This window comes from Rana temporaria, chromosome 3 (genome assembly GCF_905171775.1).
Source record: "Rana temporaria chromosome 3, aRanTem1.1, whole genome shotgun sequence".
Lineage (NCBI taxonomy): Eukaryota > Metazoa > Chordata > Amphibia > Anura > Ranidae > Rana > Rana temporaria.
The window spans coordinates 243,737,270-244,890,702 of NC_053491.1; the positions used below are offsets into that span (position 1 = coordinate 243,737,270).

Consider the following 1,153,433-nt stretch of genomic DNA (forward strand, 5'->3'; position numbering starts at 1 on the left):
CGCTGCTTGTCTTTCCCCATATGCGGCGGTGAAGGCGGATTCCTGCGATCCTTGCGGTCCGTGGAGCCGAGGGACCGGGGAGCTGCGAGCAGACACGTCCTACAGCTCCATGCGTCAGGCCACGCCCCCCAACTTTGGGGATCTTTAAGCTCCGTGAGACAAGTGCGTAAAACCGTGTCAGTAAAGCAAAGGGTCTTTATTGGTGACCAAACAAAACAAAATAAAGCTTTTCTTCAGCATCCAAAACGTCCCAACAAAAGTCCTGCTTGTTTCCAGCATAAATTAGGAAAAAGTCTTTCTTCAGAAAAACAACCAAAAGAAAGGCACATACGTTTTTAGTAAGAAGTCCTCCAGACCTTCCCTGCAGACACAGCTTCACTTCCAAACTACTCAAAAGTCCTCTCTGAGCAGCTAGCAGACTTCCATCTTGTCCTCACAGGTGTACTCTCCCAACTCACTCACTCACTCCAGCATCACTTCCTGCTTTAATGGGTGGTTGTCTGTGAGATTTTAACCCCTTGTGCGCTGGCTTCCAGGGTTTAGGATTGGAGGCTCCATCCCACCCAAATAACACTTTGGAGCCTCAAATTCCAGGCCCCAAACTACTTTATTAACCACTTACCCCCCGGACCATATTGCTGCCCAAAGACCAGAGTACTTTTTGCGATTCGGGACTGCGTCGCTTTAACAGACAATTGCGCGGTCGTGCGACGTGGCTCCCAAACAAAATTGGCGTCCTTTTTTTCCCACAAATAGAGCTTTCTTTTGGTGGTATTTGATCACCTCTGCGTTTTTTATTTTTTGCGCTATAAACAAAAATAGAACGACAATTTTGAAAAAAATGAATATTTTTTACTTTTTGCTGTAATAAATATCCCCCAAAAATATATAAAAAAACATTTTTTTCCTCAGTTTAGGCCGATACGTATTCTTCTACATATTTTTCGTAAAAAAAATCGCAATAAGCGTTTATTGATTGGTTTGCGCAAAAGTTATAGCGTTTACAAAATAGGGGGTATTTTTATGGCATTTTTATTAATATTTTTTTTACTAGTAATGGCGGCGATCAGCGATTTTTTTTTCGGTATTGCGACATTATGGCGCACACTTCGGACATTTTTGACACATTTTTGGGACCATTGGCATTTTTATAGCGATCAGTGCTATAAAAATGCATTAGATTACTATAAAAATGCCACTGGCAGTGAAGGGGTTAACACTAGGGGGCGGGGAAGGGGTTAAGTATGCCTGGGTGTGTTCTTACTGTGGGGGGGGGGGGGTGGCCTCACTAGGGGAAACACTGATTTTCTGTTCATACATTGTATGAACAGAAAATCAGCATTTCCCCTGCTGACAGGAACGAGAGCTGTGTGTTTACACACACAGCTCCCGTTCCCCGCTCTGTACCGAGCGATCGCGTGTGCCCGGCGGCGATCGCGCCCGCCGGGCACACGCACGGGAGTCAGGGGCGAGCGGGGGGCGCGCGCGCGCGCCTCCGGCGGCGCGCGTGCGCCCCTAGTGGCGGCTAAAAGGTAGGACGTCCATTTACGTGGTCTCGCCTAGGAGAGCCACCTTGTGGACGTATAATGACGGTGCGGCGACGGCAAGTGGTTAAGATAGAGAAGACTGCGAGCCAGTCCTCTCTGAATTAGCGCCTGCCTGGAACTTTTCACCCACTTTTGGGTGACCCCCTGAACCTTCTACCTCTATTTAAATGGACCACAGTCCAAACAGTGGCGCCGTATAGCACCCGTCCAGGACCCACCCCCGGTGTCCTGTACAAAGGATAAAAAGATGAATATCCTTACATGGCTTAGTCAGAGCCCAGACTTAAATCCCATTGAAAAGCTGTGGAATGACTTGTAGACTGCAGCCCACAAACGGTCACCATCAAATATAACTAAACTTGAGCAGTTCGGCAAAGAAGAATGGGCAAATATTGCAAAGTCTAGATGTGCAAAGTTAGTAGAGACATATCCCAACAGAATAAAGGCTGTGATTAAAGTAAAAGGTGGTTCAACAAAATTCTGACACAAGGGGGTGATCCTTTTTTCCAACTAGTAAATGCAGATAGATAAAACAAAACGTTATTCATTTCAGGCTGCAAAGCAACAAAATGTGATTATTTTATTGTTATGAAGTGGGTGATAATTTTCTATACCCACTGAATGTAGGGCTCATTCACACCATCATTCCTTTGGAATGGCAATCCAACCTCCACAGCGCACTGTAGCACACACAATGATCTGTGCAGTGTGTTTCACTGCAAAAAAAAAAATATGCTGCCTGCGCTATTTTTGTCCATTGCATTACATAGTGTGAATGTAGAGTCTCGGCTTCTTTTATATTATGAAGAATGGAAACATGAAGACTCTAACTCAACTTTCTTTTTATTGGAAACATCCCGAGCAGACCCTGACATAAAATGTGAATATTCAGTGTCAGTCACCGCAGATGCACAAGAGGATATAGTCGAAGACAATGGGCATGATAAGAGATGGTCAGAGTTTGTAGACATAATTCAGGAGCTGGTCAGAGACTGCTGGCTTGTGAACATGCTATTGGAGTTTTTGGAGACTAGTCATACTCATACGACTGGAGACCTATTGCATGAATCTGCTAGAAATCACTGCTATAATAGGGCAATAGGGAAGCACAGATTAATGTCTGCCAGGGGCCCCTAGGGCAGCACAGAAAGTGTCAAAGTGCTGCATGTTGGGCACCAGGACTATAAATGCTGCAGAGATGTCAAAGCTTGAAGTTGGACCAGGGAGATCTCCATTAGAATATGTAAGAGAGGGTACAAAGCCTATGATTTTATACACTTTTTCTGTGCTTTTTTTCTTTATCGGTTGTGTTACATTTCCAATCATTACGTTTTTAACTCTCCCAGTATAACATCACTGGATGCAACCTCAATTCTGACATTCCAGTAAGTGTCTCCTGTAGTTGCAAAAAGCTGTTGTAAAAGTCAGTGTATATCCTTGACCACTTGGTGGCGTAAGAGTGTCATCAAAGAGTTATTTAAATTGTGAAAGGACAAGCACTTTTAAACACAAGAAAACAGTTCTGTATATTACAACAGAAGGAAAATTGAAATAAAATGTTTGGAATGTGTATCTTCCTTGAACTGGGTGTGTTATTAATGGGGGTCATAGTGTTTTACAAGGCAGAACCTCAATTACGTAGCAAAATATGTTCACTCTAGCTCTCAAATGACCAATTAATCCAGAACAGTTCATCTTTGTGCTCTGTCCCTATTGTCTCCACACAAATCTGAATGATTGACTGTAGGTCCCTTTGCACAGTCCCCTATTGTAACAAAAAAACTTTTCCATTTTTCTTGAAGAGACGGTTAACCTTTTGGCTTTCAACTAATTCAAACCTTTGTGACCCAAGACCTAGTATATATGTTCTTTCACTCCATGAAGATGAAACGTAAAATGACTTGTATATAAAAGGCACTCCTGGCTCCTCCCTACTTCCAAATGCCCCCTAGAAGCTGCTTGCTTTGGCGGCACCCGTGTGGGCTCGATCTCAAGCCAAGTTCTGTGTGTCCATTGACGCACACAGCACATCTTAGTCCTGCTCTCTCCTCACAGGCTGTGATTGACTTGACAGCAGCAGGAGCCAGTCTCTTTTGCCTCATGTCCAGTGCAGCTAGAGACAAAGTAGCTCCGCTGCTCTTGGCGCAGTGATAGATCGAGATGAGGCTCAGGTAGGTATTTATGGAAGACTGGGAGGAGCTAAACACAGAAGGTTTTTTCTTTTTAATGCAGAGATTGCATCAAAGGGGGTTGTAAAGGTTTGTCTTTTATTTTCTAAATAGGTTCCTTTAAGCTAGTGCATTGTTGGTTCACTTACCTTTTCCTTCGATTTCCCTTCTAAATGTTTTTTTTCTTTGTTTGAATTTCTCACTTCCTGTTCCTCCTCAGTAAGGTGTTCAGTAAGCTGTTGATGGTGGAAAGCTTACTGAGGAGAAACAGGAAGTGAGAAATTCAAACAAAGAAAAAAAACATTTAGAAGGGAAATCGAAGGAAAAGGTAAGTGAACCAACAATACAATAGCTTAAAGGAACCCATTTAGAAAATAAACGAACCTTTACAACCCTTTAATGTAAAAAAAACCTTCTACCTGTACAACCATTTAAAAAGCCAATGACCTAGCCTGTATTGGCCTATGTGATCTCAATCTATAAGCTATGCAACACAGTTTAACCTACACCAAAACAGCCATTAATTACTTTTGTACTAATGTAGTTGTTTACTACTCCCACTGGCAACTGACCTATTGATTTGCTTAAACATTTATTATTTATAGTTAATTATAATGGTATACCCACGCTATGGTCATGTGTTGAATTCTAACAGTGTTAACCAAATAATAAATGATAAAATGAATCAATGTGAATTATGGAGCTGCTGCTGTAGTATTAGGTTAATATAACTTTATTGGATCGATATAGAGAAAAAACAAGATGCTGCTCCTATACTAAATACATACATTTCTGTGCTCTCCCCACTCTATCAATAAATACATCAATTCAAACATATGAAATATATTACTGTGTCTGCTATTTCATAAAGTGTCTATATATGCATATAAAGTAATCAATGTGACAAGTGCCAGTGCAACAATCTTAATTCATAAAGTCCATAAGTGAAAATCAAAGTGCTGGTGCAGTTGAATCTTTCAATTTGCAGAGTCCACACCGCAGTGCTCCCTGCCTGTACTCCCCACTCACTGACAATGTCAGAATGGCTTGTTGGTATCCTATGGTTTGTATGGCTTCTCACTATACTTAACTCCCCTGGTATTAAAGTGTTACTAAACCCACAACAGTAAAATCAGTCTGTATATGCAATAACGTATGCTTGTTATACTCACTGTGGAACCTAAGGGGTTAATACTCTGCATTGTGTAAAAAGGCTGTTTGATCCTGTCTTCTCTGATCTTCTTCTCTTTCTACTGTCCCCAATATATGTCCTTATAATACAGAGTCAGGAGACAGGCTGCACATGCTCAGTGTGGTGTGTATTGCTAGAGAGTTTTTTTGTTTGTTTTTTGCCCTTGTGATCAGCACAGGGCCAATCAGTTCTGTCCAGATAGAGGGGCAAGTGTCCTGCATCCTGAAAGGCCAGTCAGTGCAGAGTAAAAACTCCTACAAGCTTTAACCAGACAGTGATAGAAGTCACAAGATTGCTATATACTGCTGATGAAAAAAGATATTTAGCAGTTTTTATTTACTAAAAGAATTGCATTTTCATATTCATATCCACTTCACCTCTCTCACAATTTTAAAATTTAAAAAAAAAGTCATACCTTGCAGGTTTTACCATCATATGCAGATAAAAGCTCTTGCCTTTTGATCTGCAGGTGAATGGAACAGGGTAGATACAAAAGTAATGACCAAAAAACACTACAGCCCTGACACTGTGCCTATCCTATAGTGATAAAATGTCATATACCAAGTAAAAAAATAAGTATTGAAAGATACTTATTCCCAGAGGCATAAGAATAAAAATGTCAATTGGTCGGAAATGGCTGACACTGTGGGGTTGGCAAGGCTGCTTTCATGTCTGGGCTGGAGATCCACAATCTGTAAAATAGGAAGGGAAGAAAGCGCCAAACTGACATAGTGTAGCACAATTTTCTTAAGTAAAATACCATATAAAACAAATAGAACTTAAAAGCGGGTGAGGGGGAGAGAGAGCATGATAGTCTGCAGTGGATTGTAATGAGCTGGAAGCTGTGTGGTAGTCCTTGGTGGAGAAGAAAGATGGCTGTGGTGGGGAGCAAGATGAGCCTTGAGTCTGTGTAGGGCAGGGGTGTCAAACTGGCGGCCCTCCAGCTGTTCCGAAACTACAAGTCCCATCATGCCTCTGCCTGTGGGAGTCATGCTTGTAACTCTTAGCCTTGCAATGCCTCATGGGACTTGTAGTTTTGCAACAGCTGGAGGGCCGCCAGTTTGACACCCCTGGTGTAGGGAGACCAGTGTCTGGCTGCCCTGTGTGGCTGTGATGGTATATCCAGAAATCTAATGTCCGCCAAAAGCTGATATGAGTCCAACCGCTGTGTGAGCCAATCAGGACGCGTTTTGGAAGCTTAACCATGCCTCCTTCATCAGCCTAGTGCTACACTATACCGGTTTGGCGCTTTCTTCCCTACTCTTTCTAGATACAAAAGTAACAATGTTACTTTGTATCTCTTTTATCTCCACCTGTAAAGTGTTTCTAAACACTGTGTCAGAAGGTCTGTTTTTGGCTGCAGCAAATGCCTCATGCACACTGGACATTTTTCGAACACATTTGCTCCTGGCAGCAGCATTTTGGCAGAAAAACGCATTTAGATGTGGCAAGCGTTTGGGGCGTTAATTCATTTTATTGGCAATAGTAGTTTTTATCTGGCCTGCAAAATTAAATCGCTCTCAAGCACTAAACACGCCCAGGTGCTAAACACGTTTAGACACGTTTATGTGTGTTTAGGCGCGTCAAGCGTTTTTCCTGCCAAAATACTACTGCTCCTGGATGTACTGGCTGTGTTTTTTTTTTTCTACCTCCTAAAGGTCCTTTCTTTCTAAATGTCTATGTGTTCATGGACACATAGGCTAATATGCAGGGGAATTTAGAGGCAAAAAAATAACCCAGATGTCCCTAATAGCCACGATAAAAACATGTGCATAGGATACATTAAGGTGAAAAAACACAAGGGTTTACAACCCCTTTTAAGCTTGTTCACTTTAGTTTTGACAATAAAACCTGGAAGCTGCTTGGTTTCTATGCAGATTCTGTGTGCACCAGTTTTAATAAATCACCACCTTGGTGTCAAAACATGTGCATCTATAATCTAAAAGAGATTGCGCTAATTTGAGCTGCATGGGATGTGTGCTATGAAGGCCTTTTTGCTGTCCAAAATGAATACATAAAAATAGGCATGACTACAGTTTGCCATTGAACGTATAGGCAAAGACCAGGCATTTGGAAACCATTTACTGTGGGCTGATGAATAAAAGATAGTGTTTGGTGTTTTTTAGGAGAAAATTCTCATACCAATTGTGAAGCATAGTGGTGGAAATGTAATCTGAAATGATGCAGAATTTATAGATGATTGCAAACTGACGAGGCCCTGAAGCAGTAAAGCAACTTCAAAGTGTGCCTGATGAGAATGGGAGGCCATCTGTCTGAAAGCTAAACCAAAATTGGATCTTTAAAAATGCTAATCATGAAAGCACAATTGCAGATGGTACTACTCAAGGTGGACTTGTGGCCTCACTGTCAAAAGGTTCTATCTAGCAATACAAAAATGTTTTTGACCTTCACTAGAGCCTTTGTTCTTTCAATAAACTTTATTCAACGTGTACAATACATTCATGGTGATGCTGTCCACTAGACCCTGCTTCTCCCTTGTATGTGTTTTACCCCAGAGGGGGCTTAAAGCATAGAGATTAAAGGGTTTGTAAAGGAACACATTTTTTTATCTTTATAGCTTCCTTTACCTTAATGCAGTGCTGTTTTCATGTCCTCATTGTTGGTTTTTGCTCTCAAGTTTCTGTAATTCTTCTCTGATCTCCACACTTCCTGGTTGTCTGTTTCCTGATGACCACAGTTCTGGGAGCTTTCTCTCTGTGGTCACTAATCAAGGAGGTGTGATTATTGTGTGTCTAGTTTTTAGTTTCGTTTTCCAAACCATCACTGCTCTGTGGCTCTGTAAGGCAGAGAGGCAGGAAACGACATGCAAAAACTACAGGTACATTATATGATTGATTTTTAATCGTTTTTAAAAGGAATCAGTTAACTATTATGTCTCTATACCCTGTAAACAGTCATTTCAGCAAAAAAAAATGTTTTATTTACAACCCCTTTAAGCCCCTTCCATGATGAAATGTCATAGGTCAGTGTCTATTATGATCTGAAGCACACTAGCAAATCGACCAGAAAAAGGCTCAAAAAGGAGGACTGGCCCTGATTTGAATCTTGAAGTGTTGACGGATTTAAAATGCATTGTTAATGTTAGAAAAAACACAAACATCCTCCAACTGAAGTAATTTTGCATGGAGGCATCTCAGGCATGGTCAAAAATGTCACTGACTTACTATCATAGACTGGTAGGCAGTTATTTTAAATGCCTACAAGAAGTAATTTCCGCCAGTCATCTTCTACCAGTCGGTCTTCCAGACCCTTCACTTTTTTCCATTTGCTCTGTCTGGAGGAACCTAGCAAGCTTACTTTTGGAGAGATATTAGCCCTCCTGTAATCCCTCGCCCTATACCAGTGGGATGTCTGCTGCTTTTTCTTTGTTGCATGGGATAGTGTCTCTTCTAGTCATGGCCATCAGTCAGTAGCATGTGGCGGTTACTGGCGGTGCAGTTGCAGATTGTGCACAATGCTTGTGCCAGGACTTCTGGGTCCTCTGTTAGCTTGATAACACTGGCCATCAGTTCCAGCCAGAGTGATGTCAGTTTCCTGGGTGCCAGGGGCTAGTGGTTCCAATCCTCTTCTTTGGCACAAGGGAAAAGGGAGATGCTTGCTTCTGATGTTTTTGTTGTGGTTTTAACTGAGCAGTGACTGGGAGAATGCCAAATATGTGTAATATGGTGGAGGATGGACCTCTCGCTGCAATCACCGACTCTGATAGAATCAGCCTCTATTACCACCAGCATTACACAAGTATAAAGGAGGTTGCTGTACTTGCGTATTTTTATGTGTATTTAGCTTGCTCATCCCTCCTTTGTCCCCTGTTGGGGTTGGGCTTAGGTTGATGGTTTTCCATTCTGGGAGTGTTGCTGCAATATCTGGTGGTATGGGTTCTGATAGAACACAACTGATTTTCTTTTTTTATTCTTTCTAATTTTTTCATACAGTGAAAAATAAACCAGTTAAAGAGAAAAAAATCCATAATAAAACCCATCAGCGTTCATTGAACATAGCTCACACATGGCAGTTAACCAACCACTGTACAAGACACATAAGAATTAAAATTCAGCATCACCCTGTAAGTACAGTACCAGTGGTCTTAAATATGGTAGTACATTTGGTCCCATTTGGTAAGGTACTTTCGGGGGTGTGGAGTTAGGTGGGTTAGACCAGATAAAATATGCCTTTGAGAGGCCATGTGGGATCACCTCCTTAGATAAGCACAGTTTTTCAAACTCAGACTCGAGTCCGGAGAGATTACACTTTTCCCCAGTTATGGCTCACAAAGTTCTGTAGTTGCATCACTTTCCACAAAGAGAGAGGGAGCTCATACATGTGCTTGAATTTTGGACAAGGATCACCAACTGCCCTCCCTGCAAAAGTGCAATACCTGAAACCGCATTCTTGTGGATTGGAAAGGAATGACCTGTTATTTAATCCTGGGGAAAAACGCAGGTGAGAAATTACAGAAGTCTGTTCCAAGGGAGTCGTATACGACAAGAATGTTTATTTAACCTCATCAGAGGTAACGTAACCTAAATAGTCGGATTGGTAAACAGGTGCACTGGGATGGGATTCCTCTATGTAAGCAGTCGGAAAAGCACTGTTCAGAGTGGGCCCCCCTTTTCCCAGTCTTCGGAGTCCACCTATCCAAAAACTGAGGCATATGCATTGCTTGGTGGTATTTGTGTACATCAGGTAAACCAATGCCACCCAAGGACTTGGGTCTTGTCAAAAATTAATGGTTAAATCTGTGAACTTTACAATCGGCATGTGAGCATCAGATTTGGACCATGGAGCAATCAAAGAAAAGATCTTTGAGTAGTTGACTTGGCCTCCAATTTCTACATATCCTCGATCCAATTGAGCACCTTTGACATGTGCTTCAAAAGCAAGTCTGATCCATGGAGGCCCCACCTTACAACTTACAGGTCTTAAAGGATCTACTGATGGCTTGGTGCCCGATACCACAGCATACTTTTAGAGGTCTAGTGGAATCCATCTTTTGATGGGTCAGGGCTGTTTTGGTGGCAAAAAGGGGACATACTCAATAATAGGTGGGCGGTCATCATGTTTTGACTTGTGTATGTCTAAAATTCTGTCAAACTTCTGATTCTTGTAGGCCTCAAAAATCCTAAAGGAAATCCACCCAAGAAAGTGTGCTGTCTGCGGATCTAAGCTGGAAATCGCATGGTCTATGCCTTTATACTGGTCTTGCATTTGAGGGCTGCATAAAGAAGAACCTTCAACAGCCTACTAACTTCAGTCAGACAGAAATTGTTGTCACCCCTAGCTCCAAAGTCAAAAGTCTCGGGGTCATCTTCGACACCTTCATGACAATGGACGCACAAATAGGGTCAGTAGTCAGCGGAGCGCACCATCTGTTGCGCCTACTACGCAGACTTATTCCATTTATCCCCAAAGAAGACGTAGCAGTCGTGGTGGGAACAATCGTGAATTCCAGACTGGACTATGCTAACGCCCTGTACCTCGGACTCCCAAAGTACCAAATCTCCCGTCTGCAAGTCGTTCAGAATACGGCCGCTAGACTGGTGACTGGGAAAAAAAAATGGGAATCAATCTCACCTTCGTTGAGAACCCTTCACTGGCTGCCAGTAAAAGACAGAATTGCATTTAAAGCACTCTGCCTGACACATAAGTGCATCCATGGGAAGGCTCCGCAATATCTTTGCGACAAGATAGAACCTCACAATTCGAATCGCGTTCTGCGATCCACCGACCAAAATCTGGTCAGGGTACCAAAAACAAATACAAGTCCAAAGGAGAAAGAAGGTTTGCTTTTCAGGGTCCTAGACTATGGAACGCTTTACCAACCAGCATTCGGTTGGAGGAAAACCACCTGACTTTCAGAAGACAGATCAAAACTCTGCTCTTTTGATGTCATGAGACACGAACAACTAGCGCCCAGAAGCGATTCAGTTCGCATGCGCCGCGCTTTATACGTTTTTCATTCATTCATTCATTCAACGTTCCACTCATTCAGATCTTTTATAGCAACATGAGACCCTCTACTTTTCCTTCATTGCCAAAGTCTCCTGATCCTGTGTCATCAACTGCAGTTTTGTAAAGGATGGCTAAGAGGAACACTCTCAGTGACCCTTCTAAATCTCAGTTGTATTTTTCTAGTAAGGAAAACAACCGGTGTGGGGGTTCTTCCAGAAATTCTAGATCTAGGTTCTCTGTAAAATGTAAAAAAAATCTCCTGAATTTGGTAATTTGGGAGGAAAAGATTCAGCTCTCTACAGAATCTCTGGAAGAACTTCTAAACCGGTTGTTTTCCTCACTAGAAAAATACAACTGAGAAATAGAATGGTCACTGAGAGTGTGCTTCTCACCCCTTCTTTACACAAGGCCTTATCTGGAGTATAACCAGAAAGGAAGCCTTTAAAAAAAAAAAAAAAAACACTAGGGGGCACGTGTGCCGCCGACGGCGCATGTACGCACCTGGCGCGTTACTGAGGACCCGGTGCCCGGCGGCCGCCGGGCACCCACGTTTGCTCAGTAACTGAGCAGGAAAGTGGATCTGTGTGTGTAAACAGGGCCGAACGTGTGTACAGGGCATAACAGTTTTTTTGGTAGCGTTTGAAGCAGTCTCTGACAATCAGGTGCTTTTTTTCTGTAAGTTTCACTAGTTGTACCAGTAAATTTAGAGGCTGCAATGTCCAATCAAAGGTACACTAGTGAAGAGGCCCTCATGTTTCTGAGCATGACAGATGAGAGTGAAGGAGAAGTCACCCATCTGTCAGATACAGGCTCAGTATTCGAACAGGTAGACAGCAGCGGCACCCTGACAGATGGCTCTGACGACTGAGTAATGGACCCTGCTAAGGTCAGGCATACCCGACCCCGTTCTTTCTTTGCTGTTGTTGAGGTACAAGAACCGCAGGGCTCTCGTATGGAGCAGACAGCCAGTACTAGTGCCACTCATCCTTCTGGTGAACTGGCAAGCACCAGCTGCCTAGTACATCCTGGTCGTACATCCAGCACTGCAGTAACACTTAGTGATGTGGCGAGTCCTATAAGTGCAGTTCAAGCTGGTGAGGTGGCTCTCACATGTAATGTCCCGATGCCACCAAGAAGACAAAGACAGGCCCATCAAGCCTAAAGTGCCCTTCCTGCTGCATTTGCCAATCTGAATTGGGAGCTCACCACTTCTGCAGCACCTGTACTTCCCCATTCACTGGCCAACCCGGAATTCAGGTGGAAACGGTTGATTTTACATCACTTGATTTTAATTAACTGTTTTTCACGGAAGATCTATATAGATCTATTGTGGACCAAAGCAATTTGTATGCTTGTCAATTCATTGCCGCTAATCCCCAGTTGGCCCTTGCCAGAGACCTATTATGTTTTCCAAATTTAAGATCTTCCTGGGCCTATCCCTCCTCATGGTCATAACTATAAAGAGTGAGTTGCGGTCATATTGGTCCACTGACCCAATTCACCATTTGCCCGTGTTCTCTGCCTCCATGACCAGGACACAATACGAGCGGTTCATGAATTTTTTTTGACAATGAACTCGGTAGTCCTCGGGGTGACCCTGAATACGATCAGCTCTACAAAATTTGGCCCCTCGTAAACCACTTCAACCAACAGTTTTCAGCCTTGTCCTGATCAAGCTGTCTGCGTTGATGAGTGCCTGATTAGGTTTTCTGGCTGTTTGTCATTCAAACAGTACCTTCTCAGCAAACGTGTCATATATGGGGTCAAAATGTATAAGCTCTGTGACAGGGCAACAGGCTATACATATATTTTTATGGTTTACAAGGAAAAAGATAGTCATGTGGAGCTGGAGAACTGCCCAATCTACATAGGGAGCGCTGGTAAGATTGTGTGGGACTTGATGTCACCCTTATTCGGAAAGGGGTACCACTTGTACGTGGACAATTACATGAGCGTGACACTTTTTGATCATGGAATTGACGCATTTGGCAACGTGTGATCTATTCGCTGGGGTTTAACCCAGCGGCTTGTAGATTCCTGTCTTAGGATGGGGGAGAGAGCCTGCTTGAGATGTAATAATTTGCTCGCAGTGAAGTGGAGGGATAATTGGAATGTTTTTGTTCTGTCCTCCCTTCACACACACACGACAGTCCAAATTCCTATGTTGACTGGTGTTGTGGAGATTTGCCCCTAACATTAGGGGCGAATTGCCCCCATGCTTTGGCATATATTTTTTTTACTCTTTTTTGGCACAGATTGTTGTTTTATTGAGTTAATGTTTTATTGTTACCATTGTTTGCTTTTCTGGTATGCCATTCTGCTGCGGCACTGATTTAATTATCTTGACAGCAACAACGTTTGCTCTCACGATACGTAAATCAGCGCCTTCAGCACTGTAGGCGGTGATTTCACCACCACAGTTAAAAAAAACTGTGCATGTATGCCCATCATTAGAAGTGGGTGGATGCAGGGCGGTATTCTAATGATGGGCATAACCACAAAAAATATTGTTTTTTTTTCGTTCAGCTCACAGGTTGCATGAAAAAAAAGAACATTACAATATATGCCCAACAAGGACCAGCGACGTACTGGTATGTTGCTGGACTTTAAGTGGTTATACCAGAATGATTCCTGCAGTTATAGATATCATCTTGGAATTGTTCTTTTCAGCCAGCGGTCGGCTTTCATGTAAAATAAATCCTAGCGGCTAATTAGCTGCTAGACTGCTTTTACAAGCAGTGGAAAGAAACGTCCCCAACTCTTCTCAATGGGAGAATGCAGCCGGTGGTTCTGCCGGCTGACCATAGAGTTGATCGAAGACCAGAATGGCTCCAATCATCTCTATGGCCTAAAAAAAACGGCAGCTATGAGCATTACATGACTTCGGTTTCGCCGGATATAAACAGTGCCATTGGGAAAGCATCTTATCACACTGATCTTATTGTGGTCAGATGCTTTGAGGGCAGAGGAGAGATCTAGAGTCTATTAGACCCCAATTTAAAAAGAGTCATCTATCTTGGTATCCAACTACCAGTGAAACTAACTGACCTATACTCCAAGAACTTCCTCTCCATCCTTAAAACTATACAACAAGATCTACACAACAGGAACAAGGGAACCTTCTTGTGGTTCGGGAGAGCAGTGATTGTAAAAATTAATATCCTCCCCAGACTCCTCTAGATTTTATAGACTATACCGATCAAACTACCTTTATCATTTTTCGCTACATACAGTTATGCCTAAAATTCATCTGGACCTCCAAACACCCACGCGTGAGCTGGGACAAGTTAGTAGCTCCTACACTGAAGGGAGGTATAGGCCTCCCTGACATGCATAAATACTATTGGTCGTGCCATCTGGCCAGAATAGTTGACACCTGCACACTAAGACTAAAGCATGGATCAGACTCGAGGAGGCATTCTCCCTACTGCCAATCCACCAGCTACCATGGATCAGCCCTCCTGGAACCCCAAATGAAAGTAGAGCCCACCCCCTAATTGGCCCTACTTTGCAGATCTTTCGGGCAATATGTAAAAGATTAAATATAGCATCATCACCCGGGCCCCTAACCCCAATCGACCGAAAACCAGACTTTTTCCCAGGGATCACAAACTCTGACACCCTAATAAGGACATCCCCTTCTTAAAATTCCTACAGATTAGGCATTTCCTATATATCTCCCAACCACACTCCAATTGGTGCAGAAACCATACACCTTTTAAAGCAATATGCACTAGATCTGAACCCCAAAGACACGTTATATTAGATGTACTGTACTGCATACTGTTTGCAGATAATAATCCCAAAGACAATGTGACTAGCCAAAAGTGGGAAAGGGAACTTGCAACAGATCTCTCACAGGAAGAGTGGGAACGTATTTTTACCCATATACACAAGGGGTCCTTAAATGTCTCCACACAGGAAAACAGATTTAAAATATACTACAGGTGGTACAGGACCCCTGATGGAATCCATAAATTCCACCCCAGCATATCTCTTCTCTCCCATATAACAACCTACACCCCAGATTTCACACCAGCCCAATATCTACTCCACCATACATCTTTACCCCAGTCTGCCTACAAAAGATCTCTGACCCTACACCTCATCAACGCAGCAAAACTTTGTATACCCATACACTGGAAGGATAGTTCTCCCCCAGCATCTCAGAATGGTTCCAAAGAATTGGGAGAATAGCCGAAATGGAAGACCTGATGCAACAGACGAGGGCATCCCCAATGGAATTCCACAAAACATGGGCCTGCTGGATTCATTTGAAGGAATCCGCAGAATACCACAAGATATCAGCCACAACTCCATAGCTTGACCTGGGGACAGATACTCTGCACCAGACAAATACGCCGGACAACTGTTTAAAGACACCCCCCACACACACACACTGTACACCTCTCTTCCTTTACCTGTCTTCCCCATAACAAAAACTAAGGTTCTCAGATGGACACATCGACTGGACTAGTTAGAAACTCACTCAAACTCCAAACCTCGACTAACAAAGGAGCATAGCCATTGTACCTAATCCCCGAGGTTGAATTTGGTTTATTTGTAGTATTCAAGACACTAGGAGTCTCAATTACCCCAACTGGAAAAAACTGCGAGACAACAGGCAGAGGCCTGGCCGGGAGCACCACCACCCACACACAGTTTGTTCCCAATAGGGGTGTGTGGGTGTCTTGGTGACCAACCTGGTTTCCCTACAAACTTCTAGTGGAGTCCCACAATTGTCTCAACAGTATTAACTGTCATGCTAACCTAGATCCAAGGACTTCTATAGTTATATGTATTAGCTGGTTTATATGACTAATGATATGGCTCTCTTTAGTCTGTATACACCTCATTGGTAAAATTGTACCTCAAATGCAAATTGTTATACTTTTCAATGTTTAATCTCATGTTCTATGCAGAAACCTCAATAAAAACATGGGAAAAAAAAGAGTACCTGTCATTACCTATTGTTATAATAGGGGAAATTTACATTCCCTGTGATAACAATAAAAATGATAAAATTATAAATGAAAGCAACAGTGTAAAAAAAATAAAAATAAAACGCAAGCGTTGCTCTCGTGTTATATGTAAACAGCACCATGCATGTGAGGTATCCTGTAAAGGCTTTTAATAATGCATGTAGTTTGTCGCCGCTACACGATTGTGCACAATTTTAACTGGTTGCCGACAAGCCGCCGTCGTTTTACGGTCGGCTCCCCCTGCACGAGACCCCGTAGCTATACGTCGGCTTTCGCGCAGACCACTAGGGGCGCGTGCGCGCCCCCTGCTTGCCCCCGACTCCCGTGCGCGTGCCCGGCGGGTGCGATTGCCGCCCGGCACACGCGATCGTTCGTTACAGAGCGAGGACCGGGAGCTGTGTGTGTAGAGAGAGAAATGCTAATCTTCTGTTCATACAATGTATAAACAGAAGATCAGTCATTTCCCCATGTCAGTCCACCCCCCCTACAGTTAGAACACACCCAGGGAACATACTTAACCCCTTCCCCGCCCCCTAGTGTTAACCCCTTCACTGCAAGTGGCATTTTTATAGTAATCCAATGCATTTTTATAGCACTGGTCGCTATAAAAATTCCAATGGTCCCAAAAATGTGTCAAAAGTGTCCGCCATAATGTCGCAGTACTGAAAAAAAATCGCTGATCACCGCCATTACTAGTAAAAAAAAAAATATTAATAAAAATGCCATAAAAATACCCCCTATTCAATAAACGCTTATTGCGATTTGTTTTTACGAAAAATATGTAGAAGAATACGTATCGGCCTAAACTGATGGAAAAAAAATAGTTTTTTTATATATATTTTCGGGGTATATTTATTATAGCAAAAAGTAAAAAATATAAATTTTTCTCAAAATTGTCGCTCTATTTTTGTTTATAGCGCAAAAACTAAAAACCGCAGAGGTGATCAAATACCACCAAAAGAAAGCTCTATTTGTGGGAAAAAAAGGACGCCAATTTTGTTTGGGAGCCACGTTGCACGACCGCGCAATTATCAGTTAAAGCGACGCAGTGCTGAATCACAAAAAGTGCTCTGGTCTTTGACCAGCAATATGGTCCGGGGGTTAAGTGGTTAAAGCATGTCATGTCTGGTATCCATGTACTCAGAATAAGATCTTCTTTTTTATTTTACCAAACATTTGGGTAATATAGTGTGTTTTAGTGCATTAAATTTCAAAAGGTGTGTTTTTTCCAAAAATAATGCATTTGAAAAATCGCTGCTCAAATACTATGTGAAAAAAAATGCAACACCCACCATTTTAATCTGTATGTTCAGAGTAATTTTCTATCAACATCAACATCTATCAACATCAACAAAGTGTCGGAAGGGCTTTGTCTTCAAGTGGTTAGAAGAGTGGGGGACGTTTTGGCAGTGTAGCCACGTACAGGACCCCGAAAACCAAGCACTGCCTTCAGGCTTTGTAATGGCATAAAATGGTGATTTCACTCCTCACTACCTATCACAGTTTCGGAGGCCCTGAGATGTCAAGATAGCACAACCCCCCCCCCCCCCTTCCATATGACCCCATTTTGGAAAGTAGACACTCCAAGGTATTTGCTCTCATTTGTGTTGGAAAATAAACAAAGGAAAGGAAACTTTGTAACAAAAAGCAAAATGTGCAAAATACTCAACATGCCTCTCAGCAAACAGCTTGGAGTGTCTACTTTCCAAAATGGGGTAATTTGAGGGGGGGTTGTGCTATCTGGCCTCCAAAACTGTGATGGGTAGTGAGGAGTGAAATCAAGAATTTACGCCCTTAGAAAGCCTGAAGGCGGTGATTGGTTTTTGGGGTCCCGTACGTGACTAGACTGCCAAAAGAGAAGAAGGGGAGAAGGAGCAGAATGTATGTTGGGGTGTAACTTAACATATAACCATTGCATGTTTGAGCAATATATCATTTAGCAAAACTTTGTAAAAACATAAAGAAAAAAATATTTTAACTTTTCAGAAACTTGTGGCATAATATAAACTATTCCATGGACTCAACATGCCCCTCAGTGCTATCTGGGCATTTCATGGCCTCAGAAACTGTGTTAAAGCGGTGGTTCACCCTCCTTAACATCATTATATCATTAAATTCGGCATCGTAGCGCAAGCTACAGTATGCCGGTCTTAAATTTTTAATCCCCGTACTCACTGTGCTATGGATCATTGAAGATTCCGACTCCCGCGGGGAATGGGCGTGCCTATGGAGAGGGAGGATGATTGACGGCCGGCTCTGGCACGTCACGCTCCCCGAAGACAGCCGGAGTAGGTCTCGGCTCTTCACGGCGCCTGCGCACAGGCTATGCGCAGGCGCCGTGAAGAGCCAAGCCTATTTCGGCTATTTCCGGAGAAGCGTGACGTGCCAGGGCCGGCCGTCAATCACCTTCTCTCACCATAGGAACGCCCATTCCCCGGAATCTTCAATGATCCATAGCACAGTGAGTACGGGGATAAAAAATATAAGACCGGCATACTGTAGCTCGCGCTACGATGCCGAATGTAATGGTAGAATAAAAAAAAAAAATTTTTTTTTTTTTTAATAGGGTGAACCCCCGCTTTAAGTAGTGAGCAGTGAAATAAAAAATGTACACCCTTAGAAAGCCTAAAGGCGATGCTTGGTTTTCGGGGCCCAGTACGTGACTAGGCTCCCAAAAAGTCACACTCATGTGGTATCCCCATACTCAGGAGAAGCAACAGAATATATGTTTGGGTGTAATTTTACATATGCCCATGGCAAGTTAGAGCAATATATAATTTTGTGATAACTTTGTGTAATTAAAAAAAAAAAAATTTAATTTTCCGAACACTTGTGACAAAAAAAGTAATATTTAATGTGCTCAACAGGCTTCTCAGCAAATTCCTTGGGGTGTCATTTGGGGGGTTTTGTACTGCCCTGCAATTTTAGCACCTCAAGAAATGAGATAGGCAGTCATAAACTAAAAGCTGCATAAATTCCAGAAAACGTACCCTAGTTTGTAGAGGCTATAACTTTTGCGCAAACCAATTGATAAACGCTTATTAAATTTTTTTTTTCTTCTACCCAAAACATGTGGCTGAATGCCTTTTGGCCTAAATTAGTTTACTGTATTTTTTTGTATAGCTAAAAGTAAAAATTGTCATTTATTTTTTCCAAAATGTTCTGTCTTTTTTCATTTACCGTATTTATCGGCGTATACCGCGCACTTTTTTGCCCTGAAAATCAGGGCAAAATCGCGGGTGCGCGATATACGCCGATACCCGCTTTCCCGCGCCGAGTTTGAATACTGCGCCGGCATATACCGAGCGCAGTACACTCATGTATAGTCGGGCAGTCTCGGCTCCTCTCTCGCTGACGTCCTGGACGTACAGGACGTGAGCGCGAGTGGAGCCGAGACTGCCCGACTATACACGAGTGTACTGCGTTCGGTATATGCCGGCGCAGTATTCAAACTCGGTGCGGGAAACGAGCGAGGAGGACGCTGCAGAAGGACACCGGACCCGACGAAGAGGACACCCGAAGCCGCAGACGGACAACGGACCCGCCGATGGACGCCGCGCAAGACACCAATCTGTAAGTACAAAAATCTTTTTTCCACAGGAATTTCGGGGCAACTTTAGGGGTGCGTGCTATACGCGGGAGCGCGCTATACCCCAATAAATACGGTATATCACAAAAAATAAAAACCGCATAGGTGATCAAATACCACCAAAAGAAAGCTCTATTTGTGGGAAAAAAGGACCCAAATTTTGTTTGGGTACAGCATTGCTTGATCACGCAATTACCAGTTAAAGCAGTGCAGTGCCAAATTTTGCTTTGATCAGGAAGGGGTTAAAACCTTCCGGGGCTGAAGTGGTTATAACAAAAGCAATGTGAGTTGTTGATACATATGTTTCTCTAACTGTAATTTAATGACCCAGTGTTTTAATCACTTTCCGCCTGTGCTATAGCCAAAAGACCGCTACAGCATGGACTCATTTTGCCGGAAGGCAGTCATATCACATCCTCATGTGATTGTTCAGTTGATCGGACTCAGTTGATCACAGATCGGGGTAAAGGGCCAATCACAGTGAACCTTTACCACATGATCAGCTGTGTCCAATGACATCTGATCACAATGTAAAACAAGCCAGTTATCGGCTTTCCTTTCCTCACGCTGACAGAGGCAATAACTGGCTTGTGTTAAAGGGGCATCTACACTGATAAGCAGGGCATTGCTTATCAGTGCAGTCCCATCTGTTTCACCTATAAGTGCAGCCCATCAGCACACATCAGTGAAGGAGAAAAATTACCTGTTTGTAAAATTTAATAACAAACTATGAAAAAATCTTGGGAGTTTTTTTTCCCCGAAATTTTGGGACGAGAGCCTTCCGATTACATACAGCGAGAATCTCCTGTTTACTCGGCAGCCTCTGTAATAGGAAGTCCTGTCTCCTGGGCCGGCATTGGACCATTGTTCTGTCTATCATAGAAGTCGGTCCTTTTGTATTAAAGAGGCCGCAGAGTAAACAAGAGATTCTCGCTGTATGTAATCGGACGGTGCTCGTCCCGCCCCCCTTCCCTTCCAAGGTGAGTCTGCAGATTGACGCTGATCAGGCTGCAGATGGGCAATGATCAAGCTGCATTGATGGGCAATTGTGAGGCTGCAGATGGGCATTGGTGAGGCTGCAGATTGGCACCGATCAAAGTGTCGTTTAAAGTTTGCCACAAGCCACCTGGGAGACACACCAAACATGTGGAAGAAGGTGCTCTGGTCAGATAAAAAAACAAAATCAAACTTTTTGGCAACAATGCAAAACTTTATGTTTGGCGTAAAAGCAACACAGCTCATCACCCTGAACACACCATCCCCACTGTCAAACATGGTGGTGGCAGCATCATGGTTTGGGCCTGCTTTTCTTCAGCAGGGACAGGGAAGATGGTTAAAATTGATGGGAAGATGGATGGAGCCAAATACAGGACCATTCTGGAAGAAAACCTGATGGAGTCTGCAAAAGACCTGAGACTGGGACGGAGATTTGTCTTCCAACAAGACAATGATCCAAAACATAAAGCAAAATCTACAATAGAATGGTTCACAAATAAACATATCCAGGTGTTAGAATGGCCAAGTCAAAGTCCAGACCTGAATCCAATCGAGAATCTGTGGAAAGAACTGAAAACTGCTGTTCACAAACGCTCTCCATCCAACCTCACTGAGCTCAAGCTGTTTTGCAAGGAGGAATGGGCAAAAATTTCAGTCTCTCGATGTGCAAAACTGATAGAGACATACCCCAAGCGACTTACAGCTGTAATCGCAGCAAAAGGTGGCGCTACAAAGTATTAACTTAAGGGGGCTGAATAATTTTGCACGCCCAATTTTTCAGTTTTTTATTTGTTAAAGTTTGAAATATCCAATAAATTTTGTTCCACTTCATGATTGTGTCCCACTTGTTGATTCTTCAAAAAAAATTACAGTTTTATATCTTTATGTTTGAAGCCTGAAATGTGGCAAAAGGTCGTAAAGTTCAAGGGGGCCGAATACTTTCGCAAGGCACTGTACATGCTATGTGTTAGAAATATCTTATACATGGACAACTTTGTGTTAAAAAAATGTGTTTACATTTTTTTCATCTTTTTCAAAAACTTGTGAAAAAAATGACATGTTCAAAAGACTCATTATGCTTTGTGCAGCTACATCTCCCTGCAGGCCATTAGTATGTCTGGAAGGACAACAAGGAGAGGAAGACAGTCATGAGCCGATAAAAGATGGCAGCAGGCTCTGCATCTAGAGGCAAGAGTGCTGGTCGTGGACACAGTGCATTCTCATCAGCATGTGGCCGTGGGACATGCTTGTCCTTTTTTTCGGCAGCTGGCCGTGTTGACCCGCAACATGCCGAAGACTTGGTAGAGTGGATGACCAAGCTGTCCTCATCCTCTCTCACCCAGGCTCAGGGTACTTTGTCTGGCAAAGCAGCTGCCAACACGGCCTCTTCCCTCTGCTCAATGGCATCAGTCACTTCTTCCCTAGCCCCACCATGTCCTCCTGAGGAGTCCCCCGAACTGTTTCACCACAGTGTTGGGTACATGCTGCAGGAGGATGCGCAGCGTTTTGAAGGCTCTGATGATGGTACCCAGCTAGAGGAGGGGAGCAACGTGAGCCCAGAGAGAGGGGGTGCCCAAGAAGGACAGCAATATGGCAGTCATGTTCCCTCAGCTGCAGCATACTGCCAGGTTTGCTCCAGTGATGAGGAAGGAGGAGATGATGAGGTCACTGACTCCACATGGGTGCCTAATAGGAGTGAGGAGGAGGCGGCAGCGGCACATCTCCAACAAGACAAGATGCCCTCCAGGGGCCAGCTTAAGGGCAGCACACAGACTGCATGACACCGCAGAGCTCCGCATGACACCGCATGTCTCTCCGCGTTTTTCCAAAAAAATTGGTGTGGGCTTTTTTGAGACGAGCGCATCAGATCGCACCGCTGCTATTTGCAACATATGTCTCAAGCATATCTCGCCTGGCCAAAACATCACCCGTTTGGGAACCACATGCTTGACCAGACATATGTCAACCTGCCATGCAGTTCATTGGCAGGCGTACCTAAAAGACCTACACCAAAGAACAAAGCGGACCTCTCCTTGCTCCTCATCAGCTGGGATTTCCAACCCCACTATACCTTCAGTCCTCTCTGAAACCTGCACTGAGAGGAATGAAGGTGTAGAATTAGGTATGTCACAGCCAAGTACTTGCGGGCAATCTGCTATCGGTACACCGTCCGATTGTACCAGGCAAATTTCCCTGCCCCAGCTGCTGCAGCGCCAAAAGAAGTTTGCTCCCAGTCTTCCACATGCCCAGCGGTTGAATGCTAGCTTGGCTAAATTGCTAGCACTTCAACTGCTGCCTTTTCAGTTGGTAGACTCTTTGAGTTTGTGGAATGTGCGGTACCTCAGTGGCAGGTTCCCGAATACCACTTTTTCTCACGGAAGGCCATTCCGGCTCTCTACCGGCATGTGGAAGGCAATGTCCATACCTCGCTGGACAGGGCGGTCAGGTGCATATTACCGCTGACTCATGGTCGAGCAGGCATGGACAGGGACGTTGCGTGACTCCGCTGGCAGCTAGGAAGGACCCAGGACAAGGTACAGTAGTGTTGGAGGTTGTTCCGCACCACGCCTCCAAAATGCTACTACTGGTGATTGTGGCAAACCTGCTTTGTCCTCGGAACCAGTGGTGCTCCGTAGGCGTTCAAGGGGCTACGCAATTACACGAAAAAATCCCATGCGGTGCTTGAGCTGGTGTGCTTGGGGGACAGGAGCCACACTGGGGCAGAGGTTCTGTCAGCTCTGCAGGGGCAGGCTCAGAGGTGGTTGACGCCACGCTAGCTTAAGCCAGGAATGGTGGTTTGCGACAATGGCACCAACCTCCTCTCCCCCCTTCCAACAGGGACAACTGACCCATGTGCCCTGTTTAGCTCACGTCCTTAACTTGGTGGTGCAGTGGTTCTTGGGCAGGATACCCGGGCTTACAGGATGTCCTGAAGCAAGCCAGGAAACTCTGTGTGCATTTCCGCCGGTCATATAATGCCAGTGCTCGGCTGGCTGACCTCCAAAAGGAATACAACCTGCCCAAGAACCGCCTAATCTGTGACCAGGTGGAACTCTACGTTGGCCATGCTGTAGTGGCTGCACACTCAGCAGAGGGCCATCAATAAGTATTTGTGCCAATATGGCACCAGGACAGGGTCAGGGGAGCTTGTTTTTTTCCCCACGCCAGTGGGTCATGATCAGGGATGCATGCACTGTCCTGTCACCATTTGAGGAGGCCACGAGGATGGTGAGCGGTGACAATGCATGCATCAGTGACACTGTCCCTCTTACCCACCTGTTGGAGCACTACCTGTGTGGAATAATGGACAGGTCACTTGAGGCAGAACAGAGGGAGGAAGAGGAGGACTTCCTTAACTCTCAAGGCCCCCTTTATCCAGACAGTGTTCCTGCTGGCCCGCCTATCACACAGGAAGAGGACGAGGAGGAAGAGGAGGATTGTCTCAGCGTGGAGGTGGAGCCTAACACTCAGCATCAGCAGCAGTCCCAAGAAACCCATGGACTTGTACGTGGCTGGGAGGAGGTAGCTGGGGATCATGTTGTCCTAAGTGACCCAGAGGGCTCCGGACCAAATGCCTCAGCAAACCTACGCTGCATGGCCTCTCTGATCCTGCAAAGCCTGCGGAAGGATCCTCGTATTCGCGGTATCAAGGAGAGGGATCATTACTGGCTGGCAACCCTCCTTGATCAACGTTACAAGGGTAAGGTTGCGGACCTTATCTTTCCGTCGCTGAGGGAGCAGAGGATGAAACATCTTCGGGAGGCCTTGCAGAAAGGTCTGTGCTAAGCGTTCCCAGAGACTGGGAGGTTACAAAATCCTGTTCCTGGACAACGTGTTGCTGAGGCTTCGGTCAGTCAAAGAAGGAGCGGTGGAGAAGGTGGCCGTCTGACCGGATGGATCACTGGTCAAAGCTTGCACAGTATGCAATTGAGCTACTGGCTTGTCCTGCATCCAGCATTCTTTCGGAACGCACATTCAGTGCTGCTGGAGGGTTTGTAACCGATCACAGGGTGCGCCTGTCCACCGACTTGGTAGATCGACTGACCTTCATAAAAATGAATCAGTCTTGGATCACCACCAGCTACCAAGCACCTGATGCTGATGTAACCAAATATTGTTTTTTTTTTAATTTAAGATCCCTTCAAGACTGCCTATATTGATGCTGAGTGACTATCCTGTTATGCTGATTGACTATCCTCGTCCTCCTCAATGATTATGCTGATAGCTTGTAATAATTTTTTTGTGGCTAAGGCCCAATTTTTCTGCCCCTGTTTAACAGGGGCGTGTAATTAAAATTTTTGATGTAGTACCTTGCAGCAGGGCTCATTCCTGCGCTCCAACTAGAGTATCTGTGAGGGGTTGCTGTGTTGTGGTACCAGTGCCTAAGGCCCAATTTTTCTGCCCCTGTTCAACAGGGGCATGTAATTACAATTCTTGATCTAATATTTCACAGCAGGGCCCATTCCTGCGCTCAGCAAGAGTAACTGTGAGGGCTTACAGTGTTGTGGCAACACCACCACCAAAGGCCCAATTTTTCTGCCCCTGTTCAACAGGTTCATGTAATTGCAATTCTTGATATTAAATTTCACAGCAGGGCCTGTTCCAGCGCCCACCAAGAGTAACTGAGGACTTAGTGTTGTGGCACCACCACCACCACCACCACCAAAGGCCCAATTTTTCTACCACTGTTCAACAATAGCATGTAATTACAATTCTTGATATAATAGTTCACAGCAGGGGGCGTTCCAGTGCCCACCAAAAATAACTGTGAGGGCTTACAGTGTTGTGGCAACACCAACACCTAAGGACCAAATTTCTGAGTATATACGGCAGGCCCCAACTTTCAAACATCCAACTTTCAAACGACTCCTACTTGCAAACAGGAGGAGACAACAGGAAATGAAAGGAAATCTACCCCTAGGAAGGGAAATTCTCTCCTGTAAGAGTTAATATGGGAAAAAGGTGTCTCCTCTCCACTGATGCTTTATCACCAATCCTTGTTTCACTAAAAAACCCAAATTTTCAAAAAAAAAATTGTAATTGGGACAGAAAGTGAGGTGCACAACAGGTGCACAGACAGCAAAACAAATGTTACAGGGGTGATAATAACCCTTCCCTATGTTTCCCAAAAATCTTAAAGTGGATGTAACAATGTAGAGAATAAGATTTCCTATCATCTGTGCCCAGTCTTGCCACACATAGTTAATCCAGCTCTGAGCAATCCACTTTTATTGTTCAGTGAAAATGAACAGACTTCCAGATAAAAACCTGTCTAAATAAAAAGTCCTTTCCGTCCCCTTGCTTCGAGTGACAGGGTTTTTACATATCTCGTGCACTAGCTTGGACACATGCACATTCCTGGATGTTTATCATAATATGGGGGGTGATCCACAGTTCATTGTGAGAGGTAATGTATGTCACTCGAAGCAAGGGGACGGAAAGGACTTTTTATTTAGACAGGTTTTTATCTGGAAGTCTGTTAATTTTCACTGAACAATAAAAGAGGATTGCTCAGAGCTGGATTAACTCTGTGTGGCAAGACTGGGCACAGATGATAGGAAATCTTATTCTCTACATTGTGACACTTTAAAAATAGATTTTTTTTTTTAGATACACTTTAAAAATGTACCAGTTCAAAATTACAAACAGATTCTACTTAACAACAAACCTACATATTTTACTTAACAAACCTACAGTCCCTGTCTTGTTTGCACCGTCTGTATACTGCTGTTCAGAGTATATAGGGTCTGGCAGTGGCGTCACTAGGGTTGGTGTCACCTGGTGCGGTAAAATATGGTGTCACCTCCCCCCCCCCCCCCCAATAACATTTTTCAAATATTTTTTACCCTACTGTTTGCTTTCTGTTCTCCTTTCTTCCCCTTTTCTCTCTCTCCCTATCCATCTTTCTTGTTCGTTCTATCCCTTCTTCTTTCTCTCCATTTTTCTTTGTCCCCTCCCCCCACCTCTCTTTCTCCAGGACCGGAATTCACATCTCGGGAGCCTATAGGCCAGGGGCGTACCTAGAGCATTTGGCACCCGGGGCGGATCCAATATCTGGCACCCCCCCCCACGTTAAAATGTAAAAACACCCCACTGTGCCCCCTGCATACCTCTGCATCCTTCAATATCTTTTTGTTACTACTGTGTACCCCCTCTCCACAACTGGACCACTTTACATTGCACAGCACCCTGCATCACTGGACCCCTTTACATTAAACAGCCCCCTGCATCACTGGAACCCTTTACATTACACAGCCCCCTGCATCACTGGACCCCTTTACATTACACAGCCCCCTGCATCACTGGACCCCTTTACATTACACAGCCCCCTGCATCACTGGACCCCTTTACATCTCACAGCCCCCTTCACCTCTGGACCCTTTTACATTACACAGCACCCTGCACCTCTGGACCTCTTTACATTACACAGCCCCCTGCATCACTGGACCCCTTTACATCACATAGCCCCCTGCACCTCTGGACCCCTTTACATTACACAGCACCCTGCACCTCTGGACCCCTTTACATTACACAGCACCCTGCATTACTGGACCCCTTTTACATTACACAGCCGCCTGCACCTCTGCACCCCTTTACATCACATAGCCCCCTGCACCTCTGGACCCTTTTACACTACACAGCCCTCTGCACCCCTTTACATTACACAGCACCCTGTATCACTGCACCCTTTTTACATTACACAGCCACCTGCACCTCTGAACCCCTGCATGTTACACAGACCCCCCTTCAGTGCAGACACCCCCCCCTTAGTGCAACCCCCCCTCAGTGCAAAGCCCCCTTAGTGAAAACCCCCTCAGTGCAAACACCCCCTTAGTACATCCCCCCCACCCCTTCAGTGAAATCCCCCCAGGTGCAAACACCCCCCCTCCCCATTCAGTACCTCGGATCATCGCAGGCAGCGCCACGGCACATGGACAGAAGGTCCCCTCGGCCTCTCCCCCTCTGTACACACAAACAGAGAGGAGGGGGCTGTGCCTGTGTGCCGACCCCCGCTAACAGCCCGTGGATGGTGCTGCAGGGTCACCCCGCAACCCCCCCTCCTCTTGTACCGCGGCGCTCATCGCTGCAGTCGCGGGGGGGGGGGGGAGCCGCCCCCCCCCCACATGTCAGCTAAAAAAATATATATATATATATATATTTATTTATTTTTTAAATCGGGATGGTGTCACCCGGGGCGGACCGCACCCCCCTAGCAACGCCTCTGGGGGCCTCATGCCTTTCCTTTTTTTTTATTTGGGTACGGGGTTCCCCTTAAAGCGGGAGTTCACCCATAAAACAATTTTTTCAAAGAATCCCCTTAGATGGATGCTCATTTTGTCTAGGGGAATCGGCTAGTTGTTTTAACCACTTCGTTACTAAGCCTGTTTTTCAGATTCAGTGTTTACGAGACTAAAACAGTTTTTTTTGCTAGAATATTACTTAAAACCCCCAAACATTATATATATATTTTTTTCTAACACCCTAGAGAATAAAATGGCAGTCATAGCAATACTTTTTGTCACACCGTATTTGCGCAGCGGTCTTACAAGCGCACTTTTTTTGGAAAAAATTCACTTTTTTAAATTAAAAAATAACACAACAATAAATTTGGCCCAATTTTTTTATATATTGTGAAAGATAATGTTACGCCGAGTAAAATGATACCCAACATGTCACGCTTAAAAATTGCGCCCGCTCGTGGCATGGCGTCAAACTTTTACCCTTAAAAATCTTGATAGGCGACGTTTAAAAAATTCTACAGGTTGCATTTTTTGAGTTACGGAGTAGGCCTAAGGCTAAAATTATTGCTCTCGCTCTAACGATCGCGGCGATACCTCACTTGTGTGGTTTGAATACCGTTTTCATATGTCGGCGCTACTCGCGTATACGTTCGCTTCTACGCGCGAGCTCGTCGGGACGGGGCGCTTTAAAAAAATTTTTTTTTGCTTTTCGCATTTATTTTTTACTTATTTTACAATTTTTAACACTGAAATAAAAAAAATAAAAAAAATTATCACTTTTATTCCTATTACAAGGAATGTAAACATCCCTTGTAATAGAAAAAAGCATGACAGGTCCTCTTAAATATGAGATCTGGGGTCAAAAAGACCTCAGATCTCATATTTGGGCTTAAATGCAAAAAAAATAAAAAAAAATTGGAAATGTCATTTTTTCAAATGACAAAAAAAAAAAAATGTCTCTTTAAGAGGCTGGGCGGGACTGACGTTTTGACGTCACTTCCGCCCAGCAGAGCTATGGGGGACGGGCGAAGGAGATTTTTCCTTCAGTCTCGTCCCCGCTCAGCTGCCGGATGGTCGCGATCACCTCCGCCGCTACCGACGGCTCCGGTAAGCGGCGGAGGGCGCGGGACAGCGGTGGGAGGGGGGGGCCCCTCTCCCGCCACCGATAACGGCGATCTTGCGGCGAATCCGCCGCGGAGACCGCCGTTATCGTGTACAGAACCGTCGGCACTAAAGATGGATACCTCAGTTGTGGCAGCAGCTGCTGCCGTTACTGAGATATCCATCTTTAAAAACAGGACGTATTTTGACAATGGGCTGGAAAGCAAGTGGTTAAAATATGAGCTGTACTTACCGTTTTCGAGATGCATCTTCTCCGTCGCTTCCGGGTATAGGTCTTCTTGATTGACAGGCTTCCGACGGTCGCATCCATCACGTCACTAGTAGCCGAAAGAAGCCGAACGTCGGTGCGGCTCAATACTGCGCCTGCGCACCGACGTTCGGCTTCTTTCGGAAAATCGTGACGCGATGGATGCGATCGTCGGAAGCCTCTCGGAAGACTGTCAATCAAAATAGGAACGCCCAGTCCCGCAGCCCATACCCGGAAGCGGCGGAGAAGATGCATCTCGTAAATGGTAAGTATAGCTCATATTTTAAAACAACTAGCCGATTCCCCTAGACAAAATGAGCATGAAGCTAAGGGAAAAAATTGTTATGTACGGGTGAACCCCCGCTTTAATATCCATACAAGGCCCAAAGGGCTGGTAATGACCTGGCATTTTTCTCAATGATTTTCAATTCATCCATATTGCAGGGACCAGACATTACATTAAAGCTGCAAGCAGTTTTACATGACTTTTTCCTATATGAATGTCAATTTGTGCAGGGACAGTTCTAAACACTGGAAACACGTGCCACTTCACAAGCATACTATAGACACCCAGCAGGTACGATATTTAAAGGAATATTTCACTTTTTTTTTTACTTTAATCATTAACTGACAATTGCGCGGTCGTGCGACGTGGCTCCCAAACAAAATTGGCGTCCTTTTTTCCCCCCACAAATAGAGCTTTCTTTTGGTGGTATTTGATCACCTCTGCGGTTTTTATTTTTTGCGCTATAATCAAAAATATAGCGACAATTTTGAAAAAAATGCAATATTTTTAACTTTTTTCTATAATAAATATCCCCCAAAAATATATAAAAAAAACTTATTTTTTTCCCTCAGTTTAGGCTGATACGTATTCTTCTACCTATTTTTGGTAAAAAAAAAATCGCAATAAGTGTTTTTTTTTTACTACTAATGGTGGCGATTAGCGATTTTTTTCATGACTGCGACATTATGGCGGACACATCGGACAATTTTGACACATTCTTGGGACCATTGTCATTTTCACAGCAAAAAAGGCTATAAAAATGCATTGTTTACTGTGAAAATGACAATTGCAGTTTGGGAGTTAACCACTAGGGGCGCTGAAGGGGTTAAGTGTGACCTCATATGTGTTTCTTTTTTTATCTTTTTTTTTTTTTTTTTAAAGTGTATTTTGTGCGTGTACTCGAGAGAGGAGCCGGACTGCAGGAGTTGGGAGTAGGCAGGCCTCCCCCAGAGGCAATCTGCCATCTTTCTCCATGCCCCGGGTGGCAATGGCGGGTGTGTGAGGGAGTCCTCCCACACAGCCCGCCCTACCTGCTCCGCTTTGAAGCCCAACGGGGCAGAGGGACTCCCTATAAGGGAGTGAGAGGATTAGCCCGCTCAACCAGCCCCATTAGTCCTTCGCCTCTCTTTTAGAGACCGCGTGGTCAAAGTGCGTGTGTTAACCCAATTTAGAGTGCGTGTGTAGGTGTGGTGGTTTTTGTGGGAGGGGGGTGGGCGTACTAAGCACAGGCTTACCTTGCATAGCGCACCCACCGGGAGCCGGGCTGAGACCACCAAACTCAATTCACATGAAGCCGAGACCGGGATCTGAACCTCTAGCTGCAGAGGTGAATGGCTTGTCAGCACAGTGCCAATCGCGTTGAGCCACCCTCATATGTGTTTCTAACGTCATTGATCGCCTTTCCCTATATCAGGGAACAGACGATCAATGACAGCGCCACAGTGAAGAACGGGGAAGCTGTGTTTACACACAGCTCTCCCCATTCTTCAGCTCCGGGGACCAATCGCGGGACTCCGGCAGCTATCTGGTCCCACGGCTGGGCACTTAAAGAGGACGTACAGGTACGTGCTTGTGCCCAGCCGTGTCATTCTGCCGACGTATATGTGCAGGAGGCGGTCCTTAAGTGGTTAAAATCACTGCTCCCGAAAAAACAGGCGTTTTTAAAACTTTTTTTTTTGCATTGATACATGTCCCCTAGGGCAGGACCCGGGTCCCCAGACCCTTTTTAGGAAAATAACTTGCATATTAGCCTTTAAAATGAGCACTTTTGATTTCGAACGTTCGAGTCCCATAGACTTTAATGGGGTTCTAAAGTTTGCGCGAACTTTCAGTCCGTTTGCAGGTTCTGGTGCCGGGGGGGTGTTCGGCTCACCCCTACCCATAACCAGCGATCCTATGACAAGAGCACACATACACTGATAATTAGGGCTCTGATCGTCAGTGCAGCCTCAATAGTTCCCATCAGATGCAGCCTCATCAGTGCCCATCAGATACAGCCTACTCAGTGCCCATCAAATGTAGCCTCAATAGTGCCCATCAAATGTAGCCTCAATAGTGCCCATCAGATGCAGCCTCAACAGTGCCCATCAGTGCAGCCTAATCAGTGTCCGTCAGTGAAGAAGAACAATTTCTTATTTTTAAAACCTTATAACATAAATGTTTTTTGTTTTATCCAATTTTTTTCTGGCTTTTTTGTTTGTTTAGCAAAAAACAAAAATAGAACAGTGGTGATTAAATAACACCATAAGAAAGCTCTATCAGTTTAAAAAAAAATATGGAAATGTTATGTGGGACAGCATTTCATGACTGCGCAACTGTCATTCAAGTTTCCACAGTGCTGAAAGCTTAAAATGGACCTGGGCAGTAATGGGATGAAAGTGCCTGGTAATGAAGTGGTTAATAAGAATTCTAATGCCGCCACCATATCAAAGGACTGGTCAGCTACCATATATTTAAGTGGAATTCCAGGCTAGAATAAACAAAACTTTAAAACTGCTCCCACTCTCCTTCTAACACCTATACCAGATTGATAGAGATCTACTTGAACAACACTGATGAAGTCAATGATCACTGGACACAGTGTTGGCGTAATTTTTTTTATCAAATATTTTTACTTGGAACAAAAATAAGTATTATAAGAGAGTGCAGGGTTTAGGAGTGTAGTATGCAGAGAATGCAGGGTTCACCAGTGCATTACGCTCAGAATGCAGGGATCAGGAGTGGGCTGCGTTCAGATAGCAGGATTTAGGAGTGCATTACGCTCAAAATGCAGGGCTTAGGAGTGCGTTGCGGTCAGAATGCAGGGATCAGGGGTATATTACACTAGCCTGTCTGTATACCCTAGCCTCGCTGTATACCCTAACTTTGCTGTATACACTAGCCTCTCTGTATTCACTAGGCTGTCTGTATCCACTAGTCTCTCTGTTTCTACTATACTGGCTGTATACCCTAGCCGTTATGTATACACTAGTCTCTCTATATACTCTAGTCTCTCTGTATCCACTATACTGGCTGTATACCCTAGCCTTTATGTATACACTAGTCTCTCTATATGACCTAGCCTCTCTGTATCCACTATACTGGCTGTATACCCTAGCCGTTATGTATACACTAGTCTCTCTATATACTCTAGCCTCTCTGTATCCACTATACTGGCTGTATACACTAGCCTGTCTGTATACACTAGTCTCTCTATATACCCTAGCCTCTCTGTATACACTAGCCTCTCTGTATATCCTAGCCAATCTGTTTATCACAATCCGCACCTGGTGGCAGCTCTCTGGGGACCCTGATGTAAGGGTGGCACTCTCTGGGGACCCTTATGTAAGAATGAGGCTCTCTGGGGATCCTTATGTTTAAGGGAGGCTCTCTGGGGACTTTGATGTAAGGGGAGGCTCTCTGGGGACCATGATGTAAGGGGGAGGCTCGCTGGGGACCCTTATGTTAGGGGAGGCTCTCTGGGGACCCTTATGTAAGGGGATGCTCTCTGAGGACCCTTATGTAGGGGGATGCTCTCTGAGGACCCTGATGTAAGGGGGAGGATCTCTGGGGACCCTGATGTAAGGGCAGCACTCTCTGGGGACCCCTATGTAAGGGGGAGCCTCTCTGGGGACCCTTATGTTAAGGGGAGGCTCTCTGGGTCCCTATTGAAAGGGGGAGGCCCTCTGGGGACCCTTATGTTAGGGGGAGGCCCTCTGGGGACCCTGGTGTAATGATACAATATAATGTAATGCATATATATGCAGGGAGAAGGGAAGGGGCCCATAGTATAGTAAAGTACCCTGCAGGGAGAAGGGAAGGGGTCCATAGTAAAATAAGTGCCCTGCAGGGAGAAGGGTAGGGGCCCATAGTATAGTAAAGTACCCTGCAGGGAGAAGGGTAGGGGCCCATAGTATAGTAAAGTACCCTGCAGGGAGAAGGGTAGGGGCCCATAGTATAGTAAGTACCCTGCAGGGAGAAGGGTAGGGGCCCATAGTATAGTAAAGTACCCTGCAGGGAGAAGGGTAGGGGCCCATAGTATAGTAAAGTACCCTGCAGGGAGAAGGGTAGGGGCCCATAGTATAGTAAAGTACCCTGCAGGGAGAAGGGTAGGGGCCCATAGTATAGTAAAGTACCCTGCAGGGAGAAGGGTAGGGGCCCATAGTATAGTAAAGTACCCTGCAGGGAGAAGGGTAGGGGCCCATAGTATAGTAAAGTACCCTGCAGGGAGAAGGGTAGGGGTCCATAGTATAGTAAGTACCCTGCAGGGAGAAGGGTAGGGGCCCATAGTATAGTAAAGTACCCTGCAGGGAGAAGTGAAGGGGCCCATAGTATAGTAAAGTACCCTGCAGGGAGATGTGAAGGGGCCCATAGTATAGTAAAGTACCCTGCAGGGAGATGTGAAGGGGCCCATAGTATAGTAAAGTACCCTGCAGGGAGATGTGAAGGGGCCCATAGTATAGTAAAGTACCCTGCAGGGAGATGTGAAGGGGCCCATAGTATAGTAAAGTACCCTGCAGGGAGAAGGGAAGGGGCCCATAGTATAGTAAAGTACCCTGCAGGGAGAAGGGAAGGGGCCCATAGTATAGTAAAGTACCCTGCAGGGAGAAGGGAAGGGGTCCATAGTATAGTAAAGTACCCTGCAGGGAGAAGGGTAGGGGTCCATAGTATAGTAAGTACCCTGCAGGGAGAAGGGTAGGGGCCCATAGTATAGTAAGTACCCTCCAGGGAGAAGGGTAGGGGCCCATAGTATAGTAAAGTACCCTGCAGTGAGAAGGGAAGGGGCCCATAGTATAGTAAAGTACCCTGCAGGGAGAAGGGAAGGGGTCCATAGTATAGTAAGTACCCTGCAGGGAGAAGGGTAGGGGCCCATAGTATAGTAAAGTACCCTGCAGGGAGAAGGGGCCCATAGTATAGTAAGTACCCTGCAGGGAGAAGGGAAGGGGCCCATAGTATAGTAAAGTACCCTACAGGAAGAAGGTTAGGGGCCCATAGTATAGTAAAGTACCCTGCAGTGAGAAGGGAAGGGGCCCATAGTATAGTAAAGTACCCTGCAGGGAGAAGGGAAGGGGTCCATAGTATAGTAAGTACCCTGCAGGGAGAAGGGAAGGGGTCCATAGTATAGTAAGTACCCTGCAGGGAGAAGGGTAGGGGCCCATAGTATAGTAAAGTACCCTGCAGGGAGAAGTGAAGGGGCCCATAGTATAGTAAAGTACCCTGCAGGGAGATGTGAAGGGGCCCATAGTATAGTAAAGTACCCTGCAGGGAGATGTGAAGGGGCCCATAGTATAGTAAAGTACCCTGCAGGGAGATGTGAAGGGGCCCATAGTATAGTAAAGTACCCTGCAGGGAGATGTGAAGGGGCCCATAGTATAGTAAAGTACCCTGCAGGGAGAAGGGAAGGGGCCCATAGTATAGTAAAGTACCCTGCAGGGAGAAGGGAAGGGGCCCATAGTATAGTAAAGTACCCTGCAGGGAGAAGGGAAGGGGTCCATAGTATAGTAAAGTACCCTGCAGGGAGAAGGGTAGGGGTCCATAGTATAGTAAGTACCCTGCAGGGAGAAGGGTAGGGGCCCATAGTATAGTAAAGTACCCTGCAGGGAGAAGGGGCCCATAGTATAGTAAAGTACCCTGCAGGGAGAAGGGAAGGGGCCCATAGTATAGTAAAGTACCCTACAGGAAGAAGGTTAGGGGCCCATAGTATAGTAAAGTACCCTGCAGTGAGAAGGGAAGGGGCCCATAGTATAGTAAAGTACCCTGCAGGGAGAAGGGAAGGGGCCCATAGTATAGTAAAGTACCCTGCAGGGAGAAGGGAAGGGGTCCATAGTATAGTAAAGTACCCTGCAGGGAGAAGGGAAGGGGTCCATAGTATAGTAAAGTACCCTGCAGGGAGATGTGAAGGGGCCCATAGTATAGTAAAGTACCCTGCAGGGAGATGTGAAGGGGCCCATAGTATAGTAAAGTACCCTGCAGGGAGATGTGAAGGGGCCCATAGTATAGTAAAGTACCCTGCAGGGAGATGTGAAGGGGCCCATAGTATAGTAAAGTACCCTGCAGGGAGAAGGGAAGGGGCCCATAGTATAGTAAAGTACCCTGCAGGGAGAAGGGAAGGGGCCCATAGTATAGTAAAGTACCCTGCAGGGAGAAGGGAAGGGGTCCATAGTATAGTAAAGTACCCTGCAGGGAGAAGGGTAGGGGTCCATAGTATAGTAAGTACCCTGCAGGGAGAAGGGTAGGGGCCCATAGTATAGTAAAGTACCCTGCAGGGAGAAGGGGCCCATAGTATAGTAAAGTACCCTGCAGGGAGAAGGGAAGGGGCCCATAGTATAGTAAAGTACCCTACAGGAAGAAGGTTAGGGGCCCATAGTATAGTAAAGTACCCTGCAGTGAGAAGGGAAGGGGCCCATAGTATAGTAAAGTACCCTGCAGTGAGAAGGGAAGGGGCCCATAGTATAGTAAAGTACCCTGCAGGGAGAAGGGAAGGGGCCCATAGTATAGTAAAGTACCCTGCAGGGAGAAGGGAAGGGGTCCATAGTATAGTAAGTACCCTGCAGGGAGAAGGGTAGGGGCCCATAGTATAGTAAAGTACCCTGCAGGGAGAAGGGGCCCATAGTATAGTAAGTACCCTGTAGGGAGAGACTTGGTTCTCTAGTGTCCTGAGGCAGAGTGTGTGGAAATGAGGAAGCCCACCATCCATAGAGGAGCACATGACACCCGCTGACTCACACACGGCTCCGTACTGTGGTGTAGTAACCGGGATGTAGCCAAGCTCCGGAGGGCCGTCCTGCTGGGAGTGGGCGGTCCTATAGAGGAGAGGGGAGGGATGAGGTGAAGTGGGAAGAAAGAAAGGCACATCAGGAGAGCAGCTGGAACTGTGATCCTGGCTCCTGTGCCGCTCTACAAGCCACTCATTATCGGGAGCAGCGCCGGGCGGACTGGAGGGTGGAAGCTTCTGGACCACACACACACAGATAGGTGTTATCTCCTGACTCGCTGTAGAAGGAGCCCGGCGGAGCCATGTCCAGGAAAAGCATCGTCCAAGTGAATGTGCAGGACGTTCAGAAGAGACGCAGCCCCAACAAGCACTATGTGAGTGTTGTCTGTATATAGGATGCTCCTAGGGGAGGGGGAGGGGGGGACTGGCCTCACCCTGCACCCCAGACAGTGCTGGAATGTGGGCTCTGCCAATCAGGACAGGCTGTGGGGGTTTGGGAAGCATGCTCCAGCCTAGACCACAGACATTTCCTGGGGAGAGCCATCAATCAATGGGGAGAGCTGAGCCAGGCATACATAGGAAGGTTGCTGTGACTGGTCAGTACTGGGTGCTTACTATAGACAGCATCCCACTCCTCACATATTACTCCCAGTCTTTGTGCTCATCCACACTGCCTGCATGCTGGATCATCTGATTTTACAGTGCAGCTGTCTGCTGAGATGCACCGTTTTCTTATTTTTTTTTTATCATATAAACTTTATTTCAGTGTCACAAAGTGACACTTCATTCATTTCTGTGTAATATACGGTGCCATGCAGGGTGCTGCAGTAGAATACCACAGTGTACCATTTCTCAAGCCCTGGCCAGGTTACCTCTGTAAACTACAGAATACCTTCCTGATAGTGTTATGGAGATCAGGAGAGGGGGATGTGTTCTGTAGTCCTGTCCTAGGGTGACAACGCTGTCCGTAGATACAGGAAATGTGCTAAAGGCAGGATCAGCAGGTAGAAAAAAGACGTACAGTATATGTAAACCCAACATTTGATATTCCCGATATGTGCCTGCTGTACCATGTACTGGTATGAAAAAGCATCCTGTTCTCTTTGTATTGCTTCCATTGCGCGAAATCCCTGGTGTTTTCCGGCCCATCTCTCTGTGTTCCTACGAAAAACTGACCACGCTAGGCATGAGCCCACAGTGTGGTCTGTTCTCTAGCTGTGCTGAAAACTCAGCCTGTTCTCCAATGATCAGACTAGTGATGCTGGCACACCTCCCCCCTGCACAGTCATTCACTGGGAGGAACAAGTGTGCTGTTGAGGAAAGCCCGTTACCAGCGATCCTGTGACAGAGCACACTTGCACTGATAATTAGGGCTCTGATCATCAGTGCAGCCTCATTAGTACAGCCTCAATAGTGTCCATCAGTGCAGCCTTAATAATGCCCATCGGTGTCCATCAGTGCAGCCTTAATAATGCCCATCAGTGCAGCCTTAATAATGCCCATCAGTGCAGCCTTAATAATGCCCATCAGTGCAGCCTTAATAATGCCCATCAGTGTCCATCAGTGCAGCCTTAATAATGCCCATCAGTGTCCATCAGTGCAGCCTCAATAGTGTCCATCAATGAAGAAGAAAAATTACCTATTTTCAAAATCTTAGAACAAAACATTAAAACTGCTCCCACTCCCCTTCTAACACCTATATCAGGGGTAGGCAACCTTAGATTGATGGAGATCTACTTGAACAACACTGATGAAGTTAAAGATCACCGGTCACAATGTGTCCCCCCACATTTTTTTTTTGATAAAATATTTTTACAAGAGAGTGCAGGGTTTAGGAGTGCGTTATGCAGGGTTCACCAGTGCATTACGCTCAGAATTCAGGGATCAGGAGTGGGCTGCATTCAGAATTCATAGATCAGGGGTGGGCTGCGCTCAGAATGCAGGGATCAGGAGTGGGCTGCGCTCAGAATGCAGGGATCAGGAGTGCGCTGCGCTCAGAATGCAGGGATCAGGAGTGCGCTGCGCTCAGAATGCAGGGATCAGGAGTGCGCTGCGCTCAGAATGCAGGGATCAGGAGTGCGCTGCGGTCAGAATGCAGGGATCAGGAGTGCGCTGCGGTCAGAATGCAGGGATCAGAAGTGCGCTGCGGTCAGAATGCAGGGATCAGGAGTGCGCTTCTGTCACAATGCAGGGGTCAGGAGTGGGCTGTGCTCAGAATGCAGAGTTTAGAAGTGCGCTGCAGTCAGAATGCAGAGTTTAGGAGTGCGTTGCGCTCAGAAAGCAGGGATCAGGAGTGCCTTGCGCTCAGAAAGCAGGGATTGGGAGTGCGTTGTGCTCAGAAAGCAGGGATCAGGAGTGGGCTGCGCTCAGAATGTAGGGATCAAGGAGTGCGTTGCGCTCAGAATGTAGGGATCAGGAGTGCGTTGCGCTCAGAATGTAGGGATCAGGAGTGCGTTGCGCTCAGAATGCTGGGATTGGGGGGAGGTGGGGGTGATGTGTAGGGTGGTATAGCAGTAACCTCTGCCACCCCATAGCACAGCGTCCTACCTGTTGCCACAGCGGAGACTGGGAGGCAGCTGTTCTGGATAGAGAGTGGTAGCTCCCATCCTGAGCTGTGCTTTCTCCCGGTCTCCGCTGTTCACTGATCACAGCAGCGGAGGAGGATAAAGGCAGGAGGGAGAGAGACCAGGACATGGTGCGGCGGAGCCATGGAGGAGGCTGGGAGGGGAGTGGACCGCGATCGACTGGTTGCCGACCCCCGACCTATACTAAGCACCCTGTTGAAGGGAGATGCTTATACTTCCATATTCTCAGGACACACTGGTCCAGTCACATGATTGGCTGGCTTTAGGGGAGAGTAAGGACAGCAAACAATGGATTCCCCATAGAATGGGCTATGTCACTGCTCAGGTAGTCCGTCGGTTGCCAGCACTCGCTCCTCTCCCCTGGAGCCGGCCACTGGGGATATCACATGACTGGAACGGAACGCCCTGGGGATTGATATGTATAAGCTTCTACAGGGTTTTTTTGGTTTATGACTCTTCGGATTGTATGCTGAGCTATACCGTGGTTATCTTGACGGCTAAGGTATTGGGAGACCAGACTTCCCACAGGCCCTATTAGACTGATGCAAAACAGTCTTTTCATCTGGTAAGCAGGCAATCTTATCCTTCCTCACGGGTGTATTGGTGACAGCTTACCTCACATCAATCAAGAGTCTTTCACATTGTCTGCACAATCCACTTCTCTTTCACAAGGAAAATTACTGGATAGAGTCATATGAACTTTGTTTCGTGGCTTTTTAAGACTTTTTCTTCATATATCCATCTGCATTTTTATGTTTTTTCCTATTCTGGCTAAATTTTCAGTTTATTCCAGAATGACTTTTTTTGTTTATTATTAATTTATATGAGCACAATATCATTCACTAGCGCTGCACTGTTTTTTTCTTCTTTTCTACAGGGTAGTCAGTATAGGAATTAGAAAGGGTGTGAGGGCTGGTTAGAGCCTAATTAGTAATATCCTTGAATTTCATTCAGTTTTTTTGCTCTTAGGTTTAGATACACTTTGTTCGATAATTTGCGTGTTATGTGAAGTTTGGCAACTAACCACCAACCAAAACAATGCCAACTATTGGTGGTAGCGGTGGTGTGATATATGGCAAACCAATGTTAGGCCTAAGTGCAGAAAGGAGATGATGAATACTCCGGCTTGTATTACTTGGTATAGATGGAGCCGTTTCCTTCCAGGCACTGGAGACACAGAAGTAGGACTGCCTGTTCTTGCCAATGTACAAAAACTCATCTTCTTAATTGCAACCTAGAACTGCGTCTGACTTGGCAAAGCGTTTTCCCTGATGTATGTGGATGTGCTCTGCTTAGCTGTAAGATAAAGGAGTGTCACCTAGTGACAGGGCAAGCATGGCAGTGCTGCTTCTTGGCCAGTCACTGAAATGTCTTTTATTGATGTGCTCAGTGCATTAGTCTGCTGCCTCTGTAACCGGCCCTAATGATTTATGTTTCAGAGAACGCCCCTTCCATTTGAATGCAGATCAATAATGTAGTAGTGCCCTGCTGGGGTGTGTTTTTCTGTATATAGTATTCAACATGTTTTTTGTTACATTCTGGATATTTGCATGTGAATATTGCTGTTTAATATATAAACAAATCCTGATCAGTGTTTATTTTCCAAAGCTGTTCTTTGCTGACCTCACTTTACATCCTTGTTACTAAAAGTTTCCTCTGAGCATTGTGGGCATTTAGCTGCTTGAGTCAGCAGATGTTTTGCTGATTTTGGAAATATTTCATTTCGTACTCAATAGTATCCTCTGCTTAGGAAACAAGGCATTGGTAGGAAAGGTCTTCATTTACTGTTCTGTGGATGTAAAGTGCATTGTTCTTGTAGTACTTGACACAGTCCATAGCTGTGCTTTTCTTTTGTTTAGAGGTTCTGTAAGGCAGTGGTCATCAACTCCTGTCCTCAGGGCCCACTAACAGGCCAGGTTTTATGTATTACCTTGTTGGAGATACAGACTAGAATGCTGAAATCACTGAGCAGCAAGTGATATCACCTGTGTTATCTTGCAAACCTGGCCTGTTCGTGGGCCCTGAGGACAGGGTTGATGATCACTGCTGTAAGGCTTCATTCAGTGTAGCAGCTTTCTGTAAGGGCCCTTTCACACTCACAGTGCGTCCGCGTCAGCACTAAATAGGGGTGCAACGGATCAAAAAAATCACGGATCGGATCGATCCTCGGATTAGGAGTCACAGATCGGATCGATCCTCGGATCAGCAAAAAAAAAAAAAAAAGACAAATCTTGTTACACCCACCTAATCACTATCCACCCCCCTCCACCCTGGTGTACAGACATGCTCCCCAGGTGAAGGTGTAGCTCCTACCTGCAGGTGCAGAGCTCACCGACGCTGTCTCCACATGTCTGCAGGCAGTTCCGGGTCTGTAGTGAGCGCGCTGAGGCGTGTCGCGCTGTGCTCTGACAAGCACACGGGGGTGGAGCAAGATGGCCGCCACTCCGGAGCTAGGCCTAACCAGGGGACTTTCCTACGGCCGAGGCTCCGGAGCGCTCCGCGGATCGGGTGGTGTGCCGATCCGAACTGGGTGACCCGTTCAGATCACGGATCGGTGACGATCCGTTGCACCCCTAGCACTAAAGCGCTGCTAGTTTTACTTTACTGTCATTTTAGAGGCACTTTTTGGCCGCTAGCAGGGAGCTTTTAACCCCAGCTAGCGGCCGAATAAAGGGTTCAAAGCACCCCAAAAATGCTGCTTGAGGGTCTTTTTTTGTATGCCCTGTCAGTACAGCGCCCCAGTGTGAAAGCACTCAGGCTTTCACACTGGCACTGCAGATGAGGCATTTTTCAGACACTTTACAGGCACTATTTTTAAAGCGCCTGAAAAATGCCTCCAGTGTGAAAGGGGTCTAGTAAAGACTGGCCACTGCTGCTCCCTCTCCTTGTGCAGGATGACTGGTCTTGTCTCCGCCCCCTCCTGTAGTTTTCTGCAGACAGCCTGTAAAGCAGTGGTTCTCAACCTTCTAGTGCCGTGACCCCTTGATAAAATTTCCCAAGTTGTGGGGTCCCCTAACAGTAAAATTATTTCATAGCATGGGTTGTCGGCACCCAAGGCAAGACAAGTAATTTGTGTCTCCGACTTTGTGACCTATGCTGAAATCAGGAGATAGGGTCTCCTCTAGCCCCTCCCACTTCATTCTTTACCAGTCAGCTGACCTCTAGTCTCTGCCCCCCAGCCATGCCATGAACTGAGTGGGTGGCTGTGAAGAGGCTGAGTGGGTGGCCGCGGGCTCCAGGGACAGCCCTGCTGGGCGGCTGCAAAAAGGCTAGGAGAGCGGTGTGGGCTTCAGGAACAGCCCAGGATTCGGTGACCCCTGGCAAATCGTCATTTGACCCCCGAGGGGGTCCCGACCCCCAGGTTGAGAACCACTGCTGTAAAGGGAGCAGCTGCTGGGCTCCTCCCACAACTGTTCTCTGCACAAGCTATGTACAGCACAGTGATGATGCCATTGTTACTTTTACAAGGTAATATTTGGGTTTTCAAAAGGAATTTGGTGCACACAAAATGGGTTTATATTGTTTGCAGCTATTAGGGAATATATTTTAACCTCTTGGCGCCCACAGCACGTGAGTATGTGGCCTCAGCAGGTGGACCTTGTCGCCAAGCGGCTGCATATATATTTGTGTGCAATATTGCCCTGCGCACTCCTGGCACAGTTATCAGCGGCTAACAGAAAGCTCCCGATCACTGCTTGCAATCGAGGGGTTTTTCCGATCATGTGACCTCCATTATGGCTGTCACATGATCATAAACCCGCCCTTCATCCTGTATCTTAAACCCCTTAAAGGGATGGGAAGCCCCGGGCCAAGGGGTTCTTTAACCTTTTTAAGAAATCTTTTGCTGAGAGAAATGAACATTTCTTGGCCAACAGAAGACTTCAGCTAGTAAAAATATGATTTCTGCAGATCCCTTGCGAGTCAATGGCTCAAAAAGTATTGATGCCTTTTGATCAGCACAACAGCCAGGCAATTCACAATTTCAAAATGAAAGCTCAGCAATGGCAACCTACATATTTTGAGTCAGGGATTCCCTCCATAAAGACCCATACACACGATCAGAAAATCGGAAAAATAATACCGCTTTCTAAGCGATTGTAAGATCATGAGCGCTAGTACATAGCTTTCGTCCAAAAAGGGACAAACATGAAAAATGTTCTCGTACGGTACCAGATTGTACGATCTTTTTTTTGTTTAATCAATACCGTTTTTGTCCAAGCATATATACAATATATACATTACATCACTTCCGAATTTTTATTTTGTCGTACAAGATTTTTCGTACTTTAGTAACCTCTTAATTAGAAAGAGGATGATAATTTGCCTGATAATCTTATCATGTGTACTAGGCTTTAGTCAGGAGAAATAATATAAAACCAACTGATAAAGAAATATAAAGTGAAAAGCTCAGTAATATAGGTTGATAAAAATCAGTCTATTGATACTGTCCCAGCGCTACTATGGGTATTGACTAATGCGATTCTGGTAAACCCCAAAAAACGCCAGTCATCAAATTAAATGTGGAGCAGTATAGCAGCTATTATATACAGAGTAAAACTTATTAAAAATATGCCTATGTCTTCAATGATCTATTACATTAAAAGTATAAACATTAACAGCGCTTGATTCAAGCTAAACTTGCTAGAATATAAATGTGTTACCACATCCTGCTCAAAATTGGTTTCTTATTGGAGTGACACTTGTATGAACCACCACTACCATGCACTTCAAAAATAAAATAAAATCCCAACCTCCAAGGGTTAAAACCCTCTCAATAGTCCTTATTAAAATTGAATTAATCGTGACAAAAACAAGATGCAAGATGAATTAAAATTAAATAGAATTGCGTCTATAGTCCTTTAAAACATGTTAGTTAATTTCACTCTGCAGCTCTTAGAACTTGCAGCAACTCTTGACAGTCCTAAATCCAAAAACCAGGCTAAATCTTTCAAAGATAATGCTGTAATGGCTGTGCTGTTGCATGCATTGACACGTAGGGATCCCCCTTAAAACCTCACTCACCAGATGGATGTCAAAACAGGCATGGAATGCTGGCTCTATGGCTGGAATGTATGATGGTTCAGCTGGATCTCTCCCCTTCCTTCTGCTGCCGTCTGGTGGGTTCAGGTAGTGCTCAGATGGATGCAATCATGAAATGACATAAAGAGACTCCACATAGTGTATAACTGTTTATTAACAAAAGGTGAAGAACTCTTCAATGTTGTGCTTACATTTAAAACTTTCAAATATGGCGCTTGTGTCACAATCTAAATGCTAGCTGGCTCTCACTCTCTGATGCTGCCTGGGGATTCCTCCTCCTGACGCCGTGAGTCCCGGGAAAGCCGCTCGCCTGATTGGACAGTCGGATCACGTGGCCACGCCCTGACGCGTTTCGTGATTGGATGTCACGTCTTCAGAGGGCGTGGCCACGTATCGTGAGTCGACTATATTTATAGCGCCGAGTGTTTCGCTTCGTCCGCCCTCCGCATGACGTCAGCTGTACTCTCGATGTATCGAAAGGGGGCTCCATGTGTCAGCTACAACCGCTGATAGGACATAGTAAATAAACTGTCCACAGCTGTTTGGTCACGCTGCACGGTCATCCATTATCTAACTGCAATGGACTCCCTGCGCCCCCTGTGGTCACATAACATAATGTTGGTGTTTGACCCCTCATCAGATATGCATTGCTACCACCAATACGAGTATAATCTCAGCAGGCTAATATTATTAGGTACCTTGTATGACCCATCAATGTACTCTAAAGCAATGCTTTATCCGATAGGGATCCTGACACCTAAGTTATCTGAATATATGTAATAAATAACAGAAACGGCAATATATGCTATTGCGCCTCTACTTATGCAAAATAAAACACATCCTTATAACATAAAGAGCATGCATAAATATGAATAAATATAACTATATCTGTATAAATACATTCTATTAGCAATCCCAAATAAATATTAAAAATAGTTAAAATGCATCCTATAAAACTATAAAATCCTGATGCTGCTATAAAAGAAGGACTTATAATGTTAGTAGCTAGATGTGGCTATGCTATCAGTACTAGCCCATTATTTATATTTATCTCTTTATGGGCTACTATACTGGTTAGTATTAGCTGTTAATCTGCCTTTATCATGTTAGTTCTCTTGCTGAGGTTATGGGGGATTATAACCTGCGTTTTAAGATGATATATAGTTAAAAGCATAATAAAATAAATATATTTTTTTAAAAAAATCTAAATTATTATCCATAATAAATGCCTAGATGCTAGAACTCTATTTCTGCTTAGTACTTAATGATTGCTTATAAAGCAGTTGAGGTCTAGTTCTATATTTAACCCTTTTGGGCTCAAAGTGTCAGTAAGAAATATCCACTTCGTTTCAGACTTGGAAATTTCCCGCACCATGTTGGCCCCTCTCCACTTACGTTGAATTTTCTCCACTCCCCAGAATTTTAAACCTATGGGATCCTGATCATGTTTTTTGAGAAAATGTAACGACACACTGTGATCCTCGTAACCGATCTTAATGTTGTAGATATGTTCCGATACTCTTTTTCCTAAGGTGCGTTTAGTGCGTCCTATGTACATGAGGCCACATGGGCACTCCAAAGCATAAACGACATGCGTGGATGCACACGTTATACATTCATTAATCTGGAACTGTCTTCCATTAGCTGTTGATGTAAAACTCGTTAGACCTCGTAAGTGGGTAGACACCTGTTGACATGCTTTGCATCGGCGGCATGCATGGAAACCCTTCTGGTCCCAGAACATCTGTAGTGGTTTTGGTTGGTCAAGTACCTTCTTCACCACCTGATCTCCAAACGAGGGAGTCTTCCTGTAAATGAAGGTAGGTGTTTCTGGTAATGTTGGTTTGAGTATCTTGTCCATGGTTAGAATGTTCCAGTGTTTCCGGAAGATGTTTTCTACTTCCTTATACTGTTCATGGTATTGGGAAATAAAGCCCCACTCATGCTTCTGATTGGGGGTTTTTTCTTTTGGTAGTAGTAACGTTTCTTGAGAACTTTTCCCTACGTCCTTTCTAATATGTTCTAATGAGTCATGGTTATAACCCTTCTCAATAAAACGCTTGGCTAAAATGGACGATTGTATCTCATAATCTTGTTCATGTGTGCAGTTACGGCGTATACGTAAAAATTGGCCTTTTGGAATATTCCTCAGCCAATGAGGATGGTGTCCACTTTGCACAGGTATATAACTATTCCTGTCTGTGCTTTTGAAGAAAGCTTTGGTGGTTAATTTTTCCTCCTCCTTCATTACCGTTACATCCAGATAGTGTATTTGTTCTGTATCCCAATTAAATTCTAATTTGATATTATTAGTGTTGGTATTAAGCCATATTGCAAATTCTTTTAAAGATTCTTCAGGCCCCTGCCACACCATGAATAAATCGTCTATATATCTCGTATAGAAAATTAGCTCCTTGCGTCTGTTTTTATATATCCATTTGTCCTCCCATTCACTCATAAAGAGGTTCGCTAGGCTGGGAGCGAACTTAGCTCCCATTGCGACACCAGTTTTTTGACTGTAAAATTCTCCTCCATACCAGAAGTAATTTTTTGATAAGCAAAATTCAAGTATCATTTTCAAAAATTTCTTTTGGATATATGGTACCTCCTCTCGTTGGCATAGAGCCCAATTGAGTGCCAGTAATGCGTCATCATGTTGAATATTTGTGTATAACGCTGAAACGTCAGCCGTTACTAAAAAGATGTCTGTATTCTTAGATATATTCACTTCTCCCAATTTTCGTATGAAACTGGTGGTATCTTTTAAGTAGGCTTGGGTGTTCTGTACACTGGTCTGTAGGAAATGGTCTAAATATTGTCCTACTCGAGAGGTAACGGATTCGATACCATTAACGATTGGCCTTGCTGGGGGAATCACTGCATTTTTGTGGATTTTTGGCACCGTATAGATTGTTGGAATACGGTTATAACTTGGACATAAAAAACTTTTTTCTTTCTGGGTTATCACTCGCATGTAGTAGCCATAATCCACTAAATTTCGTAGGCATATTCTATACTCTTTAGTGGGGTCCTTTGGAAGGTGTTTGTACGTAGTGTCATCATTAAGCATTTCTTGGAGTTGTGTGTGGTAAAAGGATTTGTCCATTATTACCACTCCGCCTCCTTTGTCCGCCGGGCGTATAATCACCTCTTTCCTGGCTTCCAACGCCTTAATACCTTCTCTTATGTACTTAGGATTAAGGCTATTCTTAATGGGTAATTCTTCCAAGTCCCTTAAAACCACTTGTTTGAAAACTTCTATCTGGTGGTTGGCTTGCTGTTGAGGATTAAAGAGGGACCTATTTTTTAATCCACTGTCTATTCCTATGGTGTCTTTGGGTTTTGTTTTATAAGGCATGCCTGTATTAGATAGAAAATATCTTTTCATGTTCATTTTTCTTATAAATTTGTGTATGTCTATATACATATCAAATTTGTTCAATGGTTTTGTAGAAGAACATTTTAGGCCTGCATTAAGTATGTTCGTTTCTTTTTGAGATAAAGTGATAGTGGAGAGATTGTATATACCACTCACTCTGTTTGTCTGGGCCTCTTTCTGGTGGACCCTTCGCCCCGATCTACATCCTCTGCGTGTTGCATGTTTGGCTGTCTGGCAGGGCTGTGATATTCTTGCCATTGGGGAGGGTTCCACCATTCCTGCGAGGTATTCTGGGTCTGTGGTTGTTGCGGGCGACCCCTCCAAGGTCTGCTGCCTCGTCCTCTGCCTCTGCCTGTACCCCTCTTGCCCCTCCCTAAAAAAGGAACCTGGCGTGGGGAAGATCCATTATTCATATTGTCCCTATTACCTTGTAGTGGATCAAATCTATTATATGTAATAGATCATTGAAGACATAGGCATATTTTTAATAAGTTTTACTCTGTATATAATAGCTGCTATACTGCTCCACATTTAATTTGATGACTGGCGTTTTTTGGGGTTTACCAGAATCGCATTAGTCAATACCCATAGTAGCGCTGGGACAGTATCAATAGACTGATTTTTATCAACCTATATTACTGAGCTTTTCACTTTATATCTTTCCATTAACCCTTAGCGAACATGGACTCTATTAATTTCCTCAGTAATCGCCTCCTTAATATGGATTCCATCTTCACCAATGATGGAGGAGGGGATGATGATGTGGATTTTAATAATTTATTGAGCACTTTAAGTAATACTCTGGAGAAACAGGTACGTACCTGGTGGGATATAGCCACATTTGAGTATTACTTGAAAGAAAACATCATTATGCGCAGTTTGAGATGGGAAGTCAGCCCTCAGGATGGCTTAGACGATGCAGACTCCACCTCAGAGTGGCTGGACTTCTTCAATGGGGTGGGTTTCAAACTGCAGCAACTGGTGTTGAGACGCAAAAAAAGAAAAATGATTTTGCTGGAAAAAAAGATCTCTGAGCTAAAAGAGAAATTAGACCCCATTAAAGGTACTACTTTAGCCACTAATTTTGATAATGAAATCAAGAAAAAATTAGAAAAGGTGGATAAAGAAACGCAAAAGAAAAAAATCAAAAAATATAGACGGGACTATAATGATTTCAATAAAGGGGAGGTTTATTTATGGCAGAGCGCCACCAACAGTTTAATCCCGGTAAATATACCCCCCACTGAACAATCACAGAGGGGGACTATCCCTTTAAACTTAAGCAGACCTTCTTTTGGGCAGCCTGAAAAACCAATAACACAAGGGATACAGAAGCAACCACCTAAACCACAAAGAGGGAGAGGAAACAACAGAACAACCCAGAGGGGTAAGGATCAAGGACTTTTGAACTATACCCAATATGGTAACCAATATGACACCCAAACTTATGGGGCATATGCAGCCAATACATATAATAGATTTGATCCACTACAAGGTAATAGGGACAATATGAATAATGGATCTTCCCCACGCCAGGTTCCTTTTTTAGGGAGGGGCAAGAGGGGTACAGGCAGAGGCAGAGGACGAGGCAGCAGACCTTGGAGGGGTCGCCCGCAACAACCACAGACCCAGAATACCTCGCAGGAATGGTGGAACCCTCCCCAATGGCAAGAATATCACAGCCCTGCCAGACAGCCAAACATGCAACACGCAGAGGATGTAGATCGGGGCGAAGGGTCCACCAGAAAGAGGCCCAGACAAACAGAGTGAGTGGTATATACAATCTCTCCACTATCACTTTATCTCAAAAAGAAACGAACATACTTAATGCAGGCCTAAAATGTTCTTCTACAAAACCATTGAACAAATTTGATATGTATATAGACATACACAAATTTATAAGAAAAATGAACATGAAAAGATATTTTCTATCTAATACAGGCATGCCTTATAAAACAAAACCCAAAGACACCATAGGAATAGACAGTGGATTAAAAAATAGGTCCCTCTTTAATCCTCAACAGCAAGCCAACCACCAGATAGAAGTTTTCAAACAAGTGGTTTTAAGGGACTTGGAAGAATTACCCATTAAGAATAGCCTTAATCCTAAGTACATAAGAGAAGGTATTAAGGCGTTGGAAGCCAGGAAAGAGGTGATTATACGCCCGGCGGACAAAGGAGGCGGAGTGGTAATAATGGACAAATCCTTTTACCACACACAACTCCAAGAAATGCTTAATGATGACACTACGTACAAACACCTTCCAAAGGACCCCACTAAAGAGTATAGAATATGCCTACGAAATTTAGTGGATTATGGCTACTACATGCGAGTGATAACCCAGAAAGAAAAAAGTTTTTTATGTCCAAGTTATAACCGTATTCCAACAATCTATACGGTGCCAAAAATCCACAAAAATGCAGTGATTCCCCCAGCAAGGCCAATCGTTAATGGTATCGAATCCGTTACCTCTCGAGTAGGACAATATTTAGACCATTTCCTACAGACCAGTGTACAGAACACCCAAGCCTACTTAAAAGATACCACCAGTTTCATACGAAAATTGGGAGAAGTGAATATATCTAAGAATACAGACATCTTTTTAGTAACGGCTGACGTTTCAGCGTTATACACAAATATTCAACATGATGACGCATTACTGGCACTCAATTGGGCTCTATGCCAACGAGAGGAGGTACCATATATCCAAAAGAAATTTTTGAAAATGATACTTGAATTTTGCTTATCAAAAAATTACTTCTGGTATGGAGGAGAATTTTACAGTCAAAAAACTGGTGTCGCAATGGGAGCTAAGTTCGCTCCCAGCCTAGCGAACCTCTTTATGAGTGAATGGGAGGACAAATGGATATATAAAAACAGACGCAAGGAGCTAATTTTCTATACGAGATATATAGACGATTTATTCATGGTGTGGCAGGGGCCTGAAGAATCTTTAAAAGAATTTGCAATATGGCTTAATACCAACACTAATAATATCAAATTAGAATTTAATTGGGATACAGAACAAATACACTATCTGGATGTAACGGTAATGAAGGAGGAGGAAAAATTAACCACCAAAGCTTTCTTCAAAAGCACAGACAGGAATAGTTATATACCTGTGCAAAGTGGACACCATCCTCATTGGCTGAGGAATATTCCAAAAGGCCAATTTTTACGTATACGCCGTAACTGCACACATGAACAAGATTATGAGATACAATCGTCCATTTTAGCCAAGCGTTTTATTGAGAAGGGTTATAACCATGACTCATTAGAACATATTAGAAAGGACGTAGGGAAAAGTTCTCAAGAAACGTTACTACTACCAAAAGAAAAAACCCCCAATCAGAAGCATGAGTGGGGCTTTATTTCCCAATACCATGAACAGTATAAGGAAGTAGAAAACATCTTCCGGAAACACTGGAACATTCTAACCATGGACAAGATACTCAAACCAACATTACCAGAAACACCTACCTTCATTTACAGGAAGACTCCCTCGTTTGGAGATCAGGTGGTGAAGAAGGTACTTGACCAACCAAAACCACTACAGATGTTCTGGGACCAGAAGGGTTTCCATGCATGCCGCCGATGCAAAGCATGTCAACAGGTGTCTACCCACTTACGAGGTCTAACGAGTTTTACATCAACAGCTAATGGAAGACAGTTCCAGATTAATGAATGTATAACGTGTGCATCCACGCATGTCGTTTATGCTTTGGAGTGCCCATGTGGCCTCATGTACATAGGACGCACTAAACGCACCTTAGGAAAAAGAGTATCGGAACATATCTACAACATTAAGATCGGTTACGAGGATCACAGTGTGTCGTTACATTTTCTCAAAAAACATGATCAGGATCCCATAGGTTTAAAATTCTGGGGAGTGGAGAAAATTCAACGTAAGTGGAGAGGGGCCAACATGGTGCGGGAAATTTCCAAGTCTGAAACGAAGTGGATATTTCTTACTGACACTTTGAGCCCAAAAGGGTTAAATATAGAACTAGACCTCAACTGCTTTATAAGCAATCATTAAGTACTAAGCAGAAATAGAGTTCTAGCATCTAGGCATTTATTATGGATAATAATTTAGATTTTTTTAAAAAAATATATTTATTTTATTATGCTTTTAACTATATATCATCTTAAAACGCAGGTTATAATCCCCCATAACCTCAGCAAGAGAACTAACATGATAAAGGCAGATTAACAGCTAATACTAACCAGTATAGTAGCCCATAAAGAGATAAATATAAATAATGGGCTAGTACTGATAGCATAGCCACATCTAGCTACTAACATTATAAGTCCTTCTTTTATAGCAGCATCAGGATTTTATAGTTTTATAGGATGCATTTTAACTATTTTTAATATTTATTTGGGATTGCTAATAGAATGTATTTATACAGATATAGTTATATTTATTCATATTTATGCATGCTCTTTATGTTATAAGGATGTGTTTTATTTTGCATAAGTAGAGGCGCAATAGCATATATTGCCGTTTCTGTTATTTATTACATATATTCAGATAACTTAGGTGTCAGGATCCCTATCGGATAAAGCATTGCTTTAGAGTACATTGATGGGTCATACAAGGTACCTAATAATATTAGCCTGCTGAGATTATACTCGTATTGGTGGTAGCAATGCATATCTGATGAGGGGTCAAACACCAACATTATGTTATGTGACCACAGGGGGCGCAGGGAGTCCATTGCAGTTAGATAATGGATGACCGTGCAGCGTGACCAAACAGCTGTGGACAGTTTATTTACTATGTCCTATCAGCGGTTGTAGCTGACACATGGAGCCCCCTTTCGATACATCGAGAGTACAGCTGACGTCATGCGGAGGGCGGACGAAGCGAAACACTCGGCGCTATAAATATAGTCGACTCACGATACGTGGCCACGCCCTCTGAAGACGTGACATCCAATCACGAAACGCGTCAGGGCGTGGCCACGTGATCCGACTGTCCAATCAGGCGAGCGGCTTTCCCGGGACTCACGGCGTCAGGAGGAGGAATCCCCAGGCAGCATCAGAGAGTGAGAGCCAGCTAGCATTTAGATTGTGACACAAGCGCCATATTTGAAAGTTTTAAATGTAAGCACAACATTGAAGAGTTCTTCACCTTTTGTTAATAAACAGTTATACACTATGTGGAGTCTCTTTATGTCATTTCATGATTGCATCCATCTGAGCACTACCTGAACCCACCAGACGGCAGCAGAAGGAAGGGGAGAGATCCAGCTGAACCATCATACATTCCAGCCATAGAGCCAGCATTCCATGCCTGTTTTGACATCCATCTGGTGAGTGAGGTTTTAAGGGGGATCCCTACGTGTCAATGCATGCAACAGCACAGCCATTACAGCATTATCTTTGAAAGATTTAGCCTGGTTTTTGGATTTAGGACTGTCAAGAGTTGCTGCAAGTTCTAAGAGCTGCAGAGTGAAATTAACTAACATGTTTTAAAGGACTATAGACGCAATTCTATTTAATTTTAATTCATCTTGCATCTTGTTTTTGTCACGATTAATTCAATTTTAATAAGGACTATTGAGAGGGTTTTAACCCTTGGAGGTTGGGATTTTATTTTATTTTTGAAGTGCATGGTAGTGGTGGTTCATACAAGTGTCACTCCAATAAGAAACCAATTTTGAGCAGGATGTGGTAACACATTTATATTCTAGCAAGTTTAGCTTGAATCAAGCGCTGTTAATGTTTATACTTTTAATGTAATAGATCATTGAAGACATAGGCATATTTTTAATATGATAAAGAAATATGTTGTCTAGAAATGCCACATTGTGTTAATCGTTTGCAGTGCTTTTTTCCTGTAACAGCTGGCCTTGAAATTCAGATGTGTAGGTCACAGAGCAAGATAACCTCTTGTAAATCCTCTACTTGGATTATATATTCAGAGAATGTCAAGCCTAAACACTTGGGGGTAGATTCAGGTAGGGAGCGCGTATTTGTGTGCGGGCGTAATGTATACTATTTACGTTACGCCTCCGCAACTTTGACAGGCAAGTGCAGTATTCTCAAAGCAAAGTTGCGGCGGCGTAGCGTAAATAGGCCGGTGTAAGCCCGCCTAATTCAAATGTGGAAGATGTGGGCGTGTTTTATGTAAATTTATTGTGACCCTACGTAAATGACGCTTTTTTCCGAACGGCGCATGCGCCGTCCGTGAAAGTATGCCAGTGTGCATGCTCCAAATTAACCCGCAAAAAGCCAATGCTTTCGACGTGAACGTAAATTACGCCCAGCCCTATTCGCGAACGACTTACGCAAATGACGTAATCAATGGAAAATTCTACGCTGACCCGACGTCCATACTTAACATTGGCTGCGCCTCAAATAGCAGGGGTAACTTTACGCCGGAAAAAGCCCAACGTAAACGGCGTATCTGTACTGCGACAGCCGGGCGTACGTTCGTGAATAGGCGTATCTAGCTGATTTACATATTCTAGGCGTAAATCAGCGTACAGGCCCCTAGCGGCCAGCGTAAATATGCATCTAAGATACGACGGCGTAGGAGACTTGCGCTGGTCGTATCTTAGACAGATTCTGGCGTATCTGATTCTTTGAATCAGGCGCCAAGATACGACGCCTCACACTCAGGCCCCGTACACACCATAGAATCTATCCGCAGATAAATCCCATCGAATGGGTTTCAGCGGATAGATTCTATGGTGTGTACACTCCGGCGGATATTTATCCGCGGATAAATCTCCCCTGGGATGGATTTCCAGCAGATGAATATTTGCTGACATACTCAACAAATCCAACTGCTGGAATCCATTCCAACGGATGGATCCGCTCGTCTTTACAGACTTACCGGATCCATCCGTCCATAGGGATTCCCCGCACGCGTCGTAATGATTTGACGCATGGGTGGAATTCCTTATATGACAGCGTCGCGCCCGTCGCCGCGTCATAATCGCGGCGACGGCGCGACACGTCATCGCCAGAGGATTTCGGCCGGATTTCAATGCGATGGTGTGTACACGCCATCGCATAGAAATCTGCTGAAATCCTCGAGAGGATTTATCCGCGGATACGGTCCGCTGGACCGTATCCGTGGATAAATCCTTTCATGTGTATGGGGCCTGAGAGATACGACGGCGTATCTGGAGATACGCCGTCGTATCTCCTACCTGAATCTGGCCCTTGGTTTTTCTTGTTGGAGTGGGGAAGCATTAGAAACCCTGACAGGTTTTACTGCTATTTGGGGCACTTTTAGGGCCCAAGATCTGGTGTATTGCATTACCATGTAATGTTGTGTTTAGCCTAATCATGTACCTGCACTTTTTTTATTTCTGACACAGTAGTGCATTACTGTATGTTGCAGTGCACTGCAATGCAAGTGCATTGTAAAAGGTGCTTTGGGCTGCCATTTAAAATGTGTATAATGTGTTACCCCAACATAATGGTGTGAATCCTGCTAACAATGTTCTTCGATCTAGACCGGAAATGAGGGGGAACTCTCAAACGGCAACACAGACAGAAATACAGTTGGTTTCCTAGTAACAGGAGGCTGGGCCCTAGATCAGATTTTTATTTCTCATTGTACCTGATCCAGAAAGTGGATATAAATCTCTTGAATGGAACTCCAGATAGCAGTAAAAATCAGAAATGGTTATAATCCTTCTTCACTCTACTAACAAAAAAGGTTTTTGCCTTGATACCTATTTTTAAGCCTTTCTCTAGGAAAAACAAAGCCCTCCCTTGCAGTGGGGCTACCCCTGCACTTCAAGGGTTAGATGCTCCATTTAGGTTTATAATTCTGGAAAAAAATTTGCCTATCTGATCCCCACTCCTCCAGCAGCCAGCGGTAGACTGTTCCTCGTCCTCCTGTCACGTGCAGGGCTATGGGTCCTGCATTGTACTTGATGATGTCAGAGGTCCTGCTACCGCCAGAGTGTAAGGCCCCTTTCACACGGACGGATAGAATGGTGCTTTTGGCTGTGGGTTTTCTAGTTTTCTACTGCAGCTAAAAGCACACAATGCTTTCCTATGGCCCCATTCACACACAGCGTTTAGCTGCGATTTAGTTGCATGCGGTTTGGTGCGAATAGAAAAAATAGAATTAAATGCATCCAGGAGCATTTAGCGCAGCTATATGCACATAACCGCAGGTAATCACAGTCTTTTGTGTTAACTGTGGATAGCAGCGTGAGAAAAAAAAAACAAAACAAAACGGAAAGCACATCATAATCAAAAAAATAAAAAGGGTTGCTATGGGAATGACTACCGCAGCTAAACGCGGCCGCACGTAAACGCAGATCATCGCAATGTACAAATGCAGCTAATCGCAGTGCCTGGAGCCTTGAATTTCACAGAACATTTACAAAACAGCCGTCCGTGTAAAAGGTGCCTAAAGGAGAAGATGCTGCAGAGACTAATCTAACATTGGGGAGGGAGCCTGCTGGAGCAGAGGATGGATAAAAGTGCCTTTTCTGGAACTCTTGATGTAAACAAACATTTAACCCTTTGTAGTATGGGGACAATCCCCAATGCATGGGAGGATTTTTGTTTTCCCCGTTCAGCGTTAGTCATTAAGCCCCCATCACACCGAAGAGTTCTGTGGTGCATTTCACTATGCCTGGCTAATCTAGATTAACTGCATGTCAATGCTTGTTAACATTTATAATCTATGGGCCAGATTCAGGTAGAGTGGCGTATGTTTAAGCGGGCGTAGCGCAGCTCATATGCGCTACGCCGACATAAAATAGAGAGGCAAGTACAGTATTCACAAAGCACTTGCTCCCTAAGTTACATCGGCGTAGCGTAAATGGGCCAGCGTAAGCCTGCCTAATTCAAAGTAGCAAGGCAGTGGGTGTGTAGTATTATAATGAAGCGTGACCCCATGTGAATGCATGGCCGAACTAACGGCGCATGCTCAGAATCACGTCGCAAATACTCCCTAAGATACGATGGCTCAATGCGTACGACGTGAACCTAACTTACGCCCAGCCCCATTCACGTACGACTTACGTAAACGACGTAAAATCCGACGGCACTTCCGACGTCCATACCCTAAACGACTTAGACCAGCTTTTTGGTAGTTTAACTTTACGCCGGAAAAACGCCTTACGTAAACGAGGTAGATTACAGCGACGGGCGCAAGTACGTTCGTGAATCTGCGTATCTAGCTCATTTACATATTCAACGCGCAAGTCAACGGAAGCGCCCCTTGCGGCCAGCGTAAATTTGCACCCAAGATTCGACGGCGTAGGAGACTTACGTCGGTCGTATCTTGGCAAAATTCAGGTGCATCTCATTTAAAAAAATCAGCGCATAGATACGACGGCGCGGTGGCTGAATGAACTGTATGTATAGCCTTTGCTCTCTACAGTGTACATGCTGTGTTTCAGCAGCCATACAGGGAATTCCCGTCCTGCTCCCGGAAGAAAATATTCCGGCTGAAGGCTGCTCAGCCCTTCACAGGGAGCTTTGTATTTTCTGAATGAATACATTAATTCCTCTAGCACAAGTGGAGATTGTGACATCATCCACCCACCTCTAAGCCTCAGCCAGTCAGAAGAAGCCTTATATTCATTTTAGGAAATGCAAAGCTTCCTGTGAAAGGCTAAACATCGCCCAGCCCAACTTAATTTTATCCCAGGAGTGGGACAGGATTTCCTTGTATCACTGCTGAAACATAGCACTGTATACTCTATGAAGATGAGGCTACTTACAGTTCATACAGCGCTAATAGCCACTGCATATGTTAGTGAAGGAAATAGTTTGTTTGGAATAGCTTGATCCAAACAAACTAAAGTTCAGTGAAAAATGGCTAAAGTACAGAGTTAAAGTTAGAGTTAGAGTTCCAACCACAATTGGCATTTTTTTAAATGTATGTCCTTTCATCCTGCGTTTTTATAATATAAATCCGGTCACTTACTATTTTACAATCCGCTGCCGATCCGCATAGATATTCAAAAAATATAGTTTATAAAACTATGTTTACACCGTTGTCATTTTGCTTGTGGGAATTGTGAAGCCTACAAGCACTTACTTCCTGGATAATTGGACAGCGCACTGCATCCTGGGAAATGACACACATTTCCCAGGAGCATTAGAAGGAGATGTCAGAATCCTAGGTGCTTTCAAAGGCAGATTTTGTGGGACCGCATAGCAACAGGCATTTCCAGATTAGTAAAAAAGCTACAGTTTAAAGCAAAATTGTTTTTTTGATGGAACCTCCACTTTAAAACACCTAGACATCTGTCAGGTTCAGATGTGTCATGTGAAAAAAATGTCCTTCCAATATTTTCTTCATTTTAGTACCTGAGGCTGTATAGAATGATGTTCCTCCTCTACTTTACATGAAAAGGCATGACAATGTAATGCATAACTGAGTAAAGCCCATATAGTTCTGGTCATGGCCCTTTTACTAATGCAGGTCATACACGGTCAAATTTTGTTCCGAAGGATTTACTTTTCAAAATCGGAACGTTCGTTTTTTTGTGATCCGATGACACCACCATTGAATTTCGAAATTCGACCGACCAAACTTTTAATTTCACCTCATGTTGCTGCAGAAAGAATTTTCGTGGCCGGGAATTTTCTTTTCTTTCACATGCACATTTTTTTTTCTATTACATTTCTTGCATGATTTATCCATCATTGATTAGAAAATCGTTTGATTTTCAAAAACATTTCCAACATGTCCGATTCCTCAAATTTGATTGCTTCACGAAAATCGGCTATTGCTGCAGCCCACTGATGCGAAATTCATACGAAAATTCTTAGATACGATTATTTTCGTATGAAAATTCTTTCGAAATTCGAACCATGTATGGCCGGCATAAGGTGGATTTTTATTGCAGGTTAGTTGAGGTCAGAGCTGTTTTGTGTTGCCTGAAGGTAAGAGTGGCAGGTGATCGAAAAGCTCAGATTATCATAAAGATAAACCTGCCTACCAGAAAGTGGCATTCCTCACTTAGTCAGACTGTGGATGACTAATGTCCCATTACTATTGATCATCCTGTGTTATTATCTGTAGACAAGTGAGGAGATCACAGACACATGACAAGGGCTATTATCATAGTATCTCCAACCATGAATGAGACCCCTGGAAGGCTCACATGAGTCAAACATAAAAGAGAACACTGTACAACTGAGAAATGTTAATGTTCTCCATCTGTGTCTGGCATTCCCTCAGGGAGTGTCTTTCCCATAGGAAATGGTTTCAGTTATCAGTTTACACTGTCCAGTGCTACCTTCTATAATGTTCAGTCATACGTGAAAGATTGTGTCCGCAGGTCAATGAATTTCCAGCTCTGGGTTTAGTAACCTGAGGCTGGCCATTAGTAGTTTAGCACACTTATACACTTATACTTCAGAAGCACAATGAGAGGGGTTAACAAAGGGAAAAACATGTTTTTTTTTATGTGTGTAAAAAGTGCAAATATTAGCACATTTTTTTTTTGGTGTGCAAAATCAACAACGCCAGTGCACAAGTTCTATTTTATATACAAGCCAAACCAAATCGCTTTAAAAGTGATATCCAGTGTCAAGTTAAAAACTGTTCTAAAATATACACCATTACTGCAGGAGGAGGGGGCAAAAAACGGGGAGAAGAGAAAGGAGAGGTGGATGCATTTAGACGGAGAGCGCACCCTCATGCAACAAATGAATAACTTAGTACGTGACACTTATTTATTTGGTGAATAACACACTAAATAGGTGTGCATATAGGTCCCCTAAAGACGCGACGCACAAAATGCGTTGCGTTAGAGAGGATTCGTCTTTCACATTTTGAATAAAGGGTCTTCATTTTTGTGCCATCCATAAATGCCTACCGGAGTCCTGGTTTCAAGAAATATGCACATGTGACCTTTGTAGTGAAGGGCAAAACAAAAGTTGAGCAGATATCTGTTAAGGGAAGGTGGAGGTGGTAAAATCTGTGAACTGCACAACACATCATTTTTACATGTATTTTGATTATTTGACCTTATCATGGACTTTGAGCCCTGGTTCACACTGACAGTGGGAATGAAATTGTGCAAATTCAGCTGAAATCGAATGATTTCAGTCCCGCACGTCAGTCCCGACTTCCCGATTTCAGGGGCGATTACAGAGACATCTGTGTGGGTTGCTGCACAGATGTCAATAAAAGTCCCACCCTGAAGTTGCCAAAAGTAATACAGAAACTACTTTTTGGAATCGGTGTGGAGCCACAATTCATTTTGATTATCTTCAATGTAATGCCAAGTTTGTTTAATAATTGAATTAATGCAGCACTCATTTACACACATTGGTGCATTTTTCTCTGTGTGCCATTCTTTGTTAACCTTCCCCATCGTGTGGGAACTTGCAGTTCTCAATTAAATTGCACTTTTTATTTTTTATGACTCTTTATTCAGTAGTATTTTTAATACCTTGCATTTTGGCAGCCCCAAATTATATTGTAAGCAGTGTCACACTAGAGTAGAGCTGCATGATTCTGGTTAAATGAGAATCACAATTTTTTTGCTAAGAATAAAGATCACGATTCTCGCGTTGTAACATCTTCTTTCACATTATACAAAACCAATTGCGTTTGAAAAACCGCTGCGCAAAAACGGTGTGACATAAAATATTGCAACAATCACCATTCTATTTTCTATCTATCTATCTATCTATCTATCTATCTATCTATCTATCTATCTAGAGCTTTAAGTTCCCATGTACACGGGACGCTGCTAAACGTACGTTCAGAGGCAGTTGGACGCTTTTTTCAACTGCCCCTGAACTCAATCAATGTTTTCCTATGTGGCCATGTACACAGTCTCGTTTATTGCCGTTTTTAGGCAGTTGCGTTTAACAGCGTTTCTTTGAAAGAAAAAAAATGGGTTCAGACGCAGAAGATTTCCACGTTTCAGACGCTAAAGGCGGTAACCCGCGTTTAGCAGGGTTTCATTTATAGGTGTTTATTTTTTTTTTGGCCATTAGAAACGCTTCTAAACGCAAACGCAAACACGGCATGTAAACGCGGAAAAACGGACGTTTTAAACGTGGGTTACTATCTGTCAAGTTTAATCATTTAGGAGCAGTTGTAAAAACGTCCCGTGTACATGGAGCCTCTCCCAGACTGCCAATGCTGCTGTCTGCTGTGAACCCTGTTCTGATTCTTCCAGAGATGTGTCTAAAACGGGTGTGTTACTGGCCAGATCACCAGGTGAAAAAGCCAAAGAAAGCTTAACCCTATCACTTATTGATTTGAAGGACTGTTTTTGATATCGTTACTTGGAGGACTTTTCTTTTCAGATGGACTTTTTCACAAGAGGATATTTCTTTGTGATTCCTCGTTTGTTTCTGTATTTTTTGTTTGTATAGTGCAACACTTTGTTTACACAAGAGAAATCGATTGATTCACCACCCACACTAGTGTGGATGAAGGAAACTTTCCTGCTGGCTGTTGTATTCTGACTGCTCCAGCAGCTGTTAGAATTCTGATTTAAATTGATTGCAAATGATCACCTTGTAAAACAAACCATTATGTTTAAAATAGAAATGAAAGGCAAAACATTTTTGTATAGATATAAAACAATATTATAAATACCCTTTTCCCCTTTTGTATAAGTGATCACATTCCATCTGTTCTCAGCTGCATAAGAGCTGGGGGGAGGAGAAGCAGCAGCACACTGAGCTTTCCAGTAAATGGCTGTGCTTCCGGGGGGGGGGGGGGGGGTTGTCAGGACAAGTCTGATAATTGGAGGAGAGTACACCAAGTTCCCAACATAGGTAGAGAACTGACCATTATGTGTTCTCCTGCTTAGTGTGGTCAGTTTGTAATAGGAAAGCAGTGGGGTTGGCAAGAGTGCCAGGGATTTCACACAAAGAAAGCAATACAAGAGAACAGGATACTTTATCATGCAAGTACATAGTACAGCAGGCACAAATCAGGAATATGAAATATATGGCTGAGAATTTTCTAAAATCCTTAAATTTTCAGACTGAGCTGGAATCGGACTAATTTCAAGCAGTGTAAGGCCAGCTTATACAGCTAAAATCACAGCTGAAATACTGTTTGCCATTGTGAACTGCGTTACCTGCCAAAATGTTTTTTTAATTTCGCATAGTCATATTTCTAATCCAGACATCCTTGTCAGACAGCAAATCCAGGATCTAACCTCCCTCTTCTGTACTGCAGTTAAAGCAATACAGATTGATCCATTTTGTGACTGGATAGTAAAGAAGCCGCAATATTCTAATTGGGGTTATCCCTGTGATCTGTTCTGTAGTCCACTCCCTGTGTATCATGCATTATAGTAAACTACCGAGTATTGTCTTGCAAATAGAGCAGAATTAAAGCTAATGGGATGTGCAGTACCACATTTGGCCAGAGGTGGTGGGACGCCGATGACACTCGGAACGGTTCGGAGCTGTTCCGAAATGCTCAGAAATACTCAGTTTCTGAGCGTTTCTGAAGGTTTCCGAGTTCAGCCGAGCTGTCCCCGAGTATTTCCGATGCTCTCCGGCGCCCCTCCACCTCTGGCCACATGTGGTTTTGCATGCAATAGAAGTCAATGCAGAACAAATTATCTACATTTCTATTGACTTCTATGGGGATACTCGCTTTGATATGCTTTGGATTATGCTTGTAATCCAAGGATCCAGTGTATAATGTTTGGGGGTTCTAAGTAATTTTCTAGGATTTTTTTTTAATTTTAGCTTGAAACCAACAAATTTTAAGTACAGTATAAGATTTTGTGTTTAAACTTTTATCATTTACACACCAAAGTGTATTCCTTTGAACTAAAGGACAAATCGTTACAATGTTTATACTTGGTTCCACTGCTAAAGAATGTTGTGATACTTGACAGAATGCCTGTTTTTTTCCCCTCTTTTTTTTGACGGCTGTCGGTTTCAGCAGAGCGCATTGAAAGATTCAGTAAATACTTTGTCAAGTTGCAAGGGGGAAAAAAAATCGCAAAAACGATTCTTAACGATTATTCGTGTAGCTCTAGATGGCAGCATTTCCAATCTGGAGAGGGGGTAATATTAGGAGCCACCAACAGATTTAGATGGAATTGACTCACAAATGAAAGCCGAACTCCAGCTAATGCTTTATAAGCATTTGAGGCAGTTTTTTTAGGATAAAGGTTTTACATAAAGGAATACAAGCTGACCATTGTAAGCGCCTCTTTAAGTGTTAAATGGTTTGTCTCAAACTCTTAACTGCTGGTTTTGCTGGACAGTTTGGTCTGTTACAGGAGGTTGAAAAAGAAGGCTTACTGGCCCAATGCTTAGAAGAAAATATGGGGGGGGGGGGGGGGGGTATGGACAATGCAGACACCACATCTAATGATTGATGAGCTGAAATATATTACAATTTTGTATTTCAATTTAACACAGGGGACATACTCTTGTATCTGAGAGTGTTTGGAATGTACAGATGGGCTGTTGGCCCTTTTGGAGTGTGCACCACACCTGTACATTGATAAAGTGAGGCAGAAATCATCCACTAATTGTAAATAGAACTGCCACTGTATAGACACCAGGAATCCAGGTTACATGCATTAAAGCTTCGCTCCAGACCAGGGGTCTCCAAACTTACTGAACAAAGACACAGTTTAAAGGGGCCACACACTGATCAGTGGGATTACAAAAATGCTGTGGTTTCAGTGAGGGTAAACAGTGCCCCATCATGTGGTTTTAGTGGAAGGAATTGTGCCCTATTCTTGGTAAAAGTGGAAGGGTTGATTGTAGTCAAGGTAGGAATGGTGCCCCGCCCTTGGTGTCTGCGGGAGGAATGGTGCCCCGCCCTTGGTGTCTGCGGGAGGAATGGTGCCCTGCCCTTGGTGTCTGTGGGAGGAATGGTGCCCCGCCCTTGGTGTCTGCAGGAGGAATGGTGCCCCGCCCTTGGTGTCTGCAGGAGGAATGGTGCCCCGCTCTTGGTGTCTGCAGGAGGAATGGTGCCCCGCCCTTGGTGTCTGCGGGAGGAATGGCGCCCCACCCTTGGTGTCTGCGGGAGGAATGGTGCCCCGCCCTTGGTGTCTGCGGGAGGAATGGTGCCCCGCCCTTGGTGTCTGCGGGAGGAATGGTGCCCCGCCCTTGGTGTCTGCAGGAGGAATGGTGCCCCACCCTTGGTGTCTGCAGGGGGAATGGTGCCCCGCCCTTGGTGTCTGCAGGGGGAATGGTGCCCCGCCCTTGGTGTCTGCGGGAGGAATGGTGCCCCGCCCTTGGTGTCTGCAGGAGGAATGGTGCCCCGCCCTTGGTGTCTGCAGGAGGAATGGTGCCCCGCTCTTGGTGTCTGCAGGAGGAATGGTGCCCCGCTCTTGGTGTCTGCGGGAGGAATGGTGCCCCACCCTTGGTGTCTGTGGGAGGAATGGTGCCCCGCCCTTGGTGTCTGCGGGAGGAATGGTGCCCCGCCCTTGGTGTCTGCGGGAGGAATGGTGCCCCGCCCTTGGTGTCTGCAGGAGGAATGGTGCCCCGCCCTTGGTGTCTGCAGGAGGAATGGTGCCCCGCTCTTGGTGTCTGCAGGAGGAATGGTGCCCCGCCCTTGGTGTCTGCGGGAGGAATGGTGCCCCGCCCTTGGTGTCTGCGGGAGGAATGGTGCCCCACCCTTGGTGTCTGCGGGAGGAATGGTGCCCCGCCCTTGGTGTCTGCGGGAGGAATGGTGCCCCGCCCTTGGTGTCTGCGGGAGGAATGGTGCCCCGCCCTTGGTGTCTGCGGGAGGAATGGTGCCCCGCCCTTGGTGTCTGCAGGAGGAATGGTGCCCCGCCCTTGGTGTCTGCAGGAGGAATGGTGCCCCGCTCTTGGTGTCTGCAGGAGGAATGGTGCCCCGCCCTTGGTGTCTGCGGGAGGTATGGTATTCCAAGGGCCCGATTAAAGCAAGCAAAGAGCCAAATCTGGCCCATGGGCCACAGTTTAGAGACCACTGCTCTAGATGTTCAGTTGAATACATGACTGACCTATATATAACGGTTTTACCTTCCAAAGTTATTTTAATTCTGTTCAGCCAGACTTATGATCCAGGCACCCCAGCCAAATCTCCCTTTTCTTTACTGCAACTGAATCTGTACAGTTGCCTACTGATTGGACAATGGAGAAAGAGCAGGACACTGATGGCTGGGGATCACTTTGGCTTTCTCTACTCCTGTGAGCATCCTTTTGTTTTAGAATGACTGTACTGTTTAAAGCACCTGGTAGTGCTCTTTCTCTTTCAGTCAAGTGCAGAGGGTTACAGAAAGCTAAATTTAAAGGGGTTGTAAAGGAATTTTTTTTTTCCATAATAAGCATCCTTTACCTGCAGACATTCCTCTTTTTACTTCCTCATTGTTCATTTTTGCTCAGAAGTTGCTCTATTTCTTCTCTGTTATGTTCACTTCCTGTCTGATTGTTACTCACCACCGTGATGGGAGGCTTTACTGCGGTGGTTAGTAATGTACTCACCCCCTCCTGGGAACTACATCTGTGTGGCAGGACGCTCTCTACGTGTTAGAGACTTCAAGGAGGTGGGAATTACTGGGCGTGCCGCAATGCATACTGGGAAATGTAGTTCTTACATGAACGAGCGCTGCAAACCAGGAAGTGAATGAGAGAACAGAATCTAGAACGTCGGAGGTGATATAGATGAAGGAATTTAATAGGTATTTACTCGATTTTCAACAGAATCATAACACTATTCTGTCTGTCTACCTTGCAGACATTAATTTTAGGCAATTTTTTTTTTCCTTTACAACTCCTTTAAAACATAACTTAGGATAATTGTGTATATAAAGATATGTTTAAAATGTTTAATCCTTTTTATCGTATACATAACTATTATAACTGTGTTTGTTTGTTTTTTAATTGTTGGCCTGTCATGATAGAGATATGGGTGCTTCAAGTTACTTTTTTTTTTTTTTAAGATTCATTTATTGGGTAGATGTTATCTAGAATACAGACATAAATATACATGTTACTCATACTGACAGGGTGCAGCTTGTGATGGGTTGCAAACATTCATTGGGACCTGGGGGCGGTTTATTTTCTATTGAAATTTCATTGAATCAAACCACTCTTACACAGATACAAGAAATAAATAAGCATTTTTGAGACTGATGCCTTTCTACATAGTTAACCATTCCGCTGGCACAATACGTGCTTGTTCAATAGCATAGCCCACACAAAGCTTACTTTTCACAGTACAAAGCAGGAATGTCTTATCTCCTGATGGACTGGCTTATTAATAAACAGCCATGCCACATTTGGTACTGTACAAAGGTTTTGGCCAGCGGGCAGTCTATGGCACTGTTATGTACTGTACATGTTTTGGGCAGCTTACTCTGTGAAAACTGGCAAACAACTTTCTGAAGAGGTGAAAAATTGAGATCAAGTGTTCCAGAAAGGAAGAGATTTCATTTGACTTCACTGAATGCTCAGAACATTACCTCTCCGTCAGTGCTGCCCACTGAAATGCTGAGCAATTACTTTTTTTTTTTTTACATATATAGTATAACCATAGTAAATAATTATGTATTTTATGTCTGTAGCAACACCAAAGTCTGCAGTGCAGGTAGAACTATGCACATATGTCCCTGCTCTAAAAAAGCCACCAAGCTAATGTCACTGCCATTCAGGCTCACTGGGGTTTTTCAGCCACCCTAGGTGCATACCGACCTAAGCGAGAATACCAATAGGTGCCCGGTCCAGGTGCAGCAAATGTCAACCTCTCATATAGTTTGATAGGCTGCCAGTAGTGGGGTTGTGTCCTTCCCCACATGTAAATGTGGGTGTCTCATACACCAGTGTAACATTCACGAAAATGTCCACATTTCTGAGTTTAGCTGCATTTTGAAGACTTTTCCTAAAGTCAGCCGGACTTGCCGAGCAATCATGTTCTTCCTGCATAATTAGCAACTTTTAGTTGTGGGCAGCTTACCTGCGTTTAGGAAAAGAAGGAAAATGCTGCATCCATTGACGACTGTCTGCAGCTAAACACACATTGGGGGTTATTTACTAATGGCAAATCCACTTTGCACTACAAGTACAAAGTGCACTTGGAAGAGCAGTCGCTGTAGATCTGAGGGGGACATGCAAGGAAAATAAAAAACAGCATTTTAGCTTGCACATGATTGGATAATAAAATCAGCAGAGCTTCCCCTCATTTCAGAACTTCCCCTCAGATTTACATCGACTGCACTTGTAGTGCAAAGTGGATTTGTCTTTTGTAAATAACCCTCATTGTGTTTAGCAGGTCTCGACAAAATCCGGGTGCCAGGTCGCAATTGCGACCAGAAATTGTGACCTGGTCCCTGGGGAAGCTTAGGGCTGCAGAAGGACGCAAAGCCGCGGCCTCAATTACCGACCGGCGTGGGGCGTGATCGCGGCGGACCCGCGCCCACCGGTAATTGAGGCCGCGGATTTTCGGCCTTCACAGAAGGAAGCTGAGGCCTGCAGAAGGCCGCAAAGCCGCGGCCTCAATTACCGGCCGGCCGTTAATTGAGGCCGTGGCTTTGCGGCCTTCGCCTGCAGAAGGAATCTTGGAGTGGCCATCTTGTGGTGGCTGTTGGCATTACAGGTTACATTACATTACAAGTAGCAAAAAACAGCAGTTCTAATGTGTTTTCACTGCCATCTCCTTCCCTCTAATTAGAACCCCCAAACATTATATATATTTTTTCTATTCTAACACCCTAGAGAATAAAATGGCGGTCGTTGCAATACTTTCTGTCACACCGTGTTTGCGCAGCGGTCTTGCAAGCGCACTTTTTTGGGGAAAAACTACACTTTTTTTAGGTAAAGTTAGCCCAATTTTTTTTATATGGTGAAAGATAATGTTACGCCGAGTAAATTGATACCCAACATGTCACGCTTCAAAATTGTGTCCGCTCGTGGAATAGCGACAAACCTTTACCCTTTAACCTTTAACATCTCTATAGGCGACGTTTAATTTTTTTTTACAGGTTGCATGTATTGAGTTACAGAGGAGGTCTAAGGCTAGAATTATTGCTCTAGCTCTACCAATCGCGGCGATACCTCACATGTGCGGTTTGAATACCGTTTACATATGCGGGCGCTACTCACGTATGCGTTCGCATCTGCGCGTGAGTTTTGGCGGGACGGGGTGTGTTTTTTGGCTTCTAACTTTTTTACATGGCTCCTAGATTCCAAGCAAATTTGTCAAACCCTGGTGTTTAGTGGCAGATAGCTGCAGTGCATTTGTAAGCAGAAAATGACACGCATTCCCTTTTCTTCTTTAAGCCCCTGTTCACACCGGTGCAGCTTTGTAATCGCAATATTTTAAAGATGCACATCGGTGTGATTTGCACTGCCAATTTCATTGCGGCTTGCAAATTCATTTAACAGAAGTCTATGCAGGTCACACTGAAATTGCTAAAAATTAGCGTAGGAACCTTTTTCATCGCTGTGACATGAGTCGTGGCAATACAAAAGGTGCCAGCAATGGGGTGCGACTTGTTATGCGATTTGGGTCTCATGACAAGTGGCACCGGTGTGAATGGGTGCTAAATGTTGGTATTCCTTCTCATGTTGATTCTCGTACATCCTCATGTTGGTATTTATTCATTCTGTGCAGGCCTGGGCCAACAATAGTTAGTAAGTTGTCAAAAGTAGACACTGATATGTAGTAAAATTTATCGCAATAGGTTCTGATTTTCTCAGATGCTCAGGGATGTACCCATCTTTGCTGCATTTGCCTCTCTGTCTGCCCCTGGGCCAATTCACACTAGAACGTTATCACTGAGTCCCCTGTGTTTCTGTTTTGTTTCTCTGTTATCAGCATGATAACTTCTGACAAGTTCTCAGAGACGGGATATAAAAGCAGCCTGAAATGTGTGTTCGGGGGGGTTGCCAAAAACAGATTAGCATAGAGCTTGCCTTGTCACAGCACAGCTCTGCAAGTCTCTGCCTTTTCCTCCAAGTGTATTAATTAGTGTATTTAAATCTGCTAGTACACTTAACAGCCCCCCCCCCAAGACTGACCATGCTTCTGTCTACTTGGCCTCTGTGCTCATCAGGTGTGTTACTGTTCAGATCACCAGGTGAAAACAGAGGGGGGGGGGCACTTTTGCAGCAACCCCATCTAAGATTTGGTAACCTACAATATATAACATTTTTGGTTTTGGCCGGACTGTGAAAAATCGCCGGTGACTACATCACTAACTAGATCTTTGTGGTTTATTGTCAGCATTAGCAATTTGCAGCAGCTAGGAATCGCTGCCAGAAAATCGCCCCTCTGACATGGCCCTCCTATATTGTTTTCACCAAGCTGATCCTTTACATATATTTCATAAACTGCATAAGAAATATTACAAAACAATATGTTCTTGTTATTAGTCTGGTAAAGTTTTACATGTGTAAGCTTTTTTTTATATATATTTTAAAATAAAGTTCTGTTAATATGTACTGGAGGGCAGTAGAGAATTATAAAAGAGAAGTGATATCTTCCCCACCTGTGGTCTCAACTTTACTTTTCTAAATCTGTATTCTCTGTTGCAAGAGTTCTTTGAAGGAGATTTTAGAGAGGAAAATCTGTCTGTGTGGGTAGGTCAAGGGGCTGCTGATGACTTGTTATCCCACACACATCTGTTGATCTTTAGTCTTCCCACACAGACAGGCCTTGACTTGAGCAACATTACTAGGTGGCCTGGCCTTTGGCTGCTGTATAGGTAATGTGGACAAGCTTTTTTTTTTTCTTGATAGATAAGTACTATTTTTTTTTTTTTTTTATATAAACGTAATAATAATGTAGGAAAAATCTATACCTGACTGGTCATGTTTTGTAGTAAGACAGGAAACTAATATGGGAGCAAATGTTACCTGTAAAATATTTCAAACTATTGCAGAACCCAAAAAGGACATTTCAGAACTCTTTGTTGCGTTTGTTTAAGCACTCCAGCCTAGGTAACTTTATTTTGATATTGGGCTGAGTTGTGGTAATGAAACTTGTTGATCTCTTTCTGGACCAATAGAAATTTGCAATGCATACAGAACTATTGCATGTTATAGGTGAAATGTTGTTGCCACTTTTTACCATTAGATGCAATTAGTACCTGGAATTGTTCTTCCTGAGCACGGATTGACAGAAGTTGGCATACATTTACCTTACTACATGGAGAGGTTGGTTACAATTACCTGCTCTTAGTTTTCAGTCTTTTATTAAGACCCTTGTGGTTAAAATGTTTGCAAAACTAAAAGCAGAACTCCTGCAAGAGCACTGCAATACTCTTTCTCCCACAAGTAGTCTTCAGTCTGATGGCCAGCATTATTAAAGCCACTTCCTCTGAGCCCAGGTTGTCCTTGGCCTGCTGAAGCCTGTGACTCGACTTTTGAAAGCAGAACCAGCATAGTGATGAGCTCATTACCTTGTCACGCTTTCTTTACCCATCTTCTGTACATGCTTCTTGGCAGCACATGAATTGATGGGCTCCATGGACTGCTTCTTGTTTTCGCATTCCAGCCCTGCTCTAGAGAGAATGCAAAAGGCTTTTAAAAATACTTGCATTAAAAAAATCCATTTAATATATTAAAGTGGAGTTTCCATCCTCAATTTTTTTTTTTTCATTATTGTGCTCATTAGACCTAAAAAAGTAAAAAAATAAATAAACATTTTTTTTTACTCATCTGGAAATGCCTGTTGCTATGCGGTCCCACGAAATCTGCCTTTGAAACCACCTAGGATTCTGACATCATCTCCCTCTAATGCTCCTGGGAAATGTGTGTCATCATTTCCCAGGATGCAGTGCGCTGTCCAATTATCACTCCCCATCCAAGACTTCCAGGAAGTAAGTGCTTGTAGGCTTCACAATGCCCACATGCAAAATGACAACGGTGTAGACATAGTTTTATAAACTATCTTTTTTGAATATCTATGCGGATCGGCGGCGGATTATAAAATAGTAAGTGACCGGATTTATACTATAAAAATGCAGGATGAAAGGACATACATTTAAAAATGCTAATTGTGGTTGGAACTCCGCTTTAAGAGTTAAAGGAGTTGTAAACGCAGAAGTTTTATCTTAATGCATTCTATACATTAAGATAAATAGCCTTCTGTGTGTAGCAGCTCCCCTAATACTTACCTGACCCCCATCTCTGTCCAGGGATGTCCACGATTACCTCGGCCGTCCGAGACTCTCCCTTCTGATTGGCTGAAACACATCAGCGGCGCCATTGGCTTTGTCAGTCAAAGTCGGTTAGCCAATCAGGAGAGAGAGGGGCGGGGCTGAATGACATCTCTGTGTCTGAATGGGCACAGGGAGCTGCGGCTCGAGCAAGCTGCTTGCTGTGGGGGCACTCAACAGGAGGGAGGGGCCAGGAGCAGCCAAGAGAGACCAGAGAAGAGGAGGATCCAGGCTGCTCTGTGCAAAACCAACTGCCCAGAGGAGGTAAGTATACATTTTTGTTATTTAAAAAAAAAAAAAAGACTTTACAGTGACTTTAAGTGGGGTACGCACTATAAGAAAATCGGGGAAATGATCGTCCGATTTTTTTTTTTTCCCCCTCGTTGCTTCACAGCAAATTGGAACAGATGAACGAAAATTTGTACGAAAATTCTGAATCGGCTGTCAAAAAGTTGTGTACACACTATACAAAAATCATACGGAAATTCTTTGGATGAAAATGTTCACCCGATTTTCTTATAGTGTGTACGAGTCTTAGGCCCCTTTCACATTACAGCGGGGGCCGCGGTGGCGGTATATCGCCGCTAAAAATAGCAGCGCTATACCGCCAGGTGCGGTATTAACCCCCGCTAGCGGCCGATAAAGGGTTAATACCGCCCGCAATGCGCCTCTATAGAGGCGCATTGCAGGCGGTATTGCCGCGGTTTCCAATTGTTTTCAATGGGAAGGAGCGGTGAAGGAGCGGTATACTCTCCACCGCTCCAAAGATGCTGCTGACAGGAGATTTATTTTGTCTCCCGCCAGCGCATCGCCTCAGTGTGAAAGCCCTCGGGCTTTCACATTGAGTCTGCAGTGAAGGAGTTTTTCAGGCGGGATAGCAGCGCTATTTTTAGCGCTGTACCGCCTGAAAAACTCCACAATGTGAAAGGGGCCTTATAGTTGTATCTTTTATATCTGTCAAAAGTTCAGCTTTAAGGGCAAAACAGAAACCCAGTCACCAAACCTAGACAAGAGTCAATTTGTATGTTATTACGAACTGTAGAGGTCAAGCATTAGCAAGATTTGAAATTCGCCATAAGATCAGACATTTTTTGTCCCTTTTGACTAAGCCAAATGCATGAATTCATTAAAAATATACCTGTAGAGAAGCCAAAGAAAATAAATTGACAAGCCATTATATACAAGCATGTGGACATGTCCCCACATGTCCCTTCAGCCATCTGTGTGTGCACCAATTACAGCATGGTCCAATACTGTGCTTGGTAGCCTTACTGATAAATACTGGTTGCAGGTGGTAGGGTTTTGGCCTGAGTCTGCTTCAGTTTCTGTTAAATTCTTGTTAAATAATCATGTTATGCTAGCTCAGGGGTGTCAAATCAACTTCATTGCGGGCTGTATCAGCAGTATGGTTGCCCTCAAAGGGCCAACTGTATCTGGGGTGTGTTATATACAGAGTGCAGGGTTCAGGGGTGCATTACGAACAGAGTTCAGGAGTGCACTATGCACAGAGTGCAGGGTTTAGGGGCACTACCTACACCATGCAGAGTTAAGGAGTCTGTTATTTACAGAGTTCAAAACTATGCCACAAGGTTTAGGAGTGTGTCTATGTAAATATTTGACCATTCTTCCAGAAGTGCATTTGTAAGGGCAGGCACTGATGTTGAACGAGAAGGCCTTGCTCACAGTCTCCTCTCTAATTCATCCCAAAGGTGTTCTATCAGGTTGAGGTCAGGGCTCTGTGCAGGCCAGTCGAGTTCCTTCACCCCAAACTCGGTAATCCATGCCTTTATGGACCTTGCTTTGTGCACTGGTGGGCAGTCATGTTGGAACAGGAAGGGGCCATCGCCAAACTGTTCCCACAAAGTTGGGAGCATGAAATTGTCCAAAATGTCTTAGTATGCTGACGTCTTAAGAGTTCCCTTCACTGGAACTAAGTCCAACCCCCTGAAAAACAACCCCACACCATAATCCCCCCCCCCCTTCCACCAAATGATTTTGAGGGGTGGCCCAATACTTTTGGCAATATAGTGTGGATGAACACATTTGGTGTGGAGACCTGACCTCAACCCGGAAGTGATGTAATTCCCGGAAGTGATGTTCTGGCTTTTGCTGACCATAATCTGTAAGTGGGAAATAAGACGTTTTCCTTTCCTAAGATGGTGCTGCGGCGGAATGGACATTCCGAGAAGTGATGCTTTTACTGACCATAATTTACCCTTTTAGCTATAAACTAGTGGATAATTCGAGTTTCTCTTTCTTAAGATGGCGCTAGGCTGGAAGTGAGATCATTCTGGGACCGGAAGTGCTGTCCCAACCTTCAAAAAGACCGTCAAACATTGCCATAGACACACTCCTAAACCTAGTGGACAGCGTTCCCAGAACAGTTGAAGCTGTTATAGCTGCAAAAGGTGGGCCAACTCAATATTGAGCCCTACGGACTAAAGCCTTGTACACACAGGCTGAACGTCGGTAGAAATAAAAACCGAAAAAAAAGAAAGAATAAAAAACTTGTAGTGTGTACCAGGCTTTAGACTGGGATGCCATTAAAGTTCATGTGCGTGTAAAGGCAGACGACCCAATACTTTTGACAATATAGTGTATGTCATGTTGACCTATTTTCCCCTTCTGTAAAAAAGCCTGTGTGCAGCTTGGCTCTTATGCGGCTGTTTTTAAAATTAGCCAGTTTTGTGAATGGATGCTTTATTACATTATGGGGAACACTTCCCCGCCCAACCATTTGTCCTAGTATGAACTATTCGCTGGTCATCATAACCCTGCCCTCCTGTTTTGCTCATACAGACTGCAGTTATATCCTTTTGCACTCCTCTCTTGCACATACTGCCCTTGTCATACCCTCCATACTCCTGTCTGTAATATACCTCCCCCTACCATGCTCTTTGCACATGATTCCTCCTGTCATACCCTCTGCCCTCCTTTCCTGCATATATTGCCTATTGTCATACTTGTTGTATTCTTCTCTTGCAAATTCTTCCCGTTGTACCTTTTCACTCCTCTCCTGCACATACTGCCTACCGTCATACCATCTGTAATGTAGATAAAAAATATTAGATTTTTGTGAAAACGTCTAAAATAACTTTTGTTGCATTCAAACTAATCAATAAGCAGTGCATATATAAGTAACTGATCTGCCTTATTACAGAGTTCCTGTGCCCACACAGAGGATCTGGAGGTAGACCTTCTTTTTTAGCAGGGAGTACAGAATTCGATTTTTTTACCAAGGTGTAGCCAAATGCCTCGGCATCGGCAGCTTGGGCTGAGGTCTCGGCAGATTCCAAGAAACTCACTAGAAAGATATCAGAAGGAGATTAGAACTTCTGGGATATACACTGTATTTCTACAGGGGTTTATGCAATAAGTAGAATTACTTGTGACATGTACTTCCCCATTGGCTGTGAGCTGCTATTTGGACACTGAAACTTCACCGCTGTGCTGCCCTGCTGTGCGCAGAACCTGGCCATTCTGCCCATATCGGATCCAGAAGCCTCCAGTGCCCTTCTGACCCTCAACAGAAGCCTCCTGTGCCCTACATATGCAGCTATTGGATCCCCCACAATGTGTGAGTGGTCCATCACTCCAAACTGTGATCACTCCCACTTGATCTGTTGCCCTGTGAACTGTTGTAGAAAAAAATATATATATAATGTTTTGGGGTTTTAAGAGAAGAAGATTGTTGGGCATTGAAAACAGGCAGGGAAGCTCCATTGGCATTGCTGGTTGTCTTGTAATTCCAACGGCCACCACAAGATGGCGCCATATTCCAGAAAGAAGCATAGGCTTGCAGAAGGCCACAAAGCCGCGGCCTTAATTACCGGTGGGGGATTGGTGCGCACGGAGACAGGTTAGCCCAGCTGTGCTGCCCCAGGCGCCAGGTCGCTAATTCTAGTCGCAATTGCGACCTGGCGCCCGGGTTTGTCGAGCCCTGGAGTACATGCTTATACTTTTCAGAAGTCCGATATTATTCTATGTACAATCCTTGTTTTATTGATTGCATGTAATATTCTAATTTTCTGAGATTGTAGATGTGGGTCTTCTTGAGCCATAATCATCACAATTATGACAAATCACGGCTTGAACTATCTTGCTTTGCATGTAATGAGTCTATCTCATATATTAGTTTCACATTTTAAGTTGCATTAGTGAAATAAATGAACTTTTGCACGATATTCAAATTTTTCGAGTTTCACCTGTATTTGCCAAAAAAATTGGTGACGTGTTCAATACTTATTTCACACGCTGTATATGAAATTTGGATGTTCTATGCGAACATATCACACTGGATATATGGTCATTATGACTAATTCACATATGGACACATTCATTTGGGTGTAATACTGGGTTCAGGATTAATTGCACTGAGCACATATCATTTAGCAACAGCGCTGCCTTTTAGTATATTAATACGCTTTAGCTAGTCTGCATGATGTAAAGGTTACCAATCCATATCATTCTCATACAGATTATGGCTAACTTTTACTAGTCAAATTCTAACGTGGTTAAAGCGGGGGTTCACCCTTAGAGGGCACTTTTCCCCCTTAGATGGATGCTTGTTATTACTAGGGGAATCGGCTATTTATTTTAAAATATGTGCAGTACTTACCCGTTTACGAGACGCATCCTCTCCGTCGCTTCCGGGTATGGGCTTCGGGAATGGGCGTTCCTTCTTGATTGACAGGTTTCCGAGAGGCTTCCGACGGTCGCATCCATCGCGTCACGATTTTCCGAAAGAAGCCGAACGTCGGTGCGCAGGCGCAGTATAGAGCCGCACCGACGTTTGGCTTCTTTCGGCTACGAGTGACGCGATGGATGCGACCGTCGGAAGCCTCTCGGAAGAATGTCAATCAAGAAGGAACGCCCGCTCCCGAAGACCCATACCCGGAAGCGACGGAAGAAGATGCAGCTCGAAAACGGGTAAGTACAGCTCATATTTTACTACAAATAGCCGATTCCCCTAGACCGAACGAGCAGGAAGCTAAGGGGAGAATTTTTTTTTTTTTTTAAATCGGTAAACTCCGGCTTTAAATAAAAATTTTCACAGCAGCATGGTTCACTAAAGGATATCACAAGCGATATTTGGGTCAGGTTACACATTTAACCCAAATATCACATGCAATATGTAAAATGTCAATTGATTACGGGCCAGTATTTACCATAAAGAAAGCTTGGTAAATACTGCATAAACCTGTCTAAAAGTCAAAAAAAATAATATTATATATACTTGTTAAAAAATAATCATGGACTAGCCACATGCTAGTTAACAAATATATGCAATTACTAGCTGGTTGTTAAGGAGCCAGCAACGGCCGGTGTCCTTAATAACCAGTGACTTCCTGCTGACAGCAGAATGCAAACAAAATAGTTAGCCCTTTGGGTCTGGTATGGATTTGGGGGGGGGGGGGGGGAGGGACTGCATGCCAAAAAAAAATGGCATGAGGTCCCCTCTAAAACGAATGCCAAACTCTTATCCGACCATGCAGCCCAGCAGGTCGGGAAAGGAGGGGATGAATGTCCACCACACATCCCCCCTACTCATTCGCCAAAAAACAATAGAATGTGCCCTAAAAATAAACTCACTGAAACATGTGACAAGTCCTTTATTTAAAAAATAAAATAAATTTAAGTTGCCCAAGCTACATCCATTGTCAATCATGATGAACGCTGCCCGCAGGAAAAGGAAAAGCTTGCCATCCACCAACAGGACTGCTCCCGACGATTGGTTCCCGCCAACTGACATGCTGTTTCTGCTTAAGTAAACAAGGGTAACAGGGTCAATTGCTTGAATGAAGAATAAAGTAAGTATATTGCCTTTTTCATAGGCAAAGTAAGCAGTTGGCTCTTGCAGTAGGGAGGGGGGGGGGGGACACACTATAATTATAAATGTTTCTCATTCCTGGAAGTCTGCTATAAAAGGGACTCTGTCACCAGAGCATTTATTTCATCAATCGCAAATATGTAAAAAGATAAAAGACCAAGTTAAAGTGGATGTAAACCCAAATTTTTTTTTTTTTTTAATGAAGACTCGTATCTGTTACAGCAGAGGATGTCATTTCATCTGTGCCCAGTCTTGCCACGAAGAGTTAATCCAGCTCTGAGCAATCCTCTTATCCATCTTCAATAAGATAAAAACAGAAACACAGAGAAATCTGTGTCTGTCCCTTCCCCCTTGCTGTGAGTGACAGCTTATTTCCTTATCTCATGCAGGAGTGCTAGAGAGTCATTCTGTGTACTTCACCCCCCCCCTCCTTTCTTCTCCAGCTCTCCCAAGTTTGGCTGCTCCACACCTCAGCATGATTGGGCATGCTGAAGTCATGTGGTGCCTTTCCTGGGTTTTGACTGGATGTTAATGATCATGGGGCATAATCCATGAGACCAGCAGAAGTTCAGTGTAAGAAATATCGATGCCTGGCCAAGGGGAGTGTAGAGGTTGCGGGGAGTCTACTGATCTCACGACTCCACCCACCGAGCCCTGGACAACTTCCCACAGAATTCGGAGTGTTGCAGGGCTCCAAACAGCTAAAGGGGAGATATTTGACAGGTAAGGATATATGCAGAGGGCATGTATATCCTTATAGAACAGCACTATGGAAGTAATTTAGAAATTATGAGAGTTTTACATCCACTTTAATGTTAGGATGAACATTGCAATAACTTAAAGAGACAATGTAATTTTTCCCATTCAGGGTGAAGTAATGTGCCTCTTAATCAGTGACGGCCCGTCCATTAGGGGTGCATGGGTGCCACCCCCCTAATCCATGCTTTTGGCCCCTAAGCTATATGCTGGGTGTCGGGTGCATGAATTTCAATATTTTTTTTTAAGTACCGGTACATGATTAGAGCCTGAGGCTCTAATTGGCTTAAAAAGGGTGGGCTTGGGGCGCAGAGCACTGTGTCCTGAGCCCACCCAGTTGTGTGACAATAGAAAATTAATATTCGCTATTGTCTTCCTGATTCTCCTCCTGACCAATCACGAAGCGGGTCTAAAGACCCGATTTGCAGAGAGGAGAAGCGATCGTATTGGCCGAGGGAAGGAGAAGTGAATCTGGAGATGCAGGGTGCTGCCGACGAGGGGGAAGGAAAAGCAGGAAGTAGCGAATCTGCTTGATGGGGTAAGTGGGGGGGAAGGACGAGCGACGGGAGCGGCAACAGGTGTCTTGTTTCCCGCCCCCAAAAATATACAGCACCAGCCGCCACTGCTCTTGATGATGGCGTCTTTTACCTAACAAGGTATACTCTCTTATCTTTGCTCCCTTGCCTCCTCCCTACTGTCTAAGCCTTAGTTCAGCAGGATTTGGCCTAAATTCAAGCTGTAGATGACTGGCTAAGGTGGACTCCTGCAGCGCAGAGGTAACTGAGTGTGGATAAAGTATACCCTGATGATGGGTATGTCCCTTCTGAATGGGTAAATTAATGAGTTAATATGCTCACTAATTTTATTTTATTTTTCCCCTTTCTCTCTAATGTAGAAACCCCATTTTGTGTGTAGTGTACACAGACCTAGTGCTACAAAAATGTGTTGACTTGAGACTGTTTAACTGCTGCAATCTATTACATGAAATGTCAGCGGGGGCCTTGCTATGAGAAGCTGTGCTTTGATTGTAATGGTATCAGCATCTAGTAGCTGAATGTTACCTTAGAAAGCTGGTAACTCTTGTCCCAGTTGGATCATGCTGATTTGCAGTAGTGAAGGAGAGTTTGTGTTTTCCTATGCAGCCTTGGACTCCTAATGTGGGACCTGGCCGAGTGCTCGTGAGGGCGTGGATAGGAGCCAGCAGCCGTCCCAGCCAAGAGGAGAAATCTCTTTGTTTCCTGGCATCTCTCCCTTGCTGTTCGTTTAGATTTTTTTTTCTCTCTCTTCTGATTTTCCATTTCTATTGTAACCCTTTTTTCTGCACTCATTGCCTGTATATCTGGTGTAACAGTATCTATTTCTAACCCTTTTATTTGTCAGATCTTTTCTTTACTTGTCTCCCACGTATCTGGCTTCTAGTACTGATCACGTCTGATCGATGTAACAGAAATATATAATTCATCTGGACAAGGTCTACCTATATAGTCTCTAAGGTAAACCTTTTTGACAAAGTGTGTAGAAATAGGAGCAACTCTACCATTGCAGTCAGACCCCATTCACACCTGAGCGTTTTGTAGCTTGAAGCTAAAGCTACAAAACGCTGGAGGGGAAAAAAATCTATTATTCTCTATGGAGATGGTTCACATGCAGTCATCGTACAAATAGGGTGTCATTATTATCTTAGTGCTGATTTGATATTAACCTGTTGCAGAAGTTTTCACATTAGATAATGAAGTCTGTCCTCTGCCTTGCTACTTTCTTGTAATATGCATGCATTCAGGCTGGGCTCAAACTTGTGCATGTGTATTTTCATGTATTTTTCATGAGCTTTTTTCATGTGGTCCTAAAGAAGTCTATGGGACCAACAGAAGCGCGGACACCTTCTTTCTAATGCCGCGTACACACGACCATTTTTAATGTCATGGAAAAAATATGTTTTTCTTGACGTGATTCTTGTCAAGCCTGCCTTGCATACACACGATCGTGGAAAAAAAAATGCTCGAGCAAAGCGCGGTGACGTACGACGGCACTATAAAGGGGATGTTCCATTCGGATGGCGCCACCCTTTGGGCTGATTTTGTGTTAGTAAAAGTTTGGTCTCTTACCAAACTTTTACTAACACAAAATCGGCAAAAGCAGCCCAAAGGGTGGCGCCATGTGCGACAACTGAAGCATGTTAAATTTAATTAGGTGTGAATGGTTGACTTGGAAAAACATTCTTATCAAAACTCTGTATTCTGTGCATTGGGGCAAAAAAAACTTTTTGCAAGCAGCTCATTTATATTTAAAGCGGAGGTCCCACGAAAAAAATGAATAAAATAAAAGCCAGCAGCTACAAATACTGCAGCTGACTTTTAATAACACTTACCTGTTATGGGTGCCTGCAATGTCGGCAGCCAAAGCCGAGCAATCGCTCGTCTCTCGGCTGCGCCACCACCATCCTCGGTGAGGGAATTTAGGAAGTGAAGCGTTGTGGCTTCACTGCCAGGTTCCATACTGCGCATTCACGAGTCACGGGGCGCATTCTCGCTGGTCCCCTCTGTCTCCTGGGACCAGTGTGTTTCCCAGAAGACAGCGGGGGGGGGGGGGGGGGGTGACGCGAAGGGACGTGACTCCCGAGGTAGTATATTCCTGGAAGTGGGTGCAAATACCTGTATTATACAGGTATCTGCACCCCACTCATCCCTGAAAGGTGCCAAATGTGACACCGGAGGGGGGTTCCAAAAAGTGGTTGTTTACTTTTTGTGTGGACCTCCGCTTTAATATTTTATTAGTGGGAATGCTCAATAGCATTCCCAGTATTGTTATTCGTTTTTTATTAGTGGGAATGCTTAACCACTTTAGCCCCGGGCCTGTTTTTCAGAGTCGGTGTTTACGAGACAAAACCCATTTTTTTTTTGCTAGAAAATTACTTAAAACCCCCAAACATTATATATTTTTTTTTCTAACACCCTAGAGAATAAAATGGAAGTCATTGCAATACTTTTTGTCACACCGTATTTGCGCAGCGGTCTTACAAGCGCACTTTTTTTGGAAAAAAATCACTTTTTTAAATGAAAAAATAAGACAACAATAAATTTGGCCCAATTTTTTTATATATTGTGAAAGATAATGTTACGCCGAGTAAAATGATACCCAACATGTCACGCTTAAAAATTGCGCCCGCTCGTGGCATGGCGTCAAACTTTTACCCTTAAAAATCTTGATAGGCGACGTTTAAAAAATTCTACAGGTTGCATTTTTTGAGTTACAGAGTAGGCCTAGGGCTAAAATTAATGCTCTCGCTCTAACGATCGCGGCGATACCTCACTTGTGTGGTTTGAATACCGTTTTCATATGTCGGCGCTACTCGCGTATACGTTCGCTTCTACGCGCGAGCTCGTCGGGACGGGGCGCTTTAAAAAAATTTTTTTTTGCTTTTCGCATTTATTTTTATTTATTTTACAATTTTTAACACTGAAAAAAAAAAAAAAAAATTATCACTTTTATTCCTATTACAAGGAATGTAAAGATCCCTTGTAATAGAAAAAAGCATGACAGGTCCTCTTAAATATGGGATCTGGGGTCAAAAAGACCTCAGATCTCATATTTAGGCTTAAATGCAAAAAAAAAAAAAAAAATTTGGAAATGTCATTTTTTCAAATGACAAAAAAAAAAATGTTTCTTTAAGACGCTGGGCGGGACTGACGTTTTGACGTCACTTCCGCCCAGCGGAGCTATGGGGACGGGCGAAGGAGATTTTTCCTTCAGTCTCGTCCCCGCTCAGCTGCCGGATGGTCGCGATCTCCTCCGCCGCTACCGACGGCTCCGGTAAGCGGCGGAGGGCGCGGAACAGCGGCGGGAGGGGGGGGCCCTCTCCCGCCACCGATAACGGCGATCTCGCCGCGGAGACCGCCATTATCGTTAACACGGCCGCCCACAGAAGAGATGAATATCTCGATTGTGGCAGCAGCTGCTACCGTTACCGAGATATTCATCTCTAAAGTGATGACGTATAACGGCGGTGGGCGGTCGGCAAGTAGTTAATAGCATTCCCAGTATTGTTGTTCGTTTTTTATTATTCTTATTAATTGTATTATTCCGTACGTTTTTTGGCTCTGCGTAACTTCTGCATACTTTCAGCTATTCAACTTTTAAAATGTTCATCTCTTTCAGATGAACATTGAAGTCAATGAGAGCATGCTTCAAATTCTTAAAATCTTCTCCGCTACCAAAAGTTTCATCTCCTTCATACTTTCACCTACAGACACCAAACGTTAAAATGTTCACAAAATAGTCAGCTATCCGGCTATACATTTTCAATTTGATATCTTTTACAGTTTTTGTGAAAAACCTGTTTAAGTTTAGTGATCATTTCAGGAAATGTTATCGATTTTAACAGTGTCTATGGCCTGGGTTCCTCAACAGCTGGAAGGCCACAGGTTGAGCACCTGTGGTCTATGGGGTTGCTTAGAGTGGATGATGTCATCGCTATAGCACCGAGCTTTAAAAAAAAAATATCTTTATTCCTTTTCTATAAATTGCTCTCACGCCCACAAGATCTATACCATGACAGCTGGGTCCTCTCCGGCGCCATCCAATAATCTGTCCATGCAATCTGCAATGTTCCGAACCCCAGCACCCGGTAAACAACATACTGTTTGGCGATAATGGTCTTTGTGACAGATTGCCCTCTGTATTCTTCCAATAACTGAATCCCCTACCACTAGTATGTGCCTATCCTTTCTGGTAACCTTGCCCCCATCTTCGTCACATGCTGGTGGAGTCTCTGTGTGAAAGTCACATGCTGGTGAATTCTTTACGCAATTGTCACATTCTGGAGGGGTCTCATTGTGAACATCACATTCTGGAGGAGGAGACTCATTGTGAATGTCACATTCTGGAGGAGGAGACTCATTGTGAATGTCACATTCTGGAGGAGGAGACTCATTGTGAATGTCACATTCTGGAGGAGGAGACTCATTGTGAATGTCACATTCTGGAGGAGCAGACTCATTGTGAATGTCACATTCTGGAGGAGCAGACTCATTGTGAATGTCACATTCTGGAGGAGCAGACTCATTGTGAATGTCACATTCTGGAGGAGCAGACTCATTGTGAATGTCACATTCTGGAGGAGCAGACTCATTGTGAATGTCACATTCTGGAGGAGCAGACTCATTGTGAATGTCACATTCTGGAGGAGCAGACTCATTGTGAATGTCACATTCTGGAGTCGTCTTGTTGTGAATGTCACATTCTGGAGTCGTCTCGTTGTGAATGTCACATTCTGGAGTCGTCTCGTTGTGAATGTCACATTCTGGAGTCTCGTTGTGAACATCACATTCTTTTTTTGAATCAAAAAGCAAGTTTATTGTATACAGATAGGAATACAATCATATAATTGTACACAGACAGATCAACATTATTTGCAGTTTACAGGGAAGAATCAGGATATAATCCTATATCCAACATATCCATAAACAGTACAATCATGAGAAAATGTTATACTTTACAGTACTGCATGTCATATGTAGCATCACCCTGGGAAACGTAATCTGACTGTGTGCAGATGCATCCGACTGCAATCTCAGGAGATAAAAGAAAGTGAAACAAACTAAAGTTGGAAGGAAAGGTAGGAGGGTAAATAAGAGAGAAGGAGGAAAAGAAAAGAGAAGAAGAGGAAAGAAAAAGAAAGAAAAAGAAAGAAAGAAAGAAAGAGAGAGAAAGCTGTGGACCTCTATCATATTCCCCGTGCCTTTTTAGGCTCTCCAATAAATGATGTAGCATGTTCCTCTCTCTCTCCCCACCCGTAGCACCATCACACTCCCATTCACTAGAGTAAGCTACTCTATCCCTGTAGCAATCTGTCTCTCACCAATTGTAAGGGACCCAGTCCCGGTACATCCAGCCATGGCTGCCACATAGAGTAAAATTTTTTTAAGGCACCCCGGTGTTGATATGTTAGTTTCTCGCGTATTAAAATACTGTTAGCCTGTTTCACCCATTGTGCACCCGTTGGTACCCTAGGGGTGATCCATAGTTTAGCAATCTCCTTGCGGGCAAGATAAAGCAGTCGTAGCACTGCAGTATGGCCATTTGGTGACAGGTCAGGTAGTTCCAAGGCACCAAGGAGGCAGACCATTGGGTCAGTAAGAACTGGTATCTGAAACACCTGAGCTATAGTATCCAGAACAAATTTCCAATACCGAAATAATTTGGGGCACTTCCACATCATGTGTAGCAGATCTCCATTTTGTGCAGTGCATTTAGGGCACAAGGGGGTGTCTCTAAAGCCCCACTTGTGTAGCCTAGCCGGGGTCCTGTACACCCTGTGTAGTAGATATAAGTGGGACAGTCTCTGGGAAGCAGAGACTGAGACTAATGGGGCAGATGTTAGACACAGCTCCCAGGTTTCCCCGTCTATAGGACCCAAGTCACGCTCCCACCCACGTCTACAAGGAAGTTTACTGGCATCATGTGTATGTTGAAGTAGCCTTGCATAGACCCGTGAAATCATGCCATTTCTATCCTCCGTGGAGAGCACATCTCTCATCAACGGGTGTGCTGTCACAACTAACGGGGAGAGTCTACTCTCGCACTGTACTGCGTGTCTCAACTGTAGATATTGATAGAATTGAGTGTTATGTAAGCCAAAGTCCTCTTTCATGGCAGCAAAAGTTTTAAAGACATTACCAGAGAACAACTGGGTGACGTAATGTATCCCAAGCATTTCCCATGAGCCGAAGCCCTTCAGAATAAAGAGTTCCCCCAGGTATTTATTTCTCCAAATTGGAGTGAACTGGCAGATTGATTTAAGGAACGTCACATTCTGGAGGAGTCTCAGTGGTAACGCCACAATCTGCTGGAGTCTTAGTGGGAATTCTGCCCGAGTCTCAACATCGTTGCACACTGAAGGAGTCTTCATGTGAATGACACGTGGTTGATTTAAAGAAATTCCCAACTTTTGGGCTATTTTCTTTGCCAACAGAGCTGCACCCTGTTCATTTAAGTGCAGTCCATCCCTGCTGTAGAGCAAGTAACCAATTGAAAAGTCAGTCCAAGTCTCCATGTAGCCAAACTCCTCCTTCCTGCACCAGTTCTTCAGCCACCTGCTAAGCTCCCTAAACTCCTGCTGCCTCCTTGGTGTGGCTCGAGGTACAGGCAGTATTTCTGAAAATACTGCCTTGGAGGTTCTTTTCTTCAGTATTGCTCCTAAGTCCCTGAAATCATTTTGTAGGGCGCTCCATTTTCTTCTAATGTTGTCGTTGGTTCCAATATGTACCATGACAGCTGGGTCCTCCCCAGCCGCATCCAACAATCCATCCATCCGATCTGCAATGTCCCGAACTCGTGCGACCGGGAAACAATATACTGTTTGTCGATCACCGTCATTCACACAGATTGCCCTCTCTGTCCCCCTAATGACAGAATCCCCTACCCCCAGGATTTGCCTATCCATTTCTGTAAGCTTGCCCTCATCTTTATGGGAGGAGATATTCCCATGGCTGTCCTGTGTTTTTTTGGTGGGTTCCCAACATGTACGTCACATTGTGCTGGAGTCTCAACATGAATGTGACATTCAGGTGGTGTCTCCATGTGAACATCACATTTTGGTGTAGTCTCTGTGTGAACTACACATGTTAGTGGAGTTTTCATGTCAACAACACATGCTGGTGAAGTTTCTGTTTGAACCTCACATGCTGGTGAAGTCTCTGTGTGAACCTTACATGCTGGTGAAGTCTCTGTGTGAACCTCACATGCTGGTGAAGTCTCTGTGTGAACCTCACATGCTGGTGAAGTCTCTGTGTGAACCTCACATGCTGGTGAAGTCTCTGTGTGAACCTCACATGCTGGTGAAGTCTCTGTGTGAACCTAACATGCTGGTGGAGCCTCAAAATGTAGCATTCATATTCTGTCTCGCTCACTAGGGCAGTCCTGTCTCTGCAGTAAATACTGCTGGTTGCCTGGCAGTTATGCCAACCCACTAAAATGAATGGAGTCAGAAAGGGAACTGGTTCTTAATTTTCATGTGCAGGGGAGTAATCTGCAGTGCTTCTCTTTCTTATTATTAAACACCCAGCCTTTATGGGGGTGGGGGGGTGGGGGGGGGGTAACCTCTAATCAATATCTTTTTCCATTCCTATACATGTGTAACTTTGGACTCCAATAAAGATGTTTTTATAACAAAAAATATTTTTTTGTGTGTTTTGGCACCATTAAAACGTTTGTTATCCCCAAAAAATAAATAAAGATCCTGTTCCTTTAACCACTTAAGGACCGGACCAATATGCTGCTAAATGACCCAAGGGGTTTTTACAATTCGGCACTGCGTCGCTTTAACAGACAATTGCGCGGTCGTGCAATGTGGCTCCTAAACAAAAATAGAGCGACATTTTTGAAAAAAAAACCATTATTTTTTACTTTTTGTTATAAGAAAAATCAAACTAAATTTTAGTCAAACATTTAGGCCAAAATGTATTCAGCCACATGTCTTTAGTAAAAAAAAACGCAATAAAAAAAAAATAGCTACCTAGCGGGAACAGCGACACTAATACAGCGATCAGAAAAATGATCGCGATACTATATAACACGCAGCGGGACGCACACGTTGATCTCCCCACCCTATGCTGATGAAGTCCCGCCTATTGGGACGTAACGTACGAAAGGGGGAGGAGCTACGTGACGTCACCCGCGCTCGCCGTCTCACATGCTGGTGTGTGAACAGATCATAGAATCGGAAGCCTGGGGGCGTGGCTGGACGAGGATGGCGCAGGACGTTCTTGAGATGAGCTCCGTCTGACCTAACAGAATCGGTAGCCATCTGACTCCTATTCTACCGATACAGTACCCCAAACCTATCATCCGGTACCCGGGACTCTCCCTGTGCGGCTCCTTACCTTTTTGGGTGTCCGGGGAGTCAGCCTTCTCTGGGGATAGAACCGAGGCCTAATCCAGCACCGGGACTCTGACGCCATCTTGAGGCCTGGGAAGCTGCGGAAGACGCCGCGATCGAGTGGGACAGGGAGGGCAGACGAATCGGTAGCTGACTCACTCCCGCCTGCTACTCTAAGCCCTGCTGAGGGTGCCCGGAGCAAACCTCCGTGAGGTGATTAGAAGAGGCGCCCGTCCTCATTACCGGGGGCCCTCTGACGCAGTGTGTAATATAATACAGCTGCTGAGGTGACACCGCCATCTTGTGGCCTGCAGGCCTATTACAGTAGGATTCATATACTGTGACATATACTGCTGGAATTGTCCTGAGTTTTAAAAAATGACATATACTGCTGGAATTGTTCTTTTTACAAATTAAATCATCCTCTGGTAAATAACATTAAGAGAGGGATATATAGAAGGCTAATTGAGTGACTGAAAATTTACAAAGGCCTGACAGTATCTCAATAGGCCTTCTCCTCACGGTCCCAAGCACATCCTGGACTCTGCAATTTCTATTTTACCTCACTCACTGTAAAAGGCGTTGAGATTATATAATGCAAGCCGCCATCTAACAGCCTGCATATTTCTTACTAATTTGAAAAATATTATAGACACTTTTCCGTGGCAAAACTACTGAGATTAACCACTTTTCTCTCTTCTTCCGCCTCAGTGATTTAAACTCATAGTGTAGTGAATTGTGACCATTATACTGTGGAATTGCTATAAGGATCTGATAGTATATGGATGAATGTTTAGCACAAGTCACCGTGACATCCTGAAACATACATAATCCACTGTATCATACTTTTTGGAGTTATTATTATATTTATTTATTCTTTTTATCTAAACTGAGGTAATTCTTAGTTCACTGGCTACCTGTCTGCAATGATTATCTAATAACAGTAGTCGAAGGTTGGTTACCGACTGAATACGATGCCCGGGGTCTGTGCTTTACAGTGTGAAATTATCCTATGATTGTCCCTGCTATGGAAACTTGCTGAGGTACTCCTACACACCGTCCGATGTTGGTTGACAAAAGCTACAAACCAATCCGCTAATATAACACCTGCATGATATGTAATTTGAGGCATTTTTATGATGCTGATCTTTTCACTATACTTACTGTAAAGGCCCAAATCTGGGCCTGATCTGTTCACATAAGTAATACCTACTGTAAGATGGTGGGTATAAGACTGTTATGCCTATAGGAACTGATATAGGAGTGAACTGTTGATTTTACGATATAGAGCAACTCTACCCCTGCTGATAAGAATTCACTATAACACTTATTATATATGAAGGGGAAACAGGGCAAAAAAAATAAGAACTCAATTATCAAGGAGAGTCTTTTTAATATGGACACACCTCCTCATACAAGTCCTCAGGTGCCTGTGGTGGATCCTAAGTTTACTGAACATTTCTCGTCTCATGTGACATCCTCCTCATCACCTCCTCCCTTAAGTTCTACTACATCTTCAGCTTTATTTTCATCTGTAGTAAGGGAGGGTATAATACCTATAATGGCTGATCACGGGATTCCTATGGTTTCTCCCTCACATGACCCTATACAAGTACCTGCTAACGTTGAAACTGCCCCAGAAGTTTCTTTCAATGTTGCTGATCTCTATAACAGGATTTCTGAAATGCTGGAAAGGGGTTTAGCTCACACGGCTGAGAAAATTACTAAAGATATTAGGGCAGACTTCCAATGTCTTGGCAACAGGATTGATTCAGTTGAGCATAAACTGGACACTAACGTTTCTAAAACTGACCAACATGATGATCATATCCATTTCCTACAAGAACAACTGGAGGCCGCTCAGGCTAAGATTGACGATTTGGAAAACGGGTCAAGAAGAGAAAACTTCAGGGTTAGGGGTCTCCCTGAATCCATTATGGACATTCATTCAGCAATACGAGATATTATGAGAATCCTCCTTCCATCTGCACCTGATATAAAATTGGAGATTGATAGGGCTCATAGATCGTTAGGCCCACTGAGAAGAGATGGTTTGCCCAGGGATGTGGTGGTCAAGCCTCATTATTTCTCCACCAAAGAAGACATTATGAAACGGTCCAGACAACAGGAGAATCTTCAATACCAAGGTACTAATATACAAATATTTTCTGACATTTCACCATACACCATTCAGAATAGAAGAGCAATGAAACCGTTATTGTCTGCCCTCCTCAACAAAGACATCAAGTATAAATGGGCTTTCCCCTTCGCCTTAAAATTCAATTATAATGGTAGAAACCATATAATACATAATTTCCAAGAAGGTGAACGACTTCTGTCTGATCTGAAAATTATATCTCTTGATCCTGTCATGGACACTAATTCGCCTCAACTTCCATCTGCCAAGAGGAACACACCTACTAGTCCGACTCAAAATCCTTGGAACAAGGTCAAGTACAGGAAAATTGGAGGTGACCAAGCACCCTGATATTGAATAGACTTACCCAAGACGTATCTCTTATTCTTTTATTCAGATGAATTTTTATCCCAGAAGCTTTCTAAAAAAAGAAGACTCCGGGATTACATGTCTAGTTTAATGCAGTTTTTCTTTAGATTATTCTCCTATTGTTTTTTGGTCATCCTATGATTCACATGCCTTTTTTCTTAAACTTGTTTTAAGATGTGATGTTTAATCTGTCAGCAACTGACGACGGTGAGGTATTGAACCTCAACTTACCTCTTGTGTCGACACTTTGTCGACCCAATGGGTAAGAATATAGTCCTTTTCCGGGACTATGCAAAAATTTTTTGTTTGAATGAGGGAAGAAGAATCATTCTCTTCCCCCATTCTGGGTCACGAATTGACCTTGCACGATCTAATAGTTTATTGTGCTATATGTTTTTTTATTTTTCTCTTCTTATCTCTCCTTTTCATTTCTTTTTCTTTCTTTTTCATACTCTCTTCGTTTCTTCAGCCTGCCTGCCATTGTTCGTATTTACGAGACTATTGATGATATCTGTACGGTCCCGCATGTTCATAGATGTCGACAAGACTTATGGCTGGATCGAATGATGTATCTAAACCCCTTAGTGTTGTTACTCACAACACTCAGGGGTTGAATTCTCCTGTTAAGAGGCGCAAAGCTTTTCAAGTATATAAGTCTCTCCGTGTAGATGTGGTTTTCCTTCAAGAAACCCACTTTCCTAAACGATACAACCCTTCCTTTATGCATGCCCACTTTCCAATGTTTTACCTAGCTAAAGCAGAAAACAAAACTAAGGGTGTGGCCATTTTGTTTTCTAGGTATTGTAATTTTAACCTGACTAAAGAATTCGGAGATCCGGAAGGTAGGTTTCTATTGTTACAAGGTACCCTTGATGGCAGACTATACACATTTATTTCTTATTATGCTCCTAACAGAGGTCAGAAAAAGTTTTTCTCTCAGATGCTTGATACCCTCCGACCATTTATGGAGGGGATCATTCTTATGGGTGGAGACTCTAACCTAGCTTTTGACACAGGATTGGATAAGTCCAAACCTTCTGTCAATGGAATCGTCAGACCGACTAAACTTAGTCTACAAGTAGCACGCATTCTACATCAGTCTAGATTAACTGACATCTGGAGGGAGTTGAACCCCAAAATTAAGGACTATACTCACTATTCTAACCCTCACCATTCTTATTCGCGTATAGATCATATATTAATCTCTAACCATCACGTCCCAGCTGCCATTAAGTCTCACATAGTTGATGTTTCTTGGTCAGATCACTCGATGGTTCTATTGTCACTGAGGAGAGAGGACACTTCTCCTAAAGTGTCTCATTGGACACTAAATAAGTCTATTTTGAAGGACCCTGCCCTACTGAAGGATATTGAGCAATCTCTTCTAGAATACTTTAAGCATAATGATACAGGAGATGTGTCCCCTGAAACTCTGTGGGCTGCCCACAAGGCTTCTATCAGAGGCAAAATTATACAAGTGGCCGCTGGCCTCAAGAAACAAAGAAACATAGACATAAGGAAGCTGGAAAACAACTATATAGAGCTCCGTAAAAAACATAAATCTGATCCTCTTAACTTTCCTACTCAGGCACTTGATGCAGCTAGATCTGCCCTAAACTTGGTACTTACCACCAAAGCTGGGGAAGATATGAAATGGACTGGAGCTAATTTCTATAAATTTAAAGATAAAATAGGCCCGATGCTAGCTCATAAACTCTCACCCAGATTTCAATCACGGTCTCTCCCTAAAATAAGGATGACTGATGGTTCTCTTACCCTGAATCCTAGGAAGATAATGGAGGCCTTTCATGATTTTTTTTCTAAGCTTTATGCATCCACTGATGATTCTTCTTCAGAGGGAATGGATGATTTTCTAGACAATTTGAATCTACCTCAATTGACTGAAGTTCATAGAGAAATGATGGAGTCTCCCATTTCAGCTGAAGAAGTATTGTTAGTAATTAAAAACCTAAAATTAGATAAAGCCCCGGGCCCTGATGGGTTTTCAAGTGCTTATTATAAAACATATTCGAGCATTTTAACACCCTACATGGTTAAATTCTTCAACCACATGACCGGTGGAGTTCCCATAGACAGGCAACTTAATTTAGCTTATATTTCGGTTATCCCAAAGCCAGAAAAAGACCATAGCCTGGTGGAAAATTATAGACCTATATCCCTCATTAACAACGATCTTAAGATACTCACTAAGGTAATGGCCAATAGAATGTCCTCTTTCATTGGCCAGTATGTTAGTAAAGATCAAGTAGGCTTCATCGCTGGAAGGCAAGGTCCTGATCAGGTTAGGAGGGCTGTGGATCTGATCTCCATTTTGAACTCGGGTTGGACTGGTGATACTAATCAAAGGGGAATGCTTCTTTCTATTGATCTACAGAAAGCATTTGACTCAGTATCATGGCCATTCATGTTAGAAGTGATGAAACGTTGGGGGTTTGGCACGAAATTTCTTGGAATCTTATCTGCACTTTACTCTCATCCTAAAGCTAATATACGCTTTCAGGGTATCTTTTCGGAACCTATTGAGATTCATAGGGGTACTAGGCAGGGTTGTCCTCTGTCTCCCCTGGTGTTTGCAATAGTTATGGAATCCTTGGCTATAGCTATTCGTGAGAACACAAACATCAGGGGAGTTAGATGTGCCAAAATGGAGCATAAATGTGCCTTGTTTGCAGATGACCTTTTACTGTTTTTGACCGCTCCAGATACATCCCTACCGGAATTATATTCTCTTTTAGACAAATTTTCTATAGTTTCAGGTCTAACTGTGAATATGGCCAAGTCTAGGGCCCTCAATGTTTCTCTCTCTGAATCCACGGTTTCTCTACTAAAGGAAAATTATGGATTCAAATGGGACACCTCTTATATCAAATACCTAGGTATCTATTTGACTCCCAACATCCAAAACTTGTATTTGGCCAATTATCCACCCATGTATAGAAAACTTGAGAAAGATTTGAGAGATTGGGGGACTCAGAATATAGGTTGGATTGGTAGAATTAACTCGGTTAAGATGACTCTTCTCCCTAGGCTTTTGTATCTTTTTAGATCATTACCCATACCGATAATTAAAAGTCATCTAAAATCCTTTCAAGGAAAGATTATCAAGTTTATTTGGAACAATAAGGGTCCACGCCTTCCATCTCGCACTCTCTATAACTTGCCTGAACAGGGGGGTCTGGGGGTACCCAACTTATTATGGTACTATCAATCAGCAAGATTGGCACAGTTATCGGAAACTTTTCTTAAACATGAACGCCCTGACTGGTTAGATATAGAAGAGCAGGCGACCCCGAATCTAACGATAGAGGAGTTAATGTGGAGTCCTACCAAGAATAGGCCTTCTATTTTATCTCCGACTCTTTCTCAAACCTTTGTTTTATGGGACTCACTTAAAAACAATCCCTCTCTAATTTCTAAAGGCAGACCTTTATCGAGTATTTTTCTAGACCCACTCTTTGTTTCTAAAATTGAAGTAGATTCGTTCAAATGGTGGCATGACAAAGGGTTGTATCGTATAGGCCGTTTTTTTTCGCGCTCGGGTCCACTTCCTGAACAACACTTCATTGACAAGCTAGGTCTTCCTGTCTCAGAAAAATTAAGATTTTCTCAACTACATGACTATGCACAAAGCCTATGGGATAGTGGCTCGATCTCTGGACTATTGACACCTTATGAAAGTAATTGTGATCAGGGTTTGATCAGGAAGGGGAATATTTCAATCATATATCAATCGCTTGCTAATAACTGCACCAAATTACCTCATATGCTGGCCTGGGAAAGGGAACTTAATAACAACTGGGATTTATCTGACTGGTGTAGTAATTATACTAGATCCATTAAAGGATATGTGAATATATCCCTTGTAGAGGCTAATGTAAAAATTTATACTAGGTGGTATTTAGTTCCCGTTAAACTGGCTTCCATGTATCCGTCAACTTCGCCCCTTTGCTTCAGAGGTTGTCAGGGATTGGGGTCTATGGTACATATATGGTGGGAATGTCCCAAAATACGTGGATACTGGAATAAGGTGTTCAACATAATAAGACGTGTCACAGGCTGTAATTTGCATCAATCCCCCACTATCGCTTTACTTAACGGGATGTTACCCCAAACCTCCAAGGTAACTAGAAAACTCATCCTATACATTCTGACAGGTGCCAGGATCACAATTGCAGCTGCGTGGAAAAAATCTACTGTCTCCATCCGGTATATGAAACAAAAGGTTACATGGATTATGGAACAAGAAAAGAGGGTCTGTTCCATGTTGGATATGTCTACTCTTTTACATGAAATATGGGAACCGTGGATGAATTTTATGGGAATATCTTTTATCCCATAAAGGCTGTGGTGATATTTATATCCTTAGGACGATGTTGTTCGTTGACGGGCAGGCTGCCATCTCTTTTTCCTTTTACTTTCCCCTGATCTTCTTTTTTTTTTCTTTTCTTCTCTTTTTTTCTCTTCTTTTCATTGATTGTTATTTGATTTGATAATTTTGTTTTTTACACGAGGATAACATCCTTGTTATTTCTCATTCTCAGAGTGTTATGTTTAGAAAAAAAAAAAGATATATATAAACATTTGTATTAGCCTATGTTTGGGTTATCAAAAGATTCCACCAAATTTTTGGGGACGTTAGGCATGTTAAGGGTTTTGAAAATATATATTTACAGATACTGGTGGGTATTGGTGATAATTATTGGAGGGAGGGAAGGGGGATTGAAAGGTTTGCTTAACCTCTTGGACACAGACTGTTCCCAGTGGGGGTGTCGGAGAGGTCATTGTTATCCAGAAATCCTGTCCTTTATTCGTTCCATGAAATTAGACCCAGTACACACATGGGATTTTTTATTGTGTGACAACAATAAGCCTAAGGAATTATATAGTATATGGAAATATCCTTTTATTTATTTAATTATAAATTATTGGTTATACCTAGCTTTTCTTTTTAACTATTACAATCTGTTATACTCTCACCGTATGGTGATAGCATATGATATGACTGTATATGATAGTCAGTTTCTATGACAAGACCATCTTCTATGTAAAACAATGCATTGGATTTATTATTTACTGTGTATTACTGAATTGTATACTGCTGTTATAGTACAAATGTATGTACTTTTATTGAAAATAAACATAAATTTGAATGAAAAAAAAAAGAAAAATGATCGCTTAGTGACACTGGCAATAGGGAGTGAAAGGGTCAACTAAGGGCGGTGATCAAGGGGTTAAAACTTTATTAGGGGGGGGTACGGGGGCTACCCTGAACCTAACACTAACTGCCTGTCACACTGACACTAAATGCAGTGATCAGTACAAATATGATCACTGCATTCAGTGACACTGTGACAGGGGGGTGGGGGGGGGGGTGATCGCAAGGGGTTAATGTGCCTATGTGTAGTGTGTGTCAGTGTAGTGTTGTGCGGACTCACTGTGTGATGTGATCTCTCCTCAGCGGCGGTTGAAAATACAGCCGAGAGGAGAGATCACATCACTTCCCTCTTCCTGTGTTTACACAGGCAGAGGAAGTGACACACGGGGGAGCACGCGGATTGGCTGAGAGCGATCCGGAGGGGGCGGACAAAACAAACAGCCGCCTCCTCATCCCGGATCGCTTGGACAGCCACGGGGACCGCCGCAGGTACCGGGGGGGGGGGTTCCCGATCCCACGTCTAGGCAGGGACTTACAGGTACGCCAATGTGCCTGTACGTGCCATTCTGCCGACGTATATGTACATGCGGCGGTCCGCAAGTGGTTAAAGGCTGTTATAGTGCTTGTGCTGTGTATGAAATATCTGCCTGATCCTACCAGTTTCTACCCTCCCTCTCTCTGCACTGACTCCCAAGTATCAGGGCTGCAGAGTTCTGACACCGGAGTCAGTACATGTCTCCATCATACACTGCTATCTGCAGCTCTCCCTGTGTCTCCTCCTCCCCCCTCCCTGTACAAGTCTCCATCATATGCTGCTATCTGCAGCTCTCTGCAGCTCTCCCTGTGTCTCCTCCTCCCCCCCTTACCCTCCATGTACATGTCTCCATCATACGCTATTATGTGCAGCTCTCCCTGTGTCTCCTCCCCCCTCACCCTCCCTGTACGTGTCTCCATCATACGCTACTATCTGCAGCTTTCCCTTTGTCTCCTCCCTCTCCTCCTCCCCCCTCACTGTACGTGTCTCCTCCCCCTCCCTGTACATGTCTCCATCATACACTGCTATCTGCAGCTTTCCCTGTGTCTCCCCCCCCCTCCTCCTCCCTGTACATGTCTCCATCATACGCTACTATCTTCATCTCTCCCTGTGTCTTCTCTCCCCTCACCCTCCCTGCCTGTCATCTTTCACTATTGCTGATCTGTTCATCCCCTCTGTCACATAAAAAGCTGCATCTTAGTGCCTGTGCTTTTCTAAACAACAAAGAAAAAAGGGACATGGCTCCTTTAATGCCCCGTACACACCATCACTTTATGTGATGAAAAAAAACGACATTTTCTGTGAAGTAAAAAATTACGTTTTTGAAACTTCAATTTTCAAAGACGAAGTTGCTTACACACCATCGTTTTTCTCACAATGTTCTAGCAAAGCGAGGTTATGTTCACCACGTTTTTCCATTGAAGCTTGCTTCATAAGTAGCTTCTGGGCATGCGTGGGTGAAAAAACGTTGTTTTAAACGACGTTTTTTGCTACACACGGTTAATTTCTGTGAAGTAAAAAATGACGTTTTGAAAAACGACACATAAAATTGAAGCATGCTTCAATTTTTTTTGGTCGTTTTTTTACAAGACATAAAACGACGTTTTCCCCCACACACGGTCATTTAAAGTGACGTTTTTAGAAACGTCATTTTTTTTCATCACATAAAGTGATGGTGTGTACGGGGCATAAGAAGATGCTATTGTGAATGAGATTTAACCCTTTCAGTTCCATGGCTGAAATAGAGATCTTTATTCTTATAACATCTTTTCATTTCTTTTATTTTCTCGTTATTACACCCCCAATTATTTCTCTATTTTTAACCCTTTCACTGCAAAATCATATATATAGAGTTGTATTCAAAATTATTCAACCCCCACTGAAATTGATTGTTTTGGCCAGTTTGACATTGATTTTGATCATTCAGTCATCCTGCTTACAATTAAATCAAAGAGGCACGTGTAGGTCAGACAAATATAACATAATAACATTTATAATGAAATAACCACAAATGTCTTTTCTGTGCTCACATCATTATCAGTTTTATTCAACCCCCAAGTGACATTCAAACTTAATACAACATCCTTTTACAGTTAGAACAGCTTTTAAACGTGAAGCATAGCTTGACACAAGTGTCTTGCAGCGATCTACGGGTATCTTCGCCCATTCGTCATGGGCAAAAGCCTCCAGTTCAGTCACATTCTTAGGCTTGCGCACTGCAACTGCTTTCTTTAAGTCCCACCAGAGGTTCTCAATCGGATTTAAGTCTGGTGACTGTGATGGCCACTCCAAAATGTTCCAGCCTTTAGTCTGCAACCATGCTCTAGTGGACTTGGAGGTATGCTTGGGATCATTGTCCTGTTGAAAGATCCAACGTCTCCCAAGCCTCAGGTTTGTGACGGACTGCATCACATTGTCATCCAATATCTCCTGGTACTGAAGAGAATTCATGGTACCTTGCACACGCTGAAGCTTCCCTGTACCTGCAGAAGCAAAACAGCCCCAAAGCATTATTGAACCACCACCATGCTTCACAGTAGGCAAGGTGTTCTTTTCATCATAGGCCTTGTTCTTCCTCCTCCAAACATAGCGTTGATCCATGGGCCCAAACAGTTGTAATTTTGTTTCATCAGTCCACAGAACACAATCCCAAAACTTCTGTGGTTTGTCCACATGACTTTTGGCATACTGCAGTCGACTTCTTATTCTTTGGAGACAGCAAGGGGGTGCGCCTGGGAGTTCTGGCATGGAGGCCTTCATTACGCAGTGTGCGCCGTATTGTCTGAGCAGAAACTTCAGTACCCACATCTGACAAATCTTTTCTCAGTTCCTCAGCAGTCACACAGGTATTTTCTCCACTCTATGCTTCAGGTAGCGCACAGCAGTCAAAGTCAGCATCTTCTTTCTGCCATGACCAGGTAGCGTTTCAACAGTGCCCTTTGCCTTGAATTTGCGAATGATGCTTCCTTGCCATTGCCCTTCCTGTGAAGAGTAATCACCTCTTCTCTTGTCTTCCTGGACCATTCTCTTGACTTCACCATGTTTGTAACCACACCAGTAAATGTCTAGAAGGAGCTTAGTATCACAGTCATTTTAAAGCTGCCTAATTGGTGCTTATTAGGCTTTATTGCTGCTCTCTGACATCCACAGGTGTTTTCAATACCATGCTGTCCGTTTTCATCAGATCGCTCCATAGGACACAGCGGTGCCCGACAAGCCCCTCCCCGCTCAGTGAGCAGAGAGAAGCTTGTCATCCGTCGGCTCTGCGGACTGATCTCCCGCTGAGCCGACGGGAGCAGGCGGACTCCGTAGCGACGGAGTCCGCCAAGTGTGAATGAGGCCTTAATGATCAAAGAGAGGCTTTATAAGTAATGAAGGAACACTGCTTGTATGTCCTAAAGATAGTGTAGTGGTTATGGTGAATGGCTTTGGTGTGGGCTCAGCTATTCAGCATTCCCACGCATTTTCTAGTTATCTTTTGATGTGACAACACTGAAGAAATGACACTTTGCTACAAGTGGTGAGTTTACAGCTTTTATAACAGTGTAAATTTGCTGTCCCCTCAAAATAACTTGGCCATTAATGTCCTAAACTGCTGGCAACAAAAGTGAGTACACCCTCAAGTGAAAAAGTCCAAATTTGGCCCAAAGTGTCAATATTTTGTGTGGCCACCATTTATTTTCCAGCACTGTCTTAACCCTCTTGGGCATGGAGTTCATCTGAGCTTCACAGGTTGCCACTGGAGTCCTCTTCCACTCCTCCACGACAACATCACGCAGATGGTGGATGTTGGAGGCCTTTCGCTCCTCCACCTTCTGTTTTGAGGACGCCCCACAGATGCTTAAAGCGGTAGTTCACCCACAATCCCATGATTTTACCATTGAGACAGGCATTGTAGCGCGAGCTACAGTATGCCTGTCCCGATTTTTTTAACCCCGTATTCACCTTGTAGTCGTCCATCGTAGATTTCGGCTCCCGCGGGGAATGGGCGTGCCTATGGAGAGGGAGGATGATTGACGGCCGGCCCTGGCACGTCACTCTCCCCGAAGACAGCCGGAGTAGGTCTCGGCTCTTCACGGCGCCTGCGCACAGGCTATGCGCACGCGTCGTGAAGACCAAGCCTATTTCGGCTATTTCCGGAGAAGCGTGACGCGCCAGAGCCGGCCGTCAATCATCCTCCGTCTCCAGAGGCACGCCCATTCCCCGGTATCTTCGATGGACGACTACAAGGTGAGTATGGGGGGAAAAAATTCGGGACAGGCATACTGTAGCTCGCGCTACAATGCCTGATTTTAAGGTAAAAAAAAAAAAAAAAAAAAATTTTCCCGTCGATAGGGTGAACCCCCGCTTTAATAGGGTTTAGGTCTGGGGACATGCTTGGCCAGTCCATCACCTTTACCCTCAGCTTCTTTAGCAAGGCAGTCTCGTCAGACCACAGGACATGGTTCCAGTAATCCATGCCCTTAGTCTGCTTGTCTTCAGAAAGCTGTTTGAAGGCTTTGTTGTGCATCATCTTTAGAAGAGGCTTCCTTCTGGGACGACAGCCATGCAGAGTAATTTGATGCAGTGTGTGGTGTATGGTCTGAGCACTGACAGGCTGCACTTATATGTATATTTTCCAAAGACAACCTCTGGATATGACGCTGAGCACATGCACCCAACTTCTTTTGGTCGACCATGGCGAGGCCTGTTCTGAGTGGAACCTGTCCTGTTAAACTGCTGTATGGTCTTGGCCACCGCGCTGCAGCTCAGTTTCAGGGTCTTTACAATCTTCTTATAGCCTAGGTCAGGGATCCTCAAACTATGGCCCTCCAGCTGTTTTAGAACTACACATCCCAAGAGGCATTGTAACACACTGACATTCACAGACATGACTAGGCATGATGGGAAGTGTCAATCCTGAACAACTGGAGGCCCGTAGTTTGAAGACCCATGGCCTAGGTAAATGCACAGATCCCGGTTCTCTCAGGGGAGAAATTACTGATTGTCTGTTTTATATAAAGTAGGAAAACCGATCTGTCATTTCCCCTAGTCAGTCCCATCCCCCTTCAGTTAGAACACAGAGAGGGAACATATTTAACCCCTTGATCGCCCCCTAGTGTTAACTCCTTCCCTGCCAGTGATATTTTTACACTAACCAGTGCATTTTTATAGTGGTACCAAAAATGTGTCAAAAGTGTCAGATTTTTACACCATAATGTCGCAGTCCTGATAAAAATCGCAGATTTTCGCCATTACTAGTAAAAAATAAATAATAAAAATGCCATAATTCTATCCCCTATTTTGTAGATGCTATAACTTTTGCAGAAACCAATCAATATACGCTTATTGCGATTTTATTTACCGTATTTATCGGCGTATAACACGCGCCGGCGTATAACACGCACCCTAATTTTAAGAGGGAAGTTTAAGGAAAAAACTTTCCACAGCCCCTCTTACATTTCAAAGCCCCCTATGCACATTACACAGACCAAAGCCCCCCCTTGCACATTACACAGACCAACCCCCCCCCCCGTACATTACACAGACCAAAGCCCCCCCCCCCCCCGTACATTACACAGATCCCTGCACATTATGTAGCTCCTCTTTACATTACACAGCATTTTCCCCCTGCACAGTACACAGCTCCTTTACATTGCACAGCCCCCTTGCACTCCCAGGAGACCCCCCAGTCTCCTGGGTCAGCACTTCCAGTGTACTCTAAAGTTTTAAAAACAATCACTGCCAGTCACTCGTACATACTGTGCCACTGTTCTTCCCAGCTGGTCACATGATCTCTCTCCTCTGTTTCATGTGACCGCTCTCCTCCTCCAATCTTAGACTACACTCGGAGGGGGAGGAGGAGCTGGAGGAGGAGAGTGGCCAGGGAGAATAAGGTATGTGCGGGCTATGACAGTGATTTGTTAATCTTTATAGTATGCCAGCGGGCTGTCCCAGGGCTAGGAGAGGCGGGACGGCCGGCTTGACACCACCGCCCAATCCCCACCCACCCTGTTTGTAAAAAAGAAAGTGATATCGGCGTATAACGCGCACCCACGATTTTCCCCTGATTTTAAGGCTACATTCACACCTGAGCGTAGCGTTTTGCAGTGTTTTTTACCGCGATTTGCCGCGACAAAACGCAACGTTTTTTACCGCAATTTGCCCCGACAAAACGCAACGTTTTTTTACAGGTCTAGGGTCACCAATGTAAAACGCCCAAATTCGAGCGACAAAAAAGGATCCAGAACTTGTTTGGGCTTCAGGCGTTCGGCGTCAGGCATTTTGTAGTGGAGATGTGAACCATCTCCATAGAGAATAATGTATTTTTTCCCCTCTAGCGTTTTGGGGCGTCGCGCTTCAGGCGACAAAACGCTCAGGTGTGAATGCAGCCTAAGGGGAATAAAGTGCGTGTTATACGCCGATAAATACGGTATTTATTTTTTTACCAAAAATATGTAGAATACATATCCGTCTAAACAGAAAAAAAAATTGGATATTTATTATAGCAAAAAATAAAAGATATTGTGTTTTTTTTTTTTTTTTTTTTATTGTCGCTGTTCCTTGTTTATAGCACAAACAAACACAAAAACAAACAAATGCTGAGGTGATCAAATACCACCAAAAGAAAGCTCTATTTGTGGGAAAAAAGGACATCCTATTTGTTTGGGTGCAGCATCGCACGACCGCACAATTGTCAGTTAAAACAACACAGTACAGAATCGCAAAAAGTGCTTTGGTCAGGAAGGGCTGAAGCGGTTAACAAGCCCCAATAGTTAAAGGGGTTGTAAAGGTACAATTTTTTTCCCCTAAATAGCTTCCTTTACCTCAGTGCAGTCCTCCTTCACTTACCTCATCCAGTAATGCGAGGCTTTCTCCCTGGTGTGGAGTGCCGTGCTCGCCCCCTCCCTTGCACTACAGGAGAGTCAGGCGCCCACTAACACACAGCTCCTTTCTCTATCTGCAACGTAGAGAGTGTCCTGACTCTGCTGTGTAGTCCAAGGGAGGGGGCGAGCACAACACTACACACCAGGGAGAAAGCCTCACATTACTGTGTGGAGTTACAGACAAAATAACAGGAAGTGAGGATTTCTCAGAAGAAATGAGGACATTTAAATGCAAAATGGAAGGATGAGGTAAGTGAAGGAGGACTGCACTGAGGTAAAGGAAGCTATTTAGGGGGAAAAAAATTGTACATTTACAACCTTTTTAAGTTTTCATTCTAACCCTTTCTTGTTGTACCCTTGCTAGTTGTAATCACATATTTTGTAAATAGGCTGGGTTATGTTAGAACCTCTACGCTGTTCTGGTAGGTTCAGAATGGTACAGCCTGGCCTGGGGGATCCATGCACGGTTATAGCATGCTTTCTGTAGGTTTCCTTTGGTGTCGTCATCCTAGATGCTCCTGTGACATCTCTGTTCATGAGAGACTACAAGACTCCGTATTTACATCAGGAATGTTATGGTAACGGATACTCAGACCTAAAGTTCTAATACTTATCGATGGCAAGGAAACATCCTGTCTTGCATGGGAACTTAGTTACTGAAAATGTGATTTGGTGGTGACAGTCTTGACAATGAGCCTATTATAGATTGTGAATTGTCTGGTGAAGTTTGCAAACACATAGGTTTTCCTATTTATAGCCCACAAGCCATTTGTGATCCCTAAAAATCAGTTTCTTACCAAAACCATGCTCTTGGTGTTTATGAAATGTTTTTCTTTTCTGAACGTTCTGCTTCCTGCAGCCTTCCTCACCACTTCATGAAACAATCAAGAGGGAAGCCAGGCACAGGGTCTGCAGGTTTCTTCTTTTTTTTTTTTTACAAATCTTGGATGGCTTGAACTGATATTGCGAAATGAATCCTCCAGTGAACCCTTTCAAACTAGCTAACTAGCCTAAATGTGTCCTAAGGAAACCTCCAAAGTAATGGATGCTTCTCCTTTTCTTCATTTGGTAATGTTTTTGCAGTGTTTTTTTATTTTTTGAGGTTTTGTGAGGAAAGATGAAAAGCAGCCCCCCCCCCCTTCTTTGAAAGTTTGGCTTTCATTCTCCTTTTCAGATTTGCTCTGCTGTAAGGCTGATCTTTCAAATATAATGAACAGGACCATGTCTGAATGAGTGCAAAACCAGGTAGTGCAGGTAAAATTACTGGGGAAAAGATGCTTGCTTCTGTGAACCACAGGAATAGCAGCCTAAATCTGGGTGTACACTGTGGTGACGTCTTTTTCCCCATTAAGCAAATAAAAAAAAAACTCCACACAAGCTATATGCATGCAGAGATCTCCCTTGCTGCGCTATTGTATTCTGACAACCCTTTCCCCTGAATACACTGATCAGCGCTGCAGCCATTGGTTTTTTTTTTTTTTTTTATTATTTTTATTGGCTGCATGCACTAGTTGAATGATTTTTCAGCAGGATTGTTTGGCAGACACCAGTCTAACGATTAATCAGCTTATGTTTAGCAGACGGGGCTACACAGAGATCGAAATTTCAATATGTGAATGCCAACCTTGTTTGTTTGTATCAATTTAAAATGAATTGACTGCAGCTGTCAGATTTTAAGTTTGAGGGGCTACCCATCTGAAAGAATGACACCAGCAGGTTGCCATTTAGTGCAGTCTCTGCCCTTATATAAGCTTACAGCACAGTGTAATGATTCTGACATGACCACACAATTAGCTCACTTAAGCTGGCCATAAGGCCCCATTCATACTTGCAAATTGGACCATTTGCATTTACCCATGGGAGTTTCAGCAGGGTTCCCTGCTATTACCTTAGATGCTGGCGCAAAGCCCCATTGAAAAAAATGGGAGGCTGACTGCTCCTGCAGCTATGTAAAGGGCAGCCTCAGCCTTCATGTCTCCACCAAATGACAGCCCCTGATGCATTTTGCCTCGTCTACTGGGGCTTAAAGCGGGAGTTCACCCAATGATGTTTTTTTTTAATCTTTTCCCCTTAGATGGATGCTCGTTTTGTCTAGGGGAATCGGCTAGTTGTTTAAAATATGAGCCGTACTTACCGTTTTCGAGATGCATCTTCTCCGTCACTTCCGGGTATGGGTCTTTGGGAGCGGGCGTTCCTTCTTCTTTCAGAAAATCGTGACGCGATGGATGCGACCGTCGGAAGCCTCTCGGAAGACTGTCAATCAAAATAGGAACGCCCAGTCCCGCAGCCCATACCCGGAAGCGGCGGAGAAGATGCATCTCGTAAATGGTAAGTACAGCTCATATTTTAAAACAACTAGCCGATTCCCCTAGACAAAACGAGCAGGAATCTAAAGGGGAAAAAGTGTTATGTGCGGGTGAACCCCCGCTTTAATCATAAAGGGCCCTATTAAACCCAGGTGGGTGGGGCAAAATGCATCAGAGTATGTGGTTTCCTGGAGACATGTAGGCTAAGCTTGCTCTTTATTGTTCACCTGGACTGGTCAGGAGTAGCGGTGTTCCTTTCCTCTTTTCATATACTGACCCCCTGGATTGGTACCAGGACAAGCCTACCCCCCATGTTCTGGGACATAGGGAAATGCTTTCACCTCAACTTTGAGTGGTGCCATAAGCAATCAAACAGCTCCTGCTATTTGTGGCTCCACAGTTGTCAAAATATCTGAACGGTGGCTGCATCTTATTTGGCTGACAGGACAACCCAACGCTCAAATTTCACTTTATGTATGGCCAGTTTAAAGGGTTGTAAAGATTTGTTTTTTATTTTCTAAATGGGTTCCTTTTAAGCTAGTGCATTGTTGGTTCACTTTCCTTTGATTTCCCTTCTAAATGTTTTTTTTTTCTTTGTCTGAATTTCTCACTTCCTGTTTCTCCTCTGTAAGCTTGCCCCCATCTTCCGAGCCGTTCTGGCTGGGGGTTAGTCAGCGTGCTAGCCCCCTCCCTTGGGACTACATCCCTGCGGGGAGACGCTGTGTTCTCGGCTGATGGGGGCAAGCTTACTGGAGAGGAATAGGAAGTGAGAAATTCAGACAAAGAAAACAAAGAAGAAACACATTTAGAAAGGAAATTGAAGGAAAAGGTAAGTGAACCAACAATGCACTAGCTTAAAGGAACATATTTAGAAAATAAACGAACCTTTACAACCCCTTTAAGTCACAGAATAAATATTCCACCAGAGCACTTTCATTTTTGGGTTGTGACATTCTCATGAGTTAGACCCCCCATTCGTATCTGGCGGTCCTCCTTTTTTTTTGGGCGACAAGCTTTGCCTGTTGTGGTTTGCCATGCAATTTATTGCACAGCAAAACCTCACTGTGTTTAGGTGCCATTAAATATCACTGGCACCCAAGTGTTTTGCCATTATTGCAGTGTGATTTGGTATTGCAGGCATAATCGCTATGATTCTGCCCGAGATCCCAAAACGCTAGATGTGAACAGAGCCTTAAGTTATGCAACAAATGAAGGGGGGAGAATTGCAGTGGAGTTTGGATATTCAATATAATAATAGTTGTAACTTTTTGCAGAACGCTGATTTTTATTGAAGACTGGCCAATGCATTACTGGTCAAACTAGTAAATGGTGATGATCATACGCAAGAATCTAAAGCTTGCAAGGCAGAATTATTAATCAGAGGGTGACTACATTGGCTAGACATTCTCTCCTTTTTAAACAAGGGACCACCAGTGGTTTTCATAGCAGTATTTTTCAAAATCTGCACTGAACTGATGATGACTGCATTATCTCGTGAGCATGGCAACAAAAAGTACTCAATCTTGTCCTGCGGCACACAGAGCTCACATATATCTTTTCTTTGCCATTTATTAAAAAGGGACAGATTGTAGCTTTCCACCCCTATGACCTGGCCTTCTGCAAGGAAGTATAGAGCAGTTACTGCTTGGCATGTTAGGTTTTAAGTGCATTTGATTGGTGAAAATATGTGGGGAAATTGTGTTTTTTTTTTTTTGTTCAGGACAGGAATAGACACTAGAAAGTAAAATATAAATCCTGTAGCCAGAATATTTTATACCATATCGGTGATTAAATTACCAAAATGCTAGCTATTGTATGATGACTACATCTTGTCTTGTCTTTGTTGAAGGGGAATAGTAAAACCCATTTATACAAGTAGGAAGTTCAATCGGGTACTGAATACTTCAGACTCTATTTGCTTTGCTTTAAATAGAACCAGTCGCAATTGGGCGTATGCAGTAAGCTGAAAAGTTGGTCTTAAATACACTAGTAGCCAAAATATGAGCAATTATTAAAACTAGGATTTTATTTATTTTTTTTGAGTGATACACTGATTACTTAAAAGGATAGAGAACATCATGTTTTCAACATATTTAATTTCAGTTGTAATTCTAAATAGTTTCATACCATTTATTTTCATATCTATTTAAACAGAATTGATGCAATGTTTTAAAGCAGTATTAAAACCCAAAGCCAAAAATGTATTGTATTACAGCTTACCAACCATGAGATGTGGTGTCTGCATTTGTTTTGTTTTCTTTGGCCTTTTCCCCCATGTGTTTTCACCTGGTAGTCTGGAACCTCCTGTATTAGTGAGACTCAATGAGCGAAGGAGGTACAGCAGACAGCGGCATTGTCAGGTTAGGGCGAGGGGAGTGTTAAATGATTTGGCAGATTTAGAACCATTAGGCCAATTTCACACTTGGACTGCAAAGTCGTAGGACAAGTCGAACCCCATGATTTCCAATGAGTACCATTCATATCTGTGCGACTTCAAAATAGTCCCTGCACTACTTTGGTTCGACGTTGATGCGAATTGAGGAGATTTTGAGCTGCTCTCTATGGAGCCAATTCACATATCTCCACAGCGGGTCCAGTGTGATTTGCACAGAAATGCTGTGTGTCTTTTGGTCCGTTTCAGGTCCGAATTTAGCCCAAAATTCAGGCTGAAATCATACCTGAAACGGTGAACCAGGATGCACCGGACTGCTGCTGTGAGGCGGGCGGTGATGATGTGAACCCAGCCTCAATGGCCATTGTTTAGCCTATCACTCCAAAAAACTGATATAGACATAGATTGATCTCGCCGGATTGCCTTATCCCAGTCTTCCAGTGTAGATGTTCTTTGGCCCACAAAACACATTTTTTCCTTTGAAATCAAATATGGCTTTGTCCTTGGTATTCTTGTTTTCAGTCCAGGCTGAAATTGCCTCCTTCCAATTGTTCTTTCACTTACTGACACACCACTAGTCTGGGGGAGTTATTTTTTTATGTCACTCTTCTGTCCTTTAAAGACAGTGTTTTTTTTTTTTTTTTTTTTTTTATTGTTCTGTCATTAAGGCCCCATTCACACCTGAGCATAGCGCCGGCAACATGGTCTTAAAGAGGCAAAGTACGGCTACGATGGCTTGCCCAGTATAACCGTGGCGGCTGGTCGGGAAGGGGTTAAAGTGGTTGTTAAGCCATTATGGGTCCTTAGTAGAATCCCCTCTGTTATAATCTGTTATATCACTCACTGCCTTTGTTTTCTAAAAATGATGCGGCGCAATACCTTATTTTGAAGGGCCATTAGCTGATGTCCCGGCGATCTCCTTCCCCGATCCGAGGACTGCACTGGAAGGGGCTGAGGTTCCCTTTGGTGGCAGCTGGGAGGAGAGGAGGAGAGCCTGTGCAGTTTTGCACAGAGCAGCCCAGATCCTCCTTTTCTCCGGTTCCTCTTTGGCTCTGCTGGCAACTCCCTCCTGTCGACTGTCACCACAGCAAGCAGCTTGCTCAGGGGGCACCCGAGCTGAGTCACACTCCCTGTGTCCATTCAGAAGCTGAGCCCCACTTGCCCCCCCCCTCCTAATTGGATAACTGGCTTTGATTGACCGCAGTGGGAGCCAATGGCGCCGTGGCTGTGTCTTAACCAATCACGGACAGCCGAGGAGGAACTTGTGGACATCACTGGAGAGAGAGAATGGGCTCGTGTAAGTATTAAGGGGGCTGAGAGAAGGTTTTTTTACCTTAATGCTTAGAATGCACTAAGATAAAAAAAAAATGACTTTACAACCCCTTTAAGTGTCCATATAATGGTCCAATCCATGTGGCAATTTCCAGCAGCGTACATCGTTATTAGTCCCAAAACTTCAAACTGTGTTCCACTCTTATTCATGCTTTTGGCAGTGCTGTAAACTGTGCTCTCCTGTGATTTAACACCTCTCCCTTCGCACACTGACACTCACAATGCTTTGACCCAAATATTATGTGGGTTAAGCTGTGCTTTGTTCAACCACTTTTTTTTTTGTAAAACCGGGACAAGGCCGCACGGGCCGACAAAAATAAACACAATAGTACGCGCAATGTATAAATTACACAACAGCAGAACATAATGTATAAAAGCCATCGCTAACCTCCCTTCAGGTACCCCCCATGGACCGCCAGCGCCTAATTGCGTCCGCGTCCCCGGGGAGCGCCCGAAGGCCGCCGCGGGCAACAAGCCCGCGACGGCTCTCAAAGAAGGGGGGGGGAGCTCCCCATCCTGTGGTAGACATCATAGCAATATGTCCGAACCGCGCAACCGGCCCCACTATTTTCTTTTTTATTCGGGAGGACCCCCAGACGGGGGTCATGTAGGAAGTTCGGGGTTAGAGAGACAGATCGGAAGTGTAACGAGGAAAGGAAAGAGATAGGAAGGGGAAAGGCGGTCAAGGATAGAGAAGGGTGGGTGAGGAATTAATCCCTCTAGTCGCATGCCCCCCCGGAGGAGGGGGGGGGAAGTTGCATGCAGACCCACCCACCGGTAGCTCCAGCAGGTTGTATCCCCTTCCTAACCAGGCCATTTTTTTGTGATACTACACTGCATTGCTTTAACTGACAATTGCGCAGTTGTGCGACACTGTACCCAAATAAAATGTATGTATTTTTCCCTCCCACAAATAGAGCTCTCTTTTGGTGATATTTGATCTCCTATGCAACTTTTATTTTTAGCGCTATAAACATTTCTTCATCAATGTTTTCTGCTACATGTTTTTGGTAAAAAAAAGAGATCCAAGTAAGCGTATATGATTGGTTTGCGCACTTTTTTATTTATTTACTGGTAAAGCAATTTGTAGCAGGACTGCGACATTGTGGCAGACAAGTCTGACACTAAGTGAAACCAATACAGTGATCAGTGCTAAAAAAATGCAATGTCACTGTACAAATGATAGGGGAGGGTTAAAGGGGTTGTAAAGGTACAATTTTTTTCCCCCCTCAATAGCTTCCTTTACCTTAGTGCAGTCCTCCTTCACTTACCTCATTCTTCGATTTCTCTTTTAAAAGTCCTTATTTCTTCTGAGAAATCCTCACTTCCTGTTCTTCTGTCTGTAACTCCACACAGTAATGTGAGGCCTTCTCCCTGGTGTGGAGTGTCGTGCTCGCCCCCTCCCTTGGACTACAGGAGAGTCAGGACGCTCTCTATGTTGCAGATAGAGAAAGGAGCTGTGTGTTAGTGGGCGTCCTGACTCTCCTGTAGTCCAAGGGAGGGGGCGAGCACGACACTCCACACCAGGGAGAAAGCCTTGCATTACTGTGTGGAGTTACAGACAGAAGAACAGGAAGTGAGGATTTCTCAGAAGAAATGAGGACATTTAAAAGCAAAATAGAAGGATGAGGTAAGTGAAGGAGGACTGCACTAAGGTAGAGGAAGCTATTTAGGAAAAAAAATTGTACCTTTACAACCCCTTTAATATAAGGGGCAATCAAAGGGTTAAATGTATTCACTGAGAGTGCTTTTTAACTGCGTGGGGGATGGTTGCACTGTAGGAAGACAGAGATCAGTGTTCCTGCTTTGCAGAAACACAAGATCTCCATCTTCCTTACTAGCAGAAGGGCACTCCGCTTTGTTTACTTAGGCAGACCACCGTCCTGCCTCTCTCCAAATGATCGCTGGGTTTCCAGCGGCCATCCAGTCCACCAGACACGCTGATTGGCTCCTGCTGTGTCCAAACACAATGTTAGCTGGGCTCCGGCAGCATTCACCGCTACCCCAGAGCCCTAGAAAGAAATCACCTACAGGTACATTATTTTGCGCTTAAGGGCCACCCTGCCATAGTAAATATACGTGGCGTGGTCCTAAGCAGTTAAACCACTTGTGTCTCCACTCTCCAATGTGCTTTCTTATCTCCAGTCAAACACTCGGCTGCAGGCATCATCCTGGTATAATAACCACATGAAGGCCAGCAAGTGGTTAAAATGCTGTGGTGGTTCTTCAGCTTAGATAATAATCTATTATATGAAGATGAAATGATATGGAGTTTTCCACGTTCTGGAAATACTTTTACCAGTAATATCTTGCGTTGTAGCCTAGGGATGAATGGGTTAACCCAAGGACAAGCCAGCAAATAAGAGACATTAGCTGTGCTGCTTTCTTTAGGATGTTGGCCAATGATGATATAATGGTGAAAACCTCTGTTCACTTTGGGATTTAAGCAGAACAAAATCGCTTGATTACATGATGTCATCTGGAAGTATTGAATGGGCTCTGCAGTGCTTCAGATTTTTAGGCTCTGAGGTTTTATGACCCACAGTTTCACTGCCTGACTTTCGAGTAGCGATCAGCATTTTTTATTGTTTTTAAATAAATGATGCAGTGAACTGTATAGATGTTAGATGTGCTCATGCCAGAGGGCTGCATATTGTTCAGTAATGTAGTGCAGTAAAAAGTTTCACAGCAATGAAAACAGCAGAAGCTCGAAACGGTCCCATCAGGTGGAATATTTATTTTTAAAAGCCAAGACTATTTTTGGATACTTTTTATCGCTGACACAGAAAGTGTATCCAACTCAGCCCTGCACAGATCTCAGAATTACTTCTGCATTGTGAATTTTCAACAACACTGGCATGTAAATTCAATTTCTTCAATTTCCTTCATATTTACCTTCAACTATGTAGTGCAAGGGCCTGACTGAGTACATACAAATCGAAAGTGTTTAGGTTTGACTTCAAATTATATGGTTTGGTAAATCAAATTATATGGTTTGGTAAAGCAAATTTATATGGTTTGGTAAATCTAATCTAATTAGAGTTTTCCCCAGAGATGACCAGTCCAATGGGGGCATCTGTTCTGGGAACAACTGAATAGGAGGGAAATTTCCGTCACTTTGGGAGATTTCCTTTAACTTCCAGTTGTGTCGCTGGGGCGGGAAGTAAAGTGAAACGTCCACAGTGGGACACGTACAGCAGTAAAATATCCTGGCTGGGGTTTTGACCTTTTCCTACTTTATGTGAGGGTAAAAAGGATGCGCTAATTAAATAAATAAATGAATTGTGAGAATGATTATATGAAAATCAGTTAATCAAAACCATACACCTAAATTAAATATATAAAAAATGGTGGGATAGAAGTGAAATATTATACAATAATGTGTAAAGATAATAAATTAGTGCTGATAGTGTCCAACAAATGTATAAGACTCCTAGGAGAGGAGATCAAACAAATATTGTGCATAAACAGTCCAAATGATAGTGAGAAAGATTTTGCAGGATAAGTCCATAAATCTGTGTAGACTTCCTCCTCCACCAAGGAATGGAAATTAATCACCGCAAACAAGTGCTCATGGATGGCACCTTACCACAAAATATTGATCTCCTTAGTCAAAAAGAGATCAAAATAAGCATGGATTCATAAATCATCAGATTCCTTAAAAGTCGATATCAGCAGATCCAGCATCCAGCCTCACATAAAATAAGCCAAAAGAAAGATCGCCATAGTATGATAACGTTTAATAAAATCAAAGATTAAAAGACAGGCAACGCCAAATGGCCCCTTACTTGCGAAGTGCCTTTACCCGGCACTGAGGCTGGTCTGCGTTGGATGATTTGGGGGAGAGGTCCACGCTGCAGGAAGAATACAACGGCGTGCGTTCCACCTCTGTGTATGCGAGGACCAGCAAAACCGAAATCGGAAGTCCGTCCGTAGGAGATTGCGTGACCAATGCGCCTCGACGTACGTTTCGAGATTGACTCGTCGTCAGGAAGTGTCACTGGTCACGCATATGGGCCATTGATATAGGCCGTCCAATCAGGTTTAAGTGGGAGGGACGAAAAGGTAATGACAGCCTCAGTCCCGCTCTATTGGTACTTTTGCATGATCTGCACCTAGTACAATAGTAAAATCCTGGGCTATCAAGAAAGGTCATAGGTCTGTCAGGTGGATCAGGGACATTTTTTGCAATTTTATTACGTAAACCAGGAGCTCTCCTGTAAATAAAAGATGGCTTAGATGGTAAAATTTTGGCCAAGTCTGTGTCCTGTAACAGGATAGGCCAGAACTTTTTGACAATCTTCTCTACTCCCTTGTATTGTCTATGGAATCCACCTGACAGACCTATGACCTTTCTTGATAGCCCAGGATTTTACTATTGTACTAGGTGCAGATCATGCAAAAGTACCAATAGAGTGGGGAAAAAACGCCTTGGTTTTGAATCTAATGTCACACATGAACAATTTATCATTGAACCGTTAATAACTTGCCATTCCAGATACGTGACTTACGTTCTGGAATGCCCTTGTAAGTTACAATATGTGGGCAGAACCACTAGAGAACTCAAGGTGCGTATCAATGAACATGTAGCGAACATTCTTAAGGGATTCCCCAACCACAGCGTATCTAGACATTTTGATGAGTGTCACAATAGAGACCCACGACTTTTAACATTTTATGGTATTGACAGGGTAATTAGCCATTGGAGAGGCACAGATCTCAAAAAGACAGTGTCCCAGAACGAAACCAAATGGTTGCATCGGCTGCGAACCATGCGACCTCTGGGTTTAAACATTGATCTTGATCTAAATTGTTTTTTAACCAATGAATAGATCAATTTAGATTATTTTAATATTCTGCCTTATTGTATTTTATTTTATTTCAATTTAATGTGATTTTTATGAATTTTATTATTATCCAACATAATTCCGATTATAGGCATTGTATATTCCTTCCATAACAATGTTTGGTAGCCTAGGATCGTTGTGATAAAACTTTATTAGTCTATATCTGTTTGTATATATAGAATTTGATTGGCCAATTTATTGCTGTATGCATCTGTTGCTTGGCGCGGGACTGAGGCTGTCATTACCTTTTCGTCCCTCCCACTTAAACCTGATTGGACGGCCTATATCAATGGCCCATATGCGTGACCAGTGACGTTTCCTGACGACGAGTCAATCTCGAAACGTACGTCGAGGCGCATTGGTCACGCAATCTCCTACGGATGGACTTCCGGTTCCGGTTTTGCTGGTCCTCGCATACACAGAGGTGGAACGCACGCCGTTGTATTCTTCCTGCAGCGTGGACCTCTCCCCCAAATCATCCAACGCAGACCAGCCTCAGTGCCGGGTAAAGGCACTTCGCAAGTAAGGGGGCATTTGGCGTTGCCTGTCTTTTAATCTTTGATTTTATTAAACGTTATCATATTATGGCGATCTTTCTTTTGGCTTATTTTATGTGAGGCTGGATGCTGGATCTGCTGATATCGACTTTTAAGGAATCTGATGATTTATGAATCCATGCTTATTTTGATCTCTTTTTGACTAAGGAGATCAATATTTTGTGGTAAGGTGCCATCCATGAGCACTTGTTTGCGGTGATTAATTTCCATTCCTTGGTGGAGGAGGAAGTCTACACAGATTTATGGACTTATCCTGCAAAATCTTTCTCACTATCATTTGGACTGTTTATGCACAATATTTGTTTGATCTCCTATCCTAGGAGTCTTATACATTTGTTGGACACTATCAGCACTAATTTATTATCTTTACACATTATTGTATAATATTTCACTTCTATCCCACCATTTTTTATATATTTAATTTAGGTGTATGGTTTTGATTAACTGATTTTCATATAATCATTCTCACAATTCATTTATTTATTTAATTAGCGCATCCTTTTTACCCTCACATATTCTTGATACTGCGGTTACCCTGCAGAATTTTTGGATTGCAGCTTTTTAGTATTCACTAGTTACACATAGGATGTAATTTAGATATTGGAGCGAAATTTTACCCCCCACTTTTCCTACTTTAGTTGAAAAAAAAAAAAAAAAAAAAACTAGTTTTGGCTATAGATGCACATTAGAAATTTCCTGACTTGAGAGAAATATGTAGGTTGCCATCTCTAACCAATCCTTCTGAAAATGCCAGTTGCCTAAATATTTTTCTGATGCTTTGGCTTAAATACTGTTTGAGTCACAACAGTTCCAGAAAAAGTAAAGTAGAGGGAATTTTAAAACCCTTATTTTCAGGCATTCTGCATACTTGGTCAGGAACCTGAGGCAAGATTTGAAAATAGTAGAGCAAGAAAGTTAGGCATATGGCAGACTACAGTACATGTTTCTGACATGACAAGTGTACGTAAAAGTCAGAAACGCTAATAGAAAGCAGGAAAAGACTATGGAAAGAGTTTTTATTTTGGAATTCCATTGTTGCTGGTCACCATGGTGAGGATCATCCAGCATAAACAATTGGTGAACTGTTGGTTCTGCCTCTTAAATTGTTAATTTCCTAGCTATAATAATGCTTTGGAATTAATGCACGTTACTAACTTTCTTTTGCTGTATGCTTTTTCAGGTCTTTTAAGCAAAAGTGTTGAAGTTGGACAAAGCCAGGCAGCAATGATGGCCTCAGTATGTGTGCTCTGATAAATTTATAGAGTGAGAATGGTAGGGTAGCTGAGGTTGTCTCATTTTGATGTCAAATAGTGTGTTTCATGATGTCGATGCGTTTAGGGTAAGGTGACCAGATTTTTAAAATGAAATCCAGGGACATATTTTTTCTTTACTAGTAACGGCAACAATCAGCGACTCTCTGCCCGTCGCCACCTGCCTCACAGCCTCTCAAGTCTCACTCTTTAGGCCCCGGCTACTACTGGATGGAGAGCTGGGGAAGATCACTCCACCAGGGAAGGCAAGGAGATAGGCAGGTGGCTGGCCAAGATTTGAGCCAAGGCAGAAGAACATGCGAGCGGAGCTGAACGGGCACCCGAAACTGAAGAAATATTTCCTCCGCTCCGACCAGCACATGATCATCAGAAATGGGCACAAATAATGGGAAAAATACAACCCCCCTTATGCTAGTAGGCACGGCGGAGCGGGGGTGTGTAATTCAATTTTTTTTTATTTTAATTCTGCACTGACTGTCTTTGAAATTGCCCTGCCCCCTATTAAATCCAATCTGGGGACAAAACCAGGGACAGACTTGGTCCGGGGACAGTGTCCTCAATCAGGGGACTGTCCCCTGAAACTGGGGATGTCTGGTCACCCTAGTTTAGGGCATCTCTTGAAGGCTAGGAATTGTTTGCAGCTGGATGATGGACAGAGTTTTTAATGCAGACAAGCAAGTTCATGCTGTTTAGAACCATTAGAAACCTGGCTGCCTGTTTTTCTCAGAATATATCTACTTATTAACCTCTCAGTGTCAGGTGAGAGTAGGCATTGTGAAACAGGCTCTGCATTGCTTGTATAGAGCCAGGGTCTTACTGGGTTACTTTAGACATGTGGGATTTCCTGAAAATAAAAGGCTGCCTAGATCTTGGTTTCCTGCCAATATGTCTGCACTCCATTGCCTGATTAGGTGAATTATCTTCCTGATAAAGGAGGGGGACTAGTGTGGATATTAAGTAAACATTTCCGGTTGCGACTTTGTTATAAGATATATGTCTTGGTATATTAGTATTTACTGGCCATACTTTGCCCATGCTTGCTTTGCCTGCCAATAAATTCTCCTCACTCTGTGCGTATTCTACAAAGCAGTGCATAAAGAAAAACTGATTTTTTTTGCAGGAAATCACTGATGTATGTATTGAAAAAGCCTAAATGATTTTGTTTGCCCTTTTCATCCCGATTTTTTTGACAAAAAAAAGGAGAGAATATGGAGTAAGACATTGCTGGCCTCTGCTTCTGGAAATGACAGTTGCTTGGTTGTCTTACTGATCTTTTGGGCTTCCATACTTTTGAGGGACTACCCTGAAAAAATGTATTTAGATTTGGAGTTCTGACTTTCTAATTTGCATGCTTATTCTTGGTTAGTAACTCAAAGTATTGAAGATGGAGGCAGAATGAGGATAGCAATGGTAGCCTCAATAACCCTTTCAGTATTCAGTTTCTGTCAACGCTATTTACATGGTTCGACAAACTCTAACAGGGCTGTCCTTCTTTTCTTTTTCTTTTTTTGAATAGAACAAGGGAGGGTTAACACCCCTGACAGATTTTTTGTTATCCATTGCTTAGATTTCACTTCCTGTCCCATAGCCAAACAGGAAGTGAGAGGAAATCCCTGCAAATAAAGGAATTCTTTGGGGATCACCAGAACTAGTGTCCCCATTAGAAAATGCCCCTTATTACTTTTCTGGGACAATCCAAAATTTGGTATTTTCTTGTACTTTCAATGATAATAGTAAACAGGACAAATGGAGTGAATTTTTTTTGCCTTTTGTTATACTTTAAGGTTTTTAATCCCAGCATCCAAACATCGCATCACAAAGGACATAGAGCAACATTTCGGAGCCATGCAGGACCCATTCGTCAGCCATGTGATGACATCACATGGCTGACAAAGGTGTCCTGCGTGGCACCGAAACATTGCAAATGTCCTCTGGGGTGTAATCATTCTTCAATAAAGATTTTGGATGTTATTTGACAATCTGTGGTGTGCTGGCAAATATGTGCATTTAAAGTAAAAAAGAGGCTAATGAAGAGGCACGCATTCTCTGAAACACGCTCCCCGCTGCACATGCTTGAGGAGTGACGTCAGGCGGAGGAGGTTTTAGTACTTGCGGCCGCGCTTCCTGGCATTGCATGTCATCCTTTGATCTTTGGTGCCTGGTTCATCACACTCTCTCCACAGCTATGTGGTGAAGGCTGGAGGTCCATTACCAAACATTTCCAGCTGCCTTATCCCTTCACAGCTATATGTACCCACCTGATTACAGTCACTTTTTGTTAGCGCATTTCTTATTTGCATTTCTTATTTGCCTAATAGTTATTTTTTAACACTATGGAGTGTTTGTACTTTGTGTCTTCCCTATTGGGAATAAAGTGACCACCTGTATGCTGTGACTAACCAGAACTGCTCTTTCCACAAGATTCAGTGTTGTATTTCCTCAGAACTATCAAGGGTAATAAAAGGTGAAATGGCTCATAGCAGCCAACCAAATAAAATTTAAAACAAAACATGATATTCAAGCGCACTCCCTGTAGATGTCTAAGGTTCACAAAAGGATAGTATTAGTTGAAATGGAAATAAGGGCCAAAATGTAAAATAAACGAAATTTAAGCTGAAAAATAAAAATAAAAATAAAAATAAATATAATATAAAAATAAAAATAAATATAAAAATGAATATAAAAATGTAAATAAAAATAAAAATAAACATAAAAATAAAAATGAGGATTAAAAATGAATGAAATGAAACTGGGATTAAAGTCCAAAAGAAACCAGTGCTATAAAGTGGATATTAAAGTCCATCAATTGTCCATGGCACTGTATAACTACTTTACTATTGCCTTGCTTTAGATGGCTGCCAGCTGACAGATGAAGTGATCTGTATAGAAGCAAAGAAAAAGAAAGCTTGCTACGCTTAGAAGGCGCTGCATTTGTTTTTTCTTAACCAAATAAAATTTTACTGTGGTCATAAGAAATTTTTAAAAAAATCTATGCTTAGCATTAGCTGCCTAAATATGCCTGAATGCATTTGATCTACCTGCTAATGAAAATCTCTATCCGTAGCTGTGTAATCAAGCAAGAACTTACTTTGGCAGCCTCAGTCTTCGTGTGTAAGCTCCTTGAGGGTAGGGACCGATGTGAATGTACAATGTATATGTAAAGCGCTGTGTAAATTGACGGCACCATGTATTGTATTTATTGGCGTATAACACTCACTCTTTTTTTTTGTAAAATTATTTTTTATTGAGTTTTCAAAACACGTATACAATAACAGGCCACATATGTGACCAACATTGACCGGTTAAAACACAGAGACCGGTGTACAAAACCCGAACATGACAAAACTAAAGGGAAGGAAGAAAAAAAAAAGGGGGGGGAGAAGGAATGGGGGGACAGAAATGCTCGCATTAAACCCCGTCAGCGTTCGCTGAACGGGCTAGGATGAATAGAAATGAGATATGGGTCAGAGCACAACCGATCCCCCCCCACATAATATACATAAGACTCTTCCTCCTACACCCAGCTCCAGTGCCAAATCAAATGACGTATGGCCCCATTCCCTCCTTAGGAGCCCATCCATAGCAATAGCTTACCCCAAGATCCTCCACAAACCTGAACTGTCACCCCTATGCGTGCGGATCATATTTCTCCACAATTCCCTCCTTCAGGATTCCCCGACCACTGTAGCTGCTAGACACTAAACTTCTCCATCAAAGTAGCTTAGTCTGACACCGTATCTGTGGAGGCCATCCAACCCCCCCACACCTTATCGAACTTGGTCAATGCCCCTCTACTCAAGTATGTGGCTTTGTAAAATGGGATGGCTTTGTTGACTAATACCTTCCAGGCTGTCACCTTCGGAGCAGAGGAACTTTTCCAAGAAAGAATAATTAGTTTCTTAGCATAGAAGAGCACAAGAATGAGAAGAGTCCTTATAGCCCTAGTCGTAGCTAGGGGTTCAACCAAAAGTAGCAAACACACCTCCACAGTCATGGGGATCGAAATAGTAGTGACCGACCGGATGCAATCCACTGCCTGCCAATATGCCTGAATCTGGGGGCATTCCCAAAAAACATGCATAAAATCTGCAGTAGGCATGGAGCACCGCCAGCAAGCCGATCCCTGACCCCTGAACATTCTAGCCAGTCTGGCAGGAGTCAGGTACACCCTATGTAGGAACTTGTAGTGTATAAGTCTGTCTCTTGTAGAGACTAAGGCCTGGAAAGCCGCCCCCCAGACATCATCCCAGTCGTCCCTGTCCAATCCCGCGGTCACCGAGTCCCAAGCACGCCTACAAGGCGACAGCAACCCGGTAGTCTCGGGGAAAAGGTCTTTATAGAGGCTGGATACCTCCTTGGGAAGTGATTCACTACGAGCCAGTGATTCCAGGTCCCCAGACTCCAGAGCCAAAGGATTCCCTCTGAACTGGGCCTGAAACGCATGGCGCAATTGTAGGTATCTAAAAAAGTATTAGGTAGGTCATGTCGCGTTTTCAAGTCGTCAAACGTCCTCAGGGTACCATTCACTACAACACTCACTTTTTTACCCTGAAAATAGAAGGTAAACTGTGCCTGCGTGTAATACGCAGGGGGCTGTGGAATGTTTTTTCCCCTGAAACTTCCCTCTTAAAGTTGGGGTGCATGTTTATACGCCAATAAAGTACCTTTAAATAATAATGTGTGGGATGTCCTATCCTGTCCACAATGACTGGGCCTTGCACCATCACTTCCCATTGAAGAATATGGCTAGGACTCAGGAATTGGAACAGGGACCTCCTCTGGGTACTTGCTGAATCTGTATGTGGTTGCTGTTTTTGTTCTTGAAGATGAATAATGCAATTGATGCTTGACTGTGCTATTTTTTTTTTTCTAGGTGTATATTATTAGTGTTAGCTGGTCAAATAGCTCAAGTGAAGTCGTCTACCGGAGATACAGCAAGTTCTTTGACCTACAGGTAAGAAAAATGCTGGAACACATTAATGCTGAATTAAATGTGACATTGTGGCTGCAATTTGGTACGAGCAGAAGGTAAGTTCTTATGATTCATTAGGCAATGAACTATATTAACATGCCAAATGTCTACATTTTGTGTCTTCATGACTTGCCATTTGTTTGTCCAATTTATAGGAAACCTTTACAGATAGAAATACCATTTATATAATGAAGCCAAAAAGGGCAGCTTCATTTTTTTTTTTTTTTTTTACACAGGTTTCCTTGCATAGTTCTCCACAGTAATTATTAGGGATGAGCTTGCATGTGTTTTGGGGCCAATCCCAAAATTCAGCTGTTATTCATGGTCCAATGAGCTGCAGTAGGGGTGTGAGCATTTTGGAACCACCCTGTTCTAGTTATTTAATCCAGTTGTTGTCAGGAAGACTGCATATGTCTTAGTTCGATTTACATGGCCAAAGGTGTGAATTGTCAAATCACTGTAAAGATGTTACAACAATATTATATGTATAAAACAGATGGTGTTGATGGCCCCTCATACAGTCCATTGAAATGCAAACAGAACTGAAGGCATACCTTATATATTGGGGGTGCAAACACAGACAATATAAAGAAAATCCTATGAATGGCATATGGGAGTATTTGAGAAAAATGTACTTTAGTGGTACTCTAGGATCTACTAGACAAAACTATTTAAATTATACAGAATTCACACAGTATGTATGTACTATATTACCAAAAGTATTGGGACACCTGCATTTACACGCACATGAACTTTAATGGCATCCCAGTCTTAGTCTGTAGGGTTCAATATTGCGTTGGCCCACCCTTTGCAGCTGTAACAGCTTCAACTCTTCTGGGAAGGCTGTCCACAAGGTTTAGGAGTGTGTCTATGGGAATGTTTTACCATTCTTCCAGAAGCGCAGGCACTGATATGGATGAGAAGGCCTGGCTCGCAGTCTCCGCTCTAATTCATCCCAAAGGTGTTCTATCGGGTTGAGGTCAGTCAAGTTCCTCCACCCCAAACTCGCTCATCCATGTCTTTTTGGACCTTGCTTTGTGCCCTGGCCCGAATCATTTGGTCGAGGGGGATTATGGTGTGGGGTTGTTTTTCAGGAGTTGGGCTTGGCCCCCCAATTCCAGTGAAGGGAACTCTTAAAGTGTCAGCATACCAAGACATTTTGCACAATTTTATGCTCCCAGCTTTGTGGGAACAGTTTGGGGATGGCCCCTTCCTGTTCCAACATGACTGCGCACCAGTGCACAAAGTTCACATCAGTGCCTGACCTCATAAATGCGATTCTGGAAGGATGGTCAAATATTCCCATACACACACTTCTAAACCTTGTGGACAGCCTTCCCAGCACAAGTACTCATGCAAATGCTCGGTATCGGCACCAATACTTGTATCGGTATTGGTGGAAACCTAGTAACAATGATGGGGTATCCAAGCCAGACCAAGTTTTTTTTCTTGTTGGCCTTTCGTTTCAAAACGATCTAATTAAAATACAAGAATAACTTCTATAGACAGAAATAGGGCTGTACTATGGTATTACCTTTATCTCCCATTGTGGCTAACCTTTACTTGGAAGAAGTGGAGAAGTGAGCCTTGAACTTATTCAAGGGCATAACACCAAGTCATTGGTTTCGATATGTGGATGATATGTAGGCAAACATTAGAAAATCATAAATAAAAGCTTATAGTGATTGGTTTACTGAAGACAAATATGATGTTTACATTGCAAGTGAAGTTGCATTCTGCAAGGGAATTTTCCCCAGAGCTTAGAGAATGTGATGAAGCCTCACTTGCAAAGAATATTTAATCATGTACAAGGAAATAAAAAAACAAAAACAAAAAATAACAAAGTATTCTTTTTGGACTGTGTGTTGCATGTCAAGGAAGGAGGTGACTTTAGGCCATTGAGGTCTACAGGAACTTGCTCCCACCACCCACTGGAACAAAACTGTTGTTTTTTAAGACTTGGAATAAGGCTGAGATGGTAGCAACAGTGTTTAAAGACAAGGCACACAGACTTCTCATGAGTGCTTTGAAAGTTTGTGACTACCCAGACTGGGCACATGGTCAAGCAAAAACACAGGACCAAACAGAGAATTGCTGGTACAGAGGTGGAGGGGGGGGGATACAGAGGAGGACATGGGGGGGGGTAAAGAGGTGACCACAGGTAGATAGGGGCAACAGAGGTGGATATGGGGGGGTACAGACAAGAACACAGGTGGATGGGGGAACTTGGGTGGAGGGGGTACAGGGGTGGACATGGGGGGGGGGCAGAGATGGACATGGGGGGGAGGGAGACAGAGGTGGAGGGGAGTACAGAGATTAACACAGAGGTGGATATGGGGGGATACAGAGGTGGACGGGGGTACAAAGGTAGACATGGGGATGTAGAGAGGTGGACGGGGGGTACAGAGGTGGATGGGGATACTACAGAGGTGGATGGGGGTACAAAGGTGGACATGGCGGAGGTACAGAGGTGGACGGAAAGATATAGAGGTGGATGGGGGGTACAGAGGTGGATGGGAGATACAGAAGTGAGCTGTGAACAGAGGGGTACAGAAGTAGACGGGGGATACAGAAGTGAGCTGTGGATGGAGGGGTACAGACGTGAACGTGGAATACAGAGGTGAGCTGTGGATGAAGGAGCAGAAGTAAGCAAAGTGATGTGCAGAGGTGACCAATAGATGGTTACATGCACATCAATTACATGCAACAGACACAGAATGTAGATTTGATTTAAAGCTGTGCAATCTTCCAGGTGAGACAATTACATGTGTACTGTTAATATAAGAGGTCTAAATTTCCCATAGTTTTGGTGTTTGTAGATTAAAATTAGCAGCACTCAGCTTGATTTTACTTGCTGCATTTAAATTTGCTTCTTATAATGTATATAGATGAGCATTAATGCAGTAAATCCAAATGTCATTGTTTTTTTATTATGGGCCTTCGTTCGTATTCAGGAAAGGTCTATTTGCTTCATATGGATTTGAGTTTTCCTAATATGCAAATTTACACAGTATGTGTGTTAATGCTCAACAGGCAACCTATTTTTAATGAGCACATACATTTTGGCTATGTCTGGTCCTCTTCCTTTACTGTGTGGGGAGTTTTGGCCTCACACTACCTCTAAATCAATCCTGTGGTCTGACCCCCACAACATCCTGTGCTGTTAGTCACTGAGCTGTAAATGTTCTATCATTTTGTGGACTTTCCAGTCTTGCTGTCACATAAATGGCCTCATCAGATGAGATGTGTGTAAGGACAGTGTCCAGCTTTTCTACTATAATTGGATTTTTCCCTTTCCTTTCCAGTAACCACAGTATCCGGTACATAGGTGGTGTCAATGTTTAATTCTTTTGCTCTGTAGGAAATTAGTATAGGTCTACATTATACTGGTCATTTATAACTAGTAGGTTATGATTTTATTCTGCTTTCTCAATAAAATTCTTATGAAATCTACTGCATTGCAAAGGTAAAGCATACACTCAAGATCATACATTTGTATTTTTTTTATTAACAAATGGAAACTGCACTCAAGATCATGCATTGTAATTTTTTGTTAATAAATGGAAACTGGATAAAAGCCATTTCCAGTGACATAGCAGTAGTATGTATTATCATTGTTATACAGGAATATGGGAATTGGTAAGTTTCATTGGGCTGGGAAGCACAGTCGAGGAGGTGGGGGGAAAAGTGGGGTAAGGAGGGGGGCAAGAGAAAAGTAAGACAATTGACAGAATTGGGGGGGGGGGGGCATGGGAAAAGATGAGTTTCAGAGTCTAAAAGAGAGGAATTTTCTACCAGTCAAACAAACAGGTAAATCGAGGGGCAGATGTGGTAACACTCCTAAGGCAGAGTAGGGCTCCCCGTATCTTTCCAAAAATTTTCATATTGGTCTTTATATATTGCCATGTAACTTTCAGGCTCCGTAATGCATGAGACCATTCTGATTTAATCACTTCTGGTTGGTTCTGGAGTCTGTATCCAAATCGGAGGGATCAAGTGTTTAGCTGCATCATAAAGGGTACAGTAAGGCACAATTTTGTGGGCAGTAGCCAAATGTACTCGAAAAGGCCCCCGTCTGACAGATCTATACCTAGAAGTCATTTTAATTGTGATCTAATGTCTTTCTAAAAAGGTAAATTTGAGGCTGGGCATAGAAAAAATAATTCCTCCATTCAGACCAGCAGGGTTGAAGGAGGAATCCGCCCGCCTGGGCAATGTATTCTGACAGCAGCTCCCACTGCTGGCAGAATTCACTGATGAACGGCTGCAGCTGCTGATCAATAACATTTTTCCAGTGTGTTTAAGGATGATTGGCTTTTGTCGAACAGGCAGGACCACACACAGATCGATTTTCACACTGTTTATTGAAGGACGGGCTTCCACAGGATTTAGCCTGAAGCAGCATTTTAAACATAAAGTATACCATCTTAAAAAAGGGAATTTGATGCTACGCATAATTGTTCAAGTGGAGTGAGGAGGTCATTGGAAGGAGAGCGGCTGCCTGGGAGTGAAGGAAACTGTAGCTGCTTTTATCCCTAGTCATCCACTGGAAAGATTCCATAACACTGCCTCAGTTTGCTCAAGGAGGCCAGTTTACAGTTGTTTTGAAATTTAAAGCAACAAGTGCCTTTCTCTGCTGCCATAACCATAAGGAAACCTCTAGCTTGGGACAGAGGGGGGAATGGGTGCGATGAGGGAGCTTTCCCTATTTATTGCATCTGTTAGCTGCATGTGTGAAGGGTGAGGCTGTGTTTGAGAGGCCACAGAGACCTGTACTAGATCCATGCATTTCTCCATGGATACCAATAACTTTTCACAAACGTGATGGTGCCAGTTTAGAATCCTCTGAAGGGTTATGACTTTATAATATAGATATACAGTATGCCAGGGGACTTTTTTTTTCCAGACAAATTGAATAAATAGGCTACTGAGCCATTGGAAAGTCATAGATAACGAACAGGAATCCTGTGTAGATGGAATAAAAGTCATGGAAGAACGTTCCCTCTTCAACATATTTATTTTGCCTGACCATCTAAAAAAAGAAAAAATTGTCCCAATCGTTGAGGTCTATCTAAATGAATTGCAGAAGAGGTTCAAAGTTTTGAGCATACTACTGGCTGCAGTGGTCAGAAAGACAAATACCCAGATGCCCCAGAAAGACTGCCTTCCAGGAGAAAATAAAAGCAATTTTTGCAAGCTATAGGCCACATTAGGGGGGATGAAAAGGGGCAGTGTTTTGTATTTATTGTAATTGTATTATGAAGTTGGAAATCCTGCCAAATTTTGTTCTAACAACAAGTATGGTAAAAGAGAGATGGGGTCTGTGACATAAAATAGGATGTCATTATGAGTTGTTTGTAGGAGTTTTGTAGATGTATGCTCTTACAGGCAGAAGAAAATACCCACCAAAGATGCCTAAGTGCCAAAAAAATGCATGAAAAAGCTTGAAAACGCAGAAAAAAAAGAAAAAAATCGCTGAGGGGAGGGTTTGTTTAAAAAAACAAAACAAAAACAAACATTATGCTCAAAGAAGCTCAATAATGCGATTGGGGGGGGGGGGCGTACTCTGTAAACCTCCATATGTCCCATACTCTCATCATTAGACTTGGTGTGGGGAGCCTAGAGGGTGCAGGAGTGCTACCCCTCCTTCCTGTGTTTGTAATTGTAGAGTACGCAGACAAAAATATTTTGGCCATTGTCAGCACCTTTAGCGCAAGAAAAGCTCAAGAGAAATGTATCCCTTTTAATTTCTATGTATGTCCTCACACTGGTCCATTGCGCTTACGTTGTGGTAAAACTAGCGTTCGTAATGGAGATGGCACATTCGTCACGCTGTAACGGACTGAAAAGGACAAGGCTGAAAAGCGTGAATCATCTCTCACCAAACTTCTACTAACACGACTGGTATTGAACTTCCCTTTAATAGTGTCGTCATACGTGTTGTACGTCACCGCGTTCTTGGCGTTTGGAATTCCCGACAACATTTGTGCGACTGTGTGTATGCAAGACAAGTTTTAGCCAACATCTGGTGGAAAAAAAATCCACAGTTTTTGTTGTCGGAATGTCCGATTGTGAGTATGCGGCATTAGACTAAAGCCCCATACACACTTTTAGATTTTCTTCAGATTTTTGTCTTCAGATTTACCAAAACCATGTAGTGCAAGGCCCAGCCTGATTGCATACAAATTTAAACTCTTAAGGTTTGACCTCATATGGTTTTGGTAAATCTGAAGACATAAGTTTGCAGAAAATCTAATAGTGTGTAAGGGGTCTAAAGCTAAATTGAAATTTGATGTCAAAATTAACACTACTCTCAGGGGACTGGGAACTAGCTTTACTAAAATAGGAATACAGGAAGTAAAATGTTTTTTTTTTGCTTCCCCTTTAGTTCCAGGCGGATATAGTAAGTTGGATGTTTTTTATTGATTGAAATGCATCTGGTCCCTGCTGAACCAGCTACATTTCAATCCATTTTTGGCCAGCTGTCCCCAGGCACTATAATCTCTGGCCTGGCGACTCACACCACCAACCAACATTTTGTTCTGTTTTAAAGGATCTTCAGTATTATCTTAATAACTGACTTGAACTGGATAAAGCAGACCAACATGCAAACATGTTGGTGGTGCCAGGTCCTATTGCCAATTAATGCTAAATGCAGTAAAATCCATAACAGCATGGGCAGCGAGAACAAGATTTAGTGTCCCATGCGCTTAGGAGGCATAAAAAATGGCAGAACTGCTTTAAAAAAAAAAAAAAAGGTTATAAGCAGCATTTTTTTTATACCCAGTGTGCATGAGGCTTTAAAGTGAACCTCTAGCTATTCTAAACATAGACCAGTATTTAAATTGCAGAGCAGACACCTCTAGTCTGTATGTCTGGTCTAGGTTGCTATAGAGTGCCTCGGGAGCCTAGAAAATCTGGGAAAAGACTGAAAAGTAAATAAATATATATATATATATATATATATATATATATATATATATATATATATATATATATATATATATATATATAAATATACACCAAAGATCTTTACAATAAACAGGCATTCATTGAGGATAGAACTGATATGGACTAATTAATTGATTTCCTGACAATCTCAGGGCTAACCCATTCCTGCCGCCTGATTCAAATTACTGAGAGCATGCAATCCAGACAAAATGATTTCACATGCTCGCCTTCCAACGGTCAACTGCCAAGAGAGCGAGCTATGGCCCCCACAGCTTTATTAAAAACATAGAATCACAAGGCATTACAGTTGATTGGTTCACATTATACAGACACACCCACTAATCCCTCCCAATCACCCACTCTACCCTCCTCCCCTGTGTGGCTTGCCCTTGGCATGAAGCTTCTCATTGGTCAGTTCATATAAGGGATGGTTTCTTCTCACAAGTCCATTCCATGCTCTTCTTGAAAATCCACGTGTCATTCAGGCATAGAAAAGTTCATTGTCAGTTTAGCAAGTTTCCTCCACAAGCTTCACACAGGGGGGGGGGGGAAGGGGTGGTTTTCCTCTTCCATACAGAGCAAGGAACGAGAAGGGGGTTTTGGAATAAAAGCCGTCTAGGAATGCAGTGGGGGGGATGAGCCGGAAGACACATTTGTAACATGAGAAACAGAAGGAGAAAATGGAAGCTGAACTCAATAATAATCCTTTGTATTTTCAATGCTGAGTTCATTACTTTAAAACAATATCTGATAAATCTTATCAAGGAAAATAAGCAGTATTGTTCATTCCCATACATACATGTGCATAATGCGTATGAAACAAATAAACAGTACGAGGAATATAGAAAAGTAATTCTAATCATAACATAAAATAAAATTTTTCATTTTAGCACGTCCACCACAGACCTGCCTGCTCTGGAGCTCACCCCTTCAAAAACAAGTTGGCAGTGGCAGCTCCCATGTTTTCAGCCTGGCAATTCCACCTATACATTTTGCTTGGCTGAGCATCATCTTTGACATACAGTGACCAAGCAGGAAAACTGCCCTTCAGTTCAGCATTTTTTCCCTTAACAATGTCTGTTTAGAAGAAACGTGTTGTGCCTGGTATGTGATGTCATCACGCATGCTGATGTAGTTTGCGGCTGTGCTAGTTCCTGTATACATGCTGTGGCCGGAGGCACTTTGAATGGGCGCGTGGAACCCAGCTTCCCTTGGAGAGGTTAGGAAACCCTTGTTTCAGATCCATATGTACCTCTTATGTGTATGTAACCCTGTGTCTATTAGGGGCTCAGGGTGACTGAGAAAGTGATGGACACTAAGGCCGCGTACACACGGTCGGACAAAACCGATGAGAATGGACCGAGGTTCAGTTTCATCGGTCCAAACCGACGGCGTGTATAGCCCATCGGTTTGTTGTCCTTCGGTACAAAATTTTAAAACCTGCTTCAAAATCGAACCGATGGCCCGCTGCCCGATCGGTCCAAACCGATGGTTAGTACAGAAAGCATCGGTTCAAAACCCGCGCATGCTCAGAATCAAGTCGACGCATGCTTGGAAGCATTGAACTTCGTTTTATTCAGCACAATGTGTGTTTGACGTCACCGCGTTCTGACCCAATCGTTTTTTGGAACGATGGTGTGTACGCACATCAGGCCACTTCAGCGGTGAACCGATGGAAATGGCCCATTGGACCATTCTCATCGGTTTGGAATGACCGTGTGTACGCGGCCTAAGGGGTTGATTTACTAAAGGCATCTAGACTGTGCACTTTGCAATGTGCAGTTGCGCTTTGAAAGTGCAATTTCTCTAGAGCTTAGTAAATGAGAAGAAGCTTCACTTTGCAAAGAATACCCCATCACATGCAAAGAAGATTAAAAAACAGCATTTTTGCTTGCACGTGATTAGATGAAGAAAGTCGGCCGAGCTTTTTCTCATTTACTAAGCTCTGGAGCAACTGCTCTTGCAAAGTGCAACTGCCTTTAGTAAATTAACCTCTAAGTGTGGTTTGGATTACTTCAAATGGAGCAGTAATATTTAGCCACAATATCTTCCAGGAAATATATAAAGACTATTCCTGGTTTGTTTGATTCTGAACTATATATGTTAATTGAAAGGGTCTAGGTGAGTCAATAACCACCCAGACAATGTTGTGATTAATCAGATATCCCCACTTTAGGTCAGACTTTCCAACCTTGATCTCACAAGTTACAATAGACATGAAGTTTAAACACAAAACACCTTTAGACAATAGCAGGAGACCCCAGTAGCAGACTGTCCGGCTCCTTCATTGAACAGAGGCCAAATGACCAGCTCTTTGAATTAACATGTATAGTTCAGAGTCAAACAAACCAGGAATAGTCTTTATATATTTCCTTGGAGATAATGTGGAGAAATATTACTGTTCCATTTGAAGTAATCCAAACAACATTCTGTTCATTAAGTAGTTGTCAGTCACTTTCTCGGTCACAGTGTGCCCCTAATAGACACAGGGTGACTTACAGATAAGAGGTACATGGGGAGTTGAAACAAGGGTTTCCCAACCTCTCCAAAGGGAAGCTGGGTTCCACGGGCCCCTCTGCCCAAAGTGACTCACGTCATATAATGTGCTTGGCTTTTTCCAAAATTTTTTACTTTGGCCCAGATTCACAAAGCACTTACGCCGACGTATAGCACGTTATGCCAACGTAAGTGCAAATGTGCGCCGGCGTATGTGTGCGGCAGACCTACGAACCAACATGCGCCTAAAATTAGGCTACACCCAGCCAGCGTATCTTGCACACGCTGGCGTAGGGTGGGCGCACATATGGGCTGGGCGCATGGTGCCGCTCCCATTGATTAGCCATTCAAACATGCAAATGAGGGAAATACGCCGATTCACGAACGTGCCTGTGCCCGGCACATGGTACGCGAGATGCGCGTAAGTTGTATGTCCGGTGTAAAGTTATTCCCCATACATGAGGTGCAACCTGGCAACAGACATGCACAGGTCTGCACCAGGGAACACAAGCCGGCGTATAGTGCGTTGGACGTGTGTCTGGCTGGGTGTACGCTATGTTCACGGCGTACATGGTGATCCGACGTAGCTTAGGCAGTTGTGCCGGCGTGGTTGTTAGCAGGCGCAGGGGGGTGCTGTGTATGCGTCCACGTCACGGCACATGCGCAGTTCCTGATACGTACCTGTCTGGCGCTCGGCCCATCATTTGCATGGGGTCACGCCCACTTCCACCTACGCCGGCGTGCACCTTCGAAACCTACGCCACTCTGGCGCAGCGTTGGGAGCACTGGCTTGCTGAATGCTATGCTTGCCTCTCTGCGCCAAGTTGGCGTGGCGTACGGTGTTTGCTCTACGGCGGCGTAATGTGCGCCTTGCTCTCTGTGAATCTGGGCCTATGTTTTTAAATACTACACTATAGGATTAATTTCTTTCTCTACATGTCTGCTATGAGTATTATCTAGGTATACTGTGTGTGTGGAGAGAGTTATTATTGTAAGACAGCCAAGCTCATTTGATTTCTGTTTGGGATGTTTGTATCAGTTAAGGAGCTTGCAAGCACTGGTGGGACAAATTTCAAGCACATATTGTATTCTGTGTGAATACCATTTTATTGTCACTTAATTGATTTACCAGTCAGTTGCAAGGATCATCTTTCACGTTGGGACCTTCTACTACTATTATGCACATTATTATTCATTTGTATAATGAATGTTCTTCTTGAAAGTTTTTTTAATTTTAAAGGGGCACTGCACTTTTATATATATATATATATATATATATATATATATATATATATATATATATATATATATATATATATATATATATATATATATATATTAAACTGCTCCCAGTACCGCCACTCTTATTGTGAGCAAAAAGCCTTCAAGAATAACTCGGACAATTTAAATACACCATTATTGGTGGAAAAACATTTTAAACCCTTCATTAAAATGTCATAGTCTAGTGAGTTTTTTGTAGAAATTGGTTAATAAGTTATGAAACTATATACAAAGAAAAATCACATGGTGTCATGGACTGCTGGGTTGGTATAGTAATGAATTCTTAAAACAAGAGTTACACACAGATGGTCTTAGAGCAACAATCAAGGATTTTACCCTTATGATTGCTGCTATACTTAAGACCCCTTTCACACTGGGGCTGCGTTGGCGCTAAAGTGTCGCTCGCTTTTGCAATACTACCACCCCATAAATGCTACTTGCGGGACTTTTCCTAACGTCCCACAAGCGCACCATCCCAGTGTGAAAAGTCACACTGAAATTAATGGGAGGCGGTTTTTTAAGGCGCTTTACAGGCGCTATCTTTAGCGCTAAAACGCCTAAAAACCACCTCAGTGTGAAAGGGGTCTTAGGGCATTGGGTGAAAAATTACATTAGAATTGCTGTTTAACTTGTAATGCTTAACTTGTAATACCAACAGCCACCACCAGATGGCGCTAGCTCACACATCTGGTGGTAATAACTTGTAATACCAACGGCTCACCACCAGATGGCGCCAGCTCAAAAAAAAATTATCATTATTATTATTTTTTTTTGCCCACCTTCCAAGCCAAGTCGCCAGGACACTATTTCTAGTCGCCATGGCGACCTGGCGACCGGGATTTGTCGAGCCCTGTTCTAGCAAAAAAAAAACTATTTTAATCTTGTAAACACAAAATCTGAAAAACAGGCAAGGTCCTTAAGTGGTTAAATCCTAATAAGAGGTAGTATACAGTACATAGACCTGAATGATCCATTATGTTTGAACTTTTTCTCTAGTTCAGGAGTCTCCAAATTTGCAAAACAAAGGGCCAGTTTATTGTCCTTCAAACTTTAGGGGTCCAGACTATAGCCAGTTGGAGTAGATAAAGGCGAGCAAAGGGCCATGTAGGTGTCAGTGGGAGAATTAGTTATATGTCTGTCAGTGGGAGGAATATTGCCCCATTGTTGGTATTAGTGGGAGGAATAGTGCTCCTTCTATGCTGTCAGTGGAAAAAAGAGTGCCCCAAGGGCTGGATAGAGGCAAGCGAAGGGCCACAGTTTGGAGGCCCATGCTAGGTGATCATTTACTCCTGCAACCAAGAATCCTACTGTTCGGTTATTTGACCACTGTTCATGTATGGGAGAGTTTATATGACTGCGATAAAGACATCAGTATGCAACACCTTTGGGAATGCATTGCTTTGAATGGTGCTGTACAGACACCAGTGCATTGTAGAGTATACCAGTAATATACTAATAAATAATTATATTAACAATAATGTGCCATGATCTTTCCTAAGAAATGTTCGAAAGTCATTCAGTTGTACTGGGGCAGTAATTTATTCAAAAGAAATAGTACTTTTATTCCTGTATTCTGAAATTCTTGTAGGCTGGATTTATTTAACTTGGAAAATCCTTTTTCATGAAATGCAAAAATCGCAAGTCATTTCCCTTTTTATGTGAATAGTGCTTCTTCTTTACAATGCGTAATGGTTTCTGCTTTGATTGTGCAATAACTGCAAATAATTAGAATTTATTCTGTTGCTCTTTTTGTTTTGCATGATATTTACATCACTCTTGTATACACATTTCATTATTGAAAATCTAATTTGGTTAGAAAGAGGGGAAAATCTAAGTAAATATGTAAGGTTTGGATTTAAACACAAAACATACCTTATTTGCCGGCGTATAAGACGACCCCCCTATTTTTCCAGGAAAAATGTTGGTCTTGGGATATACTCGCCATATAAGACGACCCCCTTCCTACTAGTCTGTCTGGGAGCTAAGGGGTAGCCAGAGCAACCGCTGACAGGAAAAAGCGCTGACAGAAACAGGCTTTTTTCAGCTTTTTTTCAAATCTCACTGTGCCATTACATTACATGCCTCACTGTGCCATTACATTACATGCCTCACTGTGCCATTACATGCCTCACTGTGCCATTACATTACATGCCTCCACTGTGCCATCGCATGCCTCCACTGTGCCATCGCATGCCTCCACTGTGCCATCACATGCCTCCACTGTGCCGGCCAAGACGATCTCCCTGTGTAAAGAGTGTAAACCGCGCTAACCTAAAAGCATGTGTGTTATGTATTGCAGCTGGATACAGGAGTCCAGCGCATACACCAAAGGTGAAATGTATCAAGCACACAAACTAATGTGAAACTTGCATAGATAGATAAAAAAGGAATGTGAATAATAAAAAATAAAGGAATAAAACGGCGCTGCATATGTGTTTAAACATAAAAAAACAAATGATGAAGGTGATTCCTGAGATAATAAAACAAGTGATCAAAGCAGGAATAACCAAAGTAGAATCTGACCCTCAGAGATCGTGGTTAGTGATCATTCAAGTCCATAAAAAGGTGGCTTAATTGAGAGGGTACTAAGGGAAACAAGGTGACAGTCCAAACAAAGTAGCCAAAAACAACCAAAACAGAAAGATGAAGTCCGTGAAGGGACTCTCTCTTTTTTTGCAACACTTCACCTGTGGCTTACTAAAAAACCCCTCTGTTGAGAGGAGACGGTGTCTGTGCACGCAGGATTCTAGTGATCCATCCTGAAGGTCCCGGGACTATAATCAAAGGCGTTCCCCGGCAGAGGAGTGGAGCCAGATGAATTACCCTGTGCTTATGTTCCGGTAAGCTGCCACCTTATCTATGTAGGAGAAGTGTCTAGTTTCTGAAGATTTGTAGCGAATATCTGCAACCTAGCCGTACCCTTAACGGACTTCATCTTTCTGTTTTGGTTGTTTTTGTCTACTTTGTTTGGACTGTCACCTTGTTTCCCTTGGTACCCTCTCAATTAAGCCACCTTTTTATGGACTAACCACGATCTCTGAGGGTCAGATTCTACTTTGGTTATTCCTGCATTGATCACTTGTTTTATTATCTCAGGAATCACCTTCATCATATGTTTTTTTATGTTTAAACACATATGAGACACACCATTTATATATCATTATTTGTTTCATTTGTTTTAATAGTCGCTGGGATATGCGATTTTAGGTTGCGCATTAACATTTATTCTTTTCACAAGATGATCTCCCTACCTTAATTTGTTTTTAGATTTTGGGTTTCAGGCTGCGGGCATCCATGATTCAAAAGCCGAGGATGAGAAGGCATCCGTGATAGGCAGAACACTGAACAGAGGCCCTGCTGGGAAAATTAGTGTTCCGCTTATCAAGGCACAGTCTGAGGAGGCGGCGCGACTTTTGAATCATGGATGCCCACCACCTGACGGGTGAGGCATTTTTTTGCATCCAAAAGGTCATCTTATACGCCGGAAAATACAGTATTCATATATAACTGTATTGGTAATAACTGATGTACTGTTTGACACTTGAATAATTTCAATAACCAAATTGAAGTTGTAAGCAGTACTGAACAGTAAAAAGAAAAAATCTTGACTGGCCAGCTAAAATGTTTACATAGTGGTCTGGGGTACCAGTAGCGATAATTTTCTCTTTTTGTACTTATTTTGTTTTTTTTAAACTCATTATGTTACTAAACATCTCAGGCCAGGGTCACACCTCTGTTTTTTTGGTGCTTTTTGCAGAAACACACTACAGTTCATTTACATGTTTTCCTGTGGGACACGTTCACATCCATGATTTTTTTTTCAGCTCTTGCGGATTTGGAAAGGGCAAAGACTTTTTAACGCAAAACGGTGCTATTTAGTTTTTTTTGGTTCAATATACTTCAATGGAGAAGCTGCAGAAAAGCATGTAATGTGTTTTTGCGGCAATTTGTGTTTTGTAATCTGCCCAACAACAAATTGGGGCAAAAAAAAAAAAAAATTAAAATGCAATTTTTTTTTTTTTAAGGCTATTATCCGATTAATCGAAACAATAATCGCCCAACTAATCGATTATGAAAATAATCGTTAGTTGCAGCCCTAATCAGAATACATTTGTGCAAAGTCTTACAGCTCATTTTCTTTAGAAAACAGCCACAGATTAAACAAGCCTGTTCCCTGGACACAGTGGCCTCCCTGCAGGGATCCTACACATTCCCCTACTGATATACATAGTTCTGAAATCGGCTCATGCTTCCATTTGATTGCAGAGCTCTGTCTTTCACTCAGCTAGAAGTGCTTTGGAACTCTGCAGCGAGACCCCTGTTTCCACACAGAGCAGGGGTCCTTTTACAGCATGCTGACAGTGGACAGGCTTTTTCTACATGGTGTGCAGCTACTTAATGAGAACAAACACTAAAGACTTTAAACGCCTTTTGTTTTGCAGCACCTAGAGCAGGGGTGCCTAATCTTTTGAAGAGCAAGGGCCACTTAAGCGACTTGGTAACTGGTCAGGGCCACAATAGAGCCTACTGTACTTTTTTTTTTGTTGGCGTTTGTAAACACCTTTAAAGTCCATTTACATCTGCCACTCCTTAGATGTGAATGGAGGGTCTGACTGACCATGTGAAAGGGGCCTAAGGCTGCTTTCACACTGATGCACTGTTTACCCTCATCACGAGTGCAGCACAGTTCAACTGTGGCTTTCCAGCATGTTAGCTGCACTATGCCATAGACTTCTATTATATCCTGTAAGTGTGGTGCACTTTCAGAAAGCTCACCAAACTCGCAGGTAATAGAAGTCTATGGCTCAGTGCAGGTAAGTTTGAAAGCAGCCTAGTAACCACTGCAGAACAGATATGCCCATATATACACACTGATTTTAGTAATAAACGTACTAAACTAAGGTGACCAGATTATTTTTTTTTTTTTTACTAGTAATGGCAGCAATCAGAGACTTTCTGCCCGTCGCCGCCCGCCTCACAGCCTGTCAAGTCTTACTCTCCAGGCCCCGGCTGCTACTGGGTGGGGAGCGGAGGAAGATCACCCGCCAGGGAAGGCAAGGAGATAAGCAGGCAGGCAGCTGGCCGGGACTTGAGCCAAGGCAGAACAACATGCGAGCGGAGCTGAATGGGCCCCCCCCCCCCCAAGCTAGTAGAGTGGGGGGTGTGTAATTCAGATTTTATTTTTTTTACTCTGCACGACTGTCTTTGAAATCGCCCCTGTTCAAATCCAATCCGGGGACAAAACCGGGGACAGACTTGGTCCAGGGACAATGTTCTCAATGTTCTCAGGAGGTCGCGGCCCACATCAGAGGGCTCTGTGGGCCACTGGTTTGGCACCCCTGACCTAGAGTGTATGAATGTAACTAATCTAAACTGAAAGTTCCCTTGAAACAAGCTACAGTCAGCAAGCACTTCCCATCTGCATTATAAAAAAAATCTGAAGAAGGCTGCCACCACTGTGGACTTCTTCTGAGAATTATGCTGACACACCAGCTTTAGTACATTGAGTTACTGACCCTAAAATAAGCAAATCAGGAAGGACAACAATTTAAAATTCCTTATTCACATAATTGTTGCTTAGTGGCTCATAGTACTGAAACAAAAAGTTTATCATGACAGCCAGGTAAGCATTATTTGCAGAATGAGATAGGGCTAATGGCGGAGGGTTTGTTATTAATATTGTGTTTTTGGCTGCTTTAATTTCCTATCCTCGATTATTAGTATTATAATGTATTAGCTAAAACAGAGGTTGGCAAGAAACTGGAATTATCCATTAGGAGCCTGCTCTTTTGGTTACATGTGGATTACATTAATATATTGAAGCTCTGCTATACATTCTCTTGAAAACATCTGTTTTCATCATCATCTACAGTGTCTTCATATTTTCTACAAGTTCTAAGTGAGGTCTGTCATGCAAGCTGTTTTGGGAAGACCTCCCTTAGAGCTGAGTGTAGACCTACAGAAATCAGATGTAAAGATCAAAGTAAAATATGGTTATGGAGCCATTGTATTCATTTATGAATAAACTTTTCCAGAATAGCTTGGACCCCATTCCTTAAATTTTCTTTTACTTGTATATTCATTTTCTGTTTGTTACTTTATTGGGAACTACTATATATCTATGAAAAAAAGAAATCGCCGCTCTAGGATACTAATCAGAAAGTCTCCTCACCTGATCCAAAGCCACGGGTGCTGGCAATGCATGGAATGATGCAAAATGAAGGAAAAACATTGTGGACAGGCGCACTCCAAAAATAAATTACTTTTATTTTAAAATCAAAAAACATGCCACAGCAGACGGGGTAAAGAGCTGACGCGTTTCACACCAAACTTTAGTGCTTATTCATAGCTTTGAATAAGAACTAAAGTTTGGTGTGAAACGCGTCAGCTCTTTACCCCGTCTGCTGTGGCATGCTTTTTGATTTTAAAATAAAAGCAATTTATTTTTGGAGTGTGGCTGTCCAGAACCTTTTTCCTTCATTTTACTATATATCTATGACGCCTCCTGTGAAGGGCAATCACGTCTTGTGCGTCATGGTACTTTTTTAATTCTGAAAATTTGGTGGTGCCTTTACCATAGAGATCAGTGAAAAGCATCCACCAGAGAATGGTATTTGTCTTGGAAATGCACAGAAATTTTAGATGCGCTTTAATATGTTTTTGAAGGTATTAATGTAGACTAAGCTTTATGCAATACATGTTGCAAAGTTCAGACATTGTCAATCGGCTTTTGATCAATTGGCTGATAAGGCTGCATTAATACTGTATGCTTGTACGCTTATAAATGTTGCACAAATATTTACATGCCTACAGCACAAATAATGCCAACATGTTTGGCAACAGACATAGCTGTCTTTTTATGCTTCTCATTGTAACGTAACATTAAGGCCCAGAAGTGGCTGGGTAGCCTTTGGACTTGTATACTGATGCATACAGATGCGTAAAAAAACTGTATGTATTTTTTTTTTATGCCCTCGTCAATGAGCCTCCTTACATTGGTTGCCCAGTGGTCAATGGAAATTATGAATTTGTTAACCTTATTGCTTTAAAATTTGAGTGGAAGATGTAAATTAAGTTTAGATGGAACTATAGGATTACACATGTAATGTGTGTGTGTGTGTGTGTGTGTATATGTGTATATGTGTATATGTGTGTATATATGTATATATATATATATATATATATATATATATATATATATATATATATATATATACACACACACACACACACACACACACATTATATATATATATATATATATATAGTGTGTGTATGTGTGTGTATATATATATATATATATATATACACACACACTAGAGCCCTGGGCTGTGGAGGGGGTGGGAGTGGCTGGCTCCGGCTCTCAGCGGCGCTCTGAGAAGCTGAGCAAGCTGCTGGCCAGGCATCTGGGTGGATCCTGACATTAGTCGGGATCTATCCATAGTCTGGACAGGCTGAGTGGCGTCTGCAACAGATTTAACTTTCTATTAAATATTTTTATTTTATTTTTAATAATACTTTGTTGCACAACCTGTATACAGTTTTTTTTCAAAGTGTGTGTTTGCGCATGCTAGGTATATATATAATTTGTCATCTTTGCACCAGATGTCATTCTTGAATGATGTTGGAGTTCAGGACCGTCTCTGTGGTTATGTAGTCTAGATTACTTGCAGCAGTACTGAAGAAGGAAGGCTGGACATATGAGAGAAGCCATGATCAGCAGACTGAAAAACCAAATCTGTTTTGGAATGGAGACTTGCTGATGTAGACTGTACTTTACACAGCCACTCAGAGTTATACTTTATCAGATGAGTGTGATTTCGGTGCTGATGCATAAGAACCATGTCGGTAATTTTGGATATGCTTATGCCAAGTTTTAGTATTTATTTCTTTATGGATTTTTTCCTGCTCAGTTTTTCTTTGGTTCCGTTTTGTGGTTTTACATTTTTGGGTTGTCATCAGCAGAACAGCTGTTCTCTGCTCTAGTACGTAGGATTTAGCATTTTTGTGTCTTTCAGAATGTGGTCCACCCACTCCTAATGCAAACCAACTGGTGTGGGTAAAGGGTCTTTTTTTTTTTCTTTTTTTTTTTTTAGCTTCAGTACAATGTGGCTGCTTAGTGCCGATACATTGTAAAAGGCTCAGGCTAGTGCCCCTTCCGTTGACTCATTGCAGCTATGATGTGGCAAAAGCAAAAGTTTTGTTTGAGGGATAGGACTTTAATGTATGATTCTTCTCTTTGGCTACACTGGGATTTATTTTTTTGCAAAAAAAGAATCCTTGAGATTTTTCGATGTATGTTATTAACTTCTCATGATTATTTTCTCTTAGAGGTACTGGTTTGAGATACAGATTAGAATTACTTTGTGACTGAGGCATAGCTTGAAACTGTATGGCTTGACTACTGCCACCCCAGTACCCCTATACTAAAAAGCTCATGATGAAACATATATCTAAGAGAATCATATGCAGCTTGACATCTAGATGATGTGCATAAAATTTAAATATATCACATTTTTGGCAAGTGCATCTGTATATTGCGTAAAAATGAAAACGCATATGTATAGACTTTAAGGCTGACCTCTAGGCAGTTGTAGAAATCTTTTTTTATTTGTATTATTATTTTTTTAGTTATGCATGTTTTCATTAAACATATTTTTACAGTTGACCAACATAAGTACCTTAATCTGATTTATCAACCTTCTATAATTCCTGCACCACAGTAATTGGACTGGGTGATTGAGGATCAGAATTCTGACTAAAAAATGGAAGTGTAATACCGCGCTGTCCCTTTAAACAATGAACAGCAGCTAGCATAGCAAATGCAGTTGCAAAAATAACATAGAAATAAAAGTGCAGCTCTAGAAACATATCTCAAAATGAACTGAGACAATGTTGTGAATCTCACAACCAATATTAAGAATTGTGTGAAACCTTAGGGCCCTTTCACACATACGGACCGTATGTCCGCATTTCCATCCGTCCGTTGCGGATGAAAACGGGACATACATGGGTCCCTATGTGATTACGGGTGTCAGCGGATGACCATCCGCTGACACCCGTAATTGTCCCCCTCCGCAAAAATCCGCATTTGCGGACGGAAGAAAATCCTATTTTTCTTCCGTCTATCGGATCGGATGAACACGGACATACGGTCAGTGTTCATCCGATCCCCCATAGGGGAGAGCGTAGGAAAGACAGGGCGGTCCCTGCACAGTGTGCGGGGACCGCTCTGTCAGCTGCCAGCTCAGCGGGGATTTTACGGAGGCCGTTTTTTTATTTAAAATTTGGCATGAAGTTCCCCCTCCTGGAGGCGACTTCAAGTTGCGTTGTAAGTCGTGCTGAAGTCGCCCCAAGTCGCTCTGTGATTAATACTCAAGTCTTGTCCAAGTTGCTTACCAAAGTCGCGCTGGAAGTCATGTTGCCCCTGTTTGAATGGGCTCTCAAGAGGATGTTATAAACATTTGGTTTTCATTCATTTAATTTTTGGACAAACTAAACTATGGGAGGTTTGTGGTGTGTGTGGGTCAAAACAACAGAATAACTTGGAGACCCGCCTTCTCTTTTTGTTGTGGTGACTATTGTCACCAGGACTGAAAATGATGACAATTTGAAATGTTTCAGTTGTTACCAAAATAGTAATAGAGGTGAAGTAATCTTAAAGTGGTTGTAAACCCTTGTTTTTTTTTGTATACAAATAACAAACATGCCTAATACTTGCCTGCTCTGTGCAATAGTTTTGCACAGAGCAGCCCCGATCCTGTTCTTTTGGGGTGCCCCGCCGACGCTCCAGGACCCTCCTCTTCATCGGTTTCCCCTGTTTCATCAGATTTGGCAACCTGTCAGAATTTGTAACGGAAGTGTTGTTTCGTTGCCGCCGTCTTGCATTTTTCCACAGTAAGGATACACTGAGAAGGGGGCAAGCGGACATCTTACACCCACCAGAGTTTTGCATTTCACACTTATTTTTATCAGTAAATGGAGCTTATATGGTGAAATACAGTATCTAGAAATCCATGTTGAATTGTGAGATCAGCAGGTTTGCGGCTGCTTTTAAAATGTAACATCTAAACAGTCAGTTGGATTTCAAAATACTGCTTTTCACCTTATGAGCTCTGTTTAGTGTTAAAAATAAGTATGAATTGCAAGACTCCAATGGGTGTAACAGTCCACTTGCTCCCTTCTCAGTGTATGCTTACTTTGGAGGAGGGCGGTGTGTAGCAAGATGGCGGCAACAAAATGTCACTTCCGTTACAAATTCTGACAGGTTGCCTAATCTGATGAAACAGACCCATGTAAAGATGTTTTCCCAGGGGGAACCCTTGTGGTCTCGCTCCTAAATCCCATTGCTGCATTCATTGACACATAGAGTGTGACTCGGCCCTGTCCCCTGCTCCTGTGTTACTGGATTTGATTGACAGCAGCAGTCTGTCCAATAAAGGAGAGAGACAGTGGCCAGAGCACATCGCTGGATCGGATCAGGCTCAGGTAAAAAAACGGGGGGGGGGGGGGAGGTCTGGGGGAAGCTGCAGCACAGAAGGATTTTCACTTTAATGCATAGAATTTATAACCACTTTAAAAGTGATAACGGACTATGAGAGGATTTTTCCCTCAAGGGAAACTACTCCAGTGTGAGACACCGCTTAAAAAAAAAAAAGGACTGGAGTTCTAACCATTATCGGCCTTTTCCAAAACTAAAAAACAAAAATTAGGTTTGCTTTAAGAGACACAATAGTTATAAGAAAGATAATTTATTTGAAATGTTGGGATGCTTTTTTCTCAAACCTCCTATCAATTGTATTTTTCCCAGATGCAGTTATTGGACAAGTTTCCAGTGGAAGGAGGTCAAAAAGATCCAAAGCAGAGAATCATCCCATTTTTACCAGGTATGTGTTCGTAGCTGATTTTTCTTGTTTCTGTATGAGCACATCGTTTTTAAAGTCATTAAAATGGTAGTAGAAGGTTACGATCACTGCAATATCGTAGCGAAACAGAGGCTTTATTAGCTCATCTACCAAAGCAGAGCCAAGTGCGGTGGTAACCCTGACATGTTAGGCATATCTTTATTTGGCGTAACATCATTTTTTACATTATGCAAACTACTAACTATACTACTAATTTGTGAGTTTTTTTTTTTTTTTTTAAAGCATGAAACAGTTTTTTCTCCCATCCAAAAAAATAACGCATTTGATAATAATTGCTGCGCAAATACTGTGCAAGATAGAAACTTGCCATTTTATTCTCTAGGACATGGGTCTTCAAACTACGGCCCTCCAGTTGTTCAGGAACCACAATTCCCATCATGCCTAGTCATGTCTGTGAATGTCAGAGTTTTACAATGCCTCATGGGATGCGTAGTTCCGCAACAGCTGGAGGGCCGTAGTTTGAGGATCCCTGCTCTAGGGTCTCTGCTAAAAAAACATATATAATGTTTGGGGGTTCTATGTAATTTTCGAGCAACAAATTATGATTTTTACATGTAGAAGAGAAATGGCTGAACTGGCCTGGTAGGCAAGTGGTTAAACAGTTCTAGTAGGCGCACGCGTGCCCGCTACACAGCAAGGGTCACGATGTGCATGGCCGGCGGCCGCGATGTCCGCTGGCCATGCGTGATGACGGACACGAGAGCCATAACAGGGATGTGTGTGTGTAAACACACACAACCCTAATCTGTCAGAAGAGGAGAGACAGATCGGCTGTTCCTACTAAGTAGGAACAGCTGATTTGTCTCCTCCTCTAGTCAGTCCCATCTCCATACAGTTAGAAACACACAGGAGGGAACACATTTAAACCCCTTGATTGCCCCCCATTGTTAATACCTTCCCTACCAGTGACATTTATACAGTAATCAGTGCATTTTTATAGCACTGGTCGCTGTATAAATGTCAGTGGTCCCAAAAATGTGTCAAAAGTGTCTGATCTGTCCGCCACAATGTTGCAGTCCCGCTAGAAATTGCAGATCACCGCCATTACTAGTAAAAATAAATAATAAAAATGCCATAAATCAATTTCCTATTTTGTTGACACTATAACTTGTGCACAGACTAATCAATATACGTCTATTGCATTTTTTTTTTTACCAAAAATATGTTGAATAATATATATCGGCCTAAACTGATGATTTTTTTTGTGGGATATTTATTATAGCAAAAAGTAAAACCTATTGATCTCTTTTAAAATTTGTTGCTCTTTTTTTGTTTATAGCGCAAAAAAAATTAAATAAAAATAAAAAAACTCGCAGAGGTGATGCCACCAAAAGAAAGCTCTATTTGTGGGTAAAAAAGGACGTCCGTTTTGTTTGGGTACATCATCGCACGACCGCGCAATTGTCAGTTAAAGCGACGCAGTGACAAATCGCAAAAAAATGGCCTGGTCATTAAGGGGGAAATTCTTTCGGTCCTTAAGTAGTTAATTAAATCTATTTTAAACTAATGTCTAGGCTTCTAATTAACTATAATCATAATATTTTATGTTGGTGAGCCTCCCTTGCAATAGATTAAAGAAAAGAGACTAAATTGAATGAAGATGCACCAGATGAGTTTTACATATCGTTTCCTGATAATAAAGCCTGCTTGCTAACGTGTCTGTTTCTAATAAAGTAAATAATATGGACAGGAATAGCCCGGTGGGCAATGTGAATATGTTATTATGATTTAATGAATTTTCTTCAGTAAGTAGTTGTTATGGCTGTGTTTCGAGAGAATTTTGAGTCAAATGATCAGCATGAATTTGATGATTGTCCTTAAGATATGTGATTCATTTGACTAAATGGGCCATAATGCAGTGCCTCCAGCATTTGCCTTCTATCAGTTTTGATTTTCTTAACCACTTAAGACCCGGACCAATTTGCAGGTAAAGGACCTGGCCCCTTTTTTGTAATTCGGCACTGCGTCGTTTTAACCACTTCAGCCCCGGACCATTTTGCTGGTCAATGACTGGGCCACTTTTTGCGAACTAACAATTGCGCGGTTGTGCGACGTGGCTCCAAAACAAAATTGGCGTCTGTTTTTCCCCATAAATAGAGCTTTCTTTTGGTTGTATTTAATCACATCTGCGCTATAAACAAAAATAGAGCGACAATTTTGAAAAAAAAAAAATGAATATTTTTTACTTTTTGCTGTAATAAATATCCCCCAAAAATATATAAAAAAAATATTTTTTCCTCAGTTTAGGCCGATACGTATTCTTCTACATATTTTTCATAAAAAAATCGCAATAAGCGTTTATTAATTGGTTTGCGCAAAAAAATTATAGCGTCTACAAAATAGAGGATAGTTTTATGGCATTTTTATTAATATTTTTTTTTTACTACTAATGGCGGCGATTAGTGATTTTATTTTTTTCGTGACTGCGACATTATGGCGGACACATCAGACACTTTTGACAGTTTTGGGACCATTGTCATTTTCACAGCAAAAAGTGCTATAAAAATGCACTGATTACTGTGAAAATGTTACTGGCAGTGAAGGGGTTAGCCAGTAGGGGGCGGTGTAGGGGTTAAGTGTGTACTAAGGGAGTGTTCTTACTGTGGGGGGGGGGGCGTGGCTGTGCGAGGAACGTCACACTAGGAAGAATGGAGAAGGTTTGTTTACACTCACCTCTCCCCGTTCTTCCTCTCTGTGACCCGATCGTGGGATACCGGCGGCGATCGGGTTCCGCAGGCGCGGTCACGGATGACAGGACCGAGTAGCGACCGCGCCGCCAGCTGCTCGTTTCACGACCCACGGCTGGGCATCTTAAAAGGGACGTACCTGTATGTTCATGTGCCCAGCCGTGCCATTCTGCCGACGTAAATAGTCGTGCGGCGGTCTTTAACCGGTTAAGGAAAGTTACCCTTTTTGTGAACAGATTTGTTACATCTGCAGTGGAGACGCACCCTGATTTGGAGACACATCCAGCCTGTCTGCAGGGAAACATAAGCAGGAGGAGCTTTGAGTCCTCTGTTTCTCGTCACATGTTAAAAAAAAAAAAAAAACAGCCTTTGGAATACAGAGTAAAAATAATAATTGTCAATAAACTGTTTTAAATTGTCATACAAATATATTTGAAATTAAATCTTTGTTATTTTTTGGCAATAACCTGGTATGGGTTGGATTTCTGCCACACCCCTCCAACCTGTGTCTTTGAATAGGAAGGAGGTGAAGCATCTGTTCATCTACATGTAATATCCCACCCCTGTTTTGTTTAGCTGGTTAGTGGGCATGGAGTAGGAGGGAGGCTCTGATTTACCACTGTGTATATGTCCACATGTGTGACTATCGTCTTATGGGCTGCTAAGATGGGTGATGGGGAAGAAATGCTCAGCATAGAAACTCACTGAAGAGTTGGCACCAGAGCTTAAAAATCCCAAGCTGAATTGGGGTCAGAAGGTGGAGATAGAGAGCAGCAGGATCAACCAGGATTTTTGCAGAATACAGAAAACAAATCTCATAGTGACTGAGCATGAACAGCATGTGGGTTTATTTTATTTTATTAATGTAGCGCCTGGCTACTTTTATGGCAGGTGCGATTGTAAATTTAAAAGGGGGTAAGAGAGTTAATTTACTCTGACCATGGTTATTTGGTTAAATTTAAGGCCTCTGTTCCAGCCCTGGCTGTGCCGTGTGCCTATCCTCCTGTCTGGGGACCTCAGTCACCCCCAGACAGTAGGGGGCAGCAGTAGATTCAGGGTCGTGTGGATACTTCTCCTCGGCAGCCAATCAGGAGGGTTGATCGCTTTGCTGTGCATGCTGGGGAGGGGTAATTAGGGGGAAGACACCATTGGTGCGGGTCGTCGTTGCCTCACGCCTTCCACCTGGGCAGTCGTCGTCCCCACCCCATGTGTGGCCCTCCTGGCCGAGGTGTGTGTGTTGCTGTGTTCCTGGCTTCAGAACCACATTGGTCCTGAGCATTAATCTACCTAGTAGGCTCAGTAAGCAGACTGAGTCTACGAACCTTCAAGTGGTCCTGTGCTGTCCGTCCAAAGTGTAGGAAGCCGGTCGATGGGGAACCTGTCTGAGGGACACCGAGCACGAGGCTGGTGTCGCAGGAGAGGCCTATCCGCTCATCGAAGGACACTTCGTACCTGAGAGGCTGGATGTTGTCGCCTGTCAGTTATTGCTGCAATTGAAGCTATTTGAAGGAGATCCGGGTGCTGAATCCAGTTGAGAGGGATTTTGGACCGTAGTTATCTCCATCTTTAGGAAGGTATGTGGCAGAAAATTTCACCTAAAGTTTCCGAGTGACACTCTTGCTGCTAGGCTGGTGAGAGAGGCCTATCCAGATGCACTGTACCAGGGCTGGACTGGGACAAAAATGTGGCCCTGGACTTCATCCAGACTGGCCCACTTTGACATGTCTCTCCCATGGCGGCCAGCCACCCCCCCCCCCCCCGGCCACCCAAGCCCCCTCTCCCCCTTCACTAGCCACTAGCCGTTCTACTTTATTAGAGTAGAACGGCTGGTACTGGTCCTCTTATAGGCAGTACCAGTGGGGAAGCTAGACATTATTTCACCTGGGGCAAAGAATCAGTTCGGTGCTCTCCCTTATGGGACAAGATTAGGCAGAAGTGAGAAACTCCCAGGCCATAGCTGTTGAGTCAGCTGTCTGTCCCCTCCCCCATGATCCTCTGTCGTCCCCCTGATTCTCTGTTCCCCCCAAGTGAGCGCTGCGGGGAGGGAGAGGAGGTGAGCTCTGCAGTAAGAGAGAGATAGAGGAGCGGCGGTCCGCTGTCACTGAAGCCGGCCCACTGAGCCATCGGCCCACCGGGAAACTCCCTGTAGTCCCTATGGCCAGCCCATCCCTGCACTGTACCCACTCTAACTACAGTGGTGAAGAGACTTATCATTGGGAGCAGGACTGTTTCCATGCCAGTTAACCCTGAATCTGCCATTTCTCAATTCTACTATCCCTTAACCCTTCTACTTTTTACCGTTTTTACTCGGCTGGGTAATAAATGCACAGAAAAGACACCTGTCGTGTGGACATTGACTTTATTACAGCTCTCATCCAGTACCCTAGACGTCGAGAAGACAAGAGGTAACATGCCACCCAAATCAAACCAGCAGCTCCTACGAGGGTAGTACTACATTTATGTTGTGGGTTTAGTGATACTTTAAAGCAGAACTTCACCCCAAAGGGGAAATTCCGCTTTGTGCTCTTCCCCGCCCCCCTCTTTTACTTTTTGGTACTTTTTAGAGGGGTGGGGGGGGGGGTAGTGGGTACTTGCGTTTGACAGGAACCCGATCCCACTTCTGGTCGGACTGCAACGGCAATTCCACTGGAAGTGCTTAGATGCACAGAAGATGCTCAGATGCTCTGTACTATTACAGTGCTGCATGGCAATTTTTCCCTTCCTTTCGCCGATTGCTACTTTAGGACTTCTAATAAAGCAGCATGCAGAAAATGTGAGTGTGTGCACATAGGATAAAGACTAGAAGGTGTCTTACCTAGGTGGATGCAGCATCGATCCCCTGGCGCCTCTAACACCACCAATCTTTTTTTCTCACAGCTCCCTAAGCAGCTCTGAAACCCCCCCCCCCCCCCCCACGCTCGCTGGAGTGCTGGACTGTGGAGGGGACAGGAGTGGCCAGTCCAGACATGTGGATGGATCCCAACTTCATCTTCAATCTTGTCCGAGCCTAGACCGGCTCTGTGACATCAGCCAACAGCAGGCTTCAGCCCGCTGTTTGCTGAAAGTGGGTCATAGGAGTGCAGAAATAAATTAAGAGTAAGAAGAAACTTGCTTAGGTTTTATATTGTGTGCTTTTGAACACCAATGAGCAAGCTGAACCTACATGTACAGCCAAACATTTTTTGAGTGGGGTTTGATGTTGGATGTGCCCATCCAAACGCTATAGGAGCATTTGTTAAGCATTAGAAATGTAGTCAAGTGTGAACTAACCCTTAGAAAAATATAATAAAACCAATGTCACTGTAAAAATATAAATCGACAATAAATTGTCTTGCACTGGACAGTGAACGAATGGGAAATGCTCTGTGATGAGCGGCTTCCTGTTTATTCACAAACCAAAGCATAGTAAATGTCTACTATGCTTACATTATGAATGGACGCAGGAGCTATCAGTACTGACCACTCACTGTGTTCATTCAGAAAAGGAATGTGTCATTTACTTGCCCCTTCCTCCACAGCAGCTGGTGAGAAATGAGAAGGGGGGGTATCAGGGAAGCACACAAAGGCTGGGCAACTGAAATAGAAGGAACAGGGATAGGAGGGGCAGTATTTACTTGTACCAATCTGCTTTTCTCCTGCAGCCGCTGAATGTTGGTGGGAGGGAGAGAAGGAGAGGCGGCTTTTAGTGGCTGCAGGAGGAAAGTGGATTGAGTACAGTAAATGCTGCCTCTCCTGTCCATGTTATAGGGTAAGAGTCGTGGTCTATCCGTCACCTACCCCTGATCGACAGGTAGATCTTGATCATTGGGTTGCTGACCACCGCTTTGACTGTTATGGTTAAATAGTTCTAATGGCTTTTTTATCTCTTGGGATCGAATGTTAGGGAATGTTACATTCACCCAGTGAAAGGCAGCAAATAGAATCTGTCATTTAACAAACATTATGTTTATTATTTGTTAAATGTACTTATTATAAGACATTCAGAAAGCAATTTTCCTATAAATTGAACCTTTATATGTACAGGTATTAAATCAAGGCAGAGTGTGCCCTGTAGGAGTGGCATTTTGAACTATGAATGTTTTTATGTCTGCTTCATATACATAGAGCCATTACTGCATTTAAATTGGCAGCAGGCATGAATATTATTGTCCGTTTCAGCATGCCTTGAGCAAGTTCAGCACAATCTTTTTTTTGAATGTTGTACATCTGTAGAAAACTCCTGTAAATGATTAAGGGCTATAAGGCCCTGTCAGCAGTTTTAGAATCTGAGACGGCAAAATAAAGGCTCTGGAAATGAAGCAGTGCACTGGTTTTTGTGCCAGATTTGAATATTTTCACTTGGAATTGCATCTCCTTCCAGATTCATTTGTTTAGATGTTAGTGTGTGTTTTAGTGTATGTGTGTGTATGCAAAAGCTGTTTGTATTGATTCACCAATATGTAATGTTCAGGTAAATTTTAGGTTGAATATATTTTTGAGTTTCAAAAAAGATGTAATAAAATGCCGGAAAATTCTAAAGTGGTAAATGACCGCTCCAGTATAACGCATGAGTTCTCTCAATCCCACAAACATAGTGTGATGTGTAAGTATTATTATTATTATCATACAGGATTTATATAGCGCCAACAGTTTGTGCAGTGCTTTACATCAGGGAAGGCGGTACAGTTGCAATACAATTCAATACAGGAGGGGTCAGTGGGCCCTGCTCATTAGAGCTTACATTTACATACAATGCAAGAGGAAACAAAAGAAACATACCGGTACTGTAGGTCTTTGGGTCCGCAGTATGTCACAAATTAGAAAATAAACTGCCAACAGCAGTAAACCTCTTAGGCCTCGTACACACGATAGGTTAACCAGAGGACAACGGTCTGATGGACCGTTTTCATCGGTCAAAACCGATTGTGTGTAGGCCCCGATATGTTATTTAACCATCGGTTAAAAAAAAGCCAACTTGCTTTAAATTTAACCGATGGATTCCTAACCGATGGGGGGAAAAAAACGATCATTAGTAGGCACAACCATTGGTTAAAAATCCACGCATGCTCAGAATCAAGTTGACGCATGCTTGGAAGCATTGAACTTCATTTTTTTCAGCAGGTCGTTGTGTTTTACGTCACCGCGTTCTGACACGATCGGTTATTTAACCGATGGTGTGTAGGCGTGACGGACCATCAGACAGCCTCATCGGTTAACCGATGACAACGGTCCATCAGACCGTTCTCATCAGATGGACTGATCGTGTGTAAGAGGCTTTACAGGTTTATTCTGGAGTCTGAGGGGTTTAATGAATAACTAAGAAAGGGAGGAAAAGTGAGAAAGGAGGAAATAAAAAAAAAGGAAGAAGGGGGACAAAAGAGTGAGCTATAGGATTGGTCCAGTTTATTCGAAGTTGAAGCTTGTAAAGCCTTGGCTATGAAGAGAAAGGGCATACAGGGGTAAGAATAAAAGGGAAAAACAGAGAAACCCTGTCCAGGGGTGTTTGGATGTTCAATAGTGCCTTACATAAGAATCCATAGAAGGTTTAACTATCTATCATTGAGGAGAGAATAAAAAAATAAAAAGGGCCGACTCCTAACACCAAGGGACCTCAGGGCATGTTAAGGTAAATTTTAATGAGTTTGCAGTATTTATGTCTTATAGTGAATTCCAATTACCCTGGCTGTTGGTTATGGTTCACTTACCTGTAATGTTTTTTTCACTGCACTACATGTCAGTGCACAAAAAAGGATTTTCCCTACTGAGAAGCCAGAGAGAGATTAAACTACTTGCCTCTTCCTCTTATTTTCAATTGCTTTCCTTTTCTTAAACCTTTGGGTGGGATGTGACTCTTACTTCTATGCCCTCGTCTTCCTCAGAAGCTTTATTTTAGGCCTGGTTCACGCTGATGCGATTTCAGATGTGACCTGGGTCTCACTCAATCTCATGACAATGGAAAGACCATTGCTTCCAATGGTGCCTGTTCACATCAATGCAGCGCAGTTGTGATGCAACTTTGAGAAAGAGTCTTGTGCTACTTGATGGGATATACAGTGCAATTTGGCCCAAAAGAATATGCAAACCACATCCAAAATGCAACCAAAGTCACATTGCAAACTGAGTCAAAATAGCATCACAGTAGTTTGAATCGAGCCTTAAGCTGGCCATAGACAGTTTGTATCTTGGCCAGTTCAACAGGAACAGGCTGGACAGACTTATTGTACCCAAAATTGATCAACTTGGGTACAACCAGCCTGTGGGATCTTTCATGCGCTTATTCCCAGCGGCTGTAGCTGCTAGCAATAATAACTATGTGTTTGGTCGGCTGGGACGGCTCCCCCTGCCAGGAAAACACAATAGCTCCGCAGGAGAGACTGACTGTGTTAATGGGGGATGCACTTTCACAGGCGCAATCTGATCAGACCCTCCATTCTCCTCTGGAGTGGCGGATGTAAGACCCCTTTCACACTTGAAAGTCGTGTGATTTTGCTGCGATTTTGCGGCTGCTATTTTGATGCAATTTTGACACTATTTCATGGAATTCCTTTGTAAACTTGAGGTCTATGGACAGCCGGTCTGTTTACTTCCCATAGAGTAGGCGGAGTGGAGACAGACCTGTCATCCACTCGCTCCGTTCAGCTCAGCAGGGACAGATTCCCTGCTGAGAAAACCGCATCCAGCCTGTGTGAAAGGGGCCTTATGGACACCTTAATGAGTCACTACTGGAGTAGAAATACAGTAGAACCACTTATTTCCCTCCTTCTCCGTTTGTCTTGTTGGTGGTTTTCACCAGGACAAAATGTATTGGGAAATCCAAAATTCTATGATTTTCACCAGAACGGAGGGTGAGGTTAAATCTTCTTCCATGTGGAGACCTGTGAGAGTGACAGCTACAGTAAGATGGGACTTCCATCTAATTTTTTTTCCCTTCCTGCTGTGTGCCCTAGACAGGAAGTGGAGGGAAATGTGTCAAATATGACAACCTGTGGGGAAAAAAAGTCGCAGCCCATTCTTTTAAATGGCACCTATTCAAATCAGTGCAAATTTGAAAAGGTGCCTGTGCTACTTCGATGCGAGTTTGATCCAGAGTTTAAAGTCGCAATCAGTCTCACTCCCAAAGTCGCACTGGAAATCTAGTGAGTTTGGATTCATGCTAGTGTGAATGTGGCCTTAAAGTGGATGTAAACTCACTCTCATCCTTTCTAAACTACTGCCATAGTGCTGATCTATAAGGATATAGATGCCTCCTGCATGTATCCTTACCTGTCAAATGTCTCCCCTCTGTCTGTTATGAGACCCGAAAAAAAACCTGCAGATTCTGTGGGTGGGTCTGTTGTCTAGAGCTCTGTGGGTGGAGTCATGATGTCAGTAGTCTCCCCGCCCACCTCTACACTCCCCTTGCCAACATGCATTTTCTCTTGTGTATTCCTTTCCTTAAATTCTGCTATGATCCCTAACATCCAGTCAAAATCCAGAAAAGTAACCACATGACTTCAGAAAAGGAGTGGGGGTGGGAATTAAAAAATAATGCCTGTCTCCAGGCTAGTGCATGAGATATGTAAATAACCTGATGTTGCAACTGTGATCAGGTGACCTCAGACACACACATTTCCTCATCGCACTGAACTGTGGATCACACCCCATGATGAGAAACATCCAGTCAAAACACAGTAAATGCAGCCAATCCTGGGAGAGGAGGAGAGAGGGATGTGAATTGTGAACTTTTTACACAGGATGTGCCTCTGTCTCAGGCTAGTGCATGAGCTTCGTAAATAACCTGTCACTCACAGCAAGGGGGCGGAACGGACTAAGGTTTTTCTCTGTAAGTCCGTTTTATTTCACTGAACAATAAAAGAGGATTTCTCAGAGCTGGATTAACTCTGTGTGGCAAGACTGGGCACAGATGATAGGAAATCGTATACTCTACATTGTGACATCAAAAAAATAAAATATAAATTTCAGGTTTAAATCCACTTTAAACATGATAGGAAAAGGTAGTTACCTTACTAATTACTAATGTTGAGAATGGTATATGCTGTTTTTTAGATGGTAAATTTGTGTAACCAAATACAGGCGGTCCCTGTTCTGTCTGTAGGATAGAGAGCTAAACCTTCCCGCTCCATAAACTTCAGATACTTTTTTTATTTTATTTTTTTATCTTAAATTTATTAGATCAAGCCAGGTAAAACTTCAAATTGATAAAACAAACATCAATCAGTACAATATTGCATATAGTAAAAAAAAACATGCTCTATAACACATAATGTGATAACAAAAACATACTTTTTAAGCTTGCTAAGAGGTGATGACGAGAGATTTGAGAAACCGCATTACTGCCTTGTTGAATATTCTTAAAATGGTGGCTAACTCACTTCCTCTAAAGAATTCTCCCAGAATGCACAGGTTCCTAACAACTTTATTAACACATTCTAAGAAATTACAATATGTACCCAATACAAACGGCTAAAGCTATACCAGAAAGGGAACAGTGGGTGGCGCCTGCGCTCTGCATTACTAGCTTGGTGTAAATCAAGAAAACCAATATGTTATTTCAAGCACATAAACATAAGTAAATTGTATAAAGGCTCGGTGGGCATAACATTCCTCGAGTTACAAACATCCGACTTACATACGACTCCTACTTACAAATGGAGGGAGGAAACGGCAAGTGAGAGGAAATCTACCCCTAGGAAGGGAAATTCACTCCTGTTCTTATGGGGAAAAGGTGTATCCTCTCCACTGATGCTTTATCACCAATCATTGTTTACACAACAACCCAAAATTTTCAAAATCCAAATGTAACAGGGACAGAAATTGAGGTGAAATCTTCTGAACAGGGACATAGACTGCAAAACAAATGCTACAGGGATATTTACCCTTTCCTATGCTATCCAAAAAGCTCAAAATAATTTTTTTGGCAGACCTACAGATCCTATTTTGTTTGTAACCCGGGGACTGCCTGTACAGCACTTTTTTTTTACTTTTTTTTTTTTCTATAATGGGTATGGACAATGAAAAACTAAATGGATATCTGCATAGAAAACTGTGGGAAAATCTGCCAAATGCCTCTGCCATTTTAATGTCGCCTCTTTGGTATGCATATAGCAAAATAGTCCTGTAGTAACTGGAAGAAAATGACCATTCTCACTGGTCCTGTGAATATCGGGTTTATTCTGAAGAATGGAGATTCTTATGTTCTGATTTAATGTCATCATTCTTTTTGGATGACTTTCATTTATTGGCCTCACCCCTGGCACTGCCACAACAAGAAGTGACTGCCTGACTGGGCTTATGAATGATGATTAATTCCCTTATAAGACATAGAGTACTAGCTTAGTTTTTCCCATGTCTCATTCCCACGTCCTAAAGGCACCTTTTAGTTCAGATGCCAAATAAAATGAAACATTGCTTGGTTAGTGCAATCTGTTTTGGATTGGTAGTTTCAAGGACAAACTAGACTGACAGACAGACTAAACCTAGGAAAGCAGCCTTCAGGGTTCTTTGTGCTTATTGTGGGGAAAAAAAAGGTTACAGCATCCTAAAGTAATGTTAACAGAATGCTAACACTTTGCGAACTGGCAGTAATCAGGTGAATGTTTTTCCCTGCTGTACATACCAACTCTGGCTAGTTCGTCACCCTGGTTACTGAACGCAAGGCATATTCACAAAGCAATGTTGGTATTTTAAAAGGGGGTGTGCAAATCTTTTTTGCTGGGACTCAAATCCAATCTTTCCGAGTTTTTCACTTAGTTGTGCCCTCTTACCTCCCCAGGAAGCATTTTTCATCATTGAGTCTTGTTTAATATCTCTATACAGGGTATGCTTTTGTGTTTCAGTATAAGCCTTGCACACCATTTTTGATCATGTTGGGTTGGGGTTTTAATTTACACCATGGGGTGGAGGTGTCACTGGGGGTGTGTTTTTGGTGCGAAGGCTTTTATGTTACCTTGGGCAAGGTTGGACCCCCCCCCCCCCACCAAAATGTCAGTGTGATTGAAAAACCTTTTGATGCCGTTTTTTCCTGTTTCAAGCCCTGTGGAGTGCTTACATATCACTTAACTGGATACATTTCCTATGTGTGATTCATTTGGCCATTACCCTACAAAGAGTGCTCTTGCTCATTGATATATATATATATATATATATATAACTTTGTGGCTCCCAAGGTCCAGAACTAAAAACAAGTAAGCTTTCCCTTGAATTTCCTCTAGCTGTACTGTGATTTGGGAGGTTCCTTCTTGAACCACCGAGAAGAAATGAAAATCATCCCAGCAAACAAATCCTCCACCTTACCAACAACCAGCTGTCACACTTTAATGCCGCGTACACACAATTGGAATTTCCGATGGAAAAAGTCTGACTGACTTTTTCCATCAGATATTCCGATCATGTGTAGCCCCACCGGAGTTTTTTAATCGAAAATTCTGATGAATTCCATTGGAGTTTAGATAAAGAACTGTCATGGTCTTACCTCTCTCCTGTCTCCTTCGTTTGACATGTGCTGGCGGCCATCTTGGTTTCTAGGTCTCTTGTAGCCTCCCACCCTGCGGCTCCTCCTTCCCACTGGGAGGAGCTGGATACCTGGCTCACATATATAGGAGGTCTGTGACTTCAGTTCCTTGCTTGGTCCTCCTGTGTGCACATGCTTCTAAGACTGCTGCTGCTTCTGGTTCTGATCCTGGCTTCGTCTGACTTCTCTGCTGGTTCCTGATCCTGGCCTCGTCTGACTTCCCTGCTGGTTCCTGATCCTGGCTTCGTCTGACTTCCCTGCTGGTTCCTGATCCTGGCTTCGTCTGACTACCCTTCTGGTTCCTGACCTCTGGTTTCACCATCCGTTGGACTTTTGCTTTACAGCTTGATTTTCAATAAAGCCTTCTTATTTTCACTTATCTCTTGTTGTACGTCTGGTTCATGGTTCCGTAACATTAGGACCAAGCCATGAATTTTGACGGTACAGAGCCATCCTCGCTACCCACGCTGGTTGCCAGACTTGTTCAGCTGGAGTCCCTGATGAGTCAGTTCGCCGTGGCGTTGCAGACCCTGCTTGAACGCACGGCTCATTTCGCTCCCGTTGCCGATGGGTCGGTCGTCGCTCCTGGGCCCGCTCCTACGGCCGATCCGACTGTTGCGCCAGAGTCTACCTCGACACCTGTTGTTGCGCCTGCGGTGTTTCGGGGTATGTCCGGTTCTGCCCCCCTTCCACAGCGATTTGGGGGAGAGCCAACTCAGTGCCGAGGTTTCCTTAACCAAGTGGGCATTTATTTCGAGTTGCTGCCACATGCCTTTCCCACTGAGAGATCAAAGGTGGGGTTCTTGATCTCGCTGCTCTCGGACAAGGCCTTGGCCTGGGCCAGTCCTTTATGGGAGAACAACAATCCGGTGGTTGCCGAGTTTTCCGGTTTTGTTGCTTCTCTTCGGAAGGTATTCGATGTGCCGGCTCGCGCCGCCTCTGCTGCGAAGCTCCTTATGTCCGTCAGACAGGGTTCACGATCCGTAGCCGAATACGCCATTGAGTTTCGTACCCTGGCAGCAGAGGTAGGTTGGAATAATGAGGCCCTGGTCGCTGCTTTCTCTCATGGTCTCTCGGATGCCTTGAAGGATGAGGTTGCAGCTAAGGATCTACCAGTGGAGCTCGAGGCTCTTATTTCTTTCCTGATTTTGATTGACACCAGACTCAGGGAGAGACCTTCCTTTAAGGTGAGCCTGCGGAGGCCTCCTAACAGTTTGGCGCCTACGTTTGCTGTCCCACCCGTGCCTCCCTCTCCTCCCACGCCTCCTGGTGTTGACTTGTCTGGGGGTGAACCCTCGCAGCTGGGGTTTGCTCGCTTGTCCGAGGGGGAGAGGGTACTCCGGAGACGCGAGGGCCGATGCATGTACTGTGGTCTCGATGGGCATTTTCGGTTGGCATGTCCGAACCGTCCGGGAAACGCTCGCACCTGAGATCCTGTCGGGGGCAGATCTTGGGTGGAGTCTCCTCGTCCCCGGTTTCCCATGTTGATAAACCACTGATCACTGTTGTCCTCTCCTGGGTCGGGGGCTCGGTGACGACCCAGGCGTTGGTGGACTCTGGTGCTGGTGGTTTTTTCATTGATAGTGAGTTCGCTGCCGCCAATTCCATTCCTCTACAGGCTCGAGGTTCCCCGCTGGCTCTAGAGGCGATAGACGGCAGACCCCTCCAACCGTCACACGTGACTCATGAGACCCTTCCAGTGGGGGTAGCCATTGGTGCCGCTCACAGAGAGTCGGTCTGCTTCCAAGTTATTTCGTCTCCACACTACTCGGTGGTCTTGGGGTACCCCTGGCTCCAGAAGCATAATCCGACTTTTGACTGGAGATCGGCCGAGATCCTCTCATGGTCACCACAGTGTGGGGCTAAGTGCATCCATGGGTCTGTCAAGTTGCTGTGTACTTCCTCGGACTCTCTGTTGCCTCCTGAATACGAGGAGTACCGGGATGTATTCGATAAGGTACGCGCAGTTGCCCTACCTCCGCACCGCCCATATGATTGTGCCATTGAGTTACAACCTGGTGCCGTTCCTCCTCGCGGCAAGGTCTATCCACTGTCGGTTGCGGAGAATGAGGCCATGGAGGAGTACGTGATGGAGGCGCTGTCCCGTGGTCACATTCGCAAATCCTCGTCCCCGGCAGGGGCTGGATTTTTCTTTGTGAAAAAGAAGGGCGGTGAGTTGAGGCCTTGTATCGATTACAGGGGTCTCAATCGCATCACGATCAAGAACGCTTACCCGATACCCTTGATTTCCGAGCTGTTCGATCGCCTTAAAGGGGCCACGGTCTTTACCAAACTCGACCTGAGGGCGGCATATAACCTGGTAAGGATCAAGGCGGGCGATGAGTGGAAGACCGCCTTTAACACCAGGACCGGTCATTATGAATCCTTGGTTATGCCCTTTGGGTTGTGCAATGCGCCCGCAGTCTTTCAGGAATTCATCAACGATGTTTTCCGTGACCTGTTGCAGCAGTGTGTGGTGGTCTATTTGGATGACATCTTGGTATATTCTGAATCCAGGGAGGCCCACATTCTGGATGTCAAACGAGTGTTGCAACGGTTACGAGAGAACAAGCTGTTCGGTAAGCTTGAGAAATGCGAATTTCACCGATCCCAGGTAACCTTCCTAGGTTACATCATTTCCGCTGAGGGGTTCTCCATGGATCCTGAGAAGGTTTCGGCTGTCTTACAGTGGCCTCAGCCCAGTGGTCTTCGTTCCTTGCAGCGTTTTTTGGGCTTCGCCAATTATTATCGGAAGTTCATCAGGGACTTCTCCATGCTGGCCAAGCCTCTCACGGATCTGACCAGGAAGGGCAGTAATTCCCAGGTCTGGCCGCTCGAGGCCATCCGGGCTTTTGAGGCCCTAAAATCCGCCTTTGTGTCAGCTCCGATTCTGTCTCATCCCAACCCTGGGTTGCCCTTTGTCCTCGAGGTGGACGCGTCCGAGACGGGAGTAGGCGCCCTTCTGTCTCAGCGTAGGACACCAGAGGGTCCGCTGCTTCCTTGTGGGTTTTACTCCCGGAAACTGTCACCCGCGGAGTGCAACTATCAGATTGGTGACAGGGAGTTATTGGCCATAGTGCAGGCTCTCAAAGAGTGGAGGCACTTGCTCGAGGGCTCGGTGGTTCCGGTTCTCATCCTGACGGACCACAAGAATCTGACCTACCTTTCTGAGGCCAAGAGATTGACACCACGTCAGGCCAGATGGGCTCTGTTCTTGTCACGTTTTAATTACGTGGTCTCCTACCTACCTGGTTCCAAGAACATCAGGGCGGATGCCTTATCACGGCAGTACTCCGAGCTGTCCAGGGAGGAATCTATACCGACTTCGGTCATACCTCCGAATCAGATCCTGGCCGCCATTCGCACCAGCCTGACCTCTCCCCTTGGTGAGCAGATTTTGGCGGCTCAGTCTGGTGCTCCCTCTGGGACACCCAACGGCAGATGTTTTGTGCCTGAGGAGTTGCGCACTCGGTTGTTGCGAACCTACCATAACTCCAAGACCGCGGGGCATCCTGGTAAGAATCAGCTGTCCTGGGCTGTTTCACGTCTGTTCTGGTGGCCTTCCCTACGTTCCGACATCGCCGCATATGTAGCGGCATGCTCCGTTTGTGCCCAAAGTAAGTCCCCTCGGCACCTTCCGTTGGGTCTGCTGCAACCCATAGCCACCGGGGAGCGCCCATGGTCACACCTGGGGATGGATTTCATTGTGGACCTCCCTGCATCCCGAGGCCATACGGTCATTCTCATGATTGTGGATCGGTTTTCCAAAATGTGCCACTGTGTTCCTCTCAAGAAGTTACCCTCTGCACAAGAGTTGGCCACGATTTTTGCTCGGGAGGTCTTCCGGTTGCACGGTTTGCCAAAGAGATAGTGTCGGATCGGGGGAGTCAGTTTGTGTCCAGGTTCTGGCGCGCCTTTTGCTCCCAGTTGGGGATTCATCTCTCCTTCTCCTCGGCCTACCACCCTCAGTCCAATGGGGCCGCAGAACGATCCAATCAGGCCTTGGAGCAATTCCTTCGTTGCTATGTCTCCGATCACCAGGACAATTGGGTTGACCTCCTGCCTTGGGCTGAGTTTGCCAGGAACACGGCTGTGAACTCTTCCTCTGGGACGTCTCCCTTCATGGCCAATTATGGGTTCCAACCTGCCGTGTTACCGGAGGCATTCTCTCCCCAGGATATTCCGGCTGTGGAGGATCACCTTTCTGCTCTACGTGCTTCTTGGGTACAGATCCAGAGGTCCCTTGAGGTCTCTGCGCAGCGCCAGAAACTCCAGGCTGATCGCAGACGAGCGCCTGCTCCTTCCTACCAGGTCGGAGACCGTGTATGGTTGTCCACTCGCAACCTCAACCTTCGAGTGCCCACTCCCAAGCTGGCTCCTCGCTTTGTTGGTCCCTTCCGAGTGCTTCGCAGGGTAAACCCGGTAGCCTATGCCCTTGCGCTTCCTCCTGGCATGCGGATCTCCAACGTATTTCATGTCTCCCTGTTGAAGCCACTGGTGTGCAATCGCTTCACTTCCTCGGTTCCTCGGCCTCGTCCGGTCCAAGTGGGCAATCATGAGGAGTATGAAGTGAGCAATATCCTGGACTCACGCCTGGTCCGCGGTCGGGTGCAGTTTTTGGTCCACTGGCATGGTTATGGTCCAGAGGAGCGTTCCTGGGTTCCCTCCGCAGATGTCCATGCTCCTGCCTTGCTCCGAGCCTTCCACGCACGCTTCCCTCAGAAACCGTTTTTTGCACCGCGGAGGAGGGGCCCTTGAGGGGGAGGTACTGTCATGGTCTTACCTCTCTCCTGTCTCCTTCGTTTGACATGTGCTGGCGGCCATCTTGGTTTCTAGGTCTCTTGTAGCCTCCCACCCTGCGGCTCCTCCTTCCCACTGGGAGGAGCTGGATACCTGGCTCACATATATAGGAGGTCTGTGACTTCAGTTCCTTGCTTGGTCCTCCTGTGTGCACATGCTTCTAAGACTGCTGCTGCTTCTGGTTCTGATCCTGGCTTCGTCTGACTTCTCTGCTGGTTCCTGATCCTGGCCTCGTCTGACTTCCCTGCTGGTTCCTGATCCTGGCTTCGTCTGACTTCCCTGCTGGTTCCTGATCCTGGCTTCGTCTGACTACCCTTCTGGTTCCTGACCTCTGGTTTCACCATCCGTTGGACTTTTGCTTTACAGCTTGATTTTCAATAAAGCCTTCTTATTTTCACTTATCTCTTGTTGTACGTCTGGTTCATGGTTCCGTAACAAGAACATGTTCTATTTTTCTCTGATAGAATTCCGTTGGAATTTCGATGTGATTTGGCCGGGCAAAAGCATGATCGTGTGTACGCGGCATTAGACACAGAATAATATGGGGGGCCCATAGATTTTAGAGGTAGACAGACCTGTATGTGTAGTCCTAATACCCTACACTATACTCCTGTGGGGTGCTGAATATTTAGTTCTGAACAAAGCTGTGATTGGTGGGTTAGAGAGGTCAACCGTGTGAACACCATCCTTCTCCCCACACTAGTGTTTGGCTACACCTCTCAAAAGGATATGAATACATAATTTGTGCACAGAAGAGAGGAGGCATGACATGCAGTACACACAGAAGAGTCAGTGGTGACAGCGATCATCTCTGGCAGAACTCTCCAACATTGCTTGTTTTCTGTCTGGTCTCTCCCCTTTAAAAAAAAAAAATGCAATTCTGCCATCTTCCAACCATATTCATCTCTTTTTGTAAAGAGCAAAAAGTCCTGGATGGCCGCACACCGATACAACACCTTTATTGTGTAAATATAAAATCCAAATCGGTCAGTCTATACAATGCAGAGGTTTAGGAGCAATAGCTAACGTGTTTCACACGGAAAGTCGGTGCTTAATCATAGCTAGTGTGGCATTGTTTGCCTGTGCATATAAATAGGGGTAAATGGCCAATCAAAAGAATTTCATCAAGACCATCCCTTCGGACAATCATATCAAGACAAGAAACACATGAAGGTGAACTCCGGAGCAGGTGCAGGCATGCGAGGCACCTTATCGAGGAAACCATCCACAGTCTGCATCCACATTGGAGAACATCTCACATAAAACCATAAATAAATAACACTTTCATAACGAAAAAAGTGAACATTTAAATTAAAGATTTCATCATATGTTTCAATGTGGCAATGCATATAAAACAATTGATATACAGATCATTAAATGAATTTGATATACAGATCATAAATCACAAGTAAAACAAAATAGCGGAGGATTGTTGTAAACATACTGCAAATAATTCATAACACCCTGACTTGTGGGAGGGGCCTCCGATAAACTCATGAATTGAAATAAGAAAGACCCTTCGTTAAGAAAGAGAAGAAGTAACCTCATACAAAGTATGTTTTTATATAATCGTTTATATATCCTCCGCTATTTTCTTGTGATTATGGGATTGAAACGAGAACAAAATTCCAACAATTATTTTTATTACATATTTTTGTTTTACTTGTGATTTATGATCTGTATATCAAATTCATTTATGATCTGTTTATCAATTGTTTTATATGTATTGTCACATTGAAACATATGAAATCTTTAACTTGATTTGATGTCATTTGATTCAAATTTTCACTTTCTTTGTTATAAAAGTATTATTTATTTATGGTTTTGTTGTTTCATGTGGGATGCTCTCTGATGGGGATGCAGACTGTGGATGGTTTCCTTGGTAAGGTGCCTTGCATGCCTGCATCGTCTCCGGAGTTCTCCATGTGTTTGTTCTCTTAATTTGATTGTGCGGAGGGGTGGTTTTGAGGAAATGTATTTGATTGGCCATATACCCCTATTTATATGCACAGACAAACAATGCCACACTAGCTATGATTGAGCACTGACCTACGGTGTGAAATGCTTTAGTTTTGTTCTTAAACCTCTGCATTGTATGGACTGACTGATTTGGATTTTATATCTACACAATAAAGGTGTTGTATTGGTCTGCGGGCATCCATGACTTTTTTGCTCTTTGATCTATTGCAGAGCCTGCACCTACTTGCCCCTACAGGGCGTGTGTTTCACAGAGCTTCTGCCTAGAGTGGCATTTTTCTTCCTTTTTGTACTCCGGAGGACAGACGGCTGAGCCCAGACTTGCCCGCCTGATATCCTGAGAAAACAAACTAGACTGCCACCTAGAGGCAAACCCCGGTACTCGCAACAGAAAATTGTATCAGTGATATTATCCTCAAAAGGTGCCACATCCAAATAATCTAGTCCCAAGGAAGTTACCCTTAAGTGGAGTTTTAAGGCACTACAATTGGAAATTACTAAAAAAGTATAATGTATTGAGTAAAAAACATGAAAAAACAATGAAAATGAAATGGTTACATATCTGTGTACAAAATCACCACATGCATAGCACTAAAATGAAATCCTCTCATTTCACCCAACATGTTTCAGAGTGTCCGTGTCTCTTTCTTCAGGGGAGTTTAGGAGGAGATCGTTGATAAATGTATATTGTGGTGGCGTCACAAGTGAAACATTCCATAGAACTATTAAAAACAAATAACATAAAAAGGACTGTGTCTCAAAGCTTTCCTGCTTAAAGGATCGCTAAAGGAATTTTTTTTTTAGCTAAATAGCTTCCTTTACCTTACTGCAGTACTGGTTTCATGTCCTTATTGTTCGTTTTTGCTTTGAAGTAGCTATAATTCTGCTGTGATCTCCACACTTCCTGGTTGCCTGTTTCCTTATAACCATGGTGCTGGGAGCTTTTCACGGGGGTCTAAGCTGTCATTACTGTGTGTCTAAAACTTAACAGAACCAATCAGATTCATTTTAAAAACAAAACACTGCCCTGGATTTGTTTGTTTTTGTTCTGTGTGTCGCTCTAGTTCACAGGAACATGAAACCAGTTTAAAAGTGAAACTAACCTGCAGGCACATTATATGATTGATTTTTATGTATTTGTAATCATTTTTAAAAGGAATCAGTTAACTGTTATGTCTCTATACCCAATAAACAGTCATTTCAGCAAAAACAATGTTTTCCTTTAGTGACCCTTTAAGTGCTCAAAGTGCCTGGTCTTATCGCTGTATATAAATGTTAAAACAGTCAACACAAACTTGCGGAGTATGCCGATGATATTCTGCTATACATAATGAACCCAACTATAACTCTCCCTAACTTGCTAAAAACTCTTAAATCATATGGGGAGGTATCAAATTTTAAAATGGATCCCTTAAAATCGGAAATACCTAATATTAGTGCGAATGTACAGGATGAATGTAGATATAAACAAGACTACCCATTTATTTGGAGAGACACAGAGTTAAAATATTTAGTCAATATCACATCATCACCTGAGTTAATTTACCTACACAATTTTATCCTACTACTGAATGATATTAAAACGGATTTAAAGAAAATCGCATCCAGACAAAGATCTATGTTAGGGAGAATAAACAGCTGCAAAATGCTAACCCTCCCTAAGATACTATATAAAATACAAATGTTACCAATTGCTCTCCCGGAAGCTTACTTCAAAACATTAAAAAAGTTATTAAGTAGGTTTATATGGTGGAATAAAAAAACGCGTATAAGCATGGATATTTTAATAAGAGACAAGGCACACGGAGGTCTGGGTGTACTGGACATTAAAGAGGAGTTCCACCCAAAAATGGAACTTCCTCTTAACCCACTCCTCTCCCCCTTGCATGCCACATTTGGCATGTAATTTTTTTTGGGGGGGAGTGGGGGCTTCAGGAGAAGGGGACTTCCTGTCCCACTTCCTCCTTCCGCCGAGGGGCTGCAAAGGCGATTAAGCTTAATCGCCTTTTGGCAGCCCCTCCCTGTAGGCGATCACCTAGGACACGTCAGGTCCTAGGCGATCGCATGTCCAATCAAACAGCGACGGGCCGCGCGCGCATGCGCAGTGGGTGCCCGGCCGTGAAGCCGAAAGCTGTCACGGCCGGGTGCCCACAGTGACAATGAAGACGCCGGCCGGGGAGGGGGGGAGAGGAGCGGACCCCCGGCCGGCGCGTCGCTGGAACGCTGGAGCAGGTAAGTGTCAGTTTATTAAAAGCCAGCAGCTACACTTTGTAGCTGCTGACTTTTAATAAACTTAAAAAATGGGTGGAAAACCCCTTTAACGGATGGACACCTAACCGATAGGTCAAAACCGATCGTTAGTATGCAAAAGCATCGGTTAAAAACCTGCGCATGCTCTGAATCAAGTCGACGCATGCTTGGAAGCATTGAACTTTGTTTTTTTCAGCACGTCGTTGTGTTTTATATCACCGCATTCTGACACGATCGGTTATTTAACCTATGGTGTGTAGGCGCGACGGACCATCAGTCAGCTTCATCGGATAATGGACTGATCGTGTGTACGAAGCTTTAGACCCCTTTCACACTGAAGCATTTTTACAGCGCTTTAGCGTTAAAAAAAGCGCTATTAAAACGCTCAAAAAAAACTCTCCATGCATCTCAATGAACCCTTTCACACTGATTCCTGCAAGCAGCATCTTTGGAGCAGCTTTTCGGCGCTGGAAAAAACGTTCCAAAAACGCCCCTCTCCATTAAAATGAATTGAAAGCTCTGTAAAAACGCCTTACCCTTTCACACTGAGGCGTTGCACTGGCGGGGCGTTGCGAAAAGTCCTGCAAGCAGCATCTTTGGAGCAGCTTTTGGGCGCTGAAAAAAACGCTCCAAAAACGCCCCTCTCCATTGAAATGAATTGAAAGCGCTGTAAAAATGCCTTACCCTTTTACACTGAGGCACTGTAAAAACACCCTAAAACGTTAGGGTTTTAGCGGTGCTTTACCAGCACATTGGGATTGCAGATGAGGCTTCGCTCGATTAATGCTCGAATAACGCTCGAATAATGCTCGAATAACGCTCAAAAAACGCCCCAGTGTGAAAGGGGCCTAAGGGTTACATCTAATAAGTCATCTCTTGCAGGATGTGCTATTTCTGCAAAAACCCAGGATGCCACAAGATACCAGATAGATTCCAACCAATTCTGATTAAGTGACATGTGAATAATTCATATATTTCTTCAATTAAATACTGTATATATTTTTGTGCTATTTTGTTATTCAGTTATTTTCACTGCAATATTAGCTTTGTGCGTAAATTTATTGTGCTGTTTATTCCCAATTCTTCCTTTTTTTTTTCCGCTTTCATAGATGTTAACACAAGATGTTATGGGTAGAATGCATTGAGAGGACATTGCTGAGCTTGTCTGGCGCCAAGGAAACTGAATGATTCAGAACACTGTTTCTTTTGTATTGTGGGACAAATGGCAGTTCATCTTCTAGGACTAGGATCTGTGCAGTAAATCATTGATATTGTGACAGTCTGGTTAGCATATAGGGTACTAAATAGCTAGGGCAGACCTCTGCAGAGGAATGGTCTTTCTTTAAGAGCAGAACTAAAAATACAGTTATGTTTTCTTTTAGACTGTAGTCTTTGATGGACTATTTCACACTATTATTAGACACCTGTTATAGTGGTCACTCTGGGAAAAAAATAGTCTCTTTAAAGGATAAGTTCACCTAAAAAAACCAAAGCATGAATGCACATTTATTTGCAGGTAAGGTTTTCTTTTGAAGTAGGTCTCTTGCAGATCTGTCAATGTATCTGTGTGCCCATATGGGCAAGCAGATACAATAACAGGAAGAATCAATAAACTAGCACTGTTGTGGTTCATTGAGAACTACAAGCCGACAGTCCTAAAGGATGTCGGGCTTGTAGGTCATTTATACATAGAGCCATAGCTGTCTTTACCGCAGGGCAAAAGGGGAAGCTGCCCAGGACCCTGTCAATCTTTAGGGGCCCAATTTAAGCAGAGCTGCCCCTTAAACCGCGGTCTGCCCGTTGCCTGACTGCACTTTCTGCGCACAGAAGCCGGCACCCGGCCGGGCCTGGCATTGGCGCACTGTGCAGTCTCTGCTGCTGAATATTTTCTCTAGCAAGGAGAGAGGAGTGGGCGGGGCCTTAAGCTCCACTGACACTCTGACCCTGCCCCTTGCAGTGAATGGTGTGTGCGCTACGCGGCAGGAGGCCTCGGGGAGGTAGGAGTCGGACTGCGCAGTGGAGCCGAAGCAGAGTACTCCTGTGAGTGAGGCAGCTCAGGCAGCCACTGATCAGAGCGAGCTGAGCTGGCCAGGACCGGACAAGGTAGGTCTTTCTCCTCCCTAGGCTCCTGCTCCCCATATAGGTAGTTAATCCAGACAGTTAGTTAGTAGATCCTGACCAGTCCAGGCTGTGGCTGTGTCCAGAAGGATTTATTTGCATGGCCTGGGCCACCACCAGACCAGACACTGCTTGATGGGCCTACTTTAGGTCTGATTCACATGTATGCAGGTTGGGGGCCACATTTTCAAAGGCACGGCATCCTATTCATTTGAATGGGCTGCTATGCCTGCGTTTCCCACAGAAAAAAAGGTGCATGCAGCATTTTAAAATTTCAGTGGCCTTGAAATCCATCCTGCTTTTGCACCATGCGACTTACCTGCAGTTCCTTCACTGGCAAGCTTGCTGCATTTTTAGGTATGTGGGCCATGCATTTAAAAACACAGTGCATTTGCGTTAACTGTGTCATGCAAACGCACTGTGGCCGTGCTGATTTAAAAAAGTGACAGCTAGTACAGGGAATTTCTCCCCGTACTACTGTTACAGGAGGGGGGATCGGGGAAAGGCTACAACATTGGGAACAAGTTACATGTTCGATCTTCCAAGAGGTGAACCTATCCTTTAATTTCTAGGCGTTTCTGGCTTGTGGGACCATAGCTCGTGTGACCATATATGTATGGTGCACATGAACTAGAACCAAAGAAAGGATGGCAATAAATCTAATGTGTTTTTTATTTTTATTTTTTTAAAGGAAACAGGGAAAGCCTATTCAGAATAAGAATATTCAAATACCACAAACAAAGATCTGCCCATGATTTTAAACTGTAATGCCGCGTACACACGATTGGTTCATCAGATGAACCGATCGTGTGTGGGCCCCATCGGTTTTTTATCCATCGGTGAAAGAACTAGGAACTTGTTTTAAAATTATCTGATGGTTAAAAAACCGATAGAAAAAAACGATCGTCTGTGGGCACGTCCATCGGTTAAAAATCCATGCATGCTCAGAATCAAGACGACGCATTCTGGGAAGCATTGAACTTAATTTTTCTCATCACGTCGTTGTGTTTTACGTCACCGCGTTCTGACACAATCGTTTTTTTAACTGATGGGTGTGTAGGCAAGACTGATGAAGGTCAGCTTCATCAGATATCTGATGAAAAAATCCATTAGACCGTTTTCATCGGATGAACCGATCGTGTGTACAGGGCATAAGAGAACCTGTGATTGGGATCTTATACTGCCTAGCAGCCCTTGTTTCTTAGAATAAGAATCTTCTTGCTTGCATCTTTAGAACATCTTTACTCTGCCCTAAATTAGAAATCGCTACAGTTTTGTAATGGCTTTAGTTAATGTTTCCTTCTGTGCTTTATTTAGCAGGATCTATTGTGCTCCTGTATCCAGAAGGGCCTTCAAATTGGTGCCTTCTATGTGGACCAGCACAATGAAAGAAGGTCCTAGTAAATTGTCAGGAAACTTGCTTGGAGTTGATTCAGCAGTCTGTATTCTTTGTGACCCTCTACTGGGGCGTCGGCGACTTTGTTCTGGGAGAATGGTGTGCTTTCTGTGACCATCTGCATGAGGTTAAGAAGATTGAGTTGGACGTATGCTCAGGAATAGCAGGGGGGGCCCTCTGCAAGGTCTTGGGCTTCGCTGTTATTTCCTGGCATCTTTGAGTTTGGAGCTGACTGTTCTAGATGGGCACCCAATTGGCTCTTTCACTGCCTTTCCAGGTAGCTTCTGTAGCACCTTCAGGACTTCTAGATAGAAGCTTCTGTAACTCCAAGATTTTTTCTGTGGTGTTAGGGGGAGTATTTCTGTTGGAAACATTCAGAAATCCCCCTTCTCTGCTCTAGTAGTATATACATGTAATAGGTCACTTAGTCTGTTTTGAAGTCCATTATAAACACTTTCTGGTCAGGAACGAGTGCTGTCACCATTTGATGGATTTGCTCTTCTGCCAGGTGTCTCCATGGTTATCAGCCACCATGCTTGACTCCAGTCAGTCGTCCTGCTCCTTACACAATTGAATTGCAGCAACGTTGGCAGTTTTCTGGCTCTATGTCTAGGTAACGTTCTTATAACAGAGAGATTCCAGATGAGAAACCCCACGTAGTGCTTCTCTCTTCTGTGCCTCAAATCTAAGAACAACCTCAGCCCCTCTGATACGCCTAGTGGATTGAAAGTTACTACAAGCATTCTTATTTCCTTCATAAAATGCTTTTTTTTCTGTTATGTTTTTTCATAATGTATCATTTACACTGTTAAACTGTGTAATTGCTATGGATATTATTAAAATTCTTTGTAAAAGAAAGTTACTACAAGCACTTATAGGAACACCAGTGCAGATACCTTTTTAACTTGGTTGTGAGTTTGTACCAGGAAATATACAGAAGACCGTTTAGTGGTAAATTAACTCCATGTATTGATAGGGGTTAGAATACATGGTGGTTTGAGCATAAATGAACACACAGAGGGTAGCTTATGACACAGTCCACTGGACTGTATAATCACTATGCCAAGATAACGTATAAAATAGTTCTGTATCACTAGACCTGAATCAACAAATCAGCAAAGTTAGCAATAAACAGTGCAAATAAGCATTAACTGCAATGTGAATAATGCTATAATTAGTCTGAAGTGCACTCTAGTAGAATGGCTGGGATATGGTGCAATGTCCCATGAGAGGCAACTCTTAGCATAAGCAATAGGTAAGGTCTCTGAGTAACAGCTGCAAAGTGGGATAGGTAGATTCACGTAGGGGCGCCTAAAATTAGGACGCCTAGCCTAGTCTTTTTAGGCTACACCGCCGTAAATTTTTTAGGCTAGTAGTGATTCTCAAACCACTTACCTTCAAATTTTCGGCGGCGTAGCCTAAAACGAGCGGGCGTAAGCGCGCCTAATTCAAATGACTGGGAGGGGGGCGTGTAGTATGGAAATGAGGCTTGACCTCACGTTTTTTGACGTTTTTTTACACTGCGCATGCGCTGGGCGACTACATTTCTCAGTGCGCATTGCGGCTAAGTAGGCCGTCCTATCTTAGATATGTTTAAGTGTATCTCTGTTAGAGAATACACTTAAACATAGGTCGGCTTAGATTCAGAGTTAGGTCGGCTTATCTGGAGGTGAATCTACCTAATAGTCTTTAGTCCCAACTCTTTAGCCAGCTAGTGTTGGGGCCCAGTTGTACCATTAGTGGACATCAGAATATTCCCATTCGAGCCTGCAGGCAGCAATAAGGCTACTAGATGGCTTATGACTAGACAGTCTCTTAAGCAACAAATAGAAAAGTCCCACAGCAGCTGCTTATCAGTCCCAGTGGTATTGCAGCTTCTCATCTGGTCACACACGAGTACTCCACTCTCTGCTCTGCACACAGGTGACTGGATGTTGGCACATCTGGGCTCAGCGCTTCATATCCTGCCTAGGCCACTGTTATGCAGCAGTGGTAATGAACACTGGACAGCGATGTGCAATCTTCGGGGCTCCCTGATGGCAAGAGGAAGCTTTGTTCTGTAAAGCTTGAGAAAATGCAACTCTTTCCCTTCCTCCTGCCAACCTCCCTCTGAGAAATGCAGTTCAAAAGCTCTTAATTGCAGGAGGGCATCTCTCTTCTAGACTGCTATTCACAACAGTGCTGCCTGACTCAGTCTATATAACTCTTCCTGCTCAGCAGATCCCCTCCTGCTGATATAATGTAGCTATTAACCAGTTCAGCACTGTGGAGCAGCAGCTACAGAGAGCAGTTGCAACCAGCGTTTCAGTCACTCTCCATTCTGAGCCAAGCATCTAGCTACATCTACAGAGCTATTGTATGTTATGCTAAAAAGGAAAGGCAAGCAAAGTGAAGCACCATTTTTTTAAATTAAAGCAATGTTGTGAGGATGCTTTTTTTTAAGACTTAAAGTTTTTTATTGATAGGTATGCTATGAAGTCAAATGTAAATACAGCAAGTACTTGGAGGTATTGTCCATTTTTTAAATGCAGATGCAGCATAAGAAAATGCTCCATAGGCATAGTTGACTCTCACATTTTAAAGTCAAATGTCCTAGTAAATGGTTAATTTGTACAATGAAGAAACTATTGTTCATTGTCCAAAAATGAACTATTAATGCATTGCTATCCTGACCTCTGACTATTCCTGTAGTGTCTGGATTGATGACATTGTTTGCCTTTGTAACAGGAGTGGAGGTGAAATTAGGACATAGCCTTTCCCATTCTCCCAAATATATATGAAAAACATCAGCTTTTCATAAAACCGCTTACAACGTTTAAAAAATCATTCTAATGCAACCATCTCTTGAGAGGCGTGATAAAAAACAGAACGTACATTCAAATTCCCACAATGCAAAAAAACATTAAATTGATATTTTATATGTCAACCAGCCCCAACAGCTTATTCCGTTAGGAATCAATTTATGTATTACATATGTGTCCAAACTTGTGATTACTGCAGATGAGAAAAAAGAGAGCCAGAGGATTGTTTAGAGAAAACTAGAACCCTATACAGTCACTGTCGGACTCTCAAAGTTTAGTTGCCATCTCTGGGTGTAATTTGATTTAAATATGCTGCTTATTTGTAGATTAAAATTTGAAAGCATATCTTTCATTTTTGTGGTGGAGCTTGCCTAATAAATGTAAAAAGGTATAGTGAAAGAATTGCACATTAGACATATATGCGCAACAGCATAGATACAGTACATGTCAAAAACATCACTGTCATTTCAGTGTCTTTAGAAGAGCTTTTCCACCAGTGCTTTTTACAGAGGAAAAACAGACATGTACAATACAATAAAGCTTTTAGCCATGGGACAGCATGTTATACCAGAAGTAAAGGAGGGGGGTGGGCAACAGTGCATACTCTACAACCCCTAAAATCGTGAGCGACCCTGTGCATCAATCCATGAAGACCAGAATTTCATATGTAAGCCTAGACAATGGCAGTACTCTATCAACACAGGCACACCAGTCAGATGAGGTAAGAATTTTGGGAGGTTTCCAACGGAGTAGGATTTCCCGACTTGCATTACAGGTTACAAAGAATAGGAACAATTTGATCTATTGACCTACAACTACATTCTCCATTATTCCATATAATAAAAAAAGAGTCAAGTTGTATGTCAGCTTCACAGATCCTGTGATTTTCACACAGACTGAATAATATATACTGGTTATTGTTTCCCCCAAAAATTTTGCAGAATCCATTTTGGCCTGAATTTCATGAAAACAATATGATTTCTTTGCAAAAAAATTCTAAAACAAATGATGATTTTTTTTGTTCAGTATTTTTTTTTTGTTTATATAGCAAAAAATAAAAACCCAGTGGTGATTAAATACCACCAAAAGAAATCTCTTTCTGTCTAGAAAAAAAAGATAAAAATGTCAGTTAGGTATCGTGTTGCATGCCTGAGTAATTATCATTCAAAGTGTAACCGTGCTGAACGCTGAAAATTGGACTGAAAGAGGGTGAAGTGTCAGTTTGAGGTGGTTAAAGTGATTGTAAAGTCTTCTTATGTTTTTGAAAAAATAAATAAAACATGTTATACTTGCCTCCTCAGTGTAGTTGGTTTTGTACACAGCAGCCCGGATCCTCCTCTTCTTGGGTCCCTCTTTGCTCTTCCTGGTCCCTCCCTGCTGTCAAGTGCCCCCACCCAGTCTGCAGCTTCCTTCGGGGGCACTGGAGCCGAGTCACAGCTTCGAGTCTGCTGGTACCTTGCTGCCTGCAGGCAGTGATTCTTGTACTGACTCCACCTTCTGAAACTCCTCCTCTCAGCACCACTGTAGTTAGGAAAGCAGGCTCTGTGAATTCTTTGACACAGCAGGGCATGGGGTATACGTGTCACAGAATGCATGGAAGTAAATGCGTGGAGAACTCCACAGAATAAGTTTACAAACTTCAGGGCTGTTCAGAATAGGGAGTAGGATAGAAATAATTGAAATACAATGCGTAAATAAATATAATTTGACCATAGATGCACCAAGAACAATTCTAGACAGGGGGTATTGCATTTTAAATAATTGCATTTCCTTGTTATGTGTACTGTAGGAGACCAGATCTAGTGAATGCAGAGTCCTGGGTTTAGTAACACTTTAATAGCTGGATTCAGGTAGCCGTGCCTAACGTTAGGCAAGTGCTGTATTCACAAAGCACTTGCGTCCTAAGTTACGGCGGCGTAGCGTAAATGTGCCGGCGTAAGCGCACCTAATTCAAATTGTGAAGAGGTGGGTGTGTTTTATGTAAATAAAGCATGACCCCACGTAAATGACGTTTTGAACGAACGGCGCTTTCGCCGTCCGTGGACGTATCCCAGTGCGCATGTTTCAAATTACGCCGCAAAGACTCATTGGTTTCGACGTGAACGTCGGACGACTTACGCAAACAACGTAAAAATTTAAAAATTCAACGCGGGTCCCACGTCCATACTTAACATTGGCTGCGCCATCTTTTTGGTGGAATATCTTTACGCCTGAAAACGCCTTACTTAACGGCGTATCTTGACTGCGACAGGCAAGCGTACGTTCGTGAATAGGCGTATCTCGCTGATTTACGCATTCTAGGCGTAAATCAGCATACACACCCCTAGCGGCCAGCGTTAACAGACAGCTAAGATACGGCGGCGCCGGCAGTCGTATCTTAGCTACAATCAGCGTACACACCCCTAGCGGCCAGCGTTAACAGACAGCTAAGATACGGCGGCGCCGGCAGTCGTATCTTAGCTACATTTAAGCGTATCTCAATTTGAGAATACACTTAGCGCAGATTCGGAGTTACGACGGCGTATCTACTGATACGCCGTCGTAACTCTACGAGAATCTGGCTATAAGTCTGGTCTCTGACTAGGCCATGCAAGGACATGTGCTTTTATTTTTCCAACCACTGTATGGTAATTTTTGTTGTGTGCTTTGAGTAGTTGTCCTGTTGGTAGGTAAAACTTCTTCCCATTGACATCTTTCTGGCAGAGGGCAACAGATTTTTGTCAAGAACTAAGAAAAACTTATTTAGTCTTCTTTTTAAAGTAAAAAAAATAACAAAATAATACAGTGCCTTGTGAAAGTATTCGCCCCCCTTGAACTTTGCGACCTTTTTCCACATTTCAGGCTTCAAACATAAAGATATAAAACTATTTTTTTTTTTTTGAAGAATCAACAACAAGTGGGACACAATCATGACGTGGAACGAAATTTATTGGATATTTCAAACTTTTAAAAAAAATAAAAAACTGAAAAATTGGGTGTGCAAAATTATTCAGCCCCCTTAAGTTAATACTTTGTAGCGCCACCTTTTGCTGCGATTACAGCTGTAAGTCGCTTGGGGTATGTCTCTATCAGTTTTGCACATCGAGAGACTGAAATTTTTGCCCATTCCTCCTTGCAAAACCGCTCAAGCTCAGTGAGATTGGATGGAGAGCGTTTGTGAACAGCAGTTTTCAGTTCTTTCCACAGATTCTCGATTGGATTCAGGTCTGGACTTTGACTTGGCCATTCTAACACCTGGATATGTTTATTTGTGAACTATTCCATTGTAGATTTTGCTTTATGTTTTGGATCATTGTCTTGTTGGAAGACAAATCTCCGTCCCAGTCTCAGGTCTTTTGCAGACTCCATCAGGTTTTCTTCCAGAATGGTCCTGTGTTTGGCTCCATCCATCTTCCCATCAATTTTAACCATCTTCCCTGTCCCTGCTGAAGAAAAGCAGGCCCAAACCATGATGCTGCCACCACCATGTTTGACAGTGGGGATGGTGTGTTCAGGGTGATGAGCTGTGTTGCTTTTACGCCAAACATAACGTTTTGCATTGTTGCCAAAAAGTTCGATTTTGGTTTCATCTGACCACAGCACCTTCTTCCACATGGTTGGTGTGTCTCCCAGGTGGCTTGTGGCAAACTTTAAATGACACTTTTTATGGATATCTTTAAGAAATGGCTTTCTTCTTGCCACTCTTCCATAAAGGCCAGATTTGTGCAGTATACGACTGATTTTTGTCCTCAGCTGTAGATCTCTGCAGTTCATCCAGAGTGATCATGGGCCTCTTGGCTGCATCTCTGATCAGTCTTCTCCTTGTATGAGCTGAAAGTTTAGAGGGACGGCCAGGTCTTCGTAGATTTGCAGTGATCTGATACTCCTTCCATTTCAATATTATCACTTGCAGAGTGCTCCTTGGGATGTTTAAAGCTTGGGAAATCTTTTTGTATCCAAATCCGGCTTTAAACTACTCCACAACAGTATCTCGGACCTGCCTGGTGTGTTCCTTGTTCTTCATGATGCTCTCTGCGCTTTAAACTGACCTCTGAGACTATCACAGTGCAGGTGCATTTATACGGTAACTTGATTACACACAGGTGGATTCTATTTATCATCATTAGTCATTTAGGTCAACATTGGATCATTCAGAGATCCTCACTGAACTTCTGGACAGAGTTTGCTGCACTGAAAGTAAAGGGGCTGAATAATTTTGCACGCCCAATTTTTCAGTTTTTTATTTTAAAAAAAAGTTTGAAATATCCAATAAATTTCATTCCACTTCATGATTGTGTCCCACTTGTTGTTGATTCTTCAAAAAAAAAAATGCGGTTTTATATCTTTATGTTTGAAGCCTGAAATGTGGCAAAAGGTCGCAAAGTTCAAGGGGGCCGAATACTTTCCCAAGGCACTGTAAGCCGAGGCACCTAATTTTACCACAAAAAAATGGGAAAACATATTGACTCGAGTATAAGCCTAGGGTGAGAATGCAGCAGCTACTGTAAGTGGAAAAGAGGGTCAACAATGCCCATTTGCAGTTTCACTGTGCTCATTTGCACACCTCACTGTGCTCATTGCATGCCTCACCTTGCTGTGCCCATTGCAGCCTGACCTTGCTGTGCCCATTGCAGCCTGACCTTGCTGTGCCCATTGCAGCCTAACCTTGCTGTGCCCATTGCAGCCTGACCTTGCTGTGCCCATTGCAGCCTGACCTCACTGTGCCGATCTGTGTACCTAATTTTCCGTGATATGCATATTCAGACGGCGGGCGTGCAGTGTTAAAAAGTCGTGCCTCCTTCTAGTCCTGTTCCGTGATAGGCGGGAAAAATTAAGTCTCGCCGCAGACACTGTGTCCTCTCGTCCTGAACACGGTGTCTGCTGGGAAACTGAGTGTTCCGCCTACCACTGAACAGGACGAGGAGGAGGTGCGACTTTTTAACACTAAACGCCCACCGTCTGAATATGCATATCACAGACTCGAGTATAAGCCGAAAAACTTGGCTCATACTTGAGTTTATACGGTATATCTGTGTGAAGAAAATTATTACAAATGTATTTGGGTATAGTATTGCATGTCCGCACAATTGTCATTGTGCGGTCATTGGAAGGGGGTGAAAGTGCCCAGTATTGAGGTGGTTAATATAGTACAGTTATTGTATGTAGATAGATTTAGTTTTGCTTGTTGCTAAGAATTTCTCTTTAAAGCGGGGGTTCACCCTATCGACGGGAAAAAAATTTTTTTTTTCTTTTACCTTAAAATCAGGCATTGTAGCGCGAGCTACAGTATGCCTGTCCCGAATTTTTTACCCCCGTACTCACCTTGTAGTCGTCGGGGAATGGGCGTGCCTATGGAGACGGAGGATGATTGACGGCCGGCTCTGGCGCGTCACGCTTCTCCGGAAATAGCCGAAATAGGCTTGGTCTTCACGACGTGTGCGCATAGCCTGTGCGCAGGTGCCGTGAAGAGCCGAGACCTACTCCGGCTGTCTTCGGGGAGAGTGACGTGCCAGGGCCGGCCGTCAATCATCCTCCCTCTCCATAGGCACGCCCATTCCCCGCGGGAGCCGAAATCTACGATGGACGACTACAAGGTGAGTACGGGGTTAAAAAAATCGGGACAGGCATACTGTAGCTCGCGCTACAATGCCTGTCTCGATGGTAAAATGTGTCGGGGGGGGGGGTTAACTACCGCTTTAAGCTTGTTTACCTGCAAATCTATAGAGATTTTCAGCACTTTCTAACATTTATTATTGTAGCCTTCCAGAACTATTAATAGCCTAAGGTTCCAAAAACAAAAGAAAGGGTTGCGCTAACAACGCAACCTAATAAATGTGCGTAAATATAGAATAAAGATAATGAATATACACACATAAATAAATAATAAGTGAATATACAGTATTATGTATATAGGTAAATGGGTTAATCATTGGGACGTGATAAAAATGTCACACAAAGATCAACAAAACATATGTTAACTAAACCAAGTGAAAAAAATTGAAAACAATCCCTTGAGGGTTAACCTGATACCATAAGGAATTACAGTCCCCAAATCAACATATATAAAAATAGTGTCCAAATCCAAAATCCTCCAAAGTAAAAAGATTGAAAAGATGAAGAAAAATCCACCACCGGTTTCAGATTGAGGATGGTTAGAGAAAAGAAGATTCTTGAAATCACACCGGAGAAAGGTAAGTATATGCTCTTACCAGATATAAGATCAAACAGGCATATCGATCCACTCGATCCAGGGATGAGGGAACTCAAGGTTAAGAACTCCCCAGCTGATCCTCGCAGGATTCGTGCAGGTGGCTCTCTCCGCAAAGGACACTCCACTTTGAACTCCAAATCCCAATGGGATCACCCAGGGGAAAAAAACGAGGGTTCGAGATGGTGAAGTACCACAAAAACTGGATTTATTTAAAACAGCGTGTAGCAATGTACACTCAACATTTAAAATTGCCGGCATAAAAAACAACAGAACAAACAAAGAAAACATACGCCCGTGCTTCGTCAGTGCGTGGCTCCGCCCTGACATGTTTCGTCATAGATGACGTTATCAAAGGGCACATAGCCTAAGGTTGCCTTAAAAAATGTATATTTTTGTTATGTTTTGTTAAATATCCAGTTATATTTGTCTTCTAATTCAAGAATTGAAACTGAATTGATAAACATGTGTGATTACAAGAACCAACCTTGGGACTTTTAGAGGCCATTCCCACCAGCTGCGGTGTTTCAATTCAGGAAGTTGGTGTGTTGCAGTGCAGGCAGTGGTATAGCGCCCAATGCAGTCCCACTGTCATGAATATGCAACAAGTCTGTCTGCTTACCTGATCTCCATGTGTTCATTAGAGGCTGACCCTGCTCTGGTTTCCCTTTTTATTACTTCCTCTTCCTGTATGGCTCCACCCTAGTCCATCCCAAGAAGCCTATATTAACCGTTGCTCTACAGGTCTGCAGTGCTGTTCACCAGTGTTCCTATGCTTAGTTCCTGTCTGCAGTATAGTTGCTAGTTCCTGTTTGCAGAGTGCTTCGTTCATCTTCCGTGTACCGTTTTGGCTGTTCCCGACTTCCTTGTCTGCCTGTGCCCCTGACTATTTGCATGTCCCACGGTTATCCTTGTCTGCCTGTTGCCCTGACCTCGGCTTGCCCATCACCACTGTTTGTCCTGCTGACTGCTTCCCCTTTCTCCCTGCGGAGTGTGACTTGAGGAATCTCGGGGATGCGACCTGGACCCAGTTGCGGCCAAGACCATCCTTACCATCAAAGGCTCTGGTGAAAACAAAACTGGGTCTTAGACTCCGCGCCCTGGGTGATCTTAGGTTCACGCTTCGTCTCTGCTAGCAGTAGTCGGCCATAGGATTCACCACCCTGTGGTGCATCCCTGACCCCAACGGGGTGCACTTGTCACCTGGCTACGGGTGACCTGACACCCACTATACCTGGTGTGAATGTACCCTCATAACAATTTTTAAACTCAACATGCAGAATTCCTAGGTGTTAACCTATATGCTGTGTGTGTATATATATATATATATATATATATATATATATATATATATATATATATATATATATATAGTTTGAGTTTAAAAATTGTTATGAGGGTACAATTACACCAGGTGTAGTGGGACTGCATTGGGCGCTATACCACTGCCTGCACTGCAACACACCAACTTCCTGAATTGAAACACCGTAGCTGGTGGGAATGGCCTCTAAAAGTCCCAAGGTTGGTTCTTATAATCACACATGTTTATCAATTCAGTTTCAATTCTTGAATTAAAAGACAAATATAAATCTATAACACCCACCCCAATAATGTATACTTACTCAGTCACCCTCCCTTGCCACCACTGCTGAAGCGTTCCCACCTGTGTAAGCTCTGGTGTTGGAGACAGAAAGGGGGGTGACATCGTTTTACCCTCATCCCAGGTCACCGTATTTGTTCTAGGGATCGGCTGCTTTTGCGCAAGTGGTATTAAATAGGAAATAATATGTTTGCCCCATGCTCAAAAGCACTACATTGTTACCAGTAAGGTAGTTCAGTAGTGCAGAAAGACTGTGAGGGGGCATTGTGGGATCAGTATACATGCCTGGGGAGACACGTGAGCTGTGTGCAGACACTGTCACCTTGCCCTAAATAGGTAGCATGAACGTGTTTCTTTAGTTAGGATGGAGAAGAGAAAGAAAAACTAAAAGAAAACTTTAAAAAAAATTGAGAAGTTTTAACCCTTATACTGTACTCTATCCAAAACCAAAAGTAGGTTCCATATTCTTTTTTTTCTTTTTGGTGCTCCAGGTGAGGCTCAAATTCAACTTTCTTGTTGAAATGTGTGTGGGAGGGATGAACACATTTAAACACATTGAATAACAGAGCAGGGCATGGGTCCAGTGAGTGGATGGAAAAGCCAACAAAAGCAGAAGAGTGCACGAGTGCTTCTCATTCAGAATTCAACTGGAAGATATGAAAGCGCTTTATTACTTAACTCTACAATAGAAACACTTGGAAAGTAATTTGAATCTCTGATTTGGAGGCCATGGTATAACGTCAAAAGAAATTGAGTAGTCTATCCAGGAGCATGGGGAAAGCTGCCTCTTTGTGGAGCTTGGGTACTTTAGGATCATATTCACTTGTGTGAAAGAAAGAAGTAATCTAAAAATAGTCCGATTGACTCAGCAGCTGCAACTTTGCCAGTGGTGGGGAAGCAGTGCTATGTTTTTAGAAAACGCTTATTGGTAATTCTGTCCTTCTGTTCTCTTTAAAGTGGTAATTAAGGGCGCAATAAAAAAATGAAATGTATGATGCAGTCAGTCACTAGCGTTAACGCTAGAGGTTTTGTTTTTCTCTACAACATAGTTTTAATGCCTTTTGATCTTGCCAGTAGATCTAGTAATTTTCTGCTTCTTGTAATAGGCAATGCTGCGACTTCGGCCTAGTCCGCGAAGCCTGGCGCCACGGACTAGGCCGAAGCCACGGCCTCACCTAAAAACCCATGCCCACAGCTCCTCAGGACCAGCGCGGTGTCCATAAAAAATAAAAAAAAAACTCTTTGCATCGTAAATCAAGTTGTTTTTATATAAAAAAAAAAAGCAGATTTTTTAAGGGGAAAAATCGCCCAGCTTTACGTTCAAGTTTTTTTCTCAAATAGCCAAAAATGAAAAATGCCTGTAAACTAACTGTGACTAGATGCAAGTTTAGTGTTTGGTGCTTGAAAACGTGTAAACTCAGCTTCTAAATGCATTTCTTGAGGTTTCAAAAAAATGCCTCTAAACTCAACTAAAAATGACTGTAAACGACCCTGTGTACATGAACAGATGATATAACATAGAGGAGCATTCAGGGGCAGTTGAAAAAAAACACCCAACTGCTCCTAAACGTCCATTTTAGCAGCAGCAGCAGCGTACATGAGCACTTACTGAAACCTGACAGCTGGACAGCTTGGCCTGTTGATGTAAGTGAATCTAATGGGAGGGTCATCAGGTAGCAAAACTATGTTAGACTGCATCATCTGTGTATTTTTTATTAGTTGAACAACTTGCCGACCGCAATAGTTATTTTTTTACCCCAGATTTCTTCATAAAGGGGACCTGTCATCCTTATTTCTGTTTTACAAGGGATGTTTACATTCCTTGCAATAGGAATAAAAGTGATTTAAAAAAAAAAGGGACAATGTAAAAATACAATTAATAAGATAAAAAATGTAAACCATCCCCTCTGTGCTCACGCGAACGCATACATAGGTTGCATATGTAATTGGTGTTCGCACCACACATGTGAGATATCGCTGTGAATGTTAGAGCGAGAACAATCATTCTAGCGCTAGACCTCCTCTGTAACTCTAAACAGGTAACCTGTAAGATCTAACTTTTCTTTGTTTACTTTAGGAAAAATTCTGTTCCGGAGAAGTCACATACGTGACGTAGCAGTGAGACGCTTGATACCCATTGATGAATATTGCAAGGTGAGTTAAATCTTTGTAAAGTGACTTTTTAAAAACTGTGAATAAAGGGAAAGTTGTGACAAGCATACAATGGAGATAGTTGTCATGAAGCATTTTGCATCTGCTTCAAAGGGAAACTATAATGTACGAGTATTTTTGGGTACACATTACTGTTTTAGAACTGTTTATTACTATGTGTATACAGTCATGATTTTATAAATAACAATTCAATACAAGATTTCGAAAACACTATGGATTATCAAGCAGCACAGCAGACGCTGCCTGTCTGATTGAAACCTTGAATGCGGCTATGGGATATGGGATGAGTCACATTTGTGTACTGTATAAATTTCAGTCTAAAGTAGTATTAAACACTTAACGTTTTTTTAGCTAAACTTATTGAACACAGAAAAGTAAATATTCCCCCAGTAAACTATTAAGATTCATATCTCAACACTTGTAACTCACAGCTCTTGCTCTGTGTTGCTTTCCTGAACTTCCAGCCCTCACAGGAAAGAATGAGACTAAATAAAATTAAGAGTTTCGCAAAACAGCTACATTCAAAGCATGCATGATAACTGTCACAAGAGCATGTGCTCTTAACTGAACCGTCAAACCATCAAATGGCTGGTTTCATAACTGTTCACACATGTAGGACAATGGCAGCTGCAGAGGAAACCGAGGCTAAGATGTCAGCTTCCTTGGCTGTAACAGAGAGGAGGGTTTAGTTCAACTTTAACACTGAATGGTGCAGTCTGAAGTCTGTTAGCTTGGAAAAAGGACTTTGGAAGAAGGACGGGAGGATCAGGGGAGTGCCTTGCTATTTTATGCTATGGAGTTGTGTGTTTCTGCTGATGCACACAGTGTAGGCCATCCTTTATCTACCAGGGTGCTATGGCACCTTTTGGGTTCTTCAAGGGTGCCTTGGCAAAATGTCTAAAAAAACTGTCAACAAGCCAGTGAATGAGTCAAGCCTGCCTTTTTGTTAAACCAAGCTACAGGTTATCATTGTGCAGCACTACAACCTTGGGCACAGTGTGGGTCAGCCATTGGCACCCTAACAGCAAATTACATATTTGGTTGACGTCAGACACCTTCACAGCATCCTTTTTGTTTGCCCCAGTCCCTTTCTAACAGCACTAGGGTCACATTAGTAGAGTGAGGGAGAAAACCGGAGGAAGTTAGTACCAGTGTGCAAAGGTGGTGGAATAAATCACTCCTAATGTTGGGTGGCCCACATGTGTGGATGCAACTGCAATATGTCAAATTATTAGTTTAGTTTCTTATATTTAAGAATAAGGTTCCTTGAGAATGTGCAAAATTTTAAAGGATGCGTTGACTGAAAAAAGGTTGAGAAACGCTGATATAGGCAGACACAACTCTAGTTGTTTCATGCAGAGGTGCCTTTATAGCATATTGCAAGAGAAAGGAGCCACCCTGAAATGTGCAACCTGGTAAGAGGTCATAGCACCATCTTATATTGGAATATAGGCAGGAATTGAAGGATTAAAATATAAACAAGTGATCAAGACAAGTAATTAAATCTGCTGCTGTAAGAGCTTACCATTGATGGCCCATCATTACAAAGATCGCTTGTTGCATTCTTCACACACGGCTTTACCATTTTCCCCTTTAAGTTCGTTGTTTGCATGAAAGCAAGTAAAGCAGCTGTCCCTTTATAGGTCATTCCACGATCCTCTAAGTCAGCGGCACCTTGCTCTGTCAGTCTCGGAATCCACTCATTGGAGGTTGTATTGTAAAGCCTGATGTTTCTGTGGGCGGGATTTGATGACGATGGGCACTGTGACGTCAGTGCATTTGATCCAATCATAGGGCTTCTTCGGGACTTCCACACATACATATTTTGATTTAATATAATAATATTCTAATATTAAGGCCCATTAATTCACCGCACATGGTTGGCTATTATATTTATTATTTAATGTGGTATATGCATTAGAGGTGGGCATTTTCACTGGTCTCACGATTCAATTCGATTACGACTATCTGGTCAACATTTCGATTCCGCAATGCATCGCCATTATTGACAATGGTTTCCATCAAAAAAATCAAGCATTTAGAAGAACTCCATTTTTTTTAATGTTATCTGCTTAAAAAGAAAAAAAAATAAGAGGACATATAGCAGGACAAGGACATGGAAGAGTCCAGGATATTAGGGAGGGGTAGGAACTGAAGGATGGAAGAATCAATGGATAAGAAGGAAGGAAGTATGGAAAATTGAAAATCCATGGATAGAGAATGGAAAGCCCGGAGGAGTCTGGAGATAGGAACTGAAATATGGAAAAGGATGGGCATGGAGGAATCCATGGATAGAGAATGGAAGGCCAGAGGAGTCTGGAAATAGGAACTGAAGGCTGGAAGAGGCTGGGGATGGGGATATCCATGGATGGGAACAGAAGGATGGAAGAGGCTGGGGATGGAGATGGGAGAAATCCATGCATAGAAACAGAAGAATGGACGAGGCTGGGGATGGAGAAGGAGGAATACATGGGTAGGAACAGAATGATTGAAGAGTTCAAAGATAAAGATGGGGGTGTTTGGGGGGGGGGACTGAAGGATGCAAGAATCAAAGTAAGGATGTTAAGATGGTCATCATGGGGTCTTGCAGGTGAGGAATATCAGAGGTAGATGATCCCCTGTGCTGTGTACATGGCAGGGTTGGGGCGTGATGTCTCCTCCTAGAGTCCAGGGTTGGGGATGTCATAGTGCTTTCTATATAAACATATTTTATTAAAGTGGCGTTCCACCCAAAGTGAAACTTCCTCTTTAAGAAGTCTTGACCCCCTTATATGCCACAACTGGCATGTCATTTTTTTGGGTGGGGGGGGGTGGGAGTGGGTACTTAGTTTTGACAGGTACCCAGCTCCCACTTCTGCTCAGGCCGCCTAGGCGGCCCCTCCCTGCAATCTTCTAGGACATGTCACAGGTCCCAGAAGTTTGCCCAGCCATTCAGGACAGCGCAGTGAGACATGTGCACCCGACTGTGAAGCTGCAAGCCGTTGCAGCCGGATGCCCACAGTAGTATTGCCAGCGCCACAGACAGGCAGAAGAGAGAATGGAGGGTTTGGGCGGCCATGACGCTGGACTGGTGAGTGTCTTTTTATTAAGTCAGCAGCTACACTTTTTGTAACTGCTGACTTTTAATAAACAAAAAAATGACTGGAACTCCTCTTTAAATTAAAAATAATCTCACTCACTCACAAATCCAGTGCACTACAGGGTACAGGCATTCATACATACTGCTGCTGGGAGGTCAGGAGAGATTAGAATCCACAGCTGATAAACAGCCCTGTGAGGTTCACTGTACTGTCTCTGTGCTGACAGTTCCTTGTCTTTCCCGTCTTCCCCGTTTGCACCTTCCAGCACACTAGGCGTTAACACAGTGGAATGTGCAAACGGGTAAGCCCAGGGAAACTCTCAGCATGGAGCCAGTACGAGAGTACGTGTTAGTAGAGTACAAACTCATATGTACTCTGCTTACTGTTGTTAAAATAACTGTCTTAATAAATCCCATGTTACAATACATTAAGTGCCCCACTGTATGTGCGTTTTAAAAAATATGGAGCTACACATATTTAAAACTAGAGCAACCTGCATCTGAAACCACCCCTATTACTAGTCTGGTGTCCCTTACAGATCCAATGACTGTTAAAACCTTCAAGCACATTTGTTACTAAGACCTGTTTTGTAAGGAAATTGGCTTATTCCTGACAAATCTTTTTGTTCCCTCTGTTACTGATAAGTATATAATATGTATAAAAAAGGTATCTGTTAAGGAAATTTTGGTGTTAAAGGCCAAGTTGACAAACCTCTGGAAACTCTTTCGAATTGCATGTTTTCCCTAGCAAGCGCTGTCCTGCAACCTGTTATCACATACCACATTTCTCAGAGTGTGTACACGCTGCTCATGTGACTGCCCAGCCCGCCTCTCTCCTATCACGTCTCTCCTGACATCAGTGGGGAATTCTCAGCTCTGCTCGCTGACTGTAGCTATCAGATCAGATAAGACTAGGCTGAGAATACCCCACTGATGTCAGGAGAGACGTGAGAGGAGAGAGGTCGGCCAGGCAGTCACATGAGCGGTGTGTACATTCTAAGAAATGCGGTAGCACATACCGTGGGGTACTTAATCGATTGTAACACATTAAGACATGGTTATTTTAAAAACTATGCACTGGGAGCGCTCTCCCAGGAGGGGCGGGGCAAGTCTGGATGACGTCACCCGCCAAACGATTTTTCCGGATGCAGCATTGATGCCACATCAGGGACAACCGAAGCTTCCGAAACGCATTCCGATTGGCTAACATGGCGGTTGGACTGACAGCTCCTCTCACTACTCCAGCTGGACAGATCGTCTTTGGGCGGACATCCGATTTCTGGATATACCATCATGGCCAAACAGGGCAGCCTGATGCCGGTCTCCCTGCACAGACTCCAGGCTCAACTTGCTCCCCACCAAGGACTACCACACAGCTCCCAGATCATTACAATCCACTGTGGACTGTCATCCTCTCTCCCATCACCTGCTTGTGATTTCTATTTGTTTTATATGGTATTTTACTTAATAAATTGTGCTACACTATGCCGGTTTGGCGCTTTCTTCCCTTCCTATTTTACAGATTGTGGATTTCCAGCCCAGACATGAAAGCAGCCTTGCCATCACCACAGTGTCAGCCATTTTCTACCAATTTACATTGTTATTCCTATACCTCTGGGAATAAGTATTTTTCAATACTTCTTTTCTAACCTAGTATGACATTTTATCACTATAGGATGGGCACAGTGTCAGCGCTGTAGTGTTTTTTGGTCATACGCAACATGTGTAGTCCTACAGTGAATGAGGCTGAGCTGCCAGACACCATTCAGCCTTTGCCTAGCGCTTGTTCTGCTCTGGCATTCTCTTATTTATTTATTTTACTAGAAATCGTCTGTGCCTTAAATTGCAGCATAAGGGATTATGATAAATCTTTCCAGATTTGTTATAGGCAGTATGCAGGAAATCCATGCAACAAGTATTTGTGATCAGAAATTATGCAAATCTACTCTACTCTACTGTGTGTGTTCGTGAAGAAACTATACAATTGGTAGTTGTTGAAATCCTTTATTGATACCAAAGCCATCTCTCGCCCTCTCTCTCCCTTTCTCGCTCTCTTCTTCCCTCTTCAAACACACACCCTTCAAACACAGGGGGTGGGGGTGTTAATACTTGTAAAAAATAAAATTTAAATCTAAGCACTGCCACTTTCCTTGCTGACAGCATTGGATTATTTTCTTAGTTAGACTAGTCCTTTATTTAAGGAAATTTCCATCATGCTGGAAATGTTAAACATTAAAATTTACAATTATGCTTTCTGTAAAACCTACCCACTGCCCAATTACTGTATGTGACACTGTTTGTATAAGTCAGTATTATGTTTGCTTTGGTAAAAAGGATATTTGAATATTTTATTCTGTGTATGAAACACAGAAAGGGACAATTTTACCCATAAGTAGTTTTCTTAATAGTTGGAGCCAGGTGGGATGAGTCAGCTCCTGGCTTCTTATACTGTATGTCTTGGATCCTCCTGCAAAGAGATCACTTTGCCATAAATTGTGACAATTGTCTAAACAACCGATCAACGCATGCTTGTTCCAGTAAAGGGGGAGGGTGGGGATGGGAGAATAGTTGCTGAGACTAAACCCGGAGCATGCCCACCCAATTGAAGTATGGACTATCTTGGTACTGATAAGACAAAATGAACAATAATAGATAAAAAATTGATTTTTTATTATAATTAAAATGTTGCAAAATTTGGACAATAATGTACATCAAAGATTGGTCGGATTCTCTACTAGTTTCACGGGTTACCCGCTTCTTCAGGAGAACCAATCTAAGGGAAATAATGCAATACAATAGTAAAATACATATAATGCAATTCAGCACTAAGGTAAATCATACATAACAAATAAAAGTAAAATAAGGGTTTACCCGATGAGTAATAAAGCAAGCGCGGCGCTGAACTGCCCAAGTGGTTGACCCCCGCGGTGGACAAGGGGGATGGTGCGTTGATCTCTAAAAATAATTCTTGTAGTTTTTGAGTCGGGTTGACTTCAGGGTTAACCGACTCATGTGTTTTGATGTGTGAGCGATATGAATGCAGCAGCTGCTTTTTATTATGGAAAACGTTGTCCGTTTTAAAAAAAAATCTGCTTAGGTGTTGGTGGTGGAATTTATATATCCATTTATTTTTTTATTTTTTTTGTATTATTACCTACTTTGTAATAATGATCCTCTTTCAAGCTGCTTAGTCAGCAGTAATTACTTTTAGGTGGGGGTTCCCAACCTTCTTTTTGTTCCTTGAATTCAGGGTTTGTACTCTTGAGTTCTCTACCAGTCTCAAGGGTGTTTTAGCTGTCCTTTTGGGATACAACATTGTGGGAATTTTGACCACCTAGGTTTTCCCATTTTCAAAATCTGTTGCCCTAGCTGGGCAACCTTGTTCTTCTCATGTAACCTTCATTTTTTTTTGATCACATCACATTGCTCTATATTTTACCTTATCGAGTTGTTTCTACCCCTCTTGGTGAGGTTTAGAAATTAACTGTCACTTGGTTCAGGCCCAGTGTTCCTTTAAGGGCAAGTTTACACTTGCTTCAAAACATGACTTCGGAAATGCTTTTTTAAAGCTCTCTGAATGCCAGTCAAAGCATCTGTCACTAAATAAAATGGTTTGCTTGCAGTCTTGTTTACACAAATTGTACCTCATGTTCCTTTAGTGGTGTATAAAAGGGTCTTCAAAGCCACCATAGAAGTCTATTACAAAGCTCCTGACCATATGGTTGTGATTTTTCCGGAGTCTGCACCCGCTTTATGCCGCCAGATGACAGCGGGCTTCTGCAGATGCACTCCTGTGATCTACAGGAGAAGTACAGCCAAACAAGCTTTGGCTGTACAGTGGAACCTCGGATTGCGAGTAACGCAGTTAACGAGCGTCTCGCAATATGAGTACTGTATTTAACAAAACGGTTTGCGAGTGTTGTCTCGCGAAACTAGCAGGATTCATGCCAAAGCAGTGTGCAGTACTGCGTTTGGCCTGAGGTGTGGTGTGCACCGGAGCCGAACTGAGCCGTTCAGAAATGCTCGGAAAGACACGGAAATAATCTGTTCCCGAGCCTTTCCGAAGTTTGCCGGGTCAGCCAAACTGTTCTCGAGCCTTTCTGGCTGTTTCCGAGGCTCTCCAGTGTTCCCTCACCTCTGGCCGCATGCCATTGAAGTCAATGCGGAACAAATTATTTTTGTTTCCATTGACTTCAATGGGGAAACTCGCTTTGATATGTGAGTACTTTGGATTACGAGCATTCTCCTGGAACGGATTATGCTCGTAATCTGAGGTTCCACTGTTCTTCTGCTTTAAAGCTTCAAAAAAGCATAATTGAAGCACCACCGAAGCATCAAAAACACATAAAAAAGTATATGTTAAAGCGGTAGGCGATTTTAATGTGCGTTGAAGTCAAAGCAAGTATAAATGAGCCCTGCCATTCCTCTTGGCAGTAATCTCTTTTGTCCTGATCTTAGGCATCAGGTTGATCCTCTGTGTTTTCCTCTTGGTCATTTTGCAATTTGCCCTGTCTTGCAGGTGGCTTCTCATTTTTGTGTACATACTTGGGCTTTGGTCTTTAAGGTAAATCTGAGTTGCAGAAATTTCTTAGTCCCTTCCCATGGGCCTGTCAGAATGGTTTTGGGCATTCTGGCTGTTTTTTAATTCCCTTGTCCCTGAATGTATAAGAGAAAAAATTAGATTTCAATTTTTTTTTTTTTTTTTTACTTGCTTTTAAAACCTTTTTCTTGGAGTACATTGAGACACCGGTCCCATCCGTATGTGTTTTCTTGCCCTTAGTAGCGATTGCTCCTAAATTTTAGGAATTCTGTTTTTGGAGAGGATATACAATTTTTCTGTTTGCTAGTGTCCCAACCTACTATAGGCAGGTTTTCTTAATGGACTCCAAGAATACATTTTCACGGTAAGCACCACACTTATCAAAGTGATATAACAAGAGCTTTTAGTGTGTTTTTTTTCTGTATATTTGATCTCTGCCACAAATATTCAGTCATTTCTTTCACTAAGATTTCACCTTTTGAAGATAAAGCTGACATATTTGTTGCATTAGTACTTCAAGGCTGCCCTCACAGTCTCTGCTTGTATAAGATGAACATAGGATATTATCTTAGCTTAGTTCACAGAAGGGGTCCAGGATATGCGATCTACCATAAACCTACACATTTCCTTTCCAGTCAGTGCTCTTTTTCTTAAAGGGACTAAATAAAGAGCCATGTGTGCTCTTAATGGAATGAGTGGAAATCTAAACTAGTTACAACATATTAGAACTGCTGGGAAAACTGCTTAGCAAGCCTGTTAATAAGGGTCTTTTTGAGGTAAAAGGATTGTCTTTTCATTAGTCATTTAACTTTTGCACCTGGTGCTTACTGTTAAAGAAAGAGGGAAAGAACAAACGAAATGTGCTACAAAAAAGACAACGGTCGAGTTTTTTGCCCAAGTTCGGTAAAGTGATTTTTCACCCTTTATTAGTAATCGTCAAATGTATTGCTTGGACTGGTAAATATAAGCTCCATCACCTTCCCAAACCTTTTAAGAAGGAATAGAGTACACATTTAGGTTCCGTGCACACTAGCGTTTTTCATAAAATCAATAAAGCTAGAAAAAATGCTGGATGAAAAACACTGATAATAGCATTTTTGTGCCAGCTTCTAGTAGCATTTTAGTAGGATTTAGAAGCATTAGCATTTTATAAAAGTTTAGCGGTTAGTAGCATTTTAGAATCATTTAGGAGCTTTCAGCTTTTTCTTCTGCTGAAAAAACTCTCCAAGAAACACTACAGAATTTTTTTCTTCTGCTCCTAGACCCTGAAGCTCAAAAAATGCTAATAGCCTAAAGTAGGGTGCATGAACACATAGGACAGTGGTTCTCAACCTGGGGGTCGGGACCCCCTCGGAGGTCAAATGACGATTTGCCAGGGGTCACCAAATCCTGGGCTGTTCCTGTGAAAGGGAGGCATTTTGTTTGTTTCATCAGTTCAGTCACGTTTTTTCAAAGAAGAAACAAATCAGTTTACCATAGTTTTTCATTAGTTTACACCACTTCAGTCCATTGGCCATTTTTTTCCATTTAAAATTTTTGGTTTACATGATTAAAAAATAATTTTAGACCTGAAGATTACTTAAAACCCCCAACCATTATACGTTTTCTGAAAACAGACACCCCCAACCTAGAGAATAAATTTGAGTTAGTTCCAATTTATTAGGCACATGATAATAGCACAACGGTTTATAAAAAAAAGCCCACACACAATCGTTTTAAATGAAATTTTTAAAAACGTAATTTTTTACAACCTGAAAAATGATTGTGTGTACGCGGCATAAGACTAAAACTAAATTGAAATTTGACTTCAAAATTAAGCCTGGTCTGTAGTGCATGTTCATACCTCAATGCCATAAATAATAACTTATTAGATTTTTTTACTCCAGCAGTATATAATGAGTTTGGAAGTTGTAGAGAAATGTTAACTAATGCATTTACAATTTAATTATACCCATTAGATTTTAGTCGACTAAAATATACTGGAGATTTAGTCGACTAAATACGACTAAAACTAAAACGACTGCAGAAGACTAAAATGGGACTAAAACTAAAATGCCATTTTAGTTCTCAGACTTATGCCGCATACACACGATTGGAATTTCCGACAGAAAAAGTTTGATGTAAGCTTTTTCTGTTGGAATTTCCGACAGCAAAAATTTGAGAGCTGGTTCTAAATTTTTAAATTTTTCCGACGGGAAAAGTTCTTGTCAAAAATTCAGATCGTCTGTATGCAATTCCGATGTGCAGAAAAAACACGCATGCTCGGAATCAATTTGACGCATGCTCATTTTTCTCGGCTCGTTGTAGTGTTGTACTGATGTCACCACGTTCTTGACGGTCTGAATTTTGTGTGACCATGTGTATGCAACACAAGTTTGAGCCAAAATTCCGTCTGAAAAAAATCCACAGTTTTCTTGTCGGAATTTCCGCTCGTGTGTACGTGGCATAAGACTAAATTGAAATTTTCTGCCAAAATTAACACTGCAACAGACTGCTTGTCCATTTGCATCCCTTTATCCTCTGTTCTGTTTTTTTAACAGGACAAAAATAAGGTTTTGATTCTTTAAACAAAAAAAAAATGTGGACGGATGCAGATGTAAAAGGATCATCATCCATTTACATCCGTTTTTCCGGATGATGGATTGATGTCTGTTTTTCATCTGTCAACGGGCGAAAAAAGGACAAACGGTTTGCATGTGTGAAAGGGGCCTTAAATTTGCTGAGGGTCACAAAGTAGGAGCCAGAAGCCAGCAGTTTGACAAGCCTAGTCCAGGGTATATAAGGTATAGTACATCATACAGAGTGCCATGGTTTGGGTTATGCAACACGTGTAACAAAGTGTAAAGTTGGAACATAGATAAGTTATTTTGTTGATGCTGCCAGACAATTTTTAGTTCTGGGTACAGTTACAGTGCTTGCCCTGCCTATAATATATTTTGTTTAGTATGTTTATAAATGCTATTTAAGCTGAAAGTCAAATTTATGTCTAATATGTAAAACACTCTTTGCACATCATACCACTTGCAGTCTTGCTAGTTTAATATGAAGCCGTTTTTTCCTGCTTTTGCAATGCCTTAGGCCAGAGTTCAAGTCTCTTGGATGTTAAACTTGTGGAAAAACAATAAAGGAATTAAGCTGTTAAATAAAACTGTCTTATTTCCTTTTGTGGTTTGAGACACAACCACCTACAAATAATGATATGCTGTCTAATATTTGAATAAGTTCATTTTCTTTTTATCATTTAGATTTATATTGAATTTTAAGTATACATAACTAAAAATATGAAAAGGTAGCAGTTGTATAAAACCATACATAAACATTTTGAGTATAAATATATTTGTGAGTTAGGGCCCTTTCACACGGGGGCGGATCAGTAATGATCCGCCTCCGTGTGTCCGTAAGCTCAGCGGGGATCGCTCCGTATATCCCCGCTGAGCCGGCGGCTGACAGGGCGGTCCCTGCATGCTGTGCAGGGACCGCACTGTCTTTTCTCCGCTCTCCCCTATGGAGCCTGGATGTGTCTTCTTCAGACATCCCGCCCACTGCTTCACCATGCAGCGTGACATCTAGCCCAGACTCAGGTAGGAGAAAACCAATACTTTCCTTTCAGAATCAACATTTTCCATGGAACACTATACTACAGAATACTCCCACAAATGCGGGCCATTGATTGATTGCAACCAAGATTTGTTGATTTGCACGCGCACACACACCTAACAAATTCATTCAAGACCATGTTGCAAAAATTAATACACCCCAAAATCCAAATTAAGAAGAATTCAAATACAGGTAAATCTAATTATTTATTAAACAGCCGACAGTTGATTATAAAAGGTCATTACTTTAATTTCATGCTGTCAGCAATGGCACCACATGTAAGAGAAATGTCACAAGCCTGAGAAAGAAAAAACATTTTTTAAGCCTCGTACACACGACCGGTTTTCCCGTCGGGAAAACTGCTATGAGAGCTTTTGGCTGGAAAAACCGGCCGTGTGTATGCTCCATCGCAGTTTTCCTGACGGGAAAAAAGAGAACCAGCTCTCTTTTTTCCTGCCGGTTTTTAACCCGGCAGTTTTCCTATGGGAAACACTGCGATGGAGCATACACACGGCCAGGGTTCCCGACCAAAGCTCTCATGGCAGTTTTCCTGTCGGGAAACCCGGTCGTGTGTAGGGGGAAAAATTTACAGAGCAGGTCCTTGGTTTTCCCCTCGGGTTTCCCGGCAGTAAAGTCAGCCAGGAAACCCGTACGTGTGTACGAGGCTTTACCCCATAAAGGTGAAGGCTACAAGAAGATCAGCAAAGCTTTACTTATCAGTCAGACTACTGTAGCAAAAGTGATACAAAAACTTGAAGTGGTTGTAAAGGCAGAAGGTTTTTTGTCTTAATGCATTCTATGCATTAAGATAAAAAGCCTTCTGTGTGCAGCAGCCCACTTAACACTTACCTGAGGTCCCTCTCTGCCAAGCAATGTCTACGAGTGTCTCAACCATCCAAGATTCTCCCTCCTGATTGGCTGAGACACAGCATCATTTACTGCTGCTGTCAATCAAAGTCAGCTAGCCAATCAGAAGAGAGAGAGAGGGGGCTGGGTCAGGGTTTGATGTCTGAATTGACTCAGGGAGCTGTGACTCAGCTTGGGTGCCCCCACAGCATGGAACAGGAAGGAGGAGCCAGGAGCACAGAAGAGGGACTCTAGAAGGAGAAGAGGAGGATCCAGGCTGCTCTGTGCAAATCAACTGCAACAGAGCAGGTAAGTATAACATGTTTGTTATTTTTAAAGGAAAAAAAAACGAGACTTTACAATCACTTTAACAAAGATAGAACTGCAAGCATCTCACAGAGATATGAAGGCTGTCCACAGAGGTTAACACCTCGACAATAGCGTCTTCGGATGAGAAGGGTTAAAGAAAATCGCCATGCAAGTTCAGTGCAGTTGCCTAAATAAGTAGAAAGCCAAACTGGGGTGATTGTTTCCCATGACCCAATATGGTGTACACTGCAGAGGAATGGCATGCATGGGTGTTGTCCTGGAAGGTAGCCTCTGCTAAAGCCCATGCACAAAAAAACCTGCCTAGAATTTGCCAGGGCCCATGCTGAAAAAGAAGAAGACTCTGTACCCTGAAGTGATGAGACCAAGATAAATGGTTTTGGAACTGATGGCTTTGCAAAGAAATTGTGGTTAATCACAGTTCGTTCATGATTCAACATGGGAGGGGGCAATTACTTTTTCACATAGGGCCAGGCAGGTTTGAACAGCTTTTTTCTCTTAAAGCGGAGGTCCTGTGTGTTTCCCAGAAGACAGTGGGGGGTGGGGAAGTGGCGTAACCCCCGCAGGGGTCTATGCCCAGAAGTGGCTGCAAATACCTGTATTATACGGGTATCTGCACCCCCCCCCCCAAAGGTGCCAAATGTGACACCGGAGGGGGGGGGGGGGAGGTTCCGAAAAGCAGAGGTTCCCTTTTTGTGTGGTCTTCCGCTTTAATTAAATAATAATTTTAAAAACTGCATCTTGGATTTACTCTGTTTATCTTTGAGTAATATTAAAATTAGTTTGATCTGAATCATTTAAGTGTGTGAGAAATATGCAAAAAAACATCAGGAAGGAGGCAAATACTTTTTCACACAACTGTATGTCTGTATTTCTTAGCATTGACCCTGACCAAATTTGCAGAAATGCAGCTCCAAACTTGCAAGGAACCTCCACCATTCTTCACTGTTGCCAGCAGACACCCATTATTGTATCGCTCTCCATGCCTTTGGCAAACAAACTGCCTCCTCCTACAGCCAAATAATTTACATTTTGACTCCTCAATCTAGAGCACCTGACATTTTTCTGTACCTTAATTCCAATATTTTCATGCATAGTATGTGGAAGCAAAGCTAAGTGACTCAGCTATGTACAAAAACATTGGAACTAGGGGCGTGGCTAGCCGGCGAGCTGAATGGACGGCTGACTCTACAGCTCCTGCACTGACCGGAGAACCGACCCGCATACAGCGCTGTTACACGCACCAAAATGCACCACCAAGACCCCCACACAGTGGGGAACCAGACCGGAACCTCCCGAAAACGAAAGGAGTACCGGGCCCCTCGGAAACTGACCGACTTCTTCTCCTCAGCATCAGGGGGACGAATCCAAGATGGCGCCCGCGACCGCTCACCGCGCGGCGAACGGGCCTACACTGACCTGCCTGACGAGGATGAAATTCTCGACCGGCCACACACGACTCCCCAGGATCCCTCCTCTACACCCGGTCCTCCATCCACCTCCAACAGTCCTGCAAAGACGCGGATGCGGCTCGACTCCGGAGCACAGGCCTATGAGGTAAGGCCTGACCAGGACACTCTCCTCATGCTACCACCAGCAACGTCTCCTATTGCGGCCTTCCCCACATCAGACCAGCCTGTGGTAGACACGCAGCTTAAGGACATGCTCATTACGCTGCACAGCTCCATACACAGTGACATATCCACTATGTTTGCGGCATTTAAACTAGAGATGGGTCACTTAGGCAGCAGGATGGGGCACATAGAAGGTCAAATGAGCGCCATGACTGAAACGGTGAATGACCTAGTGGACGCCCATGACCATGTCAGAGATGAACAACAGTGGGTGCGGGCTAAAATGGCGGACCTCGAAGACAGATCGAGACGCAATAATGTCAAGATTCGCGGTATACCTGAATCGATCGTCCCAGCCGATCTTCATACATATGCCAGGAAACTGATTTCCACCTTGCTACCTGATCTCCCTCCTGTGGAGACTATAATAGATCATATCCATCGCCTGCCAAAACCCCCCCATCTGCCTGCAGAAGTCCCCCGTGACACGCTGATGAAAATACACTTCTTTCACGCTAAGGACATGCTCCTGGCCAAAAACAGACGCCTGGAACAACTGCCGCCACCGTACTCCAAGCTGCAACTCTTTGCAGACATTTCCCAATATACCAGGCAACAACGTAGGCAGCTGCAAACCATCACCAAGCCGCTCAACAACCACAAGATACCCTACCAATGGGGATTCCCGACCAAACTACTAGTGACCAAGAATGGGGTGAAACATGCTATCCACACGGTAGAGGAGGGTTTAAGCTTGCTTAGAAAATGGAAGATCATCCCTGACGGAGAAGCAATGCCCCACAGACCAGGTGCAGAGAAACAGATGCCTCCCATGACAAATCCCCACTTCAGTGGGATCAAGTGACCATGTTTCAATGCTGTCCCATAACAAATTTTCAGTAAGCACTCCGGTCCAGTGCCTGCTTGTTGCCACTAGTCCACGAACTTTTACCCTCATACACCGCTCAGTGGTTCTACTGGTATACCACTGACCCCTGTTCGTGTTCTGTTGTTCCCCTGCCTCATTACCCTGCTTGTCCCTATTGCATTTGTGCTATCTCGCAATAACTGTTGTCCTTTTCTCCCCCCTACCTATCCTGATCCTGAAAGAGCACCTTTCTACCTCGCAACAGCATCTACTGAGGCATTCACCTCCGTGATCCTCCGAGCCTGCAGACTTCTCCTGTGACCTACCTCCACGCCACACGAACTGTGAGTACAGCCTCTTCCCTATACACACAGCACTACCTTTCACGATGCCGAAATTCCTATCGCTCAATGCGAAGGGCCTAAACCATCCGGCCAAAAGGGCCTCGCTATGGAAAACAGCCAGAGACTCTGGATGCGATATCCTCTGTGTACAAGAGACACACTTTAAGATTACAGCTGAGCCCAAATGCACAAACAAGGACTTTCCTACCCTATTTAAAGCTTCGGGGCCTGACAAAAAGAATGGCATACTAATGGCCTTCAAGACCACAGTCTCTCTAGACCTTCACAATACCCTCACCGATCCCGATGGCAGATACTTAGCACTGGACTGCTCCCTTAATGGTGTAAGATATACCATTATAACTGTGTACGCACCTAACAAAGGGCAAGTTCCTTTCTTATCCAAACTGATGAAGAAAATAGACCACTTTAAACAAGGTCGCCTTGTCATATGCGGGGACTTTAACATTGTCCCAGATAGCTCAATGGATGCTTCGTCCAGACCCAACAGACCATCATCGCCGATGGGTGCATTCATACGATCACACGACCTATACGACGTGTGGCGGTGCCACCACACTTCCGAAAGAGACTACTCTTACTTTTCCCCATGCCATAACTCCTACACACGCATTGACTACTTTTTGGTGGACAAATGGACCTTGCCCACTGCCTCTGCATCCGAGATAGGAACCATCACGTGGTCCGACCACGCGCCTGTCACCCTGGTTACCAGTGACTCTCCATCGACCTCAGTCACGAGGGTTTGGAGGGCTAATTCAGCACTCCTGAACTCACCACTTTACTCTAATTTACTTTACTTTAATTTTTTACATTAAATGCAAATTCCGTTGCCGATAACTCGGTCCTTTGGAATGCCCATAAGGCATTCATACGAGGGATTCTCATCCAGTTAGGAGCTAGGGAGAGGAGGAGGAGATCACAGCGTCTAGACTCCCTGACAACAGAAATCCAATCACTAGAAGCCCAAAACCAATCTCGCCCTGACAATACTCTCAAACACAAACTTGGTCTCCTCAGACAAGAATTGAGGTCCCATCTTTTAGACTCATATGAGAAGGCCCATACCCGCTTCGGAGCCACACATTACTCCACGGGCAACAAAGCCGGTAGGGCCATGGCCGCCAGAATCAAAGGGCATTACGCCAAAACCAAGATTGCACATCTCTACCACCCAGCCTCCAAACAAAAGGTAATGGACCCCTCGGCCATTACTATACCACTCTCTATAATTTAAAAGACGACTCATCTGTACCACAACCCTCTCCCCAGGACATTTCATCGTTTCTAGGGGAGATTAACCTTCCCAGACTGTCTAGCGACCAAATCCTAACACTAAATGCCCCGTTCACCCCCCAGGAGATCCTACAAACCATTTCAAAGTTGCCCTCTAACAAATCCCCGGGCCCTGACGGACTCACTAGTGAATACTATAAAATCTTTGGCCACACGTTAGCACCCTTCCTCTCAAATGTTTGCAATGACGCTGCCTCATCCTCCTCTCTCCCTCCAGAAATGTTGTCCGCCTTGATTATTACACTGCCAAAACCAGGCAAGGAACCCACCCACGCGCAAAATTTTCGCCCTATATCCTTACTCAACATAGACACCAAGATTTATGCCAAACTCATAGCCAATCAACTAATTGACCTGATGCCCCTACTCATTCACAAGGACCAATCTGGGTTCACAAAAGGGAGACAAACATTTGATGCTACCCGTAGAATTCTTAACATCATACACGATGCAGGATCCACGCGAACGCCTTCTCTGCTCCTATCCTTGGACGCAGAGAAGGCGTTCGATAGAGTCCATTGGGACTATATGAGAGCCGCCCTTATTAAATTTGGCTTCCAGGGCCCTATACTGTCGGCCATAATGGCGCTGTATTCTTCCCCCTCGGCTCAAGTATACACCTCTGAAATGTTATCACGCCCGTTCCCCATAACCAACGGCACCCGTCAAGGTTGCCCATTGTCCCCGCTCATATTCAACCTAGTTATGGAACCTCTTGCGGAACATGTCAGGGCTCACGCCGCTATAACGGGCTTCCGCTTAGGCACTAAAGACCACAAAATTTATTTATTCGCAGATGATGTGATATTAATGTTAACGGACCCAATATCCTCCCTGGCTTCGGTACAACTGCTGCTACAGAGATTCAGTACTGTTTCTTATTATAAGGTGAATGAACAAAAATCTCATATTCTAGACTTCGAGATTTTCCTAGCTTGTGACGGAAAATATTAATTATATGAAGACAGGAGGCGAGTATCTTATGCATTATCTTTCTTTAATAATGCCCATAGCAGAAATACAGTAAACATTTATTGTAACTTAAAAAATTCAAAGAACTACCCTTCCCAGCAGTCCCTGGGCCAGTGTAGCCCCTCCCAGACCGTAGCCTATATAAGGGACTGTCTGAGGTAACCTATTCCTCTTTCTTCATGCAAATTAGTGTAAACAGGAACCGAAAGTCCAATTAGACATCTCCGCGGCTGCCGGGAACCTTCCGACCGGAACACAACATCCGAATCTGGAGGAAACGAAGGACAAGGCCAACACGGACCAACTTCATCCGGACCAGCTTCATCCCAACGGGGACTATAGGAAACCCAAACCATTCGGAGCCGACCGGTCAGTTGTCCTCCGGAACATGGACCAACGGATTCAGTCAACGGCATCCCGACTCCGGATCTGGAACACAGTAGGAACCTCCATCTGCGGTGAACTAAACCCATGGATCGAAACGGACAGCAATCCCAACGGGAATAGTGAAAACGAACTCCCGGGGCGTACCAGCCTCCGACTTGCAGGGTGCGTGGTTCATCAGTCTAGAACGAGAGAGAGACAACCTCGTGACAGGGTTGGGTTGGGAGGGAAGATACTCGCCTCCTGTCTTCATATAATTAATATTTTCCGTCACAAGCTAGGAAAATCTCGAATTATACATCAGACAGGAGGCTCATATCTTATGCAAGTTCAAAGCTATAACAATGCATATGACCAATAACAATCAAAATAATCCACAACACTGACATAGATATGTGTACCTCCTGTTCAAAGCGGGATTGGCGGAAAAGCGGTCACTGACAACAGTCCCCCACTATAGTAAGTCACAGAGGAAACCGGGAAGAGAGGATTAACGTAGGAAACGAGGAGTTGAAAGACTTGCGAAGATCGCAGCGAGGCTGTCAAGGACATATAAGTCTGTAGACAGCGGACCACATACAGTTGTGGATGTGCGGGGAAGAACGGGTAGAAAACCGATCGAAGTACCGTCTGGTCCAACGCACGACGGAAAAAGACTTGAGTCTCTGAGGCGAGGAATGACGCCTGGATATGTCCAAAGCCTTGACGTCTGACCCACGATGATGGAAATCAGACACAAGAAGACAGTAAGCTCGAAAGACAGTAACCTCAAAACAGGGTGTCAACGTCCCCCAGCCCGAGAACATGATCATGACCTTGGAAAAATCCCAAGTGTGCTGGTACATTGGGCGATTTAAACTTAACGCCTTCAAAATTGACACACCAACGGATCCAAAGAGTCCGCCCGATAATTGGCTATTACAGACCCTGGCGCTTGAACGGGGTCGACCCGTCGTTGATCACACCAAGTAACCCAGAGTCCCCAGGTAGATCGAGATGCCGATCTAGTCCCGGGGCCCAGTCCAAGGCAGGGAATTCCTAGCTGTTCCCGAAAGGTCGTAGTCTGCGACCGGAACCCCGATACTAACCATGTGAGGAGAGGTAGGATGTGCTTCGTGAGTAGAGGGTGCAGATCCCCGTTCGGACCAGCGAGGAGGTGGGGGGAATGAGGAAACAACCTGGGGAGTTCCACCGTCATCCTCAGAAGGAGGGGAAACCATGGCTGTGTCGGCCACCACGGAGTGAACCGCACGACTGATGCCCTCCGGCTCGCTAAGTGAAGGAGGACCCTGAGGGTCACCGGGAACAGGGGAACGCATAATGTGTCCCTTGTGACCACGTTTGGTGGAGGGCGTCCACATGGTGCGCCTCCGGATCCGGCCTCCGGTTGTAAGAGCGCGGAAACTGGTGGTTGATACGGGGAACGAACAGGTCCATAGAGAAGGATCCGCGAAGTGAGCGAGGATCAGGGACCCTGACCGGAGCGGTCGCCAATCGTTGGAATCGGTCAGGTAACGAGAATCCAATCTGCCACCCTATAGGGATAGTCTGTGGCATATCCCGCAATCGGGACGATGTTGCATTCCAGGCAGAAGTGCCCGAAGTCTTACTAGATCCGCTAGGATTCTGGATCAGGGGCCCACCAAGCGATTGACGTACCGGACTGCGGGTACGTTGTCCGAACGCAATAGCACACAGCAGATGGACGTGCGTGGCAACAGACTTCCGATGGCAAAAAAGGCCGTCAGGGGTGCACGTGTTGATGTGCAGCCGAGGGTTCTCTGCGGACCACGTCCTACCGGAGGACGAGGGACTGCACCGAGCACCCCAGCCGAGGCGGCTGGTATCCGACCCTATGACGAAATCCGGTGAGGAGTTGAAAATGTCTCGCCGTTCCGTTTGACGGCATGACGTAACCACTACCGTAGGTCCCCCATGGCTTCACTTAGTTTGTATAGCGAAGCCCCTAGCGAAGATGTAGAGTCTCGAGTCTCTGGAGGGTTCGACAGTGAAGAGGGGCTGGAGAGTGGCCTGGATTGACACCGGGAACAGGCCGACTAAGCGAGTCAGTCCGCGTAAGGACACCCGCTGCTGCCCAGCATGATACTGATGTCTTTGCGGATGGCGGCTAATTGGGTATGGGTAGCCGAAGGGTCGCTCGGTTGGTGTCCACCAAGAACCCCAAAAACTCTATCTCCTGAAATGAGGAGATAATAGGTGTTCGTGATCTATGAGGAGTCCCAGATCGCGAAGCGATCCGACCATCCAGGAGGCGTGTTCGCTCGCTAGGCGAGGGGAACCAGCCATTAGAAGTAGGTCGTTCAAGTAGATGTTCAACCTCACCCTTGTTCCACAGGGCAGTAAGTTGATGAGATTTCTCAAGCTCCCACCGGACGAAAAACCGCCTTTCTTCTTCCTGATCGGGAAGATGTTGTTGAGGAAGTTCAAAGAGAGCGGGTCCATCTCTACTATCGGCTGTTTGGTCCAAGGTCTAGCAACCTGTTGTCCATTAGGACGGTGTTTAGGTTTGAAAAACCGAATGGGATGGTGAACCAGGTATACGCCTGGTAATATAACTCCATTTGTCCTACCGTCTTAAAGATATCATCAATTAGCGTGATCCCATTGTGCTAGGTCAACCGGCTTACAGAGGCGGTAGCCTGCACACTAAGGCGTAGGGTTAGGTGATAGGTCCAGAGATCTAAGACCCAGTACTGTGAGGTCCCAAAGGCCCTCTCTATTCCCTTCCTGGAATACTGAATGATTATGGGATCCACCTCTGGAGTGAGCACCACCGTATTTGGTAATGGAAGGGTGAGTATTCCACCCTCAACTTGTCCGGTTAGCGTACCGATCGATCTCCGGGTCCAGCATTCGATCTATTGGATCACCTCAGGTAGAGGTGCCCAGTCACCGGAGTGTGGGTGGCCAATCACCTCCTGATCGAAAATGGTACTCCACAAGAGTCCAATAAGGTTTTACCCTGGGACCTAGGGTTGGCGTCGTCATGGAGCGCCATGTGCCCACTGCTCACATAATCATCATCATTATCATCATCATTTTCATCCTCAGACTCAAAGGTGTTAGCCGCCTCGTACTCCGCGGACGACTCTGGAAGAGTCCACGAGGAGTCTGGCTCAGTCCGTCTAGCGGATCGCTGCCTCTGCATGTGCATCTCCCCGAGGCTCGGGGGTCGATTGGAGTCTGGGAAGGCAGTGGGTCGGCAGGCCCGGGAGGGTACTGCCTAGGGGGAAGGTTATTTACTTCCCCTGCCGGGGAGTCCGTGGGTCGGCAGTCCTGGGAAGGTACTGCCTGGGGCATGTTATGTACTTCCCCTGCCGGGGAGTCAGAGGGTCGGCAGTCCTGGGAGGGTACTGCCTGGGGTATGTTATTTACTTCCCCAGTCAGGGAGTCAATGGGTCGGCAGTCCTGGGAGGGTACTGCCTGGGGCATGTTAATTACTTCCCCTGCCGGGGAGACGGAGGCCACATTAATGTGATGGCGCATACGGGACGCCATGCCCTACTCAGGGGCGTTATATCCTTGCCGGGAGATCCGGACATAGGGGTGCATGTGGGTTGGAACAACCGATGCCCTGGTAGTCTGGACGGACCTACCGACCAGTTCAGGAACCAGTGCAGCACTGAGGTAGGTAGGGCCTTCCAGGGCTGCGTCCACCACTTCAGTGGCACCAGTAGGGAGTAAAGGACCTGTCGCCAGCCACAGGAGAAGAGTCAGCTGTCTGCGGACAGCACGGCCGTGCAGCACAGGAAGATACGGAAGTTATGTACTATAACTTGTATAGTAATTTCTATAATTCATTCAATTATTGTTATAATTTGTTTATTTATTCATATATATATATATATGTATTTAATTATTCAATTATATATAAAGTATAGTTTAATAGTTTATATTTTAAATCTGTTTATTATATATATATTTATATATTTATTTATTTATTCAATCATATAGATTGTATAAATTATTTATTTATAGACATTTATGTTCATTGATTTATTTATATTTATTTAATAAGTCAATAATTTATTCATTCGTATAATTATTTAAATTTATTATTTATTTACATGTATTAATATATTCATTATATGTAGAATAGACTACAGGGGAATAAATTCCCAGAACAAGAACTGATGTTAATGTAACTGAAGGTGAAGGAGTGACAGAAGCAGGGGAGGGGAGGAATTCCCCACCAGCTAGGTGTGAGTGACAGAAGTTAGATGAGGGGAGATATTCCCCACCACAAGGGGAGCTAGACGTGAGGCTCGGGGCCTAACGTGATTTGCATAGATCAGTGAGATCTACACAGAGTTCCAACCATACAGCCGCCCGCACCCTGGCGTGGCGGCGATGGGAAGAGACGGTCTAGCACACGGAGGATGGGGTCCCCAGGACAGGTCCGCAGCAATGGCGCCGTCGATTCGTGACAATAGCGCGATTGGTGCAGGGAGATCCTCACTGCCACGCCCCCCTCAGAGATGAGACGCTCTGAGGAGAAGGAGAAGAAGGGAGGTAGGAAAAAAGGCGCCGAGATGTTAAAATGGCGCCGTCCTACCTCCAGTCAGAAAACGAGCAGTGTGCAGAGCGCACCGGGGGGAAACAAAAGAAGCAAAGCAGCGGTATATTGTAAAATAAACAAATAAAGAAGCCCAATGACTGTAAGATGTACACATCAGAGGAAACCGCGTTCTCTACAAAACGGGTGGCACAGATAGCAAAGTGGAAAAAGCATACAGCAAAAACTTTTATCATTTTTAGAAATATCAGTTGTGCTTCATAAGACAGAAGGTTGAGAGAACAACACACAGATGAAGGTCTGAGGGGATCAGAGGGTATATACAGATACAGGTGGAAGTTGAAGGGAATAGCGGAGGAGGGAAAAACCTCCGTAGCTGTAATAAAAGCCGGGGTGGGAGGGAGGGGGATCCCCAGCACCCTGTGGAAAGACGATGTGACATTAGGATCTACACAAATTAAAAAGGCTGCTGATAACCAAATAACAAGCAAGCCTACATAAAAATTATAAACATAGAGTAATGTACTTATCTGAGTTCTGGCTATGAGCAGAAAGAAAGAGGAATAGGTTACCTCAGACAGTCCCTTATATAGGCTACGGTCTGGGAGGGGCTACACTGGCCCAGGGACTGCTGGGAAGGGTAGTTCTTTGAATTTTTTAAGTTACAATAAATGTTTACTGTATTTCTGCTATGGGCATTATTAAAGAAAGATAATGCATAAGATATGAGCCTCCTGTCTGATGTATAATTGGGTTTAGATGCAATTACAAGTAACATACTCAGAAACACCTATCCTTACACATGGACCGAAAATGGAATAACATACCTGGGAATAACACTCTTTAAATCACTCAAAGATATCTCTAAACATAACTACACTAACATTAAGCATATCCTGATCAAGGAAACTACTGTCCTCTCCAAGCATGAATTCTCATGGGCAGGCCGCCTAGCGGCCTTCAAAATGATGTTACTCCCCAGGCTGCTGTACATTTTCCGCACGCTACCCATACCTCTCTCACGCTCATATCTCCAATCTATACAATCCATCTTAACACAATTTGTATGGCAGGGGAAAAGATCTCGATGTAGTCACTCCAAGCTCATTAAACACAGGTCAGTGGGCTGGATGGGGCACGTAGACATTAGGGACTATTATTTAGCTTCTATCCTCTCCCAGATGAGAGACTGGTTCTCCATATCACCTTCTACACTATGGGGAGACATAGAAAACACCGTGACACCGGGACCTAACTTATCTAGATGGTTGTTTAGTATGACCGCAAAGAACACACCATTGACTACCTACTCACCTACCATCCAAGCCTCTGTTAAAGCTTGGAGGATCCTCCACAACACCCACTGGACGAAACATCTGACCAAACCCGTACCCGTCCCCCTAGAGACACTGGAATTACTATCACCCGACCTGACCATCCCGACCTGGCTTTCAGACCGTGTATTCTCCACCTCTGACCTTCGCTCCCTTGCGTCCACTACCTCTTTTCTGCAACTACAACAACAGTTCAACGCTCCGGCCACAGACTATTATACATACTATAGGCTGCAAAAGTGCCTAACGGCAAACCCTTCCTTAGAATGCTCCTTGCCCATTCATGTCTGGAACTACTTCTTGAACACTGTTGGCAAACCTAGAGGCACATCCATAATGTACTCCACTTTGGAAGACAAGACCCTCTTCCACAAATCCAAACCCCTGACTGACTGGGAATCTGATGTTCAGACTCACTTTACTGACGAACAGTGGCAGGCGGCTATCAAATCGATCTACAAGTACACATCCTGTACCTCCCTGTGGGAGCTCACCCAAAAAATACTCATGAGATGGTACATGACACCTCACAAAATAGCCAAATTCTATACACACACATCTAACATGTGCTGGAGAGAATGCACCCTGCCTGGCACTCTCTTTCATATCTTTTGGACTTGCCCACGTATAAGACAACTTTGGGCTGCAGTAGAGAAGACTATGCGGGAAATCTTTCATTCCCCCATACTCTTGTCCTCCCACCTGGCCATCCTTAACCTAACTATCGACGACCTGCCACCAAACCATAGACTGGTGACCACGCACATTCTCCTAGCGACAAAGCTACTGATTGCCAGGAAATGGAAAACAAAAGACACCCCCACACTCACGGAAGTGATTAACTTAGTACAAACACACCATACGTATGAAACTATCTTGGCTCGGGGGAAACCCACTTACTCAAAACTGCTCGCCCTTTGGAACCCTTGGACCCTTTGGTACACGACCACATACACCAAATGATACAACTGTGCTCTATACTAAAATCCTTACTGGTGCTCTCCCTACCCCTCCCTCCCCCCCACCCCCCCCTTCTTAGCATGCTCTCTCCCACTCCCTGTCCCCTGCTTCCCCTCCCCTTGTGTTATGCTACAGACACAACACACACTAGGTTCACCCCTAGACCTTCTGCTTGGTTTGGTTTTTGTTACTACCTATACTCCTATAGTTATACCGTATGAAACCGGACGCACCTTTTAGTGTACACTCAATACTTGGATAATGTCATTGTAGGTACGTTACCACTTTAATGACATGTTTCACACTTGTTATTGTACCTGTAACACTGTACTTTGAAATTTCAATAAAAACTATTTGAAGTAAAAACATTGGAACTATGGTGTGGAAAAAGAGCCGTGGAGCCCTAATCTGAACATCATTGCGTCTGTCTGGGATTACATGAAGAGACAAAAGGGTGTGTGGCAGCCTACATCCACATATGATATGTGGTTAATTCTCCAAGATGTTTGGAACGACCTACCTGACGTTCCTTCAAAAATTGTGTGTAATGCCTCGTACACGCGGCTGGACTTTCCGAGGGAAAAAAAGTCAGACGGGCACATCTGTATGGTTTTCTTATCTCTCTCCAAAGCACTGCGTCCCGTGGCTTTCTCCTGCTCAGTAGCTCTGTTATCAGCCTGATAACTTCTGACAGATATACATTTGCAGTTCTGTGCTTATATTTTTAATGTTTGACTGTTTCTTTACAGATCTCCCAGCTAGCTGTACTACTCAGAAACTAACACTGTTATATCTTGTATTCAGGCTCTCATCCGGCTGCCTGCGTATATCTCCCAGTGTGATGAAGTCCTGCAGTTTTTTGAGGCTAGGTTGGAAGACTTCAACACACCCAAAGAGTAAGTAGCATCCAGTAAAACATGTGACTATGTACAGGTTGTGATTATAGTTATAAGAAAAAACCTATCATCTGAATGCTAAAGAACCACAAAATGCAACATATTTTTTTAAATGTATTTTTTTAATGGTATCTTAGCACCCAGGCAGATCTGTTTTAGTCAATGTTTAACAGTCTAGCCCTATATACACTTCTTTAGGGAACAGTTTACAATGCACTTGTAGCGTGAGACAGCACTGGACCATATTTTATCATGAAAAATCTTCATGGTGGCTGATCCAGGGCTGGGGGGATTTATGCTGGGAGGGGGAGATGGGGAAGGATTTGTGCTGGGAAAGGGGAGGTTAAGGAAAGGGTTTGTGCCGAGAAGGGGGATTTTCACTGGAAGGGGTTATATGAGGGTGAGGATTTGTGCTGAAAGGGAGTATTTTTGCTGCTAGGGGGAAGATGGAGGGGACGGGGGTCTGGAAGGGGTGTGATTTACAGATGATAGGGTGGGTCTTAAATAGGAAGGGGTGTGGCTTTGACAGGAAGGGTGGGTCGTATTTAAATTACGGGGTGCATGAATTTAGTCAGGCCTAGGGCAGCACAAAACCTAAATACACCACTGGGCTGATCCCTTCATTGATTGAGGTGTGCTTGAGCTATGGCCAATACTAAATTTAAGGTACATTCACTATATAGGGATTACATACTGTAATGCACACGTGCCTAATGTGTCTGAAATGGTCTAATGGAAATATAAGTCGGCCTGCTCTAAGTAGCAAACTTTTTTGGTACAATTGAATAAGCAATGTGCAACTTGCTCGGGCTAGCTTTGTATTGACTGGTGAAGAGAGCAGTATTTAAGGGGTATATTGTTTCACCTTAGTAATCTTTATAGAGATTGTTGTTTTTATAATTTTCTACACATACAATTTTAACCCTTTCCTCACAAATCTGAAAGAAAGACATGCTCATTGTGATTAAACCACTTCAGCCCCGGAAGATTTTGCTGCTCAATGACCTGGCCATTTTTTGCAATACGGCACTGCATCGCTTTATGTGACAATTGCGCGGTCGTGCGACGATGTACCCGAACAAAATTTACGTCCTTTTTTTTCCCACAAATAGAGCTTTCTTTTGGTGGTATTTGATTACCTCTGTGGTTTTTATTTTTCTGTGCTATAAAAAAAAGAAGAGCCACAATTTTGAAAAAATACAATATCTTTTACTTACAATACAATAAATATCCCCATGTTTAAAAAAACAAAAACAATTTTTTTGCTCAGTTTAGGCTGATATGTATTTTTCTACATATTTTTGGTAAAACAAATCACAAAAGCTCAAAAGTTACAGCATCTACAAAATATGGGATAGATTTCTGAAATTCTTCTTCTTATTATTATTATTATTATTTTTTACTAGTAATGGCGGAGATCAGCGATTTTTATCGGGACTGCGATATTGCGGTGGACAAATCTGATACCTTTGACACTGTTTTGAGACCAGTGACATTTATACAGCGATCAGTGATAAAAAAAGGAACTGATTACTGTATAAATGACACTGGCAGGGAAGGGGTTAACACTAGGGGGCGCTCAAGGTGTTAAATGTGTTCCCTAATGTGTGTTCTAACTGAGCCTAACTGAGGGGGAATGGGACGTACCAGGGGAAGAGAGAGATGAACACACGATCAGTCTCCTCGCCCCTGAGAGAATTGGGATTTGTGTGGTTACACACACACATCCCCGTTCTCGTTCTGAAATGAGCTATCGCGGGTGCCCCGGGCACTCGCATCGGCTCCGGGGACACAATTCGGGCACGTGTGCGCTGCCGGAGGCGTCTTAAAGAGCCAACGTACAGCTACGACAGCTCATGCAGGGGAGCCATCCTGCCGCAGTATAACTGCAGTGGCTGGTCCGGAAGCGGTTAAAAAACTTTTTCTTTCATGTTATTTCAATAGAACTGTGGCCGGGCTATGGATTTTAAAATATTTCCATCACATCTTCAAGCAGTAAATAAGCTTTAAAACAAGCTTTCACTGGCCTTCTGTAGCTATAGTTACAGATGAACAGTAGCTGGTGGGAATCCGTACATTCGTGCCCTTCTAAACGCTCATGCACACACTGGAGGAGATTTACTAAAACTAGTGCACATTTAATCTGGTGCAGCTGTGCAGAGTAACCAATCAGCTTTCATATTCAGCTTGTTCAATTAAACTTTGATCGCCGCCATTACTATTAAAAGTGCCAGAAGCTTAAACTTCACCTTGGCAGGAGGGGGGTATATGTGCCCAGTAAGCAAGTGGTTAATTGTGACAGCGGCAGTGAGGGAGAAAAATCCCCACCAGCTGTCACAATCACTTTATTTTTATGATGATTATTGTTGGATGACTAGGATAGTAAAGTAGTATCATGCTCTTTAAATATCTGATACTAATCGGAAAATCATTGAAGGTAAAATCAAGAAGATCTGCTCTTCCACACAGAGGGAAGTTAGAGAGGTTTGACTTCAAGAATCTGATTAGAGAGGCAGAAAGATGGTCTAACCACACTGGAACTTCCTTTTAGCATCTATTTATAACTGAGTTTTGAACGCTTTCTTTTACTGAGAAGTCTGAGTGTCATTGTGTACAGGTTTGCAGCTTTTCCCAACTTCATGTACTCTAAGAAAGGAAAATTAATCTAGATGGAAAGAGACGTTGCTAATTTCTCAAATGTGATTTGTAAGGAATGGGCATGAGAATATAAAAATAAATGAACTACTTAAGGTAACCATGATAATGGAAACATCGACAATAAGATATTTAAAATAAATTATTCTACATAAAGTATTGCTCCTGAGCCACCCTGCCTGTGTCTATTGACACAGACAGCTTGTCTTGGCATCCTCACAACCTCCTCACTGAATTTGATTGACAGCAGGAGGAGCCAACAGCTCCCACTGCTATCAATCTGCCCAGTGAGGAGGGAGAGAGCCTCTACTCATGCACAGCACTGGATTGAAATGGGGCTCAGGCAAGTATGGGGGGTGAGAGGGGAATCCTGTGAAGTTTTTTACCTTAATGTAGAGAATGCATGATGGTAAAATACCTTTAAAACCACTTTTAATGTTGGATAGCTTTTATGGGGAGCTTAGTTATGCAACCTCAGCTTTAGCTTAAAAAAATTAGGCATGTACACCTCCTTTTCCATACCTCGACAGTTGTCAGCAAGGTCTGATATCACATGGGACCGACCACTAGTGAGGAGCAGAGGAGAGCACAGCAGAGCTTATCCTTCTAGGATGGAGTCAAAATTTGATTAAGCTCCCTACATTTAAGAGTCCTCAGAACACTTTAGAAGCTAATGTACTTTGTACTTCTTATTGTGGGCGTTAATGTTCATAGCCCTGACAACCAGTGACCAATCAGGGTCTATACACTCCAGCACATATAACAGGATCACATGGAGTACAGTCATTATTTCAAACTGAAGCAGTATGGATATCCTGGAAGTTTTTGTTTTATTTTTGCTACATTATTTCTGGTGTCTTCTAATGCATTAATGCTCAAATATTCTACTGTGTTGAAAATATTTGGGCTTTTTATTACTTTTTTTCCTTCAGAGCTAGTAGCAGAAGAAAGAATCGTTCATATCTTACATGCGAGTCTAAAGTCAGCCATACGTGGATCGAAATTTGGCTGGTTCAGCAGGAACCGGACAAATTTTAATCCATGTATGGGCACCCTGGTTGCTCTCGCTGCTTTGCATTTTTTTGTTCAATACCGTGGACCTGCTCTAGTCACAGCTGAATACCTGATTGGATGCAAGTTCTGTTTGGCCAAGAATTTTTGGACTGCCTTCTTAAGCGTTTGGTCAGTGTAAGGCCAGCTTAATGTATAAAATAAGTAAAGAAAGGTTGGTAGTATTCGGTTATTAATAATTTTTTAGTTAGTGTTATAAAACAAGTGTTTAGCATTGCTAGTTCAACAAAAAGAATGTATATGTACTAATTGTCTAATACAGGGCTCAAAATTTCAAGCCCTGAGCTACTAGCCAGGCCTCAAGAGTTACTCGCCACCAGTTGCCCCACCTAATTCATACACTGCTCCACGCCTTATTGCGCCCCTAAACACGCCCTCGTAGATTATCTCATGGAATGACTCTGTTAAATGTTTTATGCAGAATCAAGTTACACAATTTAATATTACCAAAAACAACTTTAACAAAATGGGACAGGGCACTGGGGACAGACCAGAGGGACAGGGCACTAGAACTGGATCTCTTCCCCATTCTCTTGCTGTCTCCTCTGCAACTCCCATCCATCCATCCTCTCTCTCCCTCTCCTATTCATCTCATCATCAGGAGCCTGTGTGTGCGGCTCCACGCTTGCATGTCCCCACTTCCCCCTTTTATTCAGGCTGGCAGTGAGGAGAGGAGCTGCAGCACAGTGGGAGGGAGTACAATCCAGCGCCGAGATCCACACAACTGCACAGTCATTGATACCATAGCACAGCGCACATTGAGACCAGTCTGCTCACAGTGCTCAGGCTGAACTCCTGGACACTTACATAGAGCACAAGGAGAAGAAAACTGCACAAACTGGAAGGCTGCCACTCTCATGTCAGGGCAACTTTCAGTGAGCGCTGCACTGCCTACCTGGGACACCCAGAGTGGTAATTTTCGCAATCCTCCACCTGACTCATTACTTCCTGCTCCCTGCTCTCTGCTCTCCAGCTACATTGGTCAGGTTGGAAAAGCCAGGCTCAGAGAGGTCATACTGTTAGGTCCCATGGCTTAATGAGAATTGTAAGGAGAGTACCTGTGTACTGCTCTGCCTGTGCGCGGCTAACCAGACTACTTTTCCAGAGCATGCACCTTTCCTCTTCGACCGCCAATCGCATCGGGGCTCTAAGTGTAGGCACAGATTGAAGGGACATTGGTCATGCAGCCCTGTCATCACTCGCCCCCAGCTTAAATCCACTCGCCAAATGCTAGCAGGCGAGTGGAAATTTTGAGGGCTGGTCTAATATGTACTAAAATTCATCAAATTTAGCAAAAAAGGTTTTTGTTTTCGCTTTTGGTTTTTGGGTGTTATGAGGTAGAAAAAAGGTGCAATTTTTAGTGAGATGGTAGTGTTTTTTTCCCCTTTCTGCTGCATGTTGGTTTTTGGATTAAAGGAGTTGTAAAGGCAGAAGGATTTTTATCTTAATGCACTCTATGCATTCAGATAAAAAACCTTCTGTGTATAGCAGCCTCCCAGCACCCCTAATTACTTACCTGAGCCCCATCTCTCTCCAGCGATGTCCACGAGTGTCTGTCTGGGACTCTCCTCCTGATTGGCAGAGGCAGCCGTGCCATTGGCTCCCACGGCAGTCAATCAAAGTCGGTTAGCCAAACCAAGGAGAGGGGACGGGGTCAGGTTGGGGCTCTTTGTCTGAATGGACACATGGAGCTGTGGCTCGGGTGCCCCCATAGCAAGCTGCTTGCTGTGAAGGCAGTTGTCAGGAGGGAGGGGCCAGGAACAATGAAGAGGGACCCGAGAAGAGGAGGATCCAGGCTGCTCTGTGCAAAACCAACTGCACAGTGCAGGCAAGTATAACATGTTTGTTATTTAAAAAAAAAATGATATAAAAAAGAGACTTTACAATCAAGTTTTATATCGTATAAATCGTCAAGAGCTTAAGCCCTGGTTCACACTGACTGTGGGTTTCATACCCGCATGTCAGTCTGACTTCAGAGACATCTGTGTGGATTGCTGCACAGATGTCTATACAAATCGCCCCCCAAAGTCGCCAAAAGTAGTACAGGAACTCTTGGGATTCGGTGCGGCACCGCACTGATTATGACTGTGCCATCGCCGGCAATAGCCACCAATTTTGCATTCGATTTGACATGTCAAATCAGACCAACGTGAACCTAGGCTGACATAAGTCTTTTAAAAGCAGATACTATTTTGACTGTTCTTCCTTATAAAGAGGAATACCTTTTTATGACAATTACTACGGAAGAGATTTACTAAAACTGGGGCATGCTAAATCTGGTGCAGCTCTGCATAGAAACCAATCAGCTTTCAGGTTTTATTGTTAAAGTTTAAAGGGGTTGTAAAGGAAAAAAATGTTTTCCCTAAATAGCTTCCTTTACCTTAGTGCAGTCCACCTTCACTTACCTCATCCTTCCATTTTGCTTTTAAACAGTTCCTGTTCTTCTGTCTGTAACGCCACACAGTAATGCAAGGCTTTCTCCCTGGTGTGGAGAAAGCCTCTTGTGGGGGCAAACAGGATGCCTAATAACACACAGCTCCTTTTTTTATCTGCAAAGTAGAGAGTGTCCTGACTTGCCTGCTCGCCCCCTCCCCCCTCAAGAGGCTTTCTCCACACCAGGTGTGTAGTTACAGACAGAAGAACAGGAAGTGAGCATTTCTCAGAAGAAATAAGGACATTTAAAAGCAAAATGGAAGGATGAGGTAAGTGAAGGAGGACTGCACTAAGGTAAAGGAAGCTATTTAGGGAAAAAAAAAATCCTTTACAACCCCTTTAATTGAACAAGTTTAAGTTGGAAGCTGACTGGCACAGCTGCACCAGATTCTGATTGCTCCTGTTTTAGTAAATCTCCCTCATGTCTCTTGAATATGTGTCGAACATGAAGCTGGTTGCTATTCATTTTTTAGTATATTTATTAAATTCTATACCTAGAAGATCTGTCATATGGGGATAGAAAGCAGTGTAAGAATTCCTTTATTTCAACACTTAAAATTGGCATAGTAGGAAGCAGTCTTGATGTTCCTATTTTTTTTAAACATTCTAAGAAATACCAAATTACTTGTGACAATTGGAATTCAAGCATGCCTATTGCACAACCATGTTTTCATCTGCGTCTTGTGACATCTAACAAAAGAACAAAAACATCCATTGCAAATAACAAAGTAAGAGGGAAAAACAAAGCTAAAATTAATGTTTGTTGTCAACCTGTGGGTGACAGCTGACACTTAGTCTGATGAGAATAGGAAATATAGCATTGTGGAGGCACTGACATAGAAGTGCCATGCTATTTAACTGGGAAAATTCATTCAAATAAGAAACTCACACAGTTTATAGTACTACGGGGGTGTCTCACATATGTAAACAAAATTGTCTAATAGTTGGTGAAGGAATAGTTTTTGGTGTATCTTTTGTGAGCAGTTCCTAAAATAAAACCATCCTAATTTACAAAACACATTTTTGAAATCTAATTCTCTTCAAAGCTCTAAATTTCTTCAAGTACTGTACTTGTTTTCAGTTGTGATTTTGTATACTAAACTTGTACTGTTCATGTTTTTTTGGTTATTGTAAATCATGTACAGTTATTGTCTTTCCTGTAATGACTGTTCAGCCATTGAATTGTATGAAATAATGCATTCCTGCTTAAAGCCCTTTAATTTTCTTTAGCAAGGAACATGCACATTCTACATTAATAATGTATATTGTGCTGTATATTGCCTCCAGCATTGTTTGTTTCTACTTGCTGGAGGCTGCCATTTTTCTGAAACCCTGAGAAGCAGTACATTTTTAGGCTGTCAGCAGACCGGCCGCTACAAATTTGGCACGATGTCTAAAAATAGAAAGCAATTGAGCTGGTTAAAGTGGATGTCCGCCGAAAAAAAATATATATTAAAAGCCAGCAGCTACAAATGCTGCAGCTGCTGACTTTTAATATTAGCACACTTACCTGTCCTGGAGTTCAGCGCCGTCGGCAGCAGAGGACAAGCAATCGCTCGTCAGTCTGCTGCCCCCACCGACATCCTCGGTGAGGGAACCAGGAAGTGAAGCGCTCCGGCTTCACTGCCTGGTTCCCTTACGGCGCATGCGCGAGTCGTGTGCGCCATGCTCACTGGTCCCCGCTGTGTTCTGGGAGATGTGTGTTTCACAGAACACAAGGGGGGGGAAGGGATCTGACGTCCTGCCCGCAGTCTACCCACAGGCCGTGTGGCTGGAAGTGGGTGCAAATACCTGTTAAGCATGGGGGTAGATCAATCATGCTTTGGGGTTGTATTGCAGCCAGTGGCACAGGGAAGATTTCACGAGTAGAAGGAAAAATTGATTCAATAAAAGTTCAGCAAATTTTGGATGGTAACTTGATGCCATCTGTGAAAAAGCTGAAGTTAAAGAGAGGATGGCTTCTACAAATGGATAATGATCCTAAACACACCTCAAAATCCACGGGTAATTACATCAAGAGGCGTAAACTGAAGGTTTTGCCATGGCCTTCACAATCTCCTGACCTCAACATAATTGAAAATCTATGGATAGACCTTAAAAGAGCAGTGCGTGACAGACAGCCCAGAAATCTTAAAGAACTGGAAGACTTTTATAAGGAAGAATGGGCAAAGATACCTCAAACAAGAATTGAAAGACTCTTGGCTGGCTACAAAAAGCGTTTACAAGCTGTGATACTTGCCAAAGGGGGCAGTACAAGATATTAACTCTGCAGTGTGCCCAAACTTTTGCAGACGCCATTTTTTTGTTTTCTGTCATTTTGAAAGTGTACACGATGGAAATAAAATCTAACTTTTTTTGACATATTATAAGAATGTCTAATCTGTAATTTGATGCCTTTTGGAGATTTGTCCATCTTTCCTTGGCTTCGTTATGCACATTAATACAAATTTTTACCTGGGGTGCCCAAACTTTCGATCCCCACTGTGTGTGTGTGTATATATATATATATATATATATATATATATATATATATATATATATATAGGGCCATATTCTCAAATAATTTACGCCGGCGTATCAGCAGATACGCCGACGTAAGTCCGATCCTATGTTTAAGTGTATTCTCAAACTGAGATACACTTAAACATGCCTAAGATACGACGGCTTGCGCCGTTGTATCTTAGGCTGCAATATTTACGCTGACCGCTAGGTGGCAGTCAGCGTAGAATATGCAAATGACTAGTCACGCCGATTCTCTAACGTACGCTTGCCCGCCGTAGTGTTTTAACGTCGTTTCCGTAAGCGATACGCGGCGTAAAGATAAACATGCCCCCTAGGTGGCGTACTCAATGTTAAGTATGGCCGTCGATCCCGCGTCGAAATTTGAAAATTTAACGTCGTTTGCGTAAGTCGTCCGTGAATGGCGCTGGACGCCATTTACGTTACAGTCAAAACAAATGACGTCCGTGAGACGTCATTTAGCGCAATGCACGTCGGGTAATTTACCCGACGGAGCATGCGCATTACGATCGGCGCGGGAGCGCGCCTAATTTAAATGATCCACGCCCCCTACCAGGATCATTTGAATTAGGAGGGCTTGCGCGGGTGGACTTTACGCGACGCCGCCGCAAGTTTACAGGTAAGTGGTTTGGGAATCAGGAACTTGCCACTTAAACTTGCGGCGGCGTAACGTAAAGGACATACGTTCCGCCGCCTCAGATCTTTAAGAATATGCCCCATAGAGAGAGAGAGATCCCTTGGCCTCTGGCTACCAGGAACATTGTTGCAGATTGCAGGAGAGTCTGATATTCTCAGTTAGGCCTAGTCTGGGAGACTTGCAATTATATGAGGATCAAAAAAAAGTTTAGTTACTGTGTAGCTCTAATAAGCAGGAGTGGAGCCTGCATCTGTAACGAGCATTTATTGGATAGATAATTACAAACTATAGATAAAAGCACTAATTATTTACTGTAAGCTTGTTTTTTTTGTTTTGTTTTTTTTACACGCACTTTGTAGCTAAACAAACATTAAAGAAGGAAAAAACATTCCCCTCTGGGTGATCTATGTACATTCTAAGGCCCCTTTCACACTTGCGGACCGTATGTTCGCTTTTTCATCCATCCGTGTGCGGATGAAAAAGGGACATACATTTGGTCCCTATGAGATCGCGGGTGTCAGCGGATGAACATCCGCCGACACCCAATCTCGCCCTTTTCCGCATTCCTCCAGTTCTGCAGACGGAGGAAAATCCTATTTTTCCACCCGTCTGCGGAACGGATGAACACGGACAGACGGTCTGTGTTCATTCGATCCTCCCATAGGGGAGAGCGGAGAAAAGACAGGGTGGTCCCTGCACAGTGTGCGGGGACAACCCTGTCATGCGCCGGCTCAACAGAGCGATCCCCACTGAGCAAACGGAGCTTCATTACTGATCCGCCCCGTGTGAAAGGGCCCTAAGGATTTTAACAAAATTGTCTCAGATTCCTACCGTTTGTTTTTCTGAAGTTATTACTGTTCATCTGTATCCATGTGCAAAATGAATGGAAGGGACTTTCTATTTATTAATCATCTGTGTACAGAATTCCTTCATATTGCTTTGCATTTTACAGAAAGTTATAGCACTGCAAGTTGAAAAGGAATGGTAATTTTTAATAACATTCATTTCCAATATGACTTGTACATCCTATATTATTTTTGTATGTGTTTTATTTATTTTTTTCCCTTGAAAGTGGAGCTACTCTTTAAAATTACTACAGTCCCCCTTTACCTATACTGTATAATATATATTTTTCAAAACCAAATGATACAATATTTAAGGTGCTACTAAACAGCTGCATTAATTATATTTGTACTCTTTATTTTCACCTGGTTATAAGGCTAGTAACCCTCTGTGCTAGGATGTCTCAACTCCACACTGGAGGAGTAACTGTGAGGCCCCGTACACACGGCCGAGGAACTCTACGTGCCAAACACATCGAGTTCCTCGGCCAGTTCAGCCCTGAAGCCGCCGAGGAGCTCGGCGGGCCGAGAGCTCCCATAGAACAACGAGGAAATAGAGAACATGTTCTCTATTTCCTCGCAGAGGTCCTCGTCGGCTTCCTCGGCGAAATTGTACACATGGCCGGGTTTTTCGGCAGAATTCAGCCAGAAACTCGGTCGGAAGCTGAATTCTGCCGAGGAAACTGGTCGTGTGTACGGGGCCTGACACCTTTGCACAACAACATTTTCAGTCTGGGGAGAGGATAGCGTTGGATGCACTAGCGGATTTAGATGGACTTAAAATGAAACTTTAATTAGATTAAAATATGCAAACAGGCAGGATTGTTAATGAACTCTGACATTAAATTTAGAGGGAAGAGGGAAGCAGTTCTGATCTGGTCAACATAGGCTCTTTGTATTGTCCTGATAGGATATTCCATTCAATATTTGGCACTTGTCAGGACAAGTACACAAGTACAATGTTTCTCCTGACAGAATGCTGCTTGGAAAACAATTTTAGTGGGACAGGACAATGTCTGGGTATGTCACCCTTAACATTGTCTTTAAGAAGATCTATCATTATAATGTTTGCTATAGTTATGTCCCCTATGGAACAAGGTACATGTAGTACTTTGACCAATGTTAGCCATAATCCTGAGGTCCGACCTGTCCCCAACCCTTCCTACTGTCGATCCAACCAAAGCTATGAAGGAAATGGCCAATTCTTGATTAAAGCTTGTCTCTGCTGTGAACACTTTACACAGACCAGCAGCAGCAAGAGTAATGCAGACAGAGAGGGGATGTGTCTGACTCTGCATTCCTCTTGTTGCTGCTTGTATGTGGAAAGTGCCCACAGCCAAGACAAGCTGCACTTATGAACCAGCTGTCTCCTTCAAAGCTGCTGTCGGATTGGCAGGAAGGGAGGGAGGCAGGTCGGACCACATAGCTATGGTTAGAAAACACTTATGCCCTGTACACACGATCAGAATTTCTGTTGGGATAAACTCCGACGGATTTTTCTGACGGAGTTCCGTTCAAGCTGTCTTGCATACACACTGCCACACCAAATTCTGACCTTCAAAAACGCGGTGATGTACAACACTACGACGAGCTGAGAAAAATGAAGTTCAATGCTTCCAAGGATGCGTCGACTTGATTTTGAGCAGGCATGGTTTTTTCCCTGTCGGAGTTCCATACAGACGAACTGAATTTCTGATTAAAAATTATATTTCATCAGAAAAAAAGAGAACATGTTCTCTTTTTAAGTCCGTCGGAATTTCCGATGGAAAAACTCAGGTGTGGCACACACACGGTCAGAATATCCGATGAAAAAATTCCGTCTGACTTTTTCCATCGGAAATTCCGATCGTGTGTACAAGGCATAAGAAACACGGAACACATACTTTGTCGCATAGTGGCCAAAAGTGTAACAAACCATATAATAACATGTTCGGCCCAATAATTGCCATATATTGAGTAATGTCATCTTTATTAAATTGCAATATACACTCGGTGACCACTATACTAGGTGCACCTGCTCAATAATACAAGTAGTCATGCAGTAAATTGTGGTTAAAACTAAATACATAAAGGATGCATTGCACATGTGGTAAAATGTTCAACCAACCAGTAGAAGTTAAAAGATTTGTGATCAAAGCAACTTTGGCTGTGGAATGTGTGTTGGTGCCACATACGGCATCTAGAAAATGGCGTAACTCTTGGAATTTCATGCACTAAACCTGTGTCATTTATAGACAAGTTGAAAAACAAAAACTTATATGAACTTGATTTTTATTGATGTTTGTTTTTTTTATTGAATGTGCACATCACTAGTATGTTTTTACATTGATTATTCATAGAGAAGTTCACACGGATCATGCGTGAACATGAATTTATATACATTTGATGTTGTTCTATTTATTTATGTTAATTTTTTGATCAATTGTACATATTGATTGCACTGCTTTGCATCAATTGTACTTTACATTTGTATTGATTGCAATTTTTACACATAGTTTGTATTTTTGGTCAGTTAGCACCTTATTTGTTTGTTTGGTGACACATGAAATTTGACACATTTATAAGTTATTTTATTCTCTTAGCGCAGCACATTTCATATACAATCTTGAGGCAATCTACTCCACATTTTCACAGCTCTTACTATGAAAAAGCCTTTCAGTATATGGAGGCTAAATCTTTTTTTCTCCATACTTTAAGAGTGCCTTCTGTAATGACCTGAAAGTAGGAATGCATCGGTATATGTGCCGATACCAGACATTTGAGCGAGTATCGGTACTCGCCCAAATGTTTCCGATACAGAAACCGATCCTGTGTGTTTATAGAAGTGCCATCTAGTGGGCAGTTTAGAACTCACAAAATTCAGCAGAGGGGGCGCTGTTCCAGTAGGTAGGTAGAGACAGATTAGAACTTTAAAGCAGAAATCATTTATTGGAAAACTGGAGCTCCTGGGGGTGGACAGTGACAGTAGACAGTGAAGCCTAATGGATGTCAGATCGATGGACGTCCTCATTGGTTGCCTGCACAGTACTGTCTCCATTGTGGAGCAATTCTGCCCGCTCCTGGCATTTCCCCTGGCTGGCAAATATGGAGTCCTGACTGCAGCTGTCATTTCTGGGTGCACCGGCCGTTGACGGCTCTGTCCATTGATCCGGCATTCATTGGGCCCACTGCCTGCCCCCAGGAGCTCCAGGGTTAAAGGCAGCCATTCATTCCACCAGGCTCAGCAGAGTAAACTTGGTGCCTAAAGCTAAACTGCATATTCCAGTTGAGATCTTGCTAAGGATTTATGCAGGGGCAAAATTATGTATTTTTGCAGTCCATACCTCTCCTAATACAAGAAAGGATTTGCTAGCTTAAGAAACTGCAGCTTGGCATTGCATACTATTATTATGTCTTTGAGCTACCAGAACTCCAGGATCATTTTCCACTATTGACACTCCAGTTGTTCTCCTCCTAGAATTTATGATGCATGCATGTTTTTAGCCCCAAGTGCATAACTTCATATCAACATTAAACCTCATTTGCCACATATATGCCCAAGTAAATAATGCATTGAGGTTGGCTTGTAAATTGGAGACATCCCGTTAGTACATTATTCCACTGCATAGCTTGGTGTCATCTGCAAACAATGAAATTGTACTTTTAATCCCAGGCCCTATATCAGTGATGGTGAACCTTGGCACCCCAGATGTTTTGGAACTACATTTCCAATGATGCTCAACTACACTGGCCATTCATTTTAAGATGTTCTGAAAATATAAATTAACTGAAATAGCATTGTGTGCTGAAATGGATCAGAATACCTCCTATGTGCTGCATGTGAATTATTGTCAGCTAAAAAATGGTTGATGTTATTTTTTTCATTGGTGGCCTTGGTTGAATTGCAAAATAGCAATTTATTACTGGGTCCCAATCACAGGATAGCAGCTATCTTAAATCCTTAAAATGCCTAGGATCCTAAATTTAGCATGAAATTCTACTCTTGCGTTCAAATGCCCATTAGACATTGGCAACTTTCCTATGTATAAGCTGGAAACATGCATTTGTGATATAACATTAGAATAGAAGCCCAGGATAAGCTGATCTCCTCCTCTCTGTGATCTGTTTAACTTGCAACACATGTGTCTTATTATCATGAGTGCACTTAGGAATTCATTATCTAATAGCCGCGTTTGACAGGTTATATTTTTAAATGTCCTCTTTGCTCATGGCTTAGGAAACGACCTTTCACTCAATGTCACATCTCACTGATACCATTACATTCTCAGAGAAGGGTTTATTGAATTGCACAGATATTGCAGTTTCAGGGACAAGATCTGTAGGATAAGCCATATTCCTTTAATATAAATAGTGTTTATAAACAAATACTAATTATCAGCTTAGATAGAGATTGGACACGTTTTGGCGTGATGAGTGTCCTGCATCCATCTCTATACGTCTTTTAAATATGTGTAAGGTGAGAATGGTAGCCGTATCCCCTACTTAGCTCAAATATGAACACAAAATAAGCAGACTTTCTAGGATTGCAATTTAGACAGTAATATTGCTGAACAAAAATCTGCTCAAGGCTGTCTCCTAGAATAGGTGAAATATCCAAACACCAAGGCATTTCACATAATCTCTATTTAAGGGAAGAAAAGCCAGTGTTTAATACTGTCCTGTGACAGAGATCATAGCCAAATACTTTGGTTTTTGGTGACATAACCAGCCCCAGAAGGACCATGGTGCACTTTCTCCAAGGATTTTGAAGACAATTAATTGACATCAGTGGATGCTGAATAAGCTAGACAGGGTGCTTTGGAACATTTGTCCAGCAGTGACCACAATATGGTATGGTTAGAGTTGGCATTGAATTAAGAGATCTTTGATGCCAGGGCATTGTTTACTCCACTGGCCACAGTCTAGCCTCACCAAAAGTGAAATGTAACTCAAATGGCTTTCTATAGAACGTCTCTGTTGTGAGCTTTGAGTATATTTGAAAGTTAATTGCTTTAGGCCCTGTTTACGCCCGTGCATTTTGCTTGCTTACTGCACTTTTATCAAAACGCATGTTATGTAGATTTTATTTGTAATACCCCTAAAGCACAAATGCTAAAGCACGCTGCACAGATGTGAACCCAGACTTACAGTATATGCCCCTACAAAGGTTAGCAATGATTTGGTTTAAAGATCTTGTTTGTACTGTTTGTTATATAAATGCTTTAATATCCATAGTGCACATTAAATCAAATTTTCAAGTACATTTCCTATGTGAACAACATTTGTAGAAAAAAAATTGACACAGTAGTACCAAACTTATAAAAATAATAAGAAAAAATGTGAAAATAATGTCTAAAATATTTTATACTAATCATACAGTACAGGACAATGGGCTTGTACTCTTAGACCATGGGTTGTGTCATGTGCATCTACTTTCAGGTGATTGGACATTGGCAAACAAACTTGCTAGGGGCATAGAACGTCATGTAACCCCACCCACCTCATGATACTGCAGTTTTTTTGTTCCCTAGGCTATGTTCCTCTACAGAACTATAATTTTTTTGTTTGTCTCAAAAGTCTGTCAAGATCTAACTTCTTACTGTTCCGTGCTATTTAGCTGTTTTTTGAATCAGCTGTCCGTGGTGTGTAAGTTGGGGACCGTCCTGGACCCCCCCCCCCCGTGTGGGGCTGGCCTTCAATGTTTGCTTCCAGCACTGGATTGAGTGTTAGGTACTCACTTGTGTTGCTAGCTGCTGGGAGCTATACAGGTCCAGGGCCATTTCAATGATTCCCAGACCTAAAGACCCCTTTGAGGCTCATTGTGACAGGCGAAGCCTGCACCTCTAACAGGTCTAGCATCATGGATAAGTAAAGACAGAGTTTCCCCTGTATATTTACAGTGCTTCCTGGCTTTTATTAACACCCTCCACAGAGCTGTCCCTGATATCTGGGCTCAATCTGTAATAATAATAAGATTGGTTTAATGGATACACTGTCCTCTGCTTATGGGCCTCGGATATCACGGCCAGTCAACCCTTTGAGGTCCAATCATATTGTGCATATACAGGGAGTGCAGAATTATTAGGCAAATGAGTATTTTGACCACATCATCCTCTTTATGCATGTTGTCTTACTCCAAGCTGTATAGGCTCGAAAGCCTACTACCAATTAAGCATATTAGGTAATGTACATCTCTGTAATGAGAAGGGGTGTGGTCTAATGACATCAACACCCTATATCAGGTGTGCATAATTATTAGGCAACTTCCTTTCCTTTGGCAAAATGGGTCAAAAGAAGGACTTGACAAGCTCAGAAAAGTCAAAAATAGTGAGATATCTTGCAGAGGGATGCAGCACTCTTAAAATTGCAAAGCTTCTGAAGCGTGATCATCGAACAATCAAGCGTTTCATTCAAAATAGTCAACAGGGTCGCAAGAAGCGTGTGGAAAAACCAAGGCGCAAAATAACTGCCCATGAACTGAGAAAAGTCAAGCGTGCAGCTGCCAAGATGCCACTTGCCACCAGTTTGGCCATATTTCAGAGCTGCAACATCACTGGAGTGCCCAAAAGCACAAGGTGTGCAATACTCAGAGACATGGCCAAGGTAAGAAAGGCTGAAAGACGACCACCACTGAACAAGATACACAAGCTGAAACGTCAAGACTGGGCCAAGAAATACCTCAAGACTGATTTTTCTAAGGTTTTATGGACTGATGAAATGAGAGTGAGTCTTGATGGGCCCGTGGCTGGATTGGTAAAGGGCAGAGAGCTCCAGTCCGACTCAGACGCCAGCAAGGTGGAGGTGGAGTACTGGTTTGGGCTGGTATCATCAAAGATGAGCTTGTAGGGCCTTTTCGGGTTGAGGATGGAGTCAAGCTCAACTCCCAGTCCTACTGCCAGTTTCTGGAAGACACCTTCTTCAAGCAGTGGTACAGGAAGGAGTCTGCATCCTTCAAGAAAAACATGATTTTCATGCAGGACAATGCTCCATCACACGCGTCCAAGTACTCCACAGCGTGGCTGGCAAGAAAGGGTATAAAAGAAGAAAAACTAATGACATGGCCTCCTTGTTCACCTGATCTGAACCCCATTGAGAACCTGTGGTCCATCATCAAATGTGAGATTTACAAGGAGGGAAAACGGTACACCTCTCTGAACAGTGTCTGGGAGGCTGCGGTTGCTGCTGCACGCAATGTTGATGGTGAACAGATCAAAACACTGACAGAATCCATGGATGGCAGGCTTTTGAGTGTCCTTGCAAAGAAAGGTGGCTATATTGGTCACTGATTTGTTTTTGTTTTGTTTTTGAATGTCAGAAATGTATATTTGTGAATGTTGAGATGTTATATTGGTTTCACTGGTAAAAATAAATAATTGAAATGGGTATATATTTGTTTTTTGTTAAGTTGCCTAATAATTATGCACAGTAATAGTCACCTGCACACACAGATATCCCCCTAAAATAGCTAAAACTAAAAACAAACTAAAAACTACTTCCAAAAATATTCAGCTTTGATATTAATGAGTTTTTTGGGTTCATTGAGAACATGATTGTTGTTTAATAATAAAATTAATTCTCAAAAATACAACTTGCCTAATAATTCTGCACTCCCTGTATATATGACACCTACTTGTTATTTCAGGAGCGCCTTATCAGTGTTATGTTCTCATGTAGAAAAAGTATAGGATTTTTAGGGTGCTGAAATCCTCAGGAATGGGCAAAAGACATTCATATATTGTGAATCCATTAGACCTTGTATATTAAAAACATGGTAAACCAAATATAGTCCAGATACTGAAGATATGCATTACAGCCACATAGAGTGGTCATGTTACAAGACAGAACACCTTTTGTGTCCCTCCCACAGCAATGATATCAAAATTAACCAGCAAACCATGAACCAAGGATCTGTGTGTAAGCCGCTCAGGTTGTGTAGGAATGTAATCTTGTGCCTGCCGCTGAGAGTGCTGGCCAGGAAGGAAGCTTGAGAAGGGTTCATGAGTAATCTTCAGGGGGTGGAGTGAACCGCTTTGGGGGTGGGGCATGGTCTGATGGGAGTCCAGGCTGAGACTGCCCTTTATCACCACACAGCAAGTCTTGTCCTGATGTGTGGCTCCCGGGACACCTGATTACTTTCCAAAATGAACCAGCAACTTCGTTATAGTGTAACACATGTTGCACAAAATGGCAAATACAAATTAATTATATTATTGCTATCACACAGTTACTGGTTTATTTTGATATCGTTTGTGGGTGGGTTACACAAGGTGTTCTGTCTTGTAAAAGCCCCATACACACAATCTGACAGACTTTTTCCATCGGAAATTCCGACCGTGTGTATAGTTTAGATAGAGAACATGTTCTCTTTTTTTACCCCGTTTGGAATTCCGTCAGAATTCCGATGTTAGTTTGGCCGGGCAAAAGCCTGATCGTGTGTACGGGGCATAACATGACCACGCTATGTGGCTATTTTGCACCTTTCTGTCTTTAGACTGCCTTTAATTTACCATGCTTTTAGTATGCAAAAGCCCAACAAAATGATTTGTATTGTGTCTATTCCTGAGGTTTTCATCACCCTAAAAGTCTGAATAATTTTTTTACTCCTGTGATTTGTTTATCTTTAGGCATGTGGTGCTTTTTATACCCACCTACATTATCTCTCCGATAAATGGCATGCAAGCGCTAACAGTATGTTCTGGATGGGGGACAGTCCCTCTGTCAGAACACAATAGTTTGTCAGGGTGATCGCATAGTTAGTACAGTGAGCTCCTCATTTATTTTTCTTGGGTTCAGCCCACTAGGTTGAAAAAAAAAAAAAACTGCCAGTGTAAACTGGGCTATAGACTTTCCTCCATCTCTACCTGCTTGCCATCCTGATTTTTTTGTTGTTGTTGTTGTTTTCTGGAGAAACAGGTGAGCCCAGGGACTGAGCTTTGGGCAGGGAAACACATAAAAGTCTACTGTAGAAGCAATTGGACAGCAGTATAGTGTCTGGATTTCTTTTACAATATAGCTGGCATACTGCTCTTGAAAAGTAAACAAATCCATGGCTGCTACTGCAGCATGCCCTGGGGTGATTTTTCTGTTCTGATCCTGGCTTTACTATGTAGCAATACATGTAACAATGTAAAAATGCAGCAAAGTAAGCATTCTTTTTCTAGTTCAGTAACCCACAAAATATTCGAACTAGGATAGGATGAGTTATGGCCCTTTCAGCAATGTTGGCATCTCTATTCCATTCATTACAAGGTCTCTTCTAAACCTTACCCAAACATTTATGATGGACTATATAGGTATTTTGTTAGAACACCAGAGGAAGATGTTGGAGTAATTAAAGTGAACTGTTATGGGATTAAGGCTGAACTAGAACACAAAGAAAATCTTTAATTAACATTTGTATTCCCTTAAGTCATTCCAATTATTTTAGATCGACCTAAAATGTATTTCCTTTCCCCCCCCCCCCTAAAAATAAATAACTGAAAGGGGCATGCTTTTGTAAGCTGATTGGTAGGAGAAATTGGTGCTAATATGTGCTTACAATGAGAAATAGGATTCAAATTGGGTATCTTCAGTTTCTTTCAGATTGTTACTGTGCTGCTGGATTGTACAATGTCTGTATCTGGCTGCAGAGGCGTAGCTTGAAGCTTGTGGGCCCCGATGCAAAAGTCGACCTGTGCCCCCCTCCCCTCCCCCTGCAGATAGCAGCACGCCAAGATACTTAGATCTGGGAGGGCAAAGCCACGTGACACAGAATCTGGGGCCTGCATCCCTACAGGGGCCCCCTGAGGAAGTGTTAAGGGATTTGTTTTAGCAAATTCTGAAGGTTTCTCGGTCAGTGTTGGTAGGTGTTGGGGGAGGGTCACCTCCCGGCTGTGAGTGTATTTTCTCCAGTTGTCAGGGAAGTGGGGTAAACAAACATCCGAGGGCGCGGGGTACAGAGAATCCCAGCTGGTAACTAGAAGACACTAAGTGGTGTCTTACCTCACCAGTGACATCGGTCCCATCGTGGCTACAGGACGGCACTCTCCTCTTGCCTTGCTGAGCTTGGTTACTATTCCATGTTGCCAACGCACAGCACAGACGCTTCCCCATCCTGGGCTGTTCTCACCTTGTGCTCCTCTCCATTCAGTAAATGGCTCACAGCTTTTCCCCAGCCAATGAGAACAGAGGGGTGTGGACTGTGGAAGGCAAAGAAAAAGCCCAGTAGTGGAGTATGGCTGTGGGGCTCTAAGACAGATCGGAGCTGGACTTTGTGGAGGATAGGATAACATGACGGAGGTTGCAGGGGCCCCCTGGAGCTAGGGGCAGGGTTGCGATGGTGACTGCAACCCCTTCTGCTACGCCCATGTCTGGCTGTAGAACAGCTCCGTCATGATAGCTGAGTAGGGATCTGGCAAAAAACAAAGCCTGCCTTTCTCCACTTGCTCCAGCTCTATACAGCGCTGGCTAACTTGCCACTCGGCAATTAATGAACTGAGTAGAGGAGAGGTTTTCTCTCAACACCACAGGTTGGTGGAGAAAGACTTATCTTATGCCTAATTGCTTCTTTGCTGCATTGGAAATGGCTGTCAGTGTCTTATGTTGCTATGCTGCAGCCAGCTACAGACACTGCACACTTCAACATATATTTAGTTAAATACAACATTCAGTCTCACTTCTTTCATACACAGTACACCTCTGAGTATAATTGGTCTCTAAAAAAAAAACAAAGATTTCTTCTAAACTAAGAATCAGCACAAAGGACACATCCTACTAAATTGAGTCCCTTGTGCTGAATTTTACATATGTAATTTAGGCTAAACTTACACTTTAACTAATGGTTAGCACTGTGAAGCGTTTTTAGAACACAATTCACTTGTCTCCATCACATATCCCGAAATAATAGGATTGTTTTCCATTTCAGGATAGTGGGTGGAGGCATGCAAATCATTTTTTATATCAACTGTACCAACATGGCCAACTGTACATCCAGAACCATTGGTGTATCATACAGATACAACCTAATAATATATAGCTATTTATTCCAAACTGTATACAGCTGTTTTAGGCTTATTGGCTATCATTAGTGCCGTTCATGGAGTAGAGCTTGGAGACCAATGCAAAAGTGTACCTATGAAGTATATAGTGAGAAAGGACTAAAATAATCAGAACACTCCATGCAGGAAACAAATAACAGCAGTGATTTTTTTTATTTTTTTTTTGTAAGGTGTGAGCTGAATTTTTTATTGTTTATATAATTTTTGTGACTAGAAAATGATCATTATGAATTACAAAATTGTAAAATGTTCTAAAGTCTGAAGTATGCAATACACATTTGGCATGAGTAGTAGCTCCCAGCTGCATTGCCTAGAGCAGAATTCTGCCTAGTAATAGGCGTGTGCCAGTCTTCTAGTCTCTAGAGCTGTAAGGTGGAGTCCATTTGCATGCTACTGTATACAGTATTGCTGCAACATTAGGGTGGTGCATATCATGGTCCAGTTTAAAAATCAGTTCACATTTTACTGCAATGGGAATTGGCAGGTCCAAGATCTCAGTCATCTTTTTAATTGAGTCAGAGATTTTATTCATCATCTGCAACTGGAAATGCTGATCATAAAAGGACCTTGACTTTGTCCTTCTGGCAGAGAAAGCCATTTCCTTCCGACTGCCTTAATGTTAGAGGCTTGACAAGTGTATCACTAGTGTGAGATTTTATGGAAAATGTGTGCTTCCCTAGAATGCTACTGATGTCAGGTGTATTACTGTGATAGTCAGACTTCTGTAGAAAAATTGATTGTGCCAAGGAAACACAGGGGCATGCATACGCCATTTACTTGCCAACTTTCATACTGTAACCTGCAATTATAGTTGAAGAATGAGGTACATTCTACAACTGAGTTGACCAAAGCAAGCACCAGGGACACATATTGTTTTCTGGTGTGTCAAATCAGCATATAGCACACGCATGTTGTTGTCATAGAACTTTGCTATTCACACTGATATCAATAAAAATGCAAGTGCTTGCATGGACATTCAATTGTCCCAAAACTTTCCAGCAAGCAGAAGCTACAACTTGATAGGGGGATGCTTTAGTAAAGCGGTTGTAAACTGTCGATGTTCGAAAAAAATGTAAATAAAAACCTGCAAGGCAATGGCATAATGTGCTAGTATGCATCGCAGAACGAAAGTGGTTCACATACCAGAAGATTGTATGTCTCCTGCGCACGCGCACTTTGTGAGCATCCCATACATATTGACATAACAGCAATGTAAGCCGGACCTTCAGAGCCGATGATGTCATCAGCTGCATGCACTATGAATATCTTCTATACTGTGCACGTTTCAGAGATAGGCTTACCTGTAGGTACAAGTGGTAGTTTAGAGTTTACTACCATTTTAATGGTAGGGGAGTTTTGAATATTGTTCTCTACTTACAGCAAAGTGTTCATTCAGCAAGAAAATTAAATTGCAACTTACATCTACTATTGTGGGCAGAGTGATACATGCAGTAAACAATGTGTGAGGAAAATATACAGTGCCTTGAAAAAGTATCCATGACCCTTGAAATTTTCCACTTTTCCTCACGTTACAACCAAAATCTTAAATGTATTTTATTGGGATTTTATGTAATAGACCAGCACAAAGTGGCATATCATTTTGAAGTGGAAGGAAAATGATAAATGGTTTTCAATTATTTTTTTCACAAATATCTGAAAAGTATGGCATGCATTTGTATTTAGCCCCCCCCCCCCCCCTAGAACCACCTTTCACTGCAGTTACAGCTGCAAATCTTTTTGGGTATGTCTCTACCAGCTTTGAACATCTCAGGCTCCATACACACTATCAGTTTTTCTGCAGGTTTTTCTCTTCAGGTTTACCAAAACCATCTAATATGAGGTCAAACCTTAATGCCGCGTACACACGGTCATTTTTGTGATGAAATAAAACAACATTTTTTTATCATGAAACAAAACGACGTTTTTCAAACTTCATTTTAAAAAACGACGTTGCCTACACACCATCATTTTTTTAAAATGCTCTAGAAAAGCGCGGTTACGTTCAGCACGTACGATGGCACTCTGTTCCATTCAAGCTCGCGTCATAACTTTCTTCTGAGCATGCGCGGGTTTAAAAACATTGTTTTAAACGTCGTTTTACCCACACACTATCATTTTAAATGACACAAAAAACGACGTTTTGAAAAACGACATAAAAAATTGAAGCATATTCAAAAAAAAATGTTTTAGTTTTTCAGAAGACATAAAACAATGTTTTCCCCACACACGGTCATTTTAAATGACGTTTTTTAAAATGTCGTTTTTTTTTCATCACAAAAAACGACCATTAGAGTTTAAATTTGTATGCAATCAGGCAGGCCCTTGCACTATATAGAAAAATGTTTCAATCATAGAGGACTGAAAACTAGCGGGACTATTATGAATACACTGACTAAATGGTTAATCCAAAAATAAAGCTTTTATTTAATGAGGTAACACATGATATGAGGAAACTGTGGTTTGACAGGGGGGCTAAAAACAGTTATAGTGAGATCTGGGCCAGTGGGGCTTTTGGTCAGATCAATGCACAGACATACACATTCAAGACGACAAACGTGACAAAGAACATTTAAAAGGCTGTCCGGACGTCAGTTAGCAAAAAGGTAAATGTCTATCTCACAAGGGGAAATCCCCAGTGCGTGAATTAACAATAATTATATTAAATAATGGAGATAGGCTATCACTCTTGGCCTCCTGAATGCTCGAGCAATAGTGTACAAGAGAAAATCAGGGATAGGAGAGAGAAAGAGAAGGATAAATATAAGCTGGGCTGCAGCCGTAATAAAGAGATTATTCCTTAAAGAGGCCCTTGCACTACATGAGTTTAGTAAACCTGAAGAGAAAAACCTGCAGGAAAACGGATAGTGTGTATGGGGCTTAAAGTGAAAGTTTTGCCCATTCTTCTGTGCAAAATAGCTCTGTCAGATTGGATGGAGAGCATCTGTGAACGGCAATTTTCAAGTCTTGCCACAGATTCTTATAGGAGACATATGGGTTTGGGTTCCCACTTCCCATTATACTTAGGTGGATGTAGCATTGGTCCGATGCATCTGTCCCCGCCGTCTCTGCACTGAGAGCCAAGCCATCGAACACTGCTGAGCAGAAAGCTTCTATCAATCAGCAGATCTCCTGCACTGCTCCTCCACACTCACTGAAGTGCTGAGCTGTGGAGGGGCAGGAGCTGAAAGGCTGAAACAGCCTTCAGTCCAGGCACCTGGTGGATCCAGACTTCCAGAGTCAGGATGACGCGGTGTCTGGACTGATCTGTGTGAGGTCAGCAGAGAGCAGACTTCAGACCTCTGCTGAAAACAGGTCACAGGGAACGAATTTCACTCCTGTGATCCATAGGAGAAGTCCAGCCAAATAAGCTCAGGCTGGACTTGTCCTTTAATTGGATTTAGATCTGGACTTTGACTGGACGATTTTAACACAAATATGCTTTGATCTAAACCATTCCATTGTAGATCTTTTGCAAAGTCTAACAGGTTTTCTTCTAAGACTGCCCTGTATTTGGCTCCATCCATCTTCCCAGCTTCCCTGTCCCTGCTGAAGAAAAGCATCCCCACAACATGATGCTGTCACCATCATGTTTCACGGTGGGTATGGTGTGTTCAGGGTGATGTGCAGTGTTCGTTTTCCACCACACATAGCTTCTTTTTTTTCTTTTTTTTTTGGCCAAAATGTTAAATTTTGGTCTCCTCTGACCAGAGCACCTTCTTCCATATGTTTGCTGTGTCTCCCACATGGCTTCTTGCAAACTGCAAATGGAAATTCTTATGGCTTTCTTTCAACAATGGCTTTCTTCTTGCCACCCTTCCATAAAGGCCAGATTTGTAGATTGCAGGACTAATAGTTGTCCGGTAGACAGATTCTTCCACCGGAGGTGTGGATCTTTGCAACTCCTCCAGAGTTACCATGGTCCTCTTGACTGCTTCTCTGAATAATGCTCTCCTTGCCTGGCCTGTCAGTTTAGGTGGACAGCCATGTCTTGGTAGGCTTGCAGTTGTGCCACACTCTTTCTGTTTTCGGATCATGGATAACAGTATTCCGTGAGATATTCAAAGCTTGGGATATTTTTTAATAACCCTGCTTTAAACTTCTCCACAACTTTCTCCCTGACTTGTCCGGTATGTTAATTGGTTTTCATGATGCTGTTTGTTCACTAAGGTTCTCTAACAAACCTCTGAGGGCTTTACAGAACAGCTGTATTTATACTGAGATTAATATACACACAGGTGGACTCCATTTACCAATTAGGTGACTTCTGAAGGCAACTGGTTCCATGCTCGTGTCTTTCTTTCATTGTCTTTGCTGTGAGGGTCTGCTGCTGGGTTATAAGGCTGACTCCTGACAGATAACCAAAAAACGGAACTGCCTTTTTTTTTGGGGGGGGGGGGGGGTTAGTCCGGAATTTATCTAGGTTTGTTACTGTTCAAAGCCCTCCTGCATTGAACCTGTGTTTGCCACAATGCTGAACAAAAGCAAGACAAACCTGCTTGAACTGTTCCTGGGTATCCTTGTCTTGGGCATGGCTTACCACTATTGGCAACTAAGCTAGAGCCCCTTATACCTTGTATACTTAGAACATTATTTCTAGTTGACTGGACTTGGTCTTTAAAACGCAAAACCCCTGCTAAGTTTATTTTCCTTTAACCCTGCTGCTATAGCACAATACAATGTTTTGACTGTTAAAAAGCAATATTGTCTCAGCTAACCAATCTCAAATAGGCTTTTTTCTGCAGGTTACCTCAAATGTTTTTTAAAACCTCTAACTAGAATTTCCAATTCTTTGTAAAAAAAAAATTGGCGAGATTAAAAAACATTTGTTTGCAGAAGGATTGTTATGTCAATTAATACACTCATTTAGGACTAAGTATGTATCCTATATAGATTGCAGGTGATCACCCAGGTGACTCAGTCTGCGAGACAAGTCTATTGAAAAGGTTATTCTTGTGACAACATGCACATTGTGATAGGGGACACACTCTGTTTGTAGCCCCGTGGCAGTAAAGCACCATATGATGCAGTTTCTTTTAGGGGGTACTTGGCTCATCCTTCCGGTGTCCACACAAAACAGGTTCACATCAGCGTATAGCAAAATTAAAAGTCCTGCTTGCTTTAGTATTTGTCAGAGTCCATGCCTCCCATAGGATAAAATGTCTAACAACAACAATTTATTAGGTTAAGAAAGACTCTTACATCAATAACAGTAAAACACGCATGTAATCTGGTGTATACGCAGCATTTGGTTGCCAGTAAAAGACAGAATTGTTTTTAAAGCACTCTGTCTAACGCATAGATGTATCCATGGGAAGGCCCCCCTTTATCTATGCAAAAAAATAAAAGCTCACAACTCCAATCGCGCTCTGCGATCCACCAACCAAAATCTGCTTCAGATACCGAAAGCCAGATACAAGTCCAAGGGAGAAAGAAGATTTGCGGTTCAGGGTCCCAGACTATGGAACGCTTTACCAACCAGCATTCGGTTGGAGGAAAATCACTTAGCGTTCAGGAGAAAGATCAAAACTCATCTCTTTTGATATCAAAGGAGACAGGAACAACGAGCGCCCAGAGGCGATTTGGTTCGCATGTGCCACGCTATATAAGTTTTTCATTCATTCATTCATTCATTCATTCATTTGCATTGTATCTCGCATCACCTCTGCTTTCTGGTCCCTACACATTGCGTCACGCCCACGTGATTTCATTTTGTTTTAACGTGTTGCTGAGCGGATTAAGGCCGTTTTGGTTGACAAAGGCGGTCCAAAACCATATTGGGTAACCATTTTTGTTCTTTTTACCATACTTTTTTCCATAATTTTGACCAACCCCTGTAGTTTGTCCATGATTTGTGATGTTCGTGAATTGCTCTAACAATTTTTCTGCATCAGTATAGTAAAATGTGTTATTGTACTCGTAGGAACTGTAAATATATACTTAGGATAATTTCTATTGACATGCTGTCAGTTTATTCAACTTTCTGTATTCCAGTTACTTAAATTGGTATTACCCCAATTTTTTGGACAACTTCACATAGGGAGAGTTCTACGGTAAAATCTTGTAGACTGTGAAGACCAGCTGCAATAATCAAACACTATGTTGTTCCAGTTAATGAGTGCATAAGAATGTGCACTCCAGCACAGCATCTGTCATCATTCAGTGTATTTATGCTTTCAGTCCAAGCACTTTCACACATTTTACATAGCAATGAAAATGCATAGAAATGGATAGACATTTGTGAAGTGTATTAAATACAAGGCATTTGGCTGTTATTCAGGATTTCCTACTTGATGATCTACACTACTAGGAAAATATTCAGCTGTCTCCAGTGACACAGCTGCAAATCAGGGGAAACCGGTGACCTACTATGTTTTTTTTTTTGGGGATGGGATGCTTTTCTTTGGCTGAAATGCTTAACTTTGTAGGAAATATTGTACTTTGCTGCAGAGATGCTTTAACTAAACCTTACCCTGCAGCAATTACAGAAGAAATACAGTATTTACAGTTACTTTTTTTTTATATATTTTTGTTTAGTAAGCAAGAATGTATTTATCTTATTTACATTTCCATGGCCATGACATTTGGCCAAAGCAAATGACAAAACGGAGGGAAAATCAGGATAAATCCACTTATGTAAAATAGGCCCAATTCACTCACCTGGTTCACACCGGTGCAGCTTAGAAATCGCGTTACTTCAGCGTGATTTCAAAACCGCACATCAGTGCGATTTAGCACTGCCAATTTCATTGCGGCTGGAAATTAAATTTTACAGAAGTCTATGCAAATCACAACAAAATTGGTAAAACGTAGTGAAGGAACCTTTTTCATAATCACTGCAACATGAGTCGCGGGAACATGAATGCCAGAAATGGGGTGCGATTTGTCATGTGATTTGCAAGTGTCAAATCACATGACAAGCGCACTAGTGTGAACGGGGGCTAAGAGTTCATTACTACATTGATATTTGATTTAAAATAATAAACTATTCAACTTGGGAATGTGCAATTCACAAAAAAAGCACATTAATGGAAAAGTACAGCCAAAGCTTGTTTGGCTATACTTCTCCTGTGGATTACAGGGGTACTGTGCGTTTTGCACTCCTGTGACCCGTTGTCAGCAGAGAGCGGGCTGAAGTACGCTCTCTACTGACGTCACAGTGTTGGTACATGCTCAGACATCATCACGACCATAGAGTCGCGATCCGCCCAGATCCCTGTACCGGCACCCGGCTCAGCCTCTCAGCGAGCCGTTGAGAGTCTGAGCCGGCCGCTCCCGCCCCCTCCACAGTCCAGTGCTTCAGTGAGCACGGGGAGGTGGGGCAGAGCAGAGAACAGCTGACTGACAGTCTGCGGCTGTCTGCTCATTGAGCTGTGAGAACTGAACAATCGACAGTGTTTGTAAGTATGAATCTAAAAAAAAAACTATATATCTCTTTAACTATAATTATTTATTTATTTATTTGCCGTATTAAACATGCATTTTTGCACATTATTTTACTGCAAACAGGCTGCAGCAAGAACTGAAACATTTAGTATTCTTACCACTGCCAAATGTGATAGTTCAGCTCAGGACTGCTGATTGTTAAAGAGCTGGCACCCACTGGCTTCCTTTCCACCCTGACACATTCTTGCTGTCAGCGGTTATTCCCCACTGATATCAGAATGTAAACAAAACAAAAAAAATGCATGCAGTTTGTACCCCACCCCCAATCTATACTAGATCCTTCAGGGATTTCACACTGAATATAAGGGTGGGTTGCCCCCATATTAATAAGTACAAGGCCCTCTTCCCCAAAACCCTGGCATAGTGGTTGTGGGGGTGGCAGGGGGTGACTTATTGGAATATGGAACCCCACGTGGCCCCCAGATCTCAGCCTCCCCTGCCCAACCAATGTTCCCCAATGCACATGCCTCCTCAATCACAATGAACGCTGCCTGCACATAACAAAAACCCTGCCAATAAGACTGTTGCCTACGCTTGGCTCCTGCCGACTGACACACTGTTTCCCCCACTGCATTAGTAAACAAGGGGGCGGAGTCAATGTCACAAGGGGCAGGCCCACCTTGGCAAAGCACCTTGCCACCATGTTAAGGACAAGGGCCTCTTCACTAAAACCATGGCCCAGTGGTTGTGGGAGTGCCAGCGGGTGACTTAACGGAATCTGGAAGCCCACATTAACAAGGGGCCTCCCAGATCCCAGCCTCCACCGCCTCGCCAATGTTCCCCAATGTACATCTATTGTCAATCACAATGAACGCCGCCTGCATGAATTAAAAAAAAAACACCAACACTACTGCTGACTGACACACTGTTTCCCCCGCTGAATTCGTTAACAAGGGTATGAGGTCAATGTCACAAGGGGCAGGGCCACACGGTGAAGTCATTTACCATACATGGCACAGCCGCTGGTTGTTAAGGATGCAGTGGGTGCTGGCTCCTTACCGACCAGCTATTCACTGGTTGTTAAGGATACTGGCAGGTGCCAGCTCCTTGGCAACCGGCCAGCATTGTTAAATAGTGTGTGACTACACCACAGCTTTGAAAAGTATGACTTTTTTGTGTAGTTGATTACTACTAAGAACCATCTTGAAAACCACCTAAAAATCAGGGATGGTTTTCAACTATTACACTAGATCCACAGCACCCTTGATGTTTGATATCAGTCCTTGTCTGATTAGTTTATTCTGACGAATTAATTGCAGCTAAATCATTGTGTTCGGGGAAAGAAAATATTTACATGTCATTGGTATTTTTTTTTTTTTTTTTTTTTAAATGAAAAAAAGGTTTATTTACACAAGTTAAATAACATAAAATAAGCTTGTTTCTTGCCATTACACAAATCATTGGTATTTTTAGCTAGTGCTAATAACTGTTTTTTTATTTCTTTTTCAGAGAACACATTGGAAGAAGGAAATTCGGTAAGAACATGGTTGGTTTGCTAAGCCTTGTGCAGCACATTTTGTAGTGGAATTATCTTGCCCTCAAATGGAAGGTTATGGTATCTTGTCAAATCTGAGAGCCATTTGATTTTGGCTCGTATATCAGATTTTGAAGCTAGTCATATGCAGTTTGAGGTAATTTTGCTTTTGAGTTATTTTATAGCTCTTTTAGTTGCTCATGGATTTGCTTTGGGCTTTTTTAAGATTCTGTTCCTACCACGTGTGCTGTATGAGTAGGAAAAGTATCTCAAACGCTAAATGAAACTCATGTACATGTGCCTTTGGAGCCTTATTTAAGTTTTAAGGTCCCATATAGAAACATTTATTTTGAACCACTGATCTAGATCATTTTTATGGTGCGTGAAAGTGTGTGGCCACATGAATCCAGGGTCATATCAAAATTGGCCTGTTGGGACTGGATACAGTCCCTAGTAATACTTTGACCTCCCAGCCCCTCTCTTGATGTTTATCCATATGTTGTAAATGTATAAATCCTTTTTCGAGGACCAGCTCTCTGAGCACCATATCTGAGGTGCTTGAAATACTTATTTTCATAGCGTTTTCTTTGCAAATTGTTTTAGGTTGTAGGTTGCCAGGTCTTTTTTTTTTGCTTGAGAATGGCATGTTATAACACATATGGAAAGCCAATTTTGTACAACCATACTAGAGACAGTTTAGACAAGGAGCCAATTCTACCAGTAATGCCTCGTACACACGACCGTTTTTAATTTCATGGAAAAATCAAAGTTTTTTTCGACGTGATTCTTGTCAAGCTTGCCTTGCATACACACGATCGTGAAAAAAAAAATGCTCTAGCAAAGCGCGGTGACGTACAACACGTACGACGATACTATAAAGGGGAAGTTTCATTCGAATGGCGCCACCCTTTAGGCTGATTATGCAAATTTCCCTTCTCATAACTTGCGTCTGAGCATGCATGTTTTTTTCCCCGTCGTTAAAGCCTTCACACGACCGTTTTTCACGACAAGAAAAACAACGACTTGAAAAACAACGAAAAAAATAGAGCAGGTTCTAAATTTTTAATGCCCATTTTTCTCCGGAGCCTACACGCGATCGTTTTTAATGACCAGTTTCAAAAATGCAATTTTTCTCGTCATGAAAAACGGTCGCGTGTACGCGGCATTAGTCTTGTGTGGGAAGGAACCCATGCGAACACAGGAAGAACATGCAAACTCATATAGTGTGCCTTAGAAGCTGCAGCAAGTCAGGCAGAGCCCGCCTCAATTCCTGGCTGATGTCAGGAAGATATCCAGCATCATACAGTGCTTTGTTCCACAGCCTTACAGTCCATGGTCTGCCCCCTTCATTCACTGGATTTTAGTTCTTTCAGACATGGATACTCTGTGTCATAAGTGGGCATTACCAAGGGTGGTCTGCATGCAATTGCAGCCTACCTAAGTACTCCCACTCCTATTTTTCTTTCTGCTTTAAGTTGAAAAGAGAGGAGAGATAATGGGGTTGATTTACTTTGCAAGGGCATTCGCTCCAGAGCTTAGTAAATGAGGTAACGATTTACTTTGCAAAGAATGCCCAATCACTTGCGGGGACAAAAAAAGAAACGCATTTTTGCTTGCACATGATTGGATGATGGAAGTCAGCAGATCTTTTCACTATTTACTAAGCTGTGGAACATATGCCCTTTCAGAGTGCAGAGTCTATTTGACTTTAGTAAATCAACCTCAATGAGTATGTTTTTTTGTTTTGTTTTTTTTAAGACATGGATTAGAAAACACCAATTATTATAGCCATGTATTCCTTAAAACTAATATTTTTATTACATAAATCCCTCCCTGAATTTGTCCTGATATCAGATATATGTAATTCTCTAAACCAGCCCTCAAAATTTCCACTCGCCTACTAGCATTTGGCGAGTGGATTTAAGCTGGGGGCGAGTGATGACAGGGCTGCATGACCAATCTTCCTCCAATCTGTGCCTACACTTAGAGTCCCGATGAGATTGTCGGCCGAAGAAAAAGTAGTCTGGTGAGCTGCGCACAGGCAGAGCAGTACACAGGTGCTCTCCTTACAATTCTCATTAAGCCATGGGACCTAACAGTATGACCTCTCTGAGCCTGCCCCCCTCCCCCCGACCAATGTAGCTGGAGAGCAGAAAGTAATGAGTGAGGTGGAGGATTGCAAAAATTACCACTCCGGTGCAGCGCTCACTGAAAGTTGCCCTGACATGAGAGTGGCAGCCTTCCAGTTTGTGCAGTTTTCTTCTCCTTGTGCTCTATGTAAGTGTCCAACAGTTTAGCCTGAGCACTGTGAACAGACTGGTCTCAATGTGTGCTGTGCGGTGTCAGTGTGCGCTGTGCTATGGTGTCAATGACTGTGCAGTTATGTGGATCTCGGCGCTGGATTGTACTCCCTCCCACTGTGCTGCAGCTCCTCTCCTCTCTGCCAGCCTGAATAAAAGGGGGAAGTGGGGACATGCAAGCGTGGAGCCGCACACACAGGCTCCTGATGATGAGATGAATGGGAGAGAGAGGATGGATGGGAGTTGCAGAGGAGACAGCAAGAGAATGGGGAAGAGACCCAGTTCCAGTGCCCTGTCCCTCTGGTCTGCCCCCAGTGCCCTGTCCCTCTGGTCTGCCCCCAGTGCCCTGTCCCTCTGGTCTGCCCCCAGTGCCCTGACCCTCTGGTCTGCCCCCAGTGCCCTGTCCCATTTTTTTAAAGTTGTTGTTGGTAATATTGAATTTTGTAACTTGATTCTGCATACAACATTGTCATTCCATGAGATAATCTACGAGGGCGTGTTTACAGGTGCAATTAGGTGCAGGGCAGTGTATGAATTAGGTGGGGCAACTGGTGGCGAGTAACTCTTGAGGCCTGGCTAGTAGCTCAGGACTTGAAATTTTGAGCCCTGCTCTAAACCATCAGTCAATCAGGACTTTGGGCTCTATATCTGAACATACGAGAGAGCAAATTATGGACTCATCGGTGTGCTTTTGCTCCTTTGCTAGGGAGCCACAGGATAGAGCAGATTGCTGTCTATGGATGAGCAAACTGACAAAGTTAGATTCATGAAAATTGGGGGAAATTGGGAGTTGAATTGCAGCGGGCTACATGAACTGAGAAACTGTATAACCCAATAAGTGAAGTCCCTGGGAAGGTGTGGAAGAAGTGAATGGAGCTGTAGAGTATTTGTTAACTTATATATTTTTTAACTACCAGTACATATTCCTTTAACCACTTAAGCCCCAGACCATATTGCTGGTCAAAGACCAGAGCACTTTTTGCGATTCGGCACTGCGTCGCTTTAACTGACAATTGCACAGTCGTGCGACGTGGCTCCCAAACAAAATTGGAGTCCTTTTTTCCCCACAAATAGAGCTTTCTTTTGGTGGTATTTGATCACCTCTGCGGTTTTTAGTTTTTGCACTATAAACAAAATTAGAGCGACAATTTTGAAAAAAATGTATATATTTTACTTTTTACCATAATAAATTTCCCCCAAAAATATATAAAAAAACTATTTTTTCCTCAGTTTAGGCCGATACGTATTCTTCTACATATTTTTCGTAAAAAAAACGCAATAAGCGTTTGGTTTGCGCAAAAGTTATAGCGTTTACAAGATAGGGGGTAGTTTTATGGCATTTTTATTAATATTTTTTTTTTTTTACTAGTAATGGCGGCGATCAGTGATTTTTTTTTTCGGTACTGCGACATTATGGCGGACAGTTCGGACACTTTTGACACATTTTTGGGACCATTGGCATTTTTATAGCGATCAGTGCTATAAAAATGCATTGATTACTATAAAAATGCCACTGGCAGGAAAGGGGTTAACACTAGGGGGCTGGGAAGGGGTTAAGTATGTTCCCTGGGTGTGTTCTAACTGTAGGGGGGGTGGACTTACTAGGGGAAATGACTAATCGCTGTTCATATATTGTATGAACAGACGGTCAGGCATTTCTCCCCTGACAGGACCAGGAGCTGTGTGTAGACCGCCGGGCACGCACGCGCGCGGGAGTCAGGAGCGAGCGGGGGTGCGCGCGTGCCCCTAGTGGCTGCTAGGAGAGCCGACGTTATACTACGTGCTCTCGCGCAGGAGAGCCAACCTGCCGCCGTAGAGCTGCGGTGGCTGGTCGTTATGTAGTTAAACAGGGTCAGAGGTTAATATTTGAGTTTATACGGGCACATAAACATCCCCGGATACAAACGGAGGCAATTAATGCTCACTAAGGCACAGGGAGGCTTAGCAGTACCGGATGTTTGGAAATATTATCAAGCAGTCCATTTAAACAGAGTTATTGACTGGAACAGACATATAGACACCAAATTATGGGTTCAAATTGACAAGCCCAATCACGGGTCCCCCTGAGTGGAGCACCGTGGTGTTGTACTGCACTGCCTAGAGAGGTGAGGGAGCACCCTGTGGTGGGCAACACGGTCAGGCTTTGCTCGGCACTGTTTCCCACTTTAGGGATAGTTCCCACGACCTCCCCCCTATATCCGGTACTAGGCAACCCCCTATTCCAACCAGGATGTGAAGAAAATGCCTTTCGGCATTTAGTCAACATGGGATGCACTTATGCATCCAGTTTTATCCACACTGGGGCATGGCTGACAATAAGGGAACTGACTGAACAAGGGAATAGATTTAGGCTTACATTTTGGAATGCACTTCAGATTACCCACTTTCTCAGCGCCCTCCCAGAACGAGGACGGTTTATTAGACCCCTCACTACTTTTGCTGTATACAAAAATCACTCATGGGGCCAAAACAGCAACGTATTAATAATCTTTAGACTACAATACTGTATTGTAGTCTAAAGATTATTAATAAGTTGCTGTTTTGGCCCCATGACTGATTTTTGTATACAGCAAATTTTATACTCCAGAAATTAGTAATTTTTTCAAATGTCCACTAAATGTAGACCATATGTTTACCTTAAGAGGAAGGCACAGCTAAAACTTTCATAATGGCTTAGAATTTCAATTATACTCATAGCCAATGGTGGCCTCTCTAGCTGCAATTTACTTCTAAAAAAAATTTTTTGCCTTGATTTTAATATTTTTCCTAAAACACCCACATTTATTTACATAGGTACTCATCTACTTCAGTGGTAGGCAGCACCAGGACTGCATGGGAGCCTTATAGACCTTCTAGTGGTCCTTTGGTCATGTTTATGACAATAAGCAAGCTCATCTTTCTAGTTTCAGGCCATAGCTGTGCAGAACTGTTTTCACTACAGTTTAACTTACAAGACTTCAAGAGTGTTTATCAGAAAAGCACTAAACGGTTTACTCCAACCCAATTACATTTGCGCAATGAACAGACATTTAAAGAGAACCAGTCACAATTCAGGTTATGCAAAAATCAAAACCTGTATTCTTAATTTATTGTAACTATGCAGATATTGAGCCAGACAAGGACAGAAGGCACCCTAAATTGGGTGCGGCAGTGGTGAGAGTAAAGCGGGTGTCTTAGTCTCTCCTACCTCTGCCTCTCCCTGGCTATCTCCGGCACTCTTTGCAGGCTGTCCAAAAAAAAAAACCTGCAGAATTTACTTAGAAAGAAGATCTCTTAGTGTAATCCACACAGCTGCTAGTATGACCACCATCTTTGTTCTGTGTCAGGAACTCCTGATACACAGAATGTAGTGGACTGGGTGTCAAAGTGGCAGTAGAGCACTGCTTGTTACATCCTTAATTAAAGGAGTTGTAAAGGAAAATGTTTTTTCACCTTCATGCAATCTATGCATTAAGGTGAAAAAACATCTGCTGCTGCCGCACCCCCCCCCCCCCCCCGAGCCCCGTTATACTTACCTGACCCCTCAAAAGTCCCGCGCGGTCCCGATAATCTCTTCGTCGCTCAGCCTGGCCGCTGATTGGCTAGAGCGGATGGATTGAGAGCAGCGCAGCCATTTGCTGGCGCTGCTGTCAATCAGATCCAGTGATGCGGCACGCAGAGGGGCGGGGCCGAGTGGTACAGTGATGCTATTGCCGCTCGCTGTATCACGGGAGCGCACCCGCAATTAGTGACCACCATGCAAGCTCTCGCATTACTGTGGTGACTTATTGCGGGGAGGACCAAAGACAGCCGCCGAGGGACCCCAGAAGACATGGATTGGGGGCACTCTGTGCAAAACGAACTGCACAGTGGAGGTAAGTATAACATATTTGTTATTTGTTCATGTCCTTTAGTGACCCTTTAACCCCAATAAAAAATGCCTTAAATCAGTTGAATGATACAGTGCAGCCTGCATAGCTTAGTAGCCACAAAATGTATGCACCCTGTCGGCTGCCTTTGCAGCTTAAGGGAACCGTGGGGGTGGTAAAAGCACAGCTCAACAGGTCAGTTTTTTTTTGGGGGGGGGGGTGGGGGCTGTGGAGAATAGATGTCTTTTAAGTTGAAAAATTGTAAATAACCAGAAAAGTGCCCTATTAGTGTAGCGGAGTGGATGAAGGGTGGATAGGAGGGAACTTTCATTTCAAGGTAAAGATCGGCTTTGAAGTTTACTTTATTTCCTAGATGGAAGAACACATTTTGTTTATAATAATGGTAATGAAAGCTTAGCTTTGTTTCACTGTGCTCCTTATGACTAAGGCCGGGTTCACACCTATGCGAATTGGTTGCGGCTTAAGACCCGGACCAAAATGCAGCTAAAGGACCTTGCCCCTTTTTGCGATTCGGCACTGCGTCGCTTTAACTGACGATTGCGCGGTCGTGCGACGTGACTCCCAAACAAAATTGGCGACTTTTTTTTCCCCACAAATAGAGCTTTCTTTTGGTGGTATTTGATCACCTCTGCGGCTTTTATTTTTTGCGCTATAACTAAAAATAGAGCGACAATTTTGAAAAAAATTCTATATTTTTTACTTTTTTCTATAATAAATATCCCCCAAAAATATATAAAACATTATTTTTTTTCCTCAGGTTAGGCCGATACGTATTCTTCTACCTATGTTTGGCAAAAAAAAATCGCAATAAGCGTTTATCGGTTGGTTTGCGCAAAATTTATAGCGTTTACAAAATAGGGGATAGTTTTATTGCATTTTCATAATTTTTTTTTTTTTTTTACTACTAATGGCGGCGGTCAGCGGTTTTTTTTTTTGTGACTGTGACATTATGGTGGACACTTCGGACAATTTTTACACATTTTTGGGACCATTGTCATTTTCACAGCAAAAAATGCATTGTTTACTGTGAAAATGACAGTTGCAGTTTGGGAGTTAACCACAGGGGGTGCTGATGGGGTTATGTGTGACCTCAAGTGTGTTTGCAACTGTAGGGGGGTGTGGCTGTAGGTGTGACGTCATCGATTGTGTATCCCTATAAAAGGGATCACGCAATCGATGATGCCGCCACAGTGAAGAACGGGGAAGCTGTGTTTACATACAGCTCTCCCTGTTCTTCAGCTCTGGGGACCGATCGCGGGACTCCAGCGGTGATCGGGTCCGCGAGTCCCGCGGCCGTGGTCACGGAGCTTTCGGACCGACTCGCGGGAGCGCACCGGCGGCGTGCGCGACCCTGCGGCTGGGCTTAAAGAGCCACGTACATCCCGCTGTAATGCCGGTTGCACGGTGCGCAACGATTTATATAGGCATGGGGCGTGGTCACCGGGTGATGCCACCCGGTGTCCACGCCCCAGTATGACCTCACAATCCCGGGGAATGATGGGACTGTGAGAGGTCATACAGGGGCGTGGTCACCGGGTGGCATCACATGTGACCATGCCTCATGCCTATATAAATCGTTGTGCACCGTGCAACCGGCATTACAGCGGGACGGAGCGTTGAGTCAACATCTCAAAAAGAGAAGAGGGAAGAAGGCGACGAGGAAGACCGGGCCCCGCTAGAAAAAGAGCTGCAAGAAGAAAGCGGTGGTGCCCAGCAGAAGGAAGAAAGCACCGGAGAGCGGGAGGGGAACCGGAGAGCGCATTGTAAAAAAGTTTATAAAAGATTTAGATTTTTTTTAGCTTTTTTTATTTTGAACAGAATGTTTGGAGTTGAGAGTAATGGGTGAAAGGTCCTGTGAATTCTGATGGCTGTTGCCCTCTCGACTGCCTAAACAATACATGCCAATTTTCCTGCTCTTAATTAACCATAACTGCACATGCCGGTGGATTTTGTTTTAAAAAAATCAGTTACATGGGAGATTCTAACTTTACTCTGATCACAATCAATACAATTAACATTGGAACCCCTGAGACCCCTTTATGCATGCAGGTATCTCTCGTGGAAGAAACTCCCAGTACAGTAAATGGAAGAACATGCAGGGACCTCTATGCTACATTTCATATAATTGTCTTCAACCTCCGGCTTCAGGGTGTCTTCCGGGAGAGATATTAAGCCAATAACAGAAGCAGGGGGATGGGAATACTGGAAAATCAGTCCACCAGTGGATTATGGGTTCCAGTTAAACAGTATGACCTCATGCACACGGAACATTTTAAACACCACTTTTTAGGGGCACAAGCCCCCCCCCCCCATGATTAGCCTATGTATTAATGCACACATTGGTATTTTCAGGAGTTTAGAGGCAGAAAAAAAAAACTGTTAGCGCGTTCAGGAGCATCAGTGTTTTCCTGCCTGTAAACACCCCTCAGGGTTGGCTTATGTGATCATGCACACATAGGCGTTTTACAGGAGTTTGGAGGCAGAAAAATAAATGCACAAGGAGGAGCCACATCTTCGCAGAAAACACACTGATGCGCCTAAATGCGCTCAAGCGCTTGAACATTCATTAATTTCAATGGCCAGAATAAATATACTGGCCAATGATTCAAAAAAGCATGTGTTTTTGATGGATGCTTTACTTCTGAAGTTTAGAAGAGCTGAGCAAATGCCCAGTGTGCATGAGGCCTAAAGAGAAATTTTCATTTGTGCCAGTTAGTTTATACTGTGCATTCATAAACTTTATTGGGTTGAGTGGGGCCCAAAATTGTGCACTAAGGGAAACGGCTCTCACAGTGTTTATAAGGCTTCACATCAGTTTTTTTCTGTACAGTGTTTGCATTATGATACCGCATTGTTACACAGGAACAACTGTGGGAAGAAAGGCAACCTGAACAAGGTTCTAGATGTTTGGGCACTCTTGTAAAAATAATAAGGCTTGCTGCAGATTTTAATACAAAGGTTTGTATTGTATTTATGACATCGGTTTTTACCAAAATTGGGGTTTCCATTAACCATTACGACTTAATCTGCGAGAGAAAGAAAAAAATACTAAAACTACTGTACTGCAATCTTCAGGGAAATCCAAAGCAGTTAGGTCTTAGTACTTGTTGTTCAATGGTGCCCTCTAGCAGTGTCTAAACGAAACTGCACATACATGGACATTCTAAGCGATAACAGATTAGGGATAAATTATCACATACAATTAATCTGTGTGTCATTTCTATTCTTATTTATAGCATTATTTTATTCTACCAGAGAAATGCAATTCCATGTATGTTGTGAAGGCAATGTTAATGTATCTTCTATCATGCTTGGGGCTGGTCGTCTAATTTGTATTTGATTATTACACAGCCTTTGAGCAGGATTAAACTCCTAAATTTTCCGCAATATTTTTTTTTTTTTGGGGGGGGGGGTTCCCTCAAGAGCCATTAGCTATAATTTGCTAGTATAATGTCGGCATATTGACACATTATGACAGACTTACCTCGCTTACCCTTCAGTGTTGTGCTGTCAATATTGCACCTTTTCACAATATTCAAATTTTCTAAGATTGTGGATTTGGGGTTTTCATGAGCTGTAAGCCATAATCATCACATGCTTTGCATGTAATGAGTCTATGGCCTCATTCACACAGGCTTCATTCTATGGCCTCATTCACGGGCCGTTCAGGTCAGGTCCGTCTTGGCATTCCTATGGAGCGTCGGATGTCAGCGGAGACATGTCCGCTGACATCCGACCCGATCCGCTGAAAACAGACGTATGGGGGCCACGTCCCCATCCGTTCATGCGGATCGGATCGGGTAAGATCTGATGAAAACAGACACGCTGTCCGTTTTCATCAGATCGCTCCATAGGACACAGCGGTGCCCGACAAGCACCTCCACGCTCAGTGAGCAGAGAGAAGCTTGTCATCCGTCGGCTCAGCGGAGATCTGCGGACTGATCTCCCGCTGAGCAGGCAGACTCTGTAGCGACGGAGTCCGCCAAGTGTGAATGAGGCCTATCTCATATATTGGCTTCATCTTTTAAGTTGCATCAGTGAAATAAATGATCATTTGCACGATATTCTAATTGTTCGAGTTTCACCTGTACTTTGATTTTTCAATTGAGGGACGTCAGATAGGTTCATCAGGTAAATTGATGCAAGTATATCCGACTTTAGTGCTGTTGACCTATCTCATCACACATTTTGGCTGTTGCTTCATGTGCTTTTTTTTTCTGTTGGGGCAGGTGCAGACTCGGCATCAGCTGATCCTTTGGTCTTTGACCAGTATGTAGTGGTAGCTCCATATGACGAACAAGAAAGCTCAGAAATCAGCCTTCAAGTTGGACAAGTGGTGGATATCATTGAGAAAAATGAGTCTGGTAAGGCACAAGTTTCTATATTCCGTACCAGCAGAAACCTGTTTCTTGTCTTTAAAGTGGAACCTCACTCTCTCGATCAACGTTGACAATTTGTAATCCTCATTCTGCTAGCATTAGATAGGAACGTATATCATATTTACTTGTTTTCAACTTCTTCAGTTACTGCCTGGTTTCTGGCCTAGGCAAATTATGTCCTACATCCCAGTAGTCTTTAGGAGGGCAGGAGGGGGGCTTTTTCAGCTAAGCACAACCTCATGTCTGCATGCCTGAGCTAAGGACAGAGGAATTTCAGGAAGTAAATGTTACATGAATCATCTGCCCTTACTCAAGATGGCCACAGCCAGAAGTTCTAGGGTTTTTTTTCAAAGTGATTTCTCCGAAAATAAAACATGGAGACATGGATGGATGGGGGAGTTTGCTTTGAATATTAAAAAATGAATTAAATACCATTTTTGGTTTGTGGTGCTCGGATGCAGTGAATATTGAATATTTTAGATGAAAAGTTGCCGCCTTATGGGGAGGATGCATATGCAGAAAGGATATATGGGAAACTGTGTTGAACCTGCAAGTTACTTGTTTCCTGTTTATCTTTTTTTAACAAGTGTGATCAGGAGATCATTTAAGAGGGTAAACCAGAGGCCTTGAGCAGTATTGCCCTTACTTAAAGAGGAACTTCACTCTAGAAAAAAATAAGTCAGTAGCTACAAATACTGCAGCTGCTGAATTTTAATAAACCTGCACATACCAGTCCAAGGATCCAGTGCTGTGCTCCCCTGGGCCGGTTCTTTGCTGGCCTTTAGGTCCCCAGCGCCACCACCTTGGATGTGATAAGCTGGCTGTGTCTTTCTTCGGCTTCACAGCTCACTTCCCAAGTTGGACCAACTTGGGAAGTGAGAGCAGGTACCTGTCAAAACTAGGTATCCGCTCCCTGAAATAAAAACCTTCAATATAGGCAGAGGAGAGGGGGGAGGGGGAGGAGGAGGAGGAAAAGCAGAATTTCCCTTTTAAATTGAAGTTGCACTCTAACTTAGGTTTGGTGGCTCTGCAGCATGGAATTGGATAAACTGACCATTTTTGTGTTATGGCAAAGCATTAACGTGATAGTATATATTAATATTTATTGGTTTTAGGCTGGTGGTTCGTTAGCACGGCAGATGAGCAGGGCTGGGTACCTGCAACTTGCCTAGAGGCTCAAGATGGGGGACAAGATGACTTCACCATTCAGCCTGAAGAGGGTAAGCTGGCCTCTTCATTGTTCCATTCCATCTAACACATACCACAGAGAAAAGAAATAGAGCATGTATAAGCCAGAAATATGTCTATTCCATGCTAATATCTCGTATCTAATTAGCTTTTATCACATATGAACAAACCAGTAAATATTTGTCACTAAAATACTAAACTTTCCCATCACAGCTTTGTACATTGTTATCTATTTCTGTCACGTGTTATACATTTCATTAAGTGTCTTACTACTTTATGTAGTGTATGTGCTGTATGGTTTGTGTGTTTTTTTGTTGTTGTTTTTTTTTTTATTATTATTTTTATAAATCCGTGATGAACTATTTTGGATATTGGATATGTGAAACATTGAAGCTGGAGTCTATTTTGAGTTTCTGCCCACTGAAAAAGTATCCAGTCAAAATCTTCTGTAATTTTAATGAGATGTCTACACTTTTCTACAGGTCACACTGCTTACTGCAAGTTGCAATTGCAATATTAAAAAAAGATACAATATTCAAATCAACTTTCTCTGCCTATAATCTCCCAGATCCCCTACAGTCCACATCCCTGTATTTCTAGGCATGGGAAGCTGAATGGATTTTGTGTATTCTCCATGTGTGTGAGCAGTTTAGTTCATTGGTTTCCAGCCAAATAGCCCTAGTATGTGTGTCTATAAGACTATGGCTTAATCATTAAGTCTTCGTCTTAGTGCTTAGGACAGGGACTTGTGACTGGTATACATACTAGTACATTTATTGATTAATTAGTAGGATAGGATCATATAATATTGAGTACATAGAGCACAGGTTGTAGTAACCACACTGCTCTGTGACTAAAGCTTTTTCTACGGGATCGCTGGGCCCACAAGGCATAGGAACACAGATGCCAGTGCTTCAGTAATTATGTGGTTCTTTTTTTTAGTAAAGAAGCATATTATTGCATTTATTACATACGTTTCTCACATCTAGAAGTGCTTTAGATTAAAGGGGTTGTAAAGGTTTGATTTTTTTTTTTTTTTAATCAAAGTAACAAACATGTCATACTTACCTGCTTTGTGCAAGGGTTTTGCACAGAGCAACCCCGATCGTCCTCTTCTGGGGTGCCCAACTGGCACTCCTGGCTCTTCCCCTTCATCGGTTGGCACCACGGAGAGACTTTTCATGGGGCACCCATGCAGTCACGCTCCCAAGTCCCACTGCTGCATCCATTGACACTCAGCCCCTCCCCCCTGCTCCCGTTTCACTGGATTTCATTGACAGCGGTGGGAGCCTATCAATCTTTCCAGTAAGGACAGACAGCAGCTGGAGCCACTTGGCTTGTGCACATCGCTGGAACAGATGGGCTTAGGTAAGAAAAATGGGGGGCTCTGGGGGCAGCAAAGAAGGTTTTTCACCTTAATGCGTAGAATGCATTAAGGTGAAAAACCATGAGACTTTACAATCCCTTTAACGGCTAAAAATCCACTATGGGATTGATTTACTAAAACTGGAGAGTGCACAATCTGGTGCAGCATGGTAGCCAATCGGCTTTTATTTTTTTTGTCAAAGCTTAATTGAACAAGCTGAAGTTGGAAGCTGATTGGTTTCTATGCAGAGCTGCACCAGATTTTGCACTCTCCAGTTTTAGTAAATCAACCCCAATATGACCAAAAGTGATCTCAACTCTGTTGCACATTTTTGGGAGTAAATTGAAAACCTGATCTTGTGCCAGGTCTTCTCATCTCCACATCAGTGCCTAATCTCACAAATGCTTTTTCAGATAAATAGGTACTAATTACCACAAATACACACCAAAATATTGTGGAAAGCCAGCTTTAATAGCTAGAATTGGGGGGCACTGGCAAGGGTTTAGGAATGGGGTGCCCAACAAGCTCATAAAGGTGTGGTGGGCATGTGTCCACAAACTTCTGGTCATATACTGTATATTCCATTATGGTCCACTATCTCTTTGACTGGCATTATACATTATATACATACATATATAATATAATGTGTAAGGGTTGGGGTAGGCGTGAAACAAAGCCCCAGAGTATGTATGATTGAAATTCAAAAAGGGAGAGTGGAGTGGGACTTTATTTGTGCCTCAGTGGAGTACGAACAAAAAATAAAAATACCACAATTATAAGAAAATAGAAAAAGTTTTATTTGCCAACCATGGGCAGAGACTTCTTAAAATCTATTACAGTTTAAAACAAAATCCAGTTTACTATATCATGTGTCCAGGATGTCTGTCTTCTGTCATCTCTCATCAGGACCTGCACATCCTAGACACACGATATAGTAAACTGGATTTTGTTTTAAACTGTAATAGATTTTAAGAAGTCTCTGCCCATGGCTGGCAAATAAAACTTTTTCTATTTTATTATAATTGTGGTATTAATTTTTTTTGTTCGTACTCCACTGAGGCACAATTAAAGTCCCATTCCACCCTCCCTTTTTGAATTTCAATCATACATGTATAATATAATATAATACAATACATACATACATTATACATGATATAAGGGAACCTGCTGCAATGAATATTGGGCATGATGTCTCTTACCACTACATGTAAGTATATAGGTTATATTCCACATATGTGTGCAATATTTTCCTTTTTTTATTATTTTTTTGTAATACCAACAAACTGGGTTCCTAAATTTATCCCATAAAGAACGACTTATTGGGAAAATAATGATGGCTCCTCATTTCCTTTTTTGTCACTTCCTGCTTCCCAACATGCTCCCAGCCCCATGGAGATACTGGTCCTTGCCTAGGCACGTGGGCCGCCGACGGACTCTTGGGGATTTGTACACCAGTGGATGGGGTCCAGGTGCAGAGAGGCTTGTTTTTTTGTCTGTGTTTACTGTTTGCTTGTGCTTTGACCATTGGTGTCTGCATGACTTGCACGGAATGTTTCACTTTGCTAGCCAGTGAAATGTTTTTCTGCATGCCTGAGGCATGAATCTTATTGTAAACTATATTCATAGAGTTATTTGAGATGTGATTTGTTTTGACATGCCATTGGTATATGGATTCTTAAGAAGTGCATTGCAAAAAATAAAAATAAAATGCTGTTTTATTAATTTTTAATCGCACTTATTTTTGTGCAGCAGCCAGTTTTCAGTTTGCCTGGTGTGATTTTCTGAAAAATAAAATAAATTATGTAATGTTAAAAGCAATGATAAACATTAATTTGTTTACTTGGCATCCAGTTACACTTTAAGCTGAGCTTTTACTTCGCTTGAAATTATATTATGGGAGCTTTAAATGACAGTGTCAGTTGGGTAGGTGCCGGGGTTGGTGATTAAATAAAATTCATTAATTAGTCTGTTCTCTCTAAACTTGTTGTTTTTGTAAAGGCTACTTTCACACTGAGGCACTTTACAGGTGCTATAGCACTAAAAGTAGCGCCTTGAAAGAGCCCCTCCTTTCACTCCAATTTGAAAGCCTGAGTGCTTTCACACTGGAGCGGTGCACTGACAGGACGGTAAAAAAAGTCCTGCTAGCCGCATCTTTGATGCGCTGTAGGAGCAGTAAAATCAATGGGCAGCAGCGCCGAACCAACGGCAAAGTATCTCTGCAGCAGCGCGTTGCGGGCAGTATTAACCCTTTTTCGGCCACTAGCTGGGGCAAAAGCGCCCCGCTAGCGGCCGAATAGAGCCGCAAAAATTACGGTAAAGCTCCGCTAAAAAAAGTGGTGCTTTACCACCGATGCCCAGCGCTGCTCAGTGTGAAAGCAGCCTAAGGGTTACTAAACCCCAATATACTAAATGATTCTGTTACTGCTCGTATGACTTGGCCTTTACTTTGAGAACAAAATGATTGTGACCTTATATCTGGGATCTGGGCTTTGTTGTTTTATGTAGTTGTTCTACTTTAGGATGACGATAATTATTACTATTTCTGGGCTACATTGATAATTGCACCAAAACACTTTATATGAATGTAGGTAATATTTTAGCTTGCTGAACTTACCAGTTATTAGATACAGTTTAGCTAATTATATACATGTTGTAAAAAAACATTTTTCACTTTTGATAACAGATGAGAAATACAGTGTGATCTACCCATATATTGCAAGAGATCAAGATGAAATCACGCTAGATAAAGGAGTCATTGTTGAAGTCATCCAGAAGAATTTAGAGGGCTGGTGGAAAATAAGGTAATATTTATAATTCAAAGGAAGTTTGAACTGTTATATTGTGATTATGTTTCCTTAGGGCCATGTCACACAGGCAATGCCAGCCATTTGCAGCAATTTGTAAATAGCTACATAAGAGCTATAGTAGCTGATGATTTCGCTCCTTAGAATTATGTTTTTCCGCAACTACTGATCAAACCTGTGCTACATTATTATGTTAGCGTTTGATACTACCAATTTATTTTCTTTGGGAATTTGTAGCCAAGCCATAGCCCTTAGAACTATTTTTAAACTAGAGATGCTGCACAACTATTAAAGCCAATATTCTGAACCATAAATAAAACTTTAAATATATGGTACATCTCACACCTTGGCAGAGTGATGGAAACGCTACTGTAGCATCCCACAGCCATTATTGGACCTGGAACAGAATGGTGGCCTGTTCTCTGTCTTGTTAAACTGCTAACATTACTATGTTTGTCATTCTGCCTTTTTTCAGAAGTTCAGAAATGCTTTGAGTATACACAAGTTATTAGTAAGCAGTGGTTAGTGGCGTTATTCTACTTAGGATTGCTACCTTCTCATATTTTTTTATTTGTACCACTTACACCAGGGGTGCCCAACCTTTTGAAGGCCGAGGGCCACTTAAGCGACTTGGTAACCAATCGCGGGCCACAATGAGCAGAGTGGGCAGATGACAGGTCTGTGTCCAGTCTGCATATACAAAGCAGACACAGACACAGCCCAATCTACTCTATGTGCCCTCTGATCCAATCAGATAGAAGGGGGAAGATCCACTTCTGTTTTTTTAGCAGATCAGATTGGAGGTAGGCAGGTGTAAACGGACAAAAGTCTGTTTACATCTGCCGCTCCATACAGGTGAATGGAGGGTCTGATTGGGTCGGACCGATCATGTAAATGGGGCCTAAGGCTGCTTTTACACTGATGGTCTGCGGTCTATTGTGGCGCAGTGTACCTGTGGTTTTCCTGCCGTTTAGCTGCCTTTTGCCATAGACGTCTATTATATCCTGCAGGTGTGGTGCACTTTCTGAAAATTTGCTTGCTTCCTCTACCGCCAGCTTCATTTACAACACTGATGCTCTCGGATGGCAGGTTGGCAACCTGCATTTTGGGCTTGCCAACCAGCTATCCCAGAGCAGGAGGTCGCGGGCCACATCAGAGGGCTCAGGGCCACTGGTTGGGCACCCCTGACTTACACAAATGTACATTTTTTTTAGATGTGGAAATCCTGAGGTGGACAGAAGGAACCAGGTTTATTCACTAAAACAATATAATGAGCAAAATGCAATGCAAAAAAGTAAAATCCATCTCGTAGTGGTTTGACTTGGTGACCTTTCAAGTGAAAAAATTACCAAGGCCCGCTCCGCTCTTTATTAATCTGTATCTCTGTTCCACCAGCAGCCTCTCTAATACTCTACGATATTGGACACTACTAGAAGTTTTGGATACCTGAGTCTCCCACCACACACCATAAGTTCCTCTTCTGACTCCTATGTCACTACGGGGGAAACAGTAATATAGGAGTTTAAAGATGGAGCCTCAGCACACAGTGAAGATTGGTTTCTGTAGTTAGGTTATCCATTAAGAAGTACATGCCCTGCCCACTCAGTTTATGCTGAGAACAAGTACATTTTAATTTAATTAGCAGTGAGTAAAGTTGTTTTTCTTGGACAAAACTTTTATAGACCTTAAAGTTGTGAGTTAAGGATTTGTAGTTTCTGTGAAGATAACAATATTTCTCTTTTCCAGGTACAAGGGTGCAGAGGGCTGGGCCCCAGCTTCCTACCTGAAGAAGATTAGTGGGGATTTGTTGGCTCAAAAACTGGCTTCAGGATCAAGTGCCAATTCAAGTGCTCTAGACCTGGATGGGCTCTCTAGACAACAAAACTTTACAAGTCGTGATAGGGATGTTCCTGGGCGCCAGGCGCATGTTACAGACTTCAAAAGAAGTGAGAAAAGAATGAATGACATTGGCATTCAGTCATACTTTGTCTGACTTTTATAATTTACCATTTTAATGTTCTGTTCACAATCCTGTCTTCCTAAATTGCTGTCTCTATTTCTAAAGATGTTGCTTCTTTTAAGATTTTTATGGGCCTATTCAATATGACAGTAATCTAATTGTGAGTACTAAATGGCACTGTGAGTACTGAGGACATGAGTACCAGGAGGCACTGTGAGTATTACGAGAGCAGTGTTGATATTGAGATGGCATTATGCATACTGAGGGGGCAGGGAGGTGCTGAAGAGTCACAATGAGTGGTACAGGCCACTGTGAGTTCTGAAGGGGCACAGTGAGTACAGATGGGGCACTGTGAGTGCTGGTTGGGCAGTGTCAGTGCTGAGGAAGCACTGACAGTGCTAAGAGGGTCACTGGGATCAGGTTCAGCACATGCAGTGGATAGACAGATTGTTGGGAAGGGCTGAGAAGGACCCAGCTGTCATGGTACATATTGATACAAATGACAAAGTTAGAGGTAGATGTAGGTCAGACTCACCAATAGCATGCAGTGCCAAGCTGCAGCAAGCAAGACCAGCAGACTATTAGCATGCATTATAAGTAGGGATGTCCCGATACTGACACTAGTATCGGTACCGATACCGAGCATTTTCCCAGGTACTTGTATTCGGAGAAATGCTCCGATGCTTCACCCGATACCTGGGCAGTCAGGGTGATCGGTGCGGCAGGGGAGTTGCAAGCACTGATCTGCCTCCTTTTCAGCTGCTTTAGTTAAAGTTATACAGCAGTGATTGGTGCTTTTAACTCCCCCCAAAGCCACACCGATCACCGCTGACTGTCCCTGTATCTTCCTTCGTGCTGCTCTCCCCCTCCGGGTTCGTGTCCCCCTCCGTGCTGTGTGTCCCCCTCTGGGTCCTTGTCCCCCTCCTTGCTGCAGTCCGTGGTCTGTGTCCCCCTCCGTGCTGCTCTCCCCCCTCAATGTCCTCCTCCACCCCCTCAATCTGTCAGGATGGAGAGTGGAGGTAGGAGCCTCTAAATTCGGCTCCTACATTTTCCGAATGAAGAGTCAGTGAACACTGACTCTGTCCATTCACATAACTGAGCATCGTAACCTGTGTTTACGATGCTTCAGTTTATGAATGGAGAGGAGCTTCTCTCCGTTCATTTTAGCTGAGGCTGCAGAGAAAGGGACTGGGGAATCTGTGTCCTTAGTCCCTTTCTGTCTCAAAGGGGAGATGTCAGGGGTCTGTTAAGACCCCTGATATCTCACCAAAGACCCCCCAACAGGGCTGATAAAAAAAGAAAAAAATTTAAATAAATAAATAACGAATTTTAAAAAATAATAAAAATGTAAATAAACACACTGACAATTCACTCCACCCCCGCCCCCTAAAAAAAAAGAAGAAAGCACTGTAAAAAAAGAAATTGTAAAAAATAAAAATTGTAAAAAAATAAAAAATACTGCCACTACCACATGACATTAAAAAAAAGTATCGGTATTGGCGAGTACTTGATAAAAAGTATCGGTATTTTTACTCGGTCTCAAAAAAGTGGTATCAGGACAATCCTAATTAAGAGATAACATTATAATTCTACCACTTTACAAAACCCTGGTTTGACCACAGCTTTGGTATGTTTTCCAGTTGTGGTCACCCAATCCTCAGGAAGGATGAGCTGTAGAGAGTCCAGAGAAGGGCTAATAAGGGAGATGGAGGGCCTCAGTTACAAGGAACGACTACAAACATTATTTTCCTTGGAGAGACATTTAAGAGGGGATATAAACGCATTATAAAAATATTTAAATGCCGACTTCAGCATTGGGAGGAAACTATTTACCCAAGGTCAAAAAAAAAAAAACATGCGGTCACACATTGCAGTTGGATGAGAAGCAGTTCAATCTCCAACTGCGTAAGGTTTTTTTTTTTACTGGTAGAGCAGTAAGGATGTGGGACTCCCTTCCACAGTTGTCAGCAGTGTAGATAAAATAAAAAAAGATTTGGACAAGTGTCTTAGCATGAGCAATGTACAGCAATATGGAAAATTATAATAACTGGGTTGACTGGTGTCTTTAATTAACCTTACCATCTGAATGTCATTTTTGTTGTATACTTTGCACATGGTTGTTGTGGGTTCTGCTCTCTAGAGAAGTACAGAAATTGAAATTTAGACAATATGCATATTGCTTATTCAGGGCAGTACAACAGGTTTATTCAAATGTTCTTCTTCCCAGCAACATATACCTTAGCTTTCCTTTATGTTCTTACTGGAAGTGAGGAAAATACCTAATACATTAAGTTTAATGCCCAACTCTAAGATAAAAGTAAAGCTGGACCATAGATGGATCAAAATTTGGCCGGCAGAATTTTGATCCATCTATTGCTGTTACCATTCATGAGAAGTCGATCTGATGATCATCTTCCCATGAACGGGCTTGTGGAAAGTTTTGCTTTGGTTAACTTGTACCGCCAATTTGCTGCAGTGCTGATCTGTGTATTCTGACGACAGGGGAGTTCAGTTGTCGGAATATAAAACAATGAGGAGGATTCCCACATCCACCTTGAATGTGTGGATGGAGGTTCAAAGAGAAGTTTGGACATCTGAAAAAAACAGTTCTCTTTTTTCCCACCGGGAAAACCGGCAGGCTTTTGCCCAGCGTTTTTTCGAAGTTCTCCTATGGGAAAAACTGTGATGGAGCATACACACAGCCGGGAAAGCTTTTTCCTGTCGGGAAAACCGGCCTTGTGTAGGGGGAAAGACTGACCGAGCAGGTTCTCGGCTTTCCCCTCGGGATTTCCAACAGGAACTTTTCCCGTCGGAAATCCTGCATGTGTGTACGGGGCATAAAGCTCTTTTCCACCATTTCCTATTGGCTATTTTTAACACAAAATGTCTGCTACTTTGAGTGAGTAGTAAAGTATGGCTATTTAAATAATTTTCCCTATTCCTGCAGAATCTCCAATACTGAGACAGAGGCCTCCTCCTCGACGGGATCTTACTATTGTAAGTTTTTTTTTTCTGTACACCCCTTAGACATATCTTTTTTCTTGCAGCTCTGGTTTGGAGCTGTGGGATTTCAAAGCTTATGTGTGTGTCTATAAAATATATATCTAAGTGAAACTCAATAGACAATGGAATAGAATGTGCAATCAAGAACGATTGGGTCACTCCTGAAAGCATTTTCACTACCCCACAAATCTTTTGCTGGACTCTATCCAGTAGTAAAAGAGTTTGCAAAAAAGTAGACTATTCCTGTGGTTAATTCTGCCTTATTTGTCCTAAACAAACCTCCCATTGTACCTATTGAAGATGTTCCCTTTTTCAAGGATTCTGGTGATAGAAAATCGAAAATCCTCATAAAAGCTGGCAAGCCCAGCCCTATACCAGCTCTCACTGCTATTTATGTATGTCAAATTGCATCTAACTAGACTAAGGCAATGAATAACCAGCATGACACTGTACTTCAGGACTGTGGTGTTGCAGAATAATTACAACAGTTGCCTTCTGCACTTCTTTTGTGTAGATGCCTTGAAACACCTCATAAGACAAATATCCAAAATGGCTCTCATTTCCAATCATATGGGCAAAATCTTATGGGTAAAGGCTTGGGAAACGAAAGCTGCCTGTAAGACGCCTCACAACGTTGCCTTTCCAAGGAGGATGTGTGTTTGGTGAGGCACCTGACCAATTTATCAAAGAAATTACTGGTTTGTTACCCTCCTTTCTCAGAGAATAGCAACAGTGGTTCTGGCCAGCTCAGTAGATTGCTTTAAGAAAGACCTGGATTATTTCCTAAATGTACATAATATAACTGGGTACTGACATTTAGAGGTAGTTGATCTGGGGAAAATCCGATTGCCTCTCGGGGGGATCAGGAAGGAACGTTTTCCCCTGCTGTAGCAAATTGGATCATCCTCTGCTGGGGTTTTTCGCCTTCCTCTGGATCAACTGTGGATATATAGAATTGGGTATATGGGATTGTATGATATTATATATTTTTTTATTTGTATGGTTGAACTGGAAGAACTTGTGTCTTTTTTCAACCTGACTAACTATGTAACTATACTGTCACCAGTGGAGGGGGGTGGGTTGACCAAGCCATGACTGATCCGGAGCAGCTTACACAGGGCCACTGTAACTAAATTACATGAATCTGTGTTTAATACCTCTAGCACCCGGTAAGTGCCTAGTGAGAATGTGAAGTAACCTCTAACAACCCAATCAGTGAGCAATACATGTGTACAATAACCTTTTAACACCCCAATCTGTTAACAGTAATAATGTACAACCATCTCTAACATCCCAAACAATAACCAACAACGGTGTACAACAAACCACAAACACCCCCAATCAGTGATCAATAGTTATATTCAATAATCTACAGTAACTCAATCAGTAAAATGAAAAAGTGTATATTAATCTCTAACCACCCCAGCAATACCTTATAATATCCCAATCAGTGAACATAAACTGTGCCTGTTTTAAAATATTACACCCGCACCTTTCAGGGTCATGTGACCATCCCCCCAGTGCAAAGTGATTATTGTTATAGTCTCTAACACCCCACTCTGTGGGCAGTAATAATGTGCATTAATCTCTATTAATTCAATCTATGAACTGTGATGTCTCATTCAATGAACAGTAATGTTGTGCAGTAATAAATTAACCACCCAGTCAGTGCAAGTGATGATGTAATATCCAGTATTCTCTTGTATCCCAATCAATGAGCTACCACAAGATGTATCAGCCTCCAGCAGCCCAATCAACCAGCGACACCATATGTAGTATCCTCTAGTACCCCAATCAGCTAACTATAGTATTGCACAAACCCCCCCCCCCCCCCCCCAACACCCCAATAAATAAACAGGGATACATTGTCGCAGCCCACAGAAACCAACCAACGATCACGAGTAACTCACCCAATCCCCCTAAATATCCGATGGAATATCCAGAACATATATAATCTGTTAGGTGTCCTTCGGAGAAGTATGGGTCATTCCTGTAACCTCCCACCGCCACTTAATAAAGAAGAGCTAGCAGCTATTTCACCTGTTTTCAAATCAAGACATGCCCTTTTTTAGTAAAAAGGGCATGTCTTGCCCTTGCCATTAACTAAACTCCAAACAACATCGGGCACACAGTCCTGCGCTCCCCAACTCAACTCCTATAGTTTGCCCATTTAGCGGCTCCCCCTATACTTATATAATGTTAAAGCTTATTATAATTACAATAAGAAAAATTAGAGAGAGCATTCAGTAAAGAGCACCCGTTTAACCTGAGAAATTCTCAGACAAAGGTACAAGGATAATATACTAGGTATAGGGTAGTAAGTGGTGACCCCCTTTTACATATAAAAATTAAACCTCCCTATCTTCTGGAGCCTGCCTGCCCACCCAACCGATTGTGTGATCGTCCTGAACTGTATCTCCTCCATTGTTGTCTGCTGCTGAGGGCCCCATTCCGCTACCAATGGAAGATCTATTCAGTTGGGAATTTCAAAAACCTCTGATCCCAGAAAATGAAAAAAGTCTGGCAATTGAGCAGGATCATGTAGGGTATAGCTACGGACATCCTTTTTAATGAACAAAGACAGTGGATAGCCCCACCGATGCGTAGATCCCATGGAGCGCAGGTGATCCAATAACGGTTTCAGCAAACTGAGTCTATACTTTGTCTGGCGACATAAATCGGGATACAGCTGTATCTCTGCCCCATTAAAGTCCAATGGTCCCTTCAGCCATGCTGCCCTGAGTATATCCTCTTTTAACCTAAAAAAATGTACACAACACAAAACATCTCTAGGGTCAGTCTGTGCAGGGTTATGAATAGTAGGGACCCTATGCACATGGTCTAGTTCAATCAGAGCGTCTGGGGATTTCTCCAACAGCTGGTTACAAATGGCAGACACTTTGTCTCTCAGACCGGGCCCCCCAACTGTCTCTGGAATCCCCCAAATCCGGATATTTATTCCTTCTGCTTCTATTTTCTGAATATTCTGCTTGCAATTGTAACCCGATCAGTCTCTGAAGTTGGATTTGCAGCTTTTTCGCCATAGCCTTAAAGGAATTTTTTTTTTTTTTTAGCTAAATAGCTTCCTTTACCTTACTGCAGTACTGGTTTCATGTCCTTATTGTTCGTTTTTGCTTTGAAGTTGCTGTAATGCTGCTCTGATCTCCACACTTCCTGGTTGTCTGTTTACTTATAACCACAGTACTGGGAGATTTTCACGGTGGTCTAAGCTGTCATTACTGTGTGTCTAAAACTTAACAGAACCAATCAGATTCATTGTAAAAACAAAACACTGCCCTGGATTTGTTTGTTTTTGTTCTGTGTGTCTCTCTAGTTCACAGGAACATGAAACCAGTTTAAAAGTGAAACTAACCTGCAGGCACATTATAGGATTGATTTTTATCTATTTGTAATCATTTTTAAAAGGAATCAGTTAACTTTTATGTCTTTATACCCTGTAAACAGTCATTTCAGCAAAAAAAATGTTTTCCTTTAGTGACCCTTTAATACGTACATCAGATGCAGATTGCTGAGTTTCTAAATGGAGCAGTTTATGGTCCACTGCTCCTGTTTTATAGCGAACCTCTTCTATCTCCTCCCATAGAGTACCAGTCAGACTGCCCAGCAATTTCTGTATGTCCTCTCTAGTGGGGAGAGCTTGAATAAGCTGCCGGGTGTCTGGCTCAGCAATGTCCTCCTGGCTGTATGGGCTCGGTAAGGATAGCTGTGAGTTTATACCAGGAGTCATTGATATAGGTATTAGAGACTCCAGCCCTGCTATTGCAGGCCATTCAGCAGCTGCTGCATCCGCCGGCGATATGGAGCTATCCTGTGTTTGCTGAGATATCTCAGACTATGGTTTCCATAATGGCGCCATATTAGGAGCAACAGACTGTCCATCTCTTCTTAGCGTCAGGTAATATAGGAATGACAAGGAGTATAAGGGCACTCCTGTAGCATTTCCCCGTCATGGGCTTGGGCTATAGAGCTTGTATTATCGACGGTCTCCTGGGGAATGCACATCGGTATCACCGATCTCAAATTCCGGACATCCTCACTCCGCCATGCCATGCCCCCCCCCCCCCTTGCTCTCCTTCTAGCCTTAGCTATTATTATTTTATTTTGTTACTTTTTTTCAGCATTACATAAGAAAATATTCCTAGTGCCATAAGGAAAAAACAATCTCTATAGCTTTTTAGTGAGCTCACTTACCTGTAATGAAGGATGGATCCTGTGGAAATCTTCACTGCAGAGATGCCCTGTCCTCTTCCTGCTGCTGAACTTTTGGTGCCAAGTTCCCAAACGAGGACCTGCTACCTCCTCGAGAAATGTTCTTTTTAGTGCTTCCATGATTTTTAAATGGAGGAAAGTCTGATGAATCACAGGCATTTCTCCCCCATTTACAGATCATGTTACAGACAGTGAACGCAATGAAAGAACATTTGGAAGAGGGGTAAGTGGGTCCTCATAGAGAACTTTTTACAGCAGCTTTAAATAAGACCCACAGCTATTAACCATCTCAGCGTTGAAGGTTCAGGAACAAGAGGAAGACTTCCTGAAGTGGAAGAAGATTTATACAGGATCCAGCTGCCTGAATGACATGGGACATCCTTCATTATAGGTGTTGGCTCACTAAAGCGAGAGAGAGGGGGGTTGTTTCTATGGCTGACTAAATTCCTCTTTAACACATATTCTTTTTTGCCTAGGAGCCCCTGAGCTTGGAACCCTTAACAAGTAGACCTGAACTTGATCTCAAAAATTGGGGCTGTGCACACTATTATCTCATAATGCAGTAAGCACATCTCTATGTGCCCCTTTTGGGAGGAGAGGGCCAGGGGCAAGTTCTGACTTTGAGTTCAAGTGGACATCTAACTTGCTAAGTATGGTGAGATTGGGGTGCCTTGTGTATGTGGTGAAGTTCGGTTGGAAGTAGAGCAGTAACCTGAGGTGTTCTGTAACGAAGATACATTGAGATATTGTTCTAATTTGTTTCCACAGCCCCGGGGATTAAATCTCCCTAAACCTCCAACTCCACCACATGTTGAAGAAGAGTATTACACCATTGCAGATTTCCAGACCACCATACCTGATGGCATCAGTTTCCAGGCTGGACTGAAAGTTGAGGTGAGGTTTTAACCTTAAAATGTTGCTGAGCTATAATGAGATCCAGACAGTTGCTAGGAATTCTCTCATTTGCCATTGTCTCCGTTAATGTTGATTACCCCCACCCTCCCAGCTTTGTAGATATACTCTTGCCCACTTGCCTTTTGAAAGGGAACAAATTAGGACAATAGTTACCTATCACAGTTGAGCCTTCCATCCAACATACAGGGCTGCCTTTGCCTGACCCCTGGAACTGTTTCTAGTTTTGTGGTAGACATGGTATTGTGCAGCACATTTCACATGTGTTCCATAACGATTTCAGGACTGGAGCCATGGCACCCTGTAGTGCTGGATAGAAACCTTGGGTGAGCCACATAATGGCCATCCTAAAAGGTTTCCTTGAACCTTGAGTGATTTATTTTAACCACTTGCTGACCACCCTATAGCAGTTTTACTGCTACAGGGTGGCAGTTGTGCACTGGATCACGCATTTATTCGTGATCCTGCATTTCCGCCTGCAGGGGACTCACACGCCGCCGGCCCACTTCTGCTGTGATTATTCACAGCAGAAACTGATCTGTGGATGCCGGACACTATGTGCCTGCCAGCACCCACCAATCGTTGGGAAGAAACTCAGAAAATATCTCTGTAAACAAGGCAGAGTTCTGTTCGGACAGGGGGGGGGGGAGGAATATATTCTGTGTTCTCTTTCCCTAGTAAAAGCAATATACATGGTAAATGCAAACACTGGCTAGGCACACAGTTAACTCTTTGCCCTTTTTTCCTAGATGTTTAACCCCTTCCCAATCAGTGTCATTACTACAGTGACGGTGCATATTTTTAGCACTGATCACTGTATTCGTGTCACTGGTTCCCGCAAATGGTCAAAAGTGTCAGTTAGCGTCCCATTGTCCACCTGCAATATTGCAGTCCAGCTATAAGTCGCTGACCGCGCAATTGTCAGTTAAAGTAGCGCAGTGCTGTATTGGCCTGGTCATGAAGTGGGGTTAATCTTCCAAAGGTTAAGTGACTAAATTAACCTGTACTATTACGTTTATATAGGCTAAACTTTTCTTTTCCTTTTTTCGTTTTGTTAATGCTAGTTGACTGGCTCTTATGCTAATCCATTGTATTTTGCCACCAAACTGAAACAAGTATGCAGATCAGAAGCTCAGGGCTTTATGCTTGTTTTGGATCAGTGATTCTAAAGTATTGAAGGTAGAGACAGCAGCCAGGGTAATAGTTTTCAGAAGGCACTCAGCACTAGAAGCTCTCAGTATAGGATACACATTTTGGAAAGTGGAAAATGTACACAATTGTGTTAATGTATTCAGGCCACGTCGCCTTCCCCAAGACATATTTAACTTAAATTTAAATGCATTTAGTATCTCAGGTTGTGCAATTTTTTATTGATGGGTATTATAAAAATTGTTATTTCAGATTGCAGTGTTGATTACTAGAGTTAAACTTACATTTCTTCCAAGATTGTTGGATATAGCTTCTTTTATAATCTGTTATCGATTTCATTTTAGGTTGTTGAAAAGAACCATAGTGGTTGGTGGTATATACAGATTGATGATAAAGAGGGCTGGGCTCCTGCCACCTTTATTGACAAGTACAAAAAAACTAGCAATGCTCTAAGGCCCAATTTTCTGGCACCTTTACCAAATGAGATGGCCCAGCTGTGCTTGTCTAATGCTTCTACAGAAAACACCTCTGTGGAGGAAGCATCTGGGCCATGTAGGCCTCTGCCTGAACCACCACAAAATGGTACAGACCCTGTGTCCAAATGGTCAAAAGAATTGAAGAACAAAGACCCAGGTTTCAAAAGTTCTCCCTTGGATGGCAAAGAACACTTTTCAAATAGTGTGTATGATGAGGCAGCTGTTGATGATGGGGAGGAGAAGCCAAGTCTACCTCCGAGAAGGGAATCCATGCTGAAAACTGAAGAGGTATCTGAGCGGCCAAGCATGCCACAGCATAGAGCTCCCCCTCCAAAACCTTTAACCAGCATGATGGCATCAAGTCCTCAAAAGCAACTTCCTTCAAAGGAAGTCAAGAAACCCGAGATAAAAAATGACAAGAGCAAAATGTTTCAGTTGAAAAATGAAATGGGTCTCGAGTGTGGACACAAAGTATCACCCAAAGAGCTAAAAAAGCCAATGCTTAAGCCTGTTGCCAACAAACCTAAGCCTGAGATATCATCAGAGAAACCTGAATTAATGGTTCCAAACCCTTTTCTCAAAGCTAAACCACAGGTCAAACCCAAACCAGTCGCCACAACCAAAACTGAGGGTAGTTCAGAAGATAAGGTTGACATTTCAAATCTGAGAAGCAGACTTAAACCCTCTGGGAAATCGTTAGATAAAGGTAATGAGCAAGAGCCTTGTGCAAGTAGTGGGGTGAGCGACACTAAAGTTTACAACTGTATAGGGGCTGCTGGCAGACCCTTTGATAAACCTGATCAAAAACATCTGTACAAGCAGAACAATAGTATTCCTGGTGAACCACCTTCCAAAGCGCTTCCAGTACCACTTAGGACTGTTGACACTGAACCAAAGGCTGCAAGAGATCTACCCCAGAGGCCTGTAATTCCACCAAGGAGACCACCTCCTCCCAAAAAAGTTTCCATGTCATGTGAAACAAATGAAGGCAGGGCAACACAGATAAAAGAAAGTTCTGATTTTACAGTTGCTCATATGGCTAATCGACCCATAATGGTTCCTCCTAAATCCAAGCCGCTAATTTCTTTACCAGGTAGCGATGATACTAAAGTGAAAAATAGCTTTGTTCCCAAGATGCCGGCATCTAGACTAGCAGATAAATCAGAAACAAAAGAGAAGCCTGTATCCAGTACTCCACCTTCTCAGTACGTGGCTGTTGCTGACTTTGATGGAGATGAGGATACTAGTAGCTTTAAAGAAGGAACAATATTTGAGGTTCAGGAGAAGAGTTCTAATGGCTGGTGGTTCTGTAGGGTTCTTAGTGGGGGCCCCACTTGGGAGGGCTGGATACCTTCCAATTATCTAAGGAAGAAGCCATAATGGCTTGCCTAGTTTACACAGTTACCTAGCCTCTTACTTTCACTCCTATTTAATTAGTCCATTAATTTATAGTTTTTACTTCAAGCCTGATTCTTATAAAAAAAAAAAATACATTCCAGTTTTATTCACACCTCGCCTAAAGAGAACAGCTTGCTATGTGGACAGCATGTAGAGAAAAATGTGGGCATCTCCTGACTGAACTGCAACTCCCAGCATGCTCTAATGCTAAAGGCAACATAACTGACCTGAAAACGGCTGTATGATGATTCCACCATGGAGAAGATGACTGCTGAAATTGTTCTTCCCTGGATTATGGAATTGTGAACAGAGATGGCATAAACAAAGCCAAATTGTCCTGTCTTCTCCATATTTGGCCATCACTAACCGAGCCAATATTTCTGGCCAAGTCATACTTAAGCCACTGTTGACAGTGGCTTAATGGGACTGTACAGTTTAAGACTTTATTTTATGTTTTCTATTTCATGTTCAGAGCAGTGATATCACAAGCTCAACAGCACACTTAAATATTTTCTGATACATTTACATTGCAGCCTGGCATGTTTCCGTTTATAAAATCCCTACTGTGCTAAAAGGGCAACTAAATGATGGTGTGATTTTGCAAGTTATATTTTTTTTCTATAAATACTAAATGAATATATTTTTCATTTTTTTACATTGTTTTTGTGAATGCTTCTAGCATTGGAAAGGGTAATGATATTGTAAGGCCAATAGAGGGCAGCAATATCCAGTAAAACGTGGACAAAACCGCAAGCATGTTTTTTTTTCCCTTATAACCCAATCCACCAATTCTTTCATATTAAAAAAAATAATAATAATTGGGCAAAATAAAAACAATGGATTAAAGATTAAAAACAAGACAGACACAACCTGTGCAATAGCACATCTTTGCGAGTGTGCATAGGTCAGACCAATGGCAGGAATAGGGTATGCATAGTAATTTAATTTACTGTACTCTTCATATAAAAATTTCAGAAGCTGATTAACAACCTGGAAACGTTATATTTGGTTATTTAAAAAAAACTCAAAAGGACTATTGATCATCTAGATTGTTTTACAACTGGAAATTGTCTTGATTAGCAGCCTATATGTGTAATCTTCATTTAGCAGCTGCATTTGTATCATGCTCATCGCAACCTGGTAGAGAAGTGAGGCAAGAGCAGAATCACAAATCCAACCCTATTACCCCAGAAAAGGTTTGTGCCCTTCTCCTGGAATTATTAAGGACCAAATGTGGCCATTGTTTTGCCTTCATTTAATTGTATATCCCTTCAGGCGCCTGTGCTACTTATTTGATATCTATCAAAGAGCTTGTATGTATAAAATGTTTTCTGAGAAGGCTATATTTAAAGTGCATTTATTATGTTTTCCAAACTCCTTTGGTACAGGAGCAGTGCTCCATATCCAGCCATTGTCTTTCTTTGCTCTGGAACTGTGATGAGAGGTAGAGATGAACATACCTTCTTAGTGTTTTGTTTTTTTTGGAAAGGCTAAGGTGGCTTTTCAGGGGTGGGGCTTAAATAATAAATCTAGTTTTACTCATATAAGGGACAGATTAAGAATGAGGCTTAAAGTTGTCCCAGTTTGTGAGTATGGTAAACTGGGAATTATGGTGTTATATCCATATAGCGTATCTCTTGTTTACTTTGACAGATGTTGTTAAACATCAGCAAGGCAAAAACCTATGCGCACATTGCACATTGTTTCTTAGTATTTTATTGTATCCTTGCAGTATTATGTATTCTGATCTGTTTCTTTACAACAGAGGAGGTTATTATCCTTTGCTGCATATTACCTTTGTCTATATGTATGTATCCCATATACTTCATTTTTTGCATTCCCATTCATGTTTGCCATAAAATGTCATCAGTATTGAATCTTTTTTTTATCCACAGAACAAATGTCAATGTATACCAATGAATTACCCCCTGTATTCTGCTGCCAAATCTTTCCTTATAGTTGGTAATTATCGCTGATGGTGCCTTTCTGATTGCCTTGTTTTGAATGTGCCGTCATCAAACCACCATCCCATGGGCTTCCTTGCTCATACCTAATGCATATTTTGTGATGGAGCCCAAGTGACCTTTCCTAGTGTCCATTACTGTGCCTTCATAACGCATGCTTAGTTTGTAACAATATGCTCTTACCTCTCATTATGTCTCCCATTTGGTGCCACGATGGAAACACACCAAAGACATACAAGTTTTTTTTTTTTTTTTATAGTTAAGGGGTCATCTAGTGTAATTTCTTTGTATACATTACCAATGTGTCAGTTAAATAGAACTGATTTACCTTTCATACATCTTGACTTCATTCTGACCATCAAATCTCAAAAAAAAAAAAAAAAATCTCCTATTAGTGTTTTGTCTCCTGTACTAGGGCAATAAAGCTTTTTTATTAAGTTGCTTTTGCGTTTTTTTTCCTTGTCTTGTTAAACATCAGTCATGGGGGAAGCAGTGTTGCTGTTTTACCACTAGGTGGCTGCAAAGTGTTATATATTTGTAGTTGAATTAAAAGTGTGGCGACAAGGACTGAACCATTTTAGCAGTAGTCTAGCAAGGTCTTTTGCATAAAAGATTCTCTATCTATATGGAAATTAAAGTTATTTTTTGGTGTCAATAAACAGAGTTCTGGAAACAGAACCCTTTAGCCAACTAAACCTTTTGCTTTGTCACAGGTTTGGCTAATAACTTGTGAATTCTTTACCGATTATAATATTAGATGATTATTTATGAGGACTCTTGTTCATTAAAGTAGCATTCACCAGCATCTGTTCCTAAATACAAAGAGATGCATATTGTAATTTTCTTCCCTTCTTATAACTTGATAAATGTCACATACTCTGAACATTTGCCAGACATTCAGTTTGCACACTGCCAAGCCCAGGTATTGGATCCAAGCAATGAGTCTGGATGGAGATCTGGGGTCCATACTGCATTATTGGAAGGATCTTCTTTTTTTTTTTTTTTCTCATTTTAAAAGTTGAAGGAACACTAAAGATAATAATAATAAAAAATAACAAACATGTTATACTTGCCTCCACTGTGCAGCTCATTTTGCACAGAGTGGCCCAGAACCTGGTCTTCTGGGGTCCCTCAGCGGCTGTCTTGGCTCCTCCCTGCAAGAACTAACCACCTTCATGCGAGCAAGCTCGCATGGTGGTTAGTTCTTGCGGGCACGCTCCAGTGATACAGCCAGCGGCTATAGCCGCTCACTGTATCACTCGGACCCGCCCCCCGGCACGCCGCGTCATTGGATGTAAATTGACAGCAGCGTGAGCCAATGGCTGCGCTGCTTTCAATCAACCAATGAATGAGCCGAGAAGTCTGCGTGTTTATGGGGCGGGACTTTCGAGGGGTCAGGTAAGTAATCAGGGGACCGCTAATCCACAAATGTTTTTTTTCACCTTAATGCAGAGAATGCATTAAAGAGGGGGTTCACCCTATATTTTTTTTTTTTTCTAGCATTAAATTAAGCATAGTAGCGCGAGCTACAGTATGCCTGTATTTATTTCTTTTGCCCCGTACTCACTGTGCAATCCTATAGTGAAGATTCCAACTCCCCCGCGGGGAATGGGCGTTCCTATCCAGAGGGAAGATGATTGACGGCCGCCTCTGGCGCGTCACACTTCTCCGGAAACAGCCGAAATAGGACTTGGCTCTTCACGGCCCCTGCGCATAGTCTGTGCGCAGGCGCCGTAAAGAGCCGAGACCTACTCCGGCTATCTTCGGGGAGCGTGACGTGCCATAGCCGGCCGTCAATCATCTTCCGTCTGGATAGGAATGCCCATTCCCTGCGGGGAGTCGGAATCTTCACTATAGGATTGCACAGTGAGTACGGGGCAAAAAAAAAATACAGGCATACTGTAGCTCGCGCTACTATGCTTAATTTAATGCTAAAATGTTGTTATTGTGGGTGAACCACCGCTTTAAGGTGAAAAAACTTTTACCTGTACAACCCCCTTAAAGCGACCAGCAGTAGCCTGGCACTAGGGATAAGCCAAACATCCCCCCCCGGCTCGGTTTGCAGCAGAACATGCGAACAGGCAAAAGAGTTGTTCAAACACCGTTAAAGTCCATGGGACACAAACATGAAAAATCAAAGTGCTCATTTTAAAGGTAATTATGCAAATTATTGTCATAAAAAGTGTTTGGGGACCTGGGTCCTGCCCCAGGGGACATGAATCAATACAAAACAAGTTTTAAAAGCAGCTGTTTTTTTCAGGAGCAGTGATTTTAATAATGCTTAAAGTGAAACAATAAAAGTGAAATATTCCTTTAAATTTCGTACCTGGGTGGTGTCTGTAGTATGCCTGTAAGGTAATGTATGTTTCTCGTGTTTATAATGGTCACTGCACAAAATTAAATTTCTAAAAGAAAAAAAAAAGCCAAATTTAAAAAAAAAAATCCATACCAGACCCTTTTCCGAGCACGCAACCTGGCAGGCCGCAGGAAAAGGGGGGGGGGAGCTGAACCGTAACAGGCCACATGCCTTCAACTTAGAGAGGATGTCCCCATGTTGATGGGGACAAGGGCCTCATCCCCACAAACCCTGCCTGGTGGTTGTGGGGTCTGCGAGGGCTTATCGGAATCTGGAAGCCCCCTTTAACAAAGGGGAACTCCAGATCCCGCTCCCCCCCCTGTGAATTGGTAAGGGGTACATTGTACCCCTACCATTTCACAAAAAAAAAAGTGTGGAAATGTTAAAAATGACGACATGAGACTGCTTGGGACAAGGCCTTTATTAAAAAAAACAATTCTAGCAATGTAATCCATTCTCGATGTCCAGCGATGATCCATTCTCCAGCGAGGAATGACGGACGATCCTGCCTCCCCCGGAGGCACCCGGCTGAATGTCACGCAAGCTGTTTGACAGCTCTTTTATAACAGAGAGCGGGGCCACCCGTGATGTGTGATCCCGCCCCCTCTGACAAGTCACGGGAAACTAGCTTGTGCGCCATTCGGCCGGGTGCCTCAGGTGGAAGCAGGATCGTGCGTCGTTCGCTGGAGAATGGATTATCGCTGGACATCGAGACTGGATTACATCTCTGGAATAGTTTTTTTATTTTTAATAAAGGACTTGTCCCAAGCCGTCTCATATTTAACATGTTCACACTTTTTCCTGTGAAATGGTAGGGGTACAATGTACAATTCACATAGGGGGGCGGGATCTGGAGTTCTCCTTTGTTAAAGGGGGCCCCCGCCCGCAGACCCCCACAACCACTGGGCAAGGGTTGTGGGGATGAGGCCCTTGTCCCCATTAACATCTTCCCCATGTTGAGGGCATGTGGCCTGGTACGGTTTAGGTGGGGAAGAGGTGCTCTCTTGTCCCGTCCCACCCTCTTTTTCTGTGGCCTGCTAGGTTGTGTGCTCGGATAAGGGTCTGGTATGGATTTTTAGGGGGAACCCCACACAATTTTTTTTTCATTTGGCATAGGGTTCCCCTTAATATCCATACCAGGCCTGAAGGGCCTGGTAATGGAATTTGGGGGGACCACCACACATTTTTATTTTTCAATTACTTTTATCTGTTTTAAATTACTTTTTTTCCTTTAGAAATGTCATTTTGTGCAGAGACTGTTATAAACATGCGCTACTTTACAGGCATACTATAGACACCCACCAGGTACGAAATTTAAAGTAATATTTCACTTTTATTGTTTCACTTTAAGCATTATTAAAATCACTGCTCCCGAAAAAACGTAAAAAAAAAAAAACTTTTTGCATTGATATATGTTCCCTGGGGCAGGACCTGGGTCCCCAAACACTTTTTATGACAATAACTTGCATATTAACCTTTAAAATTAGCACTTAGATTTCTCTCATAGACTTTTAAAGGGTGTTCCGCAGCTTTTCAGATTTGCCACGAACACCACCAATTTGTTCGCTGTTCGGCAAACAGCCAATGTTCAAGTTAAACTCATGTTCGACTCGAACATAAAGCTCATCCCTACATGGCACTTCAGCCTTAAGAGCAGTATCACTATCCCTAGGGCAGGGGGGAAATCAGTCTGCAATATACCGTTTGTTAGCCTATGATGAAGGAATTATGACTAATATTTTTTGTGTGTGTGCTTAGGAGGAATTCTGGGGCCATCACTAGTATTAACACTGTTTTTAGTAAAATTACATATATAGTGAGTGATGTTAAACTAGTGTGTTCTCAGACATTAATGTGCAAGAACTTTTAAACATCTTTTTTATAATGGAAAAAGGTGTTATATACAGTATACACGTTCAGCTACTTATTCAAGTTCAGAAGGATCTTATGTAAAGCATACCAAAGGCAAATCCACTTTGCATTGCAAGTGCAGTCGCTGTAGATCTGAGGGGGACATACAAAAAAAAATTTAAAACGGCATCTTTGCTTGCACATGATTGGATGATAAAATAAGCAGAGCTTCCCCTCAGATCTACAGCAACTGCACTTGCAGTGCAGAGTGGATTTCCCTTTAGTAAATCAACCCCTATGCATCCATGCGGTTTAAACACTGCCATTCAGCACTATGGGAATGACATTTTACCTGCTTCTCTCCACTAGGCTCAGCACTAGTATGCTAGCAGACATATATGATAGGAAAGTGCATGTAATCTCCTCTTTGCATCATTTTGTTTGCTCAAACCTATAGATGCACCTAAAAACTAGACTTTTTGGGTTAGAAATAATATTTGCCACTAATTACTTGAAGGTGCCAGCTCCAGGTCCACATTCTTATCTTTCCTTCACCATTGTTAGTAAAGGATGGCTGCACAATAACCAGCTGTAGCTCCCATAAAACAAAGATTTGTAAAGGGCATTAGCACCCTAAATGTACCCAGGTGCAAAAAAGCAGGACATTGGTGCCACTGCCAAAAAAAAGGCAAGGAATGATAAATGAATGAAAAAGAGTCTTTTAGTGCTTGAGAAAAGTCCATAAAAAAAACAAAGTTAATATTATGGCAGTGTCAGTAGTCTCCATTCCAAGCAGGATCTGGGGAGGCTCCCACCAGCAAACCATGTATAAGAAGAAGAAAAAAAAAGTGTAGCATTTATTAAAAACGAAAAACAGACACTCAAGTTTGAAAGACATTAAAAAGCGTATCAATAAGTCTACAGCAGGTGGCAACATTTTAGGTGGTCAATGGTGAGCAAGTCCCTCCATATGGATGTGATGCAAGGTGCTTGGAACCAGGGGAACACGAGGAAGAGCAGGCAAAAAGCATTAGCCTGTGTGTACATCACATGGATGGGGACTGTGCCACAAAATACATAAACCATGCCCATTTAAATCACACATGAAATCATCACAGCCATCTTGGTTCTCATCCATGTGATACACACACTCGGTATGCTGCTTTTGCTGGCTCTTCCTAGTGTTCCCCTGGTCAACTTCCTGGTTCCAACATGCACCTTCCATCACATCCACGCAGAGAAACGTGCTCACCATTGACCACCTGGAAGGAGACTTACTGATACGCCTTTTAAATGTTGAGTGCATCGTTTTTTTTTTTTTTACCAACGTGTTAATAAATACTACGCTTAGGTAGTGCCGCTTTTCTCTTTTTATTTATATATATATATATATATATATATATATATATATATATATATATATATATATATATATATATATATATATATATATATATATATATATATATATATATATATATATATATATATATATATATATATTATATATATATATATATATTATATATATATATATATACACACACACACACACACACAATATACATATACAATATATTTTCCTTATGAAATCAACCAAACCAAACTTATGGGAGAAAACAGGCTGCAATTGCAGTGATTTTTCTTTTTAAATGCTAGTTGTCTGGCTATCCTACTTTTTATACATCTGCAGACTTTTTCCCCTATACTACTTGTTCTGGTGCATGGCTCAAAGTATTGAAGCCAGTGTCTGGGGTCAGCATTTTTCATCAGGATGAACAGCTCTCATGCCCAGTATAGTTTTATGACACCTAGTAGTGAAAAGTAAACAGTTTATAGTAAGAAGACGAATATCCTGTTGATGTGCAGGAGACAAATGATGTCCTCAAAAATAAAACCGCAGAATGGATCAGTGTTGTATGAGCCATATTTTATTTGTTTTTGAACATAAATCCATAATGGATGTAGAACAGATAAAAATGTACAATAACAAAACAAAAGCACAACACAAAAAATGGAAAGTGCAAAATAAACAACTGATATTAAGTCTCTTATACAGACTAATAGATACGTTTACAATGCAATACAGGTATCACAGTAAAGAACCATCATCTGTGTAGGTATTTCCCAAACCACAAAAGTTACAGATTTGGGGCATTAAAGGTGAAGCATACAACATTCACTGTATTATCAAAACAAACAAAAGTCATAACCGGTGGTAATTTTTCTTTAATATAAAACTAACACGAAGGTGTTTAAATTTGTAATTTAAGTATTATTATAACATGGAGTCAGAATATAAAAAAAGTGCACAAACAAGCTCAATAAGGCACATACATATTCTATACAAATGAATAACCATTGAAAGTTACAAATCAATAACATTAGTTGTACGACGATTGTCTTCCTGGAGAGTGAGGTGAAAGGGAGAGAAGTACAGCTCAGACAGAAACCAATTACCAGAGAAACACTGTGCAGTTTATTTTGGCATGTTAATTGTGAAGTGGAGGCACAACCTGGGGAACAGGATCTGGACTCTGAGGCCCCGTACACACGACAGAGTTTCTCGGCAGAAATCACAGAGAAACTCGGTCAAAACCCGGATTCTGCCGAGAAACTCTGTCGTCTGTACAGTTTTGGCTCGATGGAGCCGCCGAGGAGCTCGACGAGAAAATAGAGAACATGTTCTCTATTTTCTCGTTGTTCTATATGAGAAGGCGGCCCGCCGAGCTCCTCGGCGGCTTCATCCCAAAACTCGACGAGGAACTCGACGTGCTTTGCACGTCGAGTTCCTCGGCCGTGTGTACGGGGCCTCAGACTTGCTTTCAAGAGAAACAAAATGCTCTGAATTTTGGGATTTTTTGTTTGTTTTAATGTGAAACCAAATGCACTCTCATAGCTTGTGCCAGATTTGTTGCAAATAATCCTGAGATTGTTAGTGGAAAGCTTTATTAAAATACAGTTGATTGACCCTGATTAGTCAAAACTATAGCATTGTAGTCATCTAGAAAGTGCATTCATTAGAAGTTGTTTGGCTGTCATTGTGATCCAGTAATTCAGGCTTTTAAGTCAGTGACCCCCAGGTCAAGTATTCATCTCATGAGTTCCGACTTTTCTGGTCTGAATGCTTGGTCCAGGTCAACGACTCAAAGCACTGAAGCCAGGGACAGCTAGCATTTTCATAAGGCAGTCAGCAATGTCAATATACAGGTTTCCTTTTCACAATGGTGGATTGTAATTATATATAGTGGTACAGCTTTAGGTGACTAGCTCATGGCAGTGTTTAAAGGCTGGTTTGGCAATACTGGCTTTATCTGGCACCTATATTGGGTGTTATAGCCATCTCGTCCTATGAAAAATACATAGGCTGTTACGCACAGTACCTGGTTGTCATAATGACTTCAGTACTTTGTTACCAATGGTGAACAAATAGGGAGATTAGGACTGCTGCCTTTATTTTTGTTACAGGTGACTTGAAGTCAGAAGATCAGTATTTTCAAGCCTTGTACACATACGGGATTCCTGGCGGTAAAAAGTCCGCCGGAAAAACTGAGAACCTCCTCAGTAACTTTTTCCGCCTACACACGACAGAGTTTCCCAACAGGAAAACTGCCATGAGTTGGGGAATTCTGGCCATGTGTATGCTCCATCGCAGTGTTTCCCATAGGAAAACTGGCAGGTTAAAGACCGGCAGCAGTTTTCCCGTCAGCAAAACTGCGAATGAGCATACACACAGACGGTTTTCCCGGGCAAAAGCTCTCATGGCAGTTTTTCCGACAGGAAAACCGTCCGTGTACGAGGCTTTAGAGGTCAGCAATACCAGATTTCACTTAGTACAGGAATCCCTTAGGGCCCATTTACATTTGTGCAATGTACTAATGCACAAAAACATCCCAATTATCAAAACATATCACAAAAATGTTGATTTATATAAAATGTGTTGCAGCAACGCATTAATGTAAATCCGCCCTAAAAGAAGACACACAAAACAATGTTGCGTTTTAGATGGAGGGTAATGCATTTGTGGTCTGTGTGTAACAATCTATTGAAGTTCCATAGCACAGTAGAGATCCTACATGCATTCAGTTGTGACAGCGCAGCAAGGGGGACGTCATCGTACATGGGCTGCTAAAGGGACTTTTTTTTACGCAAACCTATCAGATGCAGTCACGGCTCAACAGCACCAGTATATTCAGATAGCTGTGGCTGTTGAATATAATAACAAGCAGTGCCAATTGCGCCATCTACAGCAGTGGTTCTCAACCCCTGTCCTCAGGACCCACTAACAGGCCAGATTTGCAGGATAACTGAAATACATCACAGGTGATATCATTTGCTGCTCAGTGATTGCAGTATTTTTAGTCTGCATCTCCCCAGGGTAATACATAAAATCTGGCCCGTTAGTGGGTCCTGAGGACAGGAGTTGAGAACCACCGATCTACAGGGTTTAGGGTGGATGACGGTATCAACTGATTCTTTAGTTCAGCCCACAGGCTTGCTGCGGGCTAACCCGAGGCTACACCAACGTTTAAATATCTTTGCCAAAGAGATTTAAATACTTGCTGGTAGAATTGTATTAATTTGAGTGTAATGCAAATGAAGTGATTCATTAAAAAAATGTCTAAAGCAGTTAATTTCTGTCAGTAGCAAAGTTTTATTCTCTCATGTAGCCCAAAATAATTGAAACTGTGGTGCAGCACTGAAGACACACTGTGGGGTTTATTTACTAAAGCTGGAGAGTGCAAAACCAGGCTCTCTTCTGCAAAGAAACCAATCCGCTTCAAACCTCAGCTTGTTCAATTAAGCTTTGGCAATAAGGCTGGATTCACACCTATGCAGTTTTAGTGCTTATTGCATTTTGCAGATTTGCACTACAGCCCATTTAACATGGTTTCCTATGTAACACATTCTGTAGCGCAAATCTGCAAAAAGCACCAAAAATGCATAGGTGTGAATCCAGCCTAAGACATGGAAGCTGATTGGTTTCTATGCAGAATTGAGCCTGATTTTACAATCTCCAGCTTTAGTAAATAAACCCCAGTGCCCGACTTCTAGAAGCAGTGCTTGTCCTTAGCCAGAGGGGGCCTCTTTCAGCCATTTTCCAGGTTTCCTGCTGATAGGAACCCAGAGATGTGTTTTTTCCACCATTAATTAACCTTTGTTAACAGAACATTTAGGGTCTTTGGCTGAAATATAAATGTATTTATTTTTGTTCCAGATTAAAATAGAACTAACTTTGGGCCCACTGAGCAAATGTGCCAAACAAAGGAAGGTGAACATTTAATGGCCACTTTCAGCCCCCTGAAGATACAATAGCTTTATTTACCATCTATGACTAACAACGTACATTTAAAGCAGACTCCAATATTACATTTTGCACTTCATATTGCCAGTAAGGACACCTAACCCTGCGCCAAATCACATATGTGTTTTCATTCTGCCTTTATAATTTTCCAGGTCTAAAAACGGTGAGTCCTGTATTTTAGGTATCTCTTCTTACACTTTATTTCAATGTGTGCATTGAGATCTTTTCAGTCCACTTTGCCGAGTTGTTCTAACAAGAGTTAGCAGTGTGTTACACACATTATGCATACCTATGAACATAGCAGCAGCAGGACGCATTAGGTAGCTGCATAAAGACACTGGCAGAGTCAGAAAGTGGGCAGAACTGCCTTGGAGGTTAGGATAAGACTCTATGGCAGGGATATGCAATTAGCGGACCTTCAGCTGTTGCACAACTACAAGTCCCATGAGGTATAGCAAGACTCTGACAGCTACAAGCATAACACCCAGAGGCAGAAGCATGATGGGATTTGTAGTTTAGTAACAGCTGTAGGTCCGCTAATTGCATATCACTGCTCTATAGGGTCGCTTTACTAATGCTGGAAAGTGCAAAATCTGGTACAGCTCTGCTTAAAAAAAAAAAAAACACAATCAGCTTCCATTTGTTTTTGTCAAACTTAATTGAATAAGCTGAAGTTAGAAGCCGATTGACTACTTTGCAGAGCTGCAGCAGATTTTGCACTCTCCAGCTTTAGTAAATCAACCCCTCTATTTGTTGTTGGACAAATATAACATTAAGCTTTACCAAGGGCTAGTTCTGCTTCTAAGAAACCTGGATGCTTCCATTGTTGGTCTTTTACTGGAATGCTATTTGCCTGGCATGTGGATTCTCTAACTTTAATACACGCTGAGCCTCTATCCTGGATAAAGGCAGTGAAAACACCACCTCTAATCTGCATCCAGCCCAGTATATCTCTGAAGGAGCCAAAGACATTGGACCAACATGCCAACCAGACCAATAGCATTTGGAGGAGTCGTGAATAAGAAAACCCATGTTCTCAAAGTACAGGAGGTATGTCCACCATCACTGCCAAATTTGTGTTTGCGATTTATCATAATCTAACTAACATACCTAAATCCAGAATGTTACCTTCTCTACACTTGCCGTACCTTCAGGGAAAACCATCCCCTCCCTGCCTCTACACCCAAATGTTAACATCTCTAAACTAATCTCAAGGTAACCTTGATACCAACGTTAGCAACTACCATCACACACAAGGGACACAACACTGCCTACATTGCCTGCTGTGCCATCATGGCTCACTGCAGGGTGTCTACATCAAAAGGGGTCCACACTGTATTTGCTGGTTTGGGTATGCCTTACCTGTTTGTGATGCTTTTAGAAATTCTTTGGAATTGTAGAAATATAAATACAGTAAGCGCAACTAGTTTATATGGTTCAAAACCAAACTATTGATTGAATGATGAGGAAGATATTTGCCCCCCCACCAGATGCTTATATAGTTGGGGCCTCTGCCCTACAGGCAATATGTTTCCCAATGAAGAAGAATCTCGAACATCAAGATATATACTGCACATCACATACAGCTACTGTCACACCAAAACAGTTTCATTTTGGATAACTACTTGTTAAGCACATTATACACAGATTGTGCTAAAATCTGTCACTCATGTACACAGCAGAAGCCAGCATTTAGTACACCATCTATAGGAACCAGCAGTATCACAAGGCACAGTGTATGGAGATGTCAGACATTCCTAGAGAAGTAACTCTAGCTTCTGCCTTGTGAACATGATCACTGCACCCAAAGCTATGTTCACCCCTCTGTCAGAAGTGCAGTACATTTAAAATGTGTTGACCATACATCCTATCCAAGAAACCTCACCAAGGATGTAGCAAGCCAGGGATTTTTTTTATGTACTGCACCCGCAACGCATAGGAGTAAACCTACACAAAACAAAACGGGTTTTCATATAATACTAGGCAGGAACTTACTGTGAAACATCAAAACACAGAATAAGCTGAAGATCAGCTGTCCAGTAATCACAATATGATTAGAAAATACATGGGCTAAAGTTACCTGAAAGGATCGGATTCTGCTGAACTTAGCACATAGTGTTTGTGCTAACAGCAATCTGCTTGAATACAAAAGAAAAAGCATGAGCACACAAACTTGCACCAAACAGCAGCACTACAAGGACACATGAGGAGTATCAGAGTAGATCTACACATAGCGGGATATAGGATTTAGAAAAAAATGGGGAGAGCTCAGGTCATCTGCTCTCCAGACGCCCTAGACGCTCCCTCATATACAATGTGTAGAAAGCAGCAAAACCAGATCTGTTAGGCTACTGAAAAGTCAGTTCAGATGCTGAAATGTGTGTCTTTGATTCCAGTTGACTACAGCAATAAGGCACCAGACTAGGTGTGTGCTGGGATAAGCCTCATGCGCTTGGGCAAGATGGGTAAACAAAAAAAAATATGCAGAATAAACCTAGCGTGCTGCCAGGTGTACTACTGAGGTGTCTTCCCAGATTTGGTTATTCTGACTTTTTTTTTAAAACAACGAGGGTGCCTGCCTCCCAAATCTTAAAGTCGATTTCCAGGATAAGCAAATTTTGTCTAAATACAAGAGGTATTTACTTACTTCAATAATAGTGCCCCATATATGGTGTCAGTAGGGAAATGGTGCCTTAAGGGCCACAGTTTGGAGACCACTAGTCTAGATCAATGGCATGCAAACTGTGGCCCTCCAGCAAAACGACAAGTCTCAGGAAACATTGCAAGAGTCAGTCAAGCACAAACAGAGGCCTCATGGGACTCGTGGTCCAGATGGTAATCTCGGCAGAGGTCCCTGTACAAATGCATTATTGGGCCAGCAGTGAACAGAATCAAAATGAGGCATGGGCTGCATCTGTTCCATTGCGGAAAATTATAATCTGGGGTTTTCATGTAGATGAGTTCAGGAGCTAGGGGAGGGTTTACTGTAGTTTACATATAGTAGCTGTCCTTTAGAGGTATAGTTTATATTCCCCAAAAAGCAAATGACAAATTTGCAATTTGTTTTTGCATTTGTCTGTTGTTATCAGATTTGCTTGTATGCACAAGCCCAGCTTACCCCTATACATTGCACTTCTGAAGAAGTCATTTGAATTACTATAGGATTCATAGAGCAATGATGGCGTGCAGAGTACAGTAACTGTTGTCAGATTGTCTTCACGGGTTTGTCTCTGGTACACAGAAATCTGATTAAACGATGCAGGCCAGTGTTTCTCAGCTTTAGTCCTGAAGGCTTCACAGGACAAGTTTCTTTCATCGGGGATGGCTCTGGACAAGGTGCAGGAGATCCCAAAACAAATGACAACCAGCGCCAATGGCAATAATCTGGAAAAGGTCGCCCTACACAAGAGCAATTTTTGGGGCTGCCAATTCTTTGCTGCCCAAGTACAGTTATTTTCTATAATAGGTAGCCCAAGGCTGGCCAAACATTATATCATTTTCTTGCACAAGTTTCCTTTAGGCTGGGTTCACATTATGCATTTTTAGTGCAGTTTGCAGATTTGCACTACAGAACGTGTTCCATAGAAAACCATGTTAAATGGACTGTAGTACAAATCTGCAAAAAGCACAAAAAATGCATAGGTGTGAATCCAGCCTGAGATTTACCAAAACCATATAATATCAGGTCAAACCCAAAGACTTTCAATATGTATGCAATCAGGCAGGCCCTTGTACTACATCAGGGGGGCCACATGTGGCCCTCGGAGCCCTTTGATGTGGCCGCGACCTCCTGCTCTGGGATGGAATAGAATAGAATACTGTTATTAAAGGGAAGTTTATTACTAAAATCACAGAGTGTATATATGGGCATATCTGTTCTGCAGTGGTTACTGGGCTGCTTCCAAACTGATCCACATGTGCAGTGCACCTGTGATTTACCTGCACTGAGCCATAGACTTCTATTACCTGCAAGTTTGGTGTGCTTTCTGAAAGTGCACCACACCTACAGGATATAATAGAAGTCTATGGCAAAGTGCAACTAACCTGCAGGAGAGCCACAGATGAGCTGTGCTGCACTTGCGGTGCGGGTAAACAACAGTATTCCAGTGTGAAAGCAGCTGTAGGCCCCTTTCACACAGTCAGTCCTACCCAATCGGACCCTACATTCACCTCTAAGGAGTGGCAGATGTAAATGGAATATGTCGCCTACCTCGAATCCGATCCGCAAAAAAAAAAAAATGTAAAGTGGGTTCTATAGAGTAGAGTGGGCTGCCACCCACCTGCTCCCTGTGGCCCGCGACCGGTTACCAAGTCGCTTAAGTGGCCCTCCCTCTTCAAAAGGTTGGACACCTCTGTACTACAAGGTAAATCTCAAAGAAATGAAATAAGAAAATTATATAATGGATGGCCAGCTTTACTGTCCAACATCACCTAGAATTATAAACCAGGAGAACAGTTCAGCCATTATGTAGATTACCTCCCACTTCTCACTAAAAGTGAGCAGTACCATGTCAAAATGACAGCAACAAAGGGGTCTCAGCACTTGCCAGGTCCACGTATAATGCAATTTGGCCCATTAACCCCCGAGGGCCGCGGTCTGCACAAATAGTATGTTCAGCCCCTGACCTGAGCGGAGAAACACCAACTGTTTGCAAATTTGTCACTGTTCCAGAATAATACAGCAGTTACCGTAATGTCTAATCGTTTACATCAATAGGAGGATAGATATAAATGAATCTTTCAAATTACCATTTAAGGCACATCAGACATTTCACAAAAGCCAATATATTGTTATTACATGGTAACACATTCCCTTGCAAAAATAGAGATGATGAATGTTTCACATTGATCTGGGGGCACTCGTACTATTACGTGTTTCTGTGTGATGCAACGGTTACAACAGCTGTACATTTCCTTGTTGCTCTGCCCATACATCTGTTACACCTCACTAATAGTGATAAAGGAGAACAGGTTATATTGCTGGGTGGTAAAAACAATAGGTTTTCATATTATTGTAAGAAAGTAATCCTATGGCTGTGTTGAGCTCTGTGAACTCTTTTGTACCACTGTAACATAGGGTAGCCCCCTTGATAAGATCTGTGCCCCAGTATCAATGCACTGGGGAAAAACATTGCTGAAGTATGGGGTTTTCTTGTGGAACTGGAGGCAAAAAGAGATAGTTGCCAAAAATAAGCAACTACCGAGGATTTACGTTTGACTTTGACCACAGTAGTGAATGTGATTGGCTGCTATGGGCAAAAACTCCAGTTTTCATACATCAGCCCTGTAGTATGTCCTGATGGAAATCTGCCTTCAAATGACTGATTAAGGACACTGAAAGGCACTACTACTATTTGCACTGATAAACAATTATTCGCGGAAAATGGGCCCTGGGCGGTGATATTCTAGTGTAGTGGACACTCCTGAGTAAAGGCACCTCTCCAGCCAATGATGTCGGTGAGCTGGATGGCTCAGTAAGTGCACCCTGAACAATTGTTTTACAACCTTGTGCTGGAGGTATCCCTTTATCAGCTGGCCATGTAAGGACACTGGCACATATTGTGCTACACCACCCTCATATGTTTAACCTCGGCGCCAACACATAAAGCATGGATTCCTTTAAGGGATAATCCCTGATTTCACTCTATATTCAAATAAGTCCACACACCAAACATCCCTGTAAAAAGGTCACACTCATTTAAGGACGGTATGTTTTGATGACATCTTTTATCACCCTTCGGCAGATGGGGCAACAGGCATTGACCTGTCTCTTCAGCTTCATTCCACAACTACTACACAGACACATGTGGCCGCAGGTGTAAATGACGGTTTCAACTTCATTGTCGAAGCAAACGGCGCATTCCCCATCTTTGCTTCCTTGAGGTTCTGGTGCAAACACAGGCGACACAGGAGGACTTAGCGGGGAACTAGGAGCCGTCACTGTAAAATAAAAGGAAACCATATTTCAGAGACTGACTTTAATACAGTACACCGTAACAAAAGAAACTGCAATTTACAAATGGTGGGGATGATTTACTAAAATTGGAGAGTGCAAAATCTGGTGCAGCTCTGCATGGTAGCCAATCAACTTCTAACTTCTACTTGTTCAATTAAGCTTTGACAATAAAACCTGGAGGCGGATTGGTTTCTATGCAGAGCTGTGCCAGATTTGGACTCTCCAGTTGTGTCAACAGGAAGGCTAATACTCTGCTGTAACAGCTGAATGCCAGGCCGTTATGACAGCCAGAGCTTTGGCTTCTACCCATAGCATTGGTCATATACCTCCTTGCACATTCCTATTGGCCAGTGAGGCTATATAAGTAAAAATAAAGATATATACCAGGGCCCAAGTGGGAATCAAGGGCACCACATGCCTTTAAAATGTGTACCAATATTTTCAGAATGAAATGGGATTTTTAAAGGTGCCAACAAAAAACAACATGTGTCAAATATAAAAAGCACATTGTTTTATTCAAAAATAACATTAAAAACATCCAAAGTTTAAAACTATACTCGCATACATACATACACACACATTATATATATTTATTTATTTGTTTGCTGTAGTCAATACATCTCTACATGTTTCACCATTGGATACGGCTTCTTCAGGAGGATTTTGTACTACTATGCCTTTCATCTTATTCTATTATTAATCAATCAGCTGTAAAATAACAACAATGCTCTTGTACTTAAAGCGGGAGTTCACCCAAAAATCAAGTTTCTGCAGTTAGATCCAGCATACTACTGACATCTGCAGTATGCTGATCTTTTTTTTATTTTTTTGGTAGTTATCGTTATAGCAGTATTTTTTCTATGGCTCCGAGCGGGGATTACTTCCTGGTATAGGCGTTCCCTTCAAGACAAGCAAGTTGATTGACAGCCTCCGATAGCGCGTCACGGCTTCCGAAGATACACGAGTGACGCTCGGCAATTTACGGCGCCTGCGCAGTCAGCTCTACACGGCAGGCGCCGTAAACAGCCAAGTGTCATCTCGGCTGTTTTCGGAAGCCGTGACGCGCTATCGAAGGCCGTCAATCAACTTGCTTGCCTTCCGGAACGCCCATTCCCCGAAGGATTCCCCGCTCGGAGCCATAGAAAAAATACTGCTATAACGATAAGTATCAAAATAAAAAAAAAAGACCAGCATACTGCAGCTGTCAGCAGTATGCTGGATCTAACTGCAGAAACTTGATTTTTGGGTGAACTCCCGCTTTAATATGATTTTCTAGGTTTCATCTTAGTTTGTGATCTTGTAGTACAAAAATGTTCTAAAGAAGACATATCCAATGATGAAACACTTAGAGATGGACTGCCTACAGCAAACAACTGTATGTTATTGTGTTTGAAAATATTGAGACTATATAAGAAGTGAAGATAAGGATCGGTACTCTTTGGCATCAAATTATCTTGAATGCATTATGGTCGGCAATTCTATAAAATTGCCCTCAAATATTTGCTGAAAATACTTCATCTTCTAATTCAGTACATCAATCCCAAAACAGCCTCTTTTTTTACCATCAATAATGATTGGCACACATTGCGATGGACCACTGCCTTGGTAGCACACAGTGGAAACATGGTAGCTGAAACGTGACCGACACCACGTCCACTTCATACATACCCAAAGACGACTCTGAGGCTGAAGAGGAACGGTTCACGCTGAAGGCCATATCTGAGTCACTGTCATACTGGGAGCCGCTAGGAGAACCGGATGGGGAGAGAACATTGGACTGTACAGTGCCTGGTGATAAGAAGACAATATGAATGAACATCACACCAGTAACAAAACAGAACACAATTTTATGACAGCCATGTCACAGACACAGAATACATAAGTGAAACCCCAGCTTTGTTTAAATGATAAATGTCCAAAAATACTTAGAATGTTAGAAGATTTTAGAAAGAAAAAAAAATTCACATATGTGCGAATTTCACCACGCGATTCTCCACAAAAAACGGAAGTACACACTTTTTTTTACATTATGATTTCATTGGCTAGAATATTAAATCACAGCTATGTCCCACTCCTGAAATTCGCGTTAAAATTGTGGTAAATTCGCACCTCAGAATGGACAAAAATTCCAACCAAATTCACAGCACATCAGTGTGAACCGGGCCTAAGGCTTTGTTCACATAGGTGTACTTAGACATACACCCATGTGTTCCGTGCATCCCCATTCAGGTCTATTGGGATGCAGTAGCTGCATGGAAACAGCTGCTACTCCCAAGTTGACTTGCGTGTAGGTGTGCATGTCCCCGAGTTCACAATGACTGCATTCGGGGACACACATCTGCACCCACACGGATGTCAATTTGGTAACAGCGTCTGTGTCTGTGCAGCTTCTATGTTCCAATAGACATGAATGGGACTGCCTGAAACTTGGCTTTTACATGGGTGTACATTTAAAGGTTCATGTTTTTTCACCTCAATTCCATTCTATGCATTAAGGTAAAAAAACATCTGATGATGAGCGCCTTGATATACAAGCGATGTCTTGATATAAGAGTAGCGTCATGTCACAACTGAGTATAAAAAAGAAGAGAGGAGCCTCTAAGTGTAGTAATATGGTTATATTTAATGAAGGTACAAAATTTAGCAACTTATTGCTACACTTAGGCGGCGTACACACGGTCGAACATGTCCGCGGAAACTGGTCCGCGGACCAGTTTCCGCGGACATGTCCGACCGTGTGTACGGCCTAGCGGACAGGTTTCCAGCGGACAAAAGTTTCTTAGCAAGCTAAGAAACTTGTCCGCTGGAAACATGTCCGTCGGACATGTCCGATGGTTAGTACACCTAATCGGACATGTCCGCTGGTTATGACGTGTAACCAGCATCCCGAAATCCCGCGCATGCGTCAAATTGATTCGACGCATGTGTGGAAGCATTGCACTTCCGTGTTTGAGAACGTTGGTGTCTTCTACGTCACCGCGTTCTCTGTCCGCGGGGATTTTGGTCTGATGGTGTGTACACACATCAGACCAAAAGCTCCCAGGAGACATGTCCGATGAAAGTTTCATTTTTTTTATTTTTATTTTCAGTATTTTTATTTCAAAACTTTCTACATTCCCTTTAAAAAAGGGGGGGGGGGTGTCAGTTCCCATAGAATATATTTAGCCTGTGTGTATTCCTTACATGGAATAAGCTGGACACACACACACCCCGAAGCACTGATATCATGACGGTTCCCACACTCTCTCTAAACCACAAGTCTCCTCTACACGCCTGTAGGAGACAACATCTGTCCAACGCACTATGCTACATCCCACACATAGAAATAGCTGTCAAGGCAGGATGCTAGACCAAACACGGAGCACGGGAACTGCATCTAGGTCTTGGGAAAAGAAGTTCATCTCAGGCAGAAAACTAATTCCTGCTGTGCGCTGCCCTTTCCACCAAGACGTATGTGTCTTCATATCCTGCAATCACATGTATCCACAGACATAAAAGCCCCTTAAAAACACCCAATTCTCACTGGCACCCGGTGTGTGCTGTATATGTTTGTATGTATAGGATGCCGGCCGTCCTTCCGTGGTCAGAATTGTGTCTCGGGCTCCCCTGGTGGTAATGAGATGGTAACCAGTCGTATGGGACCACAAAATTCACAACTACATGGACTTTTGTGGTTTACGATTGGTTGGTAGTTCTCTCCAATTGATGGTTGCTTTTGTCACCACTCTAGTAGAGAGACTTCTTTCTCAGGCACCCTTTATTATTCTCCTTCACATTGCCTGAAGAGGAACCCGCCAGAAATGTCACCTCAATAAACTCGCAATAATAAGTAGCAGATAGGACAGCTATTGTCCCGTTACTAGTGTAAGCTTACTGCTAATTATTGCGAGTTTATTGAGGTGACATTTCTGGTGGGTTCCTCTCCTTCTAGAGTGGTGACAAAAGCAACCATCAAATAATTGGAAAGAACCATCAACTAATCAAACAACAAAACCGCAAAAGTCCATGTAATTGTGAATGTAGAGGTCCCACACTACTGGCAATATATCTCACCAACAGGCAGGGCTGCCATCAGGGGGGTACAGGCATTACACTAGTAAAGGGCCCTAATGTACCCAGGGGCCCGCAGAAGAGAGGCGAACCCCAACTTTCAGATTTTCGGCAGCCCCTCCCATGCCTAAAACTGTGTAAGGGCCCCTATTTGTGATGGCTGCCCTGCTAACAGGGGAACCCGAGCCACACGTCTGACCACGGAAGGGGGACTGTCGGTATCCTATACATACATACATACATACATACATACATACATATGCTGTACACACCAGGTGCCAGGTCAAATCGGCATTTAAGTGAGTGTATTTTAAACCTTTTATTTAACTGAGAGGTTTTATGCTAGGAGTTCTCTTCTAGTCATCATTCCCCTCTGAGTGGGATTAGCGGGCTACAAAGTTTTGAGCTGAACGAATTCAAGAGGAGTCGGAATTCATAGGGGACATGCCCCACAAGTGCAACTGACCACACTAACAATAGGTGGTCATGTCCACAATGTGGGGCACTTTATGCACAAGTGGAATAAAGAACCAGAGTTCTACGTTTAAAAGAGCACCAGCATTTTATTCACCTGGGAAGATTTTTATGGGACTTTGAATTTCATATAAAGTGTTTTGCATTTAGTTTTTTTGATTTTGAAGCACATTCATTGTTTAAGTTATCCTTTTTCACTACTCCATTTCATTTAAGAATTAGTGGTGATTAATGTGACAAACGCGGTTTATTGTAAATTATTTTATCTACTGTACTGTGGTTGTGGTCATTGTTAGTTGTGGTCATGTTAACTGCTCTATGCACACTACACATCCTATAGTGTCTAGTCCATCCCGGGAGCAAGCAGAAGAGGGTGACTACATTCCTACATACAGTGGGACCATTCCTGATATGTGTCTGCTGTACTATGTACTTGCATGAGAAAGAATCCTTTTCTCTTTGTATTGCTTCCTTTGTGTGAAATCCCTGTTCCTGCTAGTCCCTCTGCTTTTCTGTTAAAAGCTAACCACACTAAGCAGGAGATCTCACCGTGGTCAGTTCTCTAGCTGTGCCTGTTCTCCTCCAATAATTAGACTTGTCCTAAAACACCCCCTCCCCCCCACACACAGCCATCACTGGAAAGCTCAGTGTACTGTTGGTTCTCCTCCCCCAGCTCTTATACAGCTGAGAACAGAGGAAAGACAGACAGATCACTTATTAATTAAAAGGGAATAAAATGCATTTACGGTACATTTTTTACAATGTAAATGGCAGGTAAAATCAAGCCTATCATTTAGACTGTATTAAGGCTTTTGCCTGAGGTTCTGCTTTATTCCTGCACAGGGGCTCTCCACTTTGTCCACCATTTCAACTGAACCCGATTTTATCAAGCAACCAAATTATACTAAAGTGCCATACTTTCAATTTCAATAACTAAGATACAAAAAGCAGGAATTGTCAGTCAAGAGGCGCATGAGGAAAACCATACAACAGCAGACTACCATGTGAAGATAGCTACTCACCCATAATTCTCAGCTGATTGACAATCCCATGGATGGAAAAGAATACCCAAAGGGGCTGTGAGGAGTCCACACACATGAGCATGCCACGACTGTTTCCGTTGATGCCATGGTGGACCTCCCCGATGGGCGTAAATGAAAAGCTATGGATATCCCCATTGCCCATTGTGAACAAGCCTTGATGTACGACCCAGTACTCCTTTCTGTCCAATAGGTACTCTGGGTTAGATGGCAGATCGTATGTCCGTAATGTGCTTGGATCGCAGGAGGTGATGCCAAATGATAACGAGCCATAATAAGGCAGTGGCAGCTGACCCGTCTCCACGAACAGGGTCTCGCCATTGTGCACTGGCCGCTCAGTAAACACTATCGTCCTGTTGCTTTCCTGCCAGTTAGTATATGCCACTGTTCGGTCTGGAGACAGGGTGATGTCAGCACCGCGGGTCAGATGAAAATGAAGCTCAGTGTCCAATATGGTGGGCATGGCCTGTGAACGCTGCTGCCTGTTTTGACAACAAGGGATGGCATGGTTGTCCGTTTGCGGAGGCATCCTGCTTAAGTTCAAGTTGGCAATTTTGGCCACCACCTGATTATTCTCCAGTTCATTATTGTTGAAGTTTGCAGAGTCATGGCTACTTTGGGGCAGACAGGTGCTCAGTCGGGGACTGCTCAGACGTCCTGGAGGCATGGTCTCTGCAAATGTGCTATCTGTGGGGGGCAAATAGAACAAAATAATCATTAGGGACAAATCATAAGGTTATGTTCTAAATGACAGCAGTATGAACCCTGACTGGAATATATAGAGGTCCCTCCATTCGAAAAGGCTATGAGAAGAGATGAAACAAAGAACAGCAAGAACTATTGTTATATGTTTTTCTATTAGGCAAAAGAAAAGAAAAAAAAAAGTTTGGGTTTATCTCTCATCTTTGAGAATTCCCCATCCTCTTAACCAGAGGTCTCCAAACTGTGGCCTGAGGGCCAGATGTGGCCCTTTGCTAGCCTTTATCCGGCCTGTGGGGCACAATTGCTCTCACTGATATGAGGCACTATTCATCCCACTGACAACAATGGGGCACTATATCTTCCACTGATACCAATGATGGGATACTATTCCTCCTACTAATAGGGGGAATAATCCTCCTATTGACCACCAACCCTTAGGCCCCTTTCACACGGGGCGGATCAGCAATGATTGCTCAGTTGATCCCCGCTGAGCCGGCGGATGACAGGGCGGTCCCCACACACTGTGCAGGGACCGCCCTGTCTTTTCTCCGCTCTCCCCTATGGGGGATTGGATGAACATGGACCGTCGTTCCGTGTTCACCCGATCCGATCTGCCAGACGGATGGAAAAGTAGGTTTTTCCTCCTTCACACTTTGGCGGATCTGAGCGGGTCGGATGTCAGCGGGCATGTCACCGCTGACATCCGCTGCTCCATAGAAGAGCATGGAGCGCCCGTTCAGGTCCGCCTAAAAAACTGGCAGGCGGACCTGAATGGGCCGCCCGTGTGAAAGAGGCCTTAGGCCATATTTATTCTCACGGATGCTGAGCTTGTGACATTTTCTGCCCCTGCTGGCCCCAATCCGGCCCTCCTAAAGTCTGAAGGACAATAAAGTGGCCCTTTGTTTGAAAAGTTTGGAGACCCCTGCTCTAAACAAACTCTTTGGAAACATTTCATTTTTTTTTTTTAACTGCATCTCTCAAAATTGCAAGAAAACGGTCTGCCAAGTAAGAAATGTTGAAATGACGACATTCTCGAAAATGCAGCTGGAGCAAATAACCAGGACGTGGTAGAATATCATTTTTAAGGACTGCCTCATGTAAGGAAATTCCATTTATTTTTTTAGGAAAGAAAAATGCCAGCTTCTGTTCCATGTACATACAAAATAGATTTCAATATTATCTCAGGCCTCAAACTTGATCCTGAGGCCCATCATACAGGAACACATATTCCTGGCATGCTTGGCCTGCAACCTGTGACTTTCCATTTGTAGCTGAATGATGACTTCTAGCATGCTGAAGGGCATTATATGCTGAAAGCCGAGCACCAGCTGGAGAGCTGCTATTTGCCTACTTCTGGCTTAGAGTGTTTGTCGTCTCAGCCAGGGACAGAAAACACAATACAAACGCCCATCCATCCTATTGTGGTAAATGTGTGGGTGGCAGATGCAATGCAGCTGCCTCCTGTCACACGATAAGGTTGTGAAACCTTCTTTCCAGCCTGTAGCTACACCAGTTGAATATTTAGAATTAATTGAAGTGGAAATAGGTAATATTAAAACACATTGTGCATTCAGCTCTGCAAGATGATCAGGGTTGCTGTTAGAAAGCATGGGACCTTATACAGCCTTCCTGACGCCCCCCCCCCCCCCCCAACCTACATCACCCTCCCAGGGGGTACAATGGCAGTGACTTTATCTGCCTACGCTCCAAAAATAAAATAAAAAAGTCCCTCTTCTGCTCCCACCTCCTGAGTCCCTCTGTTGACCTGAAGGGGCGCCCAGGGAAATAAAATTTAAAGCGGAACTGTAATTTTTTCATCTATTAAATCTTCTGCCCTGGTTGTTTTAACTTTGGATAGTAAAACATTTTTTTTCTGCCAGTAAATACCTTATATAGCCCACTTCCTGTCTAATAAAAAGCCTAGGCTTATGACCTCATGCCAGGAAGGAAGGGGGATGAGTCATAAGAAGGCCAATGAGGGCTGCAGAGCTGGAGGTGGGTAAAGCCAGGAAGTGAACAGAAAGCAGCTTCAGCTGCCCACAGTTAAAATAGCTGCAGCCAGACTCAGTGGAGGGAGATTTCTGCAGCATATTTGGCAAGTACAGTAAAACCTTGGTTTGAGAGTAACTTGGTTTGAGAGCGTTTTGCAAGACAAGCAAAATGTTTTAATAAATGTTGCCTTGATATACAAGCGATGTCTTGATATAAGAGTAGCGTCATGTCACAACGGAGTATAAAAAAGAAGAGAGGAGCCTCTAAGTGTAGCAATATGGTTACATTTAATGAAGGTACAACATTTAGCAACTGATTGCTACACTTAGAGGTGCCTCTCCTCTCTTTTATACCCTGTAAAGAAAATGCTTTGATATACAAGTGCTTTGGATTACAAGCATGTTTCTGGAACTAATTATGCTCACAAACCAAGGTTTTACTGTATTTATAAAATAATATGCAAAGTGGTTGGAGGGAAGCTTCAAAATGGCAAAGATGCTTTTACTACAAATTATGTGAGCAGACAGCAGTTCCTCTTTAGGCTCTAGTAAGCTTTTCCTGCGGTTTTCTGCGGCCCTGGTGATGTAGCCAGTGCCTCACAGCTGCCGCGCCTGGGAAGGCTACATCACCAGTGCTTCCTAGGGAGAGCTTGAGCATGCACTGCATTAAATCTGGAGCAGACGCTCATTGAACAATAACAAGCAGGGCAAGATCTAGCCTGGTGCATACACTGTATTAAGTCTTATGAAGAATAATTGAGCCAGATCTAGTACAGTATGATCAGGCAAGACGTCATCAGTGGGTGAGCACAAAATAAAAATGAAGACGCTGGCTGCCAATTCATTTTTTTTTTTTTTTATGGTGGCGTGGGTTTTCTATTGGCAAGGATGACAGAACAGCCTAACAGAAAGAGGCAAGTAACTATTGCTAATTGCATTGGACTTTAACATTTAATTGCGTTTGATTAAGGGAGGGGGGGGGGGGGGGTCTGCTTCAACATTTCTCACACCAGATCATTTTCTATGGAAGGTATGAAGGTTTTGATTCTTAAAAGGGATCTTCAAAAATAAACCTTTGATCTACAAATGATAATTCAGTTTGACACTAAAGGGAATTGGACTGAATGTGGTCCTCACATTTTGTAAATCCCGATCAAACAGTGATTTATTGATCATTCCCCCCTCCCCCTTCCATAGTCCCCTGTTCTCTGTATCTCACTTTTTCATTGTATTACTCTTGGGTGTGTATGCATTTTGTTTAAGTGTGGTTCTTAACATTTTGCTAAAGCTTTGTGTTGAAGCAATGCTTGGACCGTAAACGAAGGGGGCAGACACTGAAAATTGAAATTCACATAAATTAAAAATTGATTATGAACAGCACTCAACTGTGTTACTGCACCGCAAGAAATCCACGTAATTATTCGTGGCGAGCTGCTTTTTCTGGTGTGTTGGCAGCTCATTCTACATGAATGGGTAGCTTTATGCAGAACACTGTAACAGTGGGAATTCAGGCTTCATCAGAGCTGAACTGCCTCCTCTTGGGCTTACATGCTTGTGCCACAAATGCAGTTAGGACACACATACATAAAGCTACTGTGTGTGACGTTAGGGGGTTAACATATAAAACAAATCTCATACACCAGGTACGTGATTGTATAATGCCCAGCCGCGGGTCGCGGGACTCATGGACCCGATTGCCGCTGGAGTTCCGCAATCGCTCCCCGGAGCTGAAGAATGGGGAGAGCTGTATGTAAACACAGCTTCCCCGTTCTTCACTGTGGCATCGATCGTGTGATCCCTTTTATAGTGATTCACAATCGATGACATCACACCTACAGCCACACACCCCCTACAGTTGTAAACACACATGAGGTCACACATAACCCCATCAGCGCCCCCTAGTGGTTAACTCCCAAACTGCAATTGTCATTTTCACAGAAAACAATGCATTTTAAATGGTCCCAAAAATGTGTCAAAATTGTCCGAAGTGTCCGCCATAATGTCGCAGTCACGAAAAAAAAATCGCTGATCGCCGCTATTAGTAGTAAAAAAATAATTAATAAAAATGCAATAAAACTATCCCCTATTTTGTAAACGCTATAAATTTTGCGCAAACCAATCAATAAACGCTAATTGCGATTTTTTTTACCAAAAATAGGTAGAAGAATACGTATCGGCCTAAACTGAGGAAAAAAATAGTTTTTTTTATATATTTTTGGGGGTATTTATTATAGCAACAAGTAAAAAATATTTAATTTTTTTCAAAATTGTCGCTCTATTTTTTGTTTATAGCGCAAAAAACTAAAAACCGCAGAGGTGATCAAATACCACCAAAAGAAAGCTCTATTTGTGGGAAAAAAAGGACGCCAATTATATTTGGGAGCCACGTCGCACAACCGTGCAATTGTCAGTTAAAGCGACGCAGTGCCGAATCGCAAAAAGGGGCCTGGTCCTTTAGCTGCATTTTGGTCCGAGTCTTAAGTGGTTAATTCCTATGATCATCAGCGCCATCTAATGGCCAAAATGTTGTATATTTTCTCCATCAGGTATTTGAGAAAATGATACTGTGTTTTGGCCACTAGATGGTGCTGACGATCATATAAAATGAATCTATTACAGAAATTGCAGCCAAAATTCACGCAGCTTGTACAAATGTGTGCGTGATATTCGTCTAACTAATGTTTCCTAAATAGACCCCTAGGTGTCTACATACAAGCCAGAGATGGAATATAAGGTACAGGAACATCATTTAGGTAGAACTCTAAAGTAATTTTTATTATGAATATCGTACATAAAAATCTGCCCATCAATCTTTCATCATTTGGAATGCATGCAAAATTTTTGAACCTAAATATATTTGGTACCTTATAACATCATAGTGTCTCATCTTTTATGTTTTATGTTTATTGGGGAATGTAGAGACCATATTGAGTTTGTGTGAAAAAAGAACAAATATTTTATATAGGAATAAACATTTGCATACATTTTTCATTTCTCTGTTTTACATTGATGGAAACACCTAGCTATTTTTTGATTCTATCTCCAATGTTGGGGATGACCTATAACTAGAACAGCGAGACAAAAAAAGTTTCTACGCAGCCTAAACTTTGAAGCCTGTTGCTGAAACTTCAGTTAGGCATTATGTCCAGGGCCATCTTTAACACAGGGCAAAAGGGGCAGCTCTGCCGGGCCCAGTCATTGTTGTGGGGCTCAAGGCAGCTTCCCCTTGAGACCGAGCTGCCCGCAAATACTTGGTAAGTGGATTAGGAAGGGGCCAAGAAATTTTTGTCCAGGGTCCAATATTGAAGACGGCCCAAATTGGGTCAAGTGTGCCAAAACTAAAGCCTACAGGCCACATCTAGCCCCCAGCTAGGGTCAGTGGTGTAGTCTCAACATGCAATAAGAGGATTAAAGTCAGCAGAGGCTGCCTATGGTCTCTTCTTCTGACTCCAATAGGGACCGTAATGTAAGGGGGGATTCTGACAAGAATTTTTTTTCTTTTAACCAGCAGATATATGCATAGCTCTGTCCCTGATTTGGAACAGTCTCCCTTTCCTCCTTATTTGTCCCCCATTTTGGAGACCCCTATTTTATTCTATTGCATTCTGTAAATAAGGGACTTTTAACAACAGACCAGTTAAGAATAGGCAGATCAATATGTGAAAGGAGCTTAGGGCCCTGCCTGTTGGCTTTTGCAAATCATTTTTTCATATTTGCTAAAAACTAAAAAGTTTTGATCCATAATATATTACCAAAAATATAAACTGTACATTCTTTTTAAGATATTTAAACTGATGTTCATAAAATCCCGGAATTCTTAACACATTCATTGATTAATTTCCGTGTCCATAAAAACTTAGTGAGAATTCGGGATGCAGACAATTCTTATAGAACATATATTATATCAGTCCTCAAAATTTCCACTCGCCTACTAGCATTTGGCGAGTGGATTTAAGCTGGGGGCGAGTGATGATTGGGCTGCATGACCAATCTTCCTCCAATCTGTGCCTACACTTAGAGTCCCGATGCGATTGGCGGCCGAAGAGGAAAGGTGCATGCTCAGGAAAAGTAGTCTGGTGAGCCGCGCACAGGCAGAGCAGTACACAGGTGCTCTCCTTACAATTCTCATTAAGCCATGGGACCTAACAGTATGACCTCTCTGAGCCTGCCCCCCTCCCCGGGCCCCAACCAATGTAGCTGGAGAGCAGAAAGTAATGAGTGAGGTGGAGGATTGCAAAACTTACCACTCCGGTGCAGCGCTCACTGAAAGTTGCCCTGACATGACAGCGGCAGCCTTCTAGTTTGTGCAGTTTTCTTCTCCTTGTGCTCTATGTAAGTGTCCAGCAGTTCAGCCTGAGCACTGTGAACAGACTGGTCTCAATGTGTGCTGTGCGCTGTCAGTGTGCGCTGTGCTATGGTGTCAACGGCTGTGCAGTTGTGTGCATCTCAGCGCTGGATTGTACTCCCTCCCACTGTGCTGCAGCTCCTCTCCTCTCTGCCAGCCTGAATAAAAGGGGGAAGTGGGGACATGCAAGCGTGGAGCCGCACACACAGGCTCCTGATGATGAGATGAATGGGAGAGAGAGAGAGGATGGATGGGAGTTGCAGAGGAGACAGCAAGAGAATGGGGAAGAGACCCAGTTCTAGTGCCCTGTCCCTCTGGTCTGCCCCCAGTGCCCTGTCCCTCTGGTCTGCCCCCAGTGCCCTGTCCCTCTGGTCTGCCCCCAGTGCCCTGTCCCATTTTGTTAAAGTTGTTGTTGGTAATATTTAATTTTGTAACTTGATTCTGCATAAAACATTGTCATTCCATGAGATAATCTACGAGGGCGTGTTTACGGGTGCAATTAGGCGCAGGGCAGTGTATGAATTAGGTGGGGCAACTGGTGGCGAGTAACTCTTGAGGCCTGGCTAGTAGCTCAGGACTTGAAATTTTGAGCCCTGTATTTTATATATATATATATATATATATATATATATATATATATATATGAAGAAGATGATCTTATCTTGCTAAAAGCCTCTTGCCCTACACAGCAGACTCTCTTTATAACCGTTTATACTCGAGTATAAGCCAAGTTTTTCAGCAATTTTTTTGTGCTGAAAATGCCCCACTCTTCCTCTACAAGTGTGCTAAGTTTGTTGTCCGGGCAACCTACAGCCGTGGAGCACCGATTTTTCAAAGCCGGGCATCCCTTCCATAGTCTCCCATCTTAAACGCTAGTCTAGTCATGGGCACAGTGAGGCATGCACATGGACAAAGTGAGGCACACACATGGGCAAAGTGAGGCACAGTGAGGCATGCAGATGGACACCCTAGGCTTATACTCGAGTCAATACGTTTTCCCAATTTTTTGTGGCAAAATTAGGTGCCTGGGCTTATACTTGAGTATATACAGTATCTAAATGGTATAAAACACCATAATGCCTCTAGTTACTACGGACCATGTGATAGGCCAGTTAGTGGAAAGTTTTTTTTAATCATGGTGAGAAAGATAGGACTTTTAAAAATAATAATTAGAACAATAGGATGGTTTGGTAATACCGACATGTCCTACTGGTTCATGTGAAGCGTGAATTTTAGCAGCAAGTCCACTATAAAGCCTTTTAAAGACAAGGCATTGCTTAGTGTTTACAGAAGTCTTCCCATCTTAGAATTCTGAGAATTGGAAATGTACAAGGAGATCAGCTACTTCATAACCAAATACCAAACGAATAATGTCACAAAAGCAACAAAGTGTATAAGATTACAGCGCGCCGCTAATAAAATGCTGCGCTCCATCCCAAAGAGTGAGTGTATGCAGAAAATCTTCTGTGTGAATAAACAGGGATGTCACACTAGCTGTCCTGCTGTGTTTTATATCCTGTGAAAGATCACCGAAATCCTGTGAACTTTGGTGTGCAAAGCTCTGTTCTTTATCAATGTCGTCTTTTAAATACAACGCACTTTTGTTAACCTTCCCTAAACCTGCAAGAAAAAGAAATATGGGAGCTACAATGGCTGACTTGTTTTTATTGGTGCAGGCTCCAGAGCTCTCATTCTGACACTTGATTCGCTTCCTACTAAATCACTGAGCTGGAACAAGCATAATGCCAAGAAAGTCTTAACCGCCATTCTGCATACTTGCGCCATGTAAGGGATTGACTGGGCACTGAAGCAGGAATCTGAATGGCAGCCCTGGAGCTTGCATTGTCGCAATAGCGGTTCCTACATTTTTACAACCACAGGTTCTCTTTAAAGTGAAGCACACTTTCTCAAAATGCAAGTTGTCTGACTGCAATATGTCTAAGGCCCCGTACACAAGGTCGGTTTGGTCCGATGAGAATGAACCAAAGTTAATTTTTTATCGGACCAAACCGACCGTGTGTATAGGCTATCGGTCTGTTTTCCTTCGGTCCAAAATTTTAAAACATGCTTCAAAACCGAACCGATGGACCGCTGCCCCATTGGACCAAACCGATGGTTAGTACAGAAAAGCATCGGTTCAAAACCCGCGCATGCTCAGAATCAAGTCGACGCATGCTTGGAAGCATTGAACTTCGTTTTTTTCAGCACGTCGTGTGTTTGACGTGACCGCGTTCTGACCCGATCGGATTTTGAACTGATGGTGTGTACGCACATGAGACCATCAGGCCACTTCAGCGGTGAACCGATGAAAACGGTCCGTCGGACCATTCTCATCGGTTTTGTCCGACCGTGTGTACGGGGCCTAAGGCTGGCCATACATTTTATAAATGTACAATTTTCCTTTGGATTTACCAAAACTATGTAATAGGAGGTGATCAAATATCCAGGGTCTCAGTCCTTATTCTCTCCCGTGATGTTATAGATTGACGTATAGTGTTGTACTATGTGCTTCTGTATCTTAATTGCATTAATTCTGTGAATTTGGTCTCTCGATTAAATACAATTTTTGAAAATAAAATAAAAAAAACCTAAACCTAAACACTTTCAATTTGTATGCAATCAGGCAGGGCCTTGTACTACATAGAAGGTAAATCTAAAGGAAATTGAATAAGAAAATTGTATAACGTGTGACCAGCTTTAGTCAGTACGACAACAATTGTGGAAGAAAATGAAAGCCGGGGTAAAGTTGGACTACCTCATTCTTTATCCTTGTTGCAGGTCAGCAACATGCAAAGCAATTAAAGCCAAAATTAGAACAGCCAGAACAAGAGTTTTGCCACATAAGTAAGATCACACCTTTGCGTTGTGGTAATGTGCAGTATTGCACCACGCATTCATTTTAAATGGCATTCCATAACACCTTTGCTGAAGTGTGCTGCAATACATGGCAATGCACTGCTCTAAGGCGAGTGCGGTGCAGTTTTGGCCTCAGTAGAAACAACGAAAAAAAGCCCCCCCTGTGCAAAAAGTGTGATATCCCAGTGGAAGGTATTGAGAATGACTCCACAACATGATGGTAATATAAGCCTCCAGCCCTTCTGCCCTCTTGGACTGGGGGTGTCTCAAAGCTGCTCCAAAGAAACTCACAATCCTATGGATTAAAAATATATCGCTACTCATCCGTAGCTCTATAGTCTTAGGTACAACTCCAGAGTACAGTGGGACCTCACCAAGGTCCTTACTGGCTGACTTGTTTTGAAGGAAACCCTGATGAGGTCCTCCTGTAGGCTGGAGTCTGTTGAACTTAAAGAGGAGGTCCACCCACCCCTGCAAAAAAGCCTGCAGGTACACATACTGCAGCTGCTGACTTTTAATAATAGGACACTTACCTGTCCTGGAAACCAGCGGTGTCGGCACCGCAGCTGATTTTTCCATCAGCCGTCGGGTGCTGCCCCCGCCATTGTGGGTAAGGGAACCCAGCAGTATAGCATCACGGCTTCACGCCGGGTCCCTATTGGCTCGACGGCGGGGGAAGGAGGAGGAAGCCGAGCTGCTGATGTAATGTGCCTTAGTCTGGACTCCCAGAACTGGGGACAGACTACCTTTCAAAGACAGGTATCCGTTCCTCCCAAAAGGTGCCAAATGTGGCACTGGATGGGAGGAAGAGACAGATGAGCGGAAGTTCCACTTTTGGGTGAAACTCCGCTTTAGGACTATAGGGCTACATGCGAGTAGCTTGATGAGCGATTTTCATCAATATATTTGTGATTATAATTGATGATGATTATTTCTAATTAGATATTGTGGGATAATGCACTCGGCTGTTGCGCCCTCTTGTGGTTTTAATTTTTTTTTTTTCAGTTTTGGCCTTGTTGGGGTATGTTATGGCAATGAATGGGCTACCATAATGTAATGCCTGTTATCATGCGTGCATTACTACCCTTAAAAATAAAAATAAATCCTGCATGCAATACGAAAGTGAATTTTGGTGCATCTGGATCCGCTACTAACCCACGTGTCAGACCTGAACTGGCAAAGGGGCAGTTTGGGCACCAGTATCCGAGTAATACTGTATGGATGGAAAGCTTGTCAGTTCTATTTAAACAGAACAGCTGCCTCCTTGGCTTGTAATGATGGCTCATTCACTTTATGTACTTACCCTAGCTGCATGCATGGAACGGTTTTAACAAAAAAAGAATCTGTATTAAAATGGTGGTTTTTAGTTTTTCTTTTTAACGTGTGTTGGTAACAATGTGCTGATGATAAAATTCAGATAGTATTGTTATTTTACATACTTCCAGACAACAGTGCAAAAACAATGACATTTTTTTTATGCTCGGTTAGTATATTATGTAAAAAAAAATAAAAAATAAAAAAAAAGCTAGTAATAAATTATATATATATATATATATATATATATATATATATATATATATATATATATATAATAAATAAATATACAAACATACACATATTTTATATATATATATATATATATATATATATATATATATATATATATATATATATATATATATATATATAATTCCTGCACATTACAGCAGTAATAAAAACAGTCAGTATGTAAAGCCCCAAAGAAGGTCAATACATATTTGGAAGAAGATGCTGAATTCACAAGTCTTGAATTACTCTGTGGCAGCCATGTACTGGGTGCTGCTTAACATGTCAGGTCACAGGTCAATGGTCATTTGTCACAGAGCACACATGGCCACAAACGTCAACCTGCAGACAGGAGGAGGCCGGGGACATGTTACCATAAGAGGTAATCCAGATGAGCTAATGCTGGTTCAGAATACACGATAGGAGACTAGGAATGCCTTCTGTAATCTTAATGACGGTACTGCCAGGGCTCTGGAAGGCCCAAACTATCAGCACATGACAATAAAGACACCAGGACGAGGTGGGCAATTTGGCTTTTTCACCCGATCCTTAAGGACAATGCGACACTCCAGTGAGAAGTCACGTAGATAGAATCAGCAGGTTTAATGTGTCTATTTTCAGCACCTTGCGTGAACGGTCGCTGAAACTTAAAACTGTAAATCTCCAGACGCATAGGTTTTCCGTGACTATAGCTCAGCAAGCCATAGACAAACTATGGAAAGTACTATAAAAAAAAAAGGCCACCGGGCTTCGGCTGACATTTTGAGAACTGTTTAAAGTGTCGGTCTAGTGAAGAACAGAAGCAATATAGACAACAAAAAGAATTTATCGTCATTCCAAATACCTTTAAAAGGTCAGAAGGCTATAAAAATGTACAGCTTTGCGGTATGTTCATCTTAATAGAACGCTTAAATGACTGGTTCCTTAGATACACCAAGTAAATGTTATATTTGTCATAGTGTCATATTTAAAGAGGAACTTCATCCTACCTAGGTAAAGCTAGATTTCAACTCTTTCATATTTATCCCTGTATGATAAGAAAAACAAACAAAAAAAAAAAAAAACATACTTACTAGTCCCTGCGGTCCAGCATGGTCTTCCATTTAGCCAAAGTTCTCCTTGCACCACCATTTTAAAACTCATGTTTAGGGAGATTTTTCACATGCACAGATATGGCCAGGGGTCTCTGCGAGGTGCCAAATACCAGATACGCTGCAAGTCTTCACCAGGACCCCCAGTGGCGGTTCGTCCATAGAGGGCGCTGGAGCGCCGCCCCCTCTGGCTCTCACCGCCACGGAGTCTAATAACATAGATTCATGCATTGCACGAATCTATGTTATTATCCCGCTGCCGCTGTTCTATTCAGATGGTCGGCGCTCATGTCCGGCCATCTGAATAATAGCAGCTGGTTGGCTGTACGGAAGTCACCACTGTGCCAACGGCTCTGATAGGCTTTTCCGAGTACAGCCCTCGGGTCCCGGAAGCTTATACAAGGAACGCACTAGGGATGCGCTCCTTGTATAAGACTGACAGGCATCTCAGCTAATCAGGTTGGCCGGTTCTGGCTACCGGTAACCTGATTGGCTGAGACGCCTGTCAGTCATCGAGGGCGGTAGAAGACATTGAGGGACGTGGATGGCTGACTCCAGTAGGTAAGTGCCGGGCAGGGGGGGGGAGGGGGAAGGGGCACTTTACAGGGCACAGCGGCGACATCAATGGACACAGTGGCGACAATAGGCATAGTGGGGACAATGGGCACAGTGGGGACAATTAAATTGCACAGCGGCGACAATTAAAGGGCACAGCGGTGACAATTGATAGCACAGTGGCTGTGTTTGATGGCATGGCACAGTGGCTGCGTTTAATGGCATGGCACAGTGGCTGCGAATTGATGGCACAGTGGCTGCGTTTGATGGCATGGCACAGTGGTGACAATTGATGGCACAGTGGCTGCATTTGATGGCATGGCACAGTGGTGACAATTAATGGCACAGTGGCTGCATTTGATGGCATGGCACAGTGGTGACAATCGATGGCATAGTGGCTGCATTTGATGGGCACAGTGAGGCTGCAATTTTTTTTTTCGTTTGCGCCCCCCAAAAATGTTGAGCACCAGCCGCCACTGCATATAACTGGCAGAAACTGCACATGTGCGAGACCTTGTGCATGCGCAGACATGCTGAAGGGCTCTGCAAGCGATATGGGACTATGGGGCATGTCTGAACATGTGCTAGTGGCCCCCTGGGATGCACGTTGTAGGCATGCCAAAAGGCAGTGAGTGGACAACCCTAGGTCATCTTGTTCCAGGCAAGGAATCAGGAAATAAGACCAGGTGGAGATGGAAGCGCCTTTCATGGTGACAGCGCACCACTGGTGGGCTTCGTTTTTAGGTAAATACTTAGGTTAGTATTCAATGCATACTAGCACATTATGACAAACTGACCAGGGACCTTTTTTTTTATGCCGTTATCTGCTTTAAAGACAATGAAAGATACTTACTTTACCCAAGCTTAAAAGTATATATATCTGCTATTCTGTAAGAGGAAGGGGAGAAGAGTCAGATGAGAGAAAGCTAATTTTTAATATGTAAAGAACCACTTTAAGAAGAAACGGCTGCCAATTTAAAAAAAGAAACTGAACAATTGTACAGCTGATCGGATGCCAGTGTGGCCTGTGAACTTTGTGAGGGTCTTCAAACAGCCCACACATTCCAGTTCAGCCACAGCTGAGCCTCACTTCATTATAGGAACAGCTGAACAGCCGATTGAAGAGTGCAAGCTACAGAGAAAATATTGGCCGATGGGCAAGGATTTCAGGAGGCCTCTTGGCCAACGATAGTAACCAGGAGTAGTGCAATCTGTGGTCTTTTTTTTTTTTTTTACACAGCATTTAGAAAATACACCATTGCACATGCAAAAAATTCAAAAGGATATTATTCACAAATAATTCATATAATAATGAATGTATGCATTATATGAAGTCAGCTATAGTCAGTAAATACAGAAAACAACACATACCAATATCTAGAGTACCAGTGTGTTTATACAAGTACCGATACTTCTCCCCCCCCCCCCCCAAAAAAAAAAAAGTCGCCAATACCGATTCTTTTTTTAATGTCATGTGACTTTGGCACCAATATGCAGCACTGATGACGTGTGGACTGTGTCAGTCGTTTTTTATTTATTTTTATTTTTTTAATTATAGTTTACAAATTTTGTTTTGTTATTATTTTTTTTAGGGGAGGGGGGGAGTGGACGGTGTCAGTGTGATATGTTTTTTATTATTTTTTACATATTTTAAATAAATATTAATTACAATTATTATTATTTTTATTTTATTTTTATCAGCCCTGTTGGGGGGGCTTTGGTGAGGTATGAGACATGAAAAAGGACTGAGGTTAGAGATTCCCCAGTTCCTTTTTTGAAAGCCTCAGCTTCACTGAAGGTGAATGGAGAGGAGACAGAGGCTCCTCTATTCATAAAATGAAGCATCGTAAACACAGATTACGATGCCCAGCTATGAATAAACAGTTCATTCGGAAAAGGAAGGAGCTGGTAAATGACAGATTTGGGAACGAAGCATGCAGGGGGTCCGAGGAACACAAGGGGGGAGTGGAGGAGCACAGAGAGGGGAGAGGAGGAGGACAGAGAGGGGAGAGGAGGAGGACACAGGTGGACTGGAGGAGGATGCGGAAACAGTCAGGGGTGATCGGTGCGGTGGTGGGGGGAGTTATAGGCACCGAACCCCCTGTATAGATTTGAGTATAGCAGCTGAAAGCCGCAGGAGAGGAAGAGACCTGGCTTCCAGCTGCTATAATAAAATCCATACAGGGGGATCGGTGCTTGCAACTCCCCCTCACCACCGCACCGATCATCCCTGACTGCCCAAGTATTGGATCAAGCATCGGGAGCATTTGCACGAGTACAAGTACTTGCGCAAATGCTCGGTATCGGTATTAGGACAACCCCAGCTTGAAGTATAAAACTTAAGTGAATGAGAAAAAAAAATTCCAGCATGAAGGAGGTGATAACGATCAACTTGTGCCAAACAGGTATGGCTGTACACCGATTAGAATTCAGCCAGTTCCTGCTGAACTGGCTGAACTTTAACTAGTGTATGGCCAATCTAAAACAGAATTTCACTCTCCCAATCAACATTGAATATTTTTAATCTTTATGCTGCCCAGCATGAGAAAATGGATAGGAAAATAAATCATATTCGCTTTTTTTAAACTTTTGTTTTCACATTTCTTCAATTACTTCCTGATTTCCCTATGCAAATGATGTCATACATGCCAGGAGTCTTCAGTAGAGGAGGAGGGGCTTTCTCAGCTAAGTACACCCTCGCCTGTTTGTGTGCCTGAGCTAAGGCCAGATGGCTTGCAGAAAGTAAATGCTACATGAATCTCATCTGCCCTTACTGAAAATAACCACGGTTAGAAATGCTTGGGGGAGTTTTTCAAAGTGATTGCTCAGCAAAATTAAGCATGGAGACATGGATGGATGGAGTTTGCTTTTAATATTAAAAATGAATTAAATAGCATTTTGGTTTGTGGTGCACAGATGAAGTGTTGTTTCACTTTCAAGCAGAGTTCCACCCACACTTTAAACTTTTCGCCCCTGTGCTCATAACTATTGGACGATTTATAATTTTTCCAGCAATATATTTACCTTATATCACCGGGCAATGCTCCGCTTCCGTGGTTCCTCACTGCAACGAGGTAGGTCACTTCCGGCCGGCGGCTGCGCATTGGCTCCTGGAGTTTCATCAATCCCAGGAGCCAATGGTCATCCTCCACCATCGATATACGCGTGCACTGCGCTTTCTACGATATGTGCGAGTGCAGTACCCCCGAAGAAGCAAATGAGTGGGCTTCAGATGCCCACACTTAAGATGGGCTCACAGTGAAGACCAAAGTATGTTTTTTTAACCAGAAAAAGACTACAAAAACATACATTACTCATACCGATTTATATATGTGTAGGTGCGACCATCACATGGGTCTTAAAAAAAAACACACACAACAGCTGGAACTCCACTTTAAGTATAAAATTGCCAAAATGGGTTTACAAAACGGCAGTAAAAACCTGAGAAGTTCTAATCCTTCCTCATTCTATCCAAAATGTAACGTTTAGGATGAGGTTCCACTTAAATCAGCTTTAAACAGCATGTCTAGACTAATCGATGGTCCTTTTTTAATAAGACAGTGCAGCATCCAGTCACATTTCAGTTTATGGTAGCATGATAAGCTAAGGAAGACTTCTAACTGGCAGCTATGGGTCATAAATGATAACTCATCGTTCACTGAACCGATAATATTATAGTCATTTCATTTATTATGTTTTTCTGCACTTTGTACACCATCACTGCTTCAATTTAGGCAGAATGTCTCATGCATGCTGTCCAACATACCCAGATCAAAGCTGAACTACATCATCCACTTGTCTAAAATGAGGTAATTTGTTGATCTGTTATTTTAATGGTTCTAAGTTTCCAAGATCTTAAAAAGCGAATTGGAACACTCCTGTGCGAAGTGATAACAATGGTAGCTGGAGTTTCTCGTGCAGGGTCAAGTGTTGGACTTTCTAAAAACCCTGTCCGATAACAGAGGAATGCAGAGTAAGAGGCCCTAAAGAGTCTCTTATGGGACATACAAGATATACAGTATGCAGGGCCATTGATGGCTACAAGTGAGCAACTCAATATACAGCAGGACTGTGCTGAGAGCACATCGCACAAGATAAAAGACTAATTCACTTTACTCTATACACCCCCCATCACTGAAGACCGAAAACAATTAAGTCAGTGGTCTTAACCAAAGAAGCGGATTCAGGGTCTCTTAAAATAGTACCGATTCGTTTATCAACCAGACGTCATCCTTTAAGAATTAGGTGTGCAAACTACTGGCTAGGACCCCAAATGGGGTCACGTGACTACCAAATATAATTTTCCATTTTACACATTCATAGTGGCAATTCACATTTTAGGGATCCGTGAAGATCTCATGCTGACCTCAATTACCCAACATAAAAATTGCTGAGGTTTATTGTTTTATAAAGACAAAAACTACTAGTATAGTCATACAAATTCTTGGAGAATTATCTAAAATAATTAACCAAATACTATAAATTGTATAAAAAATATCTGGGATTTGTTTAAGAACCTTTGAGGCATGAACCTAAATCGGGAAGGTCAAGCTGTTCCAAGAAAAGCAGTCAACGTTGCACGTGTACAGTATGAAATTCCTTCTAAAGCTGTAATTATAAATAGGTACAGCCAAATTAAACTGGATCTAAAGACACATGACTTTTTTTAGTTCTGGATTGGGGGGGGGTTAGAATCCCTATCATGTTCTTACTGCCGTTAGTGTCTTCCTGCTAGGGAAATTCACCCCATCCTGGTAACCACTTTCGCCAGACTTAAACTAAGGGAAATGCTGAGTTTTCATTAGACAAGAGAAATTTCTGAACTTAACTACTATGCGCACAATTTGAGGAAGAGTGTGCAGGATTGAGCAAAGTTTTTTTTACTGTAGATTCTACACCTACCCTTTTAACAAAATACAAATAAGAACGAAAAATGAAATTGTACCTAGTATCTGTACTTCTTGGGTAATGCCATAGACATCGATCAAGGCCCAGAGAGGGCTAGAGACTTTAACTCCACAATGAAATAATATGGGTTCCTCATCATTGATGCTGTAGAAAATTCTTCCATGGCGATCAACCCAAAATGCTAAAATATTGTCCCTCTGTGCAAATCTCTCTGGTAAAGCTTTTGCCCAGTACCCAGGTCGGGTAACCAGATCAGGGCATGCATACTTGGGTATGTCTTCAGTCTTCATTTGCGCCGGATCGTGAATTGTGAATCCAAAACGTAGAGCTCCGCTCCAACCATGGTGGACGGACACAAGCTTCAGACGGACCTTCTCATACAGGTGAATGGGGCGACTAGTAAAGGTAATTCCATTACAAAAGCTATTACGACGGATGGCTTTTCTTCCATGAGTATCAAGTCGGATATTCTTGCCCTTAGTTTGGCAATGAAACCGTGGAGACTCAGTTCTGGAGAGGACAAGTCTTCTGTCCTGACCACAGTGGAGAAACGTGTAGCATGGTCTATTGGCCACTGGACGACTGTGATGGCTTGTATCTAAAGAAGGTAAAAAAAAAAAAAATTATAAAAGATCAGTCTTGCATGTCATGAAATATGTATACAGTTTTTTTAAAACCAAAATCCCATTAAAAAGCTCCCTGTTTGGGGGAGGAACCTTCCTCCTGCTTTGACACCCCCCTCCTCTCCTGCCAAGAAGCTCACCTGGTACGGACTCACACAAGTCCTCTGGACTGACGCATTTCAACTTTAAGAGTTTTTTCTTATAATTAACCTTTGTGAAAGGCATCAATAGAAATAGGACTAAAGCAGGGGGGTGTTTGTAACTTTCTGAGCAATAAATTGACTTTTAATTGCTGGATCAGGTATGCAACCATTACTCCTATCTGGTGGAAACAAGCTCATGAGCAAGGTCAATACCAGTGAATGAAAGCAGCAGTTGGACATGGCTTAGAGCAGTCTCAGTCTGTTTTCATTTAAGAATTTCAGTGATGTATGAGTGGAGGATCAATGTGTACTTGAACCTCTTGTTGCCATGGTTGCCATGTGACTCCCCACCTCGTTTCCTATGCCACGATGTCTATATATGTACAGGGCAAGGATCACGGATGTCATCAATGGAAAGCAGTTCTTATTTCAGCAGTTTAAAGGAGTCTAATAAAATATGTATTCTTAATATGTACTATGGGTTATTGCGTTTTTCATTGTACCTTTGGCATTAACGAACAGGCCAAACTTTTATAAGCAAGAAACATACAGAAATATATGAAAAATTGTCAAATGCATAGTAATGACAATCCTGTCAGTCCCCAATCCACTGGGGCTCACTAGAAACTTAAGACAGAAATGCAAAGGATGCCATTGCTAAGCTACTTCTGAAAGAGTCAGCTGCTTTGCTCATCCTCAGGTTCCTACACATTCTAAATCACCTACGCAGAACACACAAAGGCAGAAGCTGGCCATACGTTATACAATTTTCTTGCTCAATTTCCTTTAGATTTACCTTCAACTATGTAGTACAAGGGCCTCCCTGACTGCATACGAATAGAAAGTGTTTAGGTTTGACCTCATATTATATGGTTTTGGTAAACCTAAAGCAAAATTTGTACAGGAAAATTGTAAATTGTATAGTGTATGGCCAGCCTAAAATACTTCTATTAGGTCAATCACCTAAACCACATGTTGTCAAACACAAGGCCCGTGGGCCAGATCTGGCCCTCCAGGCCATTTTATGTGGTCCCCCCACCTCTTCTGCAGCACCTCCCATCATTTCTAGCTCCACCTTTTTTCAGCAGTCGTCAACAGAAATACTTTTTCATGCAGTTGTGGAGAGGCTCGTCTCTGTCCCCCCACCATTCACCACCTCATCAGTTGGCAGCAGAGAGGAGGACAAAACCCATCCAACAAATCCTGCATATCTTTGTGCAGCCACAGCACCCCCTCATCTCCTCCTCCCCTAGTCTCAGCATTCAGCAGACACCAGCAGCTGAATCCAGCCCTCTTCTGGTCCTCCTCCATACCTTGCGCTTTCTGCTTACCAACTTCCACCCAGCTCTTCCCAGCAGCAGCACAAGGAGGTGCACTGTGATGTAAGGGATGGTGGGGGAGTCTTGACATCTGATGTAAGGGGGAGTGGGATGCTCTAGACCAGGGATCCTCAAACTATGGCCCTCCAGCAGTTGTAGAACTACACATCCCATGAGGCATTGTAACACACTGACATTTATAGACATGACTAGGCATGATGGGAATTGTAGTTCCTGAACAACTGGAGGGCCGTAGTTTTGAAGACCCATGCTCTAGACGACTAGTCCGAAAGATACAACGGGCCCTTTGAGGGCAACCACAATGCTGATGCAGCCCACAATAAAATTGATTTTGACACCCCTGACTCTATGTCCACAGAACCAGAACACTCGTTTCAAGAGAAGTTCAGCAATGGCAGTTGATGTACCAGTATTTCTTGCAACTTATTCTTTAACTACCAGTTTGTATTGGATTGTGGAACATTTTGTAGCATGTTAAAGAAAAAAAAAAAAGAAAAGCCAGGAAAACCTGGTGGGAGTTAGCCCTAGGACACCAGCCCTGAAAAGTAGAGTGCTACTCATAATGCAACTGCTCATTGAATACTACACACCTGCCAGTCAAATGTACATCCGTACAAAACATGGACCATCCCATAAACATCTGTTAAAATGAAAAATACTAAACAGCCCTTTCAGCTACAGCATACCATATATTTGAGCCATTAGTAAACAGTGGCATTCCTCTCTGCAAGCTGCTTCGACCATGCACTATAACACGTACACCAAGATGGCTCTTCGCTTAGGCCCTATGCTGTATGGGTATTCTAAAAAACCTGAAAAGGAGGAAATAAATGGTCCCTCCGAGGATAAACGGTTCGGAAGCCTGTATACCTTCCTGTCTGTTTCCCCACGAGATCACAGCAGTTGTTCTGCAGTGGAAATATGCAGTAACCATTTCCCTTATTATATATGAATTTGTTTCCAATCACCGGGCCCAGTGTTTGCATGAAACGCAGAAGACGACAGGTAATGTAAATTCATCCCATTGGAAGTTATGTGCTGTTCCCCAGCCTTTCCTTCCTTCCTGGGGCCTTTGTGTTGGAAAGGTTTAACCCCTTCGCCCTGGCTGTCATCAGCAGCCGGGTTACAACATACAATGAGGACAATGTCATTTATTAGACCATGGATATGGGTCCATGCACACTGGGCATAAAAAATGCTGCTTATACAGGCTTTTGCCATTTCTTTTTCCTTCTACCTGTAAAATCAGCTCTATGTTGGTCTATTTGTCCATTCACATTAGGGAGTTTACAGGCATATTTGCAAAAAAGCGTTTTTCAGGCAGAAAAAAAAACAAAACAAAAAAAAACACACAGATCAGAATCGTGTTTTTGGGAGGAGCTTTCAGGCAAAAAGAACCCTTGATGCACATAAACATGGCGTTTTATGAGCATTTGGTATTTTCAAGTGTACATTGATTATAGTAATCAAGGTTATGGCTTTTTTTTTCAGCTGCCTAGTGTGCATGGACCCTATAAATGCATTGTGATTGCCCAATTTCTGGCTTTCATGACAGCCATAAAAAAATTTCTTGTCATACACTAGGTTACATATTTACATAAAAAAAAAAAAAAAAGTTCATCCAGTTCAACCAATAGAAAAAAAATTTGAATAAATTAATAGAAAACCTCTATTTATAGAACCTTATACCTATAGATGATCCATTAAAAAACAAAACAAATGTATAAAAGCGTGGACCAATTTGCTCCAGTGGGGTATTTTTTTTTTTGCATTTAAGAATGCATTCGGTTCGTTTTTAGCAATGAAAAACACATTTCATATTAAAAATCAATGCTTCTGAATGGCTTCAAAGCAGTCATAAACTTAGAGCAAGCAGGGGATGAAAGTCAGAGGGAAGCCAAGACTCCCGATTTACATACAGGTCAGTGAATAGGAAAGTACTGAAGATACCCGATCAGAAAGACACACAAGCATCATTTCAGTAGGAGAGGCCAGTAATGGCAAGCTCCATGTTTCTTCAATACAGAATTACTTTAAAGCAAAATTCCACCCTAAAAATGAACTATTAACAGCTTGCCTTTAACGTTAAAAAAATATATTTTTTTTAACTCACTTCCATCTGGCTGTTACTAGGCATATTTCATATTCTGCCTAGTTCCTGATCCTAGGTGGTTTAACTTCCTGTCCTAAGACCCCATTGCCTCCTGGGAAATTACAATTATTTCCCAGAGGCAATGGGCATTACTGTGCCTAAAAATCGCCCAGCATGCACCTCTCTCTGAAAACCAGGAAGAAAAAGGAACTGGGCTTCACATGCCCACACAAATGATGGATATGGCCACAACATGAGCTGGAAGATACAAGGCAAGCGTTTGCAATGATTTCTGGAAGGATTGGGGAGCTATTAATATGTTTTAGGGACTATTTAATGGGATTCATTTTAGCTTGCAACAAAAAAAAAAATTATGCCCAAAACCCCGCTTTAAACCAATACCAAGTTTTTGCCTAAGAAGCCTTCCCTATGTATTTATCAGGAGACCAATGCCTCTTCTGTCACGTTGTCCTCTTGCAGAGTTCCAGTGGCTCTACAAAGCAGCAGCTGAGTACGATCAGTTGTTGGTCGTCATGGTATATTTAGCTCTCAATGCTTCTAAAAATGTCTGCACAAGCTCAGGTGGAGCTCAACCAGACCAGTATCTTCACACGACACAAATCGGATACAGTTTGTTACAACAACATACCAACTAAACACCAACAACACTATCTTGTTTTCTTCTATGTTTTTTACTCCCAACCTCTGTTAGTAAATTTCAAGAAAGACTTAGAACCATCGTAGAAGCAAATCATTTACACCTACATTATTACTTCTAAATTTTTAATCTTGTTATCTGTAAAGACGGTAAGAATTTGGGGATAGCTATTTATTCGTAAAGACACTGCTGTGGATGTGAAACATAGAAAGGTAAAGGGAGGGTAAAAAAATAAATAATCCCTAGTATATACCAACCCTACTAGCCCCATCACTCCCATGGCCTGTTCAGCCAAGCAATTAATACAATCCCTTACAACCCATAGCATTCCAATAGTATAAGAAATGTTGGGTGCAGACAGAGAATCGTGGCCATATTGAAAGCATGATCTTAGCCACAGATAGTGATCACCATAATTTTCCAGGACTACCCCTTTAATGCCAGCTCCACCGGCTTCTTAAACTTGCTGCTCCAATTGACTCGTGGAGGAGATGACATATCTGGTTCTTCTGGGTATAGAGAAAGCATGCGACTCTCTCCTTTTCTTTTCCATGTGACAGTTAGGGTGCTTGCTGATTGGCCGCTTAGGCACCCACCCCTGTTTTTAGCCCTCTGTATGCTCCAAGTTGCACCCTGAAGCTTACACAGAGCTTTTTTGTTGGTCAACAGTGGTTAATTGGAAGTTTAGGCAAATACAGGGCCAACAGTAACGTAAACCCTCAAGGGCAAAGCGCAGATCAACATTAAAAGCGGTAGTAAAGCCCGCTTTGTGATTTTTACCTACAGGTTTAGCTTACCTGTAGGTAAAAGGAATATTTCCTAAATGTGCAACGTTTTAGGATATTCAACCCGGATGCAGCCAGTGACGTCACCAGTGCATGCGCCCTGAAGGTCCAGCATACCAGAGCTTCGTGCTGGAACAGAGGGCTCCAGTGGGAGTGACGTCATCGTGGCTCTGGCCACTCACACTACCAGAGCCCGAGAACCTGGATGAAAGAGCGGGGGAAGATGTCAGCCCTCTCAGCAGTGACAGCGCGTTGCCGGAGGGCTTTGTTCTAATGTAACTATTTTGTAATGTGCTAGTATGCACGTTATGCAATTGCCTTGTAGGGTTTTTTTTTTCAAACTGCCGTGGTTTACTACTGCTTTAAGGGCTGTGCTCAAGGGCCAAAAAATTTTAAAACGTAAACACTAATGCAAAATATTTTTTTTTACCCAAAACCATAGGTGCAAACAAGTATGCTCTTGCTCCATGTACACATGAGGAAGCTCTATATATTCCACCAGGGGCATACTATCTAAATGTATTGTAGGGTAGGGAGGTAGGATGTGATTGGCAGAGTAGTGAAAGGGGGGGGGGGTAGGGAAGATGTATGTAGGGCATCCCCTTTAGCTCTCCATCTTAATGAACCAAGTCTGTTTAATAGAAAAAAAATAGACTCTCTGCAGTCTCTAATGACTTGAAAACACACACATTGTACCTCGTAACTCTGTCATGCCTGGCCATATTTTTTTTATGAGATGTATGTATTTTAAATGATAGACCTACGGTGCATTTACCAACAGGAAAAAAAAAAAACCGTAATAAGTCAACATGAGAACTGACATTCATTAATTACAGTATTACGCGTATAAAAATAATGGCATTGTGTTCACATTCCCAGCACATAATGAATGAAAGGAAACAAGCCTGTGCTTGTTCGGCTATCGGCCACATGACTGATTTTATTTCACTGATAAGGTAATAACTACACACAAGCAGGTGCTATGGCACTCCCTATACCGGATAGCAACGTTACTATGGAAAGACACTGGATACATTTGCACAATGTATTGTTTACCCATTTATTTTATTTAATGGTCAAACAGGTCATAAACAAGATAACGGATTAAGCTCTTTTACAAGAGATAAAATTCCCACATAACACAGCTACTGCTTTCTTGCTGCGCTCACAGGAGTCACACAGGGAAAGCTTTCTAGCCAAAAGTAGCATAGAGGAATTTTTATGGGATTTTTTAGGTGCAAAAAAATACACAAGAAAAAAAAAACTATATAAATGTAATAAATTAAAATGCCATTCAGAAGATGATCTTAATATACAAACAGAAGGTCCAAACTGATTAGATCTAACCAGTTTGCACCTTCTGTTTGTATATCAAGATCATCTTCTGAATGTACCTTTTGTAATCATATAAAAAGATTTTTTTAACTTATTAAATTTATATACTTTTCTATTTCTTTTTGTACCTAAAAAAATCCAATAAAAATTCCCCTCCATGTGCTATTTACCTAGGGATGTGGTGTTAATTTGTCGGTTGCCCAGTTAATAATACTTTCTCTTCATTTCTAGCCAAAAGGTTTACAACTCTACAACTGGGCATGGGCATTGGGCGATAGTTGGTCATCTCCGAAAGCAATCTCACTTTGAGGAAGCAGAAAGCAGCTGTGGACCAACTACTACAAGAAAGATCGTTTGGACAGGTTTAACTACTTTAGTCCCCAGGCCTTTCTCCCCGTAAAGCTGGCCATACAAGCAAGTATCCACAAGTAATTTTCCAAATTTTAGGCCTCATACATACACATACACACACACACACACACAGATGTTTTAACAGCGGCTTTTTTGAGCTTTTTTTGCTGCTTAAAGCGGGGGTTCACCCTATCGACGGGAAAAATTTTTTTTTTTTTCTTTTACCCTAAAATCAGGCATTGTAGCGCGAGCTACAGTATGCCTGTCCCGAATTTTTTACCCCCGTACTCACCTTGTAGTCGTCCATCGAAGATACCGGGGAATGGGCGTGCCTATGGAGACGGAGGATGATTGACGGCCGGCTCTGGCGCGTCACGCTTCTCCGGAAATAGCCGAAATAGGCTTGGTCTTCACGACGCGTGCGCATAGCCTGTGCGCAGGCGCCGTGAAGAGCCGAGACCTACTCCGGCTGTCTTCGGGGAGAGTGACGTGCCAGGGCCGGCCGTCAATCATCCTCCCTCTCCATAGGCACGCCCATTCCCCGCGGGAGCCGAAATCTACGATGGACGACTACAAGGTGAGTACGGGGTTAAAAAAATCGGGACAGGCATACTGTAGCTCGCGCTACAATGCCTGTCTCGATGGTAAAATGTGTCGGGGGGGGTGAACTACCGCTTTAAGAACGCCACTCCATGTTATTCAATGGGCTCATACACACCATGGCGTTTTTGAGCTGTAACGGGCATGGTCGTTTTTAAGCTCCAAAATAAAAAAAACAAGGACCAGCGCGTTCTGAGGCTCCAGCACTAGAGCTGTTTTGACGCCGACTTCGGAAAAAGCTCAAAAACGTGAATTAGAGATATACCAAAGTTTTTTTTAGCATCAGCGTTTTTAAGCTGTAAAATGTTTAATTATGTGATATCGCACGTTGTTTTATACTTTTCTTTGGCATTGTGGGTAATTTACGAGTGGAAAATAGCAGAGGGATTTTTTTGGGAAAAAACACGCCTTAGCGATAACGCTTACAAACGACGTTTAACGCGCATTGACGCCAAAAATCGAGTTTTGAACGCCGCTTTTTTACAGGCGTTGTTTGTTACTAGCTTTACAGCCCGTTTTGTGTGTAAGAGGCCTTACGGTCGTGAGTTGAGGTAGCGCGACTCCAGTCCTGATCAGGGGAGGGCAGACCCACAACTCATTGTATGCGGCCATGATGTGCCAGGAAAAGGGCTTCAACTTTTAGGCCCCTTTCACACTAGGGCGTTATTCGAGCGTTGCCTCATCTGCAATCCCAATGTGCTGGTAAAGCACCGCTAAGACCCTAACGTTTTAGGGCGTTTTTGCAGTGCCTCAGTGTGAATGGGTAAGGCGTTTTTACAGCGCTTTCAATTCATTTCAATGGAGAGGGGCGTTTTTGGAACGTTTTTTTCAGCGGTCAAAAGCTGCTCCAAAGATGCTGCTTGCCAGTGCAACGCCTCAGTGTGAAAGGGTAAGGCGTTTTTACAGCGCTTTCAATTCATTTCAATGGAGAGGGGCGTTTTTTTCAGCACCCAAAAGCTGCCCCAAAGATGCTGCTTGCAGGACTGTTCAACGCCCTGCCAGTGCAACGCCTCAGTGTGAAAGGGTAAGGCGTTTTTACAGCGCTTTCAATTCATTTCAATGGAGAGGGGCGTTTTTTTCAGCACCCAAAAGCTGCCCCAAAGATGCTGCTTGCAGGACTCAGTGTGAAAGGGTCCATTGAGATGCATGTAGAGCGTTTGAGCATTTTAATATCGCTATTTTTAATGCTAAAACGCTGTAAAACGCTTCAGTGTGAAAGGGGTCTTAAGCAAACTGAGATCCATATAATTTTAATTTCTTAGATTTTTTTTATAAAAAATACATTTGATAATTTGCACTTTGTACATATATGTACCACAAATATTATCAAAGTCTGAATAAGATTTTAGGACATGGGTGCGACTTTTATGCAACATAGCTGAATGGTAAATGATCAAAGTGAAAATGTGAATTTTACTTTAGGCAAGTTTTATTCCGCCCAGGTTCACACTGGGCTGCGAGAATGAAGCCTTGCGAGTTCGGCTTGCGAATTCCCGCCGGTCAGTCCCGATTTCGGCCGCAATTTCAGAGACATCTGTGCAGGTTTCTGCACAGACGTCAATTTAAATCGTTGCCCGAAATTGCAAAAAGTAGTACAGGAACTACCTTTTGAAAATCGGTGCAGCGCCACAGATGCGGTGTTGCACCGATTAGGACGGTGCTATTGCTGTCAAATCCCGCCGATTTGGCATGTCAAAACGCACCAGTGTGAACCAGAGCTTACTGTTGAATGCTACGTTGTGTCCCAACTAAGCTGGGTTGCAAAAGGGCAAAAATTAGCACGACAGCGTTTTTACAGCAAATAGAAATTTGACTACCATTCAGTGTGTGCACTTATTTTAATTGTAGAAAGAAATGTTTGGACAGCCGCACTCTGGAAAAACCTTCTTGGTTGCCTTTTATTGGTAAAAGTATTCAAACACCACACATCACAGCAAAGACAGGGGCATACAGATGACGTTTCGCACTACAATCAGTGCTTACTCATAGCTCATGCACTCATTTTAAGTGAGAATTAAGGTAAATGTCATCTATATCATTCAATGTCATTGTTGCAACCTGAGGATTACATTTTGGAAGGAAATATCTCAATATTCATTTTGAAGGAGACTATAATAATAAAAAAAGCCATGAGATCTGTATCAGTATGTGTTGCATCTCTACTCCCACATGCACCTTTTGCTCCTCTATCCAGAAAAGATCAGGACAGGCTGTCCTAACAGCTACATAACAGTTACCACTGTTCATCCACCTAAGACGAGGCGGCTGCTATTTCTAATGCTGTGTTCTCCGCTTGATCAAGCTGGCTGTTACAAAATACATAAAAATACAAGACACTCCTTCAATTAAGAGATGACTAGTCACGTAACACATCTGAGCTTTTTATAGTCTGACTGTGAAGCTGAAGCAGGCTATGTTCTGTTCTGCACTGCTAACAAGTCAAGGCAACCCATTATTATCAACATCGATGAGCAAACCACTCGGCATGGACTTGTGTGAAACATAGTCCATACTGAGGGCTGATACGGATACCTGGTTCTCCAAAGGACCTCCCATGAGGCTACCAGCATGGCACACAACCCTATAGATAACCACATAGAAAGCAGGTCGCTCTAATTCAGGGGTGTCAAACTGGCGGCCCTCCAGCTGTTCCAAAACTACAAGTCCCATCATGCCTCTGCCTGTGAGAGTCATGCTTATAACTGTTAAGCCTTGCAATGCCTCATGGGACTTGTAGTTTTGCAACAGCTGGAGGGCCGCCAGTTTGACACCCCTGCTCTAATTCAAACACCAGCCTGGTACCAAAAGGTACCTGCCACTTTTAAATTTCTGATGTTCCAGAAGGAAGTGTTGGATGGTGTGGGGATCATGTGGAACCTATCCTTAGGAGCAGGGCTCAAGTCCTGCGGGAACGCGTGGGAACAAAGTTCCTGCACTTTTTTCACAGCAGGAACGCAGTTCCCTTTGCAGGACTAGAGCAGCAGAGAGCAGCCAAGCCGCCCGAGCCAATCCTTAACTAAGCGGCGATGCCCAGCTCAAGTCACTGTCAGGGGCAGGCGAACCTTAGTCTGCAGAAAGTTATCACAGGATTTAGAAAGAACTTGCTTAACACTTCCTGATGAATCCATATACAGGAAGCGGCCAGTAACATAAAGGATTACTAAGGTACAGTGGATTGAAAAAAAACATGCGGTTTTGTAATTATGCATATGAGCGTATCATTTATTTTTTTTGGTAGGAGAGGGGATCTTGGGGGATCTTTTTTCCCCAGGACTTGACCCCTGCTTAGGAGGCATAATTGTAAAATAGTCCACTGGATAATCCAAAAATGTCCAGTACTACCTCCAATATTTTCCACTCTCCCATCACCAAAAAAAAAAAATTGTGGTAGCAATAAAAATTTATGTTTTAAGCATGGCCTTGAGAGTTCTATGAGGTTCTTCCATAAATAATTCATTGAAAGCAGGCGATGCGAGGAGGGAGCCACATGGTCAATGAGTCAGTCCCAGTTAACTAGCAGTTACTACAGTAATAAACCATACAGTATGTACCTGCTGCCAGTCAGAGGAAAACAAACCCTGCCCTTACATTGTGACACATAGGATATGTGCTGGGCGAGGGTTTCTAGGGGTGACCACATTTCTTTTGTTCTGGGGCCCTTCTTGAAACACTTGTCTCATGGCAACAGGTTCACAGGTTAATGTTCGTACGGCAAAAGGCCCAGATTGCTTGCGTGTCTGTTGCTATGGGGATACCATCTTATATGCTAGGCTGGTAACACTGGAGGGCTTGGTTATTAAAGAAAAAGATGTACAAAAGAGATTGTGTGAGGATTTGGACAATCTAACAGGGGAATGTCATTTTCAATCAAGGTAAAAATATTTTTCCTACCTCTATTTATTTTAGGAACTCGTATAGCGTCAATTTTATGCAGCGCTTTACATACATTGCACATTCACTGCCCTCAAGGAGCTTACAATCTAAGGTCCCTAACTCATACATACACATACTAGGGTCAATTTAGACAGGAGCCAATTAACCTACCAGCATGTCTTTTTTTTTTTTTCACAAGAAAAACCAGCATGTCTTTCAAGTGTGGTAGGAAGTGTGGTAGGAAACCGGAGTACCCAGAGGAAACCCACGCAGGCACAGGAAGAAGATGGAAACTTCAGGCAGGTAGTGTCGTGGCTGGGATTTGAACAGACACCCCTAGTGCTGCCAGGTGGAAGCGCTATCAACTGTTCTGCTGCCTAAGCTATAGTCCATACTGAGGGGTGATATGAATGTCTGGTTCTCCATAGCACCTGTATTGTACTTTGGTGGTGTGATGATGGGGGAATCAAATTATTTTCTTTTGCAGGAAAAAAAAAAAAAAAATGCACCATCTATGGCCAGCTTTAGTACGTGCAAATGCCGGACACCCAACTGAGTACTGCCTATCCTTCTGTCACTATGTGCGGCTATACAGGGAAATACAAGAAGCTATAATGAAGTAAATTCGGGTACTTGAGGTGGAAAATATATGTAGTCTTTTCTAATAACATACCTGCTTTCATCGGTCCTTAATATCTGTCTAGAGTTCATCTTTAAATAAACATCTGTATTTAAGCCAATAGAAGGAACTCCATATTTGACTTGGACTAAATCACCACCCTACTTAACCACTTCAATACAGGGCACTTTCACCCCCTTCTTGCCCAGGTAAATTTTCAGCTTTCAGTGCTTTCACACTTTGAATGACAACTGCGCGGTCATGCAACACTGTACCATAGGAAATGTTATCTTTTCTTTCACACAAATTGAGCTTCCCCTTTGGTGGTATTTAATCACCACTGTTTTTTTTTTTTGCTAAAATAAACAAAAAAACATCCAAAATCTTGAAACATTTCTGTTATACATTTTTGATATTTACCTTTCTTCATAAATGTAGGTCAAAATGTATTCTCCCACATTCCTTGGTGAAAATCAGAGTTTCTTATTTAGTTTGTAGGAAAATTATAGAGTCCACAAATTATGGTATATATCTGAAAATCGATCAATCCTCATGTACTGATGGCCTATCATTTCTTGAGGCCCAAAAATGCCATGATAATACTAATATGCCCCAAATAACCATTTTTTGGAAAGTAGACAGTCCAAGGTATTTAGTGAGAGGCATTTTTTTAAAGTTATTTTTTTGTCACAATTTTTGGAAAAATTAAGAAATATTTTAAATTGTTTTACATACTCTCACCAGTGCAGTACAGTGTTCTCAAATAATTAGTGTGGCAGTGATCAGGGACACAGACTTGTGACAGTATGTAAAAAAAAATAAAAAAAAATAAATAATGTTTAATCATTCTTTCAATTTTTTCTATTCCATTTGTTATTTATTTTACATTTTTTAAACACACCGTTACCAGAGCAAAAGTAACACTGTACTACTCTAGGGAAGTGATAGAGATTTTTTAATTTTTACACATTATGATTTCTTATACCAATAAATTTCATTGGTAGAAGCAACAATTTTTACTGAATTAAACTGATTAATTCTGTGTCTTTTTGCGATTAGCTGTGAATGGCAAAAGCTAAATCACATGGTACAGATGGGCTGTTATTGGCCCTGTCTGTACCATGTGATCACTGTCACCAATCACAGCTAGCAACCCAATTTTATACAATGGATGGCATGAAAACGAAGCCATTCATTGTTTACAAAATTGGCATGTGATCTGCTGTGACTGGTCACAGAGATCACATGATACAGGCATCGGGCCAGTATAGTGATCAGACTTTGGCTGTGTCTTGGGGACACAGCCAGTGACAGATCACGCCCCTGAGCGGACGTCATCTGAGACCGGCAAAAGGCCCGCCCAGCCAATTTATTATAGGCCGGGTGGGAAGGTGTTAAATGATGAAGGCAATGCACTCCCACCTAGAATTTTTTTTTCATATTTAAAACAGTGGTAAGAGATTGGTTTGTCATTATATATACACACACAAACACTATATATAAACCTACTGAAAAAAACACTATTCATATGTTTTGAGGGAAGAAAAAAAAGCTGTATTCATTTTGAATGCTCAAGTTGACGCATTGCCAAACAAGGAAAACGACAGCTATACATGGTTTCATATGTGCCTCATGCAGCATATGTTTGCAGTTAGCTAGCTACTAAGTACATACTTGCACTGAAATATGGTTTTGTAATTGGAAATAAAATGTGTTTATGCTTTATCACCTTTTTCATATTAAATTACAGGCAATCAAACCCTCCCTAGTGCGGGCTCCTCTGAGGCCTCCCAAGTATAGCGGGGAGCCGTGTGGAAAAGGAAGGAATGAGTAAGTGAATATTTGTGCTCCATCCCAACTAATCAGCCAAAAGCCCCTGAAGACACACACAAACAAAGCCCAGTATTGTTTAACACAAGATACATGCAAATTGAAAAGTATAAAAGGCAAAGAAATAATTATTCCGTCACAGTATTATGTGTTTCACATGGCTTGACTCTATTTGATACAATGAAACTTCATTATACTGGGTGATGGGAGGAGAATGTTTGGCACACTAATCTCATGAGAGCATACAGAAAACCAACCAACATTGAGCTACAAATTCATACAGAGAAGTTACCCAAAGCACCCACCCAAACCCAAGATAGCCAATGCACAAAGAAAAACTATATTTTCTATATTTTTTCTTCATTAAAATGAAACTTTAGTCAGAAAATGAAGTCCTAGTATATCCCTTCAGGCTGGCCCCTTTTGCAGGTATAGATAAGTAAAACATTAAAAAAGGCGCTAATATGGTTTAAAATTCAGTAATACATTGTCTATTCTGCTCTGCACATGCTCAGTTGCTTTCTATTTGTAGGCACTGTGCCGAATTTGTAGAGGTCGATCTGCTGACAGCCTAAAGATTCAGGGGCTCTGGGCTTCAGCAAAATGGCAGCCACCAGCAAGAAGAAACAGGAGCAACACTGGAGGCAATCTACAGCACACACTAATTTTGGTAACATAATTATTACTGTGGAATGTATGTTCCTTGCTAAAGAACATTATTTTTATCAAGTTGTTATGGGTAAAGTTCCACTTTAAATAGACGTCGAGACAGAAAATCTTCTTTCCATTCTAGACTTTATTTTAAATGTGAAAGCTCTAGAGTCGACATTCTCTTCACCACTTTACCACTTAGTGTGCCAATGAACTGCAATAAAGAAATACATACACAGCCAGTACAACCTCCCTATATTTTAACTTCTCTGAGGTCGTTGTCACTATACAAAATGTTTTAAAGCAAGCCATACTTGTAAAAGACAGGACATGCTTAGTTTTTCTGCTGCCAGTGCCACCGAAGGAGGTTCTAGTCCTAAGAAATCTGTTAAAGTCCACACTGAAACTGCCACTTCTGGGAGTTTTTATCTAATGGGTCCTCTGGAGTTGTCACAGATTCCTTCTGTGATCTTCACCCATTACAAGATTGTTGGCTTCCCTGTGGACTTCAGCAGATTTCAGCAGATTTCGCTGGAATAAAGCAGTGTTTGGCAGGGTGGGCAGCAGGAAAGGCATTTACACAATTTTTTCCCATAGGTAGGTCTTGCTTTAAAACATTTTGTATAGCAAGAGGGTCACGTTAAACAATTATTAGAATACCACCAGCATCTGCACCTTCAAATGCATATTTATTCTGACAGGTATGTGTTACATTGTCCATCAGTATTTTGGCCCAATTTCCATAATGGCCCCACTCCATGTTAAAAGGCAAGTAGCCAATGTGCATAAACATACAGGGGGGTACCTAATTTTTTTGCGCTTTTATTCCAATGTAGACAAGCTTCCTGTGTTGTCAAAAATGCTCATTGGCTTAATGTCCACTATTAATATAATGGCATTCTGTACTACTCTTCATTTTACCAGGCAAGTGCTATGGGTCAACATAGGTGGAGGACCCGATATTAATTGAGCAGGCACCTTACCCAAAAATATAAGTGTCATTCAAATGCAACAATGAGACAAGGGGATTTATATGTGCCACCATATTAGAAAAAAAAATAAAAATAAAAAAATAAAAAAGTATTTTTTGTATAATACATTAAAATCTATACGATATTAAAACCACATACCATCCAAACAAGTAAGGGATGCAAATATGATTGAACATATGAAGGAAGACAAGTAGATCAACACATTTTGCTTGACAGAAGGCTTCTCGAGGATGAATATTCTTGTCTTCAATGTGATATATGGTAGCTCCAAGATAATCGTCGAGTACCAATAGTCGAATACAAAATGATGAAGATTGAAAATTTATGCCAAAAAAAGGACAAACTTCAACAGTTCAAATGTATTACTCGCACCAATCCTAGCATATGGTATCTCTAAAGCACTGACCCCCCCAAAAGGGATGACATTGCATGTCAGATGGAAAACAAATCATCATTAAGATCATACGGAGACATCACACCAGGTAGAGGCAAACCTATATATACTAAGCCCACTGGATAAGGTTGCAGGCTCTGGATATTATTATTTAAGCAGCATATGTAAGTGCCGGTTCACACTACAGCGACATGAAAGTTGGCACGACTTTGCGAGGCAACTTCGAGGCTCCTCCAGGACAGGCAACTTTGCCAGTAGCCAATAAATCAATAATCCGCTCTGTGGGAAAGAGGGGTTTGCCTGAGAAAACCATTTTGTCTTCCTGTAAAGTTGCTTCAGTTAAGACACTGATCCGACTTTGGAGGCGACTCCCATTGAAATCAATGGGTACACGTCGTCTTGAAGTAGTACAGAAACCTTTTCTGAAGTTGGAGCGACTTCAGTAGTGTACATTAAGGCGGCTCTCATTCATTTTAATGTAATTTCTCATGTCGCGCAACTTGGGGCGACACAATTCGGATCCCAAGTCGCGCTAGTGTGAACGGACACGAACGTAATACGTCTAGAAAAACATGCAGGCTTAATAACCAATGGGAAAGATAGCTGCCACATCTCAGCATGCTGCCCAAAGGACAGCACCTCCATAATAAAATGTCACTATGGGTCCAGAGGCTCAGAGGCCAAGTAGAATTCAACAACTAATGCCTAATCATTTGGCCAGTATTTGGATACAAAATTATGCAGATCAAAGTCAGTCACTCAATCCGACGGACTTAAAGGCGCAAAAGTCACAGTAGTGTGTGGGACCGCTAAGGAAACCTTTTCTGAGAAAATTGCATAGGCAGCCATTATTAAATGTTGGTTGATTCGCTCTCCCTAGCTTCAATACATTCTGAGTCCTTCACCTAGAACAAGAGTGATCTGCAAACCTGTCCCTTTGGTGATTCAAAAGTTTTTGAACCTACTGGTTCAGAGGACTACCAGAAAATCCATCATCTTTAGAAGGAAGGTCAACATATAGACCCTATATTTCTCTAAGTACAGGTACCCATTAGGATATAAAGTGAAATATTGTCACCAATGTGGCTTCAGGTCTGTGACTTGGTGGGAATGATAGCCTCGTTATTTTTTGTCCTCCCAGGTTTACTGAAAATAGGAGATTCTTCTAAGCATCTCTCTGTGTGTCCAGGGCACCGTGATCAGAAAATATCTTTAAAGCCAAAACTTAAAAAGGGAAAGAAGCCATGTACAGGTGGAAAGCATCAGCAATCGGCCAAAATGTCTCCAAAAGTTCTTTTTCTTTAACTAATGATTATTTTCCACTGTTTACAGGCATACCACTGAGGGGAAGATTGATATTCTTGTGTAGCGATTCATTAAAACACATACATTTACAAAAAAATCTTTTTTTTTTTAACATTTCAGATCAGCAAATTTGACACATTTGTTTTCCATTAATGTGAAGTAACTCGTATGCATAAAAAATAAAAAAAGATACCAAAACATAATTTGGCCTTTTTTAGAGCAGTCAAATAAACTTGTCATGATAAAAACATTGGAGTCTTCTTGTGCTGGCAACTTCCTCAGAAAATTCTAGTGAGATGGTCTTTCAATCACTGGCTAAAAACACATATACAGAGAAGAAAGTGACTTTCTCTGCATGTATACCTTTGCCCAGGTCAGCGACTCAAAATACGGAATCCAGAGGGAATAAGCCTTACAACCAGGCATCTACTCTTTTCAAAGGTAATCAGAAACCATAGCCCCTATATTTCATTAATAAATAAAGGTTTACTTGTAAAGGAGAACTCCACTTTCATAAAAAAAAAAAAAAAAATTATACAGCATATAAAATTGCTACACCGGCCATTTTGTAATTTAAAGAGACACTAAATGATCTCCTTATTCTCCAAAAACAATCCATGTACATTAAGTACTTCATGGCTTTGCAATCTATTTTTCACAAAATTATTTCTTACTAAATTTTTCTGCCACCAAGTAGTGTCCTTTGCGAGATCCCAAACCTCTACTTCTTTGCCCAACTTCTGTTTTTTGGGAACAAGCATTACACATCCCACAGTCCATGGTTCCTAGACCATCTCGGGAGCCAGCAAGAAATGGTGGCTACATACATACATACATACATACATACAGTGGCACCATGGGGAATAAACCTCTAACAGGAATTCGGATCACAGCAGCAAAAACAAAATAAATATGTGAATAAATAGGGATTCTAAGAGCAATAGAAAGTACTTTTTTAATTTAATATTACATACGTGAATATATTTTTTAAAACCAACATTAAAAAATATGTTTAATTAAATGTAACTAACTTTAGTTTTATTAAAAATTACTTTTTCATTTCACTTTGATGCTCCATCATTTAAAAAAAAACAAACAACATCAACCTAGAGGAGTTTATTTTTCCATCTTGCTGCAAAACAATTGCAAGCATCCAAACAGCATGAACAAAATCAAACATAAAATAAATCCTAGCCTCTATGGGCGTCTACCTTCCACACAGGAACTAAGGAGTCTGGCTCAGCCTAGCGCTGGGCAGACAATGCTGGTCATACAGCACAAACAGTAGTCTTTTGACATTTATAACACAGGAAAAAGTCAATGGTCTCCTCACCTCATCAGGAGACTTTCTGGCACTGCTCTCCTACTCACACAGCCTTAGGAGTGATGCAGCCAATTAGTGGTTATCCTCTGGGCTACTTTATAGAGGCCTTTAATTGCCTCACTCTGAACAGCTGGAGTCTTCCAACGGCCCTTAGCCTTCCTGGCTATTTCTGGCAGCCGACGCCTAATAATGATTGGTGTATTGTCTAACAAGTCAGAAATGTATGTCCCGACTGTGACAACACCCATAGATTTACCTGACTTCCTGTCACACCTGCTTTGGCTCAATGGATTTCATCGGAAGTCTGCACAAGAAAGCGTTTAGGCACTCTACAATAGTATCTCACCAAAACTGAAGTTAAAGTGATTGCTACCCTAAAAAGAAAATGAAAAAAAAAAAAAAAAAAAAAGAAAGAAAATGGATCCTGTTGCTTTAAAGCATGATCAACAGCACAGTGCTTGTGCTGTGTAATTTGTCCTTTTTTATCATCTAAAATACCTGGCTGATCCTGCCTGGTGTGGTCCTACCCTCTGTAAATTGACCATGGTTTATCATGGCTGCTGAGCCCAATACCGTGATCGGTTTACATGTCTCGGTCATCCACCGTCTCTCCTCTGTCCTTTCTCTCCCCCTCCTCTGCCTGTCAGCTCATGTCAGTGTCCGCCCCTCCCCTTCCCTCCTACTGATAAAATTACTTGTCAATTTTCATACAATCCTCTGTTTGATGTTATGTGCCCAGTGTATGTGCTTTATTAAAAAAAAAAAAAATGCCCCTTTACCCTTATTTCAGAGTGCTGCTTGCCACGTGACTCTCTCCTCCCGGCTGACGTCAGCAGGGGATTCTAAGGCTAACCCCCCGTAGCTGTTAGCTCAAGAGAGGTGGGCAGTCACATGAGCACCGAGCAGTGCTCTGAAATAAGGTATATAAAACTTTTTTTTTTTAAATAAAGCACATAAACTGGGCACATAACATAATCAAACACCGGGATTTCTATGAGGAGAACACAGTGGCTTTACAACCACTTAAACTCCACTGCAACATTCCTCATTAAAACAGTGCACCGGGATGTGATGATGAACAGAGCCTCCCCTTCAGGAATCAGTCTGGAAAGGACATGGTGAAACACAGAGCCATTTACACACACACAATATATATATATATATATATATATATATATATATATATATATATATATATATATATATATATATATATATATATATATATATATATATATATATATATATATATATACACACACATACATACATACACACACATACATGTACATATATATAAAAAAGTAGGGCTCTGCTACAACGGTCTCCTTTGTGATCACCCACAAAGGAGACCGTTTCCTCCTCCCCCCCCCCCTTTTACAAAAGTGAAGTTACACTATAGGCCAAGTTCACTTTTGTTCACTTTTTTTTCTTTATTCCTGTTCCCCTATGTACCAATATAGCATTAATGTACTACTTTTGCAATAATAAAACAGCTTTTCATTAATTCTACACTGTTTTACCCAACTCTCTTCATAGCCATTTGAACACACTGCTCGATTACTTCTGCCTTACTTCCTAGTCAGACTTTAGGTCATGGAAGGAATTGACCAGCTGAAAAGTAGATGATGCAGGGTGTGTGCTAATGAGATCAGCTGACCAACTCCTTCCTGTGTCATAACCTAAAGTCAGACCAGGAAGTAAGGCAGAAGTAATCGAGCAGGTTCCTACCTTCTAGTGGCCCTGTTCCTAGTGATCACCTTTATTGCAGTTGGTGCATCTTACAGAAAGATGGTGCATTTTTAAAAATGTGATGCAAAAATGTAATGCATACATTCGTTGTGCAGTTCCAAAATGCAAAAATACAGACAGAATCAATTTTTGTGTTCAGGTGTGCTGCAACCTGTTTATTTTAGGTTGTCTGTCTACTCCAATGTCCGTGCACTGCGCTATAGTGTAAATGGACCCTTAAATTTCAACTAGGAAGAGCTTCTTTTTTTAGGATTTACATGGGATCATTCATGGGTTTAACTTGTGAAAAGAAATCAGGTAAACAAAAAACCAGCTGTAAAAGGAAAAAGTATTTTTCTCAACTATCACATAACATAATCATCCATTTTCTCTGTTTTCCTGCAGAGTGTAATTGGGCAGGTTGGGCCTGCGACATTCAGGCTCACAGAGAGGCATGTAATTGGCCCTGACCCAATTCACCCAATGTCTGGGGATATTAAAGATAAAAATGGCTGTGTGGTATCTTGGGCCAGTTTAAACCTCTCAAAACAGGGTTATGGGTACACATACACCTTACAATTTACAATTGGAAAAAAGGAGCAGATATCCTTCTATCTGGAAAGTCCAAGTGGGTTTGGCCACCAAAAATGCGCCTTTGTGTCCCTGTGATGATCAGAACCGCTGGAAGAAAAGGAAAAGCATAGATCTTTTGTTGCACTGAATAAAAGAGCATGCCCGCTTAGGATAAGAATCACATCAAACATTCATGCTGCTTGGATATCAGCCAAGCCTACTGTTGATTAGCATCATTAGAATAGTAATGTTTCAATGAAACCGATGGTTAAAAAAGGAATGCAATATGTGGATTACAGATAGTAGGAACATGCTTGTTCCAGTTTTACAATTCCATAATCATGACGTTAGGATTATGAAACACAGCTTTGTTTTACTGTACCCATGTTGCATAACCTCAAAGCGATATATCACAATTAAATTGTAAATTGTGTATAAATGCCATCACCTTTTCTATATGTTTATCCACCCCTGAAACACTGTCTCCATTTGTTACCTCAAATCTGTGCTATACAGGATGACTAAAGCAGAACCTTCCAAAACCTAACTCCCAAAAAGGAGCTTGTTCTTGTTTTAACATGCCCCCAAAAATGCAGATATAGAATATATATATATATATATATATATTTTTTTTTTTTTATTGCACCACCCCCTGCCGCTATTCTGGCCTTGGCATTCAGGTCCTGCAGCCTCCTGGGATACTTATCACAATTCCCATGGAGCTGCAGGACCGATGACCGGCCATACAGAGAGATCAGGTGTGGGGAGGAGTGAGGGGCTGGCGCATCACCAGAAAAGTCAGCCAGCTAAGGAGGATCAAGATGGCGGTGTAGGATAGCCGTTGACATCTATCGCTCCCAATGGATGGCCAATCAAGTCTGACTAAAAAACTGACAGGCAGCCCCGAACGGTCCACTCATGTGTAAGGGGCCCAAATATCATATACTAAATTTCATACAATTACTCTTATTACATTATTTAATCCACAATATTTCAGTATATATATATATATATATATATATATATATATATATATATATATATATATATATATATATATATATACTGAAATATTGTGGATTAAATAATGTAATAAGAGTGATTGTATAAAATTTAGTATATGATTTCAGCACAGAAAGAATGCAATGCACGGCAACCCACCTAAATAGCCCTTTCACACGGGGCCGCCTGTGCGTTAGCGATAAAGTGACACTCGCTTTGGAGGTGCTTTTCAGCCGTTAGCGGGGCGCTTTTAACACCAAAAAAGGGGTTAAAACGCCTGTGTTGCGTGGCTTCGGAAGCGCTGCCCATTCATTGCACTGGGCATGGGCCTTTTGGGAGCACTCCCAAACCACCCCAAAGATGCCGCTTGCAGGACTTTTTCTAAAATTCCGCAAGCGCACCGCCTCAATGTGAAAGCACTCTGGGAGGCAGTTTTCAGGCACTTCAGAGGCACCATTTCTAATGCTAAAACATCTGAAAACTGCCTCAGTGTAAAAGGGGTCAAATGCATCATTGTGGCCTGAATAGGACCTATAGAAAACGACCGTATTACATATAGTTTGGTCTTTCTTGTAGTTTTTTTCTTCTAGAATGGGCTGCTTGCCCTACTGAATTCCAAGTTCATTTTTTTGAGCTCCAGTAGACTGGAAACAGTTTACAGCACACATTTCAAGTCGTTTACATTGTCTGTATGTTTATTTTATAGCATTTGTGTATTTATCTAAAAGCTCAGATAAACGGCTTCTGGGGGGCATCCATATTTTAATAGGAGTTTACAGTGTCAATATTATTTCCCTGGGAAAATGTCTTTATTTCATTGTGCATGTATGGGTAAGTCTTTTTAAAAGTGCATTAAGTGTATTTAAATCTGCTAGTATATTTAACACTGCCCCTACCCCCAGACTGACAATGCTACCATTTGCTGTGCCCCCTGTGTTCATTCATCCGAAGTAGAGGTACACTAATACAGGAGATGTATTACTGGCCAGATCACCAGGTAAAGACAGAAGGGAAAAAGTAAAAAAAAAATAATAATAATAATAATAAAAAAATTAAAAATTAGAAAAGCAAATGCAGCCACCACATTTAATGATTGGTAAGCTGCAATATATAACATTTTGGGTTTACTACTGCTTCAATGAAAAATAGATTACAGGGACAAAAATTTGTGGATGTGCATGGATTATTTTGGAGAATAGAGATTTAGTGTCACTTTAATCTAAGGACAGCACTGAGCCAAAAGCAACAGACATCATCCAGCTAGGCAAATTTTTGCTTGTTTCTCTAAATAGTGTTATGCCATGCTACTGAATTTTAACCACATTACCATTATAATTCTAATCATTGTCGCCAACTATACAGGACAAACCCAGGATAGAGATCCATTCCACAGTCCATCCAGGTCCATGTATAAAACGTTAGCTATGCTCTGTATAGAAAACAGGATGGCATGTATCCCAAAGTCATTTGCGGGCTGGACTTTTTCAAACAGCTCTGAAAACTCTGGCACAGTCCTACTTCTAACACAGCTCTGCATCAGGGTGGCCTCTGTCATTTACCCTCAATCCTGCTCTTTTTTCTATCTATCCCTCTCCCAACTCTCAGCTGCCTTGGTTTGCACAGACGCCAAGACAGTTGCAGTCCTAAATCCTTAATCCAGAAGCAAAAGACTTATTCCAAAAGGCTGTTCAAAGGAATATGCAGTAACCTAAAGTGACCAATCAAAAAATGTCAGTGAATTTAAATACAGAAATCTGGGTCACAGCTCTCTGCACATCATTGCTGCTCTTTGCATTGCCGTATAAAATGTTTTGCTACTGAAACATGTGGATGTAAAGTGGTTCTCTAAGTAGTCACAGAGAAATAATACATCCTAAAAAAAAAAAAAAAAAAAAAAAAGGTACTAAACTGCCTTGAATGACAACCATTACAGTTACTAGTGCACTTATGTTAACCCTAAATTGAACAGTCAAGCCATCAAATGGCTGATAGCTCACATGTGCAGCAAGAGAGGTACTGAAATCCAAACATAGGCCACGATGGTAGTTTACTTGGCTGTAAAGGATAGGATTTTAGTTCCGCTTTAAAAAAGTTTTGTAACTGCTTTTAACTGTGCTGGGGGGGAAAAAAACACATATGGATGTAGCACCCTCTTAGGTAGGTGCTAGAAGAGAGTATTGTTTTTTTTTTTTTTCTTTCTGCTTACCAGGAAGATGGTCAGGTAAAATGTTGAGTCCTCAATGTAGTCAGGTGCAGCTCAACTTGTTCTGACTGTCCCCCGCCGATCCAATAGGGTGGCATATTGGACAGTGGGAGGGGATCTGACAAGTGAGCGCACAGGATTTGTTACAGCCCTGGCAATTGGCAGAAGGAAAGTGCTGCATTGTGGCATACTGTATATAAGGCCAGAGTACATGTGCTCAGAGTTAAGTTGAGCCAGAGAACAGAGCCCAGGAGGGAGAGGGGCGGCTGCCCTCCACTCTGCGGAGGCGGTTTAGTGGCCCTGGGTGGTTGACCCAAGGGCCGAGAGAAAAAGAGAAAGAGAAAAAAAAAAAAAAAGAGAAAAAGAGAGAGAGAGAGAAGCTGAAACCAGAGGTCCTGCAGAGCTGACTGGAAGGAAGACACCAGGAAGGATTTGATTCTGCCTACTGCGAGTACAGAACTGTGTCTTTGGGGCCTGTCGAGTGAGGGCCGCCCCTTCATGTAGAAGGGTCTGTGGACAGGAGACAGTAAAAAAGGATGCTAGACAGTGTCCTGAAGATAATGAAGTTCATCAAGTCTGCTGCTAGTGAGAGCAAGATGACTTAATTCTTCCATACAGGTGGCTTCATGGTTAAAGCAGTGTGTCTGCTTCCACAGATAATCCGGTGAGGTCAAGAGAGAGATGTCCTTATCTATTGTGAATAGTTCCAGTTGGAGTATCCCACTCATCCCATTTCCCATCCAAGTTCCAAATAAAATACAAAAACACAAATACCCTGGACTGGTTATTGAGCAAGCGAGAGTAAGGATGGGACAAGTGGGAACTCCTAGAAACCAAGCAGGAACCCCTAGCACCAAAGTGGGAAAACCCCCAGCAACCAGGCAGGGAGCCACAGCAACTGAGTGGGGACTATTAAAGCGGTAGTTCACCCTCACTGGCTTGATTTTACCATCGAGACAGGCATTGTAGCGCGAACTACAGTATGCCTGTCCCGATTTTTTTAACCCCGGACTCACCTTGTAATCGGAGATCGTAGATTTTCGGCTCCCGCGGGGAATGGGCGTGCCTATGGAGAGGGAGGATGATTGACGGCCGGCCCTGGCACGTCACTCTCCCCGAAGACAGCCGGAGTAGGTCTCGGCTCTTCACGGCGCCTGTGCACAGGCTATGCGCAGGCGTCGTGAAGAGCCAAGCCTATTTCGGCTATTTCCGTAGAAGCGTGACGCGCCAGAGCCGGCCGTCAATCATCCTCCGTCTCCATAGGCACGCCCATTCCCCGGTATCTTCGATCTACGCGTACAAGGTGAGTACGGGGGTAAAAAATTCGGGACAGGCATACTGTAGCTCGCGCTACAATGCCTGTCTCGATGGTAAAAGAAAATTTTTTTTTTTTTTTTCGTTGATAGGGTGAACCCCCGCTTTAACAACCAGCTGCAGGTAACCAGAGAGAGACCTATGAAGTCGACACTCAGCAGGCCCTACGGGGAAAGTGCTACATAAAAAAAATATTTTCTCTAGGTCAAGTTGTAGGGGTTTATCCATTCACATCTCTACATTTTTATTATCATTCAGCTCTATAATAAAAAGTAAAATAGAGCTAAAATGTTCTCTTAAAAAAAAAAAAGGAAACCTTGCTACCACTGCACCCTTACCACTCCTGATGTTACACCATACCTTTTGGACCCAAAAACAACATTTCATACATATGGCCTAAAGCAGGGGTGTTCAACAGCTATGGATATGGCTAGTGCTGCGTGATGCTGGATAAAATGAGAATCGCAATTTTTGCTTAGAATAAGGATCACGATTCTCTCGCGATTCTCAGAGTAACAACATCTTTCACATTATATAAAAAAAATTGGGCTAACTTTACTATTTAGTTTTCTTTTTTATTAATTGAAGTGTATTTTTTCCCCAAAAATTGCACAAATACAGCATGACATAAAATGTTGCAATGACCATTTTCTAGGGGCTCTGCTAAAATATATATGTTTAGGGGTTCCAAATACTGATACTGATTTTAACTTGTAAGCAACAAGTGTCAGAAAAACCCTATGTTATAATTTTCTGCCAGCCCCTCTCTTTTATTTCATTTCACCACCCTGCACTGTGTAATTATATTCTATTAAAATCAAAGCCTCTAAATACCCTTTTGTGAAGTATCTTCAGGTCATGTAACTCCGTTCAACTCCTCCTGCTGTAGACCTGGATTGGAGTATCAGAGCAGAGAGGAGAGCTGCGAATGAGGCACGTAAACTGACCACAGTGTCAGGGCTCAGCAGCCATGATATACCATGGTCAGCTTACAGGGGGAGGGCAGAAACTGACAGGACCAGCAAGATTTTTTACAGCTTCCAGAGGGGCAGGTTAGACAACACAAGCACTATGCTGTGCTATAAGGGTTACAAACAGAAACACTTTAAGGGCTTAAACTGACTTCATTTGTAGACCAAAGTTTATCCTTTTGATCTGTAAATTAACAGAAAGACATGTTTCTTTTTAACTCTTTCGGCACTGACCAATGTTATTGATAAACATTGCTGTTTTTTTTTTTTTACAGCTGTGACCAGGGAACTGCTCTGCACTTGTTAGATAAATCATGGAAATGCTGGATTGAGATTGTGTGGGGAGTTGAATCGAGATTTTTTTAATGATTGTGCAGCTCTAGATGAGGCCCAACACAAAATCGTAAACTTACTTTTTGGCGAAAATGTGTTTACACTTGGCAAAACACATGCGGCCAAAGTAACACTTAACTGTCTCTATAATGGACTTTTATACATTTTATCTGCCCAAAGAAAAATCTCCCACTCTTCACAATCAAGCCTTATTCACGTCATCAGTTTTCAGCAGCACCTATATTTGTGAACAACATTTTCAAGGATGAAGCACACAAAGGGCAACATTTTAACCGAAATAGCTGATGAGCACCTTGAGAATTCATTAAGTATTGCTGCTACATCCATTAAACAAAATTGATGAATTAGTTTATCAAAGACAGTGTCAGATATCGCACGTGTTATATATTGCCAAAAAATGACGTTTTATTAGATTGGTAAATTATCTAGATCCATGTTTTTCATGTGACTCAAGACAATTCCTCTTCTTTCAACGTGGCCTATGAAGGTCAAAAGGTTGGACAACCCTGGCCTAAAGGATCTTACTAAAAACGTCACCAGTCTTTGTGAGAGTCAATTAGTCCATGCAAGAGTTATTCTGACGAATGTATTGCTGCGCCTCTCTGCAAAATCTGCCTTCCAGGAATCCCGAAAATCTGGACTGGTCACAAGAACTGAAAAAACAAGCCGTCTATAAATTTGAATAAATTCAACAATGGGCTACCTGGAAAAGAAATCTGATCCATCGTAATACCATATGCATTGGAATGTGTCCAGTGAAAAGCAGAGATGTGTATCACTAATGTCTCATAGCAACATACTTTGGCACATAGTAATTTTGCAAGAGCAGATGCATACATTGCATTTAACTGAGAATCAAAGCAAAATGACACTAGTAAAGGGAAAACAATTTAAGGTTTCTCCCTGCGGACTACAATTAGGTGCATCAAGAGTATCATTAATTTCTTTGTGGCGTTTCACAAGGCTGATTCATAAACCCAGACGCAATAGTGTATTTGTCATTAGGCACAGTAGGCCATAGTCCAAAGTTTTATTCTTTAATATCATTCCTACAGTAATTTTCTCACCTCTATTGGCTTATGTTTTAAGATCTGCACTTTCCCAGTGCCAGAAAAACAAACCTTTGCTCCCACCTCTGGCTTTTGAATGATAACCAGTAAAAGTCAATCAGAATCAGAGGGCGGCTACTCAAGTTATTTATGAACGAGGAGAGCATATAGACTTGTTGAATTAACAGTTTTGTCTTGGCTATACTTTTAAATTAAATGAATGGCACCTTGATAAAAAGAAAAAAAAATATATACAAAATGTTTTTAAAAAATCTAAATAAATTTCTTAGTGGTTGCAAATCTGTCGTGAAAAGATGCATGAATCTGTTGCATGGAGAGTGGCACAGAGGCTGGAGTGTCCATATTGGTGCACGTATAGCCCCTTGTTGGCATATTTGGACAATGATGTCAGCCAGAAGCTTAATGTGGTCACAATAATGATCACTTCCCAGAACTGTGAGCACCGACGTCTCTCTGTACACCTATTCAGAGTTGGTCTTAATTACTGCCAGTTTGCTTATCTGCCAACTTTTCGAATCTGTCGCAGCCATAGCAACAGATTATAAAAGTGAAGTTAGTAATAACTACCTGAATCTGGTGCACATGTCGGCACTGCTAACAAAACTGGTGGAAAGCTTTCGTGCATTAGGCACAGGCCATGTTGAAGGGTAATACTGCCAGAAAAGTGTCTCTTTTGCTTTACATGGATTCCCTCCTATGTGCCAAAACACTGATGGAAAGTGTGTGTGGTCCATATTATAAAAGTCCTATTTCTACATACAATAGAAGATGGAAAGGGATTAGAGCATCATAACAGGAGGAGGTTAGGTTTATCTAGTTGACTATACAATATATGTGTGAGGTAACCCTTTGTGTAGGGAGGCAAGCAGGCTCTGCATTTTTTTTTTTATCATATGACCAATTCAATTTCCCCAGGGTTGTCCTTGGTTAGAAGAAGACATATGTGCACTTGAAACCCTATTTTCAGAGTTTATATAGTGCAGAAATGTAATGATTGTCACAGATCTGCAGCTTTGCCTCCTCTATTTCCAAACACCAGCAGGCATGCTGGTACATGTAGTTCAAAGACTTTCATTTGTAGGGTTCGGTTACCTGTTACCCTATAAGACTTTTCTTCCAACACTGTTAAACCCCCTGCTGTTGATTCAATTAGCTACACACCCAGTCCAACAATCTCCCTTTGTATATAGGCTACGCTCATTCCCTCATACATTTCCGGAGCAATAGCTAATGTTCCTAGTGCTACGTCCCCCAGTAATTCTGTATTTCCTAGTGTCCCCAGTGTTTCCCAATGGAAAAGTTTCCTAGTGTTCCTGGCTTCCTGAAAATATTCCACATGACCAAGACCCCTAGTGTTCCTGGCTTTCTAAAAGAAAATACAAATGATCCCTGTATTCCTAGTGTTTCACACTCTGAAAGACTGCTGAATTTGCCCAACCTTGCACCAACAATCAGTATGGACTATCTTTCACCCATGTAGTTGACGCTACCTCCTTAGTCTTTTTGGACTTAGAATTAGGCTCCTCTGGATCTATCCATTCCAGTAGTTGCCACCACCCTACGTGGAAACATAATATCCCTAAAAACAATTTCCATCGACTCCACAGGAACTGTAGTTTGGATACTGATTATATAGACCAGGGCAAAATACTGTAAGTGACGGTTCAAACTACAGCGACTTGGGATCCTACTTGTGTCGCGCAACATGAGAAATTCCACTGAAGTGAATGAGAACAGTCATGCCGAAAGCCGCCTGAAAAAAAGGGTCCGGGACTTGTTTTGAGCTTCAGGCGTTTCGGCGGAGATGTGAACCATCTCCATAGCCGACAATGTTAATCACCCCTCCAGCGTATTTCAGCGCCGGGCGTAAAAACGCCCAGGTGTGAATGCAGCCTTAATGTACACTACTGAAGTCGCTCCGACTTCAGAAAAGGTCCCTGTACTACTTCAAGGCGACTTCTAGCGGATCTCTGACTTACTGAAGCAACTTTACAGGAAAAGAAAATAGTTTACTCAGGAAAACCCATCCCTCCCACAGAGCTGATTATTCTGTGATTGGCCACAGCCAAATTCGTCTGTCCTGGAGGCAACTTTAAGTAGTGTTGTAAGTTGCTCTGAGTCGCGCTGAAGTCGCTTTGCAAAGTCGCGCTGCAAGTCGGGTTGCCCCTGTGTGATCCGGCACTAACAAAAATTTTATGAAAAAAAAAATGTATCCATTACACACTATTGATAAAGGGCTCTCTTTCACACATGCAGACCGTATGTCCGCTTTTCATCCATCCGTTTACGGATGAAAAAGGGACATACATTGATCCCTATAAGGTTTCAGGTGTCAGCGGATGAACATCCGCTGACACCCGATCTCATCCGGGTCCGCAATTCTCCGATTCTGCAGACGGAGGCAAACCCTATTTTTTCATCCGTCTGCGAATCGGATGAACACGGACAGACAGTCCGTGTTCATCTGATCCCCCCATAGGGGAGAGCGGAGATCTGACAGGGCGGTCCCTGCACAGTGTGCGGGGACGGCCCTGTCCTCCGCCGCCTCAACGGAGCGATACTTGCTGAGCAAGCGGAGGTTCACAGGGCAGATCATCACGGATCCGTCCCGTATAAAAGAGCCCAAAGCCTTTATATTAATCTCCTCCAACTAAGGCGGAGACTACTATGGAAAATGCTGACCCATCTATCAGCTTAATTACCAAATTCCATATAACCACAAAAAGATGGAAAAGATTTTCATCAAGCGTTGAGGCATTTTATTACAAGATCCACTAGGACTAGGACTGGTAGTTCCCTCTCCCAAACCTAAGTTGACAATATGTGAACTTATAGTATTAAAAGGTAAAAGCCGTCATGTTTATTTGTGGATCCTCTCCGGTGTGGGGTGGTCTGGGGTGTCCCCACCCATCTGCACAGTGAGTTCCCTTTGGGGTGCTAGTGGTTGGGGATCCTCCGGTTACCCTACTATCTGGAGCCTATGATGACGGAGTTAGGGTCTCTTATGAGGCTTCCTGAGACGGGGGGTGGTCAGATGTCCTCCTCTCCTTTGAATAGTAGTGGTTGATCTCCGGGGGTTTTTGCATCTTTATTGTTTGTACTCTTCTTGCAACCCCTTCATTCCTGGTTCAGGTCTGCCCTTGGTTTTAACTTGAGACTCACCCAGTAGTCAACCATATGCCTGTATCTCCTGTATCTCTACTATTTTGTTTTCTATTTTTGATATCTGTCGGAATGGCTGTTTTTTGTATTGTATCTTCCTTTTTATTTATTTTTTTTGAAAATAAAAATCTTTGAAAGTAAAAGGTAAAAGCCTGTTTGGGTCCAGGTAATCTGTTCGGTAATCCGATAGGCATGTTTCAGCGCCACAAGAGAAAATGCCTTACTTGTCAGTTTGTTGGCTGGACCATTAGGACATTCATAGCAAGATTTGGGGAACATCAGCATGCTATCAAATAGGGCAGCACCAAATAAAGTGTTCCAAGATGTTAAGGAAGTACATGGGCAAGCTGAAAGATTCCAAAAGCTCTGAGCGGGAGACTTTTTGGATATTACCCTTAAATACTTCAAAAGCATAAACATTGTTTTAAATGCTGACCACCTGTGCTTGGCCACTACAAAACTGCTCTGTCAGTTGGGTGATGTAAGAGAAGGCGTAGTTGTGTAGTAGCTGTGGACTCCAAGCATGCACAGATCCGCATATGTTAAAACAAGGAGATATATATAGATGTTCTTAATAAACACTACACCTCAGTACTGTTTAAACTGAAAACGGGATTGTAGGTACACCTACAATTTCAGGCCTTGATGCTCTGTGTCTACAGTCTCTAAAGCTATAAATCTGGCCCTGCCTGAAATACAAGTGTTACAGAAAAATTGGTTCCAGATATGCAATGAAATAAACAATGGAACTCTGTGTTTTCATTGTGCAATGGAGTAAAGGCTATCAACCTGAAACAGATGTAATCATGAGCATAATTTAATGTGTTAACACATGCAGCTTCCAAAGCATACTATCTGAACAAATCTTAAAGGTTTAGATTGAATGTTTTAGAGATAGTATATTTGCCATTTAAAGGTTTTTTTTTTGTTGTGAAGGAACTGAACAGTAGAATCAAGGTCCCAGGTGCCCTCCAATTTCTTGCGGTGGACCACACTTAAAATTTTTCATTCCTATTATTTTATATAATCAATAAGTAAAACCAATGACTGGAGGTATTAATGTAATCAAGGAAACAATGCTATTGCCAGAAAGTTGACACAATTTACCCCTCTATAGTTCAGTGTCACTGGGAGAGTACTTTCTGTATAAGTTCCTATATTTCCATGTCTGTTATATCACTTGTCATTTTTTTTTTTTTTTAATAGGGCACTGTGGGGTTGAAGCCCGCTGTTGGCTGACATCAGAGGCGGTCAAGGCTGAGGCAAGATTGTGACAATATTGTCAGGATCTGCCCAAATGCCCAGACAGGCTTAGCCTCTCAACCTGAGCCGGTCGTATCCTGTCCCCTGCACAGCCCAGCGCTCCAGTGAGGGGGGAGCAAAGCAGAGAGCAAGTGACTGATAGTCACCAGCTCTCTGCTCATGGAGCACTGACAACCGAGTGATCAGCGGTGCTTGATCGCTCAGTTCTTAGCCTTAGAGTCAGCGGGGGTACAGATGCAGCATCGGACCAATGCTGCATCTGTCTAGGTAAGTAGGATTCAAAAATGTAAAAAAAATCCCATACTTTTTTAATTTAATCTTCAATTAGCAAAGAGCAATTTGCACACAATATATAAAAATGTTGAGCATCACCAAGTATAAGAATAGGTCTGACGTGTTTACCATGGGAAAATGCTCTCAGGATCTATATCAGCAGTGACATAGACGTATTTGAGTCAGCTGTCACTTAGCAAAAACAAGTAAAACAACTCGTACTAAAATCCCATTGCATGCCATTAAACAAAGATTTGTTTAGTTGTAAAAAAATAAATTAAAAAAATCTGACATTCTAAATGTTTATCTGGTGACAAGATCTTGTTATTCAAATTACAAGTGTATTAGAGAAGCTCACTAAAAAAAATTACATTCTGATATTTAGATTGCCATAAATAAAAAAAATAAAAAAAAACACAGAAGCAGGAGGTCTAATTATGTGTATGACCTAATAGTCAGACTAGTTTATACAGCATAGTCTGACATATGTGTGAGCTCAGTATTCCCAAGGGGGGGGGGAGAGGGAAAATATTTGATGATTCATAAACATACATTTGCATATAGAAGTTGGTTCAGGACAGTTACGGTTTTACTAATTGTATTTTAAGAGAAAAAGGAAGGAGAAAGGAGGAGAAAGAAAGGAGGAGAAAGAAAGGAGGGGAAAGAAAGGAGGGGAAAGAAAGGAGGGGAAAGAAAGGAGGGGAAAGAAAGGAGGAGAAAGAAAGGAGGAGAAAGAAAGGAGGAGAAAGAAAGGAGGAGAAAGAAAGGAGAAGAAAGAAAGGAGAAGAAAGAAAGGAGAAGAAAGAAAGGAGAAGAAAGAAAGGAGAAGAAAGAAAGGAGAAGAAAGAAAGGAGAAGAAAGAAAGGAGAAGAAAGAAGAAGGAGAAAAAAGGAGGAGAAAGAAGAAGGAGAAGAAAGAAGAAGAAGGAGAAGAAATAAGGAGGAGAAAGAAGGAGGAGAAAGAAGGAGAAGAAAGAAGGAGAAGAAAGAAGGAGAAGAAAGAAGGAGAAGAAAGAAGGAGGAGAAAGAAGGAGGAGAAAGAAGGAGGAGAAAGAAAGAGAAAGAAGACAGCATTATGACCAGGGACAATTTAATGCGCCCAGTAACACAGCAGTGTGGCTGGCCTACAGGTCAGGGTCTGACTGTTCACTGGTATCTGTCACATATTGTGTGGCGGGTACTTGGGTACATTCAGCCGGCCCATACAGGATTCGAACCTCAACCGGTCCCTGCTGAACCAGCCGAGATTCGAACCATCTATGACCAGCTTTTTTTCAATGGCCAGATCCACCAGCGGTATCTTTTTGCATACGACCTCCCTAGGCACAACCTGGGGAGCATTAAAAATGTTTTATATAGCTTAATTCAATGATTATCCCTGTGCAGGACGTTATGTGACCACAAATACTAACTAAATAACTAAAAATCTTGGTGCAACCATTTCTTTTTCTGGGTGGTGAGGGGAATAAACCCATCATCGTGCATGCGCCACATAAGACAGCAGCCAAGTTGGTCAGGGTGGAGTCAGAGATGTTAGTGAGGATGAACAGATGTGTCCTCTTTTTTTTTTTTTGTTCTCAGTGAGACATCTATCAGTCTATAGGATGCTCCCCTTGAATGAACAGAAAAAAAGTAATTTTCATTGAACTGTAACTTTCAAGACCTATCAAGGTCAAAATATTGTTCAGCACAGCTGAAGCAGAAGTTGCATCTACCTTTGTGCCATTTAACTAAACCTATTCATATGAGGAATAATAAAAAGGAATTAATAAAATACTGTTCAGGATGTTGACAGCTTTTTTCCCCTTTATCCCAACAGGCGTTTTGGAAAATTTGTTTGGTGCCAAGTGTAAAAACAGGAAGGCCTCTCCCACCTCATACTGATTTACAAGTAACATCTATCTGGTATTCAGAAGCTGCTTCTCCACCCCTACAGATTGTGCACACATCACACTCCTACACTGAGGTAGGCTATGCCGCTTCAATGCTTATGTTACGCAAATCTAATTTCAGTCAAATTGAAGATAACTGGCAGCATTCAAAAAGCATGCTGCCACAGATGAGAGGGCACTGATGATTTATCATCTTGCTCATCTGTTACGTGTCACGACTGAGCAAGTGCTAAACTAGGAAGACAAAATGTCAAATAATGCAACTTGACTAAGTGTTGAAAAAAAAAACAGGAATGGGCCGCAAAAGGTTTCCACCCCCCCCCCCCCCATTATTCATAGGCATAGTAATCTTATAACGATTGCTTTTCATCAAGGTTTTTCTTGTCGTCAATAGAGTTCCTTAAGAGGGCATTTTTTTCCCTACATATACATGCCATATACTGTATATGAGGTACATAAAACACTTTTTCCCCTGTTGTACAGCAGGAAAGTGTTGGTGAGCTATATAGGCATGTTAGGTGAGATTTTAGCCAAAAGGATTCAACAACCATGTGATCACTTTAGCGTGCAGCCCTGATGGGTAGGCACCAAAACAGAAGCTGGGTGGTGATACCCTAAACCAAGGGTCTCAAACTGGTGGCCCTCCAACTGTTGCAAAACTACAAGTCCCATGAGGCATTGCAAGGCTGATAGTTACAAGCACGACTCATATAGGCAGAGGCATGATGGGACTTGTAGTTTCACAACAGCTGGAGGGTAGACAGTTTGAGACCCCTGCCCTAAACAGTGCCTCAATGCTTACCAAATCATTAGTTCTGTCCTACCTAAACTGATATGCCACCACAGATATACCCAAGGGGAAAAAAAAAAAAAAAAACACAAATCAGAATATACAATTACAAGCCCAAATATCCCCCAAAATACAACTTTTGGTTTCCACCTTTTTAGACTATTTATATACTGCCCAAAACTGCTCTTTTAGTCCAAAATCAGTTTCACCAGACTGGTGTCAGAAATTGAAGGAATACTGACAACACTGTACCAACCAAGCAAAGGGAGCTGAAGTTGCACAGTATAGAACAAGGTGTGTGAATTACTGTAACACCACAACCTTCTCATTCCCCAATTAGCCAACTGAAAAGCCTCTCTCACTTGGTCAATTCTTCAAAAAATTGATATTTTAGCTTTAAAACAATGCTATGAGCTTGCTCCAACCAACTGCTTTGTATACCTCAGAGTTATTTTGGAGACTAATGCCCTGTACACACGATTGGAAATTCCGCCAGCAAAAGTCCGATGTGAGCTTTTAGCCGGAAATTCCGACCGTGTGTATGCTCCATCGGACTTTTGCTGGAGGAATTTCCGCCAGCAAAAAAGATTAAGAGCGGTTTCTGAATTTTCCCGACGTAAAAAAAAATCCTATCGGAAAACTCGATCGTCTGTAGCAATTCTGATGCGCAAAATTCCGATGCATGCCCGGAAACAATTCAACGCATGCTCGGAAGCATTGAACTTAATTTTCTCGGATCGTCATATTGTTGTACGTCACTGTGTTCTTGAGGGAAAAAAGTTCAGAGACCTTGTGACCGTGTGTATGCAAGCCAAGCTTGAGTGGAATTCCGTCGGAAAAACCATCCAAGGTTTTTCCGACGGAAAATCTGATCGTGTGTACGGGGCATTAGATGTCAGATCACTATGTGTATGATTTTATCTGTATAGTCATTGTAAACAAATAACAATCCCAGTTAATTGTTTTCATTTACATAATTAAAAGGTCAGAGATATTCCAGCCACAACAGAAGGGGCGAGAGTCTATGGCAGAGATACGCAGTTCTAAGCACTGCAGCAGGGTTAGTTGGCCTCCATAGTCCCCAAGAGACCAAAAGAAGCCAGTATGAGATTTAGTTGACCAGCATACACCCAAAAGGTTGGCGTGGCCTTTACCATCTGGTTGTTGTCCTTTACTTTCTGAATACCACATGCACAGATAAGAGATTCCATACATGTAAAACACAATTGCTACTATTTTTTTCTTTTCAGATCTATTTTAAATTTTGCTTCTACATTGACCTTCTATTATATTCTATGTTTACAACAACAATTGCAAAATTTCCTCCTATTTCTATGACTATTGTGAGCAAACTACTGTTTACTATTCACATATCTGTAAAACAGTGAAGGCATGCAATTTAGTATATTTCAGATTGTCGCATTAGTAGTACAAGTCACGTACAGCTAAATAAAATATTTTAACCAATGCCAACTACCAACCTAGAAAAGGGTTTGCTTTTTTTGTGGCTACACTAGAATCCTGGCCAAACACTGTATGCATTTTAATTTCCTAACTGCTTTACTAAATAATAATAATAATAATAATAGTTAGAGTGAAAAGAAAAAAGTATCATACATTTTTTTTTATTTTCTATAAGTACTTGCAACACTCTGGTCACTTGAGGTTGGTTCCGAATTTAATACGATGTTAAATTTGGACAGACATTCCGGCAGTGATACTTTTGGTGGTTTAGATTTCCAATTGACTGCAGAGAAAAGGGGACCAAGGACAACTTTAAATGCTGTTTCTGCCTCAAATTCCTTCTGCCATTGCCTGAGCACCTTTAGTTTGACTGCCAGTGCCAGCGGATATCACCCCTCTTAGTATCCCTAGTAGAATTTTTAAAGCAAGGGGCTCATGTTTTATGTTCACATCATCTTGCCTGTAACAGCTACCATTAATTTTTCAAACCATTTTGCACAATTGTGCATCATTTGCTGTTCTATAAAAATACTTTTTTTTTTTGAGCCTAGCTAGGATTGTATTGACTTCAATAGAACGTCCGGTTTGTAAATTGCAAATTTCACAGATCTGCAAATTTTTAAAACCATTCAACTTTGTATTGTCAAAGTACCCCTGTGGTATTAAAAATTACGGGCCCAGCATTGGTGAGAATAAATATGGCCTTATAGTTTGCGATCAGTAGGATAAGGAGTAGTGCCCCTATTAGTAGGAGTAATTGTATCTCATCATTGGTATCAGTGGAAGAAAAAGGTGCCCCCTTGTTGGAGTCAGTGGGAAGAATAGTGCCTCATATCAGTGGGAGGAATAAAGCCCTGAGGGCCGGATAAAGGCTAGTAAAGGGCCGCATCTGGCCCTCGGGCCGCAGTTTGGAGACCCCTGGTGTAACCTATTGGTACTCCCAGTAAAGGGTTACTCGTCCACTTGCCTGTCCAAAAACGTAAAATGTCCTGTATTTGCTCTATCAATAAGTAACTTTCTGAAAGCTTGCCACAAAAAGAAACAGAATGTTACAAAGAAAGCCAGGCTGCAACTCGTCTGACTTCTTAATGTAGCTCGATCCATTGTGCTGAGCATTACGCGCTCTTAGAATTCCACAGCGTAAAAGAACTGCTGGACTCGCTCAGTGCTTTCCTAATTCATCACCCTGATAAGACAAAACTAGTTCTGGCACGGCAGGCTGGAGAGTGTCTGCGCTTCCAGAAACATGTATTAGTACACTTGAATGGTCAACTCTGGCGCCAATTTTATTAAGTGTACCACCCTACACCAACACCACCATGGTTTCTTTATAAAACCTAATCACTAAGAGACTTGTATCTTGCCTCCTGGCCATTGTTCTGTGACGCGTACAGAAATTAAAGGGGCATGTCTTTTTGTCTCTGTATATTACGTAGAATTGTGTGTGTTGCAAAATAATACAGCAAAAATAAAAAATAAACTATTAAGGCTTTCTTCCAAGCCATCTTTGCCATGTGCCAAGTCGATGCAAGTCCAACATGTAGAAAAATAATGCAAATACTGACAGCCTAATAGACATAAGTGGTTGTTCAATGCACTAGCCGGGCCTATTTTCTAGCAAATAACCACAGGGTGTCCAAACATCTTTTCCAATTAAATGTACAGCTTCATTTCAAATTGATTTGCTCTTTGGCAGTCAAGTGATCCATGCCATCTCCCGCCTTGGGAAGAGGAAAGAATTTCTGCTAATTAACTTGGGGATGTTTACAAAGTAATACTTCAGCAAAGGCATTTTATGATAAGTCCCTTGGCAAAGGCTCTTATGTATTTTTTGTCTTTCAATCTTCAGACTTGGCTACTGGATAGAAAGAAAAAAAACTGTATACAAGCTGTAATGTGCTGATGAGTGACCAGCACAATCTGCACTGAAAAATATTTCTGGGAATAGCATACTGCTTATTACATTGTTACATAGTTAGTCAAGTAAAAAAAAACAAAAAAAAGGACACAAAAGTCCATCTAGTTCAACCAATACAAAAAGGGAAAAAAAAATAAAGAAACGCACCCACAAACAATGCCATATACACAATCGTATACCCACAGTTGATGGAGAAAAAGTCAGAAAACCCCAAGCAAAGCATGATCCAATTTTCTCCAGCAGGGGGAAAAATTCCTTCCTCGTCCCCCCAAGAGGCAATCGGATATTCTCTGGATCAACTTGATCAATAAATGTTAGTTAGTATCTAGGTATATTATGTAATGTAACTGTAAATCCAGTTTTTGCTTAAAAAAAATAAAAATAAAATAAAAAAATCTACTGAGCTGGCCAGAACCAGCTCTTGAGGGAGTCCATTTCAAATTTTCACAGCTTATGCTGAAAAAACCTTTCCGTATTTGGAAATTAAATATTTTTTCCTATAAAATGTAAGGGAGTACCCCCTTGTCCTCTGTGATGACCTTAACCACTTGCCGACCACCCGCCGCATATGTACTGCGGCAAGGTGGCTCTGCTGCCCAAATCGCCGTAGCAGTACGGCGATCTGTGCACTATCTTCCGTGGGCTCCGATTGGCCAGCAGGGGAGCCAATCAGCGGGTCCGGCAGACTCGATGTCTGCCCCTGATCGATCACAAAAGACAGACTGGGGATCTGCGGAAGTAAACAAGGCAGATCTCCGTTCTGTCAGGGGATGACACCGAGATCTGTCTTCCTGTTAAGCAGATCGGATCTGTGTGTTTCCTCGATCACACAGTCCCCCATACAGTTAGAAAACACAAACAGGGAACACATCTAATCCCTAGATCACCCCTGATGTGAACCCCTTCCAGGCCAGTCATTAGAACAATGTCAGTGCATATTTTTAGCACTGATCACCGAAATAAGGTCACCGTTTAACCACAATGTTGCAGTCCTGCTAAAAATCACTGCTCGCCGCCATTACTAGTAAAAATAAAAATACCATAAATCTATGTCCTATTTTGTAGACACTATAACTTATGTGCAAACCAATCAATATAACCTTATTTTTTTTACCCAAAAATATGTAGAAGAATACATATTGGCCTAAACTGATGAATACATAAAAAGACGTAAATTTGGTTTGGCTACAACGTAACGCAGTGCTGCATCACAAAAAAATGACCCGTCATTAAGGGGGTAAATCCTTCTGGGGCTGAAGTAAACAACAACAAGTTCACTATATGGACCCCTAATGTTTTTGTACATGTTGATCAACCCCCCCCCCCCCTAATCTCGTCTTCTCAAGAGAGAATAAATTCAGTTCCTCTAATCTTTCCTCATAGTGGAGTTCCTTCATGCCCTTCTCTGCACTTTCTCCAGTTTCCCAATATCCTTTTTGTGAACTGGTGCCCATATTATCCCTCACTAAATAAAACTCACTGTCTTTTCGAAAAAGACTATCTATAAAGTTCAAAGCTTTTTTTTTTTTACATTTTTGACTTCTCATGATGTCAGATCTAGTAAAGAAAATTAGGATATCAATGAAGGACTGGATATATCATAGACAAGCTGTTGCTAGTACATGTCTGTTTCAAAACTTAAAGTAAATAATGCGTAATTGTCCGTTCAATTAAGGTTTTTATTATTTGTGCTTAATGTGGGTGTAGGTGAGCTTTAACATTCTCATTGACACATTAGAAAAACAAAAGGATTTAAAAGAACTCCCAAGCGTTAACAAATAGGTGTTCTGTTTATGAAATAGCCTGGCACGCCCTATCCACCATGGTCATTCATCGCAGTTAAAATAAGCTTGATCTGAGAGCAAATAATTATAAAATTCCCTGACCAATTATTCAGGTAAAAGCTATTCCAGATATACAATGAAGATGGATCACATCACAGAGTATATGGCTGCTGTGTTATCCTATTCATAGTATTTAGTGGGTTCAAAAACCCACATTGGCACACAGTAGATTAAAACATGGTTTCATAAATAGACAATTACATGACACCGTTTGTGTTACAAAATGTGAATATACTATATGTGGAGAGGTGGTTTTGTGTAAATGGATAGCCAAGAAAACTACACCATTTCTTTTTTATTTATGCTCAATAAGTTCTTAAAATGTTGGACTAACAAAATGGCACAACACATAAAAGAAATTTAAAATATAGTTACTTAAAAAGATAAAAAAAAATCCCAGGCAATTTTTTTATTGAAATAAACAGGTTTTTAGTACATATATTTTTAATATTTAAAAAAAAATCTTATTATTTAAAATATCTTCCCATCCTTGAGTCTGCCACACTGCAGATAAGCAAATCAGCCCACAAATGGCGAAACTTTTTTTTTTTCCTGTGAGAAATTGGGATCCAATCTGTTACACAACAGATGTACCAACAAGCTGGGAAATGTGTGTGCAGTAATGAGTACTTTCAAATGTTGGCTATAAATTGATCCTTATTGCACCCTTAAGGAAGGCCTTGATCATTGCTTTCTCACTGCACAGGTATATTAAATTGATGCAGAACTGTGCCATTTATTCCCCTTCACATCAGGTTTTCTTTGTGCAGTATTATTAAAAGTTAAATGTTATAAAGTTAAAAAGATCATAAAAAAAAAAAAAATCCTCTGGGTATCTCAGTTTCCAATTTATGGGTGCCCCGAATACCAGGGTCCTCTTTTGAGCACAATATTATACATGCATTATAAAGAATATATCAAAACATTATCAAGGACAGTTTTTATAATACTAGCTTAAAAGGTTCTTGGGCCACTGCCACATAGTACAATACCAATAATCTTTATCAGTCTGTAAGGGGGCATTTTTCATCCTGATCACCAGTGTAAAGGCCCGTACACACGGTCAGACTTTTTGCCAACAAACTTCAAAATCCGGTAAGTTTTCAAATTAGTCCGACCGCATGTACGCTCCATCGGACAAACTTTTTCGGGTTTCATTGGACAAAAAGTTCGGTCTGCAAACGGACAAACTTTTCGGCAACAAAAGTCCGATGGTGCCTAGTCCGACCGTGTATACAGCAAGCCATCGGACTTTTGTACAAAGTGCAAATACGCATGCTCAGAACCAATGTTAAAATCAACCAACAATAGCAGACGTTAACCAAAGGGTGGCGGTAAAGAGCAGAAAAACCATCTGATGTTGGGAAAGTTTTAGAAAAGTTGGCAGAAAAGTCCGAGCTTGTGTATGCTATGGGTGTGACCGGACAACTCCCTTCGGACAAAAATCCAAGGGAAAGTTTGTTTGATGTCCGACCGTGTGTACGAGGCTTAAGGTGCATTTTTTCCCCACTTACACTCAATATTTTAGCAGGGGTTTCCTTGGAACAGAAAGTGATTTCAAGGGTTCCCCTAGGATAAAAAGACTAGCTTATATGACTACCTTTACATGTTCAAACAACAATAGATTTAAATAATTATTGCAAAAATTTGTAGTATATTGCCCTAGAAACCAACATTGTGTGATCAATACTGTATAACAGCGATACAAAAAAATGTAAGCTCTAAAATATGTTTGTCTTGGAAAAATATATAAAAAGGCAAGTCACCAAAGTAGGTAGGAGTACAACTCTGCCTATATTAGGTGCTTAGTAATGATATTATGGATATAATATATAATGATATAATTATAGCACCAGAATCTTGAGCACTAGGTATAAAATTACTCTTCCAAACAGTCAACACAAACGTATCCAAGAAGACAAAAGCCAACTCTTCAGATAGACTTCACTAGCTACGTCATGCAAATCATTTGCGACTATACCAAACACCCACCTATTTTGCAATCATGTAATCATGACTCATTTGTTTATGAAAAGATGAATATGCTTGCATGACAATAGCATACATGAATCAATTAAACAATCTTTCTACTGTTTTGCACACAAACCCAAAAAAATCACCAGGATCACAGAATAATACAGGGGTAATATTATCAAGGCTTTGAGGGTGGATTTACTAAAACTGGAGAGTACAAAATCTATTGCAGCTGTGCATGGTAGCCAATCAGGTTCTAACTTGAGTTTGTTCAATTAGGCTTTGACAATAAAACCTGGAAGCCGGTACCTGGTTTCTATGCAGGGCTGCTCCAGATTTTGAACTCTCCAGTTTTAGGAAATCAACCCCAATGTTTTCATACCCCTCTGGTGTCTTTCCGACTTGAGAAAGGTCAATAGGGTGGTCTGCTGCTAATACAGGCATGAGAAATGCTTATGTTTGCGGACGACAAAAACACCACTCAAACAATACAGTGAATAAACTTGTGTCACCCACGCAGGGGACATAACTTTAAAACACACGGTCTTCAGATAGATGGGCTAAAGGGCATTGAGAGCCCTGATCCGCTATCTGAGAAATACAATTAATTTTGTATTTAGTCCACACAACAAGCTCTGGTAGCATAAAGAAGTGAAGTAGGGAGGGGTTCTTTCAGAGATGTGCATTGGGTGACACCACGGTGCCAGTGTATTTTTCACTAGTCAGTCCATCACTCCAGGCTCTGATAGTCCTCCTGCACATAGATGGAGTTAGAAAAATACGGAGCCTTGTGGTCACAAAATATAAGCGCTTGCAGAGCTTCCAGGGATCCAGCAATGGCCATCTTCAGCATAGTAGATCAGTTGGTCTGGTACGGGGAGAGCCACCAGGCGGAAGTAACCAACTGAGTAGCCATAAAATATTTATGGGAGTCTAGGAGGTCTCATAAGTGTAGATAATTTGTATCTTGGATGGTGAGTGCCCCATGAAGTAGAGAAATTTGATTCAGGCGGGTAAAAAAAGATTTAGCGATCCAGGAAAGTGGAAGTAGTAAGTTAATTTGGGTAGCTTTTCATATTCAGTAAATTGATCCGCCCCAATAGGGAGAGTGGCAGAGATTCCCACGCATTCAACTGATGCCTAGTATCATGTATAATCAGGGGTTAGGTTTAAGGAGATATACTCTGAGGCCTGCCAAGAAGACCACACTCTAAGGTATTTAAAGTGATCCACTGACTGGAGTGGGAGAATTGGAGGAGCGGAGGCCTAGCTCTCGTGATCAATGGGGAATAGTAAGGACTTGGTCCAGTTAACTTTAAACCCTGTGAGGGTGGAATAGGAGTTTAATACATGTAATGTTTCTTGTATGGAAGTCCCTGCATCATTCAGGAACAATATATCATCAGTGTACAGGGCTATTCTCTCCTCCAACCAGCCCACACAAAGGTCCTTAATGTGTAGAGAAGTGCAAAGCGCCTCCGCCTCTGGTTCAATGTTTGCAGACATTTTTAACTGTTAGAATGGTCAGATCTTTCAAACCATGGTCTTCCATAATTTGAACACGATTTAGGTCTATGACTAAACTGGTCTGTAAAATTGTGAAAAGGTGAAATTTAAATTTCCTAGGAAATGTAAACATAGTGGCACCTTTATAATCCAATCAATTTCTCATGATCTACAACCTATACGGAGGCTGCTCTTGATATTCAAAGGTTGACTTTTTGTCCTTTTCTATATCTGTAATCACTCTCGAAGTATGCAGAGTGCAGAAAAGGTACAGGTAATCTTTGATATGCTGGTTGTGGCAAAAAGTTTTGCTTCACCTTCCCTATGCTGTACAGCAGGCAAGATGGTGGCATCCAGCAGGGGAATAACTGGGTTTTAAGGCAGGCCAAACCCCGGAGGGGGGGGGGTTCCCCCATCCCCAAACACAGTGATTATTGCTAGCAGCTATACCAGCAGGCTGGTTGTACCCTAATCGATCAACTTGGTACATTCAGTTTGCCTATACATGGTTCGAATCACAGCCAGTTCCTGCTGAATCGGCCGTGATTCAAACCATCTATGGCCGGCCCAAGGGGCAAGCTAAAGCAAGTTTCTCTCCATGGATTATAAACCAGTAAATTATTTATAAACTGAATATTTCTTAGCTTTCAGCAATTTCTGTAAACCCTGGCAAAGCAAAGGGTTGCTTTAACAAGAATATTTGTATACTATTCCAGTAACATTTTCATGAGGCAAATTTCAAGGGAAAAACAGTGGGCAGGATCTTCCTTTACTACACATATATATATATATATATATATATACACATATATATATATATATATATATATATATATATATATATATATATATATATATATATATATATATATATATATTTTAAAGGATCGGGAAAAAGTTTATAAACCTTAGGAAAATGAACATTGGGGGGTTGACTGTACATCATAAAAGAACACATCTGTATGTAGGAGATGTGGAACAGGACAGGAGTAAGAATATTGAGACCAAAGCCTTTTGGGGTTAGGTCAGATTATCTTCAGAACTCACACACGTAAATCACAAACACACTTGAAAGAACCAGAGGAATTTTCATGGCATGTACACTTCTCCATTTTTATATAAGGTTTTGCACAACGACAAACCGAGGAATTTCAGAGTACATGAACCCAAATTATTCTTAGAGGGAACTGCTCCATCATTCTTTATTCTAAAAAACACATCTGAGTATATTCAGCGCTTCAACTAGAGAAAATATTTGATACATCTTTCTTATGAGCAGTGGAAGGAAAGTAAAAAAGGAAAGCAGTTTCGCAGAGCGACCAGATTTACCTTTACAATGAAGGCTGTAGAGTGACAGATCATGCACGCTGGTTCCAGGCTACATTCCTCTTCAATTTTCATAAATGATTCGCAAATAGTCTCATCAGTCAAATGCATTCTTGCCAAAAGCCTTTAGTATTTTTCATTCCATACTTTTAGCACAGGAGACATGCTGCACGTCTTCTCATCCTTAGCCTGGAAATTCGAAGGAATTCAGTTCCTTATCCATCTACACTACCACAGCAAGTGCAGTCTAGACTGGTAGGACGACCAAAAACAGACAGGCATGCCCGATGAAATTGGTAGGGCCTGAACTGGATTATGGTTTGGAGGAGTAAGGTTCACAGCTTCTTTCTTCTTGCATTAAGAACTGAACGTTTGAACCCCAAGGCTGCATTCACACCCAAGCGTAGCATCTTTGAGCATTTTTCTTGCAGGTTTTTTTTTTCTTAGCCAATACAGAAAACTATCATCTGTTGAATCATTTGTTGCTAGGTATATCACCTTTTCTATTAGTTTCTATTTTTATTATTATTGGAGTTAAGGTTAGGTTAGAATTTTTTTTTTTTTTTTGTTAGGGAGTTGATAATACCAATAATTGAATAAATAAAAATGTAAAATAAATACACAAATAAATAGAAATAATAAATTAAATAAATGAATACTAAAGTAATAATATTTAACCCTTATAAAACTAAATAATAATAATAAATAAAAACGCCCTAACAGAAAATAACTAAATTAAATATTAGTATTATTAATAGTATTTTTTTGCTCAGATTTGGGCGTTTATTATTATTATCAACAATTTAATATTGTCTAGGTTAGGGGTAATTGTTATGTATGCATTATTACATATTAAAGCAGAGGTCTGCTCAAAAAAATAAATAAAATAAGTACCTTACTTACAAACAAGATTGATTTGCATGCAATGAAACCAACATGGAGCAGTTGTCCATATCAACCAATCAGGCCTTTTTCCCCAATTTTGGCAGCCAGAGCCAACGTATTTACCACCAGGTCAGAGATTTGTCTCAAATTCAAAAACTCTAATGAAATGCTCCAAAATTAAGCCAGTGTAATATTAAAAAGAGAATGCCATAAAATAGCCTAAACACCAAAAAGTAAGAAGCCTTCCTAATACACCTGCTACTGCACTGCTCTGCAAAAACATCATGTGTGCGCCATTTTGGGTGACTAGAATTGCAACCAACCTTTAGAGATAACCATTCAAATATTTACATATTCTTAACCAGCCGTAAATTAAACGTTAAAAGTGGTTGTAGAGGCTTAAGGTTTTTTTACCTTCATGCATTCTATGCATGGAGTAGAGCTGCACATTTCTGGCTAAAAGGAGAATCACAATTTATTTGCATAGAATAAAGATCACGATTCTCGTGGTGCAACAAAAAAAAAATAGCTATTTCGATTTTTGATGATTAATCGTGCAGCTCTAGCATCGAGGTAAAAAAAAAAAAAAAAATAACTCTGTGCAGCTCCCCCCTAATAATTACCTGAGCCTCATCCAGCGATGTGCATGAGAGCCTCAGCTCTCCGGGAAATCTCCCTCATTGGCGGAGACAGCAGCCAGTGAGCCAATGAGTAGAAAGAGGGCCCGAACCAAGGGGGCGGCCTTAATGTGAGTGAATGTACAAACCAACTATACCATGCACGCGCTACAATGAAAATCCCAGAGGCAGTGCTATTAGAAAAGAAAAAATGGGTACATTTCCAGCAACCCAGAGCGGGCAATTAAAGCTAAACTCTGGGCTGGTGTAAAATGTACCCATGCACAATGGAAAAAAAACAAGTGGCTCTCTCTATGACATAGCAGTTCACAGTGAGCAAAAGCCATGCTATGTATCCTTTTATTTCCCACCTTCATTCATCATCACCATTTTTGCACATTCAGAAACATTATACCATGCACAAGGCAAAGACTTTCAGGGCACAGATTAACTTAATTAATGTCTCTTGGCAGAAGCGTGTGGCAGATCATAAAATCCTGAAAGGGAAGCCAACATGTAAACACTGTCCTGTTATGCAGACATGAAAAGCCCAAGTAAATGACTCCAAGAATGCTGGACACATGGCATTTTTAAATGTTCTACTCTATAAAACCAGCTTTGAATCCATGAGAATGCCACAAATAGATTGCAAGCAGCTGGGCAACCCACATGAGTACTACAAAAGCAACTGAAAGGGCAAAGTGGTCAAACCTAAAAAAACTATAAAATTACCGATACCACTAAATCTTGCCTTTTTTTTGTTTGTTTTTTCTTTAAATCATTTTATGTTTAGGCAGTTAAATTCTAAAGTTTCTGAATAACATTTAGGCTGAAATATTTGTTTAATATTTGGCCATGTTACATTTAAAAATTAAGTATTTAATTTTTTACCCTTGTTAGAATATAATAGAAATAAACAAAACTACAGCTGATGCTTCCCATGAAAAAAAGAGAGAAGATAGAATATTACTTTTGGCCTTTATTAATAACCCCGCTGAGGCGGCCGACATCGTTCCCCAGTCTTCCTTCCGTGTTCGCACGGTGACATCACTCCCACGCATGCGTGCGGGAGCCACCATTTCTGGCACTGTGAGACGGACCTTCAGAGCACATGTGTCGGTCATGTCATCGACTGCATGCACACTGAATCTCTTAAACTGTGTTATGGAGATATTTACAGTACCTACAGGTGCCTGTAGGTAGAAGTGGTAGTACAAAGTTTACTACCACTTTAAAGAAGCAGTCTTCCCATATTTATCACAGGTTCTTCTAGTTCTCCATGGCACAAAGTGCATTTGGCACCGTTTAGTTTTCAACTGGTGCTGTGGATGCTGAGCTAGCATGGTCCCTCCTCCCCCCACTGCTGTCCGATTACACTGACCTGTAGGAAATTTATATTGAGGGGAATTTATCAAAGTCGGAGCAGCCAGAATCTACTGCAGCTGTGCATGGCAACCAATCGGCTTCCACCTTTCTTATAGCAAACTAAAGATAAGCTTATTGGTTGCAATGCACCACTGTTCCAGATAAAAAAATAAAATAAAAATTGTCTCTTTAAGAGCTATGGGTGGAAGTGACGTTTTGACGTCGCTTCAGCCCTGCAATGGTATGTAGCCAGGTGGGGGCCATCTTCCCTCTCTTGGCCTTATACCACAGAGGGGAAAGGACCGATCGCCTCCGCCAGCTCCTCCGGTAAGCGGCAGAGGGCACTGGAGCGTGGTGGGAGGGGGCCCTCTGCCGCCACCAATAAAAGTGATCTCTTGGCGAATCTGCTGCAGAGACCACTTTTATCTGAACCCGGACCATTTACTGAAGAAGAGGATGCCAGGGTTATGGCAGCTAGCTGCTGCCATGATGATATTCCTCTTCAAAGTGCCGACGTATATCGTCGTGAGATGGTCCTGAAGTGGTTAAATAGGTATATTCTTCCATGGACATACCTGCCTGGAGTTTGTGTGTGCTTAGCACTGCTACCTAGCGGCACTGGTTCAAATTCCAACCACGACACTATCTGCCTGGGGTTTGCATGTTCTACCTGTGCCTGCGTGGGTTTCCTTTGGGTATTCCAGTTTCCTCCCCCCACTCCAAAGACATGCTGGTAGGGTAATTGGCTCCCGTCTAACTAGTGCCCTAGTAAGTGTATGAATGCGAGAGTTAGGAACGTTAGATTGTAAGCTCCTTGAGGGCAGGGCATATGTAAAGCACTGCATAAGCTGACAGCGATATATAAGTACTTGAAATAAAATAAATACACATGCCATGCCTACACCCCAGTCTTGCCAGGAAAGACTGACAGCAGAAGGATGAGAAGCAGCTGGAATAAGGAGAAGAGAACTGACTGCAGGAGAAGAGATGTATAAGCGCTGGGGAAAAAAAAAAACTGCAAGAGATAATCGACAATAAGGCATGGGAGAATGAGAGTGGCATTGGGTGGACATAGGGGGGTCAGTAGCTACTTAGCTCTCCGGAAACACTGCCCACAAATTGGGCTTCATATGGGGTGGAGCTCACAGCCAAAAATACAGCAAAAAACAATGCAATTTTCCTGAAAATGGCTGTCTGTGCTATTTATTTTTGAAGTGCAGTTTTTTTGGACCAGCAGGTAAGATTGTATTCTGACTCAGAGGCCTTCTTTAAGAGAAGAAATAATACCTTATGACTTTTACAGAAAGGGGAATGGAAGTCTTTGCAAGGTTTCTTAGATGTGAAAGCCATACAATGTAAACAGTATTCCACTTTGTGATAATGTATTAAAAACCTTGTATAATCTATAATCATCTATATACATGGAGCCAGCTTCATTGATTTTTTTTTTCTCCTCGCTGCTGATTGAAAACAATACATACTCTGTCGTAAAGAATGGTAGCAAGAGACCATGTGGTCAGGGGCGGACTGACAACTCATGGGGCCCCCGGGCAATAGAAGACTATGGGGCCCCTGGGCTTACAGATGGCCACCACGCCAGGAGGCAGTGCAGAGGCAGGGCAGCTAAAATCTCTGGATTTTCGCATCAGAAGCATGTCGGTTTCAGACATATCAGGGACAGATGTAAAAAAAACATAGATTTTTATGGTTTTACTGAGCCTGGCAACCCTGATGGGGCCCCCTAGTGACATGGGGCCCTCGGGCAGTGCCCGACTCAATGGTCAGTCCGCCCCTGCATGTGGTCTAAGCTGGGTAAAGAGTTGGAGCTTTTTTTTTTTAAATAATTGCAATAAGGTGGTGCTTTCATATCCATTAGTTAGTGGTGTCATTCATTTTCTCGTTCCGATTTATGCAAAGCATGAGTTTTAAGGATTGGTGAAGTAAAAAAATAAAAAAGGAAACTTCCTAAAAAGGTAACTTTGTAGCAATCCTGTTTGAATAACGTCCCAGATTAAACGTCCTTTGTAAACACATGAACCTCCAATGTGCATACTTGGAAATAGTTCAGGTAAGTTCAACAAACATCTACCTGCCAGAGACCTTTAAATGTATTCCGAATCCATGAAATGATCGGAGTTAAAGCACAAGGGCTTTCAATGGCGGGGGCACAGCCTCTAAGATTTATCTGGAAGGCCAGCTGACAAGCTCACAATTTCCCGACACACAAACCATCTGCCGGGGGCCCTTCATTGTCCGTCTGCTTTTGGCTTTTCAAAGAAAATGTCTGATTCTTTCATGCAGAAATACACATTTTTGTAACAAAAATACATGAGCAGCTTGGATCTACCAACATAAACAGCCCACATGTGAAAACACATACTTTATATAAATTGCCGGTTAGTTCTGGTCTGTATGCAATCTTGACATTTTAACAAGCAACATATCAACAGACACGTTACAGATGAAGCAACTAGGATGTTTACAGGCCTTTTATATCTAAGCAAGGGTAACAAAAAAAAAAAAAGAAGAGAACATATACAAATCATTTTTTAACTGTGTACAAAATCAACGGATACAATTTAAAAAGTACATGTGCATACAAAACATTCTACAACTATAATAGTGATCAATGGAGGATTGAATTGGGTGGTATGAAATGAAGAAGCCGTGTCATAAATAGGGCGATCTTCATTAGCCCATGGTAGGGTTGAGCTGACGACCAGCGTCGTAGCGGTACGTCGTTGATTTTTAAGTGGTTATACCAGGATGATGCCTGTAGCTGCAGGCATCATCCCAGTATCGTTTACACCATGGATGCTCAACCTGTGGCCCTCCAGTCCCATCATGCCTCTGCCTTTGGGAGTCATGCTTGTAATTATCAGCCTTGCAATGCCTCATGGGACTTGTGGTCCTGCAACAGCTGGAGAGCCACAGGTTGAGCACCCCTGGTTTACAAAGTACTGAGCCAACAATCTCTTCTCTTGTAAAAAGCAATCTTATGGGCCAACTAGCTGCTGGATAGCTTTTACAAGCAGCGAGAGGAGATGTGCTCCCCCCCCCCACCTTCCACGGCTTTTTCAGGCTGTCCATTCCCACCGGAACACCTGATTTACCAGCCAGCTGATCATAGAGGCAAACAGAGACTGGAACCACTCTGTTCGCCTCTATGATATAGGAAACCGGAAGCGATAAGCAAAAAAAAAAAAAAAAAAACACTTCCTTTTTCCCTGGATGTACACAGCACCATTTTTAAAAACGAACAGCATTTGATCACACAGATCTTGGTGTGATCAAATGCTTTTAAGGGCAGAGGAGGGATCTGGGGACTAATAGACCCCAGATCTCTCCATAAACAGTACCTGTCACATGCCTATTGCTGTCACAAGGGATGTTTACAGTCCTTGAGACAGCAATAGAACCGATTAAATATTTTTTTTTTATGTAAAAACGACAGTGTAAATAAAATTAAAGTGCCCCTGTCCTCACAAGCAAAAGGCGAATGCATGCGTCAGTCCCACATGCACGCAAACTGCGATCATCCCACACATGTAAGGTATCACTGCAAATGTCCAGTGTCATTTTAGCAGCAGACCTCCTGTGTATATCTAAAGTGGTAACCTGTGAAGGATTTTAAAGCAATGCCTATAGTAAAACTTGGTGTAACATCATCTTTTAAATTTTACCAAAATATTGTGTTTTTGTGCAATAAAAAAAAAATAGAATAAATGTGTTTGAAAGACAGCTGCGCAAATACTATGTGACATAAATGATAAGAATGTAAATAAAGTTGCAACGCCCACCAATTTATTCTCTAGGGCATTGATTTTAAAATGATCGATTATATATATATATATATATATATATATATATATATATATATATATATATATATATACACACACACACACACACACACACATTATATATATATATATATATATATATATATATATATATATATATATATATAAATAAATATAAATGTTTAGGGGGTCTAATAAATTTTCTAGGACAAAATCCTGATTGTTGCATGTAAACAAAAAGTGCCAGAAAAGGCGTGATCTTCAAGTGGTGAAGGAGAGGGTTAAACAGACAAGTCATTAGCGGGGGTCTAATTCTGCCCAGAACAGGCTCAATGCTTGGATGTCATTTCTCCGGTTTAATTTTGGCATCTCAGCTGTTTTTTGTTCCTTTGTAGCATGTGTGGGACAATGGCAGCCGCGTCCTCGTGGCATCTGTCCCCTCTCAAGTTATATGGGCACATGGCTAATCCCTGCTGAGGAATAATAGCTAGCTCCTGCAGAAGTCTACCACCTTCACGTACAATACAAAGAAGGGTGAATCAGTAACTAAGGACAGCCTAACAAATCTTTAATAATTCCACTATTAATAATAAATAAATACAACTATTTATCATTCTTATAAATGATCCTGTAACTGCAATACACAGCTTTTCTTGTATCCCATTTTCAGTCCATTATAGGTTCAGTAACATTGAAACACTCCGATCTCCCGGAAAAAAAAAAAAAAAAAAAACAGCTCAGGAAAACATTTAACCCAGAACAGCGTCGCCCAAGACTTGAGGAGAAGAAAGGGTTAATGACGATCTACCATGATCTGGTTACGCGAAACTGCTAATCTTTCTAATCCCTGCTTACACATTCGCCTATATGAATTATAGGCCTCTTTATTTCAAGGGGAAACCCACCGAGGTATCGCAACCACGATCGGGAAAGATCTTACCACAATATAACCGGCAGCCTGGCTGTGCAGTTACGGGATAATAACATATTCCAAACAGAAGATGGAATAAAAAGAACAAAGGTGACCAAAAAGGAGCCAATGTGGAAGTTCCAGCACAGGCTGCCGAGTGTGGAGTCCTGAGTCTATGGCGCAAGAAAGGCGAGAGAGGACTCCGCCAAGTGCCAGATGATCCATGGCATTACCTCAATACATCCAATGAGTATTGCAGCTCAGGAAGAGAGTTACGTATAGACGGCGAATGGATATTAATAGAAATGGGATTGAAATAGATTTCTTGCCCACTGGAAAGCACCAATGATGATAATAACGTTCATGGGGATGTGCTCTCAAATACCAGCATGGGAAGCAATACATGTGGATGTGGGAACCTTTACCAGCTTACTATACTGTAGTGCTGGATGAGAACATTTCTGTATGGAGCCAAAATTTCCTAAAACCAATGGTTGAATCCAAACGTGAAGACTAGTATTTATTTCACTGCCCCGGCGCTACTCACGTATGCGTTCGCTTCTGCACGCAAGCTCGATGGGAGCTTTAAAAATATTTGTTTTTTCTTATTTATTTTACTTTATTTTTTATTTTTACACTGTTCTTTATATAAAAATGTAATTATCACTTTAATTCCTATTACAAGGAATGTAAACATCCCTTGTAATACACAAAAAGCATGACAGGACCTCTAAAATATGAGATCTGGGTCAAAAAGTCTGCAGATCTCATTTACAAAAATAACAAACATGTCAAATTTAACTGCACTGTACAAGGGTTTTGCACAGAGCAGCCCCGATCCTCCTTTTCTGGGGTGTCCCGGCGGTGCTCCTGGCTCCCCCTCTTCATCAGGTGCCCCCACGGAGAGCTTCTTTCCAAGGGGGCACTCGTGTCCTGCTGCTGCTGCGTCCATGCACACAGCCCCCCTGGCTCCCGTTTCACTGGATTTGAGTGACAGCAGCGGGAGCCAATGGCCATCAATTGACCTAACGATCTATCCAACGAGGACCCGACACAGCAGCTGGAGCTGCTGGGCTCATATTCGTCGCTTGAATGATCAGGTTCAGGTAAATAAAAGTGGATTGAGGGAAGCTACTGCGCAGGAGGTTTTTTCACGTTAATGCATAGAATTCATTTAGGCTGCATTCACACCTGAGCGACAAAACGCCTGAAGCGCGACGCTCAGATACGCTGGAGGGGAGAAATAACATTAATCTCTATGGAGATGGTTCACATCTCCACGCCGAACGCCGATCGCGTGAAGCTCAAACAAGTCCCGGACCCTTTTTTGTTGCGCGTATTCAGGCGGCTTCGGCGTTCGGCATAGCCGACAATGACCTGTTAAAAAACCGCGGTTAAAAACGCTGCGTTTTTTTGCGGCAAATCGTGGTACAAAACGCCACAATTTGACGTGGCAAATCAAAGTACAAAACACTGCGCTAAGGTGTGAATGCAGCCTAAAGGAGTTGTAAAGTAAAAAAAAAATTCACCTTAAAAAACATCGGATGCTGTCGCCCCCCCCCCCCCCCCCCCCGAGTCCCCGTTATACTTACCTGACCCCTCGAACGTCCTGCGCGGTCCCGAGATCCTCTTCGCCGCTCAGCCTGGCCGCTGATTGGCTAGAGCAGATGGATTGAGAGCAGAGCACTGTTGTCAATCACATCCAGTGACGCGGCGCGCCGAGGGGCGGGGCCAAGTGATACAGCGAGCGGCTATGGCCACTCGCTGTATCACGGGAGCGCACCCTGCAATTACTCACCACCATGCGAGCTCTCTCGCATGACTGTGGTCAGTACTTGCGGGGAGGACCAGAGACAGCCGCCGAGGAACCAGAGAAGACATGGATCGGGGACACAAGTATAACATGTTTGTTATTTTAAAGAAAAAAATGTTTTACTTTACTAACCCTTTAAGGCGAAAAACCTTGAGGGTTTACAACCCCTTTAAAGAGTATTTATCTTACACTACTCAGAGGGTTAACGTAAAGAGTACCTGTCTTATACTACTCTTTAGAGGGTTAACCTAAAGACTTATGCTGGCCATACACTATACAAACCCATTTTCGAAATACGAACATTTGGCCATGAGCGCAAATGACCGATAAATCATTCAGAAAGACATAAAAAAAAAATTGGGTTTTTTTTTTTTACATTTACCGAGTGAAGACAATTCAGATGGGAAACACATTAACCTTTCAATTTATCGTTCGTTCGGCAGAAAATTTCCAAACTTGTCCTTCGTTTTTTCGGTTCAAAAACGTCTAAACGATTATTGATTTTGTTCCCGTTAACTGTCCGAAAAACTGTCTAAATGACCGAATTTCGGCCGATTTTTCATCTAGTGTATGGCCAGCATTACTCTATTTATCATAGGGTCAACTTAAGGAGCACCTGTTGTACACTATTCATCATACGAGACCGCCTGTCTTACACTATTAACCACAGGGTCAACTTAAAGTGAGCCTATCTTACAATATTCATCAAAAACAGATCTTCATGGTATCGGAGCACCACAAAGCAAATTCCCCCATCCATTCCTTGTCTCCATGCTTTATTTTATTGATCACTTTAAAAAAACACAACCCTCTAGCATTTCTGGCCGTTGCCATCTTGAGTAGGGGAAATTATTCATGTAGAAAAGGCATTTTCAAACTACGGCTGTTGTGGAACTACATATCCCATGAGGCATTGTAAAACTCTGACATTCACAGACATGACTAGGCATGATGGGAATTGTAGTTCCTGAACAACTGGAGGGCCGTAGTTTGAAGACCCCTGATGTAGAGTTTACTTCCTGGAATCCATCTGCCCTTAGCTCGAGCATGCACGCAGCATGGGTACAGCTGGGTCCTGACCATAGGATGGCCTGGGGCATTTAAAGTCCCCTATGTCTAGTGTGATTGTGGGGGACATTATAGCCACATCGGTCTCAAAAAACAGAAGGAAACAGACTTGTGAAGGATAGTACAAGGCTGCCTTGTGTAGATATGGATTGCTGAACTTCATACAAATCACTGTGTCCTCCCACACCAGGGAATGGAGACACAGCGCACCATCAATGGAGCCATTCTCCCAGGATCACATGGGGGCACCTGTCTGGGCATCCCTCCTGGCTACTTGCTAACCAGCACCAGCATTGCAAACTGGCACAGCCGTTGAGATTTAAAATCCTCAAAACACACACTTCACCTAGGAAGCTTCACATCGGCCCCGCCCACTCATATTACATTCTATCACCTCCATACATCGCTGCTGATAGTTACTACAGGCTTCTATAGAGACAGGCTGGAGATCGGTGATCGCTAAGCACTTCCATATATTCTTACTTGGTACTTATACACACACACACACACAGGCAGGAGATCGGTGATCACTGCTCACCTCCATCATACATTGCTAAATATCATATACACAGTCAGGCAGGAGATCGGTGATCACTGCTCACCTCCACCATACATTGCTATATAGCATATACACAGTCAGGCAGGAGATCGGTGATCACCCCCATACATTGCTATATAGCATATACACAGCCAGGCAGGAGATCGGAGGTCGCTGCTCAACCCCCCATACATTGCTAAATAGTATTTACACAACCAGGCAGGAGATCGGTTTTCACCCCCATACATTGCTGCCCAGTATATACAGAGATAGGCAGGAGATCGGTGATCATTGCTCACCTCCACCATACATTGCTGTATATATACAGCCAGGCGAGAGATTAGTAATCACTACTCACCTCCATACATTTCTATATGGTATATACGGAAACAGGCAGGAGATCAATGTTCACCTCCATACATTGCTACATAGACAGTCTGGAGATCGGTGATTGCTACTCACCTCCATACATTGCTACATAGTATATACAGTGACAGACAGGGGATCGGTAATTGCTACTCACCTCCATACATTTCTACATTGTATAGACAGTGACAGACAGGGGATCGGTATATCGGCTCACCTCCATACATTGCTACATTGTATATAGAGTGACAGACAGGGGATCGGTATATCTACTCACCTCCATACAATGCTACATAGTATATACAGTGGCAGACAGGAGATCGATGATTGCTATTCACCTCCACACATTGCTACATTGTATATAGAGTGACAGACAGGAGATCGGTATATCTGCTCACCTCCATACATTGCTACATTGTATATACAGTGGCAGACAGGGGATCGGTATATCTGCTCACCTCCATACATTGTATATACAGTGGCAGACAGGAGATCGGTATATCTGCTCACCTCCATACATTGCTACATTGTATATACAGTGGCAGACAGGGGATCGGTATATCTGCTCACCTCCATACATTGTATATACAGTGGCAGACAGGAGATCGGTATATCTGCTCACCTCCATACATTGCTACATTGTATATACAGTGGCAGACAGGAGATCGGTATATCTGCTCACCTCCATACATTGCTACATTGTATATACAGTGGCAGACAGGGGATCGGTATATCTGCTCACCTCCATACATTATAGTATGTACAGAACCAGATCGGTGATCCCTGCTCATCCCCATACATGACTGATCTATACAGGCCAGACAGGTCACCTCCATACATCTTATACACAGAGCATTGCCCCCTCCATGTCCGTCTGTCTATACAGAGCCAGACATCAGATCGGTATCACTGATCATTTCTCTTTTTTTAAAAATAAACATCCTTCCGGTTCCCCGGTCCGCTCTATCCTATGGGTGGAGGAGATCCCCTCATTGATCCCATTCTGTGGATTCCTCATAGACATGCAATAAGAGGAGCCCGTCCATGTATGACAGGCTGGGGGTCACATGGAGGATGGACATGACACCATAGATCACCGAGGACTGCTCCCAGGATGCCGAATGCTGGCTCACCTGGCAGGGTTTTGTGCACCGTGTTCCCCATAGCGGTAGGTGTAGCAGCGGCAAGAGATCACTGTGCCCTGTCCGGGCCACTGAAGGTCCATTTAATCCGTGTCTTCCGGTAAATGAGATCGGGGTGTCGGTCCTCCCGGGTCTATGGACTCCTCCGCCGGCCGTCACCGTGCACAGCTTACAGCCGGAGCCGAGTGACTACATCTCCAGCCACAGGCGCTCCATCACCGAGAGGGGCGGGGCCGCACTGACAGCCAAGACACGCCCCTCCCTCCCCTCAGCCTCTGAATTGATGAGGCTCAGCGGGGGGCACAGATCGGGCGACCAATACATCACACAGTCATTGCTGAGCCCTATTGTTTACTTTCTTATTAGAAGAGGATCCACGTATTATACAGGATTTATACAGTGCCAACAGTTTGCTCAGCGCTTTACAACATGAAGGCAGACCGCAGTACAAAGTGTTACAATACAATTCTATACAGGAGGACCCTGCTCCTTAGAGCTTACAATCTAAAATATGTCACCTTCCTGATTACTAAGGACGAGCTCAGGCATGTTCGCACCCCCACGCACGCCAGGAAGCTGACACTCCGCAACGCTAATCACAGGTAGTGGGACATTTCCCGGTCTGTGCAGCCGCGGATCAGGAAATGTCTCGCTGCCTGTGATTAGCGCTGAAGAGTGCAGCTTCCGGGCACGTGGAGTTGCGAACGCGCTTGAGCGCATCCTTACAATTACCACAATCGATCAGATATGAATGGCAGTTCATCATCACAGGAGATCAGTGATCACTTCTATTATACACAACATTTCATGTCTTCTCGGTCCTAGAAAGTTATCACCGTGTCTTGGTATGAGATGAGGAGTTCTATTTATTGATGGCAGAGAAAAGCTGCCTCTGGTGACTATAGACACATGCCTACTGTGCCCAATTGTAAAGCTACACAGTGACTGCAAAAGGGCTATTATTTTCCACCCAGCTAAAGCCGTTGTTCTATCAGATTACCGCTACCAATCAGATTGTGCAACGGAAGTGACGCTCCGACCAAAAAATACTAACTGCGCATGTGCTATGCGTTCCACAGCGCTATGCTTTCCAACATGCGTTCCATGGCGCTATGCATTCCACAGCGCTATGCTTTCCAACATGCGTTCCATGGCGCTATGCGTTCCACAGTGCTATGCTTTCCAACATGCGTTCCAATAGCGCTTTGCGTTCCACAGCGCTATGCTTTCCAACATGCGTTCCATGGCGCTATGCGTTCCACAGCGCTATGCTTTCCAACATGCGTTCCATGGCGCTATGCGTTCCACAGCGCTATGCTTTCCAACATGCGTTCCATGGCGATATGCGTTCCACAGCGCTATGCTTTCCAACATGCGTTCCATGGCGTTATGCGTTCCACAGCGCTATGCTTTCCAACATGCGGGAGCGCCACCTAGCGGCCAGCGTGAGAATGCACCCTAAGATACGTCGGCGTAAGAGACTTATGCCAGTCGTATCTTAGGCTAATGTCAGCGTATCCAGCTTTCTGAATACAGAAAGTAGATACGCCGTGTAAATTCAAATCTGCGCCGGCGTATCTATGGATACGCCGGCGTAAATTCTATCTGAATCTACCCCATTGTTTTTAACTTTATCCAATTAAAATGTAAATCATTTTTTACATAAGTCTATGTGTGTGCCCATGAAGTCAATAGCCCAGATTCTCAAACAAGATACGACGGAGTATCTCCAGATACGCCGTCGTATCTCTAAGTTGCGCGGTCGTATCTATGCACCTGATTCTTAGAATCAGTTACGCATTTATTTCCCGTAGATCCGACTGGCGTAACTGTGTTACACCGTCATATCGTAAGTGCATATTTACGCTGGCCGCTAGGTGGCGCTTCCGTCGAATTCCGCGTCGAGTATGCAAATTAGCTAGTTACGCGAATTCCCGAACGTACGCCCGGCCGTCGCAGTACATTTACACCATTTACGTTAGTCTTTTCCCGGCGTATAGTTACCCCTGCTATATGGTGGCGTAAGTGTTAAGGCACTGCACTTAAAGTGATTGTAAACGATGAAAGGTAAAACATTAGTGTATAGATATAAAAATACATTATAAATAGCCATTTCCCTTTTTATATGTGATCACATTCCCTCTGTTCTCAGCTGCATAAGAGCTGGGGGGAGGAGAAGCAGCACATCCCTTCCCAGTGAATGTCTGTGCAGCGGGGGGGCATGTCAGGACAAGTCTGATCATTGGAGGAGAGCAGGCTGATTTCCCAGTACATCTAGAGAACTGACCACGTTGTGCTCTCCTGCTATGGCCCCTTTCACACTTATACGACTTGTCCCACGATTTTGGACTGCAAAATCGCTTGACTGCCATTCATATTTTTATATATTTTTTAAAACCGTTATGGGTTCTCCCTTCATGAGCATACCAGGCCTTTTGGTCTGGTATGAATTTTTAAGGGGAACCCCCACTCCGAAAAACGGCGTGGGGGTCCGCCCAAAATCCTTACCAGACCCTCATTTGAGAATGCAGTCCGGCCGGTCAGGAAAGGGTGTGGGGAAGAGCGAACTGGGATATGAGTGAGGGCAAGATGGTCCCCACCCGTCCCCATAGCATAGCAGGGTGGAAGCGGCGTCAAAAAAGTCACTTCCGCCCATGCTTCTTAAAGACATATTTTCTTGTTGTCATTTCTTTAAATGACAATTTTTTTTTAAAATTCTAAATATGGGTTCTGAGGTCTTTTTGAGTGTAAAAAAAAAAAAATGAATAAATAAGAAAACTATTTTAAAGCGCCCCGTCCTGACGAGCTCGCGTGCAGAAGCGAACGCATACGTGAGCAGCGCCCGCATATGAAAACAGTGTTCAAACCACACATGTGAGGTATCACCGCAATCGTTAAAGCAAGAGCAATAATTCTAGCCCTAGACCTCCTCTGTAACTTAAAAGATGCAACCTATAGTATTTTTTATAGTCGCCTATGGAGATTTTTTAAGGGTAAAAGTTTATTGCCATTCCACGAGCGGGCGCAATTTTGAAGCGTGACATGTTGGGTATCATTTTACTCGGCGTAACATTATCTTTCACAATATAAAAAAAAATTGGGCTAACTTTACTGTTGTCTTATTTTTTAATTAAAAAAAGTATTTTTTTCAAAAAAAGTGCGCTTGTAAGACCGCTGCGCAAATACAGTGTGACAAAATTATTGCAATGATCGCCATTTTATTCTCTAGGGTTTTAGAAAAAATATATCATGTTTGGGGGTTCTAAATAATTTTCTAGCAAAAAAAACTGTTTTAATCTTGTAAACACCAACAAGTCTGAAAAACAGGCAAGGTCCTTAAGTGGTTAATAAGTGGGCCCTCAGATCCTGGCACCCCACGCTAAGTGAATGAGTATGGGGTAAATCGTATCCCTACACATTCACCTGGGGGGGGGGGGTGTAAAAAATAAAACACACTACACAGGTTTTTAATGCAGCTCCGGGGGTAGGAGGTAGGAGAAAAAAATGTCTTGGCGTCGGTAACAATGCCCCATTATTGGTGTCAGTGAGAGGAATAGTGCCCCATTATTGGTGTCAGTGAGAGTAATAGTGCCCCATAGTTGGTGTCAGTGAGAGAAATAGTGTCCCATCATTGGTGTCAGTGGGAGGAATAGTGTCCCATCATTGGTGTCAGTGGGAGGAATAGTGTCCCATCATTGGTGTCAGTGAGAGGAATAGTGTCCCACCATTGGTGTCAGTGGGGGGAATAGTGTCCCATCATTGGTGTCAGTGGGAGGAATAGTGTCCCATCATTGGTGTCAGTGAGAGGAATAGTGTCCCATCATTGGTGTCGGTGAGAGGAATAGTGCCCCATAGTTGGTGTCAGTGGGAGGAATAGTGACCCATTATCAGGGTCAGTCGGAGGAATAGTGTCCCATCATTGGTGTCAGTTGTAGGAATAGTGTCCCATCATTGGTGTCAGTGAGAGGAATAGTGCCCCATAGTTGGTGTCAGTGGGAGGAATAGTGACCCATCATTGGGGTCAGTGAGAGGAATAGTGTCCCATTATTGGGGTCAGTGGGAGGAATAGTGTCCCATCATTGGGGTCATTGAGAGGAATAGTGTCCCATCATTGGGGTCAGTGAGAGGAATAGTGTCCCATCATTGCTGTCAGTGGGAGGAATAGTGTCCCATCATTGGGGTCAGTGAGAGAAATAGTGTCCCATCATTGGGGTCAGTGAGAGGAATAGTGTCCCATCATTGGTGTCAGTGAGAGGAATAGTGTCCCATCATTGGTGTCAGTGGGAGGAATAGTGTCCCATCATTGGTGTCAGTTGGAGGAATAGTGTCCCATTATTGGTGTCAGTGAGAGGAATAGTGCCCCATAGTTGGTGTCAGTGGGAGGAATAGTGCCCCATCATTGGGGTCATTGAGAGGAATAGTGTCCCATCATTGCTGTCAGTGAGAGGAATAGTGTCCCATCATTGGGGTCAGTGAGAGGAATAGTGTCCCATCATTGCTGTCAGTGAGAGGAATAGTGTCCCATCATTGGTGTCAGTGGGAGGAATAGTGTCCCATCATTGGGATCAGTGAGAGGAATAGTGCCCCAAAGGCCGGACAAAGGCAAGCAAAGGGCCACAGTTTGGAGACCATTGTATTAGATGCTTCAGCCTGACTAATAGACGATCCCTCTGATGCCATTGCCCTGCACTTATTTGCTTCTACACAGCTCAAATGTTTGTATCTGACCCTGCTGAAAGGACAAGTCCTGGATAAGAGACGTTTGTCACCAGACTATGCCCTGTTTGTCACCAGACAGGGCATAGTGTCTTCCAAACCAGGCTCTTCCTCTTATATCAATGAAATACTTGCTTTTCCTAGAAATACTGCTAGTAGCACATGGTGGGCAGCGGGCACCGCAGCCTCTACAGAAAACAATAAAGACATTGTTCACATGTGCATTTTTAGATGTGATTTCATGCAGCTTGACCTTTAAGAAACTACTTTCGTTTTAAGCTAAATAAAATCGCCATTGTAGCTTTGGAGCATTAGGGTCATTTCATCTATAGCACCAAAAATAAAGCTCAACAGCAGGCAAACAGATAAATATACAAATATTTACAATATACACAAAGAATCTGCGTTTCTGTCCATTCTGTCTTGACATTTACACAGCTCTGCCACATAGCACAACCATATATGGCAGAGCAGAAGTGTATGTCATTTTTTCCTCACAAATAGAGCTTTCTTTTGGTGGTATTTGATCACCTCTGCGGTTTTTATTTTTTGGACTATAAACAAAAAAAGAGTTTTGGGGGAAAAAAAGCAATATATTTTACTTTTGGCTATAATAAATATCCCCCAGAAAATAAATAAAAAACAAACTTCTCCCTCAGTTTAGGCCAATATATATTCTTCTACATATTTTTGGTAAAAAAAAAAAAAAAAAAAAAATCACAATCAGCGAATATTGATTGGTTTGTGCAAAAGTTATAGCGTCTACAAAATAGGGGATAGATTAAGGGCATTTTTATTATTTTTTGTTATTTTTTTTACTAGTAATGAAGGTGATCAGAGATTTTTAGCGGGACTGCAACATTGCAGTGGACAGATTGGACACTTTTTTTTCAGTGCTATTAAAAATAATGAATTACTGTATAAATGACACTGGCAGGGAAGGGGTTAATACCAGGGGGTGATCAAGGAGTTAAATGTGTTCCCTGGGAGGTGTTTCTAACTGTGGGGGGAGGGGACTGACTGGAGGAGGGGAAAGATTGCTGTTTCTGATCACTAGGAACAGACAATTTCTCTCTACTCCCCTGTCAGAATGGAGATCTGTTTGTTTACATTGACAAATCCCCGTTCTGGCTCTTTGAGAAATGATCATGGGTGGCAGGCAGACATTGTGGGCCGGGCGCGTTCCCACTGTATCCATTTTCACGAACCGATATACAGCTACGCCGATTTACGCAATACAGCCAACCTGCCGCAGTATAATGATGGCGGCTGGTCGCCAAGTGGTTAAAATAAGTGTTACCAGGCATACTTACATCATCCAGAACAAGTGATTCTTGCTTGTGTGTCAGCACAAGTCTGATAATTGGAATAGAGCAAGCTGAGTTCCTAGCACAGCTCTCATGACTAGTGTGGTCAGTTTTTTTACTAGGAAAGCAGAAGGACTGGAAGGAACACCAGAGATTTCACACAAAGGAAACAATACAAAGAGAACAGGATACTTTCTCACATACAAGTACATAGTACAGCAGACACATTTTAGAAATAAGCAGGGCCGATCCGCCCTATAGGCTCACTATACAAGCAAGGGCGGATCCAGAGTCTAGTCTTGGGAGGGGCACTGCCAGAAAATAAGGTGTTGCTTACAGAACTCAATTAGGTGTCCGGTGTGTCCGCTGCAATGTTGCAGTACCGCTATAAAATCAATGATCGCCGCCATTACTAGTAAAAAATATTTAAATATAAATGCCATAAATCTATCCTATAGTTTGTAAACGATTGTCAGGGACTGCAGACGTGGTACAAGAGATGGTCAGAGACTGCAGACATGGTACAAGGGATGGTCAGAGACTGCAGACATGGTACAAGAGATGGTCAGAGATTGCAGACATGGTACAAGAGATGGTCAGAGACTGCAGACGTGGTACAAAAGATGGTCAGAGACTGCAGACATGGTACAAGAGATGGTCAGAGATTGCAGACATGGTGCAAGAGATGGTCAGTGACTGCAGACATGGTACAAGGGATGGTCAGAGATTGCAGACGTGGTACAAGGGATGGTCATGGTACAAGGGATGGTCAGAGACTGGAGACATGGTACAAGAGATGGTCAGAGACTGAAGACATGGTACAAGAGATCAATGCAGCCTCATCAGTGCCCATCATTGCAGCCTCACTGTACATTTGAATGCAGCCCCACTGTATATATGAACGCAGCCCCACTTTTGTATATAAATGCAGCCCCACTTTTGTATATAAATTCAGTCCCACTTTTGTATATAAATGCAGTCCCACTTTTGTATATAAATGCAGTCCCACTTTTGTATATAAATTCAGTCCCACTTTTGTATATGAATGCAGCCCCACTTTTGTATATAAATGCAGTCCCACTCTTGTATATAAATGCAGTCCCACTTTTGTATATAAATACAGCCCCACTTTTTCATATAAATACAGCCCCACTTTTGTATATAAATGCCGTCCCATTTTTGTATATAAATGCAGTCCCACTTTTGTATATAAATGCAGTCCCACTTTTGTATATGAATGCAGTCCCACTTTTGTATATGAATGCAGTCCCACTTTTGTATATGAATGCAGCCCCACTGTGTATATAAATACAGCCCCACTTTTGTATATAAATTCAGTCCCATTTTTGTATATAAATTCAGTCCCATTTTTGTATATAAATTCAGTCCCATTTTTGTATATAAATTCAGTCCCACTTTTGTAAATAAATGCAGCCCCACTGTATATATAAATACAGCCCCACTTTTCTATATGAATGCAGTCCCACTTTTGTATATAAATTCAGTCCCACTTTTGTATATGAATGCAGCCCCGCTGTATATATAAATACAGTCCCACTTTTGTATATGAATACAGTCCCACTTTTGTATATAAATTCAGTCCCACTTTTGTATATAAATGCAGCCCCACTTTTGTATATAAATGCAGCTCCACTTTTGTATATAAATGCAGCTCCACTTTTGTATATAAATGCAGCTCCACTTTTGTATATAAATGCAGTCCCACTTTTGTATATAAATGCAGTCCCACTTTTGTATATAAATGCAGCCCCACTTTTGTATATGAATGCAGTCCCACTTTTGTCTATGAATGCAGCCCCACTTTTGTCTATGAATGCAGTCCCACTTTTGTCTATGAATGCAGTCCCACTTTTGTATATTAATGCAGCCCCACTTTTGTCTATGAATGCAGTCCCACTTTTGTCTATGAATGCAGTCCCACTTTTGTAAATTAATGCAGCCCCACTTTGTATATGAATGCAGCCCCACTTTGTATATGAATGCAGCCCCACTTGTATATTAATGCAGCCCCACTTTTGTCCAGCGGATATCCTCTGGTGTGTAGCAATAACTTGCTAAATGTTGTACCTTCATTAAATGTAACCATATTGCTACACTTAGAGGCTCCTCTCTTCTTTTTTATACCCAGTTGTGACATGACGCTAATATCAAGACATCGTTTGCATATCAAGGCAACATTTATTAAAACATTCTGCTTGTCTTGCAAAACGCTCTTAAACCAAGTTACTCTCAAACCAAGGTTTTACTGTAATGATTTTCAGCTAGACCGTCTGTTGTTATGGAGTCTTATAGAGACTACGCTATGCAGCCACCTGTTATCCTGATTGAATGACAGGGACATTGCTTGAGAGTCCATGTTTGTGCAGCTTTTATAATCTATTTTATTTTAGGCGTTTTGCCATCCTGACCCTGTTTTGTATCATTCCTTCTTCTTTGCACCCGTTTAGAAATCCACAAGTTAGAGATACTCTCTGGGCTAGATTCAAATAGATCAGCGTATCTTTAGATCCGCGTGATCTATGTGATTTAAGATACGCTGCCGCAAGTTTGAGAGGCAAGTGGGTAATTCACAAACCACTTACCTCCAAACTTGCAGCGGCGGATCGTAAAACCCCCGGCGGAATTCAAATTCCGCGGCTAGGGGGAGTGTACTATTTAAATCAGGCGCGTCCCCGCGCCGATTTAAATGAGCATGCGCAGTCCGTGAATTTTCCCGGCGTGCATTGCTCCCACTGACGTCGCTAGGACGTCAGTGGTTTCGACGCTTACGTAAACGATGTCCATCCGTATTCGAGAACGACTTACGCAAACGACGTAAAAAAATTCAAAATCAACGCAGGAACAACGGCTATACTTAACATTGGCTGCGCCTCATAGAAGCAGGGGTAAGTATACGCCGGGAAAACCGCTACGAAAACATCGTAACAACACTGCATCGGGTCCGCGTACGTTCGTGAATTGGCGTATCTCGCTGATTTACATATTTCTCAGTGTAAATCAGCAGGAACGCCCCCCCCCGCACCATTTTTAAATTGCAGATAAGATCCGACGGTGTAACACAGTTACACCTGTCGGATCTTAGGCATATCTATGCGTAACTGATTCTATGAATCAGGCGCATAGATACGACCAGTGTAAGTCAGAGATACGACGGAGTATCTGGAGATACACCGTCGTATCTCTTTTGTGAATCTGGCCCTCTGTGTCTGATTATTCAGCCAATTACCAATTCTACTAAAGTTCAAAAAATAAGAACACAACACATTGTAATGAAAATAACATATGCATCAAGCTTTAGCGATCAGTATTGGCCTTGTTTTAAAATGATTTATTAAACACGTCTAGCTTTACTAATGTTCATAAAGCCCAGTTTCCATGTGGCAAGTTAGATATTTGTAACCAGCAAAATACATGAATCCCTATGAGCAGTTCAGCAAAACTCCCCGAACGAAATGTACGGGGAGCAAAATCATCTCTACCAGACACTGGTTTCATAGGTTGCCAGGCAACAGTCCAACTAGCAATGTCAAAATATCAAAAATAAAAAAGCATTGACAAAAAAAAATAAAAAATATAGAAGCATCCGTTTGCGAAGTGGAACAGATTTCCGAGAGCGATCTTAACCTTGCAGTATGTTTGGAAAAAACAATCTAAAACTCAATTTACATTATACTATTCTACAAGTATGTTTTGATTCAATTAGTCATGCCTTTATTTTACAGCATTTCACACAGATTTTCCTTCAAATACAATTACATTTCAAGTTAGTGAGTTTCTTTGCATTTTACTGTGCTGTTGCTTGGCAACTGATAAACTTTGGGCCGATGTATACATATATAGAGTAAAAAGGCAGAGCTCTCAAGTTTCCTTCTTTGCAATGCCAAAGGGCAGGTGCTAGTGGCTGTACAGCACAAATCTTCCTTCATAACCAGTACAATTAAATAAATTAGTGTAATACTAATAGTGGCTTTTTGACTTTTGTAAAAAAATAAAAAATAAAATGTGTATGTATATATATATATATATATATATATATATATATATATATATATATATATATATATTGTGACAGGAAGTCAGGTAAATCTGTGGGTGTTGTCACAGACGGAACATACCTTTTTGCCTTGTTTAGACAATACACCAATCGTTATTAGGCGTCGGCTGGAAAATGTAGCCAGGAAGGCTAAGGGCCGTTGGAAGACTCCAGCTGTTCAGAGTGAGGCAATTAAGGCCTCTATAAGAAGTCCAAAGGATTACCACTAATTGGCTGCATCACTGCTAAGGCTGTGTGAGTAGGAGAGCAGTGCCAGAAGGTCTTCTGTGGAGGTGAGGAGAGGATTGATTTTTTCTGTGTGAAACAAAATCAAAAGACTATTATTTTGTGCTGTATGACCAGCACTGTCTACCCAGCAGTAGGCTGTGTTAGACTTCATAGATAGGTTCCTGTGTGGAAGGTAGACGCCCAAAGTGGCTAGGAGTTATTTATGTTTGATTTTGTTTATGCTGTTTGGATGCTTGCAATTGTTTTCCAGCAAGATGGAAAAATAAACCCAAAACTTTGTTTTCAACCGTCTTTGACTGCCAGTCTGTATAAATTCAGTGTGTGTGAACCCATCCAAGGGGCCCCACATCAAGCAAGTTGCAGTAAAAAATTGCTTTTGCTTGCTGAAGCCTGCTAATTTCAGTACTGGTTCACACTGATGCAGTGCGGAAAACCGCATGTGATTCGGATAGGAATCACACCGAATTCCTGTTCAACTTGCATGCGATTCATTGCAGTGCAATTTGAGCCCATTCATTTTTTATGTCTCAAATTGCGCCTTTTTTCTTGCTGCACTGGAATCAGATCGCATGGGTGTTGCACCCATGCAATCCGATTCAGCCAATCTCACTGCGATTTGCAACATGTTTTTGCACCTGTTTAGAAATCCGCAAGAAAAGCCCTGTACACACGATCGGTTTGTCCGATGAAAACAGACCGTTTTCATCGGACAAACCGATCGTGTGTGGGCCCCATCGGTTTGTTTTCCAAAAATTTTCCTATGGATAAAAAACCGATAGAAAGAAAAATGATTGTGTGGAAGTCCATCAGTAAAAAATCCACGCATGCTCAGAATCAAGTCGACGCATTCATTTTTCTCAGCACGTCGTAGTGTTTTACGTCACCGCGTTGGACGCGGTCGGATTTTTGACTGATGGTGTGTAGGCAAGACTGATGAAAGTCAGCTTCATCGGATATCCAACAAAAAAATACATCGGATTAGATTCCATCAGATATCCGATCGTGTTTAGGCTTTAGAGATACTCTCTGGGGGTTATTTACAAAATAAAATAGGTGTCGATGACGTAAAGTGAAGCTCCTCCCAAAAGGGGTAGCTCCGCTTGTTTGTACTCTCCCCCCCTCCACCGCCACATTTGACACTTTTTGGGTGGGAAAAGGGAACGGGTACCTGGTTTTGACAGGTACCCGCTCCCACTTCTGGGTAAGATCACCGCACAGCGATCTACGACATTTACGGCCCCTCCTCCTTTCAACAGCTGCCTTCTGGGACAGAGGTCCCAGAAGATGGCGGGACCAATTAAAAAAGTGCAGGCATGACTGGTGCATGCGCAATAGGAGACAGGTTGTGAAGCCGCAAGGCTGCACTTTCTATGTCCCTTACTACAGATGCCAGCGCCTGCACCCAAAGCCGATTGAGGAATCTGCTAGGGGTATCGATATCGTGGGATCCCTGGACAGGTAAGTATCCTTATATTAAAAGTCAGCAGTGACAGTATTTGTAGCTGCTGACTTTAATTTTTTTTGTGGTTTGCATGAATTACGGTATGTGTGATTGTGATCGCTGCAAATACCATACCGCATCAGTGTGAAACGAGACTTAAGGAAGCCCACAGTGTCAAGAATACAAAGTTTGCATCTGATTAACTTTCTAGATGTCTATCTCTTTCATCTCTACTTTCTGAAACACTGACCCGAAACAATCGCGCAGATCCGGAAAGTCAAACTAAAGTCAGAGCACCTAATTTGTAATCTTGTTTCAGGTCAGTGGCAAAAAAATTACTGAAACTTTTTGTAATAGAATAAGAGTGAAAGCCAGAGAATGAGCATTTTCAGAAGCATTGGTCAGCCATGGCATCTTTCTTTTAAAGAAACAGGTATATATTTTGTGTTATTATTGTCATTTTTTATTTATTTTTATTAATATGTAACATAACTTTCCAGCAATTACTTGTCAGCTAGATTGTTTTCATTACTGTATAACATAACGGATATGTTATTTTCACATATTTGTCTTTTCTGTTAGTTCCTTTAACCACTTAAGACCCGGACCAATATGCAGGTAAAGGACCAGGCCTCTTTTTGCGATTCGGCACTGAGTCGCTTTAACTGACAATTGTGCAGTTGTGCGACGTGGCTCCCAAATAAAATTGCGTCTTTTTTTCCCACAAGTAGAGCTTTCTTTTGGTAGTATTTGATCACCTCTGCGGTTTTTATTTTTTGCGCTATAAACAAAAATAGAGCAACATTTTCGAAAAAAAATCAATATTTTTCACTTTTTTGCTGTAATAAATATCCCCAAAAAAGATATAAAAAAACGTTTTTTTTCTCCTCAGTTTAGGCCGATACGTATTCTTCTACCTATTTTTGGTAAACAAAAATGGCAATAAGCGTTTAACAATTGGTTTGCGCAAAATTTATAGCGTTTACAAAATAGGGGATAGTTTTATGGCATTTTTATTAATAATTTTTTTTTTTACTACTAATGGCGGCGATCAGCGATTTTTTTTTCATGACTGCGACATTATGGAGGACACATCGGACAATTTTGACACATTTTTGGGACCATTGTCATTTTCACAGCAAAAAGTGCTATAAAAATGCATTGTTTATTGTGAAAATGACAATTGCAGTATAGGAGTTAACCACTAGGGGGCGCTGTAGGGGTTAAGTGTGACCTCATATGTGTTTCTAACTGTAGGGGTGCGGGGCTGGACTTGTGACGTCACTGATCGATTTTCCCTATATCAGAGAACACACGATCAGTGACACTGCCACTGTGAAGAACGGGGAAGGTGTGTTTACACACACCTCCCCCCGTTCTCTAGCTCCTGTGACTGATCGAGGGACTCCGGCGATCATCGGTCCGCGGGTTTTTAACCACTTAAGGACCGCCTAACGCCGATATACATCAGCAGAATGGCACGGCTGGGCACAATCACGTACCAGTACGTCCTCTTTAAAGTGGAGGTTCACCCTATAAAAAATTTCTAAGACTACATCCAGCCCAGTCCTGCATATAAAATGACACTGACCTTTTTTTTTTCTTTGCCGTAGATAGCGCTTAACCGTGGAATTCACCGCGGCTTCCGGGTAGGGAATCCCGCGGGAGTGGGCGTTCCTATTGTCATGCCAATTGATTGACATGCTAAACGACGGCGCACACAGCGCGTCACGACTTCCCGAAGGAAGCTCGGGTCGGCGCTGGTGCGCAGGCGCCGAATAGAGCCGAGCCGACCCGAGCTTCCTTCGGGAAGTCGTGACACGCTGTGTGCGCCGTCGTTTAGCATGTCAATCAATTGGCATGACAATAGGAACGCCCACTCCCGCGGGATTCCCTACCCGGAAGCCGCTGTGAATTCCACGGCTAAACGCTATCTATGGCAAAGAAAAAAAAAAGGTCAGTGTCATTTTATATGCAGGACTGGGCTGGATGTAGCCTTAGAAATTTTTTATAGGGTGAACCTCCACTTTAAGTGCCCAGCCGTGCCATTGTGCCGACGTATATCGGCGTTAGGCGGTCCTTAAGTGGTTAAAAAGTTTAAATACATTTTCTTTTTTTTTTTTAAAGAAACTTGGGTGCTGCCATTGCTGACCTTTTTTCTGAAGATACTATTTATATGGCTATTTTTAAACTGACCTCCGGGCCATCAGTATTGTCTGTGGTCTCCATGCAACTGTTATTTTCCCCATTACTGACTAACCATGCCGCTTTCTACTCTGTGTCTCTGTGTTGAGGTGATAGATGCAGGGCTCTGCTTCTTGATACTGTATACAATATATCTGAGCCTCTAGCAAGCAGTGACATCACCTTATCTCCCGAAACTAACAGTCAGAGGCAGAGAGTGCTTCAAGTCAAACCCCAACACTTTAGCAGCGCACAGCTATTTTTTACTTTCTGCTATAATAAATATCCCAAAAGTTTAGGCTGATGTATTCTTCTACATATTTTTGGTAAAAAAAACGCAATAAGCGTATATTGATTGGTTTGTGCAAAAGTTATAGCGTCTACAAAATAGGGAATAGATTTATGGTATTTTTTTTACTAGCAATGGCGGTGCTTTGCAATTTTTAGCGGGACTGTGACATTGCGGCGGATTTGACACTTTTGACTATTGTGGGACCACTGACATTCATACAGCGTTCAGAGCTAAAAATAGCCACTGATTACTGTATGTCATTGGCAGGGAAGGAGTTAACACTAACGGATGATCAAGGGGTTAAATGCGTGTCCTAGGGAGTGTTTCTAACTGTGGGTAGATGTGACTGCCTGAAGGAGGAGACCGATCGCTGTTCATAACAGTATAAATAGCAGATCTGTTTCCTCTCCCCTGACAGAATGGAGATCGGTCTGTTTTCATTGGCAGACCTCTGTTCTGTCTCTCTCAAGAGCGATCGCGGACATCGTGTCTGCCAGGCACGTGCATCAGCTCCTACGTCACACGGGTGTCAAAACCTGCTTCCTGATTGGCCAGGAGGAGGATCAGTGTTTACAATAGCGAATATTCATTCACTGTTGTAACACACCTGGGTGGGCTGTAAACGGATTCTCTGCACCTCAAACCCACCCAGCCTCTGGCTCTAATCAGTGATTAAAAAAGAACACCCACCCCGCATTGGAATCCAACGTCCTTAAAGAGGTCGGACACATGGATAGGGGGAGGCAGCGATGTATGTGTCGGTGGCGTCCTTGCGCCCTTAATGGACGGGACGCCCCAGTATAAATCTGCTAGTACAGTACATTTAATACTCCCCTTCCCCCAGATTAACAATGTTTCTGTTCAAAGGTGTTGCACCTTCATAGAGAGTGTAGGCAGCCTAATACAAAAGTTGTGTTACTGGCTGAATCACCAGGTGAAAACAGAGAGTTTTGGGGTCAATACCACTTTAACCCTTGTTAGGAAAAACATCTAGTTTACTAATGATAATGAGATCTGTCAGCACGGTGTACAAAGAGATAACTATGATAAACATAACGCCCCATTTCCTCCTTACTTTACTTCCTTTAATTTTTACAAATAAAAAGGTAAGCAGCATTTTTGTAACCACTTCCCGACGGCCGTACAACTATATACGGCCGCAGGGTGGTTCTACTTCTCTGGGACGCCGTCTTTTTATGGCCGCCCCTTTCCTCGTTCCCCGTGCGCGCTCCCGAGCGCGCAGCGGGGAACTTCTGTGATGGACACAGCCAATCACAGATCGCCGTGAACGGCCAATCGGAGTAGCCGTTTGGTAGGCGATCTGTGCGGCCAATGAGAGATGATCTCATATGTAAACATATGAGATCATTTCTCATTGCCGGCTCTCACAATGACAGCGTCCTGTCAGGGAGAGAGGAGACCGAGCTGTGTCTCTTGTACATAGGGACACAGATCAGTGACCTCCCCCAGTCACCCCCCTTCCCCCACAGTTAGAACACTATATAGGGAATACATTTAACCCCTTCCTCACCCCCTAGTGTTAACCCCTTCACTGCCAGTCACATGTATACAGTAATTAGTGCATATTTATAGCACTGATCGCAGTATAAATGTGAATGGTGCCAAAAATGTGTCAAAAGTGTCCGATGTGTCCGCCATAATGTCGCAGTCCCAATAAAAATCGCAGATCACCGCCATTACTAGTAAAAAAAAAAATAATAAAAAATAATAATTCTGTCCCCTATTTTGTAGGCGCTATAACTTTTGCGCAAACCAGTCGCTTATTGCGTTTTATTTTACCAAAAATATGTAGAAAAATACGTATCGGCCTAAACTGAGAAAAAAAAATATATTTTTTCAAAAAATTGGGCTATTTATTATAGCAACAAGTAAAAAATATTGTATTCTTTTTTCAAAATTGTCGTTCTTTTTTGTTTATAGCGCAAAAAATAAAAACCGCAGAGGTGATCAAATACCACCAAAAGAAAGCTCTACTTATGGGGAAAAAAGGACGTCAATTTTGTTTGGGAGCCATGTTGCACAACCGCGCAATTGTCAGTTAAAGCGACGCAGTGCCGGAAGCTGAAATTTCACCTGGGCAGGAGGGGGGTATATGTGCCCAGTAAGCAAGTGGTTAAAGGTATGATATGTAAATGTGAACATGAATCAAATAAAAAGAAGATTGTATTTCAATTTGGCTGCAAAAGTGGAAATAAACTTTTACTTTAAAGACGAGAACCAGTATGGTCTGGTGAGAGACAGTGTATGAGATAGAAAAAATCGGGGGTAAAAAAAAAAATATTCTTTCTTGGTCAGTGGTATTATAACAGTCCATTTCACCAACAATGTTTAAATAAATAATAAAAAAAAAGATATACAAATACATGAAAACTGATTAGAACCTATATCAGTTTTCCCAGTGAAAACAGATGAATTCTTCCTTCACATTACATTCTCTTACTGGAAAAATGTTTTCTCTAATTACTAATTAACCCAACTCAGATTAGCACCGGAAAATAATCAGGGAGATGTCTGAATTTGAATATCTAACTCTTACTGTCCTTCAGGATTTAATGGAAGGCCACAGATTAGAATGTGCTAAAGATCTTATCCCTATCTGTATTATTGATGTAATAATAGTGGAGGTGAGCTGTTACTTTAGCACAAGGGTGTAGCACAGTGTGGTGAATACATTAAAGCGTTTGTTAACTAAAAAAAAAAATGTATCCTGCTCTTTTAAAGCATGTAATATGACACAGTCCTGTGTCATTTGGCCCTCTGTAACACCTAAAAAAAAACTGGCTGATCCTGCCAGTTTCTCCCCAAACTGACCACAGTGTATTATGGCTGCTGAGCCCTGACACCGTGGTCAGTTTACATGCCTATGACATCCGCAGCCTGCTATCTGCTCTCCTGAGTCCCCCTCCCCCTTGCTGTCTGTGTGTGAGCTTCCCCCTCCCACCTCCTGCTGCTCTCATAACACTAACCTGTATACACCATCAGCACTTCCTCGTATTGCAGTGTCCCCCTCTGTGAATGATTTATAAATATAAATGCTGTAAATACCTAATTTAAGAGCCAAGATTGTGAACACGTGACCAGCCAGTCATGTGATCACAATCTCGGCAGTGAAATTAGGTATTTGCAGCATTTATTTTTATAAATCATACACAGAGGGGAATACTACATTAGGAGGCAATGCTGATGATGTATACAGGTTAGAGTGGCTTAACAACCACTTTAAAGCCTCGTACACACAGGCTGAATGTTGGGCGACATTGGTCGGTTCAATGGAAACGGGCCGATAATCTGCCTGTGCTAGCTGGAGTTGGCCCGACAGAGGCCGGCTTCTGTCCAAGGGGCATGACCGAAAAAGGTCTGCCAAATGACTCCCGTTCAGCGCTCTCAGAACACAATAGAAGAGCAAGGGGAGACTGCTGTACTAACATTGCATAGTTAGTACATCAGCTCCGACATGAGCTGTCAGGTTTTTTACTTTCAGCCTTGCTGGGTTGAAAAAAAGAACTAGCAGTGTGTACTAGGCTTAAATGTTGCTACACACGTTTTAAAGGAGTTTGCTGAAGTTGGATATGCTTTGTTAAGAAAGTTGAAAATGTTGAACACTTGGACCCCTTTTACACTGGGGCGTTTTTCAGGCGCTCTAGCGTTAAAAAAACATCTGTAAAGCGCCTGAAAGAAGCTGCATCTGCAATCCCAATGTGAAAGCCCGAGTGCTTTCACACTGAGGCACTGCGCTGGCAGAGCGTCAAAAAAAGTCCTGCAAGCAGCTTCTTTGCAGCGCTTTAGGAGCGTTGAATACACCACTCCTAAAAGAAACTCCCTCAATGGGAAGGGGGCTTTAACGCCAAAGTGCCTGGAAAACGCCCCAGTGTGAAAGGGGTCTTAGAGACAATACTGAAACATACTGCCAGTACTGGAGACACGGAACAATTTTTTAAAATTTATTGCAGTTATCAGTCACATTGCTCATAGGTTTTTTGCACCTTATTTTGCAGCACTGGAACATTGGTTCGGTCCTCCTCTGGTTGTTCTGAGGCCATAAAAACAATGGGAGGAATCAGTTGTGACGTGAGAATACCAGGAGGTTTCTGGAGCAAGCATTTAAGTGGACCTTGACTTTGTTCTTTCCCTTTGAGGGCACTCCCATTATAATTGACATTCTTCAACTAATATGAATTGCCTTTGAGTATGGGACTACATTGAGGTGTCTCATTCTCGGAAATAGTGAATATTAGTGCACCACAGCAGCCCCTCGTGTTAATGCAGCAAACTGTAGCAGCCAGGGCAGATATTAGGCACCGTGTTGTTCTCCTGCCATTTTTTAAAATGTTACCGATATAATTTAGAATCCAAGAACAATTATTTAAAGCACTGCCTGCCTGGTTCTGTGTCTCATGGTGTAACGTAAGTGGGCAATGTAAAACCTGCTACACACAATCGGATTTTCCGCAGACAAAGGGTAGGACTTTTGTCTGAAGGGCGTTGGCCATGAACTTGTCTTGCATACAAACGGCAAATAATTGTTGGCCAACAAACACAAAACTACGTGGTTCTTCAGCTCTTAAGCGCCACCATTTGGACAACTTCTGCTAATGTTGTGTTATGGTTAGCATTGCTTCTGAGCATGCGTGTTTGTACTTTGGAGTTTTGTCCGATGGACTTCTGTATACACAATTGGATAATCCGACAACACACATTTGTTGGCAGAAAATCTTAAAGCATGCTATCCAACATTTGTTGGCGGAAAATCCAACAATTGTCCGATGGAGAATACAAAACGGTCTGATTTTTCGACAACAGCCTGTCATCACACAATTCTCGTCGGAAAATCCAATTGTGTGTACGGCCCTTTAGGCCTCATATACACTGCTGCTGGTAAACTGATGTTTAGGAGCAGTTGGGCATTTTTTTCAACTGCTCCTCTATGTTAATTTACCAGTACATGTACACAGGGTCATTTATAGTCGTTTCTAGGTAGTTGAGTTTACAGGCTTTTTCTGGAACCCAAAAAAATGCATTCAGAAGCTGTGTTTATAGGCATTTCAAGTGCCAAACGCGGCAAAACGCGGCAACTTGCATTTAGCAGCGTTTTGTTTACAGACGTTTTTCACTTTAACAAAAAAATACATATTTTCTAAACGCTTCTAGACGCAAATGCGGCTAAACGTGGCATGTAAACGCGGCTAAATGGCCGTTTTTAGACGCCGGTTTCTAGCTGTCAAGTTAAATTGTTTAGGAGAGGTTGAACAATGTCCCATGTACATGATGCCTTAGGCTGCAGCACAACCTTCTATACAAAATGGGGGATGGACAGAGGAAATGCAACCGGCACAGGGCAGGAGTGGTGGCAGTCAGGTGACTTCTGGTCGCTTAGGGGCACCAGCAGACAATTGTGTCGCGGACAATGGTCTGTTGTCAGATTTTCCTATCGTGTGTACACAAGTCCGTCAGAGAAAAGTTCAAAGCACAAACACGCATGCTCGGAATCAATGCTCACCAAACAGGACATTAGCAAAAGGTGCCCAAAGGGTGGCGCTCAAGAGCTGAAATTCCACGTAGTACTTAACTACCTTTGTGTTTGTTGGCCAACAATTGTGTGCCGTTTGTATGCAAGACAAGTTTTTGGCCATCACTCCTTCGGACAAAAGTCTGCCGTTTTGTCTGTGGAAAATCTGATCGTGTGTATGAGGCTTAAGTCTGTCCCAAGGATTATGGCAAACACAGCTCCCCAGCCCCACTCATAAAACACACACACAGACATAAAAAATAGAACAAAGTACATAGTTAGTAATGCAGTTACATAGTCAGGTTGAAAAAAAGACACAAGTCCATCCAGTTCAACCATAAAAAAAAAAAAAGTATGATTTTTCAATGCCGGAGTTATCAAAAAAAGAACTTCTGATATGGTAAGCAGCAATTTTTAAATAGTGTATATATATATATATATATATATATATATATATATATATATATATATATATATTTTTAAGTTATGCAATGTGAATGAGAATAAGTAACAAATACCGTGTTTCCCCGAAAATAAGCCCTGGTCTTATATTAATTTTGGCAACAAAAGACACAGTAGGGCTTATTTTCGGGGTAGGTCTTACCATGTAATGTGCTGTCTTCTCTCACCCTCTCTCTCTCTGCCTGACAGGAATCCCCAGTGTGAACTGAGTTAAAATGCTTGTAAAATCCTATAATACACCCAATTGCAGTATTATATAATGTACAATGTGTGTGTTTCTGTAATATAATTGTGCCAAATACCTTCGTTAGCGCCGTTCGGCGCTTCTGTGACCCGCCGGAGCTCTCTTCCCCGCAATTATATTACAGAAACACACACATTGAACATTATATGCTACTGTAATAGAGTGGCTTATAGGATGTTACAAACATTTTAAACTAGGGCTTATTTTCGGGGTAGGGCTTATATTGCAGCCCTCCTGGAAAATAACGCTAGGTCTTATTTTCAGGGTAGGTCTTATTTTTGGGGAAACACGGTATAAAGTAGGTGTTATCCCATTTTTGCTACAAAACTGCAAACACACTTTGACCCATATTCCCACTTATATGATATTGTAATCGCACGGTCTTCATACGATCTACTGCAAGTGTCAATGTTAAATTAAGGAAACCCATGCAATGTGATTCAAGTGTGGGGACAAAAAAGGGTCCTGCATCATTTTGGTGCGGATGAGATATGAGCAATACAAAATATATGGCTCAAATCGCACCACACAGACATCACGTTATATGCACAGGAATGCTGTGCGATTCCTGTGCAGATCACATGATGTGTTTTCCACACACCGGTGTAAACCTGGGCTAAGGCTCGGTTCACACCTATGCATTTTCTAATGCTTTTTGCAGAGATACTAATGTTATGCTGAACCATTCTTTTCCAGTCGGCAAGGGGACAGCTAAAGCCAAGTGAGTGTAGCATCCTCTAGTTAGGTAGGTGCTAGAGCTAGACAGGTAAATTTGTTTGTTTTCATTCTGGGCTGAAAGTGGCTCAGGGTAGCAGCTGGTGACTCACAGGCAGCATCACTGAGACCTCCCTCTTCTTTCAAGAAGATTCTGCAAAGAGAGGAGGAGAGGAGAGGTGGAGCTGCCTGGGGTATTCTAAGGAGCCTTGACCAATCCCAAACTTGAATTGGCAGGGGGCAGGCCTCCTTAAATACACAGGGGCGGCGCAGATGGGGAGGAGTTGTCAGGTAGAAGATCTGGAAAAGAGAGTGTGGAGACTATCAGGGCCTTTGAGGGAGCTCCCCAGTCTGGGGGGGGGGGGTGACCTTGGGCCTGGGATCGGGTGCAGGCAGGATCACCTTCAAGAATGTGAGATACTGGACCAGAGGCACAAGAGAGAGCAAAGAGATTACAGTGGGAGAAAACACTACTAAGGGACTCCAGGGAGGACAAACGGCCGCAGCCAAGAGGGCTGGTGAGTGAGGCACAGTCAGGAGGACTGGAGAGGCACACCTGAGAGGACTGGGAGCATGCACTCTGAGAAGGGTGCAGAACCAGAAGAGTGGACTGTTGGAAATGGGGCAGTGGAGAGACCCAACTGCTGGCAGGGCCTGAAGATGACTTACTGGGCTCAGTAGCTGCATGTAGGACAGCTAGTACCAGAGACTTTCAATTTGCTACACTATAGGGTCCCTTGGTCCCTGCCTGCAAAGGGCAATTGCTAAAGGCCTGGCTGAGCCAGTGTCAGGCCTAACCACTTTGTACTAGCTGTGCCTGGAGTTTAGAGATGAAGCAATGTGCTGGAGGAAAAAGACCTGTAGATTAGAGAGGAATGGAGTGTATATACTGGATTGTATATAGTGGTCCCAAGCGAGTTCTACCAATTAACCTGGGCACCCCATATGTCCCTTACCCCATCCTCAATAAAAAAAACAAAAAAAAAACAAAGCATGTGGACTGTTCTATGTCTCTGAGTGTTTGAGAAGTGAATGCCCGGCTGGGCAGGGTGACAGACCATCGAACATTTCAGCAGCCCCTATGGGGGTACCACTACACAAGCCTATAGACTTCTATGCAGAGCTCTGAGAATTCTGGGAGCTGCTAGCAGCTTGTTTAAAGTGGTAATCAGCACCCTGATTAGGATCTGTGTTCAACATTTAAAAAAAGGAGCTAATGGTACTTTAAAGAGGAGTTCCAGCCTTTTAGTGTTTATTAAAAGTCAGCAGCTACAAAAAGTGTAGCTGCTGACTTTTAATAAACAGACACTTCGGCCGCCCGAAGCTCCGCTCCCCCCCCTCTCCGGCCGGCTCCTCCATTCATAGTGTGGGCACACGGTCGTGACAGCTTTCGGCTTCATGGCCGAGCACTCACTGCGCATGCGCGAGTCGCGTTGCGCTCTATGAGTGGACAGGCGATCTCCTGGGACCTGTCACGTGACCCTGTAAATCGCCTAGAGGGAGGGGCCGCCTAAGGCGATAAGAGAAGTCGCCGAGGCGGTCCCTGGGCGGAAGGAGGAAGTGGAACAGGAAGTCCCACTCCTACCGAAGCCCCCACTTCCCCCCTAAAAAAATGACATGCCAAATGTGGCATGTAAGGGGGCGAGGAGTGCTTAAACCGGAAGTTCCACTTTTGGGAGGGAACTACGCTTTAAAAGCTTTAACAAACCTTGCATAAAGCTATAAAAACACTTTGTCAAAGCTTGTTGTTCACACTGCTCTTATACAAGCTGAAGTCAGTGTGAAACAGGCCTAACAGGCTGCCAGCAGTGAGGTTGTGTGACACACCTGTCCCCCTTGTCCTCACTTAAATGCCAGTGGCTTATGGACGGGGAATCAAGAGTGCATTGGGGCCTTATAAAGTAAAGCCAGAAAGTCAATAAACATTGCTTAGGCAAAAAGCTAAGTGCAAAGCACCATAGTCTGTCACATCTCATATAATTCACATTACTGGAGACAGACCAGTACAGCTAGGATGGCGATTGGTTGCTAAGAATATGACACTGTGCACGTAGCACTTTAGTCCAGTGGTCCCCAACCTTTTTGGCACCGGGGACCGGCTGCGTGGACAAAATTTTGCCAAGGCCCGGTTGGGGGGAGGTTGGGAATGGCATGCGGGGGGTAAGCGATTTTTCGCGGGCAATTTGTCAGTGCATTATTTCTATTACATTGTAGTAATAAATAATGCACCATAATGCAGAATCAGTGGCAGCCTACCCCCCACATTACATTCCCAACCTCCACTTTAATATCCTCAGCCCCCCTCATATGAAAGTTCTTGGTCACCCCAATTTAACTTCTTCAGGCCCCCCCACATTACAGTCCTCAGTCCCCACATTACAGTCTCGTTCCCCCCACCCCTCTCCACACTCCAGTGCTCAGCTCCTCTTTAATGTCCTCAGCCCCTCCCCCCCACATCACAGCAATCCTGAGGCTCGGATTTCCCCCCCCACCACCCCCCCACATTCAGATATTAGCGCTTTACTTCACCCCCTCACCAGTGCTGGGACTAGGTCATCCAGCGCCCAGGGCGAAGATGGCAAAGTGCGCTCCTCCGGTTCGAACTTGAGCCCCTTTCACACGGGCTTTCCGATCAGGTCTGTCTGTCAGTTTTTCAGGCGGACCTGATCGGAACCTCCATTCACTCCTATGAAGCGGCACAATTTTGTGCATGATCCTGACTGCGCGTGAACCTAGCCTTATAGCGGTTTCACACTGGTGCGCTGTGGTTTGACCACGGTGCGATTTGTATGTGTGATTTACTTGCAGTTTTAGGTGTGCTCCTGTTGAATTCTAGTGGACTGTGTGTTTTCTGATTGCACATCAAGGATGCAGCATGCAAGTCTGAGATTTGCTTTCATGAAAACAGTCTAATAGAATTGAATGGGAGCGCACCCAAAACTGTGGGTAAACTGCATATACAATCGCACTGTGGCCAGACCACAGCACACCAGTGTGAATCTACTATTGGCCCCCGTTCACATTGACTGTGGCTTTGAAATTGTGCGACCTAACCTGAAAATGGCACAATTTTAGAGCCGCATCTCAGTGTGACTTTTGGGTTGCAACTTTGAAGACATCTGTGTGGCTTCATTCACAGATGTCTATTGAAGTCGCACCCTAAATCGCATGTACTACTTTTTCAAATTGATGCAGCGACTCAAAGTTGGCGTTGCATTGATCTGAACACTGCCTTGCTGGCAATAGGATGTGACAAATTGCTTCAATGTGAGGGGGGCTAGGAGATTAGAAAAGAGAGAATTGGTGAGGAGGTTGGGGTGGTAAAAGTATGTGCTAATGTCTTAGTCATTAGTGACAGAATGTGCTAGGCTGCATGGTGAGTACAGGACAATTATGAGAGCTAAGAGCAAACTGGGATGGAAAGGGTGTAAGATCTCTGTCTGGAATGCTGAGCTGAGACGGCAGGCAGCATGGTGAAGATTTATGGAGGGACAGCAGATAAAAGACCACGGAGAAGGGGAAAAAATGAACTAAGCAGGGGAGCGAGGAGGATAGGTGCCGAGTGACTTACTGTGTGATCGTGCAGATAAGGCAGAGAGAAGTGTAGACGGGGAGGAGCGGAGATGAGCTGCTGACCACAGAGAAAGTAACAGGGAAGAAGGTGAAGTTACCCGGGAAGGAGAGCAAGTTGAGGGCGGAAGTGCAGCTTGCTTGAGAAGAGTTAGCAGCAGTAAACAGAGAATAGTGGAGTTGGCTGATTGGCTTCTAGGATGAAGGACAGTCCTAGCAGCCAATCGCCTGTGTGATAATCTCGGGCAGCTCCGCCTTCCACCCAGAATTGTTCCGCCTCCTGCTGTCGGCTCTGTGAGGATTACAGAGCAACGGCAGGAGGAAGAAAAGTGTAATGCCGCCTGCTAGCACCCGCGGCCCGGCTGCAGAAGGGCTGCGGCCCGGTAGTGGGCCGCGGACCGGGGGTTGACGACCACTGCTTTAGTCCATACACCTCTTTACTGAATAAACCTTTATGCCCCTTGGCACATTAGGTCCTTTGTTTTCCATTCCAAACCACAAAGGGTTAATAGGTCTTCTTAACTAGAGAATGACACACTGTACATTATCATATTCTAGATGGTTCTATAACTGCTGGGTATATTTACTTTACATGCAATCCAGTGAAACAGGACTTTCTTGTTATCCGACTAAAAAAAATAGGTAACCAGATCTAAGAGTGAGCAAGTATTTATACATATGATACCACATGTAATCTAGAGAGGCACTACCTTAATGTTTCTCCCTGGAGACCTGCCCATGTGCGGAGAGGAAACACAACCATTTCTGTACTACACTATAATCCCTTTAAAGAGAAAATTAAGCAGTAAAACCCAAAGGAAAGCCAACTGTCATTCTGTAAAGAGTACAGTGCAAATGATAATATTACGAAACCTGAAGATTGTTTCAATCATTAACAAGCAGCCATCTTGCACATCAAAGAAGCACCACAGGCTATGAGATCAGCTTCATTCTGAGGTGATTACAACACAAGCCATGGGAAACGTCCATTATAGTTGTAAAAGATTTAAAAGAGTTGCTTTTCAGTAAAGTAAACTTTTTTTTTTATAAATTACCACCCCGTTTCTTGGGATCTTGACTACCTTTCCTCTATCATTTCTAATTGTATTTTTTTTTGGCATATGGTCTTATTACTTAATAGGAGATGCACAGTATGTTTGCTGACTGCTGTTTAGAAAGGGCCCTAGATATATTTTTTTTCTGAGAGGGTTCTGTCTTGGGCACCTATAGGAGAGTAATGAGGCAGCTGCAAAGTGCTCTAGAGCTAATGTTTGGCATGACAACAGCAGCATGGGTGCGAACACTGCTGTGCCACAGATGGATGCTTTGGGTGGTTTGGACCCCCATATCCCCCCCTTATCTACACCCCTAGTAGACTGATATTGCCGATCTTTCTTTCAGAAAATGCTGGTGACCTGTCATGTAGAACCCATATTATCAATACTTTCCAAATTCTTCAACCACAACAAGAGTGCAATTAAAGAGTTTTCACATTACTTGTTATTAATATACAAAACACTGCGCTATACACATAAATAAACAATAGCAGACAGCACTACAATCTTAAAAAAAATTGTTTGAATAAATAAAATGAAAACAGTCCAGCACTAGGACTTCCAACTGACTTTTCCGTGGATTTTGCTCCAAATGGGCGTTGGACGTGAACTTGGTATGCATACACACGGCAGGACTTTTTCAGACAACTTTCACCAAATCACGTTGTTTTTTCAGCTCTTTACCGCCACCCTTTGGGCAACTTCTGCTATTGTTGGCTGATCTTTAGCATTGGTTCTGAGCATGCGTGTTTGTACTTTGGACTTTAGTCCGATGGACTTGTGTACACATGATCTAATTAGCCGACTTAGGACATTTTTTGCTGGACAGTTTGTCTGTTTTCACAGCGAACATTTGTCCGATGAAAATGCGAAAAAGTTTGTCCGATGGAGCGCACACACGGTAGGATTGTCTAATCAAACAGGTCTGTCGGACGTTTGTTGTCAAAAAGTCAGATCGTGTGTATAGGCCTTTAGTATCAAATGTTGAGTATTGACATAGCAACACACGACATACAAAATAATTTGTGATTAGCATATACAAAAAAAACTATCATCTAAATCAGGGGTCTCCAAACTGTGGCCCGAGGGCCAGATGTGGCCCTTTGCAGGGCCAGATTAAGAACATCATGGGCCTGGTGCTGAGGATTTTGGTGGGGCCTTTTAGGCTGCATTCACACCTCCGCGACAAGTAACGCCGCGTACGCAGCGTATTTTGCCGCGAATAGTGTAACTTTTTTTTTACAAATCCTTCCTATTGCTTTGTATGGCCAAACGCCAATGCCGCCTGAAAAAAAGGGTCCGGGACTTTTTTTCATGCCGCAGGTGTACGGCGTCTATGAGATGTGAACCATCTCATAGACAGCAATGGGAATTCTCCCCTCCAGCGGCACGAGCAGCCGGCGTCGGGCGTTTTGTCGCGGAGGTGTGAATGGGGTGTAATAAATAATAAATAAATGCGTGGGAATGACATGAACGCAGCCCGGCCAAGGCAAGTGACCAAAGGCACAGAACCCAGAAGGAAGACCGGGTGAAGATGGAAGTGTCCAGGCTCCGCCTGATTCATCGCAGCACTGGAGGGCTCAGTCTGAAAATGTAAGTGTACACTAATGTGCTAATATGCTGTGCATACTTGTACGTTGTGGCATAACCTACCCCAGGGCCTCTAAAAAGTAGTAATGTCAGGAAAGTTTACTACCGCTTTATTATCACAGGATCCCAGGAGCCTCTCATGGGGCCCCCTACTGACCCGGTGGACGGTGGCCCTTGGGCAGTGCCTAAGTGCACAGTTGCCAACATTTAAAAAATATTTTCAGGGCCACTTTTTTATATAAGTGCTATATTTAGAGTAGCTGAGATCCCCGATGTTCCTCTATACATCATAGTAGTAATCACAAAATTAAATGAGTACTAATAATGGGGCAGAACAAATATGAGAACTGAGATTTCCTTTAGTTGAACTAACAAAAGTGTGTCCATTCTAGAGCTGGTAACATTGAGGATATTCAGTATAATTTTAAAGAACTGTTTTTGTGGGTAAGCGACATAGGGGAGGAGTATAGACGGTATATAAGTGGGAAGTATCTGCAGGTGAGGGAGAGGAATGTGGAGGGTCTAACAGTGGGCACTATGTACAGGAGAGGAGTACAAAGGGTACGGAAAAAAGCACTATGTACAGGAGAGGAGTGTGAAGGGTATGACAATGGGCAGTATGTACAGGAAGAGTGAGGGGGTATGACAGAGGGTAGTACGTACCAGAGAGAAGTGTGGAGGGTATGATGGGGCAGTATGTACAGGAGAGGAGTGTGGAGGGTATGACAGTGGGCAGTATGTACAGGAGAGGAATGTAGACGGTATGATAGTGGGCTCTATGTATAGGAGAGGAGTGTGGAGGGTATGACAGTGAACACTATGTATAGGAGAGGAGTGTGGAGGGTATGACAGTGTGCACTATGTATAGGAGAGGAGTGTGGAGGGTATGACAGTGAGCAGTATGTACAGGAGAGGAGTGTGGAGGGTGCGACAGTGGGCACTTAGTACAGGAGAGAAGTGTATGACAGCAGGCACTATGTACAGGAGAGGAGTGTGAAGGGTATGACAGTGGGCGCTATGTATAGGAGAGGAGTGTGGAGGGTATGACAGTGGGCACTATGTACGAGAGGAGTGTGTAGGGTATGAAAGTGGGTACTATGTATAGGAGAGGAGTGTGGAGAGTATGACAGTGAGCACTATGTACAGGAGTGGAAGGATATTTAGGGACTGAGTAGTGGTTAAGCGGGTCATACATGGATTGAAATTACGCCAATTATTCAGAGACCAGCCATAGTCAATGTATGGGCTAGCTGGTTTTACACAAGTCAATCTATTAATCAACTTGAGTACAACCAGCCTGTTTTTTTTTTCTTAAAACAATCAGTGCTGCCAGCTAAAGTTAGCAACACTGATCATTGTACGCACTGGCAGAACACAATAACACTGCAGGAGTGATTCCCCCATCCACAGGTCAGCAGGTGAGAGGGTGTGTGGGGACAGGCTGGGGAGAGATACTAGTCAGTGGCTGGGTAGGCACTGGTAGTATCAGAGCCAGATACACACAGGTTACATACGCCACGATTGTTAGAGCGAGAACAATAATTCTAGTACTAGACCTCCTCTGTAACTCTAAACATGTAACCTAAAAAAAATGTAAAGCATCGCTTAGGATACCAAAAAAAATTGTGCTAACTTAACTAACTAACTGTTTTTTTAATGAATGAAACATTTTTTTCCAAAAAAACATGTTTGAAAAATTGCTGCGCAAATACCGTGCTAGAGCTGCACAATTAATCGTTAAAAAAATCGTGATCTCGATTCAACCCCCCTGACAATCTTCAATGCAGAGTTTGCCGATTCTTGAATATAACAAGTGGAGAGACTTTCAGCTGTCAAAAGAAAATATCTGGGCAGTCTGCCAAGTTTTTAACAGGAAACATTGTAACTGACGCTTCCTTCTTAGATCAAAGGGATACACTTATGTGTGTAAAGAACAAATCTGGGCAGTCTGCGAAGTTTGTAAACAAAATGAAACATTGTAACTAACTAACATTGTAACTAAATTTAACCACTTAAAGTCCAACACTTGTTTCTTAAGTTAGAAAGCAATATTATTTGCTAGAAAATTACTTGGAACTGCCAAACATTATATATATTTTAGCAGAGACCCTAGGGAATAAAATGGCAATTGCTGCAATATTTTATGTCACACTGCATTTGCCCACTTCAATGAATAATAAAAACCATAAAAACAAAACAGTGAAGTTAGCCCATTTTTTTTTTTTTTTTTAATGTGAAAGATGATGTTACGCCGCAACAATCGTGAGAGAATCGTGATCTATCTTCTAAGCAAAAAAATTGCAATTCTCATTTTAGCCAGAAACGTGCAGCTCTGTACCCTGCAACATAAAAAGTGCAAAGACCACCATAGAGTAATTTTCTAGCAAAAACAAATGATGATTTTTATATGTAGTAGAGAAGTGTCAGAATTGGCCTGGGTGGCAAGGGGTTAATTACCATGAGTAATATACAAATAATTATTATAAGCACTGTGATCCTATCAGTCTGCTGTAGTGTGTCAGCTTGTATTTATATTGGCCGCTCTGAATGTAGCTTCTGACAGGCTGTGCAAGCAGGCCCGTATCTCCGGAACCATAAATGATAGCTGTCCCATATTTTAACCAGTTGTGGGGTAGCTCTTCCCATGCCTACCCCCAAATGTGGGGTTTCTGTGACCTCTGGTCATCGAGCTACAACCCCCCAAATTCGATCTTAGAAAAAAAAAATTCTTAAAAAAAAAAAAAAAAAAAAAAAAAAATGTTTTTTTTTTCTTTGGGCAAATGGGCCTATCTTGAGAAAGGGGCCTGGAGCTGCAGCTCCATCAGCCCCATTGTTAATCCGGCCCTGGCCCTTTGCTAGCCTTTATGCGGCCCTTGGGGCACTATTCCTCCAACTGATATGGGGCATTATTGCTCCGACTGATATGGGGCACTATTCCTCCAACTGATATGGGGCACTATTTCTCCAACGGATATGGGGCACTATTCCTCCAACTGATATGAGGCACTATTCCTTCAACTGATATGAGGCACTATTCCTTCAACTGAAAAGGGGTACTATTTCTCCAACTGATATGGGGCACTATTCCTCCAACGGATATGGGGCACTATTCCTCCAACTGATATGAGGCACTATTCCTCCAACGGATATGGGGCACTATTCCTCCAACTGATATGAGGCACTATTCCTCCAACTGAAAAGGGGTACTATTTCTCCAACTGATATGGGGCACTATTCCTCTAACGGATATGAGTCACTATTCCTCCAACCGATATGAGGCCCTATTCCTCCAACTGATATGAGGCACTATTCCTCCAACTGATATGAGGCACTATTCCTCCAACTGATATGAGGCACTATTCCTCCAACTGAAAAGGGGTACTATTTCTCCAACTGATATGGGGCACTATTCCTCCAACGGATATGGGGCCCTATTCCTCCAACTGATATGAGGCCCTATTCCTCCAACTGATATGGGGTACTATTGCTCCAACTGTTATGAGGCACTATTCTGCCAACTGATATGAGGCACTATTTCTCCAACTGATATGGGGCACTATTCTGCCAACTGATATGGGGCACTAATCCTCCAACTGATATGGGGAACTATTCCTCCAACTGATATGGGGCACTATTCCTCCAACTGATATAGGGCACTATTCCTCCAACTGATATGGGGCACTATTCCTCCAACTGATATGGGGCACTATTCCTCCAACTGATATGGGGCACTATTCCTCCAACTGATATGGGGAACTATTCCTCCAACTGATATGGGGCACTATTCCTCCAACTGATATGGGGCACTATTCCTCCAACTGATATGAGGCACTATTCCTCCAACTGATATGGGGTACTATTGCTCCAACTGATATGAGGCCCTATTCCTCCAACTGATATGGGGTACTATTGCTCTAACTTATATGAGGCACTATTCCTCCAACTGATATGGGGCACTATTCCTCCAACTGATATGGGGTACTATTGCTCCAACTGATATGAGGCACTATTCCTCCAACTGATATGAGGCACGATTTCTTCTACTAATATCAATGATGGTAAAAATCCTTCTTCCACCACAGAACCGTTTGGTAGGTTTATGGTTAACAGTATCCATTAACCACTTAGGGACCGCCTCCTGCACATATACTTCAGCAGAATGGCACGGCTGGGCACATCCACGTACAGGTACGTCCTGTACTAGTACCCAGCCGTGGGTCGCAGGCGCGCGCCCGCGACGCGCTCCCGCAACCCGTTCCGAAGCGGACCCGATCGCCGCTGGAGTCCCGCGATCGGTCCTCGGAGCTGAAGAACGGGGAGAGCCGTGTGTAAACACGGCTTCCCCGTTCTTCACTGTGGCGGCAGCATCGATCGTGTCATCCCTTTTATAGGGGGACACAATCGATGACGTCACACCTACAGCCACACCCCCCCCTACAGTTGTAAACACACTTCAGGTCACACATAACCCCATCAGCTCCCCCTGTGGTTAACTCCCAAACTGCAACTGTCATTTTCACAATAAACAATGCATTTTAAATGCATTTTTTGCTGTGAAAATGACAATGGTCCCAAAAATGTGTCAAAATTGTCCGAAGTGTCCGCCATAATGTCGCAGTCATGAAAAAAATCGCTGATCGCCGCCATTAGTAGTAAAACATTTTTTTTTATAAAAATGCAATAAGACTATCCCCTATTTTATAAACGCTATAAATTTTGCGCAAACCAACCGATAAACGCTTATTGTGATTTTTTTTACCACATAGTGAAAAATCATATGGTTACGGGTTTATTCTGAATAAAAAAGGCTTTACATAGATTCTAAGATGTATTGCATCAAGTAAAAATTTTCCTCTGTGATCACAAAAGCATAAAATTCAAAAAGGACCCAGGGTTTGAGGAGTCCTTTCCATGGATGCTGTTAACCATAAACCTACCAAACGGTTCTGTGTGGAAGGAGGTATTTTACCATCTGGGAAATTGCCATCCTGATCCATATTCTCACATGCTGAGTCGAGGTTGTCTGAAGTGGCTCAGCTGAGGAGGACAAATTGCACCACTCTGTATCCAGAGCTTTGATATCACATGCCCGATTGATGCTACCTTCTAGTCGTATTTAATCTTCTCCCCTGGGTGGTGGATGCACACACAGCAGTGCCTCCTTAAGTCCTATACTCCTGAATTCCTTTCCATCAACATATACTAATGCATGGGTGCTCAACCTGTGGCTCTCCAGCTGTTGCAGAACTTCAAGTCCCATCATGCCTCTGCCTTTGGGAGTCATGCTTGTAACAGTCAGTAGCTTGCAATGCCTCATGGGACTTGAAGTTCTGCAACAGCTGGAGAGCCACAGGTTGAGCACCCATGCACTAATGGATTCAGGTTACTTGTTTCATGCTTGTTCTGAGTCAGTGATTCAGGAGAACTGTGGCCCTTTGCTTGCTTTTATCTGGCCATTGGGGCACTATTTTTATCCACTGTCACCAACAATGGGACATAATTCCCCCCACTGACACCAAAGAAGGGACACAATTCCTCCCAATGACACAAAAGATGGGGCACAATTCCCCCCAATGACGCCAACAATGGGGCCCAATGACACCAATGTAGGGGCACAATTCCTCCTAATGACACCAACAATGAGGTCCAATGACACCAATGATGTGTCACAATTCCTCCCAATGACACCAAAGATGGGGCACAATTCATCCCAATCACACCAACAATGGGGCCCAATGACACCAATGATGTGGCACAATTCCTCCCAATGATGTGGCATAATTCCTCCCAATGACACCAAAGATGGGGCACAATTCCTTCTATTACAATTATGGGGCAATTTTCCTCCTACTCAGGGCCGGATTTGCTCTCCCTGCCGCCCCAAGGCCAGGTTCCGCAATGCATCCCCTCCCCGCCAACCGAACCACCCCCCCAAATCAACGGAGAATGGCAACCGGTTAGTTCAAATATTTTTTGTTTCTTTTTTATCACTTTTTTATTTTGTAGCTTGTCATTTACTTTTTTTTATGTTTGTATAATTTTCTTATTTATTTTAATATAATTTTTCTTATTCTATACTTCATAATTACTTTTTTATTTTAATAATTTAATTATTATTTCTTATTTTTTTTATTTTATCAATTTGTTTTCACTTAACTTTATTGCTATCACACAGGAGAAAGCAATTCCCTGTGTGATAGCAATTGGAGGTGACAGGTTCTCTTTATTGACCCTGTCACCTCCAAAACAGGAGTCCTAGCACTGTGCTAGAACTCCTGTCACAGCTGAGATGGGAAGAGCACAGCTCACCCCTCTCACTGTGTACATCGGCGGCAGGGAGAGTCACAGGAGACAAACTCGGCGGCCTGGGGGAGGACGGAGTCCCGAAGGCAGAGCCAGTAGAGAGAGGTATGTGGGGGGGGGGGGGGGGAGGACGGACGGCAACACACATTTTACAAGTGATTTTGGCGACATCGCGGCAATCACTTGTTAACGAGCGAGCGGATTCCAGAGAGCAACTTACCGCCCTTAAAGCGGGGGTTCACCCTTAGAGGGCACTTTTTCCCCTTAGATTCCTGCTCGTTTCCTCTAGGGGAATCGGCTATTTGTTTTAAAATATGTGCAGTACTTACCCGTTTACGAGATGCATCCTCTCCGTCGCTTCCGGGTATGGGCTTCGGGAATGGGCGTTCCTTCTTGATTGACAGTCTTCCGAGAGGCTTCCGACGGTCGCATCCATCGCGTCACGATTTTCCGAAAGAGGCCGAACGTCGGTGCGCAGGCGCAGTATAGAGCCGCACCGACGTTCGGCTTCTTTCGGCTACGAGTGACGCGATGGATGCGACCGTCGGAAGCCTCTCGGAAGAATGTCAATCAAGAAGGAACGCCCGCTCCCGAAGACCCATACCCGGAAGCGACGGAAGAAGATGCAGCTCGAAAACGGGTAAGTACTGCTCATATTTTAATACAAATAGCCGATTCCCCTAGACCGAACGAGCAGGAATCTAAGGGGAGAAAACATTTTTTTTAACAAATGGGTGAACTCCCGCTTTAACTAGCTGTCGGGGGACTCCATGCCGCTGCCGCCCCTCTGCGCCATGCCGCCCGAGGCCCGGCCTTGGTGGCCTTGCGGGAAATCTGGGCCTGCTCCTACTGACACCAAATATGTTTTTTCTCAATGGTCACAGTCCAGCCCCCCTTAAGTCTGAATGACAGTAAACTGGCCCTTTGTTTAGAAACGTTGGAGATCCCTGGAACAACCAAGAAATCCTTAGAACAGGTTTCAGCAAATCTAAATCTTTCTGATTTATCTCTTATGTTAGCTTTTTGCACAGTGCCTACTACTCTGTATTATAAAGCTCCTTAGCTAGATAGAACGCTTTCTGATTTTATTTTTTGGTAGGCTGTGCTGATTTCCTAGGTCTCCATTAGTCCAGTTCTGTTGAACAGATATAAACTGTGATGAGTGGCATTTTACAGCACAGTTGGCAGTGAGCTGCTAAATGTTACCTTTTGCAAAAGATTTTCTCTAGCAGCTGTAGGATTTCTCTGACATCTAGTCAACTTTCCCCTGAAAACAGCTGCAAGTAATTCCTTGAAACTATTTTTATTGGCTTTTGTCTTTACCCCTCTTTCTAATTTTGGTGGGGCCTAAAACTGAGCAGAAAAAGCAAGTTAGGTTAGTCAGTGAAAAGAAACCAACCTGTTTTGTTGATCCCTTTTATTGTTTTGGATGCAATTTTCCATTTGTCTTCACTTTTTGATTGTCGTACCCTATGCACTGCCAGACTTTTGCACAGTTAAGGTAGGTAGTTAAGGTAGTGTAGCACCCTGGAGTTTAGGCAGGGTTGCTCCTAAATTTACCTGCCAGGAGTAACTACCTTGGCTAATTGTTAGGGATCAATTAATTTCACGCTAAGTCTGTGTGGCATTAGATACGAGAAAGAAGGGCAATGCAAGGTCAGATTATGGGTATATGGGGCATTTCAGCCAATGGGAGCAGGAGTTTTCTTGAATCCCTTGGCATGCTGGGAGAACCTATATATTTGGGTGGAGTCAGGTGGTCTATGTTTTGTGCCACCTGCACGGCTGTCTGGGTGGATGTGTGTTATATTGCCCAAGCTGCTAGGCCGGAGATTGGGCCTATCCCGAGCACATCCGGCTGCTAGGCTGTCTGAGGGCCTATCCAGTAGCAAGAGAGTAGTGTAGGGTTGGGACTACGGCTTGCAGTTCAACTATAAGTGAGGGTTCTGCTGGCTGGAGAACCTGTCGTGGTCGGAGGTAGAAGGAAAGCTGTCGCCGCTAAGGGACCAACCACCTTATTATCAGGGACCACAGTAAGTAGCTGTGAAGGAAGTATTCTCACCAATCGAGAACTGTGAAGAATCTGGAAACTTCAGCGGGTATCAAGCCAGGCACCCAGTCAGCGGAGTTGTGTCAGTAAATTTCAATCTGGTAGGTTGGCAACACTGGTGTGGACACACAGAGTGCAGCTTGTAATCGTGCCCATACGGGTGCCCCCATAGAAAGCAGCTTGCATTGAAGGCACTCGGCAGGAGGGAGGAGCACCAGCAAGGGGCCCCAGAAGAGCAAGGGACCCCAGAAAACGACTGCACAGAAATATAACACATGTGTAGCACTACCCCCGAAGGAGCCGCTGGTTGATTTGGGATCGGCCTATTAAGTTACCCTGGCATTGTCTAGGGGTGCAATTGTAGAGACAAACAGTGAGCGAAGGTCCAGACAGTGAATAAAGGTTTTTCCAATGCTTTATTTTCCAGGACAACACTGCCAACATCAATTGGGAAGGACAAAGTTGATGAATAGAGAGAGAGGAAGAACCTTGCAGTATCAGGCCTGGATATTAAATAGAGCAGTCAGTACTTCTCTGCATAGTACCAATTTGTAACTCGTCGCCACTCCAACTGAGTGGGTAAAGTGCCCCCGGACAGACCCTTTTTTAGAGGCCTGGCAGCCGAGATGTCACTTAGGATTTCTGGGAGGAACAGGCCTCTCTCACAGACCCGGCTCGGGCCTCTGCCACAGGCCAATTACAATAACTGAGCTAGATAGATAGATGGAGCGAATCCAGTGGATTTCTGCATCGGTCACCAGATGACAGCAAACATACCTGTCAGTACTCTGGTCACCGGATCCCCAATTGGTTTGTTCAGGCTCTGTTGGACGACCTGCCTCCGGGTCCTCCTCAAACCGACTCCCCAATCGAACGGCACCCAGCCTGGGATCCTTTCAATAGAATCGGGAACTCAGCCAAAATTTACTGGGGTCCCCTTGTACCTCCGGATAAGGTTCCAAGTACTCTGCAACTATGGCCAGGTGGGCCACGCCGGCCGGGTCCATGGATGCGCGCACCTTGAAGGTGGATGCAGCACCTGGAACGGGGACCCCGCAAAGATTTTAGAACACATGACACCTGTCACAGATATACTCCTCTCCAGCACGCCCCACAAGGGAAAAGCTCCTCTGATTGGCTGCTGGAGAAACGTACTCTGCCAGAACCCCTCTGGCGCCAACTGCTGACCAGGGATGACATTGCATCCCTGGACCACAGACTGACCCAGTGGACATTTCTGGAATGACAAAAGTCCCACAATTTGAACAAATAGTGAATGGGAGCAAGGTAACTCTCCCATTCCCCACTAACTTTAGCGTAGTGCCCATACTGAAAGTAAGGGGGCGCTACACATGTTATTATTATTTTTTTAAATGAGGTTTAAATTCACTTTAAGGCTACTTTCACACTGTTTTGGGTTTTTACAGCATTGTTTCTGCATTTATACTGTGTTTGTGGTGCATTTTTTTAAAGGACATGTGGCCCAACCTCACCAAAAAACGCATCGCGGGTGAATTTTTTATGTGTTTTTGACACATTTTCCAGTGATTTCAATGGGGAGGTGCATTTTTGGTGCTTTTTTTTTACTGACCAAACATGCACCAAAACTGCGACAAGCAAGATTTTTTACACCGCAACGGAAGCACAACGGACCAGCAGTAGTGATGAATAAAGTAAACATTTCACCCTATTACTTTACCCCCCCCCCTTCTAAAATGTGCATTTAACCCTTGTGGTTGGGGACCACTGCAAGGAAAATGTTTTCTGCTCCCCAAAGTTGGGTAAACACAACAAATCACAAAATGGTAAGTAAAAGGAGGAGTGTCTTGAAAACGGAGATTCGTAGGAAAATATGTTGGAATAGTGGACTGATCTAGAATATTTGCAACTATTCCCCTTTCATGTAATCTTGGCCACCATGTTGTCCTAGAAATCATAGTTGGCAGCGCTTCACACGCTATCTTTCCCCATGAAATAAAAGATGACAAGCTCAGGAGATAGCTCTGGCGCTCTGCTGTGTGTCACCTGCACAAGCCATCCACACCTCATCTCATAAACATCAGTGACAAGGAACTGCTACAGAGGACAAGCTACACGCTTAAAGGGGAACAACTGTAACAACTCATGCTTCGAATGCAGAATTTTTCAACACTTATATTTTCATGTGAAAAATCATGGAAAATCCCAGTAACTGGTAGCCACCAGATATCAGTTAAAATAAACTGCTCAGTGACATTCTTTTTGCCGTAAATTAATTGTAAAGCAAACCTGTCTTGAGGTAGCTATGGAGGCCACCACTGTTGGCTCTTCTGAAAATTCTAGCTGCCTGGATGTAATGCTGATGCTTTGGCTTTAGTACTTCCTTGGCAGCTGATTCAGGACATATATAGATATCTTATTTTGACTTACTCTGATCAGTATGGAAACCAAACCAGTTGCCTTGAGCAAGTCTGGACCTCAGGTAGGTTGCTGTGCCTCTGAGGAGGCGGCGACTACCTCCCAGTTGCCCTCAACTCCTTTATTGGGTGTTCAGTAAATAAGTATTTACTCTCAAAGTATTCTGGGCTTGTTCTATTAGAGATTTATGTGTAATTGCTATTGTCAGGTATATAGCAGTGAACACATCTCTTGATATTCTCCACATATACAGTACAGTATACTGTATTGTAGCATTGCACCGATACCGGTATTTGTATTCACACAAATGCTCCAATACTAAAAACCAATACCTTCAGGCTAGGTTCACATATATGGGATGTAAAATAGTACAGTTTTGTGGTGCCATTCAGCTATGCGATTCATCAACACACATTAGGAAGGAGCTGTGTTGAGAGATGAATCGTTTAAAGCACCACCAAAGGCCTCTGAAAGACACAGACACCACCGGCCAGCAACAGCTTAACTTTTCATTAGTCTGAAAATAAACCTGTCACATGATACGAAAAATAGGTAACAGGCCTGCAATGCCAAGCTGCGGCTTCCAAAAGCAAGCAAAGTCCTTTCTTGTAATAAGAGAGGTATGGACTGCAGAGACAGAGATATAATTTTGCCCCTATACAAATCATTAGTCAGACCTCATCTGGAATATGCAGTTCAGTTTTGGGCTCCAGTTCTCAAAAAGGATATCGGGGAACTGGAGAAAGTGCAGAGAAGGGCAACCAAACTGATAAGAGGCATGGGGGAGCTCAGCTATGAGGAAAGATTAGAGGAACTGAATGTATTCACTCTTGAGAAGAGTCTAAGGCCGCGTACACACGGTCGGTCCAAACCAATGAAAACGGACTGAAGGACCTTTTCATCGGTCCAAACCGATCGTGTGTGGGCCCCATCAGTCAGTTATCTTTCGGTCAAAATTTTTAGAACTTGCTTTAAAATTGAACCGATGGACGCCTAACCGATAGGTCAAAACCGATGGTTAGTATGCAAAAGCATCGGTTAAAAACCTGTGCATGCTCAGAATCAAGTCGACGCATGCTTGGAAGCATTGAACTTAATTTTTCTCTGCACATCGTTGTGTTTTACGTCACCGCGTTGGACGCGATCGTTTTTTTAACTGATGGTGTGTAGGCACATCAGACCATCAGTCAGCTTCATCGGTTAACCGATGACAACGGTCCTTCGGACCATTCTCACCGGATGGACCGACCGTGTGTACACGACCTAAGGGGGATATGATCAACATGTACAAATACATAAGTGGTCCATATAATGAACTTGGTGTTGAGTTATTCACTTTAAGGTCATCACAGAGGACAAGGGGGCGCTCTTTACGTTTAGAGGAAAAAATATTTCATTTCCAAATACGAAAAAGTTTGTTTACAGTAAGAGCTATGCAAATGTGGAATAGACTCCCTCCAGAGGTGGTTCTGGCCAGCTCAGTAGATTGCTTTAAAAAAGGTCTGGATTCTTTCCTAAATGTACATAATATAACTGGGTACTAACATTTATAGGTAAAGTTGATCCAGAGAAAATCTGATTGCATCTCGGGGGAAAGGATTTTTTCCCCTGCTGTAGCAAATTCAATCATGCTTTGCTGTTTTTTTTTGCCTTCCTCTGGATCAACTGTGGGTGACGGATTGTGTATATGGGATTGTGTTTATTTTGGAACTTGATGTGTCTTTTTTCAATCTGACTATGTAACTATGTATCGGTAATTGGTATTTGTGAGTACTTGAGAAAAAGTATTGATACTCGTACTGGTTCTTAAAAAAATGGTATCGGTGCATTCCTACTATATATGCTTTGCTTTCCTGTGCTTGGACAGTGGCAGCTGGTGTTTTTTTCTGTGGGGGCACCCAGACCCTCCGAACAGCACCCCCCCCCCCGCTGTTTGCACTTACCCAAACAGTGGCGGCGGTGGGTGGCAGGCAGCATGGTGCAGCAGCTCCGTTTCCTCTCCTCCATCGCGTCTTCTAGCTCCTCCCCTCCTCCTCCTAGGTGTCCAATAGGATCGCCTGTCCTTTCAGCCAAGGACCGGTTTTGACCGGTGTCAAAGCTGGCTTCCTGATTGGCCAGCAGGAGGATCAGTGTTACAACAGTGAATATTAATTCACTGTTGTAACACACCTGGGTGGGATCAGAGCGCACCCTATATTGAAACCTCATAGAGCCTCTTGCTCTAATCGGTGCTTAAAAAACCAGCCCCTTGCATTGGAATCCATGCGCCGGTGTCCTGAAAGGGGGCATACGCATGGACGGTGGGCGGCCATGGAGGGGGGCTCTTAATCAATGGGCTGCCCCAATGGACACAGGAGACATCCTTGCTGCATCAAAGCTATCTAACAGAATTAGAGTAACATGGCTCTAGCCACAGCCCATCAACTTTAATATCTAAGATTGTATAAACTTAATCTGCTATGGGATTATTTGGGGTCAATGCAGTACAGTGGCTGGCTCATGTGGGTTTTCAATAGTGGGGACACACTCACTTATGACATCAGTCTATTTGTGGTAAAACAATCCTAATTAGTAAATTTAGTAAGAATATAGCACACGACTGAGTCTTCTAAGGCAATGTTTCTCAACTCTAGTCCTCAAGTACCCCCAACAGGGCATGTTTTCAGGATTTCCCTCAGATGAAAAAGCTGTGGTAAATACTAAGGCTGGGTTCACACTACTACACTACTTTCATCCTACTTTGCTCTGCTACATCGGTCCTACATTTATCCTACATTGGTCCGACATCCATCCTACTTTCATGAACAGGATACTACTTTGGTCCGACTTCAATGATATTCAATGGGCCTGAAGTAGGATCAATGTAGGACCAAAAGTAGTACAGGGAGCATTTTCAAAGTCGGACCGACTTGTGTAGGACACTACAAGACGCTCTCATAGGGAAACATTGAACACAGAGCAAAGTAGGATGAAAGTAGTGTAGTAGTGTGAACCCAGCCTAAGGCAGTGAAACTGATCAAATCACCTGTGGAAAATAATGGAAAGCCTGAAAACATGACCTGTTGGGGGTACTTGAGGACTGGAGTTGAGAAACGTGGATCTAAGTTACCATTTTTTTCTCTTAAACAGTAAGTACTGTAAGGCCCCTTTTACACTTGTGCGACTTGTCCCATGACTTGGGACTGCAAAGGCTCATGACAAGTCGTTCCCCATGATTTCCAATGACAACCATTCATATTAGTACAGCTCCACGTCGTGCCGACTTCAAAGTATTCCGTGCACTACTTTGGTCTGAATTTGATGCAAGTTCAGGTTCATAGACCTCAAGTCTCCCTGAAATTGCGTCAAAATCGCGGCCGCAAAATCACACGACTTTGAAGTCGCAGTAGTGTGAAAGGTGCCTAAAGGGATTTGCAGTTACAGTAAAACATTACAGTTGGTTCTTAAAGCGGAACTATCTGGTTTTCTTTGTGTTTTTGGGAATTGGGTACCCGGTTTTGATATGAACTCTCTTTGCATGTGCAAAGCCAGCTGTGAAGCTGAAAAGAGTCACGGTCGGCTGCCCATACTAGACATAGAGGAAGCGGGGACCCAAAAAACCTGTGCATAACCAGCCAGGGTGATGACAGAGCTGAATCTCTGGGCTTGTAAGTGTCCTTATATTAAAAGTCAGCAGCTACAATATTTGTAGCTGCTGACTTTTATTTATTTTTATTTTTGTGGAGGGGTACTAAAGATCCTCTTTAATTCCTTAGTTAGGATAACTGATATGATTCTTTCCATGGTCTCTGTTTAACCAATTTCTGTTGCTTGCATTACTTATGGACTAAAGACTGTTTGACCAGATATATCAGAGCACAAAATAATCTATATCTAATTGGATTGGCCAGGATATCAGGTCCACCAGGAGGTGATACTGTATGTAACTCGGACTGTGAGAGCACCATCACTGTACTTTGGGTGAAATCACTGGGAAAAAATGCAATGCTTCCAATTTGACCAAAACTGGGCTCACCCCCTACAGCTGAATAAATAGTAGGGATGATCTCGGGCATGCTTGGATTCTAGTCCAAATCAATCTGAGAGATCCTGCCAGGAAGCTGTCACTGTACTTGGTCAGCCATAAGTGGCTGAGGCATTCCCGCCCACCTCAGCCGCTTATAACAGGCACAAATGAGAGCTTCCTGGCAGGATGGCTTAGGTGGCTTCAGACAAGGCCAAACGGTTGGCTTCTGTCAGACCGACTGCAGTATATACGGGTTGAATGTGGGCTGGTTTCTATTGAACCGGCCAATGCCATCTGACGTTTGGCCCATGTGTACTAGGCTTAAGGAAATGAGACTGTTTCTAATGTGGAATGCTGTTCACATAAAATACGAGAACTTGTGGAGGTGGAATTTTGCCTGTTTAGTTTGGAGGAGTTGGTTTATACAATTAATAATAAAGGTAGTGTTATTCAGGGAGTGTCATCCCCAAGTATTTACATGTAAATAAAACAAACCTACATGCAATTACTTCAGACAACTGATTCACCACAAACACTAGGTAAAGTGTGTAAGCACTGTCAGAAGTTAAAAATATCACCAGAAACGACCTTGTAAGTGATAGCGCAAAGCAGACTTCAAATGTCTATTTACCTTACCAAATTTCCAGTGTATAGGTGTGACCTTTTAAGTAAATTGAAGCTGAACACCAGTCAGAACATAATATAACAAATAAATCCAGGAATTTGTGGAAATGAATGATTTCCGTGTGTTCGATGAGCCTTTTAGGACCAGTTTACATCTGCGTGGTGCGCTTTAGGTGTGTTGTATTTTAGGTGCATTACCACTGAAATATATATATAACATGTGCTTTAACCACTAAAGCGCATCAAAGATGGAATGAAAACGATTAGGAGTCTAAAGCTGGCTTCACATTATACAATTTTTTTTTGTCCAATTTCCTTTAAATTTATCTTCAACTATGTAATGCAAGGGCCTGCCTGATTGCATACAAATTGAAAGTGTTTAGGTTTGACCTCATATTATATGTTTTTTACAAATCTAAAGGAAAATTGTACAAAAAAATTGTATAATGTGTAGCCAGCTTTAAACACAGGTAAAACTTACCACACAGATGTGAACCAACCCTAAGACCAAAACCTTAGCATTATCACATCCAACACGGGGCTCTGTACCCTGCACTCTTGACATCATACATCAAAGGAACCTGCAACTGCCAGGGAAAAGAGGCTGAAGCAGTGCTCCCTGGTGTGCCTTATTGGCTTGTTCGGGGTGCTAAGCTAAGTTTTGTCTGGTCATTTCGCACAGCTTCAGACATTTTCATAGTGCAGTTCGGCCAGCCGCCAGCACCATAAAAACACATGACACTAATTCAGGACCGGTGACATTTGAGAGCATCCTTGACATTCAAGAGGGGAAAGAAGTCTACCTCTTTCTATCTTGCCCTGCTTGCCTGCTGCCATAGCTGCTCTGTGGTGAGGATTGGGAGGTTGGACTCTTGTGAAAAGTGGGGGAGGGGGGTCTTAGGACGAGAAAGAGAAGGGCTCCCTATGAGGGCGGGAGAGTGAGGACTCTTATCTCTGATGTGAAGGTAGAGGAGAGCTGGGCAAGGACTCTGATGCGAAAGAGGGATGTCCATTTTAGACTGGGGTGTCCAAAGATTTTGCATATTGTCAAAGGGCACCATGAATGAAATATAAGTTTAGAAAAAAACACCAGGGTGCAGAGACCAGTCTAGGAAAGCCAAGGGAACTTGTAGGAGTGGGGAATCAAGTAGGTTTCAGGTACCTTAAACCTAAACAAGCATTTAGCCCCTAAAGTGCAAAGTGTGTGTGTGTGGGGGGGGGGGGGGGGGGGGGGTTATTGGGGTATTGCAAAGGTAGATTTGGTGTAATTTCCAGAGTTGGGTTTCAAAATATTTTGTTTGTCCAATACTGACAACTAGTTTTATTTAGTCTGCTTTACTATGCATGGAATGCAAATGTCATTTGGTTGCATTAATGTTTCTGTGTATTACAAATGTTGCATATCTGCGGTTACTTAATACTATATTTCCGTCATGTTCTGCATATTTCCTGGAAGTTAAAATCAGGTGCCTACAATTTCAGAAACAAAGGTCTGGTGATAAAGTAACGTTAATAGACAATATTAGGATCAAGACATTAAAATGAATAAAGCATGTATCAATACCAGTTGCTGTGGTTTTCAGCATATGTTGCTATGCACTTTTGCTTTGCATATTACACATCCATGAGCGCTGATGTAAGCTTTCACGTGATTTTAATGTAAAATGCATTAGGAAAAAAAACATAAAGCTGTGTTTCCAGCCAAAATTGTTATTCCTTTGTACTTGGAGTTCAAACAGTGCCATATTTAAAGCATTCCGCGTCATAAAGATGCCTAGGATACACATAGGGGTTGATTTACTAAAACAGAAGAGTGCGAAATCTGGTGCAGCTCTACATAGAAACCAATAGAAACCAATCAGCTTTCAAGTTTTTTCCAAAAACTTATTTGAACAAGCTGAAGTTAAAAGCTGATCGGCGTCACATTTTGTTCCCTCATGTGACGTCAGTTCACTGGCGCCGCTGTATGCGGGCTTTCTTTCCAACCCAGCCGGCTCGAGCTGGAGGCGGTGGCGCTAGTTATGGGCGCTTCGAATCACCGCCAGGGCTGCGGCCCCGCCCATTGCACGACCTGGCCGATGTGACGTCGGTGGTGAGCTCCGACACGTGTGGGATGCATTTCAGGCGTCCTTCCGGATCCGGCGCCCATCTCCATTTACACCTACAGACGCCACAGCTTTTGATAAGCTTCTGCCTTCAGCACACTCAAGGTAATACTTGTGATCTCAGTACTAAGGTCACCGTTTACACTTATTCCCATTACTTTGGCGAATCCTAATTGGACCTACTCTCCTTCTCCTAGTTACCCACTTACCACGTTAAGTACTTTTGGCTGCTATATGTGTAGCTTGTGCTCCGGGGATGATGCCAATGTGCTTTCGCACTGTGCTGGATTTCTCACCCCCCCATCTCCTGGGGGGAATATATCCCCCCTGGCCCTCTTTTCCATGCTGTATCCTGATGTGATATATACTGTAAGTACCCAGATTAGACATTTTGTCTTTTCTGATGCACTTAGTCAATATTTTGATGCAATTATATCTTAACATTTCAGATATCCCCAGCATCTGCCCCTTAGGAAGTGTTTTTTACAACAAAAAAACACAGAAACGCGTCGGACAGTAAGTATTCTGAATCGGCTACAAAGGCTATGAATGTATTTTTCAGTAGCACATGGAGCTCATTGCCCTGAAGAGATTATCCATCCCAAATCACCTTTCCAGATAGCTTACTCAGTCACAACTCACATGAAAGAAGATCTGGCGATGTTTATTCGTCGTATGATCCGTAGAATGCAAGTTACAACAGGTAAAAGAACGATTCTTACATGCAGGTAGAAGAAACATACAGGTCACATGAAGTACAGCATTGAAATGACTGATACAGAAAAGAGGGGGAGGAGACTGAGCAGCATGCAAACTAAGGAATGCCACAAGAGTCAAACTAGATAGGGATTAAAGAGACAGTACATAATAAAAATAATATCATGTAACATGACACTCCCCGCCTGAAATCTTTAGATTTCAAAGTCTATTACATATATAAAGATAAGTCCAACTTGAACCTGTAGGGGAAGAAACGTTAAAGGTAAAACTGGTGTGTAAACCATAGATACGAGATACCCGCAAACACAAGAAGGTACGCAGTAAATGAACAATGAAACATGACGTCCAAAAAACAGATGGCTTGAGCCCTGCAGTCTATCGTTTGTAATCGTGGGACTTCAACAGTAGCACAGTCAATAGTGATAGTGATATTCTCCCCGCCATAGCAGGTATAGCCGGTACTCCTGCCTAAGTCACTCACTTGGGAGAAGAAGCACCAATTCCGTGATTGGTCGTGAGAAAGTCCGAGCAGAACCTCCTTTAGTTATCTTAATTTCAACCTTTCGAACCTTTCCGTCATCGCTGGGCATTACGCTTGTTACAAGACCCATAGGCCACTCATTGCGACGGACTTCTCTATCTTTCAGAAGAACAAGGTCTCCTACTTTGAGGTTGGGCTTGGGTGTTTGCCATTTGGAACGGCTTTGAAGGGTATGCAGGTACTCCTTTCTCCAGCGGTGCCAAAACACATTGGCTAGGTGTTGCACCCGTTTCCATTGACGCCTATAGATATCCTTCGGGTCAATCTCGGCAGAAGATATCACGGTAGTTCCAACCTTCTGAGTAAGGAGTGTGGCTGGGGTAAGGATCATTGGAGCATCAGGATCGGAAGATACTGGTACTAGAGGCCTTGCATTAATGATGGCGGATACTTCTGAGAGAAAGGTACTCAAAGTCTCGTGAGTCAATAGTGAAGACTTGTGGTCCTGCAACATGGAATCGAGAATTCTTCGAGCGATTCCAATCATTCGCTCCCAGGATCCTCCCATATGCGAAGAATGTGGTGAATTAAACAGCCAAGTACATCCATTGTTTGCTAAGAAATTGTCTAGTTGAAGTTCTTTACAGGCTCCAACGAAGTTGGTACCACAGTCGGATCTTAGCTGTTTGACAGGTCCTCGGATGGAGAAGAATCTTCGTAAAGCGTTGATGAAACAAGACGAATCCATTGACTCGATCACCTCGATATGTATAGCTCGTACGCTGAGACAGGTAAACAACACAGCCCACCTCTTGCTATTGGCTGCTCCACCGCGAGTCCTACGAGTTACCACAGTCCACGGACCAAATACATCAACTCCAACGTAGGTGAAGGGTGGATCTGTACTTAGGCGATCAAATGGCAGGCTTGCCATTTGTTGTAGTTGGTGTCTACCTCTTAACTTGCGACACTTGACACATTTAAAAAGCAGGGAAGAAACACATCTCTTCATTCCAACAATCCACAAGCCAGCTGACCTGATAGCGCCTTCTGTAAATTGTCGGCCTTGGTGCTGTATTAGTTCGTGATGGTGCCGTATTAGAAGAGTGGCAATGTGGTGCTGACCTGGTATGATGACGGGGTTTTGTTCCTTGCTGCACAGGTCAGATTTCTCTATTCGACCTCCAACTCGTAGCAACTGATTGTCATCGACTACAGGGTTCAGATTAAATAGTGAACTACCCTTTGATAGAGGTATTCCACCTTTGAATCTGTGCAACTCTTCCATGTACACTTCATGTTGTACACAGCGAATGATAACCCTTTCCGCCTGCTCAATTTCCGTTGCAGTAGGGAGGTTGGTACAGATATGCCAGCCATGACATTCTGAAGTTGAGCTCCTTTTAAAACAATGGGCAATGTGTATCAAATAAGCAACGGCCCTAACAGCTGATGACCAGGTTGAGAAACGTTCAAAACGATGCGACTTTAGTTTTTGTTCTGAACTCGCAGAGGTACACAGTGTGGTGTACATAGACCTGATTTCTTTATCATCGTCAGGATGTACCAGTTCATAGGTAGTGTCCGTGGAAATTGAGTAGGAGTTTTCAGAAAGAAATCTTGGAGGCGACAGCCACAAGCAGTCGAGGAGAGCTACTGGAGATATAGCTCTTGTCCCACAATCGGCAGGATTAAGGTCAGTGGGAATATGGTGCCACTGCTTTGGCAAGGAGAACCTTCTGATACGTTCTACTCTATTGCTGACGTACACGTAAAATTGTTTAGTTTGGTTGTAAATGTAACCAAGCACTATCTTGCTGTCTGTGTAAAATGTGAAGGAATCAATGTTAATGTCCATTTCACTCTTTATGACTTCAGCTATTTCCACTGCTAGCACAGCTGCACAAAGTTCAAGTCTGGGTATGGTATGTGCGGGTTTTGGTGTTAGCTTTGTCTTGCCTAGAACAAAGTTGCAGTGTATGTCTCCATTAACTCCTGAGGTCTTCAAATAGGCCACTGCAGCTATAGCTTCAACTGATGCATCAGAGAAAATATGGATTTCCCTCTGGACAGCGGCTGAGATGGAGACTGGGGCATAGCAACGTGGAATTTGGAGCTGTTCTAATGTCTTCAGAGAACCTCTCCATTTCTCCCATCTTTGTTGTTTCTCAATAGGTAACGGAGTGTCCCAATCTAGGTTATCAGTAGTAAGCTGTCTTAATAACATCTTACCTTGGATGGTGACTGGGGCTATAAATCCCAGTGGGTCGTAGATGCTGTTCACTACGGACAAGACTCCTCTCTTGGTGAAGGGTTTGTCACAGGTTGACACCTGGAAGGTGAATGTGTCTGCCTTGATGTTCCACAGCAGACCTAGACTTCTCTGTATGGGGGGTGTGTCTGACCCAAGGTCAAGGTCTTTCACACTGGCAGCATAGTCCTCAGGGTGAAATGCATTCATTAGCTCTTGGCTGTTAGATATAATTTTGTGAAGTCTCAAGTTTGCTACAGCTAGCATCTCCTTTGTTCTGGTAAGAAGATTAATTGCTTCTTTAGCAGTAGGAAAGGATTTGAGCCCGTCGTCTACGTAAAAGTTCCTTTCAACAAATTGACGAGCATCGGATCCATACTCAGCTTCTCCAAGCTGAGCTGTCTTTTTTAGTCCATAGATTGCTACAGCTGGGGAAGGGCTGTTCCCAAAGACATGTACCCTCATTCGGTAATCAATTACCTCTTTGTTGATGTCGTTGTCCTTGTGCCATAGAAACCTGAGGTAATTCCTGTTATCTTCCTTGACGATGAAGCAGTGGAACATTTGTTGAATGTCGGCCATCACCGCTACAGGTTCTTGACGAAAGCGAATTAGGACTCCAATGAGGTTGTTGTTCAAGTTGGGCCCTGTGAGGAGCATGTCGTTAAGTGAGAAGCCTTCATGTTGGGCACTGGAGTCAAAGACAACTCTGATTTGGTCTGGCTTTCGTGGGTGATACACACCGAAGGAAGGGAGGTACCAGCATTCTTCTCCTTCTTTCAATGGGGGTGCGGGTTCGGCATGACCCCTGTCAAAGATATTCTGTATGAAGTCCACAAAATGTCTTTCCATCTCTGGCTTCCTGCTTAAGGTACGCTTTAAGGAGGAGAATCTTTTGACTGCTTGATGTAGATTGTTTGGTAGCTTCTCTCTCGGGAGGCGAAAGGGTAGGGGTGCTACCCAGCTATTGGAATCTTCCTGAAAGAACTCATTGTCCATTACTTTAAGGAATTCTTTGTCTTCTGCCGAAGGAGCCAACTTGTCGTCTTCACTGCTTACGTTGAAAACTGTAGAACCAAAGCTGTCATCGTAGGTGCGGGAAAGGTTTGCGTTGCAATGTCGCAACTTGCAGCTAGTTACCTTCTCCTTTACCCAGTAGTGATGTGGGCATGGCTCAAAGTGAGTATTACGACCATTTGGCAATACATTTGTCTTGAATGAAGAAATGTTAGTAGGCCTTTTCATTTTGCCTATACAGACGTTGCCTATGATGACCCAGCCTAAGTCCAGGTACTGGGCGAATGGGGCCTCTGGAGGTCCGCTGACCTGCCTGTGTACCTTGTGGATCCTTAGAATATCTCTTCCCAGCAGAAGAAGGATTTTAGCATCTTTGTCAAGTGGTGGGATTTCACTGGCTATTGACCTTAGATGAGGGTGGTAGAAGGCAACTTCTGGTGTAGGTATTTCTTCTTTGTTGGCTGGTATCTGGTTACACTCTACAAGTGTAGGTAAGGGTAATTGTAGGTTATTTTCTAGGGAGGACACAATAAATCCATGAGCCCTTCTTCCAAAAACCTCTGTAGTTCCACTACAAGTGCCTAATGTGTAAGGGTGAACCTCTCCTTTTGTGCAAAATAGATCGAACAGTTCGGATCGTGCAAGCGATCGATTGCTTTGATCGTCTAAGATAGCATACACCCTTAAAGTCTTTTCTGGCTGATCCTTGTGATGAATATTCACTAGGCATATTTTAGCGCAAGATTTGTCACAGTGGTCTTCCCCACAGACTTCAGTGCACGAAGAAAATACCATGGTGGAATTAGATACGTGATCTGTACTCTTCCCGCTGTGGTTCTGCCCAGGAGGAAGGTCTGCATGTTGTGAAGGATTGGACTCAAGGGGATGGAGTGCTTGCACATGGTCCTCGGAACCGCACTCTATGCACTTGATAGGAGTTTTACATTCCTTGGCAAAGTGATCGGTGGAAGCACAGCATCTATAACATACCCCAAAAGTCTTTAGGAGTTCCTTTCGTTCTTGTAGGGGCTTCTTTCTGAAACCGATACATTTTTTGAGGGGATGAGGCTTCTTGTGGATGGGACATAATCGGTTTGGGTTTTCGATCTTGCCGCTCTTGTTTGGGGCGGGAGTGGGAATAATGTCTGTCTTCCTAACAGACACGGGACCTCTGCGGTTCCTGTAGCTAGTATGTAGGTTGTCACCTTTAGGTGAGGGAGTATTGAACTCGCTGAATGCAAAACTAGGATCGTTCTTGGTGTCAGCAATGTTCCTGACGAAGTTGCAGAAGTAGGAGAACGGGGGAAAGGAAACCTTGTTTTCCCGTTTGTATGATGACCCAACTTGGATCCACTTTTCTTGTAGGCCATGCGGAAGCTTGCAAACGATAGGGTTAACTCCTCGAGCAGTGTCCAGGTAACTGAGGCCAGGTAGCTTAGGGTCAGTTTTGGCAAGCTGGACTTCGAGAAGAAGGTCGCTGAGTCTCTGGAACTCTATATTGTCCTTACCAGATATCCTTGGGAAATTTTCCAATCGTTTGAGCAATGCATTCTCTATGGCTTCAGGACTACCGTAAGTCTGTTCTAGACGCTCCCATGCTGCGGTGAGACCTGCAGTTGGATTGTCGATGTAAACTGACCTGAGGCTCTTGACACGTTCTGTTGACTGTGGGCCAAGCAACCCGATCAGCAGATCCAGCTCACGATCGGCAGTAAAACCGATACCGCCTAATGTAGTTTTGAAAGCGGCTTTCCAGCTTCTATAATTTTCAGGATGGTCGTCGAAGTTTACTAGGCCTGACTTGGCGAGCTCATGTCGAAGTAAGTACTTTACTACCTCTGTTGCCTCTGACTTTACATAGGAGGTTGCTGGTTGATTGTTGTGGATAGCATTGTTTATGGTATCGTTGCAAAGAGACGTGGGAAGATATGGTGCAGCAAGGGCATTCAGCTGAATTGTTGGGTGAAGGTCTGGAACAGTACTGTTAGCAGGAGGCTGGCGACTTGCTTGCGGATTAGTGTGCCGTTTTGTGACATATGCGGGATCAGCATGACAGTCGGGAGCTGCACTGGGGTGGGTTTGCATGTAGGAAGTGGCTGGAACAGCTTTTACCTGATGATGTGGTGAAGTCCTTGCGTTGCCGTGAAACGTGGAGGTAATTGAGTGTTCACTGCTGTGGTTTAGAACATAGTTCTTAGTGCGTTCAAAAGGATCTTCTACATCTGCCTTGACGCTGACCCTTTCGCTAGCATCTTCATCTGCACCGATAGCTTGTTCCAAAACCTTTAGTTTTGCTGCAGCTGCCTCGTAGTTGCTCTGTTCCTTTAAAGCTTCAATTGCTGCCCTTTGACGTGCCGTTTGAGCTTCTATTGCTGCCTTTTGATGTGCTGCCTCGGTTTCCATTACTGCCTTTTGATGCGCTGCCTCGGTTTCCATTTCTGCTCTCTTTTTTGCATATGCGGCCCGTACCTTGATAGCCTCTGCTTCGGCGCGGGCATTTATTAGCTGTTCACTAAGCGTTGAGTGCCTTGAACTTCGGGATCTAGAGGAACCTTTAGAACGTCTGGTGGATACAGATTTGTGAGATACAGTGTCCCGTGGCAGCATTAATTTTGCTTCTGCCTTTGCTTTAGTTCGCTGGATAAAGCTTTCTCTTTCCTCATTAAGAAGCTGGGCATTGTTAAGTTGCTCTAAGGACTCCTCAGTGTTGATGCTTTGCAGAATAGTTTTATATTTCTTGCTTGTAGTCTGGTACAGTTCGTATGAGGCAGAGAGATGCTTTATGGCGCCCTCTAGTTGCAGTACCTCATGGCTGGGACATGAAATCACATCAATGTGGGTGAGGATTTTATCCCAAATCTGCTTCAAACTGGTTGCTAGTTCAGTTCTCATGGATTCATAGTTCTCTTTAACCTTCCAAGTGGGTTTCACAGAGCGTTTGGTCAATGCAGTGGACTCTGGGTCCTCATCCTGGCTTTCTCTGTGTGAAGCATGCTGTGGTGTTTCATCACACACTGAGCCCTTTCCACTCATGATGGCCTGCAGTACACAGGCTTGACTGTAGCAGTGAAGAGAGTCTGTATACTGTGAGGAGCTGTAACAAGCTGTGCTGGGGTTGTATGCAGAATTCTCATGCAATACACACAGTTACACTTCACTATGATCTGTTCTGTGACGCAGTTATCTCTGTGCAGGCTGCTGGATACGTTCTTTTACTATTCTGAATCGGCTACAAAGGCTATGAATGTATTTTTCAGTAGCACATGGAGCTCATTGCCCTGAAGAGATTATCCATCCCAAATCACCTTTCCAGATAGCTTACTCAGTCACAACTCACATGAAAGAAGATCTGGCGATGTTTATTCGTCGTATGATCCGTAGAATGCAAGTTACAACAGGTAAAAGAACGATTCTTACATGCAGGTAGAAGAAACATACAGGTCACATGAAGTACAGCATTGAAATGACTGATACAGAAAAGAGGGGGAGGAGACTGAGCAGCATGCAAACTAAGGAATGCCACAAGAGTCAAACTAGATAGGGATTAAAGAGACAGTACATAATAAAAATAATATCATGTAACATGACAGTAAGGATGCAGTTACCTACCTCAACAAGATGATACTCATCTAAACTTGTTACGATTTATACTTTTATATCATGTTATGTGCTGCTGAATTTACACCTGTATTTAATTCATGATTATAATCTTTTCTACGGTTTAATGAATTATGTTTATTATTACTATATGTATATGTTTATGTAGGTTTTATCATGTGCACTGACACATGTCACCTTCCATATATCAGTACATTAATGTTTTATATACACATTAAACTTGATTATTTTCATTTTTACTCCCCACCTGTGAACTGCTTCATTTAACCACTTCAGATCCGCGTTATTGCCAAAAGACGTCTGACGAGCCGACGCTGAAGAGCCGATGCGTGTACCTGGCGGCCGCGATGTCCGCCGGGTACACGCGATCGTCGGTAACACAGCAGGGACGTGGAGCTCTGTGTGTAAACACAGAGCCCCACGTGCTGTCAGAGGAGAGGAGACCGATCTGTGTCCCTTGTACATAGGGACACAGCATCGGTCACCTCCCCCAGTCACCCCTCCCCCCACATAGTTAGAACACACCCAGGATACACATTTAACCCCTTCCTCACGCCCTAGTGTTAACCCCTTCCCTGACAGTCACATTTATACAGTAATTAGTGCATTTTTATAGCACTGATCGCTGTATAAATGTGAATGGTCCCAAATTTGTGTCAAAAGTGTCCGATACGTCCACCGCAATATCGCAGTCCCAATAAAAATCGCAGATCGCCGCCATTACTAGTAAAAAAAATAAAATAAAATAAATCATAATTTTGTTCCCCATTTTGTAGGCGCTATTACTTTTGCACAAACCAGTCGCTTATTGCGATTTTTTTTTTACAAAAATACGTCGAAAAATACGCATCGGCCTTAACTGAGAAAAAAAATATTTTTTTTAAAAAAAAATTGGGATATTTATTATAGCAAGAAGTAAAAAATATATATATATTTTTTTAAATTGTTGTTCTATTTTTGTTTATAGCGCAAAAAATAAAAACCGCAGAGGTGATCAAATACCACCAAAAAAAAGCTCTATTAGTGGGGAAAAAAGGGCGTCAATTTTGTTTGGGAGCCATGTCGCACCACCGCGCAATTGTCAGTTAAAGTGACGCAGTGCCGGAAGCTGAAATTTCGCCTGGGCACGAAGGGGGTTTATGTGCCCAGTAAGCAAGTGGTTAAAGTCCCACTGTCCTTCCTATGTTCTGATTGGCTACTATGCACAGCTGCACCAGATTTTGCACACTCCAGTTTTAGTAACTCAACCCCATAGAGTTTAAACACATGACAGTAGGTTTCAGAATGCAAAGTCACTTTTTCCTTCTAAGTAATGTTTGCCTTGGAGAAGAGCGTTTCATGCATGAGAGGGCACAAAGAAATGCTTAACATCTTAAAATCAGGTTTTGCTTTCTCCTTTTAGAGTTTTTCGGTTGTCACATTTCTCATGCAGTAGAGCAAGATAAGTGACATAATGTAGATGCCAGCATGCTGGCCCTTATTCATCCAAATGTCTAATAGCTACAGCCAAGAGAAGCATAAAAGCTGCCTTTGAAATAGAAGAATAGAAGATTTGATTTTGAGTGACTGTGTGGGACATCAAAGGCATTATTTATCTCAGACAGTTTGATAAATCCTAGCCAATAAATAAAAAAAACACACACTGAAGCTTTTGCACTAACCACATCATTGACAATCGTGTAAGAATAGGTTACAGTCACAGTGCATTTATGTGAAAAATGGTCATGGTTGAAAAGCATCTTCAAATACGAATAAAGAAGAAGCCCATCTACCTCATTTCTCCATAGAATCTACAGATAATATTCTTCATCTTGTTTATTTTCCAGGGAATGAATTATAGCTGCAGATAACTGAAGAAGCTGAGGTTTCAGGTCTCCTTGTTAACCCAAGGATTAAATTCATGCTGGAGCAAGAGTGGGCGAAAGTATCGCCTACTGGTAAGCATTGTATCCATCAGTCAGATAACAAGTTAAAGCGGAGTTCCAGGCTAAAATGAAACTAGGCCTAGAACAAATCGAACAATCCGTCCTTCCTCATCCTGGCGAGGTACGTCATTTCCGCATTTGCATCGGTGGTCCCTCCTTCTCCCCCTCTGCCTTTTGGGATCTGCCTGTGTCCCAGAAGATGATGGGACCATTCATAAACTGCAGTGTGACTGACACATAAACAGTAGGAAACCAACTGTGAAGCCTGAAGGCTTTACTGCTGGTTTCCCTTAGTTGCAATGCCGGCGCCTGCACCCGAGACGATGGAAAAAAATCAACTTCAGGGGGCCGACGTCACAGGATCCCTGTATAGGTAAGTGTCCTTTTATTAAAAGTCAGTATCTAGATTATTTTTAGTTGCTGACTTTTACATTTTTGTTTTTAGAGGCTGGAACTCTGCTTTAAGGATTGGTGTTATAAAAGACGCACCCTCCTAGATGGGTGCTAGGATTAGGTACATTTAGTACCTAATCCTAGCAGTTCTTGTCAGGTTGTCAGGGAATCCCTGTAAGGCGACTGGCACATGATTGTGCGCAAGAGCATAAAGTTTGCCATGGAATAGCGAACAGGCGCGCACAGGCTTAATGCCTCCTGGCGTCAGACGGCCTAATTAAAGGGCGTCCTGTCTCCTATACTTTGCTGACTGATCTTCAGCTGTATTCCTGAATCCTGCTCTGATCCTGTGTGCCCTCCCAGTTCGAAGACCCAGTTTGCTCTTGACCTTGGCTCTGTTGTTCTGTTCCTGTACTGCCGCCCATCTCTGACATGGCTCCATTCCTGACTCTGGGTCTGTCTACGTTTTGGTACCTCACTGCCCACCTGCTGATGAACCTGGCTATCCCTGAGACCCTGCACATGCCTATGTTCCTGGCTACTGTTAACTCTCGGTTACCTGCCTGATGGTTTCCTGTTCCTGCTCTGCACATCGCAGTTTACTCCAGACCACTGAACCCTGACAAGCAGTTCACCTGGGACCTTCCTCTTCAGGCACTTGTGTCCCTCTTGTCCTTCGGCTTCCTCTGTCTCACCTTCAGCGGAGCCAGGACTGGAGATATAAGAGAGGCTGACCTTGTCAATTCAGTCTCCCACCTGTTCCCTGACACAGGTATATTTAGAGTTGACTCACTCTAATTAGTGTGGCTGTGTTGATTGTTATGGTCTGTTCTATGTCTTACTGGCTAAAGGACAGACTGCTTCCCCCTGGCTGGTTCAGAAATGTTCTGGAAGTTTCATTAACAGCACCCCTTTTCTTCTCAATCTTTTTTTCTTTTTCACACCTGTTGCTCCATTCTAATGGATTTATATATCTATTTCAGACATTCACTCACTACCCTTACCAATCACTTGGTTACACCATGGAGATGGCAACCTGTGATCTGGGGATGACACCTCTGCACCCTTCCCCGTACTGGACATTTAATCACATCAGCTCCCGAACGGAACAGCCTTTTCGGTCCAGCCCCCACGCATACCATTGTTCACATTTTTTCGTGAGTACCCAGAATCTGCATTTTTGTCCTTTTTTGATTATACTTAGTCAACCATTTGACTGCATATTTTTCTGTTATTACAGATACCCTATGGCATCCCCCGAGGAAGTGTTTTTTACACGAAACACGTCGGGCATCAAGGATGTAGCTTTATGCCAAATAGGATTCTATTCAGACATATCCAATCATTTTTGACTCATACAATTTTACATCTATTTCTCAATAGTTTGCTCTGTGCTGCCCAGTCTATATGTGTACATTATTATCCATACCGTTTGACAATTTTATTGCATTATGTTGTGCTAATGACCTGTTACTATGTTCATGTTTAAATGTTGGTTTCTATTATGTGCGGTTGTACATGCCACCCACAAATATGTGATACTATGTGCAGTTGCACATGCCACCCTCATACATGTTATTATGCACCCATGCAAATAAAATGTGATTATTTTGTACCCAACCCTAATCGGTCAGCTGCTTCATTTAAAGTCCCAAATTTCCCCTTTTTTTCATTACCATTACCCGGGATGGAAGCACTTTTCCCATGTGCTTCATTTAAAGTCCCTAACCTTCCTCATTTTTGACAATCTCAGGATAAGGAGCAGCACAGCATATTTTAATGACTGAATCCAAGAAGTACAACACATTTACATTTCAAGCATTGCAAGGCATTCTGGATTTCTTATTATTGTACTACTAAAACGTGTCAGCCAGAGAAGTATGTAGGAGCAATAGAGGACTCATGAATTATGCTGCATTTCAAACACTCCTAGAGTCATGTGGACCCAAGAAACACTGAAGCCGCGTACACACGGTCGTTCCAAACCGATGAGAATGGTCCTACGGGCCATTTCCATCGGTTCACCGCTGAAGTGGCCTGATGGTCTGATGTGCGTACACACCATTGTTCCAAAAACCGATCGGGTCAGAACGCGGTGACGTCAAACACACGATGTGCTGAATAAAACAAAGTTCAATGCTTCCAAGCATGCGTCGACTTGATTCTGAGCATGCGCGGGTTTTGAACCGATGCTTTCTGTACCAACCATCGGTTTGGACCGATCGGGCAGCGGGCCATCGGTTCGATTTTAAAGCATGTTTTAACATTTTGGACCGAAGGAAAACAGACCGATGGGCTATACACACGGTCGGTTTGGACCGATGAAACTGAACCTCGGTCCATTCTCATCGGTTTTGTCCGACCGTGTGTACGCGGCCTAAGGGGCCTATATATAGCAAAGAGCGGATACAAATGTCCTCTCCAACGGACACTGTAGTGTGTACATACTGCGCGTGCATTTTACAAGTTATTTATATAATGCAGGCCACAGGGTGCAACCTGTGGTGTGCCATAGAGTTCTCTTTGCATTACATAGATACAGGGCCGGACTTACCATTGGCCTTGACTGGGCTCAAGCCCAGGGGCCCCACCCAATAGGGGGCCCCCTTTAAAAAAAAAAACATTTTTTTTTTTAGGGGTCCGGAGGTCCCCAGGGGCCCGGAGGCCCCCAGGGCCCCGGACGGCAACCCCCCTTTTTTTTATTTATTTTTTGTAAAAAAATGTTTTTTTTATATATTTTTTATTTTTATATATATAATATAATATATATATATATATATATATTTTTTATTATTATTATTAAAGGGCCCAGGGGTCTCCAGGGCCCCGGACGGGAACCCCCCTTTTTTTTATTTATTTTTTGTAAAAAAATGTTTTTTTTATATATTTATTTTTATATATATATATATATATATATATATATATATATTTTATTATTATTATTATTATTAAAGGGCCCAGGGGTCTCCAGAGCCCCCGGATGGCAACCCACCTCTTTTATTTTTTTATAAAAAAAATTACATTTTTTTTATATATATATATATATATATATATATTTTTTTTTTTTTTTTAAAGGGCTCAGAGGTCCCCAGGGCCCCATGTGGCAACCCCCCCCCCTTTTTTTCTTTTTTTTATAAATGTTTATTTTTTTATTTTTTTTATAAATGTTTATTTTTTTATTTTTGTTTATTTTTTTATTTTTTATTAAAAGGCCCCACAGGTTCCCAGGGGCCCAGAGGTCCCCAGGGCCCCCGGGTTTGGCAACCTCCCTTTTTTTATGTATTTTTTTATAAATGTTTTTTTTTATTATTATTAAAGGGCCCAGAGGTTTATTTTTTCTTTTTATTAAAAGGCCCAGAGGTCCCCAGGGCCCCCGGGTTTGGCAACCTCCCTTTTTTTATGTATTTTTTTATAAATGTTTTTTTTTTTTATTATTAAAGGGCCCAGAGGTTTATTTTTTCTTTTTATTAAAAGGCCCAGAGGTCCCCAGGGCCCCGGATGGCTACATATATTTATATATATTTGTTTTCTTCTTTATTTCTTCTTTTTTTTGTAAAGGCCCCCCCGCTTCTCAATTTGCGGCAGCCCCCACGCTTCTCAATTTGCGGCAGCCCCCACGCTTCTCAATTTCAGGCGGCAGGACCCCCACCCCCCCCTAGGTTCTCTGCTTCAGGGGGCCCATGCCTTAAGCTGTGCAAGGGGCCCCAAAATTCCTGATGGCGGCCCTGCGCATACCTCCCAACACGCACGGATTCTGTGGGACTTTCCCGCACAGACAGCTTCTTCCCGCAGTCCCGCAAAAGGGTTAATTTTCCCGCACTGCAAGAGGAGGAGGCAGCACGGAAGCAGGAGGAACCGGAGTGGTGTGTGGAGGACTGTGGCTGCTGAAGGGAAGAAAGCCGACAGCCGGGCTAATGACAGTCTGTGGCCCCGGCTGTTGGCACAGGTGAGAGGCACTCCCCCCCCTCAACAACTGCAAAATCCCCCCCCGCTCAACAACTTTAATGCGCTCCCCCCCGCTCAACAACTTCAATTCGCCCCCCCCGCTCAACAACTTCGATCCCCCCCAATTCTCGGCTCCAGGGGGCCCCTTCAACACTCAAGCCCAGGGGCCCCCACCACCCTAAGTCCTGCCCTGCATAGATATATCAGTTACATAGTAATCTATCCAGTTAGTCTATCCTGTTCAACTAACAGTGAAAAGATAACCTTCATATCCACTATCCTATACCCAGAGTTGATCCAGAGAAAGGCAAAAAAAACACACAAAAAAACGCAATAAAGCATGATCCAATTTGCTCCTGACCCCCCAATAGGCAATTGAATTATCACCTGATCAACTTTACCTGTAAATATTAGTATCCAGTTATATTATGTGTGTGTGACGAACGCGGGTAGCAGATCCCTCCTCACTAACTGGCGAAAAGTGGGGGATGGGCTATTTTTAGGTTTAGCTATTAAAGTGGTTCTAAAGCCAGAAGTTTTTTTTTATCTTAATGCATTCTATGAATTAAGGAAAACAATCTTCTGGGCGCAGCTCCCACTCCCAGCCCCACTTATACTTACTTGAGCCCCCCTCTCAATCCAGCGATGTGCATGAGAACAGTGGCTCTCCTGGGTCTCTCTCTCCTCAAAGACTTACACAGCAGTGGGAGCCATTGGCTCCTGCTGCTGTCAATCACAACCAGCGAGCCAATGAGAAGAGAGCGAGGGCGTGGCCAAACCACGCTCTATCTGTGAATAGACAATGTGCTATTGGGGGAACTTGGCGGGGGGGGGGGGCCAGGACCGCCAGCAGGGGACCCAAAAAGAAGAGGATCAGGGCTACTCTGTGCAAAACCATTGCTCAGAGCAGGTATGTATACAATGCTTGTTATTTAAAAAAAAAAACACCTTTAGAATTACTTTAACCCTCTTCACGCCGGCTGTATGCATATATGCAGCCTCTCTGCAGATGGGCCTTATAGTGATACTAAAGTCTCCTTTTTTTAATAAAAAATAAAAAACATGTTATACTTACCTGCTCTGTTGCAGTGGATTTGCACAGAGTAGCCCAAATCCTCCTCTTCTTGGGTCCCTCTTCCGTGTCCCCACAGCAAGCAGCTTGCTACTATAACTATTTAGTAAGAGTCATGGTTAGTTTTTTGAAGTTGTATTCTTTTCCAAAAATTAGGAGGGTACCCCTTTAAATGGCAACAACAAACTGGGCCCTGGGCGGTGCCATGGCAAGCATTTTGCCTACTTAACTCCAGTCCAGGAAGTGATGTCAAATATGTCACTTCCCAATCTGTGTACAGGAGAGTGGACGGAGGTCCGCTGAGCTCCCGCAGCTTTTCGTGGCGCCACCCACCATGACAGAACCAGGCCTACAGGTGGGACAGTGGAGCCCGGTAAACATGATGGGGGTGGGAGGCGTTACATTGCGGCAGTGGTGTAAGTGATAGGTGGCTTTACAGCCGCTTGTATTACTTCCACATGAAAGCTGACAGTCGGCTTTAATAAAGTACACATACCATCAGCCGCCTGGAGCGTCTGAGAGTGTGTTAAAAAAAAACACATGCAGCACTGTAACAATCAGAATCCACAGCAAGTGGCTGGGGATTCAGAAAATATACCCCCCCCCTCCCAATCCTGGCGTCCTAAAGCGGCTGCTAAGCTTCTCCTATGGGGTTGTGCTACATACAGTATCTCACAAAAATGTACACCCCTCACATTTTTTAAAATATTTTGCTATATCTTTTCATTTGACAACACTGAAGAAATGACACTTTGCTACAATGTAAAGTAGTGAGTGTACAGCTTGTATAAAGGTGTACATTTGCTGTCCCCTAAAATAACTCAACACATAGCCATTAATGCCTAAACTGCTGGCAAAAAAAGTGAGTACACCCCTAAGTGAAAATGTCCAAATTGGGCCCAATTTGCCATTTTCCCTCCCCGTTGTCATGTGACTCGTTAGTGTTACAAGGTTTCAGATTTAATAGGTTAAATTTGGTGTTATCGCTCTCACTCTCTCAAACTGGTCACTGGAAGTTCAACATGGCATTTTATGGCAAAGAACTCTCTGAGGATCTGAAAAAAAAAAAGAATTGTGGTTCTACATAAAGATGGCCTAGGCTTTAAGACGATTGGCAAGTCCCTGAAACGGAGCTGCAGAACAGTGGCCAAGACCATACAGCGTTTTAACAGGACAGGTTCCACTCAGAAAAGGCCTCGCCATGGTTGACCAAAGAAGTTACGTGCACATTCTCAGTGTCATATCCAGAGGTTGTCTATGGGAAATAGACAAATAAGTGCTGACAGCATTGCTGCAGAGGTTGAAGGGGTGGGGGGCCGGCCTGTCAGTGTGGAGACCATACGCCCCACACTGCATTAAATTGGTCTGCATGGCTGTTGTCCCAGAAGGAAGCCTCTTCTAAAGATAATGCACAAGAAAGCCTGCAAACAGTTTGCTGAAGACAAGCAGACAAAGGTCATGGATTCCTGGAACCATATCCTGTGGTCTGATGAGACCAAGATAAACTTATTTGGTTCAGATGGTGTCAAGTGTGTGTGGCGGCAACTAGGTGAGGAGTACAAAGACAAGTGTGTCTTGCCTACAGTCAAGCATGGTGGTGAGAGTGCATGAGTGCTGTTTGGGACTGCATGAGTGCTGCCGACACTGAGGGAACCATGTATGCCAACATGTCCTGTGACATACTGAAGCTGAGCATGATCCCCTCCCCTCAGAGACTGGGCTGCAGGGCAGTATTCCAACATGATAACAACCCCAAACACCTCCAAAACAACCAATGCCTTTCTAAAGAAGCTGAGGGTAAAGGTGATAGACTGGCCAAGCTTGTCTCCAGACCTAAACCCTATTGGGGCATCCTCAAATGGAAGGTGGAAGAGAACAAGTAGGTGGATTCAGAAAGACTTAGGCTGGCGTATCAGTAGATACGCCAGCCTAAGTCTGAATGGGCGCCGGCGCTAATTTAAGCGTATTCTGGAAACCAGATACGCTTAAATTAGGCTCCGATACGAGCGGCGTAAGTGTCTTACACCGTCGTATCCTAAAGTGTCATTTTTAGGCTGACCGCTAGGTGGCGCTTCCATTGCGGTCGGCGTAGAATATGTAAATCACTAGATACGCCTATTCACGAACGTACGCCCAGCCGACGCAGTACAGATACACCGTTTACGTAACGCATTATCAAGCCTAAAGTTATTCCATCAAATAGCTGGAATAGTAATGTTAAGTATGGCTGTCGTTCCCGCGTCGAAATTTGAAAATGTTTACGTAGTTTGAGTAAGTCGTCCGTGAATAGGGAATTTACGTAATTTACGTCCACGTCGAAACCAATAGGACCGTGCGGCGTACTTTGCCGCAATGCACACTGGGATATGTAGGCGGACGGCGCATGCGCCGCTCGTAAAATACGTCAATCACGTAAGGTCACCCCCAATTACCATAAAACACGCCCCCTCAGCTAAATTTGAATTAGGGGCCATTACGCCCGCCCGATTTACGCCACGCCGCCGTAACTTAGCAGGCAAGTACTTTGTGAATACAGTACTTGCGTTGCAAACTTACGGCGGCGTAGTGTAAATGCCATACGCTACGCCGCCACAACTATGCGCCCGCCTACCTGAATCCACCTAAAGGTCTCTAACATCCACCAGCTCCGTGATGTCTTCATGGAGGAGTGGAAGAGGACTCCAGTGGCCACCTTTGAAGCTCTGGTGAGCTCCATGCCCAAAGGGATAAGGCAGTGCTGGGAAATAATGGTGGCCACACAAAATATTGACACTTTGGGCCCAATTTGGAAATTTTCACTTAGGGGTGTACTCACTTTTGTTGCCAGCGGTTTAGAAATGAATGGCTGTGTTTTTAGTTATTTTATGGGAAAGCTAATTTATACTTTTATACAAGCTGTACACTCACTCCTTTACATTGTAACAAAGTGTAATTTCTTCAGTGTTGTAACATTAAAAGATCTAATAAAATATTTACAAAACTGTGAGGGGTGTACTCACTTTTGTGATATACTGTATATACAGTATATGCTGAATATACATTCATACACACACATGTAGATTACATAAAGGAGAGCGTGCTGTATTTTTCTTTGCACACACAGAAGTTGACAGTTCCAATAAATTCACACAATATCATACAATGCGCAGATAAGGATTATTTTTCTGAAAGCGATAAATCTTCTTGTTACAACACAGCAAGTGCACCAATACAGCTACAATCACTTTCTAGCCACTAATACATGTTATCATAGAGCAAGTGGCAAACAACCAAAATATATTTGCAGAACAAATTACATAAAACATTAAAAAGTTAATTATAGTTACTGAATAGAACTACTATAGCACTACTTCCTTACAAGAGCTGGTTGCAAACTCTTCTAGTATAGATTACAGACACTTCCTCCGGTCATAAATCATGTGTTGGTGCTTCTATGTGTAAAATCAATGGCAGGCTACAAATGTCACATCATTACTGCAGTCAAATGTCGGTGCACTTCTGACATCTGTGGGCACATATAAGCACACGCATTGCATTTACAAAATGATTTATATCTTGGACGTACATGTCCATGGAAAATAGGTGACATTCCCAGCTGATGGAAGAAATATTTATTAATGGAAACCATTATATGTAGTAGAGGCAATGGGTTTAAATGTGGCTAAAAAGTGAGACTCTGATGCCGCGTACACATGATCATTTTTTGGCATGAATTAAAACAACATTTTTAAAAACGTAATTTAACCATTTAAGACCCGGACCTTTAGGCAGCTAAAGGACCTGGCCAGTTTTTGCGATTCGGCACTGCGTCGCTTTAACTGACAATTGCGCGGTCGTGCGACGTGGCTCCCAAACAAAATTGGCGTCCTTTTATTCCCACAAATATAACTTTCTTTTGGTGGTATTTGATCACCTCTGCGGTTTTTATTTTTTGCGCTATAAACAAAAATAAAGTGACAATTTTGAAAAAAAATCTATATTTTTAACTTTTTGCTATAATAAATATCCCCCAAAAATGTATATAATTTTTTTTTGTTCCTCAGTTTAGACCGATACGTATTCTTCTACCTATTTTTGGTTAAAAAAATCGCAATAAGCGTTTATGGTTTGCGCAAAATTTATAGCATTTACAAAATAGGGGATAGTTTTATTGCATTTTTATATTTTTTTTGTTTTACTACTAATGGCGGCGATCAGCGATTTTTTTCGTGACTGCGACATTATGGCAGACACTTCGGACAATTTTGACACATTTTTGGGACCATTGTCATTTTCACAGCAAAAAATGCACTACTTATTGTGCACTACTGTGCACAATAAAATCAAAACACGTAAGAGGACAGCCAAGTAAGGTTTCCTTACATACAAATGTAAAGATGTAATATTGAAATACACATAGATAACATGGCTTATTTCCCCAGGGCTTCTGTTATTCAGCCTGACACTGTTTGTTTCATCAGGTCGGACCGCTGTCACTGACAAGAGACAATAGGATCACCTAATCCTGACAAGGCCTCACATTCTCAATTTCACTCCTTCCTCCAGCCAAACCTTCATACTACAAAAAGGACATACAGAAATGTGATTCTTAAAAAAGAGGGGACACCATCATGGGCGTCCGCTCTATAGGGCAAGGGGGGGCAATTGACCCCCCCCTGGAAAATCAGGAAGGTGTTGAAGAGTTTTGCGGCTGCGGGCTGTCTGAGCGATCCCGGGCTGCATGTCACACAGGCACAGTGAGCAGAGTGAAGCCACCCCCCCTCCAGTGTTTATGTGTACACAGGGGGAGGGAACATGCTGTGCCTGTGCCGCGGTGATGGCTGATCTGAGGTACTGAATGGGATGGGGGAGGGGGGTCCATCTGTGCTTAAGGGGGGTTTGTGTTGAAAGGGGGATCTGTACATTCTCTAGGCTATATTTATATGGGCATGGAGTGAAGATGAATTATCTCAAGAGCTATTTCAAACTGCCAGCTGGCCGCGTTATCGGTAAAGCGCCGCTAAAAAGTGACGCGTTACCATTGTTTTAGCTGTGCTATTCCCCGCTAGCGTTTGAAGAAAGGGTTAAATGCGACTGTGTATCGCCGCTGCCAAAGTGCCCCTCCCTGAAAAAATTTCAGCGGATGCCCATGGACACCATTAGTAGCTAGACACTGAAATCTGCAGGTGTTCTGCTTGATCAAACTCAGAGATCATGATAAATTACCTTAATGTTTTATCTAATTTGCCTTCTCTGGTTCCTCCTTTCCCTCCTCTCCCTCCTCATCAACATGCCATTTTACCTATGATTCTTTATTTATAGATTTCAACTATAGCATACAGACAAGTTGCTATTTTATCCAACCATACTGCGAAAGAGGGTATTCGTCCATTGGATAGGCAATCTAAACATTGATCACTTTTCAGAGGCCACTGCACATGTGAACAAGGCCCTATGGTGACATTGAGGCTGGTGTGGTGGTGGATGGGGACACTGTGACTGACTACACTGGTCTGGTGACACTGTACTGCTGTGAGGGTGATCATTAGGGATGCTGTGAGAGTGATCATTAGGGATGAGCCGAACACCCCCGGTTCGGTTCGCAGCAGAACGTGCGAACAGGCAAACAAATTGTAGTAAGCAGTCTATTTAATCTCACAGCCAATTGCTGTGAGAGGAAATGGCTCAAAGGCTGCAATCATGCAGCTTTTGTTTGCAAGTGTGATTGCTCACAGCAATCACATGATACAGGGCCAATTTTATTAGAGTAGAGCATAGCAATGTGGCAAGCTGTAGTGCCATTTACTGGGGCGCCATTTACTGAAGTGCACCAATGCACATAACAGGCGTTACTGCAAAACAATAATGTGAAACCAGCCTAATGATATTTTAATGTACACATAAGTACATCAGATTGTGTGTTTTTATATCTACCTGTATTTATGCTTTAAACTACATTTTTGTGCATTTTATAAATTGGTATTAGCTAATATTAAATAGAGATGACCTTGTACATTCTCTAAACGTATCTGAACATCAATATTGCACTTTTTTTTACTTCGTCCTGCCTTTTTGCTTACATGTGATGAGAAGTGGGCATGGGGTGACCTAGGCTGCAGTTGAGAGGAGTAAAAAAAAAAAGCATGATTTTATGCCGAATAGAGATGAGTTCAGGGGACGCCTCTCTATTATTACCGTAAATATTAATTTTGAGATCAACCCTCTCAAGAGCAGAGCATTTAAAAAAAAAAAAAAAAATAAGCATTTAGACAATACACTATTATGCATAAACTCCCTCGCTCTATGCCAGGGATCTCCAAACTACGGCCCTCCAGCTGTTGCGGAACTACACATCCCATGATGCATTGTAAAACTCTGACATTCACAGACATGACTAGGCATGATGGGAATTGTAGTTCCTGAACAACTGAAGGGCCATAGTTTGAAGACCCATGCTCTATGCCTTGTAATTGCACTGTTTTGTTTTGTAACTTCCTTCAGATAAAAAGAAAAAAACACCATTATTACTACTGCGTCTACTGCTAGCGCAATGATTGACAAATGCAGGTTTAAAAAAAAAAAGGTATTCCGCTTAGTAACTCAATTTAAATATTTTTTGTGTCTGGAAAAGGTTCCCTAAACATATTATTTAGCAGAGATAAATGATCAGAATAACCACTGTACGAATTGCCTTTGATAAAAAACAGCGCCAATATTTTGACAGATATGGAAGATGTGCAATATTCAAAGAAATTTGTTAGAAATACTTTTAAACCAGATTACTATAAATAAAATACTATATCATTTACTATACCATAGAGTAGAACAGTGGTGGCCGCTCCAAATAGGGCGCCGCCCCCCCTTCCATGTGTCCGGCCCCCTGATCTACATGCATTTTTTTAAAGCACGTAATTAGAGCCAGTGGCTTCAAAACCAGGTGGGCTCGAGGCGCAGAGCACTGCGTCCTGATCCCACCCAGTAGTGTGACACTAGCAAATGAATATTTGCTATTCTTCCTCATTCTCCTCCCGGCCAATCAGGAAACCCCTATTGGCCAATTGTGTCTCAGGACACACTTCCGGTTTATATTTGGCCAGAAGGAGAATGTCTCATGTGTTAGCATCCCATGCTCTTCCTTCTCCCTGCGCTAAGGCAGCCTCTTGGGTGACCGCCACCCCTGTCTCTTGTACAGGAGGGGGGGTGGATGATCGCCGCCATCTGTATCTCCTGCGGGGGTGTGGGGGAAGGATGACCCGCTGTTCATCTCCCATGGGGGGGGGTATTGGTTGTGCCACCCCCCCAAAATAGTAATGAGCACCAGCCGTCACTGGAGTACAACATATTTTATGGAAATATCTATAGGAAGAGACTGATTGTTCTCTTCTAACCCAATTTATGGACTCCAGGCAGATACTGTATATAAGACACTAATGAATGCAGCTCTGTATTCATCAATACATCATGAAATGTAACTTTTTTTAAATGCAGACAGTGTAAGTACCTGAAGTTGACTTTAAAAATGCCTCTGGAAATCCCCTGTACAGCAGACCTTAGACTGGCAGAGGGAAAAGCAGCACAAGAAGCCAATCATTTGTGCGGCAGTGTGCATGTCATAACACAGAACATACTGATTAGACAGAGAGAGCAGAGTTAGGTGAATACAATTATTGGTGCGCTACTTCTCATTTCACTGTTTAGTCACAGGCTGTAGAGAAGATAAGTGTTACTAAACTGCATAAGAGGAAAATCAGGTCTCTTGCTCTGGCAGAAAGGGTTAAACTGTGTGGTAGGACTATGTAAATCTCAGAAATTGATAGACAGAAATACTAATTATTTTACAAGTAAAACGGCTTCTATATTACCAAAAGTATTGGGACACCTGCCATTACACGCACATGAACTTTAATGGCATCCCAGTCTTAGTCAATATTGAGTTGGCCCACCCTTTCCAGCTATAACAGCTTCAAATCTTCTGGGAATGCTGTCCACAAGGTTTAGGAGCGTGTCTATGGGAATGTATGACCATTCTTCCAGAATCGCATTTGTGAGGTCAGCAGGGCCGGCCTTAGGTGTTCAGGCGCCCTGTGCGAGCTAATCCTGTGGCGCCGACGATATCTTATTATATATAACGAATCCAACTATAACCCTCCCGAATCTATTAAAAACTCTTAAATTGTATGGAGATGTATCAAATTTCAAAATCAATCCTCTAAAATCAGAAATCCTTAATATTAGCGTGAATGCACAGGACGTACGGAGATATAAGCAAGAGTTTCCATTTATTTGGAAAGATATCGAGATAAAATATTTGGGAGTTAATATCACAGCATCCCCTGAGCTAATTTACTTACAGAATTTTATCCCGTTATTAAATGATATTAAAATAGATTTAAAGAGAATTGCATCTAGACAAAGATCTCTACTAGGGAGAATAAATTGTTTTAAAATGTTTATTCTCCCTAAGATATTATATAAAATTCAAATGTTACCAATCGTATTACCGGGTGCTTACTTTAAAATATTAAAACAGTTATTAAATAGGTTTATATGGCGGAGCAAAAAACCGCGCATAAGTATGGAAATATTAATTAGAGATAAGGAACATGGTGGTTTGGGGGTACCTGATATTTACACATATTATACGGCCATTCACATGGCACGGGTGGTTGATTGGGTTAGAGATAACAATGAGAAAAGGTGGGTTAGATTAGAAAGTTGTTCAAACAAGTCACTGTTAGGAAAAGAGATTTGGATACCGCCACATTTCAGACAACAAAATACGCACATGCACACGATCACATTGGCATCCATGTCCATATGGGATAGGATACACAAAAAGCACAGATGGGGCTTTAACTCCCCATTAATCCCTCTATTTGACACAATTTTTTTTGCACCAGGGAAAATAGGCCTGTTTGGTAACTGGATTAAAAAAACAGATGCACAATTAAAAGATATATTAAAAGACGGCAAAATTCTTACCTACCAGGAATTAAGTAAAAAAAAAGAATTGTTTGAGCTGAACAGGTGGCGATATATGCAGCTGACGCATTTTGTAGATTCCTTTCCCTCCCCCCCGAGGTCAGATAGAAATCTGCTCCCTTTGGAGCGTTTGTGTTTGGCACCAAAAGGAAGGGGCGGGATCTCCTCAATTTACAAAATTTTGATGGGATTGAGGGATCCCGGTTTCCCTCCTTATATTAATAAATGGGAAGAGGAATTGGAAACGGGTAAAACCGAGTTAGAGGTCAGGAAAATATTAAAAAAGACGCATACTAGTTCAACTAATTGTGCATTGATCGAAATGAACTTCAAATGTTTAGCACGGTGGTATATAACCCCGGCCATAGCACACCGTTATCGAGATGATACCTCCAAATATTGTTGGAGGGGCTGTCTCGAAGTGGGTACTATGTCACATATATGGTGGACCTGCCCAAAAATTAAAACATACTGGAATAACGTATTATTAGTAATTGAGGAGATAACCGGAATTAAAATACCTCCTGATCCATGGGTCTGTCTGTTCCACGGGACAGAAATGTCAACCAAACAGTACATGAGAACTTTACTTCCCCACGTACTAGATGCAGCAAAGAGTCTGATCCCCAAACAATGGAAGGACCCTATGAGCCCAACAGAGAGGAGCTGGTTTTGCAAAATCAATGATATATATTATGCTGAACAGCTCAGATTCATGGGAGAGGAAGGAGAAGGAGGATTTAAATTAAAATGGCAGGACTGGGTTAATTTTAAACTTTCACCAAGGTATATAGATAGGATGATATAGTGTAAGAAGTATAACGGGCAAAGAGAGATACAATATGAGACAGAATTTCGGAGATAGGGGAGGGCGGGAGGGTGGGGTTAAGGGATGGGGGTGGAATGAGGGTGGGATGAGGGTCTGTTCGGCTAGGGGAAATTAATGTATTCATTCACGTATTTAAGTATTTTTTTCTCTCTTGTATATTTATCGACATATATTTAAATGCACTTTTGCAATAACAAAATAACCAAAAAAAAAAAAAGTTTCCCACCATGATGTGAACTAAGGAGACTGCGAATGAACGCAAATTGATTAAGTCTCCTGATAGTTCTCTGAGGCGGAAAAGAAAAAAAAAAAAAAAAAAAAAATCCTGTGGCGCCCCCACCCCCCCGATCTTCACCCCTCGCCCCCTGGTCACCTAAACATACAAAAAGAGGAAAAAAATATTTGTAACAAATAATTTGTTTTAATTTCATTTTACATTACACAGCACCCTGCATCTCTGGATCCCTTTACATTACACAGCCCCCTGCACCCCTTTAAATTACACAGCACCCTGCATCTCTGGACCCCTTTACATTACACAGCACCCTGCGCCTCTGGACCCTTTTACATTACACAGCACCCTGCATCACTGGACCCCTTTCCATTACACAGAACCCTGCAGCTCTGGACCCCCTGCATGTTACACAGACCCCCCTTCAGTGCAGACCCCCCTTCAGTGTATCCACCCTTTCAATGCAGACCCCCCTTCAGAGTAGCCCCCCCTTCAGAGTTCCCTCCCGTTCCGTGCAGCCCCCCCTTCAGTGCAGCCCCCCATTCAGTGTAGCCCCCCTCGTTCAGTGCAGCCCCCCTTCAGTGTAGCCCCCTTGTTCAGTGTAGCACCCCCGTTCAGTGCAGCCCCCCTTCAGTACCTCAGATCAGCGCAGCGGCACATGCACAGCAGGTCCCCTCCCCCTGTTTACACATAAACAGAGAGAAGGGGGAGGTGGCTTCACTCGGTTGTGCCTGTGTCACATCCGGGATCGCACAGACAGGAAGCCTGTGGCCGCAAGAGGAGGGGATGGTAGGTGCATCGGTGTCACCCTGCACCCCCCACACACCGGTCTGACACCCCCCAGTATGTGGTACCCAGGGGTGGCCCCCCCCTTAGTACGCCTCTGGATGGCCGCACACCGCCCCTGTTGCCCATGGCGCCCTGTGCGGCCGCACAGCTCGCACACCCCAAAGGCCGGCCCTGGAGGTCAGGCACTGATATGGACGAGAAGGCTAGGTAATAAAGAGCTGCTCCTCTCCGAGGCTGGCTGGTGGGCTGTCTGGCTGGCCGCCATTACAGTTCGGCCGTCGGACTGGAGGGCGGAGACTTCAGGTCACGTTACCTGTGACTGTGAGGAGGAAGGGGATCTACATGAGACGCGGCCGCCGGTGTTCATGTGAGTGTCTCTATGTGTGCGCCTGGATAGGAGAAGCCGCTGCAGAGCCCTAGAGCCCTAGTGCTCTCCACCCCCCATGCTCTTCACCTCCTCTGCTCTCTGGCCCCCTTAGTGCTCTCCACACTCCCCCGTGTTCTCCACCCCCCCACATTCTTCACCCCCCTTCCCATGCTCTCTGTGCCTCCCGGTAAATTAGCCATGGGCTGCTCAGTCTAAAATGCCCGGGCCTAATTTTTCTCCCAGTCCGGGCCTGGTTTTAAGGTAAGTCTGACAGCAGTTTGTGCCATGCTTTTTCCTGTTTACAAGCAGGTTTGTATTTAGGTTAGAATTAGAATAAAACATTAGAATTGTAATGTAAAAAAAATGCAACACGGGGCGTGGCCGGGATGTGAAAGGGAGCAGACGTGCGTTAGCTGAGCTCCGCTCTTACCCTTATCCTGACCAACTTTCAGCGCAGATTCCTACACCCAGCACCCGTTCCGCAGGCACCCTGGGGCGGAAGAAGACACCCAATACCCCGAGAGCCCCTCCGCTGTCGCCGGGCAAGCTCCGTTCGTCCTCGACGCCTGGAGCCCGGGCCGCGACGGCCATCTTGCCCACGAGGCTCTCAGCCCTGGAGATGTCCGTTGATTTTCCACCCCTGCCTAATCCGTCGGCATCCCAAGCCGCCTCTCATGCTGAACTCCTGGCAGCGATCAAGGAGGGAAGGGACTCAGTGATGGTGAAGATCGACCATCTAGTGGCGGATGTAAGCCTTATTAGGCATGATATGGACAAATTCAGGGCCCGGTTCGCTGAGGCGGAGGGCCGCATCTCTCAGCTTGAGGATTCTACCAGGGCCGACTCCAGGGATCTCCATGCCCTACAGATGCAGGTCAGAGCCCTGCAGGAGAAATCCATAGACACGGAGAATAGGCTCAGGAGGAACAACATCAGGATCCTGGGCCTCCCGGAGCGGGCGGAGGGCCCTAAGCCTGCGGAGTTCACTGAAACCTTCCTCATCTCCCTGCTGGGCCTACCAGCTATGCCACCCACGTTTGTGGTCGAGCGGGCACACAGGGTCCCTCCTAAACCTCCAATCCCAGGGGCCCCTCCGCGGCCTTTCCTGCTTCGCCTACTTAACTACCGGGACAGGGATCGCATCCTGGCGGCTGCCAGGGAAAAGAGGGATCTGATGTTTGAGGGAGCCAGGATCATGCTGTTCCCGGACTACTCTCCAGAGGTGCAACGCCAGCGTCGCTCTTTCACCGAGGTGCGCAGAAGTCTGAGAGACCAAGGCCTCAAATTCAGCCTGCTTTACCCTAGCAAGTTGCGGGTGATAGATGGGGATCGCACGCGCTTTTTCACAGATCCGGAGGCGGCTATGTCGTGGCTGGAGGCCCGCGGATGACGCATACCTCGTGGCAAGTATGGCGACCAGTTTCTTCTCTCCCCCGGGCAACCCCTTCCCCCCCCCCCCCCCGAAGTGGTGGGGATCTATCACTGGTTTTTTTGGGGTAGCAGAATGTGGTCTCATGGATCTCGATGGAGATTGTTTTCCTCCCCTCCATCGTCCTCATGAACTGATATGTGTCCCTCCTGTGTTCCACTGTGTCACAAATATCTGATGTCTGCTGGATGATACTCCCCTTGATCCCTGATCCTGTCGCTGCGGGGAGATGACATACATTTTATTTACATTTTGCATCTTATTTTTTTATTTTTCCTTTTTTTTTTTCTCATCCTACGGTGCTGCCTTTGCTCCCTTACCGCGGCTTTTCTTTCCGGGTGCCACTACCCCCCGAGCTCTGGCCCTTATACCCTGTTCAGGCCGGGAATCTGCACATACTACTGCATGGAGTTTGGTTGCTCAGCGCGCCGACATGAAGGCGCATTACTCAGGACTCCAAGGACTGAGACACGCGAAGCCGCCAACTCCCCCCCCCCCCCCACCTGTACTTGTGTTCTGTCCAAGATCTATATCTTTTTTTTTCTTTTTTTTGTTGTTTTGGAATTTTTTGCTCTATTTTTGCGCCCAATTTTACTTGGGCTTTGTGTCCATGAACATTGACCGCAGGCCTCTGCTGCATGAGAGCAGCCTCGCGGATGTCGTGTAGAGCCCCAGTTTAAGGGCTAATCTACACCCTATGTTTTTGACTGTTCCTGTTTGGGGAAAAACTATTCCCACCCCCCCAGCAGTTGCTGGAGAGGTGGGACATAGTCGGATAGGCACCCGGTGCCTGGGAAGTTTGTTAATCTATGTGTTCACTGTTTATGTTAAGCTCAATGTCTTTTGCTCTGTAAGGATGGTGCTCTGCGCAAGTTTTGCTGTCATGATTTGTACTGTGCTCGAGGTCCTGCTGCTCCTGGGGTGTCTCGAGATGCTCCTAATCTGGTACCCTGCCCTCCCTCCACCCCCCCTGCCAGATGGCTGACCGCCCGCCTGACACCTTCTCCATTCTCTCTTGGAATGTCAGGGGTCTTAATTCCAAGTTTAAACGGGCCACCCTATTCCAGTATTTGAAGTCCCGCCCTGTACAACTTATCTTACTCCAAGAGACTCACCTCATGGGCAGCAAGATCCTGACCCTTAAAAAACCCTGGGTTCAGCGAGCGATACATGCTACATATTCCACGTATGCTAGGGGGGTGACGGTCCTTATCCATAAGAATTTTCCCTGTGTAATTGAAGAAGTCCGTACAGACCCCCTAGGTAAATATGTGGTCCTCGTTTTTACATTATGGTCGCAGAGGTACATTGTTGTCAATTTGTACATTCCCCCCCCCTTCTCCTCTGCCCTATTGTATGATGTTTTAGATAAGATTGCACCGTTCTGCCCGGGGAAGGTCATAATGATGGGAGACTTTAATGCCATCCTGTCCCAAGAACTAGATAGACCCACTCCGCCAAAATCCCGGTCCTCCGACCTACTGGCCTGGGCTCAGGCGGTGGGCCTGGAGGAGGTCTGGAGGTGGAAGCACCCGGATGTGCGTGCATATTCCTGCTACTCTGCTTCCTACAAGACCGCGTCCCGGATAGATCTGGCCTTCTCCAACCCCGCACTGTTAGCGGATGTGTTGGAGGCGGACTATCTCCCCAGCGGTCTGTCGGATCATAGCCCGTTACTAGTAGTGCTTCGCTCTCCGGCCTCACGTTGTGCCGCACTCTGGAGGCTGGGCGCCCAATGGGTGAATCATCCAGACATAGCTGAAGTTGTATCCCCCCTGCTGACTGACTTTTGGGAGCGTAATGCTGGTACGGCCTCCCCGGACGTAGTTTGGGACACTTTCAAGGCGTATACAAGGGGACAGTACATCTCAGCTATAGCTAGTGTAAAAAAACAACACTCGGCGCAGTTGGTGGACTTGGAGCAGCGGGTCGCGGACCGCACTGACTCATATAATACTGACCCTTCCTCAGATCGTTTTGATCTGATGATGGCGGCCCAGCGCGACTTACACTTGCACATAACGGAAGCGACACGCCTGGAAATGCATAAGGGAAAACAGAGGGCATTTGAACAGGGTGACCGAAATGGCCGGTTCCTGGCCATGATGGCCCAACACGACCAACCTCTCACAACCATATCTCTCCTCCAGACCCCGGAAGGGGGGACTGTGTCCTCTCCTCAAGACATACTGCAGACCTTTAACGACTTCTACAGGACCCTCTACTCCTCTGGGTTACCCGCGGGCTTCCGGCCTGAGACACTTGACGACCTGCTTGACCCCCTGGCGCTGGGTTGGCTCTCTGACCAGGAGAGGGAGGCCCTAGTAAAACCATTTACGGCCCTTGAAGTTCAGGTTGCCATCCAGTCCTTCCCACCTGGCAAGGCGCCAGGACCTGATGGACTCCCACTCGATTTCTACAAAGCCCATGTGGGCCTCCTGGCCCCCATGTTGGCTCAGCTTTACACTACGTGTTTGGCTGAGGGCGGCCTCCCTGCCTCTATGTATCATGCCCACTTGACACTAATATATAAACCTCCCAAGGACCCTACTTCCTGTGCCTCCTACCGCCCTATTGCACTGCTAAACACCGACTTTAAGGTACTTACCAAACTACTCGCTCTGCGACTGTACCCCATGTTGCCTACTGTAATAGACTCCGACCAGACAGGGTTTATGCCCAGGAGGTCTACAGATGTTAATCTCAGGCGACTCTTTACCAACATTCATACCCGACCCGTAAATGCAGGAACAAGGACTGTGGCCTCACTGGATGTAGAAAAGGCCTTTGACACAGTCGAGTGGCCTTTCCTATGGGAGACTTTGAGACGAATGGGATTTCCCTTACTATTCATAAAGTGGCTGCAGGTCATATACAAGGCCCCCACCTCGTCGGTGCGCTTGGGCGGTACGGTTTCGGCCCCCTTTCAACTTTCTCGAGGCACTAGGCAGGGCTGTCCCCTTTCCCCGGCCCTCTTCGCCCTCGCCATTGAGCCAGTGGCGGAGGCGCTGCGTACATCTCGTCACGTCAAGGGGCTCAGAGTGGGTCTGCTGGAGGAGAGGGTGGCCCTATACGCCGACGATATGCTGCTTTTTCTGAATGATGCCGGCCCCTCCCTGCAGGGTGCCTTGTTGGTGCTAGACACATTTGCTCCGGTCACTGGACTCAGAGTGAACTGGTCCAAATCTCTCCTGTTCCCGATAGACCAGGCGGCCAAATCTACCTCCCCCCCAGATAGCCCCCTCTGCTGGGTGGATACTTTCAAATATTTGGGGGTGCTTGTCTCAACTTCGGCCTCTGACTTTATTCCCCTGAATCTCTCCCCGGTTTTGGCAGACGCCCAATCAAAATTTAAGGCATGGGGTAACCTCCCTCTGTCGGTATGGGGGAGGGTGAATCTTCTCAAAATGAAAATAGTCCCCAAACTCCTTTATCTCTTCCGCCACTCGCCGCAGTGGATACCTAAGTCCTTTTTTGTTAAACTAAATAGACTTTTCTCCTCCTTTATCTGGGGGCACTCCCCACCGAGGTATAAGCTATCTACCCTAATGAGACCCCGAACGCAGGGTGGGATGGCATTTCCGGACTGTTACAAATATTATCTCGCCGCCCAGCTGGTCACGGCAGCTTGGTGGCTGCGGCCGGATGGTACGAACACCTCCACTGCCCTTGAGGCGTCGGTGGTGGGCTCGTTAGAGGCCCTTAGGTGTCTGCTGTTTCGAGGCCCCCGCGCGCCTTACCCTCTGACCCCCTCTATGCTCACCACCCTGCGGGCGTGGCGGACTGGCCTGGCCATTGAAAAATGTAAGCCCACCGAAATCTCACCAAATGCCCCGATCTGGAATAACCCTACCTTAGATCAAATATACAAACTGACGGATCCCCTTGCGTGGACAAAGTACGGCGTGAAATTAATCTCCCATATAGTTTCGCAAAATGCGCTGAGGCCCTTTACTGAGCTATCGTCCGACTTTAATCTGCCCGTTCACTATCATTTCAGGTACCACCAACTGTCCCATGCATTCTCGGCGCAGTTTCCTTTGTCCTCCTGTATTGTGGCCCAGTCGGAGTTGGAGAGGACACTCAGATTCCACTGTGATGTGAAACCCACTTCGCACTTATACTCTTACCTACTCTTTGTGTCCCTCCCTCCCCTTGACGGGCTGCGGGCCAGGTGGCAAATTGACATTCCCACACTAGACGCAGACGATTGGGATGACATTTGGGACCTACCCTTCACTACGCTTGTGTCGGTTCGTGACAGACTGGTGCAATACAAAATAGTACACAGGGCATACTTCACCCCCTACAGGTTACACAAAATGAACCCCTCACATTCACAGGAGTGTTGGCGATGTGGCGACTCCCCAGGGGACTTTCCGCACATTTTCTGGCTATGCCCTGAGGTGATACACTACTGGGAGGCGGTCCTAGAACTGACTAACAGAATTGCGGGGACTCACTTGCCTCTAACTATGGAGATATGCCTTTTGGGCATAATTGAAAACCTGGTTCGGACCTCAGCAAAACGCACTTTAGTTAGCCTATTACTCTTCTACGCCCACAAGAACGTGGCCATGCATTGGAAAAAACCCTCGCCCCCATCCCTGGTGCAGTGGCGACGCCTGGTGAATACCAGTCTTCCCCTATATAAAGACACATACGCCAACCGTGGGTGTCCGCAAAAATATGAAAAGGTTTGGCGGGTCTGGGTGGAGGAACCAGAAACCGCTGGTTAAAACACGGTCTCGGAGGTGACACCTCCCCATATCTTCCGGTCTCCCTCCCCCCCACTCTGCTTGTATATGTCAGTCACCGCAGATATCAACCAGACCTCGTATTTGCATTGCAGAAGTTGCTATCCTTGATGTATCAGCTTTTTCTCCTGAAGTGTTTAGGACGTTGAGCTGTTTTCTGTCTAGTTCTGTCTAATTGTACTATGTACTGTGTTTGAAAATTTTTTCAATAAAAATATTTTTCAAAAAAAAAAAAAAAAAAAATGCAACACTATCTTACAACCATAGACTCTCAATAAATGAAAAGGGGAAAATATCGGCCACAATAGTCTATACAAGATATGCAATAAAAACTTTCACTGGAAGGCACCTTAGATGGGTGAAAAAATGCCACACAGTATAGTGCCAAGAAAGGAAATACATTTTCCACCTTCACCATAGCACACAGAGCCTCTTGCCCCAAGCAATTGAGCACCTAGAAACAAGCGGTCAAACAGTGCTAAAATGAAAAGGCAACTCCAGACCCCAAACATATCCTATGATGCATATGTTTAGACTGCAGGTGCTCTTCCCCCACAATGGATCGCTCCAGGTCAAGGTTCAAACTATACAAATCAAAAGGAGAAACAAAGTCGCCTCATGGTGCAGTAGCAAAGTCCTTAAACATTTATTAAAAACACCATGCACTCACATTGTTCACAATACATCAAGCATGTCATCAGCATTGAAAAGTTTCAAACCAGCAACATGGCCGCGGTCTTCGTATGCAATGACATTGCACGCTGAAGCCCCACCCAACGCGTTTCATTGCCATAAGACGTCATAAGGGTTGTAGCCAGCATTTGTAACTGTGCTATATATAGTATAGGATCAGGAAGAACACCTACACACTGTGCCAACTGCACTTTAAATGTCTGAATTATCACGCACCGCTTGGAACTAAAAGTAATGCATCCCAGACCAGATCTAATGCAACCAAAAAGGTAATACTGGGGCAAAAAAGATTTCCACGACCAAATAAAAGTAGAAATAGCTCTAAAAGTATACCAGCAAAATAGTATAATCAAAATACCACAGCTTAACATAATTTAAAATAAATGTATTTTTGTTTATTTTGAATAAAGGTTATAGTTCTGTGTTTTTATGATAATACTTTGCTGGTTTAGTGACGTGCTCTCCCACCCTATCAAATTAAATATACAGTATATACAGTACTGTGCAAACGTTTAAAAATGTGTGAAAAAATGCTTTAAATTAAGAAAATGTTAATTGCTTTCAGATATAGAAGTGTTAATAGTTTATTTTTGATCCATTACCAAAATGTAAAGTAAATTAACAAAAGAGGAATCCAAATCAAATCAGTATTTGGTGTGACCACCGTTTGCCATTAAAACAGCATTAATTCTCCTAGGTACACTTGCACACAGTATTTGAAGGAACTCCAACATCTTGAACAACAGAACTAACCACAGATCTTCTGTGGATGTAGGCTGCTTCAAATCCTTTTGTCTTCTCATGTAATTCCTGACAGACTTGATATTGAGATGTTTTGGGTTGTTGTCCTACTGCAGAATATATTTGGGGCCAATCACACTCCTCCCTGATGGTACCGCATAATGGATAAGTATCTACCTGTATTTATCAGCATTGAGGACACCATTAATCCTGACCAAATCTCCAACTCCATTTGCAGAAATGCAGCTCCAAACTTGCAAGGGACCTCCACCTCCACATCACAGAGTGTCTGCAGGCTTCACTGTTGCCTGCAGACACTCATTTTTGTACTTCTCTCCAGCTCTATAGCAAACCATCTCCTTCCCTCCTTCTACAGTGAAATATTTTGAATTTTGAATCATTAGTTCAGTTCAGGGGCGGACTGACCATTTGGGCACTCGGGCACTGCCCGAGGGCCCCATGCCACTAGGGGGCCCCATCAGGTTTGCCAGCCTCAGTAAAACCAGGGACAGTATGTAAAAATCTGTGTTTTTTTACATCTGTCCCTGAAATGTCCCTTACCGACATCCTTTTGGTCTAAAAATCCCAAGATTATAGCTGCCCCGCCTCTCCAGTACCTTCTCAGTGTGTGTATGTATACTGTGTGTGTATGTACAGTACTATGTGGCCCCATCATCTATTGCCTGGGGGCCCCATAATCTCCTATTGTCCAGGGGCCCCATAATCTCCTATTGCCTGGGGGCCCTATAATCTCCTATTGCCCGGGGGCCCCATAATCTCCTATTGCCCGGGGGCCCCATAATCTCCTATTGCCCGAGGGCCCCATAATCTCCTATTGCCCGAGGGCCCCATAAATTGTCAGTCAGCCCCTGGTTCAGAGCACCTGCTGACATTTTTCTTCACCCCAGTACCTATGTTTTTGTGATTAGTTGAGTCTTTTAGCCTTGTTCTCACATCAGAGGTATGACTTTTGGCCACAATTCTCCTATGAAGACCACCCCTGTCCAGACTTCTCCAGACAGTAGATACAGTAGGCGTATCTGATGGCATTGCTGATGTCAAAGGAAAGCAAGCACGATGGGTTTTTAATGTGCTGTATTAAGTTTCCTTGGTTGACCCCTGCATCTACCATCCTCAATATAGCCCCATCAATGGTGTGCTCAATGCTAAGAAATACAGGCAGATACTTATCCATCATGCCATTACAATTTGGCCCTAAAGTTATTTTGAAGCAGGACATCAACTCCAAACATACAGCCTGGCATTAAGAACTAGGAGTCCTGGAAGTGATGGTTTGGTCAAGACAGAGCCCTGATCTCAACAACCATCGAATCTGTCTAGGATTACATGAAGATACAAAAGGATTTGAGACAGCCTACATCCACAGAAGAACTGTGGTTATTTCTCCAAGATGTTTGGAACAATCTACCTGCTGAGTTTCTCCAAAAACTGTGTGCAAGTGTACCTAGAAGAATTGATGCTGGATTGATGCCAAATAGTGGTAACACCAAATATTGATTCGATTTAGATTTTTCTTCTGTTCACTTTTACATTTTTTAAATTGATAAATCTAAACAATTCAAATAAATATTTTTGAAAGCATTCTTATGGCGCCTACACACGATCGGAAATTCTGACAACAAAACCGTGGATTTTTTTCTGACGGAATGTTGGCTCAAACTTGTCTTGCATACACACAGTCTCACAAATGTTGTAGGAAATTCTGACCGTCAAGAACGCGGTGACGTCTGATGTTAAACCTTTCCTGTTTTGGAGGGTGTTGTTGCCCATCTAGTACACCTGTTAGTTTCATTAAAACCAAAGCAGCTGAAACAGATTAACAACCCCCTCTGCTACTTAACTCTGTGTTTCTCAACTCCAGTCCTCAAGGTGCCCCAACAGGTCATGTTTTCAGGCTTTCCATTATTTTTGCACTGGTGATTTAATAGGTTTCACCACCTTAGTAATTACCACAGTCGTTTCATCCGAGGGAAATTCTGAAAACATGACCTGTTGGTGCGCCTTGAGGACTGGAGTTGAAAGACACTAACTTAACTGACCAGATCAATATTCCAGGAGTTTAATTGACTTGATGCTATGCTCTGATTAAAAAGTGTTCCTTTATATTTTTTGAGCAGTGTGTGTGTATATATATATATATATATATATATATATGTATATATACAGTATGTATATATGTATATATATATATGTATATATATATATATATATATATATATATATATATAATGGGGATTGAGAACGTCAGATGTGACAAAACACGTCTGGGAGGCATGCAGTGACATCACCACGCCATTCGTAGAGAAGGGGCCTCTGTACTTGCCAGCCGGCTAATTTTTATGCTTTTAAAACGTCATGTTATTGTAAGTACAATACTTTTATTACAATTAAACAAGTTTAGATGTTATTACCCTATGGTCCCTCTCATTCCTTTTACGCTGGTCCAAACGCAATACGGAGCTCGTGCTGCGGCAAAGGAGTGTGTGATACGCTGGAGAAGTGTCCTGGGTGTCTGTTTTGTGTCCTGTTATCTTACTCTGCATGCAAGCTAAAGGCCGCGGCTGAGTTATAGCCAAATGCCGTCTTTTTCTAAACTGTAATGCCGCGTTCACACAGAGCATTTTTCTCGACGTGAAAAATGGGCATTAAAAATGTAGAACATGCTCTATTTTTTCTTGTCGTTTTTCACGTCGTGTGTAGGCTTTAATGATGAGGGAAAAAACGTGCATGCTCAGAAGCAGGTTATGAGAAGGGAAATTTGCATAATCAGCCCAAAGGGTGTCACCAATCGAATGGAACTTCTCCTTTATAGTGCCGTCGTACGTGTTGTTCGTCACCGCGCTTTGCTCAAGCATTTTTTTTTCACGATCGTGTGTATGCAAGGCAGGCTTGACAAGAATCACATCGAGAAAAACGTTGTTTTTTCCATGACATTAAAAACTGTCGTGTGTACGCGGCATTATATGCAAAATCTGTCTAGGAAAGAAGACAGCAGGAATACAATGTTTTAGAACTTTAAAAAAAGGTTAAAGTAGTCTGTTCTTTTAGAGCAAAGTGTCCTGTGGTTTGCAAGCACTGAGTAGGTTAACTATCATCGTTTGCATGGGAAGCCTCTTTCTGCACAACAGAATAAATATGCATAGAACACAATTTGCCACCCACATGCTCTTTCAACATCATGTTTTCTTTGATTTTAAAATGCAGCAAGTGCAACACTCCCTGTGATGAATTTTTCAGGGAAAACACCGGATGCTCCAGGTCTAGGTTAGGAAAGGCACCAATGCTTTCAACAAGAGGAAGCAAGATGTACTTGAAGTGAACAGCCTAAGAAAAGACCAGTGAACTGGCCTTGACTGGTGAGGAATCTGAGCGGTTTCCTGCATTGTTTTCCCCTTCTTGTTTCTTTTGGTTTCATATTGCTAACAATCAGTTGCCAATGACATATTTTATCAATGCTTGAAGAACCTCCTTCAAAATGAGTTAAGGAAATCACAAAGGATAACGACCCAATAAAAAGGCACATGACATCATGGGTAGTCATCTTTTTCTACATATTTATGTTTAATATATTTTGTTCAGTGTCAGTCTATCATGAAGCACATAGATCCATTCACATATTTCTCTGCCTATGTAAGGCGCTTACAGTGAAAAACCTCTATCATACTCCTATCATTACACCCTGCAACGCGTTTGAACTCGTATCAATTTACCTACCAAAAATGTACCAGGTTGTAGGACAAAACCAAAACAAACATGGCAAGGATATACAAAGCCACTGCAGATATTGTTACTGGGGTTAGTTCATACTAACAACTTCACACCAACAACAGCCACAATGCTGTCAAGTGGTGTTACTTGGATACAACTGCTACAATAGCACCAAGCCTTACAGTATATGTACAATTCATATAAACATGAGGTTAATAATAATAACGATGACTACAATTTAAAGACCCAAGTTTTAAACAGTACATGGAACATCTATGAAGCCATTTCAGAGCCTGTTGCAATTAGTCTGCTGTCCAAAAACATTTCTCTCTCCAAAAACAGAGAAATAATTTTTTAGCAATATGATTTTACTAGATCTGAAATTGAACAACACATACTGACTACATAGCTTCCAACCGTCCTTGTTTTGGAGGGCTAGATAGTCTTTAACCACTTCAATACACTTCCTGCCCAGGACAATTTTCAGCTTTCAGCACTGTCACACTTTGAATGACAATTGCGCGGTCATACAACACTGTACCCAAACCCATTTTCTTCCCACAAATAGAGCTTTCTTTTGGTGGTATTAGATCACCACTGGGTTTTTAAACAAACTAAAAAAGACCAAAAAAAACAGAAGAAGTATTTTTTCATTTCTGTGGTGATGAGGCACCACTGATAAGGTGGCACTGATGAGGAGGCACTAATATGTAGAATTGATGAGCACTAATAGGCGGCACTGATAGTCTACACCGATATGCAGCACTGATGGGCACTGATAGGCTACACTGATGTGCAGCACTGGTGGGCACTAATAAGCGGCACTGATGGACACTAATAGGTGGCACTGATAGGCACTGATAAACAGCACCGATGGGCACGAATAGATGGCACTGATGGGAAGCACTGTCGAGGATGTACTAAAAGGCATTACTGATGGGCAAGGATTGGCATCTGTGAAGGGCACTGGCAGGCGTTACTGATGGGCACTGATTGGCACTTTTATGGGCACTCAGGATTTGGGTGGGCACTGATTGGCACTGTGGTGTGCACTTTTGAGGCCTGCACTGATAATCAATGTGCTGATTATCAGTGCACACCTCCCTCTGACAGAGATGCGGTGTGTCAGCGCGACACACCACCGATCGCCGCGCTGCACGCCCCCGCGGGCCCGTGCTGACTTGTCATCCTGCTTGACATCACATGACGCCCAGTCAGGATAACTAAACCACTTCCTGGCCGTCATTCTGCTATAGGCCAGGCGGGAAGTGGTTAAAAGACAAATTCCCCTGTTCTTCCTGATATACATGATTGTATAAAAAAATACAATTTAAGCTCCATAATTAAAAAATTTAAAATAATACACTCAAGAAGTTGAGAGGGCTGAGTCTGCTTTTATTGACTCCCCCTCTGAACAAACTGAGAGAGCATGGCATGAAGCTCAGAATATTGCCAAACACGTGGTGCTGACGAGGGCGGAAAATAAACGTCTTTTTCTCCAACAGAAATACTTTGAGGAGGGAGAGGGCACTGGTCACATGTTGGCCATTATGGTGAGATCAAAGAAGGGCTCTACCCACATAGAGGCAATTACTACTTCATCGGGGGCTCTGGTATCCTCTCATACGGATATTTTATCCACTTTCAGTGATTTCTATGCTGATGTGTATTCCTCTAAAGTGTCGCCTACAGTGGGGGAGATTGCCTCTTTTTTGGACCTGTGTCCCATCCCGCATCTCTCGACCCTGGATGTGGAGCAATTGAATGCCCCGCTCACGGCTGACGAGATGTTGGAGGCGCTGGCGCTTTCCTCTCCGGGTAAGTCTCCGGGCTCGGATGGCTTGCCGGCGGAGGTATACACCTGCCACAGACAGCGCCTTCTGTGGTCCTCCTTAGGAAGTTATGGTCCATGGTGAGGTGTAGCTTGCGCATCTCGGGATTTATTGCGGATACACTGCTTTGGGACAATCACAATTTAGTGGAAGTGTCTAAGTTAGACGGCTTCCTATCCTGGAGACTGGCCAGCATCCATAATATTGTGATGTCATATTGTTAATAAAGGAAGCCGTACAGGCTCCACCTCTTCTTGAGGTTGGACGCTAGAATGTGAGGATGTAGTTTGTTTCTCAGCTCTCTGCATGTCTCACTATTATGATTTGGGTCAAACGGCAGAAATGGGGTTAATCCTGAGGTTGTATCAGGGATCAATCATTATCAGAGTAACTTTCATTACATAGTGAAGCTGAATAATCTCTTACAGAACACATATCTTTCCACTGGAAATATATATGTGTTCTGTAAGAGATAATTCAGCGTCACTTTGTATTGGAAATTACTCAGACCAGGTGTACCATGCCCATATAAATATAGCCTAGCGAATGTACATCTTTTTATATTGCATGGGTGACCTTAAAATGATGCCCCCCCCCCCTGAAAAAGTTCTGCGGACGCCCATGCTCTCCTCAAAAAAGCTCCACTCTCTTGGCCTGCAAGACTCTGCTCTCTCCTGGTTCTCCTCCTACCTATCACAGCACTCCTACGTTGTTATCTATAGCTCTGCCTCCTCATCTCCACTTCCTCTTTCTGCCCCCCAAGGTTCTGTCCTCAGACCCTTCCCCTTCTCCATCTACATCTCCTGCCTTGGTCACTTGGTAAACTCCAGTACCCTCTCTATGCTGATGACACACAAATCTAACTCTCTACTCCTCATCTAGCTCCTTCAGTTTCCTCTCTCATTAATAACTTACGAACTGACAGATCAGAATGGATGTCACACCACTTCATCAAACCCAATCTTTCTAAAACTGAGCTCATAATATCCCCCCTGCCTGTGCCCCCTCCCATGACCTCTCCATCAAGATCAATATTACAGCCATCCGTCCCTCTCCTTATGCCAGGGTGCTAGGTGTAACCCTGGACTCTGGCCTGTCCTTTCAGCCCCAAATCCAATCGCTGTCTAAATCTTGTAGACTTCACCTCTGTAAACTCTTCAAAATATGCCCTTTTTTAACCGTTGAAACCACTAAGCAACTTATTCACTCCCTTTTTTATCTCTCGCCTTGACTAATGTAACTCCCTCCTCATTGGCCTACCTCTCTGCAGGCTATCCCCTCCTCAGTCTATCATGAATGCTGCTGCCAGACTCACCCACCCACCCACCTTACTAACTGTTCAGTGTATGCCACCCCTCTGCCAAATCCTCCACTGGCTTCCCATTGCCCAACAAATAAAATTCAAGACACTAACAATAACATTTAAAGCCATCTATAACTCTGCCCCAAGCTGCATCATCAGTCTTGTCTCCACATATCACCTACACCAGTGGTCTCAAAGTACCGGCCCGCGGGCCATTTGCGGCCCGCGGACTGGTTGAAAATGGCCCGCAGGCAGGGCGGGGGGTGCCGCGGAAGTGGGGGGAGTAGATTTCCTTCACATGCAGAGTAGCGCAGGAAGCGTCTCTGTCATAAGTTCACTTCTCAGTCTCACGCTGCGGCTGCTCCCCTGCCCCCCGGCGTCCCCCCTCTCTTCTTATCCAATCACATTTGCTTGTGATATCACCTGGGATGGACGAGAAGAGAGGGGGGGGCGAGGAGCAGCCGCAGCGTGAGACTGAGAAGTGAACTTATGACAGACGCTTCCTGCGCTACTCTGCATGTGAAGAAAAAAACAGTAAAAAAAAAGTAAACGCTGACATGTGCCCTGATTGTGCCCCATGTACCCAGAATGTGCACTGATTGGGCCCCCATGTACCCTGATTGTGCCCCCATGTACCCCGATTGTGCCTCCATGTGCCCAAGGTACCCCAATTGTGCCCCCATGTAACCCGATTGTGCCCCATGTACCCTGATTGCGCCCCATGTACCCTGATTGTGCCCCATGTACCCTGATTGTGCCCCGTGTACCCTGATTGTGCCCCCATGTGCCCCATGTACCCTGATTGTGCCCCCATGTGCCCCAATTGTGCCCCATGTACCCCGATTGTGCCCCATGTACCCTGATTGTGCCCCGTGTACCCTGATTGTGCCCCCATGTGCCCCATGTACCCTGATTGTGCCCCCATGTGCCCCAATTGTGCCCCATGTACCCCGATTGTGCCCCATGTACCCCGATTGTGAAGTCATGTGCCCCATGTACCCTGCTTGTGCCCTCATATGTCCCATGTACCCTGATGTGCCCCATGTACCGTGAATGTGCCCCATTTATCGTGGATGTGCCCCATGCACCCTGATGTGCCTTAATGTGCCCCATGCACCCTGATGTGCCTTAATGTGCCCCATGTACCCTGATGTGCCTTAATGCGCCCCATGTACCCTGATGTGCCCCATGTGCTCTGATGCGCCCCATGTACCCTGATGTGCCCCATGTACCTTGATGCACCGCATGTACCCTGATGTGCCCCATGTGCTCTGATGTGCCCCATGTACCCTGATGTGGCTGATGTGCCGCATGTACCCTGATGTGCCCCCGATTGTGCCCCATGTGCTCTGATGTGCCCCATGTACCCTGATGTGCCCCATGTACCCTGATGTGCTGGGCTCTGTACCCTGATGTGCTGGGCTCTGTACCCTGATGTGCTGTGTCCTGTGCCCTGTACACTGATGTGCTATGCCCTGATATGCCATGTGCCTTGTCCTGATGTGCCATGCCCTGTACCCTGATGTGGCCTGATGTGCTGTGCCCTGTACCCTGATGTGCACTGTGCCCTGTACCCTGATGTGCGCTGTGCCCTGTACCCTGATGTCCTGGGCTCTGTACCCTGATGTGCGCTGTGCCCTGATGTGCTGGGCTCTGTGCCCTGATGTGCTGGGCTCTGTGCCCTGATGTGCTGGGCTCTGTGCCCTGATGTGCTGTGCCCTGTACCCTGATGTGCGCTGTGTGTAGTGTAGTGGTCAGTGTGTAGTGTAGGGGTCAGTGTGTATTGTTCAGTGGTCAGTGTGTATTGTTCAGTGGTCAGTGTGTAGTGTGCAGTGGTCAGTGTGTAGTGTGCAGTGTAGTGGTCAGTGTGTAGTGTGCAGTGTAGTGGTCAGTGTGTAGTGTGCAGTGTAGTGGTCAGGGTTAATAATGCATCCACTGACACCAGTGCTGGGGGTTAATAATGCGTTCGCTGACACCAGTACTGTTGTTTTTAAAGTTTGTATGCGGCCCCCCATGGGATATGAAAACTTGTCTTGTGGCCCTCAGGTAATTTGAGTTTGAGACCCCTGACCTACACTGTCCTCTCTGCTCCTCTCAAGACTTTCTGCTCTCTAGCTCCCTTGTCTCCTGCTCCCATGCTTGTCTCCATCACTTCTCCAGAGCCTCTTCCATCTTCTGGAACTGACTACCCCAATCTGTCTGGCTCTCTCCTACTTTGTCCACTTTTAGGTGATCCCTAAAAACTCTTCTCTTTGGGGAAGCCTGTCCTGTCTTCAGCTAATAACCGCATCTTCTATTTCATCCCTCACAGTTATTACCTTTTGTTCCACCAGCCCCTGCCTATTAGATTGTTAGCTTGCAGGAGTAGGGTCCTCTAACCCTCTTTTATTGAATTGTATTGTTTTATTGTTTCCCTTTATATTGTAAAGTGCTGCACAAACTGTTGGCCCTATATAAATCCTATATAATAATATTAATAGAACCAAGCGCTAAATGCTGCATCTTCAGGTCAGGATTTCTTGTGATGTGATAAGTAGGCACAGTGACGTCACACGCCAAGCCACGCCCCCACACAGTAATAATCACTCCCTTAGGGCACACTTAACCACTTTAGCGCCCCCTACAGGTTAACCCCTTCACTGCCAGTGTCATTTTCACAGTAGTCAGTGCATTTTTATAGCACTGATCGCTGTAAAAATGACAATGGTGCCAAAATAGTGTCAAAAGTGTCCGATGTGTCTGCCATAATGTCGCAGTCACGATAAAAATCGCTGATTGCCACCATTACTAGTAAAAAAAAATAATAATAAAAATGCCATAAAACTATCCCCTATTTTGTAGATGCTATAACTTTTGCGCAAACCAATCAATAAACGCTTATTGCAATTTTTTTTTACCAAAAATATGTAGAAGAATACGTATCGGCCTAAACTGAGGAAAAAAACATTTTTTTATATATATTTTTGGGGGATATTTTTTATAGTAAAAAGTATAAAATATTGCATTATTTTTGTTTATAGTGCAAAAAATAAAATCCGCAGAGGTGATCAAATACCACCAAAGCAAAGCTCTATTTGTAGGAAAAAAAGGACGTCAATTTTGTTTGGGAGTCATGTCGCACGACCGCGCAATTGTCAGTTAAATCGACGCAGTGCCGAATTGCAAAAACTGGCCAGGTCCTTTACCTGCATTTTGGTCTGGGTCTTACGTGGTTAATACAACTTTAAAGATGCATTGCTTCTTGCATTTTGTACTCCAGCAAAGCCTGCTAAAGTAACTAACCGTCATGGTAACACATTATTGCTTCTTACGATTCATGACCTACAGTGTCATTAATGGTGAATCACAATCTTGGAATAATGAGGTAAGTGCTTTCCAATAGGTGTACTCTCAGTTGGTTAGGTGTGGGCTGGCTAGTTAGTTCAGTAAACTGTGCAGCACATGAAAAGTATAAAAGATGCTTCCGGAGCCCAGAACACATTGGATACAATCCTGTAGATCAGTTTGAAGTGACATAGGGAAACAGTTTAAATTTCAAAACTGAACATGTGTTTTTTTGACCTACAGGGAATCTTTGATTGCCAACAAATGAATAAAACTTCCAACATTTCATTCACACTGCTTCGCTCAGAGAAGAGCATCCAACAGAGTGTTGAACAGCTAGTATCCTGCCCATGGCTGGACTGTGTTCCTAGCGGGGTGTTGCAAAGAAGAAGTCATAAAATATAATAAGCAGCCATGACATATAAGCAGAGGTACACTCTTTTACATGCATGTTGCAGGGAGCCTGGCTGGGGTCAGGACCACTCCGCAAGCAAGTGTAAGCGCACAATGTACACAAAACAAATGAGCCAATTTTTAGCCTTATTTAATTCACATTTGACCACTGAGTTGTTCAGTGTTATACGCTGTAATTATAAAGCATATGTGTTTCTTGTATATTTTCTGGATTGAGTTGAAATTGTCTCCATTCGCCACATGCCTGTATTTTAAGTTCTGCAAAGGGTAATCTAGATTTCAGTAATTATAAATAAGATTACAGGGGGTCCCCGACTTCCGAACAAGTTTAGGGACTTTAGGTTTGTTCTTAAGTCGAAAATGTTCATAAGTCGAAAACCGCATGCGCAGAACGGCAATTACGTAATTTTCCGATGTTTTCCGATGTTCCGTCGAATGGCCGCTCATACGCAGAACGGGAGATACGTAGTTTTCCAATGTTTTCCGATGTTTCATCGAATGTGCTAGCCGTCGAAAATGGCCATTCGTAAGTAGGAGTTGTTCGGAAGTCGGGGACCCCCTGTAATGTTACAGCCATCGGGTCTGATCCTCTGCTTGGCATTAACCACTTAGAGAGAAAAAATTGTAGCATACAGTATGTGTGTAGTACCCTCCTCTAGTTAGGCTGCCAAGCTAAATTTTGTTTTTGGCTTTACCGCAGTCATTATTATTTGTTGTCTGGTCAGGGTTTTCTAAGCTAGGTATTGGATTCCTCTCACCTGCTTCTAAAAGAAGCTTCCAGATTATAGGATAGAGAAAGTCAAATCTCCAGTATGAAAATGTATCATGCCTGGAAGAAGGCATCTAAAAAGTGGCTGGAGAGATGATAAATGTTTGGGAGGCCTTTCTTGGAGGTTCTTTCCTCTCCAGAATGTGTTCCATTTCGCCCACTGAGACAAAAATGGCTGTCTGAGCCTCAGCTGGAGCAGGGATGTTGGTCTGGAGGAGATTGCTAATGGCTTTTTACTGGAGATTGCTAATTGATTTTTTTCTGGAGGGCACTGTCCTTAAATACTGATCTGAAGAAGAGCTACCTGTGGATGTTGGGTGGGAGACAGTTTTTGGGACATTGTGAATAAAGTCCTTGCTGTGGTCTCTTGGGTGTGAAAGTGCTAGAAGGAAACAAAGTGCCAGAGGATGCTATATTGACTAGGACTGTTTTTATAAAGTCCTGAATGTAGTGGTCATCCCCAGTTACCTCCAGGAAAGGCTGTTTATGCCTAGTACACACGACCGTATTCCCGGCAGTAAAAAGTCTGCCAGGAATCCCGAGGGGAAAACCGAGAACCTGCTCGATAACTTTCCCCCTGTACACACAAGAGGTTTTCCCGTTGCGGTGAGAGCTTTGGCCTGGAATACCGGCCGTGTGTATGCTCCATTGCAGTTTTACCCATAGGAAAACTGCCGGGAAAACTGCGATGGAGCATACGCATGCTCGGGATTCCCAGCCAAAAGCTCTAATGGCAGTTTTCCTGCCGGGAAAACCGGTCGTGTGTACGAGGTATTAGAGAAGATTAGTGAGAAGTTCTGCCCTAGACCAGTGATGGTGAACCTTGGCACCCCAGATGTTTTGGAACTACATTTCCCATAATGCTCATGCACTCTTCAGTGTAGTTGAGCATCACAGAAAATGTAGTTTCAAAACATCTGGAGTGCCAAGGTTTGCTCTCACTGCCCTAGACAGAGCCATTATTGTCGGTGTGTTTGACTGGCAGCCTCTGTGCTAGTGTGGGAGACCGAGGCATATTCTCAGAGACCCTGCTATAGGTAAGCGCTACATGGGTTTCTTGCACAGTAATTGGAGTCACTTTTGGCCCCATAACCATACATCTGCATTTTCAGTTGTTCAAGAGGAAGTCCAAGTGTCAGTAATTATAAATAAGATACATGTCACAGCTGATCTTTTGCTTGGCATCTGCTACTTGGAAAGAGCAAATCATTGATTTTATCAATCAGTTTAAGCAAATGATTTTAGAATTCCGCATTGATACCACACCGACAGCTGCACACATACACTAGTCAGTTTAAACTTTGGACAATACATTTTCTATTCATTGAGTCTGAATTGAGTGTCAAGAGAGAGAAAGGAAAAACATGTATAAATATTGCAAAGTGAACTGTTTGCTTTGCTCTACAGGGGAAGAAGAAAGGTTAATTTTAAGAAAAAAAAGCACCTGTACTGTAATAATGTACATGTTCGGAAAGACAGGGCATAGACAAGCTGTGCTTAGCCCATTCAATGATTGAGGACATTTTTTATTTATTTTTTCATATTCATACTGTTTGGCTGTTACCATGGAAATGCAGAAAGAATTATTTATAGATTTAAAAGCTTCAAGTAATTTTTTGCTTGGAAGCAATCATTCAGCGCAGCAAAGAAAAACATCTATGTAGTTCAATTCAACTTGATTATCCACCAGGATAAATCCTTCTATTTTTAACTAAAATTAGTATCAACCGCACCACCCATTTGGTGCAGCCAATTTCTGAAAGATACAATTCTTTAATAAAAAGGAAAGCCCTTGGTCACTTATTTTCCCAGTAACAGTAGTCAAGACATAAGTGATCTCACTAATAGGAGGCCCTATAAAAAAAAAAATGTTTTAATAGAGTGAGGAAGGATTCAAATCTGTCAAGTTTGTATTGCGGTGTGTTGGTAGTCAATAAAACCCTAAAAGAGATCCTAACTGTGCAGACATTTTGGCTGGGATTTTAAAAGGACCCAGTAATCAAGTAAAAAAAAAAAAGCACAGAAAGATCAAGTATTTTACATGCTTACTTGCATTTATTTTTTATTTTTTATTCACTTGCAATGTGCCAGAAAATCTAACTAATCAATACATTGGCACAGCCCCCTTGCATTTAATAGCCCATCCTTCTTCTAGGAGTGACCAATTACTCCCTGTGCTGGCCAAGCTCCTTCACCCCTCCCCTAAGCTTATTACATAATTGTTTATGTAGCTGTTGGTGGAGCAGAATAGGGAATACTAGAGTGTCACTTGACTGGCAGCTCTGAGGCAGCTGACCTCATATCCAGCAGCAGTCTCAGTATTTTGGATGTCTACGCAAGGGAGATTTTTACATGAAAATAAACATGAATAAATATGTTAAATGTGCATAAAATATTATGGGAATATTTTAAAAGGAATAGTCTGACAGGGTATCTAAGATCTAGAGCAGAAGAAAAACACTAGCTTTCCAAAGTAACTAAAAACCCTATATTACACTATTTGTAATACATTTTTTAAAAAGGTGGTCCCTATATTCCCCACACTCACATTATAAAGCACATCATTTCCTATAGATGCCCCTTAACCCTCCTATTGTGTTAGGGTCAGAACCGATCCGTTTTCAGGTTTTGAATGTCTATAAGTATCACATAAATTTGTTTATTGCATCAAGATTTTTTTACTTTGTCAGGAACCTCTATTTAAACAATGTAATAGAAAAAGAATCCTTTTCACTAAATTATAAAATACTGTGGTGAAAATTACGACGTTTATGGTGTTAGGGTCAATTCTGACCCAGTTATAATATAGGATTAAATTATAGGACCCTAATAAGTGCCAAAACTGAAATCATAAACACTCTCTCTGCTTAGTAACACTGACAGCCAATCATCTCTCAACCCTGTGAGCTGTAGATAGGGAGGGGCCAATCTCTTTGCCTGCTTGTCTGCTTCTCTAAATAAAGTAAAGAAACATAAGATCAATTTATAATATTCTATTGAGGTTCATTTTACCATTTTTTAAATTTGAAAAAGAAAGGTCTAAGGGGTCACACCAAAAATATTAAAACCAATCTTTTCAAGGATAAAGAAGCCTAACAAGGTAACCAAGAGGTAAGAAACAAATTGGATGATAAATAACTGTTCAGAGGGTATTTTATGGCTGATTTAAGACACGGGTCAAAACCGACCCGTTAACATCATGGATAGTAACAGAAAGCTAACATAAGAGGAGGGTTAAAGTCCATGCTAAGGCAAAAAAATATATATATAGTATGCTCCTACCTTTATCATTGACATGACAACACATGTGTGACAACACATGCGCGCGGGAGATTTCAATCCGGCATGGGTCTGCGGGGCCGGCCCTTCAGCCGAGGATCCCCCCTGCGCATGCGCCGCTGCAATCAGCGGCGCATTGCGAGGGGAATATCTCCTAAACCGTACAGGTTTACAACCACTTTAATTTCTGATGCCTTTCCTCATCTCCATAACCCCTCATAAACCAGGGGAATTGAAATAAATTTTATGGAAGTCCGATCAGCCAAATTTACTGCCAGCAGAGGTTCGAATCGCACGTCTGTGCGAAGACTCCTTCACATCACCCACCCCCTTCACATCACAAATCCCCCCCACACACAGTAGTGTGCTCTGTCCCTTCACATCATCTGCCCCCCTTCACATCATCTGCCCAACCCCCCCTCCATATCACCCTCCACCCACAGCACTGCCCCCTTCACATGACCTGCCCACACCCCCTCCACATCACCCCTCCCCCACAGCACTGCCTCTCTTCACATCAACCCCCCACATCACCACCCCCCTTCACATCAACCCCCTCACACACCCCTTCCCTTTACTCCTCCCCACAGCACTGCCTCTCACCTCAAAAATCCCCCCACACGAGTGTGATCTGCTCTCTTCACCTTCCCTCGTTACATCACCCTTACATCACAAATCTCCAGTCTCCCAGTAATCTGCTCTGCCCTCTTCACTCCCCTACAGCGTCTCAAATCACAACACTCCCTACCTTCACAGCCCCCCACAGCACTAACCCCTCTCCCCCTTTACCCCCCACAGTAGTGTACTCTGCCCTCTGAATATCCAGCCAGCCTCCCCCCTCCAGCACTCCCTCCTCTCACATGACCCCCTCTCCTGTAGTGTCCTCTACCCTTCACTCTCCTACCTTAGATCTAGCAGATGTCGGGGGCCACCGTGGTAACATCCCGGGTGCAGGAGGCACAGCTCTGCATTGGGGGTGGGTAATCAGCTGAATGCTGGTATTAAATGGACTTTGGGAGACACGGCTCTGCATTGGGCTGGAACGAGAGCTGCCGGCTGCTTTTCATATTAATTGGTGATTGGTGGCTAGAATGCAGGGCGGTCCAGGCTGGGGAACAGAAGTGTCTCCAAAATGACGCGACAGCGGGTCCGAATGGGACGGTGGCTTGGTCCGGATCTGGCCCGCCATTTAGTGATGGGGGAAAGAAAATAGCTTGGTTTCATATTCAATGCAGTGAATATATTCCTTGCCGAAAAAAAACACAATGATTTACACAGGAAGATATTAGCTCACAAGATTTCTGATCAGAGGTATGTTGCACTTATTGAACAGTTACAACAAAAATGTTATATTGAACAGACCAAAAGGGAACAAATAAAATAAGTTCATTGTTAAGCTTTACATACATTTTAAGTCAGTGGTGGCCTTTATTGTAATTTTTTTTTACACTTCAACTTATCTTTTTATAGCTAAGGCATTAGATGTGACCTTTTAAAGCTGCCATCTGATGCTTGCATGTGATAACATAGCAAAGCATTTCCTATGAGCAGATTGCTCTCTTATTATTTTGGGTTATTGTGCACAGAATTCTACCCACCCAACACCCACCATACACATAACTGATGCTGTTTTCTCAGCCAGCTATTAAAAAAAAAAAAAAAACAATGCCAGAATCACATACTTTATAACCACTAACTGTGCTTACATAATAACTGCATAAAATTAGCAATCAAAGCCCACATTATTTTGGACAGTAAGAGTAGGATAAAACCGGAGAAGGCATAAATAAAATAAAGCAAAATAAAGCATTAGGGTATTTCAACAAAAATAAAACCAGTGAACTGAAATTGGTTTCTTCAAGGTTCTTCATTTGTGTTGCTTTTGTTACCAATATTTCGGTAAGGACAGACATACAGTAAGTCAGCTGGCTAACCTAAAAAACAGTAGAAAGAAAAATGCACGTCTTGCATTCTCACTTGCATCACTGCATTTACAACTTCTGGCCTAAGTGCCGGTAGTAAAAACTAGCAAGATAGAGTGTGGGATGGTAGTCCAGAAGACTAAGCATTGTTAAAGAGTAACTCCACTTTTGTTGAGAAAAAAACATTCCCCTCTCAGTGAACATTACAAGGAATTTGACAAACTTTGTTACAGATTCCTATCTTTTGTTATTCTGAAGAAAAAATCACTGTGTGTTTGTCTGTGTCCATGTGCAAAAGTGAGTCTAATGGGAGTGGTTTCTTAATGATCAACTAGCTGCTGCACCTGCAGGGCTCCAATGAGGGAAATTGCCAGGCCTGTATTACCTTAGACATGATTTCCTATTAGGAGCATCTCACCAAAAATGTATTTTTTGTTGCAGGGGATGCCTGAAATCTGACTTCTTGGAAAATCAGTGAGCCAATCACAGAAGCAGGAAATTACATATCTGTGTACAGAACACCTCCAGGTTGACATATTGCATTGCATTTCACAAAAAATTACAGAGCTACAGATTGAAAGGGAAAGGTAATTTTTAATAACATTGAATTACAATATGACTTGTGTCGCAATTGTATATGCTATATTATTTTTATTTGCTATCCCCCCCCCCCCCCAAAGTATAAATATAATATGAAATCTCTAAAACTGTTTCTGCTCTTTCACATGGATGTGGGAAGAGAGTCCTGAGCTGACTAGAACGAGTCTAAGCTTACACAGGGCAGAGCTGTGATACATTGTATCATTATACTTATGGGAGTTTGGCAGTGAACCTAGCAGCAAGTACGGTAAATAAGACACAGTTTACACTTGTCGTTGGAGGGGGGGAGTCAGATGACAGTAAACACATGGCGTTGTGCCGCTCTGTGAAAAGTGATCCACCACAGATCTCTCTTCAAAGAGCGACGCAGTTGTAATGAAGCTCTAAGTGTGGGAGCTTGGCACAGATATATAGTATACAGTTGTGCTCATAAATTTACATACCCTGGCAGAATTTATGAGTTCTTTGCCATTTTTCAGAGAATATCAATGTTAACTCAGACATTTCTTTCACTCATGGTTAGTGTTTGGCTGGCTAGAAAATTAATCATAACCCCCAAACATTATATATTTTTTTTTTAGCAGACACCCTAGGGAATAAAATGGCAGTCATTGCAACTTTTTTTCTCGCACAGTATTTGCGCAATAATTTTTCAAACGCCTTTTTGGGGGAAAAAACGGTTTCATGAATTAAAAAATAACAAAACAGTAAAGTTAGCCCAATTTTTTTGTATAATGTGAAAGATGATGTTACGCCGAGTAAAAAGATACCTAACATGTCACGCTTTAAAATTGCGCACACTCATGGAATGGCACCAAACTTCGGGACTTAAAAATCTCCATAGGCGACGCTTTAACATTTTTTACAGGTTACTATTTTCGAGTTACAGAGGAGGTCTAGTGCTAGAATTGTTGCACACGCTCTAACACACGTGATGATACCTCACATGTGGGGTTTGAACGATGTTTACATATGTGAGCAGGACTTGCATGCGTGTTCGCTTCTACGCGCGAGATAACGAGGACAGGGGTGTTTAAAATAAATAAATAATAATTTTAGTTTTATTTTACTTAATTTTTTATATTTTTACACTTTTTTTTTCATTTTTTTTTTGATCACCTTTATTCCTATGTAAACATCTCTTGTAATAGGAATCAGTGTGACAGGTCCTCTTTATAGAGAGATGTGGGGTCAATAAGACTCCACATCTCTCCTCCAGGCTTACAAGCATAAAATCTGTGAAAATAAATCATCGATCACATGCCGACAGCCGCCATTGCGGCTTTGTTTACTTACGGGTACTGGGTGTGACGTCATAACGTCGCGCCCGGGCCTCCGACAGGCATAAAGATGACTGGTGACCATCTGGTCACCAGTCATCTCTATGCTTTCCAGGCAGCGCCGACTGATTCGCTCTCCGGGCCCCCGATGGCACAGGAGAGCCCGGAGAAACACCGTCCCAGGGACGTCCTCGGTTGTCAAGAGGTTAAAGGTAACCAACCTCACCTGTGATCTGTTTGCTTGTAATTAGTGTGTGTGCGTGTGTGTATGTGTGTATAAAATGTCAGTGAGTTTATGGACTCCTGACAGACCCTTGCATTTTTTTTATTTTTTTATTTGGTTTGTTAGAATTAAAGGGGTTGTAAAGGTAAATGTTTTTTCACTTTAATGTATCCTATGCATTAAGGTAAAAAAACATCCGACGGTACCGGCTCCCCCCGAACCTCCGTTTTACTTACCTCATCCCTTAAAAGTCCTGTGCGCGTCCTCATGATCCTCTTTGGTTCCCAGCCTGGCCGTTGATTGGCTAGGCTGGACGGATTGATAGCTGCGCAGCCATTGGCTGGCGCTGCTGTCAATCACATCTGATGATGCGGCACGCCGGGGGCAGGACCGAGTGATACAGTTGATGGCTATGCCCGCCGCTGTATCACGGGAGCGTGCCCGCAAAAGCTTTCCACCATGCTCGCTCGCATGAAGGTGGAAAACTTTTGCGAGGAGGAGCCGAGACAGCCGCTGAGGGACCCCAGAAGACAGGATTCGGGGACACTCTGTGCAAAACGAGCTGCACAGTGGATGTAAGTATAACATGTTTCTTATTTAAAAAAAAAAAATTGCCTTTAGTGTTCCTTTAATACCCTTAAGATGGATATACTCCCTCGCCTCTTATATTTGTTTCAAACGATTCCAATCCATCTCCCGGCCTTGTACTTCCGTAAAATTCACCGGCTATTTTCCAAGTTTATATGGAATTCAGCCCAGCCTAGAATTAGCCTTGGGACACTATCCCTTCTGAAAAACCAAGGTGGGGTAGGGGTACCAGATATTTCTATCTATCATAAAGCAACCAAATTACCACATATTATTGATTGGTTTCACCACTCCTCATCTAAGCTATGGGTACAATTGGAAGGTTACATAAATCCTATAGATCTCTGTGCCCTTCCGTGGACTTCGTCTATTCTACAAAAAGGTCTCTCAATTCCAGCAGATCTTACTAGGCAAACACTACACATATGGGATCGCATGATACCCATCTATAGTATATCAAAACAATTGAGCCCCCAGGCCCCCCTTTTTGGAACACCGGATTTTCTACCAGCCTTACACTCAACTGTGTTTGGCCCTTGGTATAAACAGGAACATAGAAGAATTGCTCAAGTCCTTAAGTCGGATCCATTATTAACGGTAGCCTCTGCATCTTTGCTCTTGCGAGAGGGGCTGCATTATACTCTATTATTTTGTTATCAACCCATTCAGATCTTCCCCCGTATACACGGAAATGGGAAAAGACCTCCAACAGACTTTAACTACATTGGATTGGCAAAAAAGCTTTATTTTGACTCATAAAATGTCAATAGCTACAAGAACTCAAGAGAAGGCATATCAATTGGTGAGTAGATGGTACAGGTGCCCCTCTACCCTCCATCAATTTAACCAGGATATATCTGTTGGCGTTGTCATGATTCAAAGGGAAATATGATCCATATCTGGTGGGACCGTCCCCCCGGTAAAAAGGATTTGGAAACATATTTTTGATCTATATGGAAAACTAGTGGATACAACTATCCACGCATCACCCAGAGTGGCTCTCTTAACTATGATTCCAGGATCTTTAAAGAAAGCAAAGGAGGATGTGCTTAGACACTTCCTCGCTGCAGCTAGAGCAGTCATTCCACGACACTGGAAATCAACGACAGTACCCTCCCTGGGGGAATGGGCAATTGAAATGGACTATATTAGAGATCTAGAAGGTCTGTTGGCACGGGAAATGGGAAGAGAAGAACAGTTCTCTCATACTTGGTCCGTTTGGTCCAAGTTCCAACAGTCATCTGAGTTTGCAAATTGGGTTAAGGGAAATTCTACCACTATTTAGCTACATTAGAGTGAATATAATTGTTATTGTTTTCATAACTTCCCCCCCTTTTTCTTTTTATCTCTTCCTTCTTTCTTGGAATAATATCCGATCGGTTCTATAAGCTAAAGTGGAGCACCTTTTTTTTTTTTTTAGATAGGGAAAATATGTACTGAAGATATGTAAGAATATATACTGTATTCTGAAAGTATAAGTAGATGGTCTCCATATATATATATATATATATATATATATATATATATATATATATATATATATACCTGTTTTGTATAGGGTAAATCCCTGTAATACTTCAGTACAAAACATTTGTTTGAGATACTGTACATACATATTTATACATGCTTCACATTACATAGACTTTAAAGTACACACTTTACCCATTTCCCTCCCTCCCCTCACCCCCATCGAAACCTTTTATTCTTCACATTCAAGTTCTACCTTCACTACAGCATTTTTCCCCCTTTTCCTTTCCTTCCTTTCTCCTTTCTCTTTTTTTATCCTGTTTACTATCCAGTAAGATTAAATTGCTTTATTTATTGGCTACAGCTCACTATCTCTCTCTGCTCCCTTTGTCACATCGAGCTAATTTCTGGTTGTTAGTTTCATCTCTTCACCCCTCTCTAGGGTGGGCAACCCATTCTACTCAACCAGGGCTCCCACAGTGTTTTAAATTTGTTAAAATGACCATCTCTAGTCATAACTGCTTTCTCCTTCCACACTGTCGTGTTCATTACATTGACCCATTCTGCCGCTGTCAGCGCTTTCTGTGACTGCCAGTTTTGTGCTATAAATTTTTTGGCCTGAAACAGGCACCTCAATACCGCTACCGTGATGCCCTTTTGCTCATGCCTCTCCTCTATACAGCCCCTTGCATCTTTCATCCAGTGCTGTACTGACGTTTCTGGATTCTGAGTCAAGGTGAAAGCAAAAGAATTGTCAAAAGATCTGCGGGAAAAGGTTGTTGAACTGTTTAAAACAGGAAAGCAATATAAAAAGATATCCAAGGAATTAAGAATGCCAATCAGCAGTGTTACAACTCTAATCAAGAAGTGGAAATGAGGGATTCTGTTGAAACCAAACCACGGTCAGGTAGACCAACTCAAATTTCAGCCACAATTGCCAGAAAAATTGCTCGGGATGCAAAGAAAAACCCACAAATAACTTCAGGTGAAATACAGGAATCTCTGAATACATGTGGTGTGGCTGTTTCAAGATGCACAATAAGGAGACACTTGAAGAAAGGTGGGCTGCATGGTGGAGTCGCCATAAGAAAGCCATTACTACACAAATGCCACAAAGTATCCCGCTTACAATACGCCAAACAGCACAGAGACGAGCCTCAAACCTTCTGGCACAAAGTCATTTTTAGTGATGAGATCAAAATTTTGCTTTTTGGCCACAACCATAAACGCTACATTTGGAGAGAAGTCAACAAGGTCCATGATGAAAGGTGCAACATTCCTACTGTGAAACACAGAGCTGTATCACTGATGTTTGGGGGATGTGTGAGCTACAAAGGCACAGGAAATTTGGTCAAAATAAAATGTCAAGATGAATGCAGTATGTTATCAAAAAATACTGGAGGAACATTTGCATTCATCAGCCAGGAAGCTGCGCATGGGACGTACTTGGACTTTTCCAACATGACAATGATCCAAAACACAAGGCCAAGTTGACCTGTCATTGGCTACAGCAGAATAAGGTGAAGGTTCTGGAGTGGCCATCTCAGTCTCCTGACCTCAATATCATTGATCCACTCTGGGGAGATCTCAAACGTGCAGTTCATGCAAGACAGCCCAAGAATTTACAGGAACTGGAGGCTTTTTACCAAGAGGAATGGGCAGCTTTACCATCTAAAATAAAGAGCCGCATCCACAAACACCTCAAAAGACTTCAAGCTGTCATTGATGTTAAAGGGGGCAATACACGGTATTAAAGCGGTTGTAAACCCTCTGGAAACATCCAAACTCTTTACATATTCTCAAAGACCTTGTATTTCTACATCGATTGATCCCTATACAATATATCACATTACTAGTCTTACTGTATTAATCACCGATTTTGTGACATGTCATTTCTGTAGTAAGCCTGCGCCATCTCTAATGTGGTCTTCCGCGTCTTTCACATGCAGAATTTCCGCCCACAGTTCCTTCCTGATTCATAAATCCTGCGTGTGTGCACTGCGATCACAATATGCAAGCCTAGGTCACGTGATGACCATCATGCTCTAGGTGAGAATCAGGCCGAAGCATCGCGGGATGTCAGGGCTGACGTCTGCATGAGGAAATGACGCAGCCCCAACATAAGCAAAGAATTTGTACAGCCTGAGACTCAGCTTGCCGGATCCGGCGCATGCGCGGTACAAGTCCCCACTCGAGAATGCAGCAATAAGTCAAGAAGTATACAGGTAAAAAAAAAAAAGGCTACTTGCAAACTTTTTAAAAAAATGACATGGACTTATAAATAGAAAGTGACATTTTTGAGTATACAACCACTTTAAGAACTGGGGTATGTAAACATTTGATCAGGGTAATTTGGGTAGTTTCTGTTTTCATTATGATGTAAAAAGAGTAAATACAGTTGTATGATAATAAATGGCTTCAGCCAAACACTAACCATGAGTGAAAGAAAAGTTTTTGTGTTATTCATATTCTCTGAAAAACGGCCAAGAAATAAATTCTGCCAGGGTATGTAAACTTATGAGCACAGCTGTATTGCTCCAGGAAAAGCATAGATTTTTAAGAACTTGTGTATATGAAATAATGAGAGACAACAGAGCTGCATTAGGAGGAACAAGGACAAGGGTGTAGATCCGGAGACAATTACTAGTAGAAGAGTGACAGAGTAACCCACATAATTTTTAAGACAAATATTAACTGTTATTAGTAATGGTGGTTTTCAAACAATGCCAAGGGCATCTTGGTGATGCACAAACTGTCAAAGTATGGTAAACACTGAATCCTGAGAAATTGCTATATGCTGTCTAAGCTACATCATTTTGTTTCATAAGTCCATAGGATTTTCCACATAAGGAGTCATAGTTCTTACCCAAGGATCTCCTTCCATTTTTCAATTTAAAAGGGATTGTTCAAAAGGGTCAATGAGTGTTCAATATATTCATAAAATAAGACCTTTTTAAAGGGTCTATTCATAAAAAAAAAAGCTTTTTAAGGGTATGGGCTCACTAAAAGTAAGATTTCTCTGTTCATAAACTGGCATACTAGTGAATCTAGAGGTAGCTGGAATTTTTTTTACGAGGCATTCCATACTTTTGCTGAATGGTGGAGAAGGTAAAGAAACTTCTAGTTAAAGGGCTGTCTATTTTTCCTAATTTAAACAGGGCACAAGCCTCCCAGGGTTGAACAATGTGTGAGGATATATTGTCAGGGATAAGAGGGGTGGAGAGGAATGTTTGTTGAATTTTTGGTGGGAAGATGGTATTTGCTTCAAATAAGTCTCCAAATATGTTTTGAAAATTGCATGGGAGATAAAAGCTGGGAATCATAAGCAAGGTGCTCCACAGCTAGGATGAGTTGGGACAATTAATATTTTTAATTCACATACAGCACTGTGCAAAAGTTTTAGGCAGATGTGAAGAAATGCTATAAAGTAAGAATGCTAAAAAAAACAAATGTATAGTTGTTTTTATTAATTTACCAAATGCAAAGTGAATGAACAGTAGAATAATCTAAATCCGTGGAATTTTGTCCAAAGGGCGTTGGCCTTGAATTTTTTCTGCATACAGATGGCAGAACTTTTTTAGCCAACATACACAAAACTACGTTGTTTTTCAGCTCTTTAGCGCCACCCTTTGGGCAACTTCTGCTAATGTTGTCTTATGGTTAGCATTGGTTCGGAGAATGCGTGTTTGTACGTTGGATTTTAGTCCGACGGACTTGTGTACACGTGATCGGATAATCCAACGGAACACATTTGTTGTCGGACAATTTGAGAGCATGGCTATCCAACATTTGTTGTCGGAAATTCCGACAACAGACGGTTGGATTATCCGACAAAACCCTTCCATCACACAATTGTCGGAATATCCGATCGTGTGTACAGGCCTTTACACTTACACACGATCAGGGATTTTGTAGGATTAGAGTCAGGTGTATGATTAATCAATTATACCAAAGAGGTGCTAATGGATCATCAATTTGATATGTAGGTTAAAACAGTCATTAACTAAAACCGAAACACCTGTGTAGGAGGCTTAAAATTGAATGAGGAACAGCAAAACTCTGCTACTAAGGTGAGGTTGTGGAAGACAGTTTCATATGACAGGTCATACACTATGGAAAGACTGAGCACACAAGGTAGTTATACTGCAACAGCAAGGTCTCTTCCAGACAAAGCAAACTGGGGTTTCGTGAAGCACAAAGAAGCACAAAGAAGCGGGCAACATTGAGGACCATAGATGCAGCGGTCGGCCAAGAAAACTTAATGCAGCAGATGAAAGACACATTATGCTTACTTCCCTTTGACATTGGAATATGTCAATCAGTGCCATCAGCACAGAACTGTCAGAAACTAGTGGGACCCAGGTATAACTATCTACCGTCTGGCCAGAACTTCAGTGGTCTTCATGGAAGAATTGCAGGCAAAAAGCCATACCTCTGGCATGGAAACAAGGCTAAAGCCTCGTACACACGACCGAGTTTCTTGGCAAAAACCAGCAAGAAACTTGCTGGTATTTTTTTTTTTGCCGAGGAAACCGGTCGTGTGTACATTTTTCGACAAGGAAACTGTCGAGGATCTCGTCGAGCCAAAAAGAGAGCATGTCTTCTTTTTCCTCGACGGGAATGGAGAAATTTGGCTCGCCGAGATCCTCGACAGCCTAACAAGGAACTCGACGAGCAAAACGATGTGTTTCGCCTGTCGAGTTTCTCGGTCGTGTGTACGAGGCTTTAGAGACTCAACTATGCATGAAAACATAAGAACTGGGGTTCAAAAAAGGTGTTCTGGACTGATGAGTCAAAAAATGTAATAATTGGCTGTAACAAGAGGCAGTTTGTGAGATTGGCCACAAATTTATTCTGCAGCAAGACCACGACCCCAAACACACAGCTAATATAATTGAGAGCCATCTTCAGCGTAAAGAACAAGGAGCCCTAAAAGCGATGGTTTGACCCCTCAAAAACTGTGTGCAAGTGTACCTAGAAGAATTGATGCTGGTTTGAAGGCAAATGGTGGTCACACCAAATATTGATTTGATTTGGATTTTTGCTCTGCTCGTTTACTTTCCATTTTGTTAATTGATAAAAAAAAACAATTAACACTTCTATTTCTCAAAGCAATTAATTTACAGCATTTTTCACACCTGCCTAAAACTTTTGCACAGTACTGTATGTCTACATATTATAGGACTAAAGGTTGGACCATGCCAGAAGTTTATGCCAGCTAGGTAACATTTCTCTATCTGGGATTCCCAGTTCATTCTGTGATTTGATTGAGCAGAGAACATTATCTCGTAATCTGAGATGTTTGTATCCCCAAATAAAGTTCAGAAAGTTGGTTTGGAGCTTCTTAAAGTCTTTTTATGATTGTAATTGGCAATGTTTTATTTACCGTGCCTTGCAAAAGTATTCACTCCCCTTGGCTTTTTACCTATTTTGTTACATTACAGTTTAATGTTTTTTTAATCTGAATTATATGTGATAGATCAGAACACAAAAGTCTAAGTTGGTTAAGAAAAATTAGAAAAATATATACATAAAGTCCGGGTTAGGTTATAAAAAAAAATATCCAAATGATGATCCCTAGGAGCACCATAAAATCTATCATAACCAAATGGAAAGAACATGGCACAACAGCAAGCCTGCCAAGAGACGGCCGCACACCAAAACTCATGAAGCCTCCTACACAGGTGTTTCGGTTTTAGTTAATGACTGTTTTAACCTACATATCAAATTGATGATCCATTAGCACCTCTTTGGTATAATTGATTAATCATACACCTGACTCTAATCCTACAAAATCCCTGATCGTGTGTAAGTGTAAAGGCCTGTACACACGATCGGATATTCCGACAATTGTGTGATGGAAGGGTTTTGTCGGATAATCCAACCGTCTGTTGTCGGAATTTCCGACAACAAATGTTGGATAGCCATGCTCTCAAATTGTCCGACAACAAATGTGTTCCGTTGGATTATCCGATCACGTGTACACAAGTCCGTCGGACTAAAATCCAACGTACAAACACGCATTCTCCGAACCAATGCTAACCATAAGACAACATTAGCAGAAGTTGCCCAAAGGGTGGCGCTAAAGAGCTGAAAAACAACGTAGTTTTGTGTATGTTGGCTAAAAAAGTTCTGCCATCTGTATGCAGAAAAAATTCAAGGCCAACGCCCTTTGGACAAAATTCCACGGATTTAGATTATTCTACTGTTCATTTCAGGGCTCCTTGTTCTTTACGCTGAAGATGGCTCTCAATTATATTAGCTGTGTGTTTGGGGTCGTGGTCCTGCTGCAGAATAAATTTGTGGCCAATCTCACAAACTGCCTCTTGTTACAGCCAATTATTAAAAATTTTGACTCATCAGTCCAGAACACCTTTTTTGAACCCCAGTTCCTATGTTTTCATGCATAGTTGAGTCTCTAAAGCCTCGTACACACGACCGAGAAACTCGACAGGCGAAACACATCGTTTTGCTCGTCAAGTTCCTTGTTAGGCTGTCGAGGATCTCGGCGAGCCAAATTTCTCCATTGCCGTCGAGGAAAAATAAGATATGCTCTGTTTTTGGCTCGACGAGATCCTCGACAGTTTCCTCGTCGAAAAGTGTACACACGACCGGTTTCCTCGTGTGTACGAGGCTTAACACAAGCTGGCAGATAATCAGTAGTTGCAGAGAGAGACATATAACAAAATAAAATATTAGCCAAGTTTTATTTAGTAGTTTGGCTTGAAATTCTGAGGAATTGAGGAAGAAAAAAAAACTAAGCAAAACATGTTAATGCTGATTTGTATCTCTTAGCATAACAGTAGATAGAGGGTTTCCCAAGAACTTGCAATGGGAACAGGAAAAGTGGAGTGATAGGAGACGCTGTTATTTGAGCTTTCATTCCTGCTCATTATCACTTTTAAACTATGTTAGGAAATCTTCTTTCTTCACGTATTGTTGAACATCCAGCACAAGACTCCATTTTACAATGTATATCAGTAAAACAACAAAAAAAAGTCATAGTGGTGTTTTTAATAATTTTGAAACTCTCATTTAACATGTTGCTGTATTTAAATATTATTTTCATTGAACAGTGGAGTACATACTATAAAGCTAGCCTTGCACTGCCTACATTTCAATAGCTATGGGTCAAGTTTGAGCATTGCTAGAGACAATATAGTAGTGCAGAACAGAGTTTATCTAACAGTGGTACATGTAACCCTAGAGGTACTTTTGACAAATTTAAGAGATTAACAGAAACAATATCTTTGTTTAAAGAAATGACAGCTAGAATGAGAGCTTCTGTACAGAGGATGAAGTCAGAACAAAGCTAGTTAAAGTGGAGGTCCACATAAAAAAAAAAAAAATACACCAAAATCCTGCAAAAAATAAAATAAAAAAAATTGATATATTTTTTTTTACTTACCAGAAATGGCGGTTGCTATGCAGATCTTCCTAATCTGCCTCTTCCCATACCGCGGCAGGTCTTCTTCCTCGTTCTCCTTGCGTTGTCTTCTGGGTAATGGGGCGCGCTGCCTTCTGGGAACTGTGGGCCAAATCCACAAAGAAATTGCGGATCTTAGTTTTAGGCAGAAAAGTTACACTGGCGCAATTTTAGTATTTTAGGTAGCGATCCACAGAGCACTTACCTCTAAAATTGCGCCAGTGTAGCTGATCTCCTTGCATCTTAAGCGATCCCTAATTAAAATGGGCGATTCCCATTTAAATTAGGGCGCGCTCCCGCGCTGGACGGACTGCGCATGCGTGTGACGTCATTTTTCCCGACGTGCATCGCGCATACGTAGTTTGTGGATAGCGACGGGTTCGTAAAGTTGCGACGGGGAAAAAAAAAGTTACGCGACGGAAAAAAAAAATCAAATTTAAAAAAAAAACGCGGCGATCGAAAAAAAGGTATGGTTTTGCATGGTCTACTAAAGTTAGTCCATATAAAACCAACCTTAGTTTTGCGCAAGCAAATTCGTAACTTACGCAAATCACACAATGCCTAAAGCTTTGTGGATCTCCGTAAGTACTAATTTGCATACGCAAGGAGGGATTTCGACTCAAAATGCCCCCAGCGGCGGATGCGGTACTGCATCCGAAGATTCAACAGCGTAACTAAATTACGGATGTCTGATCTTCTGCCTAACTTGGGAAAAATCCTTTTGAGGATCGCTCCCAAAGTTAGGCACAGAGATACGCAGGCGGAACAGCAGTTCCGCCTGCGTATCTCTTTTGTGGATTTGGCCCTGTGTGTATCCCAGAAAGCAGCCGCCCATTCACAAAGCGCCGCGAGACTCAAGGCTCCACTGCCTGTTTCCCTTAGTGAGGATAGCGGCGCCGGGAGCTGCCAGGATCGGAGGATCGGCCTCGAGGGGCCAACATCGCGGTCACCTAGGACAGGGAAGTGTCCTTATTAAAAGTCAGCAGCTACAGTGTTTGTAGCTGCTGACTTAAAAAAATGTAAATACCGGTGGAACCCCGCTTTAAAGCAGACCTAAAGACCTAAGAGCCAGTTCACATATGTCAATGTGATTTTTAACCACTTAACCCCCGGACCATATTGCTGGTCAAAGACCAGAGCACTTTTTGCGATTCGGCACTGCGTCGCTTTAACTGACAATTGCGCGGTCGTGCGACGTGGCTCCCAAACAAAATTGGCGTCCTTTTTTTTCCCCACAAATAGAGCTTTCTTTTGGTGGTATTTGATCACCTCTGCGGTTTTTAGTTTTTGCTATAATAAATATCCCCCAAAAATATATATAAAAAAATATGTTTTCCTCAGTTTAGGCCAATGCGTATTCTTCTACATATTTTTCGAAAAAAAAATCGCAATAATTGTTTATTGATTGGTTTGCGCAAAAGTTATAGCGTTTACAAAATAGGGGGTCGTTTTATGGCATTTTTATTAATTTTTGTTTTTACTAGTATTGGTGGCGATCAGCGATTTTTTTTTGGTACTGCGACATTATGGCGGACACTTTGGACACTTTTAAAACATTTTTGGGACCATTGGCATTTTTATAGTGATCAGTGCTATAAAAATGCATTGGATTACTATAAAAATGCCACTGGCAGGGAAGGGGTTAACACTAGGGGGCGGGGAAGGGGTTAAGTATGTTCCCTGGGTGTGTTCTAACTGTAGGGGGGGTGGGACTGACTAGGGGAAATGACTGATCGCTGTTCATACATTGTATACATTGTATGAACAGACGGTCAGGCATTTCTCCCCTGACAGGACCGGGTGCTGTTTGTTTACACACACAGCTCCCGGTCCTCGCTTTGTAACGAGCAATCGCCGGGCACGCGCACGGGAGTCAGGGACGAGCGCCTAGTGGCCGTTTCAAGAGCCCGATGTATAGCTACGGCTCTCGCTCTCGCGCAGGGGAGCTGACCAGCAAGTAGTTAAAAGGAGTCTGGTGCAGTTTTGTTCACCGGTTCAGATGCGGTAAAGGTGCAAATTTGTACTTGAAATCGCACCTGAACCGGACTGAAAAACATAAGGGACTCTTTTTTTAAAATAGACTGTGGCTGGTCCGGACAAAGAAGTGTGATTCGGTTCACATGTCATGTGAATTGGATCTAATAAATAATTAAAGTTTTACTAAACCCTGAACCCTGCGTTCACTATATCTGGTCTCCCACAGTACACAGCACATGGAAATGCAATTATTTTATTAAATATAAATGGCAAAATACCTTTTCTCATCAGCAGTTGGAGCAGTCTTGTGTGACTTCTATCAGTATCTGGTTAAAGCTTGTAGGAGGATTTTTCATTCTCCTCTGACTGTCCTATGAGGCTGCAGGACCACTGGCTCTCTGTCTGGGCAGTGCTAATTGGCCCTATGCCAATCACATGCACCCTTCCAAGAAAAATCAAAAGCTCTCTAGCAATACACACCAAACTGAGCATGTGCAGAGTGCCCCCCAGGCTCTGTAATGTCAGGAAATTATTGAGGACTGTAGAAGGGAAGGATCTGAGATGTTGGGAGCAAACATACTTTTTATACAATGCGCAGGATTAACCCCTTAGGTTCCCCAGTGAGTATAACAAGCATGCTTTACTGCAGGTACAGACTGATTTTACTGTTGTGGGTTTAGTAACACTTTAATTAGATCTAATTAGGTTTAATTATGCTTCTAACCTTCACCCCCTGCACCTGCTGTCTTTTAATTGAAACTGCTAATAAGACCTCTGTAATACTTAACTCTTTAATACTTATCTGACTGCCAGTCAATGAATACAGCTTCGGCAGTGGATCACACGGTCTTTGCCTGTCTCTGCCTCAACATCATCAATTGACAGCCCTTGTGATGCTTAAAGTTTGGACAGCGTTTTTTTTTTATTTGGCATTTAGAATGACAGTTGGCATATGGGTAAATTGAAAATTATGATGTAGCAATGTGGACTACATTTATAAAGTACAGTGATCCTCCAGTATTTCTTTGCAACGCATGTCCCTCTAGTGCCCAGGGTTATCAACTGACAACATGTCCTTGATCCAAACTAAAGGGATTGTGGGATGAGTAGTTCCCCAGTCTGAAAATTGCTTTGCATGACTCTGCAACGTGGACTACCTATCCCAGGGATCTTTGGTACCATCAGAGAGACTGTGAAGAGGAACTATAAAAGAAGCAAAAGCTCCATCCGGCGCTCTCTTCCTCTTGGGTCTGACATGAGACGAACCTCTCCGTACATGGAGAGAGAGAAGTCGTGGCCTACCATGCGGTGTACAACATTCTAACTCGGATGAAAGGGGCCTAGCACTGCTTGATGTTCGTCTGACATCCATCCAGCACCACTTCGGTCGCCTGCCAACCTGTTTTCTAAGCTTTGCATCGGGAGACTGAAACTGCGGATCTACTGCACGCGTGTCGCTACAGGGCTGCGGTACCGGGGGCATTAAATCGTCCTGGTCGTTGGTGAGAGGGCAATCGCTCACCTTTACAAATCCTTTCTCACAGTTTCACCGGGACACTTTGCACAGACATCTTTACCTTGGGAATACTTTACTGAATATTGAACACTGTGCATAGACACCTTTAGCTACTACCATTTCAAGAAATCTTATTGCTTATTATTACACCTTATTGGATACAATTAATGAGCTCCTACATGCCGGTGAAGATTATCAGATCTGCAACATGGACATTGCTGTCATTATTGCAACAAGGGTCCTTATACCATTTCTGGTAAGTCTGAACTCTCATTAGGGTTAAAGGTTTATAGGCTGGCCAAAGTTTCCCCTCTAGAAGTTTGTCAGTATAACCAGCTAACTTTGTTTATCCTTTCAGGTGCAAGCAGACCTGCACTGTACATGTGTATATAATAGACAGTTTTACCTGCTAATATTTTGTCTTGTGTTATTCAGAGGAATTCCTTTGCTGAGTTGGCACTATTGCCCAAAACTCAGCAGCTATATTACCTCAGCTTTGTGACAATATCTTCTTTGAACTGTTCTACATGTTCAAACATTATCAGAATATAAACGCACAGATTTGTCTGACTTATTGCTTTAAGGTGATGCAAAGATTTCTGAACCCAGAGTGTCAGGCAGTTTGGAATGTTCATCAGGTCATGGCAGTACAGAGGAGCAGGTAAATCTAAGCAGCCCCTTAGAGGGCCGTTCTACGATACTAATATTATTATTATTATTATACAGGATTTATATAGCGCCAACAGTTTGCGCAGCGCTTTACATCAGGGAAGAATATACAAATATCTAATTTTCTGTTGAACTTTTTGAGTTGTACCAGGTCACTTTTGCCGTTATCCATATCCCTGTGAATAACAGCTTAAAAGGAAAGATGCAATGAAGTACAGAGACAAGCTTTAAGATTAAAATTGAAACACATTCATTTTAAAAATGGAAGTGTAGGGCTCTGGCGGATCGGATCGGGTGAACACGGACAGACGGTCAGCGGGGATCAACGGAGCGATCCCCGCTGAGCAAGCGGAGGTTCACAGGGCGGATCATTACTGATCCGCCCCGTGTGAAAGGGGCCTAAATCAGGCTTTTAAACAGCACATCCAAACCTAACTAATACAAACTATCTAGTCATGTCCACTCTTCAACACTATGTACAGTTTTGTTTGAGTATCCTGTACAAAGACAAGTGTATAACGAACACACCACACTGCCTTGTCTTTTGAATTTTGGACACTTGACCATCTCAGTAGTCCCATATCCCAGCCTCCACATCCCTTTGGCCTGCCATGCCAGGACAGAAAGGACAGTAGACAGGTAAGAGCACAACCAGCCATAAGAAAATGACTATATCCATAAGTGTTTGCATTTTTGGGTTTAAAGCGGAGGTTCACCCTAAAAACATTCTTCTAACATTACATTGTGCTCACTTCCAACATTGACAGTACGCTGATTTTTTTTTTTTTTTTTGCTGTACATACCGTCGTATAGCTATCCCCCCCCCCCCGCTTCCGGGTAGTGGGCGTTCCTATGCAGAGGCTAAGTGATTGACATGATGACAAAAACTTCCCCCCCCGGCGCATAAGGCGCGTCACCAGTTTCCGAAAGAAGCCGAACGTCGGTGCGCAGGCGCCGTATAGCGCCGTATAGAGCCGACTCGCAGTTTGGATTCTTTCGGAAACTCGTGACGTGCCTTATGCGCCGGGGGGAAGTTTTTGTCAGCACGTCAATCACTTAGCCTCTGCATAGGAACACCCACTCCCGCGGGAGCGACTACCCGGAAGCCGGGGGGAAAATAGCTATACGATGGTATGTACAGCAAAAAAAAATCAGCATACTGTCAATGTTGGAAGCGAGCACAATGTAATGTTAGAAAAATGTTTTTAGGGTGAACCTTCGCTTTAAGAACGTGATTGTAGCTGTATTAGTGCAATTGTGACAGGGAAAATTGAGTACTGACCATGATACTTTTTTTATTTGCACTAACATATCATTTTTCAGGACAGGCTTTTGGGGTATGTCCCCTTCTTCAAGGTCCAAGGAGTACTACTGGGACCTTGAAGAAGGGGACATACCCCGAAAGCTTGTCCTGAAAAACTGTATGTTAGTGGGTTTAAGAAAAAGTCATTTCAGAGGGAAACTATAATGGTTTTGGGTGGATGTTGTTTATTAAGTTTATGAGTTTTTAACTGCTCAAGCTTTTCTTATGGAAAGAACAGTATTTACATTTAAACTAGGACATATAATTCCTAGTTATATATAGTATGAATAGTTTTTTTTTTTAAGAGCACAGAAGTTGTTTTTCTCTTTTAAGCTCACTCTCTCCAACAGAACTCATGAAACATGAAATCTGATTGAATGTTATTAGTCAATGCTTTTTCTCCACCTTTGTAAATATGCCAATGTGTGCACACACCTCAGTTTATTAGAAAACATCTTATTAAATATGTAGACTTATAGCTATACTTTTGTAAGGTATTTATAAAACAGGTCCTTTCATCTGTCAGCTATGTCCAAGTTGCTCAGTTGTTTTACTGCTTCTCCAAACACACAGTGATAGTTGACGTTATGCACCAGCTCCGTGCACAGATACCTCTTTGCTTGTCACTGATGTTTATGAGATGAGGTGTGGATGGCTTGTGCAGGTGACACACAGCAGAGCACCAGAGATATCTCCTGAGCTTGTCATCTTTTATTTCATGCAGAAGGCATGTCCTAGATTGCGTGTGAAGTGCTGCCAACTTAATTTCTAGGACAACATGTTGCCTAGGAAAAAATAGGTATGTATAAAAAAGGGACCAGAAACGTGCATCATCTTCAAACATGCAAATGCACATATTGTATATATTGGACATTATATAATGTATACACCACTGAGAAATATGTGGCTAACCTACTGTATAAGTGTGACAAATGCTTTCACTTTTGTCAAACTCCTTTTGCCTGCAGCAAGGTTTTGATTGTTTGTTGTATAATACAAGGCCTATTTACCACATACCGGGTGAATACACAATTCAGAGAACACTTTCATATATCAATGCCTCCCCATCTTTCCTGCCTAAATAGGACAACCCTGTTCATAAGCTCCATTCACACTTGTATGACTCCAAAGTGGATTGGCGCAATTTGTTGTCCTTCTGCAAAGTTGGACCCACTGTTGCACCACTGCTGCATGTAAAACATTCAGGTACGACTTTCAGGCAACTTATGTTGGGGTGGACAGGTCCTCTTCATGATTATGTTGTTTACTTTTTGATTTATCTGCATATATTTTCTTCATAGAACCTATGTCTGCATAAAAACATTGGCTCCCTGAAGAAGACCGCTACTACGAAGGTCGAAACGCGTAGGGGCTTTTTCGCACATAGTGCTTATATGCATATAGTATTGTTCACATTTGAATTATCATTGTTACCATGTTGTGATGTATTTCTTTGCCTTTCTGCTCCTTTGGATTGATTTTATCAAAGCTCATATCCTGAGTTCCCTTTTTTGTCTAGGGGCTCTTTTTTGATACCCTATCGATAAATTTATACTTTTTTTACCTACTTGTACATTATTTATACCGTGCACAAAGCCCCTAGGGGTAAATTTTCTTTTCTTCATCTTTCTCATGGTGGGTTTAATGATGGTGACCATAAAGAAACATGCCAGTGCAATGTGAGGACATGTTCAATGTCTTCATAGAGTGTGTAAAGGTTGACAATGCAGGAAAGCAATTAAGAAAGAGAGGAAGCTTTACCCATGCAGGGCAAAACAAAAGGTTTGCAATAAAGGTTACCTCACCAGCAGCACATATATTCCCTTCAATCTTTGGCTATTTTATTTGTGAAATCCAAATAAGGTTAAATATGTGTTACTTCTAGGTATATATGTAGCCTGGTTACTTCAAAGTATCAGTGCTATTTAAATTTAGAGATCAGTGTGTAGTTAAACTCTGATCTGGTTAAAATGTTCAAATTGGGTCTCTGTCTCAGCTTGCCTGTGCTTTGGGCTCATTCTGTTGTGTTGGGGTGTTCTTCCCACCCCAGTGCAGTAGATGGCAGCAGTGGAGTCAAGGTTTGGGTGCTTGGGGGAGGGTATTTATGGGGCAGACGCCATTAGTTCTGGGTCTTCTTCTTCAAGTGCGGCATCCACCTTTGGGGTGTCTGCACCACGCCGCCCCGGTGTTATGGCCTACCGGGTCGGGGCGTGCGTGCAGAGTTCCTGGTTCCGGGCTGGTCCGGAGCATTTGAGTCGCGGCAGGGAGCCCAGTGGTCGACTGTGTTCCCAAATCTGAAGATCCCAAGCGGTAAAGCTGTCCGGTGGGCAGTCCATCTGAGGAGAGCCAATGAGAGGCTGCCGATCCAATAGGGTCTCGACAATCCCCCGGGGATCGAGGTATCCGGACACTGAGAGGCTGATCACCTGTCAGTCGGTACCTGAAGGCAACTTGAAGGAGATCCAGGCGTAATTTCACCAAGGAAGTTATCTCCACAACCACAATCAGGAGGGCCTGTGGCAGAGGTTTCTCACTGAATCCATTCCAGGAGAGTCTGTGGCAGAGACTTCTCCCAAAAGTTTCCGGTTCATTCCAGGAGGGTCTGTGGCAGAGACTTTTCCTCAAGGATTCAAGCGATACTCTGGCTGCCAGGTCAGTGAGAGGGGCCTGTCCGGGTACGCTGTTCCCACTCAAGCAGGAGTGGCGCAAGAAGTGTTACACGTGGGAGCAGGACTGTTTCCCTATTGCTGCGCCTGAATTTGCTATTCCCATTTTTCCTTCAACTCTACCTTCTTCACCACAAGTTTTATTGTTTTTACCCGGCTGGGCAATAAAGAGCACAGCAAAAGACACTTGCTGCGGACATTCCTTTACTTCTGCTATATGCACCATTCACCCCTAGGAATTCGGAGAGCCACGAGGTAAATGTGCCACCCAAAACAAACCAGCAGCTCCGGGTTAGTGCTACATATGGATTAGGTGGCTTACTACAGGTTTACTGCAGAAAACTAGCAGAGGTAGCAGATACAAGACCAGTTACTCTGATCAAGTAGAGAGCAGCAGTGACTGGACTTTATTGCAAGAAAATCAAGCACAGAGGAACAGTTTCATGCTAGATTACTGCACAGATCTTAAAATACACAAAGTACGTCAATATTCATGCAAGAAGACACATGCCTTTTTAATTCTCCTAGTAAAACCCAAGCATGTGCTTTTTGTCTGTACCAACATTTGGACTTCTGTGCCATCTGCAGTCTTGTAATTCATGTAGTAAATTAACTGCCTGTACTCTTTTTCTTTATTACATTTCAGGTAATTCTCCTTAATTAAAAATATCCTGCTACTGGACAACTTTAAACTACTGTATCATCTTATCTGTTAAAAAAAAAAACTGTATCATCACTGGTTCCTTAATTCTTTATGAAAGTTTAAAAATTCCATGGACCTTTCTAGCGATGGTGTCACGTACCTTGGTTAGAGGTCGAAGTGACAAGAAGGCTTCCCTTGCAGCTCTGGTCCGAGCACCCCCGAGTATAGAGACAAGTGTGCAAGGCATAAAGTAGCATGAGTGCCGGTGGGTCAGGTGGCTGACAGCTGTTAGTGCAGTAGACCAGCAAGAGCTGTATCAGGGCTGTAGCAAGACACTCTCCAGGAAGAACCATGGTCGGCAATCTATATGCCTGCAGTGGTGTAGGGTGGAACCTATGAGGAGGATCTTGAATGCAGTAGTATGGAGACTGTGGGGTAGATTCACATAGATTGGCGTAACTTTGTGCGGGCGTAACGTATCGTATTTACGTTACGCCTCCGCAACTTTTACAGGCAAGTGCCGTATTCTCCAAAAAAAGTTGCGGCGGCGTAGCGTAAATAGGCCGGCGTAAGCCCACCTAATTCAAATTGTGAAGAGGTGGGCATGTGTTATGTAAATCAGGCTTGACCCGACGTGATTGACGTTTTTCCCGAACGGCGCATGCGCCGTCCGTGGAATTTCCCAGTGTGCATTGCTCCAAAGTACGCCGCAAGGACGTCATTGGTTTCGACGTGAACGTAAATGACGTCCAGCCCCATTCACGGACGACTTACGCAAACGACATAACTTTTTCAAATTTCGACGCAGGAACGACGGCCATACTTAACATTGGTACGCCGCACTTACGCCACCATATAGCAGGGGTAACTATACGCCGGGAAAAGCCTAGCGCAAACGGCTTAACTGTACTGCGTCGGCCGGGTGTACGTTCCTGAATTTGCGTATCTAGCTGATTTACATATTTCGACGCGTAAATCAGCGTACACGCCCCTAGCGGCCAGCGTAAATATGCAGTTACGATCCGACGGCGTAAGAGACTTACGCCTGTCGGATGTAATAGATATCTATGCGTAACTGATTCTAAGAATCAGGCGCATAGATACGACCGGCCGGACTCAGAGATACGACGGCGTATCTGGAGATACGCCGTCGTATCTCCTCTGAGAATCTGGCCCTATATCTCTGGAGGAAGAGCACAGAAGTTGGTGCCCTTGGCAATTTTTTTATGGACTTCTGTTCTAACACCCTAAAATGTATCCAGGCATAAAAAAAAGGTCACTAGTGCGACAGCATAAAAAACGAGGATTAGCATAAAATGATAAATTACATAAAAGAAAGCGTATTGAGCCCTTTAAAAAAGTCCATGTAAAGACACTGTGACATGAAGTTCACATTATGGCAATGTCATCAATCTCTCTTCCAAGCAGGATCTGGGGAGGCTTCCACCAGCAAAAAAGAGAGAAGAGGGCCGCTACCTAGCATTTTTTTTAAAGATTACATCAAACGAAAAAAATAATACATTTTGCACTAACGTAAAATGTATAAAAAAGCATATCCATAGGTCTCTGACAGATGGCAGCCTTCTGGGTGAAATGTGAGCAAGCCCCTCTGCATGGATATGATGTAAGCTGCTTGGAATCAGGAAGTCAACCAAGCAGCAGACTTTATGTATGATAACCACTGTGGACAGCAAATATTGGTATTAAGCCAGTCAATTATCAGTTTTCATTAGATCATTGAAATCTAAAGCCCCTTTACATTGGTGGTCAGTGAAAAAAATGTACTGTTACATTGGATTTTGGTGAGAATGTTGTGTTACATTGGTGGTTGGTGGAAAGAATACCACCCATACAGACATCTAAAAAAGGTAATCTATTGCCTTGTTTCCACTGAACGGAATGGTTCGGGTCAGTAGGTTTGGAACGGTTTAGAACGGACTGGTCTATTCTCGTAAGCGTTTCCACTGCAAATCGGACCGTCGGGACCATACAGGATTTAGAAAAAATGCCTAGAACGTCCACCAATCAGTGGAATGTATTGCATCTCCGCCCTAATGGAACCGTTCCATTTTCTATGGCCCCACATCTGAAGCAGGACCCAGAATGGTCCGGTACGGTTCGGTTTCATGGCACACTTTCATAATGGAAACACCCAAAATAGCGTACCAACCGAACCGTACCGTACCGATCCGCTCAGTGGAAACAAGGCATATGTTGATGGTTATTTTTTTGAGACACAGAGATGTTGATTTATTAAAGGCAAATAGACTGTGCACTTTGCAAGTGCAGTTGTTCCAAAGCTTAGTAAGGGAGGGGAAGCTCTGCTGACTTCCATCTTCCAAGCATGTGCAAGAAAAAATATTTTTTTTTTACATTTTCCTTGTATTTGATTGGGTATTATTTGCAAATATGAAGCTTCACCTCATTTACTAACCTCTGGACAAACTGCACTTGCAAAAGGGCCAGTCTATTTGACTTTGACCGGCCAGCACTTCTCAAATTCTAGCAGCATTAGCAAGTGTTTGGTAAGTATTTATGGTGCATTTGGCTCTATGCTGTTTGTTGAGATTCAGCTCTCTTTAAAGACATGGGGGGTTATTTACTAAATACAACTCCACTTTGCCTTTAGTAAACTTTCAAGTGCAGTCGCTGTAGATCTGAGGGGGACATGCAAGGAAAATAGAAAACATTTTTGCTTGCATATGACTGGATGATAAAATCAGCAGAGCTTCCCCTTATTTCAGAGCTTCCCCTCAGATCCACAGCGACTGCACTTACAAGTGCAAAGTGGATTTGCCTTTAGCAAATAAACCCCATGGATTCCCTTTCAATCATATTTATCACTGTAGCTGAGCAAAGTAGAGTCATAAAAATGTTTGAGCTCACCTACATGCATGGGCGTCTGCAGGTAGGGGCAAGGGGGGTCAAGTGCCCCCCCCCCCCCCCGGCAAGGCTGGTGCTACCTATAGGCAAGTGTGCATGTCAATCGGAGGCATCGCACTGCATGTCCCAGGGCCGTCACATATACAACATGGAGTGTGTGTTAGGAGTGATGGTGTTTGCAGCCCCTGGGCTGGGGGGGGAGGCAGGAAATAAAAAGCTTTGCCGCAGCTGCCTGTTACCTTTCACATGCCGCAGACAGCGTCTGCTAATGCTCAGCCCAACCAGATCACTAACGATTTATCTTTTCTCCTCCTCGGCTTAGACTGCCGGCTGTGTGTGCTCAGCCTAGACATGTGTGAGAGGCCCAGCGCTCCCTTCTAGATAGGGGCCCTGAGAACACCCACCGAATGGGGCCCCAGCCTCATATGAGCTGCTTTGCATGTGCAGCAGTTGTGGGAGTATTCCATCTGCCCTTTTTTAGGTTAGTAATCTATTTAATTCTCTCTAGTGTCGTCTGAAGCTTGCCAAATAGAAATAGGTTGGAGTGGAGTTCTACATTGCTAATGATTGTGTGTGTATAGGGGGTGTAATTTGTCTGTGTGTATGGGGGGGGGGGGGGGTGTAATGTATCTGTGTGTACTGTTTTGGGATGTAATGTATCTGGGTGTATGCAGTAGTGTATTTAGGTTTTGTGCTGCCCTAGGCCTGACTAAACTCATCCAACCCCTAATTTAAATATGACCCACCCCTTTCTGTCAAGGCCATATCCCTTGCTGTTTAAGACCCACCCTGAAATTTTCAAGTGTGAACATTAGTTCTGAGGGCCTGGGGGGGGGGGGGGGGGCAATGAATATCCCTAATTTGCATAGATTTCCTCTCACTTCCTGTTTGGCTATGGGGCAGAAAGTGAAGGTAAATCTCTGCAATGGGACCGGGATGGTAAAAAATAAACTAACAGGGGCTATAACCCTCCCTTACTCCAAAATGAAAAAAAAAAGTGTTGCTTATAATTCTACTTTAAAGCGGAGGTTCACCCTATTAGGTCACTTTGTTTAATATAATACTCCCCCCGCTGTACCTGACGATTTGGCGGTTCAAAAAAAATATAAAAATCTACATACCCCCTTTGCAGCATCTCGAGCAGGCACATCCGGGTTGTAGGGGTTCGGGAATGGGCGTGTCGGTTAGCTCCGCAAAGGATTTTGGGAGCTAACACGTGTGTCTCTGGACGGTGACGAGACACAGCAGCCAGAGGAGCAATCTCGCGATATTTCGAATGTCACCTGACTGCACCCGGTCATGTGACGGTCATTTATATGCTAGGCACAGCGGGGAGTGTCCTTTTCAGGACGCTGCCGGCCGTTGTCCTAGCAACTCTGCAGTGTTGACGGCGCGCCTCGCCGTCACACTGCGCATGCGCGGGATAGAGCGGTGAATGCTGGGACAGCATTCACCGCATCCCGGAAGATACTGCAGGAGGGCTTCAGAGTGCCCTGACTAAATATGGCAATGTCCATGAGAATATTTTATAACTCATCTTTCGGAGGGATATCGCCATGCCTGCGGCTATGAGGATTAGACTGGTGAGTACTAATTACTTTGTACCACCAGCGTTTCAAAATGCTCTTTAAAAAAAACTGTTTTGCCGCGGAACTCCCGCTTTAAGCACAAATTTCTGATAATTTTATGGAGAGGACTAGGAAGATATAACCATGCCAAGGGTGAAGCAGAAAACATATCACAGTGAGGAAGGTTTGTGGTCCAGGATGATAGAACAGTCAAATTAGAAGCCCCCCCCCCCCCCCCACAGTTGTGGAATGTCAGCCGCCTGCATACCAGAAGCAGTGCGGCTGCTTTATGGGGGCACTAGACTAATTTGCCTCTCAGCCCAGTCCGCCCCATAAGACCGGCTCTACACTAACAGTGTAGCGCAAGCCGGCGGGGACTCTTATGCCGCATACACACCATCACTTTATGTGATGAAAAAAAACGACACTTTCTGTGAAGTAAAAAATGACGTTTTTGAAACTTCAATTTTCAAAGACGAAGTTGCCTACACACCATCGTTTTCTCACAATGTTCTTGCAAAGTGAGGTTACGTTCCACCACGTTTTACCATTGAAGCTTGCTTCATAAGTAGCTTCTGGGCATGCGTGGATGAAAAAACGTCTTAGAAAACAACGTTTTTTGCTACACACGGTCAATTTCTGTGAAGTAAAAAGTGCACTTTTGAAAAACGACACATAAAATTGAAGCATGCTTCAATTTTTTTTGGTCGTTTTTTACAAGACATAAAACGACGTTTTCCCCCACACACAGTCAATTAAAGTGACGTTTTTAAAAACGTCATTTTTTTTCATCACATAAAGTGATGGTGTGTACACGGCATTACCGTACTGCCCCCCTGCAAAGTGCTGCCCTAGGCCAGTATACAGCGTTGAGTGTATGGGGGTGTAATGTATATGTACTTTGTCCACAGTCTCTGACCATTTCCTGAACTACATCTGCAGTCTCTGACCATAATGACGTTGTTGAAAAGGGGCGGAGCATGGGTGACCTTAAAACTATACCCCCCTGAAAAAAGTTCTGTGAACGCCCATGCCTACATGGTTCATTGTGGGACAGTTTGACATAGAAAACATTCTCTAGTAGATAGAAAGACCAGTCTGTAAGGGTCCCTCTCATTGGTTAATGGTTCGGGCCATGCTGACTCTGGGCCTGCCCTGTTTTTTTTTGGATGGCATAGTCTCCTAACTAATGTTTAGAGATACTCTACCATACTGTGTCACACTTCTTTGCCAAAAGTCCACTTCTTCACATACCTGGCCTAAGGCCTATTACACAGAATAAAGGAATGTCCAGTCCAAAAGGCTTTTTCAATGCTTTACTCCATACTGTCACTCCAGCATAATTCTTAACCCCTTTGAGCCAGCTCCTCCCGGCCCTTTAAGAGGTTTGGGATGCCGGGAGGCTGGGGGGGTTTATGATCATGTGACTGCCATGATTGGCTGTCATGGTGGTCACATGATCGGAAAACTTCCGATTGCAAGTAGCGGTCCTGAGCTTTCCGTTAGCCGCCAGGAGCACGCGGGACTGGGGTGCCTCAAGATATTGTATATTCTCAAAGTGTGCCACGAATAGAAAAATCTTGAGAAACACTGGTCTAGATTGCATTGCCTGGCCTGGCCCAAAATGTAAAACGGTATCCTGATAAGTTTTAAAGGCAAGTAAATCAATTTTAGGAATCTACATTCAAAACTCATTTCTAATTTCACAAAAAGCAAATTGCAAAGTAAAGTATGACAAGTTGATTGTTCTGTACTAGGAACGAATAAAATATATAAAGTGATTTAAAGGTCAGCTTTATAAAAAAAAAATTCAAAGATGTACACAGCAAAAACACAAACGTACTATGTACATGCAATTTCAACAGGAAAACCCCCCCCAAAAAATAAATAAATATTTTATAGGTTGTTTTGTAGTCCCAAATGCCATTTACTAGTAGTGTGTTGCAAGAGAGAAGAAAAGCTGCTACTATTCAGCAAGATACAATATGAGAATTAATTTCTGGTTTTGTTTCTAGATGTAATTATTTGATAGAAGCACACACTTTACCCAAACCACTATCTGCATACAACAATGTATCAAGTATGTTGTATACAAATACTATATGCCGCTATCGCTCTGTACAGCTCATGATCAGATGCTCTCTCAATAATAACTTCTGCTTTTCCCAGGCAGGAAACAATCAACAGGTTAAAGTGGAGCTCCACCCAAAAGTGGAACTTCCGCACATCGGATTCCTCCCCCCCTCCGGTGTCACCATTGGCACCTTTCGGGGGGAGGGGGACAGGATATCTATCTTTGACAGGTATCCTTTTCCACTTCTGGGAGTCCGGGCCGTAGCCCATGACATCAGCGCGGGGCTCCCTTCTCCCCCCTCCTTCGCCGCCAGGCCAGTAGGAGAGAGGAGCAGGCCTCGCGCATGCGCAGTAGGGTTTCCGGCGTGAAGCTGAAAGGCTACACTGCCGGGTACCCTTACCCGCAATGGCGGCTGCAGCAACATCAGATGCGGGTATCGACATCGCTGGACTCCAGGACAGGTAAGTGTCCATTTATTAAAAGCCCGCTACTGCAGTATCTGTAGCTGCTGGTTTTAAAAAAAAAAATTGGGGCAGAATACCGTTTTAACCACTTCAGCCCCAGACCATTTTGCTGGTCAATGACTGGGTCACTTTTTGCGATTCGGCACTGCGTCGCTTTAACTGACAATTGCGCGGTCGTGCGACGTGGCTCCCAAACAAAATTGGCGTCCTTTTTTTCCCACAAATAGAGCTTTGTTTTGGTGGTATTTGATCACCTCTGCGGTTTAAATTTTTTGCGCTATAAACAAAAATCGAATATTTTTTACTTTTTGCTATAATAAATATCCCCCAAAAATATATAAAAAAACTATTTTTTCCTCAGTTTAGGCCGATATGTATTCTTCTACATATTTTTCGTTAAAAAAATCGCAATAAGCGTTTATTGATTGGTTTGCGCAAAAATTATAGCATCTACAAAATAGGTACTAGTAATGGCGGCGATCAGCGATTTTTATCAGTACTGTGACCTTATGGCGGACACTTCGGACACATTTTTGGGACCATTGGCATTTTTATAGCGATCAGTGCTATAAAAATGCATTGATTACTGTAAAAATGCCACTGGCATGGGAGGGGTTAACACTAGGGGGCGAGGAAGGGGTTAATTATGTTCCCTAGGTGTGTTCTAACTGAAGGGGGGGTGGGACTGACTAGGGGAAATGACAGATCGCTGTTCATACATTGTATGAACAGACGATCAGTCATTTCTCCCCCTGACAGGCCCGGAAGCTGTGTGTTTACACGGGTGCCCGGCTGTGATCGCACCCGCTGGGCACACGCACAGGCACCAGGGGCGAGCTGGCGGCGCGCACGCTCCTCTAATGTCTGGAATGCAAAATGACGTATAGCTACGTGATCTCGTGCAGCCGAGCCGACCTGCCGCCGTATAACTGTGGTGGCTGGTCGGGTAGTGGTTTACTTTAGTGGTGGCACCACCAGCTACTTATACATATCATGTTCTCACTCCACGGCCACTCCATTCAGCTGCTGGGAGCGAAAAGCAGAATCCCTGTGTTATGTAGGCTCCAAGTCCAGGATTCTCTTCCACCCCTATGTGACAACTCTAAGTGCCTGAGCAGCTACTCACCAAGCACCAGATGTGTCACGCGGGAAAAAAGTGTAGTGGGTGTCCCCACAGCTCTGCTCACTGCAAAGTAAGGATGTCGCTGCAAATTTTACTGTTGTGCATACAAAGTGGATTTATATGCTTTGTGGCAATGTTTTTGTGCCCAGGGTAAAGTGGTACTAAACACACACTGTTTAATTTACATTGTCCCTTCTTTTTCTGTATTTGGATGATGGCAATGTAATTATTTTAATAAAAAAAAATATCTAAGTAATATTTTTCCTAATAGATATACAGCTGTCACGTGACCCAGCTCTTTCCCAGCTTGTCTGCAGTGAAACATAAACAGGAGGAGCTTCTAGTCTTCTGCTGCTTGTGTTTAGAAATAAACAAAAACAGCCTTTGAAATAAAGAGTAAAAATATATATATCTTTTTTTAAATATAAACTGTTTTAAATCGACTTACGAATATATATTTTGAATTAAATTCTTATTATTTTATGGAAATAACACGGTGTGGGCATATTTCTGCCAGTCACAGGCTGTGTCACGCCCCTCCAACCTGTGTCTTAGAATAAGAGGGAGTGAAGCCACCAATAATCTACATGTGATACCCCACCCCCATTGTGTTTAGCTGGTTAGTGGACATGGAGGATGAGGGAGGGAGTGGGCTGTCATATACCATAGTGTATCTGCCCACATGTGTGACTCTATAGTCACATGGGCTGCTCAGAGGTGATAGGGAGTTATTATTTTATTTTATTAAAAGCCAGCAGCTACACTTTTTGTAGCTGCTGACTTTTAATAAACATACAAATTGGCTGGAACTCCCCTTTAAGCCCTGTTTGTACTCCTGCAAATGCTCTGATACTAAAATCTGCTACCTTCAGTCTAGTTTGCACTGGTTTGGTGTGGGGAACTGCATGTGATTCAGACAGGAATTACACTGCATTCATGTTCAAATCACATGTGATGTTTTTGCAGTGCAATTTGAGCCCATTCATTTTGTATGGTTTAAAGCACACCGAACCCGCACAAAAAAAGTGCATGCTGCTTTTTTTTGCTGGAATCCGATCCATTTCTGACAATCGCACTGCATTATCCAAGCAGTTTAAAAAAGCTGTCACATGACACTAAAAATAGGTATCGGCGAGTACTTGAGAAAAAGTATCGGTACCTGTACTCGTCTAAAAAAACTGGTATCGGAGAACCCCTAAGGCTGGCCATACATGGTTTGAATCTTCAGCAGGAACCAGCCTAGATTTGAACCGTTAATGGGCAGGCTGAATGTACCAAGTTAATCAATGTATCAACTTGGGTACCACCAGCCTGCTGGATTCGCTGCTATAGCCCACTAGCGATTATCACTTCCCCCACCCGCCAGCAGAAGACAACTGCTGGTTACCCTGTCAGCATTGTCTGTGTTGATGGGGGAATCACGCTAATTTATTTCCTGCAACCAATTGTTGCAGGAAAGAAATTCGCACCATGTATGAGTGGCCTGATAAAAACATGACTAAAGTCAACCTTTACACTGCTAAAAGAGAAGGAGATCCTTGGATACTCCTCTAATCATGGAGACTAGAGCAAAGTCAGAAACTGTTTTAAGATTATCTTTATTTATAGCAACCCTTACTTATGCCAAGATGGCCTGACCTTTTAGGAACATGAGTTCATAAGGAATCCCTTTCTTATCTTTATTACTTCACTCTGATAAAAGAAGACAGCATGCTATCTTTAGGAGTTCCCAATGGTACACAAGTCACTCCGGGAAAATGGATTTGATATATACTGTACTGTATACTTACAGTATATTATATAAAGCATATGGACTTTTAGCTAGCATGCCGTAAAATACACAAAAGTACCAGCTTTTGCCCATCAGAAAAAGAACATGAAATAAAGGCATTCACCCCTTTAATAACATGCTTTTTGAAACAACTATTCCACAGAGAATAGATGTCTTCTGCAATATTTCCATTGTATTTAAAGGTCTATTGGTCAGTTTCACAAAGTACAACCTTCAGCAGTAATGACAAATTCTTCAGAGCTCAATGACTGGAGCTGACCTTTTCTGGGCCATCTTATGCCCCGTACACACAATCGGAATTTCCGTCAGGATAAACTCCGATGCATTTTTCTGACGGAATTCTGTTCAAGCTGTCTTGCATACACACTGTCACACCAAATTCCGACTGTCCAAAACGCGGTGACGTAAAACAGTACGACGAGCCGATAAAAATGAAGTTCAATGCTTCCGAGCATGAGTTGACTTGATTCTGAGCATGCATGTTTTTTTCTCCGTCGGAGTTCCGTACAGACGAATGGAATTTCCGATAGAAATAGTTTTCATCGAAAAAAAAGAGAACATGTTCTCTTTCTAAGGCCTCGTACACACGATAGGATAGCCAGAGGACAACGGTCTGAAGGACCGTTGTCTTAGGTTAACCGATGAAGCTGACTGATGGTCCGTCATGCCTACACACCATAGGTTAAATAACCGATTGTGTCAGAACGCAGTGACGTAAAACACAACGACGTTCTGGAAAAAACGAAGTTCAATGCTTCCAAGCATGCGTCGACTTGATTCTGAGCATGTGCGGGTTTTTAACCGATGCTTTTGCATACTAACGATCGGTTTTGACCTATCGGTTAGGCGTCCATCGGTTCAATTTTAAAGCAAGTTCATATTTTTTTAACCAAAGGTTAACTAACCTATGGGGCCCACACACGATCGGTTTGGACCGATGAAAATGGTCCTTCAGACTGTTGTCCTCTGGCTATCCTATCGTGTGTACGAGGCCTAGGTCGGTCGGAATTTCCGATGGAAAAACTCAGATGGGGGACACACACAGTCGAAATATCCGATGAAAAAATTCCGTCTGACTTTTTCCTTAGGAAATTCCGAACATGTGTACAAGGCATTAAAGATCCATAAACACCTGAGCGATCTGCAGCAACAGCTGCTATAGCTAGTTTTCTTTCGTTTTGTTAGTGGCACGTTTTTGGAGCGGCACCATTCATTTAAATGGGCTCCCTCCTCTCCAAAAAAAATTCCAAAAATCTCATGTACCAAATTTTCTCACAGAGTCAAGAGCATTGCAGTTTACAATTCTTTTCAGCATGATTTGATGCTCGACAATTAAGACATAATGGCACCGCAAATACATTACACGTTTTAGAACTGTAGAACTTATAGAACTAGAACGTGTAGAACTTTTGGTAGTCAAAAAGTTAATTTTTAACGGGGGCCGGAGGTCCTGCTACTATGTACTGTATATAAGCAGTACTGCTCAATCACACGTATGTAGGCACTAATAATCATCTAATAACAATGTTGTGCATATACCAATATTCAAATGTGCTGTGCTCTAATACGAAATGTGTTGACAAACAAGAAAATATTTTGAACATAAAATAAAAATAAAATATAAAATATTAGAGTGAAGAACAATTGAATATTAGTATATACATTTTATAGGGGTCTTTACATAAAGACGAGAGACAGTGACAATTGTGGAGAACGAGGACAGAGGGATTTGGTTCTAAAAGAGGGACTGCCCCTCCAAATAAGGTACAGTTAGAAGCCTTTAACTTTGTATGAAATCACTATTATTGGTTATTTATTTCTTCATAATTTCCATAATTTATTTTATTGGCATTGTATTTACTAAATAATTGTGTGTTATCATAATGGTCTTAGACTACACAAGCAATTTTTACCCTTTAGTGCCATCTGCTTACTTTTGATTGTACTCTAAATTGCATTATATATTTTTTATTTTGTACCTTTTTGTTTTTATTTTGTGCATATTTTGCAAAAGGTCTGTTTCTTTAAGTCTAGCTTTAAGGTAAATGTAAATTATTGACATATATAGAAAGACAAAAAATAAAATAAAAATTAAAAGCACTTAAATTAGAACTAAAGGCAAAAAATGTTTTTGTTGTTGTTTTGGAAAGAGAGGAGAGGGAATACAACACCTGTCAGGTTTTTATTGTCCCCTGTGCTCCTGTTAAGGAGAATCACCCTCTCTATTTCTCTTGCTTTGCTTTAACATCAAATGTGAAAGTAAAGAAAAATCCCACATTTTGGGTTTTCCCCAGAACACCAATAGAGGGTAAATCTTCCAAAGGGGGCGCTGTTTCTGGTGAACTGGGGATAAGCAGGGATTCCCTCACTTTGGATGGACTTCCTCCCACTTCCTGTTTTGGCTATGGGATAGGAAGTGAAGACAAATCTCCACCATCGGAAGCAAAATAAAAAAAAATGACTGGGGTTATAACCCTCCCTTATGCTATTCAAAATGAAAATTTAAAAAACGTTGCCTTTAAATTCTACTTTAAGAAAAGTAGCAACCATTTCCTTTTGTAAATACTGTGTAAATGTGAAATAAATAGAGAGATCAACTACTATGGACAATTCCCTCCTGCAAGAGAAAAGAGGATCTGTGGAGTGCATTTTGCGTTTTTCAATACATGCTGTTCATCCATTGAAGTGTATGGAACCAAAAACCATAAAAAAAAGTCCCGGGCCATTTCCATAAAATGCACAGATGTGAACTACATCTATAGGAAAACATGTTAAGTGGATTGTAGTGTGTTTCTGCAAAACTGAAAAAGCACAAAAAAAATGGATAGGTGTGAACCAGGCCTTAGAATTGGTAAGATGCAATATAATAAATGTTTGTTTTTTGGGTTTAATACCACTTTAGGCTCGATTCACATCTATGCTTGTTGCTTTTGAGTGTTTCTGCAGTGCTTTTGGGGTTACAGCGATTGTGTTGCTTTTTGCGGGTTTTTTAACACTGTATATAGCTGGTTGCTAAGAAGGGGGTCGGGAAGCCAGCCACCGTGTCCTTAACCACCAATGCGTCATCAGTTGTCAGCAGTCAGCTGAATGTAAGAAAAAAAGAATTGCCAGCTAAAAAGAAATTGAGAAAAAACAGCTTGGGGTCCCCCCCAGGTCCATACCAGGCTCTTATCCGAGCATGCAGCCCGGCAGGCCAGGAAAGGGAGGGGACAAGCGAGCGGTCCCCCCTTCTGAACCATACCAGGCCGCATGCCCTCAACATGGGGGGATGGGTGCTTAGGAACGGGGGGGCGCAAGCACCTTCCCCCCATGTTTTTTTTACCCGGAATTTTTTTTTACATTGACCGGGAAGCCAGCTGACAGCTGATGACTCATCGATTGTTAAGGACGCGGCGGCCGGCTTCCCGGTCTGCCCTCCTTAGCAACCAGCTATATACAGTGTAAAAAAAAAAGAAATAAAAAAAAAGCAAATCACATCAAAATCGCGGTAAAAACGCGGTACTTGCATTTTGGATGCGGGTCCACTGAATTCTATTACATGCTGAATTTTGCGGGGAAAAAAATCCCGACCCTTTCCAAAAACGTAGAGGCACAAATGCATTGATGTGAAAATGTTCCATAGTGTAAAATTATAAAAAATTTAATAAAGTTTCCAAAATTCACACTGGTGACAGGAACAAGTATCAAAAAATCTTAAAACCACACGTGAAAAGCAAATCACACAGCAACTCTCCACCTTGGATGAATGGACAGATGTAATCCAAAAATTGTGCAGTGGGGAAGTGTTAATAATAATACATTTTTTTAAATTTTACACTATGAGGAGCTTTTTTTCTTTTCCTCCTTCTTCCCCCTGGAATTGATTGGGCACTACTACGGTGCTACAATGGTGCTTATCTACTTACCGGAGTGAAATTTACAAGTGCATCTTGAATACATCAAACATCAACTACGCCTAGGACAACCATCCTGACGGTGATTGGAGAGGGAAATCGGCCCACACAAGCCTTTGAGACCCCCCCACCGTATGGTGAGTTGAGGGTCCACGTCATCCGGGAATGGTACCTAATTCATACCTATTTATAACAACTGTGGATTGCATCTGGGAATATGCATCTTGTCCAGATCGACTAGAGGGGAACATACTCATATTACTGTCACGGTGTATGGACTAATTTCTCACCTCGTTTGGGACTTTTGTTATAGAATTTTACAGTTGGCATTATAAGATTTATCATATCTGTATGTATGATTTATCACCACACATTGGTTTACACCAATAGTGTCACCCAGATAGTTTTTTATGAACACTCATTTTTTGATTGACTTTAGATCAATGTGTTATTACCACTGTATCACTGTATGGGGTTAGTTTTTCCTGGTGTGTAAGGACACTACGGGGGAAGCACCACTATGTATATAGGTATTCAGTGCCAAACTAGGGGTGCTCAAGCAGTCCTTTTTTGATGGTATCTGATTGACCTATTTGTTTATATATTAGTTTGGTGGTGTTGATTCACCAACTATTTACAGCCAGTATTGCTGCTACTGTACTTACCTACAGTGGATGCAGTTTAATATTGCAATATTGTCACTCAAGGTCTGTGATTACCTTGTCACTAGGCCTGTAGTGGATCTGCCACATAGGTGGTCCTCTCATTGGCGCTACACTTTATTTTTCACGTTGTTCACAATTATCCTTTTGTTGTGTTGGCTGCCTATAGTTTTGTTTTGTTTTGGTTTAGCGCAATGTATTTATATTTTTATGCATTTTTTAAACCCCTTTCACACTGGGGCGCTTTTTTAGCGCCAAAAATGGCACCTGTACAGTGCCTGAAAAGCGCCTCTTAAGCCTCCCCAGTGTGAAAGTCCAAGTGCTTTCACACTGGGGTGGTGCACTTGCAAGCAGCATCTTTGGGACGGTGTACACACCGCTCCTCCACTGCCCCTTCCCATTGAAATTAATGGGCAGCGCTGCTGAAGCGCCTGCAAAGCCTGCTACATGGGTGATATTAACCCTTTCCTCTGCCGCTATCACGGGTTAAAAGCGCCGCTAATGCCAGTGTGCAAGGGGTCTTACTGCATTTTAATTTTTGCAGAAACACATTACAGTCCATTTAACATGGTTTTCTATGGATGTAGTTCACATCTGTGCATTTTATGGAAAGATCCAAGGACTTTTTTCTGGTTTTTGGTTCCAAAGACTTCAATGGATAAAAACCTATATTCAAAAATGCAAAAGGTAACCTGAATAGGTGTGAATCAGGCCTAACTCCTTCATGCAGGAGGATAGAACAGATCTTAATGCCCGAAGTCAGTTTTGCAATTTTTCACACGTGTTAGTAAACTGTACATATTGTTAAAACGACTGTGTATCCAGGTGGACTTATTATAATTATATTTTTTTAAGGACAAATAGGGTATTAATTTGGTGGTAAATACTAATGGACATATTTTTTTTTTATTTCAAAGAAAAACTAGCACAAAATAGTTAAAATTGTATTTATTTTTTTAATTAATCTTTATATATATTTTTGCTATACAGTACCGTGATCTAGAACCAAGCAACAACCCAAAACAAATTCTCCTGCTCCTGGCAATCATAGCAATACCACACATGTGTATATTATTTGTTATCTGTACTTGTACAGTAGTAACGCATAGAAACAATAGTGCACATTTTTCATATTTTTCATCCTACCTTAATACATTGACACTGTCACGGATTTAAAAACATTTTATTTTCTCTTCTTCTCCTTCCTCTCTTTCTTCCTTCTTTTCTACTCTTACACTCACCTTTTCATGATGTGTCTCTATTTCTCTTTGGAAAACCATTAATACCAAAGGAACTGCAATTGCTGGTAAGTGTCACATAATATACCTACTGAATTGTTAATTTTTTTGTAATTTTGGTTGACTCCCACCCCTACACCTGTCAGCATTAGAGGTCCTGTTTATCCATCAGCTATGTCCAGAGGAGGCTCTCGGACAGACTTTGGAGGAGGGGGGATGGGCGCAACCATAGCCCAGAATAGACCCTATCCCAGAAAACACTTAGGAACAACCAACACCGGGATATCTCATGTACCTACTCATAATCATTTCCAGCCCCTCCATTACACAAATGACACCTATTGTATAGGGGAAAACACTACCCAGGGGTTTTCCTTGGAGGGGGCATGGAGACCCTTCAGGTCCTCCCAGGAGGGGGGGTGGGTTCGGGGACCCTCATTCCCGAAGGGTGGGAGAGGGGGTTACCATTGGAATCATCAGGGAGGAGGCCCACCGGCACCATTGTACCACCAAGGACCCCCCAGATTGGCAACAATGGGAAACCCCGAACTGGCAACAGAATGGGACACCAAGAGATGCCCCAGGGGATGTAGGGGAGGGCCAAAGAACCAAAGAAAGAGAGATCACTAGAACAGGGTATCTTCAATTTAAGCAATGAGATATTTACCAATAATGAAGGGTTTTAGAACTTGGTTTAAAATATGCTCACAATAAAGGTTTGTCAGGAATCTTAACATTAAGAAACATTTTGCCGAGAAACCCCCACTAGTCACTAGTATTTTTAGAGGTTTTTAAACCTGAGGCCCCCAGACTGCCGGTTATTTATCAGCTTCCCAAAATACACAAGAACAAACCATGTCCCCCATGGAGACCAATACTTAGTGGTATAGACTCCATCTTTTCCAGAGTAAAGGAATATTTGGACTAATTTTTGCAACCCATTGTCCAAAAAAGTCCCTCCTATTTAAAGGATAGTAAACATTTGATGAATTTGTTGCAAAATAAGAATAGAATTTTAGTTACCATCGACGTAGTCATTATATACGAGTTTGAAGCATCATGATGTGATTTTCACTACGAGAAGAGCACTTGACTCCCACACTACCCTAAAAACAGCACAAAATACATTTTTAATTGATATTTTGGACTTGGCCATGTCCAACATTTATTTTTGGCATTAGGGGTTCCTATTATAATCAGATCAAAGGGGTGGCTGTGGGGGCAAAGTATGCACCCATTGTTGCCAACCTCCTTAGTTAATGGGAAGCGATCACCATTTTCACTGACAATTTGCCAGAGATTTCTTTACATAAACGGTATATCGATGACATTGTCATCCTTTGGGACGGTACCAAAGAAAAATTATCCAGTTTCCTGGAAAGTTTAAATAGCAATCCTAATGGGCTGTGATTCACGGGCACCTGTGATTTATATCAATTCAGTTTTTTAGATCTAGTTCTTACTAAACATGAGGGTAATATCATCACTAAGACATTTTTATAGGGAGACAGACTGAAATGGTTACATCCCCACATCCAGCTGTCACCATCCGCAATGGTTGGGAGCTATGCCTAAAGGACAATTAATGTGCATTCAACACAATTGTGCCAACATAGAGGTCGATCAGCAGTCAGAGCTTGTGGTAAATAGATTTAGGGAAAAGGGGTACCACGATAATGTTCAGGCATCAGTTGGGAATATGGACCGACATAGTTTGTTGGTTGAAAAACCCAAGAGATCTAATAAATTTAAAGACAATGTAGCCTTTTTGACAGATTTTAATAGGGATTACAAAATGATGAAACATGTTATCAAGAAACACTGGCTGATTTTGTCAAGAGATAAAACATTGGCCAGTTTTCTTTCAAAATATCCAACATTAATTTACCGGAAGGCCCCAAGTTTGAGAAACAATATTTCTCCTAAAATCTGTACTTTCTTGGACATTACCGACTTCTATCATTGCAAAATATGTAAAGCCTGTAGAACTAATATTCGTAATAAAAGGGAGTAGCTTTTAAATCCAACAGTACTGGGAAGGAATATAAAATTGACAAATTCATCTCCTGCGATTCCACCTTTGTAACATATCACATGTGAGCTCCAACACGTGGGACATACCACGAGAAAAATAGGGATTAGAATAACGAGCATTTAAACAATACAAAAAAGGGTTCCCAAAACACAGCCTGTCCAACCATTTTAGAATTTACCACAAAAGGAATCCTAGTTTGGCTTACCTTTGTGGTATTGACAAAGGAGAGGAGGCAATATGAAACAAAAGATCTCCAAGAATGAAACTGAATAGATTTACAAATTAAATACTCTTAGGGCCAGATTCACGTAGACTAGCGGCGGCGTAACGTATCGTAGATACGTTACACCGCCGCAAGTTTTCATCGCAAGTGCCTGATTCACAAAGCACTTGCGATGAAAACTACGCCGACGGCCTCCGGCGTAAGCCCGCGTAATTTAAATGGGCGTGTGCCATTTAAATTAGGCGCGCTCCCGCGCCGGACCTACTGCGCATGCTCCGTTTCTGAATTCCCGCCGTGCTTTGCATGCAGTGACGTAATTTTTTCGAACGGCGACGCGCGTAGCGTAATTCCGTATTCCCGGACGGCTTACGCAAACGACGTTAATTTTTAAATTTCGACGCGGGAACGACGGCCATACTTTATACAGCAATACGATTGCTGTGTTAAGTTAAGGCACCAAAAACGACGACTAACTTTGCGATGGGAAACTAGACTAGCGGCGACGTAGCGAACGCAAAAATCCGTCGTGGATCGCCGTAACTCCTAATTTGCATACCCGATGCTGGTTTACGACGCAAACTCCCCCCAGCAGCGGCCGCGGTACTGCATCCTAAGATCCGACAGTGTAAAACAATTACACCTGTCGGATCTTAGGGATATCTATGCGTAACTGATTCTATGAATCAGTCACATAGATACTCTGAGAGATACGACGGAGTATCTGAGATACTCCGTCGTATCTCTGCTGTGAATCTGGCCCTTAGTCCTTTAGGTATGAATATAGACATCAATTGTAATTGCTTCATTGCAAATTATTAAATTTAGATTGTGATGGTGTTTCAATCCTCTTCTATATATATTTTATATATTTTTTAAGTTTTAAAATATTTTTTAAAAACATTTAAGATGGCATATGTTAGTTAACTATCTATGGTAATTCACCCAATTATCCACTAGAGGGAGTTTTTCCCTTTTAAACCATTTATATATAATTTTATTTAATATATTTTGATATTTAATTAATAATATTATATACTGAAATGCTTAGGTTTGTTACAATATACGGTAAGTTTTGCTTTTAATAATGTGAAAATTTTTTAGGCTACAATAATTATTAGGAATATGTCAGTAACAAAATCCCAGAAAAGATCAACAAATAACAAAGTACACAAATTTCACAGTGACTTTTGGGTTCATGACTATCTAGTAAGGTACGGAAAAGAAAAAAGGTAACAGCGCTCTCTGCAGGGACAACCCAATCCATACACCAGGTCCACTCACAGGTGCCGAAGCTCGATGTGCCCAACACACTCAAATGCAACAGTATGAAGAAGAGCCAGCTCTTCGTACTTTTATCTAGTAGGGTACAGCGTATGGCATAGTAACCTCAGAAAATCGTATTTTCCTTTTAATGCTATAGGTATATCTAGCAGTACATACTGTATGTATAGAAGATCTTAAATTGGATACAGTTTGGGAAGGCAGTGAAGATGTGTTGACAACATTATATACAAAAAAGTTTATTGAATTCCATTTTTGCATTCACATTTTTTTTTAAAACATTTAGAGATGTTACAGCTGGTGTGAGAAGAATTAAACCAATAGATACAACATGAATGACAAACTAAAAGTCCAATAAAATGAATTATTAAATGTAACTCAAGTTGTTTCTTCACCAAATACGTCCACTGATCAGGAAGGAAAGCAGAGTCTGCTGGGGCCAAATGACATAAATCCCTAAATTATGGCTGGTCTTATGCAAACATTACTGGGATTTTAGTCTAGGCTTTTGTTCTTGGATAAAATTAATGAATATGTTATAGACTACATCTGGAGCATAGCCTGAAGAAGCAAATCATATTACAGCTACAGTACAATGACTTAAAAGACCCCCATCATAAAAAATATTTTAGTCTCATAACTGTATGCAGTTAATACTTGTAATGGGGACATTTTACATATTTAATTTTTTTTTTTTTTTTACATTTGCTTATATTTTTGTTTTTACATTTACTTGCAGATGAAACTTTTCAAGCAATAAGGCAGGGACTGGGAGAAATTGTAACTCTTCCAAGGGTGCTAAAGTTCTACATTCTTGTCAATCCAGTCCCTAGATTTACACAGCCCTGAGAGATAGCAGAGTCAGCCTGGTGACCTACTTTTTCAGTACTGCAGTTAGGCTGGCCATATATGGTCGAATTTAGAAAAAAAAAATATTTTGAAAATCAGAATATTTGGGCATTTTGTGATCCGATGGCGCCACCATTGATTTCGAAATTTGACCAACCAAACCTTTAATTTCACCTCTGGTTCCTACAGACAGTGGCGTAGCATGGGTTGTCAGCACCCGGGCAAGGCAAGTAATTTGCGCCCCCCCCAACCTGCAGACTTTTAGCACTCCCAGAGTCCCTTCAAATACAATAGTAATGACCAACCTGATACCTATACTGACCACTATACTATATTGTCCACTACACTACGCTGACCACTATACTATACTGTCCACTACACTACACTGTCCACTATACTATACTGACCACTACACTACACTGTCCACTACACTATACTGTCCACTACACTACACTACACTGACCACTATACTATAATAACCACTACACCACACTAACCACTATACTATACTGTCCACTACGCTGACCACTATACTATACTATCCACTACACTACAATGACCACTATACTATACTGTCCACTACACTGACCACTATACTAACCACTACACTAACCACTCTACTATACTGTACACTACGCTGACCACTATACTATAATATTCACTACACTACAATGACCACTATACTATACTGTCCACTACACTGACCACTATACTATATTGTCCACTACACTACACTGACCACTACACTGTCCACTACACTGACCGCTATACTATACTATCCACTACACTACACTGACCACTACACTACACTGACCACTATACTGTCCACTACACTACACTGTCCACTACACTACACTGACCACTATACTATACTATCCACTACAGTACACTGACCACTATACTGTCCACTATACTATACTGACCACTATACTATACTGTCGACTACACTACACTGACCACTACACTACACTGAGAACTACACTACACTGACCACTATACTATACTGACTACTACACTGAGAACTACACTACACTAACCACTATACTGTCCTGCCTACAGTAACTCTCTCTCTGCCCATCTGTCTCTCTCTCTCTGCCCATCTGTCTCTCTCTCTCTGCCCATCTGTCTCTCTCTCTCTCTCTCTGCCCATCTGTCTCTCTCTGCCTTTGCCTCTGCCTCTGTCTCTCTCTCTCTTTGCCTCTGTCTCTCTCTCTTTGCCTCTCTTTGCCTTTGCCTCTCTCTCTGCCTATCTCTCTCTCTGCCCCCCTCTCTCTCTGCCCCCTCTCTCTCTGCCCCCCTCTCTATTTGCCTGTGTCTCTCTCTCTCTTTGCCTCTGCCTCTCTCTTTGCCTCTGTCTCTCTCTCTTTGCCTCTGTCTCTCTCTCTTTGCCTGTCTCTCTCTCCCTCTGTCTCTCTCTCTCTCTGCCTCTGTCTCTCTCTGCCTCTGTCTTTCTCTCTGCCTCTGTCTCTCTCTTTGCCTTTCTCTCTTTGCCTCTGCCTCTGTCTCTCTCCATCTCTCTCTCCGTCTCTCTCTGTCTCTCTCTCTGTCTCTCTCTCCGTCTCTCTCTGCGTCTCTCTCTCTGTCGCTCTGTCTCTCTCTGTGTGCCGCTCTGTCTCTCTCTGTGTGCCGCTCTGTCTCTCTCTGCCGCTCTCTCTCTCTCTGTGTCTCTCTCTCTCTCTGTGTCTCTCTCTGCCACTCTGTGTCTCTCTCTCTCTGCCGCTCTGTCTCTGTGTCTCTCTCTCTCTGCCGCTCTGTCTATCTCTCTCTGTGTGTCTCTCTCTGCCGCTCTGTCTCTCTCTCTGCCGCTCTGTCTCTGTGTCTCTCTCTCTGCCGCTCTGTCTCTCTCTCTCTGTGTCTCTCTCTCTCTGCCACTCTGTCTCTGTGTCTCTCTGTGTGCCGCTCTGTCTCCCTCTCTGTGCCGCTCTGTCTCCCTCTCTGTGCCGCTCTGTCTCCCTCTCTGTGCCGCTCTGTCTCCCTCTCTGTGCTGCTCTGTCTCTCTCTGCTTCTCTGTGTGTCTCTCTGCCGCTCTGCCTCTCTCCCCAGTCCGTTTTTCTCCTCACCTGCTGCTTGTCCTGCAGTCTGCATCATGACATCGGGGTCCAGAGGATAGGAGGAGGCGGCCGCCATGTTTGTTCAGTGTCCGGCGCACGCCGCACTGTGATTGGACGTATGGAGGTCATGTGCAGAGGCGGGAGTTTAGGATCACGGACAGGCCAGCCCCACGCTGCACATGACGGCGGCCGGAGCTTCGGGCGGCCGGGGACACAGAAAATGAAATTTAGGAGGACGCAGCCAGTGTGACACACACTGGCTTGAAATTGCGCCCCCTTAATATTGCGCCCGGGACCACGGCCAGCCCAGCCCCCCCACGCTATGCCACTGCCTACAGAAAATAATTTTTGTGTCCGGGAATCTTCTTTTCTTTCCGGGAATTTTCTTGCACATGCGCATTTCTTTTTTTTATTAAATTTCTCGCACGATTTTCCCTTCATCGATTAGAAAATCGCTTGTTTTTCAAAAAATGTTCAACATGTCCAATTATTAAAATTCAATGGCCGCACAAAAATCTGTGCAAAATGCAAACGAAAATTCTTAGGTAAGATTTTCGAAATTGCCTTATAGCAATATAGCTAGGTCATCTCCCTGTCCTCAGCTTGTAAATGGACAGTGAAGTACCAACATGTTGATATTATCATTGTTTCTCTCTCTTGTCTTGCTAGCATGCACTTTGTCACCATGTGTGCATGCAGGACATCTGATTGGATGGTAATGCTGCCCCTCCCTTTTCCAGTTGAGAACTGGGAAAACGGGGCATTACAATAATCTGAAATCAAGTCTAAGTCAAGAACAGAAACTAGATGAATTTAAAAATACATCTATCATATTTTACATGGTTGCATTAATGTTTATTTTTTTTTTATATTTGGATGCAGTTCAGCTGCACCACATATTAATAAAGGTGTCTGTTGTAATTACCTCGGGCAGTGTTGTTAATGGTTCTAAACCAAGTCATTGCTTCATTTTCCTATATTCAATTATCAATACTAAAATGAATGTCCTGAATGTCTCAGAACCAGTAGGCATAGCAAGAGTTTATGACTTTGGAGTTGAAATATACTTAAAGGGGTTGTAAAGGTTCGTCTTTTATTTTCTAAATTGATTCCTTTAAGCTAGTGCATTGTTGGTTCACTTACCCTTTCCTTCAATTTCCCTTCTAAATGTTTTTTTTCTTTGTTTGAATTTCTCACTTCCTGTTCCTCCTCAGTAAGCTTTCCACCATCATCCCAGCGGTGGAAAGTCATTTAGAACAGCTTACTGAACACCTTACTGAGGAGGAACAGGAAGTGAGAAATTCAGACAAAGAAAACAAAGAAAAAAAACTTTTAGAAGGGGAATTGAAGGGAAAAGGTAAGTGAACCAACAATGCACTAGCTTAAAGGAACCTATTTAGAAAATAAAAAACAAACCTTTACAACCCCTTTAAAGCGAAGTTCCAGGCTAAAATTAAAGTAGGTCTGGAACAATAGTGCACATGCCCCCACCTCCTTGTTTTTGAATATTGTTTTTTATTTTGTTTTGTACTTTTTCTTCTCCCCAGCTGGATTTCCGTCCTACCTAGCCGGGGCAAGGTACATCATATTCCGGATTGCACTTGCCCCTCCTCCTTCCCCCTGCTGCCTTCTAGGACTTGTGTGTCCCAGAAGACAACGTGACCATTCAGAATGTGCAGCATGACTCATGCATGCGCAGTAGGCAACCGGCTGTAAAGCCTGAAGGCTTCAAGCTGATGGTTTGGGGGGGGTTGACATTGTGGGATCCCTGGACAGGTAAGTGTCCTTATATTAAAAGTCAGCAGCTACAGTATTTGTAGCTCCTGACTTTTAAATTTAATTTTTTTAGAGGCTGGAACTCCTCTTTACCGTACTAAGACAGAAACAGCCAGGCAGCTAGCACTTTCATCAGGTGGTCAGCAGGGCAATGGAAGCCTGCATAAATTTCACAGTACAGGAGTCTAATAAGAGACATGACATTAGGTTTCACTTCTGGAAATGAAGCTCTAATTATTTCCCTTAACGACTGCCAAAAGAATGTACAGTATACATATCTCTTACTTTAATGGGAGATAGGGGACACCTTTCAGCACAAAGTATGTAGGTAAAGGACACAATCCTGCCATGTTCCCAGTGATGTGGGTGGACCATAAAGAATTAGTGTTTTAATAAATATTCCTGTATACAGTTTTTTTTTTTTTTTTTATGACAAATGCTAGATAAAAGATGTAGTCAAACAAGTTTGATCCTGCAGCCTTATGAGACAAGGAGAAAACTCCATCTACAAGCTTTTTCATTGCCCTAACTGCTGATGAAAAAGGATATTTATCAGTTTCTTGATCATACATCACGGGAAAAGTAAAAATGACTTAATGGGTTATGTAGTCACCACAGGTGATTTGACACTGGCAAATCCAATTAAAATTGAGTTCATACCCTATTAAACTACTCTAAATTGGAGAGTACCTCCGTTTTTCGCCAGTGTTAAGGTGGTTGGTCACGTTCAACATGTGCTAAGAAGAAAAATCCTCTTTTGATGATCTGGCTGCGGGACCTAGGAGCTATAACCGGATCCATTCCTCGGCTGATATCAAAGGCCTAAGATGGTTGGTACCCAGACCTCGTGTAAGAAGAAACAAGGTTTACCTGTTTGTTTGTTTCTATTATAAAATTATTGCATTTCCATGTTCTGTATACTGTGGCAGACCATATATAGTGAATACAGGGTCCTGGGTTTAGTAACACTTTGAGTTTTGTACTCAATTAACTGTACTAACATAAAATGTGTCCTGCAACATTAAATGCTTCAGTTAACCATTAATTTTACTCTGAATAAGGTTAAATGACGCTCAGAGAATACACATGCCACATAACAGACCCCCAACCCTTTTCACTCACAGCCTCTATGCAAGAATCCCCCATTTGGTGAAGGTAGAAGGGACATGTCCCATGTACATTGACTTTCCCACTCACAAGTCCTCCTCTAGACTAGCATTCTCTTTCCGTTTCCTTCTCTTTTTTCGCCTCCTTCCCCAACTACCTTTTTACTGAGATTTTCACACAAGCTATTTCTCCCTATCTACACTTATTTCAATTACGGTTTTTAACTTTAAGAGGGAAGTTTCTGGCAAAAAAACTTTCCACAGCCCCCTGCGTATAACACGCAGACACAGTTTACCCTCTATTTTCAGGGTTAAAAAGTGAGTTATACGCCAATAAATACAGTACTTTACAAGTTCTATTGTGTATATTTTTGTGTTCAGACTGTACCAGTTGATGTACATGGTTACTTTGCTTTTCCCTCTGTGGAAGTAGGATGGTTACACACAGATGTTCTTTCTGTTAGTTAGATGGTGCTGCATATGTCTGTATTTACAGTTGTATTTAGAAGTCCTAGGACTTGGTTGACACAATGTTCAACCTTATAATGTATGAACACTGTCTGTAAATGCATATAGCTGGTCTGACTAAAAAATAAGAAAAAAGAAAATCAGCCATATCAGAGATCTGAGTCTATGTAAGGTTGCAGGAAATGGTGCAAATAGAAAGTCATAATCAGAATGATGGTTTATGCCTCTAGCTGTGGTTTTATGGGGATCGGTCTGTAGATACAAGGGGTTGTTGGGGAAGTAACAGTCAGGGACCCATAACTAGAGATAATACAATATTCTTCAGAGTTATAAAGTAAACTGGTAACAATGATATTGATAACCAAAACTGTATTATGGTCCCTTTTGAAGTTCTTTTGTGGTGTGAAGGAAGACAGATGTACAGTTAGGGTATCCTGTGTTAGTGACAGCACAACGCACAGTCCAGCCTGTAGGGATTCATAGTTATAAATATTGTCTTCCTGTCTTTGTTTCCAATATGGATGGCTGGTCTGTTAACCATATTAAATCACACACTGAGTCAGAAGAATAGAATTTTGAAGAGTTTAAAATTAGACTTTCAGTTATTTGCTTTTAGAGATGGAGGTTGTGAATTACTAAAAATCCTGACTATGAAACAATGGCTACAAGGGAGTGTGAAATATTCCTACCATGCGTAAAGTAATTGTATTTCAATGTAGAATGTGTTTTATTTGGTCTAGTGTAAGAGAGAGAGAGAGCAGAATGCTACTGAAAATGGAATACAAATGCCCTAAATATAAAACCCACAAGCATATACCAATCTTGTCTGAGGATAACACCGTAAGCAGCATGTAAGCAGCTTTATCACCAAATGATTAAAAGTAAAAATAATGAATATAAATAAAAAAAGTAATTGAAAAGATTTATCTAAACCAGGAGAGATTTTAAAACTTCCTGCAATGCTGAACACATTATAACGTATCTCTCAATAATTGGCAAATGTAGCTGTCTATCCAAAGATTACTAGGCATGTGCATTTCGTTTCGTTCCGAATCGAAATTCGGACAAATTTTTCATTATTCAGACATTCGGATGCATACGAATTCCCGAATTGCAATATTAACGAATTTACCGAATCCGAACAAACGTTTTCGATTCCGAATTGAAAACCCACGGACGAAATTCGATCGGAATTCGAAAAAAAAATTATTATATTCGAATTGAATTCGAAAACAAATTCAATTCGAAAAGAGACTATTTGTTTTCGAATCCGATCGAAATATTTCCGATTTCTACCAGATTTTTCGAAATTTGGTTGAAAACAAACGAATTCCGAAAACAAATTTAACACATGTAACGAATCTAACTTAACGAATTTAATTAAATAGCAAATTAAAACAAAACTAAACTAAACACATTTTTCCCTTTTGCACATGCCTAAAGATTACTGTGATAAGTGGAACTTCAGTAATTTTTTCTTTGTTCCATCTATTAAATCCTCTGTCCTTGTTGTTTTAACTTTGGATAGTAAAACTTTTTTTTTCTGACAGTAAATACCTTATACAGCCCACAGTTGACCACTCCTGTGCCAGTGATGGCGAACCTTGGCACCCCAGATGTTTTGGAACTACATTTGCCATGATGCTCATGCCCTCAGCAGTGTAGTTATAGCCCATAGGCTCTGTACTATCAGGAAATTATTAGGGGATGATGGAAGAAGGGGAAGATCAGAGAAGACAGGATCAAACATCCTTTTTTACACAATGTGCAGGATTAACCCCTTAGGTTCCACAGTGAGCATAACAAGCATGCTTTACTGCATATACAGACTGATTTAACTGTTGTTGGCTTAGTGACACTTTAAGCAGAACTAAAGGGTTGTTCCTCTCATGGTTCATAGGGGCTTCTCAAGAGGTAAGCAATGGAGAATAATTCTCCTATCTAAAATAACCACCAATATGAAGTGGAACTTAATCAGTGACCACCCATGTGAGGAAATACCACAGTCTTTACAATTCAATTGTTTTTTTTTTATCAAAATGTAGGTTATTCAGGATTATTACAGAAATATATTTTGTTTTTAAGAGCAAGAAGGGTGTAAAATATTTTCTGACCTGGGTGTCAAATACAGTATTTTTGATCATAATAATCCATGCCATAAGTAAAATCATTCTTGGTAAGTGCTGTAGATATATTCATCTTTTATAAATTCAATAAAACTGGTGTTGCACTATATAATACACTCTAAATGAAAACTTAAAGCCTCGTACACACAATCAGTCCATCCGATGAGAACGGTCTGATGGACCGTTGTCATCGGTTAACCGATGAAGCTGACTGATGGTTCGTCACGCCTACACACCATCGGTTAAAAAACTGTGTCAGAACGCGGTGACGTAAAACACAACGACGTGCTGAAAAAAACGAAGTTCAATGCTTCCGAGCATGCGTCGACTTGATTCTGAGCATACGCGGGTTTTTAACTGATGGTGGTGGCCTACTAACGATCAGTTTTGTCCTATCGGTTAGGAATCCATCAGTTAAAATTTAAAGCAAGTTGGCTTTTTTTTAACCGATGGTTAAATAACCTATGGGGCCCACACACGATCGGTTTTAACCGATGAAAACGCTCCATCAGACTGTTGTCCTCTGTTAAACCTATCGTGTGTACGAGGCCTAAGACACATGTGAACCATTTACATTGCTATTATCTCTGATCCATATACAACTATATACTGTATGTGCTTAAACCAGTGTAATGATTACATAAATGTCAGAACGTGCAACATCCAAAATTATTAAATTAATAAATAAAATCATGTCAGAGCCAACCAAACGTGTTGGAAGGAGCCCCGTTTGCTACGTAATTTCTGGTACATCACTGCCAGTGAGGTAATTTTGTTTGCCGCAAGCACTTGCTCATTTTGTTAGTTGGAATATTGTTTACTATGTGGATGGATACGTGGATTGTGTTTTTTTGCACAATAAAACTCATTTAAACTGGATAATACTATTGTGAGCCCCCTTCGTTTTTATGGTGGTGTTGCCTGGGACAATCAAAGTGTAGAGCAGACAACAAAAAGGCGCATTAAGGCCCCATACACACGAGAGGATTTATCCGCGGATACGGTCCAGCGGACCGTATCCGCGGATAAATCCTCTCGAGGATTTGCGCGGATTTCCATGCGATGGAGTGTACTCACCATCGAATCAAAATCCGCAATGAAATCCTCTGACGATGACGTGTCACGCCGTCGCCGCGATTATGACGCGGCGACGTGCGCGACGCTGTCATATAAGGAATTCCACGCATGCGTCAAATCATTACGACGCATGCGGGGGATCCCTTCGGACGGATGGATCCGGTGAGTCTGTACAGACCAGCGGATCCATCCGTTGGGATGGATTCCAGCGGATAGATTTGATAGCATGTCATCAAATATTTATCTGCTGGAAATCCATCCCAGGGGATAAATATCCGCGGAAACAGATCCTCTGGAGTGTACACACCATAGGATCTATCCGCTGAAACCCATTCGCTGGGATTTTTCAGCGGATGGATTCTATCGTGTGTATGGGGCCTAAGACTCATAGCCGGGTTCTCAAAGACTTACGACGGCGTATCAGTAGATACGCCGTCGTAAGTCCGAATCCGCGCCGTCGTATCTTTAAGCATATTCTCAGTCTGAGATATGTTTCTCTGTTGCTAATATACGACCGACGCAAGTCTCCTACGCCGTCGTATCTTAGCTGCATATTTACGCTGGCCGCTAGGGGCGTGTACGTTGATTTACGCCTAGAATATGCAAATGACCAAGATACGCCGATTCACGAACGTACTTGCGCCCGACACGCTGTTTACGTAAAAGGCGTTTTTCCGATGTAAAGATGAACCACCAAAAAGATGGCGCAGCCCATGCAAGGTATAGACGACGGAACAGCTGTCGTATTTTACGTTGTTTGCGTAAGCGTACGTGAATGGGGCTGGGCTTGGTTACGTTCACGTTGAAAGCAAGGAGTATTTGCGACGTGATTCTGAGCATGCGCGTGCATGCGCCGCAACGATCTACATGGGGTCACAATTCATTACCATACAACACGCCCCCTACTTGCCTATTTTGAATTAGGCAGGGTTACGCCGGGTCATTTGCGCTACGCCGACGTAACTTTGGAGGCAAGTGCTTTGTGAATACAGTACTTGCCTCACTATCTTACATCGGCGTAGTGCTAAAGAAGCGCCGCTCTACCTGAATCCGGCTATCACAGACTTATAAAGGCGCCTATCTTTAAGGCCCCATACACACGAGAGAATATATCCGCGGATACGGTCCAGCGGACCGTTTCCACGGATAAATCCTCTCAAAGATTTCCGCAGATTTCTATGCGATGGAGTGTACACACCATCGCATTGAAATCCGCGCGGAAATCCTCTGGCGATGACGTGTCGCGCCGTCGCCGCGATTATGACGCGGCGACGGGCGCTACGCTGTCATATAAGGAATTCCACGCATGCGTCAAATCATTACGACGCGTGCGGGGAATCCCTTTGGACGGATGGATCCGGTGAGTCTGTACAGACGAGCGGATCCATCCGTTGGAATGGATTCCAGCCAGGGCCGGACTTACCATTGGCCTTGACTGGGCTCAAGCCCAGGGGCCCCACCCAATAGGGGGCCCCCTTTAAAAAAAAAAAAAAAAATTTTTTTTTTTTTTTTTTTTTTTTTTTTACTGGTCCGGAGGTCCCCAGGGGCCCGGAGGCCCCCAGGGCCCCGGACGGCAACCCCCCTTTTTTTTATTTATTTTTTTGTAAAAAAATGTTTTTTTTTTATATATTTTTTATTTTTATATATATAATATTATATATATATATATATATTTAATTATTATTATTAAAGGGCCCAGGGGTCTCCAGGGCCCTGGATGGCAACCCCCCTTTTTTTTATTTATTTTTTGTAAAAAAATGTTTTTTTTATATATTTTTTATTTTTATATATATACTATATATATATGTATATATATATATATATATATTATTATTATTATTAAAGGGCCCAGGGGTCTCCAGGGCCCCCGGATGGCAACCCACCTTTTTTATTTTTTTATAAAAAAAAATTACATTTTTTTTATATATATATATATATATATATATATATATATATATATTTTTTTTTTTTTATTAAAGGGCTCAGAGGTCCCCAGGGCCCCATGTGGCAACCCCCCCTTTTTTATTTTTTTTATAAATGTTTATTTTTTTATTTTTGTTTATTTTTTATTAAAAGGCCCAGAGGTTCCCAGGGCCCCCCGGATGGCAACCTCCCTTTTTTAATGTATTTTTTATAAATGTTTTTTTTTTTTTATTATTAAAGGGCCCAGAGGTTTATTTTTTCTTTTTATTAAAAGGCCCAGAGGTCCCCAGGGCCCCGGATGGCTACATATATTTATATATATTTGTTTTCTTCTTTATTTCTTCTTTTTTTTGTAAAGGCCCCCCCGCTTCTCAATTTGCGGCAGCCCCCACGCTTCTCAATTTCAGGCGGCAGCACCCCCACCCCCCCTAGGTTCTCTGCTTCAGGGGGCCCATGCCTTAAGCTGTGCAAGGGGCCCCAAAATTCCTGATCGCGACCCTGCGCATACCTCCCAACACGCACGGATTCTGTGGGACTTTCCCGCACAGACAGCTTCTTCCCGCAGTCCGGCAAAAGGGTTAATTTTCCCACACTGCAAGAGGAGGCAGCACGGAAGCAGGAGGAACCGGAGTGGTGTGTGGAGTGGTGTGTGGCTGCTGAAGGGAAGATAGCCGAGAGCCGGGCTAATGACAGTCTGTGGCCCCGGCTGTTGGCACAGGTGAGAGGCCCTCCCCCCCTCAACAACTGCAAAATCCCCCCCCCGCTCAACAACTTTAATGCGCTCCCCCCCGCTCAACAACTTCAATTCGCCCCCCCCGCTCAACAACTTCGATCCCCCCCAATTCTCGGCTCCAGGGGGCCCCTTCAACACTCAAGCCCAGGGGCCCCCACCACCCTAAGTCCTGCCCTGATTCCAGCAGATGGATTTGTTGTGCATGTCAGCAAATATCCGATCTGCTGGAATCCATCCCAGAGGAGATTTCTCCGCGGAAACAGATCCGCTGGCGTGTACACACCATAGGATCTATCCGCAGAAACCCATTTGCTGGGATTTATCTGCGGATGGATTCTAAGACTTTCTTATGATATAAGGGGTCCCATCAAATCTGGTGAGTGGCGCTCACTAAGGGTGGAACGTGGAGGTCATCACAGGCTATGGTATGCCTGGAAAAAGGGAGGATAAGCATCACACAAAAGACACAACAAGCACTTTATCTTTACAGTATGGGTGTACTGTGATGAACAAGCATCATACTTGTTTCTCATATCAGACCAATGAATGTCTTTATTATTGTAACTACAATGAATGGGGCATAGAGGGTTTGATTAATGGAATGACAAAAAAATATTTCCAAAGTTAGGTGCAGGTAATAGTTGGAGGCATAGTCTGTCATTCTGAGATACACAAAACCCTAGACAGTAAGAACATAGTATATGACAAAGGTAATATTACATTCATTCTATGAAGAAGAACAGAAGTAGGCTTTGCTATGTAATAATTCTGGCAATCACAACCACGTCTAAAAGCTCAAACCACTTGTTTCAACATTCTGTATACACAAATGTGCCAAGGACATTTTGTTTGTATTCTCTGAGGAGCAGCCATTCTGTGTATATAAAACCACTTTACTGTATTGTTGCACTTTTCTCAGACAACTCTAGTATATTGTTAGTAAAGAACAGCCTACATGGGGATCAAAAGCAAAACTCTCTAATAGCTCTGCAGTGGAGAACAATTTGAAGTCGGCATTATTTTTACATATTCCATAATATTTAATCTAATAAGGTTTGTACGAACTACATACTAGGGGGCAGATCCACAGAGATCTGCACCCGCGCAGCGTATCATACGCTACGTATCATACGCTACGCCACCGTACCTTACCTGGCTTTAAATCGAATCCTGGAAGGATTTGCGCCTTAAGTTACAGCGGCGTAGTGTATCGCTGGCGGCGATATTCAAATCGGCGATTGGGGGGCGTGTTTCATTTAAATGAAGCGCGTCCCCGCGCTGAATGAACTGCGCATGCGCCGTCCCTAAATTTCCCGCCGTGCATTCCGCTAAATGACGTCGCAAGGACGTCATTTTTTTTAACTTAGACGTGAATTACGTCCATCCCGATTCACGGGATGGCCGTCGTTCCCACAAAATAAACGTGGGAACGACGCCCATACTTAACATGGCAAGTCTAACTATACGCGAAAAAATACCAGCTTTAACTATACGCTGGAAAAAGACGACTAGAGACGCCATAAAAAAATGCGCCGGCCGCTCGTACGTTCGTGGATCGTCGGAAATAGCTAATTTGCATACCTGACGCGGAAAACGACGTGAACGCCACCCAGCGGACGCCGAAGAATTGCATCTTAGATCCTAAGGCGTACAAGGACGTACAGTAGGTGAACCCGATTTTGTGTCAATCTCGCTCTCTTTCTCGGCGAGATTGAGCACCTACGAGCCCCATCGCGGGAGCCAGCCCCGAGCTGGCTTGCCGCGATGGAGACAGAGCCGTCATAGAAGCGACGGGAGATCCGACTTGGATTCCCGCCAATTCTACACGTGTGCGGCGTTTGTTATGAATCCTGAGGGGGAAGTCGCCGCCGGATTTTAAATAAAAATCTGGCATGGGTCCCCCCTCAGGAGCATACCGGGCCCTTAGGTCTGTTATGGGTTGTAAGGAGAGCCCCCCTACGCCGAAAAAACGGCGTAGGGGGTCCCCCTACAATCCATACCAGACCCGTATCCAAAGCACGCTACCCGGCCAGCCAGGAAGGGAGTGGGGACAAGCGAGCGCCCCCCCCCTCCTGAGCCGTACCAGGCTGCATGCCCTCAACATGGGGGGGTTGGGTGCTCTGGGGCAGGGGGGCGCACTGCGGCCCCCCCACCTCAGAGCACCCTGTCCCCATGTTGATGAGGACAGGGCCCCTTCCCGACAACCCTGGCCGTTGGTTGTCGGGGTATGCGGGCGGGAGGCTTATCGGAATCTGGGAGCCCCCTTTAATAAGGGGGCCCCCAGATACCGGCCCCCCACCCTAAGTGAATGAGTATGGGGTACATCGTACCCCTACCCATTCACCTGCAAGAAAAGTGGTAAAAACACAAATAAACCACACAGTGTATTAAAATATTTTATTTTTCTGCTCCGGAGGCCGCCCCCTGTCTTCTTTATTAGCTCTTTTACCAGGGGGGGCTTCTTCTTTGACGTCTTCGGGTGGGTGGGGGCCGCCGTCTGGTTCTCTTCCACCGCCGGGGGGGGGTGGCTTTTAAAAAAGCCCCCACCCCCCCGGCGGGTTTCCTCCGGCGTCTTCGGCGGGGCTCTTCTTCTTCCGCTATCCCGACGGGTCTTCTCCGCTATCCGGGGGGTCTCGCCGCTCTCCGCTGTTGACTCGTCGCACCCCGGTTCTTCGTCTCGCAGTCCGGTCCCTTCTTCCGTGCTGTACGTCTTCTTCCGCGCTGTGACGTCATGTTCTTCACTTCTCTTCTTCTCCCGATGTTGACTCGCCGGTCCTCCTCGCTGAAATGACGGATGCGCGCCTTGCATCGGACCTATATAGGCCTCACAGTCCCATCATGCTCTGTACCTACCCATGTGATACCTACCGGAAGAAGACGTACAGCACGGAAGAAGGGACCGGACTGCGAGACGAAGAACCGGGGTGCGACGAGTCAACAGCGGAGAGCGGCGAGACCCCCCGGATAGCGGAGAAGACCCGTCGGGATAGCGGAAGAAGAAGAGCCCCGCCGAAGACGCCGGAGGAAACCCGCCGGGGGGGTGGGGGCTTTTTTAAAAGCCACCCCCCCGGCGGTGGAAGAGAACCAGACGGCGGCCCCCACCCACCCGAAGACGTCAAAGAAGAAGCCCCCCCTGGTAAAAGAGCTAATAAAGAAGACAGGGGGCGGCCTCCGGAGCAGAAAAATAAAATATTTTAATACACTGTGTGGTTTATTTGTGTTTTTACCACTTTTCTTGCAGGTGAATGGGTAGGGGTACGATGTACCCCATACTCATTCACTTAGGGTGGGGGGCCGGTATCTGGGGGCCCCCTTATTAAAGGGGGCTCCCAGATTCCGATAAGCCTCCCGCCCGCATACCCCGACAACCAACGGCCAGGGTTGTCGGGAAGGGGCCCTGTCCTCATCAACATGGGGACAGGGTGCTCTGAGGTGGGGGGGCCGCAGTGCGCCCCCCTGCCCCAGAGCACCCAACCCCCCCATGTTGAGGGCATGCAGCCTGGTACGGCTCAGGAGGGGGGGGGGCGCTCGCTTGTCCCCACTCCCTTCCTGGCTGGCCGGGTAGCGTGCTTTGGATACGGGTCTGGTATGGATTGTAGGGGGACCCCCTACGCCGTTTTTTCGGCGTAGGGGGGCTCTCCTTACAACCCATAACAGACCTAAGGGCCCGGTATGCTCCTGAGGGGGGACCCATGCCGGATTTTTATTTAAAATCCGGCGGGGACTTCCCCCTCAGGATTCATAAAAAACGCCGCACACGTGTAGAATTGGCGGGAATCCAAGTCGGATCTCCCGTCGCTTCTATGACGCGCTTGCTGGGATGTGCTGTCACTATTCCAGTGAGTGTGAGATGTCGGCGAGATCTCGGCACCCTGTCGCCGAGTATCAGCGCGACGCTGTCGTGCTAAAAGCACAATATCACAAACACCTACTGTACACCTGTCGGATCTAACCCAGATGCCGTCGTATCTTGGTTTGAGGATTCAAACCAAAGATACGACGTGGGTAATTTGAAAGTACGCCGGCGTATCAGAAGATACGCCGGCGTACTCGCTCTGTGGATCTGCCCCTAGGTTTCTGAGTCTATTCACCTGCCACAACACATACAGTGCCTTGAAAATGTATTCATACCCCATCACATTTTTTCAAGTTACAACCAAAAACATAAATGTATTTTATGTGATAAGCCAACACAAAGTGGCACATAATTGTGAAGTGGAAGGAAAATGATAAATGGTTTTCAAAATGTTTTACAAATAAATATCTGAAAAGTGTGGCGTGCATTTGTATTCAGCCCCTTATATTCCTATACTCCTAACTAAAGTGGTTCCAACATCTAGTGGAACCAATTGCCTTCAGAAGTCATCTCATTAATAAAGAGAGTCCACCTATGTGTAATTTGATCTCAGTATAAGTACAGCTGTTCTGTGAAGCCCTCGGAGGTTTGGTAGAGAACCTTAGTGCAAAAACAGCATCATGAAGGTCGCAAATCCGCCCATAGCATCAGTGGTAAAAATAGCAGAGTTTTACAGCCAACGCTATGAGCGGCTCAGTGTGAAAGGGGTCTAAAGCTGCAGAAATTAAAGATTGTGGGGTTAACCTAGAATGTGATTCTGCTTGCAGTGCTTTCTAGATCTTTGAGCACTGTATTCATTCCAGTGCACTCTCCAGGTCCAGAGTTAAGACACAGTTGTGGGTGTGATACAGTTTCTGAAGACTTATGCCGCGTACATAGGATCGGAATTTCCGGCAGCAAAACCGTGGATTTTTTTCAGATGGAATTTTGGCTCAAACTTGTGTTGCATATACTGTACATGGTCACACAAATGTTGTCTGAAATTTCGAACGTCAAGAACGCGGTGACGTACAACACTACGATGAGCTAAAAAAAAAAATGAAGTTCAATGATTCCGAGCATGCGTAACATTTTTGTGAGTCGGAATTGCATACATACAGAACTTTTATATTTTTATTTTTATTAAAGTACCAATTTTTTTTTTTTTTTTTTTTTTAGAGGTCCGGAGGTCCCTAGGGGCCCAGTGGCCACCTTTGCCCCGGACGGCAACACCCCCTTTTTTTTTATTTATTTTTTAGGGGTCCGGAGGTCCCCAGGGGCCCGGACATTCCCAGGGCCCTGGATGACAACCCCCTTTTTTTTTTATAAAAAAAAATCTTTTTTTTATAAATGTTTTTATTTCTTTTATATATATATATATATATATATATATATATATATATAGATATATAATTATTATTAAAGGGCCCAGAGGTCCCCAGGGCCCTGGATGGCAACCCCCCTTTTTTTTTTTTATAAATGTTTATTTTTTTCATTTATTTGCCCAGAGGTTTATTTTTTTTTATTTTTAATAAAGGGCCCAGAGGTCCCGGATGGCAACCCCCCTTTTTGGTAATTTTTTTTTATATATATATATACCTACATTTATATATATATATATTTTTTTTAATAAAGGGCCCAGAGGTCCCCAAAAAAGGGGGTTTGCCCTTTAAAAGAAAAAAATATATCTATTTTCTTTATATATATATATTATTTATTTTAGGCTTCAGGCGCCCCCCCCCCCCCCCCCCCCGGTTCTCTGCTCCAGGGGGCCCATGCCTGAAGCTGTGTAAGGGGCCCCATAATTCCTGATGGCGGCCCTGGTAACATAAGGAATACAGTAGATAATACACACAGCTGCCCTGAATTACTTAATTTCTATATCTAATTTACAGAAAGATTACCTCTATGATCTGTTACAATCAACCACAAAAAAACGCACCATAAATTATATATATATTTTTTTTAAAACATGATCTCAATAAAAAGATTCTTTAGAGGTAATTCTTTGTTCCTTTGGGAAGTCTTTGGCTCCCTTTTATTTCCTGAAAATGATCTGTTAATGATCTCAAGTCAGAATGCATCTTGCACATCGCCTGCCAAAAGACTGTACCAACCAAAAAATGGCAGAAGAATTCAATGAGAGCTGGCTGGCTGCTTTATGTTTATTAAATTGCAAAGCACACCACTGATTACGTCCTTGCTTATTTTATTTGAAGCAAAGGCTAGTGGACTGAACTGGCAGAGCATGGACCCTTGATGAAAAAAAAAATATGTTTTTTAAATGATGCTTGAATTCAAAATAAACCAATGAGCTGATATGGATTGCAAAATATGACCAACACAGATAGGCCCCTTTCACACAGGGCGGATCAATAATGATCCGCCCCGTGCACCTCCGCTTGCTCTGCGGGGATCGCTCCGTATATATCCCCGCTGAGCCGGCGGATGACAGGGCGGTCCCCGCACACTGTGCAGGGACCACCCTGTCTTTTCTCTGCTCTCCCCTATGGGGGGATCGGATGAACACGGACCATCTGTCCATGTTCACCCGATCCGATCCGCCAGATGGATGGAAAAGTAGGGTTTTCCTCCATCTCACTTTGGCGGATTGGAGCGTGTCGGATGTCAGCGGGCATGTCACCGATGACATCCGCGGCTCCATAGAGGAGCATGAAGCGCCCGTTCAGGTCTGCCTAAAAAACTGGCAGGCCGACCTGAACGGGCCGCCCATGTGAAAGAGCCCTACTCTTTTGAAGAGTTGGGCTTATTAAGGGATCTAAATACTCGGTCGTTAAGGTCACTCTGTCGCATTGGCAACTCATGGCAAGGTGAAAGATTCTCAAGAAAGAACCACTTCTGCATGCACAGAACAATACAATATTCAGTGCCCTACAGAGCTGCTCCATTGGAACAATGAGTCCTAATTGTGTGTAAGCTCTCTGCCAGATGATGTTGGAGCTTGCACATGTGTTATTGATCTCCTCCTAATCAGATGGGATTTTTCTGGCCCTACAATTGGCTACACAGGGTTAAGCACTCCTCCTCTTAGGAGAAGATTCATGTGCCTCCATACCTGTAAACACTTGGTATATACCAATGGCTACAAAGCTGCAACAGAGCTGTTGCATTCATGTGTGGGGAGTAATTCAAGTAATTTAAAATTGACCCATCAAAAATGCCCCCATAATATTGCCCCATCAAAACTGCCCCCATCATATTGCCCCATCAAAACTGCCCAATCATATTGCCCCCAAATGCCCCCCATTAAATTGCTCCCATCATACTGCCCCATCAATACTGCCCTTATCAAAACTGCCCCATAATTTTGCCCCTATCAGATTGCCCATCAAAACTGCCCCCATCAAAATGCCCCCATCAAAACTGCCCCTTGCCCCATCAAATTTCCCCCATCTAAACTACCCCATCAAAACTGCCTCATCAAAATGCCTCCATCAAAACTGCCACCATCAAAACTGCCCATATCATATTGCGCCAATCAAAACTGCCCCATCATGTTGCCCCATCAAAACTGCCCATATCATATTTCCCTAATAAAAATGTCTCTATCATATTGTCCCCATCAAAATGCCTCCATCATATTGCCCCCATAAAAACATATAAATCATTAGTAATGCTGTGGCTGTGCTGTCCCCCAGGCTCTGTATGTAATCAGAGATGAGATGCTCCAGCCGTCCCACCGCTCATCACTGTGTATAAGAAGCTTTGGTAATCATGGCAACAAAAGTCTGGTTACCCCTTAAAAATGGCACTGGACGCCACCTTGCATCACTTGCTCACACATGCCATGGGTATATGTGGAATTACATCCCAAAATATATCCTGCTGCTTCTCCTGACTATGGGGATACCTCATGTGTAAGACTTTTTTGGAGCCTAGCCACATACAGGAAACTGAAAACCAATCAGCGCCTTCAGGATTTATAAGGGTATCAATTTTTGATTTTACTCCTCACTAGTGTTTGAAGTTAGTTTAAAGTTAGTGTGGAGTTCGTGTAGAGTTAGTTTAACGTTAGTGTAGACTAATGCCCCCTACACACGATCGGTCCATCCGATGAGAACGGTCTAATGGACCGTTTTCATCAGTTAACCGATGAAGCTGACTGATGGTCAGTCGTGCCTACACACCATCAGTTAAAAAAACGATCGTGTCATAACGCGGTGACGTAAAACACAACGACGTGCTTAAAAAAATGAAGTTCAATGCTTCCAAGCATGCGTCGACTTTATTCTGAGCATGCGTGGATTTTTAACCGATGGTTGTGCCTACTAACGATCGTTTTTTTTTCTCTCGGTTAGGTATCCATCGGTTAAATTTAAAACAAGATTGCTTTTTTTTTAACCTATGGATAAATAACTGATGGGGCCCACACACGATTGGTTTGGTCAGATGAAAACGGTCCATCAGACCGCTCTCATCGGTTTGACCGATCGTGTGTACGCAGCATTAGTGTGGAGTCAGTTTGAAGTTAATTTAAGTTAGTTTAAAGTTAGTGTGGAGTTAGTTTAAAGTAAGTGTGGAATTTGTTTAAAGTTAGTGTGGAGTTAGTTTAAAGTTGGTTTAAAGTTAGAGTGGTGTTTGTTTAAAGTTAGTGTAGAGTTAGTTTAAAGCTAGTGTGGAGTTAGTTTAAAGTTAGTGCGGAGTTAGACCGGAATTTGGCACTGCGTTGAAAATTTGGGTCCTTTTTTTTCTCACAAATAGAGCTTTATTTTGGTGGTATTTGATCACCTCCGGAATTTTTATTTTTTAGTATAAAAATAAAAAAAGACCCAAAATTAAAAAAAAATGATATTTTCTAGTTTTTGTTATAAAAAAATCCAATAAACTCAATTTATTGAGTTAGTTTAAAGTTAGTGCAGAGTTAGTTTAAAGTTAGTGTAGAGTTAGTTTAAAGTTAGTGTGGAGTTAGTTGAAAGTTAGTTTAAAGTTAATGTGGAGTTAGTTTAAAGTTAGATTAAAGTTAATGTGGAGTTAGTTTAACCACTTAAGGACCGGAATTTGGCACTGCGCTGCTTTAACTGGTAATTGTTCGGTCATTCAATGCTGTACCCAAATAAAAATTTGGGTCCTTTTTTTCCCCACAAATAGAGCTTTATTATGGTGGTATTTGATAACCTCTGGGATTTTAATTTTTTTGCGATATAAACGAAAAAAAATAATAAAAATTATATTTTCTAATTTTGTTTATACAAAATCCAATAAACTCAATTGATTGAGTTAGTTTAAAGTTAGTGTGGAGTTAGTTTATATTTAGTGTGGAGTTAGTGTGGACTCAGTTTAAAGTTAGTGTGGAGTTAGTTTAAAGCTAGTGTGGAGTTAGTGTAACGACTTAAGGACTGGAATTTGGCACTGCGCTGTTTTAACTGATAATTGCACGGTCATTCAATGCTGTATCCAAATGAAATTTGGGTCCTTTTTTCCCCACAAAATAGAGCTTTATTTTGGTGGTATTTGATCACCTCTGGGATTTTTTTAGCGATATAAACGAAAAAAGACCAAACATTTAAAAAAAAAAAAAATTCACATTTTTGTTATTAAATAAATCCAATAAACTCAATTTTAGTCATACTTTTAGGCCAAAATGTATTCAGCCACATGTCTTGGGTGAAAAAAAAAAAAAAAGCGTATATTTATTGGTTTGCACAAAAGTTATAGCGTCTACAAATCGGGGGAAAATTTTTCTGGAATTAACACAACTTTTAGTTTATGACTGCCTAAATCATTTCTTGAGGTGCTAAAATGGCAGGGCAGGGTAGTACACCTCCAAATGACCCCATTTTGGAAAGTAGACACCCCAAGGAATTTGCTGAGAGGCATGTTAAGCCCATTGAATATTTTATTTTTCAGTCACAACTGATTGAAAAATGCCCAGCTGCGTACAGGACCCTGAAAACCAATCACCGCATTCAGGCTTTCTAAGGGCACAAAATGGTGATTTCACTTCCTTACTACCCATCACAGTTTTGTAGGCCATGAAATGCCAAGATAGCATAAACCCCCCCAACTGACTCAATTTCAGAAAGTAGACACTTTGCTGATAGGCATGTTGAGTCCATGGAATATTTTATAGTTTGCCACAAGTTTCGGGAAAATGACAATTAGTTTTTTGTTTTACACAAAGTTGTCACCAAATTATATATCGCTCCAACGTGCCATGGGTATATGTGGAGTTACACACCAAAATAATTCTGCTGCTTCTCCTGAGTACGGGGATAAAACATGTGTGAGACTTTTTGGGAGCCTAGCTGTGTACAGGACCTGAAAACCAAGCACCGTCTTCAGGATTTCTAAGGGCGTAAATTTTTGATTTCACTCTTCACTACCTATCACAGTTTTGGAGGCCATGAAATGCTAAGTTAGCACAAAACACCCGCAAATGACCCCACTTTGCAAAGTAGACACCCCAAGATATTTGCTGAGAGGCATGTTGAGTATTTTGCAGATCTAACTTTATTGTCATAAAGTTTTAAAATTTTAAAACATTTTTTTTTCCTTTTCTTACTTCATTTTCAAATACAAATGAGAACTACAAAATACACACCATGAAAAAAACACTCACTATGCCTCTTAGAAAATACATTGGGGTGTCTACTTTTCAAAATAGGGCCATTTGGGGGGTTTTGCACTATCTTGACATTTCAGGGCCTACAAAACGTGATAGGTAAGTGAGGAGTAAAGTCACAATTTTACGCCCTTAGAAAACCTGAAGGCGGTGATTGGTTTTTGGGGTGCTGTACGCAGCTAGGCTCCCAAAAAGTCTCACACATGTGGTATCCCCGTACTCAGGAGATGCAGCAGAATGTATTTTGGGGTTTAATTTTTACATATAGCCATGGCATATTTGAGCAAGTACTCATAAAGTCTGCAGGCATCCAGCAAAACCTGGACACAGGAATGAAGGTTGTGTCCCACTCAAGACACTTTGAAACCTTTAAGCTTAAGACCTCAATCCAGAACATTCAAACCCAGAGAAAACCTACAACACAGTTTTCTCCACTCAACATAACATGTTAGAGCTACTCAAATTGCAGCGTAATTTTTTTAAATCAATTTCCTGATTTCACACAGCGCTGTTATACTGCCATTAGGACTTTTGCTACCTGTGCTAAAACCACCCACAGAGGCTGTCTACTGCAGCAAATGGCAAAAGTAAGGTAGCTACAAATACACAAATTATAGCACATTGTGCCTGTAATTACAGCTGTACATATTTCTCATTATTCACTAGCTTATTCACTCCAGGTGGGTCCTCATGGTCATTACCCAAACTATAATCTCTTGTCAGAACTCTTAAAGCTCAAGTGAAAATAAACTGCTACATTCACCAATTCAAATGACTGGCTTCACATTTTTCAGATCTAAAATAAACCCACATGTTCAATAAATTGACTTTCTCATTCTACTTTGTCTGCCAGCATTCTGAAATATAGTCTGCGATCAGCTTTGCACTGTAGTAGGAAATCTGTAAGTGAGGACATGACATCACTGGCTTTCCCTGAAACTAGTGTGGAGTGATCAGAATTTTATTTTTTTTCACAATCCACAGAAAAATCTGTACAAGGAGATTGTTGGGAGAGTATGAGCACTCTACTATGCTACATTCCCTTGAGTAAACCTCTTTGTTCACAGCTCCATACGCCCAACGGTCATTCTTGGGACTATTTTTTTGTATCAGTAAAAACTGTACTTGTTTTCTAGTTTCTGAGCCACTCATATGCAGCCTTTGTAATTTATCAGTGTCATTTTTCTTTCATTTTACATTTCTCCAATATTATTTCTACTAGGGTTAAAAAAATGTGTTTTTGTGGATTTAGTGTTTTTGGGGTTATATACTTTTTGTTTGGATGGGGGATATTTTATTAGATTTTTTTCCCCTAGGGCCTTTATTAAGTTTAGGGTGTGCAGTATACTCCTGTTGCGGAACAGTTGTTATCACAGTGCAGTGCAGTGTGCAATGCAGTAACTATTGTGCACCTAAAGCACCACATATTTATCCCCTATCACCATAGTTATAGTAAAAGCCAAATGCTCCATTCACCCCCCCCCCCCAAAAAAAATACTACAATGAAAGTCAGGTCTAAAATGAGAAGCAGATTCTGCATGTAGAGGTAGTAGAGAGTAAGCAGGCCCTGCAGGACACGGTGGTGGTAGGACCACACAAACTAGAGGTAGGGCACAATTGCCCCCCCCCCCAAAGTTGCCAATCAATACAGCCACAGCACAGGCAGCAAAGAATTGACTGGCATGGAAATTCTTCCACATCTACAGTACATCGTCCATTTAAAAACAAACAAACAAACAAAAAAACAATTAGGCTATGCAGCGAAGTACTGCAATAAAAAAAAAATGCTAACAAATTTTTATTTTTAGCAAGCTATAACTGCTTTTTTTGCTTTTCTGTTGCGGCTGTTTCTTTCACTAGTTAAAACAGGCTTTGTAACACTTGTTAAAGCGGAGTTCCGGCCACAATTTAACTTTTTAAATATAAATACCCCTGTAATACACAAGCTTAATGTATTCTAGTAAAGTTAGTCTGTAAACTAAGGTCCATTTTGTTAGGTTGTTACAGCATTTAGACACTTTATAAAATAGAAATTGACTGGGGCCATCTTAAGTGTGGGCATCATGAAGCCAGACTGTATGACTTCCTGGATTTCAGCCTTGCAAATCTCGCACATGCTCAGTGCTGCACAAGCAGTGTCAGATCAGGTTTCAGCACCTGTGCTGTCCAAGTCACATGATTCTTTGAGACTGTGGAATGCACAGACTCCTGGAAAGTTACACCCACTACATTCCCAGGAGTCTGTGCGGTGTAGGTTAGGAAGCATTAAGCACCTAGGTGCAGGAAGTGTGAAGATTAACTATTCTGCCTAGCAACAACACTTTGATGGCATCTAAAAAAAAAAAAAAAATTTGTAAAGGACTAATGACATTTTTTTAAGACTACTGATGTAATGTTATATTTATGGGTGGAACTCCACTTTAAAAAAGAATGTGATGCTGCTAAAATAATTGTTTAAACTGCAATTAATAGGATTGGGGTGCTACTGCTGTATGTAAAACAAACTCAATGCACAAGAAAAAAATAAAATAAAAAATAAGTTACACAATCAAATATAAGCTGTCAGAGCACACTGTGACTAAAGACATCCATGAATATTGTGCTGTAAGGAATCCTTCAAAACTATCGCCTGGAAACCCCATAGAGTTGTGTTTTATCGCCAGCTACCTCAGAGAAAACCAGCTATAATACTTCACTTCCAGTTGCTTGTTTGTTGCTAACCCAAAATGACCTGACTACACTCTTGCTAGCAGTCTGCCTAGACCTCTACTTGAACCTGGCAATGTTTTTCTCTTCTCAGACCTGACTCTCATAACTGCCTTGACCCCTGACTACTCTCATGTTTGTAGCCTGGGGAACAGTCTCTTCACTGTAACCTCTCTGTTCAAGCTACCCCCTCAGTGGGCAATCCTGAAGGCTGCAACTTGGTGTTAGTTTACAGAAAAGTAAACCAGGACCACTAGGGTTCCTTGCTCATCTCCATAATCAGGAGCTGTGATGAAGACCAACTGCCGTTAAGATTCTGCCCCCTATGTGAACTTACAGCACATGCCATGGGGCAATGTAGCAAAACAATTCTCCACATTTGCAGATTAAATAAAGTGCTTATTACAGTCACTTTTGATTCACATACAGTAGTTACATATTTTATAATTTTTTAAGAAGGTTTCTGCATCAGTTCACACACTCTCTAAGGCCTTTGGTTAGTCCCAGCCCCAGTTAATGTTGCTTTTTCTTAACACCTTGGTCTGCATGATAAGGCAGGGACTGATGTGAATGTACAACATATACAGTACAGACCAAAAGTTTGGACACACCTTCTCATTCAAAGAGTTTTCTTTATTTTCATGACTATGAAAATTGTAGATTCACACTGAAGGCATCAAAACTATGAATTAACACATGTGGAATTATACAACAAAAAAGTGTGAAACAACTGAAAATATATTTCATATTCTAGGTTCTTCAAAGTAGCCACCTTTTGCAGCAGACACATCTCTAGAACTGTTAAGAAGAGACTGTGTGAATCAGGCCTTCATGGTAGAATATCTGCTAGGAAACCACTGCTAAAGAAAGGCAACAAGCAGAAGAGACTTGTTTGGGCTAAAGAACACAAGGAATGGACATTAGACCAGTGGAAATCTGTGCTTTGGTCTGATGAGTCCAAACTTGAGATCTTTGGTTCCAACCCCCGTGTCTTTGTGCGACGCAGAAAAGGTGAACGGATGGACTCTACATGCCTGGTTCCCACCGTGAAGCATGGAGAAGGAGGTGTGATGGTGTGGGGGTGCTTTGCTGGTGACACTGTTGGGGATTTATTCAAAATTGAAGGCATACTGAACCAGCATGGCTACCACAGCATCTTGCAGCGGCATGCTATTCCATCCGGTTTGCGTTTAGTTGGACCATCATTTATTTTTCAACAGGACAATGACCCCAAACACACCTCCAGGCTGTGTAAGGCTATTTGACCAAGAAGGAGATTGCGCCAGGCGACTACCTCTTGAGAATGCCAAGAGTGTGCAAAGCAGTAATCAAAGCAAAAGGTGGCTACTTTGAAGAACCTAGAATATGAAATATATTTTCAGTTGTTTCACACTTTTTTGTTATGTATAATTCCATTGTATTGTGTTCATTCATAGTTTTGATGCCTTCAGTGTGAATCTACAATTTTCATAGTCATGAAAATAAAGAAAACTCTTTGAATGAGAAGGTGTGTCCAAACTTTTGGTCTGTACTGTATGTAAAGAGCTGCGTAAATTGACAGCGCTATACAAGTACCTGTAATAAATAAATCCCTTCACTTTACTCACCTATGAAGGTAAACATATGACAAAATGACACTCATCAGTGTAATCATAATACGTTGTTCCAATTTTAATCAAGGAGCAGAAACTAAGCACTTTTATATAGCATTCATTAGCTTTCATTGGTTGCCTTTTAACTTCTTATTTTAAGCTATTTGCACTGTAAATCTGCAAATTTCGGTCAGAAACATGGGTTGTTTTAAAACTTTTAGCGATCAAATTGGTATAGAATGTTTGTTTTTTTCCATTTTAAACTTTTCCATTAACAGATATAAAAAAATAAAAAAAATATTAAAATGCTACACCACCAAAAGAAATCCTAATTTTTCCTAAAAAAGCAATACATGTATTACTTCAGTATCAAAAGACAATGACAAAGTAAACAGGATAAATAGCCCTATGGCTGAAATGTGTTCAAATCCATAAAGTGTGTACATGACTTTGATTAATCTCTCTAGCTCCTACACCTGTAAGCCCCTTATGGACTATAGCAACTTTTGGAACCCCTTCACACTGGGGCCGTGGCTGTGTTAACGCTAAAGTGCCACTCATTTTAGCTGCGCTTTAGTGATGTTTAAGCAGCGCTTTGCGGCTGCTTGTGGGGATCTTTTGACCCCAAAGAAGGGATTAAAAACTCCTGTGTTGCAGCGCTTCCAAAAACGCTTTTCAGGTGATTCGGAAGCGCTGCCCATTCATTTCAATGTGCAGGGCGTTTTGGAGGGCTAAATATAGTGCTCCCAACCTGTCCCAAAGATGCTGCTTGCAGGATATTTAGGAAACGTCCCACAAGCGCACCACCCAAATGTAATGAGTCACACTTTAATGAATGGCAGACGGTTTTCAGGCACTTAGCAGAGGCTATTTCCAGTGCTAAAGCGACTGAAAACCACCCCAGTGTGTCTAACATTTCTGCTGTGGGTCTAGTTATTTGGTAATAACTTTGCCGTGGTAAAGTAAAACTAATTTAAAATAATTTTTTGAGGGGGGGAGGGGTATGGCAAACGAGGCTTTTTGCTAAATTATCTTGCACAACTCATTTTATTGTATATGTGATCTTTTTGCAATAGTGTTTTATATTTGTTCTGATGGCTGCATGCAGGTAATACTTGCAGTAGTAGCCATCATGAATGCAGCTGCAAGACTCATCCACCTTACCAACCATTCAGTGTCCTCCACCCCTCTCTGCCAATCCCTCCACTGGCTCCCACGCAACGAATAAAGTACTAAGAATAATTTTCAAGGCCATCCACAACTCGGCCCCCAGCTACATCACTAACCTAGTCCCAAAATACCAACCAAGCCGCTCTCTTCGGTCCTCCCAAGACCTCCTGCTCCCTAGCTCCCTTGTCACCTCCTCCCATGCTCGCCTCCAGGATTTCTCCAGAGCCTATCCCCTCCTTTGGAACTCCCTACCACAATCTGTCCAACTGTCTCCTAATCTATCCATATTTAGACGATCCCTGAAAACTCTTCTCTTTAAAGAAGCCTATCCTGCTTCTAACTAACACTGTTTTACTTCCTCCATCAGCTCATCCCCCAGAGCTATTACCTTTTGTATCAATTGACCCTCCCTTTTTAAATTGTAAGCTCTAATGAGCAGGGCCCTCTGATTCCTCTTGTACCAAATTGTATTGTAACTGTAATGTCTGCCTTTATTTTGTTAAGCGATGCGCAAACAGTTGGCGCTATATAAAACCTGTATAATAATAATAATAGTAGTATTCAACATATTAGTTAATTTCATTATTTTACATATAAATATTTATTTTTTTCATTCCGCCTTTAGATAGAATATTCTGTAGCTTACAAGTAAGCATCACATGATGTGAAACATGTCAGCCACCTTTTTCCTGTTGTTCACTTCATTTTGACTGCATCGCTTTGGTTGTTTTTTAGATTTCATTTGTACAATAAAGACATTGTTTTAAGGAGTGCGGCAGTCCAGGAACGTCTTCTATCCAATGCACCTGTGTATAGCCAGCACCTTTTTGGTTTAGGGGACGCAAGCAAGGCCAAAAAGGTTTACTTTTCTAAGGCTTTTAGAAACAATGAAGGAACAAAGAACACAGGATTTAACTGTTACTTTGTATTTACAACATAAGATCATTGCCCACTTTATTCCTCCACATGTCCAAAACCAATAAAATACATTTTCTGAGAAGTTATGCATGCTTGGACTCACTTATTTAGCTCTTTGTATTTTGTCCCAGTCACATCATTGCACAAACATGCAGATACAGTCTTATAAGGTACTAGGATGTACACTGCCAAAATGTAATTGTTCCTCATTATCCACTGAATGGTTCAACCTAATTCCCGTTTCCACATTCTGCTGCTCTGTACAAGAACGTATGGAAGAGGTCCATCGTCTATTCCAGCACTTAAGTAGTTAGTTCAGATAATGTGGAGCAGGCCTTGCATAGCAGGGTACTTCCCAATCATGCCTCGGGCAGAGACGGGGAGGGGAAGAGCAGGATTGGTGACTAAGTAATCATGACACCCTGCCAGCACTTACATGTGGCTCTTCAATAACGTAATGCATATTTTCTTTTTAATAGTTGCTGTAAATTGAAATATAGAAACTAATATATTCTGAAATGAGGCACAGAAAATAGCATATTACAAAGGGCATATAAAGTTCTCCTAGACAGTTCTACCTGGACAGACATAGAGAACAGATGATTATATTCAGTATGTCTAATTTTCGCCTTATGATTCTTATGAACTAATGTTTACAGGTGCAATGAAGCTGATGTCAGGTTAGGACTTCATACACCGTGACGGTTATTAAACAGTTCAAATTGTAATGACTGCCATTGATCCGCAGTGGAGAGTTATTAACAGGAGGCTGAAAGGCAATATCTCACCTCCTCACAGCCTGTTTTAATTATGTGCAAATGCAGGGCAGTTGTGGTGGGCCCCATTCACTTGAATTGGTCACGTCCAGTGGCGGTATTTCCTGCCAAACAAAGGGTTTCATTTTTGGGAACGGCTGTGAAGCAAAGCAGTATGTGTACAGCTCTGAGTGGTTGCATGTTTTTTTATAGGTGGGCGGTCCGAAAGTGGCAAAACCGTGCCTTCACCACCTGTTTTACTGCCCCCTGGCTGCCTGAGTCAACAAGGCTTGAAAAAGTTTGATTGAAATTTTCCAAAAATTTTCAATAGAATGAACCGTTGTTCTTGATTGAACTAGATGGACTTGTGTCTTTTTTTCGACCTGACTAACTATTTAACGATGAACTGTTTATTCATTAATTATTCATTAATAGTTTATTGATTGATCCACTCATTTAGTGCAATTGATTTCTGAAACATACAGTGCATTATTTTCAATCACAATGATTGTGTTGTTTTATATTTGTCTAGCATTATGGTTAACTCAGACACACCATATGCCATGCTCCTTTTTGCATTCCCCACTATGACACCTAATTGGTGAAGTACTGTATTTTCCGGGATATAAGACAACCTTTTATACTTAAAAATATGCCTCAAAACTCGGGGGTCGTCTTATACGCCGGTACCTGTATGCAGAGTCTCAGTCAGACTGCGGACGTCCATTGTTCCAAAACCGCGCCACCTCCTTGTGCGCTTCCATGATATGCGGAACACTCAGTTTCCCAGCAGAGCCTCTGTTCAGTGTTCAGCCTATCACGGATGTCCTCTCGTTCTCTGCCTCGGACGAGAGGACATCCGTGATAGGCAGAACACTGAACAGAGGCTCTGCTGGGAAACTGAGTGTTCCGCATATCATGGAAGCGCACGACGAGGTGGCGCGGCTTTTAAACAATGGACGCCCGCAGTCTGACTGAGACTCTGCATGTCAAGGATAAGGTATGGTATAGTCGAGGTGAGGCATGTAATGGCACAGTGAGGCATGTATTGGCACAGTGAGGCATGTATTGGCACAGTGAGGCATACAATGGCACAATGAGATTTGAAAAAAGCTGAATAAAGCCTGTTCCTGTCAGCGGTTGTTCCTGTCAGGAAGAGGGTCGTCTTATACGGCGAGTATATCCCAAAACCAACCGACTCTTTAGCACATTTCAATGTTTTGCCTCATCAGCTGTTGCAAAGTTCTGTACTATGGACAACATATAGTATGTACATGTGAGATAAGGGTGCCTTCAAGAGTTAAGAAGAACAGATCAAACATCTGCCTTAATCACACAGCTGTTGCTAAACTCACAACATCTAAAAATTCCGTTTTTTTTTTTTTTTTTTAATAGCTGCACTGAAACATATGCGTTTCAGATTAAAATTATTCTGAATAATGAATAATGCTCTGTATAATATAAACACTTTTTTTTTATTTTTTTATTACTGACGGGAAAATAAATGTTAACTGCCTGTAATCTGCAGTATGTTAACACATGTTAAATACATTTGGGTCATTTTCTTACTATCCATTAGTGTACAGTAAAAAGCCCTCTGCTTGAAAATAAATGGAAAAACAATCAATAATAGCAATGTTAATAAAAAAGAACTGAATAATATACTAGGTTTGCCAACTATATTGTACTGCTCGCTTAGTCTCATGTGCTGATGTTATTGTTAAGAGATAGTGCTCAAACAGCTCCAGACTCCAAGGAGTACATACCAGCGTGTTCTTTGCTCTTCACTATCAACATTTTACCACTAGAAACAGCAGCAGAACTATTTGGTTTCAATATCTGTATAGAACCAATATATGACAAAGCACTTTGTTGTCCACATTAGTGTTTCTCAACCTTTTTTCAGTCAAGGCACCATTTAAAATATAGACAATCTCAAGGCACCCTTTAAGATTATGGACAGTCTCGAAGCTTCGGAGGCAACAGACATCATCCTTATTAACTTATGACGTCATTGCTTGTTAGGATGCCAGTGTCTAGAAAGTTGTAATAGTGCATAATGAAACAACGTGGCTTTGTGTAATTAAAAGGCAGGCTTGATCCACCTGCTGGCTTGTAGGTCCATGACTGCCTGGGCTCAGAGAAATGCCATCATTCAACCTCCAGGACTGAGGACATCTATTGGCAGTACTTTGGTGGACAGCTGCTTTATTGTTTTTATCACTGTTTTATCATTGCGCGAAAGTGTAAGTGTTTACATGAAAGGGGGAGGGGGGACTACAGAGAAGGGATGTAATGCCTGTACCCCCCTGATGGCGGTCCTGGCTACACAAGTCATGTTGTAATTTAATGTTACTAAAATTACCTTTCCTTTTCAATCTGCACACAGTTGGTGTACAGAAGTTCCCCAGAAATGTCATTTCCTGCTTGTGATTGGCTCAATGATTTTCCCAGAAGCCTGCTTTCAGATACAAGTAACATTTTAGGCATCAGCTGCAATAGGAATTATATTTTTGGTGAGATACTCCTCTCCATTGCCCCTTTCTGTGGGGGTCCCCCAAGACTCTGTTCTTGGACCCCTTCTCCTCTCTATCTACACCTCCTCCCTTGGACAATTGATAACCCCCCACGGCTTCCAATACCACTTATATGCAGTTGACACCCAAATCTGTCTGTCTACTCCTCACCTCACTCCTTCAGTCTCCTCTCACATTACTAACTGACATCTCAGCATGGATGTCGCACCACTTCCTTAAAATAAATCTCTCTAAAACTGAGTTACTAATATTCCCCCCTGCCCGTGCCCCCCTCCATGACTTTTCCATCAAAATAACAAACAATGCAAACGTCAGTCCCTCCCCACACGCCAGGTTACTAGGTAAAATCCTAGACTCTGACTTGTAATTTCAGCCTCAAGTCCAATCTTTGTCAAAAGTTTGTAAAATTCACTTCCGTAACATCTCAAAAATTCGCCCCTTTTTAAAAAATTAAACCACCAAGCTGCTCATTCACTCCCTTGTTATCTCCTGCTTTGACTACTGCAACTCCCTTCTCATTGGCCTGCCTCTCTATAGTCTTTCCCCTCTTCAGTCTATCATGAATGCTGCTGCCAGACTTATCCACCTTACCAACCACTCAGTGTCTGCCAGGCCTCTCCAATCCCTACACTGGCTCCCGATTGCCCAGCGAATTAAATTCAAAATACTAACCACAGCATACAAAGCCAGCCACAACTCTGCCCCGAGCTACATCACCAATCTTGTCTCTAAACATCACCCAAACCGTCCCCTCCGCTCTTCTCAAGACCTCCTACTCTCAAGCGCTCTCATCTTCTCCTCCCATGCTCATCTCCAGGATTTCTTCAGAGCCTCTCGCATCCTCTGAAACTCGCTACCTCAACCTGTCCGGCTATCCCCTACTCTTGCTACCTTCAGGCTATCACTGAAAACTCATCTCTTCAGGAAAGCCTATCACGTCTCCAACTAATCTTTTAACACTTCTATCAGCGCATTCCCCACAGTTACAACCTTTTGTACCACCTGCCCCACCCTATTAGATTCTAAGCTCTTCTTAGCAGGGCCCTCTTAATCCTCTTGTATTTTATTGTATTATAACTGTATTGTCTCCCTTTTATATTGTAAAGCGCTGCGTAAACTGTTGGCGCTATATAAATCCTGTATAATAATAATAATAATAATAATAATAATAGAGATTTTTTTAAGAGAAACTGGTAGGACTCTGCTACAAAGTTTGTTAAAATCCTTGCAATGTACATAAATCACCCAGTGGGGATTGTTTTTATTTTTTTTTATTTTTTTTACAAAAGTAGAGTTACTTTTTTAAAAGGTACCCCACCAGACCACATACAGTGCCTTGAAAAAGTATTCATACCCCTTGAAATTTTGCACATTTTGTCATGTTACAACCAAAAATTTAAGGGTATTATATTTTGGTTTTATGTGATAGACCAACACAAAGTGGCACATAATTGTAAAGTGAAAGAAAATGATAAACGATTTTCAATACAAATTAAAATCTGAAAAGTGTGGCGTGCATTTGTATTTAGCCCCCTTTACTCTGACACCCCTAACTAAAATCTTGTGGAACCAATTGCCTTCAGAATCACCTAATTAGTAAATAGAGTCCACCTGTGTGTAATTTAATCTCAGTATAAATACAGCTATTCTGTGAAGACCTCAGAGTTTTTTTTTAGAGAACTGTAGTAAACAAACAGCTTCATGAAGGCCAATAAACACACCAGACAGGTCAGGTATAAAGTTGTTGAGCAGTTTAAAGCAGGGTTAGGTTATAAAAAAAAGATCTCAAGCTTTAAACATCTCAAGGAGCACTGTTCAATCCATCATCCGAAAATGGAAAAAGTATGGCACAACTGCAAACCACCAGGACATGGCCGTCCATCTAAACTGAGAGGCCGGGCAACGTGAGCATTAATCAGAGAACCAGCCAAGATACTCACGGTAACTCTGGAGAAGCTGCAGAGATCCACAGCTCAGGTGGGAGAATCTGTGCACCGGACAACTATTAGTCGTACACTCCACAAATCTGGCCTTTATGGAAGAGTGGCAAGAAAAAAGCCATTGTTGAAAGAAAGCCATAAGAAGTCCTGTATGCAATTTATAAGAAGCCATGTGGGAGACACAGCAAACATGTGGAAGAAGGTGCTCTGGTCAGATGAGACCAAAATTGAACTTTTTGGCTTAAAAGCAAAACACTGTGTGGCGGAAAACTAACACTGCACATCACCCTGAACACACATTTCCTACCGTGAACCATGGTGGTGGCAGCATCATGTTGTGGAGAAGCTTTTCTTCAGCAGGGAGAGGGAAGCTGGTCAGAGTTGATGGCAAGATGGATAGAGCCAAATAAAGGGCAATCTTAGAAGAAAACGGTCTGATGAATTTTTTCATCAGATATCCGATGAAGCTGACTTTCATCAGTCTTGCCTACACACCATGAGTTAAAAAAACGATCGTGTCAGAACGCGGTGACGTAAAACACAACGTGTGAAGAAAGGGGGGAACTAATGCGCAAATCAACCTAACCACGGGAAAAATAAAGATAAAATATATATCCAATAAAAAGTCTTAAAAATACTAAGCAGCAGCCACGACTAGTAGTGCTCACGCACTGTATACAGATATAATAAAGGGGTGGGTGTTATGGCGCTTGCAAAATGACAATTCCTAATGATAAAAAATCTCCACAAAAACGAAAATAAATGACTAGGGTCAATCCGCCACTAGATGTTGGTCCAAATGTGTTCCACTCTGCATATAAACCAAGAATACCACCCAACATAAAGATATGTGGAGGGTATAAAGAGTGGTCAATAATAGATACCTAGTATAACAGGTAAACAAATGTGCCCAGATAGTGCACAATGTTAATATTTAACACCATAAAATTAACCATAAATAAATAAATACAAAGGTGAAAAATAGCACGTGATAATCAACTTCAAATCAGTGATAATCCAAAAATTGCTTCATCCATTCAAAGTGCATAGTGCAGTGCTTCTGTGAAAATAATGGTAAAGAGAATGTCCCAAAAAGATGCAAAAATAAATAATTTGATCAATAATTGTAAAAAGTTATAACATGCACAAGTGATCCTGAACAATCAAAATCTTAAAGTGAACAATAATATTAATGATGTGCCAAATGATCCACCATGGGATCAGCAAAAATCAAGTGCAATAAGTGATGAAAAAAATCTGTCCAAAAAATATTTAATCAGTGAAAAATTATTATGTGCTCCAAAGGATGTGCTCCAAGAAAATGTCCAGTAACTCCCAAACTTCGGTGCTTAATGTTAAACGTGCATGCGAGTTTATAGAAATCACCATCGGGTTTCCCACAGTGTCCGGAAGAAATAGGTGCTCCAGCCCCTTACCTCAAAAGGCTTGTATTGAAGCCTATGTATATCACTGATTTGAAGTTGATTATCACGTGCTATTTTTCACCTTTGTATTTATTTATTTATGGTTAATTTTATGGTGTTAAATATTAACATTGTGCACTATCTGGGCACATTTGTTTACCTGTTATACTAGGTATCTATTATTGACCACTCTTTATACCCTCCACATATCTTTATGTTGGGTGGTATTCTTGGTTTATATGCAGAGTGGAACACATTTGGACCAACATCTAGTGGCGGATTGACCCTAGTCATTTATTTTCGTTTTTGTGGAGATTTTTTATCATTAGGAATTGTCATTTTGCAAGCGCCATAACACCCACCCCTTTATTATATTTGTAAAACACAACGTGCTGAGAAAAATAAAGTTCAATGCTTCTGAGCATGCGTCGACTTGATTCTGAGCATGCGTTTATTTTATAACCGATGGATTTCCCCACAGACGATCGTTTTTTTCTATCAGTTTTTTAACCATCAGATAATTTTAAAACAGGTTCTAAGTTTTTTCACCGATGGGAAAAAAACTGATGGGGCCCACACACGATCGGTTCGTCTGATGAAAACGGTCCATCAGACCGTTTTCATCAGACGAACCGATCGTGTGTACGCGGCATTAGAGTGTACAAAAGACTTGAGACTGGGGTGGAGGTTCACCTTCCAGCAGGACAATGACTCTAAACATACTGCCAGAGCTACAATGGAATGGTTTTGTGTACATAATTATAATCACAAATCCCCATAGATATATTCCTTTTAACTACAGAACATTGTTCTGTTATTTGATGCTTCTATACATTCACCTAGTGCTGATAGAAAAAAAATTGAGATTGTGGCCGCTACAAAAACTGAAAAACATGAAACTGGGGATGTTGACAAATTTGGAAAATCTGAGACTGCCAGGTCTTGGAGTCAGCATATGTTCAAAGAGAATGTCTTTGAGTGTGTTATTCTCCTCCCAAGGACCTGACTGGACATTATTCATCAATATATAACTATGTTTTTTTGGATCGTTTAATTTCTTCTAATGTGATTAACTCAGTATAAGGCCATAAAAAGAACTGTAGCAACCCAAAGTAAGCTATAGCATATAAATATTGTTCTGAGGAGCATGATTGTCTGTTTACTCTGTATAATAACAAGCATACATCATCACTAATTATTGCACTAGATTTACAGTTCAACTAAATCTGCATACCATGTATGCTGCCTAATTAGTTCTTGCTAATCATTATCTTTTCAAGCAGTAATCAATGCGGCCTTATTATGTATAGGGGCTAAATAGGAACATGAATTATGCAACTTTGCTACTTTATAATGACTAGATTAAGGATCAAGCAATGTTCTCTCTAGAGAGAGTGGTAATCAGAAAAAGACAGTCAGTCAAGCACACAGTGACAACACTGACAAAGTTTAATCGCTTGCTAAACCTTGCAGCCAAGAAATCATATGCAAATAGAAATTACAATGCAAGTCCAGTAAAAATTCTAAAGAAAGAATTAGTTCTATACATTTATACTTATACTTAAGCTTTGACCAGTAAATTCCTAATAAATACTCAGTGTACTTTTTGCTGAAGATTGCCAAGGTTCATCAAACACCAGAGAAAGGTCAAGGATGCGGACAGGATCCAACCAATAAAAGTTCCTTACAAAAACATCCAGCTTTAGATTTCTCCAAAGTGCATGATCATGTCTATTATAAATCATTCAAAAACATAAAATATAGCCCAATTACACCAAGTCTGGAAATAAATGAGATAGTCTATAAGCACTGTAAGATTGGGGTTATTAGACTCCAGCAATAGATGCGTTTTCCAGTGAGTACGCCAATCCAGAACTGAGTTTTTAAGGGCCTGGTAGCCCACTTTTAATTTAAAAAAACACGAAAGTTCACAAATACAATAGTAGCCCTCACAGGGGGTTCCACTATTCCTGTATCTTGCAAAACTTAACAGTTTAGCCTCCTGGCTTTCACACACTTGCCATCCGGCTGTTTCAGGCCTTTAGCTTAGGCCCAAGTTCTGCTCCTCAGAACTACCCGTTTCCCAACAGTAAGCACACACCTAGCTTCTTCTGTTAGCGTCTTGCTGCGCAATTTCTGTCCCTCAGAACAGTTTCCTGGAGTCAAGCGCAAACCTCGCTTTCTCCAGTTCTTAATGACATCTGCCTCCTGCAAAGATGCATCCACTCTCTGACTTCTCTCAGAGAGATTTGGTAGTCACCTGACTCTCAGCACAGACCTCCTGTCTGTGGGTGGGGCCCTGAGCCATGTCATATCAGAACTATATAGCTGGACACACAGCTGTCCAATTAGTGTGTCTTTTCCTCCAGAATTTGGCGTAAACCAGCAATTTCTCACACAGCACAGGGTCCTACCCTCACAGCACCCACTTATATAGGGATTATAGCCTGTTCCAGCCCAAATCATTGTTTCCCTAGTTTGCCACCTTAAAAAACGGGTGAAACCAATTCACACGGTAATTAGCAAATATAAAATTTAGCCCAATCTCCATTAAAGTAGAACTACACTCCTATTTAGTCCCGGGACTAAATTTAGGGATACTAATATTTAGGAGAAAAACAACCCCAATCGTAGGCAGTAAGGGAGCAGAAAAGGAACAGTGTCTAGGGAAATCAGGAATAAGGAGAAAGTAGGGGGCACAACGAAGAGAAATAAAAAGTATGGGGATTATGTTGGTAGTTGGGAAATAATTAAGAGGAAAAGAGTATGCCTCCCACCTCCGATCGGTTGCCTTCAGGTCTAGCCAAGTGATTCCAAATAGATGGTTAGAGATTGAGATGGGACCCTTATACCCTGCTCATAATTGTTCTTTATTCTGGCCCCCCTCTCTCCACCAAGATTCCAGACAACTTGACCTTTTGCCTAGCTTTGATGCTGTTCACTTTGAAGATATGTCGCATAAACTCCACTAGGTTCTCTCTCTCTTCTCCATGCTCCCTTCTATCTAATGTGCTCTTTAATCCCCTTATCCTAGATAGCATGTCCACTGCCCGAATGGAACCCTGAGCTCTTGTCACATTGTTCCAGGTCCGTCACTTTGTACACCCGATCACTCGCAGACTTCTGGCCTTTAAAGACCTTCAGGCTAAATATCATATTCCTAAACATATGTTTTACTCCTATATCCAAATTAAACATTATTTTTCTGTATATTCCCCATCCCTGACACTGCCTAAGCTTACTACCTTTGAATATACATGTGCTCAGGGTCCGCACCAGTTGCACTTAATATATTCCATATATAAAATCCTCTATGAAGTACCCTCTCTCACTGAAGACTCACATAGGTACATGCGTAAAAATGGCCAACTATCCTCCAAAGTTATATTTCTCTTTCTTCTTGAGACAAGATTTGGTATTCCTCTGCTAAAGACTCTAGATGCCTGGTGCAGAGAGAGACAGCTTTTAAAATTCTGATGTTTTGGTATAGAACGCCTGAAGTGTAACACCAACAAGAGCCTTCACTGTCCCCTCTGTGTTGGTGGTATAACAAATCAATGAGTACTCATGACTACATTTTTTGGTCCTGTGTACATATAACCCCTTTCTGGGAAATGGCAGTGTCTCTTCTCCAGCGGTTGCTAGAAGTAACACTTCCACAGGACTTGATAGACTATCTCTCAGGTCTTCCCTTCTCTGATATAGGGAAATTTCAAAATAAACTGGCCTAATTTCATTTATTTTATTAGCGGCTAAGAAAACTATCATGGAAAAACAGGGAGGGAGATGCGGAATACTTGAATACTGAACATTATCCCATACCTTAGTGGGAAGTGATATGACCATAGAGGAACCTACGATAGGAGGGGGAAGCCAAAAGAGTGTCTGAGTAGAAACAGGAGATATTTAATTGACTTTCAGGCTCACCAAAAGGAAATGAGCATGAGCATGAGGGAAGGCCAATGGAGAAATCTGTGTTACTTAGAAGTAACTAACTATATGAGTATAAAAGGGACTCCAAGTCCTCCCTGTAGTTTTGGTCTGAAGAATGTTTGTCTAGCAACCCTTGGTGAAGAATTCCAAATAAAAGTAAAAAAAAATGACCTAAAAAGATTGCAGAGTATGAAAAGCTACCTGTACTGAAGTACTCTAAAGTAAAATAACAGTTTGGGTAGGATGGTCATTTTAACTGCCGTAATCCTTCAAAGCCAAGAGATAGAGTAGCCTTTCTATTCCAGCAATAGTTGGAATAAGGTGGCATATTAAAGCTGGGTAACTGGCCTGAAATAATGTTTCATAAGAATTAGTTAAATAAACACTCAAGTAAGGGAGTTTGTTGGGGGTCAGAGTAAATTTATGGTTGCCCTGAATGCCCTGGCATGGCTCAGGGAGAAGATCTTTGTTCAAAACCTTAGATCTCTCACTGTTCACTTACAGCCCCAAAATTAGGTGAAACGTTGTAAGAGGTATAACAAATTACGAAGGAATACGATTGCATTTGTAAGTAAAAGAACAACATCATCAGTGAACATGTGATTATAACCAGCTATTTCTATCCTGGTAACATCAGGCATTCAGGCAAGGAAAAGCCAAAGAGGCTTGATAGACAACACAAAATGAAGGGGAGAAAGGGGGAACCCTGTGTAGCCCCTCTTCAAATAGTGATGGTATCTAATCTGAAACCCATGTGGCCATACCATAATCTTCCTATCCGCCATACAGAGTGCTTTTCATTGTGGAAAGTGATAGTACAACTTTTATGAACACAGTAGGGGGTGGAAAGGGCAGGCATAGGAGGCATATTTGATTGATCTGTGACAAGTCCAGTGGCTTGTGTTATTTCCTACAGCACCAGAATATCACAGCTATGGGGGTATGGGAGGAGAAGAGGAATGAAGATTTAAATGAAGAGAGCAGTAACCAGATGAAAGGACACTTCTCATGCAATGTAAGCTCTGTCCCTTGTGCTGATTAAAATAAAACAAATAAATAACAATAAACTTAAGCTTTATCCTACTGAAACTGTATAAAAAGATTTCCAAAAAGAAAACAGTCCATATTTGCTCAAAAGCCAGGAAATGGTTCAACAAATTTTTTACATTTCATATTAATCATACGTATAGATGATAATTTGTCATGAAGAAGTTATTCCTGGGGATGGCAAACCTTATCCATATCTGTGAAGCCTCACATCAAGCAGGGGGCATTTGTGGATGCAAAATATATATATATATGCAAACTGCATGGTGATCAACTGAACCAAAAAAACAGTTGAAAAGCCTTTGCCAATAGGCATCCTGGTTGAGTCTGTTTTTATGGTTAATTTGCTTGATAAATTTGCCACTTTCTAATCTATCTCACTGTTTCCCTTCCCTCTAAAGTTTTGTTCAGTTTTCTTTCTTACTTAACAATATAAACACTTAAAATGCATCTTTGGGAAACCAAAAACATTAAGCCCATCGTTACCGTTTATGTCTGGTAAGGTGGCATTAGGTGTTTGAAGTGGGTATCGTAGTCGAAAATATGGCACTGTCAACTCTGGATGGATATCAAGGACCGGAGCACGATTTTCATGATCATAGATACGACAAGCCTGAGTTATTCTGCTTGTCCCTTTAGGAGTTTGCCGATGGGAACCCCAACCTGCATAAAAAATAAATAAAAAATAAGTTGGTTGAGTGAATGTTGTTCTATTGACACCCCCATTTTTTTTCTTTACATCTTCTCACAAATCTCCAAAATGGCAAGTGAAAGTTTATGCAGATATGAGAGAACTATACGAATTAGGTGTTCTGTAAAAATCTACTGCAACAGGTGCTTTTTAAACTCTTATGTTAACATACAGTTAGGTCCATATACAGTGCCTTTAAAAAGTGTTCATACTCCTTGAAATTTTCCATGTCTTGTCATGTTACAACCATAAACGTAAATGTATTTTAGTGGCACATAATTGTGAAAGTGGAAGAAAATATAAATGGTTTTCAAATTTTACAAATACATATCTGAAAAGTGTGGCATGCATTTGCATTCAGCCCCCTTTAGACCCCTTTCACACTGGGGCAGTTTGCAGGCACTATTGCGCTAAAAATTACGCCTGCAAACCGTCCTGAAACAGCGGCTGCTGGTACTCCAGTGTGAAAGCCAGAGGGAGCGGTGCGCTAGCAGGACCGTTCCAAAAGTCCTTCTAGCCGCATCCTTGGAGTGGTGAAGGAGCTCCTCCACTTCTTCTTCACATTGCAAGCAATGGGAAACCGCAGGTATTTCCCGCCGGCAATGCGCCTCTGCAGAGGCGAATTGCCGGCGGTATTAACCCTTTTTCGGCCGCTAGCGATGGGTAAAACTGCACCGCTAGCGGCAGAATACTATTGCAATTCCGACGGTAAAGCGCCGCTAAAAATAGCGACTCTTTACCCCCACCTTACACCCCAGTGTGAAAGGGGCCTAACTCCGATACCCCTAACTAAAATCTAGCAGAACCAATTGCCTTCAGAAGTCACCTAATTAATAAATAGAGTCCACCTATGTGCAATTTAGTCTCAGTATATATACAGCTGTTCTGCGAAGCCCTCAGAGGTTTGTTAGAGAACATTAGTGAAAAAACAGCATTAAGAAGGTCAAGGAACACACAAGATAGGTCAGGGATAAGGTAGTGGAGAAGTTTAAAGCAGTGTTAGGTTATAAAAAAAATATCCCAAGTTTTTAAAATCTCATGAAGCACTGTTCAATTCACGATCTAAAAATGGAAAAAGTATGGCACAACTGCAAACCTACCAAGACATGGCCATCCACTTAAAATGACAGGCCAGGCAAGGAGAGCATTATTTCAGAGAAGCAGCCGAGAGGCCCATGGTAACTCTGGAGGAGCTGCAGAGCTCAACAGTTTAGGTGGAAGAATCTGTCCACAGGACAACTATTAGTCATGCACTTCACAAAATGGCAAGAAGAAAGCCATTAAGGAAAGAAAGACAAAAGAAGTACCCTTTGCAGTTTCCAAGAAGCCATGTGGGGGACACAGCAAACATGTGTAAGAAGGTGCTTTGGTCATACGAGACCAAAATTTTACTTTTTGGCCTAAAAGCAAAACTCTATGGGCCAAATCCACAGCCAGCGGCGAAAAATAAGTTTTTCCTAACTTATGTCATTTAAGTTACGGCGCCCTAAGTTGGTGTCGTAAGTGCCGTATCCACAGCGCATTTGCGCACACAATTGCGCTTACGTAACTTAAATTCCGAGGCGTTAAGCGGGGTTATTGCAAGTGGGAAGGAAGTGGGCGTGCTTCATTGTAATGAGCCGTGACCCCATGCAAATGAAGGGCCGGCCGTACTGCGCATGCGCGCACGAATCTGCTGCTCACTGGGCATGTGCAGAACTTTGCGCAATCAGTGAGATAGGTAAAATGCCAAGCATACTTAGTTTGAGGATCGCCCTGTGTGTAAATAGCCCCAGTCAAACACACTTCCCTTGCAAAAGTATTTCCCTGTGTTCCCTTCCTAAAGCAAGTTGCTTCTGCTCTGAACGTTTGTCAGTGTTTGTTGGTGAGTTGTGTGTGATAGAGAAGTTTTGGAGGAGTATTAGATTGTAGTTGTTGTTTGTTTCTGCTAAGTGTTTTTTTTTTTTTCTGCTTGGATTTTGTGTTTGTTTTTTGGGTGTTTGTTTTTGACTTTGTAGTAGCTGTCTGCTTGTGTGTTTTGATTTTTGTTTGTTTGTTTGTTGTGTGTGTATTTTTGTTTGTTTGTTGTGTGTGTATTTTTGTTTGTTTGTCCTGTGAGTTTCTTGTTGCTGAGTGGTGTCTGTGATGGCACCCAAGCGCAGGAAGCTTAATTTTACACATGTGGAGAAGCAAATCCTTGCCAGGTATATCATCCAATATGGGCGATATTTACATGGGCCTGATAGCCGGAACACCTCCCCGGCCCAAAGGAAGAAGATCTTTAAAAAAAATTACGGATCACATAAATGCGGCGGTGGGGGGGGGGGGGGAGACGAGGACTCCCGCTGGCATCCAGAAAAAGATCAATGATCTGAGGAGCGTGGTCCGCAATAAGGTGGCAAAGCTCACTGCCCATAGGAGGGGCACTGGAGGAGGGGGACCATGCCCCATCCGGCTGACTGAGGAGGAATGGGCAGTGGCCCGGTGTTTCCAGCCAGAGCAGGTGGTGGGCCTGCGTGGCTTTGACTCTGATGTTCCTGTGAGGCCAGGTAAGTTTTTGGATTTTCTATCTGGTGATTAGCATGTGTGGGTGGAGGAAGGGAAGATGTGCCAAGTGTGTGGATCCTCAAAGCTGTGATTGTTTGGTGTCCTCCACAGATGACCAGGAGGTTGCTGGCCCATCAGGCCAGGAGGATGCTGGGCCATCAGGCCAGGCTGCTGCACCACCCCAAGGACAACAGGCTGCTGAGGAGTCCCCTTGGGGAGGGGAGTGGCCAAACCTCCCCTCATGAGGAGGATGAGGGGGTGGAAGAAGAAGATCTGCAGCTTGGCAGGGAAATCCTTCTGGCCTCTGATCTAATGACATTTGAGGATACCCCTGAGGCTACCCCAGAGCCTACCCCAGAGGCTGGCAGCAGTCAGGCCACCATCAGGGGTAGCCCCTCCCACTCCTCCCCCAACAGGCTGCAAACCACAAGGGTCACTCTCTCCCCTCCTCCAGAGCCACAAGCCTCAGGGGCAGGCAGGATGGCGACCCAGGAGACCAGGGGGGTGTTTGAGCGTCTGCAGAAGGACAATGCCCGGCAGACCCGCACTCTGGGTGAGATAAAATAAGGGTGTCACCCTCAGTTTTGGTGGAGAAGGGATCCCCAGGACCAGGGAGAAGTGATCCCAGGTTCCTGAATGGTGTATGAATGCACAGTGACATAATTGGAGCCGTGGCGTGGCGTTACTGCTCCCAAGAACCAAAGGGGGGGGGGGGTACTTGGATCTAATCCAATTCGATGTGCATGTGATATGTCTGTGCTAGGGACCACAGTGGTGTGCATTCATGCATTCTCATTGTGAAAAGAAACATTCTCATTGTGACATTATTGTGCGTTTACTGTGAAAAGAAACATTCTCATTGTGACATTATTCATGTGCGTTTACTGTGAAAAGATGCCTTCTGCGAGGTGTCTCCTGGCTGCTGTGCCCTCAGCAGACCGGGTAGAGTGGGTTAGGGGGGGATTGCCTGGGTCGGGGGTCAGGTCAGCACGTATGTCAATCTCCAGTCCCCTTCTCATGGCAAAGTTGTGCAGAATACAACATGCACCGATGATCTGGCACACAAAGTCTGGGGAATACAACAATGTACCCCCAGACTTATCCAGGCATCTGAAGCGGGACTTCAGCAGCCCAAATGTGCGTTCCACAACTGCCCGGGTGCGTATGTGAGCCTCGTTGTAGCGTTGCTCTCCTGGGGTTTGGGGGTTCCTGAATGGGGTCATCATATGTGGTCCCAGGGCATATCCAGAGTCACCTGGAAGGGAAAAGACAGGAGAATATTAGTCATGCATGTGCCCCTCGTGATGTCTGCATCATGGGGGGGACATACCTGACACCCATGTCACTCACCAATCAGCCAGCTGTCTCCATACAGGTTCAGCTCCAAATCTCTGGAGATGTTGGTCTGCCGGAATATATAGCTGTCATGGCAGGATCCAGGGAATTTTGCACAGACGTGCCAGATGAGGCCATGGGCATCTACGATTACCTGGACATTTATGGAATGCCAGTGCTTCCGATTCCGGAACAGGTGCTCTGTCTCATGGGGGGGGGCTGTAGTGCCACATGGGTACAATCAATGACCCGGATGGTCCGTGGGAATCGGGCAATGTAGTAAAAGTCCGTCATGGTTTTCAATCGCTGGTCCTCCTGGGTGGGTTTTTAAAATTGATTGGCCATGCGTCTCAGTATTGCAGGGACTTCTTGATGGACACACCTGCTCATGGAGGATTGTGCCATCCCAGCCAGACCTCCACATGTGCGTTGGAAAGTCCAAGTGGCAAGAAACTGCAGTGTTGCCATTACTTTGATGAGAGTTGGCAGGGCATGGGATCGTTGGATTGGGGTGGTGAGATCATCCTGCAGGATTCGGGTTAATTCAAGGATGGCTTCCCGGTTGAAACGGAAGTTGCCATAGACCTCAGAAGCAGGCATGCCAAAGAGATCTCGGCGTGGGCGGTATACCCTCTCCTGTGCCCTCCTCCTCCTCCTCTGTGCCCTCCTCCTTCTTTGCGCCTCTAAAGTAGCGAGTGCCGTTAGGATCATGGATGGCCCGGGCATGTTTGCAGACAGATTGAAGTCCAGCAAATATGTGTTCTCAGCTCTTCCTCAATGCTGTTGCTTCAGCAGATTAGGGCTGCTTTTATAACATGTAAATTTGCGCAGGGAAACTAACAGGTGCGCACAGGGCGTAATCTACGGCGCACACACTTAATTATGTGGATCGCCCTATCTCCCTCATTTGCATCTTTGCCTATCAAAAACAGCGGCGTGACTAGCGTAATTTGCGTCCGAGGATGCGCCGGTGTAATTAATTTAGGTAGGACGGAAAATCCGGATTTTAAGGCGTATCCCGTTTTGAGGATCGGGCGCAAAGATACACGCGGTGTAAAATTAGAAATCTCGAGTTAAGTCGGCGCATCTGCTTTGTGGATTTGGCCCTATGTGTGGCAGAAAACTAACACTGAACATCACCCTGAACACACTACCGTGAAACATGGTGGTGACAAAATCATGTTGTGGGGATTCCTTACTTTAGTAGGCACAAGAAAGCTGATCAGAGCTGATGGGAAGATGGGTGGAGACAAATACAGGGTAATCTTAGAAGAAAACCTGTTATGCCGCGTACACACAACCATTTTCCGGGTTGTAAAAAATGATGTACGACGGCACTATAAAGGGGAAGTTCCATTCGGATGGCGCCACCCTTGGGCTGCTTTTGATGATTTTGTGTTAGTAAAAGACGATTTGCGCTTTTCAGTCTGTTACAGCGTGATGAATGTGCTTACTCCATTACGAACGCTAGTTTTACCAGAAAGAGCTCCCGTCTCATAACTTGCTTCTGAGCATGCGCGTTCTTTTCATGTCGTTAAAGCCCACACACGACCATTTTTTATGACGTTAAGAACGACAACGTTAAAAACGTTGTGAAAAATTAGAGCGTGTTCTAAATTTTTAATGGACATTTTTTACATCACGAAAAATGCTCTGGAACCCACACACGATCATTTTTAATGACATTTAAAAAAAAACTTCATTTTGTACAACCCGAAAAACGGTCGTGTGTACGCGGCATGAGAGTCTGCAAAAGACTTGAGACTGGGGTGGAGGTTCACCTTCCAGCAGGACAAAGACTCTAAACATACAGCCTGAGCTACAATGAAATGATTTAGATCAGTGGTTTCCCAAGTTGTGGGGACCCCTAACAGTAAAATTATTTTGGTAGTGTAGCTTGTCAGCACCCAAGGTAAGGCAAGTAATTTGCGGCTCTAACCCACAGTCCCCTTTTCTTTGTTCCTCCCCCTCTTTTCCTCTCCCTTCCACGTATTTTCTATTTTTATTGCTTCTCTTAATCCTTGGTGGAGGGTGGGGGGGAATGGGATGAGTGGCAGTGCTGGTGGGGAGTTGGGATGAGTGACAATGCTGGTGGGAGTTCTGATCAGCCAACGTAGGTGCTCTTGATCAAGGTCATCTGCTGATCTGAGAACTGTAGTGGGGACTTTTAATGGCAACTATAATCACAGGCAGTGTTACTCACTGTGTCTCCAGCTTCACTGTGTCTCTGACTTTGTGGTGTCTCGTAGCAGTGACACCTATGTTGAAATCAGGAGATAGGGTCTCCTCCAGTCCCTCCCACTTCACATTCCTCACCAGTCAGCTGACCTCTAGTCATTGCCCCCAGCCATGCCATGAACTTAATAAGTGGTTGCGAAGAGGCTGAGTGGGTGGCTGCGGGCTCTAGGAACAGCCCAGCTGGGTGGCCACAGGATCTGGGGACAGCCCTGCTGGGCTGCAGCAAAAAGGCTGGGAGAGTGGTGCGAACTTCAGGAACAGCCCAGGATTCGGTGAACCTTGGCAAATCATCATTCGATCCCCAAGGGGGTACTGACCCTCAGGTTGAGAACCACTGATTTAGATCAAAAGTATTATTATGTGTTAGAATGGCCCAGTCAAAGTCCAGACCTAATTCCAATTGAGAATCTGTGGAAAGACTTGAAAATTGCTGTCCACAGAAGATCTCCATCCAATCTAACAGAGCTTGAGCTATTTTGCAAAGAAGAATGGGCAAACATGTCACTCTCTAGATGTGCAAAGCTGGTAGAGACATCCCCAAAAAGACTTGCAGCTGTAATTGCAGGGAAAGGTGGATCTACAAAATATTGACCCAGGTGGGGCTGAATACAAATGAACGCCACACTTTTCACATATTTATTTGTAAAGATTTCAGAAAACCATTTTTCATTTACCTTCTACTTCACAATTATGTGCCACTTTGTGTTGGTCCATCACATAAAATCCCAATAAAATACATTTAAATTTTTGGTTGTAACATGACAAAATGTGGAACATTTCAAGGGGTATGAATACTTTTTCAAGGCCCTGTATATGCCAGTGTGCAAGAATCCTATAATAAATGGCTTTTTAATATTAAGCTATAACTGTATTAAAACCAGGGGCTCTGCTTCTGCAATCAGAAAAAGGGAATAAAGAAATGCTTTGTATGGCCTCAATCCTCTACCCTAAAATAAAAAACATTACCCTTTTTTTCAGGATTTATGATGAAATGGGAAACTTGAATACCCTTTATTCTTAAAAGGCTCTGTTGTGCTTCATATTAGAGAAGAAATCTTATAGTGCATAAGAAAATTGCAATTCCCTAGTCTGTTTAGATCTGCTTGTGCCAAGTGATGTCATCCTAGTGGCACGTACACCTTAGCCTGGGGTTTGCAAATATCTGCGCAATGCACATATTTAACTTTATTGGCCTCTTCATTTATATAGAAATTATGAGCTCTTCATAGGTAATCATAATCAAGTCAATTTTTGACAGCTCACTTGCGGTATTTTAGATCTAGCTACAGATGACGTTATGCTTGCATATCACCTCTGCACTCCCAAGCATCTATTTTTATTTTCCTCTCTGACTGTACCATTGTATCATTCAAAGCATAATCTTATCTAGTATAATCACTTCAACATCCTTGATTCTTCCTCCACGTATTGACGCCTACACATGTACAGTACATGCCTTTCTGTCAGCTCTTATTAAGCAGGAAATTCATTGGAATAAATGTGAAGTAAAAGTACACCCACTTCAACGACCTTAGAAATATATTACTTCAATGCATTTGCTCCTTTTTCATAGAAAATAAATTATAACAAGCAAAAAATGAATCAATACATTTTGTTTTTGTTTCATGTTGGAAAGGCGTTGCTGCACAATGACAAGGCTGTGAACAAATATGGCAAGTATGCAGCCCGACATTTATAGAAAAATTAAAACACATTAGTACATATGCAGCGCAAACAGCTACTTGCTTACGTCTGCTTTTAACAAGAAGTAAAGCCTGTCTTAGAAAACATCCGGTTTTTGTAGACTTCAAACATATTAGCTCCTAAATACAATGCTGTATGATTTAACATTGAATTTTTGTCATCGCTTTCCATCTATCAGAGAGAGTTGCCTGGTACTATTGTGGCTTACTGCATATTTAAAGCATATCTATCCTCCAAAAAAATGTTAATGGTGGCTCCGTTAGTTTTCCCTTTCAAACTAAGAACATTTTCAGCAATTACAGAAAATACCTGTTGATCTTGCCAGTTCGCGTGAAGTCAATTTGTGTGAACTGAAAAGAAAGCAACATCCTTATCTTTGCTGTGTAGCCTGCTAAGATGAACAAAGATAGTCGTGTTTGAAGTTCAGCCTGCGAAAGCCCCCCAGGATCCAGTGGAGTGTAAAGGACAGGAAGTGTGTTATTTGCAGGAATACCAGGTAAAAATAAAGAAAAAATAATACAGAAAAAAAAGAAAACTTTAGCTGACCATAGATGGTTTAAAACGTGGTCAATTCAGCAACGACTGGCTGAATATCAATCCATCTATGGTCATTCCCGCAAGAGAGAAGTTGATCTAACACTTGGCGTCTCTCAAACAGGAATATTGGAAATTTTTCATTTGATCAGAGCATGCAACCAATCAGCACTCAGTGTATTCTGACAGCCAGTAGTGTATTTAGGTTATGTGCTGCCCTAAGCCTGACTAAACTTGTGCACCCCCTAATTTAATTATGACCCACCCCTTTCTGTTTAAGACACACCCTGACATTTTCGAGTGGGGACACTAGTTCTGAGGGCATGGGGGGCATTGGATTCCCTTCATTTGCATAGATTTCCTCTAACTTTATGTTTGGCTATGGGGCAGGAAGTGAAGGGAAATCTCTGCAATGGGACAGGGATGGTAAAAAAAAAAAAAAAAAAAAAAAAAACTATAACCCTCCCATACTCTAAATGAAAAAAAAAAGTGTTGCCTATAGTTCTGCTTTAAGCACAAATTTCTGATAATTTTATGGAGAGGACTAAGAAGATATAACCATGCCAATGGCGCAGCAGAAAACATATAGCACAGTGAGGAAGGTTTGTGGTCCAGGATGATAGGACAGTCTAAATTAGAAGCAGCTTGCGTTACACTAACAGTGTAGCACAAGCCGGCGGGGACTCTTTCCGTGCTGCCCCCCTGCAAAGTGCTGCCCTAGGCCTAGGCCAGTATACAGCGTTGCTGACAGCAGAGGAGTCCCCACTGTCAGAATACAATGACACAGTAGGGATGATTCATTTGTTGGGAGGGAATTCATTTGTTGTTGTTTTTTTTGTCATCTGGCTGGCTGATAAAAAAAAAAAAAAAAATTACCCATCTATGGCCAGCTTAATACAGATACTACATCTAAGGACTGGAAAGCTGCAATAAAAATGTTTTGCCTGTGGGCTTAGATATGCTTTCAATCGTCTAAGATTTCCCCTCCCTTCCTGTCTTTATGAAAAATAACCATCCATACAAAGACTTATACTGTATTTTCTGGAAAATATTGCACTTCTATGCACTGATGCTTAGTTATATAAACAAAACTGAAAGTACCATATGACCTGTTTAACAAGCTTTTTAATGCAAGCGATACCCTTTTTTTTAGACCATGGACCAATTTTTTTTACCAGCCTTCACTATAACAGGATTGAGGTCACTACTGGAAATCTATACTATAGTAGAAATAGATCAAACAATCATAGGCTCACATATGGTGAGCGCCAAAAGAACGGAGTGAAAAGTTGAAACAAGTGTAAATGATATACCCTGGTTTAAATTACTGAACTCATGAATAATAAAAGAAAAGGATTAGGGGTGTGGTAGGTTATTCGCATGCCTTTCTCAGAATGTATTGCATGAATACAGTTTTCTGGACTCTAAAAATTGCACAGTATTAGGCTGTGTACACACGATCAGTCCATCCGATGAGAACGGTCCGAAGGACGGTTGTCATCGGTTAACCGATGAACCTGACTGATGGTCCGTCGCGCCTACACACCATCGGTTAAAAAAACGATCGTGTCAGAACGCGGTGACGTAAAACACAACTACGTGCTGAAAAAAAACGAAGTTCAATGCTTCCAAGCATGCGTCGTCTTGATTCTGAGCATGCACAGGTTTTTAACCGATGCTTTTGCATACTAACGATCGGTTTTGACCTATCGGTTAGGCATCCATCGATTCAATTTTAAAGCAAGTTCTCATTTTTTTGACCGATGGTTAAAGAACCTATGGGGCCCACACACGATCGATTTGGACTGATGAAAACAGTCCTTCAGACCGTTCTCCTCTGGTGATCCTATCGTGTGTACGCGGCCTTAGTTTTTCAGTCTTATCAGTTAATCATATGTAATGCATTTGTATCTCAGATACAGACCCTTTTGCAAAGGTGGGAAGAACAATTGTAATTTGAAACAAGTGCATGGGCTTTGGAAAACATAGTAGAGGTTATAGCTTCTTGCAGAGTTGACCTAGTTTCAGTATGCTGAAAAGCAAATACTGGCTGTTGGTTTTATATTGTAAAGTGCACAGAAAGCCAACTAAGTGCTGGTAAAGCACCACTTTAATACCATAGCATGTACCCCCAGGTGCCTCCACATCAGTTTAGTTTTCCTGGTTTCATAAAAGTCCCAACACTTGGGCTTTGTATAACATGACCAGCTCATTTGAGTGAGGGGCTACTCTGCTCCTCCCACAATGGCCAATAGTTATGAGGAGAAGGCAGGAAGGGGCAGAGGACACTCATCATTTGCATACCACCAGGGCCGGATTCCAGACAAGGCCAACAAGGCCAGGCCTCGGGGCAGCAGTGGGTGCAGGGGCGGCACTGTGGCTAAGAGGAGAGGACACTTTCACTTTAATTTTGGGAGTTCCCCCCTGTCATACGGATGGTGAGAGGAGAAAAAACAGAGGGAAGAGGAGGTGAGATGGTTCTCGGCAGCAGCACCCCCCCATGCTCAATGTCATTTTTGGCAGCAACACCCCCCAGGTTCTCAGTGTCATTTTCGGCAGTACCAATCACATTCTCCCACCCCCCCTCCGCTTCTCAATGCATCTCAGTATCCTGCCGGAAAAGTCCCCCGGCGGATAATGTCCCCCCTGTACTGTGTAGACAAGGTTGGCATTGAAGGACCCGGCCTTGGGGCGGCAAAGGGAGTAAATCCGGGCCTGCATACCACAATAGCTCAGGTTTTCAGGACTCCTGGGAAGCCCAATAAAAAACAAACAAATTTAAGGATCCGAAGATGCCTGTAATGTAATACTAGTAACAGTCTTCCAGTAAATTACTAGTTCAATCAATACTCAGTGCTGTGCTAAGGTAAATCCACAAGAAGCCTTGACAAATGACTCATCCTATTCCTGAATCTGTCTGAAAAAATAATAGCTGACGTAATTATGTGTGCTGTTTATGGCATGCGAATGAGAGCTTTTGGTTGCATTTTCATCGAATAGTCAAAAAGAATTGCAGCAGCAGCTCAAGAGGAGGTCAAAAGCTGATCAAAAGAGCTCAGGAATCTCAGAAACATCTCAAATGCTAGATGAATACACCTGGATGTATGTCGCACTTGACCTACACAAGCCCTTATAGTTATATTGCTGATTGGATTTTTAAAGCTTTTTGACCAGGCCAACAAACCCTTTAAAACATTTAAACCAAATAAAGGGCAATAGACAGACATTTCTAATAAAGAATGAAGGTTGTTTCTTGATTTTACAGGTATTGTACAGGTGGTGTAAGAACCAACTAAACAAGAAAAATCTCTTATGCCCGCGTACACATGACCATTTTTAGTGATCTAGTAATCTGTAAGATTACAGTATACTGTATATGTATTGTGTTTTTACTTTTTTGAATTTGGCCCAGATCTCCGCCCCTGTGCATCGTAACGTCGCAGGGAACAGAGCTCGGCGGCACTCGGGCACTGTGAATCGAGCGAGGAGGACACAGCTAGCTCACACAGCGGGGAGACATCGCAGGATCCAGGGGACAAGGTAAGTAACTCTGCCTGCCTGGATACTGCAATGCGATCCCGAGTCTGGCTCGGGGATACCGCTAATGGTACTGGAATTCTACCCCAAGCTAGACTTGGGATTACCGCCAGGGAGGTTAAAAGGACAGCATACCACCTAGAAGAAGGGTCCCACCAAAAGCTAGTCAATGTTAACTAGAAAGGGCCAGGTACTTTCTGCCATCTTCAAGGGATACCTTATACACTAGGAACACATACTCTCAGCCGTTGCTGGGGTTATATATATTGGGGCAGATCCACAAAGAAATTACGCCAGCGTATCTATTGATACGCTGGCGTAATTTCAAAATTCCCGCGTAGTATCTTTGTTTTGAATCCTCAAAACAAGATACGACGGCATCGCGGCTTGATCCGACAGGCGTAAGTCTGCGTACGCCTTCGGATATTAGATGCAATTTTTCGGCGGCCGCTAGGTGGCGTTTCTGTCGAAATCCGCGTTGAGTATGCAAATTAGCTATTTACGGCGATCCACGAACGTACGTCGGCCCGGCGCATTTTTTCCGTCGTTTACGTTCGGCTTTTTCCGGCGTATAGTTAAAGCTGCTGTTCTGAGGCGTACTCAATGTTAAGTATGGCCGTCCTTCCCGCGTACAATTTTGAATTTTTTGCATCGTTTGTGTAAGTCGTTCGCGAATAGGAATTTGCGTAGAATGACGTCACCGTCGTAAGCATTAGCTGGTTCCGGTTTAATTTCGAGCATGCGCACTGGGAAAAAACTTTGTTTACGTCGGGTCACGACGTATTAACATAAAACACGCCCCCATCACTTCCATTTGAATTCCGCGCCCTTACGCCGCAACAGATACGCTATACCGCCGTAACTTACAGCGCGGATTCGTTGTGGATTCAAACAAAACAAAAGTAAGTTACAGCCGCGTAGCGTATCTTAGATACGCTGCGCCCGGCGCAGATGTATGTGGATCTGGCCCAGTGTGTGCACACATGGACCCTATTGGTATATTGAGATAGTTGACACCGTTCTAAAGACTCTAACTGCACCCGTTATGGTTCTGTCTAACCTTGCTGTAGCTCTTTTGAGTGCCATTTACTGGGCCATTGATCATTCATCCATTATAGTGCTCTAAAGTCTATATAATTATCTGTTTATTAATTTATGCCTCATTTAGTTGCATTGCCTTAATACATTTAAAGTGGTTGTAAACCTACACAAAAAAACAAAACAAAAAAAACCTGCAAGACAACGGCATAATGAGCTAGTATACTAGCATACTAGCTCATTATGAAATAGTATGCATAGCATACTAGCTATGAAACTAGTATGCATAGCATACTAGCTCAATATGAAATACTCACCTTAGATCGAAGCCCCTGCAGCGGTCCCCGTACACTGATCCGGTCAGTGATATCGATCCCGGAGTTATTTCCGGGTGTCGCGGGGTCCGGTACTGTTAACATCACTTCCTCACATGCACCTCGGAGCTGCCAGTAATGGCATGTCAGCTGAAGCAACGCCACGAACAAGCCGTTCGCTTCAGTGCGCATCTGCCGATGACGTTGGCACATGCTGATACAGGGGATATCCAGGGTAGCTACAGGCAAGCCTTATTATACTGTAAGCTTACCTGTAGTAAAATGTGGATTGTAAGGGTTTACAACCACTTTAATTAATTTACTTGCAAATTGCTTGTGGTCTATTTTTGTGCATTATTATACAGTGGTGGCTTACTAATTCTTAAATCACATAAGTGTAAACGGCTTTTAGTCTACAACCAAGAGCCGTGGTAGAACAGAGGATCCACCATAATCAGCGGCTCCTGCTGGGTAAGCGCTACATAGCCAAACCTTTCCTTTGAAACAAAAAAACATTATTTTAAAAGTAAAAATGTCCATTCTTGAAATGCGTGACCAAATTTCACTTGCTAATTTGTTCTGGACTAAATGCAATCATTTTACAATAAGGAAAGCAATATTCTCATAGCACACAATGAAAGACCCTTGGAATAGCTAAAACTCCTCTAGGTCAGCTAAGGTTTCACATTTTACAGTGAAAGGATATGTGCAAGCTATGCTGGTTAAACTATTATTTCATGTCAACAACATTTCTGTGTATACACAAATCAGCTCTGCAAAACCATGATTGAATGCACAGAAAATGTAATTTTTTGTATGGCTAGAGCAAAGATTAAATTAAGCCATTTTTCAAACTACAGCCTTTATCACATTCCCACTATAGCTGACAAAAACACTCTTATGCTTTTTATCATGTGTTGCTAATCACAAAATATAGATTACGTCATGTTCAAGTTCTAAAACTGTAACATTCACATTGATTCTTATATCCATCTAGTCCTGCATTTCCAAACACTTGGGGCCAGATTCAGGTACATTTGCGTATCTTTGCCCGGGCGTAACGTATCCGATTTACGTTACGCCTCCGCAACTTAGACGGGGCAAGTGCTGTATTCTCAAAGCACTTGCTCCGCAAGTTTCGGCGGCGTAGCGTAAATCGGCCGGCGTAAGCCCGCCTAATTCAAATTTGGATCAGGGGGGCGTGTTTTATGTAAATCTACTGTGACCCGACGTGATTGACGTTTTTCCCAGTGTGCATTGCTCCAAAGTACACCACAAGGACGTTATTGGTTTCGACGTGAACGTAAATGACGTCCAGCCCCATTCACGGACGACTTACGCAAACGACGTAACTTTTTCAAATTTCGACGCGGGAACAACGGCCATACTTAACATTGTTGCGCCGCACTTATGCCACCATATAGCAGGGGCAACATTACGCCGGGAAAAGCCTAACGTAAACGGCGTAAATGTACTGCGTCGTCCGCGCGTACATTCGGGAATTCCCGTATCTAGCTAATTTACATATTTTGACGCATAAATCAGCTTACACGCCCCTAGCGGCCAGTGGAAAATTTCAGTTATGATCCGACGGCGTAAGAGACTTACGCCTGTCGGATCTAATGGATATCTATGCGTAACTGATTCTAGGAATCAGGCGCATAGATACGACGGCCCGGATTAGGACTTACGACGCCGTACATGGCGCTGCGCCGTCGTAAGTCCTCTGAGGATCCGGGCCTTGGAATTTAAGTGCAAGGCAAAAACCATGATATTAAAATGTGCTTTGAGCTTTACAAGAAAGCCCACATGTTTGGCTATTGCCTAGAATAAAGAAATACCTGTAATTTAAGAACCTAATAATGTATATACAAACTGAAACAGTCTGGTTTTCAGAATTACAGATGATTAAAGAGAACCTGTTCCCAGGTTATGTACATTAAGGTATATACATATTGTAAACAAGCAGTAAAAGCTGTCTAAAACAAGCCCTACATAACTTCTGTAGTTGCAGGTATTGTGGAGAAATTGATCTTCAAAGTTCATTGCAGCGGCACTGAAATATTAGCTTGTTTGCTATTTTCTAATGCACCAGAATCTTGTGTGTTTTTGCATGTTTTTTTGTGTGTTTTTAGTACTAAAGTATCTTACAGGAGCCTTTTTGGGGTAAGATTGCTTTTGGCTCCATAGACCCTTATTATAAGAGTCCCTGAAAAACAAGTGTAGCAAGGTCCCTGGCCTCCTTTACTCTAATGAGAAGCTCCAGAGCCAGGGACAGCTGACATCCTTCTGTATAGAGTGGGTTGCAAGGCATAGTGGGTGTAATGTAAGGTAGATTCATGAGCGCCAGACACTTCTTGAATACAAAGAGATTTATTTTCTCTTGAACAGAATGGTGGGAGAGAAGTTTTAGGGCCAGGACACCCTTAGGTAGTTGCATTGTCAATTGTCAGACTCTGAGACTCCTACAGGTAGACAGCCATGCAGGAAAAGGCATCCAGCAAGACACCACATCTGCATGTGCAGGAGCGCTGTCTCCTATGGCAACAGTCTTAGAACAGTTCCTAACACAAATTGTAACTAACTCCTTTACTTTTTTACAATCACTTCTTCTAGATTCTCAGCCCACTGAGATCCCAGTCTCTCTCACTAGACTTGCTGATTCACTGCCACTGAATCCCTGAGCCCTTCTAATCACCTTACATTAGTATCTTCCTCAAGCGTCACCCCTGCTTCCCTACTGGGTCCCTGGCTTGGCCCTCCATATACTCCTCATGCCTCACCCCACTGGCTGGGTCCCTGACTTGGCACCTGCTGAAGGTTCCTGATTCTTTGGTGGTATCTTCTACAAGCATCACCCACTGCTTCTCTGCTGGGTCCCTAGCTTGGCACTCTAGAAACCTCTCAAGCTCCACCCATGCTGGCCTGCTCGGTCCCTAGTTTGACAACCAAGGCTGATCTGCAAGCGGCACCTCCACTGGCTGGGTCCTTGGCTTGATTTCCACTGAAGTTTCCAGATTCTTCACAGTCCCCGGTTGGTGAGAATACTGCTCTGGTACTTGCTTCAACTACTCACTGTGGTCCCTGGTAACAAGGTGGTTGGTCCCTTAGTGGTGACAGCTTCCCCTTCTACCTCTGACCACGACAGGTTCTCTGGCCGGCAGAAACTGTCAGTTCTGGTTGGACTGCAAGCCACAATCCCAACCCTGCTCTCTTGCTTCTGTATAGGCCCTCAGACAGCCTAGCAGCCAGGTGTGCCCAGGATAGGCCCAAACTCCAGCCTAGCAGCCCAGGCATCACAACACACATCCACCGGACAGCCATCCCCCGATCACCTGACTCCACTCAAATATATAGGTTCCCCCAGCAGGCCAAGGGATTTAAGAAAACTTCTGCCCATTGGCTGAGATACACCATATACTCCTAATCTGTCCTTACTTTTCCCTTGTCTTATCTAATGTCACCAGGTACCCAGCCACCTAGCGGCAGAAGAGAGAAGTGCAGCAATTCCAGACTTAAGGTAAACTCAATTGATCCCTAACAATAGGCTTAAGCAAATACACCTGGCAGGTAAATTTAGGAGGAACCCTGCCTAAATATTAGGTTGCTACACAAGTGTAACATGTTTTCTGCACATTTTTTTCGCACACCCCCATTGAGGTAAAAAATATCCCATTCTACTTCAAAAGTAGCTCCTGTAACTTATGGAGCTCCAGGTGCCTAAAAGCTCAAATGTGAAAAGGGACAATTTAAAAGCATGAGATTAGGCTTGTTGAGAGTTTTGGAGCTTTGAGCTTCAAGTAACAAAACACTGAGATATTAATGAGGGTTTAGGATTTTTAAGAATAAATTACTTCACATTACAATCAGCTAGAGAGGTCAGGCATGGATTGTTTTAAAGCTCCTTTGCCGTTTGTCAAGAATATATAAATAATTTAATGTACATAGTCTAGATAAAGGTGGACGAAGATAGCTTTAATAAAGCATGCAAAATCTATATTAGTTCACATTTGTTAGCACAGTGGTCATTTTACAGAAATGACTGAATATTTTCTAAAGGTATTATGCAGTCCATGTACATTTAATACAGACTGATTTGAACTGGGACTAAAATGTCCCCTTTTATAATGTCATGAAGTTGAGAGGAATTATGCAGTGGACACAGTTATAGGGTGACAAGCGACGTCGACTCACCCTCTAACCCATGAATGACTAGTTACAATAGACAGCATTTAGGTTTTTATCTTTCCACATAATATGTGATTCTCGATAGAAGTTCTAATTCGAATTATGCAATGCTATTACCTTTGGATAACAGGTTTCAACATTTTCAACTGTGTGTAGCACCCTGTAGTTTAGCAAGGAAGCTCCTCACAAATTTACTCGCCAGGAGTAGTTATCCTGGTTGATTGATAGAGATCTATTGATTTCTCCCTAAGTTTGGCCTTGTTGCACTTTTCTCTTCTACCACTAGGTGGCCGGGTACTTGGTGGTTATAGATTTGAGAAGGGTAATCCAAGGTCAGGTTATGGGTATGTGGGGTGTCTTAGCCAATGGGCAGGGGTATTCTTGAATCCCTTGGCCTTCTGGGAAAACCTATATATTACAATTATTACAATTACTTCACATTACAATCAGCTAGAGAGGTCAGGCATGGATTGTTTTAAAACTCCTTTGCCGTTTGTCAAGAATATATAAATAATTTAATGTACATAGTCTAGATAAAGGTGGACGAAGATAGCTTTAATAAAGCATGCAAAATCTATATTAGTTCACATTTGTTAGCACAGTGGTCATTTTACAGAAATGACTGAATATTTTCTAAAGGTATTATGCAGTCCATGTACATTTAATACAGACTGATTTAAACTGGGACTAAAATGTCCCCTTTTATAATGTCATGAAGTTGAGAGGAATTATGCAGTGGACATAGTTATAGGGTGACAAGCGACGTTGACTCACCCTCTAACCCACGAATGACTAGTTACAATAGACAGCATTTAGGTTTTTATCTTTCCACAGAATATGTGATTCTCGATAGAAGTTCTAATTCGAATTATGCAATGCTATTACCTTTGGATAACAGGTTTCAACATTTTCAACTGTGTGTAGCACCCTGTAGTTTAGCAAGGAAGCTCCTCACAAATTTTTCTCGCCAGGAGTAGTTATCCTGGTTGATTGATAGAGATCTATTGATTTCTCCCTAAGTTTGGCCTTGTTGCACTTTTCTCTTCTACCACTAGGTGGCCGGGTACTTGGTGGTTATAGATTTGAGAAGGGTAATCCAAGGTCAGGTTATGGGTATGTGGGGTGTCTTAGCCAATGGGCAGGGGTATTCTTGAATCCCTTGGCCTTCTGGGAAAACCTATATATTTGGATGGAGTCAGGTGATCTATGTTCTGTGCCACCTAGACGGCTGTCTGTGTGGATGTATGTCATATTGCCTGGGCTGCTAGGCTGGAGATTGGACCTATCCAGGGCACATCTGGATGCTAGGCTGTCTAAGGGCCTATTCAGAAGCAAGAGAGCAACGCAGGGTTGGGATTGCGGCTCGCAGCCCAACCAAAAGTGACGGTTCTGTCAGCCAGAGAACCTGCCGTGGTCGGAGGCAGAGGGGAAGCTGTCGCCAGTAAGGGACTATCCACCTTATGACTAGGGACCACAGTGAGTAACTGAAGCAAGTAGCATTCTCACCAACTGGGGACGGTGAAGAATCTGGAAACCTCAGTGGGAATCCAGCCAGGGACCCAGCCAGTGGAGGTGACGCTTGCAGAACAGCCTTGTGTATCAAGCTAGGGACCGAGCGGGCCAGCGTGGCTGAAGCTTAAGAGGTTTAACAAAAATTGCAAATTTAAAATGTATCCCCACAGGGTGACTGTGGATACACAAATAGCAGTGTGTCAATGTCCCAATAATGTTTAGAATAAGAAGATTGAAGGTAAGAGGATGGACTTTGTAGGCACACATAGTATATGTAAAATTGATTAAAGTTTTTAATTGGACAGAGTTAAAATCATTGTATACAAATACATGTTAAAACACATTATAATGTTAAAGGGACACTAAAGGTTCACTTTTAAAAAACAAAACAAAAAAAACAACAAACATGTTATACTTGCCTCCACTGTGCAGCTCGTTTTGCACACAGTGGCCCCAATCCTGGTCTTCTGGGGTCCCTTGGCGGCTGTCTTGGCTCCTCCCCGCAAGAACTAACACCCTCGATGGAAGCTCTCTCCCATGGGGGTTAGTTCTTGCGGGTGAGCTCCCGTGATACAGCTGGCGGCTAAAGCCGACGACTGTATCACTCGGCCCCACCCCCCAGCACGCTGCATCATTGGATGTGATTGACAGCAGCATGAGCAAATGGCTGCGCTGCTATCAATCCATCCAATCTAGCCAATCAACAGCCAGACTGAATTCCGTGCCTCCCCCTAATTTTAATTTCCTGTGTCCACCCGCGCCCTGGCTGCCATGTTTAGTGTGTCCGGTGCCCTGTGATTGGGCGGATAGGGGTCATGTGTGGCGGCGGGGTTGGCCTACCCACAAAAAACAGACGGTGAGTCATGTTGCTGGTCCCGGGTGATGGACGCGGTCTGGGGAAAGGGAGTAGCTGGAGAGAGAGAGAGTAGAAGAGCAGCACCATTGTAGTGTCAGTATAGAAATACTGTAGGTAGGACAGTATAGTGGTCAGTGTAGTGTAGTGGACAGTATAGTGGTCAGTGTAGTGGACAGTATATAGTATAGTGGTCAGTGTAGTGGACAGTATATAGTATAGTGGTCAGTGTAGTGGACAGTATAGTGTAGTGGTCAGTGCAGTGTAGTGGACAGTATATTATAGTGGACAGTATAGTGTAGTGGTCAGGTCAGTCAGTATAGTATAGTGGTCAGTGTAGTGGACAGTATAGTATAGTGGTCAGTGTAGTGGACAATGTAGTGTAGTGGACAGTATATAGTATAGTGGTCAGTGTAGTGGACAGTATATAGTATAGTGGTCAGTGTAGTGGACAGTATAGTGTAGTGGTCAGTGCAGTGTAGTGGACAGTATAGTATAGTGGACAGTATAGTGTAGTGGTCAGGTCAGTCAGTATAGTATAGTGGTCAGTGTAGTGGACAGTATAGTATAGTGGTCAGTGTAGTGGACAATGTAGTATAGTGGATAGTGTAATGGTCAGTGTAGTGTAGTGGACAGTATAGTGGTCAGTGTAGTGTAGTGGACAGTATAGTATTCAGTGTAGTGGACAACATAGTGTAGTGGATAGTGTAATAGTTAGTGTAGTGACAGTTTAGTGGTCAATGTAGTGTAGTGGATAGTATAGTGGTAAGTGTAGTGCAGTGCATAGTATAGTGGTCAGTGTAGTATAGTGGATAGTATAGTGGTCAATGAAGTGGACAGTATAGTGTAGGACAGTATAGTATAGTGGTCAGTGTAGTGGACAATGTAGTGTAGTGGATAGTGTAATGGTCAGTGTAGTGGACAGTATAGTGGTTAGTGTAGCGAACAGTATGGTGGTCAGTGTAGTGTATTGTATTGTATTGTAGTGGACAGTATAGTGATCCGTGTAGTGGATCGTATAGTGGTCAGTGTAGTGTAGTGGATAGTATAGTGGTCAGTGTAGTGTAGTGGACAGTATAGTGGTCAGTGTAGTGGACAGTTTAGTGCTCAGTATAGTGGTCAGTGTAGTATAGTCGACAGTGTAGTGGACAGTGTAGTATAGTGGTCAGTGTAATGGACAGTATAGTGGTCAGTGTAGTGTAGTGGACTTTATAGTATAGTGGACAGTGTAGAGTAGTGGATAGTGTAGTGTAGTGGATAGTGTAGTGGTCAGTGTAGTGTAGTGGACATTGTAGTATAGTGGTCAATGTAGTGGACAGTGTAGTGTAGTAGACAGTATAGTGATCAGTGGACAGTGTAGTGTAGTGGTCAGTATAGGAATCAGGTAGGTCAGTACTATTGTAGGAAGTGAAGGGATTCGGGGAGTACTAAAAGTCTGCAGGTTAGGGGGCACAAATTACTTGCCTTGCCCAGGGCGTTGACAACCCACGCTACGCTACACCACTGTATATATATATATATATATATATATATATATATATATATATATATATATAAAACACTGCTAAAATAAATAGTGAACTTTAACACTAGTAATCAAACTCTGCATGAGCGCCACTCCATCCCAGAGAACTGTGATCCCAGCCTGCCTGTGCCCCCTTGGGGATGTATAAAAGACAGTCTGTGGTTCAGTTACACAACAAGGCCAGGCATGGTGCTTGCTCCTCTGCATCAACTATTGGTAGAGAACTGTATATATGCTTTTCTACATGTGTTTTTTATTTTTTATTTATGTTGATTGAAGTAGATGGACTTTTTTTCCACCGGATTAACTATACAGTTGATGCTTATGCAACATAAATCAGTGAGGAGCTGGCAAGCGCTCTGTCAAGCGGAGGAGGAGGAGGCAGTGGCGACACAATATAATGTGAAAATGACAGATTTTTCTACCAAACTTCACCTGCAAAAGCACCCAGTCCAATCTGGCCTTTCTCCACTTAGGCTGGAAACCTGGCCAGTAAAAGGAGGGGAGAGCTGCACTTCCTATTACTACACTAAAAATCTGTACACACTACCTGAAAATCAGACGTTCTGTTCATGTACGACAAACATTATGTAGCTTGCACATCTTGATTTTTTCGTCCGAAAAGTCTTAATTGACTGTTGAAAGAACTGGGCCGATAATCGGACGATTAGGCGATCAGGCGTCGCACAAAAAAAGGGATTTTTAATAGAGCTTACCTGTAAAATCCTTTTCTTGGAGTACATCACGGGACACAGAGCGGCATATTCATTACTAGTGGGTTATATGGAGTACCTTCAGGTGATGGACACTGGCAATCTCAAACAGGAAGTGCCCCTCCCTATATAACCCCCTCCCATAGGAGGAGTACCTCAGTTTTGTAGCAAGCAGTATGCCTCCCAAAATGGTCCCCATAAGAGGGGTGGGAGCTCTGTGTCCCGTGATGTACTCCAAGAAAAGGATTTTACAGGTAAGCTGTATTAAAAATCCCTTTTTCTTTATCGTACATCACGGGACACAGAGCGGCATATTCATTACTAGTGGGATGTCCCAAAGCAATGCTTACAATGAGGGGAGGGAGACATCTTCCCAAGACAAAAGGATTTAATTTAGAGATATACTCAAATCATAATAAATCCAACTTAGTTGAGAAAAAATAAATTTAAATTTTAAATTTTACTCAAAAGGGAGCCCCCGGAGTCCGAGGGTCTCAAACTGCAGCCCGCAGCACTGCCTGCCCAAAGGCTGCATCAGCATTCCTTCTTACGTCCAACTGGTAGAACCTTGTAAACGTGTGGACAGAAGACCAGGTTGCCGCCTTGCAAACTTGAGCCATAGAGATCTGGTGGTGTGCTGCCCAGGAGGCGCCCATGGCCTTAGTAGAATGAGCCTTTAATGATAACGGAGGAGGCAACCCCTTCAAGCCGTAGGCCTGAGTGATTAACTGTTTAATCCACCTCGAGATGGTGGATTTTGCAGTTGCCTGCCCCTTCTTGGGCCCATCCGGTAAAATGAACAACACATCTGTTTCCCGGATTTTCTCTGTAGCTTTAAGATAGGCCTTCATGGCCCTGACAATATCCAAGGTATGCAGCAACCCTTCCTTTCTGGAAGTAGGTTTAGGAAAGAAGGATGGTAATACCAAATCCTGGTTTAGATGAAAACTGGATATAACTTTTGGTAGGAAGGAAGGATGAGGGCGGAGAACGACCTTGTCCTTATGTAAAATGAGATATGGTTCCTTACAGGATAAGGCTGCCAGTTCCGATACTCTTCTGGCGGAAACTATGGCGACCAAAAATACTAACTTCCTTGTCAGTAAAACCAAAGGAATTTCAGCCAACGGCTCAAAAGGTTGTTTCTGCAAACTTGACAGAACAAGATTTAAGTCCCACGGACAAAGCGGGGATTTAACTGGAGGATTAATACGTAAGACCCCTTGAATGAAGGTCTTAACCAGCGAGTGGGTGGCCAGCGGCCGCTGAAACCATACTGACAAAGCTGAAATCTGTCCTTTGATTGTGCTTAATGCCAGTCCTCTACCCACTCCTAGCTGGAGAAAACGTAATACTCTATCGATGGTAAACTTACGAGAAAACCATAACTTGGACTCACACCAGCCTACATAGGCCTTCCAGACCCTGTAATAAATCACCCTAGAGACCGGTTTCCTGGCTCTGATTAGGGTAGAGATTACTTTCTGAGACAGACCTCTACCCCTGAGAATCAGGGATTCAGCCTCCAGGCCGTCAAATTTAGATGCCGTAAGGCAGGGTGGAGGATCGGACCTTGCGATAGCAGTACTGGCCGTAGAGGAAGAGTCCAAGGGTCTCCCACTACCATCCTTAGGAATAGTGAATACCATGCCCTTCTGGGCCATGCTGGAGCTACCAGGAAGACTGGTATGTGCTCCACCCTGATCCTGCGCAGCAGGCGGGGTAGTAACTGGAGCGGGGAAAATGCATAAAGAAGTTTGAACTGATGCCAAGGGCAAACTAACGCATCGGTTCCGCAGGCCCTGGGATCCCTTGTGCGGGACATGAACCTGTCTAGCTTCTTGTTCAGTCTTGATGCCATGATATCCACGTCCGGCACTCCCCATTTCTGGCAGAGTGTCTGAAAGACCTGTGGATGCAGAGACCACTCCCCCGGCAACAGAGTCTGGCGACTTAAGAAGTCCGCCTGTAGGTTGCCGACTCCAGGAATGAATATAGCCGATATGCAGGGCACATGGGCTTCTGCCCACAAGAAAATCAAGCTCACTTCTTTCTGAGCGGCTTGACTCTTGGTTCCCCCTTGGTGATTTATCTATATATGCCACCGCCGTGGCATTGTCCGATTGTATTTTCACCGGGAACCCTTGTAGTTTGGACGTCCAAGCCCTGAGGGCTAGTCGAGCAGCTCTGAGCTCCAAGATATTGATGGGCAACTGCTTCTCTGCCGCTGCCCAAGAGCCCTGGCGAGTGCAACCATCCAAAATTGCTCCCCAGCCCATCAGGCTGGCGTCTGTGGTTACTATCTTCCAGGTCACAGGACTGAAAGTCTTTCCCTTCAGGAGATTCTGAGGGTTTAACCACCGCTTTAGACTTTGCCGCACTCTTGGTGAGAGTGGCCAAGGAATTTCTAAGGCCTGATGCCTCTTGCTCCAGGCTGACAGGATGGCTGCCTGCAGGATGCGAGTGTGGCTCTGAGCGCACGGAACCGCCTCGAATGTGGCCACCATCTTGCCTAGTAGCCGCATACATAGGCGAACGGTTGGCCTTCTCTTGCTTAGAACCATTTGTATTAGCTCTTTGATGGCCTTTAATAGGGGTAGAAACACCCTCTGTTCTTCTGTATCCAATCTCATGCCGAGATAATCCAGCTGCCTTGTGGGCAGGAATGCTGACTTGTCTCGATTTAGGACCCAGCCGAACCTCTCGAGGTACTGAACCGTGAGGGCCACTGCTCTTTCCAGGCCAGGAGACGAATGGTCTACGACCAAGAGGTCGTCCAGGTAAGCCAGGACCGTGACCCCCTGGATCCTTAGATTGGCTAGGATTGGGGCTAGGACCTTCGTGAATACCCGGGGGGCCGTAGCCAACCCGAAGGGGAGCGCCACAAATTGGAAATGACGCTGAGCCACCGAGAAGCATAGAAATACTTGATGTGGCTGAAAAATTGGCACATGAAGGTAAGCATCCTTTATGTCTATGGACGCCATGAAGTCGTCCTTCTGGAGCATGGCGACAGCTGACCGAATAGTTTCCATCCGGAATGAGCGGACCTTTAGATACGCATTTACTCCCTTTAAGTCCAAAATTGGCCTGACACCGCCGTTGGGCTTTGGGATGATAAACAGGTTGGAGTAGAACCCCAATCCCTGTTCCCGGACTAGTACTTCTACTATCACTTTCTGGCATGGCAGATGATTCAATGCCGCCATCAATGCGGCTCCTTTCACAGGGTCGCCTGGTACTCGACTCCTGGTAATGAGGAGGAGGGAATTTTAGAAATTCTAGCTTGTAGCCCGTGGTCACGGAAGACCGTACCCAGCAGTCGGGAATGGTGGCCTCCCAAAACCTCTGCAAAGAGACGCAGCCCTCCACCCACCATCGTGGGTGGTGGCGCCCCTTTCATAGGGCCGACTTGGGGGCTGGCTTCGCAGGCTTGTGGTACCACTGCTTCTTGCCCCCAGTGGCTTGGCCCTGCGGCTTATTGTTAATGCCTGATCTTGCAGGAGGCCGTCGATACTGTTTGGTATTAGAGGGCCCCTGCACCGGGGAGGGCTGGCGCCTAATGCGGGCCCTCAGGCCTTCTTCTTGACTGGCAAGAGAGTGCTTTTGCCGCTTGATATAGTCTGAATATATCTATCCAAGTCTTCTCTGAAGAGACGTCCTCCATGGAAGGGAACCCTACCAGGAGTTTTTTGCACGGGGGCTCAGCCTCCCAATTCTTCAACCATAAGAGCCTTCTCATATGGATTAGAAATAAGGATAAACGTGACGCCTGCTGGATGGAGTCCTTGATAGCATCCACCGTAAAGCGTATAGCCCTGGGTATATCCAAAATTCCTCTGCCTGCTGGGCAGGGATAAGTTTAAGCATTTGCTTAGTCTTATCTGATAATGCTTGGGCCACTCCAATAGCAGCCACAGCGGGCTGAACTATCGCCCCTGCTGAAGTAAAGGAGGCCTTAAGTAATGTTTCCAAGCGTTTATCAACCGGATCCTTAAACACCTGCAAGTTTTCTACAGGACAAGCTAAAGATCTGTTCACACATGAGATGGCTGCGTCCACAGTAGGGACAGCCCATCTCTTTGAAAACTCTTCCTCTAAGGGTTACCTGTCTGGCTTAGCCCAGTCCTGAAAAATCAGGTCCTTTTAACAAAGGATGTACCGGGAATACCAAATTGGCTTGGGGCGCTTTCAGGGAGCCCATCTTAAAAGCCAACCGCACCATATCCGTTAGGGACTGAACCCACAGTCTTTCTGCGTGAGAAGCTGAAAAAGGTTCCTCTATTGTAGAATCCTCAGAACCTAAATGGTCAAGGTGATCCTCCAATTCGTCAGTCGGAGAGGATATCCTCCTCCAGAGACTCAGACCTGGGAGACGGGGATCTAACCCGCTTCTTCCCTGCCAAAGATGCCGTAATTAGATCGGCCATCCTCCTTTCCATTCCACCCAAGGTGGAGGCTAACATCTCTTCCGTTACATAGGAAGGAGCTGGTTGAGTAGGGCCAGCCATAGCACCTAGCAACCCTGATGGCTCACCTAGGACAACAACTTCCGGGCATTCCGGAGTAGTAGGGGCCACTAGATTTTGGATATCCTCAGAGCCCGATGGAGAACCTTTTGGTTTTTTAACCGTTTTAGCGTTCTTAGCGCTACCTGCACCCTTAGGAGCCATAATATACAAATTCTGAGGCACTCCGCTAGTATACAACTGACTGTAATAGCTGGAGAAAATAATCATATAATCAAATAAATGTGAAACAATAGGATAGGGTAATGTTAGAGGGACTCCAAACCTCCCATAACCTATAAAAAAGGGAAAATCAATACTGAGCCCCAAGGGCTTCAACCAGAAAAAATCTTTTTTATCTGGTATTGACCCCCTAATGCTGGGCTAGGTGAGCACCCTAAGTGTTCAAAGGTGCTGCTTAGTACACAGGCTTAAATGCAAACTTTTAAGCCAGAGGCTCCTTAGTAAGGTGTACTTCCCACAACTGCCACCGGGTGTCACTGTGCCAGAAAGCTCTGTCAAACCTTCCTATGCTGTAGCCAGCATTGCTGCTCCGTGTCCCCTCACAGCCTTTACAGACTGAACAGCCCTCCAGGATTTATCCTCCCCGTGTGTAACACACAGGGGGGAGGAGCCGCCCGGCGTCAACCGCCCCCTCCCCGCGGCGTCGCCGCGCGCGCATGTGCGCAAGCGCGCGCACAGATAAGTAAAAGCGTGCGCACGCGCGCGCGTCAAACGCCGCTAGGGGAAGCAGGAAGCCATGTGGAGAGGAGACACCAGGACCCTAGACGCTGGAGCAGCAGACACAGGTAAAAGGGAAGCTTTAAACTGTCTCCCTAATGGTATGGTTCCTTCTCTGTGGAACACCCTGCCCAAAAAAAGGCCCTCCTTGTGACAGAAGCAGCAGCAGCCTACTAGCCCAGCCAGGGGAACCATACCTGGGTGTTTTGAGCCATCCCGTTTGAAAACTTTGTGGTTCTCCTTTGCCCATGCACAGAGGCATAAATAGGCTGCCCAAGAATCCCCTGTAGGAAGCCTACTGACAAACCAAGTTCCGTAGGCCCCCTGCTTACCTTTCCACGCCGCAGGGTATTGCTCTGCAAGAGGCCCAATCTTCACCCTTCACCGTGGGTATGGTCATAGACCTTCAGGGACTGGGGTCTTAAAAGAACACCACAACCTGGACCTATACAGCACCACTGGCAACAGGTATTCTCTAGGTTAGAAACCAGACCTGGAACCCAGGGTCCAGCCCTCCAAGGAGAGGCATTATAGGCAAAACCCCATCCACGAATTGGGGCCCGGGTACCGTCCACTTTGGCTATGAAGCACCTTGGACAGATCCGGTCAGCTGGCCCTGGTCCCAAGGACTACTACAGGCACAGCCTCAACGTGCACCAACACCTAAGACACTGGCGAAAAAACTGAGGTACTCCTCCTATGGGAGGGGGTTATATAGGGAGGGGCACTTCCTGTTTGAGATTGCCAGTGTCCATCACCTGAAGGTACTCCATATAACCCACTAGTAATGAATATGCCGCTCTGTGTCCCGTGATGTACGATAAAGAAATTACCATACGATTTTTGGATCGTGTGTATGGGCCCTTAAGCCCACTAATCCACTGACCTCCACTGCACTGCAATTATGCACTCACTGCTACTGCACCAATGTCCACTTCCAATGGTGGTGCAATGGTGACAAGTAATTGTCACCATTGCACCAACACACTTTCTGCCAACACACGGACACATACTTCAGCACTCACCACCACTGTCCATATTCATCCTGTTCAATGAACAGGTACACTTTTGCTAGTAACCTTGAAATGTAGGATATGAGTAGGTTTACTAAAGGCAAATAGGCTGCTCGCTTAGCAAGGGAATATGTCTTAGAGCTTAGTGAATGAGGTAAAACTCTGATGACTTCCATCCAATCATGTGCAAGAAAAAAATGCAGTTTATAAAAAAAAATCCTTGCACATGATTGGGTATTATTTGCAAAAGTGAAACCTCAACACATTCGCTAAGGTCTCTGAGAAGTCAACAGCCTATTCACCGTTAGAAAAGCAATCCCATAGCCTGTGCAGAGAGTAGGGCTTGGAGGTCAGCAGAATCACCCACTACAGCAGTGGTCTCCAAACTGTGGCCCGATGGCCGGATGTGGTCCTTTGCTTGCCTTTATCCGACCCTTGGGGCACTATCCCTCCCAATGATACGAGAAATTATTCTGCAATCTGACACCGACAATGGAGCACCATTTCTCCCACTGACACCACTAATGGGGCACAATTCCCCCTATGATACCAGCAATAGGGCACTATTCCTCCCCCAATACCAGATGTTTACTCCCACTGATGCCAGGAAAGTTTATACTCCCGCTGGCCAAAGTCCGGCCCTCCAAGAGTCTGAAAGACAATAAACCGACCCTTTGTTCAGAATGTTTGGAGACCCCTGCACTACAGATTGCATGCAGATTACTACATGGGGTAGATACAAGACTAGTCACCCCTAAGAAGAAAATAGCAGCTGTAACTCCTAAAAGGGGGCAAAGTGCAGAAATGTTTTCATGCTGGATTACGGCACAGATCTGGATGAAATATATACTGGAAACCAACGGGTAGATTCACACACAATGGCCTAACTTTAGGGCAGCCTAGCCTAGCCTTTTTAGGCTACACCGCCGTAAATTAGTTAGGCTAGTAGTGATTCACAATCTACTTACCTGCTAATCTACGGCGGTGTAGCCTAAAACGAGCGGGCGTAAGGGCGCCTAATTCAAATGACTTGGAGGGGGGCGTGTTGTACGGAAATGAGGTTTGACCTCACGTTTGACGTTTTTTGACACTGCGCATGCGCCGGGCGACTACATTTCCCAGTGCGCTAAGTAGGCCGTACAGGCCTATTGATTTCGACGTGTACGTAAACAACGTAAATCCCGATTCGCAAACAACGTAAAAAATTCGAACCTCGCGGCGGGAACGGCGGCCATACTTAACATTGTTATTCCACCTCATAGGTGGAATAACTCTAGGCGGCCTATCCCTTACGGAAACGACGTAATGCGACGGTGTAGGCCTGGCGTACGTTCGTGAATCGGCGTATCCCCTCATTTACATAATCTACGCCGGCCGCAATGGAAGTGCCATCTAGCGGCCAACAGAAACATTGCAAGCTAAGATAGAACGGCGCAAGCCGGCCTAACTTAGCTTTGTTTAAGTGTATCTCTGTTTGAGAATACACTTAAACAAACGCCGGCGTAGATTCAGAGTTAGGTCGGCTTATCTACTGATAAGCCGGCCTAACTCTTTGTGAATCTACCTACAAGTTTCAAGTACAAATACATGTGGCCCTTGTATTTAAACAATATTTATTTAGCCCGGATCTCAAAATTAAAGGGTTCCTTTAATAACTCTCTTATGTATATAGTCTGTTTGCATTTATATGATGTAAAAAAAAAAAAAACTCCAGATCTGTATTGTTACAGAAAGACTTCTTTAAACATATGCAAAGCATTATTTGATGGCACACATGGATATGTCTGGAATTTTTTTCAAAAGTTAATCAGCAATCACTGAAAAGGCATCAAAAACAGCAAATGAAAATTAGGTTATGCAGAGCTTGCTTAATCAACAATCCTGGAAAATGTGTACTGTAAGGTGAGTACAAGCATTAGAGCCAGCAATTTAACTGCAAAATGGCTTCAAGGCACATGCTTTTGCCAATAACAGTTTGAGTCTATAGTGTGTCTTGGAAAGACTTTGCGAAGAAAATCAAAACCACAGATGTACCAAAAGGGTAGTAATTTATGAAAAGAATCAGATAAAAATTGTATGATATTATTATAATTTATAGGGAACAGTAGTTTTTTCTAACAAGCAATATGTATCACAAGAGATTAAAAAAAAACAAGCATAGAGAACGAGACTCCACAATCTTTAAAGCTGAACTAAACACATATCATCTAAACGTACAGTATCTCACAAAAGTGAGTACACCCCTCACATTTTTGTAAATATATTATTCTATCTTTTCATGTGACAACACTGAGGAAATTACACTTTGCTACAATGTTGTGTAGTGAGTGTACAGCTTGTATAACAGTGTAAATTTGCTGTCCCCTCAAACTAACTCAACACACATGTCTAAACCAGGGATCCTCAAACTACGGCCCTCCAGCTGTTGCGGAACTACACATCCCTTGAGGCATTGTAAAACTCTGCCATTCACAGACATGACTGGGCATGATGGGAATTGTAGTTCCTGAACAACTGGAGGGCCATAGTTTGAAGACCCATGGTCAAAACCCTGTCAACAAAAGTAAGTACATCCCTAAGTGAAAATTTCCAAATTGTGCCCAATTAGCCATTTTCCCTCCCCTGTTTCATGTGACTTGTTAGTGTTACAAGGTCTTAGATGTGAAAGGGGAGCAGGTGTGTTAAATTTGGTGTTATCGCTCTCACACTCTCATACTGGTCACTGGAAATTTTGAATGCAGATTTGTACTAATGATATGCACTCTGTTTTGTATGATCAGATACAAGAGTAGATGGATGCGGCGCCCTGACGGCGCAAAATTGCGAAATATGTTGGCTCCCAGCATCAGTATCATCTAGTCACTTTGTAATCAGCACTTCAGCAATGGCTTAAGGGCTCTTTCACATGTCCGTTCAGTTTTTCAGATCAGTTTTTTTTTCATCAGTTGATCCGTTTTTCCATCAGTTTTTCGTCAGTTTTTCATCAGTTTTTCATCAGTTTCTGCATCAGTTTTTGCATCCGTTTTTTCATCCGTTTTTTTTTTTTTTTGGGGGGGGCTTTTTACATAGAAAAACGGATGTTAGCGGAACGGATGATAAACGGATCATCCGTTAACGTCCGTTTTTCGTCCGTTCCGTTTTTTAGACGGAAGAAAAATAGGGTTTTCTTCCGTCCAAAAAAACGGAACTGAGCGCAAACGGATGCTAACGGACGTTAGCGGATGCTCATCCGCTAACGGACGCTAGCCCATAGGGAAGCATTGCGGTCCGTTAACGGAGGTCCAAAAAACGGACGAACGGAACGGACGTGTGAAAGAGCCCTAAGTGGTTTTATGATTATGTTATTTTAATTCATTAATACATTTAGTATTTTTCTATACTTGTGTGTTGTATATGCTCACCCAATCATAGCCATACTATCTCCATAAAGTCCTATTCTGTACTGAGTAAGCAATCACTTGCCCAGTTTCCCCAATTACTGTGGATACACTGGTATAAATGTGCCAACGTCCCGATACTTTGAAATGAACACTGATTAAACTAGGAAATTGGACTTTAAATGGCACATAGATAGTTCATGTAAAAATCTAAAGGTTTTATTATAGAAATCAATAAAAATACATTCATAAATATCAGTGTAGTAGCCATCAATATATGGCCCAAAATAATGCTCTACTATCACTTCCAAAAACTATAGTAACATTGGAGAACTCAAATTACAAGAAATACATATCCAACAAACAATAATGGTTGACCGGTATGCATATGAAGTGAATAGCCTTAATCATGGGTCCAGTATGCAGAAAGGTTTTCATGCTCTGCTCTACATGTTTTGCGTATTGTAACGCTTCTTCAGGAGCATGATAGTAAACAGGTTGTTTTGAGTAATGTAACACGAGCCTGGATACCAACACACTGGCAATATATCTAAAACAGATAGTCAGTTAGGTTTGTAGAAATCATAATAAGAGAGAGCAAAGTATTGGACGAAGCACAGTCTGCTGGTAAGTAGAAAAAGAGGGTTCCCTCCAAGTATATTGGTTCCTAAATGCCAAAAGGTGCACACCGATATAAACCTAATGCGTGGGCTGGGCAGGGATCATCTGTCCAGAATATAGCCCAAGGAAGGTAGCGTAGCCAGGTTTAAGACCTGCCAACTTTGCGTAGTAACACACCTGTGGGGAGCCTTTCCTGTGAGCTCTACAAACCTAACTGGCTATCTGTTTTAGATATATTGCCAGTGTGTTGGTATCCAGGCTCGTGTTACATTACTCAATATGACCTGTTTACTATCATGCTCCTGAAGAAGCGTTACGATACGCGAAACATGTAGGGCAGAGCAAGAAAACCTTTCTGCATACTGGACCCATGATTAAGGCTATTTCCTTTATATGCATACCATTCAACCATTATTGTTTGTTGGATATGTATCTCTTGTAATTTGAGTTCTCCAATGTTACTATAGTTTTTGGAAGTGATATTAGAGCATTATTTTGGGCCATATATTGATGACTACTACACTGATATTTATGAATGTATTTTTATAGAGTTCTATAATAAAACCTTTAGATTTTTACATGAACTACCTATGTGCTGTTTAAAGTCTGGTTTCCTAGTTTAATCCGTGTTCACCTTTCCAAATTATTTGGTGGAGGGGGGAATATGGTGTGGGGTTGTTTTTCAGGGGTTGGACTTGGCCCTTTAGTCCCAGTGAAGGAAACTCTTAAAGCATACCAAGACATTTTGGACAATTTCATGCTCTCAACTTTGTGGGAACAGTTTGGGAATGGCCCCTTCCTGTTACAACATCACTGTGCACCAATCAAGGTCCACAAAGTTATGGATGAGCAAGTTTGCGGTGAAGGAACTTGACTGGTCTGCACAGTCCTGGCCTCAACAGAACACTTTTGGGATAAATTAGAGCAGAGTCTGTGAGCCAGGCCATCTTGTCCAACATCAATGCCTGACCTCACAAATGTGCTTCTGGAAGGGTGGGCCAACACAATATTGAACCCTACGACATAAGCCTGGGTTGCCATTAAAGTTTATGTGCATGTAAAGACAGGTGTCCCAATACTTTTGAGGGTATAGTGTATGTAGCTACATCAAGAAAACTGGGACCAGACCATATTATTTATATATATATATATACAGTATATATATATATATATATATATATACAGTATATATATATATATATATATATATATATATATATATATATATATATATATATATATATATACACACACACACTGTATCTTTAAAATTAGATTTACTTACAGTGAACAATAACCACACACCAACGGCACTAAGAGATTTCTTAACAGAGTCCCTAGAAAATAAAATGGTGATCCTTGCAATATTTTATGCCACACGGTATTCACACAGCAGTCTTTCACACACATTTTCTTGGGAAAAAAATACGCTTTCATGAATTAAAAATAAATAAAGTTAGTCCAATTTTTTTGTATAATGTGAAAGATGATTGTTACGCCCAGTAAATAGATACTTAATATGTCATGCATTGAAATTGCGCACACTAGTGGAATGGCGACAAATTACAGTACTTAAAAATCTCCATAGGCGACGCTTTAAAAATTTCTACAGATTACCAGTTTAGAGTTACAGAGTAGGACTTGTGCTAGAATTATTTCTCTTGCTCGAACAATCGCAGCGATACCTCACACTTGTGGCTTGAACACCGTTTACATTTGTGGACGCGACTTACCTATGTGTTAGCTTCTGCATGTTAGCAAGGAGGGATGGGGCACGTTACATTTGTTTTCTTATTTATTTAATTTTTACCACTGTCTCTTTAAATAAAACATTTTGATAATTTGTATTTCTTTCACAAGGAATGTAAACATCCCTTGTAACAGTAATAGGCAGTGACAGGTACTCTTTATGGAGGAATCTGTGGTCTAAAATACCCCAAATTCCTCCTTTGCACTTAGAAGCATTCAAAACACCAAGTTTGTCAGTTTTGAATGCTGTAATTTATTTTCAATTTGGCGCCATTAAGTCTTCAGTAAACTGGAAATGATGTCATGACATCACATCTGGGTTACTAGATCCGAGACCAGATAGAAGCCTATTCCGGCTTTGTTCGGATCTCCCACCAGCCGGTGGACCGGCAGGATGGTCGCTCGGGCCTCCTGGTGGGACGGGAGAGCCGGGCGAGTCATGGAAGGCGGAGGGAGACGTCCCCTCCCACTCCTTTGGATAACAGCCAAGCGGCTTTCAGTCACATCGGTTGTTATCCCAAGAAAGCCAACCGTTTGCTCTAAAAAACATACTCAACCAGGCCGCATATTTGTGTACGGTTAGCGTAAAGGGGTTAAAGTGTATTAAACCTCAACAATTCTTGTTTATAGCTGTGCTATAAGGGCAAAAAAAATACTATTGATTGCCAGTTGAAAGAAAAAAAGAAAGATAAAGATTACCATAACAACATACTTCGTACTGATGGGGGAATCCTCCAAAGAGTGCAATTGTGTTCTGCCGGAGGAGAGCCTTCCCTGCAGGCAGAATACAATGATCAGTGTTGTCAGTTATAGCTGAAGGCACTGATCATTTGGGAAAAACATGCCGGACTGGTTGTACACAAGCCAATCGATAGATCAACTTGTATACAACCAGCTAGCCCATACAGTACATGGTTCAAAATTCTACAGGTCCCTGCTGAACCAGACACATTTTAATTGATGAATGGCCAGCTTAATTAGCTCTCTCAGATCTTATCTTGGACTACAGATCAATTAATGCTAATGTTGGGGACATAAGAAAAAGGGGCATGATTTAGTAGTTTGGGCAGGGCTGACACAATTCGGGGTGGAGTGTATTCCTGTTACATAAACTTGTATTTTTCTGTACTTGTAGGATCTTCAATGGCATAAAACATGGGGAAATGTACATGGAAAATAGAGATGTATTACATACAGTATGTTTTTCCCTGACATACACTTATTTATTTATTTATTACTATTTGTTTGGGAAGCGCGCATATACCACCGGTCGGTGGTGCCAACGCGCTTTGTGACAAAATAGCCCGGATGTTCTGGCGAGGGGAGTATAAATAAAAGAGAAGGGAGAAAAAGACAAGAAATCAGCGAAGAAAAATTGGCCTAGGATTGAAATGCTTGGCAGAATAGCCAGGTCTTCAGGTTCTTCCTGAACGTATATAGGATCGGGAGATGCGAATGTTAAGCGGGATTTGGTTCTAGAGAGTCTCCCCCGCGGAGCCAATCCGTTTTCCTCCTATAGAAATTAGCCTGTCAGTATTGCCAATGAGTAGAGCTTTGTCGGCTGAGCGAAGACAGCGTCTAGGTCAGGGATATGCAATTAGCGGACCTCCAGCTGTTGCAAAACTACAAGTCCCATCATGCCTCTGACTCTGGTGTCATGCTTGTGGCTGTCAGAGTCTTGCTATGCCTCATGGGAATTGTAGTTCTGCAACAGCTGCAGGTCCGCTAATTGCATATTCCCGGTCTAGGTATATAGTGTGGAGTCAGATCTGATAGGAACTGTGGGCCCAGCTGATGGTAGCCCCTGTAGATCAGACTTAAATACATATAGCAATGAAAAAAGTGAAAGCAGCCTTACCTTGTTGGTAGCCAACAAGCCCATACCTTGTTTAAGGTGGCTGCCATTCTTTGCATTGTTGTATTCGGTGCAGCTTCACATTGGGGGTTTGTAGCTGCCTTAAAGTGGAACTTAACAGGATTTAAAAAAATTGCTAAGGGTTTTATTTTTTTTGCAGAATAGGCTTTACGTATCTCCTGTCCTACTATCAATTTGTAAAATACTGTACACTGCATGCTGTATGCCTCTGTAATATGCCTGGAATGCAGTCGGGTTCCAGGTATGATACACGCAGGAGTTACATCAAAAGCAGGCATGCAGTGGGGAACAGATGATCGATGTGGGAGCAGAAGATGCGGCAAAGAAGATGCGGCAAAGAAGATAAGGGTGGAAAGAGCGGTGAGGGAAAGCTTTGATCTGTCATCACTGGAGGAAGAATAGTACAGTTTTGCTAAGCAAATCTGGTATTCTAGTGTGCTGCTTTTAACCTAAATGTAATAGTCTAATTGGGTAATTTGAGCCATGGGCGTACCATAAGGGGTTGCAGGGGTCACAATCACTGTCATATTATCATATCCTCCACAAAGTCCAGCTCCGATCTCCCCAAGGGCCCCACAGCCACACTCCAGTACTGGGCTTCCACTTTGCCTTCCACAATCCACAACCCTCTGTTCTCATTGGCTGGGGACAAGCTGTGAGTCATTTCCTGAATGGAGACGAGCACAGGGTGAGAACAGCCCAGGGGCCAGGTCAACTTTTGCATCGGGGCCCACAAGCTTCAAGCTATGCCTCTGATTTGAGCTAAATGTTGCGCTAAGGGGCAGGTGTGGCTACACTTAGGGGTAGATTTACTAAACCTGAAGAGTGCAAAATCTGGTGCAGCTCTGCAGAGAAACTAATCAGCTTCCATTTTGTTTTTGTCATAGGTTAATTGAACAAGCTGAAGTTAGAAGCTGATTGGCTAGCATGCACAAATGCACCAGATTTTGCACTCTCCAGTTTTAGTACATCAGTTTCCAGTTACATTTTGGGTGGATCCATCCTATATTTGCCTCTTGTGGCACATCCCACACCCTCAAACTCATGTAATGTCATCCTATATTTGCTTTTTGAGGCACCATTCCATATTTTCACTCTCATACTCTCCACCTCTAATATATGTAAGGTTGGAGAAAGAACATTATATATGAGTGTGGTTTAATTTCGTTTTATGTCTAAATATGCCAATGGGATACCCTTATATGTGGATGATTGAGACACCTCATATCTCCCCCATGGTCTCCACAGGAGAGGAGATTTTTATCTACAAGCCTGTGATATTCAGTACACATCTGGCTTTAATGTATATAATGTAAGTTTAATTAAATTCTTCTGCCTATGTGGATAAATATATACCTAAATATAAATGCTATGTAAATTGTGCTTGTACATGGAATATTATATATTGATGATAAAATATCACATACATTACCTCTGTCTAACTGAAAAAACGTATTGCGAATCACGTCAAACTACAACACCCGCACTTCATGGATTGAAAAGATATTATGCAGTTACTTTTATATTAGATCAGTATTATGTAAGAGGACTAGTCAACCTATTTGAATATAAACAGCAATGTCTATATAGCAAGGGGTGGTGATTCAGAGGTATATTATAATTGTGCAATATGGTGTTGCAAACCTTTATTTATAGGCATGTAAAATATCATTTATTTTTGGTATACTAATAGGAAAATGTTTTTGATCTGTCCGACGTTGTTTTGGCACCTATTTGGGTCCCATTTATATGCCCATCTTTGATTTAGGCCCGGTTAACCCTGGTGCAACCCCTGCCCCCAAAGCACCCCACCATGTTAAGAAAATGTTGCCCTGTATGGGGGGGGGCGTTCGTTCACACCCCCCCTCTTTCCGGACCTGCCAGACTGCATGCTCGTATAAGTGTCTGGTATTCATTCTCCCAGCAGCTCTAAAAATGGACAATCCTTACAAGAGCACAGAGTAATAGGAAGGTTTAAGCTGAGATGGTTGTCCTAGCATGCAGGGTAAGCCTAAATCACAAGAGCGATGTTTATTCTTATATTTGCACAACTAACATCTCAGAAGACTGATCAATTTGTTTCCATCATATTAGCCTTAATTTGAGCTACTACACAAGAGATTTGCAATCATACAATGATTGCCTTCGTCCCAAGTACCAGTGACTAATCTCCACTCTTCCATAGACTTGGGAGTAGGAAATTAACTACTTACCAAGTATACATTTATAAGATGTTTGGGTGCTTTTTCCCCATTTTACCTCTTTGTAGATTAATCTCTTGAGGTTTACCTTTAAACAGTCTCCAAAACAGTTAAAGGTGCCATGCAATGAGAGAAATACAGGTCATTACTTACCTTTTTTAAAGAAAGAGTCACCTTATTCACTTTCCTACTTCCAGATACTGAATTGAAATGAACATACAGCACAAAAACATTAGTGACTTAGAAAGTCACTGGATGAGCATGATAACCAGGGAACCAGTATATTCTGAAGGAGAGCCAGAGTACAAGATTTCTTTAGAATTAACAAGTTTAACAAATTAGCCTTTTGTCTGTGGCTACGTTCCGGGCAGCGTATAGAGACTTTGGGCCAGATTCACATATACTTGCGGCGGCGTAACGTATCGTCTATACGTTACACCGCCGTAAGTTTTCAGCGCAAGTGCCTGATTCACCAAGCACTTGCGTGTAAACTTACAGCGGTGTAACGTAAAGGCGTCCGGCGCAAGCCCGCCTAATTCAAATGGGGCGTGTACCATTTAAATTAGGCGCGCTCCCGAGCCGGACGTACTGCGCATTCTCCGTTTTTGAAATTCCCGCTGTGCTTTGCGCAAAGTGACGTCATTTTTTTGAACGGCGACGTGCGTAACGTACTTTCGTATTCCCGGACGTCTTACGCAAATAAAAAAAAAAAATAGAAATTCGACCCGGGAACGATGGCCATAATTTAACATGGCTTGTCTAAAGTTAAGCCATGTTAAAGCAGGCTTAACTTAGCGACAGGAAAAAATTACTAGCGACGACGTAACGAACGCGAAAACCGTCGTGGATCGCCGTAAAACCTCATTTGCATACCCGACGCTGGAAAACGACTCAAACTCCACCCAGCGGCGGCCGAAGTATTGCATCCTAAGATCCGACAGTGTAAGTCAATTACACCTGTCGGATCTTAGGGCTATCTATGCGTAACTGATTCTATGAATCAGCCGCATAGTTACACTCAGAGATACGATGGCGTATCAGGAGATACGCCGTCGTATCTCTCTTGTGAATCTGGCCCTAGGTATGTAAGATTCTTCCCACGTCACAATACTCTAAAAAATCCCTTTTACTTTCATGTAGTTGCAACCCAACTTGCCATATTGAACACTTAATCTGTGTCCTTACTGTTTTTAGGAACCCTGAGGGGCATTGGGCCCTTTCGGTTGTTGAATAGGCCCTGCCTCCCAACTTTGTTTGGGGGGCCTTGACTTTTAAAGATGCCCTTTGTGGAGCTTCAACAAGTGTGTGAGACACTTTTCCACTCTTCAGGTGTCATATCCCCGTTCCCGAACTCAATTGGCCTCTGCAATGCTGCAGCCAATTGTTTTTTTAATCAGATGTCGTAGATGCCTATAGATACTGTATGTATACAATATATATATGGTTAGTATTTACTTTTTCCATATATGTTTTTGAATATTATGTACCGTATTTGATAAACCTGTTTATGAGAATGGAATGAAACACAATGTAACGTATATGTTTACAACTCTGTATATTTTCCTCTTGTCTTCCCTTTGATTATAGACATATCGTCACAACATAACCTGTTATCCCTGAAGAAGAGGTTAACCTTCAACAACCTCAAAACGTTGGGTTTTCTATTGTTCAACATATTACGATAGAGCTGGTTACTGTTATGTGTACAATTATACCATCACATTGCTATCTATGCATCCTGCTTAATTAGATGTTATATGTACATCTGTGATAGATTATACTTTTAATCTTCTTTTTTATTAAAATATATTTATAATACTTTGATCCTTACTATTTACTCAGAGGTGAACAGCGACCCAATTTAGAAGTCCCATTTAGAGCATACGCACTCATTGAGTGACTTGTTCTATATTGTGTCCATCAATGCAGCCTACTGTACCGGTTTCCATCAATGCACCCTACCTGTGTCCATCAATGCAGCCTACCTGTGCAGAGGAAGGGAGAGGAGAGGATTGCCGGCCGGATCATCAGAGCGCCAAGGAACATCGCTCCAACAGCTTTTATTTGAATTGCCGACTGTTCCCGCCGCTCGCCATCACATACAGTCCTGCCTCCTGGCCCAGGTACTTTGATACACGTAACGCATCCCGGCATTGGACGGGTGATCTGTCTATCAAAGTGTGTGCGACAGTGAGTGCGGGGAACGGGGAACACTAAGCAATTCTAATGAAAGCGGTTACAGTGATGTTCCTCTGCGCTCCAATGATCAGGCCTCCTCTCCTCTCTCCTCTCTCTTCCCCGGAGCGATCGATGGAAGAACAGCTCTCATTCAACCCCGCCTGCCGGCAGTGCTTGCGCCCCTCCCCCCCCCGCTCCCAGACAGCCCGCGCTCGCCAGCCCTCATTTTACACTTACAAAATGTGAGTACGCGAGTGGAAAATTTGAGGGCTGTAGTAGTACATAGCCGCTGGATGGAGATGTACGTAGGTTCCACCACATTTTTTTTACAAACTGACAGCAGAAAGAAGATGAGCTTTCAAGAGACAAACTGTAATGTGAACCTGATGTGTATGGTTTATGTATTTGAAGTTATTATTGGGTACGTTAACACAGTATTTTCCCTGGGCCAGATTCAGAAAGAGATACAACGGCGTATCTCCTCATACGCCGTCGTATCTCTGAGTGCGCTCGGTCGTATCTATGCGCCTGATTCAGAGAATCAGTTATGCACTGATATCCCTAAGATCCGACAGGTGTAAGTGTCTTACACCGTCGTATCTTAGGCTGCAATTTCAGGCTGGCCGCTAGGTGGCGCTTCTGTATTTTTACGCAAGGAATATGCAAATTACTATTTACGTTGATTCAGAAACGAACGACCGCCTGGTGCTTTTTTTTTACGTTGTTTGTGTTTGGCTTTTTCCGGCGTATAGTTACCCCTGCTATATGAGGCGTAGCTAATGTTAAGTATGGCCGTCGTTCCCGCGCCGAGTTTTGAAATTTTACGTCGTTTGCGTAAGTCGTTCGGCGAATAGGGCTGGACGTAACTTACGTTCACGCCGAAAGCAATGACGTTTTGCGGCGGATTTTCGAGCATGCGCACTGGGATGTTTTCACGAACGGCGCATGCGCCGTTAAAAAAAAAACGTAAAAAAGGGTCAAGCTAAATTTAAATAAAACACGCCCCCAACTTCCCCATTTGAATTAGGCGGGCTTACGCCGGCCCACATACGTTACGCCGCCGTAACTTAGGGTGCAAGTTCTTTATGAATACGGAACTTGCGCCCAAAGTTAGAGCGGCGTAACGTATCTAAGATACGTTACGCCGACCGGACAGATAGGCCATTGTATCTGAATCCGGCCCCCTGTCTTTAATGTAAGGTTTTGTTTCTTTGAGTTGATTCACTTTCTCTATATTTTGTAAACAATTTAAGAAAGCTACATTGTAATTTTCCTTCAAGATCAGATCAATATTATTTTGATCCATAGGCTGGTGCCTACTCTGCCTATTTGGTAATCCAGCACTGGATGGCAGGGGAGCACATGCACGTCAAGTATTGTCTGCCTACATTACCTACTGTCAAATGAACCTAGTACTATTTGTAATATTGGAAAATGCATTTCTGCCTAAAAACCAATCAGATGTCCCATTAGGACTGTACAAGATATTGCCAAATTCAACAGTGAAGACAGCATGAAGATGGTAGCCACTATAAACATACCTGTTTGATAACACTAATATAAAGTACTCTTGAACATTTTTTAGATAAAAAGGTTTACATTTGGCACACCATCCATACATTTTCTGTATGACAGTGCCTGGGTCAAGGAGTTTTGGGCTTTTGTCTTAGCATTAGTTTGACAGGTGCATTTGACCTGCATTTGAACTGCTTTAGGCAGGTTTCGCATTCCCAAAAACGTATATGGTAATGCAACACCCAGTGGCAGCTGGTGCTCAATATTTTGTTCACTCGCACCACCACAAACGGATGGGAAGGCAGTGGAGATGTTTAGCAGGCTCTCTAGCAGTGTGGCTGCTTCAGTTCTCTGTGGCGAGGTGGAGGCTGATCTGGGCTTTTGTCAGACTAAGGCAGGAGCGCTGGATACCCTGCAGCTGCGTCCTCGACCTGTCAGGCTGCGGTCGGCTGAGTTCGGCCTTGGTACTCACTCTGCTGCAGCCAACACGCCCTCCTTTCCTGGCCCAGGCTTCTGACTTGGAGGACCAACTTGAACAATCGTTGCTTCGCCTCCCATCCCACTTTCTGATTGGCTAGGAGGAGAAGCAGGAAGACAATAACGAATAACGGGGTGCACTGCACTGCTCTGCGCCCTGAGTCCACCCTTTTTTAGGCCAAGTCGAGCCTCAGGCTCTAATCACATGCTTCAAAAAAAAGGCACCCTGTATGTAGATTAGGGATCGGGTGCATGGATTAGGGGGGCGGCGCCCGTGTGGCCTATATGGATGGGCCATCACTGGCAACACCTGCTTGAACCAAAAAAAAAAGCCAGTTGACACGTGTCCTTAGGCCTCATTCACATGGGCCATTGTCATCTGCGTGGGATGCACAGATGCTTTATGTGGCCACATGCCGACGGCGTGTGTTTTGATCCACGCATTGGTCCTTTAATGATTGTACAGTCGGGATGTGCTTGGAGTTGCATCCCACAATGAAGATGGACCTTTTCATGGGTTCACAGATTGGTACACCTGGGTGAATGAAGCGTTAATGTAATTTGAGGCTTAGGACTACAGCTAAAACCCAAGAATTTGTGCACAGACTGCCAGATGTGTAATGCACTGGCATTGAAGCATCTGGCTTATTTAAAATTCAAAGTCCAAGGTACAAACTGCAAAAACCCATAGAAACCAATCCATATGCATCTTTCATTGAATTGACCCGAATAATTATAAATCATCAAATGAAAATGTAAAAACACAGGTTTTCCATAAAGTGTCTCATTCTAGCTATTATTGTCATAGGGCAGAAAGATAAACCCTTACATTTCACTTTTGCATTTTGTAACCACGCCTTTAGGCAATACAGTATATCATACAGCCACAGTTTATCCTTAGTGGTTTTTCAATAAAGAGTCTTTGAGCTTACTGTAGAAGAAGAGGAAATACTTGTAGAAGGCTTACTGTTTCAGGACTGTCCTGGGTAGCATAAAACAATTATATATAGTTGAATGTAGAATATTTTGAGGTTTATTATTTTCGGTGTGCAAAGTTACATTGCTACAAAGACCTGCGGTCATTAGTGCAGAATAGTTAAAAGAAGAGTGATTGTTTGAAGTTAGGAGAATGCATTAGACCCTTTGTTTTGCTATGTGCGCTAATTTATAGTGTGAGCTGCTAGCACCTAACACGATCCCATATACTCATGTGTACTTTAAACCATAATATGCCACGTTAGCCTAAATAGATTACTTATACCATACAACACAATAAAAATCTCATAACCATTCCTCAGGGAATCCCCCTGAGAAAGCCAAGTGAACCAGTGGCGTAATGCGTAGGGGAGGGGGAACTGACGTCACAATGCTCTGTGTTTGACCACGAGTGGTAAACAATTCTGCATAGCTGTATTGCTGATCTAGGCCATTGGCATTTGCACTTTTTTCTATATAAGTGTGGTGCTCTGTAAGCACGTTTTTAATGTGAGTGTAAATTTGATAGAGTGGGAATAAAGGAAAGTATTTTTTAACGTTATAAGCACTATTGTTTGGCAATTTTTTTTCTCAATGGAAATGGCTGATTCAAACGTGGCATGAGGACACCTATATAGTGGAGTATAGTAGAAGAAGGAAAGGTGGAGGATCCCGTTCATTTTTACATCTGTCCGAGTCCCTGAGGGACAGAAGGGCTTTTTAACCATACTTCATTGTAAGGTCACATGAATACAGGTGAGAGCACACCTAGTGGAGGGGGAGCACACTGATTACTGCATTATGAGCACTGCAAGGGGATATTAAAGTGGATGTACTGTCACAATGTACAGTATACGATTTCCTATCATCTGTGCCCAGTCTTGCCACAGAGAGTTAATCCAGCTCTGAGCAACCATCTTTTATTGTTTAGTGAAATACAACAGACTTCCAGATAAAAACCAAAGTCCTTGCTTCCGAAAAAAAGTGCACAATTCACATCCCCTCCCCTGTGTTTTGATTAATGTTTTCAAAATATGGGGTGAGTCACAGTTCAGTGCCATGAGAAAATGCAACAGCCATCAGAATATACATAAAGCTGGAGGGAAGAGGGGAGGGGGATGTGAATTGAGCACTTTTTACAGAAGCTGTTTATGTCTGCAAGCAGTGCACGAGATATGTAAATAACCTGTCACTCAAGCAAGGACTTTGGTTTTTATCTGGAAGTCTGTTTTATTTCCCTAAACAATAAAAAGAGGAATGCTCAGAGCTGGATTAACTATGTGTGGCAAGACTGGGCACAGATGATATGAAATCTTATTCTCTACATTGTGACATAAAAAAATATTGGGGGTTTACATCCACTTTAAGAGAGGTTAATGTGTGAAGAAATGTTCTATTTTTTTGGACTGCATATAATAATGTAATATTAGGATTTGAAGGACTTAATGTGTTTTGTGATTTTGGACACTTTTACTGTAGATTTTGGGCTTTAAGCCAAAAAGATACACCATCACAATTGTGTATGTATTCAATGGATGTATTACGTTTCTCATATTTTTGGGGGTTATGAGATTTTTATTGTGTTGTATGGTATAATTTGTCTATTTAGGATAGCGTGGCATATTATGGTTTAATTGATTTAAGTTAGGCTTTGCTGCTGAGCCCAGTTGCCTGTTCCTAGATGTTTCAGTATAGTCACTATTGCTCATTTGATGTTGTCATATTGTCACAATAGCTGCTTGTTGCCTGCATATCATCAGAATTTCTGGCTTGTTACCATCATATAGTCTAAATTGCTTGTTTCCCACATATGGTCTGTATAGTATATTTGTTCCCTATGTATGCTACCAATTGCTCATTTGTCCATGTGTAGTGATGTTTTTTTAGGGGATGATATTATTACATAATTTAATCCCCTGCATGCCTGTCACTAAAAAACTGCAGCACTTTTGTATGCTGTGTGCACTGCTTTTAAACCATTGACTGCTTTTCAGAAGTGAGTTGCTTTTTTAGCTATACTGTAGGTCCCATGCCTTGCCTGCCCTCCCAATTCTAAAGTTCACCAACTTTGGGAAGTTCGCAGGTCAGGCCCCATACACACCATAGAATCTATCCGCAGATAAATCCCATCAAATGGGTTTCTGCGGATAGATTCTATGGTGTGTACACTCCGTCGGATATTTATCTGCGGATAAATCTCCCCTGGGATGGATTTCCAGCAGATGGATATTTGCTGACATGCTCAACAAATCCATCTGCTGGAATCCATTCCAACGGATGGATCCGCTCGTCTGTACAGACTTACCGGATCCATCCGTCCAAAGGGATTCCCCGCACGCGTCGTAATGATTTGACGCATGCGTGGAATTCCTTATATGACAGCGTCGCACCCGTCGCCGCGTCATAATAGCGGCGACGGCGCGACACGTCATCGGCAGAGGATTTCAGCGCGGATTTCAATGCGATGGTGTGTACACGCCATCGCATAGAAATCTTCTGAAATCCTCGAGAGGATTCATCCGCGGATACGGTCCGCTGGACCGTATCTGCGGATAAATCCTCTTGTGTGTATGGGGCCTAAGACGATGTAGTTTGCCAAACAAATGTGGATTAAAATTCCTAGCAACTGAACAGTAAAGACCACAAACTTCATGTGACCATTTATGATCAACAGCGACACACATCGATAACTTACAGAAGACTCATATTTAAAGTTACTCTAAAAATATGTAATAAATTAATACAATTGCAGGAAGTTATAATGCTAATTTTTTTGCCTGTCTCAAAGCAGATGAAAATTCTGATATTATTACGGCTAGGAACAGATGCACATTGAATGCAAGTTATTAGACTGGAAGAGGTAGTAGAGGCAATAGAGGGAAAATATATTGTTTATGACAGCGGGAATCCCTAGACTATATAAAGGTTTATGCATTTTACAAGACTTTCTCCTCAAATCTTAGCCTGAATTCATCTACGTGATAAAATGCATAAAAATAAAATGCAGGAAACTCCCAGCTCCCTGGCACAGTTTAACTCTACACACACACAGTTTTTCTGAGATTTATAAAAGAGGCAGCACTAACAACATTAAAGAGACACTTCAATCAAAAAATACGGTACAGTGCCTTGCAAAAGTATTCAATCCCCTTGGCTTTTTACCTATTTTGTTACATTACAGCCTTTAGTTCAATGTTTTTTTTAATCTGAATTATATGTGATAGATCAGAACACAATTGTCGAAGTTGGTGAAGTAAAATTAGAAAAAAAAAATTTTTTGTATATATTTTTCAGAAATATAAAAATTATAATTGGCATGTGCGTATGTATTCACCCCCTTTGTTATGAAGCCCATAAAAAGCTCTGGTTCAACCAATAACCTTCAGAACTCCCATAAAATTTACTGTTTGGCGAACACCTGATTTTCGAGTCGAAATTACATACAACTTGAACATCAAGCTCATTCCTAGTGCACGTCATGTTAGAAATCTTTCTGTTTCAGCAGTGGGAGGGGAGTCTGGGCGTACACTGTGTGTGAACTGATTGGAGGAAAGACACACACCCCCACTCCACATAGGGAGAGGAACAAAGAAACCTGCAGAGCTGTACTGTGAATAGACCAGCTTTCTGCTAATCTATCTCTAAGCTCCCTCCCCGACACAAATTTACAGCTGTCTCTATCTCCTGTGTCTAATGCTGTGTACACACGATCAGTCCATCCGATGAGAACGGACCGATGAACCGATGAAGCTGACTGATGGTCCGTCGCGCCTACACACCATCGGTTAAAAAAACTATCGTGTCAGAACGCGGTGATGTAAAATACAATGACGTGCTGAAAAAAACGAAGTTCAATGCTTCCAAGCATGCATCGACTTGATTCTGAGCATGCATGGTTTTTAACCGATGGTTGTGCCTACTAACGATCGTTTTTTTCCCATCGGTTAGGAATGCATCGGTTAAATTTAAAACAAGTTGGCTTTTTTTTAACCGATGGTTAAATAACCGATGGCGCCCACACAAGATCGGTTTGGACCGATGAAAACGGTCCATCAGACCATTCTCATCGGTTTAACCGATCGTGTGTACGCGGCATGAGAACTTGTCAGAGGTTATCATACTGATAACAGAGGAATGGAGCAGCAGAGAGACACATGACTTAGAGCTTTAGAGAGAGATAAGTAAACACTACAAATATATATGTGTCCAGGACAGATTTCATGAATGGGGTTTACAACCACTTTAAGTCTGGCCCAATGTTAGGTGAGCCTGTCATTTTGCATGTCTCTTGCCAAGCCATACAGATTTTGAACCACCCTTTTCCTCGCACTATAAATATTAATGGGAGATCCTAGCTCCAATGCGTGAAAATAGTTCACACTGTTTGTCCTGCTTAGGGGTGGCACAGCTTTTACTTCTCCGGTATTCTAAAGCCGAAGATTATTGTGTTTACCCTGATCAGTAAACTATTTTCAACTATTAGATATATGATGCATATGAACATTTTTGCTGCAGAGTAGGAGGAGGGGCTGGGGGTGCTTCATGTGCCTTGTATCTCTAGGTGCAGCTAACTTTTAATATGATCAAGGAATGATAAAAAGCAAAACATCTCTAGATTGAGATAATTGTATTTGTGCAAGTAACCTTTCTGATTTCTTGTTACCTTTTGATGATAGTGGTATACTAATGAAGCACATGTGATAAATGACGACCTTTAAAAGCAATAGAATTACAAGCAGAGATTGTTTATATAGAACCAGAGAATGACAGGTAAATGTCATATATGAAGGATACAGTATATTCAGAATTTACATTTAAATGCCGGTGTTATTAGTATTACATAAAAAAATGGGAAAAAACGACTCCATTTAATATAGTTAGATAGTAGGGGAGGTGATATGTTGTGGTTTCTATGGCTTCAAAAATGCTAGAGTATCACATTGAAGAAGTGGACAGTGTTGATGTTGGTAAAATTAATATGTGTTAATATATAGTTGCCGGCTTATAGTGTTGGCATTCTGGTTAAAAACATTATCTACTCTTTCCCAGGATCAAGAAAGTACAACCCAGAGAATAGAATGGACGGTGGGTCGGCATTACTAAAGCGAATATTGGTAGTTTAGCGGTGAAGAGGTGTAGTACTTACCTTTTTGGAGGCTGAAGGTCAGATGGCCAGGGTGGAGACGCAAGGGATGCTGGATGTTCATTCTAGAAAGTTCAGGAGAAGAGGAAACTTCCCATGTCACACAGTTTTGTGTCTTTATTTAGAGAAATTAATGGACCAAAGTTGATGAATCTTTTAGTCAAGAGGAAACCGCAAACATCTTATCTGCAGCTGTCTGCTTTGGTAATCATTTTGCCACTGTCCTAATCAAAGTCAGATCTCTTAAAATAAGGGTTTGTATGGCAGGGGAATATGCACCAAACACCCAGGAGTTGGGGTCCAAAGTGAGACATTAGTGGGTACATTTAAAACACATACTGCATTTTGGTTGGTCGGTCGATCCACACACAGCAATCGCTCGCTCATTCGTCCACCCACCAACCCCACACTTACCCAATCTAGGTCGCGGGTAGCTTCGGATCCTTCCTACGTCTTCTCCTCCTTGGCAGCTTTACAGTGGCTTCCCCTGCATCTCCACCTCCTCAGCGGCCCATATGCACTATCACTGCTGAAAACACTTCCATCTTCTCCCAGTCTCCCTTTTGGGTTCGAGGCTCCGGCTGTGTGAGTGGCCAGAGACGCAATGACATAACTCCGGCACGCTGGAGTCGATGTTCACAGGCACAGGATTCTGAAAGAACGGCACAGTATGCCATTCCATCAGAGTGCATTTGCTGGTAACATCAATGGCTGCATCAAACGTAAATATCTCTTAAACAGTGCACATCTAGAAGATATTTACTGTACCTATAGGTAAACTTTACTATAGGCTTACCTAGAGGTAAAAATCATGCATGAGTGTTTAGCCCCACTTTAAGAAACTCTTATAAGGATTTGGAGTATAAAAACGTGGGAGTAGATAATCCATGCTAAATACTGAAATGCCCTTTACATTATTAAAAGTTGAACTAAGCAAATGATGTGAGAGCTATTGCAGACATGCAGTATATTATCAAGCTACTATCTTCTACAATTTTGTAATGTTTTACTGTAGTACCTGGCAACTATACCTCACATATCACCCAAAGTTAGATATCTATATGAATATCTACAAATTCAATGTAAACAATCTTACCTTTGTGTGTTAATTTGTTTTAAAAAATGTGATTTGATTTACAAATTAAATTTAAAACGTATAATTACATTAGTCACGTGTGTGCAAGAAATATTGTGGGATATGTCTCCTGTTTAGTGATGGTGTCATCTCAGCAGTCATTTGCTAAGGCTGATAATTGCCGCTCTTGAAATACAGTGGAAACTTTTTTTGCCGGGGTAAACAGAAAGTTAAAGGGATAGGTTTTAAAATAATGTCTCTACGACTTTTGAGGAGATTTCCCCTAACTTCCTGTTCTGACACCTTTATCCTGGACAGGAAATACAGGGAACCTATGCAGTTAGGAGACAGAAAACAATAAACATCTAACAGAGGTTCTACTCTTCTTCTGTTCTATAGAACTGTCAAGCCTCGTACACACGACCGGTTTTCCCGGCAGAAAAACTGCCAGGAGAGCATTTGGCTGGGAATCCCGCCGTCTTGTATGCTCCCTTGCACTTTTCCCATCAGAAAACAGCCGGGAATCCCGAAGGGAAAATAGAGAACCTGCTCTCTATTTTGTCGTCGGGTTTCCCAGCAAAGTGTTTCCTGCCGAGAGAATCAGTCGTCTGTATGCTTACCTGCAGGGCAGAAAAACTGTGCATGCTCGATAACACTTTGACGCATGCGCGGTATCATACAATGATAGTGTGGGGTGTAGCAAGATGGCGTCGAATGTGACGAGACACCGGCTCCTTGTAGTCGATGACATCACCGCATTCTTGCCATTCAAAAGAACGGCGGGTTTTTGTGTGACCGTGTGTATACATGGCTTTTTAGGGCAAGCCTGCCAGCAATCCGCTTTTTTCCTGACGGGATTCCCGGTCGGGTATACAGGGCTTACAGGGCTTCACACTGGCAAGTTTTTCCCTCATGTCCTTTACCTGTCAACATCCCCTCACTTTCTGTTCTGTTGTTGAACCAATGATACAGTGGCTCTAGCTCTTTCCCACTCAATCTATATAAAAAAAAAAAAGTAAAAAAAAAAGAGACATTTTTTATTTTTTCTTGAGTTGGTGTTTTCTGTCAGTTACCATTTCCTATTGTAAAACAAATCATTTGCTCAGTGAAATATACTATAGTTTTCTGCTAACTATCTTATCACATTGGTGTCTGAGCTTTACACAACTGTGATACTTACTCAAATAGTGATGTATGCTGGATAGTTCTTTTCCACTCTACTTAAATGAAAAATGTACCCAGCCAACATGCGTGCCCCTATAAATAAATGCATGGATTACAATGTGTGTGGCCAGCTAAGTGGTGGTTATCCAGTGGGGTAATAACATATCACACTTAATGCACACTCTGTATATTCCAGATTCATTGGAGTTGTTATATGATAAAAAGATACCACTGTACTGTACAGTAGGTGTTTATAACATATTCTCGTAACATAGGAGTTGAAAACTGTGTATAGGCCATTTAGTCTAAGATTAACTATGTAAACACTGACATGTTACTTTATCATACAGTGACATGCTATTGCATTCAGTGCTAAACATACATTTCCATAATTTTGCCCATTTTGAGTCAGGTATGTAGTATATGTTCCTGTCATGGATCTGCCACTTAAGGGTTAACAGTGCAGACTGATATCAGTGATTAACAGCAGGCTGCCCTATTTAAACACTTCAGCAGCACAGGGTCTTTGCTGCCTGATCTGCAGTTCTGACATGGATCCTATCTGAGACCTGTTTACTATCTGAAACCTGATTTGAACACTGAACTTGGCTTGTTTTGACTACTCTACCTGAAACCTGATTTGAACACCGAACCCGGCTTGTCTGACTCCTCTCATCTCTCCTATCCTGACCCGGCTCCGTTTGACCATCCGCCTGCTTGACTTCACTGCTGCCAGATCCACCTGCTTGTTTACCGACTATTCTTCAGCCATCTTTCTGCACGATCACCTGTTATGACCCGGCTTGTCTGACCCTGCTTTCCCGGTATACCTGAACTGTACTAAACTTGTGCCGCTGTAGTCGCAGCTTCTGTGCGGGTCGCTAACCCTTCCTCCGCTGAGCGTTCAGCATCTTCTTGCCAGAGGAATTCGCCCACCTGCTTCTACACTTCACCACCCGGCACTCCTACCCCTCTGTGCTCCAAGCCCGCTGTCTCATATCCAGTGGCTCGCGAACCAGAGTCGTAAGAGAGGCTACCCTGCATCAGACTCTACAAGACCAGGTACGTGACAGTATCAGGCAGCCATGACAGAGTCTGCAGGTGTAGTTCCGGCCATGGAAGAGGTGTGTAAACATCTAGCATCTCTTACCCAAGCCGTGAAAAATATGCAAGATGGCTACTTAAGGTTGGAAGGACAAGTTCAGAATTTAACAGCATCTGAATGAATGAATGAATGAAAAATTTATATAGCGCGGCACATGCGAACTGAATCGCTTCTGGGCGCTAGTTGTTAGTGTCTCATGCCTTTCAGAAAAGCAGGGTTTTGATCTGCCTTCTGAAAGACAGGTGGTTTTGCTCCAACCGAATGCTGGTTGGCAAAGCATTCCAAAGCCTGGGGCCCTGGAAAGCAAACCTTCTTTCTCCTTTGGACTTGTATTTGGATTTAGGAACCTTGACCAGATTTTGGTCGGTGGATCGCAGAATGCGGTTGCAATTGTGCGTTTTGATCTTGTCGCAAAGATATCGAGGAGCCTTCCCATGGATGCACTTATGTGTCAGGCAGAGTGCTTTGAATGCAATTCTGTCTTTCACTGGCAACCAGTGAAGGGATCTCAGCGAAGGTGAGATTGATTCCCAAGATTTTTTCCCAGTCACAAGTCTAGCGGCCGTATTCTGTACGACTTGAAGACGAGCGATTTGGTACTTGGGGAGCCCGAGGTAAAGGGCATTTGCATAGTCCAGTCTGGAATTCACGATTGTTCCCACCACGACTGCTATGTCTTCTTTGGGAATAAATGGAATAAGTCTGCGTAGAAGGCGCATCAAATGGTGCGTCCCGCTGACTACTGACCCTATTTGTGCGTCCATTGTCATGAAGGTGTCAAACGTGACTCCTAGACTTTTGACTTTGGAGCTAGGGGAGATGGTCTGACCCAGGATGGGCGAAGGTGTCCAGTTAGTTGTCGGTTGTCTCTTCCGACTGGCATTGAACATAAAGAGTTCTGTTTTAGCGCTATTGAGTTTGAGATAACTCTTAGTCATCCAGTTTTCTATTGAAGAGAGACATTTCTCTAATCTGAGATGATGATCCTTTTTTTGGCAGATGCGAAAGTACAACTGCGTGTCGTCTGCATACGAGTGATAGAGTAGTTCTTGGCTACTGATAATATCAAAGAGAGGACGAAGATAGATATTAAACAGCACCGGTGATAGGGGGGATCCTTGGGGGACCCCACATGGCACCGCGCGTTTTTCTGACGTGAAAGATCCCAGTTTCACTGTTTGTGAACGGTTTCCGAGAAAAGAGGAGAACCATGGTAAGGCATCTTCTGAGACTCCGGCGACTTCTGTTAGTCGTCTCAGTAGCAATTTATGGTCTACTGTGTCAAAGGCTGCGCTTAGGTCCAGCAGAACCAGGAGACACGATTCTCCTTCGTCTGCGGCCTCGAGCGCATCATCCCATATTTTCAGTAAGGCCGTTTCTGTCCCGTGTCCGGGACGGAACCCGGATTGAAATGGATCGAGTAGGTTGTGGGTATCTAGATGCTGTTGCAGCTGATTTACCACCACTTTCTCCATTATCTTGGACAGAGCATTTAGACCTGTTATGGGACGGCGGTGAGTTGGGTCCATAGGATCCAAATTAGGTTTTTTCAAGATCGGCAGGATTGTGCCCTCTTTCAGCAGGGAAGGCACTATGCCTTCCTTAAATGACTGATTTATAAGCTGTGTGATCGGAGGCGCCAGGATGTCGGCACATTCCTTCAGTAGCTTGGTGGGAATGATGTCATTGGGTGCTGTGCTGTTGCGCAGCGCACCAATGAATTTTTTTGTGGTATCAATGGAGATGGGTTCCAAAGTGAACTTAGTTGATTGTAGAGGCGTTCCGTCGGTGTTTTGATTGAAGAGGGGGCTGAGTGGAGTATTGTTTTGCCGAATACTTACCCGAATTTTTTCAATTTTGTTGATGAAGAAATCCGATAGTTCATTGCAGAACTCTTGGGTGTCTGAAGTGGGGACTTCAAGACATCCCGGATTCATGGTCTGGGTGACCATCCTGAAGAGTTCACGTGGGCGATTCATTGCGCTGTTAATCACCGTGGAAAAGTGAAGTTTCTTGGCTTTGAAAATTTCCTTGTGATATCGTGTAGTTACTGCTTTGTAGAAGTTGAGGCGGTCTTCTGAAGGACTTCTTATCCAGGCGGCTTCCGCCCTTCTGCGCTCTTGCTTCAATAGCGACAGCTGGTTATTGAACCAGCTGGACTTTTTTGCCCGGCTGCGGACTTTGCGCTTTGGTGCTGCTAAGTCGGCTGACTGTAGCAGAGCTGCATTTATGGCATCCAAAGTATCTGAGGCTGCTAGCTGAGGAGGAATAGCCCCAATTCGGTTTCCCAGGGTAGATCTGAAGAGTTCCGAGTGGAGCTTCCTCTGAGATCTAGCCCAGTGTATTGTCACCGGCTTGGGTACTTTCATGACTAGTGGAATTCTGGGAATTATGAAGCTAATTGCATGGTGGTCTGTCCATGGCAAAGGTTCAATACCCAGAATGTTTATTTTCAGATTTTGTCTGAAAATTAGGTCGAGAGTGTGACCTGAAGCATGCGTGGGTCCGCATATAAGTTGCTGAAGACCTAACCCTTCCAGGTGGTCGATGCAGGCGTCCGCGATGGGATCCTGTGAGGAGTTGGCCCACAAATTGAAATCCCCGAGCAGCAAAAGATGATTGCTGTTAAGGGAGTAAGTGGATATGAACTCCGTTAATGCTGAAATCAAATGCGATTTGGGCCCAGGGGGCCTATAGCAGAGGAGAATGTGAACGGTCTCCTGAGAGTGAGCTTGAAGTTGAAGCGTAAGAGTTTCCATAAAAGGTAGAGGATTTTGAAGGACCGGTTTAGTGATTGCAATATGAGACTTATGAATCACCGCCAGGCCTCCTCCTCTTTGCCCTATTCTATTTTCCGTTAGGATACGATAATTTGCTGGTACCAGTTCTCCAAGAATGGTGTTGCAATCGTCTGACAGCCAACTTTCTGTAATGAAGAGGCAGTCCAGATCGTTTTGTAGTAAGAAATCATGGATTTCTGATCGGTGTTTAACTGCTGATCTAGTGTTAAGCAGCGCACATGATATGTGCTTGAGCTGTGTTGAATGGTTGAAATTTTTGATGATCGATCGTCGATCGATTCTCAAAAGTTGATCTGATTTTAAGGCTTTTTTGGTGACGGCAGGTAATATTGTTGCGAATTGTCTCAGACCCCAAATGGTTTCCGCAGAGTATCGCAATTTAAACATTGTTGCCAGTCACCGTGGGCGGGGGTGCGGGTGATCGGTGAGAGAGGATTCGGAGAATCCTCGCTCTCAGCAGTCCTTGGTCCAGAGGAAGGCAAAAAAACCCTGGGCAAGCTGGCCAATGTGCTGCGGCAGGGAAAAAAATTCCTTCCTGATCCCTAAAGGCGATCGGCTTCAAGCCCTGGGTCAAAGACTGCTGAACTTAATGAGGGGAAAAAGAGGGGGGGGGGGATGCTGGGTGTCACTGTTGCTGGGGTGCACCAAGATGGCCGCCAGGCAAAGATACAGGACCCAGGCTGGGGGGGCAACCAGGTTGGTAAGAAAATGATTCCCCCAATCTGGTTGCTTAGCAGGTGGGTGGAGGGGACCTCTGGGGGTGCGGGGGCGATAATCAGAAAGACCCGCACTATTGGTGGCAGGCGCAGGGAGAAAACGGACGGAGCGCCGGTAGGCCGCGGCTGAAGCCGCGGACTTTCCTGAGGCGCGGCGGCCGCGGAAAGTAGCAGGCTGGCGCGGGCGTGTAAAAAACGCCGAGAAGCGCCGAGAATACACCCAGGTGGGGTGTCTAGGGGCCACCACAATCGTGGGTGGCCGTGCGAGTGGGGATGCCGAGCCCAAGAGGGGAATAGAGAGCCGCAGTGAGGGGTCTGAGTGACGGCTGCCCTGAGAAGGACGGCCGTCAGTGGTTCCCCTGGATGGTAGGCCCTGAGAGGCAGGGTCTTACCTGCGGCGAATGAAGGAGTCCACGAGGAGAGAAGAGAGCTGGATTCCTGGTTCCCAGTAGTTCCTAGTAGCTGTTCCCTGTGCAGGACAGGTAATGGTAGTCTGCCTAGTAGCTGACTGTCAGGTCTGGGTGGGAGCAGGCTCGTAACGGAAGGTCCGAAGCACCCTACTCCACCTCTGACACTGACTGACTGACTGACTGGGGACGCCACTTCAGCATCTGCTGCTAGCCCATCTACATCTTCATCCTCTTCTGGTCCGTCAGTAGTGATGTTGCCGCCCGAACCCAGGGTTCCCATGCCCGAACGATTTTCTGGAGATCGAACCAAATTCCGGGACTTTCGCAACTCCTGTCAGTTGTATTTTGCCTTGCAACCTCGCACATTTTCTTTGGAAGCCACCAAAGTAGGATTCGTTGTTTCTTTGCTTCAAGGGGAACCTTTAAATTGGGCACATCGATTGCTGGAGGAGAACAGTGTCCAAACCGAAACTTTGCCGTTTTTTTTCCAAGCCATGTCGCAACTTTACGACGACCCTCAGAGAACTGCCACAGCTGAAGCAGCTTTACTTGCTCTCCAACAGGGGCGAAGGGCAGTGAAGGACTATGTTACAGATTTCCGCCGCTGGAGTGCGGACACTCAGTGGAATAGCGCAGCCTTGCGTCATCAATTTCGTTTAGGTCTGTCCGAAGCCTTAAAAGACGAACTGGCCCGCATTGGAGTACCTGACACTCTGGATGACCTGATCGATAAGGCTGTGCAGATCGACCGACGATTAAAGGAGCGCCGAGCAGAACGTTCTTCTCAGCCAAGTCGCCCAGTCTGGGTCACTACCCGAGCTCCTCTGCCTCTCTCTCGTTATCAGCCACCAGTCTCTTCCAACTCTACTTCCTTGGATACCTCTGAACCCATGCAGTTAGGCATGATGCGACCTACCTTACCGCCAGAAGAACGCATTCGCCGCCGCCAGCTGAACTTATGCCTGTATTGCGGTGAGGCCGGGCACTACGTACACAATTGCCCTGTTAAACTACGTAAGTCCCGATCATCAGTTCCTGGTAATATTTCTGCTATCTCTACCAATACCAACCTTCTCGATATCTCCCTTTTGTTACAGCTTCCAGGAAAGACGGTGTCGGTCAAAGCCATCGTTGATTCAGGTGCGTGCAGCTGCTTCATTGACTCTTCATTTGCTGATATGCACAACATCCCTGTCCGCCCAAAGAACTTTACTCTTTCTGTTTTTTTGGCTGATGGCTCACACATCAAGTCCGGGCAAGTCACCCAGGAAACCTTTCCTTTACCTGCCATCTCTGCCTCCAATCATAAAGAACTTTTGATTTTGGACGTTATTTCGTCTCCTTTGTTCCCGGTGATCCTGGGGATACCTTGGCTCAAAGTACATAACCCTCAGATCGACTGGATATCCAAAGAAATCTCGTTTTCATCCCACTACTGTCAAGTACATTGCTTCCCCAGACACCCTAAACCATCATCTACCTTGCTGTGTCTAAACTCTGATCCGAGCCTGCTCCAATCTGTTCCGAAACCTTACCATGAATACTTGGACGTTTTCAGTAAGAAAGGGGCTGATTCTCTTCCACCTCATCGGCCATATGATTGCCCGATCGAACTTCTCCCAGGAGCCGAGATTCCATTCGGGCGAATTTTCCCTCTCTCTGAAAAAGAACAAGATGCATTAAAAATTTACCTCGATGAAAACCTGGATAAAGGATTTATCCGCCCGTCCACGTCTCCAGCAGGTGCCGGTATATTCTTTGTTTCAAAAAAGGACCAAACCCTCCGTCCCTGTATCGATTATAGGGAACTCAACAACGTCACAGTCAAAAACCGTTATCCCCTACCGTTAATACCTGAACTTTTCCAAAAATTGAGATTTGCTGTAATTTTTACTAAATTAGACCTGAGGGGAGCGTACAACTTGATACGCATCAAAGAGGGACATGAGTGGAAAACAGCATTTCGTACCCGTTATGGTCACTATGAATACTTGGTCATGCCCTTCGGGCTATGCAACGCGCCCGCCACATTCCAACATTTCGTCAATGACGTATTCAGAGATTTTTTGGACATTTTTGTTATCGTTTATTTGGACGACATATTGATTTTTTCCCGTTCTCTTGAAGAGCATCGAAGACATGTCTGTAAGGTTCTGAACCGCCTCCGCCAGCACAGTTTGTATGCAAAAGCAGAAAAGTGCGAGTTCGAACAACAAACTATCCAATTCCTAGGCCTAGTAATTTCTCCAACAGGAATTTGAAATGGATCAAAAAAAGGTATCTGCAATTTTAGATTGGCCCACGCCCTTGGACAAGAAGGGGGTTCAACGTTTTATAGGGTTTGCCAACTTCTATAGAAAATTCATTAGAGGTTTTTCTGCTATTGTGGCCCCCATCACACAACTTACGAAACAAAACCTCCGTTTTCATTGGAACCCTGAAGCTCAGAAGGCCTTTGATACCCTAAAAAGACTCTTTACGTCAGCTCCAATCCTCCGACACCCCAATCCAGCGTTACCTTTTTTTCTTGAGGTGGATGCCTCCGAAGTTGCCGTGGGAGCCGTTCTCTCTCAACGTCTGGGGGACAAGGATCTAATCCATCCAGTGGGATTCTTCTCTCGAAAACTTTCTCCTACAGAAAGAAATTACGACGTGGGAGACCGGGAATTGTTGGCCATTAAAACCGCTTTAGAGGAATGGAGGTATTTGTTAGAAGGCGCTACACATCCTGTACTGATCTACACAGATCATAAAAATTTGGAGTATCTGAAATCTGCCAGACGCCTTAAACCTCGACAAGCTCGTTGGGCTCTTTTCTTTTCTCGTTTTTGTTTTCACATTACGTACCGTCCTGGATCCAAAAACATTAAGCCAGACGCATTATCTCGAATGCACGACGATCCAAAGGACACATCTACCCCTGATACCATCCTACCGGATGGAAACTTCCTTTTATTACATGCAGATCTACTCTCCATGATCCGAGAAGCATCCTCCGACTCTTCCAAACCCTCTAACATTTCCCTAACGTCCAGAGACGGATTATTTTGGAGGGGAAGTCAAGTTTTTGTACCCGAAAACATCAGAATAGAAGTTCTGAAACTTCTGCACGACCACCCACTTGCAGGTCACTTTGGAGTCAATAAAACCCTGGAATTGGTACGACGCACCTTCTGGTGGCCCAATTTGGAGGACTTCTGCAAGTCATATATCAACTCTTGTCCAATTTGCAATCGAAATAAGACACCCGAAATCAAGTCTGGGGCTTATTAAAGCCTTTACCATTACCCAACCGACCATGGGAGATGATCGCGATGGACTTTATCGTAGAACTTCCTCGCTCCGAAGGATATTCTGCAATTTTTGTTGTTGTAGATCGGTTCACCAAAATGGCTCACTTCCTGCCCTTGAAAAACACACCCTCTGCCGCAGAAACGGCTCGCGTGTTCATCAAAGAAATTATTAGATTACATGGGGTACCTTCCAACATTGTCTCCGACGGAGGGGTACAATTTACTTCTCGATTCTGGAGAGCCCTCTGTGAAACACTTCAAATTCAGCTTTCGTTATCCTCAGCCTACCATCCTCAATCTAATGGGCAAACGGAGAGGACGAATCAAACGCTGGAACAATATATCAGATGTTTCACTACCATCTCTCAAGACGACTGGGCCTCTCTGCTACCCCTGGCAGAATTTGCATACAATAATGCCAATCACTCAGCTACCGGACAATCTCCTTTTTTCGCTAATTATGGTTTTAATTTAACATTTTTACCAGATTTCTTTTCAGATTCATCAGTTCCAGCTGTGCAGAGTACCATGGACTTTCTCAAACGCAACAATCAACTACTGCACGACGCAATAACCAAGGCTCAAGCCGACAACAAAAAATTTTTCAACAGAAAAAGAAGAGGTGACCTGGATCTAAAACCAGATGATCAGGTATGGCTGTCTACAAGTAACCTCAGATTACCTTACCCTTCTAAAAAATTGGCACCTAGGTTTTTGGGTCCTTTTCCGGTCAAGAAAAAGATAAACTTAGCTTCTTATGAACTGTCTTTACCTGATTCGTTAAAAATACATCCTGTATTTCACGTTTCTTTACTCAAGCCCGCAGTTGCTGATCCTTTTCCTAACAGAGGGTCCAGACCTCCTGAACCCATTCAGGTTGACGGCTGGGAAGAATACGTGGTGGAAGCTATTTTGGACTGTAGGAAGCGACAAGGCCAGAATCAATTCCTAGTCAAATGGAAGGGGTACGGCCCAGAGGATAATTCTTGGGAGCCAGAAGGTAATATACATGCCAAGAGGTTGTTGCGTGCTTTTTTCCTTGCTCATCCTGACAAAAAAGCCCGACTGGGCATCCGGAGGCTGCCCCTTGGGGGGGGGCAATGTCATGGATCTGCCACTTAAGGGTTAACGGTGCAGACTGATTTCAGTGATTAACAGCAGGCTGCCCTATTTAAACACTTCAGCAGCACAGGGTCTTTGCTGCCTGATCTGCAGTTCTGACATGGATCCTATCTGAGACCTGTTTACTATCTGAAACCTGATTTGAACACTGAACTTGGCTTGTTTTGACTACTCTACCTGAAACCTGATTTGAACACCGAACCCGGCTTGTCTGACTCCTATCCTGACCCGGCTCCGTTTGACCATCCGCCTGCTTGACTTCACTGCTGCCAGATCCACCTGCTTGTTTACCGACTATTCTTCAGCCATCTTTCTGCACGATCACCTGTTATGACCCGGCTTGTCTGACCCTGCTTTCCCGGTATACCTGAACTGTACTAAACTTGTGCCGCTGTAGTCGCAGCTTCTGTGCGGGTCGCTGACCCTTCCTCCGCTGAGCGTTCAGCATCTTCTTGCCAGAGGAATTCGCCCACCTGCTTCTACACTTCACCACCCGGCACTCCTACCCCTCTGTGCTCCAAGCCCGCTGTCTCATATCCAGTGGCTCGCGAACCAGAGTCGTAAGAGAGGCTACCCTGCATCAGACTCTACAAGACCAGGTACGTGACAGTTCCCCTTAGTCATTGTTAGTTACTAAATATAATAAAAAACACTCTCACACATTGTGCTTGAAAACGATACTTAGCATTTATCTCGGATTCACACTGGTGAAAAGCCGCATATTTCATTTTCATTGCGGCTTGCGACTTCATTTAACAAGTTGTAATTAAATCGGTAAAAAGTAGTGCAGGAACCTATTTCACAATCACTGCATCATGATTCGTGGCGATATGAGCGGTTCCATTGCTGGCGATGCGGTGCAACTTGTCATGCGATTTTGAACTGTCAAATCTCATGAAAAGTGGCACTGGTGTGAATGGGGGCTTAAAATAGCAGTATATTCAGAATATTGTTGAATAGGAGTATTATAAACATGAAGGCTGTAAATATAAATAATCCCCAATACATTAAGATCTTAAAGCATTACTCAGCACATATTCTTCAATAGCCACGAAAGGTATTAATCCACTTTGTGAGCACCAAATGTTTTTGAAAACCCAGATATTACTTAGCAGTGACATCCTCACTATGCTGCACATAGTCTGGACCCATCAGGCAGTCACTTTGCACAAGGAGAAACTGAGTGTTCCCCTATCACGGATGAGAACGAGGAGGAGGCGCAGCTTTTGTACACTAACTGGAATGGATGGCTGCCGTCTGACTGAATGCATAACAGCCTCGTCAGGTATGGCACAATGAGGCTACAATGGGCACAGCGATTACCCCCATATTGGGCTTATATCCGTGAATCCCTGCACCTCCTGGAGTTGCCTGCCCTTGTTCCATATTTTTTGCATTAGCGAGAGCATTGGTGTCTGTTTATTGGATTTCAGGAACATTTGCGCCTCCAGTCCCATCGGGATGGTCAAACAGCAATCACTTGCGCCGTCGAGCCCACCAGATCCTGGGACATAGACCCGATCAAATGTTGCAGCTGGGCCGCTATATAGTCACCTGTACATTAATGTGTAAAATATGGGATACAGTTAAAAAAAAATGCTTGGAGTCTCCTATCCAACCAGATATACTCTTATATGGGAAAATGAAAGACTTCCTCAAATTTTGGCTCTTATGCCCCGTACACACCATCACTTTATGTGATGAAAAAAAACAAAATTTTCTGTGAAGTAAAAAACGACGTTTTTGAAACTTCAATTTTCAAAGACGAAGTTGCCTACACACCATCGTTTTTCTCACAATGTTCTAGCAAAGCGAGGTTACGTTCCACCACGTTTTTCCATTGAAGCTCGCTTCATAAGTAGCTTCTGGGCATGCGCGGATGAAAAAACGTTGTTTTAAACTACGTTTTTGCTACACACGGTCAATTTCTGTGAAGTAAAAGTTGACGTTTTGAAAAACGACACATAAAATTGAAGCATGCTTCAATTTTTTTTGGTCGTTTTTTAGAAGACATAAAACAATGTTTTCCCCCACACACGGTCAATTAAAGTGACGTTTTTAAAAACGTAATTTTTTTTCATCACATAAAACGACCGTGTGTACGCAGCATTAGAGGCTTTCATAGATGGGGAAAATTAGGAATAACGGGCCAGATTCACAAAGGTTAGCGGATCTTTAGATCCGTGTAACCTATGTGAATTAAGATCCGCCCTCGCAAGTTTGTGAGGAAAGTGTCAAATTCACAACACACTTACCTCCAAACTTGCGACGGCGGATCCTAACTCCCCCAGCGGAATTCAAATTCCGCGCCTAGGGGAGTGTCATATTTAAATCAGGCGCGCTCCCGCGCCGATTTAAATACGCATGTGTCGTCCGGGGAATTTCCCGGCGTGCATTGCTCCCACTGACGTCAATAGGACGTCAGTGGTTGCGACGTGAGCGGGACTTGCGACGCGCGTGTTCGTGAATCGGCGTACGCAAACGACGTAGGAAATTTCAAAATCGACGCGGGAACGACGGCCATACTTAACAATACTTACCCCTGCTTTTAGAAAGGGTAAGTATACGACGGAAAACCGCTACGGAAACGACGTAAGAACACAGCGTCGGGTCCGCGTACGTTCGTGAATTTCGCGTATCTCGCTGATTTACATATTATTCAGTGTAAATCAGCGGGAACGCCCCCGGCGCCATTTTTAAATCAAAAAAAAGATCCGACAGTGTAACACAGTGTGACACTGTCGGATCTCAGCCCTATCTATGCGTAACTGATTCTATGAATCAGGTGCATAGATAGGACCAGAAAAAATCCGAGATACGATGGTGTATCTGAGATACTCCATCGTATCTCTTTTGTGAATCTGGCCCAACAACTATAGTTCAGCTATATGAGAACGGTATATTTAAATCCTTTGAAGAGCTAAGAGGAGAGTTTTCTGTACAATCTAATTGGTTCTATCAATTCCTTCAACTAAGACATGCTTTACATGCCCAATTCTCTTCTGCCAGGATATTTTTCCCCTATCTTTGTTCTTGACAAGAGGGTCTCACCTCTGCCACATATAGGGTATTGTTAGAACTTTCTGAATCGATCTAAGGCTGGTTGGGAAAAAGACATTGGTCCCATCGCTGAGGTCTGGGATGATATTCCAAGGTCCTCGCCCGGGGTTTCTCTTCCTCCATCACACAGACTGACACAGATTTTTATCCTCCACAGAGTCTATAGAACTCCCCAATTTCTGTATACATTTACACAGGTACGGTTATACATCGTTTGTGGCGTTGTCCGAAACTCCAAAGATACACGGGGCGGAGGTGATTGGTACCTTAAACGACTATTGGATATAAACATTGCAGTTGAACCGCTTATATGTCTACTGGGCTATTGCGATACGTCTATTTATACCTCCTCTGTTGGTAAAACTATAAGGCGCACACTTTTTGTTGCCCGTAGACAGATTGCTCTCTCCATACCCACTGACTGTATCTGAGTGGATCTTAGATCGCAATAGGATTATTCTTTTTGAAAAACATACATACTCCCTAAGGAATTCCATGAGTAAGTTTGATGCTACCTGGTCAAGGTGGCTCCAGTCCATGACTTCGGTATCATGGAAACCAATAGGTTCAATTAACTTTGTAATTTTAAACTCTGTTCTTTTCCCCCTTTTCTTTTTTTTTTCATATATACTCCAAGAGCAGGGTGGGGATCGGGGGTGGTTTAGGGTGTTTTTTTTTGGGCTGTTTGGTTTAATGTAATTCTGTTCGTACAATCTGTTTGTATTGTTTCAATGTTGTTTGCACATAAAAATAAAAAAAGATCCGATTTAAAAAAAAAAAAAGCTTTCCCAACACATCACAGTCCCTGGCTGATAAAGAGTCTGCTCTGGTACTCCTTCAAAACTCCATCCCTTTGACACCTGCCTTCGGCAACAAGAGTGGTTGACCCTCTGGCAACTTCTTCTCCTATGCCTCCTGGCAACAAACTGGCTCCCCTTGGGCTGAGCCTCTTTACACATGGCTAGGCCCCAGGCTTCAGGCCTACACCTCTGCTGCTGCGCCACACACACCCACCCCGCAGCCCGGTTTGAAAAGACCCCGATCACCTGACTCTCTCTAAATAGACTATCCCAGCACCCTCAACAGCTAAATAAACCCCTGCTGATTGGCTGTGAAAAGCATATTCACTCTTAACCTGAATTCACTGTAATCTATCATTCTAATGCCAAAGGCAACAGTGCCACCTATTGACAGAATAGAGAAATCATAGGTAAACTCAAGCTTAGGAGAAAACCATTTGATTAAGACTACAAATTAGCCAGGTTAGTTACCACCTAGCACTACTAAATTTACTAGCAGACCTGTTTAGGACAAGGGTGCTACACTGATCATACAAACATTCAAAGCAATACAATCTGAAAGTAACCGCAGTATTCTACAAACCAAACATTAGAAATATTTAATATTCCAAAGTTTTGCATACAAAGGGTTGTAGTGTGTGGAGGGAGCTGCAGGCATTTGACACACCCCAAAGTGCTTCAGATGAGAAGATTTTGTTGGCACCTTTGTTCTGTAAGAGAGTGAAGCTTCCAGGCATGGTAGAACAGGTATGTATAAGCAGAATTTTGCAAGCCAAAGAGGACAGCCCCAGATACATAGACACAACAAGAGAAAAACTATCACATGATGGCCCTAAATGGAAGATTGTGTATTTTAAAATGCATATTTCACATGTTAAATATGTGCTACCATTGATCCCAAACTTGAGGCAAGCCACTCAAAATGCAGAATGCAGGTTAAAAAAAAGCAGCACTCGAAAGCATACGTTGTAGGTAAAAAAAAAAATGCCACAATGACTTCCTGCACTCAGTGATTACTGGATACAACTACAATGTGCTATTTCATGCAGTTGTAAATGGAGCCCCTGACTCCGTTGCATATAGCTGAAATGCTGGGAATTTCAGAAATCCTACAGGTGAATTTTCTCAGAGATTTAAAGAGGAAGTAAACCCTCTAAAGCATTTCTTTAAAAAAAAACCTGCAAGAGAAAGGCATAATGAGCTAATACGCATAGCATACTAGCTCATTATGAATTACTTACCTGAGATCGAAGCCCCCGAAGCGACTCTCATTCCTCACCTCCGCCATTGATACCCAAGTTACTTCCAGGTATCGCGGCTCCGGCACTGTGATTGACCGGAGCCGCGATGACATCACTCCCGCACATGCGCGTGGGAGCCGTCAGTGATGGCACGATCGCCCTCACTACCCGCACGCTCAGTATGCCTGTGCTGTTGTCTACAGCGCACATGCGCCGTAGACATCGGTGCAGACTTCTCTGCAAATATCTCCTAAACCTACACGTTAGGAGATATTTGTTGCACCTACAGGTAAGCCTTAATCTAGGCTTACCTGTAGGTAAAGTGGTCTGTATGGGTTTACAACCACTTTAAGGCTATCACATTCCAGCCATCATTAAAATAGGAACTTCTCAGTGCTCTGACCATCTAAAAGACCTCTAGTCATGAACAACAATGCAGTAACAATCATATTAATAAAGATAGGGATTATTATAGTAAATACTGAATATTTCATCTACAAACAAGACTTTTTGCCATCTGATGCAGTTTGCCTTTGGAAAAGTCTAGCTAGCTTCTTTTAAACAATAGACAATGTCAAATAGATTACAAAGCATAATAAATCCATAGGTGTGGTTTATTTTTGTTTTTCTTACACCCAATTGCCTTTTCACCTGACAAGAAATTAATATAACACACACCCTCTAAGCTGCAGTCTATTACATATCACACACGATAGCTATCTGCTAATAGATATGTTTTGGATTATGACATATTTTTTGCATTCATGTCATAAGACTACAGTGTGTTTCTTTAATTACCCATGTTATTGTTCATACTCTGTAAAAAAAAAAAAAAAAAAGCAAGTCTTGAGCTGTACTCCAGAAGCCGAGGAGGAAGAACTGAAACAGATTGGATACAGTGAATTTGATTTTTATAAATATAGCGACTCATAAAAATACACCTGAGGTTACCATGGAAACTGCTTCTTCTGTATGAAAAGAACTCCACTTACTTGCCAGTTGTTGAGCCACCTGTTTTTATATATATTTATTTCAGATTTCTTTCATTATTAATATGGCTTCATAGAAAGAGGTGGCATTTGGTGTCCGCGTTTTACTATGTGAAACATAGGGTTATTGCTACAGTTTACACTGGGCACTTTGAAGTGCCTTGTACAGCAAGATTAGTGTTTTGTTCAACAGCAAGATTGGTGTGTTTAAGTTAGGGTGACCAGACATCCCCAGTTTCAGGGGACAGTCCCCTGATTGAGGAAACTGTCCCCGGACCAAGTCTTTCCCTGGTTTTGTCCCCAGATTGGATTTAATAGGGGGCAGGGGCAATTTCAAAGAGGGCAGAATTAAAATTAAAAAATTAGAATTACACACCCCCGATCCGCCGTGCCTACTAGCATAGGGGGTTGTATTTTTCCCATTATCGGTGCCCCTTTCTGATGATTATGAGCTGGTCGGAGCGGAGGTAATATTTCTTCAGTTTCGGGCGCATGCCCATTCAGCTTTGCTCGTATGTTCTTCTGCCTTGGCTCAAATCCTGGCCAGCCACCTGCCTATCTCCTTGCCTTCCCTGGCGGAGTGATCTTCCTCCGCTCCCCATCCAGTAGTAGCCTGGGCCCGAAGAATAAGACTTGAGAGGCTGTGAGGCGGGCGGCGACGGGCAGAGAGTGGCTAACTGTTGCCATTACTAGTAAACAAAAAATATGTCCCCGGATTTCATTTTAAAAATCTGGTCACCTTAGTTTAAGTGGCATGGCCAGATACTAATTGACCTTACAGCTACATTCTACATGGCACTGTACTGATATGGCAGTCTTTCCTTGATTAGTCAGCTCAGCGTTTAGGCCCCTGTTGATGTCAGATAGTGGGTAATATATGGGTTCACTAATGTAAATCCAGGGGAAAAGCCCCTATTGTAGGCCATTTTACAGTAATAAACTGCCAGCCAGAACTGACCCTTTGGATAAGCCACATAAAGCCACAGAAACCTACAGCATCTTAGATACAGTGTCAAACACCCAGCTGCTCACAACCCCTTTTCACAGTCATAGACACAAACCTGCACTAACAGTCAAGAACACCGAATTCTTAACCAATCCCCACCACCATGTATTTACCAATCTCTAGTCTGCTTCTGCAAGCACATATATGCTCCAAGGCCAGCCCTTTCTATGCTCTCCGGGGAAAACAAAAAAAACGTACATATATTTTATATGCATGACAGGGTGTTTCTAAGAACCATTAGCAACACAAGGAAATCTGCCAAAAATATTCACACCTTACTACTACAAATTGTATTTCTTATGAGTGATCCTCCCTGCTGAAAGGCTTTCGGGTGATAGCTCCAAAGTTCTTGTTGATGCCTGACTGTTATGCTGACCTACTGGTTTCAATACATTCTGAGCCACAGACTGACTGCCAAGTATGTCATTCAGGAAAGTCATACAAAAGTCAGGGCTCAGGGGTCCTTTTTCTCGATTAGATACAAACAGCGCTCAAGTGGAAAAACGGATATAATCTTGCTGCAGGGAAACTTTGGAATACGTCTTTTCCAGATAAATGTTCTCTTTTGTTGTTGTGATTGTATTACACAGTATCCATGGCTTTGCTACTTCCTCCAGACTGGGAATCTTTATAAAACACTATATTACAGACAAAGTGCCCAAGCATTATGTGACACCTTCATAAAACCTTTTAATAAAAAGAGTAAAAGCTTGTATTCATAAAGATTCTTTACAAACGTTCCCATAACATCCAGGAGGAGTTTTGCTCAACATTCTGTGAACGGAGAAATCCCTGTAGTACAGCCTGTTGGAAAGCATGCAGCTGCTGTATCTAGCGTACATCATTATTGACCAATTTCAAGGACAGACCCTCTTCATCAGAGCTCTGACAAAGTGGGTCCACCCTTACACGTGTGCTGGGGAACCAGGCCTTTGACACACCCAGAAGTGAGATAGATATTAACAAGCTGCCAGGATGCTTTAGTGTTTAAAGAAAGCCAAGTTTGTATTTGTCATCTGCTGGAGAGGTAAGTGTTTAATGTCTTCTATTACAGGAACAAGGCTTTAGATCAGTGGTTCTCAACCTGGGGGTCGAATGGAGATTTGCCAGCGGTCACTGAATCCTGGTCTGTTCCTGGACCCTGCACCACTCTCCCAGCCTTTTTTGTGGACGCCCCACCGGGCTGTTCCTGGAGCCCGCGACCGCCCACTCAGCCTCTTCGCATCTGCCCATTCAGTTAATGGCATGGCTGGGGGGCAGAGACTAGAGGTCAGCTGACTGATGAGGGATGTGAAGTGGGAGGGGCTAAAGGAGACCCCATCTCCTGATTTCGGCATAGGTGTCACTGCTAAACGACACCACAAAGTGAGGGACACAGTGAAGCCGGAAACACAGTAAGTAACACTACCTGTGATTAGAGTTGCCAATTAAAGTCCCCACTACAGTTCTCAGATCACCTTGATCAAGAGCACCTAAGTTGGTTGATCAGAACTCCCCACCAAAGAGTAAGAGAAGGAATAAAAATAGAGAATACATTGAAGGGAGAAGAAAAGAGGGGGGGGGGACAAAGAAAAAGGGAGAGGAAGAATAAGAGAAAGAACAAGAAAGGCAGCTAGAGATGGACGGGGAAAAAACAAGAACTTAGGATGGGGAGAGATAAAAGAGAAAAAAGGAGAAGAAAGAGAGAGAGTGGTACATCTTAAAATGTACCATAAGGGTTTTTAATACTGCACGTGTGGAAGGGACTCGGGGAGCGCTAAATGTGGGTTTGGGGCACCAATTACTTGCCATGCTTCGGGTGCTGACAACCCACTCTACGAATTTTTTTTTTATGGTTAAGGGTCCCCACAACTTGGGAAATTTTATCAAGGGGTCACGGCACTAGAAGGTTGAGAACCTCTGCTTTAGATGCACTAACAATTAAGAACACCACATCCTTAACCAATCCCCAGGTAACAGGGCCACTTTAAAGGTGTCATGTCCAAGATTCCTAAACTCCGTCTTTCCCCCCTTCTCCCCGTCCCCCTAACCCCAGTCCCTCCTTCTCCTTACCACATTCCCTTTATATTCTTTCTCAACAAATTTACTCCATTTTCTTATTTCTATTTAGTGTGGTGTCTATAAAAACGCCAAAATTAATAAATGTACTTCTCTGATAGCTCAGTTAAGGGTTCAAACAGGTACTGTATTATCCACTGAATGAAGAAGGACTTTTCTGCTTAGATATCCCACAAAACCATTTGACTTTCATAAATGCTTTTCATCAAGTACCTTGTGCTGGTCATGTTTACTGTTTTACTGTTAAATAGTGTTGACTCTTTTTTTGACACCTTTATCTAATTTTCAGTAGTTTTCATGACAACATTTTATACAAAGAGTTCAGGTTATTGGAATTTTACAGTAGACATACAGTGGGGAAAGTATTTATTTTATCCCCTGCAGATTTTGTAAGTTTGCCCACTTCCAAAAGAAATTAAGGGTCTATAAGGCTGGATTCACACCAATGCATTTTTAGTGCTTTCTTGCATTTTGCAGATTTGCACTACAGAACAAGTTCCATAGAAAACCATGTTAAATGGACTGTAGTGCAAATCTGCAAAATGCAAAAAGCACTAAAAATGCATAGGTGTGAATCCAGCCTAACAGTGGCGGCTAGTGTGTTTTTTGAGGGGGGGGCGGCAAACAACTATTTTTTTTCTATTGTAACACACCTGGATGGGCTTGGTTCACAGTGCTCATGTTTGGCTTGGGGATCAAATATTTATTTTACTCACTGAACTGCAACTCAATTTATGACATTTGTATCATGTGTTTCTTCTGGAATTTTGGTTGAAATTCTGTCTTTATCATTTAAAATACAACTATGATAAAAATTATAGACCATGGGTGGCCCGTCCATTAGGGGGGGGGGGGGACAGAGAGTAGAGACAGAGACTCTTATGCCGGGTACACACGAGAGGATTTATAAATCCTCTGAGGATTTCGATCCGCTGGATTGTACTCACCATCGGATCGAAATCCGAGCCAAATTCACACTGCGGTGACGTGTCACGCCGTCGCCGCGATGACGCGGCGACGTGCGCGACGCTGTCATATAAGCAATTCCACGCATGCGTCGAATCATTACGACGCATGCGAGGGATGGTTTCTGACGGATCGATCCGGTGAGTCTGTACAGACCACCGGATCGATCCGCTGGAGCCGATTCCAGCGGATAGATTTCTTAGCATGCTAAGAAATTTTTATCCGCTGGAAATCGGTCGGCCCGAGAAAAATCCGCGGAAAAATATCCGCTGGGTTGTACACACCAGCGGATCTATCCGCTGGAACTGATCCGCAGATATATTCCAGCGGATAGATCCTCTCGTGTGTACGGGGCCTAATAGGCTTCAAAATAAGGTGGGCTCAGGACGCAGAGCACTGTGAACCAAGCCCACTCAGGTGTGTTACAATAGAAAAAAAACTTGGTTGTTTGTCGCCCTTCCCCCCCAAAAAAACACACCAGTCGCCACTGTTATAGACCCTTCATTTCTTTGTAAGTGGGCAAACTTACAAACTCTGCAGGGGATCAAATAATTATTTTCCCCTCTGTATATACTGTAATTTTGAGATGCATGGGAACAATATATCAGTCAGCTCTGGGGTAGAATGAGGAGGTAAGGACTTCCCTAGATCACAACATCTGCTTTGACACTCTTAATATATTTTGGGTAGTATGAGATAGACTGAGATAAAACTTTTTTGAGTGTGAAGTGTGTTCCCATCATAGACATTCTCTAAGGAAAGGTAGATAAAGTATGGTATTTTGGGTGGAGGGGAATAATGACATTTGGGAGTACACAGGAGGTGCTGGAAACCTCAAAACGCCCTACCAAGGATGTTTTTTTGTATAAACTTTATATGTGCCTTTCATACTGTATATATTGTCTGTAGAACTTACAAATACAGTTTACCCTTTGGGGGGGACCCCAAAGACTTTAAGTAGGGGGAGAATGTAGCCCTGTTGTGATTTTCAGCCATTTAAGAGGATGTAGATATATATATATATTGCAGCAGGTGGAGCCAGAGAGCACAGATTTGGAGCCTGCAGTACAGAGCAGACATAGAGATACATTTCTACACCAAGGGGCTGGAGAACTGCATTTACCAGGAGGCTGTGAGACAGGAAGTTCCAGGAGAGAGGGGAGTCAGGAGGAAGTAGTGAGGAGAGGGAGTCTGGAACAAGGACCCAGGCAACACAGATCTGCATCACAGGGTGATTTAAGACGGTTTGTGTCAGAACTGTGTGTTTGCCACTGAGACACAGGCTCTATGCAGTAGTGCTTGGAGAGACTGATGTTCGTCTACTGAAACAGAGAGAGACTGTGTTTTGAGCGATCGAACTGAGGCCTGGTCGCAGGGCCGATCCAGCCACCGGAGTAATCCAGCTTGCCCAACTGAGTGGGTGGAGCTGAAGGAGGTTATTGCCAGATTCCCCAGACGGCCCCTAGATGATCTGAGATGTCCTGCCGGAGGCTTTAAAAGACTGCATCCATTTCACAGACGTCGGTCTGAGGAGAGAGGGACATTCGCTTCCGCAGACAATCATCCTCCTTTCCCAAAGAGACACTAGAAGTGGTAAGCGGCCTTTGGCCATTGCAACAAGTGTACTTCCTACACCAGGGCCCCAACGTTGACTAGCCTAGGACAGTACTACTGGCCAGTAGTTTAGGGTGGGGTAGATACCGCTAAGTATATATATATATATATATATATATATATATATTACTGTTCATTGCATTTAATCTAAATGTATGATCTCATCCTGTTATTAGTTGTATTATATTCGAGTGGGGAGACATTAAGGGCTTTTGCTCTATCCCACAGTTATTAAATCTGTTATAAAGCTTCACAAGGTGTGCTGGTGTGCTGTGGATTCATTGTTTGTGGTGTGTCACAGAGGTGAGACAGAAGACCCGATAATTCAGCGGCTCCTTCGGGGGTGAGCGCTACACGTGGGGTGCTCGTCCGGGATTTCTTCTGATACCTCTCGCAAAGTGATAACCGCACAAACGAGCCAGCAATGAATTCAAACACCGCAGCAGAGTGGTGCAAAGAACAAAATGGCCAATTAGGGCTGAGTATAGTAATGGACATTCCTGCTGACAAATGGACAGAGGAACAGATCCGTCAAGCAGTAACTACACTAGCACCTGACCAGAAAGTGTTTGTAATAGACACGAAAATAGATCAAAAAGTCTCCCATACCTATGCCCTACTAGAATGGAAGAAAGGAGTCCCAACCTGCTTCCAGGGTGATAGCATCCAGCTAGCCGGAGAAGTTAAAGCACGGTTATTCCCTCTACTCACCTCAGCAAGTTGTCTGGAGGGACCAAGCCAGGCCATGTCAGACACAGTGGAAGTAACTACCACTTCTGTACCAACCACTAACTACCCCTCAGCTTCCTTCTTCATGGACATAGGAAAACTGGTAGAGAGCGTTAGAAAAATGTCCTCGCCATCTGTGAACTATGGCTACAGGAAGTTGAGAATTTTTTCTGGAGTGCAGCCTGTACCTCCTGGAGAAGAAGAGTATGAAACCTGGATGGAACAGGCTATGCAAGCACTGGAAGAATGGGATGTTCCAGAGGCTCAAAAGAAACAACGCATTACTGAAAGTCTGAAAGGCGTTGCAGCAGAAGCCATCCGAAATTTGAAATTCAGTCAGGAGTCTTGTACAGCATATGACTATCTTCGCATGCTACAAGATGAGTTTGGGCGCACAGAGAAAGCTACAGATCTAATCTTCCTATTTGAACACATGTTTCAACGGGAAAATGAGCAGCTTTCCGAGTATATTCGACGACTGAACAAAATGCTATACCAGATTGTACTAAAGAAAGGAATAGAAGCCAGGGATATGGATCAAGTTAGAATGAAACAGATCCTGAGAGGCGCTCTGAGTTCCGATCCCATCTGGATCCAGTTGAAGACCTTACAAGGGGGTACCTCTTTGCAATACTCTGATCTCATTAAGATGGTAAGGGAGGAAGAGGCTATCCTAGAGGAGAAAAAGAAGGGCTCAGGATTTTCATTTGCTGCTGAGGTTCGAACGCTCAATGTGTCGAATGGGAATTCAGAAGTGGACCAATTAAAGGCTCAAGTTTCCCAGCTGATGCAAATGCTAACCCTATTGTCTGCAGGTGTCAAGTCGCCCCTTGAAAAAGTCACTTCAGAACCAGTTCCTGAATCTACTACTCAGGTGGTGCCTATCAAGAAACCGTCAAACATCTGCTATAATTGCGGAGGAGTGGGTCATTACCGAAATACCTGTCCGAGCCCATCGAATGCAAGAGGAAGTTATCGACCGGCGGGAAACTACAGAGGGCCCCAGTGAGGGAGCAAACTGGGTGCCCAACTACTGAAGACTGCTCTGATTCCCAGGATACCAATAAGAGGCCCAAGTCTTTACCCAGAGCCTCACCTGCTACGACAAAAAGATCCCCTCCCCTGGCGTCTGGTCCTGTGTCAGAGGGAGGCAAGGCACACCCACAACCTAAACACCCGGAAGAGGGCTAGAGTGCAGCCGACTGGGTCTATGCCTTCTACTACTCCGAAGAAGTTCCCTGACCAGTTGATAGGCCCTTCACCCATTATCCCAGTTCAAGTAGAAGGGGTTTACACGAAGGCTCTCCTCGATTCAGGTGCTCAAGTAACACTGATTTACCGGGACTTCTACCAGAAGCATTTGAAGCATCTACCCCTGATGGAGTTAGAGGATCTCGAAATCTGGGGTATTGGGACTCAGAAGCTTCCATATGATGGGTGTCTACAAGTGAAGCTGGAGTTCAGTTCGGCAACTGTTGGACAACCAGGGGTCTGTGACGCCTTAGCCATTGTATGTCCCCGCCCACCAGGAGCTAATCGAAGTTCTATGATTGTGGGAACAAATACTGACTTGGTGAGACGCCTTATAACTCCATTAGTGACGGAAGAGAGTTCTACTTCAGAGGAGATGCACCCGATGTTGCGGCCAATCTACCAGCGGATTATTCAAGAACAGAGGGCCCCTGCAGAAGTGGGACGGCTTTGGAGATTAGAAAGAGCAGAGAAGGTCTTACAGCCAGGCGAAATGACTAGTTTCCGGGCCTCAGTCAAGTTGAATTGGTCACAACCAGGCCCCTATGTGGTCCTGGAAACTGATCCCAGAAATATGAAGAGATCTGGAGTGGAATTGGTGCCTGAGATAATATCCACCAGAGCTCTACAGCGGGCCCGTGGGAGAGTCTCTGTAAGTGTATGCAATGTGTCAGACTCCCCAGTGACCTTGAAGGCACGGATGCCGATTGGACAAGTGGCCACTGCCACACCCCTCTCACCCACTGAATTGATAGATGGAGTAGACAGAGAGATCCCAGCTGAACGATTCTATCCTAAAGATGCCCCTATCTCGCCTGAGTGGAAGAAGCGAATTCAGTCTCAGCTCCTCAAGTGGCAAGATTTATTCTCCAAGGATGAGTTTGATGTGGGGTGTGCTAGGAGCACTCAGCACCGCGTTCGCCTCCAAGATGACAAGCCCTTTCGAGAAAGGTCACGGCGAGTCCCATTGGGAGATCTAGATGACCTAAGGGAACAGCTGGCTGAATTGAAAAGGACCAGGATAATCCAAGAATCCAGGAGTCCTTATGCCTCACCCATCGTGGTAGTTCGCAAGAAAAACGGTTCCATCCGTTTGTGCATAGACTACCGCACACTCAACCAAAGAACCATTCCCGACCAATACACTACTCCTCGAATAGAAGATGCCTTACAGTGTCTGTCAGGAGCAAAGTGGTTTAGTGTACTTGACCTGCGAAGTGGATATCACCAGATACCCATGCATCCTGAAGATAAAGAGAAGACTGCTTTCATCTGTCCACTGGGATTCTTTGAGTTTAATAGAATGCCCCAAGGCCTCACAGGAGCCCCAGCAACTTTCCAACGACTAATGGAAAAGACGGTGGGAGACATGCACCTGATCGAGGTACTAGTGTATCTAGATGACCTAATAGTTTTCGGAAGAACACTAGAAGAACATGAGCAGCGGTTGGAAAAGGTCTTGAAGTGGCTGCATGAAGAAGGATTGAAACTTTCCTTAGAGAAGTGTCAGTTCTGTCTGCCTTCAGTCACGTACCTGGGACATGTTGTTTCAGCAGAAGGCATATCAACTGATCCTAAGAAGTTGGAAGCTGTGGCTTCATGGCCGAGACCTTGTAATATTACTGAACTCCGGTCCTTCCTAGGATTCTGCTCATACTATAGGAGGTTCGTAGAGGGGTTTGCCAAGATAGCTCAGCCTCTGAACACGCTTCTAAGAATGGAAGGAGCAGAAGATGAATCAATGCCCTTTGAGCCGGGTTCATCAGCCCACGGAACTAGGAAGCCTCGTGAATCAATCCAGGAGGAATGGACCGACCAATGTGAAAGAGCTTTCCTCCAATTGAAAGGAAGTCTAACACAGGCTCCTGTCCTTGCCTACGCTGATCCTGCCAAGCCTTATGAACTACATGTGGATGCTAGCAGAGAAGGGCTAGGAGGAGTACTATACCAGGAATATGATGGCCTCCTGAGACCGGTGGCATATGTGAGTCGGGGTCTCACCCCTTCTGAGAAGAATTACCCCACTCACAAGTTGGAGTTCCTGGCCTTGAAGTGGACAGTGGTGGACAAACTAAAAGACTACCTGTACGGGGCCAATTTCGTGGTCAGAACTGACAACAACCCACTCACTTACATTCTCACTACGGCCAAACTGGATGCCACTGGGCACCGGTGGTTGGCTGCCCTGTCAGGATTCCGCTTCAGCCTCAAATATCGCCCTGGGGTCAATAACCAAGACGCGGATGCCTTATCCAGGAGACCCTATAGCACAGGGGTCCCAGAAACAGAGTGGACTCATTTGACTCCAGATGGAGTTCAAGCCCTATGCCAAGGGGTGGAGTGCCGAACCAAAGGAATGATTGGAGCAAAGGCCATAGGAGTCATGGCTGCCGGTGTCCCTAAAATGTATTGTAACCCTACACAGCTGAGGAGTGAGGGCTTGCCTACTTTCACGAAGAAGGACCTGAGAGTAGATCAGGCTGAAGATCCTTTGATCGGGTTAACTCTGAGAGCAATGAAAGCGGGTCAAAGAGGGCTCCTACTAACTGATTCACCAAAAGAGGCTCATCTGGTCCACAAAGAGTGGGAACGGTTGAAACTGCTAGACGGGGTGGTCTACCGAAGGGGCCCCTCGGATGACTTAGAAGAGAAGCAGCAGTTGTTCCTCCCAGAGAAGCATAGAGAAAATGTGCTGAAAGCTTTGCATGATGACCATGGTCACTTAGGAGCAGAGAGAACTTTTAAACTGGTCCGAGACAGATTCTATTGGCCCTGCATGAGATCCGAAGTTGAAAGCTACTGCCATTCCTGTCTAAGATGTATCCAGAGGAAAACTTTACCTTCTAGGACTGCTCCAATGAGCCATCTGCAGAGTCAAGGGCCTATGGACCTGGTGTGTATTGACTTCCTGTGCTTAGAGCCTGACACTAGTGGACAGGGAAATATCCTAGTGGTGACAGACCACTTTACCCGTTATGCTCAAGCTTTTCCAACCAAAGATCAACGTGCTCCTACTGTAGCCAAAGTCCTAGTAGAAAAGTTCTTTGTTCATTATGGTCTACCTCAGAGGATCCATTCTGATCAAGGCAGAGACTTTGAAAGTCGACTCATCAGGCAGCTCTTGGATCTATTGGGGATTCAGAAGTCAAGAACCTCCCCCTATCACCCCCAGGGTGATGCACAACCGGAGAGATTCAATCAGACTCTACTCAATATGTTGGGAACACTGTCGATCAGGGAGAAACAGCACTGGAGTCGGCATATCTCTACCATTGTGCATGCTTACAATAGCACAGAAAGTGATGTTACAGGATACTCACCGTACCGCCTCATGTTTGGAAGAGAAGCCCGATTACCAGTAGATTTAGCTTTTGGCCTCTCCCTTGACCAGACGTCTATTGCCTCTCACCAGGGTTATGTGGATAGACTGAGGAGAAACCTGGCTTCTGCATTTGAGAAGGCCCGTTTGACATCCGGGAGTAGAGAACAAAGAAACAAACGGAACTATGACTTGAGGGTTCGGGTACAGGATTTACAGCCAGGTGATCGAGTTCTATTAAGAAATTTGGGTGCTTCGGCCAGGCACAAACTAGCTGATAGATGGAGTTCTCAGATCTACATCGTCTGTAAACAATTGCCTGGCCTGCCAGTGTACCAGATTCGACCAGAGGGAAAGACCGGGCCACTGAAGAATTGGCATCGCAATCATCTCCTACCTCTGAATGAAGCTGTGCGGGTACCAGATAGAGATGAGTCTCCTTCACCCATTCCATCCACTTCCCGTCAAGCACCTGTTACTCGGTCCCAACAGCCACCTTCTACAAGAGAAAGTGAGGACGACAGCGATGAGGAAGATGTGTGTCCGAGTTGGATGTGGCCATCTGAACCTATGGATGTTCATCCAACTATTATGACTCCTGAGCCGGATTTGAGCAATCTGAGACCAGATGCCCCTGAATTTGTGCCTCAAGCAAACGAGGATAATTCTGTACCCTCTCAAGTGGAAAGTCTCTTGCCGGAAACCTCAGTGCTAGAAGATGCCCCTGTTCAGCCAGTTGAAAAGGAAACTGAATTCCCTCAGTTAACACAGCAAGTAGAAGAGGACTCAGCAGATGAAGGCCCATCCAGGTTTCTAGAATCAAGGTCCAAACGACTGGTGCGACCTCCTCAGAGACTCACTTATGACTCACCAGGGAACAGCACAGAGGAAGCTATCACTACTGTACGCAGATCACCCAAAGTGTCCACCCTAACCACAGAGGTATCAAAGGACTTGTGTCCAATCCCGACCATCAGCACACCTTGGTGGAGTGTTCCTCTGCCCCCTCCACTTGCTAGACGTTGTCATAGACTGCATCTATCTATGCGCAGTAAAGGTATTCAGATGGTCTAGTATAAACTTTATATGTGCCTTTCATACTGTATATATTGTCTGTAGAACTTACAAATACAGTTTACCCTTTGGGGGGACCCCAAAGACTTTAAGTAGGGGGAGAATGTAGCCCTGTTGTGATTTTCAGCCATTTAAGAGGATGTATATATATATATATATTGCAGCAGGTGGAGCCAGAGAGCACAGATTTGGAGCCTGCAGTACAGAGCAGACATAGAGATACATTTCTACACCAAGGGGCTGGAGAACTGCATTTCCCAGGAGGCTGTGAGACAGGAAGTTCCGGGAGAGAGGGGAGTCAGGAGGAAGTAGTGAGGAGAGGGAGTCTGGAACAAGGACCCAGGCAACACAGATCTGCATCACAGGGTGATTTAAGACGGTTTGTGTCAGAACTGTGTGTTTGCCACTGAGACACAGGCTCTATGCAGTAGTGCTTGGAGAGACTGATGTTCGTCTACTGAAACAGAGAGAGACTGTGTTTTGAGCGATCGAACTGAGGACTGGTCGCAGGGCCGATCCAGCCACCGGAGTAATCCAGCTTGCCCAACTGAGTGGGTGGAGCTGACGGAGGTTATTGCCAGATTCCCCAGACGGCCCCTAGACGATCTGAGATGTCCTGCCGGAGGCTTTAAAAGACTGCATCCATTTCACAGACGTCGGTCTGAGGAGAGAGGGACATTCGCTTCCGCAGACAATCATCCTCCTTTCCCAAAGAGACACTAGAAGTGGTAAGCGGCCTTTGGCCATTGCAACAAGTGTACTTCCTACACCAGGGCCCCAATGTTGGCTAGCCTAGGACAGTACTACTGGCCAGTAGTTTAGGGTGGGGTAGATACCGCTAAGTATATATATATATATATATATATATTACTGTTCATTGCATTTAATCTAAATGTATTATCTCATCCTGTTATTAGTTGTATTATATTAGAGTGGGGAGACATTAAGGGCTTTTGCTCTATCCCACAGTTATTAAATCTGTTATAAAGCTTCACAAGGTGTGCTGGTGTGCTGTGGATTCATTGTTTGTGGTGTGTCACAGAGGTGAGACAGAAGACCCGATAATTCAGCGGCTCCTTCGGGGGTGAGCGCTACAATAGGATGGTTAGACTCTTAGTAGAGACTGAAGTGTAAGCATGTTGTATCCATGGGATGTAACACTTATCTTTATGTATTGCTGATACTTGTTAAACTGTTCTTGAAAATCCAAATAGCATGAACGAGGAAACAATCCTACAAAACATGCTGAATACTTCCAGTTTCTTTTAATAATTTCCAACTTCCAACTCTTGATCTAAAAGGTGTGATTCTTAGCAGAATTGCTTTAGTGTTATAAAAATATAGGAACATTTGGCGCAACTGCAAATGTGTGAAATCCTAGTGGGAAGATAAAAACGTGTCCAGATATAGAATTTCTCCTTTCGTGCTTGTATTTTCTAAAATAAACTTGTCCCGAGAGAGGTCAGAATTTGCATAATAAGGCATCAAAGTTTTAGAGTTCCCACATTGCTTTTCAAGGTACGTGCTAGCAACTCTGTTCATGTTACCAGTAGGCCTAACTTTTTTTTGTTTTCCTTGGGAAGGACTGAGATTTTGTTTGGTGATACCAGGGCAAAAATTAGAGCAGTTGTCACTGACAACTGGAAAGCACAGGTAGCAATACAAATATTGCTAAGTTCTAACCCTTACCATTTTTTATATATATATTTTTCTGTGTCCCCATTGGATTACTTTCCCACAACATCCTCTCCAAATAGAAAATGTAAAGGGACACATCGCTATCATAGACAAGAATTAAAACAGACACAGGCTCTAACTCCTCCCCATTCAAAACAAAAGTATTTGGCTAGAGTTGGGCTTTTTAGGTAGCAGTACTGTCTATACGAGAATATTTGCCCACTGCAGACAGACAGCAACTATCACTCTTGGAGGCACAGACTACTAGAGAATGAAAGCTGACTTCTTTTTTGGCACTGTTTCCATAAAAAAAAAAAAATATTCTATTGTTACACCCAGGTTCACACTGGGTACGTTTTGCTTTGATTTGAGATGCGATTTCAGACGTGAAGTCGCATCTCAAATCGGCGGCATTTGCCAGCAATGTCACCGTCCTAATCGGTGCGACGCCGCACCGATTTCAAAAAGTAGTTTCTTACTACTTTTTGCGATTTCGGGCCGCAATTTACATTGACATCTGTGCAGAAACCTGCACAGATGTCTCTTAAATCGCGGCCGAAATAGGGACTGCCAGCGGGAGTGAAGCTGTGCGAGTTCAGCTGAACTCGCACGGCTTCACTCCCACAGCCCAGTGTGAACCACATACTATCAAAGCAAATACACATTTAAAAAATGTAGGCTATCATTGGCTAAGTACATGTTTCAATGTGAAATTAGGAGCACCTTAATCTCAGTCACCTCAGGTGAACCTTTTAGAGAAAAGCTATTGCAGAAATGATATAGTCCCCTTGTGCCCAACATGCAGCCTACCATTGACCAGTGTACGGCCTGCTGAGTGTTGGGCACCAGGTAAACAATGGCTCCTGTTACAAACATAGAAATGTGTAGAAAGGCTGCCATTGTGAAAGCTGCCAAACCTTCCTTACGCTCTGGCTCCTGAAGTGCTGGCAACATCCCAGCAACGGGGACAAAATATAATAATCAGTATAAGCTCAAGCCTCAAGCTCCCAGCTGTGGGGGGGCAGCCATCACCTGTGAAGCCCTAATCACAAGGACTGTCAAGAGGTGATCTGCCTGTGTAGGGCAACACACTGAAGTGCAAGGTATGTGCACTGTGGTGTGCAACAGTACAGGTGTGGTCTTCAGGCCAGGACAAGTTGCAATTCTGGTATGGCTGAATACATTTTTGTTAAGCCGTGTGACATCATCAGCGCGGGGATTCCCTTTCTTGTTAGTCTTTTTTTTTACTTTTAATCCAGTACCAATGTGCCAATTCAAATTATGGTGATATACAGAACTGTATATAGCAATAGAATTAATGGTGTACTGTGAAAAAGTAATCACACCCTTGGCCTCAGAAACTGCTATTACATCCTTTAGCAGAAATTACTTCAAGTAGACATTTTTCATGACTGCCCACCAGTTTCTGACATGGATTATGTAGAAATCTTTGATCACTCCTCCATGCAAAATTCCTTTAGTTGCAAATGTGTTCTCTTGTGTAATCTGCCCATTTAGAATCCCCACAGTATTTCAATATGATTCAAATCAGGTTTTTAACTAGGCCAATCCTCCATTTCTTCTATTTGAGTTCATTTTTGGTGGATTTGCTAGTGTATTTCTGATCACTGTGAGTTGAAAATTATTTCCAGTGCAACTTAAATGAGTTGTAAAGGCATACCGTATTTTCTGGCGTATAAGACGACTGGGCGTATAAGACGACCCCCTAATTTTCCAGCTAAAATGTTGGTTTTGGGATATACTCACCGTATAAGGACGACCCCCTTCCTACTAGTCATGCCTCCCCTCACCTCACTGTGCCATTACATGCCAGACTGTGCCACCATTACATGCCTCACTGTGCCATTACATGCCTCACTGTGCCACCGTTACATGCCTCATGGTGCCATTGTTACATGCCTCACAGTGCCATTGTTACATGCCTCACTGTGCCATTGTTACATGCCTCACTGTGCCATTGATGCATACCTCACTGTGATGTTGATACATGCCTCACTGTGCCGATGATACATGCCTCACTGTGCCATTGATACATGCCTCACTGTGCCATTGATACATGCCTCACTGTGTCACTGCATGTCTCGATCCCTTACCTTATCCCTGGACCCTGACATGCTGAATCTCAGACCGCGGCCATCCATTTTTCAAAAGCCGCGCCTCCTCCTTCTGCTGTTCCGTGATAGGCGGAACACACAGCTTCCCAGGAGACACTGTGTTCAGCGTTCCGCCTATCACGGATGCCCTCTCGTCCGAGGATGAGAGGGCATCCGTGATAGGCGGAACACTGAACACAGTGTCTCCTGGGAAGCTGTGTGTTCCGCCTATCACGGAACAGCAGAAGGAGGAGGCGCGGCTTTTAAAAAATGGATGGCCGCGGTTAGGTTACCGGCGTATAAGACGACCCCCAACTGTTAAGAAAAATTTCAGGGGTTAAAAAGTCATCTTATACGGCGGAAAATATGGTATGTTTTTTTTTATCTTAATGCATTCTATGCATTAAGATAAAATACATTTTGTGTGCAGCAGCCTCCCTAATTACTTACCCGAGCCCCATCTTTCTCCAGTGATGTCTAATCCATCCGGGACACTCCTCCTGATTGGCTGAGACACAGCAGTGGCACCATTGGCTCCCACGGCTGTCAATCAAAGTCAGTCAGCCAATCAGGGGAGAGAGGGAGCAGGGCTGAATGGAAACACAGAGCTGTGACTCAGCTCCAGTGCCCCCATAAGAAGCTGCTGACAGTGGGGGCACTCGATAGGAGGGAGGGGCCAGGAGAAGCAAAGAGGGATCCAAAAAGAGGAGGAGGAGGGGGGCTGCTCTGTGCAAAACCGACTGCACAGAGCAGGCAAGTATAACATGTTTTTTTTGTTTTCCCGTTTTTTTAAACAAGACTTTACAATCACTTGATAAACTTTTGGACATATGGCCTCACATTCTAATCAAACACATCAACATTTTGATATGATGCTTATTACTACCTCACTTACTGCAAGCTGCCAAAGCACTCAAACAGCGGAAACAACTCCAAACTATAACATTTCATCACCATGCTTTACAGCAGGGATCCTCAAACTACGGCCCTCCAGCTGTTCCGGAACTACACATCCCATGAGGCATTGTAAAACTCTGACATTCACAGACATGACTAGGCATGATGGGAATTGTAGTTCCTGAACAGCTGGAGGGCCGTAGTTTGAAGACCCATGCTTTACAGCATTAGGCTCTTCTACTGAAATGCTGTCTTTGGTTTCAGCCAAACATGCCCACTGTAACTGTAGCCAAACAACTGGTCTTTGCTTTTATGTTCAATGACAAACTGTAGCTGTGCGCTAATGTTTTTTTTTGCTGGCATACCTCTCATTCAGGTTAAATTGGCCCATCTTTGTAGATGCATGCAACATACGGAATACCCCACACTCCAAAACCCACGTGTACCCAAACACAGGGCTGGACTGGGACAAAAATGTGGCCCTGGACTTCATGCAGACTGGCCCACTTTGACAGGTCTCTCCCACAACGGCCGGACAACTCCCGCACCCCCCCTCCCCGGCCACCCAAGCCCCCTCTCCCCCTTCACTAGCCACTAGCCGTTTTACTTTATTAGTGTAGAACAGCTGGTACTGGTACTCTTATAGGCATTACCAGTGGGGAAGCTAGACATTATTTCATCCGGGGAAAATAATAAGTTTGGTGCAAGATTAGGCAGAAGTGAGAAACTCCCAGGCCGCTGTCACTGAAGCCGGCCCACTAAGCCATCGGCCCACCGGGAAACTCCCTGTAGTCCCAATGGCCAGTCCATCCCTGCCCAAACAATATGATCGCACTAAATGTAATTTATTTTACAAGTACTTTAAAAATATGTAAACCATATAGTTATCTACAATTGTTGTACCAGAAATAACATAAATTAGGTAAATGTTCACAAAACCTGTCTAATGAGCACAAAAGGAAGGCGCTTTGTGTGAACTCTGCAGTGACTACAACAATGACTCCATGACCATGTCTCTCCCCTTGTGAGAACCATAAGATGTGGCTTGTCTTCCAAATCAAAAGAAATGTAACATCAGAGAGCCAGCCTGATGTACTAAGACTGATCAAGAATGCCTACGGGCATGTAGCAAAACTCAAACTTCATTAAAGAATTCTATTTTATGATTTGTTTTTTGGGCTCAGTTTTTTGCTTGAGGAACAAAGTATATGAGGTCTTTTCAATTCCCAGCAGCAATCAGCGTCATTATTCTAACAGTGGAATTTAGACATCCTGCCAGAAGATCCTAGCTTCACAGGGGAGGGATCATCAACATTCCATCAAACATCACATGCAAAATCTGTGTAATTAACAGCTGTATTAGATAAAGACCACAATATTCAATTCTGTCATTATGTCATCTTCTTTCTGGAGACCTTTCAGGGCATTATGGGGGGTACTTATAGATTCTTAATTTAGCATTGCTATATGATAAAACCCACAACAGAACGGGTTACAGAACATACCAAGAATGAAATCAGAAATCTACAAAACGATAAAGCACATATTCTAAATGTTTTTAACCAATGACATCATTAAGTATTTGTTTCCTTAATAACAGGATAGTCAGAAAGCTGATGGGTGGAGCGGTGGCAAGTTGTCTTACCACACTGCTGGGGGGGTTGCAAGTTGTGTGACCACACTGCTCAGAAACCGGAGAACATGCATTTGGTCAAATCATTATTTTTAAATTCTACAATAATGTTATGGTGTTTTAAGATTTATGTCTATATAGTTTTTTCTTTCCATTTCTTTATTAGATTTTTTTTTTTGTTTTAGACAGAAATTCAAACACCACAAATTCAGGCGGGGGCCTAACTGCCACTTCCGGCCCCGCAAATGCAAAATAAGTACAGTCTAAAATTAATACCACCCACCCCCAAAAAAATCCCGCCCACCCAACCCCGAATCTCTCCAAATGCCAGTCTTTTGTTCTGACCCTCTCAGACTCTCTCCTCCACCCTATATATAATAATATAGTTTTTAACTAATGTAAAAATAAAGCATTGCAATGTAGTTTTAAACAGATTTGTTGTCCCCATATGTTCCTGTAAAGTCCAATTATCAGCAGAATTTTTTTTCTCTTATGGGATTCTAAAACATATACAGTATCTCTCAAAAGTGAGTACACCCCTCACATTTTTGTAAATATTTTATTATATATTTTCATGTGATGACAACACTGAAGAAATTACACTTCGCTACAATGTAAAGTAGTAAGTGTACAGCTTGTATAACAGTGTAAAGTTGCTGTCCCCTCAAAATAACTCAACACAGAGCCAGTAATATCTAAACCGCTGGCAACACAAGTGAGTACACCCCTAAGTGAAAATGTCCAAATTGGGCCCAAAGTGTCAATATTTTTTGTGGCCACCATTATTTTCCATCACTACTTTAACCCTCTTGGGCATGGAGTTCACCAGAGCTTCACAGGTTGCCACTGGAGTCCTCTTCCACTCCTCCATGATGACATCATGGAGCTGGTGGATGTCAGAGAACTTGCGCTCTTCCACCTTCCATTTGAGGATACCCCACAGATGCTCAATAGGGTTTAGGTCTGAAGACATCACCTTCACCCTCAGCTTCTTTAGCAAGGCAGTGGTCATCTTGGAGGTGTGTTTGGGGGTCATTATCATGTTGGAATACTGCCCTGCGGCCCATTCTCCGAAGGGAGGGATCATTCATGCTTCAGTATGTAACAGTACATGTTGGCATTCATGGTTCCCTTAATGAACTGTAGCTCCCCAATGCCGGTAGCACTCATGCAGCCCCAGACCATGACACTCCCACCACCATGCTTGACTGTAGGCAAGGCACACTTGTCTTTGTACTCCTCACCTGGTTGCCACCACACACGCTTGACACCATCTGAACCAAATATGTTTATCTTGGTCTCATCAGACCACAGGACATCGTTTCAGTAATCCATGTCTTTAGTCTGCTTGTCTTCAGAAAACTATTTGCGGGCTTTCTAGTGCATCATCTTTGGAAGAGGCCTCCTTCTGGAATGACAGCCATGCAGACCAATTTGATGCAGTGTGCGGCATATGGTCTTAGCACTGACAGGCTGACCCCCCCACTCCTTCAACCTCTGCAGTAATGCTGGCAGCACTCATACGTCTATGTCCCAAAGACAACCTCTGGATAGGACGCTGAGCACATGCACTCAACTTCTTTGGTCGACCATGGTGAGGCCTGTTCTGAGCGGAACCTGTGCTGTTACACCGCTGCATGATCTTGGCCACTGTGCTGTATCTCAGTTTCAGGGTCTTGGCAATCTTCTTATAGCCAAGGTCATCTTTATTTAGAGCAACAATTCATTTTTTCAGATCCTAGGAGAGTTCTTTGCCATGAGGTGTCATGTTGAACTTCCAGTGACCAGTATGAGAGAGTGAGAGCGATAACACCAAATTTAACACACCTGCTCCACATTCACACCTGAGACCTTGTAACACTAACATGTCACATGACACCGGGAAGGGAGAATGGCTAATTGGGCCCAATTGGACATTTACACTTAGGGGTGTACTTACTTTTGTTTCCAGCAGTTTAGACATTAATGGCTGTGTGTTGAGGTATTTTGAGGGGACAGCAAATTTACACTGTTATACAAGCTGTACACTCACTACTTTACATTGTAGCAAAGTGTAATTTCTTCAGTGTTGTCACATAAAAAGATATACTAAAATATTTACAAAAATGTGAAGGGTGTACTGTATATTAGATACTAAGGCTGGCCTTTTTAAAGTATAACTTCTAATGATATTTCTTCTTTAAATTATTATTATTTTTATTGCCCAATTCAATCTTTCTGCAGTTGGGCTTGAAGTGTATTTTAAATACAGTATAAGCGGATTTCTGGAACTTGTCTTGCAGATAAAACTGAGCTGTGAAAGTATAGAAGGACCTACCCAGGCCAGATATGCAGTGTGTATGGATACCTTGCTGCAGGTAATCTGAATTCCGCACACATCAGATCCTGATGCCGCGTACACACGACCGTTTTTAATGTCATGGAAAAAACAAAGTTTTTCTCAACGCGATTCTTGTCAAGCCTGCCTTGCATACACACGATCGTGAAAAAAAAATGCTCGAGCAAAAGCACAACACATACAACGACACTATAAAGGGGAAGTTCCATTCGGATGGCACCACCCTTTGGGCTGCTTTTGCTGATTTTGTGTTAGTAAAAGTTTGGTGAGAGACAATTCACGCTTTTTAGTCTGTTACAGCGTGACGAATGTGCTATCTCCATTACAAATGTAGGTTTAACAGAACGAGTGCTCCTGTCTCATAACTTGCTTCTGAGCATGCACGTTTTTTTTACCATCGTTAAAGCCTACACAAAACCTTTTTTCACGACGTGAAAAACGACAACGTGAGAAATGACGAGAAAAAATAGAGCATGTTTTAAATTTTTAATGCCCATTTTTCACGTCGAGAAAAATGCTCTGGAGCCTACACATCGTTTTTAATGACCAATTAAAAAAATGGCATGAAAAACCGTCCTGTGTACGCGGCATGATCCTACAAAATGTACAGGCTAGGCATTCTCAACTGTATTCACTGTGGGGTTCTTAAAAGAGACACGATCACCAAAATAAGAGCCTAGCAGCAATCTATATTTAGATAGTATTTTAATTGTGTTTGTAATGTTTGGAGTTTTTTTTTATTGCATTTTAGTTTTAACAAAAGTCTGTGTTTTATGATAGATCACTCAAGTAGCATAGATCACTCAAGTAACATAAAACGTGGAAACAACGTTTTCACATGAAGACCCACAGTGGGTCTTAATTTGAAAACGTTTAGCTAGATTCAGGTAGAGTTAGGCCGGCGTATCAGTAGATACGCCGACCTAACTCAGAATCTATGTTTAAGTGTATTCTCAAACAGAGATACGCTTAAACATATCTTGCGCCGTCCTATCTTAGGTTGCAATATTGAGGCTGGCCGCTAGGGGGTGCTTCCATTGCGGTCGGCGTAGAATATGTAAATGAGTAGATACGCCGATTCACGAATGTACGCCCGTCGACGCAGTACATTTACGCCATTTACGTAAAAGATAGGCCGCCTAAAGTTATTCCATCAAATAGATGGAATAGTAATGTAACCGGTAAGTATGGCCGCCGTTCCCGCGTCGAAATTCGAAAATTTTAAGTCGTTTGCATAAGTCGTCCGTGAATAGGGATTTACGTCGTTTACGTCCACGTCAAAATCAATAGGCCCGTGCGGCGGACGTAGCCGCAATGCATACTGAGAATTGTAGGCGCCCGGCGCATGCGCAGTTCGAAAAAAACGTCAATCACGCCAGGTCAAGCCTCATTACCATAAAACACGCCCCCTCAGACGAATTACGCCCGCCCACTTTAGGCTACGCCGCCATAACTTAGCAGGCAAGTACTTTGAGAATCAAGTACTTGCCTCGCTAACTTACGGCGGCGTAGCCTAAACACGCTAAGCTACGCCGCCGCAAAGTTGCGGCAATCTCTCTGAATCTACCTAGTTGTTTCGATGTTTTACAGTGCTTGGCTTTCCACCCGAATTTCCCTTTTAAAAGGTGTTGCGAAAAAGCAGTAGGACCACCATACTATATCTAGATCATGTGGTAATAAGGGCCAAACGCATATAGCCAATAGCAAGGATATTAAGAAAAGGTCTGACCAGCCTTTCTCAACCTTTTTTAGCACTGAGGGAATCTTTGCTAAAAGTTACTACAACAACAACTCATGATACATTAGTGTGATTGTCAGTGGGAAGAATATTCCTTACATTTGTGGACATTGGGAAGAGTTAGGCCTCATACGCACGATAGGTTAAACAGAGGACAGCGGTCTGAAGGACCGTTTTCATCGGTCAAAACCGATTGTGTGTGGGCCCCATAGGTTATTTAACCATAGGTTAAAAAAAAGACAACTTGCTTTAAAATTGACCTATGGATTGGTAACCGATAGGTCAAAACAGATCGTTAGTAGGCACAACCATCGGTTAAAAATCCGAGCATGCTCAGAATCAAGTCGACGCATGCTTGGAAGCATTGAACTTGTTTTTTTCAGCACGTCGTTGTGTTTTACTTCACCGCGTTCTGACACGATCGGTTATTTACCCTATGGTGTGTAGGCGTGACGGACCATCAGTCAGCTTCATTGGTTAACCTAGGACAACGGTCCTTCAGATCATTGTCCCCTGGTTAACCTATCGTGTGTACGATAGCTACAAAGATCAATGTGTCAGTGGGAACTTATCAGGGGGGCAGAAATTGTTCATTGCTCAAGGAACCCTAGCAACCTCTGGAGGAACCCTAAAGGTTCTATGGAACCCTGGTTGGGAAACCCTGGTCTAGACAAAAGGGATATCTATAAAACTTCAGCAAGGTATCAACGTGCAAACTGCAATCAAAATTCACTGAAACTTTCCTTTACACCCTTTGTAAAGTTTAAAAACATGTGACCCTATGATTTGTTTCTAGTATGAGAGACATTTCTCATACGAACGTTTCCGAGCTCTTATTTTTTTTAACAACAACATATATTTTTAGACTCCGTAAAGACGGTGCTGGCATTTATGAAACTATGCAGTGAAAAGCACATAGTCACCAGCAATTCAACTTTGGTGTATTATTTTCACTGTCAAAGAGGAGTTGGAGAGGCATTCATTTAGTGTCCTTAATCTAAATGTGTTTTTATTTTATATTTATGGTATAACTACCCTCTAGAGGAAAAAGGACAATTAAATCAACTTTGTGTTCTCAAGAAAATAGAAAAACCCTTCTACAATATTGCAGCCCCAACTCCCTAGCTGATAGATCATCTATATAATCCTTTATTGCTTATGGCATATTAGAAGTACCAATCTTGTAACGCTTGCCTCATTATTTATTTAGACTTATCATAAGCAATTCACTTTATTGTAAGCAATTTATTATTTTATACAAATGCGGTTTTGTTAAAAAAAAAAATTGTTGTCAAATCCTGGCATCCTTGTCTTTAAACTTGCAGCCTCCATGATGCGTGTTGAATAGATATGATTCAAGCAGTTTTCTAGGCTACACAGTGGGAGACCCTTTCCACTTTCCCATCATCCTGAGAAAGGAGGTAAATGCCCACTCAGTTTTACAGTATCAGAATTTAAACTGCAAGCCTGAGACAAAAGAAAGTGTATTGTACTCTGGAAATAAAAAGCGGACTATAAAGTGCATTCAGCTATGCAGAAAGGAGGAGCAGTAGGAAGTGTAGAACTTGCTTTAGGAAGCACAACATTCTTGGGAAGAGAAAAAATAAATATTACTCTAGTTTATATAACTTATTTCCCTCTAAAGATCCAATATTTTCAAATTTTGAGCAGAAGTAGGGCACTACTACCCAATGTGACCAGAAGATTGTTTAGAGCTACCTGGGTGCGGATAGGCAGTTGCACAGCTGTAGTAGCAACCATGAGAAAAGATGTTCCACAACTCCTTGCTTGCCCTTTAAAAACGTCATAATTTATTGATGCTCCAAAAAGATGTAAACGCGTTTCAGCCTTCCCTTTTATTTTGTGTAATCCACTGTTTTCTTTCATAATTAACAGATACCACAGTGCAGAATAATATTGCTAATGTTGATACGTCATTTATTGTTGACACGGTTTTATTTTTTTTATATATGTATATTAGGTGAAACACTTTTCTATTATTTTTCACTAAACAATATATTCCAATTGATGTACCTGGTAGTTAGGTAATACATGTCCCAAATGCCGGGTGTCTAGAAATTAGCAGACAAACCCCACCTTGTGGATGAATTTAGACAATCACTGCAAATATTTTGGAGAGGTGCTGAAATGCAATGTGTAAGCTGTAAGCCAAAAGCCACATAAACGTAATGATATTACATCTACACAAAGTTGTTTCTAGAACAATAGATGGAAGAATGGATGCAATTTTATTGTTGTTGCATTAAAGTGTGAAAATGTTCCAGTTACACAGAGGTAAAATACTATGGGGGGGGTGGATTTATGAAAACTAGGGCAGAGAGAATCTAAAGCAGTTGTGCAGTACAACTAATCAGGTTCAATCTTCAGCATGTTTGGTTAAGCTTTGAAAATGAAAGCTAGGAGCTGATTGGCTGCCATGCACAGCTGCTCAAGATTTTGTCTGTTCCAATTGCAATAAATTCTCCTAAATTGCAATATATGTACTTTGAATCTCAAAAAATAATGATAATTGAATCCTTAAAAATGCTAAGATTACCCCTTTTAGGATAAAAATAAAGCAAATTTCCCCAAAAATGCATTATATAATGTATTTATTGGCATATAACACTCACTTTTTTTACCCTGAAAATAGAGGGTAAACTGTGCCTGCGTGTTATACGCAGGGGGCTGTGGAAAGTGTTTTCCCAGAAACTTCCCTCTTAAAGTTAGGATGAGTGTTATACGCCTGTGCATGTTATACACCCATAAATACGGTATATATATATATATATATATATATATATATATATATATATACATACACACACACACTATATTGCCAAAAATATTGCATTCGTGAGGTCAGGCACTGATATTGGATGAGAAGGCCTGGCTCGCAGTCTTCACTCTAATTCATCCTAAAGGTGTTCTATCGGGTTGAGGTCAAGACAGTCAAGTTCCTCCACCTCAAACGTGCTCATCATTTATGGACCTTGCTTTGTGCACTGGTTCAAATCTTTAGTTGGAGGGGGATTATGGTGTGGGGTTGTTTTTCAGAGTTTGGGCTTGGCCCCTTAGTTCCAGTGAAGGGAACTCTTAAGGCGTCAGTATACCAAGACATTTTGGACAATTTCATGCTCCCAACTTTGTGGGAACAGTTTGGGGATGGACCCTTCCTGTTCCAACATGACTGTGCACAAAACAAGGTCTATAAAGACTTATGCCACGCACACACGATCGGTTCATCTGATGAAAACGGACTGTTTTCATCAGACGAACCGATCGTGTGTGGGCCCCATCGTTTTTTTCCCATCTGTGAAAAAACTTAGAACCTTTTTTAAAATTATCTGATGGTTAAAAAACGGATAGAAAAAAAAACGATCGTCTGTGGGGAAATCCATCGGTTAAAAATCAACGCATGCTCAGAATCAAGTCGACGCATGCTCGGAAGCATTGAACTTCATTTTTCTCAGACCCGGGTTCTCAAACCCGTTTTACGACAATAACTTGCATATTAGGCTTTAAAATGAGCACTTTTGAATTCGAACGTTCGAGTCCCATAGACTTCAATGTGGTTCTAAATGTTCGCGCGAACGTTCGGTCCGTTCGAAGGTTCTGGGGGGTGTTCGGCTCATCCATATTAGTTACTGTTGTAAAATTAGTTGCCATAGGAGACACGATCGGTTTTTTAACTGATGGTGTGTAGGCAAGACTGATGAAAGTCAGCTTCATCGGATATCTGATGAAAAAATCCATTAGACCACTTTCATCGGATGAACCGATCGTGTGTACAGGGCATAAGATGATCGAGTTTGGGGTGGAGGAACGTGACTGGCCAATTGAACACTTTTGGGCTGAATTAGAGCGGAGACTGCGAGCCAGGCCCTCTCATCCAACATAAATACCTGACCTCACAAATGCGCTTCTGGAAGAATGGTCAAACATTCCCATAGACACACTCTTAAACCTTGTGGGAAGCCTTCCTAGAAGAGTTTAAGTTGTTATAGCTGCAAAGGGTGGGCCAACTGAATTTTGAACCCTACAGACTAAGACTGGGATCATTAAAGTTCATGTGCGTGTAAAGGCAGGTGTCCCAATACTTTGACAATGTAGTGCAGGGATATGCAATTAGCGGACCTCCAGCTGTTGCAAAACTACAAGTCCCATCATGCCTCTGCCTTTGGGTGTCATGTTGTGGCTGTCGGAGTCTTGCTATGCCTCATGGGACTTGTAGTTCTGCAACAGCTGGAGGTCCGCTAATTGCATATCTCTCATATAGTGTATATATATACACTGTATACAGTCTATCATATACAAATAGTACACCTGCCATGTTGTAATGCAATGTTGTCAAAATCAATGCAATATTGCAATCTGGAGGACTTCTGTGCGCTGTTAGTGCACAGATCACCTCAAAATGTATAATTTCCTGCTTCTGTGATTGACTCACTGATTTTTCTAGAAGGCTACACTAAGATAAAAGTCACATTTTGGCACCCCCTACAATAGAAATGTAAGTTTTGCTGAGATACTCCCCATGGGCTAATCACTTCTAAAGTAATGCATGCACTGCATCTTTCCTCATTCGATCTCAGAAGGTGCATCAGCTGATTAGTAATGAAACAGTCACTCCAATGCAGAATGTGTATGCAATCAGTCTGGTGAAACAAAATGTTATTTCTTCACAGAAACTAAAGGTAGGAATCAAAAAGTTTGTTAAAGTCCTTGCACACCCAGAGGAGTTTTCTTTTTCATAAAAAAAAGTGGAGCTACTCTTTAAACTGTGCAAACAACAGTAACCCGTCGCCATCAAAAAGTACTTTAACTAATTCAACTATGTATGGTAAATCCTAAATATTTGCTATGGGTTCACTGCACTGCTCTACCAGGTGCCATTATAAATAAAAATCATTTTGGGGCATATTTCTTAAAGCATGAAATAATCATTTTGGATATTAAACTACATATCTGTACTTTGTTCAATAAGGAAGGATACATAGGAGATGCTTCACCCTCTTCGCACTGTTATTTCTTTAAAACTCAATACAAAAATCTAATGAACTTAAAATCAATCTGTTGAGCATTTGCTGCTTACTTGACAACACCTTACTTTTCCTATTCTTGATTTGCTGCATTTATAATATCGTAAATGATCACTTTTGTAATCATGCCCCCACCAAAAACCATCAACCACTCTCAAGAAGGTAAATCATTCATTTTTTATGATTCCCTACAAACTACAAAGCATTAGTAGATAGCTAAAATGTAAAATGAACACTGTTTATTAGATACATAGAGCAATGTATATAAAATTACTGTCACATATGCTTTCATTTGTGCTTATTATTTTCAGAATTAGATACAGATTTTCTGGTACCAGAGACATTACTGAATCCCACTCATACCGAATTTCCCTGATAAATGCAGTGATCAAAACATTTACCATATATACCAGTGTAAAAAAAAAACGGTAGTTTAAGGAAAATAAAACCTAACTAGTCCTCATGGGAATTTCGCTAAACTAATGCAGAAACGTTTACCCTAATGCACGACCACGCAGCCGACAAATTAAAAGGGACGTGTGTATACGCCCATTTGCCCAGCCGTGCCATTCTGTCAACGTAAAAAGGCGTGTCATTAAGCAAGGGCCCTGTGACCAAATGCCTTATCATTTGGTTAACTGACATCCTAGAGAAGCAGACCGAGTAGGATAGTGTATGCCATTTCAGTTTAGGTCTGCTTTATGGTTGGCCATTCAATGTTCTCCAGGTTAGGTTGGGAGGCCCCGGGGAAGTAGGATCATAGTATCAATCACAGTTTTAATGTTGCAGGGCATGCTCATTTTTAACTTTGCATAACGTATCATGAATTTAATTTAGTTTAATTACCGTATTTATCGGGGTATTGCGCGCTCCGATGTATAGCGCGCACCCCTAAAGTGGACCCGCATTCCAGTAAAAAAAAGATTTTAGTACTTACAGTTTTGGTGTCTTGCGCGGCGTCCATCGGCGGCTTCGTCGGGTCCGGCGTATGTCTGCGGCTTCGGTGGTGTCCTCCTCGTCGGGTCCGGCGTCCTTCTGCGGTGTCCTCCCCGCTCGATCCCCTGTTCCCGCGCTGAGTTTGAACTACTGCGCCGGCATATACCGAGCGCAGTACACTCGTGTATAGTCGGGCAGGCTCGGCTCCTCTCGCAGTCAAGTCCTGTGCGTCCTGTACGTCCAGGACGTGACTGCGAGAGAACCTGAGCCTGCCCGACTATACACAAGTGTACTGCGCTCGGTATATGCCGGCGCAGTAGTTCAAACTCGGCGCAGGAAGCGGGTATTGGCGTATATCGCGCACCCACGATTTTGCCCTGAATTTCAGGGCAAAAAAGTGCACGGTATACGCCGATAAATACGGTACACTGTTTGAGTTTATTGAGATATTCAACTAGCCACATTATTTCAAACACTGTGCTTGGGAGGCAATTGGTAAGCATAAAGTCCCCTAATAAAGTCTATTTGGAAAAGGCCTCAGAATGATGAACAAGGGGGCTTACTGTAGATTGATTGTTTTGACTTCAATACAATCCATTTTCTTTACCTAAAAAGGTTTTACTAATGGTGTGAAGGAAAATACCGAAGGAAAAAGTGTGGCTGCCGAGCTGCTTGTTGATGTTGGCATGCAAAGAAGAATAAAGAAAACAAATAATTGTGTGCTTTGGCTACACGATGACCCTCATAACAAACTGCCTTTACAGTAGGCCTCTTTAACAGCAGTTTCACAAAAACTGACAGCTTGAAAATGTTAACTGCGTTGCCTACAGGGATATTTTTGAACAGAGAGTTGTTGCTATATGCCAAGTGAAAGCTCTGCAGGTCTCCACTGTTACAGTCTGGGAGTGTTTACTTTCTGGGCTTTCAGAACGTTATTACATCTGTAATTGACTTGCTAATTGAATCTGCATAAGACTTGCATATTGAGATCTTCAGCTCACCTACAGCGCGTCCTGAAATGAGCCGCCAGTCAGTTTTATGCTCAATTAATTAGAGCAGACTAGCAGTACATAAATCACAAGTCAACAGAACTTCAAAGCATTTATCACACTGTACCAGTTTAATTGCAATCACATATTGGTTTGTTTGCGTATATTTTTACTTTCTGTCAGAACTGTCATATACCTCTCTGATCACTTACAGTATTTCACAAAAGTGAGTACACCCCTCATATTTTTGTAAATATTTTATTATATCTTTTCATGTGACAATACTGAAGAAATGACACTTTGCTACAATGTAAAGTAGGGAGTGTATAGCTTGTATAACAGTGTAAATTTGCTGTCCTCTCAAAATAACTCAACACACAGCCATTAATGTCTAAACAGTGAGCACACCTCTAAGTGAAAATTTCTAAATTGGGCCCAAAGTGTCAATATTTTGTGTGGCCACCATTATGTTCCAGCACTGCCTTAACCCTCTTGGACATGGAGTTCACCAGAACTTCACAGATTGCCTCTTCCACTCCTCCATGACGATCTCACAGAGCTGGTGGATGTTAGAGACCTTCCACCTTCCATTTGAGGACGCCCTACAGATGCTCAACAGGGTTTAGGTCTGGAGACATACTTGGCCAGTCCATTACCTTTACCCTGAGCTTCTTTAGCGAGGCAGTGGTCATCTTGGAGGTGTGTTTATAGTCGTTATCATGGTTCCAGTAATTCATGTCCTAAGTCTGCTTGTCTTCAACAAACTGTGGGTTTTCTTGTGTATCATCTTTAGGAGAGGCTTCCTACTGGGACAACAGCAATGCAGACCAATTTGATGCAGTGTGCGGTGTATGGTCTGAGCACTGACTTGCCGACCCCCTGGCCCTTGAACCTCTGCAGCAATGCTGGCAGCACTCATACTACTATTTTCCAAAGATAACCTCTGGATATGACGCTGAGCACTCAACTTCTTTGATCGACCATGGCGAGGCCTGTTCTGAGTGGAATCTGTCCTGTTTAACCGCTGTATGGTCTTTGCCACCGTGTTGCAGCTCAGTTTCAGGGTCTTGGCAATCCTCCTATAGCTTAGGTCATCTTTATGTAGAGCAACAATTCTTTTTCAGATCATCAGAGTTATTTGCCATGAGGTGCCATGTTGACCTTCCAGTGACCAATATGAGAGAGTAAGAGCGATAACACCAAATTTAACACACCTGAGACCTTGTAACACTAACAAATCACATGACACCGGAGAGGAAAAATGCCTAAGTGGCCCCAATTTGGACATTTTTACTTAGGGGTGTACTCACTTTTTTTGCCAGAGGTTTAGACATTAATGACTGTGTGTTGAGTTATTTTGAAGGGACAGCAAATGTATACTGTTATACAAGCTGTACACTCACTACTTTACATTGTAGCAAAGTGTAATTTCATCAGTGTTGTCACATGAAAAGATATATTAAAATATTTACAAAAATGTGAGGGGTGTACTCACTTTTGTGAGATACTGTAAATGCCAAGTATTTACAGGACTGACTTCCATGCCCAGCAGATCCTGGCTTTATAGTGAGATAGTGAGAGGGGTCTCTCAAACTATAACTCAAACAGATTATATATATATATCTATATATATATATACACACACATATATACACACACACATACATATATATATATATTATTACTACAAAACACACACACATACATATATATATATATTCTTACTACAAAACGATCTAGACTGCCTCTTTATCACAGAAAGCTGGCTTTCAGACGACTGCAACACCATTCTTGGAGAATTGGTGCCAGAAAATTATCGAATTATAACGGAAAACAGAATAGAGCAAAGAGGAGGAGGCCTGGCGGTGATCCATAAGTTTCATATTGCAATCACTAAGCCGGACCTTCAAAATCCTCTTCCATTTATGGAAACCCTTACTCTTCAACTTCAAACTAACCCCCAGGAGACTGTTCACATTCTCCTCTGCTATAGGCCACCTGGGCCAAAATCGCAGCTTCTACCATCATTAACGGAGTTCATATCCACTTATACCCTTAACAGCAAACATCTTTTGCTGCTCGGGGACTTCAATCTGTGGGCCAACTCCTCACAGGATCCCATTGCGGATGCCTGCATCGATCACCTGGAAGGATTAGGACTACAGCAACTTATATGCGGACCCACGCATGCTTCAGGTCACACACTCGACCTAATTTTCAGACAAAATCTGAAAATAAACATTTTGGGAAATGAACCTTTGCCATGGACAGACCACCATGCAATTAGTTTCATAATTTCCAAAATTCCACCAGTTATAAAAGCACCCAAGCCGGTGACAATACACTGGGCTAGATCTCAGAAGAAGCTCCATTCGGAACTCTTCAAATCTACCTTGGGAAACCGAATCGAAACTATTCATCCTCAGTTAACAGCCTCAGATACACTGGATGCCATAAATGCAGCTCTGCTACAATCAGCCGACTTAGTAGCACCGAAACGCAAAGTCCGCATCCGGGAAAAAAAGTCCGGCTGGTTCAACAACCAGCTGTCCCTACTGAAGCAAGAGCGCAGAAGGGCGGAAGCCGCCTGGAAAAGAAGCCCTTCAGAAGATCACCTCATCATCTACAAGGCAATAACAACACAATATCATAAAGAAATCTTCAAAGCCAAGAAACATAATTTTTCTATGACGATTAACAGCGCCATGAACCGCCCCCGAGAACTCTTCAAGATGGTCACCCAGACCATGAATCCAGGATGTCTTGAAGTCCCCAATTCAGACACCCAAGAGTTCTGTAATGAACTATCGGATTTCTTCATCGACAAAATCGAAAGAATCCGGGTAAGTATTCTGCAAAATAATACCCCCCTCAGGCCCCCTCTTCAATCAACCACAAAACACCAACAGAAACCTTCTACAATCAACTAAGTTCACTCTGGAACCCATCTCCATCGATACCACCAAAAATATCATTGGTGCGTTGCGGAACAGCACAGCACCCAATGACATCATTCCCACCAAGCTGCTGAAGGAATGCGCCGACATTCTGGCGCCTCCCATCACACAGCTTATAAATCAGTCATTTAAGGAAGGCATAGTGCCATCCCTGCTGAAAGAGGGCACAATCCAGCCCATTTTGAAAAAACCTAACTTGGATCCCAAGGACCCAACTCACCGCCGCCCCATAACAGGCCTAAATATTCTCTCCAAGACAATGGAGAAAATAGTGGTACAACAGCTGCAACAGCATCTGGATACCCACAATCTACTCTATCCATTTCAATCAGGTTTCCGTCCCGGACACGGGACAGAAACGGCCTTACTCAAAATATGGGACGATGCCCTCAAGGCCGCAGACGAGGGAGAATCCTGTCTCCTGGTTCTGCTGGACCTAAGCGCAGCCTTTGACACAGTAGACCACAAAATGTTACTGATGCGACTGGCCGAGGTAGCCAGAATCGCAGAAGGTGATTTACCATGGTTTTCCTCCTTTCTTGAAAACCGATCACAAACAGTGAAACTGGGATCTTTCACGTCGGAAAAACGCACGGTGCCATGTGGAGTCCCCCAAGGATCCCCCCTGTCACCGGTACTGTTCAACATCTATCTTCGCCCTCTCTTTGATATTATCAGTAGCCAAGAACTACTTTATCACTCTTATGTAGACGATACGCAATTGTATTTTCGCATCTGCAACAAAAAGGATCATCATCTCAGTTTAGAGAAATGTCTCTCTTCGATAGAAAACTGGATGACTAAGAGTTATCTTAAACTCAACAGTTCCAAAACAGAACTTCTTATGTTTCACGCCAGCCGAAAGAGTCAACTGGCAACAACCTGGACACCGCCGCCCATTCTGGGCCAAAGCATCACCCCTAGCTCCAAAGTCAAAAGTCTAGGAGTCATTTTTGACACCTTCATGACAATGGACGCACAAATAGGGTCAGTAATCAGCGGATCGCACCATTTGTTGCGCCTACTACGCAGACTTATTCAATTTATCCCCAAAGAAGACGTAGCAGTCGTGGTGGGAACAATCGTGAATTCCAGACTGGACTATGCAAATGCCCTTTACCTCGGGCTCCAAAAGTACCAAATCGCTCGTCTGCAAGTCGTACAGAATACGGCCGCCAGACTGGTGACTGGGAAAAAAACATGGGAATCAATCTCACCTTCGCTGAGAACCCTTCACTGGCTGCCAGTAAAAGACAGAATTGTATTTAAAGCACTCTGCCTGACACATAAGTGCATCTATGGGAAGGCGCCGCAATATCTTTGCGACAAGATAGAACCTCACAATTCTAATCGCGTTCTGCGATCCACTGACCAAAATCTGGTCAAGGTGCCAAAAACCAAATACAAGTCCAAAGGAGAAAGAAGGTTTGCTTTTCAAGGTCCGAGACTATGGAACGCTTTACCAACCAGCGTTCGGTTGGAGGAAAACCACCTGACTTTCAGAAGACAGATTAAAACTCTGCTCTTTTGATGTCATGAGACACGAAACATCAAGCGCCCAGAGGCGATTCAGTTCGCATGTGCCGCGCTATATAAGTTTTTCATTCATTCATTCATTCATATATAAAGAAACAGATTCTAACCTTTTTCCACTGTTAAAAAAAATGGTGATTATCAGTAGAATTTGAATAGAGGTTACTACTCCTTAATTGCAGCACAAATAAAACCAAGGTGCCTTAATTGCTGTACAGGGACATTAATGAAATATCACTTGTGTGCACTTCAAATAAAGTTTGTACAAAAAAAGGACCTGTCTGATGCTGCAAAACATGCATCGTGCTGCATTTTCCTCCCCCCTGGCTCACTGCAGCGTGGGCAGTATAAACTGGCCCTTAAAGTGTTTATAAACACTGATTTTTTTTTTTTTACCTTAACCAGTTAGCGACAACCCCACACAGATATACTGCGGCAGGGCTGCTTCTCTGTGCCAGATCATGTAGCTAGTACGTGATCTGACACTTCCGGGTTTGGGGCGTGCACGCTGCCGGCGACCTGCTTCCTCTTTGAATGGAGCCAATCAGTGGGTCTGACAGATGCGATGTCTGCCGGGACCTGACGATCGTTCAGGAGAAAGGCAGAATGGCAGTCTGCCTATGTAAACAAGGCAGACCGCCATTCTGTGAAAGAAGAATGTGCTGATACTGTGTTCCTGCTAAGTGGAAACATAGATCTTTACATTCCCCCAGTCAAAGCACATCCCCCACAGTTAGTAATCACTCCCAGAAAACACATTTAACCATTTGATCGCCCCTGATTTTAACCCCTTTCCCTGCCAGTGTCATAGTACAGTAACCGTGCATATTTTTTAGCACTGGTCCCCAAAAAGTGTCAAAAGTGTCAGTTATGTGTTCGATTTGTCCTGCAAAAATACGAAGGAAACTTGGACAGCCGCACTCCAAAAATGTTCTTTTAATTAAAATCAATCACAAAATAAACATGCCACAGCAAAAAAATTGGAACAAAAGCTAACGTTTGGCACTGTAGCTTCAGTGCTTAGTCATAGCTAGTGTGTTCGATTTGTCCGCCGCAATTTCGCAGTCCCACTAAAGGTCGCAAATCGCGACCATTACTAGTAATAAATAAAAATATATCATAGTTTGTAGCCGCTATAAAACCAATCACTATACAAGTGTTGGGATTTTTACAAATGTAGCAGAATACATATGGACCTAAATTGATGAAGAAATATGATTTTTACACCTTTTGTTGGGAATGTTTTATAGCAGAAAATAAAAAGATTGTTTTTTTTCATAATTGTCAGTCTTCTTTTGTATATAGCGCAACAAAAAGAGATGATCAAATACCACCAAAAGAAAGCTCTATTTAGGGGAATGCCCCCCCAATGGTCAGTTAAAGTAACACAGTGCCGTATCGCAAAAAATTGCCTGGTCATGAAGGGGGTAAACCTTCCGGAGCTAAAGTGGTTAAAGCGGGGGTTCACCCAAAAAAAAAAATTTTTTAACATTACACTCAGCCGAGTTGTTAGAATGACAATCGGCTGTTTTTTTTTTATTTTATCCCCGTACATACCGTATTTTCACCGCCGCTTCCGGGTACGTCTTCTGCGGGACTGGGCGTTCCTAATTGATTGACAGGCTTCCGTCTGTCGCATACTGCGCGTCACGAGTTGCCGAAAAAAGCCGAACGTCGGTGCGCAGGTGCCGTATAGAGCCGACTCGCAGTCCGGCTTCTTTCGGCAACTCGTGACGGGCTGTATGCGATGGTCGGAAGCCTGCCAATCAATTAGGAACGCCCAGTCCCGCAGAAGACATACCCGGAAGCGACGGTGAAAATACGATAAGTACGGGGATAAAATAAAAAAAAACTGCCGATTGTCATTCTGACAACTCGGCTGAATGTAATGTTAAACATTTTTTTGGGGTGAACCCCCGCTTTAATGCATTATCTGCATTAAAGTAAAAATTCTTTCAAATGTTGCTACTCCCAGCCCCTCCAAATTACTTGCCCGATCTGTGCCCAAGAGCAGCAGCACTCTCTCTCTCCCTTCTCACTGGACATGGAGGCAGTCAAATCCAGTGAGGAGGGGAGCGATGGATGGTGGTGGGGCATTCAGCAGCCTTGGGAAGGTGCCTGCAGTGTAAACCCCTGGCTTGCTATGGGGGCAGGCAGAGAAGATGAGCAGACAGTTTAAATTACAGCGGGAGTGAGCCGCTAGCGGTGATCATTTGTGTCTGCTACATGGAAGTGCAGGATCATGTATATATACGTGATCCTTTGCACAGCAGCTGCCCTCTAGCAGTATATCTGCTATAGGGTGGTCAGCAAGTGGTTAAACAATGACAAGGGAAAGAGGCACATAGAGAGCACAAGCCATATGGTTACAAGGCAGGAAGCTTTAGAAACACTTAAAGATTAAAGATTAGGAGGCATTTAGAAATATTCCATAAAATAATATATTCCGGCCACAATTTCACTTTTTAAATATAAATACCCCTGTAATACACAAGCTTAATGTATTCTAGTAAAGTTAGTCTGTAAACTAAGGTCCGTTTTGTTAGGTTGTTACAGCATTTAGACACTTTATAAAATAGAAATTGAGTGGGGCCATCTTAAGTGTGGGCATCATGAAGCCAGACTGTATGACTTCCTGGATTTCAGCCTTGCAGATCTCGCACATGCTCAGTGCTGCACAAGCCGTGTCAGATCAGGTTTCAGCACCTGTGTTGTCCAAGTCACATGATTCTTTGAGACTGGGGAATGCACAGACTCCTGGAAAGTTACACCCACTACATTCCCAGGAGTCTGTGCGGTGTAGGTTAGGAAGCATTAAGCACCTAGGTGCAGGAAGTGGGAAGATTAACTATTCTGCCTAGCAACAACACTTTGAAGGCATCTAAAAAAAAAATGTTTTCGTAAAGGACTAATGACATTTTTTTAAAACTACTGATGTAATGTTATATTTATGGGTGGAACTCCACTTTAAATGTGTATGTCTTGCAAAAGCCAGGGCCAGTGCTGCCACTAGACAAACTAGGCAGCTGCCTAGGGTGAACTGCTGCCTAGGGCCCCCGGCCTTTGGTGTTCCTACTCTCTTCACTCTGCAGCAAGCAACTAAGTCTCAGCATCAGGAGGCAGCCGCGGCTTCGGAGGCCTGTGGCTGTGTCCCGATTCCCAAATGAATGGAGGCAAGCAAACATTCATTGATGGGCACTGGTAGGCAGCATTGATGGGCACTAGTGAGGCTGCATTGATGTGCACTAGTGAGGCTGCATTGATGCGCGCTGGTGAGGCTGCATTGATGGGGGCTGGTGAGGCTGCATTAATGGGCGCTGGTGAGGCTGCATTTTAGGGGGCGCTTCATGAAAAAGGTGGGGGTATGCATGGGCAGGGAAAAGGGGGTGAAGTCAGGGGTGAAGCCAAGGAGGGGCGGAAAAATTGGGTCTTGCCTAGGGTGTCAAAAAAAACTTGCACCAGCCCTGGCAAAATTAGGTTTTGATTTAAACTCTCCTACTAAGGGCTTTTGACTGAATAGCCTGTATAATTGTAAGAGCAGAGTTAGGCTACTACAAATATTTATAGTGCAAATCCCCGAAACTGCTGTTCAAAGAGAAGAACCATCACCACATAAAGTTTTGATTGTATAGGTGCCAAATCCTGCAACTGGTTAACAGCCCTTCATAAAACTGTGTGTACAGAATACTCCAGCTTTTATCAGTTCATCCCCAGAAAACCACTGCCATTTCTATACAATGCCATTTCTGTGCCTATACAAATGGCCACTTCGTTGTGGACCATAGTTTCTACAAAAATGTATTCTGATTAATTTCTTTAGAAAAAGGGGGGTTGATAGAATTCCCAAAGAGCATTTAATATAGTGGTCATTTCTATTTTATACAACCTAAATTATCCAATTTTAAAGTGATCCTAACCTTTTCGATATTTGAATTGGCATGCAATCTGCAGAGTGTGCATTGCCCAGTCCTAATTATCAGCATGTGGTTAAAATTTCAAGAACCTGGCAGAGCACTTTAGTGCTCTTATAGAATGAGAGGAAAGTTAATTCTCTTTTAATAAAGAATAGAAGGCTGAATGTTTTTTTTTTTTTTTTTCTAAAATAGGGAGGCAAAAAAGGGAAAACAAATCACAGAACCCAATATTCTGAAAAAGAGAACACCTTCAAGCAGCAGTCACTGTGAAAAACTGGATAAACAAGAGCTTATAATCTTACTAAAAACTGTCAAACTTATTTTAAAGGTCTAATAGTATGCCAAAAATAAATAGCAGTTCCATTACATGACAGCCAGATACTATAAAACTTCCCATACTTAGGGTATTTGTACAATATGCATTTATGGTCATGGTAAGATAGGATAACCCTTAGGCCGGGTACTCACGACCAAACATGTATGGTGAAAGCGGTCCGTCGGACCGTTTTCACCATACATGTCTGCCAGAGGGCTTCTGTACGATGGTTGTACACACCATCGTACAGAAGTCCGCGCGTAAACAATACGCGGGGCGTGTCCGCGGTGTCGCCGCGTCGATGACGCGGTGTCGCCGCGACAATGACGCGGCGACGTGGGCGGCCCGCCTTTAAAATGCTACCACGCATGCGTCGAAGTCATTCGACGCATGCGAGGGACGGCGGGCGCCTGGACATGTACGGTAGGTCTGTACTGACGACCGTACATGTCCGAGCGGGCAGAATTCCAGCGGACTGTTTTAAAACAAGTCCAGGAATATTTGTCTGCTGGGAAAAGGCCCGGCGGGCAAATGTTTGCTGGAATTCGGCCCGCTCGCGCCCACACACGAGCAAACATGTCTGCTGAAACTGGCCTGCGGGCCAGTTTCAGCAGACATGTTTGCTCGTGAGTATGGGGCCTTAGCCATACTTGTTCATGTAAGTTACGCTTAGGTTAGGCAGATATAAATATTTGGGGGCAGATCCACAAAAGGATTACGCCGGCGTATCTATTGATACGCCGGTGTAATTTAAAAATTCCTGCGTCATATCTTTGTTTTGTATCTACAAAACAAGATACGACGGCATCTCGGAGGGATCCGACAGGCGTACGTCTTAGTACGCCGTCGGATCTTAAGGTGCAATATTTCGGCGGCTGCTAGGTGGCGTTACCGTCGAATTCCGCCTCGAGTATGCAAATTAGCTATTTACGGCGATCCACGAACGTACGTCCGGCGCATTTTTTTACGTCGTTTTCGTTCGGCTTTTTCCGGCGTATAGTTAAAGCTGCTATATGGTGGCGTACTCAATGTTAAGTATGGCCGTCGTTCCCGCGTCCAATTTAGAATTTTTTACGTTGTTTGCGCAAGTCGTTCGCGAATAGGGATTTGCGTAGAATGACGTCACCGTCAGAAACATTGGCTTTTCCCGGGTTAATTTCGAGCATGCGCACTGGGATACCCCCACGGACGGCGCATGCGCAGTTAAAAAAAACGTTGTTTACGTCGGGTCACGACGTATTAACATAAAATACGCCCCCATTACATCCATTTGAATCCCACGGCCTTACGCCGCCAAAGATACACTACGTCGCCGTAACTTACGGTGCGAATTCGTTGAGGATTCAAAAAAAAGTTACGGCAGCGTAGTGTATCTTAGATACGCTGCGCCCGGCGGATTCTTACGCGCAGGTACGTGGATCTGCCCCTTGATATTCACCAAAAAATACTAGTGGAAAAATGCCTATGAAAAATCATCATTCTTCGCAGAGAGACAGTTGTAATTTTGCCTTGGATACAGTCTCACACAAGCACAAAGCGATTTTCAGACTTTTGATGGTGTAGATGCAGTCAATAACATTTTTTGAGCCTACTTAAAAATGTTTTAGCTTCTGTACGATCTAGCAATATCAAATTAGCAGACCTTCCAAAACTAACAAGGCTTGGTGTACCATTCAAAAGCAAAACTTGCTTAACCCCCCTGGCGGTATTCCCTCGTCTGGCTTGGGGTGGAATTTCAGAACCAAAAGCGGGATCCCCGAGTCAGACTCGGGATCGCCTCGCAGTGTCCACAGGCATGGTTTACTTACCTTGTCCCTGGATCCTGCGATGCCTCTCTGCTGTGTGATCGAGTGGTGTCCTCGCTCGATTCACACAGTGCCTGTGTGCCGCCGAGCTCCGTTCCCTGCGACGTTACGACGCACGGGGGTGGAGAACGGCGCCAAATTAAAAAAGTAAATAAACACATTACATACAATATACTGTAATCTTACAGATTACAGTACCATATAAAATAATAACACACCCCCTTTGTCCCTAGTGGTCTGCCCAGTCTCCTGCATGTACTTTTATATTATAAAAACGTTTCTTTCTGCCTGCAAACTGTAGATTGTCCATAGCAACCAAAAACTGTCCCTTTATGTCAAAAGTGGTTTTAGAGCAGCTAGAAAACAGCGATAATAAATTATAATCACTTGCAGAATTGAGCGATAGCGATTTGTGGGGAAATTCATCATAAAAAAATAAAAGTAATGACAGCGACAATTCTGCAACTGAGCAAATTTCAGTGTTTTTGATTTGATTACATTATTGAATAATTGTTATTATAATTACATTATTATTTGTTATAATTATTTATAGTTATTTATTATATTATAATTTATGATTTTGTTTTTCAAACTTTATCATACCCGGGATGTCTACTAGACTCTTGTTTGGACAGTAAGTTATTCCTAAGAATTACAGGCCTACAATGTAAAACGCCAAATTTCCTTGCAAAATAATGGTGCCGCTTTCAGCACCTAAAACCTGAAATAATCATACCGCCAGGGAGGTTAAGAGAGCCACTATGTAGTCACGGTACATATCCACTTAAATACATGTCAGATGATGTCCCAATTGCAGTTTTAGTACTGGATCTACTTGTAGTGAAACCAGATCAAGTAGGCCAGAGTGGGTAAAGCTTAAAGCAGTTGTAAAGGCTGTTTTTATTATTATAATATATGATTTGAGGCAGCTGCCTCAAATCATCTCTTCTGGGTCCCCCACCAATGCGTAAATGTTATCAAAGGGGCTTCATATAGAAACACTCTGCAGCACGAGTACAAAAATGTATTGATGTAAAAATCTTGACCATCGCCAAAAGGACACATAAATCAGAAACCTTCACCATACCATGATTAAAACATTTGTGACAACGTTGTCAAGAAGATTAAAAACAGCCCGAGCTCTCAGACAAGCATACAATCATAGCAGGGGTCTAGCATAAATGACCAGTGAGTGAGGCTAGTTATATTGTCCATAAACATGGAACAAATTTGGGGGGGGGGTCAAGAATGGTCAGAGTCTGAGGATACAGACCAGCATGGAAGTTACACTTCAATAATGGCAGTAATTGAAGAGCGGCATCAAGTTGTATAAAATCATTTGGCGATGCAAATGCAACAGACTCAGGCTGCATTCACACCTAGGCGTACAAAATTGCGGCGTTTTGTCCAACCAATTGCGGCGACAAAACGGCGCGATTGTGAATGCAGCCTCACCCCCTCTATGGAGATGGTTCACATCTCCTATGCCGAACGCCGAAAGCCGCCTGAAAAAAAGGTCCGGGACTTTTTTTCAGGCGGCAGGCGTACGGCGTTCGGCGTGGAGATGTGAACCATCGCCATAGAGGGCAATGTGTTTTCATCCCTCCAGCGTCTCGGGGCTGCTGCGGCGTCACACTACAGGCGACAAAACGCCTAGGTGTGAATGGGGGCTCATGCAGTCATGGACACACCAACAGTTAGTCTGTATACTGCCAGGATGACATTGATAGGAGTAGCAACAGTCATTGAATCTCAAGCCATTAGCGGCACGTCACACAGCAATACTGCAGTTCAAGATATGTAGTGTTATATCTCACTGTCCCATTCAGAGATCTCACCCACAGCACAGCAAATGGTGGTTGCCATTTGTTTGAACTGTTGGTGGATTGGCAAGGGGGCACATTGGATACCTTCGCTGCCATTGTGCTATTGCTGGGTATCCAGTGCATCCCTATACCTTTAAGGTGGCATGGGCTCCCTCCGGCTCCAGGCATACCTGCCCTTAATCTATCTATTATTATAGATGTGCTCCAACTTGGGAGACTCAAAATTATAGCGTTAGGACTGTAGTACACTGGGGTGTGTTGAGGTGGCTGTCAATTTTCCAGTGATAATTATACTTTATTTCTGCACCTTTGAACCTTTTCAAATCTGGCAATACTCCAATCTAATTTCGACCAGTATATTAAAGCCCAACTCCAGCAAAATAGAAAAAAATCCATCCTAGCAATACCCCCTCTCTCCCAAAAAATGCAAGGGTTGTTGATGAATTAAACTTTTTTGAACCCTTAACCACTGCTCCTTCCCTTCTAAATTGCTTAGGTTTTTATTTTTGTCTGCATCATTACTAAGGAGATAATACTCATGTCCCAGTAATCATAGCCATTAAGGTAGGAAATGAGTACACAGACAGCAATAGAGTAAAGACCTAAAAGAGGGTCTAAACCTCTAACCTAAAAAAAAAAAAAAGAACAGTTTTGGCTGGAGTTTTAGTTTACACACAAACCATATGACAGTATTTATCAATGTGTGCACACCATATACTTACTTTAATCTTGTTAACTCAGGTAATAGATTTATTTGTTACACATGCATGAACTAAACCTGACACAACAATGAAGCAGGACAAATCTGGTTCCAGGAAAACACAGATTAAATTATGTCTATTACAGCCCAAGTTTTGTTAGGAATGTTGGAAGGTATGTTTATATCGTCATGATGCTACATATTGTTATGTTGGGAGGGCTATACTATAATTCATGTTCATGGCAGTTTAATAAAAATATGCTCCTACCTGTCCACCATAAATTTATTGACAATTTATTGTACATTTCAGTCCACCATAAATCTATTGACTCAGATTCAGAAAAAAGAAAAACTGGAGAACAGCCCAAGCTCTGAAAAATTCAAATGCTTACTACAGGGTCTATGTATAAGCACAAAAATACAGCAGGGGTGATACTTGTCTTACTGGAGGAGACTTTACCATACAGGCAGACAGGGTTGCCCGAGATATTTTAGCAGTGGATTGTTCAAACTGTAATAGCATAGGCCAGTGGTCTTCAAATTGCAGTCCTTTGCTAGCCCTAATCTGGCTCTTGGGGCTCAATTACTCTTAATGTTGTTAGGCAGTATTTCTCTCATGCGGCATCCAGGCAGTGGCATTGTTGCAGGGGGTGCGGACTGCACCCGGATGACACCGGCCAGAGGGGTGACACCAATGGCAGCCGCGGACTGACCATTTGGTGACGGGAGCAAAGCAGAAGCCAGAGGCGGCAACCTCCGATCCCGGAAGCAACTCACTTGGCAGAGCAGGTCAGAGTCCTGAGCTGTGATTGTGAAAAAGGAATTGGTGGGCTGTGGGAAGGTGAGAGCCCAGTGTAGTTTTTTTTGTGAGGCTAGTGAGGGGGAGCACTGTGGCAGGCAAGTAGTGGGGAAGTGCACTGTGGCAGGCTAGCGAGGAGGGAGGGTGACACCATGTTTTACCACACCAGGTGTCACCAACCCTAGTGACACCACTGCATCCAGGAGGTCGGTGTTAAAACCTGGGTACTGCATAAAGGTGCTCTTGTGTTTGTGCTGGGAGCATGCCACACAATGTGCTCCCAGCACAGAGACCAGGCTCTTGCCGAACCAGGTGATTCCTGTTTCCCGGTCATCAGATTGCTGTTATAGCCTCTGATTGGCTATCACAGTGATCAGTCACTGTGCAGCCCGCCCATGTGTTTTCTTTCTCCTCTGAATAGAGAGAAAGATACATTGTATCTTTCTTTCTTAGCAGAAAAGTAAGGTGTAAGCAAACAGAAATGTGTAAAAAAAACAATAATAAAAAGGTTTGATTTAGAGAAAAGAGAAAAATGGTCTGGTGTCAACCGAAAAGCATCTCCATCCCAATATATACAGAAAAACCCAAAAAGGCGCACCGGGAATTTAAATGAGGTGAATGCGATTAGTCAGTCACATGACACGTAAATACAGTATCAAAGTTTATTAAAAATTGTCATACATACATGAACAACACAAATTGCCAAGCCGGTCAGCTGATACATACAGTGTAAAACAGTGTCATTACACGTATAGCAGTATAGATGTATATAGCAATATACACAGGCACAGAAAGTGAACCTACATGTTTTGCAAGACCATGCTCGCTTCATCAAGGTTGGTGAGTGTGTATTACATCAATAGCTGGGTCAGACTACCAGATGCTGAATAACCAGAGGCGACAGAAATAAGCGTCCAGCTCGGAAGCTGAGGAGGTAAGAAAAACCCAGACCCAACAGAGCACAACCGGGGGGGGAGGCAGGCATGGCTAGGATGTGAGCGTGTGTCCCCAAGGATCTCCCAATATCCATAGAGAATATTAACTGTAGATAGTGAAGCTACCACATGTGAAATGGGATGAAAGTAGAGACCTCTTTGTTGTGAAAGGTTGCCCCGACTAGGTCATTATCAGGGTTAAGGTAAGGGTCAAAGGTAGGATTTTTAAAAAACTGCATTTTTTTTATTATTATCAGTGCTAGTGTGATTTCCGTAGGATAAGAAAAGCAAAATGCACACTATTTTTTTGGGGGGCCATACTATGGGTACAACCATCATTTGATTGGAGAGAATATTGACTTTAATTTTAAGCAAACAAGGTACTTGATTCTTTCTACATTAAAGCCTAAGTTTAGTAAAAAAAATCAGCACAAGGAGTGCTACAATCAATACAACATGTCCCCTGTGCTGCTAGAAGAGGTTTTAGTTGAATTCCTCCATCCTTTGATCCACCTATTTCCACAGCAGTAGTCTTTCTGTGCAGTGGGATTAATACGAGTTGAAGGACATGTCATATGAACTTTTCAAGTCTACTGACTATGCTTGCCCTTTCTGTCCCCCTTCTTGTTTCATAGAAGCTGTGCTGAAACTTCCATGATACCATTATACAATCCATGATACAATCTATAAATGAAGGATGAGTATCTATAAATGAAGGATGGGTAGATAAATGAAAGGTCCACCTCCTCCATTCATAGACCGTGTTTCATTCATAGAAGTTACAGTACAGCTTATACGAATGGAGGAGGGGGCAGAAAGGGCGGGCATAGTTATCACACTTGATGGGTGAATTTGAGAGGGTCTCTCGGCTTCTATTAACCACTGAAAATTTACAGCTGTGTGGGAAGGAGGGACCACAGAACTAATGATTTCAATTAAAATCTTAGCCAGAAACACAAGGGATACCTCTGACTGATTTTAATTAACATAAGGCGGTCACATCATACATCCCACATAATTCACCCCATTCCATAATTCACTTTAGTTTGCCATTTTCCATTTGCTTGGACTGTAAAAATAAAGGGCAAATCCATAAATGAATACATTGTTGAACATGTCAAAACAACTCGCACTTTGCTCAGTTTAAATTTGTTTAAATCTGAATAATTGTACATTCCCAAGATCATTCTTATTCATTTTCCTCAGGAAGCAATCTGTCAGTAGGTGCTTGTTTTATTTCCCCCTGACCTCACTAGCTGTCTTCTGTACATTTCTATTACTAACATTCCTGATATTCAGAGGTTTAGCTTCCTGCGCAGTTTGCTGTGTAGACGTAAAGAGCAACGCAATGAAACAGTCACAGGGTGCTGGTTTATCATCAATGATTTCCTAAACACTCCTGTACATTTTCCACATGGAAGGTAGGAATGGTCCCTGGGATATGAAAGCACGTCGCCTGACATCTGCATCGAAGACATTTTCTAGTAGTTAAACATTCTATTTATGTGGAGGGTATAATTTTAATGGCCCAACTTGTTTTATAGTACCTGTCTGACTGACGTTTCCCTTATTGAAGGATGAAACTATTCCAGACTCCCCAGCAGAAGTAGAGCAGGGTAAAATAAATTAGTAAAGAGCACTGAGAGACTCCCACTCTTTAAAATACACTAAATACACAGTTGGTATTTATGAAAAGCACAGTGTTAACATTGATCGTATTATCGTCAACAATTGTTAGTATTAAAAAGGCCTTGCTTTGCGTTATCTGCCACTCCAGATTAGATTGTTATTTATACAGTGTTGATTATGTAGAGCACACGGCACTATGGTTGTTCATCATGAAAGGGGAAAGTTCACTGACTACACAGACCCAGAAATTCATTGAAGACTTTGGGAATGTTTGAGAGAAACTCTGGGCTTCAGTGATCTTACTTAAAGTGGTATTAAAGTGGTTGTAAACCCACGGGGAGAAAAAAAAAAACCCTGCAAGACAAAGGCATAATGAGGTAGTATGCATAGCACCTTATATCAAAGCCTCAGCAACGGTCCCGGCACACTGATTTGGACAACGACATGTCTCCCGGAGTTACTTCTGGGCATCGTGGGCTCCGGCACTGTGATTGGCCAGAGCCGCGATGACATTACTCAAGTGCGTGCGCGCGGGAGCCACCGGTAATGGCACACTACCTGAAGAAATGAGCCATCTCTACAGTGCACATTTGTCGATGACGTCAGCCCATGCGTATACAATTGCAAATACAATTACAAGAACCCCAAGGTGCCTGCACATATTTTTACATCTTCAGGAGCTCAATGGGAGCATTGAAACTCCAGAGCTATGAAACTCCTTTGCCAACTGATTTTTGTGTTTATAAAGACAAGCACTGGGCTTTCCTTTCCTGCACCTCACTATTGGTCCAGTGTGGCTCTGCTGACCCAAAGTTTGGTATTTGAGCCAATGGAGCAAAGTCGGATTTTGCCATCAGTAGTCAGAATTCCCAAAATAGACATTACCTAATTTTGGGACTCCAAGAACACTTGTTAAAGGGGTTGTAAAGGTTTGTTTTTTATTCTCTAAATAGGTTACTTTAAGCTAGTGCATTGTTGGTTCACTTACCTTTTCCTTCTATTTCTCTTCTAAGGCCTCGTACACACGACCGAGAAACTTGACGGGCGAAACACATCGTTTTGCTCGTCGAGTTCCTTGTGAAGCTGTCGAGAAGCTCGACAAGCCAATTTTCTCCATTCCCGTCAAGGAAATAGAGAACATGCTCTCTTTTTGGCTCGTCGAGTTTTTCGACAGTTTCCTCGACGAAAGTGTACACACGACCGGTTTCCTCGGCAAAAAAATATCTCCCAGCAAGTTTCTTGCTGGTTTTTGCCGAGGAACTCGGTCGTGTGTACGAGGCCTAAATGTTTTTTTTCTTTGTTTTCTTTGTCTGAATTTCTCACTTCCTGTTCCTCCTCAGTAAGGTGTTCAGTAAGCTGTTCTAAATGACTTTCCACCACTCAGATGACAAGCTTACTGAGAAGAAACAGGAAGTGAGAAATTCAAACAAAGAAAAAAAAACAATTACAAGGGAAATCAAATCAAAGGAAAAGGTAAGTGAACCAACAATGCACTAGCTTAAAGGAACCTATTTAGAAAATAAAAGACGAACCTTTACAACCCCTTTAAGGCACATTTTTAGAGATCTGTACATATTATTCTCAGGACTAAAAACTGAAACGCACACAATGGCTGAAGTCACCTGAATTCTATGCATAATAGCAGTTATAAGAGAAGAACTTTGATGCAAGTGGAAGACATTTGCATTTCTCCAAGGTCATTCTCTTATTTGTGTTGAAACTATAGTGGAAGCCAGTGTGGCTGTTTAATGGTGTTATTAAGACAGTAGTAGGGTGTCCAAGAAAGTTGGTCTAATTAGTCCTAAAGGGGTTGCAAACGTAAATGTTTTTTCACCTTAATGGTACCGCCCCCCCCCCCCAGCCCCCGTTTTACTTACATGACCCTTCGAAAGTTCCGGGCGCGTCCATGTGATCCTCTTCGGTTCCCAGCCTGGCTGTTGATTGGCTAGGCTGGATGGATTGATAGCAGCGAAAGCCATTGGCGAACACTGCTGTTAATCACAGCGGATGACGCGGCGCGCCGGGGGCCAAGTGATACAGTCGGCGGCTATGCCCGCCACTGTATCACGGGAGCGTGCTCGCAAAAGCTTTCTACCATGCGAACTCGCTTGCATGAAGGTAGAAAGCTTTTGCGAGGAGGAGCCGAGACAGTCGCCGAGGGACCCTAGAAGAAGACAGGGTTGGGGACACTCTGTGCAAAACGAGCTGCACAGTGGTAGGTAAGTATAACATGTTTGTTATTTAAAACATTTAAAAAAATTGCCTTTAGTGACCCTTTAATTATGCTACTTGTTTGGTTACCCTTTATTGAGGAAGCAACTGCCGTCACAGATTGTCTCTTAATCCTTGTGGAAGAAACAGTCTGTGTTTTCCTGCGCAGAGCAACTTTTTTTGATGGTAGCTCTGAAAGTAAAAATCTATTATTTTGTAGAGCTGGACACAATACTAATGTTCCTATACAAGTGGGACTCAAACTGTGTAGAACGCGTTCAACAGTACGAAAATTCTTTATTTGGCAATAGAAATTCAATGAGGCTAGTTGAGAACAGTTTGAAAATTGAATTGATGTTTAAACTGAGGTCACCTACACCAGGACACAACGCAAGCAAGAATGCTATTAATATACAGTGTAAAACACATCAGAAGAAGAAAGGTTTACTTTAATTATATGTATTTGGCTGCCTTTACAAACAAAATAGCTATTGTATTTATGTCATAAGACAGAATAAAAGCAAGATGTAAAGTGTTCTTGGCAGCCAAACAAAATGCTAAATAGATGACAGTTGTATCTTAACACCAAAAGGAACAAAGCTGTCACAAAAAGCAGACTCATCCAACAAACTGTTCTAGGCTGTACTGATAGATCACATGGTTTAATGAACAAAACTGTACAATCTGCATAGAGCAGGAAACAAGAATCTACCCATTCACACAGTACTAGATTTTAGTTGTCATTATACAGTATCTCTTTGTCCAGATTTGTCTATATAAAGCATATCCAGGCATTATCTGTTGGTAAATATTTCAATGTAAATGAGCGTAAAAAAGTTGAATAGCGGCTTTTATTATTTATATATAGTAGTTAAGACACTACAGGAAGTGATAGTAAATCTAATCAGAATGACTAGAATATACTGTTTTAGAGAACTGTCAGACATAATATTTTGGAATCCCCATCACTTTCTATCTTGATGACAATGGTCACCAGAACAAATAGAGTGGGTAAATTTCCCCAGCTTGGACAAAGAAAGCACAAAAAGGTTAACAGGGGTTCTAACCCTTCCCTACTCTATAACATGGCTACAAATACACTTTAAGAATGTGTACCAAAGGAGAATATAAAAATATTATCATTACTTCAGCAAACCTTTTGGCTACTGTAAAGGAACTGTTAAAGAAATATTGAAGAGCTGCATGTCTTCCAGCTTGTCTAAGGCCCCGTACACACGATCGGAATTTCTGATAGAAAAAGTCAGATGGACTTTTCAAAAATAAATTTTCAAAAAAGTTGTCTTTTATTTTTCAAGCAGGAACATGCATAATCACCACAACCATAAACCAGGACAGCCGACTAGTTTCGCACTCTTGCTAGTGCTTAATCATGGCTCAAGTATGGTTCAAACACAATAAAATTTATACCAAACATCAAATTTAACATGTGATTTTTTTCAGCCTATGGCATCATAGAATTAATTGGAGAAGGGTACACACCCAAAATCAAGGCAAGATTTGATGTTTGGTATAAATTTTATTGTGTTTGAACCATACTTCAGCCATGATTAATCACTAGCAAGAGTGCGAAACTAGTCGGCTGTCCTGGTTTATGGTTGTGGTGATTATGCATGTTCCTGCTTGAAAAATAAAAGACAACTTTTTTGAAAAGTTATTTCGGAGTGCGGCTGTCCATCTCCTTCCTCCTATTGCTACTGTCAGAGGTTTTACCTCTTCCTTATCCTATGCAAAACTAGATATAAAATGTGTTTATGCAACAGTTCCCGGGATCTAGGAGACCCTGAGGGTTACTTACAAAAGGCAAATCCACTTTGTACTACAAGTGCAAACTACAAGTGCAAAGTGCACTTGAAATTGCACTGAAAGTTCAGGGGTAGATCTGCTGGTTCTATTATCCAATCATGTGCAAGCTAAAATGCTGTTTTTTATTTTCCTTGAATGTCTCCCTCGGATCTACAGGGACTGCACTTTCAAGTGCACTTTCAGTGAAATTTCAAGTGCACTTTGCACTTGTAGTTTTCACTTGTAGTGCAAAGTTGATTTGCCTCTAGTAAATACCCCACCCCCCCCTTCTGTAATTTTTTTTGGGGGGGTTTATTTACACATAAATATGCCTTTGCAATTCCCCGCTCCAACCTCACCCTTCCTACTGAAAGAAAACGTATGATGCAGAAACTGTAAAGTGAACGTATAATGGTCACTGCTTGATTACTATTTTTGAAAGATAATACAATTTTGTATATTATTTATAATAAACATTTCATATAGGGTACTGGGTATTATGAAAAGAACGGGGCTTTATAAAAGAAAGCCCAAAACTGACTGCATGCTTGAAGACAATAAGATTTGTCTGACAGTAAATAGTATGTAAAGAATCTTTTACATCATACTGTATTCATTTTTTGTAGCTCACAGGTGGCAAATTATGCAACACATCTATTTATAAATAAAATGTATCAAAAAAGTAATATCGAATGAGAACAAAAATGTGGTGGGACTTTACATGTACCTTGCAGGGTCTAATAAATACACACACCAAATAGGCCTAAAAAAAAAAAAAAAAAATCCATATACAAATGGTTAGCTTTAACCCTCCTGGCGGTATTCCCGAGTCTGGCTCGGGGTGGAATTTCAGAACCAAAAGCGGTAACCCCGAGCCAGACTCGGGATCGCCTCGCAGCATCCACAGGCATGGTTTACTTACCTTGTCCCTGGATCCTGCGATGCATCCCCGCTGTGTGAGCGAGCGGTGTCCTTGCTCGATTCACACAGTGCCTGTGTGCCGCCGTTACGACGCACGGGGCGGAGATCGGCGCCAAATTCAAAAAATAAATAAAACACATTACATACAGTATACTGTAATCTTATAGATTATAGTACTGTATGTAAAAAATACACACCCCCCTTGTCCCTAGTGGTCTGCCCAGTGCCCTGCATGTACTTTTATATAATAAAAACGGTTCTTTCTGCCTGCAAACTGGAGATTGTCCATAGCAACCAAAAGTGTCCATTTATGTCAAAAGTGGTTTTAGAGCAGCTAGAAAACAGCGATAATAAATTAGAATCACTTGCAGAATTGTGCGATAGCGATTTGTGGGGAAATTCGTCATAAAAAAATAAAAGTAATGACAATTCTGCAACTGAGCAAATTTCAGTGTTTTTGATTTGATTACATTATTGAATAATTTGTATTATAATTATATTATTTGTAATAATTATTTATAGTTATTTATTATATTATAATTTATGATTTTGTTTTTCAAACTTTATCATACCCGGGATGTGTACTAGACTCTTGTTTGGACAGATTTAAGTGAGTTATTCCTAAGAATTACAGGCCTACAATACAAAACGCCAAATTTCCATGCAAAATAATGGTACCGCTTTCAGCCAGGGAGGTTAAAAAAGTTGGCTACAACTGGTTAAAACCACAGTTACTGTAAGTCTATTCAGGATGTGCCGGTCCTGGCTGAAGAATCAAGAAAACTGGCCATGAAAAAAAACACATTTTATCTTTAACCCTGCCAGACGCAAGGATATGTTTGTCTTCATTATCCAGCGTGTGCAATCTCACTCCCCCTGCTAATCAAGTCTGTATAGTAATAGAAGCTGTAATCCAACCCTTCAGAATGCCGGTGCTCTTCCTTACAGCTTGCCATCTGTTGGCAATGGTGAACAAGAAATATGCAGATTCAATACTTAGTGGATTCAAAACACATTATTTTAGTCCTGAACAAAGTAAGGAGAATATTTTTTGAAAAACTATACATTTTATTTAATTCTGCAGGTTTTCAAATCTGTTTCTTTTAGTGCTTCAATTAAAATGTAGAAACAAAAAGGAAAATGACAGTAGATGTAGCAAGAATTAAGCCTCGTACACATGACCGAGGAACTCGACGGGCGAAACACATCGTTTTCCTCGTCGAGTTCCTTGTGAAGCTGTCGAGGAACTCGACAAGGCAAGTTTGTCCATTCCCGTCGAGGAAATAGAGAACTTGCTCTCTTTTTGGCTCGTTGAGTTTCTCGACAGTTTCCTCGACGAAAAATGTACACACGACCGGTTTCCTCGACAAAAAAATATCTCCCAGCAAGTTTCTTGCTGGTTTTTGCCGAGAAACTCGGTCGTGTGTACGAGGCCTGAGAGTTGGGGCTGAAAATATATACAAATCGATATGCTGGCAATATACTAGTAAAAACACAAAAATGAGAAGATAACCAAATTGCGCACCGTATGTTACTGTATATCAAAAGGCCAAGGCTGGACAAATCCTTCAGGTCACTATGAAACCCAGAAAATGTCTTCTGGTCACTCTACATGAACTTTTCCACATGGGCAAATTGCCACTCTAAGTGCACTGCCAAAAAGCAAGAAGAGTCGAGTATTAAAAAGCATGTTTTAAATGTTTGTGAATTTGTCTGCTTACAGCAGTGGTCTCCAAACTGCGGCCCAAGGCCTGGATGCGGCCATTTGCTTGCCTTTATCCGGCCCTTGGGGCACTATCCCTCCCACTGATACGAGACACTATTCTGCCATCTGACACCGACAATGGAGCACCATTTCTCCCACTGACACAACTAATAGAGCACTATTACTCCTTATGATACCGGCAATGGGGCACTATCCCCCCCCCCCAATACCAGATGTTCACTAACAATGATGCCAGGAAAATTTCTACTCCCGCTGGTCAAAGTCCGGCCCTCCAAGAGTCTGAAGGACAATAAACCGGCCCTTTGTTTAGAATGTTTGGAGACCCCTGGCTTACAGTTTAATAAAAAATACAAGTGCATATAATTTTAGTACGCAAAAGACTGACAAACGCTAAAACTACAAGTTCTGGTCAAATCGAACCCTGGTCATACAAATACAAAATAAAAGCACTTACACGGTGTTCATTGAGTAAGGGGTAGTTTACATTAGCATTAGTCCTCTAATGCCCCGTACACACGATCGGAATTTCCGAGGGAAAAAATCCAATGTGATTTCGGAATTCCAATGTGAATTTGGTCGGACAAAGGTCCGATCGTGTGTACAGGGCATTAGAAGCGCTCTGTCTTTTTCTGTCCCCCCAACTGCAAGCGCAAGTGGGCCCTATAAGTGACACTTTTATCGTAATGGTAATTTTAAGCACCAGAATGGCCCTGCTTATCTATGACTAGCAAAACGCCAGACACACATTATTTATTTCTAGATGTCAATTTTTTATAGGCTGCAACCTTTACAGTAGGATTAAAGTGAAGTGTATGCATTGCCAAACCTTTCTTTCAAGTTTAGATATGGTAGGTAAGAGAAAGTTTGTATTGCTGTATGTTGTCCTTGTGACAATTGCCAGTGAGAGAAAAAAAATTATGATAAATCCCAAATTTTGGTGTTCTCATCAGAGCCAAGGGAGAGGGAAAAACTTGGAGACACCTGCTGTGACCGCTGTTAGAAATCATGGAGCCCCATACAGCCCCACCCATGGCTCCGCCCCTGGACCCACCCACAACCCCACCTCTGGCTCTACCCCTGCCCCCACAGTGTCTGTGGGACTGGTGGCAGGAGCTGGAACATGTAACATTTACAGCACCCCACCAATCATAACTGGATCTGAATGGGAGAGATGTCAGTTTCCGCATACACCACAGACTTGTGTCTATTTACATCAGGCTACCTCTGATCTGTCACATTTAGGTCTGGAAAAATAGAAAAGGATGTTCTTTTCCTTCTTTTTTTTTACCTGAATGGACACGGAGGTAGGCGAATCTAAATGCACACATATCTGTAAACCTACAAAGAGCTTTCAATGAAGTCTTCATGAAAAACTGACAGGCGGATCTGATTGCAAAGCTTGGGTGAAAGGTTATCCACCCCCAAAGTAGAGAGGTTTGGGGGTGGTAAAAATGCATCTTGGCCATGTGTTTTTACTGTCCCTTCCCCCCATCACATATGTAATTGTAGCATCTCACTATGTGCTCATGGTCATTATCATTATGCTGATCAGAGCACAGCAGGTGCTCTATGGCTCTGCCAGTGTAACATGACTGTGTGGTGCTGACTTTGTTATGGCTGTTCTGTGTTATAGTCTATAACACACATTACAGCCATATATCAGGAAAGTCAGGACCCAACAGCACGTAACACTGACAGAGCCATACAGCATTATGATAATGACCATGAGCACACAATGAGTCTGGGGATTGCACATTTTACAATAGCCTATGTGACCTTTCATTGTGTGTATGTGCAGGGGACTGCTTGCCTGTGCACCACTGCCGCTGTCAAGATTACTCCTGCTGCTCTGTCTGTCTCAGCCGCTTCAGTGATAAGTCTCTCCCTCAGGCTGCTGCACTTACTGAGTGAAGGGAGCCGTATTACAGTAATATTCATCCGCCGGAGAAGGCATACAGTGAGCAGGCAGAATTTTAGTTTGTGATAAAAAGTTCCTCTTCTGCTTTCACCTCCTGGGCCCCTCTGGCTATATACAGTGGAACCTCGGATTACGAGCATAGTCAGTTTCAGAAGTATGCTCGTAATCCAATGTACTCGCATATCAAAGCGAGTTTCCCCATTGAAGACAATGGAAAGGAAAATAATTTCTTCCTTAATAATAAGCCCTTCCTTTTATATATTTGTAGAACTATTTAAAGCATGTGAAGTCACAGCAATATACATCAGTGGCTCAGTAATACAAGTTCTACTACTGTGTAGTCTTATTTCCTAGAAGATGTCAACAGGCCCTGAGAGCTCTGTTAAACCTGTTGATACCAGTGTAACACATATACTGTATGCAGTGTCACAATGGTGGACCTTCTTCTGCACACCAGCATTTGGGCTGAAAGTGAGCTCTGTGCTCTTCTAGCATTAGACCAAACTGTTTAGGTCTCATACTTATGGTCGGGAGCCGAGGGGATAGGCTATCACAGTGATCCCTTAGTAAAACCTGCTTCTGTATTTTCTTTCTCCTTCTGAATAGATAGAAAGATAAAATTCAGTAAAATGTATTAAAACTGGAGCAGAAAAAATCTAAAGCAGCTGTGCATGGCAAGCAATCAACTTTTTATTTTCTATCGTTTCCCTTTCAAAGCCTAACTTAAAGTGGTTGTACACCCTGTAAACCACTTTTACCTACAGGTAAGCCTAGATTAAGGCTTACCTGCAGGTGCAAGAAATATCTCCTAAACAGTTTAGGAGATATTTACAATAGAGACGAGCGTAGATGTTTACGGGGCATGCGCCGTAGGCAAAGGCACAAGTGCACTTTAGAAACAGCGATCGTACCGTTTCTAAAGGAAGGTAATGCCGTGACTGGCAGCTCTCGCGCGGATTCGAGGGAGTGACACGTCACGCAAGTTCACGGCTCCGGAAGAGGGGTGAAGTATGGACGCTTCCTGCAACAGGGGTCAACGATGACATCGCAGACAGTTTTATGTAAGTGACACATAATGGGCTACCATGCAATGCATAGTAGCCCATTGTGCTTTACCTTTCCAGGGAAGTAAAGAGGAAATGAAACCATCAGGGTTTACTTCCTCTTTAACAACAAGCTGAAGACTGAAGCTGATTGGTTGCCATGCTCCTGGGAGCTTAGTGTAAGGCCTCGTACACACAACCAAGCTTCTCGGCAAAAACCAGCAAGAAACTTGCTGGGTTTTTTATTTTGCTGAGAAAACCGGTCGTGTGTACACTTTGACGAGGAAACTGTTGGGGATCTTGTCGAGCCAAAAAGAGAGCATGGCTTCTTTTTCCTCTACGGGAATGGGGAAATTTGGCTCGCCGAGATCCTCGACAGCCTAACAAGGAACTCGACGAGCAAAACGATGTGTTTCGCCCGTCGAGTTTCTCGGTCGTGTGTACGAGGCTTCAGGCTTCTCAAGAGTCAGTGCGGAACGCCGCCCTGCGAAATTGCTTTGGTTGCCATCACAACGGGATGGGAACTTCTGACGCCAACGCCCATTGTGATGGCAACCTTCATTGTTTACGGCGTTCTGCGCCGTACACAATGAGCATGCTCGGGAACGAGCCGTGAATGCTGGGAGGTCACTGCATCCCGGAAAACAATGCTTGTGGGCTTTACATGCCCACAAGCAATATGGAACCAACCATCACTTGTTTTTATAAGTTCCTTTTGTATGCGAAAATGGACATCAGTGGAATTAGTACACCAGACAAGTGAGTGTGACATTGTGTTTAGTAAAGTGTCAGAATGGCAGAAAAAAAAAATGAATGGTCGGCTGACCTCCGCTTTAAGGTGAAAAAACATGAGGGTTTACAACACCTTTAAGTTAGTTATGTATACCTGAACATTCCAGTCCTTGACAAAGAGTTGGATATCAATTGTTTTCACAAGCAATACCATCTAAAAGGCACTATACACGTTTTTAATTTCTGAATGAAAGATTTTCTTAAAATGTATCTGTGTACCAAGGTATGGTAATTATTAGAAAACATCACATCCAGGCCGTGAAACGCACACCACCTGGGGCTTTGGAACGGGCAGCGAGCATCTTCCCCTTATACACACAAGCAGTTTACACCTGGTGCCAGTCATTGTAGGCCCTAATGCAAGTAAGTGTTCATCTGTATTTAATTTTTTATTTAAAAATCGTTTTACACCATGAGACCTTCTTTCTGTCATCCTTCTTTCTGGGTGGATCCTCACATATACAGGAGAAACTATTGGGTATGAGTAAGCTGTGACAAGTTTATAGGGGAATGCCCCACAAGGGTTCAAGCATTAATACAGGTGAAGAGAAAAGTGGTTACCATGGGTAACAAAAGTTTCTCTAGCAGCCTGCCGTACGTATGAACATGTGGCAGGTAGGATAGCCTCTTGCAGGAGGACTTGTTGTCAGTACTTTCTCCATGAGCAGATCCATTTCTCATAGCAACAGGAGCAGATCAATACCACAGAGGTCCTTGTCCATGGAAGAGAAAAAGTTCATGCTTGGAGCCCATGCTAGGTGCGCAGCGGGACCCCATTCCATTACTGGGAGTGAGGTAGCGGAATTGCACTGTGCAGGTGGAGAGGGCATTGGCTCTGCGTGTCCCTCCTAAATGCAACAGTAAACGTGATGGTGTATATTAGCATTAAGAAAGTTCATTAAAGTTCAAGTTAGCCGCACAAGTAATGTGTAAGGCAGTGACCCTATTCAAGGTGCCCAGAATAACCTAGAAAAAACCAACCCCCCCCAGTAGGCCTCCAACAGTATGTGATCCACTTTTGCCACCCAACGTGGAGGGGAGCATGGAGGATGTGACAACCACCCAACACACTACCCTGTAGCCCCCACAAGCTATGCTTCAGCAGTAAGGTAATCCTCTGAAAGAGACAACAACTTGGTGAAAATATTCAGTAGTCACTATGCATATAATGATCATGCTACATGGTTACATGATCATACAGCCTGAATGTTTCCAGATTTGACTGTAAAAATCGGGATTTCAGATGTATGGAAATGGATATATGGATGTTCCATATATATAAAACATTGGAGCTGCTACAGAAAAGTAAAATTATAAGAAGACAGTACACAGAAATGGTTCTGTGGGGGAGGATGATGAGATTTAGGCATCTCACACTTGGCTATTCTCCCATCACCCACATAACAGATGGGAATACAAATCTACATATGCATATTAGTTATGTAGAAGTATCATACCTGAATGGCATAATGTTTCATTTGTACGAATAAATACAAAAAGTAAAAGAAATGTAATGCTATAAAATACAATCCTATTAGCAAGTTCTTAAAACAGATTGAAGATAATGTATCAGGTATGCATCTATCATATCAATATATATAATAAATGACAAAATCACACCAACATAATTCAATATCAGTACCATATTTCTATGCCAAGATTTATCTAAAACTGTAATTGTAATCTCATGTTTCATGGACGCCCTATATATCAATGTCTTTGGCAGCTACAGTATGGCATTAATGTAGCAAGAGGTTGCATATAAGACAGGGGTTGACAAATTTGCTTGGAATCTAGGAGCCAGCTAAAAAAGTTAGGAGCCAGAAAACGCGCCCCGTCCCGACGAGCTTGCGCGCAGAAGCGAACACATACGTGAGCAGCGACCGCATATGTAAACAGTGTTCAAACCACACATGTGAGGTATCGCCGTGATTGGTAGAGCGAGAGCAATAATTCTAGCCCTAGACCTCCTCTTTAACTCAAAACATGCAACCTGTAGAGTTTTTTAAACGTCGCCTATGGAGATTTTAAAGGGTAAAAGTTTGACGCCATTCCACGAGCGGACGTAATTTTGAAGCGTGACATGTTGGGTATCAATTTACTCGGCGTAACATTATCTTTCATAATATAAAAAAATGGGGATAACTTTACTGTTGTCTTATTTTTTAATTAAAAAAAGTGTAATTTTTTCCCCAAAAAAGTGCGCTTGCTAGACCGCTGCGCAAATACGGCGTGACAGAAAGTATTGCAACGATCGCCATTTTATTCTCTAGGGTGTTAGGATAAAAAATATATATAATGTTTGGGTGTTCTAATTAGAGGGAAGAAGATGGCAGTGAAAATAGTGAAAAATTACATTAGAATTGCTGTTTAACTTGTAATACCAACGGCCACCACCAGATGGCGCCAGCTTACACATCTGGTGGTAATAACTTGTAATACCAACAGCTCACCACCAGATGGTGCCAGCTCACAAAAAAAAAAATATATTTTTTGCCCCCCTTCCAAGCCAAGTCGCCAGGACCCTATTTCTAGTCGCCATGGCGACCTGGCGCCCGGGATTTGTCGAGCCCTGATATAAGATATAACACAGGCATACATGTGTGTTTTGACAATCATGAGGTCCGAGGAACCCCAAAATTAGTAAAAAAGATTTGGTGGTTGTACTAAACAAGGTGTCACTTTTTTTAATTTATTTTTTTACAAACATTGATAATTCAGTGACAAGTTAAGTGGGCAGGGTTATCTAAGTGTGTCTGGCCAGTTGCTGGGCTACAGCCACAAGAGGAAGGAAACATTGCCTTTTAATCTTTTCTTCCTCTACTGAAGCCTCGTACACACGACCAAGGAACTCGACAGGCGAAACACATAGTTTTCCTCGTCGAGTTCCTTGTTAGGCTGTCGAGGAACTCGACAAGGCAAGTTTCTCCATTCCCGTTGAGGAAAAAGAAGACATGCTCTCTTTTTGGCTCGACGGGATCCTCGACAGTTTCCTCGTCTAAAAATGTACACACGACCGGTTTCCTCTGCAAAAAAAAAAATCCCAGCAAGTTTCTTGCTGGTTTTTGCCGAGAAACTCGGTCGTGTGTACGAGGCTTTAGATACTGATTTTATGTTCCCCTTGGGCCAGCAGGAAAGAGCTAAAACCAATCAAGCACATGCATTTCTATGCAGAGTGCTGAGAATCTTTGGAGTTGTAGTTTGGGACAAATAGACTGCTTACACTGGAGATCCCAATAGGCACTGTGCAGTAGGAGGAGGGGAGAGATGATTTTTATTAAACTGCCAGGGAGAGCCAGGCAGCACTACAGTTTGAGAACTGTAGACCAGAGAAGAAAGATTTCAGGGGACGAGGAAAGAGCTGTATTTTCTCAGGCTGTACAGGACACAGCTTCCTCTTGCTGTGAGGGAGACCAGAGAGAGTGCACATCGCTGCCCAGTGTCTTAAAGAGGAGTTCCACTGGCTGTTAGGTTTATTAAACGTCTGAGTTTTAATAAACAGACACTCACCTGTGCCACGTTCCAACAATGCAGCCGGGTGCGCAAATCGCTGATCGCCGCCATTACTAGTAAAAAAAAATATTAATAAAAATGCCATAAAAATACCCCCTATTTTGTAAACGCTATAACTTTTGCGCAAACCAATCAATTAACGCTTATTGCGATTTTTTTTTACGAAAAATATATAGAAGAATACGTATCGGCCTAAACTGAGGAAAAAAAATGTTTTTTTTATATATTTTTGGGGGATATTTATTATGGCAAAAAGTAAAAAATATTATTTTTTTTCAAAATTGTCGCTATATTTTTGTTTATAGCGCAAAAAATAAAAACCGCAGAGGTGATCAAATACCACCAAAAGAAAGCTCTATTTGTGGGAAAAAAAGGACGCCAATTTTGTTTGGGAGCCACGTCGCACGACCGCGCAATTGTCTGTTAAAGCGACGCAGTCCCGAATCGCAAAAAGGTCTCTGGTCTTTGGGCAGCAATATGGTCCGGGGGGGTAAGTGGTTAAAACAAGTTCCTAGTTTTTTCACCGATGGATAACAAACTGATGGGGCCCACACATGGTCGGTTCGTCTGATGAAAACGGTCCATCAGACCGTTTTCATCAGACGAACCGATCGTGTGTACGCGGCATAAGTCTTCTTCTCCTTTTGTGAACCTCGAGAGCAGGTTGGATGGTGTCATTTAATTTGCCTGGTTGAATTGAAGCACAACCTGGCTGACTCCTCAACCCTTTATGTATACTGGGACTGAAAGTTTCATGGCTATGTTGCTGTTGTATTCTCGCTATGGAGTATTTGGTACCCAACTTTGTGCTAATGTTATATGGACCACTCACTGGATTTCCCTGAATCCTCAGAAGTCTTACATTTTTTGTTTACAATTTCTCAATGTTTTATGTGCTTCACTGTTTTTGTGAATGTTCGTTTTCTATCTAGATGTGTAGTCATTTGGGGTGTGGTGACTTTTCCTTATCATTTAACTGGCATAGATGTCTCATGAAACTATACTGCTAAAGTGCTGGTTCTGAATTTTGAATACTGCTATCCAAAAGATTTTGTGAATGGACAGTCCCACCAAGGTGGGGAACAGTGTCTGCTATCCACATCCCCTCCAACAGCCATCTGAAGAATTTTAATGTTGTTTTAACTGCCTTCCTGTCCAGTTTAATAAAGAATCCCCTAACCCCAAAATGAAAAAAAAACCCTCACCAGATAAACCTCTAATATAAGTCTATAGTGGAAACTCTGTCCAATTAATATTTCACAAAAATCAATTACCGTATTTATCGGCGTATAACACGCACAGGCGTATTACACGCACCCTAACTTTAAGGGGGAAGTTTCAGGAAAAAAACATTCCACAGCCCCCTGCGTATAATACGCAGGCACAGTTTACCCTCTATTTTCAGGGTAAAAAAGTGACTGTTATACGCCAATAAATACAGTATATAGCAAGAGCTGTTAACAGAAGAAGTTCCCAAAGCTCTCAATATTAGGGCATAAGTATAGATTTTTTTATATATTGTGGTATATCAACTGGAGATACCTTGGGCCAGATTCAGAAAGAATGGCGTAACTTTCGGCGGGTGTAGCGCATCTCATATACGCTACGCCGCCATAACTTAGAGAGGCGAGTACCGTATTCAGAAAGAACTTGCGCCCTAAGTTACAGCGGCGTAGAGTAAATGGGCCGGCGTAAGCCCGCCTAATTCAAATTATCAAGGCAGTTGGCGTTTTGTATTACAATGAGCCGTGACCCCATGTAAATGAGGGGCCGAACGAACGGCGCATGCGCCGTCCATGGATGTATCCCAGTGCGCATTCTCAAAATCACGTCGGCTAGAATGCCCAAGATACATCGAACACTGCCTACGACGTAAACGTAACTTACGCACAGCCCTATTCACGTACGACTTACGTAAACTACGTAAATTTCGACGGTCGTTCCGACGTCCATACCTTAACATGACTTACCCCTGCTTTATGAGGGGTAAAGTTATGCCGGTCGTATGCCTTATGTAAACAGCGTATGTTAATACGCCAGGCACAAGTACGTTCATGAATCGGCATATCTAGGTCATTTGCATATTTATAATGGGAACGCCGAATGCGTCCAGCGTAACTATGCGCCCACGATACGCCGGCGTAGGCAAGTTACGTCGGACGGCTGAAGCCATGTTTTTGGACGTATCTCGCTTTGTGAATCGGCGCAGAGATGCGATGACGCACATTTGAAATTACGGCGGCGTGTCTGGAGATACGCCGACGTAAATGCTTTCTGAATCTGGCCCATTGGCTTTATATGTAAATGTTTGGGGGTACTGGGAGCTACTGTAAAACATGCCAATGTGCTTAAGAGCAAAATCTGAATGGGAGATTAAAGTGGATGTAAAGCCACTCTCATCCTTTCTAAACTACTGCCATAGTGCTGATCTATAAGGATATACTTGCCTCCTGCATGTATCCTCTCCTGTCAAATGTCTCCCCTCTGTCTGTTATAAGAACTGAAAAACTGCAGATTCTGTGGGTGGATCTGTTGTCTGGAGCTCGGTGGGTGGAGGCGTGATTTCAGTAGTCACCCCGCCCACCTCTACACTCCCCTTGTCAACATGCATTTTCTCCTAAGTATTCCTTACACTAAATTCTGCTATGATCACTAACATCAAGTCAAATCCAAAAAAGTAACCACATGACTTCAGAAAAGGAGTGGGGGTGGAAATAAAAAAATAATACACGTCTCAGGCTAGTGCATGAGATATTTAAATAACCTGTCATTCACAGCAAGGGGGAAGAACGGACAAAAGCTTTCTCCTGTTTGTCCATTTATCTCACTGAAAAAAGAAAAAAAGAGGATTGCTCAGAGCTGGATTAACTCTTTGTGGCAAGACTGTGCACAGATGATAGGAAATCTTACACTCTACATTATGACAGCAAAAAATTTAAATCAAAAATTTCGGGTTTACGTCCACTTTAAGAAAAAAGGTAAACATGGAATATGGTGTGTGAACATGTATATTATTTTACAATGTTCTTTGCTCCCTGACCCAATATATATATATATATATATATATATATATATATATATATATATATATGTAAAAAACAAATTAAGTAAGTTTACTAAAATGTATATGGTAGCAGAGACAATGGGGGTTATTTACGAAAGGCAAATCCACTTTGCACTACAAAAATGTAAATCTGGGGGGAAGATCTGAAATGAGGGGAAGCTGCTGATTTTATCATCCAATCATGTGCAAGCTAAAATGCTGTTTTTTATTCTCCTTGCATGTCCCCCTCGGATCTACAGCGACTGCACTTCCAAGTGCACTTTCAAGTGCAATTTGCACTTGTAGGGCTAGATTCACATAGATCAGCGGATCTTTAGATCCGCGTGACCTATGTGATTTAAGATCCGCCGCCGCAAGTTTGAGAGGCAAGTGGGTAATTCACAAAACACTTACCTCCAAACTTGCGGCGGCGGATCGTAAAACCCCCGGCGGAATTTAAATTCCACGGCTAGGGGGAGTGTACTATTTAAATCAGGCGCGTCCCTGCGCTGATTTAAATGTGCATGCGCAGTCCGCGAATTTTCCCGGCGTGCATTGCTCCCAATGACGTCGCTAGGACGTCATTGGTTTCGGCGTGAGTGTAACTTGCGTCCAGCGCGTTTGAGAATCGGCGTACGCAAACAACGTAAAAAAAACAAAATTTGACGCGGGAACGACGGCCATACTTAACATTGGCTGCGCCTCATAGAAGCAGGGGTAAGTATACGCCGGGAAAACGATTACGTAAACGTCGTAACAACACTGCGTCGGGCCCGCGTACGTTCGTGAATAGGCGTATCTCGCCGATTTACATATTTCTCAGCGTAAATCAGTGAGAACGCCCCCAGCAGCCATTTTTAAATTGCAGTTAAGATCCGAAGGTGTAACACAGTTACACCTGTCGGATCTTAGGCATATATATGCGTAACTGAGTCTATGAATCAGTCGCATAGATACGACGGCCGGACTCAGAGATACAACGGTGTATCAGGAGATACACCGTCGTATCTCTATGTGAATCTGGCCCGTAGTTTGCACTTATAGTGCAAAGTGGATTTGCCTTTCGTAAATAACCCCCAGTGTCCGAGAATAGCTATTAACAAGCACAGCAGGTCCCAGTACCTTTCATAGGATAATTAGGCAGTTGCCAAATGATTATGTGTGGGTTAACAAATCTGGGCACAGCAAGAAACTACAGTTTTCAGAAGTTACAAGTTCTGCCGTCAGAACCTCAATCATTGCATCCAAACTGTAGAGGAGGCACTTCAGTGTATGCACGAGCATCTCCAAAATAGTCTCCAAGAAATAACAATCTGTTTATTTCTCGGCACACTAAAAATAAAGAGTGCTAGTAAAGGAACTCTGTGTAAGTTGAGCTTTGTTGCTGTCAAAGAAAAGATTTCCTTTAATGGGCTATCTTTACAGCCAGGAAATGGGACTCTTCGTCTGGACTGTGTCAGTTACTTGGCGTAGGGAATCCAAATATTAGCAAATACCATAGTTTTTTTCTATGAAGCTTTCCTTTCAGATACTTAGAATTATTTCTACTCTGCGCTAAGGAACCCATATTTCACTATGATGATAGTAAATATTTGGCCAGAACAAAATACAATGACAAGTATACCTACATGACTAATTCATCTTGCTAGAACAGTTAACCTTTTATATGCTACTTATATACTTTTTATGCAGACTAAAAGATTCCATTAGAAACTCACAGGCCTCGTACACACGGCCGAGGAACTCGACGTGCCAAACACATCGAGTTCCTCGGCCAGTTCAGCACTGAAGCCGCCGAGGAGCTCGGCGGGACGAGAGCTCCCATAGAACAACGAGGAAATAGAGAACATGTTCTCTATTTCCTCGTCGAGCTCCTCGTCGGCTTCCTCGGCCGAAAGTGTACACACGACCAGTTTCCTCTGCAGAATTCAGCCAGAAACTCGGTCGGAAGCTGAATTCTGCCGAGGAAACTGGTCGTGTGTACGGGGCCACAGTCATAGAAATGTAAATCCTGCACTCCTTTCAATTCCAAAGGCTCTACCTGCAGAGAACGTGGCGATGGGGGGACCCAGAATTTGATATTTCTTGTCCAGGGTCAGCTCATTGGGTAAGTGGACAAGGTACCCATGTCTAGTGGATTGTGGGTAAAGTACAATCAAAGCTGAATTCACAAGATACTCTGTTCTGGCAATAAAAAGGCATTGAGAAAAAAATCTTATTGCTACTTTGTTTTACTGCACGTGAAGGCTTGCTACAATGTGTGTGCATGAGTGTGAATGTGGCCTAAGGACTGGCAGCAAACAACCTTAGGTCTAGGTTACTTAGATGCGGGGTGGTTTTGATTTTATTGTTTTTTTTATTTATTTCAGGTACTTATATAGCACTGTCAATTTACACAGCGCTTTACATATATATCGTACATTCACATCAGTCCCTACTCTCAAGGAGCTTACAATCTAAGGTTCCTACCTTACATTCATACGTACACATACTAGGGCAAATTTAGACAGGATCCAATTAACCACTTGCCTACTGTGCACATACACCCCCTTCCTGCCCAGACGAGATTTTAGCTTCCGGCACTGCGTTGATTTAACTGACAATTGCGCGGTCGTGCGACGTGGCTCCCAAACAAAATTTACGTCCTTTTTTTCCCCACAAATAGAGCTTTCTTTTGGTGGTATTTGATTGCCTGTGCGGTTTTTATTTTTTGGGCTATAAATAAAAAAAGCATCAATTTTGAAAAAAAACACAATTTTTTTTACTTTTTGCTATAATAAATATCCCATTTAAATAAAAAAAATAAAAATTCTCAGTTTAGGCCGATACGTATTATTCTACATATTTTTGGTAAAAAAAAAAAAAAATCGCAATAACCTGGTTTGCGCAAAAGTTATATTGCCTACAAAATAGGGGACATAATGATTTTTTTTTTATTTTTTTTTTACTAGGAATGGCGGCGATCTGCGTTTTTTTCGGGGACTGCAACATTATAGCAGACACATCGGACACTTTTGGCACATTTTTGGGACCATTCACATTTATACAGTGAACAGTGCTATAAATATGCATTGATTACTGTATAAATGTGACTGGCAGGGAAGGGGTTAACCACTAGGGGGCGGGGAAGGGGTTAAATGTGTAGCCTATTGAGTGTTCTAACTGTAGGGGGAGGGGGGTGACTGAGGGAGGTGACCGATCTGTGTCCCTATGTACAAGAGACACAGATCGGTCTCCTCTCTCCCTGACAGGACGTGGAGCTCTGTGTTTACACAGAGAGCTCCACGTCCTTGCTAAGTTACTGGGCAATCGCGGGTGCCCGGTGGCCATCGCGGCCGCCGGGCACTCGCATTGTGTTCCCAGTGACGCGACGGGTGAGCGCGCGTGCCCTAGAGGCTTTAAATGACAGGACGTCATATGACGTCCTGTCAGAACAATAGGGTATTCCACCCGCCATCATTTGACGGCGTGCGGTACTCTAGTGGTTAACCTACCAGCATATCTTTGGAGTGTGGGAGGAAACTGTGACGAGACCCTTGCTCGCTCGGTTCTGCTCTCCCGACACTCCTCTACTTCTATTGGATCAGATTGCTGATTGCAACGGCTGATGGTCCAGTCATCCAAGGTTCCGGGATCCGAACTACAGCTATGTGCCGTTCAGACCCATTAAGAACACACACCAGGCTGGCATATGTTAAAATATTATGCATCCACATGCGCACTACATGTGAGGATGTATCAATCCTTTTGATCAGGCTGTATGTATGTTCAAACAGGACTCCCTTTAATGGCAGCATTCGGCTGGTTATATACAGTTTACAAGCTTATCATCAATCAAAGAACAATGAAATCTCCACCCCCTTTTCACACACTGGGGCTTCCATACAGATTTTAGGTAGACACTCTGGTGCCGACCCTGACAAGACACATTTCTTTAGATAATGACATCAGTGAAGTTAATTACTAATTGTAACAGAATACATTATCTAGACAGCTTGGCTCCGCATATAGAAGAGGTAATTACTACCGCGTTATATAAGGTACAACGAAGCAATCAGAATAATTAACATGAGCCAATTATCTATCATTTAGCCTGACGAGGTGACTAGGCATCTTGTCTGCAATTCCCCACTATACAATACACATACAATGAACTAAAATCACATTCTAAAAGACATTTAGTTGAGGTAATTATCTCCCAGAGACGTCCTGTCTCTGACAACAGCTATTCACCTGCAGAACACAATAAAAGGTATTTCACAAGCCAGCTCCACTTAGCATTTCAATAGCCTGAGCTAAGCATTGAAGGGTCATTGTCCTATTGACCTAGTCAGGACAAAATAAACCACTTGTAATATGTCCCATCTCATGTAATACTTGAATTATGATTTATCAGCCACCCTCTCCTGTGTAACCGATGTCAATTAGAAACACTTTAGCATCCCAAGGTCCATGACAGAAACCCACCCAGACACAGGGAGAACATGCAAACTCCAGGCAGGTACTGTTGTAGGCAGGATTCGAACCAGTGACCCCATTACTGCTAGGCAAAAGTGCCAACCACTACACCACTGTGATTTAAATCTCTGTCCTGCAGCGGCTCCTCCTCTGACCTGCTGTTGACTCACTGACAGTCCCATTCACTTTAATTGGATGGCTTGTGATGCGGCAGTGACACAACAAGGTGAGGGACGTGGTGGCAGCAGGCGATTGGATGCCTGCTAACAGGCGCTGCCATGATGGATCTAAATTGACAGGTGCTCTTTAAAAAGAAGCACTTATGCCGCGTACACACGATCGGTCCATCCGATGAGAACGGTCTGATGGACCGTTTTCATCGGACCAAACCAATCGTGTGTGGGCCCCATCGGTTATTTATCCATAGTTTAAAAAAAAGCCAACTTGTTTTAAATTTAACCGATGGATTCCAAACCGATAGAAAAAAACGATCGTTGGTAGGCACGACCATCAGTTAAAAATCCAGGCATTCTCAGAATCAAGTCGACGCATGCTTGGAAGCATTGAACTTCGTTTTTTCAGCACGTCGTTGTGTTTTACGCCACCGCGTTCTGACTCGATCGTTTTTTTAACTGATGGTGTGTAGGCACGGTCCATCAGACCGTTCTCATCGGATGGACCAATCGTGTGTACGCGGCATTATTCTTGCCGGTAGTTAGAATCTTTATTATTTGCAAACAAAATTAAGGTTTCCTATTTAGAATAATAAGCTCTCAGGTTAGTAAAACAGCGATATCAGAACTGATTCAATAATACAGTTTGTAGTGTACATCGATTTGAAAAAACAATTGGATAAAGGAATATTCCTGAACAAATTACTGTGAAATTGTCTGAATGTATCAATGCAGTGCATGTTATCTCAGCTTGCAGAGCTTGGATTCATTGAATTCATTTACCAAAAATTTAAATATTGTAGAATATACAGCCTCATGCTATAGAACTAAACTCCATTTCATGCTGAATAAAATAAATTATTAATGTATCTTAAATAGAAATCTATATTTAGATAGACGTTTAGTCTAAAAGCATTTTCTTAAAATAAATTTGAAAAATAATCCAAAAAATCGAATTTAAATTAAAAATATCCGACTGAAATTTAAATCATTGATTTTTATCCATCCTGCTTGGATGTAGAAGCAACTTTGTGTCCGTTTTTATTATTGTTATTATTATATAGTATATACTTAAAAAATAAATCAATATTGTACATAAATATAAGAAACAATAATCACAGGATGTACCCATAACACTGGTATCGCACAGCATTATGGGTTTTCTAAAGCTTTTGATTTTATTCTCTCTGTCTCTAATTTAATTTTCATATGGCCCCATATAAGTAAAACAGGTAAGAGGAGGAGAAGTCACTCTTGTGGCTTACTTTGCAGTGAGGTGGTTTTTCTGGGCAGAGACTACTGTTGTGGTTGCCTGCGGAAAGAGTGTGGCTGTCCCTCATTATTTCACAGCGTGTCTAAATGTAAGATTACACTATTTCAGCACTGTAAACTGTTTATTATTTTAGCAAACCAGTTAAGATCAGCCTGGTAAATGTGGAAGAAGGCTAGAGATCCATCTACTGGAAATGTAAATATGACCCATTTATTTGCAATATTTCATCTATAGCTAATGAAAAATGTATGTTTTATATATTTTTTTATTTTAAGCTCTGAATATATATTTTTTTATTTTTATACACAAAAACACACTCAACTGTCTGTTACTGGGTCTGCGTAAACACATTTCACTGTATCTTTTTTTTTTTTTTTTAAGTTCTAGGTTTTAAATCATTAAATAGCAGTCCCTAAGCTCCCATCCAGACTTTGTCTAGCCCGAAATTAAGCTTCATTATTAACCAGACAAAGTTTTCCTACATGTGTGGCCCTGTCAGCCCCTTCACACTTGACAACTTTCAAATGAAAAATCGAAGGAGCTGGACAGAAAATGTTGGCTGAACAGCATTGAGGCAGGAAAAATACTATGGAATTTTCAATGCATGGACTCAGGCACCCCTGTATAAGAAGCCTAAAGGAAAGGCTGTGGTTAAAGCCGATCCTTACTCCAAAATGAAAGTTGCTCACATCTTCTTTCTCCCAAGCTTTATCTTAACTGCAGATTTATTTGGATGGTTGGAGTACTTGTTTCTGTCAGTACCTGCTCACACTTCCTTGTTCCTCTCCTACTGTAGGTGAGGGTGATATAACCCCACCTGCCTCCTGCCTGAAGCCTTCTGGGAAAATGTCACACATCGCAGGATGCTGCAAGACCAGTCCAATTCCAATGCTTGATCTCACACAGGTGCAGTGGGGGGACAGCTGTGTATCATTATAAAGTCACTTCTGGCACCCAAATCCAAGATGGTTGCACCAGGGATCGCCAGTGCCGAGAAGAATCAGTTGTAGGGGAAGACAGCGTTCCATGGATAAAAATCTGGAGAGGATTTAGGAGAGAACTTTTGCGTTCACTTCTTTCTTTCCAGAGCAATCTATTTGCATTTATATGTAGCGCTCACCCCCGAAGGAGCCGCTGATTAGTTTGGGATCGGCTTACTGAGTTACCTTCTTGACTTGATCTAGGGGTGATTTCTGTGAGTTTGAATAAAGAGCAAGAGTCCAGACATCAATTCAGTTTTCAATGCTTTATTTCAAGGCCCAACACGGCCAACATCAACATGGCACAAGACAGAAAAAGGTTGATGAGCTTAAGGAAACTTTAGTATCAGGCCTTGGATATGGAGAGAGAGCAAGCCTGCTCTCAGCAATGATATAGCTCAATTCGTCGCCACCCCAATCAGGGTGGGTAAAGTGCCCCCGGACAGGCGGTTATCTCAGGCCTGGCAGCTGGAGCGTCACTTGCGGATCACCTCTGCCACAGGCCGGACAACTTGGGATTTGTGAGATCAATTTGAGCAAATCCTCCCAGTTAGTTTAATCAGTGTCACCCATTGAGCATACCTGTCATATGGTGTGGTGACCGGATCCCCGATGGTTCGTCTAGGCCTCCTGGACAACCTCTAGTTATAGGTTCCCCCGAGCCGATCCCCCATCGCTTAGGATCCTCTCAACAGAAGGTTGGGACCCAGCAAGTCGCTGGGGCCCCTCTCAATATCAGGATAAGGCCCTGCATGGTGCACAACCCCAGCGAAGCAGGCCACGGTGAGAAGGTGGGTCTGTCAGAACCCCTCTAGCGCTAACTGCTGGCCAGGGGTGACAACATACCCCTAGAGCGCAGACTGACCTACAGGACCGATTCTGAAGTGGGCAGCAGCCTGAATTTCCATAAATCACGAATGGAAGTAAAAATAACCCTTCCATTCCCCACTAACTTTAGTGTAGCACCCGCACTGAAAGTAAGGGGGGCGCTACATATAAGTAAGGTTTCTTTTGTGCAATGGTTAACTCTAGAAACAAATTATTTATGGCCGATGGTCAGCAAGTCGTACGCCCACACTTGAAGTACCATCACTGCGCCTTTAGGAAAAAAAACTGACTAACCTGCTGCCACTTTAATGATGTAGAAATGTAAATGTATTTTTAACTTCTATCTAAATTCAATAGTGAAAAAATAAGTGGCGCTAATAAGGGGGTGTGGCTAAGGTGGCATGGCTAAACGCCAATCATCTGTAAGCACTTCCACGCTGTACACCAGATCAGGGAGTGACGGTTCTAGCTACAGGAGCGGGTGAGGGTGATATCCAAGCTGTATACCTTGGGTCAGCCGTGACCACACTATACAGACGTTCTAACCAAGAGCTTTTTGCTGTGATTTTACTTGCTGGCTTTGAAGTGATGTGATGTGAGTGTTATGCCCCGTACACACCATCACTTTATGTCATGAAAAAAAACGACACTTTCTGTGAAGTAAAAAATGACGTTTTTGAAACTTCAATTTTCAAAGACGAAGTTGCCTACACACCATCGTTTTCTCACAATGATCTTGCAAAGTGAGGTTACGTTCCACCACGTTTTTCCATTGAAGCTTGCTTCATAAGTAGCTTCTGGGCATGCGTGGATGAAAAAACGTCTTAGAAAATGTCGTTTTTTGCTACACACGGTCAATTTCTGTGAAGTAAAAAGTGCACTTTTGAAAAACGACACATAAAATTGAAGCATGCTTCAATTTTCTTTGGTCGTTTTTTACAAGACATAAAACGACGTTTTCCCCCACACACGGTCAATTAAAGTGACGTTTTTAAAAACGTAATTTTTTTTCATCACATAAAGTGATGGTGTGTACGCGGCATAATAGTTGAAGTTTTTTACATAGCGTTTTATTAAACTGGATTTACAATATTACACTATTTGGAGCACTTTTTATTTACATATGGAAAGATCCTATATACATGGTTGTACTTAAACACCCGCAATAAAATGCAAAGTAGTAATAATACTAAAAAAGCATATTTCAGCACAAAAATAGTGTACCAATGGTCAGCATAACTAAGACATACAAATGCTTAGCAAGATAACTTGGCTTCATCGCACATAATTCATATAACAGATTAGCGGTTTCCTGTTATGTCCCTATTGGTGGCAAAATAACTCATAAATCCCACTGGATTGTAGAAAGCTTGCCAAATGTTCTAATATGTGTAAAGTCCCCTGGCATCTATTCAAGTTTTATGCTCATATCCCCCAAGCATCTAGTGTTTTTTCCCCCCCAAAACTTTGGTATCTAATGCTTAATAAATTTAATATACAGGAGATGGCAATTGGGTGCACGTATTTGAAACAATGGCACTTCACCAACTTCCCACCAAACACATTTAGTGGTGTGTGCATTAGACCCACACACATACTACTGCTCTGCTCTAAGCTGGTGCTGCAACTCACTGGGACTAGAGTAAAGGAAGTTCCTAGTTCAGGATGTCGCTACCCATTGACAGGAACTTTTTAGCTGCTTCTTCTTCTTTAAACCATAGAAATACTGAAGGGAGTAGAAGGCTAAAAGCTGGATGAAAGCGTTCAAGATAAATGTAATTGTTGGTAAAAAAATATTTGTTTCCAGTGACCAGTACAAGAGAGTGATAACATCAAATTTAACACACCTGCTCCCCATTCACAAGCGGGAACGATGGGCATACTTTAACATGGTTGAGTAATTTTACACCATGTTAAAGCACACCTAACTTTGTGACGGGAAAAAAAGACTTGCGCCGACGTAACGACGGGAAAAACCTTTGTGGATCGCCGTAACTGCCAATTTGCATACCCGACGCTGGAATACGACGCAAACTCCCCCCCAGCGGCGGCCGAAGTATTGCATCCTAAGGTCCGACGGTGTAAGTCAATTACACCTGTCGGATCTTAGGGCTATCTATGCGGAACTGATTCTATGAATCAGCCGCATAGATACGACAGGAGATACGACGGTGTATCAGGAGATACGCCGTCGTATCTCCTCTGTGAATCTGGCCCTATATAACATGTGAGGGGTGTACTCACTTCACTATCTATCTAAATATATATATATATATATATAATCTATATATATATAATCATATACATAATCTATATATATATAATCATATACAGGTATGTATATATATATATATATATATATATGCAAATTGTCAGCATTATATACAGTAAATACCTGTAATAAATAAACACAGTTTCTTGGTAAAGAAGACACTCCAGAAAGACCAACAATAACCTACCATGGCCTTCAGCCATTCAATATGGACTACTGTTTACTAGAAATCCCAGGGTTTAAGGAGGAAACCCTTGCTTATGTTTGTACTGTGAAACTTCCAGACCAACAAAAACGTTTTTTGAATAGAAAATCAGTGTTGTAATGGGGCAGCAAGATACTGCAGACAGTTTCTCAGAGTTGTAATCTGTTTATCAAACTGTCATTGATTGTTTGGTAGCTGTGTTCAGAAGAACAATTGTACTTATTTTTACCTCTTCTCATGGATGAGGTAAAGAGATCAAAAGAACCCCTTCACCATACAATCAGGGGCAGCAGAAGCAATGGGTGCTACTGCTACCCCTGGGTTAAGAAGTGAAGTAAAATCTCTCACCTATTCCCACACCACCACCAATAATTTTCTCTAGATTCACAGGCAGCATGGTTTAGGAAAAAAAAAGTATATTATTTGGCAACACAAGACTCACCATGAGCTACCAATTCCAAATCTGAATTTTCTCAAGGCTGCAATTGTGACATTTTTGCGCAACCTCCCAAAAACGTAGACACAAGTGAGTGAAAACATCACAAACTCCGAAAAGTGGCTTATGTATGATCAGTATATAATGAATGACTTTCTTGCAAAAACAATACATAATAGAAAAGTACTTCTGCAATGTTATCGTTACAAAAATAGAATCACTAAAAGTGTCAGAAAAGTGCAATGATAAAAATAATCACCCTTGTGAAAGTCCTATATGATGCTGTAATGGTCATAACAATGGGGACAATAGTGGCAACTAGCCAGTTCCTGAGCACTGATCATTCAGTGACGTTTAAACTTGAAGATATAGAGGTATTGTTTTAAAGCAGGGGGGGCAAGTCATGCTACAATAAAAGGCCATTTATTTTTAGCTCATCTAACAGTATCGGGCAGGGTTTTTCTGGTCCCATCCATATGGTGGACTGCTCATGTTGATGAAGTTGTTTTGTTCTATCCACGCATATGTTAAATAATGCAATACAAACATGCAAACTATGTACTGTTTTGCAGTTTGTATACAGATTTCTAGCATGAGAAAAAAATCTTCGTACGTGGGCTTGTATACAACCAGCTACTGTCATGATCAGGTTATGTTTTTAAAGGAAAAAGATTATGATAGAAAGATAAAAGCTTACATTGTTATCAACTGTTTTTATTTTGGAAAAGTAGAACATGGCTGTCCAATTACACTTGTTAATTTTTACCCTAATTAGGTTTGCAGTTTTTTTCTGCTCTTCTCAAGGCTAATTTGTAAGCTTTTGTTGAAAATGGACACAAGTAGCTGAAACACGGTCAATTATATGTAAATGTAAAGTGGGTCTGCATAGGTTGGCTATAGGTGCCATGTGGACCCTGGAACCGCCTTGCTTCTTCTTGCATAGGACAGTCACCCAGCTGTTGTGTTATAGAAACTCCACCATATTGTATCTTCTTCTGCTGGCCTGTAGTCACTGACACACTTATTCCCGGCCTGAGGCCTGTTACCTGGAATAATTTAAATGTCAGTAAAGTCATCTTTCTAAAAGGCTACAGTCACTTTAGCAATAGATCTTACTCACAGCCCTTGCAGAGGGTTCTTTAGCTCAACTTCAGCACAGCACTACATCTGGGGTATCCTACTCCCATACCCCAAGTGCACTGTAACATCTAGGGTAGATGGCTTTACTGTTCCGGTAAACCTTTAAGTATTCTGCAGGTGTGACCACTACATAGCACGTTATGAGAAAGAGGAGAGTATTCTACACTGTAAACAGTCATTGGTGAGTCTGAACTGGTAATGTGCTGCAATGTGTCTGTAACTGAGGAATTGTATTGGAGTGACATCTGTGCAGTGAAGCAGTGAAAATGCAACCTGTCTGGACATTTGCTTTATCGTGATTGAAAAGCGCTGCACAAGCGGTTTGCGCTATACTGTATAAACCCTGTATAATAATTCCAGGTAATAGGCCTCAGACCAGCAATATGTGTGTAAGTTTCAGGCCAGGAGAAGAGGACACAATATGGTGGAGTTTCTCAAAACACAATAGGTGGGCGACTGTCCTATGTAAGAAGAAGCGGGGTGGGTTCAGAGTCCAGAGGATACCTATAGCCAACCACTGCAGACCTACACTACATTTTGGCATAGTCGGCAGAATAGGGCACAACACTACCTTTAAATTGTGTCAACCCTTCTGAACAGAACTCAGGGGCGGGGCGGAGAAGGAGTGTGCTCTGGACTGTGCTGGGCATGCCATTCAGACCTGGTGTGTCATTTCTGTGTAGTCATGCACTACCTGTACACTACTCTGTAGCAAAGGTGAATAAGGCCTGTTATGTGTTTGTTTACAAGGAGACCACCATGGACACTGCCTTGTAGATATATGTTGGCAGTGTGTGCCAACTGTGGAGCACTAACTTGAGAAATGCCACCTTGGGCTTGCTGCCGAGTTTGTCAGGCTTTCCTCTTTGAGGTGCTCCCCGGGAGTGAAGCAACATGTGAACGAAGAGTGCCATGGGAGAAGAACGTGATATGGGTGGCTATGGGGGGTCCCAGTGGTCCCCTTCATTAACCAGAGGATTGCCACCCAGGATCTCTGGCCCTGATGCAGTGGGAGGTGGATGTGCAGGACTGGTAGAGCACTCCCCCAAGGACAATGGAGTTGGACTCTTAAACAGTATTGTATTTAGGTTTTGTGCTGCCCTAGGCCTGACTAAACTCGTGACCCCCTCATTTGAATATGACCCAGCCCTTTCTGCCAAGGCCACACCCCTTTCTGTTTAAGATCCCCCTGAAATTTTCAAGTGGGGACACTAGTTTTTAGGGCCTGGGGGGGCAATGGATTCCCTTAATTTGCATAGATTTCCTCTCACTTCCTGTTTGGCTATGGGGCAGGAAGTGAAGGGAAATCTCTGCAATGGGTCAGGGACAGAAAAAAAACTGACTGGGGCTATAACCCTTCCTCACTCTATCCAAAATGAAAACAAGTGTTGCCTATAGTTCTACTTTAAGCACAAATTTCTGATAATTTTATGGAGAGGACTAAGAAGGTATAACCATGCCAATGGTGCAACAGAAAACATACAGCACAGTGAGGAAGGTTTGTGTTCCAGAATGATAGGACTGTCAAAATTAGAAGCAGCTTGCGTTACAATAAAGTGTAGCACAAGACGGCAGGGACTCTTGCCCCCCCTGCAAAGTGCTGCCCTAGGCCAGGATACAGCATTGCTCTTGAGAACCCAAAGAGGAGGAACAGGAGTCAGCCCTTATGATTTCTGAAGAGGAACTGGTGCCGTCCAGCAATACTGGAGGCATGTGCTGCAGTGCTGACTGTGGAGACAGTCTGAACCACCAGAGCTAGATCCTCCAAGTCTGGCAGGAGAGGAGGCTAAGCCTGCAATAGGTGTCGCAAATTTATCAAAACAGCATTGCAAGAACACATGAAAGATTTCTGTGGCAGAGTTCCACTGTGGCAGAGTTCCATCGTGTCTATAGGGAGTGGAAATGTTTGTGCCACAAACACGTGGACAAAATTGTGGTAGCCAAGCTTAAAGGGGTTGTAAAGGTACAATTTTTTTTCCTAAATAACTTCCTTTACCTTAGTGCAGTCCTCCTTCACTTACCTCATCCTTCAATTTTGCTTTTTTAATGTCCTTATTTCTTCTGAGAAATCCTCACTTCCTTTTCTTCTGTCTGTAACTCCACACAGTAATGCAAGGCTTTCTCCCTGGTGTGGAGTGTCATGCTCGCCCCCTCCCTTGGACTACAGGAGAGTCAGGACGCTCTCTACGTTGCAGATAGAGAAAGGAGCTGTGTGTTAGTGGACATTATGTTCAGTGGAAGCATACGGGAACCAGGGAATCGCGAGAGTACCCCAAACCATATTTCTACCTTCAACGTTACAGACTACTGCTGTGTACAGTTGGTAAAAATTCTTACTGTGTTTATAGTTTTAAAGTGCAAAAAATGCTAATGTTATAATGGATGTCTGAGATTTCCTATATTTGCCATTTTGTCCAGTTTAATATACACAGTATACGATGTTCGCTTGCTAATGTTCTGGTTACTAGTTGTGTGAAAAAGCTGTACTATACAAAAATTGTGACAAAAAAAAAGTAACTTCAAAAACTCAGCTCTTATTAAATACATTGGACTGTTTCCAGAAAGGGGTAATTTGGGGAATATTTGTACTGTCCTGGCGTTTTCGGGCCTCAAGAAATAAGAGTGAATCTATGCTTTTCAGTGGGTCTAAGGCTCCATTCACACCTAGTTGTTTTTACGCCTGAAGCGCTACGCTCACAAACGCCAGAGGGATGAAAATACATTATTTGCTATGGTGACTGTTCACACCTGAACGCCGAATGCCCAAACGGCTGTCGTGCGAAGCTCAAACAAGTCCCGGACCTTTTTTTGTCGCGCGAATCGCGCGACAGCAGCGTATTTGAGCGTTTCCATTTCCCATAGAAAGTAATGGAAACGCTCGATTCAAGCGACTTGTGCGACAACGGGCGTTTGCTACGGGCATTTCGTCGCTTTAAATCAATAGAACTTGTCGCCCATGCAGAAGATTAAAAAAAATCTACCAACATAGCAACAAGTGATGAAAAGATGATCATTTTTCCTATTGGCTAAAATAAAAAACGTCGAAGTACAAAAACGTCGGACAACGCTGTATGCAAACGTGCAAATAAGCATGAATACGCTCGACAAAACGCCAGAAAAAAACGCCCAAAAAAACGACCGAACGACCGACGCTCAGGTGTGAATGCAGCCTTAAACCCTTGAATAAACAACAGTGGGATGCTTACCTTGCCTTGATTTATTACCATACATTACTTCTGGAGACTGAATCCAACCACTGATATGTGATGTTTGCTTTCTTAGACTCTCTAAATCAGAAATCTAATGTAAAATCTAAAAAAGTGCTTTTTTACCCAAAAAGAGAGTCAGGCCCCATACACACGATAGAATTTATCCGCGAATACGGTCCAGCGGACCGTTTCCGCGGATAAATCCTCTCGAGGATTTCGGCGGATTTTCATGCGATGGAGTGTACACACCATCGCATTGAAATCCGCGCCGAAATCCTCTGGCGATGACGTGTCGCCGCGATTATGACGCGGCGACGTGCGTGACGCTGTCATATAAGGAATTCCACGCATGCGTCGAATCATTACGACGCATGCGGGGGATCCCTTCGGACGGATGGATCCGGTGAGTCTGTACAGACCAGCGGATCCATCCGTTGGGATGGACTCCAGCAGATAGATATGTTCTGCATGTCAGCAAATATTCGATCTGCTGGAATCCATCCCAGGGGAGATATATCCGCGGAAACAGATCCGCTGGCGTGTACACACCATAGGATCTATCCGCTGAAACCCATTTGCTGGGATTTATCTGCGGATGGATTCTATCGTGTGTACGGGGCCTAAGAAAGAGGCTTTCTAGAAAAAAATACGTTTAATATTTATTTCCTAGTTACGGACCTAGAAATTCCCCCTTTAATAGTATACATGTAATCTTTGAAAGGGCATAAAACTGAAAAGAAGCACACAACCACAATACAAAGGATTCTTAATATAGAAAGACAGAACTTTAATGGTTTGTCCTTTATGAAGAGCAGAAACTGCAGTCTGTCTTATGTGAAGCCCAGGGTGGAATGTGCACACTGTGCTTTGTTAATGGTATCTAAAAGCCTATTTCTTACAACAGTACATTGTCACGTAAATATTAAATTGTACTTTCTACAAATACATAAATGCCTTGCATTCTCTCTTGTCTTTAGTGAAACAAGTCATTCACTGAGCAAGCACAGCAGTTGTTGGCTTCTCCAATGCTGCATGCAATACATGTCTGAGGGATTTTGCTCTATAGCTAATTAAAAAAAAACAAGCCAACATTTCACAGTAAGATGTATTATATTTTCTTCACTCGTAGGAAAACCAGGGAGAAAAAGTGTCTGAATTCAGCTGTATACTTGACGTCTAGATATAAGCAGCTCACTCATGGCTGACCTATATTTCTTAAAATGTAGCATCCCCTAAAGGGATAGAACAAAGCACAAACCAGTTAAGCGTTTTTTCTTTTGAAATACAAAGTGACTTATTTCATAAGGTGGTGTATCTAGCAATGATGACTTATAACGCACATTAACTCATAATAAAATATTTCAATTTACCAAAGTCTATTAGGTTGTAGAGCTGCATAATTAATCGTTAAAAAAATCGTGATCGTTTTAACACCCTGACGATCTCCAATGCAGAGTTTGCAGAGTCTTTCATAGAACAAGTATAACAAGTGGAGAGACTTTATCTGCTCACTCAGCTGTCAAAATATCCGGGCAGTCTGCCAAGTTTTTAACAGGAAACATTGTAACTAATGCTTCCTTCTTAGATCAAAGGGATAAACTTCTGTGTGTGTGTGTGTGTAAAGAAAAAATTCGGGCAGTCTGCCAAGTTTGTAACAACATGAAACATTGTAACTAACTTCCTTCTTAGAGCAAACTTCTGTGTGTAAATGCAGGAAGTTTAACCACTTAAAGTCCTGGGGGTAGATCCATGTACCTGGGCGCATTAATACGCTGGGCGCAGCGTATCTAAGACACACTACGCCACCGCAACTTATTTTCTTTTTTTTTAATCCACAAAGAATTTGCGCCATAAGTTACGGCGGCGTAGTGTATCTCTGGTGGCGTAAGGGTGCGGAATTCAAATGGATGTAATGGGGGCGTGTTTTATGTTAATACGTCGTGACCCGACGTAAACAATGTTTTTTTTTAACTGCGCATGCGCCGTCCGTGGGGGTATCCCAGTGCGCATGCTCGAAATTAACCCAGAAAAAGCCAATGCTTCCGACGGTGACGTCATTCTACGCAAATCCCTATTCGCGAATTACTTACGCAAACGACGTAAAAATTCAAAAATTTTACGTGGGAACGACGGCCATACTTAACATTGAGTACGCCTCAAACAGCACCTTCTAACTATACGCCGGAAAAAGCCGGACGAAAACGACGTAAAAAATAGGGCCGGCCGGACGTACGTTCGTGGATCGCCGTAAATAGCTAATTTGCATACTCAACGCGGATTTCGACGGAAACGCCACCTAGCGGCCGCCGAAAAATTGCATCTAAGATCCGACGGCGTACTAAGACGTACGCCTGTCGGATCGATCCCAGATGCCGTCGTATCTTGTTTTGTGGATACAAAACAAAGATACGACGCGGGAAATTTAAAATTACGCCGCGTATCAATAGATACGCCGGCATAATCCCTTTGTGGATCTGCCTCCAAATCTTTTTCTGACACTTGTTTCTTAAATTGAAATCAATATTTTTTTGCTCAAAAATTACTTGGAACCAACAAACATATATATATGTGATTCTCATTTTAGCCAGAATCGTGCAGCTCTATTAGATTGCAGTGGTTGACTACACTTTGCTTTTTGCATTTCTCCATGATCTTTGACCCACCTCCAAGGAAAATTAACTATGGATAGGGAAATAACTATGAATATGGATATCAGATTATCACCATCCAATACTTGGGAATTGTGGGTGGACTGGATATCTACACTGTTTCAACAAATCAGTTTTTCTTGCATATATTTGCAAATACATATAAAGCCAGACTGGTGTGTCAAGGCATTACTGAGAAGTGTGGTGCCTGTGGAGCCTATGATGGACGTTTTACTCCTGTGACCTGTTTTTAGTGGACAGCGAGCCAATATCCACTGTCGGCTGACATCAGCAGGCTGAGCCAGGCTTGGGAAAGATCCAGACTTTACCATCAGGTTCCACCAAGATGCCTGGACCGGCAGCTGGCTCAGCGGTTCAGCGAGGCGCTGAGAGCCTGAGCCAGCCTCCTGCCTCCTCCGCAGCCCAGAGCAGAGCTGCTTACTGACAGTCACGGCTTTCTGCTCACTGAAGGCTGAGAGCCAAGTGACTAGCTTTATTTTATTGCTCAGTTCTCAATTATCTTTTACAATTTTCCTTTAGATTTACCAAAACCATATAATATGAGGTCAAACCTAAACACTTTCAATTTGCATGCAATCAAGCAGACCCTTGCACTACATAGTTGAAGGAAAATCTAAAGGAAATTGAATAAGAAATTTGTATAATGTATGGCCAACTTTAAAGCAGGAGGAGGGGTAAATGCAGCCTTGGATTGATGTTGCAACCATCTCTGTAAATATTAGAGCTGCACGATCAATCATTATGGGCCAGATTCACAAAAGAGATACGACGGAGTATCTCAGATACGACGGAGTATCTCAGATACGACGGAGTATCTCAGATACTCCGTCGTATCTCTCAGAGTATCTATGCGACTGATTCATAGAATCAGTTACGCATAGATAGCCAGAAGATCCAACAGGTGTAATTGTTTTACACTGTTGGATCTTAGGATGCAGTACTGCGGTCGCCGCTGGGGGGAGTTTGCGTCGTAAACCAGCGTCGGGTATGCAAATTAGGAGTTACGGCGATCCACGAAGATTTTTCCCGTCGTTACGTCATCGCAAGTGTTAGATTTCCGTCGCAAAGATAGGGCACCTTTAATATGGTGGAAAAGTACTCCACCATGTTAAAGTATGCCTGTCTTTCCCGCGTCGCTTTTTAATTTTTTTTAATTTTTTCTTTTTCCCGGCGTAAGTCATTTGATCACGTCGCAATTCACAAAACTTCGGCGCGTCGTAATTTCGCGCAAAGCACGTCGGGAAATTTGCGACGGGAGCATGCGCAGTACGTCCGGCGCGGGAGTGCGCCTAATTTAAATGGTACCCGCCCCATTTGAATTGGGCCGCCTTGCGCCGGACGTGTTTACGATACACCGCCGCAAATTTCCAGGTAAGTGCTTTGTGGATCGGGCACTAAATCGGAAAACTTGCGGCGGTGTAACGTAAACGGGTTATGTTACGCCGCGCCGCGGGTACGTGAATCTGGCCCTAAGAATCAAACTCGATCTTTTTCTCTTCCCGATCTTTAGAACAGCACGTCACGATCTTTCTAACAAGTACAGAGAGTTCTCACAGCTAGGGGGAAAAAAATCCAGGCAGCCTGCCAAGTTTTATAACATGCTATTAAGTGAAACAAAGTATCTCTTGGTTCTTTTATCAAAGGAAAGAACTCTGGCATGTAGATGAAGGAAGTTTAACCTCCCTGGCGGTATGATTCTGTCTGGAATTACGTACCAAAAAGCGGTACAATTATTTTGCAAGGAAATTTGGCGTTTTATACTGTAGGCCTGTAATTTTTAGAAATAACTCACTTAAATCTGACCAAGCAAGAGTCTTGTAGGCATCCCGGGTATGATTATTTTTTTTTTAAAACAAAATTATAAATTATAATATAATAAATAATTATAAATAATTATAACAAATAATAATATAATTATAATAAAAATTATTCAATAATGTAATCAACTCAAAATCACTGAAATTTGCTCAGTTGCAGAATTGTCGCTGTCATTTTTTTTTTTTATGACGAATTTCCCCGCAAATCGCTATCGCACATTTCTGCAAGTGATTATAATTTATTATCGCTGTTTTCTAGCTGATCAAAAACCATTTTTGACATAAAGGGACACTTTTGGACAATCTACAGTTTTTAGGCAGAAAGAACATTTTTTATTATATAAAAGTACATGTAGGACACTGGGCAGACCACTAGGGACAAGGGGGGTGTGTTTTTTTTACATACAGTACTGTGATCTATAAGATTACAGTATACTGTATGTAAAGTGTTTGTTTACTTTTTTGAATTTGGCGCCGTTCTCCGCCCCCGTGCGTCGTAACGTCGCAGGGAACGGAGATCGGCGGCACACGGGGAGACTGTGAATCGAGCGAGGAGGTCCCGCTCGCTCACACAGCGGGGTGGCATCGCTGGATCCAGGGACAAGGTAAGTAACTTGCCTGTGGATCCAGCGAAAGGTAAGCCGCGCCGCTGCACGTCCACCCCGAACGTGACTCGGGGATACCGATCTTAGCATTGAAAACCAACCCCGAGTCACGCTCGGGGATACCGCCAGGGAGGTTAACCATTTAAAGACCAAACCTTTTGTGACATTTGTTGCATACAAGTAAAAATCATTATTTTCTGCTAGAAAATTATTTGGAACACCCAAACATGATATTTTTGTTTTTAGCAGAGACCATAGAGAATATAATGGTGGTTGTTGCAATATTTTATGTCACACTGTATTAGCGCATCTGTTTTAAAGGAACACATTTTTTTTAAAATACACTTTAATGATTTTAAAAAAAAAAAATAAAGAATAAAGTTAGCCCATTTTTTTTGTATAATGTGAAAGACAATATTACACAGCGAGAATCGTGATCTTTATTCTAAGCAAAAAAAAAAATGATTCTCATTTTAGCCAGAATCGTGCAGCTCTACAGTATACATTTATTTAAAAAAAAAATACAAGCCAATACTTCTCTTTTAAAATCAAGGCAGGTTCATTAGAAGGCTTGCAAACAACTTTTTTGGCTAGTTTTAGAGTTGCTCACATGATCATCAGTAAATCTGTGTGCAACATGTGGTGAGAGCTCTGTTGATCACATGACTGATGTAATAAAAGAAAAACAAACACTCTAAATACAAATTTCATTACTGAAATAGAAACAATGCTTGCCTTCATTTATGCCCATGCACAATAATATTGTACAAAAAAAAAAACTCTGTAGTTGTCTCAACCGCCCCACGGGGCACTCCTTCACGTCACATGCAGGGCAGCTCAAGAATCTAGATTGATAGTGGAGCCTTTAATCCAATGATCATGTGTTTGTTTTTAAAATTAGAAATCTAAATGAAAATAACATTATGTGAAACAAACCCGTGAAAGCAATGCTATCATGTGTGAAAAATGGTGCTAAAGGAGCTGGAATTGTACCAGCGGAACAGTGTACGGTACAAAGAGAATATCTTCTGGGATGATGCCTGTTAATAGTATGTAGTAGCACATACCTGCCATTGCATCTCTGCATTACCGAAAACCTCAGCACCCTATATAGCACATGGACAAACTCCCCACACCCCAGTGTGCTCACAATTGTCCACACTGCTAAACATAAAGCAAACAAAAAAAGTTACAGTTCTTTCTTTTCTTTAAATTTCTCACGTATAAACATCTTGTAGGACAGATATCAGAACAGCATAGCCAGGGCTGGCTTCTATTTCTGAAGTCTACAACCTTTGGTGGCCAGAGGACCCATCTTTACCGGGATCACATAACAGAACATTTCCCTTTTTTATTGGTTCTTATTTAGCTTAGAATATTGTCACTGTGTAAATATGCTGATGTGAAAATGCTTTAATTGAATTGGTGAAGGAAAAGAATGTGTGGCTGATTTTAGGGCCGAAACAACTAATCGATTAATCGACAACTAATCGATTCATTTCATAATCGATTACTATTTTCATAATCGATTAATCGGCCAGTAACATAATGGGGTTAAAAAAACAAAAATTAGCCCTTTATAGTACAAAAAGAGCAAATAATCACTACTGTTAAAATTAATCCAAAAAATCTTTGTACATTCGCTGAATGAAAGAATGTTTGAAATTTTCTCTTGCTTTTAACATTCAGTTTTAAAATGAATGTGATTTCTGAATGAAAACCGAATAAAATGGTCTGAAAATTCCTTTCACCAATAAGTTTTCTATTTCAAAATTTTCCCATCACTGTGGTTAAAAAAGAACGTCGATTTGACACCACTAACAATTAGAAAATCTAACAAACGTTCTTAAAGTGGAGGTTCACCCTAAAAAAAAATTCTAACAAGACATTGATTACACTGCGGGTATGCTGTTTTTTTTTTTTTTCGTACATACCTCGTTATCGCCGTTTCATCCCTCGGCTTCCGGGTATGATTCTTGCGGGTCTGGGCGTTCCTAGTTGATTGACGTTCCTCCGACCGACGCATACTGAGCGTCACGACTTTCCGAAAGAAGTCGAACGTCGCTGCGCAGGCGCCGTATAGAGCCGACTCTATACGGCGCCTGCGCAATGACGTTCGGCTTCTGTCGGAAAGTTGTGACGCGCAGTATGCACCGGTCGGAGGAACGTCAATCAACTAGGAATGCCCAGTCCAGCAAGAATCATACCCGGAAGCCGAGGGATGAAACGGCGATAACGAGGTATGTACGGGAAAAAAAACCAGCATACCCGCAGTGTAATCAGTCTTCTCAATGTATTGTTAGAATTTTTTTTTAGGGTGAACCTCCACTTTAAAATTAATTGTTTGTGTAGGAAGGCATTGTTGTATGGCCAGCATAGAATATATTATGGTTCTTTTTGAAAATTTGCAAAACAGTCTAACTTTTCTTTTCTTTAACTAAAAAAATTTGATCTCTGAGTCTATTTACCAGATTCACCCTCTAATGGTATATACAGTATATCTATCTCCTCGAATAGTATATACAGTATATTTCTCTTCTGTCTGTTATGCTCAGAGTGGATTCTAGATTTTGCTCCCTAACCATATAGTTGGTTATTTGTATTTACCACTTTATAGAGATATTTAAGAATAAATAAAATGTAAAGTGTGCCCCTTGTCCTCTGCAGTGACCTTAAAGTGATTAACTCAATACTAAGCTAGGGAGCTGCGGTGGCTCAACGCGATTGGCACTGCGCTGACAAGCCATTCACCTCTGCAGCTAGAGGTTCGGATCCCGGTCTCAGCTACATGTGAATTGAGTTTGGTGGTCTCAGCCCAGCTCCCGGTGGGTGTGCTATGTGAGGTAAGCCTGCGCTTAGTACGCCCACCCCCTCCCACAAAAACCACCACACCTACACACGCACTCAGAATTGGGTTAACATGCACGCACTTTGACCACGCGGTCTCTAAAAAAAAGAGAGGCGAAGGACTAACGGGGCTGGATGAGTGGGCTAGATCCTCTCACTCCCTTATAGGGAGTCCCTCTGCCCCGTTGGGCTTCAAAGCGGAGCAGGTAGGGCGGGCTGTGTGGGAGGACCCCCTCACACACCCGCCATTGCCACCCGGGGCATGGAGAAAGGTGGCAGATTGCCTCTGGGGGAGGCCTGCCTACTCCCAACTCCTGCAGTCTGGCTCCTCTCTCTCGAGTACATGCACAAAATACACTTAAAAAAAAAAAATCAATACTAAGCTCATTATATGGACTTCTAATCTATTTGTACGTGTTGATCATCCTCCCTTAATCACCTCTTCTCAAGAGAGAATAAATTCCGTACCTCTTATCTTTCGTCAGATATCCTTTTAGAGAACTGGAGCCCAAAACTGAACTGCATATTCCAGATGAGGTCTTACTCACAATTTGTACAGGGGCAAAATGATATCTCTCTCTCTGGAGTCCATACCTCTCCCAATACAAGAAAGCACTTTGCTCGCTTTGGAAACCGCAGCTTGGCATTGCATGCCATTATTAACAACATTTTACCATTAAATTAGGCATAGTAGCTCGAGCTACAGTATGCCTGTATTGATTTTTTTATCCCCGTACTCACTGTGCAATCCTCTATAGAAGATTCCGACTCCCCGCGGGGAATGGGCGTTCCTATCAAGAGGGAGGATGATTGACGGCCGGCTATGGCACGTCACGCTCCCCGAAGATAGCCGGAACAGGTCTCGGCTCTTCACGGCGCTATACGGCGCCTGCGCACAGACTATGCGCAGGCGCCGTGAAGCGCCGAGTCCTATTTCGGCTATTTCCGGAGAAGCGTGACGTGCCATAGCCGGCCGTCAATCATCCTCCCTCTTGATAGGAACGCCCATTCCTCGTGGGGAGTCGGAATCTTCTATAGAGGATTGCACAGTGAGTACAGGGATAAAAAAATCAATACAGGCATACTGTAGCTCGCGCTACTATGCCTAATTTAATGCTATTAAAAAAAAAATGTTTCATTAGGGTGAACCACCGCTTTAAGCTTATGATCTACTAAAACCCCCAGATCCTTCTCCACTACGGATTCCCCCAGTTGTACTCCCCCTAGTATGTATGATGCATGCATATTCTTGGCCCCCAAGTGCATAACTTTACATTTATCAACATTGAACCTCATTTGCCCCAATGTTGCCCAATGAAACTGAGCTTGTAAGTTAGAGACATCCTGTAAGTACGTTATTCTACTGTCATCTGCAAAGACTTAAAATGTATTTTTAATCCCAGACCCTATATCATTTATAAAGGTATTAAAAAGTAATAAAAGTATTTCTAGAGGTCTTCAGCTCAACTGCTGAGAAACGTACATTTTGCAGCTAGATACAAATTCACCAGATTCAGTAGCCAATTATTTCAACCCCATAAGATCAGAACGCACCATCAAATTGTAGCAACATAGCCTAGCCAACTACTGCACAAACACAAGTGAGGTGGATGCAAGAATCCTCCCTGCAGTGCAATTGTATTCTGACAGCGGGACTTCTCTGCCACTTTCATGTTTGGGGAAATACATCGTACACACGTGTGACATTAATTGCTGACAGAGAAGTCATTAGTGATTCCAAGCGTACACCCATAGTGCATCGCATACTAGCTCATTATGAAATACTTACCTTAGAACGAAGCCTACCAGCAGCACCCGCATACCACGGAGACGGCTGATATCTTTCCCAGAGTTCCTTCCATGGCACTGGCTGCATGTAATGTAAATATCTCACACGGTACACGTTTAGGAGATATTTAAGCCTTGTACACACGATAGGTTAACCAGAGGACAATGGTCTGAAGGACCGTTGTCATAGGTTAACCGATGAAGCTGACTGATGGTCTGTCACGCCTACACACCATAGGTTAAATAACCGTTCGTGTCAGAACGCGGTGACGTAAAACACAACGACGTGCTGAAAAAAAGCGAAGTTCAATGCTTCCAAGCATGCGTCGACTTGATTTTGAGCATGCACGGGTTTTTAACCAATGGTCGTGCCTACTAACGATCGGTTTTGACCTATCGGTTAGGAATCCATAGGTTAATTTTAAAGCAAGTTGGCTTTTTTTAACCTATGGTTAAATAACCTATGGGGCCCACACACGATCGGTTTTGACCGATGAAAACGGTCCTTCAGACCGTTGTCCTCTGGTTAACCTATCGTGTGTACGAGGCCTAACACTACCTATAGGTAGGCCTTATTATAGGCCTACCCGTAGGTAAACATCAGCAGAGGAGGTTTACTTCCTCTTTATATTTCAGAATTTATTAACTTTTTCTTATCTGTGTCAGGGCTCATTCACACAGCCCACAAGGCGCACCTTTCTGTATCCGTTTTAAAAAAACAGAATGACAATGCCACTGAGATTATTACAATTTATAGCTTTCAGGAGTCATATGTTTTTTAGCATAGTTTTCATTGTTTTACATTTATATAATCTGTCATTTGAATATATACTTTTTAAATGATTATATTCTGCATTGCATAACAGAGACACGACAGACACCTGTCTTCTAGCTCTGAATGATTCTGTTACATATTAATTATTAATTATATGATTAAGGCCAAGACATATGCATGTTACACTAAAACTATCATGCTTATCAAATTTACACAAAGTAGATATTTGCATAACATTGACATTATCAAAGACTTAGCCCTGGTTCACACTGGGCTGCGGGAGTGAAGCCGTGCGAGTTCAGCTGAACTCGCACTATTTTACTCCCGCTGGCAGTCCCGATTTCGGCCGCGATTTAAGAGACATCTGTGCAGGTTTCTGCACAGATGTCTATGTAAATCGCGGTCCTAAATCGCAAAAAGTAGTACAGGAACTACTTTTTGAAATCGGCGCAGCGCCGCAGATGCGGCGTCGCACCGATTAGGACAGTGTCATTGCTGGCAAATGCCGCCGATTTGAGATGCGATTTCACAAGTGAAATCGCATCTCAAATCGAAGCAAATCGTACCCAGTGTGAACCTGGGCTCAAATAAACACGTTCAAATTAAAGTATGTAAACATCGATGTGCATGAGGCCTTATGCCGCGTACACACGATCATTTTTCGGCATGAAAAAAAAACTTTGTTTTTCAAAAACGTCATTTAAAATGATCGTGTGTGGGCTTCACATCATTTTTCAGGTTCTGAAAAACGACAAAAAAAAATTTGAACATGCTGCATTTTTTCTGGTTGTAAAAAATGATCGTGTGTGGGCTAAAACGACAAAAAAAAAACACGCATTCTCAGAAGCAAGTTATGAGACGGGAGCGCTCGTTCTGGTAAAACTACCGCTCTGAATGGAGTAAGCACATTCATCACGTTGTAACAGACAGAAAAGCGCGAATTGTCTTTTACTAACACAGAATCAGCTAAAGCAGCCCAAAGGCGAATGGAACTTCCCCTTTATAGTGCCGTCGTACGTGTTGTACGTCACCGCGCTTTGCTAGATCATTTTTTAAAAACTATGGTGTGTAGGCAACATCGTTTTAATGATGAAGTTGGGAAAACGTCGTTTTTTAGACATGCTGAATTACCACGTTTTTTCATGCTGAAAAATGATCGTGTGTACGCGGCTTCATCGTACATATTTACTACATACATTGTATATTCCTTGCGGAAATGAAAGAAACATCTTGTATCAAACTAAACTTGATTACCTGAAGTTCTAGAAAAAACTTGAGATGATTAGAAAATGGTGTAATATTAGAAAGAACCTCTCTACAACCCAGTGTATGTTAAATAATAAACCTTTAAGTTTTGTGCTTACCTTTGTAGGAGGTCTCCACCTCTCTCCTTAGTGACAGTGACCCCCAGAGTTGTGCAGGGAATGCCAGTGATCTCCCACCTCGCTGCATGATTTTAGTGATAAAACACAGCGAAATCCTAATTCATACCAATTGAGCATTAGATGTGTTACACACAGGTGTATGCTTCCCTACTACGAGTGTCATGTGACCTTAATGCTGGGGGAGACTGTCCTGCCCTTGGGAAATTAAACCCAGGCAAAGGAGGTTTCAGTTACAGCAGTAAACTAATAAGGTTCATGTACCATATGTGTCCTGAAAAAAACCCATCATTGGATTACAGTGTCAGTTCTTTTTCTAATTCATTTCTTTTTATTGCTTTTTTATTGTACGTGTAATTTCTTTATTCAATGACCATACGCAGTACAATAATGTGCACTTATCTATTAGCAGCCAACCTTCAGGAGTTAGAATATACGCGTTAAGATTGACTTCTGAAAGACTGCACATTGCTCGGTTTTATTAAACAAAAGCCAAATATCAGACGCATGAGAACTAAAGCTAAAGCCGTATAACACTGGTAGAGGTGTGTATATTCAGGAGTTATGATCTGCTTACTTTAGAGCTCATGTGCAATGATAAGAATCTGCATGTTCACAATCCACAACTCTGACACCTGTCAATGGAAGTAGAACAGCCTCATTCACTACTACAGTAAACAGAGCCGGTCGTACCCATGCAAGTGCTGCAATACCAGTTTGTTGAAAAAAATAATGGTTTATTCCATTGCTATACACAGGGCTGGTGCAAGGATTGTTGACACCCTAGGCGAAACCTCATTTTGCAGCCCCCTATGGCTCCACTCCCTTTTCCCTGCCCATGTAAACCCCCACCTTTTTAATAACGTGCCAATTAAATGCAGCCCACCAGCGCCCATCAAATACAGCCTCACAGCGCCCATCAATGCAGCCTCACCAACGCCCATCAAATGCAGCCTCACTAGCGCCAATCAAATGCAGCCTACCAGTGCCCATCAATGCAGCCTCACCAGCGCCCATCAAATGTAGCTCACCAGCGCCCATCAATGCAGCCTCGCCAGCGCCCATCAAATACAGCCTAACCAGCACTCATCAAATACAGCCTCACCAGCGCCCATCAAATGCAACCTACCAGCACGCATCAAATGCAGCCTCACCAGCACCCATCAAATGCAGCCTCACCAGTGCCCATCAAATGCAGCCTACCAGCACGCATTAAATGCAGCCTACCAACACCCATCAAATGTAGCCTCACCAGCGCCCATCACTGCAGCCTCACAAGTGCCCATCAAATGCAGCCTCATCAGCGCCCATCAAATGCAGCCTCATCAGCGCCCATCAAATGCAGCCTCATCAGCGCCCATCAAATGCAGCCTCATCAGCGTCCATCAAATGCAGCCTCATCAGCGTCCATCAATTAATATTTGCTTGCTTCCATTCATTTGGGAGTCGGGACACAGACACAGTCCTCCGCCGCCTCTGACACTATGTGCGAATGAAGCGGCAGCTGAGACTTAGTTGCTTGCTGCAGAGAGTAGAGAGTAGAAACTCAGTGGCTGGGTGCCCTAGGCAGCTGCCTTATTTGCCTAGTGGTAGCATGGGCCCTGGCTATACATCATGAAACACTTTGTGCCTCCACACAGCAGTGGGGCTACTAGCTCCCTATGTTCAATGTATTCAACTAAACTTTCATAGTAGCAGTAGCTACATACAGTAGCTCACAAAAGTGAGTACACTCCTCACATTTTTGTAAATATTTTATTATATCTTTTCATGTGACAACACTGAAGAAATTACACTTTGCTACAATGTAAAGTAGTGAGTGTACAGCTTGTATAATAGTGTAAATTTGCTTTCCCCTTTAAAATAACTCAACACACAGCTATTAATGTCAAAACCGCTGACAAGTATAGAAGTACACCCCTAAGTGAAAATGTCCTAATTGGGCCCAAAGTGTCAATATTTTGTGTGGCCACCATTATGTTCCAGCATTTGGGCATGGATTTTTACCAGAGCGTCAATGGTTGCCACTGGAGTTCTCTTCCACTCCTCCACGAGGACATCGCAGAGCTGGTGGATGTTAGAGACCTTGTGCTCCTCCACCTTCTGTTTGAGGACGCCCCACAAATGCGCAATAGGGTTTAGGTCTAGAGACATGCTTGGCCAGTCCATCACCTTTACCCTCAGCATCTTTAGCAAGGCAGTGGTCATCTTGGATTTGTGGTCATTATCATGAGGAACCCCAGAAGACGTGGATCAGGGCCACTTAGTGTGCGGCGTATGGTCTGAGCACTAACAGGCTTTCCCCCACCCCTTCAACCTCTGCAGCAATGCTGGCAGCACTCATAGATCTATTTCCCAAAGACAACCTCTGGATATGACGATGAGCTCGTGGACTGAACTTCTTTGGTCGACCATGGCGAGCCCTGTTCTGAGTGGAACCTGCCCTGTTTTCAACCACTGTATGGTCTTGGCCACCGCACTACAGCTCAGTTTCAGGGTCTTGGCAATGTTCTTATAGCCTAGGCTATCTTTATGTAGAGCACCAATTCTTTTTTCACATCCTAGGCCATCTTTATGTATTTTTTTCAGATCCTCAGAGAGTTCTTTACCATGAGGTGCCATGTTGAACTTCCAGTGACCAGTATGAGAGAGTGAGAGTGATAACACTAAATCGAACACACCTGCTCCCCATTCACACCTGAGACCTTGTAACACTAACGAGTCACATGACACTGGGGAAGGAAAATGGCTAATTGGGCCCAATTTGTACATTTTTACTTAGGGGTGTACTCATTTTTGTTGCCAGCAGTTTAGACATTAATGGCTGCATGTTAAGTTTTTTTGAGTTGACAGCAAATTTACACTGTTATACAAGCTGTACATGAACTACTTTATATTGTAGCAGTTTCCTTTCTTCAGTGTTGTCACATGAAAAGATATAATAAAATATTTAAACAAATGTGAGGGGTGTACTCAGTTTTGTGAGATACTTTATATTAGATACTAAGACTGGCCTTTTTAAAGTATAACTTCTAATGCTATTTCTTCATTAAATTATTTTTTATTGCCCAATTCAATCTCTCTGCAGTTAGGCTTGAAGTGTATTTTAAATACAGTATAAGCAGATTTCTGGAACTTGTCTTGCAGATAAAACTGAGCTAAATACCTCTGTTGCACATGCAGCCTCAGTTGTCCCTTTTTGGTCTGATATGTACATCTCCATACAGAATGTACTAGTTTACTAACAATGCTGCACTAAACTTTTTATCCAACCTTGCACACATTTAATTCTGATTGGCTTGGTGTTGGCACAAGTTCCCATCCCGCTTCTTTTAGAATAGAACACCAACCCACTTACTTGTAGCCTGCTACCCCGCCATATTGTGGCCATCTCCTTGCCAGAGGCATTTCCATGACATTCCTTGCCATGAGCCTTTATATTCAAAGAAAGGAATGTCCATACAAAATAAAATAAAAAAAATTAGCATTCATTATTTAACCCTTGTGGCTGGAGACTGCCTAAATTATAGATCCACATTTTCTCTTTGCGGTACAAGATCCTGTCAGAGTCTCCTCTCCTAGAGGGTAGATTAAGTTTGTAGATACCTTTACAGGTAAGTCCATCAGGTACACCATCATGGTATCTAAGAAAGTGTAGGGAAAGTGGACAGCCATCATCTTTTTTGATAATGCTTTGTATATGTTCACTTAAACAGATTTTTAGTTGGCGTTTAGTCTTGCCCACATATATCAACCCGCAAGGACAGGTAAGTTGATAGATTACCTGGGTAGTGGGGCAGTTGATGAAACTATTTATCTTAAACTGCTTAGTACCGTTGGAGTTAGTAAAGGTATCTGTTTTATCGATGAACTTGCACATAGAGCATCTACCGCACGGATACATGCCCTTTAACTGCTTGCCAACCAGCCGCCGCAGTTATACCAGTTGCCGACCAGCCACGCCCCCCGCTCGTCCCTGATCCCGGCGGGCGCGATCGCCGCCGTGCACCCGCGATCGCTCGTTACAGAGCGAGAACCGGGAGCTGTGTGTGTTAAGGTCGGCTAATTCGGAAACTTTGGTGATCCCTAAATTTCGAAAGAAAAATGCGGAGGGCGGACGAGTGCGGTCCAGGGAGCACAGTTTTGGAACTCCCTGCCTCTAAAATTAAGGCTTGAGAATGATCTTTTTAAGTTTAGGCAGCTTCTAAAAACGAAGCTTTTCAGTCAAGCCTATGGAATTACATAGGTTTTTATAGTTCTTTGATCTGCTAACCATTTTAAAATTTTGATCTGTTCCGCTGCTTGTGTGTTTTTTGGTTATCGCTGTATTGTTGTTCTCGGCGCATCGAGGCCTACGGGTAACTGACTGCGTTTTGTACCATTTTGTACTTTTAAGAATTTTAATAAATAAATAAATATAAATAAGGAATTGCCCTGATGCTCCTGTGTATACAGACGTCAGCACTCCAATCCTTGTTAATTATAAGCTTTTTGCGCCTGTTTTCCTCCGCTTGTCTCATGTCGAGTAGTTGAGCTGCAGTGGTTTCAAATGTTTACTGGAGCTAAAAATACATCTTGTTGGGCAGACTGAACTCATGACATCTAAAACTTGCAGCAAAGATGCTGTTTTTGTTTGTCTGCCTCTTTTCCAGAAGTAATACCAAAAACAGAGATGAAATTGTGAAAAGGGTAGCTTTTGTATTTTTAACCAAAACTGTTTTTTTTGCCTACTTGGATAACCCTCGAGCTCTGTTTTTACTGAAAATTATAATTGAGCTTCCTTTTGCGAAAAACAGGGATTAATTGACTAAAAACCATGATTTCCATGAAATACAACTGCATATATTGTTTTTAAGGTTTTACAATGGGCTACTTCCACAATTATTGCTGAGGTTTAGTTTGGGGGGGGGGGGGGTTATACATTACATTTGCTTATTATACATCAACAGAATAAGAGTGTAAATTGCAAAAAAAAAGGTTTATTAGCCCATCATAAAGATGTTACAACCCAGTTGTTTGTATGTTCTGTTCCCCAGTGGCACACCTGGGCAAGGGGATCTACCCCACACCATCAGGATGCCACGGCTCATCCTGGTTTAGGTGCAGCCTCTTGATAATGTGCTGCTAAGCCCACCCCTTCCTCCTTTAGTGAATGGAATGACATGCAGTGCTCCCGATGTCTCCCGGGATATGAACATCACATATCCCAGGAGGCACCAGGAGCACTGACGTCATTCTCTTAGACCAGTGGTTCTCAACCTTGCTAGCGCCATGACTCCTTGATATAATTTCCCATGTTGTGGGGACCCCTAACAGTAAAATGTTCGTAGCGTGAGTTGTCAGGCAAGACAAGTAATTTGCGCCCCTAACCCATGGACATTTAGCGCTCCCTGAGTCCCTTCCACTCATACTGTAAGAGAAGACCGTTGGTGCACACACGTGCGCATGCGCGCACTGTTAGAATGCAGCAAGTTACTCGGAATTCCGGCGTGCATGTGCGCGTACAAAGGAAACACCAGCCACTTCAGCGCGCTTCTGCGCATGCGCGGGCGCAACGGATGGCGTGCACGCGCAAACGGCGTTCCTGACTCCTCCCGTTGGCTATTTAAAGGGGGCTCTGACAGCCTGGCGGTGCTGACTGGTCTTCAGCAAGTACCCCGTTTCCTGACACCTGTTTATACTTTGGATCTTTGTTGCTGACTTGGCTTCCCTGACTCTCCTTTAGATTCTGATACTTACCTGATTGTTTGGTTCCTGATCCCGGCTTCCTATTGGACTTCTGCTGTTCCCCTGATTACCACGCCGCCCGTCTGTTACCGAACCTGGCTTCCCTCTGACCTGGCTCCTGTTTATGATTCGGTACTCCGCTGTCCGTGTGTGCTCCGACCCGGCTAGTCATCTGACCGCTGCAACCCAACAGTTCCTGCTAGTTTCCTGTCCTGTTCCTGCGAGAGAGTTGGAGTTCCTCTACACCAACTGTTCCTTCAACCTCACCGGTGTCCTGTTCCTACTGGCCCTTCAGCACCTGCAAAGTCTTCACCTGCTTCCGGCCACTAGCCTATCAACACTACGGGCACGCGTGTTCCTCCTAGCCCTAACCGCTGTCTGTCTCAACCTCAGAGGGGTTTGGGCTGGAGATACAAGAGGGGCTGACCTCGTCATACCGGACTCCTACCAGGTACATGACACATACAGTATTAAAACCACTTATGGTACATTTTAGGATGTACCACATCTCTCTTTGTTCTCCTTTCTTTCCCTTTAATCTCTCTCCATCGGCTGTGAAAAAGGCTGGGAAAGCGGTGCGGGCTTCAGGAACAGCCCATGGTTCGGTGACCCCTGGAAAATTATTCATTCAACCCCCAGGTTGAAAACTGTCTTAGACAATCAGAAAGAATGGGGGGTTGGCCGAAACCTATTTATAAAAAAAAGTAAACGAAAAAAAAAAAATAAGAATATTTCTGTGGTGGAGGGAGGGGAGGGGGTGGGATAGAAAGGAGGAAAGTTGTTTTAAAGAGTAATGATCTGCATCAATATTTGTGTAATGGAATAAGTCAGTTGTATTTGGGGCTGCATCTTTTAAAAGCAGAAATTATTTATGGTGAAGGAAGGGAGGGGGAGTGTTAAAAAAAAAAAAATGTTCCGCCCCAGGAATACGCTGGCTACACCACTGCTCCTCTCATTTCACATACGTGTGTGAGAAGTACTTTATAGCACTATTTCAGCAATAAACCCTTGGCTTTATGTGTTGGTTCTGTGGCTTGGCACAACATTCACCGATTTTCTAAGCAGTGAAGGGTAATCTTTAGATCGGAGGCCCCTTAAGGCATTTCAGAGCAGCACTGGTATTTGTCTGCGGATGGGACCAAAGAATAATAAGGAGCCAGCAAGCATTCTGCACATCCTTAAGCATTGCATAACACGCATAAGCACGTTGTGCATGGATTCAGGCAAAGTGGGACAAGTCTGCACAGCTCTGTAGAGTGGAATAGCAATATTTAATAATGAGGTATTGAAATGGTGAACGTGTGTACGTTTCATGTTTTCCATGCCCCAGTCCTAGCCCCTGCGTGGGCAGTCTAGGTGCCTCTGACATTATTGTATGTTTTTATGCTATATCTGTAATAAAAATATTTGAACCAGAAATGGTGAGCGTGTTTTAATTCTAAACTGTAATGCACACACCAGCATGATTTATACTTGAATTCAACTCCATCCATTGGTTAAAATTTACTTTTTATATGCTGACACAGTAAAGATGTTTAGATTTGGGTCAGCTTACACTTACTGTACATGCACTGTTTTCCAAGCATCTTAGAGATCATAAACAGAAACCAGGGACGTTTATATAGGGACTTTTCAGGTGCTACAATACACATTTTTATATAAAAGTATGTTGTCAGCGCTGTAGCACATGAAGAGTACCCATAGAAACTTTCCTTTGTTTGTGCTAAACAAAGGAATATTCAGCATCTCACAAAAGTGAGTACACCCCTCACATTTTTGTAAATATTTTATTATATCTTTTCATGGGACAACACTGAAAAAAAATTACACTTTACTACAATGTAATGTAGTGAGTGTACAGCTTGTATAACAGTGTCAATTTGCTGTCCCCTCAAAATAACTCAACACACAGCCATTAATGTCTAAACCACTGGCAACAAAAGTGAGTACACCTAAGTAAAAATGTCCAATTTGGGCCCAATCAGGTGTGAATGGGGAGCAGGTGTGTTCAATTTTGTGTTATCACTCTCACTCTCTCATACTCGTTTAACATGGCACCTCATGGTAAAGAACTCTATGAGGATCTGAAAAAAATACATAAAGATGGCTTAGGTTATCATAAGATTGGCAAGACCCTGAAACTGAGCTGCAGCATGGTGGACAAGACCATACAGTACTTTAAGGCCGGGTACTCACGACCAAACATGTTCGCTGGAAAATGTCCGATGGGCTGTTTCCGGCGTACAAGGCTGTTTTGTCATTTGGCCCGCTGGCTTGTACACACCAGCGGACCATATTTCCCGGCGGACCAGAACGCGTGCACGTAATCCACGTTTGACGTCACTATAAAGGGAAAGGCCAAAGTCAATGGCGACGCCCTCTGTTCCGCTTTTGCTAGTTACGGCTTTGCTCGTGTTAGTGAAGGTTTGGTTAGAGCTGATTCGCGCTTCTCGGTCTCCAGGCTTTAGCAGGTAGTATTTTCTCGTTCAGTGCGTGTGCTTGTGGGTACGTAGTTGGCATTCGGGTACAGGCGTGCAGTTCGTTCTGCTTTGCAGTTTCGTACTGTGCGATCGTATCTGTGTGTCGTGCGTTCTTTGCAGGTACCGCTGGATTTGATTGTGCTTTTTGTTGGAGTGTGTTCTTGACTGACCAGCCGGCCGGTTTGAAGCCATGATGGAGCAGCAGCGTCAATTTTCGCGAGTTGGTGCTGGTTATGGGATGGCTGCTGGATATGTTCATTATTCCAGTACTTTGGCCAGAAACAGGGGGCGGAGGCGTTTCTGGACCAAGAATTGGTTGCGCCAGCGTGACCAGTTCTCACATATGCCTCTGCTTAGGGAAATCCAGGAGAATAATCCTAATGACTATAGGAATTTTCTCCGCATGACGGACCCCGTATTCAACAGTCTGCTGGAACTTCTGTCCCCCTATATCACGAGGCAGGACACTGTGATGCGCCAAGCCATCACGGCCGAGCAGAGGCTTATTGCCACGTTGCGGTACCTGGCGACTGGGAGGAGCCTGCAGGACCTCAAGTTCTCGACAGGCATCTCTCCGCAGGCGCTTGGGGTCATCATACCGGACACGTGTGCCATCATCAAAGTTCTGCACGAGGAGTATATTAAGGTAAGTTACCTCATTTTAACCTTACAATGTGTCTTTAATAATGTTGGCAACGAACATTTTTTTTTATTTCCCAGATATGCTGTGTGTTTAACTTACGTTCCCTTTTCTCCCTATGCATGTTGATATCAGCTTTACATGTTCTTTTTATTTTGGCATACCTGCATATTTGGATCTTACCCAATATTAACCTGTCCAGCATGCTATCTTCGGGCCAACCCCCACCTTGCCACTTAATTTGAATTTTTTTTTTTTTTTTAAACAGTTTAAACACCCCCCACCCCCCCTTCAAAGTGTTTTTGTCCCCATCAGAGGGCTGTGGAGTCTCTTATTAATTAAGTGGGCCTATCTATTTGTGCCCCGAAATTCTCCCTTCATAATTTGAAAATGCTATTTAAAAAATGTAAAGTTGCACAAGGATGCTTGTAGGATTATGTTTGCTATGTTTATGTGCCAAAGTACTAAATCTCTTTTTTTGTTTGTCCCCACAGCTACCCTCCACACCACAGGAATGGCAGTCTGTGGCTTCCCAATTTGCCCAGCGGTGGGATTTTCCTAACTGCGGTGGAGCAATAGATGGGAAACACGTCCGCATTGTGCCCCCACCCCACTCGGGGTCCTACTATTATAATTACAAGGGTTATCATAGTATTGTGTTGATGGCGGTGGTGTCGGCACAGTATGAGTTTCTATATGTGGACGTGGGGAAGAACGGCCGGATGTCAGATGGGGGAGTGTTCTCACGGACTGATTTCTATGATCGTCTCCAAACTGGTGGTCTGGCATTGCCACCAGATGAAGATAATGTGGAAGGACTTCCGTTTGTGTTCCTAGCGGACGAGGCTTTCGGGCTTGGACCTCACCTAATGCGGCCTTTTCCCCAGAGGACTCTCACCTTAGAGAGGAAGGTGTTCAATTTTCGGTTGTCCAGGGCTCGGAGGGTAGTCGAGAATGCCTTTGGGATCCTCACCAACCGGTTCCGCCTGTTGCTGACATCGATACATTTGGCGGAATATAAATTGAACACCATTATATTTGCCTGCTGCATTTTGCACAATTTTCTACGCAGGCACTCCCAGACGTACCTAGCCCCCATGGGCTCTGAGGCAGGACTACCCTCAGAGAACATTCCTGGCCTGGACACTGGTCGCGCTGGCTTGGCCCCCCAATCTGCTCGTGAGGTACGCGACAAATATGTTGAGTACTTCATGGGTCGGGGGGCCATTGCTATGCCAGATCATATTTCTTTCTAATTCGGACCCCAAAAGAAAGGAATATTCTCAGAACTAATAAATAATTAGACCATTGGACTTTATACAGTTGTTTGTCATTACTGCTTTTTCTCTATTTTTCTGTCTTCCAGGTTCTCTCCAAAAATAGTGCACTTCTAGTGCAAAATTTACTTACTCAGATGTATTAACTAACCACATTTGCACATTATTCACTCATCTACAAACTGGGTATTCAGTCTAGAAATAAGAAGCCACTCATTTTTCAGCTTTTGATGTCACAAATTTTTATTTTTATTTTATTCCTTATTCCCCAAAAAATGCTTCATTTTTGGATTCAAACATTTTTTAGTAATTTTGTTGTGTAAATATTTGGTTTTCATTTTTTCATTTTTTTTCTTTATTGACAGTGATTATCAAGAATACTGATCGAAACACAATGTAATAATTATTTCAGTGAAAATATACCCCAGAATTTTCTGGCTTGTCTCCTATATATCTATCTATATATATACACACACACTTCTAAACGTATATTTTTACTACTTTTGACCAAAATTCAAGGTTTTATTTAGTTTGGTTTTCAGTAACCCAGAATAATTTATATGTTTCAAATTTTTGGTGTGTTTTTTAAAATATTTTTGGAATTTTTTTTTTCAGATTTGCTTGTTTTTTTAATGAAATTTATTTACATTTAAACATTTTTGGGTAGTGTTTTTCTACAAAACATTTTTGTGCTTATGATTTTTTCTTGTATATTTGTTATTTCTAAATTTTAACACAACCAAAATTTTTTTATTTTTTTTAAGCGAATTATTGTACTTATTTATTTAGGTGATATTTATTGTTCGTTTTGTGATCTGAAACTGTAAACATTTACAACCAAAACAAGATCAACACCACAAAAAAAAAAAATCTAAAAACAGCAGTCAGTCATGGATGGTGTGCTTTCACACTGGAACACGCCAAAATTTCAAAATGCACACATTCAGTGAAAAATCGCCAAATGTCATTGGTTAAACAGAGAAATGGCCACATGTGCTATCTGACATCATGGGTGATCAATGTCTGTGTTTTGTGGGAGCAAACCCTTCTTCCTCTCAACTACTTGAGGATCGAGGAGGGGTTTGTACCCACAAAGCACAGACAATAGATAGTCTGTGATGGCAGATAGCACATATTGGCACACTGTGTGTGCATTTTGAAATTTTGGCGTATTGTAAAGTACAAAAATTAAAAATGGTTTTGTGGGCGGGGGATGGGCGGGGGATGGGCTTCTGTGTTTCAGTCTTTGACACGGCCCATCATGTCAATGATATTTTTGAAATTCTGTTCGATGACTATCATCCTTTGGCGCATGTTGTCCATTTCCGTGCTGCACTCTGAAATGACATTTCGAACATTCTGCTCCATGACGACCATCCTTTCCCGCATGTTGTCCATTTCCGTGCTGCACTCCATTACTTGCTGTACAATTATTGAAGCACTTGCACGTGAAAAATGTGCTACTCCATCTTCATCCCCTAAAAACAAACAAATTGGCATTCAAAAAATGTAAAGAGTTTCCGGCCTATCTGCATATCTTTGGCCCTATTAATGTTGGGGTGACACTGACCTGATGGCCTGATAATTTCCACATCCACAATTTCACAATCTTCTATGACTCCTCCTTCTTCCACCACCTCAGCCTCATCCTCCACGACTCCTCCTTCTTCCACCACCTCCCCCTCATCATCCACGACTCCTCCATCTTCTTCCAGAACTCCTTCTTTATCCATCAATACCCCTTCAAAATCACGCAATTCTGCTTCGTCCAGTTCCGCCTCATCTTCACCGAATTCTAAAACCAAAGTTAAGTCTTCCTCCTCTCTTCCTTCCACATCCTCCTCTCTTCCTTCCACATCCTCCTCTCTTCCTTCCACATCCTCCTCTCTTCCTTCCACAGCCTCCTCCTCCTCCACATGTGGAGGTGTTTGATTTTGGGGGTGTCTGGCCCTCTCTGCCTCCTCCAATTGCTGGCGTCTTCTTTCCCCTATAAGAAATAATCAAAAACAAAAAGGTATACTCATCAGCACACTGATATTGTATAGCATAAATCGCACACATTGCATAGACGATACATTTATGATGATTTTTGTTTGTTTCTTCTTTCAGCAATCCTACATTTTTGGCGTAGTTCTAGGCCAAGCTCTGATCCTGCCCCTTTTTTGCAAAGAAGTGACACACATGGATGTCCCCCCAAAACATTAATTCTCGTCGACCCTCCAAATAAATATCCTTTGATTTTTGAGACACAGGTGCTTTGCATTTCCAGATGTTAAAACATCAGCTTTCTTTGCATTTTGGAGAATGAATCTTGTTTGCCTGTCACATTCACTCAATTTAATTTCTGTGATTTTGCTATTCAACAATGTTAGCAAACAAAGTTTGGGGCCAGTCAGCCATGTCCAGGTGTGTTGTTCCTGGACTAACCTCGCATTTCTGCGAAACAATGTCATATTACGCGTGTTACTATTTCACAATATTTGGGAAAGGTTGTTATTTGACATAAACACAATACAGGATCTACACGTGTTCAAAAGTACAAGCAGGCCAAGGAGGCAGATGTCAAAAACTACATGTCAAAACATTATTGCAGACATTCCCCCCCCCCCTTAAATAATATGGACTTACTTTTACGCAGAATTTTGAGGATCTTCTTCATGTGATGTGGCTCCCTCAATTTTAAATCGGACCAACGCTTCCGGAGTTGCTCCTTGGACCTGGTGACACCAAACATTCTCCTCATTCTCCTTGCCACCTTGTCCATTATGTGTGACTTTCTACGGTTCGGTGTTTTGTAGGGCCCACATTCACCATCATAATCCTTCCTCCTCATGATGTAAACCAACTCCACCATTTCTTCAAACGCCATATTAGTGGCTTTATATCTTTTAGGCCTGGATCGGGACGGTCCTGCCTCTGTCCCTTCACTTGCGCCATGAGAGCTCCGTGCCCGCTCGTGTGACATCGCCATCTTTCCTTCCCACAGATATTAGGGGCGTGGAAACGAGGAAATGTCCCGTCATGGGCGTAGATGAGGGCGGGGATTCTTGCATATGCGGAGTGTCGCGAATGCCAACAACGTATTGACGTAGGTTACGCGGAGAATATTCGCGCGATTCCAGAACCTACACAGTTAACGCCATATTTACATTTTCAATTGATTAGGGGCATGGCAAAGGTGACGAGGGCGGCGTTTCATACATACGCGGAGTGGATAAAAGGCGCATGACGTGATTACGTAGGTTACGTGTTAATTCATCGAGCGTAACAAACGAGGATTTTGAGAGAGGCAGGTAAGAAATTTAAACATGGGATCAGCAGCGGGCTATAAAATGGAGAGCCATGGGATGGGGGTTTGGTCTGTTGGTTGCACAGTTTTATTAAGCTATTATGTCTCTTGGATACCAGAATGTGATTTTCGTACCCAAATGCTTTTGTAGACATCACAAAATAATATAGATGTCAAAAATGCTGTAACTCATTACCAATTATGTAGGGTGTATTCAGATCAGGCCAAGTAAGTGTTCTGTGTTGGTTGGACAGAGGTCATTAGGAAGTGTCTTTCATGTAATCAATGCTGAGGGGCAGGATATCTACACATGCAATAGTGCCTTGATGAATGCTGTCATTTGTAATAATTGTGTATGGTTGTAGATTTCTATTATTTCCTGCAATGGAACCAAAGGGGCGGCATGTATTAAAAAAATGTTAGCTACAACCAACCAATGGGGCAGAGCTGGCCAGCATTTTGTAAACAAGAGACACTGTGTTTGTATTTCTATATAGGTCCTACTTTTTTAACAACATATTCTATCAATGTAAATGCTGAGCCTTTTTTAAATCGTGTTTTTGGTTTCTTTTTCTTTTTTTAATCTAGACTAAAATTACAACAATAAAAATTTAAAATGGATCTACTGCAGACCCAAGACATTATCCAGCACTTGCTGGATAAAATTAGAGAAATGCCCATCCTGTGGGATTCAAAGCAGGACCATTACCACAATAAGGACATACGAGCGGCAGCACTTGAACAGCTAGCAGCATACATGAGGACATGGGTGCCAGAATGCAGTGCCAACATGGTGAAGGATAAACTTGCCAACCTCAGGGGCACATATAGGAGAGCGTACAAAGCTCACCAAAAGCAGCTAAGATCTGGAGCAGCAGCAAGACCACCAAAGGAACCCAAGCTATGGTATTTCAACCAGATGTCTTTTTTGCGGGATCAACTGGAAGGCAGGCCATCTATGTCAAGTCTGACTCCCAGCCTTCCCTCCACGCTACCTTCCAGCGGGACTTCCCCAGATCACCACAGCCCTGCAGAGTCGGATGAAGAGGGCCTGGCTGACAGAGAGGCAGATCTGCGCCTCTACGATGATGAGGTATAGTAGTTTCATAACTATTTATGGAATAATATTAATTATTGTTTGATTCTTGACTTGATATTGGTTAATAAAATACAACCTGGGAAGCTAAAATCAAAAGTCGTGGGCAAACAAATAGGTGTCAGGGATGACAACTGCAGGGGTCAGAGGGTGAGTCTGTTTTCAAGTTTAAATTAGCGGCAAAAAAGAAGATTCAAGCATGAAAATGTGAGTGATTATATTTCTAAATATATTACAACATGTCCCTTTTTTTTTTTACACAGGAAGAAGAGACCAGCCAGGAGGTGGCAGATCCTCTCCTCACTGACAGCCAGGCCGAAGGGGTCAGTGGCAGCCAGGAGGAGGCTGGGCCCAGTGGCGTTCAGCAGCTCCCCAGGACAACCACCACCAGCCAGGCTCCTCCCCTCCATATTAGGCCACTAGGCCGAAAGAAGAAATTGGGGGCAGTGGAGGAAGCCAGCCTCCAAATGATTAGGGAGGCGAGTGCCATCATGAGGGCCCCCCTCAACCCCACTGAGGCCTTCAGTGCCTCCCTGGCACACGATCTAAACAAAGGCACGGAGGAGCAGAGGCAACTGGCAAAGGGCGTGATCAACCAGGCCCTTTGGTGGATGGAGAGGGAGCTGCTGACCCCAGACACTGGGCTATGTGACCCGGCCCGGCTTGCTCAACACCATACTCCTGCTGCCACATCATCCCCACCTGCAAGGGCCCAGGGAAGACCCGCTGGAAGGCAGCCTGGAAGGAAGGTTGCAAGGAAGAGGAGACGTTGATTCCCTGCCTTCCATTTGATCCCCCACAAATGGCATCTTGTTTGGACTACCACAGCTTGGGTTCCTTTGGTGTTATGTGCTGCTGCTTCAGATTTTAGTTTGTGTGCCTCCTGAGGTTGGCTAGTTTAGCCTTCACCATGTTTGACAATGCAAGTTTGCATGTATTTTGCTAGCTGTTCAAGTGCTGCAATTCTGTTTTTGTTCCTTTTTAACATTTGCTAAAATAAAAGCCTTTTTGTTTAATTTAAAAACGTGCCTATTGTTTGTAATACTGTGGGGATTATTTTAGGCATCAAACATTACAAACAAATAAAATGTTTCATCTAAAAAATTCACTAACTCATGTGGGGGGGGGGCATTTGGTGTGCCAACATAGTAGACAATTTAAACAACCTTCAAAATAATCCAGTAAAATATACAAACAAAAGCAAAATCCTAACAATTTGCTAGTAAAAAATTCTAAATGGTGACATAACTATAAACACATAAAAAAAGTGGCAAAGATAAACATTAAACCAAAAAAAAGTAAAAAATATACATGTGGAGGACCACAAAAAATATGATACGTCGGGCCAATAAAAGATTGCTAAAATCTTACTACATCCCAGGCAACAAATGTCACTTTTCAGTATGGAACAACTCAGTTGAAATAACATGAGCTAAATAACTGATTATTTCTAGCAAGAGAAGAATGAATAAAACGACGGCATCAACTGTTGTTTATTGTGTCGTTTGCTTCAGTGTTCTATTGCTAGAATTAATCTTTCTATTGACGAATGTGCCATATCCCAAACAAACGTGAGTTTTACCTGAACGAGCGCTCCCGTGGCCTCATTTAGTCTGAGCATGCGCGGGGTTTTTGTACGTTGGTTTTGTGTACTCACCACCAAACATGTCCGTTCGGACAGGATTTCAGCGGACGGTTTTAAAACAAGTTTGGAAATAAATGTCTGCTGAAAAACGGCCCGGCGGGCAAATGTACGGTGAAATTCGGTACGCTCGTAACTACACACGACCAAACATGTTTGCTGAAACTGGCCCGCGGACCAGTTTCAGCAGACATGTTTGGTCGTGTGTACGGGGCCTAAAAGGACAGGTTCCACTCAGAACAGGCCTTGTCATGGTCAGCCAAAGAAGTTGAGTACACGTGCTCAGCGTTATATCCAGAGGTTGTCTTTGAGAAATAGATGTATGAATGCTGCCAGCATTGCTGCAGAGGTTGAAGGGGCGGGGGGTCAGCCTGTCAGTGCTCAGACCATACGCCACACACTGCATCAAATTGGTCTGCATGGCTGTCATCACAGAAGGAAGCCTCTTCTAAAGATGATGCACAAGAAAGCCCCCAAACAGCTTGCTGAAGTGAGTAGACCAAGGACATGGATTACTGGAACCATATCCTGTGGTCTGATGAGACCAAGATAAACTTATTTGGTTCAGATGATGTCAAGCGTGTATGGCGGCAACCAGGTGAGGAGTACAAAAAAATGGTGGTGGGAATGTCATGATCTGGGACTGCATGCGTGCTGCCAGCACTGGGGAGCTACAGTTCATTGAGGGAACCATTCATGCCAAGGGCAGAGCAGTATTCCAATTTGATTACGACCCAAAACATCTGTGGGGCACCCTGAAATGGAGGGTGGAGGAGGGCAAGGTCTCTAACATCCACCAGCTCTGTGATGTTGTCATGGAGGAGTGAAGAGGACTCCGGTGGCAACCTGTGAAGCTCTGGTTAACTCCATGCCCAAGAGGATTAAGGCAGTGCTGGAAAATAATAGTGGCCACACAAAATATTAACACTTTGGGCTCAATTTGGACATTTTCCCTTAGGGGTGTACTCACTTTTGTTGCCAGCGGTTTAGACATTAATGGCTGTGTGTTGTTATTTTGAGGGGACAGCAAATTTACACTGTTATACAAGCTGTACACTCACTACTTTACATTGTAGAACATTTTCATTTCTTCAGTGTTGTGACATGAAAAGATATAATAAAATATTTACAAAAATGTGAGGGGTGTACTCACTTTTGTGAGATACTGTATGTTGATCTTAGGTTATGATTGAGGTTATTTGTCAGGTATACTCTTGTCTAATCATGTATTCTTATGTGACAGGTATTCTAAGGTAAAATTATTATTTTAAAGTTTGTACAAATATATTAAATTATGTCCATCAATAAAACCATAAAAAAAGGCCTCTTTGTAGCAAACAATGCATTGTCACAAAGCTCTCAACAAACTAGAGCTTAGTTCTTGGGACCAGAAGTTCTGTGTCAGTCGTTTTCAGCTGAAGGTTTCTGGCTTTGAGATCAAATGTAAAATCTGAAGCCCCCCAACCATAAACAAAAAATGTGTTATTTCTTACATTACAGTACCCCATGAACGTATATTCTTCCCCTACCTTGACTCTCACCTTCAGGAAAAAGTGCATTATATAGCAGACCTGAATCAAATATACAACCGCCACCAGCGCCTAATCTTTATTCTGTTCCCACCAACTCATATCCTAAAACAATGGACTGCTAAGCCCTAAAATGAATTATCTCATATTCTTCTACATTTTTATCTTGTTATGCTTGGGGTTTGACAGCATGCAGATCCTGTGCCAAAACAATACAACTTGAAGGAAGCTTCTCTACTAATTGGGCTGCTTTACCAGAGGCTAGGTGGAAGTTAGCCTTTTCCATGTTATTGTTTACTTAATTATTTTATGAAGGCAGCAACAAAGCTCACAATATTTGTATGATCTGCCCCATTATACTGTTAGTATATATATATATTTTTTTTTTAAATCTTTTTTATTTTTACTGTTAGTATATTTAACTGAGAAACTAGCATGTCATGTGACCGATAAACGGTCCATGTCTTTTCCTCAATATTTTAACCATTAGGCTTTAGGTTGTTCTGCGCCCACTAAGAATAGGTGTTCCTATTTTCACCTACATCCCTAAACATCAGCAAATGAGAAACACATTTACATTGTGTGTTCCTCAAACATGGTGCCAATCAGAATTCTTAAAACAGTGGGCATGTGCATAAAGTTTCCAGAAGCACTAATGGGATGGGCAGACTAGATAGATTCTGATTTGTCAGCACCATCTATGTGACAGTGATGACCAATTCAAATCTGTCTGGTCTGTACTGGCAGCACTGGATGGAATGGAGAGAAAGCAGCAGGCATTTCAAATCCCTGGACCGGTGCAGCAGCTTGCTGGAGCTTTGACAGCTCAGGATTGCAGAAGGTCAGTGCAGTGGGGACCGGTTGAGGGGGGTTGTCGTTCTGGTGTTGGGTCACCTTTAGACCCCTTTCACACTGGGGCGTTTTTCAGGCGCTTTAGCGTTGAAAACATGCCTGTAAAGCGCCTAAAAAGAATCTGAATCTGCAATCCCAATGTGAAAGCCCAAGTGAACCAACTCTTTAAGGCAGAGCTCCAGGCTTCAAATACTGTAGCTGCTGACTTTTAATATTAGGCTCTTGGGTGCTGCCGCTGCCATCTTTGGAAAGGGATCCAGGCATTGAAGCCTTGCCAGTTTACAGCCAGTTCCCTATTGTGCACGCACTAAGCATGCTGTGCTTTGTGAATGGCGTGGCGACGTGGGAGGAGGGGGGGGCCAAACTTCCAGATGACTGTGAAAATCAGGTAACCGCTCCACTTCCATTTTTGGGTGGAGCTCCACTTTGAGTACATACTTGCTCTGTAGATTAAAAAAAAAGGAAAAAATCCGATATCTAGTTTTCAGTCCAGCATGGCAAGTCAAAGGATGTATGAAAGCCTAGGGTCCCTTACATGGTCCCTTACATTTAAATCTCCATCCACTATGCTTTTGTCTAATACTATTCCATAAATTTCACAGGGGGGAAAGATACAGTGGGCCAAATTCTCAAAAGAGATACGCAGACTTAACTGCTGTTCAGCCTGCGTATCCCTGTGCCTAACTTTGGAAACGATTCTCAAAAGGCTTTTTCCAAAGTTAGGCAGAAAATCTGACATGTGTAAGACACTTACACGGTCAGATTTTAGGATGCAGTACCGCATCCGCCACTGGGGGCATTTCTCATTGAAATGCAGCTTTGCGTATGCAAATGAGGACTTAAGCAGATTTTCAAAGCATTTCAGCACTTTGATTTCTGCCTAAGTTCCGAATTTGCCGGCGCAAAACTAGGGCTGGTTTTATAATGTGGAAAGTTAGCCAAACCTTGTAAAGGCCCATTCCAGCGACGGCATTTGGTATGCATTCCTGAGGGAGAACTCCACGGCAATTTTTAAATTCAAAACCGGCATGGGTTCCCCCCCAGGAGCATACCAGGCCCTTAGGTCTGGTATGGGTTGTAAGGAGACCCCCCCACGCCGAAAAATTGACGTAGGGGGTCCCCCTACAATCCATACCAGACCCGTATCCAAAGCACGCTACCCGGCCGGTCAGGAATGGGAGTGGGGACGAGCGAGCGTCCCCCCCCCTCCTGAGCCGTGCCAGGCCGCATGCCCTCAACATGGGGGGGTTGGGTGCTCTGGGGCAGGGGGGCGCACTGCGGGCCCCCCCACCCCAGAGCACCCTGTCCCCATGTTGATGAGGACAGGACCTCTTCCCGACAACCCTTGCCATTGGTTGTCGGGGTCTGCGGGAGGGGACTTATCGGAATCTGGGAGTCCCCTTTAATAAGGGGGCCCCCAGATACCGGCCCCCCACCCTAAGTGAATGGATATGGGGTACATCATACCCCTATCCATTCACCTGGAGGCAAAAAGTAAAATTTAGTAAACACACAACACAAGGCTTTTTAAAATAATTTATTATTCTGCTCCGGATGCCCCCCCTGTCTTCGTTATTAGCTCAATTAGCAGGGGGGGCTTCTTCTTCCACTCTCCGGGGGTCTTCCGCTCTCCGGGGGTCTTCTCCGCTCTCCGGGGGGGGCTTCTCCGGACTCCGGGGGGCTTCTTCCATCTTCTCCCCTCTTCCGCTGTTGACTCGGCGAACCCCGGTTCTTCTGCAGCTCTCCGGTGCCTTCTTCTTCAGCGCTGGCTGCCTGCTATGTTTGTGTGTTAGCTCGATTTCAAACAGGCAGCCGGCGCGGTCTTCTGTGGCGTCAGGGTCTTCTGGTCTTCTCCCCTCTTCCGATGTTGCCTCGTCGCCTGTTGTCGCTGTAATGATGGAAGCGCGCCTTGCATCACATTTATATAGGCATCACCGTCCCATCATGCTCCGGTAGGTACCCACGTGGTGGGTGCCTACCCACGTGCACCCACCACGTGGGTACCTGCCGGAGCATGATGGGACGGTGATGCCTATATAAATGTGATGCAAGGCGCGCTTCCATCATTGCAGCGACAAGAGGCGACGAGGCAACATCGGAAGAAAGGAAGAGAAGACCCTGACGTCACAGAAGACCGCGCCGGCTGCCTGTTTGAAATCGAGCTAACACACAAACATAGCAGGCAGCCAGCGCTGAAGAAGAAGGCACCGGAGAGCTGCAGAAGAACCGGGGTTCGCCGAGTCAACAGCGGAAGAGGGGAGAAGATGGAAGAAGCCCCCCGGAGTCCGGAGAAGCCCCCCCCGGAGAGCGGAGAAGACCCCCGGAGAGCGGAAGACCCCCGGAGAGCGGAAGACCCCCGGAGAGTGGAAGAAGAAACCCCCCCTGCTAATTGAGCTAATAACGAAGACAGGGGGGGCATCCGGAGCAGAATAATAAATTATTTTAAAAAGCCTTGTGTTGTGTGTTTACTAAATTTTACTTTTTGCCTCCAGGTGAATGGGTAGGGGTACGATGTACCCCATATCCATTCACTTAGGGTGGGGGGCCGGTATCTGGGGGCCCCCTTATTAAAGGGGACTCCCAGATTCCGATAAGTCCCCTCCCGCAGACCCCGACAACCAATGGCAAGGGTTGTCGGGAAGAGGTCCTGTCCTCATCAACATGGGGACAGGGTGCTCTGGGGTGGGGGGGCCCACAGTGCGCCCCCCTGCCCCAGAGCACCAAACCCCCCCATGTTGAGGGCATGCGGCCTGGCACGGCTCAGGAGGGGGGGGACGCTCGCTCGTCCCCACTCCCATTCCTGACCGGCCGGGTAGCGTGCTTTGGATACGGGTCTGGTATGGATTGTAGGGGGACCCCCTACGTCAATTTTTCGGCATGGGGGGGTCTCCTTACAACCCATACCAGACCTAAGGGCCTGGTATGCTCCTGGGGGGGGAACCCATGCCATTTTTTTCTTTGAAAATTGGCATGGAGTTCTCCCTCTCAGGAATGCATGCTGAGCGACGCTGACATTTTTTTTTATAATTATTTGTTTTCCCGGCGCGTCTTTTTTTTTCACCCGTCGCAACTTTAGTGTCCCGTCGAAATTCTCAAAGCCGACCGGCGTTAATTACGTTCGCGCGCTGCACGTCGGGAAAATGACGTCACACGCATGCGCAGTACGGCCGGCGCGGGAGCGCGCCTCATTTAAATTTTAAACGCCCCCAGGAGAGGACCGCCTTACGACGGCGGCACTTAAGTTACACGGCCTGAAATTTCTACCTAAGTGCTTTGACGATCAGGCACTTAGGTAGAAATTTTAAGTCAGTGTAACTTAACTGCTGAAATTTAAGTTACGCAGACTTTTTGAGAATTTGGCCCAGTGTTCTTAATCCAAATGACCATTTGAACTGCAAGATTACACTATTAGCTGGATTCAGGTAGGCGGGCGCATCGTTGCGGCGGCGTAGCGTATCGTATTTACACTACGCCGCCGTAAGTTTGCAAGGCAAGTACTGTATTCACAAAGTACTTGCCTGCTAAGTTACGGCGGTGTAGCGTAAATGGGGCCGGCGTAAGTGCGCCTAATTCAAATGAGGATGTGGGGGGCGTGTTTTATGTATATTAACTGTGACCTGACGTGATTGACGTTTTTTACAAACGGCGCATGCGCCGTCCGTGTACATATCCCAGTGTGCATTGCGGCAAAGTACGCCGCACGGACGTATTGGTTTCGACGTGGACGTAAATTACGTCCAGCCCTATTCACGGACGACTTACGCAAAGGACGTAAAATTTTCAAATTTCGACGCGGGAACGAAGGCCATACTTAACATTACTAGTCCAGCTATTTGATGGATTAACTTTACGCCTTTACGTGTATCTGTACTGCGTCGGCCGGGCGTACGTTCGTGAATCGGCATATCTAGTCATTTACATATTCTACGCCGACCGCAATGGAAGCGCCACCTAGCAGCCAGCCTAAAAATTACGCTTTAAGGTACGACGTGTAAGACACTTACGCCGCTTGTATCTTAGCCTAATTTAAGCGTATCTGGTTACCAGAATACGCTTAAATTTGCATCGGCGCAGATTCAGACTTAGGCCAGCCGGCCTAAGTCTTTCTGAATCCACCTATTTATGCTGTACAAATATGCCAGTTACAACTTCAAACATATTTTTCAAGAAAAATTTAAATTACTGTTTACTTTGTAGCATTTTGTCTTTTTTGTTTTTGTTTTAATTTTAAAGCAGTAGTAAACCCAAAAGCAAACATTTATTATATTTTAGCATACTAATTCCTTAGATGTGATAGCTGCATTTGTTTACTTTTTTAGGCTTGCTTTCTTCTATTTTCATCTGCTGATCTTGCCAGTAAGTCTGTTGCTTTTCAAAAAATAACAAGCTCTCCTGCAGATGTATCGGGTACAGGGATGAAACAAATCTTTTTGCACTGACAGGGGTGATTGATCGGCTTTTAATAAAGCAGAGTTCCACCCAAAAATTTTACTTTCACTTTTCAGATTTCTAGCCCCCCTCCGGTGTCACATTTGGCACCTTTCAGGGGGAGAGGGGAGCAGATACCTGTGTAATCCAGGTATTTGCTCCCACTTTCGGGCATACATCGCTGTAGTAACTGTGATGATCTACACCATGCCCATGTCTATTTCCGACGGAACTCCGCTTTAATTTATTTATCCTTTCTCTCAAAAGCAACAAAAAACTGTTTGACGAATGGCTTATAAAAGCATTATCTGGAATTCAGCTTCAGTCTGCTAGTGTATTTAAATCTGCTTTTACATGTAACACTCCCCTCCCCCTTGACTGACAATACTGCTGTCCAAAGGTGCCACTTTGCTCATTCATCCAAAATGGGGCACACTCTAATAAAGGAGGTGTGTTATTGGCCAGATCACCCAGTGAAAACAAAAAAAAAGGGGGGGGGGGACATTAAAAAAGAAAACAAATGTAGCCACCACACTAAACCATTGGTAAGCAGCAACATATAAACATTTTTTTAATTTTAATACCACTTTAAGGAGTGAAATGAGGCTTCCTTATATGCCTTGCATCTTGCTACAATCACTATGCCAGGGGAGAGCTAAAGAAACAGGCACATTGTTTTCCACAAAGGTGGCGCCTAGATTCTTTAATAGAAAGCTTATCAGAGGCTAGCTGATAAAATCATGCATTAAGCAATTAGCCATGACCAACTGGTGATAACAAGCACTGTTTCCTTAGAATAGCTTACAGACAGAAGAATGGCAGTCAGTTAACTTTATAGCACATCTATGCCGTTTTTAATATGTTATATATTATTGTTCAGTAGAAAGAAAATGTATTTAAATATTGTTTTTTCTTTTTTTTTTTTTTCTCAGCCAGAGACATATGACCAATGAGTGCTTGATATTGTTAGCATTATGATAGACACTCACTGCAGGCTGAATGGGCCGCTATGTACCGCTACACTGGCAGCACAGGGTATAAGGGTCCCTAGGTGCAGAGGGGTCTGGAGGGGTATTTGGAGTTTGTTCACCTTTTCGTTTTTCCTGAAAAGATAAACTTACCCTTTAACTACTGTAGTTGATACAAAACAAGTTCTCCTTAACTAGAGACATGTCAGAAGCATGCTATATATATACAGTATGTACATTCCCGGGATACGTCACTATGGTGCTTACCAAACACAACCTAAAAGTTGCTATACATAGGCATTCCTGAATATTTTTAACAATGCATGAGTGGTCCAGCTTCTGCGCTGCTAAACAACACTGTGTCATTTAAATGAACATATATTTTTAAAGAGATGCCTTATGAATTTTTCAGGAATTTACATTGGAGATCAGCTCATTTTCATAATTCATAATATTACATCACATGTACACAGAAAACTAGTTAGGATAGTCCGTAAGACTGAAATCCCCTTGCTGAACTTCACTGACATCATGAAAAAAAAATGAACACATGGGTTCATGGGTATATTCATAGTAGAAGTATAAAGTTTTCCTATTTTTATTGTTCTCTATTTGACAGGGCCATGACAGCTCTTTGCAGGGTAAAAAAACCTAGTCACCAGGGGCGGACTGACCATTCAGGCTCTCGGGCACTGCCCGAGGGCCCCATGCCACTAGGGGGCCCCATCAGGGTTGCCAGCCTCAGTAAAACCAGGGACAGTATGTAAAAATCTTTGTTTTTTTACATCTGTCCCTGAAATGTCCCTTAATGCCCCACCTCTACAGTACCTTCTCAGTGTGTGTAGGTGTATTCTGTGTGTATGTATACTGTGTGTGTATACTGTGTATGTATACTGTATGTGTGTACACTGTGTGGCCACATAATCCATTGCCTGGGGGCCCCATAATCTCCTATTGCCTGGGGGCCCCATAATCTACTATTGCACGGGTGCCCCTTAATCTCCTATTGCCCCTGGCCCCCATGAGTTGTCAGTCCACCCCTGGTAGTCACCATAGGCGCGTGCAGAGGGCATGTCGGGTGTGCCTGGGCACAACCTAATCCCCCTGTGTGGCACAGATTCCCACTGTTTAAAACCCCTGATATTTCACTAAAGCCCCCTAACGTGGCACCTAAAAAATGTGTACCGTATTTATCGGCGTATACCGCGCACTATTTTGCCCTGAAAATCAGGGCAAAATCGTGGGTGCGCGATATACGCCGATACCCGCTTTCCCGCCACGAGTTTGAATACTGCGCCCGCATATAGCGAGCGCAGTACACTCGTGAATCTTCGGGCAGTCTCTGCGCCTCTCGTACTGACGTCTTGAGCGTACAGGACGTCAGTGCGAGAGGCGCCCGAGCCTGCCCGAAGATTCACGAGTGTACTGCGCTCGCTATATGCGGGCGCAGTATTCAAAGTCGTGGCGGGAAACGAGCGGGAGGACGCCGGACCCGCCGAAGATGGACACCGGACCCGCCGAAGATGGACGCCGGACCCGCCGAAGATGGACACCGGACCCGCCGAAGATGGACGCCCGACCCGCCAAAGATGGACGCCCGACCCGCCGAAGACGGACGCCGGACCCGCCGAAGAAGACACCCGAAGCCGCAGAAGGACGCCGGACCCGACGAGGCTGCAGATGGACGCCGCGCAAGACACCAAAACTGTAAGTACAAAAAAGCAAAAAATATTTTTTTCCCACAGGATTGGGGGCCACTTTGGGGGTGCGCGGTATACGCCAGAGCGCGTTATACCGCGATAAATACGGTATATAAAATATAAAAAAAATAAAAAAATGCTACTTCTGTAAGATAGTAGATTAATATCATTGGAAGCATATACATACCCAAGTATAGATTGTTAAACTATCTTTACTTTGCTGTAAGGTAGGCAGCCTCTCTGGGTATATTGTGTATGAGGCGATTTAGTTCGCATTTGTAGCGCTATACAAGTTACTCACTCACTCATGATTCCTATGGTGGAAAGTGATTGTTTTTTCAGTACGCTTATGTGCGTTTTACCTTGAACCTGCATTGTTTGCTTTGTTAATAATTTTTTTTTACAAAGAGATAAAAAATAAAAACTGACACCATCCACTGGCCTACTGACACCATCCACTGGCCTACTGACACCATCCACTGTCCTACTGACACCATCCACTGTCCTACTGACACCATCCACTGTCCTACTGACACCATCCACTGGCCTACTGACACCATCCACTGGCCTACTGACACCATCCACTGGCCTACTGACACCATCCACTGGCCTACTGACACCATCCACTGGCCTACTGACACCATCCACTGGCCTACTGACACCATCCACTGGCCTACTGACACCATCCACTGACCTACTGACACCATCCACTGTCCTACTGACACCATCCACTGTCCTACTGACACCATCCACTGGCCTACTGACACCATCCACTGGCCTACTGACACCATCCACTGGCCTACTGACACCATCCACTGGCCTACTGACACCATCCACTGGCCTACTGACACCATCCACTGACCTACTGACACCATCCACTGTCCTACTGACACAAATCTCTGCCCTACTGACACGTCCCTATATATACACACATGGACACACACACACGTGTGTTTGAGCTTTGAGCTGCACACCCTAATGCAATAGGATGTGCACACCTATGCTTCTCACCTGTACAAAAGGGATGTATTGGTCCCTACATAGAAATATGACTACGATTTGGGTAAACGCAGTTTAATATAAAAAAAAATCTCACTCATTTCTTTGTTGTTAAGTCCCTAAATATCCACCACAACATAGGCAAAGCAGTGCATAATCAGATAACTAAGCTGATTTACACTTTAAAGCGGACCTTCAGTCATTCTTTCATCTTTCCATCTATTAAATACTCTGCCCTTGTTTTAACTTTGAATAGTAAAACATATTTTTTTTCTGCCAGTAAATTCCTTATACAACCCACTTCCTGTTTCTTGTCTGGTAAAAAGCCTAGGATTATGACATCATACAAAGCTCTCTCTCTCTCATGAGAGTTTACCAGGAAGGGAGGGGGGGGGGGGGGTTGAGTCATAAGAGGGCCAATGAGAGCTGCAGAGTTGTAGGTGTGTCTCTGCGTGTCTGTTTAAATCCAGGAAGTGAACAGGCTTCAGCTGCCCACCGTTAAAATGGTTGCAGCCAGACTCAGTGGAGGGAGATTTCTGCAGCATATTTGGCAAGTGCAGATCCACAGTATATATAAAATAATATGCAAAGTGATTGGAGGAAAATGAGAGATGATACCGCTCTAAAAACTGCTGATCCCTTGGCTTTGCTTCCGTCCCACTAGATAGTTGGAGGGAAGCTGAAGAGAAGCTTCAAAATGGCAAAGATGTTTTTTATTACAAATTATGTGAGCCGACTGCAGTTCCTCTTTAAGGGCCTGTATTTTCCACACTGCATGGGAGTTATGCTACCCTCTTCAGATGCGCAGGGTGCGCCTAATTGGTAATGGTGTAGCAAAGTCCCGGGGCCCCTAAGGCCTAATGGTGACCTCCAGAGTTAGGGACAGCTAACATCCTTCTGTGTAGGATGGGTTACAAGGCATGGTGGGTTTAATGCAAGATGAAACGGAGGGCGCCAGATACTTTTTGAATGCAAAGAGATTTATGAAAAGATTTGGCTCATGTATGGAGGCATGAGGTTGCCAACATCCCTGTATCAATTGAAAAAGATGGATACCTCTGAGTGAGGTGAGATTTTTCGGGCAACCAAAAAGCAATTGTGACAACTAGGTCATAAAAATATAAATTTTAATACATTTGTTCAAAGCATAAACATTTCATAATGACAACATTGTTTAAAAAGATGAAAAATTTTCTAGATTGAAAAAATTGTTACTGCTAGAGGATCACCGCACACCCCAGGACTAGGCTAAGGGTATAGATGATCATTTATCCGACGCGTTTCAGATGTCTCAGTAATACATCTTTCTTCAGGGAACAAAAAGCAGTAAGAGTTTTTCCTAAAACAAAAGAAGGGTATATAATAACATACATATAAAAGATACCTGTGACCAAAAATTTGACATTTGCAGCATGTGGAAAACAAAGGGGAGAGGTGGAAAGCTCAATATATAAAAAGAAGTGGGACTCACCCCTTTCCAGACACAGAGCGCCTAAATCATCCCCATGGAGCTTGAATGTGAGCCGTAAACAGGGCGACCAAACCAGGTGATATGCTTAATGTCCATGACGATCCCCCACTCCAGAGGGCTCCATAACCATGGGGGGGTGGGATAACATAAGTCTCCACAACAAAGTCAGCAGTCATAGAACAATAAGAGGTGTCATGGCTGGGGAGAAATTTAGATAGATGTGCACAGGGAGGGTATTAGATTCTTCACTAAAAAGGTGAAGCTAGGAGTAAAATAAATAAAATCTCCCTATAATGTACTTACCACTCCCAGTGCATCAGCTCAAATAAAGATGAATGATGAACGAACACTCCAGTCATGGAAACCAAACAAGACCAGAAACCAAGATAACCTCCAACTCCAACAGGGGAAAGGAGGAAAATGAGTGCTGACAGAAACCCCCCTGACTTCCCTTTATACTTACTTTAAGGATGATGGGCCTCAGGTGTAAATGATCCACTCACTCCAGCGATACAACAGCTGTCCCTAGATTGAATGGGGTAATTGCTTGTGGGTGGAGCAATGAATAAACATTGGAGGTCAGCAAGCATAATTCCTATCCTCCAAATCCGCCGTGTTTGGCGTGCAGACAGCGCGCCCACTACTGACGTTAACGTCAGGTGGCCGAGCTCTAGTCAATCAGGGCGAAGTACCATGGCCAAGCCGCTGGTGACGCGCATCCTGCGCGTCACAAAGCACATGACCCAAGACGTCTAGTTCAGTCACAGAATCCCAGGGGTCATGTGACAGCAGCGCACCCAATCAGGTGCACGGGATGTCAGATGACTACACAGGAACACAATACACTCCTTGAAACCGCCCATTGTGCGCGTCACAACGACGCGAATCAGGGGCGCTCAATAACCGGAAAAACAAAAACAAAAAAGTGTCCGCACAAAAGGAGCGGAAATCACTGCCCACTCAGAAGAGCCGGGTAGTCCATGGGATTAAACAACAACAATAAAAATGCAATTTCGGGACATCATTGGACCAGGGGGCCAGGGGAGATAAGGAAGTCAAAAGATAAATATAGGGCAAATAGAAAAGGACCATTGGAGGAACGCTGCATGGAATGAGGGCGAGAAAGGGGGGGCCCACAGATTCCCAAACAATACCTTCCCAAGGGAAGGGAGGGGAAATAATGTTCCCAAAGGAACTCCTAAAGGCAGGGCAAGGATGTTTACTGTGCCTAAATACTTTCAAAACTGGCAGATGGGAGGTCTGACAGTTGAAAAAAGGGGAATAAAGTCACCACTGCCGGGTAAGAGAGTGCCCCCAGGGCATAGAATGCCCCTGGGGCGGGCACCAAGGTGCTACTCTCCCCCGGCAGTGGATGGAGGAGCCCTCTTGTGATAGGTGGGGTGGGATCATCACGGACACCAAAAGCACCCAGAAAGGGCCGGTCGAGAAACGGTGCCTATCACATATGGCTCCTAGTTGGAGGACCACAAGGTATGCTGCCAACAAATCGTCAATACTTGATCACAGGTTTACAATCAAAGGTTTCATGTATAAATCCAAGAAAAACTTTTTGACTCATACATTTACAAAGTCAAATCATACAATAATTTATAAATGTAAATCCTACTTATTACAAATCTCAACTTAAGGCCCCAGTGTCCCAAACGGTACAAATAGGGTCTAAATGGGAAGGGGGGGGGGGAAGACAAAGGAATAACAGTTGGTCGATTCAGGAAAGGGGGAGAGGGAAGGGGCAGGAGGATGATCTCCCAGTGGTCTGTGGGGGCTAGTCCGTTTTCCCCGAACTGAACCCCTCTAAGAAGGGCCTAAAGCTCTCCATCTCATTCAGTCCTGGAAAGATTGTAGCTTTAAGGTGTCTAATCCAGCGCATCTCGCGCTGGAGAAGTACCTTATTCCAGTCCCCCCCACGTAGAGGGATATGTATTCTGTCAAGGACGGAAAAGTTGACTTTGGGCATGTGGTACCCATGTGCTTTGGCCACGTGTCTCCCAAGGGGTAAATACAGGTTGCCAATTCTCATAGAATGCATGTGTTTTTCCACTCTTTTATGGAATGGTTGTTTGGTCTTGCCGACATAGAAGGAACCACACTGGCACTGCATGAGGTAGACCACCCCCCGTGTGGTACAGTTGGCAAAATGTTTTAGCGAGAGAGTCTCCCCATTAGGCAATACCAGTGTGGTCCTCCTACCAATGACCTCACATTGCGCGCAATGTCCACATGGGAAAGTCCCATGGGTCTTGCAGGGGTCTTTGGCAGAGTTGCCTTTGTATTCACTACGGACCAGCATGGTCCCTAGTGAGTCCGCACGTTTAAACGTAAGTTGAGGTCTATCCAAGAGTAGATTTTGGAGGATGGGGTCCTCAGTGAGTATAGGCCAAAATTTTGTTATTATCCTTCTAATTCTTGCATGCTCATTTGAGAACCCCAAAATGATCCTTGAGTTGTTTTCTTCTGACCTAACATTTTGTGATTTGGTTTTAAAAATCAACTTGCGTCTATCTAGGGCTTTAACTCTGTTAAACGCTTTCCGGAGACAAGTTTTTGTGTACCCCCTAGCGGATAGCCGGAGAGAGAGTGCATTACATTGTTCATGAAAGTCATCTTCCAAAGAACAATTTCTCCGGATTCTAAGAAACTGGCTGTAAGGTATAGACCTCTTGAGAGGTTCGGGGTGAAAGCTACCAGCATGTAATATGGTATTCCCGGCGGTCTCTTTTCTAAAGAGAGTCGAGTAAATTTTACCATCGGGATCTTTTTTGATTTTAATGTCCAAAAAACTGATTTCTGATTGGTCATGAGACATGGTAAAGAACAAATTAAATTTGTTGATATTCATAAGTCTCAGAAGTTCATCGAGGCCACTTTGCGGTCCATCCCAAATAATAAAAATGTCGTCGATGTAACGCTGCCAAATCAAAATATGAGCAGCGCACATCGACGCATTCTCTCCCAGGAGGAAATCCCGCTCCCACTCCCCCAGGTACAGGTTGGCGTAGGAAGGTGCACAGCACGTTCCCATAGCCACACCCTGTACCTGGAGGTAGTGGGAGCCCTGGAAGAGAAAGGTGTTGTGGTACAAAATAAATTCTAACATAGTAAGGATGAAGGTGTTAAACTTAAAATCAGTAGTTGGCTGCTGCTTGAGAACCTGTTCAACAGCCCTCAACCCAAATGAATGGGGAATGCTGTTGTACAGGGTCTCAACGTCGACGGAGACCAGAATGGTGTCCGTCGGTATCGTCATATCTTCAAGCATCTGTAAAAGATGTATGGTATCTTTGGTGTAAGATGGTAGGTTGAGAACGTGTGGTCTCAAATATTGGTCAATGACCTCACTAACACCTTCAGAGATTGAGCCATTACCCGATATTATGGGTCTCCCTGGAGGGTCCACAAGGTTTTTGTGGACCTTGGGGAGAGCATAGAAGGTGGGTTGTCTGGGATGTTGAACCCTTATAAAGTCCCATAAATCTTTAATTATGACCCCTCGATGAAAAAAGTCATCGATGAGGTCATAAAATTGTTTGTTGAAGCCATCAACCTGAGCTGGCGAGATTTTGAGATAGCACTGTTTATTGTTTAGGATTTTGAGACACATTCGCTCATAATTACTGTTGTTCATCAAAACCACATTTCCCCCTTTGTCAGAGGCTTTGATAGTAATATCTGGAAGATTTCTCAGAGTTTTCAAAGCTAGTTGTTGTTCGGAACTTAGATTTGAATGGACGCTGTCCTTTTTCATGGCTTCAAGCTCTTTGGCAGTTTCTCTGACAAAGTGGGAAATGGCTGGATTTTGATTAAGCATGGGAAATTTATTTGATCTTCGTTTGAATTTAGACATTGGATCCTTATTTTTGATGTTGTCCTCATTCTCCATTTCCTCCAAGACCTCATCATCCCAAGCTCCATCTAATGTCTCATTCTCCTGAAGTAGGAGATTTAGATCCCTAAGGGCTTTGAAATCTGCTGCCTTAAGGTTGGGGGCCAACTCTTTGAGTGGATCAATATGTTTTACATATAGGCTTTTGTAAAATAGCCTACGGGCAAACAAATGTATGTCTTTAACAGCATCAAATATATTCGTACCCATATTGGGACAAAAGGAAAGTCCCAATGACAGAACCTCATGCTCTACTGCTGTGAGGCTATGGGAGGAAAGATTGATGATGTTCAGACCTCCTCCTGGTTCAGATTCGATAGTGCAGGAGGTATATCCATTATTGTTAGGTTGGGGGATGCTGCTGGCATCCCCCTCTTGTCCAAAAAATTGTCCAATGCGGTACGTTGTATTTTGGGAATGGCCCCACTGTCTTTTTTGGGGAAAAGTCTGCTTCTATTGGATGGTGGATCCTTAGTATCCCCATCAATTACTTCACTCGAGGGAGTCGTTATTTTTCTAGGATTATTTGTGACCAGGGATAGTTGTGGCACTGTTGCAGCCTTTTTGTTGGCCTGTTTGACTTCCCCTTCAAGGTTTTGTTTGAAAGAGGCCCCTTTCCTTTTTGATGCTATACGCCCCGTGTTGGAGGACATGGAGGAGGAGGAGTTTGAGGGAGTGTCAGAGGAATAGTCTTTGTGTTTACCATCTATTTTGCTATTTTTCTTGGGATTTTGATTTCTAAATCTTTTAATATTGTCCCATTTGTATGCTCTCCCTTCACGGAATGCGTTTTTGTCTCTCCAATACTTTTTTTCTTTTTTAATCAAAATTGATTTACTGAAGGTTTCCAAATGCTCCTTGAGTTTTTGTTCAAGGTTGGCATATTCTTCTAAGGATTTCAAGGGAGTCAGGTTAACATAAAGGGCTTCAATTTCTTTATCCAGCACTTGAAGCTGCTGACGATACTCGTTTTGTAGCAGTTGCATTAGGTTCTTGGAACATTCATCTAGTCTGGCCTCCCAATTACTTTTAAGCTCCTTGCTAATTGTATTCAAAATCGGAAAGATCTGAATACGTAATCCAATTGGATTAATATGTTCACTAATGTATCTTTCCATGGACTGTATATGCCAATGCAAGGCAGCTTTTTTCTCTAGAACCTTGGTCAGGTTAAAGAAAAGGGATGCCAGGTCAGATGTGAGTTGTTCCTTACCTTGGTAGTTCTTTTCAATTTTGGACATGAGTTCTTCCCACTGACCACCCTTGAGATCCCCCATGATGTAGTGGCACCGTCCTAGTCACCCTTCCTAACCACAAAGAACAAAAAACAAGACCAAAAAACGAAAAACGAAAAACAAAACAAAAAGGGGGAAAGAAGGGGGGGGGGGAAAGTTTAAGCGAGAGATGTTTTAAACAAAAACAATCATAATTTCTAATCCTCCAGGGAGGAAACCCAAAAACATATATGGAAATGGGTAGTTTGGACAGGCTCTGGACCCTGTTCTCATGGAATTACCCAATAGAGTCCAGGGTAAAATATAAACCAGAGTCTGAAAAAAGAAAATTGTTGGATAGACCTCAACTTACGTTTAAACGTGCGGACTCACTAGGGACCATGCTGGTCCGTAGTGAATACAAAGGCAACTCTGCCAAAGACCCCTGCAAGACCCATGGGACTTTCCCATGTGGACATTGCGCGCAATGTGAGGTCATTGGTAGGAGGACCACACTGGTATTGCCTAATGGGGAGACTCTCTCGCTAAAACATTTTGCCAACTGTACCACACGGGGGGTGGTCTACCTCATGCAGTGCCAGTGTGGTTCCTTCTATGTCGGCAAGACCAAACAACCATTCCATAAAAGAGTGGAAAAACACATGCATTCTATGAGAATTGGCAACCTGTATTTACCCCTTGGGAGACACGTGGCCAAAGCACATGGGTACCACATGCCCAAAGTCAACTTTTCCGTCCTTGACAGAATACATATCCCTCTACGTGGGGGGGACTGGAATAAGGTACTTCTCCAGCGCGAGATGCGCTGGATTAGACACCTTAAAGCTACAATCTTTCCAGGACTGAATGAGATGGAGAGCTTTAGGCCCTTCTTAGAGGGGTTCAGTTCGGGGAAAACGGACTAGCCCCCACAGACCACTGGGAGATCATCCTCCTGCCCCTTCCCTCTCCCCCTTTCCTGAATCGACCAACTGTTATTCCTTTGTCTTTCCCCCCCCCCCCCCCCCCTAAAACCCCCCCCCCCCCTTCCCATTTAGACCCTATTTGTACCGTTTGGGACACTGGGGCCTTAAGTTGAGATTTGTAATAAGTAGGATTTACATTTATAAATTATTGTATGATTTGACTTTGTAAATGTATGAGTCAAAAAGTTTTTCTTGGATTTATACATGAAACCTTTGATTGTAAACCTGTGATCAAGTATTGACGATTTGTTGGCAGCATACCTTGTGGTCCTCCAACTAGGAGCCATATGTGATAGGCACCGTTTCTCGACCGGCCCTTTCTGGGTGCTTTTGGTGTCCGTGATGATCCCACCCCACCTATCACAAGAGGGCTCCTCCATCCACTGCCGGGGGAGAGTAGCACCTTGGTGCCCGCCCCAGGGGCATTCTATGCCCTGGGGGCACTCTCTTACCCGGCAGTGGTGACTTTATTCCCCTTTTTTCAACTGTCAGACCTCCCATCTGCCAGTTTTGAAAGTATTTAGGCACAGTAAACATCCTTGCCCTGCCTTTAGGAGTTCCTTTGGGAACATTATTTCCCCTCCCTTCCCTTGGGAAGGTATTGTTTGGGAATCTGTGGGCCCCCCCTTTCTCGCCCTCATTCCATGCAGCGTTCCTCCAATGGTCCTTTTCTATTTGCCCTATATTTATCTTTTGACTTCCTTATCTCCCCTGGCCCCCTGGTCCAATGATGTCCCGAAATTGCATTTTTATTGTTGTTGTTTAATCCCATGGACTACACGGCTCTTCTGAGTGGGCAGTGATTTCCGCTCCTTTTGTGCGGACACTTTTTTGTTTTTGTTTTTCCGGTTATTGAGCGCCCCTGATTCGCGTCGTTGTGACGCGCACAATGGGCGGTTTCAAGGAGTGTATTGTGTTCCTGTGTAGTCATCTGACATCCCGTGCACCTGATTGGGTGCGCTGCTGTCACATGACCCCTGGGATTCTGTGACTGAACTAGACGTCTTGGGTCATGTGCTTTGTGACGCGCAGGATGCGCGTCACCAGCGGCTTGGCCATGGTACTTCGCCCTGATTGACTAGAGCTCGGCCACCTGACGTTAACGTCAGTAGTGGGCGCGCTGTCTGCACGCCAAACACGGCGGATTTGGAGGATAGGAATTATGCTTGCTGACCTCCAATGTTTATTCATTGCTCCACCCACAAGCAATTACCCCATTCAATCCAGGGACAGCTGTTGTATCGCTGGAGTGAGTGGATCATTTACACCTGAGGCCCATCATCCTTAAAGTAAGTATAAAGGGAAGTCAGGGGGGTTTCTGTCAGCACTCATTTTCCTCCTTTCCCCTGTTGGAGGTTATCTTGGTTTCTGGTCTTGTTTGGTTTCCATGACTGGAGTGTTCGTTCATCATTCATCTTTATTTGAGCTGATGCACTGGGAGTGGTAAGTACATTATAGGGAGATTTTATTTATTTTACTCCTAGCTTCACCTTTTTAGTGAAGAATCTAATACCCTCCCTGTGCACATCTATCTAAATTTCTCCCCAGCCATGACACCTCTTATTGTTCTATGACTGCTGACTTTGTTGTGGAGACTTATGTTATCCCACCCCCCCATGGTTATGGAGCCCTCTGGAGTGGGGGATCGTCATGGACATTAAGCATATCACCTGGTTTGGTCGTCCTGTTTACGGCTCACATTCAAGCTCCATGGGGATGATTTAGGCGCTCTGTGTCTGGAAAGGGGTGAGTCCCACTTCTTTTTATATATTGAGCTTTCCACCTCTCCCCTTTGTTTTCCACATGCTGCAAATGTCAAATTTTTGGTCACAGGTATCTTTTATATGTATGTTATTATATACCCTTCTTTTGTTTTAGGAAAAACTCTTACTGCTTTTTGTTCCCTGAAGAAAGATGTATTACTGAGACATCTGAAACGCGTCGGATAAATGATCATCTATACCCTTAGCCTAGTCCTGGGGTGTGCGGTGATCCTCTAGCAGTAACAATTTTTTCAATCTAGAAATTTTTCATCTTTTTAAACAATGTTGTCATTATGAAATGTTTATGCTTTGAACAAATGTATTAAAATTTATATTTTTATGACCTAGTTGTCACAATTGATTTTTGGTTGCCCGAAAAATCTCACCTCACTCAGAGGTATCCATCTTTTGCAAAGAGATTTATTGTCTCTTAAACAGAACTGGGGGGGGGCTTCGGGCCAGGACACCCTTAAGTAGATGCAATGATAATTAGCAGACTTCGAGACTTCTATAGGTAGACAGATATACAGGGGAATGCCTCCATCTGGACACCACTTCTGAATAGGTAAGATCGCTATCTCCTATGGCAACAATCTTGTAGTAGTTACTAACTGTAAATGTACTATTTACAACATGAACAGTTCTCAGCTTACTCCACAACCACTCACTGTGGGTCTTCGCTCAACAAACTCCCAGTCTTTCACAAAACTTCGGATCCAATAGCCACTGGATCCCCTGAGCTCTTCCACTTCTAACACTCGGTATCTTCCTCAAGTGTCATCCCGGCTTCCCTGCTGGGTCCCTAGCTTGGCACTCACAGATACTCTTCAAGCATCACCCCCCCCCCTGACATGCTAGGTCCCTGGCTTGGCACTCACTGATGCTCGGCAATTGTCAACTCTGCTGTCCCACTTGGGTCCCTGGCTTGGCACTTGCTGAGGTTTTCCCACGTATTCACCGTCCCCGTCTGGTGAGAAGTCTGCTCTGGTACTGTCCTCAGCTTGTCCTCTAGTAAAAAGGTGGATGGTTCCTTAGTGGCGACAGCTTCCCCTTTCTACCTCTGACCACATTGGTTCCCCGTCCGGCTGAACTGCTTCAGGTTGGACCACAAGTCAGTAGTCTCAACCCTACGCTGCTCTCCTGTTTCTGAATAGGCCCAGAAGGCCTAGAAGCCAGATGTCCCTCAGGTTTATGGCCTAGCAGCCAAGGGCAGCATAATACACGTCCACCCAGACAGACTCCCAGGTGGCACAGAACCCTGATCACATGACTCCACCCAAATAAATAGGCTCTCCCAGCAGACCAAAGGGCTTAAAGAAACCTCTGCCAATTGTCTGAGACACCCATCCACTCATAATCTGTCATTGCTATGCCATTGTCTTATCTAATATCACCAGCTACAATGCCACCTACTGACAGAAGAGAGAAGAAGTGCAGCAATTCCAGAATTAGGGGAAATCAATTGATCTCCTAACAATTGGCCAAGGCAACTATCACCTGGCAACTAAAATTGAAGTAAAAAATAGGTAAACAATGCGCAACCAAAAAAAGTGTGAACAAACAAAGTGTCATGATATGGAAATGTGAAAGTAAATACAAATAAATATAAAATTGTGAACCCAATGGATAAATAGGTGCAAATGGTATTAAACCAAATTAGTGTCCACTACAGCTGGTGTTGATTTGCTGTAATCATGCAGAAAAAAGTAGTAAAAAACGTCATCCAAAATTATCATCCAAAATTTCAGCCGTTGGTACACATTTAAACAGAGGGGCCGCTTACTAGATCAGGTGGACCTCTATTACGGAGGTCTTAGAGTTTCAAAAGACCAGGGGTCACTCAAGGGGATCCTCGGTAGCTAGACACTGATGTAGTAGCATATCCGTTTTTTTCCTCCAGGCTTCCCATGGCTGTAATGGACACTATTACAGGCAGTCTCCACTTCCAATGGAATAGCGTGATGTATGGGTATATTAAAGGAAGAACCCAAAAAGCTTCATGGTGCAGTAGGATTTTAATAATCATATTATTCCAAAGGGAGGGGTTAGACCACCCAAAAAAGCAGGAGAGAAAAAAGAAAGAAAAAAATATATATACCTTATATCATAAGAAATATATGTAAAAAATATGTATAAAACATATATATAAAGTGGGTACAAATTAAAAGAATATATATATAGAAATAAATTGGTAAGGGATAGATTAATACCCCCAGGGAGAAAAGGAGATTAGGGATATCCCCGAGATGTTACATTATTCAAACTAAACTAAAGTTCTATTTAGGAGAAATCAAAATCTTAAGGATTTGGTAGACCCTCCTCCCAGAATTCGTATGTTTGGACATTTAAAGGGCTTTTTTCCTTGTAAAAGATGCAAAGTATGTTCTTCATCTGAAACAGTCAAAACTTCCACCTTTAGTTCCCATACCACATCCCGAGAATATTCCATATCAGAACTTATCAAATGTGATTCGGTGGGGGTAATCTACCTACTAAGTTGTCCTTGTAGCTTCCAGTACATTGGGAGGACCACCTGTGCCCTAAAAATCAGAATAGGGGAACACCTTTCAAATATCCGTAGGGGTTTTATGGAGCATAGTGTTTCATTACACTTCCGCCAACACCATGATCGAAATCCAGCTTTACTTAAAGTTATAGGAATTGAAAGATATATCCCCCACTGGAGAAAGGACAACTTGAAACGTCAAATATCACACAGAGAAACGTGGTGGATATTTGACATGGCATGTTATAGCCCTTTGGGCTTGAATATAGAATGGGACATAAATTGCTATATTAACAATAGTTGATGGCCCGTTTTGAGTTTAGTTTGAGTAATGTAACATCTCGGTGATATCCCTAATCTCCTTTTCTCCCTTTGGGGGTATTAATCCATCCCTTACCAATTCATTGTTATATATATTCTTTTAATTTGTACCCACTTTTTATATATGTTTTATACATATTTTTTACATATATTTCTTATGATATAAAGGTATATATTTTTTTTCTTTCTTTTTTCTCTCCCGCTTTTTTAGGTGGTCTAACCCCTCCCTTTGGAATAATATGGGTTTTGTGTTAGTGAGAGATATGTGCAGTAAATGTGAAGAAAGGGGATATACATTTAGCATTTCTTGTAGGGAATGTGTTGGTTATTTTGCCATATATATATCCAAATGTATGTCCCAATGTCTGCACTCTATTTGTATTCCTCCGATGGTTTTATCATTTTTCTCTTATTGTGCGCCATTGATACTGACACACTTGAGAAATGGGAATGCCAATATGGTGAGATGATGATGCAAAAAGTTTTTATATGAAAAATAATAATAATTTTTGTTGTACAATATGTATTGCTAGTATTTATCCCTTTGAAGAAATCTTTTGTATTAACAAGCATATTGTCGGTGAAGATCCAATTGCATGTTATATAATTATGACTGTGCCATAAAGGATTCATGTGGCAACGTGACTGTTTGCAGACATTTGGCTGGAATGTCTCCATATGGAATTTTGGGTCCTGGCGACCTGGAGACACGGCAGTGCTGCCTGTGTTTCCGGTGCCACTCTTCTGCTGTTACCTATAAATAGCGTGGTGTGTGACGTCTGGGGTATTGCCTCCTATCCCTGTTGATGCCTTGTGAGGAGAAACGCAGCGTCGGGTGGAGCAATAATACCTGACGTCACCACGCCCCAGCTGATCGGCCCGAGACGCTGCTGGATGTTTTACCTGCTTTTAACTGTTCTGCCGAACAAGCTTTTATCTGATGTCAGTAAACCCCCTTTGTCAATAAAGGGGCTTTTGATTATTTAAATCCTACTGCACCATGAAGCTTTTTTTGCTCTTCCTTTAATATACTCGTACATCACGCTATTCTATTGGAAGTGGAGACTACCTGTAATAGGATCCATTACAGCCCTGGGAAGCCTGGAGGAAAAAAAACGGGTACGCTACTACATCAGTGTCTAGCTACCGAGGATCCCCTTAAGTGACCCCTGGTCTGTTGAGCCTCTAAGACCTCCATAATAGAGGTCCACCTGATCTGGTAAGTGGCCCCTCTGTTTAAATGTGTACCAACAGGTGAAATTTTGGATGAAGTTTTTTACTACTTTTTTTTCTGTGATTACAGCAAATCAACACCAGCTGTAGTGGACACTAATTTGGTTTAATACCATTTGCACCTATTTATCCATTGGGTTCACAATTTTATATTTATTTGTATTTATTTTCACATTTCCATATCAGGACACTTTGTTTGTTCGCACTTTTTTTGGTTGTGCATTGTTTACCTATTTTTGACATGTATTTATAGCGGTTTATTCCAGCTATTTCGTATTATTGCAGCACCGGTCACTTTTTTGATTGATTTTTTCTTTTTCCCTTCGGTTATGCTGGGAAATATACATTGTATCAGTACATAACCATTGTGTGGTGGGTTATATGCAATTCTTGGGTGATACATATAGATTCATATTTGTATTAATTAGCACGGTTTACACTGATAATAATTTTTTAACTTTGTGGGGGAAGCGCAGATTGCCCACGCTTTACACAACTAAATTTGATAGCAACCCTGCCTAAACATCAGGGTGCTACATTTGCATCTGGCAAATGCAGATGCGTTTGCTTCCACCAAACCACATGATACTACGGTATCATGCGGTTTGGTGTGGCACAATTAAAAAAATTATGCCTGCCGTAAAAAAACGCCGTCGGTTGTTCATTTCTGAATCGGCGTAAATACTAATTTGCATATTCCTTGCGTAAAAATACGGAAGCGCCACCTAGCGGCCAGCCTGAAATTGCAGCCTAAGATACGATGGTGTAAGACACTTACACCTGTCGGATCTTAGGGATATCTATGCGTAACTGATTCTCTGAATCAGGCGCAGGAGATACGCCGTCGTATCTCTTTCTGAATCTGGCCCATTGCGTGCAATTGTGCACTCACCTGCAAAACCACAAGGGTGAATGCACGTGTTCTGTTGTCAACCAACCCTAATAGAAGACTAAAAAACAAGCAGGGTGCATCTATTTTTTATGTTGAGAAGGAGTCCCAGGCTACAATCACTTGCACTCAGAGAAACCTAGGCCATGCCAAGCATTTGTCTTTATGTACTGTGGACCTAATATGGCTCTACAGCATTTTTCTATTAAGACACAGCTTCTTAAGGTGTAATATCCTGTCAGCGTTATGTATCAATCCAACCAGTATGTGGGTTGTGCTGGCCTGGAAGTGAGTTGCCATTAAAGAAGAGTTCTGCCAAATTTCAATTTTTTTTAAGTCAGCAGCTACAAATACTGCAGCAGCTGACTTTTAAAATAAGGACACTTACCTGTCCAGCGTGCCCACCCGCTCGACTTTTGTGTGCTGCCTCTGCCATCTTCGGTAGGGGAATCAAGAAGGGAAGCCTTGCGGCTTCACTTCCTGTTCCCTACTGCACATGCGTGACTCATGCTGGGCGATCCCACTGGTCCCTGCTGTGTTCTGGGACTTGTGTGTCTCCCAGAAGACAGCAGGGGGGGGGGGGGGCGGAGAAGGCGCCTATAGTGGCGTAGATACCCGCGGGTGGCTCGGGTATCTATGCTGGAAGTGGGAGCAAAATACCTGTATTACACAGGTATCTGCTCCCCCTGAAAGGTGCCAAATGTGACAACAGAAATTCGATAACTCCTTGGTATTATTCTTTATTTGGCTACATACTATACACAACATTTATCCTGTGTATATGATGTAGCCAAATAAAGAATAATAACAAGGAGTTATCGAGTTGCCGGCTAAATTTCTGCTTTGGACGTTCGAACAAAGGAGTGGGGATTCCCCAGCCTGAGCACTGAATCTCAGCAAATATTTTTCAATTGTACAGTTGGGCTTGGGTATCTTCTGCTTGTAAATACGAAGGCTGTCTTGCCCAGCAAGTGCAGAGTGGCTATAGAATGCAGCCAGTCTCATCCGCTGTACACATGCACCTTTCTAAAAATCATTCAAATTTACTCTTTGACTCTGATCTTGCCTAATTCTGACCAGGCAAACTTAAAAAGACTACCCCATTTTTGGAAAATGGGCTTCTCTCCAGAGGTACAGCATGCCCCTATTAATCAGACCTACAGCTCTGCAATCAGCAAAGTTCATGCTCCATCTGACTTAGCAAAGAGCATGATGAACCTCTGCAAAGAGACCACTGCTTACACACAGAGAGCAAGGATCTTTCTGTGCAGCATGTTGGTGGGGGATGAACTTTTTGCTTAGGCTGCGGCCATGGGCACCTGCAGAACTTTTCCAGGGGGGGCATCATTTTAAGGTCACCCATGCAATATAAAAAGAGGTACATTCTCTAGGCTATATTTATTTGGGCATGAAAGTAATTTCCAATACAAAGTGACGCTGAATTCCAGTGGAAAGATATACGTGTTATATAGGAGATAATTTAGCTTCGCATTGTATTGGAAGTTACTCAGGCCAGGCGTACCATGCCCATATAGATATAGCCTAGAGAATGTACATCTTTCTATATTGCAATGTATTGCAATCCATCTGTTGTGGCCATATTTTGATCTTCATGAAAACAGCCTATACAAAGTGAAGAAGATGAATTTTCTTAACATACACGGACATATCTTTCCAGTAATAGCTGTCCAACTTTCCAGCAATATATGAATCAAAATGCTCCTCCTAACTGCTGTTACCTGTGGTTCTTCTTCTGTTGTTTGCAACTGTATATGCCACTCACTTCAGGTCAGGATTTCCTGCGATGTGATGATGAGTAGGCACTGGCAGCGTATCACTTGGCGGCTTGGCCACTGACTAAGTGGCGCCGACGCCGGCCAGATCTACACAACATGTACACAGGCAGGGAGCCAATCACTGAAGAGGAGCAGAGGAACGTCCGAGCTGCAAAGCCATCTCATTCGATGATCGAGCCGGGGGTGAGGGAGGGACATCAGATGTGTCAGGACAGAGAGCAACCGGCTGACTCAGAAAAAAGTCAGCGGCGGCCACTGCCGCTGGCAACTACAACACCTTCCTTGACAATTCCGGGGGGGGGGGGCAGTTGCCCCCCCTTGCCCCTACCTGAGGACGCCTATGGCTGTGGCTGCTTTTTTACAAAAAAAATGTTTAAAACGTTTCACACTTTTTACTCTTATGCACCTGAAATATATTTAGCTTATTAAAATTGAAAGCATTGTTGGGTTTTGAAGTGCTTGTAAAATACAGTGTGCGGTAATCTTATTACCCAATTATGGGTTTTTCCTGTATTGTGAACCACAGCAAAATTGATGTAAGTGCTGAACGTGTGAATGCAGGGAAACTTGTCCAAAACATACAATTTTGACTGATGAAATTCCTAGTCATCTTGTTGGGTCAAGTTGGCTGAATAAGCAGGTCATATCTGCATAAGTGCTTAGAGTTCAGGAACACTTTTCTTCTATGGGTATAAAAAGCATCCTGGATATACTAGAGGAGCTGGGAGGTATTTTTGTCACATGATTGACAGCCAGGAATGTTTGTTCTTTTCATTCCGTGCTTTCTTGGTGGTAAATAACTCTTTATATGCCCCCTAGTGGCTACCTGTGCAGGCTTGCTTTCCTTCGTTCTATTCGTTTTCAGTTTGGCAGTTGACAAGCAACATTGAAATTCTGTTATGTGAGTTATTTGCTTACAGATTTTGTACAAACAGACAATAAGCTGGTATGTGATGCAGTGTGTTTGAGATATTAAGATATTTATACACAAACACGTGCAATAACTGTTCAAATCTTGAGATCATATAACATGAAAATGAACATATCCTCACTCAGGCTTGACTAATTTCTCCAGAAAGTCCCTACTCTGCCTCCGTTGCATACCTGAACTGTAAAGGTACATTCATAACAAACACCTAAAGTGACAAAACTTGCTCAATGAAATATGAAAATAACTAAACAATTTGGTTATAAGGTTTATATTCCTACCATATGGTTTCTCATGGTGCTATAGCCCCCCAAAGGGTACATGTGACAATCCAGCCACAATTCTATAGCCAGTGCCAATTACCATAAGGTCACCAGATTGTAGGGGCAGGTAGTACAAAGGGGGCAGTTGATGGCGTGGGCAGGCAGTACAGAAAGAGCAGTTGAAGGTGGGGACAGGCAGTACAAAGGTGAGTAGTTGATGGGCAGCACAGAGGGGAAGGTGATGGATGGGATAGGCAGTATAGAGGGAGGAGGTTGATGGTGGGTACAGGCAGTACAGAGGGAACAGTTTCTGGTGGAGATGGGGTGTACAGAGGGAGGCAGTTAATGTTGGAGACAGTCAATAGGCCTGTCCAGTGAAATTACTAGTTTATTTCCTCCGTTTAACAGCCTGCCATGGACAGGGATGGTTGTGTACTGCTACAGTGCCTTGAAAAAGTATTCATACCCCTTGAAATTTTTCCACATGTTATCATGTTACAACCAAACACGTAAGTGTTGGGGCAGATAAGGGGGTTCAGTGGTGGGACAGAGATGAGCAGGGGGGATCAGTGTTGGGCCAGATGAGAAGGGGGTTACAGTGGTAGGAAAGATGAGCAGAGGGGGTTCGGTGTTGGGGCAGAAGAGAAGGGGGTTCAGCGGTGGGACAGAAGAGCAGGGGGTACAGCGATGGGGCACATGTGAAAGGAGGTGCATTGGTGGGACAGATGAGCAGGGGGTTTCAGTGGTTGGGCAGAGGAGCAGGGGGTACAGAGGTGGGGCAGATGTACAGGGGGGAACAGTGGTGGAGCAGAGGAGAAAGGAGGTACATTGGTGGGGCAGATGAGCAGGGGGTTACAGTGGTGGAACAGATGAGCAGGGGGGACAGTGATCTGAGGTGTGAATGTGCATAAATTGGGGGTGATCAGAATGCAGGACGTTAATTTCTCACTACTACTCAAGTCGTTTTACAGCATTTACTTTATAAAAAATCTTTTGTGATTGAGAGTGTGAAGTTGATATTTTTTGTTATAAAATCGGCACTCTCAATTTCTTTGAAAATATTTTTCGGCTCAAAAGGTTGCCTACCCCTGTGATAGACCAACACAATGTGGAGCATAATTGTGAAGTGGAAGGAAAATGATAAATGGTTTTAAATCTTTTTTACAAATCGATAAGTGTAGCATGCATTTGTATTCAGCCCCCTTACATCATGATGATACGATGGATAACTATGGATATTGACAGTGAATATGACCGGTGGCTGTGATCAATGTATGCAATAAATGTGAATCAGCAATGTTTCCTGTAACAGGATGAGCTCTCTGAGGATGAGGATGTTGCCAAGGTTGACAGATGTCCCTGGAACTATGGGCCAGATCCTCAGCCAGCGGTGCAAATTTAGTTTGTCCTAACTTATGTCATTTAAGTTACGTTGCCCTAAGTTGGTGTCGTAAGTGCCGTATCCACAGCGCATTTGCGTCTAAATTTGCGCCAGCGTAACTTAAATTCAGAGGCGTAAGGCGGGGTTTTTGCAAGTGGGAAGGAAGTGGGCGTGCTTCATTGTAATGAGCCGTGACCCCATGCAAATGAGGCGCCGGCCGTACTGCGCATGCGCGCACGAATCGGGACCTCACTTGGCATGTGCAGAACTGGTCTCGGCGCAATCAGTGAGATAGGTAAAAGGCCAAGTGTACTTAGTTTGAGGATCGCCCGGGTGTGTAAAAAGCACCACACACACTTCCCTTGCAAAAGTATATCCCATTGTTTCCCTTCCATGAGCAATTTGCTTCTGCTCTGTTTGTTTGTGTGTTGGTAAGTTGTGTTTGTGAGAAAAGTGTTGGTGGAGTTGGAGAGTCTAGTTGTTTGTTTTTGCGAAGTGTCTTTATTTAATTTGTTTGTTAGTGTTTTTGCTGATTGTTTTTTGGTGTTTGTTTTTTGTTTGTTTGTTGGTGCGTGTTTGTTTTTGAATTACTATTAGCTGTGTCTTTGTGTGTTTAGATTTTGGTTATTTTTTTGTGGTGTATATTTTTGTCTGGTTTTTGGGTGTGTATTGTAGATTGTTTGTCGGGTGTGTTTGTTGTTGCTGGGTGGTGTATGTGATGCCCCCCAAACGCAGGAAGCTTAATTTCACCCTGGGAGAGAAGCAAATTCTTGCTCGGGGCATTGTGAAATATGGGCGATTTCTGCATGGCCCTGAGAGCCAGAACACCACCCCGGCCAGGAGGAGGCAGCTTATTAAAAAAATCACCGACCAGATCAATGCGGCGGGGGGGGGGGGAGACCAGGACCCCCGCTGGCATACAGAAAAAAATAAATGATCTGAGGAGCGTCGTCCGGAATAAGATGGCAAGGATCGACGCCCATACCAGGGGCACTGGAGGAGGGGGACCCTGCCCAGTCAGACTGACGGAGGAGGAATGGGCAGTGGCCCAGTGTTTCCACCCACAGCAGGTGGTGGGCCTGCCTGGCTATACGTCAGATGTTCCTAGGAGGACAGGTACGTTTTTTTGTTTATTCTCTGTTGATTAGCATGTGTGGGTGGGGGAAGGGAAGATGTGCCAAGTGTGTGGTTCCTCAAACATGTGATTGTTTTGTGTCCTCCACAGATGGCCAGGAGGTTGCAGGCCAGGAGGTTACACGCCAGGAGGTTGCAGGCCAGGAGGTTGCAGGCCCATCGGGCCAGGCTGCAGCACCACCCCCAAGACAGGCTGATGATGAGTCCCAAGAAGGGCAGGATTCCCCAGGGGAGGGGGATTGGCCAAACCTCCACTCATGAGGAGGTTGAGGGGGAGGAGGTTGAGGGGGAGGAGGATGAGTGAGAGGAGGATGATGAGGGGGAGGAGGACGAAAATATGCAGATTGGCCGGGAAGTCCTCCTGGCCACTGATATGATGACCTTTGAGTCTTCCCCTGAGGCTACCCCTGAGGCTGGCACCAGTCAGGCCACCATCAGGGGTAGCCCCTCCCACTTCTCCCCCAACAGGCCTCCAGTCACCAGGGTCACTCTCTCCCCTCCTCCAGGCCCGCAAGACTCAGCGGCAGCCAGGGGGCCAACCCAGGAGACCGTGGCTGTGGGCGAGCATCTGTCGGCCAGTGTGGTGAAAGACAATGCCCGGCAGACCCGCACTCTTGGGAAAATACTTGAAAAAATTACGCAGATGGAGCACAGCCAGGGTGAAATGATGGAGGCACTCGGTGATGTGGCCACCAACTCAACGGCGGTCATTACATGTTTGAACGACATACAGACCACCACAACACGCGTGGCCCATGAGCTGAGGGCCCTGACCCAGGCTGTGCAGGACAATACTAGGTCTGGCCAGGCCAATGCGGCTGCCCTCACTGCCTGTCTCACTCGTATTGCAGGGGCCATGGAGGGCAGGCCAGCAGGGGCGGCTCCTCCTTCCCCAGCTCACCCCCCCCAGTAGACTCCTCCTTCCCCAGCTCACCCCCCCCAGGGGGCTCCTCCTTCCCCAGCTCACCCCCCCCCAATGGACATCCTCCGCGACGGCGTGGCCGTGCCCCTGCCCAGCCAAGGCATAGCAATCGCCGCCGCTAATTAATTTGCTGGGATACTTTTGTTTTTTTGTTTATGCATTTTTTTTTTTTATTATTTAATTTGGTCTTCTGTACTTATGATTTGATTTATGTGTGTGAATGATGTGTGAATGTGGGGGGGTGGCATTCCTGAGAAATTAAGGGTGTCACCCTCAGTTTTGGTGGAGTAGGGATCCCCAGGACCAGGGAGAAGTGCAATCCCAGGTTCCTGAATGGTGTATGAATGCACAGTGACATAATTGGAGCCGTGGCGTGGCGTTACTGCTCCCAAGTCCCAAAGGGGGGGGGACTTGGATCTAATCCAATTCGATGTGCATGTGATGTGTCTGTGCTAGGAACCACAGTGGTGTGCATTCATGCATTATCATTGTGACTTTATTGATGTGCATTTACAGGGAAAAGATACATTCTTATTGTGACATTAATCATGTACGTTTACTGGGAAAAAATGCCTTCTGCAAGGCGTCTCCTGGCTGCTGTGCCCTCAGCAGACCGGGTAGAGTTGGTTGGGGGGGTATTGCCTGGGTCAGGGGTCAGGTCATCACATAAGTCAATATGCAGTCCCCTTCTGAGGGCAAAGTTGTGGAGTATACAACATGCCCCAATTATTTGGCACACAAAGTCAGGGGAATACAGCAGTGTACCCCCAGACTTATCCAGGCATCTGAAGCGGGACTTCATAAGCCCAAATGTACGTTCAACCACTCCCCGGGTACGTATGTGCGCCTGGTTGTAGCGTTGCTCTCCTGGGGTTTGGGGGTTCCTGAATGGGGTCATCATGTGAGGTCCCAAGGCATATCCTGAGTCACCTGTAAGGGAAAAGACAGGAGGATATTAGTCATGCATGTGCCCCTTGTGATGTCAGCATCATGGGGGGGACATACCTGACACACATGTCACTCACCAATCAGCCAGCTGTCTCCATACATGTTCTGGTCCAAATCTCTGGAGATCTGTGTTTGCCTGAAAATATAGCTGTCATAGCAGGATCCCGGAAATTTAGCACAGACGTGCCAGATGAGGCCATGGGCATCTACGATCACCTGCACATTTATGGAATGCCAGCCTTTACGATTCCGGAACATGTGCTCAGTATCATGGGGTGGTTGTAGTGCCACATGGGTACAATCAATGGCCCCGATGGTGCGTGGAAATCTGGCAATGTGATAGAAGTCTGTCATGGTCTTTAAACGCTGGTCCTCCTGGGTGGGTTTTTGAAACTGATTTCCCATGCGCCGCAGGATTGCAGGGACCACTTGGTGCACACACCTGCTGATGGAGGATTGTGCCATCCCAGCCACGCCTCCACTTGTGCGTTGGAAAGAGCCAGTGGCAAGAAAATGCAAAGTTGCCAGTACTTTGGTGAGTGGCTGCAGTGCATGGGAGCGTTGTGTTGGGCTGGTAAGATCATCCTGAAGTATTGTTGTTAATTCCAGGATGGCCTCACGGGTAAATCTGTAGTTGCGGAATACTTCAGAAGCAGGCATGCCAAACAAATCTTGGCGTGGGCGGTATACCCTCACCTGTGCCCTCCTCCTCCTCCTCTGTGCCCTCCTCCTTCTTTGTGCCTCTATAGACACTAATGCAGCTAGGATCATTGATGGTCCTGGCATTTTGGCAGACAGATTTTAGTCCTGAAAGTGTGTGTGTGCTGAGCTCTTCCTCAATGGTGTTGCTTCAGCAGACATTCAGACGGCATGTGTAAAATTAGGGCTGCTTTTATAAAGTGTAAATTCCCACCGGGAAACTAACAGGTGCGCACAGGGCGTAATCTACGGCGCACACACTTAATTCTGTGGATCGCCCTATCTCCCTCATTTGCATCTTTGCCTATCAAATAAAGCGGCGTGCCTAGCGTAATTTGCGCCCGAGAATGCGCCGGTGTAATTATTTTAGGTAGGACGGAAAAGCCGGAATTTCAGGCGCTTCTCGTTTTGAGGATCGGGCGCAAAGATACGCGCCGTGTAAAATTAGAAAAATCGAGTTAAGTCGGCGTATCTCTTTTGTGGATCTGGCCCTATATCTTCAAAATAAAAGTGGTGTGTCATAAACACCCTTACCAAAAGTGTTGGACCTAACTGTAGGTAGGCAGAATATCCAAGAGATCCGGTGGAACTCCAAACGCTCTTTGTATGAATCCGAATGAGAGTAGATGAAGATGGAGACACTGGACCAAGTTGTTCAAAACCGGTGTTCAGTCTGCCACGGACTTTCAAAGGGACTCCAGGAACCAAACAGCTTGTGGGTACTCCAAACTATACTCAGTGGAAACCAAGTCTTGATAACCCCCCAGGGGTAGTAATGGATAAATAAGGAACCCAACACAACTCGAAGGCACCTGCACTCTGCTTCTCTCCAGACAGCCCAGGTATCTTATACAAGGCACTTGTCCAGTGTTTCCATCTTTGGCTACTCTCATTGGGATTCATACAGAGAGCGTTTGGAGTTTCACCGGATCTCTTGGATATTCTGCCTACCCAGCCATTGGGAACCCCTAAGCCTGGTAGATCTGCTGTCACTGACAGTTAGGTCCAACACTTTTGGTAAGAGTATTTATGACACACCACTTTTATTTTGAAGATATATTTCCAGGGATGGCTGTCAAACTCGGCAACATCCTCATCATTTGATTCTAATCATTTATGATGGACACTGTTACTTGTTTTTACTAGTTTTCTGTTTATGGACTCAGTTTTATCACTGACCTTTGTATGTGTATTTACAGCTTATTATACCCCTTTGGGTTTTACATTATTTGTGATTTATATACTTCACTGTTTTCACTTAGCGCTGCATATTAACTCTCACCTTTTTTTATGATCTACATAGGGGTGGGTGGAGAGTGGTGTTCCTCCCCCCATAATGCATGTGATATATCTGCTTTGAGAACCATTGTGGTTTGGCAAGTAAAAAAATCCATCCTATGAAAGCTTTCTACAGACAATATACTATAATAGTGGGAGTATGTTTTGCTGAAGACAAAATTTGTGGATATATTCTATGGAAACTACTGATAATCTTTGAAATTAACTGGATTACATACACAGTCACTTGGATTGTACTTTGGCTCTTCCTTGGAACTATACAATATGGAAGCATTCACTTCTAAAAATGATAACATGAATTCACCAATCTAATTTCTGACACTAATGCCTTGTACACACGATTGGAATTTCCGATGGAAAAAGTCAGAAGGAATTTTTTCATCGGATATTCCGACCGAGTGTGTGCCCCATCAGAGTTTTTCAATCGGAAATCCCGACGGACTTATGCCGCGTACACACGACCGTTTTTCGGGTTGTAAAAAAAGTATTTTTTTTAATTGTCATTAAAAACGATCGTGTGTGGGCTCCAGAGCATTTTTCATGATGTAAAAAAATGGAAATTAAAAATTTCGAACATGCTCTAAATTTTCACAACGTTTTTATCGTCGTAAAAAATGGTCGTGTGTGGGCTTTAACGACGTGGAAAAAAAAACGTGCATACTCAGAAGCAAGTTATGAGACGGGAGTGCTCATTCTGGTAAAACTAGCGTTCATAATGGAGATAGCACATTCATCACGCTGTAACAGACTGAAAAGCGTGAATCGTCTCTCACCAAACTTTTACTAACACAAAATCAGCAAAAGCAGCCCCAAGGGTGGCCCCATCCGCATTGGAACTTCCCCTTTATAGTGCCGTCATACGTGTTGTACGTCACCACGCTTTTCTAGAGCATTTTTTTTCCACAATCGTGTGTAGGCAAGGCTGTTTTAATGATCGGGTTAAAAATAAACTCGTTTTTTCTAGACCATTAAAAACGTAATTTTTTACAACCCGAAAAACGGTCGTGTGTACGCGGCATTAGAAAGAAAACATGTTCAGAAAAATCGGTCGGAGTTTATGTGTACGGGGCATTACAGGAGCCACTGAAGCATTACTGTATACATTGAGTAAAGCCCCGTACACACAATTGGAATTTCCGATGGAAAAAGTCAGACAGACTTTTTCCATTGGAAATTCTGACCGTGTGTATGCCCCATCAGATTTTTTTCCATCGGAATTCCGGAGTTTAGATAGAGAACATGTTCTCTTTTACTCCGATGGAATTCTGTCAGAATTCCGATATGATTTTGGCAGGTCAAAAGTCCGACTGTGTGTACAGGGCTAAAAGTGTCCCTGCCAAAGTTTAAATGGTCCGATACTAAAGGGACCAACCAAACTTGGAGTCTGGAAACATTTGTATATATTCGCCTATGTTCCAGGAAGGTATTAAAAATGACCTTACATTGTTGCATCTATCAACATTATAGAACTTAATAATAGTTACAAGGACCCTGTGGATAATAGAAGGAGCTATATAATGTTTTTTTTCACAATTATTGTGTATTGGAAGGAGGATATTATGTGGGAGGGCTTCTAATAGACATAGGCATACCATTGCGTTTTTAGTTTTTGTATTGTAATTGTTTATTTATTGGCTGCTCATTGTGTTTGATTTTTTTTATATATGGTATAAAGTATGTATTGTCCGTGGCAGACCACTAACAGTAGTTTTTTGTTAGTTGAATTTTTGGTTTATCTACTGACTCCCAATTATGAGGTGGTTTTGAGGCCTCTTTATCAGTGTAAAATAATAATTTCACAGGACTGAATGATTTAATTATTAATCTTCAATGACTGCATTAAAGGGGATGTAAAGGTTTGTTTTTTTATTTTCTTAATAGGTTCCTTTAAAGGGTCACTAAAGGAATTTTTTTTCTTTGCTGAAATGACTGTTTACAGGGTATAGAGACATAAAAGTTAACTGATTCCTTTTAAAAATAGATTAAATTCTATCATATAATGTGCCTCTAGTTTCACTTTCGTTTTTAAACTGGTTTCCTGTTTCTGTGAAGTAAAGAGACCCACAGAACAAAAACAAACAAATCCAGGGCAGTGTTTTGTTTTTAAAATGAATCTGATTGGTTCTGAGGAGTTTTAGACACACAGCTTGGACCACAGTGAAAAGCTGCCATGAGATTTTTCATAAGGAGCCAGACAAGCAGGGAGTGTGGAGATCAGAGCAGAATTACAGCAACTTCAAAGCAAAAACGAACAAGGAGGACATGAAACCAGTAATGCAGTAAGGTAAAGGAAGCTATTTAGCTAAAAAAAAAATATTCCTTTAGTGATCCTTTAAGTTAGTGCATTGTTGGTTCACTTACCTTTTCCTTCGATTTCCCTTCTAAATGTTTTTTTTCTTTGTCTGAATTTCTCCCTTCCTGTTTTTCCTCAGTAAGCTTGCCCCCATCATCCGAGCCGTTCTGGCTGGGGGTGAGTCAGCGTGCTCGCCCCCTCCCTTGGGACTACATCCCTGCGGACGGACGCTGTGTTCACAAGGAGACTACAAGGGATGTAGTCCCAAGGGAGGGGGCGAGCACGCTGACTAACCTTCAGCCAGATCGGCTCGGATGATGGGGGAAAGCTTACTGAGGAGAAACAGGAAGGGAGAAATTCAGACAAAGAAAAAAAAAACATTTAGAAGGGAAATCGAAGGAAAATGTAAGTGAACCAACAATGCACTAACTTAAAGGAACCTATTTAGAAAATGAAAAACTAACCTTTACAACCCCATTAAGGGAAATATGATAGACTTCTATCAGTGTGGTCCAATACATATGCTTTGTTCATGATCTTGACTTTCATAATCTGACAGCCATAGAAGATGTTGACATGGTTCAGTCACACTTTCTGAGAAATAAAGAGCTGCACATCAGTATGGTTACAGTTAGAATGGCTCAGTTTTGTGGATGTCAAGACCTCCTGATTGAAACGATTATGCCTGTAGAACCCCATTAGGGATGAATCTTCTGATTACATAGTTTACCACTCTGCTTTGCCATTATCCAATCCTCCATTTCACCCACAGCTCTTTGTGTTTTCACTTTGCATTTGGCACATTTTCGTATTAAAAACTGTTTACAAACGTCTTCCTTTCTTCAGCCACTAATTAGCAGCAGATGTTTTGTTACCATAAACAGGCCTGTTAGAGAGACCCTGTGGTTTTCAATTAATTTTGAAAAAGACAATAAAAAAATGCTAAGGATTTTTATTACTGTCTTAACAATAAAATGAATGAATTATTAAAATAATTGAAACCAGAGAATAAAAAAACACACAGGGTAGCAAAAAAGGAAAGGACATCAACTGATGGTTACTTCTAGTCCTCTTTGTGCACATTATGATGTTTCTGTAAACAGTTAGCAAGATGATCCTCAGGAGATTCTAAAAATATGGAACAGAAGCCTTAAAACATATTTAAACCCAAAATATATTATGTTGCAGCTTATCACTCCTTGGATGAGGTGGCTTAATTTAATTTCCAACTAGTGATGATGCCAGAAACACACTTCTTGACCCTGAATGGCTGAAGTCATGCCTCCATTGTATCTATGGAGGAAACCATGGTCGCTACCCAAGGTTACATGGGGGATTGGTAGTTTACAAAAAAAAGATAACCCTTTTAGTTTAGCTTGCATGAAGTGCTGTCAATATCTTTTTTTTTCTGTACCTGCTGAAAATGTTCACTGTCTGAAAAAAAAAAAAAAAAGCATTCACCACATCGAAGGACTGGTAAGCAATATATTATATTTTTGTTCTGGGACTTAGTTATAATTTTTTCCTCCTGAAGGCCATGTAACATTAGAGCTTTTTGGCAGAGAGCAAAAATGTACAGGCAAAATCAGCAGTGAAGCTTAACTGTAGCCAAGACAAAAACATCAGCACAAGGGATATAGCTTACAGTCAGTAGGATGTGCTGATGCCTCCAATAATGCAACCCCTTCCCCCGCCACCATAATCTTCTGGTTTAATGGTGGTTAATAGAACTAACTATGCCTGCCATTTCCTCCTACCTGCTCCATTCACAGAAGCCATTACTACAGCTTTAGGAATGAAACTTGATTTATATATAGAGGGGCAGATGAAACCATTAAAGTGGATAGACAAGCCAGTTGCACACTGAGTTTCCTGCAGCAATGAGAAAGAAGTGTTGGAAATCCTCAATGTAGTGGTTAGTGTATGTTTTTAGAATGACAAGGACCTCAAATAAAACGTAGCGATGGTATAGTATACATGTAGGCAGCTGAAATAATGACATTACTAAATAATCACTTTGTCCTATAGCTAGCGCTCCACATGCTCGGAAAGGTAAATCACATTTAAAAACTCAGATGCACAGAGCACATCTAGCTGCAATCACGCTTGGACATCACGGCCCGGATTCACAAAGCACTTGCGCCGACGTATCTGGAGATACGCCACGTAAGTGCAAATGTACTAAGATTACGCCTGAAAATAGGCATCATCCGACCGACGTAACTTGCCTACGCCGGCGTAGAGTGGGCGAATATTTATTCTGGACGTATTTGGCGCTCCCATTGATTTTTTATTCACATATGCAAATGAGGGAGATACGCTGATTCACGAACGTACGTACGTCCGACGCAGTGTGTGTAAAGTCATACGTCCGGCGTAAAGTTATGCCCCATAAAGGAGGTGTAACTCAGCAGCATCCATGCAGAGGGCTGCACCAGGGAACACAAGCCGACATATATTACGTAGGACGTGAATATGACTAGGCGTAGGTTACGTTCACGCCGTAGGCAGTGATCCGACGTATCTTAGGCAGTTGTTCCAACGTGATTGTGAGCATGCGCACTGAGATGCGCCCACGGGACGGCGCATGCGCAGTTGGCGATACGTATCTGTTTGGCGCTCGGCCCATCATTTGCATGGGGTCACGCCTCATTAGCATGGCTCACGCCCACTTCCTCCTGAGAAACCCAGCGCAGATTTGGGAGGAAGTGCTTTGTGAATTCAGTGCTTGCCTCTCTGCGCTGTGTCGGCGTATCGTAAAGGAGATACGCTACGGCGGCATAAATATGTGCCAGTGTCTGTGAATCCGGGCCAAACTTATTAAATAACCTAAAAATGGAAACTGCTAAAATTTGGATTTATACTGTAAACTGAGTGAGCTCCTCCAGCCATTTGAAGTTCTTTCCCTTTTATTTAGCAAACATTATAATATTCTGTATATAGAAACCTGGTCTATTTCTGTCCAGTGCATTTGTAATGAATTTTCTATGTGGTAAATTATTCTATACATAATTATTGTGTCATAAACCACATACGTAATATTAAGATAACAGTTAAACTATTTTCCGAATCAGATATAATACTGTTCTTTTGTCATAGAACTAAAAACAAATGTTGAAGGCTTCCAATAAAAAGGGAAAAAATACTAGTGTCATCTTCCCAGGACCCCGGCTTCCTGTCTTTGCCTCTTGCTCAATTGCTATTCCATATTGAAAAAAAAAGAAATCATCTTATCAAGGGGGGAGACTTTGCCAAATGTATCAAGCTTCTGCATTTCCAGTCCTACTCCTCCCAGTTACTTCTCACTCTTGAAATTCTCCATTTTCAGTTCACTGTGCATAAGCAAAGCATTAAAAATATGTAACCTCGGGTCATATTCCAACATGGACTTAATTAGCTAAGTATAATAATAGCGTCCAGTCACAACTTTCCCATAAGAAAACGTCTGGGATTCAGGGGACGAGTGACTGTACATTTGGCATCTGACAGATACCGAATTTATTGGTTCATCTTAAAAAATTCTTGAGGTCTAGAAGTTATGTGTGTAATAAGAGAGAAAACATAATAAGCCAACAGCACTAAGGGGGAATTTCCGTTTTACCATGCTTTTTTTTAAATGAAACAAAGGGGTTGTTTTTCTAAAGGCAGACCATTTCTGCACTCTGCAAGTGCAGTTGGTCCAGAACTTAGTAAATGAGGTGAAGCTTCCCTTTGAGTATTCTTTGCAATCACAGGCAAGGAAAATAAAAATAAAAAACATTTTTGCTTGTACAGGGTTGGGTGATGGAAGTCAGTAGAGCTTCCCCTTATTTATTAAGTTCTGGAGCTCTGCACTTGCAAAGTGCACAGTCTATTTACCTTCAGTAAATCAATCCCAAAGTTCCAAAACGAACAAGTTGTAATAGGTATGGTATCAATTAACTGAATTTACAACAAGATATAACATTAATTATACCGCTGGGATCCGTTTGTAATGTTAACTGCTTCTCTGGAACCAAGCCTGGTTGCTGCTGTCCAGATCTGCCCCATGTGAACTCTCTCTTCCAGCTTCTAATGCCGCGTACACACGATCATTTTTCGGCATGTAAAAAAATACATTTTTCAGCATGTAGAAAAAACGAAGTTTTTTCCAACTTCATAATTAAAAACGACGTTGCCCACATGCGGTCGTTTAAAAAAAAAGCTCTAGCAAAGCACGGTGACATACAACACGTACAACGGCACTATAAAGGGGAAGTTCCATTCGGATGACGTCAGCCTTTAGCTGATTCCGTGCCACCTCACGAACCTCTCTCTTTAAAGGATCACTTGTCTGGCTCCTTATGAAAAATCTCATGGCAGCTTTTCACTGTGGTCCAAGCTGTGTGTCTAAAACTCCTCAGAACCAATCAGATTCATTTTAAAAACAAAACACTGCCCTGGATTTGTTTGTTTTTGTTCTGTGGGTCTCTTTACTTCACAGAAACATGAAACCAGTTTAAAAACGAAAGTGAAGCTACAGGTACATTATATGATTGAATTTAATCTATTTTTAATCATTTTTAAAAGGAATCAGTTAACTTTTATGTCTCTATACCCTGTAAACAGTAATTTCAGCAAAAAATTGTTTTTTCATTAGTGACCCTTTAAGTTGCAGTTTACATTTGTCATGGATATGCAGTAATGTTTGTCTGTCAGCTTACCTATTCCATGTGCTCACCTTAGAGGCCAGCCACTCACACCTGGCTGCTTAAGTAATCTCTCCTCTAGCATGGCTCAACCCCAGGTCCTATCAGGGAACTCTATATTAACCTGTGCACTGCAAGCCAGCTGTGCTGATCAACATTGTTTGTAAAGCTATTGTGTGTTTGAGTTCCTGCTTGCCGTGTGCCACGTCTGTCTCCGTTTTACATATCTTGGCTTGTACTCGACTATCCCTGTCTGCTTGTGACCTTGACCTTTGCCATGTCCTTTGTTTATCTTTGTCTGCTAGTTGCCCCGACCTTTGGCTTATTCCCTCACGAATCTCTTGTATCCTGAGCTGCTGTTTCCCCTCTATCCTCTATAGCCTACTGTGAGCGTGAGCTGGGGGACTCTGGGGGGCCGCGACCTGGATCCAGTTGCAGCCCAGTCCATCCTCACCACTAGAGGCGCTGGTGAACACCTGCTGGATCTTAGACTCTGCGGCCTGGGGAATCTTATGCTCTAGCTCCCTTTGGGATCCCTGTAAGTGCTCCAGTGGACCTGCCTTTCCTAGCCATCCAGTGTTCCATCTGCAGCAGTCAGCCGTAGGGTCCACTACCATAGAGGTGCACTCCTGGCCCCAATGGTGTGCATCTGTCACCTGGCCGCAGGTGACCTGACAACATTCTTATTAAGTGCAGGGAGAATAACTATTTCTACACTTCCAGCGCTCTGACACTGGACTATCTGGTCTCCGCACCAACAGCTGCAGTCAAATGCAATAATTCTGCCCATTCCTCCCCTTCACTCCTCTTGCTCAATCACCGAGCACTTTGATTTATGTAAATCCATTTAAGAAATACTAAGTCTTCTTTGAATGGACAGCAGAGGGGTGGGGCAGGCAGAGCTACTCTTGTGCGAGAATGCAGGGTCTCTCCTGTCTAAGCGCGAGGACTATAACATTAGCTGTACTCTCAGTGCTCAGTAAAATTGGCAGCTCTAAATAACAGAGATAAGTCCACAAGGTGACATGCACCTCATTGCACTTAACCCATAGTAAGCCAGCACAGTTTAGAAAGTGGCTCAGTTCAGCTTTAAATTTTTTATAGGATTATAGTTATTGGGTTTACATATACTTTATTTAAGGTTCCATTACATTATTCAGAAATTATGGTACTTAAAGTGTTTGTTACCCAAAAAATAAAAATAGATCCTGTTCCCTTAAAGCATGGGTCTTCAATCTACGGCCCTCCAGTTGTTCAGGAACTACAATTCCCATCATGCCTAGTCATGTCTGTGAATGGCAGTGTGTTACAATGCCTCATGGGATGTGTAGTTCTACAACAGCTGGAGGGCCATAGTTTGAGTAAACCTGCCTTAAAGCATGTTATGCAGCACAGTGCTTGTGCTGTGTAATTTGGCCCTCTCTAACACCTGAAATACCTGAGAAACAAGTGTGTAGGTGAATGAATGACTTCCTCTCGAGCAACAGTTGCTCACAATCCCATCAAAATTATAGAAATAAAAGGGTTAGCATATATCAGGGGAAGAAAACCAATTCCTCTCCAAATATAGGGATTTTTAATGTGAGGTGTGTTGCTCTTGGTATCAAAGGTAGGCGCACAAAACACAAGGTTTTTAGTAGTATCAAAAATAGTTTAATTATATAAATATAAAATTTCAAATTTCATAAAATTATTAACATAATGAGATATACATGATCAAAACCACATTTTCATGATTAACAAAATAAAGGGAAAAAGGTTATTTTTAGAAGGAAAGTAGATGCGAGTTTGCCAACTAGTTTCGCACTAGATGTGCTTCATCAGGGCTTGCATAACATTCCTGTTCCTTTATTACATGTAGTGGTCTGTGTATGACATAGAGATTCATCATTAATACAAGTATAATGCAGTAATTTAATATCTTAAACTTTGTAAATAAGTGTATAACACATGTACATACATAGGGGGTATAATGCGCTTACCACTTCCGTTAAAAAGCTCTGAGAACCAGGCAGAAAAGAAACTGCCTAAGAATCAGCGAAGGAGAACTTGATGCAGTCAGGAGATTAGCTACTCCACTTGTAATCAGTGGAAGCCAGATCCACTTGATTTGAGCAGGTGCGGACAATGAAATGTTTGTGAGGAGTTCACCACAAGTAAAGAGGAAGAGATACAGATAACAGAACGTTGTATCTACATCTCTCCTAAAGGAAGGGGACAAAAGATTGAAGAAATAATGAAAAAATATTGAAAAAGTATATATATATATTTAATAAATATGGATAGAGTGTCAAAGGAATACTCAATGGAAATGTTACCTCAATAGCAGTGAAATTAAAATTGATGCTGCCAGTGGGGTCCAACGAAATTCCCAGTAGGTTTCCAAACAGTTCTATAAGTAAAAGGTATGTATATATATATATATATATATATATATATATATATATATATATCAATGAATTCACTTATGATTAAATAAATGAACTCAATGCCTGTGGCTAAATCGTCACAATAAGGCACCTGTCTGTTTGTAGGTAGATAGAGAAGGAAAGGGGGGTTTTTTACCTTAAGTAACCAGCGATAAAAAGCATATAATGACGTATCCTGTTGTAATGGAGGGATATAATGCCTCAGTTGTATTAAGGTTAGGGGTGATGCTGCCAAAATGGTCCAAGGACAATACTATGTATTTCCACTTCAATTCTATAGATAATTAAAAAGAATAAATGAATTGAACTAGTGCATGTGGCTAAATAGCCTAAATAGAGCACTAAATCTTAGGGAACGGACCAAAGAGTAATTACCTTTGCTGGATAATAACAGCGTAAAGATAAATGAAGCAGGGTGCTGGCTTCCCGCATGTGGTGTGTTGTCCTCCCTCAAGCCGTCCAGGTCAGCGTCTGACATGTGTATCGTCAGCGCTGACCTTAATAGCAACATTTCTACCGGAAGTGAAAAGAGTCATCGCTGACCCCTGGCATCACTTCCGGTCCACGTGTCCCAAAACGATAGCGCGCGCAGGTAATGCGCTCCAGCATGATGACGTAAGCCGGAGCGCATAAGGAAGAGACATGTCCTAACAGTCTCTAACCAGCCAGAAACGAAAAATTGTCTGGGTGTGCGCGCGCATCCCATCTGTTGATACTGATGGGAACGAGAGGCGTCGGAATGACCGCGCCCCCTGTGTTGGGACCTGTGATTGGCCACACCAAGGTTGTGTAGAGTCCAACCTCCCTTCGCATCAAGGGAGGTTGGACTCTACAGGTAGTATTGTCCTTGGACCATTTTGGCAGCATCACCCCTAACCTTAATACAACTGAGGCATTATATCCCTCCATTACAACAGGATACGTCATTATATGCTTTTTATCGCTGGTTACTTAAGGTAAAAAAAAAACCCTTTCCTTCTCTATCTACCTACAAACAGACAGGTGCCTTATTGTGACGATTTAGCCACAGGCATTGAGTTCATTTATTTAATCATAAGTGAATTCATTGATATATATATATATATATATATATATATATATATATATATATATATATATATATATATATATATATACATACCTTTTACTTATAGAACTGTTTGGAAACCTACTGGGAATTTCGTTGGACCCCACTGGCAGCATCAATTTTAATTTCACTGCTATTGAGGTAACATTTCCATTGAGTATTCCTTTGACACTCTATCCATATTTATTAAATATATAGATATCTACCCTATCTATAAAATATATATATATATATATATATATATATATATATATATATATATATATATATATATATATATATATATATATACTTTTTCAATATTTTTTCATTATTTCTTCAATCTTTTGTCCCCTTCCTTTAGGAGAGATGTAGATACAACGTTCTGTTATCTGTATCTCTTCCTCTTTACTTGTGGTGAACTCCTCACAAACATTTCATTGTCCGCACCTGCTCAAATCAAGTGGATCTGGCTTCCACTGATTACAAGTGGAGTAGCTAATCTCCTGACTGCATCAAGTTCTCCTTCGCTGATTCTTAGGCAGTTTCTTTTCTGCCTGGTTCTCAGAGCTTTTTAACGGAAGTGGTAAGCGCATTATACCCCCTTTGTATGTACATGTGTTATACACTTATTTACAAAGTTTAAGATATTAAATTACTGCATTATACTTGTATTAATGATGAATCTCTATGTCATACACAGACCACTACATGTAATAAAGGAACAGGAATGTTATGCAAGCCCTGATGAAGCACATCTAGTGCGAAACTAGTTGGCAAACTCGCATCTACTTTCCTTCTAAAAATAACCTTTTTCCCTTTATTTTGTTAATCATGAAAATGTGGTTTTGATCATGTATATCTCATTATGTTAATAATTTTATGAAATTTGAAATTTTATATAATTAAACCATTTTTGATACTACTAAAAACCTTGTGTTTTGTGCGCCTACCTTTGATACCAAGAGCAACACACCTCACATTAAAAATCCCTATATTTGGAGAGGAATTGGTTTTCTTCCCATGATATATGCTAACCCTTTTACCTGAAATACCTGGTTGATCCTGCCCTCCCCTTTTTAAACTGACCACTGTATATCATGGCTACTGAGCCCAGACAGCCGGTTAGTGTACGTGCCTCTGTCATCCGCAGCTCTCCTGTCCTCCTCTCCCCCTCCCTCCCTGCCTGTCAGCTCGTGACAGTGACACTCCAGCTGCTATAAAAATATTGTAATGTCATGCCATCCCATCTATGTCTCCCGGTACTCACGTGACTCCTCGGATCTCTCCTCCTCTCCTCCCGGCTGATGTCGGTGGGAGTTCTTGGCCCCCGCCTGCTGGGGCTGTCAGCCCAGGAGAGGAGAGAGCGGAGGAGGAGTCACATGAGCACTGGGAGATGTTCTGAAAGAAGGTAGAAATCTGCATCTTTTTTATGAAACACATAATGTGCCGCACGTCTTTATTTAACAGAGGGGGTGGCATGCTAGTACGATAGTAGCTTTAAATATATTGATAATGTCATAACATTTTTTAAATTCCATTTTAATGTTCTATTCAAACTTTACATTCAACATTTAAATTTTAAACCTCGCTTTCTCTTTCTCAGAGGTGCAGCTGGCTTGGAGGGAATTTTTCTCTGACCTCATGGTGACAGAAAAAAAAGATCTTCCAGTGGGTATGAAGGGCAGTCAGCTAGAATTGCACTTACCTACAGCTTATCTCTTTCCTCTGCTGCAATTGACCAGTTATGAACACATCTGGTTCAACACATATTTCTATTGGCCAGCATGGCAGCCCATCACAATGATGCCAATAGGAGAGCGGGAAAGCAGTGGCACTACCTGAAAATCCGCTATTCATTGGCAGTAAAGGATGAAAATGGCGTTGCAGGTATGTGCAGATTCTTCTGGTTTGGTTCCATTGCACAACTGGAAGCCAAACAGACCATCAATTCTGCAACTTTTAATCGCTTCAAAACAAGGACCCATCTTTGGTTGCATGGTATAGAGAAATAACATGTTTTTACAGTAAGCTTCAGGATAAAAGGAGACATACAAGCAACATGGCTACATTTCATTTAAATTAGTATTTGTAAAAAAAAAAAAGACGAAAGCGACACAATTCACAGGGTTGACAATAATTGAAACACTATAAACACTTGTTAAATTAAATTTTCTCGCATAAAAAAGAAGAATACCTATTAGGGTGCTCCACCAGGCCAAGAAGGCAGACACAAATTGTCAGGGGAATAGGAATGGTGGTTAGGCTGTAAATAAATTGAGTTACCTCCCGCCAATAGTCCTGAATCTGTGGGCAATCCCAGAATATATGCGTGAAGTCTGCTGAAGTATCAGAGCATCTCCAGCAGCTGGCAGACAAGGCCGAGTACATGCAATGAAGGCGTTGGGGCGTGTAGTAGATCTTGGAGGATTTTGAATTGCATCAGTTTGTCCCTAGTAGCAACCAACTGCTGGAATGGATAATCCCACATATCTTCCCAGTCTTCACTGTCCAGTTCCCGCACCTCCGCCCGCCACAAACCGCGCAGACCATCCAGTCCAACCTGGATAGGTGGTAGGAGTGCTCGATAAATTTGGGATAATGGTTTGGAGAGATCAGCATCACCTAGGAGAGTCTCCAAGTCATCAAGTTCCAGCCGAAGCTGAACTGACCCGAATTGTGAATTAAAGGCATGGCGGAGCTGCAGGAACCTGAAAAAGAAAGAGTTCGGAAGCTGAAATTTATTTTTAAGCCTGTCAAATGTAAATAACCCCAACTCATCACAGATATCCCTCAAATACTTGATGCCTTTACTGGCCCACAAACCGGGGTCCTGCAGAGAGTGGAATTCCGGCAACCTTGGATTACACCAGAGTGGTGTATTAGGGCAGTGTTTCCCAACTCCAGTCCTCAAGGCACACCAACAGGTCATGTTTTCAGGCTTTCTATTATTTTGCACAGGTGATTTGATCAGTTTCACTGCCTTAGTAATTACCACAGCCGTTTCATCTGAGGGAAATCCTGAAAACATGACCTGTTGGTGTGCCTTGAGGACTGGAGTTGGGAAACACTGTATTAGGGGACCACCTGGCCTTCGCCAAATAAGGTTTGATCACTACCATGCACCATGCCTTAATAATCGCTTTCATAGCCAGTGTCAAAGGTATCGGAGAAACCCCCTATAGAGGGCGTTACGAAGGGCCTCAAAGGATCCCAAGTGTGCTGCCTCCAGGACAACTGATGCATTGGTATCGTCCGATACCAGTCAGTTATGTGCATGGGTGAGCATAAGTAGTAGGAGTGGAAGTCTGGGCAGGCAAGTCCCCCCTGTTTTCACGACCTACGCAGGATCTTACTGAATCTAGGCGGGCGTGATTGCCACAAGAATGAAGCCACTGAGAAGTCTAGCTGCTGGAAGAGAGACTTGGGAATCCAGACCGGAGAGTGCCGCAAGATATACAAGACCGGGAGTAGCTTAATTTTAATTAAATGTATTCTCCCTATAAGAGATAATAGGAGGTTCGACCAGTCCTTCTTAAATGTGTTTTTTTTTTAAAACGTGTTTTTTTTATTGAATATTTGTCAACTAAACTTTTCTCTCAATTTCGACAATACAAATGAGTGCATACCAGAATGTCTTGCCGTAACTAAATGCAGCATAATTGCATGCTTTTGATTATTTGCTCCTTCGCTTCATTTTCTCAGAACCCCTGCCTACAATTTTTGAAAGTTTGAGTGTCTAGAATTTTTACGACGATGTCCCCATCCTAAATGTAGTAAAGAACTCTCAGTAAAGTTTTTATTAGCATTGTCGTGATTTGTTTTTCATCTCTTATTGTTTAGTCATCCAAGAACCCTGAGGCTTTTTAGGTTTTTATAGGCTGAGCACAAGTCATATTGTTAGATTTTATAAAATAGAAATGTGAAAACAAAGTGGTGGATGGCTTTTTAGGAGGGCGATTGACAGGTAACTATGAGGCAATAGTGTTTTAACACCAAGAAAGCTGAACCACATCAACACACCATGCACGCTGTTACAGGAAAGCTGCGATGTGGCCCCATCCAAGTGGGTTTGCGTGGCCCCAGACTCACAATGCTGCTGTCCAAATGTGCCCCCTGAGCGCATTTATCCAGAGTAGTGTCTTTATAATACAGGAGGTGTGTTACTGGCCGGATCAGGAAAAACAGAGGAGGGAAAAAAGCCTAAAAATAAACTAATGCAACCACCCATCTAATGATTGGTTAGCTGCAATATATTACGTTTTTGGCTTTGGGTTTAGTACCGCTTTGAGGAACATTAAAATGTCTCTCTATAGCCCTGGATTCCTATAAAATTTGATTTTACATTTTGCACAGATTTCTAGGAAAAGCATTAGGAGCATGCCCCGACGTTGTCAGGCATGCATACAAGCACATGGGGGCAATACAAACTACCGAGTACCATTTTGGGTTGCTGCAATGAAATTTTCTCAAAATGGACTAGCCTGCTGCACAATTTTTCACTTTGATTTTCAGGATGTCTTTGAATTCAGCCCTCTGTAGGTTGGTAATTTTATTTTCCTTAAAATGATGTGGCATCCTTTCATTCCTAACACATTGACCCATGAATGCCAACATGTATTGTGACATACTGAAGCAGAGCATGATCCTCTCCCTTCAGAGACTGGACCGCAGGGCAGTATTCCAACATGATAACGACCCCAAACACACCTCCAAGACGACCACTGCCTTGCTAAAGAAGCTAAGGATAAAAGTGATGGACTGGCCAAGCATGTCTCCAGACCTAAACCCTATTGAGCATCTATGGGGCATCCTCAAATGGAAGGTGGAGGAGCGCAAGGTCTCTAACATCCGCCAGCTTCGTGATGTCGTCATGGAGGAGTGGAAGAGGACTCCAGTGGCAACCTGTGAAGCTCTGGAAAACAATGATGGCCACAACAAATATTGACACTTTGAGCCCGAATTGGACATTTTGACTGAGGGGTGTACTCACTTTTGTTGCCAGCGGTTTTGACATTAATGGCTGTGTTTTTATTTTGAGGGGACAGCAAATTTACACTCTTATACAAGCTGTACACTCACTACTTTACATTGTAGCAAAGTGTAATTTCTTCACAAAATGTCACATGAAAAGATATAATAAAACATTTACAAAAATATGAGGGGTGTTCTCACTTTTGTGAGATACTGTTACATAGAAGGTGAGGCTGAAAAGTCAAGTCCAACCTATGTGTGTGCTTTTATGTCAGTATGACATTGTATATCCCTGTATGTTGTTGTCGTTCAGGTGCTCATCTAATAATTTCTTGAAGCTAATCGATGTTCCCTGTTGAAACCACTGTCCGTGGAAGAGAATTTCACATCCTTGCCGCTCTTACAGTAAAGAACCCTCTACGCAGTTTAAGGTTAAACCTCTTCTAATTTTAATGAGTGGTAACATGTCTTATTAAACTCTCTTCAGCAGTTGTGCTCATAAGTTTACATACCCTGGCAGAATTTATGATTCCTTGGCCATTTTTCTGAGAATATGAAAGATAACACAAAAACTTTTCTTTCACTCATGGTTAGTGTTTAGCTGAAGCCATTTATTATCAATCAACTTAGTTTAATCTTTTTAAATCATAATCACAACAGAAACTACCCAAATGACCCTGATCAAAAGTTTCATACTCCAGTTCTTAATACCGTGTATTGCCCCCTTTAACATCAATGACAGCTTGAAGTTTTTTGTGGTATTTGTGGATGAGGCTCTTTATCTTCTCAGATGGTAAAGTTGGCCATAACTCTTGGCAAAAAGCCTCCAGTTCCTCTAAATTCTTGGACTGTCTTGCATGAACTGCACGTTTGAGATATCCCCAGAGTAGCTCAATGATATTGAGGTCAGGAGACTGAGATGGCCACTCCAGAACCTTCACTTTATTCTGCTGTAGCCAATGACATGTTGACTTGGCCTTGTGTTTTGGATCATTGTCATGTTAGAATAATCAAGTACGTCCCATGCACAGCTTCCTAGTTGATGAATGCAAATGTTTCTTCAGTATTTTTTGATAACATACTGCATTCATCTTGCCATCGATTTTTACCACATTTCCTGTGCCTTTGTAGCTTGTACATTCCCAAATCATCAGCAATTCACCTCTGTGTTTCACAGTAGGCCATGTTGACTCCTCTCCAAATGTAGTGTTTATTGGTTGTGGCCAAAAAGCTCATGTCATCACTCCAAATGATTTTGTGCCAGAAGGTTTCAGGCTTGTCTCTGTGCTGTTTGGCATATTGCAAGCAGAATACTTTGTGGTATTTGCGTAATAATGTCTTTCTTCTGGCTACTTGACCATGCAGCCCATCTTTATTCAAGTGTCTCCTTGTTGTGCATCTTGAAACAGTCATACCACATGTTTTCAGAGAGTCTTGCATTACACTTGAAATTATTTGTGAGTTTTTCTTTGCATGCCGAACAATTTTCCTGGCAGTTGTGGCTGAAATTTTAGTTGATCTACCTGACCGTGGTTTGGTTTCAACAGAACCCCAGTGTTAACACTGTTAATTGGCATTCTCAATTCCTTGGATATCTTTTTATATCCCTTTCCTATTTTATTTGCTTTCCCCATGACTCAGAATCCAGAAACTTCAGTGTAGCACTGGATGAAAGATGCAAGGGTCTGTCAGGAGTCCAGAAACTCATTGAATATTTATACACACACTAACTACAAGCAAATACCTCACAGGTGAGGCAGGTTACCTTTAATAACCATTAAACCCATTTGTTTCAATTCGTGTGCCTTTGTATCAGGCCTAAATCACCAGCATATGTAAACTTTTAAACAGGGTCATTTGAGGAGTTTCTTTTGTAATCAGGATTTAAAAAGAGTAAACACAGTTGATTGATAATCAATGGCTTCAGCCAAACACTAACCATGAGTGAAAAAAGTTGTTGTGTTATTATTCATATTCTCTAATAAATGGCCAATAAATCATTAATTCGGCCAGGGTATGTAAACTTATAAGCACAATTGTAACAACTTTTTATTTCATTTTTTTTTCTTTTTTTAAAGGCTTAAAAACACTGTTTTCAAGATTTTTAGACAGGATTGTAATATAATATTGTGCATGACAGACTCCCTTGTCATAGACAGGTGCTATCACCAAGGCTCCAATCACACCTGGGTGTGAATGGAGCCCAAGATAATTAGTAGCAGCAGCATGCTTTTTGTATCATTTTTTGGATGTCATCCTGAATGCCAACCATCCCTTTCCTTACTCTGGTACGATGGAGGTGTCAGCAGCCTCGAGGTCTGAGCACTGTGCAAAGCTGTTATGTGGAACGGTTGTAGCACCTAGACACCCATTTTGCCTTGTTGAAAGCTGCTTGATTTCTATGCAGAGATACACCAGATTTAGCATTTTCCAGTTTTAGTAAATCAACCCGAAGTGCTTTACTGACAGGTTCATCAGGTAAAAAGAAAAGGGAACAATCCTGGAAAAAAGAAAAAGGAATGCGGCCACCAGAGCTGGACTAGATCACATTTGTATTCTTGGGTACAGATACATTTTATTAATCTGATAAATGTATATTTCCAGTACTGCACTCACTTTCAATGAAACTAGAGAGATAGCGCATTTATACAAGGTCCTCAATCAAATCTAGCAGTTCAAAGAATCAAATTCTAGACAGCATCAAGTATTAAAAAGAAAAAGTGCCAATATACAGTATGTTGATCTCACAAAAGTTTTTTTTTTTTTTTTTTACAATTCATTGTGTACGACCAACCGGGAGATATGGGCTTATCAGTCTATCCAAACCATTATGCCATCACTCTGATCACCAAGGAAGTGAACATGTTATATAATTACCTTCATAATAACATAAAAAAAACTGAAGGAAAATGCTGGTAACACTTCAGCATGAAGCAGAGTGTTCCATTAGGAAAGCCTCCTTTTAGGCACGGAGCTAAATAATGGATTGGGGTAATTACACTCCGTGTGCACAGCTTATTGAAAGGCCTATTTTTAGTTCTGTAACACAAGCAGCATGCAGGGGTGTTGCTTAGGAAACCATCAGACATCCAGCACTGGTTGCATGGATAGATTTTTTTTTTCTCTAACAATGCTACTGCCTTTGGGACAGAATAAATAAATTCATCAAGCAAAGTCTTCTAAGGGCACCCAGGGGACAAAAATCAAAACTTTTCAAGTTTAATATCAGAGAACTTTTTCTCCAGTCAACTCCTGACATACATATTACAGCCAGGAGGTCCATTGTTCAACGTAAACGTTTTATAGGTCATCAATTTTATTTCAAAAGAAAGAAGACAAAGGATTGATGCCTCATTTAAATTCTACGTAAAGCCAAAACTCTAAAGCCTGATACAAACTACAGGTTTTGTTTTCCGTGCAACCCAGTAGGTTGCACAAAAAAAAAAAACCGACAGCACCGGTCGGAGCCGCTGTACTAACCATGTGAGGTTAGTCCAGTGATCTCCCCGCTGAGCTGTTGTGTTCTGACAGGGGCACACTCCCCCGCTAGAACACTCTGATCAGCACTCTCTGCCATTGGCTGAGAGCGCTGATCAAGAGTGAATCGGATGCAGCATGCACGGCTGGCTTCTTTCCGACAGATTGACATACACATGTGCCAAATGTCGGCTGTTTTTTTTTTTTTTAAACCGGATGTTGTCTCCTGACATTTTTCCTGTTTGTACAGGGATTAGGTTTCTATTTAAAGAGTAGGGGAGGGTTAAAACCCCTATCAAGTTATTTTGCTGTTTCTGTCCCACTGGGGAGATTTCCTTCAATTGCTGTTCCAGATGTAGCGTACCCCGAAGGAGCCGCTGGCTTTGAAGGTCCCGTTTCCCCAAACGCAGTGCACACACAGCCAGACTGTATTTTTTTCTTTCTCACTGTCTCAAATGAATAGTCTATGGGTGTTTTTTCTATGTAGATTTCGTAGTTTTAGATGTTTTATTGCCGAGTTGAGCTTGGACAGTTGAGAGGGGAAGCATGGGATCCCCCAATAGCACTGAATTGACTGAGGACACTTCTCTTCACTCTATTTTGGCAGAGAGCTTCCACAAAGTGCACTACTGGGAAAATGCCTAGGACTTGCTTTTGTAGAACCTGGGAACTGCACACAGTATTTAGGGCACAGGATTTAGGTCAGTACTCGGAATTCCACAGGATCACCAGTTGCCTCCTTCTGATATCCACCTGGCCCTTTTTAGTGAGGGAAACACATACTCACAATACCACTGGACACTCTTCCCTCTAGCCTCTACCAGGCATCCTCCAGTGAGCTTCTCTAGACCATAAGGGAGAAATAGCAGACTTTAGAAATATAAGCCCCCAGCATAGATTATAGCCGAGACCTCCAAGCAGTGTCTTCCGCAGACTCCCAGGATCCAACCCATGAATCCTCTTATTTAAGGCATGCCTTTGTACTTCCTGTTTGACAGATTATTGAGCTTTCTCCAGCCAATTTATTGCCCTCGTCACTCCTGCTGCCATCCATATCATCACTATCACTTGTTACCGGCTTTTGGCTTGTCCCTCGACTACATTTCCGCTTGATTCCAATTTGCAAAACCTTGTTACCAGCCTTTGGCTTATTCCTTGGCTACGTTTCCATTTGAACACAACTTGCAACTAACTTTTGGCTTGTTTACTGACTATGCGTCTGCTTTATCTTTCTACATCAGAGTTTTTTGAGATCATTCAAAATTCACTGCAGGAGCATTTGACCTGCAGTTGAATTACATTTAAGCTGATTTAAGCTGCTTTTGTATTCACAAAGCTCATTCCATGTGGCAATATGTTAAAGGAGTTGTAAAGGAAAAAAATGTTTTTGCTGAAATGGACTGGTTACAGGGTATAGAGACATAATAGTTAACTGATTTCTTTTAAAAATGATTAAAAATAGATACAAATCAGTTTCGTTTTTTCATGTTTCCTGCTTCTCTGCTGCACAGAGCCAATACCGGGCAGTGATGTTTGGAAAACAAAACTGATTGGTGTTGAGGGGTTTTAGACACACAGTAATCACACCTCCTTGATTAGTGACCGCAGAGAGAAAGCTCCCATGACTTTTTTCATCAGGAATCAGACAGCAAGGAGGTGTTCAGAACAGAGAAGGATTACAGCAAAAAACAACAATGAGGACATGAAACCAGGACTGCAGTAAGGTAAAGGAAGCTATTTAGCTAAAAAAAAAAAAAAATCCTTTAGTGTCCCTTTAAGTTACACTATATTGCCAAAGGTATTGGAACGTCTGCCTTTACATGCACATGAACTTTAATGGCATCCCAGTCTTAGTTTGTACGGTTCAATATTGAGTTGGTCCACACTTTGCAGCTATAAAAGCTTCAACTCCTGGGAAGCCTGTCCACAAGGCTTAGGAGTGTGTAAATGAGAATGTTATTCTTCCAGAAGTGCATTTGTGAGGTCAAGCACTGATATTGGTTGAGAAGACCTGGCTTTCAGTCTCTGCTTTAATTTATCCCAAAGGGTTTTATTGGGTTGAGGTTAGTACTCTGAAAGCCAATCAAGTTCCTCCTCCCCAAACTCACTCATCAATGTCTTTATGCACCTTGCTTTGTGCACTGGTGCACAGTCATGTTGGAACAGGAAGAGCCATCCCCAAATTGTTCCCACATAGTTGGGAGCATGAAATTGGTATGCTGACACTGGAACTAAGGGGCCAAGCCCAACTCCAGAAAAACAAGCCAACACCATAATCCCCCTTCCTCCAAATGATTTGGACCAGTGCACAAAGCAAGGTTCATAAAGTTCTGCCTATTTATCACATACCAGGGATCATGGATCAGTTTGAATACATCAAAATACGCGAAGAGGTCATGTTAACTTATGTTGAGGAGAAAATGCCCTTGAAATGGGTGTCTTAACAAGACAATGACCCCAAACACACCAGTAAGTAAGCAGCATCTTGGTTCCAGGCCAACAACATTAACGTTATGGAGTGGACAGCCGAATCCTTGGACCTTAATCCAATAGAAAACTGTGGGGTGATATCAAAAATGTTATTTCTGAGGTAAAACCAAGAAATGCAGAGGAATTGTGGAATGTAGTGCAAATGCCCTGGGCTGAAATACCTGTTCAAAGGTGCCAGAAGTTGGTCAACTACATGCAACATAGATGTGAAACAGTTCTCAGAAACAATGGTTATACAACCAAGTATTAAATGCAGTCATTCAAAGGAAAGCTAAATATTCAAGCATTTTCAGTTTATATAGTAAATGTTTTTGTTTGTAAAGAAAAAGTCAGACACTGCTATTTTTTGGAAAAGTCTAATTATATTATATATATATATATATATATATATATATATATATATATATATATATATAGTGATATTGAGGTGTTTAGCTCAAGTGGATAGATGCATTATTTGTGCAGTGAGTCCACGTCAGACAGGCGTTCTAGTTAAGGGCCTGGTAGCCCACGTTTATTAAACAGAAAAGCAAAAAGGTCCATTCAGGATTCCCACACAGGGGTTTAACTTCATTTAGCAGTCCAAAAATAAGGAAAAACATACCAAGCCACCTGGCTCTCTTGTCAGCAGCTCCTCTGCTTGCTTTCACCAGAAACAATTCACAGCAGTAGCAAGCTGTTCACTCTCCACCTTCTGCTCTCACCAGCCCCTCGTTATATTGGTTGTGTGCACCTGAGCACAAACCCTGCTGGCTGTCCACAAGACCCAGACACAGGGTTGAAGATCCCATCCAAGTCTCTGTGGGATCTCCAAACTACAAAGCCCCATCTGAACTTAGCAAAGCCTGGAGAAAGCTGCCAAAACTGTTTTCTCAGTTTCAAAGCTATGCTCTGTAGTTCTGCAGTCCGCTGACATGCAGACTCTGTGTCCGTTTTTGCTCCCTTTCCACAGGGACAGGGACTCTCACTATGAGGCCGGGTTCACACTGGTCCAACAAACGCTCCGACATTGGGAGCTCATGTCGCATGATGTGTGAAAATCAATGTTTCCCTATGGGAGCCGTCTTAACTGGTCCGACACATGTCAGACTGACTTTGAAAATGCTCCCTGTACTACTTTGGTCTGACTTTGATCCTACTTCACTCCACTGAATATCATTGAAGTCGGATAAAAGTCGGAACGCCGTCTTGCATTATCCAACTTTGGCATGCGACTTGTGCTCTGCTGATCTTGAGGGGGAACTACATTCCAAATTTTAAATAAAAAAACGGCATGGGTTCCCCCTCCAGAAGCATACCAGGCCCTTGGGTCTGGTACGAATTTAAAGGGGAACCCCTACACCGAAAAAACGGCGAGGGGGTCCCACCAAAATCCACACCAGACCCTTATCTGAGCACGCAGCCTGGCCGGTCAGGAAAGGGGGTGGGGACATGCAAGCGCCCCCCCCTCTCCTGAACCGTACCAGGCTGCATGCCCTCAACATGGGGGGGCAAGTGTTTTGGGGCAGGGGCGCTCTGCGGCCCCCAACCCCAAAGCACCCTGTCCCCATGTTGATGAGGACAGGGCCTTATTCAGACAACCCTGGCTGTTGATTGTTGGGTCTGTGGGCGGGGGCTTATCGCCCCCCCCATCCTATGTGAATGAGTATGGGGTACCCCTACCCATTCACCTGGGGAAAAAGTGTCAAGGAAAAAAAAAACACACTGCACAGGTTCTTAAAGTAATTTATTAGGCGGCTCCGGGGGGTCTTCTTCTCCGACTTCGGGGGTCTTCTTCCAATTCCGGGGGTCTTTTTCCGACTCCGGGGGTCTTCTCCGATGCTTTCTGCCGGGCCCCTCCACTATCTTCTTGCAGCTCTTTTACTAGCAGGGGGGCCCGGTCTTCTCCGCCGTCTTCTTTCCTCTTTCTCCTGTCCCGATGTTGACTCAACGAGCTCTCCCGCTGTAATGCCGTGTGAGCGGTGCGCAACCATTTATATAGGCATGGGGCGTGGTCACGGGTGACTACGCCCCATGCCTATATAAATGGTTGCGTGCCGCGGAGAGTCGGAAGAGACCCCCAGAGTTTGGAAGAGACCCCCGGAGTCGGAAAAAGACCCCCAAAGTCGAAAGAAGCCCCCCAAAGTTGGAAGAAGACCCCCAAAGTTGGAAGAAGACCCCCGGAGCTGCCTAATAAATTACTTTAAAAACCTGTGTAGTGTTTTTTTTTTCTTGACACTTTTCCCCCAGGTAAATGGGTAGGGGTACGATGTACCCCATACTCATTTACATAGGGTGGGGGATCGGTATCTGGGGCCCCGCCCGCAGACCAACAACCAATAGCCACGGTTGTCGGGAAGAGGTCCTGTCCTCTTCAAAATGGGGACAGAGTGCTTTGGATTGGGGGGGTGGGGGCCGCTCGCTCATCCCCTGCGTGCTCGGATAAGGGTCTGGTGTGAATTTTGGGGGGACCCCCACACCGTTTTTTCAGCGTAGGGGTTCCCCTTTAAATTCATACCAGACCCAAGGGCCTGGTATGCTCTTATAGGGGGAACCCATGCCGTTTTTTTATTTAAAATTTGGCGTGGTGTTCCCCCTCAAGATTTATATCAAACACAGTGCCTGGTATTCGGATCCCCGTTCATTAAAAAAAGGGGTTCTAGTTAGGGATGGGAAGGCCTGAAAAAAAAACAAGCGTCTAATGTTCTTTACAATGATAAATAATCAAAAGATTTCTGAGACAAGGAAATCCTGGAATACAGTTCAAGTACCACTGTACTTCTCAAAGCAGTTCTCAAACCCAAGAAATAGGCCACTTTGGGGCATTGCAGGGTAAAGGCTGCAGTTTAGTTTGCTTGAGGGCTCTATCTTGTACCTCTTACAGCTGGGCGATTGTTGGAATACATTATTTAAAGCGCTGCACCAACTGTCGGCGCTATATAAATCCTGTATATTAATAATAATAAAGTAGATGATAGTGTCTGTCCTCTCAAGCTTTAATTGAATAATAAGAGGGCAAAATGTATCTTACAAATTTGTTTATCTTTATAACGTTAAATGATTCCCAATAATTTTCTCCACCATCACAGCATAATGTTTACCTAAAGTCTGCTTAGTAATTTTTGGCAGTTAAAATGGTGGGACTAATATCTAGAGTTTGGAAACATTTTCACAGTGCAATTTCTGCTGAGAGCAAAGCTGCAATCTTGCATTGTCAGAACATATATTATTTTCCAAATGCTACACGGATGGCAAAACACATCCTTGCATGCCAGAGGTGCCCTAAAGACATACACAATACTTTATGGAATGAAATAAGAACCATAATGAAAGCGCGAGTAGATTTTCCCTCCAGAGTTCTCATTCCAGAAACACTCTCTGCTGCTTCTGGATTATCACATCATGTTTCTTCACCAGCAGCATCTTCAAGTAAGGAAGTGTTGCAAACCACTTTTTCCCAAAAATACACAATACCTTCATTTATAGGTAAAATGACACCAGAAAATCAGGAGACCATTGATCAAGCTTATGTAAGAGCAATATATGCTTCTGGATAAGCATTTTCAATAAACTGAAAATGCATATTGGCAGGAAGCTTTTATACTATTATGAGGGAGAGGGGGTGGTTATCTGTTCTCATATATAGTTAGAATGTTCACATGTACAGTCCTTGTTATTCCATTTGTAGCAAAAAATAAAAATAAAAAAATTTAACCCATTTTCTCAATAAGCTGTACTTTTATTTCAAGCATAATACTTTTATATACACTGCATTTCACCTTCCCAGTGTAACAAAATTACTTTCATTTTGTAAAACTACTCCACACAGAATGTTTTTTTTTTTTTTTTTTCAAAAAATTTCAGGGGGACAAGTTTTTTTCCCATGGCTTCAAAATTTCCAAAGATTTTACATCTCTAGTTCTAATGGTAGCATAAACAGAATTGGGGACAATGGGCATCCCAATTTTGTACCTCACTCCATAAGGAACTGGATAAGAGCCATATTTATTCAGATTTATTTGGCAAGCATCGGTTGCAGAAGAACTTGGCATTATTGTAGGCTGTCAAGGATTTAGGATCCATGCCTCTGGATGATTCAATTGGATGACCCATTGCCAGAGGTAGGACAAGCAGTTATGAGATTTATTTGTATTTCAGGATCATTTTAGGGTGGTAGAGGAAAGTACAGAGTAAACATTATTTTTTTAGATGTAGCTTGAAATCTCATTACCCAAGTGATGTGAAACAAACTCAGAAGACGCTCAACTTAGTCCATTGTGGGCTTGCCCGTCCTCAGCCACCACTCCAGAACTCCCTAGCCTCTTCTTATTTCCTCACTGCTAGCACAAAATATGTTGTTTCTGTGTGCATGGAAGAGAATGTGACCTCTTCCCATAAGGCAGTACTTGAGCCTAGCGGCTAACCGCTAGGTCCTAGCACTGAGCCATGGAGGGGGGGGGGGTTACTAAAACTGGAGTGTACAAAATCTTGTGCAAGTCTTCAGAGATACCAATCAGCTTCCAGGTTATATCATCAAAGCTTAATTAAACAAGCCGATGTTAGAAACGGATTGGCTACCATGCACAGCTGCACCAGATTCTGAGTGCTCCACTTTTAGTAAATCTCCCCCATGGTGTCATCACTCCTTCTAGGCTTTAAAACCAGCTGACATGGGAAATTATTTTTGTAGGTACAACTGAGAAATTAGCAGTGAGGGATCGCTTGGGTGGTTGTGTGTTATAGAGCAGGCATATGCAATTAGCGGACCTCCAGCTGTTTCAGGACTACAAGTCCCATGAGGCATAGCAAGACTCCGACAGCCACAAGCATGACACCCAGAGGCATGATGAGACTTGTAGTTTTGCAACAGCTGGAGGTCCGCTAATTGCATATACCTGTTATAGAGGGTTTGGAGAGAGGAGCATTTACAATGCCAGTATCGCTTTGCCCTAAATTTATTTAAAAAAACAACATGCCAACATGCATCTTTAAAAGAAAAGTATGGGATTTTTTTTATCCTATATTTATACTTGCCTAGGTGGATGCAGAATCCACCGATGGCTCGGTTCTCTCATCTCCCCGAGCGGACTGCCAGTCAGCATCTGTCCAGCTCTGCTCCTCCACGCTCATTGGAGAGCCGAGCTGTGGAGGTGTGGGGAGCGGCCATCTCAGTGGCTCACTGAGAGGCTGAGACGCCTGGACTGATCTGTGCGACGTCAGCAGAGAGCGGACTTCAGACCGCTCTCTGCTGAAAACGGGTCACAGGAGTGCAAAACAAATCCATAGGAGAAGCCCAGCCTAATGAGCTCAGGCTGGACTTCTGCTTTAAAGGCCTACTAAATCAAAATATCAAAAGGAAATAACTGTAATTATGCACCAATTCACAAATGATACATTTCCACTGCAATAAAATTGCATAGTCATCAGAAAAACCTTTGTTTTATGTGGAACATTTACACCAACACATTGGGTGCTGCATTTATGTGTGCATTTTTGCACAAATCTAGCATACTAGAGTAAGTATACTTATTCATAAACAAAAAGTGAGTTATTTTAGAGGAGCCCAATGAAGTTTGGAAATTACAGTCATAAGGTTAAATTAGAGTGATTTTTACTTGTGTTGAAGCTTTGTGAATTGAGTCTAATATGTCTAAATTGTGTAGCAATTAAACATGCAGTAAAACATGCATTTTAGTGTAATCAAACCTTCCGTGTTCCAAAGAATATTTATTTCATTATACCATTTCAGATGTGACAATGAAAAGAAAAATCTCATTAGCAGCAATAGGCAGCAGAGATAGTTCTTTCTGACACACACACACAAACACATGAAACAACCATATGTCAAACCTTGCCTTTTTCAATTTGTACTTTAACAAAATAAAGTACTTGTAGCTAGCTGGATGAAGGAGTTTGCATGAGAATCATGCTCCACCAAGTGGTAGAACAAGTTGCTGCAAACAAGTTTTTGATCAAATGATTGCCCAAAACAAAATGGTAAATCGTAGGTCCTTACAAAAGTGGGCTTAGAGAAACTTAGATGGCCCTCCATATCCTTTGTTAGCATAACACTAGACAAGTTTCTTTGTTCTAAGCAACTTGAAGTACAGAAAATTTCTCCAAAGACTCCAACATTAATCCAGGATAGCATTTTTCCAGTTCAGGATGGGAGAAGCAGATTATAGTTTTCAGTTCCACTCGTTTTTGTGTTTATTAAAAGTCAGCAGCTACAAAAAGTGTAATAAACACACATTTACCTGTCCCACGGACCAGGGATAAGGCCGCCCGAACCCTCCCTCCTCTCCCTTTCTTCTCTGCAGCACCAGCATTACTACTCTGGGCACTCGGCTATGACAGCTTGCAGCTTCACAGCCGGGTTCATACTGCGCATGCGTGAGTCGCGCTGTTCGTCCTGAATGGCTAGGCAATCTTCTGGGACATGTGACGTTCCCAGAAGATTGCTGGGAGGGAGGAAGAGAGGAGGAGTTGCCTAGGTGGCTCAAGGTGGAAGTGGGAGCTGGGTACCTGTGAAAACTAGGTACCTGCTACCCCCCCCCCCCCTCCAAAAAAAAATGACATTAAATGTGGCATGTCAGGGTGTCAGGATTATGTAAAGCGGAAGTTCTACTTTTGGGTGGAACGCATGACCGACCACAGGCAATGTAGCCCCACTTTTTTTGTATTGTATAAATTAGCTTTTCGCTTTTGTAATCTATTCTATCAAATTATGCATTTTTTTTTGTGTCAAAAAATCTGGTATTAGATCTGAGATAAAAGATTCACATTTTAGATTTTAATAAGAGAACTGGAAAAAATGAAAAAAGATACATCATCCTGTTGTAGTTCCTAAAGCTAGGTATGATTTTGAGTTTTCAAAGTTAACTTAGCATGTCCCTCCTTTCCTTTTTTTTGCAACATAGAGGGGAATATTACAAAGTCAGAATGACTTAAACATTATTTAACCTCCCTGGCGGTATGATTCTTTCAGAAAAAAGGTGCTGAAAGCGTTACCATTATTTGCAAGGAAATTTGGTGATTTGTACCGTAGGCCTGTAATTCTTAGGAATAACTCACTTAAATCTGACCAAACAAGAGTCTTGTAGGCATCCTGGGTATGACATTTTTTTTAAAACAAAATTATAAATTATAATATAACAAATAATTATAAATAATAACAAATAATAATATAATTATAATAAAAATTATTCAATAATATAATCAACTCAAAATCACTGAAATTTGCTCAGTTGCAGAATTGTCGCTGTCATTACCTTTATTTTTTTATGACGAATTTCCCCACAAATCGCTATCGCACAATTCTGCAAGTGATTATAATTTATTATCGCGGTTTTCTAGCTGCTCTAAAACCATTTTTGACATAAAAAGACACTTTTGGTTGCTATGGACAATCTACAGTTTGCATGCAGAAAGAACAGTTTTTATTATATAAAAGTACATGTAGGACACTGGACAGACCACTAGGGACAAGGGGGGGTGTGTATTTTTTACATACAGTACTGTAATCTATAAGTGTCATGAATATGCATCATGTCTGTCTGCCTACCTGATCTCCATGTGTTCATTAGAGGCAGATCCTGTTCTGGTTTCCCTTCTTATCACTTCCTCTTCCTGTATGGCTCCACCCTAGTCCATCCCAGGAAGCCTATATTAACCTTTGCTCTACAGGTCTGCAGTGCTGTTCAACAGTGTTCCAATGCTCAGTTCCTGTCTGCAGTGTATTGCTAGTTCCTGGTTGCAGAGTGCTACGATCATCTTCCGTGTACCGTTTTGGCTTGTCCCCGACTTCCCTGTCTGCCTGTGCCCCTGACTATTTGCATGTTCCACGGTTATCCTTGTCTGCCTGTTGCCCTGACCTCGGCCTGTCCATCACCACTGTTTGTTCTGCTGGCTGCTTCCCCCTTCTCCCTGCGGAGTGTGACCTGAGGAATCCCGGGAACGCGACCTGGACCCAGTTGCGGCCAAGACCATCCCTACCACCAAGGGCTCTGGTGAATACAAAACTGGGTCTTAGACTCCGCGCCCTGGGTGATCTTGGGTCACGCTTCCTCCCTGCCAGCAGTAATCGGCTATAGGGTTCACTTCCCTGCGGTGCATCCCTGACCCCTACAGGGTGCACTTGTCACCTGGCTACAGGTGACCTGACAGTTTGAACAGCCATGAACCCGGTCGACGTGCCGCTTCCTGCAGATGACCCATTACAGGGCGTTGTTCACAGACTCGAGACGCATGAAGCTAATCAGGCTCAGGTGATGCGTTTCCTTCAGGATCTGGCTTCTCGCTTTGATCAGCTTCAGACCTCGTTGGGAGCCCCGAATCTACAACCCCAAGTACAACCAGCGGCAGCGGCTGTGCCCGTCGCACCAGTCGCAGAGTCGCATTCACTGAAGCTACCACCTCCAGTCCGTTTTTCTGGAGACTCCAAGGCCTGCAGGGGGTTTCTTAGCCAGTGCACCATCCATTTTGAACTACAGCCTCAAAACTTCTTGTCTGATCGGGCAAAGGTAGCCTATATTATTTCCCTCCTTTCCGGTGAAGCTTTAGCCTGGGCTGCCCCTATGTGGGAGAGGAATGATCCGGTAGTTTCCAGCCTGTTCAACTTCCTAAAGCTCTTTCGGAACATCTTTGAAGAGCCGGCTCGGGCCTCTTCAGCAGCCAGTGCTCTGCTACGTCTCCGCCAAGAATCTCGTTCAGTGGGTCAATATGCTCTTCAGTTCCGTATACTCTCAGCTGAATTGAGCTGGAACAATGAGGCCCTGGTCGCTACCTTTTTACATGGCCTCTCTGACCGAGTGAAGGACGAGTTAGCGGGAAGAACCATCCCCGTCGGTCTGGACGATGTCATCTCCCTGTGCAATCAGATCGATATTCGTTTTCAGGAGAGGTCCATTGAGAAAAGACACCAGCACTCCCTAGGTCGTAGTCAGTCTGTGCTTCCCTCACTTCGTCCCGTAGACCACCCCCTGCCTGCTGAGGAACCTATGCAGTTGGGCCGGACCAGACTAACACCCGAAGAACGTGCTAGACGCAGAACTCTGGGCTTGTGCCTCTATTGTGGAGGCAAGGGCCATCTTCGTGCCTCCTGCCCGCTTCGCCCGGGAAACGCTCAGGTCTAATACATTTAGAAGGTGGAGTATTGGACCCAGAAACATCACCTTCCCGTCTGCTCCTTCCGGTGTCCCTTCATGTAGGCACTTCTCCCCTATCGATCTCTGCATATCTGGATTCCGGGGCTGCCGGCAACTTTATGGACTGGAGAACTGCTTCTTCTATGAAGCTTACCCTTTCACCCCTCACTACGCCGCTGGTAGTCTCGGCAATTGATGGCACTATTCTCCCAGGGGGTCCTATTCGCTTCCAGACACTACCCATTAGGATGTCGATAGGGATTCTCCACCAGGAGTGGATATCCTTTCTCATCCTACCTAAAGCCTCCACTCCCATTGTATTGGGCCTTCCTTGGCTACAGCTCCACTCTCCCCATGTGGACTGGGCTTCTGGGCAGATTCTGGCTTGGGGTCCTTCATGTTTCTCGTCATGTCTTTCCAAGGTGACTCCTAAGGGGGAACTTCCGGTTGCTACCACATCAGTATCTTCGGATCTTCCCACTGCTTACAGCGATTACCGGGATGTGTTCTGTAAGAAATCAGCCGAGGTGCTTCCTCCCCACAGATCTTTTGACTGTGCCATTGACCTTGTTCCTGGAGCAATTCTGCCCAGGGGTCGCACATACCCTTTGTCCATCCCAGAGACCCAGGCCATGTCTGAGTATGTCGCAGAAAACCTTGACAGAGGTTTCATTCGGAAATCGTCATCGCCTGCAGGAGCAGGGTTCTTTTTTGTTGCCAAGAAGGATGGTACCTTGAGACCCTGTATTGATTATCGAGGATTAAACGCTGTTACTATTAAGAATCGTTACCCCTTATCCTTGATATCTGAATTGTTCGATAGGTTGAGGGGTGCCTCCATTTTCACTAAGTTGGATCTCAGGGGGGCGTACAACCTCATTCGAATACGAGAAGGCGATGAGTGGAAGACTGCGTTTAACACTCGAGACGGCCATTATGAGTATCTGGTCATGCCTTTCGGGTTATGTAATGCCCCAGCTGTGTTTCAAAACTTTGTCAACGAAATCTTCAGGGACCTTCTGTACCAGTTTGTTGTCATCTATCTGGATGACATTCTAATCTTTTCGGAAAATCTGCATGTCCACAGGAACCATGTTCGCACTGTACTCCAGCGCCTCAGAGAGAATAATCTCTATGCCAAACTGGAGAAATGCTCCTTTGAATGTTCTGAGGTCCTGTTTCTAGGATGCTTTGTTTCAAGCTTGGGCCTTCGTATGGATCCTGGGAAGGTCTTAGCCATTACCAATTGGCCTCTTCCTGCTAGCCTCAAGGCCACACAGCGCTTTCTTGGTTTCACAAATTATTATAGGCAGTTCATCAGGAATTATTCTTCCATTGCCGCGCCTATTATCGCTTTGACCAAGAAGGGTGCTAATGCCAAAGACTGGCCTCCCGAAGCTGTCTCTGCGTTTCACGATCTGAAACAGGCCTTCGTCTCTGGACCTCTTTTGAGGAGACCAAACCCTGAGGAGGCATTCTTTATTGAAGTGGACGCTTCTTCTGTGGGAGTGGGAGCGGTGCTTCTTCAACTTTTTGAGAAGAGACGTCAACCATGTGCGTTCTTTTCCAAAAAATTTTCTCAGGCAGAGAGAAATTATGCCATCGGTGACCGGGAACTTCTCGCAATTAAATTGGCGCTAGAAGAGTGGCGTCATCTTTTGGAGGGTTCTCCTCACTCCATAACGATCTTCACCGATCACAAGAATCTACAGTACTTACAGAATGCTAAACGTCTGAATCCCAGACAGGCCAGGTGGAGTCTCTTCTTTTCCCGTTTCAGTTTCACGATTACATACAAACCTGGTTCCTGCAACGGTCGGGCTGATGCGCTTTCTAGATCCTTTGACACCTTGGACGAAGATCTCACTCTTGAACCTGAGCCGATCATTCCAACTTCATGCATTGTTGCCCATTCTACCACCCTGGACTCAAAAATTCCTCCTGGTAAGACCTTTGTCCCCACTGAGCTAAGAGCCAAGATCCTTCGTTGGGGACATGATTCCAAGGTGGCGGGCCATGCTGGTTTCCTCCGGTCCTTCCTACTCATTAGTCATCACTATTGGTGGCCAAATCTCCGCTCAGAGGTTAAAGACTATGTCAAGGCTTGTCATGTCTGTGCTCAGTTCAAATCCTCCACACAAGCTCCTGCTGGTCTCCTCATGCCCTTGCCCATTCCCAAGGAGCCCTGGGCTCACATTGCCATGGATTTTATCACCGATCTTCCACTGTCTGACGGTAATACGGTCATTTGGGTGGTAGTCGATCGGTTCTCCAAAATGGCACATTTTGTTCCCCTTCCTGGTCTGCCTTCTGCTCCTGCTTTGGTCCCCATTTTTGTTCGAGAGATTTTCCGTCTTCATGGGGTTCCTTCTCATATTGTTTCGGACAGGGGTGTTCAATTCACGTCTCGTTTTTGGAGAGCCTTTTGCAAATCCCTCAATATTGCTTTGGATTTTTCCTCTTCTTACCATCCTCAATCCAATGGGCAGACGGAGAGGGTTAATCAGGAGTTAGAGGTTTTTCTTCGTACCTTAGTCTCCGCTCATCATGACGATTGGTCCTCTCTACTTCCATGGGCGGAATTTTCCCATAACAATCATGTGAATACCAGTTCGCAGGGAACACCCTTTTTCTCAGTTTATGGAAGACATCCTCAACTTCCACTTCCCATGACCTGTTCTCTGGATATCCCAGCTTTGGCTTCAGCTCAAGAGTCATTCAATTCCATCTGGAGCGACGTCCATGATTCCCTCCGGGCAGCTGCCGACAAATTCAAAGGCTTTGCTGACCGCCGCAGGCGTAAACCGCCTTCTCTTCAACCAGGGGACAAAGTCTGGCTCTCCACCAGAAACATCAAGCTCCGAGTTCCTTCTCTGAAGTTTGCTCCAAGATTCATTGGTCCATACACCATAATGGCTAAGCTGAATCCAGTTTGTTTCAAGCTTCAGATTCCCAAAAACCTCAAAATCTCCAACTCCTTCCATGTTTCCCTTCTGAAGCCTTTAGTCCTTAATAGGTTCTCTCGTCCTCTCCCCACCACGGCACCAGTCTCTGAGGAGAATCAGGAATATGAGGTCAGTCAAGTACTGGATTCCCGACTCTGTAGAGGCGCTCTTCAGTACCTTGTTCATTGGAAAGGCTTTGGTCCTGAGGAGAGGTCTTGGGTTCCTGCATCAGAGGTCTTTGCACCTCGTCTATTGAAGAATTTTCATCTGAAGTTTCCCTCTAAACCCGGACCCAGGCAGGGAAGGGGGAGGCCTCGTAAGAGGGAGGGTACTGTCATGAATATGCATCATGTCTGTCTGCCTACCTGATCTCCATGTGTTCATTAGAGGCAGATCCTGTTCTGGTTTCCCTTCTTATCACTTCCTCTTCCTGTATGGCTCCACCCTAGTCCATCCCAGGAAGCCTATATTAACCTTTGCTCTACAGGTCTGCAGTGCTGTTCAACAGTGTTCCAATGCTCAGTTCCTGTCTGCAGTGTATTGCTAGTTCCTGGTTGCAGAGTGCTACGATCATCTTCCGTGTACCGTTTTGGCTTGTCCCCGACTTCCCTGTCTGCCTGTGCCCCTGACTATTTGCATGTTCCACGGTTATCCTTGTCTGCCTGTTGCCCTGACCTCGGCCTGTCCATCACCACTGTTTGTTCTGCTGGCTGCTTCCCCCTTCTCCCCGCGGAGTGTGACCTGAGGAATCCCGGGAACGCGACCTGGACCCAGTTGCGGCCAAGACCATCCCTACCACCAAGGGCTCTGGTGAATACAAAACTGGGTCTTAGACTCCGCGCCCTGGGTGATCTTGGGTCACGCTTCCTCCCTGCCAGCAGTAATCGGCTATAGGGTTCACTTCCCTGCGGTGCATCCCTGACCCCTACAGGGTGCACTTGTCACCTGGCTACAGGTGACCTGACAATAAGATTACAGTATACTGTATGTAAGGTGTTTGTTTACGTTTTTGAATTTGGCGCCGTTCTCCGCTCCCGTGCGTCGTAACGTTGCAGGGAACGGAGATCGGCGGCACAGGAGGACGCTGTGTGAATCGAGCGAGGTCCCGCTCGCTCACACAGCGCGGTGGCATCGCTGGATCCAGGGACAAGGTAAGTAAATACTGTCTGTGGATCCAGCGAGGCAAGTCCGAGTCTGACTCGGGGTTACCGATCCCTAGCAGCTTGGAAGCGCCCCCTTCCAATCCTGGAACTCTGTTTTGCATGCTGCAGCAAAGAGAATGGATCCAATGTCATAGTCTTGCAACTGCCTTCTCAAGTATCCAGCACTGTATCATGCAAAAAAGAAGGAATGGATGCTCTCCATATCCTGAAAAACTAGTAGTTGATTTGCGCTGTTCGTCCCATTGACAACGTCCAATGACGAAACGCGTCTGGGAGGACGTGCGGTGACGTCATCACGTCAGGAGGAAGGGCTCCGCTTTGCATGTTCGCCGGCCGGCAACAAACTTTTTAAAAACGCTCGTTATTCTTTTAAAACATGTGAGTAATTTTCGAATTGCTTTTTATCAATACATTTTTTGCGGTACTACACTATGTCTGCTATTTTCCACTTACGAATCGTATGGTGGTGTCCGGTCACACTTGCGGGAGCTAAGGGCAGATTCGATCCAGGGAGGAGGATCCCTCCCAAAAGGCCGCGGCTGGGTCACAGCCGACTGTTGTCTAGCAACATCCCTCTGGTAAGCTGCTTTACATAAGTGGTGGCGGGCTCTCACTACAGGAGTGTGGTGTGGATTCACGTGGTGACAAGTGTATTCTGTGTAGAGCAAGATTTTGTCTAGTGGAAGGAATATAGACTTTCTTTTACCATCCAGATTCCCCATAGGACTTGTGCACCATCCACCTATTGATTTTGGACTGAGTTTTTTCTTACCATCCAGATTCCTTATAGGGCTTGTGTACCATATATCTATTGAAGTTTGGACTGAGATCACACTGAGTCCGGGTTCTATAGCGCAGCTCAACCCCCCCCCCCTTCTTTTTTCTATACATATTCCAGTGCATCCGCACATGAGCTGCAGCTTCCCCAATTTATTGTGTGTATTTATTGACATTTTTACATGTATTGACAAGCGCAATTTTTCCCTATATTTTTTAGTAGTTGATTGATGTGTGTGCTTAACAGAGGTGGGCGAAAAAATGGGTGGGATGCAGTTAAAGCGGAGTTCCACCTAAAAATGGAACTTCCGCCTAATCCACTCCTTGCCCCCTTACATGCCACATTTGGCATGTAATTTTTTTTTGGGGGGGGGGGGGAGTGGGACTTCCTGTCCCACTTCCTCCTTCCGCCGAGGGGCTGGTAAGGCGAATAGCTTAATTTGCCTTATTGCAGCCCCTCCCTGTAGGCGAGCGCCTGTCCAATCGGGCGCCGCTCGCGCATGCGTAGTGGGTGCCCGGCCGTGAAGCCGAAAGCCGTCACTGCCGGGGTGCCCACACTAGGAATGAAGACGCCAGCCGACGAGGGGGGGCGAGGAGCGGAGCCCCGGCCGGCGCGCCGCTGGAACTGTGGAGCAGGTAAGTGTCTGTTTATTAAAAGCCAGCAGCTACACTTTTTGTAGCTGCTGACTTTTTTTATAAATTTAAAATAGCCTGGAACACCCCTTTAACCACTTACCCCCCGGACCATATTGCTGCCCAAAGACCAGAGTACTTTTTGCGATTCGGGACTGCGTCGCTTTAACAGACAATTGTGCGGTCGTGCGACGTGGCTCCCAAACAAAATTGGCGTCCTTTTTTTCCCACAAATAGAGCTTTCTTTTGGTGGTATTTGATCACCTCTGCGTTTTTTATTTTTTGCGCTATAAACAAAAATAGAACGACAATTTTGAAAAAAATAAATATTTTTTACTTTTTGCTGTAATAAATATCCCCCAAAAATATATAAAAAAACATTTTTTTTCCTCAGTTTAGGCCGATACGTATTCTTCTACATATTTTTCGTAAAAAAAATCGCAATAAGCGTTTATTGATTGGTTTGCGCAAAAGTTATAGCGTTTACAAAATAGGGGGTATTTTTATGGCATTTTTATTAATATTTTTTTTTACTAGTAATGGCGGCGATCAGCGATTTTTTTTCGGTATTGCGACATTATGGCGGACACTTCGGACATTTTTGACACATTTTTGGGACCATTGGTATTTTTATAGCGATCAGTGCTATAAAAATGCATTAGATTACTATAAAAATGCCACTGGCAGTGAAGGGGTTAACACTAGGGGGCGGGGAAGGGGTTAAGTATGCCTGGGTGTGTTCTTACTGTGGGGGGGGGGTGGCCTCACTAGGGGAAACACTGATCTTCTGTTCATACAGTGTATGAACAGAAAATCAGCATTTCCCCTGCTGACAGGAACGAGAGCTGTGTGTTTACACACACAGCTCCCGTTCCCCGCTCTGTACCGAGCGATCGCGTGTGCCCGGCGGCGATCGCGCCCGCCGGGCACACGCACGGGAGTCGGGGGCGAGCGCGTGCGCCTCCGGCGGCGCGCGTGCGCCCCTAGTGGCGGCTTTTAGGCAGGACGTCATATTACGTGCTCTCGCCTAGGAGAGCCACCTTGTGGACGTATTTTGACGGTGCGGCGACGGCAAGTGGTTAAGTGAACCTGTTGCTTTGCCTTGTAAGTTCAATTTAAAATACAAAAAATAAGCACATGTGCCTAGGGTCTGTTGACTTTTCTCTGGTACATGGAGAAGAAAGAGTTTATGTAGCCATAAGGCTCAATACACAAATATTTAGGAAAAGTGCTGGCTTTGTCATGTCGAATGTGGTAAGGAGACATCCATCGTAGTGCATGATACAACCAAGCTGATATATTCCTTATTCGTCTTTCTCTGAATACAAATTTTGGGTAACTGCAGCCTTGATGTCTTGGGCTCAAATTAAGTGGGTTGGATTATGCTGAGCTTCATTCAACCTGGAAGAGGAGTATCACTGAGGAGATGAGTATAGCAGTATGTTTAACTCCAGCCAAGAACTCACATTTTTTTATTCTTGGCTTTAAAAATAGGGAGGTACATACATGTCCCCCTTCCATCATAAATCTATAAAATAAGGGATTTATATCTCATTTTAGGATAATGGGCTGAGCCATCCAAATCATTTATTTTTCCCCTGTACCAACTGTGCATCCAGAACGGTGGAAATGTAATAGTTTATTAGTAGTGTAGCTTTGTGAAGGATATAAGTACACCTGGAAGAAACTGATACAAACATGGGAAGAACATGTAGGATCTATATAGCTAGTCTGCCTGACCAACCCTGTTGCTGACATTATGAAAAGTATCTTTCAGAAGTACATATATAGACTTGTGCAAGCGTAGTATTCACCATTCCTTGTACCACAGGGAAATGGCAACTGTAAAAGCTACATTGTTTAAACAGGTCAGTTTAAAGAATAGTGGGGCCCATGCAGGTAACAGAAGACCAGTAAAAGAGTCTGCTGTAACTCAGTTTAGTCTATTGAGAAATGTTATGCTAAAGTAGTGACATCAGTTTCATGGGGCCCACCATAAGGATTTATTAAAAACTTCATTGTATATGACTATATAATCTGTAAGAAAATGGTTTTCAATTACAGAAACAAGAGTAAACGACATATACATCTATATCACTGATGTAATGGTGGACAAGCTGTTTCCAGCTGGAGGACATTAAAATAGACAGTCCTCTAAAGTTTACTACCTGAAACGAAGGCAAGTTTTTACATCTTGGAATGTCCAAGAACTACTTTTTATGTGGTTTCTCTTCAAACAGAGGTGCTCATTAAATTGTATATCAGTCAGTATAAGCATTCTGAGACTGTAAATGTCAATTTGTCATTGTTTTAAAAATGAATGTTTCTCCGTACATCCTTATTAAAAGAGGAGTAGGGCCAAAGCCATTTTGGCCCCACTTCTCCTGTGGTTCACAGGGGTGCACATAGTTCTGCACTCCTGTACCCATTTTCAGCCAACTGTTCTAGAGAGCTCGTGACTTACGGTATGTGGGGATCCACCCAAATCCCTCGATTGGAAGCTTGCTAAGCCTCTCAAAAAGCCACTGAGAGCCTGAGCCAGCCCCTCCTACCTGCCGCTCCCCCACAGCCCCGCACTCAAGGGTGGAGAGCAAGTGACTGACACAGTTAATGGCTTTCTGCTCACTGAACACCGAGAACTGAGTTATCGGCATTCTTTGTTGGCTCAGTTCTTGGTCTAGAGGCGGCGGGGACAGCTGCAGCTGGGATCGATGCTGCAGCCATCAAGATGAGTACGATTGATTGTCATTCTCGATTCCCACACAATGAACTACATGTGTTGCCTCACTTTAACTCTTTGTCCATGAGTTGCACATCTTGACCTCAGAGCAATGAGGCAAAACAGCTAACATAGGTAGCCAGGATGTATACTTACGTCACACTAGAGGTAGAAAACATGTACTGTAAATCAGCCCCTGAGAAGTCGATAAGCAGCTCTGAGCTTGTGTATGGGACTTTCTATAAGACCTTATCTGCTTTCACTGGTTAATAATCAGTTTTCAGATAAAAATGTACCTTGACTTGTCAAAGACATGTTAATGCATTCTGTAGAAAATATTAAGCAACATTAGCAGAGGTTTATTCTCCAGGCTGATGCATACAGTAATGAGAACCATGGGAAAAATGAACAGGAAGCTAGCCAAAATGGTTTAGTGACATTCTTCTGTAGTATACAGCCAATCCATGTTTTCAAAAATAAAATGTAGCTAAAAAGGATTACAAAGTGCAATTTATGAACACAGAGCCTAGGAAATTTACCCCCCCCCCACCCTCAGAGATATTTAAGGCTAAATGGAAAATCTGGCCACATGTAGACCACTGTGCCCCATTCCTTTGGTTCCTGCATTACTTGAATACTCTACAGATGCTCCTCGTTTAACAACTTACCTGTTTAATGACCACTTGGACTTACATCATTCTATTGTATAGTACAGAATTTTAGTTTGATTTCTGAACTTATGCAAATTAAAACAATGTTATTGAGCTAGAGTTTTGTGTTTTGACATTTTTTTCACAATACACAGTACAGTACAGAAGTTAAGAATGCTTAAAATATTGATTACTTGAGGCTCTTAGTTTAACAACCAATTAGTTTAATGACCCGGTCGTTGGAACAGAACATGGTCGTTAAGTGAGGAGTACCTGTATATCAAACATTCAGATCCATATAACTTGGCTATACCTATAAATTGCTAATTTTAGCATCCTCTGGGATTAGGCCCATTTGATAAAACAGGTTAGGGGCTAGTCCTGGGAGGTGGTAAACTTGTTGACCAATTAAAGTTTTTCCTGTTTAACCGTTAACCTCTTAACTTCTTGTCAAAACATTTCCTACCATATTCAATTTTGACTCCTTTTCTGATGTGCAGCTGGTAAGGACCCATTTAAAAAAATCTGGAAAGTTAAAGAAATTCAAACACGTTTAGATTCTGAAGTGGCGTTTGTTTTTATCGGTACGGTTTTTCACTGGCACAAACTCATATGCTTTCTACAGTGTTGGCAGCGGAGTGTAAACATGCTTCTTTTATTTAATGACCTTTGGCTGCAGACAAACTTATCAGAGGTGGCGTGAAAGGCAGCACCCATTCAAATACTTGTTAGAAATCTGGCACCTGAAATCGAAAGACAGGAAGGGGGCATGTAAGGGGAAAAGGCCGTGCAATACTTTATCTTAAAAGGATACAGTTATTGAGCTCTGGGAAAGCAGACGGCTTGTCTGTGTATGTCTGCTGGTATTTTAGAAAACTTCTGTTGAATAAGCATTCAAAGATTTACAGTAAGGAGATAAGAATGGACAAGATGGGCTATTTTTATCCATGAGAAAATGTTTCGCTTTAGGAAGACTAGTGTTGTGTGGAGAAAGGCAATAACGCCCGTGCAAGATGAAACAATGCTGAAAACAAACAAGTCTCTTTCTCACCTGCTATATCTTTTCCATACAAAAAGTCCATATTTCTCTAGCAAAAAAAACACCTTATTTTACGCACTACATGGAAAAATTTGCTGTTTGCTACAGTATACCTATGCTCAGACTAAAGATAATAGACTAGCAGAAAAATATTTTTTTTTAACCTTTACAAACCAAGTGTAACAAAACCTAAGAAGCTCAATTATGGAAATATCTCCAACAGTGAGGTGTGGGATGCAGGAAGGGGCATGACAGCGCTTTATTCTGCATGCTGAAGATGAAGGCTTCTTGGGTGTTTCGAGCCATGTAACGGTAAGTGCAGGCACATCAGATCCCTGGTTGTTAAAATCTGTATTTTTTGCTAGAAAATTACTTAGAAGCCCCAAACATTATATATATATATATATATATATATATATATATATATATATATATATATATATATATATATATATATATATATATATATATATATATATATATATATATATATATATTTAGCAGAGAATCTAGAATAAAATGGAGATTTTGAATATGTTATGTCACACAGTATTTGTGCAGCGGTCTTTCAAACGCAATTTTTGGGTGGAAAAGACACTTTCTTGAATAAAAAAAAAAACGAAACAGTAAAATTAGGCACATTTTTTATAATGTAAAATATGATGTTACGTCGAGTAAATTGATACCAAACATGTCACACTTTGAAATTGCGCACACACTTGTGGAATTGCGACAAACTACGGTGTAAAAAAAAACAAGAATTGGAAAACACTGCGCTAAACCATAAACAATAAAAGAAAGCGGCCAGTACTAAAAAATTGGGGATAACATTTTAGAAAATATGTTATGTGCTAGGTACAGCGCTACAATTAATGATGAAGAAACCCCAATGACGGGTTAAGGGGTTGGATAAAATGTGTGAATCAAAGCAATAAAACATATACAACAACAGCACCGTGAAGAAACATGTGTAAAAAATACAATATAGTGAAAATGAAAGGTAATACAAAATAGTAAAAAATGAAAAGTAGTTCAATAAAGTGCAATAAGTCCCAAAATCGCAAATGAATGCATGCTAATTCATGAATCCTAGAAGCGTATTCATCAGATGAATCAATCTTTGTGAAGAAGATAGAAAACTTCCTTCCACCAAAAAAGGGCGCCCAAGTGCTAGTGATGTAGTCTCCTTACCACAAAGAGTGACCACTATCACGGCGGTCTATCAAGGCAAAGGGTTTTAAAGTCTCCCTATGGACTCACAGCTGGTACTGGTATGAACAGATAAGATGGTAAGGCACTCACTGGTATCTCAGAGGGATAAAAACAAAAAAAGACTCCATAGTGTATACTGTGACGTAAGTTTTAATAAAAAAGGTTGTATTGCACTTACAAATGAGTAGTAAAACTGCGCAATGTAAAAGAGCACAGTACCTAAAAATCTCCATAGGTGACACCTTAAAAAAAAAAATAACGGTTACCAGGCTAGAGTTACAGGGGAGGTCTAGCGCTAAAATTATGCTCTTGCTCTGATGATCGCAGCGATACCCCCACGTGTGATTTGTACACCGTAGTGTTTTTTTTATCACTTTTATTGCTGTCACAAGGAATGTAAACATCCCTTGTGACAGTAATAGGTGGTGACAGGTACTTTTAATGGAGGGATCGGAGGTCTAAAAGACCTCAAATCCCTCCTTTGCACTTCAAAGTATTCAGATCAGCAAAAATAGCGACTCTGAATACTGTATTTCTTTTTAAACTGGCGCCATTGGCAGCCGATTAAACCAGAAGTGACGTCATGACGTCGCTTCCATGTTTACATACAGGAGACTGGAACAAAGCTGTTTCCGGCTTCGTGCCAGTCTGTCTCTAGGCACCAGAAGTGACACATCGCGGATCGGGTCTCCCGGTGGGAACGGGAGGCACCAGTAAGAGCGGCGGAAGGGGGGGCACTCCTCCGGTGTAACAGCCGAGCAGCTTTTAGCCGCATCGGATGTTATGCCTGGAAAGCCGACCGCCCGCTCGCTCTAAAAATGGTACATAACCCCCTAAAGCCGAGGCGGCATATATGCGAATGCTCAGCGCCAAGGCTATTTTGGCTTTACTCCTTCTGGGGATGACAGGATTGCAGTTTGTTCTACACTCCTATGACCCATTTTCAGTGGACAGCGACTAAGGCCCTCTGTTGACTGACATCACTCGGCCAGTCCAGGCTCTGAACTATGGTCTGAATCTACTCAGAAGTCAGGACTGGCACCTCTGAGAGCTTGAGCTCGCCGCTCCAACCCCCTCCACAGCCCAGTGCTCCAGTGAGCATGGGGGAGGTCAAAGCAGAGATCTGGTGACTGACAGTGCTCAGAGCAGAGGGGGAGAACTGAGCAATCAGTGGTGTTTGATAGTTCAGTTCTCAGTGCATAGCTGGCAGGGGACAGATGCAGCATTGGATCGATGCTGCATCCACCTAAGGGAGTATAAATCTTTATTTTTTTACAAAAGCCACGATTGTCTTTTAAAATGTAATATATGCTCAGTTTTCTTAAGCGCTTTCCACAGCTGAGTAAACACTTTCTGAGTAAGGTCAGCCATAGTCTATTCGAATCTCTGTGGGTTCAACAGCAACCAGCCAAGATATGAACCATGAACGGGCAGGCTGAATGTACCAAGTTGATCAATTGGTCAACTTGGGTACAGAATATGAATCATTAATCATTATTCTCAGAATACTGTCTTATCATTATTATTAATATTATTATACAGGATTTATGTAGCGCCAACAGTTTGCACAGCGCTGCACAACATGGGGCAGACAGTACAGTTACAATACAATTTAATACAGGAGGAATCTGAGGGCCCTGCTTGTTAGAGCTTACAAACTAGAAGGCAGGGTCAAGTGAAACAAAAAGGTAATAACTGTGGGATATGAGCTGATGGAAAAAATAAACATATAGTTGATGGGTGTGGGTATGATAGGCTCCTCTGAAGAGGAGAGTTTTCAGGGATCGTATAAAAGCTAATAGAGTGGGAGATAATCGGACAGATTGGGGTAAGGAGTTCCCTAGGATTGGAGAGGCTCTGGAAAAGTCCTGGAGGCGAGCATGGGAGGAGGTGACGAGGAAGCTAGAGAACAGGAGGTCTTGAGAGGAACAAAGAGAACGATTAGGTTGGTATTTTGAGACTAGGTTAGTGATGTAGCTGGGGGCTAAGTTGTGGATGGCTTTGCAAGTAGTTGTCAGTATTTTGACCATTGCCACCAGTTTGTGATGGAGGTGTGGGAAGAACAGAACACAACACACAGAGAGAGCAGGAGGGAATTTAGGGCCCCTGACCAAGGGGTTCTTTATTTTGGGGGGTAAAAATGGAGTCAGGTAACGATCGGCCACAAGGCAATAATTCCAACACCATGAGAGACATGCAAAAATATAACAGGGTGGAAGGGCACATGGCAACAAGTTTAGTCCAGCAGGGGTTTAGTTCAGGGGCACAGGGCAGCAATTTTGTACAGCAAGGACTTAGTTCAGGATCCCAGGGCACAATCCGAAACAGCAAAGTCCAGGGTCACATGACAGTAATTTAGTACAGCAGGGGTTTAGTTCAGGATCACAGGGCACAATCCGGGCACAGAGAGTAGCAGGCACCAATCCAGTCAAGCAAAGTCCAGTTTTCTATCCATTTGCAAACTGATTTTTTCAAGCCTGTAGACTTTACCTTATATATTAGCTGTGTGCAGGGAACAGAGTTAAATGCTTTGGCAAAATCCAAGTATACCACATCCATAGCCACTCCTTTGTCTAAGGTTTTACTTACCACCTCATAAAAAAGGAATCATGTTTGTTTGACAACTTCAGCCTTTCATGTATGCATCCTGGCTATGGCTTTAACCCCTTGGTGCCAGCAGCATGCAAATATGTGTCCTCTTGATAGTGGGCCTTGGCACTAGAAGCTGCATATTGCCGTGAATTAGAGTACATACAGCTGTGCCGAGAACGTGCGCCCTGCGTGCTCCAGACACAGTTACCAGCAGCTAACAGAAAGCTCCTTATCGCAAGTAGCAATCGCAAGCTTTCCAATCATGTGACCGCCTTGACAGCCAATTATGGTAGTCACATGATCATAAACCCCCGCCCTGCCTTCCGGCATCCTAAACGCCATAAAGGGACAGAGGTACCGTTTCCAAGGGGTTAAACATTGTTATCTAGTAAAAACTCTTCTATGTGGCCTTTTATTAAACTCAAAATCATCTTCCGAAGTATAGAAGTTAAACTAACCTGTCTGTAGTTAAAAGACTCTGACCCCTTTTTAAATACAGGCACTACATTGGCTTAAAGGAACACTAAAGGTTAGTTTTTATTAGATCAATTGATTGCTGTAAGCTAGAGCATTTAAATATCACTTACCTCGTTTTTCCTTTTGACCTCCAAAATACAGTAATCCAGGTTTGAAAATGCCATTTCCTGTCTCTCCTCTTCTTGCTTTCCACCAGCATCTGAGCTGTTTTGCATGGTGGAAAGCAGAATGTGCTCACCCCCTCCCTATGACTACAGCCCTGCGTGAAGATGCTCTCTTATCCCTCACAGGCATGGAGGCTAAGCCTAATGGGAACTGTAGTTCCCATTAGGCCGTGATGTAGCAAGAATGAAGCTACTGTCAGACTTTAATTTAAGAGGAAAATATTTTTGTCTTTACAACCTCACTTAATCAAGTGGTATCATGCCAGTCATTAAAGAGTTGCAGGCCTCTTCTTTTGAGAGCTGTAGGATCTGGTTGCTGTTAAGCTGCTCCACCACCACTCTTATGGGATTGCAACTGTATTTTGTTATTTTTCTGTTTTTTACTTCTCGTTGTTTTTATGTTTCCATTGAATATTTTTGTCAGCAAGGGTATATTAACAACTATATCCTAGCTATGTTAAAAAAAGTTGTGCAAAGAACACAAGTCTGTCCATTGATGTTCTATGCACAAAATGGTTGTCTCTTCCTGTCAGTTCACCATTACTCAAAGCAAGTTAGCCAAATATAGAATCCAACTCTCGTATTTCTTGGATAATGAGAGTATACAAAGAGCCAGAGGAGGTAAACACTGCAAAGACCCCATAGGGCTGGGCAATGCTTAGCAGTGTTTTGGCAAACATAAGGTACCCAGTCATATTATTGGTTTTGTAGTATTGACTGTAACTGTTTCAGGCCAACAGTGTATGACGTACATATATTTCTAGATCTTTTGCCATCACCGTCACCCTGTTTTACCCCACGCTAAATGCATTTCCAAGTAACTGCCCAATCAGTGTGTTTACATTTGCAAGCTGGAAACATCTTCTTTGGATTGTGTTACAGTACATAGCTTTGTATGATCTGCAACCATGGAAATAGTACTTTTAATTCCAAACTTTTATATCATTTATAAACAAGTTAAACAGTCGTGTTTGTTTAACAAAATCTGTCTTTCATAAATTCATGACATCATTTACAATATTTTCTATTACATATTGCTGTATGTGGTCCAATAAAAAAAAAAAAAACTCAAAAATCTTTCCTACAAAATGCAGTAAAATTAGAGATTCATAACTACCAGGTGTCTTCTGACTACATCAACAAAAACTGTGGTTTGTATGTCATTTTGCCAATATCATTGTTATTCTGACCATCAACACCATAATGTACCTTTCTATAGCACTCAATATATTTGTAGTCTTGTTGATCTTATCGAATGACACAGCAGCTTTGCAATTTTTAGGGCTGGTTAATGCATTGGGTTGCACTGGGTAGCCTTGCCCAATGCAGTCCCAATGCATAGTAAAAGGCAAAAAGTCTTAAAACAACACATCACAGTGTGACTTTTTTTCGGAACATCTGCACCACTGCCTTCACATCTCTGTAGTGCATGCTTCTGGTATTAACCAGACTTTAAGGCAGGGGTGTCAAACTGGTGGCCCTCCAGCTGTTGCGGAACTACAAATCCCATCATGCCTCTGCCCGTGGGAGTCATGCCTGTAACTGTCAGCATTGCAATGCCTCATGGGACTTGTAGTTCTGCAACAGCTGGAGGGCTGCCAGTTCAACATCTGTGCTTTAAGGGAAGCAAAATACTTAGACTTTATCTTTTGGTGCTGCTATTGTGCTACTGTATATGTCCCTTTGTGAATTGGATAACCTAGATATAATAGATGGTGTGCACAAAGCACCATTAAAGCCCAACTGAACCCTGGGTACTTATAACTGTACTATAGGGACTCTGCCCTAGGTAGTAACATCCCTAACATAAGTTTACAACCGCAGAGTTGTAGTCAGACTGAGCTCTTATTGTTAAGGTTCTGCTTTTGTTAGGTGCTATGGAAAGATTCCCCAGTGGGGCTTTTGTTAGGTTTACAGTTTTATTGTTCCTGACAATAGTGTGGGAGAATATTTATGCCACCCAGGCCAACCAGTAGGAGTTTTAATGCCAGTGGTGCATGCTGAGGAAGAATTTAAACATGTGGAGTAATGGTCTGTCAGCCTTTGTGCATCCTGCTGCCAGAATCATAGGGTGTGTTGGAGCTCAGTGCCTCCCAGGCCCCCTTCTTGGAGTGGACCTTTTCCAAATGAAAGGTTGGGTAATCTGGGACCACCTGAAATGGAGTACAGGGGTAAATCTTTACTGTTGAAGAGTGTACTGGAGAGCTGGGTAGAAGTTACAGCCAGAGAACACTGCAGGAAGTTCTGGTAGCTCACCCAGGGAATACAGTGCCTTAAAAAAGTATTCATACCCTTTGAAATGTTCCACATTTTGTCATGTTACAACTAAAAACGTAAATGTATTTTATTGGGAATTTATGTGATAGACCAACACAAAAGTGGCACATTATTGTAAAGTAGAAGGAAAATGATAAATGTTTTTCATTTTTTTTTTTTTACATAAAAATGAAAATTGTGGCAAGCATTTGTATTTAGCCCCCTTTACTCTGACTCTAAAATCTATGTGGAATCAATTGCCTTCAGAAGTCACTTAATTAGTAAATAGAGTCCATCTGTGTGCAATTTAAATACAGCTGTTCTGTTATGCCCTCAGGGGTTTGTTGGAGAACCTTCATGAACGGCATCATAAAGGCCAAGGAACACACCAGACAGGTCAGGGATAAAGTTGTGGAGAAGTTTAAAGAATGATTAGGTTATTAAAAATATCCCAAGCTTTGAACATCCAACAGAGCACTGTCCCGAAAATGGAAAAAGGAGTATGGCACAACTTCAAACCTACCAAGACATAGCTGTCCACATAAGCTGACAGGCCAGGCAAGGAGAGCATTAATCAATCAGAGAAGCAGCCAAGAGGCCCATGGTAACTCTGGAGAGATCTACAGCTCAGTTGGGAGAATCTGTTCACAGGACAACTATTAGTGTGCATACCACAAATTTGGCCTTTATAGAACAATGGTAGGAAGAAATCCATTTTTGAAGGAAAGCCATAAGAAGTGCAATTTGCAGTTTGCGAGAAGCCACATCCCCACAGCAAATACGGAAGAAGGTGCTCTGGTCAGATGAGACCAAAATGTAACTTTTTGACCTAAAAGCGAAGCGCTATCTGTGGTGGAAAACTACAACCGCACATAACCCCTGGACACACCATCTCCACCATGAAACATGGGGGTGGAAGCATCATGTTGTGGGGACATTTTTTATCAGCAGGGACAGGGAAGCTGATTGGAGCCAAATACAGCGCAATCTTAGAAGAAAAGCTGGTAGAGTCAGCAAAAGACTTAAAACTGGAGGTTCACCTTCCAGCAGGACAGTGACCCTAAACATACAGCCAGAGCTACAATGGAATGGTTTAGATCAGTGGTTCTCAACCTGGGGGTCGGGACCCCCTTGGGGGTCAAATGAGGATTTGCCAGGGGTCCCTAAAACCTGGGCTGTTCCTGAAGCCTGCGGCCGCCCACTCGGCCTCTTCACAGCGGCCCATTTAGTTCACAGCATAGCTGGGGGGCAGGGACTAGAGGTCAGCTGACTGGTGAGGAATGTGAAGTGGGAGGGGCTGGAGGAGACCCTATCTGCTGATTTCAGCATAGGTGTCACTGCTACGAGAAACCACAAAGTCGGAGACACATTAAGTAACACTACCTGTGATTAGAGTTGCCTTTAACCACTTGCCGACCTCCTCATGTACATATACGTCAGCAGAATGGCACGGATAGGCACATGTACGTACCTGTACGTGCTCTGCTTGACGTGGGTCGGGGGTCCAATCGGGACCCCCCCCCGGTACATGCGGCGGTCGGTAAGCCTCGGGGAGCGATCCGGGACGACGGCGCGGCTATTCGCCCCGTCGCGATCGCTCCCCGGAGCTGAAGAACGGGGAAAGCCGTATGTAAACACGGCTTCCCCGTGCTTCACTATGGCGGCGCATCGATCGAGTGATCCCTTTTATTAGGGAGACTCGATCGATGATGTCAGTCCTACAGCCACACCCCCCTACAGTTGTAAACACACACACAGTGAACCCTAAATGTTACAGCGCCCCCTGTGTTTAACTCCCAAACTGCAACTGTCATTTTCACAATAAAGAATGCAATTTAAATGCATTTTTTGCTGTGAAAATGACAATGGTCCCAAAAATGTGTCAGAATTGTCCGAAGTGTCCGCCATAATGTCGCAGTCACGAAAAAAAAAAAATCGCTGATCGCCGCCATTAGTAGTAAAAAAAAATTTAAAAAAATAAAAATGCAATAAAACTATCCCCTATTTTGGAAACGCTATAAATTTTGCGCAAACCAACCGATAAACGATTATTGCGATTTTTTTTACCAAAAATAGGTAGAAGAATACGTATCGGCCTAAACTGAGGGAAAAAAAAATTATATATTTTTTTGGGGGATATTTATTATAGCAAAAAGTAAAAAATATTGAATTTTTTTCATAATTGACGCTCTATTTTTGTTTATAGCGCAAAAACTAAAAACCGCAGATGTGATCAAATACCACCAAAAGAAAGCTCAATTTGTGGGGAAAAAAGGACGCCAATTTTGTTTGGGAGCCTTGATGACCTTGATCAAGAGCACCTAAGTTGGCTGGTCCCAACTCCCCACCAGCACTGCCACTGATCCCAACTCCCCGTCAGCATTGCCACTGATCCCATACTCATCACCAGGGAGTAAGAGAAGGAATAAAAATAGAGAATACATGGAAGGAAGAGGAAAAGAGGGGGAGGAACAAATAAAAAGGGAGAGAAAGAATAATAGAAAGAACAAGAAAAACACCTAGAGAGGGATGGGGATAACAAACAAGAAATTAGGATAGAGAGAGATAAAAGGTAAAGAAAGGAGAACAAAGAGAAAGAGTGGTACATCCTTAAATGTACTATAAAAGGTTTTAATATTGTACTAATGGAAGGGACTCAGGGAGCGCTAAATGTTCGTCGGTTAGGGGCGCAAATGACTTGTCTTGCCTTGGGTGCCAAAAACCCACGATAGGAAAATAATTTTACCGTTAGAGGTCCCCACAACTTGGGAAATTTTATCAAGGGGTCACGGCACTAGACAGGTTGAGGAACCACTGGTTTAGATCAAAGCATATTCTTGTGTTGGAATGGCCCAGTCAAGGTCCAGACCTAAATCCAATTGAAAATCTATAGCAAGACTTGAAAATTGCTGTTCACAGACGCTCTCCATTCAATCTGACAGAGCTTGCGCTTTTTGCAAAGAAGAATGGGCAAAAATTTTAAAGGCTCTTCTTCTGTATTGACTGAAAGTAGAGTTGGAAGTCTGCATTTTTGGTAATTTTCGGGTATCCTGTGCCCTATTCCCTCTCTTTCTCTCTGAGTTTACGGTCAAATAATAAACTCCCTAAAGTGACTGGTACTCAGTTTCTTTCACCTCACAAAGAGACCTTACAGCAATAAATAAATAATTAATGAGGGTTTAGATGGGATTTAAGGTAGAACTAAAAGACAAAACTTTTTTTTAAATTTTGTATAGAGTAAGAGAGGGCTATAACCTCTGTCAGGTTTTATTTTTGTCATATGTGTTCCATTGGGGAGATTTCTCTTTGCTTCCTGTCACATAGCCAAAATAGGACGTGAGTGAAAATCCCTCTAAAGTTATGGAATCCCTGGTTGTCACCAGAACCAATGTTCCCATTGGAAGATACACCCACTACTGTATTCCTGTTCTGGTGACAACCCAAAATGCAGGAATTCCTTTTACTTCCACTTTCTGTAATAATGGTAAACAGGACAAAAAGAGAGGATGAATATCCCTGACAGGGGCATAGACAACAATAAAAACATGATGGGGCAGATTCACAAATATCTGCCCCGGCGCAGCGTATCCGAAATATGCTACGCCGCCGTAACTTACTTTTTTTGGTTTGAAGCCTGGAAGAATTGGCGCCGTAAGTTACGGCGGCGTAGTGTATCTCTCGTGGCATAACGGCGCCTAATTCAAATTGGCGAGTAGGGGGCGTGTTTCATTTAAATGAAACGCGTCCCCGCGCTAAACGAACTGCGCATGCGCCGTCCCTAAATTTCCCGCCGTGCATTGCGCTAAATGACGTCGCAAGGACGTCATTGTTTTGACGTGGACGTAAATTACGTCCAGCCCGATTCACGGACGACTTACGCAAAGGAATTTTTTTTTTTTTTAAATAATACGCGGGAACGACGGCCATACTTAACATTGAGTACGCCAAACAGCAGCTTTAACTATACGCCGAAAAAAGCCGACTAGAGATGACGTAAAAGAATGCGACGGCCGCTCGTACGTTCGTGGATCGTCGGAAATAGCCAATTTGCATACTCAACGCGGAAAACACCCAGCGGACCCCGAAGAATTGCATCTTAGATCCGAAGGCGTACAAAGACGTACGCCTGTCGGATCTAACCCAGATGCCATTGTATCTTGTTTTGAGGATTCAAAACAAAGATACAACGCGGGAAATTTGAAAGTACGCCGGCGTATCAGTAGATACGCCGGCGTACTCGCTTTGTGGATCTGCCCCGATGTGTTCTAATTTCTCTCCACTCCATCCAAAACTATATTAAAACGTTGCAGTTTAGTTATACTTTACATCTAAATGGGCAAGCCACAATCCCAGATTTACCTGGAGGTGGTGCTGATGTCGAAACTGAGGACGTTTTCAAGCAGTTGTGAAACAACTGAATATTTTTACACAGTATTCCTGGTATGACTTTTACTTCATTTAAGGGCTTACAGTCTTACTTAGCATGCACATAGCAATGATAACAGCCAGTAATATTAGATGGAGATATGTTCTAGTTCCAGGCGGATGAAGCTGGCTTGTTCTGAATACAGAAGGTCAGTCCTGCTCCAAGCGGGAAATATAGGGGAAAGAAGGATTGTTTATAAACAGAACTAATCCTGATTTAAAGCCTGAGACACAATGTTTATGAATATCTGACTTTTTTTTTTTCACTTTTGAAATGCTTAGAGCAAAAATTGTCAAACAATGTAGATATTTGCAGAAATCAGTATAAAATAAAGGATTTAACCATAAGTTGAAATATACCAAAATAGAAATATTGTAAAGATATTTTATTTTGGCTGTAAGAATCCTTGGTTAGCATTTTTGGAACCTCTAGAGATTTATTATAAATAGGCTTAGATGAGCTATGATTTGAAAAAAAAGGATGAAAGCATATTTCACAAGATCAAAGTTATAGACGTCATTTGATAAAATGCAAAGTAAGTAGATAGCATTAAAGAACAGCTTCAGTCAGTACAAAAACACTAATGGTCTTATATAACATTAGGTTAATTGAACTTTTTATTTGACATCCATTAGAATCTCTGTTGAAAATTGAAGGGAGTGTGATCAGAAAGACGGGGAATGTGAAATAAAAGCAGAGCCATTATTAAAGTGGACCTGTTGCATATCACAGCTTTAACGAAGCAGAGACGCACTTTAAAATGTTCAAATTTTACTTAAATTAATAGCAGTGGAAAATTACAATAATATTTTTAGCAAAAAAAAAAGTACCTCTTGCTTGCCACAAATAGAAAAATCCAGTTCTACACAGCCTAGATCACATCATTCCTAGCTAATATAAACATTCTGGTATTTATTTATTCAACTAGTAGTAAGATAGGAGAATCAAGAGTCAATGTTACCCCTGCACAATTTCTGTGCAGCACCTCATTTTGTGTGCAGCTGCTTGTCCCCCTTCACATCTACCCCACCACAGCACTGCCCCCACTCACATATCATCCCCACAGGACTGCCCCTTTCATTTCCCCCACACAGCACTGTCCCCTTCACATATCACTCCTAAGCACTGCCCCCTTCATATATCCCCCCACAGCACTGCCCCCTTCATATATTCCCCCACAGCACTGCCCCCTTTTTATATCCACCATAATACTGTCCTACTTCACATATCACCCCAGAGCACTGTCCCTTTCATATATCCCCCCACAATACTGTCCCCTTCACATAACCCCCCCAAAGCACTGGTCCCTTTCACCCCCCCCCTCACAGCACCTATCCTCCTTCATATATCCCCTCGCACATTACTGTCTCCCTCATATATTCCCCCACAGCACTGCCCCCTTCATATATCCCCACACAAACCCCCCCAAAGCACTGCCCCTTTCACATCCCCCCACAGTATTGCTCCCCTCTACATGACCCGCTTGCACATAGAACTGACCCCCACTCCCCATCCTTCACATGTTCACGTCCATATCCTTCGCTCCCTTCACTCTCCTACCTTTCACAGAGCGGAGAGTAGGAGGTAGGACAACCATGAACTGCAGGCAGAGGCGCACCAGCACTGGATGGGGCGTGGGAGCTGCCGGGTAACTTTTCATATTAGCAAGCCGATGATTTGTGTAAACACCGCTCCTAAAGCGCCTCAAATAAGCTGCTTGCAGGAATTTTTTTGATGTCCTGCCAGAGCAGCACCCCAGTGTAAAAGCACTCGGGCTTTCCCACTGAGATTGCAGATGAGGCATTTTTCAGGGGCTTTTCGGGCGCCATTTTTATCGTTAAAACGTCAGAAAACTGCCTTTAGTGTGAAAGGGGTCTTAGTGAGCTCATAAAATGTAGAAGACAGACAAGAGATCCTATCATTGTATACCTCTTTATTTGATGATAACTTGTCTTATATAAAAAAAAAAAGCACAAAGAGGGAACATGATTTCCTACAAGCGCCAGTAGCTAAGAGGAAAATATTCTTAGCGTTCACAATGTCCAGACTGTGGAGAAGAATTTCCCTAGGATGTTTTGGAACAGAACATAGGGGAAAAAGAACAATATCCTGATTATGGAGGAAAGCAGGGACCAATTTAGGAGAAAGGAGGCCTTAGGCACCAAGACAACATTGTCCTTGTGCAACACCAAGAAAGGCTACTCAGGCACACCTTTTACAAAAGGTGATATGCACAACAAATACTACCTTATGAGCAAGGTCAGACAGATAAGGGAATATGTATGGTTTATGAGTTCAAATGGTGGCTTCTGAAGAGCCAAAAGAACCAGACTGAGATCCCAAGGGGACACAAGGAACAGGAAGACAAATGTGAGTCACTCTCTAGGGCTTAACTAGAGAGTGAGAGGTCAATGATCTTTAAAAAAGCACAGCCAAGGCTGAGATTTGTCCCTTAATTGTACTCAAGGCATATGCCCCATGAAGTACTTTTTAAGATGAAAGTTCTTTGACTTGCACCAAGTAGGCCTTCCAGATGGGTTGGTAGACTACACAAGAAGTTGACTTCATAGCTTATATTATTTGTATTATTATTTTATAGTGCCAACATTTTACGCAGTGCTTTACAATATAAAAAGGGAGATGGTACCGTTACAATATAATAAGATACAAGAGTGTTAACCACTAGCACTTACAGTATACCCCCTTCCTAACCGGGCCAATTTTCAGCTTTCAGTGCTCTTACACTTTAAATGACAATAAGTCATGCAACACTGTACCCATATGAAATGTTTGTCCTTTTTTTCCACACAAATAGTGCTTTCTTTTGGTGGTATTTAATCATCGATGTGTTTATTTTTTGCGCTATAAATGTAAAAAAAAAAAAAAAGACAGAAAATTTGGTTAAAAAAAAAATTGCATTTTTCTTTGTAAATTAGTAATTGTTATTCATACATTTTGGGCAAAAGTTAAACTGCTACATATCTTTGGTAAAAATAACCAAAATCAGTGGATATTATTTTGTCTTTTTTAATGTTATAGAGTCTACAAGCTATGGTGACGATCATTAAAAATTAATCACACCTGATGTACGAATGCCCAGTCTCATTTCTTGAGACACTAATGGACCGTTTTCATCAGACAAACCGATCGTGTGTGGGCCCCATTGTCTTTTTATCCATCGGTGAAAAAACTAGGAACTTGTTTTAAAATTATCTGATGGTTAAAAAACCGATAGAAAAAAAACGATCGTCTGCGGGCACGTCCATCGGTTAAAAATCCATGCATGCTCAGAATCAAGTCGACGCATGCATGGAAGCATTGAACTTAATTTTTCTCAGCACATCATTGTGTTTTACGTCACCGCGTTCTGACACGATCGTTTTTTTAACTGATGAAAGTCAGCTTCATCGGATATCTGATGAAAAAATCCATCAGGCCGGTTTCATCAGATGAACCGATCGTGTGTACAGGGCATAACAAGCCAGAAAATAAACCAAAACCCTACAAATTTTTGGAAAGTAGACAGTCCAATGTATTTAGTAAGAGGCATAGTACATTTTTTAAGTTGTAATTTTTCTCCTACAATTCTTTGCAAAATTAAGATTTTTTTTCCCCACAAATCACATTAACAGGTTATTTCTTGCACACGGCATCCAGGTACTTGCAACTACACCCCAAAACACATTCTGCTACTACTCCTGAGTATGGCAATACCACATGTGTGAGGCTTTTACACAGCCTGGCCACATACAGAGACCCAACATGCAAGGCGCACCCTCAGGTGTTCTAGGGACATAAATTACCCATAACATTTTTTGACTACCTATTACACTTTTAAAGGCCCTGGAGCACCAGTACAAAGAAAACGCCCACAAAATGACCCCATTTTGGAAAGTGTGGAAAGAAAATGAAAATGCATTTTTTTTACAACATTTTATGGCACTGGCGGGCGCTGAGGAGGATCCACTGATAGGGCGACACTGATAAGCACTCACTGATGTGGCACTTTTATGGCACTGATGGGCACTCTGATGGCACACTAAATGCAGCCGTCTCATGCAGCTGTACTGTTTCTCCCTCCTCTCCTCACACGCTGTATCAGTGTGAGGAGAGAGCTGAACCGGACATTGGATGGAGCAATCAAATGGTAAAGGGCTGCAGTGATTGACCCTTTACCCTGATCTTTGATGTGCTGGGTCCCATGGATCCAGACATCATGGACCCTTCAGGGTCTGCGCCCCAGGGGGTGCACAAAAAGCGCAAGCATGGGAGGCCGTCATCTGATGGCCTCCCAGAACTAGCTGCCTGCACTGTAGTCGTCATTCTGCTATAGCGCAGTCAGCAAGTGATTAAGAGGGCCCTGCTTATAGGAGCTTACAATCTAATAGGGTGGGGCAAGTGGTACAAACAGTGAGGGGGTGAGCTGATGAAAGTGATAAAAGATTAGTTGGAGGTATGATAGGCTTCCCTGAAGAGATGAGTTTTCAGGGAATTGCCTAAAGGCAGCCAAAGTAGGAGATAGCCAGACAGATTGAGGTAGAGGAGTTCGAGAGAATGGGAGAGGCTCTGGAGAAGTCCTGGAGACTAGCATGGGAGGAGGAGACAAGAGAGCTTTAGAGAAGGAGGTTCTTGAGAGGACGGTTTGGGTGATATTTGGAGACAAGATTGGTGATGTAGCTTGGGGCAGAGTTCTTAATGGCTTTGTATGTTTTTGTTAGTATTTTGACTTTAATTCACTGGGCAATCAGAAGCCAGTTTAGGGACTGGCAGAGAGGGGTCCCAGACATTAAGCAATTGGTAAGGTAGAGGAAGATGGCAGCAACATTCATGATAGAGTCAAGGCAAGCGATTACAAGGGAGTGAATGAGTAGCTTGGTGGTTTTGTTAGTAAAAAGAGGCACATTTTAAAGATGTTACAGAGGTGAAGTTTACAAGCTTTTGACAACAATTGGATTTGGGGCTGAAAGGACAGGTTAGAGTCTAGGATTACACCTAGTACCCTGGCAAAAGGGGAGGGATTGATTGTTGCATTCTTGATTCTTGATCTTAATGTAAAGGTCATGGAGGGGGGCATGGAGGGGGGGGGGAAATATTATCAGCTCAGTTTTAGAGATTTTTTTTTAAGGAAGTGGCGAGACATCCATGCTGATATGTCAGTTAGTAATGCAAGGGGAGACTGAAGGAGCGAGTTGAGGAGTAGAGAGAGATTTTTTGTGTCATTGACGTAGAGATAGTATGGAAATGCGTGAGAGGTTATCAAGTGACCAAGGGAGGAGGTGTAGATAGAGAAGAGAAGGGGTACAAGAACAGAGCCTTGAGGGACCCCTACAGAAAGTGGAAGTGGAGAGGAGAAGACAGGAGTTGTAGGTAACACTGAAGGTGTGATGTGATAGGTAGGAGGAGAACCAGAATAGAGCAGAATGGAGGCCAAGGAAGTGGAGTTTATTGAGAAGGAGCGGTTGGTCAACAGTATCAAAGGCGGCAGAGAGGTCTAGTAGTAATGAGTATGGAGTAGTGGCCATTGGTTTTAGCAGTTAGTAAATAGTGAGTTTTAGTAGGGCAGTTTCTGTGGAGTGCTGTAAGCGAAAGCCAGACTGTAAGGGGTCTGTAAGGGGTCAAGAAGGTTGTTTTAAGTGAGGTAGGAGCTAAGCCCTGTACAAACTATGAGAAAATCGGGCGAACAAATCGACCGGTTTTCCTCAATGTTTCACAGTAATTCAGAACCGAGGCTAGAAATAATGTATGAAAATTATCGTACAACAAATGGCTTTTTTTGTTATTTGTTGTTTCTGATCCTGCGCAGTCTTTCCTATCTGATATTTCTCATACCAAAATGGTACACATTAAAATGAAAATTGTTTGGAGTTTGTCCTTTCAAAAATTTTTGTTTGGAAGGTCGGAATCGACTGTCAAAATTTGTGTACACACTATCAGAAAATTGTATGATCTTTCCTCGAAAAATGTTCGCCCAAGTTTCTTATAGTGTGTACAGGGCTTTATGATATAGGTTTTAAGTTGATCAGGTTGGTGGGGTCCAGGGAGGGCTTTTTACGTATGGGAGTGATCTGTGCATGCTTTAGAGGGGAGGGAAAGGTACCAGAAGAGAGGGAGGGATTGAAGATGTGAGGGAGAAAAACTATAGAATAACGTTTCTTTAAATAATGGCTAGGCTATAATATAATAATGCACCTCATCCACTTATTGATAGCAGTAAAAGGAATGACTAATATGATTATAATGATGCCAAAAACAGAATCCATCAAGGTAATACAATTTACAAACTTTAATTGATACATGATGAAAACTCTGTCCGTTAACCATTAGTGTCTCCTAAAATCCCCTGAGGAGGCCATTACTGGGCGAAACATGTCAGGAGCAAACACTGCAGTACCAGCTTTTACTTAATGTACCCAAACTGACCATATCATGAACATATGTATTTGATTATTTTAAGTAATTGCCTTGTTTTTATCATGTATCAATTAAAGTTTGTAAATTGTATTACCTTGATGGATTATGTTTTTGGCACTGTTAAAATCCCATTAGTTATTCCTTTTACTATAAAAAATAGAATAAGAGGGTGACCGCAGAAGCTGCAATGGAACATTAGCAAGGCACACAGTTAACCCCTTCCCTGCCGGTGTCATTAGTACAGTGACAGTGCATATTTTTTAGCATTGATCACTGTATTAGTGTCACTGGTTCCCAAAAAAGTGTCAAAGGAGTCAGGTAGCCCCTGAGACGGGGAGTCCAGACAATCTGGAAAGGGCCCATGGAGTGTCTGCTAAGAGCTTGAGTATGTCTGAATATTATGACCTCCTGGGCCATTTCATTGCGTTGAGGAAGTAGGTGAGGGAGAATATGCAGAGGCGGGAAGGTGGAGTTCAGGTTGAATTTCTCCTATGGCATCATTCTAGTGTCCACTGCAAAGGCCCAAGGATGTTTGGACATGGTGACAACCTGTGCAGTTTGTTGTTGAATCAAATCTGGATAATCAAATCTGGATGCCAGCAGGTTCACATCCAGTGCCCCTTACCTGTTGCAAAAGGCTTGAAAGACCTCCGGGTTAACAGCCCATTCCCTCAAATCCAGATGCTGATGACTGAGAAAGCCCACATGTAAATTTTCTTCACCTGGGATGTGAATGGCTGAGAGGGCTTAGGCCTCGTACACACGGCCGAGGAACTCGACGTGCCAAACACGTCGAGTTCCTCGACGAGTTCAGCCCTGAAGCTGCCGAGGAGCTCGGCGGGCCGAGTTCTCCCATAGAACAACGAGAAAATAGAGAACATGTTCTCTATTTTCTCGACGAGTTCCTCGGCGGCTCCATCGGGCTGAAAGTGTACACACGACAGAGTTTCTCGGCAGAATCCGGCTCTGACCGAGTTTCTCGCTGAATTCTGCCGAGAAACTCTGTCGTGTGTACGAGGCCTGAGACGTGCTTCCCTTAGAGTGGTGCAACTTCTGGTGCTTGATGTAGGCCATGACAATAGCATTGTCCAAAAGGATTCTATTCAGTAACCTCGCAATAAAGTCTAGTGTTGAACAACCAGACGGCCCCAGGTTTCAGAATGTTGATTAAAAGGTAAGCTTCCCGGATGACCAAGTCCCCTGCATGGGGCAGTCCAAAGACCTTTGTCCCGGGTGGCCAGAATATTGAGTTGCAACAGTCTGGAGTAAAAAGTGCAGCCTCAGAAGAGGCAATCGTGAAACCCAAGACCCTCATACAAGCACAATCAAGAGCTTCCACATGAGTACAAAGGGAAAGAAGTTTGTCCCAGGAATATGTCCAGGATTAGACCCAGGTACGCCAATCTGTGAGCCAGCAATGTTTTTTTCAGCATGCAAGCGAAAATATGCAGAGACTGTACCATCTGTTTGATGTTAGCTGACAGAGACAGGGAGGACCAGTCATCGAGCAGATCATCCAGGTACCCAATTGAACACAGAGTAAGGCAAAAACTGTGGCAATAACTTTGGCAAAGATCCGAAAGCAATGGACAGGCCAGGAAAGGGCAAGAAATTTGTAATGCTGATTGCCTACCACAAAATGCAGATAGAGGTGATGAGAACGTAAGACAAGAAAATCGCCTGGAAGGAGGAAATGACTAACCTGGCTGCTGGACAGCAGCAAATCCACCCACTTTTATGGGAAAGCCAACAAGGCAGAATGGGAGAGGAGAGTACTCATACTTCCCATAATCTCATTGATGTAATTATCCAATGGACGACAGGAGCTTATCTTCAACCACTCAAAGCATTTCAGCTGGCCAGCATTACAACCAGAGAATTCTGTGCCTGTGGAAAGAGAGATGCCTGATCCTTGATATTTGGTAGTGTATCCGCCATGCTATTCAAGCAGTAGGTCCTATGTATCAAACACAAGGCCCGTGGGCCGAATCTGTTCCGCTAGGCCATTTCATTTGGCCCTCGCACCTCTCCGGGAACTGAGGGCAACTGTAATTCTGATGCAGCCCATGATGAAATCGAGTTTGACATCCTTGCTCTAAGTAACAGGTCTAACTGATGGTGGACAGTGGCGCCTGTAAGAACGGAACTAGGATTTTGGGCCGTAACTTAGTACAGAGAGCAATGGTCTGACAGACTGCCATAGACACCTCATGCCATGGTACAAGAATACAGCCTTAGAAAGGGCTATTAACCTCTTATCTATAGGGTCTTTGAACAATGATAATCCTTCAAAAAGGCGCCGTGAGAGTCATATTAAGGCAAGAAATGGCAAGATCTGCAACAGAAAACACAAATTACCAATAGGATTAGAGGTCGACCGATATATCGGTCGGCCGATATATCGGCCGATATTTGGCCGTTTTTAAGAAATCGGCATCGGCCGATTATTGTAAAAAAATCGGCCGATTTTCGGCTGCCGCGCTAAAACCCCGCTCCACCTACAGCAGCACGAGAAATGAATCCTTCAGCCACGCTGCTGGTAGCCTGCGCGCCGGCCCCGCCCCCCCTTACCTCGGCGGGCTGTACTGTAGCAGAAAGCAAACTTGTCACAAGCCCGAGCAGCTGCAGTACAAGTTGTCTGCGCAAAGAGATCACAAAAGCTTCCTGCATGCTGGGACGTTGGCGGGATTACTGAACATGGGCTCTAGGCTACGGCTCCAGCCGTAGCCTAGAGCCCATGTTCAGTAATCCCGCCACCGTCCCAGCATGCAGGAAGCTTTTGTGATCTCTTCGCGCAGACAACTACTGCAGCTGCTCAGGCTTGTGACAAGTTTGCTTTCTGCTACAGCCCGCCGAGGTAAGGGGGGGCGGGGCCGGCGCGCAGGCTACCAGCAGCGTGGCTGAAGGATTAATTTCTCGTGCTGCTGGAGACTGGGGTAATGTACAGTATTCCTATTACCTCTGATAGGTGCCTCGGCTCTCTAGTGATTGTACATAGTACTCCAACTCACGTGGGAGCTCACAGGTGTCATCCAATGGGCAGTGCTGGAGGGAACAGTGTGTACATGTCAGAGCACACCCCTCTCCTGTATACACACTCATTTTATATATATATATCCATCCCCACCCACGGCCAGCTCCATCCATCCACCCCCCTCTACAAAGCATCTCCCACCCACGGCCAGCTCCATCCATCCATCCCCCTTCACAATGCATCCCCCACCCACGGCCAGCTCCATCCATCCATCCCCCTTCACAATGCATCCCCCACCCACGGCCAGCTCCATCCATCCATCCCCCTTCACAATGCATCCCCCACCCACGGCCAGCTCCATCCATCCATCCATCCCCCTTCACAATACATCCCCCACCCACGGCCAGCTGCATCCATCCATCCCCCTTCACAATGAATCCCCCACCCACGGCCAGCTTCATCCATCCATCCCCCTTCACAATACATCCCCCACCCACGGCCAGCTGCATCCATCCATCCCCCTTCACAATACATCCCCCACCCACGGCCAGCTCCATCCATCCCCCTTCACAATACATCCCCCACCCACGGCCAGCTCCATCCATCCATCCATCCCCCTTCACAATGCATCCCCCACCCACGGCCAGCTGCATCCATCCATCCCCCTTCACAATACATCCCCCACCCACGGCCAGCTTCATCCATCCATCCCCCTTCACAATACATCCCCCACCCACGGCCAGCTGCATCCATCCATCCCCCTTCACAATACATCCCCCACCCACAGCCAGCTCCATCCATCCATCCCCCTTCACAATGCATCCCACGGCCAGCTGCATCCATCCATCCCCCTTCACAATACATCCCCCACCCACGGCCAGCTCCATCCATCCCCCTTCACAATGCATCCCACGGCCAGCTGCATCCATCCATCCCCCTTCACAATGCATCCCCCACCCACGGCCAGCTGCATCCATCCATCCCCCTTCACAATGCATCCCCCTTCACAATGCATCCCCCACCCACGGCCAGCTGCATCCATCCATCCCCCTTCACAATGCATCCCCCACCCACGGCCAGCTTCATCCATCCATCCCCCTTCACAATACATCCCCCACCCACGGCCAGCTGCATCCATCCATCCCCCTTCACAATACATCCCCCACCCACGGCCAGCTCCATCCATCCATCCCCCTTCACAATGCATCCCCCACCCACGGCCAGCTGCATCCATCCATCCCCCTTCACAATACATCCCCCACCCACGGCCAGCTGCATCCATCCATCCCCCTTCACAATGCATCCCCCACCCACGGCCAGCTGCATCCATCCATCCCCCTTCACAATGCATCCCCCACCCACGGCCAGCTGCATCCATCCATCCCCCTTCACAACACATCCACCGCCAGCACCATCCATCTATCCCCCTCCACAACACATCCCCCACCCACACCCAGCACCATTCATCCATCCCCCTCCACAATGCATCCCCCACGCACAGCCAGCACCATCTTTCCCCCTCCACAACGCATCTCCCACCCACGCCCAGCACCATCCATCCTCCTCCACAATGCATCCCAATCCAAAAATCGGCCCAAAATATCGGCCGCAAAAATCGGCCTCATATATCGGCCATCGGCTGCCCCGATTTCTAAATATCGGCATCGGCATCGGCCAGAGAAAAACCCATATCGGTCGACCTCTAAATAGGATACTGTTGGGTGAAACATTTTGGAATAGTAAAAATCTCCTCCAGGTGAGACCAGTATCCATAAAGCAGAGGTTCCACGAGCGAGTGGACCAGGAAAGTCTTAGCTTAGCTGGGGAGTTTAGGAGATGCTATACTGGACACCATAAGGTGAGTAAACTCTGGTTGCTCAAACGCCAAACTAGAGCTTACAGCATCAATAAGCATGTGGGTGAGTGCAGAAAGGTGCGGCATCAATACCACACACACAGTCCAGGTGCAATTAGTAAAGCTTGTATTGAAGTAAAGCCAAAACAGTTCATAACAAACCCAGTGGGAGAAGGCCCAACCGGAAAAACTCTTGTATGCCAACAGTGTGTAGCAGGGCAGCTAGCAGCTGACAGCGTCTCTCTGGAGGGGCAGAATATGGCCTGGCTATTCTGTGTCCAAAAAGGAAGATGTCCAAGGAGATTGCAGAGCCCTAAGCTTTCCCTACTCATCTGGAACCTTTCCCTGCTGCTATTACTGTCCCTACCAGATCGGTGACCTGTCCCTTCACTACCCACAGGTGTATTCATACCAAACCCAGGGTCCAGGGTCTGCCCCACCCAAGATGGCTGCCACATTCACATGGGCGACCAGCATCCAATCTAATCACTGCCTCGGTGACTCTGGAAACCATAGAGGAGCCATAACTTCCACTTCCTCTGCATTGCCATTGTGGTTGAGCATCACCTGCAGTGGAGACAACAGACTGAACCTGCTTACAAGCATAGCAAAGGTCTCATTTAGTTTGGAAGAAATCTCTGTGGCAGGCATGTCATCTTGTCCATACTCCTCTACTGGCATCTCCTCCCCAAGCACTGCATCTGAATCAAGGGTGAAATCAAAAACCAATTCAGGAGACAAGGTCAAAGGGGTACTGTGCCAATCCCCCCCCCCCCAATCTATGGCCTCAAGCAGGTATGGCTGATGAGCCAGCTAGATATCCATAAGACACAAGACTGGGGGAACCATCAGGGAAAAGGGTACTAGAGCCCTAAACAGATGTACTATCACTCCCAAGTGAGTTATGCTAGGCTGAGCTAGAAATTCCATCCAATTCCCTTTTCCTGCACCTGTGTCTGTAAATTGTCCTCAAAGGGGTACTCACAAGCTCATAGTAACCCAGGTACTGTAAGCATAGCGACTTGTAATGTGCCCTCAGAGAGAGAACCAGGAGATGCTGCCAGTCTAGACTCATGTCTGCAAATAAAAAGAGGCAAGGTGCACAGGGGGTAGTAGTAACTCCTGTGAAAAAAAGATGGCACCCATTATTGTACGCCCACTAGACACTAATTGGGTAATGAGCATGGGCACAGTAGCACTGCCCTAGCCTTGCCCAGAGAAGCCAGCCATGCATTTCCACCAGGTGGGGTCCGGGTATGGTTCTCCCAAGGCTCTACTGAGGAGTCTACTGATCTGGAAGCTGCATAAAAAGCCGCAGTGGCTATGATGCACTCAATTGATTGAGGAATCATCTTGGAAAATTATCATCAAGCGAAGGAGAGATAGAGAAAATTCCTCCCTATAAGAAGGTAAGCTTCTCTTAGTAGAGAGAGATGATATCTATCACTTAGGGAAGCCAGTAAAACAACTGAGACTATCTGGAATTGGAGAGGTTTATAGGGGAATGTCCCTGCAGTTTATTTTTCTAGTGTTCAATTACCTGAAAGTAGCTACATATACTGTAACTCTCCAAAAGTGGTTCTGTAAAATATTTACAATTTAAGTAAGTCCCAAATTACTGGACACAGCAGGAAGGTTGCACCCACCAGGATAAACTTTTACAACTTTTTTAGCAAACGCAAGACTCAAAATTGCCCAGTCCTAACTTCTCCCTTGGGGCTCAATTCAGGGTTATGGCAAACATTTGCACTCAACAAAATCTCAGGGGAGAACAATAAATGTACCTCCTGTCTCCTTCACGCAGCAATCACATGACAGACTGCCTGCATCCAGGAACCAATCACTCACCTGTGCTCACTGCATGAAATATTAGATGTGAGTGGGGGCTACTAGCTGCGGGAGCCAGCAGCCTCCCATTACTTTCAATGGGGCTAATCCTCGTAGCCAATTGCGGTAACCCCATCTGGGGTTCTCACATCTAATAGCCGAGCTGGGGGCATTTGCAAGTATGACTGCACCCCAAGGCTTCATGCACACTGGTTTAAAAAATAAAATAATCGCTGCTTCTACAAGAGTTTTGAATTTTGCCAGTAGAAGCAGATCGATGTTATCCTATGCGTTCATTAACCACAAAAAGACTAAGGCCCCTTTCACACGGTGTGGATCAGTGATGATCTGCCCCGTGAACCTCCGCTTGCTCAGCGGGGATCGTTCCGTTGATCCCCGCTGAGCTGGCAGATGACAGGGCGGTCCCCGCACACTGTGCAGGGACCGCCCTGTCTTTTTTCCGCTATCCCCTATGGGGAGGATCGGATGAACACAGACCGTCTGTCCGTGTTCACCCGATGCGATCCGCCAGACGGATAAAAGTAGGTTTTTCCTCCATCACACTTTGGCGGATCGGAGCGGGTCGGATGTCAGCAGGCATGTCACCGCTGACATCCGCGGCTCCATAGAGGAGCACGGAGCGCCCATTCAGGTCCACCTAAAAAACTGGCAGGCAGACCTGAACGGGCCGCCCGTGTGAAAGAGCCCTAAGCCTTTTTCTGACACTTGTTGCTTACAAGTTAAAATCTGTATTTTCTGCTAGAAAATTACTTAGGACCCCCAAACATTATTGCAGTATTTTATGTCACACTGTATTTATACACTTCAATTAATTAAAAAAAAAAAAGCGGTTTAACGCTAGAAATAGCGCCTGAAAACTGCCTCCCATTCTCTGCAATAGGTGCTTTCAGACCTGGGCAATGCACTTGTGGGATGTTAGAAAAAGTCCTGTAAGCAGCATTCTTAGGTCGGTTTGGGAGCACTGTATACAGCGCTTCAAAAACGCCCCTGCCCATTGGAATGAATAGGTAGTGTTTTCAAAGTGCCTGAAAAGCGATTCAGAAGCACCGCAACACAGGAGTTTTTAACCCCTTCTTTGGGGTTAAAAGCGCCCACGCTAGTGCACGAAAAGCGCCGCTTAACCACTTGCCACCCAGGTCAATTCTGACATTTCTCTCCTACATGTAAAAATCATATTTTTTTTTCTAGAAAATTACACAGAACCCGAAAACATTATATACTTAGCAGAGACCCAAGAGAAGAAGATGGCGGTCGTTGCAACTTTTTATCTCACACGGTTTTTGAGCAGCATTTTTAAAAAAAAAAAAAAAAACAGTAAAGTTAGCCCAATTCTTTTGTATACAATGTGAAATGTGTAATGTTGTATATAATGTGAAAGATTAAAAGTAAAAAAAAACACCAGTGTTGCAGACAGGAAAAAAGCAGTGTTAAAAATGCGATTGTTAGCTGCGTTTTTGAATAGCGTTTATGGGCGTTAGCGTTTTTTTGCTATATTTTTTTTAGTAAAAACACTCCCTATAATGTAAAAACGCCTAAAAACGCCAAACCTGGCTAACAGCTAACAGTTACAGGGGGCGTATATGGAGCATTTTTCATTTTTACAGCACCTGGACGCACAGGCTATAGTTTGTTTCTACTGCCCCTAAACGCTTATGCCTCCAAACGCTTCTGAAAGTTTAGTGGATTGGATCGGGTGAAAACGGACAGACGGTCCGTGTTCATCCGATCCTCCCGTAGGGGAGAGCGGAAATCTGACAGGGCGGTCCCTGCACAGTGTGTGGGGACCGCCCTGTCATCTGCCGGCTCAGCGGAGCGATCCCCGCTGAGCAAGCGGAGGTTCACGGGGCGGATCATCACGGATCCGTCCCGTGTGAAAGAGCCCTTAAGCTCAACGTTTAGAGGCAGGGAAAAAAGAAAACTTCTGATTTGCATTTCTGATTGGAGCTTTCTGGCAGAAAAAAAAAAAAAAAAAAAAAAAAAAAAAATCGCAAAACTTGCTTAACACTTGCCCACCGGGCCTATTCTGGCACTTCTCTCCATGTAAAAATCCCATTTTTTTTGCTAGAAAATTAATCAGAACCCCCAAACATTATATATTTTTTTTTAGCAGACATCCTAGGGAATAAAATGGCAGTCATTGCAATACTTTTTGTCACACCGTATTTGCGCAGCGGTCTTACAAGCGCACTTTTTTTAATTAAAAAAATAAGACAATACATTTTGCCCAATTTTTTTATATATTGTGAAAGATAAAGTTACGCCGAGTAAAATGATACCCAACATGTCACGCTTAAAAATTGCGCCCGCTCGTGGCATGGCGTCAAACTTTTACCCTTAAAAATCACGATAGGCGACGTTTAAAAAATTCTACAGGTTGCATTTTTTGAGTTACAGAGGAGGTCTAGGGCTAGAATTATTGCTCTCGCTCTAACGATCGCGGCGATACCTCACTTGTGTGGTTTGAACACAGTTTTCATATGCGGGCACTACTCGCGTATGCGTTCGCTTCTGTGCGCAAGCTCGTCGGGACGGGGCGCTTTAAAAAAAAATTTTTTGTTTTCTTATTTATTTTTATTTAGTTTAGAATTTTTTTTACACTGAAATAAAATAAAAAATTGATCACTTTTATTCCTATTACAAGGAATGTTAACATCCCTTGTAATAGAAAAAAGCATGACAGGTCCTCTTAAATATGAGATCTGGGGTCAAAAAGTCCTCAGATCTCATATTTAGACTAAAATGCAAAAAAAAAAAAAGAAAAAAAAATTGAAACTGTAATTTTTTCAAATGACAAAAAAAAAAAAATGTTTCTTTAAGACGCTGGGCGGGACTGACGTTTTGACGTCACTTCCGCCCAGCAGAGCTATGGGGACGGGTGGGGGCGATTTTTCCCTCACTCACATCCCCAGTCAGCTGCCGAACAGTCCCGATCGCCTCCGCCGCTACCGACGGCTCCAGTAAGCGGCGTAGGGCGCGGGAGAGTGGCGGGAGGGGGGGGCCTCTCCCGCCACCCATAACGGTGATCTCACGGCGAATCCGCCGCGGAGACCACCGTTATCATTAACAGAACCGCCCACTGAAGAGATGGATATCTCGGTTGTGGCAGCAGCTGCTGCCGTTACCGAGATATCCATCTTTAAAAACAGGACGTATTTTGACTATGAGGTGGTGGGCAAGTGGTTAAACTATGTGCAAAAAAAACTGTAAGTGTTTTTTTTGCCAAGGGAACTGGCGTTTTTTAAAGCCCAGCGTACATGGAGCCTTAGGCTGCTTTCACACTGAGGCGCTTTGCAGGTGCTATTGCACTAAAAATAGCGCCTGCAATGCGCCCTGAAATAGCCGCTTCTTTCTATCCAGTGTAAAAGCCTGTGGGCTTTCACACTGGAGTGTTGCACTGGCGGGACGCTAAAAAAAGTCCTGCCAGCTGCATCTTTGAGGCGCGGTAGGAGCGGTAAAAATACTGCACCTATAGAGCCCCTGCCCATTGAAATCAATGGGGTAGCGCCTCCAAAATGCTGCAAAACGCTACAAAGCGACGTTTTTGCGGGCAGGTTTAACCCCTTTTCGGCCCGCTAGCACCCAAAAATCGCGGTAAAACCACGCTAAAAATAGCGGCGCTTTACCGCCAGCGCACCAAGCGCCTCAGTGTGAAAGTACCCTTAAACTACAAGACGGAATTCAAGTTCTAAATTACTTATATCGGGCCTGAAAACCATAACGCAAGAAAACTTTTTTGGAGAACTGGCGCCATCTAGCGTTTGCAACAAATATGTTCCTTAAAAATAAAAATAAATAAAAAAAATTTACACACACACACACACACATTATATATTAATTTTAATTATCTATTTTGCTGATTATTTTTTTGGCATAACAATATAATAAACTTTAGGCCACAATATAAAATAGTAGGGTGCTGTGAAAGGTCTGCTCTGTGCTGCAAAGAGTAATAGTGAATATAAAATAAAGGAAGAACACTGAGCAGCAGCCATAAGAAAATGTATAATAATTTGACAATTTACAAATTTTAATAAAAAACAAATATAGGAAGTGCATGTTTTAAATATGTAGGACCTCTCTGGTGCAACCAGTGTGCAGTGTTTGTCTGGGTAAAGGTCTGATGCTGAATAAAGTCCACCGTCATAAATTATGCAAACATTTCAAACTGAAGGGAATTTTTTTTTTTTTTTTTACTATCTAAGGTTAGTGAAAGAGGTTGTCTTACAATGAAAGTGTAAAAGTTACCCAGATACCTTCTATACTGCTGAGTGACAGGCATCTTCCCACTTATCTAATACTTTTACTAGTCATGACCTACCTATAATTTGCAAGTGTTGTTATAAGTGATGGAGGAAGTTTCAATGCAATTTGGAAAAGCAAATTTGAGACATCGGCACAGTTGTTTTGTTGTTGTTTTGTTTTTTATTTATTTTTTAATACCAGACCCCTTTGTATTGTTTGTGCCACTTTTTTATGTTATTTAGGTTTGTTTCAGAGTGCTACTTTACACCTTAACAGCTTAAGGACCGCTGCATGACAATTTACGTCGGCAGAATGGCACGGCTGGGCACATGGACGTACAGGTACGTCCCCTTTAAGATGCCCAGCCGTGGGTCGTGGGCGGCGCGCTCGCGACCAGGGACCCGATCGCCGCCGGTGTCCCACGTTTGGGTCACAAAGAGGAGGAATGGGAGGGGTGAGTGTAAACAAACCTTCCCCGTTCTTCCTAGTGTGGCAGTCAGTGATCGTCTGTTCCCTGTGTTAGGGAAGGACGATCAGTGACGTCACACGCACAGCCGTGCCCCCCCCCCCCCCCACAGTAAGAACAATCCCTTACAACACACTTAACCCCTACAGCGCCCCCTTCTGGTTAACCCCTTCACTGCCATTTTCACAGTAATCAGTGCATTTTTATAGCACTTTTCGCTGTGAAAATGAAAATGGTCCCAAAAATGTGTCAAAAGTGTCCGATGTGTCCGCCATAATGTTGCAGTCACAAAAAAAAAAAAAAAAAAAAACCCTGAAAATGTATGTCAATGTACACCCAAACACAACTTAACGCACAAAGAAAATGCGTGTTGACATCATAATGCACCTGCCTAACACTACAAAAAAAAAAAAAAACGCACCTCTGCACACACACACAGATGTAAATGGACCCTACATTTTTTATTTTATTTTTAAAATAAAAAAAAGACAGCCCCCATCAAGCAAAGGTATTCTGAATGCTTTACTGCATACATGCCAACTGTTATACTGCATGTTAAAGTGTGTTAGGACAGCTCCAACTGTTTTCCTAAATATTAGGAAAACATTTAGGGCCTATTTACATTTATTGTTGCATTTTAACATATGCATTGCAATGTCCTAAAACATATATGTCCAACTTCCCCATAACAAAATGTTTCTCGTCCCATCTCAGTGCTGCAGTGCAAAGTGTCTTCAAAAAACATGGCAGTTTTTGTAGTAGAGGAGAGCTGGCAAGACGCATAACATTCAATACCACATATCAACCCTTGGGGGTCAACTATCGTTTTCTCGACAATATTCCAGCATTGTACACGGTTGTAATTACTGATTGTACTAATACTTTTGTACATATGGTTTATACCATATTGTTTTTTTCCATTTTCATTAACCACTTCAGCCCCGGAAGATTTGGCTGCTCAATGACCAGGCCATTTTTTGCGTCACTTTAACCAACAATTGCGCGGTCGTGCGACGTGGCTCCCAAAAAAAACACAATATTTAGTACTTTTTGGTAGAATAAATATCCCCATTTTTTTTAAAAAGTTCATTTTTTCATCAGTCTAGGCCGATATGTATTCTACTTATTTTTGGTAATAAAAATCACAGTAAGCGTATATTGTTTGGTTTTAGCAAAAGTTATAGCGTCTACAAAATAGGGGATAGATTTATGGCATTTTTAGTTTTCGTTTTTATTGGCGGCGTTCTGCCATTTTTATCAGGACTGCGACATTATGGAGGACAGATCGGAGACGTTTGACACGTTTTGGGACATTATACAGCGATCAGTGCTATAAAAATGCACTAATTACTGTGTAAATGTCACTGGCAGGGTAGAAGTTAACACTAGGGGGCGATCAAGGGGTTAACTGTGTTCCCTAGTGGGTGTTCTAACTGTGGGGGAATGGGACTGACTATGGGAGATCACAGATCCTGGCTCCCAGCTAGTAGGAACTCACGATCAGCATCTCCTCTCAGAACAGGAATATGTGTGTTTCCACACACGTCCCTGTTCTGTCTCTTGTGCCCTTGACCGCTGGGCACGAGCATTGGCCCCCCCACAGTGGGGGCGCACGCCTACTTAAAGGAGCCTACGTACAGCTACGATGGCTCGTGGGATGGTGCCAACCTGCCGCAGTATAATGACGTTGGCTGGTCGGCAAGGGGTTACATTTTATTTTTAAAATATACCTTGTCTAAGTCCTTGAGATACCGAGAGTGCAAACCTACCTTCCCCTTGCCAGGGGCACATCTCAGGTGGCCCCAGGCTCCTTTTTCTATATAATATGGATGATGGCACCCACCCCTAACTACAAAACATCTTAATTGAGGAAAAAACTCGCCATCAATCGATTTCAAGAAAAACTGTTTGATTTAATAGAAATTATTCTGATCAGTCCGGACGGAAAACCAGATTGTGGGAAACTATGTCATTCAATATGACCGTTTTGTATACGGCGCATTGGTTGATCTTTATAATCTTCTATCGTATTTTTGATTAGATCTATGGAAAACACTATATATATATATATATATATATATATATATATATATATATATATATATATATATATATATATATATATATATATATAATAGAATAATAGAAAACAGTAATATAATATAGTATATAAAATCGCTCTATTTATGTCCATAATAATAGCCAAGTGCATCAAACTCACAACAGCCAGAACTGAAGAAAAAAAGACTTTTACTGAGGATCTAAAGTAAACATACAAATCAAGCAAAAATGTATTTACATGAAAGTAGAAATGCTTACTATGTCTGTGTATGTGTTCTACGGTATGTCAGCATTGATCATTTCCATGTATTATCAAGTCTATAGGTCCTCGTGTTTACCTTGTTGTCACCTATGTACAGTACATATGTCTCATCTGCTCTAGCTGCCCTCTGCTGGCAGAAGGAGGGAACAGCGTCAGCAGTCTTACCCTTATCACAGGTGTGATGTCTTGGTCCGGGCAAGCTCTCCTCGTTCCCCATGAGTAGTGCGCGGCGGTGAGTTGCAGGTTCCGAAGGAGCTGTGGTGTCGGCCGGTCAGTTGCCAGTCTGAAGTATGGCGGGTAATACACCTGGCAGCTCTCCTGTCTCCTCATCTCCCGCCGCCGCCAGGTTTGAACTGCAGTCACGTGTCTGCCGAGTCCAGCCTTCCAGCGCTGTGTACACTTCTATGCCTGTGTGTATATATATGTATATGGTTGTGTGTGTATGGCTGTGTGTGTATATATGGCTATGTGTATATATGGCTGTGTATGTGTATATGGCTGTGTGTGTATGTGTATATATGGCCGTGGCTATGTCTGCTCAGTACACACAGTACTGGACACCCAACACTGCGCACACTACTGCACACACAATACTGTACACTAGGGTTGCCACCTCATCCCTAAAACATGAATTACACAGGTTCCGAGGTTCATTTAATGCAGGTAAGGCACTAAGTGAGATTAATTGCCACCTTAATCACCCACAGAACCTGTCTAATCAATATGTGTTCGGGTTTAAATGGATGTGGTGGCAACTCTAATGAACTCAGTGGCGAAATTATCAGGGTCGCAACAGTTACACTGGCGACTGGGCCCTGTAGTTCTCAGCCACTTCAGGGGGGCCCGCCGACCGCCCGTTCATCAGTATGACTGTGAGGGGCCCACCTGACTGTCCAGTGTGTGTGACAGTGTTCATTTGTCATCATGTGTCGGGACTAGGGTTGCCACCTCATCCCTTTAAAAAGGAACACATATTAATTACACAGGTTCTGTGGCTAATTAAGGAGGTAATTAGACTAATTTGGTGCCTTTCCTGCATTAAATTAACCTCAGAACCTGTGTAATTCATATGTGTTCCTTTTTAAAGGGATGAGGTGGCAACTCTAGTCGGGACGGTCCATGCCGCGGGGAGGGGGGCTTTTGCCCGCTGAGGGGAGAGAAAAAAGGTAGCGCTAAGACAGACTGTGTGTGCAGAGTCCGTGGCGGCCCGTCCATAGGAGGTGCCCGGGCGCCGAACCCCCCCCCCCCCCTCCTGTAGTCACGGGAAAAAAAATACAGGCCCTTTAAGAATTTTTATTTTTCTTAAAATGTCATTTTTACTCTTTACTAGCTGCAGTGATGGCGGCCGTCTATAGAGGGCGCTGCAGCGCCACACCCTCTCGCAAATAACATACATTCATGTATTGCATTGCATGAATGTATGTTATTGCCAGCTGCCGCTGGTCTATTCAGATAGCCGGATCTTGGGGCACCGGTTACCTGAATAACGGCAGCTGGTAGGCTGAGCAGAAGTGCCTATCAGAGCCAGCGGCTCTGATAGGCTTTCCGAGTACAGCCCTCGTCTCCCGGATGTCTATCCTCGGAACGCACGGGGTGTGCGTTCCTTGGATAAGACTGACTGACAGGCGCCAATCAGGTAATCTGATTCTGGTAATCAGGTTACCGATTGGCAGAAACGCCATTGAGGGCGGGACGAGGGACAGTAGAAGCACGGCTGGGCTGACCCCAGAAAAGGTACATGCCAGGGTGTAATCTACTTTTCCTAGCTGATGTTCATATGTGGAATGAATTGGATACTTGCTAGATGGTATGGACAGCAACCAGCCACGAGACCTGCGGGTCCCTCTGCTCTGCTGGGACTTGTAGTGCTGTGGTATGTTCTGGATCTGCTGGGACTTGTAGTATGTTCTGGCTCTGCTGGGACTTGTAGTGCTGTGGACATTTAGATTCTGGCTCTGCTGGGACTTGTAGCTCTGTGGACATCTATGTTCTGGGCCTTGTGGTGCTGCCAACATTACATTTTCTGAGTCTGCTGGGCCTTGTAGTGCTTCGAACATTTAGGTTCTGCTTACCACTTGTAGTGCTGTGGTCATCTATGTTCTGGCTCTTCTGGGACTTGTAGTGCTGTGGTCATCTATGTTCTGGCTCTTCTGGGACTTGTAGTGCTGCGGTATGTTCTGGCTCTGCTGGGACTTGTAGCGCTGTGGTCATCTATGTTCTGGCTCTGCTGGGACTTGTAGTGCTGTGGTCATCTATGTTCTGGCTCTGCTGGGACTTGTAGTGCTGTGGTATGTTTTGGCTCTGCTGGGACTTATAGTGCTGTGGTCATCTATGTTCTGGCTCTGCTGGGACTTGTAGCTCTGTGGACATCTGTTCTGGGCCTTGGGGTGCTGCCAACATTACATTTTCTGGCTCTTGTAGTGCTGTGGTATGTTCTGGATCTGCTGGGACTTGTAGTATGTTCTGGCTCTGCTGGGACTTGTAGCGCTGTGGTCATCTATATTCTGGCTCTGCTGGGACTTGTAGCGCTGTGGTCATCTATGTTCTGGCTCTGCTGGGACTTGTAGTGCTGTGGTATGTTCTGGCTCTGCTTGGACTTGTAGTGCTGTGGTCATCTATGTTCTGGCTCTGCTGGGACTTGTAGCGCTGTGGTCATCTATGTTCTGGCTCTGCTGGGACTTGTAGTGCTGTGGACATTTAGATTCTGGCTCTGCTGGGACTTGTAGCGCTGTGGTCATCTATATTCTGGCTCTGCTGGGACTTGTAGTGCTGTGGTCATCTATGTTCTGGCTCTGCTGGGACTTGTAGTGCTGTGGTCATCTATGTTCTGGCTTTGCTGGGACTTGTAGTGCTGTGGTATGTTCTGGATCTGCTGGGACTTGTAGTATGTTCTGGCTCTGCTGGGACTTGTAGTGCTGTGGACATTTAGATTCTGGCTCTGCTGGGACTTGTAGTGCTGTGGTCATCTATATTCTAAGTCTGCTGGGACGTGTAGTGCTGTGGTCATCTATGTTCTGGCTCTGCTGGGACTTGTAGTGCTGTGGTCATCTATGTTCTGGTTCTGCTGGGACTTGTAATGCTTTGGTATGTTTTGGCTCTGCTGGGACTTATAGTGCTGTGGTCATCTATGTTCTGGCTCTGCTGGGACTTGTAGTGCTGTGGTATGTTCTGGCTCTGCTGGGACTTGTAGTGCTGTGGTATGTTCTGGCTCTGCTAAAACTTGTAGCGCTGTGGTCATCTATGTTCTGGCTCTGCTTGGACTTGTAGTGCTGTGGTCATCTATGTTCTGGCTCTGCTGGGACTTGTAGTGCTGCGGTATGTTCTGGCTTTGCTTGGACTTGTAGTGCTGTGGTCATCTATGTTCTGGCTCTGCTGGGACTTGTAGTGCTGTGGTATGTTCTGGCTCTGCTTGGACTTGTAGTGTTGTGGTCATCTATGTTCTGGCTCTGCTGGGACTTGTAGTGCTGTGGTCATCTATGTTCTGGCTCTGCTGGGACTTGTAGTGCTGCGGTATGTTCTGGCTCTGCTTGGACTTGTAGTGCTGTGGTCATCTATGTTCTGGCTCTGCTGGGACTTGTAGTGCTGTGGTATGTTTTGGCTCTGCTGGGACTTGTAGTGCTGTGGCCATCTGTGTTCTGGCTCTGCTGGGACTTGTAGTGCTGTGGACATCTATGCTCTGGCTCTGCTGGGACTTGTAGTGCTGTGGTATGTTTCGGCTCTGCTGGGACTTGTAGTGCTGTGGTCATCTATGTTCTGGATCTACTGGGACTTGTAGTGCTGCGGTATGTTCTGGCTCTGCTGGGACTTGTAGCTCTGTGGACATCTATGTTCTGGGCCTTATGGTGCTGCCAACATTACATTTTCTGAGTCTGCTGGGCCTTGTAGTGCTTCGAACATTTAGGTTCTGCTTACCAAACCCAATAGAAAAGAAGAACTTCCAGGTGTCTGACTGGCGGATGGGCTCCATTCACACCATTCTCCTGGGTTTGCTTTATTTAGGGTACATGCCCACCAGATGGACTGGGGAGTGTTTTGTAAACACATTCCCAACACACAGCAATCAGAAAAGAATGAATACAGCTTACACCAGTGTGTTGTGTTGCTTGTGCTGTGCTGGAGGGAAAAAAAAAAGTACAGCTGGCACCACTTTTTTTTCAGCGCAACATGTGCAAACGCACTCCTACTCAAAAAGACTTATTTTAAATAAAGTTGCAAGGGTAAGTGGGTGGTGGTCCCATCCTCCATGTTTTCCTCCTCATTGGGTGCCAAGCAAGGTTTACATGACAGGCCTACCCCAGGGTTGGTTCTGGCTACACTAGGCACCTTGTACAGGGGCACTTTACTACATATGGGGTACTTTTTACTCTTCAAGCTAAATATATTAAGGGGTGGTGGCGCTGCCTTTGAGCTGAGCACATGTAAATTCCAATATACTAATGGGTGGTTCCCCTGGGGCAACTAAATAGTGTATACAGTGCTATGTGGACAATATCAAATGTCGGATGCCTCTGGTAGGTATGCTCATGTGCAAAGAAAGCCACCTTAATGTTCTCAGGAGGTAATCCCTATTATTGAATGAATGAATGAATGAAAAATTTATAGAGCGCAACACATGCGAACTGAATCGCTTCTGGGCGCTAGTTGTTTATGACTCATGACCTCAAAAGAGCAGAGTTTTGATTCGTCTTCTGAAAGTCAGGTGGTTTTCCTCCAACCGAATGCTGGTTGGTAAAGCGTTCCATAGTCTAGGACCCTGGAAAGCAAACCTTCTTTCTCCTTTGGATTTGTATTTAGTTTTTGGTACCCTGACCAGATTTTGGTCGGTGGATCGCAGAACGCGATTGGAATTGTGAGGTTCTATCTTGTCGCAAAGATATTGCGGAGCCTTCCCATGGATGCACTTATGTGTCAGGCAGAGTGCTTTAAATGCAATTCTGTCTTTTACTGGCAGCCAGTGAAGGGTTCTCAACGAAGGTGAGATTGATTCCCATTTTTTTTTTCCCAGTCACCAGTCTGGCGGCCGTATTCTGAACGACTTGCAGACGGGAGATTTGGTACTTTGGGAGTCCGAGGTACAGGGCGTTAGCATAGTCCAGTCTGGAATTCACGATTGTTCCCACCACGACTGCTACGTCTTCTTTGGGGATAAATGGAATAAGTCTGCGTAGTAGGCGCAACAGATGGTGCGCTCCGCTGACTACTGACCCTATTTGTGCGTCCATTGTCATGAAGGTGTCGAAGATGACCCCGAGACTTTTGACTTTGGAGCTAGGGTTGATGATTTGGCCCAGAATGGGCGGCGGTGTCCAAGTTGTTACCACTTCACTCTTTCGGCTGCCCTGAAACACAAGGAGTTCTGTTTTAGAACTGTTAAGTTTAAGATAACTCTTGGTCATCCAGTTGTCAATCAAAGAGAGACATTTTTCTAAACTGGGATGATGATTCTTTTTGTTGCCGATGCGCAAGTACAGTTGCGTATCGTCTGCGTAAGAGTGATAGAGTAGTTCTTGGCTACTGATAATGTCAAAGAGAGGGCGAAGATAGATGTTGAAAAGCACCGGTGACAGGGGGGATCCTTGGGGGACTCCACATGACACAGTGCGCTTTTCTGACGTGAAGGCACCCAATTTGACTGTTTGTGATCGGTTTTCCAGAAAGGAAGAAAACCATGGTAAATCTCCTTCTGCGACTCCTGCTACCGAAGCTAATCGCATCAGTAACAGTTTGTGGTCTACCGTGTCAAAGGCCGCGCTTAGGTCCAGCAGAACCAGGAGACAAGATTCTCCTTCGTCTGCGGCCTCGAGGGCGTCGTCCCATATTATTGAACCTCAGAATCCGTGTGTGGTGATTCTAATGATGTTCTATTGGTGGTGATGTGTGGATGGCACAGTGGTGACAATTGATGGCACAGTGGCTGCATTTGATGGGCACAGTGAGGCTGCAATTTTTTTTTTTTTTTTTTTTACGTTTGCGCCCCCCAAAAAATTTGAGCACCAGCCGCCACTGGTGCAGACACTGAAAAATAAAGGTCAGCAGACCAATTGAGTGAAGGCGAGGGAGGAGCTCTCCCCTTTGCGTGGAGTACCTGCTGTCCCGTCTACGATCCATCTACCCATGAGGCAAGGCATTCCTGGAGGAGGCACGGTGAAGGATTATTTTTGAGGGGGAGGGGGGGAGTGATTGATTGGTGGTAAGTCGTGATATTTTGCACTGCAATCGATCCCAACCTCCACCACCTCTGCCTCTTACTGATCCCCACCACTGATCTTATCCCTATCCCCCGCCCCATCCATCACCACTACAACAGAGGTCATGATGGGGGGGGGGGGGATAGGGATGAGATCAGTGGTGGGGATCAGTAAGAGGCAGAGGTGGCAGTGGGAAGAGGATGTCTACCACCCTCCCCTCCAGTTCCACCACCACCCCCCCCCCCCCCAAGTACCACCACCACCCCTCCAGTACCACTACTACCACCCCTCCAGTACCACTACTACCACCCCCTCCTCCAGTACCACCACCCCCTCTCCAGTACCACCACCACCCCCCCTCCAGTTGGCTACCACCCTCCCCTCCAGTTCCATCACCACCCCTCCAGTACCACCACCGCCACCCCTCCAGTACCACCGCCACCAACCCCCCTCCAGTACCACCACTAGCCCCCCTCAAGTGCCACCGCTACCACCCCCCCTCAAGTACCATCGTTGCAGCCCCCCTCAAGTACCATCGTTGCAGCTCCCCTTAAAGTTGAAATCAGAAACAGAAATGTTTTACTTTGTTGTACAATGGAAAAAAATATAGTATCAAAATCATGCCTTCATGATTTCTTGCACCGGGGCCCTAAAGTTTCTAGGTAGGCCTATGGCTGGACTGGATGACACACAGCACTGCACACACAATACTGCACACACAATACTGGACACACAACTATACACACACAGTACTGCACACACAATACTGGACCCACAATACTGAACACTACTGTTTTTGCGTATGTATATGGCTGTGTTTGTGTGTGTGTGTGTGTATATAGCTGTGGCTATGTCTGTTCAGCACACACAATGCTGCACACACAACACTGCACACAATACTAGACACACAACACTGGACACACACAATGCTGCACACAATTCTCGCACACACAACTACACACACAACCGCAATACTGGGCACACAAAACTGGGCCCACGGTACAGGACACACAATACTGGACACCCATAGAGACTTATTTCACACAGTTGGGGGGTGGTGGTAAAAACAGACCCCCTAAAATGACCCAATCCAGCCAGAGGCAGCTGTTCACGTGTTCCATCCATGGTAATTCAACTCAGCCATTCAAGTCAGTGGGGCTGTGCTTCAAATGCAAGCAAAACACTTGGCTTATAGTTACGCACATTAGTCCCATTGTCAAAAGCTGTTTAGCAAAAAAAAAAAAACAGGCATTCTTTAGGTTACAGAATCGCCTTTTGAACACTGACAGTGACTGCTTAATCGCAAACTGAAAAGTGATCCACTGCGGATGGGCTGGTGTGAAACTGGCCATACTGTCACAATATTGAAAAAAGTTCAATGGCTCATCAGTTTAGGCCAAAAAAGTCCTGCTAGCAGCTTCTTTGAGGCCCTTAATAAGAGGTATATACACCGCTCCTAAAGCGCCCCTGCCCATTGAAATCAACGGGCAGCGTCGCTTTTAACTCTTTTTAAAACGCTAGTGGGGATTAGAAGCGCCGCTAAAGCGATGGTTAAGTACCGCTAAAAATAGCGGCGCTTTACAGCTGACGCCCGGGCACTGTGAGTGTTAAAGGGCTGACAGCGTGAAGAGAAAAAAAGCAGATCACCAGCTTATGTGAAAGGGACATCGGTCCCGGAAAAGGAAGGAGGCACATCTGCCTTCTCTGTGTTGCCAGTACCCACTGCCAGGGTCACCTATCAATGCCCACAAGTGCCACCTATCAATGCCCACAAGTGCCACCTATCAATGCCCACTAGTGGTGCCAATCAGTGCCCATCACTGCCACCCATCCGTGCCCATCACTGCCAGCTATCAGTGCCACCTTTTAGTGCCACTTCTCAGTGCCCACCAGGGCCACCTATCAATGCCCTACAATGACACTCATCAGTGCCACTTCTCAGTGCCACCTCTCAGTGCCCACCAGTGCCGCCTATCAGTGCCGCCTTATCGATGCATACATCAAAGGAGGAGAAAAATTACCCGTTTGCTAAAAATTTTAAGAAAATATAAAAAAATATAATTTGTTTTTAAAACAACTGTATTTTTATTTTGTATTTTTGTATGCACCGAGTGCGGTGTGAGGAGGTACAGCCAGCGTCCTAGACCAGCGTGTGTGGCTGCCGGAGGAATGGGGATTCCAGACGCGCAAGCCACGCTGTGTACTAGGACCGCTCGGAGCCGATGGCGGGTGACGTCATTCAGGCACGGGGGCGGGTACTTCCGGGTTCGCGGCTTCCGGTTCCGGGCGCAAAACTCAAAAACGGAGCCAGGCAATGGCTGGAGGGAGCTGCATAGACGCTGTAGAGACAGCACACGCGGCGCTGGTGACACAGACATGTCGGAAGCAGAGGGGAAAGATGTTGCTCCAGCAGAGACCAGCTCCAGCCACAGCAAGGTAAGGGGAACCTAGGGTGGATTTCCCCTCTCCTAAAAAAATAGCCTACCATCCCTCTACACCCCCCAGGGTAATAGGGAGGGGGAGGTGGGTTAACCCCTCAGTGTCAGAGGGTGATTCATAGGGCCCCTAGTGTGGTAAGCCCATATGAAGACACTGCGCACCTGCCGTGAGCAGGGGGAAGGCTACGGTACTAATCATGGGGTATATATTTTCGCTTGTGTCTTTCAGAAAACTGACAAAGACAAGAATACCCACAGTACAAAGAAAAGATGTCCATCCTGTAAAGTCACACTTAGGGAGTCATGGAAAAAGGCTATTTGTAGCGACTGTATTGAGAAGTTAGTACAGGAGCACACTGCGGAACAAAGTGATTTGGCATCATCAGTGAAAGAACTTTCTAATACCTTTGGGTCATTCAAAACATTTTTTGAAAACTTCCAGATCCCGCAGCTTCAGTCAGCTCCTCCTGTACAGGCAACAACATTAGTCCCGGGAGTAAGACCTTCCACTAGTGCAGGCCCTTCAAGAGTTCCTAGTGAGGAGCTAGAAGAGGAACCTGACAGCGCAGTGTCCGGTTCACAGGAATCAGAGGAGGAGGCTCGGGAAGGTGATTCCAGGAAGCCCTCCCGCTACAAGCTCTCCTTGGAGGATGTAGACCACTTATTGGAAGCTATTTATGCCACTCTGGGTATTCAAACAGAGAAAAAACCATTATCATTGCATGACCAAATGTATGAGGGTTTAGGCGACCAGGAAAGTAAAAATTTCCCAGTCCATGATGTCTTGATCGAAGCAATTAAAAAAGAATGGCAGGAACCAGAAAGGAAACCATTCTTTTCCAAAGCTTTGAAAAGACGATTTCCATTTTCGGATGACCCATCCTCAATTTGGAATAAAACGCCAAAGCTGGATGCTGCCTTTTCTCAAGTTTCAAGGCACACAGACCTAGCTTTCGAGGACATGGGCATTCTATCCGAACCAATGGATAAGAAAATGGATTCATTACTAAAAAAGTCCTGGGACTCCACGCTGGGTAGTTAAAAACCAGCAATGGCAGTCACCGTGGTAGCCAGGAACATGGAATTTTGGCTGAACCAGATTCAGGAGCACATTGAGGAGGAGACGGCAAAAGACCAAATCCTAGCCTCATTTCCCACATTGTTGAGAGGCATAGCTTATATGGCAGACGCTTCAGCTGAACTGGTACGGATGGCAGCTAGATCGTCTGCATTAGCTAACTCAACCAGGAGGGCCTTATGGTTAAAGACGTGGCAGGGGGACTGCGCGTCTAAAACCAAATTATGCGGCATCCCATTCACAGGGGACCTGCTCTTTGGGCCGGGATTAGAAAAAGTGCTGGACCGTACAGCGGACAAGAAAAAAGCGTTTCCGCTGAAACGCAAAGCACCCTGGAGTCAGCCACAGCAGACCAAAAAGAGACAGAACAAATTTAATTGGGTACCTAAGGGCCCCCGTTTCACACCCAAGGTAGACAATCGGAAAAGACCCTGGGCCCAGAAAGGGAAAGGCAAAGCAGGAGCTAATTTTCGTGCTCCTGAACAAGCCTATGATAAGAAATGACAGATTGCTCACAGTGGGAGGAAGACTGGGGGACTTCCTCCCTCAGTGGGAAAAGGTGACTTCCAATCGATTCATATTGAGGATCATAAAGGAAGGTTATCATCTAGAATTCTCCAGAGCACCCCCAAAAAAGTTTTATTTAACAAAACTTCCGAAGGACAGAAGAAAGGCCGAAGGGTTAATGAGAGCCCTGGAGGATCTCAAGAAGCAAGAGGTAGTAGTGGAGGTCCCCAAAAAAGAAAGGGGACTTGGGTTTTACTCCCACATTTTTGGAGTACTAAAACCCACGGGGAAGGTCAGACCAATCTTAAACCTAAAACCCCTCAACCTATCCATAACCTACAAGAGGTTCAGAATGGACTCAATTTACTCAGTGAAAGCCCTACTACCTCCAAACTGTTTCCTGGTCTCCTTAGATCTAAAGGACGCCTACTTACACGTTCCAATACACAGGGACCACCAACAGTTCCTGAGATTGGCGATAGAGACGGGAAACAGAATCTTACATTTACAATTCCAGGCCTTACCCTTCGGCCTCTCTTCCTCACCCAGAATCTTCACCAAGATTCTGGCGGAAGCCCTGGCACCCTTGCGAGTCCAAGGCATTTCCATCATTGCATATCTGGACGATCTGCTGCTGTTCGCAGAAAACCCAGAGAGGTTGCAAAAGAACCTCGAGACCACACAGATCTTTTTGAAAGATCTAGGGTGGTTAATAAATGTGGAAAAATCAAATCTAAAGCCCACACAACAGATAACATACTTGGGGTACGTGATAGACTCTGTACAGCAAAGGATTTTTCTACCCAAAGAGAAGGTAGAAAAGATCCAAAAAGAAACAAAGGCAATTCAGGTGAATTCACCATGTACCATCAGACAGATCATGTCAACACTGGGGCTGCTAACATCGGCAATCCCAGCTGTTCAATGGGCAGCCTTACATTTTCGACCACTGCAAATGTTCCTTCTAGAGGTTTGGGACCACAGGCAGGAGTCCTTAGACACCCAGGTTCGAATACCGACACAGGTAAAAAGAACCCTTTGGTGGTGGAGGACGATGGAAAACTTGACCATAGGTCGGCTGTGGACACTTCCCATTTCCCAAATCCTTACCACGGACGCAAGTGGGATAGGATGGGGAGCACATCTAGGCTCCCAAGTAACCCAAGGGATTTGGAAAGGGGAAGAGAGGAGGAGATCCTCCAATTGGAAAGAGTTGAAGGCAGTGGGGCTTGCACTTCAATTCTTCCAGGGACAACTGAAGGGACATCATGTTCAAATAAGATCCGACAACGCTTCAGTTATTGCCTATGTAAACAAGCAGGGTGGAACAAGGAGCGGAACCCTGTGGGCATTAGCGAAAGAAATCCTGACATGGGGAGAAAGGAATATTCTCTCGCTATCAGCAATCCACCTAAAAGGGGATTTAAACACGGTAGCGGATTTCCTCAGCAGAACTCAGCTGAAGGAAAGCGACTGGGAACTAAATCAGGAGGTGTTCAGGCAGATCACACTAAAATGGGGAACACCTCAAGTGGATTTATTCGCATCCAAGAAGAACAAAAAGGTCAAGACCTTCTTCTCACTAAACAGAGAGGACGGAGCAATAGGAGTGGATGCTTTAGCACAAAGGTGGACTTTCAGGACATGTTATGCCTTTCCTCCACCCGTATTAATTCCACAAGTGTTACGGAAACTGCGTGCAGAGAACACCAACCTGATTCTCATAGCACCTCACTGGCCCAGGAGACCATGGTTCTCTTTACTGAAAGAGCTAGCTATAGAACCCCCCTGGTTGTTGCCAGTCCAGGAGGATCTACTCTCCCAAGGCCCAGTATACTGCCCCCAAGTGGAAAAATGGAACTTGGCCGCGTGGTTTCTGAGGAGCAACTGCTGAAAGCAAAGGGTTTCTCAAACCACTTAATTGCGACTCTACTGAAAAGTAGAAAGTTAGAGACACGCAAAATTTATGAAAAAGTATGGAAGTGCTTTGGCAAATGGTGCACAGAAAACTCCTTTAATACACAGAGTTCAGTGGCCGTCCTAGAGTTTTTACAAAAGGGAGTAGAAAAAGGACTAAGCCTTAGTACGCTAAAAGGTCAAGTATCCGCACTGTCAGTGTTCCTAGAGGAAAGGCTAGCATCTGACCCATGGATAGTCAGATTCTTCAGATCCTTGAGCCGACAGAGACCTATTCAAACCTCGGTCTTCCCGAAATGGGACCTGTCCTTGGTACTACAAGCTTTGACAGCCAAACCTTTTGAGCCTTTGGAAGATTGCAATCTAAAGACGCTGACACTAAAAGCAGTCTTTTTGGTGGCAATCACCACTGCAAGACGGGTCTGTGAGTTAGAGGCCCTATCGATCAGACCCCCCTTTTTTCAGATCTTCGCAGATCGTATAATTTTTAGATTGGATCCGGGATTCCTGCCTAAAGTAATCTCAAGGTTCCATAGAGAACAAGAAATTATATTACCTTCATTTTGTCCGAACCCTTCCAGAGAACAGGAAGTGAAATTCCATAGCTTAGACGTCAGGAGATGCGTCTTGCATTATTTAGAAGTGACTAAAACTTTAAGGAAAACGGACTCTTTATTTATTTTGCATTCTGGAGCTAGACAAGGACATAGAGCTACCAGGCGCACTATAGCTAGATGGTTAAAAGAAGCCATTGAAAAAGCTTACAGTTTAGGAGGCATACCGATCCCAGAAGGTATCAAAGCGCACTCCACAAGGTCTATGGCAGCCTCACAGGCAGAGAGAGCTGGAGCAACGCCGGAGCAGATCTGTAAAGCGGCGACATGGTCCAGTTTTGCCACCTTCGTAAGACACTATAGGGTGGATCTTTGGTCAGCTAAGGATCAAACCTTTGGACGTAAGGTCTTACAAGCTGTGGTCCCGCCCTAGGGTAAGTGCTCGGTTATCCTCTCAGGTGGCTGTCCTGAAAGACGATTAGGGGAAAAACGAAGTTACTTACTGGTAACGTTCTTTCCCGTAGTCTTTCAGGACAGCCGGGTAACCCACCCAAAGGTATGTATAAGATTTCCTTACAGGAATTGTGATATGGTTAACGATGTGTATCATGTTTTCTTGTGTCTCCCCAGCAACTGGAGGTGCTCTAAAAGAACTGAGGACCAGCAGGGGAGGAGGAAATTTATGGGCTGGCGCGGTGTTTCCAACAGAGGGGAGGAGCCAAGGTCTCTCAGGTGGCTGTCCTGAAAGACTACGGGAAAGAACGTTACCAGTAAGTAACTTCGTTTTTTTAACAAAAAAAAGCTCCACCAAAAGAAAGCTCTATTTGTGGGGAAAAATAATAAAAATTTCATTTGGGTACAGTGTTGTATGACCTCGCAATTGTCATTCAAAGTGCGTCAGCGCTGAAAGCTGAAAATTGGTCTGGGCAGGAGGGGGGTTTATGTGCCCAGTAAGCAAGTGGTTAAAGCAGTTGTGTAAATATAAAAATATTAGCATTAACCTTTGTGTCTGTTTTGTGTCTGTTTTTACCAAAGCAACAGATGTAGCACGTTCACGCAGCCAAAAAGCAACTGTACAATTTTTTTTCTCAGTCATGCTGCAACTGTTAAACTTGATTAGCAATAAATTAACCTCATAAATGTCACAGAACTTGAACACAAGCAGACATGTTCATTTTCAACCGTGTCTAATTTGTTATTCTTATTGCGTACTGGCACTAAATCTGCCCCTAACTTAAAATAACATTTTAATGCAAACAATAAGACATTTTTTTAGTTTGTTCACTAAATATCCCTGTCACTACTGTCTGTCACTGCTTCCTATGTATGTATACCATCCATTCCTCAGTATCACAACGCCTGTGATATATACATATTATAAGTATATATACATTGTTTATGTTTTTTTGACATTTCTGTATTTACTTTGTCTTGCAATTCTGCCACTATCCTGTAGAGGGAGCTCTTCATACATACTACAGATGACTGTTAACGATTTACAAGAAAAGGCCTATCAGATATAAAAGCAGCTCCTACATGATTAAAACACACAAGAAAATGTTTACAATACATACTATATATGCTACCATTTTTATCCCACCAAACTAAAAGGAGCTATTTTTTAAGTTGTTGATATCTTATAGATGAGGAATAAATAAGGTTTCCACCGTGCCTGTATTTTATTGGCCAGGGGGTCAATTTACTAAGACATAAATACTGCATGATTGCTCTATAATAAATAACTCATGCTAGATGTATCTCAAAAGTAGCCAATTCACTGAAAAACATGTTTTATTTGCCAAATGCAGTAAATATTTGTTTTGTTAAATTAAGCACTTAAATCTAATGTTGTTTTTACATTTTATTCCTTTTTTTTTTTTTTTTTTTTATCATTGACTAACACTGCAGCAGAGGGGGATTGTTCTGTGAATGAAACCATTCTTTTGTGTGCCTTCATTAACAGAACAATCTCCTTCCGGCGCAATGTTACAATGTATTTACATTCCTGAGCTCAGGGTATAACATTTCTATACTGATACATTGTTTTCTTTTACCTTAATGGCCATTGCAGAGTTCCACTCATTGTTATTTTGTACATTCCTAAAATATCAACAGACTGCACCATGAGATTAAAAATGAAAGTGTTTTTTTTGTGAATTTGCTTTATTTATCTAATTTTTTAAAGTAAGTATCTTACATTTTTATTACATTTTGTGGTATTTACCTCAAATTCAATATTTTACTTTGATGAATTGACTCCTTTATTATTTTCAGAAAGAACACAAATATTGCATGTGGTAATCGTTAGTGAATTGACCCTATTGTCTGTAAGTATAGAAAAATACCTGTTGATCCTGCCAAAAATCTACAGTAGCATCCTTCTGCATTCCCTGTGCACCGAAATTAATTCTCAAACAATGTTATCAGCTTTCCAGTTTTCTTTTGTGAACTATGGAACAATCTCCTAGGTTATGGAGATAAGCCACATTTGGCACCTTTCAATGGGGTGGGGGGGGGGTAGCTGTTTTTGACAGGTACCCTTCCCCACTTGCATGGAAGTTTGGCCCCCTCCTCCTTCCTCTGCTGCCGGGCCAGTTAGCGCAGCACGCTTCCCGCATGTGCAGTAGGGAACTGGCTGCGAAGCTGAAAGGCTTCACTGCCAGTTTCACTTAGTGGAGATGGTGATGGCAGCACCCGACAGCCGATCTGAAAATCGGCTGGGGTGCCACTATCACGGGCTCCCTGAAGAGTGTCCATATATTAAGTTAGCAGCTGCAGCATTTATAGCTATTGACTTTTAATTATTTTTTTCCCCAGGTGGAACTCCTCTTTAAAGGGTCACTAAAGGAATTTTTTTTTTTTAGCTAAATAGCTTCCTTTACCTTACTGCAGTCCTGGTTTCATGTCCTCATTGTTCGTTTTTGCTCTGGTGTTGCTTTAATTCTGCTCTGGACACTTCCTGGTTGTCTGTTTCCTTTGGACCACAGTACTGGGAGCTTCTAGTTTCGTTTTCAAACCCTCACTTCTCTATGGCTCTATACAGCACAGAGGCAGCATAACATGCAAAAACGAAACTGAAACTAAAGCTACATTTATATGATTGTTTTTTATCTATTTTTAATCGTTTTTAAAAGGAATCGGTTAACTATTATGTCTCTATACCCTGTAAACAGTCATTTGAGAAAAAAAAATGTTTTCCTGTACAACTCCTTTAAGTTATGCTTTAAGTTGCGTATACATTCACTTTTGTTTTTTCATTCAACCAGCAGGTGTGAACAAAAAAAAACTTGACAGATCCCTATTAAATAATGGGCACTGATAGGCTTCACTGGTGGCACTGATGGGCAATGATAGGTGGCACTGATGGGAACTGATCATTTTTGTCTGATCACTACCCTGCCAATCGGTGCTGTGATTGAACACCGCATGAGTTTGGCAGCAGATTTCAGCTGAAATCAGCCTATCGGCTGTGTCCAATCACACACAGATTTCTGTGTTTATAAACGCACACAACTCTATGTACATAGGAACAACGATCTGGCTATTCTCCCTGAAAAGCAGGGAGAAAAAACAGCCAGATCAGAAAGTAAAAGCACCACGCATTACACATTGTTAGGCACACAGTCAACCTCTTGATTGGCCCTAGATGTTAACCCCCTTCCCAGACAGTGTCATTAGTACAATGTCAATGTACAGTATCATCACTGATCACTGTATTAATGTCAGTAGCCACATCAGTGTCAGTTAGCAATCCTTCCAGCCAGTGTAGCAGAACACATTTTGGTCTGAATTTATGAAGAAATTTGATTTTATTGAATATGTTTTGTAACAGAAAATTTTCAGTTTGTATAATAACAAATAAAAATCCATCAGTGATCAAATACTTCCAAATGAAAGCTCTATTTTTGTGAAAAAAATTATATAAATTTCACTTGGGTACAGTGTTGCATGACTGCGCAATTACCAGTTAAAGTAGCACAGTGCTGAATAGCAAAAAATTGCTTGGTCATGAAGGGGGATGAACCTTCCAAGGGTCAAGTGGTTTAGGGTTTCCTGCTTGCCAATAGCGGCTACAAAATGATCACTAAAATTAGTGAGACACCTGCTACACACACAGAACAAACTGTGTCGGGAAAAAGCTAAAAAAAAAATTGAAATCTAAACCGCTGAGTAAAATAAAATAATTTTAACAATAGACTCCTGTGTCCTCAAATAGCCCAGGATCTCCCCACCAAAAAAATAAAAAAGAGAGCGAAGAATCCTACGCATGCTCATGAAGTGTGCAGAAAAGATCTTTTTCTTCCAAAGAGAACTTAATAAATGATCTAACTGCTAATAAAATAGCACGGAGAACAGAAAAACATGACAGAGAAGAGAATGTACGGGAGATAGGAGAAGGAAAGATGAAGTAGAAAGAAAAGAAAGTAGATAATAAAGTTGATTACCAGCTGGAAGGTTAAATATCCATAGATGGTGTCCTGATACCAGGTGAAAGGGAAACCCCTACGTATTTGGCCCAAGGTTCCCATATGGCCTCAAATAGGTTGTACGTATTTAAAATAATGCTGACCATTTTTTCCTGAGTCATGACCCAGGATATTTTTCTCTTGGCTGCCAAGATAGAAACTCTTGGATGTTTCCATGCCCCCGCCAATGTAGATTTGGCTCTGCTACACACTCTTAGGCCGCGTACAGACGAGCATACATGTACGATGAAACTAGTCCGCCGGTCCGTTTTCACCGTACATGTATGCCCGGGGATTTCTGTATGGTGGCTGTACTCACCATCATACAGAAATCCGCGCGTAAACAATACGCGGGGCGTGTCCACGCCGGCGCCGCGACGATGACACGGCGACGTGGGCGGCCCTGCCAGTTCAATGCTTCCACGCATGCGTCAAAGTCATTCGACGCATGCGAGGGATGGAGGGCGCTCGGACATGTACGGTAGGTCTGTACAGACGACCGAACAGGATTTCAGCGGGCTGTTTTAAAACAAGTCCAGAAATATTTGGCCGCTGGAAAAAAGGCCCGGCGGGCAAATGTTTGCTGGAATCCTGTCCGCTCGGGCCTACACACGATCGAACATGTCTGCTGAAACTGGTCCGCAGACCAGTTTCAGCAGACATGTTTGGCCGTCTGTACGGGGCCTTACAATTCCACTATTACTGCCCATAGTAAATTTCATCTCAGGCCACCAGAATGTCAAATGATAGTAAAGTAAATAAGATGACAATCAGATCTGTGGGCCAACCTGTGCTGTTTGTCAGCCTCAAGACAATGTCCTCTTTGTCCTTCCTCAGTGGTTGCCCTAAATTGCTAAAAGCGGCTGCTCTGGCTGTAGTAAAGTCACTTGCTATGTATAAACTTTGGATTGCTTAGAAGCCTAGGGAGCTGAAATTCCTAATAGCTAATTGTATCTAGATGTGTTGATGAAACCTTTACACTCCATGGTGCAAATTTCCCAGTGGGTTCAATAAGGTTTCACACAGTCTCTCTTTAGCAGTATCTCCTCTATCTAATAATAATAGTGCAGCGCAAAACAAACAATTTTAAACTATACATACAGAAAGTTAAAACATATGATATATGATATATAATTAAAAATTATATAATAAAGTCCATATAAAGTGCTCAAGTGCAAAAAGATGATCCAAATCGGAATATAATAGTGCAAAAATCCAAAGGGTGATATCCAGAAGGAACCTCCACCAAATAGCAGGAATGGCCTCTCACCTTACAACTTCGACCTGCAATAGGTCACAAAGCATAATCAGAGAACCACCTGTTCTCAGAGGACAGCAAGCAATGCAGCAGTAGAACCACGATATCAGTCAGACCTTATCATGGTCTGGGAGGGTGACCTGCCCTCATTACAATTATTTATGGATAAACTGAATTCTAATACCAAGAATATAGTTTTAACTTGGACAGTCTCCCATGATAAGATAAACTTCCTTGACCTTGAGATATTCAAGTCAGATAATGTGCTTGTAACCAAAAATTATTTTAAAACAGTTGATCGTAATGGATATATTCCTTTGTCAAGTTGTCACCATCGTCTGTGGCTATGCAATATCCCGCGGGGCCAGTTTGTGAGGCTCCGCAGGAATTGCACCCTGGAGTCGGATTATCTGGCCCAGTCGCAGGAATTATCTAATCGATTTGTGTCTAAAGGTTACTCTCGCCCCTTGATTATGCAAGAAATGGAAAAAGTTAGGCTGTTAGAGAGGAGTGTTATTGTAGCTGACAAACCACCCATTACTGATAAGGAGCCATCTAACTTCAAAATGGTGCTTGACTATAACATTCAGTATAAGAAATTTGAAAAAATAGTGGCCAAACACTGGCCCATCTTGAAGGGCGATGTTGTTTTGGGTCCGGCCCTTCCGGATCGGCCACAATTCATCTATAGAAAAGCCCCCTCCCTGAGGGATAGTCTAGCCCCTGGTGTAATTGACCCGCCAGTTGTTGCACAGCCAAAACTTTTTGACTTCCTATCTGGATTTTATGCTTGTGGTCGCTGTGCGACCTGCAAGCATGTCAAACAGCATATTAAGAAACGGAAGTCTTTCTGTTCCAATGTGACCCAGTTAGAGTATCCCATCAAGCAATTAATTACGTGCGATACTATCGGCGTAGTTTATATGCTTGAGTGTGAGTGCGGCTTGCAGTATGTGGGTCGCACGTCACGGGCATTGCATGTGAGAGTGGGGGAACATATCAGCAATATCAAAAGGGGTATTAGGAGTCACAGTGTATCTAAACACTTTAGGCAGTGTCACCAGAGGAATCCCAAAGGGTTAAAATTCTGGGGCATTGAAAAAGTTACAAAACATTGGCGAGGGGGACATTACATCCGCCAATTGAGTCGGCGTGAGTCTTATTGGATATATGAGACTAAAGTATCCTCGCCAGCTGGTTTAAATGTAGAGTTTGACCTTAATTGTTTTATTTCCAATAGATAATCCCCCCTTTCTTATGTATTCTTATGTATCTGTATATTTTTAAATATTTTTAAATATTTTTAATTATATTTTGTATATATTATATTTTATATATATATATATATATATATATTTTAATATTAATATTTTTATTTTTAATATTCATAACATTTATGTCCAGTATCTGTTACACGTAGTGTTCCTTTTCGAGACCTTAATGGGTTAATATATAAGGATTTACATATGTGTTTTTGATGTATTTTATGTAATTTGGGTGTGCGATCGTGGCTGACGTCATTTATATTTTTTATGTAAGATTTCTTTTTAAAGGGGTCTTTTTTGCCTTTGAGGATTTCTATCCTTATTGCATATATAACTTTTGGTATATAGGAGTCTGCCCTTTGATAGTATTCCGATCGAATGTGTTTCCTTTTTCCCATTATGATCGAATCTGTCACTTTTTTCCATCATGGTGCAGTTTGTGCCTTCCTTTGCTGACAGTCTTTTGTTGTCTAATTAGGATTGATGGGAGGGCTTGATTACTAGTGGGTGTGTCATGGCAGCCACAGGCTTCTTATACCTAGACAGCGGGACGTTTGCATGCTGCCTTTTTTCACCCCACGCTGATGAAGTCCCGCTCATAGGGACGTAACGTCGTACGAGGGGAAGGGGCCACATGAGACGTCAACCGCGATCGCCGACCTAGACTGAAACCCATGCTTTTATGGATGTTTTATGCTGTTTCGCTGCACTCGTTTGAGAGTGCTTATACAGTGAGTGTATTCGTTTTTTATTCTTAAATAAATGTATTTTGGCTTCAGAGAGCACTAGATTTCCTCTCCTTTGTTTTTTATGCCCTGATTGCCATGTCCTGATCCTGAGTCTGACTGATATCGTGGTTCTACTGCTGCATTGCTTGCTGTCCTCTGAGAACAGGTGGTTCTCTGATTATGCTTTGTGACCTATTGCAGGTCGAAGTTGTAAGGTGAGAGGCCATTCCTGCTATTTGGTGGAGGTTCCTTCTGGATATCACCCTTTGGATTTTTGCACTATTATATTCCGATTTGGATCATCTTTTTGCACTTGAGCACTTTATATGGACTTTATTATATAATTTTTAATTATATATCATATATCATATGTTTTAACTTTCTGTATGTATAGTTTAAAATTGTTTGTTTTGCGCTGCACTATTATTATTAGATGTCAATGTGAGGTGTTTTATTTGAATTTACCTTAGTGCTGGCTTGCATTTTTTAGTTTATATTTACATTCCAGCGCTGAATAATTTTTCTTTATTAGTATCTCCTCTATGACAAGGTTTTATCTCCCTGGCTTTAAAATGATTCCATGACACATGCTCACTATTTCTGAGTCTCCCTTATATCCGTGGGACCCTGATAAGCGCTTGGGCTGCTGGCCAGGACATGAAGGTCATTGTTTATTTGTCCCGTTCTGCGTAAACGGTTGTGGTATGCACCTCCAGTCGTATCAGCATAGGCCTTCAACACTTCATTTAACAAGGGTCTTGTCCCACAGGAAAGTGACTAAGGTGTTCTGGGCTGCAGTGGATATGCCTGGAGCGGCTCAGGGTATTTACAGATGAAATTAACTGGAAGATTAATATTTGCTCTGCAGAAATTAAGAAAAAATAAAGCTGACCTTGGCTACTATGTTATAGAATACACTAAACTTGAGGGTAATAGGGACCGTTTCCAGCAGTTTGTTTATATGATCACGTCCTGCCCCTCACTGGCTGTAAACAGGCAATGCAGCTTCAAGGATCTCACTGCCTGCACAGTCAGAGCCTCTACAATATCTTGGCAGGAAAAATCTTAGACAAATAAAACATTCCTGTATTTTTCCACTGAGTACAGGCTAGTGGAATCAGCCATAGGTCTTGAGGGCATGGCTGTATTTAAATAATTTCCTAATGCGTTAAATTAAAGTACTGTTTTTAATATGTGCTTTTGTTTTATTCTGTTAAAACATGGAAATTTCCAGTACTTTACTCAGGCACACTGAGAGTTCATAACTTCATAAAAGTACAGTCAGCAACCTCAGTCTGTGCTTGAGATGATTTGTAAACTGAGCTGGTAAATATATCACAAATATATCACATTTACAATCATTAGGCAACATTAAAGTTGATCTATGCTGCAATAAGGCCTCCTGCCCACCTTGCTCTCCAAAGAAACCCATAAAATGTATGTAAACCCCAACAATAAGCCACTCTTATTTGCTCTTTTTTGCTTTTTTAAATGTCTACAGGTTGTGAAGGACTAGCATCAATTGTAGAGCTTGAAGCACACCGCCATTCTCTGGTTCTTCTTTTTAAGGTCTTTGTTTGCCCGCAGGGGATTTTCACCGTCCATACAACATAATGGTAAATTCAGCCTCCTGGCTGAGGCTGGGTTCACACTACTATACTACTTTCATCCTACTTTGCTCTGTGTTCAATGTTTCCCTATGAGAGCGTCTTGTAGCGTCCTACACAAGTCGGTCCGACTTTGAAAATGCTCCCTGTACTACTTTTGGTCCTACATTGATCCTACTTCAGGCCCATTGAATATCATTGAAGTTGGACCAAAGTAGTATCCTGTTCATGAAAGTAGGATGGATGTAGGACCAATGTAGGATAAATGTAGGACCAATGTAGCAGAGCAAAGTAGGATGAAAGTAGTGTAGTAGTGTGAACCCAGCCTTAGGACGGGTTCGCACTTGTCCTACATTGGGAGCCTCATGTAGCATGATGTGTGAAAATCAATGTTTCCCTATGAGAGCTGTCTTAACTGGTCCTACACAAGTCGGTTCGACTTTGAAAATGCTCCCTGTACTACTTTTGGTCCTACATTGATCCTACTTCAACCCATTGAATAACATTGAAGTCCAACCAAAGTAGTATCCTGTTCATGAAAGTAGGATGGATGTAGGACCAATGTAGGATAAATGTAGGACCAATGTAGCAGAGGAAAGTAGGATGAAAGTAGTGTAGTAGTGTGAACCCAGCCTCAGGCTGGGTTCACACTTGTTTGACAAATGGTCCTACATTGGGAGCTCATGTAGCATGACGTGTGAAAATCAATGTTTCCCTATGGGAGCCGTCTTAACTGGTCCTACACAAGTCGGTCCGACTTTGAAAATGCTCCCTGTACTACTTTGGTCCTACATTGATCCTACTTCAGCCCATAGAATATCATTGAAGTCGGACCAAAGTAGGAGCCTTGTCCTAACCATCCGACTTTTGACATCCGACATGTGATTACAGCAGCAGTAAAAGGAATTTATCTCACTCTGGGATTGTTTTGATTGGTCAAAGAACAAGTCAGACTATCACAAAGTCGGATCAAAGTAGTATCCTGTTCATGAAAGTAGGATGGATGTAGGACCAATGTAGGGATCAGTGTAGGACCAATGTAGCACAGCAAAGTAGGATGAAAGTAGTGTAGTAGTGTGAACCCAGCCTGATACATACAGCAGTGCTGCTCAGGCCTTCCACTTCAGGCTCTCATCTGTCTCCTACAGACTATTCATTGCCAACACTGTTTGTTTAGATAGCAGCCCCTCACTGCTCTGATCCTCAGACTTGGGTCTCTGGCTTCCACTGCGCACACCCTGCACTCTATGGCTTCCCCAGTGCACACCTGCACTCGTCAGGGGGGTGGAGCCCAGAACCCTGATCCTGACTCTACTATCAGGCCCACACACACCTGAACAATTAGTGTGCCGTTGAGTCCCAAAACCCGGATCCAGGACTGGGGATTTCCTGGACCTCTAAGAAATCCCCGGGCTCCAGGTCCTAAATTGGACTTTAGTAAAAAATGAGGAAACTGAAATGCCAGTTTCCTCCCAAACAAGCAAATACACTGGAGCCCCTCCACCTGCCTGGTTGAGAATCCAGTATTCAGACACTGGTGTGGTACCACACTACCACAAGGTATTAAAGGTATTTTGTTATATCTGCTCAGTGAATACAATAATACCTATTGATTTTGCCAGAAATTTAGAAACCTTCTTGTGCTCTCTGCTTGTGTTATCAGTTAGCTTTGTTCCCAAAGACCTCTGTGGACTTCAATTCCCCCATACTATGAAGAGGAAGGGAGGGAGGTGATCTATAATTGTAACACACTTCCTGTCCAAGGGTGACAACACTGCTTTTCTGCAGATACAGTGTGAGAGCTGTCCTTGTCACCAGCTCTCCTGCCTCTATCCTGCTTCTTTTCTTTTTACGTTTTATGTACCGGTACTCTTGACAGCTTTCCTTGCACCCTTCAACTGCAACCTATTCATTCCGTTTCCACCTCACCTATCCTTTCTAACCAACCCCTAGTATGCGCTGCATATCATAACTAGGGATGAGCTTCGCGTTCGATACGAACGTATCGATCGTTCGATCGTTCGTCGAAATTCGAACAAAACGGGTCGTTCGTGCCAAATTTAAGTGACGCAAAACGTCCCATAATTCACTGCGGCGTTGAGCGCTGATGATTGGCCAAGCATGCTGTATGTCCCGCATGCTTGGCCAATCACAGCGCTCAAAAAACGAAGAGCCATAATTGGCCAAAGCCAGGGTGGCTTTGGCCAATTATGGCTCGGGGGGGTTTAGTACACGCCCCACACTATAAAAGGCAGCCTGCAAGGCGGCCTTGTGTAGTGTGTTCCGGCTTTGTTACAGAGAAGAGCAGTCAGACAGTTAGAGAGAGAGAGATAGATAGAGACACAGTGGGCCAGATTCAGGTACAATTGCAGCGGCGCAACATAACCCGTTTACGTTACACCGCCGCAAGTTTTCAGTGTTAGTGTCCGATCCACAAAGCACTTACCTGTAAACTTGCGGTGGTGTATCGTAAACACGTCCGGCGCAAGCCCGGCCAATTCAAATGGGGCGTGTACCATTTAAATTAGGCGCGCTCCCGCGCCGGACGTTCTGTGCATGCTCCGTTCGCAATTTTCCCGACGTGCTTTGAGCGTAATTACGGCGGCGCGACGTGTTTGTGAATCGTGACGTGCCTAGCGTACTTGCGCCGAAAAAAATAATAATTCAAAATCGACGCGGGAACGACAGCGGCGGCCGAGGTAGTGCATCCTATTGTCCAGTGTCTTTTCTACCAGATAGATAGATAGATAGAGCAGGAAGGCTAGTCAGTATAGTTAAATTTACAGTTTGTAGAGAATATATTCACATCCCTAGGAGTTGTAAATATATTTATAAACTGTATAGCTTAGATCAGTGTTTCTCAACTCCAGTCCTCGGGGCGCACCAACAGGTCTTGTTTTCAGGCTTTCCATTATTTTGCACAGGTGATTTTATCAGTTTCACTGCCTTAGTAATTACCACAGCAGTTTGATCTGAGGGAAATCCTGAAAACATGACCTGTTGGTGCGCCCCGAGGACTGGAGTTGAGAAACACTGGCTTAGATAGATCTGCTATTAGTATTTGTCAGGCAGGAGATTGTGCTTAATGCAGTGCTCTAACGTGTTGTATTGCCTGCATAGTCCTTAGTGTTAGTGTACGTGTGCTATTTAATTGCACATACACGCATTACCTGTTACTGCACTTGTGTGCTATTTATTTGCACAGAAACGCAGTCGCTGTTAATGCAAGTGGGCTATTGAATTGCACAGAAACGCAGTCGCTCTTACTGCGCGTGTGCTGTTTAATAGCACCTAAACACATTTGCTGTAACTGCGCGTGTGCTGTTTAATAGCACCTAAACGCAGTTGGTGTCACTGCACGTTTGCTGTTTAATAGCACCTAAACGCAGTTGGTGTCACTGCGCGTGTGCTGTTACATAGCACCTGAACGCAGTTGGTGTCACTGCGTGTGTGCTGTTACATAGCACCTGAACGCAGTTGCTGTTACATAGCACCTGAAGGCAGTTGGTGTCACTGCACGTTTGCTGTTACATAGCACCTGAAGGCAGTTGGTGTCACTGCACGTTTGCTGTTTAATAGCACCTAAACGCAGTTGGTGTCACTGCACGTTTGCTGTTTAATAGCACCTGAACGCAGTTGGTGTCACTGCACGTTTGCTGTTTAATAGCACCTGAACGCAGTTGGTGTCACTGCACGTTTGCTGTTTAATAGCACCTGAACGCAGTTGGTGTCACTGCACGTTTGCTGTTACATAGCACCTAAACGCAGTTGGTGTCACTGCACGTTTGCTGTTTAATAGCACCTAAACGCAGTTGGTGTCACTGCGCGCGTGCTGTTACATAGCACCTGAACGCAGTTGGTTTCACTGCGTGTGTGCTGTTACATAGCACCTGAACGCAGTTGGTGTCACTGCACGTTTGCTGTTACATAGCACCTAAACGCAGTTGGTGTCACTGCACGTTTGCTGTTACATAGCACCTAAACGCAGTTGGTGTCACTGCACGTTTGCTGTTTAATAGCACCTAAACGCAGTTGGTGTCACTGCGCGTGTGCTGTTACATAGCACCTGAACGCAGTTGGTGTCACTGCGTGTGTGCTGTTACATAGCACCTGAACGCAGTTGCTGTTACATAGCACCTGAAGGCAGTTGGTGTCACTGCACGTTTGCTGTTACATAGCACCTGAAGGCAGTTGGTGTCACTGCACGTTTGCTGTTTAATAGCACCTAAACGCAGTTGGTGTCACTGCACGTTTGCTGTTACATAGCACCTGAACGCAGTTGGTGTCACTGCACGTTTGCTGTTTAATAGCACCTGAACGCAGTTGGTGTCACTGCATGTGTGCTGTTACATAGCACCTGAACGCAGTTGGTGTCACTGCACGTGTGTTGTTTAATATCACCTAAACGCATTAATATGTCTGGAAGGACAACAAAGAGAGTCAGAGAGTCACAAGGGCAAGCAGGCTCTGCATCTAGAGGTAACGCTGGTGGTGGATGCGGTGCATCCTCTTCAGCACGTGGCCGCTCGTCCTTCTTTTCGGGAGCTGGCCGTGTTGAGCCTCAACATGCAGAGAAATTAGTGGAGTGGATGACCAAGCCGTCCTCATCCTCCTCATCCTCTCTCACACAGACTGATCATAGTTTGTCTGGCAAAGCAGCTGCCAAGGCCTCCTCTTCCCTCTGCACAATGGCCTCACACAATCCTTACCTAGTCCCACCATGTCCTCCTGAGGAGTCCCCCGAACTGTTTCAACACAGTGTTGGCTTTATGCTGCATGAAGATGCGCAGCGTTTTGAAGGCTCCGATGATGGAACACAGATAGAGGAAGGCATTGATGTGAGCCCAGGGAGAGGGGGTGGCCGAGAGGGACAGCAATCTGGCAGTGATGTTCCCCCAGCTGGAGCATACTGCCAGGTTTTCGACAGTGATGAGGAGAGAGGGGATGATGAGGTCACTGACTCTACCTGGGTGCCTGATAGGAGAGAGGAGGAGGAGTACGAGGCACAGGCACATCTCCAAAGAGGCAGGATGCCCTCCAGGGGTCAGGTTAAGGGCACACCAACTGCATTACAACGCACATCTACGCTTGTGCATGGCGCTGCTGTGTCTGAACGGTACAGCAAAAGTTCTTTGGTGTGGGCCTTTTTTGAAACATGTCCATCAGATCGTACCTTTGCTATTTGCAACATATGTCGCAAGCGTATCTCGCGTGGCCAAAACATCACCCGCTTGGGCACCACATGTTTGTCCAGATATATGTCGAGCTGCTCGTTGGCAAGCATACCAGAAAGACCCACACCAAAGACCAAAGCGGACCTCCCCTTGCCCTTCTGTGACCTCCAACCCCACTAGACCCCCAGTCCTCTCTGAAGCCTGCACTGAAGGTGTAGAAATAGGTGTGTCACAACCTAGTAGTGGTAGTACATGTGGGCAATCTACTGATAGTACCAGACAAATTTCCCTGCCCCAGCTGCTGCAGCGCCGAAAGAAGTACGCTCCCAGCCATCCACATGCCCATGCCCAGCGATTGAATGCTAGCTTAGCAAAATTGCTAGCACTTCAACTGCTACCTTTTCAGTTGGTAGATTCTGCCCCCTTCCGTGAGTTTGTGGAATGTGCAGTACCTCAGTGGCAAGTATCCAAACGCCACTTTTTCTCACGGAAGGCGATTCCGGCTCTCTACCGGCATGTGGAAGGCAATGTCCATGCCTCGCTGGACAGGGCGGTCAGTGGTAAGGTGCATCTTACCGCTGACTCATGGTCCAGCAGGCATGGACAGGGACGTTACCTTCTTTTACGGCCCATTGGGTGACTCTGCTGGCAGCTGGCAAGGACGCAGGGCAGGGTACAGTAGTTTTGGAGGTTGTTCTGCCACCACGCCTCCAAAACACTACAACTGGTTGTGACACACCTCTCTCTTCCACCCCTCCTCCTCTTCTTCTTCCTCTGTGGCCTCTTCCTGTGGTGATGTTTCCTCAGAACCAGCCGTGCTCCGTAGGCGTACGAGGGGCTACGCAGGAATGCAGGCCAAGAGATGCCATGCGGTGCTAGAGCTGGTGTGCTTGGGAGACAGGAGCCACACTGGGGAAGAGGTTCTTTCAGCTCTGCAGGGGCAGGCTCAGAGGTGGTTGACGCCACGCCAGCTGAAGCCTGGAATGGTGGTCAGCGATAATGGCACCAACCTCCTCTCTGCCCTGCAACAGGGCTAACAGGATGTCCTGAAGCAGGCCAGGAAAGTCTGTGTGCATTTCCGGAGGTCATATAATGCCACTGCTCGGCTCACAGACCTCCAAAGGGAATACAACCTGCCCAAGAACCGACTTATCTGTGACATGCCCACCAGATGGAACTCTACGTTGGCCATGCTGCAGCAGCTGCACACGCAGCAGAGGGCCATCAATGAGTACCTGTGCCGATATGGCAGCAGAACTGGGTCAGGGGAGCTTGTTTTTTTCCCCACGCCAGTGGGCCTTGGTCAGGGATGCATGCACTGTCCTGTCACTATTTAAGGAGGCCACGAGGATGGTGATCAGTGAGACTGTCCCTCTTATTCACATGTTGGAGCACACGCTACGTGGAATAATGGACAGGGTCCTTGAGGCAGAACAGTGGGAGGAAGAGGAAGACTTCCTTACCTCTCAAGGCCCCCTTTATCCAGACACTGTTCCTGCTTTCCCACCTAGCACACAGGAGGAGGAGGAGGAGGAGGATGATTGTATCAACAGCATGGAGGTGGAGCCTAGCACTCAGCATCAACAGCAGCAGTCTTCAAGGAATCATTTACAGTCCCAAGGAACACGTGGACTTTTACATGGCTGGGATGAGGTGGCTGCGGATCCTGTCGTCCTCAGTGACCCAGAGGACTGTGCCCCGAATGCCTCTGCAAACCTACGCTGCATGGCCTCCCTGATCCTGCAAAGCCTGCGTAAGGATCCTCGTGTACGTGCTATCAAGGAGAGGGATCATTACTGGCTGGTCTGTGCAATGCGTTCCCAGAACCGGGGGGATTACCAAAACCTGGCCCTGGACAACGTCTTGCTGAGGCTTCGATGAGTCAGAGAAGAAGCGGTGGAGAAGGTGGACGTCTGACCGATGCGTTAAGACAATTTTTTAGTCCGCAGCCCCAAGGTCTGAGCGGTTCCAGCAACCATCGCCAGCGTCTGGTTTACATGGTCCGGGAATACCTAGGGGCAAGATCCGACTTGGACACCTTCCCCACCGAAAATCCTCTGGCTTACTGGGTCTTGAGGATGGATCACTGGCCAGAGCTTGCACAGTAAGCAATTGAGCTACTGGCTTGCCCTGCATCCAGTGTTCTTTCAGAACGCACATTCAGTGCTGCTGGAGGCTTTCTGACCGATCACAGGGTGCGCCTCTCCACCGACTCTGTTGATCGACTGACCTTCATCAAAATGAATCAGGCTTGGATCAACACCAGCTACCAAGCACCTGATGCTGATGTTATTGAACAATAATTTTTTGTTGAAATGTCAGATCCCTTTGAGACTGTGTATGCTGATGCTGAGTGACTGTCCTGTTATGCTGCTGATGGAATATCCTTCTCCTCCTTACTTTTCTTGCTGATAGCTAGTAAGAAATATTGTGTTTCTGGGCTCCGCCACCAGTGCCTAAGGCCTAATTTTTCTGCCCCTGTTTAACAGGGGCGCCTAATAACAATTTTTTATGCAATACTTTGCACGTGGCTCCTTGTTGTGCTCCAATTACAGTTATTGGGAGGGGTTGTTGTGTTGTGCGTAAGGCCTAATTTTTCTGCCCCTGTTTAACAGGGGCGCCTAATAACAATTTTTGATGCAATACTTTGCACGTGGCTCCTTGTTGCGCTCCAATTACAGTTATTGGGAGGGGTTGCAGTGTTGTGTTGTGCCTAAGGCCTAATTTTTCTGCCCCTGTTTAACAGGGGCGCCTATGCTGGCTCTTGACAACGACACTTTTGATAAGTATACATTGCTATGGCTCGTCTGGCTCCACTTCTCTTCCTCTGACACCCTGGCGAACATGTTGTCCACCCAACCATGATCACCCCTGATCGCCTCCGTCTGTGTCACCTCCTTAAGATAAACTAGGTTCCCCTCCCCCCCACTTTATTTACATTGTTTCTTCCATTTGCTCCCTCGGCAACTCTCACACTCCCCCATGATGCCCCTCTGGTTTTCTTCTCTCTCTTCTCCTTTCCTTCTATTCTCTCTCTCTTCTCTCCTTCCCCCTTCCTCCCCGCCCTCTCATGCCCCTGATTCTTGCCCCCCCCCCCCCCATTTTTATTCTTATTTTTCTTGTTCTTTTTTTTATTTGCGGCCTTGGTTCTTTTTTGTCCTATGTGTCATTTTTTCTTTTGATTTTATTGTTTCCTTCCTGGAGACTCTGGTTGCAATGTTGTCACCTACTAAGAGGCCATTTTGGCCGCTCACAATTTTTGTTTCGGGTTCTTGTCATAATTGTTCCTGTTATGTTATACGTTGGTGGGAGTCCTGCTGTGGGCGATAGCCATTGGGCTGACTCTCTACCACTACGTATTTATGACTGTACCCTGATTGTGACACCTCATGCTGTTCATGTATAACATGTTAAAATTCTAATAAACATATTTTCAACTCTAACAGGGGTGCCTAATAACAATTATTGATGCAATACTTTGCACGTGGCTCTTTGTTGCGCTCCAATTACAGTATGTTTGAGGGGTGCCCTTTTTTCTACAATTTTGCTTTCACAAAAAAATAATGGCCCCCCTACCACCCCTAAAATGTTGCCACACAGCACGTGCGCAAGCAGTATTAAATTACTTTGTTCTTATAATAATTTCATGTTGTGCAGGGACATTTATAAACACGTGCCACTACTATAGACACACAGCAGGTGTGATATTTAAAGGAATTTTTCATTATTTTTTTTTTCACTTTAAGCATCATTAACCAGTTAGCAACCGCCCTATAGACGAAATACGTCTACAAGGCGGTTGCTTAACTCTAGGAGGGCGTCAATGTACGTCCTCCTAGAATTGCGCTCCCGCGCGCCCTGTGGGGCGCGCACACGGGGGTCTCCGTGACCGCCGGGTCCTCCGGACCCGGCTGATCACGGATCACGGTAAATCGCCGCTGATAGCGGCGGTTTACCACGTGATCGCTCCGTCCAATGACGGAGCGATCACTAGTAAACAAACCGGCGTCATGTGATGACGCCGGTTCCTCCCTCTCCTCTCTGTACCGAACGGTACAGTGTGAGAGAGGAGAGGGGAGAGAGCGGAAGCAGCAGCAGCTGCTGCTGCTGCTGCAGGCTGGATCTGTGACACATGCAGTCACAGATCCAGCCATCGATCCCTCCCTGTGCAATACTCTGCAGTACCAGCCATACTCTGCAATGCCCCCACACTCTGCAATGCCCCCACACTCTGCAATGCCCCCACACTCTGCAATGCCCCCACACTCTGCAATGCCCCCACACTCTGCAATACCCCAAAATACTCTGCAATGCCCCCACACTCTGCAATGCCCCCACACTGTGCAATACCCCAAAATACTCTGCAATGCCCCGCAATGCCCCGCAATGCCCCGCAATGCCCCACAATACCCCACAATGCCCCGCAATACCCCGCAATACCCCGCAATACTACGCAATACCCCGCAATACTCCGCAATACCCCACAATACTCCGCAATACCCTGCAACGTCGTCTATGGGGATGTTTAAGTAGCGAAGTTTGGCGCCATTCCACGAGCGTGTGCAATTTTGAAGGGTGACATGTTGGGTATCTATTTACTCGGCGTAACTTCATCTTTCACATTTATGCAAAAGAATGAAGAAAAAATACTAAATTTGCCAAATTTTATAACAGAAACAAAGAAAAATTATTTTTTTTTACAGAATTTTCAGTCTTTTTTCTTTTATAGCGCAAAAAATAAAAAACCCAACGGTGATTAAATACCACCAAAAGAAAGCTCTATTTGTGTGAAAAAAAGGACGAAAATTTCATTTGGGTACAGTGTTGTATGACTGAGTAATTGTCATTCAAATTGTGAGAGCACCGAAAGCTGAAAATTGGTCTGGTTATTAAGGGGGTTTACGTGCCTAGTGGTCAAGTGGTTAAAATCGCTGCTCCGTAAAAAACGGCCGTTTTCAAACGTTTTTTTTCCATTGATACATGTACCCTGGGGCAAGACCCGGGTTCTGAAAGACGTTTTCCAACATTAAATTGAATATTGGTCTTTAAAATTAGCGTTTTTTAATTCAAACGTTCGAGTCCCATAGACTTCAATGGGGTTCTAAATGTTTGCGCGAACCCGCGGTCTGTTCGAACGTTCTGGTGTGAACCGAACCTGGGTATGTTCGGCTCATCCCTAATCATAACCACATCTTCAAAAAACACAGGTTGTTCTCATACTCTCATCCTAAAGACATTCTATGCACATACCTAGTTCATGTTTACCCTTGTTTTTATTTGGGGGGGGGGGGGGGGGCGATTTCATCTTACAACACCATGGTAAATCCAGTAAATGCATAGTTAGATTGGCATGTTTATTGATACTATATTTAATCTGCACTATGACATTCTTATACTGTACATTTGTCCACAGCTATAAGATGTTATTTAAGTAGGGAAGAGATGGAGTGGTGAACTATATAAACCTGTGTGAAAAGCTAGACTACAAAGTAATTTCCTTTCATGAAAAAATAACATACCTTTGTTGTAGAATCTGCAGCTCTACGGTCTCACAGCATCCCCTCATACCAACAAATACATAGGCATTTGGTTATATTATGTCTACTGAAGGGAACAGTTGTTGCTTATGGGTCTATTGGTAAACTTTGCTCTCTCATTACACTTACTATGAATAGATTTTCTATATATTCATAAGACTAGGAATATTTTTAGAAGATCAGCAAATGCTGTTGTGTCCTGGCCTTGGAAGATCCTCCTAAAGAATATATAAAGAATCCATTCCAGAAAGGCAAACAATATAGTTCAATATGTGAGGGGCAACCGAAAAGTTCTTGGCCTGACACGGAAGCTACTCTTCCAGATGTTCAGAACTAAAAAATGGTGCATGCACGCTATACAGTTTTTCTGCACTCCTTGCAAACTACAGGTGGAGTGCCAATTGTTTGTTTGCAAGGAGCACACAAAAACCATATAGTGCACATGCGCCATTTTCAGCATCTAACATCTGGAAGACTGGCTTGGTGTGGTGACAAAGTTTCATGTCTGTGTGGTCACTCCTTCTGTGTCAGGCCGTAAACTTTTGAGACATCTCTTGTAGAACCCGAATGATAATATTAAGTATTTATGCCTATGCATTGGATGGGGAAGAATTCAGAAGCCTTATGCCGCATACACACCATCACTTTATGTGATGAAAAAAAAAACACTTTCTGTGAAGTAAAAAAATGACGTTTTTGAAACTTCAATTTTCAAAGACGAAGTTGCCTACACACCATCGTTTTCTCACAATGTTCTTGCAAAGCGAGGTTACGTTCCACCACGTTTTTCCATTGAAGCTCGCTTCATAACTAGCTTCTGGGCATGCGTGGATGAAAAAACGTCTTAAAAAACGACGTTTTTTGCTACACACGGTCAATTTCTGTGAAGTAAAAAGTGCACTTTTGAAAAACGACACATAAAATTGAAGCATGCTTCAATTTTTTTTGGTCGTTTTTTACAAGACATAAAACAACGTTTTCCCCCACACACAGTCAATTAAAGTGACGTTTTTAAAAACGTCATTTTCTTTCATCACATAAAGTGATGGTGTGTACGCGGCATTAGTGCTAAAAAAAAACGTCTATGTGCCAAAACTGTATATAATGTACAGCACACCATTTAGAGTCAAGTTATGTAGAGTATGTATTGCACTGCACAATGTATAGCAGCCTTTTTCAACCAGGGTACCTTCAGGTGTCTTCAGGGGTGCCTTGGCAAAATACCTAGAAATTGTCCAAAAACTGTATACATGTCAGTGGGTGGATCAAGCCTGCCTATTACAGAAAGACACAGGTTTTCATTGTGTACCATTACAACCTTCCAGCCGCCAGCGTCCCAACAACCAATGATGTTGTCGATTGATAAGGAGGATGTCAGGCACCTGCATATCATCTTTGTTTGCCCCACCCCACTCCTTCAGTACTGGGGTCACATTAGCTGAGTGAGGGAGAGAAACCGAGGTAGAAGAGAAACACTGGAATACAAATCAGTACCAGTGTGCAAAGGTGTATTTACTTTGGAAGGATAAATCAATAATGTTTGATGTTGCTACATCATTCAAAACTATTAGTTTAGTTCTTTACATTTTAGAATAGGGTGCCTCGAGATTGTGTGGAATTTGAAAAGGGTGTTGAGAGACACTGATGTACAGAATTGGAGCAGTCAAGAAAATGTCATGTACAACAGTTGGATGGTTCGGGACTTGTAAAATATAGTGAACATGGAGGTTTGCAGCACACATCATGCAACATTTTGTCACTTATGAGCTGGACTATCTATCTCACTTCCTTTTACTGTAATTGTATGAAAGTGTTTTCATGTTAGACTATAGTTTACGTTCAAATTGTTGAACTGTGTTGAACAACCTTTTTGTATATGTTATTAATTATTTTAGCAGTGGTGGCCTGTCCATTAGGGGTGCATGGGCGCGGCCCCCCTTATGCATACATGGATTTCCATCAGTTTTTTATTTTCTTGAAGTACATGATTAGAGCCTGAAGCTCTAATTGGCTTCAAAAAAGGATGGGCTCGGGGCGCAGAGCACTGCACCCCGAGCCCACCCACTGGTGTGACAATAGGGAATTAATATTCACTATTGTCTTCCTGATTCTCCTCCCGGTCAATCAGGAAGCAGTTCCTAAGACCCGATTGGTCAGGGAGTCTTAGGACTCCCGGCCAATAACAATCGGGTCTCAGTCAGGTGTCACTTATTGTTTCGGCCTGGAGGAGATTACAGATGAATGTACAGATGAATTAAAATAAGACATGTAATGTCTTTAGTTTTCCTTAAAAAAACAGCCTGAGACTGAGTAGAGAAGTCTGTTCATTGCCCGTAGCTGCAGAATGAATGTGAAGGGAGCTGCTTTAAGCTCCCTGAGCACATGGGGATGTTGCAGAGGGAAGGTTTGTCTCCCTCTTCCCCCACACCTGGGGTTAATAGGTTATTTGGCCTTGGTGGGCGGGGAGGGTGGCCCCTCCCCTGCACACCTGAAAGGTAATATCCCAGGTGGATTAGCCAGGGCCCAATGGATAGTTAGGAGCGGGTCACATGTCCCAGGGGAACCTTCTGGAAGGATAGAAGGTTATTTAAGCCAGGGCAACAGGCTGCAGCAGCCAGAACGCAAGGTGATCCCTACCTGTGAACTTGTTCCTGTGTTGTTGCCATGAAGAGCCTGGTCCGCCGTATCCTGGAGAGAGCTGGGGCCGAGGATGGCGAGGCGTGGATGCAGCAGTGCCTCTCTTTATCCCCAGGTACAGAGCGACGTTATCTACTGGGATCCTTCTCAGCTGAGCAGTCCGGGTCAGCTGCTGCTGCCTCTCCCCCTGAGGCAATCACAGCATCCCCCCTGGCATCACCTCAGCACACTCCCTCCTCCCCATTCATCTCTACCTGTCTATTGGAGCCTTTGTCGGCGTCTGCATGGTCGTTGGACCAGGAAGCTGCCACTCCAGCGGTGGTCGTTCCTATTGGCGGGGGGGAGGCGGTGGTGGACTTTACCATCCCAGCTCTACTTGATGTTCCGGAGCCTCTTCCGACCAAACGCAGGAGGTCGAATCGTCTCTCCCCTGCGCCCACAGGCAGCCTGCCACCGTCGGGAAGGGGGGCACAGAAGGCTGGGAGGAGCGGAGGACAGTGCGCGGGACGCGGCAGGGGGTCGGGTGCTCCCCCTAGAGGACAGCCTGCACCATCTTTTTCTTTTCTCCCACAAGTTCCAGGGCAGGTGTCGCAAGCAGCAGGTAGCAGCACAGAGGACCCCGGGCTGCCGGCCGGTCTCGGCAGCAGCGCCACCAGGCCGCAAAGTACAGCTGGAGCTAGGGGAGGCAGCCAGGGTGCTTACACCCAGTCATCCCTTCAGGCACAGCAGATACCTGTGGTGTGTTCCCAGATGACTTCTCCAGGTCCAGGTAATGAGAATTTGACTCAATTACATCTATTAACCTCATTAACTGCTTCTTTGTCCTCCCTGATTGCGGGTATGTCGCCTAATCTGTCTACAGCTAGTCAGAATGTACCTTGCTCTGTAGCTTCAGTATGGGCTAGCCCCGAGGAGGTACGGGGGGGACAAGGAATGGGGGGTAATGTAGCCCCCTCGGCTGTGTTACAAAGGGTGACTGTAAATAGTGTTGAAATTCCTAATAATGTGCCAGAAATCTGCGCCAGGGAAGCGCTGCCATGCACGCTCTCCCCTTTAGGTTACCATTTAACAGCAACTATGAAAGAAAAAATTGTCAGAGGTGAGTTTGTGGACTTACTGTCACTCTTACCTTCTGCGAAGGAGTCTTTGTTTAAAGATAAAAAGGATGAGAGAGGTGATGAGGATAGGCGCAGGCCGGTGTCCAGAAGCTTCAGTAATTGGTTACAGGCATTTTTGATATACTCTAGCATCATATGTGAGAAATGTCCTGAGAAAAGTGTGGGTCTCCTGCAGCATGTGGACATCGTGCTGGAAGCATACAAGAATTTTGGGGGGGTTGCATGGTTTGTATACAACGAATCGTTTTGTCAGAAGTTGGCAGTGCACCCCAATTTGGAGTGGGGATAAAAAGATATCGGGCTATGGCTCAATCTTTTTCTGCCACAAAGAGCGTTTAATCCAAAGCCTCAGCCCTCTGCCTCAGGTACACCAGGTGCTGCATACAAGAAAGGCATATGCTTTTCATTCAATGATGCTCAATGCAGATTCCCGGGTAGTTGTAGATACAGACATGAGTGTGCCTTTTGCGCAGGAGCACACCCTGTTACCAAGTGCTTCAAAAAAATGTCTATCGCTAACCAACCGCAGTACAGGGAATCCTTTCCAAAAAGCACTATCCCCGGTGAGCCTGAAAAGAATGCTGCCGTGGCTGCAAATTTACACAGACAGGCAAATGGCCCAGCTGCTATTTGAAGGGTTTAGGGATGGTTTTGTTCTTCCTCCCTTTGACGGTCAAGGTTGTGACATAGGTAGGAATTTAAAGTCAGCCTTAGACTTACCTGAGGTGGTTAGGGAAACAATTTTTAAGGAACTGCAAGAAGGTAAGATTGCTGGCCCCTTTTCTTACCCCCCTTTTGAGAATTTCAGAGTATCCCCTCTGGGGATCGTTCCTAAAAAAGAACAAGGATCGTACCGGATGATACATCACTTGTCATCGCCAAAAGGGGATTCTCTGAATGATCAAATCAGTGAGGAAATGTCATCAGTGAAATATTCAACTTTTGACGACGCATTGGTTAAAATTCGTTTGCTAGGTCAAGGAGCATTTCTTGCTAAGACCGACATTCAGTCAGCCTTTCGTTTGTTACCTATTAACCCTTTGTCTTTCAGTCCCTTAGGTTTTGTTTTTGATGACTGTTTTTTCTTTGATCGTTGCCTTCCAATGGGCTGCTCACTCTCCTGCAGGTATTTTGAATCATTCGCTACCTTTCTGGAATGGGTGGTGCAGAGGCACTCTGGTTCATCTTTTTTGTTACACTATCTGGATGACTTCCTTTTCTTGGGGGTCTCGTCGGCTGATTGCTCAAACGTGTTGTCTTCTTTTTTAAAAATTTGCGAGTCGTTTAACATCCCTTTGGCTCATGACAAAACGATATACCCGACAACACGGTTGTTTTTTCTAGGCATTACCATTGACACAGTAGCAATGGTGTTTGAACTTCCAGCCGAGAAGGTCTCCCAATTGAGGGAACATCTGTGCATAAGGAAAAAGAAGGTCATATTAAAAGAAATCCAAAAATGACTCGGTCTGTTGGCCTTTGCGGCCAGAATTCTGCCTGTGGGGCGGATATTTTCTAGACGCCTTTAACTAGCCATTTCAGGGTTTCAAGTCCCCCTCCTCCCATATCAGAATCTCGGCTGAGATTCGGGAGGATCTGCTTGTCTGGTCACAATTTTTGGTTAATTTCAATGGCAGAGCAATTTTTCAGTCAGTTTGTAACAGACGAAGATTTTTGTTTATACACAGACGCAGCGGGATCAGTGGGTTTGTCAGCTATATGGGGAACCCACTGGTGCGCTTCGCTATGGCATCCTTGCTGGAGGAGAAAAGGCTATCTCAAGAACATAGTAATCTTAGAACTGTTTCCCATTCTGGTCACATTAGAGATTTGGGGTAAGTACTTTGTAAATAGAAGACTACTTTTCAGCACCGACAATAAGGTGGTGCTTTTTGCTATAAATTGTTTATCATCCAAATCTCCTCCTGTCATCTCGCTGATTAGGTACCTGGTTTTCAAATGTCTGAGTCTAAATGTTTGGGTAAAGGCTTGTTATTTGCCTGGGAAACAGAATGTCATTGCGGACTCTCTCGCGCGTTTACAGATGAGGAGGTTCAAGTTGCTTTTCCCAGCTGCGGACGAGGAAGGGTTCCAGTGCCCGGCCCGTTTATGGGAACTGATCTAGATCTGGTTTGTTCAAATATTATGAAGTCTGTCGCCCCCGCTACCCTGGCAGCGTACTCATCGGCCTGGCGGATGTGGCTGGCTCACGTATTTTCTATGGGAGAGGATGAGTTGGCATTTTCCGAAGGTTTGGTTTTGTCTTTTTTTTAAACAAATTACTGGCCAGCTCTGTATCCTGGTCTCAGGTGAATAAAACTTTAGCAGGGGTTTCTTTTTTCGGGAAAAAAAAGGAACAACCACCCCCCATGCTCCTCTTTCTTTTCAGTAAAGCAGGCCCTGAAAGGCTACAGAAAAGGTGCAGGCAGCAAGGACAGCAGAATGGCGATAACCCCGGCTATCCTCGCAAAATTGTGGTCGGCAACAGAATTAGTTTGTTTTTCGCGTTATGAGGCGATCCTTTTCCGGGCGTTTTTTTTGTTAATGTTTTTCGGGGCGTTTAGGTTATCTGAGATCGTGTCTCCCAATAAGAAGGCCGAGTCCAATATGCACATGTCTCATGTTTTTCTTGAAAGTTCTCGTCTTACAAGTTTTGTCCCCAGATCAAAAACAGACCAGTTCGGGAAGGGAGCGTGGATGAAACTACAGGCTTTCCCAGACTCCTCCATTTGCCCGGTCAAGTCAGTAGGTCAGTTCCTGCAGGTAAGGGGTTCAAAAGGGGGGTCGTTCTTTATACACAACAACCGCCTTCCTTTGACCAGTTACCAATTCAATTCGGTTTTTCACAAGTGTTTAATTGTACTGGATATGGAGAGGTTGCCCCTCTCCTCGCACTCATTTCGTATTGGTGCGGCGACAGAGGCAGCTAGGTTGGGTCTTGACGTGGTTAACATCAAACAGATAGGTAGATGGCAATCTGACGCTTATAAATTGTACATTTGTCCTCATTGTTTTGTTTAATTTTCAGGTCAGGCCCTATCAGTATGTATAGTAGCGCACTCCTTCGTATTCTGGGCCGAAAGGAGAGCTCTGCGAAGAGTGTATTCCGGGAGTTTGAATTTCGACCCCAAGTTGGTGAACATTATCTGGCATGGTAGGAGGGGTATGGTATGGGCAAACCTGTTCGAAGAGTTGGGTTTATTGTTCCAGTCCATGCCTATCCCAGATGTTTTAATCATCCACCTTGGTGGGAACGATATAGGGCGTAGTAAGTCCCTGGATTTGTTGTTCCAGATTAAGGATGATCTGGGCCAGTTATGTCAGTCCTTCCCTGAGTTATGTTTGTTTTTTTCTGAAATAGTTCCGAGACTGGTATGGTCGAGGACTCCGTTTGAGAGGGTCAGAAAAAGGTTGAACAGGGCAATAGCAAAGTTCATGCCCACTATTGGGGGGTTTGTCATTTAGGCACGTAGATCTAGAAGGGGGAATTGCGTGACTTTTTAGATCAGATGGGGTTCATCTTTCTGAAATTTGGGCTCGACATTTTCAACAATGACTTTTAGAATATGGTGGAGTTGGCCGCGAGGTGGGGTGGTTGGGCCGGTCTTGTTTAGGAGGCCAGATTGGAAACAAGCCCGGCTAGTGGGGTTAGTTAATAATAAAGTGGATCCAACCTGAGTCGTAGTGACTGGGTTGATGAATGGTGGTGGTTAAGTAAATAAGTGATTTGTTATATGGTGTATATATTGAGTTGGTTAATTGTTCAATAAATATGGTCAATTTAAACTAATAAAACCAGTAATAAAGGCCTGCGGCCAAGTTTACTCCACCTCCTGCCTCTGAAGTCGTTATTTCAGGTAAAACATTCTGCATACAGTCCCATGAATGTGAAGGGAGCTGCTTTATGCTCCCTGAGCACATGGGGATGTTGCAGAGGGGAAGGTTTAAGTCTCCCTCTTCCCCCACACCTGGGGTTAATAGGTAATTTGGCCTTGGTGGGCGGGGAGGGTGGCCCCTCCCCTGCACACCTGAAAGGTGTCACGGAACCATGAACCAGACGTACAACAAGAGATGAGTGAAAATAAGAAGGCTTTATTGAAAATCAAGCTGTAAAGCAAAAGTCCAAACGGATGGTAAAACCGAATCAGAGTCTTGTGAAGCCAGAGGTCAGGAACCAGAAGGGTAGTCAGACGAAGCCAGGATCAGGAACCAGCAGGGAAGTCAGACGAAGCCAGGATCAGGAACCAGCAGGGAAGTCAGACGAAGCCAGGATCAGGAACCAGCAGGGAAGTCAGACGAAGCCAGGATCAGGAACCAGCAGGGAAGTCAGACGAAGCCGGGATCGGAACCAGCAGCAGCAGTCTTAGAAGCATGTGAACACAGGAGGACCAAGCAAGGAACTGAAGCCACAGACCTCCTATATATATATGAGCCAGGCATCCAGCTCCTCCCAGTGGGAAGGAGGAGCCGCAGGGTGGGAGGCTACAAGAGACCCAGAAACCAAGATGGCCGCCAGCACATGTCAAACGAAGGAGACAGGAGAGAGGTAAGACCATGACAAAAGGTAAAATCCCAGGTGGATTAGCCAGGGCCCAATGGATAGTTAGGAGCGGGTCACATGTCCCAGGGGAACCTTCTGGAAGGATAGAAGGTTATTTAAGCCAGGGCAACAGGCTGCAGCAGCCAGAACGCAAGGTGATCCCTACCTGTGAACTCCCTCCCCCCTCCCTTGTCGCGGCCTAATTATTACTGGTTTCTCTCTTGGTTTGTAATGAACAAGAGGGGTTAGTTAATAATAAAGTGGATCCAACCTGAGTAGTAGTGACTGGGTTGATGAATGGTGGTGGTTAAGTAAATAAGTGATGTGTTATATGGTGTGTATATATTGAGTTGGTTAATTGTTCAATAAATATGGTAAATTTAAACAAATAATACCAGTAATAAAGGCCTGCGGCCAAGTTTACTCCACCTCCTGCCTCTGAAGTCGTTATTTCAGGTAAAACATTCTGCATACAGTCCCATGCAACGTTTTGCTCTTTTGTGGATAAGCAGTGGTCTCTTTTAAGAGGTTTGACATGCCCCCCACTGAGTCAAAGCCAAAGCTCTACAATCAGTGGAGAGACATGAGTTTTGCTGATTGCAGAGCTATAGGTCTGACTCAGTAGGGGGTGTGGTGGTCTTCAGGTAGATCCCACTAACAGCAATGTTCCTTTTCTGTAGCTGCAGGCAGGGGACATTATTTCGACTCAGGCTATGGCTAATCTAGAAATAATAGGGAACTGTAAGACATTGAAGACCTTTTTGTTTTCCTATACCTGGAATGTATTTTAGCTTCTTAAAACTGAGTTTTTAATGTTCAAAGGTCCTTGTTCCCACTTTGTTAATGAAAGATGAATGCTAATAAGTTGCTGTAGGTAACAGCTCAATTCCATCTCCGTATTTTTAAATCAGTGCCACTGTTTCCCTTCTATTCTCTCTTCTTCATTTTCTGTCGCCATCTCTATTTTCTGCTTTCCTTCAGGCCTTCAGCACATCTCTCAGCTTGTTATGTCTCTGACACTCGACGGTGATCTTAAAAGCTTCAGCCACATAGATTAGAAAAGCGCTGACAGTCAAGTGCGTGGGTGGAGTGTTTGCAGCACACTGTTTGCTGTTGCTATGAAGAGTTTTGTTGGCTCGAAGAACTACCTCTTAGCTCTGACGCCAGCTCTGTAAATGTGTGGTTGATTTCCTATGCAACCCTGGCATAACAGGCTGCATGAATGAGATAGGCAGAGACAAGGACATCGGAGGGCATCTCAGGTTGTGTTCTTCCTCTAAAAGCAAAACGCAAAACTGTCATTAAATTCATTAGCAAAGAAAAAATAAACCTTCTTCATAATTGCCCCATATAAGATGAAATGTACAGCAATGCTGGCAAATCCACTCATGAAATCCTTGACTAAACGTAGGTCGGTCAACCAAACAGCACATATATTACTCTCACATACCTTGCTGCACTGTTTAGCAAGAGTGAGTAGGAGAGATAATGTAACTACAACCGCAATGCCAAAAAAGTTGGGATGCTATGTAAAATCTACATAAACGCAGAACGCAATGATTTGCAAATCTCGTAAATCCATTTTTTTAAATTTGCAATAGAAAACATTTCAAGTGTTTAAACTGATAAAATTTACCATTTTGAGGAAAAAAAAGGTAATTTTGAAATTGATGGCAGCAACATGTCTCAATAAAGTTGGGACAGGGAAACAAAAAACTGGCAAAGTAAATGGTACTAACAAGGAAGAGCTTAAAGAACATTTTGCAAATAATTAGGTTAATTATCAACAGGTTATTAGCGTGATTGGGTATAAAAAGAGCATCTTGGAGAGTCAGAGTGTCTCAAAAGTAAAGATGGGCAAAGGTTCACCAATCTGTGAAAAGCTGCATCTAACAATTGTTGATCAATTTCAGAACAATGTTTCTTGACATAAAATTTACTTTAAATATATCATCGTATACAGTACATAGTATCATCATGAAAAAATTCAGAGCATCTGAAGAAATTTCTAGGCACAAGGGAGAAGGCCAAAATGCAATATTGGATACCCGTGATCTTCGGGGCCCTCAGATGGCACTGCAATAAAAACAGGCATGATTCTGTGATGGACATCACTGTATAGGTTCAAGAATACTTTAAAAAATCGCTGTCTGTGAACACAGTTCGTTGTGCCATCCAAAAATGCAAAGTTAAGCTCTATCATGCAAAGAAGAAGCCATATCTGAACTTGATCAAGAAACGCTGCAATCTTCTCTGGGCCAAAGCTCATTTAAATGGTCTGTTGCAAAGTGGAAAATTGTTCTGTGGTCAGATCAATCTTTTTGTCACTTAAGAGGAGAGGGACCTTCTGGCTTGTTATCAGCACTCAGTTTAAAAGCCTATATCTCTGATTGTATGGGGATGCATTAGTGCATATGGAATGGGCAGCTTGCACATTTGGAAATAAATCATCAATGCTGAAAGATATAGCCAGGTTTTAGAGCAGCATATGCTCCCATCCTGATAACGTCTTTCTCTGAGACGGCCTTCAGCAGTATTTCAGCAGGTCAATGCTAAACCACATAGTACATCTACTGTATGACGGCCTGCAGTCCAGACCTTTCACCACTTTGAAAATATTTGGCGCATACTCAAATGAAAAACATGAGAAAGAAGACCCAGGGCTGCTGAGCAGTTAGAATCCTCTATCAGGCAAAAATGGGACAATATTCCTCTCCCAAAACTCCAGCTACTGGCCTCAATTCCCAGAAGTTTACAGAGTTTAGTTAAGTAAGAGGGGATGCCACACCATGGTAAATATATGGCCTGTCCCAACTTTTTTGAGATGTGTTGCTGTCATCAATTTCAAAACAAACTTATTTACTTTTTAAAATGGTACATTTTTCTCAGTTTTAATTTTTTTTATATGTTTTCTATTATCTTTTGTGAATAAAATACGGGTTTATGAGATTTGCAAATCATTGCATTCTGTTTTTATGTCGATTTTACGCAGAGTCACAACTTTTTGGGAATTAGGATTAAAACCATGTGTACAAAGTCACAAACTATCAGTTAGCAAAAGATTTTTAGCAAGTTACATTTTAATCAAAATATTCTAAACAAGGACCCAGAACGTAATAAACCAGGGGTGCCCAACCAGTAGCCCGGGGGCCACATGTGGCCCGCCGGAGCCCTCTGATGTGGCCCGAGACCTCCTGCTCTGGGATTTAATAAAAAGAATAATGTTATTAAAGATCAGTTTATTACTAAAATTACAGTGTGTATATATGGGCAGATCTTTTCTGCAGTGGTTACTGGGCTGCTTTCAAACTTTACCTTTGGGTTACCTGCACTGAGCCATAGACTTCTGTTATTACCTGCAAGTTTGGTGAGCTTTATGAAAGTGCACCAAACCTGCAGAATATAATAGAAGTCTATTGCAGAGTGCAGGATAACCAAAAGTATACTGCGTTGCACCAGTGGTGCGGGTAAACCGCAGCGCATCAGTGTGAAAGCAGCCCTGGCCCCTTTCACACAGTCAGTCTGACCAATTAGACCCTCCGTTCACCTCTAAGTAGTGGCAGACATAAACCGACTTGTGTCCTACCTCCAATATGATCCGCTCAAAAGTATTGTGGGCTGCGTCCGTGTCCGCTCTGCATATGCAGAGCAGACACGGACATGCCATCCACCTGCTCCGCTCTTTGTGGCTACCAAGTCACTTAAGTGGCCCTCGCTCTTCAAAAGGTTGGGCACCCCTGTAATAAATGCTTATGATGGTTCTAACACTTGTTCACTGTATCTTAAAGTAGAAGCTAGAGTAGAGTATAAGATTTCCTATCATCTGTGTCCAGTCTTTCCACACAGAGTTAATCCAGCTCTGAGCAATCCTCTTTTATTGTTCAGTGAAATAGAACAGACTTACAGAGAAAAACATTAGTCCGTTCTGCCCCCTTGCTGTGAGTGACAGGTTATTTACATATCTCATGCACTAGCCTGGAGACAGGCATTACTTTTTAATTCCCACCCCCACTCCTTTTCTGCAGTCATGTGGTTACTTTTCTGGATTTTGACTGGATGTTAGTGATCATAGCAGAATTTAGTGTAAGGGGAGTGTAGAGGAGGGCGGGCAGAGGCGTATCTAGTGAAAATAGCGCCTATGGCAAGCGCTGAATCTGCGCCCCTGTGGAAACATTTGAAACCCATCTTTCAGATCACCTTAACAAACAAAAAAAGCTAACAAAACTATTAATATTTATCATCCCTTGTGATACCTTGGGTAGTGATATATCCTATTGATATAGAAATTTGGGGTTTATTAGACCCCTGATCCCTCCTCTGCCCTCCAAGGCCAGGAAAATGCAGAACCAATACTGGAAGTGATGAAATCTTCATCACTTAAGGAGAGGGAGAAGCTGATGTTCCTCCTTCTTTGTGCGCTGCCAACCCGACCAGATGGTATGGGAGAGCCTGGGAGAACAGGGGAGGGCTGTGGTTGAACGCAGCAGGGATAGCGATGCCATTGTTCATTAGCAAAGGTGCTGAAAAGGAGATACTGCCTATGCTCGGGAGGAGGGAAGAAGAGACCCTCGGACCCTGGTAAGTGCCTTGCTGCCCAGCCACTCAACAGCGCCCCCTTCATATGGCGCCCATGCCCTTGCCATGGCTGCCATACCCTAGATACGCCACTGAGGGCGGGGAGTCTACTGACATCACGACTCCACCCACCAAGCTCCAGACAACAGAACCACCCACAGAATCTGCAGTTTTTCAGTTCTTATAACAGACAGAGGGGAGACATTTGGCAGGTAAGGATACATGCAGGAGGCATCTATATCCTTATAGATAACCAATATGGCAGTAGTTTAGAAAGGATGAGAGTGGGTTTACATCCACTTTAAATTACCACTTTTACCATACACTTATGAAGTAATGTTCCCTGCCCTTAGCCCCCCTTTCCCAAAGTTTCCTAGTCACCTGTTCCTGATCCAGCGAGAAACTGTCCACAAAGCTTGTCACAATCTTGTGAGCTAGACCTGCACATGTGCAGTGCACTTTCTATTTAATCCTATAGAAAGTTCATGCTCTCTGTTCTAGCATAGGATTGAATAGAGCGTGTAATGCGCATGCACAGACCCAGTTTAGAGTGGTTTAAAGTGGTTATGCAGCTTTGTGGGTGATGGCTCCCTGGATCAGGGACAGGTGAGTATAAGACTGGCAGGGGCAATACATTACAACCAAGTGTAATTGCAGTAGATTATTGTACTATGTTAGTCAATGATTATTGCAGAAAGTTTGGATTTCAGGTTATACCCTTTATTGGATTGTCATGTTACATGATATTATTTTTATTATGTACTGTCTCTTTAATGCCTATCTAGTTTGACTCTTGTGGCATTCCTTAGTTTGCATGCTGCTCAGTCTCCTCCCCCTCTTTGCTGTATCAGTCATTTTAATGCTGTAATTCATCTGACCTGTGTCTATTCTTTATACCTGCATGGAAGAATCGTTCTTTTACCTGTTGTAACTTGCATTCTACGGATCATACGACGAATAAACATCGCCAGATCTTCTTTCATGTGAGTTGTGACTGAGTAAGCTATCTGGAAAGGTGATTTGGGATGGATAATCTCTTCAGGGCAATGAGCTCCATGTGCTACTGAAAAATACATTCATAGCCTTTGCAGCCGATTCAGAATAGTAAAAGAACGTATCCAGCAGCCTGCACAGAGATAACTGCGTCACAGAACAGATCATAGTGAAGTGTAACTGTGTGTATTGCATGAGAATTCTGCATACAACCCCAGCACAGCTTGTTACAGCTCCTCACAGTATACAGACACTCTTCACTGCTACAGTCAAGCCTGTGTACTGCAGGCCATCATGAGTGGAAAGGGCTCAGTGTGTGATGAAACACCACAGCATGCTTCACACAGAGAAAGTCAGGATGAGGACCCAGAGTTCACTGCATTGACCAAACGCTCTGTGAAACCCACTTGGAAGGTTAAAGAGAACTATGAATCCATGAGAACTGAACTAGCAACCAGTTTGAAGCAGATTTGGGATAAAATCCTCACCCACATTGATGTGATTTCATGTCCCAGCCATGAGGTACTGCAACTAGAGGGCGCCATAAAGCATCTCTCTGCTTCATACGAACTGTACGAGACTACAAGCAACAAATATAAAACTATTCTGCAAAGCATCAACACTGAGGAGTCCTTAGAGCAACTTAACAATGCCCAGCTTCTTAATGAGGAAAGAGAAAGCTTTATCCAGCGAACTAAAGCAAAGGCAGAAGCAAAATTAATGCTGCCACGGGACAATGTATCTCACAAATCTGTATCCACCAGACGTTCTAAAGGTTCCTCTAGATCCCGAAGTTCAAGGCACTCAACGCTTAGTGAACAGCTAATGAATGCCCGCGCCGAAGCAGAGGCTATCAAGGTACGGGCCGCATATGCAAAAAAGAGAGCAGAAATGGAAACCGAGGCAGCGCATCAAAAGGCAGTAATGGAAACCGAGGCAGCGCATCAAAAGGCAGTAATGGAAGCCGAGGCAGCGCATCAAAAGGCAGCAATAGAAGCTCAAACGGCACGTCAAAGGGCAGCAATTGAAGCTTTAAAGGAACAGAGCAACTACGAGGCAGCTGCAGCAAAACTAAAGGTTTTGGAACAAGCTATCGGTGCAGATGAAAACGCTAGCGAAAGGGTCAGCGTCAAGGCAGATGTAGAAGATCCTTTTGAACGCACTAAGAACTATGTTCTAAACCACAGCAGTGAACACTCAATTACCTCCACGTTTCACGGCAACGCAAGGACTTCACCACATCATCAGGTAAAAGCTGTTCCAGCCACTTCCTACATGCAAACCCACCCCAGTGCAGCTCCCGACTGTCATGCTGATCCCGCATATGTCACAAAACGGCACACTAATCCGCAAGCAAGTCGCCAGCCTCCTGCTAACAGTACTGTTCCAGACCTTCACCCAACAATTCAGCTGAATGCCCTTGCTGCACCATATCTTCCCACGTCTCTTTGCAACGATACCATAAACAATGCTATCCACAACAATCAACCAGCAACCTCCTATGTAAAGTCAGAGGCAACCGATACAACAGAGGTAGTAAAGTACTTACTTCGACATGAGCTCGCCAAGTCAGGCCTAGTAAACTTCGACGACCATCCTGAAAATTATAGAAGCTGGAAAGCCGCTTTCAAAACTACATTAGGCGGTATCGGTTTTACTGCCGATCGTGAGCTGGATCTGCTGATCGGGTTGCTTGGCCCACAGTCAACAGAACGTGTCAAGAGCCTCAGGTCAGTTTACATCGACAATCCAACTGCAGGTCTCACCGCAGCATGGGAGCGTCTAGAACAGACTTACGGTAGTCCTGAAGCCATAGAGAATGCATTGCTCAAACGATTGGAAAATTTCCCAAGGATATCTGGTAAGGACAATATAGAGTTCCAGAGACTCAGCGACCTTCTTCTCGAAGTCCAGCTTGCCAAAACTGACCCTAAGCTACCTGGCCTCAGTTACCTGGACACTGCTCGAGGAGTTAACCCTATCGTTTGCAAGCTTCCGCATGGCCTACAAGAAAAGTGGATCCAAGTTGGGTCATCATACAAACGGGAAAACAAGGTTTCCTTTCCCCCGTTCTCCTACTTCTGCAATTTCGTCAGGAACATTGCTGACACCAAGAACGATCCTAGTTTTGCATTCAGCGAGTTCAATACTCCCTCACCTAAAGGTGACAACCTACATACTAGCTACAGGAACCGCAGAGGTCCCGTGTCTGTTAGGAAGACAGACATTATTCCCACTCCCGCCCCAAACAAGAGCGGCAAGATCGAAAACCCAAACCGATTATGTCCCATCCACAAGAAGCCTCATCCCCTCAAAAAATGTATCGGTTTCAGAAAGAAGCCCCTACAAGAACGAAAGGAACTCCTAAAGACTTTTGGGGTATGTTATAGATGCTGTGCTTCCACCGATCACTTTGCCAAGGAATGTAAAACTCCTATCAAGTGCATAGAGTGCGGTTCCGAGGACCATGTGCAAGCACTCCATCCCCTTGAGTCCAATCCTTCACAACATGCAGACCTTCCTCCTGGGCAGAACCACAGCGGGAAGAGTACAGATCACGTACCTAATTCCACCATGGTATTTTCTTCGTGCACTGAAGTCTGTGGGGAAGACCACTGTGACAAATCTTGCGCTAAAATATGCCTAGTGAATATTCATCACAAGGATCAGCCAGGAAAGACTTTAAGGGTGTATGCTATCTTAGACGATCAAAGCAATCGATCGCTTGCACGATCCGAACTGTTCGATCTATTTTGCACAAAAGGAGAGGTTCACCCTTACACCTTAGGCACTTGTAGTGGAACTACAGAGGTTTTTGGAAGAAGGGCTCATGGTTTTATTGTGTCCTCCCTAGAAAATAACCTACAATTACCCTTACCTACACTTGTAGAGTGTAACCAGATACCAGCCAACAAAGAAGAAATACCTACACCAGAAGTTGCCTTCTACCACCCTCATCTAAGGTCAATAGCCAGTGAAATCCCACCACTTGACAAAGATGCTAAAATCCTTCTTCTGCTGGGAAGAGATATTCTAAGGATCCACAAGGTACACAGGCAGGTCAGCGGACCTCCAGAGGCCCCATTCGCCCAGTACCTGGACTTAGGCTGGGTCATCATAGGCAACGTCTGTATAGACAAAATGAAAAGGCCTACTAACATTTCTTCATTCAAGACAAATGTATTGCCAAATGGTCGCAATACTCACTTTGAGCCATGCCCACATCACTACTGGGTAAAGGAGAAGGTAACTAGCTGCAAGTTGCGACATTGCAACACAAACCTTTCCCGCACCTACGATGACAGCTTTGGTTCTACAGTTTTCAATGTAAGCAGTGAAGACGACAAGTTGGCTCCTTCGGCAGAAGACAAAGAATTCCTTAAAGTAATGGACAATGAGTTCTTTCAGGAAGATTCCAATAGCTGGGTAGCACCCCTACCCTTTCGCCTCCCGAGAGAGAAGCTACCAAACAATCTACATCAAGCAGTCAAAAGATTCTCCTCCTTAAAGCGTACCTTAAGCAGGAAGCCAGAGATGGAAAGACATTTTGTGGACTTCATACAGAATATCTTTGACAGGGGTCATGCCGAACCCGCACCCCCATTGAAAGAAGGAGAAGAATGCTGGTACCTCCCTTCCTTCGGTGTGTATCACCCACGAAAGCCAGACCAAATCAGAGTTGTCTTTGACTCCAGTGCCCAACATGAAGGCTTCTCACTTAACGACATGCTCCTCACAGGGCCCAACTTGAACAACAACCTCATTGGAGTCCTAATTCGCTTTCGTCAAGAACCTGTAGCGGTGATGGCCGACATTCAACAAATGTTCCACTGCTTCATCGTCAAGGAAGATAACAGGAATTACCTCAGGTTTCTATGGCACAAGGACAACGACATCAACAAAGAGGTAATTGATTACCGAATGAGGGTGCATGTCTTTGGGAACAGCCCTTCCCCAGCTGTAGCAATCTATGGACTAAAAAAGACAGCTCAGCTTGGAGAAGCTGAGTATGGATCCGATGCTCGTCAATTTGTTGAAAGGAACTTTTACGTAGATGACGGGCTCAAATCCCTTCCTACTGCTAAAGAAGCAATTAATCTTCTTACCAGAACAAAAGAGATGCTAGCTGTAGCAAACTTGAGACTTCACAAAATTATATCTAACAGCCAAGAGCTAATGAATGCATTTCACCCTGAGGACTATGCTGCCAGTGTGAAAGACCTTGACCTTGGGTCAGACACACCCCCTATACAGAGAAGTCTAGGTCTGCTGTGGAACATCAAGGCAGACACATTCACCTTCCAGGTGTCAACCTGTGACAAACCCTTCACCAAGAGAGGAGTCTTGTCCGTAGTGAACAGCATCTACGACCCACTGGGATTTATAGCCCCAGTCACCATCCAAGGTAAGACGTTATTAAGACAGCTTACTACTGATAACATAGATTGGGACAATCCGTTACCTATTGAGAAACAACAAAGATGGGAGAAATGGAGAGGTTCTCTGAAGACATTAGAACAGCTCCAAATTCCACGTTGCTATGCCCCAGTCTCCATCTCAGCCGCTGTCCAGAGGGAAATCCATATTTTCTCAGATGCATCAGTTGAAGCTATAGCTGCAGTGGCCTATTTGAAGACCTCAGGAGTTAATGGAGACATACACTGCAACTTTGTTCTAGGCAAGACAAAGCTAACACCAAAACCCGCACATACCATACCCAGACTTGAACTTTGTGCAGCTGTGCTAGCAGTGGAAATAGCTGAAGTCATAAAGAGTGAAATGGACATTAACATTGATTCCTTCACATTTTACACAGACAGCAAGATAGTGCTTGGTTACATTTACAACCAAACTAAACAATTTTACGTGTACGTCAGCAATAGAGTAGAACGTATCAGAAGGTTCACCTTGCCAAAGCAATGGCATCATATTCCCACTGACCTTAATCCTGCCGATTGTGGGACAAGAGCTATATCTCCAGTAGCTCTCCTCGACTGCTTGTGGCTGTCGCCTCCAAGATTTCTTTCTGAAAACTCCCACTCAATTTCCACGGACACTACCTATGAACTGGTACATCCTGACGATGATAAAGAAATCAGGTCTATGTACACCACACTGTGTACCTCTGCGAGTTCAGAACAAAAACTAAAGTCGCATCGTTTTGAACGTTTCTCAACCTGGTCATTAGCTGTTAGGGCTGTTGCTTATTTGATACACATTGCCCATTGTTTTAAAAGGAGCTCAACTTCAGAATGTCATGGCTGGCATATCTGTACCAACCTCCCTACTGCAACGGAAATTGAGCAGGCGGAAAGGGTTATCATTCGCTGTGTACAACAAGAAGTGTACATGGAAGAGTTGCACAGATTCAAAGGTGGAATACCTCTATCAAAGGGTAGTTCACTATTTAATCTGAACCCTGTAGTCGATGACAATCAGTTGCTACGAGTTGGAGGTCGAATAGAGAAATCTGACCTGTGCAGCAAGGAACAAAACCCCGTCATCATACCAGGTCAGCACCACATTGCCACTCTTCTAATACGGCACCATCACGAACTAATACAACACCAAGGCCGACAATTTACAGAAGGCGCTATCAGGTCAGCTGGCTTGTGGATTGTTGGAATGAAGAGATGTGTTTCTTCCCTGCTTTTTAAATGTGTCAAGTGTCGCAAGTTAAGAGGTAGACACCAACTACAACAAATGGCAAGCCTGCCATTTGATCGCCTAAGTACAGATCCACCCTTCACCTACGTTGGAGTTGATGTATTTGGTCCGTGGACTGTGGTAACTCGTAGGACTCGCGGTGGAGCAGCCAATAGCAAGAGGTGGGCTGTGTTGTTTACCTGTCTCAGCGTACGAGCTGTACATATCGAGGTGATCGAGTCAATGGATTCGTCTTGTTTCATCAACGCTTTACGAAGATTCTTCTCCATCCGAGGACCTGTCAAACAGCTAAGATCCGACTGTGGTACCAACTTCGTTGGAGCCTGTAAAGAACTTCAACTAGACAATTTCTTAGCAAACAATGGATGTACTTGGCTGTTTAATTCACCACATTCTTCGCATATGGGAGGATCCTGGGAGCGAATGATTGGAATCGCTCGAAGAATTCTCGATTCCATGTTGCAGGACCACAAGTCTTCACTATTGACTCATGAGACTTTGAGTACCTTTCTCTCAGAAGTATCCGCCATCATTAATGCAAGGCCTCTAGTACCAGTATCTTCCGATCCTGATGCTCCAATGATCCTTACCCCAGCCACACTCCTTACTCAGAAGGTTGGAACTACCGTGATATCTTCTGCCGAGATTGACCCGAAGGATATCTATAGGCGTCAATGGAAACGGGTGCAACACCTAGCCAATGTGTTTTGGCACCGCTGGAGAAAGGAGTACCTGCATACCCTTCAAAGCCGTTCCAAATGGCAAACACCCAAGCCTAACCTCAAAGTAGGAGACCTTGTTCTTCTGAAAGATAGAGAAGTCTGTCGCAATGAGTGGCCTATGGGTCTTGTAACAAGCGTAATGCCCAGCGATGACGAAAGGTTCGAAAGGTTGAAATTAAGATAACTAAAGGAGGTTCTGCTCGGACTTTCTCACGACCAATCACGGAATTGGTGCTTCTTCTCCCAAGTGAGTGACTTAGGCAGGAGTACCGGCTATACCTGCTATGGCGGGGAGAATATCACTATCACTATTGACTGTGCTACTGTTGAAGTCCCACGATTATAAACGATAGACTGCAGGACTCAAGCCATCTGTTTTTTGGACGTAATGTTTCATTGTTCATTTACTGCATACCTTCTTGTGTTTGCGGATATCTCGTATCTATGGTTTACACACCAGTTTTACCTTTAACGTTTCTTCCCCTACAGGTTCAAGTTGGACTTATCTTTATATATGTAATAGACTTTGAAATCTAAAGATTTCAGGCGGGGAGTGTCATGTTACATGATATTATTTTTATTATGTACTGTCTCTTTAATGCCTATCTAGTTTGACTCTTGTGGCATTCCTTAGTTTGCATGCTGCTCAGTCTCCTCCCCCTCTTTGCTGTATCAGTCATTTTAATGCTGTAATTCATCTGACCTGTGTCTATTCTTTATACCTGCATGGAAGAATCGTTCTTTTACCTGTTGTAACTTGCATTCTACGGATCATACGACGAATAAACATCGCCAGATCTTCTTTCATGTGAGTTGTGACTGAGTAAGCTATCTGGAAAGGTGATTTGGGATGGATAATCTCTTCAGGGCAATGAGCTCCATGTGCTACTGAAAAATACATTCATAGCCTTTGCAGCCGATTCAGAATATGGATGACCAAATTAATTTACATTATCAAATTAAAATATGCAGATGAAATGCATGTAATCAAGCTGGCAAATGATCTGTAATTTTCTTTATCCTGTTCCTAGATTTGCACAGCCAGGGGGATGCCACCACTTCTTTTTTTTTTTTTTGTTACAGCTAAGGAATATAATATTGTCATCTCCCCTGCTCACAGTCTGCTGAATGGACGGTGAAAAAGCAGCACCACACTGAGGAGGTAATCCCTTTGCTTACTCTGCTATCTCCCCCTATCTGTATGCTCCTTGTCAACAAATTTGCATGCAGCACACCTGATTTTCTCCCAGTGCTGCCCCTCCCTTTTCTAGTCTGATTGCAACTGTACAGGGCAATAAAAGAGGTAGGAATCTGGTAATATACAGATACAGTACTCACTCTAGCTGTATTTAAAATACATTTAATTATTTATTGATACTGCATATACATATCTGCATTAATTGTTCTTGTCTTTTATAAAAAATATAAAAGGTAGAGTATGGAGTGGGGCTTTGAGTGTGCCAAGATGGAGTCAAACAGAATGAATACATTTCACAAGAATTTGTTTAAAAAAAATACAGTATATAGAAAAAGTTTAATTCACCATCCTTAGATGGTGCTGTTTAAAACAATGAATTCCCTAGGCTCTATTGTTTCCCCCTGGACTGTAATACCAATTGCATACTTTATAAGGTAAAGCTGATATATAATCTATCTACGCAACTATTCTATTCATTCATTTATTTATTTATTTATTTATTCATATTTTTTCTAAATGAATTTTTGAAAATATGAAACACAGCTGGGCATCATGCAAAACTTTTTGTAGTTGTACATGTTTGATTATAATAAATGATTTAATACGCTTGAAATATTGCGAATTATTTACGCCATTTTTATTATGCATTCTGTGCATCGCACAGGATGCAGTTTTTAATTTCTGTCAGGTCACCCGTAGCCAGGTGACGAGTGCACCCCGTTGGGCAGACAGACTTTGTTGCATATCCATGACAATTTCATTGTTATTTCTATCGTTGATGCATGATCATTGCAGGAACAAAACTATTACTGTATGTTTGAAAACTGATTTTTCTAAATATTGTTCTATCCATTTATCTATTCATTACTATCTATTCATTATAATTTCTCTGTGTGACAGCTCAATAGGCCCTGATGAAGCGGGGTTACCCGCAAAACGCGTAGGCCTCTTCTACGATATACCGCCAGGATCTAAACACACCCTGGACCAAAGAAATAGTAACAAACTGTAACTTGCAATTGTGACCAATTCATTGTTTTAAACAGCTCCATCTAAGGATGGTGAATTAAACTTTTTCTATATATTTTTTTTAAACAAATTCTTGTGAAATGTATTCATTCTGTTTGACTCCATCTTGGCACACTCAAAGCCCCACTGCATACTCTACCTTTTATATTTTTATACGTTGCAGGGGCGGTGCCTCCACGGAGTAATAATTATCTCATGTGTACCCCCATCCCATATATGACATTTTTGTCTTTTATAGCTTCTTGTACGTTGGCTTTAACTTTTCAGAATTGAGATAACCATGCTTTATCCATTCCTGTGAGCCCCTGCCTCCTCAAGGTGATGGGTAGTGGTGGATGCCCTATACCCTACTGTCTAGACATACATATGGGGCAGAAGCTGCAATTAACATTCCTGCCAGCAAGTCAGGGACACCAGCCAGCGAAAAGCTTTTGCTTACAGAAACGTGGGATAAAGTCTGTTTCACTGCCAAATAAGCAGATATGAACCGTTCCTAAAGGAGACTTTTTCGGAAAAAGCTATTTGTCTGGCTGCCCTGCTGGCTTCATTTATTATAGGTTTGACCCAGAAAAAATATGAAGAACAAAAGATCTTACTTAACTGTTTTAGGTGAGTAACTCGAATTGTTCAGCATAACAACCAGGTAACCAGTATTTTCAGAATTAGGATGGAGATGGCAGCATACGTTATCTCAACGCAGGTTTTCTTTTATCTATTCTGAATATTCCTTGTATCTGATCTTTTGTTTGGTGAAGGTTATGTAGGCATATTTTCCACCCTGTAGCCCCAGATGGTATGTACATCTGTCCATAGAAATTAATGGCTGTAGACACCAGTGTTTGCATAAAAATGCACATGCATACAGACGTACGCCACTTGATGCAGAAAGTCTGCATATATGCGCATATAGCCAATGATGTCTATGGGCAGCTGTACGCAGTACCTGTGGCTCCCAGGTGGAGAAATTCTTCTAAATTGCCTGTGTTGTGAACTTTAAAAGATAAAACAAATTGAATTTATTATTATTTTTGCTTTGCACCCGCAATTATGCAACCTCAGGCTCCTCCAGACTGTGTAGCTTTCTCTCCTTCCCCTGTACAGGCAGGAAGTTACTGAATGACAGGAAGAATCAATGAACTACCTTGAGCGCTCACCAGTGCACTGCTAGTTCAGTGAGAACTACAAGTGGTCAGCTGCAAAGGCTGTTGGTACTTGTAGTTAATTCATTCACAGAACATTGTGAATGAATGACTTGGCCATTTATGGGTGGAGCCACGTTCTTTTTAAATTGTGACAGCATGTGCGGGGAGAATATCCCTGACCTGCTGTCACAATTAGAAGGGGGTTCAGAGGGCAGCTGCAGGAACATGTTACATGTTCCACCCTAAAAATGGGCAAATACAATTTTCCCAGAGGTCAACTTGTCCTTTAAAGCCCAACTCCATGAAAAGCAAACATCCTCCCTTGCAGAGGAGCCTGCAGGAACACAGGATCGGGTTAGAAAAACTGCTTTACCCGTTTCCCTAGACATAAACAGGCAGGTAAGCCCTGCAGTGTGGGCGCAGCCATACAAGGAAGGACTTTTTCTGGAGTTCAGCTTTAACAACGAGCCCATCCTTATGTCGCGTACACACAATCATTTTTCGTTGTTTTTCAAAAATGTCATTTAAAATGATTGTGTGTGGGCTTCACATCATTATTCAGGTTCTGAAAAACGACAAAAAAAAATTGAACATGCTGCATTTTTTAACGTCGTTTTAAACTATGTCGTTTTTCGGGTTGTAAAAAATTATCGTGTGTGGGCTAAAACGACGTAAAAAAACTGTGCATGCTCAGAAGCAAGTTATGAGACGGGAGCGCTCGTTCTGGTAAAACTACCGTTCATAATGGAGTAAGCACATTCATCACGCTGTAACAGACAGAAAAGCGCGAATCGTCTTTTACTAACACGGAATCAGCTAAAGCAGCCCAAAGGCGAATGGAACTTCCCCTTTATAGTGCCGTCGTACGTGTTGTACGTCACCGCGCTTTGCTAGATCATTTTTTTAAAACGATGGTGTGTAGGCAACATCGTTTTAATGATGAAGTTGGGAAAACGTTGTTTTTTCGACATGCTGAAAAATGATCGCGTGTACGCGGCATTACAGATACAGCAATGAATGAGTGCATGTACAGCTTGTTAATATAATATGCATGATCTGGGCACAGGTTCAGGGTCTGGTTATTGAATTTGGGGGGACCTCCGCACATTTTTTTTTTTTTTTAACTAAAAGTCTGTGTCCCATTGACTTCAATGGGGTTCGGAGTTTGAAGGTTTCAAAATTGAAGGCATACTGAATCAGCATGGCTACCACAGCATCTTGCAGCGGCATGCTATTCCATCCGGTTTGCGTTTAGTTGGACCATCATTTATTTTTTTAACAGGACAATGACCCCAAACACACCTCCAGGCTGTGTAAGGGCTATTTGACCAAGGAGAGTGATGGGGTGCTGCGCCATGTGACTACCTCTTATAGCTCATCAAGAGAATGCCAAGAGTGTGCAAAGCAGTAATCAAAGCAAAAGGTGGCTACTTTGAAGAACCTAGAATATGAAATATATTTTCAGTTGTTTCACACTTTTTTGTTATGTATAATTCCACATGTGTTAATTTATAGTTTTGAAGCCTTCAGTGTGAATCTACAATTTTCATAGTCATGAAAATAAAGAAAACTCTTTGAATGAGAAGGTGTGTCCAAACTTTTGGTCTGTACTGTATATACACCAGCTGCATTACACTCTGCTAGATTGGCCCACATGGGATTTGACTCTGCATCCTCCTGTCCCAGATGTGGGCATACGGAAGCCGAGTACTTACACGTGTTTTGGTCTTGCCCTGCGTTAGAATATTGGAAGGACTTCTTTTTTTTTTTTTTTGACAACACTGTACATGTACCCGTACCTCATACTCCTGAAGTTGGTTTACTTGGTGTATTAAATGACCTTATCCATGGGAGACATGCTCGTACCCTTGTACGTATACTGTGATTCTATGCCAGGAAATGTATTCTGTTACAATGGAAAAGTGCTGTGGCTCCGGATATACAAACTTTTTACCGCACAGTGAATAAAGTACTGCCCATTTTCAAGCTCATTTACCATGGTAGAGCCTGCCCCCAAAAGATTTTCAAGATCTGGCAGCCATGGCTGGATATTGCTGACTCCTTTTGGAAAAACAGGTCAGTGCTCATCCTTGGAGGAAGCTCCGCCCGCCAGACAAGGGGTTCTAGCATAGAAGTTAGGAGGGAGCCATTTCAGCATGAAGCTGCAAGCACAGAGGTGCTGAGTGTAAGGTCTGGGGAGCTAGATCCAAGGCCTAAGGTGTAAGGCAGGGGTGCCCAAGCAGTGGCACCAGAGCATCAGTGCTGTGAATGAAGCCGGCGGTAGAGAAAACGAGCAGTTGCAGAGCCACATAAGCTGATGCTTCCTGTACAGCGCCAGGTCCTGTCACATCCGATACCAAATGATCTCTGTCTGGGACAGCAAAAGCCAGGGAAAACTAAATGGAAGACTGTTATTAAATGTAAGTTTATTACTGAAATCACAGTTTATACAGTATATGGGCATATCTGTTCTGCAGTGGTTACTAGGCTGCTTTCAAACTAATCCTGCACCTGCAGGTTGGCTGCACTGAGCCATAGACTTCTGTTATACCTGTGGGTTTGGTGCACTTTCAGAAAGAGTGCACTATACCATCAGGATGTGATTGAAGTCTATGGCAAAGTGCAGCTAACCTGCAGGAAAGCCACCAGGTGCATGTGGCGCATCAGTGTCAAAGCAGCCTTAGGAACCAATCAGACCCTCCATTCACCCCCGCTAAACTCCAATCCAATACGCTTAAAAAAAAAAAAACAGAAGGGTATTGGTCCCCTTTCAACTGGGCGGATTGAATTGGAGGGCCCATAGAGTAGTGCGGGCTGTGTCTATATCCGTTCTACATATGCAGTGTTGACACAGACCTGTCATCTGCCCATTCCACTTATTTTGGCCCGTTACCAAGTTGCTTTAATGGCCCTCGCTTCGCTCTTCAAAAGGTTGGGAACCCCTGGTGTAAGGCCTGGGCAGGAGTGCTGTGTTTTAGCCAAGAAGGCTGATTGCTGTTAGTTCTGAAGCATGACTGTATTGCTGAATACCCCTGTGAGTGAATCTGATGTTTGTTTTTGATCTTTGTTTCTTTTGAATAAAAGTGGGCAAAATCAGCCCTGACATGGAGAAAAGCGATTGTTGCCGTCCTTAAAGCTCTACAATTGGAGTGAACCCCTGACAGTACCTATCAAAGGATCAGAGGGGGGCCCTCAGGTAGCTGGGGAGGGGTGGCGAGGCATGTGTTAGTACGAGAGACTATTTTGGTTGTTGGTTAAATAAGTTTGAAAATTCCCCTCCTTTAAAGAACTGTGCTGTTTTACCGTGGGGTCCCACATGGTCCCTTACAAGCAATATTGTGATCTCACAATGGGGCACTTCCCCCCCATTTGGGAACTGGAGGTGCTGATTCTGATATGTTAAAATGCTGGCCACGTTGGGCCAAGAGTTCTATAACATTCAAGAGTTCTATAACATTCAAATATATTCCCAATGTACCCTTCTGGGGGACAAATGTATGTTAACATTGTTTAGTGGAAAATTCAATAAACAAATACTTTAAAAAAAATACAAACTTTCCGTTTTTAGCATAATATTGCAATATAATTTAACATTCTGTAAAGGCAAATTTTATTTTAAAATGCTTTATATACTTGAGCTTGTTAAATTAAATCTTAGACATAAATAGCCATATGTGTATTAACATAAATAGGGTGGTGGCTTTTGGTCAAATTGCCGGATGGAGTCTGCAATACTTAATGCCTCAATGTGACTGTCTCTATAAACTTGGCAGATGCTCAACAGTTGTTTGGGTTGGTCTGATAATGTTTGGGTGTGATTTGGGTGGTGACCAAAGACACTGGCACAGTACATGTGAACCTTGTAAGAGCTACGTTACCCGTGTCCCATCCACCTTCCCTAATATTGTTTTTAATTTCGTATAATTATACTTCTCCTTTTACAGTCACAGATTTGGGTGCTGATGTTTTTCTCAGCCTTATTTAATGTAATCACTAGGAAGGCCTTATCTGGTCCTTGTTATAGTACATGATCTTGGTATTCAGTGGCTGACATATGCCAAGTTTGTTTGGGGCATATTTAAAGTGATGCTTAACTCTGGCTTGAAAGAAATACGTGTAGCACCCTGGAGTTTAGTTAGGGAGCTCCTCACAAATTTACTTGCCAAGAGTAGTTATCTTGGTCGATTTGAGAGGGATCTATTGATTCCTCCCTAAGCTTGTTGCACGTTTCTCTTCTACCACTAGGTGGCCAGGTACTTGGTGGTACCAAGGTCAGGTTATGGGTATGTGGGTGTCCCAGCCAATTGTGCACAGGTTCACAGTGGGCTGTGGGAGTGAAGCCGTGCAAGTTTAGCTGAACTCGCATGATTTCACTCCCGCTGGCAGTCCCGATTTCGGCCACGATTTCAGAGACATTTGTGCCAAAAGTAGTACAGGAACTACTTTTTGAAATCGGTGCAGCGCCGCAGATGCGGCGTCGCACCGATTAGGAAGGTGCCATTGCCGGCAAATGCCGCCGATTTGAGATGCGATTTGACATCTCAAATTGCATCTCAAATCGTACCAGTGTGAACCAGGCCTTACTGTCATGGGAAAATAATGTTATCAAATAGGATGTCAGAGAAAATTTACAACAAACACAAACGGTAAATAAAATGCTCTAGCCCTCTCCTACTCTGGCAAAAAGCACTTTTATTTTTGCATTGAAGATTATTCTTCACTTCATGTGTGGTAAAACTGCTGTGACAGTGACAATGAGAGGAAACCTCTGTAACTGATCAATTTATATCTATAAATCCCCAGCAGGGATTTCTAATGCTCCTCCACTCTATCCAAAGTGGTAAAAGATTGACCAGAAATATATATATTAAAGTGGAGTTTCCATCCCAAAATGTTTTTTTCATTATTGTGCTCATTAGACCTAAAAAAGAAAAAAACATATTTTTTTTTTTACTCATCTGGAAATGCCTGTTGCTATGCAGTCCCACGAAATCTTCCTTTGGAATCACCTAGGATCCTGACATCATCTCCCTCTAATGCTCCTGGGAAATGTGTGTCATAATTTCCCAGGATGCAGTGCGCTACTCAATTATCACTCCCCATCCAAGACTTCCAGGAAGTAAGTGCTTCACAATGCCCACAAGCAAAATGACAACGGTGTGGACATAGTTTTATAAACTATCTTTTTTGAATAACTATGCGGAGCGGCGGCGGATTGTAAAATGAAAGTGACCAGATTTATATTATAAAAACGCATGATGAAAGGACATACATTTAAAAAATGCTAATTGTGGTTGGAACCCTGTCAAAGTTCGGTTATCGTTTAGGGTGCAATCACACTATAGTAGTCCGTAAAATTGTGATTTTGCACGCATTAATTAAATACAAAAATAGCAGGTGTTGCGCGTGCGGTGAACAAAATAAACGCACCACACTCAACCAAGGTGGTTCATTGGAGTTGTGAGGAGGATTGGTGCTGCGACTAAAGCTTCTGTGAGTTGTATGTAACACGTGTCTGATGAAAGCTGGCACTCCACTGCTGGACTGTACAAACCACTTTACTGTAGACAGGGTAATACATCCATATAGTGCAATTCCACTAGGATTAGGGCCTCTATTGGCTCAAATGCGTTAGCGGAGTTGCACTGTATGGATGTATTACCCTGTCTACAATAAAGTGATTTGTATAATCCAGCGGTGGAGTGCTGACTTTCATCTTACACTTGTTCAGTGGCGGCTGGTGGTATATTTGGGGGGGGGGGGGGGCATCCTCTGTCAGGTTTGCACTTACCCCATCTAGGTTTCTGTCTTCACCCTGCATCTCCTCCTTCCTCTGCTTTAAGGCAGCGCGGCTTCCCATGCGTCTCCTCCCTCCTCGGTGATCAATAGGATCGCTTCTCCTCTTGGTCCATTCCACTTCCTGAACCCGGGATTGGCCAAGAACAGAATCAGGAAGACAATAGCAAATATTGAGTGCTACATGCCCCAAGCCCACCCTTTTTTTAAGCCAATTAGAGAATCCGACTCTAATCCATGCGTCCAGCACCTGAATATAGATTAGGGGCCGGGCGTATGGACAGGCTGCCGCTGCACTTGTCACATGTGTGGTGCCATTTATTGTTAATGGCAACCCAAACATAGCAAGCAAAACGTGTTAAAGCGGGGGATCACCCTATAAAAAAAAAAAATACAGTATGCCTGTATTTATTTTTTTAGCCCCGTACTCACTGTGCAATCGTATATTGAAAATTCCGACTCCCCGCGGGGAATGGGCGTTCCTATCCAGAGGAAGGTGATTGACGGCCGGCTCTGGCACGTCACGCTTCTCCGGAAATAGCCGAAATAGGACTTGGCTCTTCACGGCGCCTGCGCATAGTCTGTGCGCAGGCGCCGTATAGCGCCGTGAAGAGCCGAGACCTACTCCGGCTGTCTTCGAGGAGCGTGACGTGCCAGAGCCGGCAGTCAATCACCTTCCCTCTGGATAGGAACGCCCATTCCCTGCGGGGAGTCGGAATATTTAATATACGATTGCACAGTGAGTACGGGGCTAAAAAAATAAATACAGGCATACTGTAGCTTGCGTTACTATGCCTAATTTAATGCTAAAATGTTGTTATAGAGGGTGTACCACCGCTTTAAAGAAAAACTTGGAAAGAATGGGCTGCCTTATGCATGAAGCGCATCAGCACAAAAAAGAACACACTTATCCACAACACCTGATGTCGTCCCAACATAGTGTGAATGGGGGTCTAAAGAGATGGTGTTCTGAATTCATGCTACTGTATGATTGATTCCAAGGTCATATTGTTTTCCTCTGTGTCCTATGCTGCAGTAATGTGCCCTTATATTGAAAAAGTATGTTTACTGTTGTGGTTTGAAAGGGCTGTCTCGTTGTATTGTTTTCATACTTTTTAGCTTTTATTCTTTAGTGAATGAACGCTTTTTTTAAAAAAAAAAACAGTGAGTTGGCCTTCCAGGGGTTACTAGCGAGCGGCGACAGTATGAATTTAGCTCTTCAAAAGAAGAATTGCATTTTATTTTCAGTAAGTACATTTTTATTTCTAATGACATTTTTAATAAAGCACAATGGTTGTGAAGCATTACAAAGCAGAATTCAGAGCCTGTGTGTGTGTGTGTGTGTGTGTGTTTGTGTGCAATACATAAATATCAATGCTCCAATTATATAAACTAGAATGCATTATACAACATTTTTTATTTGTAATATAAGTTTCTAAACTAATGTTTTCTGTAGTTAAACTGTAAACTTTGCAATAAATGCATGACAAAGGTATTAAAGGAAAAGTTGCTACTGATCATAGGAACCAGATTTGGGGCTTATTCCAATAACCAATAAGGGCTGTTTGCTGCCAAGAATCAGTATTGCGGAGGATAGCACAGGTGTTTGCGACAGCTGCAGCCAGTTGCGTGTACAAATCAATGACCGGCTAAGACCCCTTTGACACTGGAGGCATTTTTCAGGAGTTTTAGCACTAAAAATCGCGCATGTAAAGCGCCTGAAAAATGTCTCTCAATGCTCCCCAGTGTAAAAGCCAGAATGCTTTCACACTGGAGCGCTGTGCTGGAAGGAAGTTAAAGCAGTGGGGCAGTGGAGGAGCCGTGTATACACCACTGCCCATTGAAATGAATGGGTATCGCTGCCAAAGCACTTCGGCAGCAGCGCTATACGGGCGCTCTTAACCCTTTCTTTGGCTGCTAGCAGGGATTAAAAGCACCCAGCTAGTGGCCGAAAAGCGTAGCTAAAACAACGTTGAAACTAGCAGCGCTTTACAACTAACGCGGCAGGCGGGCTTAGTGTGAAAGGGTAGTCTGCAGCCAGGGCCGTCTTAATAGTATCATGGGCCCCTGGGCAAAGTAATGCTCTGGGGCCCCTACAATGGAGACAGTGCAGGTAAACAGAACTCAAGTAGGTAGGAGGTAGGGGATATCAAGGGTGTTGAGGGGTCAGAGTGCTGGGGGCATATCTGGGATGTAGAGGGGCAGTCCGGGCTCAAGGACCAGCTGCTTTGGGGAAAGGGCAGGGGCCCAGGTGTGCCCTCTCATTAAGACAGCCCTGTCTGCAGCTGTTCACACTCTACTACACATCGAGTGGTTACATGTGGTCATGGACAGATAAGCATCCCTGGATGAAAATGGTCTGTGTCCTGGGCAGTTCATCTATCTCTGTCATATATAACTGTTCCATGTGCAGTTACATGCAGCAGCCACAAAGCCTGTAATCCAGGAGTGCTCAACCTGTGGCCCGCAGAGACCTCTGATGTGGCCCTTGACCTCAAACCAGGAAAGTGCATGCTTGGGGTCAGCAACCTGTTGATCGCGATCTGGGCTTGCTGACCCACCATCCCAGGGCATCAGAGTGCATCAAGCTGGCGTCGGCAGTGGAGGAAGCTAGCAGCCATGGAGGGAGCAGGAGCCACATAAGCTGATGCTTCCTCTGTAGTGCTTGTTCCTGTTCCAGGCAGTGAGATACCAAGTGCTCTTCGCACGGGACCTTTCAAGCTGCCTGGAAACAGAGTGATGCCAGAATAGGTTGGAGAAGGAAAGGAAGGTTCAGTGTATTAAACAACTCTTACACTCCTACAACTACTATACTTTGCTTTTGCAATGGGCATATTGGCACTAGGGTGACCTTATTTCCAAACTGCCATTCAGGGACAATTTTGCCAAGGATCGGGGGGGGGGGGGGGGGGTGTGATAAATGTAGTCTCAGGGTTGTTGGATATTTCAGGGGTGAGTGATTTGTCAGGTGAATGGCTGGTTTTAGCACTCATATCATCCCAACACCATGCTTCATATGGTGTCAGGATCATAGGCGTGCGCACAGGGTGTGCCTAATCACCCTTTGTCCCGCAGATACCCCCTGTTTGGGCCCATGGTATTTCACTGAAGTCCTCTAATGATGCTCCTAAAAAAATTAAAAAATTCTGTAAAAATAATAAAAAACAAAATTTTCGTATCGCAGGTTGCCTGCTTGAGGGTGACACAATGAGCCATGAGAAAGGGACTCTGTGAGGAAGCACCCCTCCTCTGCATCGAGCACCGGCAAACAATAGATTTATTGTCTCTTAACAGAATTGGGGGAGAGAGAGTTAGGGCCTGGACACCCTTGAGTAGATGCAATGGTAATTGGCAGACTCTGAGGCTTCTATAGGTAGATAGCTATATAGTGGAAGGCCTCCAGCTGGATAACACTTCTGTATAGGGAGGACCGCTGTCTCCTATGGCAACTAATCTTGCAACAGTCACTAACGGTAGTTATACATAACCAGGGCCGGACTGGGAATAAAAACCAGCCCTGGAAATTATTTCATACCAGCCCCATAGCATTATACCAGCCCAACATCATAACATCATGCGCTTTGCCGGCAGTATAGCTGCGGTGCCTATTTATTTCAATGGGCAGGAGCGGCTCTTTCAGGGCGCTTTGCAGGCGCTATCTTTAGTGTTATAGCACCTGCAAAGCGTCTCAGTGTGAAAGGGGTCGAACTCTAATATAAAGGTGGGCACGGGTGACCAGAGACCACACTTATATCAGAGTCCACTGCATTCCCCTTTACATCAGAGTGCCCCCTTGCACTGTAAGGTTGAATCCTGCAGACTATGATGTAAAGGGAAACTCTGGGAATGTGGGGAGGACTCTGGTGACCAGAGACCACCTAACGCAAAAAGTGAACACTAAGGTAAGGGAGTTTACTGATATAAGGGGGGAACCTTTAGATCAGTGCCCCCTTACAATATTGTATTGACACCCCCCTCCTCAGACTGGCCTGGCGGTGCTGTCACTGACCTCCTTTCAGGTGCACCATGCGTGGCTCAGTCACTCGGCTCCAGCTTGGTCCCATAGTTTCCTCTCCACAGTTCATACATGTCTGACTTTTCCCGTGAACCCCCATCCTGGCAGCACTCCCACTCTCGACTCCTCTTCAGATCTGATATAAGACAAGAGATGGTCAGAGGCTGCGGATGCTACAGGGGAAATCAAAAGCTGCAGAGGGGGGGACAGGAGGTCAGAGGCTGCGGAGGGGGACAGGAGGTCAGAGGCTGCGGAGGGGGACAGGAGGTCAGAGACTGCGGAGGGGGACAGGAGGTCAGAGACTGCGGAGGGGGACAGGAGGTCAGAGACTGCGGAGGGGGACAGGAGGTCAGAGACTGCGGAGGGGGACAGGAGGTCAGAGGCTGAGGAGGGGGAGCAGGAGGTCAGAGGCTGCGGAAGGGGGAGCAGGAGGTCAGAGGCTGCAGAGGGGCAACAGGAGGTCAGAGGCTGCGCAGAGGGAGCAGGAGGTCAGAGGCTGCGCAGAGGGATCAGGAGGTCAGAGGCTGCGCAGAGGGAGCAGGAGGTCAGAGGGTGTGGGGAGGGGACAGGTCATAGGCTGCAGAGGGGGGACAGGAGGCTCAGAGGCTGCAGAGGGGGGGGGCAGGAGGTCAGAATGCTGTGGAGGGGGGAACAGGAGGTCAGAGGCTGCAGAGGGGGAACAGGAGGTCAGAGGCTGTGGAGAGGGGACAGGTCATAGGCTGCAGAGGTGGGGACAGGAGGTCAGAGGCTGCAGGGGGGGCAGGAGGTCAGAGGCTGCAGGGGGGGCAGGAGGTCAGAGGCTGCAGGGGGGGAGCAGAAGGTCAGAGGCTGCAGAGGGGCAACAGGAGGTCAGAGGCTGCAGAGGGGCAACAGGAGGTCAGAGGCTGCAGAGGGGCAACAGGAGGTCAGAGGCTGCGCAGAGGGGCAACAGGAGGTCAGAGGCTGCGCAGAGGGGCAACAGGAGGTCAGAGGCTGCGCAGAGGGGCAACAGGAGGTCAGAGGCTGCGCAGATGGGCAACAGGAGGTCAGAGGCTGCGCAGAGGGAGCAGGAGGTCAGAGGGTGTGGGGAGGGGACAGGTCAGAGGCTGCAGAGGGGGGACAGGAGGTCAGAGGCTGCAGAGGGGGGGGCAGGAGGTCAGAATGCTGTGGAGGGGGGAACAGGAGGTCAGAGGCTGCAGAGGGGGAACAGGAGGTCAGAGGCTATGGGGAGGGGACATGTCATAGGCTGCAGAGGTGGTGACAGGAGGTCAGAGGCTGTGGGGAGAGGACAGGTCATAGGCTACAGAGGGGGGACAGGAGGTCAGAGGCTGCAGAGGGGCAACAGGAGGTCAGAGGCTGCAGAGGGGCAACAGGAGGTCAGAGGCTGCGCAGAGGGAGCAGGAGGTCAGAGGCTGTGGGGAGGGGACAGGTCATAGGCTGCAGAGGGGGGCAGGAGGTCAGAATGCTGTGGAGGGGGGGGAACAGGAGGTCAGAGGCTGCAGAGGGGGAACAGGAGGTCAGAGGCTATGGGGAGGGGACAGGTCATAGGCTGCAGAGGGGGGACAGGAGGTCAGAGGCTGCAGGGGGGGCAGGAGGTCAGAGGCTGTTGAGGGGGGGAATAGGAGGTCAGAGGCTGCGGAGGGGGGGGGCAGGAGGTCAGAGGCCGCGGAGGGGGGACAGGAGGTCAGAGGTTGCAGAAGTCAGTGGCAGCGGAGGGGGGGGGGGGCAGGAGGTTAGAGGCTGCATGGAGGGGACATGCCCACATATATAGCAACAATATCCATAAAAAACGCCCATGATAGGCCATCCTAGCTGCAAAAGCAGCTGTATGCAATCACTAACCCCCCCCCCCCCCCCCCCCCCCGCATTGCGAATCACGCATGCCCATCGCGATCAGAGAATCGGGGGAGCAAAGGTACAGATCAAAACAGGCCATTCACTGGCACAGCCCAGCACACTCACCTGCGGAGGGGAAATAGAAAGAATCATCCTTCCGGGGTGACCAACAGACAGACGCGCGCGCATTTGCGCATGCGCACTGCCGCAAGCAGGGCTGGATAGGAACTAGTGTGCACCAGCCACAAACCCAGGGACACAAAACGGCGGCGCACACAGGAAGTGACACGAACACATAGGAGGGGCCAGGCTAACAGGGCAGAAATCGGCCAAATCGAAACATACAGTTGTATGTCGGCCGGCCCGGCCGCAGCCATGTTTTTTTCGGGCGCCGCTGCCCTCACACCGGCCTCCAGGAGCAGTCAGGCAGCCGGCCCACCGGGAGTTTTCACGGTCTCCCGGTGGGCCAGTCCGGCCCTGTACATAACTCTTGGTAACACAGAACAATCCAGTACTTATCTCACAATATCCCACTGTAGATCTTCACTTCTGAGTTTCCAGTTCTATACTAGACTTCCAGATCCCAGTCTTCACCGGATCTCCTAAACTCTTCCACAGCTATCCCACTGTATACTCCTCAAGCGTCACCCCTGCTTTCCTGCTGGGTCCCTGGCTTGGCACTTGCTGATGCTTTCTCACTTCTTCACTGACCCCAACTGGTGAAAAGATTTGCCTGGTACTTCAGCTTACTCACAGTAGTCTCCGGGAACAAGGTGGATGGTCCCTTAGTGGTGACAGCTCCCCCTCTACCTCCGACCCCTCTGGTTCGCGTCCGGCAGAACCTTCACTACTCGGTTGGACTTTAATCCTGCAGTCTCAACCCTGTGCTGCTTCTCCTGCTTCTGGATAGGCCTCAGGCAGCCTAGCAGCCAGGTGTCCTTGGGATAGGCCTCAGGCTTCAGGGCGACAAAACACACATCCACCTAGACAGCCGTCCAGGTGGCACAGAACCCCTGATCACCTGACTCCACCCAAATAAATAGACTCTCCCAGCAGGCCAGGGGGTTTAAAGAAACCCTTGCCTATTGGCCGAGACACCCCATTCATTCAGAAACTGTCCTTGTGCAGCGGTGCCACCCGTGGGCTCGCTGATTGTATTAGTTCCACACGTCACCCTGCTTGGCCAGGCATTCACTTCAGACATACGTTGCCAGTCAATAAACAGTCCTTTAGCTTGTTTTTTTAAACTTGGATGGGGAAAAGAGACATGGGATACCCAAATAATTGATCTGGTTGAATTGAACAAACGATTGCAAATCTATATTGGCATTCTCTAAATATCTCTATACTCCTCCAGCACATCACTTGAGTAAACGCCAATTTCTCTACTGCGCAATCATAGTTTCCTAGTACAGCTAGCACGTGTTTAGGCCCTACTCTGAATAAGTCCTAACAGTTTAATAATAGCCATTTTCTGTCAGGGGTCTGCAGTCCCCGTTGATTTAGCAACTGATAACAATGAAAAGAATACTTCTTGTGCTTGATGCAAAGCTTAGTGGACTACTGGTCCCAGACAGTCCTGTGCAAGTTCTGCCAACCCTCCTGGCTGCAGCAACTTGACTCAAACATCGGTGACATCACAACCTCTCCCTCTAGTTTCACATCCACCCCTGGCATGTCTCTCCCAGACTTCTCCACTGTGCCTGTCACTCACTGACCCCGGAATGGATCCCCACTGTCCTCTACCTGCTCTTGTTCCAGAAACCTCTCGATGACCGTGTATGGAGAGGATCCTTCCCAGCTCCCAAGCTCCCGACCCAAGTACACCCAAGAAAGAGGGTTCCCTCATGGGCCACAACATCACTAGTTCTTCCACCCGACAACTGCTCCCACAGCAGGCTGATCGTGAGTATATATAGGAGGCCTGCCCCATGCCAATCCTAGGGATTGGTCAGGGCTCCCAGATACACTCTATGCCACTCTCATTCTCTGTCCTGCCTCTTTTACAGAACCCTCTAGAAATAGAGGAGTGGTCAGAGAGATGAAGTACAGTAACCTGCTGCTATACTCAAAACCACTCCCAGCCCACAGATCAAACCAAACACGCCTAGCTCACAGCTAAGCCTACCTAAATGTACCTGCACTGGCTGTAACAAAAACACAACTATTCCAGCAACCTACCTACCTAAGGTAGAGGGTGCTACACTTGCTATTCCCTCATCTATCTAATGTCACCAGCTACAATGCCACCTAGTGACAGAAGAGAGAAGTGCAGCAATTCCAGAATTAGGGGAAAATCTGTGGATCTCCTAAAAATTAGCCAGGACAATTACTACCTGGCTAAACTAAATTGGTTAGCAACTCTGCCTAAACCAAGGGATGCTACACTTACATGGCACATTTTATGTGTTTCGTGGAAGACACAAGTAGACAAGAATTAAGGAAATATTGAACTTTTATTGAAAGATACACATAAGAAATATTGGGACTTTGTGGCTAGTTTTATTTATTTATTCAAACATATTGATATACACAGTGGTATAGTACACTTATGCTGTTTATGTTTGCTCTATGGAGTAATTGCATTATTTATTTGTAACATTGTGAATCACTGTTTGTTCCTGCACATGTGATACATATTTGCCGAAAGCACTTTCAAGCACTGACTTGTTTTTCTATACAGAGTTTAAAGTGATTTTAAACCTTCAGTTTTTTTATTAAAATAACAAAGATGTCTATGCTTACCTGCTCTGTGCAATGCTTTTGCACAGAGCAGCTCTGATCTTCCTCTTCTGGTGTCCCCTTAGCGGCACTCCAGACTCCTCCTCTTTGGCAATGCCCCCACGGAAAAACCTTAAGGCTTTGGAACTATTTTAAAACGTTAAAGTGGTTCGATAACCTTATGCCGTGTACACACGATCATTTTTCGGCATGAAAAAAAATTATGTTTTTCGGCATGTAGAAAAAACTATACGCCGGAGTATCTGCTCATACTCCGGCGTACTTTCAAATTTGCCGCGTCGTATCTTTATTTGGAATTCTCAAACAAAGATCCGACGGCATTTGGCTAAGATCCGACAGGCGTACGCCTTCGGATCTTAGGATGCAATACTTCGGCGCCCGCTGGGTGGAGTTTGCGTAGTTTTCCACGTCGGGTATGCTAATTAGCTGTTTACGGCGATCCACGAAGGTACGCGCGTTTGTCGCATTCTCTTACGTCATCGCTAGTCGGCTTTTCCCGTCGTAAAGTTGCGATTGCTATTTAGGTGGTGTAAAATTAGACAGCCCATGTTAAAGTATGGCCATCGTTCCCGCGTCGAATTTCAATTTTTTTTTTTTCCGTAAGTCGTCCGGGAATACGAAAGTAAGTAACGCACGTCGCCGTCCAAAACATTACGTCGGTGCGACGTCATTTCCCGCAAAGCACGGCGGGAAATTTGAAAACGGAGCATGCGCAGTACGTTCGGCGCGGGAACGCGCCTAATTTAAATTGTACATGCCCCATTTGAATTAGGCGGGCTTGCGCCGGGCGGCTTTACGCTACGCCGCCGCAAGTTTGCAGGCAAGTGCTTTGTGAATCAAGCACTTACGCTGAAAACTTGCAGCGGTGTGACGTAAGCGGGATACGTTACGCCGCCGTAAAAGTACATGAATCTGGCCCTATGTTTTTCCAACTTCATCATTAAAACGACATGCCCACACACCATCGTTTTAAAAAAATGCTCTAGCTAAGCGCGGTGACGTACAAAACACGTACGACGACACTCTAAAGGGGACGTTCCATGAGGATGACGCCACCCTTGGGGCTGCTTTAGCTGATTTCGTGTTAGTAAAAGACGATTCGCGCTTTTCTGTCTGTTACAGCGTGATGAATGTGCTTACTCCATTACGAATGGTAGTTTTACCAGAACGAGCGCTCCCGTCTCATAACTTGCTTCCGAGCATGCGCCGGTTTTTAACATCGTTTTAGCCCACACACGATCATTTTTTACAACCCGAAAAACGACATTGTTTAAAACGTCGTTAAAAAATGCAGCATGTTAGAATTTTTTTTTTGTCGTTTTTTCAGAACCTGAAAAATGATGTGAAGCCCACACACGATCATTTTAAATGACATTTTTTAAAAACAACGTTTTTGTCATGCCGAAAAATGATCGTGTGTACGCGGCATTAAAGTTTTTCACCTTATAGCATTAAGGTGAAAAACCTTCTGTGCTGCAGCTCCCCCCCCCCCCTTTTCCTACCTGAGCCCAATTTGATCCAGTGATGTGCAAGATGAGCAGTGGCTCCCAACACTGTCTCCATCATTAATGGGCAGATTTATAGCAGCGGGAGCCTTTGGCTCCCACTGCTGTCAATCAAATGCTGTGACACAGGAGCTGGGTCAGGTCCAAGTCCTGCTGTCTGTGTCAATGGAATGCTGAAGAGGAGGGGCCTGGAGCGCCAGCGGGGTACCCCAGAAGAGAATCGGGGGCTGCTCTGTGCAAAATAATTGCACAGAGCAGGTAAGTATAGACATGTTTGCTATTTTAATTTTAAAAAACGGAAGGTTTAATATCACTTTAACTACTCTAGAACTGATCTATCAAAAACCCTAATTATGCAGAGTATGTAAGAGTATGTAAGTTAATACAGGTAAAATATATAAAAAATATTTTTTTCAAGCAAATTTTGCCTAGGCATCTCAGCGAGCGAAATTGAGAATTGGCATTTTGATGGAATTGCCCAAAAAAATATATTATGATAAAATTATTCTGCTCATCCCAAGTAATAATATGGTGTGTGACAGAGGTGTGGTCAGATAGGTGCCAGGATATGTATCTTCCCTCTTCAGTAGCAGATGAATGATGTTCCATATCATTAAAGTATAAATGACATTTTATGTTATATGGTTCCTTTAAAGGACTGGAAAGATACCCCCATAAGAGAATTTGGCACTGGTAACATACATATGTGTATCCTGACAGGTTGTTTTTAAATGAAGTCCCATATTATGGCACTGTCTGATGCCCTCGTTCTGTGCAGTTGTTTATGTTTAAGCCGTCTCATTAGTACTATGTTTTGCTCTGGTTACTTGGCTGTTATTGGCGTTACCATGGCACTATGGTGACTAATTTTGTCCAGTGTTCTTGCTTCTGTTGCATGCGTTAGATATGTACATAGAAACAAGCCGCCAGCTGCAAAAGGAAGCCAACAAAGTTAGCAGAAGCCACAGAAAGCCCCAGTTCTGTCTTTCAGAACTGTGACTAAAATGTGCCTATTCTATCGTAGTATTTTCAAAGGGCAGTATAGCTGGACAGGTGGGAACCTGGTAAAACACATATACTGTATAAGGGAACTGTAATAGGCCTCATGTACATTGACATTTATAAACCTAAAACTCCTCAAGCATAATATCCTTGGTGCTTTCTCACACCCCAGAAGCTGCAGGTGCCACATACAGTCACCAATGCAAGTGAAGTGCTGTACGTGGCCGTACTAAGGTGAACGTTTATCCCTTCAGCATTGGTATTTACCTGCGCATGTGTGCATGTAGTATTCCCAAAAATGGTAAAGTGGTATGTTTGGGGGAAATGCTGGGGTAAACAGTGATACAGAAGCTGTCAGCATTTACCCAAGTGTGGCTACGTACAGCCATTCACTTGTATTGGCAACTGTATGTGACACCAGGTATGGGAAGGCATTGGAGATTTTATTATCTGGGGCCCTGCTAAAAGTTTATTGCACAGACTCTTGGGAACCATGACCCACCCCTTCTGCCCTATGTCGAACAACACTTACAGAACAGGCAGACTCATTTCAAATATATGATTTTAAATAATTTAATAGATTTATTAAGAAATACTGTACACAAGTGAACTACCGTATATACTTGAGTATAAGCCGAGCCGAGTATAAGCCGAGGCACCTAATTTTACCACAAAAAATATGGGAAAACTTATTGACTCGAGTATAAGCCTAGGATGAGAATGTAGCAGCTACTGCAAGCGGAAAAGAGGGTCAACAATGCCCATTTGCACACCTCACTGTGCCCATTTGCACGCCTCACTGTGCCCAACCTCACTGTGCCCATCCTCACTGTGCCCATTACAACCTCACTGTGCCCATTGCAACCTCACTGTGCCCATCCTCACTGTGCCCATTATAACCTCACTGTGCCCATTATAACCTCACTGTGCCCATTACCTCACGGTGCCCATTACCTCACTGTGCCCATTACAACCTCAATGTGCACATTGCAGTGTACCTGAAATTCTTGACAGGCTGGACGCCCAAGGTATTTTCAGTCCTAAAAAAAGGCTGAAAAACTTGGCTTATACTCGAGTATATATAGTAAATAGCTTTTCTACCCATTCAAACTATTGGCAGGAGGACTTTTCTTTGTTTACTCTCTTTTAATTTCTGCATATCTCTGGCCATTAAATGGAAGGTCGTGGTTCAATATTAGAGTTGGTGGCTTTAGTAAATCATTTTCTACCCTATTAGCCATTATGGAGGTGAGAAGGACAGAAAGGTGTGGAAAACAGTCACCATGGGAGATCTGGTCTCCCTTTCTCAAATAGAACCCCCTGAGTTTTAAGGTTCCTTTTTTAAAATGTTCTCTCCTTCTGAAAATGTTAGTTGCCTGGTTATCCTTCTTGCCTCAGTACTTTTGAGTTAGTGACCCAGAACTACGTAGGTCATTATTGTGGCCACATTATAATGGATGCAAATATACTGCCCTAGGATATACCAGGAACATAGCTGCAACCATGATCTTGCTATCAACATTTTCAGATAGTAATTGGCTTTCATGTAAAAGTGATCTGAGAGCTCTACAGGCCTGATCACTTTTACAGGGCTTGAAGACTCATCACCATTCCCAGGCTCTTCCATTCCACCAGGGAGCCCAGGACCGCTACTCACTGTTGGACTGGCTGCTGACAGAGGACAGGAAGGAAGCCAGTTCCAGTTTTGATTCTTTGTTTACTGGTCGTTACCAGCCAGTGAAGCAGCCAAAAAAAAAAAACGATTAGTTTGATAATGTGCTCTGGAGGGCAGAAGAGGTATTGGGGTCTAATAGACTACCTTTCGTTGCCCCAGTTATCACAAGGGATGTTATTCATTCCCTGTGATAGCAATAAAGTTACATTTAAACAAATGTAATGAAAAAGTGCAAAAAAATATCCTTTTAAATAAAAAAATAATTAAAAACATTTTTAAAACATCTCATCCCTCCATGGTCACACGCAAATGCAAATACACCACACAAGTCATGTATTGCCATGAAACTCAGAGTTAAAGCTCTAGCACCAGAGCTTATGTTCAACTCTAAACTGGTAACCTGGAAAGGCTTTTAACCCCTTCCTTACCGAGTCATTGTTAAATAACGTCGGCAGGAACCCTCTCTTCGGGTGGACGTCATATGACGTCCTGGGTTTCCCGGGCGGCTAGGGGGCGCGCACGCCCGCCACATGGCTCGGGACCCGCAATCACAGCAGGACCGTGGATCTGTGTTTGTAAATGTGAATGGTCCCAAAAACGTGTCAAAAGTGTCGGATATGTCCGTCGCAATGTCATGGTCACAATAAAAATCGCAGATCGCCGCCATTACTAGTAAAAAAAATAAAAAAAAATAAAGATGCCATAAATCTATCCCCTATTTTGTAGATGCTATGACTTTTTTACCAAAAATATGTAGAAGAATACGTATCGGCCAAAACTGAGTAAACCATTTTTTTTTTTTAAATTGTGATAATATTTTTTACTTTTTGATTAAAAAAAATAGTATTTTTCAAAATTGTCGCTCTTCTTTTGTTTATAGCGCAAAAAATAAAAACTGCAGAGGTGATCAAATACCACCAAACGAAAGCTCTATTTGTGGGGAAATAAAGCATAATTTAATTTGGGTACAGTGTTGCATGACTGCGCAATTGGCATTCAAAGTGCGACAGCACTGAAAACTAAAAATTGGTCTGGGCAGGAAGGGGGTGAAAATGCTCTGTATTGAAGCGGTTAAAGTGGTTGTAAACCCACGAAAAAAGAAATTGAAATTAAAAAAACCTGCAAGACAAAGACATAATGAGCTAGTAAGCATAGCATACTAGCTCATTATGAATTACTTACCTTAGATCAAAGCCACCGCATTGGTCCGGCCACACCGATGTGGCCAGCGACATGTTTCCCGGAGATATACTGAAGCTGTGATTGGCCGGAGCCGCGGTGGCCACACTCCCGCACATGTGCGCAGGAGCCGCCGGTAACGGCACAGCAGCTGAAGAAATGGCACGAGCAAGCCTAAACAGTGCAAGTTTAGGAGATATTCACGGGAACCTACAGGTAAGCCTTATTATAGGCTTACCTGTAGGTAAAAGTAGTGTGTAAGGGTTTACAACCACTGTAAAGCATCACCTATGGAGATATTTAGGTGTCAACCTTTCATGGGCATGAAATATTTTAAATCTTTACATATTTGACATCTATTTACTCGGCACAACACCCTCTTTTATATGTTTCCAATAATTTTTTTTATCATATTGTGTTTGTATGCTCTAAAATGCATTCAAAGAGGAGGTCTGCCCACCGCTGCAACAATTAAAACCCAGCAGCTGCACATACTGCAGCTGCTAACTTTTAATAATCGGACACTTACCTGTCCTGGAGTCCAGCAATGTTGGCAGCGCAGCTGATGTTTCCATCAGCTGTCGGGTGCATGCCGCCTCCATTGCAAATAAGGGAATCCGGCAGTGAAGCATTATAGCTTCACCCCTTGAACCCTACTGCACATGCGCGAGGCTTCGCTCTCCTACTGGCCCGGCGACCGGGGAAGGAGGAGGGAGCCTGGGCAGTGACGTCAATACCCGTGGCTGAGGCTCCTGGAAGTGCGAACATGATACCTGTAAAAGACAGGTATCCTGTTGTCGTCCCCCTCCCCAAAAGGTGCCAAATGTGGCACTGGAAGGGGGAGGAGTAAAACAAGCGGAAGTTCCACTTTTGGGTGGAAATCCACTTTAAGTGTATTTTTTCTTAAATATTTGCATTGGATAATTTGGCTGTGCAAATATCATGCAGCATAAGAAATTACAACAGACTCCCATTTTATTTTCTCGGGCCTCTGCTTTCACAATATTTATAATATATGGGAGTTATAAGTTTGCTTGCAGCATTATATCCTAAGCTCCAACAATTTAACAACCCATCTCCCAGCAATCGATCAGGGGGGCTATTTAAAACAAGATTTTCAGCTAACAAAAAATCATTGCTATTTCTTAAGAAACTGAGAAAGTATGGAGTATTGTTTTCTTAGGTCTACATCCCTTTAAACTGCTGTCATCCCACACAGATTTTTGCTGTTACATGCTTAGATCTTGTTGCTGTACAGTGTGTCCCTCGCTCCAGCGTTGAGTGGTATGCACATATGTACTTAATATTTTATGTCTGACAGATTTCCTCATTTAGGTAGTCATGCTCAGAATTACAGTACTTTTTTTTTTAGAACAGAACAGTACAAAACGTACAATATTTTTTCCACGTTATGTTTTTGTTTTAAAATACTGTTTTCTCACCTGAATCAAGAATACAAACCACTGACGTGAGTGGGGAATAAAGTGTGCTAAGGCTGGATTTTCTGGTTAGAAAGCTATGTAAATGCAACTAAATACGTCTATTCTATGAGCACAGCTTGTACAGCTGCTGCTACATCTAAACAACCAGAACAGATTACATAAGAGATAAACCACAAATGGCATAATAAGCATAAGTTGAGACTCCCAGATATGAGCTTTAACATATACCTAATACTTCTTACTGAAATTTTATGTAACCATTTTTTTTTTTTGCAATCCATGATTATAATGAATAAGCAATAAAGGATTTCTTTGATTAAAGGGACATTTTAGTTAAAGGCTAAGTCTACCTTTTACAAAAAAAATATAATAATTGCACATAAACCTGCAAGAAAAAAATGTGTACCGTATATACTTGAAGCGGGGGTTCACCCTAAAATTTTTTTTTTTTCTAGCATGCCATCAAGCATACTAGCGCGATCTACAGTACGCCTTTATTTTATTTTTTGGTGCCGTACTCACAGTTTACTGCCGTAGTGAGGTTTCAGACTCCCCGCGGGGAATGGGCATTCCTATGCAGAGGGAAGATGATTGACGGCCAGCTATGGCGCGTCACGCTTCCCGAAAATAGCCGGAGTAGGACTCGGCACTATACGGCGCCTGCGCACAGACATCGGAGCTGACTGCGCAGGCGCCGTGAAGAGCCAAGTCCTATTTCGGCTATTTTCGGGAAGCGTGACGCGCCATAGCCGGCCGTCAATTATCTTCCCTCTGCATAGGAACGCCCATTGCCCACGGGGAGTCTGAAACTTCACTACGGGAGTAAACTGTGAGTACGGCGCAAAAAAATAAAATAAAGGCATACTGTAGCTCACGCTACTATGCTGGATTTGATGGTAGAAACTTGTTTTTTAGGGTGAACCACCACTTTGAGTATGAGCTTTTCAACAAATTTGTGCGCTGAAAATGCCCCCCTCGGCTTATATTCAGGCCACCTTTTTGCGCCTGATCTCCTGGACTTTTGGGACCCGATACCGGCTGGCTGTAGGTCCCCTGGACCCCAAACTTGGCACACGTGTAGCCCCAGTTCTTTTCTACAAGTGTGCAAAGTTTGCTGTCTGGGGAACCTATGGCCGGGAGCACCGATTTTTCAAAGCCGGGCACCCCTTTTATATACTCCCATGTTAAACGTAAGTCTAGTCATGGACACGGTGAGGCATGGGCACAGTGAGGCATGGACACAGTGAGGCATGCAGATGGACACCCTAGGCTTATACTCGAGTCAATATGTTTTCCCAGTTTTTTGTGGTAAAATGAGGTGCCTCGGCTTATATTCGGGTCAGCTTATACTCGAGTATATACGGTATTTATTATTTTTATTTGCAAATCTGCCTGCAGAGCATTGCAACTGTCTTCCTTGGATCATAAATGCATTGCCAGGCTCCTTCAGGCTCTTCCTCTATCTCCCTGTGTGTACCAAAGTACAGGCTTTCAATTAGAAAGCTTGAAAAGGTATCCACAAACTACGAGTGTTTACAATTACCATATCCTATTGACAACTGTACTGTAATGCCTTGTACAAATACAATCGGAATTTCCGATGAAAAAAGTCAACCGGAATTTTTTTCATCGGATATTCCGACCGTGTGTGGGCCCCATCTGACTTTTTTCCGTCGGAGTTTAGAAATAGAACATGTTTTATTTTTTTCCCGATGAAAAAAATTCCTATCGGAAATTCCGATCGTCGGTGTGGAACTACAACGGAGAAAAAAAACACGGATGCTCAGAATCAAGTCGACGCATGCTCGGAAGCATTGAACTTAATTTTTCTCGGCTTGTCATAGTGTTTTACGTCACCGCGTTTTGGACGGTCGGAATTTGGTCTGACAGTGTGTATGCAAGACAGCTTGAAAACTCCATTGGATTTTATCCTATCAGAACTTCCGATCGTGTGTACAGGGCATTAGTCAGTTTGCTGCAGTAGAAAAGGGAACTTGTAGTTAGTTCATTCAAAGATCTCTGTGTGCTTGGGGTGGAGATGGGGCTCCCATTTGCACCATGTTACACCGTAAATACAGGTTTAACATGTAACATGGTACAAAAGGTGGAGTCAGCCTTTCATTTTTTGTGAGCCCTTACTGTTGAGGTATTCCTGCAATTTTTACATTAAAATAACGTGTCTCTCTTTGGTGGGTGGTGACTGTCACTCTTTCAGATGCCTGGTCTCCTGCTGCATACTGTGGTCCCATCAGCCAGTGGAATGAACTAAAGCGCACAAAAGGAGTGCAGTGATCTGGCCAGGCCCGGATTTCCCACAAGGCCACTGAGGCCAGGCCTTGGGGCGGCAGGGCGCCAAGGGGCAGCAGTGGCATGGAGTCCCCCGATGCCCGGAACATACAGTTAAGGGCGGTATGTTATGGGGGAATCCTAGGACTCCTGTTTTGGAGGTGACAGGGTCAATAAAGAGAACATGTCAGCTACAATTGCTATCATACAGGGACATAATAATTAAATTAATAAAACAAAAATGTGAAGAATAAGAAAAATAATAAGGAAAATAATAAGAAAATTATACAAAAATTAAAAAAAGTAAGCGACAAGCTACAAAAAAAAATGTGATAAAAAGTAAAAACTAACCGCGCCGCCCATTCTCTGTTGATTTGGGGGGGGGTTCGGTTGGCGGGGAGGGGGTGCATTGCGGAACTTGGCCTTGGGGCGGCAGGGAGAGCAAATCCGGCCCTGGCTCAACTGCAAGTTTTGAATATAGAAGATGTCTAAAGTGGTCCTAAAACCTTAAAGTGGAACTTTACCCATAACAACTTGGTAAAAAAAATGATGTGCTTTAGCAAGGAAGCTACATTTTATATTAATAATTATGCTACCAAAGTTAGTGTATGCTGTAAATTGCCTCCAGTATTGTTCCCTTTTCTTTTTGCTGGAGGCTGCCATTTTACTGAAGTCCAGAGCCCCTGAGCAGCAGTATATCATAAGGCTGTTAGCACATCGGCTCTAGTGGCTCTGATTTTGTGCAGAGCAAGGTGAGACAATTTATTACTGGCGCTTATTTTAATTTATTTTTTTATATCTGCAAAAGGGGCCAGTCAGAAGTGATTGACCAGGATTTCGTTTTCACTAAAGTTCCACTTTTTTTTTACCTTTTTTTTGCATTCTGTGCATTAAGATAAAAAAAAAAACCCTTCTGTGCTGCAGGAAGATTTCGACAAGTAGTTTATATAGTAAGGATATCACATGAGAGAGAGGTGACGTAGATTTACAGCATTCCTCAAAGGCTTTTAGTTCTCTGTTTAGATCCCCTGTCTTTGCAATGTGTTTTTTAAATGAAACAGCTGGAGATATTTATTATATAATTATAGCTTCTAAGGGACATCCTTCCTTGATCACTGCTCAACAGAATAAAGGTGTAATTTATCCAAATGTCAGATTTTTCTTTTTTTTTCTTAGTTTTGTAACCCCTTTACTTGCCGGGAAGAATGACTGAGTATAGCAATATGGAGTCCAATAGAATGACAAATCCTGTATTGCCGAGTAAGTTTATCCCATAATTGTTAAGTGACAGTAATAAAAGAAAGTGGTTCAAAGAATGATGATCTGTATTGAGAAAAAAAAACATGCCCATGGTAAATGTGATAAGGTGACACCTTGATATTATTTACTTACATTAGGGACACGTGTATCTAGAACACATTGCAAGAACTATGGGGGTCATTTACAAAAGGCAAATCCACTTTGCACTACAAGTGCGAAGTGCACTTGAAAGTGCACTGAAAGTGCACTTGGAAGTGCAGTCGCTGTAAATCTGAGGAGAAGATCTGAAATGAGGGGAGGCTCTGCTGATTTTATAATCCAATCATGTGCAAGCTAAAATGCTGTTTTTTATTCTCCTTGCATGTCCCCCTCGGATCTACAGCGACTGCACTTCCATGAGTACTTTCAATGCAAGTTCAAGTGCAGTTTGCACTTATAGTTTGCACTTGTAGTGCAAAGTGGATTTGCTTTTCGTACTGTAAATAACCCCCTATGTGTTTCCTATGAGTGTAATGCATACTGGGCATCAAAAATTCCTCTTTTAAAGTAATTTGATGTTTTTTTTCTGCCTCTGAATGCTAGTCTCCATATCAAATGTGAATAGGTTACTAACGTACAAAAATTCTCATACAACAGATTTTTTTTTGGAAGTGCTGTAATGTATTTGTATTGTATTTTCGCTATATAAACACAAAAAAAAAAATACCAACCATTTTGGAAAAAAAATACCTTTTTATTAGCTTCTGTTATAACATTTTGCAAATAAATAATCTTTTAGCCAGATTCAGGTAGAGATACACCGGCGTATCAGTAGATACGCCGTCGTAACTCCGAATCTGCGCCGTCGTATATTTAAGTGTATTCTCAAATTGAGATACGCTTAAATGTTTCTAAGATACGACCGCCGGCGCCGTCGTATCTTAGCTGTCTATTTACGCTGGCCGCTAGGGGCATGTACGCTGATTTACGCCTAGAATGCGTAAATCAGAGAGATACGCCTATTCACGAACGTACGCTTGCCCGTCGCAGTAAAGATACTCCGTTTACGTAAGGTGTTTTCAGGCCTAAAGATAAACCACCAAAAAGATGGCCCAGCCAATGTTAAGTATGGACGTCGGAACCGCGTCAAATTTTTTAATTTTTACGTCGTTTGCGTAAGTCGTCCATGAATGGGGCTGGCCGTAATTTACGTACACGTCAAAAGCAATGGGTCTTTGTGGCGTAATTTGGAGCATGCGCACTGGGTTACGTCCACGGACGGCGCATGCGCCGTTCGTTCAAAATGTCATTTACGTGGGGTCATGCTTAATTTACATAAAACACGCCCACTTCTTCCACATTTGAATTAGGCGCGCTTACGCCGGCACATTTACACTGTGAATACTGTACTTGCCTCTCTAACTTACGGCGGCGTAGCGTATATGAGATACGCTACGCCTGCCTAAAGTTACGCACGTCTACCTGAATCTGGCTATTTATTCATAAATTTAGGCCAAAATGTATTCTGGTACATTTCTTTGGTAAAAAAAATAATCCACATCCGTGTATATTATTTTCCCTGTTTATAGAGTCCACAAATTGATCAATCCTAACGGATTGAGGTCCTAAAATGCCAGGACCATGCAAATTCCAGCCATATAACCCCCTTTTTGGAAAGTAGACAGTCCAAGGTATTTTGAAAGATGCATGGTGAGTTTTTTTAAAAATCTTTTTAAAAAATTTTTTTTAAAAATCTTTTGGAAAATTAAGAAACTAAATATTTATTTTCCACAATTCATTTTGTTTTACATACTGTCACCAGTGTAATACAGGGTTGACATATAACTAGTGGCGGTGATCAGGGACACTGACTAGTGACAGTTGGTAAAAAAAAAAAAGTATATTTAATTTTCTTTCAATTTTTAAACTTTTTATTTACGGTATTTAGTTTTTTACATACTGTCCCCAGAATAGTACAGTGTCACCATGTTTGATTCTATGGATTAAGGTGAAAATTCTTCTGTATGCAGCTACCCTCCAGCCCCCCTTATACTTACCTGAGCCCCTTCTCAATCCAGCACTGTGGTCAAGAGCAGCTGCCCTCTCAGCTCTCTCTCTCTCTCTCTCTCACAGGGCAGACTGATAGCAGCAGTTGGGTCCTGTTGCTGTCAATCAAATCCTGTAACAAGGAAGTTGGGGGCATGGCCGAGCCACACTGTGTCAATGGACACAAACAGCGGGGCTCAGGCTTGAGTCCGCTGGTGTGCCACCAAGTGGCTTCCTATGGTGGCACACAAATAAGAGGAGAAGCCAGGAGCGCTGATGGGGGAACCAAGAAGAGGAGGATCGGGGGTGCTCTGTGCAAAACCATTGTAGAGAGCAGGTAAGTATAACATGTTTGTTGTTTTTTTTAAAACTAGGTTTACTGTCACTTTAATGTTGCAAGTCACCATGCAGAACAAGTTGTGGATTTGGCAAAACAAGTATTCCCAGCTATATATTACCAGTTCAAGATAAACAGGGCTGTTGTGGTGTAACACTAACATCTAGTTAAAATACTAATTAAAAGATTAGATAGGAAAACCATGGGAAAACACAGTAGTGTGGGAACACAGGACTCATTGTTCAATTTTTGTTTAATTATGGCAGTAATTATATGGTTTCTCCTCTTGGCATTATGTCACAACCTCACCTCCTACATTTACTTTGGACTGTATTGCATATTCCTAATCATTATCTACCTCATTTAAATTTGCAATATGTTGTAAAAACTGTACAGTTCTCTTTGTAGGTTTTGTACCTGGGTATGAAAAATTCAAATTTACACTGTGGAAATGCACAAATAAGTAATGTTTGTGACTTTACGTTATACATTATGCAAAAGCTAGCATATTACATAACCGTTTTTTTTGTTTTTTTTGTATTTTGTCTTGCCTAAAAAAAACTACTAACTACCAAACTTATATTCCAAATATATTTTTGAGTGTAATACTACTCTTTGAGGGTGTTGTAGGTCCTTGTTATCTGCTTTTGGCAAATTACATATCTGAATTTCTAGGTTGCAGGAAGGAAGACCCCTTTCACACGGTCGGGCCGTTCAGGTCCGCCTGTCAGTTTTGTCGGCGGACCTAAGCGGCCACTCCATACCGCTGACATCCGACCCGATCCGATCTGCCAAAATCAGGCGGATGGCGATACGTCCCCATCCATCCATGGTGGATCAGATCGGGTGAGATCTGATGAAAGCAGACATGCTGTCCGTTTTCATCAGATCTCTCCATAGGAGACAGCGGCGCTGCACAAGCCCCTCCCCGCTCAGTGAGCAGAGAGGGACTTGTCATCTGCCGGCTCAGCGGAGATCAGCGGGGAGATCTCCCACTGAGCCAGCGGTTGCTGGCGGAGTCCGCTTTGTGTGAAAGAAGCAGATGGTTGACCATTATTATGAACTGTATTGGAAGAACAACCAATTCTAGTTGCCTATACCAATTCATTTAATTCTCTCATACAATGGTGCATGAAGGAAAGGGGATCTGATCCGTTGCAATGGTTATCAAGAACAGGAAAAGTATTGGATGGCAGGGATAACAAAACAAAGGTCCCTTTAAATGCAGGAAGTGTCTTTTTGGAACAGTTTGATGTGGATGTGGGGCAAATGGTTTTAAAAAAATCTTTGTGTTATCAAAAGTTTTCTGGATAGAAGTGTGTGTGTGTGTGTGTGTGTGTGTGTGTGTTTATGCATGTACATTATCCCACAAAAGTGAGTACACCCCTCACATTTTTGTAAATATTTTATTATATATTTTCATGTGACAACACTGAAGAAATTACACTTTGCTACAATGTAAAGTAGTGAGTGTGCAACGTGTATAACTGTGTAAATTTGCTGTCCCCTCAAAATAACCCCTACACACAGCCATTAATGTCTAAACCGCTGGCAACAAAAGTAAGTACGCCCCTTAGGGAAAATGTCCAAATTGGGCCCAATTAGCCATTCTTTCTCCCCGGTGTCATGTGATTTGTTAGTGCTACTCAGGTGTGAATGGGGAGCAGGTGTGTTAAATTTGGTGTTATCGCTCTCACTTTCTCATACTGGTCACTGGAAGTTCAACATGGCGCTTCATAGCAAAGAACTCTCTGAGGATCTGAACAAAAAGAATTGCTCTACATAAAGATGGCCTAGGCTATAAGAAGATTGCCAAGACCCTGAAACTGACCTGCAGCAAGGTGACCAAGGCCATACAGCGGTTTAACAGGACAGATTCCACGCAGAACAGACGGTATCGCCGCTGCATCTGTGACTTTGATAAAGCGTAGTAACGCAAAACATGTCAGTCACGGACTTCCGCTCAATCTAATCCGATTGCCATCGTCCTACGCGTCTCTTGCTCTGCTGCACGATCGTCATGGAGATTCCTGCCTAGGAGCAGTAACATCTATTGGCTTCCAGCACAGGTTCAGCCTGCCAGCCTCCTGTCGTCATACCCGCAGTTACCATCTTCAGGACCCCTAAACCATGCTCCCAACTACATCTCTAGTTGAGCATCAGGGATGTTCATCACAGCAGGTACACAAGAGCCATCTTACCGCATTTTCATTTTTCTACCTGGATTTCGGAGGTTACCTTGTTGAAGTTATGACTAGCTACTCTGAGGGCTTTAGATTTGATGTTAAATCTTTCCATCTTTGACTTCCGTAGTGGCATTGGTGTTGCTTTTACAATTATCTTTTACTATTTATACCACAATTACTGCATTTAAAGTGTTTATCGCCATGTGCTACACCTATGTTATTTTACCTTTCACAAGACTATAAAGTTTTATGCCATCTTCATCGAGCGCTGCCTTTTTGTTTCTTTTGTTTTTATGTTTTCCACTCGCCATGGAAGTTGAGTACACGTGCTCAGCGTCATATCCAGAGGTTGTCTTTGGGAAATAGACATATGAGTGCTGCAGAGGGGGGTCAGCCTGTCAGTGCTCAGACCATACACCACACACTACATAAAATTGCACTGCATGCATAGGTGTGCGCAGCCTTTGGCATTAGGGTGTGCACCCCAAAGCTCAAACACACTCTACCGATCACTCACGATGTTCATTCAGAAAGGAAAGGGGCTGGTAAATGGCATACTTACTGGCCCCTTCCCCCACTCATCCTAAAACATCCACAGCAACAACCGATGGGAGAGGAGGGAAGCTGACAGTGCTGTGGGGGGGAAGGAGGGGGATCCAGGTCAGTAGGGGGAATCTGTTCTGCACAGGGTGACCCTGTGCGCACGCCTATGACTGCATGGCTGTTCTCACAGAAGGAAGCCTCTCCTAAAGATGATGCACAAGAAAGCCTGCAAACAGTTTGCTGATGACAAACAGACTAAGGACATGGATTACTGGAACCATGTCCTGTGGGCTGAGACCAAGATAAACGTATTTGGTTCAGATGGTGTCAAGTGTGTGTGGCGGCAACCTGGTGAGGAGTACAAAGACCAGCGTGCCTTGCCTACAGTCAAGCATGGTGGTGGGAGTGTCATGGTCTGGGGCTGCCATCACTGGGGAGCTACAGTTCATTGAGGGTACCATGAATGCCAGCATGTACTGTGACATACTGAAGCAGAGCATGATCCCCTCCCTTCTGAGACTGGGCCGCAAAATATTGACACTTTTGGCCCAATTTGGACATTTTCACTTAGGGGTGTACTCACTTTTGTTGCCAGCGGTTTAGAAATTAATGACTGCGTGTTGAGTTATTTTGAGGGGACAACAAAATTAGACTGTTATACAAGCTGTACACTCCCTACTTTATTTTGTAGCAAAGTGTCACTTCTTCAGTGTTGTCACATAAATAGATATAATAAAATATTTACAAAAATGTGAGGGGTGTACTCACTTTTGAGAGATACTGTGTTAATCTCTCTCTCTCTCTCTCTCTTTATATATATATATACATGATTATTATTTTTGTTATCACATAATTCTTCAGAGAACTCATTTTAGACCAGATTTTCTTCTTGTAGATGTATTGTCTTGTCAGCTGTAGGAGATATGCTATTTTATACATTGGTTGCAGTTAATTTAACCACTTGCCGCCCACCCTATTGCAAAAAGACGTCGGCAAAGTGGTTTCAATATCTGGACTGGACGTCATATGATGTCAGGATATTGAGCCGATGCACGCCCCCGGGGGTGCGCATTGCAGCGATCATTGTTGCAGGGTGTCAGTCTGACACCCCGCAACACCGATCTAGGAGACTCTTTACCACGTGATCAGCCGTGTCCAATCACGGCTGATCACGATGTAAACAAGAAGAGCCGGTTATCGGCTTTTCCTCACTCGCGTCTGTCAGACGCGGGTAGAGGAGAGCCGATCGGCTGCTCCTCTGACAGGGGGGGTTTGTGCTGATCGATTATCAGCACAGGCCCCCCGAGGATGCCCACACTAGACCACCAGGGATGCCACTAGACCACCAGGGATGCCACCAGACCACCAGGGATATTCACCACCAGGTATGCCACCCTAGACCACCAGGAATGCCAATCAGTGCCCACAATGGATGCCAATCAGTGCCCACAATGGGCATCACTGATTGGCAGGCATTGTTGTTTGGTACTGATTGGCATCCATAAGTACCATATAATACAGTAGATCCGTGCCACCTATCAGTGCCCATCCATGCCAATCTGTGCCACCTATCAGTGCCCATCTGTGCCACCTATGCGTGCCCATCCATGCCCATCCGTGCCACCTATCGGTGCCCATCCATGCTGCCTATCTGTGCCCATCCGTGTCGCCTATCTGTGCCCATCCGTGCTGCCTATCTGTGCCCATCCGTGCCGCCTATCAGTGCCACCTATCAGTGCTGCCTATCAGTGCCCCATCAGTGCTGCATATTAGTGCCCATCAGTGCCCATCAATTCCACCTCATCAGTGCCACCTCATTGGTGCCCATCAGTGCCGCCTTATCAGTGCCCGTCAGTGCAGCCCCATCAGTGCCCAATATCTACAAAGTTTTGTAACGGAAACAAAAAAAAGCATTTGTTTTTCAAAATTTTCGGTCTTTTTTTAATTTTTTTGCGGAAAATAAAAATCCCAGAGGTGATCAAATACCACCAAAATAAAGCTCTATTTGTGGGAACAAAATGAAAAAAATTTAGTTTGGGTACAGTGTAGCATGACCGCGCAATTGTCATTCAAAGTGCAACAGCGCTGAAAGCTGAAAATTGGTCTGGGCAGGAAGGTGTACAAGTGCCCTGTATGGAAGTGGTTAAGCTATCTTCGCATGTGGCTCACAGCAGGGGTCCGGTGCGTTCCTGTTCACAGTTTCAGGTCCGATTTCAGCCTGAATTTTTGGCTGAATTCTGACCTGAAACGGGCCAAATTCGCACCGCAGCGGAGATGTTGGTAAAAATCTCCTTCTATTGCAAATTGGATGCGGAGAATCCGCAAGCTATTCACAATAGTGTGAACCCAGCCTTGGGTTTTTTGACATGGAAATGTGTGCTGAGCAATGGTAATGACTTCATAAACAATATATGAAATTCAAGCCTTTTCATGTACCAAACTGTATACAAAAGTATTTTCAGATAAGATTAGATTCACAGAATAGTTTGTTCTTCCAATTCTTCCAACAATTTTTCCAGAGCACGTAGATTGTTTATCTAGACAGAATCTCTGCATGGAGAAAGTTGGAAACTATTTTCCTTCTGTACTAAAAGCTAGTGAGGCCTCAATAGGTAGATGTTACCTGCAATTGTTACAAATAGAAATCTGTAGAGCAGTGACTTGGTGGTGACCGTGTTTCTTTGTGGAACACTACAGGATATGGAATAAATTTCACACGAAACAGTCTTGAATTTGAAGCATTTTAAACTATCGTGGTTGCTTTGTTTTTTTATTATACTGTACGATGAAGACAGAGATTTAATTGTGCTTGTTGAAATGTTGATGTCCTTGACCCAAAGGCAGCAGAGTTTTTCTGAACATATATTATTGTATAGATGTAATGACACGAGGGTGGGGGAGGTATAGGATATGCTTATACTAAACCCATTTCCTAAATTTCAGGATAGAGTGTTCAAAACAACTCATTTCAGCCCTCTCCCCCTCTGTTCATCCCACCCACCCAGTTAGCTGAACGGTTGGCTGAATAGGTATGACTTAGCATGAGGCATCTCAGAATGGTGCAGAGTGACCACTTCTTCCACACAGAGAGCAAGGGTTGCTTCCATGCAGCATGCTGGCAGAGGACAGACTTTTTTAAGATTCCCTTAAGCCTCATACACAGGATCGAACTTCCATCTGACTTTTCCGTGGATTTTTGTCCCAAGGGGTGTTGGCCGTGAACTTGGTATGCATACACGTGGCAGAATATTTTCAGCCAACATTCACCAAATCACATGTTTTTTCTGCTCTTTACCGCCACCCTTTGGGCAACATCTGTTATGTTTTTTGAGGTTTAGCATTGGTTCTGAGCATGCGTGTTTGTACTTTGGATTTTTAGTCCGATGGACTTGTGTACAGCCATGGCCAAAAGTTTTGAGAATGACACAAATACTAATTTTCACAAAGTCTGCTGTCTCAGTTTTTGAGATGGGAAATTGCATATACTCCAGAATGTTATGAAGAGTGATCAGACGAATTGCAATTAATTGCAAAGTTTCTCTTTGCCATGAAAATTAACTTAATCCCATAAAAAAAAATTCCACTGCATTTGTGAAGAAGGCTTCAGGGTGCCCAAGAAAGTCCAGCAAGCGCCAGGACCGTCTCCTAAAGAGGATTCAGCTGCGGGATCGGAATGCCACCAGTGCAGAGCTTGCTCAGGAATGGCAGCAGGCAGGTGTGAGCGCATCTGCACACACAGTGAGGCGAAGACTTTTGGAAGATGGCCTGGAGTCAAGAAGGGCAGCAAAGAAGCCACTTCTCTCCAAAAAAAACCTCAGGGACAGATTGATCTTCTGCAGAAAATATGGTGAATGGACTGCTGAGGACTGGGGCAAAGTCATATTCTCCGATGAAGCCTCTTTCCGATTGTTTGGGGCATCAGGAAAAAGGCTTGTCCGGAGAAGAAAAGGTGAGCGCTACCATTAGGCCTCGTACACACGACAGAGGAACTCGACGGGCGAAACACATCATTTTGCTCGTCGAGTTCCTTGTTAGGCTGTCGAGGATCTCGGCGAGCCAAATTTCTCCATTCATGTAGAGGAAAAAGAAGATATGCTCTCTTTTTGGTTCGACGAGATCCTCGACAGTTTCCTCGTCGAAAAGTGTACACACGACCGGTTTCTTCGGCAAAAAAAAACAAAACAGCAAGTTTCTTGCTGGTTTTTGCCGAGAAACTCAGTTGTGTGTACGAGGCTTCAGTCCTGTGTCATGCCAACAGTAAAGCATCCTGAGACCATTCATGTGTGGGGTTGCTTCTCATCCAAGGGAGTGGGCTCACTCACAATTTTGCCCAAAAACACAGCCATGAATAAAGAATGGTACCAACACACCCTCCAACGACAACTTCTTCCAACAATCCAACAACAGTTTGGTGAAGAACAATGCATTTTCCAGCACGATGGAGCACCGTGCCATAAGGCAAAAGTGATAACTAAGTGGCTCGGGGACCAAAATGTTAACATTTTGGGTCCATGGCCTGGAAACTCCCCAGATCTTAATCCCATTGAGAACTTGTGGTCAATCCTCAAGAGGCGGGTGGACAAACAAAAACCCACTAATTCTGACAAACTCCAAGAAGTGATTATGAAAAAATGGGTTGCTATCAGTCAGGAATTGGCCCAGAAGTTGATTGAGAGCATGCTCAGTCGAATTGCAGAGGTCCTGAAAAAGAAGGACCAACACTGCAAATACTGACTCTTTGCATAAATGTCATGTAATTGTCGATAAAAGCCTTCAAAACGTATGAAGTGCCTGTAATTATATTTCACTACATCACAGAAACAACTAAAAACAAAGATCTAAAAGCATTTTAGCAGCAAACTTTGTGAAAACTACTATTTGTGTCATTCTCAAAACTTTTGGCCACAACTGTACACACGATTGGATGATCCGGCGTAACACATTTGTCGTCGGAAAGTTTGAGAGCATTCACAGCGAACATTTGTCTATAGAAATTCCAACAGCAATTGTCTGATGGAGCATACAGACGGTCGGCTTGTCCGATAAAACAAATCCGTCGAGCCTTGTTGTCGGAAAGTCCGATTGTCTAAATGGGCCTTTAGGCCAGGGTTTGAGGTTTTTAGCTCATTCAAACTGAAAGTTTGAATCCTATTGTTCCATATGCTACTGGACTTGACAAAATAATATGTGTGAATACAATTTTTAATATCATCAGTATAATCAGTCATTTGTGATGTAAAAGGATTTTTTTTTGCAGAAATGTGAAGTGATCACAAGAGCTCTTTGTGAAGGATCAAGGGCCAACGCTGTGATTTACTTTATGTAAGCTCCTATCCTCACTCACATTCCTAACAGTGTATTCCTAATGCTAATTAAAGCCACAAGCTGCTCATACTGAAGCCAATCCCTGGGGCATGTAATGCCTGTGGAAATGAAACATTATAAACACAAGCCCCTCAGTTTGTTCTGTTATGTGTCTGATGATCCTGCCACTCCTGGCATTCAGCTGAAGATTACTTGATCAAACAACACATGCTGTGTGTTTGAGTCACATTACTCATATGGATCTGCAGGAGCTATACTGACATTGCAATGCCACTGCTGGTTAAAGAAGGATACCATACTCTGGAATGTACTAAGAGGGTATGCTCATTTCATCAGTGCAAGCATAGTTGAAAAAGCAAGTTGCTTACATAATTAATGGCTCCTTTTCGGCAGTGATTCCTGTAAACATTGCAAAAGGAAAGGATTGCTTTACACGGACTATAGTGAACACATATAATTTTTTCACAGTAACATAAAACATGCTATATATGTGTAGCGCTACCCCTCAGGAGCCGCTGATTGTTTTGGGATCGGCCTATTAAGTTACCTCTAATCGTTGTCTAGGAGTGATGGTAGTGAGTAGAACAATAAGCGAATGTCCAATCAGCGAATAAGGTTTTTTCTGAATGCTTTATTTCTCAGCCCAACACGACCAACATCAACTCGAGGTAGATAGGAAAGGTTGATGAAGTAAAGGAACTTTGCGGTATCAGGCTTAGATAGAAGGAAAGCAATCCTGCTTTCAGCAACAGTACAGTTCGTCGCCACTCCAGCCAGAGTGGGTAAAGTGCCCCCGGACAGACCTCTGCCACAGGCCTGGCAGCCGAAGTGTCACTTTAAGATTGCTGGGAAGGAACAAGTCCCTGCCACGGACTTGGCTCTGATTATATTAAATTTAAGATGAGGCCTCTGCCACAGGCTCAATGCTGACAATGTGAACAGCAGAGGGAAATCCTCCCAACGAGTTGCGCTAAAGTCACCGGTTGACAGTGGAAGTGTACCTGTCAGTGTCCCGGTCACCAGATCCCCAATGGTTCGTTCAAGTCTCTTAGACAACCTGCCTCCGGGTTCTCCTTGAGCCGATCCCCCACCGCACAGCACGTAGCTTAGGATCTCTTCAGTAGAGCTGGGGACCCAGTAAGTCACTGGGGCCCCTGGTAGCATCAGTTGCTCCAGGCCATGAGGGCCCAGAGTCAGGAACTCCGCGTTGCGCGCGACCCCAGGCCAGGTAGGCCATAGTGGTGGGTGCCGTACCCGAACCAGGAACCCGCGAAGAACCCAGAACAACGGCTTTCGCTCCAGAAATACTCCCTCCAAGCATGCACAGCGAGGCTCAACTCCTCTCATTGGCTGCTGGGAAGAAGCGGCTCCGCCTGGACCCCTCTGGCGCCACCTGACGCTCAGGGATGGTACCGCATCCCTGAAAAAGAGAAAAGAACGGAGGGCGCACCGACATAGTGTGATACTGCTAAAATGAATTTTATTAAAATGTTAAAATCAATCATTATACTCACAATGTGGAGTTAAAAATCAGGCCTTAAAAGACAGTACAGCAGAAATCCAGCAACATCAGCAGAACCCGATAATCGCTTGAATCTACAGTTGATATTAGGGCTGACGCGTTTCAGGGGCGCACCCCTTTCTTCAGAGCCTGGTGGTCTGCAGTGTTCCTGGAACGCAGTCTGACTCACAGAACAATCCAGATTTGGCAACAGCCAAATTTAACATAATTTGGAATGAGAGCAACTTACCTCTCTCATTCCCCCACTAACTTTAGCGTAGCGCCTTTACTGAAAGTAAGGGGGCGCTACATATGTGTAAAAAATGGCAATAAAATCTCAAAGATAAAATAATATATACATACCAATAGTGCAGTAAAACTAAAAGAAAGATATATCAAAGTTTGAAAGCATGAGTAGAATAAATAGCATAAGGAGTTAATTAGATGGGCATTGCCACTCTTACTGCATCTATGATGCAACCTTTAGAGATGAATATAGCCATGGCTAGTTTACCTAAACTCTGGGAGGTGACAACTGACCAATTATTTTGATATTTGCACACAAAGTTTAATACATGCAAATCACTATTTCATATAACAACCACAAGCAGATTATTATTATTAATATTCAGGATTTATATAACACCAACAGTTTGGACTGTGCTTTACAACATGAGGGCAGACAGTATAGTTACAGTAAAATTCAATACAGGAGGAATCAGATGGCTTCGTTAGAGCTTACACCCTAGAAGGGAGGGTCAAGTTAAAGGGGTTGTAAAGGTTTTTTCTTTGTCTGAATTTCTCACTTCCTGTTTCTCCTTAGTAAGCGTGCCCCCATCATCATGGGTGATGGGGGTTAGTCAGCCAGAACAGCTTACTGAGAAGGAACAGGAAATTCAGACAAAGAAAACAAACAAAAAAAAAACATTCAGAAGGGAAATCGAAGGAAAAGGTTAGTGAACCAACAATGCACTAGCTTAAAGGAACCTATTTAGAAAATAAAAAACAAACATTAAATAAAAGGTAATATCAGTGGGGGATGAACTGATAGTGAAAATGAAAGTACAGTTGTTAGGTGTGGGTAGAATAGGCTTCTCTGAAGAGGAGGGTTTTCAGATTATCAAGTTATTGTAACCAGAGGGTGTAAAAAATGGATGTTGAACTGGTTACAATAGGTTCCTGCGCTTGGCACTACCATAATAAATCTGCCTGAATATGTCAATGAAAATCTTTCTCCCATAGCCTATTATTTCCAGTACAAAATCTGATCATAAATTAACTAACATTTCCAACTTTTCTGTGTTTTTGTGCTTGCATTACATGAATCATCCTTTCTTTTACCAACACATACATAGTTATATCAGAAGAGCCTTAAAATGTATGTAAACTCTTAAAGGGGTTGTAAAGGTTCGTTTTTTATTTTCTAAATAGGTTCCTTCGATTTCCCTTCTAAATGTTTTTTTTCTTTGTTTTCTTTGTCTGAATTTCTCACTTCCTGTTCCTCCTCAGTAAGCTGTTCAGTAAGTTGTTCTGGCTGACTAAACACGGCTCAGATGATGGTGTGAAGTTTACTGAGGAGAAACAGGAAGTGAGAAATTCAGACAAAGAAAATAAACAGTTAGAAGGGAATTCAAAGGAAAAGGTAAGTGAATCAACAATGCACTAGCTTAAAGGAACCTATTTAGAAAATAAAAAACAAACGTTTACAACTCCTTTAAGCCTTGTACACATGCACAGTTTTCTCGGCAAGAAACAGCAAGGAAACTGCTGGCAGAGCTTTCTTGCTGAGTATACCGTGCGTGTGTACGAGGCTTTCAAGTTTCTCGTCAGGAAAACTGCCCAGAATCTCGACGAGAAAAATAGAGAACCTGCTCTCTATTTTCTCGTCGTGAGATTCTCAGCAGTGTTTTCCTACCGAGAAACCCAAGCGTGTGTATACTTACCTCTTCATGGAAACCCGTGCATGCTCGAAATGACTTGGGCACATGCGCGGTAGCTTCCAAGGCATAGGTAGGGTGAAGCAAGATGGCATTGAATGTGACAAACGCATGCCCGTCGTAGTCGATGATGTCACCGCGTTCGTGCCATTCAAAAGAACGGCGGTTCTTTTGAATGGTGTGTGTGTATACTCGGCCGGCAAGAGAATCTTGCCAGGAATCTCATCAGAAAAAACTTTTTTTTTTCCTGATGAGAATCTGGGCCGTGTGTACAGGGTTTAAAGCTGGCTTTGCATGGTGGCAACGCACCATGCCACATATTCTTAATGACAACCCAACATTATTTTCCAATGCATCTGAATTTGAATGGGTTCCTCAAAGCACCAAAAAAATCCAGATTTAATAAATGTTTCAGTATTTTTGGCATCGTTTCTCGTGCACAAACTATTCTTAAAGCCGTAGTAAACCGCACCTTTAAAAAAAAAATAAAAAAACGTGTTTTGCCTAATGGGCTAGTATGCATCGCCCTTAGAAAGAATGATCTTACCTTAGAACGAAGCCCTACCAGCGGCACGCTGTCACCATTGACAGGGCTTCCATCTTCACCCAGTTTTCCTTCCGGGTTAGCGTGCTTCGGCTGTCTGATTGGCCGCCCCGTGATTACATCACTCCCGCACATACTTGCAGGAGTCACATAGCTCTGAAGGGGTGGTACGGGAATGCTGTCCCATCAGAGCGCATGCGCCGGTAACATCACCGGCATCACGCAATGTGAATATCTCCTAAACAATGAAAGTTTAGGAGATATTCACTGTACCTACAGGTAAGCCTTATGGCCCGAAGCTCCGTGACCGCGGGACCCGCGAACCCGATCGCCGCCTGAGTCCCGCGATCGGTCCCCAAAGCTGAAGAAAGGGGAGAGCTGTGTGTAAACACAGCTTCCTCGTTCTTCACTGTGGTGCTGTCATTGATCGTCTGTTCCCTGATATAGAGAAAGGCGATCAATGATGTCACACATCCAGCCCTGCCCCCTACAGTTAGAAACACACATGAGGTCACACTTAACCCCTTCAGCGCCCCCTAGTGGTTAACTCCCAAACTGCAATTGTCATTTTCACAGTAAACAATGCATTTTATAGCATTTTTTGCTGTGAAAATGACAATGGTCCCAAAAATGTGTCAGAATTGTCCGATGTATCTACCATAATGCCGCAGTCACGAAAAAAAAACGCTGATCGCCGCCATTAGTAGTAAAAAACAAAAATATTAATAAAAATGCAATAAAACTATCCCCTATTTTGTAAACGCTATAAATTTTGCGCAAACCAAACGATAAACGCTTATTATAATTTTTTTTACCAAAAATAGGTACAAGAATACGTATCGGCCTAAACTGAGGGAAAAAATATATATATCTTTTTTGGGTGTATTTATTATAGCAAAAAGTAAAAAATATAGATTTTTTTTTTCAAAATTGTCGCTATATTTTTGTTTATAGCGCAAAAAATAAAAACCGCAGAGGTGATCAAATACCACCCAAAGAAAGCTCTATTTCTGGGGAAAAAAGGACGCCAATTTTGTTTGGGAGCCACATCGCACGACCACGCAATTGTCAGTTAAAGCGACGCAGTGCCGAATCGCAAAAACTGGCCAGGTCCTTTACCTGCGTAATGGTCCGGGTCTTAAGTGGTTAAGCAAATCATATTTGTGACTGTCGCAAAGTTTCTTACCTGAGATCTTGCCAGTAACAGAATTTCATTTTGCAGGCTGACAACACTGAGCCATTGCACTTCTTATAGGAGTAGCTGCTTAGTACTGGATTAAGGGAGAAGTACAGCCAAAGCCGTTTGGCTGGGCTTCTTATATGGATCACAGGAGTGCAATTTGTTTTGCACTCCTATGACCCATTTTAGGCAGAGCGCGGACTGAAGTCTGCCCTCTGCTGACGTCACAGCCGTCTCAGCCTCTCAGCGAGCCGCTGAGAGCCTGAGCTGACTGATCCCCTGAGCTGACCGCTCCTCCACAGCTCAGCGCTCCAGTGAGCGTGGAGGGAGCAGAGAGAGGCTGATCGAGAGTCGGCAGCTCTCTGCTTGGGGAGCTCTGAGAACCAACAGAAATGTTCCATCGCTCAGTTCTCAGTGTAGAGGCGCCGGGGGAGGTAAGTATGATTATGGGGAAAAAAAAACACACTTCTCTTTTAATGCTTGCCTCCTCGCCACAACCGGAAGTAAATTACCCTTTTGTGAGGTCACTGAATCGGCTCAAATAATGTGAAAGAAACGTCTGAAAATTATTTTTACCTTGAAAACATCTAGAGGTGCTTTGGGGTGTAAAATTTCCACTAAAAGAAGTTCCGCTATAAGAAAACTGTATGCGGTAAGGGATGATGCAAATTTAGAATTAGGGCACACATACATTTTTTTTAATATATGAAAATAATAGCTGAGATATAAGAACAGTACACTATAAAAAGGAATAGTGTCACATACACATAACAATTAAAAAAACTCTGCAAATTTCACTGGAACAGCATATTTTAGTTTAGATTGTTCATTCATACTGATTTGTTTCCATAATAAATAGGAGTCTTTGAAACTGAAACTTTTAGCATATATGCATTTCACATAACAAGAATTCAGCTTTTATTTTTCATGTCTCTATCAATGTTCAAATCTGCATAGCTTTTCTGGGTATCAGTGGGATATGCTGGTACCCCCTGCATCTCTGATTGCAAGGCAGGACCCCAGTCTTAGCGGAGCCAAGTTGAGAAATGAATGGAATGTGGGAAGGAGTCTTAAGAACACAGCGTTCCTTCCTGATATGGGGGACTGACGTCATGCAATAACTGCCTGGAGCTCAGGCAGGAAGCACAGTCTGACTCCCAGCCTGCCCCTTTCTTGTCTTGACTTCTTTGTTTGGCATGAAAGGGAAAATACAGTACATTAAACATCAACATAATTGTACTCTTTTAAACCTTAAAATTGCTACGGATGAAAGCATTCAATCCTAGTTGCTCTATTTGAGCTCAAAGAATTGAAATGCATACAAAGGATTACAGACATTTATTGTGTATTATGTCGGAGCTGTCACAATGCATTAAAAAGAGAATGGGACAGAGCAGGGATTGGAACCGTTCTACTTTTATTTATCTTAATACCAGCAATGAATATTTCACCTGTATTGCTTCAACGTCTTTCTTTAGACCAGGACAACACAATTATATTCTTTCTGAAAATCCAGTCAAGATTGATTTGGTTGTCAACATACAGTATACTGAATTAGTAAAACTGACTGTACATGTTACATTCTTTGACCCTTTGTTAGCAATGAGCCAACCACTGGAAGGTAATATGGAAGGCTCTTATGACAGACACGTGATTTGTGCAATGTATGAACAGGGAACCCCTCACATCTTGTACAAAAAATTGAAAACTTTAAAACATTTTATACATATTAATTGGCACAGGCTGTTTGTCTTCAGGCTTTCTCTGTTAATTAATAGGGCCATTATTAACATAGTTAAGGGGCCCTAAATAAGAGAACCAGATCCTTTGCTAAGTGAAAAAGTGGGATTGATAATAAAGTTGGCAGTGCATCCAGGCAAGGCCCCTGTGTAAACAGATGGGACTCCCTTACAGGGAAATAAACCAATAATCTAAACAAAATAATCAGGAGCAGAAAGACTACTGCAACCAGCATATATATATATTTTGTAATTCCTTTATTTAGCCAACAGTTGCATTATATAAATGAAGATATAAGTAAGGCAGGTAACAATGACATACGTATGCTAAAAACAAATAATGAATGTCCGCTTTAACTTCAAAGGCAACTCAACAGATTCAAAGCATACTAAATGTATCAAGCTTTATGGAATGTCAAATATTTTGGACTGGGAGGTCGTGATAGTAATTGTCACCAACTTTCCACATCCATGTAAAAAAAAAACAATGTAATAATGCAATGTTGTGGGTTAAAAAAATAATAAAAAGAGCCAGGTCAAAGGGGATTCCCGGCACCCAACATAACTAAGTAAGAAAACAATTTTTTTCCTATATGGTCAAATACAAATGAACAGCAAGTAAACAACTGAGAAGAGGTCTCCAAGCTGAAGGTATACACTCAGTAGGGGGGGGGGGGGAGAACAGAAGTAAAGATAAAGGGTGGGATAAATGGAGGGAAATAGGGACTAAAAAACACATACAAGAAGAAAGGAAAAAGGGGAGCAGCAGAGAAAAGGTTAGAGTTTGGAGAGCCAGAAGAAACAACAGTCCTAGAGAAATCTGCCATGTTGCGAGACCTCCTGCAGATAGGCATTGGTGAAGACAACGTTTTGCCACGGTCTCCATGTGTCATGAAAGGACTCCTCCTGGTTATGGAAAGTGGCCATAAGGTCCTTCATGTCCCTCAGTTCATTGTTTTTAGAGAACCAAAGAGACCTTATGGGCAGATGCACAGACCTCCAGCACAGTGGAATGCATGCCTTAGCTGCAATTAAGAGCTTAATGGTAAGAGAGGCCTTGTATTTTTTGATGGGTCGCCATATGAGGTGCAGCAAGCATGCAGGATTGTCCATTAGATCAACATTAGTCAGATGCTTAATAGTGCTGGCCAACTCTCACCACCAGCATATATTTTTAACATTAACCATAAGCATATAGATGCACACCAGTAAAAAAAAAAGACACATACATCCAAGAGTACATACATCCAATGTACAAATAGGTATTACCAGAAAAGGATCTGATAGCAGTCCTGGTAGAATTGTACACATATACCTGGAGATATATACTGTGTGTATATGTATGTATGTATATATATATATATATATATATATATATATATATATACAGTTGTGCTCATAAATTTACATACCTGCCAGAATTTAAAATGCCATTTTTCAGAGAATATGAATGATAACTTTTCTTTCACTCATGGTTAGTGCTTGGCTGAAGCCATTTATAGAGTTCAAGGTAGATTAACTGTATAAAACAGGAAAGAGATATAAAAAGATATCCAAGGAATCGAGAATGCCAATCAGCAGTGTTCAAACTCTAATCAAGAAGTAGAAAATGAGGGGTTCTGTTGAAACAAAACCGCGGTCAGGTAGACCAACTAAAATTTCAGCCACAACTGCCAGGAAAATTGTTCGGGATGCAAAGAAAAACCCAAAGATTACTTCAGGTGAAATACAGGAATCTCTGAAAGAATGTGGTGTGGTTGTTTCAAGATGCACAATAAGGAGGCACATGAAGAAAGATGGGCTGCATGGTGAGTCGCCAGAAGAAATCCATTACTATGCAAATGCCACTTATAATAAGCCAAACAGCACAGAGCCAAGCCTCAAACCTCCTGGCACAAAGACATTTGGAGTGATAACACTAAAATTGAGCTTTTTGGCCATAACCATAAACGCTACATTTGGAGAGGAGTCAACAAGGCCTATGATGAAAGGTACAACATTCCCACTGTGAAACACGGAGCTGGATTGCTGATGTTTTGGAGATGTGTGAGCTACAAAGGCACAGGAAATTTGGTAAAAATGTATGGCAAGATGAATGCAGTATGTTATCAAACAATACTGGAGGAACATTTGCATTCATCACCCAGGAAGCTACTCATGGGACGTACTTGGACATTCTAACATGACAATGATCCAAAACACAAGGGCAAGTCGACCTGTCATTGGCTACAGTAGAATAAAGTAAAGGTTCTGGAGTGGCCATCTCAGTCTCCTGACCTCAATATCATTGAGCCACTCTGGGGACATCTCAAACGTGCAGTTCATGGAAGACAGCCCAAGAATTTACAGGAACTGAAGGCTTTTTTCCAAGAGGAATGGGCAGCTTTACCATCTGAGAAGATAAAGAGCCTCATCCACAAATACCACAAAAAACTACAAGCTGTCATTAATGTTAAAGGGGGCAATACACGGTATTAATAACTGGGCTATGTATACTTTTGATCAGGGTCATTTGGGTAGTTTCTGTTGTGATTATGATTTAAAAAAAGTAAACACAGTTGATGGCTTCAGCCAAACACTTACCATTAGAGCCGCTTCACACAGGGGCGACTTGGCCGCCTGACAAGTTGCGCTCCGTTCTGTACTCTCGAACCGTTCTAATAGGAGCGACTCAAGTCACTCCGACTTGGAAAAAGGTTCCTGTATGACTTTGGGACGACTTGCATTGACTTCAATACACTCTGCAAGTCGTGCTGCCCCTGTGTGAACCAGCTCTGAGTGAAAGAAAAGTTTTTTGTTATCATTCATATTCTCTGAAAAATGGCCTAGAAATCATAAATTCTATAAAGTTATGAGCACAACGGATTATATATATATATACATATACATTTCTTAGTAGAGATACCTCAATGAATATTGTAGCAAAGCCCAGTCAATGTCAGAGACCTGAAGGCAAGATCTCTGGTGATGAGGATATCCTCCAACTGTTGTATAGCAGTTGGAGGATATCCTTATTGGAACAGATGGATAGAGAATCCTTATTGGTAAAAAACAGTAGTAAGAACCCTATTCCTTCAGAAAAATTTAGGTGGTCCCTAACTACCAAATATTCAAATCAGCATTTTTCAATTAAAAAAATCTTAAAAAAGCATTGGGACATTCTTAAAAGTGATAAGATTATTGGATCACTTATCCCTGATAATCCAATCGTGATTTTTAAGGGGGCACCTGCTTTAAGGCTAAAAATTGCACCAAATGCTATAGATCCACCAAGAACTATGTCATTTTTCCAGTCCCTTAAAGGTTTTTTCCCATGTCGCAGATGTAATATCTGCAAGGTAAATTCCTTTAGGGAACGGAAATGTACTAATTTTCAATCAACAGCTACTGGTACAATTTATGACATAGATTCATTTATGACTTGCTCAACAAAATACGTTGTTTACATGATTCAATGTCCATGCTCAAAGCAATATATCGGCCGTACTAAGAGAGAACTGCATATACGTCTTAGTGAGCATGTGGGCAGGATCAAAAGCGGGTTCCCTAAACATAACCTCTCGAAACATTACGATAAATTCCATGGGAGACAATTAAAGGGGACAAGTTTTTTTGCCATAGATAACATTCGTCCTCATTGGCGTGGTACTAATATGGTTCGGGCCATATCTAGGCTCGAAACTCGCTGGATTTTTTCTATGAAATCTTTTATTCCGTTCGGACTTAACGTAGATTGGGATATAAACTGCTTTTTAAATAATTCATAATAAAATTTTTTTTTTTTTTTTTTTTTTTTTTTTTTTTTTATTAATTTTTTTATTCCAATTTTAATTATCATAATCATTATCAAAAATTTAAATTAATTTATAGATCTTCTCTAATTAAATATAGATGATTTTTATGATATAGATCTTTTCTAATTAAATATAGATTGATTTTTATGATTATGCAAATTTATGATACAATCTTTTTGCATATATTGTTAACCTCCGATCTTATTTTCATTATTCGATGCTCCGCTACCAGTTATTAAACACCCCCGCGTTCTGTACTAATATAATACGTTATGTACAACATGATTAGAACACTTTTCCATTTCTCGCTACTCAAATATTTTGCCCTCAGTCACTATGAGGACTCTCCCCGAGTTTTCCAACATGGAACCCGTGGGTATTTAAACACCTAGCGCGCTGACGTCAACATCCGGCTTACTCCCCCGTTGAAGTCCATTAGCGACGAAACGATCGTAGGGTGCCGTGACGTCATCGCGTTCCGTCCTGAACGCCGGCTGTGTTTTCCTGACCGAGTAGCGAGAAGCATCGGAACAAGAGATCGGAGACGTTTTGCTATCCATGCTGTATTTATATTGCCTAATTGTAAGTGCAATTTTTATTAAACCCTCTTCTATTTTTAAACGTTATACGCTATGAGAGGTCCTTCTTCTCTTTTTTTTTGGTTTATGACTCTTCGGATTGTATGCTGAGCTATACCGTGGTTATCTTGACGGCTAAGGTATTGGGAGACCAGACTTCCCACAGGCCCTATTAGACTGATGCAAAACAGTCTTTTCATCTGGTAAGCAGGCAATCTTATCCTTCCTCACGGGTGTATTGGTGACAGCTTACCTCACATCAATCAAGAGTCTTTCACATTGTCTGCACAATCCACTTCTCTTTCACAAGGAAAATTACTGGATAGAGTCATATGAACTTTGTTTCGTGGCTTTTTAAGACTTTTTCTTCATATATCCATCTGCATTTTTATGTTTTTTCCTATTCTGGCTAAATTTTCAGTTTATTCCAGAATGACTTTTTTTGTTTATTATTAATTTATATGAGCACAATATCATTCACTAGCGCTGCACTGTTTTTTTCTTCTTTTTTATGTTACCAAGTTGTTGTACACAATTTAGTGCTAGCAGCTATTTACATTTATAATTCAATATTTAATTTAGCGCAGCGTCAACCTTTTGGTTTTTGTTTATTTCTATTGTCCTTTGTACTTAGACGTTGCTGCTCACCATTCACTATGGACATTTTTGATTTCAGATCACAATATAATATTAACACAGAAGGAGTTTTTGATGGTAGTATTGAGCATAATGATGCTCTTGGTGGCCTGTTCCTTAGACTTAAAAATCTTTTGATCTCTGAACTGCACACTATTTGGGATATCGCATATTTAGAGCATTATGTTGATAAAAAAATGGTACCCCGCAGTCTCAGATGGGAAGTAGCCCCTCAGAAAGGGGAGACTGACCTAGAGGGCTGGCACACCTATTTTAATGATATAGGGGTTAAATTTCTCCAGTTTCTTCTAGATAAGAAACAAGATAAAATAAAATCCCTGAATGAAGAAATTGGGGGAATAAAAACTAAACTCAATCTATTCAAGGATCAGGATTTATATATATCCAAATCTGATCAACTGAGAGAAATTATAGAGAAGGAAGGTTTGGACCAAAAAAATAAGAAAAAGAAGAAATTTAACCGCGATCTGTCGGATTATTCTAACAAGGTGGTCTTTAAATGGCAGACCAATTTGGAGAATGCAGAAATCAATAAAGTTGAAAGTGGAGCCTCTTCCCGGCAACCTGCTTCCTCTATTGATAACCGACCCCCTCCCCGTGGACCAACACAGGGCCCAATAAATAACAAAAATCAGACGACTGGTAATGCTCCTTTTTCATCCAAACCTCCTAAACTAACCAAAAAGGGTTATCCACAGGGCCCTCCTCAAGGGGCTCGCCCTAAGGGACCTCCTACAGGGAGAGATCCTAACTTTAGAGACAATGTTCATAATGGCTACTATGTCCCTAGAGAATCTCAGCCACATCTGAATTCTTCAGAACAGAGGGGAGAAGTTAGAGGCACCTGGCATTTTAGACCTCATCCCTATAATTCCACCAATTCAGTTAATGATTCCAGAGACTATCATACAGATCCACGGGATCGCTGGAACCTCAAACCAGCAATACAGGGATATAGGGATCAAAGAGCTGAAGGAAGAAATCAAACTCCAGGATGCATTCCCCTCGAAAACCGCTTTGCTGCGCTCTCCAACCATCAATTGGATACATATGAAGATAATTATGTTATTACTCAGCATCCGGAATATCAAAATAGCCTCCCAGTTCAGAGAGACTACTATATTGAATCTCCACGGGAGTATGGGATTACTAGTCCTCCTCGTTTTTTTCCCATGACACGGAGTCAGAGCAAAAAGGAGTACGACGACAGAGAGGCATCAGAGGGGGGAGGCGAATTCGGGCCAAAGAGAGGAAAACCACGGACCTAGCTGGTATTTTCAATCTTAGCTCAGCCTCATTAACAGTCGGCGAGCAAAATGTTTTGAGTCACGGTCTTAAATATGCCCCCCCACATCAACTCAATAAATTTGAGACCTTTATTGATGTTAACAAATTCATCCGCAAGATGAATATTAAAAGACATTTCATTTTAAATCCAATTGGAAATGGCACTCAGGTTATCCATAGGATTCCCCCATCTTCTATTCGACGATCTGGAGTCAATTCAGACGACGTTCCACCTACCATTTGTGCTCCTATTCAACATAGCAATCTGAGGAATGCATCACTATTCAATCCACCAGGCTTTGTTGCTCCTGCGATACAAGTATTTAAAGAACTGGTTACAAAAGATCTTCTGTCTCTCAAAATTACTAAACCTAGAGGTGTTTTCCCTATTCAGACTAACATCAAGAAGATCTGTCAGCGGAATGAGATAGTAATTAGACCTGCAGACAAAGGGGGGGGGATTGTCATTTTAGACAAGTCCCAGTATGTTGAAGAAATGAATCGACAATTGTCTGATAGTTCAACATACACCCCCCTACCTTCGAATCCTACAGTAAAATATAGGAAGTTGTTATCCAATCTTGTGGATCAAGGCCTACATAAGGGGATTCTTAACAAAAAAGAACATGCCCATCTCATACCCATCACACCGCGAGTACCGGTGATATACTATTTACCTAAACTTCATAAAAGTTTAGTTAAACCCCCTGGCCGTCCAATTATAAGCGGAATAGATTCCGTCACGGCCAGGATAGGTAAATATGTAGATAGTTTTTTACAACCCTTAGTGAAATCGACTCCTGCTTTCCTTAGAGACACCACTGAAGTCTTGAATCTATTAAAAGAGGTCCAATGGAAGGATGGCTATATCCTTGCCACTGCTGATGTGGCTTCTTTATACACGGTTATCTCACATCAACATGGTCTGCAGGCAGTGGACTTTTACCTCCAGCAAGAATCTGATATACCACCCTTACAGAAGGAGTTTATTTTGGAGTTGTTAAGATTTGCAACTACACATAACTATTTTTGGTTCGGTGGTACCTTTTTTCTTCAGATCTGTGGCGTGGCGATGGGGGCTAAATTCGCCCCCAGCCTAGCCAATTTATTTATGGCTCATTGGGAACGAGAAGCTATTGATGATCAACCACCCTCACAATTACGACTTTGGAAACGCTATATAGATGACGTGTTAGTCATATGGGAGGGAGACACAACATCACTTGAGGAATTCTTTTTTAAATTAAATTCCAATACGAGGGGTATTTCTCTTCAATATGATATTAGCACCTCCCACATCCATTTTTTGGATCTAAACATTTATGTAAAAGAAGATAAACTGATTACCAACACGTTCTTCAAAGAGACAGATAGGAACGCTTTTATTCCTGTCACAAGCTGTCATCATAGCTCATGGTTAGCCGCAGTACCTAAAGGTCAATTTCAACGCATAAGGAGGAACTGCACTGATATTAAGGACTACCATGAACAAGCACACGTTCTGAAACAAAGATTTTTGACTAAAGGATATCAAGAAGTTTTGATTAACGAAACCATGAGAAAGGTGGAACAGATGGATAGAGAATCCTTATTGGTAAAAAACAGTAGTAAGAACCCTATTCCTTCAGAAAAATTTAGGTGGTCCCTAACTACCAAATATTCAAATCAGCATTTTTCAATTAAAAAAATCTTAAAAAAGCATTGGGACATTCTTAAAAGTGATAAGATTATTGGATCACTTATCCCTGATAATCCAATCGTGATTTTTAAGGGGGCACCTGCTTTAAGGCTAAAAATTGCACCAAATGCTATAGATCCACCAAGAACTATGTCATTTTTCCAGTCCCTTAAAGGTTTTTTCCCATGTCGCAGATGTAATATCTGCAAGGTAAATTCCTTTAGGGAACGGAAATGTACTAATTTTCAATCAACAGCTACTGGTACAATTTATGACATAGATTCATTTATGACTTGCTCAACAAAATACGTTGTTTACATGATTCAATGTCCATGCTCAAAGCAATATATCGGCCGTACTAAGAGAGAACTGCATATACGTCTTAGTGAGCATGTGGGCAGGATCAAAAGCGGGTTCCCTAAACATAACCTCTCGAAACATTACGATAAATTCCATGGGAGACAATTAAAGGGGACAAGTTTTTTTGCCATAGATAACATTCGTCCTCATTGGCGTGGTACTAATATGGTTCGGGCCATATCTAGGCTCGAAACTCGCTGGATTTTTTCTATGAAATCTTTTATTCCGTTCGGACTTAACGTAGATTGGGATATAAACTGCTTTTTAAATAATTCATAATAAAATTTTTTTTTTTTTTTTTTTTTTTTTTTTTTTTTTAATTTTTTTTTTCCAATTTTAATTATCATAATCATTATCAAAAATTTAAATTAATTTATAGATCTTCTCTAATTAAATATAGATGATTTTTATGATATAGATCTTTTCTAATTAAATATAGATTGATTTTTATGATTATGCAAATTTATGATACAATCTTTTTGCATATATTGTTAACCTCCGATCTTATTTTCATTATTCGATGCTCCGCTACCAGTTATTAAACACCCCCGCGTTCTGTACTAATATAATACGTTATGTACAACATGATTAGAACACTTTTCCATTTCTCGCTACTCAAATATTTTGCCCTCAGTCACTATGAGGACTCTCCCCGAGTTTTCCAACATGGAACCCGTGGGTATTTAAACACCTAGCGCGCTGACGTCAACATCCGGCTTACTCCCCCGTTGAAGTCCATTAGCGACGAAACGATCGTAGGGTGCCGTGACGTCATCGCGTTCCGTCCTGAACGCCGGCTGTGTTTTCCTGACCGAGTAGCGAGAAGCATCGGAACAAGAGATCGGAGACGTTTTGCTATCCATGCTGTATTTATATTGCCTAATTGTAAGTGCAATTTTTATTAAACCCTCTTCTATTTTTAAACGTTATACGCTATGAGAGGTCCTTCTTCTCTTTTTTTTTGGTTTATGACTCTTCGGATTGTATGCTGAGCTATACCGTGGTTATCTTGACGGCTAAGGTATTGGGAGACCAGACTTCCCACAGGCCCTATTAGACTGATGCAAAACAGTCTTTTCATCTGGTAAGCAGGCAATCTTATCCTTCCTCACGGGTGTATTGGTGACAGCTTACCTCACATCAATCAAGAGTCTTTCACATTGTCTGCACAATCCACTTCTCTTTCACAAGGAAAATTACTGGATAGAGTCATATGAACTTTGTTTCGTGGCTTTTTAAGACTTTTTCTTCATATATCCATCTGCATTTTTATGTTTTTTCCTATTCTGGCTAAATTTTCAGTTTATTCCAGAATGACTTTTTTTGTTTATTATTAATTTATATGAGCACAATATCATTCACTAGCGCTGCACTGTTTTTTTCTTCTTTTTTATGTTACCAAGTTGTTGTACACAATTTAGTGCTAGCAGCTATTTACATTTATAATTCAATATTTAATTTAGCGCAGCGTCAACCTTTTGGTTTTTGTTTATTTCTGTTGTATAGCCCACCTGAAATGTATCTGGCACTAGTCTCTCATCTGAGTTGGATGAAAATACAGTAGCAGTAGCAGCCCACTCCAGATGGTTCCTAGTATCCTCTGTCTTTTATTCTCTGTCTTGGAGTCTCTGACAGCAGCGCAGCACAGTACCTGTAATAGCTTGCGTAACAACAGAATAGTCGCTGACAGATACAGTATGGGAGCTCTCCTTGACCAACACTGAAACAGCCACAGCAACACAGTCTCTGGTGGATACAGAAGAACTAAACAGGATTTTTAAGGTGCAAAAAATACAAGGATTTATATCAAAAATAGATTTTATTATACAAAAAAAGAAAAAATATAAAAATCCATCATATAATAAACAAAGTTTCATAAATGCATACAGACAATTCTCTCGACATGTTTCGCCATTCAATTTGGCTTCCTCAGGAGTTTGTCAAGCACTACTGAAATGCAAAAATAGAAAAATCACAAAATGTATACACAGAAGAAAACAGAGATAAACATGTTTAAAAAACACAATGATGTATAAATGATGACCAGGTCACGGTCAATGTTATAATCAGAGTGGCTGCGGGTATATATAATAGAGAAGTAAAAATTAATATAAAATAAAAAATAAATAAAAATCTAAATAAATAAATATAGAAAAGAAATAAGCTTTTACCTGTAAATATTGATGGGTGCGTCTAAAGAATGTATGAATGTACATTTCCTAGGACAGCTTCTGGAAGAGATCCTTTAAGATAGAGTCATATGGTGTACCATAGAGAAGGGAAGATATTCTATGTCAAAAACACATGTACAAAGACATATGTTGGAGAATGCTGGCGATAAACTAAAGGACCAATCTGGAGGGGCATATGAAAATACACAAATAATTATGACTTTTGCCTAATCCATAAGTGGCAAGGCAAATACAAAACGATTACCTGGCCCTTCACAAAGAAGATTTAAAGGCAATGATTGGAACCATAAAGAAACAAATAACAGCAAACTCCTTTGCTCCCGTGTTTATCCCAGGAAGACCACTGTGTAGAAAAATAAGGCATTTTTAGAGATCTAACACTAAAGAAAGAAGGAACCAACCAGAAAAATCCTAACATTAAAGTAACTGCGTACCTGATAAATAAACCATCAGCGCAGTCAGAATAAGAAAAAATCCAAGACCATATATACGGCAATCAGCCGGTACATAATCTATAAAGATATAATTATAAATGCATAATGGAATATAGATAAGGAAAAAACCTCCATTTGAAAAAAACGGGAGAAAAGAGAAGAGATAGGGAATCTAGCTGCTTACATCAAAAATGGTGCCTCTCCTTCAGACGCTGGCCCTGCCGACCAAACACAAGCCGCACCCCTTATAAACCCCCCTCCTCCTTCCCATTGGATGTGCATTGGCGCCAAATCAATAAGAGGCCTTAGGTCCGCCTTCAGCTTCCATATTCGAATGACCCGGAAGTGACGATTCAAGCTTGGATAACCCAAAGAAAACCGGAAGTGCATCACTCAATGCCCCGGAAATGATACCAGACCATCCAGGAAGCTTGAAAGCAAATGCAGCTGAGGCTAAAAATGGGCAGGGCAGACCTGGCAAACATGAGGAACACCTAAGTGTAAGCCTCTACGTTTTACATCCCTAGGAGAACCGAAACCTATATGTACCATGATGGAAACCTGGTTAAAAGCCAAAATTGGCTACCATTGGGACAAAGCGATAGGTTACCTCCAGCGGGTGGCGCCAGCCCAGAACTCCAAAGGAATAGGGTATCGGGATGAATGCCCTGGGCGCCCATATGGTCACCTGACTCAGTCAGGTGCTGCTCCTGCATAAGAATTTTTTTTAGGCGAAAAAAATAAAATAATAATTTGCCTCAATGGTAGCACTATCCCAACATGGTGAGTTTTCTGGCTGTGCTGGGTGCTTAGGCTGCCTGCCTTCTAATGGCCAAAACCTGTGCTGACATGCCCCCCTTTACAGCTCTTCACTGGAAAGATCAGTATCCTGCTGTTTCTCTGCCTCCACCTGACATGCCCCCCCCCCCCCCCCCCCAGCTCTCTAAGCTCCTTATGCATCTTATAACAGATGTGATGTGATCACAAAAAACATTTTAACTTGCATTTTTATTATAACTGAATTGGTTGTTTTACAAGGTAAGGGTTTCTATATACTTGGAAGCTCAATGAAACTTTAACGTTGGGCATTAAAGTTGAACTGCAGCTGATACTTTTTAAGCAGCAACAGCAACCATTTTTTCCTTTTGGGATAAAGGTTTTACATAAATGAATAAAAGCTGACCATTATAAGCACTGCTGTCAGTGTTAAATGGTTTGTTTCAACACTCTAACTGCCATTTTTGCTGGACAGCTTGATCTGTTAAAGGAAGTTGCATCACTTCCTGGATCACCAGGAGAAAAATAAAGGAAAAAAGTCTAACAAATAACCAAAACAATTAATGCAGCCAACACATCAAATTGGTAAGCTGCCATATAATGAATATGTTTTGGGGCTTTAGGTATACAACACTTTTAGGTATGCAGCTGCCATACATTGATGTTATGTAGGTGTCTGAACGCTCTATTTTTGTTCCTGGATGGGCTTCGTATTTGTCATATCATAGTTTTTGAGTTGAAATATAATACTTTGGAAGAAGTCTTTCTTCCTAAAAGTTCCTGATGCCTAATTGGAAAACTTTTACGCTACAAATTCATTTTTTGTTATATTGTTGTTTTGAGAGCACTTATGGTTTTAAGCCTTAAATGTAATCTCAACGACTTTTCCCAAAGCATGAATTCTTGTTCCTCATTTTAGTTTGGGTAAATTTTTTTCTTTCTTAACAGTATATACATGACTAATTTTTGTTGCTCAAATTAGACAAGTTCTGTTTCGAAATGAGGTCTGGATAGTACGTGTCTGACCATGATTTTTATACTGTGTAACAGTATTCATGGGCAGCTTTTACCCATGTTAATCTTCAATGCATTATTAAAAGTTAATGTCTACATTAGTGGCTCTTAGCCTTGATTCATTTTTCACATTACCTTAGACCAGTGGTTCTCAACCTGGGGGTCGGAACCCCCTCGGGGGTCAAATGATGATTTGCCAGGGGTCCCCACATCCTGGGCTGTTCCTGAAGCCCACACCGCTCTCCTGGCCTTTTTGACTGATCAGAACTCTCCCCAGCATTGCCACTCATCCCAATTCCCCGCCATCACTGCCACTCATCCCACCCCCCCGCCCCCCCCCACCCCCCCACCAAGGAGCAAGAGAAGTAATAAAAATAGAGAATACATGGAATATAGAGGAAAAGAGCGGAATGAAAGAAAGAAAAAAGGAGAAAAAGAACAAGAAAGACGGCTGGAGAGGGATGGGGGGAAAAAAAAGTAAAAAAGAAATTTGAATAAAGAGAGATAAAAGAGAAAGAAAGGAGAACAAAGAGAAAGAGTTGTACATCCTAAAATGTACCATAAGGGGTTTTAATACTGTATGAGTGGAAGGGATTCAGGGAGTGCAAAATGTCCGTGGGTTTGGGCGTGCAAATTACTTGGCTTGCCTTGGGTGCTGACAACCCACGCTACGAAAATAATTTTACTGTTAGGGGTGCCCACAACTTGGAAAATTTTATGAAGGGGTCACGGCACTAGAAGGTTGAGAACCACTGCCTTAGACCCCTTTGTCAGTTTGCTGTTTGATTTTGAGGTCCTCAAAATATTCTCTAAAACAGAATAGAATAATACCTACATACCTCAAATGTATGAAATCCATATAGCCAGCTTCTAGATACTCAAAGCCTTTGATAAATGATTGATTTCTTTCCTGAACAATCTCTTCTGCCCCCTGCCCACAGTTCCAATAACCAGTGGGCCAGGGATGCTGGGAACAAGCCTGTGCCCTTTCAACATGTGGACAAGGTGCTTTGCCAAGGTACCACCCCATGTTGGGGGCATGTGGACTGAGCATATAGTTAAAGTGTTTGTAAACCCCATTCATGAAAGTTGAACTAAGCACATATATCTGTAGTGTTTACTTATCTCTCTCTCCAAAGCTCTATGTGTCCTTTCTCTCTGGTAATTCGTTCCTCTGTTATCAGCATGAGTCACTTCTGACAAGCTCTCTGACACGTGAGATAACAGTAGCTGAAAATTTGTGTCGGGAAGGGTGCTTAGAGGGAGATAAGCTTGGAGCTTGTCTATTCAGACTGCAGCTCTGCATGTTCCTTCGTTCCTCTGCCTATGTAGAGGGCGGGGTGTTCCTTTCCTCCAATCAGCTCTCACATAGTGTTAATCTAGTATCCCCACCCACCCCTACGTGCTTCTGAAAGAGGAAGAGAGATTTGTAACACGATCTGCACTTTCCAAAGAGTGAAGAAAGAGGAAGACAGCGGAAAAGTAAAACTTATGTAGAAGGATTTGTTTCATCTCTGTGTATCACCTGAGGCTATTCACTTCTCTGGGTATAGGTGAGAATTTACAACCACTTTAAAGTGGAGGTTCACCCTATAAAAAATTTCTAACACTACATCCAGCCCAGTTCTGCCTATAAAATGACACTGACCTTTTTTTTTTTTTTTTTCGTAGATAGCGTTTAGCCGTGGAATTCACCGCGGCTTCCGGGTAGGGAATCCCGCGGGAGTGGGCGTTCCTATTGACATGCCAATTTATTGACATGCTAAACGATGGCGCACACAGCACGTCACTACTTCCCGAAAGAAGCTCGGGTCGGCTCGGCTCTATTCGGCACCGGTGCGAAGAGCCGAGCCGTGACGCGCTGTGTGCGCCGTCGTTTAGCATGTCAATCAATTGGCATGTCAATAGGAACGCCCACTCCAGCGGGATTCCATACCCGGAAGCCGCAGTGATTTCCACTGCTAAACGCTATCTACGAAAAAAAAAAAAAAGGTCAGTGTAATTTTATAGGCAGAATTGGGCTGGATGTAGTGTTAGAAATTTTTAATAGGGTGAACCTCCACTTTAAGGTGGAACAACTAGCAAAAGGGGTAGTACCCTATGACACCAAAGGCGCATATCATAGATGCTGTTGGTAGGCGTGCATTTTGGAGAACTTATATGAGGAGTAACTGAGGCACCTTTAGGACCAGAGCACGGTGATTGCAGCTTCCTTCAGCAAAATTTGGGGAAAAAAATTATAATTCTTATAATTAATATATTTTTTTCACCTTTTGGACTCTCAAGTATATTTGGATTGTTTTTTTATTCCTTGGTTACATATTATCACATAAGTGTTAGCGCCTTTTCATTAGTTTGCTTGTCAGAGGTGGTTTGTTCACTTAAAAACACATTTTTCAGCATATTGAAGTTTTTGGTTGGCTCCAGGGCTTACTAATATTTCTTACACTGTTAGTAGCATATGTTTCCAAATTTATTTGGAAGCCACATTGCCTCATCCAGGCTCCTCTGCACAGCATGGTTCTTTAGATTCTAGAGTCTAGACCAGGCATGTCCAAAGTCCGGCCCACGTTTCGGTTTCGGACGGCCTACCTGGTCATTTTGACATGTATATCTTTCGTGGCCCCCAACGAATCCCTGAGTGCCGGGAGCTACAAAATAAATACATGCTGGCTGCCTGGAAGGAGGCAGGACAAGCGCCGTGCATACAGGAGTATTTCCTGTTTGCACGGCAACCTCTGTTAACCCTCCTAGCGGTATTCCCGAGTCTCACTCGGGGTGAGAATTTTATACCAAAAGCGGTAACCCCGAGTCAGACTCGGGCTTGCCTCGCTGCAGCAGCAGACAAAGTTACTTACCTTGTCCCTGGATCCAGCGATGCCACCGCGCTGTGTGAGTGAGCGGGACCTCGCTCGATTCACACAGTGTCCTCCTGTGCCACCGATCTCCATTCCCTGCGACGTTACGACGCACGGGAGCGGAGAACGGCGCCAAATTCAAAAACGTAAACAAACACTTTACATACAGTATACTGTAATCTTATAGATTATAGTACTGTATGTAAAAAATACACACCACCCCTTGTCCCTCGTGGTCTGCCCAGTGCCCTACATGTACTTTTATATAATAAAAACGGTTCTTTCTGCCTGCAAACTGTAGATTGTCCATAGCAACCAAAAGTGTCCCTTTATGTCAAAAGTGGTTTTAGAACAGGTAGAAAACAGTGATAATAAATTATAATCACTTGCAGAATTGTGCGATAGCGATTTGTGGGGAAATTCGTCATAAAAAAATAAAAGTAATGACAGCGACAATTCTGCAACTGAGCAAATTTCAGTGATTTTGAGTTGATTACATTATTGAATAATTTTTATTATAATTATATTATTACTTGTTATAATTATTTATTATATTATTTATAATTTTGTTTTTTAAAAAATGTCATACCCGGGATGCCTACTTGTTTGGTCAGATTAAAGTGAGTTATTCCTAAGAATTACAGACCTACAGTATAAAACGCCAAATTTCCTTGCAAATAATGGTACCGCTTTCAGCACCTTTTTTCTGAAATAATCATACCGCCAGGGAGGTTAAAGAAAGTCCCATCTCCTGCGCTGCCTTTGGACGACTGTTCTGTCCATCACAGGAGGCGGGACTTTCTATTTAAGAGGCCGCTGATACCCTGTATGTCTGTCGGCGCTCGTCCCGCCCCCTCCCTGTCTCCTCCAATGCTGCAGATGGGCATAAATCAGGCTGCAATGGTGAGTCTGCATTCATGGCAAAGGGGTACTGCATTCATGTCAAGGGGGTGCTGCATTCAGAACAAGGGGGTGCTGCATTCATGGCAAGGGGGGTGCTGCATTCATGGCAAGGGGGGTGCTGCATTCATGGCAAGGGGGGTGCTGCATTCAGGGCAACAGGGTGCTGCATTTATGGCACTTGTGAGGCTGTATTGATGGGCAGTGACCCTTATTTTGCTTCACAGTTCTTTATTTAAAATTTAAGATTTTTTAAAGTGAAAAAATACGGTAAATCCAAATAACACACCTGAGCTCATCTCTTCACCACACATCCACAAAGGCAAGATAATTCTTGATGGGCAGTTCACAGAATCTCAGGCAAAATGGTCGGGCCTCATGCATGTTCACTTTATCAAATCTGGCCCTCTTTGAAAAAAGTTTGGACACCCCTGGTCTAGACTAACAAAGCACCCATCCTGGGACATACATAGCAATATGTATATACTGTATCAAATATGCCTGGAACCAACTGGTTCCTCCTTAATGGAGCAGAGACACACCTCTGCTTTTAAGGTTGATTTGCTCAAGCAAATAGACTGTGCACTTTGCAAATGCAATTCCACAAATTTTTCATTAGTAAATGTGCTTAGTAGGAGCTTAGTAAATGTGTAGGAGCTTAGTAAATGTGGCAAATATCTGCTGATTTCCATCATCTAATCATGCGCAAGCAAAAATGCTTTTTTTTTTTTTTTTCATTTTCCTTCCACCTGATTGGGCGTTCTTTATAAAGTGAAGCTTTACCATAATTACAGTTAATGATGAAAATTAGTGTGACTGTGTGCTACGTGCACACGCTATTTGCCTTTAGTAAATCCACCCCATTTACACCAGCGGACATGTACCTTTTGGTATCTATGTTCACAAACAAACTAAACAGGTTTGTCGCCAGGACTAGGGATCCTCAAGCCTTTGCAGTTTGTGGCTTATGTGACTCCATTGGTTAAGTTCAGCCTGATCTATGTTTTTTCCCCCCTCTGAACTTCCTTCCTCTGTAGGCACCACAAAATTAAAATGGAAGACATTTCAGTGATCTTTATTTCACAAACTGGCCCAGTAGGACATGGTACCCAGACATACTCAGCAGTGGCGGCCCGTACATAAAGGGCACACAGGCACCGCCTCCCCTATCCATGCATTCGGCCCCCTGATCTACATATCAGGGCACCAGACTATGAATTCCATTGCTGGTTGGGTGTTTTTTTTAAGCACCTGATTAGAGTCAAAGGCGTTAATATGCTTCGAAAAAAGGGTGGGCTCTGAGCGCAGAGCATTGCGCTCTGAGCCCACCCAGTTGTGTGACGATAGCGAATACATTTTTGCTATTTTCACACTAAAGTTCCTCTCCGCTAATCAGGAGGCAGGTCGTGAGACCTGTTTCTCAATTGGCCAAAGCGTCAGGCGATCCTATTAGATGCCTAGCGCTTAGGTGGAAGAGAGAGGAGACACACGGCGGAGGAGCGGACACCAGAGCCGCTGCCTGCACCCTGCCGCCTGCAAGGACCGTGCTGAAGGACACCACAGCCAGCATCGGGTAAGTGATGGACCACCCGGGGGTGGTTGTTTGCCGCCCCCCCAAAAGAAAAACCTGTCACTGAAACTCAGACTTCTGGGGGAGACCCTCAATAGGTCCTCCCAGCAGGAATGAAACCCCCTGTTGCTTTTATTGAGTGATTACGCCTGCCAATCAGGCGATGGTTGTGGCGGTCTGCGGGCAGGGGGCTTATCAGAACCTACAAGCCCCCTTTAACATCAAGGCCCCCAGATCCCCCCCCCTTCCCATGTGAATGAGTATGAGCTAAAGTGCCTTGAAAAAGTATTCATACCTCTTGGAATTTTCCACATTTTGCCATGTTACACCCAAAAACGTAAATATATTTAGTTGGAATTTTATGTGATAAACCAACACAAAGTAGCACATAAAAGTAAAAGGAAAATTATAAATGTTTTTCAACATTTGTTTTAAATAAATATGTGAAAAGTGTGGTGTGGCTCGAAAATGCGCAGTGGGGCAGGTGAGTGTCTTTTTCGAAAAACTTTTACCTTTACAACCACTTTAACTGATCTAGGCTTCAGGGTGGGCAAGTTCTATCAGGCTAGCAAAATGTTTGCCTTCCTATGTAGTGAACAACAGGCAGCTAGTATTCGTAACACTTAAATATTTACATGAGTACATCATCATGTATTGCAATAGTCATGCCAGTGTTAAAGCAACATTGTAACTGATCTGAATGGTGCATTGTTTCTAGCGTGCTCTAATGTCTAAAAGTAGCTGAATTACCAACACACATAAACTGAGCCCCAGAACAATGGTGATAACATTCCCAGGCACAACGCTTACAATGCTAGGACTGTACGATCATTGTGGAACTGTTAATATTATGCAATAGGGTATTCTATTGTAGCACTACAGAAGAAGCTAATAGAGCTGCAAATATTTTCCTCTTCCCACACACTCACTTATTTCAATAAGTCAGAAAATAGGTATTCATTCTTGGTAAAAGATCTATACATACAAAGATAATGTACAAACATAATATGCAAGCTAAAATAAGAGAGGCATTGTAGACCATTTTATGCACAATGATGAAAAGAAATGTAAATGCCATTTAAAATATTAAAATGCTGGCTAGACTCAGAACATGCTGATTGTCAAAAGTATCATTTTCGGGCTTGAAAATATGTCTTTATTTTGTTATTTTTTTCCCATTTCCACAGTCAACATATTTCCCCCTCTTAGCACGAATCCTCTCCCACAAATCCCCACTTCTAGCACAAATCCTCTTCCCCAAAGACTCCCTCCTGGTTTAAATCGTCCCCCCAAATCCCCACTCCTAGCATCTTAAATCCTCCCCAATTTCCCCCTGCTAGTCCAAATCCTCTCCCTCAAATCGCCCCCAAATCCTCCTTCCTAGTAATAATCCTCCACCCACAATCCCCCCTCCTAGTACAAATCCTCTCCCCCAAATCCCCCCGCCCAGCACAAATCTCCCTTCCCCAAATCCCCCTCCTAGTACAAATCCCCCCCCCAATTCATCCTTCTAGCACAAATCCCTGCCCCCCTTCCCAATTCTCCCCTCCTAGCACAAATCTACCCCAACTCTGCCCCCCAATTCCTCCTATGTAGCAAAAATTCCCCGCCATTACTCTTCCATTCCCAGCACAAACAGCCCACTCCAATTTTACAGGGGTAGTGAGGAGGTGCTGGCTGCCTCCAGACCGGCCCCCCATGAACACCCACGCTCGCTGGAAGTCCGGATAGGAGAAATGTCAGTGAGGAAAGAGCTGGGATAACAGCACTCCTCCATACAGCAGATAACATAGGATCCTATTAGATTGGACAGTACACAACTTGATTACCTGTCCCCTACCTCCTCCAAGTACTGCTAATCTCCCAGAAATGTGGGTAGGGGGTGGGTCATCAATCTGTGCACCGTGTGATCTAAGAGGATGGAGGAGTGCTCCACTGACAGGAGCAGGGAGAGCACAGAAAGCCCACACCTCCTCCCAGCTCTCTTCTTGTTGACAATTCTGTTTGGACCTGCAGCAGGCGTGAGTACAATGTTCATGGGGGGGCAGACTGGGGGGAGCACCCCAGCTCCCCCAAAGAACCAGCACCTGCAGACAAACCCCTCTGGGAAGGGCATCTGTAGGTTAATGCCTACAGTGCCTATTAAGAAATCTAGCCCTGTTCCCAATGGTTATCACATTGGGTTTATTCCCTAAATTTATTTTAGCTTCATGCTGGTAACAATTGTTTTAAGAGTTTCATTGAGGTGCCTATTGAGGAGGGCAGCAAACGCAATAAACCCTCCCACTCCCAACTAGCCTCAGCTTTTTGCTAGTGTCCTTCGGGATGGGCCTCTTCTCTCTACTGAGTGAAGCCTACCTCTTTCCTTTAGAAGTTTTATTCTCTAAGATGGGGTTCCAGTACATGCTGCCCCTCTTGTCCAGGTTTCCCTTCCTTCTGCTGCATTGTTGATAGGGACAAGGGCCTCTTATCGACAACCGTGGGCGATGGTTGTGGGGGTCTGCAGGCAGGGGGCTTATCAGAATCTGGAAGCCCCCTTTAACAGGGGGGCCCCCAGACCCCCACTCCCCCATGTGAATGAGTATGGTGTAAAGTGCCTTTAAAAAGTATTTATACCCCTTGAAACTTTCCACATTTTGCCATGTTACACCTAAAAACCAACACAAAGTAGCACATAATTGTGAAGTGGAAGGAAAATGATTCAACATTTGTTTCAAATAAATATGTGAAAAGTGTGGCGTGCATTTGTATTCAACCCCCCTGAGTCAATACTTTGTAGAACCAGCTTTCCCTCTAATTACAGCTGCAAGTCTTTTTGAGTATGTCTCTACCAGCTTTGCACATCTAGAGAGTGGCATTTTTGAACATTCTTCTTTGCAAAATAGCTAGAGCTCTGTCTGGATGGAGAAAGTCTGTGAACAGCAATTTTCCAGTCTTGCCACAGATTTTCAATTGGATTTAGGTTTGGAGTTTGAGTGGGCCATTCTTACACATGAATACGCTTTGATCAAAACCATTCCATTGTACCTCTGGCTGTATGTTTAGGGTCATTGTCCTGCTGGAGAGTGAACCTCCACCCCAGCCTTTCTTGTCACGAGGAGTGGGGGCACAGAACCCCCCCTCCCGCCCCAAAGCACCCACGCCTCATGTTGAAGGCATGTGGCCTGGTATTGTCCAGGAGCCCTTTCTCACCCCCAACCCTTTAATGACCTGCTGAGCTGCATGCTCAGGTAAGGGCCTGAGATGGTCTTGAGGGGGGCCACACCATTTTTTTATTTTGGAGCTCCCCCTCAAAATCTATACCAGACTGAAAGGGTCTGGTATAGATATGGGGAGGGGGGCACGCTGTTTCTTTTTTGATTTTGGCATGGGGTTCCCCCTCAAGATTCGCAGAGCACAAGTTGCAAGTTTGATCAGTTAAGATGATGATCCTGACTTCTAAGTGCTCAAGTCGGACCAAGGTAGTACAGGAAGCATTTTCAAAGTCGGACCAACATAGGTCGAACCAGTTAAAACATAACATAGGGAACCATTGATTTTGACATGTAATTTTACTTGTGCTCTTGTAATCGGACCACATATTGGACCAGTGTGAACCATCCCTGAGCCTTAAAAGACAGTAACTTGACCTCACTTTGATGTTAATGGGCCAGTTTGTAATGTTGCTTTATGCACTGGATCCTTTGAGGGTGCTTACCTTGGCACATGGTTCATTACATTGTTTGAGTGATGTCAGAGTTAGCCGCAGTGTGCTATACAGTTCCAGGACTGTGCCCTGTCCCTATCAGGGGAATGCCCACTGTGGAGGAGGAAGCCAGGTTGGGGTCTCTAGCCTTGTATCCTGCCTGGAGTGCAAATACCTCTGCCGCAATACAGGTCATTCTCAAAAAAATAGCATATTGTGATAAAGTTCATTATTTTCTGTAATGTACTGATAAACATTAGACTTTCATATATTTTAGATTCATTACACACAACTGAAGTAGTTCAAGCCTTTTTATTGTTTTAATATTGATGATTTTGGCATACAGCTCATGAAAACCCAAAATTCCTATCTCCAAAAATTAGCATATTTCATCCGACCAATAAAAGAAAAGTGTTTTTAATAAAAAAAAAGTCAACCTTCAAATAATTATGTTCAGTTATGCACTCAATACTTGGTCGGGAATCCTTTTGCAGAAATGACTGCTTCAATGCGGCGTGGCATGGAGGCAATCAGCCTGTGGCACTGCTGAGGTGTTATGGAGGCCCAGGATGCTTCGGTAGCGGCCTTAAGCTCATCCAGAGTGTTGGGTCTTGCGTCTCTCAACTTTCTCTTCCCAATATCCCACAGATTCTCTATGGGGTTCAGGTCAGGAGAGTTGGCAGGTCAATTGAGCACAGTAATACCATGGTCAGTAAACCATTTACCAGTGGTTTTGGTACTGTGAGCAGGTGCCAGGTTGTGCTGAAAAAAGAAATCTTCATCTCCATAAAGCTTTTCAGCAGATGGAAGCATGAAGTGCTCCAAAATCTCCTGATAGCTAGCTGCATTCACCCTGCCCTTGATAAAACACAGTGGACCAACACCAGCAGCTGACATGGCACCCCAGACCATCACTGACTGTGGGTACTTGACACTGAACTTCAGGCATTTTGGCATTTTCCTCTCCCCAGTCTTCCTCCAGACTCTGGCACCTTGATTACCGAATGACATGCAAAATTTGCTTTCATCCGAAAAAAGTACTTTGGACCACTGAGCAACAGTCAGGCGCTTCTGCCGCTGTTTTTGGTTCAAAAGTGGCTTGACCTAGGGAATGCGGCACCTGTAGCCCATTTCCTGCACACGCCTGTACACGGTGGCTCTGGATGTTTCTACTCCAGACTCAGTCCACTGCTTCCGCAGGTCCCCCAAGGTCTGGAATCGGTCCTTCTCCACAATCTTCCTCAGGGTCCGGTCACCTCTTCTCGTTGTGCAGCGTTTTCTGCCACACTTTTTCCTTCCCACAGACTTCCCACTGAGGTGCCTTGATACAGCCCTCTGGGAACAGCCTATTCGTTCAGAAATGTCTTTCTGTGTCTTACCCTCTTGCTTGAGGGTGTCAATGATGGCCTTCTGGACAGCAGTCAGGTCGGCAGTCTTACCCATGATTGCGGTTTGGAGTAATGAACCAGGCTGGGAGTTTTTAAAAGCCTCAGGAATCTTTTGCAGGTGTTTAGAGTTAATTAGTTGATTCAGATGATTAGGTTAAGAGCTCGTTTAGAGAACCTTTTCATGATATGCTAATTTTTTGAGATAGGAATTTTGGGTTTTCATGAGCTGTATGCCAAAATCATCAATATTAAAACAATAAAAAGGCTTGAACTACTTCAGTTGTGTGTAATGAATCTAAAATATATGAAAGTCTAATGTTTATCAGTACATTACAGAAAATAATGAACTTTATCACAATATGCTAATTTTTGGAGAATGACCTGTATATGCAGGGTCTTCATCCTTTAAAGTGATACTAAACAGAAAAGTGTTAATTGCCATAATTCATTCACATAAATCATATATATCATGCCACTGTATCCTGTTTTTCTCTTAAAGTGGAAGTCCAGCCTAACACTAAAATTGCTATATCTACAGACATCTGTGATCTAACACTAATCTATCTAGCCCTGTAAAGAAGAAATCAGTATACATACCTTTTTTGATGCCGCTTCTTTCCAGTCTCCAGCAGCGGAAGCTCTGTAGAGGACACAGCCAACAACAGCTGAGAAACGAATGAGGAGTGACGTCACCCTTAGACTTACTATGGGGCTTCCGTTGTCGGCTTTCTGCTGCTGGGGGGGCAGGATCTGGACCCCAGCCGGGTATTCAGCCTAGCCCAGATCCGACCGGCACCCTGAGGGAGTCTGAGTAAGCCTTGAACAAGAGAGTACTCCAGTTGTACCTGTGAGGGATCCACTGCCCTCTTTGGGAATCTGTCTCTTATTGTCCGCAGCCTAGGGGGATCAGGTGGTGGTCAGCTCTGTAGGAATCTGGAATCTTAAAGCTGGAATCAGTGGGGAATTACTGTGATGTGATGTGATTTTCTGCCTGATAGTGATCTGTGTTCCTGGCTAGTGTCTAAATCTCAGGTGATCACTGTTACTGTAGATTATTGAGGGGTGTATATTATATAGGGGGTATCAGATCTTCTGTCTTTCACAATAAATCAGGTATAGGTGAGGTATAGGGGCATAGATAGGGCTATAGGTGGTGATACCATCCACAGATAGAGTGATGGGTCTGTGCTGTACATGATGTATACAGGGTTAATGATCAATGTCAGTGATCAATAAAGATGATATTATCAAGGTGGCACTACAGGACCATATATGAGACACCTCGGCAGTGTGTGACTCCCAGCTCAGATAGGCACACAGACTGAGCACTAATAGTAGATTGTCCTTATGTTATGGCACATTGGCTCATGGTCAGGGCCCAAAAATAGCGGGACATGTGCTCTGGGTGTCACATTGAGAGGGCCATTAGGGTTACCACCTGTCCAGGTTTTCACTGGGACCTTCCTGAAATTTGATTTAAATCCCGGTGCCCTGGCGAATTTGTGCTGAATCCTGGAGGAAGGAGTTACAGCACTGAGCTCCAGTAACTGGCCCCTTCCTTTTTTGATTGAACACTGTAAGTGAGCGGTACTGATCACTCCCTGTGTCAATTCACAACTGAAGCATGGTAACCTGTGTTTACTATGCTTCAGTTTGTGAATGAACAGCACAGGGCACTTCCTATTCATTTACTGTCCAATGCAACTGAGGCTGCAGAGAAAGTGACTGGGGAATCCGTCTTCCGTCCCTTTCTCTGTCTCAAAGGTGAAACATCAGAAGTCTGTTTAAACCCTTGATACTTCACCAAAGCCCCCCAACAGGGCTGTTAAAAAAATAAAAATAAAATAAAAAAAGAAATAGTAATAAATCATAATAAAAAACTACTGACACTGTTCACTGCCCTACTGACACTAACCTCTGCCATACTGACACTGGCCACACGCCATCCACTGCTCTACTGACTGACACTGTCTGCTTTTAACCACTTCCATACCAGGCACTTACGCAGCTTCCCGCCCAAGCCAATTTTCAGCTTTCAGCACTGTCGCACTTTGAATGGCAATTGCGCGGTCATGCTACACTGTACCCAAACAAAATTGGCGTCCTTTTTTCCCCACAAATAGAGCTTTCTTTTGGTGGTATTTGATCACCTCTGCGATTTTCTTTTTTTTGCGCAACAACTAAAAAAAGACAGAAAATTTGGAAAAAAAATATGTTTTTATTTTTTTTCTGTTAATTTTTTTGTAAATAAGTTTTCTCTTTTAATTACGGGCACTGATATGGCGGCACTAATGGGCACCGATGAGATGGCACTGATGGACATCGATGAGGTAGTACTGACGGGCACAGATGAGGTGGCACTGATTGGCGGCACTGGTATGCGACACTGATGGGCACTCATAGGCGGCACTGATGGGCACACATAGGCGGCACTGATGGGCACACATAGGCGGCACTGATGGGCACACATAGGCAGCACTGATGGGCACACATAGGCGGCACTGATGGGCACACATAGGCGGCACTAATGGGCACTCATGGGCGGCACTGGGCACTCATGGGCGGCACTTATGGGTGGCACTGATGGATACTTATGGGTGGCACAGATGGGCACTGATAGGTGGGCACTGGGCATGGATGGGCACTGTGGGGTGGCACTGATGGACACTGTGGGGTGGCACTGATGGACACTGGGGTGGCACTGATGGACACTGTGGGGCAGAACTGATTTTGCCAGGTTGCCAGTCAGTGCCCAAATGTTTAACCTTAGATTGATGCTCATTTTGTCTAGGGGAATCGGCTAGTTTTTTTAAAATCAAAGCTGTGCTTACCGTTTTAGAGAGCGATCTTCTCCGCCGCTTCCGGGTATGGGTCTTCGGGAGTGGGCGTTCCTATTTTGATTGACAGTCTTCCGACAGGCTTCCGACGGTCGCATCCATCGCGTCACGAGTAGCCGAAAGAAGCCAAACGTCGGTGCGGCTCTATACGGCGCCTGCGCACCGACGTTCGGCTACTTTCAGAAAATCGTGACGCGATGGATGCGACCGTCGGAAGCCTGTCGGAAGACTGTCAATCAAATAGGAACGCCCAGTCCCGCAGCCCATACCCGGAAGCAGCGGAGAAGATCGCTCTCTAAAACCGTAAGTACAGCTTCGATTTTAAAAAAACTACCCGATTCCCTTAGACAAAATGAGCATGAATCTAAGGTTAAAAATTAACATTTCCGGGTGAACCTCCACTTTAATCATTTTTATGGGGACAAGAATGCTTTAGTTTTATTTAACCACTTCAGCCCTGGAAGGATTTACCTCCTTCCTGACCAGGCATTTTTTTGCGATACAGCACTGCATCACTGACAATTGCACATTTGTGCAACATTGTACCCAAGCAAAATATATGTATTTTTCCCCCCACAAATAGAGCTTTCTTTTGGTGGCATTTGATCGCTTTTTTGCGCTATAAACAAAAACAAAAAATACTATTTATCGTCCATGGACAGACACAGCTCCTTAAATCTTGACAAGTGGTTATGTTCCCTGTTTACAGGAGAGGACTAGACAGAAACATGTTAGATAATTAAATACATGTTACATTAACAGAGTTGAACAGCCCCGCCCAGGGGGCGGTCCCTCCAGACATAACCCTCCTCACTGCAGCTTGCAGCCTCAGTTTTGTTCTGCCTAGCAAGGAGACGGATGTATGGCTCCCTTTGGGCCCAGCGCCCTGAGGAGAAATTGTATTTTATTTTACTTTTTCTTGAAGAATCTTCTTCCAACTGTTGGCTGAGAGACAGGCTGGATAATATAGATCCTTGTAGTCTACTCAGTCCGACCAGCAAGCGTGGGCACACCTTTGCAAAGAGGCTGGGTCTGCCACGCCATACCCCATGACTCCTGGGGTGGCCGGTGAGCTTTGCTCCGAGGTCCACATATGACTGGGCTGTGGTGTTGTCTCACTCACAGTGGCCCGGGCCGACAGCTACCTCCATTGCGGTTGTAATTCTGTCAGGAATGCGTCAGCGAGTCCTCGCTCGGATGGGTAAGTACAGTCCCTCCCGCTTTGGTGGGTTGGTACAGCTGGGCATTCCTGGGGTTCGGGGGTCCTCTTCTCCTCCCTTCCCTGCTCATTTTTCCTTGCTGCATTGCTAACATTGCCGCTGTCAGGGGGGAATTCCTGAGGCGACTGTGTTATCTGGCCTGTGTTTTTTCTTTTTTGTATGGGGCTTTCCTGTGAGGTTTTTTTTCTAAGAGGCGGAATGAGAAAAGCTGCTAAGGGCTTTTGTAGTCCCTCACCGTCGGGCGGTTCAGTGCCACTTTGAGGAGAGCCTTTTCAAAAGGTGGGCCGCTTCTCCGGTGATGGACCCTCCGGGTGTCATGTATAGGTGACCACTCTCCCTATTGCGGGAACCCCCGCTTGTATGGATCTGACTGATAGAAGATCCGAAGTACTGACCCGTTCCATGTTTACCATGCTGGGGTCTGACTTGCGGCCTATTGTGGCCACTACTCTGGGGTCTCAGTCACTCACGGAGTGAGCATTTTGCACCAGACAGTGGAGGAGCACCGACTCTCTCCTGAAGTTATTAGGCTAGCGGACCAGCTGGCCCAGGGCCTCATATAGGTCTGTGATGCTTCATTGAATGCTGCGCCCTTGTTATCCAGGGCTTCTGTTTCAGAATGGTTTTATGCGCACGGTGGTGTAGTGGTTAACTCCATTACTTGGCAGTAAGAGAGTCATTGGCGGTCACACTGACGCCGAATCTGCCTGGAGTTTGCATTGTCGCTCCCTGTGTCAGCGATCTGCGATTTTTAGCAGGACTGCGACATTGCGACGGACAAATCTGACCCTAAGTGAAACTTTTTGGGGACCAGTGACACCAATTGAGTGATCAGTGCTATACAAATTCACTGATCACTGTATAAATGGCACTGACAGGGAATGGATTAACACTAGGGGGCCATCAAGGGGTTAACTCTGTTTTGTAACTGTATGGGGGATGGGCTGCATGGGAGAAGAGAGAGATCACTAGGAACAGCTGATCTCTCTCTCCTCCCCTTTCAGAACGGGATCTGTTTGTTTACATTGACAGATCCCTGTTCTGGCTCTCTTTCCCAGTGTTCTGTGTCTATGCACGTAAATAATGGACTAAGAAGTGCGCCCGCAAGGTAACCCCCAGGGGGTTTACCAATGTGAGGAGCAGCCGCGAGTGCCGCCGAGGGACCCCAGAGGACGAGGTTCAGGGCCACACTGTGCAAAACTAACTGCACAGTGGAATTAAGTATGATATGTTTGTTATTTAAAAAAAACAAAGGTTTACAATCACTTTAACCCCCCTGGAGGTATTTCCGAGTCTGGCTCGGGGTGGAAATCCTGTACCATTAGCGGTATCCCCGAGCCAGACTCGGGATCACTCGCAGTATCCAGGCAGGCAGAGTTACTTACCTTGTCCCCTAGATCCTGCGATGCCTCCCCACTGTGTGATCGAGCTGCCGTCTCGCTCGATTCACACAGTGCCTGTGTCCCGCCGAGCTCCGTTCCCTGCGACGTTACGACGCACGGGGGCGGAGATCGGCGCCAAATTTAAAAAAGTAAATACACAGTACATATACAGTATACCGTAATCTTACAGATTACAGTACTGTATGAAAAAGATATAAACCCCATTTGTCCCTAGTGGTCTTCCAGGGGCCCTACATGTACTTTTATATAATAAACACTGTTCTTTCTGCCTGGAAACTGGAGATTGTCCATAGCAACCAAAAAGTGTCCCTTTATGTCAAAAGTGGTTTTAGACCAGCTAGAAAACAGCGATAATAAATCAAACAATAAAAATAATGACAGCGACAATTCTGCAACTGAGCAAATTTCAATGTTTTTGATTTGATTACATTTTTAATAAATTTTTTATTATAATTGTATCATTATTTGTTATAATTATTTATAGTTATTTATTAAATTATAATTTATGATTTTGTGTTTCAAACTTTATCATACCCGAGATGTCTACTAGACTCATGTTTGGTCAGATTAAAGTGAGTTATTCCTAAGAATTACAGGCCTACAATATAAAACGCCAAATTTCCATGCAAAATAATTGTACCACTTTCAGCACCTAAAACCAGAAAGAATCATACCGCCAGGGAGGTTAATAGAAATTCTTAATAGTGCATATTTGTCAAAATCATTGATTGACTTAAAACAACATATATGCGCCTCAAAAAAGTCCCCATTTTGTTTCAGCTTGTCACATAAGATAAGGTCTCCCCATTTTTTTCCACCCCCCTAAAGTTATATGCTCAGTGTTCCCTAGTGTACATGTTTGACTGAATTACAGTGAAGAGAAGAAATTAATAGCATGATTTTCAAATGTGAACAATCCTAGCAATCATTGGCTTAGCCTTACATAGGAGATTGTCGCCCAATTCATGGAAAAGTTCCAGATCTATATCTTTAACCAGTTAACAACCGCCCTATAGACGATATACGTCTACAAGGCGGTTGCTTAACTCTGGGAGGACGTCCATGGACGTCCTCCCAGAATCGCGCTCCCGCGCGCCCTCTGGGGTGCGCACACGGGAATGTCCGTGACCGCCGGGTCCTCCGGACCCGGTGCATCACGGATCACGGTAAATCGCCGCTAATAGCGGCGGTTTACCACGTGATCGCTCCGTCCAATGACGGAGCGATCACTTGTAAACAAACCGGCGTCATGTGATAACGCCGGTTCCTCCCTCCCCTCTCTGTACCGAACGGTACAGTGTGAGAGGAGAGGGGGGACAGAGCGGATGCAGCAGCAGCTGCTGTGCGCTGGATCTGTGACACATGCAGTCACAGATCCAGCAAGCCATCCATCCCTGCTCAGCCATCCCTGCCCCATACTGTGCTAAATACACAATACCCATACTGTGCAATACTCTGCAATACCCCATAATACTCTGCAATACCCCACACTACTCTGCAATACCCCACAATACTCTGCAATACCCCACAATACCCTGCAACGTCGCCTATGGGGATTTTTAAGTAGCAAAGTTTGGCGCCATTCCACGAGCGTGTGCAATTTTGAAGGGTGACATGTTGGGTATCTATTTACTCGGCGTAACTTCATCTTTCACATTTATGCAAAAGAATGAAGAAAAAATACTAAATTTGCTACATTTTATAACAGAAACAAAGAAAAATTCATTTTTTTTTACAGAATTTTCAGTCTTTTTTCTCTTATAGCGCAAAAAATAAAAAACCCAACGGTGATTAAATACCACCAAAAGAAAGCTCTATTTGCGTGAAAAAAAGGACGAAAAATTCATTTGGGTACAGTGTTGTATGACTGAGTAATTGTCATTCAAATTGTGAGAGCACCGAAAGCCGAAAATTGGTCTGGTTATTAAGGGGGTTTACGTGCCCAGTGATCAAGTGGTTAAGAGACCACTAGTGTTAAAAATATTGCATTCTGGTAACTATATGTAGCACTACCCCCAAAGGAGCTGCTGGTTTGTTTTGGGTGGCACGTTACCTCTGTATCTCCGCCGTCTAGGGTAATTGATGAGAGTCGTAGTAAAGGGAATGTCTTTTCTGTGCTTTTATTACCCAGCCTGGTAAAAACAATAAAACAGTAGAAAGGTGAAGGGATAGCAAATAGGAGACAGCAGATTCAGGTGTAACCGAATATGGGAAACAGTCCTGCTTCCAACGATACTTTACTTTGCCACTCCAGCCAGAGTGGGTTCAGCGCACCTGGACAGGCCTCTCTCACCAGCCTGGCATCCAGAGTTTCAATTGAACTTAGGATTAAGTCTCTGCCACAGACCCTCCTAAAAGATTGGAGACAATTATGGTCCGGAATCCTCTCTCAGTAGATTCAGCACCCGGACCTCCTTCAGGTAGTTTTGTGAAATTAGCAACTGACAGGCGACCAACATCCAGCCTGTCAGAACCAAGGTTTTCCCCTGATGAATGGACAGGCCCCTCCTGGAACACCAGCCTCGTGCTTGGTATCCTTCGGACAGACTCCTCATCAGTCAGCTTCCTCCAATTGGACGGACAGCTCATGACCCCCTTCAGATTGGGGACCCAGTCGATCACTGGGTCCGCACAGCAGATCAATTGCTTTGGGCCAACGTGGTCCCGGAAACACTGCGACACATGCACACCCCGGCCAGGAGGGCCATTTGCGGGGTGTCGTGGAATGGCTACCCCAATGGTGAGCGCCACACGAGGAAGAGACCTTGAGCAAATGGCGTCTGCCCCTAAATACCCCTCCCCAGAATGCACAGCGAGAGGCGGCCCAACCTCCCGATTGGCTGCTAAGGAGTGATACCTAAACGATTGACCCCACTGCTGCCACCTGCCGTCCGGGGGTGACGGGAGTCCCCGGACAAAAGGATAGCACACAGCACAGCCAAGCTAGAGCAGAGACCCTGAATTTAACAATTAAACTAGCTCAGAGCTAACTATTTCTCTGAACTTTCCCCTAAATTTAATATAGCACCGGCTCTAAAAATAGCCAGGCTCTACATGTATGTTATTAATGCTATTATGTTGTCCCCTGGAAGGTGACGTGAGCTCTCTTGAGAGGCAGCGTTTAAGCGACAGTTGGTTTTTACCAAAGATCCTGATGGTGGAGATTGGCCAGGACTTCTAGTGGTCCCTGTTTTTGTTTGTGAGAAAATTTGCACCAGGATGCAGTCTTCAACTTCACTCTACCAGAGAGAAAAGAGGTGGTACTGAGACTATTTCTCAGGGCTACAGCCAAGTGAGTGATCAGGTTAGGCAGAAGTCTTGGCAAACAGCAGGTGGGGGAATAGTGAGTTCCAGCCAGGGGTCATGGCAGGCAAGAAAGTAGTCAGCTCCAGGCAAGGATCGAGGCATGAGACAGATGAGAGCATAGTCAGGTTCAGGCAGGGATTGAGGCAGGCAATAGAGTAGTCAGGTCCAGGCATGGTTTGAGGCAGGTGGCAGGCAACAGGCAAGAGAGCAGTCAGTTCGGTTTTAAAGCAGAATTTCAGCTAAAGCCTAATTAGTCTTAAAAATGCTCTCTACCCTCTCAACTAAACACTAACTAACCTGTTTAAAAAGATGTATATACTTACCTATTTTCAGCCTGCTCCGGTCTGGTTACGTGATCCTGTGTGTCAACCAGTGGTGGCTGCAGGGGAATGGAGAGAGCGCAAGACAACGGTTGTGAAAGCGGGAGCGATAACATCACCCATAGGCGCCCATGGTGCAGCTGTTGTCAGTGGTCGCTCCTCTCCCCTGAAGCTGCTGGTGGCTGACACAGGGGAGGCAGATCATGTGACCAGACCCGAGCAGGCTGAAAATAGGTAAGTATATGCATCTTTTTTACACAGGGTGGTTAGTATATGTGTTGGGAGGGGTAAGGGCATGTTTAAGACTAGCTAGGCTCTAGCTCTAATTGTACTTTAAAGTCTTGATAGGGTTCACTCCAAGGACTTTTGTATTTCTTTGATTAAATAATGAATTTAATAGTCTTCCATGTCTACAGTGGGCATAGAAAAGAATCACTGCATTAAAATAATAACATTTTGTTGCTTTACAGCCTGAAATGAAGACACACTTTTTTTGTTTTATGCAGCTGTTTTTACTCAGTGCAACTTTATACAATGAAAGATATAACACCAACATGTCAGAAAAAAAAATTCAAATTCAAAAACAGAATCAAAAAGTTGGAAAAAAGATCACCCACTTGTGTTAGTATTTTGTTGAACCACATTTTGCTTTAATCACAGCCTTTAGTCTGTTGGGTTATGTCTCTACTAACTTTACACATCTAGATTTTGCAACATTTGCCCACTCCTCTTGGCAGAACTGCTCAAGTTCAGTTCAATTTGATGGTGACCGTTTGTGGACTACAGTCTTCAAGTCATTCCACTGATTTTCAATGGGAACATTCACCTCTTTCTCCTTTGGGTCATTGTCATGTTGAAAGGTAAACCTCCTTCCCTTTGACAACTTTTTAGTAGAGGGCATCAGATTTTTCTCAAGAATTTGATGGTATTTTGCCCCATCTATTTTTTCTTCTATCCTGACAAGTGCTCGAGTCCCTTCTGCAGAGAAACACCTCCATAACAGAATATTACCACCTCCATGCTTTACTGTAGGAATTGTGTTATTTGGATAGTGAGCAGTATTGGATTTCTGATAGACATATTATGTGGTGTTGAGGCCAAATTATTTAATTTTAGTCTGACCATAACACCTTTTTCCATGTGGCCGCAGAATCTTAAAGGTGCGTTTTGGCAAAGCTCATAGTGACTGCATATGGCCTTTCTTGAGGAGTGGCTTTTTTCTTGCATCCCTCCCATACAAGGCACATTTATGGAGAATTTGTGATATTGTTGTCACATGCACACAATGACCACTCGTTGTCATAAATTCCTACAACTGCTTTAGAGTTGCTGCAAACCTCTTCATAGCTTCTCTGACCAGTTTCCTCCTGGCTCTTTCATCCAGTTTGGAGCGACGTCCTGATACAGGGAGGGTCTGTGTTGTACCAAATACCTTCAACTTCTTAATTATAGACTTCACTGTGCTTCTAGGCATTGATATTTTTTGTATTCATCTCCTGACTTGTGCCTGTCCATAACTTGATCATGGAGATCTTTTGACAGTGGGCTAGATTCAGGTAGATGGGCGCATCCTTATTCCGGCGTAGCGTATCTCATATGCGCTACGCCGGCGTAATTTTGTGAGGTTATCATAGTATTCACCAAGCACTTGCGCGTAACGTAGCGCCGCGTACCGTAAATTTGAAGGCGCAAGCCGGCGTAAGTGTAAGTGGGTGTTCCCTTATGCAAATGATGGGCTGAACGTTGAGCAGTGGACTATGCCCGGCGTATCATAGACGGAGCATGCGCAGTCACGTGGACGTATGATCGCTTCCCTGTGCGCATGCTCAGAACTACGCCGGTCCTACTTCCTGGTATACGCCGGCCCACCGGCTTACGCCGAGCGCATAAATACGCCCAGACATGCGCCCCTGCTTTTTTCCCCCCTGAGCAAGGTAATTTTGTTTGATCGTGAGATGGCACCTCCTCAAGCAGAACAGGAGAAAAAGAGGAAGCATAACTTTAACCCAGCGGAGATGGAGGTTATGTTGGCGGCACTGACCAAGTACAGTGCTGCCCTGCATGGTGCCCAACGAAAAAATACAACCAAGGCACAGAGGAGGGAAATTTTCGAAAAGATTGCCCTGGATATTAATGCCATTGGCAATGAGACCCGGAGTTGGAATGATATTCAGAAAAAACTGAATGATATGCGTCGTCGGGTCCGGGACAAATTGGTCCTGATCAAAAAGCATGCCAGTGGCACGGGAGGAGGACCAGCCTGTGCAGTAAGATTAACACCTGAGGATGAGATTATTGCCAGGTGTCTGTCGCAGGAGCAGGTGGAGGGCGTCCCAGGATATGACTCCACTGATCGAGACTTGGGGACAGGTAAGTGTGTTTTATCTCCTATATGGTGTGTAGCATGTGTAGGGGGGGCAAGGGAACATGTGACAAGTGTGTGGGTCCACCAACATGTGGATTTTTTGGGTCATCCACAGATGTGCTGGATGAAGCTGGGCCGTCGTCGGCTGTAGTGCGACCCACACCCTCCCCGGAACATCATGTGGCCCAGTCGGCCCCCCTGGGAATCCTGGGCATGTTGGTGGAGGGGAGTGCCCATAGGTCAGCTCTCAAGGTTGTTGTGGAGGAATCCATTGACCTCCACCAGGAGGACGCCATATACCTCAAGGAGGATTCCAGTATGCCTGGACTCCCCACCACCTCCCCGACCATCCGGTCTACCCCCTCCAGGGGAACCTCCTCCAGGGGAACCCCCTCCAGGGCAACCCCCTCCAGGGGAACCCCATCCCCATCTTCACTATCTGGACGGGCCCAAGCCTCTCCTCCCAGGAAGGCTCTTCGGAAGACGAGGGGTGTACCCGGAGGCCTCCGAGAAGGGCTGCAGGAGGAGCAGGGCCGGCAGACCCACCATATCGGGGGTATGGTGGGAGACTTGCGGCGGGTGGCGGACAGCCTGGCCTCCTCTGCCAAGTCCCAGGCTGCATGCGCAGCGACATTGCAGCAGACCCTCACCCTGCATGCTGATCTGGGCAGCAAAAATACTGAGAGCCTGCAGGAAGTGAGCTCCAACAGTGTGGCAATGGTCACATGTATGGTGGAGCAGCAGTCCGCCACAGCAGTTCTCACAGCGGAGGTGAGCAGGTTGGCAGGGGCTGTAGAGGCCAACACTGCTGCTGTGCGTGAGGAGGGGAGACAAACCCGGCGGCACCAGCATCAGAATACAACCCGCCAGCTTAGGATACTGGCACAGACCAACTCCGTGCTCACCCGCCTTGCCAACGCTATGGAGGGCAGGCAGGCACCACCTGCCAGGATTGACCAAGCAGGGGATGATGCTACTCCCCCCTCTCCCCCCACCCCAGGCTCCCTCCCACCAACTGAGGAGCCAGAGCCGTGGCACCCGTGGCACCAGCCTGGGCAAACGGAAGAGCAGATGAATGCTCAATTTTTGGGGAACTTCTGTTCCGTTTTTTTTTTTTTTTATTATTATTTTGTATTATGCTCAAAGTATGAGCTTATTTTTTTATTTTGTATTATGCTCAAAGTATGAGCTTAATTTTTTATTTTGTATTATGCTCAAAGTCTGAGTTTTCTTGTTTAAGTTGTAGTCCCTACACATGGTGAGGAGTGTAAACTACAGTGTGACTGGTGTGTGAATGTGGGGGGGGGTGACACTCCTGCCGGCAAAGGGGTGTCACCCTCTGCCTTGTGAATGGTGTATGAATGTACAGTAACATAATTGGAACCTTGGCGTGGCGTGGCGTTGCTGCTCCCAAGTACCGTGCGGTGTTGATGAGGATGTGGGGTGTGTGCTAGGGACCACAGTGGTGTGCATGCGTGCATTCTCCTTGTACCATGATGAATGTGTGTGTTTAATGTGCAAAAATACGTTCCACGAGACAACTCCTAACTGCTCTTCCCTCAGTAGACCGGGTTGCGTTGGTTAGGGGGGGATTGTGTGGTTGGGGGGTTAGGTCATCACGTAGGTCAATCTCCAGGCCCTTTCTCATGGCGAAGTTGTGCAGAATGCAACATGCACCGATGATCTGGCACACAAAGTTTGGGGAATACAACAGGGTCCCCCCAGACTTATCCAGGCATCGGAAACGAGACTTCAGGAGGCCAAAGGTGCGTTCCACCACTCCACGGGTACGTGTGTGTGCATCATTGTATCTTTGCTCTCTTGGGGTTTGGGGATTCCGGAATGGAGCCATGAGATGGGGCCCAAGTGCATATGCCGCGTCACCTGGAAGGGAAAAGACAGGAGGATGTCAGTCATGCATGTGCCCCTTGTGATGTCTGCATCATGGGGGCGGACAGTCATGCCTGACACCCATGTCACTCACCAACCAGCCAGCTGTCCCCATACACGTTCTGTTCAAATTCTGTGGAGATGTGGCTTTGACGGTATATGTAGCTGTAGTGGCTGGACCCGGGGTGTTTTGCATATTGTGCCATATGAGGCATTGGGCATCAACTATCACCTGTACGTTGATGGAATGCCAATGCTTACGATTGCAGTATATGTGCTCCATGTGATGGGGGGGCCGTAGTGCCACATGTGTGCAATCAATGGCCCCCACGGTGCGTGGGAATCCTGCAATTTGATAGAAATCCGCCATTGCCTTCACCTGCAGATGCTCCTGGGTGGGTTTGATGATGTGGTGGGACATGCGTCTGAGGATTGCGGGGACAACCTGGTGCACACATCTGCTCATGGTGGATTGTGACATCCCAGCCATGACTCCACTTGTACACTGAAAAGATCCACTTGCAAGGAAATGCAGTGTTGCCAGGACCTTGACCAGTGGCTGCACTGCATGTGCACGATGTGTCTTGCTGGTGATGTCATCATGCAGGGTTCTGGCTAATTCCTGGATGGCTTCAGGGCTGAATCTGAAAATGTGATACACCTCTGAATCACTCATGCCAAAGATGTTCATGCGCGTTCGGTATATCCGCTCCCGTGCCCTCCTACGAGTCGGTTTACACTGTAGTATTGCTAGGACCATGGCTGCCCCTGGCATGTTGGCACAAAGATGTGTTGTCCAGCAAGTGTGGGTGCTCAGCTTTCTCAGCTCGTCCGTAACGCTGCTGCTGGAGCTGCTCTCCAGCTGACCTGTGGACGTCTTAACGTTTTATGAGGAGCAAGTTTGCGCTGGGCGTACAACTTGCGCCCCCCTGCGCGCAGACTGCGCCTGACACGCGCATGTTTGTGAATTGGCGTATCTCCCTCATTTGCATAGGAAAACAATGGGAGCGCAAGATGCGCCCAGCGTAAAAATGCTCATAAAATACGCCGGCGGAGAAAAGTTACGTCGGTCGGAAGAAGCCTAATTTTAGGCGTATCTATTTTTGTGGGTACGGCGCATAGTTACGACGGCGCAGATTTTGAGTTACGCGTCGCATATCGAGATACGTCGGCTTAAGTCCTACCTGAATCTACCCCAGTGTCTTGACACCCATAGTTGATTGTTTGCTTCAGTTGCACTACCAGGGACTAAAATGCTACAGGAAAGCTCTTTTCATGCTGAGCTAATCAAAATGATCATAGCTGAAAGCCAAGTGGCTTTATGTGCCATTGAGAAGGTAATTAGCTACACCTGATTGAGTTTACAATTCATTAGGAGGGGTGATCCTTTTTCCAACTCAGTGAATCTGTTTTTTATTTTTTTCTGCTGTATGTTTCACTTGAATGTTATAAGTTGTAGATACAGCTGGATAAAACAAAAACAACGTCTGTCTTAATTGCAGGCTGCAAAGCAACAAAATAAGATTATTTTAAGGGACTGATGGTATATGAATTAATCTTTTAAGGACAAATAATGCAGGGACTTATGTGTAAGGTAAACATATCTAGAGGATGCTGTGTTGTTGCTATAGAACTAGGAGAAATAATGTATCCTGTTTATGCATAGCCCCCCCTTTTCCATTGTATCCACTAGGGATGGAGGTTCTCTGACTGAGCTGGCAGTTTTCCCCTGCCAGCTATGTGGGAAGTTTTAGTTTTTAGTTTCCCCTTCTGGCCATGTACCTGATTAAGGGACCTATTTACATTTTACATCTTCACTGTGTTTGAGAGACTTGCCACGATGCGGTTCAACAAGCCGATCTGGTTAGATGCTGTTCCATTGCCGTCAGCCTCGGTATACTGTCACACACCCGGAAGCTGCGATGCGCTCTGCAAATCTCCCTCCCGGCCCCCCTCCCGCCCTCTGGGCGGGGTGGATCTTGGGGCACTGGGCGGCTTCCACAGCGCATCGACGTCACGCTCACGTGGTCCGCGTGATTGCGGTGATTCCTCCTAGCCGTTCACAGCTGATGGGGGAACACCTGTGTCGGGGGCAGACCCCTTCGGCCCCGTCATAGGCCCTCCGAGCATGTGTCCGGCTAGCGTGACGTCGGTGTGCACCAATGAGCGGCCAGCACGCTGGGATCAGGGGGTATTTATAGGCTGCGTTTATACAGCCTGTGTAACACCTATGGGATGATGCCATACCACTTAGGGACCTTCAGCAACCGGTTAATCCACACCCAGGTAAAACTCTTTTGCTATTTTTGGTTTGTCACCACCGGACTACAGTCTGGATCATGCTGTCTCACCCTATGTCTCTATATATATTTATATACAGATCCCTGGCACTCTTCCTCTGCTGACTATATGCTTGGCTCTATACCCCTGCTTGTGGCCACACGTCCACCTGATATTCTCCAGCCCTGCATCCCGGCTGCTCTTTGGCGCAGTCACCCCAGCTTCCGGGACTGACATCCCTTCCGTGGCTACGGCTTAGCACTAGGCTCTCTCCCTCGATCCACACCATCGTTTAGGTATGTAAGTCTAGGACCATCAATCATGCTCCTGATTCTATGCTTAAGTCACTGTAGACTAAAATATTATCTAACCCTCCAGATTTGGAAGCATCAGCCCCTGATGAGTGCACTACAGCACGAAACGCGTCGGGCCATTCAAGGATGCCACTCCACTCCATATCTGAGTCAATAGCCACTTTTATCTACAATTTCTACCTCAGGTCTTTTAATCGCACTGTGTCATTCAAGGAAACTGGTGTGCTCATCCCCCACTCATGGGAAGCTGTTTGTTGTTTTTCATACTGTATTGTAATCATTTTTGATGGCATTGTATGTCCCTGTGTCCATGGTTCATATGTATACCCATATGTCATGAAGTTCCTGGTTGACATCACCATGTATCTTTATTGTCCTCTACTGCTATGTTTACATGCTCAGCCCCTATGACTCTGTGAGTATATCACACTTTGTTTTGCATGTTAATAAACATGTTTTCCTTTTTGTACTCCCACCCTGTCGTGAACTTCATTTAAAGTCCCAACCTCCTTGTTCTATATGTATCCTGTTTACAACTACAGTATTGTCACTAAATAGTTTCCAGATCTACATACATTTGTGAATGAGTCAGTTCACCTTTTGTTATATGAACCTAATATGGTCTATTTCAATATTTCAATATTTAGTAGAAGCAAGACATCATATACAAAGAATTTCTAGCAAGTTCTGTGTTGCAAGACACATTTGCTTTCTTAGAGAAATGGAATGTGTTGGCTGAAATATTATGCACAAGTGCTCAGCCCTAGCCTTTTTGCCTAGAAAGCCATTATTAAATTGCTGGCACATACACATTCCCTGCTGTGTCTATTTTATTATTACTGACTTAAAGCCGCCAGACATGTGTTTCTCATTAAAGAAAATATTCCACTTTTTTTTTTTTTTATAGCTCAACAAATTCTGAGGAACAAAGGGGGCTATATTTGGAATCTAGCCTTTTTTGTACAGAAATAGCTCTGTATCGCACCTGGAAATCTCTGGCTGTATGCTCGCCACATGTGCCGCTAATACCGGATGCTGCCTGATCCTTCTGCGATTCTTCAGTACATGCATGACCATTCCTTCATGTTACACTTCAAAGGCTGGTAATAGCAGGATTCTTGAGTCATTACGTGATACCGCGAGCCTACACTCTGTCTATAAGTGTTCCGTTTTTGTTATGAAATTGTTAAAGTGGAAAAAAACCTTTTTTGTAAACTTGTAATTACAGGTACTGTGACATAGAGTTGCCCCACCAGGGTAATGATGCAGGATTCTCAACCTGGCAGGTTGAGGGGCTCCAGGGGACTTGCGTATTTGGGAGGAAACTGGCTTTTCAGTTTCCTCATTTCTTAAAAAAGTCAATTTTGGGACCTGGAGCCCAGGGATTTCTTAGAGATCTGGGTGGGATGAAATCCCCAGTCCTGGGTCCTGATTTTGAGAATCACCAGCACACTGACTGGTTAGGTGTGTGCTGGGCTATTTGTAGACACCTCACCATGGTTCTGGGCTCCACCCCGGCAGACAGAAAGTTTGGCCCAGGAGTGCTCCACGCGGGAGCCAGTGCAGCAAGAGGCTGTCAGCTGTGTTCACCAAATTGGTCGGTGAACAGTCTGTAGGACACAGACAAGGGCCAAAATGGCTGAATGTCATTTATGTTATTAATATTATTTCAGGTACCTATCTAGCACTGTCAATTTACACAGCGCTTTACATGTACATTGTACATTCACATCAGTCCCTATCCTCAAGCATCTTACAACCTAAGGTCCCTAACTCACATTCATACATACTAGGGTCAATTCAGACAGGATATGATTAACCTACCACCCTGTCTTTATCATGAGGGAGGAAACCGGAGTACCTGGAGGAAACCCATGCAGGTACAGGGAGAACATGCAAACTCCAGGCAGATGGTGTCATGGTCAAGATTTTAACCAGCGACCCTGTTTGCTGCTAGGTGAAAGTGCTAACCACTACACCACTATGATGAAGAAGAAGGAATGCTGAAAACCCCTGCGAGGGAAACCTGTGTTTTCTTTTAATAAAAATAGGCAAACAAAAACAGCGAGTGCAGTGTCCTCAAAGTTCTACAATTGGAGTGGACCCCTTACAGTACTTTGAATATATATATATTTTTTTAACAACAAGGTTGGTCTTTATTGAAAAACATGTAATCTCACAAGGCAGACATTAAAACGCTCAGACACAATTCAGGGAGAGAAAACAAACAAAAAAAACAATTGCACACACAGATGTAAAAGATAATAAGAAAAATAAATAAAAAAATAAACAAGTGCAAATCAATTAGTATACAAGCATAATATCCAATACCTGATCACGTACCCAGTGCAAACGTACAGGGCAGTGCCCTGACATAAAGATTCTTAAATAAATGAGCCGGAGGGGGGACAGCCATCCTCCCCAACGTGGAGCCCAGGTACAACTCCCCAGCTCCTCTAATACATAACCTCACAGTTGTTCAGTCCAAGGCAGCCATAGCCGATCAAACTTTTGAGGGCAACCTCTGTTTATATACGTCAGCTTGTAAAGGGGCATCACAGCATTTATGGCAGAGTCCCAAGACTCGACCTTAGGGGGAGAGGGGGAAGTCCACCTGAGAAAGATTTCTTTCTCGGCCTAAAATATGTACGACATAGGAGATAAGCATCTTGGCATATCGAGGTCGTTGATCATCATCCTGAATGCCCAGCAGGGACAATTCAGGCGATATTGGTAGAGATAGCCGCAGGCGGACATTGATACTTTCAAAAACTGCGGCCCAGTACCCAGCCAAGGAGGGACAGGTCCAAAACATGTGAAAATACGTGCTTTCAGGGGAATGACATCTGGGACAGTCCCGGGACCTCTGCGGGTAGATCTTGTGCAACCTTTGTGGTGTGTAATAGACTCGATGTACAAATTTAGCGTGTATTATATATATATATATATATATATATATATATAGTTATATATTGTTATATATATTTTAAAGTAATTTCTAACCAATTTTTGGGAAGTTCTCATGAACTAGGTATGTATATTTTTATGCATTTTTAATGTATATATTTTTATGTATTTTTTATGATTTTATGTGTTATATTCTATGTTATTAGTATATATAACATGTGGTGTCCCCTATATGTCTTTTTGCATAGTATTCTATGCGCCGTGACACGGCAGATAAATCTATAATACCCATCCTCCTATGCTATTTTGTGACCGGCTTCTTTACACTGACAAAATAATAATTGTATTTTCATTTGGCAGCCGTAGCTATCTACGTAGTGAAAAAAACAGGTACAATTAATAGCTACTAAATAACCTAAGCAGCCTCATCAAACATGGCCGGTGACAGAGTATACTGTCATTTTATTACACTGAAGTTCCGCATTACAGCACTACAACAAAATGTCTGCTAATTATATTGCAATGGGTTGTTAGTATATATCTAAGGAAGTGTAGCAAGATGGCGCTGCTCTCGATGACGTCTTGATGATGAAACACGTAGAGCGGAGCCACAAGGTCATTGCATCTCTTCCTCTTTTGTCCGTGGAAGGCATGACTTCCCATTTTCTTACTGCTAACTGATTTTAAACCAAATGTAAGTGCATACCTATACGTCTATTGCAAAAATAAATCAAGTATAAATGGTATTGCACTACGGAGTGTTATTTCTCTTTGCATGTACTGTGTGTTATCAAGATGAAGGGGCCGATAAAGGATACTATCAGCAGAGGTCTGTGTTACAATATACAGCAGTGTGGCTGTGACGGCGCAACACCCCCTATTTCTAAAGCCCTGTACTCACGATCGGATATCTGATGGAATCTAATCCGATGGATTTTTTCGTTGGATATCCGATGAAGCTGACTTTCATCAGTCTTGCCTACACACCATCGGTTAAAAATCCGACCGTGTCCAACGCAGTAACGTAAAACAGTACAACTTGCTGAGAAAAATGAAGTTCAATGCTTCCGAGCATGCGTCGACTTGATTCTGAGCATGCGTGGACTTTGGACCAATGGACTTCCACACAGACAATCATTTTTTTTTCTATCGTTTTTTTATCCATAGGATAAATTTAAAACAGGTTCTACTTTTTTTCACCAATGGAAAACAAACCGATGGGGCCCACACACAATTGGTTTGTCCGATGAAAACGGTCCATCGGTCTGTTTTCATCAGACAAACCGATCGTTTGTACAGGGCTTTAGGACTATTGAGTAGCATTAGCACTTGTCACTCTATTTTGATGGAATGGTTTACACATTTCCACAAAGCTTTTCAATTGCATATCAAGTGAATTTAAGCAATATCACTTAAATAAGAACACAATTACAACAGAGCAGAATTCCTTTATCTCCATATAGACCCTACTTAGGTGCTTGGGATAGAGACATGTACATAGTATAGAAGTAGTGCTTTGTTCACATTTCATGTCTGAGGTTTACAACCACTTACAGCCCTTAGAACATCCTCGGGTGGAAGTGGTTATACCAAGATCATGGCTGCAGTTTCCGCTTTGATTCTGGTATCAAAATTTATAGCTGGTGATGAATTTCCTGTAAAAGTAATTGAGCATCTATACAGCTGCCTGATCACTTGTACAGGGCATGGAAGGGAAAAGCTCCCCCTCCACCATGCTCTACAGTGCGATTGAAGGGTGCAGGGCTATTGCCTTCTGACAGGTCAGCTGAGTACAGAAGAGAGAAAGGTATTTCCGCACCTTTCCCTCTTCTGTGACAAATTAAACTAGAAGCAAATTGAGAAAAGCCAAATTGGCAAGAAAATCATAAATGTAATATTATCATTAAATAGTCTACAAGGTAGAACAGAATTTGAAAAAAACTCAATTAAAGACAACCAACCACATGATAAATCTTTAGGAGGCAGGACCCACGATGCTGCAACCTTTTGAATGACAGCAGTAGTATTATGAAAATAAGTTGCAGAAAATTGCTCCATTAAATGGAATGTAATGATAGGTTTATTCCCCATGCACATGGGAAAAAATAAGCTGCTGCTATGGTCATCTGACGTTTTTTTTTTTTTTATGCCCATGAACACAGCTGCATGTTATTTAATGTGGCCATGCATATGTGAGTGTTTATGGACGTATTTGTGTGCAGCGTTCAGGGGCATAAAAAATGCTCCATTTGGAATGCAGGTCATCAAATCTTGCCTCTTCTCTGAGGCATATCACCCCAGCCAGGGATTAATTATAGAGGTCCATGGCACTCAGAATTACTCTGGTCACCTCAGGTAAATATGTTTACTTAAAATAAAAGTATGGCTAAACAAGTATAGCCCAGCACTCCAGTGAGCACTGGAGGGGCAGAGCAGAGAGCCGGTGACTGACAGTCATAGGCTCTCTGCTCATTATAGACTGCAAACTGAGTGATTAGTGGTCTTTGATCCCTTAGTTCTCGGTGTAGAGCTGGCACGGGACAGCTGCAGCCATCTAGGTGAGTATGAATGCTTGTTTTTTCCGTAAACCTGCACTTCTCTTTTAATCATAAGGCAGAATTCAAATTTTATGCACAGTAGAAAATAAGGTTGCATTCTGTTTACTTACTTTTGAGTGCAGTAAATATCCATAGCCAAACTCACTTACTATTTATAACAGTCAACAGCAACATAATATCCATTTTCTTCATGCATTTTCTTGCCCCTTTTTTAAAGAATCCTCACATTACGCTCACATTACAAATAGCAGAAACCTACAAACAGGCCTCTATGTGTCTGTATATAAACTGCCTTTTCTTTCTGGCTTGATTTTTATAATATCTACAAATGGCACACATAAAAGGTTGTAATTTACTGTAATTGTATTTCCCTAGAAGTTTAGCTGTTATGTTGGTTTTGGTATGGTAATTGTATAAATGTTCTTCCAGTCAACGACACCCAGGAACAGCACACCGACTGGATAAACTGTACAGTCATCTTACATAAAACAAAGATCTTAGGGGATTAAGTATAATAAGAAATTATTAGGTTTTAGGTGTAATTCATCGTTCTGTTTTATTGTGCTTACAGCCTCGTGAGAAAATAATTCAAGATGTGAATGTATCTTTGCCTGGAGATGGGAGTAGTAATATCTATCACTGGCTTTAATACTAGAGATATTTTAATCATATGGGGACATTAAAAGCTGTACCATATAAAAACCAAAGACAAACAAAACTAGCCTTTGAACCAGTTTCCCATTTAAATGGACGACTAAGAATCTCAAATATTTAGGAGATTTCCTTTCTTCTTCATTAACATCCACATTTCAGTAAGGCTGGGTTCACACTGATGCGAATTGGATGCAGGGTTTCTCCACATTCAATTCACACAACAGGAGAGTGTGATCGACTCTCAATGGAGCCAGTGCACACAGCCCTGGGGGCCTCTGCTTCTTCTGGTCCTGTTTCAGGTGCATATTCAGCCACAAATTCGGACCTGATTTGCACCTGAAACGGTGAACAGACCCCTTGCTGTTAGCCGGGCCACAGCTAGTGTGAACCCAGCCTAAAACTTCTTCCTTGTGTCCTTTACCCTCCGCAAAGATTTTCAGAAGTGGCACCTCTCTTCATACACCTTGTCTGGTAGGAATAGTATACTAAAAATGAATATCCTCCCTTTACTGTTATACCTCTTTAAGAAGCTCCGGACTGCCATTCTCCCAAACTTTTTGCAACAAATCCAGAGAGAATTCTTGCAGTTTCTCTAGGCAGACTACCCACCAAGGATAACAGAGGACATCCTCAGCCTGTCAAAGTTTTTGGGGGGCATGTGCTTTCCGGATTCCCATCAGATTCCAACCATCCCTGTGGGGTCCTTGACTGGTGCAAACATTCTACCTCTAAAAGCTGGATGCCCATAGAGTAGGCCCTCTCCCAGTTCTCTTTACGTGGACTTCACTGGTTGCAGGGCTTGCACCCAGTTAGTATCAGAGACTATCAAATTTTGGCTGCTACCCTCAATGCTGTTCGTAAGACTTTATATACAAAAATCAGGGCATAGACACCACAACAACTAGTCACCATATAATGCACTGTGCAGTATTTAACCAGCCAAAAATCTTTAAAACAACACAGTCTAAGAATTAAAATAAAATTGTATTTGTTCCAATTAAAAACCATTACAAAACACTCACACACCTTTCCTAAATGAAAGGGACTCTCTAATGACTGGCATAGTACCACTGGATTGGCATAAGGCCAATGTGGTGCCTATATTTAAAAAAGGATCAAAGTCTTTACCAAGTAACTATAGACCTGTTAGTTTAACTTCTAGAGTCATGTTTTCCTGGAGCGTTTAATGAAAGACCACATTGATGAGTTCTTGCTAGAAAAAAATATCTGAAGTAACAGACAACATGGATTCTCGAAAGACAGAAGTTGTCAAACAAATCTGATTTCTTTTTATAAGGAGGTAAGTAAAACCTTAGACAAAGGAGTGGCTGTGGATATAGTATTGTAAAGTTTGGGGGCTATAGCTCAGCGGGATTAAGTGCATAAACCGTTTGGGGGGAAAAAAGGGCTTTTATTTACAGACAAACCAAAATAAGGCTTTGCTCAGCACACAGGGAAAAACTACAACACAAAAGTCCGCTTAGCTTCGGCATCAAATAAAAGTCTGCTTTTCTTCAGCACAAAAATAAGTCAAAACAAAAACACATGCAGTTTGTTTGTAGAGGGGTCTTCGCGCCCAAATTTCAAAAGTCCTCACTGTATTCTTAACAGCTCTCAGCAGACTCCCAGCTTATCTTCACAGGTGCAAACCCCATACTCCTTCACACACCTCTAGCACCACTTCCTGTTTTATGGGCTCTGGAAGTGTTAACTCTCTGTGTGCTGACTACCAGTGGTTAGGGGTTGAGGCTCTTTCCCACCCGAATAGCACTTTAGAGCCTCCAAAATTCCAGGCCCCAAATGACTCTAACAAGACAGAGAGGACTGCGAGCCAGTCCTCTCTGGATTAACTCTTACGCCTGGAATCCCTCACCCATTTTGGGTGACCCCCTGAACACTCTTACAGCTATTTAAAGGGACCATAGCCCAAATAGTGGTGCTGTATAGCACCCGTCCAGGACCCAACCCTGGCATCCTGTACAGTATATTTAGATTTTGCCAAAGCGTTTGACACAGTTCCCCAACACAAAGGTAAAGTCTACAGGCTTGGAAGAATCAGTTTGTAAATGGATAGAAAACTGTCTAAAAGACCAAATTCAGAGAGTAGTGGTTAATAATTATTAAGGTTCAGTGTTGGGACCCTTATTTTTTAATAGATTTATAAATGATATAGGGTCTGGGATTAAAAGTACCATTTCAGTCTTTGCAGATGAAACCAAGCTTTGCAGTGGAATAACGTCCTCACAGGATGTCTCCAACTTACAAGCCAACCACATTGTTCTGTGTAATTGGGCAACTATGTGGCAAATTAGGTTTAATGTTGATCAATGTAAATTTATGCACTTGGAGGCTAGAAATATGCATGTATCATACTTACTAGGGGGAGTACAACTGGGGGATTCAATGGCGGAGAAGGATCTTGGTGCTTTGGTAGATCATAGGCTGAATAATAGCAAGCAATGCCAAGCTGTGGTTTCCAAAGTGAGCAAAATCCTTTCTTGTATTAGGAGAGGTATGGGCTCCAGACAGAGATATCATTTTGCCCCTGTACAAATCATTAGTAAGACCTCATCTGAAATATGCAGTTCAGTTTTGGGCAACGGTTCATAAAAAGGATATTGGAGAAATATAGAAAGTGTAGAGAAGGGCAACCAAACTGATAAAAAGCATTGAGGAGCTCAGCTATAAGGAAGGATTAGATTAACTGGATTTATTCTCTTTTAAGAAGAGGAGAATAAGGGGGCATATGATCAACATGTATAAATACATAAGTCCATATAGTGAACTTGGTGTTGTTATTTACTTTAAAGTCATCATAGAGGACAAGGGAGCACACTTTATGTCTGTAGAAAAAGAGATTTAATCTCCAAATACGGAGAGGCTTCTTTATAGTAAGAGCTGTGAAAATGTGGAATAGACTCCTTCAAGAGGTGGTTCTGGCCAGCTACAGTGGGGATCGAAAGTTTGGGCACCCCAGGTAAAAATTTGTATTAATGTGCATAACGAAGCCAAGGAAAGATGGAAAAATCTCCAAAAGGCATCAAATTACAGATTAGACATTCTTATAATATGTCAAAAAAAAGTTAGATTTTATTTCCATCATTTACACTTTCAAAATTACAGAAAACAAAAAAAATGGCGTCTGCAAAAGTTTGGGCACCCTGCAGAATTTATAGCATGCACTGCCCCCTTTGCAAAGCTGAGACCTGCCAGTGTCATTGATTGTTCTCAATCATCGTCTGGGAAGACCAGGTGATGTCAATCTCAAAGGTTTTAACAGACTCATCTGACCTTGCCCCAACAATCAGCACCATGGGTTCTTCTAAGCAGTTGTCTAGAAAACTGAAACTGACCTTAAAAGAGCAGTGAGTGACAGACAGCCCAGAAATCTCAAAGAACTGGAAGACTTTTGTGAGGAAAAATGGGCAAAGATACCTCAAACAAGAATTGAAGGACTCTTGGCTGGCTACAAAAAGCATTTACAAGCTGTGATGCTTGCCAAAGGAGGCAGTACAAGATATTAACTCTGCAGGGTGCCCAAACTTTTGCAGACACCATTTTTTTGTTTTCTGTAATTTTTAAAGTGTAAATGATGGGAAAAAAATCTAACTTTTTTTGACATATTATAAGAATGTCTAATCTGTAATTTGATGCCTTTTGGAGATTTTTCCATCTTTCCTTGGCTTCGTTATGCACATTAATACAAATTTTTACCTGGGGTGCCCAAACTTTCGATCCCCACTGTAAGTAGGTTGCTTTAGGAAAGGCTTGGATTCTTTCCTAGATACACATAATATAACCATATACTATTATTTATAGGTAAAGTTGATCCAGGGAACATCTGATTGCCTCTTGAGGGATCAGGTAGGATTTTTTTCCCTTGCTGGAGTAAATTGGATCGTGATTTATTGGGGTCTTTTGCCTTCCTCTGGATTAATTGTGGGTATAGGATTGTATATATAGGATTGTATAAAGACAACATTGTCTTAGCCAGAAAATAAAATTGTCCGGACACTCAAGATAAATTATGCTTAGACCAGAATACAATGTCGATGTGTAACAAGCCTCACTTAGTAAAGTGATCATATCCAACCTACCTAGAAATGTTATTCACAAAGACTAAACTAAGATTATCTAATTGAATCATGTGGACACATCTCTCTGTGGAGTGAAGTGATTTAAATCCACTGTTCATAATGCCTCGTACACACGGTCAGACTTTTGACCACGCAAAAGTCCACCGTGAGTCCGTCGGAAAGAAAGAGAACAGGTTCTCTATCTTAGGTTCGTCGGACTTCCGACAAAAAAAGTCAGACGGATACTACACGCGGCCTGTCTGACTTTTTTCTCGGAAAGTATGACCGTGTGTACGAGGCATAAGACTTACCTTACAGCTATAGTTGCCACCTCTAACTTGTCTATGTGCTCTGCTATAGGGAACCCTGGCTATGTACCAGGGCTCTATGACGTGAGGTTTCATCCATTTATATCTGTAAATACGTTCAGGGCAGGATTTTTGGGATACCGGGGGCTGGAAAATGGTGACTGCTATTCAATTTCTGATCGACCCTGCTCTGTCTCTATGGCAAGTGTGAAGAAAAACAACTGGGATTTCATACCATGCTAAAACATTCAAGTGTATAATAATATATTGTGATAAATGTCAAGTGAAAAATGGTATAAACAAAAGTCCAAAAATCCACCACCGATTAAAAAATTCCACACAAAGTGATGGTAGATCTTCTAATTCATCAAATGTAACGATGAAAAACATAAAATACTAATATATCGAGTGTGTCTCATTCCACCAACCTCGAGGTGTATATCATACTCACCATAGCTGCTAGCCTGTGCTAGCCTGTGAAGGGACGGCGCGGCAGCTGTATAGTTGAATACTGGCCGCACTGTGTGTGTCTGAGCGCCGTGGGATACTCGCACTGCACGTAAACCCCCTCGCCAAATGCGAGGAGGCGAGCACAAATTTTGAGCCCTGTATAATGTATACAAAAATAAAGCATTTTTTTATTTTGGATTTTTTGGATTCTGGATTCTGCACGTTCGCTATCGTTTTGTTAAAACAAACACAAAAATGCATTCAGAGGATAACGAATGCACATGTCTAGTACCTACCTACAGTACTTCATTGACATCTGTTCTTAACTCTGGCCTGTTCCCTGACTCTGCTTCTGTGTGAGAATTGCCTTTACGTAACTGCATACAGCTGGACTTGTTCCACTGGTTGCTAAAATCTCAGATGCCCAGACCCTTATGCCGCAAACCGTTTTCATCAGACCAAACCGTTGGTTATTTATCCATAGGTTAAAAAAATTCAATCTTGTTTTAAATTTAACCGATGGATACCTAACTGATAGAAAAAAAAGATTGTTTGTAGGCACGTCCATCGGTTAAAAATCCAACGCACGCTCAGAATCAAGTCGACGCATGCTTGGAAGCATTGAGTTTTTTTTCAGCACGTCGTGTTTTACGTCACTGCATTCTGACACAATAATTTTTTTAACTGATGGTGTGTAGGCACGACTGACCATCAGTCAGCTTCATTGGTTAACCGATGGAAAAATCCATTAGACCGTTTTCATCGGATGGACCGATTGTGTGTATGCGGCATTAGGTGGCTTTGTTAAACATGTGCCCATAACAGTTGACTTTGACACAATTCAATTATTACTTCAAATCACTACATCTTCTAAGCAAACAATGGCTGGAGCTTGGCAGATGCCTTTTGCTTTGTCTCCTATTATATTTATATATATTTTATTAAAGGACCCAGTGGTCCCCAGGACCCCATGTGGCAACCCCCCCCTTTTTTTTTATAAATGTTTTTTTTATATATTTATATATTTGTTTTATTAAAGGGCCCAGAGGTCCCCATGGCCCCAAATGGCAACCCCCCCCCCCCCTTTTTTTTAGAAATAAAATAAAATTTTCTTTTATATATATATTCTTTTTTATTTGTATTAAAGGGCCCATGCCTGAAGCTGTGTAAGGGGCCCCAATAATTCCTGATGGTGGCCCTGCTCATCTTCATACGGTCATTGATGAGGAGTTCCTGGAGCAGAGAGGCTGGAGAGAGGCTGTCGGAAACCTATGTCCAGATAAAGTTCTCCATCATGAACTCAGGAATGAGAAGGTCGGTGAGTGTACCACAGTGGAGTGCTGGGAGTGGAGGCATGCCAGGAAGTCTGGGAGGGAACTTCATCTTTACACAGTCATGGATGAAGTCCTCATCTTTGCACAGTCATTAATGAGGAGTCCCGGAACAGAGAAGAGACTGTGGGGAATTGTGCCAAATTAATGCGGCCTGAGGGCGCAGGATTTGCAAGTTGGGCTAGCTGGGATCAGTAGTCCACCAATCAGTACAAGCTGTTAAATCACTAGGCCTCTGGGGAGAGGTACTGCAGGCCTCTGGCCTAGTAATCACACAGCAAATACAGGCAGCAAGTTGGGATTATTCAGAGTGATTCCTTTTGTCACAATGAAGATGATGGGATGAGATCTAATAGTTTTGAAGTGATATAGTAGTTCTACAGTGATATAGTAGCTGTGCAGTGGCAGCTTTGTGCAGGAGGAGGGAAGTCCTGGGAGCAACAGTCTGCAGGAGTTGAGGAAGAGGAGCAATAGTCTGAATGGTGGTATGCAGGGGAAGAGACTGTAAATAATAGAAGTACATTAGTTCTTCAAGGCTAAATCAATTTATCAATGTTAACTAAATATGATGGCAAAGCAACCTGTTCTATAGGCATCCCATATTCCCCTCACACCAACCAAGTTATATCCCCCAATAAACAAAAACAAAACAACGCAATTGACTTCATAGTCTCTGAGGTGATAGATTTACTAGTAGCAACCAAGCGCTACAGTAAATACACAAAAGTCTGCTGGCACTGGTTGGACTGATTTCGACCTCACACTACTTGTCCTGTCTTCCAGCCAGGGGTGTATTAACTACCCATGATCTCCAAGCAGGTACATGATGCCATATTACTTAGCATATCATAGAGGTCAAAAGAGGAGTTTTCCACGGCAGTTGACATTTTCTTGTTAGGAAAAATAATATTGTATTAGTTCACAATACTTAGAAAGGTAATCACTTCAGACCATTTACTTTAAAATATCTTTGTAGGTTTATTATTATTAGAAAATATATAATTTTGTGTGCTTTTTCAGACATGTTGTTCAAAGAGAAAAAAAATGATTTTTGGCTAATGTATCTCACCTCTTTGTTTCTGTACACAAAAGCTGAATATCACAATCATATGGCATTACCATCCCCCATTCTTGCCACTTGCTGGTGATATCTTACACTCCAAATTCCACACTGACATCATCCCACACGTTCTTGCTCTTGAAATATCAGCAAGTGCCTTGTTCCCTCAAGTACCTGGCATAAACATACAAGAATAACTGAACTGGGCTTTTGCTGAACGGTAAAGAGCAAAATGCCGAAAGCCAAAGCAACCAGTTGGAAATTGGTTTTCACTGACATGACATCACTAAACTGAAGTTGTCTCAATTGCTGTGGGTAACATTTCATTGCATGTCTCATACTATCTTAATACTAAAGAGAAGCATTATAGCACACACATGGATGACAAACATCAACCCCAGCTATAGTGAACAAGTAAAAAAAAACTGTCCTGATCATGTTATACACATGGTTAGAATTTCTTCAGATTGTGGCTACATTTTTTTTGTATTCTATGATTCTGTTTCCAAAGCTATTATGGTTTATCTGTCTGATTCAGTAAGGCAGAGATGGGTGTGCTGGAATGTCATTGGAGGAAGTGTGTTGTCTGCTTTATATGAAGACCAGCAAACAAAAGCAAGGAGAGATGGTTTCACATTTTCAGAACTTTAAAGAGCATCCTCTGCACACTTTTCCCCTAATGCCTCGTAAACACTGTGCAAAAGTCCGCCGTGAGTCCGTCGGAAGTCCAATGGAAAGAAAGAGAACAGGTTCTCTATCTTAGGTCCGTCTGAGTTCCGACAAAAAAAGTCTGATGGAGGCTACACACCATCGGATTTTCCGAGAAAAAAAGCCCATCTGACTTTTTTTCTCGGAAAGTCTGACCGTGTGTACGAGGCATTATAGTTCATTTTGTGAGTTTAACCACATATGTTCTAAAGGTGTCCATACTAGTCCATAAGTGTTGTTATGGTAATACAAGCCTGAGCCCCTTATAAGACTAGCTTCTGGTACATACTGTCAAATACTTCACAAAATAACAGACATTGAATGTTTGTCTAGAAAAATAAACTGGCCTCCAAGCAAAGGCTGAAAGGCATACTATTAGGGTTGCCACCTCTTTAAGATTAACCCGGACAGTCTGAGTTTTGAATTATGTGTCCAGGTTTCATACTGTCTAAGACCCGGACACATAATCCAACTTAGGCATGCCAGGGCACACCCTATTCAGCCAGTGCGGCGCAGATTCCCTCTGTTGCCCGGGTTTTACCCACATATGCTCCCCATTAACCAAGCACCACAACCACCCAGTGCATAGGTCCCCTCCCTCCCTTCTCTGTCTTGCCTCTGAGCAAGTGCGTACACTAAGGTAAGGAGGACTCGGATGTAAGGGGTGCTCTGTAGACTCTGATGTAAGGGGGAGCTTTGGGAACCCTGATTTAATGGGGTATGCTGGGAATTCTGATGTAGGTGGGCGCTTTGGTAAGCAGAAACCCCTTTACACCAGAGTTCCATTTTATACCACAATCCACAGTGTTCCCCTGTGGAAAAATAATATTTGTTGTGTGCCGCTAAAGTGTTCGGGTTTGGCTTGAAGAGAAGGTGGCAACCCTACATACTATGCACCATACAAAGAAAATGAGGACTTTCAGTTCTCTTTGCAAATCATTCCAACCTGAAACATCCTGACTTAATGAAGGAAGGGAAGTTAGGCCTTGTACTCTTGTCCACAACACCATGTCATTTCCAGATTAGTGTTACACTACACTCTGCTTTACTGTGCACTATATGTGTACTATGTTTTATCTTCTGTAATAAGTCTCATTATCTTTTGCAACTTATCACTGCTTTTGAACTATAATGAACACAAAAATTGAACAAACTACAAGTCACAGCCTAGCCACCAAAATTAAATGTATGGTTATGACTGCATACTGCTTCAGTAATTATATGGCCTGCAGCTTCGGCAATGAAAGAACAGTAATAGCCATTGAAAATTACAAGTTTCCATTTAGAGGCATGGTCACATACATTTTCAGACAGAGTAATACTAGTAAATAAAGCACTGTCTCTGCAAATCAGAAACATTTGGTTACTATACCCACCTGCACTAGACAACCATTGTTGTCCATGCTGGCACCTCTCTCCTTGGCTTGGTCATGCCCTCCCTAGGCATGCAATTTTTTCTGTTTAAACATAGGAGACTGTATGAAATTACACTGCAGAGCTTAAAAAATATATAATTAATATAACTAATATAAGCAACAGAATTAGTCAAATAAAAAAATAAAAATAAGAACACAAACAAACGTTACACCCAGGATTTGTTGATCCAAATAGGATACATACTCTGAAATTATGGAGTGGCAGTTTCAAATTCACAACAGTGCAGTAGGACAGTTTAAGAGCAAGGTACCTTATTTGCCGGCGTATAAGATGACTGGGCGTATAAGACGACCCCCTAATTTTCCAGCTAAAGTGTTGGTTTTGGGATATACTCGTCGTATAAGAGGACCCCCTTCCTACTAGTCTGTCTGGAAGCTGAGAAGTAGCTGGAACAACCGCTGACAAGAAAAAACGCTGACGGAAACATGCTTTATTCAGCTTTTTTTCCAATCTCACTGTGCCCATTACCCCATTATATGCCTCACTGTGCCATCCCATGCCTCACTGTGCCATCAACATGCCTCACTGTGCCATCAACATGCCTCACTGTGCCATCCCATGCCTCACTGTGACATATTCAAAAGCCATGCCTCCTCCTTGTGCTGTTCCGTGATAGGCGGAACACTTGTTTTCCCAGCAGCGCCTGTGTTCAGTGTTCCACCTATCACAGATGTCCTCTCGTCCGAAGCCGAGGATGAGAAGACATCCGTGATAGGCGGAACACCGAACAGAGGCTCTGCTGGGAAAACGAGTGTTCTGCCTATCACTGGACAGCACAAGGAAGAGGCGCGGCTTTTGAATAATGGATGCCCGAGGTCTGGTATAAGACGACCCCCAAATTTTAAGGCAAGTTTTTAAGCCGGAAAATATGGTACGTGTTAGTTATTGCTTCTAGTGAATGTCACCATAGTGGTAATTCTGGCTGAATGTCTTATGAAAAAAATAGATGAGCAGTATTTAAAGTGGAGTTCCACCCATAAATATAACATTACATCAGTAGTTTTAAAAAAATGTCATTAGTCCTTTACGGAAATTTTTTTTTTTTTTAGATGCCTTCAAAGTGTTGTTGTTAGGCAGAATAGTTAATCTTCCCACTTCCTGCACCTAGGTGCTTAATGCTTCCTAACCTACACCACACAGACTCCTGGGAATGTAGTGGGTGTAACTTTCCAGGAGTCTGTGCACTCCCCAGTCTCAAAGAATCATGTGACTTGGACAGCACAAGTGCTGAAACCTGATCTGGCACTGCTTGTGCAGCACTGAGCATGTGCGAGATCTGCAAGGCTGAAATCCAGGAAGTCATACAGTCTGGCTTCATGATGCCCACACTTAAGATGGCCCCAGTCAATTTCTATTTTATAAAGTGTCTAAATGCTGTAACAACCTAACAAAACGGACCTTAGTTTACAGACTAACTTTACTAGAATACATTAAGCTTGTGTATTACAGGGGTATTTATATTTAAAAAGTGAAATTGTGGCTGGAACTCCGCTTTAACTTCAGTAAAAAATAAATGTTAGAACTATCAGTCAATCCAGCAATATAGGCAGCTGAGCTATATGCAGATTTAGACTTTTCCTTTAAAGTCAAGCTTGGTCAATCCTTTTCCATCTCCTCCGCCTTTGATGTGATGGGTGAAGTTATTTAACAATAGGAAGGTTTAGGAGATCAAAATGTTCCTGACAAATGGAAATGTGCCTATACCTTTAGCTATCTCTATATCTACTAACTATTTTAATGTTTTTTTACCGAAGACAACCTATGCACATGCATTGTAAACTGCTCAGGTTCGTAAAAAGTTAACTCCACTTTCGCTAAAATAGTAATATATAGGATATCATTGCCATTTTGGAATTTAATATTATTAAAAATGATCTTTACAATTTAGTGTGCAGTACTGTGATTTATTTTAACTCACCGTTCTGTACAATGCATGTTCTTTTCCTAATGTGTGACTGGTTATTTGCTTTCCTCACATTCTTTCCTGAAAATTACAGGCAAGCTCTGCAAGAGGACCTTTATATTGGGTGAAATGCTTATTAACCCCCCTGGCGGTATCCCCGAGCGTGACTCGGGGTTGATTTTTTCTACCAAAATCGGTATCCCCGAGTCACGCTCGGGGTAGCTGTGCAGAGCCTGCAGCGTGCGCTGGCTTACCTTCTCCTGGATCCAGCGATGTCACCGCGCTGTGTGAGTGAGCGGGACCTCGCTCGATTTACACAGCGTCCTCCTGTGCCGCCGATCTCCGTTCCCTGCGACGTTACGACGCACGGGAGCGGAGATCGGCGCCAAATTCAAAAAAGTAAACAAACACAATACATACAGTATACTGTAATCTTATAGATTACAGTACTGTATGTAAAAAAAACACACCCCCCTTGTCCCTAGTGGTCTGCCCAGTGTCCTACATGTCATTTTATATAATAAAAACCTTTTTTTCTGCCTGAAAACTGTAGATTGTCCATAGCAACCAAAAGTGTCCCTTTATGTCAAAAATGGTTTTAGATCAGCTAGAAAACAGCGATAATAAATTATAATCACTTGCAGAATTGTGCGATAGCGATTTGCGGGGAAATTCGTCATAAAAAAAAAATAATAATGACAGCAACAATTCTGCAACTGAGCAAATTTCAGTGATTTTGAGTTGATTACATTATTGAATAATTTTTATTTTAATTATATTATTACTTGCTATAATTATTTATAATTATTTATTATATTATAATTTAAAATTTTGTTTTTAAAAAAATGTCATACCCGAGATGCCTATTAGATTCTTGTTTGGTCAGATTTAAGTGAGTTATTCCTAAAAATTACAGGCCTACAGTATAAAACGCCAAATTTCCTTGCAAATAATGGTACCGCTTTCAGCATGTTTTTTCAGACAGAATCATACCGCCAGGGAGGTTAAGGCACATCTGACGGCATAAAATAACTGTATCTTTTCTTATTACAATACTGAGGCTTCTCAGATTGATTGTTTTTTCCTAAAAGTAGAACTAAAGGCAAAATATTTTTTTTTCGTTTTGGATAGAGTAAGGGAGGGTTATGTAGCGCTACCCCCATAGGAGCCACTGGATAGGATTGGTCCTCTGTTCTTCGCTTTGACCTTCTCAAGAACCTCAGTCACTTTGACACACCAGGTACAAACATAGTAATGCTTAGTATAGTATCGCTCTATCAAAAAAAAAAAAAAAAAACAGGTAGTAAAGGTAAACTTAATATATTGTCACCCAAAATGGTTGGTAACTAGATGAACAGTAAATGGATTCACAGCTCTCTGGATTTGCGTCTGACAAAAAAAAGGGGGATGCTTTTTTTTCCCCACTATTTCAGTCTATGGTTGCGGGAGGTGCTTTGATTATTCTTTACATCGAGGATAAACACATGTTGGCCGTAACTAGGGTCACTAGTGCCAGTCTGATCTGTTCCTCAATCCACTCATTCCATGGCACAATAAACGCTACACACAGCTCTGGTCAACCATTTTGCTTTTGACACCATTCAACAGCTGCAGCTGGGTTTATGTTGACTTTTTCTGACTTTGGCACTCAGAACAGAGGAATACCTGGATAAGCCCACGCATGTAGCACTGCCACCATAGGAGTCACTGGATATGAGGGGTCCTCTGTTCTTTGCCTCTACCTTCTCAAGAACATCAGCCCCTCTGACACACAAGGTTGAGTGTACAAACATACAATATCATCATATTACTAAAAGTAATACTTACTACTCAATAGTAGTTCTATATCAAGAAAAAAAGGCACCAATCCAACTTATCAAAGAAAACCAAACCAGGTAGTAAACACAAACCTAACATATTGTTAACCAAAATGGTTGGTAACTAGGTAAGCATGAAATGGATTAGCAATGGTAATAACTAGAGTTGAGCGGACACCTGGATGTTCGGGTTCGGGTCCGAACCCGAACTTTAAAAAAACCCGAACCCGAACTCCGAACCCTATTGTAGTCAATGGGACACGGACTTTTAAAAAAAAAAATGCGTGGAGGTCCCCGCAAATTCAATAACCAGACCCTTTAGGTCTGGTATGGATATTAAGGGGAACCCCGCCGTCAATTAAAAAAAAAAAATGACGTGCGGTTCCCCCTAAATATCCATAACCAGACCCGTTATCCGAGTACCTTGACCTGGCCACCCGCAGAAAAGAGGGGGAGGACAGAGTGCGGCCCCCCCTCTCCTGAACCGCACCAGGCCACATGCCCTCAACATGGGGAGGATGTCCCCATATTGATGGGGACAAGGGTCTCATCCCCACAACCCTTGACTGGTCAGGATCTGGGGGTCCCCTTTGTTAAAGGGGTCTTCCAGATTCTGATAAACCTCCCACCCGCATACCCCCACAACCACCGGGCAAGGGTTGTGGGGATGAGACCCTTGTCCCCATCAACATGGGGACATCCTCCCCATGTTGAGGGCATGTGGCCTGGTTCGGTTCAGGAGAGGGGGGGCCGCACTCTGTCCCCCCCTCTTTTCTGCGGGTGGCCAGGTCAATGTGCTCGGATAACGGGTCTGGTTATGGATATTTAGGGGGAACCGCACGTCATTTTTTTTTTAAATTGACGGCGGGGTTCCCCTTAATATCCATACCAGACCTAAAGGGTCTGGTTATTGAATTTGCGGGGACCTCCGCGCATTTTTTTCCCGGACTCCGATCCCGGACCCGGACTTTTTTCAATTATTCGGGTTCAGGTCAACCCAAAGTCCGTACCGAACCCGAACTTTACAATTCGGGTTCGCTCAACCCTAGTAATAACACAATTTAGCATACAACGTGATTAACAGTAAAGACTAGACATAAGATGACATTTTGACACCCAGATCAGAAACATAGCGAGGCCACCACAAGTGCAGTAGTGAAGTTTGTTCCATCAAGTGCTGGAACTATACTGCCAGAGCATATTTATGGTGGCAGTGCTAGTCCTAAATCGACTGGGTATGCACAGTTGAAAAGAAAAGGAGGATGGTAGAAAAGGCAGGGAAACAAAGAAGGGCTTGCAAAATAATTATTACGGGGGGAATAGTTCTTTGAGATGTTCTTCTGATGGTTATCGTTGGAGCCCTTTAAGAACATCTTTGCACTTAAAGACAGTCCCAGTTAACATTCATTCAGTATAGGTACAGTATAGCTATGGTATAGTCTGAGGTGAACTCGGATTCAGCGGTGATGTGAGTGACTTGCGATGCTGCTCTCTCTGCTGCTTCTGCCGCGACCGGAGGTGGAGTCTGAGGCAGTACTGGTAAAGGCCTGTTCCCTCGGTGGGCCGCCTCCCTTTGTCCTCTCTGCATGTGACGTCACTGGTTGCTACACGCCAAGCGGGGAAGCCATAGCAACCAGTGAGTTTGGCAATATTTTATTACAGTGGCACTGTGGCAGGCTGGCAGCCAGTCCTTTTTTCATTCCGGGACAATGTATTGTCCAGGATTGAAGGTGCCCGGGACACGGGACTCAAATTTAAATTATGGGATAATCCTGGGCAGTCCGGGACATGTGGTCACCCTACTGGCTACAGTTATAACCCCTGTCAGATTGTTTTTTTATTGTTTGTTTGTTTTTTTTGCCATCTGTTTCCTATTGGGGAGATTCCCTTTACTTCCTGAGTGCAGAAAAAAATCCTCTAATGGGACTTTTGAGGGCAGAAACTCCTTAGTAATAAGAATTAGTTGTCTATAGTTAACAGAAAGCGAAAGACAGTAAGCATTCATTATTATATACTCAGTATTGAGTATTGCATCCCGGAGGGGTCTATGTCAGCAAACCTTTCCTGTGATTTTAATTGTACAGTGTATATAATAATGAATTCTTACTGTCTTTCGCTATCTGTTAATTATAGACAACTAATGTTCGTTATAGAACCACTAGTCCCTGAAGAAGAAGATTATTGTCATAAAAGCATTGAAGCATTGAAAGCCTCCTGTCTTGTCCACACATTTGACAGAGTCCAGTGGTCGCTTGTATATGCATCCATTTTGAATTTATTACCATGTTTTACCTTTATGGTTTTTAACTATTCAACTAAAATATGAATATTTTTTCAATAATGTCTGATTACTAAGGAGTTTCTGCCCTCAAATGCCCCATTAGAGGAATTTTTCTGCACTTGGTTTGATTGGGGATGCGGGCAGCAAATCCTAAGCTATAAATCATTAGCACACTTCTAAATTGACTTCCTGTCCCATAGTCAAAACAGGGAGTGAGAGGAAATCCCACCAGAACTAATGTCACCATTGGAAGATTTTTCCCTCCATTCCTGTTCTGGTGACAACCCCAATTTTTTTATTTTATTTTACTTTCACTCCTGGTATTAACCTTCACCAGGACAAATAGGAAGGTCTCACTAATGGGCCACAGACAGCAAAAAAACATTTGCTGACTGCCTAACGTAGATATAAGTCGGCAGAACACCACGGGCAGGCAAAGGAACGTACAGGTACATAGCTTTGAATCTGCCGCCTAGCGCGCGCGTGCCGCAAGCTCCATGACTGTGCCCGCGGGACCAGCGGACTCGATGTCCACTGGTGTCACACGAACGTGTCACAGAGCAGCAGAAAGGGGGGATGCCGTTGTAAACAAGGCATCTCCCTGTTCTTCCAAGTGACAGGACATGGATCTTCTGCTCCCTGTCATCGGGAGAAACGATCAGGCCCCATACACACGAGAGGATTTATCCGCAGATACGGTCCAGCGGACCGTATCCGCGGATAAATCCTCTCAAAGATTTCAGAGGATTTCTATGCGATGGCGTGTACACACCATCGCATTGAAATCCGCGCTGAAATCCTCTGCCGATGACGTGTCGCGCCGTCGCCGCTATTATGACGCGGCGACGGGCGCGACGCTGTCATATAAGGAATTCCACGCATGCGTCAAGTCATTACGACGCGTGCGGGGAATCCCTTTAGACGGATGGATCCGGTAAGTCTGTACAGACGAGCGGATCCATCCGTTGGAATGGATTCCAGCAGATGGATTTGTTGAGCATGTCAGCAAATATCCATCTGCTGGAAATCCATCCCAGGGGAGATTTATCTGCGGATAAATATCCCACGGAGTGTACACACCATAGAATCTATCCGCTGAAACCCGTTTGCACGGATTTATCTGCGGATAGATTCTATGGTGTGTATGGGGCCTCAGTGTCATGTCACATATAGCCCAGCCACCACACAGTTAGAATCACTCCCTAGGACACACTTAACCCCTTCTACTCCCCCTAGTGGTTAACCCCTTCCCTGCCAGTGTAATTTACACAGTAATCAGTGCATTTTTATAGCACTGAACACTGTATAAATGACAATGGTCACAAAATAGCATCAAAAGTGTCCGATGTGTCCACCGCAATATCACCATCATGATAAAAATCGCAGATCCCCGCCATTACTAGTAAAAAAAAAAATAATAATAAAAATGCCCTAAAACCATCCCCTTTTTTGTAGACGCTATAACGTTTGCGCAAAACAATATACGCTTCTTGCGATTTTGTTTGCCAAAAATATATGCAATACATATCGGCCTAAACTGAGAAAAAAAAATAGTTTTTTTCATATATTTTTGGAGGATATTTATTATAGCAAAAAATAAAAAATATATATACTGTATATCTTTTTTCAAAATTGTCGCTCTTTTTTATTTATAGCACAAAAAATAAAAACAAACCGTAGAGGTGATCAAATACTAACAAAAGAAAGCTCTATTTGTGGGGGAAAAAAGGACGTCAATTTTGTTTGGGATACATGACGCACAACCGCGCAATTGTCAGTTAAAGCGACGCAGTGCCGAATCACAAAAAGTGGCCCGGTCATTTGGCAGCCAAATCCTCCGGGGCGGAAGCAAGTATCCTGACTTGCAATGCTGTTAACAACCTATAATTTGTTATCTGTTTTCCTAACCTGTTAATAAATGAGCTTGTCTTCTGGTATCTAATAAGGATCCTGGTAAAAATGAATTGGTCTGGGGTTTCTGATTGTCATTTTCTTGTTACCCGACCTGCTTTGATGCTGCTGCAAATGCTATATCTAACTGTGCCTGTACCATGGTCTGTAGTTTGGATTACGCCTTTCATAATGAATGGGAATTTTGCTTGGTTTCCTGTCTGCGACATGGAGGTGGCACAAAGCCAAGTTCAACCATTCTTGCAAAGGGGCACGCTTAAATAAAGAGTCATTTTATTCAGTGTCTTAAACACTGGTGACAGAGAATATTCTACCTTTTACACGACAATTGAATTTGAACATAGTTATCGACCAAAGAATTTGATTGTTTGTCATTGCCAAAATGGTCAACTTTTTCTTTCTTGATCAACAGAAATAGTACTTGCTATTAAAGTATAGCTACTGGTAAAGCTGAAAAGTCCCTATCAAGCATTAGATTTCTAAATTGGAATTTATATTTACAAGGACCTTTTAGTTACCCATTCTGAAAGCGTACCCCAAAAGATATGGTTATAGAATGTGCAGGTGGCTTATTTAGAACAATGGGCTATGGCCCTTCTACCAACCACTATGGTAGTTTTTATTTACTTGACAGCTCCCTGATTTCTGTAAAAATAACCCTCTTTTGCATTTCTGCTTTCAGAATGTGTAACTGTTCATGGCTTACTAACTCAATAGTTCATTGACTAAACCACTCATCATCAAAAAATTCCTGTGTTGTATCAGTTCTCCGTAAGAGGATTGTGTAAAAAGATACATTCTTTTACCCTTCGCTGTCATTTGGAACCTTGTATAAACTTCTGAAATCAGCCTAGTGCCATGATACTGTATGACACTACCACCATTCAAGATTCATGGAAGAAAGTGGTAAATTGACTATTACTATTTGAATTACATTGGCCTATGTTTCAGTATCAAGCTTGAATTTAATTGCAGGTCATTTTAAAGCTCAACTCCATCGAAAGCTGTTTATTTTTAATATATGATGTAAGGGCACAAATAAAAAAACACATATTAAGAACAGTAAGGAAGGGTTATAACGTCTCAAAATGTTTTTATGCCTTTCTTACCTTGCTTCCTGTACACTCCTGCTATATCTTGGAAGGGGGTTTCACAGGAACAAGAATAGAGGGAAAATCTCCCTAATGTGGTCATAGACCAGAATAATATCCTAACAGAAATGTTATCTCTTTCCCAATGTAAACCATACAAAATATTTTTTGTTAGGGGCTGGCGTTAAAATTACCGTATATACTCGAGTATAAGCCGACCTGAGTATAACTTGAGGTACCTAATTTTACCACAAAAAATGGGAAGACTTACTGACTCGAGTATAAGCCTAGGGTGAGAATGCAGCAGCTACTGTAAGCAGAAAACAGGGTCAACAATGCCCATTTGCACGCCTCACTGTGCCCATTGCAACCTTACTGTGCCCATTGCAACCTAACTTTGCCCATTGCAACCTCACTGTGCCAACCTCAATGTGTCCAACCTCACTGTGCCCATTGCAACTTCACTGTGCCAACCTCACTGAGCCCTTCCTTACTGTGCCCATTGTAACCTCACCGTGTCAACCTCACTTTGCCCATCCTTACTGTGCCAACCTCACTGTGCCCATTGCAACCTTACTGTGCATACCTCACTGTGCCCATCCTCACTGTACCCATCCTCACTGTGCCCATTGCAGGCTCACTCTGCCCGAGTCAGTGTACTTAAATTTATTGACAGGCTGCGGGCGTCCATTGTTTAAAAGTCACGGTCTCCTCCTGGTCCCTTCCGTGATAGGCGTTTCTCAGCAGACACAGTTACGCCTATCAGGAATGTTTCTCGGACTCAGTTTCCCAGCAGACACTGTGTTCAGTGTTCCGCCAATCACGGAGGCCCTCTTGTCCGAGGATAAAAAGACGTCTGTGATTGGTGGAACACTGAACACAGTGTCTGCTGGGAAACTGAGTTCAAGGATAAGAGAACGTTCGTGATAGCTGAGAAATGCCTATCACGGAAGGGACCAAGAGGAGACTGCGACTTTTAAACAAATGACGCTCGCAGCCTGTAAATAAATTCAGGTACACTGACTCGAGTATAGGCCGAGGGGGGTATTTTCAGCCTTAAAAAAAGGGCTGAAAAACTTGGCTTATACTCGAGTATATATGGTACCTAAAATTTACCTCACCTCCATTTACTGTACTAGCACCCAACCTCATAAAAAAATTGCTAGGTAAAAGTTTAAATAATAGCAGTAGAAAGAAAGAATACCTACCCCAGTCCCCACTCAACCTTCATGTAACACCATGGTAAACCCAAGGATCCTAAATCTTGCCACAATGTGATCTATTACAGTTAGTGGGGTGGGAGGGAATAGTAAATGGAAGTAAGTTACATTTTAGTTTGAGGTTTGCTTTAAATCTGCATATTAGGTATCTGGTAAACTGTGGGGGAAAATAGAGAAACCATGTTTCATATTTTTCACAATGGTAGAATTACAATAAATACAAAAACGGAAACCTATAGTAGCATTATTGTACAAGTAATCACTTTACCATAAACTGCATAACTCAGATCTACAGATTAGAGTGACTAATCAGAGTGTATTGCACTCCTCTGCCATGCCTAAAATGGGAGAGTTTACTAATCACTGCTCTGATTCAGACTTCCTTGTAAACTGAGCAATCTCAACAAGCGGTTTAAAGCCCAACACCAGACACAGAGATAGTTTACGCATCAAAACGTACAAAAGTCTCGGGATAGTAGGGGCCTCCTGGAGCTCGACAGTGAGGCTATTCCATAATACGGCACCCTGGTAGGAAAAGGCCCGGCCACCACGCCAGATCTTCTTGGGAACTGAGATGTAGAGAAGATGTCTGCTGGTAGATCTGACAAGAGCTAGTTTATGGAAATGAGAGCAGAGATAGCTAGGGGCCAGGCCTCTCATAATCTTAAACATGATACATCCTTCCTTATAAGGTGCGATAGTGGACCGGCAGCCAATGCAAGGCGCAGAGGACATGGGTGATATGATTCCGCAGCGGGACATCCATGAGTAACCTTGCCGCAGCATTTTGAATAAGTTGAAGCTTCTGCACTAACATCTTTGGCAATCCTAGATAAAGAGAGTTGCAGTATTCTAGGAAGCTACCTATCATGGCACAGATGAGTTTTTCTGCTGATATATCCAGATATTTAAACAGCCCCCTCAGGAGTTTTAGCTGCCAGTGACATGCACTGATGACCTTTTTTACCTGAGGAGCCAGGGTTAAACCTGAAACTAGGACGAATCCCAGATCACGGACCTGGGGGGGCCACCTCTGAAGCAGGACCAAATGAGGGAGGCGAGGGTGGAATATCTGGGTCCAGGTCGAAATCCGGACTGGAATTCGTCCAAAGGATGGAAAGACTCAAGGTATGCCTGTAGCTGGATAACCGCCAGGCGCTCCATCACCTTTGCCACAAAAGGCAAGATGGAAATAGTTGCCCAATATGTCCGAGTCCAAGGACAGTTTCTTCAGCAGGGCCAAGACCACCAGCCGCTTCAGAGCGCCCGGGACGATACCTGTCCTGAAGCAGCAGTTGATTATCTCCCCAATAAAGGGGGCCAAAAGGGCAGCAGATTTTTTAACCAGCCCGGCAGGACATACATCTAATGGACAGGAAACCGGGAAATCCAGGGGCCATCACTGTGTGGCCGATGTCCTCTTGCACAGTCACTGGCCTAGGAATGTTGTCTCTAATGTCCTTAACCTTAGAGACTTCATAAAGCACTAACCTTCCTTCACAATGTGAATACAAGTCATTAAAACTGGCAATACACCATACGAATTTTGTCCGGTTTACAATAAATCAGTCAAATTCCAACCTGTTGGCTCCTTCCTGCCTGACTTTCTTTGACTAAAAATTGAAGGAGCCAGATCAAATATTTTTGGCTGAACAACAATAAGGTGCAACCGCTACCTGGGTAGTTTGACAGCCCCTGTGACAATAGGCACAGTGGGAATTTGACTATCTGTGGGAATCTGATTTCTTTTCATAATTGTATTAATTAAATGTGTTTATTTTATTTATTTATTGCATCCAGTTCACTTGCTCAGTAGGGTGTTCCAGGGTGTCAATGAAAAGTAACCCCACTAGCTTCATATCCCATTTATTAAGGCCCATTGAGACAGAACTTTTTATGTAACAATGAGGAATCAAAAACCCCAAATTATATCCATTCTGAAAAAACTGGCCAGTTATGTAATATTTGCAAATCAAGCACTGATTAGTACAATTACATAAATGCTGCAAGGCTTATTCTTGGTACAAAGATGACTTTGGTGAAAAAATTAAGCTAGACGTTTTTGGAACAAAATGGACAAGGTCAAAAATTGTCCCTTAAGGGTATTCAATTCTGGTCAAGTCCTGATTGTCCCTGTTGAACCAGCTGAGATTCAAACCATCTATGGCTGGCTTTAGTATCCAAGTGGGTATAAAGAGACAGAGGATAATTGCATGCAAAAATGCCAAGGCTTCTGCACACAGCTGAAGTGGGCATATCAACATTGGCAAGTATATTGGGTAAAGCCATAACAACAGGTGTATGAGAGGCTGGGGTTGAGAAATTTTCTTCAGCCTCTGGGTCCTCTTCATTCCCCTTAATGTGTGTGTTCTCTAGGGAAGGCATTTCAGGCAGAGATGATGGGAGTGGGCAAGGAGTTTGTCACTTTTGTGCTATTAATAGTGATGGCTATATTAAATTCATGAGTCCTGCTCTGGTGCAAGAGAAGTGGTGTCACACTGAGCAGTGAGTGTTTTTTAGGCCTTCACCAGAGCAAATGTTTGCCTGAACTTTTGCCATGCTTCCCTTGCACCTGGTTTCCTGCATTGCTACTGATGAGGGTATTCTGTGGCACATTCATGGAGTATAGTTCAGGAATGGGGTAAGCATGTCTGTGAAGGAGTACAACGCAACCCAGGTATTGAATATCCTGTAACAAAGTCCTGACGGCAAAAGTGAAGTAGAAAGTGTCTGGGTACCTTATAAAGGGCTCTAGGCGGAAGTGGTGGTAATATGTGACGTGGTGAGATGCAACACCTGGTCAACCACCTGAAACTATGATCTGAATATTGGAATTTTTGCTGCCAAGTGTTAAACGTTTAACACCACACAAGTGACTATTTTTCAAAGACAGTCCTGAGTTTTAGAGTAGACTGTTTACTATTCAGGAAACCTGTAAAATATAAGGCTACAGTAACAGTCTATCTTGGGTTGCTGGTCCGGTGGGCATAACCCCAGAGGGCTCTTCAGAGTCTGGGTTCCAAAGGAATAGACCATGCTGTTCTGTTACTGGACCTGTATAGCAGCACCCTGTGGCTAACTACACACTTTGTATTAAGTGCCAAGGTGAGTGCCCAAGCAGGATCCAATGCTTCAAGCAATCGATAGAGGCTATCCCCACAGCATGGGGGCCAGGTAAGGCTCATAAAGTGTTACTGAGGTTGCAATGATCCAGGTAAACTGCTTCTATTTCTGTAGTGGAAGGCAGTGAAAAGGTTGACTAAAGAGTTGGCTTGTTGGCGTAAGGAGACCTACTCAAAAAACCTAGATCTCTTGCAGTGGGGTAGGGTTATAGGGGTATGCCCAGGAGGCATGTCCAGCAAAGCTTTGCCAGTGTCCAATCACCTGAAACTACCAGCCTCTAACCCAGACTCTAAATATCCAGCCTGTATTGTGTACTGTAGGATTAAGATATTTATTTTACCACTGTATCAATACATTTATTCCTTATGTGCTGGATGAAGGGGTCACCTTGGTGTTTGATACATAATGACAAATAATTTACATAATGAGGTTCATGTAAAGAACTTCTCTAATAGTGTTGAAAATGTTAATAAGCCTCCATAGTCAATGCACAGTACACACAAAGACACACATGAGTTTGAAGTGTTATTAGCACTTGGGTGAGACTTTTTAAAGGAAACCTTGTCCATTGAAACAATATGCAGGCTTCCATTTCTGACCTTTGGCTGAGAACGCAGATTTCCGAGCTTTCATTTTGTCGCTCTAACATCAGTATTTTCTGAGGTGCTGTCCCAGAACAAGTAAACAGGTCAGTAGTTCTAATTTTATTCTGGCTTTAATTTCAGCTTTCTTGTTCCAGGTCAGTGATTCTGAAAGCATTAAAGCTAGACTCAGCCAAGAATACAGGTACAACTATACAAGTTTACTTTATTAAGCCACGTTTTATATTTGAAAGCCTAATTCCACTCTCCCACCTCCCACCACCCAGTATTCCCTTGAATATCTCCCCACCCGCCACCAGCATTTATTTTTTATATTTACCATTTACAGAAGGCTTCATGCTGGTCATGTGAAGTAAAGTCTTCGGCCCCGTACACACGACCGAGTTTCTCGGCAGAATTCAGCCAGAAACTCGGTTCAGAGCTGAATTCTGCCGAGAAACCCGGCCGTGTGTACACTTTCGGCCGAGGAAGCCGACGAGTTCCTCGTCGAGCCAAATCGAGAACATGTTCTCTATTTCCTCGTTGTTCAATGAGAAAAGTTGGCTCCCTGAGATCCTCGGCGGCTGCACACAGAACTCGACGAGCAAAACGATGAGTTTTGCCCGTCGAGTTCCTCGGACGTGTGTACGGGGCCTTCCTCTGGTTTTTCTCTAGTGCTGGACCTCAATCATGCAGGGAGCATGGCTGACCTAATAATGCCATTTCCTCCATCATTAATTTATATTCGAAATATTTGCTTATAAGAGCTGTGCATTTATTGAATCCCTAAAAAAGCTACTGTGTGCACAGAAACACTCTACTAGCCTTTTTAGTACTAATTTTATTTAAATAGATTAGATTTTTTGTTAACACTACCAAAAACACTAAAATAATGTTATCACAGTAGTTTAGTGGCAACATTTATTTTTATGCTGTAGTAGAATATGTCATGGAGGAGTTGAATGGAGATAGCAGATTAAAGATGGACACCCAATGTTTCCTTACATCTACACCTTCTCATTCTCTTTCTTGTAAAGCAATCCAGTGTTTGTCTGTTGTTTTCTGTAAGTAAGACAACAGACAACCACTGGAGCCAGTAATTGTAAATAACGCACTGGTTTGTCAGCTTCAGGAAGTGACATCACTGCCTTCCTCAAAGATGGGAAACTCCTTGTGGTTTGCAAGGCTAATCAGTGTCAAAGTTTTACATTTACAGAACAATCAGGAAGAGCTAAGAAAATCCTTGGAAGGATTACACGGTATACAAATGAAGTGTAATAACGTGGTCGGTTTGTAATCTTTTCTGCAATACTTGTTTGCTGACACTCTTTACCAGCATTAATTAGAGTGACAACATAAGCATTTTCAATAACCCTATAATTAGTCACATCTCTTAGCCGAGCCTGTTTTCTGTGTTGGTTTTTAAGAATAAAGATAATAAAGGTAGAAAGTCAGCCTATGACAGTTAAACCTATAGGTTCCTCTTGACTCATTGGATGCTCAGAAAATGACAAGTAGAGGAGATGAGAGGTCTTTGTTGTCTGTCGTATGCTGACACAAAATTCCATCCAAGCCATTGTCTGCCACTTGCTCACGACAGCACATATCCTGTCTGAGTCACAATTTGTTTATTATGCTGATATCATAGATCATTTTATTTTTCCTGAAATACATTTGGTATAGTATAGCGATTTACATCTTTTTAAAAGAGTTGAGATGGGTTAGAACTAATGTTGCTTTGATTTTCAAGGAAAAAATTCCAGCCTTATAAAAAAGAAAGAAAGGGTTGGGACTTTAAATGCGATGCGTCTTGATGCAAACAGTATGTATAAGTAAATAAATAAAGTAGTATAGCGTAATAACAAGGCTCAAACTTACCAACCAAATTGCAAGCCAAATTCAACTGTCTAACTTAGTATGTTAAAAGCAGAGGATTGGTTGCACACATTTGCAAATATATGGATAAGCCACAGGCCGCTTACAGGGCTCTCTGCATTCTTGTGGTCCTAACTAAACTTTTCTAGTTTCCTCAGTAGAGGCATACAAGTGCTAATGAGTAGATGGAGAGCAGGTGACTAGGGGTGTGTGTCACCAGCCAGCCCCCATCTAAAATAGGTGTAGCAATAAAGAGCACTGAGCCTTATAAAAAAAATCCCCATTAATAACATTGGTAACAAGGTCCATTTTTTACCAGGCCTGGCCATTAAAATAGAAGCCAGGGTGCAATTCTAGTTGGAACCTCTGTCAGGTTACTATGGCCAGTTGTGGAGATTTCTTTACTTTAATTTGTGTCACTGGGGCAGGAAATGGTGATGAAGTTCTACAATGGGGACAAAGACAACTTTAAATATCTGGTAGAAGTTCTTACACTTGCCTGCTATATTCCGCACCTGGAGTTGTAAAAAAAGAAAATTGTGGTACCAATTTGGCAAGGGCAGTGTCAACCACAAAGGTCAGTGAAAACAAAAACATATAGAGTGTTCTGGTTCTATAAAATGTATACAGTTGCTTGGATCTACAGGTCGAGAATTGTACTAATTCATGCTCCTGGGTTGGTTAATATGAAGTTCAAGTCTCATTGGGCAAGATTCATGTAGATTTGCGGCGGCGTATCGTATCCCGTTTACGTTACGCCGCCGCAAGTTTCCAGCGTAAGTGCTTGATTCACAAAGCACTTGCGTGTAAACTTTCGGCGGCGTAGCGTAAAGCCGTCCGGCGCAAGCCCGCCTAATTCAAATGGGGCGTGTACCATTTAAATTAGGCGCGTTCCCGCGCCGAACGTTCTGCGCATGCTCCGTTTGGAAATTTCCCGCCGTGCTTTGCGCGAAATTACGGCGTGTTTTTTTAACGGCAACGTGCGTAACGTACTTTCGTATTCCCGGACGTCTTACGCAAAAAAAAAAAATATTTTATTTGACGCGGGAACAACGGCCATACTTTAACATGGATGGTGTCATTTTACACCATCTAAATAGCACACTTAACTTTACGACGGGAAAAACCGACGTAAGATAATGCGACGATCGCCATAAACAGCTAATTTGCATACCCGACGCTGGAAAACTATGCGAACTCCACCCAGCGGCCGCCGGAGAATTACACCTACGATCCGAAGGCGTACAAAGCCTGTCGGATCTATGCCAAAAGCCATCGTATCTTGGTTTGAGGATCCAAATCAAGATACGACGCGGCAAATTTGAAAATACGCCGGCGTATCAGTAGATACGCCGGCGTATTTCTGCTGTGAATCTGGGCCATTGTTTTTAGCCTTAATGGTTAATATTTTATTTGAGTAAATCATGTTTTGAAAAAAAAAAAATAAGGGTGGTAGAGCACTGGACTTCAAGCTTGATGAAGGTTCTGAACAAATCAGATGATTGGTAACATGTGCCAACTTCTTAATGCTAGTGAAGTTAAAGGATGAGGGTGCCAAGCCATAGAGATCACCCTAGATATAATTTTATTTTCCACACAGGAAGAGTCTGTCAAAAAAATTATAGTCAATGCGTTCATTTACAGCGTTTACAGATGTTATACATAAGTCCCCTTTCATCAGAGCATAGGTTTGGTGTGCAGGTGAAATCTGGTGCAGTGGTCTTTGGGTTTAACCACTTTGGGTTTACCAGGCCATTGTTTGCGATATGGCACTGCGTTACGTTAACTAACAATTACGCAGTCGTGTGACACTGTACCCAAATAAAATGTTATGTCCCTTTTTCCCCACAAATAGAGCTTTCTTTTGGTGGTATTTGATCACTTACCTACACAGGGCTCACTTCGGTAATCTTCAGAGCCAATCGCAGCACAGCCAGGGCGTGCTCTCTAGCCTGGCCTGTGCAGGAGAGCTGCCACCTTGCCACCGTATATGTACTGTATATGGTCAGCAAGGGGTTAAAGTAGATTTAAAGTTATCTGACAGGCCTCAAGGGATACATAAGTTGTACCTGTTTATCTGCAGCCATTTATTCTGTAGATCGTTCGAAAAACACACAGATCAAAAATATTTTCTCAACTCTACTAGCAGGGGGGTAGAGGGTTCCAGCTCCCACTTCCTCCAGGAGCACTGCGGCGCCGGAAGGAAGTTCACCTCTCCCCCCTCCCTCTCGGCAATCATCTGGGAGACGTCACAGGTCCCAGATGTTTGCTCGGCCAGTCACAGTGCGCAGCGCGGCTCGCGCATGCGCAGTGCGTGCCCGGCTGTGAGGCCACAGTCGGTCGCCCACAGAGACAATGCCGGCGCCGCGGAGAGGAGTGGGGCTTCGTTCCCCATCATCGATGGACCCTTGGACAGGTAAGTGTCTGATTATTAAAAGTCAGCAACTGCAGTATTTGTAGCTGCTGACTTTTAGCCCTGGTTCACACTGGGTACGATTTGGAACGATTTGAGATGCGATTTGACATGTCAAATCGCATCTCAAATCGGCGGCAATTGTCGGCAATGGCACTGTCCTAATCAGTGCGACAACGCATCTGTGATTTCAAAAAGTAGTTCCTGTACTACTTTTTGCGATTTCGGGCCGCGATTTACATAAAATTGCGGCCGAAATCGCGGCAAAATCGCGGTAAAATCGCGCATTTTACCGCGATTTTGAATTCGCAGCAGTGTGAACCTAGGCTAAATTACATTTTTTAAAATCGGAACTCCGTTTTAAGTAAATCAATCCCATTGGTTGTCAACTATTGATAGACTGTTTTATTATAAAAAAAAAATCATATCTGGACTGATCCCTACGATTTGCAGCTCTCATTCTTCCATGCCCATTCATTCTACTGGCAAATGATGTCTGGTGTCAGTTATTTGAAACACTGATTGAATAGTTAAATTATGGTGACTGGATGTATGAACTATGGTGATATGAAACTGGAGCATGTTAAACCAAGGACTGATTCATAGCTTGACGTCAGTTTTTACAGTGATAACAGCTAGTGTCACGTGCAATAATTATTTAAGCATCAACTAGCAGCTGCTTTCTTTTCTGAAGCAACTTGAATATAAGACTTTACAAATAAAGCCCTTGAGTTCTTTATTTCTAAGCACCATACTACCCATGAATCCACATCAGCCGCAATGGGCAAATTTCCCTGCCACTCCATTGTTCTGCTGTATATCTACTTGAGGTTGATGATATCACCCCCAACACTTGAGCATTACATAATAGGAGAGCTTTAATTAAAGAGAATCTGGGTTATTTACAAAAGGCAAATCAATTTGCACTACAAGTGCACTTGGAAGTGCAGTCAGTGTATATCTGAGGGGGACATGCAAGGAAAATAAAAAATAACATTGTTAGCGTGCAAATAATTGGATGATAAAATCAGCAGAGCTTCCCCTCATTTCAGATCTTCGCCTCAGATCTACAGTGACTGCACTTCCAAGTGCACTTGTAATGCAAAGTGGAGTTGCCTTTAGTAAATCAACCCCTCTGTCACTTTACCCTGAACAGACAAAATGAGAGAGTATCTTTAAACATTTTTTGATTCTGTTTATGCTCCCTATAGAAATAGATTTGCATATAAGTGCAAGACATACATGCTGCATATGAATATGATAATAATATAAAACTGTAGCACCTACACCCATACAACACCCTACATTATAAAGCATGTGACTTGTCAGTGATATTTTGCCACAGACAACATAATATCCTGTTTATTAATCTAAATACTGTAATCTATGAAGCTTATACATGTGCTCTGCATAAAAGGTTCTAACCTTCTTTTATATTCTTAGGCCCTCGTTTTATATGTAATTTATTAGGAACTACCTACATTGTCCATTAGCTACCGTATTTGCCAGCGTATAAGGCGACTGGGCGTATAAGATGACCCCCTAATTTTCCAGTTAAAATGTTGGTTTTAGGATATACTCGCCGTATAAGATGACCCCCCTCACTGTGCCATTGTCTCACCTCACTGTGCCATTGCCTCATCTCACTTCAAAAATCTCCATACCTTATCCCTGGCAGAGTCAGTCAGACTGCGGGCATCCATTTTTTAAAAGCCATGCCTCCTCCTCGTGCTGTTTCGTGATAGGCGGAACACTCAGTTTCCCAGCAGAGCCTGTGTTCAGTGTTCCGCCTATCACAGACATCGTCTCGTCCTCGGCCTCAGATGAGAGGACGTCCGTGATAGGCGGAACACTGAACACAGGCTCTGCTGGGAAACTGAGTGTTCTGCATATCACGGAACAGCACGAGGAGGAGGCGCGGTGTGACGGTATCGGTATGATATCCCCGTCAAAGATTCCCTTCTTCCATAAGAACATCACCCCAATATTCCACTAGGAGGAATATCCCTGAGATCGCCCATTAAGCCACACATTAGTCCAGGCTTACTGCTAGAACAAGACACTTTAATGACACAAAAACTCAGCTTATATGTGGTTACAACCTGTTAGGAACGCCCCCCTCACACAGTGGGGTTTCCCATACAGATTATAGGAGACAAGTCGGAGCCGACCATGCAGACACGTTTCTTTAGATAAAGACATCAGTGGAGTTAATTAATACACTGAAGCAATCAGAATAATTAACATACTACTTCTCTAATCATTTAGCCTGATGATACAATACACATCTTTTAAGGGTAAACACAGATCTTCTTCACACAACACAATAGATCAATTAACGTTTGGAATAGTGAGGGGACATTAGCACGTCAATAACCTGTCAGAGGAATGAATCACACATGAAATTCCTTTCTACCTCTACCCATATGGCTAGCAGGGAGCAGTAAACTGAGACATATAGGCAAATGTATCACAATGGCCCCCCTTTTGCTCCCTGCTCCGGCAAACCCGGTTGGACCTTCCCTGGTCCAGTAGGGTTGACGGGTTCAGAGCTTTTAGTCCGAGGTTAACTCCGTTTGGCATGACTGACCTCCCTTGGCAACTGCTTCAGACTCAGGTATGTCACCGGGTCGTCAGATCACACGCCGGTCAGTCCCCAAGTCTTTGTGCGATCTGCAAAGTCACCAGAAGTCAGTGTGAAGCCAGCGAATGGGTCTGTGCGCCGTCGTCTAGGTGTCCCGCTATGGGAGGGGGCAGGTTATGGCTCTGAAGTGACAATCACAGGAGATTCATAAAAAGAAAAAGTTATATTTGTTGAAATGCTGTAGCACTGGTGCTCAGAGTCCGGGGGGGGGGGAATCAGAGCCCCATAAGGTCAGCCACCCCCTGCTCCCTCCGCAGCCGCCGGTTCTCCTCTTGGAGCTTCTCCAGCTCCATCTCCAGTTCATGGAGCCTGGGGGGGTCAGCCTGCTGTGACCTCAGGTGGTTGTTCTCCTCCTCCATGCGGCTTATGCATTCCTCCAGCTCTATGTACTCACGGATCAGCTCCTGCTTGCTCATGTCCTGCAGGCTCTCCACGTGGTCCTTCATCATCAGGAACTGGGTGGTGGTGTAAGGGGCCACCGGTGGGCCCTTGGTGAACATCTCGGCCCGCATCTGGGATGCCCGCTGCGACTCCCTCTCCTCCAGTCGCTTCTTCTCCTCCCAGGTCAGCTTGTTATACGGCTTCCAGGACCTCTTCTTCTTGGGGGGTAGCTGGCGGTGCCTCTTTCTGCCCAGCTCCCTCCAGGGCCCCTCCGTCTCATGGCTGTCGCCCATGACCAGCTGACAATGGTGTTCCCTGTTGTCCGTAATACCAGATTGTACCGCGAGGACTTCGTAAACGGTGTCCGATGGTTCTTCCGGACCCAGCTCCTGGAGATCCCAAGCCGAGTCTACACAATGGGCTGCTGCTGGTGGGCGGTACCCAGGTTGAGACCAATTTGACCTGGTGTTGTCGTTCATGGGGCAATTCTGCTTGAAGTGACCCAGCTGTTTGCACCGGAAGCAGCGTTGTTCGTTGTCCTCCTGGCGTGGATAGCGAGGGCTAGATGTCATCGGTCTGTTAGGTGGTTGGTATCTAGCGGCTGGTGGGTGTGAGGGCACCGTTGGTCGTGGAGGTTGTACCCGTGGTGTGACCTGGTTTGTCTTGCGAGTATCCGCATATTCATCTGCCAACTTCGCGGCCTCTGGTAGAGTCATGGGCCTGCGATCTCTCACCCAATCTTTGACATCCGTCTGGATGTGATTGTAAAATTGCTCCAGGAGCATTAGTTGCAAAATGTCCTCTGCGGTGGTGGCCTGGCTGCTGTTAACCCAGTTAGAGGCCGACAGGGACAACTGGCATGCCCATTCCGCGTAAGAGTCTTTCGTGGTTTTGCGTGAGTCCCTGAACTTCTGTCGGTGGGACTCTGGGGTTACTGCATAACGAGCCAGGAGCACTTCTTTAACCCGGGCGTAGCTATGGATATCCTGATCTGGCACGGTCCGGAAAGCATCAGAAGCTTTGCCTGACAGTTTGCCTGACAATATTGCAACCCACTCTCTTCTAGCTATTCGGTGCAGGTTACATTGTCGCTCAAAATCCGCCAGGTAGTTATCAATTTCACAGTCCTTTTCATCAAAAGCTTTAAAAGCGCTAAACGGAATCTTCCTTGCGTCTGCTGTGCTGTACTCACTGTTCGGAGAAGGTGCGGCTGCTTGTTGGACTGCTGCCAGTTTTAACTGTAGCTCTGCGTCTCTTATTTGTTTAGCCTCCTGTAGTTCTGCGTCTCTTATTTGTTTGTCTCTTATTTCTTTAGCCTCCTGTAGCTCCATCACTTTCAGCACCACATCCGGCGTTGGGTTCGGGCCGAACCAAGCTAGCTTCTCTCTCATTAGTTTGTTGGCTGGCGATTCCTCCTCCTGAATCACTGGTGTCTCCATCTCTTGTACTGCTGGCGTTGCTGCAATCCCGTCCTCCTGGTCTAGCTCCATTGATTCTGCTATGATGACCCGCTTGGTTTTGTTGCTAGCAATCCTTCCACGAACTTCCAGTAGTTCTTCCAGTGTCTGCTTGGAATCCGGGTGTGAAGGGGAATAGAAGGGAAAATCCCACTGCTACCAACCAATTGTGACGGTATCGGTATGATATCCCCGTCAAAGATTCCCTTCTTCCATAAGAACATCACCCCAATATTCCACTAGGAGGAATATCCCTGAGATCGCCCATTAAGTCACACATTAGTCCAGGCTTACTGCTAGAACAAGACACTTTAATGACACAAAAACTCAGCTTATATGTGGTTACAACCTGTTAGGAACGCCCCCCTCACACAGTGGGGTTTCCCATACAGATTATAGGAGACAAGTCGGAGCCGACCATGCAGACACGTTTCTTTAGATAAAGACATCAGTGGAGTTAATTAATACACTGAAGCAATCAGAATAATTAACATACTACTTCTCTAATCATTTAGCCTGATGATACAATACACATCTTTTAAGGGTAAACACAGATCTTCTTCACACAACACAATAGATCAATTAACGTTTGGAATAGTGAGGGGACATTAGCACGTCAATAACCTGTCAGAGGAATGAATCACACATGAAATTCCTTTCTACCTCTACCCATATGGCTAGCAGGGAGCAGTAAACTGAGACATATAGGCAAATGTATCACACGCGGCTTTTAAAAAATGGATGCCCGCAGTCTGACTGCTGTGCATCTGGCATATAAGACGACCCCCGATTTTTGAGACATATTTTCTTATCTTATACTCCTGCAACTACGGTACTAATCATAATAGATATTTCTCTTTCCTGCTGTTTTGAAATGCGTATTAGTTACTGTGACTATGGGCGAAGCATAGCCCATACTTTATATATATTGATAAGTAACTACTTCGTCACTACTGTGTCCTATAGTGACATAGAGATTGGTGGGATGAACCAGTGAGTGCAAAGGAGAAACAAGAACAAACACACCCTCCTAGCAACGGGTCGGGGTCTTTGTATTGCACGAACATAACATTTCTTTATTTCACCAAAGATGCTTTTTTAGCAGCACCAGTAATGGCCCACCCCCTTCATAAAGGCAAACTCTGGTGAAGAACATGAAAACAACATCTGTGTGCCACTTTTAAACTGAGGATGTGGGATGTTAGAGCCACGAAACACGTCTTTGGTGAAATAAAGAAATTTGATGTTCGATCAGTATGATGATCCTGACCCGTTTCTAGACACACCACACTACAAATTTCTATGGGTGCCTCTGCTGTTAGAACTACCAATGGGTTATTGTTTCTTCTCAAACAAGCTAAATGTCCCTCTGATGGTCCCTCTAAGGACCTAGGACTGGGACCACTGGGACCGACCCTATCCTGCATAGAGAAAGGAATATTCTCTATTTGTGTACTAGGTAGGCTACATGTCTTACCCAACATTATCACTATAACCTCACCAAATGTAAATGACAATTTTGAGTACTTTTACCCAAATCACTATTGTAATTATTAGTTCTACATGTATACTACACAATAAAGGCACTCTCTATTTTTTTACTAGTAATGGCGGTTATCTGCGATTTTTGTCAGGACAGCGGACACTTTTGACACATTTTTGGGACCATTCACATTTATACAGCGAACAGTGCTATGCATTGTTTACTGTATAAGTGTGACTGACAGGGAAGGGGTCAACCACTAGGGGGCGATCAAGGGGTTAATGTGTTCCCTGGGAGTGATTCTTACTGTGGGGGGAGGAGACTGACTGGTGGAGGTGACCGATGGTTGTCCTTATGTACAAGGGACACACCATCGGTCTCCTCTCCCTGACAGGTCGTGGATCTCTGTGTTTCCACAAAGAGATCCACGCCCCTGTCTCTGTAACTGCCGATGGCGGGTACCTGGTGGACACCGCGGCCGATAGGCACGCGCATCGGCATCTGAGTGATGCGGCTGGCACGCACGCGCGCCCCCCAGTGGCAAGGAGGAGCCAAGGACGTCAATAGATGGCCTCCCGACATTGTAGAGCCACCTTGTGGCCGTCATTCTACAATGGCCGGGATGGCAAGTGGTTAAATGGGTGATGGGGAGATCTGTAGTTTACAAAAAAAAGATAACATTGTTTTTATTTCAGATCTGCTCTTGGGAAGTTACAAGGACTCTGGCATTTCAGGCAAAATCAACGGGTATTTTAATTACTTGCTGAAAATTCTTCGAAACCTAAAAAAATAAAAACTAATGTGAGTCACTGCATTTAAAGTAGAATTATAATGTATCTGTGCACCACAAACCAAAAATGCTATTTAATTCACGTTTAATAATCAAAGCAAATTCACCCATCAATCCGTGTATCCATGCTTTTTTTGCTGAGAAAAACTCTGAAAAGCCAATCCAAAACTAACAGGAATAAACTACAGCCCTGACCAAATGTTTTGAGAATGACACAAATATTAATTTTCACAAAGTCTGCTGCCCCAGTTTTTATGATGGCAATTTGCACATACTCCAGAATGTTATGAAGAGTGATCAGATTAATTGCAATTAATTGCATAGTCCCTCTTTGCCATAAAAATTGACTTTACTTTTTATTTTGTTTCTTTAACAGACAAGACAATCGGCCCTGCATAGCAACTATCAGTTTAAAAATAAGAATTCAGAATAACAAAACAACAACTTAAAGGAATATAATAATTAACAAAAATGAGTAGGGGAGAGGAGAAAGCAAATATTAATCCCTCCTATCACCAATGGCCTCAAGCATTCCTTATACAGAAACACCCATATTTTGATTAATGACCCCCATCGTCGTTAGATGCCGTGTACGGTTTTTCCAGCCACTTTGCCCAGACTTTATCATACTTACTAGGGCAACCCCTATTAATATAGGTGTCTCTATAGAATGGGAGATTATTATTTATCAATTGTTTTCAGTATAAAAGTCTGGGAGATCAAGGTTTCTTCCAATGCATAGCAATGGCTTTTCTTCCGTAGAATAATGTTGTATTAGTGAACATTCGCACAGACACTGTAAGAACAATAGCTTTTACCAGACCCAGCAGGCAAACAGACATCGAGACCGGTAAAGGAGCAGAGGTAATAGTATTCAATAAATCTACCACTTCCAGAAAATAGCTATATATGGACAATCCCAAAGATATGTGTGAAATCCCCCTGACATGCTCCACACCCCCAACACTTGGAAATACACGCAGGATTTATCTTTTGAAGTCTATATGCAGGGCTCAAAATTTCAAGTCCTGAGCTACTAGCCAGGCCTCAAGGCGTACTCGCCACCAGTTGCCCCGTCCAACCCCTACCCGCCCCCAATCCTGCCCCTAGACACGCCCTCATAAATCTCATGAAATGGCACTTAAATGTTTTATGCAGAATTAAGTTATAAAAATAAATATTAACAACAACTTTATCCGTGCCCAAAAAATGCAGCCTGCCCATGTCTACCAATGCAGCATGTGTCCCCGGTGCAGCAAAATGTCCCCATTTTGCAGCCAGGAGTTCCCCCACAATAGCAGCCAGGAGTTCCCCACACAATAGCAGCCAGGAGTTCCCCCCACAATAGCAGCCAGGAGTTCCCCCCACAATAGCAGCCAGGAGTTCCCCCCACAATAGCAGCCAGGAGTTCCCCCCACAATAGCAGCCAGGAGTTCCCCCACAATAGCAGCCAGGAGTCCCCCCACAATAGCAGCCAGGAGTTCCCCCACAATAGCAGCCAGGAGTCCCCCCACAATAGCAGCCAGGAGTCCCCCCACAATAGCAGCCAGGAGTTCCCCCCACAATAGCAGCTAGGAGTTCCCCCCACAATAGCAGCCAGGAGTTCCCCCCACAATAGCAGCCAGGAGTTCCCCCCACAATAGCAGCCAGGAGTTCCCCCCACAATAGCAGCCAGGAGTTCCCCCCACAATAGCAGCCAGGAGTTCCCCCCACAATAGCAGCCAGGAGTTCCCCCCACAATAGCAGCCAGGAGTTCCCCCCACAATAGCAGCCAGGAGTTCCCCCCACAATAGCAGCCAGGTGTTCTCCCACAATAGCAGCCAGGAGTCCCCCCACAATAGCAGCCAGGAGTCCCCCCACAATAGCAGCCAGGATTCCCCCCACAATAGCAGCCAGGAGTCCCCCCACAATAGCAGCCAGGAGTCCCCCCACAATAGCAGCCAGGAGTCCCCCCACAATAGCAGCCAGGAGTTCCCCCCACAATAGCAGCCAGGAGTTCCCCCCACAATAGCAACCAGGAGTTCCCCCCACAATAGCAGCCAGGAGTCCCCCCACAATAGCAGCCAGGAGTTCCCCCCACAATAGCAGCCTACCTGTGCTGAGTAGGGTAGGAGAGGAGCCGGAGCCGCCGCGTTGTTCAAACCACGGGGAACATTACAGCTTTCAAATCAATAGCTGCCGCCGCCGCAAGCGTAATATACAACCCCTCCCCCTTGTCCGGGAAACTTTGATAGACAGATCATCCATCCAATACTGTGATCTGTCTATGAAAAAAGTGCCCGGAAAAGGGGGAGGCGCTGTATATGACACGTGCCGCGGGGAACACAGCTATTGAATTGAAAGCTGTAATGTTCCCCTGCGCTATTAACAAACAGGCGGCGACGCGACTCTCCTCTCCCTGCTCGCCCCCCCTTATCACACTCGCCAGCCCTCAAAATTTACTCGCAAAATACAAGCAGATGAGTGAAATTTTGAGGGCTGCTATATGGCATAATATATGCTCTATGTACCAATTTGAATTGAATAATGGGGTCTCTCAAATATACCAGAGATCGCAGAGGGAGATCCCACAGACCCCTCCAGTCCTCCATATCCAAATCTGGTATATCTCGCATCCACCTAGCTCTGAGACCTTCTAATGGCAAAATAGAAATTAAAGTAAGATGAGAGTACAGTCTCGAGATGGCCTTATCCAGGCACTCAACCCTGAGTACCGATTCTAAAGAGAATTGTGTAATCCTTAAACTGTCCTGTGGAAACTGCATGAAAAATATGGAGAAGCTGGAAATATCTAAATACATAAGAACTAGGTAAGTTAAAGATTGAGGTAAGCGTAGAAAAGGTAGATAATTGCCGATTAGTGACAACTTAAAGCGGATGTCCACTGAAAAAAAAAATTAAAAGTCAGCAGCTACAAATACTGCAGCTGCTGACTTTTAATATCGGCACACTTACCTGTCCTGGAGTCCAGTGCTGTCCGCAGCAGAGGACGAGCGATCGCTCGTCACTCTGCTGCCCCCCCCGCCATACTCGGTGAGGGAACCAGGAAGTGAAGCGCTCCTGCTTCACTGTCCAGTTCCCTACAACGCATGCAGAGTCGCGCTGCGCCTGCTGACTGGCTCCCGCTGTGCTCTGGGAGCCAAGTGTTCCCAGAACACAACGGGGACGGGAGGTGACGTCCTGCCCGCAGTCTGCCTGCAGACTGTGGCCGGAAGTGGGTGAAAATACCTGTCTTTAGACAGGTATCTCCACCCCCCTTTCCCCTGAAAGGTGTCAAATGTGACACCAGAGGGGGGGAGGGTTCCGATCAGCAGGAGTTCCACTTTAGGGTGGAGCTCCGCTTTAAAAGAGTAATTTAGTATTATATTTAGTCCATGCAATAGGCTCTGGTACTTAAAAAAATTGAGGGAGAGTAGGATTAAACCATAAAGAGGCATTTGGAGAAATCGCACCCTTTGGATAATACTTGCATCTAAGACCAGCCTCCCAAGCTCGAATAGTATTAAGCATTAAATCAGTCAACTGGTAGGATGCCCTATGGCCCCTAAATAAAAGTACCTTAAGAGCATCTGTATAACCTACCAATGCTGCTTCCAGCCGAGTGGAGGAGTTATATACCGTAGATCTGGGCTTAGCCACCATACGGCCGTAACCAGCTCCAAAAAATATTTATATAAATTCGGAAAAGCTAAGCCTCCCTGTTCACAAGGGCGCATCAAGGTAGTTAATTTATACCTGCGGTTCTTCGTACACCATAAAAAATACGGGATAAAAAATGATTTAGTCTTGTAAAAAAGGATACAGTGAGCCACTGAGGAGAATGTCTAAATAAGTACATAAATTATGGTATGCAAATTAACTTAATCCCCAAAAAACATTTCCACTGCATTTCAGCCCTGCCACAAAATGACCAGCTGACATCATGTCAGTGATTCTCTCATTAACATAGGTGTCATTGTTGACAAGGACAAGGCTGGAAATCACACTGTAATGCTGACTAAGTTAGAATAACAGACTGGAAGCTTTAAAAGGAGGGTGGTGCTTGAAATCATTGTTCTTTCTCTGTTAAAGCAGAGGTCCACACAAAAAGTGAACTTCCGCTTTTCGGAACCCCCCCCCCCCCTCCGGTGTCACATTTGGCACCTTTCAGGGAGGAGGGGGTGCAGATACTTGTATAATACAGGTATTTGCACCCACTGCCGAGAATAGACTCCCACTGTCTTCTGGGAAACACACTGGTCCCAGGAGACAGCGAGGACACGTAAGGACGGGCCGCGCCACTCGCGCATGCGCAGTAGGGAACCAGGCAGTGAAGCCACAAAGCTTCTCTTTCTGATTCCCTTACCTAGGGTGGCGGCGGGGGATTGCTCGGGCCTCAGCTGACGAAATCGCATGCGGCATTGGACAGGTAAGTGTCCATTTATTAAAAGTCAGCAGCTGCAGTATTTGTAGCTGCTGGCTTTTTTTTTTTTTTAAATTCGGGTGGACCTCGCTTTAACCATGGTTACCTGCAAGAAAAAAAGCGCAGTCATCATGGCTTTACACAACAAGGTAAGAATATTGCTGCTACTAAGATTGCACCTAAATCAACCATTTATCGGATCAAGAAAAGGAGAGAGGTTCAACTGTTGTGAAGAAGACTTCAGGTCACCTAAGAAAGTCCAGCAAGCGCCACGACCGTCTCCTACAGTTGATTAAGCTGTGGGGTCGGAGCACCACCAGTGCAGAGCTTGATCAGGAATGGCAGCAGGCAGGTGTGAGTGCATCTGCACACACACACACAGTAAGGCAAAGACTTTGGGAGGATAGCCTGGTGTCAAGAAGAGCAGCAAAGGAGCCACTTCTCTATCAGGAAAAACATCAGGTACAGACTGATATTCTGCAATAGGTACAGGGATTGGACTGTTGAGGACTGGGGTAAGTTATTTTGTCTGATGAATTCCCTTTCCGATTGTTTGGGGCATCCAGAAAAAACCTTGCCTGGAGAAGAAAAGGTGAGCACTACCCTCAGTCCTGTGTCATGACAACAGTAAAGCACCCTGAGACCATTCATGTGTGGGGTTGCTTATCTACCAAGGAGTGGGCTCACTCACAATTTTGCCTAAGAACAAAGCCATGAATAAATAATGGTGCAAAAACTAAGGCAAAAGTGATAACTAAGTGGCTTTGGGAACAAAACATTGAAATTTCCAAGGCCATGGCCAGGAAACTCCCCAGACCTAAATTCCATTAAGAGCTTGTGGTCAATTCTTAGGAGGCGGGTGAACATAAAAAACACAAATTCTGACAAACTCCAAGCATTGATTATGCAAGAATGGGCTGCCATCAGTCAGGATGTAGCCCAGACGTTGATTAACAGCATGCTACGGCGAATTGCATAGGTCTGGAAAAAGAAGGGTCAACACAGCAGATATTGACTTTGCATAAACTTAATGTAATTGTCAAAAAAGCCTTTGACACTTATGAAACGCTTGTAATTATACTTCAGTGTACCATAGTAACATTTGACAAAAAATATCTAAAAACAATGAAGCAGCATACTTTGTGAAAATTAATATTTGTGTCATTCTCAAAACATTTGGCCAGAGCTGTACAACTAAGGGCTTCCAGAATCCAATAGGCCTCCCTGCAAACCACAAAATCCTCTTGGGAACAGGATGCCGATCAATACTAGGCCACGTGCCTTCAACTTTAGGAAAGTACCTAGTGGGAGGTGGGGGTGATAAATCCTACCTAATGCAAGGCGCCTTGTATCCTACCCCTTGTACAAGGGCCTTATCTCCACATCCAATCCCTAATTTGATGTAGGGGGTTTGTAGGGGGAGGGAATTTATCAGAATCTGGAAGCCCCTTTAGATTAGACTGACTTACACCCCCATACACCCCCCCCCAAAGGGAAAAGATCTAAATAAATAAACAATACCCTCTAATGTATATCCAACAGTGTTAATAAATGCACTGCTGTGGTTGACAAGCATTTTGTTAGTGGCTAGAGAAGGGAAAGGAAACAAGCAGGTGAGGAACAAAGAGTTAGCCGTAGGGTCAGGTTCCTGCTTGTGGAGGAATATATGACTTTTGTGCTGCTGGACTCTGTCAAGGTATCGCCAACTTCTTTGAGAGCATTACTACTAGCTTCTCAACCATGTTGTCAGTGTCACTGCTTGTGGATACCATACCGTTTACAACTGTTACCTTAAAGCCTCATACACACGATCGGACTTTGTCGTGGATTTTGGTCTGAAGGGCTTTGGCCATGAACTTGTTCTGCATACACACAGCAGAACATTTTCAGCTAACATTCACCAAATCACATGGTTTTTCAGCTCTTTACCTCCACCCTTTTGGGCAACTTCTGCTATTGTTGTCTGATTTGTCTGTTTAGCATTGGTTCTGAGCATGCGTGTTTGTACTTTGGATTTTACTCCAATGGACTTGTGTAAACACGATCGGATAAGCCGACGTAACACATTTGTTGTCGGAAAGTTTGAGAGCATGCACAGCGAACATTTGTCCGTTAAAAAACTGACAATTGTCCAAATGGAGCATACAGATGGTCGGATTGTCTGATAAAACACGTCTGTCGGACTGTTGTTGTCGAAAAGTCTGATTGTATGTATGGGCCACATTTGCAGTAGCCATTGTACTCATGCTCCTGATTGCGGATTACAGTTATTCAGTTGAACCTACACCCCTACCCCTACAATACAAGGTGATTGAACCCTGTTCTGGACTCTGTGGGGGAGATTTGCTAAAACTGGTGCACATAGAATCTGGTGCAGCTGTACATAATACCCACTGATTCCTGACCCTCAAGCTGAAGAGTCAATCCCATACCAAAAAAATAAAATGTAGTAAGGGGATAATTATTATTATTATTATTATTATTATTATTATTATTATTAATATTATTATTACAGGTACTTATATAACAACATCAATTTATGCATCACTTTACATACAGTATATTCTACATTCACATCAGTCACTGCCCTCACGGTTCTTGCAATCTAAGATCCCTAACTTCCATTCATACATACTAGGTCCAGTTGAGTCAGGAGCCAGTTAACCTACCAGCATGTCTTGGGCAGGGGCGGACTGACCATTGAGTCACTCGGGCACTGCCCGAGGGCCCCATGCCACTAGGGGGCCCCATCAGGGTTGCCAGGCTCAGTAAAACCAGGGACAGTATGTAAAAATCTGTGTTTTTTTTAGATCTGTCCCTGATATGTCCGAAACTGACATGCTTTTAATGTGAAGATCCCAAGATTTTAGCTGCCCTGCCTCCTGGCGTGGTGGCCATCTGTAAGCCAGAGGGGCCCCATAATCTTCTATTGCCCGGGGGCCCCATGAGTTGTCAGTCCGCCCCTGGTCTTGGGAGAGTGGAAGGAAACCGGAGGACCCGGAGGAAACCCATGCAGGCACAGGAAGAACATGAAAACTCCAGGCAGGTAGTGCCATGGTTGGGATTGGAAAGGACAATGTAAATAAATCTGCTGAATTATAATAATTAAAGTGGTTCTAAAGGCTGTAGGTTTGTTACCTTCATGCATTCTATGCATGAAGGTAAAAAACCTTCTGTGTGCAGCAGCCCCCCCAATGCTTAACTGACCTCCCTCCGATCCAGCGAGGGTTACAATTAGAGTTGCCACCTCATCCCTTTAAAACAGAACACATATGAATTACACAGGTTCTGAGGCTAATTTAATGCAAATAAGGCACCAAGTGAGTTTAATTACCTCCTTAATCAGCCACAGAACCTGTGTAATTAATATATGTTCTGTTTTAAAGGGATGAGTTGGCAACCCTAGTTACAATAGCCTCGGTTGTCCTGGGATTCTTCCTTATTGGCTGAGACAGCAGCGGGAGCCCACTGCTGTCAATCACAGCCAGTGAGCCAATGAGGAGAGCGGGGCCAAGCCATGGCTCTTTGTATCTTATGGATGCTTAGAGTTGGCTCAGGAGTATGCATGCAGCGGTGCCCCCAAGGCAAATGGCTTTCTCTGGGGGCACTGTTTAAGGGGGAGAAGCCAGGAGCGCTGGCGGGGGAGCCAAAAAGAAGAGGATCGGAGCTGCTGCTCTGTGCAAAACCACTGCACAGAGCAGGTAAGTACAACATGTTTGTTATTTAACAAAAAACTAAGCTTTAATACCACTTTAACAACTGATTATGCCTAAGGCCAATGACAACTGGTTCTCTTCAATGATTAGATCTCACTGGCCACTACTAACTTTCCTGAAGATACAATTAGTTCACATAGTAAAAGTCACTGTAAACTGAGCCAGTGCATCCACAGGGATTTATTAGTCCAAACAATAAATACCAGAAGTAGAGAATGGTATTATTACATGCGTAACATGCCGGTTCTATAAAAGGCAGGGAATCCCATAGTAGCTGCAACCATTCCATCCATGGAATAAGCACTTCCACTGCCACATCAATTCTGTTTCATTTCAAATGTGATCATTCACATTCTAGAATGGTGCACACATTGATTTCTCTTCATGTCCCACTAAAAAGTCAGTTTTGTGAAAGTTTCTTTTTCATAGCCTTATAGGGAATGTCAGGCACATGCCTGAGCCCTGCACCTCACATCATTTTCATCATATTGTGTGTGCGCTTTTTATTCCTCCATGGATAGTCTGCCAAGTTGTATTTTTCCCCAGCACAGCTGCTGTGGGTTAGCAAGGTGAATTCTTGAGCTGTTTATAGAAGTGCTGAGGTTACAACATAGCAGCATTGGTGCTTGTGGGGAGGAGCAGATATGAACTATATTGCGAAAATGTTTGTTGCTCTGCCAGTATATTTCCGGAGAACCAGTGTTTTATAGCTATTTCCAGAATTTTCTGAGATAGTTTTTTTTTGTGTGTGTTTGTATTAATTAGATATTTATAGCTACTATAAACTAAAAATAATTTAACATAGGTTCAAAGTACCAAGTCTTGCATAAAAATAATGCACACATAAGCTAGTAAACTTTATATTTTTTTAATTAGCCAACTAGTAGCAAATATGTGTCCATTGCTTGATCAACTAATTTAGGCTGGAGCCCAAAGTGCAGTAATTCATAGAAACCAGAAATCATTTCCTATCTCCAGTGAGCTGGATTTAATTTGGTTATTTGGGCTACCACCTTTGCACATCTATGTTGACCTTTTTACTGTTTATAAAAATAAAAAAAAAGCCCAAAAGTGCATTAACCTCCCTGGTGGTATGATTATGTCTGGAATTTTGTACCAAAAGCGGTACAATTATTTTGCATGGAAATGTGGTGTTTTATACTGTAGGCCTGCAATTCTTAGGAACAACACACTTAAAGTGGAGTTCCACCCATTTTTTTTATGTTTGTCTGTGCTGCATGCCCTAATCTCATAGTGTTCAGAATGGACAATTTTTATTTATTTTGTTGCTTGTAAATACCTTTATTTTGTAGTCCTTCATTACTTCCTCCTCCTTATTAGCCTAGGCTATTAAGTCACAATGCTATTCGCAAGGGTTTCTGGGATAGGCATCATGTATCCCAGTAGTCCTTGCAAATAGCCAATTTGCATAGAGAAGGGGCGGCAACTTCCTCCCGTTGCTATGGAAACCTGACTGAAACCTATTACATCGCTTGTGCAGCACTGAGCATGTGCGAGATCTGCAAGGCTGAAATCCAGGAAGTCATACAGTCTGGCTTCATGATGCCAACACTTAAGATGGCCACGGTCTATTTCTAGATTATAAACTAACTAAATGCTCTAACAACCTAACAAAACGGACCTTAGTTTACAGACTAACTTTACTAGACTACATTAAGCTTGTGTATTACAGGGGTATTTATATTTAAAACGTGAAATTGTGGGTGGAACTCCCCTTTAAATCTGTCCAAACAAGAGTCTAGTAGACATCTCGGTTATGATAAAGTTTTAAAAACAAAATCATAAATTATAATATAAAAAATAACTATAAATAATTATAACAAATAATAATGTAATTATAATAAAAATTATTCAATAATGTAATCAAATCAAAAACACAAAAATTTGCGCAGTTGCAGAATTGTCTCTGTCATTATTTTTATTGTTTGATGACGAATTTCCCCACAAATCGCTATCGCTCAATTCTGCAAGTGATTCTAATTTATTATCGCTGTTTTCTAGCTGCTCTAAAACCACTTTTGACATAAAGGGACACTTTTTGGTTGCTATGGACACTCTACAGTTTGCAGGCAGAAAGAACAGTTTTTATTATATAAAAGTACATGTAGGGCACTGGGCAGACCACTAGGGACAAAGGGGGTGTGTATTTTTTTCATACAGTATACTGTATGTGTATTGTGTTTTTCACTTTTTGAATTTGGCGCCGAACTCTGTCCCCGTGCGTCGTAACGTCGCAGGAAACGGAGCTCGGCGGCCAGACTCGGGAATACCGCTAAGGAGGTTAAGGTGATTGTAAAGTCTTCTTTTTTTTTAATAACAAATATGTTATACTTACCTTCTCTGTGCAGAGCATTTACACAGAGCGGCCTCGAGCCTCCTCTTCTTGGGTACCCTGCCAGCTCTCCTGGCTCCTCCTCTTCTGCGAGTGCCCCCATAGCATAGCAAGCCACTTGCTATGTGGGCCCTCGCACAGGCTCAATCCCAAGCCACACTGCATGTGTTCATAGACACAGACAGCATTGTGACTTCTTAGTCACAAGACTTGACTGACAGCAGTGGGAGCCAATGGGTCCCACTGCCTCTCCAAAGCCTGTGAGAGTGGGAAGCAAAGACAGGGCCACTACAGATGGACACAGCCAGGGCAGCCATCACAAATTTTGGGGCCCCCTACACAGCTTTAGGCAGGACCCCCCCTGGAGCAGAGAACCTGCTGACGAAAAAAAACAAGTGTAATCTCTTCTCTCCTGACGCAAGATAATAAGCGGGGGGGGGGCCTGTGGGCCATCGAGCCCCTTACAGGTGTAATGCAAAAAAAAATGGGAGGGGGGCCAGCCCTTACAGGTGTAATGCATTAAATAAATAAATTGAAAATAAAAAATAAAAAAACGGGAGGGGGGCCAACCAGGCCTGTAAGGGGCCCTGGGGACCATCTGGCCCCTTAAAGGTTTAATGCAAAATAAAAACAGGAGGGGGGCCAGCCAGGCCTGTAAGGGGCCCTGGGGATAATCGGGCCCCTTACAGGTGTAATGCAAAAAAAATCCCCCAAAAAACGGGAGGGGGGCCAGCCGGCCTGTAGGGGCCCTGGGGACCATCGGGTCCCTTACAGGTGTAATGCAAAAAATATATTTTTTTTTTAAAAGGGGAGGGGGCCAGCCGGGCCCCTGGGGAACATCGGGCCCGTTACAGATGTAATGCCTGTACCCCCCTGATGGGAGTACATGGGAGGACTCAGGTAAGTGTGTGTGTGTATGGGGTAAAGGTGTATCGCTAATAGTTGGTAATAATAAACAAAAGTTCATGTAAAAACATTTAATAAACAATGCCAAAAAAGTTCATAGCAGAATCCACATATGAAGAGATCCAGTGAAACAAAAAGCATAGGGATCTGTCACCACACCCAATATATATAACCCTTACCGACAGTGCATAAGGGATGCACAATAAGCAGATAAATCAAAGCAGCATCCACGGTTCCTAATGTTCAATAAGCAGACAAATCCAATGGGGAGAATCTTGCTGTCAATGGCCCAACAGATAAGCTTAGATGTGACCACAGCAAACTTAGGCTACTCAAAAACTCCAGGAAATTAAAACCAGGTAGTCATATGTATGGAGGGATAAAAAGAAAAACGCTCATTGTGCAAACATCCCAAACAATAAAACATTTATTAAATGCAGACTGATTTAAAACTCACATTAATATAAAAATGACAAGCAAATAAGGAAAGCGTCCAGCGCTTCCTACCAACAAGATGATGGCTGTATCTCCGACCGCGCCAATACGTTACATGACTCTATCTCCTCCCGACGTTTCGTCACTGACGTGCATCTACAAGTGTGTGTGTGTGGGGAGGGGCATACTGCTAGCTAAAAAAAATTACCTTAATGTAGGGAATGCATCAAGATAAAAAATAAAGAAAGAATTAGGCTTTATTCACACTTATTGGACTCCAAAGTTCGACTTTGGAGTACAATATTCGTGGAACTTTGATGAAACTTTGATGTAACTTTGGATGGGTGTTACTTGGATGTAACTTGTTGTCCCTCTGCAAAGTCAGACCCAATGTTGCATGTAAGACATTCAGGTACAACTTTCATGCAACTTTTGAGGGTTAACATTGAGGTCTATGACCCTCAAGTTGCATAAAAGTTGGACCAAAGTAGTGCATGAGCTTCTTTGAAGTCGCGGCGACTTTAAATCACACATATATGAACAGTTATCATTGGAAAACATGGGGTACGACGTGTCATGCAACTTTGATGTCCAAAGTCGCATGACAAGTTGCACAAGTGTGGATGGGGTCTTAGGCTTCAAAACCACTTTAATCCACGTTTGATCTTGGAGATACTTGGGTGTTTTCTGGCCAGACAGTCTGTTTTCTATCATGGTTCACCAGATCAATATGGCTTAGAATGGTCTTGCATCATGTCTTAATTATTATTTTAGATTACTACCTAAGGAAATGGCTATGATCCCTGCAAAGGCTGAACACTGCATTCAACCATGAACATTTTTCATGGAAATTCTTCTAGGAAATATTTATTTTGCATTATCCTAGTATTTATTTTATGTAGCTTGCTGCTTCACTCACAAATTTCCTGTACTTGCCATTATGTAGGTCCGTAACTAAGGCCATAGCAAACCATGTGACCGCTATGGGACACAGAAGCTACCAAGTGATTAGATTCAGGTCGAGATTCAGAATACTTTACTAATCCCAAAGGGATTAAACTACACTACACTACATCTGAGCACCAAAACCCAAAAAAGCCAGTTAATTATTTTTTTAATATTCAAAGAAAACTCACCCATCCATTCAGATCTCCAAGCTTTATTTTTGCTGAGAAATCACTTTGAAAGATACCCTGCAGCATTTCTGGCTGTGGCCTTCTTGAGTAAGGGCAGATGATTCATGTAGCACAGGGGTGCCCAACCTTTTGAAGCACGAGGGCCACTTAAGTGACTTGGTAACTGGTCGCGGACCACAATGAACAGAGCAGGCAGATGACAGGTCTATGTCCACTCTGCATATGCAGAGCAGACAGGGGCACAGCCCACTCTACTCTATTGGCCCTCCTATACGATCTGCTCAGATGGAAGGGGACGGATCCCTCCTTCTGTTTTTTTTTTTTAAGCAGATCGAATTAGAGGTAGGTGGGTGTAAACGGCCAGAAGTCCGTTTACATCTGTGGCTCAATAAAGGTGAATGTAGGGTCCAATTAGTTCGGACTGATTGTGTCAAAGGGGCCTAAGGCTGCTTTTACCCACACCAAGGGTGCAATGCGGGTCACCTGTGGCTTTCCTGCAGGTTAGCTGCACTTAGACTTCTATTATATTGTGCAGGTGTGATGTACTTTCTGAAGTGCACCAACCCACAAGAAGTCTATGGCTTAGTGCAGGTAACCTGCAGGTTTTTTCTTGCGCTGCACCTGCGGATCAATTTGAACTCAGCCCAGTAACCACTGCAGAACAGATATGCCCATATATACACTGTGATTTTAGTATTAACCTTACCTTTAATAACAGTATTCTATTCAGTTATCACCAGCTGTTGCTGTCCCAGGCAGAGAGAATTTGGTATCACTCCACCTGTGACAGGAGTTGGCACTATACATGAAGCATTGACTTATGCCAACCGGCCATCCCAGAGCAGGAGGTCGCGGGCCACATCAGAGGGCTCTGCAAGCCACATGTGGCCCCCGGGCCACTGGTTGGGCACCCCTGATGTAGCATATACTTCCTGGAATCCATCTACTCTTAGCTCAGCCAGACAGGCAGGAGGGGGTGATTAACTGAGAAAACCCGTCCTTACCTCCTGAAGACTCCTGGGATGTATGACATCATTTGCCTAGGCCAGGAACCAGGAAGTAACTAAAGAAATGTAAAGAAATACATTTTTAAGATACAGTTACATTGAACGAAGATAACACAAAACCACAATAACAAACAGAAACAAAACAAAATAACAATAAAATTACCAATGACCGCAAATTAATTCTCTTACACAGGAAGCCATAGCATTTGATAAATGCATTTTGGATTAAATGAAGTTATATGTAGTTTGGGAACATCTGCAGAGAAAGCGATTAGGGGTCCGTTAGGGGCGATTAGAGGTCCGTTCACATTATGACTTTGCTTTTCTGCACCTGATCAATGCCAGTCACCACAAGGGCACATAGAAAACAATGGTGTTAAGTGTGGGGTTGTTAAATGCAGACATGTGGGCCCCACAGGTCACCACATTGCAATGTGCTGCTCAGCAGAGCTTATGGATGAAGTGTAAATTTGCCAAACTTTAATAAAGTAGAAAAAAAAACAGCCTGATGTAAAAAAAACTGTGCATTACACCGCCCTCAATGCCTGCAGGGCACATCAGACATGGATCCATGCGATAAAACAGAGGCCCAGATTCACAGAGGAGATACGATGGCGTATCTCCAGATACGCCATCATATCTCTGAGTTGTGCCGTCGTATCTATGCGCCTGATTCTTAGAATCAGTTACGCATAGATTTCTATTAGATCCGACCGGCGTAAGTCTCCTCACGCCGTCGGATCGTAACTGCATATTTACGCTGGCCGCTAGGGACGTGTACGCTGATTTACGCCTAGAAATATGTAAATCAGCTAGATACTCGAATTCACGAACGTAAGCCCGGCCGACGTAGTACAGATACGCCGTTTACGTTAGGCTTTTCCCGGCGTAAAGTTACCCCTGCTATATGGTGGCGTACATGCGGCGTACCAATGTTAAGTATGGACGTCGAATTTTGAATATTTTACGTTGTTTGCGTAAGTCGTCCGTGAATGGGGCTGGACGTAATTTACGTTCACGTCAAAACCAATACGTCCTTGCGGCGTATTTGGAGCAATGCACACTGGGATATGTCCACGGACGTCGCATGCGCCGTTCGTGAAAAACGTCAATCACGTCGGGTCATGGATATTTTACATAAAACACGCCCCCCTGTTCCACATTTGAATTAGGCGGGCTTACGCCGGCCGAGTTACGCTATGCCACCGCAACTTACGGAGCAAGTGCTTTGAGAATACTGCACTTGCCCGTCTAAGTTGCGGAGGCGTAACGTAAATCGGATACGTTACGCCTGTGCAAAGATACGCGGATGGACGAGAATCTGGCCCAGAGAGTTTAACATGTAACTAGTGCAAATGTATCCTAAAGAAATTGCTTTTAAAATGGGGATTAGGGGGATAGGGGATCTAAAATGGGTTTGCTATGGGGACCCACATATTTACAAATCTACCAGTATCCAAATTTTGCAGAATTTGAGGGTTGTAAAAAAATTCTGAATGAATGTTACCTGGTTCAGAGCAAAAATCTCTGTAATTTGTAGAGAAGAAACCATAACAACAGGTTGCAATCCCATCCAGAATCCCCCAAAAATGCCTGTTGAATCTAGTTCCAGTGGATGGTATAATGTAACCGTACCAAATATGTTCAAAGATTTCTAACATGTTTTATTTACATGCTCTCCTGCAGTCCTATGTTGTAAATGTTGTTCTTATCCACCCTAAATAAAGCATCACTCTTGGCTCCCGTCTGGTGGTGGGTCACATTAACTATGACTAGTCATCCCACCCTGCCTCACCTCTGCGACCTGCCTGAACCCTCGCAGTGGGCCAAGCGCGAGATCACCACCCTAAAACATGTCATAGCAAACGGTAGGATCAAGCCCTTTCAAGAGCTGAGACGACAGTACTCCCTCCCTAACTCCCTCGAGTTTAAATACTACCAGCTGAGACATGCGATGAGGGCCCAATTCCCGGACACACTGACCCTGGAACCTGACTCAATCGAGCGACTGTTGACGTCGAGCGCAATGGGGAAGACCCTTTCCACTCTGTATATGTATCTGACGGTGGGCCATGATGTTAAACTTACCCGGGTAATGGACAGATGGAGGGGGGACATTCCAGCTTTGGGGGAGGAGGAATGGGAGGAATGTGTCTCCACCTATATCCCGTCTATGATAGCAGCTAAAGACAGATTCATCCAGCTCAAGTTCCTACATAGGGCCTACTTCACCCCTCATAGACTGGCCAGCATATACCCACATCTGGATACGAACTGTCCCAGATGTGGGGTCGAGGTGGGGACCTTCTGGCACATGGTTTGGGACTGCCCGAAGCTTTGGCCGTACTGGGCGGGGGTAGCAGAGAGGCTTAGCGACATAGGAGGGACCAGGGTGCCGTTGGACCCCATGGTGCTGCTTCTGAGTCATTTGGGTGAGGTCGAGGGAGACAGATATACTAAGCTATGTATTACATTCTCACTGTTTTATGCTAGGAGGGAGATACTGCTACAGTGGAAGTCGGTGGGACCTCCCACCCTTGGTTCCTGGAGGAAGGCGGTGAACTCGGCTTTGCCCCTTTACAAACTCACGTATGAGAGTAGGCAGTGCCCTGCTAAGTACGATAAGGTCTGGTCGGCCTGGGTGGATGCTCAGGGGTGGGGGACTAGAGATGTACTCCCCTCCCGCCCGGCATGGGGGCCGTTGCCCCTCCCCTCTCTCCCGGGGCGCCACCTGATTCGATCTACTGCTGGGTTACTCACAGGTTCTGGTTGGATTTGTGAGGATTAGGCGCAGGGGCGACGGTCATTTACCCTAGTGCACTCTGGGGAGTTTGTTTATTTTATTTTTATTATTTCCCCTTTTTTTGATTTTCCTTTGTTTTAGTATCTGCAAACGCTGATAATGCTTGTTTCTGACTGTTACCGTTTCTCTGCAAACCTGATTGTCGATTAATGCATATCTTGTAATGCTGTTTTGTGAATAAAAACACCTTTCTGTGGAAAAAAAAACTATGACTAGTCATTGGTCAAATGGTGTGTGCTAAAGGAGTGAATATAATAGTAAATGACATGAAAATATAAAGAAAGTAGTAAAAGTATAGTACATCCTATTGCATAAAACAAAGCGAAGACTTGTCCCTACGGCACACATTTGCGGTAATAGGCATCTCACCAGGACAGGGTCAAATACCGGAAGGGAGTTAGGAAGAGGCCTGTATTCATTTCCATAGATCACAGGAATATTTATGTGATGGCTCCCTGCAGGCATGGAATGCTGTAATAAAGACAACAGATCTAGACAAACCGATTGACAGATTCAAGAGATCAACGCTGCTTGTCTGTTTGACAGCAAATTACTATGTGCTACCAGGTGGAATTCATGACATCATACCCCCATGTTGTGCCGGCTCTAAATAGAGTTGTGCTACTGTAAGTATATCATATGACAATATAGAATAGGGGTAAGCCACTGGTTTTACCAAGGATACTTGCAGGGATGTTTCTACAGATTACAGAGCATTTTTCTGTCATGGAGTACAATGCATAATTCACAAACTGGTTGGTGTAACATACCTTCCATATGTGGGACCCAGATGAAAGATGAGGTCATTTCAAGGCATGATTACTTCATCACTCTTCAACTATCTTTTTGACACAAAGAGGCTTTTTAAAGCTGGTTATAGATGGTTAGTTTTTCTTTCTTTCATCCTGTGGATCCCACCTTCCATACAACAGGGAATCGGCACATTTAGAACACGCTGATAAGCGGCTGCAGCTACCAATTGGCAAGAGTTTTCCAACTTGTTCACTTGGCAGAAGTCAACCTAATGCTGAAAATGCTGAATTTTGATCTATCTATATTTATTTTAAGACTCACACAATTGGATGGGTCATTAGAAGCTCTCCACAGAATTGACACCTCCAAATTCTTATTGGAGCACAGTGGGTGGATGATAATTTAAAACATATCTGGTAATCCGGCAAAAAAAAAAAAGAAAACCACTTGTTCTGTATCAAATGCCACTTTATGCATTGGCATATGTCTGTAGAACAAGTGTTTGGACAGTGTGCTCACCTTCTGACTTGGTACCATTTACAGGCAGCCTTAAAATCATGTAGCTGCTGACTTTTAAAAAAAAAGGGCATTCACCTGTCCAGGGATCCAGTGCTGTCCTCACCTGGACTGGATCTTCACTAGCCTTCAGGTTCCTGACTCTGGTATCTCAACTGTGGGCTGTACTGCTTGCAGATTCACAGCCACTGCCTACTGTGCTGTGCTTTGTGAATGGACCTGTGACATGTCCCAGAAGACTGTGGAGAGGGAGGGGGACTGGAGAACTTTGGCTGCGATCGCCTAGGCGATCGCAGCAGAAGTGGGAGCAGGTACCTGTCAAAATTAGGTACCCACTCCCCCCTCAAAAATATTACATGCCAAATCTGATGGGGAGGGGGGGGGAATAAGACTTAATGTGGAACTTCTCTTTTTGGGTAAAGTTCAGCCTTAACTCTTCAATAAGCCACAGTAGTTACATCCAACACAATTTTACTTCAGTCAATTGCAGTACAGAGGATGTTTTTCCAGTCTTCTGAAGTGTATGAAGACAATAATTTTCCTGAGACCTGTCTCTGAGAATAACTAACACTGATTGAGGGAACATGGAAGAAGAGGTTCTACTCTAGAAGAGGGTCTAGCTAGGACTAAACTAACTAGCACAAAACAGGAAGGGAAGACAGAGGAAGATACCATAATCACAGTAGTAAACAAGTTGTAGGGGCCTAAAACCACCACTAGATGTCAGTATACTACAAAACAATAACAACCTAATGCAGTTCAATACAAAACAGACAAATTACATGAAAGAGGGGGCGAACCCCTTGTCCCCCTTCAACTTAGGTGTTCATATTAGCAGCAAACAGCTTGGATAATAGAAGTTGAGTACCCCATTTTTGCTAATTGTTCATATTATAACCCCAACAGCTAGAGCGATCATGCAGGATGATGCCTGCATAGATCTTATAATTGTTAATGATTATATCTTGTACTCAGGTCCCATAGTCATTTATGCAGAATGTTTATAACTACTGGAAAGCATTTGGGTGTGCTTTAATTTCCATATATTGTTATACATGTTTGTAGTTTGTTTTTAAAAGTTCTATAAAAACTATTGAAAAAATTTACAGAAAAGTGGGGCTGAACAACACTTCCTGTCCTGGAGTGACAACATTCACTCACTGTACTGTATCTCTAGAGAAGCAGAATTGTCCTGATTTAGACTACAAACACATTCCCCTATCCTCATCTTTATTAGTCAGGGTTCACACTGGTACGACAAACCCCCCCGACATTGGGAGCTCACGTCGCATGACAGGTGAAAATCAATGTTTCCCTATGAGAACCGTCTTAACTGGTCCGACACCAGTCGATCCAACTTTGAAAATGCTCCCTGCTCTACTTTGGTCCGACTTTGACTTCAGCCCATTGAATATCACTGAAGTCGTATCAAGTCGGATCGCGCTCTTAACTAATCCGACTTTGGGATGCGACTTGTGCTCTGATGATCTTGAAGGGGAATGCCACACCAAATAAAAAAACAAAAACGACATGGGTTCCCCCTCTAAGAGCATACCAGGCCTTCAGTCTGGTATGGATTTTAAGCGGAACCCCCACGCCGAAATACGTCATGGGGTCCCCCCAAAATCCACACCGGATCCTTATCCGAGCACACAGCCTGACAGTTTAGGAAAGGGGGGGGACGAGCGAGCACCCCCCTGCTGTGCCGTACCAGGTCGCATGCCCTGAACATGGGGGGGGTGGGTACTTTGGGCCAGGGGGGGCCTTGTGCCCCTCACCCCAAAGAACCCTGTCCCCATGTTGATGAGGACAAGGGCCTCTTCCTGACAACTTTGGCTGTTGGTTGTCAGGGTCTGTGGGCAGGGGGGCTTAACGGAATCTGAACGATCCCAGCCCCCCACCCTATGTGAATGAGTATCAGTTACAGTGTACCCCTACCCATTAACCTAAAAAAAAGTAAAAAAAAACACAGTACACAGGTTTTTAAAGTAATTTATTAAGGCAGCCTCTGCTGGTTCTTCTCCCCAGTCCGGCTCTTCTCTACCTATGTCTTATAGCCCTCTCCAGTTCTTCTTCCTCTCTCCGTTGTCTTCTGCCTCTGCCGACTCTTCTCGCTCTTTTGACGGGTCTTGTCCGCTATCTTCTCCCTCTGTTCTTCTTCCGATGTTGACTTGACGCTCTCTCCCGCTCTAATGCTACTTATATTGGCATGGGGTGGGGTCACCGGGTGATGTCATCTGGAGGCCCTGCCTCTTATGACGTCACCACCCCATCATGCCCTGGGCATGACATCATAAGGGGTTGGACCTCCGGGTGACATCACACGGTGACCCCACACCATGCCAATATAAGTAGTGGCACACTGCGCACCCAGAATTAGAGTGAGGGGACAAGTGCTAACATTTGCGCGAAACACGTCTACCTCTTTGTCCCCTGCTCCATCTGTAAACCACTTGTCATATGAAGCTTCAATAAAAGGAATTTTAGAAGTGCAGCCATTTGCAATTATTTCTTAACATTACACAGCATGCAAGCTGGGCTAGCACCTGACTAGTATGTGGGGATAAACCAGAGACTCACTCACCTTGAGCAGCTTTTCTTGTTTCATGATAGTAAGCTACAGTATTACCTTTTTGTTCTTGGGTTTAGATACATCTCATCCAGTCTTGATGGCACAAAAGTGACTGCCCTTTCAGCATCACCTGTAGTCACAAAGCTGGATAAGAGAGTTTTACCATTTATCTCCATTTTGTATGTATAACAGCAGTGTTCCTTTTATACTGTATAGACTATAAATATCAATTGATTTACTTTTGTATTATGCTTAGTGAGCTTTGTTTGTTTTCTGTTTGTTTATCATTATAACTATATTGTGTAGTTTTGTTGGTGTTTGTAGCACATGATATTACGCCCCCTCATCTTGGCTGGAAAATGCACCTACTGTAAACATGTCAAACTCTTTCTCAGCATGCCAAACGTTTTAAATGCAGTAGTCGTAATTGTGTGTTTGCTTGTCACTGTGTGAGTTTGCTTGTCACTATGAGTCACTTTGGGATAACATGCAGGCTTCGGAAAACTGCTACGCAGGTTCTTTTTTTTTTCATTAGTCTGCAGGGTTTGTCTGTGTTGTGATCTGGATGAGTCTGGCTCATAGTGGATGTAGCAGGTTCCCCTTTTCAAAAGAAGAGCAGCCCTTGTCACTCAGCCCCATATTCCTGGGGAGACCGTCCTAAGAACCAAGCCTTTTCACACAAAATATGTAAAAATCCACACAATCGTTTTTTCCTGACTTTTTCTGTTTTGTTTTAGGAATGTTGTGTGTTGTTAACTTAGGGTGGTGTAATGTGTGGTAAACAGATGTTACATTTAAATTACTTTTTCTTTACTCTTTTCCTTCCTTTGCTTTGCTTTTCCTCTCTCCTTTCTACTTTGCTTTTTTCTTTATTACTTTCTGCCTTCCTTCTTCTTTTTTTTTTTTTTTACCTCTCTTTTCTTTCTTCCTCTCTTTTGTCTTTGTCTTTCTCCCTATTTTTTGCCTTTGTTTACTTTTCTTTATTCACCAGTTTTCTTTTTCCTTCTTGCTATTTATTTTCTTTATTTTTTTGTTTTATCTTCTTTCGTATTCAAATAAAGAATTATAACTTTTCTCTGATTTCAGCATGTATTATGTAATTGTTCAGAGTAATGCTACAACTGGTGGCAAAACGTACAACTATCACACAGAGCAGTGGTCTCCGCATTGCGGCCCTCTGCATACCTTTATCAGGCCCTTGGGACACTATTCCACCCACTGACACCAATGATGGTGCATTATTTCGCCCACTGACACCAATGATGGTGCACTATTCCTCCCACTGGTGCCTACAATGTGGCACTAATCCTCTTACTGACACCAATGATAGGGTACTATTCCACGCACTGACACCAATGATGGTGCAATATTTTGCCAACTGACACCAACGATGGGGCACTATTCCTCCCACTGGTGCCTACAATGTGGCACTATTCCTCTTACTGACACCAATATTTGGGCACTATTCCTCCCACTGACACCAATGATGGGGCACTATTCCTCCCACTGACACCAAGGATGGGGCACTATTCCTCCCACTGACACCAAGGATGGGGCGCTATTCCTCCCACTGACACCAAGGATGGGGCACTATTCCTCCCACTGGCACCAACAATGTGGTACTTTTCCTCTTACGGACACCAATGATGGGGCACTATTCCTCCCACTGACACCAATGATGGGGCAATATTCCTTCCACTGACACCAATAAAGGGGCACTATTCCTTCCACTGACACCAATGATAGGACACTATTCCTCCCACTTATACCAATGATGGGCCACTATTCCTTTCATTAACACCAATGATGGGGCACTATTCTTTCCACTGACACCAATTATAGGACACTATTCCTCCCACTTATACCAATGATGGGCCACTATTCATTCCATTGACACCGATAGTGGGGCACTATTCCTCCCACTGACACTAATGATGGGGCACTATTCCTCCCATTGACACTAATGATGGGGCACTATTCCTCCCACTGACACCAATGATGGGGCAATATTCCTTCCACTGACATCAATGACTTGATGGGGCACTTATAATTCCCCTACCAAAGATGGGACATTGTTTACTCCCACTGACATCGGGGCATTTTCTGCTTTCGCTGGCCACAGTCTGGTCCCCCTAAAATATGAAGCACAGTAAACTGGCCCCTTGTTTAGAAAGTTTGGAGACCCCTAACATCTATGGCTATATTTTATATGCCTGTAGACAGACAGATCTCCCATTAACACAGATGAGTGGTGAAATATCTGCTCACCATCATTTGAAACTATCACTCTCAGAATTAACTGTAGCTTTTCTTGTAAACCAGGGTGTTGCTACAGTATGGATGATACACCACAAGATTTATTGCCATTTCCATGAAGAAAATCAACAGCATTTGTTAAAAGAGTATCAGGCATTTTTCTAAAAAAATTTAAAGGGGTTGTAAAGGTACAATTTTTTTTCTCTAAATAGCTTGTCGTGCTTGCCCCCTCCTTGAGGGGGGAGGGGGCGAGCAGGAGAGTCAGGACGCCCACTAACACACAGCTCCTTTCTCTATCTGCAATGTAGTGAGGGTCCTGACTCTCCTGTATTCCAGGGGAGGAGGCGAGCACGACACTCCACACCAAGGAGAAAGCCTCACATTACTGTGTGAAGTTACAGACAGAAGAACAGGAAGTGAGGATTTCTCAGACGAAATAAGGACATTTAAAAGCAAAATGGAAGGATGAGATAAGTGAAGGAGGACTGCACTAAGGTAAAGGAAGCTATTTAGGGAAAATTGTACCTTTACAACCCCTTTAAACACTTCCAACATTAGTATTGCTCACTGTCTCTTACAAGCTACCCCTCACACTACCCAGCTGCTGCTAATGATGTTCATATTGGTTACATTACTTGCAAACATTAGGCACCAAGAAAGAGCCAGCTATATTATATGTGGCTAATAAAGGCTTAGCACACTGAGGGTCCTTTGGGAAGTAGTACAAATTTAACTTTATGAACTTGTAGACTGGAATCACTCTCAAACCTGACAGCAAAAGGCTGGTGTGGGCCCTTTCCATACATTGTATTATAATATCATGATAATTTTAGTGTCCCTTTCACACACTATACACAAGTTGAACTTCCTGAAATTGTGGACTGGAATCGCTACCAACTCTGACAGTGAACGGCTGGTGTGGGCCTTTTTCGAGTCATTGTTTCTGAATATCATGATAATTTTGGTATCCATTTAGGCACACACATGCCAAATCTTACCCTGGGCACCCTGTGGCCTGGCCTTTTCCACTCTCCTCAGCCTACTATTGAACAATGGGGTCCCTCATCAGGACAGGGTAAACTACAGGGCACCCAAGAAGAGATCATCACTGCTAGTGTAATGGAGCACTGGAAATTCTGGAGTAATTCGTCACTCTTAAAAAAAGCTAAATGTGGGTGCAAGTACTGGTACATGCCTGTACTAGCCTCCTATTGCTAGGCTTTCATAGTAATTTCAGAACACAGGTAAATGTTGTCCAGCCTCTCCAACTATAAAACTATATAACCCCTCAAAAAAAAAAAGTAAAGTTAAACCTGCCCCACAAGCACTTCAATGGCGTCACACAAGAAAAACATCAAAAACTGATTTTTGTGCTTTGCCGCCTTTTGCCATTTTGACGTCAGTTGTCTTTATTACACCCTATGTCCCTGAGCTACTACGCAAAAGGTACATCCTGCATCCAGGGCAAGGCAATAAATATGTACTTGATTTCACGAGCTGTTAACTCCCAGGTTGTGTCTACAACGCCACATATTACGTATCAGCTACATAAGCCACACTGGACAAACTTTGCTCTGCAGGCTTCATATGTCATGAATACGTAATTGTGCAAATTTGTGCAACACAATTTATGAATTCAGTAAAAAAAGCAACACTAAAGAAATGCTCTGCTGCGAGAGTTTATCAGGCTTGGCTTTTATTTAGCATATTAACTATGGAACAGGCAGTTCTATATTACATAAGGGAAGTTTTCTCTGTATATAAATAGAAATGATTTTCCCTGAAATGGACAGTACAAGATACAATCAAGGTTTCGCTGACCTTGAAGGAAGCAGCCAAATGTAGATAGATTACACTGAGCATTACAAAACATTCATATTTTTGGCAAAAGGTTAAGGAAACCTGTACTGAAAGAATATGGAGGCAAAGGAAAATTTTACTGTGTACAATGAGTGCCTTTGTAACCTACGATTAGTACCCATTATATATATATAATAACAGGTGCCTAAGAGTTTAAACAGTGGATGCTTTATCCACTTCTACCGAAAAGTGCAACTATGTATAAGATACAGTGGCGGCTGGAACTCCAATTTTTTTGAAACTGAAAAAAAAAAAAACATCAATTGCAGCCACTGTGCCCCTCAAATACAGCTACTGTGCCCATCAATTGCCGCCACTGTGCCATCAAATGCAGCCACTGTGCCCATCAAACGCAGCCACTGTGCCTATCAATTGCCGCCACTGTGCCCATCAATTGCAGCCACTGTGCCCATCAAACGCAGCCACTGTGCCATCAATTGCCACTACTGTGCCATCAAATGCAGCCACTGTACCCATAAATTGCCGCCACTGTACCATCAAACGCAGTTATTGTACCCATCAACTGCTGACACTGTGCCCATAAATTGCCGCTACTGTGCCCATCAACTGTCGCTACTGTGTCCATCAACTGCTGCCAGTGTGCCCATCAACTGCTGCCAGTGTTCTCATCAATTGTCGCTACTGTGCCCACCAATTGCTTCCAGTGTGCCCATCAATTGCCGCTACTGTGCCCATCAAATGCTGCCAGTGTGCATCCCCGCCTGCCCAGCATTACTTGTCTCGGTGGGGCAGCGGGTCACGGTCCACCATGCTCCTCCATGTCTTTTCCCATCCTCTGCTATGATTGGACACCTGATAGGTTGGCGTCCAAACACAGCGCCTGTCGTTTCAGCCAATCAGGTGACAGGTAACAGACCCGATTGGCTGAGAGGCGGTTCAGTGTTAGGAAAGCGATTCATTCGCTTTCCTAACACAACGCTGAGTGGTCAGCGAACGCACAGCATGGCGCCCGCTGTTCACCTTTTTGGACGCCTATTAGAATCTATCTATTGGTGAGAGAGAGGTCGTAAGAGAGACTGATAAAATACCTGAAATAAATTGTACCGTTGTAGTTAGATGCAGTACATCTCATAATGTTATGGAGAATATACTGTACACCTGATGAGAAAATTGGAGGAAAAATACCGCCTTCGGAGTGATCGTCCAATAATCTGATCATTCGTGCACGGCTTTCAAGAGCTGATCACAACAGTTCATGTTGAAAATATCCAAAGGGACGAGCACAAAAACGTTTCTTGTACGATAACAGAACAAACGATTTTCCTGTAATTAGTATTGTATTTGTATGAAAAAAATTGTGTGACCAAGATCACACATGCTTGGAAATAAAAGAATACATTACAATACAATACATTGCTTCCGAAGTTGTATTCTTTCATACAAGAATTTTCGTAATTTTAGTAACCTATTGGTTTTCGATGAGAAAAAAAAAAAAGGACAATCTTTCATCCGGTATTCTTATCATGTGTACGAGGCTTAAGTAATGATTACACAATGTGTATACGTGACAGGGCCCATAAAGCTACGGAGCGCAAACATATCACATGGCTATGAGGCTTGCTTAGCCTTCTTTGTAAACAGCTAGGCTTATTTCATAAGGTAGTGCAAAGTGCAGTGACTACATGGAAAGTGCATGAAACCACAGCTATCTAATCAGATTACTGTTTACTGTCTTTATAAAAAAAAACATGAATTCTGATTGCTTACTTTTGGTTGGCGTGCCGTGTACACGGTGTTGGTACATTGCACTACTTTTTACATTACTCCAAACACATAATTTACGGATAAAAAGGGGTTGATTTACTAAAACTGGAGAGTGCAAAATCTGGTGCAGCTCTGTATAGAAATCAATCAGCTTCTTAATTTTTGTTTTTTTTTGTCAAAGCTTAATTGAACAAGCTAAAGTCAGAAGCTGATTGGCTACCATGCACAACTGCACCAGATTTTGCACTCTCCAGTTTTAGTAAATCAACCCCATAGGCCCGGATTCACGTAGAATGGCGTATCTTTGTGCGGGCGTAACGTATCCTATTTACGTTACGCCTCCGCAACTTTTACAGGCAAGTGCCGTATTCTCAAACGAAAGTTGCGGCGGCGTATCATAAATAGGCCAGCGTAAGCCCGCCTAATTCAAATGTGGTAGATGTGGGCGTGTGTTATGTAAATTTTATGTGACCCCACGTAAATTACGCTTTTTACGAACGGCGCATGCGCCGTCCGTGAAAGTATCCCAGTGCGCATGCTCCAAATTAACCCGCAAGAAGCCAATGCTTTCGACGTGAACATAAATGACGCCCATCCCTATTCGCGAACGACTTACACAAACGACGTAAAAAAAATTTTATTTTACACAGGAACGACGTCCATACTTAACATTGGTACGCCTCATATAGCAGGGGTAACTTTACGCTGGGAAAAGCCTAACGTAAACGGCGTATCTGTACTGCGTCGGCCGGGCGTACGTTCGTGAATTTGCGTATCTAGCTGATTTACATATTTCTAGGCGTAAATTAGCGTACACAAGCGCCTAGCGGCCAGCGTAAATATGCAGTTAAGATACGACGGCGTAAGAGACTTACACCGGTCGGATCTAATACAAATCTATGCATAACTGATTCTAAGAATCAGGCGCATAGATACGACAGCTCAGACTCAGAGTTACGACGGCGTATCTGAAAATACGCCGGCGTAACTCGTAGGAGAATCCGGGCCATAGTGTTTATGACTGAATACCTTTCTAGTTTGTGAACTTGATATAAGATACAAATAGACAATCTTCCTTTACCGTATATACTCGAGTTTAAGCCGAGGCCCTAATTTTACCACAAAAAAATGGGAAATGTATTGACTTAAGTATAAGGCCGTGTACACACGGGCAAACATGTACGATGAAACCGGTCCGCCGGACCGTTTTCACCGTACATTTCTGCCCGGGGCTTTCTGTACGATGGCTGTACTAACCATCGTACAGAAAGCCGCGCGTAAACAATACGCGGGGCGTGTCCGCGGTGTCGCCGCGTCGATGACGCGGTGTCGCCGCGACAATGACGCGGCGACGTGGGCGGGCCTGCCAGTTAAATGCTTCCACGCATGCGTCGAAGTCATTCGACGCATGCGAAGGATGGCGGGCGCTCGGACATGTACGGTAGGTCTGTACAGACGACCGAACATGTCAGAGCGGGCAGGATTCCAGCGGACTGTTTTAAAACAAGTCCAGGAATATTTGTCCACTGGGAAAAGGCCCGGCGGGCAAATGTTTGCTGGAATCCTGCACGCTCGGGCCTACACACGACTGAACATGTCTGCTGAAACTGGCCCACAGACCAGTTTCAGCAGACATGTTTGGTCGTGTGTACGGGGCCTAAGCCTAGGGTGAGAATGTAGCAGCTACTGTAAGCAGAAAAGAGGGTCAACGATGCCCATTTGCAGCTTCACTGTGCCCATTTGCACGCCTCACTGTGCCCATTTGCAACCTTCCTGTGCCCATTCTCACTGTACCCATTGCAGCCTTACTGTGCCCATTCTGACTGTGCCCATTGTAGCCTTACTGGGCCAGATTCTCGTACTTTTGCGGCGGGCGTAGCATAAGCCATTTACACTACGCCGCCGCAACTTACTGGAGCAAGTGCCGTATTCCTCAAGCACTTGCTCCGTAGTTTGCGGCGGCGTAGTGTATAAGGCCTGGCGTATCCCCGCGTAATTCAAAGGGGGCGGCTTGTATTTAAATTAAGCGCGCCCCCGTGCCGATCGAACTGCGAATGCGCCAGGCTTAAAATAGCCCAGTGCGCATGCTCCAGTTCTCGACGGAAAACGTCAATGAACAAAAAGAAAACGATTACCCCCAGACGGGACTTTGAAGGCCAGACTCCAATAAGTATGTAAAATTTAATTTATTGGGTGTTATCACCAAAATTGGATAGACATTGATTTACAGAATAATTCTGGATGTTAGATTACAGAAATCTTCTGGAACAGTCAGCAAATATATAATAAGAATAAAAACACATATAAGGAGTGGTGATGAAGTGACACCTGGGGCACACGTCCCATGTGTGGACCCAGGAGAAATAAGAAACAGAAAAATAATCATAAAATAAAACCTTGTGACAACACAATACAAATAGATTAAAAAACACTCTGTAGAGAGCAGTGGAGAAATGCCCGACGCGTTTCTGGTCTATTGGTAGAGCAACAGACCTTCATCAGGGGCCACAGGAGTGTATGGTTACAAACTTTTTTTCTCTCGTTTGTGGTGAGCAAAGGTTTGGAAATTGACCCTCAAGGTTTCGGTCTAGGATATCTCCAGAACCGACTTATGGGGTCCCATGAGTAAGGAAAGAAAGGGGAGGGATGGCTTCGACTGACCCCAAACACACGGTGTCCCAAGTATGGGGCTTATTAAGGCAAGAGTGCAGCAGGTCAGGGGGTTCACTGAGTCCAATGCGGACAATCCTCTTATCGTTGCTCGGGGGAATCCCGAACTGGGTGTGTGAAGAGGAACCTGGTGCCAAGTGCCGTGCTTGAGGTATTGAAATACCAGCGTTACTCCCTTCAGCTCACAGGGTGACGCCGACGTGTGCGTCATTGACGTAAAGTCGTATTCAAGAACGACTTAGGAAAACGACGTACCGGACGGGAAAAGACGATGCAGACCCGACGCCATACTTAACATGGCATACGGCGGACTGGCGTAAGGTTACCCCTCATATAGCAGGGGTAACCGTACGCTTACGCAAACGACGTAAGCAACGGCTACGCGACGCAAATTAGTTCGGGAATCGGCGTATCAGGCTCATTTGCATAAACAAATGAGACCTGAACGTAAACGCCACCTAGTGGCCGGCGGCGAATTACATTTAAGATCCGACAGTGTAAGTCACTTACACCTGTCGGATCTTGGCCGTATCTATGCGAAAATGATTCCAGAAATCACTCCCATAGATACCCGGGCCAAAAAACAGAGATACGACGGTGTTTCCCGAGTTACACCGTCGTAACTCTGCTGAGAATCTGGCCCACTGTGCCCATTGCAGCTTTACTGTGCTCATTCTCACTTTGTCCATTGCAGCCTTACTGTGCCCATTGTAGCCTTAGGCCCCGTACACACGAGAGGATCCATCCGCTGGAATTGATCCGCGGACCGGCTCCAGCGGATAGATCCGCTGGTGTGTACAATCCAGCGGATCTGTTTCCGCTGATTTTTATCCCCTGGGATGGATTTCCAGCGGATAAAAATTTTAGGACATGCTTTAAAATCTATCCGCTTGAATCCATCCCAACGGATTGATCCGCTGGTCTAAACAGACTCACCGGATCAATCCGTCGGAATGAATCCCCCGCATGCGTCGTAATGATTCGACGCAGGCGTGGAATTCCTTATATGACAGCGTCGCGCACGTCGCCGCATCATCATCACGGCGACGGCGCGACACGTCATCGTGATGGGATTTCGGCACGGATTTCGATCCGATGGCGAGTACACTCCATCGGATCAAAATCCTCCGAAATCCTCGAGAGGATTTATCCGCGGAAACGGTCCGGTGGACCGTATCCACGGATAAATCCTCTTATGTGTACTAGGCCTTACTGTGCCCATTGCAGCCTTACTGTGCCCATACTCACTGTGCCTGTTCCTTCTGTGATAGTCAGTGTACTTGTCGGGTCGCGGGCGTCCATTTTTCAAAACTCGTGGCTTCCTCCTGGTCCGTGATAGGCATTTGACACTGTGTTTCGCTACCGCCTATAGCTTAACAAAGGTATTTATTAATTGACAACAGTTTGCCATGTTAGTTATTATGTGGTCACTATTCTGAATTATGTGTCTCATGCATCTAGAAATTAAAATTTTTAACGAAAAGCTTCAGCATATCTGGACAACAAGCATGCTGGGGGTTGTAGCTCTGCGAACGCTGCAGAGCAGCAAGTAAGCAAAACGTTGATATTTTTGTGTATATTATATTGAAACACATTTGGTCACTGCAGTATTTGTAAGTTATGTGGATGCATCAGCATAGCATGTAGCCCAAGTCTTTATTAGGTGGAAGCAGATCTGCTATAGTTAAGAGTGTATGATATGTCTAATCAATGATACTGGGCAATCTACAAAGAGAAGGTAAATGATACTAATAGAAAAAAATATATATATGGACCTACTCCTGTCCCCGCTATTCATGCTATGGGGCCATGCTCACTTGTGTTGGTTTCAACCACACAGCTGAAGTGTCCATGATTGCCAGCACAGGTAGCCAATTTGGAGAGAGTTGTTGGACTTTTCAGATGGTAGATGTGCATGGAGCTCAGACCTGAAAAGACAAGGAGAAAAAGACAGATTCTAGATGAAGTAATAGCAAATATATATCTAAAACATTCAGCTCTGACTTTGGAGCCAGGATATATATACTTATAATCTACAAAATCTCAACTCTGCTATACATGCATTTTTTCCCCATAAACCTTATTCACATCTCACACAGACTATGATAGTGTTATATTATCAACTAATAGTTTATAAACCATTTGTAATAATCAACGTTTTTGTAATAATAATGTTTTAATTCCTACATGTTCAGTTAAAAATCTCAGCTATGGCACTACCTGCCTGGAGTTTTCATGTTCTCCCTGTGCCTGCGTGGGTTTCCTCGGGGCACTGCGGTTTCCTCCCACTCTCCAAAGACATGCTGGTAGGTTAATTGGCTCCTGTCTAAATTGACCGTAGTATGTGTATGTATGAACCTTAGATTGTAAGCTCCTCAATGGCAGGGACTGATGTGAATGTACAATATATATGTAAAGCACTACGTAAACTGATGGCACTATATATGTACCTGTAATAAATAAAAAAAATGTATGTTATTGTTGAAGCTCCTGCATGTCCTCTGTTTGTGAAGTGCTGCAGATAGGCTCTTGCACACAACTGTTTCTGATGTGCCAAGAGATGTATGATTCTTGCTGGTGGCACAGAGGTATAAAAGATGTATGCTTGTGTTTGCCTTCTGTCTCCTCAAGTATAAACTCACATACACACACAAGGGGGGTTATTTACTAAAGCAAAATCCACTTTGCACTACAAGTGCACTGCAAGTGCACTTGTAAGTGTAGTCGCTGTATATCTGAGGGGAAGATCTGAAATGAGGGGAAGCTCTGCTGATTTTATCATCCAATCATGTGCAACCTAAAATTCTGTTTTCTTTATTCCTTGCATGTCCCCCTCAGATCTACAGCGACTGCAGTGCAGTGCACTTGTAGTGCAAAGTGGATTTAACCTTTAGTAAATAACCCCCAAGATGTATACCTGATCATGCAGGTTAGAGTATTCTTCCATATGATCATGTACACTTTGCTCAAATATGTATCCCATGCCCGGTATTTTTTGGAAGGTCTCACTGTGACTTAGTTTAGGTGCCATTAGATATTAGTTTAGGTGGCATTATGTCCTGTATTTTCTACACCTCGCACCTCCATCTACAACTTTATACAGGCTATTTACATTTAAAAAAAATTGTAATGTTAATGATTAATTTAAAGTCATGCTGGTAGGTAAACTGGCTCATGTCTAAATTGGCCCTAGTATGTATGAATGTGAGTTGGGGACCTTAGATTGTAAGCTCCTTGAGGGCAGGGACTGATGAGAATGTATAATATATATGCAAAGCGCTGTGTAAAATTGACAATTAGGGCCTAATCCACAAAAGGGATACGCCGTCGTATCCCTGTTTCTATCTATGGAACTGATCCACAGAATCAGTTTCACATAGATAGGGAGAAGATCCGACATGTGTAAGGGACTTACACTGTTGGATCTTAGGATGCAGTACCGCAGCCGCCGCTGGGGGCATTTCTCGTCGAAATGCCGCTTCGGGTATGCAAATTAGCACTTACGGAGATCCACAAAGCTTTTACGCTTCGTTTTTTCTCCGTAAGTATTAGTTTGCCGTCGCAAAATTAGGTCTGCTTTTACATGGCCTAAACTGTTTACACCTTGTAAAAGTAGACCCTTCTATCCCGCGTCGCTGTCATTTATTTATTTTTTTTCCCGCCGCAACTCGTTTTTTTTTTTTACGCCCGTCGCGATTCTCAAAACCCGGCGCAACGTAAAACCGCACAAAGCACGTCAGGAAAATTACGTCGGGAGCATGCGCAGTACGTCCAGCGCGGGAGCGCGCCTAATTTAAATGGGACTCGCCCCATTAAATTAGGAACTCCTTGCGCCGGACGGATTTAAGTTACACCGCTCAAAATTTCTAGGTAAGTGCTTTGTGGATCGGGCACTTAGGTAGAGATTTTGCGGCGGTGTAACTTAAACGGGAAAAAATATGTTGCGCCGGGTTTTTGTGGATTAGGCCCCAAGTTCCTGTAATAAGTACATTTATAAAAAAAAACTGGTACTGGCCCATAGGAAACATACTGCTGCTTCCCATAACTAAATTCACATGTAATCTGGATCACTTGACTTTGTTCTGATGTTTACAAGCAAGCTCACTGTCACTGTCGATGGCATGACATTTATCATAAATGTGGTGAATTAGTTCAGATAGCCAATAGACCATTTGGCATTTATGTCATTTTAAATCACTTTATCTGACAGCCTTTACTTCTCGTTTTATATCACACTTCCCCATTTGTTCTGTGGTAATCTTGTTTACACCAAATGAAAAAGCCTACAGTTCATTTGCATAACATTTACTGCTATGTATTTCTGAGAAGTGCTAACACAATCACCTATCTGCCTGTCATCGGTGTGAAATGTATACAGTGTTTCCACAGAGCAGACTGGCATATGTGTCAACAAAATGTAGCATATAGGGCTGGGAAAATGAATGACACATTAGCAAATGTAGGATAATGTTAAAACAAAGGAATTATGTTAAGCAGACTAGAGCTGGGTCATGTAATTGCATGTTTTATAGATTTGTGGGAAAAGAGGGGCAGAGTGAAGCCTCGTACCACATTCTTGGTATGCTCTATAAATTGTGAATAGGCAGGGCATGCATGGAGAATAATAGCTGTATGTCAGCAGCTCAATATAGGCCTCAGGATGGCCATATTGAGTATGGCCAGGCCCAGCACTAGGGTGTGTTTACTCAAAATGCTGGGAATACAGCATGGTCTAAATGACTGCTTGGCAGCAAAAGAAAATATAGGTCTGCAGATGAGGTCTGTAATTAATTTAGGCTGGGTTCATACTAGTGCGAATTGGATGCGAGTTTCTCCACATTCAATTCACATGACAGGAGATTGTGACAGGCTCTCAATGGAGTCTGTTCACACATCTCCAGGGGGACTGCAGAGCGAATTGCACAGGGATCCTGTGTGTCTTTGGCTCCGTTTTAGGTCTGAATTCGAAAAAAAAAAAAAATAAAAAAAAAAAAAACGGGCCTAAAACGGAGAACAGGGACGCACTGGACCCATGCTGTCAGCCGCATACATTTTTAGTGTGAAACCAGCCTTAAAACGTGTTTAGGAAGGCAAGGTGGTTAAACTTTAATGGCTATATTTCTCTAAATCAGGTCCAAAGTGTAATCACACTTGAACCTACTGTGCCAAAATTCATGGCTTAGTGACTTATTCAATATTTATTCTGCACTATATTCTCAGATCAGGGGTATTGCAACAACGATACATCATTTTGGGCTGTGTTTGGGAAAACTGAAGAGTGTAAGTTTTTTTGTTTTAAGTAATGCAAGACATAGAGGCAACATTAAGTACAAAGTCATAATTTATTCTATTCTGTATAAAAAAGGTCATAGTTTTGTATTAAAAAGTCTTCTCCCAGGAGAAGAAATATATTATTTTGCATCATAAATAAAATCATAGCATATATACAGTCGTCAGCAAACTCAGAAGGCTTCGGCCTAGTGCTTTTTTTTTCATCAGTGCTTTGGAAACTGAAGCTGGTCTTGAATTACAAACAGGAATTACAGTACCAAAAAAAAATACTGAGGTATTTCTCCTTTGCTTCGTTTAAAAAAAAAAAAAAAAAAAAAAAAAAAAAAAGCTGAAATCTTAGACTTCTGAAGGCAGGACGAAGCTTGTAAAATAAATAATAGGACGTACATTTTGTTTTTACAGTTTATAGGCAGCAGTCTCTCTTTCACTTTCACCAGTACAAAAAAATAAAAATAAATTCAGGAATGGAAATACTGTCGAACCTCCCTTAAACGGAGGTTATAAACAAACAAAAATCAGACGTAAAAAGGCAATGGTGACCTGTCTTTTTTGAAATCCTTAGTGGTTAGGACAGACACTCAAAGTTTTAAAATGTCAAGTCAGTTTTAAGCTATATGTGGTTTCACCAGTTCATATGCTTGCAAACACGTCACGCCTGGATGACGATGATGGCTTAAAAGTGACAAAAAAAAAAAAAAAAATTACTCATTAAGAGTTCTTAAAAATTATTGCACTTTGTATAACACAGTCCCATTTGCTTTAGCTTGTACCACCTCAGCAACTTGGTGATGTAGTGATAGGACTCTGTAGGTAGCTCAGCGAGCTTGCTGCAGGGTGAACAGGGATAGAAACTGGGAAGTTAAAGACCGTAGTAGTGGATGTTCCTCTGTCCAAAACTGATATTGTGGGACTGCCAGCCTCTGCTGAACATGAAGGTGCTAGAACTTGAGATTCAAACTGAAGGAGCTGTCCCATAAAGCTGAAGTTTGGGGAAATGATGCTTCTTCGCTGCTTGACAAACTCAAAAGCTTCGTCCAGCTTTACACGATTAGTCCTCATCAAATAAGCAAGGCAGATAGTAGCAGAACGTGAAATACCAGCTTGACAGTGCACAAACACTCTGCCACCATTTTTCTTCACAGAATCTGAAAGATAAAATAAACAGGTTATTGTAAAAATTATACTGAAACATCTTCAGTTTAAGAAAAACTGTGGAATCTAAAATATTTATCTAACAAAAAAAAAAAGAAAAAGCAAAAGCTGGCAATGTATGTTTATGGCCACTAGGGGGCAGCAACTGACTAACACTTTCTATGTGCTTTGTTTTTTATTCTTCCTGTCTATTAGAGGAAATGCTGCTTTCATACAAGAATCTGAGCACTTTCCTTACTCTTCAAACATTTTGTCATTTTTACAACAGTAGAGGATCAATTTGGCGCAAATAAATTAGCAGAGCTCCAATAAAAAAAAAAAAAAAAAAAGAGTAAAATGAATTTGAGACGCAAAATGCTAACCCTTGATAGAGGCCTACTGTTAAATAAAGGCTCTAAAAAGTACCTGATGCTTGTAATCATTATTAATCCTATGTATTCCTCATACTAGGTTTAATGTTCTGTAAAAATTTAGAGATATTTACCTATGAAGTCAATGGCTTCATTAAACCAGGAGCTGATGTCTGCTTTGTGGCTGTCCTCCACTGGGATACTCTTGTACTGGTAGTGTCCCTCAAAGTGATTAGGGCAGTTGGCAGACACGTTGATCAGGGCGGTAATGCCAAGGGTGTCCAGCATATCTTTTCTGGATGCATGATATGCACTTCCCAGGTAGAGAAAAGGCAGAATTTCCACTGGTCCTCCCTGTAAAACAATTACAACAGAAAAGTTTAATCAACTGGAAATACATTTATACATAATTCATTCATAGGTACAAAAGGGAAGGCTAGAAATATGATCAGCTGTGTTATGTGTACATCTTGTATTCAGCCACGTAGGAATAAAGTGTAAACACGGCTTATTGTCAGGGCTTGTGTTTGGGGAAGTACAATTGGCCTGGTGCTTTACAGCTCATTATTGTTTTAGTGCTTGGCTGGCTGGGAGTGGCGAGGGAGGGACAGCTTGCTTGGCAGGGGATTTTAACTCTTACAACACAAGGGGAATACTGACCTGATCGTATAATGGGGTGCCGCAGGGAGTGCAGTTGGAATCGGCGCTGCCTGGTACACTGTTGGCACTGAGGGGCAGGCTTAGTCCAGTCGGGGGAGAACATTTGCTGCAGAATTCAGGATATTCCGAGGAAAATGATTCATATCCACCTGAAAGAGAAGAACAAAATGACAGTCGTTAAATGGTATCCTTTGTGAAGCTCATTGACAGTTATCAGTAGGGGGGCTTTAAGTGGCCCCTATAGTTACAAGAGATTAATGTGTAAGAAAAGGAGGGAAGAGTTAACAAAAGGAAAGTTTAGGAAGGAAGCATCAGTGTAAGTTTATTGGCTGACATTTCTCAATGTGGGCTTAGAGATTTAGGGGCAGTTGTATGAAGAAGGGGGAGATATTAAAGTTTGAGGATGGAGGCATCTCTATACCATTATTAGCTGATATTTCTCAATGTGGGCTTAGAGATAGAAGAGATTGTGGTATAAAATAAGGAAAAGAGCTATTAAGTTTTAGCAGGGAGGCATCAATGTACTTTTGTAGTTGACATTGATAACGACCTATTGATTACTGTATAGGAAAAGGAGGAAGGGCTAACAAAGACAAGTTTGGGAGGGAAGCATGCATTTGTGATGACATTTCTCAATGGGGGGACTTAAGGGATTAGTGGGTGGGGGCGGCTATCACATGTTTTAGGTTGACATTTCTTAATGCAGGCTTTTAATGAACCCGGTGGATGCAAGGGATTATAAAAAGAGGGTAGGTTTTAGATGGGAATCATCTTCCTACTTTTATGATTGACATTTCCCAATGGCGACTTTAAGTGGACCCAATAAGGGGTGATTGTATACAAGGAGGGTGAGTTATCACAGGTTTTAGAAGGAGATCATCTTCCTACTTTTATGGTTGACCTTTCTCAAATGGGGCTTTAAGTAAACCCAATAGATGCAAGGTTGTTGTTGTTTTTTTTTTTAAGGGGGGAAAGTTAGGTTTTAGAAACAAATCATCTTCCTGCTTTTCCCAATCTGGGCTTTAATTGGATCCAAGAGATTTAAGGGATAATTGTATTGGGAAAAGAGGGAAAGCTAACAAAGGATCATGTACCTTTATTGGTTACATGTCTCGATGAGGGGTGATGGATCTAGAAGATGGAAAAGGGGGGGGGGAGACACCAAAGGCAAGTTTAGTAGGGACTGATGATGATACATACCTTTTAGGAAGAAGATCCTGCTGCCTCGGGGGTCTCTGCACAGGGCACTGACAGCCAGCATCATGGTGCTGTCCTTTCTGATGGTGTCTAGCTCGTAGGTCCTGTCATCCAGAAGTACCACAGCCTCATACAATCCAGCGATCAGCCTGGCCCTGTGCTCCTCGTTGGGGATAATGTGCTCCAAGCCCATGCTGCCTTTAGCCCTCCTCTTGACTATAGTGCTGAACCTGACATTGCTGGAGCCCAGGATGTGGGCAGAACTGAAGGAGAAGAACGATCTACAGTCCAGGATGAGCAGTTTGTGTGCTCTGTCTGCCAGCAGGGCTTTCATCGTGCTGCAATCCATGCCACTTATCTCCATATTGACCATAGCTAGGCGACACACTCTGGGGTTAGACAGCAAGTAGGAATCCGTGCTGCTTCACTGCTCGGCTTGTAACAAAATCACGTCCTCCCCTTTGCTGGTGCAGTTGCCCTTTCCAGGCTACTTTGTCTAAAAAGAAATGAACTTGATAAAAACAAAAACAAATGAAGCCTTCACGCAAAAGCCAGCCGCGTGTTTGTCTTTCTTGTGTTACTTTAGCGGTTGTTCCCTAGTTCCCGGCCGGCTGGCTTGAGCTCAATGCTGCCCCGAGCTTTGCGAGCTCCCTATTTATACAGAGCGGGGAGGAGGCTGGCTTTTTTGTGAATGGTTTGTACCACGTGGCTTCGCGGTGACATCATTCCAGCTGTAGCCGCGCCCCCCTTGTGTTCAGCCAAGAGCAATGACGTCGGCCGAAGCTGCAAAGTCAAACAGAGCAATATACACAGAGCGGGCCCCCGGCCCAGGCAGGAAATAAACTGCTGTAACCCTGAGCGAGCCGCAGCTTTGCTCTGGGGAGATCCGAGCCCGACACACGAGGCACGCAATGTTCTCCTCAGAGCGCACACACACATACACAAATGATTCAATGGAGGCTTTTTGGAGGCTTTTCAGAACATTTTCACTCAGAAAGCTGGAATGTGAATGGGAGCAACGTGAGCTCATGTGCCCCCCCCCCCCCAGCCTGGAATTTCTAGCAGCCCGCCTAAAACCTTCACAGCACACTCAGCTCTTGTCAGGATACAGGGCTGACTGCTGTATACTTCTTGTCATCTACTTCTTTCTTCACATGATGGAATTTATAACATAGTTTATCCAGAAATTCCAAATTCTATTCACACTGGGCTGTGCTGGGAAACCAGCCCTCACAAGACAGGAACACATATATACACTATATATATATACTACATATATACATATATATATATATATATTCTTCCACCATACACTAACACCACAGAAAATACCTGACAAGTTTATAATATATATATAATATACAGAGTACTTCTATTCTTCCACCATGTGCTAACACCACAGAAAATACCTGCCAAGTGTATAATATATATGTAATATACAGAGTACTTATATTCTTCCACCATACACTAACACTACAGAAAATATCTGACAAGTGTGTAATATATATAATATACAGAGTACTTATATTCTTCCACCATACACTAACACCACAGAAAATACCTGACAAGTGTATAATATATATGTAATATACAGAGTACTTTTATTCTTCCACCATACTTTAACACCACAGAAAATACCTGACAAGTGTATAATATATATGTAATATACAGAGTACTTTTATTCTTCCACCATACACTAACACCACATAAAATACCTGACAAGTGTGTAATATATATAATATACAGAGTACATCTATTCTTCCACCATACACTAACACCAAAGAAAATACCTGACAAGTGTGTAATATATTTAATATACAGAGTACTTCTATTCTTCCACCATACACTAACACCACAGAAAATACCTGACAAGTTTATAATATATATAATATACAGAGTACTTATATTCTTCCACCATACACTAACACCACAGAAAATACCTGACAAGTTTATAATATATATGTAATATACAGAGTACTTCTATTCTTCCACCATGTGCTAACACCACAGAAAATACCTGACAAGTGTATAATATATATGTAATATACAGAGTACTTCTATTCTTCCACCATACACTAACACCACAGAAAATACCTGACAATTTTATAATATTTATGTAATATACAGAGTACTGTTATTCTTCCACCATACGTTAACACCACAGAAAATACCTGACAAGTGTGTAATATATATAATATACAGAGTACTTATATTCTTCCACCATATACTAACACTACAGAAAATATCTGCCATGTGTGTAATATATATAATATACAGAGTACTTTTATTCTTCCACCATACACTAACACCACAGAAAATACCTGACAAGTGTGTAATATATATAATATACAGAGTACTTTTATTCTTCCACCATACACTAACACCACAGAAAATAGATAATATATATAATACATATGGAGTACTTCTAATATATGCACACTCACCGGCCACTTTATTAGGTACAACTGTTTAATTGCTTGGTGACACAAATTGCGAAATCAGCCAATTACATGGCATCAACTCAATGCATTTAGACATCTAGACATGGTGAAGACAAGTTGTTGAAGTTTAAACCGAGCATCAGAATGGGGAAGACAGTGGATTTAACTTGACTTTAATCGTGGCATGGTTGTTGGTCCCAGGGATCTGCCGATATGGTTCCAGCTAACGAGAAAGTTCCTTTAAGGACTGCGCAGGCGCAATCCTTGTCGACGGAAATCTCCGAACCTCGGCCAGCATTCAGGGCGACGTGGAATTTGAGGAAAGTGGCCAGTCGGCCTCACGTCTTCGCTTCGCTTGGACGGCTTGCTCCGCTCGCTTGGCCTCCTGGCTCTTTTTTTAACATCCTCCAATCCATGGGGATGTTAAAAAATTAGCCTGGATGCCAGCCGAGGTTCAGAGATTTCTGTCGGCAAGGATTGCGCCTGCGCAGTCCTTAAAGGAACTTTCTCATTAGGGGAACCTTAACGACAAGTCACCGGCTAGTCTGAGTATCTCAGAAACTGCTGATCTGCTGGGATTTTCACGCACAACCATCTCTAGATTTTACAGAGAATGGCCTGAAAAAGAGAAAATATCCAGTGAGCATAAGTTGTGTGTATAATAAAATAACAAATTTCAAGGAGTGGAAACTGCATTTATTTTCCGACCTACTCCCCTGCTACATTTATACACGTATTCCAGTGTTTAAAGTGGAGCTCCACCCAAAAGTGGACGCTTCACTTGTTCGCACCTTTCACTACCACGTTTGGCACTTTTTTTTTGGGGGGGGGGGGGGGGGGCGGCGAATACCTGTCAAAACCAGGTACCAGCTCCCACTTCCAGGTAAGATCGCCGGTAAGATTTATTTTCTTTCAGCAGCTTAGTAGATGCCCCCTACTTATTCTTATTCTTATACTTATTAGGCATCCAATCACAGCACCTGTCGTTTCAGCCAATCAGGTGACAGGTAACAGACCCGAGCACCTGATTCGCTTTCCTAACATAATGCATGGCGCCCGCTCTTCACCATTTTGGAAGCCTATTAGAGCCTATGGCTCTAATCAGGTGCTTTCAAAAAATACACCCCCCCCCGCTGTAATTCAGGTGCCCGAAAAGGGTCCGGGTACCTGAACAGGGGGTGGCAGCGCCGCACATGCGCCCCTTATGAACGCACCCGCCACTGTTGCCAGGTTAAAATAAAGGGGGAAAAAATACAATGAAAAAAATCTAAAGACTGGTAAACTGCAATACATGAATTTTTGTTCTTTAGTTTAGATACACTTTAAGCATTTGTGACCTTTAAGAGGGGTTATTTATTTCTAGTGAGTGTAAGGCCTCGTACACACGACCGAGGAACTCGTCGTAAATGAAACATCGTTTTCCTCAACGAGTTCCTTGTCAGGCTTGTCGAGAATCTTGACAAGCTTTCTTTGCCTACACACTGTCAAGACCAAATCTCCTCGTTCTCTATAAAGGGGAAGTTCAATTCCACTGGCACAACCCTTGGGGCTGCTTTTGCTAATCTCATGTTACTGCGTGCTAAGTAAAAGTTTGGTAAGAGACGATTCGCGCTTTTCAGTCTGTTACAGCGTGACGAATGTGCTATCTCCATTACGAACGCTACTTTTACCGAAGGTGCGCTCCCGTCTCATACTTTATTCTGAGCATGCGCGGGTTTCTAAGCATACACACGAACGTGTTTCTCGTCGTAAACCAGCCCGACGAGGAACACGACGAGGAAATTGAGACTCCCGGCGAGGAAAAAGAGAACTTTTTTGCTCGCCGAGTTCCACGACAACTTTCTTGACGAAAAACATACACACGACCCTTTTCCTCGCCAAAAAAGCTCTGCCACCAAGTTTCTTGATGGATTCTGTCGAGGAAAACGGTTGTGTGTACGAGGCCTATCTGTAAGCACTGCTCTCCATAGTGATGTTTCACAGAGTTATCGTGAAGATAAAAAGACACAAAAAAACATACAAACAAGATACAGTGTAACATATTCCCTGAAGAGGCTTCCTTTTATTCATGTCACTCAGGGCCAGTTCACACCAGAATGCAGTACTGGAAAAACACATGTGCATTTCCCATACCACGCTCAAAATCGCCCTTTGCCATTGTTGACGGCACCCCAAATGCAGATCACAAATGCAGTGTGTTTGCAGGCACCAAATCGCATGGTACTGCAGTACTGCAATACAAATCTCAACGCAGCAGCCTTGATTTCACGAGTAATAACATTTGGGCTGAAATCTGACCTGAAACAGTGAACGGGGACGTTCCGGACTCTTGCTGTGAGCCGCATTACGCAATAGTGTGAACCCAGCCTCAATCTGCAGCTCTATAATTTCCTGAAAATGCAATATGGCTACCTGGTGATGTTTTATACACAGAATATGTACTGAACACACCCCAGAAACATCAGATGATACAAGTCAGAGTTCAGTCATCCCCTGCAACATACTCCTCTACTCCCAATAGGAACACGTCTAAAGGGATGCTGGCCCTGCAGATTTTCTCATTAGTGCTCTGCAGCTGCACAGCTGATTGATAATTCTGAAACCACTCCCATTAGACTTACTCAGCACAGAGCACAGGGATTTCTTCAGAATAACTAAAAAGGTAGGAATCTGCAACAAAGGTTGTTATATTCCTTGCAATGTACATACATCACCCATAGGGGAATGTTTTTTTCTCAACAAAAGTAGAGTTACGCTTTAAATTTCTTATGCCCATGAAATAAACGCATATATAAAGTGTTTTATTTATTTTTATTTTTATAATGCTTACTTTTTTTTATGGATTAGGGAAAGATGAAAATGCTTGTCAGGTTTTTTATTTCATCTGTGAAATTTCCCTTCAAGTCCTGTTCAGTAGACACAATGGGAAGTGAAAGAAAATCTCTCCAAAGAGAGGGGAAATGCCCTCTTATGCCAGGTACACATAGACATTTATTTTTTTCCGTTTAATCCAGAAATCTCCCTACTGTGCTATTGTGTTCTGATGGGTGACAACCCCCCCCCTCCCAGAACACACAGCCATTGGCTGCAAGCACAGACCGGATGCCAATCAGCTGCTGGTTTTCCAGCATGCTCATTCAACAGAAGCCGATCTCATGGCAAGGACCCATACACACGGGCCGAATGTCAGTTATAATACACAGTGTCACTATACTAATCACATTGGCTGGGAGGGGGTTAATATCTAGACTGATCAAAGGGTTAACTGTGTGCCTAACAAGTGTTAATGTGTGGACTGTGTGCTGCTCTCACTAAGCAATGCAATGTTTTTTACTCACTGCCTTGCCGGGAGAACGGGAAAACTACACATCACTGCTGTCTGTAGAGAGCCCTGTGTTGTTTACCAGCACAGCGCTCTCTTCTGTCATTCGCTCAGCCGATCACCAGGTTTCAGGCCAGGAATGCAAATTACGTATATATTTATATGATCCTGAACAGCCGAGCTGCTCTAAAGTAGTAAAGCTAGAGGGGGCGGTCAGCAAGTGCTTAAAGGGTCACTAAAGGAATTTTTTTTTTTAGCTAAATAGCTTCCTTTACCTTACCGCAGTACTGGTTTCATGTCCTCATTGTTCGTTTTTGCTTTGAAGTAGCTGTAATTCTGCTGTGATCTCCACACTTCCTGGTTGCCTGTTTCCTTATAACCACAGTACTGGGAGCTTTTCACGGTGGTCTAAGCTGTCATTACTGTGTGTCTAAAACTCCTCAGAACCAATCAGATTCATTTTAAAAACAAAACACTGCCCTGGATTTGTTTGTTTTTGTTCTGTGAGTCTTCCCGACTCACCTCTCACCCGGAACTTCACGTATGTACCTTTAAAACCGAAAGTGAAACTAGAGGCACATTATATGATAGATTAAATTCAATGTTTAATCATTTTTAAAAGGAATCAGTTAACTTTTATGTCTCTATACCCAATAAACAGTCATTTCAGCAAAAAAATGTTTTTCCTTTAGTGACCCTTTAAGGCTAGGTTCACACCTATGCATTTTGCAGTACATTTTTTAGCTTTGAAGAAACGCACTACAGTCCATTTAACATGATTTACTATGGGTCAAGTTCACATCTGTGCATTTTCAACCAATGCGTTTTTTCGAAAAAGGGTCAGGGACTTTTTTTTGCCTGCGGCAGGTTGCGTTTTTAGTTCGATAGACTTCACTGCAAGCGCATCAAAAATGCGAGCACTGCGTTTTTGATGCGATTTTGCTGGTTCCTGCAAAACGCATCAACCCCAACCTGCATAGGCTTGAACCTAGCTTTAGGGTGTGGGGGTGTAGTTCCCTTGAGCCACCAAAGTTAATCTAAAATTGATACAATATACCAGGGTAAATCTTCCATAGTTCACTGCAGGCAAAATGATACTTTCAAAGATAAACTCTAATAAAAGAAACACCTTTTTAAATGATTATATATTTTTTTTTATAGTAAGGGGGGCTTTTTCTGGCAAGGAGCCTGGCCAATTGCCCCTTTTGCCCCCTTATAAATCTGGCACTGGCTGACAATCTCTGATAAAGAAACACTTTGCCCTGTACACTTCTATGCACACAAAGACTCGCGTAGCCCATTGATTGTCGTCACTTTCCCACAACCCTTGTAATCAGGCCGCGGTGACTTGTGAAAAGGGATATGGATCTGGGGCAAAGATGGTCAAATGCATTATGTCTAGAACAATGGGGGGGGGGGGACAGCTCACCCTTTCTGGGTTAATAGGCTAATAAGAAGTGCATTCAGAAAGGATGAGGCAGGGAAAGAAAACAGTTAAATTGAGGCCTCAATGGGGAAGTAGCAATACAGAAAATACAAGTTAACTATTAACAGGGCAAAAAGGAAGAACTACTTCTTTCTAGAAACATTTTAAGACCTGCCCTGTGAAATGTCACTTTTTAACAGACAAGTATTGATGCTCATAGAATAAAACCAAACAACACACCAGGGAATACATTCAATAAACGCCCAGGTTAGTTAAAGCGGAGGTCCACCCTGAAAAAAATAAATAAAAAATAGCCAAAAAGGCTACAAAAAAATAGAAAAAATATTTTTTTTTTATACTTATCAGAAGTGTCTGTTACTAGGCAGATCTACTAATTTGTCACTTTCTTGTCGGCGGTGGTCTTCTTTCTTCTCCTCCTCGTGCTGCCTCCTGGGAAATGGGGAGTGGTGTCTTCTGGGACCTTGTGTGTGTCCCGGGAGACATCCGCCCATTCACATAGCGCCGCGCGGCTCGCGCATACGCAGTAGGGAATCGGGCACTGAAGCGGCAATGCTTCACTTCCTGATTCTCTCACCGAGTATGGCGGCGGGGCAGCCGAGACCCGAGCGATTGCTCGGCTTCGTCTGCCGACATCGCGGGCACCCTGGACAGGTAAGTGTCCTTATTAAAAGTCAGCAGCTACAGTGTTTGTAGCTGCTGACTTTTAATTTTTAATTTTTTTTTTAAGCCGGACCTACGCTTTAAGGGAAATCAGTACTGAGAAAAATACAAAAGCTACTGCTGACTGGCTATCTCTGGCTTCACTACTTTTTTGATACATCGATTTTAAAAGAACAAGTAGATCAAGAAATTCAGAACTGCATATGTGTTCCAGAGCAGTGACCCAGAAAGTGCTAGAGCCATAGGTGTGTGCATGGGGTGTTCTGGGTGTGCTTGGGAACACCCTAATCACCTCATGCTCATTAGCATTATCGCTCTGTGTGCCGACGGGGAGATGGGAAATATCTCGTTCTGACCAGTTCTGCCATTAATGAAGTGCTACCATACTTCTCTTTCATTTTACTGGCACCGTGTCTGTGTATATATATATATATATATATATATATATATATATATATATATATATATATATCTTTTATCTTTCTCAGTAGTTTACCTTAATACATGAAAAGTGTAATTAATATAGAAGAGATAAGCTATGCAGCAGTTCGCAGAATGTTTGGCCAGATCTGTTAGGGTATTTAACCGCTTCCTGACCAGCTCCTGTATATATACAGCGGCAGAACGGCTCTGCTGCGCCAATCGCTGTATATATACTGCGGCTCCTTTAAGAGCCATAGCAGGCACACACGTGTGCCCACTGCACGGCGGGGGACCCGAGGCGCGTGGCTGGCGGTGCGATCCCCGCAGGCCACCTGCGATTGCGGGCAGGAAAGCAGGAATGGGGATTTGTGTGTGTAAGCACACAAATCCCTGTCCTATCAGGGGAGGAGAAACAGATTGTGTGTTCCTACTTAGTAGGAACAACGAAATGTCTCCTCCTCTAGTCAGTCCCATCTCCTCAAAGTTAGAACACTGATTGTATGAATAAAACTTTTAATACAAGTATTGAAGAGAATAAAAAAATTGACAAGTGTATAAGATATTTATTACCATTATCAAAACTCTTGTCTGGAGGGTTATAGTGTTACGTCTGCAAACATTTTGTAGTTTTGTAGAACATATTAATAAGTAAAGTCAGCTACAAATAAAAGCCTGCTACACATTGAGTTTTTTTTTTATTCAGCCCAGCAGGCTGGACCTAAAAAAAAACCCTCAAGAACTTGCAATGAGGTCTCTGTACTAACTATGCAATGTTAGTCGGCTTCTGTCGAAAAGGCTGCAATACTCGCGGGCCAAATGCCGGGCAATGTTTCAGTTGAACCGGCCCATACCGGCTGTAATTTGGCACATCTGTACCAGGCTTAAACATGGCTTGATAAATGAACAGATAAGTGAACACGGCTCAAATTTGTGGCCAATTCATTGTGATTCAACCAAAATTCAAGCCATGCACAGCCCTGCTCAACCATCTTTGATTGGGTAGTCAGGTGGAAAAAAGATGGCTGAACACTGACTGCAGCCAATCAGCTGCAGGCACTGGTCAAGTATTCTGACGCCCATGGATGTTGTGGCTGTCAGAATACAATAGCCGGCAGTGGAGATTCATTCACTCACGCTGTTTAGTATGGATGGGGAAATGAATGGTCTTGGCTAAACAAGAGAAATCTTTATGTATATCACAACCTATGTTTTGCAATTTATACTTGAAATTATTCCATACTTTCTTCACTGTCATCTTCCTCCAAAACAAAGATCCACATAATAAGGCAGCAAGACATGTGGTCACATGATGCAGTTAGAAGAGTGACAGTGCTTTTCTGTGACTCATATGTCCACAGGTCACTTTTGCACACAGTCAACAAGGGCTGCCAAAGGGCTGTAAAATGTGTCACACATACAGGTGTAACCCTTTCTGATCTTTGTCCTAGCAGTCTAGATCTGAACATTCAGTGATCTTTTTGGGTATTAATAGAGTATGAAAAGTTTCACTATTACTGAGATGTGGTTTACACAGTTGAGCACACATATTTTAGCCCAGAAACACGGTCTTGAAAGTTTCCGATGTGGTGTATCACAGCTCAGAATCACGAGTGTCACAGGAAATTATGTCAGCAACTCAGACCTTCTGTGTAGAGCAATCCTCTGTCACCAGTGCACTGTGTACTAATAACATTGTCTGGTTAAAAATGGCTTTAGTGGACTGACCATAAGATAAATGCCTAAAAAGACAATATCCTTACGTGTTAGGACACATGTAGGCAATCTAGAATTATATTTTTTTATTAAGAGTTCGAATTTAGGTTTAAGAATTAAGAATGGATCATTTATTGGAACATTTTTAATTACACTTAAAAATGTAACTACCACTACTTTTACCACTATGCAGTGGTACCCAATAAACTGGTTTGAACCCATACAGCCTTTTGTATAGTAAATTCTTAAGCCTCGTACACACGACCGGTTTTCCTGGCAGGAAAACTGCCAGGAGAGCTTTTGGCCGGGAAAACCAGACGTGTGTATGCTTCCTAGCAGTTTTCCTGTCAAGAAAACAGCTGGGAATCACGGCGGGAAAATAGAGAACCTCCTCTGAGGCAGTGCCGATGGAGCATACACACGGCCAGGATTCCCGGACAAAGCTCCATGGCAGTTTTCCTGCCGGGTTCTCGTTTTCCCCTCGGTTTTCTCGGCAGACTTTTTACCGCAGAGAAAACCGAGCGTGTGTACAGGGCTTAATAATTAAAGTGACACTAAGTTCTGGTTTAAAAACATTCTATTAGGCTGGCTGACTCTGAAACTGCTGGCTGAATACCTGAAGTGACTGACATGCTTGCCCCAGGGGCCTAGACAATACCCCTCTACTGAATGTGCCGACTGGTGCACCGGCGCGCCGAGGGAGTATGATAGGGGTGGAGGGGCGCTCTTTGCCCGGCCCCTGCCGATATTCATCTGTCAAGTGTAGCTCATAGATGAAGTCTATGATGACATGCAAATCGATTCATGTTATATGCATATGAGCTGTGTATTTGTCTATTGTCTTTTTGTTGCATTGTTTGAAAATCTGAATAAAAACAATTAAAAAAAAAAAAAAAAAAACATTTTATTAAACTATTCATAACTCAAAAAGTACCTTCTGTTGTTCTCAGACTCTGCCAAATCTCCAAACTCCTTTATTTTGCCGCTGTGATTTGACCGCCTGTTAGAGGTGGGCTACTCTACATATCAATTATTTTCTCGCCCCTGAGAAGGACTAGGAACTATGGACTATATTATTGGTGTGAATGGAAATGATTTAACATTCACATTTACGCCAGATCCTTTATTTTATTTGAATGTTTTTGAGAATGTTTAGGATAACTATGATACATTTTATATTTGAGCAAGTTCCCCTGCTTGTTGTATCCCAGGGTACTACAAGTTTAGGTTTCATAAACCCACACCAGACATTTGGGCTGACAGTTTTTCACCCTAATTCCCTTCCTTTCATCTTAGGTTGATTAAAATTCTTACATGCCCATAAAACTTACCATCACCCCAGCACATTAGGCCACCTCTCCTATACATGTTACAATCTGACCAAACAATCTTTGTACAATCAACTTTAGATTTACCAAAACTATGTAATATAAGCATCTACCTAATCTACCCAATCAATTTGTATCCAATCGGATAGGCCCTTGCACTACATGAGGGGTCTCTAAACTTTAGAAACAAAGGGTCAGTTTACTGCCCCTCAAACTTTAGAGGGACCGGACCGTGGCCAGTGGGAATAGAAAATACCCTGGCATCGGTGGGCGTAAACCATGCCATAGGCTTAGGGGTCAGTGGGAGTAAAAAAATGGCATCATTGGTGTAAGCAGGAGGAAGAGTGTTACATGTACTGGAAGTGAGAACAGGAATAGAGAGGAAATCTTCCAATGGTTACCCCTGGTACAGACAGTCACAACTAAGAGGGGATTTCTCTCAATTTGGAGAGCTTTTCCCTTCTTTCTTGATGTGTCTACAGAAAAAAAAAAATCCCCAAAATGGAACTATGATAGGGGTTTTCAAACAAAAACATTTTGGGCTAGATTCAGAAAGGAGTTACGTCGTAACTTCGAATGCGGGCCGTCCCATCTCGGCGCCTGATTCATAGAATCAGATACGCCTCAATGTTGCCTAGAAACGAGCGGCGTAAGTCTCCTACGCCGTCGTATCTTAGGGTGCATATTTACACTGGCCTCCAGGGGCGCTTCCGTAGATTTCTGCGTAGAATATGCAAATGAGATAGATACGCCGATTCAGAAACGTACGTCCGCCCGGCGCATTGATTTACGTTGTTTACATTAGGCTTTTTGCGGCGTAAAGTTACCCCTGCTATATGAGGCGTAGCCAATGTTAAGTATGGACGTCGGGCCGGTGTCAAATTTTGCGTCCTTTACGTTGTTTGCGTAAGTCGTACGCGAATAGGGCTGTGCGTAAGTTACGTTCACGTCTAAAGCAATGACTATTTGCGGCGTAATTTGGAGCATGCGCACTGGGATACTTTCACGGACGACGCATGCCCCCGCGTCAATTACGTGGGGTCACGACTATTTAGCATACAACACGCCCCCTACCAGCCTATTTTGAATTAGGCGGGCTTACGCCGGCCCATATATGCTACGCCGCCGTAACTTCGGGCGCAAGTTCTTTCTGAATACGGGACTTGCCTCTCAAAGTTACGGCGGCGTAGCGTATATGAGATACGCTACGCCTGCCTAAAGATAGGCATTTGTATCTGAATCTGGGCCTTTGTCTTTAAATATACTTTAATATAACCCTAAAACCTAACCCTCCCACCTAGCATTTACTCTTAATTTAAGATTTGGTTTTGATCTCTTAAGCATTACAGTGCAGGCTTAAAATGGCGGGAGGGTGTACATGGACGTCCTCCCATTTTCGCACTGGGACTTGGTTAATTACTGATTGAGATAAAGGGCCAATCACAGTGGGCCCTTTACCACGTGATCAGTGGTCAGCCAATGACAGCTGATCCCGGAAGTAAACAGAAGCCTGTTATCGGCTTTTTCTTCACGCTGTGTGAAGAAAAGAAGAAAGACGTTAACCAGCTTCTGTTAGAGGGACATCGGCCCCTTAGTGCCCACCAGTGCTGCTAATAAGTTCCCTCCATTACTGCTAATCAGTGCCCACCATTGCCACCTATCATCATGAGTGTCACTTATTAGTGCTGCTTATCAGTGCCACCTATCAGTGCCATCTCTCTGTGCTGCCTATCAGTGCCCATCAGTGCCCTTCATCAGTGCAGACTCATCAGTGCCGCCTCATCAGTGCCGCCTCATCAGTGCCGCCCATCAGTGAAGGAGAAAAATTACCTGTTTGCAAAATTTTATAACAAAATATGAAAAAGATTATTTTTTTCTTCAAAATGTGGTGATTAAATACCACCAAAAAAAAGCTCTATTTGTGTGAAAAAATATAAAAATGTCATATGGGTACAGTGTTGTATGACCGCGCAATTGTCATTCAAAGTGTGACAGTGCTGAAAACCGAAAATTAGCCTGGGCAGGAAGGGGGGAAAGTGCCCAGTAGGTAAGTGATTAAGGGCTCTTTCCCACGTACGGATCCCGTGAGGATCCATACCTTTCTTATCTGTTTGCTCAGCGGGGATCGCTCCGTTGATCCCCGCTGAGCCGGCAGATGACAGGGCGGTCCCTACACACTGTGCAGGGACTGCCCTGTCAGATCTCCGCTCTCCCCTATGGGGGGATCGGATGAACACGGACAGACAGTCTGTGTTCATCCGAAAATAGGATTTTCCTCCGTCTGCAGAATCGGACCATAGTGGGGACCGATGAGATCGGATGTCAGCGGATATTCATCCGCTGACACCCACTATCCCGTAGGGATACATGTATGTCCGTATTTCATCCAAAAACAGATGGATGAAATACGGACATACTGTCCGTACGTTTGAAAGGGCCCTGAAGCCTCGTACACGTGACCGAGAAACTCGACGGGCGAAACAGATCGTTTTCCTCGTCGAGTTCCTTGTTAGGTTGTCGAGGAACTCGACAAGCCAATTTTCTCCATTCCCGTCAAGAAAATAGAGAACATGCTCTCTTTTTGGCTCGTCGAGTTTCTCAACAGTTCCCCCGACGAAAATGTACACACGACCAGTTTCCTCGGCAAAAAAATATCTCCCAGCAAGTTTCTTGCTGGTTTTTGCTGAGAAACTCGGTCGTGTGTACGAGGCCTTAGGGGTTTATTTGCACAACTTTTACCCAGGATTTACAAATTTTTCCAGTTAAATCTAACAAAAGCTGTGTGAATTTTGAGTGAAAAGATTTTTAACTAGATCGTTAAGTGCACTTTTCACCTTAACCTATTTAACTCTGATACTATAACTGTCACCTGAACCACTAAAATCAATACTTTCTTTACAGGGATGAATGTTCAGCACCGGTTATACCAGTCTACAAATGAAGCCTGCACTGCCAAAAGTCTGTTTACTGTTGTTCCCTGAAGGTGACGTGAGTATTGAGGATTTCTAAACAGCACACATACATGTACTTTTTTCTGACATCACAGACCCAGTGAGGAAGTACTATACTTCCTTATTATGTTAACACTGTATAACAAAGTATATTACTTCTGTATTTAGCTACAACGTCACTACAGGCAGGAGTTCTCACTTATAACCTAAAGTACAGTGTCTTTTTTCATTCTGGCTACTGTATGTAACTATAACCCCATATGGCAGTCCTTCTCAGCTAGGGTTTGCAAGGGGTTTCTTGAGCAAGGGGCAATTTTTGCCTCTTCAATAAGTTCCCACTGACACAAATTAGCATTTTAGGTATCTAGATTCTTCCCACTGACCTTCATACTAATGTACATTCAACTGTAAATAGAATAATTATTAGCAGGGGTTCCTTGAAAAGTTATTTCAAGGGTTCCTTCATGTTAAAAAGGTTGAGAAAGGCTGATTTATGATCTTAAAAACAGGTTCATAGGAGGATACCCCAAGGGGTATCTGTATCCTGGCCTAGGTCAACAAGGCCCAGGCCTAGGGCAGCACTTTGCAGGGGGGCAGCATGGAAAGAGTGCCTGCCGGCTTGCGCTACACTATTAGAGTAGCGCAAGTCTTATGGGGCGGACTGGGCTAAAAGGCAAATTAGTCTAGCGCCCCCATAAAGCAGCCGCACTGCTTCTGGTATTCGGGCGGCCGGAATTCCGCAACTGTGGGTGTTGGGGGGTGTGGGTCCAGTTTTGACTGTCCTATCATCCTGGACCACAAACCTTCCTCACTGTGCTATGTTTTCTGCTGCACCATTGGCATGGTTATATCTTCTTAGTCCTCTCCATAAAATTATCAGAAATTTGTGCTTAAAGTAGAACTATAGGCAACACATTTTTTTTCAGTTTGGATAAAGTAAGGGAGGGTTATAGCCTCTGTCAGTTTATTTTTTACCATCCCTGTCCCATTGCAACTAGTGTCCCCATTCGAAAATTCCTGGGCGGGTCTTAAACAGAAAGGGTGTAGCCTTGACAGGAAGGGGTGTGTCATATTTAAATTAGGGGTTGCACAAGTTTAGTCAGGCCTAGGGCAGCACAAAACCTAAATACACTACTGGGACAGGGAGTGCAATTTCCTCAATTTCGCATTTGATGCCCATTGTCTCATTATCTATAAAATGGATCAAATTTTAAGGTTGCTTTCACCCACAAAAGTATTTTGATGTAATCTTTCCTTATTAAAACCATTTTTTTTTGTTATCACGACCAGCATTTTTCTTAACAGTATTCATTAATTTGTACGTATGGTTTGAAAATAAACAGTTACTTTCAGTTTTTTTCTCTCAATACATTTTTATTGGGTTTTTACAAATACAAAATAAAAAAAAAGAGTACATGACATAATAGTAGTGCAATAAACCCTGTAGTCCAAACACTACGTTGGAACTGAAGGCACTTAATACAGTAAATATTCCAGAAACAGTTTTTGCCGGTGGCAGATAGTATTAATAATAATATCATATAGACCAGGGATCTCCAAACTACGGCCCTCCAGTTGTTGCAGAACTACACGTTCCATGATGCTTTGTAAAACTCTGACATTCACAGACATGACTAGGCATGATTGGAATTTTAGTTCCTGAACAACTGGAGGACCGTAGTTTGGAGACCCCCGATATAGACCATGAAAGGGCAATGTATGAATTTGTTCCGCACTACAGTCAATGAACTCCCAAAATTAAAGAGACAGTTAAACAAAACAAACACTAACAATAGAATTTGCAGTCAGATACCATATTTGAGATTACCTGGTAAATTATTAGGGTAATAGATGAGGTCAAGAGCTAGAGAACCCTGTGTACCACTCCATCCAAGATTGCCAGATTTTATCAGTAATTGGGTGTCTACCCATACTGGACGCAAAGAGTATCTCATAGGTACCGTGAGTGTTAATCGCCTTGATAGTTTTCTTCATATTAGGGGCCGTGTGGTCTTTCCAATGCCGCACCAGGTTAAGTCAGACTGCTAGAAGGATGTGGGATATCAATGTCCTCAGAGAGGGAGGAATGGAATCCATGTATAAGGATAACAGTGCCATACCTGGTGTTGGCGGTATTTTGAGCCCTACGACCTGTGTTATGAGTTTAAATACAAGGGAGCAATATTGGGTCATACAAAGGCAAGACCACAGAAGGTGTATTAAGGTTCTGGGGCCTCCCACAATTCCTCCAGCACGAGGGGCATACTCCTGCAGCAAATTTGGATATGTGATGTGGGGTAAGATGCCAGCATAGTAAGATCTTTTGGAAGAGTTCCAATAGATTAGCACTCTTGGTGGAGGTGTATCTTGTAGCCAAATCTCTCTGCCATTGATCTTCTGAATATTCCCTACTGAAACCGCTCTCCCATGCTTGAATTGGTGGGGATTAACAGTTACTTTTCTTATAGTACAAATGCTACATCCACAAGTCAGTTTGGAACAAAAGGAAAAAGGGTCCTGCTTACAAGTCATTGTGTTCTAAATTAGATAAACAATGCAAGTACTTTGGTGGAATATTGATCCAGTCTTCGGTTGCAGCTTACCAGTTTTTAGATGGGTTGACTGCATTTCTTTATTTTTATTTTTTTGTTACCTGCTGATCCCTATAGCAACATGTTTCCTGCCCTTGGGTGACCAGTTAGTAAGACGACCAGAGGTACGGTTCCAGGTTTTTCCAGGTAAGGAGGACATTGGAGATGTAATTACAACCAGTTGCCTAACCACCCCTTGGCAGGAACCCATTTGGTGTTCCAGGGGTATGGACTGGACTAATGGACAAAAAGGACTTTTTTCGCCTATTAAGGTATGACTACCTCAAGGGTAGGTAACCTAAGCTTTATTTGTTATCTGTACTACTACTCTTAAAGCAGAGTTTGGTCCCCCTTCAAAAATTATTATGGTACTTACCTGTCCAGGCATCCAGCAGTGTCCTCACCTGAGCCGATTCTTGAATCAGCTCACAGGGGTGCTGGTGCCGCCATCTCTGCTAAGGGAAGCCGGCAGTGAAGCCGGCAGAGAAGCCTTGCAGCTTCATAGCCAGTTTTCTCCTGCGCATAAGCACTGTGAATGGGCCGGCTGTGGGGAAAAAGAGGAGGGGGCCGAACTTCTGTCTCGCTTCAGCGCTGTGAACTCAGCTGGAAGTGGGAGCAGGTACCTGTCAAAACCCTCCCCCCAAAAGGTTCCAAATGTGGCAGCAGAGGGGGGGAGGAGGCAGGCAATCAGAGCTTTCCCTTTTGGGTAGCGTTCTGCTTTAAAGTAAAAGAACCTTGTGGTTATATAACTTTTCCTGGTCTGAAGTTACTTGAGGACATTCTAAAAAGGGGTGCATGCATGTATGGCATATCACAGAACAGGGTTCACATCAGGAGATGAGACAGGGTAGAGAAGATGCGGTACATACGTCTAATATGCAATGAATCTATTTGGAGGAAACTATATTACCATTGCCAATGGCTACAGTACTAGTGTCAAGTGCATAAGCAGCCAGCCCTTCAGGAAGTGGTGGTTATTGGCTTAAGTGATGGAAGGCCCTGTAAATGAAGGAGTTTGCATGCTTAGGCTCCTTCCCTAGTGAACCCTTATACAAACATTGTGGCACAGGGCATTCTAGTGACCCAGCCTGAAAGTCTCAGAAGATAAAGTGAGGCCTTAGGAGAAAATAAGCACAGATAATGGAATAAAAGTTCAGCTTACTAGTATTCAAGTGTAACATACACATTTATGTCACTGGAATTGTGGTGAGGGGTAACTGGGCCGGTGGAGTGCAAGCTCCGTGGCACCAGGTAAGAAATGCTGCACAAGAGAGAGAAGAGTTATGAAATGTAATGAGAAACTGCTATCCATAGTGTACAGAGTGTAATGAGTTAAAGAATTGTGCTATGGATTTCAAGGAGTTGACAAGTGTCACTTTTAATTTGGAGTGCTGTCTTAATGCCAGTCTTGCTTTAAATGGCAGGCTCAGCCCACCTCTGGGGGCACTATCGAGAGCTCTCTCTGGGTCCCCATATGAGCGTAGTGAGCACCGCCTACATGGGGGGCCAGGTGGATTTGTAGTTAAAGAACATAATTTAGGAAGGTGATCACACTTCACTTTAATTATTAGCAGTTAAAAGTACACTGCATTTCTGTCAAGATAATTTTCTGTACTTGCAGAAAATGTTCTTAGCCTGAAAAAATGAAAACGAATGCAGTCACAATATCAAAGTATGGGTAAGCTGCAATAATTTAGATTTTTGGGTTAGGAATAATTTACTAATTCAACACTTCAACCCTTAGCTACAGCCATAATAAGAGCCAGTGCCCCTCACACCTTTGAAGTGAGTAGCTACAACCTTCCGGTGCTGTGTATCTTAACAGCAGACTTGTTTGGTTGTTTTCCAGATTCACGTGTGCTTATCCAGCCAGTCCAAAAGTTGCTGACCCTCCCGTCTGCTACCTGCTTGAGAAAATCCCAGCATCATCCGTGTGGCTTACAAGAGATTTAGCATAGAGCCCTGTCTGAAATCAGTGAGTCACGTTAATCGATTTTACATTAGGGTAGGCCTAGAATACATTATTTCAAATCCATCCCTGATTAGTGCGCAGATCGAGGTGCTAATACTGCACATATATTTCACACCAGATGGGCAAGCAGCTTATCTCAGAGTGACTCAGACAACCAATGAATTCAAATTGTCTTCTTTGCTCCTTAAAGAGGAAGTAAAGTCTTCTTGTTTACCGACGTCATCGGCGCATGTGCTCTGAAGAAATCCTTGCCCTTTCATCAGGACCCTGTATCGTGACTATCGACTCCCATGCGCAGGAGTGACGATTTCTCCAGCCAAACACAGCGTCGGAGCACGCAAACCCAAAAGAAGCTCTGGGGATAATGTCAGCCATCTCGAGAACAGGAGATTAAGGGGGAATTTTAAATTTTATCAACATGTACAAATACATAGGGGAAAAAAGGGGTCCATGTAGTGAACTTGGTGTTGAGTTATTCACTTTAAGGTCATCACAGAGGACAAGGGGGCGCTCTTTACATCTGGAAGAAAAGAGATTATATCTCCGAAAACTGAAAGTTTTCTTCACAGTAAGAGCAGTAAAAATGTGGAATAAGCTCACTCCAGAGGTGGCTCTGTCCAACTCAGTAGGTTGCTTTAAAAAAGGCCTGGATTCTTTCCTAAATGTACATAATATAACTGGGTACTGACATTTATAGCTAAAGTTGATCCAGTGAATATCCGATTGCTTCTCGGGGGATCAGGAAGGAATTGTTACCCCTGCTGTAGCAAATTGGATCATGCTTTGCTGTTTTTTTTTCCTCTGGATCAACTGTGGGTATAGGATTATGTATAGGGAATTTTGTGGTTTTTGTTTTTGTTTTTTTTTGGTTGAACTAGATGGGCTTGTGTCTTTTCCAACCTGACTAACTATGTAACATGGTTGAAATAAAAAGCAACACTAGTGCGGCGTACAGACGATCGGATTTTCCGATGAAAAAAGTCAGATGGACTTGTTTCATTGGAAATTCCGATCGTGTGTGGGCCCTTTCGGACTTTTTTTCCATTGGAGGAAAAAAATAGAACATGTTTTAAATTCTTCTGATGGAAAAAAATACGATGGGAAATTCCAATTGTCTGTGTGGAATTCCGTCAGAGAAAAATCCATGCATGCTCAGAATCAAGTCGACGCATGCTCGGAAGCATTGAACTTAATTTTTCTCGGCTTGTCGTAGTTTTACGTCACCAAGTTTTGGACGGTCGGAATTTAGTCTGACAGTGTGTATGCGGATGTGGAATTCCAATGAAAAAATCCTGCGGGTTTTAGACCATCGGATACTCCGATCGTGTGAGTTTATTTAGCAAAAAATAAGCCCCCCCTTATAAATGTGCGTACCACAATGTAAGATAAAACGTGCATGTAAAGTACTGTGCCTGTCTCCTTTGGATGGGTTGGTAAGAAATGGCGCTCCGGCTCTGTTTCTCAGTTCCTGATCCCTGGAGGGTACAGCGTTTGGATCGTCCGATGCTGGCCACGCCCTGACGCGTTTCGTCATTGGCTGACTTCGTCTGAGGGAGTGGCTACAACACTCGGCGACCCATTATATAGCCAGAGGTGTTCCACTCATTGATCGCCGTCATGGCGTCATACTCGCGCATGCGTGATGGTGCGCATGAGGCATCAGCCCATAGTAGGGCGGAAGTGGGAAGGCGGCGCTCTAGCAGGCATCAAATGCTGCTATGGGTGGGCGGTGCTCTATTCTCTATTCTCTGAGAAACAGAGCCGGAGCGCCATTTCTTACCAACCCATCCAAAGGAGACAGGCACAGTACTTTACATGCACGTTTTATCTTACATTGTGGTACGCACATTTATAAGGGGGGGCTTATTTTTTGCTAAATAAACTTTTTGAAAACAGTACTATACTATCAGAGTTTATTCCTTTATATGTACACGGGCAAGATCTAAACCAGCAGAGTGGTGGAGTGTGCAAGACCAATGACAAAGGCTGATTGTGTATCCCATGCTGTTGTTTATCCTCGGTCTGGTGAGTGCATCCCCATTAGGGGATAGTATCCCCCCACGTGGTGAAAATTCAACCCCCTTGGTGATAAGGAGCACATGTTATGGAAGACACTTTGCACAGCTGATGTTCATCTGCACCATTATTGAACACCTATGGTTTCATAGTATTTAATCAGAACTCACGTTTTGATCTTTCAGCGCTGCTACAGTACACATTGAACTGTTTGGACTTTTTAGTCATTTGCATTCATTCACGTTTACTGTTTTTTTATATCAATGCTTTCGACGTGAACGTAATTTATGCAAAGCCCTATTCGCGAACGTTTTACGCAAACGACGTAAACGACGGCAAATTCGACGCTCATAGAGGTGTACGCAAAAAGCCGAAAAAAGCCTTACGTAAACAACGTGAAAAAATGTGCCGGGCGGACGTACGTTTGAGGATCGGCGTATCTAGCTACTTTGCATACTCTACGCGGAAATCAACGGAAGCGCCACCTAGCGGCCAGCGTAAATATGCACCTAAGATCCGACGGTGTACTAAGACGTACATCAGTCGGATCTAGCCCACATTCAGGCATATCTTGTTTTGTGGATACAAAACAAAGATACGACGGGGCATCGTAGAACTTACGCGGCGTATCAATAGATACGCCGCCGTAAGTTCTTTGTGGATCTGGGCCTGTATGTTTGGTATAGACTGATGTAACATGTTTAAAATGTATCTAAACCCCAAAAAATAAAAATGTATTATATTGTAGTTTACCAATTCTTAGATGTGGTACCTGGATTCGTTTTCATTTTTTTCAGGCTAAGTACATTTTCTGCAAGTACAGATAAACACCCATCAATCATAAAAATCAAATGTCCTTGGAACTTTCTGTACAGTTAACGGAAACAATGGGCCAAATCCTCAAAAGGGATACGCAGGCGGAACTGCTGTTCAGCCTGCGTATCCCTGTGCCTATCTTTGGAACTGATCCTCAAAAGCAGTTTTCCAAAGATAGGCAGAAGATCCGACATCTGTAAGACACTTACACTGTCAGATCTTAGGATGCAGTACCGCATCCGCCGCTGGGGGCATTTCGAGTCGAAATGCCGCTTTGCGTGTCAAATGAGGACTTACGGAGATCCACAAAGCTTTTCAGCTTTGTGTTTTCTGCGTAAGTTTACGTTTGCATACGTAAAATTAGTTCTGCTTTTACAAAGTGTAAACTACTTACACCTTGTAAAAACAGATCTTTTTTTCGATCGCCGCGTTTTTTTTAAAATTTTGAATTTTTTTTCCCGGCGCGTAACTTTTTTTTTACCCGACGCAACTTTATTGTCCCGTCGCAATCCACAAAGCCCGACGTAACGTAATTTCGCGCGCTGCCCGTCGGGAAAATGACGTCACGAGCATGCGCAGTACGGCCGGCGCGGGAGCGCACCTCATTTAAATTGTCATCGCCCCCTGCAGAAGAGGACCGCCTTGCGCCGGAGACATTTAAGTTACACGGCCTGAAATTTCTAGGTAAGTGCTTTGTGGATCGGGCACTTAGGTAGAAATTTTAAGTCAGTGTAACTTAAATGGGAAAAGTTAAGTTAGGCAGGAATTTTGAGGATTTGGCCCCATGTTATCAGCTGTCCAAGCTATCTACTGGGAATTGCACAACCCCTCCCTATGTAAAAGAGATGAGCAGAGGGGATGATATTTGTAGTCCAAATCTAGATATCATTCTAGGGTGCCAACAATGCCCCCCTCCATAGATGCAGTACAGTGTCACCCTAGGGCAGAAAACATGTGACTGGCAGGATGACCAAGTGAATATAAGGGGGGAAAAAAGCAATAAAGAAGAAAACTAAGGCAGGTATCACATCTAGAGACTGGTGGGCTGCAATATATACATACAGTATATTTAGGTTTAGACAGAGCTTTTTTTTCTCAGAAAATAGGTGCAGGAACTCAACCACGACCCCGTTCAGATTTCAAAAACAGTATAAGGGTCTTGAAGGGGCATTAAATACCAGGATTGCATTACATGCAGAGTGCAGAGTTCAGGGGGTTACACACAGAGTGCAGAGCTGTCACTTGTAAACACAGAAACCAGACTTCTGTGTTTACAAGTGATTGTGGTGAGCAGGCACCAAAGGGTCTGAGCCAGAGGTGGTGGAACTGAGTTCCCCCAAGTTCCCCCTGAAAAAAAGCCCTGGGTTTAGATATGCTGTAAATAATTACTACAATAATTTCCCCTCGGAATTAATAAAGTATTCTAATTCTGATAAACAACAGATTTAGGGGGCATTTACTATCTATCTATCTATCTATCTATCTATCTATCTATCTATCTATCTATCTATCTATCTATCTATCTATCTATCTATCTATCCCTAACTGTATGTCCATCTATCTGTCTATATATCTGTCTGTCTGTCTATCTATCTATCTATCTATCTATCTATCTATCCCTAACTATATGTCTATCCATCTATCTATCTATCTATCTATCTATCTATCTATCTATCTATCTATCTATCTATCTATCTATCTATCTATCTATCTATCTATCCATCTATCTATCTATCCCTAACTGTATGTCTATCTATCTATCTATCTATCTATCTATCTATCTATCTATCTATCTATCCCTAACTGTATGTCTATCTATCTATCTATCTATCTATCTATCCCTAACTGTGTGTCTATCTATCTATCTATCTATCTATCTATCTATCTATCTATCTATCTATCCCTAACTGTATGTCTATCTATCTATCTATCTATCTATCTATCTATCTATCTATCTATCTATCTATCTATCTATCTATCTATCCCTAACTGTATGTCTATCTATCTATCTATCTATCTATCTATCTATCCATCCCTAACTGTATGTCTATCTATCTATCCATCCCTAACTGTATGTCTATCTATCTATCCCTAACTGTATGTCTATCTATCTATCTATCTATCTATCTATCTATCTATCTATCTATCTATCTATCTATCCCTAAGGCCTCGTACACACGGCCGAGGAACTCGACGTGCCAAACACATCGAGTTCCTCGGCCAGTTCAGTCCTGGAGCCGCGAGGACCTCGGCGGGCCGAGTTCTCCCATAGAACAACGAGGAAATAGAGAACATGTTCTCTATTTCCTCGCCGAGGTCCTCGTCGGCTTCCTCGGCCGAAAGTGTACACACGGCCGGGTTTCTCGGCAGAATTCAGCCAGAAACTCGGTCGGAAGCTGAATTCTGCCGAGGAAACTGGTCGTGTGTACGGGGCCTAACTGTATATCCATTTGTCTGTCTATCCATTAATTTGTCATCTTTTGTATTTAAGTGTATGCATACAAATTAAAACACACCTACTCAAAAATCATCCTTTCTAGTTCTTTGTTTTTCTTCTTCTATATATTTAACCCTCACCCTAAATAACATTGAGAAAACACAATTCTTGGCAGACCTAGAGTAAATATCAGTTCACAGATGGTTTATTCAAAGTTGAGCAGCTTAATATGTCTCTAAACCTTTCTGAACAGCAGGTGGCCTTATGTGTCATTCTTTTCCCGAGCCCTGATGTACACACTTAGTGAGGATCATACGGGGAGATTTCAGCTAAGACAATGGTCATGTGATTGTGACGTTTTAAGGAGAGGCTGGGAGATTCACGAACATGTCACAGTGACTTGAGAAGGTGTATTATGTGTGTGTGTTTATGTGTGTCATATTACATATCTGAGTAAGCAAGGAGGGGCAGAGGGAGACAAATATTGAATATGTCATACACTACCATTGTATTGTGTGGCCCTGTTGCAATGTATTTCAGGAAATAATGCAACATTTGAAATTTCTCAATAATAAATATATAACAACAGCATCAATGCTTACGTGTACTAGTGATAACAAAAACACTATTAAACTATTACTTTAGATCAGTGTTTACCAAACTACGAGGTGGGTACCACGGGTGGGAATCTGTGGGACCCAGGACATATGTGCAGTTAGAACATTCCTTTTTTTTAGTTACCAATGGTGGAAAGAACAGGGAGCATAGTATAAGTTTGTATGGGCTTCTATACATGATTCTGGAGGATGTGTTTAAAGGCCATGTACTAGCTGGTTGCTGGCAGTATAGGTGGACTACACATATGATAATTTTTCATAGAGGTGGCACTTAGACACCACAAGCTGTGATACTAGTACACTTCAGAAGTCCACATATCTACACAACATTTCTCAGGAATTGATTACCCTGGATCGAAAGCCTATGCTCATCTGGTCTAAACTATCACCGTTTGGGTATTTAGAATATAAGTTGTGTCCCAAGCAGTCTGCACTCCTGTTCTCTTTCATCCTTCCCTTCCCCCTCCCTTTTCTAATTTATCTGGAGTCTTTCTCCTAACTTTCCTGTACCTTTCTCCTATCAATATCCTCTTTCCTACAGACAAGATGCTGGTGTTTATACTGCAACATGACAATAATTGACTTGTCCACCTATTCCAGCCTTTTTCAACCAGGGTGCCTTGAAGCTTCTTCAGGGGTGCCTTGGCAAAATGCCTAAAAATTAGGGCTGTGGAAATTAAAGATTAATTCCTTGATACGAACGGGTCACCATATGCGGATTGGCACACCACGTGATCCGCGGAGCTCCGCTGCTGCCTTGGCCATATGAAAGGCCGCAGCTTCGGCCTAGTTCCCGGAGCGGCGGCCATCTTGGTCCACCCGGCGGCGGCCTAGGTGAGCCAAGAGCGGCACGCTGACGTCATCACCCGGCCTCAACTGCTCGTATTCGGCTGGCTTCTCTGGTAAGACTAAGCAAGCACTAATCTTCCTATACAGTGGGGGAGATGTGGACCATATTACAATGGGGAGATGTCTGTGGATTACAGTGAGGAGATGTCTGTGGATTACAGTGGGGAGATGTCTGTGGATATTACAGTGGGGGAGATGTCTGTGGATATTACAGTGGGGGTGATTGTGGATATTACAGTGGGGGTGATTGTGGATATTACAGTGGGGGAGATTGTGGATATTACAGTGGGGGTAAATGTGGATATTACAGTGGGGGAGATGTCTGTGGATATTACAGTGGGGGAGGTTGTGGATATTACAGTGGGGGGATTGTGGATATTACAGTGGGGGAGATGTCTGTGGATATTACAGTGGGGGTGATTGTGAATATTATAGTCGGGGTGATTGTGGATATTACAGTGGGGGAGATGTCTGTGAATATTACAGTGGGGGAGATGTCTGTGGATATTACAGTGGGGGAGATGTCTGTGGATATTACAGTGGGGGAGATGTCTGTGGATATTACAGTGGGGACTATATATGGTGGTGATCCGAAAAAATTTATGTGCATTTTAATGAATCGAAATTAGTAGATTAATCGATAAAAAAAAACGATTAATCGAACTCAAAAATTTTGATCAGTAACAGCACTACTAAAAAAGTCAGCAGGTGGGGGAAGCCTGTCTTTTAGCTACACAAAGCCACAGGTTTTCATTATGTACCATTACAACTTTCTAGACTCTGGCATCCTAACAACCAATGATGTCATCAGTTAATAAGGAGGATATCGTTTGCCTACACAGCATCCTCGTTTGACCCTCTGCTCCTCTCCCTCAGCACTGGGGTGACATTAGCTGACTGATGGAGAGAAATTGAGGGAAAAGAGAAACATTGCAATACAGTGCTATTCTTTACTAGTATGCAAAAGTGTATTTCTTTATCGTACACCACGGGACACAGAGCCAGTCATTACATAATGGGTTAAGGGTCACCAGCGGTGATTGGACACTGGCACAACCAATTGAAGACAGTTCCCCTCCATATAACCCCTCCCATCAGAGAAGTACCTCCGTTTTTTCGCCATTGTCTAAGGTGTTGGATGCATTAGGATATGCTAAAGGATAAAAAGAGCTATGCTTTCGGATCCATCCAAGACGCTTAGTTTTTATGCCAAAACTGGATTGGATCCGGGCCTCATGCATGAGGTGTTGCCTGTAATGTCTCTCTTCGGAAGACTGGGTTCTAGGGTCCAGCACTTTCGCTATACTACGCTAAAAGTCCTGGTAAGTGTCCTTTACAAGGCCCAGGGGAGAGGTCTCCTTTAAGTAGGCACCCATATCCATGAAGGTTGGCACACAAAACCCGCCGTGAGGGGTGAAGATTGGTTCTGTCTGGTTTCAGCAGAAAAACCTGATGCGGGGATAAGGTAAGAGGAAAGGAGTCCTAAGAATAACTTAAGGACCTTTTCCTAAAATGTTAAAGGAGTTGTAAAGGAAATATTTTTTTTTGCTGAAATGACTGTTTACAGGCTATAGAGACATAATAGTTAACTGATTCCTTTTAAAATTGATTACAAATAGATAAAAATCAATCATATAATGTACCTCTAGTTTCGTTTTTGCATCTAGTTTCGTTTTTGCATGTTATCCTGCCTCTGTGCATGTACAGAGCCATAGAGCAGTGATGGTTTTGGAAAATGAAACTAGAATCTCCCAGTACTGTGGTCATCAGGAAACAGACAACCAGGAAGTGTCCAGAACAGAGAAGAATTACAGCAACATCAGAGCAAAAACGAACAATGAGGACATGAAACCAGGACTGCAGTAAGGTAAAGGAAGCTATTTAGCTAAAAAAAATTCCTTTAGTGACCCTTTAAGTAAGTAAGTTATTTTTTGTCGCCACTGGGGGGAGTAGAGAGCTGAGTTTGCACTTACCATGCTCCATACAGTGTCAAGTTCCTCTGGACAAGCACCCTGGCCTGAACATCTCCGCTGCAGAGCTCTGCCTGATAGATGGCCACCTCTAGCTCCTCTCAGTTGGATCCCAGAGACAGGATTTTCTACCATGCCATCCAGCATACTAGCGCGAGCTACAGTATGCCTTTATTTCATTTTTTTGCGCCGTACTCACAGTTTAATCCCTTAGTTAAGTTTCAGACTCCCCGCAGGGAGTAGGCATTCCTATGCAGAGGGGAACATGATTGACGGCCGGCTATGGCGCATCAGGCTTCCACGAAAATAGCCGAAATAGGACTTGGCTCTTCACTGCGCCTGCGCAGTCAGCTCCTAGTCTGTGCGCAGGCGCCGTATAGCGCCGTGAAGAGCCGAGTCCTACTCCGGCTATTTTTGGGATGCGTGACGCGCCATAGCCGGCCGTCAATCATGTTCCCCTCTGCATAGGAACGCCTACTCCCCGCGGGGAGTCTGAAACTTAACTAAGGGATTAAACTGTGAGTACGGCGCAAAAAAATAAAATAAAGGCATACTGTAGCTCACGCTAGTATGCTGGATTTCATGGTAGAAACTTGTTTTTTAGGGTGAACCACCGCTTTAAGCGGGTCTGTATATGAGAGATGCTTCCTTCACCCCAGCGCTGCCGCCATTTTTCTTAGGTCGCGCGCACGGGGGCGCGCTTTATCGGCGGCAGGGGAGGAGGAACGGGGTCACAGGCGTGCGCGGGCACGTGCACAGGCGCGGGTACATCTGTGAAAAACGGCGCTGATCCAGAAAGCCGTTAAAAGGACTTGCATGCTGGCAAGCTCTTTTCTTGACAGTACACAGCAGCATTACGGGGGCACGTAAGACTCTATGTGGTTGGCTGAGCACTCCCAAAAGAGACACCTATACTCTATGCATGAAACTGTGTGTTAAGTTGCATACTTTATGTAGATTGCTAAACTAGCACAGTAGTATATGCGTTGTGGTACCCCGGCTTTGCTTAGTATTATGCCTTCCCGGGGAAGAAATTCAGAGAAAAAATACAAAAAAGCATTGATGCCTGAGACAGAAGGCTCTAGCCGTGCCTGCTCGGTACCTTCCTCTCCTGGTATTATCGGACGCACCTGTACAGGATGAGCTATTGCCGCTATCAGGAATAGCAGCCTCTCCTGTGGTGCCTGGTCCTGCATATGTCACTGAGGACACTTTGACTGCTGCCCTAGGCAACTTAGAAGGGAGAATCGCTTTGTTAATCGCAAAGTCCTCACAAAGGGACAAAGGATCCACAAGGTCAAGGCAAAGAAAGGGCCATCTATTCCCCTTTGCATGAGGCTGCTGGGTGGCCCCTTTGAGGCTGTCCCTTACGCCTAATTTCATTCGAGACTACTTCAAGGCAGTATCTTAGCCGCCTGGAACAGGAAGATCCAAGCTCTGGATTTATCCATAGGCCGGTCTTCACAGGTGCGCCAAAACTTCAGTTGGTGGTTAAAAACCAAGAACTTGTGGAAAGGAAAATCCTTTCTCCCAGTCACCTGCAAGGTGGTGTCTACGGATGCCAGCCTATTGGGCTGGGGAGCAGTGTTAGAAGAAGCTTCAGCCCAGGGAACCTGGGCCAAGACCGAAGAGAGCCTGCCCATCAACATACTGGAAATTTAGGCAGTATATCTAGCCCTCAGAACCTGGACACACAGATTACAAGGCCACCCTGTTCGAATTCAATGCTACTGCAGTAGCTTACATCATTTACCAAGGAGGCACCCACAGTCAGGGTGCTCAGAAGGAGGTGAATCGGATCTTGGCATGGGCAGAAGATCATGTTCCTTGTCTCTCTGCAATCTTCATTCCAGGGGTAGGAAACTGGCAAGCGGACTATCTGAGTCGCCAACAGCTATCACTAGGAGAGTTGTCTCTCCACCCCGATGTTTTTCAGGCCATATGTCAGAAATGGGGGACACCGCATGTAGACATGCTAGCTTCCAGGTTTAACAGGAAGTTGGACAACTTTGTATCCACGACGAGACATCCTCTCACCTATGGATCGGATGCTCTAATGATTCCCAGAAATCAGTTCTATGATCTATTTCCTCCGATCGCTCTCTTACAAAGGCTACTTTGCAGGATCAAGAAGGAGGGACTTCCAGTAATCCTAGTGGCCCCAAATTGGCCCAGAAGGCCCTGGTATGCCGAGATCATAAAGACGGTGGAAGGAAGACCTTGGAAGCTTCCGCTTCGTCACGACCTGCTGTCGCAGGGTCCAGTGTTCCATCCTTCCTTACAAAAGCTAAATTTGACGGTCTGGCTACTGAGACCCACATTTTGAAGAAATTAGGGATCTCGGGTCCAGTTCTTTCTACACTCATTAATGCTAGAAAGCCAGCCTCTAGGCTTATCTACTGTAGAGTCTGGAAGGCATATGTTTCCTGGTGTGAAACCAAAAAATGGAATCCTCAGAAGTATGACATAAGTAGGATTCTTGCCTTTTGCCAGTTAGGAGTGGATATGAAATTAGCCCTTAGTACCATCAAGGGTCAAATATCGGCTCTATCAGTCTTTTTTCAAAGACCGCTGGCATCTCATTCCCTAGTTCGGGCTTTCATTCAGGGGGTACTGAGGATCAATCCGCCAGTCAAGTCTCCCTTGTGCCCATGGAATTTGAATTTGGTATTGTCAGTGTTGCAAAAGCAACCTGTTGAACCTATTCGCCATATTCCTTTGATTATTTTGAGCAGGAAATTGGCCTTTTTGATGAATATCTCTTCTGCTAGGAGAGTATCAGAATTAGCAGCTCTTTCTTGTAAAGAACCTTATTTAATTTGTCACAAAGACAAGATTGTTCTACGACTCCATCCTACCTTTTTACCAAAGGTTGTGTCGGCGTTTCATTTGAATCAAGATATTGTTCTGCCTTCCTTTTTTTCTGATCCGCGGACAGCGGAGGAAAAGTTATTTCACTCTCTAGATGTAGTGAGAGCAGTAAAGGTGTATCTGCAGGCAACCGCTCAGATACGTAAAACAGATGTTTTGTTTATTTTGCCAGATGGTCCCAAGAAGGGACAAGCGGCATCAAAATCCACCATAGGAAGGTGGATTTGATAAGTAATTATTCAAGCTTATGGTTTAAAGAACAGGATTCCTCCTTTTTATGTTAAGGTGCACTCTACCAGGGCGATAAGTGCTTCATGGGTAGTGCATCACCAGGCTTCGATGGCTCAGATCTGTAAAGCTGCTACTTGGTCTTCAGTCCCTACATTTTCCAAATTCTATCAAGTGGACGTGAAAGGACATGAGGATACCGCCTTTGGGCGTAGTGTGCTGCAGGCAGCAGTATAGGGCTTCTTGTCCGTAAGCAGGCTGCTTGATCTGTGTATCCCACCCTTCATTGAACATTGCTCTGGGACATCCCATTATGTTATGACTGGCATTGTGTCCCGTTGTGTACAATAAAGAAAACAGAATTTGTATAACAGCTTACCTGTAAAATCCTTTTCTTGGAGTACACCACGGGACACAGAGCCCCCCCCCCTTCTTATGGGAACCTTACTGCTTTGCTACAAAACTGAGGTACTTCCTTGATGGGGGGGGGGGTTATATGGAGGGGAACTGTCTTCAATTGGTTGTGCCAGTGTCCAGTCACTGCTGGTGACCCTCTTAACCCATTATGTAATGACTGGCTCTGTGTCCCGTGGTGTACTCCAAGAAAAGGATTTTTCAGGTAAGCTGTTATAAAATTCCTGTTTTGCTTTGGACAAAAATTGCCACCAACATTGGGTGTCCTACATGTGTGGCTAATGCTGCATTATGTAAAACTATTTGAATAGTTTTTTATACTTTAGAAAGGGGTGCCTCGAGACTGTCCATAATTTTAAAGGGTGCCCTGACTGAGAAAAGGTTGAGAAACACTGACCACCTGGAAACAATTGTACATTGTACTGATGCAAATGAGTGTATTTTTTTCTCTGACTCTTTTTGTACACCTTTTTGCAAAAAAATTCAATAAAACATTTTTGAAAGAAGAGGTCACGTATCACAGGTTTAGAACAGTAGATAATACTACCTGTATATTGTATATAGCTTTTAAAGATGGTAGTATTTATCAGTGTGTATGAATTTTTAACCAGATATTTGCAGTGTTGGGGAACATAAAGAAGCTGGCATCACTAATGAATTTGAGGAATCATAGTATAGATGACTTTACCTAGTTTTCTAGGGATTTTAACTTAACTTCTGTCCTTGATGTCTGTGTAAATGGGGTGCAACGTGGTGCGACAGCAATAACACACACACCATAAATGCTGCCTCCCCTGTGCCCAATAATGTTTTCACCTGTTCCCAACAATGCAGCCTACTTGTTTTTTATCAATGCAGCCTACCTGTGTCCATTTATACAGCCTACCTGTGTCTATCAATGCAGCCTACCTGTGTCCATCAATGCAGCCTACCTGTGTCCATCAATGTGCCTACCTGTGTCCATCAATGTGCCTACCTGTGTCCATCAATGTGCCTACCTGTGTCCATCAATGCTGCTTCACCTGTGTCCTTCAATGCAGCCTCACATGTGTCCATCAATGCAGCCTCACCTGTGTCCATCAATGCTGCTTCACCTGTGTCCATCAATGCAGCCTCACCTGTGTCCATCAATGCAGACTCACCTGTGCCCAACAATGCAGCCTGCCTGTGTCCATTAATGCAGTCTACCTGTGCCCATCAATGTAACCTACCTGTGTCCATCAATGCAGCCTACCTGTGTAGGGGAAGAGAGGAGAGGAAGAGGATTGCTGGCCGAACCAGCAGGCAGAGGAACATCGCTGTAACAGTTTTCATATCAATTGCTGTGTGTTCCGCGGCTCGCCATCACATACAGCCCCGCCTCCTGTCTTTGAAATACGTCACACATCCCAGGATTGGATGGGTGTTCTGTCTATCAAAGTACCCGTCCCAGGAGGCGGGGCTGTATTTGACAGCGAGTGCTGGGAACACACAGCAATTAAAATGAGCAATGTTCTGCACTCTGATGATCAGCCGACTCTTTCTTCTCTCTTCCTCTGGGCCATCACTGTGAGAATCCCATTCAACCCTACCTACCAGCGGTGCTCACCCCCCCTCCACTCTCAGGTAGCCCAGGTTTACGAGCCCTAATTTTCCACTCACAAAATGTGAGTAGGCTAGTGGAAAATTTAAGGGGTGCAGCTTGACATCCAAGCAATAACTACAATAAATGCTAAAATATATATATATATATATATATATACCGTATTTTCCGGCGTATAAGACGACCTTTTACACCAGAATTTCACAGCCAAAAACCGGGGGTCGTCTTATACGCCGGGTTAAGCAGCTGCTCGCTCGATTTCAGGTGTAAGTCTGTATTCTGTATTCTGCGCCGCTTAGCCAATCCCGATGCACTCTGTTGATGACAGAGCATGCTAAGCCTGCTTGGATTGGAGTAATAACCTCTGCCAATCCGAGCAGGCTTAGCATGCTCTGTCATCAATACAGCCCCCGGCGGCGGCATTTTCGTTTTGAAAAGGCATTAAATACAGCCTTACAAAGCACCCGGTGACGGCGGTTTCATTTTTAAAAAGAATTCCATTCAGCCTTACAAAGCACCCGACGGCGGCGGCGGATCGTCTAATACGGTGAGTAGACCACAAAACCACCGTTTTTTGCAGTGTATTAGGGGGTCGTCTTATATGCCGAGTCGTCTTATAAGCCGGCAAATACGGTATATATATATATATATATATATATATATATATATATATATACACACTTTCTCCTTCCCTTATAGCCAAAGTAAAAGGAAAAATTCCTACAAAGGTAAGAACCCCATGAGGAAGCTATCCTCTCACTTTCTGTCTTAGTCACTACTACCTCTGAGACATGGGAAAAGGATAAATATCCCCTAAGGGAATGCAGAAAGAAATGCAACCTGCCAGAAACTCTAACCCTTCCCTGCTGTGCTAAAATGTAGTGTTTTTGCAGCTGCATATTCCTCCATGTTTCCTGCTGCTTTCTGTCTTAGCGAACCTATGCTACAGGACACAGACAGCAAGAAAACTTGAGGTTCTAAACATTCTCTGGTCTGTCCAAAACAAGAAAAACTAAAAACACTTTAAGTCTGCCTGTCCATCTTTCAGAGGTGGGAATAGAGGGCCTGATTCTCAAAAGAGATACGCAGACTTAACTGCTGTTCAGCCTGCGTATCCCTGTGCCTAACTTTGGAAACGATTCTCAAAAGGCTTTTTCCAAAGTTAGGCAGAAAATCTGACATGTGTAAGACACTTACACGGTCAGATTTTAGGATGCAGTACCGCATCCGCCACTGGGGGCATTTCTCATTGAAATGCAGCTTTGCGTATGCAAATGAGGACTTAAGCAGATTTTCAAAGCATTTCAGCACTGTGATTTCTGCGTAAGTTCCGAATTTGCCTGCGCAAAACTAGGGCTGGTTTTATAATGTGGAAAGTTAGTCACACATTGTAAAGGCCCGTTCCAGCGACGGCATTTGGTATGCATTCCTGAGGGAGAACTCCACGGCAATTTTTAAATTCAAAACCGGCATGGGTTCCCCCCCAGGAGCATACCAGGCCCTTAGGTCTGGTATGGGTTGTAAGGAGACCCCCCCACGCCGAAAAATTGACGTAGGGGGTCCCCCTACAATCCATACCAGACCCGTATCCAAAGCACGCTACCCGGCCGGTCAGGAATGGGAGTGGGGACGAGCGAGTGTCCCCCCCCCTCCTGAGCCGTGCCAGGCCGCATGCCCTCAACATGGGGGGGTTGGGTGCTCTGGGGCAGGGGGGCGCACTGCGGGCCCCCCCACCCCAGAGCACCCTGTCCCCATGTCGATGAGGACAGGACCTCTTCCCGACAACCCTTGCCATTGGTTGTCGGGGTCTGCGGGCGGGGGCTTATAGGAATCTGGGAGTCCCCTTTAATAAGGGGGCCCCCAGATACCGGCCCCCCACCCTAAGTGAATGGATATGGGGTACATCGTACCCCTATCCATTCACCTGGAGGCAAAAAGTAAAAGTTAGTAAACACACAACACAAGGCTTTTTAAAATAATGTATTATTCTGCTCCGGATGCCCCCCCTGTCTTCGTTATTAGCTCAATTACCAGGGGGGGCTTCTTCTTCCACTCTCCGGGGGTCTTCTCCGCTCTCCGGGGGGGGGTTTCTTCTTCCGCTCTCCGGGGGGGGCTTCTCCGGACTCCGGGGGGCTTCTTCCATCTTCTCCCCTCTTCCGCTGTTGACTCGGCGAACCCCGGTTCTTCTGCAGCTCTCCGGTGCCTTCTTCTTCAGCGCTGGCTGCCTGCTATGTTTGTGTGTTAGCTCAATTAGTAACAGGCAGCCGGCGCGGTCTTCTGTGACGTCAGGGTCTTCTGTTCTTCTCTCTTCCGATGTTGACTCGTCGCCTGTTGTCGCTGTAATGATGGAAGCGCGCCTTGCATCCCATTTATATAGGCATCACCGTCCCATCATGCTCCGGTAGGTACCCACGTGGTGGGTGCACGTGGGTAGGCACCCACCACGTGGGTACCTACCGGAGCATGATGGGATGGTGATGCCTATATAAATGGGATGCAAGGCGCGCTTCCATCATTACAGCGACAACAGGCGACGAGTCAACATCGGAAGAGAGAAGAACAGAAGACCCTGACGTCACAGAAGATCGCGCCGGCTGCCTGTTACTAATTGAGCTAACACACAAACATAGCAGGCAGCCAGCGCTGAAGAAGAAGGCACCGGAGAGCGTCAGAAGAACCGGGGTTCGCCGAGTCAACAGCGGAAGAGGGGAGAGGATGGAAGAAGCCCCCCGGAGTCCGGAGAAGCCCCCCCCGGAGAGCGGAAGAAGAAACCCCCCCCGGAGAGCGGAGAAGACCCCCGGAGAGTGGAAGAAGAAGCCCCCCCTGGTAATTGAGCTAATAACGAAGACAGGGGGGGCATCCGGAGCAGAATAATAAATTATTTTAAAAAGCCTTGTGTTGTGTGTTTACTAACTTTTACTTTTTGCCTCCAGGTGAATGGATAGGGGTACGATGTACCCCATATCCATTCACTTAGGGTGGGGGGCCGGTATCTGGGGGCCCCCTTATTAAAGGGGACTCCCAGATTCCGATAAGCCCCCGCCCGCAGACCCCGACAACCAATGGCAAGGGTTGTCGGGAAGAGGTCCTGTCCTCATCGACATGGGGACAGGGTGCTCTGGGGTGGGGGGGCCCGCAGTGCGCCCCCCTGCCCCAGAGCACCCAACCCCCCCATGTTGAGGGCATGCGGCCTGGCACGGCTCAGGAGGGGGGGGGACGCTCGCTCGTCCCCACTCCCATTCCTGACCGGCCGGGTAGCGTGCTTTGGATACGGTCTGGTATGGATTGTAGGGGGACCCCCTACGTCAATTTTTCGGCGTGGGGGGGTCTCCTTACAACCCATACCAGACCTAAGGACCTGGTATGCTCCTGGGGGGGGAACCCATGCCGTTTTTTTCTTTGAAAATTGGCATGGAGTTCTCCCTCTCAGGAATGCATGCTGAGCGACGCTGTCATTTTTTTTTATAATTATTTGTTTTCCCGGCGCGTCTTTTTTTTTCACCCGTCGCAACTTTAGTGTCCCGTCGAAATTCTCAAAGCCGCCCGGCGTTAATTACGTTCGCGCGCTGCACGTCGGGAAAATTACGTCACACGCATGCGCAGTACGGCCGGCGCGGGAGCGCGCCTCATTTAAATTTTAAACGCCCCCAGGAGAGGAGGACCGCCTTACGACGGCGGCACTTAAGTTACACGGCCTGAAATTTCTACCTAAGTGCTTTGACGATCGGGCACTTAGGTAGAAATTTTAAGTCAGTGTAACTTAACTGCTGAAATTTAAGTTACGCAGACTTTTTGAGAATTTGGCCCAGAGATCATAAAGGGCTGTACCCCTGTGACCACCTGAAGATCAATGTGGTGTGGATAGTCTTACATATCTAATGCTTTTCCACTCAGCGCAGGAGTGCCAGGAGGGTGCAGCCCAGTGAACCACGTAACACAATGTGCTTTGTCTGAGTCTTGGCACCCATGAAATCCCCTGGAGCTCTGTAACAGGAACATGAGCTGCTAGGTAATTTTTATCCACTGAATCTTATAAAGATAAATTAATACTGCAACTTGGGATGAGTGATGGGCTTCCAACATTTTGTAGTCTGTAATAATATACACTGTACTTCAGACTTTAGCATGTGTTTATATTGATTCTTAAAAAAATGTTCTCTGTTCGTGGAAAAGCATATTCCAATGAAATTAGCAGTGCCAAGGCTTACTAACGTTACAAAAAAAAAATTGGTTATTTTAGATAGTATTTTTACTCCATCATCTATTTAAAGCAGCAAATGGCTTGGTGAGATCATCTAAAAGTTGCTCATTTTTTCCACAAAAACAATTTTGGTGAAGTACCTTCAGTGACCAAATGAGTCCATAACGGATGACGAGAGTTGTTTTCACATTGACTTCTATGTTATTATATAAGTATATCCAGCTAGAATAACACTGGCCTGAGGGACAACTCACTGTAAATGTCAAGGGGAAAATCATGAGACTTTACTATTTAAGGACAACCAACCAAAAATGAACCAGGTATTAAAGGTAACTAAAAATAATCAAACGTGATTTTTCAGCTGAGTTTGGTGTCTAGATCTTAAAGCTGAAATCCGGGCAGATATAAAAATCACAAATGAATGCAGCTCTGTATTCATTAATAAATATTTATTAAAGCGGAGCTCCACCCTATTTCAAAACATTAGCTTAATACTATTGTGCACTCGAATCAAGTTAAAAACTGAGGGCCGGATTCATAAAGAGTTACGCCGGCGTATCAGTAGATACGCCGACGTAACTCGGAATCTAAGCCCGTCGTAAGTTTAAGGGCCAGATTCTTAAACAAGATACGACGGCGTATCTCCAGATACGCCGTCGTATCTCTGAGTTGCGCGGTCGTATCTATGTGCCTGATTCTTAGAATCAGTTACGCATAGATTTCCCGTAGATCCGACTGGCGTAACTGTGTTACACCGTCGTATCTTAAATGCATATTTACGCTGGCCGCTAGGTGGCGCTTCCGTCGAATTCCGCGTCGAGTATGCAAATTAGCTAGATACGCGAATTCACGAATGTACCCCCGGCCGACGCAGTACATTTACGCCGTTTACGTTAGGCTTTTCCTGGAGCAAAGTTACCCCTGCTATATGGTGGCGTAAGTGCGGCGTACCAATGTTAAGTATGGCCGTCGTTCCCGTGGCGAAATTAGAAAATTTTGCGTCGTTTGCGTAACTCGTCCGTGAATGGGGCTGGACGTAATTTACGTTCACGTCGAAACCAATGACGTCCTTGCGGCGTACTTTGGAGCAATGCACACTGGGAAATTCCACGGACGGCGCATGCGCTGTTCGGGAGAAACGTCAATCACGTCGGGTCACCAATAATTAACATAAAACACGCCCCCTCATCCTCATTTGAATTAGGCGCGCTTACGCAGGCCCCATTTACGCTACGCCACCGTAACTTAGGAGGCAAGTGCTTTGTGAATACAGCACTTGCCTCTCTGACTTACGGCGGCGTAGCATAAATACGATACGCTGCGCCGCCGTAACAATGCACGGATCTACCTGAATCCGGCCCTGAAAGTTTTTTTTTGTGCACAGTACCTTTGTTATCAGAATTTGTCACTCAGCTTCCTGTCTGTGTGATGTGCGGGTAGTAGTGTGTTATGTCCTGTACCCGCTGTACCCGCTTTTCTCATTGCTCCCAGGATTTATTGCCGAGGCTTCCTCTGAGTTATCACAGGATTTCCTAAAGTGCGACGCCGATGTCTCGTCACATCAGGCTCCCCATCACAGATTGCTCCGGAAGTGACATTCCGCCATCTTGCTACTCCCCACACTCCTGCACAGTAATGATAGAGTGAGAAGGGGGCAATGGGTGTAGCAAGATGGCGGCGTCAGGATGTCACTCCCGGAGCAATCTGTGTTAGGAGAGCCGAATGTGATGAGACACCGCTCGTTTTGATGGAAACCCGGAAGTTGACGTCCCTGCTCGCAACAAGCAAATGAGTGCTTGTGGGCTTCATAGTGCCCACAAGCAAAATGGAAACATTGTTACACTGATGATATAAGTTACAATTTCAGACGGAATCGGACAGCAGATGATTTAAAACAGCGGAATAGTGAGTACTATTTTAAAATGGCATAAACAAATTAATGACATAAAAAAATAAAAATAACGAATGGCCGCATGACATCCGCTTTAAGATCAGCTTTTACACCTGTCAATCCCTTATACATACATATTATTTTTCTTTGGCAATGTTGTCCTGCCAAAAATATTTTGTCTATTTCTATAGTCAAAAAAAGATGACAAAAAAATATGCTTGTGCTGAGTGCTGTTCTGCTGCGTGTTTATTTATAATTAAACTAAAATATGTTTCTAGTACAAAGAATGTAACATTTTTACAAATGATATAAAGGTGCTTTTTTTCAATTTTGCTAATTTATTTTAATGTTTTATAAAAAAAATAAATAGAAATGAAAAATAATCATCAAGTGGAGCAAGCATTAAGATCTAAACATAAAACATGGAGCAGATGCTGCTCCTAATTAACAAAAGGGGCCCTGATAAAAAAAAGGCCTTTTTTTCTAATTTCTTTTAATGTTACATAAAATAAAAAAGTTAATGACCGAAATGGGCGGAATTAATGAAGAGTGGAGCAAGCATGAAGCTCTAAATACAAAATATGGAGCAGATGCTGCTCCTAATTAACAAAAGAGGTGCAAATCAGTTCTCTTTTTTTGCCATGGCTGTGATAGATACAGAACCGAGAACAGAGGAATATGAGATATCTGCTGAGAGTTAAAAGGGTTGTAAAGGTTTGTTTTTTATTTTCTAAATAGGTTACTTTAAGCTAGTGCATTTTGGTTCACTTACCTTTTCCTCCGATTTCCCTTCTAAATGTTTTTTTTCTTTGTTTATCTTTGTCGGAATTTCCCACTTCATGTTCCTCCTCAGTAAGCTGTTCAGTAAGTTGTTCTGGCTGACTATCCACCGCTCGGATGATGGTGTGAAGTTTACTGAGGAGAAACAGGAAGTGAGAAATTCAGACAAAGAAAATAACAATTTAGAAGGGAAATCAAAGGAAAAGGTAAGTGAACCAACAATGCACTAGCTTAAAGGAACCTATTTAGAAAATAAAAAAAGGACCTTTACAACCCCTTTAACATCCCATCTAACATATCACACCTGGAGGGAATCTACAGAAATCTTCTATATAGAAATCTGCAGCATTCCCTCTGTTAGTAAGATTCAGACCCTTGCTAGTTTTTGTTTCACTTTGAAACAGAAACTGGTGGAGGTGGCGCAGATAGACTTGAAACGGCTCTTTCTGCTTATATAATGTGGCGCTCATCACTCCCAACATATAGGATAAGCTCAAAATGTTTAAGAGAAACAAAACGCATAATTGTCCAAATTATTTGCAAATAAAATTGAAAATGTAATGAATAAATAAGTCAGGGTTCAACCCCATTGTGTATAAAATGCTCAAAAGTTCAGATGTGTTCTACAGATATGAATTCATTTTTAAGTACTATCAGGGAAATTCAATAAATGTAATGTCACTTTTCTGGTGGCATGACCTGCACCTAATTTATAAAAGCCCTGTTAATGGTGGATGGCAGTGGGCAGATTCCATAGCCACTATTCTGTCCAATAGAGGCTTCTAAATCCACCTTTGGCCATTCACTGTCAATCACAGACAGGGTGGCCCTGATGGCAGCCTCTCTGGTCTCCACCCACCCGATAACTGAAATTTATGACCACTGGTAGTGAAGCCTGATGGGGAACTTTAAGAATAATTCTCCCATCAAGGCCACCTTGCCTGTATTGACAGCGCAAGGCAAGTGGGCAGATTCAAGAACAGCCATCGGACAGAATAGCAGCTTTGGATTTGCCCACTACGGCTGCCCATTACATTCACGCTTCTATAGTATAGGATCAAGCTCACTAGAGGGGATTTTAGAGGGGATTTTTTCCAGCAAGGATTAAATCTTTTTATTTGATAATGACTGTCTCTGACTGCAATTGGTGCTTGTTATCACCTCCTAGAACAGTGAAGGCGAACCTTGGCACCCCAGATGTTTTGGAACTACATTTCCCATGATGCTCAACTACACTGCAGAGTGCATGAGCATCATGGGAAATGTAGTCACCTGGGGTGCCAAGGTTCGCCATCACTGTCCTAGGAGTTCAGAAACCAAGGCAATACTCAAAATCAGGAAATAACTTGCCAATTATCCAGTCTTTTATATGTTTTGCATATTTTAGGATTAACTAAACCTGTTGAAGATTCAAACAGCAGATGAAAAATTAGATGTGAAGAAGAAACTGTTACTTTTTTTGGTTTGGATTAAAAAAAAAATATATATAGGCCCGGATTCAGAAAGGAGTTACGTCGTACGTCGGCATCTCGGCGCCTGATTCATAGAATCAGATACGTCTCAATGTGGCCTAGATACGAGCGGCGTAAGTCTCCTACGCCGTCGTATATTAGGGTGCAATATTTACGCTGACCGCTAGGGGCGCTTCCCAAGACTTCCGCGTTGAATATGCAAATTAGGTAGATACGCCGATTCAGAAACGTACGTCCGCCCGGGGCATTTTTTTACGTCGTTTACGTAAGGCTTTTTCCGGCATTAAGTTACCCCTGCTCTATGAGGCATAGCCAATGTTAAGTATGGACGTCGGGCCAGCGTCGAATTTTGCGCCGTTTACGTCGTTTGCGTAAGTCGTTCGCGAATAGGGCTTTGCGTAAGTTACATTCACGTCTAAAGCATTGACTATTTGCAGCGTAATTTGGAGCATGCGCACTGGGATACGTTCACGGACGGCGCATGCGCCGTTCGTTAGAAACGTCATTTACGTGGGGTCACACTTAGTTTACATAAAACACGCCCACATCTTCCATATTTGAATTAGGCGGGCTTACGCCGGCCCTTATACGTAACTTCGGGCGCATAGTCTTTCTGAATACCATACTCGCCTCTCAAAGTTACGGCGGCGTAGCGTATAGGAGATACGCTACTCCCGCCTAAAGATATACAATTGTATCTGAATCCGGGCCATAGTTATTTTGGCCCCTGGACAACACAGACCTAAGAGAGACTACATCCTCTGCACCCCCTGCAGTAATAATGTAGTCTATACTCTCAGCAGGTACCCATGACTTCAGACTTTTGTTGAAAGGTAACATTGTATTGGCCTGACAAAAATTTAATTAGCTAATAAATTATTCCCCCAGAGATAATCCTGCCCATAGTCATCCAATATTCTGTATCTTTCCACTAAAAGCGTACACAATGACTTTGCTGGAAAATGCAGCAAAATATATTACAGTGTATCTGATGGGAAAAAGCCCTAAAACTATAGTGCTCAAGCCATGAACAAATTGCTTTGGGCTTTCTGTAACGAATTAGTGGAAACAAACTCTGTATCAGTATTGTATATCTTTCGTTTTTCGCTACTAAAATGTTTATGCGCTGTACTTCATAATGCTGGAATGTGGACACATGGCTCTGTTTGCTAAAGGCTAACATCAAGAGTTATGATTCACATATCACCGGTGATCTCAGCCTGTATGGTGTGTTAACATAGGCCTATCACCATGAATTAACATTTTGTGATTCATGAAAATAGCGCTGGCCAAATCTATCACGGGGTGGGCTCCACATATGTTAAAAATAAATAGTCATGAGCCGATTCATATTATAAACCTTACGTCATATAACACAAGGTTATAATGATTCTCAGGGAACTTGAGGACAACAAATAAACTTTTGGGGTAATCTACTAAATGGAATTTTTTACTAGTATATCTACTACTAGAATATTATACTAGTACATCTACACACTAGTGATAACATAATTTAGAGCTCTGCTCAAAGAGAAGACATACAGAGACTGAAAGTATTAAGCCTTGTACACACGATCAGTCCATCCGATGAGAACGGTCTGATGGACCGTTGTCATAGGTTAACCGATGAAGCTGACTGATGGTCCGTCGTGCCTACACACCATCGGTCAAAAAACCGATCGCGTCAGAACGCGGTGACGTAAAACACAACGACGTGCTGAAAAAAATGAAGTTCAATGCTTCCAAGAAAGCGTCGATTTGATTCTGAGCATGCGTGGATTTTTAACTGATGGTTGTGCCTACTAACAATCGTTTTTTTCCCATCGGTTAGAAATCCATAGGTTAAATTTAAAGCAAGTTGTCTTTTTTTTAACCGATGGTTAAATAACCTATGGGGCCCACACACGATCGGTTTTGACCGATGAAAACGGTCCATCAGACCGTTGTCCTCTGGTTAACCTATCGTGTGTACGAGGCCTAATATTGTTACTTTACTTTTAGACACCCAAAAAGCTCTGCATCTGTACCCTCAACCACCTCTACCTAAACCTTACTGTCACCTTTACACTTACCCTGTTCCTCTAATTTACTTCAACTCCTTTTCCTACTGGGACAAGAAGTGTAACATGTTACCTTACCTTTTGATGCTCCAAACCCACAAGACAAAGAAAGCAGAGCTAAATTTCCCTTTAAGTACACCCATGTCTAACACTTTTTCCATCACCCTCACTTTTAACCTCTCCATTCTCTTAACATTTACCCGACCCTCTAAAATGAAGCCTTAGCTCTGAAACTTGACCCTTAACCAAACCCTCAAAATTAATCCTAATACTTCACCTAACCTATAGCATTTAACCCTTAGCCTAAGCTTTAAAATTAGCCACTTAACACTTAACCTAGCTCTGAAAATGAACTCCTGACCTACATACTATCTCCCCCCCAAACTTCCCCCCTTAAAATAATGCTAAATGCTGGTTTAAAAAATAAATGTATTCAAGTATGTATTCTTAACTCAAAAATGACCGTCTTTGATAAAGCACTTTTGTAGTATGAAACGTGTCAACCTTTTGCCTTCCCTGTTCGATATCTGCGGTGTTTTTAATAAAAAAATGTAACTACAATAAAGTAAATTTCATGTTTGGATATTCCGGCAATCCCGATATTTTCTATGTATATGCTACAGCGACTATCCAATCTTCAGCCTACCCAACTTGGAGCAGCGAGAGTGTGTGATAAAAATAACCTTCTATTGCTTTCAGCCTCCTCCATATTCCTTTCTTGTTTCTGCTGTGATCCAACTTCCTGTTGAGTCGCTACGTTTGTACCAAATGGCCCCACTGTATGTAGGAATGTAGCCAGCCGTCTCTTGCTTGTTCCTGAGATGGACTATGGATTATGAACTATGGGATGTGTGGTGTGCATAGAGCAGGGCAACTAACATGCACTGCTCATTCCAAACAAACAGAAATGTAGGGTAAAAAGGAGAGATACGGGAACTCACAAAGGATAGTACAAGGAGGCAGAAAAACACAGCAAGAAGCAATTTCATGAAAAATAGATCACTGGGCCATTAAGAAGTGGATGTGTATGGATTATTTTTGGAAAATAAGGATACAGTTTAGTGTTACTTTAAAACTTTAACCCTTGATGACGCAGCCTAAAGCTGGCCATAGATAATTTGTTTTTTTCTTTGTTCTGCCAATGGATTCCTCCATCCATACAACAATGTTAATAGAGGAATTCCCCCCATCCCCCCTCCCCCCGACTGTGACATTTTATTCTGACAGCAGCTGATCAAGAAAAATCTTCCAACAGGCCCCTTTCACAAAAGTTGATCTAATGATCGACTTCTGTCAAACAGGCATGGCCACACATGGATCGAAATTTGACTAGGCCCTGCTGAACTGACAAACTTTTGATTCATCTATGACCAGCTTGAGTCTAAGGCCCTATTCACACCTGTGCATTTTAGTGTGCTAAAATAAAGCCCTGCATGCTGCATCTTTTTTTCACTTTCATCAAAACATGTTATATAAAATTCAATAGTAGCACACCTAAAATGTGAGTATAAAACGCTGAAAACGCAAAGTACCAAACATGTACTGCACAGATATGAACAAGCCCTAACTTTATCTTAACCGCCCTTAACCTTGTTAAACCCTGAAAGTAAAGCATTTCCTGAACTATCAAGCCAATACTTACTTTAAGGCCTAACAAAAAAAAAAAATCTATGGGCTTGATTTACTAAAACTGGAGAGTGCAAAATCTGGCAGCCAATCAACTTCTAACTTCAGCTTTGACAGAAAAAACTGGAAGCTGAATGGTTTCTGTGCAGAGCTTTTGCACTCTCCAGTTTTAGTAAATCAACCCCAATACACATATGGCCCGCCGAAGAATGAGAATCATGCCCGGTACAATTTTCAATCTAACGTTGAATTGACATGAAGTTATGATTTCCTATTAGTTTTTGGTAAACTGTGAATCTTGTAAAATAAAAAAGCAATAATATGTGTTTATTTGGTATAACAGTTAACCATTAATTGATACAAAACAATGATCAACAGTTCATGGCAGGTCAAGTAATGATTTTTTTTTTTTAACCAGCGGCACATCATAGTGCTTTGTGCAATGAAATCTATTTGTCACATTCTTTCTAAAGTATATCTTAAGCCAAGTTGTTTTAGTGTTCAGAAGTTATAAAACCCAGGTTTTTATTCTCTATGTTTTAATCAGGACAACAAGTGATATAAAATTAGTTTCTGAAAGCCCAGATTGTACATAAGGACATCAGCCAGTTGTTATTTAGGAGGAACCGGTCACAAAGCAAATCTACTTCTGCATCAGAAGAGTAAGGCCTCATGCACACTAGGAATAAAAAATGGTGCTTATACAGACATTTGACATTTTGGGCAATTTTTATTTCAGCCTGTAGACGCAACTCTATGTTAGCCAATGTGCCCATCCACATTCGGGCGTTTACAGGCATATCTGTAGAGGGGCATTTACAGGCTGAAAAAAATCCATCACAAGTGTGTTTTTTTAGAGGAGTTTTTTTTATGCTGCTTTTTTCTACCAGAAGTTCTGGAGTTGTGGCATTTTTTCTACTGCCCAGTGTGCATGGACCCGAAGGCTAAATTCACACCAGCGATTAGTGCCAGTGCAAATTGTAGCAGCAGTTCCGGCTGTGGCTCTCAGCAGCTAGATGCGGCCACCAGCCCCGTTCACTCTAATGACAGGTTGCTGGAGGACGCAGCTATTCATGGCTCTCTGCACAGCCAATGATTACTTGCAGTGATCGCTGCTGGATGCAAACAATAACCCCATCTGCCTGTGACCTGTCAATTAGCTGTGGCCACCAGCAACCTGTCATTATTGTGAATAGGGCGGGCGACTGCTCCTAACCACTGAGAGCTACAGAAGGAATCTCTGATTCTTGCCACAACTATTTTCACCGGCTCTAATCGCGGGTGTGAATGCCAAAAGTTTAAAAGCATCAACAATGCATAAAAAAAATCATCAAGGGGCAAATATGCATCTATAAATGAGCAGTCTTAACCGGTTAACGCCCGCCGCATGTAAATATACGTCCACAGAATGGCACGTACAGGCATATGGGAGTATATGTACGTCCCCACCTTTCCGCGGGTCGGGGGTCCGATCGGGACCCCCCCCGATACATGCGGCGGTCAGTAACCCGCGGGGAGCGATCTGGGACGAGGGCGCGGCTATTCGTTTCTAGACGCCCCCTCGCGATCGCTCCCCGGAGCTGAAGAATGGGGAGAGCCGTATGTAAACACGGCTTCCCCGTGCTTCACTGTGGCGGCTGCATCGATCGAGTGATCCTTTTTATAGGGAGACTCAATCGATGACGTCAGACCTACAGCCACACCCCCCGAAAGTTGTAAACACACACTACCATGAAGGTAAACAGAGAACTAGTAAGTGACCTGCAGGTGGAAGGCAGCTTCCGCTAGAAGCTTGTGACCAGTGGCGGCCCATCTATATGGGGCATTTCTCCCCTAATCCATGCACCCAGCCCCTAATCTACATGCAAGGCGCCGGATGCATGGATTCCAATGTTTTTTTTAGTAGCACATGATTAGAGTCTGAGGCTCTAATTTGCTTTGAAAAGGGTCGGGCTCTGCACCCCAAGCCCCCCCAGTTGTGTGACAATAGTGAATTAATATTCACTATTGTCTTCCTGATTCGCCTCCCGGACAATCAGGAAGCGGGTTCTGAGGCCTGTCACCTGATTGGCCAAGAGGAGAAACGATCCTATTGGTCACCAAGGAGGAGGAGAGAGGAGACACACGGCAGAAGCTGCCATGACGCCAAAGAGGAGGAGACGCAGGGGAAGCCGCCGCCCGCAACCTAGATTGGGTAAGTGCGGAGCTGGTGACTGACGGACGGGGGGGTGGCTGTGTGCATTGTTTACCGCCCCCAAAAAAAATATACCACCAGCCGCTACTGCTTGAGACACTGGTGTTTTTGCTTTTTGACACATTCCCTTTAGGACAGTTTGACAAATAAAACCCTATGCTAGTAAAGAAATTCGTTTATCCCACTAAATGTACCTTCGTAATTTATTTGAGCATTTTCATGTTTTTTTCCACTGGAATGCAGATTATGTAGAGACCACTCACTATGCACTTCTACGTGTATTTTTATTTTAATTGTTCCCTAAGTATTTGTAACATATTGGTTTCCTGTCTAAGTGTTTATTTCCTATGCATAATATGTTATTATATTAGCGGTTTCCACCTTCTGATATTTGACCCCGATGCACTAGCCGTGAATATGGAATGAACACTGGCACTTGAACTGTCTGCTTATTATGTAAGATGAATGTTTAGTTTTTAAGGAGTTCTTTTTCCAATAATTTTTTGCTAATTTCCTTACAACCACTTACATGTTTCAGATGTAATCATGACCACACCTTCTAAACCCCTCTCTAAATATATTACATGAAATGAATAATGTTTTCCTGAATCCACTCCCTTGTTTCCTTTAAAGTTGATCTGTGTGGAAAATTGAAATCTTAAATGTTTCTCAGTAGTACTCCAAATATCGACTTTTTTCCTAAATTCTTTCTGAAAATATAGCAGTGCACTTCCTGGTGTGTGAATGTACCTAGGCATTCCTGTGGCTAAAGCCTTATAGCTGTATATCTGCAGTGTAAAGCCGGACATACAAGGATCGAAATTCGCCCGGTTTATCAGGGACCATTCAAATTTGAATCCATGTATGGGCACTCTGGTTGCATAAAGTTGATCTACCGTTTGACTGCTGTACAATTACCTTGTCGGATTTTCCCTGCTCAATCAGCGCTGCAGGCTATAGCCTGCAACGTGGATCAGTGTATTCTGATCAGTTTATCCACCCCACTTTCAGAAAACAGTAGCTCAGTGGGGAGGATTCCCTCAGTGTGTGAATGGGGGAATCAGGTTCGATTTTATCATTCAACTAGCAAAAAAACGTATCTGTGGGCGGCCTTGTGCCTGGCACATACGATAAGATTACCGGACGATCATTATTGTCCGTTTTTGTTGTTGTTGCATGCTAGTCTAATATCGAAAATGAAAAGCTTACTAAAGTTATGAAATTTCCCTTACAGCAGAATAAAAATTCACAAGTGATGTAATGTATTGTAGTGTATTGTATTTTTTGTGTACTAAAGTTCAGATTATCATACGATCGCTTAAATTATTGTATTATTTGTATGATTTTCTGATTGTGTGTACGGGCCATGAGATCTATGGACTGCTGCCTCTGACTGCTAGTCTCAGGACATGCTGAGTGAGGTTTGGAGATGTCACTACAGTGCTGCTTACTGTAAGGCCTCGTACACACGACTGTTTTCCTCGACAGAATCCATCAAGAAACTTGGTGGCAGAGCTTTTTTGCCGAGGAAAACGGTGGTGTGTGTGTTTTTCATCGAGAAAACTGTCGAGGAACTCGATGAGAAAAAAAGAGAACAAGTTCTCTTTTTCCTCGTCGGGAGTCTCAATTTCCTCGTCATGTTTCTCATCGGGCTGGTTTTCGACGAGAAACACATTCGTGTGAATGCTTAGAAACCCGCGCATGCTCAGAATATGCTCAGAATAAAGTATGAGACAGGAGCGCACCTTCGGTAAAAGTAGCATTTGTAATGGAGATAGCACATTTGTCACGCTGTAACAGACTGAAAAGTGCAAATTGTCTCTTACCAAACTTTTACTTAACATGCAGTAACATGATATAAGCAAAAGCAGCCCCAAGGGTTGTGCCAGTGGAATCGAACTTCCCCTGCCACCGTACGTGTTGAACGTCACCGCGTTTGAGAACGACGAGATTTGGTCTTGACAGTGTGTACGCAAAGAAAGCTTGTCAAGATTCTTGACAAGCCTAACAAGGAACGCGTCGAAAACGATGTTTCATTTACGACGAGTTCCTCGGTCGTGTGTACGAGGCCTTATACTTGCTGGAGGCTAGGGATGAGTTCAATGTGTTCAGACTGAACTTTAGCTATTTTTGCGCTAGGGTGGCATGCAGGGAGGAGGTTTTTTATCAAAAAGAAAAGGCATCAGGGCAAGTGACACATTCTACTGAATGTATGTCCCTTTTGCTGATTTTTTTTTTTTTTTTGGCTGCCCATACATCACTTGCCAGACGGATGAACAAAAAATAAACTGAGCTGATTTTCCCAACCACACATTCGAGGTGAATAGGGAAATCCTCCACGTTGTGTCATTGTATTGTATCCCCCGCTGCATGTACTGATTGAACAGAAATTCTCCAACAAGCCCATTTATGAAAAGTTGATCAATAGATTGACTTTTCACAAATGGGAACAGCAATACATGGATCATAATTTCGATCCATGTATGGCTAGCTTTTGGCTTTAAGGTTTTCCATACATGTCCCATTGCAGCCTAATTAGATCAGCATTTGGGAAAAATCAGGTTGTGTAGGGCTTATCTATTGGATAATTATCAATGCTTCAAAACCCTAAAATAGTATCAGTATTTCTAAGCTATTTGAAGATTTATTTACAAGTAGACATCAATTCCAGACTTCTCTTTGTAAAGAGAAAAAGAAACACAAGTGTTAAAGTGTAAATCCTTTATTACCCCTGACAAGAGACACACTTAAAGTGTAACTCCACTTTTGTTGAGGAAAAAACATTCTCCCCACCCCCCGGGTGATCTATGTACAATGCAAGGATTTTAACAAACTTTGTTGCATATTCCTACCTTTGTTATTCTGAAGAAATCCCTGTGTGTTTGTCTGTGTCCATGTGGTAAAATTTGTTTAATGGGAGTGGTTTCATAATAATCAATCAGCTGCAGCATCTGCAGGGCTCTAATGAGGAAAGCCACTGGGCCTGCATCCCTTTAGATTTGATTTCCTATTGGAAGTATCTCACCAAAAATGTAATTTTTGTTTCAGGGGATGCCTGAAATGTGACTTGTATCTTAGTGCCGTATTCTGGTAAAATCAGTGAGCCAATCACACAAGCAAGAAACTATGTTTCTGGGGGACGTCCTGTACACACTCTGTGTACAGAACTCCTCCAGGTAGCCATATTGCAATGCATTTTCAGAAAATTACATTGGCTGCAGATTGAAAGGGAAAGGTAATTTTGAATAACATTCAATTAGAATATGACTGTACAGTTCTTGACGATCTGGGGACATTATTCGGTGGTGCACCTATAGCAGGCTCCCAAGGGCTTTTTTATTTCTGAACCCACTTTTAAGTGGACTGGAAGCCTCAAGCCGGCTTTTTGCTATTCAGGGTTACCCCCTTGTTTATCGCTGTCTGGCTCAACATTATAGTCACTGCTCCTGACCAGCCCTGTGCCCCCTGATGATTTTTGCTTACCAGCATATGATCGCCCTGTCAATTGTCATCATAATTTCGTCTATATGATAATATCCCCCCTAACTGGCTAATGGTTTTCAAACTACGGCTAATGCTAGGGTAAAAAGACCGACTGTTGTCTACCTTCAACGCGGTTAACTATATCGACATCTCTATGCTCCTGAGGAAGCGTTGTTTTTAACGCGTAACATGTAGAGCGAGCTCTCCTTTTCCTCTGGACCTACCGTCTGGTTACACATCGCACAGCTAACCCTTGATCATACTCTTTTTCAATTTTTTTATGATAGAATTGTATTATGATTGTGATAACCTGTGTGGACCAGTTATTGATCAAACTTCTCTGATTTTTACGACATCTCTATAAAATAAATGTATCTAGTTTCTTATCATACTTATCGTGTGCCTTCAAAGTCCAAAACCACTAGCCTTTAGCCAAAATCCCTGGTGTTCCTGCCAATCCCTCTGCTTTCCTATTAAAACTGACCACACTAAGCAGAAGAACTCATCGTGCTCTCCTCCAATGATTAGACTTATCCTGACATGCCCCCTCCCACTGCACAGCCATTTACTGGGATTTTTTTTTTAAATATATATATATATATATATATATATATATATATATATACACACACAAATGTTTTGCCTTTTGATTACATTTTAAACTGAATGGGCTGTTTTACAAGGTGATCATTTGCAATCAATCATTAATTGTTTACAATTAACAATTAACTGTAGTTAAAACACTTGTGGTAAAAAAGTCATTTCCAAGTGTATAAATTGTAGGTTTCATGTACCATAAGAGCTCAGATTTCAAAGCACAAAGGATGTGTTAAATTTCTATAGTTGTCACCGGTGGGTGTCAATGGGACAGACAGCAACAGCAAATGTAGAAGCATCCTAATTTACTTACAGAAAGGAGGTGGGAATACTTTGTAAGTATAGTACTAAGGACCATGGCTGTGCTTATACTACATTTGTTTAAAAATAGTTTTGCTTATATACCTTTAAGTGAGTACAAACATCATTGTGCATCCTAAAAGTTGACAATTCTTGAAGGTAATTTTGTTATTTCTTTTGACTATCCTTCAGTTATCTACAAATGTACTAGGTCTACATAAGTATACAACAGTATTCCAATCTGATAAAGCCAACAATGTTGTCTAAAGTAGCCCGGACTCTATGACTAAAGCCTCGTACATACGATTAGTTTTCCCGACGGGAAAACTGTGAGGAGAGCTTTTTGCCAGGAATCCCGGCCGTGTGTATGCTCCTCGCAGTTTTTCAGACAGGAAAACTGCACAAAAAGTTCTCTTTTTTCCCGCCAGAAAAACCGGCTGACTTTTCCCTGGTGGTTTTTGGCAGCTTTCCTATGGGAAAAACTGCGATGGAGCATACACACGGCCAAGGTTCCCGACCAAAGTTGTTCCTGTCAGGAAAACCGGCCGCGTGTAGGGGGGAAAGACTGACTGAGCAGGTTCTTGGCTTTCCCCTCAGGATTTATGATGGTAACTTTTCCCGTCGGAAATCCCATACGTGTGTACGAGGCAATAGGGTGCTCATGTCACTGATGGAATTATTTAAATTTTACCTCCACAGCAGAAGGCTAGAAGCTCAATATTGTTGGACATCTCTGAACAGTCCTTTATTAGAACATTTTCCTGCCAATTCATTGAAAACTACTACCTTTCAGATTTGAAAGCTGCTAGATCTCTGGGAAAGTAGTTTCACAAACTCCTCTTTTGTAATATTTTGTGCCACATACTGGGTGGAACCATTTATGTTGTATGTCAATGTCTGTGGGCTGGGGGAAGTGAACTTGTGTTTGCTTTCAATCATAAGTTCCCGTTTTGTAAATTCCCCTGAACGTGATTGAATGCTTAAAATAACGCAGGTTTACTTTACTGCACGTCCCTTTGCTTTAGTAAATCAAGCCTTATAGACAGATTTACTTGGACCAGGTGGAACTTGTCAGGGTCCCTGTAGAATTGCCCTCAGAAGGATAGGATTTTTCCATTAAAAAATACATGTGACCTCTTCGTCACAATCTTATCTCTGGTACACAGTGTTTTCTTCCGTAACTTTCCGACAACGATTGATCAAAAGAGTGAATTATAATTTTCTTGTGTACATAAAATATAATTTGCAATAAACATTTTTTATCAGTGAAGATAAAGTCTCGCCATAAAAATCTTTTTAGTGCACTTAGTTGCCATAATAACACAGAAAATACAACAAAACATTTGCCTGTGCTTGAAGTGTGCCACACAGATAATTTTTCTATTGAGTTGAGTATGTGGATTGGAAAATACCATTGAGATCAAAATGAAGAAGAATACAATTTAGTCTGGATTAAAAAAAAATCTATCTATCTATCTATCTATCTATCTATCTATCTATCTATCTATCTATCTATCTATCTATCTATCTATCTATCTATCTATCTATCTCTCTATCTATCTATCTGTATCTATCTTTCTTCTGTATCTATCTATCTGTATCTATCTATCTATCTATCTATCTATCTATCTATCTATCTATCTATCTATCTATCTATCTATCTATCTATCTATCTGTATCTATCTTTCTTCTGTATCTATCTATCTGTATCTATCTATCTATCTATCTATCTATCTATCTATCTATCTATCTATCTATCTATCTATCTATCTATCTATCTATCTATCTATCTATATCTACTGTATCTATCTGCACTCACTAGGGGGGGGGGGTGTATAAAGAGTATCATAGACACTCTTTAGAAATATGTTTGGCTCCCGCACCACAGTTGTCGGTGCTTGTCTCTTCTCTTGCTTCTGACAGGTAATTGAATCTGCCATATCATTCCTTTCTCGTCTAATCTCAAGTGCACAGCCTATGGAAACGCCACACAAATCCATAGGAAAATAAATTGCCAGCTCACCATAGAGAGAACTTCAGATACTAAAGTAATATTTCTTATTGCATGTTTTGCCATTGAGTTGAGTCTTGCTACCATTTTTTGTTTATAGGTACATACTGTAACTCTGTCAGAGGATATCACTGAGGTTGAGATGTCCATACTATTCAGCCTAGCATTATTGGTGGCTAGGACGCTGGCAGCCTGTGCCCTAGCAACCGTTAGAGTAAATACCAGACACATAAATAAAGTTAAATACACCCCACCCCCATAACTCTGGCCTGTCTGCATTCCAGCTTTGAATTGGTACTAATTTTCTCCAGTTTTGTTATCTGATGCTATTTATTTTTTAATTTGCAGCATCCGAATCCAAAAAAGAACTACCTGAATCCGTCACACATGTTGGAACTGTTGTCAAAACTGTCACAAGGCTTTCATGAATGTGGTACAGAACATTTTAAAGGGACCCTACTACTGGGAAAGTGCAAATGCCTTATTTAACCACTTGCCGTCGCTGCACCGCCGAAATACGTCCACAAGGTGGCTCTCCTAGGCGAGACCACGTAAATGGACGTCCTGCCTATTAGCCGCCACTAGGGGCGCACGCGCGCCGCCGGAGGCGCGCGTGCGCGCCCCCCGCTCGCCCCCGACTCCCGTGCGTGTGCCCGGCGGGCGCGATCGCCGCCGGGCACACGCGATCGCTCGGTACAGAGCGGGGAACGGGAGCTGTGTGTGTAAACACACAGCTCTCGTTCCTGTCAGCAGGGGAAATGCTGATTTTCTGTTCATACAATGTATGAACAGAAAATCAGTGTTTCCCCTAGTGAGGCCACCCCCCCCCCCACAGTAAGAACACACCCAGGCATACTTAACCCCTTCCCCGCCCCCTAGTGTTAACCCCTTCACTGCCAGTGGCATATTTATAGTAATCTAATGCATTTTTATAGCACTGATCGCTATAAAAATGCCAATGGTCCCAAAAATGTGTCAAAAATGTCCGAAGTGTCCGCCATAATGTCGCAATACCGAAAAAAAAATCGCTGATCGCCGCCATTACTAGTAAAAAAAATATTAATAAAAATGCCATAAAAATACCCCCTATTTTGTAAACGCTATAACTTTTGCGCAAACCAATCAATAAACGCTTATTGCGATTTTTTTTTACGAAAAATATGTAGAAGAATACGTATCGGCCTAAACTGAGGAAAAAAAATGTTTTTCTATATATTTTTGGGGGATATTTATTACAGCAAAAAGTAAAAAATATTCATTTTTTTCAAAATTGTCGTTCTATTTTTGTTTATAGCGCAAAAAATAAAAAACGCAGAGGTGATCAAATACCACCAAAAGAAAGCTCTATTTGTGGGAAAAAAAGGACGCCAATTTTGTTTGGGAGCCACGTCGCACGACCGCGCAATTGTCTGTTAAAGCGACGCAGTCCCGAATCGCAAAAAGTACTCTGGTCTTTGGGCAGCAATATGGTCCGGGGGGTAAGTGGTTAACTCCCCCACTGTCCTAAAATGAGAAATAAACCCCTTGCCTTTTGGAATTTTAACCAATGTGATGACATGTTTCTTTCTGTTTTATGATTAGATACTGTGCTTTGCCCTTGAAGTACCACTTCACAGGGTCACGTGTTCCTGTCATGGCAGACTGCCAAAAGGCCCTTCAGGTAAGGTTTTTCTGTATATATATCTAGGTGTATGGGTGCAGGGTGTGCTAGCATTTTACAGCATTTTCTTGCGGGAAGCTAATGCCCATGGCTGGATCAATAGAGGTTGTTTAAGCCAAATCTCTGCATAGCTTCTGTGCTAATAAGTCTTCTGCTGCTCCTCATATTCTGTTACCTTACACCTGCTATCCTGATTGTTGTTTCCTAAGACCCGGTTCACACAGGGACGGCACGACTTTGGGGGCGACTTGGCAAGGCGATCTCAAGACGACTTTAAAGGAGACTTGCAAAATCACTTCTATACTGAAGTCAATGCAAGTCACCCCGAGTCACCCCCAAAGTCGTACAAGAACCTTTTTCTAAGTCGGAGCGACTTGAGTCGCTCCTATTAGAATGGTTTCATTGAACAGAGCGAAGTGCGACTTGTCAGGTGGCTAAGTCGCCTGACGAGTCGCCCCTGTGTGAACCGGCTCTTACTGACCCAGATTCTTGGTCAACCTATTCTTTCTAGCAACCAGTGCTGATTCTGACTATATTCTATATTATATTATAGTATATACTATACTATAGTCTCAACTACATATAACATATTTGTTGCCATGCTAAAGCAGTGATAATAAATACTAAATCAACTACAGCTACATATAACATGTATGTTGTTGTGCTAAAGCAGTGATAATAAATACTAAATCAACAAAAACTAGAAAAATAGAAAGTGAAAAAAATAGGAATTTGTGCAGACTTTAGAGTTCAAAGTGTGTGCCTTGGCGACAAACACCATGGATGAAATTGAACGATAGTTGTGCTTATCCATTGCTGTAATCACCACATGAACCGTCAATAATAGGCAAAATGCAATATTATCAAATTGAAATGACTCCACTACAGAGTCCAATTCGTCTGTTGTAAACATATGACATTCATCATGCCCCAGAATATGTCCTAGGGGACCAAATGGGTTGGGCCGAGTCTACGCACGCGACACTGTCACGCCACCCTGGACTTGGAATGTTTGCTGTACAGCCTGGAAATTGTGTTTTTATGTGTATATTCATTTTTACCATGTGAGTAGAACCTTTACCGTGTATGTATATTAAAGCTTTTAGCGAATTTAGACTATGTGGTTTCCTTCGCTTTGATTCCATGTGGAAGTCAGTCCGATATACTGCAACCAAGTGATGCAAACTGGATTGCCTCCTTAGTGTTTACAACCGATGAATTGGACTCTGTACCAATCTGGTAAGATTGCATTTTGCCTTATATATTGTTTAATAACATTGCATAGTTTTGTCTTGCTATTTGTTTGCCATCATCTGTTTATTTCTACATGTGTTAACACCAGAGCGGTTTCTATTTTTTGTTCTATATTCTCAACTACACGCCTGCCTGCCATTTAGCGCCTCCTTTTCTACCCGTTGTGAACTCTGGCCTGTTTCTTGACTATGCCTCTGCCCACTACATTGCTACCCAGCTGTTTGTTGCTGACCTTGTATAGTCCATTTGAGTGCATACCCATCTAGACCCAATGTTCTACTCTTGTCAACCCGCACTTGTTTCAGCACCCACTAGTTCCAGTTGATCTGCAGGCTTCCAAGGCACTTGTGTGCTTTTGAAAGAGCCATAGGCTAGAGGAGCATGAGAGGCTGTCCTTATCCCTTCAGACTCCTGACCAGGTACACTACAGTGCAAAAGTTTTAGGTAGGTGTGAAAAATGCTGTAAATTAAGAATGCTTTCAGAAATAGAACTGTTGATAGTATATTTTTTATCAATTGACAAATTGGAAAGTAAATGAACAGAAGAGAAATACAAATCAAATCAATATTTGGTGTGACCACCCTTTGCCTTCAAAACAGCATCAATTCTTCTAGGTACACTAGGACACTTGAAGGAACTTGGCAGGTAGGTTGTTCCAAACATCTTGGAGAACTAACCACTGATCTTCTGTGTATGTAGGCTAGCTCAAATCCTTCTGTTTCTTCATGTAATTCCAGACAGACTTGATGATGTTGAGATAAGGGCTCTTGCTCTTGATGCTGAAGATAGCTCTTTCTGACATTGGCTGTTTGTTTGGGGTTGTTGCCCTCCTGCAGAATACATTTGTTGCCAATTGCATGCCTCCATGATGGTATGGTATGTTGGATAAGTATCTGCCTGTATTTATTAGCATTGATAATACAATTGATCCTGACCAACTCGACATTTTTCTGCCTCCCATTGCGGAGGTCTGCCAAGAGTTATCACGGGATTTAGAAAGAACTTGCTTCTTTCTAAATCCCGCGATAACTTGCGGCAGACCTCCGCAATGTCTCCTGGGAACAATGAAAAAAGCTCCCAGCAGACATTGCGACATCGAGGAAGTGACGGAATACCCGCACACTCCCCGATTAATCCATATATAGGAAGTGGCCAGTAACATAAAGGATTACTAAGGTTCGCCTGCCCCTGACAGTGACTCGAGCTGGGCATCGCCGCTAAGTGAAGGATTGGCTCGGGCAGCTCGGCTGCTCTCGGCTGCTCTAGTCCTGCAAAAGGGAACTGAGTTCCTGCTGTGAAAAAAGTGCAGGAACTCCGTTCCCACGCGTTCCCGCAGGACTTGAGCCCTGGCATAGTTGAGTCGCTTAACCTTGTTTCCACGTCAGAGGTGTGGCTTTTTGGACACAATTCTCCCATAAAGGCTTCTGACCAAACTTCCCTGCACAGTAGATGGGTATACCTGGGTACCTCTAGTTTTTGACAGTTCTGTGCTGATGGTGCAGTTGAAAATCTTCCAAGGTTAAAGGGAAGTAAGTATGATGTGTCTTTCATCTGCTGCATTAAGTTTCCTTGGACGACCGCTGCATCTACAGCCCTCAACGTTGCCTGTTTCTTTGTGCTTCTTCAAAATAGCTTATACAGCGTATTTTGAAACCTAAGTCTGCTTTGCCAGCGAGAGACCTTGCTGATGCAGTATAACTACCTTGTGTCTTGTTGCTGTGCTCAGTCATGCCATTGTGTATGACCTATGACATGAAACTGGCTTCCACAACTTAACCTTAGTAGCAGGGTATAACTGTTCCTCACCCAGTTGTAAGCCTTGTACACAGCCGTTTCTGTTCCAGTTAATGTATTTGTAGTATAATCAAGCAATCCTGGGTGCATAGTTGGCCAAAGAGACATGAGAAAATAATTGTATAGCTCAATTCTGTATCCTGAACTAAGAAAAGTTTGCTTTGGATAGTATAAAATTCAAAGTGTACACATTTAAGTCTATTTAAAAGATTAGTATGGGATTCACTTTTTTTGTGACTCATACTTACCTAAATGGATGCAGCATCAGTTCGATGCTACATTCGTCCCTCACTGGCTCTAACACTGAGAACTGAGCCATCAAACACCGTTCTCACAGCTTCATGGGCAGAGAGCTGGTGACTGTCAGTCACCAGCTCTCTGCTTTGCCCGCCCACGCCCACTAAAGCACTGGGCTGTGGATGGGGCAGGAGTGGCTGGCTCAGGCTCTTAGTAGCTTGCTGAGAGGCCGAGTTGGGTGCTGGTCCAGGCATGTGGGCGGATCCCGACCATACGGTCGCAATCTTTCCCGAGCCTATATCGGCTCTGTGACGTCAGCTGACAGCGGGCTTCAGCCGCTGTCTGCTGAAAACGGGTCACTGGAGTGCAAAACGAACTGCACTTCTGTGATCCACAGGAGAGGTTCAGCCAAACGAGCTTTGAATTTCCTTTGAATATATGCAATATATGATATTCCTTTATATATGCACGCACACACTATTATATATAGGATGTGAAGTGTATGGTCATCATCGAAATACCCTATGTTAAAAGCATACAGTATACAACTATCGAGCTTATTTTCACCATAACAATTATGTGTTAGGTTTGCAGTTTACAATAGGTGGTTTGCAGGAAAAAGCAGAAAAAATATTCTGTTGCTAGGTAACAATCTTGAAGGAAATAGCCAAATCACAATTTATACTGGGTAAATGGTTGCATGCCGACGTATTGGTATGACATGTCAGTTAAGACTTTGATTGATGTTACTTTACATTGTTGTGTGACTTTGTTTGCCATGACATCTATTCTACACCTGACATGCTAGTTAGTAACAGCCTATCCTAATGTAATTCAATCCGCCGCAGTCACAGGGCAGGATTTATATGTTTTTCTATGCAAAGATTTGATGATGTTTATGTATATTAGTAGAAAGAGATATATTTTACCGCCGTAAGGCTAGGTTCACACAGGCAGCAGTTTCTAATGTCCTCTGAAAAACTGTCTGCGGTGGGAGTAGAGTAGTGGCTTTAGTGCCGGTTCACACAGGGGAATTCTCAGCTCTGTGGGAGGGAGGGGTTTGCCTGAGTAAACTATTTTATTTTCCTGTAAAGTTGCTTCAGTTAAGATGGAGATCCCACTTTGGAGGCAACTTCCATTGAAATCTATGGGTACAAGTTGCCTAGAAGTGGCCTTGAAGTAGTACAGGAACCTTTTCTGAAGTCGGAGCGACTTCATTAGTGTACATTAAGACGTCTCTCATTGACTAACATGGGATTACTGATGTCAAGCCTTTGGGGCAACTTGAGGTCTGACAAGTCAGATCCCAAGTCGCTGTAGTGTGAACCGGCACTTAAGATGTTGAGATATTTTTGTTTTTTATTTTTGCAAATGTGCTAAACATTTATGTCCAGTCAGCAGGCTTTTGGTTTGTTCTTGCTTTACTGCTGCAGCGCTGCTCCAACTGAGTATCAGGACCTAGTAGTGCTGTCAGATACGGGGGCCTAGATGACACTGGCTCACAGAAATACAAACCCTTTGGCAGTTAAAACTATCTTCATATACTGTAGGTATTTGTGGTTGCGGTTGATGCAGTTTTCAGTTGTGTTTTTGAACAACTCTTTTTTTGATGCGTTTTGCTTTTTTTTAACAAATTGACTGTTAAGGAGCGGACCGGGAAGCCAGGGTCCACAAACTTAACAACCGATAATTTATCAGCTGTCAGCGGGCTTCCTCGCTGACAGTTGAACGTAAAAACTTGCTTATCGGAATCTGGAAGCCCTCTTTAACAAGGGGAGCCCCAGATTCTACCCCCCACATGTGAATGAGTATTAGATACATTGTATCCCTACCCATTCATCAAAAAAGTGTAAAAAAAAATTCTTTATAAAAAAGTAAAAACGTAAAAAACTATGGGCCAGATTCAGGTACATCTACGTTGCTCCGCGGCAGCGTAACGTATCTGATTTACGTTACACCGCCGCAAGTTTACAGTGTAAGTGCCTGATTCACAAAGCTCTTATGTTGTAAACTTGCGGCGGTGTAACGTAAATCCGCCCGGCGCAAGCCCGCCTAATTCAAATGGGGCGGGCACCATTTAAATTAGGCGCGTTCCCGCGCCGAACGTACTGCGCATGCTCCGTCGGGAAAATTACCCGACGTGCATTGCGCTAAATGACGTCGCACGGACGTCATTTGTTTAGACGTTAACGGAAATGGCGTCCAGCGCCATTCACGGACGACTTACGCAAACAATGTGATTTTTTAAATTTCGACGCGGGAACGACGGCCATACTTAACATTGCTTAGAACACCTCGGAGGCAGCCCTAACTTTACGGCGCGTATCGCTACGGAAACAACGTAAATTTAGATCGACGGGCATCGCGGACGTTCGTGAATCGCCGTAACTAGTCATTTGCATATTCTACGCCGACCGCAATGGCCTCGCCACCTAGCGGCCGGCCTAGAATTGCATCCTAAGATCCGACGGTGTAAGTCAATTACACCTGACGGATCTTAGGGCTATCTATGCGTAACTGATTCTATGAATCAGCCGCATAGTTAGGACGGGCGGATCACAGAGATAGGACGGCGTATCAGGAGATACGCCATCGTATCTCTTTTGTGAATCTGGCCCTATGTCCCCAGATGTAGATCCATTGTCAATCACGACACCCACTGCACCACCGACCTGAATAAAGAAAAGTTCCACTTGTGCTGAAGGCTCCTGAATAGCTAAGGGGCCGGGCCACCTAGTGACATCACCGGGTGGCAACGGACCCTGTTACAGCTGTGGCCCAGCATGCACTGATCAATAACATCACAGGGGACAGTACCACCATGTGACATTGCAGGGTGGCTTTGCTTTTAAGAACTGTCATACGGCGGATCAAGTAGACAGAGGGAGCCTTCAAGGCGAGTGGGGCTTTTTTTTTTGGTTCCGGCGGTGCAGCAGGCATTGTGGCTGATGGATCTACACCGGAGGATATATATATATTTTTTTAATAAAGGACTTGTCAAAAACTTGTGTAGTGTCTTTATTCACTTTTTACACTTTTTTGGTGAATGGGTAGGGGTACTATGTACCTCATTCACATGGAGGGGCAGGATCTGGGGCCCCATTGTTAAAGGGGGCTTCCAGATTCCAATAAGCCCCCGTCTGCAGACCCCCACAGCTATGAGCCAGGGTTGTGGAGAAGAGGCCCTTGTCCCCCATCAACATTGGGACAAAGAACCCCCCATGTTAAGGTCATGTGGCACTTGCTCGTCCCGGTATGGATTTTGGGGGGTACCCCATGCCATTAAAAAAAAATTGGTTTTCAGTTGTGTTTCTAAACCCCGCGATAACTTGCGGCAGACCTCTGCAATGTCTCCTAGGAACAATGACAAAAGCTCCCAGGAGACATTGCTGCATTGAGGAAGTGACTGAATACCCGCACACTACCTGATGAATCCATATACAGGAAGCGGCCAGTAACATAAAGGATTACTAAGGTACAGTGGATCGAAAAAAACAAAAAAAACATGTGGTTTAGTAATTATGCATATGAGCGTATCATTTTTTTTTTTTTGGTGTGGGAGTGGATCTTGGGTGGGAGTTCCCACACTTTTTTCCTCAGGACTTGACCCCTGCTCACCAGCGCCAATCAAATGCAGCATCACCAATGCCCATCAATGCAGCCTCACCAGCGCCCATCAAATGCAGCCTACCAGCGCCCATCAATGCTGCCTCACCAGCGCCCATCAAATGCAGCCTCACCAACGCCCATCAATGCAGCCTCAACAGCGCCCATCAAATGCAGCCTACCAGTGCCCATCAATGCAGCCTCACCAGCGCCCATTAATAAATGTTTGCTTGCTTCCATTCATTCAAGCGTCGGGACACAGACACAGTCCTCTGCCAACGCTGCGCCTCTGACACACTGGGGTTGATTTACTAAAGGCAAATCCACTCTGCACTGCAAGTGCACTTGAAAGTGCAGTCGCTGTAGATCGCTGTAGATTTGAGGGGAAGCTGTGAAATTAGGGGAAGCTCTGCTGATTTTATCATCTAATCATGTGCAAGTAAAAATTCTTTTTTTTTAGTTTCCTTGCATGTCTCCCTCAGATCTACAGCGACTCTACTTCCAAGTGCACTTGCAGTGCGCCCTAGGCGGCTGCCTAGTTTGCCTAGTGGTAGCACCGGCCCTGCCTATGGTCATGTGATGGAATCCGTTCATCTGTGCGAATGTCTGTGTTCCTGCAGTAATAGATAAATGAATGTGACCCTATTATGGTGTGTGTGTTTTGTTATCTGATTGAAGAGGCCTATGAAAGCAGAGCGGTATGGTGGCCACCGTGTATACAGCTTTTAGCAGGTAAGCCATATACTCATGCATTAATGTTTGATTAGGGGAAGATTATCAAGATACCACAATGATTGAGGATGACGTGTCTGGAGACGGAAGTAAAGATACCAGAATAGATAGGAGCAAATGAAAATGTAATTGCGTTTTGCAGTCTTAGTCAGATCTGGCCGAAAGAGAACTGTTCTCTCTTAAATATCTGAAAGAGCTTTGCTGACGTTTTTCTAGCCCGACTAAATGTGCAGATCACAATCATACAAAACTACGCAGTTTGCGCTATTAGCTTAGACGTCAGTGCTCTAAGATTATTATGGGAGACAATCAAGCTGGCTAGACATAGGGGTGCTTAGTTATTTGTTTGCAAACACACACAGCTTTATGAATCTACATCCTTTGAAACAGCACCCAATATGTTATTTTTTATCATTTTCCCTACAATTGGAAAGGCCATTAATTGCAGCACCAGTATATATTTGCCTCACAAGAACAGGTCAACATCCAAATATTTCTAACTTAGAATACACATTGGTTTACTATAGCACCTAGTCTATCATGGACAACAATGTACTACACCTATAAAACCGTACTGTCTAAAAAAGGAAGCATATTTACATCCTATAATATTATTCCCTTCTGTGTCTTTGGTATAGGCAGGAACAGGGCCGCTGATAGAAATCATGGGGCCCCGTACAGCCTACCTGACGGGGCCCCCTTCAGCTCCACCCCTGGTCCCGCCTTTAGCTCCACCCCTGGCCCCGCCTTGAAACTGTCTCTGCAGCACGTTACGGGATTGGCGGCATTGGTAGGCACCTGGAGCAGAGAATCGGGGGGGGGGGGTGGGGGCTGCCATCTGAAATTGAAATTGAGAAGCGGGAGGGGGGGGGCTGCCGCGAATTGAGAAGCGGAGGGGGGCCCTTTACAAATTATTAATAAAAATGAAAAATTAAAAAAATAAAATAAAAAAATATATAAAATAAATAAATAAACATTTATAAAAAAAAAAGGGGGGGGTTGCCATTCAGGGCCCTGGGGACCTCTGGACCCTTTAATTAATTAATAATTTTTTTTTTTTTTTAAAGGGGGTTGCCATCCGGGCCCCTGCTGGCCCGGGGCCCCCTACAACAGGGCCAGTTGTACTGGCTTATCAGCGGCCCTGGGCAGGAAACAAAAAGTAAGAATGTACGTGAACACAAGCAAGAACCTGATTACATTATGTTAAAGTGGTTGTAAACCTCGGACACGAATAATGAACAAAGCATAGGCCTCTTGTGTAGGGTGACCAGACATCCCCAGTTTCCGGGGACAGTCCCCAGATTGAGGACACTGTCCCCGGACCAAGTCTGTCCCCGGTTTTGTCCCCGGATGGGATTTGAACAGGGGCTGGGGCAATTTCAAAGACAGTCAGTGTAACAGGGATCCTCAAACTACGGCCCTCCAGCTGTTCTTGAACTACACATCCCATGATGCATTGTAACACACTGACATTCACAGACATGGCTAGGCATGATAGGAATTGTAGTTCCTGAACAACTGGAGGGTCGTAGTTTGAAGACCCATGGTGTAGAATAAACAAAAAATTCTGAATTACACCCCCCCGCTCTTACTAGTTTAGGGGGGTGTATTTTTTCCATTATCTGTGCCCCTTTCTGATGATCATGTGCTGGTCGGAGTGGAGGGATCAGTTCTTCAGTTTCGATGTCCACCGGTACCTGCTGATCTTTATGTAAAAAGGCAGAACAGAGGTCTGCCTATGTAAACAAGGCAGATCGCCGTTCTGTCAGTATGGAAGACATTGATCCTGTGTTCCTGCAAAGCAGGTACAGGGATCTATGCCTATCCTTAGTAAAAGCACCTCCCCCACAGTGAAAAAACACTTTTTGGCAAACATTTAACCCTTTTATTGCCCTAGATGTTATCCCTGTCCCAGCCAGTGTCATTAGTGAAGTGACAGTACATATTTTTAGCACTGATCACTGTATTAGTGTCACCCGTTCCCACAAAGTGTCACTTAGTGTCTGATTTGTCCGCTGCAATATCGCAGTCCAGATAGGATTCGCTAATCGCCGCCATTACTACTAAAAGAAAATATATGTCCCCTGATTTAATTTTAAAAATCTGGTCACCTTACTCTTGCGCTTTACAAGTTTTTCACTCACTCACCTCCATCATCCAATCATGTGCAAGCAAAAATGCTGTCTTTTTTATTTTCCTTGCACGTGATTGGGTACTTTTTGCAAAGTGAAGCTTTACCTCATTTACTAAGCTCTGGAACAACTGCACTTTGCAAAGTGCACAGTATATTTGCCTTTAGTAAAGCATCCCCTATGGCCCCATACTCACGACCAAACATGTCTGCTGAAACTGGCCCGCAGGCCAGTTTCAGCAGACATGTTTGGTCGTGTGTGGGCGCGAGCGGGCCGAATTCCAGCAAACATTTGCCCGCCGGGCCTTTTCCCAGCAGACAAATATTCCTGGACTTGTTTTAAAACAGTCCGCTGGAATTCTGCCCGCTCGGACATGTACGGTCGTCAGTACAGACCTACCGTACATGTCCAGGCGCCCGCCGTCCCTCGCATGCGTCGAATGACTTCGACGCATGCGTGGAAGCATTTTAAAGGCGGGCCGCCCACGTCGCCGCGTCATTGTCGCGGCGACACCGCGTCATCGACGCGGCGACACCGCGGACACGCCCCGCATATTGTTTACGCGCGGACTTCTGTACGATGGTGTGTACAACCATCGTACAGAAGCCCTCTGGCAGACATGTATGGTGAAAACGGTCCGACGGACCGCTTTCACCATACATGTTTGTCCGTGTGTACCCGGCCTTAGTGTTATGTCTGTCTGCTGCTTTGTTCCTCTGCTATCATCATGAATCATTTCATGAATACATAAGTAAACATAAAAATAGGATACATTTTTAAATTGAATTTCGTTTTAATCAATTTTTCCTGACACCAAAATAAAAATGGCAACAGGGGTGGGATCTTCAGCTGACTGACAGCTCTGTTTCTGTGTGCTGTGTGTCCCTTCCCTCCAATCAGCTCTCAGAACTCTCCTCACTGACCTCTGCAGAGTGTAACTTCAGCTCTTCATCCCCTTTTTTTGACAGCTCAGACAAGCATAAAAAATTCTGGACTTTGAACGAATGTAGAGAAGAGAAGACTGCAGACAAACAGGTGCAACTGTAGGAGGATTTGTTTTATCTCTTTGTATCATCTGAAGCTGGTCACTTCACTAGGCATATGTGAGGATTTACAACCACTCTAAGAAACACTACAATTTGTCAACAACCCAAAGTAAAGACGGAGCTGGCTCTATGGTCCAATGGGTCAGTGGGCTAGCTGCCAAGAAGGTCCCTACTCACTTTGAATGTTTGCTGAGTATCAGAATTTGCAATAAATCTCCCATTGACTTCCTATAAGTGTGTTACAGTGGCAGCTGGTGTTTTTTTTTTTGGGGGGGGGGGGTTGCAAACAACCACCCCCCCCCCCCCGGCTGCTAATTGGTCCGGCAATAGGATCACAATTTACTATTGTAACACACCAGGGTGGGCTGTGAGCATATTCTCTGCGCCCTGAAACCACCCTATTTTGAAGCCTATTAGAGTCTTTGGTTCTAATTAGTGCTTCAAAAAAACACCCCCGCCATTGTAATTCATGCATCCGACGTCCGGCGCTGCCCCATGGATAGGGGGGCAGCGCCTGTGCGCCCTTAATGGACGGGCCGCCCCGTCCATTAAATGTAGCCACTTAAATGTAGCTAAGATACGACTGATTCAGGCGTAGCAATAGGGAAACAGTCCTGCTCCCACGTGTAACACTTCTTTCACCACTCCTGCCTGAGTGGGCATAAGCCTCGTACACACGATCAGTCCATCCAATGAAAACGGTCTGAGGGACAGTTGTCTTAGGTTAACCGATGAAGCTGACTGATGGTCCGTCGCGCCCACACACCATCAGTTAAAAAAACGATCGTGTCAGAACGTGGTGACGTAAAACACAACGACGTGCTGAAAAAAACAAAGTTCAATGCTTCCAAGCATGCGTCGACTTGATTCTGAGCATGCGCGGGTTTTTAACCGATGGTTTTGTATACTAACGATCGGTTTTGACCTATCGGTTAGCAATCCATCGGTTAAATTTTAACGCAAGTTTGCTTTTTTTAACCAAAGGTTAAATAACCTATGGCGCCCACACACGATCGGTTTGGACCGATGAAAACGTTTTCATCGGTTTAACCTATCGTGTGTTAGAGCCTTTAGTGTCCCTGGACAGGTTTCTCACTCGGAACTTAGGGACAAGTCTCTGCCACAGACCCTCCTTAGGATTGAATTAGTGGAGATAATCCTCCTTAATAGACTTTGTGCCTGGATCTCCTTCAGGTAGTTAGTTTGCAGGTTACCGACTGATAGGTGACCAATGTCCAGCCTCTCAGTTCCCGGTTACCTTGATCCTCGGTGGATTGTCGAGACCCTATTGGATCGCCAGCCTCTCTTGGCTCTCCTCAGGTGGACTCCCCACCGAACAGCTTCCTCTCAAACAAACAGCGCTTGGGATCTTCTCAAGATTAGGGACCCAGTCGATCAATGGGGCCCAGCCTGGGGAACCAGGAACACCGCGTGGCACGCGCACCCCGGCCGGAAGGCCATTTCGCCGGGGCGCCGTGATGTGGCCACCCTAAAAGGTGGGCGCCACACTCGAAGAAGACCCAGACCAATGGCGTCTGTCTCAGAAATACCCTGCCCCAGCAAGCACAGCGAGGAAAAACCCTCCCTGATAGGCTGCTGGGGAAAAGCACCCAAACCTCAACTCCACTGCTGCCACCTGTCATCTTGGGGTGGAATCAGCACCCCACAGCACAGCCAAGCTGAGACAGAGACCCCACTTCAAACAAATCAGAACTGGTCACGGCTGCTTAACTCTCTGACCCCCTCTAAATTTAAACTAGCAGCGGTTCTTAGAAGTAACCAGGCGCTACACAAGTTCTTGCTGCTTATGGATTCCCCATTGGAGAAAGTTACTCTCGCATGTCTAACTAACAAACAGGAAGTGAGGGAAAATCTCAGTGATAAAGACCCATGGGAACAATAAAAACCTGACAGAGGTTCTAAAACAAACCCCCTACCCCAAGCTTCTGCACATCTGATGCACCATCATATATTTCTAATTCCTGCTCAGAAAAGTTTTAGGGTAATCACAGACAGGCACATCTTTAACCAAGAACAACGAGATTAGTTCAATAGATTTGTTCTTTATCATGCTCTGGACCACACTCACCTCCGCTCTGACATACCTTCAAAATGAAATTTTGTCACATATGCAGTCAAAAGAGTTGTTACTAGGGTTGTCCCGATACCACTTTTTTAAGACCGAGTACATGTACCGATACTTTTTTCAAGTACTCGCTGATAACGATTACTGATACTTTTTTTTAAATCTCATGAGACAGTGGCACATTTTTTTTTTTTATATATATATTTTTGTATTTTTTACAATTGTTTTATTTTATTTTTTGTCTTTTTGTACAATGTTTTATTTTTTTAAGAGGGGGGGGTGGATAGTGTCAGATTTTTATTGTATTTATTTTTTACAATTCATTTTTTTATTATTTATTGCAAATCTTTTTTTTTTTATCAGTCCTGTTGGGGGGCTTTGGTGAGATATCAGGGGTCTTAACAAACCTCTGACATCTCCCCCTTGAGACAGGGAAAGGGACCAGGGACACAGATTCCCCAGTCCCTTTCTCAGCAGCCTCAGCTGTGCTGAAAATGAATGGAGAGAAGATAGCGGCTCCTCTCCATTCATAAACTGAAACATTGTAAACACAGTTTACGATGTTTCAGTTATGTGAATGGACAGAGTCAGTGATCACTGACTCTGTACATTCGGAAAAGGTAGGAGCCGGATTTACTGGCTCCGACCTCCGCTCTCCATCCTGACAGATCGAGGGGGGCAGCAGCACGGAGGGGGAGAAGACAGGGGGACAGCAGCACGGAGGGGGACACGGATCAGCATGGAGGGGGACATGGATCAGCATGGAGGGGGACACAGAGAGGGACAGCAGTAGAGCAGCAGAACAGAGGGGGACTGGAGGAGGATGTGGGGACAGTCAGCGGTGATTGTGTGTGGGAGAGTTACAAGCACCAATCACCGCTGATTTCACAAAAGCAGCTGAAAGCCAGACTTTGAAACCTATACAGGGTGATCAGTGCTTGTAACTCTCCCACCGCACTGATCACCCTGACTGCTCAGGTATCGGGTGAAGCATCTGGGCATTTGCCTGAGTACAAGTACTCGGGCAAATGCTCGGTATAGGTACAGATACTGACACTAGTATCGGTATCGGGACAACCCTAGTTGTTGCCATTTTCAACTGGAAGAGGAGAAGTCCTTGATCTGCCACATAACGCTTCTATTCGTAAACAAGGTAATAAGGGTGCCAAAAAAAATCTTAGGGCATCCAAGGCCTTTTACCAATTCCAGTATAAGAAAGGCACGGGCTAGCTGGGTTTCAGGGACCAAGTCTATCCTCCTTCATCAGGGCTACAAGAAATATAAAAATTGGAATAACAACTATGATAAGCACTGACAAGCAAAGAACAATAATATTCACCCAAAAGATGAATATCAGTAAAATGTGTCAAAGAAAACACTAAAAGTAACAAGGACTAAGATTAACCTAAAATATACATTAAAAACAAAAAAAACAAAATGCAGTTATCACATCTGATGATTGGTAAGCTGCAATATATTATATTTTTGGTTTTGGGGTTAATACCACATTAACATCAAAAGCAAATTACATTAAACTTTTGGATAATGCTAGTACTCCCATCATTTTAGTCATTATTGTCCGAGACCTCATTGGGATTTTTCCTCACTCCCTGTCCCCTTGATATTTCTATTTGGGATATAGCAATAAAAAGTTGACAGGTTCTTTCTCTATACTGTTATCACTGGGCCAGATTCAGGTAGAATTACGTTACGCCGCGTATCCCATTTACGTTACACCGCCGCAGGTTTACATCGTAAGTGTCTGATTCTCTTACCTGTAAACTTGCGGCGGTGTAACGTAAATCCGCTCGGCGCAAGCCCGCCTAATTCAAATGGGGCGGGCACCATTTAAATTAGGCGCGTTCCCGCGCCGAACGTTCTGCGCATGCTCCGTTAAGAAATTTCCCGACGTGCTTTGCGCGAAATTACGGCGCCCTGACGTTTCTTTTGAACGGCCACATGCGTTACGTCGTCTCGTATTCCCAGACGTCTTCCGCAAAAAAAAATTTGAAATTCGACGCGGGAACGACCGCCATACTTTAACATGGCTGTTCTAAAGATAAGCCATGATAAAGCAGGCCGAAGTTTTCGACGGGAAAAACCGACTAGCGACGACGTAAGAGATTGCGACGAACGCGCGTATCTTCGTGGATCGCCGTAAGTAGTCATTTGCATATTCTACGCCGACCGCAATGGAATCGCCACCTAGCGGCCAGCCTAGAATTGCATCATAAGATCCGACGGTGTAAGTCAATTACACCTGTCGGATCTTAGGGCTATCTATGCGTAACTGATTCTATGAATCAGCCGCATAGTTAGGACGGGCGGATCACAGAGATACGACGGCGTATCAGGAGATACGCTGTCGTATCTCTTTTGTGAATCTGGCCCACTGTCTGTATTAGCATTACCTGTGTCATTCTTCCCCCTCTCTTTCTGTCACCAGGACTCCTCTCAAATGGGAACTGCTGGTAAAATTTCAGCCAATTGGCTGCAGCAACGATCAGTGTATTCTGACAGTGGAGGAGCCCTGCTGTCAGAATACAATATGTCAGCAGGGAGGATTCCAGCATCCGACTCATATGTGTAGATGGGGGAATCTGTTTGTTTTTATTTATTTATTTGTTGATCACCCAGCTGGCTTATTAAAAAAAAAAAACACAAACATCCTTTAATTCTTTCCTAGAACAGGGGGCCAGATTCACAGCCGAGATACGACGGAGTATCTCAGATACTCCGTCGTATCTCTCAGAGTATCTATGCGACTGATTCATAGAATCAGTTAGGCATAGATAGCCCTTAGATCCGACAGGTGTAATTGTTTTACACTGTCGGATCTTAGGATGCAATACCGCGGCCACCGCTGGGGGGAGTTTGCGTCGTAAACCAGCGTCGGGTATGCAAATTAGTAGTTACGGCGATCCACGACGGTTTTCCGCGTTCGCTATGTCGCTGCTAGTCTAGTTTCCCGTCGCAAAGTTAGTCGTCGTTTTAGGTGCCCTAACTTTACACAGCACACGTATGTGCTGTATAAAGTATGGCGGTCGTTCCCGCGTCGAAATTAAAAAATGTTTCCTTCTTGCGTAAGACGTCCGGGAATACGGAAGTACGCTCCGCACGTCGCGTTTGAAAAAATGACGTCACTTCGCGCAAAGCACGGCGGGAAATTCAAAAGGGAGCATGTGCAGTAGGTCCGGCGCGGGAGCGCGCCTAATTTAAATGGCACACGCCCCTTTGAATTACGCGGGCTTACGCCGGAGGCCGGCGGCGGAAGTTTTCTCGCAAGTGCTTTGTGAATCAGGCACTTGCGATGAAAACTTGGGGCGGTGTAACGTATCTACGATACGATACGTTACGCCGCCGCAATTCTATGTGAATCTGGGCCAGGATATCTATCTAATGGAACACTTAAGGAAATGCAGACATTTATTTTTAAGAGTGGGGAAGGGGTTCTGGGACCTGTCAGAATGTTTTTGGGTGACTTTCAAAGTGATTTAGCATAATCTTAATATCAGGATCAGAGGGAAGTAATAAAAATAATAGATTAATGGAAAGATGACATATGCATGTACAGTAAATCTTTCTCAAAGGGCAAGGGTACACTCGGAATGTGCAAGGTCAAAGTTTCTTTAGGAATTCGTGGGTAATAATGGCTCGTATATACTGAGATTTATTACACATGTGAACTCTGTTCTGATGACGTTTCAGCAGTCACTTGTGTTACTTGAAGGCAGGGCAGTTATATAATCGTTATATAATTATATTATAAAGTTAAATGATATAAATTATTTTATTATATATATTATTATATAATATAATACATAATATATATATATATATATATATATATATATATATATATATATATATATATATATATATATATATATATATATATATATTATATTATTATTATTATTATTATTATAAAGTATACTTATAAAGTTATATAATGACTAGTTTTTAATATGTATTAATTATTCTACTATATATAAGTTTTTCCTTGTGAAAGAAATTGAAGTATAGAGTATGCCCAAAGGGAGATTTTAAAATGTTGCTTAGAGCCACTTTATCTATCCAAACAGACAGCAGTGAAGTTGCCTTTAAACAGCAGATTACAATTTCCCATATGGTCCCTTTAGGCCAGGGGTGTCCAAACTTTTTTCAAAGAGGGCCAGATTTGATTAAGTAAACATGCGTGAGGGCCGAGTATTTTGCCTGACATTCTTTGAACCATTAAAATTTGGTCTTAGTGTGTTCCTCTGAGCAACTAATACATGGCCCAACAAGAATTTTCTTGCCTTGTGTGTGGTGAAGAGATGAGCTTGGTCATGTTATTTGGATATACCGTATTTATTGGCGTATAACACACACAGGCTTACCATTGCCATGAATGCAGCCTTACCATTGCCATGAATTCAGACTTACCATTGCAGCCTTACATGTGCCATAAATGCAGCCTCACATGTGCTATGAATGCAGCCTTACCATTGCAACCAATGCAGCCTTGCATGTGCCAAAAATGCAGCCTCACATGTGCTATGAATGCAGCCTTACATGTGCCATGAATGCAGCCTTACCATTGCAACCAATGCAGCCTCACATGTGCCATAAATGCAGCCTCACATGTGCCATAATTGCAGCCTTACCATTGCAACCAATGCAGCCTTACCATTACAACCAATGCAGCCTCACATGTGCCATGAATGCAGCCTTAACATTGCCATCAGTGCAGCCTGATCGATGTCCATCTGCAGCCCCGGAGGGCAGAGGGAGAAGGGCGGGACGAGTGCCGACAGATTACAAACAGGAGAATCTCTTGTACTCTGTGGCCTCTTTAATACAAAGTCCTGCCTCCTATGTAGACAGAACAGTCGTCCAATGGCATCCCAGGACACTGACTTCCAATACAGACGCTGCTGAGTAAACAGGAGATTCTCTTCATGTAATCTGACGGCACTCGTCCTGTCCCCTTCCAAGGCAGCGCCGATAAATACGGTATATATCTTTTGTGGCCCCGGGAGCCACAAACAATGTATATATCTAAATCCCCAGGGGGGCCATATTAAATCAACAGGGGAGCCGCATTTGGACATGCCTGCTTTAGGCTGTATCAAGCGGCATTCTATAGCTGGCCATTACTGTACTCAATTGCCCATTCATGCTTACCGGCGCGAATGAATGAATCTGCAGTACCGGCTATTGTATTCTGACAGTCCACACCCACAGCTGTCATAATTCCGGAACTGTGATTGAATCTGATTGGATGCAGTTGCTGTTCAATCCAGAATTTTCCACCTGGCTTCTTTGGCAAAAGTCGATTGAAAAACTTTTGTTGAGCAGGGTGGTGCCGAGAGGGCCACCAAATGAACATATTTTGTCCAATTCTGCAGGATTTAGACCAAATTTATGTTTATTGGGCAATTCACAACCTGACCCAGCATTAACAGGTTAGAAAACCTTACCAATCATTACTGGTTTTCCCTGGTGACAGGTCTGCACATTGTTAAGCCCTGTACACACGCTCAGTTTTCTCGGCGGTAAAAAGTCAGCTGAGAAAACCGAGGGGAAAGCCGAGAACCCGGCAGGAAAACTGCCATGGAGCTTTGGCTGGGTATCCCGGCCGTGTGTATGCTCCATCGGCACTGCCTCACAGTTTTTCCCATAGGTAAGAAGTAGATCTGGCAGACAAAAAAGCCGGGAATTCCAACGGGAAAATAGAGAGCAGGTTCTCTATTTTCCCGCCGGGATTCCCGGCTGTTGTCCTGATGGGAAAACTGCGAGGGAGCATACACACGTCCGGTTTTCCCGGCCAAAAGCTCTCCTCGCAATTTTCCTGCCGGGAAAACTGGTCGTGTGTACGAGGCTTTCAGACGGTTGGCTCTGGCTTGTCTATAGCTGGATTTACCTGCAGCTGATAATGGAATGTTCTCAACGAATGCTGATTTCAAGATTGTCTTTAATAAAAATAAGTTATATTGCTCACAACCACCTTTACAATCAAACTTTTACAATGTTTTAAACTGATTGGTGGCTTTGATTTAAATGTATCTCTAGTTTTGGTTAAAGTAGAAAGTTTAAGAACCAGTGTCAAGTTTTTTTTTTTTTTTTTTTTTTACGTTATGTTCCCACATACTGCAATTGGTACTGATGGGCCGAGTCAGCTCATGGACTCTTATACAGTATCTCACAAAATTGAGTACAGCCCTCAAATTTTTGTATGTTTATTCTATGTTTTCATGTGAAAAAATGTAAGTAAAGTATTGAGCATCTGCGGCCGCAGGGCAGTATTCCAACATGATAACGAGCCTAAACACATATCCAAGACGACCACTGCCTTGCTAAATAAGATGAGGTTAAAGGTGATGGACTGGCCAAGCATGTCTCCAGACCTAAACCCTATTAAGCATCTGTGGGGCATCCTCAAACAGAAGGTGGAGGAGCGCAAGGTCTCTAACATCCACCAGCTCCGTGATGTCATCATTGAGGAGTAGAAGAGGACTCCAGTGGCAACCTCTAAGGCCCCGTACACACGACCGAGTTTCTCGGCAGAATTCAGCCAGAAACTCGGTTCAGAGCTGAATTCTGCCGAGAAACCTGGCCGTGTGTACACTTTCGGCCGAGGAAGCCGACGAGGACCTCGGCGAGGAAATAGAGAACATGTTCTCTATTTCCTTGTTGTTCTATGGGAGAACTCGGCCCGCCGAGCTCCTCGGCGGCTCCAGGACTGAACACGCCGAGGAACTCGATGTGTTTGGCACGTCGAGTTCCTCGGCCGTGTGTACGGGGCCTGAAGCTCTGGTGAACTCCATGTCCAAGAGGGTTAAGGCAGTGCTGGAAAATATTTTCACTTAGGGGTGTACTCGCTTTTGATGCCAGCGGTTTAGACATTAATGGCTGTGTGTTGAGTTATTTTGAGGGGACAGTAAATGTACACTGTTATACAAGCTGTACACTCACTACTTTACATTGTAGCAAAGTGTAATTTCTTCAGTGTTGTCACATGAAAAGATATAATAAAATATTTAAAAAAATGTGAGGGGTGTACTCACTTTTGTGAGATACTGTATGTCTTGGAGTCTACATTAACAAGGTTTCTGATTTAGGTAGAATGACTTTTTGATACAAAACCATTTTTTATTCATTGATTTCCTTTAGGCCTTATGCACACAGTACATTTCTCTCCTAGAAGCCACCAGCATTTTAGCAGAAAAAATGCCTGTCACTTGTAAATGTGTCTAAAGCTTTTACAAGCTTTTAGGAACTTTTACAGGTGTCAAACTTTTGGCTGTTAATTCATTTCATTGGCCAAAACAAATAATTTATTCTAGCCATTGAAATTAAATAATGCTAATGCCGCGTACACACGATCGGATTTTACGTCGAAAAAATCTTGGATGTTTTTTTCAACGGAATTCAGCTCTAGTTTGGCTTGCATACACACGGTCACATGAAAGTTCTCTGAACTTTCGTCCGTCAAGAACGCGGTGATGTACAACACTACGACGAGCCGAGAAAATGAAGTTCAATGCTTCCGGGCATGCGTTGAATTCAGGGGTCAAGTCCTGGGGAAAAAAGTGTGGGAACTCCCACCCAAGACCCACTCCCCCACCAAAAAAAAAATGATACGCTCATATGCATAATTACATGTTTTTTTTTTTTTTTTTCGATCCACTGAACCTTAGTAATCCTTTATGTTACTGGCCGCTTCCTGTATATGGATTCATCGGGTAGTGTGCAGGTATTCCGTCACTTCTTTGATGCCGCAATGTCTCCTGGGAGCTTTTGTCATTGTTCCCAGGAGACATTGCGGAGGTCTGCTGCGAGTTATCGCGGGATTTAGAAAGAAAAGTTCAGTGACTCGTGCTGGGCATCGCTGCCAGTGACTCGAGCTGGACATCGCCGCTTAGTAAAGCATTGGCTCGGGCGGCTCGGCTGCTCTAGTCCTGCAAAGGGAACTGAGTTCCTGCTGTGAAAAAAGTGCAGGAACTCCGTTCCCACGCGTTCCCGCAGGACTTGAGCCCTGGTTGAATTGTTTCTGAGCATGCGTCGGAATTTTCCGATAGGAATTTTTTCCGTCTGAAAATTTGAGAACCAGCTCTCAATCTTTTGTTGGTGGAAATTCTGACAGCAAAAGTCCGATGGAGCATACACACGGTTGAAATTTCCCATAAAAAGCTCACATCGGACTTTTGCTGTCGGAATTTCCGATCGTTTGTACGGGGCACAAAGCACTAGCTTTTTGGCACTTTTATACGCACTGGCAGTGTTTTTTTTTTTCTTGCCTCTAAAAGCTCCTGCCACTAAATGCTGCTAAAAGCCTATGTGTGTATGGGCAAAGTTAACATGGAGGGGCGCTTAGAGGCAGGGAAAAAAATCGCCAGACACCCCTAGGAGGAGCTGATAAAACGTCTAGTGTGCATGAGGTCTTAAACATAGACTACAAAAGTCGATGAAGTAATGCCCAGCTAAAAAACATCACATTCTATGAAATCAAATATTTAAAGCAAGCCAAGCGGATAATCAAGACAGCTGATATATTCTTATTTCTAGTATTACTCACCTATTGTTCAAAACCTGCTTTTCAACTATCCTACCATTGTTTTTTAGGTGTTACTATGCACAATCTTGAGAAAAGTTACACGGCTAGGTTCCTCACTACCAGAGCTAGACAAACTGGTTTAGTGAAGTAATGCAATGTACATTCATATTGATTATGGTTTATGTTTTGTCTGTGTATACACTTTTTTTGTGAAAGGTACATGATAATACAAGGATTAAAAGGAGTTTAGGTGTGTACTCTTGTCTATGTAGCACAAAAACGGAACTCCAGGCAGATATAAAAGTCACAAATGAATGTATCTCTTAATATATTATAATGACAATAAACATGCCGATAGAAGAGAGTAGAGTACATTATACAATTTGCTTGTACAATTTTTCATTAGATCTACCAGAACCATATATTATGAGATCAAACCTAAACACTTTTAATGTGTATGCAATCAGACAGGCCCTTGCACTACATAGTTGAAGGTAACTCTGAAGAAAATTGTATAATGTATGGCCAGCTTCAACAGAGAGAGATGACCTCCTTAATCTATTGCTGGTTGTCCACTGTTCAGTCATAAGGCTGGGGGTGGAGAGCGAATACCACTGTATTCCTCAACTGTATGTGGTATTGATTAAGAAATTAATCAGAAATTCAAATAAAGGAATAAAGGTATATAAAATAGGCCTGCTCTAAAGCTATGTTCTGCCCCAATTTTTTTTTTTAAACCAGCAGCTATACATATTGTAGCTGCTGACTTGTAATAAATGAAAATTTACCTGTCCTGGAGTCCAGCGATGTCGGCACCCGCAGCTGATGTTTCCATCAACTGTCAGGTGCTGCCACCGCCATTGCTAGTAAGGGCACCCAGCAGTGTAGCCTTTTGGCTTCACGCCGGCAACACTACTGCTCATGCACGAGGCTTGCTCCTCTCTCCTACTGGCCTGGCGGCCGGGGTAGGGAGGAGGGTGCCCGGTGCTGACGTCACGAGCCCAGACCCCCGAAAAATGGAAAGTATACCTGTCAAAGACAGGTATCATGTCCCGCCTCCCCCCGAAAGGTGCCAATTGTGGCACCGGAGGGGGGAGGAATCCGATGAGCGGAAGTTCCAATTTTGCCCAGAACTCTGCTTTAAGCAATGGTTCACTTTTTTTTTGTCATGACTTTTCCATTACGTCTTGTGGTAATTTACAGAGTAATGTGTAACTGTTTTTTTCTGTCTGGTAACATGTTATGCTGGGCATGTCAAAGTTTATCTTGCACCTGACTTATTGTAATGCATAATGTGGCTACCACCTTTAACAACCTGTTTTATCAAGTATTCTTAAAGCGTTTGTTAACCCCCCAAAAAAAAATAATGCTGTTCCTTTAAAGCATTTTAAAAAAGCACAGTGCTTGTGCTGTGTCATTTGGCCCCCTGTATCACCTGAAATAACTGGCTGATCCTGCCTTGCTATACCCTCCCCCTGTACGCTGATTCCGATATATCAGGGCTGCTGAGCCCTGACACCAGAGTCACCCATACGTGCCTTCGTCATCCTCAGTCTGCTATCTGTCTCCTTGTAACAGCTTGTAACAGTGCCTGGACCCCCCACCCTTAGTTCATGGAGGAAGGCGGTGGACTCGGCCTTGCCCCTTTATAAACACATGTATGAGAGTAGGCAGTGCCCTGCTAAATACGATAAGGTCTGGTCGGCTTGGGTGGGTGCGCATGGCTGGGGGACCGGGGGGGGGGGGTGGGGGACTGAGAGATGGATCCCCCCCCTGCCTGGCCTGGGGGCCTGTTGCCCCCTCCCCTCTCTGCCTGGGGCACGGCCTGATTTTGCAGACTGTTGAGTTAGTTTTACGGCACGACCTCTTAGGTACAAGAGGATTTAGCACGGGGGCGACGGTTGTTTACCCTAGAGTAATCGAGGGAGGGCACTAGTTGGGACTGCGCCTGGAAGTTATCGGTTGAGGTATGTCAGGGCGAAAGAGCCATGAACTCGTACCTTGTTGGCTTATTTTGTTTATTTTTTATTTGTTTTTAGTAAATGCTGGGAATGCTTAATTCTGACTGATATTGTTTCTATGTAAACCTGATTGTCGTAAATACTGCATTTCTTGTAATGCTGTTTTGTTAATAAAAACTTCTTTCTGTTAAAAAAATAAACTTCTCTGGACCTAAATTGTCAGATACACAAATCTGTCAGCATCTGGCACCTCTTTTTTAGTGAGCTCTCCCTGGCTACTGCGTCCCTCATACTGATAGGCCCATGGCCAAGGAATTTTGGAGTGCAATGGAGGGAGTTTGAAGGGGGACTGAGAGACTGGTTCCTCATCGGGCCTGCTTTATTGTTGATTGAGTGTGCATGGCAGTGGGCAGAGCCACAACTGCTATTCGATCCAATAGAGGCTTTTAAATCCACCCACAACCATCTGCTGTCAATCAAAAGTAAGGTGGACCTAATGGGGAACTAGTCTATCAGTTCCTCATCAAGCTCTGCCCATCCATGAAAACACTGCAAGAGTGAAGAATGAAAATTGACAAAAGACAGAAGAATCACAGAACATTTCTGTGTGTCTTCTGTCTTTTGACAATTTTCATTCTTCACTCTTGCAGTGTTTTAATTCTTGACCTAGTATTTGTGAAGTTGTAACACCATTGTCTTGACACTGTGAATATTTTACCGGATATTTTTTAATAAATTAATACATTTTGTATTTCTATAATTGGTCCAGAGTATGTACCCTTGTTTCCTTAGTAGCCGCTTTCTTCCCGGGTAGTCTTTACCAGGGTCCCTTTTTGTATGCCTTATTGGTTTGGCTAAGATCTCAGAAATATATATGAACAATGTAGCCTGATCTCAGAAATATATATGAACAATGTAACCTTGATCTCAGAAATATATATGGACAATGATGGCTACATTGTCCATATATATTTCTGAGATCAGGCTACATTGTCCATATATATTTCTGAGATCAAGGCTACATTGTCCATATATATTTCTGAGATCAAGGCTACATTGTCCATATATATTTCTGAGATCAGGCTACATTGTCCATATATATTTCTGAGATCAGGCTACATTGTCCATATATATTTCTGAGATCAAGGCTACATTGTCCATATATGTGGCTTTGTTGCAATAATAATCTTTGTTCCTTTAAAGCAGTTGTATGCCCGCAAAAACAAAACAAAAAAACCTGTAAGGCAAAGGTATACCAACTTATTATGAAATACTTACCTTAGAAGGAAGCGCCTGCATCACCCTTCGGTCACCGCTGAGGGAGCTGACATGTTACCTCTGCGTTTCTGCCGAGTTCGCAGCTCTGGTACTATGAGTTGGTGGAGCCGTGATAACGTCACTCCCGCGTATGTGCTCCCGAGTTCTCTTTCCGGCAAGGCGCTCTGATTTTCTGGCAGCATCCGCCGAACCTTCAGAGCACATGCGCTGCTGAAGTCAGCAACTGTATCCAAGGTTAATATCTTCATTTTTTTCATTTTACCTGCAAGTAAGCCTTATTATAGGCTTACCTGTAGGTAAAAATTTGAAAGCGGGGTATACAACTACTGTAAGCAAATCTGTGCTTTGCCCTACAGCAAGAGCCTTATAAAGCCTGGTTGCCCAGCAAAACTTCCTTTCCTCTGCCACCCTGTTGCTCTGTTCAGCCAATGAAAGATAAAAAAAATGGTACTTCCAGGTATGCAGGTGCATGTGACTCTTGTGTGGCAATTTAGTGCAAGGTAGTTTGGTAAGTGCTGTCACACAAGGGAGGAAAGACAGACAGTTTAGTGTAAGCTCTGACTAGAGATCTAAATGGGGCTTACGTGAAACTTGGAAGTGGAAGTTTTAAAGCCAATTTTATATTTTTCCTGCAACAGGTTCAGTTTAACTCATGATTATATACAGTATATTACATTTAAATACCACATTGATTGAAATAACAGCATGGTATGAAGCCAATATTTTAGGGGTTAATTCACTTAAAGGTTTTTTTTGCCTACATTTAATGGGACATATGGAGACAGGCAAGGCAGAAAATTAATCCGTTAGTAAACCGTCTCTTTTAGAATTGTCGGTTGAAATTGATGTAGCCCCTTTTCCAGAATCAGTTTAGCCTTAACATTGCTATACCCAGGGTCAAAATGTAATATTTTTACTTTAATTTGTATATCAACAGACTCGCTAAAATATTTCTTCTTAGTTTTTAAATATACTTGGGCATTTTAAAATGAATCATCTGTTTTCATTCCTTCATAGTCCATACGTGGGATGTTATGGCTTCCTCAGCACACAACTATGCTACCCCTTACATCTTTGGCACAGTAAGGAAACATATTTGTCCCTGTATAACATATGCTTTGGGACATGTAGATTGTCACGTTTGCTTTGTGCATCAACAGGTTGCAAATTATACCTGTTTCAGCCAGAAAATCAGCATTCTTTAACGATCACCTATTTTGCTTCTATTTAAAAGTAAAAAAAATGGCAGCTGAGTCACTTTATTTAAAAAAACATTGCATCGGCTAGAAGTGCATTACATAGGGCAAATTGACCCATCTTGAGAAAATTATTCATACTTGTTTTCTTCACGTATTCTAACAGAAAGCCTGTGTAATAAGTGAATAAAGAGTGATTGACTAACAAATGTTGTCATAAAATGCTGTAAATGTCACAAAGAAGGTGATTTAAAGCTAGTCATACATTTTTAGATTTCTCTTGTTTATCCCTGCAGGCTGAATGAGACAAGTCACACGGTTCCCCCATCCTAACTAAACAGTGTTTTGCTGTCTATTGCTATTGGCTCCTAACCATTTTTAAAAATCCCCCCCCCTAACCAGTGGAGTCACTAGGTGGTGGCTATTGGGGCTATAGCCCTGAATCTGGGACCCATAGCCCAGAGTCTCTCACAATCAGCGGTGGATGTGGACGCCATGCAGATAACTAACGTCTCGGACGTTTTACTTTGTTCTGTCACTGCACTGCTTGCTAGAACCGCCTGGCATCTAGCAACCAGTGATGTCACAAAACCTGTGTGACACAGTATGAGCCCAGGCACTGGTGTCGCTATGGGGGGCAAGGGGTGCATGCCGCCAGAGGGGTGACACCCGTGGGTGGCGGCACCGCTAACACCGCCCACTGCCCTACACTCACGGGTATCGTGGCTATCTCCCCCAGTGAAGTGGACCGAAGCCGCCTCTTTGCTTACATCCACACATGAGATAGATGAGCCCGAAGGACACACAGCACTGTGTACAGTATATACGTCTATGCTGTTCTGAGGTCTGTACACTTTACAGCATGTAGGTGGACATGTGCAGGAGGGCGCTATGGAAGAGAGGGGGGTGCCTATACTGATGGGGGGTCTGCACTGAGGAGAGGTGTCTATACTGATGGGGGTCTGCACTAAGGGGGTGTCTATAATGACGCGTTTCACAACAAACTTTAGTGCTTATTCATAGCTATAGCTATATATATACATATATATTTACACACACACACACACACATTTATATTATATACATGTGTATGCGTGCCCAAGCGTATGACTTTCTTTACCTTGATGCTATGGGCTCTAGCCCCAAATCCTTTGTAGACCTAGCAACGCCCCTGGTCTGGCCTCTTCTAGTCTTTACAGTTTTCTAGTAAAAGCTTAAAGCTGGCCATACATGGCTCAATTTATGTCCGATTTGACTATATTGAATGAAATTCAAGCCGTGGGTGGCCTGACAGCACCACCTGTTTTAACAAAAGTAAATAATTTTCAATTGACTTTTGGCCAGGGGATCCAGGTGGAAATTTTTTGGCGGAAAAGCAACTGAATCAAATCTGATGAAGCCACTGTTTGGCTATTTAGCAGCCATGGGTCCCACCAGCAGTTAAATACAATAGCCAGAAGGGAAGGTTCCTCCATGGGCTGAACAAGGAAAGTCTTTTTTTACACACAGCAGAAGTCGATCGGTGGGGGCAGGGTATCTGATGTCCTCTGGCAACCGCTGATCGTTAGGCAGAGAGACAGAATTGTGATCTCCCTATGTAAACAAGGCAGATCGTCGTTCTGACAGGAGGGAAAGGATGGAATTTGTGTCCCTGCAAAGCAGGGAATAAATTCCATATCTTCCCTGGGTAAAAGCACCTCACACAGTATAGTAAAACGCTGGTTAGGCACACTGTTAACCCTTTGAGCGCCCCTGATGTTAACCCCTTCCCAGTCAGTGTCATTAGTACAAAGATAGCACATATTTTTTAGCACTGATCACTGTTAGTTTTGACACAGTGTCAGAATGTCCACCGCAATAACGCAGACCCACTGTAAGTTACTAGAAAAAAAAATCCCATAGTTTGTAGATGCTATAACTTTTGCGCAAACCAATCAATATGCGCTTATTGGGATTTTTTTTACCAAAAAATGTAGTAGAATACATATTGACCTAATTTTATGAAGAAATAACATTTTTCAATTTTTTTTTATTGAATATGTGTTATAGCAGAAAGTAAAAAATATATTAATTTTTTTTCAAAATTGTCTATTTTTTTGTTAATAGCACAAAAAAAGGGTGATCAAATGCCACATAAAGAAAGCTCTATTGCATTGTCCCCTGAAATCTTTCGGTCAACGGACAACGCTGGGTCCCACACTGCCATCTTGCTTGTGATGTCATCGATATACCTGCTGGCTCTTTTCAGGTTTAGCAGGTTGGGTCTCTTGATGACCCTTCTAACCAGAGATCAAGTCCTGGGGAAAAAAGTGTGGGAACTCCCACCCAAGATCCACTCCCCCATCAAAAAAAAATGATACGCTCAAATGCATAATTACTAACCCGCAATTGCGGAGGTCTGCCGCGAGTTATGGCGGGATTTAGAAAGAACTTTAAGCAAGTTCTTTCTAAATCCCGCGATAACTTGCGGTAGACCTCTGCAATGTCTCCTGGAAACAATGACAAAAGCTCCCAGGAGACATTGCGGCATCGAGGAAGTGAAGGAATACCCGCACACTACCCGATGAATCCATATACAGGAAGCGGCCAGTAACATAAAGGATTACTAAGGTTCGCCTGCCCCTGACAGTGACTCGAGCTAGGCATCGCCGCTTAGTGAAGGATTGGCTCGGGCGGCTCGGCTGCTCTAGTCCTGCAAAGGGAACTGCGTTCCTGCTGTAAAAAAAGTGCAGGAACTCCGTTCCCACGGGTTCCCGCAGGACTTGAGCCCTGCTTCTAACATACTGAATGAAGGACTAATGGCCTCTTGGGATATGTGGCGTACATATCCTAGGATGTCCAGCGACCACTGTGAGCTCTAGGTGAATGGCGTGTATTAAAGGGGAGGTGGGCATACTGTTTGCAGAGTAAATAATAAGTAAATAATTAAAAAAAAAATACCTATCTACGTAAAGGAGGGGAGGAGGGGTGTAGAGGGGGCAACTTGACAAAAAGGGTGAAGTTCTGCTTTAAGAAGCAAGGAAGACTACTAATCTGAACCCAAATGACTCTCACATAAAACTCTCACTGTGTAAAACAATTTCTCCAATGGACTTTAATAGCCTCAACAATCTCCACTCCTTTGTTTCTTGCTGTGACTAATTCTTTGTTGATTAGATTATTGGTATAAGAATGTCAGTAAACATAGGTGAATCATTGTTACAGCTCTATAATGGACATGCGATAAAAAAAAAACTGGGAAAAGGGGCAATGGAGAGAAAAATGCTGGGGGTTAAATACAGTACACATGAGTCACCAAGGTAAACCATAGAATAGTTATGTTCCAAGAAAAGCCACAGGCATACAACAACATTAGGTCACGTGAAAGCACACTCACCTCACGGGTTGTATTATGCTCGGTGACACAAGTAGTCACAAACAGTCCATATCAACTAAGCTGAGTAGATATCATAAGACATTTGTAGTTTTATATTGGACTATTTTAGTAAGTAATTTCGTAATAAGGCCATTGTGGAAAAGTCATGGATTGTGAATGTGGCTCCATCCCTTTCCTAGTTCAAGCTAAATACACAGACTGGGAGAAACAGAAAGAAAATAGTTTGAAATGTGAAACTTTTTGTCTTTTTTGCTTTTTGGAACTCCTGTCCTATTAACTGTACCACATAAAGTTATTCTTTACAAAAAACCTTGTATGTTTAAGAAGATAATATTCTGTGCTAAGATATAATTTATTACTAAGCCACATCAAACTGAAGATGGAGGTCAGACTTGCACATACAGTTCAATCACCGTGCTATCTTTATTTTGACAAGACTGTCCTTTTAATAATCTGATTTATTAACAAGTATAAGGAATATTCAAGTGGATGTTTCCTTGAAATGGAAACATACACACTTAATAACATAACAGTAACTAAAACATAACTTTTGGCTTAGTGATGCACCTCTATTTCTGTGTTTTGTCTCCTTTGAAAATGAGAGATTGTATAGGCAGTGATGTATTTTGATTTTGTGCTGCCCTAGGTATGACTAAAACTGGGTCTCACGCCCCCCACTATCCATAGGCTACACTTTATAAGCCTTTACATGTTACCACTTCAAATTTACTGAGGGGGTCTGGTGGTAGAATTACTGGCCATGATTTGATGTTCACGTAGTACCTCACATGTGTGGAACGATTGCTGTTTGCGTGCATGTGGGGCCAACACGCGCTTTTGCCTTTGCGTACGAGTACGGGAGGACGGAAACACCTTTGTTTTTATTTATTTCTTACATTGTTGCTTTAATTTTTTTTATCACTTTTGAATGTAAACATCCTTGTGACAGCAATAGGCTTGTGACAGGTACTCTTTATGGAGACATCTGCAGTCTATAAGACCTCAAATCCCACTTATAAGCATTCAGAACACCAAGATGTGTGTTTTTGAATGCTTATAGCAGGGGTGTCAAACTCAATTTCATTGTGGGCCGCATCAGCATTATGATTGCCCTCAAAAGGGCCGGTTGTATCTGTAAGATTAGATGTCCAGCGCATTCCCTCCCCTTACATTAGTTGCCAAGAGCCCCCCACCATCAGAAGTTGAGTCCCCTATTCTCCCTTACATCACAGTGCCTTATGCTGCTGCTGGGAAGAAGCTGGATGCATTGCTTGAAAGCAGAAAGTTGGGGTCTGGAGGAAGACCAGAAGAGGGCTGGAGCTCTCCTGCAGCTGCAGGAGAGGTGCGAGGGCCATGTGAAATGGCTTGGAGGGCCGTATTTGGCCCGCAGGCCTTGTGTTTGACACCTGTGCTTTATAGTTTTAAAAACTGACGCTGATGGTTTCTGAGTAAACCAGAAGTGATGTCATCACTTCCGGTTTACTGTTACTGTTACTAACAGCCAATCAAAGCCGATCTCGGCTATGCTTGGCTGTCCGGCCAGTCATCAGATGCACCGGCTGGTCATTTGGGTCTCCTAGTGGGACAGGAGAGTCCAAGAAATCTGTGAAAGGCAGCGGGAGGTGGGGAATGTCCCCTCCCGCTGCTTGTAATAGCAATTGAGTGGCAAGTAAGCTGCTCTGATTGCTATTACAAGAGAGCCAACTGCCGGCTCTAATAAAATGATACTGGGGTGATGCCTGCAGCTGTAGGCATCATCACGGGAAAGGCACCGCCGCCCACCTTGTTGGCCTCACAGTAGATACGCCCCTGTGTATAAGTTTAGGGCTTATACTGTTTTGATGTTTTGAGCCCACTTCTACTGTTTTTTTTTCAAACTCATATATTTCCTCATACAAGAGAAGGCATGTAGTACCTTTCAGATATAAGCATGACCTAGTGGGAAACTGATAAATTGGCTATGGAAAAATGGGAAGTTTTCCTGACATCTGAGGAAAGTGGATTTTAGGAATTTGAAGCTATATCAGGAAACCCGGATTAGATTATGTAAGTCAAGGGTATACAAAATGTAATATCAACCATTTGTTTTAACAGCAGGCGATTAGGCTACAATATATTTACAAATGTAGCTGAACAAATGTGGACTTTGTTGGCAGATTGTCTTATAGGCAAAAGTTGTCATATGGCATAAGCATACTGGAGCCAGTGTTTTTGTATGAGGATCAATAATTTATTAACTGAAGAAGCATCATCTTGACTGATATGCCAAAATTTATGAGGAAGACTAGGACAGCCGCACTCCAGAAAAACGTTCCTTTTTAATAAAAATTGGTCACAAAACTGACTGATATGCCTTGTACACACGATCGGTTTTATTTACAGGAAAATAGGTTTTTGCCAGGAAAACCGACCTTGTACATGCTCCATCACACTTTTTCTGTCAGTTTTCCTGCCAAGAAAAGATTGAGAGCAGAATCTCAATTTTCCTGACAGGAAAAAATTCCATCGCGGATCGCGTTCGTCTGTATGCAATTACGATGCAAAAAAAAACGTGCATGCTCAGAATCAAACAGAAGAGCCGAACTGTTTGCTGGTAGAAACTATTTCCTTTGCATAACTGTAGCTGCTGTATGTGCTGTAATATTTTGTTGTAGCATTAACTAAATACAGTATGCAGCACTGTGTTCTGACAACAGTATGTGCGACTTCCTGTCTGCTGCTGGAACTAAATTAGAGTCAGTCTGATGCGTCTCCACAATACAAGGCTTGCTTCAATTGGTCAAAGTGGAAATCTGCTGTTGAAATTGTGATGTCATCTTCCTACCTCTCCAACTATATCAATTATAGGAAGCCTTACATTTATTGATAAAAATATAAGGCTACTACTGAATGACAGAGACACATTCAGGCTTACTATAGTTTTGGCAGCGGACGGGAAGTCACCCGAACTGCTACGGAATGCAACACCGCTTACTGCCGTGGAACACTGTTACAGCGCTCACAGGGACTGCATCAGTTTGTGAAGAAATCAGTTTCTTGGGGCCAGTTTGGCACAAAAAAAAAAACAATTTCATAATAAAGCTGGAATTCTACTTTTGGGCAAGCCAAAAACAACATCTATTCCATGACACCATGGAGTTCCCCGATCTTTTTTTTTTCAATTGAGTGGAGAAGGGTTAGATACCCTGCCAGGTTTTATTGCTGTCTTTGTCCCCACCAGGGACATTCACCTTTCTATTTGTCCTACTGACCACGGCCACTAATGCCTAGTACACACGTACGGGTTTCCTGGCGGACTGTTCACCAGCGGGAAACCCAAGGGGAAATCCAAGAACCTGCAGGTCAGTCTTTCCCCCTACATACAGCCGGGTTTCCCAACAGGAAAACTGCCATGAAAGCTTTGGTCGGGAAACCCGGCCGTGTGTATGCTCCATCGCCGTGTTTTCCATAGGAAAACTGCCGGCTTAAAAAACGGCGGGAATCCCGGCGTGAAAAAGAGACCTGGTTGTCTTTTTTTTCCCCCGGCAGTTTTCCTGTTGGGAAAACTGCGATGGAGCATACACACGGCCGGGATTGCTGGCCAAAAGCTCTCATAGCAGTTTTCCTGACGGAAAACCTGTACCTGTGTACGAAGCTTACGACAGAACGTGCTGAAAAATCCCAAATATTAGAGTTGTCAGCAGAACAAAAGGTGAGAAAAAATCTTTCAAATTGCATAGATGTTCTTATGACAACTCTCCAAAATGGGAATTCCATTCTTCTAATTTCCTGTTACGTTTCTAGCACTTCACTTCCAGGAAGTGAAGGGGAATCTCCCATTGCAGGACACACGCCTCTTAGGAATTTAACCCTTTCCTCAACATCAAAATGAGAATTGGCTTTACACACACTCTAAGAATTTTTAGGGCGTTAAAGGCGACATTTCCTCAGTAAAAAAAAGAAATGCTAACATTATTGATTTCTCAGTCTGCAAATGCTAGTTACCTGGCTGTAATCCTCTTGCTTCAATATCCTGACTTAGAGACTCAGAACAAGTATCAAGATAAGGACTTTTAACTTTAAGGGCCACACACAGGCTGAAAATCGGGCGGTATCGGACATTCTGCCCGTGTGTACTGCAGCCGATCCGACAGAAGCCGGCTGAACGTTTTGCTTCTGTCGAAAAGGCATGATGAAAAAAGGTCTGCCGATTGGCATGCAATGAAGCACATGGATATGAGCTAATTGAGGGAGCTGCTCAGACCAAAACATTCCAAACTGAATGTAAAAAATGTTAATGTTCTGCCTTGCATTGCACATAATGCAAGTAGTTCTACTATTCACTAATTATTAAGTACTGTATATTGAGTGTTGCAGATTTTATGTGCCCAAAGCGCCCAAATGCAGCCTCACCGGCACCCATCAATGCAGCCTCACCAGCGCCCATTAATGCAGCCTCACCAGCGCCCATCAATGCAGCCTTACCAGCGCCCATCAAAGCAGCCTACCAGCACCCATCAATGTAGCCTCACCAGCGCCCATTAGTGCAGCTTCACCGGCGCCCATCAATGCAGCCTACCAGCACCCATCAATGTAGCCTCACCAGTGCCCATCAAATGTAGCCTACCAGCGCCCATCAATGAATGTTTCCTTGCTTCCATTCATTCGGGAATCGGGACACAGACACAGTCCTCCGCTGCCCCTCTGATACTATGTGTGATCGGAGTGGCCACTGCCTACTGATGCTGAGACTTAGTTGGTTGCTTGCTGCAGAGAGAAGAGAGTATAAACACCAATGGCCAAGTACGCTAGGCAGCGGGGGGCCCTAGGCCTAGTTTGCCTATTGGTAGCACTGGCCCTGACCCCATGGTCCCTTTTCCTTATCGTTTAAAGTTTACATGCTAACACACTTTGGATCTTTTCAACTGTGTAGGGTATGTAGGATGTGAGCCAATGGGCAGTCCCGAGACTGGTTGATTTTAAAGACACAGAGAAAATATGATCTAATTTGGACCATTCCCTATAGCAGTGTGTATGTGCTGTTTTGTTTCATCAATACTTAGCTGTAGCCATAATCTAGCTAAAGGTAGAACTGTGGCCTCCCATATAAAAAAAATAAACAAAGAAAAAACTTTAATATAAGCGCATCTGCAAATATTTCCCTTTAAAGCCCCATAAATATTTGTTTATCCTGCCAGACAAGTCCACTTAATGCAGCTTCCTGTGGTAGGCTGGCGACTATGCTGCACTGCTCCTAAATTCAAAGCAGATTTCCCAATTTTGGGCTAGATTCAGCAAGCGTAATTTCAAATCTGCATCGGCATATCGTTACGCCGATTCTCCAAGGCAGATCCGTCCAAAAAATAGGCTTCCTCCTCCGACGTAACTTGAATGCGGCGGCGTAAAATTGTGTGCATTCTCACGCTGGCTGCTAGGGGCGCTTCCGTTGTTTTCGGCGTAGAGTATGCAAATTACCTAGTTACGCCGATTCACAAACGTACGTGTGCCCGGCGGTAGTTTTTTACGTTGTTTGCATAAGGCTTTTTCGGCGTTACGTTACGTTACGGCGTCACGCAATGTTAAGTATGGACGTCGTTCCCGCTTCGAAATTTGAATTTTTACGCTGTTTGCGTAAGTCATTCGCAGATAGGGCTGGACGTAATTTACGTTCACGTCGAAACCAATACATCGTTGCGGCGTACTTGGGAGCAATGCACACTGGGATATGTACACGGACGGCGCATGCGCCGTTCGGAAAACACGTCAATCACGGCAGGTCATCACACATTAGCATAAAACACGCCCCCCTTCCACATTTGAATTACCCGGGCTTACGCCGGCCCCATTTACGCTACGCCGCCGTAAGTTAGGAGGCAAGTGCTTTGTGAATACAGCACTTGCCTCTCAAACTTACGGCGGCGCAGCGTAAATACTATACGCTGCGCTGCCGTACGAATGGGGGCAGCTACGTGAATCTAGCCCTTTGTGTAGTCTGTGTCTGCTTGTACTACATTGGGGTGAGAAGATGTAGTAGGGGGTAACTATCAGCATTATCATTGCTTATTCTGTAGCTTATCAGTCAGCACCTGGCTACACCTAGTCTTGGTCACTAATTTCTGGATTGATAGCACTGAGTAATTGCTGAAACCCTGCTACTGTGAGCTGCAGTGTCTGGGTATGGGAAGCATTTGAGAATTTGGCTCAGAGAAGGTTTTTTTATTTTTTTTGTCATTTGACCAGCTACCACATTTTTCCAGTTTAACATTATTACAAGAAAGGTAAATAATTCTACAGAGGAACAATAATAATATCCCACTATATCTATTCACAAGTTTTGTTTTTTATATATCTCTTAGAAAGTTGCCATCCAATAAATCCCTTGTATTTTTACTTTATTTTTTTTAAATCAAAGATTGTTTATTGAACATAATTCATCCACCCAGAGTAGACAAAGCTGTACAGTCATAAATACGAAATCCTACATGTAAAGCTTACAATCGTTTACTTTTTAATGCTAACTATACCTCTAGAATAGTTAGCTTTAGAGGAATGTCGTATATCTGTTATGTATATCCAAAGAAAACATTGTGATACTGAAGCAGGTTTTCCAGGACTAGGTTACGCTTTGAAGCCACTCTCATTTAATAAGAGGTCATAAGGCAGATGACCTTTCTGAGACCTCTGCTACTACAAGGGTATCTTGCATAGCAAAGATTGTTGTTTTTAGACAGATCAAGTATATCCACAACATCACTGGCACATCTTGCAACTAAATCCACTGATATACATGGGAAAAGCATCACACATGTCACCATCCAGGCAGGGCCGTCTTAATAGCATGATGGGCCCCTGGGCAAAGTCATGCTCTGGGGCCCCTACAATGGAGACAAAAAATGGTGGTTGTGGCGCTGCAATATGGTGACACATTGGTGAAAAAAAGAGTCCGCTGTATAGGTTGTGAGTCCTTGTTGCAATAAATTAGGAAAAAATGAATTGAATGGAAAATAATATGAAAATAAAAGAAGATTAAATAATTAAATGAGACCTGGGGATGATGAGTGATGAGGGAGATGATGAAGGGAGAGACACTGATCTGTGATGAGCTGATGGTCCCAAAAAACGCTGTCCAGGGGCAGGCCTTCCAGAAGCAGGGGAGACCAGAGCAGGGACTCCAAACATGTACACAAAAAAGAAAGACAGAGGGCGCCTCCTGGTTAGACGTTATATGAAGCTTTAATTATGCACAGATTACAGTGTGAACTTACATTTTAGAAAGATAAAATCCTGTAGGAGATTCAATCAATGGGTAGTGAAGGGGATGAGACGTCTTGCCGGGCTAGATATAAGCCGATCGTGCTCCTCGGGTGAAACTCCTAGATCAGACCGTCCATTGCAGGAAGAGATAGCTGGTACGGAGGACTAGTGGAAACGAGGCCCGGAGCGCAGCGTGAGCCACGGTGACGTCACTAACATGCGACGACGTTTCAGAGCGGGCGCCTTCCAATGACCAAGCGCGCTCCTTTCTCAAGCATGTTAGTGACGTCACCGCGGCTCACGCTGCGCTCCGGGCCTCGTTTCCACTAGTCCTCCGTACCAGCTATCTCTTCCTGCAATGGACGGTCTGATCTAGGAGTTTCACCCGAGGAGCACGATCGGCTTATATCTAGCCCGGCATCCCCTTCACTACCCATTGATTGAATCTCCTACAGGATTTTATCTTTCTAAAATGTAAGTTCACACTGTAATCTGTGCATAATTAAAGCTTCATATAACGTCTAACCAGGAGGCGCCCTCTGTCTTTCTTTTTTACCTACAATGGAGACAGCGCAGGTAAAAAGACATCAAGTAGGTAGGAGGCAGACAAGCGGAGCTTCCCCTTTTGGGTGGAGCTCCGCATTAACTACATGAATAATCATTCTGTACAGCAAAGAAACAATGGGAAGATACTACATACATAAAGTAACAAAGCTGTCCTGTGCATATAATATATGTATCTGCTAAATTGATGCCCCCCCAGCACTCTGACCCCTCTACACCCCAGATATCCCCCCAGCACTCTGAACCCTCTACACCCCAGATATCCCCCCAGCACTCTGAACCCTCTACACCCCAGATATCCCCCCAGCACTCTGACCCCTCTACATCCCAGATATCTTCCCAGCACCCTGACCCCACTACATCCCAGATATCCCCCAAGCCCTCTGACCCCTCTACACCCTAGATATTCCCCCCCAGCACTGTTACCATATACCATAAAATACCCCTTGTATTGTGACCCCACTACATCCATGATACCACCTACACTGTGGCCTCTCTACATCCCGATACCTCTAGCACTATAGCCACCCAAGCTACCCCAAGCATTGCTACCCTCTATACACTCCAGATCACCCCTCAGCATTGTTTTTCCCCATACACCCTTGATATCCACCAGCACCATTATTCCATCCATGTAGTACCCCCTTTACAAGTGAAGATACAGTGCATGTAAATATTTGGCTATGTGCCCACCTCCAGCACTGGACTCACCTATACCAATCAAGCAGGCAGGAGGAGGGGTGGAGGAAGGAGCATCCCTCCGGGCATTCCAAGTCCTTCGTTGCAAACAGTGCTAGACAGATGGGCTCACCATGACACCATCCACAATGCTACTTCCGCAGGTGGGCTCCAGGTCCTACCCCACAGCCTTCGAGTTCCGAGCATTCAAGCTGCATGGGGCGGGGTCAGGGCATTACTGGCGCTCCGGTCCTACCCCTCCCTGCTGGCTGTGAAATAATAGGTATCGTTCTGCACAGCACAGCGCACCACCAGCCTGCCTCCCCTCTGTATCATCACTCTCAGTGCCATCATGGGGCCCCCAATTTTGGGGCAGCATGGGCTCAAAGACCAGCTGCTTTGGGGAAAGTGCAGGGACCCCCCATGCTGCTGGGGCCCCTGGGCAGTGCCTAAGTGTGCCCTCTCATCAAGACAGACCTGCATCCAGGTAGCAGACCTTGTATTCTTACCAATAGATGATCTAAAGCTTGTTCAGTAAGGCAAGCAGTAAAGTGCAAAGTACAGTATATCGTAGCAAACAATTACAATTCATCTTTTGCTGATTTGTAAACTGTATTTTAGACTCTTGTAAAGTATGTGTAGACCGGGTGGAATGTCAGCTCCCCAGAATTGGCCTCATTTCTCCTGAGTCCTGTATATATAAAGACTAAGCGACTGTCCAGTCAATGGGAGCTTTCAAAGTACAAGTCCACACGGCAAGGATACCAAGCCAGAACATTTGACACTCTACATTCCTACATAAGGTCACAGGACAGGCTAAAGGCAGACTCCAAAGGGTACAAATTATCTGTCTTTACTTGACACTCTCACTCTCTCTTCATTCTAGCTCAGTGGTTCTTAACCTTGTTGGAGGTACTGAACCCCACCAGTTTCATATGTGCATTTACCGAACCCTTCTTAATTGGAAAAATAAAATATGATTTTGTGTGTGATGGGCACAGTGGCTCCGTGTGATGGGCACAGTGGCTGCGTTTGATGGGAACAGTGGCTGCGTTTGATGGGCACAGTGGCTGCGTGTGCTGGGCACAGTGGCTGCGTGTGATGGGCACAGTGGCTGCATGTGATAGGCTCAGTGGCGACAATTGATGGCACAGAGGCTGCATATGATGGCATAGTGAGGCTGCAATTTATATATATATTTTTTTTTGCTAGTCAGAGAAAGCTCATTTAAAATGACACAAAAACATTTTTTTTATCTGCCATTTTATATTAATACAGTGCTGGTTGTTACCTCACCTCAGTTAGCCTCCTCCCCTCCCCCCTAATCCAGCCATTTAATTATATGCTCTTAACAGGTTCTACTTACTTTTAAACAAGTTCAGTAGTCTTTTTTTGCACACTGTCTGCTAGGTTCAAGTTCCACTAGTCAGGCAGGCTCCTCGAGACTAGTCCTTGCCTCTCTAGCTCGTCACAGGCAGCGCCGACACACAGCTCTCTGAGCAGCGCTCCGAGTCCCCCCTTCCGGCCGTGAGTGGAGTGACGTCACGCCACTGGAAGGGACCAAGAGACTCCTTCATAGGGGGAGTAAACAGGCTACAGCAGACAGTAAAGGGAGCCGGGAAGGTGACGGTCCCGGATGCAGGAGTGCACTCGGCACACAATTTGTACAGTGCCGCTGGCACCCGTCCGCCCCTGCCTTGTATCGGCGGCCCTGTGTGACCTCCGCCGAACCCCCGAGACTCACTCACCGAACCCCTGGGGTTCGATCGAACCCAGGTTAAGAACCGCTGTTCTAGCTTCTACTAACACAGAATATTCAGTGGGGGTAGTGGTAGCATTAAAATGGCTCTGTGTATAGAAAAATACTCCCGCGCTGTCAGTAGGCTAGAATACTGAGAGAAGGGGAGGGGAGACACTGCTGTAAGCACCTAGTGATCTAACCTGATAGACAAAAATATAACAAATGAAAAAAGTGATGGTGTCTGCGCTGTGTTGCAAAAGGGCAGGGGACGTGAGGAAAGAAAAGGGGAGTAATGTGATCAGAATGCACTGAATGCGTAAACGAATAATAGCCTCAGAAGACCACTAAATGGTCCAATTATAAGTAAATATGTGTCACAAATACTATGAACCTAGCAGACAGCGTATCGTCACGTCACGTGACTTCATCATGGGAAAAAGATTCACCTGATGAAGTCACATGACGTGACGATACGCGTCGGGAGCACTGGACATTGCACTTTCTGACGGTCGGCAGATGAGCCCGAAACTCATGGATGTATGTCACCGTTTTAGCTGCCAAATGTGGGTTTTTGTACATTGTTTTCACCAATACACTTGTTCCTACGGGATTATGCGATGTATTTTCCTTCTCTTCTCCATTTCCATTGCCACTCTCTGAGCCATTCTTTGCTGCAAGTGTGAACACAGGAGACTAGGAGAGAAGACAAGCAAGACTATTGCGAGCTCAGCGTTGGTGGAGATAGGTTCATTATTTTTTCACTTTGAGTGAGTGCATTTGGTGCTATATCCTGTTAGAGCCATCAGTAGGTTTACAGAGTTACGCTATATGTCTCCTTGTTGTTCCTCCACATGTGCATACCTGTTATTGGGTCCTTCAAGTGAACTCCCAGATAGATCGTGCCATCGACGCAAGTGTGGATTATTAGGCTATCAGAGGTATAGCTGTGAGGTGAGCTGCTAAGAGCCACAAGAGGTGGTTGTTGCACTTTGACGTTTTTTGCATCTTTCAACACTTGGCTTTGGGATCACCACTTAAAGACTTTGACCTATTCATCTGTGTATTCACTTTCATCAGTATATACATTCACTATACACGTGCATGTGCTTTATATTTATTTTGTTGTATATATATTTTCTATATTTTTTATATATAGATATTTATGTATTTATACCCTAACATTGGTTGCTTTTGTGGTTTATGATTCATAGTATTTGTGACACATATTCACTTATAATTGGACCATTTAGTGGTCTTCTGAGGCTATTCTTCGTTTACGCATTCAGTGCATTCTGATCACATTACTCCCCTTTTCTTTCCTCACGTCCCCTGCCCTTTTGCAACACAGCGCAGACACCATCACTTTTTTCATTAAAATGGCTCTACTTAAAGGGGTTGTAAAGGTAAAAGAAAAATCCCTAAATAGCTTCCTTTACCTTAGTGCAGTCCTCCTTCACTTACCTCATCCTTCCATTTTGTTTTCAAATGTCCTTATTTCTTCTGAGAAATCCTCACTTCCTGTTCTTCTGTCTGTAACTACACGCAGTAATGCGGGGCTTTCTCCCTGGTGTGCAGAAAGCCTCTTGAGGGGGGAGGGGGCAAGCAGGAGTGTCAGGACGCCCACTAACACACAGCTCATTTCTCTATCTGCAAAGTAGAGAGTGTCCTGACACTGGTGCAGATGTGTCCAATGATATATCTCATATACTGTAAGGTTTATATGACATATGGGTCTTTGATAGTCTGTGAATTTTTTTTCTTTTACGAGTGTTTTGTAAAGTTTAAAAAAAGTATTTTGGAAAAGTTGGAAGTTAATCAGCCGTCACCTAACACCAGTATGTATTTGTCTATGGGTGTGTCATATCATCACAGGATACATCTCTAAGCAAGCCAAGATGGATTTGTCCTTAAGCACACACAGCAGAATGCAGTGGGCCAGATTCAGGAAGCTATTGCGCCCGCGCAACCATAGGTTGCGCGGCGCAATAGCTGTTTTGCTCCCGCGTAGCGAATGCCCCTGATTCAGGAACATCGCTACGCGGACGGCAGCCTAGGATATGACAGACATAAGGCCTCCTTATGCCTTCATATCTCAGGCTGCATTCTTGCGTTGGCCGCTAGGGGGCGCGGCCATTGTGATCGGCGTATAGTATGCAAATTGCATACTACCACCGATTCACAAAAGTTGCGCGGGCCCTGCGCACGCAAGGTACGGAGTTTCCGTACGGCGACTTTAGCGCAAGGTTGCTCCTGCTGTAGCAGGGGCAGCCAATGCTAAAGTATAGCCGCCCTTCCCGCTCGTGAAATTAAAATTTCACGTCGTTTACGTAAGTGAATCGTGAATGGCGCTGGACGCCATTCACGTTCACTTAGAAGCAAATGACGTCCTTGCGACGTCATTTGCCGCAATGCACGTCGGGAAAGTTTCCCGACGGAGCATGCGCTGTTAGCTCGGCGCGGGAGCGCGCCTAATTTAAATGATTCCCGCCCCCGGCGGGATCATTTACATTAGGCGCCCTTACGCCGGGCTATTTAGCATATCGCCCGCGCAATTTACGGAGCTACTGCTCCGTGAATCGCGGGCATTTCAAAATATTTGCGTGGGCGCAGAGCAAAAATCGTTGCCCTTTGCCCACGCAAATATTGCGTGGATCTACCTGAATCTGGCCCAGTGAATTTAGCATCAATTAATGTACTGTATTTTTTGCTCCATAAGACACTTTTTACCACCCCAAAAAAGGGGGCAAAATGTCTGTGCGTCTTATGAAGCGAATACTGACCAGCCCTCACCGCCATGTTAGAATACTGGGTCGGCCATCTCCTGCGAGTGTCGGGCGATCTCCCGGCTGAGCCTGTCACCTGTTAAACGGCTGAGTCTGTAGATGACAGAAGACAGAGCAGCACAAGTGGACGAATAAAGTACGGCCGCGGCAGCCTCTCGGGCTGCTCTGTCTTCTATCTGAGTGATAGGCGGATGTGATGATGTCCTCGCTATGCACAGGTCAGACTGCATTTCATAGGCACAGGTCAGGCTGCACTTCATGGCACAGGTCAAGCTGCATTTCAAGGGAATGGCAAAGCTGCATTTCATGGGAATGGTAAGGCTGCATTTCATTGGCACAGGTCAGACTGCATTTCATGGGTACTGGTAAGGCTACATTTAATTGCCACTGATCAGGCTGCATTTAATTGGAACTGGTAAGGCTGCATTTAATTGGCACTGGTAAGGCTGCATTTAAAGTGAAACTAAAGCTTCGAACATTTAAAAAAAAAATAACAAACATGTCATACTTACCTAGACTGTGCAGTTCGTTTTGCACAGAGTGGCCCCGATCCTCGTCTTCTGGGGTCCCTCGGCGGCTGTCTCGGCCCCTTCCCTGCTTCTGATAACCCCCTCTGGGAAGCGCTCTCCCAAGGGGGTTACCTTGTGGGCGTGCTCCTTAGTCTTGTATTCGGCGTCCATAGCCGCCGACTACATTACTCGGCACGGGGCCCTCGCGTCATTGGAGTTGATTGACAGCAGCATGAGCCAATGGCTTGCGCTGCTATCAATCTATCCAATGAAGAGCCAAGAAGACCGAGCAAAGAAAGAGCACGTTCGCGATGCAGGACTTTCCAGGGCTCAGGTAAGTAAAACGGGGGGGCTGGGGGACAGCAATCATCAGATGTTTTTTCACCTTAATGCATAGGATGTACAGTATTAAGGTGAAAAAACATGAACCTTTACAACCGCTCTATTTGCCACTGGTCAGGCTGCATTCATGGGCACTGGTCAGGCTTCATTTCATGGGCACTGGTAAATATTTTAGTATACCATTTGATTAAAAATATTTTTGCTCTTGTTTTCCTCCTCTAAAACCTAGGTGCGTCTTATGGTCAGGTGCGTCTTATGGAGCGAAAAATATGGTATTTCTAAAATCAATTTTTTTTTAAATTCTGAATAAATTAAAAGAAGGTTAACCACCTCCCACCTGGCCACTGCAAATATACGGCTGGGTGGGTGCTTCCTCCTTCTGAGTGGATGTTCAGGAATGTCCCTCAAAAGGAGGGGGATTGTGCAGATGCATGGGCACATACGCATCTCCGATCGGCAGGAGGGCTCTGTGATTGGCCCTCCTGATCACATGACGGTTGTGTCCAATCAAAGCGGTCGTGTCATGTAAATAGTGAGCCAGTTGCTAGGCGATCGGAGAGGAGAGCGGATCTCTGCAGCCAGTAGGTGATCAGTGAGTACAGCTTTTTACACACTGATCACCGGCCCAGTGTCCCCACAAATGTCCCCACACAGTGTAAACACACAATGTCCCCAAAATAGTGTGCCCAAAACACTGTCACCCCCACACACATGTCCCCACACAGTAAAAACACCTGTCCCCCACATATGTAACAGTAAAATCACATGTCCCAGTGACAGGGCCGGACTGGCCTACCGGGATAGCGGGAAAATTCCCGGTAGGCCGCCTGCTGACAGTCAAATTAACCAGCTGTGCCTGTGGCTGTGGGCCGCGGCCGCCATCGCGGCCGCACTTTACAATTATACGCATGCCTGCCCTATGCTGCATTCACTCCAGTCCAGTGTCATGTCTATTACATTATGTTAATAAAGAGCAGCGGCGGGCCGGTCGCCGGCGGGTTGCGGCCGCCATGCTCGCCGCTGCACTTTCCTTCCCGCGCTGTGTGAAGTGTGCACACTGGACTGGAGCGATCATGTGTTTGAGGGAGGGGAGGAGCCGAGCAGGAGAACCGAACGTCCCATCGTCCCGTGCGGCGCCAGCACCGCTCACTATGTTTCTCCTGCAGAGCCACGTGTGAAGGCAGAGCCGCAGAGGAGAAGTGTATGGCGCCGGCCAGCCTTGGAGCAGAAGGAAAAAAAGGTAGGTGCGGGGGGGGGAGGGGTTTTTGACCATGCAATTGTGAGAGAGACTATACAGTCCAGGACTCCAGATTACAATTTGCAGGGGCAGCAAAGGTGACACAGAGAGAGGGGGGTTGCATGGTGCACCCCCTTTCTCTGTCACCTTTTCTGCCCCTGCAAATTGTAATCTGGACTGTATAGTCTCTCTCTACCCAGTCCCTGTCACCCAGTCCCTGTCACCCAGTCCCTGTCACCCAGGTCCCTGTCACCCAGTCTCTGTCACCCAGTCCCTGTCACCCAGCTCTCTGTCACCCAGTCCCTGTCACCCAGCTCTCTGTCACCCAGGTCCCTGTCACCCAGGTCCCTGTCACCCAGTCTCTGTCACCCAGGTCCCTGTCACCCAGTCTCTGTCACCCAGTCCCTGTCACCCAGTCTCTGTCACCCAGGTCCCTGTCACCCAGTCTCTGTCACCCAGTCTCTGTCACCCAGCTCTCTGTCACCCAGTCCCTGTCACCCAGTCCCTGTCACCCAGTCCCTGTCACCCAGTCTCTGTCACCCAGGTCCCTGTCACCCAGTCCCTGTCACCCAGCTCTCTGTCACCCAGTCCCTGTCACCCAGCTCTCTGTCACCCAGTCCCTGTCACCCAGCTCTCTGTCACCCAGGTCCCTGTCACCCAGTCTCTGTCACCCAGTCCCTGTCACCCAGCTCTCTGTCACCCAGTCCCTGTCACCCAGTCCCTGTCACCCAGTCCCTGTCACCCAGTCCCTGTCACCCAGTCTCTGTCACCCAGGTCCCTGTCACCCAGTCCCTGTCACCCAGCTCTCTGTCACCCAGGTCCCTGTCACCCAGTCCTCTGTCACACAGTCCCTGTCACCCAGCTCTCTGTCACCCAGCTCTCTGTCACCCAGGTCCCTGTCACCCAGGTCCCTGTCACCCAGCTCTGTCACCCAGTCCCTGTCACCCAGCTGTCTGTCACCCAGCTGTCTGTCACCCAGTCCCTGTCACCCAGCTGTCTGTCACCCAGTCCCTGTCACCCAGTCCCTGTCACCCAGCTCTCTGTCACCCAGTCCCTGTCACCCAGTCCATGTCACCCAGCTCTCTGTCACCCAGTCCTCTGTCACCCAGTCCTCTGTCACCCAGGTCCCTGTCACCCAGCTCTCTGTCACCCAGTCCCTGTCACCCAGTCCCTGTCACCCAGCTCTCTGTCACCCAGTCCCTGTCACCCAGCTCTCTGTCACCCAGCTCTCTGTCACCCAGTCCCTGTCACCCAGCTCTCTGTCACCCAGTCCCTGTCACCCAGGTCCCTGTCACCCAGCTCTCTGTCACCCAGCTCTCTGTCACCCAGTCCCTGTCACCCAGCTCTCTGTCACCCAGTCCCTGTCACCCAGTCCCTGTCACCCAGTCCCTGTCACCCAGGTCCCTGTCACCCAGTCCCTGTCACCCAGTCCCTGTCACCCAGCTCTCTGTCACCCAGTCCCTGTCACCCAGGTCCCTGTCACCCAGCTCTCTGTCACCCAGTCCCTGTCACCCAGGTCCCTGTCACCCAGCTCTCTGTCACCCAGTCCTTGTCACCCAGGTCCCTGTCACCCAGTCCCTGTCACCCAGGTCCTTGTCACCCAGCTCTCTGTCACCCAGTCTCTGTCACCCAGTCCCTGTCACCCAGCTCTCTGTCACCCAGTCCCTGTCACCCAGGTCCCTGTCACCCAGGTCCCTGTCACCCAGGTCCCTGTCACCCAGCTCTCTGTCACCCAGTCTCTGTCACCCAGCTCTCTGTCACCCAGTCTCTGTCACCCAGCTCTCTGTCACCCAGTCCCTGTCACCCAGCTCTCTGTCACCCAGCTCTCTGTCACCCAGTCCCTGTCACCCAGGTCCCTGTCACCCAGGTCCCTGTCACCCAGCTCTCTGTCACCCAGCTCTCTGTCACCCAGCTCTCTGTCACCCAGTCCCTGTCACCCAGCTCTCTGTCACCCAGCTCTCTGTCACCCAGTCCTTTGTCACCCAGTCCTCTGTCACCCAGCTCTCTGTCACCCAGCTCTCTGTCACCCAGCTCTCTGTCACCCAGCTCTCTGTCACCCAGGTCCCTGTCACCCAGTCTCTGTCACCCAGCTCTCTGTCACCCAGTCCCTGTCACCCAGCTCTCTGTCACCCAGTCCCTGTCACCCAGCTCTCTGTCACCCAGTCCCTGTCACCCAGTCCTTGTCACCCAGCTCTCTGTCACCCAGTCCCTGTCACCCAGCTCTCTGTCACCCAGTCCCTGTCACCCAGCTCTCTGTCACCCAGCTCTCTGTCACCCAGTCCCTGTCACCCAGCTCTCTGTCACCCAGCTCTCTGTCACCCAGGTCCCTGTCACCCAGTCTCTGTCACCCAGCTCTCTGTCACCCAGTCCCTGTCACCCAGTCCCTGTCACCCAGCTCTCTGTCACCCAGCTCTCTGTCACCCAGTCCCTGTCACCCAGTCCCTGTCACCCAGTCCCTGTCACCCAGCTCTCTGTCACCCAGTCCCTGTCACCCAGTCCTTGTCACCCAGGTCCCTGTCACCCAGCTCTCTGTCACCCAGTCCCTGTCACCCAGCTCTCTGTCACCCAGTCCCTGTCACCCAGCTCTCTGTCACCCAGCTCTATGTCACCCAGCTCTCTGTCACCCAGCTCTCTGTCACCCAGCTCTCTGTCACCCAGTCCCTGTCACCCAGTCCCTGTCACCCAGCTCTCTGTCACCCAGTCCCTGTCACCCAGCTCTCTGTCACCCAGCTCTCTGTCACCCAGGTCCCTGTCACCCAGTCTCTGTCACCCAGTCCCTGTCACCCAGCTCTCTGTCACCCAGTCCCTGTCACCCAGTCCCTGTCACCCAGTCCCTGTCACCCAGCTCTCTGTCACCCAGCTCCCTGTCACCCAGCTCTCTGTCACCCAGTCCCTGTCATCCAGCTCTCTGTCACCCAGGTCCCTGTCACCCAGTCCCTGTCACCCAGCTCTCTGTCACCCAGTCCCTGTCACCCAGTCCCTGTCACCCAGCTCTCTGTCACCCAGCTCTCTGTCACCCAGTCCCTGTCACCCAGTCCCTGTCACCCAGTCTCTGTCACCCAGTCTCTGTCACCCAGTCTCTGTCACCCAGTCCCTGTCACCCAGCTCTCTGTCACCCAGTCCCTGTCACCCAGCTCTCTGTCACCCAGCTCTCTGTCACCCAGGTCCCTGTCACCCAGCTCTCTGTCACCCAGCTCTCTGTCACCCAGTCCTCGTCACCCAGCTCTCTGTCACCCAGTCCCTGTCACCCAGTCCCTGTCACCCAGCTCTCTGTCACCCAGGTCCCTGTCACCCAGGTCCCTGTCACCCAGCTCTGTCACCCAGTCCCTGTCACCCAGTCCCTGTCACCCAGCTGTCTGTCACCCAGCTGTCTGTCACCCAGTCCCTGTCAACCAGCTGTCTGTCACCCAGTCCCTGTCACCCAGCTCTCTGTCACCCAGTCCCTGTCACCCAGTCCCTGTCACCCAGCTCTCTGTCACCCAGCTCTCTGTCACCCAGTCCCTGTCACCCAGCTCTCTGTCACCCAGCTCTCTGTCACCCAGCTCTCTGTCACCCAGGTCCCTGTCACCCAGTCTCTGTCACCCAGTCCCTGTCACCCAGCTCTCTGTCACCCAGTCCCTGTCACCCAGTCCTCTGTCACCCAGGTCCCTGTCACCCAGCTCTCTGTCACCCAGTCCCTGTCACCCAGTCCCTGTCACCCAGCTCTCTGTCACCCAGGTCCCTGTCACCCAGCTCTCTGTCACCCAGTCCCTGTCACCCAGTCCCTGTCACCCAGCTCTCTGTCACCCAGGTCCCTGTCACCCAGTCCCTGTCACCCAGTCTCTGTCACCCAGCTCTCTGTCACCCAGCTCTCTGTCACCCAGTCCCTGTCACCCAGCTCTCTGTCACCCAGTCCCTGTCACCCAGGTCCCTGTCACCCAGCTGTCTGTCACCCAGCTGTCTGTCACCCAGCTGTCTGTCACCCAGCTGTCTGTCACCCAGTCCCTGTCACCCAGGTCCCTGTCACCCAGTCCCTGTCACCCAGGTCCTTGTCACCCAGCTCTCTGTCACCCAGTCTCTGTCACCCAGTCCCTGTCACCCAGCTCTCTGTCACCCAGTCCCTGTCACCCAGGTCCCTGTCACCCAGTCTCTGTCACCCAGCTCTCTGTCACCCAGTCCCTGTCACCCAGTCCCTGTCACCCAGGTCCTTGTCACCCAGCTCTCTGTCACCCAGTCTCTGTCACCCAGTCCCTGTCACCCAGTCCCTGTCACCCAGCTCTCTGTCACCCAGCTCTCTGTCACCCAGCTCTCTGTCACCCAGGTCCCTGTCACCCAGTCTCTGTCACCCAGCTCTCTGTCACCCAGTCCCTGTCACCCAGTCCCTGTCACCCAGCTCTCTGTCACCCAGCTCTCTGTCACCCAGTCCCTGTCACCCAGTCCCTGTCACCCAGTCCCTGTCACCCAGCTCTCTGTCACCCAGTCCCTGTCACCCAGTCCTTGTCACCCAGGTCCCTGTCACCCAGCTCTCTGTCACCCAGTCCCTGTCACCCAGCTCTCTGTCACCCAGTCCCTGTCACCCAGCTCTCTGTCACCCAGCTCTATGTCACCCAGCTCTCTGTCACCCAGCTCTCTGTCACCCAGCCCTCTGTCACCCAGCTCTCTGTCACCCAGCCCTCTGTCACCCAGCTCTCTGTCACCCAGTCCCTGTCACCCAGTCCCTGTCACCCAGCTCTCTGTCACCCAGGTCCCTGTCACCCAGTCTCTGTCACCCAGTCCCTGTCACCCAGCTCTCTGTCACCCAGTCCCTGTCACCCAGTCCCTGTCACCCAGTCCCTGTCACCCAGCTCTCTGTCACCCAGCTCCCTGTCACCCAGCTCTCTGTCACCCAGTCCCTGTCACCCAGCTCTCTGTCACCCAGCTCTCTGTCACCCAGTCCCTGTCACCCAGTCCCTGTCACCCAGTCCCTGTCACCCAGCTCTCTGTCACCCAGGTCCCTGTCACCCAGCTCTCTGTCACCCAGGTCCTTGTCACCCAGGTCCTTGTCACCCAGTCTCTGTCACCCAGCTCTCTGTCACCCAGTCCCTGTCACCCAGGTCCCTGTCACCCAGGTCCCTGTCACCCAGCTCTCTGTCACCCAGCTCTCTGTCACCCAGTCCCTGTCACCCAGCTCTCTGTCACCCAGCTCTCTGTCACCCAGTCCCTGTCACCCAGGTCCCTGTCACCCAGCTCTCTGTCACCCAGCTCTCTGTCACCCAGTCCCTGTCACCCAGTCCCTGTCACCCAGCTCTCTGTCACCCAGCTCTCTGTCACCCAGTCCCTGTCACCCAGCTCCCTGTCACCCAGGTCTCTGTCACCCAGCTCTCTGTCACCCAGGTCCCTGTCACCCAGGTCCCTGTCACCCAGGTCCTTGTCACCCAGCTCTCTGTCACCCAGCTCTCTGTCACCCAGTCTCTGTCACCCAGCTCTCGTCACCCAGCTCTCTGTCACCCAGTCCCTGTCACCCAGCTCTCTGTCACCCAGTCCCTGTCACCCAGGTCCCTGTCACCCAGGTCCCTGTCACCCAGTCCCTGTCACCCAGCTCTCTGTCACCCAGCTCTCTGTCACCCAGCTCTCTGTCACCCAGGTCCCTGTCACCCAGGACCCTGTCACCCAGCTCTCTGTCACCCAGCTCTCTGTCACCCAGCTCTCTGTCACCCAGGTCCCTGTCACCCAGGTCCCTGTCACCCAGCTCTCTGTCACCCAGCTCTCTGTCACCCAGTCCCTGTCACCCAGCTCTCTGTCACCCAGCTCTCTCTCTACCCAGTCCCTGTCACCCAGCTCTCTGTCACCTAGCTCTCTCTCTACCCAGTCCCTGTCACCCAGCTCTCTGTCACCCAGTCTCCTGTCACCCAGCTCTCTGTCACCCAGTCTCCTGACACCCAGTCTCCTGACACCCAGTCTCCTGACACCCAGCTCTCTGTCACCCAGCTCTCTGTCACCCAGTCTCCTGTCACCCAGCTCTCTGTCACCCAACTCTCTGTCACCCAGCTCTCTGTCACCCAGTCTCCTGTCACCCAGCTCTCTGTCACCCAGCTCTCTGTCACCCAGCTCTCTGTCACCCAGTCTCCTGTCACCCAGCTCTCTGTCACCCAGCTCTCCTGTCACCCAGCTCTCCTGTCACCCAGTCTCCTGTCACCCAGCTCTCTGTCACCCAGTCTCCTGTCACCCAGCTCTCTGTCACCCAGCTCTCTGTCACCCAGTCTCCTGTCACCCAGCTCTCTGTCACCCAGTCTCCTGTCACCCAGCTCTCTGTCACCCAGTCTCCTGTCACCCAGTCTCCTGTCACCCAGTCTCCTGTCACCCAGCTCTCTGTCACCCAGTCTCCTGTCACCCAGTCTCCTGTCACCCAGCTCTCTGTCACCCAGCTCTCTGTCACCCAGTCTCCTGTTCCCCAGTCTCCTGTCACCCAGTCTCCTGTCACCCAGTCTCCTGTCACCCAGCTCTCTGTCCCCCAGTCTCCTGTCCCCCAGTCTCCTGTCCCCCAGTCTCCTGTCACCCAGCTCTCTGTCACCCAGCTCTCTGTCACCCAGCTCTCTGTCCCCCAGTCTCCTGTCCCCCAGTCTCCTGTCCCCCAGTCTCCTGTCCCCCAGTCTCCTGTCCCCCAGTCTCCTGTCACCCAGTCCTCTGTCACCCAGCTCTCTGTCACCCAGTCTCCCAGTCCTCTGTAACCCAGTCCCCTTGCTGTCGCCCAGTCCCCTTGCTGTCGCCCAGTCCCCTTGCTGTCGCCCAGTCCCCTTGCTGTCGCCCAGTCCCCTTTGCTGTCGCCCAGTCCCCTTGCTGTCAGCCAGTCCCCCTGCTGTCGCCCAGTCCAAGTGACACGCTGAATCTGGTGACGGGATGGGTGGCAAGTGACACACTAAATCTGGTGGCAGGGGAGGGATGGCAAGTGACATTTCCGAGTGTCTCCGATGCTCTCCGGCGCCCCCCACCTCTGGCCACATGCGGTATTGCATGCAATTGAAGTCAATGCGGAACAAATTATTTTCGTTTCCATTAACTTCAATGGGGAAACTCACTTTGATATGTGAGCACTTTGGATTACGGGCATTCTCCTGGAACGGATTATGCTCGTAATCTGAGGTTCCACTGTGTAATAAATATATATATATAATCTCCCTAGCCCTATGTGCTTTCATATCTGTCTTATCTTTATATAATACGCTCTTTAAATGTTTCTTTAAAATGTATGGTTTTCTCTTATATGAACAAAAAAATAATGACGTTATGATGTTGGGCTGGTATAATAATGCTATGGGGCTGGTATGAAATGTTTTCCAGGGCTGGTTTTTACTCCCAGTCCGGCCCTGCCCAGTGATCATCTGCCCAAATATGTCCGTGATCATCTGCACACATCTGTACATGATCATCTGCGTACATATGTCCGTGATCACACAAACCAATTATTATACACTTAACAGGATTTTTTTTCTACCAAAGACATGTAGTGGAATACATTTTGGCTTAAATTTATGACAAAATTCGATTTTGTTGAATTTGTTTTAAAATAGAAAGTAGAATTTTTATTTTTTTTTCAAAATTTTCGCTCTTTTTTATGCTTATATCGCAAAAAATAAAAAACTGATTTGTTAATAAAAACCTCCAAAAGAAAGCTCTATTTGTGTTAAACAACAGGGTGGCCCTGTCATCTGCCGGCTCATCTGGGATCAACGGAGCGATCCCCGCTGAGCAAGTGGATATTTAACCACTTGCCGCCCGCCAATGACAGATTGACGTCGGCAAAGTGGTTGTAGAATCCTGACTGGACGTCATATGACGTCCTCAGGATTCTGAGACGCTGTGCGCCCCCGGGGGCGCGCATCGCAGCGATCGTTGTTGCAGGGTGTCACTCTGACACCCCACAACACCAATCCAGGTAAAGAGTCTCTCACTGAGACTCTTTACCACGTGATCAGCCGTGTCCAACTATGGCTGATCACGATGTAAACAGGAAGAGCCGTTGATGGCTCTTCCTCACTCGCGTCTGATAGACGCGACTAGAGGAGAGCCGATCGGCGGCTCTCCTGACAGGGGGGGTTCGCGCTGATTGTTTATCAGCGCAGCCCCCCTCGGATCGCCACACTGGACCACCAGGGAAGCCCACCCTGGACCAGGGAAGGGCAGATAAATAAAAAAAGTCTGGGGGAAAAAAAAAGTCTGGGGAAAAAAAAAGATGCCAATCAGTGCCCACAAATGGGCACTGACTGGCAACATGGGTAAATCAGTGCCACCCCACAGTGTCCATCAGTGCCACCCCACAGTGCCCATCCATGCCCAGTGCCCACCTATCAGTGCCCATCTGTGCCACCCATAAGTATCCATCAGTGCCACCCATAAGTGCTGCCCATGAGTGCCCATCTGTGCCGCCTATGAGTGCCCAGTGCCACCCATGAGTGCCCATCAGTGCCGCCCATGAGTGCCCATCAGTGCCGCCCATGAGTGCCCATCAGTGCTGCCTATGTGTGCCCATCAGTGCCGCCTATGTGTGCCCATCAGTGCCGCCTATGAGTGCCGCATCCCAGAGCCGCCAATCAGTGCCACCTCATCTGTGCCCGTCAGTACTACCTCATCGATGTCCATCAGTGCCATCTCATCGGTGCCCATCAGTGCCGCCATATCAGTGCCCATAATTGAAAGAGAAAAAAATTAACAGAAAAAAATAAAACCGTAATTTTTTTTCGAAATTTTTAGTCTTTTTTTAGTTGTTGCGCAAAAAAAAAAAAATCGCAGAGGTGATCAAATACCACCAAAAGAAAGCACTATTTGTGGGGGAATAAGGACGCCAATTTTGTTTGGGTACAGTGTAGCATGACCGCGCAATTGCCATTCAAAGTGCGACAGTGCTGAAAGCTGAAAATTGGCTTGGGCGGGAAGGTGCGTAAGTGCCCTGTATGGAAGTGGTTAAGGAACGGATCCTCATGGGATCCGTGAGTGTGAAAGGGGCCTAAAAGTTATACCACAAGTATATGAAGCAAAACCAAAACTAAAGTGAAAATAATAAATTGTGATGAGTAAAAGAGCAAAGGAGAGAGGAAATGGAAAATGTGACAACAGGAAGGAAAGAAAACAAGTGCTAACTCTTGCTTATTGTATATAGGTGTAACTGTTTCCTTTCAATGGTGCTCTGAGTGTAAACCATAGAAATCGATAGCCGCCCAATCAGACTTCACACCCTTCACTAACAGTGAATACTTCATTATGCTTGCCTTTTGTGAAGTACGATTTTTTTCTTTTATAAAATGTAACAGGCTACAAATGCTTCAATTCTCTGAGGCTCTGCATGCTAAATATTATATCATCCTTTATGAATGCTCCCTATGGTTAACATCTGCTGCTATTGCTTAGCATATGTCCTTTTGTCCTTCCATATGTGTCTTATTATGAGGTCATTGTTAGATTCAACATTACCTAAGTCATGAGCATTTCTTCTGCACAATATAGGTTTAACTTTGGGTTTAGAAAGTTATGTGCTGAATTAAGCATGATGTACTTGTGTATTCCCTTTAAAGTCATTGTTGATCGTGCTTCCCTTTGGAATAGAGAACCAGTGGGTCCATAGCAGGCAAATTCATTAGCCTGGATACACAGGCTCCTATCAAAGTTAAATGTATATTCTGTCTTAGTTTAGTATGATATTTTAACATGTGATATGTTTGTATTCTACACATTATGGGGCAGATCCACATACAATTAGATGGGCGCAGCGTATGTGAGATACGCTACGCCGCTGTAACTTACTTTTGGCAGCTTTGAATCCACAAAGAATTTGCGCCGTAAGTTACGGCGGCGTAGTGTATCTCTCACGGCGTAACGGCGCCTAATTCAAATCGGCAAGTAGGGGGGCGTGTTTAATTTAAATGAAGCGCGTCCCCGCGCCGAACGAACCGTCCCTAAATTTCCCGCCGCGCATTGCGCGAAATGACGTCGCAAGGACGTCATTGTTTTGACTTGGACGTAAATTACGTCCATCCCGCGATTCACTTACTCACATACGGAAACGAAAAAAAAAAATTCAAATTAAACGCGGGAACGACGGCCATACTTAACATAGCAGGTCTAACTATACGCCACGAAACAGCAGCTTTAACTATATGCCGGAAAAAGCCAACTAAAGACGACGTAAAAGAATGCGACGGCCGCTCGTAGGTTCGTGGATCGTCGGAAATAGCTAATTTGCATACTCAACGCGGAAAACGACAGGAACGCCACCCAGCGGACACTGAAGAATTGCATCTTAGATCCGAAGGCGTACGAAGACGTACGCCTGTCGGATCTAACCCAGATGCCGTCGTATCTTGTTTTGAGGATTCAAAACAACGATACGACGCGGGAAATTTGAAAGTATGCCGGCGTATCAGTAGATACGCCGGCGTACTCTCTCTGTGGATCTGTCCCTATTTTGGTAAATCTTTTTATGCTGGTTTACAACCAACCGTGCGACCAACGTTCTTGATCACCCTTTAGTCTAGATTTTGCCCTCAACACATCACAGATCCCGCCCTCCTAAAACAAACAAACAATCTACAAACGGCCAAAACCAATTTACATTATTCTGTACTCCTGGATTTTTCTGCTGCCTTTGATATGGTTGACCACCCCTCCTCCTTAAAAAAAACTCCATGCCTTTGGTCTCCATTGGCTGTACTCTTTGCTGGTTCTCTTCCTACTTATCCAACTGCACCTTTAGCATTACTTACAATTCTACCTCCTCCTCTACTTTTCCTTTCCCTGTCAGGGTCCCCCAAGGTTCTGTTCTTGGACCTCTTCTATTCATGATCTGCACCTCTTCTCTGGATCATCTCCTATGGCTTCCAATACTATCTCTACGCCGACGACACCCAAATTTATCTCTCTACCCCTCAGCACACTCCTTCAGTCTCCTCGCGTATCACTAATTTGCTAACATTCATATCAGCCTGGATGTCACACCACTTCCTTAAACTCAATCTATCCAAAACCAAGCTCACAATTTTTCCTCCCTCATGTGCTCCTTCTTCTGATCTCTCTGTCAAGATCGATGGCACAACTATCAGCCCATCCCCGCATATTCTAGGTGTAATTCTGGACTCTGAACTATCGTTTCAAACCCATGTCCAAACACTGTCCAAATCTTGCCGCCTCAACCTCCGCAACATCTCCAAAATACATGACTTTCTAACCACCGACACCAAAAAAAAAAATTCACTGCCTGGTAATCTTCTACATTGATTACTGCAACTCCATCTCAGCTGCTCAGTGTCTGCTACTCCTATGTGTCAATCCCTCCATTGGCTCCCACTCACCCAACAAATTAAGTTTAAAATACTAACAACTTACAAAGCCATCCACTACTCTGCTCCAAGCTACATCACTAGCCTAATCTCAAAATACCAACCTAATCGTTCTCTTCGTTCCTCCCAAGACCTCCTGCTCTCTAGCTCCCTTGTCACCTCCTCCCATTCTCGCCTCCTAGACTTTTGCTGAGCCACTCCCATCCTATGGAACTCCATGCCCTAATCTGTCCGATTATGTCCTACTCTGTTTGCTTTTAGACAATCACTGAAAACTCTCCTCTTCAGACAAGCCTATCCTGCCTTCAACTAACAACTGTACTTAAATTTTCCCCATCAGCTCCTCCCCCACAGGTATTACCTTTTGTATCACTTGAACCTTCCTTTTAGATTGTAAGCTCTAACGAGCAGGGCCCTCTGATTCCTCCTGTATTGAATTGTATTGTAACTGTACTGTTTGAGCTCATGCTGTAAAGCTCTGTGCAAACTGTTGGTGCTATAAAAATCCTGTGTAATAATGATAATAAAAATAATAATAATGCTTGTTTTGGAAGGAAATGGAACCAAATGCCTTGTTTAATTTTGTAAAACTTAATAAAAATCTATTGTAACAAAAACTTGCTGATGGTGCTTGTAAAGGCTGCAGTTGACTTTTTTATGATGATATTTTTCTTATTTATGTTTACATAAACATAATGGACATGTTTAATGTAAAGGCGTTATACACTTTCAAAATGTTTTTGTTTTAAAGTGGCTGTAAACCTTAAAAAAGTTTTTTTAAATAATAAACATGTTATATTTACCTGCTTCTCTACTCAGGTCCCCTGCCGACGCTCCTGGCTCCTCCCCCCAGCCAAATGCCAGGCTCTGTGTGTCCATTGACACACAGAGTGCAGCTCGCCCCACCCCCCGCTCTTTGTTCACTGGCTGTGATCGAGAGCAGCAAGAGCCAATGGATCCCACTGCTATCTCACTGTCCAGTGAGAAGAGATAGAGCCGACAGGGCCGCTGCTCTCGGGGACAGCGCTGGATCAAGATCGAGCTCAGGTAAGTAAAAGGGTGGGGAGCTGCATACAGAAGGTTTTTATCTTAATGTAGAGAAGCCAACAAAAGTCCTCCCAAAGTAAATAGCAGATCCTAGGAGGGGATGTGCTGCAAATATAGCTACTGTACTTCAAACACTTTTTTTATTTTGTAAATGTCGGTACTGCTGCAGCACTTTCTGTGCATCATAGAGATGTGAGGGCACCCCTAGGCATGCAATTTAAAGGAACGGGACATTTTTAATGTTCCCATTTAAACTTTTAAACATCACTGCTCCTGACTAAATAGTATGTTTTTCTTTTTTTTTTGCATTGGCACATGCCCAACCTCTGCCTGATGCTATTTATTTTACACCTCCCCTTGCTATTAGTCCAGAAAAATTGGCATTTGTAAATTAACAGATTCCGCTCCCATTAATTTCAATGGAGCTTGGGTTCTGCATCCAAACTTTTTTGAGGTTTTCGAACCCTGCTCGAACTGAACCCAGACCAGTTAAGCTCATCCCTACTTCTTACCTTCCTCTTCAGAACATGCTTTAAATTGTATACTGAGCTGTGCTTCTGTGCACACCTTTGCAAAAGGAATGCAAAAACAAATTTGAATCATTTTTGAAAGAAAAAGGAAATATTAGAACTACTGACAATTTTTATTGCTGCATGCGACTTGGTGTTTTGATAAGAACAACACCCGTCATTACTTGTATGAGAGTCATGGGGACAGGAAGTAAGGAGTTCACATTTAATTCAATGGGCATCTTTAATCTCAGAAGTAACAATATCTGAGATTTCTTAGAACAGTAGAGCCTTTGGAGTTCTTCCTGGATACTTATTATGCTGTTTCTTAATATGAGGCCAATGGAGCTGAATTCTTTTCAGCCAGGCCCTCTTAAGCAGCAGGCCTGATCTTGGTTACTGTTACGCCCTAATAGTCAATGAGGGCTGTTATCTTATGTCTGCATTCCATTACTTATGGGTGTTTCTAGTTACTTGTATTTGTTATAGAGAATGAAGATAAATATGCTTTCTTAAGCTTGAAATAAATAGTATGCATTTTTCATTGAGATGTCTATCAAAGAGCCACAAGTTTCAGCATGAAAATAAAAAGAATTCCATCGCTCACAAAATAAATGAATTTAACATGTGACAACGTCCATATGAATTGTGCAAATGTGCTCCAAATGATAAAGTGCAATTGTGCTCTGAACTTCTAGGTGCATCAATCACCCCTCCTCACCAAAAAGAATAGACCCCTGGCTTTTCAGCTCAGGAGTCAATCAGGCTTGATCTTTGGCCATAAATGACATATCCTTGAAGGATCCTCCACAAATCTTCCCTACTCGTGATGATCATAAGGTGAATATGACACCAAAAAGTAAAGGAAAGGCTAATAGTGAAGTACTGTTAAAAAACGCTTTATTGTGCATCTGTTTATAAGGGGAAAAGGTACTTACAGACTAGCAGAATTAAACTCGCATGAGGTATTGCAGTGAAAAACAGATAGGAAACGCCGCATCCAGCGTGCGTTCCACCGAAACCGGGAAATGACTTAGTTTGGACTTGAAAACTGGAAATTACGTCAATGCATTACGCCCTCCCACAATGACGCCTTGTGGGAGGGTGAGACACGTTAAGGTCATTTCCGTTTTTGAAGTCCAAACTTTGCCACATGACCACTCCTGTCCAGTCATGTGATCAAGCTCTCCAATGTCAGTCAGTGTGGCTGCAGGGGAGAGAAAGGGAGCACTGACAACAAATGGGCCATAGGAAGACTTCAGGTGACGCCACCATTCCTAGACAATGCCTCTCCCCTGCAGCCACCATTGGCTGACACAGGGGACATCACATGACCGGACTGGAGCGCGCTGAAAGTAGGTAATTATATACAGTACAGACCAAAAGTTTGGACACACCTTCTTATTCAAAGAGTTTTCTTTATTTTCATGACTATGAAAATTGTAGATTCACACTGAAGGCTTCAAAACTATGTGGAATTATACATAACAAAAAAGTGTGAAACAACTGAAAATATATTTCATATTCTAGGTTCTTCAAAGTAGCCACCTTTTGCTTTGATTAATGCTTTGCACACTCTTGGCATTCTCTTGATGAGCTTCGAGAGGTAGCATCCCATCACTCTCCTTCTTGGTCAAATAGCCCTTACACAGCCTGGAGGTGTGTTTGGGGTCATTGTCCTGTTGAAAAATAAATGATGGTCCAACTAAACGCAAACTGGATGGAATAGCATGCCGCTGCAAGATGCTGTGGTAGCCATGCTGGTTCAGTATGCCTTCAATTTTGAATAAATCCCCAACAGTGTCACCAGCAAAGCACCCCCACACCATCACACCTCCTCCTCCATGCTTCACGGTGGGAACCAGGCATGTAGAGTCCATCCGTTCACCTTTTCTGCGTCGCACAAAGACACGGGGGTTGGAACCAAAGATCTCAAGTTTGGACTCATCAGACCAAAGCACAGATTTCCACTGGTCTAATGTCCATTCCTTGTGTTCTTTAGCCCAAACAAGTCTCTTCTGCTTGTTGCCTTTCTTTAGCAGTGGTTTCCTAGCAGATATTCTACCATGAAGGCCTGATTCACACAGTCTCCTCTTAACAGTTCTAGAGATGTGTCTGCTGCAAAAGGTGGCTACTTTGAAGAACCTAGAATATGAAATATATTTTCAGTTGTTTCACACTTTTTTGTTATGTATAATTCCACATGTGTTAATTCATAGTTTTGATGCCTTCAGTGTGAATCTACAATTTTCATAGTCATGAAAATAAAGAAAACTCTTTGAATGAGAAGGTGTGTCCAAACTTTTGGTCTGTACTGTACATCTTTCTTACACAGGTTAGTCAGCATAGGCGCTAGGATCGGGAAGGGAACATTTTTAAGACTAGTTGGGTTTATTCCTGGAATTCTACTTCAAGAAAAATTGCAACAGAGGACTTTCTCACTTCAAGTTATGTCTCCAGCACAGGAAGTGAGGGGTAATCTCTCCAACAGGACATACAGATCGATGCAAACCTCACAGAGGCATTAATCAACCCCCTACCATATCTATATGTTGAAAAAAAATATTACAGGATCATGATTAGCATGATAAACTCTTGTGCACTCTCAATAATACCCAAACTAAATTTGATAAAACATGGGACCTGTAGATACAATAATTAGTAGTGGACGAGCGAAACCTCAAAGACACCCCTTTCTAGATTTTCTCCTCCTTTTTCCTCAGGTTATACGTTTGATTTGTCTTTTTTCCTCTTAAATGCCCTTCTCACTTCCATGTTATAATAACTGAAAAACTGCAGATTCTGTGGGTGGATCTGTTGTCTGGAGCTCTGTGGGTAGAGTCGTGATGTCAGTAGACTCCCCGCCCTCCTCTACACTCCCCTTGTCAACATGCATTTTTTCCTGTGTATTCCTTACACAAAATTTTGCTATGATCACTAACATCCAGTCAAAATCCAGAAAAGTAACCACATGACTTCAGAAAAGGAGTGGGGGTGGGAATTAAAAAATAATGCCTGTCTCCAGGCTAGTGCATGATATATGTAAATAACCTGTCACTCACAGCAAGGAGGCGGAACGGACTAAGGTTTTTCTCTGTAAGTCTGTTTTATTTCACTGAACAATAAAAGAGGATTGCTCAGAGCTGGATTAACTATGTGTGGCAAGACTGGGCACAGATGATAGGAAGTCTTATACTGTCTATTGTGACATCAAAAAATAAATAAAAAATGTTCAGGTTTACATCCACTTTAACTTATAGTATACCTTCACTTTTAACAACAAAGACAAATTCCTAGATTCAGCTTTATCTGATAATATATTGTGTAAAGTCTATGTTGACATACAATACTATTAATTTCTAGATATGTGTCTTCATTTGAACATTGTTTTGAACCTTAAAGCGGAACTTCGCCCGAAAGGGGATGTTGCGCTTGCTTGCACTCTCCAGTGCCACATTTGGCACTTTTTTGGGGGGATCAGATACCTTGGTTAGCCCCCCACCCTCCTTCCCCCTCAGTGTTCTGGGACACTTTACAGGTCCCAGAAAACTATGGGACCATTCACAAGGCGTAGCATGACTCGCACATGCACAGTAGGAAACTGGCTGTGAAGCCCCAAGGCTTCCCCTTACAGTTTCCCTTACATCAGATGCCGGTGCTTGCACCCGAAGCCGATTGAAGAATCGGCTTGGGTAACTACATGACTGGATTCTTAGACAGGTAAGTGTCCTTCTATTAAGTCAGCAGCTACAGGAGCTCCTCTTTAAGATCTTGTTGATGTTACTCTTGTATATATTCAAATCCTTGTCAGTCCCGAGCTATTATTTGTCCCAGGGGTCAAGTCCTGGGGAAAAAAAAATTATACGCTCATATGCATAATTACTAAACCGCATGTTTTTTTTTTCGATCCACTGTACCCTAGTAATCCTTTATGTTACTGGCCGCTTCCTGTATATGGATTCATCAGGTAGTGTGCGGGTATTCCGTCACTTCCTCGATGCCGCCATGTCTCCTGGGAGCTTTTGTCATTGTTCCCAGGAGACAATGCGGAGGTCTGCTGCGAGTTATCTTAGATTTAGAAAGAACTTTAAGCGAGTTCTTTCTAAATCCCGCGATAACTGACAGTGACTCGATCTGGGCATCACCGCTTAGTGAAGGATTGGCTCGGACGACTTGGCTGCTCTCATCCTGCAAAGGGAACTGCGTTCCTGCTGTAAAAAAAGTGCAGGGACTCCGTTCCCACGCGTTCCCGCAGGACTTGAGCCCTGATTTGTCCCCTCTGCAAACTGCGCTGTTTTGTACTCTGTTTCTACGATAAAACTCACGTAAACAAATTGTAATATAAAAAATAATTACAGATATACTTGAAACTCCTAAAGCCAGGGGGTTACATTTTAATTTCATTTAGATAATGGGAATAGAACACACAACCTCAGTGCTGTAAAACTTAACAGGTTTACCCAGTTATAGTTGACAAATTATATGTTAATTTGATTTGTAATATGTGTCCAATGTATGTTAATATGAAACCTAATTAGACAACCAAATAGTGATACATTGGAGATGGTTTTTATATGACTTCTCATATCTTTCTTCACAATGTATTTCTTATTGATCATCACACAAAAATGCCTATTCATACCATACATATGCTTACCAAGTAATAGGAATAAAGTCAAAACCTTGTGTAAATTAGTCAAGTAGCAGTGAGGTAGTAGGCATGTGATCAGTACCTCTAAGATGATGTCACAGGAAATCGAGTCGGAAGGTGTATCGTGTCATCATGTGTCAGGAGAATGATTAGTTTCAGAAGCTTGTTTGATTTATTGTAAGAGCAGGCAGTGATTGTGTAAAGGTGGGTCACATAGTGACATCATATGAATCAGCCCCCTAGCAGAAGAGCTCACACTCAGGAATGTGGTGGTGGAGCCTGGCAGCACATAATCACAATCAGTATTGTTCGGACAGATCACAGAATCTGTAAATGAATCACTTGCAGATTGCATGATCACTAATCAGAAACAGCACAGGAAAATGATATGAGGAAACATCAGGGTTATGTTAAGTAAGATATTAGGAATGCCAAAAAATGAGCAGAGAATGTCATCAGAGCCGTTAGGACACACCAAATCCTGGATGTTATTAAACTTGTATGGTAATCAGGACGTATGTTGCTATTTATCATTTCCATGTCCTGAAAATGTGAAAAAACCCTTGTTACTCTACCAGCATGACACTACATCCCTGTGAAGCTTTATATATTAATATGTCATGTTTGTGGCCTTGTGGGGGATTAATGAAACAATTGATTTGGAATGCATATGTGTTCCAAGTACAAGGCGTGTACCATGATGTCAGCGCAACTGTTTGGCTAATTGACGGAGCCCGTTCAAACAGAAAATGTCCTATTCAGGAGCCTGTTCTTTGTGACTATTATTTAGTTAAAAAATACAATGATATTTAAAAGGTTGACCAATTAAATTTTGAAATTGTTATTTTTAGATGTCGGTGAGTTGAGTCACCACCACAGATTAGTATATGGCCTGGGGTCTCCAGCAGTTAGTCTGCATCATTTCCTGGGTAGGGTAAGAGAAATTAGTTCAGCAAAACTGATTTCACAGTTGTCAAAATTTCAACAAAACGTATGCTATCTATTTTGCTCATTTAGCTGCTTAGGGGAAATGTTCTTAAGAGAAAACAATCTATTCTAATGCCTTGCAGCACTGGGGTCCTCGGTTTGAGAACTATACAGGATGCTATCTCACTGGAGTTTTTATATTCTCCCTGAATGAGTTTCCTCTGGGTACTCTTGTTTCCTCCACACTCCAAAGACATGCTGTAAGGTTAATTGTTTCCTCTCTAAATCAACCCTAGTATGTGCGTGTGTAGGTATGTATGTGAGATAAGGACCTAAGACTGAATTTGCCAATACACAACCGACCACTGAAACTGGCGACAAGTGCTGGTGAAAAATATTTAGGCGTTTTTGGTACTGTTTTACAGCTGGCAGTTGGTGCAGCGCCCGTTTACTCCTTTCCATTGCCAGGAACGTGTGCGGTGGGAATATTATAAATGATGCAAATGTACACTATGTAAAGCACTGCATGAATTGTTGATGCTATAGAAATGCCTAAATAACAAATAATCTTTTTCTCTATTTTGTGTATTTTGTATTTAGTTTATCTTATTTTGTATGTATATATATATATATATATATATATATATATATATATATATATATATATATATATTTATTTAATTGTTATTTGCGTCCTGCCATTTTAAAATTTTCATTTGACTTTTTCACCATCAATTTTCTTGTTTTTTTTTCAAATTTATTTACATAAGAAAGTAGCCAGTGAACAGTGGAGCAAGAAAAAAACAGGGTCGTCTGGAATTGGGAAGGCAGTAAATCTTTGAGAGATCCTTTGCACCTCCAACCAGTATGCTCTAATCTTGGAACATGACCAAAATATATCCATTAAAGTCCCCTTCTCCTCATTACAACGCCAACAGCAATCTGTGGCTCCTGCAAAACATTTACAGAGCCTTGACGGGGTGCAATACCATCTTGTCAATAATTTGTAATTCAATTCTTGAATTCACCATCAATTTTCTTTCTATTAAAATACAATGAAACTGAGACCAATAAGTGTCCATTTTGTAGCATAAGAATGGTTCCAGGATAGTTAAAAAAAACTTCTGTAACACAATTTAATGTAATTTGAAGCAGATTGCACCCTTAAAAACCATCAGAAACCAACCCTTTCTTCACCCCCCTAAATTACACCAATGTATTTTGTCAAAACGGCAAATCTTCAGCCAGCATTTAGTCAGCATTTCAAGAAAACAAAAAACTATAGAAGAAGATTCCAAGGGATGGTTCAACCAGCCGGCGTCTATCCCTAATCAAATATTAGGTTTACGTTACCGACCCAAGAGGTGCACCTAGCATATATAGCATCTGGAGTGGATTGTTTTTAGCACGTGTCCCCCCAATACATGAAAATTATTTTCAGTATTAATCATGTAATGTCTTGCACACTGGGAGTGGTATTAGAATTAGCTAGTGGAGAGAACACAGCAACAGCTGCAGGTACGGCTGTGACTATTTGCAGAGCTAAGCTGAGTATATACTGAAAGATTTTAAAACGAACATTCGTACATTAGCACATTCGAAGATTTTACAAATGTAATTTAATGTACTTTAAAAATTTGTTCGCTTTTAACATTCAATTTTGAAATGAATATCATTTGCCGAAAACTCTTCCATCCTGCTTTTTCCAATTTTCTTGTCACTGCGGTCAAAAATAAATGTCAATTAAACACCACTAATGATTTCAAAGTAGAATGAAATTCTTAAAAATAATCATATGAAATGCTACTAGTCTATAGCCAGCTTTACTGAACTTAGCATATCAATCCATCTGACAACGCAGGAGTTCAGTGACTATAACCCCTGGATTGTTACCAACCACTGAAAATAAAGGTATCAAAAAGAAAACTGCTGCTAAAGGTGTGGCCAATAAAGTGGGTGCTGCATCCCAAGGCAGGGCTTGTAGCGTGGGAGTAAAATGAGCCCAAGCATTGGTGTCATTGCCAGTAATAGCAACCTCAAGCAATGGTGTCATTGACAGCAATCTTAGGCACCAAAACTGTTATAAGTGGCTACAATAATCACCCCTTAGTTGGTGATCAGTTGGAGTAACAATAATCCACTATCAGCATTGATGGCCAGTGGCTGGCTGGTAAAAATAACCCTTTCCAGCATTGGTGGTCAATGGCTAGCTGTAACAACAACCCTACCCATTCCCCTAGCCTTGGTGGTCAGTGGCTGGCTGTAACAAGCCCTCCCAGGACTAATGATCAGTGGCTGGCTGTAACAATAAACACCTTGCCACCATTGATGGTCAGGGGCTGGCTGGGACATTACCCCCAGCTTTGGTGGTGAGTAGTGGTGGTATGAACCCCCGGGACTAGGGATGCATGTGCACAGTGTCTTGAAAGCTAGGTTTTGGACTTTTGGGCAGCACCAGTGTCCCCTCTCCACGTGGAGCAGCTGAGCAACTGCACAGATTACAGGAATGACACGAAGATGGGAGGAGTCCGTGGCAACATGGGTAAGTGAAGGAGACTAGCATGGCCTGTTATATATGTCTACTAATCTACCTTTCAATCATGTAATGATTATATGACTGCACGATAGATCAACAGTTATACATAGCAAGCAGTAGAAAGGAGAGAACAAATTAATACTCGTATAATAAAGTATGGGAACACATATTTTGCATTCCCAGTGGCCGGGGGCAGTGGCGGACTGACCATTGAGTCACTCGGGCACTGCCTGAGGGCCCCATGTCACTAGGGGGCCCCATCAGGGTTGCCAGGCTCAGTAAAACCGGGTTTAGTATGAAAAAATCTATGGCCCAGATTCACAAAGCACTTACGCCGACGTAAGTGCAAATGTGCGCCGTCGTATCTGTGCGCCAGACCCACAAACAGATATGCGCCTAAAGCCAGGCTACACCCCGCCAACGTATCTTGCTTACGCCGGCGTAGGGTGGGCACACATTTAGGCTGGGTGCATGGTGCCGCTCCCATTGATTAGCCATTCAAACATGCAAATGAGGGAAATACGGCGATTCACGAACCTGTGTGCGCCCGACGCAGGCTACGCGAGGTGCGCGTAAGTTGTACGTCCGGCGTAAAGTTATTCCCCATAAAGGAGGTGCAACCCAGCAGCAGACATGCAAAGATCTGCACCAGGGAACACAACTGGCGTATTTTACGTTGGACGTGTGTCTGGCTGGGCGTAGGTTACGTTAACGCCGTACAAAGTGATCCGGCATAGTTTAGGCAGTTGTTCCGACGTGGTTGTGAGCAGGCGCAGGGGGAAGCGTCCACGTCACGGCGCATACGCAGTTCGTAATACATATCTGTCTGGCGCTCGGCCCACCCACTTCCACCTACGCCTTTGAAACCTACGCCACGCTGGTGCAGCTTTGGGAGCACTGGCTTGCTGAATTCAATGCTTGCCTCTCCGCGCTATGCTGGCGTGGCGTACAGCGTTTTCTCTACGGCGGCATAATGTGTGCCCACACTCTGTGAATCTGGGCCTATGTTTTTTTTGTTACATCTGTCCCTGATATGTCTGAAACCAACATGCTTCTGATGTGAAAATCCCGAGATTTTAGCTGCCCCACCTCTGCACTGCCTCCTGGCGTGGTGGCCATCTGTAAGCCTAGGGGCCCCATAGTCTTCTATTGCCCGGGGGCCCCATGAGTTGTCAGTCTGCCCCTGGCTGGGGGGCATATTAAACCGCACTCAAGCTGATAAAGTTTATGGGAGTACAGTAGAGGCAGTTACAAACAGGTAACTTACATATGACTCATTACTACAAGCAGAGGGAGACAACAGCAAGTGAGATGAATTCTACCCCTAGGAAGGGAAATTCACTTCTGTAAGAGTTATTATGGGAAAACGGTGTCTCCCCTAAAGATTTTTTACCAATCCTTGTTTCCACAACAACTGAAATTTTTCTAAATCCAATTGTCACATGGACAGAAAGTAAGGTGAAATGTTCTGAACAGGGGCACAGACAGCAAAACAAACTTTACAGGGGTGTTAATCCTTCCCTATGCTATCCAAAAAATGTAAAAA

General features: G+C 43.4%; 3 protein-coding genes across 5 annotated transcripts; 1 reads left to right on the forward strand and 2 right to left on the reverse strand.

The window, feature by feature from the left end:
* The first annotated feature begins 36,144 nt into the window (after positions 1-36,144).
* Positions 36,145-265,064, forward strand: SH3PXD2B (SH3 and PX domains 2B). 2 transcript variants are annotated; one of them, XM_040344537.1, is made up of 14 exons: positions 36,145-36,408; positions 117,733-117,813; positions 139,370-139,445; positions 177,867-177,943; positions 203,445-203,536; positions 233,602-233,627; positions 244,025-244,159; positions 245,290-245,394; positions 248,114-248,197; positions 249,412-249,529; positions 251,279-251,478; positions 254,440-254,489; positions 259,494-259,619; positions 261,131-265,064. In XM_040344537.1, exons 1-14 carry the CDS (start codon positions 36,337-36,339, stop codon positions 262,640-262,642), a joined length of 2,754 nt encoding a protein of 917 aa, XP_040200471.1. In that variant the 5' UTR covers positions 36,145-36,336; the 3' UTR covers positions 262,643-265,064. The 2 variants fall into 2 exon arrangements, with proteins under 2 accessions (XP_040200471.1, XP_040200472.1); XM_040344538.1 differs by lacking the exon at positions 248,114-248,197 and having other exon boundaries at positions 36,146-36,408.
* Positions 265,065-278,868: 13,804 nt separating this feature from the next.
* On the reverse strand, positions 278,869-816,376 carry NEURL1B (neuralized E3 ubiquitin protein ligase 1B). 2 transcript variants are annotated; one of them, XM_040344539.1, is made up of 6 exons: positions 816,148-816,376; positions 538,012-538,188; positions 303,687-304,247; positions 285,639-286,343; positions 281,761-281,880; positions 278,869-280,076 (listed from the first exon to the last, which is right to left on the reverse strand). In XM_040344539.1, the coding sequence occupies exons 1-6, from the start codon at positions 816,197-816,199 to the stop codon at positions 279,835-279,837; spliced, it is 1,857 nt and encodes a 618-aa protein (XP_040200473.1). In that variant the 5' UTR covers positions 816,200-816,376; the 3' UTR covers positions 278,869-279,834. The 2 variants fall into 2 exon arrangements, with proteins under 2 accessions (XP_040200473.1, XP_040200474.1); XM_040344540.1 differs by lacking the exons at positions 538,012-538,188; positions 816,148-816,376 and adding an exon at positions 361,692-361,982.
* A 211,977-nt stretch (positions 816,377-1,028,353) lies between these two features.
* DUSP1 (dual specificity phosphatase 1) lies at positions 1,028,354-1,032,322 on the reverse strand. Its single transcript, XM_040344541.1, has 4 exons — positions 1,031,685-1,032,322; positions 1,030,485-1,030,633; positions 1,029,959-1,030,178; positions 1,028,354-1,029,467 (listed from the first exon to the last, which is right to left on the reverse strand). Exons 1-4 carry the CDS (start codon positions 1,032,052-1,032,054, stop codon positions 1,029,097-1,029,099), a joined length of 1,110 nt encoding a protein of 369 aa, XP_040200475.1. The 5' UTR covers positions 1,032,055-1,032,322; the 3' UTR covers positions 1,028,354-1,029,096.
* Positions 1,032,323-1,153,433: the final 121,111 nt, after the last annotated feature.

Coding starts and splice junctions, on each gene's coding strand:
- NEURL1B (XM_040344539.1), bottom strand. CDS start 816,199: ATGGGGAACGAGGAGAGCTTGCCCGGACCAAGACATCACACCTGTGAT. Junction 286,344..303,686: donor CCAAGAAGTACAGATACTAG/GTACAATTTCAT, acceptor TGCCCCCCACAG/ATAGCACATTTGCAGAGACC. Junction 280,077..281,760: donor AGCCTCAGAGTCGTCTTTGG/GTATGTATGAAG, acceptor TTTATTTTACAG/TGACGGCTCCTAGTTCCCCG.
- SH3PXD2B (XM_040344537.1), top strand. CDS start 36,337: ATGTCCAGGAAAAGCATCGTCCAAGTGAATGTGCAGGACGTTCAGAAG. Junction 177,944..203,444: donor CCATTGATGAATATTGCAAG/GTGAGTTAAATC, acceptor TCTTGTATTCAG/GCTCTCATCCGGCTGCCTGC. Junction 244,160..245,289: donor CATTGAGAAAAATGAGTCTG/GTAAGGCACAAG, acceptor TATTGGTTTTAG/GCTGGTGGTTCGTTAGCACG.
- DUSP1 (XM_040344541.1), bottom strand. CDS start 1,032,054: ATGGTCAATATGGAGATAAGTGGCATGGATTGCAGCACGATGAAAGCC. Junction 1,030,179..1,030,484: donor GCACCCCATTATACGATCAG/GTCAGTATTCCC, acceptor ATTGTTTTACAG/GGAGGACCAGTGGAAATTCT. Junction 1,029,468..1,029,958: donor TGAAGCCATTGACTTCATAG/GTAAATATCTCT, acceptor TTTATCTTTCAG/ATTCTGTGAAGAAAAATGGT.